Source organism: Scyliorhinus canicula, chromosome 2 (assembly GCF_902713615.1).
Source record: "Scyliorhinus canicula chromosome 2, sScyCan1.1, whole genome shotgun sequence".
Taxonomy (NCBI): Eukaryota; Metazoa; Chordata; class Chondrichthyes; order Carcharhiniformes; family Scyliorhinidae; genus Scyliorhinus; species Scyliorhinus canicula.
The window spans coordinates 175,145,251-176,136,795 of NC_052147.1; the positions used below are offsets into that span (position 1 = coordinate 175,145,251).

The 991,545-nt window shown below is 48.1% G+C and overlaps 4 protein-coding genes across 12 annotated transcripts; all 4 read left to right on the plus strand.

The window, feature by feature from the left end:
• The first annotated feature begins 20,040 nt into the window (after positions 1–20,040).
• Positions 20,041–273,583, plus strand: pgap1 (post-GPI attachment to proteins inositol deacylase 1). 2 transcript variants are annotated; one of them, XM_038789106.1, is made up of 27 exons: positions 20,041–20,227; positions 34,303–34,456; positions 34,691–34,866; positions 60,372–60,543; positions 74,716–74,876; positions 90,453–90,505; positions 100,170–100,236; positions 105,703–105,811; positions 107,755–107,813; positions 107,904–107,999; positions 108,323–108,372; positions 117,949–118,000; positions 119,080–119,160; positions 123,268–123,343; positions 123,446–123,519; positions 123,623–123,674; positions 143,807–143,873; positions 148,434–148,542; positions 161,524–161,562; positions 234,577–234,670; positions 241,464–241,554; positions 241,697–241,894; positions 243,929–244,064; positions 248,966–249,016; positions 257,073–257,308; positions 259,554–259,658; positions 271,143–273,583. In XM_038789106.1, the coding sequence occupies exons 1-27, from the start codon at positions 20,081–20,083 to the stop codon at positions 271,159–271,161; spliced, it is 2,724 nt and encodes a 907-aa protein (XP_038645034.1). In that variant the 5' UTR covers positions 20,041–20,080; the 3' UTR covers positions 271,162–273,583. The 2 variants fall into 2 exon arrangements, with proteins under 2 accessions (XP_038645034.1, XP_038645033.1); XM_038789105.1 differs by lacking the exon at positions 271,143–273,583 and adding an exon at positions 261,978–262,213.
• A 38,709-nt stretch (positions 273,584–312,292) lies between these two features.
• LOC119962431 (uncharacterized protein C2orf66-like) lies at positions 312,293–314,343 on the plus strand. The gene is made up of 3 exons (XM_038790386.1): positions 312,293–312,508; positions 312,601–312,739; positions 313,756–314,343. Exons 2-3 carry the CDS (start codon positions 312,617–312,619, stop codon positions 313,939–313,941), a joined length of 309 nt encoding a protein of 102 aa, XP_038646314.1. The 5' UTR covers positions 312,293–312,508; positions 312,601–312,616; the 3' UTR covers positions 313,942–314,343.
• A 31,708-nt stretch (positions 314,344–346,051) lies between these two features.
• On the plus strand, positions 346,052–434,935 carry gtf3c3 (general transcription factor IIIC, polypeptide 3). Of its 5 annotated transcripts, none has more exons than XM_038789107.1 (18): positions 346,052–346,208; positions 348,932–349,046; positions 350,427–350,599; positions 356,406–356,529; positions 370,331–370,522; positions 372,893–373,058; positions 375,613–375,760; positions 377,999–378,080; positions 382,737–382,837; positions 389,003–389,174; positions 392,876–393,078; positions 396,566–396,667; positions 398,886–399,021; positions 402,934–403,159; positions 412,123–412,313; positions 420,892–421,016; positions 429,930–430,082; positions 434,142–434,935. In XM_038789107.1, the coding sequence occupies exons 1-18, from the start codon at positions 346,110–346,112 to the stop codon at positions 434,262–434,264; spliced, it is 2,631 nt and encodes an 876-aa protein (XP_038645035.1). In that variant the 5' UTR covers positions 346,052–346,109; the 3' UTR covers positions 434,265–434,935. The 5 variants fall into 5 exon arrangements, 3 of the variants coding, with proteins under 3 accessions (XP_038645035.1, XP_038645036.1, XP_038645037.1); XM_038789108.1 differs by having other exon boundaries at positions 378,005–378,080; XM_038789109.1 differs by lacking the exon at positions 434,142–434,935 and adding an exon at positions 433,640–433,773.
• Positions 434,936–460,083: 25,148 nt separating this feature from the next.
• On the plus strand, positions 460,084–974,320 carry LOC119961788 (E3 ubiquitin-protein ligase HECW2-like). 4 transcript variants are annotated; one of them, XM_038789110.1, is made up of 30 exons: positions 460,089–460,727; positions 620,824–621,155; positions 706,984–707,091; positions 724,547–724,641; positions 741,968–742,043; positions 754,729–754,898; positions 755,027–755,169; positions 786,875–786,975; positions 789,354–790,814; positions 791,149–791,244; positions 792,648–792,798; positions 819,573–819,685; positions 829,737–829,861; positions 836,629–836,814; positions 838,741–838,875; positions 839,290–839,392; positions 848,117–848,213; positions 871,410–871,493; positions 884,142–884,251; positions 888,098–888,218; positions 890,390–890,503; positions 893,359–893,511; positions 908,695–908,793; positions 914,631–914,645; positions 941,203–941,332; positions 961,134–961,280; positions 964,115–964,229; positions 964,318–964,403; positions 964,491–964,603; positions 971,719–974,320. In XM_038789110.1, exons 2-30 carry the CDS (start codon positions 620,864–620,866, stop codon positions 971,828–971,830), a joined length of 4,851 nt encoding a protein of 1,616 aa, XP_038645038.1. In that variant the 5' UTR covers positions 460,089–460,727; positions 620,824–620,863; the 3' UTR covers positions 971,831–974,320. The 4 variants fall into 4 exon arrangements, with proteins under 4 accessions (XP_038645040.1, XP_038645041.1, XP_038645038.1 ...); XM_038789111.1 differs by lacking the exon at positions 914,631–914,645 and having other exon boundaries at positions 460,090–460,727; XM_038789112.1 differs by lacking the exons at positions 914,631–914,645; positions 941,203–941,332; positions 961,134–961,280; ... (2 more) ...; positions 964,491–964,603; positions 971,719–974,320 and adding an exon at positions 918,212–918,250 and having other exon boundaries at positions 460,084–460,727.
• The last annotated feature ends 17,225 nt before the right edge of the window (positions 974,321–991,545 follow it).

A 991,545-nucleotide genomic window follows, 5' to 3' on the forward strand; every position in this document is an offset into this window, starting at 1 on the left:
ATAGATGGCATGTATAGGAAGGGGAGAGAAGTGGGATTGGTTAAGGAGAATAAAGATTATTATTATTATTATTAGAGGGATTTGTACCTGGAAGAAGGGTTTGCCAGTATAGAGGAACTGAAGGAGAGGGTAGAGCTCCAGCGAGGAAGTGAGTTTAGGTACCTGCAGGTAAGGGACTTGGCGTGGAAGTGGAAAGAAATGGGTCTGGTTAAGGACAATACTTCTCACGAGTATGAGAAGTGTGGGCGAGGACCAACGAATCATGTTCATATGTTCTGGGGCTTACCAGCTGGGGCCCTAAGTCCACATTCCATCGGGAACCCATCCGGGCCCAGGTCCTTCCCCGCCTTCAACGTCCCCATACCCTCCACCACCTCCACCAGGTCCTCTTCCACCCTAGGGAATTCGAACCCCTCCAAAAACGCCTCATTCCCTTCACCCCGGCCGGGGGCTCTAACTCATACAATCTCTTCTAAAAGTCCCTGAACACCCCATCCGCTCCTATGGGGTCCAAGAACATGTTTTCTCCTCCTTTCCTTCACCTTTCCGATCTCCCTCGCCACCTCCTGCTTCCTCAATTGATGAGTCAACATCCTACTTACATTTTCCCCGTATTTATAGACCGTCCCTTTAGCTCTGCTGAACTGCCCTACTGCATTACCTGTGAATATCAGCCCAAACTCCATCTGACGTCTCTGTGTCTCCCTGAACAACAACGTCCTGTCCAACACAAAATAGTCGATCCCGGAATACACCGGATGCACATGCGAGAATAATGAGAATTCCTTCGCTCTCGGCCTACCAAACCTCCGTGGGTCCACCCCCCCAACCCCCCCATGCACTCCATGAACCCCCTCAGTTGCCTCACTACTGCTGAAACCCTCCCTGACTTTGGGCTCGACCGATCCAATTTTGGCTCCAGAACAGTGTTAAAATCCCCCCCTCCCCCATGATCAGCTGGTGAGAGTCCAGGTCCGGGATCTTCCCCAGCACCCGTCTCATAAACTCTACATTGTCCCAGTTCGGGGCATAAACATTCATCAACACCACTGCATCCCTTCCAATTTCCCACTCACCATAACAAACCTTCCCCTGGAGTCCGCCGCCATGCTCCCCACCTCAAAAGCTACCCGTTTATTTATCAAAACCGCCACCCCCCTCATCTTCAGATCGGGTGCTGCTGAAAGACCTGCCCTACCCACCCTTTCCTTGCCTAGTCTGGTCCCCGATCTTCAGGTGAGTTTTCCTGCAGGAATGCCACATCCGCCTTTAAGCTCCTCAGATGTGTAAATACGCTAGCTCTCTTGACCGGCCCATTCAACCCTCGCACGTTCCATGTGATCACCCCCCCTCGCCGATCAACCATAGCCCCTCCTGGGCCAACCTCCAGCCCACGTCCCGCACCCCCTCAGGACCACCCTCGGATGTCCACCATCATCGACCCCCTCACACCACATTTCAAAAGCCCTGCCACTGTCAGCAGTTCCCCCCCTCCCACAAAACAACAATCCCAAACCCCATCAAAACTCTAGCCACCTGCTCACCCCCCACTGCACTTCAGTGAACTAGCCCGCCCAGCTAGCCTGGCAGTCCCCGCCCAGGCGCCTCGCATCCTATCCCCACTGATTCCCCTCCACCCCCATTCAACACTATCCTGGTGCAAACAACAACATCAACATTCAAAGACCGAAAGAGAAAAGAACCCCCAACCCCCACAGAAGAACAAAGGACAATGGCCCACAAAGATCAAAAAAAATCTCCGCTAAAGTTCAATGTCCTCCTTCTCCTGCCAGTCCATTGTCCCTTACAAACCCCCATCGCTTCCTCCGGCGTCCCAAAATAATATTCTCGACCATTGTAGGTCACCCAGAGGGGAGCCGGGTACAGCATCCCAAACTTCACCCCCTTCTTAAAGAGGGCTACCTTCACTTTGTTAAAGCCCCCTTTCCTCTTGGCCAGCTCTGCACCCAGGTCCTGGTCTACCCGAAGTTCGCTGTCCTTCCAGGTACACTGCCTCGTCTGCCTGGCCCACCTCAGGATCCGATCCTTGTCCAGAAAGCGGTGCAACCACACCACCATCGCCCTCGACGGCTTGTTACCCTGTGGCTTACTCATCAGCGCCCTGTGCGGGCGATCTACCTCCAGGGGCCGTTTGAAGACACCCCCCCTCTCCCATCAACTTCTCCAACATCTTGGCCACATACGAGCCAGCGCCCGCTCCCTCAATGCCCCCTGGCATGATCCTCAGGTTCTGTCTACGGGAGCGGTTCTCCAGATCCTCCACGTTCTCCTGAAGTCGCTTCTGGATATTATTCATCACCCCCATCTCTGGTGCCAACGAATTAAGCTGCGCCTCATGCACCCCCACCATCTCCTCCACCTCTGGATCACCAGGCTGTTAGACCCCAACCTCATCTCCAAGCGGTCGATCCCCACCTTAAGCGGGTCCACCATCCTCACTAGGTCCTCCCGAGACTCCTTCCTCTGCTGGGTGAACATTTCGTTCAGGAAGTCCACCATTGACCTCTGTCAGCTTTCCATGACAGAGGGTCATTTAGGAGTCTGGTAACAGCGGGAAAGAAGCTGTTTTTGAATCAGTTTGTGCGCGTTCTCAGACTTTTGTATCTCCTGCCTGATGGAAGAAGTTGGAAGAGTGAATAAGACGGGTGGGAGGGATCTTTGATTATACTGCCCGCTTTCCCAAGGCAGCGGGAAGTGTAGCTGGAGTCAATGGAAGGGAGGCAGGTTCGTGTGATGGACTGGGCTGTGTTCACGACTCTCTGAAGTTATGCACATCCAATAAACCTGTTATAGTTTAGACATGCACATGTGTGATCGTGGCCTGTATTCATTTAGTGCCGGAAATGAGCCCCCATCAGCTTCTCAACATTACTGGCTGTCACACTGGCTGATTTGCGGACTCATGCCTCACCTTCTCATCATTAACATGGAGCTGCTTTTAAACGCTCCCTCACCACTCACTCCCAGTCAACACACAATCATGGCAGAGTGCAGACCTGCTCGCAGGCTTCTTGCACTGTGGATGAGAGGCGAGACATCCTGTTCCCCCGGGAGGTGGGGGGTGGGGGGGGGGGGGGGGGGGGGGGGGAGGGGGGGGTCTTGGAGGCAGTAGCAGTCAGTTCAGGTAGCATGTCCAATGTCAGAAGAAGACCCAACGAGCTGTAAGTTACCGCATCTTTCCTGGCATCAATCCCACCTGCCCCCTCTCAAATTCCCAAACCTCTACCACACCTAAATCACCGGCCGACACCACGTCTCCTCCCCACATCCGATCTTTGTGCTTGTTCCTCAGAACCCCCTGGCACCCACCAGCACAACCCTTTCATGTCCAGGTGTGGTGTCCACACATGCCACCTGCTATAGACGCCCCCTGACCCAGGAGACCTCCGAGGAGACCACTATCGAGGTGGCACAGCTTTCACCCCCACCTTCCACCAAGATAAAAACACACATCTCGGTGGGCGACATTGGTAGACAGGCATGTGGGGCACAATCTAGTGAATATTGCACTGTTGCTGATACTAATCAGGTGGAGGCAGGAGCATCCAAGGGAGTCAACAGTCGGAGGTCTGCAGGAACCCAGGACACAGCTGGCTCCCAGTCAGAGGCCGGACCTCTAGACAAGGTTATCCCAGAGCTGTAGCAGATAGGCCAGAGCTGTGACATTGAGGAGGGGATGTCAGGCACATTCGAGCGACTGCGTAGCCAATTGGAGGAGTCCCAAAGGCTTCAGGCGCAGGAGATTGTGCCGACAATGCATTGGACCGAGGCCAACACTGCTAGGGTGGCCACCACAGTGGAAAGCCTTGAGCATGATGTCCGTGTCTTGATTCGTGGTGGCGAAGGCATGGCTCCGTCTGTGACCACCATGGCTGAGGGCCTCGATATCATGTCCCAGTCACTGAGTGACGTGTCTCAGAGCTGGACATTGCTGATGCACAGCAGAGCATGGCCTAGTCACTGAGAACCATGGCTGAGGGCCTCGATATCATGTCCCAGTCACTGAGAACCATGGCTGAGGGCCCCGACATCATGTTCCAGTCACTGAGTGACGTGTCTCAGAGCTGGACATTGCTGATGCACAGCAGAGCATGTCCCAGTCACTGAGAACCATGGTTGAGGGTGTCGACACCATTGTGGGGCAGAACCAGATGACTCAGAGGCTTTTGTATCTCACTCCAGCTGCTCCTCCATCCCATCGACTCTCTCAGGGACTTTCGGGCACTGGCCGTGTGGATGAAGTGCTGGTGGCCAATCCAGGGCCTCCCATCAAGGAGGTGACAATGGTCTCGAGTTCTCTGAATCACCCCCCCCCCCCCACCCTCTCCAGCACATCTCAAGGGCAGTGGGCAGAACAGGATGGCATAGCGACGCCTGTGGCACCGGTAAGTTGGTCGAGGCCCTCCAGCTACAGGCCCTCCAGCTGACATCCACCACAGGGCATGGAAAGCAACAGGCTGCCTTCATCTCTGATGTGCACCCTGAGGACACACCGAGAGGTAGCCATAGACCACAAAAGATCAAGAAGATTGAGGAGCACTGAGTGGGCACTTGGTGGGGTGGGGGGTGGGGTTCTGTAGCTCGAAGGAATGGAAATGTCAAATGTTCATTATTATAACATGTTACTCCTGATACATGTGCATCCTCTGTCACATTAATCTTCACAGCAGGCTTGCCTGTACCCCCACCGCCTATTGCCCTCCACCCCTGCCGTGCTTCCCCTCCCCGAGCACAGTGATCCAAGATCAAACGCCCCTGATGCAGACCCCATTTAGAGGATTGATGTGAGTGCACTGTCTGCAGAAAGACAGGAGTCAGACTTTTCCAGAAACTGAGGAGCACCAGATCTTTCCACAGAGCGAGTTATCATCACCCTCCTGCCTTGTATAGTGACCTCCTGGCAGGCCCATCACTAAGGAGTGATGTTACACAGACCCATTGAGGTGGGAACAGCGGGTCAGGAAGGGGCATGTGATCGGGTAGGAGGGGGGGGCAGGAGTGAAGGAAATGGGGGGAGGAGGGAAGGAGGGAAATGGGGATGAGGAAGGAAATTGGGGTGGATGGAGGGAAATGGAGAGGGTGGGAAGGAAGGAGGATTTGGGATGGGGGGAGGGAAATTGGGGGGCGGTGGGATTGAGCTGATGGACACAGCCTCGTCCTATGAGAATCTGGAGAGTATGAGGGCCTCCCTAGTCCTCTATGCATGTCGGACCCTTGTTGCTGCTTGTCCGCCATCCTCCAGCCCCTCCTGGCCCACCTCCTCCTCAGATGAGGCTGTCCATCCTCCTCCTCCAGCACGTCGCCCCACTGCTGTGCCAGATTGTGGAGGACACAGCAGACCACCACAAAGCGGGGGACCCTCTGGAGGGTGTACTGCAGGGCACCACTAGAACAGTCAGGAACCTAATTTTCAGCAGTCCGATGCAGTGCTCAATGACAGCACGTGTAGTAGCGTGGGCCTCTTTTCCCGTACCAGCCTCCCCGGACAGGCGCCGGAATGTGGCGACTAGGGGCTTTTCACAGTAACTTCATTGAAGCCTACTCGTGACAATAAGCGATTTTCATTTTCATTTTCATTTTATAAGGGGTGTATTATGATGATGCATGAACGGGCTGGAGACTTCTTTGGGTGACAGCGGGCTGAGGTGTGACCGTGACACCCGTGCCGGCAATCGGGTGCAGGGCTCTTACAGCCCGTAGGGTCAGACATAGCAGTGGCTGACCTCTGATTAGTTTTCTGCTTGGCCCTCCGGCCGGGCGGTCACGTCCTCTCGCTCTCCGCGCTGGCAGCCATGATGAAAACAGGCGTTGCCTGGGCCTCCCTTGTCGGGGCACAGTTGTAGGTGAAACGGATAGACCCCAATAGATGGACGTGGGAAAGGTAAGTGGAGGAGAGGGGGAATGGGATAAGGGAGAGAGGAATGTAGAGGGAGCAGGAGGAGGAAGGGGCACCGTCACTGGGATGGTGCGAGTGCATCAGAAACAGAAGCTGGAGGATGGGAGGATAGGAAACCAAACTCTTCAGCCTGGGAGGGGCCCAGCCAACGCAGTTCAGTCATCCAAGTCCCTTTCTCACCCAGGGACATGCACACTGATGAGAGAGAGAAAAAAAGGAGCCTCCCTCCTTACTGAGAAGCAGATGTTGGGTGGGAGGGGCTAGGAGGGGCCCAGAGAATTATAGTCACCAACCTTCCTCTCCTGGTGGTGTTGCTCAAGTCTAAGCCCTCCAGCCTCACTCTCTTTCCGCAGGGAGGGAAGCCTCCAGTCTGCAGGCCCTAGGCCTCTGTAGATTGTATTTGGCAGTCCCAGCCTCTGCCTCCTCCTTTAATATTGCAGCCAGCAGGCACTCATGAACAATCAGGCAGTTCTCAAATCCAGTCCCAGGCCAAGCCCAGTCCCAGAGCCTCACCTGCAAACTCATCCCTCTCCTTCCCTTTTCCCTTTCCTTTCCTCTCCCGTAAGCAGCAATCACAGAAAAAGAAGGGAATCAGCAGCAAGCGAACAAACTGTCGGCTACAGCAGCGTCCAGGAGTCTGCAGCCACCAGGAGGAAACAGCAAACAAACTCTCAGCTACAGCAGCCTCCAGGCATTTTGCAGCCAGCAGGAGCAAGCAGCAAACACAGCGTGCAAATATTTCAGTTTACTAACAATATCAAAATACAAAAGACAATATAATGAGGACATTAATCACTTTACACCCAGAACACACTCATCAACCCCCACCCCTCATCTACATCAGTGGAAAGACTCACCAGCCCAGCCCACCAAATAAAGGTCACTCCAACTCGGAGCGCGACAGAGGAAAGAGAGAAAAAGATTCTACTCCTCCCAAGAAGGGCACAGTTCTGTCCAGAAAAGGACCGGCACATTATAATCAGAATCAAATACAGAACATTTTATACCGAAAGAAAACACTAAACAGGCAGGAATATAACGAGGACATCAGCTGCACATCAAAGAGAAAATTGAGACAAAATGACAAAAGAATACAATACCACCAACTGCTGAGTCAGCACATGCCGCATCCCCCCCCCCCCCCCCCCCCCCCCCCCCGCCGGAAGCAATAATTTAAAAAAATAATTTAGAGTACCCAATAATTTTTTTTTCCAATTAAGGGGCAATTTAGCATGGCCAATCCACCTAATCTGCACATCTTTGGGTTGTGGGGGTGAAGCCCACACAGACACGGGGAGAACGTGCAAACTCTACACGAACAGTGACCCAGGGCCGGGATTCGAACCCGGGTCCTCAGCGCCGTAAGCAGCAATGCTAACCATTGTGCCCCGTGCCGCCACCTAAGAAGCAATAATAAGCACCGGGAAAGAACACCGGGGCACGGATTGGATTGGATTTGTTTTATTGTCACATGTACCAAGGTGCAGTGAAAAGCATCGTTCTGCGTCCTGTCCAGACAGATCATACCATACATGGAAAAAACATAACATACCAAAATGCACTATGTAAATACATAGATACAGGCATCGAGTGAAGCATATCGGAATGTAGTACTACTCAGTGAATTGTGTGAAGAGATCAGATCAATCCATAAGAGAGTCATTCAGGAGTCTGGTAACTGCGGGGAAGAAGTTGTTTTTCAATCTGTTAGTGCGTGTTCTCAGACATCTGTATCTTCTGCCTGGTGGAAGAAGGAGACAGAATACCCCAGCCCTTTTCCAGCGCTGATAATTTGCCGGGTCCAGGCCATAGAAGCAAGAGGGGTCGCAGCAGACAAGCACACAGCCACCAGGAAAAAGAGTAATACTCTGCCAACGTTGCAAAAGCGACTCACCCCCAGCCCTGCAGCCCATACAGTGGACGTGCATCAGTGGAAAGCCGCTTGGCAAACCAACCACCGGAAGGTTTCACCGACCTGGAGCATTGGGAAGGAGGAAGAGAGTGTAAAAACCACCTCCCCCTCTCCAGCAAGGGCAGCGTCTTCCAGCCAGGGACTCCCAGGCTATAGAGGCAGGAGGGGCTGTAACTGGCAAAAAGATAATCCGCAGTCACATGGTAACCATCGTACAAGTTTTCCTCCGCCCCCCCAATAAACATAGACCAAACACAGTGCAAAAGGAAACCAAGGAACACCAGCGACCTACACAGATGGCTCCTGAATACAAAAAGTCACCGGCAGTGAAAGTGTCTCGGCACAACCTCCAGGCTGCGCAGTTGAGACAGGCTGGCACCTCACCGCTCCTGCAGTATCAGCGTCTGATCATCCATCACCATCCTGTCCAAGGACCAGGTCACAGGAACACAGGGGGCATTAACAAGTGACTCACAGTTCCAGAACAGAATACCCAGCAACACAAAAAACTGGTCTTTAAAAACATCCACAGACTGCTTGAGCAAGCCCTCCTGCATCCGCAACCCAGTAGTAGGCCAGCCTAAATCCTTCCCGCACTCCTGGTAAAAGAGACCAAAAGGTAAATACCTTTCTTCCTTCCCTTCATCCAGAAAGCAGCAAGAACAGACAGCAGGCAAACAGGAAAGGCAGCTGCAAGAAAACTCTCAGCCACAGCAGCTGCAGGAATCTGCAACCACCAGCAGGAGCAAGCAGCAAACATTCTCAGCTACAGCAGCCTCCAGGCATTTACAGCCACCAGCAGGAGCAAGCAGCAACACAACCTGCAGCTGTGAAATGCTGTTACAAATAACAAGGCTAAGGTGCCATTTGCAATACCTTCAGCTGTGAAGTTACAGGCTGGTCCCAGTCAAAAAGAGTAAATTTGACTTTCAGCACAGAAGCCACAGCAGGGCTCAGTCCTGGAAGAGTTTAGTAGGACAGATAGGCTACAGCTGGGCTTGCCCCTGTTATGGGTCACCACAATATTTAAAGATACCATGAAGGCCTCAGAGGCACAACGCCATTAACACATTCGCTCGCCCCCCCCCCCCCCCCGGCCCAAGGGTTGGTCCCGGTCTGGAATGCTTCAGCCCATCAACCAAGCCCAACACCCCCCCCCCCTGAGGGTTTCTCACACCATCACCCCATACCCCCCCCCCCCCCCCCCCCCCCCCCCCCCCCCCCCCCACAAGCACTGGACCAGCAACCCTTGAGCTGCATGCTGAAAAATGGAAATGGCTACTCACCACCTCACTTCCTGGTTGACGTATAGGAGAGATTAAACAGTTTGGGTTTATACTCACTGGAGTTTGAAAGGTGAGAGGGGAGCTGTTCAAGGTACATAAAATTCTAAAAGTGATTCATAAAGTAAATGTTGACCAAATGTTCCCCCTTGTGGCGCAGTCTAGAACAAGAGATCGCAGTGTTATGGGCCAGGGTTTAGAGAACCCCAAATGTACCATGGAGTTCACCTGACCCACAACTTTGATTAGATTGTGGTTATGGGGAGCACACGGGCCTACTTTATAAGTGTGATCTACAGTATTTCTTTTGTGAGGGCCATGAAGAATCCAGCATGAGTTGAAGGATAGAAAGAAATAAAATGTATTTACAATAACATATATATATATATATATATATATACACACACACACACACACACACAACAGCAGCAGCAACTCCCCTGCTGCTCACTCTCCTCTAGCCGGTTCCAAACTGGCCAGCTTTATTTGTACCGGGAATCTGCCAATAATTTCTCCGCCCGCCTCATTGGGGAAGCTCATATCTCAAAGGATTGTGGGATTGCAATTAGTCCCCAGCGAATGGTAAGCAGGCAGGTTATAACATCCCCCCCCCCAACCAAAGTCCAAGGAATCCACCGAAAACCCTGGCGAAGGAGGGTGTCGGATTCGTTTTGTGACACCATTTGCACGAGACGCTGGATCGGGCGGCGTGTAACGAGACGGAGAACGGCGTTTCCGTGATGAACGACGTAACAGTTGTACATCCACGGCCCATGGATTCCTCCTCTGAGGCGTCCTGTGTCTCCATCTCGGAGTCGGAGTCCGCTGCCTCTGTCATCTCGGCGTCTCTATCTCCACGCAGTTGTGCAACGACCTGCGCAGGCTTGGAGTGCGGCACCAGAGGAAGATTGTGAGGAATACTTTCCACTGTGCATGGTCTCTGCGGCTGTTGAAATGAGCCCTGGGGGCAGGGAGTCTTTGGAAGGGATGGTCTTCTAGACCGAACGTGGTCTACATGTTTGTGCTGGAGACGACCCTGGGCTTGCACCTGGTAAGAGATAGGGCCTGTTTAGCGAACAATTACGCCAGGGACCCACTGGGCACCACCAGCAAAATTCCGAACGAAAACTGGATCACCGGGCGCAAACTGCCGAATCAGCCGATGCCGAGAAAAACCATGTCTCTGCCGTTCTTGTGTGCACCGTACTTTTGCGCCAATGTCCAGGAAAACCATGCTAAGGCGGGTGTGAAGTTTCTGGCCCATTTGGGGTTCCTCGGGAGTTACCCCAGTCACCGCATGTGGGTTGGTCCTATATGGAAACAAAAAACGAGCCAGCCTCGTGTCCATCGACCCGGAAGACTGCTTCTTTAGGCCCCGTTTGAATGTCTGCACTGCGCGCTCCACCAACCCATTGGAAGCCGGTTGGTATGGGCCGGTGCGGATATGGCATATGCTGTTCATCTTCATGAACCTCGCAAACTCCTCACTCATGAACGGAGTGCCGTTGTCCGTGACGAGCTCCTCGGGGAGGCCATGCGTACTGAAAGACAAACGCATCTTCTCGATTGTTGTGCAGGACATTGTGCCTACTATTTTATGCACCTCTAACCATTTAGACTGGGCATCGATTAATAGAAGGAACATGGATCCTTGAAAAGGGCCGTCGAAAGGGACGAGGCCAAGATCGCCCTGGCCATTCCCAGTGATGTAGGGGTGCGGCCGGCGGAATCTTCTTATGCTCCTGGCAGATGGAGCAGTTTTGGGCCACCTTCTCAAAGTCGGTGTCGAGGCCTGGCCACCAGACATAACTCCGGGCCAACATTTTCATTTTGGTCACACCCGGATGCCCATTGTGCAAGTCTCTTAGTATCAGCTCCTGTCATTTTCCCGGGACAATCACACGCGTCCCCCACAAGAGGATACCGTCTTCCACGCTAAATTCTGACAGCTTGGAGGAAAATGCCCGCATCTCGCCTGGGAGCTGTCCACTATACAGGACCATTTGCCGAACCTTTGACAGGACTGGCTCTGTCTGGGTCCACTCACGGATCTGTGATGCCGTGACAGGCAAGGTGTCCATAAAATTTAGGGTTGCAACCACCTCATTGGTCGTAGGGGTCGACATGGGGCCGGTCGATAAAGGCTCAGTGCGTCGGCATTCGCTATCTGTGTTCCTGGTTTGTGCTCCAGAGAATACTTGTAGGCAGCGAGCAACAAAGCCCAGCGCTGGATTTGTGCGGAAACAATGGGCGGTATTGGCTTATCCTCTCCGAAAAGTCCCAGCAGAGGCTTACGATCAGTCACGATAATGAAGTGGTGAAAGCGTTTCACCGCAAAGACCACTGCCAGGCCCTCCTTCTCGATCTGCGCGTACTTTTTTTCCGCTGGAGTCAATGTGCGGAAGGCGAAAGCTATCGGCCACTCAGCCCCGTTCTCCATCTTATGGGACAGGACGGCCCCAATACCATACGGGGATGCATCACATGTGATGAGCAAAGGCTTTCCAGGATCACAGTGGGTTAGTAACCCAGACGACAACAATTGTTGTTTTACTCGCCGGAAAGCGGTTTCTTGCGGCTGACCCCAAACCCAGGTGTGATTCTTCTTTAGCAGAAGGTGCAATGGGGCCAGCGTAGTTGCCAGATTGGGGAGGAACTTCCCGTAATAGTTTACGAGGCCGAGAAAAGAACGAAGATACGAAGTGTCAGTCGGGGTGGGGGCCTGTTGAATTGCGTGCACCTTCTCTGCAACGGGGTGCAAACTTTCGCTGTCCACCCGATAACCCAGGTAGACTACTTCCTTTGCCTGAAAGACGCACTTTTTGCAACGTAAATGGACTCCAGCCTCCACAAAGCGTCTAAGGACAGCCTCCAAATTTTTCAAATGTTCCTGCTCCGACGTCTCTGTAATCAATACGTCGTCTAAGTAGACAGCGATACGTGGTAAACCTCTCAAAATGCCCTCCATGATGCGTTGAAAAATAGCACAGGCAGAGGATACCCCAAAGGGCAACCGTGTATATTCATACAGGCCCCCGTGTGTATTCATTGTTACATATGGCCGGGAAGCAGGGTCCAGCTCCAACTGTAGGTAGGCGTGACTCATATCTAATTTTGTGAACGAGAGTCTGCCTGCAAGCTTCGCGTAGAGATCCTCTATGCGAGGCATTGGATATCAGTCAAGCCAGGAAGCTGTATTCACTGTAAGTTTATAGTTGCCGCACAAGCTAACTGTGGCACCTGGCTCCATTACAGGTACAATTGGTGCTGCCCAGTCAGCGAAACGGACGGGCCTGATAATACCCAAAGTCTCCAAATGAGTGAGCTCCCCTTCTACCTTCTCGAGCAAGGCATAAGGCACCGGCTTGCCCGGAAATAGCGCGGCGTGGCTCCTGGTTCGACTTGGATACGGGCTACGGTCCCTTTTGTTTTCCCTAAACTGGGCTGGAATACATCTGGGCACTGTCCTAGCACCTCAGTCAACCCTCCAGAAACTGTTTGGAGGATATGCTGCCACTGCAGCCGCAAATGGCTCAACCAGTCCCGACCCAACATAAACAATAAGTGGGAAATGCCCCTCCTGCCGTCCATAAACAACAGGGGTCATCGTAGTTCCTGCAATGTCCAATGGTTCCCCCGTATAGGTGGCCAACCTGGCCTGTGTGCCGGTTAATGTAAGGGTCTGTATACCCTGCTTAATGCGGTCGAATGTCCTCTGGGTGATCACGGAGACCGCTGCGCCAGTGTCCAACTCCATCTCAAGCGGGTGACCACTGACGCATACTGTCACCTTAATGGGGGCCCACACGGGGAGCTGCCACACAATGCAGCTGCAGGCAGTCGTCCTCCATCTCCACGTCCTCGGGAGTAGTCGCTGCAGGTTCATCCAAATGGAAGGTACGGCCCCTGGGCCGGCCCCAGTTTCTGTCGGAATGATGGCGTCTCTGGCGCCCCCAGGACCGGTGTCCGCGACGGAATTGGCGCCTACAAGTCTGACACGGACATGGCTCCTCATCCATTGGTTTTGGAGAAGGCTCCCTTCGGGGAGGAATGTCCGACAGAGACTGGCGTCGACCCGGACGTCGCTTCGACCAAGGTACCGCAGGGGTGCGGGGGGACGTTTCGGATGGAAGGGGTTGCACCCCAAGGCGTGCACCTCCATTCCCTGTAGCTCCTGCACTCCTCGTTCTGCGCTCTCTCGGGACAATACTATTTGAATGACCTGTTGAAAAGTCAATGTTGGCTCAGCTAACAACTTTCCCTGGGGGGCCGCATTGTTAATACCGCAAACCAAACGGTCGGGTAACATTTCTGACAAGGTCTCACCATCGTCACAGTACTCTGCAATCCTGCATAGCCTGGATAGAAAGTCGGCAAGGGATTCTCCTGGGGTCCTCTCAGTGGTATTAAACCGCTAACGCTGGACTATCATAGACGGTGTTGGGTTAAAATGTTGCCCCAATAAGTTCACAAATTCATCAAATATTTTGGTGTCTGCACAACTGGGTATGTAAGGCTCCTAATCACCCCAAACGTATGTGGGCCGCAGGCGGTGAGCAATATGACCACCTGGCGCTTGTTTTCGGTGATGTTGTTTGCCCAGAAATAGTAACGCATCCATTGTACATACTGGTTCCAACTTTCCAGTGCAGCATTTTAAACATCCAAATGTCCGTACAGAGGCATGGTGTAATAGAAAACAACTTCCAACCTGTATCCAACAAAAATCCAGGGAAGTGGCTGCAGCAGTGTAGACAGCTATTCACTTTAACCCTCGTCGCCAGTTTTGTGAGGGCCACGAAGAATCCAGCACGAGTTGAAGGATAGAAAGAAATAACATTTATTTACAATAACATATATAATATATATATTATATACACACAACAACAGCAGCAGCAACTCCCTTGCTGCTCACTCTCCTCCAGCCGGTTCCAAACAGGTCTTCATTGGGGAAGCTCATACTTCCAAAGGATTGTAGGATTGCCATTAGTCCCCAGCCAATGGTAAGCAGGCAGGTTATAACATTTTAAAAATTAAAACAATGTTTATTTAAGAAACCAGTTAACACTTTATAAACCCACAGTAAACATCTCAACAACTATCAACACCAATAAATCCCCCAAAGAATACAGTACTCTATAAGTAATTCTTAATCTTTCCTTGCAACATCCATAAGACAAAAAAAACCTTTTTACAGAAAGACATCAGGTTTAATTTCTCTACAGAAACAGGTATTATTTTTAAATCACCAAAGGAGCTGGAGACAGTCTTTAGAATGCAGAGAGACTAATACACCTTCTTGCTGTGGCTGCAGCTATCCAGCTCTGCAAAACAAAACTAAACACACCCTGTAGCTGCGAGCCCAAAGCGAAAGTAAAAGCAGGCAGACAGCTGAGCTCCACCCACTCTCTGACATCACTGCAGCTATCTAATAAGCACCCATTTCTTAAAGGTACACCCACTACAGCTATTCGATAAACACCCATTTCTTAAAGGTACTCTCACATGACAACGGATATAGGTTGAGAGCTGATCAATTTAAAACTGAGATGAGGAGGCACTACTTCTCGCAGAGGATGGTGAATTTGTGGATCTCGCAGCCCTATAGCATGGTGGAGTCCAAATCATTAAATGGTTTCAAGAGGGAGATAGATATATTTCTGATTTTTAAAATGGGTTAAAGGGATATGGGGAACAGGTAGCGAGGTGACTTTGAGACCAGGAAGAGATCAGCCATGATCTGATTGAATGGCGGAACAGACTCATAGGGCTGAATTGCCTACTTCTGCTCCTAATTCCTATGTTCCTATATTGCCCCAGCAGCCATTGTGCCAGCTTCATGTTTTTGAGAAGGAGTACTAAACAATGCCCGCATGACTTCCCGCTGGGGAGTCGGGTAATTCCCAGGAGACTGTTACATTCAACTTCAATCTGCTTAATAAGATTCAAATGAATCAAATGAGGGTTAATGATATGTTTGCCATTTTTGGGCGCGATCCAGAAGTCGCAATCGGAAGCGGTCCGGGTGAATTGCAAACTGGTTCACGCCCAATGTCGATTTTCAGCTTGCCCACTATTTACCCGGAGATGCGACCATCAATTCAACCAGAGACACGAGTTGGAGTAAACTGTGGCTTTAATCGGCTTACAACTGAGCCTGCCTGCGACTGTGCTGAACTGGAGGTGGACTCGCAGGACCGCAGCACTTATACTTCCTGTAGGGGGCGGAGCCAAGGGCAGAGCCCTGTACATGCTCCTCATCTCCCTCTATGGGCAGAGCTGCGCAACGGCTCACAGATGGAGCCCACAGGGACACAGTAATGTACAATGTGAATTATAGTGGTTACACATTCACCCCCGTTAAAAAATCAAGTCCGGCGGGTCTACAAGTTCAGGCGGTCCGGCGCCCGAATCGTGCGTTGCGACCGACGAAGCACTGGTGTTGCAGCCGTTTCGGATAGCTGTGGAAGGATGTTCGGTGCGGGTCCGGGGGTGGATTCTGGGGATGGTTCTTCCTGAGCTTCGTTCCTGCGAACCGGTGTGTCAGGTGGAAGGGAGCGCGGGAAGCAAATAGGTGCAGGGGCGCAGGGTATGGGAAGTTGGGTGGGGTGTAGTGTGGGAGGTACATCGGCGGTAGTGGTAGTAGAGCCTGCGGGTGCCAGGTCCCTTGGGAAACGGTGTCCTGTCGGCCATCGGGGTGTTCAAGAAATGCGTAGTGGGGGTTCGAGTGCAGGAGTAGGACCCTCTCTACCAGGGGGTCGGTCTTATGTGTCCGAACGTGTTTTCGGAGGAGAACAGGGCCCAGTGTCCTCAACCAGGGCGGAAGCGAGACCCCCGTAGTAGTTCCCCTAGGGAAGGCAAATAGGCGATCATGAGGAGTCTAATTCGTGGCCGTACAAAGGAGGGACCTAATAGCATGAAGCGCATCGGGAAGGACCTCCTGCCAGTGGGAGGTCGGGAGATTCCTGGACCGGAGGGTCAGTAGGACGGTCTTCCAGACCGTCGCGTTCTCCCTCTCCACCTGTCCGTTCCCTCAGGGGTTATAGCTGGTAGTCCTGCTCGAGGCGATGCCCTTACTGAGCAGGTACTGATGCAGTTCGTCGATCATGAAGGACGAACCCCTGTTGCTGTGGACGTAGTTGGGCAAACCGAACAGCGTGAAGACACTGTGCAGGGCTCTGATAACTGTATGGGATATCATATCGGGGCATGGGATGGCAAACGGGAAATGGGAGAATTTATCTATAACGTTGAGGAAATAAATGTTGCGATTAGTTGAAGGGAGGGGCCCTTTGAAATGGATGCTCAGGCGTTCAAAGGGCCGGGATGCCTTTACCAGGTGGGCCTTGTCTGGTCTATAGAAGTGCGGTTTACACTCCGCGCAGATCGAGCAATTCCTGTTGACGGCTTTAACCTCCTCAGTGGAGAAGGGCAGGTTGCGGGCCTTGATGTAATGGGCGAGCCGGGTGACCCCTGGATGGCAGAGGTCATTGTGGATCGCCTGAAGATGGTCGTCTTGCGCGCTGGCGCATGTGCTGCGGGACAGGGCATCTGGGGGCTCATTGAGCTTCCCAGGACGATATACGATATCGTAATTGTAGGTGGAGAGTTCGATCCTCCACCTCAAGATCTTGTCATTTTTGATCTTGCCCTGCTGTGAATTGTCAAACATGAAGGCAACCGATCTTTGGTCGGTGATGAGGCTAAACCTCCTACCTGCGAGATAGTGCCTCGAATGCCGCACGGCTTCCACAATGGCTTGAGCTTCTTTTTCGACTGAGGAGTGTCGAAGTTCGGAAGAGGAGAGGGTTCGGGAAAAGAATGCGACTGGTCTCCCTGCCTAGTTCAGAGCGGCAGCGAGAGCGACCTCTGAGGCGTCGCTCTCCACCTGGAATGGGATGGACTCGTCTATTGCACTCATGGCAGCCTTAGCGATGTCTGCCTTAATACAGTCGAAGGCCTGGCGAGCCTCGGCTGACAGTGGGAAGAGGGTGACCTTAAATAGTGAGCGGGCTTTGTCCACATACTGGGGGACCCACTGAGCATGGTACAAAAAAAATCTGAAGCACCTCTTGAGGGCCTTGGGACAGTGAGGAGAGGGAGTTGTAAGAGGGGGCGCATACGGTGAGGGTCGGGTCCTAGGACTCCTTTTTCCACAAAGTAGCTGAGAATGGCTAGCCTGGTGGCGCGGAAAACGCATTTCTCCTTATTTTCGGTGAGGTTGAGCTTTTGGGCGATCTGGAGAAATCGGTGGAGATTGGCGTCGTGGTGCTGCTGATGATGGCCGCAGATGGTGACATTATCCAAGTATGGGAAAGTCGCCCGCAGCCCGTACTGGTCCACCATTCGGTCCATTGCTCTTTGGAACACCGAAACCCCGTTTGTGACGCCAAAGGGGACCCAGAGGAAATGGAAGAGGCGGCCGTCTGCTTCGAACGCTGTGTAGTGGCGGTCCTCCGGGCGGATTGGGAGCTGATGGTATGCGGACTTCAGATCCACCGTGGAGAACACACGGTACTGTGCGATCTGGTTTACCATGTTCGCAATCCGGGGGAGGGGGTACGCATCAAGGTGCGTGAACCGGTTAATGGTCTGGCTGTAATGAACCAACATCCGGAGCTTTTCCTTGGTTTTGCCGACCACCACCCGAGCTCTCCAGGGGCTGTTACTGGCCTCTATGACTCCTTCACGCAATAGGCGCTGGACTTCAGATCTGATGAACACCCTGTCCTGCAGACTATACCTCCTGCTACGAGTGGCCACTGGCTTGCAGTTGGCGGTGAGGTTAGCGAAGAGTGAGGAGGGGTCGACTTTCAGGGTTGCTAGGCTGCATATAGTGAGTGGGGGCAGGGGCCCGCCGAAGCTGAGTGTGAGGCTCTGAGGTTACACTGAAAATCCATTCCTAGGAGGAGCGGGGCGCAGAGGTCTGGGAGCATGTACAATTTGAAATTTGTATAATTGGCGCCCTGTATCGTTAGAGTCACTGATGTGCGCGCTTGTATTTGGACTGAGTGCGACCCCGAGGCGAGAGAGATTGTTTGCCGCGTTGGGAATACCGGGAGCTAACAGCGCCTTACCAGGTCCGGGCGAACGAAGCTCTCGGTGCTCCCGGAGTCGAAGAGGCATGGTGTCTCGTGGCCGTTGATCCGGACGGCCATCATGGAGCTTTTGAGGTGCTTGGGCCGCGACTGGTCCAAGGTGACGGCGCTGAGTTGAGGGTAGACGGCGGCGTGGTCGGTGATGCTGGAGTGGCCCCGCGATGACTGTTCGAGTTGGTGATGGCCAAGATGGCGGCCCCCGTTTATCGCACGTGGCGGGCTGCGAGGAAGATGACATCCAAGATGGCCACCCCCATTGATCGCACGTGGCGGGCGGCGAGGAAGACGGCGTCCAAGATGGCGGCCCCCATGGATCGCACATGTTGTGCGGAGGCAGAGTCGGCAGACACGCTGCCACGTTACGGGGTCTGTGAGCCTGAGAGTAGTAGGAGCAAGTGTTCGAGCTGGGGTTCGAGTTTTTGGATTTGGCTAGGCAGACCTTAGCGAAGTGCCCTATTCGCCCCTCAGCTGCTGCAGGTCGCGTTGCGGGCCGGGCATTGCTGTCGGGGGTGTTGGGGCTGGCCGCAAAATGGCACGATAGTCCTCCGTGGTGGGTGGGTGGCCGCGCGGCGCAGGCCTGAGGGAGCCGTTGTTCGGGGGTCCACAATGGGGTTGCGTGATCGGCTGGGAACGTGTCCTCCAGGTCCTTGGCCCCTTTCTCAAGAAGACGCTGCCACACATAATTTGATCGTACCCCCGCAACGTACACATCTTGGATGGCGAGTTCCATGTGCTGAGAGGCTGTCACGGCTTTGAAGTTACAGTCGCGTGCTAGGGCTTTGAGGTCACGCAGATAGTCATCTAGCGACTCCCCAGGGCGCTGGCGACGAGTTGTGAAGATGTGTCGCGCGTAGACTTCATTCACGGGCCGCATGTACAGGCAGTCAAGCATCGCGAGGGCCTCGGTGTAAGAGTCAGCTTCATTAAGTTGAGTAGAAATACGATGGCTCACCCGTGCATGGAGAAGACTTAGTTTCTGTTCATCTGTAACAGAGGAGGTCGTCGATGCAGCCAGGTAGGCCTTGAAGCACCGAAGCCAATGCAAAAAAATTTCCTTTGCCTCTGCGGCCTGTGGATCGAGTTCCAGTCGGTCGGGTTTGAGGGCTGATTCCATAGTGGTTCTTTAAGCCGATTAAATTGATGCGACCATCAATTCAACCAGAGACACGAGTTGAAGTAAACTATGGCTTTAATCGGCTTACAACTGAGCCTGCCTGCGACTGTGCTGAACTGGAGGCGGACTCGCAGGACCACAGCACTTATACTTCCAGTAGGGGGCGGAGCCAAGGGCGGAGCCCTGTACATGCTGCTCATCTCCCCCTGTGGGCAGAGCCGCACAACGGCTCACAGATGGAACCCACAGGGACACAGTAATGTACAGTGTGAATTATAGTGGTTACACATTCACCACACCCGGTTCACCCAGATCCGCACCGGGCCCAACACAGTGGTTAAATCGTGCCATTGTCCTTCATTCCAAGCATCATATGCAGTGTTAGGCGATTAAAACACATGTTGAAAACTCAAAGCATATATTAAACTGCAGTTGACAACACCAAAAATTACTTGATCGTTAAATGTGCATCAATATAAGTATTATTGAATTTTTGACTGCTTTAACCAGGGCAGACCTTCTCAACATGGCGGGTAGAAAGGGCGGTCGTGCCCTCTCCGGCGACATGACGCCGATGACGACACCACGCCGCCTTGTGAACTCAACCTAACGTGATCACTGGAAGCTCGTGCTGCCGCTTCTTGATTTGAGCAGCTTGGGCGCCACTCAGTTGATTGACAGGCGGCTCCGCCAGTGGGCCAGCGGCGGATCCCCAGTCAGGGTGGCAGCAGCTTCGGTCACAGAAGCTCGGCGGCGATGGCTGGCGGGCGGACAAAGTGGTTGTTTGCAATATTGCAATGCTTTCTATTGGCTCTTGTGGGTCTGGGAATATGGGACGTGTTGTTCGTGTATGAAGAGAACAAGTGCAGCATGACCTACATGTTCGAGTACCCAGAATATATTGTGAGTTGCTTCAGCCCCGACAGCCGAATGAAAGAAAGAGTCTGGATGGAGACTCCCAGTGTTTGCAGAGAATAATTCTGCAAGTAGTTCCCTGCCTGACAGTGCAACAGGCCATTGGGGTGCTGCTTATACAAGTTTGCTCTGTACAAAGTGTTTTGCCAAGGCTTTTATTATTTTTCTAGCATTTTAAGAGGCCGGAAACCAACAGACTTTATAGTTTAATGTTTTTTTTAGACCGTGCATAAATTCTGATTTTGCCGAGATTCTGATTGGCACCTAACCATCTTTTCTCGCACTATTCAAGGATAGTCTCTTTGGTTCCATCATTCTGCCATTATCACATGTGTCATCCTGCTGGTTTGGCTTCCACTTTATTCCTCTTTCCCATACCAATTCAAATCTATCTTCTAAATGCTGTTGTGGTTTCTGTTTACACCATTGTTTTCTTGTAGGGCTTTCCATGTCCCAACAGCCCTTCATTCAAAGCAATAAAAATCTTTTTGTCTTTTGATAGATGTGTGCTTTTTTGGCACTCAGTCACCAATACCCCTGAACTTTCAACACTTTCACTGGGCATCATCTTAACCGTTTGTTCCAGTGAAATGAGCCCTATTTTCTGTTTTTTGTTTTGTCCACAATGAAAGCCTCTCACTCCTAATAGTGAATTTTGACCATGTTATCCTCATGACCTTAATGTCCTGCCTTAAGTACTGTGTCCAAAAGCAGACACACTTCATCCACTAGTCTAGACAATTATTTCTATAGATTTTTGTGTTTGAACTCAGTCCTTTTTATAACTGGAACGATTCAAGACGGCAGCTCACCGCCACCTTCTCGAGGACGATTGGGGATAGGCAATATACGCTGTCCGAACCAGGGAAGTCCACAATCCCTTGAATGCATAAAAATAAGATCTGGGATCAGCAGCCAAGTTGGGCTGCACTCCCACATTTAAGAAGAAGACATTTTTATATAGTTTCCCCTTCAGAATTGAAGGATGCCCGAAGTGTGACACAGCCAGTTGTGCATTTTACACTCATCAGTTTTGTAAGAAACATTGCTAATGGGATCTTTTACATCCGTTTTAAAGATGCTTTATTGGAACAAATAATTCTTTGATGAAGCTGCCTTATTTTGTTAAGCCCAAACTTGGTAGCAATGTGATCACAAATTGAGTGAGGTGATTCATTTTGGAAGGAGTAACAGGAATACAGAGTACTGGGCTAGTGGGAAGATTCTTGGTAGTGTGGATGAGCAGAGAGATCTCGGTGTCCATGTACATAGATCCCTGAAAGTTGCCACCCAGGTTGAAAGGGTTGTTAAGAAGGCGTACGGTGTGTTAGCTTTTATTGGTAGAGGGATTGAGTTTCGGAGCCATGAGGTTATGTTGCAGCTGTACAAAACTCTGGTGCGGCCGCATTTGGAGTATTGCGTGCAGTTCTGATCACCACTTGGGAGGATGTGGAAGCATTGGAAAGGGTGCAGAGGAGATTTACCAGGATGCTGCCTGCATTGGAGGGTAGATCTTATGAGGAAAGGCTGAGGGACTTGAGGCTGTTTTTGTTAGAGAGAAGAAGGTTAAGAGGTGACTTAATTGAGGCATACAAGATGATCAGAGGATTAGATAGGGTGGACAGTGAGAGCCTTTTTCCTCGGATGGTGATGGCTAGCACGAGGGGACATAGATTTAAATTGAGGGGAGATACATATAGGACAGATGTCAGAGGTAGGTTCTTTACTCAGTAGTAAGGACTCGCCAACATTAAGGGCATTTAAATGGTCATTGGATAAACATATGGATGATGAGGGAATAGTGTAGGTGGGCTTTAGATTGGTTTCACAGGTCGGCGCAACATCGAGGGCCAAAGGGCCTGTACTGCGCTGTTATGTTCTATGAGTTCTGTTCATTGCTGTATGTTAAGAATTAATATCTCAAGGCATGGAAGAAAATAATCCATTTTATAAGTCAGACTTTTAATGTTGTGCTGTATTTTCATTATCAAGTGACCATTCAAAAGTAAGATCAGTCAAAAGTGACGGTTCAATCCCGTACCAGCTGTGGTATATTATCGAGGCCTACCTCTTTGCCCGTTGCTTGATGTGGAGTGGTGTCTCAAGTTATATGACCGCAGATCCCCCTCTCGCAGAGAGAGATGTTCATGATCCCTTGTTGACCATGGCTAATTACCTACCTGACAAAAATAAGAGTGGAAATCCAGCCTGAAATTGAAGTCTGTTTTATCTATTTCCCTCCAGCACAGCCAGAAAAGGTCTTTGAATCAACATACAAGATCTAATTTCCTGCAGTGCAGCAGATACCGTTAAATGTTACTTTTTTAATGCAGTATAAGTTGATAGTTATCCATGTCTATGGTGCAAGAATTTTTTTTATTGGAAAAGTTGGTTCTCCTTGGTCGGCTCATGAAGAAAGTAAGGAGGTGTGGGATAGAGGGAAGTTTGGCCAATTGGATAAGTAACTGGCTATCACATAGAAGACAGAGGGTGGTGGTGGATGGAAAATGTTCAGACTGGAGACCAGTTACCAGCGGTGTACCACAGGGATCAGTGCTGGGTCATCTGCTATTTGTGATTTTTATCAATGACTTGGAGGAGGGGGTTGAAGGGTGGGTCAGTACATTTGCTGATGACACCAAGATTGGTGGAGTAGTGGATGAGGTGGAGGGCTGTTGTAGGCTGCAAAGAGACATTGATAGGATGCAGAGGTGGGCTGAAAAATGGCAGATGGAGTTTAACCCTGATAAGTGCGAGGTGATTCATTTTGGTAGAAAATTTTTAATGTGGATTACAGGGTCAACGGCAGGGTTCTGAGGAATGTGGAGGAATAGAGAGATCTTGGGGTTCAAGTCCACAGATCTCTGAAGGTTGCCACTCAAGTGGATAGAGCCGTGAAGAAGGCCTATAGTGTGTTAGCGTTTATTAACAGGGGGCTTGATTTTAAGAGACGTGGGGTAATGCTGCAACTGTACATGACCCTGGTGAGACCACATTTGGAATATTGTGTGCAGTTCTGGTCACCTCACTATAGGAAGAATGTGGAAGCATTGGGAAGGGTGCAAAGGAGATTTACCAGGATGCTGCCTGGTTTGGAGGGGAGGTCTCATGAGGAAAGGTTGAGGGAGCTAGGGCTTTTTTCTTTGGAGCAGAGGAGGATGAGAGGCGACTTAATAGAGGTTTATAAGATGATGAGGGGTATAGATAGAGTGGACGTTCAGAGACTATTTCCTCGGATGGATGTAGCTGTTACAAGGGGGCATAACTATAAGGTTCAGGGTGGGAGATATAGGAGGGATGTCCGAGGTAGGTTCTTTACTCGGAGAGTGGTTAGGGTGTGGAATGGACTGCCTGCTGTGATAGTGGAATCGAACACTTTGGGAACTTTCAAGCGGTTATTGGATAGGCACATGGAGCACACCAGAATGACAGGGAGTGGGATAGCTTGATCTTGGCTTCAGACAAGGCTCGGCGCAACATCGAGGGCCAAAGGGCCTGTTCTGTGCTGTACTGTTCTATGTTCTAACTATTTACTTATTCAGTTGAGTTGAGAGGATTAACGGCAATATATGTGTTGCAAATATTGAAAAGGTTTGAGATGGGCAAATTGATAATTTCCTTTGAGTACAAATTGATAATGCGGCATAAATTTAGGAGTAACATCAAAATGGTGGAATTCTGAAATTTTACCAGTGATAAGCATTGAAGCCAAGTTTTTAATTAATTCATGGAATGTGGCATCAATGGCTGGGTCAGCATTTGTTGCCCTTGAACTGAGTGGATTACTTGGCCATTTGGGAGGGCATTTAAGAGTCATCTATATTGCTGTGGATCTGGGGTCATGTAGACCAGACCAGGTAAAGATGGGCGATTTCCTCCCCTGAAGGACATTAGTGAATCAGTTTTTACAGCAATCGACAATGGTTTCACAGCCATTGTTAGACTTTTAATCCCAGATCTTGTGGTGGGATTCAAACCTGGGTCCCCAGAGCACCATGTTGGGTCGCTGGATTGCTAGTCCAGTGACAATACCACTATGGCACTGACTCCAGATATCATCTTTGAGAGGAAATAACACAAATAGTTGAAGGGGGAAAGAGAAGGAATTGGGGTTAGTACATCTAATGTGCAGTTGGCAATTGGCACAGCACAAAAGGGCCAATAACTGGCGTGTTAAGCATAAAACTTTACTGTCTGTTTTCGTAATTTAAGTGGTTGTGTTCATTCTTTATTGTTTCTCATGGTGCATTCTCTGTTTGAACTTGAAAGGTGAAATGTGGCTGTGGGACCAGTGTCTGAAATGACTGAACATAATCTGAAATGATGCAGATACAGTCTTGTTATTAAAATAGTGCTCACACTTGTAACAATTGTTTAGGGGTTCTACTTATATGGTTTTTGATTCAGCAAAGCCCCTCAGATTTGTTATTGCTTCCTAATTCCCTTAAGGCATCTGATTTGATAAACTGAAAATTAAAGACTGGTCTTGGAAAAGGAGGGTGAAACCGAGACCGAGGGTTGATTTAAGAATATAGAGAGTCAGATCAAATAGATTGAAATATGTAGCTGAAGTTTTGCTGAATGGGCTGTGACTTAGTCAGGAATTCAGAAGAAATATCATTGCAGTTTGCTTATAGTACCAAGTCTGGGGACATGTTAAATTGTTAACTGGATTGTGACAGGGTATGCTTAAAGGGAATTGTCAGCTTTGTGTCAAGTGCAGTTAAACACAAATATATGTAGAGTAGTATATTGTGGGGAAAATGAAAGTTAATGCTTAATGGTAACATTCCAAGCAGGGTGGCGAAACAGAGAGCTCTCAAGGTGCAGCTCTTTAAAAACCGAAAATTATTGATCATGGAATTTACAGTGCAGAAGGGGGCCATTGGGCCCATCAAGTCTGCACCGGCCCTTGGAAAGAGAAGCCCACTATTCCAACCTATCACCGTAACCCAGTAACCCCACCTAACCTTTTGGACACTAAAGGCAATTTAGCATGGCCAATCCACCTAAACTGCACATCTTTGGACTGTGGTAGGAAACCGGAGCACCCGGAGGAAACCCACGCAGACACGGGAGAACGTGCAGACTCCACACAGACAGTGACCCAAGCTGGGAATCGGAACCTGGGACCCTGGAGCTGTGAAGCAACAGTGATAACCACTGTGCTACCGTGCTGCCTGAAATGTTAAGGAAGAGAGACCATAACTATACAAGTAGAGCCTATTTTGTAATTTTGAGAGTGATCTGTACTCTTTGCTTATTTGTTTGCAATCCTGGAAAGTTTGTTTTATTGATCTTGCAATAGTGCAAAGTTTTATACTGATGGGCCTTCTGCCAGATGTCATTGTGACATAGAGAGCTCAAATATGGATGTGTAGGAGGTAAATTGGATTCTGGTGTTCGGAAAGCAAAGGTAGTTTGAAGGGATTATATTTGTATTGGTAAACATTAAAAATAAGTTGGAGTGGTTTCAATTTCATATTTCTGTGCCTGAAAGGACCCTATAATTAGATTCGTGCTGGAAAAAGGTGTTTGTATGTGCGAGGGTTGGTTAAGTTCCAACTGTGTTTCTTCTGTGCTTAGAGAGGGCTACGGCATGAAGAATAAATAAAACCAGCAGCAGTTGCTAAGCAACTGGGACCTTGAAGCTTTTAAGTTTTAGTTTAGTTAATTTGTGAGCAGTTGGAGATAGATGATGAGAGAGAAGGCAGGTCTCACAGCTGTGCTCGAAGCAGTTGGATTAAAAGGCTAGAGAGGCACTGCTAACTCACAGCGTGAGGGAGCAGGGTTCAATTTCAGCCTTGGTTGACTGTGTGGAGTTTGTCTCTTCTCCCTTTGTTTGTGTGGGTTTCCTCCAGGTGCTCTGGTTCCTTCCGCCGTCCAAAGATGTGCAGTTGAAGTGGATTGGCCATGCTAAATTGCCTCTTAGTGTCCAAAAGGTTAGGTGGAGTTACTCGGTTACGGGGATAGGGTGTGGTGCGGGCCTAGGTAGGGTTCTCTTTCAGAGGTTGGTGCAGACTCGTTGGTGCAGACTGTAGGGATTCTATGAGAGGGAACATATAAGAACATAAGAACTAGGAGCAGGAGTAGGCCATCTGGCCCCTCGAGCCTGCTCCGCCATTCAATTAGATCATGGCTGATCTTTTGTGGACTCAGCTCCACTTTCCGGCCCGAACACCATAACCCTTAATCCCTTTATTCTTCAAAAAACTATCTATCTTTACCTTAAAACATGTAATGAAGGAGCCTCAACTGCTTCACTGGGCAAGGAATTCCATAGATTCACAACCCTTTGGGTGAAGAAGTTCCTCCTAAACTCAGTCCTAAATCTACTTCCCCTTATTTTGAGGCTATGTCCCCTAGTTCTGCTGTCACCCGCCAGTGGAAACAACCTGCCCGCATCTATCCTATCTATTCCCTTCATAATTTTAAATGTTTCTATAAGATCCCCCCTCATCCTTCTAAATTCCAATGAGTACAGTCCCAGTCTTCTCAACCTCTCCTCATAATCCAACCCCTTCAGCTCTGGGATTAACCTAGTGAATCTCCTCTGCACACCCTCCAGCGGCAGTACGTCCTTTCTCAAGTAAGGAGACCAAAACTGAACACAATACTCCAGGTGTGGCCGCACTAACACCGTATACAATTGCAACATAACCTCCCTAGTCTTAAACTCCATCCCTCTAGCAATGAAGGACAAAATTCCATTTACCTTCTTAATCACCTGTTGCACTTGTAAACCAACCTTCTGTGACTCATGCACTAGCACACCCAAGTCTCTCTGAACAGCGGCATGCTTTAATATTTTATCGTTTAAATAATAATCCCGTTTGCTGTTATTCCTACCAAAATGGATAACCTCACATTTGTCAACATTGTATTCCATCTGCCAGACCCGAGCCCATTCACTTAACCTATCCAAATCCCTCTGCAGACTTCCAGTATCCTCTGCACTTTTCGCTTTACCACTCATCTTAGTGTCATCTGCAAACTTGGACACATTGCCCGTGGTCCCCAACTCCAAATCATCTATGTAAATTGTGAACAATTGTGGGCCCAACACGGATCCCTGAGGGACACCACTAGCTACTGATTGCCAACCAGAGAAACACCTATTTATCCCAACTCTTTGCTTTCTATTAATTAACTAATCCTCTATCCATGCTACTACTTTACCCTTAATGCCATGCATCTTTATCTTATGCAGCAACCTTTTGTGTGGCACCTTGTCAAAGGCTTTCTGGAAATCCAGATATACCACATCCATCGGCTCCCCGTTATCTACTGCACTGGTAATGTCCTCAAAAAATTCCACTAAATTAGTTAGGCATGACCTGCCCTTTACGAACCCATGCTGCGTCTGCCCAATGGGACAATTTATATCCAGATGCCACGCAATTTCTTCCATGATGATAGATTCCAGCATCTTCCCTACTACCGAAGTTAAGCTCACTGGCCTATAATTTCCTGCTTTCTGCCTACCTCCTTTTTTAAACAGTGGCGTCACGTTTGCTAATTTCCAATCCACCGGGACCACCCCAGAGTCTAGTGAATTTCGGTAAATTATCACTAGTGCATCTGCAATTTCCCTAGCCATCTCTTTAGCACTCTGGGATGCATTCCATCAGGGCCAGGAGACTTGTCTACCTTTAGCCCCATTAGCTTGCCCATCACTCCCTCCTTAGTGATAACAATCCTCTCAAGGTCCTCACCTGTCATAGCCTCATTTCTATCAGTCGCTGGCATGTTATTTGTGTCTTCCACTGTGAAGACCGACCCAAAAAACCTGTTCAGTTCCTCAGCCATTTCCTCATTTCCCATTATTAAAACTCCCTTCTCATCCTCTAAAGGACCAATATTTACCTTAGCCACTCTTTTTTGTCTTATATATTTGTAAAAACTTTTACTGTCTGTTTTTATATTCTGAGCAAGTTTACTCTCATACTCTATCTTACTCTCTTTATAGCTTTTTTAGTAGCTTTCTGTTGCCCCCTAAAGATTTCCCAGTCCTCTAATCTCCCAGCAATCTTTGCCACTTTATATGCTTTTTCCTTCAATTTGATACTCTCCCTTATTTCCTTAGATATCCACGGTCGATTTTCCCTCTTTCTTCCGTCCTTCCTTTTTGTTGGTATAAACCTTTGCTGAGCACTGTGAAAAATCGCTTGGAAGGTTCTCCACTTTTCCTCAACTGTTCCACCATAAAGTCTTAGCTCCCAGTCTACCTTAGCTAGTTCTTCTCTCATCCCCTTGTAATCTCCTTTGTTTAAACACAAAACACTAGTATTTGATTTTACTTTCTCACCCTCCATCTGTATTTTAAATTCCACCATATTGTGATCGCTCCTTCCGAGAGGATCCCTAACTATGAGATCATGAATCAATCCTGTCTCATTACACAGGACAAGATCTAGGACCGCTTGTTCCCTCGTAGGTTCCATTACATACTGTTCTAGGAAACTATCGCGGATGCATTCTATAAACTCCTCCTCAAGGTTGCCTTCACCGACCTGGTTAAACCAATCGACATGTAGATTAAAATCCCCCATGATAACTGCTGTACCATTTCTACATGCATCAGTTATTTCTTTGTTTATTGCTTGCCCCACCATATCGTTACTATTTGGTGGCTGATAGACTACTCCTATCAGTGACTTTTTCGCCTTACTATTCCTGATTTCCACCCAAATGGATTCAACCTTATCCTCCATAGCACCGATGTCATCCCTTACTATTGCCCGGATGTCATCCTTAAATAACAGAGCAACGCCACCTCCCTTACCATCCACTCTGTCCTTCCGAATAGTTTGATACCCTCGGATATTTAACTCCCAGTCGTGACCATCCTTTAACCATGTTTCAGTAATGGCCACTAAATCATAGTCATTTACGATGATTTGGGCCATCAACTCATTTACTTTATTCCGAATACTACGAGCATTCAGGTAAAGTACACTTATGTTGGTTTTTTTTACCTCTGTTTTGAATCTTAACATCTCCAGTTTTATTCCTTTTGTTATTACTGGGCCTATTCACTGTGCTCCCCTCAGTCACTGTACCTTGTACTGTCGCCCTTATGGATTTCTGACTAGGTCTTCTCTGCCTTGCACTTTTCCCCTTACTTCCTTTTGTTTCTGTCCCTGTTTTACTACCTTCCAACTTCCTGCATCGGTTCCCATCCCCCTGCCACATTAGTTTAAACCCTCCCCAACAGCTCTAGAAAACACCCCCCCTAGGACATCGGTTCCAGTCCTGCCCAGGTGCAGACCGTCCGGTTTGTACTGGTCCCACCTCCCCCAGAACCGGTCCCAATGCCCCAGGAATTTGAATCCCTCCCTCTTGCACCATCTCTCGAGCCACGCATTCATCCTATCTATCCTGACATTCCTACTCTGACTAGCTCGTGGCACTGGTAGCAATCCTGAGATTACTACCTTTGAGGTCCTACTTTTTAGTTTAACTCCTAACTCCCTGAATTCCGCTTGTAGGACCTCATCCTGTTTTTTACCTATATCGTTGGTGCCTATGTGCACCACAACAGCTGGCTGTCCCCCCCCCCCCCCCCCCCCCCCCCCCCCCAGAATGTCCTGCAGCCGCTCTGAGACATCCTTGACCCTTGCACCAGGGAGGCAACATACCATCCTGGAGTCTCGATTGCGTCCACAGAACCGCCTGTCTATTCCCCTTACGATCGAGTCCCCTATAACTATAGCCCTGCCATTTTTCTTTCTGCCCTGCTGTGCAGCAGAGCCAGCCACGGTGCCATGAACCTGGCTGCTGCTTCCTTCCCCTGGTGAGCCATCTCCCTCAACAGTATCCAAAGCGGTATATCTGTTTTGCAGGGAGATGACCGCAGGGGATACCTGCACTGCCTTCCTACTCTTGCTCTTTCTTTTGGTCACCCATTTTCTATCTCCCTCAGTAACCTTCACCTGCGGTGTGACCAACTCGCTAAACGTGCTATCCACGACCTCCTCAGCATCGCGGATGCTCCAAAGTGAGTCCATCCGCAGCTCCAGAGCCGTCAAGCGGTCTAACAAGAGCTGCAACTGAACACACTTCTTGCACGTGAAGGAGCCAGGGACAGTGGACGTGTCCCTGAGCTCCCACATCGCACACGAGGAGCATGACACGGGTCTGGGATCTCCTGCCATGTCTTAAACCCGTGGTAAACTTAAACAACTAGAATTTCAAAATAAAAATAAATAAATTAGACAATGAAAAGAAAAAGAGAGACTACTTATCAGTCACTTACCAGGGTTAAAAAGCACCTCCTCACACTCTGCACCGAATTACCTCACTGCACCAAATTACCAAGTTTCAATCCCCACTCTGGATGAGTCTCACTCCGGATGTGTCTCCTGGAAAAGTGCTAGCTCTATATCTCAGCTTTGCTAGAAGAAAAGCCATACCACGGAGTAATGGTTAAGAAAACAAATGAAGAGATCTGAAGAGCAGCTGGTTAAAGAAATTAGAGCAACAAAGAGAATTTTCCAGGATCCCTTAAGGTTAGCAGAGAACCGTTCAGTAAAGAGAGACAGAGTTGAGAAGAAGGCTCAAATGCCAGAACGATACGTGAAGTAATTTTCAGGTTTATGAGATATACTACAGTTTGTGAATGTCTGTTGAAATAACTATGGAAATCGGTGGCAGGATCTCAGAGTTTTTGTAAAAGAAGTCAAGACAAAGGAAACCTAAAAGGGAACAAAAACCGAAAGTGCTGGGTAATCTCATCAGGTCTGACGTCATCTGTGGAGAGAAAAGGGAGCTAACGTTTTGAGTTTGGGTGACTCTTTGAAAGTGGAGCAGAAGCTTTGTTTAAAAGCTTGTTTGGAAAACCTGGTGTGAATTTTGGAATGCAACCCGCTAAGGGAAAGCTTCTTATGAGAGAAGGTTTCTGTGTGTTCTTGGGAGTTTGGAAACTCTCACATTTCAATCATTTTGGAGGGACTCTAAGAGCATATCCACAGACACTAACTTGGGTTCAGAGCGGACTGTGTATTTTACCACAGTCATCTTGTGTGTGTGTGTGTTTTTGTGTGTTAATGAGTCCATAGTAGTTTAAGATGTATTTTGTAATCCGTGTAACTTCTAAGCCCTGTGTGTGTAATTGTTAAGCTGAAAAAGGGAATAAAGGAGTATTGTATTATAATCCAATATATACATATCCACATGTTTAATTTTTGTTTTTTGTTCTTTTTGTTAAAACTAATTAGCAGTCCTATCACTCTGTTCCTCCATGTTTTATTTAAAAGAAGTAAAAGTTACAGTCTTATGAGCCAGGGTTCCATTCTGGGATCTTTCTGTCCAGTTATAATACAAACTGGGATCGTAACACTGGATTTACGTATAGTGTCATTGGATATAAAAATAAGGAGGTGATTACTAATCTGCATAAAACAAGCATATCGCAGTTGGTGTACAGTGTAAGATAATCTTTATTATTGTCATATGTAGGCTTACATTAACACTGCAAGGAAGTTACTGTGAACATCCCCTAGTTGCCGCACTCTGGCGTCTGTTCGGGTACACGGAGGGAGAATTCAGAATGTCCAAGTTATCTAACAGCACATCTTTCGGGACTTGTGGGAGGAAACGGAACACCCGGAGGAAACCCATGCAGACACTGGGAGAACGTGCAGACTCCGCACAGACTGTGACCCGAGCCGGGAATCGAACCTGGGACCCTGTTAACAGTGTTAACCACTGTGATACCGTTTCCCATTGATTAATGTTTATTGAAGACATGCTGCATTTTAGATGGGGATTAAAATGTAGTTACAATGAGTCAGTTGGAGAAACTTATTTCAGTATTCAGTTGAGCTGAGAAGATTAACGGGAATATATTGAAATTGGAAAACTGATTTTTCCATTGAGTAGCAGATTGACAATTAGGCATAAATTTAGGGTTAAAATCAAAATGGAGACTTGGGTATTTTTATCAGTGATAAGTATTGAAGCCAAGTGAATAATCATCTTTGTGAGGGAATAACATATATATTTGGAGGAGAAGGGAGTTGGGGTTAGTACATCTAATGTGTAATTAACGATTGGCATAAGCACAGTGGACCAATAACCCCTGCTGATGTGTAAAAACATTTTTCTTAGCATTGTAAAGCATCTCCAGGCAGTTCTCAGGATTATTATCAAATAAACAAAAGAACAAACCAAGAACAAAAAAGTACAGCACAGGAACAGGCCCTTCGGCCCTCCAAGCCCGCGCCAATCATGCTGCCCGTCTAAACTAAAATCTTCTACACTTCCTGGGTCCGTATCCCTCTATTCCCATCCTATTCATGTATTTGTCAAGATGCCCCTAAAATGTCACTATCGTCCCTGCTTCCACCACCTCTCCAGCAGCGAGTTCCAGGCACCCACTACCCTCTGTGTTAAAAAGAAAACTTGCCTCGTACATCTCCTCTAGACCTTGCCCCTCGCACCTTAAACCTATGCCCCCTAGTAATTGATCCCTCTACCCTGGGAAAAAGCCTCTGACTATCCACTCTGTCTATGCCTCACATAATTTTGTAGACCTCTATCAGGTCGCCCGTCAACCTCCGCGTTCCAGTGAGAATAAACCATGTTTATTCAACCGCTCCTCATAGCTAATGCCCTCCATACCAGGCAACATCCTGGTAAATCTCTTCTGCACCCCCTCTAAAGCCTCCACATCCTTCTGGTAGTGTGGTGACCAGAATTGAACACTATACTCCAAGTGTGGCTTAACTAAGGTTCCATATAACTGCAACACGACTTGCCAACTCTTATACTCAATGCCCCGGCCAATGAAGGCAAGCATGCCGTATTCCTTCTTGACTACCTTCTCCACCTGTGTTGCCCCTTTCAGTGACCTGTGGATCTGTACACCTAGATCTCTATGATTGTCAATACACTTGAGTGTTCTACCATTCACTGTATATTCCCTACCTGCGTTAGACCTTCCAAAATGCATTACCTCATATTTGTCCGGATTAAACTCCATCTGCCATTTCTCTGCCCAAGTCTCCAAACGATCTAAATCCTTCTGTATCCTTTGACAGTCCTCATCTCCATCCACAATTCCACCAACCTTTGTGTCATCTGCAAACTTACTAATCAGACCAGTTACATTTTCCTCCAAATCATTTATATATACTACGAATAGCAAAGGTCCCACTGATCCCTGCGGAACACCACTGGTCACAGCCCTCCAATTAGAAAAACACCCTTCCATTGCTACTCTCTGCCTTCTATGACCTAGCCAGTTCTGTATCCACCTTGCCAGCTCACCCCTGATCCCGTGTGACTTCACCTTTTATACCAGTCTGCCATGAGGGACCTTGTCAAAGGCCTTACTGAAGTCCATGTAGACAATATCCACTGCCCTACCTGCATCAATCATCTTTGTGATCTCCTCGAAAAACTCTATCAAGTTAGTGAGACACGACCTCCCCTTCACAAAATCGTGCTGCCTCTCGCTAATACGTCTATTTGCTTCCGAACGGGAGTAGATCCTGTCTCAAAGAATTCTCTCCAGTAATTTCCCTACCACTGACTGAAGGCTCACCGGCCTGTAGTTCCCTGGTTTATCCTTGCTATGTCACTGAACCAGGTAAGAAGATATTAGGTCCAAAAGCTTAGTCTAAAACATCAGTTTTGAAGGAATGTCTTAAAGGAGGAAAGAAAGCTAGCGAGGCAGAAAGATACGAGGTAGGGAATTCAGGAGTTTCAGCCCTGGAAAACTGAAGGCATGGCCAACAACGGTGAAATTATTAAAATTAGGGATTCACAAGAAGCCAGAATTCCAGGAGCACAGATATCTCTGAGGTTATAGAGATAGGGAGGACATGGACGGGTTTGAAAACAAGGATGAAAATTTTAAAACTTAGCTTTTCCCTTCGGAACCAATGCAGGTCAGTGGCACAGGAATAATTGGTGAATGGGACTTGTTCATGATTCATCCGCTTCAAATAAAGTACTCTTATTTTGCTTAATTTAAATTTTCTAATGATTGCATAACAATTTCTTCTTATAAAGGGAAGAGATGTAACTGTTAGTTTTTGTCTGTTTTCTCTGAACAGAAAATCAAGCTTCCAAATAAACTTATCAGTAAATATCCAAGTTATGGGCTGTATCTTTATGGAGAGGGAGACTCTGCTGAAGCACGCAAAAATCCAAAAGCGACAGGAATCCCTGTTTTGTTTCTTCCAGGAAATGCTGGCAGTTATAGACAAGGTACATTTTTAAACTTGTTAATTAGTTTTTAATCCTTCCCACCCTAATGAATGTGCAGTCTGGCCTTCAAGAAAGGTTGACAAATTTGTTGAATGGCAGATAGTAAACGTAACTTTTAATATATGTACATTAAGGAGTGTCTTAAATGAATCTAGTTAGAAAATCAATTCTATTTATGTTATTTGTTTCATCTAAATATTTACAAATCCTTTTTATTTTGGTCTTGTCTTTCAGTTCGTTCCCTGGGCTCTGTTGCACTAAGGAAAGCTGAGAACATCCACAACAAGTTCCACTTTGATTTTTTTAGCATTAGTTTTAATGAGGAGCTTGTTGCACTTTATGGTGGAAGCCTTGAAAGGCAAACCACGTTTGTTCATGCGTGTATAAAAGTCATTCTTAAACTTTACAAGGTAAGATTGAAATCAGATCTTTTCTTTCTAAATTTTTAACTGATGAGAAGCACAACTGTTTTGGCATTATTCACCCTGGAAATTATTTTAAACTTGGTTCTTACTCAAAACTCCAGTAGATTATAGAAGTGTACAGCACGGACTTCTGGTTGCGGTGATGTGGAGCTAAGCTGCACGTTAGAACATAGAACAGTACAGTACAGCACAGAACAGGCCCTTCGGCCCTCAATGTTGTGCCGAGCCATGATCACCCTACTCAAACCCACGTATTCACCCTATACCCGTAACCCAACAACCCCCCCCCCCTTAACCTTACTTTTTTTTTTAGGACACTACGGGCAATTTAGCATGGCCAATCCACCTAAACCGCACATCTTTGGACTGTGGGAGGAAACCGGAGCACCCGGAGGAAACCCACGCACACAGGGGGAGGACGTGCAGACTCCACACAGACAGTGACCCAGCCGGGAATCGAACCTGGGACCCTGGAGCTGTGAAGCATTTATGCTAACCACCATGCTACCCTGCTGCCCGCTATTTTCGGACTTTTCGGCTCTTTTGAGGGCCCGTAACGGCGCTGGTCAGACTTTTCCCGGTGTGGGAAGACATCAGCTGTGCCTCTCTGCCGGTGGATGGACTGGACCAGGAGCGGGGTGGTCAAAAAATCGGCTTTGGAGCAGAGAAAGGTGCGAGGGAGGAAGACCAAGATGGTGGCGGGCGGGGAATCGGCAGCGTGGCAGCAGTGGGCGCAGGAGCTGCTCCATCGCTGCTTCAGGGAGCTGAAAGCTGAGCTGCTGGAACCGCTAAAGGCCTCACTTGACAAGCTCACGGTGACTCGGACGGCCCAGGAGGCAGAGATTCGCGAGGTCCGGCAAAAGGCCCCGGAGAATGAGGACAAAATCCTAGGCCTGGCAGTGAAGGTGGAGTCGCACGAGGCGCTCCACAAGAAATGGCAGGCGAGGCTGGAGGAAATGGAGAACCGCTTGCGGCGGAAGAATTAGCGGACCCTGGGCCTGCCGGAGGGGCTGGAGGGATCGGTCTTGGGGGGGCCTACGTGGTCATGATGCTGAACTCGCTAATGGGAGCGGGGTCCTTCCAAGGGCCCTTGGAGCTGGAGGGGGCCCATCGAGTGTTGGTGAGAAGGACCAAGCCGAACGAGCCGCCAAGGGTGGTGCTGGTGCGGTTTCACTGGTTCGCCGACCGAGAATGTGGGCTAAGAAGGAGAGGAGCAGCAGGTGGGAGAATGCAGAGGTCTGAATTTACCAGGACTGGAGTGCAGAGGTGGCGAAAAAGAAGGCTGGTTATAACCGGTCGAAAGCAGTGCTGCATAAGAGAGGGGTGAAGTTTGGCCTGTTGCAGCCGGCGTGCCTCTGGGTCACTTATAAAGACCGCCAGTACTACTTTGACTCCCCGGAAGAGTCCTGGGCCTTTGCCCAGGCAGAGAAGCTGGACTCGGACTGAGGATTGAGGGGGGGTTGGGGACTGATGTATATTGTCCGGAGGCTCTGTTCTCCCTTCCTCTTTTCTGTTGGTTTTTGGTTTTTTTTGCTTGGGGGATGTTTTGTTGGGCCGTTGTGGCGTGGGTGGGGGAAGAGGGGGGTTTGGGTGGGGGAAGGGGGGGGGTTGGGTGGGGGAGGGGGGGGTTTGGGTGGGGGAAGAGGGGGGTTGGGTGGGGGAAGAGGGGTTTGGGTGGGGGAAGAGGGGGGTTTGGGTGGGGGAAGAGGGGGGTTTGGGTGGGGGAAGAGGGGGGAGGGAGGGGGGGAGGGGGGAGGGGGGGGAGGGAGAGGGGAGGGGGAGTGGGGGGAAGAGGGGGATATGGGGGGGAAGAGGGGGATGTGGGGGAGGGGGAGGGGAGGGGGAAGAGGGGGATGTGGGGGGAGTGGGGGGGGAGGGGAGTGGGGGGAGGGGAGAGGGGAGGAGGAGTGGGGGGGGAGGAGTAGGGGAGAGGGGGGAGGAGTAGGGGAGAGGGGGGGAGGAGTGGGGGAGGAGGAGGAGTGGGGGAGGAGGAGGAGTGGGGGGAGGAGGAGTGGGGTGGGGGGAGGAGCAGTGGGGTGGGGGGGGAGGAGGAGGAGTGGGGTGGGGGGGAGGAGGAGGAGTGGGGTGGGGGGGAGGAGGAGGAGTGGGGTGGGGGGGAGGAGGAGGAGGAGTGGGGTGGGGGGGGGAGGAGGAGGAGTGGGGTGGGGGGGAGGAGGAGGAGTGGGGGGGGGGGGAGGAGGAGGTGGGGGGGGGGGGGAGGAGGTGGGGTGGGGGGGGAGGAGGAGGAGTGGGGTGGGGGGGAGGAGGAGGGGTGGGGGGGAGGAGGAGGAGTGGGGGGGGGAGGAGGAGGAGTGGGGTGGGGGGGAGGAGGAGGAGGAGGAGTGGGGTGGGGGGGGGAGGAGGAGTGGGGGGGGGAGGAGGAGTGGGGTGGGGGGGAGGAGGAGTGGGGTGGGGGGGAGGAGTGGGGGGGGAGGAGGATGAAGATCTGCCACTGTGGGGAACGGGCCGTGCAGGGACTGCGGGCACGTGGTTGGCCGGCGGAGAAAGAGGGTGAATAGTCCCCCCCGATTCGGCTGGCCACATGGAATGTAAGGGGGCTGAATGGGCCGGTCAAGCGGGCCCGGGTGGTTGCGCATTTGAAGGGGCTGGGGGTGGATGTGGCTATGCTACAGGAGACACACCTTAGGGTGGCGGATCAGGTAAGCTTGAGAAAGGGGTGAGTTGGGCAAGTGTTCCATTCGGGGTTGGACGTGAGGAACCGGGGGGTGGCGATTTTGGTGGGGAAGACTATGTCGTTTGTGGCGTTGAGTGTGGTGGCGGATAGTTGTGGCAGATATGTGATGGTGAGCGGTAGGCTCCAGGTGGAGCGGGTGGTGCTGGCGGTGTTTAGTGGGGAGCTGATTTCCATCATGGCACATAGGGAGAGGGGCAAGAAAAGGGAGGAGAGGTTGGTGGAAGAGATGGTGAGGGTGGACAGGAGGTATGCGGAGGTCCCGGAAGAAGGGCTATTGAGGGAGCGTCGTAGTCTCCCAGCGGAGTTTGATATATTGACCACCCGGAAAGCGGAGGCGCAGTGGAGGAGGGCGCAAGGGGCGTATATGAATACGGGGAGAAGGCGAGTCGGATGCTGGCGCGCCAGCTCCGGAAGCGGGAGGCGGCGAGGGAGATAGGGGGAGTCAGAGATGGAGGAGGGAGTCTGGTGTGGTGTGCGAGGGGCATTAACGGAGTGTTTAGGACCTTCTATGAGGAGTTATACCTGTCAGTGCCCCCTGGGGAGGAGGGAGGAATGGATCGCTTTTTGGGCAAGCTGGAGTTCCCGAGAGTGGGGGAGGAGCAGGTAGAGGGTCTGGGGACGCCAGTTGAGCTGGGGGAGCTGGTCAATGCGGTGGGGAGTATGCAGTCAGGGAAGGCACCGGGGCCCGATGGGTTCCCGGTGGAATTTTACAAGACGTTTTCTGACCTGAGCCCGCTGCTTGTGAGGACCTTGAATGAGGCAAGGGAGGGAGGGGGGGGGGGGGGGGGGGGGGGGCGCTTTGCCCCCGACGATGTCCAGGGCGTTAATTTCATTGATTCTGAAGTGAAATAAGGACCCCCTCCAGTGTGGGTCAGACTGGCCAATTTCGCTCCTCAATGTGGATGCGAAACTGCTGGCCAAGATATTGGCCAGGAGGGTGGAGGATGTGGTGCCGCAGGTTATTCACGAGGATCAAACGGGTTTTGTGAAGGGGAGGCAGTTGAACGTTAATGTGCAGCGGCTTCTCAATGTCATAATGATGCCGGCGGTGGACGGGGAGGCGGAGATAGTGGTGTCGATGGATGCGGAGAAGGCCTTTGACATGGTGGAGTGGAGATACCTGTGGGAGGTTTTGAGGAGGTCGGGTTTGGCGAGGGATTTATTAGGTGGGTGAGGCTGTTGTATGGTTCCCCGGTGGCGAGTGTGGTGACGAATGGGAGGAGGTCGGAGAACTTTCGGTTGTACCGGGGGACGAGGCAGGGGTGCCCCCTGTCTCCCCTGCTGTTTACGTTGCCAATTGAACCCCTGGCCGTGGCGCTGAGAGAATCGAGGAACTGGAGGGGGATAGTGCGGGGGAGGAGCATCGGCTGTCATTGTACACTGACGATTTATTGTTGTACGTTGTAGATCCGGCGGGGGGGGGGGAATGCCGGAGGTGATGAGGATTCTTGGGGAGTTCGGGGACTTCTCTGGGTATAAGGTCAACGTGGGGAACAGTGAGCTGTTCGTGGTGCATTTGGGGGACCAGGAGAGAGAGATAGGGGAGCTTCCGCGAAGGGCAGAGAGGAGCTTCAGATACCTGGGGGGTCCAGATAGCCAGGAGCTGGGGGGCCCTGCATAGGCTGAACTTTACAAAGCTGGTGGAGCAGATGGAGGAGGAGTTTAGGAGGTGGGCAGGGTCCAGTCGGTCAATGACGGTGCTCCCGAGGTTTCTGTTCCTTTTATTTCTCTTGTTTTTTTTAAATCTAGAGGTGATGTCAGGGAAGGCAGTACAATGCTCCTCCTGCAGAATGTTTGAGGTGAGGGACGCCGTCAGTGTCCCTGCTGATTTCATCTGTGGGAAGTGCACCCAACTCCAGCTCCTCAAAAACCGTGTTAGGGACCTGGAGCTTGAGCTGGATGAACTTCAGATCATTCGGGAGGCAGAGGGGGTCATAGATAGGAACTTCAGGGAAGTAGTTACACCAAAGACTGGAGATAGATGGGTAACTGTAAGAGGGACTGGGAAGAAGCAGTCAGTGCAGGGACCCCCTGCGGTCGTTCCCCTGAGTAACAAGTATACCGTTTTGGATACTTGTGGGGGGGATGACTTACCAGGGGTAAGCCATGGGGTACGGGCCTCTGGCACGGAGTCTGTCCCTGTTGCTCAGAAGGGAAGGGGGAAAGGAGTAGAACATTAGTAATTGGGGACTCAATAGCCAGGGGCACAGATAGGAGATTTTGTGGGAGCGAGAGAGACTCACGTTTGGTATGTTGCCTCCCAGGTGCAAGGGTACGTGATTTCTTGGATCGTGTTTTCCGGGTCCTTAAGGGGGAGGGGGAGCAGCCCCAAGTCGTAGTCCACATTGGCACTAACGACATAGGTAGGAAAGGGGACAAGGATGTCAGGCAGGCCTTTAGGGAGCGAGGATGGAAGCTCAGAGCGAGAACAAACAGAGTTGTTATCTCTGGGTTGTTGCCCGTGCCACGTGATAGTGAGATGAGGAATAGGGAGAGAGAGCAATTAAACACGTGGCTACAGGGATGGTGCAGGCGGGAGGGATTCAGATTTCTGGATAACTGGGGCTCTTTCTGGGGAAGGTGGGACCTCTATAGACAGGATGGTCTACATCTGAACCTGAGGGGCACCAATATCCTGGGGGGGAGATTTGTTAGTGCTCTTTGGGGGGGTTTAAACTAATTCAGCAGGGGCATGGGAACCTGGATTGTAGTTTTGGGGTACGGGAGATTGAGAGTATAGAGGTCAGGAGCACAGATTTGACTTCACAGGAGGGTGCCAGTGTTCAGGTAGGTGGTTTGAAGTGTGTCTACTTCAATGCCAGGAGTATACGAAATAAGGTAGGGGAACTGGCAGCATGGGTTGGTACCTGGGACTTCGATGTTGTGGCCATTTCAGAGACATGGATAGAGCAGGGACAGGAATGGTTGTTGCAGGTTCCGGGGTTTAGGTGTTTTAGTAAGCTCAGAGAAGGGGGCAAAGAGGGGGAGGTGTGGCGCTGCTAGTCAAGGACAGTATTACGGTGGCGGAAAGGATGCTAGATGGGGACTCTTCTTCCGAGGTAATATGGGCTGAGGTTAGAAACAGGAAAGGAGAGGTCACCCTGTTGGGAGTTTTCTATAGGCCCCCTAATAGTTCTAGGGATGTAGAGGAAAGGATGGCAAAGATGATTCTGGAAAAGAGCGAAAGTAACAGGGTAGTTGTTATGGGAGACTTTAACTTTCCAAATATTGACTGGAAAAGATATAGTTCAAGTACATTAGATGGGTCATTCTTTGTACAATGTGTGCAGGAGGGTTTCCTGACACAATATGTTGACAGGCCAACAAGAGGCGAGGCCACATTGGATTTGGTTTTGGGTAATGAACCAGGCCAGGTGTTAGATCTGGAGGTAGGTGAGCACTTTGGAAACAGTGACCACAATTCGGTGACCTTTACGTTAGTGATGGAAAGGGAAAAGTATACCCCGCAGGGCAAGAGTTATAGCTGGGGGAAGGGCAATTATGATGCCATTAGACATGATTTAGGATGTGTAGGTTGGAGAAGTAGGCTGCAAGGGTTGGGCACACTGGATATGTGGAGCTTGTTCAAGGAACAGCTATTGCGTGTTCTTGATAAGTACGTACCAGTCAGGCAGGGAGGAAGGGGTAGAGCGAGGGAACCGTGGTTTACCAAAGAAGTGGAATCTCTTGTTAAGAGGAAGAAGGAGGCCTATGTGAAGATGAGGCGTGAAGTTTCAGTTGGGGTGCTTGATAGTTACAAGGAAGTGAGGAAGGATCTAAAGAGAGAGCTAAGACGAGCAAGGAGGGGACATGAGAAGTCTTTGGCAGGTAGGATCAAGGAAAACCCAAAAGCTTTCTATAGGTATGTCAGGAATAAAAGAATGACTAGGGTAAGCTTAGGGCCAGTCAAGGACAGTGGTGGGAAGTTGTGTGTGGAGGCTGAGGAGATAAGCGAGATACTAAATGAATACTTTTCGTCAGTATTCACTCAGGAAAAGATAATGTTGTGGAGGAGAATGCTGAGACCCAGGCTATTAGAATAGATGGCATTGAGGTGCGTAGGGAAGAAGTGTTGGCAATTCTGGACAAGGTGAAAATAGATAAGTCCCCGGGGCCTGATGGGATTTATCCTAGGATTCTCTGGGAAGCCAGGGAAGAGATTGCTGAGCCTTTGGCTTTAATTTTTATGTCATCATTGGCTACAGGAATAGTGCCAGAGGACTGGAGGGTAGCAAATGTGGTCCCTTTGTTCAAGAAGGGGAGTAGAGATAACCCCGGTAACTATAGGCCGGTGAGCCTCACGTCTGTTGTGGGTAAAGTCTTGGAGAGGATTATAAGAGATACGATTTATAATCATCTAGATAGGAATAATATGATTAGGGATAGTCAGCATGGTTTTGTGAAGGGTAGGTCATGCCTCACAAACCTTATCGAGTTCTTTGAGAAGGTGACTGAACAGGTAGACGCGGGTAGAGCAGTTGATGTGGTGTATATGGATTTCAGTAAAGCGTTTGCTAAGGTTCCCCACGGTCGTCTATTGCAGAAAATACGGAGGCTGGGGATTGAGGGTGATTTAGAGATGTGGATCAGAAATTGGCTAGTTGAAAGAAGACAGAGGGTGGTGGTTGATGGCAAATGTTCAGAATGGAGTTCAGTTACGAGTGGCGTACCATAAGGATCTGTTCTGGGGCCGTTGCTGTTTGTCATTTTTATAAATGACCTAGAGGAGGGCACAGAAGGTTGGGTGAGTAAATTTGCAGACGACACTAAAGTTGGTGGAGTTGTAGACAGTGTGGAAGGATGTTGCAGGTTACAGAGGGACATAGATAAGCTGCAGAGCTGGGCTGAGAGGTGGCAAATGGAGTTTAATGTGGAGAAGTGTGAGGTGATTCACTTTGGAAAGAATAACAGGAATGCGGAATATTTGGCTAATGGTAAAATTCTTGGCAGTGTGGATGAGCAGAGGGATCTCGGTGTCCATGTACATAGATCCCTGAAAGTTGCCACCCAGGTTGATAGGGTTGTGAAGAAGGCCTATGGTGTGTTGGCCTTTATTGGTAGAGGGATTGAGTTCCGGAGCCATGAGGTCATGTTGCAGCTATACAAAACTCTGGTACGGCCGCATTTGGAGTATTGCATACAGTTCTGGTTGCCTCATTATAGGAAGGACGTGGAAGCTTTGGAACGGGTGCAGAGGAGATTTACCAGGATGTTGCCTGGTATGGAGGGAAAATCTTATGAGGAAAGGCTGATGGACTTGAGGTTGTTCTCGTTAGAGAGAAGAAGGTTAAGAGGTGACTTAATAGAGGCATACAAAATGATCAGAGGGTTCGATAGGGTGGACAGTGAGAGCCTTCTCCCGCGGATGGAGGTGGCTAGCACGAGGGGACATAGCCTTAAATTGAGGGGTAATAGATATAGGACAGACGTCAGAGGTAGGTTTTTTACGCAAAGAGTGGTGAGGCCGTGGAATGCCCTACCTGCAACAGTAGTGACCTCGCCAACATTGAGGGCATTTAAAAGTTTATTGGATAAGCATATGGATGATAATGGCATAGTGTAGGTTAGATGGCCTTTAGTTTTTGACTTCCCATGTCGGTGCAACATCGTGGGCCGAAGGGCCTGTACTGCGCTGTATCGTTCTATGTTCTATGTTCCAGTGTCTACTCATCATGATCCCGAAGGCTTTCTTCAGGAGGGTCAATAGGAGTATTATGGGGTTTGTGTGGGCGCAGAAGACCCCAAGGGTGAGGAGGGTATTCTTGGAGCGGGGTAGGGAAGTGGGCGGGTTGGCGCTGCCCAACCTGTCTAGGTATTACTGGGCTGCGAACGTGGCAATGATACATAGGTGCGTGATGGAGGGGGCGGCATGGAAGAGGTTGGACGCGGCATCCTGTGTGGGCACGAGCTTAGAGGCACTGGTGATGGTGCCGTTGCCGCTCCCCCCAGCAAGGTATTCTACGAGTCCGGTAGTGGTGGCTACCCTCAAAATCTGGGGGCAGTGGAGGCGGCATAGGGGGGAGGTGAAGGCTTCAGTTTGGTCCGCGATACGGGGGAACCACCGGTTTGTACCAGGGAGGATGGACGGAAGGTTTTTGAGCTGGCACAGGGCAGGTATCAGGCAGATGGGGGAACTCTTTCTCGATGGGAAGTTTGCGACTTAAAGGAGTTGGAGGGGAGGTAAGGTCTCCCCCCAGGGAATACCTTCAGGTATATGCAGATTAGGGCGTTTGTTAGGCGGCAGGTGGCGGAGTTTCTACTGTTGCCGCCAAGGGGGGTTCAGGACAGGGTGCTCTCGGGGAGGATCTCGGCAATCTACCAAGTGATACAGGAGGGGGAGGAGGCCTCGGTGGAAGCGCTGAAAGTGAAGTGGGAGGAGGAGCTGGGAGAGGAGTTCGATGAGGGGACGTGGGCGGATGCTCTGGGGAGGGTGAATTCCTCCTCGTCTTGCGCACGGCTTTGTTTAATCCAACTAAGGTGCTGCATAGGGCGCATATGACTGGGACCAGGCTGAGCCGGTTCTTTGGGGCTACAGGTGTGGCAGGTGTTCGGGGAGCCCAGCAAATGACACCCACATGGCAGCACGGTAGCATGGTGGTTAGCCTAAATGCTTCACAGCTCCAGGGTCCCAGGTTCGATTCCCGGCTGGGTCACTGTCTGTGCGGAGTCTGCACGTCCTCCCCGTGTGTGCGTGGGTTTCCTCCGGGTGCTCCGGTTTCCTCCCACAGTCCAAAGATGTGCAGGTTAGGTGGATTGGCTATGCTAAATTGCCCTTACTGTCCTAAAAAATAAGGTTAATGGGTGGGGTTGTTGGGTTCTGGGTATAGGGTGGATACGTTGACTTGAGTAGGGTGATCATTGCTCGGCACAACATCGAGGGCCGAAGGGCCTGTTCTGTGCTGTACTGTTCTATGTTCTACATGTTCTGGGCGTGTCCTGCGTTGGAAGGCTTTTGGAGGGATGTTTCTGGGACCTTGTCAACGGTGGTTGGATCCGGGGTGGAGCCGGGCTGGGGGCTCGCAATTTTCGGGGTAGCATTGGAGCCAGGAGTGCAGGAGGCGAAATAGGCCGGTATTCTGACCTTTGCGTCCCTGGTAGCCCGGCGCAGGATTCTTTTACAGTGGAGGGATGCGAAGCCCCTGAGCGCGAAATCCTGGATCAACGACATGGCTGGGTTCATTAAACTGGATAGGGTCAAGTTTTCCCTAAGTGGGTCGGTGCAAGGGTTCTTCCGGTGGTGGCAGCCGTTTCTAGACTTCCTGGCGGAGCATTAGAGGGTAGTCAACTTCAGCAGCATCCGGAGGGGGGGGGGGGGGGGGGTGTGCTACGTGTTTTCTATGGGGGTGTGGTTTCATGGTCTTCTGCTCATTCTTTTTGTTAATTTATTCCTTCTGTATTTGGGGGGGGGTTACTGTTTTTCTTTGTTTTGTCGGTTAACATTTGTTGAAAATTTGAATAAAAATTATTTAAAAAAAAAAGAATTGTACAGCACAGAAACTGGCTCTCTGGACTCTGGCCTGTCAAGCTCATGTGGATGTTTTTCTCTTAAGTAAACCACGTGACCTAGTCCCATTCTCCTGCACACTTTCCATACAATTTCCTATTTGTCATTTTCAGGAAGCTTCATTTTCAGGGAGCTATTTAATTCCCTTTTAAGATGATTTATAGACTCTGCTTCACAATGCTTTAAGACAGAGAATCCACATTCTAACGACTCTCTATAAAATATGATGGGGGTAAAATTGATCAATGCCAGCAATGCAAAACAGGCCGACAGGGAATCAACATTGACATCCAGTGCAAAGAAAATTGGGCTCCAGTGTAAAACAGCCTGCTAATTTGCTGTATATCCATTTGCTGTGCCAGTGTTGACTAATTTAATCCCTGATTTATTTTCAAAATGTCTCTTAATTCCTTTTGTGATTATCTTAAATTTGTGCCTGTTTGCTTTCTTATCAACCAGTGGGAACAATCTATGACCAGAACTTTTTAAGAATCTTGAATACAGTACTTTTATCAGCTCAGATTTTTCTTTATTTGTTCTTGGGGAGTTGGCAGTACTGGTAAAGTAGCAGTAGTTCCCATTCCCAGTTATACTGAGAGCATTGAAATGTTTACCATGGGGGTGGCATTACACAGTAATAAGATGAGCTCCCTCTCCTAAAGGAAAAGTTGCAAATTCAAATGAGCAAATTTATTGAATTGAGGCTCGCAACTTTCCATGATGAGGTTTGAGCTCACAACCCACAAAATTCTCCAATGCTCGAGTTTCACTCATAACTATTGGGCACGATCTACCGGCCGCGCTGCGTCCGAATGGCGATGACGCTGGTGATGCTGGCCGATTTTTTTTTTTTTTTTTCCCCCTTCCAGGACCTACCCAGCACGCCAAGACTTGCAAGATCTAACGCAACTTTGCAAGACTCTGCAATCTGAATCCTGCCCATTGTGGATGGGATCAGTATTTGGCAAATTTGCATATTGAAGTCTTGTTATGCTCTAAGTGTGGCATGAGCGGCTTCCTTGTGGTGCACTTGACAAAGGAAGGTTCAGACATGGAGATAACTTCAACATGTTTACTAAACTATATACACTTCTATTACTCTGGTTTGACACTACTGCTAATAGCTACCCAGACTGACTAACCAGTCAGCTACAATCCATGTGGTGGGAGTGATATTGAATCAACCCTGTGTCTGTACTCACTGACTGTCTCCAATGGAAAGAGGCAGATCATGTGTGTGGTGTCCTTTATATATGGGTTGGTGTAATGCCCTCCTGTGGTCGTGTCACCTCTGTGTGTGTGTGTGTGTGTGTGTGTGTGTGTGTGTGTGTGTGTGTGTGTGTGTATCATGAATGCCCATTGGTCGTGTCCTATCTAACTGATCTATTGGTTGAGTGTCTGTGTGTCATGTCTCTGGTGCTCCCTCTAGTGTCTAGCTAGTCTACATGTATTTACATTAACCCCTTGTGTATTTACAGTGATGCACATCACCACAGGAGTGAGACAGCTAGTTACACTCGCCTGATCTGCTGAGACCTTGGGATCTAACCCCTTCGCCTCGGAGACCTTGGGCGAGTGCCGTTCAGTGCTAGTCTCCACACATGGAGACCAGACAGAAAGGCACTTTGGAGGGCTCTCCCAGGGAACAGAAGCCCCAGGTGGTGGCACCCTGGCACTGCTGGACTCTTGCAATTCAGTTCAATCGCACCTATTGTCTCTCTCCTGCTACAATCCAAATGAATCCTCACTGATCCTTTTTCATTGCTTTTGTATTCTTTCTAAAATGTGGTTGCCAAAATTATATACACTGCTCCAACTGCAATGTACAATCTTGCTCTAGTTCAGAGCATTACTTCTTTGCTTTTATATTTTGTACTTCTAGATACAAAACTAAGGATTCTGTTAGCCTGTCTAAGGGCCTTATTTACTTTTGCCCCTCCTGTAAATACGTTGCATATCTTTACACCGATTTCCATTGAATTCCATGTGAGATTCTTTTTGTTATTTTTATAAAGTGCGTTACTTCACGTTTTGCTGCACTAGACTGCATCGGACATCTATCTGTTCATTCAGTTGGCCTATCTATGCACTGCAGACATTAAGCTTTGTCATAATTTGAAATTTGCTGTAACCAACAGTTCATTACTGCTCCCTTAATTCCTAAGTCTGGATTGTTTATTATAAAGTAAAATAGAGTGGTTCAGTGGAATTTCAAACCACATTTTTCTAGTCTGACAAATTTAATTTAATTTTAACACTTTTTTCTTTTTGCCCTCCAATGATCTACTAACAATCTTTATTCGTGTCATAAGTAGGCTTACATTAACATTGCAATGTAGTTACTGTGAAAATCACCACACTCCGGCGCTTGTTCGGGTACACAGGGAAAAGTCAGAATGGCAATTCACCTAACAGCATGTCTTTCAGGACTTGTGGGAGAAAACCGGAGCACCTGGAGGAAACCCACGCAGACACTGGCAGAATGTGCAGACTCCGCACAAACAACAACCCAAACTGGGAATTGAACTCGGGTCCCTGGCGTTGTGAAGGAACAGTACGTCTGTACATTCTCCCCGTGTCTGCATTCAAGTCGAGATAATTAATATATATCTTGGAAATCAGGGGTCCTAACATCAACCCCTGGGGAAACCCACTGTCTCCCTTTCTCCACTCCGAAGAACACTAGTTGACCACTATTCTCTGTTTCCAGTCACACAGCTAGTTTCATAACAATTTAGCTACTGTATCTTTTATATTCCATGGGCTCCAATTTTGCTGACAATGCCTGTTATGTAAATGGGACTTTTATCAAATGCCTTTTGAAAGTCTATATAGACCTCATCAACCCTCTCTGTTACCTTATTTGAAAGCTTAAGCAAGCAAGTTAAAATGTTTTCCCCTTATGAAACCTATGCTGTCATTAATCCATATTTGTCCCAGTGATTTTCAATGTCCAAAATATTGTTTCTAAAATCTTTTCCACCACCAAGGTTAAATTTGCTGGCCTGTAATTCCTGTGTTTCTCCTTAGATCTGCAATTCTCCAGGCCTCTGGCAAAATCTCTGTGTCCAAGGAGGATTGGGAAATTAAGTCCAGTACCTCCCCAATATCTACCCTTTCATCCTTCAGTATTCTTGGATACATCTCATCTAAATCGCTGGCTTTTAAAGCAGACCAAGCAGGCCAGCAGCACGGTTCGATTCCCGTACCAGCCTCCCCGGACAGGCGCCGGAATGTGGCGACTAGGGGCTTTTCACAGTAACTTCATTGAAGCCTACTCGTGACAATAAGCGATTTTCATTTCATTTCATTTCTCGTTCTGGTGACTTAACCATAAGTATAACCAGCCTATATTATACCGCCTCGTTATCCACTTACTGCACATCCAACATTTCAGCTATGTTCTCTTTCACTCTGACTTGACAGCATCTTCTTCCTCGGTAAAACCAGATGCAATATGCTCATTTAGTATCTCAGCCCTGTCTCCGGCCTACACGCATAAATCTCCCTAATTCGCTCCACTCCTTTTTGGATTCCCTTTTATATCAGCCACTAGTCTCTTTTCATAGTCTCTCTTTGCTTTTCTTGATTGTTTTTACACTTCCACACTGAACCTTCTATATTCAAGACTGATTTAGTACAGTGGGTTAAACAACTGGCTTGTAATGCAGAACAAGGCCAGTAGCGTGGGTTCAATTCCCGTACCAGCCTCCCCTAACAGGTGCCGGAATGTGGCGACTAGGTGCTTTTCACAGTAACTTCATTGAAGCCTACTTGTGACAATAAGCGATTATCATTAATTGGTTATCCACCTTGCGTCTGTCATATGCACCCTTTTTCTGCTATTTCTGAAGTCACTTAGGGAGCTCTGATTTTCTGTGCCCTGCCTTTTACCTTCGTGGGAATGTACCGTGACTCTACCTGAACTGTCTCTCTTTAAAAATAGCCCGTTGTTCTGTCACAGTTTTGACTGCCAATATTTAATAGGAAATTACCTGGACTGGATTCATTCTCACTCCATTGATGTTGGTCCTTCCCCAATTTATTATATTTATTCTGGATTTCTTCTTGTCATTTTCCAGAGCTAACCTAAAGCTCATGATGCTGTGGTCACTGTCCCCTAAATGACACTTGATTCACTTGACCCACCTCGTCCCCACCTGAACCAAATCTTGCAATGCCTCTTTCCTCGAACTGGGAACATAGTGATGTCGAAAATTCACCTGAACAATCTAAAGACTCTTGCTCCTCTCTTCTCTTCACACTATATGTTAGGATAATGAATGTACCCCATGATAACTACTCTGTCATTACGCATCTCTCTAATTTTCTTTTGTTGTCTTATATCTTCCCCACTAGTTTGTAGGCTATAGAATACACACTGCAATGCAATGGTGCCTCTATTGTTTCTTAGCTCTAACCCAATAGATTATTGAGGATATCCTCGCCCTCGTGCACTGCCGTCCTTGATCATTAATGCTACGCCTGATTTTTTTTTTCCTTCTCTATCTTCCCTGAGCACCTTGTGTAATGGAATATATAGTATCCAGTCCTGCCCTTTTTAGAGCTAGGAATTTCATAGAATTTACAGTGCAGAAGGAGGCTATTCAGCCCATCGAATCTGCACCGGCTCGTGGGAAGAGCACCCGATCCAAGGTCAACACCTCCACCCTATCCCCATAACCCAGTAACCCCACCCAACACTAAGGGCAATTTTGGACACTAAGGGCAATTTATCCTGGCTAATCCACCTAACCTGCACATCTTTGGACTGTGGGAAGAAACCGGAGCACCCGGAGGAAACCCACGCACACACTGGGAGGATGTGCAGACTCTGCACAGACAGTGGCCCAAGCCGGGATTGAACCTGGGACCCTGGAGCTGTGAAGCAATTGTGCTATCCACAATGCTACCGTGTTGCCCTTGTTATATTCCCATGTGGCTATATGCCCCTGCAGCTCAACGGCCTATGTACCACACTCCATGAATTCATGCATGCACAGTACACCCAATTTATACCTCTTATTTCAAATTTACCAAATACTTTATTTTCTACTCTTGTGCTGCCTGCCCCTCCCAATTTTCTGCACTTTGCTTTTTTTTTCTAATATTACCTTGTTGGTCCTAAACCCCTGTCACATTAGTTCCCTTGCTTCTAGCATGAGCAGATTGTCCTGTAAGGCCATTGGTTGCAACACTGTTCAGGTGCAACCGCATTTGTATAGGTCACATCTCTTCCAGAACCGATCCCAATGTTCTAGGAATTTAAAACCCTCCCTGCTGCATTCATCTGCTCCATCCTCCAATTCTGTACTCAGTTGCACATGGTGCTGGGAGTCATTTGGAGATTACTACCTTTGAGGTGCTGCTTACTACTTTCTTAGCTGCCTAAATTGCATTGCATTAAACATTCATGTTTCTACCTATGTTGATGGTACTGATGTGGACTGCCAGCTGTACATCCTCTCCGGACTTGGAATGCTTGGCAGCCACTCAATGATAACTTTGACCCTGGTGCTACCTTAAAGGCAACATAGCATCCTGGATTCACGCCTGCTGCCACAGAAATGCCTGACTGTTTTCCGAACTATAGAATCCCCATTGTCAATATTGCTTTTCCAATCTTTCTCCTGTACCCACTCTACAGCTGTGCCTTGGAAAATGCTCTGAAACTATTTCGAGTGGAACCATCATTTTCCTCAGTATTCAGGAAGGAATGCTGGTTGGAAAGTGAGATGCATTCAGGGGGCTGCTGCATTATATGTTTGGCCATTCTTTACTGCCTGATGGTCACCCATTCCATCTCCGCCTGCGTATCAAGCTGTATGGTCACCCTGAGTCTAAATGTGCTTTCCTTGAAATTCTCAATGTTGTCGATACACCACAGAGACACTCACTGCTGCTCAAGCTCCAAAGCCCAGAGTTTGAGCTGTTGCAACTGATGACATTTCTTACAAATGTGGTTATCCAGGACACGGGAAGCACCCTTGATCCCAGAGTGGTTACAGCACAGAAAGTACATTGGGTCTGTGCTGAGCTATTCACATGGAGCAGGATGCAAACTCCATGGGTCCAAGCTGTGTTGCTATGTCTTTGTTTAATAGACTTGCCACCTACTCACCAATCGGCTGCTTCTGCTGTGCCTTATTTTACAGGGAGGTTGACTGAAATGTTTAACTTTTAACTTATAGTATCTAAAAGCCTTAGATTTTTTAATTTAGAGTACCCAATTATTGTTTTCCAATTAAGGGGGAATTTAGCATGGCCAATCCACCTAACCTGCACATCTTTGGGTTGTGGGGGTGAAACCCACGCAGACACTGGGACAAACTCCACACGGACAGTGACCCAGGGCCGGGATTGAACTCGGGTCCTCAGCGCCGCAGACAGCAGTGTTATCCGCTGTGCCACCGTGCCGCCCAAAAGCCTTAGATTTTAATTTACTGAAAACGTCAGACATCTTCAGTTTAACTATGCTCTACTCTTCAATTTTTAACTTTATCTGCTAGATCTGATTGAATAATTGAGCACTGATTTTAATTAATAATCTTTATTATCACAAGTAGGCTTACATTAACACTGCAATGAGGTTATTGTGAAAAGCCCCTAGTCGCCACCTTCCGGCGCCTATTCAGGTACACAGAGGGAGAATTCAGAATGCCCAATTCACCGAACAGCACATCTTCCGGAACTTGTGGGAGGAAACTGGAGTACTCGGAGGAAACCCACGCAGACACCGGGAGAATGTGCAGACTCTGCACAAACAGTGACCCGAGCCGGGAATCTAACCTGGGACCCTGGAGACGATGGAAGACATTCCTTATGAAGGAACTGACCGCCATGAAAGAAGCAATAAAGATCAAAATCAAGATGGCGGTGACAGAGGCTAGGGTTACCATACAAAAAATGACCGGATTGGGGAAGAAGGTGGAAACTGGAAAAAAACAACCCACAAATTAGAGAAAGCCTCAACAGACCAGAGCGACAGGATTGTCGCCCTAGAGGCAGAAGTTGAAAGGTTGATGGCAGCCTAAGTGAACTTAAAAGGGAAAGTCCCCTTTAATCCCAAGGAAACGGATCCCGACGCCAGAACATTTGGATCGTGAGTCTGCCAGAAAGTATTGAGGCAGGGTTCCAACAGACAATCTAGTCGGGAGAGACAGCTTCCCAAACCCTGGTGATCGATAGAACACACAGGTCGCTCAGGCCGAAACCCAAGGCGGTGAAACAACCGAGGGTGGTCATCGTGAAGCTACACCGACACTAGGATCTTGAGAGGATCCTGAGGTACCTGGGAAGGACACAAAATCTGGGTATAACAGGACATTGGGGCTGACTTGGAAAATGCAGAGCTGAATTTAATCATGCAAAATCGACCCTGTACCACGGGGTAAATGTCGGAAAGCTGTTCCAGCCAGGCTCTGGGTCACGTTCTAGTACAAGGAGCATTACTTTTAACACACAATTTGTGCGGACAAACGGCCTGGACAAGTGGCAGACGAGGCAGTGATGAGGGCGGAACAGAGAAGGAAAATTAAAGGAACACAATTGGAAGAAAGAGTTGGTTTTCAGATTGGCTTTGGCAGATAAGGTGCAGGTTGAAGGAACAAGATGTTGCGACCTATCTGAATCTTCCTTGTTCTCTATTCCCATCGGTCTCGCTGTTTTAGCGCTGCTGGTCCTATTCTGTTGTGCCACTGCTCTGTTGTGCCTAAAGCACAGTGTGTCTTAACCCATATACGGTGGACAAATGACTACAAGTCTATTTTATACAATGATTCAATATTTATTCACTATCTCGCATTGTTACTGTTAATCGATCACATACACACACTTAAGTCAAGCTACAAAGCTAGTACGCATAAGACCTTAACTTCAGAGTGACAAGCAAGTATCAGACAGATATTGGCCTTTATCTGTATCCCGAATCTTGTAGTCCTCAATGTTCAGTCCTTGGTCTGGTCTGTTCCTGGCTCTGGTCTTCCTTCAGTTGGTCGAGTGATGGTCTTTCTCTTCGGCCGGCCAATGGTCACCATTGTTGGTTGCTGCTGTAGAAAGATTCTTAGGTGATGCAGCACCTTTTAACCTGCTTAGATTTTTTTGCCCTTTGGTGGGCAGTCTCTGGGTCATTGTCAATCAATTGATCAAGGCTCGATCACCTTGATGGATCAAGTCCAATCAGGGGCTGCCACATCAAGTTTGTGGTGGGCACTCTGGCCATGCTTGCAAGTGTTGGGGGCAGTTAGGCCCTTCCAGATAAGGAGTTTAGGTGCTGCTGTGTCTGATAACCACAAGTGTGATTGGCAGAAAGTTTTATTGTTCCTGGGATGGCCTGGAGATGGCCTGTTTTCCTGTGTTACTTCATAACGTCTGGGCTGCAGGTTTTGTTTATTCAGAGCTGCAGTTTGCTTGTTCTTGAACTTGGTCACTTTTCCCAGTGTCCCTTGCCGGATGCCATTTTAGGTGGCCACAGCTCTTTAGACTTGAGAGTGTCATAGTGTTCCTGGTGCTGCTCTCGCTCTGCTCTGAACCACCAGTTTTTTATATTCACTGATCTCATAAGAACACAAATTGGAGTAGGACCAACCGATACGGCCCCTCAAGCCTGCATTGCCATTTACTATGATCATGGATCCCAGCCCCCATATCCCTTGATTCACTTAAAAGGCCAACAATCTACCTATCTCCGCCTTAAATTTATTCAACAATGGAGCATCCACAAGCCACTGCGGCTCGGAATTCCAAAGATTCACAATCCTTTGAATGAAGAAATTTCTCCTCATCTCAGTCATAATTGAGCAAACCCTTATTCTGAGACTGTACCTCAAGTGTTTTAGATTCCCCAGATGGGCGGGACTTCCGGTAGTGGTCATGTCGTAAGTGGCTGCACACTGGGCGGCTCCAAGTCGGAAACAATGGTTTCGGCAATTTAAACCCAAAAGCAGATCACCTCTGATTATTAAAAAAAAAAGGAGGGGCAAAAGTTGAAAAAAAAGGCACACAAAAAAAAGAGGTGTTATCCTGGTAACCGATCAGACCCGGCAGAAAACGCTCAAAATCTCGGCCCAAAAAGTGAAGGGAACTCGAGGCACGGCGAAGTCTGATAAAATGCCGGCAGAAAGAGAAGAGTCAGCGGTGAGGAAAAAGCTCAGATGGAACGATTAATGGCTTTTATTGAGGACAAACTCCGGCACCAGAGAAGGGGCATGCAAGGGGATGTGTCGAGGGCCATCGATGGTGCAGTAGCACCTTTTCAGGTAACAATAGACCGCCTGGAAAAGTGCCTCGGCATGCAAGCAGTGAAGCTGCGAGAGAGATGGAGGCGGTGGTCTCCTATCAAAGTGATCGGATTGTCAGATTGTATCCGTGGAGGCGGAGATGGGAGCCCTGGGGGACCTATGTAAATCGCTTAAGGTGAAGGTTGAGGAGCAGGAAAATAGATCCAGATGGCAGAACCTCAGAATCGTGGGGCTGCCAGAAGGTGTGGCGGGGACGAGTGCCACAAAATATGTAACTAAGATGTTGGCCGGGCTGGTGGAGCAAGAGTGCTGGAAAGGGCCCCAGAAGTGGATAAGGCACACAGGTCCTTGAGGCAAATGCCAAGAGCAGGGGCGCCACCACGGGTGATGATTGTGCGGATGCACAAATTTCTGGAATAGATTTCCCAGATGGGCAAACAACCTCTTGGTGTCTACCCTCTCAAATCCCTTGAGAATCTTGTATCTTTCAGGGTGGTGTGCAGTGGTTAGCACTGCTGCATACACCGCTGAGGACCCGGGTTCAATCCCAGCCCTGGGTCACTGTTCATGTGGAGTTCACACATTCTCCCCGTGTCTGCGTGGGTTTCACCCGCACAAGCCAAAGATTGGAAACAAATAATTGGGTACTCGAAATTTATTTTAAAAAAAGAATCTTGTATCTTTCAATTAGGTCACCTCTCATTCTTTGAAACAATAGAGAATTGAGGCCTAATTTACTCAGTCTCATCATTACACAATTCCCTCATCTCGGGAGTCTTTTTTAAAATATAAATTTAGAGTACCCAATTCTTCTTTTTTCCAATTAAGGGGCAATTTAGCGTGGCCAATCCACTTAGCCTGCACAGCTTTTGGGTTATGGGGGTGAAACTTCACACGGACAGTGACCCAGAGCTGGGATCGAACCTGGGACCTTGGCGCCATGAGGCAACAGGGCTAACCCATTGCTTCACCGTGCTGCTCTATCTCGGGAGTCTATTTAGTGAACATTTGTACTGCCTCCAATTCAAGAGCATCCTTTCTTAAATATGGAGACCAAAACTGTACACAGTATTCGAGGTGTCACCTCACGGGTACCGTGTACAATTGTAGCAAGATTTCCTTATTCTTGTACTCCAATCTCCTTGCAATAAAGACCAATAAGCAATTTACCCTCCAGACCTTGTTGGACCTGCATGTTAGCTTCCTGTGCCCCTTGTATAAGCACACCCAGGCCCCTGTGAACATCATTTACAAGTTTTACTCCTTTAAAAATAATCTGCATTTCTGTTCTTGCAACCAAAGTGAATAACTTCACACTTTGCCACATTATACTCCATCTGCCATGTTGTTACTCATTCACTTAACCTGTCTATATCCCATTGCTGCTTCTTTGTGTCCACCTCATAGCATACATTCCCAATTAGCTGTAGATCGTCAGCGAACATAGTAACATTGCTTTTGGCCTCTTTGACTAAGTCATTAATATAGATTGTAAATGGCTGTAACCCTAAACACTCATCTTTGTGGTGCTCCACTAGTTAATAATAATCTTTATTAGAGCCACAAGTAGGCTTACATTAACACTGCAATGAAGTTACTATGAAAATCTTTCCAACCTACCAATTGAAAATGCCTTGTTCATTTTGCTTCCTGTTGTTAACTAATCCTTTATCCATGGATATCCATTCATATTTTACCCCCAACTTCAGGAGCTCATATCTTGTACATTAACTGTGGCACCTTCTTGAATGCCCTTTGGAAATCCAAACCTGTGACATTACTAGTTTTCCCCTTTTCTAGTCTACTAGTTTCATCTTCAAAAAAACTCCCAATAAATTTGTCAAACATCATTCCCTTTCAGAAAACCAAGTTGACTTTGATCACAGTATGATTTCCCACAAGACTTCTGACATGAACAGGAGGGGGTCAGTTTAAACTGCCCTGATTTCTCCCCCCTCTACCCATCCGTAAATAGAAAGGTGTTTTTTTAAATCTGGATTTCCCAAGGTGGTGTATTTTCTCCAACCCGTAAATTTTGAAATCATAGAATTTACGGTGCAGGAGACGACCATTTGGCCCATCGAGTCTGCACCACTGCTTTATTAATCACTTGCACAGCAAACCCGTGGTAAGGTGAAAATAAAAGGTTTGGTTTATTTTTCGCACACACTCTCATGCCAGAGGGGTTTCGCAAAGTTTATCACCTTTTATACTCGCACGGGTGTTCCAAGGTTCCAGCAGTTGGCAGGTTTGATGAGAGTCCGAGTTCTTTCTGCTGCCACTGGCTTGATGTTAGACACTGCAAGCTGTTGCCTGGAGTTCTGTTCACATTGAAGGTCACAAACAGTAACTGCTCGAATTCAGTTCCAACAGACGATATCACACTGCCGTTTGGGTGAGGTCATGTGACATCCTAGTCAGTGTTGGACACAGGCCTGGATTCCCCGCCCCGCGACGCTGGCAACGCTGAATGTGATTGGGTGGAGAATCGGTCGTCCTGTTGAAATAGAGGTTCGCTCTGGGCACCGAACTGATCCCGATGCTCCGGCCTCCCGCTGATGGCAGGATTGGAGTTCGCGCCCATGTGTGGGAGGATGCTAACGGCTTTAAATGAGTCCTAATGAGCCATTTGCATCCACTTAGTGGGCCTGGCACGAGTCTCCGGGCCTGTGTGATTCTCCAGTCCTCTGGGCCAGGAATTACGTGGGCAGGATTACAACCGGTATGGGCAAACATGGCCCTGACATGGTGGACTTTGCATTGGGCCATGGGGGTAATCTCTTCAAGGGGTTGTCCCCACAATCCACCCGAGGGCCAACCTCCCACCCTCATAATGGCAGATATGCCCACCAGACCCCCTAAATGGAGCCTTCCCCCTGGAGTCCTACATGGAGGGATCACCCCCGGAGACCCCCTAAGTGGAGGGATGACCCCCTAAGTGGAGGGATGACCCTCCTAAGTGGAGGGATTCCCCCCAGAGACCCCCAAAGTGGAGAGAGAGCCCCGGAGACCCCCTAAGTGGAGGGTCCCCCCCCCCCAGAGACCTCCTAAATGGAGGGATCCCCCCAGTGACCCTAAGTGGACCCCCCGCGACCACCTAAGTGGAGGGATCCCCCCACCAGAGACCCCCTAAGTGGAGGGATCTATTTACATCCTTAACTGATTGCTTCACCTGCATTCTTGCTTTCACTGATTAGTGTACAAGGACACCCAGGTCTCTTTGTACATTTAATATTTCCAAATCTATCACTATTTAAATAATACTCTCCCATTCTGTTAATTTTACCATAATGAATAATTTCATACGTTATAATGCATCTGCCATGTGTTGTTCACTCAACTTGCCTAAATTGCTTTCAAGCCTCTTTACTTCCTCCTCACCACTCACAATTCCACCTAGTTTTTTGTCATCGGCAAATTTGGAAATATTAAATTTTATACCCTCCTCTAAATCGTTGATGTATATTGTGACTAGCTGGGGCACAAGCACTGATTCCTGTGGTACCCCACTCATCGCTGCCTGTCTGCTAACCATTTCTCTATCTGCTATATTGCCCCAATACCAAACACTTTAATTTTGCATACTAACCTATTATGTGGAACTTTATCAAAAGTTTTCTAAAAATCCAAATATACCACATTCACTAGTTCTCTCTTATCTGTTCTACTACTTACGTCCTCAACAAATTCCAGTAGGTTTGTCAAACATGATTTCCCTTTCATAAATCCATGTTGTCTTTGTCTAATCCCGTTGATATTTTCTAAATGTCTAGTTACCACATTTTTATAACAGACTCTGGCATTTACCCTACTACTGATGTTCGGCTAACTAGTCTATAATTCCCTGTTTTAATTTCCCTCCCTCCTTTTTTTAAATAGTGGAGTTACATTTGCCACTCTCCAATTTGCCTGGACGGTTGCAGAATTGACAGAATTTTGGAAGATGCCAACCAAATCATCCACTATTTCCATGTCCACCTCCTTCAGTACCCTGGGATTTAGATTATCAGGCCCTGGGGATTTACCAGCTTTCAGTCCCATTGATTTCTCCAGCACTTTTTAACTATAATTAATTTTCTTCAATTCCTCCTTCTCACTAGACAGTTGCTTCCCTATATTTCTGGGAAGTTATTTGTGTAATCTTCTATGATGACAGAATTGAAGTAGTTTTTTAAATTGCTCCATTATTTCCTTCTCCATTATCAATTCTCCCATTTCGGACTGTAAGGAACCTACATTTGTCTTCACCAGCCTTTTTCCTTTTATGTACTTAAAGAAACCTTTACAGTTCACTTTTATGTCCCTTGCAAATTTATTCTCATACTCTACTTTTCCCACTTAATCAATTTCTTGATACTCCTTTGCTGATTTCTAAAATGCTCCCAATCTTCAGGCTGGCTACTTTTTCTGGCAATTTTATAGACCTGCTCTTTGGATCTAATAATGACCCAAATTTATTTTGTTGGCCATGGTTGGGCCACTTTTCCTGTTGTCTTTTTGTGCCAGAAAGGAATGTACAACTGTTGCAGTGCATGAATTTGTTCCTTATATATTAGCCATTGCCTACCCGCCTTTTAATGAAGTTATCCAATCTGTCACAGTTAACTCATCCCTCATACCTTTGTAGTTTAGATTTAGGACCCTAGTTTAGGATTGGACTACTTCACTTTCTACTCCAATGAAGAATTCTATCATGTTATGGTCACTCTTCCCTGAAGGATCCCACGCAACAAGATTAGTCATTGCACGATACCAAATCTAGGATAGCCTGTTTTCTAGTTGGTTCCACAACACACAAAAACCATCATGAATATGCTCCAGAAATTCATCCAAAATATTATTAATTCTAATGTGTTTTGCCCAGTCAATATGCAGATTAAAGTCACCCATGATGACTGTAGCTCCATTATTACATACATCTCTAATTTCCTGGATAATGCCATCTCCCACTAATGTTTGCTCCACCCAGACTGTTTCTACACCTAGATGTTTTGAACCAGTATCCTTCCTCCCTATTTTAGTGATTTCATCCTTTACCATCAATGCCATCCCACCTCCTTGCGGCTCTATTGCAGAACTCATAAACCACATGCCAGTGGCTCAAGCTTAACATTTATTTTTACTAGAAGGGGCTTAATGCTACTTTATAAAGTAATACATTTCCCCAAGACTATTGCCGGGACGAGAAATTTTACTCATGGTCGCAGCAAAATCAGAACTTTCTCCTTTAATGTTTCAGCTTTGATTATCCATCACCATCAAAAAGCTGTTGAGCAGAGCTTATGAATGAGATATCTGTACTAAATTTGTGGGTGGATTGACAAATATAATGCAAAGTTCTAACAATATTAATTTAAAAAAAAAATAGTTTATTGCAATTTTTTACAGAAAATATAAAATATAACAAGTATAGCAACAAGCAGTAATATGCAACTAACAGCCCCATAACACCCACAATTCCCCCCATACCGTAACATCACATGTATCACACTCCCCCCACCCCCCAACAAGAGAACTTAACCATAAATTAAAATTTAATTAAAATTAAATAAACTAACAATATTAATATGAACTTTTTATTTTCAATAAATCTTTCCATTTTGCATTTCTTCAATTTCAGCCTTGTTTAAAATTTTCTAGCATGTGCATAACCAATTTAATGCCATCTCTTCTAGTTTACCCAAAGTTGTTTCCCCAAAATGGTTACGGAAGTTAACTTTGATCTGTTTGTGTCCATAGGATCAAAAGTTGCACCCTGCAGTGTTGCTTTGATTATCCATCACCATCAAAAAGCTGTTGAGCAGAGCTTATGAATTAGATATCTGTACTAAATTTGTGGGTGGATTGACAAATATAATGCAAAGTTCTAACAATATTAATATGTACTTTTTATTTTCAATAAATCTTTCCATTTTGCATTTCTTCAATTTCAGCCTTGTTTAGAATTTTCTAGCATGTGCATAACCAATTTAATGCCATCTCTTCTAGTTTACCCAAAGTTGTTTACCCAAAATGGTTACGGAAGTTAACTTTGATCTGTTTGTGTCCATAGGATCAAAAAGTTGCACCCTGCAGTGTTGCCATTGTGGGACATTCAATGGGTGGCATCATTGCTCGAGCACTATTCACTTTACCCAACTTCAAACCTACATTGATAAGTCTTATTATAACTCAAGCCACGCCTCATGTTGCGCCAGTCCTACTAGTGGACAGCTACCTCAAAGGTAAGTCTGACCTGATCTCACTCTCAAAGCTTTTGCCTGTCCAAATTCAGTTGATTTCCACAGGTGTTTACCTCAACAAATTTAGACAAGGGAAAGATTAATCAAAATTATTTGTCCTTTAATTAAATACTTGGTGTGCAAGCAATATTGAATTTTAGTGAGTTATGCTAAGAGAGTGGGGTTTTGTGAGACACTACACAACTGTGTTCACTCCTGTATCAGTGCCTGACAGTTTTAATTCGATCGCCATAAATTTGACAGTTACCTGGTTTAGGTGGGGTTGAGCAAACATGTTGCAGATGCTTGGCATGCAACGAATGTGGAATCTGCTTTGGATGTCTTCTCTAACTGCTGGCAGTTGGCCAAAAGTAAATTTTCAGGAATATTTCCTGTATTAACTCGAGACAGTCGATGAATTCCTTTTACTGGACTATCCTCCATACTCTTTCAGTTCCCAATGACTGCATGAGGGGATTCTCCTATTCCCATTTAGTATGATCTATCAATAAACTGCGGTCAGCGGAAAGGAAATATGTGGAGAGCTAATACACAGTGAGATAAAATGGGAGATTTTATAAATGTCATAATTCTGAATTGTGGGCAGCACGGTGGCACAGTGGTTAGCATTGCTGCCTCACGGCGCCGAGGTCCCAGGTTCGATCCCGGCTCTGGGTCACTGTCCGTGTGGAGTTTTGCACATTCTCCCCGTGTTTGCGTGGGTTTCGCCCCCACGTCACAAAGATATGCAGGTTAGGTGGATTGGCCACGCTAAATTGCCCCTTAATTGGAAAGAAAAATGAATTGGGTACTCTAAATTTCAAGAAATAAATTTTAAAAATAATTCTGAATTGTTATTCTGCATGCAAATGAATGAGTACTTGGGGGGAAAAATGTGTCAAAAAAAATTCCATTGTTATCAACTGTATTTTGGTGTGTTTCCACTCCTAGTTAATCAGGGAAAGGAAATGGCAAAAATGGAAGTGAGATATTATAATAGACCATAATAGATATTAGGATAGCTACTGCTCTTTGTAGTAGAAAGTAAGGTAGTAATCTACATAGTTTCACAGTTAATAGTATTTGTTAGAATTCACATTTTGATGGGAATATCTATGTAGTCAAATATACCTTCAAAGAGTTTTGCAAACCCAATGGTATATGTTTTGTGGTCCTGATGCTGTAAAACAATATGTTGTATTCATGTTTAGCGATAAATTTAATGTGGTTATTTTTTTTAAATGTCAATGCTACATAACTGTAAGCTGAAAAAAGAAAGCATGGATGAGTAGTGAGTAAGAGAGAAAGGGAAGAATTTCAGATGTTGACATAGTCAAGAATAGGTGAGCTATGGTACAGAGTAGTGAGTAGAGCAAGGAATAAGAAAAAGCTTGTACTGACAGAGGCTTTCACGTCCATGGGATGGCCCACAGCCAATGAATTATGTTTAAAATGTAGCTCAGTGATGGCACTCTTGCCCTCTTTTTGAAAATTGAGCACAATGTAGGCGGACACTTCCATGCAGTACAATGGGAGTGCTGCACTATTGGAAGTGCAATCTTTCGAATGAGATATAAAACTGAAGAACAGTCTGCCCTCTCTGGTAAAAGATCACAGGACGCTATTTGGAAAGGAGCAGTGGTGTTCCCCTGATATGCCTGCCAATATTTATGCCTCCATCCAAATCTAAAACCGATGATCAGGTCATTGCCTCATGGTTTTTTTGTGGGAGCTTGCAGTACATTCATTGGGTGCTATGATTCCTACATTACAACAGTCAATACATTTCAAAAATACTTGATTAGTTGTAAACTGCTCTCACCGAAGGAGGCCCATGGTGTTAGAGCTGATCATCTGAAGGAGCAATTCACCTAATGCCATTCTCCTGCCTTTACCCTGTTTCCTTGACCCAATTCCCTGTTGAAAGCACTGTTGTGCCTTCTAAACCACAGTGAGTGTTTAACCCGCATACGGTGGACAATGATCTCACAAGTTGTTCAATACAATAATAGTTTATTAATACACATACAACGGTAATACTAATCAATCACACATTCATGCACATTGGACTATAAACTAATACACTGAAACAACCATAACGTAACTTCCAGGTGACTGGCAAGAACAGAGCAGATATAGCCTTATCTGGGATCTGGTAGTCTGGCAGTGCTGGAGTTCTTGTAGCTGGTTGTCTGTGTCCTCTGTTATGGCCCCTCTGTTGATAGCGTGGATGGTCCTCTTCTTGGCTGGTGATGGGTTCACCATTGTTGTTGGCTGACAAAGCTGTAGTCTGGAAGGCAGTTGAGAGCGAGTGGTGGGCTACGCAGCACCTTTTATCCCTGGAGCTTTTGCACTTTTTCAGACGGTCCCAGGTGAAGGTCCAATGGATCGATCAGGTCTCGATCACCCTAATCGATCTTGACCAATTGGGAGCGGACACCTTGATGGCTGGGTGTGTCCCGGTCGGCCATAGCCGTTAGTGTCCGAGGCACATAGGCTTTCCCAAATAAGGAAAGCAGGCACTGCTGAGTCTGCCACTTATTGTCAGTTTCTACCTGGAGCCCAAAGGGAAGACCTTTTAATGGCCTTTCTCCTGTGATAGTTGTGGTGAATGTAATATAGATGAGGCTGGTTTAGCTCACTGGGCTAAATCGCTGGCTTTTAAAGCAGACCAGCAGCACAGTTCGATTCCCGTACCAGCCTCCCCGGACAGGCGCCGGAATGTGGCGACTAGGGGCTTTTCACAGTAACTTCATTGAAGCCTACTCGTGACAATAAGCGATTTTCATTTTCATTTCATTTCATTATATGTTAATTCACACTGTCTTTGTAAGCGCAGTAGCGCTATCCTACCACTAGGGGAGTAGCACTGGGAGCACTCAGGAACTTGTACTGGGCTCCACCCTTGGCTCCGCCCACAACTCCTCCCCCTAGTGCAGCTGTATAAATACCCTTGTCCAGAGTCAGCCTGAGTTCACTACGAGTTCATCGACAGGTAACAGGCTGGCTCTGAAGTAAGTCGATTAAAGCCTAGATTCACATCGGAAACACGTGTCTGGTGAATTGATGGTTCTATCAATTTAATCGAATTAAGAACAGTAAAGATCGATTATGGAATCGGCCCTCAAGCTTGGACGCCTGTAACTCAACCCGCAGGATGCAGAGGCTAATGGAATCTTCTCCCACTGGATCCGGTGCTTCAAGGCCTACCTGGCCGAAGCGAGCACAGCCGAAACGACAGAGGAACGGGCAGGTGGAAAGGGAGAACGCGACGGTCTGGAAGACCGTCTTTCTGACCCTCCGGTTTAGAAAGCTCCAAGTCTCCCAATGGCAGGAAGTCCTCCCAGACGCGCTCCACGCTATTAGGTCCCTTTTGTGCACGGCGACCAACCAGACCCTTCACGAGAGGCTCTTCATTTTTTCCAGGGGCACTACCACGGGGGTCTCACTTCCGGCATGGCTGAGGACGCCAGGCCCCGTACTTCTGCGGAAACACGTCAGGGCGCACAAATCTGACCCCCCTTGTTGAGAAGGTGTGCCTGCTCCACTCCAACCCAGTACGCATTCGTCGAGTTCCCTGACAGCCGTCAGGACACAGTATCCCTCCGGGATCTGGCACCTGTCGGATCCAGCGCCCCCTCTACCCCCACAGAAGGACCTCTCACTCTACACCCCATGCTACCGCCCCCTTGCGCTCCCGAGCCCACGAGTTCGCACAACCAGTTCCGCGCCCCCGCGCCGGCCAGCCCCTAACGCCCCCAGTCCCCGGTCGAACCAGGAGAGTATGAAGCTCGGATACAACCCTCCCTGGAGTCCGCCATCATACCCCAGCACACTACACCCATCCAGCCACCGCAAGAGGCTGAAACCCCAGTGCTCCGCAGATCTCAGCGAACAATTCGACCGCCGGACAGACTGACTTTATAGACTAGACCACCACCCCCACCGGACTTGATTTTTTTGCAGGGGGTGAATGTGGTGAATGTAATATAGATGTATATATATTAATTCACACTGTCTTTGTAAGCACAGTAGTGCTATCCTACCACTAGGGGAGTAGCGCTGGGAGCACTCAGGAACTTGTACTGGGCTCCACCCTTGGCTCCGCCCACGGCTCCTCCCCCTAGTGCAGCTGTATAAATACCCTTGTCCAGAGTCAGCCTGAGTTCACTACGAGTTCATCGACAGGTAACAGGCTGGCTCTGAAGTAAGTTGATTAAAGCCTAGATTCACATCGGAAACACGTGTCTGGTGAATTGATGGTTCCATCAATAGTTTCTTCATAAGACTGAGCTGCAGCTTTTGTATATTTGCAAGCTGCAGCCTGTCTGCTCAACCTTGGCCAAATTTCCCATTGATCTTTTGCGGGCAGCCATTTTAGATGGCCACAGCACATTTGACACTGCCTGTAGCACACTTGGGCAGTGCATTTCGAATTCTAACCGCTAACTGCATGGAAAAGTTCCCCCTCATGTTGCTGTTGTTTCTTTTGCCAAGTACTGTAAATCTGTGGTCTTTGGTTCTCGATCATTTCACCAATAGGTATAGTTTCTCCCTAGCTACTCTGTCCAGACCCCTTATAAACTTGAATACCTCCATCAAATCTTTTGCTAATCTTCTCTTCAAGGAGAACAGTTCCTATTTCTCCAATCTTTCTGTATAACTGCATCCAGGGATTAGGAACTTCATTCTCATGAAACTTTTCTGCACCCTCTCTAATTGCTTCACATCCATTGGCACCCAGAACAGATTGAATACTCTAGTTGAGGCCGAACCAATGATTTATAGAGGTTTAACACAACTTCCCTGCTTTTATATTCAGTGCCCTTTTAGATAAAGCGCAAGATACTGTGGGCGCGATTCTCTGGACTCACGACGGTTCGGAGAATAGCGGGCGTCGGAAATTTTTACGGCGACGCTGTTCCGACGCCCTCCCGCTATTCTCCGAACCCCGTAAAATGTCGGAGTCGCCATTCCCGACAAACGCCTCCTTCCCGCCCCTGACACGACCAGAATCGCCACTGATAGCCCCCCCCCGCTATTCACCGGCCCGGATGGGCCGAAGTCCCGACGTCATGGCGCCCTGTTTGCACGTCGTGAAACACACCTGCTTTTTAAATTCGTCAACCAGTCGGCCTGGCTGACGACAGCTTGGAGGAGGTCAGGGCACCACTCTGCGCACCGCTCAGCGCACCGCTCAGCGCACCGCTCGAGTCTGGCCACAACGGGGAAGGCATCCCTGAGAACGGGAGGGGGTCCAGAGCGGGGAGAGTGGGGGCGACGGGGGAGGCAGTTGGGGCGACGGGGGAGGCAGTGGGGGCGACGGGGGAGGCAGTGGGGGGCAACGGAGGGGGGGGGGGGTTAGGTAGAGAGTGAGCCGTCCAACCCCGTTACAAAATGTCTGCCAGCATGCCATGGTGTGCCGGTCACGAGGACACGGCCGCTGGTTCCCCTGTGGCTTCCGGACACAGGCCACTGACGCACCCGTGAGGAGGCCATAGTTTACTGGCCGTTGGATGCAGAAAGTGACCAGGGGTTAGGCTGCCCGCGTGTCAGCAGCGCGACCAGGCCACCGGGACACACAGGTATCCCGTGGCAGGCGGCTGCCGAGGTGTCGACTAACCTCCGTCTAACATGTCCCGTTTCTCTGCCCCCACCACCCTTTTGTAGGTTAGCACAATGTCTGCGAACAGAACGGCTATGTTCTGCACAGTGGTTGGGGCCGCTCTACTGGATTTGGAGATGCAGCAGCATCCACACCCACAACCCGCAGTGGATGCAGGGCCAGCTGCAGCAGCAGAGGGAAGGGCCGAGGAGTTGCCAGTCGTCGAGCAGCATGGGGGGGAGGAGGAAGAGGAAGAGGAGAGAGTGAGGGTGCAGCCACGGCGCCAGAGGCGACGACCAAAGCCGAGGGTGTACCGTGTCCGGGTCTCTTTCCTAACAATGACGGACATCACCTGCAGGAGGAGACTCCGGCTGAGTAGGCAGACGGTGATACATATCTGGCAACTCCTGTCGCACCTCGCCCCACGTGGAACGGGGGGGAGGACACGCGATCCCGGTTGCCATCAAGGTGACGGTCACTCTGAACTTCTATGCTACCGGCTCCTTCCAGTCTCCGAGCGGGGACGTCTCTAGGATCTCCCAGTCATCGGTGCACAGGTGCATCCGGGATGTGACCGACGCCCTCTATGCCATCGCGGACCGCTACATCACCTTTCCCGAGGACCAAGCAAGTCAAGACTCACGAGCTCGTGGATTTGCCAGTGTGGCCGGGATACCGAGGGTTCAGGGGTCAATCGACTGTGTTCACGTCCCCATGCGCCCGCCTGCTGTGGACAAGGAAGTGTTCACAAACAGAAGGGGGACATACTCCATTAATGTCCAGGTGGTATGCGACCCCCACATGAGGATCATGAACATCTGTGCAAGGTTCCCAGGGAGTGTGCATGACTCCTACATACTGGCGCAGTCGTTCATACCTGCGATGTTTGAGGGACGTCCCCCCCGGCTGAGGGGCTGGTTGCTAGGCGACAGGGGTTATCCGCTGAGGTCTTGTCTGATGACGCCTATACGGAGGCCTCAGACCAATGCGGAAACACGATACAACGAGGCCCATGCAGCAACCAGGGGTCTGGTGGAGCGCTGTCTTGGCCTCCTGAAGATGAGATTCAGGTGCCTGGACCGCTCCGGAGGGGCCCTGCAGTACCAGGCCGACAGGGTCGCTCGCATTGTAGTGGTCTGCTGTGCGCTGCACAACATCGCGATGCAGAGGGGAGATGACCTGCTGCAGGAGGCGGAGGGAGAAGCTAGTGGCAGTGGTGCCAGCACAGAGGAGGAGGAGGAGGCGAGGGAGGAGGAGGAGGCTGGCGGAGTGGCGGGCGCAGAACGCAGACACGACCCAGGTGCTGGTGATGTCCAGGAGGCGGCACGACGGACCCGGCAAGGACGGCGGGCACGCGACGCCCTGGTGGCAGCACGGTTCACGCATCGCATGTGATGTCCCCGATGAACACCAAACCTGCATCGCTAGTCATGCAGAGGGTCACACCACACAACTGCCACCACCACAACCCCCCCCCTCCTCTCTCGGTGGTACACTGCTCCACTTCGACATCACGCTTATCACTGGGTCCAGACGGTATGGCACAACATCGATGGCTGTGTCAGCGGGTGTGATCAGTGCCATGTGGAATGATGACAGCCCGCTCTGCGAAGAGCTGTGAGCTCAGAATCATTAGAGAGAGTCTGACCCATGGCAATAGCTGAACCATCCACCTTGGTGGCCGCTGAGTTCGTCACTGACACTCCATCACGTGCCCGCGTGGGCTAGCTGTGGGAGGGGGTAGGGGCAGGGACTGCACACCCGGCACCGAGGTTTCACCACCCATCAACCCCAGCGACACTCGGTCACCATCATGATTACTGTGGCTGTGGAACAATCACACGGTATTACAAGTAAGGTGGAACAGTGCGTTTAATATTAACAATTATTTACAGGTGCCCTAGCCCCTACAACTAAACTGTGCCCTTCACCCGTGCCAACTTACTCAGTGTCTATCTTAGTTGCCTTACGGGCCCTACCACTACGTCTAAGTGACTCCCCAGATGATACAGCAGGAGTGGAGGAGGATTGCTGTGAATCGCCCCCCTCGACTCGTTTCTCCTTGGCTAAGCGTTTCCTGGGGCGACCCGGCCTTGATGGGCCAGGCTGCTCTGCGGGCGTCTCGGGTGACATTGTGCCACCCTGCTCTGCCTGCTGCCCACCCGATGCACCAGGGATGGGACGGGGGGAGGCCGAGAATTCCGGGACGTCCCGTGATGGCCTTAATGGGACGGACCCCGAAACCACCTCCTCCCTCGGGGAGCCCGGTGGCCCCCGGGCCTCACTTTGGGACAGAGGTGCGAGCGGGGAGGTTCCCCGTCGCACCACCGACACCTGGCGCTGCCAGTCCTGGAGGCCTGCAACGGTATCCACCAGGATCCGAAGGTTTGCAGAGACGGAGTCCAGGGAGTTAGACATTCCCACCAGGGACTGTGCGACCTCAACCTGTGTGTGCACGACGCCATCCAGCACATGTGTCAGGTGGTTGATGGTCTCCGCGACCGACTGCTGGGACTGTGCTATCGACTGCTGGGACTGTGCCATGGCGCGCTGCGACTGGGCCATGACCTGCTGAGACTCGGCCATGGCCCGCAGGGCGCCGGCAATGTCGTTTTGGCTCTGGCACATTGCTGCCTGTGAGAGGGCAACCCTGTCCAGGGCCGAGGATGACGCGTGCACATTAACCCCAACGTCTTGCATAACCTGACCCATTGCCTCCACCGCGGATGCCACCCGTGCGGTGTCGGACTGGGTCTCTGCCATGAGCGGCACCACTCCCTGCTCTTGGACGCGGTTCGACTCCTCTAACAGCGTCTGCAGAGCCTGGAAGGCAGCCCTCCTCCCGTCATTGTTTCCCTGGGTTTCCTGAGGCATCGGCTGTGCGGGTGGGTTGATAAACTCCAGGAACTCAGAAAACGTCTGGGAGCCAGCTGCATCCTGGGCCTGGTCTGTTCTCCGCGAGTCCGGGCCCTCTGTTGCTCCGACCTCCACCTGCTGTACCTGCTCAGCTGTGATGTGCCAACCAGACTGTGCCCCAGGAGACTCATCACTAAATAGGCCCGCCGGGGTGTGTGTCTCTGGGATGATGGATGTGGTGGGAGAAAGCAGTGCCGCAAGCCCGACGCTCTCAATGTTTAGGGCCTCCTCCAGGGTGTGGGGCTGCTCAGCGTCAGGAGGGTTGTCCCTGGCCATTTCTGGTGGTTGTGGACTTCGAACCCTCTGTGCGTCCTGGTCCGCAGATTGGGTTGGGGCGGATGGGGCTGCCCGCTGATCGGGCACCCTCTGTTGTGAGGCCCCGGGTGAGGTGCGGCAGATTCCTGTCTCCGTCTGGAGGCAGACGGCCCTGGTCGTTCGGCATCACGTCCTAGGGAAGAGAATGAGACGGGTTATTTAGATTTGCTCGGCAGGCCGCTGGACGGTCCCAGTGGGCAGGGTGTGTGAAGGGACAGAGGATGGGGGAGGTGTCCCAGTGGGCAGGGTGTGTGAAGGGACAGAGGATGGGGGAGGTGTCCCAGTGGGCAGGGTGTGTGAAGGGACAGAGGATGGGGGAGGTGTCCCAGTGGGCAGGGTGTGTGAAGGGACAGAGGATGGGGGAGGGGTGAGTGTTTGTCAGGGAGGGTTGTCTCACTTGCTGCAGTTCCGCCAACCTCGCATAGCGCTATAGGCAGACCCCCCAACAAGGTCCAGGGCCCTCTGTTCAAAGGTGCTGAGGGGGTGCAGGTTGGGCGAACCCCCTCCAGTCTTGTGCCGCTCACGGTGGTTGTGAGCGGCCTTGGCCTGTTGGGGGAGGGAACATAGGTAGATCATTACAAAACGGAAGGTATCAGCAGTCCGTTCAGATACTGGCACAGTTTGGGGGGGTCAAGTTGTCATAAGACGATTGCATCTCTCCTCGGGGCCAGAGCGCTGGGTCTGCGACAACTTTGTGAACCATCCTCAAATAACTCTGCCCCAATTCCCCTCCCCCCCTCCCGTGCCGGGGGGGGGGGGGGGCTTAAGTTAAGGGGGAGGGATGGTTGTGACTAGGGGGCACCCTCATGGCACTTACCCGGGCAAACCTGGTGAGGTCGTGTAGCTTCTTCCTACATTGCTCAGCTGAGCGAGGGGTCTGCCCCACAGCACTGACGGCAGCAGCCACGTCACGCCAGGCCTGGCTTACCGCGCTGGCAGGTTGGCGATGCCCTCTCCGCGGGCGGATGATGCCCCTCCTCTGCTCCACGGCATCGAGCAGCGCCTCGACGTCCGCATCAACAAAGCGAGGAGCAGCTCTCCTCGGCTCCGACATCCTGCCCGACAGATTCTGTGGTCGCCCGCGCCTTTTTACGGCGTCGGGCGGCGTCACGTGGGCGTGATCGTGTCGTCGCCGCGTTCCGTCGTCATCACGCACGTAATTGACGCGGCCGCGCTACTAGCCCATTTCCCGGAAGTGAATCCGTCGGGAAATGAAGCCTTCGCGACCGTCGTAAAACGCTCCCGATTTTTACGACGGTTTTACGATTTTCCGCGGGTGCGGAGAATTTCGCCCTGTATACTTTATTAGCTGCGCTCTCAACCTGTCCTGCCAACTTTGATGATTTATGCATATATCTGCTCGCACACCCCTTTAGAATTGTACCTTCAATGTCTTTTGTGTCTCTGCACTCTTCCTATCAAAATGGATCACCTCTCACTTCTCTGCAAGAAATTTCATATGCCACTTGTCTTCCCATTCCACCAACGTGACTATAAGTTCTTCACTGGGAAATTTAATGGTAAATTGTGGGCGCGATTGGCGTTGTTCTCAACGGACGAGTTGGCAAGATCGCGGTCCGTATTTAATGGCACTTAGTGCTGAAATAAGCCCCCATGAGAATCTCGCTGTCACGTTGTCTGATTCGGCCGACTCTCACCTCAGCTTCTCATCGCTAACAAGGGGGAGTCGCTTTTAAATGCTCCCTCACCAGTCACTCCTGGTCAACACACGAGGATGGCAGCGCTTTGGGGAAGCTTCTGGATGCCGTTGATGAGAGATGTGACATCCAATTCTGCCAAGGGGCTCAGAGGACCAATAGCAGGATCACTAATACAGTCTGGGAGGCAGTGGCAGCCCCCGGATGGGGGTGAGAGGATTGGGAGGAAGGAGGCATGGGGAATGAGGGGAGGGTTGGAGAATGGCGGGGGTTAGGCTAATGGACAAAGCCTGGCCCTATGAGAATCGGGTGAGGATGAGGGCTTTCCTTGTCCTCTGGCATGCCAAACCCTTGCCACCACCTATACTCCATCCTCTGACTCCTCTTGCGGGTCCTCCCCAGGCTCATCCTGTATTCTCTCCTGGTCCTCCTCCTCCTCCAGCATGTCACCTCGCTGCTGTGCCAGGTTGTGGAGGGCACAGCAGACCACCACAAAGCAGGTGACCCTGTAGGAGGTGTTGTGCAGTGCGCCACCAGAGCCATCCAGGCATTAGAACCACATTTTCAGCACTGAATAATAACAGCATGGGTGACAACATGGGCCTCGTTATAGCGGATCTCTGACTTCTGCACTGGCGTCATCAGTCAGGAACTCAGCGGGTATCGCATATCTCCAAAAAGTCCACTCACCATTCTGGGGTGATTCTTGAAGACACTGGGAATTTCCAAGTGTCCAACGATGTAGCTGTCATGCATGCACTCTGGGAAGCGTGCACATACATGCATGATCCAGAGGTGGTCATCGCGCACCAATTGAACATTCAGGGAGTGGAACCCCTTCCTGTTAATGGAGGGCGCATGCATGATAACATGCAAGCCACGCATGGTTTATGAAGTGGGGGGGGGGGGGGGGGGGGGTGGAAGTTCAAGAAGTGAAAGGGGGGGGGGGTTCATGAAGGGGGGGGGGGGGAGTTCATGAAGGGGAGTTCATCAAGCCATGCATAACACGCAAGTTTAGCTCACTGAGCTAAATCGCTGACTTTTAAAGCAGACCAGCAGCACGGTTCGATTCCCGTACCAGCCTCCCTGGACAGGCGCCGGAATGTGGCGACTAGGGGCTTTTCACAGTAACTTAATTGAAGCCTACTCGTGACAATAAGCGATTTTCAATTTTTCGATTACTCTCTCGACCTGGAGCATCCCAGTGATTGTGGACAATCCAGCAGCCTGGGAATCCAGCTCAAAGTTGATCAAGTGATGCCCCGGCATGAAAGGCTGCACACGTCCCCACTCGAGTCCTGGAATGAACCGGTGACATTGAAGTACAGGCTGCTCTTCCTCCGGAGCGGGTGTCCTCCTCCATTTGGTATCAAGTCCGCGAGGACATGGAACAGATGCTGCGCTGTTTCTTTGTTGAGATGGAGTTTCTTATGGAACATGCAGTTTGTCATCTCCTCGCTGGCTTCCACTTTTGGGTTCCTCCTTGACCTAATGGGCAGTGGGTCTTCAGGCTGTGTGATGGTCGCCTGCATATGAGTGCCATTTCCAGCCTTCCTTGAGGCTGCTGCCTTTACTGGCGTCTGGCCGCTGGGGCTAACACCAGCACCATGAGGACACCCCTTGCGGGACTGACAGCACCATCCATTTTGCATTTGTAAGGAATTGGACAGAGAGAGACTAACAATCAGTTAGTGCTTCTACCCCGGAACCTTCAAATCCCCCAAGCCTCTCCCACTCTTAAGTGTTCTACCTACTGAGTGGCATCGCGGTAGCACAGTGGTCAGCACTGTTGCTTCACTGCACTAGGGTCCCGGGTTTGATTCCCGGCTTGGGTCACTGTCTGTGCGGAGTCTGCATGTTCTCCCTGTGTCTGCGTGGGTTTCCTCCAGGTGCTCTGGTTTCCTCCCACAAGTCCCGAAAGACGTGCTATTAGGTGAAGTGGACATTCTGAATTCTCCCTCCGTGTACCCGAACAGGTGCCGGAGTGTGGCGACTAGGGGACTTTCACAGTTGCATCATTGCATTGTTAATGCAACCCTCCTTGTGACAATAATAAAGATTATTATTCAGTGAGCCAATTGTGCTGGAAAACCTCGTTCTGCACATTCGCAACTGGCCTTATCAGGAGCTCCTGCATGCCAGACCTCTGTCTGGAATATGAGGGAGATTGTGCTCTGGTGTCCTCTCCTGATTCACGCACTCACCCTTTGGTTGCAAGGTTATCCCCAGTGCTGAAGCCCAGCTCTTGAGTGTTTGATTGTTTGCTGCTGCTTCTATGGTGTTGACACTGCTGGAGTTCAGGCAAACTGTTCAGGCTTCAAAGTTTTAAAAAAATATATTTAAATTTTTTCTAATTTAGCAATTTAGGGGCAATTTAGCGTGGCCAATCCACTTACCCTGCACATCTTTGGAGATGCAGACACCGGGAGAATGTGCAAACTCCACATGGACAATTACCCGGGGCCGGGATCGAACCCGGGACCTCGGCACCATGAGGCAGCAGTGCTAACCACAGCGCCACCCTGCCGCCCTCGTGCTTCTAAGTTTGATTGAAATGTGGTGCAGTAATCATCGTCTTAGACATGGCATGTGTACCCAAGGAAGCCACTTGAGAACTGTGATGTGCTGTCAGCAAACAAGACCAACTCCTTATTAGCAATAACCTTCAGCTATGAAGCCAGAGGCTGCTCACAGTCAAAGGGAATTAATGTGATTGTCAGCATATAACCAAGAACAGGATTCTGTCCTGGAAGTGTTGGTAGGACAGACAGGCAGCAGCTATAAGTTTCCTTCTTATAGGTATTCACAATATTTAAAAATGGTTTGAAGGCCTCACAGAGAAAGCCCCTCCCCTGGACCCAGGGTCAACCTCTGACCTGGAATGCTTCAGATCCCTTACCAAGCTCTCTCCCCTCCCTCAAGCACTGGGGCAGGAGCTCCAGTGTCCTTTAGCTGCATGCCTGAAAATGGAAATGGTTGCTCACCTCCTCAGTCCCCCTCAGTGCCATTGCGCCAGCTTATGTGGATTTTATGGACCCCTTAGGGTCCTGTGGGTTTCCTCCCACAGTCCAAAGATGTGCAGGTTAGGTGGATTGGCCATGATAAATTGGGTTCTCTAAATTTAAAAGAAAGTCTGTGTGTGACACATAATGTCTCTTGGAAGCCCATGTACACCACGTCGATAGCAATACCCTCCTCAACCCACTGTTGCCTCATCACAAATCCCAAGAAATTTGCTCTTAACTCCATTCTGGCTTTTCTTAATAAACCCACATTTGTCCAAATGATTATCAAAACTGGCCTGTAGTTGATGTGTAGATGGAAGTTTTTTTTGTAGTTATGTAGTAAAACACAGCAGCTGGATTGTAGAATTTGCTATTTCTGTGTTTCAAATATTGTTTTAATGTTTATTTTTTAAGTTATCATGTATTAAATGTAAGATGTTTGATAAAGTTGCATTTGTGTTTTAACGATTGCTGAGAGAGATCCAGTCAGAGAAACGTTAGTTAAAGGAGCCATGGATCTCACATGTCACTAAATTATAATTTGCCATCTTTTTCCAAGGGTATACTAGTCCTCTTAAAACTTAAAATACAGTATCATGTAACCTGGTTAAAGAAAAATATAGTATCAAATGTATGAAATAGACTTTTAATCAACTAAAAACATTCACTCTTGTAGACTTTTACACCACTGTGAACAATTACTGGATTCTCAAGGAAAAAGATTTAAGAAATATCACCATTCTCTCGATGGGAGGTGGTTTCCGTGATTACCAAGTCCGGTCCGGTCTAACCATTGTGCCAAGCCTGGGCCTTTACAATAATACTCTAAATGTTGTGGTAATGTAAAATTTTTTTAAAGATTCATTATTGGTTGCTGTTGGTAACAGTGATGTGCTCATTCTTCTTGTAAGACAGCTGCTCAGACAACCTAGTTTGCACTAACGCTGTTGCATTGGCTTATGGGGATGTAAATCTTAAGCAGGAATTCAGTTTGTTGCTCTTACTTTGTATTAATGTACATTGCAATTCTTTCATTATTTGAGAGTGCTTTAGTGCCATTAGTGCTGTCTTGATGCTACCTTGCTATGATTGTGTTAATGTATGTGTCTGATCCTTCAAACACAACAGATTGTATAAAAGTTAACTTAATCTAACATTGTAACAGTAAAGTTGGATTTGTACTTCTATAGGCTTTTCTAACCACGTTTTTCTCATAGTAATGGAAACAGCAATACTTGTTGGGGAAATAACACAGATTCAAACCTGATGAACTATTTGAATGCCATTAGCCAAAAGTACATTGGAGCACACTGAAGAAGATATGAATAGGCCCTTCGAGCCTGCTCCGCCATTCAGTGAGATGATAGCTGCCCTGATTATAACCTCAACCCCACATTCTGCCTACCCTTGATAACCTTTCACCCCCTTGCTTATCAGGAATCTATCTGCCTCTGTCTTAAAATTATTCAAAAACTCTACTTCCATCACAAAAGCCCCCACTTGTGACTTTCTGATGGAGGTTAGGTAATTGATTAAACAGCTGAAAATAATTGGGTCCAAGATACTGAGAAACCGCTGTGGCAATGTCCTGCGACAGAGGTAATTGACCTCCAAAAACCACAACCGTTTTCTTTTGTGGTGGGCATGACTCCAACCAGTGGAGTGTTTCCCTCCTAATTCACATTGTAGGTATCACAGTTGTGGGTAGCACAGTTGCAGGACTTCAGTTCTACAAACGTAAGAAATAAGAGCAGAAGTAGGCCACTCGGCCCTTCGAGCTTGCTCCTCCAATTAATAAGACCATGGCTGATCTGTTTGTGTTTCAAATTCTACATTCCCATCTACGCCCGATAATTTTAAGATTCTTGTTAGGCAAGGAAATCAATCTACCTTCGCCTTAAAAATATTAAATGACCCCTGTCTATCGTCTTCTGAGACAAGAGTCCACAGTCCAAAGTCTACAGTCCCACAGTCCAAAGATGTGCAGGTTAGGTGGTTTTGGCGTGCTAAATTGCCCCTTAGTGTCCAAACAAAATGGTGTGGGGTTACTGGGTTACGGGGATAGGGTGGAGGTGTGGGCTTAAGTAGGGTGCTCTTTCCAAGGGCTGGTGCAGACCTTCTGAGAGTAAAAAATTCTCCTCATCTCTGTCCTAAAAGGGCGACCCCTAATTTTAACACTCGCCCACAAAAGAAAACATAATTTCCGTGCAGGACCATTCAGGACTTATATACTTCAGGATAGTCACCAGTCGCTGTTTTTAAAAAAAAACATTTTTATTAAATGTTGCATTTTTAAACTGTATATACAAAAAAGAAAAACATTTGGATGCAACAGTAGCAAGTTACATTTTGTACCTTTTGTTGACCCCCCCACCCTCCCAACACTTCCCCTCTTTTGCTAATTCCAAATCTTATCCTTCGCCCTTTCTTACACCTTAATTGTTTGTTTGGTGTTTGTCTTTCTCTTATGACTTTGTGTTGCGCCCTCTGGTCTCTGTGTTGGTCTTCTCTGGGCTCCCCCTTGGTGTTTCCTCCAGTTTTGCCATCCTACACTCCTCGTTCCTGTCCGCTCTTTGTGGCCTTGTTGGCTTCGAACAGGTCTTGGGACAGGCTGATGAATGGCTCCCATGCTTTGTGAAAGCCATCTCCAACCGTCGGATGGTGTACTTGATCTTCTCCAGAAGGAGAAATTCCGATAGGTTTGCTAGCCAGTCTGCAGCTGTGGGTGGTGCTGCTGATAGCCAGCCGAGCAGGATTCTCTGGCGAGCGATGAGGGAACCGAAAGCAAGGGCATCACCCTTCTTCCCCATATGAAGTTCTGGCTGGTCTGATACCCCGAAGACTTCCACTCTCCACGGCTCCACCCTCACCCTAAAAACCTTGAACGTTGAAGGCGGTCCAAAAACCGCCAAGTCTGGGAAAGGCCCAGAACATGTGGGCGTGATTGGCTGGGCCTCCCTGGCATCGTTCACATTTGCCATCCCCTGCTTATTCGGGTTCTCGTCAGGTGTGCCCTATGTACCACTTTAAGCTGCATGAGGCTGAACCTTGCGCAGGAGGTGGTGGAGTTGGCCCTGTTCAGTGCTTCGCTCCAGAATCCCCACTCTTCCTCCCATTTCTTCCTTGTTCCATCCAGTGGGGAGCGTGTCCTTTTTAAAAGTTGTCCGTATATGTCCCCACAGTTCCCCTTTTCCCGACTATGTGTCCAGTCTTTCCTCCAACATTGTGTCTCTTGGGGCCTTAGGGTGTCTCGTCGTCTTCTTGCGAAGCGGAGGATGGTTTTTACCTGCAGGTGTTGGAGTTCCTGTCCATTCCTGTCCATCCAGAGAGTTTGAGTCTCTCTTTCAGCTCTTCTAGAGTCGCTAGTCTGTCCCCTGTGTAAAAGTCATGAACTGTCAGTGTCCCCACGTCCTGTCGTCTCCTCTTAAAAGGTGGTGTCCATCAGAGCTGCTGGAAACCTATGGTTGCTGCAGACGGGGCCCTGGTGGACACCTCGGTTAGCCCAAAGTGTTGCCTCATCTGGTTCCAGGTTCTAGTGTTGCTACTACCACTAGGCTGGTTGGGTTTTGCTGGTGGGGATGGGAGCTCTGTTGTGGTGAGGGCCCAGAGGGTCGTCACTGTACAGGAGGACTCCTCCATCCCCATTCCTTGTTTGGTTCCTTAACCGGTCCCTTCACTCTCTTGGCTGTGGCTGCCCAGTGATAGTATTGCAAGTTCGGTCCAGTGGTGGGCTATCTGGATCCCCAGGCAGCAGAATTTGTTTTGAGCTATTTTAAATGATGGACCCTCCAGTTCTGTCCCCCCTCCTCCTGGGTTTACCAGGAAACCTTCACTTTTGCCCAGGTTGAGTTTGTAGCCTGAGAAGGCTCCGAACTCTCCCAGAAGCTTCATGGTTTCATTCATGCCGCTTTGCGGGTCCGAGGTGTATTGGATCAAATCATTCGCAGAGAATGAGACTCTGTGTTCTCAGCCTCCTCTTCAGATTCCCTTCCAGCCTCTCTGGTCTCGCAGGGCAATTGCCAGGGCGAACAGGAGCGGGGACAGCGGGCATCCCTGGTGCGTCTGTGCAACTGGAAGTAATCAGAGCTGTTGGTGTTGGTCTGAAAGCTCACCTTGGGGGCGTTATACAGGAGTTTTATCCATGAGGTAAACCCTGTCCATAAAACCGCTCCAGAACCTCCAATGAGGTATTTTCACACGACTCTGTTGATACCTTTTCTGTGTCCAGAGAGATGATCAGCTTTGGTGTTCACTCCCCAGATAATGTTTGCAGTTAGTTGTCTACCCTTAACAAAGCCTGTTTTGTCTTCTGTGACCATCTCTGGTGTGCAGTTGTCCCGTTTCCTTGGCCAGGACGTTTGCGAGTTTATCACGTCCACATTGAGCAGCAAAATGAGTCTGTATGATCCGCATTCCGTTGGGTCTTTGTCAGTTTTGGGTATCACCGATATGGTGGCCAGTGTTGGCGTTGGAGGCAGGTTGCTCCTCGCTAGCGAGTCTGCGACCATATCCTGCCGGTGCGGGTCGAGAGCCGGTGCAAATGTTGTGTAGAAGACCGCTGGGAACCTGGCGCCTTCCCCGCCTGCATGGAGTTGATGCTCTCCATGGCCTCTTCCTGTTCCATTGGTGCTTCCAGCTCCTCCTGTCTGTCGTTCCCCACGACTGGCTTGTCCAGTCCAATTGAGGAACTGTTTCATCCCCGAGTTCCCGTCGTGGGGCTCAGAGATGTATAGTCCCGGATAGAAGGCTTCGAAAGCTCCGTTGACCTTTTTTGGTTCAGCCACCAGCCCATCTCTGCTGTCCTTCACCTATGCTATTTCCCTCGTGCCTACTTTTGAAGCTGGTGAAACAACAGGTGGCTATCCTTCTCTCTGTGTTCATAAAAGGTCCCCTGTGCTGGTGGACTTAGTGCACTGGTTCCTGGTGGATAGCTGGTTCAAGTCCATTTGTAGCTTTTTCCTCTCCACCACAGGCTCTACGGTCGGGGCCTCGGAGCAGTCCCTTCCACCCAAGTTGCCCAGCATCTGGGCCATGCCGTCAGCTGGGTCTCTGCCCTCAATCCCCTCTGGCAGGCCCACTGTTCGTGTATTCTGTTGCCTGGACCTGTTCTCTCGGTCCTCGACCTTCCCTTTCAAATTCCCTTGGGTCACTTCCGACCTTTTTATTTCTACCTCCAGAGCGATAATTCTGTCCCTTGGTTGGCTGATGTCTTTTTAAGCTCCTGGATCTTTCTTCTCTGCTTCTTTCCCATCCCATCGAGCGCCATCTGCATGGTGGCCAGCACCTCTGCCACTGCCACCCTGACCGCTACCTGGATCTCCACCTTTATCTCATCCTTCATCGCGGTCAGCTCCTTAATCAGGAATGTCTTCCATATGACAAAAGGTTGGCACAACATTGTGGGCTGAAGGGCCTGTTCTGTGCTGTATTTCTCTATGTTCTATGTTCTATCCCTCACCAGGTTGTGGGGTGGAGCCCGTCGCCTGCGTCATCGGTCTCCCTCTCTCGCGGTGGCCGGGGACCCCTCACCTTGTGCGTCCACTGACTTACTGTTTCGCTGCTGTTACCCTTTTCCACCATTTCTGGTTTCCCTGCGGCCTCTTGAGCTAGTGATTGCTGGCATACTACTCTTCCTTCTTCTTTGCCTTTTTAACTGAGGAGCTGAATGAGTCTTTGGGCTAAATTTGGCCAAACGTGCCTATTTTGCTGTATTCTGGGCGGAGAGCCACCTGATGTGTGACTACTCGGCACATACCCGTTACGGGAGTCAATCTTTGCTCTTCTGAACCCCAGTGGTAATGAACCCAATCTGTCTAAGCTTTCCTCATAAGACAACCCACTCATTCCAGGTATCAATTTAGTAAACCCCTTCTGCACTGCCTTCAGTGCATTTACAACCTTCCTTAAATAAGGAGACCAAAACTGCACACCGTATTCGAGATGTGGTTTCATCAATGCCCTGTATTGAAGCATAACATCCTTACTCTTATGCTGATGGACAGGAGAAATTCTCCTTTGGGCATAGGAAGCTATCAAGGTGGAATTACTAAAGGGAACAGATTCAAGAAAGTTGACAAAAAAGGGGATAGATGAGGAGAAATATTTTAATGAAGTGAATTGTGATCTCGATCCACTTCCTGAAAGGGTTGGAGGAAGCAAATTCAAAGATAGCTTTATAAAAGGAATCACATCTATGCTTAAAAAGGAAAGATTTTCAGGATTGTAGAAAAAGAGATGGAAAGTGGGAATAATTGATCAGCTCTTTCAAAGATAGCACAATTGGCTAATTAACCACCTCATGCTCGATGATTCTTTGAATCCGAGGAAATATGCTGCTGTTGATGATCCACAATGACTCATCCATCTTCAGTTTTGGGCTTCTATATCTGACCATAGCCTGTCCACTTAGCATAGAAGTTGTGTCACAATACGTAGTAGAGAGTGTCTTCATTGTGAAGATCAGACTTTGGGCTCGATTTAATGTAGCCCATTGTAGCGGGTAACAAGACAGCTGGGTTGAATTGCGGGAGATGCTGTGCATCAATCTCTTCCAACGTGAACATCTCCCATGCTTAATTTGGAGGTGGGACCAGGCGCAACCAACTTGAGGTGGTTTGCCAGTTACTCATTATTGAGCCAGAAGAATTAATGGTGGCTCAGGGATTATATGCCAGTGGTGTGGCATTCCCATGCTTATGGCGGGAAGGGGAGGCAGGGTCCTCTTTCATTCGGTACCACTTTGAGGGAGCTGGCCATTGAAAGCCACCCCATCCCCACTTTACCTCTAACATCCTGCCTCCTGCTGCCATGACCGCCATCTCACCCTTGGCGATCTTATGCCCCTCCAGTCACAGTGATGGAGAGACTGACTAGCTGGCAGCTCCCGGTGGGCAAGATTTCTGCCTGAACCCTGGGGAAAACCTGACGCTGGCCAGTGTGCCCAACGGGCATTTAATCTGGTTGAGCTTTGCCCTCAATCGATAGGTTGAACTTGCATTAGTTCCGTTAAATTCCATCCTTTACAAAATCTGTATGCCAGTCAGTCCTTTTTTAAAAAATTTAGAGTACCCAATTAATTTTTTCCAATTAAGGGGCAATTTAGCTTGGCCGATCCACCTACTCTGCACATCTTTGGGTTGTGAGGGCGAAACCCACGCAGACATGGGAGAATGTGCAAACTCCAACGGACAGTGACCCAGATCCGGGATCAAACCCGGGATCTTGGCGCCGTGAGGCAGCAATGTTAACCACTGCGCCACCGTGCTGTCCCCAGTCATTCCTACCAATTGTGGACAGTAGTTTTTTTTTAAATAATCTTTATTGAGATTTTCATAAAATATCAAAAACAGAAAATAGCAACAAGAAAACAGTATTAACAACAAAAAAGAAAAAAAAACCCACAATAACCCCCAAAACCAACCCCCCCCCCCCCCCCCCCCCCCCCCCCCCCCCCCCCCCCCCCCGTAACTACAAAAAGAAGAAATAGATTAGCACCTGGCATATTCACGAAACACATGTACACATTTCTCCCCTCCACCGAAACAACCCCCCCTCCTTGCTGCCGGCCTATTTTCCTACCGTTCTGCCAGGAAGTCCAGGAAAGGCTGCCACCGCCTAAAAAACCCCTGCACTGATCCTCTCAGGGCAAATTTTATCCTCTCCAATTTGATGAACCCCGCCATATCATTGACCCAGGCCTCCACGCTTGGGGGCCTCGTTTCCTTTCACTGAAGCAAAATCCTCCGCCAGGCTACTAGGGACGTAAAGGCCAGAACACCGGCCTCTTTCGCCTCCTGCACTCCCGGCTCCACTGCAACCCCAAAAATTGCGAGTCCCCAGCCTGGCTTGACCCTGGATCCTACCACCCTCGACACCGTCCTTGCCACCCCCTTCCAAAATTCCCCCAGCACTGGGCATGCCCAGAACATATGGGCATGGTTCGCTGGGCTCCCCGAGCACCTAGCACACCTGTCTTCGCCCCCGAAGAACCTGCTCATCCTCGTCCCGGTCATCTGAGCCCTGTGTAGCACCTTGAACTGTATGAGGCTAAGCCTCGCACAAGAAGAGGAGGAATTCACTCTTTCCAGAGCATCCGCCCACGTCTCCTCCTCAATCTCCTCACCCAGCTCCTCTTCCCATTTACGCTTCTGCTCCTCCACCGAGGCCTCATCTACCTCCTGCATTACGTGGTACACGTCCGAAATCCTCCCTCCTCCAACCCACACCCCAGAGAGCACCCTGTCCCGTACCCCACGTGGGGGCAGCAGAGGGAACCCCTCCACCTGCCACCTGGCAAACGCCCTAACCTCCATGTACCTAAACATGTTCCCCGGGGGAAGCCCAAACTTCCCCTCTAACTCACCCAGGCTCGCAAACCTCCCATCCATAAACAGGTCCCTCAACCTCCTAATACCTACTCTGTGCCAGCTAAGAAACGCGCCATCAATGCTCCCTGGAACAAACCGGTGGTTCCCCCGTATCGGGGACTCCGTCGAGCCTCCCACCTCCCCCCATGCCGTCTCCATTGCCCCCAGATTTTGAGGGTAGCCGCCACCACCGGGCTCGTGGTATACCTCGTTGGAGGGAGTGGCAACGGCGCCGTTACCAGCGCCTCGAGGCTCGTGTCCACACAGGACGCCATCTCCATCCTCTTCCATGCTGCCCCTTCCCCGTCCATTACCCACTTACGCACCATCGCTGCATTGGCAGCCCAATAGTACCCACAGAGGTTGGGCAGCGCCAGCCCCCCCCCCTATCCCTGCCCCGCTCCAAAAACACCCTTCTCACCCTCGGAGTCCCATGCGCCCATACAAATCCCGTAATACTCCTGTTGACCCTCCTAAAAAAAGCCTTCGGGATAAGGATGGGGAGGCACTGGAACAGGAACAAAAACCTCGGGAGCACCGTCATCTTGACTGACTGCACCCTGCCCGCCAGCGACAGCGACAACATGTCCCATCTTTTAAACTCCTCCTCCATTTGCTCCACCAGCCTTGAGGTTAAGTTTGTGTAGGGCCCCCCAGCTCCTAGCCGCCTGGACTCCCAGGTACCTAAAGCTCCTCCCTGCCCTTTTCAGCGGGAGCCTACCAATCCCCTCCTCCTGATCCCCTGGGTGCACGACGAACAACTCACTCTTACCCAGGTTGAGCTTGTACCCTGAAAAGCCCCCAAATTCCCTAAGAATCTTCATCACCTCCGGCATTCCCCCCACTGGGTCCGCCACATATAGCAACAAGTCATCTGCGTAAAGTGACACTCGGTGCTCCTCCCCACCCCGCACCAGACCCCTCCAATTCCTCCAATTCCTCGACTCCCTCAACGCCATGGCCAGGGGCTCAATTGCCAACGCAAAGAGCAAGTGGGACAGGGGACAGCCCTGTCTCGTCCCCCGGTGCAACCAAAAGTACTCCGACCTCCTCCTATTCGTGGCTACACTCGCCATCGGGGCCTCATATAACAGCCTCACCCAACTGACAAATCCCTCCCCGAACCCAAACCTTTCCAGCACCTCCCACAAGTATCCCCACTCAACCCTATCAAAGGCCTTCTCCGCGTCAAATGCTACCACTATCTCCGCCTCCCCTTCTACCGCCGGAACCATTATAACATTCAGAAGCCTACGTATATTGGTGTTCAGCTGCCTTCCCTTCACAAACCCTGTCTGGTCCTCATGAATGACCCCCGGCACACAGTCCTCTATCCTTGTGGCCAAGATCTTCGCCAACAGCTTGGCATCCACATTTAACAGCGAGATCGGCCTATATGATCCACACTGCAGGGGGTCCTTGTCCTGTTTAAGGATCAAGGAAATCAGCTCCCGTGACATAGTCGGGGGAAAAGCCCCCCCACACCCCCTCGCCTCGTTAAAGGTCCTAACCAACAGGGGGCCCAGCAGGTCCGTACATTTTATAAAATTTGACCGGAAACCCATCCGGCCCCGGCGCCTTCCCCGACTGCATGCTGCCTATCCCAGTAACCAGCTCCTCCAGCTCAATCGGCGCCTCCAGCCCCTCCACCTTCCCCTCCTCCACCTTCCCCTCCTCCACCTTCGGAAATCTCAGCCTGTCCAAAAAGCGCCCCATTCCCCCCCTCAGACCGGTACAATTCCCCATAAACGTCCCTGAAGACCCCATTAATGTCCACCCCCCTTCACACCACATTTCCTCCCCTATCCTTCACTCCACCAATCTCCCTGGCCGCGTCACGCTTATGGAGCTGATGCGCTAGCATCCTACTCGCCTTCCCCCCATATTCGTACACCGCTCCCTGTGCCTTCCTCCACTGAGCTTCCGCCTTTCTGGTGGTCAGTAAGTCGAACTTGAAGATTACGCCGCTCCCCCAGCAATCCCTCCTCCGGAGCCTCCGCGTATCTCCTGTCCACCCTCACCATCGCCCCCACCAACCTCTCCCTCTCTCTTTGCTCTCCCCTCTCCCTATGGGCTCGGATGGAAATCAACTCCTCTCTAATCACCGCCTTCAATGCCTCCCAAACCGTCCCCACTCGGACCTCCCCATTATCATTGGCCTCTAAGTACCTCTTGATACACCCCCGAACCCGCCCGCCCACCTCCTCATCTGCCAGCAGCCCCACCTCCAGGCGCCAGAGCGGGCGCTGGTCCCTCTCCTCCCCCAGCTCAAGGTTCACCCAGTGCGGGGCATGATCCGAAATGACTATGGCCGAATACTCTGCATCCTCCACCCTCTAAATCAGCCCCCTGCTCAGAACAAAAAAATCGATCCGGGAATAGGCTTTATGCACGTGGGAGAAAAATGAATTCTCCCTGGCCCTCGGCCTCACGAACCTCCAAGGATCCACGCCTCTCATCTGGTCCATAAACCCCCTCAATACCTTAGCCGCCGCGGGCCTCCTGCCCGTCCTGGACATGGATCGATCCAATGGGGGATCCAACACTGTATTAAAGTCCCCCCCCCTAATATCAGGCCCCCCGTCTCCAGATCCGGAATGCGGCCCAACATGCGCTGCATAAAACCCGCATCGTCCCAGTTCGGGGCATAGACATTCACCAGAACCACCCGCTCCCCCTGCAACTTGCCGCTCACCATCACATACCTCCCGCCACTGTCTGCCACCACCTTTGATGCCTCGAACGACACCCTTTTTCCCACCAGAATCGCCACCCCCCCCCCCCCCCCCCCCCAATTTTTTGCATCCAGCCCTGAATGAAACACTTGGCCTACCCATCCCTTCCTCAGTCTAACCTGGTCCGCCACCTTCAGGTGCGTCTCCTGGAGCATAGCCACGTCCGCCTTCAGCACCTTCAGGTGCGTAAACACCCCGGCCCGTTTGACCGGCCCATTCAGCCCCCTCACATTCCAAGTTATCAGCCAGATCAGAGGGCAACCTGCCCCCCTCCCCTGCCGACTAGCCATAACCCGTCCCCTGCCCACCCCAGGCCATCGCCCCCCCCCCGCTCGGCCCATTCCCCACTTTGTCAAACCCCCACCCCGGCCCCCCCTGCATACGCCAGTTCCTTCCTGGCCATTTCAGCAGCAACCCGGTAGCTTCCCCCCCCCCCCCCCCCCCAGGCTAGGACCCCTCCCAGCCGCATTACTCCCTCCATAGCACTCCCGTGAGCCAGCTAACTTCTGCTGACCCCGGCGACTCCCGCCACACCTCCGGCCCCTCCCAACGTGGGGCTACTTCTCCACCCCCATGCCCATCAGCAGACCCTCCTCGTCCCCCTCCCGCTCCCGCGCGGGAAAAAAGCCCGCGTTTCTCAGGTCCGACCCCGCCCCCATCCACCCTCAGCGCGGGAAACAAAAGAAAAGCCCGTGCTTTCCTCCTGCCCAACCCCACCTCCTCTAGGGTAGCTCCCCTTTGTCGGCCCCACCACCAGCTTCCCACACTCCAAGTCTACCCCCCAACTCGAGCCCATCCACCGAACCCACGCAAAAAGACAGTGCCCCACCCGCCCTAGAACCAACACACAACCAGCATAAAACAGAGAACACCCCCCACCAAAAGTTAACACAGTTATTTACAAACCCCCGACCCTCAGTTAGAGTCCAACTTCTCGGCCTGCACAAAGGCCCACGCCTCCTCCGTGGACTCAAAGTAAAAGTGCCGGACCTTGTAGGTGACCCACAGACGCGCCAGCTGTAACATGCCAAACTTCACACTCTTTCTGTGGAGCACCGCTTTCGTCCGGTTGTACCCGGCCCTCCGCTTAGCCACCTCCGCACTCCAGTCCTGGTAGATCCGCACTACCGTGTTCTCCCACTTGCTGCTCCGCTCCTTCTTGGCCCACCTAAGCACGCACTCTCGGTCAACGAACCGGTGGAACCGCACCAGCACCGCCCGTGGTGGCTCATTCGTCTTGGGCCTCCTGGCCAGTATTCTGTGGGCCCCCTCCAGCTCCAGGGACCCCTGGAAGGACCCAGCTCCCATCAGCGAGTTCAGCAAGATGACCACATAAGCCCCCTCCAGCCCCTCCGTGAGGCCCAGGATCCGCAAATTTTTCCGCCTCGACCGGTTCTCCATCTCCTCGAACCACTCCTGCCACTTCTTATGGAGCGCCTCGTGCATCTCCACCTTCCCCGTGAGGGCCGTGGCCTCATCCTCTCTTTCGGAGGCTTGTTGTCGGAGCTCTCGGATTGCCACCCCCTGGGCTGTCTGCGTCGCCAGCAGCTTGTCCGTAGTAGCCTTCAGCGAGTCTAGCAGCTCCACTTTTAGCTCCCGGAAACAGCGCTGGAGAGTCTCCTGCGCCCACTGCCTCCATTCCTCGAGGCCTCCGCCGGCCGCCATCTTGTTTTTCTTCCCCCGCTTTTTCCTAGACGCTGCCACCGCTATTTTGCTGGCCCCACTCCTGGTCCAGACCATAGAACACTGGGGATCTGCTGCTGACACCTTCCCACGTTGGGAACCGTCGAGCAAGTACCGCTGGGGGCCCTAAAATGAGCCCAAAAGTCCGTTCCTGGCGAGAGCTGCTGAACGTGCGGCTTAGCTCCGCTTAGCCGCAACCGGAAGTCGTGGACAGTAGAGTTAGTGGCAGACAGGTTAGTGAAGGCTTATTTAAGCAGTAGATTCCTTCCTATTGTTTCCGCAGCTAACTTGGGGGTCAATCTAGCAGCCTGCTCAATCAGTACTGGCACACACAAGCCATACTCGCTGCTGAATATATTGCACCTGTCTTAATAGCCTTGTGTTCCCTCCATGTGTTGGTGATGGACTGATTAATCAGTTTGGGGTGAACATGGGTAATAATCAGGAGAAAGCTTCCTTGGTTTGTTTAGACCTAAAACCATGATATTTCCATGGGGTTCAGAGTCGATGTTGATTACTCCTACCCATGATTTCGGGTGTATATGTTTAGCCTGTGGAATAGCTGGTGAATACCAAGGATGGTGATTGAGGAGTCTGGGATTTTGGTTCACAGGTGTGACTGTCAGTTTGTTGTTTGAACTGTCTATGGGAAAACGCTATTAAATTGGGTACCAGTCTCCACATATTAGTGAGAAGGACAGTTTTAGGTTGACTGGCCTAATATTGTTGAATCCTATTTTTGATTTGTTGTCAGAAAAATTATTTTCGTAAAGAGGGTAATTAGGATGTGGTGTGCCCTAGATGGATATTGAGGCAGAAATTAGGGTATCAATAAAAATGGAATTGAAAAAGAATATAGGGAAAGGACATGGAAAAATATGATTAGTGCTGTTGAAGACATGCTCTGGCACAGACATGATGGGCTTTATGACCTTATGGCTATTTGTGTTGTAGCTTGATTTGACAATACTTTAAATAGTTCAACTGTATCTGACTGGACGGAATTGTATTTTAACATCTGAGAAAGTATGTGACGGCTTGCACATTCTAAATGACAAGCATGAGGTTTTGTCACAAGTCAAGCGTTCCATTACACTGACTAATTGGGGTACACAACTTTCTTTGAAGCCTCTCGGGCATGTTTCAGCTCTTTCTTCATGCCAGGATTTTTTTCACCTGTGGAGAGAAATCAGTCTGCTCGCAGTTTGACCTTTTTGTTATATGAAAGTATCTAGACTGCAAATACAAAAACTGTTTGTGTTTCGGAAAGGGTTTCTGCAAAGCAATTTTCCACTTGAAACTAAATAATCTTTCTATTTCACACAATATTTTATGGAAGGATGCTGAAAAATCTAGAATATTTCTAAGCTGTTCTGAGTCTATATAGTTAAAGCAAATTTTTGGTCACTGTTACTTTCTCAGACTTGTATAAAAATATTGTTTGTACTGGGGGCTTGGAAGGAGACTACAGCAATAGGTTCACTATATTCCTTCCCATTTCAATTTATTTCCCTGCCCATACAGCTACCATATTGACCATAGAATCATAGAATTTGCAGTGCAGAAGGAGGCCATTCGGCCCATCGAGTCTGCACCAGCCCTCGGAAAGAGCACCCCACTTAAGCCCACGTCTCCACCCAATCCCCGTAACCCCACCCAACCCAACCTTTTTGGACAGTAAGGGCAATTTCTCATGGCCAATCCACCCAATCTCACATCTTTGAACTATGGGAGGAAACCGGAGCATCCGGAGGAACCCCGCGTAGACACATGGAGAACGTGCAGACACTGCACAGTGATCCAAGCCAGGAATCGAACCTGGGACCCTGGAGCTGTTAAGCAACTGTGCTAACCACTGTGCTACCGTGCTACCCACCACTGTGCTACCGAGCAAAGTTAGCATTTTATGGCCTGTTATTGCTTCCATTGTAACTGCAGAATCATAGACTAGAAAATTGAAAAACAACCTATTACTTCTACAAAAGTATCTCACTTATTAAAGAGAACTTGAAATCTGATATACATAGTTAAAGAGAACTTGAAATCTGATATACATAGTTAGGTCTTTCATGAATGCAAAATCATTTAAACATTATCCTGGCAATACTCGGAACTTTATCCAGCAGCCAGGCACACACTTTGAAAAATAATCAGGTTGCACTATCCAAATTGGATCCAACTTCCGCTCCGAACACCAAACATAGACTGTTCAAAACAAAAACTGGATCCAATTTGGATAGTGCAACCCGATCACCCCTCAAAACTTGCACCTAACTGTCAAACAAAGCTCTGAGTATTGTCAGTTTAGTGTTTAAATGATTTTGCACTCAACAATTTCAGTTTTTTTCTGCAAACCAATCTTGAAATATTAACAAACCCTAATGATCCAGTTTACTTTCTACAGACTCACTTGCATAATTAGTCATTTATGTTACAATTACTGGTCATGATCTAATCTAGTGATGAAACAATCTTATTCAAACTGTTTCCTTTAATGTGAACATACAACTTGCACTTACCACATGCCTGGAGCATAATACAAGTCCAAAAGCATGTGCAGAGGTAAAAATGGATGCAAGTGGCAGCAGAGGGATTGGTAGGAATAACAATAGGAATGCTAAAGAAATAGATTCTGCGGAAGCTTTTGGATGCAGAGATAGAAATAAAAAGCCAGTGAGTGGTCTTTAGGGAAAGAGTTCCAGAGTGTGAGGTCAAGATGGTCAAAAGCCTTTCCACCGACAGTAAAACCAGGAGATTTAAAAAAAATAAATTTAAAATACTCAATTATTTTTTCCAAATAAGGGGCAATTTAGCGTGGCCAATTCACCTAAACTGCACAGCTTTGGGTTGTGGGGGTGAGATCCACAGAGAAAAAGGAGAATGTGCACACTCCACACAGACAGTGACCCGGGGCCGGGGTCAAACCTGGGTCCTCAGCGGTAAATGCAGGAGCTAAAGGAAGTGCTGAAACTGCCATTTCATCTATTCTGAAAAGGTGGAATCTATATTCAACCCAGACTTGGCAAGTACACTGCATTGACAATATGTCAGCCCCTGCAAAGTTAGGTTTCATATCCAATTTATGCTTTGATATTCCATGTTGAAAGGATAAATTGCAGGTGGTTTACATTGACAATATACATAACACATATTCAAATGAAAATGTTTCCAGCATGTAGCATATATGTGCCCAAGAAAAATGAAACTTACCTGCTCTTTAACTGCAATATGGAGTTTCAGTACATTATAAATAAAATATCTCTTATCATTGATTTGGTGCAACAACTGAAAAATAATGTGCATCTAAATCACATTGTTGGCTGCCATTAAGGTGTTTTGTGAAGAGAATGGTTTACTGCTAGTTTTACCTGAGAGTAATTAAGCTGCTCTTTGACCCGTGTTGCCTTCAACCTGTTGCTCACTATTACTGGAAGGCCACATTATAGATGCTTTGCAGTTTTCCACAAGGCAATTTCTTGAGCTCTGCCGTGATATCAGGAGACTGTACCAAACAAACATTGAGTATTTCTTGGTGGGAGAGTAGTGAGTAATGCTGCAGTTTTAGGCGGGCAGTTGATAAAGCCTTCAAAGATGTACTGAATAACCTGATGGTGCTTTTTATTTCATAGACATCAGCAGTCCCAAGGGCATGGCTTTCTACAGATCACCTCTGCATAGTTTGGTAAGTATAAAGAAAGACCAATTACTGGCAAGTTCTTATTATATGAATATAGTTACAGGTAGAACATAGGGCAGCAGGGTAGCATGGTGGTTAGCATAAATGCTTCACAGCTCCAGGGTCCCAGGTTCGATTCCCGGCTGGGTCACTGTCTGTGTGGAGTCTGCACGTCCTCCCCCTGTGTGCGTGGGTTTCCTCCGGGTGCTCCGGTTTCCTCCCACAGTCCAAAGATGTGCGGGTTAGGTGGATTGGCCATGCTAAATTGCCCGTAGTGTCCTAATAAAAGTAAGGTTAAGGGGGGGGGGGGGTTGTTGGGTTACGGGTATAGGGGGGATACGTGGGTTTGAGTAGGGTGATCATGGCTCGGCACAACATTGAGGGCCGAAGGGCCTGTTCTGTGCTGTACTGTTCTATGTTCTATGTTCTATATATAGAACAGTACAGCACAGAACAGGCCCTTCGGTCCTCGATGTTGTGCCGAGCAATGATCACCCTACTCAAACCCACGCATCCACCCTATACCCGTAACCCAACAACCCCCCCCTAACCTTACTTTTTAGGACACCACGGGCAATTTAGCATGGCCAATCCACCTAACCCGCACATCTTTGGACTGTGGGAGGAAACCGGAGCACCCGGAGGAAACCCACGCACACATGGGGAGGACGTGCAGACTCTGCACAGACAGTGACCCAGCCGGGAATCGAACCAGGGACCCTATAGATAGGGGAGAGAGGAATCCTGAAATCTATTTTCTTGCCTTCTGTCCATAAACAGAGAGGTTTTATTTTTGAAATAGGCTGTGGCGTGTTTCCCCAAACCTTTGGTTTAAGAGGTAAATTTGTAAACTGACTTGCAGCAAACTCCCTTTAGAGATAAATCAGAAGAACTGTTTATTCACGCATTCAAACCTGGAGAATGGTCGTAACATGCACACAATAGGGACATAGGAAAGAAGAGTTTTTGCAACTATAGATAACTTACAGAGAAAATGAACCACAGATATCGATATCAGTTCATCTGATTGCCAGAGTTCATTGGGTTCCTTCACGGAGGAGTTACAGTTCAGGTAGCTTCAGCTAGCTGGAGCAGGAGCTGCAGAATTTCTTTAAAGTTCATGGTGATACAGCAAGATGAGGTTGGTCTACAGAGACTTGGTCTGCTTGGCAGACTATGACCGGAATCTTCCAGAGAAACAGGTTTCAAGGAAGCTTCACATTTGATGTAGGTTGTTTGACAGCCTGGAGACCTGCCGTGGCATTTGCAGGTTAAGCAGCAGTCTGACTTGGCAGCCTAGAAATGTAATATTAAAACTTTCCAGGAGCTTAGGCCATGTGAAATTGCCCATGAGTGCATCAGTTGCAGGCTAATGGGCAGTTTCTATGCCTCAGCTCAAAATCCATTAGTCAGGCTGGGGAGACGGGTTGTTTTCTGGTTCCTAATTTTGTTGATTGTGAGGACACATTACAATGTGAGGTGTGAAATTCGAACAGGATGAGGGTTGATTTTTTTTTTTGTCCTGTAACTGCTGTTGAAAATTTCCAGAACTGGGGCGGCATTCTCCCCTACCCGGCGTGACGGAGGGTCCCGGAGTAGGGGAGTGGCGCCAAGCACTCAGGGGTCGCGCCTCCCCAAGGGTGGGGAATTTTCCCCACCTTTGGGGGCCAGCCCCGCGCCGGAGCGGTTGCGACCAGAAGACCGGCGCAAAAAACCGGCGCCCCCGGCAGCGGGGCTGGCTGAAAGGCTTTCGCCGGTCCGCGCATGCACTGGCAGTGACGTCAGCGGCAACTGGCCGCTGACGTCACTGCCAGCGCATGCGCGATATGGGGTTCTCTTCCGCCTCCGCCATGGTGGAGGCCGTGGCGGACGCGGAAGAACATAGTGCAGCCAGGGCACTGGCCCGCAGTCTGAGCGGGGGGTCCCGATCGCAGGCCAGGCCACCGTGGGGGCACCCCCCCGGGGTTCGATCGCTCCCCCTCCCCCCTCCAGGACCCCGGGGGCCCGCTGATCCCGCGGTTCCAGAGGTGGTTTAAACCTCGGCGGCGGGAGAGGCCTCCCAGCGGCGGGACTTCGGCCCATCCGGGCCGGAGAATCACCGCAGGGGCCTCTCCGATCGGAGTGGCGAGATTCCTGCCCCCGCCACTTCCCGGGTGGCGGAGAATCTCTGCCACGGCGCGGGCGGGATTTTAGGCGCCCCCAGGCGATTCTCCGACCCTGCTGGGGGTCGGAGAATTTCACCCCGGATAGAAAACTGGTTGGCAGAGAGGAAACAAGAGAACGGTGCTGGGACCCCAGCTATTCACAATATGTATTAATGATCTGGATGAGGGAACAAAATGTAACATCTCAAAGTTTTCAGATGACACCAAGTTGGGTGGGTGGCTGAATGTGACGAGGATGCAAGGATCCTACAGCATGATCTGGACAGATTGGGCGAATGGGCAAATCAATGGCAGCTGCAGTATAATTTGGATAGGTGTGAGGTTATTCACTTTGGAAGCAAAAACAGGAAGGCAGATTACTACCTGAATGGTTGTAAATTGGGAGAGGGGAGTGTGCAGCGGGACCTGGGTGTCCTTGTGCACCAGAAGCTGAAGTTAAGCATGCAGGTGCAGCAGGTGGTAAAGAAGGCTAATGGTATGTTGCCCTTCATTGCGAGAGGTTTTGAGTACAGAAGCTGGGATGTGTTGCTGTAATTATACAGTGTAGCCACCTGGGGTGGCCACGTCCCGATTCCAAAATGGATATTTGCAAAGAGTGCAGGGAAAAATGGACAGCACTAGAGAAACAAGCAGGTGCAAGGTTTCCTGTCTATTAGGACTTGCAGAACCCAGACAGAACTGAAACTACTAGCCATTAGCATAGTAATGAGCTATCTCCGGGGACAAAAAGAAACATTGAAACAATCGGTACCAGGACAGACTTCCCGGTGCCAGTGGAAGCTAAAACAAAGGCAGGCGAACGGTTACATAGGGCCAGTCCAACGATCAGGGAACAACTCCGGTATTGGAGAAAATCAATACAAACGATTGGGACATGGTCCAATTAATTGGGACCAAGTCCAGGGTCCGCCCCGAAGGGCGCGATACCCCTTTGGGCTATAAAACAGAGTCCCCAAGGTCAGTTCACTCTCTCAGAAGCTCTTGGAAGATCTCTTACTCCTCTTCGTCACCTTCACCTTGGCATTTGGCTCTCAGTGACGAGAGGCCGCCAAGCACCAGCCAAGTAAGTCTAAGGTCAACGCACGCTACGAGATAGACGCTCCTAGCTACTATTCTATACCAGTTCGAAGCCAGCAATATCAGAACCGGACAACGGCCATTGTTCCTCTGACTGAGTGGGCCACTCGAAGCTAAGTATAGGCTTTTAGTAGTAGTTGTAGTTTAGCGAGTAGAGTTTATGCATGAGTAATAATTGACTGTGTGTGTAAATAAACGTGTATTGATTTCAAACTTACTAACTGGTGTATCGAGTCATTGATCAGTATTCGGCTTTGAACCCTTTGGTGGTATCAGAAAGATACCTGGCGACTCTTGAGCAAAGGTAATCAAAACAGACCAAATTAAGGGAAAGCATAACTAGCAACAACAGGGCCTTGGTGATGCCACACCTAGAATATTGTGTGTAATTTTGGTCTCCTTTTCTGAGGAAGGATGTTCTTACTCTCGAGGGAGTGCAGCGAAGGTTTACCAGACTGATTCCAGGGATGGCAGGACTGTCATATGAGGAGAGATTGACTAGGTTAGGATTGTTCTCCCTGGAGTTCAGAAGAATGAGGGGGGGAATCTCATAGAGACTTAGAATTTCAGGACTAGACAGGGTAGATGCAGGGAAGATGTTACCAATTATGGGTGTGTCCAGAACCAGGGGTCACAGTCTGAGGATTCAGGGTAAACCATTTTGGACAAAGATCAGGAGACATTTTTTCACCCAAAGAGTGGTGAGCCTGTCGAATTCATCACCACAGGAAGTAGTTGATGCTAAACATTGAATATATTCAAGAGGTGGCTGGATGTGGAACTTGGGGAGAATGGGATCAAAGGCTGTGGGGAGAAAGCAGGATTAGGCTATTCAGTTGGATGATCAGTCATAATTGTGATAAATGGCGGAGCAGGCTCGAAGGGCCAAAAGCCCTTCTCTTGCTCTATCTTTTATGTATCTATGTATGTAACTTGTGAATTAAATTACTTGCAGCAGCCATTGTTTGTTGCAGCAAATTCCATTTTTTAAATCAACCAAAAGTAAAGTTTTTGGATTAAACATGACAATAGAAAGAAGGGCAAACCATACCCAAGTATCATCAGTCCAGCCAGTTTGCTATTATTAGTTACATTGTCGTCAGCGCCTTTCCATTTATATCAGATAATGGTACTGCAGGAAATCCATTAGGGATAGGGTAGCTTCATATGTTGCACTCCTGCTGATGGCTGAAGCGATCTATCCATGAGAGGCAGGTTCTGCCACAAATTCCACAAATGAAGTGGCTATCGGGTGTCACTGTGGATTGTTGTTTTCAGTGTTGGCAGCTATTGCTAATGATCATCATGTGGTGAAAGCTCCTCCATAGGTGATCTTGCCATTTCACTCTGTTGTTGGCTTGTGTCTCCTAAGTGCAAAAACAGATGTTTTGGGCCTTGCAAACATCCTTGAAGTGGAGTTTTGGCTGTCTGATTGCTGGGACAGTTCTCCATTCAGAAAATCCTTGATTAAAAGCTTCCCTTTAAAATTTTTTTTTTTTTTTAAAGAGTAGCCAATTATTTTTTCCTTTCCAATTAAGGGGCAATTTAGCGTGGCCAATCCACCTAACCAGCACATCTTTGGGTTGTGGGGGTGAAATCCACGCAGACATGGGGAGAATGTGCAAACTTCACACGGACAGTGACCCAGGCCGGGATTCGAATCCTGGTCCTCAGCGCCGCAGTCTCAGTGCTAACCACTGCGCCACATGCCGCCCAGTGCTTCCATCTTCCCTTCTGCGAATGTGTTCGAGAGCGAGCAAAGTCACCTCTACTTGACGTGTGTCAACATCCTTGGGAGATTTGACTTTGAGAGGACTGCTACAGTTGTGATTTTGTTTTTCTATGAGTTGCCCAGAATGAGCTGTGAGCAACAAAGATGAAAGTTGTTGAACTTCCTTTCTTGACAGATGTATGTTGTCTTTGTTTCACAGCCATATAACAAGGTGCAGAAAACACATTATGATGATATGCCTGTAGATAATATTACATGTGATCAGCGGTGTGACCTCCCACAAGCAGGTGGTGTCAGATATCAGTCAGGTGACATCCGGCGACTAGCAGAAAGTTGTAAGGCGTACACGAGGACAGTCGCGCATAAGGGTAGTTCCAGGAGTCTAAAGTAACTCTGCAATAACTTGGCCTGCATAAGATTCTGATCATTACCTTACCACGTGTACATTAAGAAATCATTGTTCTGGCTAAGTCACCAACAGTTTTTTTGGAATCATTGTAAGATAAGATCACAGAATGCAACGCACATTACTCCTAAACCAGTATCTTGGTGTGAAGAGTTTTTTCATGCATGTTTCACGGGTTGGCCAAATGTGGTAGTTGCTTTTCCTATGGGTGTGTCAAGTTCTGCATCAAGGGACAGATTTTCTGGTGTCATGGATCCAATAGAGCAGGATTTGCTCACCACATCTTGCGGGGAATCATTTAATGTGAGCAAGGGCAGGGGTATGACACCCTATCTCACAACCGTGGATTTCTTGATGCATCTATTTAGTAAGGGAGAACAAGTTACAGGTATGGGTGAGATTTTTAGTGAGTCTCTGTAGCTGAGTTTATGTGTGAGTGAGTAGTGTAATATCATCAGAGTACAGGAGTTCTCTGTTCAAAATCTGCTACACTTTCAATCTGGAGACTTTGTTGTGCTTGGCCTCTGAATAAGATGTAGGTCAACTGTTTCCATATCTGCAGAGAAGGTTAGGAGCATGAAGAAGAAAATACCAAAGTGGAGGCTAGGATACATCCTATCCTACTTCATTCTTTACCCTGAAACTGTCAGAAGTTGTCAAGTCAAACTGTGCAGTACAGGGCATGTTGTCATGAAAGGAATGGATGATATTGAGGAGCTTTTGAATCTTGTCCTGCTGATGATGTTGAATTGTTTGGTGAGATCGATGAAAGTAAGGTAAAGAGGTATATCCTGTTGCCTACACTTCTCTTGTAGCTAGCATATGGAAAAGGTCCTGCCTATTGTACCAGTGCAGAAACCACAGTGTCCTTCTGGATGCACTCGGTCTGAAATATGATGGAGTTTTTAAAGCATGACCATAATGAAGACCTTTGTAGTTGTAATCTCTGCCATCTGTATTTTTGTGTAATGTGATACTTTTTGTGTCAGCTTTGTCCTGTGATACGGATCCCGCCATCCAACAGAGAAGGAGGAGATCACAAAACCCATCCGCTTCACTAATGTCCTTTAGGGAAAGAAATCTGCCATCCTTGCAGGACCTGGCCTACAGCAATGTGGTTGACTCTTAAATTCCCTCTGAAGTTGCCGAGAAAGCAATTCAGTTGTATCAAACCGTTAAAAAGTCTAAAAGGAATGAAACTGGACAGACTACCCAGCATCGACTAAGGCACGGGAAACTACAACTCTAAACCCAGCCCTGTCGACCTTTCAAAGTGCTCCTGGGGGCCTGTGCCAAAATAGGAAGAGCTGTCTCATAGACTATTCAAGCAACAATCTGACATAGTTCAACTCACAGAATCATATCTTACAGATAATGTCCTAGACATCACCATCCCTGGGTAAATCATGTCCCACCAGCAAGACAGACCCAGTGATATGCGGCCATGAGGTAGTTGCCCTGGGGGCCCTCAACATTGACCACTGACCTCATGAGATCTCATAGCATCAGATCAAACATGGACAAAGAAACCCCCTGCTGATTAGCAGGGGCCGTCCCCCCCTCTGCTGATGAATCAGTACTCTACATGTTGAATACTACATGGAGGAAGCACTGAGGGTGGCAGGGACGCAGAGTGTACTCTGGGTGGGGGCCTTCATTGTCCACCACCAAGAGTGGCTTGGTTACACCCCTACCAACCGAACTGACCGATCCGAAAGGACATAGCTGCTAGACTGCTAGACTCAAGTCTGCGGTAGGTGATGAGGAAACTCAGAAGAGGGAAAAACATACTCTACCTTATCCTCACCAATCTGCCTGTTGCAGATGCATCTGTGCATGATAGTATCGGGAAGGGTGACAAATACTGCTTGTGGAGACCAAGTCTTGTCTACGACAAGGGCACCAAATATATGGGAACACCACCACCTGAAAGTTCCTGTACAATCCACTCACCATCCTGAGTTGGAAATATATCGCCGTTCCTTCACTGTCACTGAGTATAATGCTGGAACTCCCTCCCAAGCAACGCTGTGTATACCTACACCACATGAACTGCAACAGTTCAAGAAGACAGCTCGCCACCAGCTTCTGAAGGGCAATTCGGGATGGACAATAAATGCTGGCTGAGCCAGCAAAGCTCACATCCCTTGAATGAATGAAGGGAAAAATGTGACAGTAATTGGGACTTTAATGCTTGAGCAGTTTAGCTTGGATTCCATCCTTGCCAGGTAGTTTTCTGATTGCTGAGCAATCAATAGCCTTTTTAATCTCAAATTAAGAGGTTTCTGTGTCTATTTCAACCATGGCGAGAAGCTAAGGGAGAGTGTCAAAAACAGACCGCCGACTGGAGATGCAGCTCACGGTAGTGTTCAACACAATGGGAAATCTGTTTACGTCTGTCAGTGAGTGTGTCACCATCTGCCAATCAAGGTGATGGTAGGATCAATTTCCCTCTTGCTCCCACGCAGAGATTTCCATTGTCCTGGGCAGTTTTGATTTCGTGGCGTAGGTTGATCCATGTTTATTTTTTGCAATATTTTCCTGTCAATCGTGTTAACTGCTTTCAAGTCGAGACGTGGCTGTTGTGCATCAGGCAGTTTTGTTTTTTGCTTCAATGACAGATGTTGCGCGATTAACCGAAAAAAAGGAGTCCAGTTTTGGGTGCAAATGGCGGGGTGTTTCTTGGCACCTGCAGAGTTAGAACAATCCCATTATCCCCCTGCAGTTTTCTCTTGCGTCCCCCCTTCATAAGGGCAGGGTGCAACTGGGTCTGATCCCTGGCACCTGGGCATTGCTAGCCTGGCACGTCCCCCTGCCAGCCTAGGTCACACGAGGCGTTCCAAGTGTCACTAATCTTGCAAGAGGCCTCTTGCGAGATTTAAAGGCCTCGTCGTGTCACTGGGCCGGGTGCAACAAGGCCGTTCGTTTACACCCATCATCTCACTGAATAGATCTGAAACTAGTCTTTGTTGCAGGTTCCGCCTTTTCCAGACGTTGCTGCTCCTCTGTCATTAATTATTGAACTCCCAACTTTGTCAAAGTTAAGATTGGCATTTCCTTGGACCTTCAATGCCAGCATTTCAGACAAAAATCAATTCTGTGACTCTTTCATGAAGCCACGTTGCAAATAGCAAAGTTATTCATCCTAGGTCATTTCAACGTGAATGTTAAGGTCAGGAGCTGGGTTAGAGGGGGGTCTCCCAGTGGGTTAGAATGGAGGAGAGTCTGTGTAGGAGGTCGGGGCTGAGGGCGTCGGCAACAGCGCCGCTCCCAATGGCCTCGGGGAAGTACTCAAGGAGTAGTAGTAGCGATGTTGAAAATTTGGAGGCAGTTGCGCCAGCACTTTAGGCTGGGGGAGGGGTCAAGCGAAATGCCAATTTGGAGGAATCACAGATTTGAGCCAGGGAAATGGGCTGGGAGTTTTCGGAGATGGGAGGAGAAGGGAGCTAGGGCACAAAAGGAATTGTTTCTAGGGGGCTGGTTTGCGGGACTGAAGGAGCTGGGGGCGCCCCATAAATCGCCGACACCACCCCCTTCTCCCTGTTGTCAGCAGCACCTCCAACAGTGTGGAGGTCGGTGCCACCGGGAAGCTCTGTATCTCCTTCATAGCGAAATCTTGGACCTGCATATACCTAAACATTTCCCCCTGCCCCAACCCATATTTCACCTCCAGCTCCTTCGGTCCCGCAAACTGGCCCTCCCAGAAACAAATCCTTTAATGCCCTAACTCCTTTCTCTTCCCATAAACCCATCCCACTTCCCTGGCTGAAATCTGTGATTCCTCCGAATCGGCATTTCACTTGACCTAAAGTGCTGGCGCAACTGCCTCCAGATTTTCAATGTCACTACTACTATCTGAGTATTTCCCTTGGGCCATTGGGAGAGGTGCTGTTGCCAATGCCCTCAGCCCTGACCTCCCTGCACAGACTCTCCTCCATCCTGACCCACTGGCAGACCCCCCCCCCCCCCCCCCCCCCCTAACCCAGCTGCTCAGCCAACTAATTTTTATGTTGCATTTCAGGTTTGGTGTATCGATTTTAAAGGTTTCTTTCTCGTTAATCTTTCATTAAGATGAATAAGTGATAGGAAAAAATATGCATTTACAAATTTTAAATTCTTTTAAAATGTTTCATTTTACTTTAGATTGTCCATCTTTTCTCTGCAAATGTGTTGTTTACTGTAACTTTTCCAGCTTTGCAAAATATATTTGGCAGACAGGAATTGAAACCTGATTAGAGTTCCAATGAGAGCAAAACATATGATATGAATGCTTTTTCTTTGTCTTTTCAGGTGTAAAGAGCTGGTCCTAGCCACGGTCAGAGCTTTTTTTGATCTTGTTGATCATCAGACTAATCAGGTAAACTTAATTTTACACAAATAGTTAGATTTGTTCTTAATAATTGTTTTCTTGATCCATAGACTTGAATAATTACTATAAATGTTGGTGGATAAATCAATTTTTGAAGCTTCGAAGTATCCTTCCAAAATGGGGTCAACTTATAAGCCAAGTATAGAAATGAACGACTGATGTGGGTATGAGTGGTTGCCATTTTGAATTATCATTGGCTTCTGATGCAAAGAGTGACTGTCTTAAACTCCATGTATCTTTGCAGCACCGCCTGTATAGCCTGCGTATAGCCTTGCCCATAATTATAAGGTACCGGTAAGTAAAACATGGTTCATACATGGACAAAAGAGCTGAATGCCAGAGGTGAGGTGAGAGTGACTGCCCTTGATATCAAGGCAGCATTTGACCGAATATGGCACCAACGACCCCTCGCTAAATTGGAGTCAATGGGAATCGGGGGGGAAAACTCTGCTGGTTGGAGTCATACCTGGCACAAAGGAAGATGGTTATGGTGGTTGGAGGTCAATCATCTCAGTTCCAGGGCATCACTGCAGGAGTTCCTCAGGGTAGTGTCCTAGGCCCAACCATCTTCAGCTGTTTTAGCAGATGGACCTCCCTTCCATCCCAAGGTCAGAAGTGGCGATGTTTGCGGAAGACTGCGGATGACTGCACAATATTCAACACCATTCGCAACTCCTCAGATAATGGTGCAGTACATGTCCAAATGCAGCAAGACCTGGAAAATATCCAGGCTTAGAATGACAAGTTACATTCACACCACACAAGTGCCAGTCAATGACCATCTTCTGCAAGCGAGGATCTAACCACTGCCCCATGACATTCAATGGTATTACGGTTGCTAAATCCCCCACAATCAGCATCCTGGGTGGTACCATTGGTCAGAAACTGAACTGCACTAGCCATATTAATACTGTGGCTATCAGGATAACTCACTTCCTGTCACCCCCAAAGCTTGTCCGCCATCTACAAGGTCAAAGACTCGGAATCCTATGGCGAGTAACTCACTTCCTGTCCCCTCCAAAGCCTGTCCACCATCTACAAGGCACAAGTCAGGAGTGTAATGGAATACTCTCCACTTGCCTGGTTGAGTGAAGCTCCAACAACACTCAAGGGCTCGACACCATCCAGGACAAAGCAACCCGCTTGATTGCTTCCCCTTCCACAAACATTCAAACCCCCCCACCACCAACAAACCGTGGCAGCCGTGTGTGCCATCCACAAGATGCACTGCAGTAACTCATCAATGTTCCTTAGACAGCACCTTCCGACCCCACTAGCACTGCCTTCGAGGAGGACAAGAGCAGCAGACACCTCGGAGCCCCACCACCTGGAGGTTCCCCTCCAAGTCACTTGCCTCCTTGACTTGGAAATATATCATCGTTCCTTCACTGTCACTGGGGCAACATCCTGGTTCTCCTTCCCTAACAGCACAGTGGATGTACCTACACCTCAAAGACTGCAGCAGTTCAAGAAGGCAACTTGCCACCATCGTCTGAAGGGCAACTAGGGATGGGTAGTAAGCGTGGGCACACATCCCATAAAATGAATTTTTAAAAAAAATTTGAGGGTTGCAAATTTGAGGCTGACTACTAATGTACACACAGCCTGTTGTGACTGAAAGGTGGTTTTAATTTATTCCCCGAGTATATGCAAAAACATCATTTTGGGGCTGGAAAAATGGGATCCTCGGGTTGACTTCTATGCCACAATTTGCAGTAACTAATAATAATCTTTATTGTCACAAGTAGGCTTACATTAACACTGCACTGATGTTCCTGTGAAAATAAATCCCCTCGTCGCCACACTCCGGCACCTGCTTGGGTACACTGAGGAAGAATTCAGAATGTCCAAATAACCTAACAGTTGGGACTTGGGGGAGGAAACCAGGGCACCCGGAGGAAACCCAAGCAGACACTGAGAACATGCAGACTCCTCCCAGATAGTAACCCAAGCCAGGAATCAAGCCTGAAATCCTGACCAAGTGCTAACCACTGTGCTACCTCCCTGTAATGCTATAAGCAAAGCCATTTGAAATTCATTATTTTAAGCTCCAAACTATATGTTGAATTCCAGAATGAATGCATAATGCACCAGATCAAGGTCTTTTCAAGGCTTATTTGGGTCTATAACTATCCGTCTCTTTTTTTTTTTTTGCATTTTGCATTTTCCTGCTGTGGCAAAGTGCCTGGCCTCCACATAGAGCTTCACAATTGTGAAAACTCAGTGAGGGTAAATCATGGTCATGAACCTGTGTTTTAACAACAGTAGGATTATGATCCGTTTTTGATCCTGATATTTGAAGGAGGAACTTGACTTGTGGTACCAGGAGAATTTCCTATTTTTTAATACTGTCATGGGATCGTCAAATGTTATTTGAACTACTGTGACAGTGCGGCATAGATTAATAGATCTGATGGCAGACGAGGCCTTTGTTTAATGTTGCATCACAAAGACATAATTTCCACACAGTATTCATACTTAAAATTAAGGATACCGGAACATAGGACTCAGGAGCAGGAGAAGTCATTTCAGCTCTTCATTCCTGCTCCACCATTCACTAGGATTGTGGCTGGTCTGCTGTAGGGATTACTGTCTGTGTAGAGTCTGCATGTCCTCCCCGTGTCTGCATGGGGTCAGGTGCTCTGGTTTCCTCCCACAAGTCCCAAAAGACATGCTGTTAGGTGAATTGGACATTCAAAATTCTCCCTCTATGTACCCGAACAGGCACCGGAATGTGGCGACTAGGGGCTTTTCACAGTAACTTCATTGCAGTGTTTTTAAAAATAAATTTAGAGTACCCAATTATTTTTTCCAATTAAGGGGCAATTTAGTGTGGCCAATCCACCTACACTGCACATCTGTGGGGGTGAAACCCATGCAGACACGGGGAGAATGTGCAAACTCCACACGGACAGTGATCCAAGGTCAGGATTCGAACCCGGGTCCTCAGCGCCATAGGCAGCAATGCTAACCACTGTGCCACCGTGCTGCCCTACTTCATTGCAGTGTTAATGTAAGCCTGCTTGTGACAATAAAGATTATTTAAAAAATACAATTAAAACTCCACTTTCTTGTCTGCCCCCCCCTATTTGTCTTTCAAAATTCTGGAAAAAATGTGGAATAAAATTTCAAACAATTTACTGGAAGAGGGAAAAAATTAACTCAAGCTTTTACAGCAGAGAAAATATTGTACTTACAATTCCTATAGTTTTGCACTTCAGTTGTAAACCTAAGAGATGGGCTGAATATTCAGTGGCTGATGGTTGATGAATCTGGAGGCAGGGTCCCAGAAACAAGTGGAAATTCACATCTGGCTGAATCCAGTGCACATAGCCATTCTGAATGTGAAAGGTTGATGGCAGCAATTGTTATCTGTCTGGCTGTGGCGAGTAACCAGTTAAGTCCCTTAAGGGCTTAATTAAGCGCACTCTTCCCAATGCTGACCGGATTATCGATCTGGTGTCTACCTTGTTAGGAAGCTGTCCATAAATATCTGCTAGGCAAGCTGCTGCCCAAGCCAGAGGCTCCAATCTTTTAGGAAGCATCTACTCAGAATCAGCTGTAGTTGCTGAAGTGCCCATTACGGTAGGGAGCTTTCCCATGATCTCTGAAGGCATGATACCTCTGGCCCTGTAAATTATCTGATGTGCAGCTGGTGCCCAGCAATAGAGGTGCCCATCTATCTCCATAATCTATCCCTGGCATGGAAATTTGACTGCTGGAAGGCCAGCATGTGGCCCTCCAGTATCGCGAGCCTGACTGCCATTGGTTGGGGCTCCTGGACGTAGGCACGTAATTAGCCACTTACTCAGAAACTGACTTCTGGGCCCCAGCGCCATGTGTGGGTTCCCAACCCGCACTTTTCGCCCAGTGACAGGACTGGGATCCAGGAATGAAAATTCAGTTTATATTGTCTTCATCATCACCTCATGATCTGTACTGCTGTTAGATAGATTGGACATATCAGGTATTAGTCTTTGTTAAGAATTCTTCGAAATTCAAATGTTTAAAAAAAATGTCTTTAGTCTCATGGAAGAGATGAGAGAATTAGCTCTGCATGTTAGAATTCCTTTTTCTTTGGGCCACTGTTACAGGGCCAAGTGTTGTGCTCCCCCATGACATTTCAGTATATTTCTGGACCAGGTTCACCTTGGTTTATTTCTTTGCAGCAGGCATTGATGAGATGAGGCTGTAGAATGCTGCTCTGTCTCATGTCCTGCAGCTCTCTCACAAAGATTAGGGTCGTGCAGCTTAACGCCACAAGAGGACAGTGCTGTCAACACTGAAGTCCACTCCAATTGAGCGGTTGCCAAAGTGTCCCACTTTGCCCTGTCTGCTCCATAAGATGGAGCAACACCGACTTGTCATTCACAAAGACCTTAAAAGCCGACCCAAGAAAGCACTTAAAATCGCACCGACCAATCTTGGAAATGACAATTGATGTTCATGTGGCTGGCATCGCCCCTCTGTCAAGGTGAACAGAATCATGTGATGCATGCAGCATAAAGAATCAGCATATCATCACTGAACGACCAGCAAAGGCCCCAGCTTTGACCTCTCTCTAAACAAGTGGACAGTGCTCAACTGAATCTGCATACATCATGCAGCTGACTGCTCCAAAAGTTGGGGCAGCACGGTAGCATGGTGGTTAGCATAAATGCTTCACAGCTCCAGGGTCCCAGGTTCGATTCCCGACTGGGTCACTGTCTGTGCGGAGTCTGCACGTCCTCCCCGTGTGTGCGTGGGTTTCCTCCGGGTTCTCCGGTTTCCTCCCACAGTCCAAAGATGTGCGGGTTAGGTGGATTGGCCATGCTAAATTGCCCGTAGTGTCCTAAAATGTAAGGTTAAGGGGGGGTTGTTGGGTTACGGGTATAGGGTTTGAGTAGGGTGATCATTGCTCGGCACAACATCGAGGGCTGGAGGGCCTGTTCTGTGCTGTTCTGTTCTATTCTAAAAAAAGTTGAAGATAAGGGTTCGATTGTTAGTGCGATTGTGGCCATGAGTTCCAAATCATGGAACAGATCACATCAAATTTCCCACTAAGACCTACTGAGGGCGATACCTCTGTTTTCCATTTGGCATCTTCGTAGGCTGTTGAATGGTTAGGCAAACTAGATATTCAGGATAAGCTGTTCCTGTTGTTCAAAAGTGTTAGTGGTAGAATCTAAAGAGTGGTAGCAGGGGTCACTTGTTAGTTTTTAATAGAATCTTTCCACTATAAAAGAGGCCCCTCCCATAGAATCTGAAGTAATGGGAATCATACACAATGTGGCTTTACCAGTTTTATATTGCATAAATAACTGATGAGTTTTAACTGGGCTACTTCATGGCTAAGAGTTGGCATTATAAGATTATGCTGTTTTATTGTTGATCTGCTGAGTCATAAAATTACTAATGAATTTTTGGTTTTTATTTTTTCCAAAACTTAGTTGTGACTTATTGTTTTATTTAAAGATAACAACAGATCTAGAGAGGAGGATGTCTGTTCTTCACCATCATTTTGTCAACTATTCAGACAAAGACTCTGCTGAGGATAATCTTGAGTCTTCTGTCTCAATCCCAGGTTTGAAGTGGGACATTGTTTAAAATTAATGTTTTTGCCAAATATTTAAAATATGTTTAATATGTGTCATTGTGTCTTGCAGCCATCGGGACAAACGCAAGAATGCCAAATTTTTACCAATCACAATAGTTTATACTACAAAAGAAAAGGGTTCTCATTGTTTGACAGGTTAACTTTGATTGTCCAAGGCATTGCCATGGGTAAAGCAACAGAGTTCCCCAAGGTTCCCCAAGCTTCTGGGTAATTCAATAAAGGTGTAAGGATTGAACATATCCCTTTTGTTTGCAGAGAATGGGTCCATATGTATGGATGTATGGACGTATATTGCCTCTAGCAAGTGTAAATTAGCTACGTTGCAAACTTAATTGATTATTCTAAATTAGTTGTTAGTTATAGCTATTAGCACACTCTGGATTGTTCAGCAAGTGTTATCCAATCGCAGAATTATATCTTAACAGTGGATGTACAGCAGAGAACTGATTGTACTCAATCAGCTTGCGCTTGCAAACCTCAAAAGAAAACGTCTGTCATTAATGTGACTCTGCGATTGGGCAGCACTTGCTGAACAATCCCGAGTGTGCTAATAGCTACACTAAAATCCAGTTCAAGATAATCAATTGAGCTCGTACCATAACTAATTTACACTTGCTCAAAGCAACATATGTTCATATGCAGAGACCCATTCTGTGCGATCAAAAGAATATGTTCAAGTATTGTACGTTATTTGAATTACCCAGGGGCTTGGGTAACCTACAGGAGTTCCTGTTGCATTCTCCATGTCAACGCCTCAGCCAATCAGTCAACTTACCAACAAAACGGCACACTTTTCTCCTGTGATTGATTGATTGATTTGATTTATTGTCACATGTACCGAAGTGCAGTGAAAGGTATTTTTCTACGGCCAAGGGAACGTACACAGTACGTACATAGTAGACAAAGAGAATAATCAACAGAGAACATTGACAAATGGTACATTGACAAACAGTGATTGGTTACAGTGCAGAACAAGGGGCCAAACAAAGCAAATGCAAGAGGAGCATAGGGCGTCATGAATAGTGTTCTTACAGGGAACAGATTAGTCCGAGGGGGAGTCGTTGAGGAGTCTTGTAGCTGTGGGGACGAATCTATTCCTATGTCTGGATGTGCGGGTCTTCAGACTTCTGTACCTTCTGCCTGATGGAATGGTCTGGAAGAAGGCAATGCCTGGGTGGGTCTCTGATAATGCTGTCTGCCTTTCTGTGGCAGTGGGAGGTGTATACAAAATCAATTTGGGGGTGGCAAGCTTGTGTGATGCGTTGGGCTGAATTCATCGCACTCTGCAATTTCCTGCGCTCTTGGGCCGAGTAGTTGCCGTACCAGGCTGTGATGCAGCCGGGTAGGATGCTCTCTATTGCACATCTGTAGAAGTTTGTGAGAGTTGATGCAGACATGATAAATTTCTTTGGCTTCCTTTGGAAGTAGCAACATGGTTGGGCTTTCCTGACTGTTGCATCAACGTGGACCAGGACAGACTGTTGGTGATAGTGACCCCAGGAACTTAAAGCTATCAACCATCTCCACTTCGGAGACATTGATGCAGACGGGTGTGTGTGTCGTGCTACGCTTCCTGAAGTCAATGACCTTGATCTTTCCGACATTTAGAGAGAGGTTGTTTTCAGTACACCATGCAACCAAGTGAGTATCCCCCTCCTGTCATCTGATTCGTCATTGTTTGTGATACGTCCCACCACAGTCGTATCATCCGCAAACTTACAGATTGAGTTGGAATGAGTTGGAAACTTATAGATTAAGTGGGATAAATTGTTGTGATCATTTGAAATTTGACATTCTTGTGTTTGTTCTGATGAGTACAATATGAAAAACTTCAGCAACACATCTCGCTTTTCAGCAATCTTCAAGTTCTATACCACTGTGCGACTGTTTAATATATGTTCTTATTTCAGATCCGTCTGCTACATGGAGTGAAATTAAAACCTACAAATGGACTTATAACAGTCCAGAGGTACTGGATGCTGATTTTATCAAACTTTTCTGGGATATTTTTATTATATTTTCTGTTTTGAAATTATATACATGCCAAAATATGTTTCAGTTTTCTGCATGGGAACCCAAGGCAACATATTTTCTCTTGCCACTTCCAAGTGAGAGTGAACCCTACAGTAATTTATATTGTCGAACAAGCAACTTGGTAAGGAAATCTGCCTTTTTTTAAAATCAAAATATTGAAGTATTAACCTTTGCTAAAATATTCATTGCCATAAATAGTAAATCATGTGAACATTTTTTAATAGATGGTTGGAAAAACCAAGAGGTGGGGCTAGCACCATTGTTTGTAAAAAAAAAAAAACTTCTATACTTTTATGAAACTGTCAGTATACTTTTATAAAAAGTACACTTCCTTGGCCCATCGAGGAATCTCTCTGGTGCCTCAGTTCATTAATGCACACACCTCAATTTGCATCTTAATCTACTTTTACAACCTCAAATGCATCTGGATTTTTGAATTGTCAGGAACCCAGTAACTGGATCTATGGCTGTATGAAAATGCACCAGTCTGTTTGGTAAGTCCGTTTTGACAGCAGATTTTTTTATTTGTGTAACTGCTTTTGTGTGCATTGTTATGTTAAGATAGAGTATAAGCACTTAAGTTTTGTCTAAAAATGAGGAGTGACATTTTAGAGAAAGATGGACCCTATGTTCTCTCTTCCTGTAGTTTCTTGAAGGAACAAGTTATTGCTTATATTTTGGAAATACAAAAAATTTCAACCAGACCTTGATGTTTGAAACTGTCATCCATTTGATGTGTCATTAGTTTTATAAAAATAATACTAACCATATGTGAAACGCCTGTGGAATTGACGAGTTTCATCTGAGTGGATTAAGCTGGATCCTCTTTGACACTAACAACAGGTTAGGTTCTGTAGGCTTTCAGCTCATGCATGATAAAGCTGAAGAAAGACTAATATGATAACGAAACTTCTCAAACACTACGAGATTAATTCAGACCTTAAATATGTATGATGAAAGCACGATTTTGAATAGAAACAAAAATATTTAAAACTACTCACCATTTTGAAACATTTTTGAACTTGCATGCAAAATTTTGTATTGGAATCTTTGCCACTGGCCACTCTTGCATCTGACCCTTGTGTCATCCAACTAACCAGAATCTGTGTTTACCTATCTCGCTGGGTAAATGTGGTGTGAGGCCCAAGGTTCAAACATATAAGTCACATCACTGTACTCCTTATAGGAATACATCACATGCATCTACAATATCTTTTGGCCTTCAAAGAGCAGAAAAACTGAGATTTTAAATATAAACCACTCAACAAATTATTGGAAATAAAATTGGATAAATGAATAGTAGGCAACCCAAATAATAGATTACTTGAAATAGAGACCTTACTATTCACTTCAGAATCAAAACAACAAATGTGCTTTTCTGATGTTAAGTCTTAATCTATATCTAATGAGTGAAACACAAAGCCATTACTTATGTGATGGTTCATTGTTGTGGAGTCTTCTAATAATAATCTTCATTGTTACAAGTAGGCTTACAATAACACTGCAATGATGTTACTGTGAAAATCCCCTAGTCGCCACACTATGGTATCTGTTCGGGTACATGGAGGGAGAATTCAGAATGTCCAAATTAACTAACAGCACGCCTTTCGGGACTTGTGGGAGGAAATCGGAACACCCGGAGGAAACCCATTCAGGCACTGGGAGAACGTGCAGACTCCGCACAGACAGTGACCCAAGCTGGGAATCGAACCTGGGACCTTGGCACTGTGATGCAACAGTGCTAACCACTGTGCTATTGTGCCGCCTTGTGCTACCGTTCTGATTACCCTATCTCCGATTGTATCAGTTTGATTGCTATCTGTTCTATCTGTTAGTATTAGAGTCATAGATGTTTACAGCATGGAAACAGGCCCTTCGGCCCAGCTTGTCCATGCCGCCCAGTTTCTATCACTAAGCTAGTCCCACTTGCCAGCATTTGGCCCATATCCCTCATACCCACCCTGCCGATGTAACTGTTTTTAAAAGGAAAAAAATCTACCATTGCCTCTGGCAGTTCGTTCCAGATACTCACCATCTTCTGTGTGAAAAAATGTCCCCTCTGGTCTCTTTTGTATCTCCCCTCTCACCTTAAACCTATGCCCTCTAGTTCTAGACTCCTCTACCTATAGGAAAAAATGTTGACTACCTTATTTATGCTCCTCCTTATTTTGTAGACCCCTATAAGATCACCCCTATGCTTCAGGGAAAAAGGTCCCTGCCTATCCAGCCTGTCCTTGTAACTCGGACCATCAAGTCCTGGTCGCATCCTCGTAAATCTCTTCTGCACTCTTTCTAGTTTTTCTTTCGACACTACTATTGTAGCCAAAAATGTTCCAGTTTCTTGAGGATATCCCAGAGCAAAAGGAGATTCAAAACTGTATTTCACTTAACTCCATTTGATTATTAGCTAGCCACAGATCAATGTTTGCCATATTAATACAGCTACCAAATACACATGACATGAACAGCTTTGCAGATTACCTGTGATTGAAAGGAATGTCATGATCAATTGAACAGTTTCAAACACTCCCAAAGACATGTTAGACAGGGGCTATCAAAAACATGACTGACAGGGATCAACATAAATGTTTCAAGGCCTTCAAGAATAAAGTTTGTGGTTTGACCTCCGGAATGTCCATATCAGCAAGTCATAGTTATGTATTCTCTGCACCTGTAGAAACCACTAACTATAATCATTTTTAATCATCTGTGTGCTGTGATCAACAAAATAATACAGAATACCAAATTAACACTGTCAAACCTGGTCATATATACCCCCCAACTTTCAAAAAAAATGTTACTTCTTCGCTACTGTTTTTCTCCCATTTTGTCCCCCAGAAAAAGTTGTAGAAGGAACTAAATGCATCCATGGATTGCTGAATATCAAATTGTATCTTCTTTGAGCTTTGAGGAGCATTGATGCAAAACAGATTACAATCTTCAGCATAGACTGCCTTTCTCTTTTGTCTCGAGGCAAAAAAAAATTGTGAATTATTTTAAGGATATCAACTTTCCAATACAAATGCATGTCCAACGTGTTGGCTCAAATATTCTGAACTGAAAAAAATACAATGTACAGGCCTTCTGTAGCTTTCTTCAAAAGTCAATATGGATCACCTTTTCATCAAACATAATTGCATAAACAATGAAATTTCAAGCTAAATAACTTAGTTTACAGCATTTTAGATTTAATAGCCAGGGTGTTTTAGTTGAAAATGGAAAAGCTTTTCTTTCTTGTGTTTGGAAGTCTTGGATTAGATTTATGGAATTAAAGACCAGATTTGGCGATATTGACTTGTACTATGATGTGCATTTGATTCATTTCGGGTCAGTGGCAAATGTTCAAGCATTTCTTCTGGCTCTTGACTGCATTAGTATTAATAAAGAAGTGTAACAAAAGCCTCCAGAGGGCAGTATTTAATAGTGGCTGATTATACCAAGAGGCATATTCTCACCATTGATGTTTCTGGACAATGAGCTTCCAGTTTCAGTTGAGTTGTTTTAAAGGCTACTTCCCCTAAAGACGCGAGCAGTCAAGCCTCAATAGACTGTTACTCTTCCTAGCAATGGCTAAAAGAGTGACCTAGGTAGAACTTTGTGATCAAGTTGCCTGTGTGCTATTTCAGGTGCTTATAATACCGTTATACTCTGGTCTGAGGAAGATATCTGCAGGTTGCTGCTTTATCCTTTATTTATTACAACTTTGTTCCAGGCTCTACCAAAGACCAGTTCAAGTATGGGCCTGAAAGCACATTTGCTTTTTCTGGATATGCTAAATAGTGAAAAAAGTGTAGATTGAATATCTGGGACAGATTAATAATTTATGAACTGATACATTTCATTGTGCTCTGAACCAGTGCTTTTCCATAGGGTACCTGCAGCCATTTTAATCCGCTCCAGTAGCTGCTTATCTTGTGCAGAAGCAATCGGTTATGCATATCTTAAAATACTGGCTTGGACACTTCGCCTTTGTGAAGTAATCCATGAAGTTCCAGTATGCAAAATTAATTTGGCAAAGAAGGCGGGATTACTGCATGTAAATTGTGCATGTCCATTTTGATCTGTGATGGCAGGCCCACAAAGAGCCAGTACCATCTGTTAGTATATTCACATCTTGAATCCATTTTGAGTTGCACCGTCAACCCACAGTAGCACTGTGGCTATATGCACGTAACAGGTCAGTCAACATGGACTACAGAGGCTCAAGAAGGCGGCTCACCACCACTTCATCCAGGCCAATTAGGGATGGGCAGTAAATACTGGCCTAGCCAGTGACAACCAAATCCCCTGTAAGAAACAAAAAAAGTAAGGAAGATGGTTGATATGTAGACTGGAATACCCATAGAAGGAAGTGTGTTTCTGCTGCCGCTAGAAAGAAGAAAATACGTGCATTTGCAAAACACGTTTTCAAAACGTTCCCAGTACATCCTCAAATGTTTTTCAGCCATTTTGAAGTGTAATCATTATGTAGTCATTATGTAGGGAACATGTTAACCAATTTGCCCATGAGTCACAATGTGATAATGACCATATAATTTATTTTAATGGTGGTAGTTAAAGTGTAAATAGTGGCCAGGATACTGAAGAGTACACCACTGTTCATCTTCAAATAGTGCCATGCAACAGTTTATGTCTAACTAAAAGGGCAGGCAATGCCTCAGTTAAGCATTGTCCAATCATCCAAACGGCACAATCTCTGACTCGATGCAGCCTGGGTTTTGTGCTCAAGTCTCTGGAATGGAACTTGAACCCTCAACCTTTTCATGAGGAGCAATAGTGATATGGCTGAACCATGAGTGAGACCATAGGTAGGCCTAGGGCGGCACGGTCGCACAGTGGTTAGCACAGTTGCTTCACAGCTCCAGGGTCCCAGGTTCAATTCCCGGGTTGGGTTACTATCTGTGCGGAGTTTGCACGTTCTCCCTGTGTCTGCGTGGATTTCCTCCGGGTGCTCCGGTTTCCTCCCACCGTCCAAAGATGTACAGGTTAGGTGGATTGGCCATGCTAAATTTCCCTTTTCCAAAAAGGTCAGGTGGGGTTACTGGGTTTGGGGGGCGGCGGGAGTAGGATGGAGGTGTGGGCTTGGGTGGGGTGCTCTTTCCAAGGGTCAGTGCAGAATCAATGGGCTGAATGGCCTCCTACTGCACTGTAAATTCTATGTTTCCCAAGTGTGGCTGAAGGGAATAAATCAAAATGTCGCCTTTAGTTGACTTTTCCATCTTTGGAAATAGCAGGATGTGAGAAAAAAATATAACTTGCCAAATGAGGCCACAAGACAAAGAAAAATACCAGTGTCAATTATTACAGAGAGGTTTACAAATAGTACATCAATATGCATAACAGTTCTTCAACCCCAAGGCCTTTTTCCAAAATGTAGACAGTCTAATCGTGGCATTTGTGTGGGGGGGCTAAGAACCCGAGAATTCCCAAACCGATACTGCAAAGAAGGAAAATCAAAGGGGGCTTGGCTTTACCCAACCTACAATACTACCATTGCAACGGCAGAAAGAGTGAGGGGATGGGTACAAGAACCTGGTACAGATTGGGTACAAATGGAGAAGGCCTCCTGTAAAGGAACGACCCTCTGGGCCCTGACTACAGCAGCACTCCCATCCTCCTCAACAAGATACACAACGAGCCCAGTGGGAGCGGCCACACTGAGAAGGTGGACCCAGATGAGACAGAACTTCGGGATAACTAAAATGTCACCCATGGCCCCCATCTGTGGCAATCACAGATGCCCCCCAGCCATGCAAGCTACCACCTTCAATAGATGGAGGCGGGACGGGAACATACTGATGGTCGGGGACTTTTACGTAGGGCACAGACTGGCGACATTAGACGAACTGACGAGGAAGTAGAAACTGGCAAAAGGACAGGAAATGAGACACCTCCAAATAATACACTTCCTCCGGAAAGAGACAGTAGGATATCCCAGGGCCCCAGAAACCACACTACTAGTGGACCTGATAGTAGAGGACCTGATAGGCACAAGCAGCAAGAAGGGGGGGGGCTATGTGAGAAAATATATGAATAATTACTGGACAGAGCTCGAACGCCATTGGACGAGACCAGACACAAGTGGGAGGATGAACTCGAGACAGAGGTAGGGTGGGGACTCTGGAGCGAAGCGCTGAGCAGGACTAACTCCGCCGCATCCTGTGCAAGGCTCAGCCGAATGCAGCTCAAAGTGATGCACAGAGCACACCTGATTAGAACCTGAATGAGCAGGTTCTTCCTGGAGGTGAACGGTGCCAAAGGGGCCCGGCCAACCATATCCACATGTTCTGTGCTCGTCTCAAACTTGGTGGGTTCTGGACAGCCTTCTCCAAGGCAATGGCCAAGGTAGTGGGTGTGATAGTGACAATCGTCAGGGTATCGGAGCGGCCAGAACTACATGTGGGGAAGGAGGCTAACGCCCCGGCTTTCGCTTCCCTAATTGTATTCCGGAGAATCCTGCTTGGCTGGCAATCAGCAGCACCACCCACAGATGCAGACTGGCTTGCTGACCTTTCAGAACTTCTCCACCTGGAGAAGAGGGTCGGAGGAAGGCTTCCTGGATACTTGGGGGCAGATTGTTTACTTATTCCAAAACCTGTTTGAGGCCAGCAATGAGGAGTAAGTTAAAAATAAAAAAAACAAGATAGATGAGGAACCTATGAACCGCGCAACCCAAGGTGGTGGTGGTGGGTGGGTGGGGGGGGGGGGGGGAAGAGACCGGGTGGGGGTGGAAGAAGGGGCTGTTTAGCACACTGGGCTAAATCGCTGGCTTTGAAAGCAGACCAAGGCAGACCAGCAGCACGGTTCGATTCCCGTAACAGCCTCCTCGAACAGGCGCCGGAATGTGGTGACTAGGGGCTTTTCACAGTAACTTCATTGAAGCCTACTCGTGACAATAAGCGATTTTCATTTTCAAGAGAGACGGAGGAAGGTGGGGAAACCACAAAAGAAGAGAAGAGGAGGGGGGGGGTAACCCGCCCCTTTCCCTGAAAATAAAAGGAAAACACTGCTGAAGCCAAAGGGGGGGGAGGAGGAGGAAGCGAGGGGTGGGGGCGAGAGGGGTGTAGGACCATAAACCAACCTAGAGGGCGGCAAACTGTATATAGGGGCAATTAAAGGAAAGACAAAATAAACCTCTGTACAAAAAAGTTAATTCATGTGGGTAAGAAAAACATGGTGTGTGTGTTTATATAACTGTTTATAAATGTGAGAAATGCCGATAAAAAGATTTTAAAAAAGAAGTTTGAATAACAGTTCGTGGTGGATATGGTGAATGTAACTTTGGGGTACCGAGGATAATTGTGATCTATTAATGAGGTCATTTCCCCCCATATTTGTCATGGGGACCCTGTGAGCAGATATTTAAGTTATACTTGGCAAGAGGAGGAAAGGAAGTGATGACATCATGAAGAAGAAATATATTTATATTGTATGACCTTTTGATGTAGTTATTTGGGGATTTAAGATGCCTCTGTGACAGTAGAGCTAGCACAGTGGGTAATCCTTGTTATTTTCTGACTTATGTTTGTTTTGTTTTTTTTATGATAGTGCTGGGAAATGGAACCCTTTCCCTTTTTATGCTCTCAGTGGCCACTTGAAGTACTTCACTGTTAGGTATGACATGGACTGGTTGCATTGCAGGTCTAGTGTCTGCATTGCTCATGTAGCTGAATCCCAATGCCAGAAAGGCACCCCTACTTGCACCAGAGCATGATTCAACACAGTGTACAATTCTTTCTTTTCTCTCTCCTTCCTTCCCACCTCTCCTCCCCCACCTCCGTTCGACATATGACCTAAATCAGAGATTTGCAACAATGCATCATTGAAAGATTTCTAAGCATGTATTTTTCTTTGACTGCACTTGTAGATGTGATGATGCTTCCACCTCTCCATACAGTTTGTAACTGATCCGCGCAATGTTTTTCAGGACAAGAATTTTAAATAGCTGTTAAATGTAAATAATTGTTAAACCTTCAGCGTGCAAGGTTCATACATATTGTTTCACTTTGCTTCATTCAAATGCTCTTCAAATTTAAATGAAACCTGAGTGTCGAGAGCACGTTTAGACCAGAGATAATTTGTTTTGGGTGACATTAACAGATCTATTAGAAAATAGATTTGTTAGGTGACAAGATGCCTTATGTTGAGAGAATTCTAGTTTATGTCACAATTACTGAGTTAAAAACAAGTGTTCCTTGCGTAGCCCGTTCCAGTTACTAACCATTATCAGTGCGCAAAATTGTTGTCTTATTAGACCATGGACTGTTACGTTGTCGTTGATAGTCGCTCATTGTTTTTTCATTCTTGGCTGAGTCAGCTGGGCCGTGTGGCAAGTAGCAGAAGTGATTCATCCTGGGATAATTTTGCACATCTTTGATCAGTCTAAAAAAAGTAATGTGAGACCTGGAAGCAAGTCACTTGTCTACAATATAAATGGTTGTTTGGTGCAGAGCCCAATACATCCCGAGATGTAGGAACACAAAATGAAACTTCCAAAATCACGGCAGAGAAAGTACAGCAATTCATTAGAACAAATGTTTCATAATTAAAAGCTGAAAAATCAGTCCTCTGAAGTGATTAAGCTAAAAGTTTTTACTAAAAGCATTATCTCGATTGGGCATGCCATATTCAAATGCTGCTTTACAATTGTGCTCATGACACAAGAATAAGTCGGGCCTTCACTGCTGATGTATTCTTGGTAGAGTGAGGGAAAGATACACGGGTGGTGCTTTCTCATTGTCCCACTAAATGGATTGAAATGGAGATAATCTTAATTTGAAATCGCAATATCATTTAGAAACTTAAGATAAGCTCCCAAATATGACCCCCAAATATGTTAGAAGTTGAGATTTAGAGATACAGTATATGAATAAATTGGGAATGATAAGATTGAGTTCAAATTTAGGAAAGCAACTTCAACCTCTATTATAACTGAAGCATTGCATTTGAGAGGGAATACCAATTTGAGAAGTATAATACAAGAATTAACGTTTTAAATTATAGGCTCAGAGTTATTAATTCAGTGACTCAGTCCTTGTTTTACTTGAATCAATCAAGATTACTGATGCCAATTAATCTAGAGTGGCATATTTGTATAGGAGATCAAACAATATCATAATAAATGATGCTCAATTATGTTTAACGCTTTCTTTACAAACCTATTGTCATTTTGGCCCCGTGCTTATAGACTACTGGGTAGATACTGTAGAGATGGTTTACGTTTTCTGATTGGTGGTATCTGTGGTGTTGTCTATGTCAGGCTTTGTTGAGGTTGTACATGCTGTGTACAATTGTATCTATATTATTTCTGCAGATGAGCAATAAGCCTGATTTATTGAGCATGTAACTATGAGGAACCACGCCTACCTCCGTTGCACATCCGGATATTGTGGTGCATTTCCTGCAATTTTCCTTTCAGTGGACTGGAATTATGAGAAATTTGTAAATGTGTTGGTGGTGAAAGTTGTTGACAGCCAGTACATACATATACACAAATTCCCCTCATAGTGAAATAAGGACATCGATGAGGTTCAAAAACTGGAAAAAGATGGAAGTTTGTTAGATACTTTGAAGATTAAAAATGTTACATGTTTTTCAGACTGATCAGATTAATTTAATATAGTTTATTGTCTATAGCTAGATTAAGAAACTATCCTAATCATTGTTAATAGTTGACAATTCTTTACGCTTTCAACAAATACAGAAATAGAATTATAATTTTAAAAAGGGCATAGGTACCAAGAAATACTTGAGGAATTAATGTGATTCAGCGAAGTAGAAATAAAATTAAATCTCTTATATATTCCAAATAATTTCTTAGTGCATTATGTTTCCTTTTCATGTTTGACATTTAATCCCAAAGGGAATGTGAGTGAATTCCCTAATGTGCATGATTAATGGTTTGCTGCAGCTACTCTTTGCAATTTGCATATTATTTTTAAAAATACATTTTAATATTTGCTTGGGAATGTTGCATGAGTTCTCTGGTTCACTGCAGTGAATAACAAATTCTTCTAATTTTGGTTTTTATCATAAACACTCTTTGTCCTGCAATTAAATTTCCAATACAGCCAAGAAAGCATTGACTTGACTGGGAAGGCAGAATTGTTGAAAATGTACAAGGTAAGCTTAGAATTTCCTTGGAATTGTATTTTTACTCAACCTAGAGAGATTCTCCTTCAATCGGCATTTTAATATGATAATGTGTACAGTTCTGACACCATTTTTTTCTCAGAATAATAGTCTTTTTTTTGGCTTTTCTGTGAAGGTAATCTGCCCAGAATTATCCTTCATTGTGTTTCCTGGACACTTATTTTCGGTTCTAATTGGTTTTTGCAGTGGCTCATTCAAGCATGACCATCTGCCTACTTAATCAGTAAAATTAAACTCCTCTTGGTGAAGGATTATGATTTTGGAGTGAAAAATAACATGTTCAACCTAAGTATATCCTGAGCTGAAGAATAAAAGACACAACAGGAATGTTTAGTCGGTCCAAAACCAACTAAAGTTGGTAGGAATTTTGATTCACTACACTTACTTTATCCTTCCAACTTTGAAGTACCTTTTATATATAAATTTTAAGCTTTAAAATATTCCAGTAGTGTATATGGCTTCAAAACCTTTTTTTGTCAGTTTACTTTGTGCGAATTCTGTTTTTTAGAAGTGTCAATTGGAATACAATTTTAACTGGGTTATTCTATCAGCGATTGGAACAGATGCCCAGCATCAGTTTATTTGAGTTAATTATCTGGTTAATAAATCTGGACTGACAGTTTAACTAATTGGCAGTACCTTCAACTAGAATTATCATAGAATTTGCAGTGCAAAAGGAGGCCATTCGGCCCATCGGGTCTGCACCAGCCTTTGGAAAGAGCACCCTACTTAAGCCCACACCTCCATCCTATCCACGTAACCCAGTAACCCCACCTAACCTTTTGGACATTAAGGGACAATATTACATGGCCAATCCACCTAACCTGCACATTTTTGGACTGTGGGAGAAAACCCACGCAGACAGGGGGAGAATGTGCAAACTCCACATTGACCGTCACCCGAGGTCTTAATTGAACCCTGGAGCTTTGAAGCAGCAGTGCTAACCACTGTGCCACCGTGCTGCTCCATCTTGTTTTTCTGAGATTGCTAGTTTCATTTTAGTACAAAGCCAAGTATACCTTCTGAGTCTTAATCTGTTTGTTTTTCAGATCGTGAACTTCAATCTGGATGAGTACCGTTCTTTCTCTCATTTTATCATTCATATATCTAAGGCTAGTGTTAATAAACGGGTAAGTGAAAGCAAATGACATACACACAAATCTTGTCTGCTTCCATAACTGACAAATATTTCTATTTTACCTCCTTCACTGGTGAAGTCATTTCAATTGTTATTGCTTTTGCTTCTTTTTTTATAACAAGTGCAAAATCCATAAACTCATTATATAAAAACAACAAAGCACAGTGACACTGGAGAGTTTAACACAAAATTAATAGATCAGAGATCAGATCCCGCCTCTGCTAGTAGTTTTATCCAGATTATCTGGGGGAAGGAAAATGGTTCATGAATAATTGCTTCCCACTTGCTTAAAGCAAAGCTTCTTGGCAGATTGTTAGAAACCTATGAAATACACCAACTGCATTTTGAAAGCTCATAATCTATAGCTTCTATTCTTGTAGAATCCCTACGGTGCAGAAGGAGGCCATTCGGCCCATCGACCTTCGAATGAGCACTCTACCCATGTCCACCCAACTCTATCCCCATAACCCCGTAACCTAACCTACAAATCCTTGGGCACTGAGGGGCAATTTAGCATGGCCAATCAATCCAACTCGCACATCTTTGGACTGTGGGATGAAACCAGAGCATCTGGAAGAAAGCCACGTAGTCATGGGGAGAATGTGAAAACTCCGCACAGACAATGACCCAAGGCTGGAATTGAACCCAGTTCCCTGGCCGCAATGCTAATCACTGTGCCACCATGCCGCCCCTCCTGCCTAGAAGATTTTTCCAGATATTTGTCTTCAACAGAAGTGAAATATTTCTAATATCTGTTTGAAAAGTTTATTTCAGTATTTTAAATTTTTGTCCTCTGGTCCTGCTACTTTGTTCAAAATTGAAGTAATATTCTGTTTTTACCCCCCTCTAAATCATTTATTATAATGAAGTCTTCCCATTGAATGTTGTCTCTCCAGTATAATTCAGATGCATAACTGTTGGAAAAACTAGGATTTAAAAAATTAATTTTTAACCTTTTCATTGCTCGAAGAGCAATATCTAGGGTTAATGTTTAATCCTGATTTCTTCCATAACTGGCCATCCTGTTGAGTTATAGCTTACTTTAAAATCTGACAAACATTGGAACACTTCTTTCCTTAGTTCAGCATGTGCTGTGAGGCTAGCTATATATCTTGAACTGCTGGCTCTATACTTATAGCAAGTACTTGACTCAAATTGATACCTTTTGTGTAACCGTACCATTAGTGCATGTTGATTCATAGAACTACGTGCAAGCAAGGGGTTTATTAATACTGGTTATCTGTAAGTACCTCACCTTAGTAACCATTATTCATGTGTGAGCACAGGCAGTGAATGCCCCCAGACCATAAAATTGTGTGGAGCATCATGGTCAGACACAATTCTGTCTTTGCCCATCGTCAGCTTGTGTGACTCTTCAAGAGTTACAGGAACAGGAATTTTCTCAACTTTTCACAGGAACAGAAGTAGGTCATTCAGCCCTTGAGCCAATTCCACCATTCAACTAAATCATGGTTGACCTTTATATGGGCGTAATAAACCTGTCTTGGTTCCATAGCCCTTGCCTAAATTGGGTAATAGGGTCAGATGTATTGTTGCTACCACAGTGCCTCACCATCACTGACCTAAAAACTCCTTGTTTTATGGAATATCTACTCGTTTGATAAATCTGCTGAGCCATTGGAGGAGCTCATTCTTTCGTCTTAAACTAAAAATTTAATTCAAATGTTTAATTTTGTTTATAATGTGTTATGAAGTGTGTGTGACTTCACATTTATTGAGGCATGTATTGGATCATGTTGGAGTTATGAGCAGTTATTAAAAAAACGTAATGAAATTTGTCCCTGACTGGCAGTTGCCTTTATGCTGCTTGAGCACAATAGTTCCATGCACTGCTTCATCATTTTATTAGTTCTGTTATTCTTCCTTTGATCTATGTATTTTATTTGGAGAGCAAATGTCCTAACTTCAGTAATTTTTACAATTGTTTCCAATAACAGTCTTTCATATCTGTTTATGGAAGATCTCCTGATATAAATAATCTTTATTGTCACAAGTCGGCTTACATTACAGGGGCTCGTTTAGCACACTGGGCTAAATCGCTGGCTTTTTAAAGCAGACCAAGGCAGGCCAGCAGCACAGTTCAATTCCCGTACCAGCCTCCCCGAACAGGCACCGGAATGTGGCGACTAGGGATTTTTTGAATCTTTGATCATGTGACAATAAGCGATTTTCATTTCTTTTTTTCATTGACACTGCAATGAAGTTACTGTGAAAATCGCCTAGTCGCCACATTCTGGCGCCTGTTCGGGTACACCGAGGGCAAATTCAGAGCTGGCAGGAATTGAACCCACGCTGCTGGTCTTGTTCTGCATCACAAACCAGCTGTCTAGCCCACTGAGCTAAACCAGCCCCTTCGCTAAACCAGCCTCTTCATGATGTACAGTGGAGGGGCTTCATATCAAAGCTGAAGGGTTAAGTTTCCATTTTGTTGCATCATGAGCAAGGGACTAATTACAGCTTTAAGTTCAAAGAATATATAACCATACCAATTCTCAGTTTCAAATAATTAGTTTTGTTGTTAATAATTAACAAACTTCCACCCATTTTTCTGTTGTGGACACTATGCACCTCTTTATTAGGGAGTTGGGAACCAGGTGTAAATGTGTTTTTTGTAACCATCTGTCTTGTAAAGGGGCTGGGTGAAACAATTACAAGACTGTTTCCCCATTCTCTAAAACTTTTGGCTTAGGTCTCCCCCCCTCCCTCGCTCTTGGAACTATGCTGTTTATTTACCCCACTGAACACGTGCTGTCAGATTGAGGGAAAATGAACTGCGAGTCAAACTAGGTACACTTGATGTGCATGTTGTGGTTGACATTCAACTTCTTCCTCCTGGGGTTTGGCATGTTCCATGGCCGTGATGTTCTCACACACTCATCTCACATACGACGTGGAGAGCAGAACCCCAAGAGGTTGACTAGGAGCCTGAAGGCTCCAATCTGAATCACCACCACCATATTCTGGATTGGCAGATGTTCAATGAAGCGTTTGATGGCCTCCAGCATGACAGTGAAGAAGAGGGTCGAGGCTAAGAAGCTGGCCAGTAATGGACAAGTGTCCATGACCAGGAGACTTGTTATCGGTAGATACACTTCTTTCATACTGTGGTCAACACCGGGAATGTGACTGGTGCCCATATCGAGCCAGCTCACTGCGAACAGGTTGCAACCGTGGCCCCATATAGAGCAATCAGGGGGGAAAAACAAAGCAAATTCTGTTTGATTCTTTGCCACATCACTGATTGTAAATGCAGTGTAAAGATACAGGAGGCACAAGATGGCGCCGGAGCATGGCGACTCTCTGCGAGCTCTCCCTAACGGATCCACTTTTTACTTAATGTACAATTGTTCTAATCTTTTCTAGTTACATTGTGTACCTTGTGTTGCCCTATTAAGTTTTCCCTATTTTAGTTCCCTTTCTTTTCATGTACTTAATGATCTGTTGAGCTGCTCCCAGAAAAATACTTTTCACTGTACCTTGGTACACGTGACAATAAACAAGAATAAACAAACAATATTGGCATTATGTTTGTTTATTTTTTGCTTATGAATAAAGTGTATTTCATGTTTATCTTGCATCTTGGGTAGAGAATATATCTCCTGATATTACATACATTTAAATGAGAAAAAAATGCTTCAATATATGTGGTTTTGATTAATGTAGTGATTTTCAGGGAGCACCTATTGCTCATAACAGGGTATTCCTGTAGTTAATTTGTTCATCATTCTGTCACCTGTAGGCACTCCAGCTGCCACCTCATCACTTGCTGGAGTTTTCTTTTTCAATCATACAATAGGAGGCATGTTTCTGAGAAACGTAATAATTCTACTACTTCCATCCCCGCAGTATAATTTGACTAATAACCTTAAAATGCACCCAAAATTTCAAATTTGAAATGTTATTTGAGGCTGTGATTTTTACTGGAGTTGTCAACCTTTTATAGCTGGTCATACTGAGAATCATTTGAGAGTAATTGAGTGTTGGATATGGGGGAATAAAAGCAAAGAGTATTTCATCTTTAAACATGCATTTATGGTTATTAAATTCTATAACTTCCCTGTTCCAATTTTCTTCACAGTTCAGAATAGAATGTGAATTCTTGACAGCAAAGTCCAGAATGGTGTCCACCCCAGTGACAAATGTCCTGTCTTTGGGTAAATGATTTTCTTTTTCCTCCTCTGTTGTGTTTGTTGCAGAAATTAATTAACTGTATTCATAAACTGCTATGAGAAACACACTGCATTCCTTCCATCTAGGTGCTTCTACCAACAGAATTATTATAAACTCGACAGGTCTATTGCATAAGATCCAGCTTCAGGACTTTAACCAGGTATTGTACTATATTGCAGTGAGAATTTTGCAGCATGGAGACTTGTGTTAAAGAGTGATCAAATAGCTTTCTCAATGCTCAAATTTATGTCTTTCTCATTTAGATATATCAGGCTTTTAAGATCCATGTAAGGAGTCAATGCCAGTTAATCCATGGTAAGCTATATATTCTAAAGTCAGTTGGATAGTGTGTGCACGTGTTCTTGTAAATTGTTGAATGTCACAGACACTCGGGCATCATTTCACTCAGGAGGCATTCTGAGTGCACAAATGTGACCAGAACTTGCATATGCATCACGGGTTCATAGTCTTTTTCAAGCTTTGAACTGCAGTGCTTGAGAAATTAACTAATGCCCAAAAAGCTTCTGTATGTTTGTAATATAGTGCAGAACTACTTGGAAAAGAATGTTACTTTTATCAGTGAACTCTTGAATGCTACTGTAATTGCAGAGGGCACAATGTGTTCCATGCCATTATAAAATGTGGTTAACTTGGCACTGGATCAACATGCAAATTATTTTCTTTTACTGCTGCTTGTACTTGGTAAGCTTTACCTTCATATTATTCCGCTCGCTTTGAGATCTTTTCCATGACTCCCTGGACATTAATGGAGCCACCCATTTATGCAAAGACCTTTCTCTTGTCAAATTTATTTTGGTTGACAACTTTTAACTGTTGGTTGCTGGTTGTCTTGTGCCATCTTTTGTTTTGGCATTTATGGTGAGTTCCACTCTCTCAGCCTAATTGAGTTCATCATCTGTTGCAACCATGTTATTTTGTCTGACAGGGCAGTGGTATCATTAACAAAGTCCCAAGTTTGTGAGCAGAGCACCTTGATTAATTTCAATCCAAGATTGCCTTTGGTTGATTCTTTAATGCCCAGTCAATGGCAACAGCAAAAACAAGAGGAGAAAGGATGCAATTTAACCTGACTCCACACAGCACCTGGAATTCCCATAGATCTTCTCAATAGCTGAAACCATGCTTGATGGGATACCACATGAAGAGAGAATTTTCCAGAGTGAAGGTCGATGTAGGCTATCAAAAGCCTTGATGGAATTAATAAAGCTGGCTGTTGTACGGTTGTATTTTGTCTCATGAAAAGATCTGGAGGCCTGTATGGTTGAACAATAACTTAATTGTTAACCCTTTACTATATACAGGATACAATCCTGACTAGGTGCTATCTTCTTGCTGACTTCCATCAGACTTACTACTTACACTCTACTATTCCCATGTGACGCTCCACATAATGTGGGTGACACTGATTCCCCGGTCTCACATTAACCCTTATGGCCCTGAAAACCCTAATACCTCATACTAAACATTCCCCCCACCCCCCAAGTCTTTACTCAAATGTACTTCAAATAATATTTACATGCTACCCCTTCTCCCCCCACGTCTTGACCTTACAGATTCAGACTGTGTGGAGGCTTTACCATTCTTTCAGATTTTGTTCTTTTCAAGTTTGGAGGACTGGAGGTCTCAACTGCTTTGGGCTGACATCGTTGGTTTGGAGTTGAAGTTGTAGTATTTGGTATTTCCGTACTTGGATGTCAAAATCTAGTTCGCCTCTTGCACTCCCTGGTGTTATCATTTTCTTTGTTGATAATCTGTCTTCCTTGATTACGTACCATGGGCTTACCGACTCCTGGAGGGAATATTCGCTCCGTTCATTAATCGGATTTACTCGGATTTACTTTGTTAATGGGGTCCACCATATTCTTCCTGGAATTAGAAGGTTTATCCCTCTCATGTTTTTATGTTCCTCATCCTTGAGCTCAGCCTGCAGTTTGCCTTCTAATACTATGCTTTGATTCTTCATGTGCACTTGTGCCTCCTTGAATTTTGTCTCGGCTAGTTGTTGGTCACTTCTCTCCCGATCCTGGATTAACTTCACGTGCGAGTGAACTTGAATCTCCATCTTTGTTGCTGCAGGTCTGAAGTTTTGGGTCAACCTGCTTCTGCTGCTTCTGTTTTAAGTATGTTGGAGCACATCTGAAATTTTGGATGGCGTGACCGGCGAGAGCATTATCACTGATGTCATTTAGGGAAGGAAATCTGCCGTCCTTAGATGGTCTGGCCTACAGGTGATTCGAGATCCGCAACAATGTGGTTGACTCGTAAATGTCCTCTGAAATGACCCAGCAGCCACTCAGTCAAAGGGCAATTACAGATGGGCAATAAATGCTGGTCCAGCCAGCGAAGCCCACCTCTCGTGAATGAATGAATGTTTTTTTTAAATTCTGCTGCCGGCAAAGGAGCTGGCATAACTGCCTCTGTAAACATAGAACAGTACAGCACAGAACAGGCCCTTCAGCCCTCGATGTTGTGCCGAGCCTTGTCCGAAACCAAGATCAAGCTATCCGACTCCCTGTCATTCTGGTGTGCTCCATGTGCCTATCCAATAACCGCTTGAAAGTTCCCAAAGTGTCCGACTCCACTATCACAGCAGGCAGTCCATTCCACACCCTAACCACTCTCTGAGTAAAGAAGCTACCTCGGACATCCCTCCTATATCCCCCACCCTGAAGTTTATAGTTATGCCCCCTTGTATCCGAGGAAATAGTCTCTGAAAATCCACTCTATCTATCCCGCTCATCATCTTATAAACCTCTATTAAGTCGCCTCTCATCCTCCTCTGCTCCAAAGAGAAAAGCCCTAGCTCCCTTAACCTTTCCTCATAAGACCTCCCCTCCAAACCAGGCAGCGTCCTGATAAAGGACGAATACAATTCTGAACTGAAGTCTCAGTCGAGATCATCAACACTGGTGGACCTCTCTGAAATCTCCAATTCATGATAGATGACTACAGCGATTGTTTGAACATCTTCAGCCATTTTAAGGAAATTGAGGCACCTTTTGCTCAGGAAAGAAAATGGTTGATTGCAAATGGCATGCAGAATTTTGATTATTTTCTTGTTGCCATACCAGAGTGGTTCATGAATCATGCCACTGAATGTAGTTGGATTCCTTTAACACCATATAGTGATGTTTCTGTCATCCATAGCCAGAGGTCTCACGGTTCATGGTCCACCAGTACTGTCACACTGTTCCTGTGTTTAACCTGAAATTTGTGAGGTGACGATTTACAAATTTGTCAGCATTCTAAAGTATGAATCCTGAATCCTTAATTTATCCAAAATAGCATTGTTGCATGACTTGGTGTGGCTCATCTATCTCATTGACTTGTTTGGGATCTTCTTCAGGTTTCAAGGTTTTGGGCTTGCACCTCTTTCCAAAGTGTCACAGGTGATTGCAGTGTGAAAGCGCTGCACAATGCTTGCTGTGAGATTGTTTTGCATCACAGTGCTGAAATGGCCCGCCGCCATCTTGTGTTTTGCTTAGATATTGCTTTCTTTGCCCTGGAGTCTCCTTGCCCTTTGGTTGTTTTATGCTGCGTTGCTCTGTAATATGGTTTAATTTCACCACGCAAAATGGACTGGTCTTACTGGCAGACTTTCATGGCGTTTTCCAATGTCAGATATTCCTTAAATTAGAGTGCATCCTAAAGAGTGTCATCGGTTGCTCCTATTATTTTGTCTCGTTATCTCGAACTTAAGGTCACCATAGTCACAACTTTCAACTGATCTGTATAACTCATTTATAAGAGTCTATGGATACCCAGACTTTTGGACTCTCCAATTTTGCTCACCCCAAAATGTTATTACTTCTTTGTTTAAAACGGGTGTCAAAGGACATCATGACTTCTTCAAAGATTTTGGAAGGTTAATTTATTCCTTGTCTGGCAATTATATTATGGGTTATTAGACCTACTGAATATAATTATTCAAAATACTGTTTTCACTTGTTCAGTCTCTGCTTACTTATTCAAGCCTGATGCTATCAAATATCTTAAAAATCTTTTCCAAAATGGTGGATTTTGCGCTTGGTCTGGTCTTTCATTCTGCTTTAATTGGTTTGGCAGTGTTGATTTACCATCCATGGATCTTCTCACCATAGCGTGATACAGCTTTAGTTTTTTAAAAAAATGTCACTGCAGTAATTTTGTTTTCATTTCCGTGCTTGTCAGTATTTGGCAGGCTCCCTTCATGGTTATGGAACTGTTTTAAACTTCTGCGATTCTGCAGAAAATCTTTTAAACAAATTGTTTTGACCAGCTATTTGCTTTTCGAAGCTTGGAGACCGTTTTAAAGCAGTCCTTCCAAATTTTTTTCTCTCATTCACACAAGATTGCCAACTCTGGATCTTGACTGCAGTGTTCTTTCAGCCATGCTCATTAAAACAATTGTTCTGTCAGTCCAGCCTGATTATTGTGCCAAATTTAAAAGCATATTTGAGCCTTTTTTGTCATTGGCTCACCCCGTTGCTATCGGGCTAGGTCCTTTGACTCTGCTTTCAGTCAATGGATCACCATGTACTCTGGTGGAGTTCTCTTATACTGCACATTGGATTTTATTCTCTGTCCTTCAGCCTCCACGCCTGTAATGGAGCTTCTTAGGTAATCTCCAGCTGTGTATTCACGGCCTTCAAATTAGGCACACGTCTCTCGGGTCAGACTGCAGTTTCTTGTTCATGCTTTGGGATTTTGGGGTCCCTTACCTGCTGCAGCCAAGTTGTTAGGTTATATATTGTCTCATGATGAATGTGGTTGAATAATAACTCGTACAACACCAGGTTACAATCCAACAGGTTTGTTTCGAATCACTAGATTTTGGAGCGCAGCTCCTTCACCTGACGGTATTGTTTCTCGAGTCCCACATTAACCCTAACAATCCCGAACACACTAATACTAAAAGGGGTCACACCAATATTCAAGTATTAAAATGGGGTCACGGGGGGGTTTTGGGAAGCACCGCCCCACAGGCTACGGGAAGAATATTGAGACCATGACAGAGGTACAACAAAGGTCTACTCGAATTAATGCTAGAGTAGTGGAGAAATTACAGTTCTGAAGAAAGAGTGTGAAATTGAGGAGTTTTGATTGGAGTAAAGATGGTTAACGATGACATAGCAGTGGTTGTGAAAATTATAATGGTAAGCAGTGAAAAATAGCTTCATTTCGTTTGCAAATTTGTAAAGAAGAGATATTAATAAGAATGATCGCGTTGAAGGAATATTTTCATGCAGAGGGCTTTTAGAATATAGAATTCTTCACCACAAGTGGCTATTTAGGCTGGGATTATAGTATCATTTGAAAAGGAAGAATATGAATTATTATGGGGACAGGGAAATTAGAATTTAACGTCTGTTGAAGAGCAAACAATGACCAAATGAACTAAAGGACTTCCTTTGCTTCAATTTACATGACACAATTTTTTGTTTTTTTTCTGTATTCATCCACACTACTGCATATTAGTTAATCCACTGAATAAGCATTGTTTTTGTTACTTTTAGAGTATTCATTTTTTTTTGTACTTATGGCACTGATAATTTACCCAAATACTTTGATGGTTTACAAAAGTAACATGCATTTATACAGTGCTTTACCTTGTAAAATATCAAATCAGGGGCGTTAGGTCGAATGGAGGGAATTGTAAACTTTAGACTCTAGACGCTAGACTTTAGGACTTTGGTAGCTATGAGCACCGTGAAGCAATTAAAATTGGGGGATGTGCAAAAGGCCAGAATTAGAGGAGTGCAGAGACCCTGGAGTGTTTAAAGACATGAGAAGATTCAGCAAGAGGGGTGAAGCCGAAGGGATTTGAATCAAGGATGAGTTTATTTTAATTGAGGCGTTGCCGGACCAGGAGCCGAAGTAATGAGTACAGGGATGATGGGTAGGGCAGCATGGTGGCACAGTGGGTTAGCCCTGCTGCCTCACGGCGCTGAGGTCCCAGGTTCGATCCCGGCTCTGGGTCACTGTCCGTGTGGAGTTTGCACATTCTCCCCGTGCCTGCGTGGGTTTCGCCCCCACAACCCAAAGATGTGCAGGGTAGGTGGATTGGCCATGCTAAATTGCCCCTTAATTGGAAAAAATAATTGGGTACTCTAAATTTATTTTTAAAAAAGGGATGATGGGTAAACAGAAATTGGTACAAGTTAGGATATGGGCATCAGAGTTTTGAATTTCTTCGCCTTTATGGAGGCTGGAAAATGGGCGGCACGGTGGCACAGTGCCTCACAGTGCCAAGGACCCAGGTTTCAATTCTACATTTCCGAAGCCTCTCGCAGATCCCCTCCTCCGACAGCAGTCCCACATCTAGCCTCCATTGCGGGCGTTGATAACTCGCTCCCCCGAACTGCAGGTCCACCCAATGTGGGGCATGGTCTGAAATGGTAATTGCTGAGTATTCCGTGTTCTTTACCTCCCCCCTACAGTCCCTGCTTAGCACAAAGAAATCTATCCTGGAATATACTTTGTGGACGTGCGAGTAAAACGAGTAGCCCCTTCCTGTTGGCTGTCCCTCTCTCCAGGGGTCCACTGCCCCCATTTGCTCCATAAACCCTTTCAGCTCCCTTGCCATTGCTGAGAGTCTACCCGTTCTGGGACACGACCGATCCAAAGTCGGGTCAAGGACCATGTTAAAGTCCCCTCCCATTATTAGCCTGTGAGAATCCAAGTCCGGGATCTTCCCCAGCACTCTTTTAATGAAGTCCACGTCATCCCAGTTCGGGGCATATATATTCACCAGCACCACTCTTCTCCCCTCCAGCCTGCCCCGTACCATCAGGTATCTGCCCCCCCTGTCTGCGGATATGCCCTCTGCCTCAAATTGCACGCGCTTGTTGATCATGATTGCCACCCCTCTGGACTTCGAGTCCAAGTCCGAGTGGAAGACCTGGCTAATCCAGCCCTTCCTTAGCCTGGTCTGGTCTGACACTTTCAGATGTGTCTCCTGCAACATAATTACGTCCGCCCTCGGGGCCCGCAAGTGCGCGAACACCCGCGCCCTCTTAACCGGCCCATTCAGTCCCTTGACGTTCCAGGTGATCAGCCTGGTCGGGGGGCACATCCCACCCCGCCGGTCAGCCATAGCCTTTCTCGGGCCGGCCCCTGACCCGTGCGTCGCGCCCTTCCTGGCCCGCCCTATAGCTGCCTCCACCCTCGACCTTCTTTCCAGTGCCTATTTCAAGTCCCTCTCCCGTCAGCAGAACAACCCCCCCCTCCCCTAACCCCATCCCCCGATACCCCCACCCCTGCCATCTACTGGCTGTAGCTTTCCCCCCCATCTGACTTCCTTGACTAGCCAATCTGCTAGCCCGGTGCCAGGTTTCAATTCTGACTTTGAGTGACTGTGTGGAGGTTTCAAATTCTCCAGGTGCTTCAGTTTCCTCCCACAGTCCAAAAATGTGGAGATACGGTGTATTGGCCATGCTATAATTGCCCCTTAGTGTCCAACGGTTACAGCAATAGGGTGGGTCATTGGCCTAGGTAGGCTGCTCTTTCAAAGGGTCCGTGCAGACTTGATGGGCCAAATGACCCCTTTCTACACTATAGGGATTTTATGATTAGGAGGACTTTGAATTCCTGTTATTTAATGATCAAGGATGAGGAGAGCATTGGAATAGTAAAATCTGGAGTAACAACAGAATGGTTGTGAAGTTTACAGTGATTTTGCTCTGTTTACTAGTCCATTAATAGACATTATGACCCTTCAAGCCTATCAACCTGAAATGTTAACACTCTCCACAGATGCTGCCTGACATACTGGGTATTTTGTTTTTATTTCAGATTTGCAGCATCTGCCGTATTTTGCATAAGTTTTGATTCACTTTACTTGCCTTCATTGTGAGCTTTGATTTTTATTGTGACTTTTAATTGTAACAGTCCAGTTATTTGTTCAGATTTTGCTTCTTATCTTCTCTTTGCTTCATCTCTTCCAAATTACAAAACATACTTGAACTAAGAGACTGTACAAGAGACCATATTCTAGACCAGGGGTCTGCAACTTTAATAACAAAAAGGGCTATTAATTATAAACGCAGTTAAGAGTCTCACCGATAATAATGAAAAGGAAGCAGAAACTCATTTACGGATTTCTATGCAACACCATTTTACTGACCGTCATAAACTTGCATGTATTAATATCAATGAAAGAGGACATTTGATTGTCAACAACCTTTTCAAGATTTTGACAAGAAGTTGCTAATTTGAATGATGCTCCCCCACAGTTCTCCCAGAGTTTTAAACAACAAAACAAGCCATTTAATTAATATCAACTCCTTAAAATGGAAAAAAAAGCTCTTTAATACGATTTCAGCTGCTAGATTTGTTTGAAGAGTCATTCGATATTTGGACAGTATGCTTTCATTTTCTTCTCTTTTGAAAGAAATTTTATTCCAAACATGCGCAACTTCGTAACACAGCCATAACATCCAGCAGAGTGTATGGTTCGTACATTTTTTCCCCATTTACTCAGCCCCTGCCGCGAAAAACAGCTCCTCAAACATAGTCATGATCGGCTTCCACCGTACCTCGGAACCCTCCTCTGACCCTTTCAGGCAAATTTGATTTTCCTCAACTTAAGAAACTTGTACAAGTCTCCCAACCATGTCACAATCCCCGGTGGTGTGGCCGAGCTACAATTCAAAATTATTCGTCATCGGGCAATCAGAGAGGCAAAGGCCATGACATGGACCCTTTCCCCTCCAGCAGCTCCGGCAACTCCGACACCCCAAAGATCACCACCATAGGGTCCGAATTCATCTTAGCCCTATAATCCACAATAGGTTCCCGAGCACTGCCTCCTAAAAGCTTACAACCTCTTACGACGTCAGAACATATGGGCGTGATTCACCGTCCCTTCCAACACCACTTGCACCCATCCACTACCTCCAGAAAAAATAAACACTCATCCAGGCCCAAGTCACGTGGACGCTGTGCACCACCTTCAATTGCACGCCACGTGGACGCTGTGCACCACCTTCAATTGCACGCACGTGCGCACACACACACACACACACACACACACACACACACACACACCCACCCATCCGGGAACAACATTTTCTCAAAGTGTGTACTCCGGTCTCTGAGGGAATGAAAGCAGCTTCGTCAAAGTCCCGCACATGCCAATATCTAAACTCACTCCCCCTTGGTAGCTCAAACCTTTCCCGCAGCTCCTCTAGCCCAGCAAACTTCCCTGACCCGTACTAACCACTCCTCCCTCCACTGCCTGTAGATTCCCCCAAGCATAAACCTATGATTCCCGCACTGTGGAATTATCACTGTCATGTGCCCCAGTTGCTTCCTCAGCTGGTTCCAAATTTTTATGCATAACTCCACCACCGAACTACCTGTATTTTTCCTTGGGGCGAACGGCAGCGGGGCCAACACCAGAGCACTCTCGCTTGACCCCTTGCAAGTCTCCTCCTCTAACCCAACCAAAGCTGCCCCCACCCACCCCACCGTCTCACCTTCTCCACATTCGTTGCCCAATATTAATAATTTTGGGCGCGCCAGTCTCCCTTCCCATGTCTACCTTCGCAACAGAGCCTGGTTCATCCTCGGCACCTTCCCTGCCCCCACAAATTCTGAGATTAACACATCTACCCTCTGATAAAAGGCCTTGGGGAAGGAACGTAGGGAGGGACTGCAACACAAGCAGAAATCCTGGCAGTATGTTCATCCTCACCACCCGCACCCTCCCTGCCAATATCAGGTGCAGCACATCCCAGTTTTTAAGGTCCTTCTTGACCGCCTCCACCAACCCCATCATGTTCCACCTATGCATGTCACCAACTCGTGCGTTACCTGGATCCCCAGTTACTGGAACTGCTCTCTTGCCACCTTAAGTGGCAGACTCCTCGGGTTCGCCCCCTGCCCCGCAGCATTCACCGGAAACACTTCACTTTTCCCAACATTGAATTTATAGCCTGAAAAGGCCCCAAACCTCCAGCGCTGAATTCTGCCCATGCTTTCTGACAGGTTCGCCACAAACAACATTAGGTCATCGACATACAGTGATACCCAGTGCTCCCAGTCCCCCGTCTCAATCCCCTACCACTCAGCTGAGGCCTGAAGTGCCGTGCCATCGCCAAGGGCATAATCGCCAGCGCGAATGACAGCAGGGACAATGGACACCCCTGCCACATTCCCCTGTGCAACCCAAAATACCCCGAGTTTGTCTCAGTCGTTAGCACACTTGCCATGGTGGATGCATACAGCAACCGAACCCATGCCTCAAACCTCCCCAGGATTGCAAACAAATGCCTCCACTCTACCTGGTCAAAGGCCTTCGCTGCGTCCATTGACACAATCACCTCAGGCACTCCTTCCCCCAATGGGGTCGTAATAACATTTAATCACCTAATATTACCAGAGAGCTAGCTGCCTCCCCTTCACAAACCCTGCTTGACCCTCCAAAACCACCTGCAGTACACACCCCTACAACCGTGCCAATATCTTTGCCAGGACTTTGATGTCCATGTTTAACAGTGAGATGGACCGAAAGGACTCTCACTCCAATGGATCCTTCCCCTTTCTAGGGATCAGCAAACTCGACGCTGGCAACTGTTCTCCCCTCTCCTCCCCCCACCACCTCACCACCACCTGCTCCACCGCTTTATTAAACATTCCCAAAAGATGGGGGAGGGGCAACTCCATTGTGAACTGCTTAGAAAACTTTGCCCGGAAACCATCTGTCGCGACACCGTACCCGACTGCATCATGCCGTTGCACTTCCAACACCTCCACTCATAAAAGATCTTGAACACCTCACTTATCTTCTCGGGATCCGACACCATTCCCCCATGCTTTTACTTTTAAGCAAGCCTGTAAACTTTCATCCTTCAGTTGGCTTCTTAATTTGCTTTTAATGAAATGATTACATGAAAATGCATGCTCACATTGCAGCTGGATTTAGATCTTCAATTTGCTGTCTATCTGTTGCCATTTTCACTGTTTTGTCTCTCTCAGTCTTCACGGATAAACACATCTTTAATTTTTGAACAATTTTGTTTTGTTTTTTAAAATGATTTAGACTTTGATAAAGCCTGTCACATATTCACCTTCTGAATGCCTATCCTTGTTTCACAGTCTCTTGACTTGCCAAAAAACTAGCCGTAGTTGAGCTACCTGATAATTCTACCCACTTAGCAAACGTGTTCCAAGATTTTTGTGCCTTGACCTTCAGCTCCTCAATCACTTTCTTATCGACTTTTCCAGTGGGAGAACGTCCGGCTAAAACAGTGTGCCTTTTAGCTAAATGCCTCTCAAGAGACTTCTGGTGGCAGCTAGGGTGTGAGTGGTCGCACACAGCAGGGCAGCTCCTGCTTCAAGGCGTAGAAAAGAGCTCTTTTTGATGTGGTATGTCTGCTGGTTACGAAACCCGGCAGATAAAGGTGAAAGACCTGGCGAAGGAGTTGGAAGGGATCTGTGGTGCAGCAGCCAGTGGAAGGGTGACTGAGGGAGAAGGACTAGTGCAAGTTGGAAAGCCCCAAATGGAACAGTTGTTGGCTTTCATCAAGGAAGTGTTCAGCCAGCAGAGGAAGGAGCTGCAGGAGGACCGCTCAAAAACCATCGAAAGGGCTGTGGCACCTGTGAAGGGCTCAATGGAGAGGATTGAAATATTTCTAGAGGCTCGGGGGTCCCAGATCCAAGAGATTGAGAGGGTGATGTCGATCACAGCGATTGGATGGTGGCATTGGAGGCGGAGGTGGGGATCTTGGGAGGCCTTTGCAAAACATTGAGAGCAAAGGTGGAGGAGCAGGAAAATAGATGGAGAAGGCAGAATCTGCAGATAGTGGGCCTGACTGAGTGGAAGGTGCGAGTCCTACGAGGTACGTTTTAAGGATGCTGGCGGGCTGGTGGCTGAGGGGGTACTGGACAAGGCCTCTGAAGTGGACAGAGCACACGGGTCTCTGAGGCAGAAGCCTTGAGCAGTGGAGCTGCCGCGGGCGGTGATTGTGAGACTCCACAAGTTTGTGGAGAAACAGAAGTTCTTGCAGTGGGCCAGGGAGAAGCGCAACTGCGAATGGGAGGGGACCAGGACATTGGAGCTGAGCTGGCAAAACGGCATGCGGGGTTCAACAGGGCCATGGCGGTGTTATATTGACGGCAGATCAGGTTTGGGGTGTTCTATCTAGCGAAACTCTGGGTGACTTATAAAGGCCGAGAATATTATTTTGAGACCCCAGAAGCAGCCAATGACTTTATTAAGGATCATAAACTGGGGTAGAACTGAACAATTTGGGGAGTCAGAGGTGCTGGTGCTCTTGAATAATAGAGAATATGGATAAAGTGAGGATTGGAGGGATGTGGAGGTGTTTTTTCTGTTGGGTTGACAAAGGGTAGCAGGGAGCCTTCTGCACAAAACAAAGATGTGGGGGAGGGGTGAGGATCAGTAGGAGGGGCATTTTGGCAGGAGTTGTTCACACTGGCAGATAATGCTGGTAAATGGAAGTGAGGGGGGGGCCGGGGAAGAGAATGTGATGCGGCAGGGTTGGAGAAGAAACATGGTCAGGGACGGAGAAAGGAGCTATCTCAATGGGCCAGGTATAGGGTGAAATTATTGGGGGTAGATCCAAAAGGGGAGGATGGCGGATGGTAGAGGGGAATGGAGGCGTAAGTCCCTTGTATGGCTGATAACATGGAACGGGCAAGGACTCAGTGGACTGGTGAAAAGATTTCAGGTCTTTGCGCACCTGAGGAGTTTAAAGGCGGAGGTTGTCTTTCTGCAGGAGATGCACCTCTGCATGAAGGACCAGGTTAGGCTAAGAAAGGGATGGGTGGGACAGGTTTTCCATTCTGGTTTGAGTCGTGGGCAGGTGGCCATTTTGATGAGCAAAGAAAATGGGGTTTGTGATTGCGAAGGAAGTGAGAGTGGGAGATGTGAGGGTGAAAGGGATATTAGAGGGGACGGCAGTGGTACTGGTGAATGTATATGCACCGAATTGGGACGATGTAGGTTTTATGAGTGGATTACTGGCAGCAATCCCGGACTTGGCCACGCTCCAGTTGTATGGGAGGAAATTTTACTTGTGTCTTAGAGCTGAGGGTAGATAGATCGAGCCCCAGGTCAATGGGTACGATGAGTATGGCAAAGGAGCTGGGCCGGTTTATGGAAAAGAAGGGTATGGTGGATCCGTGGCTCTTCAAGAACCCAGTGGGAGGGGAGTATTCCTTTTTCTCATATGTTTATAGGGTGTATTCAAGAATCTACTTTTTTGTGGTGAGCTGGGAAGTTTTGGTCTGGTGGAGGGGGCAGAGTATGTGGGGATAGTAATCTCAGACCATGGGCCCCATTGGCTGGAGATTCGCCTTAGATTGGGACGGGAGCACAGGCCGGATGGAGGCTCGATTCGGGGTTGATGGCAGATAGAGGATTTTGTGACAAAGTGCGAGCTGTGATTAAAGATTATGTAGAAATGAACCAAAATGGGAAGGTGTCGGTGCCCACATTTTGGGGACCACTAAAAGCAGTGGTCTCAGGGGGGGTTATCTCCTTCAAGGCACATGCGGATAGGGAAAGGAGGGAGGAATATGAACGGCTTATGAATGAGATAGTTGAGGTAGATGGGGAGTACTCGATGGTGCCTACCACGGAGGGATTGGCGAGGAGGGCGGTAGACAGCTGCGGGAAATGGGTGCAGTACAAATACAGGGAGAAGGCGAGTCGAATATTAACGCATCAGCTACGAAGGCACGCCACATCTAAGGAAGTATTGAAGATACGAACTAGGGCAGTTGATGTGTTATCGGAGCCGGGGGAGATAAACGAGGCGTTTGGGGATTATTATAAGGAGCTGAAAAGGGCGGTGGCGAGGGGGACATGGGAAGGTTCTTAGGTGAACTGGAGTTTCCACTGTTGGAGGAAGAGAAGAGGCTGGCACTAGAGGAGCCCCTGGGGCTGAGGGACGTATTGGACAGTATAAAGGGTATGAAGTCTGGAAGGCCCTGGGGCCGATGGTTACCCGACAGAATTCTCTCAGGAGTTTGCGACGGACCTGGCACCACATCTCTTGGGGGCGTTTAATGAGACGTTGGAGAAGGGGGAGCTGCCAGAGACGATGACGCAGGTAACGATCACATTAATGCTAAAGAATAGGAAAGACCCGTTGGAATGTGAGTCGTATGGGCCGTAGCATTGTTAAATACGCATGTGAAATGCTGGCTAAGTTGGTGGCTGAAATGATGTGTCCCGGGGCTGGTTGCGGAGGACCATACAAAGGGCAGGCAGCTTTCTAATAATATAAGGAGGCTGTTAAATACGGTCATGACCCTTGTTGAGAGCTCAGGTACCAGACGTAATGTTGTCCATGGATGCTGAGAAAACATTTGACCGGATGGAGTGGCAGTACCTGTTTGAGTTCCAGGGAAAGTTTGGGTTTGGGCTGAAGTTTGTGGCATGGGTGTGCCTGTTATACGTGGCACCGAAGGCAAGTGTGTGGACCAATGACATGGGCTCACAAAACTTCAAACTGCACAGTGGAACAAGGCAAAGGTGCCCACTGTCGCCACTGTTGTTTGTGCTCGCGATAGAGCCTCTGACAATGGCTCTTAGGGGGTTGGCAGAGTGGCGAGGGACTACGAGGGGACGAAGGGAGCACCGGCTGTTGCTGTATGCGGACAACCTACTATTGTATGTTTCTGATCTGCTGGAGAACATGGAGAGGATCATGGGCCTTTTGGAGAGGTTTGGGGCATTCTGGGGATATAATCTAAATGTAGGGAAAAGTGAAGTGTTCCCGGTGAACGAGTTCGGTCGTGAGCCAACCTGGGGGCGATGACATTCAAGGTGGCCAGAGGCAGGTTTAGATACCTGGGGATTCAGGTGGCGAAGGAATGGACGATGCTACACAAATGGAATCTAACAAAGCTGGTGGGGGAGGATCTGAAGAGGTGGGACACATTGCACCTGACTTTGGCAGGGAGGGTCCAAGTGGTGAAGATGAACATTCTGCCGAGGGCCCTGTTCATATTCCAATATTTGTACCAGAAGGCCTTCTTTCAAAAACCGGAAATGATTATCTCAGACTTTGTATGGGCAGGGAAGGAGTCACGGGTTAAGAGGACCCTGTTACTGAGGCAGAAGGGAGGGCTACTGTTGCCGAACCTGCTATACTATTACTGGGCGGCGAACGTGGAGAAGGTGAGGTGGTGGTGGGAAGGAGAGGGGGCAGGATGGGTTAGGTTGGAGGAAGAATTCTGTAGGGGGTCCAGCTTGAGGGCAATGGTGACAGTGGTATTGCCAATGGCACCTAGGAAATATGCGGAGAGCCCGGTGGTGCAGTCCACAGTAAAGGTCTGGAACCAGCTGAAGAGGCATTTCGGGATAGAAAGGATGTCGGTGCTGGTGCCACTTTGCGAAAACTACAGTTTCAAGCCGAGGGGAGAATAGACGGAATGTATAGGAAGTGGAGAGAGAGTGGGCTGGTTAAGGTGAGGTATCTGGAAGAGGGGTTTGCCAGAATAGAGGAACTGAAGGAGAGGGTAGAGCTCCCGAGAGGCAGCGAGTTTAGGTACCTGCAGGTGCGGGACTTTACGTGGAAGGTTTGGAAAGAGTTCCTTAGGTTGCCCAAGTATACCTTGTTGGAGGGGTTTGGTACGTTTCGGCGTGGCCCATTCGGCGTCAGGAAAATAATTGGCTGATTCGGCGTGGCCGTTTAGGCGTCAGGACATTTCGGAGTCACTTTTAAAAATATTTAAAAAACCTAGTTAAAAAACCTTCATTAAAACGCCGAATTGGCCACGCTGAAACGTCCCATTCCCCTCTCAGGAGCAAAGATGAAATGGTTCCAAGGTTTTGAATAAACCTTTTAAACCTTGGGGTGGGGGGGGGTGCTGTTCCCCTGAACCAGGCCGCCTGTCCGCTTCACCTCGCCGTCTGCTGTCCCCCTGAACTGGGCCGCCTGTCCGCTTCACCTCGCCGGCTCCTTCCGGAGTCACCCACTGCTCATGCGCAAACCAGGGACAGCCTCTAAAATGGGAGAGAAATGCTGCGCATCCTAGAACTAAGAGCAAGAGCAAGACTGGTATTAAATGTCTGCTCGTTGCACTAACCTGTCTTTCTGAAGCCTGTCCCGCCGCCGAAAAATTCCTCTGCCGAAAGGGCTACGCCGAATGGGCCACGCCGAAACATCCCATCCCCTTGTTGGAGTGACTGCTGCTTCCTGATGTGGAAGGGGGGGGGGGGGGGCAGGATCAGAGACATATATGGGTGGCTGGGGGAGCAGGGAGGTAAGCGGGTGGTGAAGATGAAGGAAAAGTGGGAGGGGAAGCTGCGATGGAAGATAAACTGGGGAATATGGAGTGAGGCCCTACGAAGGGTAAATGTGACCTGATGCGCAAGGATGAGTCTGATACAGTTCAAGGTCGTACACCGGATGCACATGATGCAAGCAAGAATGAGTGGATTCTTCCAGGGAGTGGAAGAGGAATGTGAGAAGTGTGGGTGCAGACCAGCAAATCATGCGCTTGTGTTCCAGGACTGCGAGATTCTGGGCGGGAGTATTTGTGGTGCGAACAAGGATAGTGGGGAGGAGTTTGAGTTGGACCCTTTGGTGGTGATATTCGGGATATCGGAGAAGCTGGAGCTGACAGAGGGGAGGAAAGCCGATGTTGTGGCCTTCACCTCTCTGATTGCCCGGCGAAGAATTCTGTTGGAGTGGCGGTCAGCAACGCCACCAAGGGTAGTGGCCTGGCTGGATAATTTATATGACATTCTGGGCTGGAAAAGGCTAAATACGAATTAAGGGGTTCAGCGGAGGGCTTCGAGGAAAGATAGGGGATGTTCGTGGCCATGTTTGAGGAGCTGTTTATCGTGGGGGTGGGGAGGGGTGAGGGTGGGGGGGGGGGGGTGAAAAAGAGATAAAATTGATACAAACTGTTGTTTTTTTAAAACTTTATAGAGTACCCAATTATTTTTTTTCCAATTAAGGGGCAATTTAGTGTGGCCAATCCACCTACCCTGCACATCTTTTGGGTTGTGGGGTGAAACCTACGCAGACACGGGGTTAATGTGCAAACTCCACATGGACAATGACCCAGGTCTGGTATTCAAACCCAGGTCCTCAGCGCCATATGCAGCAGTGCTAACCACTGTGCCGCCCGTGCAAACTGTATAGTTGTGTGTTGGGGACTTTGCTCCCCAAATTGTTTATGTTCTGTAACCTTTTGTATAAGTTTGGAATAAAATACATTTAAAAGAAAAGCCTCTCAAGAATTATTGTTGGTGAATTTCTCATTATAAATGGGACACACAGAGAGGCCAGCTGAATGTATGAATATGAATGAATCAGTCCATTCATCTTAAAATTCTTCCCTTTCCTCTTCAATTATGCTCGTCTTTGCAGCCCTTTCCAAAGCAACCTCAAAACTAGAGACCCAGAGTAAGCTTGTTCCTTTAATGATTTATCTGCTTGCATGTGATGCATGTGCTCACCAACATAGCCTGAGCATCAGAGCTAGATCGAGTGCCCTCTATTATTGATTGAAGTTCCTGTTTGCATGTGCTCACCAGCACAGCATCAAGAGCACCCCTGACAAGTATTCAGTACCTTCCTTGTACATCTACCTAATCGTTGAGTGCTTATCATTAATACCAGTCAGTCAGGTACCAATTCCGGCTACCAATCAGAGTGTACCAATTTAGGCAAATTGAACAGATCACCAGGATGAAGTTAAAACTCACCACTATTCTTAGAATTCCCTCTATACCAAAAAGGGCCGACATTCTAAATGGTGAACAGGGATTCACACTCCCTGACTCCGATGCAGGCATCGGTGGGTGCTATTCAGGTCAAACTATATTTTCAAGTTACCCCCAGGTATAACCCATACCTTCACCGAAGAATTTTACCTACTTACCCGTTAGTAGCATCGATGTCCTGGGCCCTGCGTTGCTAAGTAAGTTAAGTAGGCTAATAACCACTGTTTCAGGTTAAAACATTTAAGTTATTTTATTATTATAATTTTTCTTTTAAAAGCTGTGCAAACTTTCTTTACAGAAAGGTAAAAAGATCTTGCTTCTGGATCCTTCTGGTTGGTTGAAGGGACCTTCAGCCCCAACTTGACAATCAATCTTTTTAAAATCTGGTCTTCTTTAGATGTATTTGCTGGTGAGCTCGGTTGCTGTATCCTATCCTTCCCATGTACCGAGCTGTGAGAGCTGGCTCTGCTGGCTGTCCCCTTTCTTTGGGTTTATATTCTCTTTCGAATGGTTAATAAGTTTTAACGACTTTATTGTAAATTAGCTTATTTCACTTTGATTGTAAAAAGTATCTTTGATCTAAACATTCTAATACAACTAAGTATTCATTTTGGGCATGGCCTCAACCCTCAGATCTGATTACATTGTCCTTCGTGATGTTCAAAGTTCCTTTGTGATATTCAAAAAATGCTTTGGTTTCAATAGGTGTTAATTTTAATTCCTGTCATTTCAATAGTTTAATTTTTCAATTGTCCCCAGCTCATAACTTTGCCTTTGATTTTGACTTTAAATTATGTTTCTCGTAGACAGGTTATCTCCAATTTTCTTTTAATTTACTTGGTATTAGTAGAATTTCACACTTAGAATTAACACCAAATTCAACTGAACATCATCCTTTCCTTTCCAGCTGTTTACTAAGAGAGTTAATTTCAGTGAAGGTGTAAAACCTTTGCTTTTAGCTGTATGCTAAAATTTCACTTGGTGATGACTTGAAAGACCTGCCTGTTTTAAACATTCGTCACTTAATTCAATTGAAACTCTCATCCATGCTTTTCCAGATGCTTCCTAAGATAGTTACTTTCAATGAAGGTGTGAGCCATTGTTTTAGCTTAATACAAGAATCCTGTGTGTTTGCTAAGCCTGCTTGAGAGAAAGAATCTGCATTTTATCATCCTGTCCTTTGCAGCTGTTATTAACCTTTTGTGGGATCTTTCCCTGTATCCTCTCATGTTTCTCTCAGACCAGATATTGCCAGACTTCCATGTTTCAAATGACACATCTTTCCATATTTTCTTTTTTTTTTTTTTAAATAATTTTTATTGAAAGAGTTTTTCCATACAAACATTTACCCCTACTATTTTTTAAATTATATACAACACAATCCCTCTAGGCAAATATCCCTCCCTCGCCCGCCCTCTCGCGCGCACCAGTCCTCCCCCCCCCCCCCCCCCCCCCCCCCCCCAAGCAACAACTTAACAAATAAGGCAGCCTACAGTTTCAGACATGAGCAGCGAGCAGACTTGCCCGCGTTACAGTCGTACATGTCCCCCACGACCATTGCTGCCCCCCCCCCCCCCCTTCCCCCCCCCCCCCCCCCCCCCCCGGGTTGCTGCTGCCACGACCCCGAACGTCTATCTCTGATCTAAAAAGTCAAGGAAAGGTTGCCACCGCCTGGAGAATCCCTGTACCGACCCTCTCAGGGCAAATTTGATCCTTTCTAGCTGAATATAGCTAGCCATATCGTTAATCCAAGTTTCAACGCTTGGAGGCCTCGCGTCCTTCCATTGAATTAATATCCTTCGTCGAGCCACTAGGGCTTTCCATATTTTCAATTACAAGGAGCAGAGTAAATGGACAGATGTTTGGATGTCAGGCGGATGGTAGTGTGGGTAACATGCAACAGACAATAATTTTTGGACAGCTGATAATGCTTCTACATTGGGAGCACTTTGTGGAAATAATTATCTGAAAACACAAGCCAATCAACATTTGAAACATACCTTGGCCAGGAGCAGTTCATTAGACTCTAGGGAGCTGCATGTTGCCAACTCCTGTCCTAGGCCTCTGACTGTGGAACCTGCAATATAGATGTGTGAGTGCAGGCAGATTGAATCTTTTTTCTCTTGTCCATAGTGCAAGGTGTGTAGCTGCTGCCTGCTACTTATTAACTGAATGGCATGGTGGGGGTGAGAATTCATTATCTTCCAGGATCAGGATTCGTTGTTTTGTCACCTGTACTCCTGCTGAGATGTCAATAAAACATATATTTTGTAATTTAATACAAGGAAGCTGGGCCACTTTCTTTCAACATCAGCTCTAGTTACCATATTTCTTAAATTCATTTTGCAGCAAAGTTTGATTCCTGAACAAAATGGTAAAAACATAAGTTGGGTCTGCTGAAACTGGAAAAGAAGGAAGAAAGACCATTCAACAGAGCCACAGTTGCTCATCAGCAGATAGCAAAGAACCATTGGAATACAAGTGCCCAATGATGCTCATTCATAAATTCCCAAAGCAAACATTCAATCTGCAATGCCAATAACATTACCCCGACAGTAAATATTTTGATATTAATGACTTGAGGAACAGATGATTAATCAAGTCTAAATGGTTATTGACATTTTTAAGATATATTTATTTTACCATGTAGCTCGTTCAAATTGTTTCTCGGTTGATGAACATATTTCATTTTTTAAGATGTGTTGGTTACATGAAGTTCTTTGTAATTTGACAGGGAAGACAGAGGATGTGTACAGGTTTTATGTACCATGGTCGCATGAAGATTTTGTTGTAACAACAAGGCCAGTATAACTTTTATAAACTGCTAAACTTAAAACTATTTTAAAGCTTACTCTTAAGTTTTCATGTGTAATATTTAGAAAAGCCTGATTTCCTTTTCGTTCCCTCACCTTTTGTGTTCTTTTTGTCTCTCACTTCTCAAAGGAGACTTGGAGTCAGACAGACTCTGACCTTCTGACTTCTGCAGAAATGACCTTGTTATCCCTGCCTGCGTACAAAATAGGATATAGGGGTGGGAGGGAAGGAAGTTTAGGACAGGGGCTCAGATTGGAAGGGATTGGAAAGTATCATGCCACTGGAATAAAAAGGGGCTCGAACCTGAGGTCTGGTTGAGGGGACAGAGCAACGTGGCCGCAAAAGACCAGGGGCTAGTGTCTGGGTTTAGTTCCACCCCTCCCATAGGTAGGGGTGGGCTGTCTTGTCTATAGCTCCACTTGCTCTGGAGCTTCAGCCAAGCTTGGTGGTATTCCCAGAGTTGAGTACAACTCTGGGGGCCCCAAGTTTGTAGGGAATAGGGAAGGCCAAGCCTTTGGTAGGGCTGGGAGGGAACCGTGACACCCATGGCTGTTAAAATGGTCTTGGAGGAGTTGTGGGCAGTGGAAGTGTGAATGCTAGGCTGGAGGTATAATAATTTGTGTCAGTAACAACATGAATCTGAGTACATTCGCGACCTTAAACTCAAGACAAACTAATCCTAGGTGAGATTTGGTTTACTCTAATGAATAATTTTTTCTGAAAATGCATAGCTAATGATCAATATCATTTTTATAAAATACATTAATGTATAACGTTTAAGTATATTACTACAAAATCCTAAATATATATTAACCTTTACAAGCCTTGAAAATAAATTTGTTTTCTAAGATATTAGCCTAAACTTTCATGCTGGCAATATCAATTTTTGTCTGTTAGGTTTTAAACTATAAAAGCAATTTGTATGTAACACTGCAATTGGATTTGATCGCTTTCTAAAAATATTACTATTATTTAATACAGTGTAACAAAAGCATACAATTAGTATATGATTTCCCGTTTCTGACCTTTAAACCATTTAGCTTGATTTTATAGACTATTATAGAAGGAAGGGGTGTAAAGCACTTTATATGGTGTATCTATGGATTTTTTTTTTGTTTGGCACCTAATGGTAGAGAGGAGTTGTTTTGAGTTAATGATAATGACTGCTCCATCTAGAATTTGGCATTTATTGACCTTATCAGCCTGTAAAATGGAAAGTATGGGTGAATCATTTGGACCTAATTGGGACTGAAAGTGTGGGAAGTGGAAGCTTGGTAGCCTGCCAACAATTATGTTTCAGTGCGAGAGGGTTGGTGAAACAATTTTGAAATGTTCTGCTTGGATTTTTTAATTGTAATACACTTCCCTGGATTGGTTATGTTGTTTAGCTAAATGCTGGACTGATTGATATTCATCTGGAACATGTTTAAAGCAGTGTTGTCCAATATAATTTTGATGTCAGCAAACAATTTACGCTATTCGCCACATAATACAAAATATATCAATGTTAATAAAACAAATGCGCAATCTTTTGAAAAGATTTTTTGGCTTTAAAACATCAGCAATCTAAACTGATACACACTCGCAGCCAGAGCCAGGATAGCAGCTTCAAAAAAGGATTTTGCAAGCTAACTGTTCCACAAAGCAGACCTGCTATATACACTGTCTGAAGTGTGGTGACAAGCTGTTATCTAAAGCATTCTGTTGTCTGACATTGTTTTCCACTTTAATTCAAAGGAACAAAATTTGTTCAATTGTAAATTGTCTCTTGCAGAATTACTCAGCAAGAATAGAATCAACAAATCGATGCATTAGTTTCAATGCTCTGACTCTTGCCTTGCTTATGGTCAATAACTTGCCATTCTGAACACAGCATTGGACGTTCACTATACCTTTGCCTCATGGCCAGCCTGATGTCATCACTCCTGTATATGCCAGCAGCCCTGTTCTTTTCAATCAGTCATTTCAGCAGATCTAATAAGTTGAAGGCTGAACACATTTGGACATTGCTGCATCACCTAACTTGCCAAAATTGTACATTTCAACCCTCATTCCGTGCTCTCCATCACTCACTTACTTCAACTGTTCTGAGAAAACCGCATCTCCTGCATCATTAGATTACCCAAGAAGATCTCTGGAATAATTGAACCACTATCATCGAATCTATGGCATGGGGACAGGTCCTTCGGCCCAAGCTGGCCCATGCCAACCAAAAGTCCAGCTAAGCTAACCCCATTTGGCCCATATCCCTCTAAACCTTTCCTATCCATGTATCTGTCCAAATGTCTTTTAAATGTTGTCAATATCCATGTCTCAACCACTTCCTCTGACAGCTCATTCCACATATGTACCACCTTCTACCATACATATGGATGGCACAATAGCACAGTGGTTAGCACACTTGGTTAACAGCTCCAGGGTCCTAGGTTTGATTCCCTGCTTTGGTCACTATGTGCGGAGCCTGCACGTTCTCCCCGTCTCTGTGTGGGTTTCCTCCGACAGTCCAAAGATGTGCAGGTTAGGTGGATTGGCCATGCTAAAATTGCCCTTCGTATCCCAAAAAGTTGGATGGGGTTACTGGATTATGGGGATAGGGTGGAGGTGTGGACTTAGGTAGGGTGATCTTTCCAAGGACCGTTGCAGACTCTATCGGCCGAATGGCCTCCTGCACAGTAAATTCCGTGTTTTTAAAAAAAAAAAGAAGGTGCTCCTCGGGTTCCCATTAATTCTTAACTTAACTTAAACCTAAGCCCTCTTAGAAACCTGTTCTTTCTGCACTCTCTCCAGTTTAATAACTTCTTTCCTATAAAGGTGACCAAAACTGAACACAATACTTCACGTGGGGCCTCATCAACATCCTATACAATTGCAACATAATTTCCCAACTTCTATACTTAATGCCTTACTGATGAAGTCCAGCATTATAAAAGCCGCCTTAACTGGCCTATCTACCTGTGACTCCTTTAGAGTACCGTGCACCTGAACTCCAAGGTCCCTCTGTTCCACGATTCTCCCTGAGGTCCGACTGTTCACTGTGAAAGTCCTACCTTGATTTGAATTTCCAAAATGCAACACCACACACTTGTCTAGATATTGAACTCCATTTGCCATTTCTCCACCCACTTCCTCAGCTGAGCACGATTCTGCTGCAATCTTAGATAACTTTCATCACTGTCTACAATACCACCTATTTTAGTGTCATCTGCAAACTTACTGACCATGCCTTGCACATTCTCATTCAAATTGTTGATATAGATAACAAATAGCAATGGGCCCAGCACTGACCCCTGAGGCACACCACTAGTCACAGGCCTCCAGTCCAACGTGCATCCTTCCAGCATTACCATCTGCTTCTGACCATCAAGCCAATTGTATATCCAATTTGCCAGCTCTCCCTGGATTCTATGTGATCTAACTTTTCAGAACAGCTCATCATGTGGAGCCTTATCAAAGTCCTTACTAAAGTCCATATAGACTTTGTCTACTGTCCTGGCCCTCATCAACCTTCCTGGTCACTTCATCAAAGAACACTAACAAATTTGTACGGCATGATCTCCAATGCATAAAGCCATGCTGACTTCTCCTAATCAAACCCTGTCTTTCCAAATGCCTGTACATCTGGGACCTCAAACCTGATTTGAGTCTCGGTTCCAGGTCCAAAACCTGCAAATAGCTATGGTGAGACATCCCTTGCAATCTTCCCACATGCAGCCAATTCGAGAGCTGTCTTCAGGAGACAAAATCAGTTAAGAACCGGGCGGGCCATTACATTTTGAGACCCAATCAGGGGGCCTGCTGCAATGTGCCAAATGGAAGCCCATTGAAAAAAGGGAAGAATTCCTTCTGGGCCAAATTTGTCAGGCCTTTACTGTGGAGGGGGATGATGGAGATGAGATGTCGATGGCTCCCTCCCAACCTGCCACTAGGAGGCCACCTCTACTTCTGCTCCAGGCTCTGTTCGCAGTTGAGGGTTTGGCGGTCAGGGAAGATCCCAGCAGGGTCAACATGTCTCACCTCACTGACCTAGTAATGGGTCTATTAGCTACCTACTACTGCTGGGTGGATAACTCTACCAAGCTCACCACCTGTTAGAAAAGATCGCTTCGAGGTAGGAATGTGTTACCCAGCCAACTCTGTGTGCTCTTTCCCAATTTCACTCCAGGTTCTGTCTCTCAACTTCTTTATAGATGCTGCTAGACCTGCTGTGTGTTTCCAGCATGTTCTGTTTATTTTTAAGAATTCTATTATCCAGAGCATTTAAAAAAAAACTATTCTCTCCCCTCATCAGACTCCATTTGTATTTGAAAGAGCACCCAGAGATCCAAACTTCCTGTGTGGGAAGCTCTCATAATTATTAAATTGGCTGCAGCAATTTTTAAAAAATTATGAATGGGGATGGTATTTGATCTACCAAAGAAACTTACAAACTCCTCTATAAGTGAAGTGTTGTTCTTACCAATGTTCTTACCACTTTTTCTTGGTGTAGAATTTATTTTTCGTAAGCTGTTTTTCTGCATTGAATTCTAATATGACTGTTTTAATTTCAGTGCACCATCTTCCATTGTGATCTTTGCCAAACTTCACAGAGCAAGACCTGAGAATGATAGCTCTGTACCAGAGTTGCAACTTCACACTGCTAGATGTTGTCGATATGAGGTAGATAACAGACTTCCTTTGGTCTTGTACGTTTTAAAAAATAAATTTAGAATACCCAATTATTATTTTTCCAATTAAGGGGCAATTTAGCGTGTCCAATTCGCCTACCCTGCACATTTGTGAGTTGTGCCAATTCAATTTCAAGCCAATGGTAACCCCCACGATGTTAACAAGTATGAGCTTCATTACTACAGACAAGTGTTCTTGCTAATTGGCCATTTCATTTCTCTGAATGTTTGAAAATTTGGAAATATCTGACAGATCAGAGCAAAGTGCTGTTTTTACATCATCTGTGCATTCTTCCATCACCCATTCTGTGTAAAAGTGAAAATGGGAGCCAATGCTGCCCACCTGCAAGAAAGAACTTCCATTTATGCAGTGAATTTGTCTTCTACAGAGCTTCACAACCAAAGAGTTCTTTTGAAATATGGTCACTGGCATTAGACAGGCAGACACTGCAGCCAATTTATAAATAGCAAGATCCCACAGACAGAAAATGAGTAAAAGATCAGTTAATCTGTTTTAGTGGTGTTGACGATGGGATTAATGTTGGCCGGTACATGAGAAAGACTGTTCAGTTTTCTTCAAAAAAAAAATAGGACTTTCTTCCTGCACTGATAATGCGACATCCTTTACTTAAAAGATTACAAAGTCAAACATTTTTCAATTTTTGGCATATCCTATTAATACCACCGACTCGCCCTCGTTGATGGCCCGAAGGCAGATCCTGTTGGGATGGAGCGCAACCTCTCCACCCTGTGCCCTGGTGTGGTGGGGGGACCTGTTGGGATTCTTAACTTTTGAGAAGGTCAAGTTTGAACTGAGGGGAAGGATGGACGTGTTCTACAATTCATGGGCATTATTCATTATGCACTTTCAAGAATTGGATATCACGAACATTAGGGGGGTGGGTTGGGAAGGTTGGGGACTGTATGCGTTAATGGTGACTATGGGTGATTCCTGATTCCTTTTTGTTTGTTGATGTTAACATGCGGGCTGTTGTTTGGGGGTTTGGTGGGAGGATGGGATTGTTGTTGTTGATATGAAGATTGACATTGGATTCGTTACTGCTTATTGTTTATTGTTGGTGGGTGTAAATTTGGAAGAAAATTTGAAAAAGGAGCCAAATAAAAATATATTAAAAAAAAAAAATTAATCTGTGGGTTGTGGGGGTGAAACCCACACAGACACGGGGAGAATGTGAAAACTCCACACGGACAGTGACCCAGGGCTGGGATTCGAACCCAGGTCCTTAGCGCTGCAGTCCCAGTGCTAACCACTGTGTCACCATGCTGCCCTTCGGTTTTGTACTTTTACGAAGCAATTTAGTCCCTCTAAGACTGTATTTTGGGAAAGTTAGATCATAATAATGTTGGGGTCAACTGTCTGCTGGAAGCTGGGTATTTTGCATCAGTCTTCACCATAGAGGATACAAGTAACACCCCAGAAGTATGTATAAACCAGGAAATGGAAGGGAAGAACTCAGGAAAACTGACCAGAGAAGTGGTACTGAGTACATTGTTGGAGCTGTGGGCTGACAAGATGCTGGGTCCTGATGGATTTTATCCTCCAGTCTTAAAAAGTCTCTAGTGAGATAGTTGCATTGGTTTTAATTTTCCAAAACTTGCTATATTCGGGGAGGACCCCATTAGATTGAGAGATGTTTAAAACAGGGATGCGGCAAAACATTTTCTCTGAGGGTTGAGTCTTTGAAACTCTCTTCCTGAAAAGGCAATGGAAACAAAGTACTTGAATATTTTTAAGGTAGAGGTGGTTAGATGTTCGTACATTTGTGGAATTGGTGCAGTTTGTAGCTCAGGGTTTGGGTGAACCAACAAAATGCTGACAAAACACACAGTCAACTTGCACATTTCAGAGTTTATAGGTATAATGGGCTGGATTTCCATGTTAGACACGGGAATCAGGAGCCGGGAAATTTCCCAGCTCGGTGCACCTACCTCGGGAGAAAATGCAATTTTCATTCCAGGGAGGGGCGGGTGCATGCTTTAGTTGGGATAATGGTGCATGCATTGTAAGGCTTTGCTGAAAGCCATGACTTCCATTAGTTTGTTGAAACTAGTGCACACTAGGAAACACATTACTTGATTGACAGCACTTTAATCTTAGATCTATTCTGTCAATGGTTCAATATTTATTTACAAATTATTAAGAGGTGTCAAGTGCTTATAGTTTCTGCTATTGATACTTTGAATGTTTGGTTTATTGTTATGTTTATAGGATTGTAGTAAGTGCAGTTTTTCTTTTAGAAAAGAAAGTCATGACTGGCATTTTGTAAAGCTGTTCCATACATGGCATAGATTCTGTAAAGGCTAAATTTTGTGAATATCCATGGCAGTGCAATGGGTTAGCATGATAGGCATGGAAGTTATGGAGCCATTTGTGGTGGGTTGAGGGGCATGGCTAAGACCTTTTGAAATTATGCTTCAGTTATACACAGCATTAGTGAGACTACATCTGGAGTGGTGTGTACAGTATTGGTCATCTTATTTAAGGAAGGATGTAAACGTGTTGGGAGCAGATCAGAGATTTACCAGACTAATACCTGGAATTGGTGGGTTGTCTTATGAGGAAAGGTTGGACAGACTAGGCCTGCACCTGCTGGAATTTAAAAGAGTAACGGGTTACTTGACTGAAACACACAGAATCCTAAGAGGTCTGGACAGGGTAAATGTGGAGAGGATGTTTCCTCTTGTGGGAGAATCTGGAACTAGGAGTCACTGTTTAAAATAAGGGATCGCCCATTTAAAACATAGATGAGGACAATTTTGTTCTCTTAGGTCTTGAGACTTTGGAACTCTCTTCCAGAAAAGGCCGTGGGAACAGAATCTTTAGATATTTTTACGGCAGACGTGGATAGATTCTTGGTAAGCAACGGGTAGTTATTAGGGGTAGGCACGATTGTTAGGGGTAGGCACGATGTAGATTTGAAGTTGTCAGATCGACCATGATCATATTAAATGGTGGAGTAGGATCAAGGGGCTGCTCCGTGTTCGTAATGTTAAGAATTGGGACATAAGATTAAAAACAAGGTAAAACAGGGAGTTTATTAGAGGCAGACATCTGGAGAAATGGTCAGATGTGAATTTGTCCATCAGTGGAATGCACGTATTTTACATACGTGACTAGAGTAAACAATGGGGCTACTGAGGTGGCAACCTAAAAGTGGAGAAAGATGAGAAAATGACAGTACTTGCCAAAAGCTGACTCTACAGGGTGAATAATAGCAAAGGAAAGAAATAGGATAACCGTAGAATATGATCCGATCGCTCTGATTGAACACCACTTTCTCCACCTCTCGTATTGTCGCCCTTGTGCCTCAAGGCACTTCTCTACACGGCCCATCGATCCTCGCGGAGGTGCTACTGGCCTTCGACCAGTCACCATGCATCTCCTTTGCTGACAAAATTCATCTTTAATAAAGGCCATTAACTGTTCCATCTGGGGCTTTCCCAGTGGTGATGGCCTTCTCCCTCCACCATTGTTGCTGCGCCACAGGCCCCTCCATTTACTTAGCTGGGTCTGGAGTCCAGTAGATATGCCAATCTTGGGGACAACCTCTCCCTCTACACTTCCTGCAATACTTTCCTGCCGGAGCTACCCCACTAACGTGTATAAAATGCTCAAACCAGCGCCTTCAAGCCGGAGCTACCCTGTGTGCGACCACTCCATGGCTGCCACCGGAAGTTATCCATAGTGGGTTATAGCCATTCTTGTCGTGTGTATTTTTGTCTGTCTTAATTGTTCACGCAAGGGCTGGACTGTTCCTCACTGGGTTGTACATTGTGCCTCACATTATATCAAAAGAACACATACACCACTACAAACTGGTGTTTCACGTGACGCTTCTGGGTTTTGGGATACCCTCACATTTAACATCAGTATGGTTTGTAACATTATGTATGTTTGTACGTAAAGAGGCATTGCCGCAGACATATAGAGCAGTAAGTAAACTACTAAGAGAAGCTGGCGCAGCCTGAAGTGTTTGCGGAAGATAGCTCGGTACAGACTTTGAAGGTTGTTAAATAAGTCCTTCCATGCGGATGAAAGGATATGGGGAGTGGGTAGAAAAACGGAGTTGGAGTTGAAGTCCAAGGTCAAAAGTTGTGGTTCCCGACGTTTCCCCTGGCAATAAACAATAGCATTCTATTAACTTTTCTAATTACTTACTGTACCTGCATACTAGGCTTTTGCGACTCATGCACAAAGACACTCAGATCCACCTGTATCTTAGAGCATTGCAATCTCTCACCATTTAGATAATATACTTCTCATTCATTCTTCCTGCCAAAATGGACAGTTTCACATTTGTCCACATTATACTCCTATCAGCCAGATCTTTTCCCACTCCCTTAACCTATATTACATTTTGTAGCGCCCTTACGTTTTCTTCGCAACTTACTTTTCTACCTATCTTTGTGCCATCAGCAAATTTCGCAACCATTCCCATCCATCCCTTCATCCAAGTCATTTACATGAATTGTAAACAGTTGAGGTTCCAGCACTGATCCCTATAGGACTACTCGCTACATCTTGCCAACCTGAAAAAGACCCCTTAAGCCTGCTCGTGCTTCCTGTTAGCCAACCAATCTTCTATCCATGCCAATATGTTACCCTTCCACCACAAGCTTTTATTTTCCGCAGTAACCTTTGATATGGTTCTTTATCAAATGCCTTCTGGAAATCCAAGTACAGTACAGACAAATTGGAACAGATTGTTGACTGCAAGCTGGCTTTGGATGATCTGAATGGCAAAAAATGTAGAAAAAATATAATTCTAGCGAGAGGTTTTGCAACTTTCATCAAACCCTTCTCTCCGCACCCTATTCGACATCTCTCTTTTTCTTGGGGGTGGGGGGAATCTTAATTTTCCCCAATTCTTAACACTTTGATGACCATCAAATCCTTCCTCTAATGTGGTGACCAAAATTGGATACTCTAGTTGTAGCCTAACCAGAGTTCTCTACAGATTCAGCATAACTTCCCTCCTTTTATGCTCAGTACCTCTATTTATGCAACACAAATTCCCATATGCTTTGCTAGTTGCTCTCTTGATATGTCCCGCCACCATCCTAAATCTAAGTAGTTGAATTTCCGTGTGTCTTTGTTCCTGAACATTTAAGAACTGTGCCACTTAGACTATATTATCTCTCCCTACTCCTACCAAAATGCATCACCCTCACTTATTTGTATTAAATTCCATCTGATACTTGTCTGCCTATTCTGCTGACCTGTATGTCCTATTGCAATCGATTGGTATCATTCTCATTGTCAACCACGCCTCCAAGTTTGGAATATTTGCAAATTAGGAAATTTTTATTTGTTTTCCAAGTGACTTATCTTTACGAAAAAAGGAGTGGTCCTAACACTGACCCTTGGGGCACACCACTGTTTATCATCCTCCAGTCTGAAAAATAGCTATTTACCACAACCTGCTGTTTTCTGTCCTGAAGCCCTCTTTTTTATCGGATTGCACAATGGCCCTTCTATTCCATTAGCCTTGATTTTATTAACCAGCTTTTTTATGATACTTTGTCAAAGGCTTTTTTGGAATCCATATAGATAATTTAGCATGGCCAATCCACCTAACCCGCACATCCAAAGATGTGCGGTTAGGTGGATTGGCCATGCTAAACTGCCCGTAGTGTCCTAAAATGTAAGGTTAAGGGGGGGGTTGTTGGGTTGCGGGTATAGGGTGGATACGTGGGTTTGAGTAGGGTGATCATTGCTCGGCACAACATCGATGGCCGAAGGGCCTGTTCTGTGCTGTACTATTCTATGTTCTATAACATCCATTGAATCCCTTCATCAGCCATCTGTCACTTTGTCAACTAATTTGATTAGATTAGTCGAGTACCATCAGTCTGGTTCTCATTAATTAATTCAAACCTCGTCAACTGCCTGTTAATTTTTTCCCCATTTATTAACGTTCCTAAAATCTTGCCCATCACTAATGTCAAACTGACGAGCTATAGTAATGACTTGGATGCAGAGCAGATGACAAAGGTGGGAAAGAAAGTTGCAATGAGGAAAAATAAATTTACATATGGATGGGTAGGTGAGAAGGCCAAAATGTGGCAGAAGGAACTTCAGTAGATAAGTGTGAGGTAGTCCATTTTGGTCAGAGGAATAAAAAGGCAATGCATTGAACTAAATGGAGAGAAATTTCAAAACTCTGAGTGTCCTCATACATGAATCGCAGCAAGTTAGTATGCAGCAGGTAAGAAGCAAGGCAAATGGAATTTTGTCCTTCACTGCTAATAAAATGGAGTATAAAAGTAGGAGTGTTGTTGTAACTGTATTGGGCATTGGTGAGACCTCATCTGGAATACTGCGCACACTTTTGATCTCCTTGCTTGAAGAAGGACATAAATACATAAGAGACAGTTCAGAGAAGGTTCACTAGATTGATCCCAGGGATGAAAGACTTGTCTTATGCAGAGAGATGAGCAGTTTAAGCCTACACTCACTACCCCCTACACGATCCTGACTTCATCGCATCCATACAGCCTCCGGATGCCCACAATACTCCAGCACCTCTATTGGCTGCCCAATAAGATATCAGACTTGGCAACAAGTCTCATGGCTGCCGGTCCCTCTGGAGGACTGTTTTCCAAATCCTAGCCACTTTACCCTTCCAAAGGTGAGACCTGCCCAAATGAAAGATGAAGCTAACTAAGGAAGTTAAAGATAGCATCAAATTGAAAGAAAAAACGTACAGCACTGCAAAGTGATCGAGGGTGAAAGTGGAAAAAGTCATAAGGGATACTTGCTTTTATCAATCGGGACATAGATTACAAAAGTGGGGAGGTCATGATGTAGCTGTATAGAACTTGGGTGAAGCTACAGCTGGAGTACTATGTGCAATTCTGGTCACCACATTATAAGAAGGATGTGATTGCACTGGAGGAGGTGAAGAGACGATTCACCAGAGAGGTTGGATAGGCTTTAGTTGTTTTCTCTGGAGCAGGGAAGACTGAGGGGTGACCTGTTTGAAGTGTACAAGATTGAGGGGCATGGACAGGGTCGATAGGGTGCAGCTGTTCCCCTTAGTTGAAGGGCCAGTTACAAGGGAACCCAAGTTCAAAGTGAGGGATGGGAGGTTGAGGGGAGATTTGAGGAAAAACATTTTTACCCAGAGAGTGGTGACGGTCTGGAATGCACTGCCTGGGAGGAGTGGGATGCCTCGCATCCTTTAAAAAGTACCTAGATGAGTACTTGGCATGCCATAATATTCAAGGCTATGGCCCAAGTGCTGGTGAATGGGATTAGGTGGGCAGATCAGGGCCTTTCAGGGCACAGGTGCAGACTCAAATGGGCTGAAGGGCCTCTTATGCACTGAAGTATTCTGTGATTCTGAGGGTGAGCCTGGAGAGTTAATAATGGGGAAAAGGAAATGGTAGATGCATTGAACAGGCATTTGAACAGTTATCTTCAATGTAGAAAACACAATAAACATACCATAAATGGGAGGAATGTCCTTAAAACAATCACTAGGGAAAAGGTATCGAAGGTTCTTGAATCCCCTGGACATGGTGAATTTCCTCCTTTAAAATAAGCTAATGTAACATCCTTATTCAAGAAAGGAGGGCTATAATAAGCAATAAATAATGGTCCGGTTCACCTCTATCTGTCGTAGGGAAAAGTATAGAATCCAATATTAAGGCAGTAATAGCAGGACATTTAGAAAATCATGATAGCCAGAGACAACATGGCCTGGTGAAAGGGACATTGTTTAATTAATATATTAGAATTCCTTGAGGATGTAACAAGCAACATGGATAAAGATGTGCTGTACTTGGATTTACAAAAGGCATTTGACAAGGTGGCCCATCAAATGTTACTTCATAAAATTAGAGCTCATGCTGTAGTGGGTAACATATTTTTGTGGCTAGAGGATTTCCTAGGTAAATGGGTACATTTTGAGTTGGCAACCTGTTACTGGAGAGAGCCACACTGATCAGCCGGCATCTCAACTATTTACAATCTATCAATGACATGGATGAAAGGCTGATGACGCAAAGCGAGGTAGGGAGTAAGTTGTGCAGAGGACATGAGTCTGTAAAAGGATATAGTTAGGTTAAGTGATTGGGCACAATTTTGGCAGATGGAATATAATGTGGGAAAATAGGAACTTTTCCACTTTGACAGGGAGAATAGTAAAGCAGTATTCTATTTGAATGGAGCGAGACTGCAATACTCTACAGTATAGAGAAATCCAGAACGTGAATCACAAAGTTGTCATGTAAGTGCAGGGGTGGCACAGTGGATATCACTGCTGCCTCACCGCACCAGGGAACCTGTATTCGATTCTGACCTGGGGTCACTGTCTGTGTGGAGTTTGCACGTGCTCCCCGTGTCTGCATGGGTTTCTTCCGGGTGCTCTGGTTTCCTCCCACAGTCCAAAGATGTGGGCGTTAGGTGGATTGGCCATGCTAAATTGTCCCTTATTGTCCAAAAGGTTAAGTGGGCTTACTGGATTACGGGGGTAGGGTGATGGCTGGGCCTAGGTGGGGTGCCTTTTTGGAGGGTCGGTGGAGACTCGATGGGCTGAATAGCTTCCTTCTGCACTGTAGGGATTCTTTTCTATTACTCTATTCCAAGTAACGAGGAAGACGCATGGAATGTTGACATTTATTGCACAGTAAATCAAGTGCACAAATAGGGAAGATGTGGGGTACAAAGTGTTGATGAGTTCTCATCAGGGGAGTACTGTGTACAGTTTTGGCCTCCTTACTTAAGAATGGATATAATTGCATTAGAATCAATTCATACAAGGTTCTTCCAACTGATTCCTGGAGAAGTGAGTTGTCGTATGAGGAAAGGTTGGTTAGGTTGGGCTTGTATCCATTGAAGTTTAGAAGAATGAGTGGTGATCTTATTCAAACATAGATCCTGAGTGTACTTGACAAGGTGCATATTGAGAGGATGTTTCCCCTTTTGGGAGAATCTAGAACCATGGGGCACAACTTAAAATTTGGGGATCTTCCATTTAAGACCGGGGTATGGATAATTTTGTTTCTCCCAGAGAGTTGCTAATCTGTGGAATTCTCCTCCTCGGGCATCAGTGGAGGCTGGGTCATTGAATATATTCAAGGCTGAGATTGATGACTTTATTCCTAATCAAAAAATTAACTATTATGTGGGAGGGAGAGGCTGCACTGCTGCCTCACGCTGCCGAGGACCCGGGTTCGATCCCAGCCCCGGGTCACTGTCCGTGTGGAGCTTGCACATTATACCTGTGTCTGTGTGGTTCCCACCCCCTCAACCCAAAAAGATGTGCAGCGTAGGTAGATTGGTCTTAGTAAATTGCCCTTTAATTGGAAAAATAAAGTTTTTTTAAAAAAAATTATGGCTCGGGGGGGGGGGGGGGTGGGGGGGGGGGGGGGGGGGGGGGGGGGGGGGGGGGGGGGGGGGGGGGGGGGGGGGGGGGGGGGAGGGGGAGAGAGAGAGAGAGGAAAGAGGAGTTGAAGCCACAATCAAATTAGCCACAATCTTATTGAATAGCAGAGTGGACTGAATGGCCTACTCCTGTTCCTAATTCTTGTGATTTATACCTACTTACTATTTCCAAGCTGGTAGATTTTATTTGTCCACCGTCATTCTAATCCCATATTCTCTCTTTCCAGTCTTATTTTCCTCTCCACTTTACCTCTCAACTTATTGTATTTGACCTGGTTTTCAGGGAAAATTCACCTAAGGTGTATCAATCACACAGCTTCCTTTTTTGCTTCATCATAATCTCTATCTCCCTTGCCAACCAAGGAGCCCTGGCTTTTTCCTTTGTTAGAATATACTTAGTCTATACCTGAAGCACCTCCTGAAAGATCACTCATTGCTACTTTATCGTTTTCCTGTCAAACTTTGCTTCCTTTTTATCCTGGCAAGATCCGCCCTTATCCCATTTAGTGGGATAAATAGTCTTCAAATCTAAATGTTCCCACAGACAGTGGACCATTGGCCCAGCGCTAGATCGAGTGGTGCATCCTTCCTAGTTGGACCAAGAACTTATTGATCACATTTCAGAATTCTTCCATCTTCTTTCACTTTTCCCTAACATTACCCAATCGATATTTAGGTAATAGGAGTCCTCCAATATCACAACTCAGTAGTTCTTGAACATCTCTGTGATTTCTCTACAGATATGTTCCTCCACCTCCCTCTCTCCTATGGAGGCCTACAGAATATCATCAGCAGCATGAGTGTACCCTTCTGCTCCTCAGCTCTAATCAAATTAATTCTGTTTTTGCCCCCTCCATGATACTCTCTCTTCCAACGCTACGATGTTACATAATCTGTACAGCTACCTCATCTCCCTTTTTCTCCCCTCTATCTTTTTTGAATGCTTTATATACTTGAGTATTAAGCACCCAGTCTGTACCATTTTTAATCCACATTGATGTTCTTATCACTACACACATTCCCAGTCACTATTTGTGCAACTGAAATCAGTTGCTTGCTCTTAGTCTTATTCTTCCCATTACATCTTCCAGATCATGTTGAATCCTTGTAAAGGATATTCCCATTCTGATTTCATCTGGTGTTGCAGTTCATCAAGCTATGTCTGTGGGAGTTGAATGTGTTAAATGTGAAACAAATTATTCTCACTTTTTTTTGGCAAGAGTAACCTATTCAATAAAAAACAGAAAATAATCAAGTAATGCCTTTTGAAGACATACTACAACATTGCACGAACTTTGCCCCACATTCTCGGTATGATCCAACACTACAAATCCAGTCGGACTAAAGGAAAAGTTTGAATTCAAAATCTGAAAACACGGCTTTGTTTCTGGTGAAAGTATGCACCCACTTTGACAAACATGTTCTAGGTCAGCCTTCCCTATACGTTTTTCTTTGCCATGCGAGAGTACCTTTCAGAAATGGGTGTTTATAAATGGGTGTGTATATAAATATCTGTAGTGAGAGTACCTTTAAGAAATGGGTGTTTATTACTGCAGTGATGTCAGAGAGTGGAGCTGGGCCGTCTGTCAGCTTTTTACTTTTGCTTTAGGCTTTTTGCTGCAGGGTGGGTTTGGTTTTATTTTAGTTTTGGAGAAGCTGCAATCACAGCAGGACGTGTGTGAATCTCTGCGAGCTTATGAATGTTCATTTGCTAATTTCAACATGGTAACTGTTCTCAGTAGTGAAGTTAAACCTGAGGTGCTTCTGTTAAAAGTTTTTGTTTCAAGTCTTATGGATGTTAAAAGGAAAGCTCAAGGATTACTTAGTGTTGTATTCTTTGGGGGTTGTATTTGAATTGATGGCTGCTAAGATGTTCATTGTATATTTTAAAAAGGTTAACTTGAGTTCATAGAATAAACATTGTTTTACTTTAAGGAATACTTTTCTATTTCTGCTGTACCACACCTGTAGAGTGGGCCATGTGCTCCCCATATCACAATCTATTAAATGTTGTGGGTCAGGTGAACTCCATGATACACTTTGGGGTTCTCTAAACACTGGTCCATAACAGCTTGTAGAATCCAAAAGATATTTTTAAAATTTGGAGTACCCAATTATTTTTTTTCTAATTAAGAGGCAATTTAGCGTGGCTAATCCACATACCCTGCACGTCTTTGGTTGTGGGGGGTGAGACCCACACAGACATGGGGAGAATGTACAAAACTCCACATGGATAGTGACCCGGGGCCGGGATCGAACTTGTGTCCTCAGCCGTGAGGCAGCCGTGCTAACCACTGCATCGCCATGCCGCCCTAAATCCAAATGACCTATTAAGATGAAATTCTGAGGCAGAGAAAAGCTTATATTTTAGACTGCACTTAACAATTAAATACATTACTGAAGATTAAGGGCACCACTTAAATACTGCATCATTCTATTTATCCAAACACAAAGGAATTGAAAGGGGCAGGACAGGAGTTGATATTTCAGTTAATTTAGCTCTGCTGCAATTAGTTAATGGTTTAATGAAAGCCGTTACAACATTAGGTTGTAATTGGGGAACTCAAGATTGTGCTCATGGATGGTGAAACCGTTGCAGTGTGCAGTTGTCTTCATTGTTTTTTGCAGAATATTTGTGTTGGGATAAGTATTGCTACCATCCATTAAGATTTCTTTCAAGCAATGCGATTTCTCGTTTTTGTGTTAAAATCTTTAATGAAGAGGACATAATGATTTTACTAGTCATTAGTTTGTACAGTGTATAGAAGAACATATCATAATTGCTGTTTGCTCTGAACAACATCAAATAAAAAGTCAAAATTTCATCGAAATAGGATAAAGCCCTTATGGGTTCTAATTAAATAATTGTAGCATAATTAAATAACCTGAGAAAGGGCTGTTCAGCAGTGTTCCTTTTCCTAACACAAATTGAAGGCACTGGATAATGACCAAATTTACAAAAATCTAATTTTACATATACAAAATGTAGATGTTTCTTTTTCTCAACATTGTGACTCTTAATAGGTCCACTGAACTTCACAGGAAGTGAATACTTAAAATTTCCTTGGACAAGTCGTTTTTTAAGGCCAGAGTCCTGGATCGTGTCATCACCACTTACACGTCAACATAAATAGTGCAGAGATAGATTGTAAAAAAACAAGTATTCTCTTAAGCCATTCATCTTTGTAACTGACTTTTTAGAAGAATCCTGATTAGTAAGATAGATTTGCAGACATAGTTCCCACTACAGTTTGTGGTCCTAAGATGTGTTAAATTATATTTATTCTAAATACAGGTTGAACCAAATTATTTTTAAACGAATGCCTAGCAAATGAGAGCTGAATCACATTAAATATTAAAACTTAAAGAGCAACACAGGCATTCACTAAGTGGCTATAGTATGAAGAAATCAATCACCATTAGTATTTTAAATCATCATTTCTATCAGCATTTAAAATAATTTTTTAAAATTGTGACATTCATTTACATCTTTACTTGCTTTATCAGAGATTCTTATTTATTTCTGTATTTCAAATCAGAATTTTGTTTATTCAATTTTAGATTACCATCAGGACATCTTTCCTTGAAGTACTTGGACAGGTAAGACTGTTTTTGTTTACATTTTGTACTGTTTCATTCAGGTGCTGTAAACACCCTCTGCATATGCATGAACAATTGAAAAATATTTACTGTTCAACATTTGCGTGGAAGTCATTTGCAGAAAAAATCTTGTGCTTTGTTACTGGGCACATTATTCCTCGACTTAGTCCCGAAATAACATCTGAAAAGCCATGCAATGCAGAATAAAAATAGGCATCTAACCTTTTCCTCCATTCTGTCCCTGAATAAAATTGCTGCAGAATTCTGCTTTATGGATTTTCTGGTATTTAAACCTGAAGAAGGTAAATAAATCGTATAGACCTGTACATACAGATTTCAAGAGGCTGATTTTCATGAAGGAGAAGGGAAGCATGCCAGGAGAGTTCCCCTTCTTGGTTTAGGAGGCCCCTGCCTGCCATATTTGTGTTCCGGGCAGACGGTGAAATAATGAAATTGGGCCCATTATCTCCAGATGCAGACCTGAGATGCCAGAGGAGTCAGCAGATGGTGAGGCAGCAGACCAGAAGGCCCATCTCTGTTCACTAGGAATCAGTCCAGTTGTGATTATGACCGTCAGGCCTTCAAGCCCCCATCTCCTAAGCACCTCCACCAAACCCCATGCCTGTACCATATTTTCTATGCACCCTTCTATTTGCATGCTTTTCCCATACCCTTCCATACCCCTTCCATACCCCTTCCATTACCCTCATGCATCCTCCAGACCAACTCTTCCAATATCCACTATGGACAGGACCACTGAGCCAATGGCAAGTCTAGAATTCTTTGAAATTATCCTGAAACTGACAACATAGACAGAGGCTTTGATAAGATGCTTTGAAATAAATCTGCTCAGTTTGCAATATCTTAAAAGTATCAATCAATCAGACATTCATTGTATCAATGTCAGGATTTAAACTGCGATGTGGAGATGCAGGCGTTGGACTGAGGTGAGCACAGTAAGAAGTCTTACAACACCAGGTTAAAGTCCAACGTGTTTGTTTCAAACACTAACTTTTGGAGCGCAGCTCCTTCCTCGGATTCACCTGAGGAAGGAGCAGTGCTCTGAAAGCTAGTGTTTGAAACAAACCTGTTGGACTTTAACCTGGTGTTGTAAGACTTCTTACCAGGATTTAAACTGAATCGTGTGAGAAGACGGGTTGGTTGTGGAGGCATCACATGAGGGGAAGTTTGGAAAATTGAAGAGAAAAGTACAGGGTGGCAATACAGGTAATGATTTTTAAAAAAAATAATTTTTATTCAAATTTTTCAACAACAAATTTTTTCCCAACAGTTAAAGTAAACACAGTGTAAAACTAAACAGAAACAGAAATCCCCCCCAATACAAAGTAAGAAATTAATAACAATACAAGAAGGAAAAAAAATAGCAAACACACCGTCGCAAAAACAACCCCCCTTAACAAATCTCGACCTCCCCCCCCCGGGTTGCGGCTGAGACTGACCACCTCTCCGCCAGGAAATCGAGAAACGGCTGCCACCGGCGGAAGAACGCTTGTACCGATCCCCTCAGGGCAAACTTAATCTTTTCCAGTCTGATGAACCCGGCCATGTCATTGATCCAGGCCTCCGGGCTCGGGGTCTTCGCGTCCCTCCACTGTAAGAGAATCCTACGCTGGGCTACTAGAGACGCAAGTGCCAGTGTGCCAGCCTCTCTCACCTCCTGCACTCCTGGCTCCGATGCTACCCCAAAGATCGCGAGCCCCCAGCCCGGCTCCACCCTAGAACCGACCACCTTGGACAAAGTCCCCGCCACCCCCTTCCAAAACCTCTCCAACACCGGACATGCCCAAAACATGTGGGTGTGGTTCGCCGGGCCTCCTGAACACCTCCCGCATCTGTCCTCTCCCCCCCCCCCCCCCCCCCCCCCCCCCCCCCCCCCCAAAGAACCGGCTCATCCTGGCCCCAGCCATGTGCGCCCTATACAGCACCTTCAGCTGAATTAAGCTGAGCCGTGCGCAAGAAGAGGACGAGTTCACTCTCCCCACAGTATCCGCCCACGTCCCATCGTCAATCTCTTCCCCGAGCTCCTCCTCCCACTTCGCTTTCAGCTCCTCCACCGAGGCCGCCTCCTCTTCCTGCATCATCTGATAAATTGCCGAGATCCTCCCCTCACCGACCCACGTCCCCGAGAGCACCCTATCCCGCACCCCCCTAGGCGGTAGCAGCGGGAACTCAGCTACCTGCCGCTTAACAAACGCCTTAATCTGCATATACCTGAAAGCATTTCGAGGGGGGAGGCCCCACTTCCCCTCCAACTCCTCTAAAGTCACAAACGTCCCGTCAAGGAAAAGGTCCCCCATCTGCCTGATGCCTGCCCTTTGCCAACTAAAAAACCCACCATCCATTCTCCCTGGTGCAAACTGGTGTTTGCGCCGTATCGGGGCCCACACTGAGGCCTTCACTTCCCCCCTGTGCCGCCTCCACTGCCCCCAAATTTTGAGGGACGCCACCACCACCGGATTTGTGGAATATCTTGCCGGGGGGAGCGGAAGCGGGGCCGTCACCAATGCCCCCAAACTCGTATCCACACAGGACGCCACTTCCAGCCTCTTCCATGCGGCACCCTCCCCCTCCATCACCCACCTGTGACTCATTGCCACATTCGCAGCCCAGTAGTACCCACACAGGTTGGGCAGCGCCAAACCGCCTACCTCCGTTCATCGCTCCAGGAATACCCTCCTCACTCTCGGGGTCTTCCGCGCCGACACAAACCCCAGAATACTCTTGTTAACCCTCTTGAAAGAAACCTTCGGAATCAATATGGGGAGGCACTGGAAAAGAAACAAAAACTTCGGGAGCACCGTCATTTTAACCGACCCTGCCCGCCAATGAAAGCGGCAGCGCGTCCCACCTCCTGAACCTCCTCCATTTGTTCCACCAGCCTCAAAGGGCTTCCCAGTTCCTAGCTATCTGGACCCCAAGATATCTAAAGCTTCTCTCCGCCCTCTTCAACGGGAGCTCCCCACATACAGGTAATGATAACTAGTGCGTGACAGAGTGCACAACCATGAGAAAAAACTAGGAAGAAATATAAGATAATTACAGCTTCTGCAAGTATTTTAAAAAGAAAACAATAACTAAAGCGAGTGTTGGTCTCTATTAGAGGGTGAGATTGGGGAATGAATCAAAGTCGCAGAGACTTTAAAAAAGTATTTTGTACCTTTCTTCACAGTAGAAGATCCAGAAAGTGTCCCAAGCATGGTAGAAAATCAAAAGGCAAAAGGAAAAGTGGAACTTGAAACTATCACAGACATGGGAAAATAAATCCATGGAAAACTGATTCCTAAGGCTGACAAGTGCCCTGGCTTGCAACCTCTGGTCTTTAAAGAAGTAGCTGCAGAGATAGTGCATGCACTGGTTGTGACCGTCCAAAATTCCAGCAAGGTTCCACTAGATTGCAAAACTGCCAATATAACACCTCTAGACAGAAAGTAGAAACTGTAGACCAGTTAGCCTGACATCCATCGTTGGAATCCATTATTAAGGAGGTGGTAGCAAGATATTTAGAAAATCATAATACAATCCAGCAGAGGCGACGTGGTTTTATGGAAGTGAAATTGTTTTACAAATTTATTAGAGATTTTTGAGGATCTAGCAAGCAGAGTGGATAAAGGGCTACAGTCGATGTAGTGTTTTTGGATTTCCCAAAGACATTTGGTAAGGTGCCACATTGAAAGGTTAGTGCAAAAGACAAGAACTCGTGGTGTTGGAGGAGATATATTAGCTTTAGAAAATAGGCTGACTAACTGGAAACTGAGAGTTAGAATAAATAGGTAATTTTCAGGTTGGCAGACTGTAACAAGTGGAGGGCCACAGGAACCCGTGCAAGGTCTTAACTATTTTATGATTTCTATTAATGATTTTGATGAAGGGACAAATTGGGAGATGATACAAAGATGGATAGAAAAGCAAGTTGTGAGGAGGATGCACAGAGTCTGCAAACTAATATAGATGGATTAAGTAAGTGGGCAAAAATTTTGCAGATGGATTATCATGTGGGAAAATGTGAGGTTGTCTACTTTGACAGGATGAATAGAAAGGTAAGATATAATTTAAATGGAGAGAGACTTCAGAACGATTCAGTACAGAGTGATCTCAGTTAACATGAATCTCTAAGTTGGCATGCATGTATATCAAGTAATTAGGAAGACAAATGGAATGTTGACTTTGATTGCAAAGATAATGGAGTATAGAAATGGGTAAGTTTCACTGCAGCTGTACAGAAGTTGGTAAGAGTTCAACTGTATGCATTCTGGGCCTGTTTACTAAGGAGGGATATATTTGCTTTGGAAGCCGTTCAGAGAAGGCTCATTTGGCTGATTCCTGCGATGCAGGGATTGTCTTACGAAGAAATATTGAGCAGGTTGGTCCGCTACTCATTGGAGTTTGGAAGAATGTCAAGGATATTCTCTACCCGTAATCAGTATGTTTTGTATGAAAAGAAGTGTGCCTTTTCTTAGCCTTGAGTGTGTCCTCCAATTAAATAATATAGCAGAAAGCTTTAATGATTATAAAAATACAGTTTATTTATTCTCACAAACTTCCCCAAAAACTAACTCAGTGTCACACATTCAGTTTCACACATGTGCACAAAGACACACACAAGGATTGAATACAGGTAACACTTAATGAAGTTAGGGGAGGCAGTGGCGTAGTGTTAGTATTGCTGCTAGACTGGTAATCCAGAGACCCAGAGTCATGCTCTGGGAAACAGGCTTTGAATCTCGTCACTGCAGATGGTGAAATTTGAATTTAATAAAAATCTGGAATTAAAAGTTTAAGGTGACCATGAAACCATTGTCGAAAAGACCCCATTGGTTCACTAATGTCCTTTAGTGACGTCCTTACCTGGTCTGGCCTACATGTGACTCCAGATCCAGAGCAATGCTCTCCATGGTGGGCAATAAATGTTGGCCCAGCCAGCGACGTCCACATCCCATGAAATAATTTTTTTAAAGTCTCTGCTTTATGTTTTCTGGTCTCCCACGTGGCAGGCCTGTGGTTCCTTGAATGGATTCAATGATTTGAAGTTGAAATGAAGATCTCCTGAAGTGAAGTGTTCACACTAGGTTATGAGATTTCCTAAGTGGAACATCTCAGAGGTTGATTCTCAAGTGAATTTTGAAACTGGAACAGGTACTTTGGCTGCTTGATGATTTGCAGCTAGTTTCAGAGTCTGTTCTCAGGCTGGCTGATGACTGATGGGTCTGCTGGGTGTGGCGCTAACAATTGCACACAAAGACTCGAGACATGTACAATCGAGGCTTTATTGCTGTGTGATGCTTTTCCTCCGGCGGCAGCTGTAGAATAGGATCTCAGTGACTCACACGCATATTTATACACAAGCTCCCTGTGGGCGGAGCTAGCCGGCAGGGGCTTACCGGAGGAACCTGCATTACAGGTACAGCCATGCATCCCCCTACTGCAAGTACACATATCTACAGTGGTTATATCACCACACTGGGTACTGGGGTAAGAAGGGTACAGTCCCTGAAACTAGTTTTGATCACACTTTTAACTTTTAACAAACTAACTAACTTTTAACAAAAATAATTTTTATTCAAATTTTCACGTTTTCACAAAAAAGAAAACAATAACAGAAAATTCTAAGAACCCGCCGGGCTACTAGGGACACAAAGGCCAGAGCACCGGCCTCTTTCGACTCCTGCATTCCCGGCTCCACTGCAACCCCAAATATTGTGAGTCCCCAGCCTGGATTGACCCTGGATCCTACCACCCTCGATATCGTCCCTGCTACACCCTTCGAAAATTCCCCCAGCGCTGGGCATGCCCAGAACATGTGGACATGGTTTGCTGGGCTCCCTGAGCACCTGATACACCTGTCCTCGGTCCCAAAAAACCGGCTCATCCTTGTCCCGGTCATATGAGCCCTATGCAGTACCTTAAACTGTATGAGGCTAAGCCTCGCACACGAAGAGGAGTTCACCCTTTCTAGGGTATCCGCCCACATCCCCTCCTCAATCTCCTCACCCAGCTCCTCCTCCCATTTATCTTTCAGGTCCTCCACCGAGGCCTCGTCTACCTCCTGCATCACCTGGTACGCTTCCGAGATCCTCCCCTCTTCAACCCATACCCCCGAGAGCACCCTGTCCTGGACCCCAAGCGGCGGCAGCAGCGGGAACCCTGCCACCTGCCGCCTGACAAATGCCCTTACTTGCATATACCTAAAGGTGTTCCCCGGGGGAGCACAAACTTCCCTTCCAGCTCACCCAGGCTTGCAAACATCCCGTCTATGAACGGGTCCCCCAGCCTCCTGACATCTGCCCTGTGCCAACTCAGGAACCCGCCATCAATTCTCCTCAGAACAAACTGGTGGTTCCCCCGTATCGGGGACCCCAGCGAGGCACTCACCTCCCCCCTGTGCCGCCTCCATTGCCCCCAAATCTTGAGGGTAGCTGCCACCACTGGGCTCGTGGTATACCTCGTTGGGGGGAGCAGCAGCGGCGCCGTTGCCAGCGCTTCCAGGCTTGTACCCACACAGGATGCCATCTCCATCCTCTTCCATGCTGCCCCCTCCCCGTCCATTACCCACTTACGCACCATCGCTGCGTTGGCAGCCCAATAATACCCACAGAGGTTGGGCAACACCAGCCCCCCCCCCCCCCCATCCCTGACCCGCTCCAAGAACACCCGTCTCACCCTTGGAGTCCCGTGTGCCCACACAAACCCCGTAATGCTCCTGTTAACCCGCCTGAAAAAGGTCTTCGGGATAAGGATTTTACATAGATAGATTTTACAGTGCAGAAGGAGGCCATTCGGCCCATCGAGTCTGCACCGGCTCTTGGAAAGAGTACCCTACCCAAGGTCAACACCTCCACCCTATCCCCATAACCCAGCAACCCCGCCCTACACTAAGGGCAATTTTAGACACTAAGGGCAATTTATCATGGCCAATCCACCTAACCTGCACATCTTTGGACTGTGGGAGGAAACCGGAGCACCCGGAGGAAACCCACGCACACACGGGGAGGATGTGCAGACTCCGCACAGACAGTGACCCAAGCCGGAATCGAACTTGGGACCCTGGAGCTGTGAAGCGATTGTGCTAACCATTGTGCTACCGTGGGGAGGCACTGGAACAGGAACAGAAACCTCGGGAGCACCGTCATCTTGACTGACTGCACCCTGCCCGCCAGAGTCAGCGGCAGCATGTCCCACCTCTTAAACTCCTCCTCCATTTGCTCTACCAGCCTTGTGAGGTTTAGCTTATGCAAGGCCCCCCAGCTCCTGGCCACCTGAACCCCCAAGTACCTGAAGCTCCTCTCTGCCCTTTTCAGAGGGAGCCTCCCAATCCCCCCCGCCTGGTCCCCCGGGTGTACCACAAACAGCTCGCTTTTGCCAAAGTTAAGCTTATACCCTGAGAAATCCCTAAATTCCCGGAGAATCCCCATCACCACCGGCATTCCCCCCACCGGGTCCGCCACATACAACAATAGGTCATCCGCATAGAGCGACACTCGGTGCTCCTCCCCACCCCGGACCAGCCCCCTCCAATCCCCCGACTCCCTCAGCGCCATAGCCAGGGGCTCAATTTCCAGCACAAAAAGTAGGGGGGACAGGGGACACCCCTGCCTCGTCCCTCGGTATAGTCGAAAATACTCCGACCTCCTCTTATTCGTGGCCACACTCGCCATCGGGGCCTAATACAACAGCCTCACCCAACTGACAAACCCCTCCCCAAACCCGAACCTTTCCAGCACCTCCCACAAGTACCCCCACTCTACCCTATCAAAGGCCTTCTCCGCATCTAGCGCCACCACTATCTCCGCCTCCCCTTCTACCGCCGGCATCATAATAACGTTCAAGAGCCTCCGTATATTAGTGTTCAGCTGCCTCCCCTTCACAAACCCTGTTTGAACCTCGTGGATAACCTGCGGCACACAATCTTCTATCCTCGTGGCTAAGACCTTTGCCAACAACTTGCTGTCCACATTCAGGAGTGAGATCGGCTGGTATGACTCACACTGCAGGGGGTCCTTGTCTCGCTTAAGGATCAAGGAGATCAGCCCCCAAGACATCGTCAGGGGCAAAGCCCCCCCTCCCTCGCCTCGTTGAAGGTCCTAACCAACAGGGGGCCCAGCAGGTCTACATACGCCTTGTAAAATTCAACCGGGAACCCATCCGTCCCTGGCACCTTCCCCGACTGCATGTTCCCTATCCCTTTAACCAGCTCCTCAAGCTCAACTGACGCCCCCAGACCCTCCACCCGTACCTCCTCCACCCTCGGGAATCTCAGCCGGTCCAAAATGTGCCCCATCCCCCCCTTCTCCGCCGGAGGTTCGGACCGATATAGTCTCTCATAAAAGTCCCTGAAGACCCCATTAATGTCTACCCACCTCCGCACCACATTTCCTCCCCGGTCCTTAACTGCACCAATCTCCCTGGCCGCATCCCGTTAACGGAGCTGGTGTGCCAGCATCCTACTCGCCTTCTCCCCATACTCGTACACCGCACCCTGAGCCTTTCTCCATTGAGACTCCGCCTTTCTGGTGGTCAACAAGTCTAACTCAGCATGAAGGCCGCGCCGCTCCCTCAGCAATCCCTCCTCCGGGGCCTCCGCGTACCTCCTGTCCACCCTCACCATCTCCCCCACCAATCTCTCCCCTTCTCTCTGCTCCCCTCTCTCCCTGTGGGCCCGAATGGAGATCAACTCCCCCCGAACCACCGCCTTCAGCGCCTCCCAGACTGTCCCCACTCGGACCTCCAAGGCCTCAAACGAAGTATGAAAATTCCCTGGGCTTTGGCCTCGCGAACCTCCAAGGATCCACCCCTCCCATCTGGTCCATAAACCCCCTCAGCACCTTAGCCGCCGCAGGCCTCCTACCTGTCCTGGAACTGGATCGATCCAGTGACGGATCCAGCACCGTGTTGAAATCCCCCCCCCCCACCATTATCAGGCCTCACACGTCCAAATCTGGAATCCGGCCCAACATGCGCTGCATGAAACCCGCATCTTCCCAATTCGGGGCATATACATTGACCAACACCACCCGCTCCCCTTGCAGCTTGCCACTCACCATCACGTACCTCCCGCCGCTGTCTGCCACCACACTCGACGCCTCAAACGACACCCTCTTCCCCACCAGGATCCCCATCCCCCCCCCCCCCCCCCCCCCGGTTTTTTGCATCCAGCCCCGAATGAAACACGGCCCACCCACCCCTTCCTCAACCTAACCTGATCCGCCACCTTCAGGTGCATCTCCTGAAGCATAGCCACGTCCGCCTTCAGCCCCCTCAGGTGCACGAACACGCGAGACCGTTTGACCGGCCCATTCAGTCCCCTCACATTCCAGGTGATCAGCCGGATCGGAGGACCACCTGCCCCCCTCCCCCGTCGACTAGCCATTACCCTTCCGTAATCCGCCACGTGCCTGCGCCCCTTCCTCAGCCCGTTCCCCACAGCGACAGACCCCCATCCCGACCCCCTCTACTCGCTCCAGCTCCTTCTTAGCCATTCCAGCAGCAACCCGGTATCCCCCCCCCCCCCCCCCCCCCCCCCCCCCAAAGCTAGGGCCCCCCCTAGCTGCGTAACTCCGGTCATTGTACCTCCGTAAATCAGCCAACTCCTGCTGACCCCGGCTGCTCCCGCCACCCCAATTGCCCTCCCCAGTGTCCCCCAACCATTCCCCCAATGCTGACCCCGCTCCCTGCTTCTTCAGCGCGGGAGAGAGGCCCGTGCCCCCCATCCCAAGCCCCGCCCCGACCTAAAACACGGGAAGATAGGCACATGACCCAACAGGGCCGCGAACCCCACCCAAACCCGCAACCAGTGAAATAATAAAAATCCCAACATGATATGATAAATCACCCAAGTAAACAGATAACAGTCCCGAAAAGCAGAAAAGAAAAGGCAAGACAAGCAAAAAAAAAAAAAACATCGTCCAATAGAACCAAAAAGAGCAAAAGGATATCAAGGAGGACAAAGACTCCGGGCTGCGTTAAACGTTCCCCAACCCCCAGTCCTCAGTTCAAGTCCAGCTACTCTGACTGGACAATAGTCCAGGCTTCCTCCGGGGAGTCAAAATAAAGTTGGCGGTCTTTATAAGTGACCCACAGGCGTGCCGGCTGTAACAGGCCAAACTTGACCCCCTTCTTGTGGAGCACTGCCTTCGCCCGGTTAAACCCAGCCTTTCTCTTCACCACCTCCGTACTCTAGTCCTGGTAAACCCTGATCTCCGTATTCTCCCACTTACTACTCCTCTCCCTCTTCGCCCAACGAAGCACACATTCATGGTCGACCAAGCGTTGAAATCGGACCAGCACCGCCCTGGGTGGCTCGTTCGGCCTGGGCTTCCACAGCCGCACCCGATGGGCACTCTCCAGCTGCAGGGGTCCCTGGAACGGCCCCGCCCCCATCAGCGAATTCAGCATCAGGACCACGTAGGCCCCCAAATCCGAACCTTCCAGCCCCTCCGGGAGGCCCAAAATCCGCAGATTCTTCCGGCGGGAGCGGTTCTCCATCTCCTCCATCCTTGCCAACCATTTCTTGTGAAGCCCCTCGTGCGACTCCACCTTCACCGCCAGGCCCAGGAGTTCGTCCTCGTTCTCCGAAGCCTTCTGCTGCAGCTCCCGAATCTCCGCCGTCTGAGTCACCCAAAGCCTGTCCAGCAATGCCCTCAATGGCTCCAGGATCTCAGCTTTTAGTTCCTGGAAGGAGCGCAGCAGCAGCTCCTGCTGCTCCCTCGCCCACTGCTGCCACGCTGCCGGTTCCCCGCCCGCCGCCATCTTGTCCTTTTTGCCTCGCACCTTCTTCTGCTGCAAAGTTGATTTTCTGGTCGCTCCACTTCTAGTCCAGCCGATCCACTGGCCTCCAAGCGCTGAGGCTGCGTTCCCACCTGGGGAAAAATCAAATCAGTGCCGTTGCGGGCCCTTAAAAGAGCCCTTGGTGAGATCTTTTCCAGTTGTTTCCTTTGCTGCTAGAATCCAGCTTTCACAAGGGCCCTCAGGTCAGCTTGAAGCTTCTAACACAGCCCTTCCCCGCCTGCATGCTGAATAGGCTTTGTCTCTCTGCTGCAGCCCCAGCCAATTCCTACACTGTTTCTGCGGGACTGGAAACCAAGAAACATATCATTCCTGGGGGAAAATACTCCTCCAACATTTCACCTATACTTTTTCATAAAAATTCCACTCCATATTGCTTAAAAAAGAGCTCTTTGACCGTGACTAACTTTTATGAGGCTCATCCAGCCTGGTTACATCAGGGAGGCCATCATGATATGAAGGGAAGCGAGACTGACCATTGGGTTTCAATCTTCGCTTTTGTCCAATATGAAACATGGAGACAGGCGGTCTGGAAACTCCATAACCTTTAGCTGTTGGCCCATCCTTAAACAATGAGATGTGTAAATTCGGCAGATAGGTAACCTCACCTCTCAATATTTAATTCTGTATTCACTGGAGACTTGACTATTATCCAAATGCCCAAAAGTCATATGATTCGCTACAGCCATCATAACAGCTTATCTGTGCCCAATATTTAAAATTAATATGACAAGCTTGTACTGGGCATGAAGATAGGTTATCTTACTGAAATATATAAGATTCTGAGAAGGCATGATATGATAGATGCTGAGAGGATGTTTCCCTCATGGGGGAATCTACAACTAGGGAACTAGTTCAAAAATCAGGGGCGGGATTCTCCAACCCCCCGTCGGGTTGGAGAATCGTTGGGGGCCGGCGTCAATCCCGCCCCCGCCATGTCCCGAATTCTCCGGCACCGGAGATTCGGCGGGGGTGGAAACCGCCCCGCCCCAGTCGCGCCCCCCCCCCCCCCCCCCCCCCCCGGGCGATTCTCCGGCCCACAATGGGCCGAAGTCCCGCCGCTGTCAATCCTCTCCCTCCGGCGTGGATCAAACCACCTACCTTACCGGCGGCAGCAGGCGGCGCTGGGGGGGGCAGAGCGATCTGGCCCCGGGGGTGCCCCCACGGTGACCTGGCCCGCGATCGGGGCCCACCGATCGGTGGGTGGGCCTGTGCCGTGGTGGCACTCTTTTCCTTCCGCCTTCACCATAGTTTTCACCATTGCGGAGGCAGAAATGACCCCCTCCCCTGCGCATACGCGGGGATGACGTCAGCAGCCTCTGGCGCATGGCCGGATGTCCGCCGGCGGGCGAAGTCACTTCGGCCCCGGCTGCCGTGGCGCCAAAGGCCATCCACGCCAGCCGGCGGACGGCCAACCTCTCCGGCGCGGGCCTAGCCCCTCAATGTTCGGGCTTGGCCCCTAAATGTGTGGAGACTTCCGCACCCTTGGGGCGGCCCGACGACGGAGTGGTTCACGCCGGGACCCCCTCCCCCGCTGGGTAGGGGAGAATCCCGGCCCAGAGGTCTCCATTTAAGACAGAGAGGGGAAGAATTTCTTCTTTGAATCGTTAGGGTTTGGAATTCTCTTCCTCAGAGAGCAGTGGAGGATGGGCCTTTAAACATATTCCAGGCTAAATTAGGCGAACCTTCGATCATTAAGGGAATTAGGATTATAAGGGGAGGCAGAAAAGTAGAGTTGATTCACAATCAGATCAGTCGTGATTTTATTGAAGGCAGAGTGGGTTTATAGGCTGAATGGTCTCCTACTCCTATGTCTTATGTTCTTTTATCCACTCAGACCTCTTAATTTTGTATAAAGAATCACTCGCATCTCGGTGGTGCAGTGGTTATCACTACTGGCTCATTATGGATGCACCATAGAAAGCATCCTATCTGGCTGCATCACAGCCTGGTATGGCAACTGCTCGGCCTAAGACCGCAAGAAACTTCAGAGAGTTGTGAACACAGCACAGTCCATCACACAAACCTGCCTCCCAAACATTGACTCCATTCAAACCGTCCGCTGCCTGGGGAAAGTGGGCAGCATAATCAAAGACCCCTCCCTCCCGCCTTACTCACTCTTCCAACTTCTTCCATCGGGCAGGAGATTCAAAAGTCTGAGAACACACACAAACAGACTCAAAAACAGCTTCTTCTCCACTGTTACCAGACTCCTAAACGACCATCTTATGGACTGACCTGATTAACATTACACCCTGTATGCTTCACTCGATGCAGGTGTCTATGCAGTTACTTTGTTTACCTTGTGTCGTCCTATTATGTATTTTCTTTTATTTTATTTTCCTTTGATGTACTTAATGATCTGTTGAGCTGCTCACAAAAAAATACTTTTCACTGTACATGTGACAAAAAACAAAATCCAATCCAATCCAATGGTGCCGAGGCTCCGGGTTCGATCCCGGATCCTTGGCGTCTGCGCATTCTCCACGTACCTGCGTGGGCTCACCCCCACAACCCAAAAAGATGTACAGGCTAGTTGAATTAAACCTGATAAGTGGTCCCTTAATTGGGGAAAAAAGAATTAGGTTATCTAAATTTATCTTTAAAAATCATGCGCATCAAAGAAAGAACAAGTTATTGCAAGGCAATAGAGATGTCAATCAAACAATGCTTGCAATCCTCTGCAAGCCTTTCCAGCATTGCTTTGTGAGCTAAGTGGATCAGTCATTTTTGGAACTCCACCAAGCATTCATATGGGGTTGGTTTAGCACACTGGGCTAAATAGCTGGCTTGTAATGCAGAACAAGGCAGCAGTGCGGGTTAAATTCCTGTACCAGCCTCTCCGAACAGGTGCCGGAATGTGGCGACTAGGGGCTTTTCACAGTAACTTCATTGAAACCTACTTGTGGCAATAAGCGATTATTATTATTATAATTCAGCCATTTGGCAACCAAATCAACAGACGCAGGGATCTTTTTTTCTAAATCCTATTTTTTCATCAATACTACGCTTAAAAACTAATTTCAGAAATCTGGCATTCATTTTTTAATCCAGTTAAGGGGCACCTTAGTGTGGCCAATCCACGTATCCTGCACATCTTTGGGTTGTGGAGGTGAGACCCACGCAGAATGTACAAACTCCACACAGACAGTGACCTGGGGCCAGGAACCTCGGCACCGTGAGACAGCAGTGCTAACCACTGCGCCACCGTGCCGCCTTTGAATCTGGCATTCCTGTGTCACCTAGCTTTGTAGTACTAAATTCAATTCCAAAATCCTTGTGGCAGACTGGTAGTTTCATAGAATTTACAGTGGAGAAGGAGATTATTCGGCCCATCGAGTCTGCACCGGTCCTTTTGAAAGAGCACCCCATTTAAGCCATACTTACAACATATCCCAGTAACCCCACCTAACCTTTTTGGACACTAAGGGCAATTTAGCACGGCCAATCCACCATACCTGCACATATTTGGACTGTGGGAAGAAACCGGAGCACCTGGAGGAAACCTACGTAGACACAAGGAGAACGTGCAGACTCCACACAGACAGTGACCCAATCGAACCTGGGACCCTGGAACTGTGAAGCTACTGTGCTGTCCGTCATTAACTGAGACAGAAGAGGTGGAATTCTTCCCAACCCACCTGCAGCGCGTTTGGTGGAGGTCAGGAGTGGAGAATCTGGCGCTAGTCAAAACGTCAGAAACCTGCGTGCATAAGATTATGTTGCAAGCCTCCCAATGATGGGTTAATGGTGGTTTGGCCATCCTGCTGGCAGGTGGCACAAACGGCATTTGCAACTCATGAATTCTCATTAAAACAGATGCTTGCCAGCGTCCCGTTAGGCCTCCCAATCCTGAGTCACACCAGCGGGAAATCACGTTGACGTCAAACTCGATTGATAAAGAGTGGCATGCACAAGATGATCCTGTGTTGGCAAGAGACTTTGAGGTGAGTGCAACAAAGTTTTGTGCCATAATGCTGCACTGCTTCTGATGTGCTGTTCACCACTCTGCCAGGGAAAACCAGTTCCTGCCCTCCATCTCCATGCCGAGACGGTCATCATGAACAGCACCATGCTGCTGGACCCATGGACCGCGTCTATCACTGTCTCAGTTCAGTACTGTGTCTGGTGTTGGGGGGGGGGACGGGAATCTCCTTCCTCGGTGCCATACATTAGTGTCTATCTGGTCAGCACTGTGCTGTGTTACTAATGTTGCCACTGCAACAAAGGTCTGGGGTGGTGTGCAGGGTGGTGAAGACAAAAGTGGCAATGTGCAAGGAGGGTGTGGCGGCTAGAGCCAGGGCTTCACTATGGTAGGCAGAGGAGGAAGAAGGTGGATGAAACAGATAAACAAGGGAAGGCGAGGGAAGACCAAGGAGTAAAGCTGGACCCCAACGAGCCTGAACGTAAAACTTGCAAACAAGGGTATCAAAAGGACACTACATTGTTTACTGTAAGGGGGTGGATGAAGACTCCATATGCGGTGAGTAAAGGTCCAATTGAAGCAGGTGATAGGCTCAGGGGGACAAGGTGGTTGAATCAAAGAACAGACTTCTTGAGGCTGCAAGTGTTTTTCCTCTGGGTTGTTGCCATCCAGCACAGGCTGGTGAAGAAATGTGGGCTGGGGAGAGTGAGATGTGTGTGCTGGACTAGTATTTAAATATGCCGTTGGAATCTTGGAACCTGCCAGCTCAGGGCAGGCAGACAAATCGACTATCAGCCCACCAGCAGATTTGGAGGGGAACATGCCTGCGCATAATTAATGAGGTTCCAAGTGCAGATCCCACCGTTCTGTTCGGCGACACAGGCACCATCAGAGCAACCCGCCACTTTGTCTCAAAATGGGAGAATTCTATCCAAGGTCACTAGTTCAAGTCCTCACCTGAACCTGAGCACATAATATACTACAACTACTGAGGGACTGCCACATGTTGGGGATACCATCTTTTTTTTTTAATTTCTCCAATTAAGGGGCAATTTAGCATGGCCAGTTCACCTGCCCTGCACATTTTTGGGTTGTGGGGGTGAGACCCACGCAGAACGGGGAGAATGTGCAAACTCTGGACAGTGACTCGGGGCTGGGATCGAACCCAGGTCCTCGACGCCGTAAGGCAGCCGTGCTAGCCACTATGCCACCGTGCTGCCCCGGGGATACCATCTTTAAGATGGGACATTAAACACAGGCCCTATACACTTGTTCCGGTAAACATCAGCAAGGTTAATGGAATGTTAGCTTTTATAGATTGAATTGAAGATTTGAGTACAGGTATAGTGAGGTCTTGCTTCAATAGTATAGGAGCTTGGCAGTCCGCACCTGGAGTGCTCTATGCAGTTTTCATACAGAATCTCAATGCAGAAGTGGTGCTTCGGCCCATCGAATCTGTACCGACACATGAAAAACACCTGACCCATCACCTAATCCCATTTACCAGCACTTGGCCATAGCCTTGAATGTTATGACGGGCCAAGAGCTCATCCAGGTACTTTTTAAAGGATGTGAGGCAATCTGCCTCTGCCACCCTCCCAGGCAGTGCATTCCAGACTGTCACCAATCTGGGGAAAAGGTTTTTTTCTTACCCCCCCCATCCCCACCAACCTCTGCCCCTCACCCTGACCATGTATCCCCTCATGACTGACCATTCAACCAAGGGCAAGAGCTGTTCCCTATCCACCCTGTCCATGCCACTCAGAATTTTGTACACCTCGAGCAGGTCGGCCGTTGACCATCCCGTCTATGTCGTCCTGTAACCCAAGACATGAAAATAGGCTTCAAATGAAGTTACTGTGAAAAGCCCCTAGTCGCCACATTCCGGCGCCTGTTCGGGGAGGCTGGTACGGGAATTGAACCGTGCTGCTGGCCTGCCTTGGTCTGCTTTCAAAGCCAGCGATTTAGCCCTGTGCTAAACAGCCCCTAAACATTCGACCTCATGTTAACTGTTAGCCACCCAGCCAATCTTTGTGTCATCTGCAAACCTACTGATCCTACCCCCCACATAGTCATCTATGTCGTTTGTATAAATGGCAAATGATGGGGGTTACAGCACAGATCCCTGTGGTACGCCACCGGACACTGGCTTCCAGACACTAAAGCAGTGGTCTGTCATCTCCCTGTCTCTGACAGCTAAGTCAATTTTGAATTCACCTTATCAAATTACCCTGTATCCCCTGTGCATTTGCCTTTTTTATAAGCTTCACACATGGGACCTTGTGAAAGATTTTGCTGAAATCTATATAAACTACATGAACTGCACTTCCCTCATTTGCACACCTGGTCACCACCAATAATTCAATCAAACTTGTTAGGCATACACTGATCCATAAATAGAACCTGACAAGTCTGGTGGAGGAAGTTTAAAAAGGACCTGCAGAGGGAGGGCTCACTCCCACTCTCTCTCTCTGGGAGGATACAGACGATATAAATGAACGTGCTGCCCAGGTTTCTCTTCCTGGTCAGATTTCTCCCAATCTACATCCCCAAGGCCTTTTTCAACATCAGTCGGCAAGCTAACCATGTTGTTTATGTGATGGGTGGGGGAGGCCCGAGGATACAAAAAAAAGGCCCTGCAAAGGAGAAATGTGGGAGGCTTGGCCCTTCCGAACCTACAGTTGTACCACTGGGCAGCCACTGCAGAAAGAGTATGGAGATGAGTCAAGGAACCGGGAGCAGAGTGGGTGAGGATGGAGGAGTTCATGCACAGGGACACCCCTCTGAGCTCCAGCCATAACCGCATTCCCATCCCACCCGGCCAAATACTCGAGGAACCCAGTGGTAGTAGCCATGCTCCAAACTTGGTACCAAATGAGGCAACACTTCAGCCTAACCATGTCCACCATGGCGCCCATCTGCAACAACCATAGGTTCACTCCTGCAATAATGGATGCTATTATTGGGGCGGGGCAGGGTGAAGGCAAAAAAAAAAACAATACTAGGTGCGAGCAGGAGGGACAAAGCCGCAAGGAACTGGTCCTCTGGCAAGCTGATGCCCAAGCCACGTATATAAATGCCTGTAAATATGTGTCTCAGCCATATTGGGGAATGTAAGATATATACGCCGGTTAAAGAGAGGTCACGGCCACAGTTGTTATGAAGATGTGCGTTTGTAAATACACGTGTTGGTTTTTGCGCGTTTTTGTTTCCTGATTATGTCTAATTTATAATTTGTTGGATATAAAATATGAAAACGCAATAAAAAACATTTCCAAAAAAAAAAATTGTTAGACGTGACCTCCCTCTGGCAAAGCCATGCTGACTATCCCTGATTAAACCTTGCCTCTCCAACAGGAGATAGATTCTCCCCTTCAGAATTGTCTCCGTTTCCCTACCACTGACGTGAGACACATTGGTCTGTAGTTCCCTGGTTGTCTCTATATCCCTTCTTAAATAGTGGGACCACATTAGCTATTCTCCAGTCCTCTGGCACCTCCCCCATGGCCAGAGAGGAATTAAAAATTTGTTACGAGCCCCTGTAATCGCCTCCCTTGCCTCCCACAGCTGCCTGGGACACAATTCATCCGGACCTGGAAATCTGTTCACTTTTAAGCCCGCCATAACCTCCAAAACCTCGTCACTCCCTGTGACAACTTGCTCAAGAAACTCACAGTCTCTCGCCCTGAGTTCCGAACCTACATCCTCATTCGCATCTGTGACACCGGGTGTGAAGTATTCATTCAACACCCTACCAATGTCCTCTGGGACCACCCACAGATTTCCCCTTTGGTCCCTAATGGGTTCATTCCCTGGTTATCCTCTTCCCATTGATATACTTATAGAAAATCTTGGGATTTTCCTTACTTTTACCAGCCAGAGTTTTCTCATTCCCCTCTTTTCTGTCCTAATTGCTTTTTTAAGCTCCACCCTGCACTTTCTATGTTCCCTTACCCCTTTCCTCAAAAAAGTATTATTGTCACAGAGGGAGAGTACAGAAAGTTCACCAGAATTGTACCGGGGGTGATGGAAATGTCTTATGAAGAGAGATTGGACAAACTGGGCCTGTGTTTTTATAGAACAGTACAGCACAGAACAGGCCCTTCAGCCCTCGATGTTGTGCCGAGCCATGATCACCCTACTCACCCCCACCCCCCCCCCCCCCCCCCCCCCCCCCCCCCCCCCCCCCCCCCCCCCCCCCCCCCCCCCAAACCATACTTTTCAGGACACTATGGGCAATTTAGCATGGCCAATCCACCTAACCCGCACATCTTTGGACTGTGGGAGGAAACCGGAGCACCCGGAGGAAACCCACGCACACACGGGGAGGACGTGCAGACTCCACACAGACAGTGACCCAGCCGGGAATCGAACCTGGGACCCTGGAGCTGTGAAGCATTTATGCTAACCACCATGCTACCGTGCTGTTCTCTAGAGTTTCGAAGAATGAGAGGTGATCTCAGTGAAAATTTCAAAGTATTTAAAGGAGTACACAGGGTAGACACAGATAAGTCTAGAACCAGGGGGCACAAGTTCAAAATAAGGGGGATGCCACTGTGAACCGCGTTGAGGAGAAATTTCCTGACACACAGTATTCTGAATGTTGGTCATTCTCTATTACAGAGGGCTGTGGAAGCCCAGCTACTGAGTATGTTTAAGGTAGAGATCGATAGATTTCTGATTAACCATAACATAAAGGGTTATGGGGCTAGTGGGTGTAAAAGGCATAAAGTATCAGCCACGATTGTATTAAATAACAGAGCAGGCCCAACATAATATATCCCATGGTAGTAGAAGAAGAGAAGTATGGGATTTCTTATGATTTGGCCAGCAATTTATCTCTCAAGAAACATCAGTTTAGTTAACATAGCAACTAATTTATTCGTACCAACATTCCACAAACAGTAAACTAGCTGCCACATTTGCCTGCATAACAACAGCAAGTACACTTCAAAAGTAATTAATTGGCTATGAAACAAACTACATTCTGAGGATATGAAAGACATTCTTTAAATGCTTAACAAAGCATATCTGTTTCCCTTCCAACTCTTGGTTTATGTCCACTTTCCTTTGTGAAAAACTGGGGTGGGGGGATTTTTCCAATATTAAGTCCATTTTATAGGTGCAAGTCACAGTTCTTGTGAGATCTGTAAAATGCTGAGCATTTACTTTAGCTGTATCTGATTGCAGTGAATCATTTAAAACCATAAAATTGAGTCGTCAACGAACAGACACTGCCGATCATTAACATGCTAAGAATTGTTAGTCGACGGTCCAGTCCCAGGCTATCGTTTCTATTTGGAGTAGTTATTTAAAGTTCAAATAAAGACAATCTTGGTAACAATGGCTGCATTTATAATACATCTGCTAGAACAAATCCTTAACTGCAATTTTGTTCCAGCCAAGTTTTACCCTCGTTACATTGCTCAACTCCTATCTGACTGGAATTCCAGTTATGCTAGATTAAGCTCTTTGCATTTATGCAAACACATGTGCACAGGTCCTGTCTTAACCACTGAGATTTAAATATTGAAGGAAGAATCCACAATAGATTGAATCCCCAGTCTTCAAACATTTGAATTGGGAAATTGGTTTCAAAATGCTCTCAAGGTTTAGTAGGACCCGTCTGAGCTCTTTACCCATCAGAGCAAAATGCTCCAGATACTTTTATGTTTACTTTCTCAAGCCAACAATTCATTACGTGTTTAGCATTATTCCTAACAGTACCACATCAATGCAGGCTGGTTATAAATAAAATGGTCAGTCAATATAGTTGTTCTGGGGTGGTGACACACAATTGAATTTAGGAGCTGGAAACAGAAGCAAGTTAACAGATAAGATGTTTTGATTGTGTTTTTGATAAAACCTGAATCTTTCTAAACTGGGCTATTATCCAGCTGAAGTACAGTTAGTTGTATTTAATATTACAGCTGTAGCGACATGTTAGTATGTAGATAAGAACATTTGTTTTTGAAATAATTTGCACCTACAGTTTAATGTTGTGACTTTTCATTGATTTCTGTTTCTGAATTTTTAAATCGTTCTTAATCAATTGTATTGTGTCAAAGCTTTAACAAGTTAACCATTTTGGCAATAACTTAAGATACGTAAATTTAATCAGTTTATTTAAAGAAGAATGAGGATGAAATATTGGATCTGCGCCCCAAGATACCTTTTTTAAACAAATAACAAATTAGAGTTGTAAAGTAATGGTGATTAGTTCCTGTTGAAGTTGTGGGAGTGTGTCCGAGGCTTCCAGTGGCTTTCCCAGATTGGTTGGTTTTCTGTTTGTAAATCCATTACGTTGGACTAATGATTTAAGAGAGTTTTTGGCAACATTAGAGAACATTGTAACCAAGAAGACTGCAGCCAGCTCATTCTGACAAACGTGGACGTTGGTTGCTGGCTGGGATTTCAAAATGTGAAAATCCCCTTTCCCGATGACAGTACTCTTGTGGAAGAAATGGCTTCGCTTGAAGTGGCTCGTACCTTTTCTGAAGAAAATATAAAGAAGCACACAGTATTGTTCCAAGAACAGGACTACAAACACAATCGGCTTATCAAAGAAAACATAACGTCGAAGGAGAGATGCTGTAGGTATCTGACGCCAGTGAAATTTCTGGAAATAGAAATGTGGAGACTTGCTGTAATAGCAGAGAATGAAATGGCGCTGATGAAGACAAAAGTCCCAAAGTACAAAATGGCGAGAGAGTTGATACCGAAGGAGGCCTCGATGTTTCATATACATCCTCTGCAAGCATGGTCCGGTGAAAGGAATCCGAGTATCATGTTTCAAGAGGACAGAAGTGCTGATTTACATGAAGATAACCCTAAGCAATTTAAAACCTCTTTAACTGCAACCAGATTGCCACTACAATTGCCAAAAGTGCCATTCTTGTACCTGAGGAAGAGGTACACTGTTTCTTCATCCGTCAGCCAGGCCTTATTAGAAAATCGTTTTTATAATGTCGGCAGATCTAGCTCTTCCCTTAGAAAATCTTTGTGCATTCCAGTAAAAAGTGATGCCTCTCTGCCTGAATTACCCAGACATGCGAGAATGCTTTAGTCTGCTTTTCCAAAGAAACAGCCTGTAACACAGTATCTAGTAATAGCTAAATACTTTTAAATACTTGGAAAATCAGTTTTCAAGATTCAGTGAAAGTTTAAACTGAGGAATAATGCAAAGTTTTCTTAAAATATGTTTTCTTTACGATATTAGCCGTGTATGTAGTTAAAGAAATTAAGGTCGTTGGTATGTGAAACAATTCCATTGGTTGTTCTTCTGCTTTCATGAGGGACAGCTGCTTCATGTAACCAGGGATTTCAAATGTAGCGGGATGATCTGGGTTTGACTGGACAAACCACTTCAACAGATCCTTGCTAAACTTTCTGGAATATTTCTGTATTTGCATACGTGGATTTACATATATGTTTATTGATGCAGTTTAATATTGTGGTGTTTCTGTAATGTGTGTGATCTTTTTATAATTTGATTTGACCTCAGAATGTTGCAAACATTTGAAAGCAAGAAAGAATTACCGCTAATTCTTCATTGTGATTTGTTAAATCGCTTCTTCTCCAGTATAAACGGTGGCATAAATTTGCCCTCTGTATAGTGTTGCAATAAACTGCAGTATTCAGGGATCAGAGTTCCATGCGGTTTTAACATAATCATTCAAAGCTGCATTTGGGCTTTGTGTTTAAGCCAATATTAAATCTGGACTGCAATTTGCTATTGATTACTCTCTTTTTCTACTCTATATTTCACAACGTTGCTATGTTTCAATCACTTTTGTAGAAAAGACTGCGACAGTTACCTCGCTTAGAGCGAGTATAGTTGTGCAAACACGATTTGCCCGCTTCTCCGTGATGGCTGGTGTAATAGTACTGTACAGTAGGTATAAAAATCTTCCTGAGGGGATCCGAACATCCCACAACACAGGACCAACTCAAACTTTTTCTCTGATCGCCAAGGAGTAATTGTCTGCAAACTACATTTGAGAGCTGTAAATATGGAATGACTAGTGGCTGGGTCTGCTGTTTGGATCTGGTTGTTGCTGCCTCCTTTTCTTTTCTGTGTTGATTGCCCGGGGGTTGGTTCAGTGTATATCTCACTAAATACAGACGGGCAGTAGTAACTTCATTGTTAAAGGTATATTCTCTCACTTTAATATTGTCCTTAATTTTAATTGGAATAAGACTAAATATATATACTGGCTGTGGATTAGCATTGAATGGTGGAGATTCCACAATAAAGAAACAACTGAAAAAAGTAGGAGACTGATTAAATTTCAATCCTGCAGTTCAAAGAATCCATCTAATTTAATTGAATGTAATCTGTGTCATTTTAAATGCAGTTCCACAATGATAAATGTGGAAAAGAAAGATAACAATTCATGAAATTGACAAAGACCCATAATACAGATATTTCTATCCTGAATAAACGAGCAGGCACAATGCTATAGCAGTATTAAAATTCACATTAAACCAAATGTATGAGAATTACCTCTTTTTTGGATGACATATGACAGTCACTTGTAAGCATGTACATTCTAAAATCTGCATTTAATGAATCCACGTGTGGTTCTTTAAAATGTGAATGTGGGCCAGTTTATTTTAAACGAAAAAAAAAACCCCCTTCAAAGTCCTAACTCAAAATATTTGAAGTAAATCACAGGCACAGTATAACTATACTAAAACTGACTTCCGGTGGCGGCCATGGAGTGAGTTTGGTTGGTCCCGCTCAAGGTGTATTTTTCAGTCCTTTCCTCGTCTGAAGGGCGAGGTTTTGGATGGAAATACGTGTAAGAGTATCTGGCCTGGAGACGGTGTAACTCCTCTGGTGTGACTGGTGAATGGATCCACGAACTAGCAGTGGGACGATAAGAAAGGAGCTGTTGGAACTGGAGAGTATTCGTGGTGCACCGGAGGTAAAGAAGGCGGAGGACAAAGGGCCCATTCTGCCCACCCAGTGGTCAACCAAGCAGTTGGTGGAATTTCTGTATGCTGAATACAACTGGCAGAGGATGGAGGACCTGGCCAAAGTGGTGGAACTGGTTAAAGCAGGTATTGAGAGAGAGAGGAGCAGAGGCTGGAGTCCCAGGGCTGCGCAATCCAGAAAGTGGAGGAGGCAGTGGGGGGGGGGGGGGGGGCACAAGGAACAGCTGGCTTCGTTGGTGGCCGAGGTGGGGGGTGACGGGGGAGACTCAGAAGAGGCTGAATGAGAAGGTGGAAGATCTGGAGAACCGCTCCAGAAGGCTAAATTGGAGGATTGTGGGGATGCCCGAAGGCATTGAAGGTGCGGAGGCTGGCACGTATGTGGCCAAAATGTTGGAACAGTTGATGGAGGAGGGGGCCTTTGATTGTCCCCTGGAGATCGACCAAACGCACAGGACGCTGATGTAGAACAGCAAGCAGGCGTACCGTCAAGAGCGATGGTGGTGTTGCAATTCTTTCTGGATAAAGAGATTCTTAAGTGAGTAAGGCAGACGAGGAAGTGCACCTGGGAAGAGAACGGGCTGTGGGTGTATCAAGACCTGGGCGCAGAACTGGCGAAGAGGAAGGCCGGGTTTAATCGGGTCAAAACTGACCTCTTTAAGAAGGGGGTGAAGTTCGGGGTACCTGGCCCACCTCTGGGTGACTTTTCAGAAGTGTGAATATTACTTTGGCATGCCAGCGGAGGTGATGGAGTTTATGAGGGACAATGGACTGACAGGAGAAGGAGGACATTGAACTTTAGAGGAGTTTGGGAGGAAGTTTCTTTGTTTTTGGGAAGCCTTTACCTTTGAAATGTTCTTTTGCGCTTGAAGGTTAGGACCCTCCGTGGGGGGAATATCACGGGTGAGTGTGTCTTTTTGAGGGAGCATTGTCGGGGTTTAGGGAGCGGAAATTAGGCGGGGTAGATGTTTTTGAGGCCTTGGGCCGGGGCTACCGTGCTAGCTGGGCGGGCTAGTCAGCGGGAATACAGCGGGGGGGGGGGGGGGGGGGGGGGGGGGTCAGGCAGAAGGCGTAAGGGAGGGGGTTGGGGTTGTTTTGTTTGGGAGAGTGGGTGGGGAAGGGTTGCTGACAAGGGTGTGGTTGGTATGGTGCAGCTGGAATGGGAGTGATGACGGTGGACATCCGAGCGTAGGCCGGGCAGGTTGGGTGATACGGGCTGGGGGCTGGCCCAAAAAGGGATACGGTTGATAGGCAGAAAGGGCGGCGGGGAGCCCTCGACCAGGCTGGTCATGTGGAAAGTTAGGGGACTGAATGGGCTGGTCAAACAGTCACGTGTGTTCGCGCACCTAAACAGTCTGAAGGCAGATATGGCCTTTTTACAAGAGACGCATTTGAAGTTAGGGGGCCAGATAAGAATCACAGAATCTACAGTGCAGGTATTAAGGTTGAGGAAAGGATGGGTAGGGCAGGTTGGGGAGCTGACTATGCCGAATATAGTGAACTACTCGGCAGCGAACATCGTCATGGTTAGGAAATGGGTAGTGGAGGAAGGGTCGGCATGGTGGCTGATGGAGGCTGCTTCTTGTAGGGGAACGACCTTAAGGACATTGTTAACAGTGCCTCTGCCAATCTCGCTGGCCAGGCACTCTTGTGAGCCCAGTGGTTGTGTCGGTCTTCAGGGTGGGGGCAGTGGAGGCAGCATTTGGGACTGGAGGGTGCCTCGATGTGGGCACCAATTTGTGACAACCTTTGGTTTGCACCGGTGGGACTGGATGCAATGTTTTGCGGATGGCGGCAGGCAGGGATTTGCCAACTTGCTTGTAGCGGCAGTTTTACGAAATTGGAGGATCTGGAGGAAGAGTTTGAGCTGCCCAGGTGGAGCGGTTTCAGGTACCTGCAGGCCGGGATTTTGTGAAGCGAGAGGTGTCGTCTTTTCCCGTGTTTCCACCCTTGAGGTTGCAAGACAAGGTGCTGTCAAAGGAGGAGATAGGGGAGGGGAAGGTGTCTGAGGTCTATAAGGAGCTGATCGATTGGGAGGGGGCCCCAGTGGCCAATATAAAGCAGAAGTGGGAAGAGGCCGGGATGTGGGCTGAGGCCATGTGAAGGGTGAATGCGTCCTCGTCATGTGCAAGACTAAGCCTCATCCAGTTTAAAGTACTCAGCGAGGATGAGTAGGTTTTTTGAGGGGGTAGAGGATAGGTGTGGGCGGTGCGCAGGGAGGCCCGTACATTATATCCACTTGTTTTGGGCATGTCCGAAACTAAAGGGGTTCTGGCAGGGGTTTATGGATATAATGTCCGAGGTGTTGAGGGTAAAGGTGGCCCCTAGTCCAGAGGTCCGGGAGTCCAGGGGGTGAGAGAGGCCAATGTTTTGACGTTTGGCTCCCTAATAGCCCGGAGACGGATCTTACTTGGATGGAGGGACTTGGAGCCGCCGAAAGCAGGGGGTGTGGATGAGAGATCTGGCAGAATTCCTGAGATTGGAGAAGGTCAAGTTCGTCCTGAGAGGGTCAGTTCATGGGTTCACTCGGAGGTGGTTGCCTTTCATTTACTTCTCTAAGGAGGATTGAGGGGGTCAGGAAAAGTGGGGGGGGCTAAAATGGGGAAGGGGAGAGCAGGGTGGGGGGTGGTGTTGCGTTTTACAATGTTGGATAATTTTGCTTCTGCTTTGGTTTTTTTATGAAAATGCCTGAAAAAAATATATTTTTTTAAACCGTTGAAATTATTTCTCGACAGTGATGCTCACCAAATCTAGTCTTTGCAGAGCATGAAACACCAAAGCAAATAGATTGCTGAGCTGTATTTTTATCAATGCTGTTTAATAATTGCGTGTTTTTGTAATGTGTGTGAGCTTTTTATAATTTGATTTGACCTCGGAATACAGCAACCATCAGAAAGTAAGAAAGAATTACCATCAATACTCCATTCAGTGATTTGTCAAATCTTAATCACTTCTTCTCCAGTACGAGCAGTGGCATAAGATTTGACTTCTGTATATTGCCACGATAAACTGCAGTATTGAGAGATCGGAGGCTGGATTCTCGGCCCTGCCGCACCACTTTTCTGCCTTGACCAGCCGGCGGGATTCTCCATTATGCCAGCTGGTTAATGGGGTTTCCCATTGTGGGGCTGCCCCATGCCATAGCGAAACCCCCCAGGCACTGGCAAAACCGAGAATCCCGCAGGCGGAGAATCCCGCCCCAGAGTTCCATGAGCTGTTTGCAAGATCATTCACAACTACATTTATCTGTTGTATTTAAGTCAAAATTAAGTCGGTAGAGTACAAGTTCAAGGCTGTCATGCTTGTGCTCTATTACAGCACAAAGCATAACCCCACAGCGTAACATAAACTGAGTGAATCATGAACAGAACAGGACCAGAGAATATAACCCTAACTAAGTGACTAAATTGCTGATTACCCAGCCTGGTCCCCATTTTAGCTGATGTTGTTAATGGTTCCCTCTCCAAGTGTTGACCCTCTTGTGAATTGTGAACAGAATGGGAAGTTTGCACTTTGCTGCGAGTAGGAATTTGGTGCAGGAGGATTATTTTGCCTTTAAAACTTGTCATGGTTGTGTAAGGTTGAGACAATAAGTTTAAAATTGTGTTCAGTATATTGACATTTTGTGCAAGTTGTGTTTTATTTGCACACTCAAAGATAAATACCTATTAATACATTTGGACTAAGATATAGGTAAGCACCAAAAATACAGAACAAAGAAACAAACTGAGTTCCAAAAATGTGTGATTTTCCAATAGCGTCCACTGAGGTCGCATATATTAACCTCTTGATATCTGCAGGTAAAGCAGCTTGCTCAAAGAAAACCACAAACTGACAGCTAATGAAGCACTCCAATTGACAAATGACCTCCAAGAAACCCCCAAGCACATGTCCAATATCCCAAAGCCCCGACTGAAACACACTCCACAGCTTGGAAACTGGCCACAACCTTGAAGGCACCTTATTGGTTGACTGTAGACATCACCAGCTGGTAACTGACCCGAGTGGTGAAACCCCAGATTTCAGTCTTCCATGGAAAATCTGGACAACCCACTTGAGGAAGGACTTGGGAAGCCGTGGTCACTTGCTGCACGAAAATGTGGCCAACCAAGTCAGGCCATCGGCCACATATTGAAAATCTGCCCTGAGAGATCTATTCCTGGTAGTATCACAACCGTTCACAGTGCTCCAACTAAAGCCATTGAATGGATTGTTGACCTTGATATTGAACTATAACTGCTTCCCAGCCATATAAGTGAAAAAACTTTGGTAGGACTTCCGGTGGTGGCCATGGTCGCACACAGGGCAGCTTCTGCTTGAAGGCATAGAAAAGAGCTCTTTTTACTTGAAGTTGGGTGCGACTTCGATGGAAAAGTGTAATTGAAGGTAGGAGGAAAAGGTCACCCGGGGAATGGCATGTCTGCTGGTTACCAAGAGAAGGTGAAAAACCTGGCCAAGGAGTTGGAAGAGATCTGTGGCACAGTAGCCACTGGAAGGATGGCAGAGGGGGAAGGGCTAGCGCACGTTGGAAAGCCCCAGATGGAACAGTTGAGGGCTTTCATCAAGGAAGAGTTCCTCCAGCAGAGGAAGGAGATGCAGGAAGGCCGCTCGAATGCCATCAAAGCAGCTGTGGCACCTCTGAAGGATTAGATGAAGATGGTGGGGAAATGTTTGGAGGCCCAGAGGTCACAGATCCGAGAGATTGAGAGGGTGATGTCGATCACAGCAATTGGGTGGTGGTATTGGAGGTAAAGGTGGGGCTCTCAGAAGACCTTTGCAAGACGTTGAGAGCAAAGATGGAGGATCGAGAAGAAAGCCCACTGCAGATAGTGGAAGGTGTGAGTCCTACGAGGTACGTTTTAAGGATGCTGGCTGGGCTGGTGGCGGAGTGGGTGTTGGATAAGGCCGCTGAAGTGGACAGAGCACACAGGTCTCCGAAGCAGAAGCCTAGAGCAGGGGAGCAGCCACAGGCGGTGATCGTGAGGCTCCACAAGTTCGTGCAGAAGGAGAAGGTTCTGCAGTGGGCCAGGGAGGAGCACAACTGCGAATGGGAGGGGAACAAGATCCGAATATACCAGCACATTGAAGCTGAGCTGGCAAAACGACGTACGTGGTTCAACAAAGCTAAGGCGGTGCGATATCGACAGCAGATAAGGTTTGGGATGCCCTACCCAGCGAAGCTTTGGGTAACCTATGAAGGCTATTTTGAGAACCCAGAAGTGGCCAATGAATTTATCAAGGAGCATAAACTGGGGGAGAAAAGAACTGAACAGTTTTGGGAGACTGAGGTGCTGGCATTTTCAAGTAATCGGGAACACGGGTAGAGTGGGGATTGGAGGGAGGGGGGTGTTTGTTTTCCTCCGATGTGGAGGTTATTTTCTTTTTGCTGTTGGGTTGGCAAAGCGTAGAGCGGTGAAAAGTGTGTAAGGAGATTGCTGTCCTCACCCCTCCCCTCATGCCTGGGGCTGCTTGTTTTTCCTTTTGTTTGTTCTTGGTGAAGGCGACCTGTGGTTCGAGATGAGTCTTTGTTCTGGTGGGAAGGGGAGGTCAGCGGGGAGCCTTCTTCACAGAACAGAGGGGGGAGGGAGGGGTGGGGTCAGTAGGAGGAGCCTTTGGGCAGGCATTGAACAGAGGTGAGGTGGGGGAGAAGGCCGAGAGAGGTGGCCGGAGGATTGGGGGCGGGGTGGTGATGGGACAAGACAAGGTTGGAGAAGAAACATGGTCAGGGGCGGAGAAAGGGTCCATCTTGGGTGGGCCAGGTATAGGGTGAAATCAACGGGGGTAGAGCCAAAAGGGGAGGATGGCGGACGGCAGAGGGGAATGGAGGTGTAAGCCCCTGGTAAGGCGGATTGCGTGGAACTTGCGAGGACTCGATGGACTGGTCAAAAGATCTCGGGTCTTTGCGCACCTTAGGAGCTTGAAAGCAGAGGTGGTCTTTCTGCGGGAGATGTACCGCCGCCTAAAGGACCAGATTAGGCTAAGGAAGGGATGGGTTGGACAGGTTTTCCGTTCTGGTTTGATTCAAAGTCGTGGGGAGTGGCAATTTTGATGAGTAAGAAAACGGGGTTTGTGAGCACGAAGGAAATGAGGGACCAGGGTGGGAGCTATGAGTGGAGTATTAGATGGATGTCTTGGCGTTGGTGAATGTGTGTGCACAGAATTGGGAAGATGTAGGTTTTATTACGGGATTGCTGGCAGCAATCCCGGACTTGGCCACGTACCAGTTTATTATGGGAGGAGATTTTAATTGTGTCCTAGAGCCGAGGGGAGATAGATCGAGCCCCAGGTCAATGGGTAGTATGGCAAAGGGGATGGTTGAGTTTATGGAAAAGATGTGTATGGTGGACCCGTGGCCCTCAAGAACCAGGGGAAGGAAGTATTTCTTTTTTTCGCATGTTTTACATAGAATTTACAGTGCAGAAGGAGGCCATTCGGCCCATCGAGTCTGCACCGGCTCTTGGAACGAGCACCCTACCCCCTACCCAAGGTCAACACCTCCACCCTATCCCCATAACTCAGTAACCCCACCCAACACTAAGGGCAATTTTGGACACTAAGGGAAATTTATCATGGCCAATCCACCTAACCCGCACATCTTTGGACTGTGGGAGGAAACCGGAGCACCCGGAGGAAACCCACGCACACACGGGGAGGATGTGCAGACTCCGCACAGACAGTGACCCAAGCCGGAATCGAACCTGGGACCCTGGAGCTGTGAAGCGATTGTGCTATCCACAATGCTACCATGCTGCCCAAACCTGTTTACAGGGTGTATTCTGAATTGACATTTTTGCAGTGAGCCAGGATGTTTTGGTCGGGGTGGAGGGGGCAGAGTATACGGGGATAGTAATCTTGGACCAAGCGTCCCACTGGCTGGAGATTCTGCTTGGATTGGAACAGGAGCACATGCCGGGGTGGAGGCTCGATTTGGGGTTGTTGGCAGGTAGACGGTTTTGTGACCAAGTCCGGGCTCTGATTAAAGATTATGTAGAATTGAACCAAAATGGGGAGGTGTCGGCAGCCACTTTTTGGGAAGCGCTAAAAGCGGTGGTCCGAGGGCGGATTATCTCGTTCAAGGAATGTGCAGATAGGGAAAGGAAGGAGGATCATGCACTGTGAATGAGCGAGGTAGATAGGGAGTACTCGAGGGTACGGAGGGATTGGCGAGGAGGAAATAATTACAGGGGCATGGTGTTGTCCTGACAACGGGGAGGGCGGTAGGACAGCTGCGTTGGACAAGAGGGGTGCAGTAGGAATACGGGGAGAAGACGAGTCGAACACTAGCGCATCAGCTACGGAGGCAGGCCGCATCACGGGTAATATTGAGATACGGACTGGGGACGAGGATGTGGTTTTGGAACTGGGGAAGATAAACGTGGCACTTGGGGATTGTTATAAGGAGCTGTGCAAAGGAACATGGGGAGGTTCTTAGGCGAACTGGAGTTTCCACAGTTGGAGGAAGAGAAGAGGCAAGCGCAGGAGGGAGATATTGGGCTGTATAAGGGGTATTAAGTTGGGAAGGCCCCGGGGGCCAATGACTACCCGGCGGAATTCTATAAGGACTTTGCGGCGGACCTGGCACCACATCTGTTGGGGGTGTTTAATGAGCCATTAGAGAAGGGGGAGTTGCCAGAGACGATGACGGAGGTAACGATCACATTAATACCAAAAAAGGGGAAGGACCCTTGGAATGTGGGTCATATAGGTCCATATTGTTGTTAAATACAGACGTGAAACTGCCAGCTAAGTTGGTGACGGGAAGGATGGAAGGTTGCGGAGACCAAACAGGTTTTGTAAAGGGCAAGCAGCTGGGTAGCAATATAAGGAGGCTTCTGAATGTGATCATGACCCTGTCGAGAGCTCAGGTACTGGGGATAGTGGTGAGCATGGGTGCAGAGAAGGCATTCGACCAGGTGGAGTGGCAGTACCTGTTTGAGGTCCTGGGAAGGTTTGGGCCGATGTTTGTGGCACTGAGGGGGAGTGTGCGGACCAATGACATGGGTTCACGGAACTTTGAACTACACAGGATAACAAGGCAGGGGTGCCCGCTGTCGCCACTACAGTTTGTGCTGGCTATAGAACCTCTGGCAATGGCTCTTAGGGGGCTCGGCAGAGTGGCGAGGGATTATGAGCGGACGAAGGAATCATTGGGTGTCGCCACATGCAGACTATCTACTATTGTATGTTTCGGACCTGCTGGAGAGCATGGAGAGGATCATGGCCTGTTGGAGAGGTTTGGGATGTTCTCAGGTTGTAGGTTAAATGCAGGGAAAAGCAAAGTGTCCTGGTGAATGAGTTGGGACGGCGAGCCAATCTAGGGGCAATGCCATTTAAGGTGGCTAGAGACAGGTTTAGATACCTGGGTATTCAGGTAGTGAGGAAATGGACGATGCTACACAAATGGAATTTAACAAAACTGGAGGAGGAGGCGAGGGAGGATCTCAAGAGGTGGGACACGCTGCACTTGAATCTCAGCAGAATGTCCACCGTCACCATTAGGACCTCCCTGCCAAAGTCCTGTTCATATTCCAGACACACCCAAAGGCTTTCTTTCGAAATCTGGACATGATTATTTCAGACTTTGTATGGGCAGGGAAGGTGCCATGGGTTAAGAGGACCCTGTTACAGGAGAGGCAGCAGGCAGGGTTGGCGTTGCCGAATCTGTTACATTACTATTGGGCGGCGAACGTGGAGAAGGTGAGGCGATGCTGGGAAGGAAAGGGTATAGAATGGGTTAGGATGGAGGAGGAATCCTGTATGGGGTCCAGCTTAAGGGCTGTGGTGATGGCAGCATTCTGGTGACAGCAGCATTGCCAATGCCGCCAAGCAGATACTCCGAGAGCCCTGTGGTGCAGCCCACGGTGAAGATCTTTAACCAGCTGAGGAGGCACTTTCGGATAGAGGGGATGTCGGTGTTAATGCTGATGTGTGAAAATCACGGTTTTGAGCCGCGGGGGGGGGGGGGGGCATTGATGGCATGTTTGAAATGGAAAGAAATGGGGCTGGTTAAGGTGAGAGATTTGTATCTGGAAGAAGGGTTTGCCAGTATAGATGAATTGAAGGAAATGGTAGAGCTCCCGAGAGGCAGGTAAGGGATTTCGCGCAGAAGGTTTGGAAAGAGTTTCCCAGGATTCCTAGGTGCACCCTGCTGGAGCGACTGCTGCTTCCAGATGTGGAAGGGGAGGGCAGGATCGGAGACATATACAAGTGGCTGGGAGAACAGGGAGGTGAGTGGGTGGTGAAGATTGAGAAGTGGGAGGGGGAGCTGGGTGGGGAGATAAACTGGGGAGTATGGAGTGAGGCGCTACGAAGAGTAAATGCGACCTCTTTATGCAAAGGATGAGCCTGATACAGTTTAAGGTCGTACACAGGGTACAGATAACGCAGGCAAGAATGGGTTAGTTCTTTCAGGGAGTGGCAGATGAGTGTGAGATGTGTGGGCAGGGACCAGCGAATTACGCACATATATTCTGGGGCTTCAAAAAGTTGGAGAAATTCTGGGTGGGAGTGTTCGTGACGCTAACCAGGATAGTGGGGCAGGAGGTGGAGTCAGACCCATTGGTTGCGATATTTGAGATAACTGAGAAGCCGGAACTGATGGAGGGGAGGACGGCCGATGTTGTGGTCTTCCCCTCTCTGATTGCCTGGTGACGAATTTTATTAGAGTGGCGGTCAGCAACACCACCGGGGTAGAGGCCTGGCTGGGTGACTTACATGACTTTCTTCGGCTGGAAATGATCAAATACAAGTTAAGGGGCTCAGCGGAGGGTTTCCAGGCAAAGCGGGGGATGTTCGGTGTGGGGGGGGGGGGGGGCAAAAAGGGAGGAAATTTGGACAAACTGTATAGTTGTGTGTTGGGAAGTTTGTTTCCTGAATTGTCTGTGTTGTAACTTTTTATATTCGTTTGGAATGAAATAGATTTTTTTTTAAAAAGAAAAAAACGTGGGTAGTAAACAACTCCTGCATTTGTCAGCATCACAGGACAGTGGGTTGTTGATTGCTTAATAAATTACACATTTTCTGTGCTCTTGAGCAGAGAACAAGTCTTAAATTAAAGCAGTCTGCCCAATTTTAATAAGACTATCAATAAACAAAGTAAAGAAAAAAGACTAACAATGACAGGGCAGGCTAAGTGTCAGAACTATAATTTGTGGGAGCTTGTGAGCAGTGAGACTGTCCTAGATTCTCACACATGCAGCAAATATCTCTGCCTCCGGTCACTTTGGCTTGAAGTAATTGAGCTGGAGTGTGAATTGGAGACATCGAAACATCAGAAAAGGGAGACGTTTCTGGATAGTTCTAATTACAGTTCAGTCACATCCGGGGGGAAGCATAGCTTGAGGAGGACGAGGAGGCGGTTACTGTCAGAGAGCTGGAGTGTAAGAATTTAGAAGAAGTTAGAAAGGCACTCCAACAGACACGGGTCCTGTTCAACAGTCAAAATGAACTCCTTATCTGTGAAAGCAAAGCAAAAAATTGTAAAAAGGTCAACCATAAAGTAGAACAAAGCACCATGGCTTAGAAGGCTGCCCAAAAGGGAAAGAGCAGATTATAAATGTGGTCGTGATTAGAGATTCTACAATTAGAGGACAGATAGTGTCCTCTGCAACCACAAACTAGAGTGTGCATTGTCCAATCAAGTGCCAGGGTCATGAATACATTGAGGTGTTTGGAGAGGAATTTGAAAAATTGGGGGAGATCCCAGTTGTCCTGGTGCATCTTGGAACAAATGGTGCAGGGGGTTTTGCTGAGGGGGTGTTCGGAGCTAAAGTTTTAAAAAAAATTTTGGAAATAATTTTTATTGAAAAATTTTGAATTTATACAACAATAACGAACCATAATAAAATACCAAAAATAACAATAATATTAGCAATCATAAACATTCGCCCCACCTCCATGAACAACACAGCATTTTAACAACAACGCAAATTAACACAATATTAAGTTACATGATAGAAACTACAATAAGGAACACCCCTCCCCCCGGGGTCGCTGCTGCTATTGACCAAGAGAGCATGGAACAGAATTAATTATAGGACGTAAATTACCAGTGTATATATAGTTTCAGAATAGAAATGTTTAATAAAAAGAAATGGTTAAAAATAGGTGAAAGAAATTGCTCTTAAAAATAGCGCAGCTGTCTGTACAGCAATGCACACAGACTCCATAATAAAGCAAAAGAACTTTAGGCAGTAATTTGATGTGAAAATCCAGATATCGACTGCATTACTGAGAAATGATACTGAAAAATCAGGATTGCAAATTGATTGTTGCAGGGTATAACATATGTGGAAAAGATCGAGGGGATAAAGGAGAGGTGAAATAGCTGTAATTATTAGAGTTAGCATAATGATAATAGAAAAAAATGACACAGTCATCAACAAAATTGAAATAGAATCCATGTGAATAGTGATGAAAGGTAACCAAGGATTAATCACAATAATCAGAATAGTCTAAGGACAATCTAATAATGGACAAGAGGTGGATGAAGAATCGTGGAAACAAATTAGGAAAATTAGTAACAACGTTGTAGGATTTCAACCATCTGCAATTAATTGACCAGAAGAGGTAGATAATAGAAAGAAAATGGAGTTTCTCCAATGTGTACAAAACTGTTTTTAACCCATTGTGAAAGAAATGGAACAAGGAAGGATTCACTAATTATTACATAATGTAATACAATTTATAATAAATGGGAAGAACGCGACCAAGAGATATGACAAAGATTAGGATAATAAATTTAAGAACATAGAACATAGAACAGTACAGCACAGAACAGGCCCTTCGGCCCTCGATGTTGTGCCGAACAATGATCACCCCACTTAAACCCACGTAACCCATATACCCGTAACCCAACAATCCCCCCATTAACCTTACACTACGGGCAATTTAGCATGGCCAATCCACCTAACCCGCACATCTTTGGACTGTGGGAGGAAACCGGAGCACCCGGAGGAAACCCACGCACACACGGGGAGGACGTGCAGACTCCACACAGACAGTGACCCAGCCGGGAATCGAACCTGGGACCCTGGAGCTGTGAAGCATTGATGCTAACCACTATGCTACCGTGAAGAGAAACTGATTTTAAGAGGGGTGCTCTTTCCAAGGGCCGGTGAAGACTTGATGGGCCGAATAGCCTCCTTCTGCACTGTAAATTCTATGATTCTATGACATACATGAACAGCAAGGGAGAGCAGAGTGATCAACAGCTGATGTGGTCCTCTGTATAGGGCATTGGAGGCAAAGATTTCTTGGTTCATTCAAAAGGGAATTAGTTGATGTGGTACAGGTACTGTAGGTTTCTTGGAAAGGATAGGCTGCATGCCTTCCTTATCTGAACGGATCTTTGATGTATGTCCAACTGTTCTCAGATTTGTTAATTCTTTAACAACAAGGATGTTATATTAGGTAGCAGTGAGGCCATTTTGCGATGTTAAAAGCTGCAATATATATAGTTGTTTTTCATTTTATCTCTTCAAAAATGCCTGTTGTATTTTAGTTAAGATCTTGATGACACCCTCAAATCACTTGGTCTGTTTTTTTGTTAATTTGCAGATGTGGGCATCACTGGCTATGCCAGCATTTATTGCCCATCCTTTATTGCCCTTGAGAAGGTGGTGGTGAGCTAGCTGCCTTTTTAAACCACTGCAGCACACCCACAGTGCTATTAGGGAGGGAGTTCCAGGCCTTTGGTCCAGCGACAGTGAAGGAACAAGAATATATTTCCAGGTCAGGATGATGAGTGACTTGAGAGGAACTTCCAGGTGATGGTGATGTGCCTGCTGACCTTGTGCTACACAGTAGTAGTGGTCATGGGTTTGGAAGGTGTTGCCTGTTTGAAGTACTTCAGCCATAAGCGAACTTAAGTCAGCATAACCTAATATTACATGAGGTTGTATTTCAATAACCAGATATGAACCATTCATGAAGCTAAGTTAAAGTACCTTGAGAATAATTTAGAGTACCCAATTAACTTTTTTCCAATTAAAGGGCAATTTAGCGTGGCCAATCCACCTACCTGCACATCTTTTGGTTGTGGGGGTGAAACCCGCGCAAACACCGGAGAATGTGCAAACTCCACACGGACAGTGACCTGGGGCCAGGATTGAAACCGGGTCCTTGATGCCTAGAGACAGCAGTGCTAACTACTGCGCCACCGTGCCGCCTCAATTACCTTGAGTTAAACACTAAACTTTGATTTGAGATCATTTATAGCAACTGCCGTGTTCAGAAGTAACATTTTACAGTAAGCTCACATAGGGTGGAATCTAGTGAAGTTCCCGGAAGCAAATAACCAGGCGGGTGTGGGAGGGGAACTGTCAGCCTCCCAATGGTAGGATGAAAGTTGGGCAGCAAATTGACAGCTGATTAAAGGTGGATTGTGGTTCCCAATGGCAAGCAGGAACCTATTTTAATGCATTGACAATTATGCACACTGATTAAAACACTGTACCTTTCAGCCAGCAGCAAACAAGAAACATGTACCTTCAAATTGGCAACTGTTTAAAGTTGGCGTAATTTTTGTGATATGTTTGGAGTAAGTAGGAGCTGCTTTTCTTCTCTGGGGAACTTGGAGGGAGGAGGCTGAGCTGTTGTTGAGTTCAGGTGATGGCTGTCCAAGGAGGCCTGGGTATAGCTGTCCATGGAAGGAAGGGTGGCAGCGTCCCCACCCTGTCCTCCGGCGTGACGGGTGACCTGTTGGAGTTTCTAGTCTTGGAGACATTGAAATTTGCTCTAAGGAGGGGTGAGTGATGGGTTCTACAAAAGTTGTGGTTTGTTCATTTTGGAGAATTGGTCATCATTGACTTGAGGAAAGGGGTGGGGGGAGGTATGGGTGGAAGGGGGGGGGGGTTTAATGTGTTGGATGGATTTGTTATTGTGGTTTAAAAAGTAAAAATGTTGAAAATTTAGAATAAAAATACTTTTTTTTTAAATTACCAAATACGCCAACAAATTACTTTTTTAAAAACAAGAAAAACAAAACAGAAATAGGCCAGACCACCCCCACCTGCAAACAGCTAACAGTGACCAATTCTCTGAAATAACAATATAAATGGCCACTATCTCTGATAGAATCCTTCAGTTGGCCCCTCGTGGTGTACTTGACCTGCTTGAAATGCAAAAAAACTCACATCAAATTCACCCACTGTAGCCACTGAAGTTGGCCATTCCCTAAATACAAAATGGAGGAACGCAAAGCTTGCAGGTTAAAATGGACAATGTTTGCAGCACAAGCAGGCTGCACCAAGCCAATGTGTATTCTAAGTCTGCTAAGAGAGCAGACTGCACCGAAACGAACATTCCGCATACTAATGAGGCAATCTCCGGGATAGTTAACATAGTAATGGAACGATCCCAGGGACAATGGACACAAATAGAGAAGTGATTGCAACAGTGTATGGGAAACCAGACACCCCGGCACCAGCGGGGTTCGAAAACAAAGCACCTGAAGGCCCGCCCAGTAGCTGAGAGATAGCCTCAGTATTGGGAGGATTCAAACAAATCGATTGGGAAGAGACCCAATCGATTCCCAGCAGGAAAAGGGTCCGCCCAAAAGGGCGCGAAGCCCTAGGACCTATAAAAGACAGGTTCCACACTTAGTTCGTTCTTCTTAACCAGCCCTCCTCTCTGGACTAGCATCTCAACCAGCTTTTGCCAAAGATGACCTTGAACGAGAGAGAGGAGAGGTTTGGGATAGCAGCCGCCAGCAAGTAAGTGTCTCACAACGATCGCTACCAGAGATAGACACTCCTGACCCCTTTTTAACCCGAACCAACCTGAAGTCTGCAGACCAGAGCAGAGCAAGAGGCCTTGTCCCCCGATCCGGCAGTTCCTTCGAGATAAGTATTGGTTTATTTAGTGGTAGGAATAGTTTAATCATCTTAGCGTGTGCATGGGTAGTATTATAATTGTATTATAATAAACTCAGTTGTTTGAACTTACTAATTGGTATATGGTTTATTGCTTTGAACTTAACCTTGAAACTTGTGGCGGTATCTTAACGATACCTGGCGACTCCAGAGCTAAGTAACGAAACAGAGCCAAATCAAGTGTTAAGCACACTCACCCAGAACGAGCAACACCACCCACATCAAAGCTGCTGGCAGGGTTGCCAGCCTCCAACTCAACAGAATCTGTCTTCGCACCACCAACGAGGCAAAGGTCAAGACATCTGCCCCAGAACAGTTTGCAGCTCCAGCACATCCAAAACCCCAAAAGTACCGCCAGGGGGCAGGGTTCTAGCTCAATATTTAAGATTGCCGACCTGGTATCACAAAAGGACTTCCAGAAACCTACCAGCTTAGAACAGAACTAGAACATGTCTGTGTGGTGTACAGGCCCCCTTGAAAAGTGCTCGTCCTCGCTTTACTGAGGTGTGCCTGAAAGACTACCTTTAACTGAATAAGACCCAGTCTCGCTCATGAAAACATAGCATTCATCTCTGCAGCGCCTCACTCCACACCCCTTCCTCCAGTAGTGGCTCCGGTTCCTCCACCCATTTCGCCTTCGCCCCTTCCACCAAATTCAACTATTCCCTTGCTATCCGCACATACATGCCGGACGTACTTCCCTCCTCCAGCCCCGAACAGGAGAAATCCGTTCCAGTAAGGAAGATGGCTGCACCACCAGGTAAGCCGAGAAAAAACCTTTTAACAAACCCTGCACCTGGAGGTACCTAAAAATGTCCAAGTCCACCAGCCCAAACTTCTCCTTCAGCTCCTCCAAGCTGGTAAACTGCCTCTCTAAAAATCCCCCACTGTCTACATCCCTCTCTCCCTCCACGCACAAAACGAGGCATTCAGCCTTGCCAGCTAAAATAGATGGTTAGCACAAATGGGAGTCAGTTTTGGAGCTGCCGCCAACCTAAAATGCTGGCCGAGTTGCCTCCATACTTTTAAGGAAGCCACTACTACTGGATTTGTTGTATACTTCGCCGGTGACAACGGAGGTGGCGCCGTTAACAGTGCCCCAAACATGAACCCCTACACGACTCCGACTGAACCCAGAAACCCCCCGGGGCCTCGCACCACCCCAACACCTTCTTCACATTAGCTGCCCAATAATAATGCAGCAAATTTGGCAAAGTTAAGCCCCTGCCTGTCTGTCCCACTGAAGCACCCACCTCCGAATCCTCGGGGTCTTTCCTGCCCAAATAATACCGGAAATAAACCTTTTGCAAAAATGACTTGAGTAGAAACACTGGGCACTGATATAAAAATAGAAATCTCGACAAGATGTTCATCCTAACCGATTGGATCCAGCCCTCCAACAAGAACAGGAGACTATTCCACCTCTGCAAGACCGCCTTAACTCTACCCACCAGGCTAATGTAGTTCAACCTCTCAAGCTGCCCCAATCCCCTGCCAACTAGACCCATAGGTATCGAAAAGTAATCCCCACCAACCGAAACTGTAACCCCCCCCATCCAATCTGGCTCCCCACCCCGATGCACCCACCGCAAAACATTCAACTATGTTCAACTTGTAATCGGAGAAGGCAAGTGATGCAAAATACCCATTATGTTCCCCATGGACGACTCTGGGTCTCTAACATACAGCAGCAAATTGTCAGCGTATAATGACACCCGGTGCTCCATCCCACCTCTAACGATCCCACTCCACGCATTAGCGGCCCTCAATGCAATGGACAACAGCTCGATTACCAACGCAAACAACAAGGGAGACATCAGACACCTCTGCCTCGTACTCCGATACAACCAAAAGTGCCCAGAGCTCATGGTGTTGGTACAAACACTAGTGACCGGAACCGCATACAGCAACCACATCCATGACATCAACCCAGGACCAAACCCAAACTTCTCCAACACCGCGAAAAGATACCCCAACTCCACCCGGTCAAACGTCTTCTCCGCTCCAATTAAACAATTATCTCTGGTACCAGCCCAGTCACAGGAGTAAGCACCAGATTCACTGACCAATGCACATTTGACGGCAGCCTCCACCCCTTCACAAATCCCATCTGATCATCCTCTACTACTCCAGGAGGCAAGGCTCCAATCTTAATGCCAGCACCTTGGCCAATAATTTGGCATCCATGTTTAACAGGGAAATCGGATGATACGGCCCACATTCTTGTGGGGTCCTTGTCCTTCTTCAGGAGCAGCGAGATGGATGCCTGCTCCAGCGTCCCTGGAAGGGTGTCCTCTGGTCAAAAAGCAGTTAGATACAGCACTTGGAGCAAATGGGATCAAAGGATATGGGGCGAAAGCGGGATTAGGCTATCGAGTTAGATGGTCAGCCATGATCATAATGAATGGCTGAGCAGGTGTGAAGGGCTGAATGGCCTCCTGCTCCTAATTTGTGCTTCTATGAGCACACCCAACAGCAACGGGCTCAACTGATCAGAAAACGTCTTATAACGTTCCACCAGGAGCCCATCTGGCCCCGGTGCCTTCCCTGCTTGCATCTGCTTCAACGCTGCCTAAATCTCCTCCAGAGAATATGGCACCTCCAGTTCCTCCCACAGCTCATCCCCCATCTTGTGAAACTCAAGACCCCAGAAACTCAGCCATCCCCCTTTCGTCCTTCAGCGGTTCCGACCGAAATAACCCTAACCACTCCATTCACCTTCTCTGAGGCGGAGACCATCTTACTCTCCAGAGCCCTAACCTGAACAATCTCTCTGATTACCTCCTGCCTCCTCAGTTGGTGCATCAAAAGACAACTGGCCTTCTCCCCAAGCTTATACACCGCCCCTTTTGCCCACGTCAGTTGCCATACTGCCCTATCCATGGACGGCAAACCAAATTGTATTTGCAGTTCTTTCCTGCATGCCAAATGCTCCAGAGTCAGGTCCCTCACATACCTACAGTTCACCCTTAGACTCTTATCCACCAGTCTTTATCGCTCCTCCCTTGCCTCCGCAGCCAAATGTGCGTTAATCGCTATGATCTCTCCCCTGATCACCACCTTCAATGTCTCCCACAAAATGGAGGATGAAATCTCCCCTTTATCATTATGTTCCACATTCTCCTGTATGGCCCTCGATATCATCACACAAAACCCCAAGTCTGTTTGCAACCCAACGCCCAATGCCACCACCTACAGGATGCATAAATCACCAGGGATGTGCCCTCCTGTCTCCACATGAATGCCGACAATACCTTCGCCATCCCAGCCAGGCTCACTCAGGCTTTCCAAGCCTCAACCACATTCCCACATGTGAGTCTCTTGGAAAAACACCATATCGGCTCCCAGGGTTTTTAAATGAGCAAAAACCCTCGCCCTCTTTACTGGTCCCCGCAGGCCGTGCACGATTCGGGTGACTAAACTTGTCGGGTGACTGTCACCCCCTCTAGACACTCTAGACTTATCAAGCCTCACCAAACTGGCCCAACAAGTCACAGATCCTCCGCTCACGCCACTCCTGTTAACTAGCCTACCACTTAGTGCTAGCAAGGTGTTCCGCCTCCGCCCCTTCCCCAAGTTTCCACCTAAAAACAAAGACCTGCAACCCCACCCTCCAGGCCATACTCCCTATCCACATGCCCCAATCCCAGCATGCCGCCATGTTGCACTTCCCCTCCAATTACGATATCAAATTCCCTGCTGTACCAAAATCCTACCAACTGTCCTGGCTTGAGACAATTCACACCTCTTTAACCTGTGATTATCCCTCTCTTCAGTTGCCCCATCTGGACCTGTAAAGACTTAATTACCTGCAAAGACTTGCATTCAAAGTATCGTATTGCATCTTTGACTGTCTGTATATGTTCCTGGAACCCATCTCTTCATTTACCTGTGATGTGGAGATGCCGGCATTGGACAGGGGTTTTTGACTAGACTAGTTTTTGGAGCACTGCTCCTTTCTCAGGTGAATGAAGAGGTAGGTTCCAGAAACATATATATAGACCAAGTCAAAGGTGCAAGACAATACTTTGACTGTGGGCATTTGAAGGTAATTAAGTCTTCACAGATCTAGTGAGAGGGGTGAATTGTCTCAAGCCAGGACAGTTGGTAGGATTTCGCAAGCCTAGGCCAGATGGTGGGGGGTGAATGTAATGCAACATGAATCCAAGGTCCCGATTGAGGCCATACTCATGTGTGCGGAACTTGGCTGTAAATCGCCCCAGTCCAACATCAGCATCTCCACATCATATTTATAATGTGTGATGGGTGAGGCCACCTACGCCATCCTCTCTCCCCAGATTCCTTTGTCGGACTCCCAGCCTGGGGTTTCTTTCCCGGAGATACCTTCGACGAGGATTTTGACATTCCTCAAATTTATTCTAATTCCATAACCAATGTACTGGTTTAGAACCCAAAATATCCCTTAAAAAAAGGGATAGTTTTCTGATCAGTTGGGTCCATTGCTGTTGGGTGTGCTCATAGAAACACACAGAATTGGAGCAGGAGGCCATTCAGCCCTTCACACCTGTTCAGCCATTCATTATGATCATGGCTGACCTACTAACGCAATAGCCTAAAAAAGGATTAAAATACCAGAACCTTGGCAGGAGCCACCTTTTGCACAACCTGCTTTTACATGCCATCACCAGTATCTTCCACAGATGAAGTTTTAATTTCTCTTTGGATATGCTTGGAGCCATGATGAACATTTTGAACTGTTAGCTCGAGAGGGATTTTATTGTCTTTAAAAATACTTTAAAATAATTGTGCTCAGTGACTGGGGTGAGTCAACTATCTTTCGATTTTCCCAAAAATGATAGAGTTAAATAGTTGGAAAGATTACTTAAATTTTTACTTCCAAGACTAATCCTCCTGATTTTGCTTTGTAAATGTGGTTGAAGTTAATGGTCTTCTATTGGTGTTGCACACTGCTCCAAGTCCATGTTTTAATAATGAAAGTGGTCTGTGTGAATAACAAGATTCATTGATCTGCTGTGCCAGAGGTCGGTAGTGGTGACCTCCATCCTTCCATCTTAAAGTTCAGCTCTATTTTTAAAAATATTTGATTTGTTAGCTAGACATAGAATCAGAAATTTATCCTACAACAATCATTTTTTTTTGCAAAAGAGGATTTGAAACACCAATGCACATGGGAACATATTTAAATTGTTTATCCTTTCAAAGATGTGCAACTGTATTATCCTTGAAATCTTTAGATTAAAGATTGAATTTTATAAGGAAATGTGATAAGTGAGGCATTTAAGTATGGGTCATAGAATCATACAGGACAGAAAGAAGCCATTCGGCCTCTCATGTCTGTGTCAGAGACATGCAATTAGTTCCACTCTCCTACTCTTGCCCCATTTCGTTTATTAAATATTTTTATTCAAGGCATTTTCAATTTATATACAAAACACAGGAAATGATTATCTTTATACAAGTGCCATAATGCAAAACAAACTTCTCCATTCCTCTTAACATCCCATGTGCCCCACTTTATGCTTAAAATATAAAACAACACTGTTCCCAAACAAAACACAACACCCCCTCACTGACGTCTATGTGGTGTTCTGTCTGTTATGATGATATGTAGCTCCCTTTTGGAGCCCAAGGTTTATGGGATTTTAATATTTTGTTGTTTGTAACCATTTTACTTAACTCTCGTCAGGAGCCTCCCTGCTAACCTAAGATTCCGCTAACAGGAGTGGCTTTGAAGGGTTGGCTGCAGCTCTATAGGTTTTTAGATAATGAGCTTAGAGTTATTGCTTTGTTCAGATTTGGTAGAAGTGGATTTTAGTTGTTTGTGTTTGTCTTGCCTTCATTTGTATGGGTATTTGGGTATAATTGTGTTCATGGGTGTTGGGGTTGGGGGTAGCTTTCTGACTGTCTGCAGATTTCTCTTTATTCAGTCTTTTCATTTGGTTCAGTGGCCATCTTGGGTGGGCCTGCTTGTTGTATCTTTTTGGGTAATCTCTCCTGATGGAAATGGCTGACTCTGGATTGAGGGGAGGGGGATATGGAAGACCCCCAGTTTGCTTAGTCATCTGGAATGTTATAGCCAGTGAAAAGATTGAGAGTATTTGCTCACCTTAAGCGCTTAAACTCGATGTGGTATTTTTGCAAGAGACCAGTTTGCGGATCAGGAACCAGACAATGTTGAGGACGGGGTGGGACAACAGGTACTTCATTGGTAGGTTTCGATGGTTGGGCCAGGGGTGTGGCAATATTAATTAATAAAAGGATTAAATTTTCTGCCTCTAAGATTTTGGCCGACCCCAACAGCAGACACGTTATTGTCTGTGGCTCTCTGGTGGTTATGGTTAATATCTGTGCCCCAAACTGGGATGGTACAAATTATTATTAATATATCTGCGGGGCACCCTCAGTGATTTAGAGTCACGACAGCTCATTTTGTGACCTGAACATCCGGGGTTGGCTAGAGCTTTGTTGTTTCTCACGGAGCAGATGGAGGGGGTAGATCCTTGGTGCTTTTTGCACCTAGGTGTTAAAAGATTTTTCGTTTGTCTCGCATGTTCATCGGGTATATTCGCGGATTGATTTTCTTTTCATGGTAGATGAACCTCTCCTTTCAGAAGTGGCAGCTGAATACTCAGCGATTGTGATTTCGTACCATGCCCCACATTTTGTTGATTTGGGACTAGAATCGGGTCCTTCCCAGCATCCGCCATGGAGGTTAGATACAACATTACTATCGGATAAGAAATTTTGTGTATGGATGTCCACTGCCATTGAGGACTATGTACAATTTAATAAAACTGAGTCAATCTCACCTTCCACGCTGTGGGAGGCCTTTAAGGTGGTCCTTTCCTATAAAGGGCATGTGGTGAAGACAGCGAGAATGGAAGAGCAGAGGCTTGTGGGCTCCATTCTTGAGGTGGCCCTTGATGCTATCCCGGAGTTGTTGACAAGTAGGCATGTTTTACAAATACGGGGAAAAAGTCAGTCGCCTTTTGGATCACCAGCGTAAGGGGCAGACGGCCTCCTGGGAAATGCTACAAATATGCAGTTTGAGGGGCAGTCTGGTTTCTGCCTCTAGTCAGGTTAACGCAGCTCTTGAATCGTTCTTTCATGATCTTTATCGATTGGAGCCTTCGGCGGAGAGATCAGTCATGACTGGCTTATTGGACGACCTCTCCTTCCTAGCTGTGGGGGTGAATAGGAGAGATGAGTTGGAATCACCATTAAACCCCGATGAAATTCTAAAATTCGGACTAGTAAATCCCCTGGTCTGAATGGCTTTCTGATTGAATTCTATAAGAAGTTCTCGGAGCAGCTGGTGAATTTAATTCTGGACATGTTTAATGACTCTTTATCCCAGGGTTTGTAGCCCTGTACCCTCACATAGGCCTCCATCTCCTTGATTCTCAAGAAGGACAAATGCCCAACAGAGTGTGAGTCGTACCGACCAATCTCACTCTTGAATGTGGATGCCAAGTTACTTGCCAAGGTGCTGGCACTGTGGCTGGAGCCGCCTACCAGAGGTAATCCCGAAGGATCAGACACACTTTGCTAAGGGTTGACAACTGTCGGCCAATTTATGTCACCTGTCCTTTTCCCCCCCCTCGGTGCCTGAACCAGAGGTGATTGTTTCCCTGGACAGCGAAAAGGCATTTGATACAGTGGAGTGGAAGTAGTTGAGATTCTTGGGAGGTTTGGCTTTGGCCACAGATTTATTTCCTGGATTTGACTACTGTTTTAGGTCCCCATTGCTTGTGTTTGTACAAATGTCCTAAACACTGGTTGTTTTACATTGAATAGGGGCATGAAACATGAGACACGTCCACTGTCTACTCTCCTGTTTGCTTTGGCAATCAAACCGCTCGCTATAACACTAAGGCCCTCTATTAAGTGGAGTGGGATAATCGGGGTGGGGTAGAACATCAGGTGTCCCTTTACGCAGATGACCTACTTCTCTTTGGGCAGCACGGTAGCACAAGTGGATAGCACTGTGGCTTCACACCGTCGGGATCCCAGGTTCGATTCCCCACTGGGTCACTCTCTGTGCGGAGTCTGCATGTTCTACCTGTGTCTGCATGGGTTTCCTCCGGGTGCTCCGGTTTCCTCCCACAGTCCAAAGACGTGCAGGTTAGGTGGATTGGCCATGATAAATTGCCCTTAATGACAAAAAAGGTTAGGAGGGGTTATTGGGTTATGGGGATAGGGTGGAAGTGAGGGCTTCAGTGGGTCGGTGCAGACTTGATGGGCCGAATGGCCTCCTTCTACACTGTATATTCTGTATTATGAACCCAGTACTTTCCCTGGATGAGATAATGAAGCTGCTTAGTATTTTTGGCTCCTTCTCTGGCTACAAGTTGAACGTGGATAAGAGTGAATGTTTCCCAGTCAAACGCCCAGAGAGGAGAGCCCAACTGTGGACATTGCCTTTTCACATTGCCAAGACTAGCTTCCTCTATTTGGGGGTCCAGGTGGCCCACAATTGGGACCCGCTTAATAAATTAAATTACACTAATCTGGTTGACAGTTCAAAACAGACTTTCAGAGGTGGGACAACCTTCCCTATTCTTTGGCGGGTAGTGTTCAGCCTAATAAAATACGCCCGTTATTGTTATTTCTCTTCCAATGTCTCCCCATTTTTCTCCCATGTCCTTTTTTGCTAAAGTCAACAAATTAATATCCTCCTCGTTTTATGTTTTACTATTGGCAGCCAATATTCAGATGAGATTGTTGTGGTTTAGCGACCCTGGTTCCACAGAGGGACAAATAGAAATGAGCACCTACACTGCCTCTAGTTACTGCACCATTGCCTTTCTCTCCGGTGAGATTTTCCCCGAATCTAGTGATGGTCTCCACACTGAGAATTTGGAAGCAGTTCAGGCAGCATTTCAAGCAGTGAGTTGGAAAGTAATAGCTGTTTACATTCCATAGCTGGCAGTGATCTGCACGCATACATACAGTGTACTGTATAAAACTGCCATAGCTAATTGCAGTAAAGAAATCAAAAATCTACTCGTGCCTGGTGTCTCAATGTTTGTTTTCCTTTCATCTGTTCCTTTTACGCACACTTCTCAGAGGGAGTACCAGAGATCATATGATAATGTTTGAAAGCAGCTGAGCTGAAAGGTTAACATGTTCTTTGAGGCAAAGGACTTCATTGTAAGTATCAAGCACTTTGTTACCTTGATGTGCAAGATTATGAAGATATTGGCACACTGCAAAATCAACAGGAGTAGCCTTTGCCAGAGGGACGGTGTTTTCAGATGGAGCTGAGGCGATTTTGGTTCTTTGCACACTCGGGTAGAAAGTTGAATTAGGAATATTACTGATAACTAACATATTCGTGGCATTGCAATTTATTTTATGTAGGTTGTCCATGCCGCCTGTTGATGTACGGGCCTGTGACTCTATACATCAAGACATGCTGTTGAAACTTTATTGCGTCAGTCAGTCAATGTATCATAAATTCTGTATGTTGCCATCTACCCTGCTTGCTTGTATTCAAAGTAACTTGAGTTAGGTTAATACTGGTGTAGCCACTATATGAAAATGAAATGAAAATAGCTTATTGTCACAAGTAGGCTTCAAATGAATTACTGTGAAAAGCCCCTAGTCTCCACATTTCGGCGCCTGTTCGGGGAAGCTGGTATGGGAATTGAACCGTGCTGCTGGCCTGCCTTAGTCTGCTTTAAAAGCCAGCTCTTTAGCCCTGTGCTAAACCAGCCCCTGATTCCTTTTAAGCAGCATTCATGTGCAATTGCATAACAGTCAGGAAGGTATTGTGCAGGTCTTGTTCCATTTAAATACCATACCTGCAGTTGCTACACAAAACATTTGAGGATACTGCACATTGAAGAAACTGGCACTTTACAGGGTACATTGAAGTGTAAGAACAGGAGCAAGCTATTCAGCCCTTAGTTCTGTGCCACCATTCAGTGAGTTCCATGACTGATCTGCAACCTAACTCCATATGCCAAAGGGCGGCATGGTAGCACAGTGGTAGTGCTGTTGCTTCATAGCACCAGCGACCCAGGTTTGAACCCTGGCTTGGGTCACTGTGCGCAGTCTGCTCATTCTCCCTGTGTCTGAGTGGTTTTCCTCTGGTGGCTCCGGTTTCCTCCCACAATGGCCAGCATGGTAGCACAAGTGGATCGCACTGTGGCTTCACAGCGCCAGGGTCCCAGGTTCGATTCCCTGCTGGGTCACTGTCTGTGCGGAGTCTGCACGTTCTCACCGTGTCTGCGTGGGTTTCCTCCGGATGCTCCGATTTCCTCCCACAATCCAAAGACGTGCAGGTTAGGTGGATTGGCCATGATAAATTGCCCTTAGTGACCAAAAAAGTTAGGGGGGTATTGAGTTAAGGGGATGGGGTGGAAGTGAGGGCTTGAGTGGGTCGGTGCAGACTCAATGGGCCAGATGGCCTCCTTCTGTACTGTATGTTCTTTGTATATCTATGTGAGTCCCGAAAGACATGCTTGTTAGGTGAATTGGACATTCTGAATCTCCCCCTGTGTACCTGAACAGGCGCGGTAGTGTGACAACTAGAGGATTTTCACCGTAACTTCATTGCAGTGTTAATGTAAGCCTACTCGTGACACTATTAAAGATGATTATTATTAAGGTACCTTGGATTGGATTGGATTTGTTTATTGTCACGTGTACCGAGGTACAGTGAAAAGTATTTTTCTGCGAGCAGCTTAAACAGATCATTTAATACATGAAAAGAAAATGCATAATGGGGCAACACAAGGTACACAATGTAAATACATAGACACCGGCATCGGGTGAAGCATACAGGATTGTAGTATTAATCAGGTCAGTCCAGAAGAGGCAGCCAGGACGTGTCGAGTTGGGTCAAAAGGTCCAATCCACGGGCCTCGGAGGATCTTCAAACCTGCAAGGGAAGATAAGAGAGAAAGTGTAGTGATAGTGTTAGAATTAAATTTTAAGAGATTAGTACGGTTATAAAAGATGTAAAAAGCGATCTGTTTAGTAGAGCTCGCAGAGAGTCGCCATGCTCATAATGTCTTATGAGGGACTTTATGAAATACCTTCATGAAGTCCATAAAAATAATATAGACCTTGCCCTGTCCTCTATCTCGTCAAAATTTAATCAAGCACGTAGCACAGTGTTATCACTGTTGCCTCAATGCTAGAGACTCGTGTTCGATTCTGGCCAAGGGGTGATCGTCTGTGTGGAGTTTACACGTTCTCCTTGTGTCTGTGTGGGTTTCCTCCGGATGCTCTAGTTTCCTCCCACAGTCCAAAGATGTGCAGGTTAGGTGAATTGGACATGGTCAATGCGGGGGGTTACGGGGATGGAGTGGACCTAGGTAGAGTGCTCTTTCGGAAGGTTGGTGTCAAATTGAGAGGCCAAATTGTCTCCCACACTTGGGATTCTATGGAACTTCTCTGGTGCAACCCATAATTCTCAAACCCATACTGGCTCTCAGTTCTGTTGAAAATTTAAAGGTGTTCAGTCACTCTGGCTGTTTAGCACAGGGCTAAATCGCTGGCTTTTAAAGCAGACCAAGGCAGGCCAGCAGCACGGTTCAATTCCCGTAACAGCCTCCCCGAACAGGTGCCGAATGTGGCGACTAGGGGCTTTTCACAGTAACTTCATTGAAGTCTACTCGTGTCAATAAGTGATTTTCATTTCATTTTTTCATTTTCCTCTCTTGCCCGCATCAAGAATCATCGTGGGTGGGGCAGACAATTTGACGGACCAGCCAAATTTCTGTTGACTTCAGGCGGACCAGAAAATTGCAGCCCCTGGGCGGGTTTCTGTCGGCCCACGCCGGGTCAGAGAATCGCTCAACGCCGGTCTGGCGATTCTCCGGTGAGCGGAGCATTGGCGAGGGGGTGGTTGGCGCGACGCCAGTCGGGGGCCACTCTACGCGGTCCCCTCCCAGCGATTCTCCACCCGGGATGGGCCGAGTGGCCGCAAAACAAAATCCGAGTCCCGTCGGCGCCGTCCACGTGTGATCTTACCCGCGGGGCCTGAGCCTGCATCCTTTTCGGGGGTGGCCTGGTAGGGGGGGGAGGGGATTCTGACCCCGGGGGGGCCTCTGCTGTGACCTAGCCCGCGATCGGGGCCTCCCGATTGGCGGGCAAGCCTCTCGGGCGGGGGGCCTCTTTTGCTCCGCGTCGGCCCCTGCAGCCCTACACCATGTTGCGTCGGGGCCGGTGCGGAGAAGGAAGCCACTGCGCAATCACGCCGGCCGCTGCCGCATTCGTGCCAGTCGCAGCGCGCATACGCAGACCACCAGTGCCCATTTGAGGCCGGTATCGGTAGCGGTGTGGGTCGCTCCAATGTCATGCTGGCCTCCTGTTGGGCTCAGAATCGCTGCTCTTGGAGGCCTGTTGACGCTGTCGTTAAACGTGACTGTGTTACGACGGCTGCAACACTTAGCCTGAGGATCAGAGAATCACACCCCGCCCCCTATCTTTACTTATAGGCTCTAGCAATTTCTCAACATCAGATTTTCAGCTAACTGGGGTCTCCGATCTTTCTTTTTTTTTGATAAACATTTTATTGAGGTATTTTTTGTATTTAACAACAACAAAATAAACAATGTACATGAAACTATAAACATAGTGCAAAAGCTGTCTCCCTTCCTTACAGGTCGCACCTTTATTAACCCCCTACTCTAAGCTAAACTAACCCCTCCCCTTCGGCTGACTATTAATTTTCCGTGAATAAATCGACAAACGGTTGCCACCTCCGGGCGAACCCTAACAGTGACCCTGTCAAGGCGAATTTGATTTTCTCCAAACAGAGAAAGCACAGGAACAGGCCCTTCGGCCCTCCGAGCCTGCGCCGACCATGCTGCCCGTCTAACCTAAAATCTTCTACACTTCCGGGGTCCGAATCCCTCGATTCCCATCCTATTCATGTATTTGTCAAGATGCCCCTTAAACATCACTATCGTCCCTGCTTCCACCACCACCTCCGGCAGCGAGTTCCAGGCACCCATTACCCTCTTTACCTACTTTATTAATAGGAATGAAAATTAGTACTTACTTTTCCGTTGAGGGATTGCAAAGTTAATTCACAACAACAGAACCCAAATGCATGAAGATATTAGGAACAGGAGTGATCTTTCAGCCCTTCTTCCTTGTTCTTTTTTTAAAAATATATTTTTATTGGTGTTTTCCAATTTTTACAGAGCAACAGTTCATGTGTCTGGTATTTACAAACAAGTTTGTGTCTTATTTACAACGTTTTCCCTCATTGGTAGTTTAGTTCCCCTCTAAAGTGTTGCCGCCTGCCCTGGGCACCCCTTATTGTGCTCTGCTTCTTTCTGCTGGGGCTTTTCGTTTTTATTGTTGGGGGAAGGATGCGTGGCCCTTCCCCTCCTCCACTTGTCCCTGTGCTTCCCTTGAGTTCCCTTCCCGCCCCTTCCTCCCTCTCTTCCTCCACCCCCTTCCTAGTCGCTGTTGGCCTCAGGAACAGGTTGATGAATGGCTTTCAACCCTCGGATGGTGTACTTGATCTTCTCCAGGTGGAGAAATTCTGCCAGGTCCCCCAGCTAGTCTGTAGCTGTGGGTGGTGCTGCTGATCACCAGCCGAGCAGGATTCTCAGGCGTGCGATTAGCGATGCAAAAGCCAGGGCATCAGCCCTCCTCCCCAAGTAAAGATCTGGCTGGTCCAATACCCCAAAGACTGCCACTCTGGGCTCGGCTCCACCGTCACTCCCACAACCTTGGACATTGCCTCGAAGAAGGCTGTCCAGAACCCGACAAGTCTGGGGCAGGCCCAGAACATGTGGGTGTGGTTGGCAAGACCTCCCTGGCCACCGTTTACATTTATTCTCCACAAGAACCTGCTCATTCGGGTTCTAGTCAGGTAGGGATCCTCTATTTCTTACTACACCCCCCCCCCTCTCCCCCCCCCCCCCCCCCCCCCCCCCCACACACACACGCCTTCCCCGCCTGCATAGAGCTGATGCTCTCCATAATCTCTCCCAGTCCTATTGGTGCTTACAGTTCCTACCTATCGACCTCCAAGACTAGCATGTCCAGTTTCATCTTTGCATCCCCGTCCGGGGGTTTAGAGGCGGACAGCCTCGGTAAAAGGTCTCAAACGCTTGGGTGACCTCTTTTTGCTTGATTACCAGTCTGCCACTGCTGTCCTTGGTGGCTGCCTGCTATCTCAGCTGGTGAGCCAGTAGTTGGCCAGCCTTTTCCCTGTGTTCGTAGAAGGTCCCCGTGCACTGCTTTCCTGGTGGATAGCACGTTAAACTCCATCTGTAGCTTTTTCCTCCCTGCCAGAAGCTTAACGGTCGAGGTCTTGGGAGTATTTTCTGTCGATCCCCAGAACGGAGTCGTCCGATTGTTGCCTGGCTGCCCTCCCTTCCCTATCCCTTTGTGCCTTGTAGGCTATAATCTCACCCCTAATCACCTCCTCCCGCCTTCAGTGACTCCCAGAACGTGGAAGGTGAGACTTCCCCGTTCCGGTTATTTGTAACATACTCGCCTGTGGCTTATGATATTTTTTTTGCCGAAGACCTTATCAGCCAGCAGGTCCGTGTCCAACCTCCACGTGGGGTGCTAGGCACAGCCCGTCTCCAATCTCACAACTACGTCATGTGGAGCATGGTCGGAGATAACTACTGCTCTTACTATTCCTGGAAGCTCTGCTTTCCCCACTGCACTAAAGTCTATCCTCGTATGCTTTGTGGACCGGCAAAAAGAATGAGAATTCCTTCTCACTGGGGTGTAGGAACTGCCACGGGTTCACTGTCCCCAACTGCTTCATGAATGTTCCCAGTTCCCCAGCCATGCCCGTCCTTTTCCCCAATCTAGGGTTTGATTGGTCCATCAATGGGTCCTGTACACAGTTGAAGTCGCCCCACCGTGATCAGTCGGTGCATGTCAATGTCCAGGATCTCCACCATGATCTTTTTTAATGAAGCCTGTGTCATCCCAGTTGGGAGCATACACATTTACCAGAACTACCGGTGCCCTGTCTAGGAACTGCTGACCATGACGTACCATCCCCCTTAGTCTGTTACCGTCCTTGTCGCAGTGAATCTCATCCCCATACTACTCAATATGGCTACTCCCCTAGCCCTCGTCCCGTAGCATGGATGGTAGGTCTGTCCCACCCAGCCTTTTCATACCTGCAGGCGATCCTTCTCCCTCAGGTATGTTTCCTGCAGGAAGATTATGTCGGCTTTCAGGCTTCTCAGATGGGCGAAGACTCTGGATTTTTTCACCATGCCGTTATGTCCCCTGACATTCCAGGTGATAATCCTGGTGGGGGGCTTTTTGTGTCCCCCGCTCCTGCGGAATCAATCATACCTACCTGGTGGTCCCTGCACTCCAGGGTTTCCCTTTATTAGGGTTCTATCCAAAATGGCCAGGGTTGCCGTTCTCAACATGAGTCCGGGCCCCTACGCTCCGGGGTTTCCCTTTGTCCAGGGGGCACCCAGCATGGCCGGCAACAGTGTGTACACCACATGAGTGCGCCACTGCACTCCAGGGTCTCCACTTGTTCAGGGACCCTCAAAAGTGGCTGCTTGCTTCTTCAGCCAGTTCCTAATTGCCAAAGCCCATGCAAAACCCAACTCCTTTTTCCTGCTCTGTTCCTTTTGTGTTCCTTTCACCCACCCTCCCGCCTCGCCCTATCTCCGTTTCCCCTTGATCTTTCCCCTTCCCTCCCTGCCTGGAGGTGCGCCGCGATCCCCCTTGCTTTCTGTCTTCCCATGCAAGATATTTCTGCTAGTGTGGTGGCCCTCCTCCCTGGGCTGGTCTAGCCCCTTCCTTATGCCACTGACTGCCCTTCTCCCTGACTGAACCCTCACCTGCCTCCCCCAGTTCCCTCTCCTTTCTTTTTTTTTTTTAACAGACAATTTTATTGAGGTATTTTTGGCATTGTAAACAGTAACAATATACATTAGTGTGCAGATACCAATTACAAAAAACATTAACAGTACCACTCTCGCAGATAGACCCGCCTATTCTTCCCCCCTACTCTACACTATTCTACCCCCCCCCCCCCCTTACTGACGATTAGTTCCCCGCGAAGAAGTCGATGAATGGTTGCCACCTCCGGGCGAACCCCGATAGTGATCCTCGTAAGGCGAACTTGATTTTTTTTCCAAGCCGAGAAAGCTTGCCATGTCCGACTGCCATACTTCGGTCCTTGGAGGCTTTGAGTCCCTCCAGGCCAACAGTATTCGTCGCCGGGCTATCAGGGAAGCAAAGGCCACAACGTCGGCCTCTATCCCCAACAGGAATCTCGGGGGGATCGTCATCTTCACCGTCTGTACTCTCCCCGCTAGTGACAGGTGGAGTGCATCCCACCTCCGAAACTCGCTCCTCATTTGCTCCACCAGCCTGGACAAGTTCAACTTATGCATCTTACCCCAGTCGCGCGCCACTTGTATCCCTAGATACCTAAAACTTTCCCCAACCAGCCTAAATGGTAGCTCCCTCAGCCTATTCTCCTGACCCCTCGCCTGCACCACAAACATTTTGCTTTTTGCCATGTTCAACTTGTAGCCCGAAAACCGGCCAAACTCCTCTAGGATTTCCATAATCCCGTCCATCCCTGCTGCTGCATCTGACGCATACAAAAGCAGGTTGTCTGCGTAGAGCGAGACCGTGTGTTCTATCCCCCCCCCCCCCCCGGACCATTCCCTTCCATCCTCTTGCTGCTCTCGGAGCAATTGCCAGCGGTTCTATGGCCAACGCAAACAGCAGTGGAGAGAGGGAGCATCCCTGAGTTGTCCCGCGGTGTAGTCTAAAATACTCCAATGTCGTCCTGTTCGTCCTTACACTAGCTTCCGGGGCCTGATATAGCAGTTTAACCCAGTCCACAAAGCCCTCTCCAAACCCAAACCGTCCCAGCACCTCCCATAAATAGTCCCACTCCACCCGGTCAAAAGCCTTTTCGGCATCCATTGCCACCACTACCTCCACCTCTCTGCCCTCCGGGGGCATCATAATCATATTGAATAGCCTTCTTAGATTGGCTACTAGCTGCCTTCCCTTAACAAACCCCGTTTAATCCTCCTCAATCACGTCCGGTATGCATCCTTCGATTCTGGACGCCAGGATCTTGGCCAGCAGTTTAGCGTCTACATTAATCAGGGAGATTGGCCTATAGGACCCACAAACTTTCGGATCCTTATCGCGTTTTAATATCAGCGAGATGGTGGCTTGCGACATCGTCGGGTGTAGCACCACATTGTCCCTCGCCTCGTTAAACACCCTAACCAGCACCCTGAGGGCAGCACGGTAGCATGGTGGTTAGCATAAATGCTTCACAGCTCCAGGGTCCCAGGTTCGATTCCCGGCTGGGTCACTGTCTGTGCGGAGTCTGCACGTCCTCCCCGTGTGTGCGTGGGTTTCCTCCGGGTGCTCCAGTTTCCTCCCACAGTCCAAAGATGTGCGGGTTAGGTGGATTGGCCATGCTAAATTGCCCGTAGTGTCCTAAAAAGTAAGGTTAAGGAGGGGGTTGTTGGGTTACGGGTATAGGGTGGATACGTGGGTTTGAGTCGGGTGATCATTGCTCGGCACAACATCGAGGGCTGAAGGGCCTGTTCTGTGCTGTACTGTTCTATGTTCTATGTTCTATACTGCAAACTTTTCGTAGAAGTCCACTGGATACCCATCTGGCCCCGGGGTTTTACCCGACTGCATGGCATTCAGGCCCCCCATTACTTCTTCAGATCTAATCGGGGCCCCCAGCCCCTCTACCATCCCCCTACCCACCTTTGGGAAGGTCAGCCCATCAAAGAAGCGCCTCATCCCCTCCGGCCCCGTGGGGGGTTCCAAGGTATACAGCTTACTGTAAAAGACCCTGAATACCCTGTTCAGTCCTGCCGGGTCTCCCACCCGGTTCCCTGCCCCATCCAGTACCGTCCCTATCTCCCTGGCCGCCTCCCTCTTCCTAAGTTGCTGTGCAAGCATTCTGCTGGCTTTCTCCCCATACTCATACACCGTGCCCCTGGCCTTTCTGAGTTGCTCTACAGCCTTCGCAGTGGATAGCGCTCCCAGCTCCGCCTGCAGTCTCCGTCGTTCCCTAAGTAGCTCTGCCCTCGGGGAGTCTGCATATTCCCTATCCGTCCATGTCATCTCCTGCACCAGTCTGTCCATCTCTGCCCTATCCGTTCTGTCCCTATGGGCTCGGATTGAGATCAGTTCCCCTCTCACCACAGCCTTCAGCACCTCCCAGAGCACCGCTGCTGAGACTTCCCCTGTATCGTTGACCTGCAGGTAGTCCTGCATGCATTTCCCCACTCTCTCACACACCCTCTCCTCTGCCAACAATCCCACCTCTAACCTCCATTGTGGGCGCTGGTAACTTTCTTTGCAGACCAGCAGGTCGACCCAATGTGGAGCATGGTCCAAAATAGTGATCGCCGAGTATTCTGTATCCCTCACCTCCTCCAAAAAGTCCCTACTCATAATACCTTTTGATGAAATCTACATCATCCCAGTTTGGAGCGTAAACATTTCCTAGGACCCACCTAACCCCTGCCATATACTGGCTGTATACACACCCCCCATCTCGCTCCCGTTAACTAGCTCAAAGCAGCTAGCCTGGTGGCTCTCAACTCCGGCGCCACCATGTCTCACACCTATTGTCCCCCCCGCTCCCCTCCCCCCTGCCCATCAACACCATCTCCCCAGAACAGACCTGTTCGAGCAATCGCTCTGGGACCGAGACAGAGAGAAAACAAACAAAGAACAAAGCAACATTCCCAGAAGAAAAAAACAGCAAAGAGAACCCGAACAGACCCCCGGCACCCAACAACTTAAACTTTAACTATCACTTTGGCTTTAACTTTAAAACTTTCAAACAGGCAAACACAAAAACAACCCCAGTTTTAAGTAAAAGAGCATGCCGAACGACATCGCTAACACGAAGGGCAATCTGTGAACAACTGCAGACTTCCCTTAGTTACTCTAACTTGAGTCCATGGGTCCTCAGTTCGGCACCAGTCCATGCCCCTTAGTGAAGTCCATTGCTTCCTCCGGGTCGTCAAAATAATGTTGCTGTTCCCGGTATGTGACCCAAAGCCGCGCCGGGAAAAGTAGCCCGAACTTGACCTTTTTAAACAGAATCTCTTTCATTTGTCTGTAGGCTGCCCTCCTTCTGGCCATCTCCTGGCTCAGATCCTGGTAGATGCGCAGGACACTGTTGTTCCATGAGCAGCTCCTCATGCTCTTGGCCCACTGTAGAACCCGCTCCTTGTCCACGAACCTATGGAACCTGACCACCATCTCTCTCTTTCCCCCCCCACCTCGTGGCTGCCTCGCCTGCACTCTGTGTGCCCTGTCTAGCTCCAACGGACGCGGGAAGAAATCATCCCCCACCAGCTTCTGCAGCATGTCTGCCACATATGCCGTGGCATCCACTCCCTCTGCCCCCTCCGGGAGCCCAATGATTCTCAGATTCTGCCGGCGAGACCTGTTTTCCAGGTCCTCCAGCTTGACCATCAGACTTGCTTGCTGCTCCTTCAACTTACTAATTTCCATGTCCGCTACCATTTGGAAATCTGCCTGCTCTTCCACTGTCTTCTCCAGTGCCTGGACCTTCTTATCCTGAGCATCCAGCCTCTGGTCAAGTCGCTCCACCGCTTTCTGGAGCGGTTCCAAATTATCCCGCTTCAGTGCTGCGAAGCTCTCTTTCATGACCTGCAGCATGTTGTCCAGTGCTGCCTGGACCGTCCTTTCCGTGGTCCGTTCATCGGCCACCTTTCCTCCCACTTGAGCTTCCACACCACCTTTGTTCAGCCCCTTCTTCGCCTGTTTTTGCTCCCTTCTGCCCCTTAAGTCCATACAACTCTGTATGGATTCAGATCTAGAGTGCTATTGGTTTTCACTCCAGTGCTCAAAAGTTCAAAAAAGTCGGGGGGAAGGGTCTTAAAGTCAGACTGGAGCGAGAGCCACCAAATGTGCGACTTACTCATAGCCGCCACCGGAAGTCCCCCGTTCCCTCTCCTTTCTAAGGCCCAGTCTTCCCTTTATGATCGGAACGAGGCAGCATAGTCCCGTGCAACTCAATGTGCATCTGCTCAGCACATCACTGCCACCGGTACTCGGCAGTCAGCTTTTCTTCTACACACCACGGAACAGTTACTTCCTCGATCTACTCTCTCTTTTTTTTCTCTCTTCCCCCCCCCCCCCCCCCTGTTTTCTTTACTTTACTTCTCATTCTCTCAGGGGGAGGTTCACGAACCTGGGCTAGCTGGCCTTCCTGGATCTGAGCTACGCACTGGCCCGGCTTGAACATGCCTGAGCCATACTTGTCGACACCTCTGCTCCCTCCCCCCAACTTCAGGCCCCAAACCCCACAAACAGTTTTTTTACTGAGGACATCCGATTTTTGGAATTTTGTTCGCTTTTTTTTAAAGTTTCCCTTCGATCGGGCAGATGAGCCCTATGTGCCGGAGCCTGCGCGGGAGCCACTCGAGATGCGGCCGCTACTACATGCCGCCGCACTGGAACTCTTCATCCTTATTCTGACCTATCAGTATCTCAACTCCAGTTGCCTACCTTTGATATGTACATGTTGAAACCCTTTTCTGAACAAAAGTCTATTGACTTGAAAGTTTTAAATATTCTAATCTCCGCACCCATTTGGGGCCGAGAGTAGTGGATTACCACCATCCTTTGTGTAGAAAAAGCTGAATCTTGCCAGTTCAGAACATCCTGTGCTTTACATTGTGGTTGATTATTGGAACCACATTCATTTTAGACGGCAAACAGATCTGAGTGTTGATAAAACTTTATACAGTGTGTTTTGAAAGGTTCGACTGTTTGGAATAATAGACCACTTAGATGTTCGGGGGCAAAGTTTCTTTGGTTACTGAATATGTATACGTCACAGCAATCATATTTCTTCAGCCAACATGGTCGTGTATTCTAAACAAAACATGAGCAAGTTATTTCAAAGACAGCATTTGTTTAAATATAGTCATGTTTGCTAATGTTTTGTTCATGAGTTTGTTGGCCATCCCTAATTGCTCTTGATGGATTGATTGGTTTGATTTATTGTCACATGTACCGAAGTAAAGTGAATGGTATTTTTCTGTGGCCGAGGGAACGTACACAGTACATACAAAGTACACACAAGAATAATCAACAGAGAACATTGACAAATGGTACATCAACACACAGTGATTGGTTACAGTGTGGAACAAGGGGCCAAACAAAGCAAAATCATGAACAAGAGCAGCATACGTCATTGTGAATAGTGTTCTTACAGGGAACAGATCAGTCTGAGTGGGAGTCATTGAGGAGTCTTGTAGCTATGGGGAAGAAGTTGTTCCTATGTCTGGATGTGCAGGTCTTCAGACATCTGTACCTTCTGCCTGATGGAAGGATCTGGATGAAGGCAATGCCTGGGTGGGAGTGGTCTCTGACAATGCTGTCTGCCTTCCTGAGGCAGTGGGAGGTGTATACAGAATCAATGTGGGGGTGTCAAGTTTGTGTGATGCGTTGGACTGAGTTCACTACAGTCTGTAGTTTCTTGCGATCTTGGACCGAGTAGTTGCCATACCAAGCTGTGATGCAACCGGATAGGATGCTCTCTATCGCACCTCTGTAGAAGTTTCTGAGAGTTGACGCAAACATGCCAAATTTCTTTAGTTTCCATAGGAAGTAGAGGCGTTGTTGGGCTTTCTTGACTGTTGCATCAACGTGAGTGGGCCAGGACAGACTGTTGGTGATGGTGACCCTCAGGAACTTAAAGCTATCGACCATCTCCACTTCGGAGCCATCGATGCAGATGGGAGTGTGTGTCGTGCTGCGCTTCCTGAACTCGATGATCAGTTCCTTAGTCTTTCCAACATTTAGAGGTTGTTTTCGGTACACCATGCAACCAGGCGATTTATCTCCCTCCTGTAGTCTTATTCGTCGTTGTTTCAGATACGGCCCACCACAGTCGTTCCATCCGCAAACTTATAGATTGAGTTGGAGTTAAATCTTGCCACACAGTCATGTGTGTATAGGGAGTACAGTAGAGGACTGAGCACACATCCTTGCGGGGCCCCGGTGTTGAGAACTATTGTGGAGGAGGTGCTGTTGCCTATCCTGACAGGTTGCGGTCTGTTGGTGAGGAAGTCGAGGATCCAACTGCACAGGGAGGGGTCAAGTCCAAGATTGCGGAGTTTGGTCATTAGTCTTGTTGGGATAATGGTGTTGAAGGTAGGGCTGTAGTCTATGAACAGCAGTCTGACATGGGTGTCCTTGTTGTCGAGGTGTTCGAGTGTTGATTGTACAGCCAGGGAGATAGAATCTGCTGTGGACCGGTTGCGGTGATAGGCAAACTGCAGTGGATCGAGACTGTCTGGGAGGCTGGCAGTGATCCGTCTCATGACGAGCCGCTCAAAGCATTTCATGATAACAGACGTTAGGGCCACCAGTTGGTAGTCGTTGAGACAGGCCACCTTGTTCTTTGGTACTGTTATTATGGTGGTCTTCTTGAAGGAGGTGGGGACCTCAGAGCGGAGGAGTGAGGTGGTGAAGATATCTGCAATTACACTCGTCAGCTGGTCTGCACAGGCTCGGAGTGATCGCCCAGGGACTCCGTCAGGGCCCGTAGCTTTCCGCAGAATCACTTTCAAGAAGGCAGCTCTTACCTCTGAGGCTGTAACAGTGGGTGTATCCAGGGCTGTTGGGGCGGGAGGCACTGATACATTGGCTGATTGCTTAATGCGAACATAGAACCTGTTCAGATCATCGGGTAGGGATGCTCCAGCCCCAGATATTCTGCCTGGCCTTGCTTTATAGCCTGTGATCTTGTGTGGGCCCTGCCATAGTCGTTGTGGATTAGTGTTGTTGGCCTGATGTGGTATTGTCTTTTTGCATCCGTGATGGCTTTCCGTACGTCGCACCTGGATTTCTTATATAGGTCAGGGTCATCCGACTTGAACGCCTCCGTCCAAAACTTCAGCAGGGAGTGAACCTTTTGGTTGAGCCAGGGTTTCCGATTCGAGAATACCTGTATTGTCTTCTTTGGTACACAGTCCTCGACACACTTACTGATGAGTCTGTGATGGTGGTTGCGTACTCGTCCAGGTTAGCTGCCGCAACCTTGAATATGGACCAGTCCACAGACTCCAAGCAGTCACGGAGGATGTCCTCAGGTTCCTCGGACCAGCACTGCATGGTTTTCTTAACTGGTTCAGCACATTTGAGTTGCTGTTTGTAAGCCGGAAGTAGGAATACCAACTTGTGGTCGGATTTGCCAAAGTGAGGTCGGGAATGGAGTGGTAGGCTCCTTTGATGCTTGTGTATCAGTGGTCCAGAGTGTTTGGGCCTCTGGTGGAGCAGGAGATATGTTAATGGAGTTTGGGTCGGACCTCCCTGAGGTTGGCCTGGTTGAAGTCTCCAGCCACGATTGTCAGGGCTTCGGGGTGATTTGTTTCTTGGTTGTTGACAGTGGAATGTAGTTCGTCAAGTGCTTTCTTCACTTCCGCCTGGGGTGGGATGTAGACTTCTGTGATGAGTACAGAGGTGAACTCACATGGGAGGTAGAAGGGGCGATACTTCATGGTTAGGTATTCTAGGTCTGGGAGCAGTGGCATGCGAGGGACACCACATCCGAGCACCAGAATGTGTTGATCAGGAGGCAAACACCCCCGCCCTTCGACTTGCCTGAGGCCTTCGTGCAGTCCATTTGGTGGATTGAAAAACCTTCGGGTTGAATGGCGCAGTTTGGTGTGGCCGGAGTGAGCCATGCCTTGGTGAAGCAGAGCACACAGCAATTTCTCACTTCACTCTGGGAGGTACGTCTAGTGTTGAGGTCATCCAGCTTGTTCTTAATCGCTTGGACGTTCGCCAGGAGCATTGAGGGGGCATTCTCTCCTAATTCACAGCCCCCACTGTTCCCCTTCACAAACCATAGGTAATCTTTGAAGTTAGCAAGCGCTTGGAAACATTTTGAGAACTCATTAGAACTTGTCCTTTTTAAAAAAAAAAGTTCTTGTCCACCATCGCAAATCCCAACCAGCTTTTTCTGAGTCATCCTCCTTATTTTATTTTTCTTCTCAAACGAATCAATTTCAATCTTCACGTCAACTACATCCGAACACTTTTCTCAAATATTTATCCTCGTCACACCTCTCCTAACAAAGAAACCACCTCAAGTGAATAACAACCGCACCCTCAATGTCAATACTCCCAAGGCCTCTACTGTGGTGTCCCGATCACTGGCAAGGTCATCACTGATTGCTTCCTTATATTTCTCACTACCCGAACTCCCTGCCCTCTTTCAGCATCACTCACTTCTTCATCTACCCTGGAAAAGAAACCAAAAGAAAAGCTATTCAATAATGCGCAGAATTCAGCTTGCATTAATTTATGACAATACTTAGGTGTGTTATTGTTCTTAGCTCATTCCATAGTAAATATATTGCTCTGATGCAGGCTTTGGAAATCTACGCTTCTAGATAAATCATCCAAGCTTTGTCCTTCTTCGGCACAAACTGTAAAATACTCTAGGCAAGGGAACAGAATGCCACCTGTGAACTTAAGCCAAAGATTGATCCAGAGCTACCCATTATGTAGGCTATTAACATGCACTGACCAACTACAACTCCAACAGCAAACACTGTAGTTAGAATTTTTTATTTAAAATTTGTCTATTTGGGGATCCTAATGTTGGTCTAAATTGAATAGATTTGGATAAAGAATAAATTTATTTCGAGAATTTCATTGAGATTTCATGGCTGCAGATGCGCCTGTCTATTAGCTGTAAACCATGATCATTCCTCTGTGGGAGGAAGGTGATGAAAAGAGGTTTCCTGTGGTGATCTGAGCTCTCTGTGTCACAATGACATCTGGCAGAAGGCCCATCAGTATAAAGCTTTGCATTATTGCAAGACCAATAAAACAAACTTGCCGGGATTTTAAACAAGCAAAGAGTACTGATTACTCTCAAAATTACAAAATAGGCTCTACATATATAGTCATGGTCTCTCTTCCTTAACATTTCGGACGGCACGGTAGCACACAGTGGTTAGCACTGTTGCTTCACAGCTCCAGGGTCCCAGGTTCAATTCCCGGCTTGGCTCACTGCCTGTGCGGAGTCTGCACGTTCTCCCCGTGTCTGCATGGGTTTTCTCTGGGTGCTCCGGTTTCCTCCCACAGTCCAAAGATATGCAGGTTAGGTGGATTGACAATGCTAAATTACCTTTAATGTCCAAGAAGATGAGGTGGGGTTACTGGGTTACGCGGATAGGGTGGAGTTGTGGACTTAAGTGGGGTGCTGTTTCAAAGGGCCAGGGAGCAGACTCGATGGACTGAATGGCCTCCTTCTGCACTGTAAATTCTATGACAGTCCCAGAAGTAAGCAAATATCATAAGCCAATTTTTTTTAACCATTCATTAATTATTCTCAAAGGCACTGGAGAATCTCATTCCAACTTTGGTCTTAGAACCGAAATGCTTCATGAGTGTGAATTGGAGCTCAGTAGAAGACCAGCACTCTCACATCCGAGTCAGAAGGATAAGAACTCGAGTCCCACTCGAGAGACCTAAAGTAAATCTTAAGCAGAAACTCCAGTTCAGTCCAACATGGTGCTGCACTGTTGGAGATGGTGTTCTTTAACATCCATAATTAGCCATTATCCAAGAAGGCCCATGGATATCTTCTCTGTTCACTGATATTCTGTGTGCCGCTGTCATTCTTCCCGCCGTCCAGTTTCTGTTGTTGTCCCATCCATCCGGTCCTTCTCCAACCTGGCCCATTTTTTTCCCGATATTCCATCTTCTATTATCACCAGTTCCTGACTCAACCCGCCTTTTCTAATGGTCATGTTTTCTCAATTTTCTTCACTTCAGCACAAACCCATGAGATGCTGGGATCTGTTATTCCTGCAGCTCTTCATTCCATCCAGCTGATTCACAGGACCCTTTGCCAGTGCCACATGTCAAAAGCTGTAATAGACCTCCCATCAGCCTTATTCAAGCGTTCAATTCTCACCCCCGTTCAGCGCAATGCTCCAGACCTGGGAATTTGTAGGTTGCTTTTTCAAGAGCAAAGGTTCTTTTTTTTAATATAAATTTTGAGTACCCAATCATTTTTTTTTTCAATTAAGGGGAAATTTAGCTTTGCCAATGCACCCACCCTGCACATCTTTAGGGTTGTGGGGGTGAAACATACACAATCATGGAGAGAATGTGCAAACTCCACACAGACAGTGACCCAGGACTGGGATTCGAACTCGGGTCCTTGGCACCAAACGCAGCAGTGCTAACCACTGTCCCACCGGGCCGCCCTGCAAATATTCTTTTAACAAATTTAAACTGGTCCACTCAGGCGAACATGAATAATTCTATGACATTTCCAATCAGAGCAGAGGACTTCTCCCTGTTGCCCTGGCCAATATTTATCACCAAGCATCATTCCTGAAACAAATCAGTTGGTTAGTTATTTCATCGCTGTTGGGAGTTTTCTGCGCACAAATTGAGGGTCATGAGGGTATATAAAACACTATATAAATACAAGTTCTTCTTTTTTCCTTCACCTATGGTTTCTTGTCAGAAGTTGCTGTTTTCTTCTTTTGTGCTTGCTGCTACTATTGCCATTACTTTAACTGATACATTTTCAGGTAGGTGGAAAATTCAAGGTGCTGGTTCAAAGCAACTTTGTAGTGTTATTTTAGTAATTTAGTTGGTCACTTTGTGTTTTTTGCCAGCTCAAGCAGATGTTTCCTATTAACCAGTTGAGAATTGCTAATGAGTCTTGCTGAAAAGAGCGACATGGTGCCCAAGCTTTTTGTCTTGCACAAACACAAGAATGCCAAATTTCAAACAATCACGATAATTTATGCCACAGAATAAAGGGTGTGGATTGGTTGGTAATTCAACTCTGACTGGCCAAAGTATGACATGGAGAAAGCATCGGGGAACTAAAGTCTCCCCAAGCTCTGAGGTAATTTAAAAAAGGCTTGCGTTGAATGGAGCTCTGCGTATGAATTTATGCCGCTTCTGGTAAGCATAAATGAGCCATGAACTCAACTGACTACCTTAAATTGGTTGTTAGTGTACTATTTGCATACTTGCATTCAGCTACACTAACAGCTAATTTAGGATATTCAGTCGTGCTTGTAACTTGGCTGATTTACAATTGCTGAAGTGCTCTGCAAACACAAGGGACATGTTCAAGCCCTGTGCCTTTTTTGAATTACCTGGGAGCTATTAATTTTTGGTTCCTGTTTATTTTTCCATGGCAATACCTTGGCCATTCAGAATCGACTTGCTAACCAATCAGCATCCCTTTTCTCCCGTGACCATTTGCAATCTGATATTCTTGTATTTGTCGTGGTGAGTGCAAGATGAAAAGCTTGACTGTCTCACTTCGGCAACATTCAAGTTCTGCACTATCAAGCATGATTCAGTTGCTCAGTTTTCTGCTGCTTGCCCATTATTCATTTGAGGTTCTTAAAAATCAAATTGCATTTAGTTCCTAAACTTATTTTAATAAGCTAATTAACTAATTTTTGCCCTTTGTACTTGAGATGCCCTAACAAATGCATATTAGATCCAGTATTTTTAAATATCTGGATAAATGGATTGTCTAATTTTGGATACATTTTGCAATGTCATAATAATAAAAAACTAACATTTTTATGAACTCAATTATGTTTCATCATCGAAAGAGATGTATTTTTCCTCATTACAAATGGTTTTGCAAATGTTGCAATTATCAGGCAAGTATGTGTATGGCTGCTATGAACATTGTTCTAGTATTTAACCAATATTTAGTTCTGATTATTTATCTTCCCGGGGTTCATTCAGAGAAAAGCAGTTTGTTGGGGTAACCAGTTTCGGAGCTAACAAAATCCTGTTGATATGTAGATTTGGTTATTATTGTTTTCCTCCGCCAGCCAGTTCGCCACAAGACGTCTTGTCTTCGGTGATTTCAACCTCCACTCATCTCTATTCTGAATTTACTGCTGTCTTAATCTCTCCCTCCATGTAAACTCTATAACTCCTGTTTACCGTCTCCCCCTTGACCTTGCCATTTCATGTAGCCTTGCTACTCCCATCAGATCTCAGTCACTTCCTTTTATCATGCTTGACCCACATCTCCCTTCCATCTCCCAACCATATTTCCTTCTGTGAGCATCCTTGGAAATATCTATCCCTCAAGTTTCTTACAGCAGCACTTTCAAAATCCTACGTCTTTGGCCCTCCAATCACCACAATATTTTGGCAGCTACTGATTAGCTCAACTGTACCATCACTTCTACTTTTGCCATAGTCCCCACTAAAATCATTACCCCCTCTCATCCTGGCCATTTTCTCTGTTATTGTCCTCATCGCCAGTCCCATAAATCCAGAGGACACCGACTTTAACAAATGGTAGACAACTGGTTTAACCATTCAACTGCTAGATCTGACTGGACCGCCAAAAGCACTATTGGATCCTGCTATTTTCTGCAAAAGCTACTCATTTCATGATCATTCCAGAAACAAAAGTAACCTCAGATTTATTTCTGTACTGCAAACCACCTTCTCAAACTCTGTCCTGACCACCAACAATAAGTGCAAGGAACTAAAATTGTCTTTGTCATTAGTATTGAGGTCATTAAATTGGTTGCCTCATGTCACTGCCTCCCTTTCACTAGCCATCAAACCATAAGTCCTCTGAAGTTGCCCCTTAAAGGTTCCTAGACCTAAACTTAGGTGGTCTTCTAGTTTCCCTTCCAACTCCCCTCATGCCCTGTATGAGTTCACCTAACATAAGATCCAACGCCTGCTCAATTGACCTCATTCAGCATCCCTTCCTGGTCCCCATGCTAGCTGATATTGTTAATGGTACTTCAGGTACTGTTCCTCCCTCCTTCAAAACTGCTGTTATCAATCTGCTCCTCAAAACCAACCCTTGACTCCATTGTCCCTGCAAACTTCTGCCCAATCTCCACCATCTTCTCTATCTTATTTAATTTTTACCTATCTAATTGTAGCCAGAATATCACCTGCAATGGCTTCTCTTGCCGCTCCTGCACTTTTGTTCAACCTCTGATGTCCCCAAGGATCCTCCTATTTCTCATCTGCTTGATACCCCCCTCGATGATGATGTAAAAAAACACGGTTAGTTTCCACTGCACATGGCCAATACCCAGCTCTACCTCAGCAACACCTCCTTGACTCCTCCACTATCGATAAATGAATGGACTGCTTATCTGATATCCAGTAACAGATGAGCAGAAATTTTCTCCAGTAAAATATTATTGGGAGGAGCAAATCCATTGACTTCAGTCCCCACTACAAGCTTAATTTTCTCGCTACCAACCTTATCCATCTCACAGGAAATTGTTTGAGGCTCAGCGACGAACAGCTCCTCAAACATGGTCACAAACATCCCCCACCTTTTCTCAAACTCCCCTGCTGAGCCCCTTAACTTATGCTTTATTCTCTAACCGCAGGAAGTCGTACAGGTTACCCAACCATGCTGCTACCCCTGGTAGCAATCTGAGAGGTGAAGGCCAAGACATTGGCCTCCCTCTTCTCCATGAGCTCCGGCTTCTCTGAAACCCCAAATATCGCCACCAAAGGGTCCGGGTTCACTCCCTCCTCCACTATCCTGGCTAAGACCGCGAACACTCCCGCCCAGAATCTTCCCAATTTTTCACAACTCCAAAGCACGTGCACGTTATTCGCTGGCCCCGGCCTCACCTCTCACACTCATCTGCTACCCCCTGAAAGAACCTACTCATTCTCGCCCGAGTCATATGCACCTTGTGCACCTCCTTAAACTGTATCAGGCTCATTCTGCCTCTAGCAGGGTCCTCGGCACCTTCCCGCCCATACAATGTCAGAGATGATTGTGTCCACTTTCCGAAAAAAGGCCTTTGGTATAAAGATCGCAGCGCAAACTGCAGCGGCGACAGCGGGCACCCCTGCCTCGTACCCCTGTGTAAGTCAAAACATCATGAGCTCATATCATTCGTCCTCACCCTCGCCCTTGGTGCCATACACCGAAAACACACCTATGCCACAAATCTCAGCCTAAACCCAAATCTTCCCAAAACCTCGAACAAGTACCGCCACTCCACCCGATCAAATGCTTTCTCCGCGTTCATAGACACCACCACCTCCGGTCCCAGAGCTCACGACGGATTCATCACCACATTCAACAGCCGTCTTATGTTACTCGCGAGCTGCCTGCCCTTCACGAAGCCTGTTTGATCTTCTGCAACCATCCCCGGGACACAGTCCTCCATCCACCCCGCCAACAACTTAGCCAATACTTTCACATCCGTGTTCAATAGTGATATGGGTCTATACGACCCACATTCCACCAGATTCTTCCCTTTTCTTTGGAATTAGTGTGATTACTGCCTGCTTCATCATCTCCAGCAACTTCCCCTCCTTCAGTGCTTCATTGAACGCCCCCAACAGATGTGGTGCCAGGTCCGCCACAAATTCCTTATAAAATTCTGCCGGGTACCCATCCGGCCCAGGGGCCTTCCCCGACTTCATACCCCTGATACTATCCAGCGCCTCCCTCAGCCCCAGGGGCTCCTCCAACGCCGACCTCTTTGCTTCCTCCACCTCGTCCAGAAACCACCCCATGTCCCCCTCCTCTCCTCTTGGGTCTGCCTCATAAAGTCCCTGGTAATACTCTCTAAATGCCTCATTTATTTTCCCTGGCTCTGACACCACATCCCCAGCCCCAGTCCGGATCTTCAATATTTCTCTGGATTCAGCCTGCCTCCGCAGCTGGTGCGCCAGCATGCGGCTCGCCTTCTCTCCATACTCGTATTGCACTCCTCTTGCCCTATGCAGTTGCCCTGCCGCCCTCCCCGTGTCAGCCTGTCAAATTGCCCCTGCAACTTTTTCCTTCTTGCCAATCCCTCCACGGTGGGCACCCTCAAATAGTTCCTGTCCACCTCCACTATCTTGCTCACTAGACAGTCATGTTTCGCCTTCCTTTCCTTATTCGCACCAACCATAAATGAGATCATTTCTCCCCGGACCACTGCCTTCAGTACTTCCCAAAAACTGCCCCCCGACACCTCCCCTTCTGATTGAACTCCGCAAAATCCCTAATCGCCAACCGCACCTTATCACAGAAACCTCCATCCGCCAGCAACCTCCACCCCGGCCTCGGCTCTCGTCCCGTACTGAACCGAATATCCAGCCAGTGGGGTGCATGGTCCGAGATAACTATCCCCTCATACTCTGCCCCCTCCGCCCCAACCAAAATCTCCCGACTCACTACAAAGTAATCAATCCTCGAATACATCTTATAGATGTGTGAAAAGAAGGAATACTTCCTTCCCCCTGGGTCCTGAAAGTGCCATGGATCCACCAAACCCATCCTCTCCATAAACCCCCCACCCCAGCTCCCTTGCCATTCGTACCCTACCCATCGACCTGGGGCTCGATCTATCCACCCTCGGCTCCAGGACACAGTTAAAATCTCCTACCTTAATCAACTGGTACGTGGCCAAATCTGGGATTGCTGCTAGCAACCCCCTCATAAAACCAAAAATCATCCCAATTTGGAGCATACACATTTACCAACACTACCGGTGTCCCTTCCAATACCCCACTCACAATCACATATCTCCCACCTGGATCCCTCACCTCCTTCGCGCTCATGAATCCCATTTTTATGCTCATTAAAATCGCCACACCACTCGATTTCAAATCAAACCCCGATTGGAAAAACCTGCTCAACCCACCCCTTCCTTAACCTAACCTGATCCTTCGCACGGAGGTGTGTCTCCTGCAAAAAGACAACCCCGCTTTCATGCTCCTGAGGTGCGTGAACACCCACGACCTTTTAATCGGCCCATTTAATTCCCGGGCATTCCACGTTACCAATCTTAGCGGAGGCTTACCCCTCCAGTCACCTCTACCGTCCATCATCTTCCCCACTTAACTTCCACCCCTTTAACTCCACTCCGTACCTAGCCCATCCCAGATGGCCCCTTTCTTCGCCCTTGACTATGTCATCTCTCACCCCCTGCCACGTCGCAGAAACCTCCCCTCCCCCCCGACTTCTCCCCTTCCCCTTCTTCGCCCCCCCCCCATCCCGGCCATCCCTCTTGGCCTTCTCCCCCACCACCTCACTTCTGTTCACCAGCATAACCTGCTAGCTCGGCTGCCCCTGGCCAAAGTCACGTCCTAATGCCCCCCCCCCCCTTTCCACTCCTCAACTCAAAGAAGAAGGCCTCCTGCCGGCCTTACCCTCCCCCACCCAAACAAGGACTTCTCCTGAACTCCAGGTAGCCTTCTTCAAAAGCAAACAAACGGATGTTAAACACAAACTGTCCCATAAAACAGGAGGGGGGGATGGGAACATCCATCCCTGCATAAGCTTTTTACCCCTACAACTCCTTACAATCTCAACATTGAACAGAAACCCCTCCCACAAAAAAAGGCAAAAATCCCCCAATCCCTGCACCCACTTCAAACATGCTCCCGACCATTACATAGTGCCAGCACCCCGGTTCCCAAGCATTGTCCACTCAGTTCTCCTCCAGTTTGTGCTCCTTAATGAAGTCTTCAGCGCATCTGGGGTCTCGAAATAATATTCCCGGCCTCCGAACATCACCCATAATTTCGCCGGGTAGAACACCCCAAACCTGATCTGCCGCCGGTGCAGCACCACCTTGGCCTTGTTGAAACCTGCCCGCCGTTTTACCAACTCGGCTCCGATGTCCTGATAAATCCGGATGTTATTTCCCTCCCAGTCGCAGCTACGCTTCTCCCTGGCCCACCATAAAATTTTCTCTTTCTCCACAAATTTATGGAGTCTCACAATCGCCGCCCGCAGCGGCTCCCCAGCTCTAGGTTTTTGCCTCAGAAACCTATGCACTCCGTCCACATCAGGTGCCTTATCCAGCATCCCTTCTGTTAGCAGTCCCGCTAGCATCCTCGAGATGTACCTCGTGGCACTCGCACCTTCCACTCCTTCAGGCAGGCCCACTATTCTACCTTCTCGAGGCCTCCTCCTGCTCCTCCACCTTTGCCCTCAGCATTTTACAAAGGTCTCCTAGGGGCCCCAGCTCCGCCTCAAGAGACACCACACGATCACTGTGGTCCGAGATCACTCCTTCAATCTCCCATATCTGTGACCCCTGCACCTCCAAACACCTCTGCATCCCCTCCAAAGTACTCTTCAGGGGTGCCATAGTTTCTGCAATGGCCTTTGCATGATCCTCATGCATTTCGTTCCTCTGTTTATGGAATTCCTCCTTGATAAAAGTCATCGGTTCCTGTATCTGGGGCCTTACAGCTTGCCCCTCCCCCAACTGCATGCTGGAAGAGACTGTGAAGCATAAGACTGTTTCAACTTTCCAGCCAAATTTCTCACTGTTTTCTGCCGGGTCCGGTGATCAGAAGATATACCATTCCAGGGGTAAACTACTCCTCTAACATTCACCTACGCCTTTTCATCAAAATTGAACCCGGATCTGGGTAAAATAAAAGCCCTTTTCTGTGACTTTGAACAGGAACAGCCCTTTATGTGACCAATCACTCCATGGTCACAAGCGGACGTCCTCCCATATTCTATCCTCCATAAACTCCAGGCCATCCAAAATTCTACTGCCCATGTCCTAAAAGTCCTGTTCACCCATCAGCCCTCTGCTCACTGACCGAACTAGCTTCAGGTTACTCTATGTCTCGATTTTAAAACTCTGTCCGTTATCAAATCCTTGAAGGAAGATCCTTGCCAATTCCTACCTGTGTTAACCTCCTCCAGCCCCGCAACCCTCCAAGATATTTGTGTTTGTATAATTCTGGCCTCTTGCACATCACTGATTTTAATTGCTCCGCCATTGGAGGCCGTGCCTTCAACTGCCTAGGATCTCAGCTCTGGAACTCGCTCCCTAAACCTCTCCAACTCATCTCTGTACCACTTTTTTCTCCTCATAACCTACCTCGTCGATCAAGCTTTTGCCCATCTTCCCGAATGTCACTTTATATGCCTTGTTGTCAAATTTCCTCCATAATTCTTTAACAGAGCCTCAGGATCGTTTATGATCAGAAGCGCACTTTATTAATCCAAGTTGTGGTTGGGACGAGCTTCAGATCATGACCAAACAAGTACCTCATCGACTGTAATAATAAAATCAAAATGCCGTGGATGCTGAAGGCGCCGGAATGTGGCGACAAGGGGCTTTTCACAGTAACTTCATTGCAGTGTTAATGTAAGCCTACTTGTGACAATAAAGATTATTATTATCTGAAATCCAAACAGAAAGTACTGGAAAGCCTCAGCTGGTTGACAGCAACTCAAAGTTCCAAAGAAGAGTTATATTAGACCCGAAACATGAACTCTGTTTCTCTCTCCACAGATGCTGCCAAGCCTCCTGAGTTTTTCCAGCACTTCCTATCTCACCAACCACCTAGCACCTTGGCTATCTAAAACTGATTATTTTGCCATTTTAATTAAGCTATTTATATGGGGGCAATGTGTGTTCATTTTGTCTTTGCTGAATGTATAAACGTAGCCTTTGCGTTCAAAAACAATCTTGACTAAGCTTACAAAATGACTTGTTACATTTTTTTCAGCTGATCAGATTCCATGGTATATACCTGCCCATGTATGTTGTTGCAAACATTCTGTTAGCATTTGGAAGACAATTAATGCATCTTTATTCTGAAGGTAATGGAAAATTGAATATCTGTAATGCTTTTTTAAGTAGTCAATTTATATGCAAACAAAATAGTCACATGATGCTCCACACAATATAATGCAACATTGATGTGTTGCCGCACACAGAGACAAGAAACTGGTGCAGACTCTTACACTGCTCACTTTGCCACATTTGCTTTGCAGAATGGCAACCGTACTATCTTCTCAATATGGTTTCAAACCATTCTTTAAATTAGTCCAGTGTTCTGACCACTGACATTACAGGATTGATGTCAACTGTAGAGATGCATAGATAACTAGGCTTTTTCTCTTGAAAGAGGGAAAAGGAATGGATGGGCTCTCCATTGTGCACCTTGGCTGACTACAAGGTGGGATGCAAGAGTATGCCAGTAATGGATGGTCTGAAAGTGACCTGCCCATTATTCCATCATGGATACTGGAATGACGTAGCCTGGGAAGGACATAAGAGGACAGCATACTGGAAAAAGGGAGAGAGATGGCGGATTCTGTTCACTTTAATGATAGAACAGTTAAGTCTGATCTTGTGATCCCAGACCAGACCCCAACAGTAGCTAGGATGCTGGACAGAAACCCAAATATTTTAGTTTAATTATGTAAGATTGAGGAAAGGATACCTTGCTCCAGGAGTGATTTCACGCAAAATAGGAATGGGATATGGTATATTGAAACAAACTTTATTACTAACACAGTATTAAAATATTTTTAACATCGCACAAGAAAATATACCCTTAAACAATGCTAATCAATACAGTGACACAATAACCTTTAACTACTATCTTTATTTTCCCTCCAATAACAACAAAGCCATCTCCGGTTACAATCCACTTTTAAATGCAGTTAGCAGACTCCGGAATATTTGCTGTAAAGAGATGCTTGGATACTCCACTTTGAGAAAGTCAAATCTTTTGAAACCAATTGTAAGAAAGACCTGACACCCTGTCAGAATAATGCAGAATCTCTGACTGTATTCTTCAGAAGCCTTCTCTGCTCCCCTACTAGCCACAAACTAACTGGACTGTTTGGAAAGAGACTGCTAGTCTGTCTACAGACCGATCTTTAACTGAACTGAATTGAGAGCAGCTGCTCGTCTTCTGCTCACATCCCAATCTAAAACTGAAACCTCAGCATCTGACAGCTTCAGCCCTTAGCTCCTCCCTTTAGCTGCATCATTTTACTAAACTGAACACAATGTCGCTGATTAACTGCCCTGAAGGGAACCCCCTTAATCTAAATAAAAGTCCAATAGCCCAAATTATAATGCTTTAACTGCACTATCTGGCTCCAGAAAGCCTGGCTGACTCGTAAACCAGGAGTTTTAAAATCACTACAGCAGCAGTCACACGCACACTAACCCAGGCTTTTAACACTTACTGCACTAATACATAAAATACAAAATATCTGAAATTTCAACATTCATCACACTTTTTAAAAAATATTTTTTATTCTCCTTTTTCACATTTTCTTCCAAATTTGCACCCACCAACAATAAACAATAATCAGTAACAAATATGTCAATCCCCATATCAATAACAACAATCCCATCCTCCCACCAAACCCCAAACATTAGCCCGCATGTTCACACAAACAAATGACAAAAAGGAATTGGGGATCACCCATAGTCGCCATTAATTCACACAGCCCCCCTCCCCCCAACCCTCCCACCCACACGCCCCAACTAATGTTCAATGTTATCCAGTTCTTGAAAGTGCATAATGAATAAAGCCCATGAATTGTAGAACCCCTCTGTCCTTCCTCTCAGTTCAAATTTAACCTTCTCAAGAGTCAAGAATTCCAACAGGACCCCCCGCCACGCCAGGGCACAGGGTGGAGAGGCTGCTCTCCAACCTATCAGGATTCGCCTTCAGGCGATCAATGAGGCGAAGGCTACAACATCTGACTCTGCACCCGTTTCCAACCCTGGCTGGTCCGACACCCCGAATATGGCCTCCTGGGGGCCCGGGTCCAGTTTCACGCACACCACTTTAAAAATTACCCTAAAATCCTCCTTCCAGTAATCCTCTAGCTTTGGACATATGAATGTGATGAGTGCCCCCCCCCGCAACGCTGACACACATCTTCTACTCCTTCAAAGAATCAGCTCACCTCTCCCTCGTGAGGTGTTCTCTGTATACAACCTTCAGCTGTATCAGCTCCAACCTCGCGCACGAGGTGGAGGCATTCACTCTCCGGAGAACCTCACATCAGAACCCCTCCTCCATATCCTCTTCCTCCCACTTTGCTTTGATCCCTTCCAGTGGTGTCTTCTCCTCTTCCAAAATAGCTCCCTAAACCGCTGACACTAACCTCTTCTCCAATCCTCCTGTCATCAGCATCTCCTCCAGCAATGTGGAGGCTGGGTTCATCGGGAGGCTCTGTATCTCCTTTCTGGCAAAATCTCGAACCTGCATGTATTAATCAGACTTAAGCAGAATTCTCCATGTAAACCGCCTCTGCATTTGTTTTAATTGTTTCTAGACAACTGTCCAGAAACTAGAGCACTAACAAGCCCTTCTATCCAAAAGCATAGTGATCATATAGTTTCCCTCCTTAGTGGAAGGAGGAAAAAATGGTAACTGGAAGAGGAGTACTTGAAGGAGAAGTGTACACATTTTAAGAAGTCTAATCATGGCACTAGATTTATCAGTTGCAAGGAACTCGTATTCAACTTGCCGTTGGGTTTCGAACAGTTTATCGTTTCAACCAGATGTTTGAGTGTTTCACACCTATTTTCGTAGTTGCTTTCCTCATTACATGACTGGTTAGCTCAATATGGCTGTGGGCAGGTGGGATATTCCAGTTCGAATAAGGAAAAATAGTGGGGGTTCTACCTAAATAATAGCGTCTGCTGATGGTCAACCACAGGATCAGCAATGTGGCCTTGGTTAGATCCAAGGCTACGTTGTGCCCAGCGCAGATCCGTGCATGCTTGTTAAAGCCTGGGAGAGGCTGAAATCGGAAACCGCACCAGGCACTGATCGGTCCACAATCTAACCGGCCCACTCCAGTTGGTGGGTTCCGGATCCCACCTAGATGTGGCGAGACACCAATTGTCCCCAATTAAGGGCAATCTCCATTTCTTTACTGAGATGGTCACCCTGCCTAACGGCCTTCCAAGAATTTACCGGCTCCCCAGTGAGAGGTCACATGGACCAGGTATGACGGCACTGGGGGGGGGGGGGGTTCTTCCAGGTTATTGGAGACCCCTGAGTGGTCAGGGACAGGGCAGGGAGGCATCCTGACGCGCCCTCAAACACCCAAATACATTGGCACTGCCACCCTGGCACTGCTAGGTGCCCAGGTGGAACTGTCAGGCTGGCTGGGGCACTACCAGGAAGGCAGTGACATGGTGCTCAGGTGCCAATGGCACTGCCAAAGGCTGGGTTGAAGGGGCCTCCCAAATATTGGGGGGGGGGGGGGGGGGGGAGGGGTAGGGTAACGGGTGGGTGTCATAAAAGGGGGAGGGCTCAACGATGGGGTGGAGAGACCTGAAAAAGTGAGGGCCCTCAGCAATCCTAAAGCAGGTGTCCTCACTTTGGGGGGGGGGGGGGGGGGGGGGGGGGGGGAATACTCGTGTGTATGGGATGATGCCCATGTGTGTGTGTGGGTGACATTGCCCATGGTGTGGGGGAGCCTGAAGATCACTTAGATATTGGGGCATCCATCAGAATGACAGTCCAATCTCTGAGGAGCCGGTCTCACCAACTAGTTCAGCTCCCCACTCCTGAAAAAATTTCTACGTGTGGGCTGGACCAGGGAGAAACTCCCCAAGGCCCCAAAAAGTGACCAAGTGTGGGTAAACACTGGTGTAGATCTCACTGAAAAAGCCAATGGGGAAACACCCTGCCAGACCCACCTGAAATGACACTTAGAAATATTTCCGTCAAATCGCACCCATAAACCCCATTTTCTAGCTCTCCTGGGACAGTGAGTTTGCACCGAATCCTAGTATAAGGCTGAGAAATGGGAGGATTTTGTGAAAAATATAGGTTTGAGTGAGACATTAGCTCTGGTCTGGACTGTTTGGTCTGAGTGTATATTCTATGTAATCCTTTCTTAAAAAAAATATTTTAATCCAATTTTTAACATTTAAGGCATACAATCCAACAAACAAAACAACCAAAATCCCTGATGCCCCCCAACAACCCCCCAATAACACACTAAACACCCCCACCCCAAGCAACTGACGGGAACCAACTCTTTAAAATGTAGTATATACAAACACCATCTCTTGTGAAACACCTCACTCGAACCCCTCATGGCCTTCTCCAAACACAGGGGGCGTGATTCTCCGCAAATGCGGCAAGTCATAAAGGCTGCCGTGAAACTGGCCGTGTTTCACGGCAGCCTCTGCGCCCCCTCCCAGGACCCGATTCTCCCCCCCGGGCGGGGCTAGCAGCGGGGCCCCGTGAAGCACGGCATCGCGGGCTTAGCGACCGTCACTAAGTCCGCGCGCCAAGTGTCACGGCAGCTGACGCGCACGATGACGTCAGCCGCGCATGCGCGGGTTGGACGGCTCCAACCCGCGCATGCGCGGATGACGTCATCACGCAGACGCGTCAAACCCACGCATGCGCAGGCCGTCATGCCCCTCAGCCGCCCCGCGGACTGATCCTGCGGGGCGGCGGAAGAACAAATAGTGCGTGGGTATCGGACCCGCTGCCCGCGATCGGTGCCCACCGATTGCAGGCCCATGCCACCCTTGGCACGGCTGTGCCAATCAGTGCCATGGTTGTCCGGGACGGCACTTTGCGGCCGTTTTCACGAACGGTGAGAGCAGGTGTGATTGCGTTCGTGAAAACGGCCGTAAAGGCCTGGGAACTCGGCCCATCGGTCTGGGGAGAATCGCTGTTTGTCGTAAAAAACGGCGAGCAGCGATACGTGTCGTGGGGCGGCCGTGGGGAGGAGAATAGCGGGAGGGCGGGAAAATTGTCGGGAAGGCCCTCCCGCTATTCTCCGACCCGTCGTGGGCAGCGTAGAATCGCGCCCAGGAACCCCATCAAATCCCCCAGCCACACTGAGGCACTGGGTGGAGCAGCTGACATCCACCCCAACAGGAGCCGCCTGTAAACAATCAGCAAGGGTGGAGGCTAAAACGTCTGTCCCTGCTCCTGCCTGCAGCTCCGTCAAGTCCAAAACTCCAAATATGGCCCCCTGGGGACTGGGTTTCAAATCCATGTGCAAGATCGTTGGCATGATGCTAAGATCGCTGACATAATGCTAAGATCGCTGGCATGATGCTCAAACAACGACCTCCAAAATCTCTCCAAACCTCGGACAGGACCAGAACATATGTGCATGATTAGCCTGACCCCTCCGACACCACTCGCAGATGTGCTCCACTCCCTCAGACAGTCGCCGCATCCTCGACATCGTCAGGTGCACCCTAAGCACCACCCTTAGCTGTTTCAGCCCCAGCTTTGTGCACAAGGTTGACGCGTTCACCCTCCGCAGCACCTCACACCACAATCCCTCCTCCAGCGCTATACCCAGCTCCTCCTCTCCCTTGGCCTTGACCCCCTCCAACAATACCCTATCCTCCTCCAACATCCTTCCATGAATCACCAAGATGACCACACCCCCCCCCCCCCACCACTCCCAGCCCCATTTCTGTCAATACCCCCTCCAACAAGTAGGAAGGCGGCACAACTGCTAAAGTCAGAAAAGCCTTCTTTGCAAAGTCCTACACCTGCAAATTCCTAAAGGATTCCCTGCAGAATCCCAACCTTCTCCATCAACTCCTCAAACTCATGAACCGACCTATGTTCTATGTAATCCAATGTAATATCCATGGCAGTATGAAATTCCACACTTCCCTTTTTCCTGCTAGTCTAGATTTTGTGGTCAGTGATGAAGCAACGGCACTTGCCATTGACCTTGAGGAAAGATGCCCATACAGATATAACAATCTTTGGCAAAGATTTCCCCATTCCCAGTGCAGTTTAAATCTGGCGGCAAGTCACTGGTGGCACAGTGGTTAGCACTGCTGCCTCACAGCGCCAGAAACCCGGGTTCAATTCCGGCCTTGGATGACTGTGGAGTTTGCACATTCTCCCAGTGTCTGCATGGGTTTCCTTCGGATATTCCGGTTTCCTCCCACAGTCCAAATCCTAAATTGTCCCTTAGTGTCCAATGATGTGGGGTTACGGGGATAGGACCTAAGTAGGGTGCTGTTTCAGAGAGTTGGTGCAGACTTGGTGGGCCGAATGGCCACTTGCACTGTAGGGATTCTTCTATAGATTTAAGGGTGTGCCAGATGCCCAGCAGCAATTATATTAGCATATATGAGAAGTAGTGAATCACATTGAAACACTTTCACAAACAGCAAACCAGGAAGTTAAAGAAACAATTCTCCTTCACTTTTAATTAAAATTTTCATACAGTGAAATAAATGGTTCTGATTGGATAAAAAAGTTGAACTTTTATTCTTAAAAACTATTTTCAAAGTATGTGGAATTTTGCTATCATAATGAAAATATTTAACTTCAAAAATATAAAATTAGTTTTTAGGGCTAGTAAGGATGTTGAGCAGTAATTATGAACAAAGTACGCTGTTTGAAAACTCAATTACATCTCAGTCAATAAAGTGTAACCTTTTCATGGGCTTTAACAGCTAGACAAACAGCACAAAAACAGAATTTTCATCAAATTGGTGATTACTCATGAAGTGAAGTATGGGGGGGATTATAAAATGCACCCATTGGAGAAACATAGAATCACTGACAACAGCTTTTGGATTTCTATGTTACATTTACGCATTTTAGAATATGTGTTCTGTTTGTAGGTCACTGTTTGGATTTCAACATTGCCTTAAATGCGGCAGCAAGACCATACAAAGTTATTCCATTTGTCAATCTTGCTGTCTTTCTTTTAAGGTAAGCACTTGAAATTAAGTTTTTAGGTGAATGAAAAAATGTTAAAAAATTTCTGTGGCCTTAATTTTGTTAAATTTCCTCTGTTTCTAGCTTTGTTTCTACTTGCTAATTGAGATCAAGGGGTATGTTTTGTTTTTTACAGATATGACTGGTTTAAGGAGATGTGGTCTATACTTATGCTGCCTGAAATTGACATCCTTACTTTAAATAAACAAGGCAGCTCCTACCCAATGATACCTATTCTCCTTTTTTTATTTGGAACAGCTATTGCCTATTGGAATGGAATATTCTTGCGTATGTTACTTAAACAGCTTTCCTTCTTGTGGTCAATCTTTCAAAGGTAAGGACTCTGTCCACTGAATGTGTGCAGTGGGTGGGGCTAGAAAGAGAAACCTTTGTTTGCAGTTTTTCATACATGACCGCAAGATTATTTAAAATTAACACAGCATTCAAGGCGGCACTTTTCTGATATCGAGAGGGTACAAGAACTGAGTTGGGTATCATATTCCCGGAGGATGGCTCATTTGCTATTTTTGGTTGTGATGTTTAATCACACTTCCTTCTTCAGTGTACATCACATGTGCACTTTGGAGTGTTTCAGTGTCAGAACAAACTCCTGCAGCAGGGAGGAGGGGTGCAATCTGCAATCTAAGAGACAGCTCCACTCTTTAAAGCTTCCAATGACTGACACTTGCATGTCAGCCTCAACCAACAACTAAAAGCAGATGATTTGGTCACGATGATATTGCTATTTGTGGGATCCTGCTAGCAGCAAGTTAACAGTGATTACACCTAAAAAATGTTTCATTGTCTGCAAAGAGCCTACACTAGTGATCAACAATTTAACCTTTGTTCTCTAAGAGAATCAAGGGATATGGGGAGCACGAGGAAAAAGTGAGGCAGAAGATCGGCCACCATCTTAGGGAATGGAAGAACAGGCTTGGCCATATGGTCAGCTCCTACCGTTTCTTATGTTCTAAATGAGGGAATGAGCACGAGTTGTTTCTGACAAAGAAGTCAATAAAATAAAGTATATGAACCACAAAGAGAGAAGGACGAAAACAAGAGAAAGGAGATCAGGGAAAGCAATTGAAGAGGGAGAAATACGTATTTTTGTGAGTAATGTTATGGGAGTTTAACTAGTAATGGGTCAAAACAGCTGCACTCTGCTTGTGTGAATAACCTTTGCGTTTATCATGTTTGCTGCAATAATGAAAGAATCACACAGGATAAGGTATTGGGCCATCAATATGATCACTTGATGAGTCATGCTTGAATTTTTCACAACCCAGGTATAAAAGGGATTTGAATTCTTCCTATGCTTATAACTTAACCTTGTTTTCCTTTCTGAATAAAGCTGTTTGTTTCATGGGGTGACTGAAGCGTATAAGTTGTTAAAGGAGGTGCTTAGCTGTTGATCAATGGATTGCAGTGTGTTATTGTTTTCTTATCATTTTTCTCAACTGTAGGTAATGTACCTTATGTTAAACTCAAGAGTATTTTAAATTTGTTAATACGGTCAATTGACAGGAAGGTGAAGGACAGAATACAGACTGTTCTTCAATGAGTTTTTAATTTTTTGCTGGAGCTTGCATTAGAGTATACCTGTCCACTCTGAATAGTTAGAACTTTTATGATATTGTTTTTATGTTCCGAGAAGTGGATTACCTTGACATGATCTTTAAGTTAAGGTCCCAAAGAAACCATGAGGCAACATGAGATCGAAGCTCAAATATTTGCTCACTTCATTTGGCTAATGCATAGAGTAATTATGAAAATGTCTATTATCATAGAATTTACAGTGCAGAAGGAGGCCATTCGGCCCATCGAGTCTGCACTGGCTCTTGGAAAGAGCACCCTACCCAAGCCCACACCCAGTAACCCCACCCAACACAAAGGGCAATTTTGGACACTAAGGACAATTTAGCATGGCCAATCCACCTAACCTGCACATCTTTGGACTGTGGGAGGAAACCGGAGCACCCGGAGGAAACTCACACACACACGGTGAGAACGTGCAGACTTCGCACAGACAGTGACCCAAGTCGGGAATCGAACCTGGGACCCTGGAGCTGTGAAGCAATTGTGCTAACCACTATGCTACCGTGCTGCCCTGAATTGAATTACTTCAATCAATTTAATAATGTGTACAAAGGAAAGCAAGATGTTCTGTTGTATAACAGAACTGGGACAAAATGAGCCAAGGGATAACTTGTTAAAATCATTGAGTTTCAAAAAGGGAAATTAAGACTTGCTCTTTGGAAAATAAAACAAGAAGTAAATATTCTAAGTAGATTAAATAAAAACGTCATATTTAACTTAATTCTTACAGATGAACATTGCTGTAGTGCATTTCATTGTTCCCATCTTGCAGGCCACGTATTATTAAAAAGGAACATAAGCTCCTAAATTTTCGAAGTTCCAGTATTATGATTTTCCTGCTCTTTATCACCTGGACCACCTGTGGTGCTGCGGCCCTCATACTCGGTTATGTTCTTTATCTTGTTAAGGTAATATTTGTTTATTGATTAGCTGTGTCGCTAAACAGTTCTTAGATGATCTAATGTTCATGTGGAAAAATTGGTGTCCAAGGTAATCATCTTCACTTCATAATGAAAGTTGATTTCTTGTTGTGCCATGGCATTTGTTCAATGAAAAATATGTGCTTCCAAACCACTTGTGAAAAATCTAAATTAATTTATTTTGTAACCAAACATTACATATTGCGCCACAGAAGGGATGCATCACTTTATTCTTGTTTATAGCCGTAAAGTATGATTAAGGAAGATAAGTGACTGTTTCTCCATATCATTTAGCAATTCCTCTTTATTTGAGGTTCTCTATGTGGTGCTGATTCCTCAACTGACATTGGGCTGTGGATCAATTTCCAGGCATCACCCTGTCTTGCTGGGAGTTGCCTCATCAGTGCACGGGCCTTCCAGAATTGACGTCGTAACTATTGAGAGTTTATGGACATGCACCTGCATGTGACACAGTGATGCACAAAATTGACTAGAGCATGGGCTGCAGTCTACAATTGCTCAAATATGGCTTAAGATTTAAAAAAAGAGTAGCACTTTTCAACTTATTTTCACCCATTAAACTTTGCCATGGCTTCTCTCTGGTTTTGTAGTGCTGTATCAGATCCTCGGTGCTAAAGGGGAATGAATATCCTTTATACCATTGCACAACCTAATTTTTCTTCTTGATTTCCAGAGGTCGAAATTACGAGGCAAGAACATCCGCTACCGTAAATGTCAATCTCCACAGACAACTAATTTAGCACCCAGTAACACAAATCAATGAATTTCAAGACAAAGTTTACATTTTACTTGAACTTGTCATTTGCTCAATTATAAGCAGTGATAGTCCTAATACTAAGCCCTTGGATACCCCAGTCCATATTGCACATTCCTCCCCACACCCCCCAGAATGCTTTCTAAATTTAAACAAATTTTCCAAAATGTACCACAACTATCTATAACTGAGTTAGAATATTAATCTTTTTGTGAGAGTTTAAAAAAAATATTTTTATGGAAGTCCAGATATGCTATCAGGGCTTCCAACTAGGGTGGCCTTCAAATTTATTCAAGCAGGGTGTTCTTCTGAATTACTTTAGCTGCAGTTTATTAGGTATTAACTATACAGAGAATGGTCAGGTTTACTCCTAAATTATTTTATATGGAATAGAAGTTGATATGACGTTTTTGCCCACAAACTTAAGATCGCCCAAAATGTGATGTCTGTGCCCTAACTCGCACAAAGTCCATCACCACTATACTTGCTGATCTACATTCATTCCTGCTTTTGCAATTCCTCAGTTTAGAAATTTTCATTCTTGTTTTCAAATCCATCCTGTATTGCAAACCTCCGCCTTTAATTATGGCCTTTTGAACATTGCTTTATTAAATGTTTCTGCCTTTTAAGGCTTGCTTTCAGCTGCCAAGGCCATAAAATCTGGAATTCTCTCTTAGAAATGGCATCTCTCTGTCTCTCTTTCCTTTTATTAAGATGCTCCTTATAACCAACCTCTGACCAACCTTTTGGTCATGTTCCCTAATATGAGGCTCGGTATCAAGTTTTGTTAGGTAACACTCCTGCAAAACGCTTTGCATGTTTTTACTACATTCGGTCCGACACCCCGAATATGGCTTCTAAGGGACCGGGCTCCATGGCCATATGCAAGACCCTCAAGATGATGATGAACACTATCCTCCAAAACTTTTCCAGCTGCGGGCAGGACCAAAACATATATATAAATGGTTCGCAGGGCCCCTCCCACATCACTCACAGACACCCTTCGAACAGCCGGCTGATCCAAGAATTTGTAAGATGCGCCCTGTACACTACTTTCAGCTGTATTGGCCCCAGCCCCACGTACAAAGTCAAGGCATTTATCCTGCGCAGCTCCTCCCGTACAACCCCCAACTCTTCCTCCCAGTTTGTCTTAACCCCCTCCATTGACAACCCGTCTTCCTGCAAAATCCTCCCGTAAATTGCCGAGACAGCATCTGCCCCCCCCCTCCAAACTCCCCACTGACAGCACAGGTACTATCGGGAAGGTCAGGAAGACCTTCCCCGCAAAGTCCTGCACCTGCATATACCTGAAACTTTCACCTCGCACCATCCCAAACTTCTCGCTTAACTCCTCCAAACTTGCAAATCACCCTCCCAGAAACAGATCCTTAATTTCCTCAATCCCCCTCCCTTCCCATCCCCGGAACCTTGCATCCATCCTCCCCAGCTGTTCCCAGTTATTATAAAGGCATCATTACTTTCAATTTATGCTTTTCTTGGATGCTGCTCTTTTGTTCCCCCTGGCATTCCCCTTTAAATTAAGTTTTCTTTCAATCTAGTTCTCTACCTTTTAAATATGCTTCTCTCGATTGATGGCCTTTTAATTTTGTGTTGCTTGGATGTTCCCTTTTAACAGTCCCTCACGTTGTAATTTGCTTTTAGCTGTGATGACATTTAACTTTTCCTCAGCCAGATGCTCATTTTCTTTTTATCCTTCCCTCCCCATTTTAAGCTCTCTGATCTCTGCTGCTTCTTTCTGCTATTTCAAGGATTTTGGAAGTTTGATGAATGATGAAATACTGCATGCTTTCATTGAACTTGTTTTTATCGTGCCTTTAAAATGCTGGAGGAGGATTTAGTCCTTGTTTGTTCTTCTGCCTTTTCTGTGCTCTACGATTTCTGGATATAAGTGTTGTTGCATTGCTTCAGACAATTGCGAGAGCTCACCCAAGAAGCACCCATGATATTCAAGTGGAAGAGAACAGAAACATTAAAAGACATAATTTGAAGGAAAACATCCAACTTTCCAACTACCCAAGCCAACATTTTCCTTCAACCAATCCCACTCAATGCAGATTATTATTGTTCACACACCACTATTGTTGTTTTTTTTTAAATACATATTTTATTACAAACTTGTATCAAAGCAAGTAAACACCCCAGGAAACATACTTCTCAACAATCAACTATGCAGTCTGTACAGATTTTTTCCCCCCTTTTCACCCCCCTCCCCTTGCCCCTGCGACGAACAGCTCCTCAAACACGATCACAAACATCTCCCACCTTTTCTCAAACTCCCCCGCTGAGCCCCTTAACTCATACTTTATCTTCTCCAACCGCAGGAAGTCTTACAGGTTACCCAACCATGCTGCTACCCCCGGTGGCGATGTCGACCGCCACTCCAACAAAATTTGTCGCCGTGTAGTCAGAGAGGCAAAGGCCACGACATCGGCCTTCTTATTTTCCATGAACTCCGGCTTCTCTGAAACCCCAAATATCGCCACCAAAGGATCCGGGTCCTCCAACTCCTCCACTATCCTGGCTAAGACCGCGAACACGCCTGCCCAGAATCTTCCCAATTTTTCACACCCCCAAAACATGTGCGTGTGATTCGGCGGCCCCCCCCCCCGCCCGTAACTCTCACACTCATCTGCTACCCCCCTGAAAGAACCTACTCATTCTCGCCCGAGTCATATGCACCCTGTGCACCACCTTAAACTGTATCAGGCTCATTCTTGCACAAGAGGAGGTCCCGTTTACCCTTCACAGTGCCTCGCTCCATACTCCCCAATTGATCTCCATTCCCAACTCCGCTTCCCATTTCTCCTTGATCTTCACCAACCGCTCACCTCCCTACTCCCCCAGCCACATTTATATATCCCCAATTTTTCCCTCCCCTTCCACATCCAGAAGCAGCAATCGCTCCAGCAGGGTGTAGCCCAGCAACCTCGGGAACCCCCTCCAGACCTTTCATGCAAAGTCCCTAACCTGCAGATACCTGAACACCCTACCCCTCGGCAGCTCTACCCTCTCCCTTAGGTCCTCCAGACTGGCCAACCCTTCCTCCAAATACAAATCCCTCACCTTGACCAGCCCTACTTCCTACATACACTATCCATTCTCTCTCTTCCCCCCCCCCCCCCCCCCCCCCCCCGCGCGGCCCAAACCCATGATTCTCGCACAGCGGAGTTAGCACTGATCCCTTCCATCCCAAAATGCCTCCTCAGCTGATTCCATAATTTCACTGTGGACTGCACCACTGGGCTCCCTGAATACCTACTCGGAGCCATTGGCAATGCTGCCGTCACCATAGCCATAGATTCCTCCTCCATCCTAACCCACTCTACCCTTTCTCCTTCCCACCACCGCTGCACCATGTCCACATTCGCTGCCCAATAATAATGAAGCAAGTTCGGCAACGTCAACCACCCCCCCTCCCCCGTCTCTGTAGCAGGGTCCTCCCCACCATTGGTACCTTCCCCGCCCATACAAAGTCCGAGATGATCGTGTCCACTTTCTGAAAAAAGGCCTTTGGTATAAAGATCGGGAGAGCCTGAAAGATAAACAAGAACTTCGGCAGAATATTCATTTTCACCACTTGGACCCTCCCCGCCAATGTTAAGTGCAGAGTATCCAACCTCCTAAGATGCTCCCTGGCCTCATCCACCAGCTTTGTTATGTTCTACTTATGGAGCCCCATCCATTCCCTTGCTACCTGAATCCCCAAATACCTAAAACTATCCCTTGCTACCGTAAATGGCATCCCACTAAATTAGCCCGCTGTGCCAGTTCATTCACCGGGAATACCTCGCTTTTCACACGCCTTTATTGTTACAGAACTACTACCATGCTATGCGAATATGATGATTATTGCATTCCATAAATAACTGATTGAGTGAAACTTTGAGATCTTTAAACATTATATCTATGTAAATAATATTATTGAAATTTTATGTGACTTATTTCAGCCATTGCCATAAATTTAAAACTGTATATTTAAGATTTTTATCTGAACATATAATGAATGAAGCAATTTTACTTATTATTGGACAAAATGCTAGTAGATAGCAAAATCTTAGATATAACTAAATAGTTAACTTTCATTTTTCCTTAGGTCCTAAGCCTTCAATCATCAGTGTGCGCAATGAAAGGCATTCTTAATTTGGTACGACTAATTTTTATTTTTGGTGTTTTACTTGTCTTAATAAGTTTGTGTGCCTTCTCTTTATATGGGATAATTCCATTGTTTCCTGGCCATAAGTAAATGTCTGGTGAGGACCTCTACCTGCACCATTCTTGAAAATATGCCAGAGTGAGTCAGCTTGTATAATCGTTTTTATAGAGTCATAGAACAGTACAGCACAGAACAGGACCTTCGGCCCTCAATGTTGTGCCGAGCCATGATCACCCTACTCAAACCCACGTATCCACCCTATACCCGTAACCCAACAACCCCCCCCTTAACCTTACTTTTATTAGGACACTACGGGCAATTTATCACGGCCAATCCACCTAACCCGCACATCTTTGGACTGTGGGAGGAAACCGGAGCACCCGGAGGAAACCCACGCACACAGGGGGAGGACGTGCAGACTCCACACAGACAGTGACCCAGCCGGGAATCGAACCTGGCTGTTTACTGATGATGGGATTTTATGTGTGACAGCCCTTCGGTCAGCAAGTTTGATCTTGCAGTTAGTGACAATACATTTGTTTTCTTTTTCTAAATGCATTCATTTATTCCATTCATAATTGATAAACCCAGAATATGGAACTCCTTTACTCTTTCATTATTGTAGCTAATATTACCATATTTTAACATTGCCAGAATACTTTAAAAGTTTGAAAATGCATTGAGTTTAAAATAATTATCGTGTTGCCAACTGTACGACACACATATTCTGAAAAGATGGCATGTAAGAAGTCAGAAGAATATCTCTCTGATAATTCACATTTTCTTCTTTTAAAACTTGGAAAAACAGCTTCATGCAATGAGTCAAGAAATAAAGACATCTGGTCTTGTTCTGAAATAAGTAATAATAATCTTTATTAGTGTCACAAGTAGGCTTCCATTAACACTGCAATTAAGTTACTGTGAAAATTCGCTAATTGCCACATTCCGGCGTCTGTTTGGGTACATTGAGGGAGAATTCAGAATGTCCAATTCACCTAACAAGCATGTCTTTTGGGACTTATGGAAGGAAACCCACGTAGACATGGGGAGAATGTGCAGACTAGCCCGAGTGACCCAAGCCACGAACCTAACCCGGGTCCCTGGCACTGTGAATCAACAGTGCTAACCACTGTGCTACCATGCGCAGTTACAGCGATAGAGGATGCTCCATATTTTGTCATTAATTTACATTGCTGCCTTAATTTGTGCATGTGTTTAATCTTGCTCCCTACCACATTGCAAGAAATGTTCATTTTGACTTGAATTTGTTTTTCTTATCCCTTTAAACAGATTTATACTTGAATTAGCACTGATTAGGCATTGCTTTTGATCTATGTATGGAAATTAAATTGTTATCCTCACTAAGTTAAGGAATAGGGAAAGGATGTTGTTGCTTACAATTGGGATCAGGGAAAATCTTAAACCTGGTTATAGAAAGGGACAGAGCCTACAAATTTCACCTTCATCACTTGGACAGTGATTGAGCAGATTACCTAACAATTGTAGAACCAGTTTGACTTTTGGTTTCGTAATTGGAAATGAGGATCAGGTGAATTCTACAAAGGGTGAGGGATCCATTCTACAAGTTTGATGGTGAAAATTGTCCCCATTAAACCTGGCGACTTCTGTCAAGTATAATTTCGTCTACCATTATTGCAGCATTTCAAATTTAATCATTTCAAAATCTTAATTTCAAAATTATTTCTTCGGATCATCACCATTTTGTATCATCTCCTTGCAAGTGATGCATCTACTTCTGGATGCCCCAGCTGTGATCAAGGACTTAAAAATGCAGGAAACTACTTGGAACGAGACAGAATCCCGCAGGAAACCTGGGTCAAGACTTCCAAATTAATTTCATACGTAGTCTTATGATTAATATAAACAACTTTGCTTCTCAACTGTCAGGGTTCAAACTCAATTCCCAAAATGAAAGGTCACGATACTATCCCCTTGCTGCACCCAGTTGTTTACTAGGTCTAAAATGTTCATGAAAACTGTGGCAAGTAACTAAGTTTAATGTACGGTAGCTATTAAATGTCAATTGTTTGCAAGCAGAAGTTATTTATCAAAAAAATTTAACGCAGCACTAAATATTAATTCCTTGAAGATCACTTCTGTTTACCATTGTACAATTTGTTCGAACCCAACTTGCTTCTGGAATGAAGCAGTGTGGTTCCCTAGAGCGGACTCCTCACACTGTTTCGAATTGATACTGCATGAAATGTACACAGTTAAAAGAGCAATGTCAAATATGCTTTCTAGATATTTTGGACAGTGCAAGTACTTTGTCTTCCCATATTTTGTATGTTTAGAAAACAGGGTTTCTCTGGCCATTTATACCTGCACATAGTCAAACCTATCCCCTGAAACAGATGCTGCAACAAACCAGGCTAATAGGATTTGACCAGTAGCTGCAGTGCAAATACACCATCAGACTCATTTACCTCAGTTCCCTTATTTCTCACCTGGAATCACCATGACAGTAAATATGGGGAGAAGGGGATGATGATTAATTTATAATGTATTGTACAGGGTTGTAGTTGCTCACAGAACAGGTTTGATGACAGCACAGTTTGCATCCCATTATTTTTCTTAAATGGTAAATGTTTTTATGAAGGCATTTATACACAAACACAACCAAAAAGAGAACAAACAGGAAATTGCATAACAAATAAAAAACCAATACTCCCGCGCCCACCTTCCCTGCCGTACCCCCTTCCCCTGCTGACTACTTAACTATCCTTGAAGACGTCGATGAACGGTTTCCATCTCCGGGCAAACCCCACCATAGCCCCTCTCAAGGCAAACTTGATTTTATTCCAGCATGAGGAATTCCGCAAGGTTTCTCATCCACACCCCTGGTTTTGGCATCCCCGGGTCCGTCCATCCCAACAGGATCCATCTCCGGGCTACCAGAGAGGCAGAGGCCACAACATCGGCCTCTCACCCCTTGGACTCTCGGGTCTTCTGACACTCCAAAAATTGCCACTTTTGGACTCAGGACCACCTTCACCCTCAGCTCCTCAGACTTCAAGTCAGCAAAACTCCTGCCAGAATTCCTCCAGCTTCGGACAGGCCTAAACATGTGGATATGATTAGTCCCCCCCCCCCCCCTGTGCACACCTATCCTCCACCCACTCAAAAAACCTGCTCATTTGGCCCCATCATATGCGCCCTGTGGACTACTTTAAATTGAATGAGGCTAAGCCTAGCACACGAAGAGGATGCGTTCACCCTCCTCAGAGTCTCCTCCCATAACCCAGCCGCCAGCACCCTCCCCAGCTCTTCCTCCCATTTCCACTTAACTTCTCCTATCGGGGCACCCTCCCAGTTCATTAATTCTTTGTAAATCTCTGACACCCTGCCCTCACCAACCTCTGTTTCCGAAACCACCTTGTCCTGCAACCCCGGGGGCGGCAAGCGGGCCGGGAAAGGACGGCACCTGTTTCCTCAAATAGTTTCACACTGTAAGTACTGGAATCCATTCCCGCTGGGCAATCATGCTCCTCTACCATTCCTTCCAAGCTCGGGAAGCTGCTCCTCATGAATTGGTCTTCAAACCGCTCATCCCCCGCCACCACCCCCGGAACTCCGCGTCCAAACCCCCCCCCCAGAACAAAACTGTGATTCCCGCAAATCGGAGCCCAAACCGAGGTCCCCTTCAACCTCAGGTGCTGCCGCCACCACTAGACTTGTGAAGTACCTGGCCAGCGAGAAGGGCAGAGGTGCCCAAGCTCGTGCCCTTATGCAAAGCTGTCTCCATCCGCTCCCATACCGACCCCACCCCCACCACCCACTTCCTTACTATGGTATATTAGCTGCCCAGTAATAGTTCATCAAGCTTGGCAAGACCAGCCCGCCCTCCAGCAGCACCTTCTTCACTTGTGGGGCTTTTCCCACCCACACAAACCCCAAAATCAATTGTCTAATCTTCCTAAATAAAACCTTTGAAATAAAATTCTGAAACATAAAAAGTACCATCATCTTCACGGACTGTACCTGCCCCACCAGTGACCATGGGCGTACCTCCCACCTCTTAAAATCCCCCTTCATTTGCTCCACCAACCGGGCCAAATTCAATTCATGTAGATGCTCCCATCCCCGTGCCACCTGGATGCCCAGATACCTGAAACTCACCCCCACTACCTTAAATGGCAGCTCGCCCAACCTCCTTTCCTGCTCATCGCCTGGATCGGGAAGACCTCTCTTCCCCATGTTTAACTTATACCCAGAAATACGGCCAAATTCCACCAAAGTGTCCATGATACCTCCAATATTTTCCAATGGGTCCGATATGTAAAACAACAGGTTGTCTGCATATAGCGAGACCCTATGCTCCACCCCCACCCCCACTATCCCTTTCCAACTCGTTGATGCTCTTTAGCGCCATTTCCAGTGGTTCTATCACCATGGCAAAGAGCAATACAGAGAGTGGGCATCCCTGCCTGGTTCCACAACACAGCCTAAAATACCCCAAACTCACCCTGTTCGTCCTTGCACTCGCTGCTGCCGCCTGATTCAACAACTGGACTCAATCCACAAACCCTTGCCCGAACCCGAACTGCCCGAGTACCTCCCACAAATATTCTCATTCTACCCCGTCAAAGGCCTTCTCCACGTCCATAGCAACCGCCACCTCCAAGTTCCATCCCTTCGAGGGCATCATTATAACTTTCAACAGACGCCTAACATTAGCCGACAGATCCCATTACAAACATTTACAAACCCCATCTGGTCTTCCCCTATCACCCCCGGCACACAGTCCTCAATCTGCGAAGCCAAGATCTTTGCCAACAACTTGGCATCTACATTCGGCAGTGATATCGGGCAATAGGACCCGCACTGCTCCGGTTCCTTATCGTTCTTCAAAATTAAAGATATTGAGGCCTGCGATAACATGGGGGTGGGAGCTCCCCTTCTCCCTCGCCTCATTAAATGCCCTTATCAGCAGGGGCCCCAGGTCTCCCAAAACATTTTCGTAAAATTCTACCGGAAATCCATCCAGGCCTTCCCGTACCCTCCATCACCTCAATAGGTGCTCCCAACCCCTCTACCAGGTGCTCCTCTACCTTAGGGAACTCCACCCCATCCCCAGGAACCGCCACATTTCACCCATCTCCCCGGTTAGGGGCTCCAATTTATAACGCCTCCTGTAAAACACCTCCAATACCCCGTTCACCCCCACCGGGTCCAATACCACTCCACCCCTACCGTCCTTCACCCTTCCAATCTCCCCCCTGCTTCCTGAGTTGGTGGGCCAGCGCCCTATTAGCCTCCTCCCCGTACTCATATGCTGGCCCTTCGCAACTGTCTTACTGCTTTCCCCGTGGACACCACCCAAACCCCTTCTGAAGCTTCTGCCTCTCCTTCGATCCTGCATCCGGGGCCTCAGAGTACCTCCTGTCTACCCACAGAATCTCATCCATCAACCTTGCCATCTCTGCTTGCTCCTCCTTCTCCTTATGCACCCGAATCGATATGAACTCCCCCAACCACTGCCTTGAGTGCCTCCCACAGTGTGGTGGGCAGGACCTCACCCGTGTCATTTAGTCCGACATACCCCTGAATGGCGGACCTCATCTGCTAACAACCTGCAGGGTTGCTGCTGCTGCCCCCCCCCCCCCCCCCCCCCCCCCCCCAACCCATAATCAACCGGTGAGAGTCCAGGTCCGGGATCTTGCCCAGCACTCGCCTCAAACTCCACATTATTCCAATTTGGGCTATAAACATTTACCAGGACCACTGGCATCCCCTCCAGTTTCCCACTCACTGTCACGGACTCCTCCCCCCCCCCCCCCCCCCCCCCTCCCGAATCTGCTATTATTCCCACCTCAAATACCACCCGTTTATTTACCAGCACTGCCATACCCTGCGTCTTCGTGTCTAATCGCATGGTAGCACAGTGGTTAGCACTGTTGATTCCTGACGCCAGGGTCCCTGGTTCGACTCCCATTTTGGTCACTATCTGTGCAGAGTCTGCACGTTCTCCCTGTGTCTGCGTGGGTTTCCTCTGGGTGCTCCAGTTTCTTCCTACAGGTCCCGAAAGACGTGCTTGTTAGGTGAATTGGACATTCTGAATTCTCCCTCTGTGTACCCAAACAGGTGGCAGAGTGTGGCGACTAGGCGATTTTCACAGTAACTTCATTGCAGTGTTAATGTAAGCCTACTTGTGACACCAATAAAGATTATTACTATAATCCCAAATTGAAGACTTGCCCTACCCACCCTTTCCTTAGCCTTGTCTGAATTCCGATCTTCAAGTGTGTTTCTTGTAAAAAGGCCATGTCCGCCTTCAAGCTCCTCAGGTGCGTGAAAACATGCAACCTTTTAACTGGCCCATTCAACCCCCTCACATTCCATGTGACCAGCCTGGTTGGAGGACCCTCCGTTTGCCTCCCCTGCCGATCAACCATTCCATTTCTTTGGCCAGCCCCCGGCCCATGCCACATGACCCTCCAGGCCCACTCTCAGGTATCCATCGTCGCTACACCCTCCTATGCTACACCACAGTGAACACCCCCCCCTCCTAAACAAAACAGCTACCCCATCACCTTCTGCTACACTAACCACCTGATCACCCCCTCCCCCCACTGCGCTCCCGTTCATTCCATTGCTCTTAAATAAATCTTTGGAAGCTTGCAGTCTGCAAGAAATATGCACTGGGAACAAATTTTAAAAAGTGTAGAAATGTTTTAGATGGTCATTACTTTGTTTAAAAGAGGGGTTTTATTGGAAAATGTTTGTTCTCACCAACACCATATAATGGGCGGAATACTCCCAAAGGCCCGACGCCGTCGTGAAACCCGGAGAGGTTCAGACAGCGTCGGAGACCTCTCCTGGCCCCCTATTCTCCCCCCGCCGGGGGGGCTAGGAGGGGCGTGCCGGGAAACTCGGCCGCGGGGCCTTGTCGCTGGCGTCAAGGCCCGGCGCGCCGAGAATGACGCGGCCGACGCGTCTAATGACGTCAGCCGCGCATGCGCAGTTTGGCCGGAGCCAACCCGCGCATGCGCGGTTGCCGTCTTCCCCTCCGCCGCCCCGCAAGACGTGGCGGCTTGATCTTGCGGGGCGGCGGAGGGGAAAGAGCGCGTCCTATTGAAACGCCGGCACGACGATCGGTGGGCACTGATCGCGGGCCTGTCCCCTCCCGAGCACAGTCTTGGTGCTCAGTCCCCTCTAGGCCCCCTACAAGCCCCAAACGGGCATCTCAAGCCATGGTCATGACGGCAGCGACCAGGTGTGGTTGCCGCCGTCGTGAAACAGTCACGAATGGCAGGCCGCTCGGCCCATCTGGGTCGGAGAATCGCGGGCCAGTACCCTCCCGAGCACGGCCGTGGTGCTTGATCCCCTCTCCGCCCCCCACAAGCTCCAAACTTACTTTTCGCGCTATGTTCACGCCGGCTGCGACCAGGTGTGGTTGTCGCCGGCTTGAACAGGTCAGGAACGGCAGGCCGCTCGGCCCATTCGGGCCGAAGAATCGCGGGTCGCCGTTTTTCACCGAGCGGCGTGTCGCAAAACGCGACACGCCATTTTGGGGGGGGGGGGGTGGGAGAATCGCGGGAGGTGTGAGAGCGGACCTCCCGCGATTTTCCCACCCGGCGTGAGGAGCGGAGTATTCCGCCCAATGTACTTCTAATGTAAAAGAAAGACTGCACAATATTTCACACTCCGACTTTATGTACAGTACTTGCCAGCAAGGGTTTTAAAGATGCATTTCCACTTGCAGTGCAGTATGCAACTAGAGAAATTGTCAAATGTACTGATTCAAAAGTTATATTCACTGAATGAAAAATCACCAGATCAGACTGGGTTGTGGCCCGCAGCTAATGATTCCAGCAAGCTACTAGCTTTAATAAGCAATTTTTTTTGGGGGGGGGGGGGTAGGTTTCAGTTGTTTCTCAGAATTGATCCTCAGTTGTGTATGTAATTCGGAAATACTGAAATTTAACCTCTAGCAGCAACTGGTCATCGTTCCTGTTAAGGAGTTTTATTATATTTTCTGTTTGTGTCTTTTTTAATTCTAACAAACAAAAGTTCTGTTTTTCAGGCCCCAAAACAGGAAGACATGAAGGAAATTGCAAAAGAAGTATGTAAATCTGGAATGGGAGACCATGCCCCAAAAGAACCAGGAGAGTTGAGCCCAGATAGACTTAAACTGCTTTCCGTTTCAGATGTTGATGAAGCAGTGGATACTCTTCAGATTCATATTACAATCTTACATTTATTAAATTGGATTATTCTATTTAGTGCGCCTTCATTTATTTACTGGTTTAAAAATCTCAGGTAAGATTTTTAATTTAAATGACCACTGAGAATCCTAACCTTATTAGAAAATGATTTAACTGGAGGAGTTAAAAGATGTAAGCTTATGATCTGGCAGAATTATTGTTTCACTGCCATTACATTTTATTAAGGTGAACTGAATAGCTTGGATTGGATTTGGAGCAAAAGTGAGGACCTCCGCACATTAATGTTACTATCCCAGTTGATGGACGGGAAGATCCCAGAATGAAACCCTGGCTCTATTTCCCACCATAACCCTCTCTAAGCACAATAGGAACAGAGTGGGAACTTAACCAATTCCCACTCATCCCGCGTGACAATGACCAGGCAGGAATGTTCCATTCCAGTCAGAGAACACTTCAGCAGTCAAGGGCATTCAGTCTCTGATCTTTGGGTAAGCGTTCTCCACGGCGGCCTTCAGGACGCACATCAACGCAGAATCGCCAAGCAGAAACCGATAACCAAGTTCCGCACGCTGAGTATGGCCTCAGCTGGGACATTGGATTCATGTCTCATTACATTTAACCCCCACCATCTGGCCTGGGCTTGCAAAATCCTGCCAACTGTCCTGGCTTGAGACAATTCACACCTCTTTAATATGTGATTATCCCTCTCTCCAGTCGCACCATCTGGACCTGTGAAGACTTAATTACCTGCAAAGACTCGCATTCATAGTATCATCTTGCATCATTGGCATTGTCTTTATATGCTGTTTGTGTAACCTATCTCGCCACTCACCTGATTAAGGAGATGCGCTCCGAAAGCTAGTGATTCCAAATAAACCTGTTGGACTTTAACCTGGTGTTGTAAGGCTTCTTACTGAACACATACAAACACCTTTGTCCAGCATGAATCTAACTATAGGTTTAACATTTTCAGGCACAGAAACATTAACTCAAACACACTTAAACAATACTTTATTTCTAATATTTACCAATACAAATATAAACCCTTAAAACTACCTTTGTTTTCCTAACATAGGAAGGAAGGCAGTCCAATAAGCTTTTTTTTAAAGGAAATGTAATTTCATGGGGAAAGTACAATGCACTGTGACATGACATGTGTGCCTATTTTGTTGGTACAAATCAGCACTGATGGCGAAATGGAGTAAATTGCATCCTGCACAATTTCATAGAATTTCATAGAATCATAGAATTTACAATGCAGAAGGAAGCCATTCGGCCCATCGAGTCTGCACCGGCCCTTGGAACGAGCACCCGACCTGAGCCCATACCTCCACCCTATCCCCATACCTCTACCCTGTCCCCGTAACCCCACCTAACCTTCCACATTACTGGCTAGTTACGGCAGAAAGCGTATGAAGAGGGTATTGTTTACATCAATTTCATCACACTCATCAATAACCATTGCACACAAGTGAGTTATCCAGAATATAAATATGTTGTCACAGATATATAGTATTGTGTTATACGTCCCTTAGTTCGATCCATAATGAAAGATAGACAGAAAGATCGCTTCCTCAGCCATGTAAAGTGCGTAAAGCAATGCTTAAAGTTAGGTCAATTTTAAAACACTGAATATAAATTCTAATAAGGTTAACTGCCCAGTAGAGAAAGAATTACCAAAATGTAGTAGTGCTGGGAAATGGTACAAAAGTATTTATGTATTACATTGAAATTACTGTTCACTATTTTCATCAATTATCAAGTCAGTAAGAGTTCCTCATGATCTGATGCTAAAGTATTAAGTTAGTTATTTAAATTTGACTACAGGGCATAGATGTGTCATGCGTTTGCCATAAAAGGGAAATTACTCAACTTATTCCTTCCTGTGGTGTGATCTGTTCAATCTGTCATCTTTGCTGACACACATTGCCGTTGGTGTCTGTATTATGCAATTATTAATTTAACAAATTAATGTTATATTTAGAAACAAATTTGGAATATTTCAAAGTTTAAAATATAATGAAAAACAGAAAAATGTGCTGCAAACCTACATTTGTGAAGTACAAGACTTGTACAGATCTAAAACCACACTGCTCCCTATATGTACCTATAAATCGATGTGTATCTTTATCTTCTATTAAAAGCAATTAAATATTATTTGCCATAAGGTTAGTTTATGTAATGCCAATTGCCCAGCTAAAGTAGAAAATGAAGTCTGATTGTTCAGCTGCTCTTCTAACATGCAGTGGATTTATTAGTTTGATTTGTTGGTCCTTTTTCCCCTTTCCTTGTTTTCAAATATTACATTAGTTGTATCATATTTTTGTTCCAATGAACAGGTATTCCAGAAGGCTTGACCCTGACCCTTGTGGCTTTGTTGCAATTATCCTTGTGTTCTCAATTGGAGTTCTCATGAATTCACATTCAACTTCAGTTAAGAGAAGGTAATTCTATGTTGCTTCTGTATTTTTATAACTTATTCACAAAGTACAAACTGAATTTCAGTACACAGGGAAAGTACTGGGGGAGCAGCGAACATAGAAGGCATGAAATGAATAAAAGAGGAGCAGAGCACCCTTATGGCTTCTGCTCACTTACTTGCTCTTAACCACAGTACCCTAGATGCCAATTTTACCCCCTCCTATAAGACTGGCCCTGCATTGCAAACCACATGAAAGGTTTCTGCGGACTCCGAGAGTTCACAGACTTCAATTTAGTAATTACTGTTTTCTGTTTTTAATGGGTGAGATTTGGACATCAGAGCTGGCACAATGGAGCAGGCCTGATTACAGTATACCTCATTAAAGTAGGTGTTCACGTTTGATATAATCCATCTGCAATGTCCTGGTTAATAATTTCACTACTCAACCTACACTTTATTCTTCTAGTATATGGACAAATAATGTAATTTAATGAAATAAGAAAGTCAACCTTACATTTCTCAGCATAGGTAAAGATTTTAAGCTAATTTTGATCTTTTATTTTCATTCATTCACAGGATGTAGATGACACTGGCACGGCCAGCATTTATTGACCATCACTAATTAATTTCTCTTAAGATACTACTGAGCCACCTTCTTTAACTAGTGTGATGAGAGAATTTCCAAAGTTCTGTTAGGGAGTTCCAGAATGTTATCCCAGCGACAATGAAAGAACGGCTATATATTCTAAGTCAGAAGGTGGCATCACTGCCCATGTCATTCCCTTAGTGTTGCCATTGTCTAGTGCTGACCTTGTTTTTCCTCTTGAGATAGGGGTTTTGGGAGACACTGTTAAAAAGCCTTGGAGAATTGTAGTGCGGAATATGCAGAATGCTACCATAATGCGCCAGTTGTGGAAGGAGCAAATCTTTAATGTGGATGGTGCTCATCAAGGAGGCTGCTTTGTCCTTGATGGTGTTGAGCTTCCCAAGTGTTTTTGGAGCTGCAGCCATCGAAGAAACTAGAGAGTTTTCCATCACAATTCTGACATGTGCCCTGTAGGTGATGGAAAGATTTTGGGGATTCAGGAGGTTAGTCACTCAATGTGGAATACCTAGGGCGGAATTCTCCGCAACCGCCGACGCCGTCGTGAAACCCAGAGAGTTTCACGACGGTGTCGGAGGCCGCTCCTCGCCCCCTATTCTCCCCCCCCACTCCCGGGGGGGGGGGGGGGAGGAGCGGCGTTTCGTGAAACTCGGCCGTCAAGGCGGCGCGCTGATATTGACGCTGCCGGCGGCGCCTTAGTTACGTCAGCCGCGCATGCGCAGGTTGGCCAGCGCTAACCCACGCATGCGCAGTTGCCATCTTCCCCTCCGCTGCCCCACAAGCCGTAGCGGCTTGATCTTGCGGGGCGGCGGAGGGGAAAGAGTGCATCTCTTAGAGACGTGGGCACCGATCACGGGCCAGTACCCTCTCAAGCACGGCCGTGGTGCTCGATCCCCTCTCCGCCCCCCACAGGCCCCAAACTTACCTTTTGCGCTATGTTCACGCCGGCAGCGACTAGGTGTGGTTGTCGCCGGCGTGAACAGGTCAGGAACGGCAGGCCGCTCGGCCCATCCGGGCCAGAGAATCGCAGGTCGCCGTGAAAAACGGCGACCCTCGATTCTCCGAGCGGCGTGTTGCATGCCATTTTGGGGGGGTGGGAGAATCGCGGGGCGTGCCAGAGCAGCCCTCCCGCGATTCTCCCACCCGGCCTGGGGAGCGGAGAATCGCGCCCCTAGCCTTTGATCTGCCTTTTGAGCCACAGTGGTTAAGTAGCTCGGCCATTTAATTTTCTGGTCAATGGTGAACCTTCAAAATGTCGATGGCGGTGGATTTGGCGATGTTAATTCTGTTAAATGTCCAGAGGAAATGTGTGGACTCTTTTGCAGATGGTAATTGTCTGGCGTTTGTGTGGTGCAAATGTTACGTGTCACTTTATTCTTTCTATCTTCCAATTGAATGTAAGTTGAAGGTTGTTTGCAGACACCCCAAGCTCTAGAATGCAATGGGGCAGCATGGGGCATTAGAATTTGAACAATGCTGGTTCCCCTGCCAACAACAATACATATTGTACACCTGTCAGCATAGCCCAAAATAAATTCTGGTGTCCCAACCTATTTACATCACTACCTCACTTTGGTCATTGCAGGTCAATTTAATAAAATTAAGTCCTATTGCCCGTAATTGCACTTTTTGACACGGGCATTGTACAATGCAAGCACCTTTAATTTAAATGCAAATGCAAGTACCTGATGTTTAATTCTCTGCATAACTAATTAATGCTTTTATTTTTCATATTAGCAAGCTACTAAAACACACAGCAAGACTGCAGCTCCTCTTGGCCATTGCCATGGTGGCCTTCGGACTAGTGCACTTGTACAGGGTTCCTTACTTTGTTACGTTTTCATTGGTTTTACATGCATTTGGCTGCCTGGTATAAATGACCGTGTTACATGATGACTTGCTAATTTAACCCATTACATGTGCAGCATTTCACAAAATGTATGTTTTGTATTTTTTAAAACATAATGGTGCTACATAATTGTATTTAGTCGTTATTGGCATGCCTTTGCTGAATTGTTACATGATGTAACTTGTTACAAGTTCCCAGTTTTTGGAAATTTTAAAAAGGTTATTGATGTACAGTTCTATAAAATTTTAATTTTCTTGTTATAAATGAAACATCCGGAGTATCATAAGTCCTCTTCAAGATGTTGCTCAGAATTAGATTGCTCTTGAGGCACATTGCAAATTGCCTTTTGTGGTAGCCTTTTTTAAACTGATCATTTCAGGGCTTTTCTACATAACACCTTTGACCATATTCAGACATCTCCAAAGAAACCTGAATATGATTTGGTTGCCTATAATTATAATTTCAGCTTAAGAGGTCCAAAAGGTGGTTTTGAATTTTTGGGATTCAAGCTTTAACTATTCTGAGTGAAGCAAATTTAAGAGAATAAAAGCAAAGTATTGCAGATGCTGGAAATCGGAAATACAAACAGAAAATGCTGGGAATACTCGAGAGGTCAGGCAGCATCTATGGAGAGCGAAAAAGAGTTAACGGGCGGGATTCTCTGGTACCCCAGCCGCGTGTTTCTCAGCAGCTCACCGTTGGCTGGCGGTAGGATTCTCTCTTCCTGCCACCTGTCAATGGAATTTCCCATTGAAATCACCTAACTCTGCCATGAAACCAGCCAGTGGAAAAAGAGAATCCCGGCCAGTGTTTCAAGTCGGTGATCTTTCATCAGAACCTACAAAGATTATAGATAATTTTTTTAAAATATTTTTATTCTCCTTTTTCACATTTTCTGCCGAATTTACACCCACCAACAATAACCAACAATCAGCAACAGATATGTCAATCCCCATAACAATAACAACGATCCTATCCTCCCACCAACCCCCAAACATCAGCCCGCATGTTTACACAAACAAATGACCAAAAAGGAATCCGGGATTACCCATAGTCACCCTTAATATACACAGCCCCCCAACCCCCCAAACTAATGTTCGATGTTATCCAGTTCTTGAAAGTGCATAATAAATCATGTTGATGATTTGTAGAACCCCTCCGAGTTTCCCCTCAGTTCAAACTTAACCTTCTCAAGGGTCAAGTATTCCAACAGGTCCCCTGCCACGCCAGATTGGAGAGGCTGCTCTCCATCCCAGCAGGATCCGCCTTCAGCCGATCAACGAGGCGAAGGCTACAACATCTGCCTCCGCACCCATTTCTAAACCTGGCTGGTCCGACGCCCCGAATATGGCCTCCCGGGGACCCGGGTCCAGTTTCACGTGCACCACCTTGGAAATTACCCTGAAAACCTCCTTCCAGTACTCGTCTAGCTTTGGACAGGACCAAAACACATGAACGTGAGTAGCCCCCTCCCCCCGCAACGCTGACACACACCTTCTACTCCTTCAAAGAATCGTCTCATCCTCGCCCATGTGAGGTGTGCTCTGTATACCACCTTCAGCTGTATCAGCCCAACCTTGCACATGAGGTGGAGGCATTTACTCTCCAGAGCACCTCACACCAGACCCCCTCCTCTATAACCTCTCCCAACTCTTCTTCCCACTTTGCTTTGATCCCTTCCAGTGGTGCCTTATCCTCATGCAAAATAGCTCCGTACACCGCTGACACTACCCCCTTCTTCAGTCCCCTTGTCGTCAGCACCTCCTCCAGCAATGTGGAGGCCGGTTCCTCCGGGAAGCTCTGTATCTCCTTCCTGGCAAAATCTCGAACCTGCATGTATCTAAACATTTCTCCCCGCTCCAGCCCATACTTCGCTACCAGCTCCCTCAATCCTGCAAACCGAACCCTAAGAAACAAATCTTTTAGCGTCTTAATCCCCTTCTCTTCCCATTTCCGAAAACTTCCATGCCACTTCCCTGGCTCAAATCTGTGGTTCTCCCGGATCGGCATTTCCCTTGACCCTGCCCCCAACCCGAAGTGTTGGCGAAACTGCCTCCAGATTTTCAATGAAGCTATTATTACCGGACTCCCTGAGTATTTCCCCGGAGCTATCGGGAGCGGCGCTGTTGCTAGCGCTTTCAGTCCTGACCCCCTACACAAACTCTCCTCCACTCTGACCCACTGGTAATCAACCCCTTTGACCCAGCTCCGCACCTTCTCCACATTCGCTGCCCAGTAGTAGTACATCAGGTTCTGGAGACCCAAACCCCCTGCCTGCCTTCCCCTCTGTAGCAGCACCTTCCTCACTCTGGCCACCTTCCCTCCCCATACGAACGAGGTAATCCTTCCCTCAATCTCCCTGAAAAAAGCCTTTGGGTGGAAAATCGGTAGGCATTGAAAAATAAACAGAAATCGCGGCAACACATTAATTTTAACCGCCTCTACCCGACCCGCCAGTGACAGAGAGAGACCATCCCACCTTGCCAGATCGGCTTTCACTCTCCCCACCAAATTAATGATGATGTACCTGCGAAGCCTCCCCACTCACGGGCAACCTGCACCCCCAGATGCCCTGCCCTACGGAATGGCAGCCCCCCCACCCCCGGCCGAGACACCACAAAATACTCACTCTTGTCTAAATTCAGCTTGTACCCCAAGAAAGACCCAAATACTCACAGTAGCTCCAATATTCCTCCTATCGATGCACTCGGTTCCGACACATACAGCAGCAAGTCGTCGGCATACAAGGACACCTTATGCTCTATCCCCCCCTATCCATGCTCCCGAACTTCTTAATGCGATGGCCAACGGCTCAATCACAAGTGCAAACAACAAGGGGACATAGGACATCCCTGCCTCGTCCCACGGTGGAGAGAAAAGTATCTCAAGCTGATATTGTTTGTGCGGACACTCGTCATCGGCTCCTTATATAATAGCTTTACCCAGTTCCCAAATCTTGGCCCAATCCCAAATCGCTCCAGAACTGCCATCGAGTACTCCCATTCTACCCGGTAACGCTTTCTGCCGTCCAATTCCGCAACCACCTCTGTTTCCTTCCCTTCCGCCAGTGCCATAACGACGTTCAAAACCCTCCTAATATTCAAAAACAGCTGCCTCCCTTTCACGAACCCCGTCTGATCCTCGCCTATCACCTTTGGGAGGCACTCCTCCAGCCTACCTGCCAGTACCTTCGCCAATACTTTGGCGTCCACATTCAGAAGTGATATGGGTTTATACGACCCACACTCCGTCGGATCCTTACCTTTTATTAGCAACAGTGAAATCAATGCCTGCCTTAAGGTTTGTGTCCATATTGCCTCTTCCAACATCCCCACCATCATGGGTGCCAGCTTATCCTTGAATTTTTTATAATATTCCACCGGAAACCCATCCGCCCTGCCACCTTCCCCGACAGCATCCTCCCAATCGCATCCTTTATCTCCTGCTCCATTATTGCTCCTTCTAATGTAGCCCTGCCCCCTCCCCTAACCTCGGGTACTCCAACCGATCTAGAAATTCCTGCATCTCTCGGTCTCCCCCGGGTGGCTCTGACCTGTACAACCTCTCATAAAACTCCTCAAAAACCTTGTTAATCAGCTCCAGAGCCACCACCAACTTCCCTGCCCTATCCCTCACCTGAAGAATTTCCCCCTGCTGCTGCCTCCCTCCGGAGCTGACCTGCTAACACACCCGCCTTGTCTCCATGTTCATAAACTGCACACCTTGCTCATCTCAGTTGGCGCACCGCCTTCCTGGTGGACAGCTGGTCGAAGCTCGCCTGTAGTTCCTTCCTCGTTCCCAGCTTAGCTGAGTCCCCACCTTCTGCATAACTCCTATCTACCTCCAACATCTCATCTATTACCCTCTGCCTCTCCAACCTCTCCTCTTTGTCCACCCTGGCCTTAAACAAAATTACCTCACCCCTCACCACCGCCTTCAGAGCCTCCCAGACAAATGCCTTCGACACCTCACCCGTACATTTGAAACCTACATATTCCTTAATTACCTTTTCAATTTTCTCACAGAACACTTGGTTCCCCAAAAGCCTCACATCCAGTTTCCACCCCGGCCTCTGCGCTACCCTCTTATCCAGCACCATATCCACCCAATGCGGAGCGTAATCTGACACTGCAATTGCCGAGTATTCCGACCCCTTGACCCCAGCCATCAAAGCCTTTCCCACCACAAAAAAGTCGCTCCACGCGTGTATCTTATGGACTGCTGAGGAAAAACGAGTACTCCCGTTCCCTGGGTGCAGGAACCTCCAAGGGTCCTCCCCTGATGGGACCAGCGAGCGTGGCCGTGATCTGTCCAACCTTGGCCCCTGCACCAAGTTCCAGTCTCTTTCCCCCCCCCCCCCCCCCCCCCAACAATTAGCTCATGTGTGTCCAAGTCGGGAATGGCCCCAAACACCTTCTTCGCGAATCCCATATTGTCCCAATTGGGACCGTATACACTTGACAGCCCCACTAATCTCCCCTCCAGCGCCCCTGTCACAATCACATAACTACCCCCCTGGTCTGCCACCACCTTCTCCATCTGGAAATGTACCCTTTTGCTGACCAACACCGCTACCCCTCAAGCCCTTCCATCAAATCCAGAGTGAAACACTTGGCTAACCCAGCCCTTTTTAAGTCTCACCTGGTCCTTCACCCTCAAGTGAGTCTCCTGCAGCATTACCACATTGGCTTTCAAACTTTTAAGATGTGCAAGCACTCTTGACCGGACCTCCTAGCCTTCTCACGTTCCATGTGACTATCCTTACCTCTTCTTCTCCCCCACCCCCCAACCTTTCTTATCCACCATCATCATACCACCGGGCCCTGCCCCATAAGCCTGACCCGCCCCTGTCCATTGTTAACATCGAACCCCTTTCTCTTCCCCCCCCCCCCCCCCCAAAACCCTCCCTACCTTTCCCCCGAAACAACATCTCCCAGCAGCCATTCCTTCCGTCCCCTCTCACTCGCCTCGTAGGCCCATTGAAGCCTGCTATTCAGGCTCCAACGTCTGCAGCCCTCACCTCACGTCCGTTCACTAGCTGACTTTAGTTAGCTAGCGCGGGTGGCTCCCCCCACCAAGATATATCGTCCCCTTCCACCCAGTCCCAGAGAAAGAAAAAATGAAAAAAAACTAAAACCAACAATCCAACCCATACAATTCACTAACATAACATTTAACCGTCGCAACCCAGAACGCCAATCAACCCACCATTAACTTGAACTCTGTAATAATGCAAAGAGAAATAAATTACAACACACATCAGTAAAAAGAAAGTTGTAGCATTTATACATTTCCAGCTGTTCAAACACAGTCCACAGTCTCTCTTCCAGTTCCTGCCCTCACAACACCTCAGCCACCTCCGCTGTCTCAAAATAAAAGCCTTTCGCGTTATACGTTCCCCTCAACTTCGCCGGGCACACCATACCAAATCACACCTCCTTCTTGTACAATGGCACCTTCACTTGCCCAAATGCCGCTCATCTTTTTGCCAACTCCACCGTCAAGTCCTGGTAGATCCAGACCGTAGTACCATCCCACTGCACCTTCTGCTTCGCCCAGCTTAATACCTTCTCCTTCATGCAGAACTTATGGAAGCAGATAATTATTGCTCTTGGCGGCTCGTTCACTTTGGGCTTCCGCCTTAATGACCGATGAGCTCGGTCTAGTTCATACCGGAAGGGATTCTCACCCTCCTCCATCAGCTCCGCCAACTTCTTAGCAAAGTATTGTGTTGGCCTTGGGCCCTCTGTCCCTTCGGGCAAGCCCACAATTCTCAGATTGTGCCACCTTGAGCGGTTCTCCAAATCTTCGAGCTTTGTTCGGAGTCTTCTGTTGACCTCCACCACCCTCTGCAGCTTGTCCCCCATCGAGGTGATCTGGTCGCTGTGTCGTGACACAGCCTCCTCCACTTCCTTCATCTTCTCGCCCTGCTCTCTCACCTCGGCCGATGCCTTTGCCATCGGCACCCTTACCGGGGCGATTGCCTCCTCCACCAATGACTTCAATGCAACCACCGTCTCCTTCCTCAAGGCCGCCATGTGCTTCGCGAACTGCTTTTCGAGCCCATCGCCATCACCTCGGTCATCTTCTCCACTGTAAGTAGTGCGGCCCCGCCTTGCAGTTCGGCTTCTGCCATCTTGTCAGCGCTTTCGCTCGTCCTCTCATTCAGCGGCAATCCCGCGTTTCCTCCTTTCTTCAACGCTGCTCTTCGCATCCTTTAGCGGCTTATTGTTTTTTTCTTTTTTCTTCTCTCCCCTTCCACCTTCCTGTCCTTCATCAATCTGAATTATTCTTTTTTTTTGAAAAAAACAATTTTTCTTCACACACAAAAAAAAAGGAAAAAGGGGAGAAAAAAAACTTTCACCAAGCCTCTTTAAACCTTCTTTCTTTCTCCTGTACATTCCCCCAGAGCTCCCCTGGGACCGGACTTCAGCCTTCTTTCTTCATCCTAGGTGGGAGCCATCCGATGTGGGACACCCCACCTACATCGTGCCCTGGTCACGGGCCTGCCGCCTCCGCCTCCTCGTAGCTCCTCTCCCCGCTGCTCCGACCTCAACGCTGCGCTGGGCACAGCGCCTCAGCCCCCGTCGCCCGACACCCGCACGGGGTTCTTCTCTGCTTTTTAAACCGGCTGCCCGTGACGGCCCCAAAGGCCGACAATAGTCGGGGGGTGAGTGATGGTCGGGGAAATCGCCGCAAATCGTGGCCACTGGCGGGAGCTCCTCTTACTGCGGCCGCCCTGCTCGCCCATGCCACCAGAAGCCCAGATGTTTTTTTTAATATAAATTTAGCGTGGCCAATCCACCTACCCTACGCATCTTTTTGGGTCGGGGGGGGTAAGACCCATGGAGACACAGGGCGAATGTGCAAACTCCACAGAAACAGTGGCTGGGATCAAACCCGGGTCCTTGGCGCCGTGAGGCAGCACTGCTAACCACTGTGCCACCGTGCCGCACTAAAGATTATAAATGTAACAGTTTTTTGTAAAGTATGGAGGTGGGGAGATGGGGAAAAAAAGCATAACATGGCTGGTCTGTAAAAGGAGAGATTAAATGAATTATGGTACAAGGCAGGGGGGTGGTAATGGGGTGACTGAAGAAACAAAAGAGGGTCTAGAGGAACTGTAAATGGCAATAGCAGAATCGTTATCAACAGCGGCTGTCCAAAGAGAATATGGGAGCAGTGCCTGATAGTGTTGAAATCAATGGGCTTGATTTTCTGCGCAACCCACCACGTGTTTTGTTGTGGCAGTGGTGGTCCGCCATGGGCTGCAGTGGGATCTTCCGGTCCCGCCATTGTCAACGGAGTCTCCTGTTGAATGCACCCCTTGTTGCAATGAAAGCCATGACAGGGTGTGCCGTTGGCTGGACCCAAATATCCCGCTGGCGGGATTGGCCAGAAAGCTCCGGCCAATGATTCTGGAAGTCTGTGAAGTTCCCAAATGAATGGATTGAGATGCTTTTCCTCCAGCTTCCTTTGAGTTTCATTGGAACAGTGTAGGAAGCCAAGAACTGAAACATCAGGGTGGAATGGAAAACCAAAGTGACAAGTGACAGGATGCTCAGGGTCATGCTTATGGACTGAACAGAGGTCTTCATCAAAGCAACCAGCCAATCTGCATTTAGTCTCCCCAGTGTAGGAGAGAGCACACTGTGAATAACAAATATCATATTCTAAATTGAAGGAAGTACAAATAAATCAGTATTTCACCTGTGGCACAGTGTTTGCACTGGGACTGCGGCGCTGAGGTTCGAATCCCGGCCCTGGGTCATTATCCGTGTGGATTTTGCACATTCTCCCCGTGTCTGTGTGGGTTTCACCCCCACAACCCAAAGATGTGCTGGTTAGGTGGATTGGCCATGCTAAATTGCCCCTTAATTGGAAAAAGAAAATAATTGGCTACTCTAAAAAGTATTTCACCTGGTGCCTGGACAGTAAGAGATAAGATAAAAAGACAAGTGTTGCATTCCCTGTGCTTGCAAAGAAAGATACTGTGAGAAGGGGATGGGATGTTGGGGGATGTCACCAAGGAAGATCAATGAACATGACCATACCTTCTATTTGGTACTTAAACAGTATTTTTGGACTCAATTTTAGGTCAACAAATTTACAGAATAATCAAAGTTCTCGGGCTGGATTCTCCAATTTTGAGGCTATGTGCCGATGCCAGCGTGGGAACTGTGGCATTTAACGACGCCAAAATCAGCGTTGAACCCTCACCGATCCTAGGACCGGTGAGGGGCTAGCAGCCGCGCCAGCTAAAACCCTCAGCTCCCACAACAAAAACGGCTGGAGAATGGCTGTGGCTGCGCATGCACATGCTGCCGACCTGCAGCAACCACACCGTAAAACAAGGCACCGGCCGGGCGCGGACCCATCCTGCCAAATACTGCCCTCTGGCCACCCCCCACCAGTCCCAGCCCTTGCTCAAGCCCCACCCAGCCAGCAGCATGGCTACCGGCTGATTGTGGCAGCGCTGGACATAGTCCGCAGCCGTCACGCCGGGTTCCCAACCGCTGAGACCTCACATCCCCCGCGTGGTCTGGAACTCGGCCCTTCAAGGACGGAGCATTGGGAGAGAGCCTTCCGTTGACGAGCCAATGCCATTCCAACGGCGCGTGTCGTGATGGTACCATTTTGGAGCGGGCGGAGAATAGAAAACAGGCGTAAAACTGGCGCTGCCCCCGATTTGGGCATCAGAAGGGATTCTCCGCCAAATTGCCGATTACGATATTGGCGTCGGGCAACAAAGAATCCCGCCCATTGTGTTTTTTGGGCAGGAATTTGTGGTATTGATTCCGTGTTGTCATTTACACCTCTTCCAGGCCCATCTTTTGTTTCTTCACTTCTCTGTTACCATTGGCTTTTCCTTACACCATCTTCCGTTTTGTCAGTTAATCACTTTACTCTTCATCATGTCACAGAACTTCCCTTTTGCTCTTGCCTCCCCTACTCCTTTCCCTGCATCTACTTGCTTAAACCTGTTACAGTTCTAACCAGTTCTGATGAGAGGTTATGAACCTGAAACATTAACTCTGTTTTTCTCTCCACAGATGCTGCCAGACCCGCTGAATGTTTCCAGCATTTTCTCTTTGAGAATCTTGACTGAAATCTACACTGTTACATGTGCTGATAGTTCAGCCCACACATTCAACTTCCCTCAGTCAAATTATTCCACTTTTTAGCTAATTTTTTTAATGGTGCACTATAGATTAGAGGAATGATGGTAGGATCATTTTGGCTTTAGGGAATTCTGTAAACTATGCTATCTGGGAGTCACAAAGGTGATCATATGAAGGGACAAACCGGGCTCTAAAATTAGACCGTGAGATTCCATCATGCTAAAGTAAAATGTTCTTCTGAAATTCTTCTTTCTACTATCTTAATAATTCATTAATGCAGCCACTAAAATAACAGGCAGAAGAATGTCAGATAACTGTATTTAGCTTTTGTATGCTAATGCCATAATTTGAAGATTGAGAGTATTTTAAAACTTGAGAGTGTTGCTTAAAGTGACTTTGGATAGTTGTAGATATCAGTTGAAAGCACTATAAAATTGGAAGACTTTCCCCTTGTCTAACAATGCAACATACATTGTGCAATATAAAGCCATGTTACCTTTGCTCTTGCATCCTTGTCCTTACGATGGAAGTATGTCGGATAGACTTTTAGAATCTCATATTTGAAATCTTATTATGTGAAACGGGAAGAAAAATATTGATGACATGCACAAAAAAATTCAAAATTTGACAAATGAAAATGAAAATCGCTTGTCACAGTAATGAAGTTACTGTGAAAAGCCCCTAGTTGCCACATTCTGCGCCTGTTCGGGGAGGCTGGTATGGGAATTGAACTGTGCTGCTGGCCTGCCTTGGTCTGCTTTAAAAGCCAGCTATTTCACCCTATGCTAAACTAGCCGCTCTGTGATGACATGGTTTGAAACTCCTTTTATCATAAATGGTTTAAAGTTTAAATATTTTACCCCATAAAACATTCTCTAAAATTGAGTTTTCACATTTCTGCTTGTTTTCTTGCCTGTGTTCAGCTCTTCATTCACCTCTGGTGATGAGGATGGGCAATAGCCTACTCTCTGACTTCACCAGTCCTGCTCCGCAAGTGCCCATGGTACAAATGAGAAACGCATGATGACACTCCCTCTTCCTCTGTTCTGCTGTGTCATCTCTTACTATTTACTCACATATGCAATTGATAGCCAATATTGAGACATTTGGAAAATAACTAAGGCATCAAAAGCTGCACACCTATTAAATGAATAATAAACAATGTTGGACTAGTGTTAATATTTTGCTACTAAGTGTCACGTGACAATGTGCACATTTCATAAAACCATAGATATTTACAAAGAATACAAAAGACATCTAGAAATAGAAATTATTGAAATTCCTTTTGAACATTGGATAGGGGAATTTCATTTAACTCATGGTTTCAGCAAGTTGAATCCAGTTGCGCTCTACTAACAGGTCTAATTGAAATTGGAAACTCATTATGCTGAAAATCTCAGGTTGGTCTAATGACTCCATGCTGCATGATAGTATCTTAGCCTACTGTGCCACCAGACCATCCTCACTACGTTTTTAAATGATTTTGATTATATTTTTTGGTTCAAAATCGACTGGGTATATTCCACTAGTTTCTTGGAGAATGTGGTGTCGTTCTTGCTAAGAACAGTTCCTGGAACAACTGGCACAGACTCATGCTAAAAGTTTTGAATTTTTATTGCACAACTTGTGTTTAGAAAATGGCAGCTTCACGTTTGGATGAAAAGTAAAGTCATTGTCACGTGAACTTCTACCCATTTTAACAATATCCAACAAGGGGAAAATAATGACCCAGTTGTCATCACAATCTGTAGCTGACACTCGCACCAAAGTCAGTCAATCAACTGGCCAAACATCTGCAGGTTTTAAAGTCAGTGCATAAGTTTACATGTGCTTTGACTGTAATATCACTGTTGTGACTTACTGAGACAAAGATTTGCAATGGAACCAGTTCTCTGTGCTTTAATCATTTGAAAAGATATTTGTGGAACTTGTGGGATGCAAACATTTTTGTAATCTATTTAGTGATGTAAACTATGTTGATTTTGGAATAAAGTTGTATGAGTAATGTTTGCAAGGTTTATACAATCAAATGATGTACAGTTTCTAACTGTGATATGTTTTGTGTGTGGACAATCAGTTGTGATATTAGTGCATACTTAACCAAAAGTCAGGAAAGCCATTTTTAAGAATTAAATCTAATTTGAAAACATGAACTCCTGAAGTGTATTTAGTACTGTTTCATTTTATAATTGGCTTGTAAATCAGAAGAAATTCTTCAAAGCTTCAGCGAGGCATTATTTTCCAAGAAGTTTCAATATAAATCAGGATTTTTCTGACATATCGATTAAGCTGGTAGGATGAAATGTGATTTTATTCAGCTGGTTCACACTTTGAGTCACAATAAATGTACATTTTTCTATTGCAACACCTAACACGAGCACACGTGGAAGCATGTTTTGTCCATTTTTTTCTCATTTTAATTTGGGTGTTAACCAAAAATCATAGTCTACATTTTGCAGTCAGCAATGAAGGGACGGCACTCACCATTGACTATGGAAATAGCAGCTCACAAAGACTTAGCTCTAGAATATCGATTTCAATGTGACTTTCAATCTGGTGCCATGTAAAGGTGAATTGTTGTATCCGGAAACAGTGAGTAAAAGAGGAGGCTGAGCAGCCTACCAGATTGAAGACTTCTCAGACAACAAACCAGAATGTAAAAAGAACCAGTTACCATTCATTCTTAAAATTCTTTTGAATAAAGAAAGTTAAAGATTGGGATATACAAATGGGCATAAAGTGGAAAGTGAAGCAATTTAATATTTTTCAATAGTGTGTCAAAGTTCAATTTCACACCAAATCATTGATTTTAATTAATTATTTCAATGAAGACTGTAACAATGCACTCATCGTGGAGGGTCAGTGTATCCCCAATAGACTTGAGGATTTATGTGTTGAACTGCACGTGCTGCCAATTTTGCACAATAAAGAGAGCAAGCTCTGCTGTCAGTCCAACTACAAACTCTGGACATTTGTCTTTTTGCTGATTTGTTTTTTTACAACACTCCCTACAAACTCTTCAATTGAAACAGAGTGATCATCAAATATATATATATATATATACTGATCAATATAGAGTAAATGATATCTTTGATGCTGAGAATATTGCATCAGTAACTCTGCTGAGTAAAGTTGACCACAATAATCCGCATCAATCTCTACTCTTCAATTTGTAACACCCTTTTTGGTTACAAGTATTGGGGTCTTCAGCCTTGAAGGTAGTGGGCAGTAGATCAAAAAAATTCAGAAAATTAGGAACTTTTTTACAAAGAGAAAGCTATTTTTTAATGAGACAGACTTGCATTTATACTGTACCTTTCACAACTTCAGGATGACCTGAAGAACTTTACAGGAAATTTAAAGTTGTTTTGTAATGTAATAATTTTGTAATGTAAGAATTCCAGCAACCCAGTGACACACGGCAAGACCCTACAAACAGTAATGTGTTGGTGGCCTGGTAATGTGTTTTAATGATCCTAGTTTAGGAATAATTATTGGTAAGGACACGAGGAGAACTTCCCTGCTCTTTGAAATTTTGTACGGGATCTTTTGCTTCCACCTGAAAGGACAAATGGGCCTTTGGCTTAATATCTTATCCGAAGGACAGCACCACCAACGATGCAGAAAGCAGGCCTTCAGCACTACACAGATATCGATCTAGTTTTGTGCTAGGAGTAGGATTTGAACCTGTAAAATTTGAACTCGGGTGAAAGTACTACTACTGAGACATAGCTGACGGGCTAATGGTTGAACCGTAGAATTCCTACAGTGCTGAAGGAGGCCATTCGCCCCATTGGGTCTGCACCTTTGAAAGAGTACCTTCCTCTATAACCCACCTAACCTGCACATCTTTGGACTGTGGGAGGAAACTGGAGCACCCGGAGGACAGCCATACAGGCACGGGGAGGAGGGGGGGACGTGCAACCTAAACACAGTCGCCCAAGGCAAGAATTGAACCCGGGTCCTTGGCACTATACTGTGAGGATGGAGTGCTAACCACTGTGCACCATGCTGCCTTAAACTGGGATAGTGTAAACAATAAAAATTTGGCTTTTGATAGCAAAATTGAAAAAATTTTGTTTTTCTTTATGCCGAACAAGAAACCAAGACACAAAACCCCTGATGCATCTGCACTTTCGACAAGAGTCTACCGATTTCCTTTGGGGCTGGCACTGCAGCAAACAATGCCAATTTATGTGGTTAGAGCAGACCTGTCTTTGAAACAGTGACATAAGTAAGTTAGCGCTGGGGAATTAAATTAATTCATTATTTAAATTAGTTACCCGATGGCAGGATCAATGAGAGAAAACTAGCTCATGTGATAAACATCCAAAAGAAGATACTTCTAATTTGGCATAAAATCCGTAGGTGCTTGATTTTTAGTTCAGGTTTCAGCTTCTGGAATTGTAATTTTAACACCGCAAGAGCATTACCTTATCAGTGTTCAAACTTAGCATTTGGACATCTATAAAAAATAATCTCGCAAAAGTCCAGTTGTACATGTACAATTTAAAGATACCTCCATGGATGGTGCATCATACAGACTAATATTTCTGGAAGATGAAGATAGTTTTTTCCAACGTAAAATTATGCATTACTTTATCAGATAAAATCCGGCATATCTAAAGTATTTTCAATAGGTACCATTACAGGAGTTAGATTTATGCAACTGTTGAAATTCTGCTCTATGTTGATGTCGTCCAGGTTGATAAAATGCATAGTTTTGAAGTAGAACCAAATAGAATTATCTGTTATTTATAGCTTTTCAGGTAATGCATATGCCTCTGACAGCAAGAGAATAAGCTAGCGAGGCAAGTCATTGAAGCTTCCTTGTTGCTGACACTGTACACTAATAACAGTTCATTGGAAAATCTCTTTCAAAGACAACATGTTCTCGGGCACTGATTATTAAACAACTGTACATTCAATAAATTGTGAAATAAAAATGGTATTGCACAGACTACTTGCATTCTAAATAGCTAAATACTGATTGACCTAAGTGGCAAAATTAAATTTAAAATTATGAAAGGAAAACAGTGGATTAAACAAATGTTGGGAGGATAATTTTTTTCAATTTTGCTATCAAAAGTCAAATTTTTATTGTTTACACTAACCCAGTTTAAGGCAGCACGGTGCACAGTGGTTAGCACTCCATCCTCACAGTACAATGCCAAGGACCCGGGTTCAATTCTGGCCTTGGATAAAGTAAAACATATACTCGGACATGACTCAGAGATTCAGAGTGGAATCTCCCAACACAATAGATACACAGCAGAGAAACCACAGCAGATAAGGAACTTATTTGTAATTGAAGTGGATGTTACTGTGGCTTATTAACTCAGGCTGGCATTAGCACTTCGCTTCCAGGTGGGCAAGATGACCCACTCAATCTGTCAACGGAAGCTATTTCTAGTTAACGATACCATGGCAGAGGTCAGAATGGTTAAACAAAACATTGATTCTTGAAACTTCAGCCACCTTAGGAATGGAAAGGAGACCTGGGAAGGCCAACCCCCCGGTATTTGTTTCTTATCTGTACATCTTGCTGCAGGACCCAAGAGGCCAAAGTGAGTTGACTCAACTCCAGAGATGGCCACCTTGAAGCCCATTAGCAATTCATTCCTACATGGTTCTCTGGGAAGGAGAACTTATTCCACAAGGTTGCAGATGTTGAGCAATGACCTGCTGTGAAAGCCTGAGCATTCTGAGGCACTGGTGCTCACATGTTGAAAGCTAATCTTCAGCATGTCGATCCCGTGTTGGGGGGGTCTTGCCTCTTGCCTCCTTTGAAGTAGATCTGTATGTCCATCCCCTCCATCCTAACATGACCGAGGAGAAGGCAACTGGTGTTGTGGTTGGTATCATTCCATGTGCGTTTTTGTGCTGCTCCTTTATTTCCAAATCAAGGAGCAAATTAAAGCTGCCCCCATATTACAATGAAGGCTGGCAGCAGCAAGTGCAGATCACAACAACTAAAGTGCCAGATAAATGAACTTACTTCCAAGAAGTTGGAAGTTACCGATAAAGCAGTAAGAACACATTGTGAATTGCTTTGAGCACCAGACTCTCACCAAGGCAGGGTTTGGAGCTTTTTAGGATCATTGAAGGCTTCTCTGCCTGTCAGGTTCACTGAAGAAACACTCCACTGTGCCATCGGCTCATTGACCCTGGCTACATGCAGAGAGCTCGGGAAATCTGTTAAAGCAACAACACAGGGTTAAATTAAAGTCAATTACTTGCATATTATGGGGCAGCACAGTGTTTAGCACTACTGCCTCACAGCTCCAGGGACTCAGGTTCACTTCTGGTGACTGTGGAGTCTGCACGTTCTCCCTGTGTCTGTGTGGGTTTCCAACAGGTGCATCCCGTTTCCTCCCACATTCCAAAGATGTGCAGGTTAGGTGGATTGGCCATGATCTATTCCCCAATTGCCCCCTTTTAGTGACCAATAGGTTAGATGTTAGGTTAGGTGGGGTTACTAGGTTAAGGGGATAGGGCGGAGGTCTGACCCTAGGCAGGGTACCCTTTCAGAGGGTTAGTGTGGACTTGATGGGCCGAATTGCCTTCTGCATTGTAGTGATTCTATAATTTCTAAAAAGGCTTGCCCAACAGCTGGATGGAGCCTATCACTCACCTGCAATACTGGACAGGTTAAACCTGGAAGGGGGAGGCATTGTGTTAAGGAAAAATTCTGACATCGGTTTGGGGCATTTACACCTGTACCGATCTTACCTAGGGATGGGCAATAAATGCTGGCCTAAGCGACACCCACATCCCATAAATGAATTTTTAAAACCTTGGCTGTCAAAATTCTGCCCTGAGGTTATATCAACAGTCAGATGATATGTCTCTTTCATTGCCTTATCAACAGTACCAGTGACACATTAGTTTTGTTCTTAGATTTTGACAGGTCTCTATGAAGAACCAATTACTTTTACCTTGGAATGTGCAGGAAGGTATTCACGCTACCATGAATGTAAGGATGTTAGAACTCAGCTCAAAGAAGGAACGGGACATTAAGGACAAAGTTATTGAGTTACCTTTGTGTACTTCCTAGCAACAGGTTCTAACACCATGCAATTTTTCAACAGAATATAACAGGTCAAAACTATTGGTAGGACCATATGTTGGATGTGATTGTCAAGTGTTTGTGATTCTATGCCTTTTCCACCCAACAATTCCATAGACATTGACCAAGCCCATTTCAGACCCAATGATGTGCAAGTAAGTACTGAAATAACGAACCTTTTCTCAACATAGAATACAATGTTTTAATGTGCTGTTTTAAGAGTCCAGGTGTTAAATCCCAGTGACTCAACATTTTGTGTATACACCCAAGTGCTGGGAAACCGGAGTTAATATTGGTGCTTCTAAATCTGCATTCAGGTTTCAAGCTTAAACTGCGCAGAATATCTACCCTACCATAGTGTGCCATGGAGTCAAATTAGTGGACTGAGCTGCAGTTATTTGTACAGCTGTGCTAAGCAGTAAATACTTCAGAACATTGAGTAAGTGACGGTATGATTAATGCCTCAAAAGAAATAGATATCCTAATAATTTCTCCAAATTTATTGACTACCTTTTCTCATGGCATAAAAACACTTTTAAGAATTTTGACCATAGCATTGAACTACGAGTGATCTATTTTTACCTTATTGTTTGAAATCGGGCAACATGCCCTAATAATATGAATATCTATTCTGATAAAGATTTCATTTTCAAACCTACATACCAGAAATGGTTACATAGGATTGCACTTTATTTCATAGAATTATCTCTTAATGATACATAATTACACAAAATTGCAGTGTTGCAATATTGTCAGTATATTAAACAAATGTTGGATGAACAACAATAAAGTAGACTGGTGCTCTGTGGCATGATTCAAAGATTTAACTTCTCTGTTTTGTTAAAGAAAATTGTCATTCTAGGTGCTATCAATAGAATGAAAATATTTGAAATAATTCTGCTTAATGGTGTCATGTCACACGCTGCCTCTATTGAAGTTCAGTTTGTGCTTTGTTGAAATAATGAAGTGTTAAATAGCTTGTTCAATTGGTAAGGTGAAAAGTTTGTTTAATAGCAAGGGCATTAGGAGATAGCCATTTTTAAACATTCTTTAGACTCTGGAACATGGAGGGTAGCTAATATAACCCCACTATTCAAATTGGGAGGTAGAGAGAAAACCGGGAACTATAGACTAGTGAGCCTAACATCAGTAGTAGGGAAGTTATGAGAGTCCATTATCAAGGATTTCATAGCACAGCATTTGGAAAGCAGTGGTATAATCATACAAGGTCAGCATAAATTTATGAAAGGGAAATCATGCTTGACAAATCTACTGGATTCCTTTGAAGATGTAAATAGTGGAGTTGACCAGGGAGGCTCGGTGGATGTGGTTTATTTAGATTTTCAGAAGGCTTTCGGCAAGGTCTCACACAGCAGATTACCATGTAAAGTTAAAGCGCTTGGTAGTGTCTTGAAATGGATAGAAAACTGGTTAGCAGGCAAGAAACAAAAAGTTGGAATAAAATGGGTCTTTTTCTGATTGGCAGGCAAGTGACTACTCGGGTACCGCAGGGATCTGTTCTAGGACCCCAACTGTTCACATTATATATTACTGATTTGGTTGAGGGAACTAAATGTAGTATTTCCAAATTAGCATATTTTACAAAGTCGGGTGGAGGGGGTGAACTGTGAGGAGGATGCAGTGATGCTTCAGTGGGATTTGGACAGGCTGATGAATGGGCATATGCATGGCAGATGCAGTGTAATGTGGATAAATGTGAAGTTGTCCACTTTGGTAACAAAAATAGGAAAGCAGATTATTTTTGAATGGGTGTAAATTGAGAGGTAGATACGTTGGTGTCCTCGTGTATCAGTCACTGAAAGTAAGTGCGCAGGTACAGCAGGCAGTAAAGAAGACAAATGGTATGTTGGTCTTCAAAGCAAGAGGATTTGAGTATAGGAATAGGGATGTTTAGGGAATTGGTGAGGCAACACCTTGAGTATTGTGGGCAGTTTTGATGTATTATCTGAGGAAGATTGTTCTTGCTATGTAGGGAGTGCAGCGAAGGTTTACCAGGCTGATTCCTGGGATGGCGGGACTGTCATATGGAGAGACTAAATCAGTTAAGATTATATTAATTGGAGTTTAGAAGAGTAAAGGAGGATCTCATAGAATCTCATACATCTTATACAATTCTAACAGGATTAAAAAGGATAGATTCAGAAAGAATGCTCCCGATGGTGGGGGAATCCAGAACTAGGGGTCATAGTTTGAGGATAAGGGGTAAACCTTTTAAGACTGAGATGAGGAGAAATTTCTTCACCCGGAGAGTGGTGAATCTGTGGAATTCACTACCACAGAAAGTAGTTGTGGCGAAAATGTATAATTTCAAGAAGGAATTAGATATAATTCTTGGGGCAAAAGGGATCAAGGGATATGGGGGGAAGGTGGGATCAGGGTATTGAACTTGATGATCAACCATGATCATAATGAATAGCAGAACAGGCTCGAAGGGCCGAATGGCCTCCTCATGCTTCTATTTTCTACGTATAAAATTCAAGTTATCAAAGGAATTGGTTGTAAGAAATGCTCAAGTTATAGCATTATCCTTGTAAGGCACGTACAGATACATTTTTAAAACATACAAGGTATATACACATTCTACTTTAGCCATCTGTTATTGAGCCCTTTTCATAGTAGCTTGGGTAAGAGACTGACCAAATTGAAGAAGGAAACAAATTACTGAACTTGCTCAAAGACAGGAAACCCTTAATAAATCTCGGAAAGAGAGATGTGTAACTGTTGATCACGGATCTGAGAGTTGTAGGGATTTGGACTCTACTTTAGTGTTTCTTTCCCTACCTCCTCCTCTAACCAAAAAAAATATATATTTTTTTTCCTTTTTTATTTATCTATTACTTAATATTATAGTTGGACTAAGTTAAGTTTAAGATTAAAAATGGCAGTAGATCTCAGACCCGTGTTATGCTCCTCTTGCTCAATGAGGGAGCTCAGGGACGTGGCTGATATCCCTGGCTCCTTCACGTGCGGGAAGTGTGTCCAACTGCAGCCCTTGTTAGACCGCATGACGGGTCTGGAGCTGCGGATGGACTCACTTTGGAGCATCCGCGATGCTGAGAAGGTCGTGGATAGCACGTTTAGCAAATTGGTCATACCACAGATTAGGATTGCTGAGGGGAAAAAGGAATGGGTTCCCAAAAGGCAGAGAAAAAGCAGGAAGGCAGTGCAGGTGTTCCCTGCGGTCATCTCCCTCCAAACCAGGTGTACTGTTTTGGATACTGTTGGGGGAAATGGCTCACCAGGTGAAGGCAGCAGCAGCCAGGATCATGGCACCGTGGCTGGCTCTGCTGTACAGAAGGGCAGGAAAAAGAGTGGAAGGGCTATAGTCATAGGGGATTCAATTATAAGGAGAGTAGATAGGCGGTTCTGTGGTCGAAAACGAGACTCCCGAATGGTATGTTGCCTCCCAGGTGCACGGGTCAGGGATGTCTCAGATCGACTGCAGAACATTCTGAAGGGGGAGGGTGAACAGCCAGTTGTCGTGGTGCATATAGGCACCAATGATATAGGTAAAAAATGGGATGAGGTCCTGCAAGCAGAATTTAGGGAGTTAGGAGCCAAGTTCAAAAGTCAAACCTCAGATGTAGTAATCTCAGGATTGCTACCAGTGCCACGTGGTAGTCAGAGTAGAAATGAAAGACTAGGCAGGATGAATGCATGGCTTGAGAGATGGTGCAGGAGGGAGGGATTCAGATTTTTGGGACATTGGAACCGGTTCTGGGGGAGGTGGGACTACTACAAATTGGGCTGTCTACACCTGGGCCAGACTGGAACCAATGTCCTTGGGGGTGCTTTTGCTAATGCTGTTGGGGAGGGTTTAAACTAATGTGGCAGGGATATGGGAACCAAATGAGGAGGTTAGTGGACAGTAATGTGGTAGTAACTAAAGCCTATAAGGAACTAGATCATGGGGCAACACGGTGGCGCAGTGGATTAGCCCTGCAGCCTCACGGCGCTGATGTCCCAGGTTCGATCCCGGCTCTGGGTCACTGACCGTGTGGAGTTTGCACATTCTCCCCGTGTATGCGTGTGTTTCGCCCCCACAATCCAAAGATGTGCAGGGTAGGTGGATTGAACATTCTAAATTGCCCCTTAATTGGAAAAAATTAATTTGCGTACTCTAAATTTTTTTTTGAAAGGAACTAGATCATGAAGTCAGCGTGACTAAGGGGAAGAGTAGGCAGGGAGCAGATGATGAACACAAAGAGACTGGTGGTCTGAGGTGCATTTGTTTTAATGCAAGAAGTGTAATAGGTAAGGCAGATTAATTTAGGGCTTGGATTAGTACCTGGGAGTATGATGTTATTGCTATTACTGAGACTTGGTTGAGGGAAGGGCATGATTGGCAACTAAATATCCCAGGATATCGATGCTTCAGGCGGGATAGAGAGGGAGGTAAAAGGGATGGAGGAGTTGCATTACTGGTCAGAGAGGATATCACAGCTGTGCTGAAGGAGGGCACTACTGAGGACTCGAGCAGTGAGGCATATGGGCAGGGCTCAGAAATAGGAAGGGTACGGTAACGATGTTGGGGCTGTACTACAGACCTCCCAACAGCGACCATGAGATAGAGGTACAAATATGCAAACAGATTATGGAAAGATGTTGGAGAAACAGGGTGATGGTGATAGGAGATTTTAATTTTCCCAACATTGACTGGGATACACTTAGTGTCAGAGGTCTAGATGGAGCAGAATTTGTAAGGAGCATCCAGGAGTGTTTTCTAAAGCAGTATGTATATAGTCCAACTCGGGAAGGGGCAATACTGGACCGGGTGTTGGGGAATGAGCCGGCCACGTGGTTGAAGTTTCAGTCGGGGATTACTTTGGGAATAGTGATCACAATTCCGTAAGTTTTAGAATACTCATGGACAAAGACGAGAGTGGTCCTAAAGGAAGAGTGCTAAATTGGGGAAGGCCAACTACACCAAAATTCGGCAGGAGCTAGGGAATGTGGATTGGGAGCAGCTGTTTAAGGGTAAATCCACATTTGATATGTGGGAAGCTTTTAAAGAGAGGTCGATTAGAGTGCAGGACAGACATGCCCCTGTGAAAATGAGGGATAGAAATGGCAAGATTAGGGAACCATGGATGACAGGTGAAATTGTGAGACTAGCTAATAAGAAAAAGGAAGCATACATAAGGTCTAGGCGACTGAAGACAGACGAACCTTTGGAAGAATATTGGGAATGTAGGACCAATCTGAAATGAATCAAGAGCTAAAAGGGGTCATGAAATATCTTTAGCAAACAGGGTTAAGGAAAATCCCAAAGTCATATATAAGGAGCAAGAGGGTAACTAGAGAAAGGGTTGGCCCACTCAAGGACAAAGGAGGAAAGTTATGCGTGGAGTCAGAGAAAATGGGTGAGATTCGTAACGAGTACTTTGCATCGGTATTCACCGAGGAGAGGGACATGACAGATGTTGAGGTTAGGGATAGATGTTTGATTATTCTAGGTCAAGTCGGCATAAGGAGGGAGGATGTGTTGGGTATTCTAAAAGGCATTAAGGTGGACAAGTCCCCAGGTCCGGATGGGATCTACCCCAGGTTACTGAGGGAAGTGAGAGAGGAAATAGCTGGGGCCTTAACAGATACTTTTGCAGCATCCTTGAACACGGGTGAGGTACCGGAGGACTGGAGAATTGCTAATGTTGTCCCCTTGTTTAAGAAGGGTAGCAGGGATAATCCAGGTACTTATAGACCAGTGAGCCTGGCGTCAGTGGTAGGGAAGCTGCTGGAGAAGATACTGAGGGATAGGATCTATTCCTATTTTGAAGAAAATGGGCTTATCAGTGATAGGCAACATGGTTTTGTGCAGGGAAGGTCATGTCTTACCAACTTAATAGAATTCTTTGAGGAAGTGACAAAGTTGATTGATGAGGGAAGGGCTGTAGATGTCTTATACATGGATTTCAGTAAGGCATTTGATAAGGTTCCTCATGGTAGGCTGGTGGAGAAAGTGAAGTCTCATGGGGTGCAGGGTGTACTAGCTAGATAGATAAAGAACTGGCTGGGCAACAGGAGACCAAGAGTAGTAGTGGAAGGGAGTTTCTCAAAATGGAGAACTGTGACCAGTGGTGTTCCACTGAGATCTGTGCTGGGACCACTGTTGTTTGTGATATACATAAATGATCTGGAGGAAGGTATAGGTGGTCCAATTAGCACGTTTGCAGATGACACTAAGATTGGTGGAGTAGCAGATAGTGAAGGGGACTATCAGAGAATACAGCAGAATATAGATAGATTGGAGAGTTGGGTGGAGAAATGGCAGATGGAGTTCAATCCGGGTAAATGCGAGGTGATGCATTTTGGAAAATCCAATTCAAGAGCGAACTATACGGTAAATTAAAAAGTCCTGGGGAAAATTGATGTACAGAGAGATCTGGGTGTTCAGGTCCATTGTACCCTGAAGGTGGCTGCGCAGGGCGATAGAGTGGTCAAGACGACATATGGCATGCTTTCCTTCATCGGAAGGGGTATTGAGTACAAGCGTTAGCAGGTCATGTTACAGTTGTATAAGACTTTGGTTCGGCCACATTTGGAATACTGCGTACGGTTCTGGTCGCCACATTACCAAAAGGATGTGGATGCTTTGGAGAAGGTGCAGAGGAGGTTCACCACAATGTTGCCTGGTATGGAGGGCGCTAGCTATGAAGAGAGGTTGAGTAGATTAGGATTATTTTCATAAGGAAGACGGAGGTTGAGGGGGGACCTCATTGAGGTCTACAAAATCATGAGAGGTATAGACAGGGTGGATAGCAAGAAGTTTTTTCCCAGGGTGGGGGACTCAATTACTAGGGGTCACGAGTTCAAGGTGAGAGGGGAAAAGTTTAAGGGAGATATGTGTGGAAAGTTCTTTACACAGAGGGTGGTGGGTGCCTGGAACGCATTGCCGGCGGAGGTGGTAGAGGCGGGCACGATAACGTCATTTAAGATGTATCTAGACAGATACATGAATGGGCGGGGAACAGAGGGATACAGATCCTTAGAAAATAGGCAACAATTTTTGATAGAGGATCTGGATCGGCACGGGCTTGGAGGGTCGAAGGGCCTGTTCCTGTGCTGTAATTTTTCTTTGTTCTTCTTTGTTCTTACTAAACCCCAGAGTTAGAAAATTCTTGTTGAGGAATAACTATATTAGCAAAAAGCACAATTCTAATTTAGAATGCAATTTTGGACAATAAAGATTGGTACTTAACATTTCATCAATTGAGGCATGGTACGATATGCAAGTTCAACGCATAGCAGTCTATATTTTCTGTGGATCCTGGGACTTCTGGCCCCACTCTCTCAAGGCCCATTCATGCCAACCAATGCTACCTAATGCCCCACCCACCTCCCATGGCCCTTCCTTGCCAATCTATGTCCCTCCACCCACCACTGGTGCCCCTCATACCCTGTAAACCAACATAGTGCTGTAAGATTTTGATAATTCTGCTCATTTTTAGATTCTGTATTATCCATTTTATTTTGTTACCGCAGTTTAAAATTAAATGGTTTAGTTTTAACTTTCTGTTGGACAATTAACAATCAAGATAGTTGTGAAAACAGTTGTTTGTGAAGAAACAAAATTGTTTTGTTGTTTTCTGATGGAGCTTCTTTGAGTCTTGAACTGAAGCTGTCTTAATGCCACAGTACAAGTAAGTGTTTGCTTTTGAACCAGTTTGAAGGAATACCTCAACTTAAGATGACACAAACCATGCATTGCTTTAATTGTCATGTACCAAGGAGGAATACCTTTATTTTTTGATATTATGATAGGAAATGGTCTTAACTGTTGATTTTAATAACTTTAGTTTAAGTCTTGAGTTAAGATATATTGACAAGAGATGTGACTTTATTTATGGCTTCTCTGGATCTGGAAGGAAATGTGCATTTGCTTGTGATGGAATGTAAACTTCTGGAATCTACAATCCATAACTCAAAGGTTGTCACACAATGGAGGGGGGGGGGGGGGGGGGGCATTGGTGGGGAACAGAAGATGATTTGCATCCTATTGCAGAAAGGAGTGCATTTGGACTATCTCCAAAAAAGGGAGAAATGAAAGACTGGGGGATAAAGGTTGAGAAATCATAATCCTTGTTGGTGAGTGACACCATGGCTTCTGGGGTCTGACTGTTCTGGACACAGTTCAACATCGCTTCAAAGACAAAAAAAGAGGGACATTGACCATGCTGACAGCATTAAGAGTTCCTGGGATCTTGAGAGTGAGAAACCTCATATGCTTTCTTCACTGTTTCTTGTTAAGTATATGTAAAATCATACTTAATATATTCCACTTGCTGGTTAGGCAGCAAAGTGGCACAGTGGTTAGAACTGCTGCAAACAGCGCCGAGGTCCCAGGTTCAATCCTGGCTCTGAGTCACTGTCCATGTGGGGTTTGTACATTCACCCCGTGTCTGCATGGGTTTCACCCCCCAACCCAAAGATGTGCACGGTAGGTGGATTGGCCATGCTAAATTGCACCTTAATTGGAAATAAATAATTCAGTACTCTAAATTTCTAAAAAGAAGAAAAAAAAATATTTTTAAACGAAGATATCTATGAGAAGTTCTGACAATAACTGGAAGCAAACAATCCCACTAGATAAGATTGGTATTGCAGTGTGATTGGATGTCCCTTTTCTCATTGCCTAAATAGAACAGAAAACAACAGTGTTTGACAGTCCGACTCACGCATCCCAGGGAGTGGGCTGCTGGTGACCTCAGTGGCCAAGGTACCAGCCATGATGGCCGACATGTGGGGCATGGTAAGTGTTAAGCCACACTCCGGGTTGGGGGGTTATGGGTGTGTGGGATGGGGGTTAGTGCCAGGGGCATAATGCTGCCTCGCTTGAGGAGGTCGTGCAGATTTTTCCAGCACTGCTGGTCAGTCCGGACTACGTTGCCCAATGCGCTGATCGCCTGTGCCCTTGCACAACGAATGGCAGTGGCTGGCAGGCTCCTTCCCAGCAGGGGTACATGGTCAATCACCTCTCCTGCACAACACCCTGGAGGGTCTCCGGCTCAGTGTCGGTGAAACCGAGTACCACTCTTCTGATTGCCATCTTGTTGGCTGGGATGGTGTGTGTCGGGAGTGGAGTGTGTATATGCGGCTGCAACTTCTCAGTCTCCTGAGTGTCCATCACGGAACCGGCGAATCTGGCACCCTTTCTCAATAGAATCGACTGTGTTCCACGTGGCGCTGGTGCTAGCCTCTTAACAGTAGCGGAATCGGTCTATATTTGGCGCCAGTTTGCTGTCGTAGAAGCCCACAAATTCTGGGTTGGCATCAACACAGTCTCAGAAACGTAGAATCCCACCACATGTGTGTAATGTCCAAACAGATTGGTGGATTTGCCATCCATTTGGAATATACAAATAGTGGGTTGAAAGCTAGCTGAAAGGGCGATCTTGGGGCCTATCTGTCCTTGAAGATATGCAGATGGAACTCTTTCACACTGAAAATGTGTGACACAGTAACAGAAACAATGCCCCAGCAAAAAAACATTTCAGCAGATGTATCTCAAATTTCTCTCTCTGACTGTGGAAGGGGAAAAACGATTGCAGTTGCAAAAAGAACTGGGCAATTTCTCTACCAAACCACAGAACACTGGTCTCAAAGAATCTACTATTCACCTGCAGACGTCAACTCCGCTGGGAGCAAATCACAAAGGCCGCAGTCTATCATCAACTCCTCGTGAGTCAAGGACTATTCCGTATACCTTTCTATTTATATGTAGACCTGAATTCCCCAGCTGTTCACTGGCAGCAGAATTCTCTGCTCCCACCAGCAGCACACCTCAGCCCACGGGTTTCCTAGTGATGCGGGATGGCTTCAATGGGAAATCCCATTGACAGCAGCAGGAACAGAGAATTCCGACTCCAGTGAATGGCACGCCGACTCCTGTTGCCGAGAAACACAACCCTTACTATTGGACTCAATTCTCATTTCCAATCTGTATTACTCTATATTTGACAAAGAGCCATCAAGATTCGAAAAGTTAGCTCCCTTTTCTCTTTGCAAATGCTGTCAGACCTGCCGAGATTGACCGGTATTTTCTGTTTTTGTTTCAGATTCCAGCATCCGTAGTAATTTGCTTTTATCTTACTGTATATTCCTGTGCTTTACTATTTTTCTCTTTACCTTGTGAGCAGTTAATTGCCATTTCAACTCACCATCCTGCTCTCACATCCACATGTCTGTTCTTGCCCTGCTGCAATGTTCCAGTGAAGCCCATTGCATACTGGAGGATCAGCACCTCATCTTCCTATTATGCATGTTATAGCCTTCCGGACTTTTTTTTATAAATGTTTTTGTTAAAGATTTTTAAGCTATAGAAGACAAAGGCAATTGTGAACATACATTGAAAACAACAGAAAATAAAAGAATTATATACATCAGTTATCTCTTGCTATTTACATCGGCTGCGGTTTCTTGTTTTGCATTCTCCAATGGGTGCTTATTCTTTCCTCCCCCACCTTTCTTCACGACCCCCCCCCCCCTTCTGGTCGTCTGGGGTGCCATGCCCTCTTTCCTCTTCAGCTCCTATATTTTGTTCCTATATGATTGTGATGCCGTGTGCTTTGTCGTTTACTGATCTTGGTTTGACTCCATGGTTCTTTATTTTCTGTCTTCCCTCCCCACCCTCCCCCTACCCCCTTCATTGGCACACATTATTGTGTTGTGGCTTTCAGTTCTCTCAGGTTTACTGGCTGATGGCTACAAACAGATCTTGGAACAGCTGAGTGAATGGCCCCCATGTTTTTTGAAAGCTTTTTTCCGACCACCAGATGGCGAATTTGATTTTCTCCATTTGGTGAAAGTCCGACAGGTTGGGCAGCCAGTCTGCAGCTTTGGGTGGTGCTGCCGATCGCCAGCTGAGCAGGATTCTCCGGCGGGCGATTAGGGAGGCAAAGTCAAGGGTGTCGGCCCTTCTCCCCAAGAATAGATCTGGCTGTTCTGAGACCCCGATGACTGCAACTCTCTGGCTTGGCTCCACCCTCATCCCCCCCACTTTGGACATTGCCTCGAAGGCTGTCCAGAAGCCGTCAGGTCTGGGGCAGGACCAGAACATGTGGCCGTGGTTGGCCGGGCCTCCTTGGCACCATTCATATTTGTCCTCCACATCCAGGAAAAAACTGCTCATTCGGGTTCTAGATAAATGAGTTCTGTGTACTACTTTTTTTTTGATAAACAATGTTATTAAGACATTTTGACACAGTAAACAACAACAATATAAAACAGTATACAAAGAACAACCAATCTAGTGCAAGAAAATCAGCTTCCCTCCTACAAGGACCAGCCTAACTACCCCCCTAATCTACATTACCCTAACCCCACCTCGCTGACGATTAATTTTCCGCGAAGAAGTTCATAAATGGTTGCCACCTCCGGGAGAACCCTGACAGTGACCCTCTCAGAATGAACTTAATTTTCTCCAGACCAAGAAAGCTCGCCATACCCGATAGCCAGGCCTCCGACTTTGGGGGTTTTGAGTCCCTCCGTGCCAACAGAATTCGTCGCCGGGCAACCAAGGAAGCAAAGGCCAAAATGTCAGCCTCTCTCTCCTCCTGGACTCCCGGGTCCTCCGAAACCCCAAAAATAACCACCCGTAGGCTCATCACCACCCTTGTTTTCAGCACCCGGGACATAACGTCCGCGAACCCCTGCTAGTACCCCCTGAGTTTTGGACATGCCCAAAACATGTGGAAATGGTTTGCCAGTCCTCCCGAGCATCTGCCGCACCTGTGCTCCAATCCAAAAAGTGTACTCATCCGGGCCACTGTCATGTGGGCTCGGTGGACGACTTTGAATTGAACCAGGCTGAGCCGAACGCATGTTGCATTCGCGTTTACCCTACTCAATGCCTCTGCCCATAAGCCCTCTTCCATCTCACCCCGAGCTCCTCTTCCCACTTAAGCTTCAGCTCCTCAATTTGCATCCCCTCTGCTTCCATAAGTTCTTTATATATATCCGAGACCCTCCCCTCCCCCACCCATCCACTGGACACTACCCTGTCCTGGATCCCCCTTAGTGGCAGGTGTGGGAAGGATGGAATTGTCTGTGTAGAAAGTCCCACACCTGCAAGTACCTGAACTCATTCCCTCTCGCCAGCCCAGGTTTCTCCTCTAATGCCCTCATACTCGGTAAGCTTCCTTCCAAGAACGGATCCCCCATCCTCTCAATCCCAGCCCTCCGCCATGTTCAGAACCCACCATCCATATTCCCCGGGGCAAACCGGTGATTGTCGCAGATTGGGGACCAAACTGCTGCTCTCACTTCCCCCCCGTGCCTTCTCCATTGGCCCCAGATCCGCAAAGTCGGCACCACTATGGGGCTGGTGGAGTACCGTGCCGGCGGGAGCGGCAGGGGCGCCGTAACCAGAGCTGCCAAGTTGGTGCCCCTGCACAAAGCGGCCTCCATCTGCCCCCAAACTGACCCTGCATCCACCATCCACTTCTTTATCATAGCTATGTTGGCCGCCCAGTAGTAGTTACTAAAGTTTGGCAGCGTCAGCCCCCCTCTGTGTACCACTGTTAGCTGCATTAGGCTTAGCCTTGCACAAGTGGAGGTGGAGTTGGCCCGATGCAGTGCTTCGCTCCAGAGTCCCCACTCTATTTTAAGCCCCAAGTCCTCCTCCCACTTTTATCTTGTCTCGTCCAGTTGTGTGTTAGCCTTCCTCAGTAGTCGCCCATACATGTCGCTGCAGTTCCCTTTCCCTAAGATATCTGCTTCCAGTAGGTCCTCTAACAACAACTATTGCGGTGGTTGTGGCTATGTCCTCGTTTCCTTATGTAGGAAGTGTTTGACCTTCATGTATCTTAGTTTGTTCCCCCCTGTCAGCTGGAACTCTGCTGTTAGTTCCTCGGATGGTATCAGTGTAGAAGTCCCTAACTGCCAGTGTGCTTCTGTCCTGTCTCCACCTTCTGAAGGTGACCTCCATTGTCATGGGCGTGAACCTGTGGTTATTGCAGATGGGCGCCTTATTGGATATTTTGGTAAGCCTGAAGTGCTGTCACAACTGGTTCCACAACAGGAGTGTTGCTATCACCACTGGGCTTGTTGAGTATTTGTTCGGTGGGGATGGGAGCACCACCGTGGTTAAGGCCCGAAGGGAGGTCCCTCTGCAGAAGCCCTCCTTCATAAGCACCCACTCGGCATCTGGCTCTTTTAGCCACCCCTTTACCCTCTCCGCAGTTGCTGCCCAGTGGTAATATTGCAGGTTTGGCAGTACTAGTTACCCCATGGCTCTCGCTCTCTGCAGTACCCTTTTTGGGATTCTTTCATTCCCCAGGTAACAGAATTTGTGCTGGGCCTGTTTCAATGGCAGTACCTCCAGCTCTGCCTCTCCCCCTTGTGGGTTCACTAGGAAGACGTACTATTGCCCAGATTGAGCTTGTAGCCCGGGAAGGCTCAAAACCCTTTTAAGAGCACAATGATTCCTTCCATACTGTTTTGTGGAATAGAGGAGCAGGACATCTCTGTCTCCTCTCCGGATCCCCTTCCAATTCTTTGCCACCCTGGCCCCATCATCAATGGCTTGATTGCTAGGACAAAGAGCAATGGGCATTCCTACCTTGTGTCTCTGTGCAGCTGGAAGTATTTAGAGCTGGTTGTATTTGTCCATACTCGCTGTGGGAGCACTGTACAGGGGTTTCACCCAGGCAGTGAACCCTGCTCCAAGCCCGAACGACTCCAGTACCTCTGAGGTATTTCCATTCAAATCTGTCGAAGGGCTTTTCTGTGCCCAGGGAGACGGTCACCTCAGGTGTGTTTTCCCTGAATGGGTCATGATCACGTTCAGCAGGCGCCTGATGTTCGATGTTCGGTGTTTACAATTGACAAAGCCCGTTTGGTCTTCTGCTACCACCTCTGGTATGCAATCCTCCAATGCCTTGGCCAGTATTTTCGTGTCCACGTTTAGCAGCGAACTGGGTCTGTAGGTACCGCATTCTGTTGGGTCTTTGACTCACTTGGGTATTAGCGAGATTGAGGCTTGTGCTAGTGTAGTTGGCAGTGTGCCCCTCACCAGCAAGTCTGTGACCCGCAGGTCCAGGGCCAGTGCTGCCGCCAGTCTTATGTAGAAGTCTGCCGGGAATCCGTCTGGTCTGGTGCCTTCCTCTCCTGTATGGAGTTGACGCTCTCCATGACTTCTCCCACTTCTAGCGTGCTTCCAGCCCCCGTTTTATGACCTCCCCTGCAACTGGCATGTCTAGTCCATCGAGGAACTGCTTCGTCCTCAAGTCCCCTCGGATGTGTACAGCCCCCGGTAGAAGATCTCAAATTCTTCATTGACCTTTTCCGGCTCCGCTACTAAATTTGCCTTTGCTGTCTCTAATCTGAGTTAGTTCCCTTGTGGCTGCCTGCTTTTCCAGCTGACTTTGCCTCCGTGTTCATACAGGGCCCCCCGTGCCTGGCAGAGTGAGTGCACTGCATTCCTCATAGAGGGCAGGTCAAAGTCCATCTGTAGCTTTTTCCTCTCCACCAGGAGTTTTACTGTCAGGGCCTCGGAGTATCACCGGTCTATTTTACCCCTGATCACAGAGTTATTAGTAATATACTCGTCTATGACCTGAGATCTTTTCTTACAAAAAGCTTTATTGGCCAGTAGGGTTGTGTCCAACCTCCATGGGGGGCATTGGGCACGGCCCATCACCAACCTCACATCCATGTCATGTGGAGCGTGGTCAGAGATTACGATCACAGAGTATTTCGCCCTTACTAGCTCTGGAAGTACCAATCTCCCCACTACAAAGAAGTCATTCTGTGTATATACGTTGCGCACCTAGGAGAAGAAGGGGAACTCCTCCACTGGGTGGGTGAACCTCCATGGGTCCACTACCCCCATCTGCTTCATGAATATGCTGAGTTCTTTCGCCATGTTGGAGGTCTTTCCTGTTCTGGGATCTGACTTGTCTGTCCATGGGTCCAGTTACACAGTTAAATTCCCCCCCCCCCCCCCCCCCCCCCCATAATCAATCAGCGTGTGTCGATGTTGGGGATTTCCGTCATGGTCCTCTTTATAAACTCCATGTCATACCAGTTGGAAGCGTGCTCGTTTACCAGGACTACCGGTGCCCCGTCCAGGACACCACTGACCATGATGTACCATCCCCCTGGGTCCGTAACCATCCTCGTCCCAGTAAACATCGTCCTCTTATTTAGCAGTATGGGTACCCTCCTGGCCCTTGTCCTGTAGCAGGAATGGTATGTCTGCCCCACCATCCCTTTCTTACCCGGAGTCGGTCCTTCTCTCTCAGGTGCGTCTCTTTGAGGAAGACTATGTCGGCTTTCATACTTTTCAGGTGGGCGAAGACACTGGATCTTTTCACTGGGACTTTGAATTTCCTGATGTTCCAGTTAACTATTCGGATGGGGGGTTTTTGTTCCCCCTCCTCCTGTGGGATCAACCGTACTTAACTGGTGGACGCGCCCCTGCATTTCGGCGTTTTTGGAAGTTTTGGTTAGGGGTTGCCATTCACCGCCTTGAGTTCAGGCCCCTGTGCTCCAGGGTTTCCCTTTGTCCAGGGCCACGCAACATGGCCGCCAACCATGTGTACGCCATGTGGGCGAGCCCCTGTAACCTGGGTTTCCCTTTGTTCAGGGTCCTCCCAAAGTGCTTGCTTGCGGTGCCTTTGTGTTTCAATTCACCACTTGTGGCCTGTTGCAGCCAGCCTAATGCAGTTGCTATCTTTGTTCCTGTGTTTCCCTTATGGTATTTTCTCCCCTCCTCCATCTTCCTTTCTGCCCCCCCCCCCCCCCCCCCCCCCCCCCCCCCCTCACTGGAGATGTTCCTCCCCTGGTGTTCCCTTCTCTCTATTCATTCCCCTAGTCACCGTCCTGTTGCTGGTGCCTCTTCCCCCCCCCCCCCCCCCCCTCCGCCTCGTCTAGGGCCACCTCCATGGTCGCCAGAGCTTCCTGACCACCCCACCCTGACCACAGCCTGGATGTCAGATTTCACTTGGGAGAAACATCCTCCACCCATCCCCTGGTGAGGGGAGGCTGCTTGTGCAACAGGTCGGTCCTTCTCGCTCTGGGGAGGCCCGATATTCGACGCCTCATGCATCTGCTGGCTCAGCCATTTGCTTCTCCTAGTTTTTTACACTTCTCGTTTTTACACGGTCTCTGATGTGGCTGTTATTCGGCATCTCCCTTCGTATTGATGTTGGTTGATATGCGAGGATATTTGTTCCCTCGTATTAGCGGGCTATTTCGGGTGAAAGAGCCTATTTTCAGGTTCATAGGAGCAGAGCCACCTGATGTGCAACTTTTCAGCGCATCCCTGTCATCCCCGCCGTCCAGACTTAATGTTGAGTTCAACAACTTCAGACTGTGAACTCTTTGCTCCACCTTCAACCCATTTTTATTTCTATCATTTCTTCTATGGATTCTCTCATCATTGTCTTCCCTCCCCCCACTTCACCCACTTGAGCCATCTGTTCCCTGCTCTTTGACACACTGCTTACCTTTGTTCTGATTCTGTTTGATTTTTTTTGTTTTGATTCTGGCTCAGGGTTTCGTACATAGCAGAGCAGCTAAGTGTTGTTACCTTTGTTCTGCCATTAACACATTCCAATCTCTTAATGTGCCACTATCAGCACACTTCTTAGCCTTAATCACCCCCATTTACGGTGCCTTTGACTTTTTGTCCACAACATATTTGTCAATTTCCACCTATCGCTGGCCCTTTATCCGGCCCCATTACTCTAGGCATCCCCTCTCCCCCCTCCCCACAACAGTATAAATCCAGTTCTCTTCAGCTTTGACAGAGTCATCCAGGCTCGAAACGTTAGCTCCTTTCTCTCTCCACAGATGCTATGATGTGGAGATGCCAGCGTTGGACTGGGGTGAGCACAGTAAGAAGTCTTACAACACCAGGTTAAAGTCCAACATGTTTGTTTCAAACATGAGCTTTCGGAGCACTGCTCCTTCACCTGGAATTGGGACGCAGTAGGATTCATGAAGAAGATGTTGACTGCCATACCAAATGTGGATACGCACCAGATAATACTGGGGATTGGAATACAGTGCTGAATCCGAAGGTAGATAGGTCCATGCCGCATTTGCTGTCCTCCTCGGCGGAGGGCGGGAGGGGCAGAAGTGTTGACTGTGTTTATAAGGGAAATCCCTGGAGATGATCCCGTGGAGATTTTTGCACCTGCAGGAGAGGGAATATTCTTTCTTTTCACCAATACACAATGTGTATTAGAGGATAGACTTCTTTTTATGGGAAACACACTGTTGGCCGGGGTGAGGAAGGCAAAATCTTCTGCAATTGTCATCTCGGACAATGCTCCACATTGGGTGGATGTGGTCCTGAAGAAGGGGCCGACATAGAGGCCTGTCTGGAGGTTGGATATGGGGTTGTTGGCAGACCCAAACAAAAATGGGAAGGGTGATTGAGGACTATGTAGGATTTAACAGGGATGGAGAGGTATCGCCGTCAGTGGTGTGGGAAGCGTTGAAAGCAGTAGTGAGGGGTGAGGTTATCTCGTTAAAGGCACAGGTGGATATGAGGCAAGAGAGGAGTGGCAACAGTTGGTGGAGGAAATTTTACAGGTGGATGGAAAGTATGCGGAGGATTTTTAAAATAAATGTAGTGTACCCAATTCATTTTTTCCAATTAAGGGGCAATTTAGCGTGGCCAATCCACCTAACCTGCACATCTTTGGGTTGTGGGAGTGAAACACATGCAAACACGGGGAGAATGTGCTTGCGGAGGGAGGATTTGACTCTGGATCTTGAGGTGAGGAGGAAGGAGCTGCAGGCGAGGTTTGACCTTCTGACCATGGGAAAGACGATTCGGCAATTAAGCCAAGTGAAAGGGGTTGTATGGAGAGAAGGCCAGCCGCTTGTTGGCAGGCCAGCTCCACTGGCAGGCAGCGGCGAGAGAGATTGTTTGGGTCTGGGACAGGACAGGGGAGTTGGTGGTGGTGCCAGAACAAGTGAATAAGATGTTTGAAGTCTTTTATAAGAATCTGTATATGTTGGAGGCTCTGGAGGATGAGTTGGGCATGAGGGAGTTTCTGGGGTGGATGGAGTGTCCTGATGTGAGAGCAGAGGAGAGGGCAGGATTGGAGGAGTCTGTAGAGGTGGAGGAAGTGCAGGCAGCGATGGGGAAGATGCAGACGGGCAAGGCACTGGGACCGGGTGGCTTCCCGGTGGAATTTTATAAGAAGTTTCTGGATAAGTTGGCGCCACTGCTGGTGGAGATGTTCGAGGATGTGGTAGCAAGGGGGGTACTTCCAGAGACAATGGGACAGGCATCCATTTCTCTTCTATTGAAAAAGGTTAAGGACTCAGTAGAGTGTGGGTTGTACAGGCAAATATCATTATTGAATGTGGATGCCAGGATTCCGGCAAAGGTTGGAGGAATGTCTCCTGAAGGTGATTGGGGAAGAGCAGACGGGTTCGTGAACGGTAGACAGTTGTCATCTAATGTGCGGCATTTGTTGATGTGCTGCTTTCTCCAACAGAAGGAAGGAGTTGGAGGTGGTTGGTGATGGCGCTGGATGCAGAGAAGGCATTTAATCAGGTGGAGTGGAGCTTTCTGTTTGTGATGTTGGAGAGGTTTGGGATTGGACCCAAGTTTGTGTCTTGGGTGAAACTGTTGTATAAGGACCCAATGGCGAGTGAGTGGACAAATGAGATAAATTCAGAGTACTTTCCTCTGCACAGCGGAACGAGGCAGGAATGCCCCATGTCCTCTCTTCTGTTTGTACTGGCAATAGAGCCCTTGGGCATTATGTTGAGGTGCTCAGATAAATGGAGGGAGATGATGAGGGGAGACATAGGGGGCGCGATTCTCCCAGAGAGGGAGAAATCGTAAGGCTGGCGTCAAATCCGGGCGGGTTTGACGCCAGCCTCCCCCTCCCCGACCGGGAACCGATTCTGGTCCCCGGTCGGGGCTAGCATGCCACCGCCGTAAACTCCGGCATCGCGGGCTTAGCGAATTTCGTTAAGCCCGCTTGCCAGAGTTTACGCCGGCTGACGTGTCACATGACGTCAGCCGCGCATGCGCGGATTAGAAGACTCCAACCCACGCATGCGCGGATGACGTCATCGCGCATTTGCGCGAAATCGGCGCATGCGCGGGCCGGGATGCCCCTCAGCCGCCCCACGAAGTGATACAGCGGGGCGGCGGAAGGACAAAGAGTGCGCGGGTATCGGACCCGCTGCCCGCGATCGGTGCCCACCGATCGCGGGCCCATGGCACCCTTGGCACGGCCGTGGTACTGCCGTGCCAATCGGTGCCATGGTTTTAAAAATCGGGACTTTACGGCCGTTTTTACGAACGGCCAGACCGTTTGCCGTTCGTAAAAACAGCCGTAAAGGCCTTGGAACTCGGCCCATCGGCCAGCTGAGAATCGCTGCTGGCCGTAAAAAAACGGCGGCAGCGATTCGTATCGGGAGTAGGGCGTGGGGGGGGGGGGGGGGAGAATAGCGGGAGGGCGTCAGACTGGCGTGGCCGTAAAATTTTACGAACCCCGCTATTCTCCGCACCGTCGTGAGTGCGGAGAATTGCGCCCAGGGTGTCCCTGCAAACTGATGATGTGATGTTGTATATCTTCAATCCGGGCTCATCAGTGGGGGATATAATGTGACTGCTTAGGAGATTTGGGGCGTTTTCTGGCAACAAGTTAAATTTGGGAAAAAGTGAGTGTTTTGTGGTGGGAGTTGGGGCGGGGGACAACAACCCAGTTTAGGTATCTGGGATGCAGGTGGCTCAGGACTGGACCCGGCTCTGTGATTTGAACTTCACTGGTTTAGTGGCAGGGTTAAGGGGGAGTTGCTGCGGTGGGATAGCCTTCTCCTATCATTGACAGGCCAGGTGCAACTAGCTGCAGGCGGTTAAGATGAACATTTTGCTGCGGTTTTTATTTTTGTGTTCGTGCGAGCCATCTTTTTGCCAAAAACGTTTTTGTCATTTGTGTGGGTAGGTCGGTATCAAGGATTAGGAGGATGGTGGGTATCATATATAGACCCCCAATCTGCAGAGGTGATGTTGGGAATGGCATTAAACATGAAATTAGAGATGCATGTAACAAGGGAATATCGGTGATCATGGGTGATTTTAACCTTCACATAGATTGGGCAAATCAAATTAGCTGCAATGCCGTAGAGGAGGAATTCCTGGAGTGTATACGGGATGTTTTTCTTGACCAATACGTGGACGAACTAACTAGAGAGCAGGTCATCTTCGACTGGGTACTGTGTAATGAGAAGGAAATCTTTGCCAATCTGGCTGTGCGATACCCCTTGGGGATGAGCCACCACAACATGATAGAATTTTTTATCAAGATGAAGAGTGAAGTAGTTGATTCGGAGACGAGGGTGCTGAATCTTAATAAAGGGAACTATGACGATATAAGGCGTGAGTTGGCCTTGATAGATTGGGATGAGTTACTTAAAGCGATGACAGTAGCACAGTGAGCTAAACAGCTGGCTTGTAATGCAGAACAATGCCAGCAGCGCGGGTTCAATTCCTGTACCGGCCTCCCTGAACAGGCGGCGGAATGTGACCACTAGGGACTTTTCACAGTAACTTCATTGAAGTCTACTTGTGACAATAAGCAATTATTATTATTATTAGTAGTAGTAGATAGTAAATGGCAAACATTCAACGCATGGGAGAACTACAGCAACTGTTCATTCCTGTGTGGCACAAAAGCAAAGGGGGTAAGAGGGTCAATCCATGGCTTACAAAGGAAATTAGAAATATTATCCGATCCAAGGAAGATGTATACAGATTGGCCAAGAAGAATAATGGGCGGAATTCTCCGCAGGGGGCCGAATTCGTGAAGGCCGTCATGAACTCGGCCGAGGTTCACAACGGACTCGGAGCCCGCTCCCCTCACCTAATTCACCCCCACCCAGGAGGCTAGGAGCGGGCCTCCGTCACTCTCGGCAGCGACCTCATCGCGCCAAGAATGACGCGCGTCCGGCGCATTTGTGAAGACATGCGCGGGTTGCCGGTTCCAACCCGCGCATGCGCGGATGACTTCATCGCGCAGACGGCACGAACCCACGAATGCGCGGTGGCCCTCTTTCTCCTCAGCCGCCCGGCAAGACGTGGCGGCTTGATCTTGCCGGGCGGCGGAGGGGAAAGAGTGCGTCCGTTTTGGACGCTGGCCCGACGATCGGTGGGCACCGTTCGCGGGCCTGTCCCCTCCCGAGCACAGTCGTGGTGCTCCCGTCCCAATCGGGCCCCTAGATGCCCCAAACGGGCATCTGGTGCCCGTTTCACGAATGCAGCGACCAGGTGTGGTTTCTGCCGTGTTGAAACGGGCGTGAAGGGCCGGCCGCTCGGTCCATCGGGCTCAGAGAATCGGCGTTCGCCGTGAAAAACGGCGAGCGCCGATTTTTCCGAGCGGGGGGCGCCAGGTGGGCGTGAAAAATGTCGGGGGGCCCTCCCGCGATTCTCCCAGGCTGCGTGTGAAGCGGAGAATTCCGCCCAATAGGTCTGAGGATTGGGAGCAGTTTAGAGTTCAGCAAAGAAGGACGAAGGGATTGATTAAGAAGGGGAAAATACATTAAAACTGACACTAAGAGTTTCTATAGATATGTGAAGAGAAAGAGATTATTAAAGAGAAATGTAGGCCCCCTACCGACAGAAACAGGGGAATGCATAATAAGGGACAAAAAACTGGCTGAGCGATTGAATATGTACTTTGGTTCTGCCTTCACAAAAGAGGACACAAATCAGATACCAGAAATGTTGGAGAATGAAAGGTTTAGTGAGAGGGAAGAACTGAGGGAGATCAACATGAGTACAGAAATGGTGCTGAGAAAATTGATGGGTTTGAAGGCGGATAAATCTCCAGGGCCTGAGAATCTTCATCCCAGAGTGCTTAAGGAGGTGGCTCTGGAAATAGTGGATGCATTGATAGTCATCTTCTGGGATTCTATAAACTCTGGAACAGTCCCTGCAGATTGGCAGGTAGCCCACGTTATTCCAATATTCAAAAAGGGAGGTAGAGAGAAAGCGGGGAATTATGGACCAGTAAACCTAACATTGGTAGTAGTGAAAATTCTTTAAATCCATTATCAAGGACTTTATAGCGGAACATTTGGAAAGCAGTGGCAGGATCAGTCAGAGCCAGCATGGATTTATGAAGGGAAAATCAAGCTTGACAAATCTGTTGGAATTCTTTGAAGATGTAACCAGTACAGTTGACAGGGGGGTGCCAGTCGATGCAATATATTTGGACTTTTAGAAGGCGTTTGACAAAATCCCGCATAAGAGATTATTGTACAAAATTAAAGCGCATGGGATTGGGGGAAATGTATTGAGGTGGATAGAAAACTGGTTGGCAGAGAGAAAACAAAGAGTAGGAATTAATGTGTCCTTTTGAAATTGGTAGGCAGTAACTAGTGGGGTACCACAGGGATCGGTGCTGGGACCCCAGCTATTCACAATATATATTAATGATTTGGATGAGGGAACAAAATGTAGCATCTCAAAGTTTGCAGATGATACCAAGTTAGGTAGGAGGGTGAATTGTGACAAGGTTGCAGGGATCCTACAGCATGATCTGGACAGGTTGGGCAAGTGGGTAAATCAATGGCAGCTGCAGTATAACTTGGTTAAGTGTGAGATTATTCACTTTGGAAGTAAAAACAGGAAGGCAGATTGCTACCTGAATGGTTGTAAATTGGGAGAGGGGAGTGTGCAGTGGGACCTGGGTGTCCTTGTGCACCAGTCACTGAAGATAAGCAAGCAGGTGCAGCAGGCGGTAAAGCAGGCTAATGGTATGGTGGCCTATATTGTGAGAGGTTTTGAGTATAGAAGCTGGGATGTGTTGCTGCAGTTGTACAGGACCTTGGTGAGGCCACACCTGGAGTATTGTGTACAGTTTTGGTCTCCTTCTCTGAGGAAGGATGGTTTTGCTCTCGAGGGAGTGCAGCGAAGGTTTACCAGACTGATTCCAGGGATGGCTGGGCTGTCCAATGAGAAGAGATTGACTAGGTTGGGATTGTTCTCGCTGGAGTTCAGAAGAATGAGGGGAGACTTATAAAATTCTAACAGGACCAGTCAGGGTAGATGAAGGGAAGATGTTACCAATGATGGGTCTGTCCAGAGCCAGGGGTCACAGTCTGAGGATTCAGGGTAAACCATTTCGGACAGAGATGAGGAGACATTTCTTCACCCAAAGAGTGGTGAGCCTGGGGAGTTCATTACCACAGGAAGTAGTTGATGCTAAATCATTGAATATATTCGAGAGGCGGCTGGATGTAGCACTTGGGGAGAATGGGATCAAAGGCTATGGGGAGAAAGCAGGATTAGGCTATTGAGTTGGATGATCAGCCATGATCATGATGAATGGTGGAGCAGGCTCGAAGGGCCAAAAGGCCTCCTCCTGCTCCTATCTTCTATGTATCTACGTGTCTCAGAGAGAGTGACAGTTGGGAGGTTTGGCCCTTCCGAACTTGTTATACTCATTCTGAACGGTGAACGCTGAGAAGGTGTAGGACTGGATTAGGAAGACAGAGGCTTTGTGGGTGAAGATTGAGGCAGGTTTTTGTAAGGGGTCAGGGTTCTGGCGTAGGCAATGGCACCACTTCCTAGGAGTTACTCGGCCCTAGGGATTTACTGAGGAAGTCCGATGCTCGTGGCCATGCTAAAAATATGGAGGCAGTTTCGGCAGCACTTTAAGTTGGGGGTGAGGCCGAAGTTGATGCCGATTCGGAAGAACTATGGGTTTGAGCCTGGAAGGATGGATGCAAGGTTTCAGAGATGGGAGGAGCGAGGGGTGGTGGGAATAAAAGGATCTGTTCCGAGAAGGACGGTTTGCGAGTCTGGAGGTGTTGGGGCAAAGTTTGGGGTGCCGTGAGGGGAGAGTTTCAGGTAAATGCAGGTGTGGGATTTTATGAAAAATGTCTGCCGTACTTTCCGGTGGCACCACCCTCCTCATTGCTGAAAGGGGTGTGGTCAGTGACGGGGTTGGAGGGGGCATTGTCTCGGCAATTTATAGGAGGATAGGGTGTCTCTGGAGGGTGTTAAGGCCCAGTGGGAGAGGAGCTGGGGTTGACGCTGGAGGGACTGTGGTGTGAGGTGGTGCGGAGGGTGAATGCCTCAACCTCATGTGCGAGGCTGGGGTTGATACAGCTAAAGGTAGTGCAGAGAGTGCACCTTACAAAGTCTAGGATGGGCCGGTTGTTTGAGGGGGTGGATGATATTTGTGAGCGGTGTGGGAGGCAACCAATCTCTTGCACATGTTCTGATCCTGTCCAAAGTTAGAAAAGTTTTCGGGGTTCTTCAGCACCATGCCAGCAATGTTGCATGTGTATCTAGAGCCCAGTCTCTTGGGGGTCATATTCAGGGTGCCAGACTTGCCGGAGTTGCAGACGGATGTGGGGGCAGATGTTTCAGCCTTCCTCTCATTGATGACTTGCAGGTGGGTCCTGTTGGGGTGGAGGACCACGCCCCACCCCATTCCCACAAATTCACCCAGTCCCAGCCCACCACCCACTTCCCACAACCTCACCCAGGCCCACGCCCCCACCCCATTCCTGCAACCGGACCCAGGCCCACGCCCCCACCCCATTCCTGCAACCTCACCCAGGCCCACACCCCCACCCCATTCCCACAACCTCACCCAGGCCCACGCCCCACCCCATTCCTGCAACCGGACCCAGGCCCACGCCCCCACCCCATTCCTGCAACCGGACCTAGGCCCACGCCCTCACCCCATTCCCACAACCCCACCCAGGCCCACACCCCCACCCCATTCCCACAACCTCACACAGGCCCACGCACCCACCCCATTCCCGCAACCTCACACAGGCCCACGCCCCCACCCCATTCCCGCAACCTCACCCAGGCCCACGCCCCCACCCCATTCCCGCAACCCCACCGAGGCCCACGCCCCCACCCCATTCCCGCAACCTCACCCAGGCCCACGCCCCCACCCCATTCCCGCAACCCCACCCAGGCCCACACCCCCACCCCATTCCCGCAACCTCACCCAGGCCCACGCCCCCACCCCATTCCCGCAACCCCACCGAGGCCCACGCCCCCACCCCATTCCCGCAACCTCACCCAGGCCCACGCCCCCACCCCATTCCCGCAACCCCACCCAGGCCCACACCCCCACCCCATTCCCGCAACCTCACCCAGGCCCACACCCCCACCCCATTCCCACAACCTCACACAGGCCCACGCACCCACCCCATTCCCGCAACCCCACCCAGGCCCACGCCCCCACCCCATTCCCGCAACCTCACCCAGGCCCACGCCCCCACCCCATTCCCGCAACCCCACCCAGGCCCACGCACCCACCCCATTCCCGCAACCTCACCCAGGCCCACGCCCCCACCCCATTCCCGCAACCCCACCCAGGCCCACGCCCCCACCCCATTCCCGCAACCTCACCCAGGCCCACGCACCCACCCCATTCCTGCAACCTCACCCAGGCCCACGCCCCCACCCCATTCCCACAACCTCACCCAGGCCCACGCCCCCACCCCATTCCCACAACCTCACCCAGGCCCATGCCCCCACCCCATTCCCGCAACCTCACCCAGGCCCACGCCCCCATCCCATTCCTGCAGCTGGACCCAGGCCCATGCCCCCACCCCATTCCCACAACCCACCCAGGCCCACACCACACCCCATTCCCGCAACCCCCCAGGCCCAAACCCCCCCCCCATTCCCGCAACCTCACCCAGGCCCCCCCCTCACCCCATTCCCGCAAACCCACCCAGGCCCACACCCCCACCCCATTCCTGCAACCGGACCTAGGCCCACGCCCCCACCCCATTCCCGCAACCCCACCCAGGCCCACACCCCCACCACATTCCCACGCCCCCACCCCATTCCCGCAACCTCACCCAGGCCCACGCACCCACCCCATTCCTGCAACCTCACCCAGGCCCACGCCCCCCCCATTCCCCAACCTCACCCAGGCCCACGCCCCCACCCCATTCCCACAACCTCACCCAGGCCCATGCCCCCACCCCATTCCCGCAACCTCACCCAGGCCCACGCCCCCATCCCATTCCTGCAGCTGGACCCAGGCCCATGCCCCCACCCCATTCCCACAACCCACCCAGGCCCACACCCACACCCCATTCCCGCAACCCCACCCAGGCCCAAACCCCCACCCCATTCCCGCAACCTCACCCAGGCCCACCCACCCTCACCCCATTCCCGCAAACCCACCCAGGCCCACACCCCCACCCCATTCCTGCAACCGGACCTAGGCCCACGCCCCCACCCCATTCCCGCAACCCCACCCAGGCCCACACCCCCACCACATTCCCACAACACCACCCAGGCCCACACCCCCACCCCATTCCCACAACCCCACCCAGGCCCGCAACCCCACCCAGGCCCACACCCCCACCACATTCCCACAACACCACCCAGGCCCACACCCCCACCCCATTCCCACAACCCCACCCAGGCCCGCAACCCCACCCAGGCCCACACCCCCACCACATTCCCACAACCCCACCCAGGCCCACACCCCCACCCCCACCCCATTCCCACAACCCCACCCAGGCCCACACCCCCACCCCATTCCCACAACCCCACCCATGCCCGCGCACTGCCACCCCATTCCCACACCCCCAACCCATTCCCGCAACCCCACCCAGACCCACGCCCCCACCTCATTCCCGCAACCCCACCCAGGCCCACGCCCCCATCCCATTCCTGCAACTGGACCCAGGCCCACACCCCCACCCAATTCTCGCAACCTCACCCAGGCCCACGCCCCCATCCCATTCCCGCAACCCCACCCAGGCCCACGCCCCCATCCCATTCCTGCAACCGGACCCAGGCCCACACCCCCACCCAATTCCCGCAACCCCACCCAGGCCCACGCCCCCATCCCATTCCCGCAACCCCACCCAGGCCCACGCCCCCATCCCATTCCTGCAACCGGACCCAGGCCCACACCCCCACCCAATTCCCGCAACCTCACCCAGGCCCACGCACCGCCACCCCATTCCCGCAACCCCACCCAAGCCCACGCCTCCATCCCATTACCGCAACCCCACCCAGGCCCACGCCCCAACCCCATTCCCGCAACCTCACCCAGGCCCACCCACCCCCACCCCATTCCCGCAACCCCACCCAGGCCCACGCCCCCACCCCATTCCCGCAAACCCACCCAGGCCCACACACCCATCCCATTCCTGCAACCGGAGCCAGGCCAACACCACCACCCCATCCCACAACCCCACCCAGGCCCACGCCTCCACCCCATTCCCGCAACCCCACCCATGCCCACGCACTGCCACCCCATTCCCACACCCCCAACCCATTCCCGCAAACCCACCCAGGCCCACACCCCCACCCCATTCCTGCAACCGGACCTAGGCCAACACCCCCACCACATTCCCACAACCCCACCCAGGCCCACGCACCGCCACCCCATTCCCGCAACCCCACCCAGGCCCACGCCCCCACCCCATTCCCACAACCCCACCCAGGCCCGCGCACTGCCACCCCATTCCCACACCCCCAACCCATTCCCGCAGCCCCACCCAGGCCCGCGCACTGCCACCCCATTCCCACAACCCCACCCAGGCCCACAGCCCCAACCCATTCCCGCAACCCCACCCAGGCCCACGCCCCCACCTCATTCCCGCAACCCCACCCAGGCCCACGCACCCATCCCATTCCTGCAACCGGAGCCAGGCCAACGCCCCCACCCCATTCCCGCAACCCCACCCAGGCCCACACCCCCACCCCATTCCCACAACCCCACCCAGGCCCGCAACCCCACCCAGGCCCACACCCCCACCACATTCCCATAACCCCACCCAGGCCCACACCCCCACCCCATTCCCACAACCCCACCTAGGCCCACACCCCCACCCCATTCCCACAACCCCACCCATGCCCGCGCACTGCCACCCCATTCCCACACCCCCAACCCATTCCCGCAACCCCACCCAGACCCACGCCCCCACCTCATTCCCGCAACCCCACCCAGGCCCACGCCCGCATCCCATTCCTGCAACCGGACCCAGGCCCACACCCCAACCCAATTCCCGCAACCTCACCCAGGCCCACGCCCCCATCCCATTCCCCGCAACCCCACCCAGGCCCACGCCCCCATCCCATTCCTGCAACCGGACCCAGGCCCACACCCCCACCCAATTCCCGCAACCCCACCCAGGCCCACGCCCCCATCCCATTCCCGCAACCCCACCCAGGCCCACGCCCCCATCCCATTCCTGCAACCGGACCCAGGCCCACACCCCCACCCAATTCCCGCAACCTCACCCAGGCCCACGCACCGCCACCCCATTACCGCAACCCCACCCAGGCCCACGCCCCAACCCCATTCCCGCAACCTCACCCAGGCCCACCCACCCCCACCCCATTCCCGCAACCCCACCCAGGCCCAGGCCCACGCCCCCACCCCATTCCCGCAAACCCACCCAGGCCCACACACCCATCCCATTCCTGCAACCGGAGCCAGGCCAACACCACCACCCCATCCCACAACCCCACCCAGGCCCACGCCTCCACCCCATTCCCGCAACCCCACCCATGCCCACGCACTGCCACCCCATTCCCACACCCCCAACCCATTCCCGCAAACCCACCCAGGCCCACACCCCCATCCCATTCCTGCAACCGGACCTAGGCCAACACCCCCACCACATTCCCACAACACCACCCAGGCCCACGCACCCATCCCATTCCTGCAACCGGAGCCAGGCCAACGCCCCCACCCCATTCCCGCAACCCCACCCAGGCCCACACCACCACCCCATTCCCGCAACCCCACCCAGGCCCACACCCCCACCCCATTCCCACAACCCCACCCACGCCCACACCCCCACCCCATTCCTGCAACCGGACCTAGGCCCACGCCTCCACCCCATTCCCGCAACCCCACCCAGGCCCCACGCACCCATCCCATTCCTGCAACCGGAGCCAGGCCAACGCCCCCACCCCATTCCCGCAACCCCACCCAGGCCCACACCCCCACCCCATTCCTGCAACCGGACCTAGGCCCACACCCCCTCCCCATTCCCGCAACCCCACCCAGGCCCACACCCCCACCCCATTCCTGCAACCGGACCTAGGCCCACACCCCCACTGCATTCCCGCAACCCCACCCAGGCCCACACCCCCATCCCATTCCTGCAACCGGACCTAGGCCCACGCCCCCACCCCATTCCCGCAACATCACCCAGGTCCACGCACCCCCACCCCATTCCCGCAACCTCACCCAGGCCCACACCCCCAACCCATTCCTGCAACCGGACCCAGGCCCACGCCCTCACCCCATTCCCGCAACCCCACCCAGGCCCACGCACCCCCACCCCATTCCCGCAACCTCACCCAGGCCTGGCCCGCCACCCCATTCCCAGAACCTCATCCAAACTGCATACCTCTGGACACTAAGAGGCAATTTTAGCATGCCCAGGCCACCAAATATGTACATCTTTGGCTCCTTCTCACCTTGCCTGAGATTATCCCTCAGGGTAAATCACCAATAGTCAGCTTTCACTTAAAAAGAAGTGGACAGCAGCCGATGGTCATCTGGGATTAAGGCGACTTTCACTGTTTACATTATATAATGTTGCCTGTTGAGCCAGGCGGCTCGCACTGTCCTTGGTGCTGAATGGTGCAGAAGGTCCTTCTCCATGGACTTACCTGACGAAGTGACTTATTTGGTGTTCAAAGACTGAACAATGATCGCAGCCAAGGAACGGGGGTCTGTGTTCAGATTCCCAATGGCATATCCCACATCAGGACTTACGGGACGATTTCTGAAACAATGCTCCCACTTGTTTGTGATAGCTATTTTTTTTTCTCCAATCGCAGTCTCATCATGTTTCTTTAAAGCAGTGAAATGAATGTATTGGTATCACCCAGAGGCACATTGTGTTTGACGGACAGAATAGCGGTACACACATGAATCAATTCTGTGTCAGTCACATCTTGGCGCTCCGCCTTCTACAATTCCCATTGCGCTCTTGATGCCCGACCATTTATTAATGTTACGAGGAGCTGAAAAACAAGGAGAAAACTCTGTAACCAGATGAGCTGGGATATAATTGTTTGGTCCCTCAAATAAAATAGCACCGTCACAGCGGAAAGCAATAGTTACAGCGGGTGATCATGAAAACAATTCTTCAGCAAAACGAGGGGACGGATTTCGATCCAGCCAGCGGATTTATTGATGGGTCTAAGCTATCTCCCGTGCAATGCAGAATTGATAGAAAGTGAATCAGGACATAACAAGCTGTAAATTTCACATATCCCGAAGCGATCATTTCTGACTATTGCTGATGCAAATCAAAGATATTAATCCAGAACTATGTGGGAAATAGGCAATAAGAAACCAGCAACATCCAATTAGTAGCAATGACATGCTCTCTTTCAAAAACATTTTTATAGGTGATGTGGACGGTGGGGCCGCAGAGTTTCCCGTCCCTCTGTTCATTTCAAGTTAACTCCTGAAACTTTCTCAGGCAGGACTGCCAGCCACGGCAAAGCTCTTGTCTCAATGCGGACCTTCACACACAAACGCACCCTAAACCAAAATTACTCTGTACCTGTGACAAACCATGCGTCACTGCAGTCCAATTGAAGCTGGGCATCGCAGTTACCCCAGATTCACCTGAGGAAGGAGTAGTGCTCCGAAAGCTAGTGTTTCAAACAAACCTGTTGGACTTTAACCTGTAAGACTTCTTACTGTGCCCACCCCATTTTTCATCAGCAAAATGCAAATTTCAAATGAGAAAATTCAACTTTTTTCATTCATTGGCGAAGCTGGCTGGGCCAGACTTTATTGGCCATCCCTAACTGCCCTTGTACTGAGTGGCTCACTCGGCCATTTCAAAGGGCGTTAAATGGCCAAACACATTGCTGTGGGTCTGGAGTCACATAGAACATCCAGTGCAGAAGGAGGCCATTCGGCCCATCGAGTCTGCACCGACCCACTTAAGCCCTCACGTCCACCCTAACCCAATAACCCCTCCTAACTATTTTTGGACACTAAGGGCAATTTAGCACGGCCAATCCACCTAACCTGTGGGAGGAAACCGGAGCACCGGAGGAAACCCACGGATACACGGAGAGAACGTGTAGACTCCGCACAGACAGTGACCCAGTGGGGAATCGAACCTGGGACCCTGGCGCTGTGAAGCCACAGTGCTATCCACTTGTGCTACCGTGGATGTTCCATGTAGGCCACACCAGGTGAGGATGGAGATGTCCTTCCCTAAAGGACATTACTGATGGGTTTTTACAACAATCGACAATGGTTTCATGGTCATCATAAACTTTTAATTCCAGATTAATATTGAATTCAAATTTCATCATCTGCCATGGTGGGATTCGTCCCCAGAGCATTACCCAGGGACTCTGGATTACAGGCACAGTAACTATATGTTGTGGTATTGATATGGTTTAAGCCCACACACATTGACACCACAGCATGTCCATTCAGGGCACAGAAATAAGTAGAAATGTTTTACTTGCAATTACCAGTAGTCATGGCAAAACACAACATATGTTGGGATGTAGCTGCTGCCCGGACCACCCACAATTTTCTTACACATTAAAATGAATGGGGTGAGGGAGTACAACGGGCGGACAAAAGAATAAGCAATAAACCTCTCCCATGGGGCGAATAACTTAATCTGCTTCCTTGTATAGCTACTCGCAAAATAAGTCAACAAAGGTGCAGGGTGGACCCTTTACTTTCACTCAAGATCTTAGAAAATAGAAACTGAAGAAGAAAAATTGGTTTGGCAGAGATAAGTGTAATTTTAGAACTAATACTAACTTATTTCATAGCGATATGAAGAGATGAACCTTGCTCCTCAAGATTACATTAAGGAGGAGTATTGGGAATGTATCTTCAGAATGTGTCGATGTGGAGACGTGGTGAGCAATCTAATCACACACTGTTTTCACCACAGTCTCCAAAGTGCAAACTACTAACAGGTTTCCTTGAGAATATGGCAGCATTTGTATGTCTACCTTGCAGTAGTTGCCTAGTCTGGTCAGGGATGCAACTGAGCTAAGTGACAGTGAACATAAGACGTAGTAGCAGAGGTAGACCACTCAGCCCTTTGAGTCTTCCCATCATTCAATGAGATCATAACTGATCTGATATAGTCATCAACTGCACTTTCCCGCTTTAACCCCATTAGCCCTAGATTCCTTTACGGATTAAAAATCTGTCTATCTCAGCCTTGAACATACTTGAAAACCCAGCCTCTACAGTCCTCTGCAGTAAATAATTCCATAGATTCACTACCCTCTGGAAAGAAATTCCTCCTCATCTCTGTCTTAAATAGATAACCCCTTACTCTGAGATTGTGCCCTCTGGCCTAGACTCTTCCACAAGAGGAAACATCCTCTCAGCATCCACTCCATCAAGCCCCCTGAGAATCCTGTAAGTCTCAATAAGATCACCTCTCATTCTTCTGAACTCCAATGAGTACAGGTCCAACCTACTTAACCTCTCTTCATAAGAAAACCCCTCCATACCCTGGATCAGCCGAGTGAACCTTCTCTGGACTGTCTCCAATGCCAGTGTACCTTTCCTGAGATAAGGGGACCAAATGTGTTCACAGTACTCCAGACATGGGCTAACTCCTCTCGGGCTGCATCACAGCCTGGTATGGCAACTGCTCGGCCCAGGACCGCAAGGAACTTCAGAGAGTCGTGAATACCGCACAGTCCATCACACGAACCTGCCTCCCATCCATTGATTCCATCTACACCTCCCGCTGCCGGGGGAAAGCAGGCAGCATAATCAAGGATCCCTCCCACCCAGCTTACTCACTTTTCCAACTTCTTCCATCGGGCAGGAGATTCAGAAGTCTGAGAACACGGACGAACAGACTCAAAAACAGCTTCTTCCCCACTGTCACCAGACTCCTAAATGACCCTTTTATGGGCTGTCCTCATTAACACTACACCCTGTCTGCTTCATCCGATGCCAATGCTTATGTAGTTACATTGTATATCTTGTGTTGCCCTATTATGTATTCTCATGTATTTTCTTGAATTCTGTTCAATTCCCTTTTCTTCCCATGTACTGAATGATCTGTTGAGCTGCTTGCAGAAAAATACTTTTCACTGTACCTCGGTACATGTGACAATAAACAAATCTAATCCAATCCAATCCAACTCCTGCCTTGTATAGCTTTAGCAGGACTTTCCCTGTTTTTATACTGCATTCCCTTTGAAATAAAGGTCAACCTTCCATTTGCCTTCTCATTTACTTGCTGAACTTGCATGCTAGCTTTTTTATGATTTGAGCAGAGGAGCCCCAAATCCCTCTGTGTGCAGTCTTTCTCAATTTAAATAATATTCAGCTCCTTTATTCTTCCCACCAAAGTGCACAACTTCACATTTTCCTACATTAGATTCCAACAGCCCAATTTTTGCCCTACAGTGCCACTCAGAAAGTGCTGGGCCCACGGAAGTGCGGTGGTTTACCGTCTCTTCTGGGAAGCCTTCCCTCCACCTCGGTTTGGATTCGCAAAGGGTTCAGGACAATCCCAGACTGCAAAGAAATCAACGGTATTTACTTCCCCCCGCCCGCCTGTAACCTGGCTAACCCCATTTAACTGTGGTTCCCCTTCAAATGTAAACACTGGAATTCAGGTTTGAAGGTACCAGAGATTAAACGCTTACAATTCTAATATTCGGATCTTCGGGGCTTCACAATGTTTTTTTATAGTTGAGAATTTCCGGAGTGTTGTTTGAGAAATAAATGATGCGTTTTTGAACACTGTGGATCTTAACATTTCACTTAAACGCGGTCCAATATCTGATCTGAAAAGGCAATACTTCCCCAACTCAATTAACCTGCATTTTTATCGATTACGTCTTGATCAGCGACTTTCTGATTTAGAGTTGAGAGTTCTGTCATTGCTGACTCCGGCTCAGCCTGTAGATTTTATTACATTTTGCCGAGGTTTGGAAATCACAGGCGCTAAATTTCAGGTTGGGGAAATCTCCAACTGGATTAATGCAGTTAAGTGTCATATTTGATGCAGATACATAATCATTTCCGCTTTGAATGAGATTAGGGTTAGTTTATCCCCTGGAGTCGATCAAACCCATTGAAATATCATTACTCTGGTACACTCTGCTAACGTCACTGACACCCACACAACACACCACAGCTATAAAATAGAACAAGCTGCTCTCCCATCAGAGGCATTTCCAAGCTGCACAGCAGTTGGGAGCGTAACTCAATTCCTGTCCTGAGTGTGAAGAGATTCTGTGAGTATAAACATCTTCCAGCCTCCTTTGCACCTATGTTGTTTGAAACGTGTGTGATGTAACCATTCTGATTTGTTTCCCCTCCCCAAAAGCATCAACGCCACTACCATGCTCAAAGTGCAGGTTTTCACTTTCTGCCTGAGTATCTCCCTCGTGACTTTAGTCCACTCAATTCCCTTGGAGTCGAAAGATGCCTGGAAATCTTTGGAAAACCCAAGAAACAGGGAGCTGGTAAGAGTTCGATCGACCTCCATGTGTCCACCGGCTCGGCAAAGTGCAAGGGTCAGGTTATGTTAATTCAAACTCTTTTGGTCCGATTCGTGATAGTTTATTTTGTTGGCTTTAAAATAACTTTTGTTCTTAACATTAACATACAACTCCACAAATATTTTACTATCGAATTATTTTCGAGATTATGAAGTATAAAGTAAAGTATATATGCCTGCCAGTATTGTTAGAGAGAACGGGTTAGTATCTATCGAACACACACAGGCGTTTACTTTGATCGCTGTCCGGTGTTAGAATGATGAAAGAGCCTGAAACTTGTCACCTGATACAGCGCCTCCGAGTAAACGGGAGAAGGCGGCAAACTGCTGTCTAGGTTCACTAAGAAATTATCCCAATAGGATTAATGATTCGCACAACAGACTGAGATAGGTGGGCTCCTGTTGTCAGGAGGGAGAATGGTGGATGTAGCTGTTACAAGGGGGCATAACTATAAGATTCATGCTGGAAGATATAGGAGGGATGTCAGAGGTAGGTTCTTTACTCAGGGAGTGGTTGGGGCGTGGAACGCACTCCCAGCTATGGTAGTGGAGTGGGACACTTTAGGAACTTTCAAGCAGTTATTGGATGAACATATGGAGTGCACTAGAATGATTGGGAGTAGGTTGATTTGATCTTAGTTTCAGACTAGTTCGGCACAACATCGTGGGCCGAAGGGCCTGTACTGTGCTGTACAGTTCTATGTTCTATTCCTGTCACAGAACAATCTTTCAACTGTTTTAACAAGGGCATGCATGCATCTTGAGTTATCTATGTTAAAGGTGGTAAATATGCACCGGGATCATGCAAATAGCATGTACACCTAAAGCTGATTTGTGGACACCTACCTATTGTGTGCAAAATGTGTCTCACCACCCCCTGTTGTAAAGATCAGGCAGACAATTAACAATAACACAGGCGGCAAAAGTGTGGACGTTCATTTATTTAACTTAAAGTGGAGCATTGGTTCTTGTTCTCTCTAGTTTTTCCGAACACTTCAAGCTTATTTTTCCGGGAGAGGGTTTGATGTGGGGAAGATCTCGAAATCTCTCAGGGTGGACAACAGGAGACCATTCGCAGCAGTCGCTCGTTCCCCGGACCACATCGCGTCTGCCTTTTCTGACTATGAAGGCCAGAGGGACTCCTTTGCAGCGTTCTTGAAAGGGTGACAGTAACGCCAGCTCACAGCATTATCCCATCGTCTCCGCAGCAGCCGAGAATTAATCGGGAATCAACTTCTCTTCACTTTCCGTTCAATCACCTTGTTTGTCGTCTTTTCCTCTTATTTCAATATATTTTTTTGAAGTTTTTAAGTTACCTTCCACGCGTTTTGGGTAGTACTTAATGGCCCTTACCTGCCAAGCGTTCAACCAGAGGCAGACCTTTCTGTATGTTTAGATGCTATTTTGCTTCATGTTATGCCCCTAATTATTTGGCCTTCAATGCGAAACGTGATGCAAAGTTTGCAACTTTTCAATGTGAAATTTCAGTGCAATGAAAGCCAGAGTTTTATCTGTCTGGCTGTTCAGCAAAGCAAGGGCAATGTAAATAAATCTGTAAGATCAAACCAAGCTGGTCCTTGCTCTTTCTTTGATCTCGCTTATGTTTCGTAGCATCTCGACTTGGATTGTGTTCCAAGGAAACAAGACGCAAGGTATTCACACCAGACCCAATATCTTGGTGGGGAATTCAGTGATGGTATTAACACTTATTCAGAGATTTCAGTTTCGATCAGGTTCAGACTATTAAACAGAACAACTGATCTCAGTTTAAAGTCTTCACACCCACAATAAAAAAACATGAAGGGGCTCCTGGGTGGAGGGAATAATGGCGCTGAAAATCCGAGAATCCTTTAAGAACCAGTTAGATGTTTGAAGGCAGAAGGAGCTTTGGGGGTCTAGATGGGCGGAAAGGCCTTCCACATTGATGACTACCGAATTATTCTTTCAATTGAAAGAAGTAAAAGAAGGTTCACTTGGCTCATTCCTGGGATGAGAGACTCATCTTGTGAGGGAAGGTTGAACTGGTTGGGCCGAAAGCCATTGGAGTTTGGAAGAATGAGAAGAGGTCTTATGGAAACATAAAAGATTCCGAGGGGATTTGTTAGGGTAGATACCAGGAGGATGTTTCAGCTTGTGGGAGAAACTAGAACCGGGGGACACAGTTTAAGAATAAGAGGTCTGCCGTTTTAACACGGAGATTAGAGTAATGTTGTTTTCTCTCCCAAGGGTTCATTTGTATGTGGCATTCTCTTCCCTCATTGAATTGAGTTTGAGTTTTGATGGACAAGGGAGTCAGGAGTTATGGGGAGAAGATGGCAAAGTGGAGTAGAGACACAATCAGATCAGCAATGATCTTGTTGATTGGAAAGCAGAGCAGGCTTGAAGGGCTGAATGGCCTGCTCTTAAGTCCTTTGTAAGTACTTTTATTTGTTGGGGTGATGGCAAAAGGAACCCATGGTGATTTAATTAACTATTTAATTTCTGAATAAATTCAATGAAAATAAATTGTCAACTTTTTCCAGGTTCGAGTGAGAATGCAATGGTTTGTAACATTGTATACATAGATCTGGGGTTTTTTTAAACCATGGAATCATCATTTGGTATCGATGTTATTAATGCAGGTTCTGGCCCATCACCTCTCCCATTCAGCCACTTCCTCCTTCAATTCATGCCAATTGTAGGTGGGTCCTAAAGGAGGAGGGTCCCTTCTACTTTGACCGGGGAGAAGGTGTGTGTGCACGTACTGAGCCAACATTAGGTACATTTCCACAATGACATTGCCAAAACTACTGCATTACCGTGGCATGACATATTAAGGTTTCAACATCCCATGCTCCAAGAAACAGGATCGTAAGAGTTAAGCTAGAAACGTTTCTTAGTCACAGTATTGTCAAGGAATATGAATATCATGATATTTTTGCTGGCAGTAAAGGGCATGCTCAGAATAATGAGGGTGACATTCTTATTTGTGGGTATTTGAAACTTAAGATAGTCAAGTAATTGGGGCAGCACGGTAGCATTGTGGATAGCACAATGGCTTCACAGTTCCAGGATCCCAGGTTCGATTCCGGCTTGGGTCACTGTCTGTGCGGAGTCTGCACATCCTCCCCGTGTGTGCGTGGGTTTCCTCCGGGTGCTCCGGTTTCCTCCCACAGTCCAAAGATGTGCAGGTTAGGTGGATTGGCCATGATAAATTGCCCTTAGTGTCCAAAATTGCCCTTAGTGTTGGGTGGGGTTACTGGGTTATTGGGATAGGGGGAGGTGTTGACCTTTTTTCAAGAGCCGGTGCAGACTCGATGGGCCGAATGGCCTCCTTCTGCACTGTAAATTCTATGATTCTATAAGTAAAGACATTGGAAAATGAGCATTGCTTTCTTTAATACTAAACAATAAAATGGCTTCATTTATCAAAGATAAAAGTTCCATGGCCTTAATTATATATGCAAGTTATCATTAAATCTGTTTCCATCATCCTATCAAGCAGTGCAATTTAATTCAACAATTTTCTCTTTTTATAAAAACTTATCTTCCCATTTGCCACTTATCTTAAACCTGTGTCCCTCCTGCCAGTGGCAACAGTTTCTCCTTATTCATTCTATCAGAATCCCATCCCAATTTTCAACGCACTCTATAAAATCTATTATATAAAATAATGGAGCATCCAAAACTTCCCAAATAAAGTTTTGTACAGATTTAACATTATTTCCTTTCTCTTCTACTCTATCCCATTTATAAAACCAACCCGTGTACTGTGGGCATTACAATGGCTTTCTTTACCTGCACTTGCACTACCAGGGAATTGTATGTTACCCCAGATCTCTCCATTCCTCCATATTCTGCAGCTTCTTTCCAACTATCTTTTACTTTCCAAAGTATATTAACCAATCATTCAAACAGTATGTCATTGTTCTGTCCATTATGCTAACTTGCCTATATATTCCTGCAGTCTTTTACAGTTTTCTAAATGGTTTCCATTCCTCGCACACATATGTTATCCCCACAGCTTGAGATGGTGCTTCTTATGCCTAAATCCAGTCCATAGATACCAAGAAAACAAATGGCCCCAGCACTGACCCTTCTGCTACAGCACTACCAAATCTTTTCCAGCCCATGCTACATTTAACTTTTCAACCTGATTCCTGCATTCAGTCCATCAGCAAGCTTTCTAATTCCACTGCTAAATTTTCTTTCCTACTATAAGCTTGAATTTTCCAACAAGCCACTTGTGAAATATTTTACAGCACACCTTCTGTACATCCACTGCATTGCACTCTTTTTGAAGGACTTGGTACAATTCATGAACAAACTGTTTCTCTGGAGACATGGGGCACAATCTAACAAAAAAAGTTCAGAATCCGTTTTTGGGCATGTTTAGTGGGGTGTTTCCCGGTGCCTCCAGCGGTGAGAAAGGCCCGGGGCTGGATTTTCCATTTCAGCGGCTAAGTGCCGGCTGAAACAGAGAATTCGTTGGTGTTTTATGATTGCAAAATCGGCGCTGAATTCTCACTGATTCCATGACCAGTGATGGGTTCGCATTGATGCCGGATGAAACTCCTGGCTCCTGCACCTAAAATGGCCGGAGAATGGCTGGGTCTCTGGCTGTGCATGCGCACAGCAATGACCTGCAGCGGTCACACCGTACAACATTGGGCTGGCCGTATGTGGACCCGACCCGCCATCCACGACCCCACAGGCCACCCCCTAGCTACCCCCGACCAGTCCCCCCCAGCCCTCGTGGAAGCCCCCCCCCGGCCTGCGACGCGGATCCCTGGCAAGTGTGGCGGTGCTGGACACAGTCCGCAATCACCATGCTGGGTTCCCGATTGCTCAGACCACACATCAACCACGTGGTCGGGAACACTGCCCATCAGGGGTGGAGCATCGCGGGAGGGCCTGCCAATGACCCACCAACACCGTTGCAACGGCGTGTGGTGAGCAACGCGATTATGCCAGCATCAAACCGGCGCCGGCCCAATTTGGGCGTCGGAATGGATTCTCCGCCCGATCGCCGATTACGATATCGGCAACAGAGAATCCCACCCTGTTATTAAACGCCCATTTTGTTTTACCTCGGCAAGGAACGCCTTGTCAAGGCCGCAGTTTAGTAATTTCTGACTACTTGCAGATCGGGGCACCATTTTTAAAGGCAGCCCCAATCTTTCAACCCCCCCCTCAACAATCCTATTGCAGCCTCCGGACCCTCCCACTGCATCCAACCTCCTCTTCTGGGGTCCTTTTCATCCCACCTCTTAAGGGAAAGGCACCCACAGGCTCGATCCATGGCATGGGCAACCTGGCACCTGGGCACCTTCGCACTGCCAGAATGGCACCCTGTCAGTGCCACCAGGCATTCTGGCAGTGCCATTTCAAAGGCCTCTATTCTCTTTCACAGACCATTGTTTAATGTCCAGGTTTCTGAGGCATACAGAAAAGTTGACAGAATATACCGTTTAATGAGGTTTTTTGGGGGGTTCGAGCTCTTGTTGTTAACGCAATCTTCATCTTCACAAAATTATTTCTGGCTATCTCTAACCTTCTGACTTGGGCATTGCAAATACTACCTTCTGTTATCCTATGTCCTAAGTAGACAAACACACCTACTTGCTTCAGTGTGACACCATCCACTTCAATCTTTAGAATTTAAAGTCATAAATTTTGTCCTTGTTTGGATCTAATATTTTGATACTATGTATAATTAAATGTCAAAACTGACAGCAGTTTAGTCAGCAGAAAATTAGTTAGTTCCCAGGGGACATTTTTTCAGTAAAGGCTAAGGAGCTGGAAATTGTGACAGTGCTACCACTGATGAACGTACATGATTACAATGAGAGAAGTTTCAAGTGGACAATGGAAATGATATGATTACATAGAATGTACCGTGCAGTTATAGTTTCTTTGGTCCAACTGGTTCAATCTGGCATTTATGTTCCACACAAACGTCCTCCCACTCTTTTTCATCTAATCCTACGAGCTTGAACTTTTATTCCTTTCTCCCTCAATTGTTTATCTAATTTTCCATTAAAGGCATCAGGTGCAAAAGTGCATCACGTAATATGGCTTGTAAGGGCATATGGTGGCCTTCTGCCACTCTACCTCTCTGCCCTGTGCTGCTAGCTGCTTTCTGCCTGACCCAAGCAATATTGCTGGATAAAAAGGGGCATATCATGGTGCCATATGCGTGCACAGTTAGACCATGATTGGGCTGTATCCTGATGTCATAGACTCCAACGAGCTGATGTGATACCAGGATTCCAAATCAATGAATGGGAAGGCAACCCTTCATTGCTCACTCTGTGATCAACATACTTTAAGTTGAAAGATGGCTATGCACTAGCATCCTTTAAAGGGTCACGCACCCAATTTGCAGGTGAGGTAATTATTTGGAAACTTTTCTATCGCAAAGTATCTGGAAGTACTCTGCAGTTCTTTTGGAGGGGTTTTGGCAAGGTTCCAGATTTTCCAGAGAATACTTCCATTTCCTCACAGAGGTGAGGGGCATGAGGAGTAGGTGAGCTGCTTACACAAAGGCCGTGGCAGGTTTGGGGATGCAGTGACTGTCTCTGAGTCTGCAGCATGACAGGGAAATGGAGCAGTTGGCTGTAGAGAGGGCAAGGCTCTGCACAATGCCACCTGCCAACTTGGAGTTGGACACCTCCATGCTCCTCGACAATGACAGGAGGCTGTTTGGTGGGCCAGCCAATGCACAGAAAACTTAGTGCACATGCCTAACAATGTTTTCCAACACGTCACACCATTGAGGTCCTAATCTGAGCCGTCCAAAGCAATATCTATTTGTCACCTTGCCCTCAGGTAAGGTGGCAAATTAATCACGTTTTATCCCTCGTCTGGCTGCAGTCCATTAATGCCCATGGACTCATCATATGTTGATTCTGACTCTATATTAGCCTCTGAAGTAAGCACAGCGCCAATAACTGAGTAGGTGGTTGCGAGTGTAAAAATCAAGTGAAGGTGCCTCTTCATTTAGAGCTTTGTTGTTGCTCGCTTTCTCCCTTATGGGCAAGCCGCAGTTCTTGGATGTCTAGAAACAGAAGGAGAATGTCGGTGTGTGGGAAGTGGGTCGGGTGGGAAGCAAGAGGTCCATGGTCAGGCTATCTGCAGTTTTTTAATTGTGCCAGATAATAGGATCAGGGTGTGCAGTGAATTGAGAGGGGCAGGAAAATGCCATCTTCAATGATCTCATTGATGCCAGACGACACAGAGTCTGACTCAACCCCATGATTCTGAGGGATATTGCCTCCATACCACTCAGAAGTTGCAGGTGTCCTTGTCTGCACCAATTCTGCTCTGCTCCTTTGTACTTGCTACATCCTCTCTCTGCAATGTGCCTGCCACATGTGAATAGGTGGAGGCAGTGAGAGGTGGGTGTGGGACTGGCAGCATTGATACATGTGTGAAGATGAGGTGGCGTATCTGGATGTTTCACATGAGTGGAGTGTCTGGGTGTGCTGCTGGGGACTGCTGGGTATGATGCATTAAGCATTGTGGATATTGATGCTGCAGGGAATGTGATCTGAAGATGCATTCACTAATTGACCAGCTGTATGAGGTCATAAGAACTCTCGTTCAAATTGATCTGCTCAGCCATCTGCTTGTACTCCGTTCTAAAGGGTCCTTGAGGATCTCCTGTTCCCCCAATGACCAGGACAAATGTATTTGCATTATTTGAGGGTGTAACAAGCAGCATGGATAAAGGGGATCCAGGAGATGTTGTGTATTTGATATTTCAAAAGACATTCAATAACTTAAAAAAAAAAAAATTTTGTTCATGTTTTTTAATAACAATAACAAATTTTCTCCCCGCAATTTAAAACAAACGAGGCATGTTTACACACCAAAACAAGAAAAGAACTCTCCCCCCACAAAATAAATAATAACAAATAGCAATACAAGAAAGAAGAAAATAACATAACAAACCCATCGCCGCAAAAACAAACCCCCAACCATCCCCAAACCCCCCCCCCCCCCCCCCCCGGTTGCTGCCGAGACCGACCACTCTCTACCCCTTCGCCAGGAAATCGAGAAAGGGCTGCCACCACCGAAAGAACCCCTGTACCGACCCCCTCAGGGCAAATTTCATCCTTTCCAACTGGATGAACCCAGCCATGTTGTTGACCCAGGTCTCCAAACTCGGGGGCCTTGTATCCCTCCACTGTAACAGAATCCTGCGCCGGGCTACTAGAGACGCAAAGGCCAGAATGCCGGCCTCTCTCGCCCCCTGCAACCCCGGCTCCGAAGCTACCCCAAAGATCGCGAGCCCCCAGCCCAGCCTGACCCTAGACCCAACCACTTCCGACAAAATCCCCGCCACCCCCTTCCAAAACCCCTTCAGAGCCGGACATGCCCAAAACATATGGGTGTGGTTTGCCGGGCCACCCGAACACCTACCACACCTCTCTTCCCCTCCGAAAAACCGGCTCATCCTTGCCCCTGTCATGTGAGTCCTGTGCAGCACCTTCAGCTGAATTAGGCTGAGCCGTGCGCAAGAGGAGGAAGAATTCACCCTCTCCAGGGCGTCCGACCACGTCCCATCCTCAATCTCTTCCCCTAGCCCTTCCTCCCATTTCGCTTTGAGCTCATCTACTGAGGCCTCCTCCTCCTCCTGCATCAGTTGGTAGATAGCCGAGATCTTCCCTTCCCCGACCCACGTCCCCGAAAGCACCCTGTCCTACACCCCATTGGCGGCAGCCGCGGAAACTCCTCCATCTGCCTCTTAACAAAGTCCTTGACCTGCATATACCTAAAAGCGTTCCCAGGGGGAGGTTCCACTTCCCCACCAACTCCTCCAGAGTCGCGAACTTCCCATCCAAGAAGAGGTCCCCAAACTGTCTGTTGCCTGCCCTGTGCCAAATCCAAAATCCCCTACCCGTTCTCCCCGGCGCAAAACGGTGATTGCCCCGTATCGGCACCCAAACTGAGGCCTTCACTTCCCCCCTATGCCGCCTCCACTGTCCCCAGATTTTGAGGGACGCAACCACCACCGGACTCGTGGAGTACTTTGCTGGGGGGAGTGGAAGTGGGGCCGTCACCAAAGCCTCGTACCCGCACAGGACGCTACCTCCAATCTCTTCCATGCGTCACCCTCCCCTTCCATAACCCACCTGCGAATCATCGCCACGTTCGCCGCCCAATAATATCCACACAGGTTGGGCAGCGCCAGGCCCCCTACCTCCCTTCTTCGCTCCAAAAATGCCCTCCTTACTCTCGGGGCCTTCCGCACCCACACAAACCCCAGAATCGACTTATTCACCCTTCTGAAAAAAGCCTTTGGGATCAATATGGGGAGGCACTGGAAAAGAAACAAAAACCTCGGGAGCACCGTCATTTTAACCGACTGGACCCTGCCCGCCAACGAGAGCGGCAACGCATCCCACCTCCTGAACTCCTCCTCCATCTGCCCCACCAGCCGTGAACAGTTAAGCCTATGCATAGCCCCCCAGGTCCTAGCCACGTGGACCCCAAGATACCTAAAGCTCCTCTCAGCCCTCCTCAATGGGAGTTCCCCTATCTCCCTCTCCTGACCCCCCGGGTGCAGGACAAACAGCTCGCTTTTCCCTACATTGAGCTTATATCCCGAAAAGTCCCCAAACTCCTCAAGTATCCTCAGCACCTCTGGCATCCCCTCAGCTGGGTCCGCGACATACAGCAGCAGATCATCTGCATACAGCGACAACCGGTGCTCCTCTCTTCCCCCCCCCCCCCCCCCCCCCCCCCCCACCCCCCCGCACAATCCCCCTCCAACTCTTCGAGTCCCTCAGAGCCATGGCCAGGGGCTCAATTGCTAACACGAAGAGCCAGGGAGACAAGTCCCTCTGGAAAGCCGAAAGCCCTCTGACCTCCTCCCATTCGTCACCACACTCGCCACCGGGGAGCTGTACAGCAACCTCACCCAGCTAATGAACCCCTCACCAAACCCAAACCTCCGCAATACCTCCCACAGGTAACTCCACTCCACCCTATCAAGAGCTTTCTCCGCATCCATGGACGCCACTATTTCTGACTCCACAGCCACCGGCACCATCATCATAACATTCAGGAGCCTCCGCACGTTGGCATTCAGTTGTCTCCCCTTTACAAACCCCGTTTGGTCCTCATGAATCACCGTCGGGACCACATCATCCACCCTCCTGGACAGCACCTTTGCCAACAACTTGACATCTACGTTAAGGAGCGAGATCGGCCTATAAGACCCACGCTGAAGGGGGTCCTTGTCCCGCTTCAGGAGCAAAGAGATAATTGCTCTGGACATCGTCAGGCCCCGGCGCGTTCCCTGTCTGCATGCTTCCCAACGCCTCCACCAGCTCCTCCAACTCAATTGGGGCCCCCAAACCCTCCACCCGCTCGTCCCCCTACTCTTGGGAACTCCAGCTTATCCAAAAAGCGGTCCATCCTGCCTGCATCCCCGGGGGGTACCGTCCGGTACAGCCCCTCATAAAAGGATCTGAACACCCCATTGATGTCCTTTCCACCCCGCACTAAGTTCCCACCTGCATCTGAGGCTCCCCCAATTTCTCTAGCTGCCTCCCACTTCCGGAGCTGGTGAGCCAACATCTGACTTGCCTTCTCCCCGTACTCATACACCGCCCCCTGTGCCCTCCTCCACTGCATCTCTGCCTTACGGGTGGTTAAAATGTCAAACTCCGCCTGGAGACTGCGCCGCTTCCTCAGAAGCCACTCCTCCGGGGTGTCTGCATATCTCCTATCCACCCTGACCATCTCTTCCACCAGCCTCTCCCTCTCGACCCTCTCCCTGTGCGCCCGAATAGATATCAGCTCCCCTCTAACTACTGCCTTTAGCGCTTCCCAAACCATCCCAACCTGCACCTCCCCGTTGTCATTGGTTTCCAGATACCCCTCTATACCCCTACGGATCCGCCCGCACACTTCCTCCTCTGCCAAAAGCCCCACATCCATCCTCCACAGTGGGCGCTGATCCTTCCCCTCCCCCAGCTCCAAGTCCACCAAATGTGGAGCATGATCAGAAATGGCTATTGCCGAATACTCCGCCCCCACCACTCTCGGGATCAGCGCCCTGCTAAGCACGAAAAAATCAATCCGGCAGTACTCCTTATGAACATGGGAGAAAAAGGCTTCAAAAACCTCCAAGGGTCCACCCCTCCCATCTGATCCATGAACCCCCTCAGCACCGAGGCCGCTGCCGGCCTCCTGCCCGTCCTAGACTTCGAGCGGTCCAGAGCCGGATCCAGCACCGTGTTAAAGTCCCCACCCAGAATCAATCCCCCTGTCTCCAGGTCCGGGATCAGGCCCAGCATACGCCGCATGAAGCCCGCATCATCCCAGTTGGGGACATAAACATTAACCAAGACCACCCGCTCCCCCTGAAGTCTCCCACTCACCATCACATATCTACCTGCACAATCCGCCACCACTTTGGACGCAACGAACGACAGGCTCTTACCCACCAAAATTGCCACCCCACGGTTCTTTGCATCAAGCCCCGAGTGAAACACCTGTCCCACCCAACTCTTTCTGAGCCTCACCTGATCCGTAACCCTGAGGTGCGTCTCCTGGAGCATAGCCACATCCGCTCCCAGCCCCCTCAAGTGAGCCAAGACCCGGGATCGCTTCACCGGACCATTCAGCCCCCTCACGTTCCATGTGACCAACCGAACCCGAGGGGCCGTCCTCTTCCCTCTACGCCGATCAGCCATAGCCCTTCCTCAACCCACCACGTGCCCCGGGAACCCCCCCAAGCCCGCTCCCCACGGTGGCAAACCCCCCTCCCGACCCCCCCCCTTCACCATCCATTCCCTCACAGTCCCTGCAGCAACAACCTGGCACCCCCCCCCCCCCCCAAAGCTAGGGCCCCCCCCCAGCTGCATTACCCCCAACATTATGCTTCCCAGAGTCAGCTGACTTCTGCTGACCCCGGCTACTCCCGCCATAACCACGACTCCCCCCCCCCGATGCAACACAGCCACCAATCCCTCCCTCCCAGCGCCGGCCCCGCCCCCAGTTCCTCCGGCACGGGAAGAAAGCCCGTACTTCCAACCCGAGCCCTGCCCCTCGACCCAATGCGCAGGAAAAAGACGGACACATGACCCATCGGGACCCCAAACTACTCCCCAACCCACCACTGGAAAAAACAAAAAAAGCGCCACAATAAATAACCAACAGCCCCGAAAGAACCCAAATAACCATAACTAAAATAGCGAAAACAAACAGGAAACAACCATCAGCAAACACAGCCAATATAGGCGAAAGGATACCTAAGAGGGCAAGGCCTCCAAACAAAGTACATTTCCCCCCAGCTCCTCAGTCCGAATCCAAGTTCTCAGCCTGGACAAAAGCCCAGGCCTCCTCCGGAGAGTCAAAATAGAGCTCGGTCCTTGTACGTGACCCAGAGGCGAGCCGGCTGTAGAAGGCCTGTGGAGCACTCCCTTCGCTCGATTGAAGCCAGCTCTTCTCCTCGCCACCTCCGCGCTCCAGTCCTGAAAAATCCGAACGTCCGTGTTCTCCCACCTGCTACTCCTCTCCTTCTTCGCTCACCTCAATACGCACTCCCGGTCAACCAAGCGGTGAAAACGGACCAGCACCACCCTGGGCGGTTCGTTCGGCCTGGGCTTCCACTGCAGCAGTCGATGGGCGCCTTCCAGCTCCAGGGGACCACAAAACGACCCCGCACCCATCAGCGAGTTTAACATTAGGACCACATAGGCCGCCAAATCCAAACCTTCCAGCCCCTCCGAGTGGCCCAAAATCCATAGATTCTTCCGGTGGCAGCGGTTCTCCATCTCCTCCATCCTCGCCTGCCATTTCTTGCGCAGTGCCTCGTGCGACTCCACTTTCACTGCCAGGCCCAAAAGCTCATCCTCATTCTCCGAAGCTTTGTGCCGCAGCTCCCGAATCTCCACGGCCTGAGCCGTCTGAGTCGCTACCAGCTTGTCCAGCGAGGCCTTAAACGACTCCAAAATCTCGGCTTTGAGCTCCTTGAAGGAGCGCTGAAGCAGCTCCTGCTGCTCCCGCGCCCACTGCTGCCACGCTGCTGCTGCCTCTCTGCCTGCCGCCATCTTGCTTTTTCTGCTTCTCGCCTTTCTCTGTGGTAATACTGACTTCTGGACCGCTCCACTGCGAGTCCAGTCCATCCACCGGCCGGTGGGCACACTGGCTGTGATTCCCCCCCGGGGAAAAGTCGAAACAGCGCCGTTGCGGGCTCTTAAAAGAGCCCGAAAGACCAAAAAAAGCGGGAGCTGCCAAACGTGCGGCTTAGCTCCGCATTGCTACCACCGGAAGTCATCACATTCAATAACATGCTGCACAAAAGGTTACTTACACAAGAGCTCATGGTGTTGGGTGTAATATATTAGCATGGATAGAGGATTGGCCAATAAACAGAAAAGAGAGAGTCAGGGCAAGCAGGTCACCTCTCGGTTGGCAAACTGTGTCTGGTGGAATTCCACAGGGATCAGTGCTGGAGCTTCAACTCTTTACTATAGTAATGAATTGGTGAAGGGACATTGTGTGTTACAGCCATACTTGCTGTGTTACAAAAATAGGTAGGAAAACAAGTTATGAGGAGAATATAAAGGAATCATAAGGTCAGAAGTGGGGATGTTTGCGGATGACTGCACAGTGTTCAGAGTTCGTAACTCACCAGATAATGAAGCAGCCCATATCCAAATGCAACAAGACTTGGACAATATGCAGGCATGGGCTGACAAGTTACATTCATGCCGCACAAGTACCATGCAATGACCATCTCCTACAAGAGATATATTACACCCAACACCACTGCCCCTTGACATTCAATGGCATTGCCACCGCTGAATCCCCACAAACGGGCGGCATGGTGGCACAGCGGTTAGCACTGTTGCTTCACAGCTCCAGGGTCCCAGATTCGATTCCTAGCTTGGGTTACTGTCTGTGTGGCGTCTGCATGTTCTCCCTGTGTCTGCGTGGGTTTCTTCCAGATGCTCCGATTTCCTCCCACAAGTCTCCAAAGACATGCTGTTAGGTAATTTAGACATTCTGAATTCTCCCTCTGTGTCCCCGAGCAGGCGCCAGAATGTGGCGACTAGGGGCTTTTCATATTAATTCCATTGCAGTGTGTAAGCCTACTTGTGACAATAAAGAGTATTAAAAAAAAAAATCAACATCCTGGGGGTTACCATTGATCAGGAACTTGATCAATCATAGTCAGTCATATTAATACTGTGGCTACCAGGGCAGGTCGAAGACTAGGAATCCTCCGCCGAGTAACTTACCTCCTGACCCCTCAAAGCCTGTCCACCATCTACAAGGCACAAGTCAGGAGTGTAATAGAATATTCCCCACTTGCCTGGATGAGTGCAGCTCCAACAACATTCAAGAAGCTCAACACCATCCAGGACAAAACAGCTCGCATGATTGCTTCCCCTTCCATAAACATTCAAACCTTCCATCATCGACGAACAGTGGCAGTCATGTATAGCATCTACATATGCACTGCAGTAACTCACCAATGTTCTTTCGACAGCACCTTCCAACCCCATGATCACTACCATCTAGAAGGACAAGAGCAGTAGATGCCTGGGAACCCCACCACCTGGAGGTTCCCCTCCAAGTCACTTACCATCCTGACTTGGAAATATATCGCTGTTCCTTCGCTAGGGCAACATCCTGGAACTCCCTCCCTAACAGCACAGTGGGTGTACCTCCACCTCGAGGACTGCAGTGGTTCAAGAAGGCAACTCACCACCATCTTCTGAAAGGCAACTAGGGATGGGCAATAAATGCTGGCCTAACCAGCGACGTACACATCCCTTAAATTAATTAAAAAATATATAGAAAGGTTAAGTAAATAATTTGACTGATGGACTGTAATGTAGGAAAATGTGAGGTTGTCCACTCTGGTTGAAAGAATTGAAATACAGAATATTATTTAAATGGAGAACACTGCAAATTCTGCAGTAAAAATGGGGCGCGCGATTCTGCGCTCTCAAGCCGGTTCGGAGAATAGTGGGCCGCACCGATTTTCACGGCGATGCCGGACCGACGCCCTCCCGCTATTCTCCGAACCCCGCACAAACTACACATCGGCATTCCCGGCAAAGGCCTCGACAGACCCCCCCGACACGACCAGAAGACTGACTTATTGGCCCCCGCTATTCTCCGGCCCGGATGGGCCGAAGTCCCGACATCATCACGCAATGTTTTCACGCCGGCCAAGTTCGTCAACCAGTCGTGCTGGCTGACGAGAGCATCGAGGAGGTGAGCGCACCTCTAAGCGCACAGCTCAGTGCACTGCTGGAGTCTGGCCACAATGGGGAAGGCATCCCCGAGAACGGGAGGGGGGTCCAGAGCGGGGGGGGGGGGGGGAGTGGGAGACGGAGGGGGGGAGTGGGAGATGGAGGGGGGAGTGTGGGAGATGGAGGGGGGAGTGTGGGAGACAAAGTGGGGGATGGAGGGGGGAGTGTGGGAGATTGAGGGGGGGGAGTGGGAGACTGAGGGGGGGAGTGGGAGACGGAGGGGGGAGTGTGGGAGACGGAGGGGGGAGTGTGGGAGACTGAGGGGGGAAGTGGGAGACGGAGGGGGGAGTGTGGGAGACGGAGGGGGGAGTGTGGGAGACTGAGGGGGGGGGAGTGGGAGACTGAGGGGGGGAGTGGGAGACTGAGGGGGGAAGTGGGAGACGGAGGGGGGAGTGGGAGTGGGGGGGTAGGGAGAGAATGAGCGAGTGACTCGTCCAACCCCTGTTACAAAATGTCTGCCACCATGCCATGGCGTGCCGGTCACGAGGACACGGCCGCTGGTTCCCCTGTGGCTTACGGCCACAGGCGACTGACGCACCGGTGAAGAGGACGTAGTTAACTGCCTGTTGGATGCAGAAAGTGACCAGGGGTTAGGCTGCCCGCGTGTCAGCAGCGCGACCAGGCCACCGGGACACACAGGTATCCCGTGGCAGGCAGCTGCCGAGATGTCGACTAACCTCCGTCTAACATGTCCCGTTTCACTGCCCCCACCACCCTTCTGTAGGTTAGCACAATGTCTGCGAACAGAACGGCTATGTTCAGCGCAGTGGTTGGCGCCGCTGCACTGCATTTGGAGATGGAGCAGCATCCACAGCCACAACCCGCAGTGGATGCAGGGCCAGCTGCAGCAGCAGAGGGAAGGGCCGAGGAGTTGCCAGTCGTCGAGCAGCATGGGGGGGAGGAGGAGGAGGGGAGGAGGAGAAAGTGAGGGTGCAGCCACGGCGCCAGAGGCGACGACCAAGGCCGAGGGTGTATCGTGCCCGTATCTCTTTCCTAACAATGACGGACATCACCTGCAGGAGGAGACTCCGGCTGAGTAGGGGGATGGTAACATATATCTGTCACCTCGTGGCGCACCTCGCCCCACGTGGAATGGGGGGAGGACACGCGATCCCGGTTGCCATCAAGATGACGGTCGCTCTTAACTTCTATGCAACCGGCTCCTTCCAGTCTCTGAGCGGGGACCTCTCCGGGATCTCCCAGTCATCGGTGCACAGGTGTGTGGTGGTATGATTTGCATAGCTGTCTGCCATTGGTGCAGAACACCGGCTTACCATTGGCCCTTGTCGGTCATGTCTCGACCGATTGGTTGAGATAAGTCATGTGACGGCTCTCCGATTGGTCGAGAAGCTGAGTTAACCACGCCTCCATACCGAGGTATAAATAGTCAGAACGCCCGGCAGTCGTCCATTTATTGTAGTCGATCGCAGGGCTAAGTTCTAGCTTATTAAAGCCTAACTTTTGTACAGCAACTCGTCTCACGTGCAATTGATGGCTCATCAATTTAATAAGCTAGATTTTTGAAGATGGAGTTCCGGATCAAGCCCGAATGCCTCCGCATCAGCCTGCAAACTCAGAACGCTTCAGAAATCTTTCAACATTGACTGGCATGTCTCGAAGGATACCTGGAGTCTGCAACCAGCCCCCCCACCATGGCACAGAAGCTTCACGTCCTCCACTCCAGCGTGGGCATAGCAGCCTACGTGATGATCAAAGAAGAGAAAGATTACGATGCCGCCATGCTAAAGCTGAATGGACAATTTCTTAAACCAGTCAACAGAGTATTCGACTGACATCTGCTGGCCACCAGACAACAGCTCCCCGGTGAGTCATTAGACCAATTTTACCAGGCCCTCGCCAGCCTGCGGAGGAACTGCTCCTGCCTCCATGTTTCAGCTACGGAGCACATGGAACTGCTGATCAGAGATGTTTACATGGCTGGGATGCAGTCTGCCGCTATCCGCCAGCGGATGCTGGAGAAAGACGACCTCAGCTTAACTGAGGCACGGACACTCTCCACCTCCCTGGAGGTCGACGATCTAAACGCCCGCGCCTATGTCCCCAGCCGCGCTGCACCACCCTGGGCCTCCTGGCACGCTTCCCCATCGCCATCCACCGCTCCCGACCTCCCTCAGGCCTGCGCCGCGTGACACCCCGACAAGTCCACGGGGCCCCGCTGCTATTTTTGTGGGTTCACGAAATACCCTCGCCCGCGCTGCCCAGCCCGCTCCGCCCTCTGTAAGAGCTGCGGGAAGAAGGGCCACTTCTCCACTGTCTGCCAGGCCAAAAACGGTCACTGCTGTACCATGCAGCGACCGAGGATCCCCCCCCTCCGGGCCCTTGCTGGCCCCTCCAGTACGCCGCGCCGATCTCTCCCCCCCGCCCCCGGGCCCTTGCGCCCGGCCTGCGCGCCTCTCTCTCTCCTCCGGGCCCTCCCGGTCCCCTCCAGGACGCCGCGCAACTCTCTCCCCCCCCCGCCCCCGGGCCCCTGCGCCTGGCCTGCGCGCCTCTCTGCCCCCGCTCCCAGCTGCTCCGATCGGCCCACCGGCACCGCTAACCCCGCCCCCAGCAGCCACGAGGGCCCCACGGGCGCCACCACCTTGGGGCCCCGACCCCACGTGCGGATCCTGGACGCCGCCACCTTGGGGCCCCGACTCCACGTGCGGATCCTGGGCGCCGCCATCTTGGGGCGCCGACCCCACGTTCGGATCCTGGACGCCGCCACCTTGGGGCCCCGACCCCACGTGTGGATCCTGGGCGCCGCCATCTTGGGGCCCCGACTCCACGTGTGGATCCTGGGCGCCGCCATCTTGGGGCGCCGACTCCATGTGCGGGCCCTGGGCGCCGCCATCTTGGGGCGCCGACCCCACGTGCGGATCCTAGACGCCGCCATCTTGGGGCGCCGACCCCACGTGCGGATCCTAGACGGCGCCATCTTGGGGCGCCGTACCCATGTGCGGATCCTAGACGCCGCCATCGTGGGGCCCCGACCCCACGTGTGGATCCTGGGCGCCGCCATCCTGGGATCCCGACTCCACGTGCGGATCCTGGGCACCGCCTTCCGTGACTGGCACGCAAGGTTCTTCCAGCATTTACTCGGACGACGACGACGAATATGGATTTTCTCCACGGCTCGCGGCCATTCAGCTCGACCAGTCACGTCCACTCACGCTCGCCAAAACGACAACGCTGATCTACCTCAACGGCCACGAGACGGGCTGCCTGCTGGACTCCGGGAGCACGGAAAGCTTCGTTCACCCTGCCACGGTAAGACGCTGCGCGCTCTCTGTCCATCCTGTAAAACACAAAATCGGGTTAGCCTCAGGTTCGCACTCCGTCCGCATCACCGGGTGCTGCATCGCGGACCTCACGGTCCAAGGGAAGGTTTTTAAAAATGATAAACTCCTTGTTCTCCCTGACCTTGCGCACCGGCACTCCTAGGACTGGACTTCCAGTGCAACCTGCAGAGCTTGACCTTCCAATTCGGCGGCCCTATACCCCCCCTCACTGCCTGCAGCCTCGCGTCCCTCAAAGTGGACCCCCCTCCTTGTTTGCTAATCTCACCCCCGATTGCAAACCCGTCGCAACACGGAGCAGACGGTACAGCGCCTAGGATCGGACCTTCATCAGGTCCGAGGTCCAGAGGTTGCTGAAGGAAGGGGTCATCGAGGCCAGCAACAGTCCCTGGCGAGCCCAAGTGCTGGTGGTCCGGACTGGGGAGAAAAACCGGATGGTCATCGACTATAGCCAGACCATCAACCGGTTTACGCAACTGGACGCGTATCCTCTCCCCCGTATTTCCGCCATGGTAAACGATATCGCGAAATACAAGGTCTTTTCCACTGTGGACCTTAAGTCCGCTTACCACCAGCTCCCCCTCCGTGCGAGTGACCGAAAGTACACCGCGTTTGAGGCAGATGGGCGCCTCTACCACTTCCTTAGAGTTCCATTTGGTGTCACAAATGGGGTCTCGGTCTTCCAACGGGAGATGGACCGAATGGTCAACAAGTACGGATTACGGGCTATCTTCCCGTATCTTGATAATGTCACCATCTGCGGCCACGATCCGCAGGACCATGACGTCAACCTCCAGAAATTCCTCCAAACCGCAAAACTCCTTAACCTCACATACAATAAGGATAAGTGCGTGTTTAGCACCGACCGTCTAGCCATCCTCGGCTACGTAGTGCGTAAAGGAGTGATAGGCCCCGACCCCGAACGCATGCGCCCCCTGATGGAACTCCCTCTCCCCAATACCCTCAAATCCCTCAAACGCTGCCTGGGTTTCTTCGCTTACTACGCCCAATGGGTTCCCAACTACGCTGACAAGGCCCGTCCCCTCATTCAAACCACGACCTTCCCGCCATCGACAGAAGCCTGCCAGGCCTTTAGCCGTATCAAAGCGGACATCGCAAAGGCTACGATGCGCGCCATCGATGAGTCCCTACCCTTCCAGGTCAAGAGCGACGCATCAGAAGTTGCTCTGGCGGCCACCCTGAACCAAGCGGGCAGACCCGTGGCCTTCTTCTCCAGAACTCTCCAGGCTTCCGAACTCTGCCACCCCTCTGTGGAAAAGGAAGCCCAGGCCATAGTCGAAGCGGTGCGACATTGGAGGCACTATTTGGCCGGTAGGACGTTTACCCTCCTCACAGACCAACGGTCAGTAGCCTTCATGTTTGATAATGCACAAAGGGGCAAGATTAAGAACGACAAGATCTTACGGTGGCGGATCGAGTTGTCCACGTACAACTATGAGATCTTGTATCGTCCTGGGAAGCTCAATGAGCCTCCTGATGCCCTGTCCCGCGGTACCTGCGCCAGCGCGCAGATAGACCGCCTCCGCACCCTCCACGCGGACCTCTGCCATCCAGGGGTGACCCGTCTCTACCACTTCATTAAGGCCCGCAACCTGCCTTTCTCCATCGCGGAAGTCAGGACAGTAACCCGTGACTGCCACATCTGCGCAGAGTGCAAACTGCACTTCTACCGCCCCAAGCGCGCACACCTGATCAAAGCATCCCGCCCCTTCGAACGTCTCAGCATTGACTTCAAGGGGCCCCTTCCCTCTAACAACCGCAACATTTACTTCCTGGCGGTAATCGACGAATTCTCCCGCTTCCCCTTCGCCATTCCCTGTCCCGACATGACCATATCGACCGTCATTAAGGCCCTCCTCTCCATCTTCTCCCTGTTCGGCTACCCCGCGTACATACACAGCGATCGGGGGTCCTCCTTTATGAGCGACGAGCTGCGTCAATTCCTGTTCAGCAGGGGCATTGCCTCTAGCAGGACGACCAGCTATAACCTGGGGTAACGGACAGGTCGAGTGGGAGAATGGTACCATCTGGAAGACCATACTACTGGCCCTCCGGTCCAGAGATCTCCCTATTTCCCGATGGCAAGAGGTTATCCCCGATGCCCTACATTCTATCCGCTCACTCGTCTGTACCGCAACAAATCAGACACCTCATGAACGTCTTCTTGTCTTCCCAAGGAAGTCGTCCTCCGGATCCCCTCTCCCGATGTGGCTGGCCGCCTCCGGATCCATCTTGCTCCGGAAGCATGTGCGGGTGCACAAGTCCGACCCGTTGGTGGAACAAGTCCAGTTACTCCACGCTAACCCGCAGTATGCGTATGTGGAGTACCCCGACGGTCGGCAGGACACGGTCTCCCTCCGGGACCTGGCACCCGCCGGCGTGCAGCCTCCCCCCCCTTCACCACAGACCCCCCCCCCCTGTTGTTTTCCCCCCAGCGCCCCACCCAGGCCACCCCTTCCCCATCCATTGCGTCTCCACAGCCAGCTCGGGTGACGGAGACTGTTCAAGGACCATCGCTCCCGGACTCAAGGATGTCAGCGGAACCACCACCATCGGCTGAACCGACGTCACCTACTCCACTGCGGCAGTCTGCCAGAACGCCACGGGCCACGAAAAGACTGATCAAATCGATTTAAATTACAACAGCTCCATCGACCTTGTTGGGACTTTGTGTAATATTGCTAATTGTCTGAGCCAGTGGGAAGCCAAAAATGTAATAAAAGAAAAGAGAAAATTTTTGTTCTCCCGGCTGCTACTCATACCACCAGTTCTCTCTCTCTCTCTCTCCCCCCCCCCCCCCCCCCCTCCCCCGGCTCTCGTTGATAGCCCCCCACCGGCTTCTTTCTCCGCAAGGGGTGAATGTGGTGGTATGATTTGCATAGCTGTCTGCCATTGGTGCAGAACACCGGCTTACCATTGGCCCTGGTCGGTCTTGTGCCTCTCGCTCGATTGGTTGAGACCAGTCATGTGACGCCTCTCCGATTGGTCGAGAGGCTGAGTTCACCACGCCTCCATACCGAGGTATAAATAGTCAGAACGCCCGGCGGTCGTCCATTTATTGTAGTCGACTGCAGGGCTAAGTTTTAGCTTATTAAAGCCTAACTTTTGTCCAGCAACTCGTCTCACGTGCAATTGATGGCTCATCAATGTGCATCCGGGATGTGACCGACGCCCTCTATGCCATCGCGGACCGCTACATCACCTTTCCCGAGGACCGAGCAAGTCAAGATTCACGAGCTCGTGGATTTTCCAGCGTGGCCGGGATACCGATGGTGCAGGGGGCAATCGATTGTGTTCACGTCCCCATGCGCCCGCCTGCAGGGGACAGTGAGGTGTTCACAAACAGGAGGGGGACATACTCCATGAATATCTAGGTGGTATGCGACCCCCACATGACGTTCATGAACATCTGTGCAAGGTTCCCAGGGAGTGTGCATGACTCCTACATACTGGCGCAGTCGTACATCCCTGCGATGTTTGAGGGACATCCCCCCGGCTGAGGGGCTGGTTGCTGGGCGACAGGGGTTATCCGCTGAGGTCTTGGCTGATGACGCCTCTACGGAGGCCTCAGACCAAAGCGGAAACCCGATACAACGAGGCCCATGCAGCAACCAGGGGTGTGGTGGAGCGCTGCCTTGGGCTCCTGAAGATGACATTCAGGTGCCTGGACCGCTCCGGAGGGGCCCTGCAGTACCAGCCCGACAAGGACGCTCGCATTGTTGTGGTCTGCTGTGCACTGCACAACATCGCGATGCAGAGGGGAGATGCCCTGCTGCAGGAGGCAGAGGGAGAAGCCAGTGGCAGTGGTGCCAGCACAGAGGAAGAGGAGGAGGTTGGCGGAGTGGCGGGCGCAGCACGCAGACACGACCCTGGTGCTGGTGATGCCCAGGAGGCGGCACGACGGACCCGGCGAGGACGGCGGGCACGCGACGCCTTGGTGGCAGCACGGTTCACACGTCGCATGCGACGTCCCCGCTGAACACCAAACCACCACCTGCATCGCTAGTCGTGCAGAGGGTCAACACACAACTGCCACCACCACAATCCCCCCCCCACACCCGCTCTCCGTGTGCACTGCTCCACTTCGAAATCACCCTTACCACTGGGTCCAGATGGTATGGCACAATATTGATGGCTGTGTCAGCGGGTGTGATCAGTGCCATGTGGAATGATGACAGCCCGCTCTGCGATGAGCTGTGAGCTCAGAATCGTTAGAGAGAGTCTGACCCATGGCAATAGCTGAACCATCCACCTTGGTGGCCGCTGAGTTCGTCACGGACACTCCATCACGTGCCCACGTGGGGTAGCTGTGGCAGGGGGTGGGGGGAGGGGAAGGGACTGCACACCCGGCACCAAAGTTTCACCGCTCGTCAACCCCAGCGACACTCGGTCACCATCACGATCCCTGTGGCTGTGGAACAATCACACGGTATTACAAGTAAGGTGGAACAGTGCGTTTAATGTTAACAATAATTTACAGGTGCCCTAGCCCCTAAAACTAAACTGTGCCCTTCACCCGTGCCAACTTACTCAGTGTCTCTCTTTGTTGCCCTACCACTACGTCTAATGGATTCCCCAGATGATACAGCAGGAGTGGAGGAGGACTGCTGCGAATCGCCCCCTTCGACTTGTTTCTCCTTCGGCAGGCGTTTCCTGGGGTGTCCCATCCTTGATGGGCCAGGCTGCTCTGCGGGCGTCTCGGGTGACGTTGTGCCACCCTGCTCTGCCTGCTGCCCACCCGATGCACCAGGGATGGGACGGGGGGAGGCCGAGAATTCCGGGACCTCCCATGATGGAGTTAATGGGACGGGCCCCGAAACCTCCTCCTCCCTCAGGGAGCCTGGTGGCCCCCGGGCCTCACTGTGGAACAGAGGTGCGAGTGGGGAGATGCCCTGTCGTGCCACCGACACCTGGCACTGCCAGTCCTGGAGGCCTGCAACGGTATCCACCAGGATCCGAAGGTTTGCAGAGACGGAGTCCAGGGAGTTAGACATTCCCGCCAGGGACTGTGCGTTCTCAACCTGTGAGTGCACGACGCCATCCAGCACGTGTGTCAGGCGGTTGATGCTCTCCGCGACTGACTGCTGGGACTGTGCCATCGACTGCTGTGACTGTGCCATGGCGTGCTGCGACTGGGCCATGACCTGCTGAGACTCGGCCAAGGCCTGCAGCGCGCCGGCAATGTCGTGTTGGCTCTGGCGTATTGCTGCCTGTGAGAGGGCAACCCTGTCCAGGGCCGAGGATGACGCGTGCACATTAAGCCCAACGCCTTGCATAACCTGACCCATTGCCTCCACCGCGGATGCCACCCGTGCGGAGTCAGCCTGGGTTGCTGCCATGAGCGGCACCACTCCCTGCTCCTGGACGCTGTTCGACTCCTCTAACAGCGTCTGCAGATTATGGAAGACAGCCTTCATCCCGTCATTGTGTCCCTGGGTTTCTTGATGCATCGGCTGTGCGGGTGGGTTGAGAAACTCCAGGAACTCGGAAAACGTCTGGGATCCAGCTGGATGCTAGGCCTGGCCTGCCCTCCGCCAGTCCGGGCCATCGGCTGCTCCGACCTCCACCTGCTGTACCTGCTCAGCTGTGATGTGCGACCCAGACTGTGAACCAGGAGCCTCATCACTAAATAGGCCAACCGGGGTGAGTGTCTCTGGGATGGTGGATGGTGTGGGAGATAGCTGTGCCGCAAGCTCGAGGTCGTCTTGGGTTGACGCCTCCTCTAAGTCATCGGCCCACTGAGAGGCCGCAGGGCGTTCACGGGCCATTTCTCTCTCTCCCTCTCTCGCGGCCCTCTGGGCGTCCTGCTCCACAGATTCGGTTGGGGAGGATGGGACTCCCCGCTGATCGGGCACCCTCTCTTGTGCGGCCCTGGGTGAGGTGGGGGCAGATGCCTGTGTCCGCCTGGAGGCAGACGGCCTGGTCGTTCGGCATCACGTCCTAGGGAAGAGAATGAAACGGGTTATTGAGAGAAGCTCGGCCGGGCGCTGGACGGTCCCAGTGGGCAGAGTGTGAAGGGACAGAGGATGGGGGAGGTGTCCCAGTGGGCAGAGTGTGAAGGGACAGCGGATGGGGGAGGTGTCCCAGTGGGCAGAGTGTGAAGGGACAGCGGATGGGGGAGGTGTCCCAGTGGGCAGAGTGTGAAGGGACAGCGGATGGGGGAGGTGTCCCAGTGGGCAGAGTGTGAAGGGACAGCGGATGGGGGAGGTGTCCCAGTGGTCAGGGTGTGTGAAGGGACAGAGGATGGGGGAGGTGTCCAAGTGGGCAGGGTGTGTGAAGGGACAGAGGATGGGGGAGGTGTCCAAGTGGGCAGGGTGTGAAGGGACAGAGGATGGGGGAGGTGTCCCAGTGGGCAGGGTGTGAGGGACAGAGGATGGGGGAGGGGGGGTGTTTGTCATGCAGGGTTGTCTCACTTGTTGCAGCTCCGCCAACCTCGCATTGCGCGATCTCCCGGGTGGCAGATCCCCCAACAAGGTCCAGTGCCCTCTGCTCAAACGGGGTGAGGGTGTGCAGAATGGGCGAACCCCCTCCAGTCTTGTTCTGCTCACGGGTGTTGTGAGCGGTCTTGTCCTGTTGGGGGAGGGAGCATAGGTATATCATTACAATACAGCAGGTATCAGCAGTCCGTTCAGATACTGGCACAGTTTGGGGGTCAAGTTGTAATAAGACCATTGCATCTCTCCACGGGGGCCAGAGCGCTGGGTCTGTGACTACTTTGTGAACCACCCTCCACTCACTCTGCCCCAATCCCCCTCCACCCCCCGTGCCAGCGGGGGGGGGGGGGGGAGGTGGGTGATTAAGTAAAGGGGGGGGGGGGGATTGTTGTGACCCGGGGGCACCCTCCTGGCACTTAGCCTGGCAGCCCTGGTGAGGTCGTGCATCTTCTTCCTACATTGGTCTGCAGAGCGAGGGGTCTGCCCCACAGCACTGACGGCAGCAGCCATCTCACGCCAGGCCTGGCGCACTGCGCTGGCAGGGTGGCGATGCCCTCTACGCGGGCAGATGATGCCCCTCCTCTGCTCGATTGAATCCAGCAGCGTCTCCACGTCAGCCTCCACGAATCGCGGGGCTGCTCTCCTTGGCTCCAACATCTTGGCCTACAGTTTCTGTGCTCGCCCGCGCCTTTTTACGGCGTCGGGCGGCCCCATGTGGGCGTGTTCGTGTCGTCGCCGCGTTCCGGCGTCATCGCGCACGTGATTTACGCGGCCCCGTTCCTAGCCCATTTCCTGGACGTGAATACGTCGGGAATGGGGCCGTGTGGGGCCGTCGCAAAAGTCGGCTGTTTTCACGGCCGACTTCGTGATTTTCCGCGGGTGCGGAGAATCGCGCCCGGGATCTTGGTGTCCTTGTACATAAAGCAAAATGTTAGTATTCGGGAACAGCAAATGATTAGGAAGAGAGATGGAATGTTAGCCTTTATGGTGAGGTGAATGGAGTAGAAAAGTAGAAAAGTCTTCTGACAACTGTTAGGAACATTGATGAGACGACACGTTGAATACTGAGAGCACTTTTATTCTCCTTATTTATTGAGAGATACACTTGCATTGGAGATGGTTCAGAAAAGTTTCCCGAGTTTGGTTCCTGGGATGAAGGGGTACGTTATGAGGAAAGGGTAAGCAGGTAGGTCCTGTTGGAATTTAGAACAATGAAAAGTGATCTTATTGAAACACACAAGATTCTGAGGAGACTTGACAGGGTCGACGCTCAGAGGACATTTTTCTTCATGAGGGAATGTAGAACTGGGGTGCAGTTTCAGAATAAGGTGTCACTGATGTAAGACGGAGATGTGGAAGCCTTGTGGTAGTTTATAGAATCGTTCTGTGAAGGCACAGTGCACAACTCAATATGGAATTAATTGCACGCCTGCACACTCATTGATAGAGTATTTAGAAAGGATTAGCCTTTGTTAGATGGGCAATTTTGAAGACTGTAATACTTTGTCCTCAGCTGGATCTATGAATGGAAGAAGTTATAATTCACTGCTGTGTCTATACTGACTGGGCCCCATCTCCTCCAAATGTCAAGAAAATGCAGACTTGGCAAGCTTCCAATGAATGCAGGGTCAAGAGTGTTTATAAATGAGCTGTGCTTCCCGCCAACACCGTGCATGCGCAGTTGTTTACTTTTGGGATATTTTACTGCAGTCGTGTTGGTCAGTATTTCTAAAATCTGTCTCACTATCATTATATTGTCTTGACTAATACTCACAGCAACCTACAATCCATTTACAGTACCTGGACAGTGAGCCAACGTTTAGAAACACTCACAAATATGACTGCTATTAATTACCCCACAAGGAAAGGGTTTTAGTTTCCTCTCTGTTCGTCCTTCCCTTTCCCTTCTGCCACTGAGTTCCAAGCTATAGCCTCCAGAGGTGACATCATTGGATTTCTGTGCATAGATGGGTATTGGTGGTCATATTGCATAACCAGAAGACAGTGTTGTAAAAATTCAAAATGGTTCTGCTGAGTTATTCTTGGAGGACAATAAGAATATAACTCGCAGCTTTGGGTGCATGCTGTCAAGTAATAGGTCACTGTGTCCTGATGTTCAAGGATATATTGGAGCTCAGTAGTTGAGGCCTCTACATTATTCATCGAAGAGAGCTGGCATTTGGAGAGATGGTGCTGTCTGAATGGTGCTGTCTCAGGCCAGCCATGATCTTATTAAATGGTGGAACAGGTTCGAGGGGCTGAGTGGCCTACTCTTGTTCCTTGTTCATAAATCATTCCCATTTGAGACAGTGAAGAGTTAACCATTGATGAATGTTTTCGTGTTAGCGCTTCCTTGCTAAGCTGTTGTCATTCTGGCATGAGTGCATCCATATGTGCAATGGTGTTTCAACTGTTTGAAGGTTGCCATGCTCACTGACTTGTTGAAAAGACTGCACCATGTGTAGTTGCTTACGAAGGTGCGCTAGTGGAGTGCATATCACATTCCACAGTGGCGTATGTATCCAAGGTTACTCATCTTCCAAGGATGACCCCATCGTTAGGGATAATTGTGGTTTATGTTTCCTGCATTTTAATTGTGAGATTAATGGCATTTTGTGATATATTGAAGATGACAAGGTTTTGTTGTGTGCCCTGCATCAAAGCCTTAAGAGAACTTTGACTGTTAAAACTTGGCATCACCTTATTCCTCTTCAGATCTTGTTGCTACGGGGTTGTCAGAGGCATGTCTGCCGCATGATGCCCATGCAATGGCATCCTCATGTGGCTCGGGTGAATCCTCGCCCTCTTCAGATATATGCCCTTCCATGTTCTCCTCGTCTGAGGTAATGTCTAACTCCTCAATGTCGCCTTTTGACAACACATTCCCCGTCTGCAGTACAAGGTTGTGTAGGGCACAGCAAACAATGATGATGCAGGACATTTTCTGTGGTGAGTAATGAGAGCCCTGCCTGACCAGTTCAAACAGCAGAAACACACCTTTAAGAGCCTAATAGTTTGCTCTATTAAGGACCTTTTGGCAGAATGAGCGGCATTGTATCTCTCCTCACATGCACTCTGCGGATGCCTAACTGGTGTCACTTGGCATCTGTTCAGGGAGTACCCCTTATCACTGAGGAGCCACCTCGAAGGGCTGAGGTCCCTCAAATATCTTTGGCACCTGGGAATTACTCAAAGTGTAAGTGTTGGGTGAGATTTTCCTGGAAATCAGCAAAGGGCGATAATGGACGGGAATAGTGGGGCTGAAGCCACCAAAAGCAACTGCAGCTTTCTCCACCATTTCATTTAGGATTTGGGGAAAAACAAATCAAGGGCGTGCCACAAGCCGTGTTACTGGAGGGGCGGCAACTGATTCACCTGACCCACCAGCAACTTAGTAATCTGAGGATCGGGGTACCATTTTTAAGGGCCGTCCAATGCAAAAGAGTTCACCCTGCAACACCCCACACTGCAGAGGCACTATTCCCTGGCACTTCCCAGTTACATCGCCCCCTGTAAAGGCTCCTCAAAATCTACATGGAAGTGGCCACTCCCACGGGTGATGTGGAGCTGCCAGGAAGAGCTTTTGGTGCTCCTGGCTCCATGTACACTGTTTTGAAAACCTCGATATCTGTGTCTATGCTGCCAACACACATAGCTTTGGGCCATCATTTACATTTTAGAGACCGCCGGATGTCCGCTTTGGAGGTCTTGCAAAATTGCTCCTTGGCCTCATTCGGGGATGACCACCCAGGAACCCCACAGCAGGATGCCGTCCACCACGCTGAGTTCCACCACTTTTGTGGTAAAAGCCCTCAGGTTCTTTGGGAGAGCCCTGAACAGCACTATGTGGCGGACCCTGGGCAGCAGCGGTTCTGTCTGTGTCCATGCCTTTAATTGGGCAGTAACCGGTAAAGAATCCATAAAATGAAAGGTTGCGACTTTGTCCAATGCCATTGGCATTGGAGTACTGGTGGGTCATGGGAGGTGGCTGAGAGTGTAGCATGGTGGATTTTTGTCCCTCAGTGATGTTCCAAAACATACTCATATGCACCAAGAGGAAAGCTCAATGCTGAATGTGGGCGGACGCCATTGGGGGAATTGCCTTATCCTCTTTGAACAACCCCAATAGGGGTTTATGGTGCATTTTCGCTGAGAACATATTGCTAAAGACATACTGATGGAACCGTTTTCAGCCGAACACATGTGCCAAACCTTCTTTTTCTATCAGAATGCAATTCCGCTCCACTACCACCAAAGAGTGTGAAGCGAATGCAATGGGCCGCTCAGTACCATCCTCCATCTTGTGTGCCAGGATTGCCCCAATGTTTCCGTTGGGCGAGGCATCGCATGTGAGCAACAAAGGCTTTGATGGGTCAAAGTGAGTCAACTGATGTGAGGATGATTTTGTCAAATGCATTCTGCTGCGTCGTGTCCCACAACCACAGCTGCCCCTTCTTTGACAGCAGGTGTAGTGGGGCCAACACTGTCACCATGTTCGGGAAGAACTTCCCGTAATAGTTTATAAGAGCGGAGTTCTGTGGGTCCTTTGGTATGGGCGCTTGCTGGATGGCCTGTACTTTATCGTCTACAGGGTGTAGTATGTGCCTGTCAACCTGGTAGCCTAAATAGACCAGCTCTTTTACGTGGAAAATGCACTTTGTACACTGCAGGCAGACCCCGGCTGACTTGAACCGACGTAGCACGTCCTCTAGCTTTTTCAGGTGCTCCCGGTCAGAGGAACCGGTAATCAGCATATCATCCGGATAGACTGCCACCTGTGGCAATTCTCAAAGGATATTTTCCAACACTCTCCACTGAGCCTTCCGTATAGGTCCTCACTCTTTGGCACCAGGTAACAATCCAGATTGTTTGTTGATGGTCATTTTATAATCCCCACAGAAGTGGACAGAACCACCAGGCTTCATAACCGGCATAGCCCAATCTGCAAATTGTGCAGGGTGGATGATTCCCAACTTCTTCAAACCGTCCAGTTCTGCATCAACCTTGGGTTTCAGAACGTAGGGAATGGGGAGGGCCCGAAAATAGTATGGTTGGACCTCTGGGTCTACTGAGCTTGGCGGATGGCCCCCGGGTGGTACCGAGGCTGTCCTGGAATACCCCCGGGAAACGTGCCAATACCGTGTCTGGCCCATCGGGGTACATCCGGCATACATGTCGCCAGTCTACCCAGAGACATTTCAGCCTGTCACACCCGAGGCAAATTTGGGCCCGAACCTTTTACCACTATCAGTGGTCAGTTCGCTGACTGTGCCGCCCTATTCCACAGGGACTCCCGAGGTGCTCGCAATCTCCAATGGCTCCCCAGTATAAATCACCAGCTGGATGCCAGTATTTCATAATGCCAAGACGCGTATCCCTGAGAGAATTTGGTCGTACATGCGTCGGCTGATCACAGAAATCGCGGCTCCGGTTGCAAGCTCCATCAGTATTGGGAAACCGTTGATCGGGACTGTAACTTGGATAGGCGCCACCTATGGTGCCAAAATGCAATAAAGGCGGTGGATCTCCTCCAGCTCGTTGTCGATTCAATGTATCCGCCCTCTGGAATGATCATCGGGGTGGTGGTCGCTGGCGTCTGTCCCGTCGGCTCCCTCTGGTGTCGGTATGTTCATCCCATGCATTAGGGATCTCTGGTGTGTGGGAAACACGGCATCCCTTGGCTGGAAAATGTTGCCGGCAGTCCTGTTCACCTTGAGTACACCCCCATCAGCAGCAGTCCGGAACTGCTGTATGGGAAAGGGCCGCTCCGCGTCCTGTTAGGTGACCAAGGTTCCCTCGGAGCTCCTGGACACTGCATTCTACCTTGGTCGCTCTGTCCAAGTCCAAATTAGTTTTACCAAACAAAAGTTCTTGAGTCACCTCATCTCTCATCTCGCAAACCGAACGGTCTCTGAGTGCCACAGATAATGTCGGGCCAAACTCACAGCATTTGGCACATTTTCACAAACGGCCCAGAACGGTAGCACAGTCGTTAGCACTGTTGCTTCACAGCAGCAGGATCCCAGGTTCGAAACCCGGCTTGGGTCACTGCCTGTGCAGAGTCTGCACGTTCTTCCTGTGTCTGCGTGGGTTTCCTCCAGGTGCTCCGGTTTCCTCTCACAAGTCCAAAAAGATGTGCTGTTAGGTAATTTGGACAGTCTTAATTCTCCCTCTGTGTACCCGAACAGGCACCATGTGGCAAGTAGGGGCTTTTCACAGTAACTCCATTGCAGTGATAATGTAAGCCTACTTGTGACAATAAAGGTTATTGTTATTATTAAATTCCATTACAGCTTCACCTTGGTGTTGAGAAGCCGTGTGGAATTAAAAACGGCGAATGATTAGCAGTGGTTCCGGGTCAAAATGGTTGCCGACCAGTGTAAGAAGCTCCTCAAACTGTTGGGTGACAGGTGAGTAGGGAAAAGTTTCACATTTGATAATTGTGGTGGGCCACGTATGGCTGTTGTATATATTATTGTATTTACTCACTGTTACTGTTGTTGTGTTGATGTTGTTGTTGGCTCCGCCCATGGCTCCGCCCCTCTGAGAAGGTATATAACCCATCGATCCGGGACAGCCTCTGTGTGGGAGGAGCTACTGGTGGGCACAGTCTAGCTGATTAAAACCACAGTTCTTGTTAACTACCGTTTTGACTGGACTGATTGGTATCAATAATGCTGTAAGCCTCCACACTGCAAACCGTGAGGAGGGTCAACGTCTGCTTGTTGTTCCCTGACTATGTTATTTGTGGTGAACGTATTGTATTAGCCATTCACCATGTATTACTCTGTATCATGCTGTTGCCCATGTGGGCTTTACCTATGGACCATTGTGCGATATTACATAGGATGTATCATGTTAGTGCCCTTGTGGGCTCCGCCCCTTGAGGGGAGGTATAAAGAGCAGCAGCTCTGTAGGCGGCTCTCTATAGCAGATCAGTCGCAGGCAGGCTCTGTTCTAGTCAATTAAAGCCACAGTTTACATCTACTCTCTGTTTTGCGTGAATTGATGGTCGCATCATTATTCAGACGAAGAAAGTAGCACATTTGCTCAATGTACTGGGCCCAGGGCAGCACGGTGGCACAGTGGTTAGCATTGTTGTCTCACAGCGCCGAGGTCCCAGGTTCGATTCCGGGTCTGGGTCACTGTCCGTGTGGAGTTTGCACATTCTCCCCTTGTATGCGTGGGTTTCACCCCCACAACCTAAAGATGTGCAGGGTAGGTGGATTGGCCACACTAAATTGTCCCTTAATTTGGAAAACATGAATTGGGTACTGTAAATTTATAAGAAAAAATGTACTGGGCCCAATCCCCCGTCTTGCCGCCAAACACATCTGGCTTACTGATTAGTGGCATATCTGTTGCCTGAGTGGGAGCCTTCTGAGGCCTAATCGAGGTGGACCTGGTGCGGAGGAATTTGCGCCTCCTGCAACTCCACTTAATCCTTGTTGCCAGTATAATGTCTCAGGCAATTGACCACTCGGAAGCAATGACTGTAGAAACATTTTGATTTATTCCCCTGACTATTTACACCTCCTGCTCCCCGAAGGGTCTCCCATACCTAGCCCACACATGGACTGGGGTATTTATCTCCCAGCAGTCGTAGAAAAATGGGGGGGGTGGGGGGTGGTGGTGAGGGTAGCCCCACCCTCCTCACCTAGGTAAATCATACTCAGGTGAGGCCCCAGGGACTCTGAGGGCAGATCCCTGGGCTCCCAGTAGGCTTATAACAGTGGTCATTGGTGCTGACCTGGGCCAACATGTTGACTATAGTTCAAAAGTATTTGGCTGTAAGGCACTTTGGGATGTCCTGAGATCATAGAAGACTATATAAATTTAGATTTTTTTGGCACAAACAATAATAGTTCTGTTGTCAGCATCACCTGTTCAACATCCAAAGCACAAATATAGGGGAAAAATAAATTGTACAAGTCTCTTCAATTGCACCTATGAGATTTTAACTTCATTAGTTTTGAAGAAATTGTAGAATAAATCATAAGAAGAACACCTTAACAGTTGATGCTGTAATCTAACACAAAAACAGTTGAACCAGTCCCTGCTCATATTAAATTATTAAAAAAAGCTAAGAAACATTCATACATTAATTTACCCATTTCTTTCGATATTGACATATGAAGATCCCCCGTATGAAGCATGAGGGGATTAAATTAAATTGAAGCAAAGCAGGATTTGTTGGATGAGAGATGGAAGCTCATCGTGAGCCCGGAACGGATTCGTGGCAGCAGATTTCCACCGGATGGTTTAAGTGAACGGACCAAGCCAGCGAGTGTCGCCTTCTAACTCATCCGGGTTCCGACATGTCTGGTTTCAGTCCCGAGCTCATTGATTACTTGGAGGGAAAGATCTCGTTCGAGGAATTTGAACGGCTCCGAGAGGAGAGGAAAGCCTTAGAACGGGTGAGAGCCGGAGCTTGAAGCGTCCTTGTGATGTGGACGGTACAGCAAGATCCCAGAAACAGGAGTGAGATAAATGATCCGTTTTTGCACAAGAGGAAAGCAAAAAGATTCAACGAGTCAGGCACAACACCCATGCAGAGAAATTACAAGTTAAAGTTTCAGACCTTGTCCTTTGCTCACTCCAAGAAAACTGCCCAACTCTTCCTTGTTAGTCCCTGAAGGACCGAGGGCAGGGGATGGGACCCTCGAGTTTAAGATCTCATAACCTCCAAAGATATGCAGGTTAGGTGGATTGGCCATGATAAATTGCCCTTAGTGACCAAAAAAGTTAGGAAGGGTTATATGGGTAGGGTGGAAGTGAGGGCTTAAGTGGGTGCAGACTCAATGGGCCGAATGGCCTCCTTCAGCTATGTATGTCTATGTACTTGATCCCTGAGAGTTAAACAATCCTTCAATATGGTGTAATCTTAGATTATGTGCTAAATTACTGCAGTAGGGCTTGAACCCACAAGTCCCTGATTCAAAGATGAACATGTTACTAGGGAGAGATGAGAGGCAGACATCAAACCACCAGACGGAGCCCCTGCCAGACACCAATGCCATGAGATATTCCAGCTCCCTACACACATCTTTGTACCTTTGCTTTATATACTCTCTTCACCCACCTTGCCACAAACAAATAGGGCTGGATTCTCTGCATCCCAATGCCAAAATCGCGTTCGGTGACGGAGTGGAGAATTCAGTTTCCCACATGAAATCGGGACCACTGCTGATTCAGCGATTCTCCGCCCCCCGAAAAGCGGTGTGTTCGGGGAGTACGCCGTGCCGATTATCTACCACCAGAGGTGATTGCCATGAGGCCCGCCCCGCTATTCTCCACCCCTGCCGAATTCCCAATGGCATGGACCACTCATGTTCCCACTTTTCGGGATATTCGCAAGGCGGCTGCGGGCTCAGTCTGCGGCCGCCAGTCGGGGCCGGGCCAATCGGATGGGTGGGGGGTGGGGGTGGGCACATTCAGGACTGGACTTTTAGTGTGCGGGTGGTCCAGGTGGGGCGCGCGGCCGATAGAACGCACTATTTCCACGGTCCAGGTCCGCAGTCTGAGTCCGCCATGAAGCACATGCACGGCCTCTGACCCGGAAGTGCGGGGGGCCGTATCGGCAGCTGGAGTGCGAGCTCCAGGGCAGCTGTCTGCTAGCCCCCTGTAAGGCTGCGAATCTGTGGCCTTTTAACGCCAGTCCCTGAAACGGAAACTCCAGCCCATGATCTCTCTCTTGATACACAAATGCACACATATACTGCCTGCCATCACCTGGCGGGATGGGTAGGAGGGGTTTACCTCCTTGTAAGCCTGCTGCTGAGCATGGCAAAGTTGACCAATAAGTACAGGCAACAGGCGGTTGAAGGGGTCATCCAACCCAACTGTCTGTCGTCTATCATGCTGGGTGGCCTTGGAGAGGGAACATGTGGGGCTGGAATCTCCGTCGGCGGGATCCTCCACTTCGCCGGCATCGCATTTCCGCCCATGGATTTCCCGTTATGAGGGTGCCCACAATGGAAACCTAATTTGCCAGCTACCGGGATGGGGAATCTTGCCCGTGGTGCAGCAATTGTCTCTGCAGGGGCTGGTATACATCATCACCCCGGTAATGATACTTTCATTTGTTAAGTTTCCTTTTGACCTATTGTTTTAGTTGTCTTACCCCACCACGGCCTATCCTCCTGCCGTTTTTTGTTTAATTTATTGATTATTGTTTTATTGAAAGGAGTATAAATAGGTGACTCCTCTGAAGTTTTGATTTTACATTACAGTGCCCATCAGAGACTGTCACCCCTCTCATTTTTGATTTATTGATTTTTATTTTCTTTAAAAAGGAGTATATGTAGGCGATTCTCCCTCATTTTATTTATTGTTTATTAAAAAGAGTATTGTCCAGACCGTGGACTTTTCAGACAGACAGAGAGAGACATACTCATATAAACACTGTGACTGCAGATCACCGGGTATACTTTCACTGTGTGAATCTGCCAGAGACTAGTGCAAATTAAATTAATCATATACGCACAAACACTTAGTGTACCAAACTCCTTCATGTCACAGAAATTTACTGACCCAACTTTCTCTCTCCCTGGCACAATGGGTGAGCTGTGCCTAAACTGGCCTCAAAAGAAAATTTAGAGCAGTTAATTAGAAATACAGGCTCTATACTGCAGAGGTAATATTTATCCTGTAACCTGTGAAAGCAGGGTACTGATCATTCATATATTTAGGTTGATTTGAAGCTCTGATTGCCTCAAGATAATGTTTCCAGATTCCCTTCTGTAGAGAGAATTTTTTTTTTTCTGGATTGATGAGCGGTCTTCTTGAACCACTTGAGTCCTTGTGATGTCGGTATACCCACAGTGCTGTTCAGGAACGAATTGCAGGGTTTTCAGTGTTAGTGAAGAAATAGTGATATTTTGCATGTCAGGGTGATGTCTGACTTGCATGTGTAATATTTCAGCCTTCTGAATAAGGAGTAAAGGTTCTCTATGTGAATATTTTTATTCATTGTAACAGATTTTTTTTGGAATAAAAGGGGGTATCTGTATTTTGGATCTGTATCATCAGGGAAAAGGAAAATAAATAGGCAATATAAAATGTAAAAGTGTGATTTTAACATCCTTTCACATGTGATTTAATTTTGCCATGAGGATCTGTAATGGGTGTTTTTTTTTAGGAAGCCATAGGGGATGGAGTGACCGAAGATGAAGCAGAAATCACTGCAGTGGAAGATCAGGATGTTCCTTCCAAAGCCTCTCACAGCCGAACCAAGCAACAGGCAGATGATTCAGGTGCAGTATTAATGTAGTTCAGAAAATAGTTTATTCTTGTCTGCACATCTTTCAGGCAAGCAATTGTAGATGCTGTGATGGTATGTGAACAGGTTGAAAACTTTCAAATATTTTATTCAATTAAATATTAACATTTTATGCATTGTAAATTACTAATTGAGAAAGTATTTGGCTAACAAAATACTGGTTCAGTAGTTATGTAGGTTATATCCATCTCAATGTCCTGCATTTAAAATAGCATTAATAGAGTGCCTTCAGCACAAAGAATCATCTGAAACACTTAAAGGAGTCATGGTGATAAAAAGAGGTGCGAGAGTAGCAGAGTTTTATGGGGAAGCAAAATGAGATTTTTGCAGGGCAATAATGCAGAAAACAACACTTCTACTTGACTGTATATAACCTTTGGAAGGCAGACAATGAAAATGGAAACAAGCTGGTCCTGAATCCCATTTTGTGGAAATGCTGTTAAGGTCTAAAATCTCCATTTAAAGACATTTTGACTTTGGCAACCTCCTATATTGAGCAGTGTCCCTGTTTTTAAAATATTAGTCCATCTCCCCCATTCCCCCACCTCTATGAACGAAAACGTTCATCTCTAGTGTGTTCTCAACCATCTCTCATTGATTGAAACTTTGCTGGGATAATTCTGACCTATCTCTGCCTACTTTGTTTACCAGAAGTAAAATTTGGGAAATGTCTTGTGGAATCAGGTAATACTTTCAACATCAATAGACATTCTCTGACTTATCAGTGGAAAAGTGTAAACATCTAGTAGCATAACCCGAAATTAACACTAGAAATAGGAAGACATAATTAGATAAAACACACTTGTGTCACAAATTTGCGCAGCCTTGTTAAATTGACTTTTTTGCTTGCGGTCTGTAATAGTACAATGGTTATAAGATATTTAATTGTAACTAATGTTATTAAAATTAAATACAAGACCATTTAAGTGAAAGAAACAACTTGCATGTGTCCAGCACCTTTCACATCTTCAGGACATCCAAATACTTATTTTGAAGTGTTGTCACTTTTGTCATCAAGGGTCAGCCTGGTGGAGGAAGTTATCCTACTGTTTCCCTGACTTGTACTGGATGCAAGTAAGGCATCAGAAGTGTAATTCGTAAACTGGGATAGCCGTCGCATTATAAAATGGCAGATCATTTTATGACGCCGGATTAACTCTGGTGTAGGAAAATGAAAATAGAATGAAGAAGCTCAGTTTCCCAGAGCATGTAAAGGCTAAAAGTCTTATGTACATTATAAAATACATTGAGTGATGAATTGTTAACTGTCCTGATTTTACTTTAACAAAGTTGTGAATGTTCAACTTCTTTAAAACAAGCATGAATGCAAAATTATCAACTGTTTATTCTGCAGAGGAAACCTCTGATGGTGTCAGCAAGTCTGTCCATCGAGTTTTTGCTTCAATGTTTGGTGATCGTGTAAGTGATGATGATGAGGACGAACTGGAACAAAGTGAACAGCTCTCTGCCGGAGAGGTTTTTGCCTTGGAAATGGAGCTACACCGAGAACATAAGAAAATGCAAAGGGTGAGCAAGTCATAACATTCAGCACGCAGAAAATATTACATTGAAATTAGCTGAGTTCAAGAAATATTTTCTTCCATTGGAGGGCAAGTCTGGTGCCAGCAGCCGCGGTAATTCCAGCTCCAATAGCGTATATTAAAGCTGCTACAGTTAAAAAGCTCGTAGTTGGATCTTGGGATCGAGCTGGCGGTCCGCCGCGAGACGAGCTACCGCCTGACCCAGCCCCTGCCTCTCGGTGCTGCCTTGATGCTCTTAGCTGAGTGTCCTGGGGGTCCGAAGCGTTTACTTTGAAAAAAAAACAAGAAATATTTTCTGAGGAAAATGACCCTGTAATTAATCATCAAGTTAGGTCCATTTTTTTCCTGAAATATTTTCTTCATACAATGAAAATTTGTCTAATTATTTTTCAGGTTTTGTGCTAAATGCCTCGAATGTGACTGTGGGATGGCAGATAATTTTGAAAGGCGACTGAGTTCAGTTTGCTGTTACATGAGAAACTGACTTTGTTATCTATTTAAAAAAATTTCAGTGAGAAGAGCTGGAAAAGTATATTAGTAGTGTTGAGTACTGATTTTTTCCAATTTTTAGATATTAGACATTGTTCAGATAATATGTTAAATGAATGTGACATCAATGTTAACAGTAAATAATCTAAAGTTGATATTTGACAAATTCTATTCTAATATATGGAGAATAATGGGTATGGGTGACTAAACAGGAGTAATTTATTGAGATTTCAGAAAAAACCTATTGATAGTGGGAGATGGGTTAGCTCAGTTGGGTGGATGGTTGGCTCATGTTACAGAGTGACGCCAACAGTGCAGATTCAATTCCTGGCTCAGGGTATCTATGAAGGCTCCGCTTTCTCAACCTTGTCCCTTGTCTGAGGTGTGATATCCCTTGGGTTAAATCACTACCAGTTAGCTCTCCCTCGCAAAGGTGAGAGCAGCCAATAGTCCTCTGGGACTATGGCGATTTTCATTTAATATTTACATTTCCTTTGAAGACTATGCAGGACAAGTGAGATTAGGGAAGGGGAGGAGTGAGAGATAAGGAGGAGGGGGAAGGAGAAGGGAAGTTAAGGAGTCAGTATGGGGTGGAAGGTGTAGAGGAGTGAGACAGGGGGCTGGAGTGGGAGAGATGGCGAAGAGAGAGAAGAGGTGGATAATCTTCAGTCAGAAGCATGGAAAGATTGGACAAATCTGGTTGTGATGTGCAAATGTTGCCCAGTTGGTTAGTTGGCGAAACATCTGCTTTTGATGCAGGGAATACTGTACAGTGGGTGGTGCCATTCATAAATGTTGCTCATATAAAGGGAAAGATCAATAGATCATAATGCTATTCAATAGGGGTCAGGGTGGAGGTGGAAAGTGGAGGTTGGTCTAGTGTAGCTGAATGATTGATAGTCCTTTCTATAAAATATAGCTGAGTGGAAAGAAGTGCACTCCAAATAACCACTGGTAGGGAAAAAATGTTAGATTACAGGGTGATGGGCACTGCCCCCCCACCCCCACCGCTTCTCCCCCCTGCTGTCTCCCTCTCTTCCATCTCCTTGTACCTGAGTATTGCCACAAGCATTGAATATTCAGAATTGCAGTGAATGATGAGAGCATTTATTGACAGTTAAGTAACATTATTGACAGTTATGTAACATTAAGGAGAATGTGGCGTAAGTTTAGAAGACCATAACATGACACAGCATTACAACAAATATCTATTCATGTAATTTCGTTGCATTTCTTCTCAGGTGTTGCAGACATGATAACAAAGATTTTTGATGCCACTTTGTCCGTTAAGACATAATTATGATGTAACTTCTGTACATTTACAGAATGATCTAAATTTAGTTCCAGTGTACTGCAAGTCTGCTTGTGGGTTTGAGTGATTTATTTTCAAGAGCAAAACCTGAATGGCCTTTCACCAAAACTCTAAAATCTCTAAAATAATGGTGTGGTTAATTTTAATTTGACAAAAAAGTGTAGTGCATTCTTATTTGACAAGGATTAGTATCCGATTTCTTCAATAGAATGCCACAAAAAGATATTTACATGTATTTCATCCACAATTTAAAATAAACTAGGACATGAGGTGAACTGAAGGCTAGTGTATACATGAGTACTAATGCGTATAAAAATTGGAACTAATGTCTGTTATGTACCGTTAGCAACAATACTATCAAATGATTTGAGACTTTAGTTTAAATTTTGGATTTTTTGACGTTAACCTGAAATTTTTCCTTGAATTATAGTTTAAGAATTTTTAAGATAACAATTACCTCATATTTGAAATCCAACAAAATTTAGAAAACGCTAGACATTTTGGTGTAATCGCAAATATTTTATTGTATGTCAGATTATCTACAATTAATTATTTCTAGGGCGAGCCCGGTTCTTGATTGTGGTGTGTAGTTTTTGTTGTTGTCTCTCAAAATGTGCATCTCAGTGGCTTTAGAGAAGAATAACCAGGATGATTGCAGACCTGATAAGATTTGAAGAAAGGTTCAACTGACTAAATTTATCTTTTGCTGGTGAAAAGTTTTAGAAAAATCATGATATAGATTTGAAAATAATAAAAGATACAGATATGCTAGAAAGAAGCAGCAATTTAGCTTAAACAATGGGAGTTGGACAAGTTGACATTATTCCAAAGTTTATAGAATCAGAGAATTTACAGTGCAGAAGAGGCCATTCGGCCCATGAGTCTGCAGAGGCCCTTTGAAAGAGCACCCTATTTAATCCCACGCCTCCATCTTATCCCCTTAACTCAGCAACCCACCTATCCTTTTGGACACTAAGGGGCAATTTAACATGTCCAATCCACCTAACGTACACATCTTTGCACTGTGGGAGGAAACCGGAGCACCCGGAGGAAACCCATGCAGACATGGGGTGAAAGTGCATACTCCACACAGACAATCACCCAAGGCATGAATTGAACCCAGGTCCCTGGAGCTGTGAAGCAGCAGCGCTAACCACTGCACCACCATCTTAAGAAAAGATAACAATGGGAGAAAGCAGTTCCTACAAGGTAGTAAAAATGTGGAATTGTGGATTTGTTTTATTGTCGCGTGTACCAAGGTACAGTGAAGAGTATTGTTCTGCGTATAGTCCAGGCAGATTATTCTATACATTAAAAAAAACATTGGGCATGCATAATGCACAATGTAAATACATGAGTACAGTACTACTCAGTAGAGAAGATGTATGAAGAGATCAGATCAGTCCATACGAGGGTCATTCAGGATCTGCTAATAGTGGGGAAGAAGCCGTTTTTGAATCTGTTAGTGTATGCTCTCAGACTTTTGTATCTCCTGCCCTCTTGAAAAAGTTGGAAGAGCGAATACCCTGGGTGGGAGGGGTTTTTGATTATGCTGCCTGCTTTCGCAAGACAGCGGGAGGTGTAGACAGAGTCAATGGATGGGAGGCAGATGCAAGTGATGTGTTCACAACTCTCTGTAGTTTCTTACGGTCTTGGGAGAGCAGTTGCCATGCCGGCTGTGTTGCAGCCAGATAGAATTGGCTTCCAGAGAAGACCCAGTTAATTGAATCTCAGTTAAGACTATTGAATCAGAATTGGATTAATAGTTCAGAAGGAGATTTGAGGGTTTTGAGCACATTAACAGCATTGTTTGATTTTTTTTTCTTTCAAGGGAGGTAGGCAGAGGAACTTGATTTTTCTCAAAATATGGTTGGTGGAGAGGTATCAATGCCTAAAATCCATGATATAGAATAATCATGGACTGAGTTTGATGGGCCTATTTTCACTTTGGACTTCATGGTTGTTCAAGTACCCAAGGGTGGAAAAAATGCTTAATAATATAATGTAGGTCACAAATCCAGGAAACCCTGGATGAACAGGGATATCCACTGCTTGCTGAAGTCTAGGTCTGAGGCGTTCAAGTCAGGCGACCTTGACCTCTACAAGAAAGCCAGATGTGATCTAAAGAAATCCATCAAAGATGCCAAAGACAGTACCGGACCAAGCTCGAGTCCCAGGCTAGCCACACGGATCCCTGCCGTCTATGGCAAGGTCTGCAAGACATATTGGGCTACAAGATGAAGACATGTAAAATCGTCGGCTCCAACACACCCCACCCTGATGAGCTCAACGCATTCTATGCCCGCTTTGAGCAAGAGGTCAGCGACAGCGAGCCCTCCATCCCAGAAGCCGCGGATGAACTTGTATCTGAGATCACCACTGCAGACGTCAGAGCAGCCTTCTCGAAGGTCAACCCACGGAAAGCCACTGGCCCAGAAGGGGTACCCGGACGAGCACTCAGGTCTTGCGTGGATCAACTGGCGGGGGTATTCACAGACATCATCAACCTCTCTTTACAACAATCTGAGGTCCCTATCTGCTTCAAGAAGACAACCATCATCCCTGTACCAAAAAAAAGTCAAGCAGCATGCCTTAATGACTATTGTCCAGTGGCTCTGACATCCATCATCATGAAGTGCTTCGAAAGGTTAGTCATGGCACGAATCAACTCCAGCCTCCCGGATTGCCTTGATCCGCTACAGTTCGCCTACCGCTGCTACAGGTCCACAGCAGGCGCCATCTCCATGGCCCTGCATTCGTTCCTGGAACACCTAGATAACAAAGACACCTATGTCAGACTCCTATTTATCGACTACAGCTCACCTTCAACACCATCATTCCTACAAAACTCATCTCCAAACTCCGTGGCCTTGACCTCGGCTCCTCCCTCTGTGACTGGATCCTGAACTTTCTAATCCACAGGCCTCAATCAGTAAGGATAGGCAACAACACCTCCTCCACGATCATCCTCAACACTGGTGCCCCACAAGGCTGTGTCCTCAGACCCTTACTATACTCCTTATACACCTATGACTGTGTAGCCAAATTCCCCTCCAACTCGATTTTCAAATTTGCTGATGACCCAGTAGTGGGTTGGATTTCAAACAATGATGAGACAGAGTACAGGAATGAGATAGAGAATCTGATGAACTGGTTCGACGACAATAATCTCTCCCTCAATGTCAACAAAACGAAGGAGATTGTCATCGACTTCAGGACGTGTAGTGGAGAACTTGTCCCTGTTTACATCAATGGGAACGAAGTAGAAACGGTCGAGAGCTTCAAGTTTTTAGGTGTACAGATCACCAACAGTCTGCCCTGGTCCTCCCTGCTGACACAATAGCTAAGAAAGCCCATCAAGGACTACTTTCTCAGAAGACTAAGGAAATTTAGCATGTCAGCTACGACCCTCGCCAACTTCTACAGATGCACCATAGAAAGCATTCTTTCTGGTTGTATCACAGCATGGTATAGATCCTGCTCTGCCCAAGACCGCAGGAAACTACAAAAGGTTGTGAATGTAGCCCAGTCCTTCACCCAAACCAGCCTCCCATCCATTAACTCTTATCTATAATTCCCGCTGCCTCAGAAAGACAGCCAGCATAATTAAGGACCCCACACACCCCGGACATACTCTCTTCCACCTCCTTCCCTCAGGAAAAAGATACCAAAGTTTGTGGTCACGTACCAACCGACTCAAGAACAGCTTCTTCTGTACTGCCATCAGACTTTTGAATGGACCTACCTCGTATTAAGTTGATCTTTTCTCTACACCTTACTATAACTATAACATTATATTCTGCAGTCTCGCCTTCCTTCCCTATGTACGGTTATGCATTGTTTGTACAGCATGCAAGAAATAATACGTTTCACTGTATACTAATACATGTGGCAATAATAAATCAAATCAAATATGAAACCTATGAGGACTTGGAAATTGAATTTTGGTCATTTTTGTATTTTTCTTTCCCCATCTCCTCAAACATTTTAGGAGAGGCGCCCTCGGAGTAAACTCCCTAAAGCTTTGCGAGGTCTTATGGGAGAAGCTAATATCAGGTTTGCACGAGGAGACCGAGAAGAAGCTGTGATGATGTGTATGGAAATCATCAGACAAGGTACAGGAGCGCTTGAAGATCAAATCTTCATCTGTAAAATTACAGATCTCCAAATGCAAAAGATACACTCAAATATGAATTCAGATTTATTTAATATACTAACTCATGGGATGTAAGCATTGTACACAAGGCTAGCATTTGTTTCCCATTTCTAATTGCCCTTGAGAAGGTGGTGAGGAGAGTTACCTTCTGAGAAAGGTCATTGAGAGGCTGCCAGACCGAATAGCTCCAGCATTTTCAATTTTTACGTAGGAATTTAAAAGGTTGCCATCAATCAGTGAAATTGTTCAAATTCATTGAAAGGTTTCTATAACTACTCTTAGCCCAGATCTTCTGGTCAGTGGTAATGCTCTGTGTATTACCATTGCCCTTGGAGGTTTTCTGTGCCCTAATGCAACTGCATCTTTTTCAGCCGAGACTTTGGATCCCAGCTGAAGTAGAAGTGGGCCAGTGGAAACTTGCCACGGTAAGTCTAGCAAGTGCTGGAGAGTAAAGGAAAGAAGGAGACGCCTACTTTTTACAGCATTAGCTGTTGTAAAAGGATACGTTTTTAGTTCTCAAGTCGTTTAATGAAAGAGTGTAGATTAATGATTTAATGAGCGAGGGAATGAGTAGTTTTAAAAACTATCATTTTATTCTACTTATTTTCTACATTTTTATCAAATACACAACGAAAGAAAACCAACAATAACAAATACAGTACCAATCCCCTAGACAGCATCCCCTTCAATATACAAACCCAAACATCACCCATACATTCCAAGTAAAAGAAAATAAAAAGACTAAAAGAATATTAACGATCATCCCATACACATTGTGCTCAACCCCACCAATAACACCCCCCTCCCCCTTAATGTTCGATGGCATCCAATCCTTGAAAGTTCATGACAAACAATCCCCATGAATTCTAGAACCCTCCCTTCCAACCCCTTAGCTCGAAATTCACCTTCTTGACTGTCAGAAATTCCAGCAGGTCTCCCCACCAAGCCGAGGCACAGGGCGGAGAAGCTGACCTCCACCCCAGCAGGACCCACCACCAGGCAATCAGCAAGGCGAAGGCTGAAACATCTGCCCCCTTACCCGCCTGCAGCCCGGGCTGGTCCGACATCCCGAAAATAACTTCTACGGGCCCTGGCTCCAAACCCACGTACTACCCCTGAAATTACCTTAAAACCTCCCTCCAATACATCTCCAGCTTCGGGCAGGACTACAACATGTGAACATGGTTTGCAGGGCTCCTCCCACAGCGTTCACATACATCCCACCCCCTCAAAGAGTCGGCTCACCCTCCCACTCGGGAGGTGTGCCCTATACACAACCTTCAACTGTATCAGCCCCAACCTCGCGCACGAGGTTGAGGCATTTACCCTCCGGAGCACCTCACATCACACTGTCTTCCGTAACCTCCCCCAACTCTTCCTCCCACTTAGCTTTAATCCACTCCAAGGATTCCTTATGCTCCCCCAAAATTCTCCCATAGATTGAGACATGACAGCACAGTGATTAGCACTGTTGCTTAACAGTGCCAGAGTCCCGGGTTCGATTCCCGCTTGGGTCACTGTCTATGCCGAGTCTGCACGTTCTCCCCATGTCTGCGTGGGCTTCCTCCAGGTGCTCTGGCTTCCTCTCATAAGTCCCGAAAGAGTAAGGGGACAGATATTAGGTGAATTAGACACTCTGAATTCTCCCTCTGTGTACCCAAACGAGTGCCATAGTGTGGCGACTAGGGGATTTTCACAGTAACGTCATTGCAGTATTAATATAAACCTACATGTGACAATAATAAAAGTGGTGATCATGAAATTAGTCACAGTACAATAGAGGAGAAATTTCTGGGATGTATACGGGATGGTTTTCTGGACCGGTATGTTGAGGAACCAACAAGAGAACAGGCCATCTTGGACTGGGTGTTGTGCAATGAGAATGGATTAGTTGGCAACCTAGCTGTGAGAGACCTTGGGGATGAGTGACTGTAATATGGTAGAATTCTTTATCAAGATGAATAGTGAAGTAATTGATTCTGAACCTCAAGGTCCTGAATATCAATAAAGGTAATAATGATGATATGAGGCATGAGCTGACTATGACAGACTGAGAAACATTACTGAAAGGAAAGGACAGCAGACTGGCAGTGGCAGGCATTCAAGGAACGAATAGGTGAACTCCAAAAGTTGTTTATTCCTATTTGGCGCACGAGTAGAAAGGGAACTGCGGCCAAACCATGGCTTACAAGGAAAATTAGAGATAGTATTAGATTCAAAGAAGAGGCATACAAATTAGCAAGAAAAAACAAGAGACCTGAGGATTGAAAGCAGTTTAAAATTTGACAAGGCAGACCAAGGGATTGATTAAGAAGGGGAAAATACAATTTCAAGTAAACTAGCAGGGAACATAAAAACTGACTGTAAAAGTTTTTAAGGGTATATAAAGAAAAAAAGATTAATAAAAACTAATGTAGGCCCCTTACAGTCAAAAAAGGCAAATTCATAACCGGGAACAAAGAAATGGCTGAGGAACCAAATTTATATTTTGCTTCTGTCTTCCCAAAGGAAGATATGAATAATGTACCCCAAGTTCTGAGAAGCACAAGTTTCAGTAGGAGCTGAAGGAAATTTGTATTAGTAAAGAAACGGTTTTGGGGCAATTAATGAGATTGAAGGGGGACAAACCTCCAGGGCCTGATAATCACCATCCCAGAGTATTTAAGGAAGTTACCCTAGAAAAAGTAGATCCAATGGTAGTCATTTTCCAAAATTCTTTTGACTCTGGAACGGTTCCTACAGATTGGAGGGTAGCGAATGTAATCTCGCTATTCAAAAAGGGAGGCAGAGGGAAAATAGGGAACTATTGACCAGTGAGCCTAACATGGGTAGTAGAAAAGTTGCTGGAGTCAATTACCAAGGATTTCATAGCACAGTATTTAGAAATCAGTGGTGTAATTAGACAAAGTCAGCATGGATTTACAAAAGGAGGACAGGCTGAGTGAATGGGCATATGTATGGCAGGTGCAGTATAATTAAGATAAACGTGAGATTATCCATTTTGGTAGCAAAAATAGGAATGCAGATTATTATTTGAATGGGTGTAAATTGAGAGAAGTGGATATTCAGCGAGACCTTAGTGTCCTCGCGCATCAGTCGCTGAAAATAAGTGTTCAGATACAGCAGGCAGTAAAGAAGGCAAATGATATGTTGGCCTTCATAGCAAAAGGATTTGACTGTAGGAACATAGATGTATTACTACAATTGTATAGGATGTTGGTGAGGCCATACCTGGAGTACTGTTGCAGTTTTGGTGTCCTAATCTGAGGAAGAACGTTCTTGCTATGGCGGGAGTGTAGCAAAGGTTTAGCAGGCTGATTCCTGGTGTGGCAGGACTGTCACATGAGGAGAGACTAAATCGGTTTGAATTGTATTCATTGGAGTTGAGAAGAGTGAGGATCTCATAGAAACTTTAAAAATTCTTTTAAAAAAAATAATTTTTATTCAATTTTTCAACAAGTTTTAACCAACAAAAACAAAAGAAAAAGCGAAATTACAGTCAACCCCCCCCCCCCCCCCCCCCCCCCCCCCCCCCCCAATACAGAAGCAATAAATGAACAAAAATAGTTAACATGGCAACCAATACAGGAAAAAGAACAAGCCCCCCCCCCCCGGGTTGCTGCTGTAACTGACCATCCTCTACTGCTCTGCCAGGAAGTCTAGAAACGGTTGCCACCGACCCTCTTAGGGCAAACTTGACCCTCTCCAGCTTGATAAACCCAGCCATATCGTTGATCCAGGATTCCACGCTTGGGGGCCTCGCATCCTTCCACTGCAAAAGGATCCTGCACCGGCTACCAGGGACGCAAAGGCCAGAACACCGGCCTCTTTCGCCTCCTGCACTCCCGGCTCCGCTGCAACCCCAAATATTGCGAGCCCCCAGCCCGGTTTAACCCTGGACCCAACCACCCTTGACAACGTCTCCATAACGCCCCTGCAAAAGCCCTCCAATGCCGGGCACGCCCAAAACATGTGGGTGTGGTTTGCTGGGCTCCCGGAACACCTGACGCACCTGTCCTCACTCCCAAAGAACCGGCTCAGCCTAATCTCCGTCATGTGCAGCACCTTTAGTTGAATTAAACTAAGCCTCGCGCAGGAGGAGGAGGAATTCACCCTCCCCAGGGCATCCGCCCACGTCCCCTCATCAATCTCCTCTCCCAGCTCCTCCTCCCACTTCTCTTTCCGCTCCTCCACCGAGGCCTCCTCCCCCTACTGCATCACTTGGTAAATTGCCGAAATCCTCCCTTCACCGACCCACGTCCCTGAGAGCACCCTGTCCTGGATCCCCTTGGCGGCAACAGTGGAAACTCCGCCACCTGCTGCCTAACGAATGCCCTTACCTGCATATACCTGAAGGTGTTCCCTGGGGAGAGGCCCAGCCTTCCCACCAACTCCTATAGGGTCGCAAACCTCCCATCGGGAAAGAGGTCCCCCATCCGCCTGATACCAGCCCTGTGCCAGCTCGGAAACCCTCCGTCCATCCTCCCTGGTACAAACTGGTGGTTCCCCCGTATTGGGGACCAGACTGAAGCCTTCATCTCCCCCAGGTCTGAAAACTTCTTATAGAATTCAACCGGGAACCCATCGGGCCCCGGTGCCTTCCCTGTCTGCATGCTCCCCATCGCTTTAACCAGCTCCTCCAACCCAACTGGCGCCTCCAACCCCCCCACCTGCTCCTCATCCACCCTCGGAAACCCTAGCTTACCCAGAAAGGGGTCCATCCCTCCCTCCTCCACTGGGGGCGCTGACCGGAATAGCTCCTCATAAAAAGTCCTGAACACCCCTTTGATGCCCCTCGCACTCTGTGCCAGACTCCCTCCTCCATCCCTGACTCCCCCTATCTTCCTAGCCGCCTCCCGCTTCCGGAGCTGGTGTACCAGCATCCGACTCGTCTTTTCCCCATATTCGTATGCCGCCCCCTGCGCCCTCCTCCACTGCGCCTCCGCCTTCCTGATGGTCAATAAATCGAACTCCGCTTGGAGGCTGCGCCGCTTCCTCAACGACCCTTCCTCCGGGACCTCCGCGTATACCCTATCCACCCTCACCATCTCTTCTACCAGCCTCTCCCTCTCTCTCTTCTCTCCCTTCTCCCTATGCGCCCTGATGGAGATCAGCTCCCCCCTAACCACCGCCGTCAGTGCCTCCCAGACCACCCCCACTTGCACTTGCAGCCCCCTGTTATCATTAATTTCTAGGTACCCCTCTATATACCTCCGGACCCGCCCGCACATCTCCTCGTCCGACAACAGCCCCACCTCTAACCGCCACATAGGACGCTGGTCCCTCCCCTCCCCCAGCTCCAGGTCCACCCAATGCGGAGCATGGTCCGAAATCAAGGCCCTACTCAAAACAAAAAAGTCAATCCGGGAGTAAGCCTTGTGGACATGGGAGAAGAACAAAAATTCCCTAACCCCCGGCCTCCTGAATCTCCAAGGGTCCACCCCTCCCATCTGGCCCATGAACCCCCTCAGCACTTTGACAGCCGCCGGCCTCCTACCCGTCCTGGACCTAGAGCGGTCGAGTGCTGGGTCCAGCACAGTGTTAAAATTCCCTCCCATTATTAAACCCCCTGCCTCAAGGTCAGAAATCCGGCCCAACATGCGCCGCATGAAGCCCGCATCGTCCCAGTTTGGGGTGTACACATTGACCAGCACCACTCGCTCCCCCTGGAGCTTACTATCACATATCTGCCGCCGCAGCCATCCGCCACCACACTCAACGCCACAAACGATACTCTCTTCCCCACCAAAATCGCTACCCCCCGGTTCTTCATATCTAACCCCGAATGGAACACTTGCCCAACCCACCCCTTTCTAAGGTGCGTCTCCTGGAGCATGGCGACATCCGCCCTCAGCCCCTTCAGATGCGCGACCACCCGGGCCCGTTTGATCGGTCCATTCAAACCCCTGACATTCCAGGTGACCGGCCGAATCGGAGGCCCCCCCCCCCCTAAAAGCCTCCGTTCCCCTTCGACCATTCCAGCAACAACCCGGTACCTCCGCCCCTGCCCACCAACAGGCACAATCCCCTCCCACTCCGGCCCCAGCGTGGGAAAAACCCCGCGTATCCAACATTAGCCCCACCCCTCAGCCCAAAGCGCGGGAAAAAAGCCAGCGCCACCCGCTCGGCCGATTTTTCCCCCTCTGACGCAGCTCCTTTTCCAGACCCCAACTCCCCAGCCCCGACCCAGGCCATCCTACCCACCCCCGAGGCCCCGTCCAACACCTCCTTCCCTGAGCCCGACCGACGGGCCTACAAAACATCCCCCAGACTCCCCAAGAAACAAAGGAACAAGGAAAAGAAAACCCAAAACACTATACAACAATCCCCGACCACCCCCCAACCCTCAGTCTGAGTCCAACTTCTCGGCCTGCACAAAGGATCGAGCCTCCTCCGAGGGAGTCAAAGTAATAATGACGGTCTTTATAGGTAACCCAAAGGCGCGCCGGCTGTAACAGGCCAAACTTTACCCCTCTCCTGTGCAGCACTGCATTCGACCGGTTATAACCGGCACTTTTCCTCGCCACCTCCGCGCTCCAGTCCTGGTCGATACGGATCTCCGCATTCTCCCACCTGCTGCTCCGCTCCTTCTTGGCCCACCTGAGCGCACATTCTCGGTCGACGAACCTTTGAAACCGCACAGCACCGCCCTTGCCGGCTCTTTGGACTTAGGCTTCCTCACCAGCACCCAGTGGGCCCCCTCCAACTCCAAGGGCCCTTGGAAGGACCCCGCTCCCATCAGCGAGTTCAGGATTGTGACCACATAGGCCTCCAGGTCCGATCCCTCCAACCCCTCCAGGAGGCCCAGGATCCGCAGATTCTTCCGCCGCGAGCGGTTCTCCACTTCCTGAAGCCTCGCCTGCCATTTCTTGTGGAGCGCCTCGTGCGCCTCCACCTTCACCGCCAGGCCTAGAATTTCATCCTCGTTCTCTGAGGCCTTATGCCGGATCTCGCGGATCTCCGCCCCTTGGGCTGTCTGGGTCGCCAGGAGCTTGTCAAAAGTGGCCTTTAACGGTTCCAGCAGCTCATCCTTAAGCTCTCTAAAGCAGCGGTGGAGCAGCTCCTACTGCTCCTGCGGCCACTGTGTCCACGCTGCCGGTTCCCCGCCTGCCACCATTTTGTTTTTCCTCCCTCGCACCTTTCTCTGCTCCATTGTCAATTTCTTTATCGCCCCGCTCCTGGTCCAGTCCATCCAACAGCAGGTAAGTATTGTAGTTGCCTTCCCACACCGTGAAAGGTCCGTCCAGCGCCGTTACGGGCCCTAAAAAGGACCCAAAAGACCGAAGAAAGCAGGAGCCGACGAACGTGCGGCTTAGCTCCGCATCGCCGCAACCAGAAGTCACCTTGAAAAATTCTAACAGGATTAGATAGGGTGGATCCAGAAAGAGTGTTCCTGATGGTGGGGTAGTCCAGAACTAGGGGTCATAGTTTGAGGATAAGGCGTAAACCTTTTAGGACTGAGGTGAGGAGAAATTTCTGCACCCAGAGAGTGGTGAGTCTATGGAATTTGCTACAACAGAAAGTAGTTGAGGCCAAAACTTGTGCAATTTCAAGAAGGAATTATATATAGATCTTGGGGCTAAAGGGATCAAGTAATATGGAGAAGGCAGGATCAGGGTATTGAACTTGATGATCAGCCATGCCCATAATGAATGCAAAGCAGGCTCGAAGGGCCTCCTCCTGCTTCTATTTTCAACGTTGCTATGTTTCCATAGTTTGCAGCATTTTTCTGATGACTGCTGTCGGACTAATTGGTCTGTACTTCCTGATTTTGATTTTCTCTCCTTTCTTGAATAGCATTATATCTGTTAAGTTCCAATCTGTTGGGACTATTCTGGAACCAAGGGAACTGTGGAAAATCATAACCATTGCATCCACTATGTCTGCAGATTCCGCTTTTAAGTCCCTGGAATGTAGATCATCAGGTCTTGGGGACTTTTCTTTTAGATGTTAGTCTCTTAAGATTCTCCATTACTTTCTGTTTGGTGATATGAACTGTCTTAAGTTCCTCGCTCCTGTTAGCTCCTTAGTTACTCTCTCTTTCTGGTATGTAATTTGTTTCTTCTGTTGAAGACAGATACAAAATATTTATTGAATGTCTCTGCCATTTTCTCATGCCCCATGATAATTCCACCTGTCACTGCCTCTAAGTGGCTAACATTTCACTTTTCCATGTACTTGTTAAAGTTTTCATATTCCTGGCTAGTTTACGTGTTCTATTTTATTGCCTTTTAATTAACTTTGTGGTTGCCATTTGCTGGCTTCTAAAACTCTTTTAATCCTCAGGCTTACTACTATTCTTCAACCTCTTTTAATCTAATACTATACTGAACTGTTTCCGGTTGACTTTTTGTTTTCAATGGACTGTATTTTTGTTGAACATTTTGAATAATTTCCTTGTGTTTCCCACTGATAATTTATTGCCATACCTTTTAGTCTATTTACCCATCCGCCATATCCAGTTCAACTCCCAAACCAATGCGGCTCGATTCTTCGTTCCTCAGACAATTGACGGCGAGGCAGGATTCGTGAACTTCCATGACAACAAATCTGGTGCCGCCCCTGGGCCGATTCAGTGACTGTTAAGAGGCTAGCCCCGCAACTTAAGGGTCACTGCCTGCATGGTTTCAACCCAGGGCGATCAGAGCATGCCGCGCACTTTGGCCCTGGCGCACACATTGTGCAGCGTCCTTTGCCTGACTGTGCCCCATGTCCTGTACATCCTCCTTGTCAGAGGGGGCCTGTCCTTCATCCTTCTCCTCCAACACATCACCCCTCTGCTGCGCGATGTTGTGGAGGAAGCAGCAGGCTGCCACAATGACGCCCTCTCAGCGTCATACTGGAGGCCCCCTCCAGAGCGACCCAGGCATCTGAACTGCATCATCAGGATGCCGAGGCATCGCTCGATAACGCTCCTGGTTGTTGTATGCACGTCGTTGTAGCGGGTCTCTGTGGCCGTCTGTGGCCTCCGAATACACGTCATTAGCCACGACCGCAGTGGATAACCCCTGTCACCCAGGAGCCAAGCCCCCAGCAGACCCGCTAATGATATGCCAACGGTGTTTACTGTACATGCGTTCTAGAACGTATAGACGCCACTGTTGAGATGACGGAGAATTGCAATTTGCCGTGAATTCAGCGCCCACCGTGATTTCTTTGTCAGCACTTATTCTCTGCCCCATTGCATTTCCCGATTCTGGAGACAGCCATCGGAGAATCCCACCCATGATATTTGCTTTGTTTAGGTTTAAGGGCAGGATTTTTTGGATGCAGGATTTCCTATTCTGTGACATGAAGAGTCGATGGGAAATGTATTCCTGCTGACCACAGCAGCCCCAAAGTCTTTTAATGCTCTGAGGAATGTTCATTGGTCAGAGGCAGGACGTCCACCTATCACTGAGGCAGAGTCCCAACTGGGCCGGCAGCTCAGTATTCTCAGCAGTGCAGTGGCGGAAGTGGCCAGGACTGAGTCTAGGAACAGCCTTCAGAGGCTAGGACCAGATAAGTGCTAGGTCTCAAGGTGGAGTGGGGCATGTGTAAAGAGGGCCCTTAATAGAGGTGCCCATGCCTTCCTTTCAACATTTGAGCTGCCGAGCTTCCCCCGCCCGCCTAGTCTTGAACTCCCACCAGCCTCAAAGTTGAAACCATGCAGGAAGTGACCCTTAAGTTGCCCATCTGCTGCCTGAAAACCCATCGGTGGGCTACTGTAAAGTTCTGCCCTAAGATTCTTGTTTGGGGTTATCGCAATTTTGGAGTTAATCACAATCAAACTTAAGATGGAATTCAATTGTATTATGACCATTTTTCTGACTGGATCATTTATAATGGGATTACACAATCTAGTTCTAATTCTTCCCGCACCTAGTGGTGCACTAAGGCAGACCTTTGTCTGTTTCCATAGCTAATAATTCTTGGAACAGTCTGTTACCAGGGGCCTATTGTTTGAGCGATGCCTCTGCATATCAAATGTGGCTGACCAGGAGTCTCTCCCATTCATACCACCAACCATTGCCGTGTTTGGAAGGATTTACAGGGTGACACTCAACCTGTTTGAAGTGTCTTGAATGTACCTTCTTTGGCTATTAAGTCCTGGGGTGGAACTCGAACTTGAGCTTTTGGCTCAGAGGCAGGGATGTTACCCACTACACCACAAGACCTCATTTTATTGTACAATCCTAGATAGCTGCATCCATTGTTGGTTCCACAACATATTACTCCAGGCAACTGTTGCCAAAGGATTCTACAAACTCATCTTTCAGTCTTTCTCTGTCAATTTGATTTGGTCAGTAATCATGAAGATTAATTTAAGGTGAGACACGAAAGGAGTTAAAAGAAGAGAAGGTGTCGCAATTTTGATCAGGGAATCATTTACAGCAGTAAGGAGGGACGACATATCATAGAATTTACAGTGCAGAAGGAGGCCATACGGCCCATCGAGCCTGCACCGGCTCTTGGAAAGAGCACCCTACCCGAGGTCAACACCTCTACCCTATCCCCATAACCCAGTAACCCCACCCAACACTAAGGGGAATTTTGGACACTAAGGGCAATTTATCATGGCCAATCCACCTAACCTGCACATCTTTGGACTGTGGGAGGAAACCGGAGCACCCGGAGGAAACCCACGCACACACGGGGAGGATGTGCAGACTCCGCACAGACAGTGGCCCAAGCCGAAATCGAACCTGGGACCCTGGAGCAGTGAAGCAATTGTGCTATCCACAATGCTACCGTGCTGCCCAGCATCTTGGAAGGCACTTCAACTGAGGCCATATGAGTAGAACTTAAAAACCAAGAAGGAGCAATCACATTGGTGGGTGTGTTCCAAAGGCCCCCAAACAGTCCGAGAGAAATAGAAGAGCAGATATGTAGGCAAATTTCAGAGAAGTGTAAAAGTATTAGGGGACGGATGGTGAAGGATCTCAACTTTCCCAATATTAACTGGGGTAGCCATAGTATGAAAGGTTTAGAGGGAGTTGAATTCTTAAAATGCATCCAGGAGAACGTTTTAAGTCAGTACGTAAAAGATCCTACGAGTGACAGGGTGGTCCTGGAATTAATTTTCAGTAATGAAGCTGGGCAAGTGGTTGAAATATGAGCGAAGGGAGCATTTTGCAGACAGTGATCATAACTCCGTTAGATTCAAGATTGTTATGGAAAAGGACAAGGAAGGGCCTGAGATCAAAGTTCTGAACTGGGAAGGCCGATTTTAATACGATCATATATAATTTGGCCAGAGTGGAATGGGAGCAGACATTTTTAGGTAAGAAGGAAATAGGGAGAGTACAGGGCCGAAAGTAAAAAGCTGACAGACAGCCCAGCTCCACCCACTCTCTCACATCAATACAGTAATAAACACTCATTTCTTAAAGGTACTCTCACTACAGATATTTATATACACACTCATTTATAAACACCCATTTTTTAAAGGTACTGTCACACGACTGTTCACTCGTGAGAGGAATGGTGTGGGGATAGAAATCAGGGAAAAGTATTGTAATTAAATTAAAGACAGAGAGGAGGGTCTGAGTGGTCTGGCAGGCTTAAACGTAGACAGATCTCAAGGGCCAGATGAAATGTATCCCAGGCTGTTGAGTGAGGTAAGGGAGGAAATAGCAGGGGTGCTTTCAATAATTTTCAACTCCTTGTAGCACAGTCGGTAGCACTGTTGCTTCACAACGCCAGGGTCTCAGGTTCGATTCCTGGCTTTGGTCACTGTCTGTGTGAAGTACATAGAACATAGAACGATACAGCGCAGTACAGGCCCTTCGGCCCTCAATGTTGCACCGACATGGAAAAAAAAACGAAAGGCGATCTAACCTACACTATGCCCTTATCATCCATATGAAGTCTGCACGTTCTCCCTGTGGCTGCCTGGGTTTCCTCCGGTTCCTCCGGTTTCCTCCCACAAGTCCCGAAAGACATGCTGTTAAGGTAATTTGGACATTCTGAATTCTCCCTCTGTACCTGAACAGGCGCCAGAATGTGGCGACAAGGGACTTTTCACAATAACTTCATTGCAATGTTAATGTAAGCCTACTTGTGACAATAAAGATTATTATTATAAAAGGAGAGGTCATAGAGTCATAGAGGTTTACAGCATGAAAACAGGCCCTTCGACCCAACTTGTTCATGCCACCCAATTCTTACCACTAAGCTAGTCCCAATTGTCCGCAATTGGCCCATATCCCTCTATATCCATCTTTCCCATATAACTGTCTAAATGCATTTTAAAATACCGTGGGCAGCACGGTAGCACATTGGTTATCACAGTTGCTTCAAAGATCCAGGGTCCCAGGTTCGATTCCCGGTTTGGGTCACTGTCTGTGTGGAGTCTGCACATTCTCCCTGTGTGTTCGTGGGTTTTCTCCGGGTGCTCCGGTTTCCTCCCCCAGTCCAAAGATGTGCAGGTTAGGTGGATTGGCCATGATAAATTTCCCTTAGTCTCCAAAAATGTTAGGTGGGGTTACTGGGTTGCGGGGATAGGGTGGAGGCGTGGGCTTAAGTGGGGTGCTATTTCCAAGGGCCGGTACAGACTCGATAGGCCGAATGGCTTCCTTCTGCTCTGTAAATTCTATGTAAAAGACAATATTGTATCCACCTCTACTACTGCCTCTGGCAGCTCGTTTAGACACTCAGCAGGATTGGAGGATCGCCAATGTGGTCCCATTATTCAAGAAGGGAGGAAGGGATAAACCAGGAAACTATAGGCCAGTCTGCATTTGGGGAGGCAGGGATTAATCAAGAACAGTCAACATGATTTTGGTAAGTGGAGACCAGGTGTATAGATAGAGGAAATGCATTTGACACAGTCCACTTGGACGTCAGAAAGGCTTTTTATAAGGTTCCACATGGGAGATTGATAGTGAAGGTAAAAGCCATGGGATCCAAGGAAATTTGGCTGAGTGGTAGGAAGCTGAGGGTGATGGTCGAGGGGTGTTTTTGACTGGAAGCTTGTGTAATAATGATCTTTGTTGTCACAAGTAGGCTTACATTAACACTGCAATGAAGTTACTGTGAAAAGCCCCTAGTCGCCACATTCTGGTGATGTTCGGGTACACAGAGGGAGAATTCAGAATATTCAATTCACCTATGGATGGAGGAAACCGGAGCACCCGGAGGAAACCCACGCAGACACAGGGAGAACGTGCCGACTCCGCGCAGTGACCCAAGCTGGGAATCGAACCTGGGACCCTGGCACTGTGAAGCAACAGTGCTAACCACTGTGCTACTGTGCTGCCCTAGTGTGCTACCATGCTGTCCAGTGGGGTGCCGTAGAGATAAGTGTTGTGGTCCTTGCTGTTTGTGCTTTATATAAATGATTTAGATATGAATCAATGCCGTCTGATTAGTAAATTTGCTAATGATATGAAAATTGGTGGGGTGGTAAATAGTGAGAAGGATATCTATGAAATCTATGGATATAGACGTGCTGGTCAGATGGGCTGATCAGAGGCAAATGGAATTCAATTCAAATAAGTGTGAGGTGATGCACTTTGGCAGGACAAACAAGGCAAGGGAATACATGGTAATCGGCAGGACACTGGGAATCACCGAGGTTCAGAGGGACATTGATGTGCATGTACACCGGCCCTTAAGGTAGCAGAGCAGGCTGATACAGTGGTTAAGAAAGCATATGATATACTTGCCTTTATTAGCCGAGACATAGAGTTGAAGAGCAAGGAAGTTGATGAGTAACCTTCATCAAAACATTTTCTATTTTGATACAATATTTCATTATTTTGTTTTCTTTTTTATAGCTCCTCTTGCCTATGAACCCTTTTCCACTCTTGCAATGATTTATGAAGATCAAGGAGACATGGAGAAATCATTGCAGTTTGGACTGATTGCAGCTCATCTTAATCCAAGTGACCCAGAGGAATGGGTGAAATTGGCTGAAATGTCCCTTGAACAAGACAATATCAAGCAGGCTATTTTCTGTTACTCAAAAGGTACTGTAGGTTTATGTCTTCGATGGAAATTAGGAGCAATGGCTACTTCAGCCCAGGATATTTGTCCCAGATTAGCAACCCAGTGATTGTCAACTCAAATCCCATCATGATAAATTGTAGTCAAGAAATTGAGTAATTTATGGGCTGGCACCAAAACAATAACCACAAAAGTTAACAGATTGTAACTAAAAACAGAATTGCTTGAGTAATCCCCTTTCGGAAAGTGAACTTGCTAGTCCTCATGCACTGTATGGTTGATTCATTAATGCTCTCTGCAGGGTCATCACAAGCCACAAGTAAACAATAGGTACAACATTTGGTTGACCTATTCTCCGTGGCCTAGACATTCATTTATCAGGATAGGGCTAAGGTAGTCCCAGTCAACTTTGCAGAAACCCCTTTTCACCACCACAGTACCCAATTGGGAGAATGGCCTTACTTTACAGTTGATCAACAGTCTGGCATAGTCACACACACAGAATTATATCTATCACCCAATTTCAAAGATTTTTATTTTGCCATTGCTGGGTACATCAGTGGGCTCAGAACACAAGTAAGCCGTTTAGCCTTGAACCAATTCGGCTATTCGTTGAGATCATGTTCGAACTCTGACTTAACTCCATATATTGGGAAAGACCCGCCAAAGATGAGGGCAGAATGATGCACACTCAAGTGGGAAAAGCTTGGTTGTCCTCTGCTTTGCCTTTGGACCCATGAGGTCTTGCCAAAGATGGGCAAGTCATAGCTGCCAGCCTGAACCTGGTTCAGATAGTGAGAGAAGCAACACAAGTGATTAACCTACTTTGTCGTGTTTTCAATCACTTAACCTCTTTCAGAGGTTAGTCCGTGACTACGTTGTTAGAAGTGACAACTGCACGGTCTTGTCATCACTGTGAGAGCATCTTTCAGTGTGACACTACCATCATCCTAAACAGCACAGCTGAAAGATGCAGCAGCCCAAAACTGGCGATTTCTGAGGTCCATCATTAGCAGCAAAATTATATACCACAACAATTTGCAACTACTTGGTCCAGCACATCTTCTAATCTGCGATCATAATCAATCCAGGAGACCAACCCTGGTTCATTCTGGGGTGTAGAATAAAGTGCCTGAAGCAGTACCAGACAAAGTACAGTCCCAGTAAAGCTGCTTCACAGTCTACTTAGCAACTAAGCCAGCATGCTTTCAGTAGAGTTAAAAAGCAAGATAGTCACCAGATCAGAGGGAACCTCTGGCTGTGCCACATATAGTTGTGAATACTGGTGGAGAACCAGGTCACTAATTGGTGGAGGAGGCTTCAGGAAAGAACATGCCTATCTTCAACCATTTGGAACTCAGCAAATGACTGCAAGAGATGAGGCTGAAGGATTTGCATGAATTTTCAAGCAAAGGTGCCAAGCAGTTAATCTTACTCGACCCCTTGAGGACCCACCATCATATATGCCAGAGTAAAGCCTAATATCTATTATGGCTGTTGTAAAATGCCGTACATTTTTGTGACAGGTGTCTGTGTACAGTTTACTAAATTTCCAGCATTCAAACTAGCCCTTTTTATTTTTATAATAAGTCTTTGAATATTAAAGATAGTAATTTTGGATATTGGGGCAAAATTAGTAAATTAAAAAAATTATACTAATGTGCATGGCTATTCAAATTATTTTTGATTGCTGGCCTTGTCCCGAATACCACAAATTCAATCTTTAACTTGTGTCTAACCATGTACTTCTAAATCCTTCATGCAGCATCATTAGTCAGTTTACTGACCCCTGCTTCAATTGCAAGGTTTATGGTCCTGAGCTCCAAGGCCAATAGCAATCAAACTTATAATCCTAGCTCTTCTGAAATGCTTTGCTTTTATTAAATGTAGAAAATTGAAGCCTACCCACTGCTCTGCTTTCATTTCTGGAAGCAGAATTATTGCTACACAAGGAGTGACCTTTTTGAATTCTGCAAACCTGTCCTTGTAAACATGAAATTGCATGAAAGCCAGGATCTCTTCATTGCTGCATGATAGGACAGTTAACTTTTAGAACAGCAATCTAAAGGCAGAGATAGGAATATATTTAATTTCTGCTAATTTGACCAAAGGTCTTTGTGATATATTCAATAAGTCCTGCAACATTTCTGTTGTTTGTGTAAATATTATTTCTGGAACTCTTAAGCCTGCTAAAAAATTGTTGGACAACTTGTGTGGGGAAATGTTGAAGAAAATTGAGCTGAACTCATACCACACAATTCCTAATTTTTTTCAGAATTTGTTCCTGAATTTTGCATTTGTAGGTGTATGGACGTAAGGAAAATCGTTTCAAATGTAATCTTAAACTGTAAAATTTTTTTATTGCACACAACTGATTTGTTTTTAATGTGCAGCCATAAAATATGACACAACAAATGTCCGGTATCTGTGGGAGCGTTGCAGCCTATATGAACAATTGGGTGAACATAAGCTAGCTATGGATGGATATAGGCGCATCCTGAACATTCTGCCACCTACTGATGGGGAGCACTTCATGCAACTGGCCAGAGACATGGCAAAGTAAGTTTCACAGCCTTATGGGTTTTAGTTTCTTCAAAAAACACATTGATCTATCTGTCTACTTAATTTTGGTACAGTATTGCCATACTTGGCTTAATAAACTCTTGGGAATTATACCAGCTGATTTGCTTTTTGATCATTCTATGTTACTTGTATTTAGGAAAATCACATGCGAAAAAGTAAATGCACTTTTGACAATGGGAAACTTAGATGAAATATGAAAAAAAGTCAACATTAGTTTTCGTGATATGCAATTTCTTTATTCTTTCATGAGATGTAGCATTGCTGGCAAGGCCGACATTTGATCCCCATCCCTAATAGCCCTTGAACTGAGTCACTTGCTGGGTCATTTCAGAGTGCAGTTAAGTGTCTTATACGTTGCTGTGGGTCTTGAGTCGCTAATCGGGTGCACAGCGGTTAGCATTGCTGCTTCACAGCACCAGGGACCTGGATTCAATTCAAGCCTTGGGTAACTGTCTGTGTGGAGATTGCACATTCTCTTCGTGTCTGCGTAGATTTCTTCCGGATACTCCGGTTTCCTCCCACAGTCCAAGATGTGTAGGTTAGGTGGATTGGACATGCTAAATTGCCGCTTAGTATCCAAAGATATGCAGTTTAAGTGAGGTTGCGGGGGAGTGGGCTGAGGTAGGGTGCTCTTTCAGATGGCTAGTGCAGACTCGGTGAGCCGAATGGCTCCTTCTACACTGTAGGGATTCTATGATTCCCATGTGGTCCAGAGCAGGTAAGGATGGCAGAATTCCTTCCCAAAAAGGCATCATTGAATCAGATTGTTTTTTTTAACCACAATCCATGATAGTTTCATGGTAATCATTATACTTGGACTACTTTTCAGTTCCAGATTTATTAATTAATTGAATTTGAATTCCACTAATGGCCGTGGTAGATTCTTCTCCTTCCTCCCCCCCCCCCCCCCCCCCCCCCCCCCCCCCCCCCCCCCCCCCCCCTTCCAGGTAAAGATTGAACTGAATCATAACCACCCAGTTATGTAACTGACGTCTGAGTAACATACCTTTATTTAGGCAACCGCCTTGGTCTGGCCAAAAGTATACTACTGTTGCTACTTTGCTTATCTAATTATTTATGTACTTGGTTTTAAAAGAAGTTTTAATTTATGTGCAACATCACAAAATCCACTTGTTTATGAAATACATAAAAAAATTATATTATACAGAGAAGTGCAGGCATGCATCATAGTTGAGTATGTCACAGTTAGTGTTATCCTGTAATTTAAAAAAAATCATTACAATCTGTACCTTAACATCAATGTCAACAAGTTAATTTTCAGGTTACCCATTTTGTGTACTTTTACAAGGTACACGGAAGCCATATTGTTAGATTACTTATCTTTGGGGGCTGGTGGGGGCCATGGTTGGGGTGTAGTTTTATATAACATTTGTTCTCGGGTCATGAGTAAAGTTTGCAAAGCTGCAATTAGTTACTCTGTAATACAGAACTTGAAAAATGCTGAAACAAAACATTGTTGAAGTTTTTTGTCTTGCACTCATCAGGACAGATGCAAGAATACCAAATTTCAAAGGGATCAACGATTTATACTGTTTGATTAAAAGTTGCTGATTGGTTGACAAGTCGGCTCTGATTGGTTCAGGCATTGTTATGGTGAATGCACTAGGGAGCTATTGTTTCCCCATACTTTTGTTTAATTCAAAATTGGCGCAATGTATACTAAGAATGCACAACAACCAATTTAAGTTCATCAGTCAGGCTCACAATGAAGCTCATTCATACTTACTAAAAGCTGCATATATTCATATACAGGCACCTTTCCTCAATAGGCAAAAGAAGTATGTCCAGACTTTGCACCTTTTCCCTTTTCATGGTGTTACTGCTTATCTTGCTGTTTGCATCCATGCCCATCCACGCTCTTTGTCTTGCCATCCTTCCTTTGTTTCCTGCATGATGTTGCTCTTACTTCATTTGTTGTTGACCATGTACATTCTTTTCCTGTCAGGTGTTTCTTTTCTGCTGCCACACTACTGAACCTGCATCTGTCCTTCACTGCTTCGACACACACCTGCTGCATTTATCACTTAACTTAGAGGCAGGCCTCTAACCCTTTCTTCAGTGGTCTTTGAGACTGGCACCCTCATCAGCTGCTGACCTGCACTTAACCTGTATTTGGCTGGGAAGCAGCAAATTAAAAAAAGGAATTCTTGCAGTAATATTAATTTATCGTCTTATAACCACTTTACAGTTTACTGTCAGGAATCAACTTCAATTGAAAATAATCTGAGTCGTGACCCTATCACAATCATGTCATGCACCCTTCTTATTGGAGTTGAAGGGAACGTTTGACAACATTTTTTTATTTTAAGAGCTTTAGGAACTAGGCGGTAGATTTTCCGTCCCATTCGCTGCGGGAATTGTTGCTGGCAGGATGGAAAATTTGACGGACCATTTAAAGGTCCATTGACCTTGGCAGGAGTTTCTGGTGCCAGGGTGTGCGTGACTGGAAAATCCTGCCCGAGGTTTTTAATTTGTAAATAAAACCAGAAAATATTTTGGTTTTTTTCAGGAGCTATTATGAAACCAATGATATTACATCAGCTATTGGTGTGATGGAAGAGGCTCTCAGCAAACATCAAAGCCTGGTTTCTGCTGAGGATGTTAACATGGCAGCTGAATTGTACCTGTCAAGCAAACAGTATGAAAAAACACTGGAGGTAAGCATTGTGTGAGCAAAGGAATAGATGGATGAAGTAGTGCTTTCCCTGTGCTCTATAATCCACTCCATCTACATTACTCCATGCCAGTATAGGTCAGATACCAAATAAACTACTAGTGCTTAAGGTAGCTGTTAAAAAAAAGGTGAAAATATGGAGTCACTTCTGTAATTTTAGTACTCTTTGGCGAGATAAATAAAATTAAGTCGAAAAGTCAAAACTGAAATTATTTTTCTTTTATTTCAACCCACCCAATTTGCTTGGTTGCCAAAGTGCTCAAGGAGAGTCTTTACATCAAATTGCAACTGTGGTTAGCACTGTTGCTTCACAGAGGCAGGGTCCCAGGTTTGATTCCCAGCTTGGTTCACTGTCTGTGCGGAATATGCACATTCTTCCCGTGTCTGCATGGGTTTCGTCCGGGTGCTCCGGTTTCCTCCCACAAGTCCCAAAAGACGTAATTTGGACATTTGTAATTCTCCCTCAGTGTACCCGAACAGGCACCGGAATGTGGCGACTAGGGGATTTTCACATTAACTTCATTACAGTGTTGATGCCAGCCTACCTGCGATAATAAAGATTATTATAAAAATTTATTTTGCATTGCATTTCAGTCTATTTTGTGGTTATAAACAACAAAAGCGCCGTCCATTCCTTTCAGCTAACTTGCATAACCTCATGTTATGTATGTCAAGTCAAGCTCTTATGTGAAAGAGACATTGCAAGCGAAAGCCTGTTGCATACTGAAATCTTGAGAAACCATACCGAATCTCAATTAATTGATCAACATTAGCTCAATTTCAAGTTGTCATTGAAGGACAAGATATCATAATTCTGTAATCTGATCATGTGGATTTCTATGCATTGATCAACAGCATACTCTGGATGTATCTAACATTAGATATCTTTGTTTGCATAAATGGATGTTTTGATTTATAGTTGTTTTTTGAGCTGTCTGATCTCCAACGTTTTACATTTGTCTGTGACATCACTCATGGTGGAATCAAAATTTTGTTTAAATTAACCTTCTACCTAGATTAAAACTGTAACTCAATTTTGAATTGTCTGATATTCCACCATATTTAATTGCGGCCACCGCTGCCTGTCTATGACAACACGTCTTTGGTTTAGTCACAATTTCTGCACCTGAACAATGGAGTAAACTGATGTCATTGTGTTTAAACTTACCAGTATCTACATACCTTTGATTCAGCTGCATAAACCTATCCATCAAGGTGAACCTGGTGGGATATAACCTTTGGATTCTGCATTACTCTGACCTAAACTTTCAAGCCCACATCCAGTCCATCACCTTCAGCGCATTGTCAATGCTTAAATCCCACTGCTGCGGAAAGTTTTCATTGACAACCTCAATTTGTTGGTTTATTTCTCCAGTGCCCTTTTTGCCAACTTCATCAGATGCAGCCTTCATAAACTCCAGTTAACCTAGAACTTCTTGTACACCAGATCTTAGATTCCTGTCGCCTAAATCTTCCCTGAACCTCTGTTTCCTTATATCTGATCAAATTAAATTTAAGATCCTTGTTCTTATTTCCAAATCCCTCGAAGGCCTTCTCCACCCTACTTGGGGAATCTTCACCAGCTTTGTTTTGTCCCAGCCTGCAGATTGTAGTTAACTGTGTATTCCACACTCCCCTGATTTTGCATGAAAACTACACTTTGAGCAATTATTTCTTTGCCTTTTGGAATTTTATTTTTAAATTTCTCTCCATTTGCAAATGTCAGCTGAAGATCTAACAGTTTCTTTCCTCTTCTTTTCTGAAAGAAAATAAATTAACCCTTCTGTGTCTATCTGTTCTCCTTTGTATTGCTGCTGACAAGTTCTTGAACATCATGAGTATGATCTTTATTAGTGTCACAAGTAGGCCTATATTAACACTGCAATAAAGCCCCTAGTTGCCACTATACGGCGCCTGTTCGGGTACACAGAGGGAGAATTCAGAATGCCCAATTCACCTAACAAGCACGTCTTTCAGGACTTGTGGGAGGAAACCGGAGCACCCGGAGGAAACCCACGCAGATACAAGGAGAATGTGCAAACTCCACAGACAGTGACCCAAGCTGGGTATCGAACCCGGGTCCCTGGTGCTGTGAAGCAACAGTGCTAACCACTGTGCTGTTGTGTCGCTATATATGGATAAACTCAAATTGTTGATGTTACCTCTCCTTTTATGAAATTTTATTTATTTTACATTGAATTGTTCTAATTTTCAATTTGAGTTACAGATTATAACTAAGTTCACTGAAGTTGTGGTTGAAAAGGTTCCCGCAAAACAAGATCTTTCAGAGGAAACTGCAGAAGGTAAAAGTGTCTTGCACTGTAAACGACTTGATTGATTGATTGAAGAAGATTACAAGCTCTTAGATAAAAGTGCTTGTGTACTAAATTAAGTCCTAGGGAGACTGAAGCCATTGTTTTCAGTCCCCACTGCAAACTCTGTTCTTTAGCATCAGTCTGAGACTAAGCCGCTCTGTTAACAATCTTTTTTAAAAATATTTTTATTCAAGGCATTTTCATATACATACACAAATTATCAGAAGAACGACACGTCAACTCAATAAGCAACCGCAACAACCCGCCCGCCGACCCCTCAATCCTCCTTAAAGAAATCGATGAATGGTTTCCACCTCGGGGTGAACCCCTCTGCCGACCCTCGCAGAGCGAACGTGAACTTCACCAGCCTCAGGAATTCTGCCTGGTCTCTCTCCCACACTCTGCTTTTGACGGCTCTGATCCCGCTTCCCTAGCAAAACCACTCTCCGAGCTATCAAGGAGGCAAAGGCCAAGACGTCGGCCTCTCTCACCCCCTGGACTCCCGGGACTTCCGACACCCCAAATATCGCCACCTGTGGACTTGGAACCACTGCCACACCCAACACCTCGGACATCACATCTGCAAAGCCCTGCCAGAACCCACTCAGTCTTGGATGTGCCCAGAACATGTGGACGTGATTCACCCCCCCTCCCCACCCTTCGCAAGGCCTCCGCCCACGTCCCGGACCCCACTTCCTCTGCCTGTTCACAATCTTGGGACAGAAATCTCCACCCCCTTTTCAGTGGGCGGGAAAGATAGGGGGGATGGAGATTCCAACAGGAGTCCCCAAAAGGTTTTACGCTGGTGGGATTTCCCGTTCATTTGTTCTCTCCCCACCAATGATGTAATGGGGTGGTCCCCCCCCCCCCCCCGGGCGAAAAGTTGGCAACACCATTACCATACATTTACATACTATTAGTGGACTTTCCCGCTAGGGCCTCCCATCACGGGATTTACAACAGCTTTTGCCAAACAGGGACCTGGCGATCGGTCCCCAGCAGGGGTGCACTGGTATGTGCAGGCACAAGGAGATGGTCATATCAGGGCGAGCAGGAGCGGATTGGCGGTGAGGCATCCTTGAAATTTTTTTTTATTTGGATTGAGGCATTTTTTAACAACATCGTCTCAATCTCTTGAAAGCCGATGTTGCTGGCAGGGCAGGTTCATTCAGTGTGACATCGTGGGACCTGCCTCATTGATTTTTCTTTTGCTGGAGTGTTAAAAAATGTGGCGGGGAAAGCCGGCATTGGAGCTGGTGGGCTACGTATTGCCTTTCCCACCTGAGCTGACACTTCGGCAAAAAATGATAAAATTCCACTCTTAATATCATATTTCAACCATATATTCAAGCCACCATTAAGTCTAAAAAATATATATTTTATTCAGGTATTTGTATAAACAAATAAACCAAATAAAAACAGAAGTGAAATTGTACAACATAACAACCAACACTCACTCCATCCTGCCTTACCCCCTCTCCCGTCCTGCTTTCCTGCTTTTTAACCCCTTCGCACCCCCTCCTCCACTGCTGACACTTCAATCCTCCTTGAAGAAATCAATGAACGGCTTCCACCACCGAACAATCCCATCAACCGAGCCCCTCAAGGCGAATCTGATTCTCTCCTACCTCAGGAATTCCGCCAGGTCACTCACTTACACCTCCCACATTCGGAGGCTCTGAGTCCCTCCACCTAGCAAAATCCGTCTCCGGACTATCAAGGAGGCAAAGGCCAAGACGTCGATCTCTCAACCCCTGGACTCCTGGTCTTCGGACACCCCGAATATCGCTACCTCTGGACACGGGGCCACCTTCACCCCCAATATCTCTGACAGTACGCCTGCAAACCCCTGCCCGAACCCCTTCAGTTTCGGACATGCCCTAAACATGTGGACATGATTTGCGGGCCTCCCTGTGCACTGCTCACGCCTATCCTCTACTGCCTCAAAGGACCCACTGATCCTTGCCACCGTCATATGCGCCCTGTGAACTACTTTAACCGGAATAAGACTGAGCCTTGCACACAACGTGGATACATTCACCCTCTGCAGGGTCTCCTCCCAGGCCTGGCCTTCAACAGTCCCATCAGCTCCTTGTAGACCTTGAATACCTTCCCCTTCCTTAACCCCTCCCTTGTCAACACCTTATCTTGCAGCCCCATGGGTGGCAGCCCGGGAAAGGAGGACACCTTCCTCCTCAGAAAGCCCCGGACCTGCAAGTACATAAAATCATTCTCCCTGAGCAGCTCATACTCTTCCTTCAGGTCCCCAAATTTCGCAAAGCTGCCCCCCAACGGACAGGTCCACAAATCGCTCAGTCCCTGCCTGCCGCCACCCCCGAAACCTTGCATCCAGCTCCTCCGGTGGAAACCTATGATTATCACAGATTGGTGCCCACACCAAGGCACCCTCCAGTCTCAAATGCTGCCTCCACTGCCCCCATACCTTCAGGCTAACACCACCACTAGACTCACGGAGTATCTAGGCGGTGAGAATGGCAAAGGCGCTGCCAACAAAGTGCCTACCTCCTGACTACCCCCCACTGAGCTCCCGTTAATTAGTCCGTCCAACTAGCATGGTAGCCCCGCCCAAGGCCTACAAACCTCCTACCCCCACTGATTCCCCTCCCTCCGTCCACACCCCCCAAGAAACAAAGAAACAGAAAAAGGTGCACTCGCCCTCGATGCTCCCCAAGCACCCCACCACCAAACACAGCAAACTATTTCAAAGGAGAAAAGCTCTCCAAAAACAATCAAAAGAAAACACCACCTCCTCAGAGGTTCAATGTCCTCCTCCTGCCAGTCCATTGGCCCTCAAAAACTTTGTCGCCTCCTCTGGCGTACGAATATAGTATTCACGATTCTGAAAAGTCACTCGGAGGCAGGCCGGATACAACACTCCAAACTTCATCCCCTTCTTGGAGAGGACAGTCCTGCTAACGCCTCACTCTAGTGCTCGCTGGCCTAAATTGGCTACTGGTCAAGCACCATTTTAATTAAAAAAATTTTGTTTTGTTTTCAACTCAATCCCTGGCTTTATCTCTCCCTGTCGCTTCAGTCTTCTCCAGCCCAACAACCGTCCCAAGTTCCTGTGTTCATTTAATTCTGGCCTCTTTTGAGTATTTTGATTTTACTTCCTCAACCATTGGTGGCTATATCCTTCAGATGGAATTTGCTTCCTGCACCTTTCCTCGTTTAAGGCACACTTTTAAACTCAACTCTTTGACGTAGCTTTCGGTAATCAACCCTAATATTTCTTGATGTGGCTCGGTGTCATATTACATTTTATAAAGCTCCTGTGTCCCAACTTGGGATTTTTGTTATGTTAAAGGCACTATATAAATGTAAATTGCTGTTAAATGATGCAGTGCATTTGCCACTGATCTTTCAACACAGCGATCTTGTTTATATCTAACTCTGGGATGTCTATCTCCTCTTTCTGCTGACTGTAAGTGTCCTACAAGGAATGAATTCCAAGTCTCCCTATTATTAATGAACATGGGATTAACAGCATAGAATTGTCCCAATTTAGCACAAATAAGCAATCTCCCTTACAAAGACCATAGGTTGATGTACTTTGATGCATTGTAGTATTATCTTTTGCATACAGGCCATTTCTATAAAAGACACAAATTTGAGCGCAGCTGTTTCTTATGTAAAATTGTATGCGTTTTCTAGTAGAGATATAGATAAATTGTTTTTTTTTGCCAGGCTCTATTACGCCACCGGAAGTCCTATTGTGAATTTATTAACACAAAGTTATTCTGTTTTACTTGTACGGAAAATGTAAAAAAATCTGGTAACATTTATAACTCTGTATTTACTTTTTAAAAATAAATTTAGAGTACCCAATTATTTTTTCTTCAATTAAGGTGCAATTTAGCGTGGCCAATCCACCTAACCTGCACTTTTTTGGGTTGTGGGGGTGAAATCATGCAGACATGGAGAGAATGTGCAAACTCCACACGGACAGTGACCGACGGCTGGGATTCGAACCCAGGTCCTAAGCACCGCAGTCCCACTGCTCACCAGTGTGCCACATGCCGCCCAATAACTCTGTATTTACAACAGCTAATGTGAAATCAGAAATGAAATGCATGGAAATTCAGACACTTCTTGAATTTCTAAAATAATAGTGCACTTATGTGTCTTGGCGAGCCAGGCAAAAATAGTCTGAAAGTTAAGCGTCAACCTCTATTTGTATGGTGTCTTTAATGTAGAAACAGCCTGCAAATGTTTACATAATGGAGGGGAGGAATACAATAATGGGGAGTCAAAGGGGCAGACATTAAGCCATGGAAATATAAACAGTGGTAAGTATGATGGTTTGCCAATGAATTGAAGCACAGTTTATCAGCATGTCTTAATTCCCGGTGTAGCAAGTTTCCAATTTTAACTGTACTGCCGGGAAGTGGCAGAAGGCTAGAGGGTGAGTTACCCATGGGTATTGTGAAGAGCCAGGTGGTCATTATTAATAGCCTGGGAATATATTTGTTCTTTTTGTAGCGGAGGCCTAGATCTAAAATAAGCTGCTCAGGTATTGGAAATGGGGAGAAAGCAATGTAAAATGGAGTGTGGAGAAGATATGAATATGTAATGGAGAAGAGAATTCAAATCAATTGTTTTCTCTGCTTTATCTGATTATAGATATTACTTACAACTGTCATATCCCAGAAACGGTGCCCATAGATATCCGAGTAAAGCTGATCGTGTGCTTGATCCACCTTCATATCCTCAAACCTCTTGATGTAAGTTTCAATGCAGCATGATTTTTATACTAAATTATGATCAGTATAGTGTATAAGTAAACTTCACGTTACCAAAAATAGTTTTTGCAATAATTCAGTTCAAATGTCTGCATTTGTTCCTAATCTAAAGAAAATGGACTGAACTTTGTTTATTTTGCTTTATCTAAGTGAAGGAGCCATTGTTTGGAAATTGCAAGATCCTCCGCCGGGCTACTAGGGACGCAAAGGCCAAAACACCGGCCTCTTTCGCCTCCTGCACTCCCGGCTCCACTGCAACCCCAAAAATTGCGAGTCCCCATCCTGGCTTGACCCTGGATCCCACCAACCTTCCTTGCTACCCCCTTCCAAAACTCCCTCCGCGCTGGGCACGCCCAAAACATATGGGCGTGGTTCGCTGGGCTCCCCGAGCACCTAGCACACCTGTCCTCACCCCCGAAAAACCTACTCATCCTCGTCCCAGTCATGTGGGCCCTATGCAGCACCTTGAACTGTTTGAGGCTAGGCCTCGCACAGGAAGAGGAGGAATTCACTCTCCAGGGCATCCACCCACGTCCCCTCCTCAATCTCCTCACCCAGCTCCTCTTCCCATTTACCCTTCAGTTCCTCCACCGAGGCCTCGTCTACCTCCTGCATTACCCGGTATATGTCCGAAATCCTCCCTCCTCCAACCCACACCCCCGAGAGCAACCGATCCCGCACCCCTCGTGGGGGCAGCAAGGGGAACCCCTCCACCTGCTGCCTGGCAAACGCCCTCACCTGTATGTACCTAAACATGTTCCCCGGGGGAGCCCAAACTTCCCCTCTAACTCCCCCAAGCTCGCGAACCTCCCCTCCACAAACAGGTCCCTCAACCTCCTAACCCCTGCCCTGTGCCAGCCCAGAAATCCGCCATCAATGCTCCCTGGGACAAACCGATGGTTCCCCCGTATCGGGGCCTCCATCGAGCCCCCCACTTCTCCCCTATGTCGTCTCCATTGCCCCCAAATTTTGGGGGTAGCCGCCACCACCGGGCTCGTGGTATTCATCGTTGGAGGGAGCGGCAACGGCGCCGTTACCAGCGCCTCCAGGCTCGTGCCCACACAGGACGCCACCTCCATCCTCTTCCATGCTGCCCCTTCCCCGTCCATTACCCACTTACGCACCATCGCTGCGTTGGCAACCCAATAGTACTCACAGAGGTTGGGCAATGCCAGCACCCCCCCTATCCTTGCCCCGTTCCAGGAACACCCTTCTCACCCTCGGAGTCCCATGCGCCCACACAAATCCCGTAATACTCCTGTTGACCCTCCTAAAAATGGCCTTCGGGATAAGGATGGGAGGCACTGGAACAGGAACAAAAACCTCGGGTGCACCGTCATCTTAACGGACTGCACCCTCCCCGCCAGTGACAGCGGTAACATATCCCACCTCTTAAACTCCTCCTCCATGTGCTCCACCAACCTTGTGAGGTTGAGCTTGTGCAGGGCCCCCCAACTCCCAGCCACCTGGACCCCTAGGTACCTGAAGCTCTTCCCTGCCTGCTTCAGTGGGAGCCTACCAATCCCCTCCTCTTGATCCCCGGATGCACCACAAACAACTCACTCTTGCCCATGTTCAACTTATATCCAGAGAAACCCCCGAATTCACTAAGAATCCTCATCACCTCCGGCATCCCCCCCCACCGGGTCCGCCACATACAGCAACAGGTCGTCCGCATACAGCGACACTCGATGCTCCTCCGCACCAGGCCCCTCCAGTTCCCTGACTCCCTCAATGCCATGGCCAGGGGCTCAATCGCCAACGCGAAGAACAAGGGGGACAGGGGGCACCCCTGTCTCGTCCCCGGTACAGCCGAAAGTACTCCGACCTCCTCCTATTTGTGGCTACACTCGCCATCGGGGCCTCTTAGAGCAGCCTCACCCACCGGATAAACCCCTCCCCAAACCCAAACCTCTCCAGCACCTCCCACAAATACTCCCACTCAACCCTATCAAAGACCTTCTCCGCATCCAATGCCACCACTATCTCCGCCTCCCCTTCCATGGCTGGCATCATAATGACATTGAGGAGCCTTCGCACATTCGCATTCAACTGCCTTCCCTTCACAAACCCCGTCTGGTCCTCATGAATGACCTCGGGCATTGGTGCCAAATTATAAACAGGTTTGGGCTGTGGCATCATTCAGGTGACAAACTAGATCAAAAAGACAGTTTGGACTTTTTCAGCAAGCAGTGAGAATTGTGTCCCAGCCATTCAAACCAGGTGAAGTTTCACCCCAGATGTGAAAGAACAATCTTTTAACTGCTGCCCCATACGTTTCTACTTTCCTTTTGCAGTTTTTTGAATACCTGGAAAATTAACTTCTTCCCAATAAAATATATTCCGCATATTCTAAAACACTTTATTCTGTTGCATGATTATTTAATGCACAACCAAGTTATATTTTTTACTGATACATATGAATATAATGTTACCATTAAACATAAACAAAAGAGCTAATTTGGAAACAAAAAAATGATGATCTTTAATGGAGGGATTCAGAGTTTTATTTGGATGCTAAATTCTAATCTTAAACATTGAGTTCTTGCTAGAATTTTGGATTCTAACTTGCTAGAATTCAAATTTACACAAAAGCATTCATACTGCATTTGAAGTTACAGAATGCAGCTTTTTGGTGCAATTAAGATTAATTGTGATTCCTATATTTCCCATAGATCAAACCTATTTTTGTAAGTATGCATTATCTGGACCACTGGGAGCTCTTCCGGGGCAGGTGTGACCTGTATAAGAAGGACAGGTTGCATCTGAACTGGAGAGGCATAAATATCCTGGCCGCGAGGTTTGCTGGTGTCACACGGGAGGGTTTAAACTAGTATGGCATGGGGGTGGTCAGAAGGTGAAAGCATTGAGGGAGAACTAGGGAATAGGGCCAGTATGGCTCTGAGGCAGAGCAGACAGGGAGATGTTGCTGAACACAGCGGGTCTGGTGGCCTGAAGTGCATATGCTTTAATGCAAGAAGTATTACGGGTAAGGCAGATGAACTTAGAACTTGGAACTATGATGTTGTTGCCATTACAGAGACCTGGTTGAGGGAAGGACCGGATTGGCAGCTAAACGTTCCAGGATTTAGATGTTTCAGGGGGGATAGAGGGGGATGTAAAAGGGGTGGCAGAGTTGCGCTACTGGTTAGGGAGAACATCACAGCTGTACTATGGGAGCACACCTCAGAGGGCAGTGAGGCTATATGGGTAGAGATCAGGAATAAGAAGGGTGCAGTCACAATGTTGGGGGTTTCCTATAGGCCTCTTAACAGCCAGCGGGAGATAGAAGAGCAGATAGGTAGACAGATTTTGGAAAAGAGTAAAAACAACAGGGTTGTTGTGATGGGAGACTTCAACTTCCCCAATATTGACTGGGACTCACTTAGTGCTCGGGGCTTAGATGGGCCAGAGTTTGTAAGGAGCATCCAGGCAGGCTTCTTAAAACAATATGTAGACAGTCCAACTAGGGAAAGGGCTATACTGGACCTGGTATTGGGGAATGAGCCTGGCCAGGTGGCAGAAGTTTCAGTGGGGGAGCATTTCGGGAACAGTGACCACAATTCAGTAAGTTTTAAAGTGCTGGTGGGCAAGGATAAGAGTGGTCCTAGGGTGAATGTGCTAACTTGGGGGAAGGCTAATTATAACAATAGTAGGTGGGAACTGAAGAACCTAGATTGGGGGCGGATGTTTAAGGGTAAATCAACATCTGACATGTGGGTGGCTTTCAAGTGTCAGTTGAAAGGAATTCAGGACCGGCATGTTCCTGTGAGGAAGAAGGATAAATACGTCAAATTTCGGGAACCTTGGATAACGAGAGATATTATAGGCTTCGCCAAAAAGAAAAAGGAGGCATTTGTCAGGGCTAGAAGGCTAGGAACAGACGACGCCTGTGTGGAATACAAGGAAAGTAGGAAGGAACTTAAGCAAGGAGTCAGGAGGGCTAGAAGGGGGTCACGAAAAGTCATTGGCAAATAGGGTTAAGGAAAATCCCAAGGCTTTTTACATGTACATAAAAAGCAAGAGGGTAGCCAGGGAAAGGGTGGCCCACTGAAGGACAGGGGAGGGAATCTATGTGTGGAGCCCGAGGAAATGGGCGAGGTACTAAATGAATACTTTGCATCAGTATTCACCAAAGAGAAGGAATTGGTGGATGTTGAGTCTGGTGAAGGGTGTGTAGATAGCCTGGGTCGCATTGAGATCCAAAAAGACGAGGTGTTGGGCGTCTTGAAAAATATTAAGGTAGATAAGTCCCCAGGGCCTGATGGGATCTACCCCAGAATACTGAAAGAGGCTAGAGAGGAAATTGCTGAGGCCTTGACAAAAATCTTTGGATCCTCACTGTCTTCAGGTGATGTCCCGGAGGACTGGAAAATACCAATGTTGTCCCTTTGTTTAAGAAGGGTAGCAAGGATAATCCAGGGAACTACAGGCCGGTGAGCCTTACATCAGTGGTAGGGAAATTACTGGAGAGAATTCTTCGAGACAGGATATACTCCCATTTGGAAGCAAATGGACGTATTAGTGAGAGGCAGCATGGTTTTGTGAAGGGAAGGTCTTGTCTCACTCACTTGATAGAGTTTTTCGAAGAGGTCACAAAGACGATTGATGCAGGTAGGGCAGTGGATGTTGTCTATATGGACTTCAGTAAGGCCTTTGACAAGGTCCCTCATGGTAGACTGGTACAAAAGGTGAAGTCACACGGGATCAGGGGTGAGCTGGCAAGGTGGATACAGAACTGGGTAGGTCATAGAAGGCAGAGAGTAGCAATGGAAGGGTGCTTTTCTAATTGGAGGGCTGTGACTAGTGGTGTTACACAGGGATCAGTGCTGGGACCTTTGCTGTTCGTAGTCTATATAAATGATTTGGAGGAAAATGTAACTGGTCTGATTAGTAAGTTTGCAGACGACACAAAGGTTGGTGGCATTGCGGATAGCGATGAGGACTGTCAGAGGATACAGCAGGATTTAGATCGTTTGGACACTTGGGCGGAGAGATGGCAGATGGAGTTTAATCCGGGCAAATGTGAGGTAATGCATTTTGGAAGGTCTAATGCAGGTAGGGAATATACAGTGAATGTTAGAACCCTCAAGAGTATTGAAAGTCAGAGAGATCTGGGTGTATAGGTCCACAGGTCACTGAAAGGGCAACACAGGTGGAGAAGGTAGTCAAGAAGGCAAACGGCATGCTTGCCTTCATTGGCCGGGGCATTGAGTATAAGAATTGGCAAGTCATGTTGCAGCTGTATAGAACCTTAGTTAGGCCACACTTGGAGTATAGTGTTCAATTCTGGTTGCCACACTACCAGAAGGATGTGGAGGCATTAGTAAGGGTGCCGAAGAGATGTACCAGGATGTTGCCTGGTATGGAGGGCATTAGCTATGAGGAGTGGTTGAATAAACTCGGTTTGTTCTCACTGGAACGACGGAGGTTGAGGGGCGACCTGATAAAGGTCTACAAAATTATGTGGGGCATAGACAGAGTGGATAGTCAGAGGCTTTCCCCCAGGGTAGAAGGGTCAATTACTAGGGGGCATAGGTTTAAGGTGTGAGGGGCAAGGTTTAGAGAAGATGTCCGAGGCAAATGTTTTTACACAGAGGATAGTGGGTGCCTGGAACTCGCTGCCGGAAGAGGTGGTGGAAGCAAGGACGATAGTGACATTTAAGCGGCATCTTGACAAATGCATGATTTGGATGGGAATAGTGGGATACAGACGCAGAAAGTGTAGAAGATTGTAGTTGAAAATGAAAATCGCTTATTGTCACGAGTATGCTTCAATCAAGTGACTGTGAAAAGCCCCTAGTCGCCACATTCCGGTGCCTGTTCGGGGAGGCTGGTATGGGAATTGAACAGTGCTGCTGGCCTGCCTTGGTCTGCTTTAAAAGCCAGCAATTTAGCCCAGTGTGCTTAGTCGGGCAGCATGGTCGGCACGGGCTTGGAGGGCCGAAGGGCCTGTTCCTGTGCTGTACTTTTCTTTGTTTTGTTCTTTGTATTGTGCTTTTAATTCAATTGGAGTCCATTTTAAAATTCAATTAAGACAGAATTTTATTCAGCTTTATATTGCAGCTTAAAGATGATAATGTTAAGATCTGTTTTCTTTTGTTTAGCTATTGTTAACTAACAGAATCAAATGTTCTTAATCTTTAGCTTTTGATGACCAATTTAATGGAACAGAACCCTGAAGACATGGGAGACCTTTATTTAGATGTGGCTGAGGCTTTTTTAGAGATTGGCGAGTATAACTCTGCATTGCCCCTTTTGAGCGCCCTTGTGTGTTCAGAACGATACAACCTTGCAGTTGTTTGGCTTCGTCATGCAGGTAACTAGACTCAAAACTGATAATCTGAACCTTGTTATTTAAAGTAAATGTTTGTTATCGTGCAGTGAATGTTATTGAAAGAATTATAAACTGGGGGAGTATGCTTGAATTAAACTTTTCTTTTATATGAGCAGCATGCTGCACGTTGGAGAATGAGATCAATCCAGTTTCTAGTTATAAGGAATTTGATGTTTTATTGTTTATATCTGCAAGATAGCTTGCCCAGTCAGCAAAACTTTCTTCACACAGCGAGTGGTTCGGGTTTGGAAGACACTGCCTGAGAATGTGGTGGTGGCAGATTCGATTTGAGGCATTCAAAAGTAAATTAGGTGATTATCTATAATCTGCAGGATTATGGGGAGAAGGCAGGAAATGTACATTCAGTGAGCTGGCGCACACACCATAAGCCAAACGGCTAACTTCTGCATTGTAACAGTTCTGTGATTTTGAGATTCAGAGATATTTAAAGGAAATGTTGCAGCTGCCATGTTAAATGTTCTGTCTTATCGTTTTGAAATCTTGAGTCAGTCAAACATTGCTATGGTCCATTGTACTTTAACAAGTAATTTCAAATAATGCTATTAAATGTTGGTTAAAAAAATAGATGTTTTGCTTCTGAGTTTTAAAATGCAAATTCACAAACAAATTGAGATTTAACAGTTAAAATTCATCACTGTTCGAGTTGCTTTCATTTATGGATTCCTTTTACTTTTGATCTGTCACTGCAAATCTTTTACATCCAGCTGAAAGGGCAAACAGAAGCCAAACATTTTTTTAACCAATCATACAGCACTACTACTTTAAATTGCTTGTTAAAGTACAATACACCATGACAATGGTATAATGTTGGACTGACTCTCGATTTCAAATCGATAAGAAGGAACATTTAATGTAGCAGCCACACCCGAAAAACAGCATGCTCAGCAGAGCAGCATTCCCTCAGTACTGCATTGAAGTATCATATTATGTGCCCAAGTTTTTAAAGGCTTGAAACCACAACCTAACTCTTGAGACAAGAGCGCTGACCAGTTTTGAGAGGGTGAATAATGAAGAACACTTTAAAAAATTCATTCATGGGATATGGGTGCCCACCCACCATTTAATTCTCCCCCCCATTGCTCATCCTCAATGCCCCTTGAGAAGGTGATCGTGAAGTGCCTTCTTGCACCACTGCACCAGAGTGCTGTTAGGAAGGGAGGTCAAGGATTGTCACCCAGTGACAGTGAAGGAACTGCGATAAATTTCCAAGTCAGGATGGTGAGTGACGAGGTGAACTTCCAGGTGGTGGTTTTGCTGTGTCTCTGCTGTCCTTGTCCTTCTAGATGGTAGTGATCATGGGCTTGGAAGGTGCTATCTGAGGAGTCTTGGTGAGTTCCTGAAGTGCATCTTGTGGATGGTACACACAGCTGCCACTGTCCATCGGTAATGGAAGGAGTGAATGTTTGTTGATGTCGAGGTGCTGAACCACATCTTCAGAAGCCTGAACAGATGACTTTGGCTGTTTTGGGTCTGTCCCTCTGGGACTCTCATGGAGGGATGCATAGCTATCTGTTCACCTTGTTCCTTAGAATCCATCCATGGACTTCAAAGGGTGAAATGAAGAGCTGTTGCAGCCTGGATTACAGGGTGATGAAGGAGTCATAGCAGCTTCCAATAAAGTGAATGCACATATAGAAGAAGCTCTTGTAGTAGCAGGCCAGCTGCATGTTGAGGGAGTGCAAGCCCTTTCAGTTGATGAATTTGACTGGTCAGTCAAGTCACTGATTTTTATTTTGATTGATATTTATTGTCACATGTACCAAAGTACAGTGAAATGTATTTTTCTGCTGCCAAGGGAACGTACACAGTATGTACAAAGTAGACAAAAAAGAATTGACCGAGTACATTGACAAATGGTACATTGACAAACAGTGATTGGCTACAGTGTGGAACAAGAGAGTATGTTCTATGAGAGTAGTGGGGGTATGGAATGCACTGCCTGTGGAAGTAGTTGAGTCGGAAACATTAGGGATCTTCAAGCGGCTACTGGATAGGTACATGGATTACGGTAGAATGCTGGGGTGTAGATTGATTTGTTCTTAATCTAGGATAGAAGTTTGGCACAACATCGTGGGCCGAAGGGTCTGCTCTGTGCTGTATTTTCTATGTTCTAAGAGCCAAACAAAGCAAATATATGAGCAAGAGCATGCATAGGGCGTTGTGAATAGTGTCCTTACAGGGAACAGATCAGTCCGAGGGAGAGTGCCTTAATGAGCTCATGGGGGCAATCAATGATGGCTGCACCTTGGAAAATTTTGGGATGGTGGTGAAACACATTTCCCTCTGTGCCTGGGGTGCTGCATTCATGTGGAAGTGAATGTATTAGTGACCTGATCAAATAGGGCATCAATGACCTGGTTTCAAGCCCCACTCCAGCACCTAAGCATATAGTCTAAGATAATATTCTATTGAATCATAGAATTTACAGTGCAGAAGGAGGCCATTCGGCCCATCAAGTCTGCGCCAACCCTGGAAAGAGCACCCTACCTCCACCCTTTCCCCATAATCCAGAAACCCCACCTCATGTTTTTGGACACTAAGGGAAATTTAGCATGACTAAGCCACCTAACCTGAACCTCTTTGGACTGTGGGAGGAAACCGGAGCTGTCAATCATAGCCGAATAAAACCTATTTCACATTTATGCGAATGAAAGCTGTGCAGATCAAAGATTTGAGGTTTACAACTGCTACTTTCTCTACCTGAGCCGGCAGGTGTAGGGCGCAGGTGAGTTTTAAAATGGTGATCTTTTCACTGTCTCTGTCTGAACTGCTTTTCTAGCTTCCAGGCAGGGGTCTCTGTAATGGCCATGGGGGTGGTTTGTAGAGAAGGGCATTTGAATGGATGTGGTCTCTGTAATGGGGCGTTGTCTCTGTAATGGGGGGGGGCTCTTATGGAAGGCTGTCTTAAGGGCTCTCTTAATTACAGGGGGGTCTGTGGGAGGTGGGGGGACCCATCAAACCCATGGTAGTCGGAGGGGTAGCCGTCGGACCATGATATTGGGCTGCCCACTGGAAATGGCGGCCCATTAACAGATTTTGCAACTGAAATCTGTAATCCTCACCATGCAAAAATTTTCATGACAAGGGATACATTACCTCTGGATTCACACTTCTAGTGCAAGCGCAAATCTGAGGCAATTCATTTTGGCAGGAGAACAGAGTCTGCCATAAGGAGAATTCAGCCCATGATATATATAGACGGAAGCCTTTATTTTGAAAAGCATTCAAGATTACTTCAAATGGTTATGAAAGCATTGCTAATAATCTTAAACAAAATTAGAAAGATAATATCAATTATTTACATTTGAAGGAAATATTCAAAAGGAAAAAATAGTTATGGTACCAAAATGGTGCAATTCATCTAACTCTACTGCTGCGGAACAACTTCATTTCTCCTGCTGTGCCCAGCTTCACTTTGCTATAATATGAGGTTAAGCTAGTCGTGTGTGTGACATATTGTTAATTTCCAGTAGAACCTCAACTGTCAGTTGACACATTTACTGTATTTTAATGCATTCTGTTAATACTTTATTTATTCGTGTTCGTGTTCTACTTGATTGTAACAGCATATGGAAAACTATGATCAGAAGAGAAATTAAAAGAAGGGAACAATTTTGAGAAAAGGAAAGATGCTCTGCTGAATTCTGATTTTCGCATTTCAGAGTGTTTGAAAGCATTGGGACACATGGAGCTAGCAGCAGAGAGCTACACTAAAGTGGTGGCAATGGCACCGTTGCACTTGGATGCACGTATTTCCCTGTCAACCTTACAACAGCAACTGGGGCGACCAGAGAAAGCTCTTGAGGCTCTGGAATCGATGCATGATCCAGAAACACTAACACATGATGCAAATGCAGCTCAACAGGTATGAAATGTTGTATCTGGTTAATTCTCAGCTGGATTGTCAAATGCATTTCGCAAAATAGTAACTTAGTGGCAATATATTGGATGTATTAAAATGGCAAAAAACATTTGGTTTGCCTCACAGTAGAAATTTGATTGGTGCAGTAGAAGGAATTTTGAGCCTCATTGAGTTTGACATATTTGCCCATGCACAAATTCTAGATAAGCATTATTTAGCTCACTAAATAGAAACTTTACAGGACAAAATAGGTTCACTAAATGGGGCTTACTGTATAGTGTATAGTGGAAGAGTTGGCATTCCATTTGGGGCAGCACGGTAGCATGGTGGTTAGCATAAATGCTTCACAGCTCCAGGGTCCCAGGTTCGATTCCCGGCTGGGTCACTGTCTGTGTGGAGTCTGCACATCCTCCCCGTGTGTGCGTGGGTTTCCTCCGGGTGCTCCGGTTTCCTCCCACAGTCCAAAGATGTGCGGGTTAGGTGGATTGGCCATGTTGAATTTCCCGTAGTGTCCTTAAAAGTAAGGTTAAGGGGGGGTTGTTGGGTTACGGGTATAGGGTGGATACGTGGGTTTGAGTAGGGTGATCATTGCTCGGCACAACATCGAGGGCCGAAGGGCCTGTTCTGTGCTGTACTGTTCTATGTTCTATGTTCTATTTATCAGCCTATTGCAAGTGGCCCTCGGTTTCTAAAGGTATCAAGTGATCTTCATTGGAACTCCCTTATTCCTCTTCTTGAAATGTAGAGCTCATTGCTGAAAAATGGTTTTCATTAAAATGGCTATTAATCACATTGTTAAGTAAATGACTCATAAGCAAAACATTTTTTGATTCTAGTCTGCCTCATATTAGTATTTGTTAGTTGGTGGGATGTGCAATTTTGCATGTCTGCACAATGATATACAGTAAGAAGTCTTACAACACCAGGTTAAAGTCCAACAGGTTTGTTTCAAACACGAGCTTTCGGAGCGCAGCTCCTTCCTCAGGTGAAGGAGCTGCGCTCTGAAAGCTCGTGTTTGAAACAAACCTGTTGGACTTTAACCTGGTGTTGTAAGACTTCTTACTGTGCTCACCCCAGTCCAACGCCGGCATCTCCACATCAATGATATACAATCTGTGATTAATGGTGCCTGTTGGCTGATATCATGGATTTGCCTAGTACCAGCAGTGAAATAAATTTTACAAGACATAATAGGATGCAATATGCCCAGCAACAGGTAGAAATCTGCCAGGGAACAACAGTGGTCAGCCTACAAAAGGCAGGATGGAATGGGTCTTTCTCATGAATGAGATTAGCAGATAGGATGAGGAGTAAATCCTCTATTAGTAGAAACAGATTAGCTAAACAATTGGGAGATCAGTGAGGTATATACATGCTAATGTCAAGGAATTTGAGAGGGGCAGACAGCCAAATACAAAGAAGGCAGCATCAAAGTGGAATAAAGGCATAATTGCCAGGACCCCCAGAAGCAAAGCAGGCCAGTTGATACCTAGCAACCTCCGAAGCTTGCAACCTGGAGGTAAGGTTTTACATGTAACAACCTCTACGTCTTAGGTAGTTTAAATATTTTCGCTGGACCAGGGCAATATGTTTCCCAGACTTAATTCAACTCTCTGTATCGTGTGGTAACTGGAAACTGATTTTTGACATACAGATCTAGTTAATTTGGAGCTTTGACAGAGGTCATCTGGATGCGAAACGTGAGCTCTTTCCCGCTCCCTACAGGTGCTGCCAGACTTGCTGAGATTTTCCAGCATTTTCTCATGGATTCAGATTCCAGCACCTGCAGTAATTTGCTTTTATCCTTTATTTAATTTGGATGTTGTTTGGGGGAAAGGGCAAGTATTAAGGAGTTCAGGGATTTAAGATATATTTTGGAAAAAGAGGTACGTTCTACATAAACTGTATGTGTTTAGCGGTTCATATGCTTAATTGTCCTAGATTAGGGGCAGCACAGTAGCACAGTGGTGAGCACAGTTGCTTCACATCTCCAGGGTCGCAGGAGTTGCTATCTTTATTAATAACCACCAGCTGTGAGTATGTTTCTCGTCATGACCAAATGACACAACCAGTATGTTAGTTCAAAAGACAGTTTATTATTAAACACAAGACTGATCTCCATGTGCAATGATACACACGGCTACGCATTAAGCTACACCTAAAATGACCTTTACTTAACTTCTGGATGACCAGCTCTGTGCAAGTAGATAAGGCCTTTATCTGAATCCCCATCTGTGTCGGCTGGAAGTTGTCAGGTTTGTCTCGGCTGCAGCTCGTCTCTCTCGGGTGGCGATCACGGGTCTTGAACTTGGCTGGTCGTTATGCTGCAGTTGGTGTGGGCACAGGCCAGTCCCAAAAGAGACCGATCTCAAAAGAGATCGATCTCTAGTTGCGCAGTGCCTCTTATCCTTCACCTTTTGGGCGGTGCTAACTCAGGATCCAATGGATCGATAGGGTCTCGATCACTCTAATCGATTCTGCCCAGTTAGAGGCAGGTACCACAATGCCTGGGCGGGTCCTAGTTACCATTGTCCCAAGTACATACGCCTTTCCAAATAAGGGGAAGTGGTGCCGGTGTATCTGCTACTGTTGCTATTCCTTGATTTGAGTCTATTGTCCTGGGGAAATCGGTGATTGACCTTTAACAGGTGCAAGTTTCAGTTCGGCCTGGTTTTCCTTTGCACAATACACGGGCTGTTTACTGTCTGTGTCCCAACTTGACCACAATTCCCATTATCCTTTGCGGGCGGCCATTTTAGATGGCCACATAGGTCCGATTCCTGGCTTGGGTCACTGTCTGTGTGGAATCTGCACGTTCTCCCCGTGCCTGCGTGGGTTTCCTCCTGGTTCTCCGGTTTCCTCCCGAAGATGTGCCAGTTAGGTGGATTGGCCATGCTTAATTGCCCTTAGTGTCCAAAAAGGTTTGGCTACGGGGATAGGGTGGAGGTGTGGACTTGGGTAGGGTGCTCTTTCCAAGGGCCAGTGCAGACTCGATGGGTCAAATGGCCTCCTTCTGCACTGTACATTCTGTGAAATTAGTGTAGTCCTGTTCATGTATTTGTCTTTAATTTACTAAATAGTCTTTGATGATTGTTATACGACGACTGGACTGATTATTCTCACAGGGGTTTCACTTGACTTCTCACCATTCCAAAAACAAAACTATATACTCCCATGAACCAGGGTTCTGTGTTGGGATACCCTCTCAGATAACATCCGTGTGGTTCTTGACACAGATCGAAGTAATGATACTCATGAAGAAGAAAATGTCAAAGCACTTGAAGAAGGCAGTACTTTAAACACCAGTCACTTTTCTGTAGAACATCTAATGCTTACTATAACCTATGGAATAAAAGGTTGTCAGTAAACTATTCATATACAGTTTTCTGCAAGAGATATTGGATAAAGTTTCATTTATTTCTCTCTTTCCATTAATTATTTTAATTGGCAGGCTATCTAAAACTCAAATAACATCTTGTATATCATCCAGGAACTGAAGCTGTTACTCCATCGCTCTACCTTACTGTATTCCCAAAAAAAGTTGCCCGAGTATGTGGATGCTTTACTTGCAATGCTAGCAATGCTTTTAAAGGTGAGTTGGAATTTAGCTATTGCTCCACAATTCTTAACGAAAAAACCTTTGCAAACAAAACTAAAATTGATATGCAACTTGCAATACCAAAGTAAAGTAGCTTTTTTCATTTGCATGTTTACGCCTGAATTTTCTTGATGTTCTTGTTCAAGTCTGTAATAATGTATTAAGGGCGGCACGGTAGCAAAGTGGATAGCACTGTTGCTTCACAGCTCCAGGGTCCCAGATTCGATACCAGACTTGGGTCACTGTCTGTATGCAGTCTGCACGTTCCCCCTGTGTCTGTGTGGATTTCCTCTGGGTGCTCCAGTTTCCTCCCACAAGTCCCGAAAGATGTGCTGTTAGGTAATTTGGACATTCTGAATTCTCCCTCTGTGTACCCAAACAGGTGCCGGAATATGGCGACTAGGGGCTTTTCACAGTACCTTCATTGCAGTGTTAATGTAAGCCTACTTGTGACAATAAAGATTATTATTATTATTAATTAGTATAGACAAAATTGCAGATATGTTCAAAACGCTAGATTATTAGAACCATATGAGAATTAACCAAGTTTTGTCCCAGTTAAATACACTGTTTTATTCTAGGTAATTGGCATTACTGAAAACCGTTTATGTGAGTATATGTTTCTATATATGCTGTTTCCTCCAGCTCATAACCGTGATATTAGCACTGGTAAAGATTAAGTGTCATGTGAACCTACAACTGATCGAATAGAAGCAATTAAAAGCTGTGCTGCCAATTCACAACAGACTCACCTGATGAATGAGCTGTGCTCCCCAAGTTAGCGATTTGAAAGAAACCTGTTGGACTTTAACCTGGTGTTGTAAGACTTCTTACAATTTAAGATAGATCATGTTAGTATTTATCACTTTTTGCTAGTAAACACAAATCATTTTGTTTTTGCTTAAAATGATGCATTGTGTAATGATGTAACTATATCTCATCTTGATTGGTGTGGAGAGGCTTCATAAAGATTAAATTAAATGGTGGACCAAAAGACAGGGATGGTCCCATAATAATCCTGTTCTGTGCTAGCAGTTATGGTACTGCAGTTAGCAAGGACACCCTGGGCTAGGGAAAGGAAAGTCAGCCAGTGTTCCTGCAGCTGATCACAATTCAATAATGATACTGGAAATTACTTGCACAGGTATGTGGTGGAGAGAGGGTAGACCTTGCCTATGATTTTCCTCATGTTTGCTGACATGCCTGACAGACAAATAATGTCTGATTGGGTGAGATATCACAGGTCATTTGTAGAACAGGGAATCTTTAAAGCATCAAGATCTTCAGAAGAGAAAAGGGACAAAATTTGCATAGGAAGTGAAGACAAAGCAAAAAAAAAGTTGCACCATTAAGTTCTCTTTAACATGGTAAATATAATATAATATTCTGCCTTATAATGTCACTTTCCAATTGTGGAGAAGCATTGGAGAGCCTATTTCTAGAACTTTGGTTAGCTGCTCGGAAGTAGATTAGCCTTGGTTGACTTGACTAATTATTTTCAAAAATTATTTGTGTTTACTACCAGATAGTGATAAATACTAACATGATCTTTTGTGAATTGACAGCACAGCTTTTAAATTGCTTCTATTTGATCGGTTGTAGGCTCACATGACACTTAATTTTACTAGTGTCAATATCAAGGTTATAAGTTGGAGTAAACAGCACACATAGAAATATATATTGAATCAGTTAAACTGGCAAGCATGTCCTAATTTACTATCCTGTATAGGAATAACGAAATGCGTGATTTTCAAAATGAATAGAAGGGCACATTTGTGACTTTAATAATGCATAATTGTGCAGTAAATCAACATGTTGAACACTGAATGCTGATAATGTTGTCTGACAGTGAAGATAAAATTAAAATGCAGAGTTGAAAAAACACAATTACTAAGACACCTTGCATTAAAAATGAATGCCAAGTGCTCAGTTTGACTTACACAGGTTACAGGAATGCCTCTGAATGTTGCTGCTATTTAATCATTATAACTCATTGTTTTAGAGAGATGGAAAGCTGGAAGACATAAAACAAATGCCAACAATTTGTTACTTTTTTAGATGATAACATGACTCCATCATTTAAGGAGAAATTTTGGAGTAGTAACTGCATTACCTTGGGGCATTAGCTGTTTTGATATTTTTGCAAATAAAAATGGTGTACAAAAACAATTGTGCCTAAATGAAGAGCAATTGAAACTAATTTTTATTGCAGGTTGCAATGAACAGAGCTCAAGTTTCTTTGGTTTCAAGGTCCAAGAGTGGGGAAAAGCACTTGTATCTTGTAACGGACTCGAGAGATAAAGTTAGTGACATTGATGATCAGGAAGCTGCATATTTAGATGTTAAAGGTAAGGAATGAAACACCATGGAGAGGATTCTCCATTCCTGAGACTATGGGCGGGATTCTCCCGCACTTGGCACGATGGCCTGGCGCCAGCTCTAAGAGCGGCGCGAACCACTCTGGCGTCGGGCCACCCGGAAGTTGCGGAATGCTCCACACTTCCGGGGGCTAGGCCGGCGCTGGAGGGGTTGGCGCTACGCCAACTGGCGCTGAAGGACCGCCGTGGGCCAGCGTGAGTTGGCGCATGCGCAGAACTGCAGGTGTGTTCTGGCGCATGCGCAGAACCACCGCCGTGTTTCCTGCGCATGCACAGGGGGTTTCTTCTCCGCAACGGCCATGGCGGAGCCTTACAGAGGCTCGAATCCCGACCCGTGGAATGTTTTGATTTAAAACCACTCATTCCAGACAAACTGGTTTGGCACCATTCTACAATAGAGCCAATACTAAGCTGTATGTGTTAGTAGGTCATGCAAAGTAAGAAACTCTTCAATTGTATGTGTTTGACTATGGCAGGACTCCGTTCTCTATAATCCTCCACTTGTTATTTCCATTCTTTGTCGTCTAATTTTCAGAACTCTATCCAAATAACGGCAGTTAAGTTGAAGGATAGTAACCAATTATTGTGTGTGGGCCTGTGTTCTGTGGAAACTCACAAACTGTCAGAATTAGGCTCACTTAAGTGCTATCAGGAATTGATGCAGAATCCGCTAGGGGCTGCTCCAAAGTGGCCCTAATTAATGCACACTGCAAGTAATATTGATCATTTATTTCTGCCATAAATGCTCTTCACACTTCCGGCGAGGATATCATTTGACCTTATTGAGTGTAATCATCCTTCTGGAATCAGACAACTTCCCACCATATTGACATATTTACCAAGAGCCTTTCTGATACTTCTCAGATCCCCTGAAAATTATGAAGTTTCCCGGTGAATAAGTATTGTGTATAGAATTAATGTAAAAGACCAACATTTCTCTAATTCTGTATTTGTGATCCATTCGTTCACAGTGACCAATCTATAACTGCATCAGGCACACAAAGGGAAGGATAGAATTGTTTTTCTTGCAAACGTAACAAAACCTCACTGAAGGTATAGTGAAAGAAGAGTTTTTTGAGAAAGCAATTGGAGAAGAGAGAAATAACTACACAGAGGCAGGGAACTTGAAGGTGAAGGCAACACAGCTGGATGTTCTAACTTCAGGTGGACTGAAGGTGCAGAGGATGTCAGTTGGAAGAGCAAAAGGCACATGCTGGCACAGGACTGGTGGAGGTTGCAGATGTGGGAGTTGCAATGTTGTGGATGGACTTGTAAATAAGGATATTTTGGAGAATAGAGCACACATGGAGATCAGCAAGGATAAGGTAGCTCAAGGAGCACGATGTAGAATAGAAATTGGGGAGTTGGTGAGAAGATCATTGGAGTACCATAATTGAGCTTGACAAAGGCGCCAAGTAGTTTCTCAGCAGCGCTGTAAGTGACATAAGGACAGTGGTGGGAAATGTTATATAAATGTTGGTGATTGGATGTGGGGTATGATACTTAGTCCAGGGTCCAACAGGATACCGAGGTTGCCCATCATAGCAAGATGGGGGATGGAATTGTGAGTTGGGATATGGGGATCTTGGTGGGGGTTAGGTAGGATTTACGTCTTCATTTCTAAACATTAATCAAACCCCAAGAAAGTGACTTTGATTCAAACTGCATATAAAAATGCATGAACCTGAATCTGATCATTCTTTGTTTACCATTTCACTGCCGGAATTAGTTTTGGAAAAAAACAAAGGCTATGTCTGTTTTTAGATTAGCCAGACATTTATCTACTTCAATAAAAAATAGAAAATGCCTCATAACCTCTGCAGGTTGGCAACCTCTGTGGAGAAAGTTATATTGGACTCGAAACATTAGCTCTGTTTCTCTCTTCACAGATACTGTCAGACCTGCTGAGCTTTTAGAGCATTTTCTGTTCTTATTTCAGATTTCTAGTCTCCAAGTATTCTGCTTTTATTGGTCTACTTTGTTTCTGCAGTTCAGTAAACAATGAATTCCAATAGATTAATTTGAGAAGGTAAGTGGGCTTTGTTTGAGATTGTATTTGCTCCAAGGACCCTGTGTTTCTAATTCAATATTGAAGCCAATTGGTCTGGTTGATTGATCAGCCAACCAGACTGATGAATGGGATATAAAGGGGTAGGGCTGTCATTAGCAGCTGGAATTCTACCCATTTGACACCAAGTACCTTGCAAACCTATACAACTCAGTTGGGATAATGTTAATCTGAAGATTTAAAGGTACCTGGTTCAATCTTGGGTTTTGGCACGCAGCCAGACAATGTTTCCTGTCACTATCTAATTCCCATTGACTTTTAGGAAGTCTTGTGGCACCCCTACCTCTGGATCAGAAGCTTTGGGTTCTGGCCACGAAAGGAGTGCTTATAACACGATTCAACTGGCTGATAATTAGTTCAGGAATCCTTCCACCACTTTCCCCAAAAAGGTGTAGGTGTGAGGATGCACTTCTTTTAAAAACCTTATTTGTTGAAGTAGTTCTAAGTGGAAACGCTCTGGAAAGCCTACAGGTAAACCTCTGTACCTCTATGCTCATGTCAACCTACAGCTGAGTTAGGATAAGGTATGTTCCTATGAGGAGGGAGTGTGCACTCCATATTACACAATATTCTGCTTGGATGCGTTTGTGGAAACACTTAGTCATGGAGATGGGGTCAGATATTCAGCTAACTGAATAAATGTAAGCAGAAACCACCAGTCTGTAGTGTAGTTTTTAGATTGGACAGCTTCATAGCGCCCTCAGCCTGGTGTGGGACCTGGGTCAGATCCCAACCTTGGGTGGAGTTTGTACATTCACCCTGTGTCTGCTTGGGTTTCCTCTGGATGCTCCGGTTTCCTCCCACAGTCCAAAGATGTGCAGGTGAGGTTGATTAGCCATGCTGTATTGCCTCTTCGTGTCCAGGGATGTGCAGGTTAGGGAATAAAAATGATAATCTTTATTAGTGTCACAAGTAGGCTTACATTAATACTGCAATGAAGTTACTGTGAAAATCCCCTAGTCTCCACACTACGGTGTTTGTTCGGGCACACTGAGGGAGAATTCAGAATGTCCCATTCACCTAACAAGCACGTCTTTTGGGACTCGAGGGAAGAAATCGGAGCACCCAGAGGAAACCCACGCAGACACGGGGTGAATGTGCAGACTCTTCACAGACAATTACTGAAGCCGGGAATCGAACTGGGTCCCTGGTGCTGTGAAGCAACAGTGCTAACCATTGTGATACGGTTAAGTAGTTATGGGGATAGGGCGGGGGAGTGGGCCTAGGTAGGGTGCTCTTTCAGAGAGTCGGTGCAGATTTGATGGGCTGAATGGCCTCCTTCTGCACTAGGGATTCTATGTGTATCCCAAAGGCCACCTTCAGTGGTACTTTTCCAGGACTCATGGGGAGTGGCCTAGCAAGGACAAAGCATACTTGAATGTGTCAATGTCAGTAGCAAAATTTACATTTGTATCCCTTGCAATTTTCAAAGTGCCCGCCTTGTTTTTTTCAGTCGTCACTCCAGGATCCATGGTATTGTTCTCTGTAATTTATGACGTCCATTGGCCTGGTAGGATAGAACCATAGAATTCATACAGTGCTGAAGGATGTGAGATTCCATTGGATCAAATTAAATCTGAATACTTTTAAATATAAGCCGCATCATTTTGCTCCACAAAAAAGGGGAGTGCTTTTTGCAGTACCCAGACATTTTTTTCCTCTTTAAATTATACCTTTTTAATGGACATTGTATAATGATATATCGTTTTAATTTCATTTACGTTCTGCACATCACAAAAGTAAATAATCTTTTTTCCCCCCCCCCCCAATTGTGACAAGTAACTTAAATACTTCCATGTCTTTTTTTAAACCAGGAAAAACTAGTGTTCTGAACAAGGATGACTGGTGGAATTTATTATTAAAAGCTGTTTACACATTGTGTGATCTCAAACGTTTCAAAGAAGCTGAACTCTTGGTTGATTCGTCCTTGGAGTACTACTCGTTTTATGATGATAGACAGAAACGGAAAGAGTTGGAATACTTTGGCCTGTCTGCTGCTGTTCTGGATAACAACTTCAGAAAAGCATACAATTACATCAGGTACTTCAGATCAATCCATTCTTAACGTCAAAATCTGGTGAATTTCAGTTGACAATCGACAGCAGCAGTTTGATGATGTGAGCACTAACAGAAATGCATTCTTTATAAAAGGAAGAACGTAAATTTATACAGTACCTTTCACCACTTCAGGATGTTCCAAAATGCTTTACAGCCAGTGAAGTACAACCATACCTCATTTAACATGCCTAATGTGTTTCTAAAAGACAATATGCTAATTAAAGACATGCTGAAGGAAAATCACTTTCGCATAGGAGACCGTGTAATAAGAATGCGTTATGCTCCTGACCTGTTATTTTTACATTAAAAGCCTTTCGGCTGCCTTGAATCTAATTGACCCGAAAATAATGTTAATAACAAACCTCCTGCTTGACGTTTCCCATCTCCAGTTTACTGTCTCTCCCACTCGCTGCCTGTCCCAACTCTCATGCTCGTTTCTCACCATCCAAACCCGTCCACTCACCGCCTCTCCCAACTCACTGACACCCCAAAACTGCCGACTCTCTTGCTCACTGCTTCCCCCAAAACCTTTATGCTCGCCACCTCTCCTGAACACAACTGATTCTGTAAAACTTTGCATTTCTGCTGAGTTTACATCAGTCAAATAAATAATTTCATCAAATTGCACCTCATTAATAAAACTTTCTGCACACAGAACTCATGGTCTCTCAAAACCTGCTCACTAGTTCGCAGTGCATCAGTCAGACTCCTCGAATGGTGACTTCCTTTCTCTATCATCTCCTGCTTCCAGAGCTCTACCTCTTCCTGCACTGTCAATGGGCGAGCTTCCAGCCAATCAGTTGTTGCCACGTGACCTGGGTGCCACATTGAGCGGAATCAGGTACCGAAGGAAATTCCACCATGTGCGGCATGACAGTTTCATGAAAAATCAATTGACGGAGCAATAGAATTCTCTCCATATGCCATGTGTTAACCAAACATGTGGCTCTTGGTCTGCTGCATGGCTGCGTAGGCATGCAGCTCAGAGGAAATTTTGTTTAAAAAATACTTAATTGGCTGTACAGCTCTTCAAGATGTCCAGTGGTGAAAAGCTATATAAATGCTAGTCTTTCCTTATTATCATAGTGAATCTAAACCAAGTAATGCTATTTTTAGAATCTTGTAGCTGCAATGTAAGTTGCAAATTGTCAATAGGCCTCTGGTTTCCATTAATGAAGCTCTATGAATGGTATACAGGAAGTATTTTACTATGCTTAAGCCTTCATTCGGGCAGCCTGAAGGTAAGGGAGCACAAGGAAATTGACAAGTGAGTGGCGAGTGCATATTCCTGTCCTCTTAGGGACAAATGTTAAGTTAATTTCTGATAAATTTAGCTGTTTGTCTAATAAATAGAGATATGACAGGGCACCTCAGTCCTATGAAATATGCACCCAGTGACATGTGGGAACTCCAGGGTGCTTCTCGTGTCTTGGACAACCACATGAGCAGGAAGTGTTGGACATTCAAGGAGCTCAAACTCTGTTTTTCAAACCTTCAAAGCTGACGTCACTGTAGTGTATCTGTGAGATTGGGTGGAATATAGATATTGTGTTCCAGGAGGTGATCACCCTGAAGCTTAACAGTGTGCAGGCAGAAAGAAAATGGGTAACTGCCTGTCAAGTGTGTCTTGCTCTCTAAGCAATGTAATACTGGTGAGGTGAGAGTAATGGTTCTTCTGGGGACCAATAGTGATAGGGAATTCAATGATTAGGGTAACAGACAGGTATTTTTGTAGCCCCAGGTGTGACTCTACAGTGGCGCTTTTACCTCTGTGGTGCCATAGGATAAGGATGTCACTGAGCAATTGCAGAACATTCTAAAGGGGGGGTTGAACAACCAGAGGTTGTGGTTCCTTTTTGGTGCCAATGACAGATAGAAGGATCACCATTATTGTGGCAGGAGGGTTTGCCAGTGTTGCTGGGGTGAGTTTAAACTAGCTTGACAGGGGGGTGGAACTTGAGGGTCAATTCAGAACAGTGAGAAACAAAGCTGGAAATGGAAGACAGAAAATTAGTAAGCAAATATGGAAGGCAGAGGAAACATAAACTAAGAAATAAAAACAATAGTATTGTTCCGTGATTAATCAGCTATACTTCAATGCAAGGAATCTGGAGAATAAGGCAGATGAGTCAAGGGCACAGATAGTCATATGGAAGAATGATATCATCACTATTAGTGAATTATGGCTTCAAGAGGACAGGAGGGATTTTTCAACATTAATGTTACCCTGCTCCCCAATGGGATAAGGAGGGTCGGACGGGCGGTTGATATTGCAATATTGATTCAAGCAACAAGCACAGTTGTGAGATTGGATGACATGCTAAAAGGAGCTTCAAATAAGGTCAAATGGGTTGAACTGAGAAAACAAATAAGGGCCAATTACTGCTGGGAATATATCTCCAAACAGTCAGGGAGAGACAGAGAGCAAACGTGTAGGCAAATTGCTGAGAAGCGGAGAAACAGTATGGGCAGTAATTGTAGGCCATTTCAGGGCATTTCAAATATTTACTGCCAGAAAATGTATAAAGGACACAAAATTCATAAAGTACATTGACGACAACTTTTTTATCCAGAATGTGGCAAGACCAGTAAGACCAAGGGCAGTTTTGGATCTTGTTTTTAGGAATACAGTTGGGAATGTGGGAGAGCATTTCGGTGGCCGTGATCATAGAACAGAATCATGGAATTGTAGAATGGTTACAGCAATAAACAAAGCCAATCAGCCCATCTCACTTCCAGAACCATTCTTATCATTCTTTTCTGCACTTTCCACTTGCAACACTAAATGTTCCACATAACAAGAGTCTCACTCTTTCAATAGCTATCAGTGCGCTTCTCCTGCATCCACTCGTGAGTGGTTTCATGTGGCACTCCAAGACTTTGGCCATTTTCTCGGTGGAGGAGCTCCATTTCTAAGGAATGACAGAGCTCCTCTGCATTGATTCCTCTACTGACTGTCCATGGCTCCATAATGCCTCAGAGACCTCTGACAATCAACTTTCAACTTTCATCCTGCCCATCACACGTACATCCTTGGAGACAGTTAAGGAAATGTTAAATCTTATTAACCTTACTGAATTTTTTGAAGGTTTGATGACAGTAAAGCATCTGTGACATAGTCTGATTTTAGCAACGTGTTTGACAAGCCCCTGCATCATAGACTGGTCAAAAAAGTAAGTGTGAGCTCTAAGGGAAAAACGGACAAGTTGAATACAAATTTGGCAATGCAGGAAGCAAAAGGCAGTGGTCAACAGGTAACATTTTGAATGAAAGGCTGTTTCCAGTGGGGTCCCGCAGGGATCTGTACCAGGGCTCTGGCTTTTTGTGATGTATATTCGTGATTTGGACTTAAACACAAGAGGTAAGATGAAGAAGATTTCAAATGGTACAAAGATTAGTTGTCTGATTGATGGTAAGAAAGCTATAGACTGTTAGAAGATACCAATAGACTTGTCAGGTGGGTAGGAAAGTAGCAAATAGAATTCAATCCAGAGACGCATGAGGGCAAACAAGGCTTGGGAATATACAATAACTAGTTGGATGGTGAGATATCTAGAGGAACAGAGGAATCTTTGGAGTGTGTATCCATAGATCCCTAAGATAGCAGGACAGATAGATAAGTTAGTTAATAAGATGTGCTAGATATCTTGCCTTATTATCCAAGGCATAGATTTCAAGAACAGGGAATTTATTCCAGAAATGTATAAAATATTAGCGACGCCACAGCTAGAGTACTGCATACATTTCTGGTCACTGCATTATAAGAAATAAATCATTATGCTAGAGTGAGTACATTTATATTTGATTTGATTCACTCTTGTCACATGTATTTGTATACAGTGAAAAGTATTGTTTCTTGCATGCTGTACAAACAATGCATACCGTACATAGGGAAGGAAGGAGAGACTGCAGAATATAATGTTACAGTTATAGCAAGGTGTAGAGAAAAGATCAACTTAATATGAGGTAGGTCCATTCAAAAGGAATGGCAGTAGGGAAGAAGCTGTTCTTGAGTCGGTTGGTACGTGACCTCAAACTTTAGTACCTTTTTCCTGACGGAAGAAGGTGGAAGAGAGTATGTCCAGGGTGCGTGGGGTCCTTAATTATGCTGGCTTCCTTTCCAAGGCAGCGGGAATTGTAGACAGTCAATGGATGGGAGGTTGGTTTGCGTGATGGATTAGTCTACATTCACGCCCTTTTGTAATTTCCTGCGGTCTTGGGCAGAGCAGGATCCATACCAAGCTGTGATACAACCAGAAACAATGCTTTCTATGGTGCATCTGTAGAAGTTGGTGAGGGTCATAGGTGACATGCCAAATTTCCTTAGTCTTCTGAGGAAGTAGAGTTGTTGGTGGGCTTTCTTAACTATTGTGTCAGCAGAGGGTGACCAGTACAGGTTGTTGGTGATCCGGACACCTAAAAACTTGAAGCTCTCGACCCTTTCTACTTCGTTCCCATTGATGTAGACAGGGGCATGTTCTCCACTACGCTTCCCGAAGTCGGTGACAATCTCCTTTGTTTTGTTGACATTGAGGGAGAGATTATTGTCGTTGCACCAGTTCACCAGATTCTCTATCTCATTCCTGTACTCTGTCTCGTCATTTTTTGAAATCTGACCCACTACTGTGGTGTCATCAGCAAATTTGAAAATCGAGTTGGAGGGGAATTTGGCCACACAGGCATAGGTGTACAAGGAGTATAGTAGGGAACTGAGGACAAAGCCTTGTGGGGCACCGGCGTTGAGGATGATCGTGAAGGAGGAGTTGTTGCCTATCCTTACTGATTGAGGCCTGTGGATTAGAAAGTTCAGGATCCAGTCACAGAGGGAGGAGCCGAGGCCAAGGCCACGAAGTTTGTAGATGAGTTTTGTAGGAATGATGGTGTTGAAGGCTGAGCTGTAGTCGATAAATAGGAGTCTGACATGGGTGTCTGTTATCTAGGTGTTCCAGGGTAGAGTGCAGGGCCATGGAGATGGGGTCTGCTGTGGACCTGTTGCAGCGGTAGGCAAACTGTAGTGAATCAAGGCAATCCGGGAGGCTGGAGTTGATTCGTGCCATGACTAACCTTTCGAAGCACTTCATGATGATGGATGTCAGAGCCACTGGACGATAGTCATTAAGGCATGCTGCTTGGCTTTGTTTTGGTACAGGGATGATGGTCATCTTCCTGAAGCAGATAGGAACCTCAGATTGTTGTAAAGAGAGGTTGATGATGTCTGCGAATACCCCCGCCAGCTGATCCGCGCAAGACCCGAGTGCTTGTCTGGGTACCCCATCCGGGCCAGTGGCTTTCCGAGAGTTGACCTTCGAGAAGGCTGCTCTGACATCCGCAGTGGTGATCTCAGATACAAGTTTATCTGAGGCTTCTGGGTTTTATAAGGATTTTGCCAGGACTGGAGAACTTTAAGGAAAGACTGGATAACCTGGGGTTGTTTTCTTTGGAACAGAAGAGACTGAGCGGAGATTTAATTGAACTGAATCAAAATTATGAGTGTGGATTGAAAGGACCTATTTTCCTTCACAGCGAGTTCAGTGATTTGAGGAGAGTTGAAAATTGTTTTCTTCCAGAAGGTGGTGGGGATCAGGATTTAACTGCCTGGAAATCATCGTATTTCAAAGATACTTGGGTCTGCACTCTGAATGGTTCTTACAGGCTTTTGACTAACTAAGCTGGGAAGTGGGTCCTGGCAGATAGCACTTTTTTGGATGGCACAATAGCCTATTTCTGTGTCATCAACCAGCACAGGGGCAGCACGGTAGCATGGTGGTTAGCATAAATGCTTCACAGCTCCAGGGTCCCAGGTTCGATTCCCGGCTGGGTCACTGTCTGTACGGAGTCTGCACGTCCTCCCCGTGTGTGCGTGGGTTTCCTCCGGGTGCTCCGGTTTCCTCCCACAGACCAAAGATGTGCGGGTTAGGTGGATTGGCCATGCTAAATTGCCCGTAGTGTCCTAAAAAGTAAGGTTAAGGGGGGGTTGTTGGGTTACGGGTATAGGGTGGATACGTGGGTTTGAGTAGGGTGATCATTGCTCGGCTCAACATTGAGGGCCGAAGGGCCTGTTCTGTGCTGTACTGTTCTATGTTCTATAACCTGAATTTGACTTTTTAAGCAGCTGTTACTTTTCTGTTTCATCTTCTGCATCATCCATGTCCCAGGCATTGCAATTTGTCTCCACTGAACGAATGAAGCTGAAGCTTTGTTAATGAAAGAAATGCTGTTGAAATAAATCGAGGCAGGGGCGGCGGGATGGCACAATGGTTAGCACTGCTGCCTTCATCGCTGAGGACCCGGGTTCGATCCCAGCCACAGGTCACTGTCTGTGTGGAGTTTGCACATTCACCCGTGTCTGCGTGGGTTTCATCCCCACAACCCAAAGATGTGCGGGTTAGGTGGATTGAGTACTCTTTTAAAAAAAAAAAATTAAATTTATATTTATATAAAATTTATATAAAATTATATTTAAATTTATTTTTAAAAAAAAATCGAGGCTAGAAAATTCATTATATTCACTGGAGGGCTGACTTGCACAGCTTTCATCAAGAGGATATGTCTGTCGATGTCTGGACAATATGCTGTTTATCTGTGCAATTTGTAATGGCATGATTTCCATGTGCCTTAATGTCGCAACTAGTTCAATTATTAAGCTGTTATAGTTTTGAATACTGGGAACAAATTGCCACAATATTTGCTCTTTTTAGTGTTTTAAAAATATAATCTAAGTGAAATGGTTTCCTATATAAAGAACAAAAAATTGTCTTTGCCCAATATTCAAAATTCCAGACCTTTTGCCAAGAGAATAACGTAGTTCTGAATCAATCCATTGAAATAACTCTGAAGAAAATTCAAAATAGAAAAGCATTTCTGAACTTCTTTACTGGCTCGTGATCTGACAATGGGTCAATTTTAAAATTCTCAGCCTTTTTTCAAATCTCTCAATGGCCTCATCCCTCACTTTTTTTGTGACCTTTTGAGATCTTTGCACTCCTCCAGTTCTGGCCTCTTGTGTATACCTGGTTATAACTGTTCCACCATTGGCTCTTAACCTCCCTCCCGAAACCTCTCCACCTGCCTTTCTCCTCTTTTAAGATGCTTTTCAAAACTTATCTCTTTGACCAAGTTTGTGACATCTACCTTGATTTCTCCTTCCATAGTTTGGTCTCACACATATTTTATTGATGACATCTCTGCTAAACACATTAGGATGTTCTACTACATTCAGTGTTATAAATACACATAGTTGTTGTTGTCAAAATTGATGTATTTGGAATTTGAGCCAGCTGTCCATTCTGAACATGTCTGAATGTACATTGAGTGCAGATCTAATATAACAGAGCTAGGTTGAACACATTTGCCTTTCAGTTTACAGTATTATTATAATTCGTCACAAGGGCGGCATGGTGGAGCAGTGGTTAGCACTGCTGCCTGACGGCGCTAAGGACCCGGGTTCGATCCCGGCCCTCGGTCAGTGTTTCCTTTAGGGTTTGAGCATTCTACCCCGTGTCTGTGTGGGTCTCACCCCACAACCCAAAGATGTGCAGGGTAGGTGAATTGGCCATGCTAAATTGGGAACTCTAAATTTATATTATAAAGTATACATAACTTGTCACTGCTCCTAGCTGAACTATTTGGAGCATCTAAATCATTTAAAAAAGCAATTGAAAGGTCTTTCTCAATTTCACTATGGCCTTCATTTTTGCTTTAAACTGGTAACTTAACTACTACAAATAAAAGGTCAGACTCTCCCGAGTACAAGTGGAATTTTCCTCAAAGTTTGAAAACTGAAATCATTCAAGCTATCTTCATTTCACCTTAATTTTTTTACCCATTTACAAAAAAATAATGCAAGTAAATTTACAAGCTCATGTCCAGCCAGTGTTCCTGGATTTCTATTTGTGGAAACTACAATCTAATAATAATTCCCTTTATATATTACAAACTTCTAAAAAATTAATTTAGAGTACCCAATTCATTTTTTCCAATTAAGGGGCAATTTAGTGTGGCCTATCCACCTAGCCTGCATATCTTTGGGTTGTGGGGGCGAAACCCATGCAGACACGGGGAGAATGTGCAAACTCAACACGGACAGTCAACCAGAGCTGGGATTGAACCTGAGACCCTGGCGCCGTGAGGCAGCAGTGCTAACCCACTGTGCCACCTTGCTGCCCAATATATTACAAACTTGATGGTTGTCAGCTATCTTTTTTTCATGCATAAAGTAGTGATTACTGCTAGGGGCTGGTTTAGCTCACTGGGCTAAATCGCTGGCTAAATCTCAAGCAGGCCAGCAGCACGGTTCGATTCCCGTACCTGGACAGGCACCGGAATGTGGTGACTAGGGGCTTTTCACAGTAATTTCATTGAAGCCTACTCGTGACAATAAGTTATTTTCATTTTCATTTTCATTCATTTTACGCCAATAATTAGATGTGGGTTTTTCAACTTCGGTGAAAACTGGAAATTGAACTTGGAGAGGTTAATTGGAGGGAGCCTTGCAAGGTACTGAGCAGTACAGGGCCTATGTACTAATTGCAAACTAGGCTGTTAAAATGTTGAACAGACTCAAATGTGTACACCTGCAAAGGGCCACATTCTGTTTGGTTCCTTTAGTACTTTGAGATTTTTAAAAAATCATGCAGACACATTATAAGGAACTTTTCATTCTGAGTGGTGTTCATAAAAGAAGTTGAGTTAACCATCAAATTTCACAAATTGACATTGGGTGATTTAATAAAGGGCTCCAGATGAAGTCTTTGTAACAGTGCTGCTCGAGTCTTTGTCTTAATTTTCTTTCGGTCATAATCCTCCCTCTGCTCTAAAATTGATCATTTGAGTTGAAATATGCTTTGATTATCATAAAATAATTTTAACAAAGTAATCAGTCTTTAAGAAACCATTTTTGTTTGTTTGTTGAAGAATTGACATGTTTGTTTTGCTGTTCCTTCAAGGGTCATGGTGATGGAAAATGTGAACAGACCTCAACTTTGGAATATCTTTAACCAAGTTACTATACACTCTCAAGACCTGAGGCACCATCGTTTTTGCCTGCGCCTAATGCTGAAACACCCAGACAACCATGCACTTTGTGTACTTAATGGCCACAATGCATTTGTGGCTGGAAGCTTCAAGCACGCTTTAGGTAATGGGCATTGATCATTTTGTAATATATAATTATTTGTTGCCGACATACCATTAATATCAATGCATGCAGCAATCATATTGCAGTTCTTCAGCTTTCTATTTGGCATCTTGCAGCAATGATGTTGGCACTGGCTGCTGTTTGCACAAGGTGGTGATATTACCATGCCCACAAACTTGACAATGCTTGGGCTTCAGATGATTATTCTGAAGAACTCAAGTTTTGCATCAAACTTAGCTTTAGTTGTTAATAATGGTTCACAAACTGTTGCCCACTATCTGTTTCTAAAACCTCAATCAGCTTATTGGCTCGTCTATTTTGTCATTTGACTAAATCTCTGCAGGAAATAAGAAGTCTGCAGTGCAATTTTTTGATATAGTGCCAGCCTGTGGAGGATGTAAGAATAACAGGCTGTTAGAATAGCATTACTAACTTGCTGCAGCTCGATATCTACTTTTCTCTCTTTCTATGTGTCACTGTATCAATCATATTTTCATTTACTCTGCCTGTCACTATCAGTTATCCCCCTGTGGCATTTCATGAGGTATTAAAATCAAGTGTAGCCTTTAGGTGAAGTACAGTTAACAGCTTGATGTGCAATATAATATTTTTTTAAAAGGAAAAATAGACTGTAAAATACATAAATGTATTCAATCCTCATTATAAATTCAGATATTTCTCCTTGGTTTTATTTATAATTTTCTGTGATTCTTTACAGTTTTCTATTATGCGTTCTCTATCCACACCTATAATGGAATCTGCCTTTGTCAAGCTTTAGATATATTAGTGTTGGCAATTTAAAATTTGCACCTTCTAGTTTCATAGCAGATAAATCCCTATACTGCAACCAACTTTACTCGGCTTTACAAATTGCTAAAATTGTACTATAATTCACCATGTAAAGTAAAAATACGGACAACACATCTGATTTTAAAATGGGAACTGAACTATGGGTGTCGCCCAGTTCACTCCTGATCTTTAAACATTGATGAGTGAACTGCATGCTCTGTTTTAAAGATAGCTAAACATTTCTTGTGAGATTTCTGATAAAATGTCATCAACTGTTGGCTTTCAGCATTCCTTGTTATATCTGTAGGTGCTGCTTTATTAAGACTTCTCATTGTAAATTGAGCAGTGTCACAATATCCTGCTATTAGAATCAGCACCACCATGTGGAGCTTTAAAGTCTAAAATCCTTCACTACATCACCAAGCACAGCTATTGCAACATTTTGGCCTCCCTGTTGACTAAGAATAAGGTTAAAAAACATAATGGCCCTGATCTTATGATCCCAGCAAAAGCTAAGATGTTAGCTGCTATTGAGGGGCCCAACGATGTCTCAGCTTCGAGGGAGCCCATATGGATTCAGGTCTGGAAGTTGCTCTATGCCTGAATGGACTCTGGGATGAACCCCACAGTGATGGCCCTGCCAGGACCTGTCAGTGCGAAAACATGGACTGATTGCCCAACACTTACACAGAGCCTGCTCAGAAGTGTAGCCCTTTTTCTTTAAATATTTTTATTACGGTATTTGAAAATTTTTATGAAAATAACATAGACAATGACATCAGCATGGTATAATAAACATTTCCCCCCCCATCTCAATCTTCACACACCCCAATCATAAAACAACAATCTCCCCACCCCCCCCCCACCGGAATACTGCATCTGCTAACATTTTAATTTTCCCCAAGAAATTCGACGAACGGCTGCCACCTCCGGGTGAACCCGACCATTGACCCTCTTAAGGTGAACTTTATTTTCTCGAGACTGAGAAACTGACTGTCACGAACCCAGGCCTCTACACTCGGGGGCTTTGAGTCCCTCCACATAAACAAGATCCGTCTCCGGGCTACCAGGGAGGCAAAGGCCAAGACGTCAGCCTCTTTCGCCCCTTAAACTCCAGGCTCTTCCGACACTTCAAAGATTCCAACTCCGGACTCGGCACCACCCGTGTTTTTAGCACCATGGACATTGCCTTAGCAAAACCCTGCCAAAACCCTCTAAGCTTCGGGCATGCCCAAAACATGATTTGCTGGGCTTCCCGCGCACCTTGCACACCTATCTTGTACCCTGAAAAACTTGCTCATCCTAGCCGCTGTCATGTGTGCCCGGTGGACTAGCTTAAATGGTATCAGGCTGAGCCTGGCACATGATGAGGAGATATTAACCCTGCTTAGTGCCCCCGCCCATAGACCCGCCTCTATCTCTCCTAGTTCGTCGTCCCACTTGTCCTTAAGCTCCTCCATCGGAGTTTCCTCCGCCTCCGAAAGCTCCTGGTTAATATCCGATACCTTCCCCTCTCCCACCCAGGTACTGGAGACTACTCTGTCTTGTATCCTCCATGGCGGCAGCAGCGGAAAGGCCAGCACCTGTTTTCTCAAGAAGTCTCGCACCTGCAAATACCTAAAACCATTCCCTGCTGGCAATTCAAATTTATCCTCCAAGGCTTTCAAGCTGGGAAAGGTCCCATCTATAAATAGATCCCCCATCCTTCTAATTCCTGCCCTCTGCCAACTCCGGAACCCACCATCTAGCCTACTCGGGACAAACCGATGATTGTTATAAATTGGGGTCCAAACCGATGCTCCTTCCACTGTCTTATATCTCCTCCACTGCCCCTTGATTCTCAGAGCCGCCGCCACCACCGGACTTGTGGTGTATCGGGCTGGCGAGAACGGAAGTGGTGCCGTTATCAGTGCTCCCAAACTGGTGTCTTTGCATGACGCCGCCTCCATCCGCTCCCATGCTGACCCCTCCCCCACTACCCACTTCCTAATCATGGCTATGCTAGCCGCCCAGTAGTAATTGCAGAAGTTTGGCAGTGCCAGCACGGTAGCATTGTGGATAGCATAATCGCACTTTCGTCACTCACGGGGTTTTACCCGTCCATACAAAGCCCGAAATAACATTATTCACCCGGTTGAAAAAGGCCTTTGGGATGAAGATGGGAGGCACCGAAAGACAAACAGAAATCTGGGGAGGAACGTCATTTTCTCGGTCTGTACCCTCCCCGCTAGTGATAGCGGGAGCATGTCCCATCTCTTAAAGTCCCCTTCCATTTGCTCTATGAGCCAGGATAGGCTTAACTTGTGCAGTGCCTCCCATTTCCGGGCCACCTGGATTCCCAGGTATCGAAAGCTCTTCCATGCCATTCTAAGCGGCAGCTCTCCCAGTCTCTTCACAGCCTTTCCAGTTCCTGGAGCCTCTTAACGCCATGGCCAGTGGCTCTATGGCCAGAGAAAACAGTAACAGGGAGAGGGGGCACCCTTGCCTCGTCCCTCGGTGTAGTTTAAAGTATCCCGACCTCAGCCAATTCGTACCCACACTCACGACTGGTACCTGATAGAGCAACCGCACCCCGCGCCCAGTCAATAAAGCCGTCACCAAACCCAAACCTTCCCAGCGCCTCCCACAGGTAATTCCACTCCACCCAATCAAAAGCCTTCTCCACATCCATCGCTACCACCACATCCTCCCCTCCTTCTGAGGGCATCATAATAGCATTTAAAAGCCTTCGAACATTGGCCTTGAGTTGCCTGCCCTTTACAAATCCCGTCTGGTCTTCCCCTATCATTCCCGGGACACAGTCCTCTATCCTTGTGGCCAGTATCTTATCCAGCATTGCTCCGATTCTTCTCCCGTTTCAGAATCAATCAAATCGAGGCCTGTCACATTGTTGGGGGGAGGACTCCCCTCTCTTGCTTCATTAAATGTCCTCACCAGCAGTGGGCTCAATATCTCTAAAAACGTCTTATAGAATTCCACCGGGTAGCCGTCAGGCCCCAGTGCCTTGCCCGGCTGCATGCCCTTCAGCCCTTGATTATTTCCTCAATCTCAATTGGGGCCCTTCCACCAGATCCTCATCTACCCTCGGGAACCTCAACTGGTCCAAAAACTGCCTCATCTCCTCCACCCCAGCCGGGGATTCTGCCTCATATAATTTACTACACCTTGTTCACCCCAGCTGGGTCCAGGACAGTATTCCCACCTCTACTCTTTACTTTCCCTATCTCCCTGGCCGCCTCCCTTTTCCTGAGCTGGTGCGCCAACATTCTGCTTGCCTTTTCTCCGTACTCATAAATCGCCCCCTTTGCCTTCGTCAACTGTTCCACCGCTTTCCCTGTGGTCAACAGCCCAAACTCTGCCTGTAACCTACGGCGCACCCTCAGTAGCCCCGCGTCCAGGGCCTCCGATTATCTCCTGTCCATCTGGAGTATCTCCTCCACTAATCTATCCCTCTCAGCCCGTTCCGCCTTTTCTTTGTGGGCCCGTATCAAGATTAATTCCCCTCTGACCATTGGCTTCAGAGCTTCCCAAACCATCGCTGCAGAGACCTCCCCCGCATCATTTGTTTCCAGGTAGTTCTGGATGAACTTAACCCGCCCACAGATCGCTTCGTCCGCTAGCACAAACCCCTTCAATTCCTTTGCAGCAGCTGGCCTCCTCCCTGTCCTGGATTTTGGCTGGTCCAATTCCGGATCAATGACTGTTAAAGTCTCCTCCCATGATCAGGTTATGTGACTCTAAGCCTGGGATCTTACCTAAAACCGGCCTCATAAATTCCACATCGTCCCAATTCGGAACAGATATGTTCACGAGTGCCACCCGCACCCTCTCCAACTTCCCACTCACCATTATGTACCTACCCGCCTTGTCTGACACCATTCTCCCTGCCTCGAATGCCACTCATTTGTTGATCAAGATTGCTACCCTCCTGGTCTTTGAGTCCAGCCCTGAGTGGAATACCTGGCTGACGCACCCCTTTCTCAATCTCGCCTGGTATGTAACCTTTAGGTGTGTCTCTTGTAGCATTGCCACGTCTGCCTTCAGCCCCCTCAAATACGCAAACACGCGAGCCCTCTTGAGTGGCCCATTCAGCCCTCTGACACCCCCCCCCCCCCCCCCCCCCCCCCCCCCTCGCCAACTAGCCATCACCCTTTTTAGGCCAGCCTCTAGTTTGCGCCCTCTGCCTTCACGAGCCCCCCTCGGGCAGTCACCGTTCCCAACCTCCCATTTGTCCCCTAGTAACAGTTCCTCCCCTGTCAGCAAAGCAGCTCCACCCCCCCCCCCTCCCTAGCAACAACACTAGAAACCCAACCCCCCCAACTCAAGCTCCTGCTTAACACCTGCTCACCCCCACTGCGCTTCTGAGAGTCAGCTGACCCTTGCTGACTTGATAGCGCCCGCTCCTGGCACCAAGCAGTCTGTCTCCCAAATGTTCTCTCCCCTCCCCCCCACATGGACAAACATGTTAAAAGCATCACATTCCCCAGTAAACAAACATCAGAAAAAACAGTGAAGAAACAGCCACTTTAGAAAAACAATCACCCAAAAAGCAGAACCAACCCCAAAGCCCATCTCCCCTCTAACCAGCTCCCTGCAAGACAAAGTTACTCCTTTAGCTATCCAAACAGCCCCTTATTACACATAGCACTACTTATATTTATACAACCCAGCACAACAAATCGCCGCCACAGTACTTCTCCAAGTTTTCAGTGTCTTTTAATTCACCTCCAGCCTCTTTTCTCTAATAAAAGTCCATTATTTGTCTGGTGTTTCAAAGTAGAAGTCCCGTTCCTCATGTGTGACCCACAGACGGGCTGGGTTCAGCATCCCAAATTTTACCCCCTTCTTAAAGAGGGCCGTTTTTGCCCAATTAAACCCAGCTCTCCTCTTGGCTAAATCCACGCCCAGGTCCTGATAAATGCGCAGGTCACAGTTCTCTCATTTGCTGCTCCGTTCCTTCTTGGCCCACCGCAGAACATGTTCCTTGTCCAGGAATCGGTGAAAGTGTACCACCATGGCCCTCGGCGGCTCGTTTGCTCGGGGCTGCGAGGACTCTGTGCGCTCTATCCACTTCCAGGGGCCGGGAACGCCTCAGCCCCCATCAACTTCTCCAGCATGTCTGTCTCATAAGTCCTCGCGTCCGATCCCTCACTGCCTTCAGGGAGGCTGCCAATTCCAAGATTCTGCCTCCTGGACCTGTTCTCCAGATCCTCCAGCTTCTCCTCCATTCTTTTCTGGCAGTCGTTCATCATCTCCACCTCTGTCTCCAGCCAGTTATGTACTCCTTGTGCTCGGACACCTTTTTCCCCACCTCCTGGATCGCTCTCCCGTGAGCCTCTTGATTCTGCACAACTTGATCAATCGAAGTCTGAATCGGGTCCTGCGTGTCCTCCTTCAGCTTGGCGAAGCAATCTTTGAAAAACTTCATCAGCTGCTCCGTCGGCCACTGTGCCGTCTCCCCGCGGCCCTTGCTCTCCACCATGCTTTCCCACGTTACCAGCTCTGCTCGCGTCTTCCTTATAGGACATTGTCTTCTCACACGCCCACTTCTGGTCCAATTCTCCATACACCAGAGGGAGATTTCTCCTTCCTGTCTCACTCTTCACCGATTTATCCCATAAAATCGGGGAAAAACTTGGGGAAAAGGGTACACAAGTCCGTCACAGGCGGGAGCTATCAAATGTGCGACCTACTCCTCCATGGCCGCCACCGGAAGTCAGAAGTATAGCCCTTTAATCAACAGGATTGTTCTCCTTTCCCTGGAACTGATGGCATCACCTAACCCCGGAAGAGCACATTCCCACTGCAGCCAATGAGAAAGGCAGGGACATAGTTTTGCACACAGTCAGTGGTATACACCTCTGCTTTGATGCTGACCACAAGATCTGGACCAATAGTCTTTATTGATTGCTTTCAGTTGTGTGTGATAATCTTTTCATCTTTTATCTGTTTCATATTTCCCATCACCTCCAATCCCACAGTGGGCAACCTGTTGTGCCTCTTTTTCCACACATCCCAACCTATTATGGGCCATCCACCTTTGCGAACATACAAATTAGGAGTAGACCTCTTGGCCCTCGAGACTGCCCTACCATTCAAGAAGATCATGGCTGGTCTGATTGGAACCTCAACTCCACATTCCTACCTACTCCCGATAACCGTTCACCCACTAGTTCATTAAGAATTTATCTAGATCTGCCTTAAAAAATATTTGAAGCTTCTGTTTCCACTGCCTCTTGAGGAAGAAAGTTCCAGACACTCACGACCCTCTGAGGGAAACTATTTCTCTTCATCTCTGTCTTAAATGAGCAACCCCTTATTTTTAAAAAGTGACCACTAGTTCTCGAAACAGCCTGTCCACATCCACCCTGTCAATACCCCTTGGAATCTTAAAGGTTTCGATCAAGTCACCTAGGTTTTCATAATGACTCTCTCGGCTGTCTGGAATCTCACTCCTTACTCCAGACAACTATGTCAATCTCCTACCACTACATTCTTACATGCTCCCCCCACTTGAATGGCTTCCTGTACCACATCCAAACAAGCTGAGCGAACCTTAAACCTGTTGAACTGAGGCTGACACTCCTGCCCTGTGGGTTCCCTTACCTGCCTCAGCTACAGTCACACCCCCTGCCCCTGACCACTTTCCAAACCGAAGTTCCTATCCTAATGGGTGTGATCACCTGAAACACGGTGTCCAGGTAAGTCTTGCTCTCCCTGATGTGCTGCAGTAACGGCAGCTCAACCTCCAACTCAATGACTCTAAAGCCAAAGCGCCTCAAGCTGCAGATACTTACTGTGACGTGCTTGTCCTGGGTAACACTGGTATTCTTGAGCTCCCACATGCTGCAGCATTGACACACCACCTGTCCTGCCATACTTATGAGCTGAAATTAATTACTTCATTATTTTATTCAATTATTTATTTTCTTTTAGATACCTATAAATGTTATTACAAATTCCAGTACTATTCGGAAAATAGATCTTGCTCACTTACTGAATATTCACCAGATACTCACTGATAGCTAATTTCCTCCCCTATATTAGAGTTAAAACCAATACGAAGACGGTGAAAAAGTTAGAAAACACAAAGGAGTACCTCCTTTTCCTCCTCTTCCACTCTCTGTTTTCAGTAACACTCTGTGGTGGTTGCACAGAGAATGTCTGAACAACTCTGTTGTTTCACCTACTGGCTTCAGCTTCTGCTTTTCATTGCGTGCTGTCCCTTCATTCCAGCAGCCACTTCTGAGTTGTAAATATTCATTTAGTTTTGAACAAAGCTCGGCACAACATCGAGGGCCGAAGGGCCTGTTCTGTGCTGTACTGTTCTATGTTCTCTCATGCTGTCTTCAGGCACTTCTTTGCCTGCTCAATACTCTTCGATCTTGGCTGCTGCAAGAATTTTTTAATGCCTGAAAATATAATTCCCAATGCTACCTCATACAAAGTTATTCTTCCTAAGTTAATACCCTGCTTATTACCTTCCCACTGATCCAGTTTGATGGATTTCCAACTCCAATATGTCCCCATTCTCTGTTGCAATAAATGACGTACCCAAATATATCTATTTGATACTTCTGGATGACATTTGTCACCAAATTGTCTATTTAAGCTGCTTCCTTTCCCCTCATACCATATCTCTAAATTTCTGAAACACATCTCTTGTGAGATATAAACTACGTTCCATTAAATTATAGTGGGAATGATACATTTATTATTTTCAGATAGTAAGTGGTTCCTAGAAATAATCATTTAACCATATCCTGTGTTTTTGTGTTTTAAATTTCAGGTCAGTATGTTCAGGCTTTCAGGATTCAGCCCAATGAACCCTTATACAGTCTCTGTGTGGGTCTTACCTTTATCCACATGGCATCCCAGAAGTTTGTTTTGAAACGGCATCCTCTTCTGGTGCAGGTTTGTCAAAGACATTGAATCCAGATAAACACTGAGCTAAATCGCTGGCTTTTAAAGCCGATCAAGGCAGGCCAGCAGCACGGTTCAATTACTGTAACAGCCTCCCCGAACAGGCGCCGGCACGTGGCGACTAGGGGCTTTTCACAGTAACTTCATTGAAGCCTACTCGTGACAATAAGCAATTTTCATTTAATCTAGCTGTTGAACTATTTTGATCCACTGTTTTATTATTAGGATGCTCTCTTATCTAATGCAACAAAGAATTATCCCATTTGTTAAAACTTTAAACTTGGTAACGTGAACTATCCATTTTATTCTGTATAATTTCAGGGGGTAGTGGTATTGTCACTGAACTAGTAATTCAGAGACCGAGTAAATCTCTGGGGACCTAGGCTCAAATCCAAACATGTCAGACGGTGAAACGGTCTAATGATGATGGTTTATTCTTGTAAAAATCCATCTGGATTCCGTTAGTTTGGACAAGAGGGAAAGACAACCTGCCTGCCACAGATGCATCTGTCCATAACGGTATCAGTAGCAGTGACCACCTCACACAGTCCTTGTTCCATCTTCACATTGAGTGTACTCTCCTTCATGTTGAGTGGCACTATCACAGTGCTAGAACTCAAGACTGGGCAACCATAAGTTACTGTGGGGAGAATTGTACTCAGCCACAATCTGTCATGGCCCAGCATATCTCCCACTCTACCATTACCACCAAGCTAGGGGTCAACTGAGGTTCAATGAAGAGTGCAGAAAGGCATGCCAGAAGCACCACCAAGCATACCTGAAACTGAGGAGAAGCTACAACATGGGACAAGTTGCATGCCAAACAGCATAAGCAGCAAGTGATAGACAGCGCTAAGTGATTCCACAACCAACGGATCAGATCAAAGTTCTGCAGTCCTGCGATATGCAGCCGTGAATGGTGGTGCACAATTAAACAACTCACTGGAAGAGAAGGCTTTGCAAATATCCCCATCCTCAGTGATAGGGGAGCCCAGCATATCAGTGCAAAAGAGGCTGAAGCATTTGCAACAATCTACTGCCAGAAGTGCAGGGATTGGATGATCCACCTTGGCCTTTTACGAAGGTCTCCAGCATCAGTTTTCAGCCAATTCGATTCACACCATGTGATATTGAGAAACTGTTAAAGGCACTGGACACTGAAATAGCTATGAGCCCTGACAATATTCCAGCAATAGTATCGAGCACTTGTGCATCAGAACTTGCCTCACCCCTAGCCAAGCTGTTCCAGTACAGCTACAACACTGACATCTACCCAATAATGTGGAACGTTTTCCAGGTATGTCTGTACACAAAAAGCAAGACAAATTCAACCCAAATTACCGCCAGTTATCAGTCTGCTCTTGATCATGAGTCAAGTCGTGGACGGGGTCATCAACAGTGCAATCAAGCGGCACTTTCTTAGCAGCAATTTATTCGCTGATACTCAGTTTAGGCTCCACCAGGTCCACAATTTCCTGATCTCATTACAGCCTTGGTTCAAACATGGATAAAAGAGCTAAATGCCAGAGGTGAGGACAGTGCCCTTGGCATCATGGCAGCATTTCTAGGGGCTTTTCACAGTAACTTCATTGACGTTTACTTGTGACAATAACCCTAGCATTGACCCTCTCAGGGCGAACCTGATTTTCTCAAAACTGAGGAAGCCAGCCATGTCATTGACCCAGGTCTCTGATTTCAGGGGCTTCGAGTCCCTCCATGTTAACAGTATCCGTCTCCGGGCTACCAAGGAGGCAAAGGCCATTCTTCTATGACTCTCAGCCTCCCGGGTCCTCCGACACTCCAAAATTCGCCACCTCTGGACTCGGTGCCACCCTTGTTTTTAACACCGTTTGACATCTGCAAACCCCTGCCAGAATCTCCTAAGCTTCGAACATGCCCATAACATGTAGACATGGTTCGCTAGCCCTCCCGCGCACCTTGCACACCTGTCTTCTGTTCCAAAAAACTTGCTCATCGGGCCAGCGTCATGTGTGCCCGGTGAACAACCTTAAATTGCATCAGGCTGAGCCTGGTGCATGATGTGGACGTGTTGATCCTGCTTAATGCATCCGCCCAGAGACCTGCCTCTATCTCTTCCCCTAACTCATCCTCCCATTTGTGCTTCAGCTCCTCTGTCTGCATTTCCTCTGACTCCATGAGTTCTTTATAGATATCTGAGACCTTCCCCTCTCCCACCCATGTTGTAGAAATTACCCTATCTTGTATCCCCGAGGCGGTAGGAGTGGGAAGGTTGGAACCTGCCTTCGCAAGAAGTCCCGAATCTGCAGATACCTAAATCCATTCCCTCCCGTCAACTCGAACTTCTCCTCTAACTCCTTCAAACGGGGAAGCTCCCATCTATAAACAAATCTCCCATCCTCCCGATCCCTGCTCTCTGCCATCTTCAAAACCCTCCATCTAGCCTCCCTGGGGCAAAGCGATGGTTGCTACAGATTGGAGCCCAAACTGATGCTGTCTCCGCTCTCACATGTTTCCTCCACTGCCCCTAGACTCTTTGGGCAGCACGGTAGCATAGTGGTTAGCACAATTGCTTCATAGCTCCAGGGTCCCAGGTTCGATTCCCTGCTGGGTCACTGTGCGGAGTCTGCACGTTCTCCCCGTGTCTGCATGGGTTTCCTCTGGGTGCTCCGGTTTCCTCCCACAGTCCAAAGATGTGGGTGCTAGGTGGATTGGCCATGATAAATTGCCCTTTTAGTCCTTAAAAAAAAGATTAAGTGGGTGTTGCTGGGTTACGGGGATAGGGTAGATACGTGGGCTTGAGTAGGGCGATATTTGTAAGGGCTGGTGCAGACTCGATGGGCCGAATGGCCTCCTTCTGCACTGTAAATTCTATGACCCTCAGGCCCGCACTACCGCCGGGCTTGTGGAGTACCGGCGAGAACAACAGAGGTGCCGTGATCAATGCCCTTAATTTGTGTCCTTACAAGGTGCTGCCTCGACTCGCTCCCACACCGACCCTTCCCCTACTACCCACTTCCTAATCATGGCTATATTTGCCGCCCAGTAATAGTTGCTAAAGTTTGGCAGCGCCAGCCCACCCTCCCCCTGGCCATGTTCCAGCATCATTTTTTTCACTTGCGGGGTTTTACCCGCCCAAACACCTTATTTACCCGCTTGAAAAAGGCCTTTGTGATAAAGATGGGGAGGCACTGAAAACAAACCGGAATCTCGGGAGGACCGTGATTTTCACTGTCTATACTCTTGTATACCCACCTTCGGAAGTCCTCTTTCATTTGTTCACTAACCGAGTCAAGTTTAGTTTATGTAACAGCCCCCAGTCTCGTGCCACCTGGATCCCGAAGTAACAAAGCTACCTCCCACCGCTCTGAACGGCAGCTTTCCCAGTCGCCTCTCCTGCCCCCTTGCCTGGATCGCAAACATCTTGCATTTCCCCATGTTCAATTTGTAGCCTGAAAAACGGCCAAATTCCCCTAAAATCCTCATGATCTCTCCCATCCCCTCTAACGGGTCGAAAACATACAGGAGGCAGATCGTCGGCGTATAGCGAGACCCTGTGTTCCACCCCACCCCAGACCAGCCCCTGGAAGCTCTTAACGCCATAGCCAGTGACTCAATGGTCAGAGCGAGCAGCAACAGAGAGAGGGGGCATCCCTGCCTCGTCCCCCGGTGCAGTCTAAAGTAGCCCGACGTCAGCCAGTTTGTTTGAACATTCGCCTCTGGTGCCTGGTACAGCAGCCTGGCCCATTCGATGAAACCCTGACCAAACCCGAACCACCCCAACACCTCCCACAGGTAGTTCCATTCCACCCGGTCAAAGGCCTTCTCTGCGTCCATTGCGATCACTACCTCCACCTCCTTTCCTTCTGGGGGCATCATGATTACATTCAAGAGCCTTCGAACGTTGGCAGTTAGCTGCCTACCCTTTAACGAACCCCATCTGGCCTTCCCCTATCACCCCTGGAACACAGTCTTCTATCCTTGAGGACAAGATTTTGGCTAACAGTTTGGCATCAGCATTCAACAGGGAGATCGGCCTGTAAGACCCGCACAATTCAGGGTCATTTCTCCCGTTTCAGGATCAGTGAAATCTAGGGCTGTGACATTGTCAGGGTAAGAACACCGCGCTCCCTTATCTCGTTAAACGTCCTCACCAACAGTGGGCCCAGCATCTCAGAGAGCTTTTTATAAAATTCCATTGGGTAACCATCTGGTCCCAGGGCCTTGCCCGGCTGCATGGCCTCCAGTCCATCTGCTATTTTTTCAATCCCTATCGGGGCTCCTAGCCCTTCTACCAACCCTTCACCCACTTTCGGGAACTCCAGCCCTCTCAGAAATTGCCTCATTCCTTCCACTCCAGCTGGGGGTTCCGACTTATGTAGCCTGCTGTAAAACTCCTTCAACACCCTGTTGACCCCTGCTGGGTCCAAGATTGTGATCCCTCCTCTGTCCTTCACTCTCCTTATCTCCCTAGCTGCCTCTCTTTTCCTGAGCTGGTGCGCCAGCATTCTATTAGCCTTCTCTCCATACTCATATAGCGCCCCCCCTCACCTTCCACAATTGCTCCACCGCCTTCCCCGTAGATAACAAGCCAAATTCCACCTGTAGCCTCCGTTGTTTCTTCAGTAATCCTACCTCCGGGGCCTCCACATACCTCCTGTCTACCTGAAGTATTTCCCTGACCAACCTATCCGCCTCTGTCCTCTCTTCCTTCTCCCTGGGCCTGAATTGAAATCAGCTCCCATCTGACCACTGCCTTTAGTGAGTCCCAAACCATTGCTGCTGAGACCTCTCCCGTATTATTAATCTCCCGGTAGTTCTGGGTGGATTCCTTCACCCGCCCGCAGACCCCCTCGTCCGCTAACAGTCCTACATTCAGTCTCCATTGCGGGCGCTGACCGCCCTCCTTGCTCACCTGTAGGTCCACCCAATGTGGGGCATGGTCCGACACCGCAATCGCCGAATACTCTGTGTCAGCCACCCCCGCCAGTAAAGCCCTGTTCAAAATAAAAATGTCGATCCGGGAGTACACTTTATGTGCATGTGAGAAAAAGGAGAACTCCTTCGCTCTTGGCCTTCCAAACCTCCATGGGTCTGCCCCACCCGTCTGCTCCATGAACCCCTTTAGTTCCTTCACCATTGCCGGCACCCTGCCTGTCCTTGAACTCGTCTGGTTCAGCCTTGGGTCAATGACCTTATCGAAGTCCCTCCCCCTGATCAGCTTGTGTGAACCAGATCCGGGATCTTCCCTAACATCCGTCTTACAAACTCCACATCATCCCAGTTTGGTGGATAGATATTCGCAAGAATCACTGGCAATCCTTCCAGCTTCCCGCTAACATGATATATCTACCCCCACATCCACAACTATTCTCCCCGCCTCAAATGACACTCGCTTATTAATCAGGATCGCGACCCCTCTAGTCTTAGAATCGAGCCCCGAGTGAAATACCTGCCCGACCTATCCCTTCCTCAGTCTGGTCTGATCAATTACCCTCAGGTGTGTCTCCTGCAGCATTACCACGTCCCCTCAAATGTGCGAACACGCGAGCCCTCTTAACCAGCCCATTCAGCCCTCTGACGATCCACGTGATCAGTCTGGTCGGGGGGGCTTCTCATCTCCCCCCTGCCGATCAACCATTCCCCTTCTTAGGCCAGCCTCCAGCTCGTGCCCCCCACTCCCTCCGCCCCGCCCTCAGGCAGCCTCCATCCTCGACCTCCTATTTATCTCGAAGCAACAGTCCCTCCCCTGTCAGCAGAGCAATTCCCCCCTCCCCCGTTAACAGCACAATAAATGCAACTTCCTTCAACAAACAAAACATCTGCTCACCCCCCACTGCACTTCTGTGAGCCAACCTGCCCAGCTAGCTTGGTGATTACCCCCTATGGCGCCAGACATCTTGCCTCCTATTGTTCCCTCCCCCTGCTCGGACATACCTATTCGAAAGGCACATTTCCACCCAAACAGACCCAAAGAAAAAAATCAAAGATTCACCCACCCTTCCCCCACCAGTATAAAGTTAACACACAAAACTTAGCAACAGCCCAAAAAATATGTTACAAAGGGCATTTCTCATGCAGCAACTCGAAGTAAAATTGCCGCTCTTCATAGGTGACCCATAAATAAGCTGGATAAAGTAGACCAAACAGCACCTGCCTCTTGAAAAGGATCGATTTCACTCGGTTGAATCCCGCTCGTCTCTTGGCCAGGCCCACACTCAGATCTTGGTAGATGCGCAGAATGTTATTCTCCCACATACAGCTCCATGTCTGCTTGGCCCAACTCAAAATCTGTTCCTTACCCAGGAATCTGTGCATTCATACCACCATCGCCCTCATTGGCCATTTAACCACGGCAACCTCGCAAGCATTCTGTGCGCATTGTCCACTTCCAGGAGTCTAGAAAACGACCCCATACTCATTAACTTCTCAAGCATATTCGCCACATAAGCCCTTGCATCCGCTTCCTCATATCCATCAGGGAGGCCAACGATCCTCAAGTTCTGCCGACGGGACCTATTCTCTAGGTCCTCCACCTTGACTTGCAGCCTTTTCTGGTGCTCTTTTATCAGCCCCACCTGCGCCTTCAGCACAGTTAGATGTTCCTCATACTCAGCCACCATTTCCCCCACCCTCTGGACCGCCCAATCTTGGGCCTCCAGTCTCTGCTCCACCCGAGTGATCGACTCCTTGATCGGGTCCAGGCATTCCTTTTTTGCTTGGCAAAGCCCTCCTGAATAAACTCGACCAGCTGGTCCGATGTCCACTGGGCCACTGAGCCAGTAGTCTGCAGATCTGCCATGCGTTCCCCTGCTGCAGAATCTAAACGTGCCTGCTCGATTCGGTTCTTCGTTCCCTTCCGCCCACTTTTGTACCGTGTCTCCATACACTGGGTGGGATTCCTCCTCTCGGTCTCATCCACCACCGACCCCTCAAACAAATTCCGAAAAAAGTCGGGGGAAAAAGGTCCAAAAAGTCCGTCACAAGCGGGAGCCATCAAATGTGCGACCTAGTCCCTCATGGCCGCCACCAGAAGTCCCGCAATGACCATTTCTAACAAGAAAAATTCTAACAATCCCCCCATGACATTCAATGGTATTAGCATCACTGAATCTCCCACAATCAACATCTGGGGGTTACCATTGACCAGAAACTTAACTGGACCAGCCATATAAATACTGTGGTCACAAGAGCAGTTCAGCAGCTAGAAATCTTGCAGTGAGTAACTCAGCTTCTGACTCCCCAAAGCCTATCTATCATCTACAAGATACAAGCCAGTAGTGTGACGGAATACTCCACTTACCTGGATGAGAGCAGCTCCAACAACACTCAAGAAGCTTTGTCAGCATCCAGGACAAAACAGTCCGCTTGATTGGCACCTCATTCACAAGCATTCACTCCCTCCACTACTGACTGGCTTCAATGGGTACCATCTATACGATGCACTGCAGGAGCGCACCAAGGCTTCCTTAGACAGCACCTTGTAAACCACGACCATTACCATCGAGAAGGACAAGATCTGCAGATGCATGGGAACAACACCTCCAGGAAGTTATTTTTGAAACCATTCTGACATGGAAATATGTTGTCATTCCTTCACTGTCACTAGGTCAAATTCCTGGTACTCCCTCTCTAACAGCACAGTGGGTGTACCTATATGACATGGGCTGTGACAGTTGAAGAAGGCAGCTCACTACCACCAAGGATAATTAAGGATGGGCAAAAATTGCTTGCCTAGCCAGTTACAACCACATCCCAAGAGTGATTTTTTTATAGTGAAATGGTACTTATCTGGTACATCAAGAAATATCATAAAAATAATCTTTATTATCACAAATAGGCTTGCATTAACACTGCAATGAAGTTACTGTGAAAAGCCCCTCATCGCCACATTCTGGCACCTGTTTGGGTACACAAGAAGAATTAAGAATGTCCAATTTGCCTAACAGCTCATCTTTCGGGAGTTGTGGGAGGAAAGTGGAGCACCTGGAGGATACCCACGCAGACATGGGGAGAACATGCAAACTCCACACAGTCAGTGACCCAAGCCAAAAATTGAACCTGGGACCCTGGAGTTGTGAAGCAACAGTGCTATCCACTGCTACCGTGTTGCCCCATCATATTGGTGCTGATTATAGACACTGCTGAGTTGAAATTGGGATATTACCCTGCTGGGTTTTTTTCTCTTACTCAAACAATGATACAAATTTGAACATGGAGAAAGTTTATTTTCAAATGAAGAATCCATGAAACAAGTCTACTTTGAGAGTGGGGAGGAAGCAGCAATATTTAATGCAGAGAAGCGCCGAGGGAAGTCGGGAACTTGAAGGCAGGGAATAGCTAGGTAGTTTTTATTTCCTTCTTGCTTGTGGGGCAGTCATCTAACAAGTCATTTAAGCATGGAGTGAAAAGTGCATTAACAGCAACTGTATGTCATCAAATGTGCTGGTCTTGCTCGTGGTGTCATGTGGGCTTGTAGTTGCATTTAAAATTAATGGTTAGCATAGCAATTATAGCTTTAAATTATATAATGAATTTAAAGTGTTTTTTAAAAATCACCCATAGTGAACTAAGTCATAGAGAAAAGGTGTGACTAAATGCTTGTCTGAAAATACGTATTTCGAAAAGTTTTTAAAGAGAGATAAGAAATGGAAAGACTTGGGGATTTGAGGAGTGAGTTTGAGGTAACAGACTTAAAGCAGCTGAAAGTTATGTCCTCTATGAGTTGATAAAGGGGATGGAGTGAGATTAACAGAATGTGGGAGAGACATAAAGCTTGAGATGTTTGGAGATTGGATGGATTGTCCATGAATGATTTGAAGACATTGAATTTGATGCTTTGTAGAACATTTGTGAAAATGACAGGGGGGATAGCAAGTAAACCAAGTCTTGCTGCATTTCATTGACTCTACGTTTGTATTCTAGGGATTCTCCTTTCTGACGCGGTACATGGAGCTTCGAGGTCCCTGCCAAGAAGTATACTATAATATGGGACGTGCATTACATCAACTGGGGCTGGTGCATTTTGCCATTCATTATTATGAAAAGGCACTGGAGCTCCCACCTCTTCAATTGGAGGTATGTAACATGTTAGAAATCTAAATAGGTAAAAAGAAAAATTCCGCTCTTACTCAAACAATGATACTCACACATGGTAGAAGATCCTGAGAACAAACCGAGGAATCCACCAGTTAGTTGTGACTTTAATTTCAGCAGATACTTTGAAAGGTTTTGTACTTCCACATGGCTCAATTAGGTACACTTAATATGAAACAGCCAGAGAAACCAGGAACTGGCGCAAAAGGGGCTGGTTTAGCTCACTCGGCTAAATCGCTGGCTTTTAAAGCAGACCAAGCAGGCCAGCAGCACGGTTCGATTCCCGTACCAGCCTCCCCGGACAGGCGCCGGAATGTGGCGACTAGGGGCTTTTCACAGTAACTTCATTGAAGCCTACTCGTGACAATAAGCGATTTAATTTAATTAATTAATTAATTTAATTTAATTAAAATTTCAGCCTCTGTCTTTGTCAGGTTAGCTAAACACAGCCAGGCAGCAAATTTGGCTTCATTGCCCCTTGCCTACAGATAGGAAGAGGTAACCAGTGTTCCCACTGATTGCAATCCTATGTGTACGGAGGTTTAGCCTACTGTATGGGTACTGATTGTCTATACTTGCAGATGAAGGCTGGGCTCTTGGGAAAATGACTAGAATTGTTATCTGTGGAATCATCACCCAAAGCGAAAGGTTTAAATGGTCGATCCCATATTATTTTAATAATTTTATGCTCTTTTGCTCATTAAAAGGGCTTTGGAAAAAAATGTTAAAATATGGAGGTTTTGTTTCAAGGCAAAGTGCTTTCAGACAAATGTGTGTCCTTTTAAATAAAGGATATAGAGATACAATGTGTTTAAAATGCCAATAAGGGGCAGCACGGTGGCCTAGTGGTTAGCACAACCGCCTCACGGCGCTGAGGTCCCAGGTTCGATCCTGGCTCTGGGTCACTGTCCGTGTGGAGTTTGCACATTCTCCCCATGTCTGCGTGGGTTTCGCCCCCACAACCCAAAAATGTGCAGAGTAGGTGGATTGGCCACGCTAAATTGCCCCTTAATTGGAAAAAATAATTGGGTACTCTAAATTTAAAAAATAAATAAATAAATAAAATAAAATGCCAATAAGCTAGAAAGTTTTGCCGCTGTTTCACCAAGGACCATGACCGATTTATTAGCTTGTCTTGATACTCCTAACTTGCATTATATTGGTGGGTGTCTAGCTCTCAGTGCTCAGCTGGGATGTTCCATTATAAACAGTATCCCTGAGTTGTGAACAAAAGGAGCTGAAACAAAAACAGAATTACACAGTGACCTATTTTTGAAACAGCAAACTGTGAGGGCAATCTTTCCTTGAACTCAAATAGTTAGGATGCAAGCTGACGGTTTGAAGTTTCCCCCATTCATACTGTGACTGAAAGCGTTAAATTATGAAGACAGGTTGCATAGCTGGGGGTCAATTAAAAATTTTAATAATTGAGATTGATAGAGTTTTGTAATACCAGGGTATTAAGCGATATTGAGCCAAGGTGGGTAAATGGAGTTAAGATACAGATTACATGATCTAATTGAATGGCGGAAGAACAGGCTTGAGGGCTGACTCCTTTTCCTAATTATTCAAATGAGTATTTTATTTAAGCTGAGCAAGCTGATCTATTAATGTAAGGAAGTGTAGTCTCTTTGTTAATTAGTATTTTGTGAAAATGACCAGAATTCAGTAAGTTCAACGATCATTTTGCTCAATATATTCATTTGCTATATGCAAATTAACTGCATGTACCTAGTTTTGGTCTGTCTTCCAAAAATTGAACAAAAATAGATGAGGGCTATCAGTGGAGTAGGTATGTGATTGTGACAGGGGTGCTGTAGGGGAGGCTAGTGGCGCTGGTAAGTGTATATGGTCCCAATTGGGATGATGTGGGATTCGCGAAGAAGGTGTGCGGGGCCATCCCAGACTTGGACACACACGAACTGATAGTTTGTGGGGGTGGGGGGGGGGGGGGGGTTGCTGGAACTTGGTGCAGGAGCCAAACTTGGACAGGTCACAGCCGCGCTCACTGGTCCCATCAGGGGGGAGCGAAGGCGCTGGCTGGGCTAATGGTGGAAATGGGAGGGGTGGACCCTTGGAGGTCTCTGCAACTGAGGGAGTGGGAGTACTCGTTTTTCTCGGCAGTCCATAAAGTATACTCGCGGATCGACTTTTTCATGGGGGGGGGGGGGGAATGCTTTGCTGGCTGGGGTTATGGAGTCGGAATACTTGGCAATTGCAGTATCAGATCATGCTCCGCATTGGGTGGATAAGGTACTGGAGAAGGAGATGGTACAGAGACTAGGGTGGAAGTTAGATGCGGGACTGTTGGGGGACCGAGGGTTCTGTGACAAAATTTAAAAAGTAATCGAAGAATATGTACGTTTTAACTGCACGGATGAGATGTCAAAGGCGGTTGTCTGGGAGGCTTTAAAAGCCGTGGTGAGAGGTGAAGTGACCTCGTTCAAGGCTAGGCTAGACAAAGAGGAGAGGTTGGAATGTCAGAGGGTAATAGATGAGATGCTGGAGGTAGACAAGAGGTATGCAGAAGATAGGGAGCCAGCGCAGTTGGAAAAGAGGAAGGAACTCCATGCGAGCCTTGACCGACTATCTACCAGGAAAGCAGTACGCAAATTGAGGCGATCAAGGGGGGCAGGTAACGAGCATGGAGAGAAGGCCGTATGTTGGCAGATCAGCTCCGTAGGGAGGCTGCGGCAAGGGAAATTGTCCAGGTGCGGGACAGGGCAGGAAAGTTGGTGGTATCTCCAGATCAGATTAACAAGGTCTTTAAGCAATTCTATGAGAGGTTGTATAGGTCAGAGCCACCTGGGGGAGGCTAGGAGATGCAGGAATTTCTAGACGAGCTGGAGTACACGAGGTTCGGGGAGGGGGACAGGGCTACATTAGAGGGGGCGATAATGGAGCAGGAGATAAAAGATGCAATTGGGAGGATGCAGTCGGGGAAGGTGGCAGGGCCGGATGGGTTTCCGGTGGAATATTATAAAAAATTCAAAAATAAGCTGGTGGGGATGTTTGAGGAGGCGATAGGGAAGGGGGTGTTACCACAAACTTTGGGGCAGCCATCGATTTCCCTATTACTTAAGAAAGATAAGGATCCGACAGAGTGTGGGTCTGTATGTGTCAATGGTGACTATGGGTGATTCCTGATTCCTTTTTATCATTTGTTTATGTTAACATGCGGGCCAATGTCTGGGGTTTGGTGGGATAATGGGATTGTTGTTATTGATATGGGGATTGACATTACATTCGTTACTGATTATTGTTTATTGTTGGGTGTAAACTTGGGAGAAAATGTGAAAAAGGAGATTTTAAAAAATATTTTTAAAAAATAGAATAGATGAGGGCATCTTGGAAAGAGGCAATATCTAGTTCACTCATCAAAATGTGACGCAGTTGTATATCCCCAGTTACCTATTTAAAAAAAAAAGATATTCAATAAAATAAGTGAACTCCAGTCAGTAAGCGGCTGGTGTTACTAGACATGAGAAGATGGCTGCAGCAAACTAAAATTTGACTTTTATCCAAATTATTGCAAATAGGTTATCAACAGAACTGTTCACTAGAACCTTAAAGGCCATGACCCTGTACACTCAGCATGTAGTCACCCATGTGACAATGCAAGATTAGTTGTCATTAGAAAATGACAGTGCCATTGAAATGAGGTATTTGAAATAATGGATTATTCTTTATTGATCAGAGTTACATCTGAGCCTGTGTTAAATCTGCATTTTTGTTCTTTTGTTTCCATCCTTTTGTTTCACAATGCAGTAAGATATTTGATGCCACTGGCAATAATTAGGGTGCTATGAAAAAAACTGGTAAAAATGGGTGGCTATCCTGTTTGCAAGCACGTCATAGTGTATTGAAGCAACCATAATCTCTTGTTATAACTCTTTTATAGTCTTTCGTGAAACATGTTAAATAATTATGTAAATTGGTACATCTAAGTCCAACAAAAATGAATGTGTGTAGTTTTTTGTTGTACAAATGACGAGAGGAATTTTAAACTGATTGTATTTTCAAATGTATTTTTTGTTGCAGGGAATAGACGATGATCAAGTCGATCTAAAACGAGACATTGCTTATAATCTATCACTAATTTATCAGAATAGTGGAAACATTGATATGGCTCGAAAACTTATCTATAAACATTGTGTTGTATAATTGAGAGATTGGTTTACAGGGTCAAGATTAACCTGCATATTTTATGTATATTATCTTATTGATTTGGACTGTTTTTTATTATTATTTAAGATCATTAAAACATTTCTGAAAATGCTCAAAGTGCACATAGCGCGCAGAGGAAAGCGTTTGCCCTCAAAAGGCAAAGTTTCCACCACCAACTGTATTTATACCAGCATAGTGAAAATCATTGCAAGATCTGAGACGAGACTGTAGATTTTACTACTTTTTAAAAGCTAATCTTCCACTGCTGGTGGGTTGTTAGATCTGCCATTATTTTCCAACCAATTAATTTAATTTGGGTTCATTTTCATCCTACTGAAATCATTAACTTTCTTGTCTAACACCGTTATCACAAGCTACGTCAAGAGAAACCTGAATTGTAACATTGTCGACCAGAGGACACACAGGAAAAGTCTTATCTCTCTGAATAACTTTGCACCCCTCCCCTCATGGTCCATCTTGGGTTGAGAATCATGGGTACTGAATAGCAGATTAGCACCACATTACACCACTCCAGTGCTTAATAATCATGTGATTACATCAATAATTTGTTGCATATTTTATGTCAAAATTGCAAATGGCACCTTGGAATCAGCAACCCATTATTTTTATGGAAGTATTGATGAATAAATGCCGAACGAGAAACCCAACAATTTGCAATTTGTGAAACTGTGAGGAAAGGATACTTCACCCGAGGAGTGATAACACTGACCAATAGGTATCTTTTGTGTTAAAGCAAACTTTAATTTAAACACAGAATCAATCACATTAACAACCGAGTAATAGCTTTAGTTAAAATTTCAAACAGTTCTTAGATAAAAGGAAAAATGTTTACTTATATAATATACTTCACTTGCATTTCTCTGTGCAAAACCGTTAGAGAGAACCTTCCAGGGTCCAGCTGAAGTCCTGTCTTGTCAACCTAAAATCCTATGGCAAACTGAAAAACTGCTGACAGACCTGGTTCCACACATTAATCACATCATAAGCATTCTTTGGTCTCCTCCCACTAAGATATCCTACGACCTGTTTATCCAGGACTAAGCACCATCCCTCATAAATTATCTACAACCTCGCTTCTCCACCCAGTACCTCAATGTGGTTGGGAGATCTGATGCAGTTCCTAAACTTCAACAAAGTCAAGTACACCATGAGTGGAGCAACTGAGAGATTTTACTGAAGATGGCAGCCGTTTGGTTTATATTTCCTCTACGGATCTCGCCGGCCAGGTATTCCATGAGCCCAGTGGTGATGTCGACCATAAGGATGTGGGGGCGATGGAGACAGTATTTGGGGCTGGAGGGTGCCTCAGTGTGGGCACTGATCTGTGATAACCACAGGTTTTCACCGGCGGGGCTGGATGTGAGGTTTCGGGGTGGCGGTAGGCAGGGATTAAGTGCTTTGGCAATCTGTTTATTGGGGGAAAATTTGCGAAGTTGGAGGATCTGGAGGGAGAGTACGAGTTACCCGGGGAATGGCTTTTAAGACCTGCAGGTTCGGGATTTTATAAGGAGAGAGGTGTCGTCCTTTCCCGGGCTGACACCCCTGGGGTTGCAAGACAAGGTGCTGTCGAGGGACGAAATAGGGGAAGGGAAGTTTTCAGATGTCTATAAGGAATTGATGGAATGGGAGGGAGCCCTCAGAGACACCAAGCACAAGTGAGAGGATGAGCCGGGAGTGAGGTGGTGGCCAAGACGTGGGCAGGGTGAATGCGTCCTTTTCATGTGCGAGGCTAAGCCTCATCCAGTTCAAAGTGGTACATAAGGTGCATATGACATTGGTGAGGATGAGTAGGTCCTTTGAGGGGGTAGAGTATAGGTGTTGGCAGTGCACGGAAAGGCCTGTGAATCACGTTCTGAGCGTGTCCAAGATTGAGTGGGATCTGGCAAGGGTTTTCGGACTTGATGTCCGAGGTGCTGGGTATGGAGGTGGTCGCAAGACCAGAGGTGGCAATACTGGAGGTGTTGGGAGCCTAAGGGTGAGAGGCTGATGTTTTGGCCTTTGCCTCCCTGATACCTCAGAGATGGATCTTGCTCTGGTGGCAGGACTCGTAGCCACCGAAAGCAGGGTGCGGATGAGCGACCTGGTGGAATTCCTGAGGCTGGAGAAGGTTATGTTCATCTTGAGGGGGTCGGTGGATGGGTTCAACTGGAGATGGACTTGATCTCTTTAAGGAGGTTTGAGAGGGCAGCAAGGGGGTAGGTGGTTGGGGGGAAAGGGGGTGTGAGAAGGTGGTGTGCGGGGAGTGGGTGTTGGTTGTTGATTGAGTTGTTTCGTTCTTCTGATTTTGTATATATGTTATTCTGATTGGTTGTGTTTTGTCTTTGTATTATGTAAAATGAAAATGCCTTGAATAAAAACATTTTTAAAAACGGGATGGGGAGAGGGTTTAGATATTTTTGAAGGAATGGTAGGGAGGATTGGGGGATGTTATTCTGATTGGTTGTGTTTTGTCTTTGTATTATGTAAAATGAAAATGGTTGAATTAAAAAAAAAAATGATCTACACCCCAGGCATCCTCCAAATCAAAACAATGTTCCAATAGCCATCTATCTGTAAACAGGTAAATGGTTAAAATGATAACCAAACTTTTACAACGTTTTAATCACAGCTTTAGCAGACATACTGCTTGTATGTATCTTAAACCAGGGTTTTTAATAACAATGCAACAAATATAGTATATAACAATAATTTATATATTATATCACTTAAGTGGTGCTCTTTCCAAGGGCAGGTGAAGACTCGTGTTAAATGGCCTCCTGCACTGTCGGGATTCTATGATTCTAATTTCCTACATTCATCGCACAATCCATTAGCTTTGATAGTGTTTATCAAATTTAGATAGTTTTTTTTTAAACACATGTAAGAGGATGTGAAACAAGATGCCTACACCCACCAGACCACCAGATAACCATCCCTGAACTATCCTAAATATTGTTAACTGCATTTTCTAATATATGGGATTCAATTTTTCATGAATGTGGACCATTCTGAAAGTAGCACTTCTGGGTCACTGAGGTGGGTGTGGCTGAACAAAATGCATCTACTAAGCAGAATTTGAAATATGTTTATACATTGGGTATACTAGAAGTGAAGTGTAGAAATACCCTGATGTGAAAGGTTTGCTTATGAACTGGTACGTTTATACTTGAGCACAAACCGAACCAAAGCTGTGATCAAATACAAACTTATTAGTGCCATCCAGCATTAATAAACAGTTTTTATAGCCATGTGACTAACTGCTAAACATGTAGCTGGATTCTTACTTAGTAATTTGCAGGTATCATTCTTCAATATAGTTTTCCTAAAAACTGCATTGACAAATTAAGATTGAAAGTGAACTTTGTTGTTTCATTTGGATAGAGGATCAAATCTGCTTCTTAACTCATGATAGTAAGGGCTTTCAAAGTGAGTAATGGAAGGCCACAACAAAAAATTAAATAAAAAGACCATGTAGGATTGAGTTACCAAATGAACAAGCCTGTGATTTCATTGCAGAATTGTATTGATTTCATTAAACTGTCAGAGCCAAAATTGATCCATACGACTATTTTGTTAAGACATTTTTAGTATCACCTATTTAGTAAATTAGAAGATGCTGCTGTTGAAATATGAACATGTTTCTTAAGTATTAGAAGAGGGAATAAACACGTGCAGAATATTTGTGCATTAGAATTGAGTCCTGAAAAATTGATTTAACAATTTTGAGTAGCACAGTGGTTAGCACAGTTGCTTCACAGCTCCAGGATCCCAGATTTGATTCCCGGCTTGGGTCACTGTGTGGAGTCTGCACCTTCTCCTTGTGTGTGCGTGGGTTTCCTCCGGGTGCTCCATTTCCCTCCCACAGTCCAAAGATGTGCAGGTTAGATGGATTGCCTATGCTAATTTGCCCTTAGTGTCCAAGAAAGGTGGGGTTATGGGGATAGGGTGGAGGTAGAGGGATAGGGTGGAGGTATGGGCTTAGGTAGGGTGCTCTTTTCAAGGGTAGGTGCAGGCTTGATGGGCCGAATGGCCTTCTGCACTTTAAATTCTACGATTTCTCCCTATTAAGTTTCTGATTATTTTCTCGGCAATAAAGCCAGAGAGAATCCTGCTGCCGCCGTCCGCGGGAAGCGTTGGTGCATATTCAACCCATTTAACCAAGAAGTATTTTTTCAGGGGTTTCACTCGCCCCACCACGACTTAATGGCTGCAATCAGTGGGGCTCATCATTTAAATGCCTCCCCAGCACTTGATCGAAGACTATTTGGGAGGTGTGGCTGTCAGAAACACTGCACCATGCTTCACCGAGGGAGCCCCCAGCAAACGTCTGGATGGGGTTCAACAGAGGTGGGAGATCCTCTACCTTCGATCGGGCAGTTGCCCATCCAGCAAAGTTACCAACCCTGCCTGGGAGGCTGTAGCTGTGAGCGCTAGCTTACTCTATAAGAGGTTGGGGCTGCAGTGTCGTAAGAAGATGAATGACCTTATTTATGCAGCCAGGGTAAGTCTGCCTTCTCATGCATCCCACAGTACACCTTATATGCTCCTCTACTGAGAACTCTACAGGGCCCCAGCACTTGTCATGCCAACCTGCAACACTCTTCCCATTATTCCCCCCAGAGCACCTCTGCGCCTCAAATCCCCAATCTGAAATCCCCACCCCCAATGTATGCTATACAACAGTATCACCTTACATGGCATGACTCCTGCCTACACTTTCCCCACCTGTCTCACTGCGGGACAAATGTGAGACAATAGGCATGAGTGGGTACAGCTGGCCAGAATTATGCCAGAGGTCTCAAGACCCTAACCCCGTTCGAGGAAATAGCCCTTGAGCTTGCCAGCAAGAAACATCAGAGAGTCGTGAAAACAGCCCAGTCCATCACACAAACCTGCCTCCCATCTATTGACTCCACCTCCACCTCCGGCTGCCTGGGGAAAGTGGCAAATCAAAGACCCCTCCCACCCGGCATACTCACTCTTCCAACTTCTTCCATCGGGCAGGAGATACAAAAGTCTGAGAACACGCATGAATAGATTCAAAAATAGCTTCTTCCCTGCTGTTACCAAACTTCGAAATGACCCTCTTCTGGACTGACCTGATTGATACTACAATCCTGTATGCTTCACCTGATTCTGGTGTCCCATGTATTTACATTGAGTATCTTGTATTGCCTTATTATGTATTTTATTTTATTTTCATATACGAAATGATCTGTTTGAGATGCTCGCAGATAAATATTTTTCACTGTACCTCGGTACACATGACAATGAACAAATCCACCAGTGAGGAGCTGCACCACGTCTGTGCAAAGGGCAAGATGGGGGCCAAAGACACAAGTGAGAACCCTGAACACATCCAGCTATCACACAAACCTCAATTGAGTGATCTTTCTCGTATCAGTGTTCCTGTGCCCTGCACTAATTCTATCCTCCTTCCATTGCAGGTCAATTAGCAGACCAGCCCAGACCATCCTCATGGCCCCTGAACACCATAGACCTGAGCAGCTCTGAAGGAGATATCTTGGAGACCAGCAATGAAGAGGTGTCACACCAGTCACCTGCACCCTCCACCAGCTAAGCTACTCACACCTCAGTGGGAATACTTAGTAGGTAGGCTTCTGGGTCACTCACTGGTCAGCACAACAAACCTGATAATCCAGGCGGAGGAAGGAACATCCAAGAGATCTGGCACTTGGAGGGATATCGGAGCCCAGGACGGTGCTGAGACCCTGGCTGATACGTGCCCCTGTGTCTGGTTGTCCCTGGGTTGCTGGAACTGCAAAGGCAGACTCACGAGCATCAGGAAGGGATGACAGTATTCCTTGTCAAACTGCAAGGCTGACTGGAGGAGTCCCATCACTTTCTGTCCAAGGAAAATGTACCATTGCACTGATGCAACAAGGCCAACACTCAGCAAGGGTGACGTCCGCAGCGGAGACCTTGGCACAGGACCTGCACGCCATGAGCGGGGGGGGGGGGGGGGGGGGGGGGGATGTGTGCCCCAAGGTTTAGGTCATGACCTCAATGGCTCAGGGAATGAGCCCTATGGTGCAGGGCTTCATGGATGTCAATGCCAGAGGACAGCAGGGCTTCTGAATCTCATTCCAGCTGAACCTCTATCCCATTGAGGAGCCCAGGGGCCCCTGGGCACCCATAGGGAAGAGGACCGGCAGGAGCGAAGACTGTTGCCTTCCATTCAGGGACCCCGGGGTGTGAAGCCCATCTGACACCCCTCCTTCCTGTGAGCAACACACATCCAACCCCGCACACCATGGAGGGCAGCTCTACAACACAAGTGCTGCCCAGAAGCAGGCCCGGACTTTCAAGGTCCCTGACCCCCAGGGGATTTTCACCAAGGTTATGTCAGGCAACGGTGCATGGAAGGCAGCAGGCCTCAGCTGTGGATCATGGGGATACACCTAGATGTAGTGGGAGGGTGAGAAAGACAAATAAAAACGATTGGCACCTAGTGGGTACAGGTGAATCTAACTATTAGAGAAAATGATAAAAACTAGCTTACATTAAAAATCACTTTGGTCACCCATAAAGAGCTTCCAAACTGTCATGTCATGCTCCACAAAGCCAATGCTTCCTGTGCAATGTGAGAATGGCAGCATGATGTCGCTCCCAATTCCCACCTTGACAACACAGTAATTCTGGGTTGCTCCTGGCACGGGCCCCCCAACCTCCCATCCAGGGAAGGTCCCCCACTACCCCCCACAATACTCATGTCTACCAGAGCTCTCTAGTTATGAGAAAGCTGAGGATTGAAAATGTGTGAGAGTCTGTCCTCTTTGTCAGTAGGTGGAGAAACACATTGGGACCCCTGATGTTGGAGGAGGCATTAGCAGCTGAGATAGCTATATCACTCAGCCTCTCTGTGCCCCTAGATCAGTCCGTTCAGTGACAAGTTGTGCCCAGCTCTCTTTCAGGCAGGAGTCAGACTTTTTGAGGAGGATAAGAGGTGCATTGATCTGTCCCCACTGCAAATCATTATCATTCTCCCGCAGCATCTGGTCAATCACTTTAGCACCCTGCCCATGAATCGTACGACCATCACAATGACTTCCCACAAGCCCCAAAGCAATGTGAAAATGTAAGACGCCATGCGGCGAGAGGTCTTGACACCCTAGTTTTGATTATCCCCAAACTAAGAGGCAATAAGAGCATCCCTAGCCCTGTCACTCATATGGGTTTTGGCCATTGCCTGAGGCCCTTCCTCTGCCTTCTCCGCATGTTACCCCTCGCAATGGTCCTCGACCTCTTCCTCCAGCTCCTCTTGGTCCAGCTGCTTTCCCCGGTGCAGTGCCGGGTTGTGCAGAGCACAGCAGACCACAATGATGTGGGACACCCTCTGGGGACTGTATTGGAGGATTCTACCTGACCAGCCAAGGCACCTGAACCGCATCCTGGGCAGGCCAATCACCTGCTCGACCAGCGCATGCGTTGATGCATGAACCTCGTTATAGCGAGTTTCAGCAGGTATTTGTGACCTCCGCACTGGTGCCATCAGCTACTTCCTGAGGGCTACCCTTTGTCCCTGAGGAGCCATCCCACCAGCTGCTGCTCTTCCTCAAAAATGGCTAGGCTGTGCAAACGTTCCAAGATGTAATTGTCATGGATGCTCCCTGAGAAATGGGCACATAACTGCATAATGCACATGGTGTGATCACACACTATCTGAATATTGAGGGAATGGAACCCCTTGCGGTTCACAAACAGAGCCCCATGCCACCATGGGGAATGCAGAGCCATGTGGGTGCTGGGCATCACACTTAGTGAAATTTCCTCAGATGGACAAGGTTCATGCAGGACCCTCTTTCCACTTCACCTGACCTAATGACATCAGCTTCGGAGGCCCTCCTGTGCCCTGAGTTCTCATGAATGGCACAAGGCAGAGATCTGCCCCATGGTTATCTGTTAGGCTCTGTGTACAACACTGTCAAGGGGAGGGAGGGGGTTTGGCCTGTGAGGATGCCACTGCAACAATCCCTGTTGGAAAAGGGCGACCTGCTGAGATTTGAGGCCTTTGCCCCATGTCAGACATGTTGTATATCTGCTTGACCTCTCAGCTAATGGTGAAGGCAACACTCCCATTGACACAATGGGGAGTTCAACACGCAAAGGGTTAATTGGTGACCGCTACTCAGTGCCACAAACACACATCAGTGCAGAGTTGTTGAGCAAATAATTGGCTCGAGCTGAGGAATGTTAATCGACTAATGAGTTCATAATCGACAGCCCTCAGTTTATTTGAATTAGTTTAATTGTTTATTTAGTTTCTTCAAAATAGAGGTAATCTGAGGAGCAACGGTGAACTCATTGATAGTAAAGCTCCACATTAGATATCATATGCTCCATCATTAGATCACTGGCAAATTTCATACACTCTATCCTTTGCAATGCAACTCCTCAATGTTCCTTCAGCAGCACCTTTCAATCCCATGACCTCTACCAACCAGAAGGACAAGGACAAGGTGGGAACACCACCACATGCAAGTTCAGGTCAAACGTGGGCAAGAAAACCTGCTGCTGGTTACCACCTACTGACTCCCTCCCTCAGCTGATGATCAGTGCTCCTCCAGGTGGAACATGAATTAGAAGAATAACTTAAGGTGGCAAAAGCACAGAATGTAATCTGGGTTGGGGACTTCAATGTCCATCACCAAGAATGGCTTGGCAGCACCACTACCGACTATGCTGGTTGAGTCTTAAAGGACCTAGCTGCAGATCTGCAGCAGGAGGTGAGGGAACCAACTAGAGCAAGAAACCTACTTGATCCAGTCGTGACCAAACAACCTGGAGGTGATGCATTTGCATATGACAATATATATATATATATATATTTTTTTAAATTTAGAGTACCCAATTATTTTCGAACCCGGGTCCTCAGCACTGCAGTCTCAATGCTAACCACTTCGCCACATGCCGCCCCTGCACATGACAATATTGGTAGGAGTGACAACTGCAGAGCTCTTGTAAAGACAAAGTCCTGCCTTCACATTGAGGATACACTCTATCGTTTTGTGGCACTAGCACCTTGCTAAATGGAATACATTTCCAATAGATCTAGCAACTCAAACCTAGGCATCCATGAGGTGCTCTGCCCATCACCAGCAGCATAATTGTATTCAACCACAAACTGAACCTGATGGCCCAACATGTCCCCCACTCTACCATTATCATCAAACCTGAATCAGTGAAGAGTGTAGGAGGGCATGCCAAGAGCACCCCCAGGCATACCGAGCACTCAGAGCCTGCTCTGACCAGCTGCCGAGTGTATTCGCAGATATTTCAACATCTCTCTTCTCTGCTCTGAGACCCCCACCTGCTTCAAGCAGACCACCATAATACCAGTACCAAATAAGAACAAGGTACCCTGCCTCAACGTCTACCGACCGGTGGCCCTAACGTCTGTTACCATGAAATGCTTCAAGCGGCTAGTCATGAGACGGATCAAAGCCAGCCTCCCAGACGGTCTCGATTCATTGCAGTTCGCCTACCATGGCAACCGATCCACAGCAGATGCTATCTTTCTGGCCTTACAGTCAACACAAATATCTCGACAACAAGGACACCTACTTCAGACTGCTGTTCACAGACTGCAGCTCCTCCTTCAACACCATTATCCCAACAAGACTAATAACCAAACTCTGCAATCTTGGACGTGACCCCTCCCTGTGCAGCTGGATCCTTGACTTCCTGATCAACAGACTGCAATCTGTCAGGATAGGCAACAGCACCTCCTCCACAATAGGCCGAAACACCAGGGCCCCGCAAGAATGTGTGCTCAGTCCTCTACTATACTTCCTATACACACACAACTGTGATTTAACCCCAATCCGATCTATAAGTTCTATTAAAAAAACGTTATTACTTTATCAGTGATACAAAGCCAGAGCTCAAGAGTGTGGACAGGGACAAACCCTTAATTTAGTTCCTTGCCTGCTCCAAAAACCAATTCAAATTGAATCCAATTCATGGTCCCCACAAAAGAGGCACACCAGATCCAAGCATTACACCTGATCCCACACTTATCTTAACCAAAAGGCCGAGAAGGGCTACGTTTGATCTTAGTCAAAAGGCCGAGAAATTATCAATTCAATCTATAAGTTTGCGGATGATGCGACTGTGGTGGGTCGTATCTCAAACAACGACGAGTCAGACTACAGAAGGGGGTTAGATCACTTGGTTGCATGGTGTACCGTAAACAACCTCTCTCTAAATGTTGGAAAGCCCAAGGAACTGATCATCGACTTCAGGAAGCGCAGCACAACACACACCCGTCTGCACTAATGGCTCCGAAGTGGAGATGGTCGATAGCTTTAGTTCCTGGGGGTCACCATCACCAACAGTCTGTCCTGATCCACGCACGTTGATGCAACAGTCAAGAAAGTCCAACAACGTCTCTACTTCCTATGGAAGCTAAAGGAATTCGGCATATCTGCATCGACTCTCACAAACTTCCACAGATGTGCGATAGAAAGCATCCGATTCGGCTGCATCACAGCTCGGCCCAAGATCGCAAGAAACTGCAGAGTGTGGTGAACTCAGTCCAATGTATCACACAAGCTTGCCACCCTCACATTGATTCTCTATGCATCTCACGCTGCCTCAGAAAGGCAGACAGCATTGTCAGAGACCTCTCCCACCCAGACTTTGCCCTCTTCCAGACCCTTCCATCAGGCAGAAGGTACAGAAGTCTGAAGACCTGCACATCCAGACATAGGAACAGTTTCTTCCCCATAGTTACAAGACTCCTCAACGACTCTCCCTCAGACTGATCTGTTCCCTGTAAGAACACTATTCGCGAGGCCCTATGCTGCTCTTGCTCATGTATTGCTTGTTTGGCCCTTGTTCCGCACTGTAATGAATCACTGTGTGTTGATATACCATTTGTCAATGTACTCTGTCGATTATTCTTTTGTCTACTATGTACGTACTGTGTACGTTCCCTCGGCCGCAGAAAAATACTTTTCACTGTACTTCGGTACATGTGACAATAAATATCAATCAATCAATCACCTAAAAAAGAAGTGTCAGGGCAGCACGGTGGCACTGTGGGTTAGTGGTTAAGGCGCCGAGGTCCCAGGTTCGATCCCGGCTCTGGGTCATTGTCCGTGTGGAGTTTGCACATTTCCCCCGTGTTTGCGTGGGTTTCGCCCCCAACCCAAATATGTGCATGTTAGGTGGATTGGCCATGCTAAATTGCCCCTTAATAGGAAAAAATGAATTGGGTAATCTAAATATATATAAAAAAAAGAAGCGTCAACCTGCTGAAGGTACAACACGTGACTATTTGCATGCTGAACAGTGAAAATAGCATATGATAGACACAGCTATGTGATCCCACAGCCAATAGATCTGTTCTAAGCTCAGCAATCCTGTTACAGGACCTCCGGTGACGGGGATGTGCTGAGCAGACGCACGAAAGGCAGCTCTTCTCCTAGGAACCCAAAATTAGGTTATTTTAGAACATAGGACATTGGCCATGATAAATTGACCTTAGTGATCAAAAAGAATAGGAGGGGTTATTGGGTTACGGGGATAGGGTGGAAGTGAGGGCTTAAGTGGGTCGGTGCAGAAGGAGGCCATTCGGCCCATCGAGTCTGCACCGACCCACTTAAGCCCTCACTTCCACCCTATCCCCGTAACCCAATAACCCCTCCTATTCTTTTTGATCACTAAGGTCAATTTATCATGGCCAATCCACCTAACCTGCACATCTTTGGACTGTGGGAGGAAACCGGAGCACCCGGAGGAAACCCACGCACACACGGGGAGGAAGTGCAGACTCCGCACAGACAGTGACCCAAGCCGAGAATGGAACCTGGGACCCTGGAGCTGTGAAGCAATTGTGCTATCCACAATGCTACCGTGCTGCCCCAAGTCTGGTGGAGAAGGTAAAGAAGGACCTGCAGTGGTGGGACACACTGCTATACTCTCTAGTGGGGAGGGTACAGATGATCAAGATGAACATACTGCCCTGCCCAGGTTCCTCTTCCTGTTCAGATCCATACCAATCTACATTCCCAGGGTCTTTTTTAACCACAGTAGACAAAATGATCATGGTGTTTTTGTGTGGGGGAGTGTGGGGATGGTGGGAGAGAAGAACCAAGGATCCACAAAAAGGTTCTAGAGAGAAACAGAAGCATGGGAGGTCTGTTCCTCCCAAACCTGCAACACTACCACTGGGCAACCATAGCAGAAAGAGTGAGAGGATGGATAAGGGAGCCGGAAGCAGAATGGGAAAGGATGGAGGAGAGTTCCTGCAGATGAACGTTCCTCCCGGTACTTGCCACAGGCACTCCCATCCCAGGCAGCCAAGTACTTGTCCCAGTGGTAATAGCCACATTCCGGTCATGGAACCAGCTAAGGTAGCACTTTGGCCTGACCGAAATGTCCACCATTGCCCCCATCTACAACAAGCACAGGTTCACACCAGCCTTTAAGAGATGGAGACGGGATGGGATGAGGGAGGAGGGGGGGGGGGGGGGATTGACAGTTAGGGACTTCTACATAGACAACAAACTAGTGACGCTAGAGGAACTGATTGAAAGGTTGCAACTGGCCAACGGGAACGAAGTATGATTTTATAAATCAAAAGGTTCCTCTGCAAGAAAACGACAGATGCCGAGAGACTCAATGATAGAGGAATTGTTGGACATTGGCGACTTGGGGGGGGGGGGGGGGGGGGGGGAATCTGTGGGGACATGTATGAACGATTGTTGGAAGAGGCATGTTCCCCGCTGGACAAGACACAGGAAAAATGTGAGGAGTAACTGGGGATAGAATTAGATTGCGGCTCTGGAGTGAAGCACTGAACAGGGCAAATTCCACCTCTGTATGCACAAGGCTAAGCCTAATGCAGCTGAAAGTGGTACACAGAGCACACCTAACTAGAACCCGAATGAACAGGTTCTTCCTTGAGGTAGAGGACAAATGCGAATGGTGCCAAGGATGCCTGGCCAACCATGCCCACATGTTCTGAGCCTGCCCCAGACTTGTCAGGTTCGGGATAGCCTTCTTCGAGGCAACATACAAGGTTATGAGGATAGGTGGAGTTAAGCCTAAAGGTGGCAGTGTTCGGGGCATCGGACCAGACAGATCTCTCCATGGGGAGGAGGACAATGCCCTTGCCTTTGCCTCCCTAATCATCTGCCGAAGAATCCTGCTCAGCTGGAGATCAGCAGCATCACCCAAAGCTGCAGATTGGCTGTCCACCGGTCGGAATTTCTCCAATTGGAGAAAATCTAATTCACCATCTGGAGGTCAGGGGATGGCTTCAACAAGATATGGAAGCCATTCCCCAACTTGTTCCAGGACTTGTTTGTAGCCAACAGGGCAGGGGGGGGGGGGGGGGGGGGGGGGGGGGGGGGGGGGTGGATGGGCAACAATAGAGCCATGGCTAGCAAAAGGAAGAGAAGGGGGGGGGGGCAGAGAAGGAGGGGTAAAAAGAAAACCGTGAGATGCAAGAGATACAGAGGCAAGGGAATAAACCCAAGGGCAAAGTGAAGACCAGTGGGCATAATAATAAATGATAAAGCACAAGCCAGGACCAAGCACAGGAGCATAGTGGTTAGCACAGTTGCTTCACGGCTCCAGGGTCCTAGGTTCGATTCTTGGCAGGGTCACTGTGTGGAGTTTGCACGTTCTCCCCATGTCTGCGTGCGTTTCCTCCGGGTACACCGGTTTCCTCCCACAGTCCAAAGACGTGCGGATTAGGTGGATTGGCCATGCTAAATTGCCCTTAGTGTCAAAAAAATGTTAAGTGGGGGCTATTGAGTTACGGGGATAGGGTAGATATGTGGGCTTCAGTAGGGTGCTCATTGTAAGAACCGGCGCAGACTCAATGGGCTGAATGGCCTCCTTCTGCACTGTAAATTCTGTGATATTCCCGTACCGGCCACCCTGAACAGGTGCTGGAATGTGGCGACTATGAACTTTTCACAGCAACTTCATTGAAGCCTACTTGTGACAATAAGTTATTATTATTATTATTAATAATCTATTAACAGACAATGCAGCAGAGGCTGACTAGCCAAATAAAGTGCACAGCCACTAAAGAGGGACAACGCAGGCAACTGTAAATATACAATGGACCTAGGCTGTTCGCACTTAGGTGAACTTGTTTTATTTTCTTCTTTTTTTCCCATTATTATTATTGTTGAATATCTTTGTTTTATTGTAACATGTATCTCTTCTGTTTTTTTTCGCCTTGCATAGACGAGAACTGCACCCAGATTACTTTCTGTAAAATACGACTTGTGGGTACGACACCTGTAACTTAATGTTCAAGCTAGAAATATGAAATGTAAAAAGAATTGTCAAATATATCATGTAAAAATCCAATAAAAACATTTTTAAAAAATGAATTGTGGTGGACAACTAAACACCCGGCAGGAGGAGGAGGGTTCACAAAAATCTCCATCCTCAATAATGGAGGAGCCAAACACATCAATGCAAAAGACAAGTCTGAAGCATTTGCAACCACCTTCAGCCAGAAGTTCCAGGTGAATGATCTACCTTGGCCTCCTCCAGAGGTCACCAGCAATCTAGAATACAGTCTTCAACCAATTTGATTCATCACACTTGATATTAAGAAAAGATTGAGGGCACTGGATACTGCAGTCTATGGTCCCTGACAACATTGTGGCAATAGTGCTGAAGACTTGTGCTCCAGATCTAGAGCCTCCAAAAGCAAGCTGTTCCACTACAGCTACAACACTGGCATCTACCCAGCAATGTAGAAAATTGCCCAGTTATGTCCTGTCCACAAAATGCAGGATAAATCCAAGTGAGCCGATTACTGTCCCTTGAGTCTCCTCTCGACCATTGGTAGTGATGAAAGTGTCTTCGACAGTGCTATCAAGTAGCACTTACTCAGCAATAACCTTCTCACTGATGCCCAGTTTTGGTCACCAGCGACACTCAACTCCTGACCTCATTACAATCTTGGTCCAAACATGAATGAAAGGGCTGAACTTAAGAGGTGAGGTGAGACTGACTGCCCTCGACTTCATGGCAGCACTTGATTGAGTGTGGAATCAAATTATAAGATTGAACCCATTTTCTTGGGCGAATGGTTTTAGAATATTTATCAAAAGCAAAAAACTGCAGATGCTGGAAATCTAAGATAAAACCAGAAAATGCTTGAAATGCTCAGCATGATTGTTTCATGTTCATGACCCTCCATCTGAATCTGGAATCAGAATATATGTCATTGATTCCTATTCTGCTGCCAATCAATTGCTGCTAAGTAAATTACTCGGTAATTTATTTTCCTGTAGCCTAAATCAACTATGATAGCAAGCAATTCTGACAAATTTGAAGACAAGTTATTTATTAAGGGTTTTGTACATCTGGGTCTGACCTTTTAAGCCCTCTTGCTTGGCAGAAATGGGGTGGTAGTCATCTGAAAATTGCCAACACTGCTGTGGCCATTTTTTTCTGGGGCCTCCGGAGTAGCTGGCTATTGGAGAGTAGCCAACTGATTAACATATTTAATTGAGATCCAATTATGTCAGGAGGAGGACAGTGCCATTTTGGGCCTAAGCAGGATTCAGTATTCATCATGAAACCTCCACCGTGAATATCATCAGGCAGCTCCTCCAGTCTCCACAAGCCCATCTACTTGGGTTGCTGTTGCTCTGACTCCTCAACATGCCCTGCAGATATGGTTTCTTCCCTGATCCACACCTTCCACCAGCCCAGACATGGTCAGGCTGTCTGATACTTGGTTTTTGGCCACAACCTGCTAGCAGAGTGCAAGAGAGGTCCAGTCCCCAAAATGCACTAGGCCTCTCTGTGGAACTACTGGGGCAGCAGCTGGGGCTTTTTTTCGACCAGCTGCTGTGAGGGATAACATCTATCTCCCCAACGTGTTGCACACAGGCAACCAAGGATAAAAAGCATGGTAAATTGGACAGAGGGCAAACAGTTGTATTTTAATCCCCATTTTGGAGACATTCCATCATTTTCACATGACTTTTCCATGATAACTACATACTTCCGTCCACAACTATAATGGAAACTGTTTGTGTAAAGTTGTCACACTGTAAATTACACACACCTTCCTGAAACCCCTGCAGTGCCATGACTGTTAGGATGTAATCCACTGTGCTGTTAGGGCTGGAATGCCAGGACTTTGACCCAGTGAAGGAACAGTGACATAGTGTGTACCTTCGGGGAGAACTTGCCATGCAGCTGCTGCCCGTGTCCTTCAGATTGGTAGATGTTGCAGGATTGGAAGGTGTGGTTGAAGCAGCCTTGGTGAGTTGCTTATTTACATTGTAAAGGATAGAATGTATGAAATCTGCATGCTCATTAAATTACCCTTTATTTCTAACTGCGCTTCACCTGACAATTACACTTGATCCAAACCCCAGGAAACTCCTGGGGGAACAAATGGGAGAATACTCCCGATACAGTATTTAGGGTAGAAATCTTGATATTATTTCAGAAACAATTTTGTTTTTGAAAATATTTAATTGGCAGTATTTTAAGATATATACAGGACAAATACAAGCAAACAACAGTTAACCGTGCACAATTGCCACTATTCCCCATACCACTCCCTCCTTTCACACTCAACTCCCCCCTGCAAACCCCAAACAGAACACAACCCCTCCCCCCACCACTGACATGATACTGTCCCTTAGAGAAGTCATTGAACAGCCTCCACCTTGCGGAGAACCCATCCTCTGCCCCTCTTGTGGTAAACTTGATCTTTTTCTAGGTGGAGGAACTCTGCCAAGTCACTCATCCATGCCACCATTTTCGGCAGTTCCGAGTCTCACCAGCACATCAAGATCCGCCTCTGGGCTATCAGGGAGGCAAAAGCTACCACGTCAGCCTCTCTCCCCACCTGCACTCCCAAATCCTCCAACACGGGCGGCATGGTGGCACAGTGGTTAGCACTGATGCCTCACAGCTCCAGGGTCCCAGGATCAATTCCAGGTTTGGGTCACTGTCTGTGTGGAGTTTGCACTTTCTCGCGGTGTCTGTGTGGGGTTCCTCCGGATGCTCCGGTTTCCTCCCACAGTCCGAAGATGTGCAGGTTAGGTGGATTGGCCATGCTAAATTGCCCTTAGTGTCCAAAAGGTTGGTGGGGTTACTGGGTTACCGTGCAACAATAGCGGCCTCAGACTGTTCCCTTTTCACAAGGCCTCCTCCATCCGTCCTCACACCGACCTCTCCTCCACCGCCCACTTCAGTACCATAGCCGTACTCGCCGCCTAATAATAGTTCTGCAGATTCGGCAGTGCCACCCCCACCCCTGCCGTCTATCTTTTTCCAGAAACACCCTCCAAGGCTGGGGAAACTTACCCACCCACACAAACACCAGTATCATCGTATTCAATTTGGGCAGGAAAACCGGGAGATTCTGAAAACGAACAAAAACTTCGGGACACCGTCATCCTTACCATCTGGACCCTTCCAGCCAATGACAAATGCAACACATCCCACCTCCTAAAGTCCTCCTTCATTCCCTCCAGCACCTTTGCCAGATTCAACTTGTGCAGCTGGGCCCAGCTCTGTGCCACATTGTCCTAAGATACTGAAAGCTCACCCCTACCAACTTCCTTAAACTCCCCAACCCCCGTCCCCGGGCGTTGATCGGGATATCTCACTTTTCTCCATATTGAGCTTATAGCCCGAAAAAAAACTGAACTCCCCCAAGATCCCCAGCATGATAGCATAGGGTGGCATGGTAGCATAGTGATTAGCACTGTTGCTTCACAGTGCCAGGGTCCCAGTTTCGATTCCCGGCTTGGGTCACTGACTGTGCAGAGACTGCACGTTCTCCCCATGTGGGTTTCCTCTGGGTCATCCGGTTTCCTCCCATAAGTCCCGAAATACATGCTTGTTAGGTGAATTGGACATTCTGAATTCTCCCTCTGTGTACCCAAACAGACGCCGGAATGTGGCAACTGCGGAATTTTCACGGTAACGCCATTGTAGTGTTAATGTAAACCTACTCGTAACACTAATGGATTATTATTATTATAATTCTGTAAAACTTTCAACCGGGTTCGCAACATATAACAAGAGGTCATCAGCGTAAAAAGAGACTTGGTGATGTACCTCCCTAATGCCCTGCCACCCCCTCGAAGCCCTAAGTGCCACTGTAAATGGTTCAATCGCCAGGGCAAAAAGCAAAAGGGAGATTTGACATCCCTGCCTCGTCCCCCGATGCAACCCAAAACACTTCAAATTGACATTATTGGTCTGCCATTCAACCTAGAAATCCTATACAACAACCCAGTGGACAAACCCCTGCCCAAACCCAAACCGCCGCAGCACGTCAAATAGGTACGGCCACTCCACATGGTCTCACACCTTCTTGCGCCCATAGACACAAACACCTCCGCCTCCCGGCCCATCAAGGGCATCATTATCACATTCAAAAACTTCCGAAAATTGACTGAAAGCTGCCTCACTGGACCTCCCCTATCACCCCCGGCACACTATTCTCTATCTGCACCCCCAGCACCTTCACCAATAGCTTCATATCCACATTTAACAACGATATTGAACGGTAAGACCCACACTGCTCCGGGTCTTTTGAATTTCTTTAAAATGGGCGAGGTAGACACCTGACACAACATGGGGAGAAGCTCGCCCCTCCCCACCAACTCATTGTACATCTCCCTAACAGCTGCCCCAACTCCAAGCCAGACCTCTTATAAAACACCACAGGGAACCCGTCCGGAACTCCAGCGCATCCAAAATCCACCTCATGCTCTCATCCCCCGCCGTGGGCTCCGAACTGTACAACCTCCAATTAAATACCTCAAACACTCCATTTATCTCCTCCGGCCCCGTTACCAGCTTTCTCCCCCATCCCTCATCCGCCCAATCTCCCTTGTCACTACCTGCCTCCTCAACTGATGTGCCAACGTCCTACTTGCCTTCTCACCATACTCGTACATTGCCACTCTGGCCCTGCACAGCTGTCCCACCGCCATCCCTGTCGACACAAGCCCATTCGGAGCTTCTGCCCCTATCTCAGCAGTGCCTCTTCAGGTGCCCCGGGTAGCTCTGGTTCATCACCAGAATGGCATCCACCAGCCTCAGCCTCTCCACATGCTCCGCCCTCACCTTATGCGCACTAATTGAAATAAACACATCTTTTTAACAAAACATTTTTATTAGGGTATTTGTAGCTTTTATAATAATAACAATAACAGCAACATAAACATGGTACAATAAACATTTCCATCTTCATCACATTCTTCACACCCGACCAATAAAGCAATGGAAATAAACTCCCATCTAACCACTGCCTTCAGCCCCTCCCACAACACAGATGTCGATCCCCCCCCCCCCCCCCCCCCCCCCCACCCCCCCACCGCCTTATTATGCTCCATATAGTTCCGGATAGCGACCCCTATCTTCTCACAGATCTCCTTATCGGCCAATAACCCCACATCCGAACTCCACTGTGGCCTCTGGGAGTTCGCCCCTCTACCTGCAAATCCACCCAGTGCAGTGCATGGTCAGATAACATGATTGCCGAATACCCGGTCCCAACCACCCCTACCAACAGTGCCTTGTCCAGGACAAATAAATCATTCCGGGAGTATCATTTGTGGACATGCGAGGAAACAAAATTTCCTTTGCCCTCGGCCTCTCAGGCTGTCACGGGTCCGCCTGCCCCATTCGCTCCATCAATCCAGCAATGCCTTTGCCATTGCTGACACCCTCATACACCTGGGACACGACCTGTCCAGCCTCAGATCCAAAACCTTAAATCCACCCCCATGATCCCTGGGACATGTCCAGGCCTGAGATCTTTGCCAGGACTCGCCTCATAAACTCTATATCATCCCACATTGGGACATAAATGTTCACCAGCACCATGGGTGCCCCTTCCAGCCTCCTGCTCACCATCCCAAATCTACCCCTAGGGTCCGCCTCGAAGCTGCTCACCACAAATGACACCCTCAGATTAAGCCACCAAAAGAGGGAAATCTGTTTCTCTGTTAAGACTGAGAATAGCTCTCACGAGGGGGGGTTACTTTTCTGTGTCTCAAACAGTTAAACAGGATTTCAGTTACTTTCTCGTGGAAGAAGTTCAGATATGTCACTCATGACTAAAACCCCGTTACCTCTGTCGGTCGTGGATCCTTGTCTTTTAAGACTTCCTAAATGAGTGTCTAGGATCTAAAACTTACTGAGAGTAAGACTACACAGTTTAATTTCTAATAGTACTTTTATTATAAAATACTCTCAATTGATACATACAGAATTGCAGAGTTAAAAATATAAATTGATTAACAGTCCTTAGTTATCTATTAAAAATATAACTCAATTAACAGTCCTTAGTTATCTGCTAACAAACTAACTTCTGTAAGAGAAGGATATATCTAAACATGAAAAATCCTGAAGTATCTCATATCAATTTCTAATACTTTTCTAAGAAGTTTCATAGAAACATACTTACAAAAACCACGATGGTCTTTGTTTGACGATGCAGGCTGAAGAACAGAACTTTGACTGCACTGCAGCAGGAGAGGGAGTGAGTGCCTGTTCTGCGAAACTGCTCCTCTTTTTCTACATAATTTCTCCTATTTAGTGAAGGGCTTTCCTGTATCTTATCTTTTGATACTGGCTAATTTCTTATCGTCAAATGGTCAGGTTTGTGGCTTTATCAACAATATGTGATTTAATGATCTTAGTATTTGCTTGAATGTCAGGTGCCTAAGATATAGGGTCGGACAGGGAGTTGTTTGAGACACATTTCTACTTATGTCTATTTTCAATGTGTCAAGTTTCTTAGATACGTAGATGTTCAGATAGCCGCTATTCCGAATGGTGTTATCTTAAGTGTCAAAAGTTATATAGCTAAGAAAGAAGTTTGCTCATTTATTTTAGTTGCTATCTCCGAGTATCCTTCCCACGGTCTAGCTTTTGGTTATAATTGCAGGAAGGTAATTTAAAGAATTAGCGGGCTGTCAATTCAAGGATCTTCCTTATCCTGCATTTGTCTGGGATGGCTTAACGATCCTAGGGGTCAGCTAAAGTTCTTGCAGCTCATGGTGACTTTTTGAAAGACCTTTTGTTGAAGTGGTTTTATTCTACTTTGAATTAAAATACTTGCTGTCTTAATTTCTGCTGCTTATACTGGGGCTAGTTTAGCACAGTGGGCTAAACTGCTAGCTTGTAATGCAGAACAAGGCAGCAGCGCGGGTTCAATTCCTGTACCGGCCTCCCTGAACAGGTGCCGGAATGTGGTAACTAGGAGCTTTTCACAGAATTCATTGAAGCCTACTTGTGACAATAAGCCATTATTATTATTCTAAATCGAATTCTGCGGACTGTGTGATCTCCATCACACCGGTATCTCCATAATTCCTACAAGTCCCCAAGTCTATGGTTGCAAAAGCCTTCTCCAGCGGGTCCTGGCTTTGGTACACAACCGGGCTCGGTACAGCACCACAAACTTCACTCCTTTCTTGAAGAAGACCGCTTTGTCCCTGTTAAACCCACCCGGTGTTTAGCCAGCTTTGCAACCAGATCCTGGTAGATCCGAAGCACATGCCCTTCCCAAGTGCACTTCCATGCCTCCTTCACCCACTGCAGAATCTCCTCCTTGTCTAGATATTTCTGCAGTTGTACCACCATTGCCCTCAGTTGCTCATACGCCTTGGGTCTCCTCCTCAGCAATCTGTGCACTCGATTCACCTGGAGGAAGGGGGGAGGGGGTTCCCTCCACCACCAGCTTCCCGAGCATGTTAGCTACATACTTTGTCACCGGTATTCCTTCAATGCCTTTGGGCAATCCAACAATCCAGAGATTCAGCCTCCTTGACTGATTCTCCAAATGATCCACTTTCTCCCTCAGCTTCCTTTGGCCTCCGCCACCAGCGTAATCTCTGCCTTCAAAGAGGCCAATTGGTCTTTATGCTGCGTTATCGACTTGTCCACTTTTTGGAGCAACGCACTGTGCGCCTCCAACATCTGCTCCACTCTCAATGGCTGCCTGAATCGAATCAGCCACCTTAACCAGGTCTTCTGAGGTCTCCTGCCTTTGCTGCCGGAACGTGACCATCAAAAACTTCACTAACTGTTCCGTGGATCACTGAGCAGGCAACAATGCCACAGAACATTGTGACAATAAAGATTATTATTATTATCGCACTTCTCAAAAGCTCCTGGTCTGACTGTTGCTCCATTACAGTTGCACTCCTTGTTTGATTGGGCTGAGACATGCTCACTTGAAGGAGAATTCTTAGCTCTATCTGTTCCTGTACTTCGTACAGGAATGGGTAACCAGAACCAAACAATCTGCCTCAAGCAGGAGCCACATATGGGACCACTCACTCCATGGCTGCCACTGGATGTTAAAACAAATTCAATGATATGGGGGAACCATTGTGTCTTTTAGGGCAGCACGGTGGCACAGTGGGCACAGCTCCAGGGATCTGGATTCAATTTCTGCCTAGGGTGGCTGTCTGTGTGAAGTTTGCACTTCTCCCTGTGTCTGCATGGGTTTCCTCCTGGTGCTCCGGTTTCCTTTCACAGTCCAAAGATGTGCAGGTTAGGTGGACTGGCCATGCTAAATTGCCTCCCTCTTGATGTCCAAAAATGTGCAGGTAAAGTTGGGTTAAGGAGATAGGGTTGCTGAAGTAGGTCTTGGTAGGGTGCTCTTTCAGAGAGTCAGTGCAGACTTGATGGGTCTCATTCTGCACTATGGGGATTCAATGGATGGTGAGCCAATTGTAGTGATCCTTATTTGAGTGTGTACAGAAGGGACTGATGGGTAATGGAAAGACCACCAGGGGGCAGCACGGGCATGTATAAAAGTGACGCCGACGGCCCTCCCCCTCACTTTGGCTGATGTGACTGTGAGGGGGACAGGAACGGAAATTTAGCTCAGGGCTGCTAGTGTGGTCAGGCCTAGTTGCAGAGCATAGAAAAGTTGTAACCTCATTTACAAGTGCAGTTCTTTAAGTAAGAACTCACGCAGTTATTTAAGTTGTGTTGCTCAATAAACCTACCATCAAACTTCTGGACGACTTCTAGCCTTCTTTCCGGAGCGTCTACTGTAACTGAGTTATCATCTCTTCAGGCATCTGTACAGGGAAAATGTGACCAATGAATGGCCTTTCACACTTATATTTATTACATAGGATATAGAACATACAGTGCAGAAGGAGGCCATTCGGCCCATCGAGTCTGCTCTGACCCACTTACGCCCTCACTTCCACCCTATCCCCATAACCCAATAACCACTCCTAACCCTTTTGGTCACTAATGGCAATTTAGCATGGCCAATCCACCTAACCTGCACATCTTTGGACTGTGGGATGAAACCGGAGCACCCGGAGGCAACCCACACAGACACAGGGAGAACATGCAGACTCCACACAGACAGTGACCCAGCCGGGAATCGAGCCTGGGACTCTGGCGCTGTGAAGCCACAGTGCTATCCACTTGTGCTACCGTGCTGCCTTGTGATGCAAGGTGCTATTAGCTGTACAAACCCTATCAAGATGTTTCCCTCCATCATTGACATTCCATTGCAAAGCTCTGATGGAGTTGTGGTTAAGAATTAATAAGTAAGTTCATAAGATCAGCCAGTTCTGTCTGCTAGTGTGGGAATACAAACCACGTTCATCTTACTCGGAGTACAATTCTGTGCTGTAATTGTACTTGGCTTATTTTGAAAATGTGACACAACAACAAGTTGCATTTATGTGGTATTTCTGCATTTCCATGGTGGGTTGTTGAACATACAGTCTGACAAATTAAAGTAATTGGATGGGCCAGAGACGTAGTTATGAGATGGCATTGGGAGACATCAGCAAATGTGGAAACTGACTCTACTTTTCTATGATATCTCCGTAGAGTATATCAGAAATAAACCCTTTATCTGGACAAAATTCAAAAGAATCCAAAGCAGAATATTTACTAGTGCTAGTGGTTGATAAATAATGAGATTTCTACAGTTGGAATAATATTAAAGTGGGAACATACTATGACATCAAATGTATATTTTACTGAGGAGATACCTACCTGTGTCTTATAAATCATAAAGCTTGTTTTCAGTACAGTTGTTAACATTTTTTTCTCAAGTTAGCATGTTCATTAAATATAGTTTTGCTGTTTCTCTCTAAATAACATTTTCTTTTCACGAATTTGTTAAAGCATTACATTATTGCGTGATCATAATTTCTACTTTCCAAAAAATGGAGCAGTGTGAATAAAGCCAGAGGATTTTCCTCAGTATTCTTCAGTATTCAAAAACAATGACTACTTCATTGTGAATCAAGTTTCACAGTCGTATCACCATTCAAGATTTAAAAAAAAAGTTCTTTGTTGAGATCTTGCTACCTGATTATTTTAAGCTGCATTAATTTTATTATCATAGAATCATAGAATTTACAGTGCAGAAGGAGGCCATTCGGCCCTTCGAGTCTGCACCGGCCCTTGAAAAGAGCACCCTGCTGAAGCCCATGTATCTACCCTATCCCGGTAACCCCCACTTAACATTTTTTGGACACTAAGGGCAATTTAGCATGGCCAATCGAGCTAAACTGCACATCTTTGGACTGTGGGAGGAAACCCGAGCACTCAGAGGAAACCCAGCAGACACAGGGAAAACGTGCAGACTCTGCACAGACAGTGACCCAAGCCGGGAATCGAACCTGGGACCCTGGAGCTGTGAAGTAACAGTGCTAACCACTATGCTACCGTGCTGTCCTAGACAAATGCTGCAGTGCTTTAGCATACTGAATCAATGGGGGGAAATGTTGTCAGGGCGAGTTTCCTACTTGTCTTCTTCGAATATTGTCATGGTGTCTGAATTGGGCATCGGTTCCCTATTCCACTCTCAAATGAATGCACATTATCTCGGGGCTGGAGGCGGGAGAGCGCGAACCCTCGGTTTTCCGAAGCCAAGTGGTAGTGCAATTATTAAGGCAAGCTGACACAAGTCTTTTTAAAAATTCAGTCACGATAAAGTATTGTGTAAATTCCAAGTTTATAATATATATTTATCCATGGAGATAGGCCAGCCAGGCTACCCAGTAAGTTATCTGTCTCCCCAGTGCGTTACAACCAGACTTCAGTACTCCCAACTATATTTACAGATTATCACACCACACATGTTGATTGCAGGGTTTGGTGACACACTCCCAATTTTAATTTCTTCCGTGTGTTAGGGTATTTTGCTTCAATTCGGTGTTTACTCCCAATTACTCCAGAAACAGGGGATATAGCAAAGGTGGGGAAACAATCTGCCTCTCCGCGGCGCCAGGGTGCTCTCATTCGGCTTCACATGTCTTCCCTTTCATGATTATAGTGCAAACTATTCCTAAAAAATAACAACACTGCGAGAGTCTGCATAAATGCTCGGCCCTTTATTTAAACAGGCTGTCGAAATTTCTGGTGCGGGGGGCTGGATTTAATTCGCGAGTTAACATTTTTACCCAGACAGAAACAAATGGGAAATTGGAGAGAAAGTGGTTGGAGCGGATCAATTGCCAACCCATTAAAGTTGGTGTTATCCTGCCCACACCAGGCTTGTGGGCAGTAGCCGGTAGCTTTCACTGCCGTTGTAATCTTCATACTGCAGCAAGCAGAGGCGGCTCTGCAATTCACACCTACCCCTCCAATACGATTGACCATATTTATTTTCTCGAAAGCTCAAACAAGACAAAACAGTATATTAAATCCCCACCGACACTTAATCATTTTTTTCAAATGAGGGAAGGGATTACATTTTCACCTAATGAAATCCCCTTCCTAGCTGCGGGTGAACGTTTCTAAGTAAAAACAGATGGAACAGTCGGGGGCAGCGTTAAGACACTTCATCCAGTGAGGGGAAGCTGTGGGGCCCGCAAGGCAGTTTCAGATCCTGGGAGCCCGGCCGCCGCTGGACTGGATTGGGGGCGTCCCTGTGTAAATGACGCAGAGGAATCCCGCCCAGATCTGCCCCCACCCCCCGGCTGAGAATCGGGGATGTGGAGAGGAGGGAGAGTGGGGCAAGAGGAGGAAGCGGATCGGTGACTTAGAGTGAGCGAGGATCTTTCCCCTCAGAAGCGTTGTCTCAGCTCAGCTCCCCAGAGGAGTGAGCAAATTCCGAGTGGGAGTGGGGCCCGCAGTGCCTGGGAAGCAGGAGCCGACCCGAGGAGGGGAAACATGCTGCAGCGGAAACAGACGGTGGGGGAAGGAAGGCTTCCTAACCAGACCGCCGTGCCTCCAGCCGAAGATCTGCACTGTCTGCAGTAGCCTGGCAATTCTATTTGAAAAGCGGGCAAAGAACAGGAGCATAAGAGACAGAGGGAGGGGGTTGAAATACACACACACACACAAGCCTGACTAGGTGGCTGCAGGGAGAAGGGAGCCAGCCGGCCGCAGTTACTGACGAGCGGGATCCTTCACCTTTCCCTGACACTGCCGGGATGCTCGGGACCTTTTGGATTTAGCGAAGCTTCTGCCCCTGTGGTAAGTGAACCGTTCTCGACTCTCCCCCTCCCGCCTGATCACCAGCCGGCGAATTGGTGCAGAATCCCCTGTGCCCGAGGGGAATATTTTTAGGATTTTTTTTACTCCCTCAAACCTGGAATTGGAGACTGCAGAAAAAAACTTCAACAAATTCCTCCCCCCTCCTTCCATCAGGGCCAGGCGTTCTGCACATCCCCACTTCGCAATTATTAAACATATGTTTTTAATAAAAGCACGTTGTATGTTTGTGACTATATTTCAAATTGAAGTATGGAGAGGTTTGGAGTGCACTGTATTTCTATTGCCACAGCTTTATCAAATCAGTCAGTGATCACCCCAGGCGCTCCAATATCCAGTGATATTTGGGTCGTGCACCTGTCCCCCCCCCACCCACCCATCCTGGAACCTGTGTCCGCCCGCCTGGCTCCGCCTCTTTCCCCCAGGCCGTTCAATCCAGGCGCTGTGTGTGAGGAGCCGCTGCGACATTGGTTTATTGAAGCGATCCCGCAGCGGCTCCGTCATGTCACCTCACCCTCGGGGAAATGTTTTCACCGACTGCCACATTGTGGCAATTTTCGCCAGTTGTGGAGAGCAGTGAAGGGATAGCGTGCGGGCTGTCACAGCACCGAGGAAGTAACATTGCTAAACATTACAATGGTCCCACTTGCCTCCCATCGGTTCCCATCGGACACCTCAGGTGAAGGGTCTCAGAGACACCAGTGACGGTATTATGTTTTCGTGACTAAAGTTCCCTTTGGTTAGTTGGGGCTTTATTTGCTTTATTTCCAGCCTTTTAATACAAGCGCCAAAGGTAAACATTCCTTCTGCTTCTTTGGACCTGTCTGCAAACTTTGACCTGGTTGATCACACCATCCGCCCTCATCATTCCTCCTCCCAGCTGCTGTCTCCTGGTTTCCAGGAAATCAGAGCGAGAACAACCAGCGATGGCTTCACTTCCTGCTAATGCAACTTTACCTCTGGTGTCCCTAAGGATATATTCTTTATCCCCTCATATTTCTAGCCTTCATGTTATCTCTGGGTGACATCATTCAAAACACATCAGTTTTTACATGTATGCCGACAGCGTTTAGCTCCCCCTCATTATCACCTTTCTGGACACCTCCACAGACTCTAAATATTCAGATTGCTTGTTCAACATTTGGTACTGGAATAGCAAATATTTCCTTCAGTTAAATATTGGGAAGACTGAAGACGTTGTCTGCAGGTCCTATTAGAAACTGTTCATTTATAACAAACAGGATATCAATAACTTAGCCAATATTATAGCGCATAATGCAACAAAAGCACACTGAAAAAAAACAAGACTAACACGACCTATCATAATCTTTTCACAACATACTAACTACCCCCATAACAGTTGACAATGAGGTAGAATCCCTCCGCTGATCCCCTAACGGTGTAGTTGACCATTTCCAGATATGGAAACTCTGTCAGGTCACTGAACCAGGCCAAGCCACTGGGTGGAGTAGAACTCGGCACCAGGCTATCAGCGAGGCAAAGGCCAGAACGACCGCCTTCACCCCGGTCTGCAGCCCTGGCGAGTCCGACACTCTGAAAATGGCCACCAATGGACAAGGCTCCAGATCAACATTGAGAATCCTTAGGTGAGCTCTGCGCACCACCTTGAGCTGCATGTACGCAGGAGGAAGTGGAGTTCACCCTGCGAAGGGCCTCATACCACACCTCTTCATCCAGAATAGGGCCTAGCTCCCTCACCTACTCTGCTCTCACCCGGTCCAGCAAAGCTCCTTCCATTGACATGATCTGTCCATAGATATTTGAAATGCTTCCCCCCCCCCCCCCCCCCCCCCCCCCCCCCCCCAAAGACCTTGCCAGCAATAAGATTAGACAAAGCAGGTGGGTTGTGGGGCTAAAGGAAATGTAGGACCGGCCTTCCGGATAAAATTACACAGCTGGAAATAGCAGAACAAGTACATCCCTGACAATTGAAATTTCACTGAGAGCTCATCCAAACTGACAAATCGTCCCTCCATGAACAGATCCACTAAGCTCTCCAGGCCCTTTCCCCACCACAACTCAAATGTCATATCCAGACCTGGCGGCACAAACAAATTATTGGCACAGGTGGGAACCAATAGTGACATGGCGTTCAGTTTGTAGTGGAGCCTGAACTGCCTCCATATCCTTCAAATAGAGATCACTACCGGGTTCGAGGAATACTTTGCTGTGGAGAACGGAAGTGAGGTTGTCACCAAAGCCTGAAAACCCAAGCTCTCACATGAACCCTCCTCCATCTGACCCATATGAAATTCGGCTCCCCCAACTACCGCAGCACCTTTTCAATGTTGACCACCCAATAATAAAAAGAGCAAGTTGGGTAATGCCGGACCCCTGACTGTTGGTCCTTCTGAAGGAACACCCTACAAATTCTTGGTGACTTACTTGCCCAAATAAAAGAGGTTGGTAACCTGTTAATCCTGGCAAGAAGAGATTTAGAGAGGCAAACAAGGCGGTGTTGGAACAAAAACCTTGGGAGAATGTTCATCTTAACGTTCTGGACTCTGCCCACCAGGGGCAGTGGACGGTTATCCCACTTCTGCAGATCTGACTTCACTCTACTCACCAGACTTGTATAATTTAACCCAAGAAGCATAGATCAATATTGGGCCACCCGGTTACCCAGAAAACGAAAGCTACCTCTGGCAAGACAAAAAGGCAACACCCTCAGATTGGCTTCCCTCCCTGGGGGATTAACCACAAAATATTCACCCTTCTCTTGGTTCAGTTTGTATCCTGAAAAGGAGCCAAAGCTCCTCAATAGCTCATTATTCCTTTCATAACAGAGACTAGATCTGTAACATACCAGAACAGGTTGTCAGCATACAAAGACACCATGTGCTCACCCCCCTGCCCCGCTTTATCCCTCTCCATTACCCCGAAGACCTTAATGCAATGGCCAAGGGTTCAATTGCTAGTGTAAACAGGAGAGGCAATAATGGTTACTCCTGTCTTTATTCAAGAAAAGTACTCCAAGCTCATTGCATTAGGGCATACACTTGCCTTGGGTGATCTATACAATAGCCGAACCCATGAAATAAAGTTCTGCCCAAGTCCAAATCTCCTAAGCACCTCAAACAGGTACTCCCACACTACTCTGACAAAGGACTTCTCTGCATCCATTGTGATAATCACCTCTGGTTCACAAGCTAAGGGGGGGATAGAGGACATCATTCAGGATTCAGACCCCGCCGTATATTAGCAGATAATTGTCACTCCTTGACAAAACCTGTCTGGTCCTCTGCAATTACCTCTGGTACACATGCCTTCAATCTCTGCACCAGCACTTTGGCCAGTAGCTTAACTCCCACGTTCAAATGGAAAATGGACCTATATGATCCATATTCTGTTGGGTCTTTTCAAAATGTGGGAGATAGAGGCCTGCAATAGTATATAAGATAGTATCCCCTGAGTCAAAGAATCATTGAACATGTCCACTATCAATGGTACCAGTTGATCCGCAAGCTTATTGTAAAATTCGAAGGGAAACCCGTCAGGACCGGGGACTATCCCCAACTGCATCAGCCCCATGCACTTCAAAACCTCCTCAGGGCTTAACGGGGCCTCCAACTGCTCCCTTCTCTCTCTTTCCACCCCTAGGATGGACAACCCTTCTAGGAACTCCAACATGCTCAACCCATTCCCTGGGGACTCGACCTGTAAAAATCCCCTTAAAATATCTCAAAAGCTGCATGGAGCTCCCTCGGGACAGAGACCAAATTGCCATTCCCGTCTCTGATCTGACCAATCTCCTGGGAAGTTGGCTGCTGCCTCAGCTGGTGAGCCAGAAGATAGTCTGCCTTCTCCCTGGACTCATTAATCACTCCCCTCACGTGTTGCAGCTGGTCCACCACCTTCCCCATGGACATCAAATCCAACTGCGTTTGCAGCTGCTTCCTGGTCGCTAGCAACTTGGGTGGCGTTATCTAAATACTGGGACTCCACCTCCAAAATCGCACCCACCAGTCACTGCTGCTCTGCCCTCGCAGTTCTATCTACGTGAGCCTTATATAAGACTCGTAGCACTAGTTTAAGGGCTTCCCACAGTAATGAGGGAGAGACAGAGTCATTCCTATTAAGCTTGATAACTCCTCAATAGTCGTAGCTATGTGATTACAAAATCCCTTCCCCGCTAATGGCGCCACATCTAACCTCTATGGCAGGCGCTGAATGGGATCCATCTCCAAGACCTAATTCACAAAGTATGGAGCATGATCAGAACTTGTTATTGCCGAGTATTCCGCACCTTTTACCGAAGGGAGCAGGGACCTACCCATTAGAAATAAATCAATTCTGGTATCTACTCCATGTATATGTGAAAAGAATGATTAATCTCTCATTAGTGTCCACAGCGATCCTAATGACAGATCGAGGGACCCATTTATTGATCAGAATTGGAGGTCCTCGAGTCCGTCCATCAAAGCCCGAGTGAAACACCTCACCCACCCCTTCCACAGTCCGATCTGGTATCTAACCTGCAAGCGAGTCTCCTACATTAACACCACATCAGCATTTAGATTCTTCAGGTGAGCAAAAACTCTTGACCTCTTCACCGGGTCACAAAATCCCCAACCGAATGACCAACCGAATTGGGGGTCTCCCACCCCTCCTTTCATCACGGAATCAGCCATTTCCACCGCAAGGAACTACCCACTAAATAATTTTAAAAACCACAGGTCAAGGGCCTATCCAAGATGGCTGCCATGCAACCTCTCAGAGTAAAAACAAAAGCAGTCCTACAGTCACCATCAGCCAACTAACCCCTCCCCCTCTCACCCTCAATTTCCCGCCAACGCCCTATCCATGCATACAAATTTGATTCAAACCCCTCCCCCAGACTCTGACCCAGATGCTAAGCACGTCGAACCAGCCAAAACTGCTTCAACAGTTGGAGCTTCACCCCCAATATCACTCTCGTTGATCAGCTTTATTTATTGTTGTCGGGGCAATCCTCCTCAGGACAAAAAAAACCCAGCAATATTGCCCACCAAGCTGCTCACCTTGCGTAGTCAGGATCTTCTCCACCCCCTCAAGCAACTTACCATGTTTCTTTACTACTTCGGCAATTTTGTCCAATTTTTTCCAAATGGGGCCCATTGCTGCCTCAAACGATTGCAGCAAACTCTCTGGCATCACCCTCCAATGCCTTTCACAGTGCTTCTCAAACTCCCTTTCAAACACCCCTGAAAGCACATCTGCTGTTATCTGGACAGCCATCGTCGCCAAAACTGCCTCCGCCACTTTGTTTGTCAAAGGACTGCTGAGGCCTCCAAATCCATTGAAGAATTGTATTCTGTGGTCTTTTCCCCTCCTTTTTTTCCACATTTAATCAATGCCGGAATCCTACGCCAAAGATCAGAAGTGTTTTTCTGTGAAGATTCCTGAAAAAGCATGCAAAAGGGCCTAGAAAAGTTTGGGTCCTGACGGAGCTGCCTGGTGTACACCCTTCTCTCACATCCCGCCACCAGAGGCGACCTTAGTCTCATATTTGATTTTGAGATGAGCTTCCAACACATCACCATGCCATCACTAAGACCACCTGTTTCCAACTCCGTAACATTGCTCAAATCCATCCCTGTCTCATAAGAACATAAGAACTAGGAGCAGGAGTAGGCCATCTGGCCTCTCGAGCCTGCTCCTCCATTTAATGAGATCTTGGCTGATCTTTTGTGGACTCAGCTCCACTTTCCGGCCCGAACACCATAATCCTTAATCCCTTTATTCTTCAAAAAACTATCTATCTTTACCTTAAAAACATGTAATGAAGGAGCCGCAACTGCTTCACTGGGCAAGGAATTCCATAGATTCACAACCCTTTGGGTGAAGAAGTTCCTCCGAAACTCAGTCCTAAATCTACTTCCCCTTATTTTGAGGCTATGTCCCCTAGTTCTGCTTTCACCCGCCAGTGGAAACAACCTGCCCCCATCTATCCTATCTATTCCCTTCATAATTTTAAATGTTTCTATAAGATCCCCCCTCATCCTTCTAAATCCCAACGAGTACAGTCCCAGTCTACTCAACATCTCCTCATAATCCAACCCCTTCAGCTCTGGAATTAACCTAGTGAATCACCTCTGCACACCCTCCAGTGCCAGTATGTCCTTTCTCAAGCAAGGAGACCAAAACTGAACACAATACTCCAGGTGTTGGCTCACTAACACCTTATACAATTGCAACATAACCTCCCTAGTCTTAAACTCCATCCCTCTAGCAATGAAGGACAAAATTCCATTTGCCTTCTTAATCACCTGTTGCACCTGTAAACCAACCTTCTGTGACTCATGCACGAGCACACCCAGGTCTCTCTGCACAGCGGCATGCTTTAATATTTAATATTTTAAATATTTTATCGTTTAAATAATAATTCCGTTTGCTATTATTCCTACCAAAATGGATAACCTCACATTTGTAAACATTGTATTCAATCTGCCAGACCCGAGCCTATTCACTTAACCTATCCAAATCCCTCTGCAGACTTCCAGGATCCTCGGCTCAACTGATGCTGACTCCCTCATCAGGCACCGTCACTACCTCAGTCACTGTTGAAACCTTTGTCACCAGACTTCGTCCCTACCTCAGTCACTGCTGAAACCCTCATCACTAGACTCCATCCTTACTTCAGTGATAGGTTAAACCCTTGTTATCCCTGGACTTAAATATTAATTTCTTGCCAGCCTTCCACATTCAACTCTCTGCCTAATCAAGGTCACCCAAAGCTCTGCTGGCCATGTTCTGTGTTGCACCAAGTTTCTTTCACCCATCACTACGGGGATTGCTGACCACATTGGCTTCCAGTTTAGTAACATCCCAATTTCCCGAATTCTCATTCTTGTCTTCAAATTGCCTCATAGCCTTCCGCTCCCTATCTTTCTCATCTCCTCCAGTCCCACACCCTCTGAGATATCTACATTCCTGAAATTCTGGCGTTTTGGGCACCTTCAATCCTAAATTGCTCCACCAAAATCCTAAGCTCGGAAATTTCCGATCTAAATCCCTCTGCTTCTCCACCTCTCTTTCCTCCTTTAGACGCTCCTTGGTGATCACTCTAATATCTTCTTATGTGGCTCGGTGTCAAGATTTGTTTTAAAGCACTCCTGTGAAGTGCTTTAGAATATTTTATTATATTAAAGGTGATATATAAATGCAAATTGTTTTGGTTTACTTTGGTTGGACCATTAGTTTATTGTATTAGTGGTACCCTGAAAAGGGGCATTTGTGATGTTATCAGGTGAAATAAAAACAAGAATATGCTGTAAATATTCAGCAAGTCAGGAAGCATTTGTGGACAGTGTTTCAGAATGCGTGGGAGATTAACGTAATTTAAAAAAAACTTGAATTCTCAGTGACCAACTCAAAGGAATCACACAAGAGTTCACGTTTTAAGGCTTCGACTGAAACAAACAAACTAAAATCAACATTAATAAACACTACTTAATAGGTAACCAATACTCTGAACTATAGAAAAGACACCCTGAGAGTCTATCAAACTCAGAAATCCCACACCGCAGTTATACTTTACAGCACACACTCTGCACAGCAGACTATTTCTGCATAGACTGGAAAAATTTCTCACAACTTCCAAAGGTTCACCTTTCCCCATTTTGTTGATGCATAAGATCTAAGGTTTGTTGAAAACTGTTTCCCTTGGTCTTCTGAGAACTCCTGAACCACCTTCCAGTAGCACGGTTTTCTCCGGGGATTCTGGTGCTGGCCATGCGAGGGTGATTCTTCCAGTGTTCTTAAATTTCCATGGGTTTCATCTCTTCAACGAGAGAATTTCTCACCCACATTCTGTCTGGTAGCCAACAGAGAAACAACTTCTTTCCCTCAGCAGACTACAACAGTAGCCTTTCCTATCCCTTGCTCCCCAGGAATCCCTTTTCTCGCTCCATAACACTCTAAGTCCAGGGTTTCTTTGAACATCAGACTACCCGGGAGTCTGTTATGTTTACAAGGCAAAAACATCTGTCTCGATATTCGAGTGTAAAACCTGGCACGTGGATTTCAGTAGCATATGCCCTGGGTCTCCCGTCCTCACAGTAAACATCACCAGGTTTGTTAGCATGCAGAATCAAATGCAACATTTCTCCCTTTTCTAGGGTATCCTGTTTTACCTCAAGTTCAAAGAGACATTCCAAAACATAACTATTGCATAAAATCTTGCATTCATAACAATTGAACAACTAATGGGAGGAGAAGGCTCCACAAATGTCCCTATCCTCATGATGAAGTGTCCCTGAAGGTCAGTGCAAAGGATAAGGCTGAGGTATTGCAACCATCATCAGTGCTTTGTGGATGATATATCTCAGCCTCATACTGGTGTCTCCAGAATCACATATGGCAGTCTTTAGCCTATTGGAATCACTCCATGCAATATTGAGGTTATGGAATGCACAGGATAGAGCAAAGGCTATGGCCCCTAGCCAAGCTGTTCGGTTACAATGGCAGCATCTATCCAACAATGTGCAAAATTATCCAGATACGTCCTGTGCACAAAAAAGCAGGACCGATTCAATCTGGCTAAGCACGGCCCTGCCAGTCTACTGTCAATTATCAACAAAATGATGGAAGGTATAATTGATAGTACTATCAAGTGGCACTTGCTCAGCAATAGTCTGTTCACTTATGCTCAGTTTGAGTTCTGCCAAATATGGAAAGCTTCTATCTCTACTCTCACATCAGTCTCAATAAATGTTTCTTTTTTCCTCCACAATCCAGTGTCCCATCTATCTTCTATTTATACTCCTTCTGAATGAAACAAAAATCAATAAATCAGTTCAGGGTGGGACGGGGGGGGGGGGGGGGGGGGGATCACAGCCCCTGCTTGGGCAGGCACTATCACTAAAACGTTACATCAAACGGAACTTTAATAAACTTAATAAGTGTCATTCCCAGGGGTAATGATTCACCCCAGCCCCCGTGGAGCCCACCGGTCACGGAAGACCTGAAACCTGCCGGTGGACACCATGTGCTCCCTCTTCAAGGCCACCCGGCTGCGAGCGTAGCCATGGTAAAGAGGCAGACAGTCAGGTTGGACAGCCCCTCGACCACCCGCTGCCTAGACCTGTTAATGGCTCATTTGGCCAGGAGCAGGTTTAATTGCAATGAAGGACAAAATTCCATTTGCCTTCTTAATCACCTTAATCACCTGTTGCACCTCTATCTCGTTCTCCTACCCAGTTGAAAGAATCTTGAACTCAAAGTGTTGATACGCATACTAGCTGAGGGGGCTTTATACAGCAGATGTATCCACAAAAAAAACTTTGGTCCAAGATCAAACCGCTCCAAAACTGTAAACAGATACTTCCACTCCACCCTGTCAAATGTCTTCTCGGCATCCAACGACACAACCACCTCTGGATCAGGCCCGCAGACGGGGAGAGAACTACATTAAACAGATGACAGTTGCCGGCCTTTAACAAATCCTGTCTGATCTTCACTATCACCCCAGGGAGACAAGACTCTAATCTCATCCCCTTTAGCCAATATCTTGACATCAACATTTAGCAACAAAATGGATCGGTACGACTCACATTGCACAGCAACCTTATCTTTTTTCAACAGCAGGGACATCAATGCCTACACTGGTGTCGCTGGAAGAGAGCCCTTAATCCGAGAGCGTCCTTAAACATGTCTACCAGCAACGGGACTAGCTGTCTGGCAAACCTCTTATGAAACTCCACTGGAAACCCATCCGGCCCTGAGGAGTTACCTGTTTGCATTTGCCTGTAGCTGCTAAGACTTCCCCAAGACCTAGTAGTGCCTCTACCTCTTCGCGCTCCTCCTCCCCTACCACAGGAAATTCCAGACCCTCCAAAAATTCTGATGTATCCGACCCCCCCACTGGTGGCTCTGACATGTAACGATTCTTATAAAAAACCTCAAACGGCCCATTGACTCTATCCGGGACGGACAGCAGCTTGCCGCTCGAGTCTGTGTCCTGAATGATCTCCCGAGAGGCCACCTGCTGCTTCAGCTGGTAAGCCAGGAGACGGCTAGCCTTCTCCCCATATTCATAAATGATCCCCCTTGAACGCCGCAGCTGGCGCACCGCCTTCCCCGTAGACAACAGATTGAACTGCGACTGCAGTTTCTTCCTGTTCGCCAGCAGCTCCGGGGGAAGGTCACTCCATAATATTGTCAACTAGCTTCTGGCGATATTCTCTTACCTCCCTATCCATGTGCGCCTTGTGTGATATAATCTCCCCTCTGATAACCACTTTCAAGGCCTCCCTTAGCGTGGAGGGAGAGACAGACCTGTTCCTACTGAACCCTACATGCTCATCTATAGCTTAGGAATACACCCCCAAGTCCCTGGGAACTGGTCAAAAAGAACAGAAAAACAAGTACTCTGATGGTCCTTACGCCACCGGAAGTCTAAGGAGCAGGTTCAATAAATCTTTCTTTGTGTCCTCAATTAATCATCCTATGAAGGCCATCCACCTGTATTTACCTAACCTTAATCTAAAAAGTGAACATATAATGCTGGCCTTGCCAGCGAAACTCACAAATATAAAGAAAATTACAGGAGTACTGTTGATTCAAGGTAGATAAACCAGGGCTTCATTCTGTTCCTGCTTTTTGCTTAGTGACTGACCCCTGCAATATTGTGTGTCTGTGTCAGTTAAAGGCAGGGTTGTGCTACGCTGTGATGTCATTCACAGTTGAACCAGCCTCTTGTTGTCATTGCTTTACTTAATTACCATATTCCAGTAAGAACGAGTGTCCTCATGACAGGAGTGAAGCAGAAAAATATGTAATCAGTGGAGTGAGATTACTGCACCAAAACAAACATTAAAGTCATTTAGCAAAACGTTTGTTTGGGGGAGGATAGCGGCAAGAAGTGCTCTGATTTATAGGTCTCTTGTTAAACCTCAGAATTCTGCATTTTGCGAGAAATCAAAAGAAAATTAATTGTCGATATTTTAAAAACTACAAAATGCCATTACTCAAAAGGTTAGTGAACTGTTAGGCTGTATGATTCACTGGTGCATTTCAAATTAATTGTTGCCTCTGACAATAATGGGCTAGATATTGACATTCTGTTTTAATATTTAGTAACCTGACTTGATGCATTAGTTGACCATCAACTTAACTTGGCACATACCAGTTTGGTACAGATCCAGAAGTTAAAAAAAATATATATCTTTATTCAAGGATTTTTATAATAATAATAATCTTTATCAGTGTCACAAGTAGGCATACAATAACATTGCAATGAATTTACTGTGAAAAGCCACTAGTTGCCACATTCCGCCGCTTGTTCGGGTACACAGAGGGAGAATTCAGAATACCCAATTCACCTAACAAGCACGTCTTTAGGGACTGTGGGTGGAAACCGGAGCACCCGGTGCAAACCCACGCAGACACGGGGAGAACATGCAGACTCCGCACAGACAGTGACCCAAGCGGGAATTGAACCCAGGACCTTGGCGCTGTGAAGCAACAGTGCTACCCATGGTGCTACCGTGCTGCCCCATACATACACAAGGTATCAGAAGACCAAAACGTTAACCCAACCAATAACCACAAATCGCCAACCTCCCCTGACACCAACACCCCACAACATCCTGCCTTCACAAATTTTACATCCTTATCCCCCCCACATACACTGCTGACCCCTCAATCCTCCTTGAAGAAATCAATGAATGGTTTCCACCTCCGGGTGAAGCACTGACCCCGCTTAGTGAACTTGACCGTTTCCAACTGTAGGAATCCTGCCAGGTCACTCACCTTTACCCCTGCTTTCGGCAGCTCCGATTCCCGGCAACACAACAAAATCCGACTCCAGACTATCAGGGAAGCAAAGACCAGTACATCAGCCTCTCTCCCCACCTGGACTCCCGGATCTTCCAACGCACCAAATATCGCCACCTCAGGACTCGGGGCCACCCCCACACCCAGAACCTCGGACATAACATCTGAGAACCCCTGCCAGAACTCCGTCAATCTTTGACACACCCAAAACATGTGGACGTGATTTGTGGGCCCCCCCACAGACTGCCCACACCTGTCTTCCACCCCCACAAAAAGACTGTTCATCCTCGCCAACATCATGTGGGCCCTATGCACCACCTTAAACTGGATGAGGCTTAACCTCACACCCAATGAAGATCCGTTCACCCTCTGTATGGCCTCTACCCATGTCTCGACCCCCAACTCCCCTCCCAGTCCTCCTTCCACTTCTGCTTAATATCCTCCACCGGAACACCCACCCACTCCATCAGTCCCCTGTAGATACCTGACACCCTCCCCTCCCCTTTATTGTCCTCCGACAACAGCTTGTCCTGCAACACCGGAGGCACAGCCGCAGGAAGGACGGCACCTCTCTCCTCACGAAATCCCTCACCTGCAGGTAAGTAAAGCCGTTCCCCTTGGGCAATTCCTCCAACCTGCAAACATGTCCCTATAAACAAGTCCCTAAAGGCTCTATCCCCACCTTCGGCCACCCCGGAACCTCGCATCCAGCAATGCCGGCACAAACCTATAGCTGTTGCATATTGACGCCCATAACGACATGCCCTCCAGCCCGAAATGTTGCCTGCACTGGCTCTACACCCTTAACGCCAAAACCACCATTGGGCTCTTGGAGTACCTGACCAACTCGAACAGAAGACACACACACACAGAAAAATCCCCAAGTTATCCCGTTGACCGTCCTGAAAAAAGACTTGGGAACAAAGATAGGGCGGTTCTGGAACACAAACAAGAACCTGGCAGCACCGTCATTTTCACTTGCTGCATGTCCAGTCAGGCACAGCGGCAACACATCCCACCTCTTAAAATCCGCCTTCATTCCCTCTACCAGTCATGCCAAGTTCAATTTGTGTCCCTAGGCCCAACCCCGTGCCATCTGGATTCCTAAATACCTAAACCTCATCCCCACAACTCTGAAAGTCAACTCCTCACACCCTCTCTCTTGCCCTCTGCCATTGATTAGGAACACCTTGCTCTTTCCCATGTTCAACCTTTAGCCCGAAACCCAGCCAAATTCCCTCAAAATTCCCATAATCCCTACAATGCTACACACCGGGTCCAGAATATTAACAGATCATCCACATATAGCAAAACTCTATGCTCAGAGCTTACCCCCCACACCCCCCAAGTGGAGACCCCTGTCTCGTCCCACGATGTAACCCAAGGTACCCCAAACTCATCCGGTTTGTCTGGACACTCATCACCGACACCCTGTACAACAGCCGAACCCAATCCACAAACCCTTGCCCAGTCCCGAACCACTCCAGCATCTCCAGCAAATACCCCCACTCCAACTGATCAAAGGCCTTCTCTTCGCCCATTGCCACCACCTCGTGCCCCTCCGAGGACATCAGAATTACAGTAACCTGCGCACATTCACCGACAACTGCCTTCTCTTCACAAATCCTGTCTGGTCCACCCCTATCACCGCCGGCTCAGAGTCCTTAATTTGCGATGCTAGCACCTTGGCCAACAACTTTGTATCAACATTCAGGAGCGATATCGGGCGGTACGGCGCACACTGCCCCAGGTCCTTATCTTTCTTTAAAATCAGGGAGGTGTTTGCCTGTGATAATGTGGGGGGAGCTGCCTCCTATCCCTTGCGTCATTGTACAAGCTTACCAACAACGGCTCCAGCTTCACACCAAAATCCTTATGAAACTCTACAGAGAACCCGTCCGGTCCTGGGGCCTTCCCCGCCTGCAATGCACCCATGCGGTCCATAAACCAGCCAGGGGCTGGTTTAGCAAACTGGGCTAAATCGCCGGCTTTGAAAGCAGATCACGGCAGGCCAGCAGCACGGTTCAATTCCCGTACCGGCCTCCCCGAACAGGCCCCGGAATGTGGCGACTAGGGGCTTTTCACAGTAACTTCATTGAAGCCTACTCGTGACAATAAGTAATTTTCATTCACCTTCCTTTACCCAATCGGGACCCCCATACACTGCACCCTCTCCCCCTCCACCTTAGGGAACTCCAACCCATCCAGGAACCGCCAGATATTCCCCCCCAGGTAGGAGGTTCCGACTCATACAACCTCCTATTGAAGGCCTCAAATGCCCCAATCACCCCTTCCGGATCCGTCACCGCCTTACCCCTCTCGGCCCTCATCCTACTAATCTCCTTTGCTGTTGTCTGCTTCCTCAACTGATGGACCAGCATCCTGATCACCTTTTCCCTGTACTCGTACATTAGCCCTCTGCAACTGCCCCACCGGCTTCCCTGTTGACACTAACCCATCTGGAGCCTCTTGCCTCTCCTTTAACAACCCCTTCTCTGGTGCCAGTGAGTATCTCCGATCTACCCTCAGAATCTCCTCTACCAGTCTCGCACTCTCCTCACACCCTGTGCGTCTGAATCAAAATAAATTCCCCCCCTAACTACCACCTTAAGTGCCTCCCACAGCATGGCGTGGGACCTCATCCGTATTGTTCAACTCCATATACCCTGAATAGCAGCTCCCACCCACTTACACTATACCCTCATCCGCAAGCAGCCTCACATCCGACCTCCACTACGATCGTTGGGACTCCTCTGCACCTCCCGCAAAACCACCCAGTGCGGCACATGGTCGGAAATCACAATCAGCGAGTATTCCGAGTCTGCCACCCTGCCAGCAGCGCCCTGTCCATAACAAAAACGCCGCTCCAGGAATACACCTGGTGCACACGGGAGAAGTACGAAAACCTGTTTGCCCTCGGCCTCTCAAACCTCCACGCCCCCCCCCCCCCCCCCCCCACCCACCCATGCGCTCCATGAATCCCCCCAACTCTCTTGTCATGCCGACACCCTCGACGACTTAGGACTTGACCAGTCCAAACTCGGATCTAGGATCATATTGAAATCAGCCTCCATAACCTGCTGATACATGTCTAGGTCCGGGATCCTGCTTAACATGCGCTTCAAAGTCCACGTTGTCCCATTTCGGGGTATAAACATTCACCAAAACTACCAGCATCCCTCCAACGTCCCTCTGACCATCACATACCTATCCCCTAGATCGGCCACAGTACAGATCCAGATGTTGACTAGCTTTCCTTTAAAGACCACGTACTGAGACATACCGAATATAACTGTAATGCAGCATGTTCTTTGTAATGTTCTTGTCGAATGATTTATATTGGAAGAACACTTGTAGCTCAAGCTCTAAACTATTTATTAACATTAACTATGGGTCAACTATATACAAAACAACAGATGACTAACAGTATGAACATGCACAAGCAACTTCTCTCTTCCAGCTTCCTAGTCAGTCTGAGGTCACCTGACTCTTAACATTCACTTATTTACTAATGAGACTCCGAGTGATCAGTCGGTGAATTACAACACAACCATGATATCACTACATTCTTCATAGTGCAGACCAAAGCTGGACATTACAAAATAGTTTTTTCTTACTTGAATTCTGTGGTCTTCTCAAAATGGTGGCCACATTTTCCTACAGCTGTTTATTCTGTACGTTTTAACAATGTGATTTTTCAGGAAAGGTTTTCGATGAAACATGTATATTCTCCATCATATTTAGCACAAATAGACTGAAGTAGTGTGGCAGCCATGGCTCAGTTGTGTAGCATGTTTTTTCCTCTTGTGTCACAAGGTTCCGAGTTAAAGTCTCATTCTGGGGTTTGAAGATGTCCAGTGGCTGCGAAAAATCTATATTAATGCATGTCTTTTTTTTCCTTTAAGGTTTGTAGTATTGATCTTGCTGAATCTGTGTTTTTATTTAAAAATAAATACATTTTCACACAAAAGCTGATGCAACTTTGCCCCAGAAAAGTACCATAAACTGCAATTGGAGAAATGGTCAGTTACTCCATCTTGCCAGCATTGGTTGGGGCAGATTCTTGGCTGTGTGCATGTAGATTTTTTATGTTTCTAAAGCAAATTGATTTGAGATGGCCACGTGACCAAATGTCAAGTTAAAAAGCTAAAAATGTACTTTGCGATGTGACTACCCTGTCCTCTTTATGGAGAGTTTTCTAACCCTGAAATACCCGAAGAGTTCAATTATTTGCAACAGCTGCAGCAACAGCAATGTCTGTTTCTGAGTGTGCTGAAGGGCCAGATGATTTTCGGAAGAGTATTAGAATTTGTTTCATAAATCAGGCCTATGAATCAGAGGATGTTAGCTTGATTTGCATTGAATAATTTGATATAACTTGTCCATTGTCTTTTAGAACACTTCTTACCACAGTTTACACACAAAGGAACAATCTGATTAACAAATATCATTTATTAACACGCACATTCATCGTGTGCTAAAATTTGGAAATTGCCACAATCAAATAGCAGAAATGAACTTAAAAGTGAGTGCAATGAGTTGGATTCCAGCCATTGCGAAGATAGTTGGTACTTGCTAACTTGATAAATCCTCACCCTGCTTCCGACCTATTCCTGTACCTATTGCTAATTTCAGGAAGCTAATTGCTATAAATTACAAACAAAAGCAGGAAAACTAGAAGACATTTAAACAAAACACATTGAAATAATTTAATTTTCTTTTTAAGAAAGGGCAAATTGCACACTGACACAGTCCAGCTGCGTATGTTAAACACAATATCAGCAAGTGGTACATTTACAGCCTAATTATGCATATTTCCAAAGTAATTTGACATGCTTCAGGTCCGAGTTGAATGTAGGATGGGGGAAGCATGGATGGACCAGGGTGCACAAGACCACCCTCTGCCTTCAGAGGATTTGGCTGCTTTTTCAGTAGAGATGTATGTTCTCAGTGACATCAGGCCACCTCTCTCACTGCAGGGCTTTATTTTGTTAGGGCTCCTGTTGTACAGACCTCCAGGACAAATGCAATCCAGATTGCTTGATCTCTCAGTTCAAGGTGAAGTTCATAAAAACGACCTGCATTTATATAGCGCCTTTCACAATCTCAAGTTAAGTTATAATCTAGTTTTTTTTAAAAGGCAGCCAATTTGCAAACAGCAGTGTGATTGTGGACACGCTAGCTGTTCTAGTACTGCTCTTCTTAGAAAGAATACCATAACATTTTTATGTTATGCAGCATGGTAGCATGGTGGTTAGCATAATTGCTTCACAGCTCCAGGGTCCCAGGTTCGATTCTGGCTTGGGTCACTGTCTGTGCGGAGTCTGCACATCCTCCCAGTGTGTGCGTGGGTTTCCTCCGGGTGCTCCGGTTTCCTCCCACAGTCCAAAGATGTGCAGGTAGGTGGATTGGCCATGGTAAATTGCCCTTAGTGTTGGGTAGGGTTACTGGGTTATGGGGATAGGGTGGTAGTGTTGACCTTGGGTAGAGTGCTCTTTCCAAGAGCCGGTGCAGACTTGATAGGCCGAATGGCCTCCTTCTGCACTGTAAATTCTATGATATCTATGATTTTTACGCCCACCTGTGGAGACAGACAGGTGCACAGTACCGCATTGAAGTATCGGTCTAGTTTAAGCCTCACTAGATTAAGACGTGAATCCACAATATTCTTATTCGGGATCAAAAAGTGCCACCACTGAGCAACAGCTGGCAACATTCTTAATGGTGGAGAGCCAAGATTGTCATGATTTTTACTTGTAAATAGGACACTGATATCTAAAGCATTACCATGAGAGTAGCTGCCAGGTAGATCAGACCTAAATAATTATGCCCAAAACCCAGGTTGAACTTGAACCACATTCAAATCTTTTGTACTAGTCTAATTTTATGGGGCTGGTATAGCTCAGTGGGCTAGACAGCTGGTTAATGATGCAGGAAGGCCAGCAGCGCAGGTTCAATTCCCGTACCAGCTGAGACTTCTGAATTCTCTCTCCGTGTGCCCGAACAGGCGCCGGAATGTGGCGACTAGGGGCTTTTCGCAGTAACTTCATTTCAGTGTTAATGTACTTGTGACAATAAATAGTATTATTATTATTATTTCTGCACACTAGCCAACTGGTGAAGATTCTCTTTTCTTTGGGTGTTCGCTCTTGTGTTTTCACTCTCGCTCTCTTTCACATTCATTTGTACACTCCTCTCTTGTGTTTGCACTCTGTTGTGCACTTGTGTTCTCTCTTATTCTTTGTCCCTTCATTCTAAATGAGTGACAACACAAAGCTTTGCATGAGTGACATTTTATGCTATCGCAAAAGACAGTCCTCATGAATTGCTCTGGTGCCCTAAGCTCCCAGTTAACTGCAGACCATGGCATAATATCACTCGTACAGTTCAAACACAGGCTGCTAAGTCCTTACAGCATTTTGTGAATCATTCCTGATTTGTGAATTAACAAAAGTCTCCCATGTTTTCCTCTCGAAGCATTGTGTTACACCAGTGGTTCAACTTTGCACTCTCAATTAAAAGTGTGCATTCGTCTCCACAACAGCCACTTTACAGATTGAATATATTGCAAAAATGTTTGTTTAATTTTATTCTTTACTTTGTTTTTATCAATTCCTGAATATCAGTAGCATAAGTTGCATCGATAGTGCCTGAAAAAATTGGAAAACTGAAGAAAGTTTAGAGAATTCATTTTGAAACATGTGTCAAGTATTTGAAGTGTTTGTAGTCAACATATTGTAATAGACATTTGGACTTTCAACATATTAGCCCTGTTCTTTGGGGCTAGAAATTGGGGCCTCTACATGGCTGGCAAGTTCCTGATCAGGACAATAATTGGCTCAGGTTGAGAATATGCCCATCACCCCGCCTCAACAAGCTGCCAACCAGTCTGAGCAGTTCCACCTGGAGTAGTGGTCGCTGCTGGTACTGCAGATAGTTCTCAGTGAGGAGCATTATTGGAGCTGGACATCAAGGTGAATGGGGTATTTCTGCAGGGCCAGTCTGACAGGACCAGTGAGATGGGATGGAGGTTGCAATTGGGAGGACGGGAAGGAGCAAGCAGACTTGGGGAGTACCATGGTGGGGCCTTGTTGAGCACGGGCGCCTGAGCAGGAGGGAAAGCCAATATCTCGAAAACAAGGGTTCCCCGTGGGCAACATTTGAGGGTGTCAATTGACCCAAAAATGGGCAGTAACTCTGGGCAGCTGCTGGCAAGCAAGAGATTGTGGTGCACTTTGTTTACCTGTGCAAGGAAAGACAGGCTGTAAAAATATGGAGTCATATACCATCAATTACGACACGAGAGTGAGATCAAGTGAATGAAAGCTTTAATACACAAAGAACTTAGCTAGCCAGAGACTTCAGTACAAACTGCGCGCCACCCACTGGACGCAACATTATATACAGCCCCGGGGAGGCGGAGCCAGAGGCGAAGGCCACCAGAGTTCCAACCCAAGCCTTAAAGGCATATCACACCAAATCTTAAAGGCATATCACCTATCTAGATAGAACAGTACAGCACAGAACAGGCCCTTCGGCCCTCAATGTTGTGCCGAGCCATGATCACCCTACTCAAACCCACGCATCCACCCTATACCCATAACCCAACAACCCCCCCCTTAACCTTACTTTTTTTTAGGACACTACGGGCAATTTAGCATGGCCAATCCACATAACCCGCACATCTTTGGACTGTGGGAGGAAACCGGAGCACCCGGAGGAAATCCACGCACACAGGGGGAGGACGTGCAGACTCCACACAGACAGTGACCCAGCCGGGAATCGAACCTGGGACCCTGGAGCTGTGAAGCATGTATGCTAACCACCATGCTACCCTGCTGCCCCATTCACCACATTCACCCTTTGTTTAAAAAAACACAAAGTCTGTTGGGGGTACTGACGTGGGATCAAATGTTCAGTCCATCAGGAGGCCTGATCATCCTCTTTGACCTCCTCAGCTCAGGCGGTGGTACGGTGGGCACAGACATCATCGATGATGGTATATCCGGGAGCACGGCAGTCGGAGCTTCCAGCTGGCGTGTTGAAGCAGGTTGGGGAGCAGGGGCTGGGTGGGTGGCTGGGGGCGACAGTGCAGACGCGGGGGGTGAAAATGGAGGCGCGGGAGGGGCGCGGTTGGTGGTGACTGGTGACGCGGGGCTGCAGGGGGAATCATTGGCGGGGGAACCAGCGGGCGCCAGATCCCGTAGGGAAAACGTATCTTGCCGTCCGTCAGAATGCGCGACGTAGGCGTACTGGGAGTTAGCATGTAGCAGCTGGACCCTCTCGACTAGGGGATCCGTCTTATGGCTCCTCACATGCCTCCGGAGAAGAACAGGTCCCGGAGTTGTCAGCCAAGGTGGAAGCAAGACCCTGGAGATGGACCTCCTGGGGAAGACAAACAAACGGTCGTGAGAGGTTTCGTTCGTGGCTGTGCAGAGGAGTGATCTGATGGAGTGGAGGGCGTCCGGGAGGACCTCCTGCCAGCGGGGGGTCGGGAGACTTCTATACCTGAGGGTCAGAAGAACGGCCTTCCATACCGTCGTGTTCTCCCTCTCCACCTGCCCGTTTCCCTGCGGGTTGTAGCTGGTAGTCCTGCTTGAGGCGATGCCCTTACCGAGCAGGGACTGACGCAGCTCATCGCTTATGAATGATGTACCCTGGTTGCTGTGGATATAAGCGGGGAAACCGAACAGAGTGAAGATGCTATGACAGTGGCCGAGGTCATACTGGGGCAGGGGACAACGAATGGGAAGCGGGAGTACTCGTCAATGACGGTTAAGAAATAGACATTGCGGTTGGTGGACGGAAGGGGCAATTTGAAGTCGATACTTAGGCGCTCAAAGGGCCTGGAGGCCTTCACCAGGCGAGCCTTGCCTGGCCGATAGAAGTGCGGTTTGCACTCCGCGCAGACTTGGCAATCCTTGATCATGGTCCTGACCTCCTCGGTGGAGTAGGGCAGATTGCGGGCCTTAATAAAGTGGGCAAGCCGGGTAACCCCCGGGTGACAGAGGTCATTGTGGATAGCCCGCAGTCGATCCTCTTACCCGCTGGCGCATGTACCGCGGGACAGGACATCTGGGGGCTCATTGTGCGCCCCCCGGACTATACTTAATATCATAAGTGTAGGTGTAGAGTTCAATTCTCCAGCTCAAGATCTTATCATTCCTGATCTTGCCCCGCTGTGCGTTGTCGAACATAAAGGCGACCGACCGCTGGTCGGTGACGAGGATGAACCTCCTACCGGCTAGGTAGTGCCTCCAATGTTGCACAGTTTCCACAATAGCTTGTGCCTCCTTCTCGACAGCGGAGTTCCGGATCTTTGAAGCGTTGAGGGTTCTAGACAAAAACGCAACTGGCCTGCCCGTCTGGTTGAGGGTAGCAGCCAAGGTGACGTCTGACACATCGCTGTCAACCTGGATGGAATGGTCTCATCCACCGTGTGCATAGCGGCCGTAGTGATATCAGCCTTGATACGGCTGAAGGCTGAACGGCCTCAGCCGTCAGGGGAAATGTCGTGGTCTTAATAAGTGGGAGGCCTTTGTCTGCATAGTTGGGGACCCACTGGGCATAATAGGAGAAAAGCCCAAGTACTGTTTGAGGGCCTTGAGGCTGAGGGGAAGAGGGAGTTCCGTGAGAGGGCGCATGTGGTTGGGGTCGGGCCCTAGGACCCTGTTTTCCATGACTTAGCCGAGGATGGCTAGCCGGGTTGTGCGGAAGATGCATTTTTCTTTGTTGTAAGTTAAGTTGAGGGCCTGGGCGGTCTGGAGGAACTTCTCAAGGTTGGGATTGTGGTCCTGCTGATCATGGCCGCAGATGGTGACATTGTCTAAGTACGGGTAAGTAGCCCGCAGCCCATACTGGTCCACCATTCGGTCCATCGTTCTCTGGAAGACCGAGACCCCATTAGTAACGCCAAAGGGGACCCTAAGGAAGTGGAAGAGCCGGCCGGCCGCTTCAAAAGCTGTGTAGTGGTGATCTTCTGGGCGGATCGGGAGCTGGTGGTAGGCGGACTTCAGATCGACCGTGGAGAAAACCCGGTATTGCGCGATCTGATTAACCATCTCCGCTATGCGGGGAAGTGGGTACGCATCAAGCTGCGTGGACCAGTTTATGGTCTGGCTGTAATCCATGGCCATCCAGTTCTTTCCTCTGGACCGGACTATCACCACCTGTGCCCTCCAGGGACTGTTGCTGGCCTCGATGACCCCCTCTCTCAAGAGTCGCTGGACCTCTGACTTGATGAATGAATGAAAAATGAAAATTGCTTATTGTCACAAGTAGGCTTCAAATGAAAGGTCCGCCGAACTTCAGGGTCAGGTTTCGGTGACTACATTGAAAATCCAGACCAAGCAGTAGGGGCGCGCAGAGGTGAGGGAAGACATAGAGTTTAAAGCGGGCGTATTCAGTGCTCTGGATCGCGAGGTTTGCAATACAGTATCCCCGAATTCGGACAGAATGAGACCCAGAGGCGAGGGAGATTGTTTGGGAGGCAGGGTATGTGCGCAGGGAGCAGCGCCTTACCATTCTGGATGCACAAAACTCTCCATGCTCCTGGAGTCAAAGAGGCAGGGGGTCTCATGCCCGTTGACCTGGACGACCATCATGGAGCTCCGTAGGTGCTTCGGCCGCGACTGGTCGAGGGTGACTGCTCCAAGTGTGGGTAGTCTGTGTTATCCGGGGAATCGGAGTCACAAAATGGCCGCCACCATTGGTCGCACGTGTCGCGTTGAGCAGAAGATGGCAGCCAAGATGGTCGCCCCCACTGTGGTGATATGATCTGCATACCTGTCTGCCATTGGGCCAGAACGTCGGCTTACCATTGGCCCTGGTCGGTCATGTGCCTCTCGACCGATTGGCCGAGAGGCTGAGTTAACCACGCCTCCATTAACGAGGTATAAATGGTCAGACGCCTGACGATCGTCCTTTCCATTGTAGACGATCGCAGAGCTGTGTTCTCGTCTATTAAAGCCGGACTTTGGTAAATCACTCGCCTCGCGTACAATTGATGGTACATCACCCACGAATCGCACAAGGCCGATGATGCGTCGGAAAAGGGCGTGTCCGGCAGGCACGCAGCCACGTTGCGGGGCCTGCAGGCCTGTGAGTCCGTTGGTCGGGCCTGGTGCGTTTTCTGCTTCTGGGCCTTCGGTCTAGACAAGCAGACTCTAGCGAAATTTCCATTTTTGCCGCAGTCGCTACATGTCACGGAGCGGGCTGGGCAACGCTGTCTTAGATGTTGGCCCTGACCACAGAAGTAGCACGACGGTCCTCCGGTCTGGGCGGGCAGCCGCGCGGCACAGGCCTGTGGCGTGATCGGGTCTAGTGAAGTCCGCCTGGGGCTTGCAGGGTCCGTGGGGTACGCGCCGAGGTTCTGGTAGGCCACCTCCAACGACGTGGCTAATTGTACCGTTTCCTGCAGGTCATTTGCCCCGTATTCTAGGAGTCACTGCCTGACGTAGTTCGAGTGGATTCCAGCCATGTAGGTGTCCTGGATCTGCAGCTTCATGTGGTCTTCCGCTGACACAGCTTGGTAATTGCAGTTTCTGGCGAGCATGGTGACTTTTCCAAATACTCATCCAGCGATTCCCCAGAGTGCTGCAGGCGGGTAGAGAGGAGATGCCGCGCGAACACCTCATTGACGGGCTTGATAAAGCGCTTCTTTAGAATCTCGACCGCAGCGTCACACAAGGCCGCCTTCTCGATTAAAACGGAGATTCTGTGGCTCACCCGGGTGTGGAGGAGGTGCAGCTTGCGAGCTTCGGAGGAGCCGAGGTAGGCCTCGAAGCAGCAAAGCCAGTGCGAGAAGATCTTCTTGGCTTCTGGCGCACGGGCATCTAGATTGAATTTCTCCGGCTTGAGAGCGAGGTCCAAAGTGTCGTTGTTTGCGTATTAAATTGATATACCATCAATCATGACACGAGAGTGAGATCAAGTGAATGAAGGCTTTAATACGCAAAGGTCTTAGCTAGCCAGAGACTTCAGTACAAACTGAGCGCCACCCACTGGACGCAACATTATATACAGCCCCGGGGAGGCGGAGCCAGAGGCGGGGCCATCGGGGTTCTAACCCAAGCCTTAAAGGCATATCACACCAAACCTTAAAGGCATATCATCTATCTGATGAATACATTCACCACATGGAGTTAATACTGAAAATAACAGTGAAGATCCACTGATCGGAGAAAATGAACTCGCATTTATATTACTACTTTCACAACCTCAGGTTATCCAAAAGCATTTTATGGCCAATGAAGTACTTTGAAGTCTAGTCACTGTTACATACAGGACTGTGAACTGAGTTACAGTAAAGGCTAAAGCACAAAACTGAACATAATAAATTGAATTTCTTAGATTAAAAACTATAAATAGGCAATTGTGTGATATTTCAAAACTTGCAACCCTGGTTAGTCAAATACAATAGAAATGGCAGGGCAGGTGAGAGACTGCAACTATAGCATTTGGAAGTTGGTGGACACCAGTGTGATTCACAGCATCTGCGGTGGGTGTCTGTAACTCGAGGAAATTTTGGTTCCAGTCGACGATGACCCTTTGATTAAGGGTCAACTTGATGAAACATTAACTCTGTTTCCTTCTACAGTTATTGCCTGACCTGCAGCGTGTTGTCAGCATTTTCTATTTTTGTTTTACATTTCCAGCATCTGCAGTATTTTGCTTTTGTATTGGTGTGGGGGAAATGGATTTCAGTACGTGGGCAGTGGCACCGGTACTGGGGATAGAGGAGCTGTTCTGTTTGGACAGGCTTCATTTGAACTGTGCTGTGACCAGTTTCCAGGTGAATTGAATAATTAGAGCTCCAGCTGGGGCTTTAAAACTAAATAGATGTGAGGAGGGCTCAAGGGAGGGGTAATTTAGAAATTCATAGTGAAAGAACAACTTGGCCAGGATTCTCTGTGCGGGAGACTATTGATGGGCTGGTTTCTCTGTCGGGATTCTCCATTTAGCTGGCTGCTCAAAGAGGTTTCCCATTGTGGGGCAGCCCCACGCCGTTGGGAAACCCCCGGGCTGCTGGCAAAACAGAGAATCCCTGGGCGGAGAATTCAGCCCTGTGCTCCGCCGGAGTTGAATTGCTATTGCTTTGCGTTCCCGGCAGCGATTCTCAATCCTCAGCCTCGCAAATGTATGTATGGCGAAGATTGCGAGTGATTCCCGAGGAAACCTTGCTATCGGGCTACCATTTTGAGTGGGAAGCCTGATAGTGAGGGCCCGCTGCTGGTCACCCCATCCCTCATTGCAAAGCAGCCCCCCACCTCCAGATTTTCTGGGTCATGCCTTCACTCAAGTACGGGGGTGACCCGACCAACCCAGAAACCCCCTGAATAGAGGGACCCCACCCTCCGAGGTGAACTGAATAAGGGCTCTGACCACAATATTTACAAACATCAACCAATTCAAAGAGAGTTAAGTGCTGTCAATTTCCAGCTCAGCACTTGAAAACCACTCAAGCGTGGGGGGGGATTGGAATGCATCCATGAAGGGAGATGAATGTTTCCTTATTTAAGGAAGGACACATAGACATCAAATTTACAGTGCAGAAGGAGGCCATTGGCCCATTGCGTCTGCACTGGCCCTTGTAAAGAACACCCAACCAAAGCCCACACCTCTACCCTCTCCCCGTAACCCAGTAACCCCACCCAACATTTTAGACACTAAGGGCAATTTAGCATGGCCAGTCCGCCTAACCTGCACATCTCTGGACCGTGGGAGGAAACCGGATCACCTGGAGGAAACCCATGCAGGTACAGGGAGAACATGCAGACTCCGAACAGACAGTGACCCAAGTCGGGAATCGAACCTGGGACTCTCGAGCTGTGAAGCAACTGTGTTAACCACAGTGCTACTGTGCTGCCCCGAGTGCTACCATGCTGCTTTGGAGGCAGTTCAGAAAAGGTTCACTGGGTTGATTCCTGGGATGGAGGGTTGTCTTATGTTGAAATGTTGAGCAGGTTGGTTATATTCAGCAAGTACCCATTGTACGTTTCCCTGGTTAAAGTCGTTTTGCATTAACGGTGGTTTATTGAGCAGCACAGTAGCATAGTGGTTAGCACTGTTGCTTCACAACAGACGGTGGCCATGTGGTATCTTCACTGGACCAGTGGCATGTGCTCTGGAGATTGCTGGTTCGAATCCCACCAACGTTTTGGGCAGCACAGTAGCACAGTGGCTAGCACTGTTGCTTCACAGCTCCAGGGTCCTGAGGTCGATTCTCAGTTTGGGTCACTGTCTGTGTGGAGTTTGCAAGTTCTCCCTGTGTCTGCGTGGGTTTCCTCCGGGTGTTCCGGTTTCCTCCCACAAGTCCTGAAAGACATGCTTGTTAGGTGAATTGGTCATTCTGAATTCCCCCTCAGTGTACCCGAATAGGCGCCACAATGTGACAACTAGGGAATTTACACAGTAACTTCATTACAGTGTTAATGTAAGCCTTCTTGTGACACTAATAAAGATTATTATTATTATTCTTTAGGGCCGTTTTATCGATTTGTGTCACCGTTTTCGGTTTTGAGTTGGCTGCAGTCTGACCCTGTCCCCCACCCCGGCGTGCTGCAGACTGGCCAAGCACCACCATGTTCTCATGCCGGGGTCATCACCAGAGGCCCAGGCTGAGGTGAGAGAGTGAGGCCTGAGAGTCCAGAAGTGCAAGGCAGAGACGGGAAGCTGTCAACCACTGATGGATGATTGAATAACATGCCCACCCTTCTTCAGGGGCGCTACCCCCCCCCCCCCCTCCCAAGGCTTCTTCAAGGCCCCCACAGCCCCCTGGATTCATTGGCAACACCCCCAGAATCAGAGCTTGGTGATTTGGTTGAGGTTACGGAGAGAGAGTGGGAGAGGTTAGGAATGGAGAGGGAGAGAGACAACTGAGTTTCAAATGCTGTATATGAGACACAGAAAGTTTGCTACTCAGGGCGTGTTTGGATAGTTTAGCATTACCTAATTTGAATTTATGTAGTGTTTCTGTTATGTTTAAGGATTTACTTTATTTTGAAAGATATTCCAGCTAAGGAGTTCAGTGTGCTGCACATTTATGGGACAGTATTTCAACTTGTACATTGGTTTTTCTGAGCAAGAAATATCTAAAGGGACCTAACTCTGGGTTTAACATTTGATTTCCATGGGAACGTGCAATTTATTGAAAAATACTTTCAATTAAGTCAGGATTATCAGAAATGCAACCACAGCTTGAAGTGAGGACTTGCTGACTGATTGGAATTTAGTAAAATGAGAAGTGATGGTGTTGAAACATATCTGGTTCTGAGGCGGCCTGACAGGGTAGATGCTGAAAGGAAATTTCCCCTTGTGAAGCAATCTAGAACTAGGAGTCACAGTTTCAAAAGAAGGGTTCTCTCATTTAAGATGGAGATGAGGGGGATTTTTTTTCTCAGAGGGTTGTTGATCTTTGGAATTCTGTTCCCCATAGAGCAGGGGGGACTGGGTCATTGAAGATATTCAAGGTCAAGATAGATTCTTGAACCAGTGTTATGAGGGCAGGCAGGATAGTGGAGCTGAGGTCAAGATTGGATCAGCCTTGATCTTTTTGAATGGCAGAGCAGGCTTGAGGGGGTGTCTGGCCTACTCATATTTCTTATGTTCTGTGGAATCGCCACTACAAATCTGTGCACAATGAGCTCTTCCAAACACCAATGTAATAAGTGACCAAGTAATCTATTTTCGGTGTTGCTGGAGGGATAAATATTGGCCAAGCCATTCGGGAGAACTCACCACTCTTTTTGAAATTGTCGGACGACAGCTACCTGAGAGGGCAGATGTGGTATTGGTTGAACAGATCATCCAAAAGACAGGACCCTGTAACAGTGCAGCACTTCCTCAGTAAGCAATGGAATACCAGCATACATTTTGTTCTCACGTTTCCAGAGTGGCTCCTGAATCCTCAACTTTCTGATTCGGGCAAGATTGCTAGCAATTGAACTACAGCGGACACGCTGACAGGTACACGGTTCTCCCTTAGAGTAATCAGGTTATCTCATAACTTCATAAAATATGCTTATGTAAAGCTTACTTTCCTAATTTAAAATGGAATAGGAAGAAAATATTGCATATAATGGGCCTCCCTCATTGAATTGCAATTCTTGATACTTTATTACAGCTCATGGCTTGGCTAAATTGTGGTGGGAGCTGGAAAATCTAGAAGCTTGTGATGATAAAGTAATGGTTGCAGCCTCAGATGGCATTAACTCTAAAATATTGTTAACTAAACAAAAGGGAGAATTGCAATAGCATCTTCAGAGTCAAATGCGTCTACAGTTCAGAACTAAAATGAAAAATTATTGCAAAAGAAGTAATTTACAGCAGGAGGGATGCCAGAATATTAGAAAATAAACAACTTGCATTTTTATAGCGCCCTTCACAATTTCAGCACACACTCAAGCATGCCGCAGCCAATGAATACTTTTGAATTGCAATCAGCGTTGTAACGTTGGTGAACTGCTCATATTTATACATCAAGCCTTCATTTCCAGCACTGTCACCGACTTCATCTCTTCTGGAGATTTCCCTTCATGGCCTCCAACCTCATAGACTCCAAGCCCTAAAAGTCCACTTATGTCTCCCTCCAAGATCCACAAACCAGACGGGCATAGGTAGACATATCGTTTTGGCCTCAACTGAACTGTTTTTTTCCCCTTCCTCGATTATATATTTTTCTCCCCTCATCTTTTCCCACCAACATCCATGTCTCATCTGTTTGTCTCTGTCACTTTAACACTTTTGGTAAAATTGGTTAGTATTGGTAAGTTGATAAGTTGTAATAAGGTTATTATTAGTATTACCAAAGGTTTAATTGCAAGAGTAAGATTTATTAGAAGTAACAAGGTTACTGACTAACAGAGAAATGGGAGTGCTGCTCCATTCCCTGGAATGCACATCCTGTGCTATGTGTGAACTCGAGGATGCTTCCCGTGTCCTGTGATAACCATATGTGCAGGAAATGTTGTTATTTTCAGCATCTTGAGCACATTTTTAGATGCGGTCAGCCCACAGCTTAAGGGTATGCAGGGAGAGAGGGAAAAGGACCAAAAGTCAGTCAAATAGAAACAGGTCAATGGTGCAGGGCTCCACTGACTGCATTCAACTTTGCAAACAATATTCAGTTCTGAATACAGATGTGTGTTATGGTTCATAGAATTTACAGTTCAGAAGGAGGCCATTCGGCCCATCGAGTCTGCACCAACCTTTGGAAAGAGCACCCCACTTCAACCCACACCTCCACCCTATCCCCGTAACCAGTAACCCACCTAACCCTTTTGGACACTTAAGGGCAATTTAGCATAGCCAATCCACCTAACCTGCACATCTTTGGACTGTGAGAGGAAACCGGAGCACCCGGAGGAAACCCACGCATGACAAGACAGCTGTTTAGCCCACTGTGCTAAACCAACCTGGACATTACTGAGGTTTCCGACATGAATCCAAGGTGTATTGTGTCCCTGGTGCCAGGGTTAACGATGTCACTGAGCGGAGGTAGGGTGAATTGCCAGTAGTCATGTTGCACAAAGATACAAATGACATAGGCAGTGAGAGGAATGCGGTGCTGTAGTCCGAATCTAGGGAGCTAGGTTAGACATTAGCAAGCAGGACCTCAGAAGTAGTGATCTTTGAGTTATTCCTTGTACCACGTGCAAGTGTGTATAGAATCACAGAATCATAGAATACCACAGTGCAGAAGAGGCCCTTCGATCCATCGAGTCTGCACCGATGTATGAAAGGCCCTGACCTTCCCATCTAATCCCACTTGCCAGCACTTGGCCCATAGCCTTGAATGTTATGGCGTGTCAAGTGCTCATCCGGGTCCTTTTTAAAGGATGTGAGGCGCCCCACCTCTACAAGCCTCCCAGGCAGTGCATTCCAGACCGTCACCACTTTCTGGGTAAATTCCTCAAATCCCCTCTAAATCTCCCACCCCTCACCTTGAACTTGTGTCCCCTCATAACTGACCCTTCAACTAAGGAACAGCTGCTCCCTATCCACCCTGCCCATGCCCCTCATAATCTTGTACACTTCAATCAGGTCATCCCTCAGTCTTCTCTGCTCCAGAGAAAAACAACCCAAGCCTATCCAACCTCTCTTTATAACTTACATCCTTCCTATAATGTGGGGACCAGAATTGCACACAGTACTGCAGCTATGGCATCACCAAAGTTCTATTTGGCTCCACCATGACCTCCCTGCTTTTGTAATTTATGCCCCAATTGATAAAACAGAGTGTCTCATGTGCCTTTTTCACTACCCTATTAACCTGCCCTTCTGCCTTCAGAGATCTATGGACAAAGTCACTTTGTTCTTCGCAACTTCCCAGTATCAGACCTTTCATAGAGTACGTCCGTGTTAAATGACTCCTTCCAAAGTGTATCATCTCTCACTTTTCAGGATTAAATTCCATCTGCCACTTATCCGCTCATTTGACCATCTCGTCTATATCTTCCTGTAACCCAAGACACTCAACCTCAATATTAACTACCCGGTCAATCTTCGTGTCATCCACAAACTTACTGATCCTACCCCCCACATAGTCAACTAATAATAATAATAATCTTTCTTAATGTCACAAGTAGGCTTACATTAACACCACAATGAGGTTATTGTGAAAATTCCCTCGTTGCCACACTCCGGTGCCTGTTCAGGTACACCGAGGGAGGATTCAGAATATCCAATTCACCTAAGAAGCATGTCTTTTGGGACTTGTGGAAGGAAACTGCAGCACCCGGAGGAAACCCACGCAGACATGGGAAGAATGTGCAGACTCTGCACAGACAGTGATCCAAGTCGGGAATCAAACCCGGGTTCCTGGCGCTGTGAAGCAACAATGCTAACCAATGTGTTACTGTGCCGCCCTTCTATGTAATTTATATAAATGACAAACAATAGGGGGCTCAGCAAGGATCACTGTGGTATGCCACTGGTCATTGGCTTCCAGACACTAAAGCAGCCGTATATTGTCACCCTCTGTCTCCTACCGCTAACTCAATTATGAATCCATCTTATCAAATCACCCTGTATCCAATGTGCATTTGCCGCCTTAATAAGTCTCCCATGTGGGACCATATCAAAGGCTTTGCTGACATCCATGTAAACTACATCAACTGCGCTACCCTTGGCTACATGCTCAAAAATTCAATCAAATTTGTTAGGCATGACCTCCCTCTGGCAAAGCCATGTTGACTATCCCTGATCAAACAAGGGTGTAAAGGTAAGCCCAGCAACTACAGGCCACTCCCTTAATTTCAGTGATGGGGAAACGTTTGGAAAGAATGAGCCGCATCTTCTGAGGAGTGACTGTTGGATTGCCACTTTGCTCCTATTGTTTTGCACAACACCAGGGCTCCGCATTTGTGGCCTGGACTTCTAAACTGGCCTCTTCAGAAATGCAAGATTATCAGGGGAAATGAAGTCACACCTCCTTTTAATGGTTGCTGTATTCTGCTCTGCCTTTGTTCAGTGACATAATGAGAAGCATTGGGGCATTTAAATAGTTTTTCAGTGTTTTACTGAATAAACGTGAGTGAGGGAAGTGGGTAGGTTGGCTGGGTAATAGGCGGCAGGGTGGATAGGGTGGTGGGTGGTAGATGGCACAGTGGTAGGTGGCAGGGTAGATTGGGTGATGAGGTTGTGTTGGGTGGGGTGTACCTGGAGGATCTGGGGGTGGAGGTGGGTTGTTGGCGGGCGGGGGCCGGTGGATAGGGGGAGTCGGGTGCGGTGGAGAGATTATGGGGGAGGGTTCAATAGAGGTTGGGGAGGTTGGGGAGGTTGGAGGGTGGGTGGGTGAAGAAGGTGTCAGTTGTACAGTTGTATAATTACCCTGGGGTTAGACATGATTGTTTCCTGTCCAATATTTCCCTGGTAACTATGCAGGTAAGTAAGTCAGAATGCTCCAAATTCTCGTACTCAAATTTGGAGACTTTTCCAGAAGAACCTAGGGAACAGGGAAGTTGCCCATTGGAAGTTGAAACTTTCCATATAATTCCCACAGAGCTCTTGCGTTGGGATTTCCAAGGGATCCCATTGTACATCTTCCAGAGATCCGGAGATGTGGGCCAATAATCTAGGACAAAATTAACAGTCACATGGACAAATGCAGGTAAGTTAAGAAAGCCAGCATGGATTGCTTAAGGGAAAGTCGTTTTTAAATAACTTGCAGGAGATTTTTGAATAACTAATGGAGGGGGTTGATGAGTGTAATGCTGTTGATGCATTGACTTCGATGCAGTGGCATAAACCAGACTTGTTAGAAAAGTTATAGCTCATGAAATAAAACATGCATATGATATTGTCTGAGTGCCAGGAAGCAGAATGTAATGGTTAATTGATGTTTTTCAGGCAAAAGGAATGTTGGTAGTGAAGTTCCCCAGGAGTCAGTGTTGGGACCTTTGCTTTCCTGATATATATTAATGACCCAGACCTTGGATTATAGGGCACAATTTCAAAGTTTGGGGATGAAATTTGAAAGCATTGTGAACTGAGAAGGATAGTATAGAACTTCAAAAGGACATACACAGATTGGTGCACTGGGTGACAGTGCAGAGAAGAATTAAATCATTTTGGGAGGAAGAACAATATCAAATAAAAACTACGGGCAGAATTTTCCGCTCCCGTGGAAAATCGAGAAGGCCGTCATGAACTCGGCTGAGTTTCACGACGGCCTCGGAGGCCGCTCCTCTCACCTTATTCACCCCCACCCGGGGGGCTAGGAGCGGTGTGCCGTTATTCTTGGCCGCCGGGCCTTGTCGCTGGCGTCAAGGCCCGGCGCGCCGAGAATGACACGGCCGGTGCGCCTAATGACGTCAGCCGCGCATGCGCAGGTTGCCGTCTTCCCCTCCGCCGCCCCGCAAGATGTGGCAGCTTGATCTTGCAGGGCGGTGGAGGGGAAAGAGTGCATTTCTTTGAGACGCTGGCCCGACGATCGGTGGGCACCGATCGCGGGCCAGTCCCCTCCCGAGCACGGCCGTGGTGCTCACTCCCCTCTCCGCCCCCCACTAGCGTCAAACCAGCGTTTGGCGCCATGTTCACGACGGCAGCGACCAGGTGTGGTTGCCGTCGTCGTGAAACGGTCGCGAACGGCAGGCCGCTCGGCCCATCCGGGCCGGAGAATCACCAGTCGCCGTGAAAAACAGCGAGCGGTGATTCTTCCAAGCCGGGGGGGGGGGGGGGGGTCGGAGAATCGCGGGGGGGCGGCAGGGGGGCGTGTCGTGAGTCGCCCGGCCCTCCCGCGATTCTCCCACCCGGCGTGGGGAGCGGAGAATCGCGCCCTACAACTCCAACAGGGCTGCGGGAACGGATGGACCTGGGTATATATGTGCATAAGCCATTGAAGGTGGCAGGACAGGTTCAGAGAGCAGTTAATAAAGAATACAGTATCTTTGGCTTTATTACTAGGGGCATAGAATGCAGAGAAAGGAGGTTGTGTTGAATTTCTATTAAACATTAGTTTGGCCTAAGCTGGAGTATTGCGTAGAGTTCTGTGTGCTTCATTGTGGAAAGAAACTTATCATAGAATACCTACAGTACAGAAGGAGGCCATTCAGCCCATTGAGTCTGCATCGATTCTCCGAAAGAGCACCTACCCAGGCCCACTCCCCCACCCTATCCCCATAACCCTATCTCACCTTTGAACTGTTGGGGTTAATTTAGCATGGCCAATCCACCTAACATACATATCTTTGGACTGTGGGAGGAAACCAGAGCACCTGGAAACAACCTACGAAGACACGGGGAGAACATGCAAACTCCACGCAGTCACCCAAGTTCAGAATTGAACCAATCTGGGTTCCTGGGGCTCTGAGACAACACTGATAACCACTGTGCCACATTGAAGACACTGGAGAGAGTGCAAAAAAGATTCACAAGAATAGTTCCAGGCATTAAGAACTTTTGATCGAGATATTCAGATTCATGAGGGGTCTGGAGAGAGAAGATGGTGAGAAACTTCCCACTTGTGGAAGATTGGAGAACGAGGGAGCTCAGATTTAAAACAATTAGCAAATGAAGCAAAAATAATTTGAGAAAAAACTTTGTTACGCAGTGAGTGGTTAAGGCTGGAATACATTGCCTGAGAGTATGGTGGATGCAGGTTCAATTGAAGCATTCAAAAGGGAATTAGACAGTTATCTAAAAAATAGAAATGTTCAGTGGTATGGGGAAAAGGCAGCAGCATGGCACTATGGGAATGGCTCGTTCAGAGAGCCGGTGCAATCACGATGGGCTGAAGGGCCTCCAGCATTGTGATGCTGCAATCCTGAGGTAGTATGCAAGGAGACAAGTCTACCATATTACAACAGAAGGAAGCCTGTCAATCTTCAAGTAGATTCTTTGACAAAAGGACTGAGAGCCGCCCTGATACAAGAGAGATGGAGAGTATTGACATCCAAAATTTTAACAATTGAGACCAGATAGAGAAAGAGAGCTTTTGGCAGTTGTGTATGGATCTGAAAAATTCCATGCAGATTTTTATGGGAGAAAAGTCACAGTAGAGAGTAAGTATCGTCCACTAGAGCAGATCTCCAAGAAAGCTCTGTGTAAAGCACAAACAAAGTGCAAAGGTTTCAGAAGCTTCAGAGTTATGATTTTACTTGAAACACAAGCCAGGAAGAGAAATGGTGCTAGCAGATGTCCTATCTTGGTTGTTATCACAGAAGAAGCAGATAAAATAACTAGGTATAAAGATCCATCACCGAGCACACTTAACACCACCGAACGAAGTCAAATTACAGGTAAGAGTTATTGGCAAAGACAAAGGCCGATGCTCTCTCAGGAAGTGTTCCAAGGATGGCCTGATAAGATGCATCAGACACAGCCAGCAATGTGACAGTATGATGATTATTATTATAAAACATTTTAAAAATGGCACCTATATGCCACAAGTACAGATATACATAGCAGATATACAAAAAAGGAAGAGGAGATGATAGTTAATGAAGTAACACCCAGACCATGGCATACAGTTGGAGCTGATTTATTCACACACAATCAAGAATGGTGTCTCATAGTTGCACACTACGATGTAATATTCCCTTTTATTTGAAAGGTGAAAGATTTGAGAGTTACAACCATTATCCCAGGAGTAAGAGTCCTGTTTGCTGAGCAAGGATTATTGAAATAATATTTGACAATGGAACCGCATTCACCTCCAGTGAAGTTAATGGATTCACTGAACAGAATGTGTTCAATATCATCACCTCATCAACACATTCCCCAAGGGGACAGGGGTTTATAGAAAGATATCACCAGGTGGTCAAGAGAACCTACAAAAAGCGCTGCGAGGTAATGCAAGCTTTATTGTCAGTCTGATCTGTGCCCCTCACGCTACTATGAAATTATCTGTGTGAATTGAAAAAATATATAAGACAACTCCTGTCAAGCAGGGTACTCCCTCCAAGTGACCATGAGGAAGTAAAAGAAACAACTCTCGGATTCACAGGTAAAAGGAAGTCAACATTTCAACAAACATGCCAAATCCCTGCTTGAGCTGTTGATCGGACAAGCTGCACATGTGCAGCATTCAATCATGAAAACCTGGGACTCAGCAAATGTTGAAGGTGAAGCTGAGACTCCGAGGTCATACATCGAGACTGGAACAGATGAGCAAACAAGAAGGAAGAGAGTCCAAATTCAACCTACACCTGAGCTGAAAAAATAGAAAAGATCATTAATACACCAGCAACGTCACTAACCAGAGAGACCATACCAAGAAGCAGTAAAACATCAACGGCTTCACCAACATTAGTACCATCCAGCACAACCACAATACCAGGAGCAAAATGTGCAGCATTGCTGATGCAGTGTGCCAATTGAGGACGATGAATGCCAAATCCACAAGATGGAAACGCCACTTCCTACCACCCGATACCTTGAGTAATGTATTTCTGAGGAAAGAAAACAAGCCTAAAAAAAAAGTGTTCAGTTTATTTATAAAGTCAATTGTTAATGTTTAAAAATGAAAGTTAATAATTGGAGCAGTTCTAATGATATGGAGGCGTTATATATTTTTCTAAAGATAGGGGAATGTTATATTGTTGGATTGCTACATTATTCGTAAAGAGCTAGCGACTAACTGTAATTTGAACAAATGTTCTGGGGTGCCACCATTCACTGCTGCACTCCAGTCATGTGACGATTAACAATGGCCCATACATTGGGTTCCCCAATGATGCACTGGGGAATCTCTCTCGGACTTTCCCAGGTAAAGGTTTACCCGCAATTGACCAGAAGTGCTAACTTCCTCTGGACAATTGCGCAGGGCTGGGAATCATCCGGCAGAAGCGATTTAAATCGCTAACTTCAGATGGTTCTACCAGTTTTACCTTGATAATTACTCTGAATGGGTTCGAGGATAAGAAAATCACTTCTAACTCCAGAGTAACTATTTGCATAGGACACTGCCCCCCCCCCCCCCCCCCCCCCCCCCACACGACTCCCCAGGGGATCCACACCTCTCCCACCTGCCCCTCTCTGTTGTGACACAAACCCCCCCCCCGGTTATCTGATCCACTTAACCTTTTAAGTGTCCCTTTAAATGCCTTCTTTACGGCAGCTAGTGCAGTAAAAAGGGGTGCATTTCTTATTCTCTGCATCCCAGTTACTCCACACCAATGCAGCCGGGGGCAAGCTTCATTGCTCCTTTCTCACCCAACCTGAGTGAAAAAGGTTGGGCGAGACAGGAACTTTGCAATTCCAGTGAAGGTAAGCCCTTTGAGAATGGCAATCACAGATTGTCACTCTGTGGAAGTTTCGGATTTATCAATCAGTCTACCAGCCACTTGGAGAGCAGCAAGAAATATGCTCTATGAAACTGTTTGATTCTAAAGTGTAATTAATTGTAACTTGTGGGAACCAGAAGATATGACACCGTCTTGGGTGACTGAACGATGTCTGCATGTTCTCCCCGTGTGTGCATGGGTTTTCTCCGGGTGTTCTGGTTTCCTCCCACAGTCCAAAGATGTGCAGGTTAGGTGGATTGGCCATGCTAAATTGTCCTTAGTGTCCAAAAAGGTTAGGTGGGGCTATTGGGTTACGGGGATAGGATGGAGGTGTGGGCTTAAGTAGGGTGCTCTTTCCAAGAGCCGGTGATAACCCGATGGGCCGAATGGCCTCCTTCTACACTGTGAATTCTATGATTAGGATTTTAAAAACCTGCAAAAATGGGGTTAGCTGGTCATTTGGACCTATCAGTTTTTTATTGCTTTCATTAAACGGAAAATACCTACCATCTTTGCTCCAGTACAGAGGTTGCTGCAGCCCATAATTCCCTTACAGTGAATTACTGCCAACTTCCCATAGGGTGTGTGATTCATGCAATATTTAGCATTGCAGTTACTAATGCTGATGAATTATTTAATGCTTTCTAGCACAAGTGAATACACATTCACAAAGAAAAAGCAACTATGTTGTTTAATATCAGCTGTGTTTAGCTGTGTCAAGAGGTGCCATGGCAAAATATGTTTCAAAATATCAATTTCAATTTATCATTTACCTAGTTCAGGCTCTTATCATCAGAACTCCTATAAAATAAGAACGTGAAAAATTAAAATAATTATTTTGCTTTGCTGTATTTGATCTCAATTCTTGGAAATTTTCTCCTGAACTAATTGGCCAGTAGCCTTATCAGGAAAGAAGGGTACTAAATTGAGAAGTATGAATATTGCAACATGATGAAGCTAATTTAACATTAATTGCAATAATCATTATTGTGGTAATTCAGCACACACTTTTCAAATATGGATTGACTGAAATGGAGAGATTAAAAAGAATTACTGAGAATAATCACAGTTCCTTAAAATACCATATTTTTTTAAAGGTATGACGATGATACTCACTTCACATTGTTACCAATTATAGAAATATTTTAATTTAATGCCAAATATAATCTCTCCTTGTAAAAATTTAGAAATGTGTTGCCAAATTCTGAGGTTGCCTGGGTAAATGTAATTGCTCTTCTACATTGTTTTTCTGAACATGCTGGAGCAGAAATTCCAGAATCCATTCCCAGTGGAATAGCTAGCAGACTGGAAGTAGGCATGAATTGGCACACTGCCATTCTATTTCAATTCTAAATGCAGTGGAAGTTGATGTAATTTCCTGTTGACATTCTTCAAATGAACGATACCTTCTCCTCTACTCCTAAGTCAGTGGAGAAATCGTATTGTCAGGACAAGATCTGTCTTTCAGCGAGGTAAGTGAAACATGTAGCTGGTAACCAATTAGGATATGCACTGTTTCATTTTGTTTTGAAAGAAACATATTCATGTAAAATAAATTCTGTGTCCGACAGTTTGTAAGTTTTCTTATGTTCGATGGAAGGTTAGTAATTGTATCCTTTATTAATTGCTTTCATGATCTCCCTTTCTGCCTACCCTTCATTTTCTCTGCTGATCTCCCTGGGCATGTACCTCATCCACAGTATAAAAAGCAGCCTGCTGTAACACGAGTATAAAAAGCAGTTACAACCCTCCTTCTGCACTTCCCTTCAGAGGGAACACCTTGATCTTTGTTCAGTGCCTCTTGAATTCGGTGATCCCGAGGCGTTTGAGTCAAGTCTTCATCCCATCTCCCATTTTGTCCCAACACCTGTACCTGTATCCCATTTTATTGGAACAATGTGAACTTGAGAGAGGACTGTAAAGCTGCAGGATGAGAGATTTGAGTACAGTTGCAAGATCTGTTTCAATTTGCTGCTTGCTTGTATGTTTTGGAAACTATGAAAGTTTTCTTATAATTCTAATTGATATTTCACTTCAGTTGCTTGTTCGGGAACCGAGATTTTGTTTGCATGAGTTTGGCAATCTTTGACTGTTACATTCCATTCACTTTGGAATGTGCCTGGGACCCTCCATCCCAGATTCATGGTTTTAATGTTTTACATTTTCTGGCACCTTTTCAATTTTGCTCATAGTCACAAATATTTTGAAAAACATAGTTAATATTTCTTAGAATATATACCCATATGTATTTAAAAAACAAACTTTGAGGCCTTTTAAAATAACTTTGTCCCTGTTCGCAGTCGGGATGAATGTAGTGGTTTATGATGGTCAATTCAGACTGTATGCTGTGATTATGACATTGTATAACACCATGCTCAATCATTGGTTTTGCTGCAGCAATATTTCTTGTGGGTGCTGTGTGTGAGAAAGCAATATGATTTATAGCATACGATCGGTTGATCTAATAACTAAATGCACAGGCAATATGAGTTGCAGCTTTCATCCTTAATAATTTTTTTTTTTTTTATAAATTTAGAGTACCCAATTATTTTTTCCAATTAAGGGGCAATTTAGAGTGGCCAATCTACCTATCCTGCACATCTTTGGGTTGTGGGGGTGAAACCCACGCAAACACGGGGAGAATGTGCAAACTCCACACAGACAGTGACCCAGGGCCGGGATTCGAACCCTGGTCCTCAGCGCCATAGGCAGCAATGCTAACCACTGTGCCACCGTGCTGCCCGTTTCATCCTTAATAATAATAATAATAATAATAATAATAATAACCTTTATTGTCACAAGTAGGCTTACATTAACATTGCAGTGAAGTTACTATGAAAAGCACCTAGTCGCCACTTTCCGGCGTCTGTTTGGGTACACTGAGTTGTACTCTCTTTATGTAAATTGAATTATCTCCTCTGTAGTCTTCTAAACAACACTGTTTTAGAAAAATAGTGTCATCAAATTTCTAACTGTGTCTGTCTAGAACTTTATAAATGATGCCTGCTGTACTTTCACATTCTTGTCATACAATCAGGGTGAGTATTTTAAGAGGTGGTGATTCTAAACAACCCCACAGACAATCTGCGAAACAAAGCGTTAATCTGTGAATTCAGCAGAACCAAAACGCGGGCTAAACGCTTGTGCACCATGTGGCTGCCAGAGGTTTCCATGAAATTCAGCTGGACTGGGTGGTACTTGTGAGGTTCATGGACATAGGAAATATGTTGTGGATATGCTGAAGTGCCTTCAAAGCAATTGATATCTGGTCCCGAGTATATTGGGCCATGTTCTAAACACTAGCAAGTTTACAAATATCAGCTCGTCTTTTTTTTAAACTAAGTGATGTTTGCAGCCACAGTTTCCGACCACAACTGTCCAGTTGAATAACACTTTGTAAAGAAGCCAAGTGGTGGAATTAATCGGAGAGGGTAAGTACGGAAAGTCGCCATAGTCCTAGATGACCTTATGCTGCTTTCACCTTTGAGGGGGAGAGCTGACTGGTGGTCATTTAACCTGAACACCACCACACCTCAGGCGAGGGGTAAGGTTGCGAAGGCGGGGCCTTCATGAACAACCTCAGCTGGTAAGGCAATTGAACCCGCGTTGTTGACAATGCTCCATATCACAAACCAGTTGTCCAGCCAACTGAGCTGAATCGCCCCCGGTGGGTACCGATGGGTACTCTGCTGTCTGTTAATACCCGTTCTGCTTAAATATCTAGTCAAACATCATTGTTCGGGGTGTATAAGGTGACCCCATGTTTTCAGTGTCCAAATGCATGTTGAAGTGTATACTCGGTGTATAAGTCAACCCACTATTTTTTAGCTAATAAATGCATGTTTATGGCTATACTTGCATTCACAGTTAGCCTCAGATTTTCAGCAAATAAATGCATGTTTAGGGGTGAACTCATTTTATAAGTCGGCACATGGGATCAAGTAGATGATACGGGCTGTATTGCCAAGAAGTTGTGTGGGAGTTTAAGACATGCCCACACAGAGCAGACCACCCAAGATGACTGTTGTACAGAAATGGACCTCCTGCACCAACAGCAGCGGTTCACGCTTTATAAGTCAACCCCTGTTTTTGGAAGCAGTTTTGAAGCTCCAGTGGTCAACTCAAGCACCGCGATCTATAGTATTTAGTATGACTGCAGGGGTAAGGAAAGTGTTAAGAATATTAGCCATTTTTGGCTGTTCCAATGGACTCTCTCACAGTAGAGTTGAAGTGGGCCTCATGAATATTCATAAGTACTTGATGGCAGATAGGGAGAGAGCTCAAACAGTGCAATTATTTTTAAAATTGGGCCACAATTTGTATTTCCAGGTTTTATAGTGTAAATTTAGAGTGCTTCAATGGTAGAAATAGGTTATGCTCAAAGGATAGTTGACCTCAATTTTTGTCTCTACTGCTTAGAGAAAACAACTAGATCCACAGAAAATAATACAGCACGGCTCAGAGCTGTGGGGGTCAGAATTGAGCTCGGAGTAGAAATTAACTTAAATTCAACCTTTTATCAGTCACAACAGTAAATTAATTTTGTTTTGGTCTGGATTGGTGAGAACATTGTTTAGGTAAATATGTACATAAAAGTGTTTGGCTACTTCAATCTGGCTTCTGGCTTAAGAAAAAATAAAAGATTTATTCTCGTATACTTGTGGTCAGCCATATAAAAATGAGGTAAGGATTAACCTGATTAATATAATTTCTGGTATATTGCTTTAGCTGAATGAAAGACATTGTTCATTGCCATATGCCTGATAATGTGGCGTGTTAAAATCTTTGAAGTAAAATGAAAATCGCTTATTGTCACGAGTAGGCTTCAATGAAGTTGCTGTGAAAAGCCCCTAGTCGCCACATTCCGGCGCCTGTTCGGGGAGGCTGGTACGGGAATCGTACCGTGCTGCTGGCCTGCTTGGTCTGCTTTAAAAGCCAGAGATTTAGCCCAGTGTGCTAAACCAGCCCCTCAAATGTTCAGTAAAGGTATGCTATTTAATTAATTCAAGGTTGATTTGAATTATCTCTTTTTTAAAAAAGATTTTTATTAAGGCATTTATAAATATATACATAAAACACAAACCAAAACCAAGAAAAAGAGAACAAATAGGAAATCACGTAACCAATAAATAACATCCCATTACTCCACCCTCCCTGTCGTTCTTCCCCCCCCCCCCCCCCCCCCCCCCCCCCCCCTTCCGCTTAGCTTCCCCTATTGGGGCACTCTCCTAGTCTATCAATTCCTTATAAATCTCCGACTCCCTACCCTCGCCAACTCCTGTTTTTGACACTACCTTGTCCTGCAGCCTCAGGGTGGCAGGTCGGGAAAGGACGATACCTGCTTCCTAACATAATCCCGTATCTGTAAGTACTGGAACCCATTCCTGCTGAGCAGTTCTTACTCCACTTCCCATTCCTTTAAGCTCAGAAGGCTGCTCCCACAAATAGTACCCAAACCGATCCGTGCCCGCTGCCACGCCGGAACCCCGAATCCAGCCCACCCCAGGCTGTTGACTTTCCTGAAAAAGGCCTTTAGGATAAAAATTGGGAGTTTCTTAAAAACGAATAGAAGCCTCGGGAGCACCAACATTTTCATGGTTTGCACCCGCCCCGCAAGCGATAGCGGGAACACATCCCACCTCTTAAAATCCCCCTTCATCTGCTCAATCAGCCGTGCCAGGTTCAATTTGTGCAAATGTTCCCATCCCCGCGCCACCTGAATGCCCAAGTATCTAAAGTCCGTTCACAACACTTTAAAGGGCAATTCGCCCTGCCTCCCCTCCTGTCCCTTTGTTTGAATCGGGAAGACCTCACTCTTCCCCATGTTTAATGTACACTCGGAAAACCAGTCAAACTCCTGCAAGATGTTCATAATCCCCCTATTGCCACCCAGCGGGTCCGAAATGTAAAGTAGTAAATTGTCTGCGTATAATAAAACTCTGTGCTCCCCCCTGCCCCTCTCCTCCCTCCCCCGCACTATCCCATTGCCATTGCCTCCTCCAATGTTCCAAAGTAGTATTTGCAGCCGTTGTGGGTCACCCAAAGGTGGGCCGGGACTTCATCCCTTCTTAAAGAGGGCAGCCTTGACTCGGTCGAATCCAGCTCTCCTCTTTGCCAGTTTTGCACCCAGGTCCTGATATACCTGAAGCTCGTTGTCTTTCCAGGTACATCTCCTCACCTGCCTGGCCCACCGCAAGATCTTCACTTTGTCCAGATACCTGTGTAGCCTCACCATCATCGCCCTCGGTGGCTCATTCGCCTGCGACTTCCTCATTAGCGCCCGATGCACACGATCAACCTCCAGGGGCCTTTCGAAGGCCCTCTCACCCATTAGCTTCTCCAACACCTTGGCCACATAACAGCATGCATCCATTCCCTCGATGCCCTCTGGCATCCCCACTATCCTCAGATTCTGCCTCCGGGAATAGTTCGCCAAACCCTTCACTTTCTCCTTAAACCGCTTCTGAGCGTCCTTCAGCATCCCAACTTCGGCCGTCAATGAGTAAAGCTGTTCCTTGTGCCCCCCCACTGTCTCCTCCACCTTCTGGATCGCCAGGCTCTGGGTCTCCAGCCTCAGCTCCACACGGTCAATCCCTACTTTCAGCGGGTCTATCACCTTTGCCAGGGCCACTTGAGCCTCCCTCCTCTGTAAGCTGCACCTTTTGTTAAGAAAGTCAACCAACTGCTCCATCGACCATTGGGTTGGTAGGGCCGATCCTTTACCCTCCACCATCTTCCCCTGTGTTGCACAAAGAGTTTCTAGCTCCTACAGATCCTTTCTTCTAGGCCCATTTTTGGTCTGTGGATCCATCCACTGACCTCACCAGTGGAGTATAGCTTTCCTCCACCACCTCTGCACCTTTTTCCTCCAAAACATCCACCCTGCAACCGGGGAAAAGGACCAAAAAGAACACCTCGAGCGGGAGCTACCAAATGTGCGACTACTCACACCATGGCCGCCACTGGAAGTCAATTATCTCTTTTAAAGTAATGATTGCTGGTGTGTCACGTGATGTGAGCTTGGGAGCGGCTACGTTTTCATGAGATCTGGCTCTGCTCGTTTTTTAATCCTTTATATTCTCGTCGTGCACATTTCATAATTGTTTTTATTTGGAATATATGTCTTACACTATGTCCCTGGATGATCCTGATTGGAATTTTGCAATGAGGAGCCGAGTTAAATAATAGAGAATGTTCATTTGACCATGGTGGTTGGAGTTGGCTGGGGTGGGCCCCAGCTTGCGGTGGCCTTGTTAACTAAGGTGGACGCCCACGGATTTGAGGGCAATTTATGGACATGGTTCAGAAACTGGTTGAGTGGCAGGCAACAGGGTGGGGGTAAGTACTCTAATTGGCAGGGGGTGACTAGTGGTGTACCACAGGAATCTGTGTTGGGGCCTCAATTAGTCACACTATTCATTAATGACTTGGATGATGGCATAGAAAGTCATACATCCAAATTTGTGAATGATGCAAAGTTAGGTGGCAATGCAGACAGCGTAGATAATAGCATAAAATTGCAAGGAGATATTGACAGACTAGGTGAAAGGGCAAAATTGTGGCAGATGGAATTTAATGTAAGCAAGTGTGAAGTTATCCACTTGGACCAAAGAAGGATGGAACAGAGTGCTTTCTAAATGGAAAGAGGTCAGATGCAGTGGATGCCCAAAGAGACTTGGGGGTTCAGTTAAAATACCACGAACAAGTGCAGAAAATACTCACAAAGGCTAATGGAATGCTCGCCTTTATATCTAGAGGATTGGAATATATGCTGCAGCTATACAAAACCCTGCTTAGACCTCACTGGGAGTACTGTAAGTAGTTCTGGGCACCACACCTTAGGGAGGACATTTTGACCTTGCAGGGAGTGCAATGTAGGTTTACAAACATGATACCCGGATTACATGGATTGAGTTACGAGCAGAGATTACTCAAATTAGACCTGTTTTTGCCAGAATTTTGAAGCTAAGGGGTGATCTGATCGAAGTATTCAAGATAGTAACAGGGAAAGCCAAGGAAGATAACAATCAATTATTTCCACTGGTTGGAGATTCTAAAACCAGGAGGCATAGTCTAAAATTAGGGCTAGACCATTCAGGAGAGATGTTCGGAAGAACTTCTCTCAAAGGGTGGTAGAGGTTGGAAACTCTCCCACAAACAACAGTTGAAGCTAGATCAGTTGTTAATTTAAAATTCAAGATGGATAGATTTTTGTTAAGCCGAAATATTTTTTTTTTTTTTTTTTTATAAATGTTTTTATTCAGTTTTCGTATTTTATATTGAACAAATTACAAATTGTTAGGAGAGAGAAAAAAAACAAACAAAAACAAACACGCAAAAATTAACATACATATTTACAGGTAAGCATCTTCGTAGTAGTAACTGCGCCCCCCCCCCCCCCCTCCCCCCCACAACAAGTTTATTTAGCTTGGTTTTGGGCCTTAGCTAGCCATCGAACCCCCGTAACGAACCTGTAGCCCCCCCCCCCCTCCCGCTACCTTCCCCCGACTATTCTTCCTCTTGTACATTGGCCACAAATAGGTCCCGGAACAGTTGCATGAATGGCTCCCACGTTCTGTGGAAGCCGTCGTCCGACCCTCGGATGGCAAATTTGATTTTCTCCATTTGGAGAGATTCCGAGAGGTCGGACAGCCAGTCCGCAGCTCTGGGCGGTGCTGCTGACCGCCAGCCAAACAGGATTCTACGGCGGGCGATCAGGGAGGCAAAGGCAAGGGCATCCGCCCTCCTCCCCAGGAATAGATCTGGCTGTTCTGAAACCCCGAAGACCGCCACTATCGGGCATGGCTCCACCCTCACTCCCACCACTTTGGACATTACCTCGAAGAAGGCTGTCCAGTACTCCACGAGTCTGGGGCAGGACCAGAACATGTGGGCGTGGTTGGCCGGGCCTCTTTGGCACCGTTCACATCTGTCTTCCACCTCCGGGAAGAACCTACTCATACGGGTTCTTGTTAAGTGGGCTCTATGTACCACTTTTAGTTGCGTCAGGCTGAGCCTTGCGCACGTGGAGGTGGAGTTGACCCTATGCAGTGCTTCGCTCCAGAGTCCCCACCCGATCTCCATCCCCAGGTCGTCCTCCCATTTCCTCCTTGTTGCGTCCAGTACGGTGTCGTCCCTATCTACCAGTCGGTCATACATGTCACTACAGTTCCCTTTCTCTAGGATACTTGCGTCCAGTAGGTCTTCCAGTAGTGTCTGTCGTGGCGGTTGTGGGTACGTCCTTGTCTCCTTTCGTAGGAAGTTTTTGAGCTGCAGGTACCGTAGCTCGTTCCCCCCAGCTAGCTGAAATTTCTCTGTCAGTTCGTCCAGTGTTGCGATCCTGTCGTCCGTGTATAGGTCCCTGACTGTCAGTGTCCCCCCGTCCTGCCTCCACCTTTTGAAGGTGGCGTCGGTCAGTGCTGGTTTGAACCTATGGTTGTTGCAGATGGGAGCCCTGTTCGACATTTTGGTCAGGCCAAGTTGCTGCCGCAGTTGGTTCCAGGATTGGAGGGTGGCTGTCACCACTGGGCTGCTGGAGTGTTTTTTGGGTGGGGATGGGAGTGCTGCCGTGGCGAGGGCCCGGAGGGAGGTTCCCATGCAGGAGGCCTCCTCCGCACGCACCCACTCAGCTTCTGGCTCCTGGATCCATCCCCTTACTCGCTCGGCTGTTGCTGCCCAGTGGTAGAATTGTAGATTCGGGAGGGCTAACCCTCCCCTGGTTTTTGTTTTTTGTAAGACCTTCTTTGGGATCCTAGCATTTTTACCCCCCCATACGAACGCCATGATGAGTTTGTCCAGCGCTTTGAAAAAGGCCTTGGGGATGTAGATCGGAATGGATCTAAACAGGAAGAGGAACCTGGGCAGTACGTTCATTTTGATCGTCTGAACTCTCCCCGCGAGGGAGAGCGGGAGTGTGTTCCATCTTTGCAGGTCCTTTTTAACTTCCTCCGTCAGGCTGGTGAGGTTCCATTTGTGGATCCCTTTCCAGTCATGGGCTATTTGGATCCCCAGGTAGCGGAATTTATGTCGGGCTTGTTTGAACGGCAGCCCCTTTAGTGCTGCCCCCCCCCCCCCCCCTTGCGGGTGTAATGGGAAGATCTCACTTTTGCTCATGTTGAGTTTGTAGCCCGAGAAGGCTCCAAACTCTTTCAGGAGCGCGATGATTCCGTCCATGCTGCTTTGTGGGTCCGAGATATAGAGGAGCAGATCATCCGCATAGAGTGAGACTCTGTGCTCTCTACCTCCCCTTCGGATCCCCCTCCAATTTTTTGCTGCCCTGAGCGCGATTGCTAGCGGTTCGATTGCTAGTGCGAACAGCAGCGGGGACAGTGGGCATCCTTGTCTGGTGCCCCTGTGCAGCTGGAAGTATTGGGAGTTGGTATTGTTGGTCTGTACACTCGCCATGGGAGCGTTGTACAGGAGCTTTACCCAAGCGGTGAACCCTGTTCCAAGCCCGAACCGCTCCAGTACCTCTATGAGGTATTTCCATTCGACTCTGTCGAAGGCCTTTTCTGCGTCCAGGGAGACGATCACCTCTTGTGTTCTCTCCCCGGAGGGGGTCATTATCACGTTCAGCAGGCGCCTGATGTTCGCGGTCAGCTGTCTACCTTTGACAAAGCCCGTCTGGTCCTCTGTGACCACCTCAGGTACACAGTCTTCTAGCCTTTTGGCTAGGATTTTGGCCAGTATTTTGGCGTCTGCATTCAGCAGAGATATGGGTCTGTATGACCCACATTCCGTTGGGTCTTTGTCTTTCTTAGGTATCAGCGAGATTGAGGCCTGTGCTAACGTGGGTGGCAACGTGCCCCTAGCTAGCGAGTCTGTGAACATCTCCCGCATGTGCGGGGCCAGCGCTGTCGCAAATTTTTTGTAGAAGTCCGCCGGGAATCCGTCCGGTCCCGGCGCCTTCCCCGCCTGCATGGAGCTAATGCTGTCCATGATCTCTCCCAGTGCTAGTGGTGCTTCCAGATCCCGTTTTCTGCCCTCTCCCACAACTGGTATGTTCAGTCCGTCAAGAAACCGGTTCATCCCAGCCTTCCCCGTTGGGGGCTCTGAGGTGTACAGCTCTTGGTAGAAGGCCTTGAAGGTTTTGTTAATCTTCTCTGGTTCTGTTTCCAACGTGCCTCTGGTATCTCTGATTTGCGCGATTTCTCTGCTGGCTGCCTGCTTTCTCAGCTGGTGGGCCAACAGGCGGCTGGCTTTGTCTCCGTGTTCGTATAGGGCCCCGCGTGCCTGGCGGAGTTGGTGTACTGCTTTCCTGGTGGAGAGCAGGTCAAAGTTCCTTTGTAATTCTTTTCTCTCCGCCAGGAGTTCTACAGTCGGGGCCTCGGAGTATTTATGGTCTACCTCCAGTATGGAGTCGACCAGCTTCTGCCTAGCCACCCTTTCCTCCCTATCTCTTTGCGCTTTGTAGGCTATGATTTCCCCTCTTAGTATGGCCTTAAGCGCTTCCCAGAACGTGGAGGGTGAGACCTCCCCGTTTTGGTTGATCTCAGTGTACTCCGCTATGGCCTGCGCTATCCTTTCGCTGAAGGCCTTGTCAGCTAGTAAGGCACCGTCCAACCTCCATTTGGGGCGCTGGGCCCTTCCCGTCTCTAGCCGCACATCCATGTAGTGTGGAGCGTGGTCTGATATCACAATTGCGGAGTATTCCACCTTGTCTATCTCTGGAAGCACCGTTTTCCCCACCACAAAGAAGTCAATTCTGGTGTACACGTTGTGTACTGGGGAGAAGAAAGAGAATTCTTTCTCCCCCGGGTGGGCGAATCTCCAGGGGTCTACTGCTCCCATCTGCTCCATATAGTGGCTGAGTTCCCTTGCCATGTTTGAGGTTTTCCCCGTTCTGGGGTTTGATCTGTCCGTCGTTGGGTCCTGTACACAGTTGAAGTCCCCCCCCATGATTAGTCGGTGCGTCGCTATGTCCGGGATTTCTGCCATGGTCTTTTGGATGAAGCTCGTGTCGTCCCAGTTGGGCGCGTACACGTTAACTAGAACTACCGGCGCCCCATCCAGGGCCCCGCTGACCATGACATACCGTCCCCCTGGGTCCGTAACCGTCTTTGTCGCCCTAAACATTGTCCTCTTGCCAATCAGGATCGCCACCCCCCTGGCCCTTGCCCCATAACAGGAATGATAGGTTTGTCCCACCCAGCCCTTTCTTACCCGCAGTTGGTCCCGCTCCCTCAAGTGCGTCTCTTGGAGGAAGACTATGTCGGCCCTCATGTTTCTAAGGTGGGTGAGGACTCTAGATCTCTTCACTGGGCCGTTAAGTCCCCTTACGTTCCAGGTGACTATTCTGGTGGGGGGCTTCTGCCCCCTTGCTCCTGTGGGGTTAACCATATTTGTCCGGTGGACGCGCCCCTGCCCTCTGGGGTTTCCCTATGTTAGGGGGCCGTCCAGGATGTCCACTATCACTGCTCTCCCCATGCGGTCGGGTCCCTGCGCTCCGGGGTTCCCCCTTGTCCCGGGGACACCCGCCATGGCCGTCCACTTTGTGTCCGCCACGCGGGTAGTCCCCTGCACTCCGGGGGGCCCCTTCACCCACAGACCGTACTGGGTGGGTGCTTGCAGCAGTTCCCTGTTTCGAGCCCTTGTCTGTGGCACTTTGTGGCCCTATTCCCTTACTGGCCTCTTTTGTCCCTTCGTCCCTGCGTTTCCCCTCCCTGGTCTCTCGCCCCCCGGGTGCCCCCCCCCCCCGCTCTATCCCTTTCGGGGATACCCCTGTGTACCCCTCCATTGCCCCTCTCTCCCCCATTCCTGTCCCCATTTGCTCTCCCACCTTTGATGGGTGATCCCCCCCCTCCCCTGCCTGGCGCCTTCCCCCCTGTTGGGGGTGCGCTGCGGCCCTGCTCTGTTGCGCGCCCCCTTCGCTAGCTTTCCTGCTAGCACGGTGGCTCCCCTCTCGGAGGTTGCTGTCCCGCTTCCCCTCTCCCCTCTCCAGTACTCCCGTTCCCTCGTGCCGGGGCCTGGCCTCCCACCTGGAGCGGGCCCTAGGGCATTGGGTTGTTTTCCGTTCTGGGTGTTTCTGCCAGGGGGGAGGGGGCTGGCTTTGCCTCGCCCCTCCCCACCCCCCCGTCGGCATGACGTGTCTCCTTGCCATGGGCCCCTCGTCCCTACTTCCCATGGCGTTTTTCCAGCCCGTGCTCCTCGACGAATCTATTCGCCTCGGCAGGGGCTGTAAAGAAATATTCCTTGTGTTGGTATGTGACCCAGAGTTTTGCTGGGTACAGCATACCAAAACGTACTTTGTTCTTATAGAGAGCTGCTTTCGCTCTGTTGAACTCCGCCCGTCTCTTAGCTATGTCCGCTCCAAAATCCTCGTAGATTCGGATGGCGTGCCCGTCCCAATTGCAGGCTCTATTCTCCTTGGCCCAGCGCAGGATTGTCTCCCTATCCCGGTACCGGTGCAGTCTGGCTATAACTGCTCTCGGTTTTTCCCCTTCCTTGGGCTTCGGGCGCAGTGACCGATGAGCTCTGTCCATTTCCGGTGGGGTGGGAAAAGTTTCCCGCCCCACTAAGGAGCCCAGCATCGCAGCCACGAATGTTGTGGGATTTCTACCCTCTATCCCCTCTGGCAGGCCCACTATCTTGATATTTTGCCTTCTCGAGCTGATCTCCTGGTCGTCTACCCTGCCCTTCAGGCTCCCCTGTGTTGCACTCAGTTTCACCATTCCCCTCTCCAGGGATATGACCCGGTCGCTCGCGTCAGTCGCTGCCTTCTCCAGCTCTTTAATGGTTGCCCCCTGGGCTTCCAGTATCTTCCCTTGGGCTTCCAGTATCTTCCCTTGGGCATCCACTTTCTTCTCCAATCTGGTCAGAACCTGCTGCACCCCTGACATGGCCCTGGTCACTGCTGCCTGTGCTGCGGCCTCTGCGTCTGCTTTTAACTCTGCCTTGAATGCCTGCAGCTGCTCCCTCACCACCTCGGCAAAGGCTTCCTTCCAATTCACGCCCCCCTCTAACCCCAGGGGAGAGGTTGCCCGCCCGTCCAGCTCTTCTGGATGCGGCGAAGCATCCTTCCCGCCGCTTCGCGTGTTGACTCGTTCGCCCGAGCTGGCTTTCCCTTTGCCCAGTCTACTTCCGGTGCCCCCTTTCTCTTGGCTCCTTTCTGGCACTTTTTTCTCCCCCTTCCCCTTCATCTTTTCTTCTCTCCTTGTTCTTCTTTTTCCCCCTTTTCCGCACCCTATTTTTATTTTATTTATTATTATATATCTATATATGTATATATATATATATATATATATATATTTTTTTTTTAATTTATTTCCCCTACCCCTTTTCTCTTTACCAGTTTTCTTTTGGGAAGAACAGAAATACAAGTCTCTTTTTTCTTTTTTTCCCCACTCAACCAGGAGAGAGAGTCCCTTTGTCTTTGCCACGTGGTGGTCACAGCAGTTGGGGGGGGGGGGGGGAGGGGCGAGTGGGCCGGTGGTCGCTGCTGGTTGGGGGGGGGGGGGGGTCCCCGCTGCTGGCTGGGGGGGGGGTTGTGTCCCCGCTGCTGGCTGGGGGGGGGGGGGGTGGTTGTGTCCCCGCTGCTGGCTGGGGGGGGGGGGGTGGTTGTGTCCCCGCTGCTGGCTGGGGGGGGGGGGGGGTTGTGTCCCCGCTGCTGGCTGGGGGGGGGGGGGGGGGGGTGTCCCCGCTGCTGGCTGGGGGGGGGGGGTCCCCGCTGCTGGCTGGGGGGGGGGGGGGTCCCCGCTGCTGGCTGGGGGGGGGGGGGTCCCCGCGGCCGGGTGGGGGGGGGGGGGGGGGAAAGAGAAGAGGGGCCGCCGCCGCCGCACCACTCCTGGCCCGCGTGGGGGGGGGGGGGGGGGGGAGAAGAGGGGCCGCCGCCGCCGCACCGCTCCTGGCCTGCGTGGGGGGGGGGGGGGGGGGGGGGGGGAAGAGAAGAGGGGCCGCCGCCGCCGCACCACTCCTGGCCCGCGTGGGGGGGGGGGGGGGGGGAGAAGAGGGGCCGCCGCCGCCGCACCGCTCCTGGCCTGCGTGGGGGGGGGGGGGGGGGGGGGGGGAAGAGAAGAGGGGCCGCCGCCGCCGCACCGCTCCTGGCCCGCGTGGGGGGGGGGGGGGGGGGGGAAGAGAAGAGGGGCCGCCGCCGCCGCACCGCTCCTGGGTCGCGTGGGGGGGGGGGGGGGGAGAGAAGAGGGGCCGCCGCCGCACCGCTCCTGGCCCGCGTGGGGGGGGGAGGGAGAGGGGATGGACCTGCTGCTGTTGGGCCCCCCTGTCGCCGCTCCGGCTCCTCCGCTCCGGCTCCTCCGCTCCCGCTCCGGCTCCTCGGCTCCGGCTCCTCGGCTCCCGCTCCGGCTCCTCCGCTCCTCCGCCCCGGCTCCTCGGCTCCTCGGCTCCCCGGCTCCTCGGCTCCCCGGCTCCTCGGCTCCTCCGCTCCGGCTCCTCGGCTCCTCGGCTCCCCGGCTCCCCGGCTCCTCGGCTCCTCCGCTCCGGCTCCTCGGCTCCCCGGCTCCCCGGCTCCTCGGCTCCCCGGCTCCTCGGCTCCCCGGCTCCTCGGCTCCCCGGCTCCTCGGCTCCTCGGCTCCGTCTCCTCGGCTCCCGCTCCGGCTCCTCCGCCGTCCGGCCTGTCGGGGGGGGGGGGGGGGGGGGGGGCGGGGGGGGCTGTTCCTCCTGCTGTCCACCGCTTGCGGGAGCCCCTCTCCCTGCGACCTCCTCGCTCGCCGCCCGGAAGTCAAGTCTTAAGCCGAAATATTAAGGGACATGGGCCAAGGCAGGTTTCTGGAGTTTGGTCACAGATCAGCCATGATCTCATTGATTGGCGGGACAGGTTTGAGGGGCTGAACGACCTACTCATGTTCCTATGTTGCTAGTGAGTGGGCCTTCGCCCCGGCAGTGCTGTGTGTATTAGGATGTAGGCCGCCATTGAGAATATGGGGCGGGATTCTCCCATTGGGCGGCTAAGTGCCGACGCCGGCGTAAAAATGGGAGTGTTTTACTCCGGCGTTGGTGCCCGTTCCGGGACCCCATTCTGCGGCCCACAGGGGGCTAGCACGGCGCTGGAGTGGCCCATGCTGCTCCAGCTGCCAATCACGGCCTGAACCCGGCACCGCGGGGCCCGCGCATGCGCAGTTGGGCCTGCGCCACTTAGCGCATGTGCAGTGGCCTTCTTCCCCACGCCGATCCCGGCACGAAATGGCACAGGGCTACAGGAGCCAGCGCGGAGGAAAGGAGGCCGGGGAACAGAGAGGCCGGCCTGCCGATCGGTGGGCCCCGATCACGGGCCAAGCCACTACGGAGGCCCCCCCCGGTATCATGTTTGTAAATCTACATTGTAGGGAGAGAAAATAGCTAACGTTTTGAGTCCGATGTTTTGACCATTGGACCATAAGACATAGGAGCAGAATTAGGCCACTTTGCCCATCGAGTCTGCTCCGCCATTCAATCATGGCTGATATTTTTCTCATCCCTATTGTCCTGCCTTCTCCCCATAACCCCTGATCCCCTTATTAATCAAGAAAAATGATGGTGGTGCAAGGTAATGGGATAAAGAATTCAAATTCAACAATCTACCCTGGTAAAATTTGAACCTGCAACCCCAAGGCATTGCTGCTGGTTTGTGCTTTTCAGTGACGTATACCTCTAGGCCATAGGACAAAGAGTCATCAGACTCAAAACGTTAGCTCTTTTCTCTCCCTGCAGATACTGCCAGACCTGGTGAGATTTTCCTTGATGCCCAATTATTGGGTGTATTGATGATTCTTCTCTTCGGTGATGGGGTCTCCGGGCTGGGGCTGGCATAATCTTTTGTCAGTGTGAATGGGGCAGTGCACTGCGCTGGGTGTGGTTGGTGAGGTGCAGGATCAGCTGGGGTGGGATTTTTGACGTGAGCTGGGGTACTGATTCCTGTGTGGCAGAATGTGCTGGGCTCGGCCAGGTTTAATGCTCTTGTTGGTATCCTGTTGCCCCCTGGAGCTTGGGATGTCCTGTCTCGAAGGCACTTATTAGGGACATCCTGAGAGGCTGGGTTTTGCGTCTTCGAGGCTGGGTTTTGCGTCTTCTGTGCACGAGTTGAACCAAGTCCTGTACTTTGGTTGATATCCTGTTGTTCCTGTAATGATTGGGATATTTTCTTGTTTGAATGAGCAGCTTGTTCTCTTGGGTAATGGGCACGCACAAGGACCCATGGTGGGGGCCTGATCCTTTGTTATCCTGTGATCCACTCCTGGCAGTTCTAGTTCTCCTTCCTTTCCGATTTTCTTGGGAGCTGTTGATGACACTGATCACAATCCAAACATGATGCTGCTGCTTCTTTCTGTATCAATGTATGGAATGATGCTGGTTCTGTGCTGGGCCTGAGACTGGGGTTATCTTGCTATATATGTAACACTCTTTTAGAGCTGGAGTTCTCATGCATTTTCGTTGAATGTTTCCTTTTTTTTAAAAGGTGGGTATAAAGAATTCGTAATTGGTTCTTGCATGGGTGCAGATGGATCTGGTATCAGAGGAGAGGAGGTTGTGGTGTGTAATTGGTGCCTCTGGCACTTCTGGAGTTGAGGGAGGTGTATATTGATGCGCACCGAACATGACACGAAAAATGTATCCTGAACGCTCGTGGCAATTGTGAGCAATCGATGCATGGGAAGGTGTGCACCATTTTACCATGTTTTTATGGTTCTAACCTGTTTCTCCCTTGTTCTCTTGTGGGGCTTCTCGTTGCATCAAGTTATGTGTAATGATTATTTTGAGCTGGTTACACTGCTGTTCTCCTGCCCCCCCCCCTCTGTATTCATTTATGCAGAGCCTTTTTTTTGTGCTTGTTGTGCCTGTTCCATTCTTGTGGACTTGTTGCATTGTTTGTCAAAATCTAAAACCTTAACAAACGTACTTTTAAAAAAATTGATGCATTTGCGATGTCTCAATCATCCACAACGTCCTATATTGAATCAAGATGAATTTTTCTGCTGGTGTGGGGTTAGGGGGTGGGGACAGAGTGGCGGTGGTGCGGAGGGGGAAGGGAGGGGTGAGGTGGGGGAGAGAATCGTGTAATCCAACCATATTAGAGAAAGATAGTAAAGAAGAGGTTGTAAGGGCAGATTGGAGCAGTTTGAGAAAGGTTGATTAGAGTTACAGGCCAGAGAGACCATGGGTAGATGTTGGGTATATGGAAGTAAGTAGAAGTACGGAGAAGTTAGAGCATGATTAGAGGTTATGGGGATTGTCCAAATGTTTCCTTAGTGGTGTACGATAGGGACATGTATTTAGACAGGATGGTGACATACCGGAACCCCACAGCCTTTCTGTCCAAGGTAATTTCTGGATTGGAAGGATCATTGTTGTCTCTCTCTCTCTCTCTCTCTCTCTCTTCCCCCCCGCCGCCGCCAATGGAGATCCTTCAGTGATCAATTAATGATCGCTTAAGGGCCTCATCCTGGTGTCGCTGGTATTAACCCAGCTGCAGGAGCACCTGTTGCCATGCATCATGCACGACAGGTAAACCCCCAAACACTCCCCTTTTAATTTAAGTTGTTTAAAAAAAAAACTACAACAGGCTTAGGTATGCTGAAGGTTATACTAAAAATATATACCGGGCCAGAGCTAACTCAGTTGGTGGATAATGTGAAGGATGCAATCATTATTAGAATTGGGGTGTAGGTTGACATAGAGGTTGGAACAGGTGTTAGATATTGCTGAGCTGGAACTGTATTGGACTATAGTCGATAGCAAAGGGAATGACGAGCGTGCCTTTCCATGTGTGTCTACATTGTGACAAACTCCTCTGCTGCACATTAAAACATTCAAAAACTAGATACCGATGCAATGTTATATGAACAACTGATCTGTCAGAACAGTACTGTCTGTATTCTGTTTGGGAATTTATCAGTAACATAAATTTAACATGACACATGAATGTATGAAAACAATTGAATAAATAAACTTAGCTTATCTTAATAAGCCAGAAATTAGCCCCTTGACCTCAGTAAGGATTCTCTGATGATGGTGGTGAAATTACAGATATGCCATCTTTGTAGTTGACATAAGAATAAAGGACAACACAGCACAGGAACAGGCCTATCGGCACTCCTAGCCTGTACCGGTCATGATGCCACAGTTGGCCAAAACCCTCACCATATCCCAGTGCCGTATCCCTCTATACCCATATATCCATGTATTTGTCGAGATGCCTTTTTTTTATTTTTAAAAATTAAAGTACCCAATTATTTTTTTCCCCAAAAAAGGGGCAATTTAGCGTGGCCAATCCACCTAACCTGCACATCTTTGGGTTGTGGGGGTGAAACCCATGCAGACATGGGAAGAATGTGTAAACTCCACACAGATAGTGATCCAGGGCCAGGATTCGAACCCAGGTTCTCCGCGCCGCGGTCCCAATGCTAACCACTGCACCACATGCCACCCTTTGTTGAGATACCTTTTGAACGCCGTTAATGTATCTGCTTTCACAACCTCCCCTGGCAGTGCGTTCCAGGCATTCACTACCCTCTGTGTAAAAAAACCTGACTCGCACATCTCTAAACTTTGCCCCACAGATCTTAAACCTATGCTCCCTCAGTGACTGACCCCTCCACCCTGGGAAAGAGTGCCTGACCGTCCACTCTATCCATGCCCCTCATAATCTTGTAGATCTCTATCAGGTCACCCCTCAATCTCCATCGCTCTAATGAAAACAGTCTGAGTCTATTATGCCTCTCCACATAGCTAACACCCTCCAGACTAGGCAACATCCTGGTAAACCTCCTCTGCACCATCTCCAAAAATTCCACATCCTTCTGGTAGTATGGCAATCAGAATTGTGTGCAATATTCCAAGTGCGGCCGTACCAAGGTTCTATACAACTGTAGCACAACTTGCCAGTTTTTAATATTCGATGTGCGTCCATTGAAGGCAAGCATTTCATGTGCTTTCTTGACTACCTTGTCCACTTGTGTTGCCATTTTCCTAGATCTGTATGCCCAAATCTCTCTGACTTTCTATATTCCTAAGAGTTTGCCATTTACCATTTATTTCCCCTCTATGTTAGACCTACCAAAATGTATTACCTCACATTTGTCTGAATTAAACTCCATTTGCCATTTCTCTGCCCAAGTCCCCAACCTATCTATGCCCTGCTGTATCCTCTGACAATCTTCAACACTATTTGCCACTCCATCAACCTTGGTGTCATCTGCGAACTTATGAATCAGACCAGCTACATATTCCTCCAAATCGTTTATGTATACTACAAAAAACAGAGGCCCAAGCACAGATCCCTGTGGAACACCACTAGTCACAACCTTCCATTCACAAAAACACCCTTCTACTGCTACCCTGTACCTTCTGTGACCGAGCCATTTCACCTCTGATCCGGTGTGACTTCAACTTTTGTACCAGTCTGCCATGAGGCACCTTGTCAAAGGCTTTACTAAAATCCATGTAAAAAACATCCACCGCCCTCCCCTCATCAATCATCTTTGTCATCTTCTCAAAAAACTCTATCAAGTTAGTGGGGCACGACCTCCTTTTCACAAAACCATGCTGTCTATCGCTAATGAGTCCATTTGTTTCCAAATGGGTATAAATTTTGTCCCTGAGAATTCGCTCCAATAATTGACTTATTACGAACGTGAGGCTCACCTGCCACGGAAGAGATCCCCATAAATCCGAAACCCTGCCTCCTACGCCACCAGTTTAGCCATGTATTTAGCTGCACTATCCTCCTATTTCTAGCCTCACTAGCACGTGGCACAGGGAGTACTGAGATAAAACCCTCGAGGTCCTGCTTTTTAGCTAACTTTCTGAACTCCTTCTGCAGGACCTTGCTGCTCTTCCTGCCTATGTGTTTAGTACCTATGTGTACTATGGCCTCTGGCTGTTCACCCTCCCTCTTCAGGATGTCCTGTGTTGGTTCAGAGACATCCTTAACCCTGGCGCCAGGGAGGCAACATAGCATCCTGGAGTCACTTTCATGTCCTCAGAAGCGTCTATATGCCCCTTACTATAAAGTCCCCTATAACTATCACTCTCCTGCACTTTGCAGTTTGCTGAGCAACAGAGCCAGTTGTGGTGCCACTGTTCTGGCTGCTGTTGTTTTCCCCTGATAGGCTATCCCCCCCCCCCCCCCACCCCCCCCAACAGTATCCAAAACGGTATACCTGTTAGAGAGGGGGACAGCCACAGGGGATTCCTGCACTGACTGCCTGTCCTTTCTAGCCGTCACTCATCTGTGTGCCTGCACTTTGGGTATGACCACGTGTTTGTAACTCCTTTCTATGATGCTTTCCGCCACCTGCATACTCCTGAGTGCATCCAACTGCTGCTCCAAGAGAACCACGTGGTCTTTGAGGAGCTGCCATTGGTTACACTTGCTGCAGAAATAGTCAACTGGAATGCTGGAAACATCATGGATCTCCCACAGCGCACAGTTAGAGCACTGCACCCCACTAAGTGACATTGAAGCACTAGTTAATTAATTTAAAATAAATACTTATTAAATTATTATTAGATTAAGTTAAAATTAACTCTCTGGTCCCTGGCCCCGGATTTCTACTGGAAAATTAAATACTAATCTCCACCCTCGGGTTCAGTTACTCCTCTACCTAGTTAATTAATTAGTTTTAATCTTATGCAAGGAAGCTGGTTTAGTGCAGTGGGCTAACTAGCTGGCTTGTAATGCAGAACAACGCCAGCAGCACGGGTTCAATTCCCGTACCAGCCTCCCTGAACAGGCGCAGGAATGTGGTGACTATGGGCGTTTCACAGTAACTTCATTGAAGTCTACTTGTAACAATAAGTTATTATTATTAGTTCAACAAGCAGTAATTGTATTTTACTGTGGTCTGAATTTTCACAATGGCGGGGGCTCGGACCCCGTCATCCAAAGAATTGGCAGGGAACACATCCTTGCTTACTCCCAATGTCATATTGTGCATTGCACTCTAATGAGCGTTGATTGGCATAAGGCTGGACATCTGCCCCTCATTTGGGAGGAAGTCCTGCCTTGGAGAGTTGCCAGGCAATCAGATTGGCTGGCAGTTCTCCAGGAACAGCACGGCAGTGGCTGGAAGAGGCACTGCAGGGAGCTGCCTGGCACTAAGTCCCAGGTCTCAGATAATAGGTAAGTGTCAGGATCCCCAGGGCGGGAAGGAGAGGAAATGTCACTGGGGAAACAATTGGGGTCTTTGGGTATAGGCAGAGGCGAATGAGAAGTGGGGGGTGGGGGGGGGGGGGGGGTGGTGAGGACTGGTGTTCACCGGGTCTTAAAGGCTCCCATTCAGAAGGGAACTACCGATGGAGCCGACCACCTCTCCCTTCCTGTCCAAGATTGAACTTACTTTATTTCCACAATTCTCCTCTGAGCTATCATACGCCCACCAGCCTCAAAATTGAAAAGGCCTTTAGTAGTCATTTAAGGGTCTTAATTGGTGCAAGGGTGGTTTTCCTATCCGAAGCCTTACCCGTCGTAGTTTAAAATCACTACACATCGGGGCAGGCGGGAACCTAGAGGGAATCCCATCCATTCAATTTCATCCTCTCCCTCTTCCCCCTCGCGCCTCGGAACCCACCCGAGAGGGGATAATTCTGTCCTGAAGAGAAGGGGAAGTTATTTCAGCACAGGTGGTGGTTACTTAGTGACCCAACATGATTTCCGAAATTCAAGGAATCAAGATGGCTCAGATTGCATTTTTGAAAATTAAATTCTTTCATGGAAGGTTGACATCGCTGGCAAGGCTAGCATTGGTTAGCCATCCCTAATTGCCCTTGATAGGTTTATGGTAAGACTCCTTCTTGAACTGCTGCAGACCAACTCATGCAGGTACACCTATAGTGTTGTTAGGAAGGGAGTTCCAGGATTTTGATCCTAGTCACAGTGAAGGAACAATGATATAGTTGCAAATCAGGATAGTGTGTGACTTGGAAGGGAACCTGAAGGTGGTGGTCTTTCCATGCATCTGGTGAGATTCTCAACTGTGGATTTGGAAGATGCTGCTGAGGGAGCCCTGGTGAGTTACTACAATGCACCTTAGATCGTACACAATTGATGTCATTGTGCATTGTGCTGGAAAGTTTGAATGTTTAAGATGGTGTATGAGGTTCGAATCAAGTGGGTTGCTTTGTCCAGGATGGTGTTGATCTTTGTAAGTGTTGTTGAAGCCTCACTCATCCAAACATGTGGAGAGTATTTCATCAGACTTCTGACTTGTGCCTTGTAGATTTTGGACAGTCTTTGGGGAGTCAGGGAGTGCAATGCTCAGTGCATAATTCTAGCCTCTGACCTGCTCTTGTCGTCACACTATTTATTTGGCTAGTCTAGTTCAGTTTCTGGTCAGCGGTTACCCTCAGGATCTTGATTGTGGAGATTCAGTGATGGTATCTCAAGGGGAGATGGTTAGCTTTTGTTGGAGGTGGTCGTTACCTGGTATTTGTGTGGTGTGAATTTACTTGCCACTTATAAATCCAAGCCTAAATGTTATCCAGGTCTTGCTCCATGTGGTCATGGACTGCTTCACTACCTGAGGAGTCGTGAATGGTGCTGAACATTGTGCAATCATCAGCAAACACCCTCAATTCTGACCTTATGATGGAGGGAAGATGATTGATGAAGGAACTGAAGATGGTTGGGCCTAGAATACTACCCTGAAGATCCTGCAGTATGTCCTGGAACTGATTTAATTGACATCTATTAGTTAATGAACATTGGGTTGAAGGAAATTAGAAAACAAATAGATTGTGGAGAATGTGTAGTGGGAAGGAAAAAGATTCAGAGCAGAGGGCTACTAGATAGGTGAAAGTGAGAGGCAAGTAGCAGGTTAGTGTTTCAGAACTAACGAGAGATCTGTGCTCCTTTGTGAATTGTCACATTGGGGAGTTAGGTGTCGGAAGTGAGACTTTAACAAGTTGTCAGGTGTGCCTGTGCTACAGATGATTGACTAATTGTTTTTTCCTCTTTAATGTAAAGCTCAGTCATCTGCACAAATTATTATTCACATCAATGCTTTTTGCAATAGAAGTGTATTATTTATGTATGTTTCAATAATTCTATTATACAAGTAAGCCTGTAGACTATTATTATTTACTCTGCTATCATGGAGCTATGATTATCTCATTGAACTGTGGCACCTGCAAATAAAAGGCTTGCTGTGTCATACTGAGAGCATAGAAAATTTCAACAGCCAATTCTCATTCGCAACAGCTATTTTTGTCTTCACAATACACTTCAATATGCTGAAAATACACCGAAGGAATGTCAAAAATAAATTTTTTTTGTGGCAGTGTTAGGAATCCAATGGCCATTAAAGATAGTAATCAGAGGGCCATTAAGAATAGGATAGGACCTTTGGAGGATACCCCAGGCTAATTTGGTGGACTCTCAGAATGTTTGAGGTCTTAAGTGGCTTCTTTGTCCATTTCTTCACTGCAGGATATCATTGCTGAGTTACCAACAATGTGTTGTAAGGTTTCTGTTGAAATTGTAAGTGTCGATATGAAAGGCAATATGAACGCAGTCCAGGCTAGAAGAAAGGATTTCAAACTGGGTTGTGCTGAATTTTCCATGTGAATATGTGCAAAGAATTGAGAGCTGCGCTTAGCAGGCCCCTTGCTCTGATATTCATGAGCTTGCCAGGATCTACAGTTGTTCACAAGGATTGGGTCAAGGTTGTGTGGTGTCAGGTCCGCTAATGATATGCCAAAGACATTTACTGCATGTGCAGAGTGGAAAGCATTGATGCCACTGTCGAGGCACCAAGAGAATTCCGATTTGGCGTGAACCCGGCACCCGCCACGATTTTGATATCAGAATCGATTCTCCGCCCAATCACGTTTCCCGATTCCGACGTCAGCCGGTGGAGAATCCCGCCCATACTGTTGACCTCCTTGACAGAAAGAATATAAGAGACTATGCATAGCTTATGCAGAAGAATGTCATGTCTCACTAATCTGGTTGAGTTTTTTGATGAGGCAATTAGGTTGGTGGTTGGATGTTGCCATTGTAAACCTTGATTTTTAAAAAGCCTTTGACTAAATGTTGCACAGTTTAAAAAAAATAATTTTTGGGGATGTAAACATTGCTGGCCATTTCATGCCCATCCCTATTTGCCCTGGACAAGATGTTAGTGTGTCACCCTCTTGAACTGCGGCAGTGGATGAGGTGTAAGTACACCGATCGAGCTTTTAGGGAGGAAGTTAGAGGTTTTTGACCTGATGAATGGCGATTGTAGTTCCAAGTCAGAATGATATTTGACTTGCAGATGGTGGTGTTCCCATGCCACTCAAGTTGACTGGTTGGCCCTGGATGATTGCGCGCTTCTTGAGTGTTTTGAAGTCACACTCACAAAGCAAGTATTCCATCAAACTTTTGACTTGTGCCTTGTAAATGGTGGCCAGCATTGGGAAGTTGGGAGCTGAACTATTCGTTGCAGAATTCCCAGTCTGTTCTTGGATCCACAGTATGTATTTATGGACTTTATATTGTTATGACCAGGTGAGGTGAGGAATGGTTCTGCCACTGTTCTCCCACTTCTTGTTCGACTGTAACAGGGTTTGTTTTTTGTAAAGAATTTAGAGTGGATGTAATCACCAATTCTTTAAGCGTCGTGGTTGTAGAGAATTACTCAGGCAGATTTTCTTAGGTTAAACAAAGAATGTGGTAAATTTACTGAAATTTATTCCCGAGCTAAAACAAAATAAGAAAAATGTGACACCATTCATACAGTTATGCATGTTCAACTGGGCCTGCGTACACAAGTACAGATGGAAAAAGATATGCTTTATAAGTATATTACAGTCCATGAAAGAAAAGAATGGGAGTATATGGTGAGCTGTCCCTTGACTGGTCTGAATGCAATGACTCAACGGTGTGACTGTTTAGTTTAGCTGTTCTCCTGTATGCAGTTTATGAAGCAGAGCTCCACATTTTTAAAAGATCTTAGTTTGCAGTCCGTTTCTTCTCAAATTTACATTCAATTTACTTTAAAAATTGGATGCAGTACTTCCAGAGAGAGAAGGCATATGGCTCCAAACGCTGTTTCAGTCCATCACTGACCTTTCACGCTGCTTCCTCGCTCCTGCCTGACAGGGGTTGCCTTGAAATTCCTTGCTAGTTGTATATTCCAGAGGGGCTGCAGTAGTTATTGTTTCAGAACAGGTAACTGAATTTTAATGTATCAACTCAGAAACATTTGCAAAGTCACAGTGTGGTGTGAATAGTCAGGAAATGGGACTTTTCACACTCCCCAAGGAGTGTCTGTCTTTTTTTTTTATAAATGGTTTTTATTGGGTTTTTGAACAAAGTATATTTACCGTTATGTACCCAGGATAAGAAACATATATACACATATAAAGAAGAGAAGGACACATCCCAACATACCAAAGAAAAGAAAATAGTGAATGTGTTGTTCCTCGTGTCTTAATAAAGCTCGTAGTCTCAAATGTGGAGAAGATGCTTTATTGTGAATTCGTTCTCTCTTCAGAACTTAACTTACGGCTACCTCAAATGCTGCCTGCTTGTGTGTCTGTGTCCTGTTTTCAGTTCTGCCTTCCGTGAAGTGTGTCGTCACTTCCTGTCCCTGTGTATATATAGCTCTCCCGTGCTCCCTCTAGTGCTTGCTCAGTTGTATTGCATCTACTCAGATCTACGATCACCACATCCCCCCTTTTTTCTTTACATATTTTCTGTACATCGTTAAAGAAAATTGTACAAAACAGTTACTTATGATATGTGTATCTATACAAGTGATGGTGCTATTGCATATTTTACAAAGCCAATTTATATTTATGAGTCCAACCTTAATAAAAACATTTATGAGTCCAAACTTGATGAATTTGTTCAGAGTTTTTTCTTTTGTTGTTGTTGACGTGGTGATATTGATATTGCAACTCCGTTGTGAATGTTGTTGGTGTTCCTTGTTATTTTAAGTACCCAATGCGTCATCCCGAGGTGTTTGCATGGTCGAACCACTGATGTTGACGGACATGGACTTTTTTCTGTGCTTGTGGTATCGATTTATTATGTCATCTGCCTTGAAAGCTGGTGTGCTTGCTTGTTCTGGAGCAGATGTGAGTTTGTGCGATTCGTTGTCATCACATGGCAATTTTGTAGTCTTGTCATTGTTTTGCAGTGTGCTGTGGCATTGTCCTTCATGTGCAGAGTTGTACCATTTTGTACAAGTCGTTGTTTCATTGCTGTTGTTTCTGTCGTTCCTGTCTTTGTTTTCGTTGCCGTTCTTGTTGTTTTTGTCGTTTCTGTCTTTGTTGTTGTCGCTATCTTTGTTATGCTTCTTGTTGGTTTTGTTGTTCTTCTTGTAGTTTTTGTCGTTGTGCTTGTAGTTTTTGTTGGTGCTGTTGTTCTTGTTTCTGCAGTGCTTCTTGCGATTTTTGTTGTTCTTGTCGCGCTTCATGTTGCTTTTGTTCTTGCTGTTGTTCTCGTTTCTGCTGTGCTTCTTTTGGCTTTTGTTTTTCTTGTTTGGCTCAATGAGTGTCCCGCGTGGATAATTTGAGTCATTGAACGTTTCGTCTCGAGAATGATGAGAATGATCTGATGTTGCATTGATGCTGGTGACATCAGTCATTTGTTGTGGATTTGATTCGTCATCTTTGCTTTCTTGGTGCTCCTCTTCTGGAGTCAAATTCTTTATGATTTCATTTGATGCGGTCTCTCTGGACTCTTGGCGCTCCTCTTCCGGAGTCAAAATCTTCATGATTTCAATTGACGTGGTCTCTCTGGACTCTTAGCGCTCCTCTTCCGGAGTCAAAATCTTCATGGTTTCTGTTGATGTGGTCTCACAGGACTCTTGGTGCTCCTTTTCTGGAGTCAAAATCTGCATGGTTTCTGTTGATGTTGTCTCACTGGACTCTTGGTGCTCCTCTTCTGGAGTCAAAATCTTCATGGTTTCTGTTGATGTTGTCTCACTGGACTCTTGGTGCTCCTCTTCTGGAGTCAAAATCTGCATAGTTTCTTTTGGCGTGGTCTCACTGGACTCTTGGGTGGCCCGACTCTGTGCTTCTGTACAGACAAGCTGAGAACTGTCAGTCTCGCTGTGATCCTGTACGTCGAGTGTGATCACCTTGTCACTGTTTTCGCATGCAGTGGGTAGATGTATATTGTCTTCTTCTTGTTCATGTGAGCTTGGTAGACTTTCATAGTCTGTTTGCGGTTGCTCAGATACAGCGGGTTGACCTTCATGGTCTTGTTCATGCATGGTGTTCACCAGGGAGTGTTTGCTTGCTTCCCTTTTGGAGTCTTTCATCACTCGCACTGTGGAGCCTGTCATCGCTCATTCTGTGGAGTCTTTCTGTGCTCTCTGTGTGGCGTCGTCTTCGTCTTGGGTATTGCTGTCATCCAATGTATCGACGTTCTGCCATGGCACCATGGTGTTGGATTCATCTACCACGAGTAGATTTGTGTTGAGCTTTGCGACCATGTCGCTGATGCTGTGATCAGCATATCCGAATAACTCAGCCATGTCTGAGTCGTCTTCTTCGAAAACCAAATCATCTTGGTTGGATTAATCTACCACGAGTAAATTCGTGTTGAGCTTTGCAACCGTGTCGCTGATGCTGTGATCAGCATATCCGAATAACTCAGCCATGTCTTAATAGTATTCTTCGAAAACCAAATCATCTTGGTTGGATTCATCTACCACGAGTAGATTCATGTTGAGCTTTGCGACCGTGTTGCTGATGCTGTGATCAGCATATCCGAATAACTCAGCCATGTCTGAGTAGTAATCTTCGAAAAACAAATCATCTTTCGTTGTTTCGGAATTCTTTTTGTTCTCTTCACTTTGGGTGGTGCAGAGTGCTTTTTCCAGGGTGTTGTGAGAGTTATTTTCAACTGCTGGTTTAAGTTCAGGCATTTTTTTGTCTTCTGAGGCAAGAAAGTTTAGTTTTACCGCTTTAAGTATCTTGTTTTCAATTTTCGGGCATTTCCCTTTTAAGTAGGCGTGGTCCGGATGCTCAGACGTCATGACGCTCGTGACGTCATGAGTAGGAACGAATTGCGCATGCGCAAATCGGCCTTCCTTCACTGTGCGGTTTTGTGTCCACTGCGCATGCGCGGCGTCCGCATGCGCATAACGATCTCCGACCAAAATGTTTTGAGACTGCGCATGCGCGGCCTACGCATGCGCATAACGATCAGCAACGCAAACTTTTTTTAACTGCGCATGCGCAGAACGCAAAACGGGTGATTGTAACTGCGCATGCGCGGCTACCGTTTCCTGCGCATGCGCAGACACAGTTTGTAGTTCTTTGTCTGCCCGAGACTGTAAAATGTGTTACGACGCCATTTTATTGCGGATTTCAGCGTTTTTTCTTTCTGAAAGTTGTAAGTTACCTTTTCCTTTCGATCTGGACTGGATTTCAGCGTTGTGGCTGTGTGAAAAATTCAAGTTATTTCTTTTTGATCTGTACTTTTCACTCGCGATTTCTTGACTGAACCCTTTCTTTTTGTAGAGTTTTGCATCACTCAGTCTCTGGGCAGTTTGGCCTCTGAGCATACCGTGCTGTTCAAATTCCTTACAGTACTCTTCAAATTTGTTTAGTATTGTTTGTAAGTTGTTGCTGTCTTCATCTTTTGAGTATTTAAATCCATTATATACTTTCCTAGCTTCATGTCCTGCGATGAGCATTGCTATTTTAATTTTGTCTGAGGTAGCTGCTACATCATTAGCTATGATATATAAATCGAACCATTGTTTAAACATTTTCCAGACATTTCTTACATTGCCAGTCGTGTCCAGCTGAGGTGGGTATCCAAGCCACATCCTCAAATTAGCGATGTCTTCCCAAGTCGAATGTCCAGCAGGAGATTTCCATGCCATTTTGTTCTTTCTGTATCTGCAGCTGAGTTGTCCTGTAGTAAGCTTCTGAAGCCACTCTTGGTACCATGTGTTGTTCCTCGTGTCTTAATAAAGCTCGTAGTCTCAAATGTGGAGAAGATGCTTTATTGTGAATTTGTTCTCTCTTCAGAGCTTAATTTACGGCTACCTCAAATGCTGCCTGTGTGTCTGTGTCCTGCTTTCAGTTCTGCCTTCCGTGAAGTGTGTCGTCACTTCCTGTCCCTGTGTATATATAGCTCTCCCGTGCTCCCTCTAGTGCTTGCTCAGTTGTATTGCATCTACTCAGATCTACGATCACCACAGTGAATAATAAAAGGAGGGTCTGTCTTTATCCCAATGTGTGGAATGAGAAATTGTGCTTTGTATCAGTTCAGCCTTTTTGGGCTGTTTTCTTTAAAAAAACACAATTATCTGCAGATGTTTGCAGTTTAACATCCAGCCAGTGAAACAAATCAGAAAGGTTCATCCTTGTGACAATATGGATTTATATTGGTTACTTAATACAAGAAGCATGGAGAAAACACTAACTTGTCACATTTTTATAAGCGGAAGGCTTTCAGTAGATGTGTTTTTTTAGAACTTGTTTGATGGCTTTCAGAAGATGGAGAGGAATTTCCCGGTATGTCTTTCCCACTAAGTTTGCCTAATAATTTTGATTTTTTTTCTTTTAGAATGCCTTTCAGCTGTGTCAAGACAAACTTTTATGGGTCAGGCTTGCAGGCGAGCCGGCGATTTCCTATCTGTTCTTTATACATGTTTATAGAACAGATTAGGAGAAAGGAAAATAAGAAAGGCAGTTTGAGGATGGGGTCATGGGCCTCTTATCACTCAACACTGGGGAGAGGTGGGAGTTAAAAAGTTAATTGAATGACATTGAGGTGACCAGGCTAGCCAATAGGGGGTTGGTTTGGAAACCAGTTAAGACTGGCGTTCTGTAGGATTTGATGTTAAGGCCATTGCTTTCATCATCTTTCTCAACAATCAGCTGTCAGGGTAACTACCTGATGACTTCTGGACAAAGGTTTATGTGGCCATTGTTGAGAACATGGCTAATAGTAAACATTGAGTTATTCCAAGTCCCAGAAGGAAACTGGGAACAACTGCCCTCAACTGTATTTTGCAATTTGATATAATGTGAGGAAAAGTTTGAAATCCAACGATTGAGATCCCAGATATTTTGTGATGATTTTAAATAAAGTAGATGTTTGTTAAGTGATAAAACAATACAATAAATTAGAAGTATATTTGACTTATACAATGGCTAAACACAGTATCACTAAACATACCAAGTTCTAAACAACTTTTATTGCTCTACCGTCAGAGCTAGTTCTCCCCGAATGTTCCACACCATGGCCGGGAATCTCCCCTACCCGGCGGGGCGGGGGTCCCGGCGTGATGGAGTGGCGTGAACCACTCCGGCATCGGGCCGCCCCAAAGGTTCGGAAGTCTCTGCACCTTTAGGGGCCAAGCCCTAACATTGAGGGGCTAGGCCCGCGGCAGAGTGGTTGGCGCTCTGCCAGCCGGCGCGAACGGCCTTTGGCGCCATGCCAGCCGGGGCCGAAGGGGCTTCGCCGGCAGGCGGAAGTCCGCGCATGCGCCGGAGCGTCAGCGGCTGCTGACATCATCCCTGCGCATGCGCAGGGGGAGGGGGTCACTTCCGCCTCCGCCATGGTGAAGACCATGGCGAAGGCGGAAGGAAAAGAGTGCCCCCACAGCACAGGCCCGCCCGCCGATCGGTGGACCCCGATCGCGGGCCAGGTCATCGTGGGGTCACCCCCCGGGGCCAGATCCCCCGTGCCCCCTCCAGGACCCCGGAGCCCGCCCATGCCACCTGTACCCACCGGTAAGGTAGGTGGTCTGATCCACGGCGGCGGGCGGGAGAGGCTTGACAGCGGCGGGACTTCGGCCCATCATGAGATGGAGAATCGGGGGGGGGGGGGTGTGTGTGTGGGCGCTGACCGACGCGGAGCGATTCCCACCCCCGCTGAATCTCCGGTGCCGGAGAATTCGGGACACGGCGGGGGTGGGATTGCCGCCGGCCCCCGGCGATTCTCCGACCCGGCGGGGGGTCAGCGAATCCCGCCCCTGGTTCTGGATTAAAAAAAAAAACTTTTTTAAAAATCTGGTAACAGTTACCACACAAGGCAATTATATCTCTTTAGGGTTTGCTTCTCAAAACAAACAACTGACTTCTTAAGACAGGCTTTCTTCACAGACACTGCTTGCTGGGAGTGAAACAACTATCTCTGCTGCCTGAAGCAGCTAAGCAGCTATCATTGTGTTGGTTTAATCACCTCCTGGTGCACAGGTTTTCCCTTTTGATCTTTCCTTTCCTGAACTAACCTCTTCAGAAGTCAACCTAGTGTCCTCCCTTGAACCTCTGAGATCTTATTCAAATTTTTGATGGTATATTCCACGTTGTCATCATCTTGTCTTAGGTAAGCATCTGTTTGTAGTGTTGCTAAGCTTATCAACATATCAAAAGCATTAGTTCCTTAAGCATAACCAAACTGTCCCTGCCTTCAGCAGCTTACATTTTCCAATAGTTTTTTTTTAAATTGGACCCCCCCTCTAAACCCCACCTAACCTGCAGATCTTTGGACTGTGGGAGGAGTCCTCTGCACCCGGAGGAGACACTGGGAGAACGTGCAAACTTCACACAGTTACCCAAGGCCAAAATTGACCCGGGCCCCTTCTGCTGTGAGGCAGCAGTGCTGACCAATGTGCCACCATGCTGCCATGGATGTATTGCCAAGAAAATCATATATGAAACAATAAATAATCTGGTGTTCCTGTAGTTGACTTTGACGGGGGCCCCATAGGGATTACCATAATTTGGTCCCTTCATACGGGTATCGATTCGGATAAAGAATTCAGAGACAACCCTCTAGATTTAAATCCAGTTTAAAAACTCTTCTTTACCACAATGGGCTTAGCGATCTGCAGCTTTTTACTTGAGAAAAGTGTACACTTTAAGGAGTTCTGATTGAAGCCTTTAAATAATTGAAGGGTTACCTTTGGGCAATGTGGATAGGGTACTTTAGGTAAGGAGGGGAGATTTGGAGACATGAGTATAAGTATAGGAGTACATTATATGTTTGAGAAATAATTCCTGAGCTGATGATCCATGGAATAAGTTGACATCTCATGTAGTGAGTGTGGAATTGCTGCTGACAATTAACAGGGAGTTGGATTAATTTCCTCACTGTGTCAAACATCACTGTACGTAATGTAGGTGGGGCACTTGTCTCTCAATTATTTCACTTTCTTAGAACTTGTTGATGGCTTTCAGAAGTTTGGAGAGAATTTTGCGATGTATCTTTCCCACTAAATTGGCCTAAGAATTTCAAATGTTTTCATTTAGAATGCCTTTAAACTGCGTCAAGATAAACATTATGGCATAGGCCAGAGGGACGAGCTGGTGATTTCCTGTCTGTTGTTTACATATGTTTATATAACAGATTATGAGGAAGGAAAAGAAGGGAAGCAGTTTAAGGATGGGCCTCTTTATTACCCAACACTGGGGAGAGGTGGGAGTTGAAAAGTTAATTGAATGACATTGAGATGACCATACTAACCAATAGGGGATTGAGTGCGTAGTTCAAGGGGAAAGAGGCGATGTGATGGAAGTGAAGGGACAGAATTTAGCGAAGACTTAGAATGGAAAACATGGTGGGTGAGGGGGTAAAATGTCAAAATCATGATGGTGGGTTCAGATCTGAATAGTGTCAATTGTCTTGGCAGTGGAATGTGGGCCCCATGCTGTCCTTGAGCAGGTTTCTATTGTAGAACATTCACAGGCCATAAGCACTCCATGTGTTAAAACATTGAAAAATTAAGTTTGATCTTCAAGAATAAGCCAGTGATGCATGGGTAACTTGTGGCACTCAGTTCATGTTTATTTAAATGTGGCGTGTGCTGGTTAGCTTTGTGCAGTTGCGCCATGACCTGCCGAGCTGTCACCTGATGGCGGGATCCTCCAATGGAAACCAATCCCTTTCTGGGTATTTGCATGCATTTTATTCACCTGCTGCCTTTAAATTTTCATCGGGGCGCTGGTGCCCAACATGAAAGTTGCTTCCATCTCCAGTTCTACCATTGGAGATAACGGCCACTGATTAAATTCCGGCCAAACTGTGGGTGGGGGGGGGGGGGGTGCACTTGTGATTGGGGGAAGGTGAGGGAAATTTGCTGCTGAGGGCAGAGATGGATTGACAATGAAACATGCTGTGCTGAGGCAGAGGCCTCGACCAACAGGGGATGGGGGCGGTGCTGGGCTGGTGCACTGGGTGATGTGACCATCAATTCACACGAGACAGAGAATAGAAGTGAACGGTGGCTTTAATCAACTAGAACAGTGCCTGCCTGTGACTGCTCTGCAGTGACAGCCGCCTACAGGGCATCTGCTCTTTATACCTCTCCTCAAGGAGGCGGAGCCAGGGGCGGAGCCCACAAGGGCATCAACATGATATCATCAGTGTAGTACAGTACAGTACAATGATCCATAGATGGAGCCCACACGGGAAACAGCATGGTACAATGTAGTACAGTGGTGAATGGTTACCATAATATGTTTACCACAGGGACCCTGCTGCCGACAATGTCACTGATATTGAAGCGGGGTAAAGACCCGGAGGCGTGCGGGTCCTACAGGTCAATCTCCCTGATTAATGTTGACGCCAAGCTCCTGGCAAAGGTACTGGCGGTTAGAATGGAGGACTGCGTACCGGAGGTGATTGGGGAGGACCAAACTGGGTTCGTGAAAGGTAGGCAGCTGGTGGCCAACCTGAGAAGATTACTTAATGTGATAATGATGCCCCCGGCGGGTAGGGAGGTGGAGGTAGTGGTGGCGATGGACGCCAAAAAGGCCTTTTACCGGGTGGAGTGGGACTATCTATGGGAGGTGCTCGGACGGTTTGGGTTCGGGGAGGGATTGGTGGATTGGATCAAATTATTATATCAGGCCCCAAGGGCCAGCGTCAGGACTAACAGAGAAGTGTCGGAGTACTTTAGGTTGTACCGAGGGACCAGACAGGGCTGCCCGCTCTCCCCGCTGCTGTTTGCGCTGGCCATAGAGCCGCTGGCGATTGCGCTGAGAGCCGCAGAGGGATGGAAGGGGATGGTGAGGGGCGGGGTAGAACATAGGGTCTCTCTTTACGCAGACGACCTGCTCCTGTACGTGTCGGACCCAGTGGCCGGGATGGGAAGTATACCGGGAATCTTGAGGAAGTTCGGCCAGTTTTCAGGATACAAATTAAATACTGCCAAGAGTGAAATGTTGTGGTACAGGCAAGGGGCCAGGAGAACAGACTGAGAGGGCTACCGTTTAGGCTGGTTGAGGAAAATTTCCGGTATTTGGGAATCCAGATGGCACGAGACTGGGGCAGGCTGCATAAGTTAAATTTGGCCAGGGTGGTGGAGCAAATGAAGGGAGAGTTTCGGAGATGGGATGCACTCCCGCTGTCGCTGGCAGGGAGGGTGCAGACTGTAAAGATGACAATCCTCCCTAGATTTCTGTTTGTTTTTCAGTGCATCCCGATCTTTGTTCCACAGTCCTTCTTCAAAAGAGTTAACAGGATGATCATGAGCTTTGTCTGGGCAGGAAAATCCCCGCGGGTGAAGAAGGCGATGTTGGAGAGGAACCGCAGCGAGGGAGGGCTGGCTTTGCCGAGTCTGATTAATTATTACTGGGCGGCCAACATCGCTATGATAAGGAAGTGGATGGTGGGTACGGGGTCTATCTGGGAGCGAGTGGAGGCGGCTTCGTGCAGGGGCTCCAGCTTGGCAGCCCTGGTCACGGCTCCTCTACCGCTGCCGCCGGCCAAGTACTCCACCAGCCCGGTAGTGGTGGCAACCCTGCGGATTTGGGGCCAGTGGAGGAGGCATGTAGGGGAGACGGGGGCGTCGGTTTGGGCGCCAATCTGCGACAACCATCGGTTTGCCCCCGGGAGTATGGATGGGGGGTTTCGAGTATGGCGGCGGGCGGGGGTGGGAAGGGTGGGCGATATGTTCCTGGAAGGGAGCTTTGCATGTTTGAGGAGCTTGGAGGAGAAATTTGGGCTGGTAAGGGGAAATGATTTTAGGTACCTACAGTTGCGGGACTTTGTTCGTAGACAGGTCCCATCTTTCCCACGCCTCCCGCCAATGGGGATCCTAGACAGAATAGTCTCTAGGGGGGAAGAAGGGGAGGGTAGAGTCTCGGGTATATATAAGGTGCTCATGAGGGAGGAAGGGTCCCAGACAGAGGAACTGAAACTTAAATGGGAGGAGGAGCTAGGCGGGGAAATGGAGGACGGGCTGTGGGCAGAGGCCCTGAGTAGGGTAAATTCGACCGCGACATGTGCTAGGCTCGGGCTGATTCAATTTAAGGTCGTTCACCGGGCCCATATGACGGTGGCTCGGATGAGCAAATTCTTTGGGATAGAGGCCAAATGCGCTAGGTGCGCGGGAGGACCAGCGAACCACGTTCACATGTTTTGGGCATGCCCTAAGCTGAGGGGGTACTGGGAGGGATTTGCGGACGTTATGTCCCGGGTGCTAAAAACAAGGGTGGCGATGGGTCCAGGGGTGGCAATTTTTGGGGTTTTGGAAGATCCGGGAGTCCAGGGGGAGAAAGAGGCTGATGTTTTGGCCTTTGCTTCCCTGATAGCCCGGCGACGAATACTATTGGCGTGGAGGGACTCAAAGCCCCCGAAGACTGAGTTGTGGCTTGCGGACATGTCGAGTTTCCTGGGTATGGAAAAAATTAAGTTCGCCTTGAGGGGATCTGTACAGGGGTTCGCCCGGAGGTGGCAACCATTTATTGACTTCATTGCGGGAGAGTGAGCGTCAGCAGGGGGTGGGTGGGAAGGGGGGGGGGGGGGGGGGGGGGGGGGGTGGTAGAGTAGGAGGGAAAAAATTGCGGGTAGTACCGGCGGGAGAGGAGCGGGCTTGTGCAGTATGTTACGATTGAAGTATTGAAAGTACATGGATGTTTGCACATTTTTGCCTTTTTTGCTTTCTTTCTGTTGATGTCTGTAACTGTTTACAAAGCCAAAAACTACCTCAATAAAATTGTTTATTAAAAAAAAATATGTTTACCACACTGAGCATCCAATCAGAGGCTGATCACTCTGCGTTTGCTGATGAGCCTGCATTTGCTGATGAACTTATCAGCAGTATATGCAGAGTTAAATCAGACTCTGATTAGTGAGTCTGAAAGAGTGGAAAAACCTATAATGAATGATTAACTTGAGGAGCGTGTGAGACCACGATGTCAGGCGAGGCGATGCCTGCTAAGGTTTGCGAATCAAGCCACGAGGAGGCAAGCAGATTTGTGCCAGCGCCAACACTAGCGGACCCAGGCCAGCAACAGGCATGCAAGGTGTAACCACTCAACCAAGCCATGAGGTCAATGCCGAGCAGGTTTGGTGGCGGCACTAGCGGTCTCAGACCACCAACAACCCAAGGCGCAGTGCCACGAATCAAGCCATAAGAAGCAGAAGAGTGGACCCAAGGTGAGGGAGAGGTGCAACGGCCATAACAAATGGGGCAGGCTGACTTGAAGACCCTAGGCGAGTGAGGTGAGTGAGACCGTGAGAATGGGAGAGTGTGAGGGGTGGGGGAAATTGGGGGGAAAGAGTGGAGGGATGGGAGGAGACTGCAGGGGGAGAAGAGTGTGAGGGTATGGGGGGAGGAGAATGTGTGAAGGGGTTGGATCGCAGACTTGGAGAGTGAGAGTGCCAGGCTGCACTATGGAGGGAGGGAGAGTTTGTGATGGACTTGGTGGCCCATAGCGAGGGACAGTTTGTGCGAAGAATGGACCAGAGGACAGTAGAGAGAGTGTTGTTCCTTGATCAGAATCACTGCTCATAGCTAAAAGATGAATCCAATTTTTGCAGAGCTTGAACCTGATAAAAATGTGGGATTGACTGTGCAAAAAAAAAACACCTGCTCTTTCACTTTATTAGCTGCCTAAAATCAAGATCAGTTTCTTCAGCAATCTGAAGCGACACTATCAATCTGGCAATCAAAAACAGAAATTTGAAGATGAGACAAGAGGATAAAGCTAAGAAAAAAGACAGTGGCAAAAAAGAAAGTGGATTCTCTGATATGAGTCCACCTCGCTACTGGTGCCAAATCTCCATTCGTGAGATATTTCAAATCGCCAACATGAAGGAACGGTGAATCCTAACTAGTTTGCCATTTTACTTCAAAAAGTTTGAAGCATTGAACAGTGCACAAACTGCACATTCATCCTCATCCAATAGTATAGGTGATTTATGTGATGACTTAGATGCGTCAGTCTCCGGAGATACCACATTGCCTGAAAACGTTGAACAAGGAGTGGACTCTGAAATGGCAATGGAACTACAAGACATTGCTGATTCTTTTGTTGAAGTGATTAGATGTCTTCATAAGCCCCATTTTCTGAGGGTGAAGAGAAATGGATTGATGGAAATGAGAAATTGGTTGATCTTTTTGGAAATGTCCTAAGATAATCTACTATTATGTTTGCAAATTATTCCCTGACCCTAGTAAAGAGAAACAAACATTTGCCGACTGGAGAAATGTTAGAGGAAATATTGCTGATCATGGAACTTCCAGAGCTCATATTAAAGCTATGTGCGCACTCATTCAAAGATGCAAATTATCTGGAAGAATTGATTTTGCGTTATTGGCTCAGTTTGAAAAGGAGTGTTCTTATTGGCGGAAAGTGATGACACGTGTTGTTGGCACAGTCAACCTGCTGTCTTCCTTGGGACTACCTTGAAGAGGTCATGATAAGACATCAGTGTCAAGTTGAAGAGGGAATTTTGTAGTTTGCCGTGAATATCTCAATGTATTTGATGAGCTTCTCAAAAAGCATTAAAAAAGTTATCAATATTGTGGCTCCGGCAACATCAACCTTTTAATGCACAGAACCTACGATGACTTCATCACTATCATGGCAGAGTGGCTCAGATACCATTTCACCAATGAAGTCAAAGATGCCAAATACTGTTCCATAATAGTTGATTCAACACCAGATGTAAGTCATGTGGACCAATTAACATTAATTTTAAGATATGTGACTAGTGATGGTGAAGCTGTAGAGCGATTTATTTATTTTGCGCAGCTACTGAGTGCCTGAAAACAACCTTTTTGGAAACCTGTTCAAATTTAGGTTTGGACATCAAACATTGTCATCTGTAGATCTTTGGTATTACCGCAAATATAGCAGGAAAATATTCAGGTCTACAAGCAGGACTGAACAATGCAAGCCCCTCTGCATTATTTATTCCCTGTTCCAGCCACTCCTTGATGAATCTTGAGGGTGCTGTACATTTTTTTCTACTTCATTCAAACATGTCTGCTTTTTTCCGGTTTCCATGCATCGATGGAATATGTTGCAATCAAGTTTGTAGCAGGTAAAAGGTCAAAGATGCCAAATACTGTTCCATAATAGTTGATTCAACACCAGATGTAAGTCATGTGGACCAATTAACATTAATTTTAAGATATGTGACTAGCGATGGTGAAGCTGTAGAGCGATTTATTTATTTTGCGCAGCTACTGAGTGCCTGAAGACAAACTTTTTGGAAACCTGTTCAAATTTAGGTTTGGACATCAAACATTGTCATCTGTAGATCTTTGGTATTACCGCAAATATAACAGGAAAATATTCAGGTCTACAAGCAGGACTGAACAATGCAAGCCCCTCTGCATTATTTATTCCCTGTTCCAGCCACTCCTTGATGAATCTTGAGGGTGCTGTACATTTTTTTCTACTTCATTCAAACATGTCTGCTTTTTTCCAGTTTCCATGCATCGATGGAATATGTTGCAATCAAGTTTGTAGCAGGTAAATGGTAAACATTTGACAGTCAAAAGAATTTGTGATACCAGGTGGCCCGCTCATGCAGATGTAGTTTTGGCTTTGAAAATTAACTTTGCAGATATAAAGGAAAACTTATTAGACATAGTTGCATCAAATTCAGAAAAAATGTGCGAAAGCTGAAGTGCTTTCCAGAGAAGTTTGAAAAGTACAATAGTGTTGATTTGTGGAATTGTTTAATTCAAAGCATTAATGCTGTCAGCAAATTGCTGCAAAATGTTGAAACAATTTTATTGAATGCTTCACAATTGCTAGCCTCAGTTAAAAAAAAAAATCATGGAAGTTTGAAATGACTACCTCAGTAGAAGCAGAGGCACTAGCATTAACAGAAAATATAGGTCACTCTGATGATGAGAACCGTAAGAGATGCAGGAAGTTATTTTTTGATTAAACTAGTGTGATGAATGCAAGAAATTGTCATATTTACAGATAGCCAGCTAATAGAATATTGTTGACTTTTGTAGGACCCCAGGGTGTAGATAATTTGTGAAGGATATTGCGTTTGTTCTGGCTAAACATTTCAAGGGATATCTTGTAAAAAGAGACAAAAGAATGCCATATGCTTTGGATAAAGATTATGTAATTAATAGGAGGAACCAAGTCTGTCTGAAGAGTAACTAAGTCCTAGAACTCTAATCTGAACAGAGGTGTTCCAATTTGGATTCCAAAAAGTTCTCTCGCCAAAGATTCTGCACAGAGAAAAGCAAATAATACCCTGGTTGTTAACTTTATTCATGAGTGGTATTTAATATTTATTGGTTTGCTTAATTGGAATATAGTGGCAGATTTAGGAAGTAAATTAAGGTTTATTCTTTTCTTACGAACTGTTAAATGTAACTGTTAAACATAAAGCTATTTCTTTGTTGCTAATGTGGTTAATTCTGTGATTAAATTAAAGTTTGTTTTAACGTAACAGATACCTTATGGTCAGTGCTATCACTCCTGTGGCACAGTAACATTTCTTTACAGTTTTACAAATTGACAATAGTTGTGTTCTCGTTTGGGATCCTATGACTTTTTGTTTTTAAAATAATTTTTATTGAAATTTTTACAAAATAAAATACAAAATATAAACATCTTAGCTCTATTAACATAACACCCCATGAACAATACACCCCCAGCTTCAGTAGCAACTTCAAACAAAAAGAAAAAACAACAACAAAGAAAAAAAAAACAAACAAGAGGGAGATAGCACCCTCCACAAACCCACGTGCACAGTTCTCCCTCCCCCCAATTCCCCCCCCCCCCCCCCCCCCCCCCCCCCCCCCCGGGCTGCTGCTGCTGTCGGCCTATTTCCCTACCGTTCCGCCAGGAAGTCCAGAAACGGCTGCCACCGCCTGAAAAACCCCTGTACTGATCCCCTCAGGGCAAATTTCACCCTCTCCAATTTAATGAACCCCGCCATATCAGAGATCCAGGCCTCCACGCTTGGGGGCCTCGCATCCTTCCATTGGAGCAAGATCCTCCGCCGGGCTACTAGGGACGCAAAGGCCAGCACACCGGCCTCTATCGCCTCCTGCATTCCTGGCTCCACTGCCACCCCAAAAATTGCGAGTCCCCAGCCTGGCTCGACCCTGGATCCCACCACCCTCGACACCGTCTTTGCTACCCACTTCCAAAACTCCCCCAACGCTGGGCACGCCCAAAACATATGGGTGTGGTTCTCTGGGCGCCCCGAGCACCTAACACACCTGTCCTCGCCCCCGAAGAACCTACTCATCCTTGTCCCCGTCATGTGGGCCCTATGCAGCACCTTGAACTGTATGAGGCTAAGCCTCGCACAGGAAGAGGAGGAATTCACTCTCTCCAGGGCATCCGCCCATGTCCCTTCCTCAATCTCCTCACCCAGCTCCTCTTCCCATTTACCCTTCAGTTCCTCCATCGAGGCCTCATCTACCTCCTGCATCACCCGGTATATGTCCGAGATCCTCCCTCCTCCAACCCACACCCCCGAGAGCACCCTATCCCGCACCCCCCATGGGGGCAGCAAAGGGAACCCCTCCACCTGCTGCCTGGCAAACGCCCTCACCTGGATGTACCTAAACATGCTCCCCGGGGGGAGCCCAAACTTCCCCTCTAACTCCCCCAAGCTCGCGAACCTCCCCTCCACAAACAGGTCCCTTAACCTCCTAACCCCTGCCCTGTGCCAGCCCCGGAATCCGCCATCAATGCTCCCTGGGACGAACCGATGGTTCCTCCGTATCGGGGCCTCCATGGAGCCCCCATTTCTCCTCTGTGCCGTCTCCATTGCGCCCAAATTTTGAGGGTAGCCGCCACCACCGGGCTCGTGGTATACATTGTTGGAGGGAGCGGCAACGGCGCCGTTACCAGCGCCTCCAGGCTCGTGCCCACACATGAGTCCCAGGTTCGATTCCCGGCTGGGTCACTGTCTGTGTGGAGTCTGCACGTCCTCCCCCTGTGTGCGTGGGTTTCCTCCGGGTGCTCCGGTTTCCTCCCACAGTCCAAAGATGTGCGGGTTAGGTGGATTGGCCATGCTAAATTGCCCGTAGTGTCCTAATAAAAGTAAGGTTAAGGGGGGAGTTGTTGGGTTACGGGTATAGGGTGATACGTGGGTTTGAGTAGGGTGATCATGGCTCGGCACAACACTGAGGGCCGAAGGGCCTGTTCTGTGCTGTACTGTTCTATGTTCTATGTTCTATGTTCTATGACGCCGCCTCTATCCTCTTCCATGCTGCCCCTTCCTCGTCCATTACCCACTTACGTACCATCGTTGCGTTGGCTGCCCAGTAGTACCCACAGAGGGTGGGCAACGCCAGCCCCCCCTATCCCTGCCTCATTCCAGGAACACTCTTCGAACCCTTGGAGTCCCATGCACCCACACAAATCCCGTAATACTGCTGTTGACCCTCCTGAAAAAGGCCTTTGGGATAAAGATGGGGAGGCACTGGAACAAGAACAAAAACCTCGGGAGCACCGTCATCTTGACGGACTGCACCCTCCCCGCCAGTGACAGCGGTAACATATCCCACCTCTTAAACTCCTCCTCCATCTGCTCCACCAACCTTGTGAGGTTGAGCTTGTGCAGGGCCCCCCAACTCCCAGCCACCTGGACCCCTAGGTACCTGAAGCTCTTCCCAGCCTGCTTCAGTGGGAGCCTACCAATCCCCTCCTCTTGATCCCCTGGGTGCACCACAAACACCTCGCTCTTGCCCAGGTTCAACTTATACCCCGAGAAACCCCCGAATTTCCCAAGGATCCTCATCACCTCTGGCATCCCCCCCACCGGGTCCACCACATACAGCAGCAGGTCGTCCGCGTACAGTGACACTCGATGCTCCCCCCCCCCCCCCCCCCCACACGCACCATGCCCCTCCAGTTCCCTGACTCCCTCAATGCCATGGCCAGGGGCTCAATTGCCAACGCGAAGAGCAAGGGGGACAGGGGGCAACCCCTGTCTCGTCCCCCGATGCAGCCGAAAGTACTCTCCGACCTCCTCCTATTCATGGCTACAATTGCCATCGGGGCCTCGTAGAGCAGCCAGCCTCACCCACCGAATAAACCCCACCCCAAACCCGAACCTCTCCAACACCTCCCACAAGTACTCCCACTCCACCCTATCGAAGGCCTTCTCCGCGTCCAACGCCACCACTATCTTCGCCTCCCCTTCCACCGCCGGCATCATAATGTCATCATAATGACAGGGGCTGGTTTAACTCACTGAGCTAAATCACTGGCTTTTAAAGCAGACCAAGCAGGCCAGCAGCACGTTTCGATTCCCGTACCAGCCTTCCCGGACAGGCGCCGGAATGTGGCGACTAGGGGCTTTTCACAGTAACTTAATTGAAGCCTACTCGTGACAATAAGCGATTTTCATTTTCATTTCACATTGAGGAGTCTTCGCACATTTGTGTTCAGCTGCCTTCCCTTCACAAACCCCGTCTGGTCCTCATGTATGACCCCCGGCACACAATCCTCTATTCTAGTGGCCAGGATCTTTGCCAGCAGCTTAGCGTCGGCGTTCAGCAACGAAATCGGCCTATATGATCCACACTGCAGAGGGTCCTCGTCCCGCTTCAGGATCAAGGAAATCAGCGCCCGCGACATAGTTGGGGGCAGAGCCCCCCCCCCCCCTTGCCTCGTTAAAGGTCCGGACCAACAGGGGGCCCAACAGGTCCAAATACTTTTTATAGAATTCAGCCGGAAACCCGTCCGGCCCCGGCGCCTTCCCTGACTGCATGCTCCCTATCCCTTTGACAACCTCCTCCAACTCGATCGGCGTCCCTAGTCCCTCCACCCGCTCCTCTTCCACCCTCGGGAAACGCAACCTGTCTAGGAAGCGCCCCATTCCACCCTCCTCCACCGGGCTCAGACCGGTACAGTTCCCCATAAAAGTCCCTGAAGACCCCATTGACCTCTACCCCCCTCCGCACCACCTTCCCAGCTCTATTCATCACTCCCCCAATCTCCCTGGCTGCGTCTCGCTTCCGGAGCTGGTGCGCCAGCATCCTGCTCGCCTTCTCCCCGTGTTCATACACCGCCCCCTGTGCTTTCCTCCACTGGGCTTCCGCCTTTTTAGTCGTCAGTAGGTCAAATCTGGCCTGAAGGCTACGCCTCTCCCCCAGCAATCCCTCCTCTGGGGCCTCCGCATATCTCCTATCCACCTGCACCATCTCCCTTATCAGTCTTTCCCTTTCCCTCTGCTCCCCCCTCTCCCTATGGGTTTGGATGGAGATCAATTCCCCCCTCATCACCGCCTTCAATGCCCCTCAGACCGTCCCCACCCGACCTCCCCGTTATCATTGGCCTCGAGGTATCTCTCAATACACCCCCGGACCCTCCCGGCCACCTCCTCCTCTGCCAGCAGCCCCACCTCCATGCGCCAGAGCGGACGTTGATCCCTCTCTTCCCCCAGCCCGAGGTCCACCCAGTGCGGGGCATGATCCGAAATGGCAATGGCGGAGTATTCCACTTCCTCCACCCTCGACACCAGCCCCCTGCTCAGGACAAAAAAGTCAATCCTCGAGTAGGCCTTATGTACATGGGAGAAAAACGAGTATTCCCTGGCCCTTGGCCTCGCAAACCTCCAAGGGTCCACCCCCCCCCCCATCTGGTCCATAAATCCCCTCAGCACCTTAGCCGCCGCCGACCTCCTACCCATCCGGGACTTGGATCGATCCAATGGGGAACCAGTACTGTGTTAAATTCTCCCCCCATGATCAGGCCCCCCACCTCCAGGTCCGGAATGCGGCCCAGCATACGCCGCATGAACCCCGCGTCGTCCCAATTTGGGGCATAAACATTCACCAACACTACCCGCTCCCCCTGCAGCTTGCCACTCACCATCACGTACCTCCTGCCACTGTCAGCCACCACCTTCAACGCCTCAAACGACACCTTCTTCCCCACCAGGATCGCCACCCCTTCCTCTTCTCGTCCAGCCCTGAGTGGAATACCTGGCCCACCCACCCCTTTCTCAGCCGGACCTGGTCCACCACTCTCAGGTGTGTCTCCTGGAGCATGGCCACATCCGCCTTCAGTCCCTTCAGGTGCGCAACTACTCGGGCCCTCTTGACCGGCCCATTCAGCCCCCTCACATTCCAGGTTATCAGCCGGATCCGAGGGCTCCCTGCCCCCTTCCCCTGCCGGTTAGCCATAACCCATCCCTTGTCCACCCCCGACCAGCGTCCCACGCTCTGCCAGTTTCCCACGGCGGCACCTCCCCCCCTCCAGCACCCCCTGCGTCCTCCAGCTCCTTCCTGACCGTTTCAGCAGCAACCCGGTAACCCCCCCTCCCCCTCCCCCCCCTCTACAGCACTCCCGTGAGCCAGCTATCTTCTGCTGACCCCGGCGGCTCCCGCCCTACTTTCGGCTCCTCCCAACGTGGGACTGCCCCTCCTCCATAGTGCCCATCAACCAGTCCGCCCTCCCCCGCTCCTGCGCGGGAGAAGAAGACCCCGCCCCCTCCCAGCACGGGGACCCCGCAGAAAGCCCGCACTTTCGCCCTTCCGGGCCCCGCCTCCTCCAGGGCCACTCCCATTGTCAGTCCCCCCCACCAGCTCCCCAAACACCCCGTTTACCCCTCAGTCCAAACCCGTCCACCCAACTCCTGCTAGAAAACCCATAAAGAAAACACCCGTACGGCATCACCCCACCCGCTCCGTGTTCTCCCATTTGCTGCTCCGCTCCTTCTTGGCCCACCAGAGCACACACTCACGATCCACGAACCGGTGGAACCTCACCAACACCGCCCGCGGCGGCTCGTTCGGCTTGGGCCTCCTAGCCAGAATTCTGTGGGCCTCCTTCAACTCCAGGGGCCCCTGGAAGGACCCAGCCCCCATCAGCGTGTTCAGCATCATCACCACATAGGCCTCTAGGTCCGACCCCTCCAGCCCCTCCGTGAAGCCCAGGATCGTAAATTCTTCCTCCTCGACCGGTTGTCCAACTCCTCGAACCGCTCCTGCCATTTTTTATGGAGCGCCTCGTGCACCTCCACCTTCCCCACCACGGCCACGACCTCGTCCTCCCTCTCGGCGGCCTGCTGCTGCAGCTCCCGGATCGCAGCCCCCTGGGCCGTCTGGGTCTCCATCAGTTCCCTGTTGGTTACCTTGATGGACCCCAGCAGCTCCACTTTCATCTCCTGGAAGCAGCGCAGCAGAGTCGTCTCGACCCACTTCTTCAACTCTTCAAAACTTTCGCCTGCCGCCATTTTGTCCTTCGGGTCCCGATTTTTCCCGGGTGTTTTCTCCTTCGATTCTCTCCCTGCCCCGCTCCTGGTCTCCACCATGGGAACTCTGGGGCGACTCCTGGCCTCTTCCCACATTGGGATTCGCCTCACAAGCTCCGTTGGGGGCCTTTAAAAAAGCCCCAAAGTCCGTTTTTTCCGGGAGCCTCCGAACGTGCGGCTCAGCTGATCATTGCCGCTACCGGAAGTCGATCCTATGACTTGAGACAATGAAATCACTTTAAAGAGAAAGAGAAGATCAACATTGAGACTGCCAATGTTATTTGTGACCCGATAATGGTGCAATTGCAGAATAGAAGTAAATCTCTGAAGAAAACTGTTGAATTTGTGTGATTTTTGACAGACACTTGGATGAAAATGCTAAAAGCCACTGCAGTTAGAAATTAAATGAATTCACACCCATACCAGTGGTGGTAGCCACACTAAAGACATGGAACCAGATGAGGCAACATTTCAGTCTAACCGAGGTGTCCCCCATGGCCCCCATCTGTGGAAACCACAAATTCTCACCAGCCTTACTCGACACCACTTTTTAAAAATGCAGACAGAGCGGGGGACACTAACAGTTAGGGACTTTTACATGGAGAACAGACTAGCGACACTGAGCGAACTAATGGAAGACCTGGAACTACCAACAGGAGAGGAACTCAGGCACCTCCAAGTCAAACACTTTTTCCGCAAGGAGATGGTAGGATACCCCAAGAGACACCCTATTAGAGGAACTGATAAACACGGACAGTAAGGAAGGGGGGAACTGTGGGAACGTCTATGGACAATTACTGGACAGGGCAAGACTACCACTGGACGAAGCCAGACAAAATTGGGAGGATGAACTAGGGACGGAAGTAATTTGGGGCACTCTAGAGCGACGCACTGAGCAAGGCCAACTCCACCTCCTCCTGTGCAAGGCGCAGCCTCATGCAGTTTAAAGAGCGCACCTAACCAGAACTTGAATGAACAGGTTCTTCCCGGAGGTGGAAGATAATTGTGAACGGTGCCAGGGAGGCCTGGTCAACCATGCCCACATGTTGTGGGCTTGCCCCAGACGTGTAGGATTCTGGACGGCTTTATCGAGACAATGTCCAAGGTTGTGGGGGTGAGGGCGGAGCCGTGGCTGAGAGTGGCATTCTTCAGGGTAACAGAGCAGCCAGAGCTACATATGGGGAAGGGGGCTGATGCCCTGGCTTTCGCTTCCCAAATCACACGGCGGAGAATCCTGCTCAGCTGACGATCAGCAGCACCACACACAGCTGTAGGCTGGCTGGCAGACCTGGCGGAATTTCTCCACCTGGAGAAGATCAAGTCTACCATCCGAGGGTCAGAAGAGGGTTTCCACGAAGAGTGGGGCAATTCTTCGCCTATTTCAAGACCTGTTTGAGGACAATAGTGACTAGGGAAGAGGGAAAGATGGGGGAGGGCAGACAAGAACACACACTACAAGGAGGTACAAAGGGGGAAGGTGGGAGGAGATGAGGAGGAAACCCAAGGGAGCCACAGGGTGAAGCGGGGAAAGGGGGGGCGGGAGGGGCAGGAAACCACCAACCCACAAGGCCCGTAACAAAAACCGCAGAAGGGAAAGAAAATAATAGGAGCTCAACAACAGAACACTCAGGGTGGAAGAGGGGGATACCAAGGAGGGAACGGGGAGTGGGGGTCGGGGGGGGAAGAAGGGAGGGGGAGTAGATATATCAAGAAAGATATATGTAAATAAGAAACTATAAATTGTAAATATCGGACACAAACGTTTCACTCTGTAAAATTGAAAAATGGCAATAAAAACAATAAATTCCCTGTGAATTCTATAGGGAAGACATAAATATAAATCTTTTTGTAGATGAAGTGAAACAATTCATTAATTTCCATGATAACAATAGGCTATGTGCTTCGAGATCACTAACTGATTTGTATAGACTTGTACGTAATGGTTTGCAGGCAACCTTTTCAAATGTGGAAACCATTTTGAAAATATTTTGAACAATTCCTGTCACAAATGTTTCCGGTGAACGTTCTTTGTCTGTATTTAAGAGTTTAAAATTATTTGTCAAGTACGATAAGTCAGAAACATTTGACAAGTTCAACAATATTGGCAATTTAAGTTGCGTCTTTTACAATATTTTGCCTACAGTGGTGTAATTGATGATTTTGTGAAGAAGCGTAGAAAAAAACCATCTAAATTGCCATGCCAACAAAGGATGAAGCAAGAAAATCTTAAAATCCTCTCTGCCTTCCAGAGTCTCTTGTTTAAATTCTGTTTTTCAAAATGGACTATTGGTGGTAGTTCTAATCATCATCGCTCTCAATATTGGCCTTCAGAAAGTCTCAAGGACAAAGAATAGAATCCTGCCAGACAAAGCCACTGATATTCGACTTGCCCCCCCCCCCCCATCTCGTTGCTCATCAGCAAGTTCATCTTTGCTCCCCTCATAACTCACACATCGCAATATTGACCATACTTACTGTCATTCTGACAAGAGCTGAGCTTGGATTTCAATTCAGCAGTTATTCATACAGGCCTGTTTTTACAATTTAAAAAGCAGTGATCAATTTGTGTGTTTTGGTGCTTCCGTCTTTGCATTCTGTGGGGTGAAGGTGGGTGGAGTCAGGAGGGGTGTGAGGTTGGGGGGGGGGGGGGGTGGTTGGGCAGAAATGAAGGTGACCATTGGGCCCCAGCAACTGTAAATCCACCTTTGGCTGAGGGCCATGTTTTCCATGCAACCATCACCCTAAATGTACACTGTGACGATCAGTGACTCCTGACTCCTTTCACTGACTTTTATGACGGCTGAAAGGGAAGAAGGAAAATGGTGAAAAATAGCAGCAATTGTATCATGGGAAAAATCAATCAATTAGCAATTCATCATTCATTTTTTGCAAGCTATTGCCATTTTTGGGTTCACCAGATTGATTATACCTCAAAACAGTTCATTGAATACAGTGGAATTTGAGAGAGCTCATATACGCTGTATAAATATAATTTTATCCTAATCAAATTTTATCATCAAATGTAAAATGACTATCAAAGGTTCTTAATTAATTTGTGTTTCTGTTTTAGAACTATAAAATGGTTAGTTCCTTCAACTCTGTGGTTAATTACAGCATGGTGGCAGCATTCTGCCTGGCAGTCATCATCGTAATCATTTGTAGTTAATGTAATTTTAAAACTCAAAAGGTCTAATTTTATTTAGGTCATTGTGTATGGAGCATCTACACTGATTTTTTAATTACAAGGTAAGCATAATGCTGTATTTTAGCTTATGATCAACTTTGAGATTTTCATGGTGTTATTTAAACCCACTGATAAAGTGACAAACCTTTTGTATATTTCTTTATCTATAATTTCACCTTACACCCCCTTGTCAATCGTGTAATTGTTTATTCCGTGGCTGTGATGTCATTGTAGCTCTTTTAATCGAGACTATTTTCCACTCTACTTTTACCTGTAATTAGCTTTGCTTTAATCTTAAAGCCAAAACCATTTAAACAGTAATAGATGATAGGAAATAAAGTGAAAACTTTAATTTGGTCTTGCAGGTTTCATGGTGCTTACACGCATCTTGATATTCTTTTTTGTTACCTTTCTCATGTGGAGGTAGTTTATAGTCACACTACAGCATATTACTTGCTCTCAACCACACATTGGTATGCATGAAATGGATCATCTTCAAGAATTGTTTATTACTTGGCGGTTCAATTTATGAGAGTTTACATATTTTGGCTTGAATTTTACAACAGTGCTTTACAATTTTACATTTACAGAAGCATATCATGGATCTCACTGCTTAACAACGATGATAGGCAGGAAAAGAATAGTTCGTCCATCAAACCTATCCAAGGCAGGGCTTTGATCATTTCTACTACAGTCACTTCCGAATAAGTAGCTGCAGAAATGTTGGTGGCCAATGGAGGGCCAAAGGATGGACAGGTAGAATTTTAGTGCCGTTGCAGAAGAACTGAGAGAGTTTTATTGCCAGAGAGACTATATAGCATTTATGATGCCATGATAGAAAGTTATGGGCAGATTTTAATGAGGACCTCGGGAATGAGTTGGCTTTTAGAACATAGAACATAGAACAGTACAGCACAGAACAGGCCCTTCGGCCCTCTATGTTGTGCCGAGCAATGATCACCCTACTCAAACCCACGTATCCACCCTATACCCGTAACCCAACAACCCCCCCCCCCCCCCCCCACCCCCCTAACCTTACTTTTCAGGACACTACGGGCAATTTATCATGGCCAATCCACCTAACCCGCACATCTTTGGACTGTGGGAGGGAAACCGGAGCACCCGGAGGAAACCCACGCACACACGGGGAGGACGTGTAGACTCCGCACAGACAGTGACCCAGCCGGGAATCGAACCTGGGACCCTGGAGCTGTGAAGCATTTATGCTAACCACCATGCTACCGTGCTGCCATGCTCCCCCCCCCCCCCCCCCCCCCCCCCCCCCCACCCCCCAATGGACAGCCTCAGGATGTCACCTGAGGCCTTCCCCGGTGCTCCGCCCCCGATGGGGCCGAGCTCCCGAAGGCATGGGTCACTCATGCTATTTATTTTTGTGAACCCGGCGTGGCGGCTGCGCACGGAGTCCAGTGCCGCCACAGTTGGGTGGGACCCGTTCCGTGGGCAGGAGGGGCTTTGGTGGGGGCTGGGGGGCACTGGTGGGGGGTGGTCCAGGGGTGGCGAGCCTGGCCAAAAGTGGGCATTCTTTGGCAAGCCGGGTCCGTGTGTGGCCGGCACCATGTTGCACTTTGCAGTTGCTGCAGGCTGCCGCCGTGCGCATGTGCGCCCACGGACCCGGCAATTCTTCGGGAGCTTGACGTTGCGTGCCTGCGAGCCCCCCACCAGACAGGGGATTGGTGAAGCTTTTGCACCATTTTTTGGGGCGTTAAACGCCACTGTTCCCATGCCGCCGTTAGCACTTAGTCTTCAAATCGGAGAATCCAGCCCCTGGCCTCAAGAACGGAGAATCTAGCCCCACAATGTCTGTGTCACTGCTTCAGGCCAAATAGTCAAAGGCATGTTCAGCAGCTATGGAGGGAATTCTGTTAGTGTGTACATGTTTCATTTGTGGTTGTTTGCAGTTTATACAAGACTGGTTTGGTTAAATAATTGTGTCACAGCTAACACTGACTATATTATCAGAGCTACCTTTGACTGCACTCTGACTGTGTTAATCTTTACAGGTTGTAGTTTGGGTGTATATTGTATAGCTTTTGAATGTTGCATACTTTGTCATATTTGTTATCTGTTTTATTACCTTTTTGTTATTCGGTGTGATGAAATGGCATTACAATCGTCTATCATTTTAGATCTGTGCCCCAGATGAGAGACATTTGTGCCAGAATCTGACATGTTTTTGAACCTTAGGACCTGTGTTTGAAGTTGAGTAAACTCAGGGTAGATAAGCACAGCAAAATGCATAGTGAGGTGGCTCTATGTCAGATCGAAACATACAAATAGCACACTGCAGCCTCATCACATTCGTTTGGAATGTTTGATGGTCCATGGCACTTGGCAACTTATCCATGGAAGATGGGATGTTTGGAGAAACTTCTCTAGTTCTCTTCATCTCCCTGGTGTTCAGGGTTTCCTTCTGACGGAAAGAAGGGACCTATGAGTGAATATAATAACATATGTTCATCCATTGGATGGGAGTATATTTGATGAGGTTGACTGAGGGAGAGGCATGAGATTGTATACAGATGAGGCCGAATGGGAGTGGCAGATGATTGATAAGTGGGTGTGAAGAGTACTCAAGAAGAGTTGATAAGGCGGAGTGAAGGGTTGGGCTGATGCACTCAGCAGGACGTAGGTGAAGATACCTTTATACTTACTTTTCTTTTTCTTTTTTTGAATAAATTTAGAGTACCCAATTCTTTTTTTTCCAATTAAGGGGCAATTTAGCGTGACCAATCCACCGACCTTGCACATCTTTGGGTTGTGGGGGTGAGGCCCACGCAGACACTGGGAGAATGTGCAAACTCGACACGGGCAGTGACCCCGGGCTGGGTCCTCAGCGCCGTTAAGCAGCAGTGCTAACCACTGTGACACCGTGCCACGCCTTAACTCAAATTAATAAAGGAGTGAATCCAGGAACATGACATTATGCTCCTGTTACTTACATCCTCTGCTACCTCCAGACATATTGTTTGTCTCTGCTGCAAGCTTCTTCCTACCAGTATCATAGTATCATAGAATTTACGGTGCAGAAGGAGGCCATTCGGCCCATTGAGTCTGCACCGGCTCCTGGAAAGAGCACCCTACCCAAGGTCAACACCTCCATCCTATCCCCATAACCCAATAACCCCACCCAACACTAAGGGCAATTTTGGACACTAAGGGGAATTTATCATGGCCAATCCACCTAACCTGCACATCTTTGGACTGTGGGAGGAAACCAGAGCACCCGGAGGAAACCCACGCACACATGGGGAGGATGTGCAGACTCCGCACAGACAGTGACCCAGCGGGGAATCGAACCTGGGACCCTGGAGCTGTGAAGCAATTGCGCTATCCACAATGCTACCGTGCTGCCCGTGCTCACCTGAGGAAGGAGCAGTGCACCGAAAGCTCGTGTTTGAAACAAACCTGTTGGACTTTAACCTGGTGTTGTAAGACTTCTTACTGTGCTCACCCCAGTCCAACGCCAGCATCTCCACATCATACCAGTAGTAAGGAAGAGTATCTCTCCGATTCGTGACGCCCCAAGCACATCAAGTGAACTATCACTAAAATGAAGTACAGCCTTTGCCCCTGGACTCCGTTCCCTCCCTTTGCTTAAATTCATTTGAATTGATTGGTTGGAGTTTTCCTTCAAGTATTATCCTCAAGATGGTGACATGCTGGTTCACACCTTACCCACTGTGTGGATTGGATTGGAGACCTGGGAGTAAAATGATGAGGTGGCTGGGTTTAAAATGCTACTGACATTGCGTTGTACATACTTTAGGGTTTCTCATGTGCTACCAGAACCTTGCTTCCCAACCCTGGCTCCTGCAAGAATTATTATACTCGGGGGGGCAGCGAGTAACTGAGAGCTGAGTAAACCTAACTTTGTATAATTTTCAGTGGAAAAGAAAATAATCTGGTGTTAGCAAAGAAATAGAGAGATAATGAATGGTTTATTAAGGGGTTTGCTGAAGCTTTGAACCATCAAGCTAACTTGAATGAAATATTGTATCCCTTATAATAGCTGAATTGTTGAATATAATTAAATGGCAGCCTGGGGCATGAGTCATTTGTTCAGATTGAGTAACCGAGAATTGGCGGTCTTATTTTGTTACCTCAGGAAACAGGACGAGAACAGTATTTTTTTGCCAAAAATGTTCTCCATGTATTGAAGACTTCTTTCTAAATTGTATATCTTTCCTTTTTAAATATTTATGTCTCAATACACCATTATATGAAGCTGATATTGTCAGTATTACCTGAATGATATTTGGGACTGTACAACATTTTTGAAACCTGCAACAGACAAATTAACATTGAAGAGTAATGTGTTGACCCTCTGACTTGAAATAACCGACTTTGAAGTTTTTGAATGAATGTTTATTGCTATATACATTGTACATTAAATCTATAAACGAACTGTACCAATTAATGCACTGAATCCCGAAATGAACTGTACCAATTAATGCACGAGTAAGGAGTATGAGTCTTGAATGCTTCCTTTTTGTGGGAGAGTCCGAACAATTTTAAAAAATCCGAGCTGGCTGTTCAAGGATGAGGCCAGAAGGACTTCTTCACACAAAGGTTAGAGCAAATCTACTGTTGCAGCCATGTTTCAAAACGGATATTGATAGATTTCTGATGAAAGGCCATTGACCTGAAATGTTAACTATTTCTCTCTGCACAGATGCCTCATCTGCAGAGCATTTTTGTCATTTTCTGTTTGCATTTCAGATTTTTCACATCTACAATCATTTGCTATTGTATCAATAGAGTTTTGTTTGGCAAGTATTTTTCTTTGTAAGTATATTTATCAAAGTTTTTCATTTTTCAAGAATAACGTAGCAAATTACAAAGTTACAAAATAATACATCACCATGAGCAAGAAGAAGAAATGGCTTAACCTATATGGTACAGAATAGAACAGGAGAATAGTTTCACAGCAGGCTCGATATAATCATACACAAAACTAAACACTCCTTTGGCCCCACAAAAGACCGAGGGAGGAGCAGGATAAAGTCTTGAAAACTTGGTAAAAACAGTGCACTCTTCCCAAGTCACAAAGATCCGCAATTATCACAAAAAAATCAGGATAAACCTTTTGACGCATGATCATCGAAGCACCAACATTCAACTCTCGACTCCAGCAGTGCCAAAGGCATCAATGACCCATCCACAGCCTCTTCTCCTTGGATATCAAACCCATCTGCACCTACGCAGGAGCCAAGAATGGATTTGCTATATCCATCTTGCAAAAAACAAAAGTAACACACGAAAACCCTAGTACTAAGGGGTTACATAAATGCCACACAACGCAATTTAACCCAATCCAGGCCCAGCGCAGAACTAAATCATTCCTACAAATGTAGAGAGGGAACCGGCAATAGCATATTCGGATTACATTCAAACCAACAGAGTCTCACATAGGAGAACAAGAAGGGAAGAGGAACCAGAACTGCCAGACCAACCCACTAGACCCACGCACTAGCATCACAAGGAGAAGTAGGAAGAGAGACCAAATGGAGGAACAGACCCTCAGGGATTCCCAAAGGGAAAAAGAGGAAGAAAGATTAGTTTGGGTAATTCTTGTCCAAATCAGACACCAAAAGGATCAGGACCCATCCCAAACCTCATGCCTGCCTGGCATGCACCAAGGACCCACCAACAAGAGGAGAACAGACCGTTCAATTGACAAGAAGGTCCCCACCCCCTCAAGGGGATAGCACGATTTCACCAAGCACAGAACTCAGAAAATCCTCAAGCCCCCATGTACCTAGGAAGTAAATCCCAGCCCTCCAGAATATCGCCACAGCCACCTCCCAAAAAGGAACACCCCAGGCCTCCAAGGGCAACAGCATACTGGCCACAGCACAGGGGAAGAAACTTCTATCTCCAGTACCTCCAGCACACCCAAGAACCTATACTCTAGCCGAGTCCACACCCTTCCAACGCCATTCAAGGCAATGCACCATCCCCACTCACCAAAAAAAGCTGTGGTAATTACTCCGGTCCTAGCCAAAAAGGCTCCAACTGGTGAGAAGAAGAACTATCAAGACACCCAACAATTGGGTGTGCTGCAAGGGAGGGCAGATAGGAAACCCTCCCTCCCCTGTCCACCAAACCACCAGGCCAGAACACGATAAGAAACAGAAAAACAATAACATAAAAAAACTTGAAATGGATTAGCTCTGACTATCGTCAATCTCCGTGAGGATGAAACTAACCCTACCAACACCACCCCTCCTTCACCCCACCCCAGCTACATACATTCGCCCCAGATGAGTAAAATTGTGCACAAATCACATTTCTCAGAATTGACGCAATATGATTTTGCTGGAGCAGGATAATCAACGACACAGGCTATCTTGCTGACAATTCGCAGGGGATAAAAAGATAGCAACAGTATTCAACAACATGATCAACAGTGTGTAACAACTAGCTTAATAGAAAAATTGCACTGCAAACTGCAGGATAAATACATGTTCCATGTTACACAAGAAGGCAAAAGGATAAAGCAGGATCAATGAACACTCTTCAGGACCTCTTGAGGATTCCAACGTTCAAAGCATGAGACATCATCGCCTCCACCATGTCGTCTCACCGACGTCCAGATGGTCCACAGCCCAGGCTCCAGCCGAGAGGAATGACTTGACTGGTTCGGCCACCTCCAACCCTTCACGACAGGCACAGAGAACCAGACAGTACAGGACCAGCGAATAGCAGGCCCAGCCGACTTGGCCTCAAAGACAGGATATGCTGTGTTCCATTGAATCTGATATACCGAGCCTCAAAATCCACATTACCAAAGCCTGGCAGCCAATTTTCGAACTCACCCGGGAACTCTCCTCCCATCTCTCGCCAGGGGCCAGGCTCAGGAGCACACTCCACCTGGCTCCCATCTCCCGAACCCATCAGGATAGACAACACATCATGCAGCAGGACCGTGACAACCCGGAGGCAGCCCCTCACCAAGGAAAATGCTCTCATCTGGTGTGCCATCACCGCCCACTTAAGAATACTCCACAGTTTTTCGAAGTGAGCTTTGATAACCTACCCCACAGAGCTGAGATTTTCAGCCAAGACAGCATTTTTAATGGTGGCCATCATCCAGGTGCATGCAGCACCACCCAAGGTGAGAGCCCACCCAGTAGCTGTGTCCCTGCAAGCTGAGCCCCATTCCAGCCCACCTTGACCATCATGAAGAAACGAGGACATTACTTTTTCATCTCTGCTCTTTCCCCCGCAAAAAAAAACCAAATCAGGAACTTCCAGTAACATAGCACAAGCCAAGATGAATTAAATGTGCACCAGGATAAACAACAGATTAAAAGATGAACAGAGGCCAGAGCTCACCAAAAGATAAGTGCGCGAGCACACATGTCACCCTGACCCAACCTCCCCCAGGCAAATATTTTGTGGGTTACGAAAGCAAGGTGGATGGATGGAGTTGAAATGATCTAACTGAATGGCTCGAGGATCTGAATGACCTATTCTTGTTCTTTTGTGTTGAACAGTACCCAGGCATATAAGGAATCGTCCTGTTCAACAGATTATCAGGTATTTTTAATTATGTGTCCTTTCACAGATGATATCCTGCTTACCAAAACCAGACAACTAATGGTTCTTATCACAAAAGCTACTTATCACTGTTGGGGGGGGGGATTCTTTAGTTGATAGTTCGGTATTACAAAACATTTGCTACTTTTTTTCTTTCAAAGCTGTCATGAACGATTTTTCAGTACACGCCCTAAAAATATGTTTGCCAAGGCAGTGGTTAGACCACACTTGAAATAAAATGAAAATGACTTATTGTCACAAGTAGGCTTCAAATGAAGTTACTGTGAAAAGCCCCTAGTCGCCACATTCCAGCGCCTGTTCGGGGAGGCTGGTACGGGAATTGAACCGTGCTGCTGGCCTGCCTTGGTCTGCTTTCAAAGCCAGCTATTTAGCCCAGTGTGCTAAACCAGCCCTGAGAGAGCTGTGGCAGTTTCGGGCATCATTGTAGAAAAGATATTTAAGCCATTGGAAGCAGACATTGCGATGGTTTTTCTGGACAGTGCCAGGGCAGGAAAAGGTGAAGAAAGGCTTGATATATCTGAACTATTTTCACTGGAGCAGAGAAGATCGATATGTGTTTAACTGAGGTTAAGCGATGAGGAGTGTTAATGATTTTCCTCTTCTCAGCATATTTCCTCTGATTGGAGAGTCAGTGAATAAGGTTCATCAGTTTAAAACCTTGCCTGAGAATGAGGGAGAATGTTTTTTAAAAGTGGGTTGTTGGGGCATGGAGGTATCAGTAGGAATGATTGAGGCAGAGGCCATTATGTGCTTAAGGGGAAGCAGATAAATGTTTGGAGCAGAGGAAGGCAGAGAGGTATGGAACATTCAGCAGAGTAGGATAAGCATTCCGGAAATGCAGTTGACTAATTCTGAAGCAGTGGAGGAAAATTAAACCTGCAATGGGGGCAGGTGTCTGAGCTTGCGACGGTGTGTTTGGGGGTGGGGGGTTGCTGCTGCACTGGAAACGAGGCAAGATACTTCTGACATTTAACCAGTATGAATTTGAGGTGCACTGCCAACAATTATAAAATGCAACATGGCAATTGAATAATGGCTTAATCCTGAATTTTGGCTTTAACTGATGGCTCTCAAGTTTTCTGAGGTGTCTGGAACAGACCAGCATCAAATAGTGAGAGCACCGGCCCGGATTGACGGGGCTGTGAAATTGACAGACTGGAGACCTTCAAATATTGAACTATGACAGCTGTTTCTTTCCTGAAGTGAAAGGCATTCACTCACAGGACTTGCCCTGAGATTGTGGGCGCGATTTTCCGCACTCACGATGGGGCGGAGAATAGCGGGCGGCGCAAATTTTTACGGCGACGCTGGTCTGACACCCTCCCGCTATTCTCGCCCCCCCCCCCACCCCATGCACGAAACGCTGCTCGCCGTTTTTTTTACGGCGAGCAGCGATTCTCCCCTGGCCGATGGGCCGATTTCCAAGGCCTTTACGGCCGTTTTCACGAATTTTAATACACCTGCTATACAGTTCGTGAAACGGCGGCAAAGTGCCGTTCTGCACAACCATGCCACCGATTGGTACGGCCGCACCTACGGCCGTGCCAAGGGTGGCATGGGCCCGCGATCGGTGGGTCCGATTCCCGCGCACTCTTTCTCCCTCCGCCGCCCCGCAGGATAAGTCCGCGGGGCGGCTGACGGGCATTACGGACCGCACATGCGCAGGTTCTGACGCATATGCGCGGATGACGTCATCCGCCGTCCAATCCGCGCATGCGCGGCTGACGTCATCATATGCGTCAAGCCGTCGCTAACTTTGGGCGCGCGGGCTTAGCGAAATTCGTTAAGCCGCGATGCCGTAGTTTCACGGGGCTGCGATGCTAGCCCTAACCAGGGAGCAGAATCGGTCCCGGGAGGGTAGCGGAGGCTGCTGTGAAACATGGCCGTTTTCGTGGCAGCCTTCACGACTCTCCGCCTTTGCGGCAAATCGGGCCCACTGCTTTGAGATTGACTTTCAACACTTTTGGAGGGCATGTCTGCAATCTTGGACTTTAATCTGCATTTTGCAACTGCCAATCTTCACAGCAACATGGGAGCTGTTTGTGAGGCTCTATCTTCAATTTCTGATGCAGAGCACAGGGAAGCAACAACAGCACGAGTAACAGCTGCTTTGTCCTCAGCCATCTGCCACTGCACAGGATAGAGGTATTGAACACAGAACTTTTACTTTATGGAGGCAAGACATCCAACAAAGGATACACAGGTAGAGATTTGAGTTTCTCTCTGGGTACCAGTGTCTCAGGAGGCTCAAACTTTCACAGCAGGTTGTGGTGCGATCTGCAACCTCCTGGAAAAGATCTCCTTCTAAGTGGGCCAATTGTGTATACTTTGTCAGTGGTCATCAAGGTCACCACAACCCTTTACTTCTGGCTCCCTCAAGACATCAATGGATTACACAACCAGATACATGCAAGTTCAACTTCCAGCTGACTGGTGCTGTAGTTGTCAGATGTGCCACTTACATGCACTTTTGCTGCTAATAGGGCCAGCCAGAATGAGAGTGTCCTTGGAGCTTCTGCAATGGCTGGATTCCTTCAGGTACAGGGAGTCATAGGCTTCACCCATGTGTTAAGACATGCTCGTGTAAGCCTAGAGTTCATCGATCAAAAGGAGATTCTACCCCATCAATATTCAGCTGGCATGTGAAGGCTAGAAGATTATCATACATGATGCCCTTTTTCTGCACCATATCTTTCACAGATCTTTGCATCTCCAAGCAGATTCAGTGGATGACTTCTTGGGTCAAGAGAAACTCCTTAAAAAGGTGGCTGCCGACAATTGTGACAAATGCAACAACTGCTCAACAGGAAATGTACAACAGGATCACACGAGCACAAGAGTGTAGCGTTGTTGAAAATGCAATTCAGATGCTTGGGCGGCTCTGAACCCCTTCATAATGCATCAGCAAAGCTGTTGCAAATTGTAATGTTTTGCTGCACCTTGCACAACCTTGTATAGCAGAGAGGACTGGAGTTGCAGGAGGAGGAATTTGATGACCACTCTGCGTCCTTGGAGAAAGAGGAGGAGGTAGAGCATGATGTGGTCCCTGCGGTTGTTCATCTGATTGCCAGATATCCCTGTGGCAGACTCATACAGGCATAGAATTACACAGCATATTATTCAGCTAACCTGTGACTATGAAGCCAGATGGCAGACCAATGCTGAACACACTCGATACTCTCCCTCCAACACAAAGCATTCCCACAGACAATAATCCTTTCATCTAATTGACATCTATTGCTTGCCATCTAATCTAGTCATACCACTTTTCCCAAGGCTCATGGCCTCTTGGTACAAGACAGGCCAGTGGATACAACTGGCAGCAAAGTGTGAAATAAATCTATGGTTCATTAGCATTGACAATTAAAATGACACAGTGGAACATTGTAAGAGCTCAGTAATTCCCCTTGTGATATTTCAAAGTTTTTCTCTTCTTTTTCCTATTGCTGCTACATTGGATTGGATTGTTTATTGTCACGTGTACCGAGGTACAGTGAAAAGTATTTTTCTGCAAGCAGCTCAACAGATCATTAAGTAAATGAAAAGAAAAGGAAATAAAAGAAAATACATAATAGGGCAACACAAGGTACACATTGTAACTACATAAGCACCGGCTTCAGATGAAGCATACAGGGGTGTAGTGTTAATGAGGTCAGTCCATAAGATGGTCGTTTAGGAATCTAGTGACAGTGGGGAAGAAGCTGTTTTTGAGTCAGCTCGTGCATGTTCTCAGACCCCTGTATCTCCTGCCCAAAGGAAGAAGTTGGAAGAGTGAGTAAGTTGGGTGGGAGGGGTCTTTGATTATGCTGCCCACTTTCCCCAGGCAGCGGGAGGTGTAGATGGATCAATGGATGGAAGGCAGGTTTGTCTGCTGGACCGGGCTGTGTTCACGACTCTCTGAAGTTTCTTGCGGTCCTGGGCCGAGCAGTTGCCACACCAGGCTGTGATGCAGCCAGCTAGGATGCTTTCTATGGTGCATCTGTAAACGTTGAGAAGAGTTAATGTGGACATGCAGAATTTCCTTAGTTTCCTGAGGAAGTATAGGCGCTGTTGTGCTTTCTTGGTGGTTGCGTCAACGTGGGTGAAGTGCCGCGTCACCCTACTGAAGTGCCCATATTTGCACTGGTAGAGGGATGCATAAGCCATGAATGGCTAGGGAAGTTGGACCATGGGACACTTGATTTTGGATGCCATGTACCTTTTCTGTCCTGACGAGGTTATTGAACTTCTTTCAGCACTATATCCATGTATCCATGTATATATCCTGCTGAATCCCTTTATTAAAAAAATATTTTAATTCGGTTTTTAACATATTAACATTTTATACATAAAACAGTGCAAAACAACAAGAACAACAGAACCCCTCCACTGTACCAACAAACATTCCAATAACTCAAAGAGTAGCTCCCCCGCAACCCCTCCTCCCAGCAACTGATGGTAACCAACTTTTTATAGTGAAGAATAAGCAGATGCCATCTCTTGTGGAGCCCCTCAATCACTCCCCTTCAAGGTAAACTTAACCGTTTCCAAATACAGGAACTCCATCAGGTCCCCAAGCCACACTTTGCACTGGACGGAGAGGCTGACCTTCACCCCAACAGGACCCACCTGCAAGCAATCAGTGAAGCGAAGGCTAAAAACATCTGCCCATGCTCCCATCTGCAGCTCTGGCAAGTCAAATACCCCAATATGGCCCCCAGGGGATTGTGCTCCAAATGCAAATGCAAAATCACCGACATGGTGCTGTAAACTGACCCCCAAAATTTCGCCAACTTCGGGCAGGACCAGAAACATATGTACATGTTTTTTTTTGGAAATGTTTTTTATTGAGTTTTCATATTTTATATCCAACAAATTACAAATTATTAGAAAAAAAACACGCAAAAATTAACATGTATATTTACAGGCAAGCATCTTCATAATAACAACTGTGGCCACCCCCTTTAACCGGCATACATATTTTACATTCCCCAATATGGCCGAGGCACATATTGGTTTTGGGCCTTAGCTTTCCATCAAACTGTCACTTGCGGCTTTGTCCTTCCTTTTTTTTGGGGAATAATTTTTTATTCAAGTTTTCAACAACAAATTTTATCACAACAGGGAAAAACAGTAACCCCTCCCCTCCAATACAAAAAACAATAAATTAACAAGAGAAAGAAATAAGCATAAAACCATGAGAACAACCCCCATAATGAACCCGTAGCCCCCCCCCCCCCCCCCGGGCTACCTTCCCCCGATTCCCGTCCATTTTCCCCTGATACTTGGCCACCCGACTATTCTTCCTCTTGTTCGTTGGCCACAAACAGGTCCCGGAACAATTGCATGAATGGCTCCCACGTTATGTGGAAGCCGTCGTCTGACCCATGGATGGCGAATTTGATTTTCTCCATTTGGAGAGATTCCGAAAGTTCGGACAGCCAGTCTGCAGCTCTGGGCGCCAGCCAACAGGATTCTACGGCGGGCGATCAGGGAGGCAAAGGCAAGGGCGTCCGCCCTCCTCCCCAGGAATAGATCTGGCTGGTCTGAAACCCCGAAGACCGCCACTATCGGGCATGGCTCCACCCTCACCCCTACCACTTTGGACATGGCCTCGAAGAAGGCTGTCCAGTACTCCACAAGTTTGGGGCAAGACCAGAACATGTGGGCGTGGTTGGTTGGGCCTCTTTGGCACCGTTCACATCTGTCCTCCACCTCCGGGAAGGACCTACTCATACGGTTTCTTGTTAAGTGGGCTCTATGTACCACTTTTAGTTGCGTCAGGCTGAGCCTTGCGCACGTGGAGGTGGAGTTGACCCTATGCAGTGCTTCGCTCCAGAGTCCCCACCTATCTCAATCCCCAGGTCATCCTCCCATTTCTTTCTTGTTGCGTCCAGTACGGTGTCGGCCCTATCTACCAGTCGGTCTTACATGTCGCTACAGTTCCCTTTATCTAGGATACTTGCGTCCAGTAGGTCTTCCAGTAGTGTCTGTCGTGGCGGTTGTGGGTACGTCCTTGTCTCCTTTCGTAAGAAGTTTTTGAGCTGCAGATACCGTAGCTCGTTCCCCCTGGCTAGCCAAAATTTCTCTGTCAGTTCGTCCAGTGTTGCAATCCTGCCGTCCGTGTATAGGTCCCCGACTGTCAGGTCCCTCCGTCCTGCCTCCACCTTTTGAAGGTGGCGTCAGTCAGTGCTGGTGTGAACCTATGGTTGTTGCAGATGGGAGCCTTGTCCGACATTTTGGTCAGGCCAAATTGCTGCCGCAGTTGGTTCCAGGATTGGAGGGTGGCTATCACCACTGGGCTGCTGGAGTGTTTTTTGGGTGGGGATGGGAGTGCTGCCGTGGCGAGGGCCCGGAGGGAGGTCCCCATGCACGCACCCACTCGGCCTCTGGCTCCTGGATCCATCCCCTTACTCGCTCGGCTGTTGCCGCCCAGTGGTAGAATTGTAGGTTTGGGAGGGCTAGCCCCCCCGCCCCCGGATTTTTTTTTCTGTAGGACCTTCTTTGGGATCCTAGCATTTTTACCCCCCCCATACGAACGCCATGATTAGTTTGTCCAGCGCTTTGAAAAAGGCCTTGGGGATGTAGATCGGAATAGATCTAAACAGGAAGGGGAACCTGGGCAGTACGTTCATTTTGATCGTCTGGACTCTCCCCGCGAGGGAGAGTGGGAGTGTGTTCCATCTTTGCAGGTCCTTTTTTACTTCCTCCGCCAGGCTGGTGAGGTTCCATTTGTGGATCCCTTTCCAGTCATGGGTTATTTGGATCCCCAGGTAGCTGAATTTGTGTCGGGCTTGTTTGAACGGCATCCCCTTTAGTGCTGCCCACCCCCCCCCCCCCCCCCCTCGAGATGTAGAGGAGCAGGTCATCTGCATAGAGTGAGACTCTGTGCTCTCTGCCTCCCCTTCGGATCCCCCCTCCAATTGTTTGCTGCCCTGAGCGCGATTGCTAGCAGTTCGATTGCTAGTGCGAACAGCAGCGGGGACAGTGGGCATCCTTGTCTGGTGCCCCTGTGCAGCTGGAAGTATTGGGAGTTGGTATTGTTGGTCCGTACGCTCGCCATGGGAGCGTTGTATAGGAGCTTTACCCAAGCGGTGAACCCTGTTCAAGCCCGAACCGCTCCAGTACCTCTATGAGGTATTTCCATTCGACTCTGTCGAAGGCCTTTTCTGCGTCCAGGGAGACGATCACCTCTTGTGTTGTCTCCCCAGAGGGGGTCATTATCACGTTCAGCAGGCGCCTGATGTTCGAGGTAAGGTGTCTACCTTTGACGAAGCCAGTCTGGTCTTCTGCGACCACTTCGGATACGCAGTCTTCTAACCTTTTGGCTAGGATTTTGGCCAGTATTTTGGCGTCTGCGTTCAGCAGAGATATGGGTCTGTATGACTCACATTCCGTTGGGTCCTTGTCTTTCGTAGGTATCAGCGAGATTGAGGCCTGCGCTAACGCGGGTGGCAGTGTGCCCCTAGCTAGCGAGTCTGTGAACATCTCCCGCAGGTGCGGGGCCAGCGCTGTCGCAAATATTTTGTAGATGTCCGTCTGGAATCCGTCCGGTCCCGGCGCCTTCCCCGTCTGCATGGAGCTAATGTTGTCCATGATCTCTCCCAGTGCTAGTGGTGCTTCCAGGTCCCGTTTTCTGCCCTCTCCCATGACTGGTATGTCCAGTCCATCAAGGAACCGGTTCATCACAGCCTTCCCCGTTGGGGGCTCTGAGGTGTACAGCTCTTGGTAGAAGGCCTTGAAGGTTTTGTTAATCCTCTCTGGTTCTGTTTCCAACGTGCCTCCGGTACCCCTGATTTGCGCAATTTCTCTGGTGGCTGCCTGCTTTCTCAGCTGGTATGCCAACAGGCGGCTGGCTTTGTCTCCGTGTTCGTATAGGGTCCCGCGTGCCTGGCGGAGTTGGTGCACTGCTTTCCTGGTGGAGAGCAGGTCAAAGTTCCTTTGTAGTTTCCTCTCCGCCAGGAGCTCTACGGTCGGAGCCTCTGAGTATTTACGGTCTACCTCCAGTATGGAGTCGACCAGCTTCCGCCTAGCCACCCTTTCCTCCCTATCTCTTAGCGCTTTGAAGGCAATGATTTCCCCTCTTAGTACGGCCTTAAGCGCTTCCCAGAACGTGGAGGGTGAGACCTCCCCGTTTTGGTTGTTCTCCGTGTACTCTGCTATGGCCCGCGCTATCCTTTCGCTGAACGCCTTGTCAGCTAGTAAGGCACCGTCCAACCTCCATGTGGGGCGCTGGGCCCTTCCCGTCTCTAGCCGCACGTCCATGTAGTGTGGAGCGTGGTCTGATATCACAATTGCGGAGTATTCCACCTTGTCTATCCCTGGAAGCACCGTTTTCCCCACCACAAAGAAGTCAATTCTGGTGTACACGTTGTGTACTGGGGAGAAGAAGGAGAATTCTTTCTCCCCCGGGTGGGCGAACCTCCAGGGGTCCACTGCTCCCATCTGCCCCTTGCCATGCTTGAGGTTTTCCCCGTTTTGGGGTTTGATCTGTCCGTCTTTGGATCCTGTACACAGTTGAAGTCCCCCCCCATCATTAGTCGATGCGTCGCTATGTCCGGGATTTCTGCCATGGTCTTTTGATGAAACTCGTGTCGTCCCAGTTGGGCGCGTACACGTTGACTAGAACTACCGGTGCCCCATCCAGGGCCCCGCTGACCATGACATACCGCCCCCCTGGGTCTGTAACCGTCTTTGTCGCCCTAAACATTGTCCTCTTGCCGATCAGGATCGCCACCCCCCTGGCCCTTGTCCCATAGCAGGAATGATAGGTTTGTCCCACCCAGCCCTTTCTTACCCGCAGTTGGTCCTGCTCCCTCAGGTGCGTCTCTTGGAGGAAGACTATGTCGGCCCTCATATTTCTGAGGTGGGTGAGGACTCTGGATCTCTTCACTGGGCCGTTAAGTCCCCTTACGTTCCAGGTGATTATCCTGGTGGGGGGCTGCTGCCCCCTCGTTCCTGTGGGATTAACCATACTTATCTGGTGGACGCGCCCCTGCCCTCCGGGGTTTCCCTTTGTTAGGGGCCGTCCAGGATGGCCGCTGTCACTGCTCTCCCCATGCGGTCGGGTGCTGCGCTCCAGGGTTTCCCCTTGTCCCGGGGGCACCCGCCATGGCCGTCCACTGTGTGTCCACCATGCGGGTAGTCCCCTGCACTCTGGGGGCCCCCTTCGCCCACAGACCGTACTGGGTGGGTGCTTGCAGCGGTTCCTTGTTTCGAGCCCTTGGTCGTGGCACTTTGTAGCCCTGTTCCTTTTCTGGCCTCTTTTTTCCCTCCGTCCCTGCATTTCCCCTCCCCGGTCTCTCGCTCCCTGTGTGCCCCCCCCCCGCTGCGGTCTCTCCCTTTTCCCTCCTCCCCCGTATACCCCTCCTTTGCCCCTCTATCCCCTATTCCTGTCCCCGTTTTCTCTCCCGACTTTGACGGGTGTTCCCCCCCCCTCCCCTGCCCGGCGCTGGCGCCTTCCCCCTGTTGGTTGTGCGTTGCGGCCCTGCTTTGTTGCGTGCCCCCGGCGCGAGCTTTCCTGCCAGTACGGTGGCCCCCCTCTCGGGGGTTATTGTCTCGCTTCTCCCCTGCCTGGCCTCTACGGTTTTCTGCCCGCTCTTCCCCCATCCTACCCTGCACCCCTCTCGCCAGCTCTTCCTTCTCCAATACTCTCGTTCCCTCGTGCTTTGGCCTGGCCTCCCACCTGGAGCGGTCCCTTGGGCGGTGGGTTGTTCTTTGTTCTGGGTGTTCCTGCCGGGGTGGGGGGGGCTGGCATTGCCTCGCCCCTCCCCACCCCTCCGTCGGCGTGTCGTTGCCCGTTACCAGGGGCCCCTCGTCTATCTACCCCCCCTGGTTGTTTTCCAGCCCGTGCTCCTCGACGAACCTATTCGCCTCAGTGGGGGCTGTAAAGAAATATTCCCTGTTTTGGTATGTGACCCAGAGTTTCGCTGGGTACAGCATACCAAAACGCACTCTGCTCCTGTGGAGAGCTGCTTTCGCTCTGTTGAACTCAGCCCGTCTCCTAGTTATATCTGCCCCAAGATCCTCATAGATTCGGATGGCGTGCCCTTCCCATTGGCAAGCTCTATTTTCCCTGGCCCAGTGCAGGATTGTGTCCCTATCCCGGTACCGGTGCAGTTTGGCTATGACTGCTCTCGGTTGTTCCCCTGCCTTGGGCTTCGGGCGCAGCGACCGATGCGCTCTGTCCATTTCCGGGGGGCTGGGGAAAGTTTTCCTCCCCACCAAGTTGCCCAGCATCTCAGCCACGTATGCTGTGGGGTTTCTACCCTCACTCCCCTCTGGCAGGCCCACTATCCTGACATTTTGCCTCCTTGAGCGGTTTTCCTGGTCGTCTACTCTGCCCTTCAGGCTCCCCTGTGTTGTGCCCGGTCTCGCCACCTCCTTCTCCAGGGCTGTGACCCGGTCGCTCGCGTCAGTCGCTGCTTTCTCCAGCTCCTTAATGGTCGCCTCCTGGGCTTCCAGTTTCTCCCCTTGGGTATCCAATTTCTCCTCTAGTCTGGTCAGGGCCTGCAACACCCCTGACATGACCCTGTCCACTGCTGCCTGCACTGCGGCCTCTATTTCTGCCTTCACCTCTGCCTTGAGTACCTGCAACTGCTCCCTCAGCTCCTCGGTAAAGTGTGCCTTCCAGTTCCCGCTCCCCCCTGGCCCTGGGGAAGAGGGCACCTGTCGGTCCAGCTCTTTTCGATGCGGCGATATTTTGTTCCGCCGCTTCGCTCGCCTGAGCTGGCTCGCCCCTTGCCCGGTCTGTATCTGGTGACCCTTCCCCCTCGGATCTGGCTCTCTTCTGGCATTTTTTTCCCTCCCACTTCCCTTTCTTCTTCCCTTGTTTTTCTTTCCCCCCCTTTTCCGCACCCTATCTTTATTCTTTGTCTCCTTTTTTTCTTCCCTCCTTCCTCCTTTCCTTTGCTGCTATTATTATTTCCCCCCCCCCCCCCCCCCCCCCCCCCCCCCGTTTATACAACTCCTCTTAGGTGGGCTTGTTTTGGATGGGACAAGAGAGTGCAAGGAGAGAAAAAATAAAAATAAAAATAAAATAATAAATAAAATAAAATAAAGAAGTAATAAAAAAATATATATATATGGATATATTTCCCCCTCCCCTCTCTTTAACAGTTTTCTTTTTGTAAAAGTTCTTCTCTTTTTCTTCCTTTCCCCTCACTCACCCAGGGTAGAGAGAGAGAGAGAGAGGGGCTTCTGGTTCAGAGTCTCTTTGTTCCTGCCTCGTGGTGGTCGCTGCCGGTGTGGGGGGGGGGGGGGGGGGGGTGTTGGGTCGGTCCCCGCTGCTGTCCCCGCTGCTCCGTTTGGGTCGCCGCTTGTCACACCCCGCGCTCTCCCGGTGGGGGGGGGGGGGGGGGGTTAGGTCGCTGCTCCTCTGCTCCCTTCTTGCTGCAGGCTGGGCCCCGCTTCCGACCGGGTCGCTGCCGCTCCTGGCCTGCGCTCTGGTGCCGCTGGAGGGTGGGGGGGGGGGGGGGGGGGGGCTGCCGCTGCCGATGCCGCCGAGGATCCTCTGCCGGCCGTATCCACATACGTACATGGTTGACCGGAGCTCCCTCACATTGTTCACAATTGTCCTCCACCCCCTCAAATAACTGGCTCATCCTCAACCTCGTCACTTGCACCCTGTGCACCTTCCCGTACCAGCTTACCCGAACAGGCACCAGAATGTGGCGACTAGGGCCATTTCGCAGTAACTTTATACTTGTGACAATAAACGATTATTATTATTACCTTCAATTGTATTAACCCCAGCCTCGCACACGAGGTTGAGGTATTCACCCTCCACAACACCTCATACCATAACCCCTCCTCCATTGCCTCTCCCAACTCCTCCTCCCTCTTGGACTTCAATGATGCCAAATCCACCTCCAGTGATGCTCCCTCCAGTGATGCCATATCCTCCTCCAAAAGCTTCCCTTAGATCGGCAATCACCGACGGCACCCACTCCAACAACGAGGAAGGAAGCATCACAGGAAACATTGGGAAAACTTTCCTTGCAAAGTCCTGCATCTGCACATACCTAAAGGCAAACACCCCCCCCCCCCCCCGGCAAAATCCCAAACTTCTCCTTCAACAATTTACGGAGCCCGGCCCAGTCCTGAGCCACCTGCTTCCCAGGTACCTGAAGTGAGTAGTCGCCACACGAAACAGCAACCTCAAGCCAGCTCCAATATCCAGAGAGGGAACCAAAAACACTCGCTCTCCTCCACATTCAATTTGTATCCCGAAAAAGCCCAAAATCACTTGAGCAACTCCATTATACCCCCACCATGGAACCCGGATTAAAAATACACAACAAAACGTTGTCAGCATACTTGGACACCCTATGCTCCACATACCCCACCCCACAAACTATCCCCCTCCACTTATCCGAGCACCTCAGACAATGGCCAAGGATTCTATCGCCAGCACAAATCAATGGTGTGGGGGGGGGGGGGGGGGGGGGGGGGGGTGTATGGGACAGTCCTGTCGCATTCCCCTATACAGCTGAAAATATCCTGTGTTCACTTCATTTGTGTGACACTGGCCTTTGGTTCCTTATATAACAATTTGACCCATGCCACAAATTTCGGTCCAATCCCAAACCACTCCAACACCGCAAACAAATAACTCCACTCTACTCAATAAAATGCCTTCTCTTTATCCAGCGGAACCACCACCTCCAGCTCCCCCTCTTCTGAGGGAGAGAGCACCACGTTTAACAAGTGCCGCACCAAGGACAACTGCCTACCCTTTACAAATCCTGTCTGATCCTCCCCAATCATCTGCGGAAGGCAGTCTCCAGCCTAAGTGCCAACACTTTGACAAGAATCTTAGCATCCACATTTAACAGGGATATTGGCTGATACGACTCACACTCCCCTGGGTCCTTATCCTTTTTTAACAACAGCGAAATATGTGTCTGTCCCATCGTCTCCAGGAGCGACCTGCTGAATCCCTCTTATTGGGCTAGCAGCTTTTGGTGACACCATTTAATTAGCTATCGCCCATAAAATTTGAGTGGAGGACTCCTGTCTGTTTGTGCATGCTGGGGACAACACTGATTTCTTCCTAATGTCGGATCAGTTCAACAATTGGTCATGTTCTGCCCATTTTTTTGGCAGGCCAGTTAATATATTGATAAAAGTTTTATTTAGTGAGGAGGACTGAATGAGTTTGGGTCACATGCATTTGCTATTATTCATGATAAAATTGGTTAATTTGTTTTGGTAAGTTTTATTGAATTTGAAACAGCCAAATTAATTAAAATATGTAGAAGTACTTTGGGCGAGATCGCGTTGCCAATGGCGCAGATGTAAATGCATGAATTTTTAAAAAAACAACATAATTGTGCCGGCAGTCACAGTGAAATATTGATAAGTTATTACTTATATCAGTAAAAATGTTCCACTGCGAGATGTGTAATTTTAAACTTTTCTCATACCTTTGGTTAAAATTAGATTGTGTTGGATCAGCACGCTCTCATATGAACAGTCGTGAGCTATTTTTATGCCTATTAAATTATTTTGTTGCAGATAGCAGAAATTTATAGGAGATCATCATGCCAATTTCCTGGAAAGTTGATGGTACTACTTCAACTAAAAATAGTCTGATTGTGCATTTCCAGCATCTTCTATCTGCATCTGAGATGTGTTACCTTATCAAGTGTGATCCTTTGTCAAAACGGCGTCCTGCTGAAGGTTACACCTGAAACCTAAACCCTTTTAGGCTGCTGGTTAAACTGCTGTTCAACATTGCCAGCATATTCTATCTTTATATTAAATTTCTAGCATTTGCTGGTTTCTTTTGTTTTAATCTGTCATTCATGCTACTTGAATCTTGTAATCCTTTTCAAAGAACATTTGTTTTTACTTCCTTACCTGGGTGTAAAGTTGGACTGGTTCTGTGTTAAAATGCATATGAACTGAACTATTGTGTAGACAGACAGTGCAGAAAATATTTTTCTGACATATTGCATGCAGGTGGAGGATTTATTTTTACTATATTTAATTTGCTCTGGTAAAACTAATAGTCTTCAGGATATTTTGATCATTCTGATTGTGAGCCCTGTTTACCCTGCAAAATAGTTTAAGGGTTTCAGTTGATTTTTTTTTGTCCAGAGAAGGTGCCCCTGCCCTCTTCACTGTGTGTGCACTTGTGGGTAAAAATAAAAAGCTTCTGTTTTGGGTTGCTCAAAGCCTAAAGCTGTAATTTTGGGTGGGGACACACAAGCAGAATGATGGGGAGAATTGTTGGCAGGCTGTGATTTTAAAGGGTTGGGGATTTGTCCTGGGAGTTGCAAGGTGAATGCACTCAACATATTTTTCCAACACAGACCCACCTGTGTCAAATCTGTACATTCTGATATCTTAACCTGGCTCTTCAAAGAGCCAGCAAACAAAAGGGGTGGGATTTTCCGGTATCTGGCGGGCGGGCTGTACCGGCGGCAAAGAATGGCGTGAACCACTCTGGTGTCGGGCAGCCCGGAAGGTGCGGAATCCTTCGCACCTTCTGGGGCTAGGCTGGCACTGGAGTGATTGGCGCCACGCCAACCGGTGCCGAAGGGCCTCCACCGGCTGGCGCGTCTTGGCGCATGCGCAGGAGCGCCAGCGTGTTCCCAGAACCATTGACGTGATTCCGGCGCATGCGCAGTGGGTTTCTTCTCCGCGCCGGCCATGGCGGAGCTTTACAACGGCTGGCGCGGAGGGAAAGAGTGCCCCCACGGCACGGGCCCGCCCGCAGATCGGTGGGCCCCGATTGCGGGCCAGGCCACCATGGGGGGCTCCCCCGCGCCCGGCCGTCGGTACAAACCTTGTGTAATTTACGCCGGCGGAACAGGCCGAAAATGGGCGGCTGCTCGGCCCAGCGCAGAACGGAGAATCGCAGGGTGGGCTGCTGCCAACGGCTCCTGACCAGCGCGACGTGATTCCTGCCCCCGCCGAAAATCCGAAGCCAGAGAATTCGGCAGCAGGTGTCGGGGCGGGATTCACGCCGTCCCCCCCGGCGATGCTCCGGCCTGGCAGGGGGGGTCGGAGAATCCCGCCCCCAAGATGTTTGGTTTTTTGAATATTAATGAAATAGAAAATCATGAATTCACAAGGCTTTCTAAGACATTTGGAATCACGGCGGTTTCCAGGACATATTTATTTAAATAAATTTAGAGTACCCAATTATTTTTGTCCAAATAAGGGGCAATTTAGCGTGGCCAATCCACCTACCCTGTACATCTTTGGGTTGTGGGGACAAAACCCACGCAAACACGGGGAGAATGTGCAAACTCCACACGGACAGTGACCCAGAGCCGGGATGGAACCTGGGACCTTGGTGCCGGGAGACACTGTGCTAACCACTATGCCACCGTGCTGCCCCGGTTTCCAGGATGTCTTGCCCAGACATAAATAATAAACCTTCCAGTAGTAGCACTAGAGCTCAAATCTGAATGAGTGAAATCCCTTCCAATTGGTAAATACTCCAGGCTGAGCTGAGGATGCCTTCATTATCATCTGCATAGTCAGTGACTCCCTATATATGTAGGAACGCAGCCACTGCAGGAAATAAAAGCACAATCTACAGGAGGTGGTGGCATGGTGGTATTGTCACTGGACTAATTAACCAGAGCCCCAGAGTAATGCTTTGGGGATGGCACGGTAGCACAGTGGTTAGCACTGTTGCTTCACAGCACCAGGGTCCTGGGTTCGATTCCCGCTTGGGTTACTGTCTGTGTGCAGTTTTCACATTCTCCCCGTGTCTGCATGGGTTTCCTCCGGATGCTCCGGTTTCCTCCCATAAGTCCCGAAAGACGTGCTTGTTTAGGTGAATTGGACATTCTGAATTCTCCCTCCGTGTACTCGAACAGGCGCAGGAGTGTGGCGACTGAGGGGTTTTCACAGTAACGTCACTGCAGTGTTAATGTAACCCTACTTGTGACAATAATAAAGATTATTATTATATTAATAGCCTGACCAGTGTCAAAGTGGGCATAAGTGGTGATCTTGGTAAACATGGCACTGGTGACCTGGGAGATATGGATGTGGGCACCAGACTGTGAAATCCTGGAGATGCCACCAGTAGATACGTGGAAGGAGCTGGAAGTGAAGTAGTTCAGTGTTGGTGGGACCATTACCACTAGCAGCAATGTGTGCCCACCTGGGCCTCTTGGAAAGAAGTATTTTCCAGGAACTGCAGTTGTCAGCAATGACCTGCACAATAGTCTGTGTCTCTTGAGGCACTGTTGCTGAACAACAGTCTCTACACCCTGTGCTGGTATATTGCCTCACTAAGATCTGGCCTCATTCTTTTTTTAAAATATTTTATTCAAGGCATTTTCATATGAACAAACAAAAACAGAAGAACAACCATACAACATTATAAACCAACACACAACCAACTGGTGCAGCTGCGCCCAGCCCCCGTTATCTGGATACCTAAATATCTAAAGTTCATCCCCACCACCTTAAACGGCAATTCCCCAAACCTCCTCTCCTGCCCTCTAGTCTCAATCGGGAACACTTTGCTCTTCACCAATTTCTTTTTTTTTATAAAAATAATTTTTATTGAAATTTTTTACAGAAAATATAACAACAAACAATGAAAAGCAACAATAAAACACCATAAAAACTGTAACACCCCCAAGACCGTATCAACGCATGTATCTCGCCCCCCCACACCCCCAAACCCAGTAAACAACAAGAGAACTTAAAAATAAATTAGATTAAAATTAAATAAGCAAACGTAGTCAACGTCCCTTCCATTGTAGCAAGATCCTCCGCCGGGCTACTAGGGACGCAAAGGCCAGCACACCGACCTCTTTCGCCCCCTGCACTCCCGGCTCCACCCCAACCCCAAAAATCACGAGTCCCCAGCCTGGCTTGACCCTGGATCTTACCACCCTCGACACCGTCCTCGCCACCCCCTTCCAGAACTCCTCCAGTGCCGGGCATGCCCAGAACATATGGGCATGGTTTGCTGGACTCCCCGAACATCTGACACATCTGTCTTCGCCCCCAAAGAACCTACTCATCATAGACCCGGACATGTGGGCCCGGTGCAGCACCTTGAATTGGATGAGGCTAAGCCGTGCACATGAGGAGGAAGAGTTAACCCTCTCCAGGGCATCATCCCATGTCCCATCTTCGATCTGTTCCCCCAGTTCCCCCTCCCACTTAGCCTTTAGCTCCTCTACTTACGCCTCCTCCACCTCCTGCATTACCTTGTAGATATCAGATATCTTCCCCTCTCCGACCCAGACCCCCGAAAGCACCCTGTCCCTCACCCCCCTCGCGGGAAGCGAAGGGAATCCCTCCACCTGCCGTCTAGCAAATGCCTTTACCTGCAGATACCTGAACATGTTCCCCGGGGGGAGCCCAAATTTCTCCTCCAACTCCCCAGGCTTGCAAACCTCCCATCAATGAACAGGTCCCTCAGCTGTCTGATGCCCGCTCTGTGCCAACCCTGGAACCCCCCATCAATGTTCCCCGGGACGAACCGATGGTTCCCCCTTAACGGAGCCTCCATCGAGCCCCACACTTCCCCCCTATGTCGCCTCCGCTGCCCCCAAATCTTGAGGGTGGCCGCCACCACCGGGCTCGTGGTATACCTCGTAGAGGGAGCGGCAACGGCGCCGTTACCAGGGCCCCCAGGCTTGTGCCTCCACAGGACGCCATCTCCAACCGTTTCCATGCTGCCCCCTCCCCCTCCATCACCCAGTTGCACACCATCGACACATTGGCCGCCCAATAATACCCCGAGAGATTGGGTAACGCCAACTCCCCACCATCTCTTCCCAGCTCCAAGAAGACCCTCTTCACCCTCAGGGTCCCATGCGCCCAAACAAAGCTCATGATACTGCTAGTCACCCTCCTAAAAAAGGCCCTAGGGATAAAGATGGGCAAACACTGAAAAAGGAACAAGAACCTCGGGAGAACCGTCATTTTGACGGACTGCACTCTACCCGCCAGCGATAGATCTGATCTCCTTCCCTTGGTAACTACACTCGCCATCGGGGCCTCGTAGAGCAACCTCACCCATTTGATGAACCCCTCCCCGAATCCGAACCGCTCCAGCACCTCCCACAGGTACCCCCACTCAACTCTATCAAATGCCTTCTCTGCATCCAGCGCCACCACTATCTCCACCTCCCCCTCCACCGCCGGCATCATAATAACATTTAACAATCTCCGCACATTCGTGTTAAGCTGTCTTCCCTTGACAAAACCTGTCTGATCCTCGTGTATCACCTCTGGCACACAGTCCTCTATCCTGGTGGCCACGATCTTCGCCAGCAACTTAGCATTAACATTGAGGAGCGAGATTGGCCTGTATGATCCACACTGCAAGGGGTCCTTATCCCGCTTCAGGATCAGAGTGATCAGCGCCGTGACATCGTCGGGGGCAAAGCCACCCCCTCCCATGCCTCATTGAAGGCTCGCACCAACAGGGGGCCCACCAGATCCGCATACTTTTTATAAAATTCCACCGGGAACCCATCCGGCCCCGGCACCTTACCTGACTGCATTTGACCAATCCCCCTGACTAGCTCCTCCAACTCTATTTGCGCCCCGAGCTCCGACCGGTACAGTTCCTCGTAAAAGTCCCTAAAGACCCCGTTCACCTCTTCCCCCATCTGCACCACATTCCCACCCTTATCTGTCACTCCACCAATTTCCCTAGCCGCATCTCGCCTGCGGAGCTGATGCGCCAACATCCTGCTTGCCTTCTCCCCATACTGATATACCGTGCCCTGCGACCTCCTCCACTGTGTCTCCGCCTTTCTGGTGGTCAACAAGTCAAATTTGGCCTGCAAACTACGCCGTTCCCCCAGCAACCCCTCCTCCGGGACCTCCGCGTACCTCCTATCCACGTCCAGGAGCTCCCCCACCAGTCTCTCCCTCTCCCTCCTCTCCCTCTGGGCCCGGATGGAAATCAGCTCCCCCCGGATCACTGCTTTCAGAGCCCCCCAGACCATCCCCACCCAGACCTCCCCCATGTCATTGGTCTCAAGATACCCCTCAATACTTCCCCGGACCCTCCTACACACCTCCTCATCAGCCAGCATCCCCACATCCAGGCGCCACAGCGGGCGCTGGTCCCGCGCCTCCCCCATCTCCAGATCAACCCAGTGCGGAGCATGGTCTGAACTCGCTATGGCCGAATACTCGGCATCCTGCACCTTCGGGATCAATCCCCTGCTCAGGCTGAAAAAATCTATTCGGGAGTAAACCCTATGCACATGGGAGAAAAAGGAATACTCCCGCGCTCTCGGCCTCCCAAACCTCCAGGGATCCACCCCTCCCATCTGGTCCATAAACCCCCTCAGCACCTTGGCCGCCGCCGGCCTCCTACCCGTCCTTGAACTGGACCGGTCCAGTGGGGGATCTAGCACCGTGTTAAAGTCTCCCCCCATGATCAGGCCCCCTGCCTCCAGGTCCGGAATGCGGCCCAACATGCACCTCTTAAAGCCGGCATCATCCCAATTCAGGGCACACACATTAACCAGCACCACCTTCTCTCCCTGCAGCCTACCCTTCACCATAATATATCTGCCCTCCTTGTCCGCCACCACCTAAGACGCCTCGAACGCCACCCTCTTCCCCACCAGAATCGCCACCCCCCGTTTCTTTGCGTCTAATCCAGAGTGGAAAACCTGCCCCACCCACCCCTTCCTCAGACGAACTTGGTCCGCCACCTTCAAGTGGGTCTCCTGGAGCATAGCCACATCCGCCTTCAGCCCCTTCAAATGAGAAAATACCCTAGCCCTCTTAACTGGCCCATTCAGCCCCCTCACGTTCCAGGTGATCAGCCGGATCAGAGGGCACCCCGCCCCCCTCCCCCGCCGACTAGCCATAGCTCATCGACTGCTCGCCCCAGGCCAGCACACCCTGCCCGACCCGTCCCCCATGACGATACCGCATCCCCTCAACCCCCCTGGCCCACACCAGCTCTCTCCTGGCCCTTCCAGCAGCAACCCGGTATTCCCCCCCCCACCCCCCCAGGCTAGGACCCCTCCTAGCCGCGACGCACCCTCCATGGTACTTCTGTGAGTCAGCTGACTTCTGCTGACCCCGGCAACTCCCGCCAAAACCCGGCCCCTCCCGACATGGGGTCATCCCCCCTTCTGCCACACCTCCTTGGCACCACTTCAGCGTGGGAAAAAACCAGTAGAGGCCACGCCCCCACCGCCAGCTCCACCCCCCCGCCCCGCAGCGCAGGAAACCAGAGGAAAGCCCGCGCTTTCACACTGCCCCACCCCACCCTTCTGACGCAGCTCCCCAAATTCCAGCTCCACCCCATCCCCCAGCCGCGTACAGAAGAGAAAATAATAAAAAAAAAACAAACCCCCAACATTCCCCACATAATACAAAACCATACCCAACAGACCCACCCGGAAACAGAGCAAAAACCAGCATAGAAAACGCATGTCAAAATTACAAAAACAGCAACAGCAAAAACAGCAACAACCGTAGTGCACCGGACCCCGCAGCCCCCAGACCCTAGTTCGAGTCCAGCTTCTCCATCTGTACAAAGGCCCACGCCTCCTCCGGGGACTCGAAGTAGTGGTGCCGGTCCTTATATGTCACCCACAGACGCGCAGGCTGCAGCATTCCAAATCTGACCAGCTTGGCATGCAGCACCGCCTTCGTCCGGTTGAACCCGGCCCGCCGCTTAGCCACCTCCGCACTCCAGTCCTGGTAGATTCGCACTACCGAATTCTCCCACTTGCTGCTCCTCTCTTTCTTGGCCCAGCACAGCACACACTCCCGGTCACTGAATCGATGGAACCGCACCAGCACCGCCCGCGGGGGTTCGTTCGTCTTGGGCCTCCTGGCCAGCACTCTGTGAGCTCCCTCAAGCTCCAGGGGCAAATGGAAGGACCCCGCTCCCATCAATGAGCTCAGCATCGTGGTCACATAAGACAGAAGATCCGACCCCTCCAGCCCCTCCGCCAGGCCCAGGATCCTCAAATTATTTCGCCTCGTGCGAACGTCCAGCTCCTCCAAGCGGTCTTGCCACTTTTTGTGAAGTGCCTCGTGCAACTCCACTTTCCCCACGAGGACCACGGCCACCTCCTCCTGCTCAGCGGCCTGCTGCTGCAACTCCCGAATGGCCACCCTCTGGGCTGTCTGGGTCTCAAGCAGCTTGTTGGTAGTCGCATTCAGGGAGTCCAGAAACTCAGCCTTCAGCTCCGCAAAACAGTGCAGAAGAGCAGCTTGCTGCTCCTGCGCCCACTTCCACCAGTCCTCGGGTGCTCCGCCGGCCGCTATTTTGTCCTCCTTCCCCCGCTTTTCCTGGGGAGCTGCTGCAGCCTTTTCCTTTGCCCCACTCTGGGTACGCACCATAAATTTCGGGGAATGTTCCTCCAAACACCTTCTCCCACCGGGAATTGTCGAAACAGCACCGTTTGGGGCCCTAAAATAGGCCTGAAAGAACTTTATTAGCGGGAGCTGCCGAACGTGCGGCCTAGCTCCGCTTCACCTCAACCGGAAGTACGCTCTACACCAATTTCAACCTATACCATGAAAATGGCCAAATTCCTCTAAAATTCCCATGATGCCAATGGGTCTGAAATGTACAGCAACAGGCCGTCCAGATACAATGAGACCCTGCGCTCAATCCCTCTCCAGTCCCTCAATGCCCTAAGTGTCACTGCCAGTGGCTCTATCGGCAAGGCAAAGAGCAACAGAGAGAGCGGGCACCCTTGATGCAGCCCGAAGTACCCCAAACTCACTCGGTTTGTCTGCACACTTGCGACCGGCGCCTTATACAGCAACCGGACCCAATCTACAAAACCCTGCCTGAACCTGAACTGTCCTACCTCTCCCAGTTGCCCTCCAGCAGGTACTCCCACTCCATCGGATGAAATGCCTTCTCCGCGTCCATCGCCACCACTACCTTCACCTCCTGCCCCTCCAAAGGCATCGTGATTACATCAAGCAGCCTCCTCACATTCACTTCCCCATCACAAAATCCATTTGATCTTTGCCTATCACGCCTGGGATGAAGCCCTAGATTTGCAAGGTGAACAGCTTGGTGTCTACTTTGAGTAATGATATCGGACGGTATGACCCACACTGCTCCGGATCCTTATCCTTCTTTAATATCAGGGAGCCTGCGACAATGTCGAGGGGAGTTCGCCCCTCTGACTTACTTCATTATACGCCCTCACCAGCAGTGGTGAAGATCCGTCCCAAACCTTTTGTAAACTCTACTGGGAACCCATCTGGCCCCGGGGCCTTCCCTGCCTGCATCGCCACCATACTCTCCATCACCTCCCTCAACCCAATTGGGGCCCCAAGCCCCTGAACCAACTCCTCCTCCACTGTGGGAAAGTCCAGCCGTCCAAAAGCCCACTGTATCCTCTCCCCCCCCGAACACCCTTTTCGGGTCCATCACCACCTTACCCTTATCATCCCTCACTCTGCTAATCACACTCGCCGTCTCTTGCTTCCTCAACTGATAGGCCAACATCCTGCTCGCCTTCTCCCCGTACTTATACACTGACCCTCTGCAACTGTCCCACCACCTTCCTCATAGACACTCGCCCAAACCCCATCTAGAACCTCTGCCTCTCTTTCAACAGCCCTCCCTCCAGCCCCTCTGTGTACCTCTTATCCACCAGTCGTACCATCTCCGCCCGCTCTGCTTTCTCTCTGTGCGACCGATTTGAAATGAACACTCACTCAATCACCCCCCCCCCCCCCCCCCCCCCCCCCCCCCCCCCCCACCCCAACCACCACCTTAAGCGCCTCCCACAGTGTGGCGGCCATAACGTTCCTGTATCGTTTAGCTCCACGTAGCCCCGAATGGCTGCCCTCACCCACTCACACACTTCCTCAGCAACCCCATATCCAGCCTCCACCATGGATGCTCCCCGTCCCCTCCCATGGCCTCGCTGCGCCTGAAAAGCAGCGCCCTGCAGTGCAGCGTGGCCAACAAAAGCCGGGAGATCTCGCTCCAGGATCTACCCAGTTCACAATGCGTCGTGAGATCCAACTCGGCCTCTGGCTGCACTGCGGTGTTCCGGCACGCGAAGCTCCTCAGTGTACATAACGAGGCGATATGCGGCTCGGCCACGCATTTCCCGCTGAGGCACCTCACACAAAGCAAGGCCGGGAAACACGCGGCTAAATGCGCCCGCCGTGGGACTTTGTTCCCAATTACTTCAATCAAGCCCAATATATGTTGGCACTAAAACACGATTAAGGGAGTGCAATCTGTCACATGGGTTGTTACACTCAGTCCCCAGCTGCCTGTCCAGATGCACATAAAAAATCCACGGCATCACTTCTGCCGCAATGTCAACATTCACCCCTCAACCAATAGCACAAAACTGAGTGTTGTCATCTGCTTCATTTATTGTTTGTTTAGCATTGATATATTTTAACTGGCTGTTGCACTTATAGCTGCAAAAATAAATAAATAAATCCTCTGTGCAGTGTTCTGGGGTATTTGAAGGGCGTGCAGATATATTGCAGTGTTTTTCTTTTATCTCATGTTTTTGACTTGGTAGCTTTTCATCCTGGTCCTCATTCAGATGTATCCATACTGTAGGCTCCCGAGTGGCTTGAATGTCCTTTCTGTATCACTCAAAGTAGCTGGTTGGTAATGCACACAATATTCTAACTGTGGTCTTGTACATTGTGCTAATTTGTTTTTGTACAGAGGTATCAGAATCTATTTTCTGCTGTATTGCATGACTCCATTTATCAAGTCCAAAATGTTATTCATTTTCATTATGGCTTTATATATTTGCACTTATAGCTCTATGTGATGCCCTCTTGGCAATGTGCTTTTGTTTGCAGTTATTGATTTGCCTTTTGCGTGGTGAATGCCTGGAATGCATGACCAGGGGAGGTTGTGGAAGCAGATACATTAACAGCGTTCAAAAGGCATCTCGACAAAGACATGGATAGGATGGGTATAGAGGGATATGGCGCTAGGAAGTGCTGAGGGTTTTGGCCAAGGGTGGTACCATGACCGGTACAGGTTTGGAGGGCCGAAGGGCCTGTTCCTGTGCTGTATTGTTCTTTCTCTCCTATTTAGAACATAGAACAGTACAGCACAGAACAGGCCCTTCGGCCCTCGATGTTGTGCCGAACAATGATCACCCTACTTAAACCCACATACCCATAACCCAACAATCCCCCATTAACCTTACACTACGGGCAATTTAGCATGGCCAATCCACCTAACCCGCACATCTTTGGACTGTGGGAGGAAACCGGAGCACCCGGAGGAAACCCACGCACACACGGGGAGGACGTGCAGACTCCACACAGACAGTGACCCAGCCGGGAATCGAACCTGGGACCCTGGAGCTGTGAAGCATTGATGCTAACCACCATGCTACCGTGAGGCCCCTATTTGTTAGATATTTGATCATGGTCTATGGCAACGCATTTGTTAAAACCCTAGTAAGATAGTTAATCTTGACTCCCCATTCCAAAGTTATGGCTAACTCATTTAAGAAGTTCTATCTAATGACGCGAGTTGGCGCATAACATGCTATCACCAACTCTCAGAAGCCCACTAGAGCGTTGATTGGCAGAGGTTGGGACTTCCGCCTGCCCTTGGAAGGAAAACCCACCCTTTGGCCGACAGCTCTCAAACTCATCCAGGCACAGCGCTATAGTAGCTAGACGAGGTACTGCAGTGCTCTGGAACTAAGTCCCGGGACCATTCTCAAGGTAAATCCTGGGGTACAAAGGGCAGAAGGAGGGGGGAGGACCTGTGGGGTGGGGAGGAGGGGGGGGGGGGTGCACGTTGGGTGGCCAGGGAGGAATGAAGGGTTGTAGCTCCAATGTCCCGGAGGGGAGGGCCTTCAAATTGAGGCACCCCCAACTCCCTTCCTGCCCGAGATGGAGAAAAGTGTATTTCTCTGTGCCTGGCCCTACTCTCATCCGCTCCTGACAGTTTAAAAATTGAAGCTAGGTGGCAAAAGGCCCAATGGGTGACACTGTGGTACAGTGGTTAGCACTGCTGCCTCAGAGTACCAGGGACCTGGGTTTAATTCCGGTCTTGGGTCACTGTCTGTGCGGAGTCTGCACATTCCCCCATGTCTGTGTGGGTTTACTCCTGGTGCTCCGTTTCCTCCCACAGTCCAAAGATGTTCAGGTTAGGTGGATTGGACATGCTAAATTGCCCCTTACTGTCCAAGGATGTGCAAGTTAGGTAGGGTAATGTGGTTATGGAGATAGGGCTGGGGAGTGTGCCTCGGTAGGGTGCTCTTTGCTCAGTGTAGACTCAATGGGCCAAATGGCCTCCTTCTTCACTGTAGGAATTCTAAATTTCGATGGCCATTTAAGGGCCTTAATACCTGAAAGGGTGGGTTTCCAGCCTGAAGCCCTGCCCTCACAATTATAAAATGATGTCTGGGTCGGGGTGGGCGGGATCCCCGTGGGATCCCATCCCTGATACCTGCCTCAGAACTCGTGTTGTGGGAAGCGTAAAATTCTGCCCTTTCACTTTTGCTTTCTGCACACTTTCTGCTCTCTGTACATTATTCGTGGAAATCTAATATGAGGCCAGATCTTTGGAGTAGAGGCAATGATTGCTTGATTGCCGCTGTGCTCGTAAATTATCCTGATTCAATACTGCTGCGCATTTCCACCGGGACCTTCCGAGCCCAACTTTCACAGTGAAGCGTCCCTCGGGGAACTTAGTCGGAGCGGAGTAGAAATGAGGGGAAACAGGACATGCCCTCTTTGTATGGCTCTAGTTGCCATTTGGTAAGTTTACAGGTTGAGTCTGAATGCTAGCGAATAGGTGAGTGGATAAATGAGTGAGGTATGAAAGTGGGTAGGGGTTAGGTGGATGGTCTAGGGTAAGTGGGTGAGGTGGGTAGGAGGTGAGGGGTAGGGAACTAAGTATATGGGTGGGTTGGGAGGGTCAGTCGTGGAGTTACTCAAGAGTTGGACTACGGCGCAAATCTCCTGAGTAGTGGCTTTCACCATTAGATTGCCACTCCACTCTGACTTTTCTCCCCACAGCAGAATTCTACATTTTTGACCAGGACTTTCAATCCCAGCTTCTTCAGATATGAGGAGGGTGGAGTTTGCACATTCTCCCCGTGTCTGTGTGGGTCTCACCCCCACAATCCAAAGATATGGATAGGTGGATTGGCCACACTAAATGGCCCCTTAATTGGGAAAAACTTTTTTTTTAAAAGAAATTATGAGGGTGACTGAAACGGAACTACTTCTCCAAAGCGCTGGATTGGCGGGGAAGAAGAGCCATGGTCCCTTTTTACATTACTAACTGCTGTATTCTGGTGAGTAAAGAGTTTAAATGTCCCTAAGCTTCTTTAAAAATCTATGAAAAAAGAGGGTAGAATGGGTAAGAGTGGCAGCTGAGCAGAGTGGCAGGTGGCACCCCGGGCAATTCCAGCCAGGACTTTCACAGGGTCTCAATGCGCACCTTGGACTGGTCTCTGAAGATCCGGAGACTGGAAATTTGACCTTTTTTTCTTAGGTATAGACAAATGTAAGATGACTGTCAAATAAAGGCTGTGCTTACTGCCATACCAACACGGATATTTTGCAGTTGTACCAATGTGATATCATTGTGAGCAATGGAGATCGGAGCTCTACTTCTTTCCCCAATCTCAGTGTGGTATTTACCCTTTCATTTAGTTTCTTGTCTTTTTCAAACATGATTCAGACTCGCAGCAATCCTAATGGGAATTGAGGCCGACTGTCTCTGTTTTAAAAAGAAATTTAAAGTCTGATAAGTGGCAGCATCTTCTGGAGTGGAGGATAAAAGGGGAGAAAACTGAAGAACAATTTCTTGGGCTTGAATTTTCGGGATGGTGGCATCTCATGGGAATAAGTCACTACCTGCTTCAGCAGGCCCAATGCCATTACACGCTCCTATTTAGCATTGATTGGCATAAGGTAGCCCGTCACCAGGAGGAAGTCCCACCCTGCAGAGCTGCCGGAAAATCAGATTGACCAGCAGCTCTCCAGGAACAGCACAGCAGTGGCTGGAAGAGGCATTGCAGGGAGCTGCCTACAACAAAGTCCTGGAAACCGGATGAGAGGTTAAAAGGCATGGGTTCTAGGGGAAGGAGTGGAAGATTACGAGCGGCCAATTAGAGTCACTGGCGTTAGGTTCGGAAGTAACGGGGATAGGGTGGTCTGGAGCTCACTGGGTTTTAAGGGGAGAGTGCCCCAGTCAGAAGAGGAGTTCTGATGGAGGGATTCCCATCCATGCAATTTCAAATAATTCTTTGTTTTATCTTATAATGCATTAAAGGAAAACCTGTGTCGAAGTCTGCAGAGGAATTACAACATTTCTCCAAAACAGCAAGACTTCCCGTGGAATTTTGTTTAATGAAATAGAAAATCAGGGACTCTGACCTCCATATCTAATTTTCCAATATGCACTGCCATCCAATGAGAGGTTGTACCGTGATAATCAGGGCTCCTGTTTTCTTTGTGTTCTTTTACCACCTCTTTGAAAAGAAGCAGTAAAAATTAAAAATTGTTTCATTGCACTTGCACAGACAAATGTGCACATGCAGAAGGGTATTGGCAGCCATCTTGCATTGGCAGGTGACAACATGTTTAATAAATCTGTATGATGTCCTCAACAAACAGCTTTTCTCTCTTTATTGAATGTAGATAAATGCTTTCACTTTGTTTACACTTTTTGTTCTTTGTAATCTTTAGAACATAGAACATAGAACAGTACAGCACAGAACAGGCCCTACGGCCCTCGATGTTGTGCCGAGCAATGATCACCCTACTCAAACCCACGTATTCACCCTATACCCGTAACCCAACACCCCCTCCCCCCCCTCCCCTTAACCTTTTTAGGACACTACGGGCAATTTAGCATGGCCAATCCACCTAACCCGCACATCTTTGGACTGTGGGAGGAAACCGGGGAGGATGTGCAGACTCCGCACAGACAGTGACCCAGCCGGGAACTGAACCTGGGACCCTGGAGCTGTGAAGCATTTATGATAACCACCATGCTACCGTGCCGCCCTACTCTTTGTTACTCTTTTCATTACATTCCCCCTCCTTGTCCTTTGTTATAATGTGCTCAGTGATCCAATCTTCTACAATTTGCTGCTAATACTCTTTAAAGAGAATTTCTAAAGAAATTCGGCATGTCTGCATTGACTCTCACAAACCTCTACAGATGTGCCATAGAGAGCATCCTATCCAGCTGCATCACAGCTTGGTATGGCAACTGCTTGGCCCAAGATCACAAAAAACTGCAGGGTGGTGAACTCAGCCCAATACATCACACAAGCTTCCCACCTGCACATTGATTCTGTGTACACCTCCTGCTGCCTTAGGAAGGCAGACAGCGTTATCAGAGACCCCTCCCACCCAGGCTTTGCCTTCTTCCAGCCCCCTCCAGACAGAGGACAGCTTCTTTCTCACAGCTACTAGACTCCTCAACGACTCTCCGACGGACTGATCTGTTCCCTGTAAGAACATTATTCATGACGTCCTATGCTGCTCTTGCTCATGTATTTGTTTTGTTTGGCCCCTTGTTCCACACTATAACCAATCACTGTTTGTCGATGTACCATTTGTCAATGCACTCTGTCAATTATTCTTTTTTTGTTTACTTTGTATGTACTGTGTACGTTCCCTTGGCTGCAAAAAAATACTTTTCACTGCACTTCGGTACATGTGACAATAAAATCAAATCAAAATCAAATGTTGCCACTGAATCACATTGGCTTCTTGCTGTCGTTCCTTCCCAGTTGGTGATACATTTGCCGGGTTGTTCTCACTTGGAGTTCCTTGTTGCCAATGCTAAGGTTCTGAAGTGTGTTTTCTGCCATTTCCCCAAATTCAGACCACACTCCTGATCTCTGCATAGAGCCATAAAAACGTTACAGCACAGAAAAGGCCAATTAGGTTCATCATGTCTGTGCTGACTGAAAAATCTTGCAACCCATTTTAACCCCAACTTCTAGCACCTGGACCGTACCTTGCAGGTTACAGTGCTTCTGGTGCAGATCCAGATATATTTTAAAATGAATTGAGGGTTTCTACCTCAACCACCAATTTGGGCAGCAAATTCTAGATACTTATCACGCTCTGGGTGAAAAAGGATTTCCTATTTTTCCCTCTAATCCACCCTCCCAACGCCCCCAGCCCAAGCAATCAGACATGTGTCAATTTCCCTATCTCTCTCCACTTTGAAGTTACCACCACTATAGTCCTGTTGTTTTCTCAAATCACATATGTAAAAGTCTTGTTGCCACTGATAGGCGAATTGACATCTCCTCATTTCTCCAGATTTCTATCTCTAATCAACTCCCTGGTTGACCTTGGTTTAGAATCTTAATTTACCTCAATTCTTCGCATTAAGTCCATGTCAACACACTGTTGAGCATTCCAATCAGTCCCATTCCCCAAGAAATGACACAATGCAACACAGAATTTTCAGATCTCCATTTAATTTGCACACATGTAAATTAACAAAGTACACTATACATACAAATACAAATACATACATGAAAATTTGATTTTGGAATTAAAATGAAGACCGGTTGTCATTATAGATCAACGGTTCCCAATCCATGGGTTGCAACCCCTGATGGCATCGTGGGATGTGATTTTGGGGGCGTGAACTTCGAGGTGTAATGGTAGCTGTGGAGTGGAGACAGTGTTGGAAAAGTCTTGGGACTGTACACATACCCAATTCTATTTCCCTGTTTGAAGTTTTCTAGGAGTGGAGGGTAGGAGAGTGAACAGGTTTCGCAGAGGCAGCCTCAGTGCTTATCCAATATATATTTTTTAACACACTACTCTGCATGAAATCTCCAATATTGATCAAGTCTGGATACAACTTTGGAGTTAGATGTGCAGTATAGTATAACCACGCTGCCAAATTTTGAAAAACTGTGTCACAACATGCATGCCTATGTGTCTCATTAGGCCCTATAAGATAACCTTTTCACAAACTAGTTCAAATTTCTAAACACATGATTCTCATAAGTTTAGATGTTAGTATTTCTTTAATAATTTAATAATGTCCTGTTGTTTTGTTTCATTTTAGTGTCACCACCAACCCCCGTTGCCTTTTTCTACAATGCACTCCCCAAAATAACCTTGAAACATTGCACAGACTCTCTTTGAGGCGCTACATTATGGGATATTCCAAAGCAGGCAGAATTAGTCATCAAAACATAATGAAAAAGAAAAATTCACTGTCTAGTTACACTATAAGTAAGTAAAGTCACCATAGTCCCAGATGACCATAGGCTGCTTTCCCCTTTGAGGGGGAGGGCTGACTGGTGGTGATTTAACCTGAGGATCATCACACCTCAGACGTGAGGCAAGGTTGAGAAGGCAGAGCCTTCAGGAATAACCTCAGCTGGTCCCGGAATTGAATCCGTGCTTTTGGCCTTGCTTTGTATCACAAATTAGCTATCCAGCTAACTGAGCTAAACCAGTTTTAGCCAGCAAAAAGGAACATCTGTTCAGTAATTACATATATGTTTAGTTTGAGAGCAATTTCAAAGTTTCCCCATAACAAAAGTGCCATCAATAAGTGCATAACTTGGTAAAGAACTTAACCATTTTTAATAGCGCAGTTTCTGTTTTTGCTGTGCTGAATTAGCTGATTTCCATCCAAAGCCATTTACCTTTGCCCCTGTTCCTGGTACTTTGTTCCAGGTGGCTCGCTGCAGGACCTCTTCTGGTCATTGCAATGCTGTTCCTGAAATGTTCCCGGTGATCTGCATAAGTTCTGCCAATCAACGCTCATTAGAATGTGAAATGGAGGAAAATGGGGAATCGGTGGCCGTTTTGCACCAGTTTTTCTGGCTTAAAGCGCCACTGTTCCCATGCCAGCGTGGGGACATCGCCCAGAATCGGAGAATCCAGCCCATTAACTTTGATATTTTTTGGGAGAATCGGGCCCGAGTCTCAGGAACGGAGAATGCAGCTGCTTTTATGTCCCTTACTTTTCCTAATTCTGATGAAAGGTCATCAAGCTGAAAGTTTGTCCATATTTTTACTGGCTGTGTGTACTTTTTAATTCCAAGAGTTTATTAAACTTCTTGCATGAGGAGAAACTGTAGGCTTGTTTGTTATCCTTATTCTAGAGATTTAACCTGAGTCTATGGGTCAGCTACTTTAGGGCTTCCTTAGTTCTGGGAGATATGGGGCTGGATTCTCCGATTCTGGGGTTATGTCCCCACGCCGGCATGGGAACGGTATCATTTTGCTGTGGGCTAGCAGGACGGCAGCGTAGAGCACCTGGCTCTAGCTGCCGATTCGCCCCGGAGAATTGCCGGGTTCATGGCCGCACATGTGCACGGTGACGGTGTGCAGCGGTCATGCTGTGCTACATGGCGGTGGCTGCTTGCGCGCCCCGGACCACACCCCCACAGTGCCCCCAGCCCCAAATAATGTCCCCCCTGCCTGCGGATCAGCTCTCCCCTGACTGTGGCGGCACTGAACTGAGTCTGCAGCCACCACACCGAGTTCCCGACAGGTGAGACCATGAGAGACCCACGCCGCTGGGAACTCGGCCAGTCGGGGGCGGAGCATCGGGGGGTGGGCCTCCGGCAACGTCCGGAGGCCGTCGATACGTGGCGGGTGTACGCCGCTCTGGAGGGGGCGGAGCATCGCAAAAGCGGTGCCGCCCGATTTGGTTGGAAACTTGGATTCTCCAAACGGTCGCAGAACACGATTTTGGCGTTGGCGACCGGAGAATCCAGCCCTCTGTTTCTGAGGCTAAGTGCCGGCGCAAATGGAGAATCTGCGGGAGGTACACGACAGGAAAATTGGCACAAAACCCTCAAAGATTCCGGTACCAGTGAAGTGCTAGCACCGGTGCTGTGTGAAACTCCCGCGGATCACGCCAAAAATGGCTGCAGAATGGCCGGGTCCCATAAGACCATAAGACATAGGAGTGGAAGTAAGGCCATTCGGCCCATCGAGTCCACTCCGCCATTCAATCATGGCTGATGGGCATTTCAACTCCACCTACCAGCATTCTCCCTGTAGCCCTTAATTCCTCGCGACATCAAGAATTTATCTATCTCTGCCTTGAAGCCATTTAGCGTCCCGGCCTCCACTGCACTCCGCGGCAATGAATTCCACAGGCCCACCACTCTCTGGCTGAAGAAATGTCTCCGCATTTCTGTTCTGAATTTACCCCCTCTAATTCTAAGGCTGTGCCCACGGGTCCTCGTCTCCTCGCCTAACGGAAACAGTTTCTTTGCGTCCACCCTTTCTAAGCCATGTATTATCTTGTAAGTTTCTATTAGATCTCCCCTTAACCTTCTAAACTCCAATGAATACAATCCCAGGATCCTCAGCCGTTCATCATATGTTAGACCCGCCATTCCAGGGATCATCCGTGTGAATCTCCGCTGGACACGCTCCAGTGCCAGTATGTCCTTCCTGAGATGTGGGGCCCAAAACTGGACACAGTACTCCAAATGGGGCCTAACCAGAGCCTTATAAAGGCTCAGTAGCACATCGCTGCTTTTATATTCCAACCCTCTTGAGATAAATGACAACATTGCATTCGCTTTCTTAATCACAGATTCAACCTGCATGTTTACCTTTAGGGAATCCTCGACTAGCACTCCCAGATCCCTTTGTACTTTGGCATTATGAATTTTCTCACCGTTTAGAAAGTAGTCTATGCTTGGATTCTTTTTTCCAAAGTGCAAGACCTCACATTTTCTCACGTTGAATTGCATCAGCCATTTCCTGCACCACTCTCCCAAACTGTCTAGATCCTTCTGCAGCCTCCCCACTTCCTCAGCACTACCTGCCTGGCCACCTAACTTCGTATCATCGGCAAACTTTGCTAGAATGCCCCCAGTCCCTTCATCCAGATCATTAATATATATGGTGAACAGCTGCGGTCCCGGGCTGTGCATGCGCGGGGCTGACGACCTGCAGCGGTCATGCCGTAAATATGGCGCCCGGCCATGAGCGAACTATAATCCGTCAATCGTGACCCCACCCCCTGGCCACACCCCTCCAGTCACCCCAGCCCCAGCAGAAGCCCCCTCCCCCTCCAACCAGCAGCACGGATTTCGGCCGAGTGTGGTGGTGTTGGACACTGTCCGCAGCCGGCACGCTGGGTATCCAAACGCTGGAAGCACACATGGTCCGCGCCATCAGGAACTCGGCCCATCAGGGATGGAGCATTGCGGGTGGGCTGGCTGATGACGCGCCAACAGCATTGAAACGCTGCATGTCATGATGATGCTGGAATGGAAGGGGCGGAGCATGGGCGACCACCGTCAAACCGGCGGCAGCTCCGATTCGGCGTCGGAATCCATTCTCCGCCAGATCGCCGATCACAATTTCGCCATCGGGCTACGTTGAATCCAGCTGATGTTCTCCCGCCAGAGGAGAATTGCTAATGATTTGCGACAATTCAGTATCCCTCACCAAGTAAATGTATGCATGGCTAGTAATACAAGGGATTCCAGAGGGAATCCTGCTATTATTGGGCTGCCATTTTGAGTGAGCAGTCCGATAGCGTAGTCTCGTGGCTGCCTCCCCCCCCACTGCCCCCCCCCCCCTCCCCCCCGCACCACAAAGCAGCCCCCCTGCTAATCGCAAAGCAGCCCCTTACTCCCAGATTTTCTGGGTGCCCCCCCTTCCCCAAATACAGACGCCCGATTTTCCGCCACATCCGGGACCGCGCCATCGGTGGCGGGCAGTGGAGAATCTAGCCCCTGATGTTGAGACTTCATTATAATCAATATTTACTCCCGCAGAATTGAAGCAGTAATTTTGAAGGCTCCGTGAAATATGGTATGATTGTGTCTTGGTTGATGCATAATTTGGAAAATAAAGATTTGGCTTAAACTAAACAGTAATGGGGAAATGATTCCTTCAGTCATCAGAGACATCGGATTCAGAGTCAATCAGTGCTCAAATCTGGGTAATTTAACAATTAAAAATTCCATTTACACTAGATATATCAGAGCACAACCCAGATTATTTGATGGCTGGATGTGAAGTCAGTCAGATATTCATACCGTTTTCAAACGAGTCACCTAAAAAATGCCAGGTAAGTGGTATGCACGTATTAGTATCCAACCTGTATAAATGAAGCTGTATTCTGTGCTCCTATGAAAAATACAATGGGTGACTGATGCACTATCAATTGACCACAGAAGAGAGGTTGTAGTCCGAACTGAAGGCTTTAATAGACAAGATGTTTCCCCAGCAGCTCAGGTACAGAAAGGAAGCTGTGGGGAATACACGGGCTCTTATACCCCACCTTACTGGGCGGAGCTACCTAACAACTCTAACCAATGGGTGACTAGTGTTACATACCATCGGGCCAATGAGCAGCGAGCCTTCTCCACCAATGGTGTCTCGGCATTGCTAGTTACCGTAATACCTCTAGTCATACTACCACAGTGACTGAACGAGAATACAAGATTTTGGCCATAATTCAAGGAAATGGCCATAGCGAGTGTGTTTAGCCATGTGTTTCCAGGCGCTCGCAGCGGTATGAAACATAGCTATACAGTGCCACTCGCGTTAAATAAGTGGTTTCAGTGGAGAATGGCGTCCTGACCGCCAAGCCCCCCAACACGACCACCACTCCAAGCCCAAGCACTGTGGGAGTGTCCCCAGCCCCCACCCCCCTAACACTTGCACAGGGCACCCTAGTCTGATTGGCAGCACACAAAAAAATGACAGTTTGGCACCTTGGCAGTGCCATCCTGGCACCCTGGCAGTGCCCCTGTCATGGCACCTTGTCAGTGCCAGGCAGACACTCAGATGGCACTGACTGGGTGCCAGGCTGGCACTGCCAGTGTACCCAGGTGGCTGCAACAGTGACAGGGTACTACTTTGCCCAAGGGCATGCATGGCAGGCCTCTGATTCCCCTGGAAGCCACCCACCAGTGCCGTTCCGTCTGGTCCCTGTTTGTGGGGACCAGTGCTGAAAGGCCCTTACCAGAGGCCTCCGAGTAAATACCAATGCCTTGGTTACGTCGGGAAACTGCATATTAGAGTGAGACTAGCTGTCTCGCTGTAATATGCAGATTTGCTAAAAAATGATGCCGCCCGCAATGGACGGGATTTGCATCACAACGTCTCGTGAGGCATTGCGAGCCGGGTAGATCCTGGGAGAGGGGTCTCCCGGCTTTTATCGGCCACACTGTGCCGCGACGAGCTGCTTTTCGGGCCCAGCGTGGTCATTGGATTGTGCCCTTTATGTGTGACATTTTACAGTACTAATTGGCCTCTCGAATTTCAATGCCGTGGCTAACCCAGTGTTGGAGACATTTGACTTTGGTCCAACATGCAGAAGTAATAGATTACTTGTAGTCATCTCTCACCAATGCCCACATGTGCCACTCAAATTTTGCTTTTTCTGCTTACCCCAAGTGTTTACCTGTACACTGTGGTCTGATGAAGGTGTATGCATTGTCTTTGTGGTGGACTTCAAGCATGCCGCGAATCAGTTGCATACGTTGCAGATTATCTGTCTCTGTGCCCTTATTTTGGCCATTGTCAGCAAGTAGTTAACTGTTAAAATACACAGATTAACTTATTAACATATTAATATCAATATTGTAACTATCATTACAATATAACCAAAGAAAGAAGAATTATTGACTACAAAGTTCCTTATTTAGTATAATGATTAATTCAAAAGGAATGGACACTTGTAGATCTGCAACTCCAGGGTCAATTTCCAGGCATTTTTTTAAAGAATATTTTGTAAACCATTGGAAGATAACTAAAGACATCAGGGTGGTTTAGAGCTCTTATGCCTCTGGGTGTGTGAATCATTTGATAGTTTACAATTAAATAATGGACTTTCGAAAGGCATTCCGCAGAGTAGATTAAAAAAAAATTTAAGAGTACCCAATTCTCTTTGTCAATTAAAGGGCAATTTAGCGTGGCCAATCCACCTACCCTGCACATTTTTGGGTTGTGGGGGCGAAACCCACGCAGACGCGAGGCGAATGTACAAACTCCACACTGACAGTGACCCAGGGCCGGGATCGAACCCGGGACCTAAGCACTGTGAGGCAGCAGGGCTAACCCACTGCGCCACCGTGCTGCCCTCCACAGTGTAGATTTGCCAGCAAATTTGAAGCAGGTGGGATAAAAAATGCAGTAGCAGCATGGATAGAAATTTGTTTAAGGATATAAAATAGAGAGTGTTGAAGTGAATAGCAAGTGGGAGTTAATGGTATCTCTTTAGGACCATTGCCATTTTTGATATAAATTGATGATTTAAGGCATAGAGACAATTAAAAAAATTTGAAATGACGTGGAACTTGGAAGTATAGTAAACAGTGAAGAAGCTAACAATAGACAAAAACAGGATGGTGGACTGGTTCGACTCAGTGCTGATAGCATTAAATGCAGGAAAAGGTAAGGTGATGCATTTTGGTAGAATGAATGAGGTGTCTGTGAACAGATCTTTAAAAGTGTCAAGGTCAGTGACCAAAGCAATTAATAAAGCATATGTGATCCTGTGCTTTATAAATAGGCGGCTGGAGCAAAAATGCAAGGAAATTCTGCTACATCAATGACCCTCCCCCAACACAAGGTCAGAGCTGGGAATGTTTGCAATGTTCAGTACTGTTCACAACAGATCAGATACTGAAGTAGTGCATGCCCAGTATCCATATATAAATGCTGCAGCTACAAGAGCAGATCAGAAGCTGGGAATTCTGACGAGTAACTCGATTTCTGTCTACCCAAAGTTTGTCCACCCAGCCGCAAGGCACAAGTCAGGAGGGTGAAGGAATACTTTCCATTTGTCCGGATGAGTGCAGCTCCAACAACACTAAAAACGTTTGACACCATCTGGGATAAAGCAGCCCACTCTATTGGCATCACATCCGCTATCTTAAGCATTCACTCCCTCCAGCAGTAACACAGAGTGGCAGTAGTGTAACATCAACAAGGTACACTGCAGCAAGTTGCCAAGGCTCCTTCAACTCGCTTTACAAATTGGCGACCTCGAGAAAAACAAGGGCAGCAGATACATGTGGCCACCGCCACCGATGAGTTCCCCTCCAAGTCATTCACCATCCTGACTTGGAATGATATCGTCGTCCCTTCACTGTTGCTGAGTGAGCATCCTGAAATTCTCTCACTAACATAATTGTGGGTCTACCTACACCATATGGACTGCAATGATTCACAAATGCAGCTCACCATCCCCTTCCCAAGGGCGGGTAGAGATAGAAATTAAGTACCGGCCTTGCCAGATTTGCTCACATCCCAAAAATAAACATTCTCCATCTACCTTATGAAATGCTTCAACACCTTAGACTTAGACTTAGAACAGTACAGCACAGAACAGGCCCTTCGGCCCTCGATGTTGTGCCGAGCAATGATCACCCTACTTAAGCCAACGTATCCACCCTATACCAGTAACCCAACAACCCCTCCCCCTTAACCTTACTTTTTAGGACACTACGGTCAATTTAGCATGGCCAATCCACCTAACCCGCACATCTTTGGACTGTGGGAGGAAACCGGAGCACCCGGAGGAAACGCCCACAGACACGGGGAGAAAGTGGAAATTCCATACAGACAGTCACCCGAGGCTGTAATTGAACCCGGAGCTGTGAGGTAGCAGTGCTAACCACTGCACCACCGTGCTGCGTTCTCACCATTTTTAGCAATAGTATGAATCTGTGCTGCACCCCCTCTAGTATATCTTTTCTGAGATGTGGTGCCCAGATTTGAATTCAGTGCTCCAGATACATTCTAACTCGAGCAAGTTAAGATACTGGCATTTTTTGTCTGAGACTTGGGCTCAAATCTGACCCAGAATGACTAGCTGTCAGTGTTTCCTCTGCTGGTTGTAAGAATTTTGTGTGAAATGAATGTGCCACATTCTAGTGGTAGACATGTTTTGTCTTGAATTTTGTTCTAAATTGTCAGTTGTGGACTAAACATTCCTCTCTCGGTAAATCAAATGTTCAGTTCTTTCTTGGCCATCATTTGTATGGCATTTGTATGAACTATTGCCACCGAGCTTTTGAAAATATAAACACGTGGCATCAACCCTTGTGCTGAAAGGATGTTTGCCCTTGTGGGAGAGATTAGATCTCGGACACCCAGTTTCAAAATATGGGGTGTCCAATTTCAGACTCAGGTGAGGAGATTTTTTTTCTCCCAAGGGTTGGTGAGTTTTTGGAACTCTCTCACCCAGAGAGCAGTGGAGGCAGCGTCATTGAATATTTTTAAGGCAGAGGTAGCTAGATTGTTGACTAACACAGGAGTCAGAGGATATTGGTAGAAGGCAGAGTTGTAGAGTAGAGGCCACAATCAGATCAGTCACGTTTTTATTGAATAGTGGAGCAGGCTGGAAGGACCGAATGGCCTATCCCCTGCTCCTGAATTGTATGTTTGTATGTAATACTCTGCGAAAAAGCCATTGTAAGTAACCACCGCACAGATTATAACTCAGCTTAATTGGGATAGAGCTAATGTACTGAATGATTACGTTTCTACATTTGTTTCCTCATTCTGAGGACTTTCAGGGGCCTGGTATGGAAAATGAAGCATGTCACCCTGGTGCATAGTGTTCCTCTAAAGTCAAGGGTTAGTCTCATTTAAGGGCTGTGAGCATCTCTCAATGTATAATGCTTCATCTGACCTTTAAGTATTCAATGTTGACACTGGACTTCCAAAATTAAAATTATCAATTATTTATTATTTACCCAGCAGCTTCACCTGATTGAACATTTGTTTAACAAAATTAAAAATGTTACTACAATTGTTTTGTGCCAGTCCGTTCTATTTCTGCTCTCACAGTCAATAAACAACATTAATCAAAAGTAAAATCCTTTTCTCCTCACTTCCTTAACATGTTACATTTTCATTTTGTTCTTTTGTGTTTCACAGTTCATTTTCCCCCATTTAGTTTGGTTTGCACTGTTTAATTGTTTCTCTTTGTGGAGGCACGGGAGCACAGTGGTTAGCACAGTTGTTTCACAGCTCCAGAGTCACAGATTCGATTCCTGGCTCGGGTCACTATCTGTGCGGAGTCTGCATGTTCTCCCCATGTCTGCATGGGTTTCCTCCGGGTGCTCCGGTTTCGTCCCGCAGTCTAAAGATGTGCAGTTAGGTTGTTTGACCATGCTAAAATTGCCTTTGGGTTAGGTGGCGTTAATGGGTTACGGGGATGGGATGGAGGTGTGGGCTTAAGTGGACTGCTCTTTCCAAGAGCCGGTGCAGACTTGATGGGCCGAATGGCTTCCTTTTGCACTGTAAATTCTACGATTCTACGATTTTCAGTTATCATACCCTATCTGTTTACTTTTTAGTTTTCTGGTCTGACTGTTTCCATTTCCATTGAGATCCATTTCTGGTCTTGGGTCAAAACTTGTATACACGTTACTGTTTGTAACATCAGAAACAGAGCTGCTTCTACCACTTTTACTGTATCACTTTACAGTTCTCCTTTACACTGATTATAAATATAAATACCACACAAATCACTGCCAAAAGAGATCTCAATTTTTGATTGTGACCTACCTAGAGGCAAGTTTTCATGTCAACCTCTGTACATCAATGTCTTGTGTGAGAAAGCATTTGAGCAGCAAATCTTCTAGTTCTCTTCAGGCAGATATTTGGTAGCATCTGCACGCAGCCTCATGAGGAAGATAATTTTACTAAGCTCCATTTCTGTACTTTGATTTGGGTGCAGAACAGCTTTATAATTATGTGACTCTCCAGCAGAGTGGGGTCTTACTGTGGCTGAATTGTGGGCCTTGGGTTTTGATGTGCATGAGTGGCTGAATTGTCACCTGCTGCTGTTTGTGGCAAATGAGAAAAGGGAAGATGTGCTGATGTCCCGTGTTAGGGTTGAGATTTGGGTTTGCTGTATTTTCTTTGGTTCAGTGGAGTTGGTTGCTTCTGTTAAATTGATCCCACAACCCTTGTGTGTCAAAGTATCTCAAGGCCCCCTGTAGGACTAAACATTCTAATTGTTTAGTGGCTTAATTTGAAAGGAAGTGAACATTCAAAGCAAAGGCAATGATCAAGTTACTTTGTTTGAACAATACAACCTCATGTCATAGAATAATACAGAGAGTGATGTAATTGCGATTCATTCCCACATTAGTGGGTTGCTTTTTCTGTCTGACACACAATAACCCTACCACTCTCCTGCATTGTAACCATTTGAACCCAATGAAACCTTGTAGCTTTCTCCTTTAATAAAACCAGACTCAATGGGTGGGATTCTCCTTCCCGGGGACGAAGTCCCAACGCCGGCGGGAAAACCGGTGCGAACCACTCCGGCGTCAACAGCCCCCGAAAGTGTGGAATTCTCCGCAGTTTTGGGGGCTAGGTGGACGCTGGAGGGGTTGGCGCCGCTCCAACTGGCGGCGAAGCGACTGCACGAGTTGGCGCATGCGCCGAAGAGCCGGCGTGGTACCGCACATGCACGGAACTGCCGCCGTATTCTGCCGCATGTGCAGGATGTTGTCTTCTCTGCGCCGGCCATGGCAGAGCCCTGCAGGGGCCGGCGCGGAAGAAAGGAGGTCCCCCACGGCACAGGCCCGCCCGCAGATCGGTGGGCCCCGATCACGGACTAGGCCACCGTGGGGACCCCCCCCCCCCCCCCCCGAGGACCGCACCAGCCGACTTACCTGCCAGGTCCCGCCGTGTGGGACCATGTCTAATGCATGCCGGCGGGACTGGCCAAAAACGGACGGCCGCTCGGCCCACTGGGACCCAGAGAATAGCTTGGGGGGGGGGGGGGGGGGGGCTGCCAACGGCCCCCGACCGGCATAGCGTGAATCCCGCCCGGCCCGAAAACTGGCACCGGAGAATACGGCAGCGGGAGGGTCGTAGAATACCGCTGCCGGTGTCTCCTTTTTAACCTCTGCATTCAAAATCTTGAGAGGAATGCTCATGGCTAAAGTCAAATTTAATTTGATGCTGAAGCCATTCCCTTGAAATGACCATGCTATGAAAATGAAACAGAGTTGTGAAAATAGACGTTATTATAGCCAACCAAAAATTACCAATATTAAGTAATGTTTTAACTTATTTTCATGATTTCTATAGGATTACATAAATAAAAAATAACACAGCAGTTGGTGTAGCTCAGTGCCAGTATTTCTTATGAATTGGCAGAAGTCAAGACAGGTTTCCTTGCACATGGTCAGATACTAGTTCTAAGTCTATATGTGCGAATATGGGGGCTTCCATGGGCGGTACGGTAGCACAGCGGTTAGCACTGTTGCTTCACAGCGGCAGGGTCCCAGGTTTGATTCCCGGCTCGGATCACTCGGTGCAGAGTCTGCATGTGTCCCCGTATCTGCGTGGGGTTTCTCCGGATGCTCCGGTTTTCTTCCACAAGTCACGGAAGACGTGCTGTTAGCTAAATTAGACATTCTGAATTCTCTCTGTGTATCTGAACAGGTGCCATAGTCTGGCGACTCAGAGATTTTCACAGTAACCTCATTGCAGTGTTACTGGAAGGCTACTTGTAACACTAATACAGGTTATTAATCATCTCAAGAATCATTGCATCCATATTTGCTGTTGTCTCAAAAATTCAGCTTGGGATGTTTCAATATGTGAAAGGTGTTGTATAAATCTAAGTTGCTGTTGTGGATTGGTCATGCTAAATTGCCCCTTAGTGTCCAAAAAGGTTAGGTGGGGTTACTGGGTTACGGGGATAGGGTGGAGGTGTGATTTAAGTAAGGTGCTCTGTCCAGGGGCTGGTGCAGACGCGATGGGCCGAATGGCCTCCTTCTGCACAGTAAATTCTATGATCTAATTCATGGAGTGTAAAAAGAGCTGGCAAAAGGCAATCTCATCTCCAGCACAGTTTTCTGGACGTTCAATTGAAGGAGCAACCTACAATGTTACATCAAAATGCAGTTTATGTGACGAGACTAGAAGCTGTGGAGGGGCAAATATTTTAAGCAGAGGAATGGAGAGGGTTATGGAGAGATAGTATAGTAGTGGGTTTATTTTTGATTTATCCAGCAGAAAGCTTACAGATCAGTGGGCTAAATTATTTTATTTTGTGCTGTAAATTCCAGTGGTTCTGTGTGCAGACCCTTCTGTGGACTAGTAGCATGACAGATAGTTTTTTCTTAACAGTGAGGAATGGTGAGATTATGGAAGGCTGCTTGCTGCTGCTTGTATGGTTCAGCTTAATGATTCAAACTGTTCACGATGAATTGGTCATGAATCCAGCCTGATGTTTTGATGCAGTAAGGGGAGACTGCTGCATCGCCAAACATTGATTACCCTGCAAAGTTCTCAGCTCATACAGTTGGCTGAATGAAACACTGCAAAGTGTTGAATATACAGCAGATAAAAAAAAATAACTTTTTAAAAATCCAACACACTGGATCGGAAAATAGGTATAAAGGGAAAGCTTCCATTTCTCGATCTGTTTGAATAATGTAAATTTCCTTCAGTATCAAAGAACAAAGAAAAGTACAGCATAGGAACAGGCCCTTCGGCCCTCCGGGCCTGTGCCGACCATGCTGCCTGTCTAAATTAAAATCTTCTACACTTTCGGGGTCCATATCCCTCTATTCCCATCCTATTCATGTATTTGTCAAGATGCCCCTTAAACGTCACTATTGTCCCTGCTTCCATCACCTCCTCCGGCAGCGAGTTCCAGGCACCTACTACCCTCTGTGTAAAAAACTTGTCTCGTACATCTCCTCTAAACTTTGCCCCTCGCACCTTAAACCTATGCCCCTAGTAATTGACCTCTCTACCCTGGGAAAAAGCCTCTGACTATCCACTCTGTCTCTGCCCCTCATAATTTTGTAGACCTCTATCAGGTCGTCCCTCAACCTCCGTCGTTCCAGTGAGAACAAACCGAGTTTATTCAACCTCTCCTCAGATTAGTACAGGTATTCAAAGCCTGTCATACTGCTGACATTCTCATTCCCCAGTGGGTAATTAATCAACCTTTAAAAAACAATACTTGTTACATTAGCATAATCAGATTTGGTTCCTAATAGTTCACTCCTTTCACTGTAGGCGTGGGAATGATTTCAGAGAACTAGATCACAAGGATGAGCTGGAACATTAATCCTTTTGCTTTACATTGCTGAAGTATTGAGGTCTGGTGATTTGATCTCTCGTCAATTAAACATTGTGGTGAATGTGATTCACACGGGATTATAATCTGTATATATATGTGTCTATATTGTAAATGCAGTTGCACTACCTGACCACCAGGGGGAATAGCTCTGGGAATACTCGAGAGTTGTACTGGGCTTCTCCCTTGGCTCTGCCCAGGACTCCTCCCCCAGGAGCTGCTGTATAAAGATCAGTGCCACAGGGTCAGCCGGCCATTTCACCGAAAGTTCAACGGCTAACAGGCTGGCTCTGTTGTAAGTATATTAAAACCGCTATTCTAATCCTACAAGCACGTGTCCGTAGAATTGTTGGTTCCAACAATTTAATATACTTAGGAAACAGTCGAAGAAAATCATGGAAGCAGCCCTCAAGCCCGGACGCCTAGAACTCGACCCACAGGATGCAGAGGCTAAGGAAATTTTTTCCCTCTGGCTGAGATGTTTTAAAGCCTACCTGGCAGAAGACAGCACCGCCGGAACAACGGAGGAACAAAAACTCAGCCTACTGCACGCGAGGGTAAGCCACAGAATCTCCACACAGCTAAATCCGGCCGGTTCTTACACCGCAGCGCTGCCGATATTGGACAAAATGTACGTTAGGACCATTAACGAGGTTTATGCACGCCACGTGTTTATGGCTCGCCGTCAGCGGCCTACAGAAACGCTTGCTGAGTTTGTACGGGAACTGAACAATCTTTCCAATGACTGTAATTATCAAGCCGTTACCGCTGCTGAACATAGGGAGCTTGCTGTGCGGGACGTTTTCGTAGCGGGCCTTAGATCTAACTATGTGTGCCAAAGACTGCTAGAAAAGGGGGCCCAGGACTTAGACACTACTGTGGAGGCTGCTACCACTATGGAAGTCTCCTTCCGCAGCCTCACCTCGTTTCCCGCGGACCCCGCGACCTCATTGTGGGCCCCCGACCAACAATCCCCCCAAGCCTGTGCCGCACGGCCCCCCAGCTACCGCGCTGCCAAAGCCAGTTATTCTGCTGCTGCCCCAGCCAGCTACTCAGCTGCCCCAGCCAGCTACTCAGCTGCCCGAGCCTGCCATTTCTGTGGCCAAAGCCAGCACCCGCGGCAGCACTGCCCAGCCCGATCCGCGACCCGCAGCAGCTGCGGGAAGAAAGGCCACTATGCCAGAGTGTGCCTCGCGAAAAGGGCCCCAGTTTTTAACTCCCCTGCAGAGAGAACAAATTGCTCCCAACACCAGCGGGCCCCGAAACGCTGCGGCCTACCCCTCGACTCCGCCCCCTCCTGCCACATGCGATCCATGGGGGCCGCCATCTTGGCAAACCCCCACCATGCGGCCGGCCACGTGAGACTCATGGGGGCCGCCATCTTCCTCGCCGCTGACCACGTGTGATCCACGGGCCCCATCTGCATCGGCATGCTCAGAAAGCTCATCTGAAGAATACAACTTCCCCGGGCACTCACCACGCGGCCCGCAACTCAACGCGGTCACCCTAGATCAATCCCGCCCCAAGCACCTACGAAGTTCGATGGCGGAGGTCCAGATCAACGGGTACAGCACGCCATGCCTCTTTGACTCCGGGAGCACCGAGAGCTTTATACATCCAGAGCTGGTAAGACGCTGTTCGCTTCCGATTTTTCCTGTGAGCCAATCTATCGCCCTCGCTTTGGGCTCCCACTCAGTCCAAATCCAAGGACGCACCGTTGCTACGCTCACAATTCGAGGCGCTAGTTATTCAAAATTTAAACTTTATGTCCTGCCTGACCTCTGCGCGCCACTCCTATTAGGACTGGATTTCCAGTGCAACCTCAAGAGCCTCACCCTCAGCTTCGGCGGGCCCCTGCCCCCACTCACTATCTGCAGCCTAGCCACGCTGCGCATCTCCCCCCTCCTCTCTTCGCCAATTTCACTACAGATTGCAAGCCAGTAGCTACTCGCAGCAGGCGATACAGCCTACAGGATAGGGTTTTTATCCGATCGGAGGTCCGACGGCTGCTCAGTGAGGGGATCATAGAGGCCAGTAATAGTCCCTGGAGAGCTCAGGTGGTGGTCGTCAAGACCAGGGAGAAATTTTGCATGGTCGTCGACTATAGTCAGACCGTGAATCGCTTTACGCTCCTAGACGCATATACCCTCCCCAGAATTGCAGACATGGTTAATCAGATCGCCCAATATCGGCTATTTTCCATGGTGGATCTGAAGTCTGCATACCACCAGCTCCCAATCCGCCCGGAGGACCGCCACTACATGGCATTCGAGGCCGATGGCCGCCTCTTCCATTTCCTCCGGGTTCCTTTCGGCGTCACTAACGGGGTTTCGGTGTTCCAACGAGCAATGGACCGAATGGTAGACCAGTACAGGCTGCGGGCCACGTTTCCGTATCTGGACAATGTTACCATCTGCGGCTATGACCAGCAGGACCACGACGCCAACCTCCACCGTTTTCTCCAGACGGCACAGAAATTAAATCTCACTTATAACAAGGAGAAATGCGATTTCTGCACAAACAGTCTGGCCGTCCTCGGCTACGTCGTGGAGAACGGAGTCCTGGGCCCAGACTCGGACCGCTTAGAACTCCCCCTCCCCCATTGCCCCAAGGCCCTCAAACAGTGCTTGCCGTTCTTTTCATACTACGCCCAGTGGGTCCCTCAATATGCGGACAAAGCCCGCCCACTCTTTAAGGCCACACGATTTCCCCTGTCAGCTGAGGCGCGCCAGGCCTTCAGCTGCATCAAGGAGGACATCGCCAAAGCGGCCATGCGGGCGGTGGATGAATCCACTCCCTTTCAGGTTGAGAGCGATACCTCAGAGGTAGCTTTAGCAGCCACTTTAAATCAGGCAGGGAGGCCCGTTGCATTTTTCTCCCGTACCCTATCCACTTCAGAACTCCGACACTCCTCAGTCGAGACGGAAGCACAAGCCATCGTGGAGGCTGTTCGTCACTGGAGGCACTACCTCGCAGGTAGGAGGTTCACCCTCATCGCCGGCCAACGATCGGTTGCCTTTATGTTTGACAACTCGCAAAGGGGCAAAATAAAAAATGATAAAATCCTTCGGTGGAGGATCGAACTCTCCACCTATAGTTACGATATTAAATATTGACCGGAGAAGCTCAACGAGCCCTCGGATGCCCTATCCCGCGGGACATGCGCCAGCGCGCAGATCAGCCGTCTGAAAGCCATCCACGTTGACCTCTGCCATCCAGGGGTCACCCGGCTCGCCCACTACATCAGAGCCCGAAACCTGCCTTTCTCCAACGAGGAGGTAAAAGCGGTCACCAGGGACTGCCCGATCTGTGCAGAGTGAAAACCGCACCTCTATAGACCAGACAGGGCCCACCTGGTCTAGGCCCTTTGAACGCCGTGCGATCGATTTCAAAGGGCCACTCCCCTCCACTAACAAGAACATTTATTTCCTCAACATCATCGACGAGTCCTCCCGATTCCCTTTTGCCATTCCATGCCCTGATATGACCTCCCACACAGTCATTAGGGCCCTGCATAGTGTCTTCACCCTGTTCGGTTTCCCCAGCTACGTGGACAGCGACCGGGGTTCGTCCTTTACGAGCGACGAGCTGCGTCAGTACCTGCTCGACAAGGGCATCGCCTCGAGCAGGACTACCAGCTACAACCCCAGGGGGAACGGGCAGGTGGAGAGGGAGAACGCGACGGTCTGGAAGACCGTCCTACTGACCCTCCGGTCTAGAAAACTCCAAGTCTCCCAATGGCAAGAAGTCCTCCCAGACGCACGCCACGCAATCAGATCCCTCCTCTGTACAGCTACAAATCAAACCCCTCACGAGCGACTCTTCATTTTTTCTAGGGGCACTACCACGGGAGTCTCACTTCCGGCGTGGCTGAGGACACCAGGCCCGGTCCTCCTGAGAAAGCATGTCAGGGGGCACAAAACTGACCCCCTTGTTGAAAAGGTGCGCCTCCTCCATTCCAACCCCCAGTACGCATTCGTGGAGTTCCCGGACGGTCGCCAGGACACAGTATCCCTTCGGAACCTGGCACCTGCTGGATCCAGCCCCCCCCCCCCCACCCCCACTGAGGAACCCCTTACCCCGTTCCCTATGCTGCCGCCCCCTCGCGCCCCCGATTCCGCAAGCTCACGCCACCGGTTCCACGCGCCAGAACCAGCCCGCCCCCAGTCTCCGGTCGAGCCAGAGGTGTATAAAGTTTGGACGAGACCTGCCCTGGAGTCTGCCATCATACCCCAGCTCTCAACACCCACCCAGCCACCACAAGAGGCTGCAACCCCGGTGCTCCTCAGATCGAAAAGAACAATTCGTCCACCAGACAGTTTAACTCTGTGAGCCAGGACTCAAATTTTTTCACAGGGGGTGAATGTGGTGAATGTGATTCACACGGGATTATGGGAATACTCGAGAGTTGTACTGGGCTTCTCCCTTGGCTCCGCCCAGGACTCCTCCCCTGGGAGTTGCTGTATAAAGATCAGTGCCACAGGGTCAGCCGGCCATTTCACCGAAAGTTCAACGGCTAACAGGCTGGCTCTGTTGTAAGTATATTAAAACCACTATTCTAATCCTACAAGCAAGTGTCCGTAGAATTGTTGGTTCCAACAAACATCCATTACACTTTGGAAATAAATTTTCCCCAGAAAGCTAAAAATATGAAGATTAAAAGCACAAAGATGAATGTGTCTGCATGCAAAACAGTAAAGAGAAGTATGTAATATGCTATATTTACAGTATATCAAAGGTTTGTTTGTGCTTCTCTATATTGGAGTTTGGTATTTTTCTGTGTGTCAGCGTGTGAGTATGTATATTAGACCAGTTGGTTGGGACGTTGTGAATATACTGTAGCAGAAGGCTATCATAGAAACTACAGGACAGAAAGAGACATGGCACGTTATCCCTAATTTAGATCTTACTGCATTCTCTCCTCTTCTTACCTCACTAATGTCTTACTTTAAAAAAAAATAATTTTTATTGGAAATTTTGAAAAATATATATCAACAGAACAATAATAATAATAACAATAATAAACACCCCCCGGCACCCGTAACAACACATGTAACAACCCCCCCCCCCCAACCCAATAAACAAGATAAATTAACAATAAGCAAATTAACTTAAACAATACCGCCCCCCCCCCCCCCCCCTTTCCCCCCCGGGTTGCTGCTGCTGCTGACCTAGTTCCTTATCGTTGAGCCAGAAAGTCGAGGAAAGGCTGCCATCGCCTAAAGAACCCCTGTACCGATCCCCTCAGGGCGAATCTGACCCTCTCTAGCTTAATGAATCCCGTCATGTCATTGATCCAGGTCTCCACGTTCTGGGGTCTCGCATCTTTCCACTGCAGCAAGATCCTCCGCAGGGCTACTAGGGACGCAAAGGCCAAGACATCGGCCTCTTCCGCCTCTGTGCACTCCCGGCTCCACCCCAACCCCAAATATCGCGAGTCCCCAGCCTGGCTTGACCCTGGACCCTACTACCCTCGACACCGTCCTCGCCACCCCAGAATTGCCCCAGTGCTGAGCATGCCCAGAACATATGGGCATGGTTCGCTGGGCTCCCCAAACACCTAATGCACCTGTCCTCACCCCCAAAAAACTTGCTCATCCTCGTCCCGGACATATGAGCCCTGTGCAGTACCTTGAACTGGATGAGGCTAAGCCTCGCACATGAAGAGGAGGAGTTCACCCTCTCCAGGGCGTCCGCCCATGTCCCCTCCTCAATCTGCTCCCCCAGCTCCACTTCCCACTTAGCCTTCAGCTCGTCTACCGATGCCTCCTCCACCTCCTGCATCACCTGGCAGATGTCAGACACCTTCCCATCCCCGACCCACACCCCCGAAAGCACCCTATCCCTTACCCCCCGAGGGGGCAGCTAAGGGAACCCCTCCACCTGCCACCTAGCAAATGCCTTGACCTGAAGGTACCTGAACATATTACCCGGGGGGAGCTCAAACGTCTCCTCCAGTTCCCCCAGGCTCGCAAACCTCTCGTCAATGAACAGGTCTCCCAACTTCCTAATGCCCGCCCTGTGCCACCCCAGGAACCCGCCATCAATGTTCCCTGGGACAAACCGGTGGTTCCCCCACAGCGGGGCCTCCACCGAGCCCCCCACTTCCCCCCTGTGTCGCCTCCACTGCCCCCAAATATTGAGGGTAGCCGCCACCACCGGGCTAGTAGTGTACCTCGTTGGAGGGAGCGGCAACGGCGCCGTTTCCAGTGCCTTCAGGTTCGTGCCTCCACAGGACGCCCTCTCCATCTGTTTGCATGCTGCCCCCTCCCCATCCATTACCCACTTACGTATCATCGAGACGTTAGCCGCCCAATAGTACCCAGAGAGGTTGGGCAGCGCCAGCCCCCCTCTATCCCTGCCCTGCTCCAAAAAGACCCTCCTTACTCTCGGAGTCCCGTGCGCCCAAACAAATCCCAGAATGCTGCTGTTCACCCTCCTAAAAAAGGCCCTCGGAATGACAATGGGGAGGCACTGAAACAAAAACAAAAACCTCGGGAGCACCGTCATTTTAATGGACTGTACTCGACCCGCCAACAGCAACGGCAGCATGTCCCACCTTTTAAACTCCTCCTCCATCTGCTCCACCAACCTAGTAAAATTAAGCTTGTGCAGAGTCCCCCAGCTCCTAGCCACCTGAACCCCCAGGTACCTAAAACTCCTCACTGCCCTCTTTAGCGGGAGCCTACCAATCCCCTCCTCCTGATCTCCCGGGTGTACAACAAACAGTTCACTCTTGCCCAGGTTCAATTTATAGCCCGAGAAACTCCCAAACTCAGCAAGAATCTCCATCACCTCCGGCATTCCCCCCACCGGGTCTGCTACATATAGCAGCAAGTCATCTGCATACAGCGACACTCGGTGCTCCTCCCCACCCCGCACCAGACCACTCCACCTCCCCGACTCCCTGAGAGCCATGGCAAGAGGCTCAAAAAGCAAGGGGGACAGGGGGCACCCCTGCCTCATCCCACGGTGGAGCCTGAAGTACTCGGACCTCCTCCCATTTGTCGCTACACTCGCCATCGGGGCCTCGTACAGCAACCTCACCCATTTAATAAACCTCACCCCAAACCTGAACCTCTCTAACACCTCCCACAAGTACCCCCACTCAGCTGTATCAAAGGCCTCCCTCTTCCCCACCAGGATCGCCACCCCCCGGTTCTTCGAGTCGAGCCCTGAATGGAACACCTGCCTGCCCCCCCCCCCCCCCCAGGCTAGGACCCCTCCTAGCCGCGACGATCCTTCCATAGTACTCCCGTGAGCCAGCTGACTTCTGCTGACTCCGGCAGCTCCCGCCCTAACTCCGACCCCTCCCGAATATGAGGTCACCCCTCCCCCCTGCATCAGCTCCTTGGCACCGCTTCAGCGCGGGAAAACGGATCTGATATCCACGCCCCTTGCCACCAGCTCCACCCCCCTCGTCCCGCAGCGCGGGAAACCAGAGGAAAGCCCGCGCTTTCTCACTGCCCCACCCCACCCCTCCAACGCAGCTCCCAAACAGCAGTCCCAACCCATCCACCAACCCCGTACAAACAAAAACAGATCAACCACAAACCCCAATACCCCCCTTCCCCCCTTAAGACACAAAACCATAACCAACATCACCCGAAAGCGAGAGAAAAAAAAAACCAAACAGAATAACCAGCAACAGCATAAACAGTGATACAGAAAAAAACTCCCACAGCCCCCAATCTTTAGTTTGAGTCCAACTTTTCAGCCTGCACAAAGGCCCACGCCTCCTCCGGGGACTCAAATTAGTAATGCCGGTCCTTGTAGGTGACCCACAGGCGCGCAGGCGGCAGCATGCCGAACTTCACCTGCTTGCCGTGGAGCACCGCCTTCGTCCGGTTGAACCCGGCCCTCCGCTTAGCCACCTCCGCACTCCAGTCCTCGTAGACGCGCACTATCGAATTCTCCCACTTGCTGCTCCTCACCTTCTTGGCCCATCGCAGCACACACTCCCGGTCATTGAACCGATGGAACCGCACCAGCACCACCCGCGGGGGTTCATTCGCCTTAGGCCGCCTGGCCAGTACTCTGTGGGCCCCCTCCAGCTCCAGGGGCAGATGGAAGGATCCTGCCCCCACCAGCGAGTTCAGCATCACGGCAACATAGGCCGGCAGGTCTGACCCCTCCAGCCCCTCCTTAAGGCCCAAGATCCGCAAGTTCTTCCTCCTCGATCGAAACTCCATCTCCTCGAAACGATCTTGCCACTTTTTGTGGAGCGCCTCGTGCACCTCCACCTTCCCCATGAGGGCCGAAACCTCATCCTCGCGCTCAGAGGCCTGCTGCTGCAACTCAAGTATCGCTGCATCCTGAGTTGTCTGGGTCTCCAGCAGCTTACTAGTCGTCACCTTCAGGGATTCCAGCAACTCCCCTTTCAGCTCTGTAAAATAGCGCAGAAGGGCCGCCTGCTGCTCCTCAGCCCACTGCCTCCACTCCTCAGGGGCTCCAGCGGCCGCCATTTTGTCCACCTTCCCCCGCTTTTCCAGGGGAGCTGCTGCCGTTTTTCTCCTCGCCCCACTCCGAGTCCGCACCATAAATCCCGAGGGGTTTTGCCCCAGACCCCTTTATCCACCGGGAATCGTTGAATCAGCGCCGTTTGGGGCCCTTAAAAGAGCCCACAAGTCCTATTAAAGCGGGAGCTGCCGAACGTGCGGCTTAGCTCTGCATAGCCGCAACCGGAAGTCAATAATGTCTTACTATACTCTAGTGCTATTTGTTTCTCCCAATTATTTGGGCACCTTATTTTCCTTTCTAATGTTACCTCTTGTTTCCCATCCCCTGCCAAGTTCGTTAAAATCCTCCACAATGACACAGCCCACAAGGACATTGGCCCTGGCTCTATTCAAGTGCAACCTGACTCGCCTGTACAGGTCTCATGCCCAGTCACCAGGTCTGTTCCCAATATCCTCGGACTATATAGCCCTTCCTTTTGCACCGTCTTTACAGCCACACATTAATCTGCTTTGTTCTTGTATTTCTTTGCTCACCAGCATGTGGCACAGGGATAATCAGCAGGTTTTGTGGTCCTGCTTGCTAGTTCATTTTCTCACATTCTAAAAGCTGCCTTTGGAACCTCATCCATCTTAATGGCTCTAGAAATAATGAATGTATTGTTGGTCATCTTCCAGATTCTATGGAGTCTGGAACAGTTCATGCAGTTTGGAGGGTGGCTAATGTAACTCCAGTATTTAAAAAGGAAGGTAGAGAGAAAGTATGGAATTATAGACCAGTAAGCCAGACTTCAGTATTGGGGAAAATTCTAGAATCCATTATCAAAGATTTTGCAGCAGAGTACTTAGAAAACAATGGCAGGAGCGGACAAAGTCAGCATGGATTTATGAAGGGGAAATCATGCTTGACAAATCTACTGGAATTCTTCGAGGATGTAACTAATAGAGTTGATAAAGGGGGAATCAGTGGATGTGGTGCATTTGGGCTTTCAGAAAGCCTTTGACAAAGTCCTGTATGAAAGATTAGCGTGCAAAATTAAAGCTCATGGGATTGGGGATAGTGTATTGAGATGGATAGAAACCTGGTTAGCAGACAGGAAACAAAGAGTAGGAATTAACGGATCTTTTTAAAATGGTAGGCAGTGGCTAGCGAGGTACAGCAGGGATCAGTTCAAGGACCCCAGCTATTCACAATATAGGCGACACAGTAGCACAGTGGTTAGCACTGTTGCTTTACAGCACCAGGCTCCTAGGTTCAATTTCTGACTTGGGTCACTGTCTGTATGGAGTCTGCACGTTCTCCCCGTGTCTGCGTGGGTTTCCTCCGGATGCTCCGGTTTCCTCCCACAAGTCCCCAAAGATGTGCTTGTTAGGTGAATTGGACATTCTGAATTCTCCCCAGTGTATCCGAACAGGCGCTGGAGTGTGGTGACTATGGACTTTTCACAGTAACCTCATTGCAGTGTTAATGTAAGCCTACCTGTGACACTAACAAAGATTATTATTATGATTCTAACAGCACTGGACAGGGTAGATGCAGGAAGGATGTTCCCGATGTTGTGTGTGTCCAGAACCAGGGGGCACAGTCTGAAGATATGGGGTGGACCATTTAGGACAGAGATGAGGAGATATTTCTTCACCTGGAGAGTGGTGAGCTTTTGGAATTCGTTACCTCAGGAAGTAGTTGAGTCCAAAATTTTATATGGTTTCAAGAAGCAATTGGATATAGCACATAGGATAAAGGGGATCAAAGGATATGGGGGAAAGTGGGATGAGGTTTTTGAGTTGGATGATCATAGTGAATGGCGGAGCGGGCTTGAAGGGCCAAATGGCCTCTTCCTGCTCCTATTTTTTCTGTTTTCTTTTTTTTTTAGGAAATATTTTATTGAGGCATTTTTAATTTTAACATTTTAACATATTAACATTCTAAATAACAGAATGGTCCGCCACATGCAAATACCCCACAGTAACATACCCAACATCGCCCTCGCCCTATCTCCTAGCTTTTTTCTGTTTTCTAATGGGTAATGTCATTGTTACTGATATGGATCATGGATCACTGGCTGTTCATCCTCTTTTCTCTCAGAGTGCTCTGGAGCCCCTCAATTACATTGTTGACTCTGGTACCAAAGAGGCAACATAATATCCTGATTCACACCTGTGGTTGCAGAAACACTTTTCTGTTTCTGAAACTATAGAAATCCTTTACACAATTGCTTTCCCAATCTTCCTGCTGCCTCGAGCCATCTGTGGTGCTGCAAACTTGGCTGTACTCCCCAGTATGCACCTTCAGTAGTATTCTAAACTGAATGATGGTTGGAGAGTGGGATACACTCATGCCGTGTCCTTCATGGCTGCCTGGTTGTTGTCCACCCCTACCTGTCTGCATAACCCGAAACTACAAGGTATCCACATCCAGAAACATGCTTTCAATGAAACTCTCTCTCTCATGGATGCACTGTATTGAATCCAGCTGTTGGTCAAGGTCCATCTAATGACACTTCCTGAACATGTGGTTGTCCAGTACATGAGAAGTGTCCTGGAGTTCCCAAATGGAACAGAAAATGCACAAGAGGGGACTGTGATGCCCTGCCTTGCCTGTATGTATCTGACTACTCCCTGACTTAACAGGCTAAATAAATACTCACTAACTACTCATTACCCAGCTGCTTGCTTTGTGCTGATGCACTTTATTTCATAGGGAGTTGACTGAAATGTTATATGTAACTCTTAGAATCTATATAAATCAGATGTTCATTTACTGAAATATTTAGAGCCCTTTAATGCTGCCTATGGACTTGGGGATTCCTGATCTGCCTCTCCCATTCTACCCGTTGTTAGCATCCAAAGTTCTGCTGCCGATGTCCTTATTTTCAGTAAGTCCTGTTTAACTATCACTCCTGTGATCATTGACCGACATTGGCTCCCAGTTAAGCAACTACTCAATTTTAAAACACTCATCCTTGTTTCCAAATCCCTCCATGTCTCTAGAATCTCCTCCAACTTTACAATCCTCAGATGTTTGCACTACTCTGGCTTCTTGTGCAACCCTGATTTTAACTGTCCCACCCTTGGGGACAATTGCCTAGGCCCTAGGTTCTGGGATCCCCTTCCAAATCTTGCTGCCTCTCCACCTTTCTTTACTTACATCTCTGATTAAGCTTTTGACCACCTGCCCTAATATTGCTTTACATGGTTATAGAATCGCTACAGTTCATAAGGAGGTCATTCGGCCTATCAAGTCTGCACCAACCCTCAAAAGAGCACCCTATCCTGCCTCACACCCCTGCCATAACCCCACAACCCACCTAGCCTTTTGGACACTAAGGGCAATTAAGCATGGCCAATCCACCTAACCTGTACATCTTTGGACTGTGGGAGAAAACCCAGAGTACCCGGAGGAAATCCATACAGATATGGGAGAACGTGCAAACTGCACACAGTCAGTGACCCAAGGCCGGTGGTGTGAGGCTTACATTTCAAACTTTGCTTTATCATGTGATGGAACCATCAATTCACCAGACACGTGTTTCCGATATGAATCTAGGCTTTAATTGACTTACTTCAGAGCCAGCCTGTTACCCGTTGATGAACTCTTAGTGAACTCAGGCTGACTCTGGAAAAGGGTATTTATACAGCGGCACTGGGGGAGGAGTCGTGGGCGGAGCCAAGGGTGGAGCCCAGTACAAGTTCCTGAGTACTCCCAGAGCTACTCCCCCTAGTGGTAGGATAGCGCTACTGCGCTTACAAAGACAGTGTGAATTATCATATATATATATTACATTCACCACATCATGCTCCTGTGAAATGCCTTAGAATTTTTTATTACATTAAAGGCACTATATATAGCACATATACATACACATTATTGTGCTAGTCCAGGGCCAAAATGAAATGCCAAACCTATAATGCAGGCTAATTTGTAAACAGTCCTTGGTCACGATAAATAATGGTTTCAACAGTAGAGATCATTTAAAATTCGACTTCTAAATGCCATGTAGAGTTTTTTAAAATTGAAAAATTTTCTTTCAGCCATTATCAAAAATTGAGAAAATTTTGCATTGTACAATTTTAAGCTTTGATAAATTGAAAACATTTCCAGTATGACAACTTCAGTAACAAAATCTTTCTCGCTACATTGGATTTTGTTATCACTGAGGCTGAAAATCAGCCAAGACCGTTTTGAATGACGGAGCTAAATCAAGGGGCTGTATGATCTACCCCTGCTTCTATTTCTTATGGTCTTACGTAGATTTACATAGATTTACATAGAATTTACAGTGCTGAAGGAGGCCATTCAGCCCATCGAGTCTGCACCGGCTCCTGGAAAGGACACCCTACCCAAGGTTAACACCTCCACCCTATCCCCATAACCCAGTAACCCCACCCAACACTAAGGGCAATTTTGGACACTAAGGGCAATTTATCATGGCCAATCCACCTAACCTGCACATCTTTGGACTGTGGGAGGAAACTGGAGCACCCGGAGGAAACCCACGCACACACAGGGAGGATGTGCAGACTCCGCACAGACAGTGACCCAAGCCGGGATCGAACCTGGGACCCTGGAGCTGTGAAGCGATTGTGCTATCCACAATGCTACTGTGCTGCCCCTTACGTTGGGAGATGGACTGGCATACATACTATTGCTGCTATCTTAGCAGCTGATTTTCTGATTTTGTGTAAAGCTCCATCACAGCACCACCTTGCAGTTTAACTGGCACTGCAGGTAAATGCTGATTCTTTTGTCATACAATTTCTCCTTGAGATAGTGTGAGATATGATTTTAATATTTATAGGTGATTTGTAGTGCAGGAAAAAATGAATCTGCAGCTAACTTTGCCACTGTCAATTTTATGGGTTTGGGGTTTAACGGTAGCATGGTGGTTAGCATCAATGCTTCACAGCTCCAGGGTCCCAGGTTCGATTCCCGGCTGGGGCACTGTCTGTGCGGAGTCTGCACGTCCTCCCCGTGTGTGCGTGGGTTTCCTCCGGGTGCTCCGGTTTCCTCCCACAGTCCAAAGATGTGCGGGTTAGGTGGATTGGCCAGGCTAAATTGCCCTTAGTGTCCTAAAAAATAATGTTAATGTGGGTTGTTGGGTTACTGGTATAGGGTGGATACGTGGGCTTGAGTAGGGTGATCATTGCTCGGCGCAACATTGAGGGCCGAAGGGCCTGTTCTGTGCTGTACTGTTCTAATTCTAATTCTAATTAGCAAACAGCCAATTAAATACCAAGGTAACTGAGCAAGTGGGGAAGATGTTTAGTGGCTAATGTTTGACAAATAATATGTCAGGGAAAAATGAGACAACGGGAGGGGAATAAACAGAGTGTCTACAAACTGAAATACTAATACTGCAGGACACAATACAAGACACGACTGGTCCTGTTCTGTTCAGTAGCTCAATGGGGTGTGTGACGACAATACAGAAAACTGAATCAAAAGCAAAATACTATCACTGTTTGAAATACAAAATGAAAACAGAAAATGAAGGAAATGCTGAGCAGGTCGAGCAACATCTGTAGAGTTAATATTTCAGGTCAAGGACCTTTCAGAAAGATTGAACAGGCTGGGTTTTGTTGTGTTTGGTCCTTTGTACTTCACAAAGGAACTCACCAACCACTTTGAGTTGTCCCAACCAGAATCTTTTATTGAGTCTTGTGTGGTAAGATAGCAATCTGATACAGAACACATTATCTTGTAGTCTGCTAACTACTCTGGAGCTTGCACCTAAGACTGACCATTCACATGTCCATCTTATTACCCTCTTAATCTTCTGAAGATGGCCGGATATGTCTCCCTTTATGTCCGAGTCACAGGTCACATGACCTTGCTCTAGAGACTACATTGTGTGTCTGTCCCACCACCTGCTGGGGCTAGGCCGGCGCTGGAGTGGGTTGTGCTCCGCCGGCCGGCGTGGAAGGCCTTTGGCGCCATGCCAGCCAGGGCCGAAGGGACTCCACCGGTCGGCAAGAGTCCGTGCATGCGTCGGTGCGTCAGAGGCTGCTGATATCATTCTCACGCATGCACAGGGCGGGGGTCACCAACACGTCGGCCATCGCGGAGGCTGACACGGCCGACGCGTAGTAAAAGAGTGCCCCCCTCGGCACACGCCCGCCCGCCGATTGCCCCGCACCCCCCCAGGAGCCCGGTGCTCGCTCACGCCGCCAGGTCCCGCCGGTACGGGACCTAGTCTGATCCATGCCGGCGGGACCAGCAAAAAACCAGCGGAACTTCGGCCCATCGTGGGCCAGAGACTTCGGGCAGCCCCGAGGCCCATTGAGTCGCACCGGTCCCCGCCATTCTCCAGGGCGGGCAGTGTGACTCATGCCTCGCCGACTTTTGGAGGGCGGGAGAATTCGCGGGGAGATGTAAGTGCTTACAAAATATAGTGCTAAGTAAACTAACTAGAGTGCTCCCACTGTATTCATGAATGTTTGTTTAACTTTAGTACAGTAATTTTTATTTGTTTAAAACGTGAAATCTTGCGGAGTAACTATTTCAGCTAATAACCGAGAGTTCAAATTTCTTTCTAAAGTTACTGGTCTCCATCGAGATCACAGCTGTGTATACGTTTCTGTATTTACATTTTTTGTTTTAATATAGACATCCATAAGGTGACCACATCACTATTTTTTTCATTTTTGAGTCCACGTATAAACAATAGAGACAGTGGTGAGACAGGTCCGACAAATCAAAGATAAAGGGCAGGGTTTTTCAGCCATTCCCAATGTCCCATCTTGCCAACGGCAAGCTTGCACCACAGATTCCCTGGCGCAGAGGGTACAAACAACAGGAAACCCTGTCAACAGCAGTCAGATCGGAAGATTCTGCCTGCGGCCCACGGCGGGCCGTCTCCACTGCCGCGATGTGATGAGGGGCAGAAAATCCTGTCCAAAGAATAACTGACTCCAACAACAGTCTGGCACATTTCAACTGCTTTTAACAGGGTTAAAGCCGATGATTAATGGCATGCATACCCACTTGATTCATAAATCACATTCAATACAATCAGCTCTTGAAAAATTTGGTCCTGTAAACAGTCCCACCATATTTAGATATTTGACTGCCTCAAAGTAAGCTATTTTGATAATTTTAGAATAACTTCCAGTGGACATACAATTTTCTTTCCATCCAATTCTATTATAAATGTTCTTTCCAACCAATTTTATTGAGTACTCAGTTGAAAGAGACATTCTTGGGAATGTTTTACACATCTGTTCAAACCCAGGCCAGTTTCTCGGTACTCTAGCAGTGCTGGTCCCTCACCTCCCCTGTCCAACCACCAAAGGTGAGACACATCGCTGAAAACTACAGCAGCTGTAAAGAAGACCAAGTATTCAGGGACTTTGGGAGTAGATATCTTGTCTGCTACTTGTGCAGGTTTAACACTAACCACCATCAACTTATACAGAGAGGGGCCTTGTTTATTTTTGTTGCTTTATTCATCCCCCTCCCCCCGCCGCTCCCCAACCTTCTCCTCTCATCTGGTTGAGGGATTATTTCATAGACTTCATGGAAAGTCTACATGTATCCATGGCGGGACCATTTGGTGTAAACCGATACTTGGCATCGTCCCCATCTCCAACAAAGCCACGTTTAGCTCATTTGTGATTGCGAACGAGGGTTTCTTCCTGCTGCTTATTGTGCACAGTTGCTTCTTCTGAGAACGGCGACTGCTACATTGGCAGATAATCTAGCTATCCTGTGTGCGCAGTAGCCTTTTATGGGTTGGGTAGCGCTTCAGTCGTGACTAACTGTTCCCATTTCCTGTATAGACAGAAGAATTTCCCGTGCTCACGTTTGTTTTGCTGAGAGCACAATGGTGCTTCTGCTGAGCAAGGTGGTGAGAAATGAAAGAGATGTCACAACTTATTTCCAATAAGAAGGGCAAACGTTGCAAGATTTCCAACTTTAATACAAGCTGATTGATATGACCCTTTTAGCTGTACTAATGAATTTAGTTGGATTTCTAATTGGGTATGTCTTCAGTGGTGGAATCAACAGGAAGCACGAATGGAAACCAGTTATGACAGATCTCTTTGCATGCAGCAGTGCACTCACTTCCCCAGTTCATTTTTGAATGGCACAGGAAGCATCTGCCATTTTCACAGTTGCAATATTAAATGAATCCCCATTGACATCATTTAGATTTCTGTTCAGTTTCCTGCAGTTTACTTTGGAATGCAATTGAGTCGTAAACTCAAAGATATAAAATTCCTCTCCTAAGATGCAACATTTTGATGTGCTTGCTGTTCTACAATAACATGTATTATACCGTGCAATGCGTCATTCTGAAACGATAGAAAGACGTGCACATTTTTCGGACACCCTTCATGAGCTTGGGATTTCTCAATGGTATTTTATGGTCACTGCTACTTTTGAAGTGTAGTCACTGTTCTATTGTAGGAAACACAGAAACCAACTTGTTCACTGATATATCTTCAATTCACAGAGAGGCAGAGAGAGCGAGTGAACAGTAGACTTTATTAGTCATGAACTTGCCTAGCCAGAGTCAGTAGTACAGATGAATGCCGCCCACGAGAGGCCGGCCTTATACATGGCCCCAGTATGGGCAGAGGCAGAGCCATACTGGGGTTACAGTACAGTACCTGGAAGCAGTTCATATCACTTCCAGGCCATAGGTCACAGGTTACGGTGTCATGCATGCATTATGGTGAATGCATTCACCACTTGCACAAGATTCCATAAATCCCATAAGGGGCTGGTTTACCTCACTGGGCTAAATCGCTGACTTTTAAAGCAGACCAAGCAGGCCAGCAGCACGGTTCGATTCCCGTACCAGCCTCCCCGGACAGGCGCCAGAATGTGGTGACTAGGGGCTTTTCACAGTAACTTCATTGAAGCCTACTCGTGACAATAAGCGATTTTCATTTCATTTCAAATAGCGGAGTACTAATGGACAAAAATCTCTTTTGGAGTGTCGTCGAGGGACAATTATTGGCCAGGACCTTGGGGAGAGTTCTCCTGTTCTACTCTGAAGTAGCGCCATGGGATCTTTTGTGTCAATCTGAGAGCATAGATAAGGCTTTAGTTAATATCTCCTCTGCAAGTTGATCACTCTGATGGTGTGTTGTTCCCTCAGTACTACCCAAGATTTTGTGCTCAAGTCCTTGGTGTGGGCCTTGAACCAATAGCCTCCTGACTCTGGGGCTAGCGAATTTAAGTGATCCAGGGCTAATGCACACTTCTGCGTCAAAACAAGGATGATTGGTGCTTTTAGGAATGAAAGGTGCAATAGCCGTGACTTCCTTGGTCAGTTGGAAGCTAATTGTTCTTTAATAGGTCTTTGCGCCAAGTAGCGGTTAGACTAGTTTTCGACAGGCATTGTAACAGGATCATAAATAGGGTTTGCTCTCTATGAAGAGGTTTATTTTTATCAAAGTGACATATTGATTGATGGATATATTAATGGAAATATTTGATATGTGTTCAGGTGGTTACTTCTGTAGTTCTGTTGAAGGGTCATTTGGACTCAAAAGTATTTTTGTGGAAGATATTATTTGTTTTTTAACATTTTATACATAAAACAATGCAAAACAACAAGAACAATAGAATCCCCCCTCCACTCTACCAACTAACACCCCAAGAATAGCCTCAAAGAATAGCCCCCCCCCCCCCCCCCCCCCCCCCCCCCCCCCCCCCCCCCCCCCCCCCTCAGCAGCTGACGGTAACCAACTCTTTAAAGTGAAGAATAAACAGACTCCATCTCTTGTGGAACCCCTCAATCGTCCCCCCTCTAGGTAAACTTAATCTTTTCCAAGTACAGGAACTCCATCAGGTCCCAAGCCGTACCGAGGCACTGGGTGGAGAGGCTGACCTCCACCCCAGCAGGACCCGCCTGCGAGCAATCAGCGAGTGGGCCTTCTTGCCAAGGCCCTAATCAGGGCAGAGGTGGGAAGGCAGCAGGGCCCCCACCTGCCATCCTGCTGCCTGATTAAATGTCCTTCCGCCACCAAGCTCGCCACAGGAGAGGGCATCAAAATTCCGTCCAAGGCCTTTTTGATTTCCTGACAGACCAAATATCTGTCTGTCTCAGCATAAAGATGAAGCAGCCCCAATCCTTTGGAGTAGAGAATTCCAGAGATTCACAACCATATAAGTAAAGAAATTACTCCTCATTTCAGTCCTAAATGATCGGCGTGCCCTTGTGTTCTAGATTCTGCGAATGTATGCTGGCTGATCTTGCATTATATTGTTAAATGTAGTTGTAACGCTTTGTGTTGTACCATCCTGGTTTAGGGTGCAGCACGGGAGCAGGTGGGATGGGAGTAATTACAGAACTGTAAAATGAAAACCACTGCACCTCCCGTGAAGAAGATCTTTTTATTAATGCCAAGGATATGACAATGGTAATGACAGCTGTTGAGATTAAATCTGAAGGAATGCGACTCTAAATTTGCAAAAGTTACATTTTTGGCACCAGGGAGTCATTAGATTTTTTTCTTAGACTGGAATGGACAAGGTTGAACTGTTTCTGTTGTAGCTAGTTGGTATCAATCATGTAAATACAGTTAGTTCACACCGTTCCATCTGTTTCAATGCCAAGGCTCTCAGTGGGATATTATTATAATGAAGCTTTTGGAGAAGGGGGACAATTCAAACTGCGTTTTCCTGATTTTCATGTTGACAGTTGCTGTATAATTAGCCCTTATTAACAGTGAGTGCTGATAGCTTCACCGTTATTTTTACTGCAAGATATGGGCCATTTTCTTTACTGCGTGCCTTGTCCTGCCCTTCTATATCAGTAACCAGACAGAGATACCAAACAGATCCTACTTCAGTCGAGCTCAGTTACAGTGGCCTTGACTAACAGCCACAAATGTCATTTGGGCAGTGTTTTAATAAAATATGAATAGCTGCAGTAATGAAACCTAAGGGACCACACAAAATTGCTGAGTTAACATGCAGCTGCATGGCACTCTATCAACAGGTTTTCTTTTAAGGAACAGAGGCGCACATGGTTTTATAGGCCAACCATTCAACATCAATTTTACATGCACCAAGATTGCAATATGAGGCAAGTGCCTCATTAACAATTTTGTTTTTACTGTCAATGAATCTAGGGCAGGTCGATTGCATAGACCCTCAATGCCACTTATTCATCATATAATTCAATGCCTTGGCTACAGACATAAACAAGGATTTATTGCACTTGCAGTGTATTCTTTTATTCCATCTTGTGATGATATATCTTCTGCAAAGACAACCAAATGTAACCTTACGAATAGGTGTGATGAGGAAATGTTTTTTCTCCATTTCGTAAAACCACAGCTAGCAGTAGGATGCATGAGCAAAGTAGCTTACCTGGCAACATATTCTAGTGTTTTATGCTACTGTATATACCTATATGTGAAAGAATTAGTAAATGAGGAGATAAAAAGGTGAAAACCAAAGTATAACTCTAACCAAGATCTTTCACTTCCTCTTGCATCTACATTCAGAATCTCCAAGGGTTCTCCTTGAACTGTTCAGATGTTGTACATTAAGTGAATCACCACCTCTCACGTGTATTCCCTTCTGCAAATACAGGAGAGGGCCATATGCTACAAGCACTGTGAGAAGAATATACTGTTGCCCCTATAAAGCGTACTTGCAAACCTTATTTTTCTTCATAAATTTAGTAGACCCAATTCATTTTTTCTAATTAAGGGGCGATTTAGCGTGGCCAATCCACCTACCCTGCACATCTTTGGGTTGTGGGGGCAAAACCCACGTAAACACGGGGAGAATGTGCAAACTCCACACGGACAGTGGCCCAGAGCCGTGATTGAACCTGGGACCTCGGCGCCGTGAGGCAGCAATGCTAACCACTGCGCCACAGTGCTGCCCCGTACTTGCAAATTTTGCAAGTGACTAACACAAGAACAATTGAGGTGGCTACCTGTAGCTGTGTGATTGGCAAACCTGACTACAGCAATTATGAAAACAATTCCTACTCTTGGCCAAAAGATAGGTTTTCAATGTTGTGCTAAACCAGACAAATATAGTTTTTAAAATTTGGTTCTGCTGCCCTTGAATGTGTAATTGGGGGAAAAAAACTGCCTTTCTCACAGTCACTTGATCACTGAAAAATTAACTTTTTACAGCAGAAGTGTTCTTCCATAAATTTTGATTGATGTGGGTTGAATGGAAAGTTTAAGTGCTGTAGCTTTGCAATTGGCAGCCAAAGCTTTTTTCTCTCCGTTTTCTTGGATTGGTCATTTAGCTTTAAATTACAAATAAAATTGGATATTTGTCTGTGTTTGGGGGTAGGCAGGGATCAGACTCCTAACTTGATAGCTGCTAGAAGTATGTGTGTGGGTCGTTATAATCAAGCACTCATCCCAACAAGGAAAGATGTATTCATTTATTTTATCCCAGGCACTTTTTTCTATGTCACCTCTCCTTCCAGCTTAAACAAAATGGTTTACATCATTAATGTTGGGTTTATGTGAGTTAACCAGTTCTTTCCCCCAAAAAGCTGATTTTGATTTGGTTATGTGTCCTACCATATGATACCCAGTGTTGTCAGCGCTGTCTCTTGATGTTTCATTGTATGTTCCTTGCTGTCAGGATAGCTCATTTAGTTGATGTGTCCAACCTGGGATCACCTGGTGTGTAGTAGAGCTCTGTACTGGGAAGGTCCAGCTAATTGAAGCAAATTCAGGAAAGGAGCAAAACTCAAACTGAGAATTTATACCAACAAAACGTGTTGAAAGATGTCTAAAAGTACAGATGGTGGGATTCTCAGCGGAGGCTCAGGGGCAGCCATAAGGCCGGTGGAGCTCTGCATATTTACGGATCACAGTGGACAGTAAATGGACTGCGGAACCAAATGGCTACCTTGTAGGCCATGGCAATGGGTGTCCGTGCTTGGCCACTCCGGTCCCTGGGTACACCCATGGCCCATCTCCTGGTTGCCCCCCAGCTACTCCCCCTGGCCCTGGAAGACACTCCCCAGCCAACGGCACAACTGTCAGCCTACGATTGCGCATTTGGAACCTTGGCTTACCTCCTCTCTCTCCCTCTACAGCCGCAGCACCTGGTTCCCATTGTTAAATATCACAAGTGAACCGCCCTGGTGTCACGTCCGCCTGCTGGAGGTGGAGCATTGCAGGGGGCTGGAGAATACCAGGTTGGGCCTGTTAATATGCTAATGGCCATTACTGTACAATTTGCATGCCCACACCGATGTGGGGCATGGAATGCATTCACGCTATTATTGAAGCATGAGAGCATGGCATTCTGTTGGGTGCCCGACGCCAACTTCAATTTTTGGCTGATGCGCGATTCTTCGCCCGATCGCGATTTGCAATTCTGGCGTTGCTGGAAGGAGAATCCTACCCAGAGAGTTTCAGTGAGAGTCAATTTTTTTCTGTGATTACTTTTCCCATTGTTTTTATTATTATGATCTTTTTTAGATCATATTATGCCGCTGAAGTGCTTTGGGATTTGGATCAACATGAAAGGCACTTTATGTACTATATTTAAATGTAGGTTGTTGGTTTTTACCACCTAGAAGAACAAGAGCAGCAGATAACTGGGAACACCACCCACCTGGAGGTTCCCCTCCAAGTCACTCACCACCGTGACTTGGAAATATATCGCCGCTCCTTCGCTGTTGCTGGGGCAAAATCCTGGAACTCCCTCCCTAACAGCACTGTGGGTGTACCTACCCCTCGAGGACTGCACGGTCAAGAAGGCAACTCACCACCACCCTCTGAAGGGTAACTATGGATGGGCAATAAATGCTGGCCGAACCAGCCTCGCTCACATCCTGTAAATTATTTTTTTTTAAATGAAGCATGATGGTGACTGAAAATGCTTTTTCTTGGGCTCTCTTTCTCCTCATTGTTCTTCATTTTAATGTTAGTTATTTACGACTTGTTCATTGCAGGAAAGGTGTCAGTGAAGTATGTGTTCAATGTTACTTTAAGCAATCAGCATTGTTAATTAAGTTCTTTTTGCAAATGATATTTCAGCTAATCAAGCAGGTGTGAGAAACAATGAGGCATGTGTGACACTTTGGAGTATGGTGGATCGTACAAAGAGAAGCACGATTGTACCTTTGATGTCACACCTTCCATGTCCTTGAGACATTCAAAGTGCTTCACAACAACTGATCACTTTTGAAGTGCAGACGCTGGTGTGTGTATATAAACACCGCAATTAATTTACACACATAAAGGTCCCACAAAAAGCAACGGTTTATAGAAATGAACAGTGAAATGATTAAGTGATAAATATTGACTATCCTCCGTTGTTGGTGTTGTCAGATTGTATACCTGACACCTATTTTTGGCGGAAACAAAATTTCTCCTGGTTGAACATTGGGGAGGCTGTTCTCAGCTCCGTCCCCAGCTCCAAGGGCTGGATATTCATGGAGTCGGGGAGATTCTGTTGGGTGTAAAAATGGCGGCTGGGCCCCAATCCCCAATTTTCACCAGTTCCATTGAAGGGTTTGGGATGGTTTGGTTAGGATCCTGAGCCCACACCCGTCACTCTCAACCTGTCTGACTCCATTGTGGGGTAGGCCATGTCCAAGTCCTCGGCACTTTTTATGGAGTGTTGTGGAAGAAATTGATATTACTCATTGCTCTGGTTCATCACCAATAGTTACTCTGCTTGGAAAGGCTTAGAGAGTAGAATTACTCAAACATCAATGCATTTGTGACCGGGTGAATTATATAACTTTAGTTTGTTGGCATTTGAAATCTGTTGTATATTTCACTGCCTGGAATCTGTATTTTGCCAGAAGAAAGAGGCATTCAGTACATTGCGGACTTTGCCAGCTGTACTTAGAAAATGTGTGGCTGTGCCAGTTTACAAGAGAAAGCTTCAATTGACTTGAGCTCATTTACTTTCCTCGACAGTGAATATTAAAAGCCATTAGTAAGCTGTTGTAATGTGCATGTTAATAAAGCTATTACTGGATCAACATAAGATTACGTGCCAAAAGTCAGAGTATAAATTCCTGACCTTGTTAACTTGACTTACCTCTTTCACATCGCAGAATCCACTGATGGTTTGTTTCTCTTCCTGAACAGATTTTCAACATAGAGACGTTGACTTGAAGACACAGCGAAAATGTCGGGCTCCACCAGGGACAATGGGTCTTTTGTCCGACGCAGAAACCCTCAACTTCGCTACACCCTGAGTCCTGAAAACTTGCAAAGCCTGGCTTCTCAGAGCGCCAGGTCGGAGAGCTTGAATTTCCACAGAGCAAACAGTGACACAGATTTGGTGACTTCGGACAGTCGCTCCAGTCTGACGGCTAGCATGTATGAATACACACTTGGACAAACACAGAATCTGATTATCTACTGGGATATTAAAGAAGAGGTGGACCCCACAGACTGGATTGGACTCTACCACATAGGTAAACAAAAGTTTCAGCATTACTATCTTCCTTTCACATATCGTTTAGAAAATTGTCACATGGAACTGGAAAGCTGGAGATTTATTCAATCTTTACAGTCTCTCATGAATTTCTGGAATTCCCATTAGCTGTTTTAGAATTTATTTAACAATATGCAATATCTGGTGGCAGAACATGCTGGGGCTCTGACATGCTGCATCATAGAGGGAATGCTTGCAAGCATAGTCGCACCTGTGCTGCCATAGAGATGACATTAGACACTTCATTACAGGGAAGGAAGGAAAGGAAATTAGATGATTAGCCATCCAAACTACAGGTGGGTCCTAGAAATTCCCACCCAAAGTCAGAGAATCATAGAATACCTACAGTGCAGAAGGAGGCCATTCAGCCCATCGAGTCTACACGGACCCTCTGAAAGAGCACCCTACCCAGGCCGACACACCCACGCCATCCCCGTAACCACACCTAGCCGTTGGACATTAAGGGGCAATTTAGCATGGCCATTCCACCTAACCTGTACATCTTTGATTGGTCCGACAATTTTTCCACTCTGCTCACGATGATTCGCAGGAACCCAGAAAATCCCAGCCTGTACATCCACACGACCAATAAATAGGGATGAATTTGTGATGGAGTTGGAGCAGGGTTCTAGGAGGATTATTAAAAAAGGAGATGAATTTTAAAAACCTGAAGCGAAATATGATTCTAGTTCTCCAACTTAAAACAAAACTGTTCAAAATGTTTAATATTTCTGCAAAATTCTATGCATTGACGTTAATATGTCTATCTGAGTGTGTTTGTAAAACCTTCAAATATACCCAAATAAGGAAGGTACCTGTTACTGATATGTCTGGGTTCATTGATGTTGCTGTATTTAATTATTTTTTGTCCATTAAGAAAATAATGTTTCTCCGAAGGCTTAGTAAGATTAATAATTGAGCCATATTCCTGAAGGAGGTCCCAGAGTGTGGCACTCCCAATTAAGCCTGTGTGACTGGGTTAGGGAGGTTGATGCATCTGATTTATATCCAGAGATTTGTGCTGGAAGTACATGTTGGAACCAACAATTCTACGGACACGTGCTTGTAGGATTAGAATAGCGGTTTTAATATACTCACAACAGAGCCAGCTGGTTAGCCATTGAACGTTCGGTGAACTGGCCGGCTGACCATGTGGCACTGAGCTTTTATACAGCAGCTTCCGGGGGAGGAGTCCTGGGCAGAGCCAAGGGAGAAGCCCCATACAACTCGAGCATTCCCAGAGCTACACCCCCGGAGGACAGGTAGTGCAACTGCACTTACAATACAGACACATGTATATGCAGATTATAATCCGGTGTGAATCACATTCACCACATTCACCCCCTGTGAAAAAATCAAGTCCAGCGGGGGTGGTGGCTCACAGAGTTAGTCTGTCCGGTGGATGAATTGTTCTTTTCGATCTGCGGAGCACCGGGTTTCAGCCTCTTGCGGTGGCTGGGTGGGTGTTGAGAGCTGGGGTACGATGGCAGACTCTGGGGCGTGTCCCGTCCGAACTTTATACACCTCTGGCTCGACTGGGGGCGCTGGGGGCGGGCTGGTTCTGGCGCGTGGAACCGGTGGGGTAAGCTTGTGGAATCGGGGGCGCGAGGGGGCGGCAGCATAGGGAACGGGGTAAGGGGTTCCTCAGCAGGGGTAGGGGGGGCTGGATCCAGCGGATGCCAGGTCCCGAAGGGATACTGTGTCCTGGCGACCGTCCGGGAACTCCACGAATGCGTACTGGGGGTTGAAATCGAGGAGGTGCACCTTTTCAAGGGGGTTAGTTTTGTGCCCCCTGACGTGCTTCCTCAAGAGGACCGGGACTGGTGTCCTCAGCCACGCCGGAAGTGAGACTCCCGTGGTAGTGCCCCTAGAAAAAATGAAGAGTCGCTCGTGAGGGGTTTGATTTGTAGCTGTACAGAGGAGGGATCTGATTGCGTGGAGCGCGTCTGGGAGGACTTCTTGCCATTGGGAGACTTGGAGTTTTCTAGACCGGAGGGTCAGCAGGACGGTCTTCCAGACCGTCGCGTTCTCCCTCTCCACCTGCCCGTTCCCCCTGGGGTTGTAACTGGTAGTCCTGCTCGAGGCGATGCCCTTGTCGAGCAGGTACTGACGCAGCTCGTCGCTCATAAAGGACGAACCCCGGTCGCTGTGCATGTAGCTGGGGAAACCGAACAGGGTGAAGACACTATGCAGGGCCCTAATGACTGTGTGGGAGGTCATATCAGGGCATAGAATGGCAAAAGGGAATCGGGAGAACTCGTCGATGATGTTGAGGAAATAAATGTTCTTGTTAGTGGAGGGGAGTGGCCCTTAAAATCGATCGCAAGGCGTTCAAAGGGCCTAGAAGCCTTGACCAGGCGGGCTCTGTCTGGTCTATAGAAGTGCAGTTTGCACTCTGCACAGATCGGGCAGTCCCTGGTGACCGCTTTTACCTCCTCGTTGGAGAAAGGCAGGTTTCGGGCTCTGATGTAGTGGGCGAGCGGGGTGACCCCTGGATGGCAGAGATCAACGTGGATGGCTTTCAGACGGCTGATCTGCGCGCTGGCGCATGCCCCACGGGATAGGGCATCCGAGGGCTCGTTGAGCTTCCCCGGTCGATATTTAGTATCGTAACTATAGGTGGAGAGTTCGATCCTCCACCGAAGGATTTTATCATTTTGTATTTTGCCCCTTTGCGAGTTGTCAAACATAAAGGCAACCGATCGTTGGTCGGTGATGAGGGTGAACCTCCTACCTGCGAGGTAGTGCCTCCAGTGACGAACAGCCTCCACGATGGCTTGTGCTTCCTTCTCAACTGAGGTGTGTCGGAGTTCTGAAGCGGATAGGGTACGGGAGAAAAATGCAACGGGCCTCCCTGCCTGATTTAAAGTGGCTGCTAGAGCTACATCTGAGGCGTCGCTCTCAACCTGAAAGGGAGTGGATTCATCCACCGCCCGCATGGCTGCTTTGGCGATATCCTCCTTGATGCAGCTGAAGGCCTGGCGTGCCTCAGCTGACAGGGGAAATCGTGTGGCCTTAAAGAGTGGGCGGGCTTTGTCCGCATATTGAGGGACCCACTGGGCGTAGTATGAGAAGAACCCCAAGCACCGTTTGAGGGCCTTGGGGCAATGAGGGAGGGGGAGGGAGGGAGGGGGAGCATGCGGTCCGGGTCTGGGCCCAGGACTCCGTTCTCCACGACGTAGCTGAGGATGGCCAGTCTGTTTGTGCGGAAAACGCATTTCTCCTTGTTATAAGTGAGATTTAATTTCTGTGCCGTTTGGAGAAAACGGTGGAGATTGGCCTCGTGGTCCTGCTGGTCATAGCCGCAGATGGTAACATTGTTCAGATACGGAAACGTGGCCCGCAGCCCGTACTGGTCTACCATTCGGTCCATTGCTCGTTGGAACACCGAAACCCCGTTAGTGACGCCGAAAGGGACCCGGAGGAAATGGAAGAGGCGGCCGTCGACCTCGAATGCCGTGTAGTGGCGGTCCTCCGGGCGGATTGGGAGCTGGTGGTATGCAGACTTCAGATCCACCGTGGAAAATATCCAATATTGGGCGATCTGATTAACCATGTCTGCAATTCTGGGGAGGGGATACGCGTCTAGGAGCGTAAAGCGATTTATGGTCTGGCTATAGTCGACGACCATGCAAAATGTTTCCCCGGTCTTGACGACCACCACCTGAGCTCTCCAGGGACTATTACTGGCCTCTATGATCCCCTCACTGAGCAGCCATCGGACCTCGATCGGATAAAGACCCTATCCTGTAGGCTGTATCGCCTGTTGCGAGTAGCTACTGGCTTGCAATCTGGAGTGAGATTGGCGAAGAGCGGAGGGGGGGGGGGGGAGATGCGCAGCGTGGTTAGGCTGCAGATAGTGAGTGGGGGCAGGGGCCCGCCGAAGCTGAGGGTGAGGCTCTTGAGGTTGCACTGGAAATCCAGGCCTAATAAGAGTGGCGCGCAGAGGTCGGGCAGGACATAAACTTTAAATTTAGAATAACTAGCGCCTCGAATTGTGAGTGTAGCAACGGTGTGTCCTTGGATTTGGACTGAGTGGGAGCCCGAAGCGAGGGCGATACTTTGGCTCACCGGAAAAATAGAAAGCGAACAGCGTCTTACCAGCTCTGGATGTATAAAGCTCTCGGTGCTCCCAGAGTCAAAGAGGCATGGCGTGCTGTACCCGTTGACCTGGACCTCCGCCATCGAACTTCGTAGGTGCTTGGGGCGGGATTGATCCAGGGTGACTGCGCTGAGTTGCGGGTAGTCGGCGGCTCGATCAGCTGTGCTGGAGCGGCCCCGTGATGACTGCCCTCTGAGTTCGTAGTCGTCGAGGTGAGTTTCAGATTTTGAATGGGATGGATCCCAAGATGGCCGCCCCCATGAGTCGCACATGGCCGGCCGCATGGAGGAGGATTGCCAAGATGGCTGCCCTCATGAGTCGCACATGGCCGGCCGCATGGAGGAGGATTGCCAAGATGGCCGCCCCCATGAGTCGCACATGTCGGGTGGGGGCGGAGTCGGCACACAGGCTGCAGCATTTTGGGGCCTGCAGGCCTGTGAATTCAGGGAACGGGTGCTTTGAGCCGTGGGAGGGTTAGAGGCTGGGGCTTTCTTCGCCAGACACACTCTGGCATAGTGTCCTTTTCGCCCGCAGCTGCTGCAGGTCGCGTTACGGGCCGGGCAGTGCTGCCGTGGGTGCTGGTTTTGGCCATAGAAATGGCAGGCTGAAGCAGCCGAGTAGCTGGCTGGGGCAGCAGAGTGACTGGCTTTAGCAGCGCGGTAGCGGGGGGGCCGTGCGGCACAGGCCTGGGGGGACTGTTGGTCGGGGGTCCACGATGAGGTCGCGGGGTCCGTGGGAAATGAGGTGAGGCTGCGGAAGGAAACTTCCATAGTGGTAGCAGCCTCCACAGTAGTGTCTAAGTCCTGGGCCCCCTTTTCTAGCAGTCTTTGGCGCACATAGTTAGACCTAAGGCCCGCCACAAAAACGTCCCTCACAGCAAGCTCCCTATGTTCCGCCGCGGTAACGGCTTGATAATTACAGTCATTGGAAAGATTGTTCAATTCCCTTACAAACTCGGTTAGCGTTTCTGTAGGCCGCTGATGGCGGGTCGTAAACACGTGGCGTGCATAAACCTCGATAATGGGCTTAACGTACATTTTGCCCAATATTGCCAGCGCTGCGGTGTAAGAACCGGCCGGATTTAGCTGTGTGCAGATTCTGTAGCTTACCCTCGCGTGCAGTAGGCTGAGTTTTTGTTCCTCCGTTGTTCCGGCGGTGCTGGCTTCTGCCAGGTAGGCTTTAAAACATCTCAGCCAGTGGGAAGAAATTTCCTTAGCCTCTGCATCCTCTGGGTCGAGTTCTAGGCGTCCGGGCTTGAGGGCTGCTTCCATGATTTCTTCGACTGTTTCCTGAGTATATTAAATTGTTGGAACCAACAATTCTACGGACACGTGATTGTAGGATTAGAATAGCGGTTTTAATATCCTCACAACAGAGCCAGCCGGTTAGCCATTGAACTTTCGGTGAACTGGCCGGCTGACCATGTGGCACTGAGCTTTTATACAGCAGCTTCCGGGGGAGGAGTCCTGGGCAGAGCCAAGGGAGAAGCCCCATACAACTCGAGCATTCCCAGAGCTACTCCCCTGGAGGACAGGTAGTGCAACTGCACTTACAATACAGACACATGTATATACAGATTATAATCCGGTGTGAATCATATTCACCACAGTACACATATGTGGACACTTTTGGTAAGGAAAACATTAGGCTCAGTTGTGATGCTCCAGCAGTTCTGACACACAATGTTGAAAATCACACTTAAATAATATCGACTTGGGTGAGATAGCACAGACTATATACTGTGCAGCACCATCAAATTAAGAGAGCAGAGAGAAAAAATTGGTAACTTAAAAAAGAAACATTTTCTGCCCCACCCTTTTAGGATCAGAATTCCATATGACAAGAACACAACTTATAGAACCCTTAACGTAATAAAATCTCTAAACACACTTCATAGGTGCATTATGAAACAAAATATAACACTGAGCCATATAAGGAGATATTGTGCTGTATTCTCCCGCACCGCTTGCTGCAAGAACACCATGAGCAAGCCACGTACAATGGAGAACTCTATTTACCTCGGACATGATTCTCCGGTCGCTGGGCGGACGTGGCCGTAGAATCCCACCCATTATGCAAGATGACCAAAGGTTTGGCCAGAGAGAGAGTGTCTTAAAGGAAGAAAATAAATTAGAGAGTTTGAGAGGTGCAGGCAGGGAATATAGAATTTAGGGCTCAGGGAGCTGAAGGCATGGCCATCAATGTTGGAGTGAAAAAGAGGAGCACAGACATCTTGCTATGTTGTCGGGTTGGAGGAAGTTCCAAGGTTGGGAGAGGTGTACCTTGAAGTGATTGGAAAACAAGGATGAGATTTTAAAAATTAAGACATTGCTTGACCTGGAGCCACTGTAAGACAGCGAGCACAGTGATAGATGAACAAGACTTGGTGCAAGACAGAAGATATTGGAGTTTTGGATGACCTAAAGTTCACAGAGAGTGGGAGACCAGCCGACGTGCATTGGAATAGGCAAGCCCAGAGGTAACAAAGGCAAGAATGAGGGTTTCAGCAGCAAATTAGCTTAGACGGGGCTGAAGTTGGACGATATTACAAGAGGTGGAAATACGTGGCCTCAGTGATGGTGGAAATATGTGATTGGAAGCTGCGAGCAGACAGGTTTTGTCTCAGACTGTTGCCCAGGAGAGGGTTGGAGTCGGTAGCTCGCTTTAGAGTGGGGACTGAAAACAATGGCTTCGGTCTTCCCAATATTTAATTAGACAAAATTTATTTTTTTTAAAAATAATTTTTATTAAGGTTTTCACAAAATATAAACAACAAAACAATATTAACAGAATAACTATTGTAAAAACCCAAGAACAACACCCACCCCCCTACAAAAGCAACTACTAAATTGAAAACAAAAAAAAGCAAACAACAGAAAGGAAAGAGATAACACCCGCCACATCCCACAAACCCATGGACCCACTTCTCCCTCCCCCTAAACCCAATCCCCCCCCCCCCCCGGGTTGCTGCTGCTGCCGGCCTATTTCCCTACCGTTCTGCCAGGAAGTCCAGGAAAGGCTGCCACCGCCTAAAGAACCCCTGTACTGATCACCTCAGGGCAAATTTCACCCTCTCCAATTTGATAAACCCCGCCATATCATTGATCCAGGCCTCCGCGCTTGGGGGCCTCGCATCCTTCCATTGAAGCAAGATCCTCCGCCGGGCTACTAGGGACGCAAAGGCCAGAACACCGGCCTCTTTCGCCTCCTGCACTCCGGGCTCGACTGCAACCCCACAAATTGCGAGTCCCTAGCCAGGCTTGACCCTGGATCCCACCACCCTCGACACCGTCCTTGCTACCCCCTTCCAAAATTCCCCCAGCGCTGGGCATGCCCAAAACATATGGGTGTGGTTAGCTGGGCTCCCCCGAGCACCTAGCACACCTGTCTTCGCCCCCGAAAACCTACTCATCCTCGTCCCAGTCATGTGGGCCCTGTGCAGCACCTTCAACTGTATGAGGCTAAGCCTCGCACAGGCAGAGGAGGAATTCACCCTTTCCAGGGCATCCGCCCACGTCCCCTCCTCAATCTCCTCACCCAGCTCCTCTTCCCATTTACCCTTCAGCTCCTCCACCGAAGCCTCCAATTTACGCGGGCCCCCAGCTCTACCTCATGCATTACGCGGTATATGTCCGAAATCCTCCCTCCTCCAACCCACACCCCCGAGAGCACCCTGTCCCGTACCCCACGTGGGGGCAGCAAGGGGTACCCCTCCACCTGCCGCCTGGCAAACGCCCTAACCTGCATGTACCTAAACATGTTCCCCGGGGGGAGCCCAAACTTCCCCTCTAACTCCCCCAGGCTCGTGAACCTCCCATCCACAAACAGGTCCCTCAACCTCCTAACACCTAACCTGTGCCAGCCCAGAAATCTGCCATCGATGCTCCCTGGAACAAACCGGTGGTTCCCCCGTATCGGGGACTCCCTCGAGCCCCCCACCTCTCCCCTATGCCGTCTCCATTGCCCCCAAATTTTGAGGGTAGCCGCCACCACCGGGCTCGTGGTATACCTCGTAGGAGGGAGCAGCAACGGCGCTGTTACCAGCGTCTCCAGGCTCGTGTCCACACAGGATGCCATCTCCATCCTCTTCCATGCTGCCCCTTCCTCGTCCATTACCCACTTACGCACCATCGCTACATTGGCAGCCCAATAGTACCCACAGAGGTTGGGCAGTGCCAGCCCCCCTCTATCCCTGCCCCGTTCCAAGAACACCCTTCTCACCCTCGGAGTCCCATGTGCCCACACAAATCCCGTAATACTCCTGTTAGCTCTCCTAAAAAAGGCCTTTGGGATAAGGATTGGAAGGCACTGGAACAGGAACAAAAACCTCGGGAGCACCGTCATCTTGACAGACTGCACCTTCCCCGCCAGTGACGGCGGTGACATATCCCACCTTTTGAGCTCCTCCTCCATTTGCACCACCAACCTTGTGAGGTTGAGCTTGTGCAGGGCCCCCCAGCTCCCAGCCACCTAGACGCATAGGTCCCTGAAGCTCCTCCCTGCCTGCTTCAGTGGGAGCCTACCAATCCCCTCCTCCTGATCCCCCGGGTGCACCACGAACAACTCGCTCTTGCCCAGGTTGAGCTTATACCCAGAAAAGCCCCCAAATTCGCTGAGAATCCTCATCACCTCCGGCATCCCCCCCACCGGGTCTGCCACATACAGCAACAGGTCGTCCGCATAAAGCGACACTCGATGCTCCTCCCCACCCCGCACCAGGCCCCTCCAGTTCCCTGACTCCCTCAACGGCATGGCCAGGGGCTCAATTGCCAACGCAACGAGCAAGGAGGACAGGGGACACCCCTGTCTCGTCCTCCGGTACAGCCGAAAGTACTCCGACCTCCTCCTATTCGTGGCTACACTCGCTATCTGGGCCTCATTAAGCAACCTCACCCAACGGACAAACCCCTCCCCAAACCCAAACCTTTCCAACACCTCCCACAGATACCCCGACTCAACCCTATCAAAGGCCTTCTCCGCATCTAATGCCACCACTATCTCCGCCTTCCCTTCCACAGCCGGCATCATAATGACATTGAGGAGCCTTCGTATGTTGGTATTCAACTGCCTTCCCTTCACAAACCCCGTCTGATCCTCGTGAATGACCCCCGGCACACAATCCTCTATTCTTGTGGCTAAGATCTTTGCCAGCAGCTTGGCCTATATGACCCACACTGCAGAGGGTCCTTGTCCCGCTTAAGGATCAAGGAAATCAGCACCCATGACATAGTTGGGGGCAAAGCCCCCCCCCCCCCCCCCCCCCCCCCCCCCCCGCCCGCAATAGGTCCGGACCAACAGGGGCCCAACAGGTGCGCATACATTTTATAAAATTCGGCCGGAAACCCATCCGGCCCCGGCGCCTTCCCCGACTGCATGCTACCTATCCCTTTAACCAGCTCCTCCAGCTCAATCGGCGCCCCCAGTCCCTCCACCTGCCCCTCCTCCACCTTCGGAAATCGCAGCTTGTCCAAGAAGCACCCCATTCCCCCCCCTCCTCCACCGGGGGTTCAGACCGGTACAGTTCCCCATAAAAGTCCCTAAAGACCCCATTAACATCTACCCCCCTCCACACCACCTTCCCAGCTCTATCTGTCACTCCCCCAATCTCCCTGGCCGCGTATCGCTTTCGGAGCTGGTGCGCCAGCATCCTGCTCGCCTTCTCCCCGTGATCATACACCGACCCCTGTGCTTTCCTCCACTGAGCTTCCGCCTTTCTGGTGGTCAGTAGATCGAACCTGGCCTGAAGGCTACGCCGCTCCCCCAGCAATCCCTCCTCCGGAGCCTCCGCATATCTCCTATCCACCCTCACCATCTCCCCTACCAATCTCTCCCCTTCCCTCTGCTTCCCCCTCTCCCTATGGGTTCGGATGGAAATCAACTCCCCTCTAATCACCGCCATAATGCCTCCCAGACCGTCCCCACTCGGATCTCCCTGTTATCGTTGGCCTCAAGGTACCTCTTAATACACCCCCGAACCTTCCCGGCCACCTCCTCGTCTGCCGGTAGCCCCACCTCCAAGTGCCAGAGCGGATGCTGGTCCCTCTCTTCCCCCAGCCCGAGATCCACCCAGTGCGGGGCATGATCCAAAATGGCAATGGCAGAGTATTCAATATCCACCACTCTCGAAACCAGCCCCCTGCTCAGGACAAATAAATCAATCCTGGAATAGGCCTTATGCACATGGGAGAATAACGAGTACTCCCTGGCCCTTGGCCTCGCAAACCTCCAGGGATCCACCCCTCCCATCTGATCCATAAACCCCCTCAACTCCTTAGCCGCCGCCGGCCTCCTACCCGTCCGGGACCTGGATCGGTCCAATGGGGGATCCAGCATCGTGTTGAAGTACCCCCCCATGATCAGGCCCCCCCGTCTCCAGGTCCGGAATGCGGCCCAACATACGCCGCATAAACCCCGCATCGTCCCAGTTTGGGGCGTAAACATTCACCAACACCACCCGCTCCCCCTGCAGCTTATCACTCACCATCACATACCTCCCGCCACTGTCAGCCACCACATTTAACGCCTCAAACGACACCCTCTTTCCCACCAGGATCGCCACCTCCCGATTCTCCTCATCCAGCCCTTTCCTCAGTCGAACCTGGTCCTCCACCTTCAGATGTGTCTCTAGGAGCATGACCACATCAGCCCCTTCAAGTGCGCAAACACCCGGGCCCGCTTGACCGGCCCGTTCAGCCCCTTCACATTCCAGGTTATCAGTCAGATCAGAGGGCTCCCTGCCCCTCTCCCCTGCCGACTAGCCATAACCCATCCCCTGCCCGCCACTGGCCAGCGTCCCCCACTCGGCCTGTTCCCCACGGCGGCAACCCCCCCCCCCACCCCCTTCCCCCCGCATCCCCCCAGCACCACTTGAATACTCCAGCTCCTTCGTGGCCATTTCAGCAGCAACCTGGTACCCCCCCACCCCCACCCCGGCTAGGACCCCTCCTAGTCGCGCCCCACCCTCCGCAGCACTCCCGTGAGCCAGCTAACATCTGCTGACCCCGGCGATTCCCGCCACACCACCGACCCCTCCCCACATGGGACTCCTCCTTCTTTGTGCCCATCAACTGACCCCCCCCCCCCCCCCCCCCTCCCCCCCCGCTCTTGTGTGGGAAAATAACAACCAGCAAAGGCCCGCGCTTCTCAGCCCCGACCCCGTCCCCCATCATCCCGCAGCGCGGGAAACCAGAGAAAAGCCCGCGCTTTCGCCCTGCCCAACCCCGCCTCCTCTGGGGCAACTCCCATTGCCAGTCCCCACCACCAGCTCCCCGCACTCCCAGTTTACCTCCCTGCCGGATCCCGTCCACCAGACCCATACAAAAAGACATAAAGACATCGCCCCACCACCCACCCTGAAGCCAACACACATCCTGCGTTAAACAGAGAACCCCCCCCTCCAGAGAAAAAATTAAACACAGTTACATTTTCATACAAAACCCCCATCCTTGACCCTCAGTTTGAGTCCAGTTTCTTGGCCTGCACAAAGGCCCACGCCTCCTCCGGGGACTCAAAATAATGGTGACGGTCCTTGTAAGTTACCCACAGACGCGCCGGTTGCAACATGCCAAACCTCACACTCCGTCTGTGGAGCACCGCCTTCGTCAGGTTGAACCCGGCCCTCCGCTTAGCCACCTCCACACTCCAGTCCTGGAAGGTCCGCACCTCCGTGTTCTCCCACTTGCTGCTCCGCTCCCTCTTGGCCCACCGGAGCACACACTCCCGGTCAACAAACCGGTGAAATCGCACCAACACCGCCCGCGGCGGCTCATTCGGCCTGGGCCTCCTAGCCAGTATTCTGTGGGCCCCCTCCAACTCCAGGGGCCCCTGGAAGGACCCAGCTCCCATCAACGAGTTCAGCATAACGACCACATAGGCCGCCAGGTCCGACCCCTCCAGCCCCTCCGTGAGGCCCAGGATCCGTAAGTTCTTCCGCCTCGACCGGTTGTCCAGCTCCTCGAACTGCTCCTGCCACTTTTTATGAAGCGCCTCGTGCATCTCCACCCTCCCCGCGATGGCTGCGGCCTCATCCTCCCTTTCGGAGGCCTGCTGCTGCAGCTCCCGGATTGCGGCCCCCGGGCTGTCTGAGTCTCCATCAGCTCTCTGGTGGTAGCCTTCAGCGACTCCAGCAGCTCCACCTTAAGCTCCTGGAAGCATCGCAGAGGATTCGCCTGCTGCTCCTGCGCCCACTGCCTCAACTCCTCGAGGGATCTGCCGGCTGCCATTTTGTTTCCCTTCCCCTGCTTTTCTAGGGGCGCTGCCACCGCTTTTCTGCTCACCCCACTCCTGGTCCGGACCATAGAACCCCGGGGATCTATTGCAGACCCCTTCCCACGTCGGGAATGGTCGAAAAAGCTCCGTTGGGGGCCCTCAAAAGAGCCCCAAAGTCCGTCTTTAGCGGGACCTGCCGAACGTGTGGCTTAGCTCCGCATAGCCGCAACCGGAAGTCCATTAGGCGAAATTTCAGTATCCAGCACTGGATTCGAGGTGATAATTTAAAAGCAGTTAAGAGAGATGGTGGTGAGGTAGAGCTGGATGTTGCAGGGTCGATGTGATAACTACCGCTGTGCTTTCAAAGTCGCTGAGAGGCAGCATGTACCTGAGAAATAGGAAGGGGCCTTGGATGGATTCTTGGGAGATGCCAGAGTTAATGGTAGGGCGGGGGTAACAAGAAGCAGAGCCATTGCAAGTCATACTCTGGCTATTAGATAAGAATGGAACCAGGCGAGAACAGGCCCACGCAGGAGAGGAGGATGGTGTGTCAAAGACTGTGGACAGGTCGAGAAGAGTGAGTAGGGATTGTTCACCTTTGTCACAGTCATATAGGATACATTGAGATAAAATACCATTCGTGTGTTCTTTTCCAAAGTCTTTTTCAAAAATGTTGGGCGCGATTCTCCGCTGCCCACGACGGGTCGGAGAATAGTGGGAGGGCCTTCCCGACATTTTTCCCGACCTCCCGCTATTCTCCCCCCCCCACGGCCGCCCCACGACACGAATCGCTGCTCGCCGTTTTTTACCGCGAGCAGCGATTCTCCCCAGGCCGATGGGTCGCGTTCCCAGGCCTTTACGGCCGTTTTCATGAACGCAAACACACCTGCTCTCACCGTTCGTGAAAACGGCCGCAAAGTGCCGTCCCGGACAACCATGGTGGAGTGGGAGTATCTCTGGGAAGTGCTTAGGAGGTTTGGGTTCGGGGAAGGGTTCATAAGGTGGGTCAGGCTGTTATATAGGGCCCCAGTGGTGAGTGTGGCTACGAACCGGCGGAGGCTGGAGTACTTTACGTTGCACTGCGGGACGAGGCAGGGGTGTCCCTTATCCCCCTTGTTGTTTGCACTGGCAGTTGAGCCGCTGGCTATGGCACTGAGGGAGTCTAAGAACTGGAGGGGATTAGTCCGGGGGGGGGAGTGTCGTTATATGCTGATGACCTGCTGTTATATGTTGCAGACCCAGTGGAGGGGATGGTGGAGGTTATGCGGATCCTTGGGGAGTTTGGGGACTTTTCGGGTTATGAGCTCAACGTGGGGAAGAGTGAGCTCTTTGTGGTGCATGCGGGGGACCAGGGAAGGGGGATAGACGAGCTACCGCTGAAGAGAGCGGGGAGGAGCTTTCGATACCTGGGGATCCAGGTAGCTAGGAACTGGGGGGCCCTGCACAAGCTCAATTTGGCACGGTTGGTGGAACAGATGGAGGAGGATTTCAAGAGATGGGACATGCTGCCACTCTCCCAGGCGGGTAGGGTGCAGTCGGTCAAGATGATGGTCCTCCCGAGGTTCCTGTTTGTGTTCCAGTGCCTGCCCATCCTAATCCCCAAGGCTTTTTTTAAACAGGTAAGCAGGAGTATTATGGGATTCATATGGGCGAATAAGACCCCGAGGGTGAAGAGGGTGTTTTTGGAATGTAGCAGGGACAGAGGGGGGCTGGCGCTGCCGAATCTATGTGGCTATTATTGGGCAGCTAATGTGGCGAGGATCCGTAAGTGGATAATGGAGGGAGAGGGGTGGCGTGGAAGAGGCTAGAGGTGGTGCCTTGTGTGGGTACGAGTCTGGGGGCGCTGGTGACGGCACCGTTGTTGCTCCCGCCAACAACGTTCTTTTTTGTTCAGATTAGAGTGGGGCGTTTCCTTACTGGCGTGTTTATTTGTTAAATGGGGGTTATTGTATTTTGTTGGAAATCTCATGTTTAATTTTTGCTTGTTTTGTGTTTTATTCCTTTTTCTGTTTGGAGTGTTTTGTTGAAAATCGTTGAAAATTTGAATAAATATTTTTAATAAAAAAAGGGAATGAGAATATTGATCAGTATTTGGCTCACTCTCACATCTCCACCCAGCCAGTCAGGATTTTTTCTCACTCAAGGGACCAATGAGAAAAATTCAGAAATATAACATTTGGCACAACAATGACATTATATCAAAAGCGTTGAGGTGTTAAAAAACATAGTGTCTGAGTAAATGCCAAGCAGTGTCTGTGTGTGGGTGCTCACTCACTCACTCAACCTTATCCAGTGGGAGCGGATGCGTGAGTATGTGTTTGTGTGGGATGGAGAGAGTGAGTGAGAATTCTGAGTTTGTGAGTAAGGCACACAGTCTCATACACACATGCACTGCCGCCCCCCCTACAGACAAACATTCACTCTGCTCACCCGACACACAAAAACACACACACACTGCCCCCTTCCACACACACTGTTCAGCTCCATACACAAACCGCCCCCTCTACACACACACACACACACACACACACACACACACAACTCCCTCTCCACACACACTGGCACCCACATCGCCCCCCACAAACACTGTCACCACTTGCACTCACACATCCGCTCGCTTGCTCACTCAGTCATGTACTGAGGTGCTAACTTGCTCCTGCACAGAGGTGGCCACTTACTCGGGCAGTGAGGCATTCACTCACGCACTCGCTCCCAAAAGCATGGGTAAATCAGCCTGCCATTGAATGATCAGACTTGAAACATTTTTTGGAATTACTTCCATGAAGTCTTCAATGGTTGTGCCCAACACCATGGCGGGCCACATCAAAGAGTGTTGAAACAGCTGAATTGTGAGTTTGGGAAACTGGAAGATGATATTTTTAGAGATAGGATTATTTTAAGAACATAGTATGCCATGAGAGCACACTTCCTGAGAGGAGAAACTTTCAAGAAAGCTACTGTCATATGCAGAACTAAATATCAGCTGCAGAGTATTCATGGAGAACCAATGAGACTGTTCAAGTCTTCCATTCACAAGTTGATGAAGAAAAGAAAGGATAGTTTACAGAAGGACCAGCAGAAAGATCAAGGTGATAGTACGGAACGCAAATGCTGTGGAGGATATCACACAAAAAAACATGAAACATGTCCAGTGTGGGGAAAACAGTGCTCAACTGCAAGAAGCTGAATCACTTGGCGCACAAGTATATTGTTGGAAAGAAGAAAAGCAAGCCTGTAAAGATTGCTGGAGTGATGTTGGACAATGATTCTGATCACTCCACACCCAGGAGCAGGTTGCTATCATCAGATCTATAGGTAAAAATGGATTATGACTGTAGGAGTGATGATTACAGAAGGAGAGGATCTAGTGAACGTGAAGGGTCAGCTAGACACTGCTGCTATGTGAAATGTCATGAAGTTCACTGGCTTGCGTGAAGTTGCTCAAGCTGGTGACATGAAAATAAAACCGGTGAAGGTGAGGCTCTATGATGGAATGATGCTCGCCCTGCATGGACAAACTAAGCTGAGAGTTCAGTGGATTGGATTGGATTGGATTTGTTTATTGTCACGTGTACCGAGGTACAGCGAAAAGTATTTTTCTGCAAGCAGCACAACAGATCATTCAGTACATGGGAAGAAAAGGGAATTAAACAAAATTCAAGAAAATAATTGTGTAATGGGAAGAAAGAAGATCTTAGTCTTGGATGGTGGACCAAAGTAAAATCACCTCAGCTGAAACAAGTCAAAGGTTTGGTAACCTTTAAAGTATCAGAAGAAATTTTGAGTGTTCCATATGACACTAAACCACTGATTGCTGAACAGATCCTGATGGACAAGCGTCTTTATCAGAGCTAGCAAACTACACAAGATGCATATCATCAAATGCTTCAGAAAATTGTGATGAAAGGATGGCTTGAAACTATCAAGGACACATAGAAGCACTGAATTGTTATAGCACAGAAGGAGGCCATTTGTCCCATTGTGTCTGCACAGGCTCTCCAAACATGCTTCATGACTTAGCGCCATTCTCCTGCCTTTATCCCGTATCCTTGCACATTGTTTCTATTCAAGTAATCATCTGTTTCCTTCCTGAATGCCACGATTGAATCTGCCTCCACCACACTTCCAGGTAGTCCATTCCAGATTTGAAACACTTGTTCCTCACATGAAAATCCCGCCCCTGCCGTGGCCGGAATTCTCCATCACCCGGGAATTGGCGGCGGCGGGAATCATGCCCCACCGATCGGCGTGCCCTCCGTGCCAATCGGCGAGCCCCCTGCAGCGATTCTCCGGCCCGCGATAGGCCGAAGTCCCGCCGCTGAGAGGCCTCACGCAAGCCAGTGAACCGCCGTGGTTTGAACTGCCTCTGGTGGCGGTGGGATCGGCGGCGCGAGTAGGCCCCCAGGGTCCTGGGGGTGGCGTGGGGCGATCGGACCCTGGGGGGTGCCCCCACGGTGGCCAGGCCCGCGATCGGGGCCCACCGATCGGCGGGCGGGCCAGTGCCGTGGGGGAACTCTTTTTATTCCGCCACTGCCACGGCCTCCACCATGGCGGAGGCGGAAGAGACCCACTCTACCGCGCATGCGCCGGTGGTGACGTCAGCGGCAGCTGGCGCATTGGCGCATGCGCAAACCGGCGAAGGACTTTCAGCCAGCCCGGGGGGCGGGCATCAAAGGCCGTTGGCGCCGGCTTTGGCGCCAGTCGGCGTGGCGCCAACCACTCGGGCGCGGGCCTAGCCCCCAAAGGTTTAGAGAATTCCGCACCTTTGGGGAGGCCCAATGCCGGAGTGGTTGGCGCCACTCCGCTACGCCGGGACCCCCCGCCCTGCCGGGTAGGGGAAAATCACGGCCCAGATTTGCTTCCTTTGCAAATCATTTAAAACGTGTTCCCTCTCGTTCTTGATCCTTTTACGAGCAGGAACAGTTTCTTCCTATCTACTCTGTCCTGCACCCTCATGATTTTGAACATCTCTGTCAAATCTCCTCTTAGCCTTATCTCCATGATGTGGAGATGCCGGCGTTGGACTGGGGTGAGCACAGTAGGAAGTCTTACAACACCAGGTTAAAGTCCAACATGTTTGTTTCAAACACTACCTTTCGGAGCACTGCTCCTTCCTCAGGTGAATGAAGAGATTTGTTCCGGAAACATATATATAGACAAATTCAAAGATGCCAGACAATGCTTAGAACGTGAGCATTTGCAGGTAACTGAATCTTTACAGATCCAGAGATAGGGGTTACCCCAGGTTAAAGAGGTGTGAATTGTTTCAAGCCAGGACAGTTGGTAGGATTTCGCAAGCCCGGGCTAGATGGTGGGGGATGAATGTAATGCGACATGAATCCCAGGTCCCGGTTGAGGCCGTAATCATGTGTGCGGAACTTGGCTATAAGTTTCTGCTCAGAAATTTTGCGTTGTCGCGTGTCCTAAAGGCCGCCTTGGAGAATACTTACCCGGAGATCAGAGGCTGAATGCCCTTGACTGCTGAAGTGTTCCCCGACTGGAAGGGAACATTCCTGCCTGGTGATTGTCGCGCGATGTTCATTCATACATTGTCGCAGCGTCTGCATGGTCTCGCCAATGTACCACTCTTCGGGACATCCTTTCCTGCAGCGTATGAGGTAGACAACATTGGCCGAGTCGCACGAGTATGTACCGCGTACCTGGTGGGTGGTGTTCTCACAGGTAATGGTGGTATCCGTGTCAATGATCTGGCAGATCTTGCAGAGATTGCCATGGCAGGGTCATGTGGTGTCGCGGTCGCTGTTCTGAAGGCTGGGTAGTTTGCTGCAAACAATGGTTTGTTTGAGGTTGCGCGGTTGTTTGAAGGCAAGTAGTGGGGGTGTGGGGATGACCCTGGCAAGATGTTCACCTTCATAAATGACGTGTTGGAGGCTGCGAAGAAGATGTCGTAGTTTCTCCGATCCGGGAAAGTACTGGACGACGTAGGGTACTCTGTCGGTTGTGTCCTGTGTTTGTCTTCTGAGGAGGTCGGTGCGGTTTTTTGCTGTGGCGCGTTGGAACTGTCGATCGATGAGTCGAGCGCCATATCCCGTTCGTACGAGGGCATCTTTCAGCGTCTGTAGATGTCTGTTATGCTCCTCCTCGTCTGAGCAGATCCTGTGTATACGGAGGGCTTGTCCATAGGGGATGGCTTCTTTAATGTGTTTAGGGTGGAAGCTGGAGAAATGGAGCATCGTGAGGTTATCCGTGGGCTTGCGGTAAAGCGAAGTGCTGAGGTGACCGTCCTTGATGGAGACGAGTGTGTCCAAGAATGCAACTGATTTTGGAGAGTAGTCCATAGTGATTCTGATGGTGGGATGGAACTTATTGATGTCATTGTGTAGTCGTTTCAGTGATTCTTCGCCGTGGGTCCAAAGGAAAAAAATGTAATTGATGTATCTGGTGTATAACGTTGGTTGAAGGTCCTGTGCGGTGAGGAGGTCTTGTTCAAACTTGTGCATGATGATGCTGGCATATTGAGGTGCGAATTTGGTCCCCATGGCTGTTCTGTGCATCTGGATGAAGAACTTGTTGTCGAAGGTGAAGACGTTGTGATCCAGAATGAAGAGGTTGAGTTGCAGAATTGAGTCTGGAGATTGGCAGTTGTCATTGTTGAGTACTGAGGATGTTGCAGCAATGCCGTCATCATGGGGAATGCTGGTGTAGAGTGCCGAGCCGTCCATTGTGACGAGGAATGTTCCTGGTTCAACTGGTCCATGGGTGCTGAGTTTCTGTCAGAAGTCCGTCATGTCACGACAGAAGCTGGGCGTACCTTGTACAATGGGTTTTAAGATGCCCTCGATGTGGCCAGAGAGGTTCTCATACAGGGTCCCATTGCCTGAAGCGATAGGACGGCCAGGTATGCTGGCCTTGTGTAGAGATCTCCAACGCGGGGAGTACGTGGGATGAGAGCACGCAGGGTGCTCTGAAGGTCTGGATCCAAGGTCTTGATCAGTCTGTTGAGTTGGCGGATGTGTTCCTTGGTCGGATCTGCGGGTAACTGTCTATAGTGTTCCTGGTTGTTGAGTTGTCGGTATACTTCCTTGCAGTAGTCCGTTCTGTTTAGTATGACGGTGGCCCCTCCTTTGTCAGCTGGTTTGATGACTATGTTGCGGTTGGTCTTGAGAGCGTGGATGCCATTGCATTGTGCTTGGGTGACGTTCGGGGCTGTCTTGTGAATGTGACTGATGAATCTGGCATTGATGCGACTCCTGGCGGCTTGCGCATACATGTCGAGTCTAGGGCAGGGGCCTTCCGGAGGGGTCCAATTCGACTCTTTCCTCTTCGGTTGCCGCACCGCAGATATCTCGGTCTGCTGTTCCGGTTCATTGGTAGTCTCCTTGGGTTCGCTGTCGGCCTCTTGGGGTCTGTGGAAGAATTCCCGGAGCCTCATTCGCCTGATGAATTCCTGTGTCTGCCGCGAGACTGATGGGGTCCATTTTGGTGGTGGTGCAGAAATTCGATTTTGTCTGGTTGAAGGGTGTAGTCTGACAAGTTGACAATAGATTTCCCTGTATTGTTTTCTACTGTGGTACCTGGGGAGGCTTGGTTGCTGCTGGTGGTGATGCCGAGTTTCTCAAGCTTCCTGTTCTTGGTGTGCATGTAGGTGGCATAGTATCATTGTCTCATCTGTTTGGCAGTGTTTCGCAACTGGTCTGCTGCATCCTGAACGCAAGTTGAGAATATGGCCTCTATCTTGGTTTCCAGGTTGTGTCGTCTGCAGTAGAGCTGGTGTATGAGGTGGTTGAGGAGTGTGAGAGAGGTGCGTCGGTAGAGTCTCTCAGTGTAGTCTGTGTTGTCGGTTGACTTGAGTGGGTTTGTGATCTGTAGCCCTTTCGGGATAGAACATAGAACATAGAACAGTACAGCACAGAACAGGCCCTTCGGCCCTCGATGTTGTGCCGAGCAATGATCACCCTACTCAAACCCACGTATCCACCCTATACCCGTAACCCAACAACCCCCCCCCCCACTTAACCTCACTTTTTAGGACACTACGGGCAATTTAGCATGGCCAATCCACCTTACCCACACATCTTTGGACTGTGGGAGGAAACCGGAGCACCCGGAGGAAACCCACGCACACACGGGGAGGACGTGCAGACTCCGCACAGACTCCGCACAGACAGTGACCCAGCCGGGAACCGAACCTGGGACCCTGAAGCTGTGAAGCATTTATGCTAACCACCATGCTACCGTGCTGCCCCTTAGCTGCCCCTTAGGTCAAGCAGAACTTGTCTGCTTTCTTGCATCTTTGTAGAAACTTAATGTCCGTGTCTATATGCGCGATCTTCTTGGAGATCCTCTCCACTTTGTGCCGGCAGTTTGCGGTGTCGATGGTAGCCATGATGTGGAGATGCGGCGTTGGACTATGGTGAGCACAGTAAGAAGTCTTACAACACCAGGTTAGAGTCCAACATGTTTGTTTCAAACACTAGCTTTCAGAGCACTGCTCCTTCCTCAGGTTATCTCCAAGGAGGACAGTCCCACCCTCTCCAATCTATCCTTGTAACTGAAGTGTCTCATCTTGGGCGGCATGGTGGCACAGTGGGTAGCACTGCTGCCTCACAGCACCAGGGACCCGGGTTCAATTCCAGTCTTGGTTGACTGTGGAGTTTTCACTTTCTCCCCGTGTCTGCGTGAGTTTCCTTCTGGTGCTCTGGCTTCCTCTCTCGGTCCAAAGATGTGCAGGTTAGGTGGGGTTATGGGGAGAGGGCAGGGGAGTAGGTCTAGGAAGGGTACTATGATTCTATGATCCCTTGAACCGTTCTTGTAAACCTCTTCTGCATTCTCTCCAATGCATTTGCATCCTTCCTATAGTGTGGTGCTATAGTGTGCTGCCCAGAATTGTACGCAATATTTCAGCTGAGGTCTAACTAATGTCTTGTGTAAGTTCAGCATAACCTCCTTGCTCTTATATTCTGTGCCCCTATTAATATAGCTCAGAATGCCACATGCTTCACTAACTGCTCTCTTCACCTGTCCTGCCGCCTTCAATGATCTGTGCACACGTACACCCAGGTCTCTCTGCTCCTGCATCCCCTTAAGAATTTTACCCCTTATTTTATATTGTCTCTCCATGTTCTTCCCACCAAAATGCATCATCTCACACTTCTATACAATGAACTTCATCTTCCACCTATCTGCCCAATCCACCAATTTGTCTATGTCCTTTTGTCCCTTCCCGCCCCCCCTAGCTATTTCTTCCTTTCCTCTCTCATTCTGTTTCTCTATGATCCATCAGCTCAGTACAGCTGGCATCAGAGCTGCATGTGCATGTGAGTAAGTATGAGGAGTGAGGTCATACTTTTTGGGAGGATAAAGCAAAGGCAAGGCAGATACACTCAAATGAAAGACGCTGATGTGAACAAAAAAACTAGAATTTAAATAGTCATTTACGTAAAATTAGTGATGAAGATAAAGCCACAAAAAAGGTCAACAACAGTTTGGGTTTTATGATAGAAACAACTTGCATTTATATAATTGCTTTGACAGAAAGTGCATCCCAAAGTGTTTCATGGAATCACTGAACGTGGATGCTGAGTTAAAGAATATAATATTAGGGAGGCAGAACAAGAATTTGGGGAAGGGTGCCCTTTGAGCCTTAAAGATGGAGAGGGTATTGGGAATGCAGTGGGTTTAGGAAGAGAATTCCAGAGTGAGGGACCTGAGCAACGATAGTCACAGCCGTCATCGGCAGGGCCATGACAGAAATGTGGAAACTTGCATGGTCTTCGACAGAGTAATAGTTTCAAATCTATACTGTCGCACTGGTTGGCATAATGTAACAGAAATCCAATACATAAACAAATCAGAAATGTATAAATGGACATGATGTTTTTAAAAAAGAAAATGGTATTGTTACAAGGGTACAGTAATTACACTTCACTTTCTTGATACCTTTGCACACATTTATATTTATATTATTTACATTTATTATTGCACAGTGGTTAGCACTGTTGTTTTATAGTGTCAGGGACCCAGGTTTGATTCCCAGCTTGGGTCACTGTCTCTGAGGAGTCTGCACGTTCTCCCGGTGTCTGCGTGGGTTTACTCCAGGTGCTCCGGTTTCCTCCCACAAGTCCTGAAAGACGAGCTTGTTACGTGAATTGGTCATTCTGAATTCTCCCTCAGTGTACCCGAACAGGCGCTGGAGTGTGGTGACCCTGGGATTTTCACAGTAACTTCATTGCCATGTTAATGTAAGCCTACCTGTGACAATAAAGATTATTATTATTAATATTTTATTACATAATATGTTCATCAAAATATTATTAATATTTTATTACATAATATGTTCATTAATATGTTTCAACAGAAAATATGATGTACTTTTGTAGTTTTCATGTTGACTCACGGGAGAATTTTCAGTTCTAAGAGCAGAACTAATTCAGTTAACAAAGCAAAGAATGAAAACTCTTACAAATAGGAAAATACTGTGGATGCTGAAAACCTGAAACAGAAAATGCTGGAAGCAAGCACCCAGCAGGTCTGACAGAATCTGCGGAGAGAGAGAAAAAAAAAGGAGCTCACGTTTCTGACTGATGATTTTTTAAAAATCAGAACGGGTGAATGTGCCTTTCTTGGCTGGCTTCCCTCCAAGGTTTAAAGGAAAAAAATAACAAGGCTGCAAACACGAACTTCCAAGTGAGATAATGATTTACTTGTACGCTTTTCAATTTATTACAAGGGTGAAGTACCTCAGATCCAGAAATTTGAATCCATGCCAGACTTCAGAATTTGCTGGTTTTCGGGAAAAAAAAAATTGGAACGCCTTAATTCAAATTGGAATTCTCTAATTCAAATTGGAATTCCTTCATTCAAATTCCTTAATTCAGTGAATAGGGGCTGCAGGAAAGCCAACTGATTTGATTGCTATGTTGCTGCTGATATTAATTCAGTTCTCGCACATTGGGTTCTGTTTCATATACTGGCATCAGCTCACACTGTTTACAAGGAGAAAAGATCAATCAAACTGAAATTATGTTGAAAATGTCCTGTAGAAAACTTTTTTATTCATGCAAGACTGTACAGTACTCATTAATAAATAACTTTCTTCGAACTGACTTTGGTCAGCTGCAAGGCAACCAGTGCCTGTGGAACTTAAAGGAAGTGCAATGTTTGTGGGCTTCTATTTGGGTTGCCTCAATGTCAGCAAAATTAATACAGGTACCCTGCACTGTAGCAAGAGTGGGCATATCTCCTGTTTGCAAGTACATTGCATAGTTAAATCTTCTACCCTATTGTATTCTGCAAGAGTCTTTCATTCCCCCTGGTATGTTCAACTGCCTCTGCCACATCTGCACTGATGTGGAGATGCCGGCGATAGACTGGGGTGTCCACTTTTGAGTCGGCAGTTTACGGTGTCGATGGTGGCCACCTGCACTGGGTCAGTTGGGGTCAAGGATAGCTGGAGCATTGGAAACGTCAGGCACGTGAAGCAGATCTACGCTTGGCAACTCCCCAAACTTTTCCGAGATGGGGCATGTTGGGTCAAGGCTCTTTGGAGCATAGGAAATGTCCATATTCTCTAAAATATTACATCATTCTTCTATGATGTGGAGATGCCGGCGTTGGACTGGGGTGAGCACTGTAAGAAGTCTTACAACACCAGGTTAAAGTCCAACAGGTTTGTTTCGAATCACTAGCTTTCAGAACACAGCTCACCTGAGGAAGGAGCTGTGCTCCGAAAGCTAGAGATTCAAAACAAACCTGTTGGACTTTAACCTGACATCATTCTTCTAGGCCACCCATTAGGCCACCCAATAATCTTTTGGTACAAGTACTTCTTTTCATGAAACAATCGGATGTTTGATGACTTGCATCAACCCATTTGATCTTGGAGATTTCATTATTTTCTAACATTTGTTCCATGCTGGGAAGGTCAGTCCTTCATCCCTCTTCACTTGCGCATTTTGGCCAGTGAACGTTTTCCCACAAGGGACGATTATCCATAAAATGTTCAATTGGGAAAATTGTTTTCAGTACGCTCCTTAAATAGAATTTTGATTAAAATATTTGGCAAATCAAATTCATATCCAGTGCTTCCACAAGAGCCAATTTTTCTTCCGCTGAAGTATTTTTATATTTAACAATGCTTTGTATTTTCTTAGTTTCCCAGATTAAAGGGCAACATTTCTAATTTGATCTACCAAAAATCCACTGCACTCTTAATGCCCGTCAGGAAGATTGGCATGAGAAGCATCACTAAAAATATTTTATGTTCTTTTGGTCACCCAAAGATAGAATCTTAAATACACATTTCTCCAAATTCAATTTTTAAAAATGTTTTCTTAAAATGTTTTCTTTGCACTTAAAATATCCCCCACTTTCAGATGCTTCATCATAGCACTGAGTCCTAATATATGAAAACCAGCATCTGGTCTTGTCCGAGTGCATAACCAATTCAACTGACCAATCAAGCTTTATTTCTACCTCTATTTCAACTTTAAATGTGACAACAATTTGAGATAATAAGTCAAACTCTAATGTGACTAATTTACAATTGCTAGAAAGAACATACAATTCATATGCAGGGATCTGTTCCTTGCAAAGAAGAGGAATACGTTTAAGTCATGAGCCTTTTTTGAATTACCCAGGAACTTGAGTTTGGCGTTGCTTTCCCCAAGGCAACACCTCAGCTCATCAGAGTTGACTTGCCAATCAATCCCTTTTTACCTGCGGTATAAATTGTTGTGATCGTTTGAAATTTTTATTCTTGTGTTTGTGCTGATGAGTGGAAGGCAAAAAATGCCACTTTTGTCTTCCTGTAGTCATATCTCAGACTGATTATATTTACTGCATTGTTTTACATTTAGGAGAGAATCTTTTTAAGATAAAATTTAAAGTAAAATATTTTGACCTGGTATATGGACATAAGAAGCATGTTTATTGATTAAGCGGAGTTGTGTTTGCATCTAAAACACTCTTGAAACAAAACATAGAGAACGGTTTTAACATGTTACTTACAGCGCTGGAAACGTCCTTTATCTCTTGTTGCTCACATTTATTTCCTCCGTTGCTGTTCGGCTCAGCAGTCTGAGAATTTATTGCATTGCAGATGGCAGCTACATCTGTCTCGCAAAATGTGAAATGATGCGTTTTGCAAGGAATAATTAGGAGAGACACTGTGAAATAAATGGTACAATTTTTAAATATAGATGCAGGTAGAGAGAAATCTAGGGATGTATGAACACAGATGTTTGATGGCGTCAGGACAAGCTGATAAAGCTGTTAATAAAAGCCCACAGGATCCTGAGCTTTATAGATAATGGCGCAGAGTACTGAAGCAAAAATGTTATTCTGAACCTTTGTAAATCACTGGCTAGGCCTCAGCCGTTATATTGTGTATAGATTTTGTGCACCCCAAGACATCAAAGCATTGGAGAGAGTGGAGGAATTACAGTGAAGTGAAAAGACTTTTCCCCAAATATGGCAGTGCCAGGTCTGGCATGTATCTTCCCAGATGCACAACCGAGTTTTCACTTAAATTTTCTGGCACTTCGCGCCATAGAATCTGGGAGTGTGGTTTGCGCTACCACTCTAGCAGGGCGGAGGTGTCAGGGACAATCTCAAAATGAAACCTTGTCAGCCCAAATCCTGTTTTTGGCCTCTCGTGTGATTTAATGGCCATTACGGGATTTGCAGCTGTGGCCAACGGGACCATTAAACCATGGCCTAGGAATGCTATGATTGACCTCCTTCGAACATAGAAGGTGAAGGGAGATGTAACAGAGATCTCCAATGTTTTAAAAGATTTTGTTGGAGTAATAAGAAGAAGCTGTTTCCACTACTGGGAGGGTGAGTAACCAGAGGACCCAGAATGTATGTAATCGGCAAAGGACCTGGGGGGAGGGGGGAGGGGATGTGGAGAGGTTACTTTGTACAGTTGTTATCATCTAGAATACACATTTTACGGAGTTGTGGAATCATATTCATTACTAGCTTTCAAAAGTGGACTATATATTCTTGAAAAAGGAACCCAATTGGAGAGCTGCGGGGAAAGTGTGTGCTGGGGGACTGATTGGGAGCTCCTTGAGGAGCTTGCAAAAGCACAAAGGGCTGATCGGCTTCCTCTTGTGCTGTGCGTTTCTACAAATCTTTAAGTATACTTAAGCAGCTGACCCCCTTTTATGTACAGGTCCAAAGTCATTTGCCAATTTTATTTGATTTAAAAACAACAGTCAAGAGAATATGGGCAATCTTCCATGACATCATGGGGTCCTACATGGCATACCATCTCCCTCCATGATAAATATAGTTAACACTTTTCAATAACTTTTGAGAACATATTTGAAGTGTGCTTTAAAAAAAATTGGAACACAACTTCCCCCTGATTGCTGCTTGGAATGTAAAAGACAGGAATATACTGTCCGTGAACAACTTGAGATTCCACCGAGAAAATCAGGCTAATTTCATCAACACCCGTTGTGCTTTTCTCATTCCCTCTAAGATATTCCAACAAATCAGAATGCTTTTCTGAGATGTTAGATATCCCCTGACGTCCTGGCTGGGGCAGCGCACTTCACAAGGACACATTGAGGAGCGACATGTGTCTTCGGATGAGGAGGACATTCAAGAGGGATTCAAGGAAGAGGCCACTGAGGATCCAAAGGATGGAGGGCGGGGGGGGGGGGGGGGAGAGAGATGGGATGGGTATGATGGAACCATCAATTCACGAGACACGTGCTTTAAGATATGAACAGTGGTTTTAATCTACGTACTACAGAGCCAGCCTGTTACCCGTTGAACTCTCGATGAACTGCAGGCTGGCTCTGGACACGGTTATTTATACAGCAGTCAAGGGGGAGGAGTTGTGGGCGGAGCCAAGGGTGGAGCCCTGTACAAACTCCTGAGCATTCCCAGAGCTACTCCCCTAGTGGTCGGATAACGCTACTGCGCTTACAATGGTATTGGTAAATACAGTGTGAATTACTACGTTACATTCACCATATTCACCCCCTGCAAAAAAATCAAGTCCGGTGGGGGTGGTGGTCTACAAAGTAAGTCTGTCCGGTGGTCGAACTGTCCGCTGTGATCTGCGGAGCACCGGGGTTGCAGCCTCTTGCAGTGGCTGGATGGGTGTTGTGTACTGGGGTACAATGGCGGACTCCAGGGAGGGTTGTGTCCGAGCTTCATACTCTTCTGGTTCGACTGAAGGTGCTGGGGGCTGGCCGGCGCGGGTGCACGGAACTGGTGGAGCGGGCACGTGGGCGCGAGGGGGCCGCAGTATGGGGTGTAGGGTGAGGGGTCCTTCTGTGGGGGTAGATGGGGGCGCTGGATCCGGAGGGTGCCAGATCCCAGAGGGATACTGTGTCCTGGCGGCCGTCAGGGAACTTGACGAAGGCGTACTGGGGGTTGGAGTGGAGCAGGCGCACCTTTTCAACAAGGGGTTGGCTTTGTGTGCCCTGGCGTGTTTCCTCAGGAGTACCGGGCCCGGTGTCCTCAGCCATGCCGGAAGTGAGACCCCCGTGGTAGTGCTCCTGGAAAAAATGAAGAGCCGCTCGTGAGGGGTCTGATTGGTCGCTGTGCATAAGAGGGACCTAATAGCGTGGAGCGCGTCTGGGATGACTTCCTGCCACTGGGAGACTTGGAGCTTTCTAGACCGGAGGGTGTCTGTTTGTGCGGAAAACGCATTTCTCTTTGTTGTAGGTGATGTTTAATTTCTGTGCCGTCGGAAAAAACGGTGGAGGTTGGCGTCGTGGTCCTGCTGGTCATAGCCGCAGATGGTGACATTGTCCAAGTACAGAAACGTGGCCTGCAGCCCGTACTGGTCTACCATTCGGTCCATTGCTCGTTGGAACACTGAGACCCCATTAGTGACACCGAAGGGGACCCGGAGGAAATGGAAGAGGCGGCCATCGGCCTCGTATGCCGTGTAGTGGCGGTCCTCCGGGCGGATTGGGAGCTGGTGGTATGCAGACTTCAGATCCACCGTGGAAAAAAGCCAGTACTGGGCGATCTGATTTACCATGTCTGCAATCCTGGGGAGGGGATACGCGTCGAGGAGCATAAATCTATTTAGGGCCTGACTATAGTCGACAACCATGCGGAATCTTTCCCCGATCTTAACGACCACCACCTGAGCTCTGCAGGGACTATTACTAGCCTCTATAATCACCTCACTGAGAAGCCTTCGGACCTCTGATCTGATAAATACCCTATCCCGCAGGCTGTATCGCCTGCTACGCGTGGCTACGGGTTTACAGTCCTTTGTGAGATTGGCGAAAAGAGGAGGGGGGGAGATTCGTAGTGTAGCGAGGCTGCAGATAGTGAGTGGGGGCAGGGGCCCGCCGAAGCTGAGGGTGAGGCTCTTAAGGTTACATTGAAAATCTAGGCCTAATAAGAGTGGCGCGCAGAGGTCGGGCAAAATGTAGAGTTGAAATTTTGAGTAGCTAGCGCCTCGGATTGTGAGTGTCGCGGCGGTGCGCCCCTGGATCTGTACAGAATGGGAGCCTAAAGCGAGCGAGATAGTTTGCTGCACGGGGAAAACGGGGAGCGAACAGCGTCTTACCAGGTCTGGGTGTATGAAGCTCTCAGTGCTCCCGGAGTCAAAAAGGCATGGCGTGTTGTACCCATTGATTTGGACCTCTGCCATCGAATTTCGCAAATGCTTCGGGCGTGATTGATCAGGGTGACTGCGCCGAGTTGCGGGCCACGTGATGAGCGCCCGGGGAGGTCGTACTCTTCCGATGAGTTGTCTGAGCGTGGAGATGCAGGTCGTGCCCGTGGTTCACACGTGGCGGGCGGCGAGGAAGATGGCGTCCAAGATGGTGGCCCCCATGAGTCGCACGTGGCCGGCCGCGTGGTGGAGGTTTGCCAAGACAGCGGCCCCCATGGATCGCACGTGGCGGGAGGGGGCAGGGTGGGGCATAGGCCGCAGCATTTCGGGCCTGCGGGTGTGGGGAGTGATTACTTTGTGCCGCTGGGGAGTTGGAAGCTTTTTGCGAGGCCCACTCTCGCATAGTGGCCTTTCCGCCCGCAGCTGCTGCAGGTCGCATTGCGGGCCGGGCAGTGCTGCCGCGGGTGCTGATTCTGGCCGCAAGAATGGCAGGCTGGAGCAGCTGGGTGGCCGCATGGCACAGGTCTGGGGGAGTCGCTGGTCGGGGGCCCATGATTGGGTCGCGGGGTCCGCAGGGAACGAGGTGAGGCTGCGGAAGGAGACCTCCATCGTGGTAGCAATTTCCGCAGTTGTTTCTAAGTCTTGGGCCCCCTTTTCCAGCAGTCGTTGGCGCACATAATTAGACCTGAGGCCCGCTACAAAAACACCGCGTACCGCAAGTTCTCTATGTTCAGCCGCGGTAACCGCTTGATAGTTACAGTCATTAGATAGATTATTGAGCTCTCTTAAAAATTCGGCGAATGATTCTGTAGGCTGCTGGCGGTAAGTCGTGAATACATGGCGTGCGTAAACTTCGTTAATGGGCCTTACATACATCTTATCGAGTATCGCTAGCGCTGCAGTATATGAACCGGCCGAGTTTAGTTGCGTAGAGATTCTGTGGCTCACCCTCGCGTGCAGTAGACTTAACTTCTGTTCCTCTGTTGTTTCGGCTGTGCTCGCTTCTGCCTGGTAGGCCTTAAAGCATCGCAGCCAGTGGGAGAAGATTTCTTTTGCCTCGGCATCCTGTGGGTCGAGGTCCAGGCTTGAGGGCTGATTCCATGATCGATCCTGACTGTTCTTAAGTAGATTAAATTGATGGAACCATCAATTCACGAGACACGTGCTTTAAGATATGAACAGTGGTTTTAATCTACTTACTACAGAGCCAGCCTGTTACCCGTTGAACTGCAGGCTGGCTCTGGGCACGGTTATTTATACGGCAGTCAAGGGGGAGGAGTCGTGGGCGGAGCCAAGGGTGGAGCCCAGTACAAACTCCTGAGCATTCCCAGAGCTACTCCCCCCTAGTGGTCGGATAACACTACTGCGGTTACAATGGTATTGGTAAATACAGTGTGAATTACTACGTTACATTCACCACAACCCTTAACCCCTTTATACTTCAAAAAACGACCAATCTTTATCTTGAAAAAATTTAATGAAGGAGCCTCAACTGCTTCACTGGGCAGAGAATTCCATAGATTCACAACCCTTTGAGTGAAGAATGTAGCGGGATCCCCCTTTCTAACTCCACCCATCGGGCTTATATTGGGCTTGACACCCCCTTGTCCAAGCCCCACCACTGCCCGGGTGATCCTCTCTCTTTTACCGGTGGACTCACAACCATCTTGCGCCTACTCCACTTGAGCAGCGCCCCCGGGAGAGAGAAGAAAGGAAAGTCTCTGCCCACCTTTATCTGGCAGTCTTTCCTGAGTGGGCGGTTTCGAGGCGCCCAGGGTACCCCTCGGTCCTAGACACCAGAATTATGGTAAGGGATATTTACTATTGTGACTTGGTCAGAGATAGTTGGTGAGGAATTGAAAACTCAAAACGGACTCCAATTGAAAGCCTAATATAGGTATTTATTAAACGTTCAAGGTCAATATCACCAAATGCTAGAAAACACCACAAAATGCCTTATGTTTTACAAAACTATGACTGTGGAAGGAATACTAAACGGGCACCATGTAAAAGCTTACTTTACACAATTTTAGCAGTGTCTTAAAACTATGATAGATGCGTGCAACGCCCTTTCCCCAAAAGCCTCATCCACTATAGTAATCTTGGGAACTTCGCGAACTTCTAGAGGATACTATCAATCCAAGTTCAAACTTAAACTGCTCAGTGGGTCTCAGGCTGCGTGCTGGAACAAATGAAAGGCAGGCACCAGGAGCATGATGATGATGAGCAGGAGCGAGGAGAGAAGAGTGACAAAAAGGAAGAGCCCGCTGGCCGGTCTGACCATCCTTTTTATACACCAAGTAAAGGCTACGGCCTTATCTGCTACTGTGATCTTCAGTCCCCATTGAATCATACGTGGGCTTAACATCGTTATCTTCGGTATCAGGTGGGCTTAATTGCACCCTATTGTCCCCCCGGAGGTCGCTGAATGCTATCCCATTAAGGAAATGGGTTCTATCTTCCCTCTGGGCCAGGGCCATCAGCGCCTGTATTGAAACTAACCCAGGTACATTGTTCTTCTGCCGGTCTAGTCTGGTGATGTCACAAACTCCTTTATCTTGCAGATAAACTAATCACCGGCCAGACTGGGTTTCTGCTGCTTCTGGATTTCGAGAGTTGCCTCTCTAAACACACACACAGGGCTGAGGCTGCTGGGAAGTTTAGTCAAGGTCCTGCAGCCCCAAACATGGCTGTTTTTTACTGCTTTAAAGTTCAAAGTCCTTTTCCCAGCTCGTAAAAGGCTCGAATCTTGCCCGGAAAACCTACAAGAAGTTCCTCCTAAACTCAGTCATAAATCTACTTCCCCTTATTTTGAGGCTATGCCCCCTGGTTCTGCTGTCACCCGCCAGTGGAAACAACCAGCCCGCATCTATCCTATCTATTCCCTTCATAATTTTATATGTTTCTATAAGATTTCCCCCCCCCCCCCCCCCCCCCCCCCCCCCACATCCTTCTAAATTTCAACGAGTACAATCCCAGTCTACTCAACCTCTCCTCGTAATCCAACTCCCTCAACTCTGGGATTAACCTAGTGAATCTCCTCTGCACACCCTCCAGCGCCAGTACGTACTTTCTCAGGTAAGGAGACCAAAACTGAACACAATACTCCAGGTGTGGCCTCACTAACACCTTATACAGTTGCAGCATAACCTCCTTAGTCTCAAACTCCATCCCTCTAGGAATGAAGGACAAAACCCCATTTGCCTTCTTAATCACCTGTTGCACCTGTGAACCAACTTTTTGCGACTCATGCACTACCACACCCAGGTCCCTCTGCACAGCGGCTTGCTTTAATATTTTATCGTTTAAACAATAATCCCGTTTGCTGTTATTCCAACCAAAATGGATAACCTCACATTTGTCAACATTGTATTCCATCTGCCAGACCCTAGCCCATTCACTTAAACTATCCAAATCCCACTGCAGACTTCCAGTATCCTCTACACTTTTTGCTTTACCACTCATCTTAGTGTCTTATAAAAAGGTATATATAATGGAGACGGTGTGCACGCGGGTGTTCGGTGGTGTGGGAAGTGAGAGTGTTCGGTGATGTGGGAGGTGAGGGTGTTCGGTGGTGTGGGAGGTGAGGGGATGTGGTATGATGGTGTCTGTGCCCCTGGCCAGCACCCCCCCCTCTCCCCCTAGTCTGTGAAACTTGTCTTGATGAGGGCGTGCTGTGCGCGCTGACTCCAGCGATAGCATCGTGCGGCCTCCCATGCCTGGACAGGCCCCATGTCCTGATCATTATCCCCCTCCCCTGGTATTGAGGACTATTGTGGAGGAGGTGTTGTTGTTAGCCCCCCACTATATTCCCTGTACTCATACAACTGCGTGACAAATTGTGGTTCGAATTCTATCCACAAGTTTGCTGAAGATACGGCCATAGTGGGCTGGAGCTCGAATAACGACGAGTCAGAATACAGGAGAGAGATTGAGAACCTAGTGGAGTGGTGCAGCAACAACAGTCTATCCCTCAATGCCAGCAAAACTATAGAGCTGGTCATTGACTACAGGAAGCAAAGTACTGTCAGCATCAATGGGGCCGAGGTGGAGATGGTTAGCAGCTTCAAATTCCTCAGGGTACACAGCTCCAAAAATCTGCCTTGGTCCACCCACGTCGACACTACCACCAAGAAAGCACAACAGAACCTATACCTCCTCAGGTAACTAAGGAAATTCGGCATGTCCACATGAACTCTTATCAACTTTCACAGATGCACCATAGAAAGCATCCTATCTTGCTGCATCACAGCATGGTGTGGCAACTGCTCGGCCCAAGACTGCAAGAAACGGTCCATCACACGAACCTGCCTCCCATCCATTGACTCCATTTACACCTCCTGCTGCCTGGGGAAAGCGGGCAGCATAATCAAAGATCCCTCCCATCCGGCTTACTCACTCTTCCAACTTCTTCCATCGGGCAGGAGATACAGAAGTCTGAGAACACGCACGAACAGACTCAAAAACAGCTTCTTCCCCACTGTTCCCAGAATCCTAAACAACCCTCTTCTGGACTGACTTCATTAACACTACACCCTGCATGCTTCACCCGTGCCGGTGTTATGTATTTACTTTGTGTACCTTGTTTGCCCTATTATGTATTTATTTTATTTTCCTTTCTTTTCACGTACTTAATGATCTGTTGAGCTGCTCACAGAAAAATACTTTTCACTGTACCTCGGTACACGTGACAGTAAACAAAATCCAAATCCGAGGCACTAAATCGTGGTGGCCCCGGAGATTCGGTCATCAGGACCCCTAATGATATGCCTACTGTACTTTCAGGCCACGTGGTGGGCGCCGCAATTTTGTCGTTTATGACGGGCTGGAGAATCCCGATTTTGCGTGAAACCGGCGACAGGCTCGATTTAGGCATCGGAATCTATTCTCTGCCTGATCGTGTTTCGCCATTTCGGCATCAGCTAACGGAGAATCCAGACCCTGATTTCTATGAAAGCCTTTAAGAAAGAGTCATGCAGACTCAGAATACTATCTCCCTTCTCTCTCCACAGATGATCTCAGACCTGTTGTGATTGCACTGTATTTTGTGTTTTTCTGTCATAGTTTATTCAACATCTGCTCCTGATAAATCCTTCCTCGATCTTGCCCATAGCAATACAAGTCAAGGCTGCATGTATTTGCACCATGTCTTGGCAGGAGCAGATTGTTGGAGGACAAGGCCACACCTAATCTTTTGGTTGCAATATGAAATTTGATGCAGTCTGCCATCAAATGATTAAAGTTCTCTGCAACATAGTTCAATTCAGTTATTGTCAAGCAGGCAACAGAGTTCAGCCAAAGCACAATGCTCACAACTGCTGAGTTCACAGAGATTATTGTGCTCACAAGCCCCCAAATTCAAGATTATGGTGCTCACACCTCCCCCTAAATTCAGAGAAAACACAGCATTTACACTTGCGTGTTCTGATGGTGCACAGCACTGAAACTACTGACTTCAGAGAGCACATGGGGCTCACATTCCTGAATTCAGAGAACAAATAGCTTTCATGTTCCTGAATTTAAAGAGAGCTCTGCACCCATCGTTGAGTTCAGAGAATGCACAGCCAATAAAATTCTACCGCTGCCCATGTACCACACCACCTCATGGATTTGAACTGCTTAATCTGTCCTGAACCTACCCTGGTTATCACGGTGACAGTGCTACACAACACAGTGGGGGAGTGTCCTCAGTGTAATTCTCCAGGTGCTCAGTCTGACCACATGGAATCATAGAATGATATAGGAGGAGGGTATGAAGCCCATCATACAAGTGCTGGCTTTTTGCAAGAGTTCTACATTTAATCCCTGCCTTTTCCACATAGGCCAGCAAATGTTTCTTTTTCAAGTATGTCTCCAGTTTCTTTCTGAAAGTTATAATTGAATCTGCCGCCAGCCACCATCATTTCAAGCAGTGCATTCTATCTTGGAACAATTCACAGTGCATCATACTTTTTTTTGACAATTACCTAAATCTGTCCCTGTGTTTACAACCCTCCTGCCATAGGAATCCATTTTTCCTTATTTTCTCTCTAATTCCTTCAACGTTTTCTCTAGCCTCTCCACATAACTGATTTCTTTCAACCGTGGTACCATTCGGGTAAATCCACTCTGCACCTTCTCTAAGGCCTTAACATGTTTGCTAGTGTGGTGCCCAGGATTGGCCACAATACCTTAGATGGGGCCTAATGTTCTGCTGCGGCTTCTGAAAGCTACTCCTGCCGGGAGATCTGCTGAAATGCTTTGTCACATTTGTCTGTCTAGTACCATCCTTACACTTCCATTGTAGCTTGGCTGCAACCATACTTTGAATCTAGGCAATCAGATTGGCCGGCAGCTCTCAAGGGCAGGACTTGCTGTCCTGGGTAGGCGAAAGTCCCACTCCCACCTTATTAAAGTTGCCCCCATAAAATTAATTCCAGCTGTGGTCTAATGAGGGCTTTGTATTGCTGAAATATGATTTCTACCCCTCTTTATTTTATCCTTTAGATACAAAGACCGTATTCCATTACCTACTTGATAATTTCCTGTGTCTGTTCATGACAGTTTAATGATCCATGTACCTGAATCCCGAGTGTCTTTGGATCACCATTGTTTTTAGTTTATCACCATTTGGAATGCACCCTGTTCTATCCTTCTTAAGTCCCAAGTGGATGATGTCAAATTTGCTAACACAGAAATCCATTCACTTTACCTTTCAACCAAAGATAAAATGCTGAAAAATCTCAGCAGGTCTGGCAGCATCCGTAGGGAGAGAAAAGAGCTAACATTTCGAATACAGCTGACCCTTTGTCAAAGCTCGACAAAGCTTAACCCCCTCCATGGACACCTCTTCCGCCTCCAAAATCCTCCTGTAAATCGCTGATTGGCCCCCCTCTCCAACTCCCCCACTGATAGCAATGCCTCCAGCAACGAGGAGGCAGGTGCTATCAGAAATGTTGGGAAAATCTTCATTGTAAATTCCAACACCTTCATACACCTGAAACCTCATTCCCGTCAGGCCCAACCTCTTGCCCAACTTCTCCAAACTCGCAAATTGCTCTCCCAGAAACAGATCCATCATTTCCCTAATCCCCTTCTCCTCCCATCCCCGGAACTGTTCATCCTCCTTGGTTCGAACCCATGATTTCCCCTAATCGGCATTCCCACTTCCCAACCTAAAATGCTGCCTGTACTGCCTCCAGATCTTCAGCATGACCACCACTGGACTCACCAAATACCTCCCGGTGGCCATCGGGAGCGGCACCATTGCCAGCACCCGCAACCGTGACCCTCTGCAAGAGCCCGCTTCCATCCTCACCCACAAAGCCTCCATCTTCCTACTCAAGCTCTGAATTTTCTCTTGCCACCCAATAGTAATACATCAAATTTGGGAGGCCTAACACCTACCAGCCGTCCCCTCTGCAGTATCACCTTCCTAATCCTAACCATCTTCTATTGGTGCACGTGCTCGCCTTCGGCTCCTTATACAACAGCAGCACTCACGCCATAAACTTCGGTCCAACCTCAAATTTCTCCAACACTGCCATCAAATAACTCCACTCCACCCGATTGAATGTCTTCTCCGCATCTAACGTCATCACCACCTCCGTCTCCCTTCCCTCTGTTGGAGAAAGCACCACATTCAACAACTTTCTCACATTCGAGGACAACTGACTGCCCTTTATGGACTCGGTTTGGTCCTCACCAGTCACCTTCAGAAGGCACCCCTCCAACCTTAACGCCAGCACCTTTGCCAATATATTGGTGTCTACATTCAGCAAAGATGTGGGCTCGTAGGACCAACATTCCACCAGATCCTCTGCAGTGAGACACCCCTACCTATTGTGTCCTCAAACATTCTCACCAACAATGGCGCCAGCCTTTCCTTAAACCTTTTATAAAATTTGACCGGGAACCCGTCGGGCCCTACCGTCTTCCCTGCCTGCATTTTTCCGCACCTTCACCTCCTCCACCCTCATCGGCTCCTCCAGCCCTGCTTTCTCCATCTCATCCAACCTCGGGCACTCTAACCCACCCAGAAACTCCCTCACCTCCTGCTCATCCTCTGGTGGCTCTGACTTATACAAGTCCCTAGAGAACTCCTCAAACATCTTATTAATCTGTTCCGGAGCCACGACCCTGTCTTGTCCCGCTACGAACTATCTCCCTCACCATGGTCTCCCTACGAAGCTAACCTGCCAACATACATCCAGCCTTCTCCCCATACTCATAGATGCAGTGCTCTCCCCGTGTACAATAAGTTGAACATCGCTTGCAACTCCTTCCTCTTCCCCAGAGGTCCCGAGTCCAGGCCTCCCGCGTATCACCCATCCACCTCAAACATCTCTTCTATCAGATGTTGGCATTCCTCCTCCCTCTCCTCCCTATCCACCTTAGCCTTCAACGAGCTCACTCTGAGCACTTTCTTGATCTCTGCCACCCTCTGCAGCTCCTCACCCATCAAGGTGAACCGGTCTCTCTGTTGCGACAATGCCCACTCCATCCCCTTCAACTTCTCTCCTTGCTCCCACACATCGACCAAAGTCTTCATCACTGCCGCCTCCACCCACATTTAAGCAAAGCCATCAATTCCCTCCGAAGCACCTCCAAATGCTTGACAAACAGCCTTTCATATTCCACCGACATCACCTCGGTAACGGTTTCCACTGTGAGGGGAGCGGCCCCACCCGAGACCCAGAGCCCCACCTTTTTTCCTGCAGCACTCACAGCAGCACTTGCCGGAGGACCTTTGCTCACCCCCTTCTTTCCAAGACCTTTCTTCTGGAACTTCGACATTCCCCAATCTCCTTATGACTTCCCACGCCAACTCATCATAAACTACCCCTGAAACCGGGCATAAAATGTCCAAAAAAACAGAGGCTCTAGCAAGAGCCACCTGACGTGCTGATTGCAGCAAATAGCAATATATCCACCTGGCAACATCTGTACACTACTGAGCTGATTATAAATGCTAAATTTGAGTTAACACAAGAGTCCCTTAAAAATATGATCCCGTGAATGGGTGATACAAGGTCATGTGAGATGCTGTGCCTGTTTCTCAGAGGCTGAATTTGACAAATCCACAGTATTGTCTATTTTACATAGCTTGAGCTGTAAGTTTGTTTTTAGTGAGGCACATTCCTTTCAGTGAGAAAACAAAGTTGAAGTCATTACATGTCACATCATTAATCGAGCATAGGTTTTTAGCATGCACAGATGATGGCATAATCATGTGGCTCAGCTCCTGCGCTGATCACTGTTGAACCAATTGTTGACGCCACAGGGATGCGGTGGCGTAGTGGTATTGTCACTGGGCCAGTAATCCAGAGACCCAGGATAATGATCTAGGGACCCGGGTTCAAATCCCACCACAGCAGGTGATGGAATTTAAACTCAATAAAATATCTGGAATTAAAAGACTAATTGTCAATTGTTCTAAAAAAAAACATCTGGTTCACTAATGTCCTTTAGGGAAGGAAATCTGCCATCCTTACCTGGTCTAGTTTTAGGGCAGCACGGTAGCCTTGTGGATAGCACAATCGCTTCACAGCTTCAGGGTCCCAGGTTCGATTCCGGCTTGGGTCACTGTCTGTGCGGAGTCTGCACATCCTCCCCGTGTGTGCGTGGGTTTCCTCCGGATGCTCCGGTTTCCTCCCATGGTCCAAAGATGTGCGGGTTAGGTGGATTGGCTATGATAAATTGCCCTTAGTGTCCAAAATTGCCCTTAGTGTTGGGTGGGGTTACTGGGTAATGGGGATAGGGTGGAGGTGTTGACCTTGGATAGGGGGTAGGGTGCTCTTTCCAAGAGCCGGTGCAGACTCGATGGGCCGAATGGCCTCCTTCTGCACTGTAAATTTTATGTAAATCACTCTGGGTGAGAACTGCAGTGAATAAGGGGGCATTATATACCCCTCATTCACTGCACCCCCCAAGAGCAGCAGATACCTTGGTACCCCACCACCTTGAGGTTCCCCTCCAAGTCATTCACCACCCTGAATGGAAATGTATCGCCGTCCTTTCACTGTCGGTGGGACAAAATCCTGGAACTCCTTCCCAAAAGCACAGTGGGTGTACCTACACCTGAAGGACTGCAGCAGTTCAAGAAGGCAACTCACCACCATCTTCTGAAGGGCAACTAGTGATGGGCAATAAACGCTGGCCCAACCAGCAACACCCACATTCCATTAATGAATAAAAAAATAAATAAAAATTAGATCTGCGCGGGTGTTGTTCACAGGCGTATTGGATAGAAGGTATGGGATTGGGGTGATCCCATGTCTGATTATGATGTAAAAAGTCGCCATCGTACCAGATGACCATCGGCAACTTTATCTTTTGAGGGCCAGGGCTGACTGGTGGTGATTTAACCTGAGGATTACCACACCTCAGAGGGGCAAGGTTGAGAAGGCCATTAATAACGTCAGCCGCTATGTGAAGAGTGACAGTGTTGTGATTTCCAGATCTCACCCAGTCCACACAGCACTGGTGCTTCTGAGGGAAAACAAAACTCACTGCCGTTCATAGTCAAGAGCGCAATCCAACTTTAAGATGGGTGAAGAGGAAGAACATAATGGAGATGTTAATAATAATGTTGGGTGTGGGTGTGGAATGGGAGTCAGATGGTTGGAAGTGGAGGGAGGAATATGATCTAGGACTAACAGAGGGGAGGAGAGCATGTTCTTACATCCCATTTGGGTTATGTTCTGTACCTCATTTGTCTTTCGACTTTAGAATTGGATCATGTTCCATCCCTGCCTTCTACCCACTGTCCTCTGCGCTCCCACCTGAGCTCCTCTGCCATCCATCTCTTAACTTTCACCATACCTCCAAGCATTCGATGTGTGGTGCGCACGTTGCCAGATGCATGTGCAAAAGTACTCATTAACTGAGTGGGATTATTAATCACCAGTGAGAGCAGCAGTGGGAATGGGCGGTTGCTTAAACCCTGCCATTTGGGTAGTCCTTCAAGTTTCCTGACACAAAACTCACAAACATAGATTTTGAAAGGCATTGATGGGAGTCAGAAGAGACGACTTGCCCAAACTACTTACATAAGACTGTTATAGAGTTTGGTGCCAACTCATTTAAAGGCTAGACTTGAATTTGGTTCTAAAGGGTAAGTTCAACATGCCGTCAAAACCACCACAGGAAGGAGGTGGAGGCGATGATATAGTGGGAAGCCGTCTCTGAGGCAAGAGACAGTATTGAAGAGGGAAGACCGAGATATGGCCCTCATTTGCAGGCAAGCAGTTCTGCTCAGTGGTACGAAATTTCCTTCATTTATTTGCACTCCTGACCCTTCCTTTCTAAAGACAGAATTTGCCCCCAAAAGTGTCATCTTTGGTGAGAAAATGACCTCACTCCTGCTGCCCCTCCATTCCCTGGAGTAACCCAGAGGCCCATGAGCACCCGAAGGGAGGCGGATAAGACCATAAAACTAAAAGGATTCATCTGAGGAAGGAGCAGTGCTCCGAAAACTCGTGATTCGAAATAAACCCGTTGGACTTTAACCTGGTGTTCTAAGACTTCTTACTGTGCCCACCCCAGTCTAATGCCAGCCGGCATCTCCACATCATAAGACATAGGAGCAGAATTAGACCATTCGGCCCATCGAGTCAGTTCCACCATTTAATCATGGCTGATATTTTTCTCAGCCACATTCTCCTGCCTTCTCCCCATAACCCCTGATCCCCTTATTAATCAAGAACTTCTCTATTTCTGTCTTAAAGACACTCAATGATTTGGCCTCCACAGCCTTCTGCAGCAATGATTCACCACCCTCTGGCTGAACAAATTCCTCCTCATCTCTTTTAAAGAAGTGTCCCTTCAGTCTGACGCTGTGGCCTCGGGTTCTAGTTTTTCAATTCAAGTGGAAACATCCTCTCCATGTCCACTCGATCGAGGCCTCTCAGTATCCTGTAAGTTTTAATATGATCTCCTCTCATCCTTGTAAACTCCAATGAGTATAGACCCAGAGTTCTCAACTGCTCCTCGGGTGACAAGCTCTTCATTTCAGGGATCATTCTTGTGAACCTCCTCTGGATCCTTTCCAAGACCAGAACACCCTTCCTTAGATATGGGCTCAAAACTGCTCACAATACTCCAAATGGGATCGGACCAGAGCCTTATATAGCCTCAAAAGTACATCCCGCTCTTGTATTGTAGCCCTCTCGACATGAGCACTAACAATCCATTTGCCTTCCTAACCGCTGACTGAACCTGCACATTAACCTTAAGAGGATCTGCTGGACCACATCTTGGGGCTTTCCACCCAGGAGACCTGAATCCCCCCCTCCTTGATACCGGTGCAACTCGGGGGTAGCGGGCAGTACAGGGTGATGTGGCAACATAGTGCCACCCGAAAGTGGGCCCGGGCTCTCCAGGTCCCAGTCTTCCAGAAAACGCCTGCCAAGGGCATTACTGGCAACAAGGTATGGAAAGCAGCAGGATCTTTCCAACTCTCGTGTGCACCCTGAGAGTACATTTCGACGTTCATAGAATTTACAGTGCAGAAGGAGGCCATTCGGCCCATCGAGTCTGCACCGGCTCCTGGAAAGAGCATCCCATCCAAGGTCAACATCTCCACCCTATCCCCTTAACCCAGTAACCCTACCCAACACTAAGGGCAATTTTGGACACTAAGGGCAATTTATCATGACCAATCCGCCTAACCTGCACATCTTTGGACTGTGGGAGGAAACCGGAGCACCCGGAGGAAACCCACGCACACACGGGGCGGATGTGCAGACTCCGCACAGACAGTGACCCAAGCCGGAATCGAACCTGGGACCCAGGAGCTGTGAAGCAATTATGCTATCCACAATGCTACCCTGCTGCCCAACTCTCGTTGTGGGAGAGTACGCAAGTGTAAGGAATTGTAAAGGCACAGGGTACGCACGGGTAAATTTAGAGATAGTTGGGGGTCTTTATCACTTGTAACATCTGCACATATCATTGTATTATATTCTATTGGTCTTCACAACTTTAAGGCCTAACTTTTGTTAATCCTCCTCCCAGTGCCATAGCGCCCCATCTGGCCAAAGATCTTCTCTTCGTCCCTCAATATCAGGCAGACAGTGATTCACTCTCATAGCCAATGTTTCATTAATTGTGAAAGGGCCCAGGCATGAAGTAGTGAACCTTAGACCATCGCCCCTAATACTCCTCAAATGGTGAGGGACAAAGGAACCTAGGGCTGAACCTCACTCACTCATCAGCTGGGGAGTCAGCTGGCAACAGACAGACAGGAGTCAGGCATAAGCAATAGCTGAGGAGCATCACAGACCATTCTTCATTGCGAAGTGTCATCATCCTCCTGCATTGACTGGTCAGCAGCCACTGGATTCCCCCCCCCCCCCAGCACCCTCATGTCTAAGGTTTCTGTAACTCTCATCCCATGGTCACAGAGGGGTTACGATGGATTGGGGGGGGGGGGGGGGGGGGGCTGGGGTGATGATTGTTGAGCTGAATCAATGAAGGCGTCCCTTGTCCTCCTGCCAATGTGAATCCTCATCCCCGCTTGGCCTCGATCCTTCAGCACCTCATCGGCTTCTTCCTCCTCATCCAACGAAACATGATCCTCCAGATCTTCGTCAGTAAGGCCATTACCTTGCTGCTGAGCCATGTTATGTAGTGCATAGCAGATCACCATGATACCGGAGACCCTCTTGAGGAGCCCAACACACTGCTCTATCACAGACCGGTGGCACTGAGAGCCTCACTGTATCCGTCCTCTGCTTTGGTCTCAGGCATCTGCACTGCATCATCAACCATGACCTCAGGAGATATCCTTTGTCCCCTACAAGCCATTCCTTCAGCCTGGGGTGACCCTCAAATTCGAGGAATTTGCGATTGTCTGAGGATGCAGCTGCCATCCATGCTCTCTGGAAAATGGGCACACATGTGCATGAACCTCATCTGGTGGTCACACACCATCGAGTGGGACTCCATCCTGTTGATGAAGGGGACTCCTGTCTGAGCCACAGACGCTCAGAGTGACATGGGTGCAGTTGATCACCCCCTGCAGACCAGCTATGCTGCCAAATCCTGTAGCCCTCTCATCCTGCAGGGTGTGGTCCAGGTCAAAGAGGCCCTTGCATTGAGCACATTCGTCACTCACAGATGCATTTGAAAATTAAATGAAAAATGTGGCTGGTACGGGAATTGAACCGTGCTGCTGGCCTGCCTTGGTCTGCTTTCAAAGACAGCGATTTAGCCCAGTGTGCTAAACCAGCCCCATTTATGGGTGTAAGCCTGTGAAATGCCACACAGGTCACCCATTGAGCCCTGGAACGAGCCCGTCGCATAAAAGAGGAGGGTTGCCGTGACCTTCACGGCCCCAGGGAGAAGGTGTCCTCCACCTCTCTGTGGCACCAAGCTGGAAAGAATGCCGTACAGGTAATGCACAACCTCCATGATGAGTCAGAGTCTCCTTCGGCACATATCATTTGACAGCTCCATGAAGGACAATCTAGTCCTGTACACCTGTGGTCTCCTTCTGTGCCATCATGCCCCCTGAATGGCTTGTGCGACCTGAAACCCCTGAGCCTGGCCTGTGCCCCCTGGTCTCCTGGCGCTGGGTCTTTCCTGGGTGCTGCTGCTCATTGCTGCTGAAACCTGCGGGTGTCCAGTGCTGTAATAAGAAGAATGGCCAGCTCCAAGGATGAGAGAGAGAGAGACAGACAGACTGTCAGATTGGAGTTGCTTCTGCTTGACAATGGTACCTCTTCATACCCATTGGCCTCCCAGACCTGGAAGCAGCTAGCCCCACAACCAGTGCCGAATGCTCACTCACATCACAGACACTACACAAATCCTAAAAGCACAGGCTCCAATTTGCCTCCCCCATTTTTCTCTCAACAGGATCTGCTCCTTTGTAAATTTATGTATTTTCATTGGTATTCTCCTGTATTCTAATTGAATTCCTATTACACTGTAAATCAATATTCTGTGCTGTAAATGAATAACTATTGGTGAATGTTTAAATGGTGCAGGTTCTCCCTGTGTGTATACTCGCACACATACCGATACACTCAGGCAGTAAAGAAGGCAATGATACGTTGGCCTTCATAACGAGAGGATGTGAGTATAGGAATAGGGATGTTTTACTGCAATTGTATAGATGAGGCCGCACCTGGAGTATTGTGGGCAGTTGTGATGGTCTTATCTGAGGGAGAATGCTCTTGCTATGGAGGGAGTGCAGCGAAGGTTTACCATGGCTGATTCCTGGGATACCGGGACTGTCATATGAGGAGAGACAAAGTCGGTTAGGATTATATTCATTGGAGTTTAGAAGAGTTAGAGGGAATCTCATAGAAACTTATAAAATTTTAACAGGATTAGATAGGGTAGATTCCGAAAGAATGTTCCCCATAGTGGGGAAGTCCAGAACTAGAGGTCATAGATTGATGATAAGGGGTAAACCCTTTCAGACTGAGGTGAGGAGCAATTTCTTCAATCAGAGAGTCGTGAATCTGTGGAATTCGCTGCCACACAATGTAGTTGAGGCCAACATGTTGTGTAATTTCTAGGATGAATTTTATATATATTACTTGGGGTTAAATGAATTAAGGGATATTGGGGGGAAGGCGGGTTCAGGGTATTAAACTCTGATCAGCCCTGAATGGCAGAGCAGGCTCAAAAGATCAAATGGCGTCCTCCTATTTTTTATGTATGTTTCTATGTACCAGGCATACCAACGCTTGCCAATTCATGAGAGAACCCTCACTTGCAAACTCACGAGAGAGCTCTCAAATATTGGGATTTTATGACAGGCACATTTTTCTTCTTCTATTCTGCCACTGATGAATCAAGTAGGATGTATAGAAATTATAAAGAATCACATCAGGGATCACATAAAGGTGGTAGGAAAAAGAGACACAAGACAAATACAGAATCTATTTGGATAGAGACAAAAGGTAATCAAGGATCGATCTCACTAAAGATTTTATTACGATCCTGGACCAGACCCCAAAAGTGGTTGGGATACTGGACAGAACCCCCAATATTTTTAACTCTGTCAGACTGTGAAGAAAGGATACCTCGCTCCAGGAGTGATCTCACAAAAAATTGGGATACGGTATATTAAAACAAACATCATTACTAACATCATATTACAATATATTTAACATCACACAAGAAGTACTCCTTAAACAATGCTAATAAATACAGTGACACAATAACTCTTGACTGTTATCTTTATTCCCACTGAAACATCACGGCTCTCAATCCACTTTGAAATACAGTTAGCACTCAGGAATACCTGCTGTGTAGAGATGTCTGGATACTCTTTTTTGAGAATTAGAGATCTTTTGACAGTGCTTTAAAGAAAGAGATCTGACCTTCTCAGAACAATGCAGCTGAAGTCTTCAGAAACTCTGGTTGTATTTCTTCAGAAGCTGTGTAGGATCCTCCCCCAATCGGTGGGATGGCCCGATGCCGGCGCCAAGAACGGCGCGAACCACTCCGGCGTCAGGCCACCTGGAAGGTGCGGAATCCTCTGCACTTCCGGGGGGGTAGGCCGAGGGCGGAGGGGTTGGTGCCGCACCAACTGGCGCTGAAGGGCCGCCGTGGTCCCGCGCATGCGCACGACCCCGCTAGACGTCTGACAAGCCAGGCCCCGCCATGATGGACCATGTTCATTTCATGCCGATGGGACTGGGCGAAAACAAGCGGCCACTCGGCCTATCGGGGCCCGGAGAATTGGCGGGGGGCTGCTGCCAACGTCACCCGACTTGCACAGAGTAAACCTCGCCCCCCCCCCCGCCCGCAAACTGGCGCCGGAGAATATGGCAGCCAGCGTCGGAGTGGTGGGGCGGGATTCACGCCGCTCCCCCCCCCCCCCCCCCCCCCCCCCGGGATTCTCCGACCCGGCGGGCCATTGGAGAATCCCGCCCGCTGCTTCTCAGCTTGTTTCATCTACTTTCCAGCCACACAATACTGAACTTCTTGGTCAGAAATTGCTAATCTGTTTACAGACAAATATTTAACTTAACTGAACTGCAGTGAGAGCAGATGCTTGACTGCTGCTCACACCCCAATCTAAAACTCAACTAAACTGCTTTTCTGCAAAATGTCTGGTACCTTAGCTCCGGCCATTAATTTCACCATTTTACCAAGTTGAAGTCAATGTATCTAATTAACTCCACAGGAAACCCCCTTAATCCAAACAAAACTCCAAGCTTTTACAATGCCTTTATTTCCCCTCTGGCACCCAAAACCTTTCAAACCAAGATTCTTTAAAAACACTACTGCAGCAATTATACACACACTTCCCAGGCTATTAAGCCTTACTGCACCAAATATATATAACACCATGGGCGGGATTCTCCGTTAGCCGATGCCAAAATTAGGAAAGGCGATTGGGCTGAGAATCGGTTCCGACGCCAAAATCGAGGCAGGTGCAGATTTGATGGCAAATTGCAATGCTCCAGCACCTTTACAGCGGCGCCAATGCATTCCGGAACACATGTAATGTAGACACCGTTTGCATATCATTAGTGGGCCCAACCCAGTATTGCCCATGATAAATTGCCCTTAGTGTCCAAAAAAGATTAGTTGGGGTTACGGAAATAGGGTGGAGGTGTGGGGATAGGGTGGAGGTGTGGGCTTGGGTAGGGTGCTCTTTCCAAGGGCCGGTGCAGACTCGATGGGCCAAATGGCCTCCTTCTGCACTGTAAATTCTATGATTCTTATTTGTATATTCTTCGTCAACACCATATCTGGCTATTTTGGAGGAAAAGGCAAGGAATATAATAATGACATCATAGACTAGTCAAGTTAACCCTCTGTGGAACTTGGTCTAACATATTCAATTGTGCTACACTGCTTGTCTCATGCACCATCACCTCCAGCTGTGCTTGCTGGTTGTGTCTTGCAGACCTTGTGTTATAACTGGTAGGGAATTGAATGTTCCTTTGTACAATTGTTACCTCCAGCAGCACCTCCAGTGAGTTGTCTTCAAAGCGCCCATGACACCGGAGCCTTCCCCACTCTCTGCCCTCTGCTCAGGTTGTGCTTCAATTTTCTGGACTAGCAGCAGTCTCAGCAGTAGCTCTCCCCACACATTAAATCAGGCCCATTGCTGCCTCAGTCCCACCTCCTTCCCATCCTTGAGGTTGCTATCTGTGAGCAACTCTGTTGTTACTTGTGAATTAAAAATTACGGTGAAAGCAACTCTGGGTCAGTTGTTACTTGTGAATTAAAAATTACGGTGCGGGGTCTCCACCTGGAAATTCAAAATCCACCATTATCAGTTATCACACCAAAAATTCATAGGCTAGGTAGTGACTGTGGTGAGATAAGCACTGTAGTTATGTGTACTGCAGTAGGGGGATGTATGCCTGTACCTGTAATACAGGTTCCTCCGCTAAGCCCCTGCCGGCTAGCTCCGCCCACAGGGAGCTTATGTATAAATGTATGAGAGCTGCTCAGACCCTTAGTCTACTGTTGCAGATGGAGGGACAACATCGTACAGCAATAAAGCCTCTATTGTACTAGTCTCTCGGCTTTGAGTATAATTGTTAGCGCTACAATTTATTGCTGTACGATTTCCCAGTCACCATGGACATCAGAATCAAGCCTGACCGTCTGCAGCTGGATCCGCATTCGCCTCACGCCAGAAAAGACTTTGATCACTGGCTCGCAGTCTTCGAGGCCTACATCCCTTCAGCAGACCCTCCCTCGACGGAGGCTCAGAAAAAGCAACTCCTGTACTCCAGACTTAGCTCCAGCGTCTTTCCGCTCATTCGAGATGCGACCGACTACACCGCAGGTATGGAACTGCTCAAGGAGAACTATGCACCATCGGCGAACACCCTGTTTGCGAGGCATCAACTTTCTACTCGCGTCCAGCAGCCGGGTGAGTCGATTGAGGACTTCTGGAGGGCCCTTATACCTCTGGTACGAGACTGCGACTGCCGGGCCCTCACAGCCACGGAACATTCTGATTTACTCATGCGTGATGCCTTCGTTACAGGCATTGCTTCGGACCCCATCCGGCAACGACTGCTGGAAGGGGTCGCCCCCGACCTCGCGGCCGCAAAGGCCCTGGCGCTTTCCATGACGGCCGCCTCCCGTAGTGCGCAAACTTACTCCGCTAGCCACTCGGCCCACCCGTCCTACCCCTCGTGGACCCCGCAAACGGCTCCCCAGGCCCATCCGTCCTACCCCTCGTGGACCCCGCAAACGGCCCCCCCAGCAGCCGCCCCCGCGCACTATGCCTGCGCTGCCCGCCGCACCGCACCCCCTGGGGGTCCCCACTGTTACTTCTGCGGCCAACAGAAGCACCCTCGCCAACGCTGCCCGGCCCGCACAGCGACCTGCAAAGCTTGTGGAAAGAAAGGCCACTTTGCAGCGGTGTGTCAGTCCCGGACGGTCGTCGCTATCGCGCCGCCGGTCCCCACGCCTCAGCCGCTCCCTCAATGGGCTCCGTCGTCCGCTTCCCCCGACCCCACGTGCGATCAGTGAGCGCGCCATCTTTTGCCGCCCCCGCCACGTGCGCCCCATGGGCGCCGCCATCTTCATCCACCACAGCCATGTGCGTTCCATGGGCGCCGCCATTTTGTTCTGACCCCATAACATGCGCTCCATGGACGCCGCCATTTTACCCACAGGTACTGCGGATACCGCCATCTCGTCTCCAGGGGCCGCCATCACGGGACACGGGTCGCTACCGCTCCTCGTCGGACTCATCTGACTCAACCGCCGACCAACCACTGCTCGCCTCCGTTACGCTCGACCAGTCCCGTCCTCGCAACCTGGCACCCTCTTCCACATCGGTGCTGGTCAACGGCCATGTGACCTCCTGCCTCATCGACTCCGGGAGCACCGAGAGCTTCGTCCACCCGGACACGGTAAGGCGCTATTCCCTTGCGGTCCATCCCGCCGACCGGCAGCTCTCCCTTGCCTCCGGTTCCCACTCTGTCCCGATCCGGGGTTTCTGCCTGGTTAAACTTACTGTACAGGGCGTGGAATTCGACCGTTTCCGTCTGTACATTCTCCCCGACCTCTGCACTTCACTCTTACTAGGCCTGGATTTCCAGTGCAATCTCCAGAGCCTCACCCTCAAATTCGGTGGACCCCTACCTCCCCTCACCGTTTGCGGCCTCGCGACCCTCAAGGTCGAGCCTCCCTCCCTCTTTGCCAATCTGACTGTGGATTGCAAGCCCGTCGCCACCAGGAGCAGACGGTACAGCACCCAGGACAAGGCCTTCATCAGGTCCGAAGTCCAGCGGCTGCTTCGGGAGGGTATCATCGAGGCCAGCAACAGCCCTTGGAGAGCCCAGGTGGTAGTGGTTAAGACAGGGGAGAAGCACAGGATGGTCGTGGACTACAGCCAGACCATCAACCGGTACACGCAGCTCAACGCGTACCCCCTCCCCCGCATTTCTGATATGGTCAATCAGATTGCACAGTACCGGGTCTTCTCTACTATTGACCTGAAATCCGCCTACCACCAGCTCCCCATCCGTAAATCGGACCGTCCCTACACTGCGTTCGAGGCAGACGGTCGTCTGTACCAATTTCTGAGGGTTCCCTTCGGCGTCACGAATGGGGTCTCGGTCTTTCAGCGAGAAATGGACCGAATGGTTGACCGGTATGGACTGCAGGCCACCTTCCCGTACCTCGACAATGTCACCATCTGCGGCCATGACCAGCAGGACCATGATGCCAACCTTTATAAATTCCTCCGCACCGCATCTCTCCTTAATCTCACGTACAACAAGGAGAAATGCGTGTTCTGCACTGACTGCTTAGCCATCCTTGGCTACGTAGTCCAAAACGGACTACTGGGGCCCGATCCTGACCGCATGCGCCCCCTCATGGAGCTCCCAATCCCCCACTGCCCCAAGGCCCTCAAACGCTGCCTTGGGTTTTTCTCTTATTACGCCCAGTGGGTCCCGCAATACGCAGACAAGGCCCGGCCACTTATCCAGTCCACACATTTTCCCCTCTCGGCCGAGGCACAACAGGCCTTCGCCCGCATTCGATCTGACATAGCCAGGGTGGGGATGCACGCCGTAGACGAGACTCTGCCTTTCCAAGTAGAGAGCGACGCTTCAGATGTCGCCCTTGCCGCCACGCTGAATCAGGCCGGCAGACCCGTGGCATTCTTTTCACGCACCCTCCACGCCTCCGAAATTCGGCATTCCTCTGTTGAAAAGGAAGCCCAGGCAATCGTTGAAGCGGTGCGGCACTGGAGGCATTACCTGGCCGGCAGGAGATTCACTCTCCTCACTGACCAACGGTCGGTAGCCTTCATGTTCAACAACACGCAGCGGGGCAAGATCAAGAATGACAAAATCTTGCGGTGGAGAATCGAGCTCTCCACCTTTAACTACGAGATCTTGTATTGCCCCGGCAAGCTCAACGAGCCCCCAGACGCCCTCTCCCGAGGTACATGTGCCAGTGCACAAGTGAACCAGCTCCGTGCCTTGCACGAGAGCCTTTGCCATCCGGGGGTCACTCGCTTGTACCATCTGATCAAAGCCCGCAATCTGCCCTACTCCGTCGAGGAAGTACGGACAGTCACCAGAGACTGCCAGATCTGTGCGGAGTGCATGCCGCACTTCTACCGGCCAGATCGCGCGCGCCTGGTGAAAGCATCCCGCCCCTTTGAACGCCTCAGCGTGGACTTCAAAGGGCCCCTTCCCTCCACCGACCGCAACACCTACATCCTTAGTGTGGTCGATGAATTTTCTAGGTTCCCCTTTGCCATCCCATGCCCAGATATGACGTCTGCCACCGTCATCAAGGCCCTGGATTCCATTTTCGCCCTGTTCGGTTTCCCCGACTATATCCACAGTGACAGGGGATCCTCATTCATGAGCGATGAGCTGCGTCAATTCCTGCTCAGCAGGGGTATCGCCTCCAGCAGGACGACCAGCTACAACCCCCGGGGAAACGGGCAGGTAGAGAGGGAGAACGGGACGGTATGGAGGGCCGTCCAGCTGGCCCTATGGTCCAGGAACCTCCCAGCCGCTCGCTGGCAGCAGGTCCTCCCTGACGCGCTCCATTCCATTCGGTCGCTACTGTGCACCGCAACTAACAGTACACCCCATGAACGTGTTTTTGCCTTCCCTAGGAAGTCCACATCCGGAGTGTCGCTCCCGACTTGGCTCACGACTCCGGGCCCAGTCCTTCTCCTTAGGCATGTACGGCACCACAAGGCGGAACCCCTGGTGGACAAAGTACGCCTTCTCCACGCCAATCCTCAGTATGCCTACGTGGAGTTCCCCGACGGCCGCCAGGACACAGTCTCGCTCCGGGACCTGGCTCCCTCAGGTGCCGATCCCATGCCCACACCCCTTCCCGCGCCAACCCCAGCGCCCCCCTATTCGTCCCCATCAGGTCCATCCCTCATCCCCCTGCTCACCCTGGAGGACACGGAAGATTTTGGCTTGCTCTCGGAGTCATCCCGCCAGCAGCCAGAACCAACACCGCCAACACCTGCACCATCGTTGCCAGCACCGCCTGTGCCGACGTCACCACCACAGCTACGCCGATCACAGCGGAACGTTCGACCACCGATTCGGCTCAACCTGTAACCTGCTAACCAGATGGACTCTTGATTTTCCTTGTTGGACCCTCTTGTAAATAGCATCCTTTGTATTAGAGTTACATGTCACCCCCGCCAGACTCAATTTTTACAGGGGGTGAATGTGGTGAGATAAGCACTGTAGTTATGTGTACTGCAGTAGGGGGATGTATGCCTGTACCTGTAATACAGGTTCCTCCGGTAAGCCCCTGCCAGCTAGCTCCGCCCACAGGGAGCTTATGTATAAATGTATGAGAGCTGCTCAGACCCTCAGTCTACTGTTGCAGATGGAGGGACAACATCGTACAGCAATAAAGCCTCTATTGTACTAGTCTCTCGGCTTTGAGTATAATTGTTAGCGCTACAGTGACAAAAACAAATCCTGATGTGTTCTTTACAAGGTTGTTGGTGGAATGGCTGCATGCACACTAAGTACAATAGATTCCTTATGTGAACCTATATTTACAAAATCGCAAATGCTGGGATTGGGACGATTGCTGGATTCCTAGTTACAGTCATTCTCTGACAAATAAAGTGCGAAGCATAGGTTTGGGGTCCAGAAAGAAACAGAGAAGCTGGGATTTTTCCTCATACTATGTTCAGCACAACACCATTTAACCCTTATTTAGTTATTTATTCACCTTCACCAGGAGCTCCATGTGTACCCAGTATATTATTGTTTCTATAGCCATAGAAGGCCCAGAGCACACTTTTGAAGTTGAGCAAAATTGAGTTCACAGGTGTGCACTAGTTGTTGCATTCAGACATTCTCCAACATCACTCTGTTAAGAGCACACTTAAGTTATTTTGCTACCTATTCTTTGAATTAGATATTTTAAATGGTAGACATCAGAGTTTCTGTTTCTTTCAAAATTGAACAAGCCAAGGTCACACCAATACAGAGTCATTTGGTTTAGCTGGTTTAGCTCACTCAGCTAAATCGCTGGCTTTTAAAGCAGACCAAGCAGGCCAGCAGCACGGTTCGATTCCCGTACCAGCCTCCCCGGACAGGCGCCGGAATGTGGCGACTATGGGCTTTTCACAGTAACTTCATTGATGCCTACTCGTGACAATAAGCGATTTTCATTTTTTCATTTCATTTTCATTTGCAAAGATTTCTGTGTCCATCGTAACGCTGAAAAAATCCAGGCGCTTGTCAGGTTTTATATGTGACTCCTCTGTTAATATAGGTGACGAAAATATTTGCAGCAGTACTCCTGATCTCACGCCATTGCTTTAGAAATTGTGGAGAAATTGTGTTAATGGCTAAAAACTGCCATTTACATCAATCCAGAGTTTCGTCTGATCTTCCTTTGAAATTACAATGGCAGATTGGCACAATTCTCTGCAAAATTACAAGTGACTGTTTTACGATGTACTGAGAGTATGAAAGGCACAATATAACTTTCCATTTGATTGAGACCAAGATGCTCCAGGGTCATAGCTCATCTATATTTCTTGTGATCAAAAAGCTCTGACGCCTTTCCAACACTACATTATTTATGACTTTTCTGCCATCCTAGTCCCTGTTCCTGTGGTAACTGTGCATTTTTAAATCAAACTGGTTAGTGTCGCCACACCTTTTTTTTTACAAAAGTGTTTAAAATAATTTTACTTCTGATCTAAATTGTGGATTGTCACACTGTTTATGGTAGATGTTGGCGTATATGTCAACGTTTGAACCCTTGAAAAATCCCTCCAAAACCAATGGTTGACTTAGACACCGGCTATAAAAGTGAAACACGGCTGTGGGTGGTTGCTATCTTTTTTGGTTGTCAGGCGAGGTTTGCTCTGTGTGGGTGTGTCTTAAACGCCTGCACATCTTTGCAACATATTGTCTACTTGATCCCCCGCACCCAGTTATAAGCTGCCGGTAAGTAAAACATCCATATGTGGGTGAGAAATTGAAGCTAACTACTATTGCAGGGAGGTGCAAAAACATGGGGCTGGATTCTCCGTTCCAGAGGCGAAGCGCCGACGCCAATGGAGGAACCTTGGTGTTTCACAACGTGAAAATCGGCACGAAACCCTCACCGATTCTGCTATTGGTGAGGGGCTAGCACTGGCGCCGCTTGAAACACCCATGGAAAATGGTTGGAGAATCGCCGGGTTGTGCAGGGCTGACAAGCTGCAGCCGCGCGTACGTCTACACCCCCCACACACGCACCGGTCGTGCCGGAAAAGATGGCGCTGGCCATGCTGGACCACATATCCGCCTACCCCGACCTCACAGCCCACCTCTTGACCACCCCCCACCACTCCCCCCTGCCCTGGTGGAAGCGCCCCGGCCAACGGCACAGATCTCGGCCGAGTGTGGCAGTGGTGGACACTCCGCATGGCCTCTGTCCACGCAGGCGGCGCGCCAGGCTCCCGACCACTGGGACCACACATGGCCCGCGCCTTCGGGAACTTGGCTCCTTGGAGGCGGAGCATTATAGGTGGGCCAGCTAATCGCATACCAATGGGGCTGCAACTGCACGCAGTGTGCGTCCCGATGATGCTGATTTGGAGGGGGCGGAGCACCAGCCCTGACCCTGGTGTCGGGAACCATTTTCCGCCCGATTGCCGTTCCCGATTTCAGCGCCGAGCTACAGAGAATCCCGCCCATGATTTTTGGGGTTAGAAAATGGGACAATCTTACCCATGATCTACAGTATAGTATTTGTAAAGTGTTTGTCGGTGAATTTTTACAAACTTTGTACAATAACAAATCTTTTCAATAACTAAACAATTTTGTTCTGAGATTCAAATTATTGAGGAGAGCTTTATTCCTGGATGCAGTGCGTAAGCATTTTTAGATAAATATTTTTGTTTTTTGTTCCGTCCTCACTCCCTTTGGCCTTGCACCATCAAACTTTTTGTCAATTAAACTCACCTGCCTTCCACCCTATCATAGACCATCCCTTTTGTTCTTTTTCCTACCTTCTCGTCTTTTGATGAATCTGTACTTGCTTAAAGCCTGTTACATCTTTAATTTTTCCAAGCTCTGAAGAAAGGTTGGTGCTAGGGTTTTACAAACACTTAACAGAACTAAAATTTATCGTTTTGAAATACATGGTTGGCATGCGAGGACAGTCTACACAGTTGGGCATATAGTCGAAAAGGCATTAAACAGTCAACATTTTCCAAACACAATGGCTGGGATTCTCCGCCGGCGGGATTCTCCGTCATGCCGGCGCCCGGGGGTTTCCCGTCGGCGTGGGGGTGCCCCACAATGGGAAACCTCATTGACCGGCTGGGGTAACGGAGAATCCCGCCGGCCGGTCGGGGCAGAAATGTAGCGCAGCAGGGCAGAGAATCCCACCAAACATTTGTGCACTCAAGTTAAATTTATTTAGATAAAAGAAAATTACTGTGGATTCTCTAAATTTATTTAGAGAATGCTGAAAAATCATTTCACCAGGTTTGCTAAATACTGTAAATGATTTTTGATGGCAAAGGCAGGAAATATGTTTGGCTTGAAAACTGTTTTTAAAATTTATTTTAATAGTCTTCATTTATCAATATGTAGAAGCACAATGGACCCAATATTACGTAAATAGTTCTCACAGTGTATGCTGCAACCATTGAATTGAGGTTCAGAGATAAGGGGCGCGATTCTCCGCTCTCACGCCGGTTCGGAGAATAGCGGGCCGCGCATATTTTCACGGCGACGCTGGTCCGACGTCCTCCCGCTATTCTCCGAACCCCGCACAAACTACACATCGGCATTCCCGGCAAAGGCCTCGAAAGACCCCCCGACACGACCAGAATCCCGACTTATTGGCCCCCCGCTATTCTCCGGCCTGGATGGGCCGAAGTCCCGACGTCCTCACGCACTGTTTTCACGACGGCCAACACACCTGCTTTTCAAGTTCGTCAAACAGTCGTGCTGGCTGACGAGAGCTTCGAGTAGGTGAGCGCACCGCTCAGCGCACTGCTGGAGTCTGGCCACAACGGGGAAGGCATCCCCGAGAACGGGAGGGGGTCCAAAGCGGGGGGGGGGGGGGGGGAGTGTGGGAGACGGAGGGGGGGGAGTGTGGGAGACTGAGGGGGGAGTGGGGGAGAATGAGGGGGGAGTGGGGGAGACTGAGGGGGGAGTGGGGGAGACTGAGGGAGACTGAGGGGGGAGTGGGGAGACTGAGGGGGGAGTGGGGGAGACTGAGGGGGGAGTGGGGGAGACGGAGGGGGGAGTGGGGGAGACGAGGGGGAGTGGAGGAGACTGAGGGGGGAGTGGGGGAGACTGAGGGGGGAGTGGGGGAGACTGAGGGGGGGAGTGTGGGAGACGGAGGGGGGGAGTGTGGGAGACTGAGGGGGGAGTGGGGGAGACTGAGGGGGCGAGTGGGGGAGACTGAGGGGGGAGTGGGGGAGACTGAGGGGGGAGTGGGGGAGACTGAGGGGGGAGTGGAGGAGACTGAGGGGGGAGTGGGGGAGACGGAGGGGGGAGTGGGGAGACGGAGGGGGGAGGGGGGGAGACTGAGGGGGGAGTGTGGGAGACGGAGGGGGGAGTGTGGGAGACAGGGGGAGTGTGGCAGACGGAGGGGGGGAGTGTGGGAGACTGAGGGGGGGAGTGTGGGAGACTGAGGGGGGGAGTGGGGGAGACGGAGGGGGGTGGGGGAGATGGAGTGGGGGAGACTGAGGGGGGAGTGGGGGAGACGGAGGGGGGAGTGGGGGAGACTGAGGGGGGAGTGGGGGAGACGGGGGGGGGGAGTGGGGGAGACGGAGGAGGGGGAGTGGGAGTGGGGGGGGGTAGGGAGAGAGTGAGCGAGTGACCCGTCCAACCCCGGTTACAAAATGTCTGCCACCATGCCATGGCGTGCCGGTCACGAGGACACGGCTGCTGTTTGCCCTGTGGCTTACGGCCACAGGCCACTGACGCACCGGTGAAGAGGACGTAGTTAACTGCCCGTTGGATGCAGAAAGTGACCAGGGGTTAGGCTGCCCGCGTGTCAGCAGCGCGACCAGGCCACCGGGACACACAGGTATCCCATGGCAGGCGGCTGCCGAGGTGTCGACTAACCTCCGTCTAACATGTCCCGTTTCTCTCCCCCCACCACCCTTCTGTAGGTTAGCACAATGTATGTGAACAGAACGGCTATGTTCAGCGCAGTGGTTGGGGCCGCTGCACTGCATTTGGAGATGCAGCAGCATCCACAGCCACAACCCGCAGTGGATGCAGGGCCAGCTGCAGCAGCAGAGGGAAGGGCCGAGGAGTTGCCAGTCATCGAGCAGCATGGGGAGGAGGAGGAGGGAGAGGAAGAGGAGAGAGCGAGGGTGCAGCCACGGCACCAGAGGCGACGACCAAGGCCGAGGGTGTACCGTGTCCGGATCTCTTTCCTAACAACGACGGACATCACCTGCAGGAGGAGACTCCGGCTGCGTAGGCGGACGGTGATACATATCTGTCACCTCGTGGCGCACCTCGCCCCACGTGGAACGGGAGGAGGAACGCGATCCCGGTTGCCATCAAGGTGACGGTCGCTCTTAACTTCTATGCGACCGGCTCCTTCCAGTCTCCGAGCGGGGACCTCTCCAGGATCTCCCAGTCATCGGTTCACAGGTGCACCTGGGATGTGACCGACGCCCTCTATGCCATCGCCGATCGCTACATCACCTTTCCCGAGCTCCGAGCAACTCAAGACTCACGAGCTCGTGGATTTGCAGCGTGGCCGGGATACCGATGGTGCAGGGGGCAATCGATTGTGTTCACGTCCCCATTCGCCCGCCTGCAGGGGACAGGGAGGTGTTCACAAACAGGAGGGGGACATACTCCATGAATATCCAGGTGGTATGCGACTCCCACATGACGTTCATGAACATCTGTGCAAGGTTCCCAGGGAGTGTGCATGACTCCTACATACTGGCGCAGTCGTACATCCCTGTGATGTTTGAGGGACGTCCCCCCGGCTGAGGGGCTGGTTGCTAGGCGACAGGGGTTATCCGCTGAGGTCTTGGCTGATGACGCCTATACGGAAGCCTCAGACCAATGCGGAAACACGATACAACGAGGCCCATGCAGCAACCAGGGGTGTGGTGGAGCGCTGCCTTGGCCTCCTGAAGATGAGATTCAGGTGCTTGGACCGCGCCGGAGGGGCCCTGCAGTACCAGCCCAACAGGGTCGCTCGCATTGTTGTGGTCTGCTGTGTGCTGCACAACATCGCGATGCAGAGGGGAGATGACCTGCTGCAGGAGGCGGAGGGAGAAGCCAGTGGCAGTGGTGCCAGCACAGAGGAGGAGGAGGAGGAGAGGGAGGAGGAGGAGGAGGAGGAAGCTGGCGGAGTGGCGGACGCAGCACGCAGACACGACCCAGATGCTTGTGATGTCCAGGAGGCGGCACGACGGACCCGGCGAGGACGGCGGGCACGCGACGCCTTGGTGGCAGCACGGTTCACGCGTCGCATGCGACGTCCCCGCTGAACACGCCAAACCACCACCTGCATCGCTAGTCATGCAGAGGGTCAACACACAACTGCCACCACCACAAGCCCCCCACCCCCTCTCAGTGTACACTGCTCCACTTCGACATCACCCTTATCACTGGGTACAGACGGTATGGCACAACATTGATGGCTGTGTCAGCGGGTGTGATCAGTGCCATGTGGAATGATGACAGCCCGCTCTGCGAAGAGCTGTGAGCTCAGAATCATTAGAGAGAGTCTGACCCATGGCAATAGCTGAACCATCCACCTTGGTGGCCGCTGAGTTCATCACAGACACTCCATCACGTGCCCGCGTGGGCTAGCTGTGGGAGGGGGTGGGGGGAGGGGCAGGGACTGCACACCCGGCACCGAAGTTTCACCGCTCGTCAAACCCAGCGACACTCGGTCACCATCACGATTCCTGTGGCTGTGGAACAATCACACGGTATTACAAGTAAGGTGGAACAGTGCGTTTAATGTTAACAATAATTTACAGGTGCCCTAGCCCCTACAACTAAACTGTGCCCTTCACCCGTGCCAACTTACTCAGTGTCTCTCTTTTTTGCCTTACGGGCCTTACCACTACATCTCAGTGATTCCCCAGATGATACAGCAGGAGTGGAGGAGGACTGCTGCGAATCGCCCCCTTCGACTTGTTTCTCCTTCGGCAAGTGTTTCCTGGGGTGACCCGGCCTTGATGGGCCAGGCTGCTCTGCGGGCGTCTCGGGTGACGTTGTGCCACCCTGCTCTGCCTGCTGCCCACCCGATGCACCAGGGATGGGACGGGGGGAGACCGAGAATTCCGGGACGTCCCGTGATGGAGTTAATGGGACGGGCCCCGAAACCTGCTCCTCCCTCGGGGAGCCCAGTGGCCCCCGGGCCTCACTTTGGGACAGAGGTGCGAGCGGGGAGGTGCCCCGTCGCGCCACCGACACCTGGCGCTGCCAGTCCTGGAGGCCTGCAACGGTATCCATCAGGATCCGAAGGTTCGCAGAGACGGAGTCCAGGGAGTTAGACATTCCCGCCAGGGACTGTGCGATCTCAACTTGTGCGTGCACGATGCCATCCAGCACATGTGTCAGGCGGTTGATGCTCTCCGCGACTGACTGCTGGGACTGTGCCATCGACTGCTGTGACTGTGCCATGGCGTGCTGCGACCCAACGCCTTGCATAACCTGACCCATTGCCTCCACCGCGGATGCCACCCGTGCGGTGTTGGCCTGGGTTGCTGCCATGAGCGGCACCACTCCCTGCTCGTGGACGCGGTTCGACTCCTCTAACAGCATCTGCAGAGTCTGGAAGACAGGCCTCGTCCCGTCATTGTGTCCCTGGGTTTCTTAATGCATCGGCTGTGCGGGTGGGTTGAGAAACTCCAGGAACTTGGACAACGTCTGGGAGCCAGCTGGATGCTGGGCCTGGCCTGCCCTCCGCCAGTCCAGCCCCTCGGCTGCTCCGACCTCCACCTGCTGTACCTGCTCAGCTGTGATGTGCGACCCAGACTGTGACCCAGGAGCCTCACCACTAAATAGGCCAACCGGGGTGAGTGTCTCTGGGATGGTGGACGGTGTGGGAGATAGCTGTGCCGCAAGCTCGAGGCCGTCTTGGGTGGACGCCTCCTCTATGTCATCGGCCCGCTGAGAGGCCGCAAGGCGTTCGCGGACCATTTCTCTCTCTTGCTCTGTCGCCACCCTCTGGGCGTCCTGCTCCACAGATTCGGTTGGGGAGGATGGGACTCCCCGCTGATCGGGCACCATCTGTCGTGCGGCCCTGGGTGAGGTGGGGGCAGATGCCTGTGTCCGCCTGGAGGCAGACGGCCCTGGTCGTTCGGCATCACGTCCTAGGGAAGAGAATGAAACGGGTTATTTAGAGACGCTCGGCGGGCGCTGGACGGTCCCAGTGGGCAGGGTGTGAAGGGACAGAGGATGGGGGAGGTGTTCCAGTGGGCAGGGTGTGTGAAGGGACAGAGGATGGGGGAGGTGTTCCAGTGGGCAGGGTGCGTGAAGGGACAGAGGATGGGGGAGGTGTCCAAGTGGGCAGGGTGTGTGAAGGGACAGAGGATGGGGGAGGTGTTCCAGTGGGCAGGGTGTGTGAAGGGACAGAGGATGGTAGAGGTGTCCAAGTGGGCAGGGTGTGTGAAGGGACAGAGGATGGGGGAGGTGTCCAAGTGGGCAGGGTGTGTGAACGGACAGAGAATGGGGGAGGTGTTCCAGTGGGCAGGGTGTGTGAAGGGATAGAGGATGGGGGAGGTGTCCAAGTGGGCAGGGTGTGTGAAGGGACAGAGGATGGGGGAGGGGGGGTGTTTGTCATGCAGGGTTGTCTCACTTGTTGCAGCTCCTCCAACCTCGCATTGCGTGATCTCCCGGGTGGCAGATCCCCCAACAAGGTCCAATGCCCTCTGCTCAAACGTGGTGAGGGGGTGCAGGATGGGCGAACCCCCTCCAGTCTTGTTCCGCTCACGGGTGTTGTGAGCGGTCTTGTCCTGTTGGGGGAGGGGGCATAGGTAGATCATTACAATACGGCAGGTATCAGCAGTCCGTTCAGCTACTGGCACAGTTTGGGGGTCAAGTTGTAATAAGACCATTGCACCTCTCCACGGGGGCCAGAGCGCTGGTTCTGTGACTACTTTGTGAACCACCCTCAACTCACTCTGCCCCAATCCCCCTCCACCCCCCCGTGCCGGGGGGGGGGGGGGGGGTGGTAGGTGGGTGATTAAGTAAAGGGGGAGGGATGGTTGTGACCCGGGGGCACCCTCTTGGCACTCACCCCGGCAGCCCTGGTGAGGTCGTGCATCTTTTTCCGACATTGCTCTGCAGAGCGAGGGGTCTGCCCCACAGCACTGACGGCAACAGCCACCTCACGCCAGACCTGGCGCACCGCGCTGGCAGGGTGGCGATGCCCTCCACGTGGGCAGATGATGCCCCTCCTCTGCTCGATTGATTTGAGCAGCGTCCCCACGTCAGTCTCCATGAATCGCGGGGCTGCTCTCCTGAGCTCCGACATCCTGACCTACAGTTTCTGTGCTCGCCCGCGCCTTTTTACGGCATCGGGCGGCGTCACGTGGGCGTGTTCGTGTCGTCGTCGCGTTCCAGCGTCATCGCGCACGTGATTGACGCGTCCCCGTTCCTAGCCCATTTCCCGGGCGTGAATACATCGGGAACTGGGCCGTGTCGGGCCGTCGCAAAAGTCGGCCGTGATTTTCTGCGGGTGCGGAGAATCGCGCCCAAGATCCTGATCCTGTTGTTGTTGGGCATCACGCCAAAGTTTTTTTTACCTGATGCCCTGGTCATAACATGCAACTTTGCTTGCATCCGTGTTTTTTTGACTAGGTAGGTTTTTGTGAACTGGAACTTAAAGTAATAAAACTATGTGTGGATTTCTCCCAAGCCCCATCAGTGGGTTCGATGGCGGGTGTTAGGGGGAGAATATGGCGGGAGGCCCAGAAATCGGTTTCATGCTGGGGTGAATTTGCAGTGGGGATCTTCTGCTGATCCCCGCCATGGTGGGTCAGAAAACCCACAAGAGGCTGTTGTGAATCTCATTTGGATCCATTGATGAGCTGCAAATGAAAGCCTGACCAACCCCCCCCATGCCAGATTCTCTGCAACGTCTGCAGCATGCCAATGTTGAAGCAGACATAGGCAACTACCTCAACCCTTGACCTCAGAAGCCGATGTGAAACCGAATTACATCCCCAACGTCCAGCACTAAATGTCCACGTCACCCCACCCACATCTCAGAGGCATGAGGATGACCCAGTAATGTAAACATCATGTAATGTAAATGAGATTGAGTCTAAACAATTAATAGACAGGACTTTGCTTTGGACAGTGAAAATAAAACTCATATTTGCACCAACACATAGAATCATAGAATTTACAGTGAGTGCAGAACACAAATTGTCAATTTTATTGAAGTATGTTTCTAATAATCTTTTTAGGGGCTGATGTTTAAGTCAGAGATTTATTTTCTCTTCCTATTTAGTTTTTATTTTTGATGGGTGTAGGAAGGCAGGGATGTCCATCGGGAGTTAAATATTCTCCCACTTTTTGTACTCTCAGTTAATGCTCCCAGATAGCACGGAGCAGTTTCAGAATAAACTGCCTTTTACAGTTCCTCAATAAAGTACTTATCCCCAAACTCAGAAGATCACTGTTTATTTGTATGTGCACCTTCTTAATTTCCCAAATAGTTGCCAGTAACCAAGCCTGTGATTTTGTGTGAGTTTACGAACTGAGACTGCTCTAATTTATTTCTCAAGAATAACTAAAACAAAAAGACTTTCATTTCATCAGTAAGCAGTGTGGACTAGATATAAATCCTCATGTGAAAGGACAGTTCTGTTATTCATTGCATTGCCAATCGTAAGCCTCTCCCCCATTATCACTACTTCTGGACAATAAAATGAGCAGAGATTCTATTTCACCCCTCTGCCAAGGTTGTTATCGATTTGTTCATTCGTGTTATGTGAGTGAACTTGTCCCCCCGGCCGCCTCTGCTCGTTAGCACACATACAATTGGCGTTCCTCCATGTGCAGAAGTGATTTTATTTTCTGTTGTACTTAAATCCCTCAATTCAATGAAGAGTTGTAAATTCTGCTGGTTCTGATGCTCCCGATTGGTCGCTGGGGTTAGATAAAATGCTGATGGATTTGTTCGGCGGAACTGCTCTCTGATGTTGATGGAATGGCCTCAAGCTGTGTGCGGAGTTCCAAGACGGAAGATCTTTGTGAGGGAATAGGTGAAATGAAAATTTAAAGACTGATAACTTTTACGAAGCAGAACATCACTGAGGGGATGGACTTTATATTAAAAGTACTGGGCCTCACGTATTTGAAAGTTGAGTTAACGTACCCGAAATGATGGCATAAAAGTGACATTTCAAATTCATAGCTGCTCTTTATGGTTAAAGCCGGAATGTACCCGGAGATGGATCCCCCCCCATTTTTAGAGAATGGGTAATCATGCATGATAATCATGTATGTTTACTATATACTTCAAGGGGTGGATTTTCCGCTTCGCTACCCCGGAAGCGAGAATCATGCAAAATGGAAAAAAAAACATTTTATGCCCGCCGCTGATTCTGATGCCATGCCCGCCCTCGCCGGCAGCGATACCGAATTCGGCACCCCGTGACGGCGGGTCCATGAAAAATCCCTATTTGCAGGGATTTAAATATCATTTGTGGCTCAGACACTTTATGCCCCCTCCCCCGCCTGATGCTCCACCCCCCTAAGGCGTAAATCCCACAGGTGTGAATGAATGCAAGTATTCATAAGCTGGTACCATGGCTGTTGAGGGAGAGCGGGAGGCAAAGAAAACTCTGAAAAGCCTCAGAAATTGTCGGGCTTGCTGTTGGCGGTGGCTACCTGGGCCGGGAGAAGTAACGGGGAATGACTTAAGTCAGTAAACCCGGGGTGTCCCCCTCGGGATCAGGGTCGCTTTGCTCAGACCGCCATTGCTGCAGTATGTGTTTTAAACATACCCTTTTGGTGCTACTTACAGGGTCCTGGCTGCTCGCTGTGTCCCGTGAATGCTCAGAGAGCCCATGGTCATTAGGTAGGCCACCCAGACCACCCCTCTGAACACCTAGTACTCCAGCTGTTTAATCAAAGAGGTGGGCGTGGCCAAACTCAATCAGTGTCCCACCAGGTGTTGGCGCTCCTCAGAAGCACTGCCCATGGTAGAGGAAGCAGGGGATTAGCCGAGCTCACTCCAATCAAGTGAAACCTGCACCGAGACCTTTGGAACCCTCCCTGGTTCTCTGCCCCTTTCAGGGCAAAGGCCTCACCAATGACACCCACCCCTGAGGATCACTAGTTGGCTCCTCCTGCTGAGGCTGGCAACGCTGACTGCCTCTGTCAACACCTTCCATGAGCTCTTCAGGACAGACTTGAGTCTGTGGCCTCTCCTTGGGAAGAGGCTGTCCTACCTCTCTTTGCTGGTATGGAGCTGTGGGTCCACTTCAGACTCCCAGACTCAATGGGGGGGGGGGGGGGGGGGGGAGGAGGGTGTTGGAGCCCGCTCCATAGCTGCAATGAGTGTGTGGTAAGTGGAGCGCTCAAAAACAGCTCCAGCTGTCAGGCTCTATGGTGCTAATTCCAGCCTGAGTGGTTATAACACCCGCTGGACTGGGAATTGCTCTCAATTTATGTCGGCAGAGTGTTGCCCCATTTAAATGTCCTGACGCGCTTACAGAATAGTGCCTCCGACGGAAATGCCAGTTGCACACTATTCAGTCCTGGCGGGAACATCTAGGGTGCAATCGAACAGAATTGCAACAGAGTCCCTTGTCATGAGCGTTTAGCGGGGTGTTTTCTGGCGCTCTCAGCACCAAGAAACACCATGCGATCTGAAAGGACTTTGTTGCTCTACTCACCTGAACTCCTCAGCACAGGAGGAAATCGCGACGCCAACTCTCGACCTCCCCCAACATGACACCAGACCCCAAAAGCCCCAACTCACCTATAAGGGGGTCTTTGGGGGCCCCCATACCCCACCTACCATGGGTACAGCACCCCCGGGACCACTCCACACCTGGAAAAAATACCAATCTGGCACCTTGGCACTTGCATCCTGCCACCCTGACAGTGTCACATGGCCACCTTGGCAGTGCCAGACTGGCAGTGACAAGGTGCCCGGGTAGCACCAGCAGTGCCAGGATGCCACCCTGCCATAGGGCAACCACCTAGGGGCCTCCAATCCCCATGGAAGACCCCCACCCTCCCCTCACCGAGTGCCATTCTGTCTGGTCACCGTTTGTGGGGACCAGCACTGAACGGCGCTTGCTTGAGGTTTCTGAGGCAAAGGGTCTCAGTAGATCAGGCGAGCTGCATTTTCTTATATGCAGATTTGCCAAAATATTGATCCCGCTCGCAATTTGGTGGGTTTCAGATGTCGGCGTCTCACAAGATCCCATTAGACCTGTCAAGGTGTGGTAAGATGGATTGATCCCGGAAGAGCGATCTCCTGCCATCGACCCCTGCTCGGGCGCAACACAGCTAGAAGATCACGGCCGTAGTCTCCCAAACAGAGAATTCCGCCCCAAATCTTAGCGTTTGATTTGTGCTGGTGGCAGGATGTAGATGAGCACATTCATCTCTCCATCAGTCAAACACAGATTCATAAATAATTAAAACAGCTGGTAAATTTTTATATTAATATTAATTTTCCTGTTCCAAATGACACAAATATTCCTCGTGACAAAGTAAAACTGTAATCTGACTATTTAAAACCAGTTAAATAGATGGATGTTTGATTAAACAGTAAAGAAATCCATGGCCTGCTTTTAAAGGTTAATGTGCCAATTTTGTGTCAGAAGGACCTGTTGGCAAACTTACAAATGGCATCTTGCAAATGCTGAGGTGTTTAATTGAGAGATTAGCAGATTATATAATTGCATATCTGTCGAGTAAAAATTGAATTCTTCAGCTGTTAGCTTGTTGCCCAGTAATCAGGAAGAATAGTTTGTGCTGCCTTTTTCTCTGCTAGGCAATGAATTGGATACTATTTTCATATGATTATTTAAAAGTAGGTTGTTCTAAAATTGTTTGATTTAAGGCACCTCCAGGGAGTTATTTTGTTTCACGGACTGCTCTCTTACTTCAGGTTTCAGCATGTTGCCATGGTAATGAAAAACCCATTTTCAATTTTTCAATTTTCAATAATAATGCTGCTTTTCCCTTATGAGTTGCCTTACTATTATTATTATACAAATATAGCTCCATTTGTATTTCCATTGATTACCACGTGCTGTTGTTCCGTGACGATGTCAGAGAATGGCAGTGGGGTACATGAAGGCTCTGAAAATATGCAGTAAGGTGTTTGTGAGATCTGCTCAGAGTTTACGTTGTATTTTACAGCACAGGAATAGGTTACACAGCCCAACTAGTCTGTACCACTGTTTGCATGCATGCAAACCATCTTCCACCCTTTTTCATTTATTTTAGCCCAATCAGCATATCCTTCCATTCCTCCTTATGCATTTATCTGTTTTCCCCTTGAATGCTTTATGCTGGTTGCCTCAACTACTCCCTGTGACGGTGAGTTCCACATTCTGAACACACTCTGAGTGGATCATGTTTCCCCAAATTCTCCAATGGCTTTAATAATGCCTATCTTATATTTATGGCCCCTGGTTTTGGTCTCCCCGCAAGTGGAAGCATCGTCTCTACATCTACTCTATTGAACCCAGATGGATCTCTATCAGATCACTCCTCCATCTTATCATTTCTAGAGAAATGAGACCCAGCCTATTCAATTTTTTCCAGATCTGTGTTTTTTAATTCTGATTCTGACGAGGTCAGCATTCGTTGCCTAGGCCTAATTGCCCTTGAACTGAGTCGACCAAATTGCTGTGGGTCTGGGATCATGGGCGGGATTCTCTGATCCTGAGGCTAAGTGTTGACGTCATTGGAAACGCTGTCGCGTTTCTCGACGGCGTCAACATGGCCTCAGGATCGGCAATTCTGGGCCCTACAGGGGGCCAGCACGGCACTGGAGCGACCCACGTTGCTCCAGCTGCCGATCCCCGGCATCAACTGAGCGCCGTGGGGTCCGCGCATGTGCAGTGGCACTGGCGCCAACGCGCGCATGTGCAGTGTCTCCCTTCTCCGCGCCGGCCCCAATGCAACATGGCATCGGGCTAAAGGGGCCGGCGGGGAAGAAAGGAGGCCCCCAGCCCGAGAGGCCGGCCTGTCGATCAGTGGGCCCCGATAGCGGGCCAGGCCACAATGGAGGATCCCCCTCCCGCCCCCCACAGGCCGCCCCCGGACCCTTCCACGCCGTGGTCCCACCGGCTGAGAGCAGATTAGAACGGCGCCGGCGGGGCTCCGGTTTTTTGTAATGGCCCATCCAGGCCTGAGAATCGGCGGGGTACCACGTAGAGCGGCCCCTGACCGGCGCCGCGCCGACCACGCCGGCGCCAATGGCGCGGTGAATCGCTTCCCAGTTGGATTTGAAGCCATGTTCCCAGAGCAATTTACTGGCCTCTGTGTTATACAGACCAGTTGGGCCCGGCCCTGGGCTGAGAGAATCCCGCCCCATATGTGCGGATGGTAGATTTCCCTCCCTAAAGGGCATTAAAACAATCAACAATGGCTTCATGATCTAGCTTTATAACCCAGATAGAATTTACATTCCACCAGCTCCCTTAGTTGGATTTGAAGCCATGTTCCCAGAGCAATTTACTGGCCTCTGTGTTACTAGCCCATATTATCATTGCACCACCATCTCCCCATACCTCTCAGTTCTGGTATTGTCCTAGAAAATATTTTTTTGCACTTTTCCCAATGACTCAATTTTCTTTTCATGACATGGAGACAAGAACCATTCCATTTTTTCCAAAAGGTCTAACTAATGTTCTCTAAAAGTATAACATAACCTCTCTGCTTTTCTATTCCATCCCTTTGGAAATGAACCCCAGTGATCTTTGTTTTTTTAATGGTTTTATCAACCCTTACTGCTAATTTTAATATTTTGTTTGTCATGCCCCTGATCCCTCTGCTCCTCAACCCCATTGAGCTACTTATTTTCCAACGAGGACATGGCCTCCTTTTTTTTCCTGTCAATTGCATGCCCAGATTTTGTCACAGTCTTTCCCTGCATTAACTATACCTTCCAACACGTGATTGTCTGCATATTTTCAAACAATATATCCTATTCCTGAGTCATCGTCATTTATGGTTATGGTAAAAAATGATGATCTCATCACTGATCTTTGTGGAGCACCCCTTCCCACTTATAGTCAGTCAGATAGTGAAGTAAGATTTTGATGTAAATAAATTAGCAATGGTTTTCCTCTCTGTCATAATTACATCTCTGTTGATGTAATATTCGGAGGATGGGTTTTCTGCCCCTGACCTTAGGAGATTTCATAATGTCAGAATAATTAGAGTAAATTTATGTGGGTTCCTGATTCTGTTCCTGGGTTATCTGCCTGAGGTGGTGGGAAACAAATGACTACTCATAATCGCCCCCTTCATTGCAATAGAGTGCCCGTAGCACCTGTTATGATTCGTTCCCAGACACCTAAGTTGTTTAGTTCAGGACCAATAACATTTGTTCAAAGTAGGCAAGGTTTGAGATTTAAAACACATGCTCGCTAAAGAAAGCCAAATGTTTCCATGGATTTTGATCAAACAAATATAAACTTTACTATACAAGATCAGATAGATCGAACAATTTACAATATCTATCTCATACTGCAACTTTCAGGGTTAATCTGAGGTACATGTGAATTAACAGGCAAACTGGTTGAACACACCACACCACACAACATACCGCTAAATGTGAGCAAAACAGATTCCATGGATTTCTCAACACACCCAAACATCAGTAACACTGTGAGTCAACCAATCTCACTGTGTTTTTGTCTTTCATGAGGGATTTATATTTTCACTTTCGAAGATCTCACCTCGGAATTCTCTCAAGTTGCTCTAACTCAGATGGTATCAACAATGGCCCACTTCGCAGGCTTTCAATCTCACCTCCCGTGATTCCGTTCCCTGGGATCACTCAATATGCTCTCAAATACCAGCTCTGGAACACAACTTCAACTCCTTGGCTGCACTGAGCAGAACACTACCACTCGAACGTACCTCTACCTTTGTCCCAGTGGCCCGCAGCACAGAGTCACCAACTTTGGGCTTCCATCTTTGATCTTCAGGGCCTTTTCTGTGTCCCCGTCAATTACCAGGGTTTCTCTTGAGCCCTCTTTATTTAATGTATCATCCCAGCAGCCCTTTTCCTATTTGTAGCCTCTTTTCTCTGCTCTTTTTTATTAAACTGCCCTTTCCCTGTTCTTGCCCTCCCCCCTGTTCCCTATCCCTTCGGGACTTCTCCCTGTCATCAGCCTGGGACTCTTCTTCGCTCCTGGTCACGCTTTCGCACTATTCCTTTATGCACAAGTGTACTGGGCCTAAACATACATAAAACTGCCGATTTGCACCCACTCCCGCTCTTTGCTCTCGCAGAAGCCCCAATGCCTGTTGCGAGTTGAAGTTGCCAACCTCCACACATACCAAAGAGGTAAGTTAGGGTTTAATTTTTGAAAAGCCTCAATGCCTGAAAATAAATAGCCTTCTTAAAGATCAGTGAGCTAAGATGCAGGTGGCAGGGGGGTGTGGGGGTATATGTAGAACCACACCAAGTGACATTTTCCTGAACTTGTGTCTAATCACAATATACCCAACAATTTGACTGGACCTTTTTCAGACTGACATCATGCATGGCAGGAAATCACACAAGTAGAGTTGGGTGGTGGGGGAAAAGGAAGCTCAGCCCTACAGTGTTTTCCTTATGCACTGAAGGAAGATAAATAAAGGAATACATTTGTTGGCCTCAACATTATAGTTCCCTAATTTTGTGTAGTTGTATAAATAAAACCAATCTTGAATGTTGTTTGATATATTTTCCTGTTTTTGGTGAGTTATTGAATTATGAGACATACTGAAAGTCACACCCACATACAGTACACCAAAAATAAGGCTTGGAATGCCCATACACTAAAAGTGGCTGGCTGAAGTTTCCTGTTTCCTAGCTTGGTCTGCTCCACTTGAAGCTGTCATCCCCATGACCTACCCCACCACCTTCACACTGAAACTTCTGTTTCTTCTCCTGTTCATTGCAATGCCATGAACTTCTTAAGCCATCAAAGGCAACTCTCTTGGTTGTTGAAAAATGCTGCTCTTGTTAGACTCCATCCAAGCCTGAAAGAACAGTATTTTCCAACCCCCCAGGCCTCAAAAAGTGCTTCAACCAGCAGAAAAAATTTACATGCACAAGTGTGTAAATATGAAATAAGCCTCCCAGTGCAGGGAAGCCGGAGAGGTTCTGGCCCATGGGCTGTGCATTGGACACCCCACCTTAACGCTGGAGCCCATGGCCTTTCTAGTCATTAGCTCAGTACCACAATGGATATTACTCTTACCTATTTAAATGTTCTGTGGGCTTACTAGTTTAATGGGTTTTAATGTTGCTGACTGGGTTACTGTCCAGCATTTCAGGGATAATGGGTAAAACTTTCTGTCCACTTTTTCTGACACAGTTGCGTGTTCCTTGCTTTACAAAAAACATCTAACTGTTCATGGTGCTGCTGTACATTAATAAATGGCTCAATTCCGTGCCCGGTAGGTACTGTGCAGACTAGGGTGCTTCATCAACCCCCTTTAACCACTTTTTGTTTTCATGTTTTAAATTATTCCATTAGAATTTGTTTTTGATTGATGCATTTTTATTTTGCCCCTTAAGTTTTACTGATTTACCCAGAATAGGATAAATGGGTGAACAAATTGACGGAAGAACATACATGTAAATTTTATATTTCTAAAATGTTTTTATGTTTTTCCCCATGCTTACTTTTCTCCCCTTTTAAAGTTCCTGTCTGAACTTGGGATTGCAGCCCAATTGCTTCTGATTGGGCTTCCATAGTGCTTTTGTTTCGTCATTTGATCTTTCAGCATTTGTGAATGAAGCAAGCCAGATTTCTGTCACTTGGAAGTACTGACCAGCACTGAAGCTCCTCAGCGTGTCATCTACTGAGTGTTAGAATATGTCAGGTTGGGAAGGAGGTAATAATAATAGTAATCTTTATTATTGTCACATTATAATAATTATAATCATTATTATTGTCACAAGTAGGCTTACATTAACACTGCAATTAAGTTACTGTGAAAAGCCCCTAGTCGCCACATTCTGGCGCCTGTTCAGGTACACAGAGGGAGAATTCAGAATGTCCAATTCACCTAACAAGCAAGTCTTTCAGGACTTGTGGGAGGAAACAGGAGCACCCGGAGGAAACCCACGCAGACACGGGGAGAATGTGCAGACTTGGCACAGACAACGACGCAAACGGGAATTGAACCTGGGACCCTAGAGCTGTAAAGCAACAGTGCTAACCACTATGCTACCGCACCGCCGAAGCGACATACAAACAATATGTGGAGTGGCACAGACAATGTGTTTTTGTGAGGGGGTTAAACTTTGACAGTTCATTTCCACGTTCTTTGTGGATTCTGAATATTCTTTTGTACTGTTTGTAAATTGGGCATATATTCTCTGGAGTTTAGGCTTGGCAGATAGACACAGAGGTTGTTTCTGCTGGTTGAGGAATTTCAAACACAGGGGCACAGTCTCAGGATTAGGGGAAGATCATTTAGGACTGAGATGAAGAGAAATTTCTTCACTCAGAAGGTTGGAATTCTGTATCCCAAAGAGTTGTGGATGCTGCCTTTATTTCATATATTTATAATAATCTTTATTATTGTCACAAGTAGGCTTACATTAACATTTCAATGGAGTTAATGTGAAAATCCCCTAGTTGCCTCACTCCGGCACCTGTTTGGATATACTGAGGGAGAATTCAGAATATACAATTCACCTAATTGGACTTAAGGCTGGACTAGACATATCTTTGGCCCATCAGGGAACCAGGAGGTATGGGGAACAGGCGGGAAAGTAGAGTTGAAGCTTAAGATCAGCCATGATCATCTTGAATGGCGGAGCATGCTCGATGGGCTGTATGGTCAACACCCACTCCTATCTCTTTTGTTCTTATAACTCTTCGTTCAGGATTGAGGATGACTTGCTTCCACTCCAGTCTGATGGGCTCAGAGATGCTTGATAAGTTCAATGCATGATCTGCAGATTCTACCACATGCAGGGCAGGTGGTCCTTGAAGGGTTGGTAGATGGGTTGTTTGGAGGATTGCATGCTGCCACCAATGCCACTTGTTCACATTCCAACCACGTCTCTCGATGTATTTGGTGCCTTCCTGGGTGAACCTTTTCCAGCTTGATCAGGTACTCTCTGGAGCCGGCGGAGTATTTGACCTCTTGAGGGATGCTTTGAATCCCTAAAGCATTCTATTATCTTCATGGGAGTCTCATGCTGTGACTGGGTTCCGAGCAGTTGCTTTGGGAATCTGACGTCAGATATACAAACTAGATGTCTCACCCAGCTGAGCTGGTTTTGGATGATTAATGCCTCGATGCTGTGCAAGTTGACTTTCTCTTTGATCTATATGTGAAGGCAGAAAAAATTCAGAAAACAAATTACATTAAATATTTTAAACAATATTCATAGATTTGGGTAAGTTTGAGGTAGTATATTTTGGGAGGAGGAATAAAGAATTTTTAGAATTGGCTTGTTATACTTCCTGGTAGCATCATTCTCCACTTTGAGTCTAGGCAGCAGTTTGCTGTTCATATCGTGAAATCTTGTCAGCCAGAATAGGTGTGAACATCCAAGTTCAACTGTAACAATGGGGAGACATGCCTTGATAACCAAAGAGAATGTTGTGGACTCTGGTGGGAGGGAGAAGTAGTTTTTTCCTGGAACAGTGAGGGCCTTGATGAGAGAGCTTAAAGCCAGTTGGGAGTAACGCACTTGCAGAAGCCAAACATGATCACCGTGGGTCTGCAAGAAGCATGACCTAACTTTTGTGTCTGAGAAATAATCTTGCATCTGGACAACTCATGCTTGAATCATAGAATCCCTGCAGTGCAGGAGGTGGCCGTTCTGCCCATCAAGTTTGCACTGACCCTCAGAAAGTCACACACTTGACTTCTTGCTAAATAAATGGTTCAAAGGGGTGGAGGATCAGAGGGATCGATGGGAACAGATGCACAAATAAATAAAAGTAGCAACAAGGTTTATTAAGATCAATATGAAGAGATATGCAGCCCCCCACTGTTCTTTCTCCAATACTGCTGTTTGATCCATTTCAGCCAGTCTTCTTGGGATAAAGGATGATTCGGCTTCTACTCCAGTCCACTGGTTCTGAGATGGCTGATAAGCCCAATGTGTATCTGCAGGCTCTATTACATGTGGGCAGATAGTGCTTGTAGACGATTTATTTGGAGGTTTGTCCGCTTTTCCCGATGCCTCAACTTTATGCTTGGGTGTCTTCAACAAAGTTAGAATCATAGAATCATGGAATCACTGCAGTGTGGAAAGAGGCCATTCGGCCCATTGAGTCTGCAACAACCTAACCCCGTAACCAAATAATCCCACCTAACCTTTTGGACACTAAGGGGCAATTTAGCATGGCCAATCCACCTAATCTATACATTTTTGGACTGTGGGAGGAAACCGGAGCTCCTGGAGAAAACCCTCACAGATATGGGGAGAACGTGCAAACTCCACACAGTCACCCAAGGCTGGAATTCAAATTTATGATAATGGAGTTCCCGACATTGAACGTCGGAATTCCCATTTCAATGGGAATTCCGACGTTCAATGCTGGGAACTCCATTATCATAAATTTGAATTTAATTATCAGGCCTGCATGCCTGATGACCCCCCCCCCCCCCCCCCCACCCCCACCCTGTTAGAATATCCATTTATGCTGATGTGAACGACAACTGGTCTCCCGTGGCATGCACCTGGCAGACAGGCACCCTGAGAGGAGCTCAAGTGAGTACATTGCTCAAGGGTGGAGAAGATCATGCCTGAGCAGTACCCCTTGGCACTGTCAGGCGTGGGAGAATTCCAAGAACTAAGTTCTAAGAAAAAAGGGATGGGGTGTGATGTCGTGGGACCTGCCCCTTCCATCTTATTTTTATCTCCTTACCGACACAGTGGAGGAAGCAGCCGGTGAACACCGCTTTCCCTACCTGCTGCCACACTCTGAGAAAATTATAAAATTCCACCCTGTATATCCAGTCTCTAAAGCAGTGGTTCTCAACCGGGGTCCACATGGACCCTGGGGGTCCATGTAACATTACTGGGGGTCCACACAAAAAAAATACCGAATTGGGGGTCCACGGTGATATTTTAGTGGTCCATAGAGCAATTCTACTTCAGAACAATTGTTATTACTGAGAATTAAATTTTTACAGTAATCTACACCATATTAAAATACTAAAAGTAGAAATATTCATGTAGCTATGAATTGTTTATGGCAATCAAGTAGAAGAAAAAAACTTTACATTTGACAGTGTCGTAAATTTAAAGTTACCTAGAACAAACGGAGGTGAAAATCACCCATCGTTTCTCCTTGACAAGTTTAATGAACGATTTAACACAGTAATCACTAGAAACTGTGTATATTTGATATGAATTGGTTATTTTTAGAGTAATTTAATTCAATTTAGTCAGTAAAAAGTTTTTTTCATTACTTTTCATATTAGAATAAGTTTGGCAAGGTACGAAAATACCGCTAATCCGTTTCCAGCCCTCACGGTAAGGTAGATGGACTTTAGTCATCGGACAAAATATAAGGATTAGGAATGGCTATGGGGGTCCACAAAAAAAATTAAGAGGAAAAGGGGTCCATGGGTTAAAAAAGGTTGAGAACTCCTGCTCTAAAGGGAGTCTTAACATCCCACACCCGCTCAAGCCTCTTTCTCACCTTTACAGTAAATGGAACCTATGGCCCTGAAGAAGTCCTGGTGGTTTGTAAACCCTCCTACAGCTGGCTTCCTTCTTGGAAATCTACAAGTATGGAAATCTGAAGGAAGGAAACTGGATAGAATGGAGCCAATATATCCTGTAAACCCATGTGAGAATTTTCAAAGTCTCTGGTCTTGAAATGTGGTTCACACGTCTGATGCAGCCTGGTCCTGATTAAAATAGCTGGGTTTCTGTTTGATTTGTTTACCCATTAGTTGCTTGGGTTTATTAGTATGTATCCTTCCAGGCTTTTGTGAGTGATTTGGGAGAGGAAATGCAGGGCATCTTTGAAACTGTTTGTTTAGAAAGATTTTCCTGGGCACTGGAACTTGCAAGTTGGATATTATTTCAGTTTGCTGAATAGCGCAGATGGGAAATGAAACAGTGCTGGGATGGAAAATGAGGAGAATTAAATTCAGCTTCTGTTACTTGAACACTAATCTGAAATCTGGTTTTTATTGGTTCTTGAGGCAAGTGACTGGACGTTGTTTGTTAAAAGTACTTTACCTGCACCCAGCAAATAATGTTTTATGGTAAGTGAATGTTCTCTGTGTGAAAGCTGAACTGTTTGACGGAATGTAGCGTTCTGAAGGAAAATGGCATCTTTACAAAAGAGCACAATCAATAAATAAACATGATGTGGAGATGCCGGCGTTGGACTGGGGTGAGCACAGTAAGGAGTCTTACAACACCAGGTTAAAGCCCAACAGGTTTGTTTCAAATCACTAGCTTTTGGAGCACTGGTGAATGAAGAGGTATGTTCCAGAAACATATATATAGACAAAGTCAAAGATGCCAGGCAATGCTTTGAATGCGAGCATTTGGAAGCAATTAAGTCTTTACAGATCCAGAGATAGGGGTCTAATCCCATGTTAAAGAGGTGTGAATTGTCTCTGCCAGGACAGTTGGTAGGATTTCGCAAGCCCAGGCCAGATGGTGGGGGATGAATGTAATGCGACATGAATTCAAGGACCTGATTGAGGCCGTACTCACGTGTGCGGAACTTGGCTATAAGTTTCTGTTCGGCGATTCTGCGTTGCCGCGCGTCCTGAAGGCTGCCTTGGAGAACGCTTACCCGGAGATCCGACTGCTGAAGTGTTCCTCGACTGGAAGGGAACATTCCTGGCGATTGTCGTGCGATGTCTGTTCATCCGTTGTCGCAGTGTCTGCATGGTCTCACCAATGTACCACGCTTCGGGACATCCTATTGACTTTGTCTATATATATGTTTCTGGAACATTCCTCTTCATTCACCTGAGGAAGGAGCAGTGCTCTGAAGAAAGCTAGTGATTTGAAACAAACCTGTTGGACTTTAACCTGGTGTTGTAAGACTTCTTACACTAAATCAGCATATATGGGTAGGAATATAGGGAAGGGAGATTATTTAGAAATGCGGTTATCTAATTTGTTGGTCGAGTTATTGTTGTTCTGTTCAAATGATGGCGTTGACTGAATTTTCAACTTCCTGGATACCAGAACTGCAAATTATATTTCGAGAACATTAATTTAGAAAAACTTTTGTCAGACCTCTCTGCATCTGATTCAAGTTTTTGAAATTCTGACGTAGGTTGCTAATATACTTGATCTTTTGAAACCTTACAGAAGACAAGTGAAAATTAGAGGTCCATTTTGAATAAACTACTGTTTGGTGTTCAGTGAATTACATGACACAGCCCAGTAACTGTTACTGTCTTTTTGACTAAGGTGCGCATGAGTTAAAATGGAATCCTGCTATGGCATTATCAGGACATTCAAAAAATACAGTGTAATTCTGATAAATGGAACATCTTTTCGGGTTGTAGGCTAAGGATAATCAGGATAATATGATTGGCTTCCCCAGTTTTGCCATTCTATTGTGAATCACAACCATGGATTGCTACCCTAAAGCTTTCATATGGTCCAAAGAGAAAGGTAATTTTGTTAGTAGCAAGCTCTCTGCTATCAATTTAACTAATTGTTTACAGTGTAGTAATTTCAAATTGGAAAAGATTACCAGAAAAACAATGGAGAAAATAAATTGACCTTTCATTATTAAAATTTTAGCAATGTCCCTTTTTGGCTTTGGATGTGTATGGCCAGCTTAATCATGTCTAAGATTGATGTGCTGAGAAATGGAAGTTATTGATGTAGAATTTTTGTATGCAAGCTTCTAGTACAATGACATTTGTATGTTTTGGTTATCTGACTAGGAATAACCATTGTGATTTGTAATTGCTGAATTCAGGGTGCAATGTAGAACATAGAACATAGAACAGTACAGCACAGAACAGGCCCTTCGGCCCTCAATGTTGTGCCGAGCCATGATCACCCTACTCAAATCCACGTATCCACCCTATACCTGTGACCCAACAACCCCCCCCCCTTAACCTTACTTTTATTAGGACACTACGGGCAATTTAGCATGGCCAATCCACCTAACCCGCACATCTTTGGATTGTGGGAGGAAACCGGAGCACCCGGAGGAAACCCACGCACACAGGGGGAGGACGTGCAGACTCCACACAGACAGTGACCCAGCCGGGAATCGAACCTGGGACCCTGGAGCTGTGAAGCATTTATGCTAACCACCATGCTACCCTGCTGCCCCTAAAGGATATAAGAAGAATTGATTGATAGGTCTTACATGAATCTGGATTTGTGGGGACAATGGTCAAGATTTTAAGCTTTGGGTCGGGACCTCAAAGTTGCAGTCAAATAGGTCCCAGTTCCGCACGATCATCTGGCAGATCATCTCTAGATTGACTAATTAGTGGCCAGTGAATAGGCTCTCTAATAGGAGGCCCTCCAGTGCAGCAGGAGCTGTGGCCTGCTGTTTCATGTATCAGAGAAAGAAGGAGCTTGGATCTTGAGGCGGCCGGTCAGCAACTTTTGAAATGAAAAATGGATATAGCCGTTGTGCCACCATCATTGAGGTGGATGCCTCTATGGGTGACCTGTGGTCTACCTGTGGCCAAACGGAAGCATGACCCACAAAGCTGACTCCCCTGCCCCAACTTCGCACCTGTCCGTCATCAGGAAGTTGCCTCCAGACAGTTGGGCTGTTCCTGATGATGTGGGGGAATTTACAGACTGTTACAAACCCACACGAGAACTACGGACTGGAGCAATCAGCCTCCCAGTGAGTCTCGTCGAATACGAGCTCCCCGCTAAGGGGACGGGGGAGCCCGAGAACATTCATGATTGAGTTCTATATAAAGTCGGCCAGGAATGGAACTGACGGAGCAGACCCGGCTCGCATCTGATGTTATTGTAAAGATAATTGCTTTGCAATAAACCCAATTTTCTTTTTGCCAACTCAATTTGGACTTGTGTAGCCAACAAAACTGGCGACAAGGATAAACTGGATTACTGTCGACGTTGGACAAACTATCACCTCTTTTCCACTGCTGGACTAAGGTTGAAATAATTTTTTGTTCTATCACAAAAATGCCTTTGTTTGGAAGAATGGACGTATTTGACACGAGCACAGAGGATTGGACACAGTATGCAGAACGCATGCATTACTTTTTCCGGGTGAACACTATAACAGGTGATGATCGACAGACAGTGATATTGCTGAATGCCTGTGGAGCTCATACTTTTGGAGCGATAAAAAGCCTTACATATCCCACAGCTCCGGACATGAAGACTTTTGAAGAATTGGTAACTCTAATAGCACAACACTTCGACCCTAAACTGTCCATTATAGTGCAGAGATACTGTTTTAAAATGGCAGAAAGGATCCCAGCAGAGTTCGTAACAGAGTTTCTGATGAGGCTAACGTTACGAAAACTAGTTGAATATTGTGAATAATCTTTCTGAAATGCTGTGTGACCGCTTGGTCTGCGGCGTAAATAACATGGCTACTCAAAGGAAGTTGCTAGCCGAACCATCCCTCTACCTGCAGCAGGCCGTACAAATTTAACTTTCCTGCAAAAACGCTGAGAGAGAAGTGCAAGAGATCCCAGGGTATGAAGGTAAAAATAGGACTCACCCCTCTCGGCAAGCGCCCCCCTCCCCCAAAACTGAAACCTCACCCTGGACCGAGTACCATAGATTCCAGGTCCAGGTCCATTGGCCAAGGACAGATTTATTCCGACGAGATACTTCCCAGGAGCCTGTAGAGGGAGAGCCCAGGCGTTGTGGGTCATGTGGACACAAGGGCCTCAGGGAGCACAAGGCATGAGTCATTCAGCAACCCTGGCGCCCGGGTAGAGGCAGGTGCCAACCAATGGCCAGACAGAGAAGGTGGAATTGCATTTCAGTGCCTCGAGGTAACTGTGCAAGTTAATGGTCATCCATTAGACATAGAACTAGGCACAGGAGCTGGGGTTTCAGTTATTGGAAAACAGACCTTCAACAGGATAAAGTCAGGGGTGCAACTGTTAGACCTGAAGGACACTGAGGCAAGGTTAGCAACATACACCAGTGAACCATTAGCCATTGCGGGAACCACAACGAACCTGGTAATGTACAGGCAACAGTTGATACGATTTCTGTTGATTATAAGCAAGAGACACGGCCCCAGCCTGCTAGGCCACGATTGGCTAAATCGTCTACATCTGGACTGGCAACAAATTTTCACGGACCACAAGCCGCTGCTAGGCCTTTTTAAAGAAGTCAAAGTGATTCTGTCCATTGGCTCTGGCAAGATACAGTATTGGGCCCTCCGGCTGGCTGCATATAAATACTTTTTTGAGCAAAGTTGAGGTTCCCAAGCAGTTAAACCGACTGCCTTTGCCGACAAGCCCGCCTTCTCCTCCCAGGATTGACGAGGTAGTGGCCACATTCAATTTTATGGACTCGTCACCTGTTACAGCATCCCAAATCCGTGACTGAACACAAATTGAGCCGGCCCTTTTGAAAGTTTGACACATAGCCCTGTATGGGGGGCCAGCATAGAAGACTGCCAAACAAGCTATGGGCATTCTCGACGGAATTGTCCGACTTTAGTGCAGAAAACGGCATCCTTTTGTGGGGGACGTGCATCGTCATCCCGGGTAAGGGTCAGGTCTCGATCTTAAGGGACCTGCATAATGGATACCTGGGGATGTCCAAAATGAATATGCTCACCCGAAACTAAGGTCTGAAAATGTAGACTTCGGGGTCAATGGACATGAGACTGGTCAGACTGTTCTGCTACAGGACCACTCCGCATGCCGTGTCTGCGGTAACAACGGCTGAATTGATAATGGACTGAAGTCTTCAAACACGTCTTAGTTTTGGTTTTCCTGATATTGGTGGAAAAGTGTGCCACAGCCAGGTGCAGCAAAGACATTGGCCAGTGACATGGAAACCCCCCAGACAATTTCTCCAAGGAAACGCAGTCTGTGTTTGCAATATTGCAGATGCTGCCCAATGGATCTCAGGGAGCATCATCCAGTTTAGGCACGGGGTCGTCGTAGATATGGGGCGGGATACTCCCGCACTTGGCGCGATGGCCCGACGCCGGCTCCAAGAGCGGCACGAACCACTCCGGCGTTGGGTCACCCAGAAGTTGTGGAATCCTCTGCACATCCGGGGGCTCGGCTGGCGCCGGAGGGGTTGGCGCCACGCCATGCCATGGTCCCGCGCATGCACAGAACCGCTGGTGTGTTCTGGCACATGCGCAGCGGGATTCTTCTCTGCGCTGGCCATGGTGGAGCCCTACAGAGGCCGGCGCGGAGGGAAAGAGTGCCCCCACGGCACAGGCCCGCCCGCAGTGTGCCGTTTGTCAGGAACAACAGAAGCTTCCTCCAGCCGTGTCCCTTCACCCACGGGAATGGCTGGGGCGACTGAGGGTGCGATTAAACGGTGGGCCCCAATCGTGGGCCAGGCCACCATGGGGGCCCCCCGGGGCCGTTTCCCCCGTGCCCCCCGCGAGGACCCCGCTAGATGGCCGACAAGCCTGGTCCCGCCGTAATGGACCATGTCCATTTCACGCCGATGGGACCCCCGTTGGAGGGGGGGGGGGGAGCGCTGCCAACGGCCCCCGACCAGTGCGGCATGGTCCCCCCCGCCCGAAAACCGGCGCCAGAGAATTCGGCAGCCGGCATCGGAGCGGCGGGGCGGGATTCACTCCGCCCCCTGCCGATTCTACGACCCGGTGGGGGGTCGGAGAATCCTGCCATGGATTCTAACATGGCGATCCAGGCATTGTAAGTCTCTGACAGTGAGCAAGCAGTGCAGCAGCCTCAGACAGCATCTCCACCATGCCGTTCTGAATGGAAGCTGTGATCGCTGTCCAAATGTACACCACCAGATCCAGCCCTGCAAGTGCAGGAAGCACAGCCACAGGAGAAGAGAGTCTGGCGCCCTCCTAATCTGTTGCCAGACGAGTCTTTGGACTTTGCGGGGAGGGATGTTATAACCTGCATGAGACCTATGGGGTTGGAGCAATCGGTCTCCCCATGATTCTCGCCGAATACAAGCTCCACTGCTAAGAGGCACGGGAGTCAGGGGGCATTCATGATTGAGTTCTATATAAGTCGGCCAGATATGGAACCGACAGAGCAGACCCAGCTGAGATCTGATGTACATTGTAAATATATTCTAAATTTCTTTTTACCAACTTGGTTCAGACACATTTGATGCCTAAAAAATGACAAACTAGGGACGCGATTCTCCGCAAATGCGGAGAGTCGTGAAGGCTGCCATGAAAACGGCCGTGTTTCACGGCAGCCTCCGTGCCCCCACCCGGGACGCGATTCAGCTCCCCGGTCGGGGCTAGCATCGCGGCCCCGTGAACTACGGCATCGCGGGCTTAACGAATTTCGCTAAGCCCGCGCGCCAAAGTTAGCGACGGCTGACGCATATGATGACGTCAGCCGCGCATGCGCGGTCCGTAATGCCCCTCAGCCGCCCCACAGACTGATCCAGCGGGGCGGCGGAGTAACAAAGAGTGCGAGGGGTAAGTACCCACTGCCCACGATCGGTGGGCACCGATCGCGGGCCCATGCCACCCTTGGCACGGCTGTGTTGCGGCCGTGCCAATCGGTGGCATGGTTGTGCAGAACGGCACTTTGGCGCCGTTTTCACAAACTTGTATAGCAGGTGTATTCAAATTCGTGAAAACAGCCGTAAAGGCCTTGGAAATCGGCCCATCGGCCAGGGGAGAATCGCTGCTCGCCGTACAAAAACGGCGAGCAGCGATTCGTGTCGGGGGCGGGCGTGGGGGGGGGGGGGGGGAGGGAGAATAGCGGGAGGGCGTCGGACCAGTGTCGCCGTAAAAATTTGTGCCGCCCGCTATTCTTGGCCCCATCGTGAGTGCGGAGAATCGCGCCCTAGAAAATTCTCATCAACCTCTGACAATTGTCCTTAAAATGCCTTTTACTTGCCTTAATTGGCTTCCAGCTGCTTTAGCCTTACCTCTGCAGTTTCCACCTCTGGGAAAGTGACCCAGGGGTGAGATGTTGCTGCTAAACTGTCATATCATAGGCAATGGTACAAGTGTTTGCACTCGCCTGCCTCCATATTCACCCCAATACGGTGGTGAAAATTCTGTCCAAATTCGGTTCCAAAGTGTAGGTTGCTAGAACAGTTAATTTATCCAGACTTTCGTGCAGATTAAGTTTATACCAATCCTAGACAGGCCAGGAACGTACAAAGCATTTCACTCTGTGCTAAGTTAACTATTCTCAGAAGTTGGAATTCTGCAGTGAGTGACTTACCCCAAAATCTGTCCACCACCTACAGGGCACAAATCAGGAGTCTGATGGAATATTCTGTACATACCTGCTTGAGTAAAACAGGTATCGGAAATTGGCGACTTGGGGATTTTCACAGTAACTTCATTGCAGTGTTAATGTAAGCCTACTTGTGACAATAAAGATTATTAAAAACGAACATCCACTGTCTCAACCACCAAATGCACAGTGGCAGCAGTTGTGCCATTTACAAGATGCACTGCAGCAATTTGCCAAGAGCAAAACAAACAGCAGCTTCAAAACCTTTAACATCTACTACCTAGAACAACAAGGGAAGCAGGTTAATTGGGGTACAGGGTGCAATGTGAATTTGTTGAGTTAAATCTTGATTCTGGAGTGCAATAAAGTACCCAATTAAAAGATAAGGTGCTATTCCCCACTTTATTGGACCAGTGTAGGAAGTCAAAGACATAGAAATCAGAGTAGGAGCGGGATAGGGAATTAAAATGGCAAGCAAACAAAAGTTTGCAAAGTGCTGACCCAACCTGCATTTTGCTTTCCTAGTGTAGAGAAGACTGCATCATGAGCAGTGAATACAGTATACTAAATGGAAAGAAGCTCCAAGTAAATCTCTGTTTCACCTCGAAAGAGTGCTTGAGGTTCTGGAAGGTGGGAGGGGAGGAGGTTAACGTACAGGTTTTGCATCTCCTGCACTTGCATGGGAATCTATGGTGGGAAGAGGTTGTTGGGGATGATTAAAGAGTGAACCAGGGTGTTGCAAAAGGAAGGGTCCCTTTGGAACACTGAAATGGGAGGGGAAGATATATCTGGTGGTGTCATCTAAGGTGAGGACAGGGGGGGGGATTTTGATTGTGTTCTCTGAGGGAGGGGAAAAGATGATAGCTGAAATGTGGGAAATTGAATGGGCAAGATCCATGACCTATCAATCACCATCAAACAGTATCCTTGGTTGTAAGGAAGGTGGCATTTTCAGAACATATGTGAGAGAGAACCCATGGGAATAAGTAGAATCCTTATAAAAAAGGCAGAGTTCGAGGAAGTATAGTCAGCATAGTTGTAGGTGTCAGTGGACCAAGAGTGGATATTGGTTGATAGACTATCCCCAGAAATTGAGGACAGAGAAGTTTGAGGATGGAAAGTGCAAGAGATGGACCAGTGAAATTGGAAATAAAATTGATGAAAACCTCCATTCCATTCCAGGTTGAGAGCAGGAAACGGTACTGACACGATCATTGGCCTACTGGACAAAGATGTTTAGGAGAGGTTCTGAGGAAGGAAACAAGCTCATTAGTTTCCTCCAAATAAAAGGGTGTTACTTACGGGATCTTAACAGTGTCTTCCTTTTCACGTGATATGTGGAACAGCTTTGGTCTAGTCCTCAGGTCCCCTCCCAGCTACATTTTTCAGCTACATTGATGACTGGATTGCTGCTGTATCATGCTTTTACCCAAATGGAAAACTTCATCAACTTTGCTTTCAGACTATAACCTCTGCCCCCATTTTAGTTTTGTTTGGCAGCCATTGGTAATGTTTGTTATTCCCATTTACACCTCTTCTGGACCAATCATTGGTTTCTTTACTTGTCCCATTACCATCTAATGTAACCGTATGCCATCATCCTTTTCTCTTTTAATATCTCCTGCGTGCTAACCTACATCAGAACATTCCTCTTGTTTTCTCACTCCCCTCCTTTCCCTGCCCCTGTATTTGTTTCAAATTGGTGTCAGCTCTTTTTCCATTTCTGTGGAAAGATCATCAAACTGAAATGTTAATTCTGCTTCTCTTTCTACCTGATGCTATCTGATTTCTTGAGTATTTCAAGCAATTTCTATTTTTATTTCAGACTTCTTGAACCTGCAATATTTTAGTTTTGCTTTTGTATTTGCATTAAATTAATCTTGCTGCTGTGTTCTCTATAGGGATCAGTGGTATATGGCTCTGTGTTTGAGTGCTGAACATTTAACAGGTTGGGAATATCTTCCTTTGCCTAGCATCACCGAGGGTGACAATATAAAGTGTGTGAGTGCTTGGTGTTTTAAGAGCCGGATGCAATTGCAGAGTAATTAGATATTAATTTTACATGTTCCTGGCTGTGAGTTTGAGAGGTTGAACTGAAAGTCAGAGTTGTTACAGCGCACACTTCTTAGAAGTGATTCTCTCGATGTTAATACACATTTATATCTGAGATAGATTCTGAATAGGAGCCACGTGCCAGTACAAATACTAATTTATTTACAAAGTAAATCTGAATTCTGTTTTGGTGCATCAGCATAACATGTGCGCATTTGTTTCGATAGATTGGGGTGGTGACCTTTGATCTGTTGATGCGTTGACAGTAGTGATTATTTGGGATGTTGGTCAAATAAATGACCCTATCAAGGTTCACTTACATTGAATTCAGCTTTAATCTATAGGGGACGTCCAAAGGACCGTTCTTGGCGATTGAGAACATCCAAGAGAAAATGGCTGAGGGTTGTAGCAGTGCTAAGATCATTGTTTTTGCAGTGAAAGGTTTGGGCATTGAATTTTGGCTGCCTTTTCCCATGGCATTCTTTTGGCATTCTCTAGGAATCTGCTACAAAGGTGTTATGTAACTATGCCAATTTTTCAAGATTAGTTACCGAGGAGTTCTAGTTAGAAACAATTGCAGGTCGAAAACTGAATATAATTATAGTTCCATTACTAATAGAGAATGACTGGCCCAATATCAGCGTTCTATTGTAATATCCAGAATAATTTTCCATTTCTTTCCTTTATTTAATTTGGCCATATTGATGATTTTTCTAATTCTACTACTTTGCATTATTATCTCTATTCAAATGTTGCCAGTGTGCCTAGTCGTAACATATTCAGCCCAGCTTCCTCATTGCCAAAGTGTTTTGAATAACTACCAGCGTGACCATTTAATCATTATGCATTGTCAATCACATTTAGGGCAGCACGGTAGCATGGTGGTTAGCATAAATGCGTCACAGCTCCAGGGTCCCAGGTTCGATTCCCGGCTGGGTCAATGTCTGTGCGGAGTCTGCACATCCTCCCCATGTGTGCGTGGGTTTCCTCCGGGTGCTCCGGTTTCCTCCCACAGTCCAAAGATGTGCGGGTTAGGTGGATTGGCCATGCTAAATTGCCCGTAGTGTCCTAAAAAGTAAGGTTGGGGGGGGGGGGGTTGTTGGGTTACGGGTATAGGGTGGATACGTGGGTTTGAGTAGGGTGATCATTGCTTGGCACAACATCGAGGGCTGAAGGGCCTGTTCTGTGCTGTACTGTTCTATGTTCTATTATCTAGGGTGGGATTTACCGAGCAATCCGCTGCGTATTTCGTGGCGGTGGGAGGCGGCCTGCCATTGGCCGGCTTCAGTGGAAGCCGTTGTCCACAGTGTTTCCCGTTGAATGCATCCCTCGCCGCCGGGAAACCCGTGAGGGGGAGGGGAGAGTGGGTGCGCTGTCGGTGCGACCATCAGTTCCCGCGGTGTGAATGGCCAGAAAACAGTGCCCCATGTGTTATGGACATTCGTTGTATCACATAACACTGCACAAAACCAATAGAAATTCTTCCACGCATAATTATTGAAATCCCAGCTGATAAATGGGGTAAAAAGTATTTAACTCAAAAGAAGTTCACGTCACTCTGAAATTTTCAGCATTTCCTGACAGGTATTTTATCAATCACAATTCAGTTTAACTGGAATTTTCCTGCATTCTGGATAATGTTAATAGGATTGAAGTTGGTTGGTGAAGATGAAACCAAGATAAAGAGCTTTTCTTTATTGAGAGAGTTTATTGACTTGTGGAGTTTCACAGTTCTCCTCCCGCACAATCCATTGCCTCAGCTATCAGCTATTTGTATGTGTTCAAAGACAATTAATAACTATCACTTGTTTCTTTTCACCATAACAATATAATTGACATGGCATTAACAAACCATAATAATATAATTGATATGACATTAACAGAACTAAATAAAGTCAACATTGCTGGATTCACTTTTTGGTTTTTTTCTCTTTTACAGATGAGATTTCCCCAGGAAATGTTTGGGACTCCAAAAACCGGGGTGTAAATGGAACACAGAAAGGACAGATCGTGTGGCGGATTGAACCCGGGCCATACTTTATGGAGGGTAAGGACAAATGATTTCACATCTTGTGGCACTAAAGCAAATTGGTGAAAGACAATAGCTTGCATTTATGTGGGGCGTGATCGTATGGCCTTGTGCCCGATTTGGGAAACGACGAGGTCGTTAAATCTTACGAGAGACCTCTCAAGAGATTTGTGACGCTTGGAATATCTCTCGAGATCTCACACTGCCATCTGGATCTTGCCCTCACTGGGTGGGATCCAGATTTACATATTTAAGCTAGCAGTTAGTCGCACTTAAATATGTCTGTGCTGGAGTCACCCAGGGCCTGGGATTGAACGCCCATGCTTGGGAGACCTCGCCTTGGCACCGTTTAGTACTAGTCCACACAGACATGGACCAGGCGTACTGGCACCTCGGGGGTTCTTCCAGGCTAGTGGAGGCCCCAGGTGCCGGGCTCTGGCAGTGTGATACCCTGTCACTGCCACCTGTGCACCCTGGCAGTGCCACCTTGGATGTCTGGGCGGCAGGTTGCCCATGCCGGGGATTGGGGGCGTCCTGCCCTTATGAGGTAGGGGTGAAAGGGTCTCGAGGACGGTTCCGGAGGCGTGGTCAGGTGTTGACAGATCAGGTGGCATTTAAAAATGGCACCCAGATCTCCTCCTGTACTGAAGAGCTGAATTAATCAGTGCAGCAAATGAAGGTAAGTACAGCTGAGTACGCCCAAAACGGGACACTTTTTTGCTGTTAAATCACGCCTATGGTGTCTTTAAGGTAGTATAATATCCCAAGACACTTCACAGAAATTGGGTCACTTAAGGAGATATAGAATATGTGACCTAAAGGCTAAATTTAAAGGCGTGACTTAAAGGAGGAGAAAGTGATTGAGAAGCAGAACTGGCAGTGCATCTTTTCACAATGCTGATGTCTTATGCTAAAGCTGAACTTTCATATATAGCTATGTTTCCCTTACCTCTGCACTACATTTCCCTTATGGGTAATCAGTTCACTGTTCTTTGCATCAGAGGAATATCAATAAACGTACTAATTTGTTGTTTTCTTAATAGCGTTTGTTTTCCTGCCAGTTTGCCATAAAACAGATTGGGAACAGATTGGGAAACAGATTCTGGAAAGGTGCAGAAGTCACAGGGTAGTAGTCATGGGCGACTTCAACTTCCCAAACATTGAGTGGAAACTCTTTAGATCAAATAGTTTGGATGGGGTAGTGTTTGTGCAGTGTGCCCAGGAAGCTTTTCTAACACAGTATGTAGATTGTCCGACCAGAGGGGAGGCCATATTGGATTTAGTACTTGGTAATGAACCAGGGCAGGTGATAGATTTGTTAGTGGGGGAGCATTTTGGAGGTAGTGACCACAATTCTGTGACTTTCACTTTAGTAATGGAGAGGGATAGGTGCGAGCAACAGGGCAAGGTTTATAATTGGGGGAAGGGTAAATACAATGCTGTCAGACAAGAATTGAAGTGCAGAAGTTGGGAACATAGGCTGTCAGGGAAGGACACAAGTGAAATGTGGAACTTGTTCAAGGATCAGGTACTGCGTGTCTTTGATATGTATGTCCCTGTCAGGCAGGGAAGAGATGGTCGAGTGAGAGAACCATGGTTGACAAGAGAGGTTGAATGTCTTGTTAAGAGGAAGAAGGAGACTTATGTTAGGCTGAAGAAACAAGGTTCAGACAGTGCGCTGGAGGGATACAAGATAGCCAGGAGGGAACTGAAGAAAGGGATTAGGAGAGCTAAGAGAGGGCATGAAAAATCTTTGGCGGGTAGGATCAAGGAAAACCCCAAGGCCTTTTACACATACGTGAGAAATATGAGAATGACTAGAGTGAGAGTAGGTCCGATTAAGGATAGTAGCGGGAGATTGTGTATTGAGTCTGAAGAGATAGGAGAGGTCTTGAACAAGTATTTTTCTTCAGTATTTACAAATGAGAGGGGCCATATTGTTGGAGAGGACAGCGTGAAGCAGACTGATAAGCTTGAGGAAATACATGTCAGGAAGGAAGATGTGTTGCGCGTTTTGAAAAACTTGAGGATAGACAAGTCCCCCGGGCCTGACGGGATATATCCAAGGATTCTATGGGAAGCAAGAAATGAAATTGCAGAGCCATTGGCAATGATCTTTTCGTCCTCGCTGTCAACAGGGGTGGTACCAGAGGATTGGAGAGTGGCGAATGTCGTGCCCCTGTTCAAAAAAGGAAATAGGGATAACCCTGGGAATTACAGGCCAGTTAGTCTTACTTCGGTGGTAGGCAAAGTAATGGAAAGGGTACTGAGGGATAGGATTTCTGAGCATCTGGAAAGGCATTGCTTGATTAGGGATAGTCAGCACGGATTTGTGAGGAGTAGGTCTTGCCTTACAAGTCTTATTGAATTCTTTGAGGAGGTGACCAAGCATGTGGATGAAGGTAAAGCAGTGGATGTAGTGTACATGGATTTTAGTAAGGCATTTGATAAGGTTCCCCATGGTAGGCTTATGCAGAAAGCAAGGAGGCATGGGATAGTGGGAAATTTGGCCAGTTGGATAACAAACTGGCTAACCGATAGAAGACAGAGAGTTGTGGTGGATGGCAAATATTCAGCCTGGAGCCCAGTTATCAGTGGCGTACCGCAGGGATCAGTTCTGGGTCCTCTGCTGTTTGTGATTTTCATTAACGACTTGGATGAGGGAGTTGAAGGGTGGGTCAGTAAATTTGCAGATGATACGAAGATTGGTGGAGTTGTGGATAGTGAGGAGGGCTGTTGTCGGCTTCAAAGAGACATAGATAGAATGCAGAGCTGGGCTGAGAAGTGGCAGATGGAGTTTAACCCTGACAAGTGTGAGGTTGTCCATTTTGGAAGGACAAATCTGAATGCGGAATGCAGGGTTAATGGTAGGGTTCTTGGCAATGTGGAGGAGCAGAGAGATCTTGGGGTCTATGTTCATTGTTCTCTGAAAGTTGCCACTCAAGTGAATAGAGCTGTGAAGAAGGCCTATGGTGTGCTAGCGTTCATTAGCAGAGGGATTGAATTTAAGAGCCGTGAGGTGATGATGCAGCTGTACAAAACCTTGGTCAGGCCACATTTGGAGTACTGTGTGCAGTTCTGGTCACCTCATTTTAGGAAGGATGTGGAAGCTTTGGAAAAGGTGCAAAGGAGATTTACCAGGATGTTGCCTGGAATGGAGAGTAGGTCATACGAGGAAAGATTGAGGGTGCTAGGCCTTTTCTCATTAGAACGGAGAAGGATGAGGGGCGACTTGATAGAGGTTTATAAGATGATCAGGGGAATAGATAGAGTAGACAGTCAGAGACTTTTTCCCCGGGTGGAACACACCATTACAAGGGGACATAAATTTAAGATAAATGGTGGAAGATATAGAGGGGATGTCAGAGGTAGGTTCTTTACCCAGAGAGTAGTGGGGGCATGGAATGCACTGCCTGTGGTAGTAGTTGAGTCGGAAAATTTATGGACCTTCAAGCGGCTATTGGATAGGTACTTGGATTAGGGTAGAATAAGGGAGTGTAGGTTAACTTCTTAAGGGCAGCACGGTAGCATTGTGGATAGCACAATTGCTTCACAGCTCCAGGGTCCCAGGTTCGATTTCGACTTGGGTCACTGTCTGTGTGGAGTCTGCACATCCTCCCCGTGACTGCGTGGGTTTCCTCCGGGTACTCCGGTTTCCTCCCACAGTCCAAAGATGTGCAGGTTGGGTGGATTGGCCATGACAAATTGTCCAAAATTCTATGATTAACCTAGGACAAAAGTTCGGCGCAACATCGTGGGCCGAAGGGCCTGTTCTGTGCTGTATTTCTCTATAAATCTATCTCTATAAATTGTCAAAGTCACAGTTTGTTTGGATATGCTGCAATGCCCAGTTGGCAAGAGGAGAAGCTTAATCTTGTGCTTTTCAACCTCCACACATAGTGCAGTGAAGGTAGTCATAAAATACAAACTTTACAGACTCTCCTCAAGGTTGGATTTAGATCTGAACGATTCATTTATTGTGAAACTAATATTACCTTGTTCAGATTGTCAGTAAACACAGATCAGATTCTTGACAATGTCTGCATGCTTCGAGCTTTATTTCTTCACTTCATTAAATTATTCATTTGCAGATTTTTATGTAGATAGAAAGAATATGCCAGTGTCTGCATCTCTATATTATTTACAATCATGTAAATACATCTAGAAAACCTATACCAAGTATCTGGGACCAGGATTCCCCATGCAAATGATGGAAGGTATTTGTCGTTTGCTGAGCCAGGTTGACACATTTCTTGTTGTTTATAATCTTTCAGACTATGACTTCAAAGACTAGCTCATTAGCATTTCAATTATATCTTGCCTCAAAAAAAATGTAGTGTGAATACACTTAGCTTTAATATGCACTTAAACCTATCACATGCTTTTCCAGTAAAAAAGGTTAGAAGTCCCATAAACTGTCAGCTACATGTAATGAACTTAAATTAATCAAATCCATGCAACAAGCTTGGTAATTTTGTATTACAATGCTAATTTCCAATGTGAAAATCTGCCAGGTAAAGTGATGCAACTGTGGTTTAATACTGAAAATTTAACTGGTACTTAAGTCATAGGGTGCGATGTACCGGCTATTCTGTGTCTGAAAAGCATTGTGCCACGGCACTACGTGGCTGGTAACTGCTAGAAGACCCCACTTCCGGGACTTACCAGCTAGCCATGCCTCGCCAGATCTAACATGATCTCACAAGACGTCGCAATGTGAAGCCCGCCTATTGTGGATAGGATTAGTTTTTGGAAGATTTGCATATTAAAGCGAAGCAGCTAGTCTTATCCTGTTTTGTGGGAGTCTCCCATGGGATCAGAGGCCCCCTACTGCATGCTCTCTGGACAGGTTGGCACCCTGGCACTTCTGGTGCCACCTGGGCACCCTGGCAGTGCCACACGGGTGCCAGCCTGGCACTGCCAAGGTGCCTGGCTGGCAATCTCTGCATGGCAGGGATCAGGCCTGAGGGTGCCCTCCGTAGGTGGGCGGGGGGCCTTGGGACCCCTTTACAGTTGGGGCTTGGGGTTTTTGGGGGTTACATCGGGGGCTCGAGAGATTGAGGTGGCGTCCCGATTTCTCCCTCTTCCTGCACTGAGGAGTTTCAGCGAGTGGGGCTCCTCGGTGCAGGAAACAGAACTAAGTGTGGCCTTGGCTGCGTGTTCTCCGCTGGGGCCCCTTATCTGACCGGAGCCATGTTAGAGTGTGTTGTGTTACTTGGCGCTGTGAATGCCGGGAAACACACAGCTAAAAGAGCTCCCTTTGGGATATAGTTCCCATTTGGTTCGATTGCGACCATTGAAATAGGTAAGTCAGGAAATGGTCCAATACTAAACAATGTTACCGGAGTGTTCTAACTTATGCATGCTCTGTGCTTTACTTTTTAAATGTTTTTTGTGAGTGTTAACAATGAGAGAAAGAAACGAACAGCGAGCCTGATGTTTAAGTTGTGAACTGTGGTGATTAATCTTTGCCTGGCTTTGCTTTAACTTAGTTAAAAGCAAGATGACCCACCAGATTGATGGTAATGGTAGAGTGGGTGATATCCTAGGCCATGAGGTTACTGATTGTGGTTAACTCCAATGGCCTACAATGCCTCGTGGATGCCCTTGAGTTGCTGGATCTGTTTGAAAGTTATCCCATTTAGCACAGTGACAGGACCAGACATCACGATGGAGCATATCCTCAATATGAAGTCAGGACGTTGTCCCCACATGGACTGTGCAGTGGTCACTCCTACCGATATTGTCATGGACAGATGCATCTGAGACAGGTAGATTTTTGAAGACAAGTTAAAGTAGGTTTTTCTGACTTGTTGCTTCCCGCATTAATGACTGCAGACCCAGTCTAGCATCTATGTCCATTAGGACTCGACTGGCTTTGTCAGTAGTGGTGCCACTGAGCCATTCTTGGTGATGGACATTGAAGCCCCCACAAAGAGGGGATTCTGTGCCCTTGCAACCCTTACTGCTTCTTCTAATTGGTGTTCAACATGGAGGAGAACTGATTGATCAGCTGAGGGAAGATGGTAGGTGGTAATCAGCTGGAGGTTTCCATGCCCATGTTTGACCTGGTGCCATGAGACTTCATGGGGTCCAGAATCAATGTTGAGGACTCCCAAGGCAACTTCTTCTCAACTGCATACCACTGTACAGTCACCTCTATTGGATCTGTCCTGCTGGTGGGACAAGGTATATTCAGGGATGGTGATGGTGGCATCCAAAACATTGTAAATATGATTTGGTGACTATGACTATATCAGGCTCTTGCTGGGCTAGTCTATGGGAGAGCTCTCCCAAGCTATCAGATGTTATTAAGGAGAACCTTGCAGGTCAACAGGGTTGGGTTTTCTGAAGTAATTACCGGTGCCTAGGTCGATGCCAGGTGGTTGGCCTAGTTTTGTTCCTTGTCGAGTTTTCTGTAGCAGTTTGATACTACTGAGTAGCTTGTTAGGTCACTTCAGAGGTCATTTAAGAGTCAACCACATTGCTTTGAGTGACATGTAGACCAAACCCAAGTATGAACAGCAGATTTCCTTCTCTAAACGGCATTGGTGAACCAGATGGGGGTTTTCAGACAATTGGAAATTGTTTCATGGTCATCGTTACTGAGTCTAACTTCCATTTCCAGATTTATATTAAATTCCACCAACTGTTGTGGTGGGATTTGAACCCGTGTCCCCAGAGCATCAGACTGGGACTCTGGATTACTAGTCCAGTGACACTAAAATGTACCGTTGCCTCCCCTGCTTGCTACTGTCTTTATGTCTGTTTGCCTTTCCAGAGTGTTTTTCAATAATATAAGAGGATCTTCTCCTTGAGTTATTGCAGTGTTTCTGCTTTACTTGTTGCAGAAAATGAAATGAATGAAAGGAGCTTTAGGAGGTTTTTAAACAATGATGCATTCAAAATTAAAACTGGGATGCTGTTCTCCAGGAAGGTACTTTGCTATAGACCAGTGTTTTTCAAACTTTTTTTCCGGGACCCATTTTTACCAACCGGCGACCCACACCGGCCGACCTCGACCCACACCGGCCGACCTCGACCCACACCGGCCGACCTCGACCCACACCGGCCGACCTCGACCCACGCCGGCCGACCTTCTCGACCCATGCCGGCCGACCTTCGCAACCCAGGCCACCGACCTTCGCGACTCACACTGGCTGACCTTCACGACCCATGCCAGCTGACCATTGCGACCCACGCCGGCCGGCCGGCCGGCCCTTGTGACTCACGCCGGCTGACCTTGGCGATCCACCATTTTCTCTTGCCTTGTTTGCTGCTGACAAAATGGAGGAATCGCAATCACGCACAAGGCACGTGATGTCAATGTTCAGGGGGCGTGACCTGCTCTCTGCATCCCTTCAGGCAGGAAGATTACACAGAAGTTTTTTTTTTAATCTTCTGAGTCTCCGATTACGCAAATCCGGCGGCAACAGCCGCAGCAGCCGTCTTTTTTTTACAAGTTCAGGGGGCGGAGTTTATTTGATAAAATTTTGCAGGAAAAAAATGTAGAAACTAGAAATTTAATGTATAGAAATTGGAGGTTCACCACATTTCACCTAAACATTACAATTAAAATGCAAAAAAATAAAAACACTGACAAATCAATTAATTGATAAAGCTCCAAACACAACCTGCAGGCACTTTGTTTTGGAATGTTTAAAAATCAAGATTAAACAAGTTGACATCTCTTGGTTGAATTTACAGCTGCGGTGAAACCATCGTTGGATCACTCACTGCACATCCTAGTCTTTGTTATACTGATTCCTGTACTCACTCCAGAACTGTTGAAGTTGTGCCTGCTGTTGACGGCTCCAGTTCTGTTTGAAGCCCTGACCTTGGTGGAAGTTTTCATTTCTGTAGCCTTGGTTAAAGCCTCGCCCTTGCCCTAACCCTTGCCCCTGAAATTTTGTCCATAGCGTCCTCGGTTGCTGCCTGTACCACTGCCTGTGGTTGTCTGCTGTGCCCTGTGGTTGTAGGCTCACCTTCACCCAACAGTTCCAATGAAGGTGAAGCCTTCCGGTGTTGGAAACTATGGAGTCTCCATCTGTCCAAAGTTAAGCTCCACAGCACAATTGTGGCACAGATCATGCGGAAATAAGGCTCTGTCAGCGAGACTGTCTTTCCCAATCTTAAATGCAACACCCAGATCCAGACCATTCTTGGAGTAAGAGACTTCCACTTAATTAGCATCAAAGTTCAGAATTCAACCAATCACATCATTCCCCCCCAAACTTTTTGCAGTCGGCATTTAACAATGCCGGCTGTGAGCGGCCTTCAAAAAGACTGCGACCATATTTTAAAAATGTGGTTGCACTGTGCATGCGTGCCCGCTCATTGGTGCGCTTGCACAAAACTGCGCATGCGCACCGATGAGCAGGCACGCTTGCGCAGTGCAACCACTTTTTTTTAATATATATGGTCGCGGTCTTTTTGAAGGCCACTCGCAGCCGGCATTGTTAAAGGCCAGCTGCTGGGCGTGAATTTGTGCAATCGGGAGTGCTGCAATGGACGGCTCCGCGACCCTTCCAACACCCGCCCGCGACCCACCCACGGGTCGCGCCCCCAACTTTGAAAATGCCTGCCATAGATCACTCAGCAATTTTGACAACCTCGCTTCAAGCTGCCGAGAAAATGTAACTTTTCATGCAATGCCACCTGCATTCTCTGGTACTTCTGTCTAGTAGTTAACAATAGAAATTTTCAAATGTGTACAGACCATACAGTATCCTGTAATAATTATGCAAAATAGGTCTGTAGCAAGTTGATGATGTAATACCTTGAGCAAAATTGGAGCTTACGTTGTATAAGTTTATGTTATTCCTTTTATAGCATGGCCGTCAGGAGCTAAATGTTTCATATTTAATAGCTTGGTGCCTTCCTCCCTTGCAGGAGTTCCTCACGGTAGTGTCCTTGTTCCAAGCTTCTTCAGGTGCTTCATCAATGACCTTCCCTTCGTCATAAGGTCAGAAGTGGTAACATTTGCTGATGATTGCACAGTGCTCAGTATTATTTCCAACTCCTGAGATACTGGAGAAATCCTTGTGCACATGTAGTCAGTCATGGACAACATTCAGACTTGATAAGGGACTATCTTGTGCCACTAAAGTTCCAGGCAATAACCATCTCCAAATAAAGAGAATCTCAGCATCTCTCCTTGACAATCAATAGCATTATCATTGCTGAATCCCCCGCAACCAACATCCTGGAAGTCACTACTGACCAGGAACTTAAAAAATATATATATTTTATTCCAAACAATACAAAAGTTTCCAAAATCATACCAAAAACACGAGTAACCATATTACAGACAGTTTGTCATGTTATACCTTTATAAATTAACTAATTTAACCTCCAAAACAGCGTCCCATCCCCCACCATCCCCTCCCCCCTATTAATTGCTGGCAACAAACAAATCTTTGAAAACAGGGATAAACAGCCTCCATCTCGATTCAAATCCCTCCTCTGACCCTCAAGGGAAAACTCTGCCGCATCCCCCAATCACGCCGTAGCCCTCGGTGGCACCACCGACCTCCATCCAAGTAGTATACATTGCTGGGCAATCAGAGAGGCGAAGGCCAGGACATTGGTCGCCTTCCCCTCCAGGAGCACCGACACCTTTCTCCCCCCATCACTGCCGCACCTTTCTACGTCCGGCACCCAGTAATAATATTATTTTTTTAAATTTGTTTTTTAAAATAAATTTAGAGTAGCCAATTCATTTTTTCCAATTAAGGGGTAATTTAGCATGGTCAATCCACCTACCCTGCACATCTTTGGGTTGTGGGAGCGAAAACCATGCAAACACGGGGAGAATGTACAAACTCCGCACGGACAGTGACCCAGAGCCGGGATCGAACCTGGGACCTCAGCGCCGTGAGGCAGCAGGGCTTATCCACTGCGCCACCGTGCTGCTCTCCCAGTAATAATAAGAACATAAGAACATAATATAGTAGATTGAGCAACACCAGCCTCACGGAACGCCGTCCCCTCTGCAAGGGAGGCTCTCTGGATCCTAGGTATCTTGCCTGCCCACACAAATGCCGAAATTAACTTATCCACTCTCACAAAGAAAGCTTTAAGGAGGAAAATTGGGAGAGACTGAAACATGAACAGGAACCCCTGGCGAGTGTTTATTTTTATGCACTGTACCTGCCAAGGAAATTGGGAGAACATCCCACCTTTTCAGGTCCCCTCTCACCTCCTCCACCAAGCTGGCCAAATTCAATTTGTGCATCACACATGAGCCACCTGAATACCAAGATACCTGAAATTTGTTATGGCCAGCTTGAATGGCAAGGTTCCCAAGTCTGTATCCCTACCCAGGGAATTCACTGGGAAGACCTCACTCTTAGCCATGTTAAGTTTGTATCCTGAGAATGATACAAACTTCTTAACAACCCCATTATACTCCCCATACATGAATATGGGGCCGAAACATATTGCAACACATAGTCTGCATGAAGGGACACCCTATGCTCTCAACCCCCTTTTCAATGCCATACCATTCTTTTACAACCTAAGTGCGATGGCCAGGGGTTCAGTAGCTAATGCGAATAGCAAAGGGGACAACAGGCACCCCTGTTTGTTAGCCATTTGGCTGCTGTTGTATAAAGAACATAGAACATAGAACATAGAACAGTACAGCACAGAACAGGCCCTTCGGCCCTCAATGTTGTGCCGAGCCATGATCACCCTACTCAAACCCACGTATCCACCCTATACCCGTAACCCAACAACCCCCCCCCTTAACCTTACTTTAATTAGGACACTACGGGCAATTTAGCATGGCCAATCCACCTAACCCGCACATCTTTGGACTGTGGGAGGAAACCGGAGCACCCGGAGGAAACCCACGCACACAGGGGGAGGACGTGCAGACTCCACACAGACAGTGACCCAGCTGGGAATCGAACCTGGGACCCTGGAGCTGTGAAGCATTTATGCTAACCACCATGCTACCCTGCAACCCAGAGTCAAGTGTTCTGCTCCTTTTCACAAACACTTTTATTTTCCATATTTTTCACCTTCATTTGGCCATGCGTGGGTCGTGATGCACAAATTGAATTTGGGTCACACTCTGTACAAAACTCTACCATCACATCACATGCCCAAAGGCCACCTCTGAAGCCTCTTTACATATCAGTGTCAATTATTGGATACGTAACATAAATGAGACATAAGGGGCGGGATTCTCTCAGCTCACGCCGGGCCGGAGAATCGCTGGGCCGGCCGCGAATCGCATGACGCCGCCCCGACACCGGTCCGCCGATTCTCCGGAAATTCTCCGCCCGGGATGGGCCGAGTGGCTGCAAAAATAAATCTGAGTCCCGCCAGTGGCTTCCACGTGTCTTCTTACCCGGTGGGACCTCGGCGTCCATTATTCCGGGGGCGGCCTGGTCTGGGGGGGGGACCTCCGCTGTGGCCTGGCCCGCGATCGGGGTCCACCGATTGGCGGGCCAGCCTCTCGGGCTGGGGGCCTCTTTTACTCTGCGCCGGCCCCTGTCGCCCTACGCCATGTCGCGTCAGGGCCGGTGCGGAGAAGGAAGCCACCGCGCATGTGTGCATATGCGCCGGCCGCATTGCGTATACACGTATTGGCATCGGTCGCAGCGCGCATGCACAGACCCGCGGCGCCCATTTGATGGCGGTATCGGCAGCTGGAGCAGCGTGGGTCGCTCCATTGCTGTCCTGGCCTACTGAGGGGCTTGGAATTGCTGCTCCTGGGGGCCTGTTGACGCCGTTGTGTTTCTTAACCCATTCCTTAACACTGTTACGTGCCCCTATGCAGCCGGAAGTATCCGGGCTCAGTGCTTTCATTGTTACACTCACCATGGGGCGGTATACAACAATCTACCCAGGGGATAAATAGCCCAAATCCAAACTGTCTCAGGACACATTCTATAAAATGTCTCAAATGCTCTATTGATTTTATCTGGAGCCGTCAACAGCCTTCCACCATTGTCCCTAACCTGAACTATCTCTCTGTGGCTGCCTGTTGGCTCAAATTGTGAGTAACAGACAGGTGGTCTTCTCATGTTTACAGAATACACCCATGAGTGATGCAATTGGCTCATCCCCTTCACAAATGATACCGGTTCGAACTCCACCGGCAACCTCTTTTTCTCCGTTAACAGCTATTTTGTCTGGGCTGCTGAATATCGCTGATCGACTTCCAAGATAGCACCAAACAACTTCTGTCTTTCCACTCTCCCAACCGTATCCCTATCGGCCTTATATGATATTACCTCTCTTCTGGCCACACCTCAGTGCTTCCCAGAATGTGGAAGGAAAACTTCCCAGTTCTGATTAAACTCCACATAGTTCGTTATGGCCGAGGCTACCTTCTCGCGAAATTTCTTGTCTGCAGGAGTGCCGAATCTAACCTCTACGGGGTCCACAGGGATCAACCTGTTTCTCACCTCACGTCCACATAATGTGGCGCCTGGTCCGATACCACTATCACCGGATATTCCGCTTCCACAATCCCTGGGAATATCGATTTCTCCACTATGAAAAAGTCTATTTGGGAGTATACCCGAAGCACATGGGAGAAGAAGGAAAACTCCCTCTCTCCCAGATGCCTAACCCTCCACGGATCCACCTCCGCACCTTCCCTGCCGCCCCCACCCCCCCCTCCCCCTCCCTCCCCGCCAATGAATACCTCCAGTTCCCTCACCATTCCCAACGTTACTTAGGGCTTTCACTGAGAAGACAATAAAAGAGTCCTCTGTGTGGAAGCTAGGGAACAGTGCAGACAGGGGCGGTGAAAGAAACTATAGCTGGAACACTTACTTGGGAGCTCCATGTGTCCATTCCTCGAAGGAGAACAGCTGTATCCTGCGAATAGCCCCCTCAGATCCATTGGCTTGATGCTATTCATAGTTTTCTAGTAGAGGTTGCCGGTGGAGTTCGAAGTGGTATCATTTGTGAAGGGGGTGAGCCAATTGCATCACTCATGGGTATATTCTGTAAATATGAGAAGAATACCATCAGTCTGTTACTCACAATTTGAGCCAACAGGCAGCTACAGAGAGATAGTTCAGGTTAGGGATGATGGGGGACGGCCGAGTGACAGCTTCCACATTCCAGCTGCAACCTTGATTCATTCATTTCCCTTCATGGATCAGTAACTCTAAGTGGTGAAACCTCAATATTTAGAAACATTGACCACATCAAAAAAGATAAGTGCATTCCAAACACTGAGTGTATTGCAATCACTCTGTGTGTGATTACAGGGGTATGGAGGGGGGGGGTTCTCTATTGCAGTTGTGTCTGAGAGGGGTCTCTCCATTACAGGAGTCCCTGGGGGGTCTCCCTATTGCTGGGGTCCCCGTGGGGGGGGGGGGGGGGGGGGGGGGGGGGTTGTGGGGGGGTTCCCTATTGCAGGTGTCCTGAGGGGGCTCTCCCCATTACAAGGGTTCTGGGGGTGGGTCCTATTGCAGGTGTTCTGGGCAGACTCTCCCTATTACAGGGGTCCTGAGGGGGGTGTCTTCCTATTGCAAGGGTCCATGGGAGCCTTTTCCTATTCCAGGGGTCCCTGGGGGGGGGGAGTGTCGCCCTGTTACAGGGGATCCCTCTATTACAGGGGTTCCTGGGGTGTCTCCCTATTTAGGAGATCCTGGGGGATCTCTAAACGGCAGCACAATAGCAGGAATCTCCCATATTCCTCGACATGCATACATTTGCATGGCAGGGGACACAGAATTGCACCCCCATTTGCATTCCACGGGGATCATAAATCGATTACAATTTTCCTCCGGCCGGAGAACGTAGAGCGGGATTCTCCGTTGGCTGACGGCAAAATTGTGAAACACCCGACGGTACCCCTGGCTTCAGGGACGCGCCAGGGTCAGAGGTCCTCATGGTGCTGGCCACCGACGGGGTCAGAAGTGTGGAGGGGGGGTGGACATGAGCCCGCAGTGCCAACCGGGCCACCATGTAGCCCGTTCAACCTTGATGGGCACAGGGATATGCACCATGTTACATGTTGACCTTTCTTCCTCTGCAGACAATGGATATTGGAATACAACCAGCAATGGTGGCGTTCCTGCTAGTCGCTGCAGCCCTGAGGGTTGCCATGTGGCTGCACGAGCTGGAGCAGTTCGAGGAGGAGGAAGTTGTATCAGTGGATCATGCATCAGCGGAGCGTGCTGCAGAGGAACATGAGACATCCGCCCAGGATGGAGAGCTGGTCGCCCAACAGGCCGAGGAGGAGGTGCCAAGGAGGTGCCTCATGAGGCCTCGTGTACCGGCAGCGCCTGCCATTCGAGGACCTGCTGGACTGTGCGTGCGTCGAAGACTCTGGCTGAGCAGGGAGATAGTGCGACTTATCTGCCAGATGATGGCACAGCTGGCACCATGGGGGTATAGGGGAGGACACCCGCTCCCAGTGGCCGTCATGATGTCAGTCGTCCTGAACCTTTACGCTGTGGGATCCTTCCAGGTGCGGAGTGGGGACCTGTCCAGGATCGCACAGACCTCAGTGCACAGGTGCATCCGTGCCACAACAGAGGCTCTATGCTCAGGCGGCTCAATACATCCATTTCAATGTGGACCGAATCCACCAGGATGCCCTGGGGTTCGCTGCCATCGACAAGATGCCCCTGGACCAGGGGATGATCGACAGGATGCATATACCCCTACGAGCACCTGCAGATGACAGGCCGCTCTACACAAACTGAAAAGGGTTCCACTTGATGAACGTGCAGCTGATACGTGACTATCAGATGCGCATCATACACGTCTACGCCCAATACCCAGGCAGTGTGCATGACGCCTTCATTCTGGCACACTTGACGATTCATGACATATTCGAGACGCCCCCTCCGGCTGAGGGGTTGGCTCCTGGGCGGCAGGGTTTATCCACAGCGCTCTTGGATCATGACACCTATCCGGAGGCCACAGACCGACGCGGAGACCCGCTACAACGACGCCCATACAGCAAGCAGGAGCGTGATCGAGTGGTGCTTCGGCCTCCTGAAGCTGTGGTGCAGGTGCCTGGACCATTCTGGAGCGGCCCTCCAGTGTAATGCTGAGAGGGTCGCCCGCATCCTGGCGGCCTGCTGCCTCCTCCATAACATCGCAGAGGATCGATCATGTTGGAGGAGGAGGAATGGCAGGCCTCATCTGACGAGGAAGATCCGGGGGGGAGGGTGGCCAGGACATGGAGCCTAGGCAGGCACAGGGAAATTGTAGCTGAAGGTTGCATCTGCATCCAATTGATGTCATGTGACCTCGGTGTACATTATACCAAAAGGATCCCACATCCAAAGGCCAAAATCAAAATTGCAGTCTGTGGAGTGACGACAATAATGGGTAGGAAGTAGCACACGCTGAATTTTATCGTACTGCCATGCTGTTCCCACCTGAACATGGGATAAAATCGAGGTAGTAAAATTCTGGCAGGAAGTGGTGGGTATGAACTAAGCATGGACGATCGTCTGCTATCATTCAGAAGTAGGATCTGGGGAAGTGGCTTGAGTATTCAGCATTCAGAAAATGGTCTAAACTTAATTTGATAAATAAACAATTACAGTTCATTGTTTACCTGTATGTTTTTTCCGACATTGCATGTGTATCCGATGACTATCAAGGTTACTGTACATTTTTTCCCCCAGTAAAAATCTAGTTTGATTGGATCGTAACAGAACCTTGGTGTCACTTGATTAATATCAGAGTGCGCTCTGCTTTCATGTGAAGTCAGGCCCCTTTTCTTCCAATACAGTATAAGAATTACTGTTGAATCTTTATAAAATCTGAATGGGTAAATTGAGAAGCAGACATATATATCCGTGACACCTGCAAAAATATTGTTCAATGTTGTCAAGTCAGAAAATCTACAGAAAATTGGGTAATAAAAAGAAAAACTGAGATTGCTGAAAATGTACAGCAGGTCCAGCAGCATCTGAAATTAAAAAGGACTATTAATATTCCGTTTGTGATCTTTTGTCAGAATAGTGTGATTATTTACAATATTCAAACAAAAATAAAAGCATAACTTTATCATTATTTTAAAAATTATTTAATCGTCAGCTGCTTCATAGGATTATGCAGCAAGAGGGCCATTTGTTGCATGGTTAATTGGAGACATTTTCTAACTGTTCTCAGCTGGAGTACTCCTGGTGGCACATATTTAAAAGCTGAATATAGGCTGCACATGAAATTAAGATCCTTTAAACTTATGACTATATAAACTGTGCTCTACATCTGAACTGCTGTCATGCGCTTCCGGTGGTTGAGGCCTGAGACATAGGCCTGAGTTTTCACTCCTGGTTGGGGAGCGTAGAGCTGCTGCAATTCCCAGCTCCACAAATCTGATATAGGAAAAAGTGCTCCAGAACTTCCAGTTTTCATTCTGTGGCGTTGGGTTTATGGGAGTCAAGGTGGGAGATCCCGGAAACTGTGGAGGTTGCCAGGTGTGGAGGCAGGCTGAGCAAACTATTGAAACAATTGGGGTAAATAAATAGTAACACAAAAGGCAGTCTTCCAGCACACTATCCCCATGCTCAGTTCATGCCAACCCATGCCACTTCATGAACCCACCCACTCTCCGTGGCCTATATGCCCTCCATGCCAATCTATGCTCCTCCATTTACTCCCATGCCAACTTATGCCCCTTTGCACAACTCCCATTGCTCCTCATACCCTCCATGCCAAAACTAGGAGCATCTCCCAAGGCTATTTATGGTCCCGATGTCACCGTAATACCAACTTATGCCAATCAATCCCCCACCTATCATCCTTTCAGCTAACCATGCCAATTCACTCCAAACCCACCATGGGCTGACCTCAACACCCATGCTGAGATTAAATAAAGTTCTTAAGTGTCTATTAACAATTTCGCTCATTCTTGCTGATAACCCATTCACTACATTTAACCTCTTTCAACCCCTTATAAAATCAAACATTGGAATTCATAGTCCCACTTCAAAGTGTTTGTACCCACTTGGAACTGTCAATCAAACTGTGAACTTGTAGCAGCTCTGTGAACCACTGATGTGCAATTTATAACCTGCCTCCCGACTTCCCCTTCCCCCCGCCCCCTGCAAAGTAGCAGGGGCCATATTGGGGGTGCAAGCTCCAGGTCTGGCCTCCGCTGCTATTTTTGTGACAACAGAGAGGCTATCTATCTTTCTGAAAATACAAGCCAAGTGGTGTAAAGTACCCTGAAGATCAGAAATGAATACCCTCATTGATATCCTGAAACAAAATGTGGTCAGACTACAAGAGCTGCACCCAGCTCAAAGGAAAACTGGATCTGGTCAATATACAGTAGCAGTGATAAGGAGCTCCAACCACCTGTTAAATATGTTTCAGTTTTAGTATTGGATGCCTTTAAGTTTGTTACTTTGTTTAAACTATGTCATCATATATTGAGCACTGGTACCAAAACTTACAACACAGATTCTAGAAACATTTTTTATAGTCACCTTGTAAAACTCAGGTATATTTTTCTCTCTTTGCTCCTCAGCTGAAACAAAAATCTGTTTCAAGTACTATCACGGTGTAAGTGGAGCACTACGAGCCACAACTCCATGTATTACAGTAAAAAATCCAGCTGCGATGGTAAGTGGAATATTTACTGCATGCTAATATAAAAGCAAAATTCTGCGGATGCTGGAAATATGAAATATAAACAGCACGTGCTGGAAATACTCAGCCAGCCTGGCAGCACCTGTGGAGAGAGAGCCAAAGTTAACGTTTTGTGTCTAATATGAATATTCTCCAGGACCTCAGTTCAAAGTCAAGGAAATGGCCATGAATAAGTGGAAACAGTTGTTCAGAGATTGCGAGAGGAAAGCAAGTTGGAGGATTTGGAAGGGACGCACAATTTGTAATGTGTAGGTTGGTCAGTAATGTATCCCTTGGCAGCATCACCTGAAAATGAAACATCAGTTTCCACTTGCATGCGTATATCTCCCAGTTACCTCCCAGTTCTACCTCACCAGCACCCCTCTTGCCCCCTCCACTGTCTCAAAGTTGTTGGACAGCTTGTTTGATATGTTCATCCCCGACCTACCAACTCACATCCTTCTTCCTGACAAAGAGGCTGAATCAGGGTGTTCACAGACTTTTTCTTACATTTGACCTCGGTGTGAGATTCTGACCGCATTGCCATGCCTTCACTGTCTGCTTCCTCCACCTTGCTTCAGTCATCTTCTGCAGAAACCCTTTGTTGTCTCAAGATTTGACGATTTGAGTGCTCTCCTGGCTGACTATTCAACATGAACATATGCTCAAAAAACTCTGGAGCTGGTTTAGCACACTGGGCTAAATAACTGGCTTTTAAAGCAGACCAAGGCAGGCCAGCAGCACGGTTCAATTCCCGTACCAGCCTCCCCGAACAGGCGCTGGAATGTGGCGACTGGGGGCTTTTCACAGTAACTTCATTTGAAGCCTACTTGTGACAATAAGCGATTTTCATTTCATTCAATTTCACTCTGCTGCCCATATTCTAACTCGTATTCACCATCACTCATGTACATGTTGACCTGCAATGAATCCTGGTCTGACAGAATGCCTGTTTTAAAATCTGTATCCTTGTTTTCAAATCCTTTCATGGCCTTATCCCTTCCTATCTGTAATCTCCTCCAGGCCTTCAAGATCTTCACTCATCATGTTCTCTCCCTCTGAGTTCATTGTCTTCTTATCCTGCCTAAATCTCTCACCAATTCATACCCATGGCCAGTCCTTTGACATTGTCATCCTGTGGTCTTGCTAGTCCCAAGGTATCAATTATAAATCAGACCATCTCTGATCACGTCCTTGTATCACTGGCCACCCACACGTCCCTTCATTGCCCCAATCCTACTTCTTTCTGTATCTGTCCCTGGAAAAAGACAATCCCCAAATTCACTTTCAACGCACTTTCAGAATCCCATTAATGCAGCCTTTGGACCTCCAATTTTGCTGTTACTGATTTGTTCAACCACATCCTCATCTCCAAATTTGAGTCCCTGGTCTGGAATAAAACCGTTACTTCCTCTCAACCTGGCTTTTTCCTTGGTACAGCCATCACCTCCACTCCCTTTAGCCCAAAGGACACAGATTTAGAACATAGAACATAGAACAGTACAGCACAGAACAGGCCCTTCGGCCCTCAATGTTGTGCCGAGCCATGATCACCCTACCCAAACCCACGTATCCACCCTATACCCGTAACCCACCAACCCCCCCTTAACCTTACTTTTATTAGGACACTACGGGCAATTCAGCATGGCCAATCCACCTAACCTGCACATCTTTGGACTGTGGGAGGAAACCGGAGCACCCGGAGGAAACCCACGCACACAGGGGGAGGACGTGCAGACTCCACACAGACAGTGACCCAGCCGGGAATCGAACCTGGGACCCTGGAGCTGTGAAGCATTTATGCTAACCACCATGCTACCCTGCTGACTTGAATGGATATGGTGGCCAGCTGGTTTAGCCATTCACCGCCAAAGTCCTTGAATGTGCTGTCACCTCCCAAATCCCTTCACATTTTTTATTGTAACTCCATGTCTGTCTCCCTCCAAACATATTACTCTCCTTGTCATACTGCACTAAGGCTCTTATCAAGATCACAAATGCCCGCACCATCCTCCTCCAACGCCTCTTCTCTCATCCATCTGGGAGGGGCTGCATTCCTTCCATTCCTATCTGTCTAATCTTAACCAATCGATCACTTGCAATGGCTTGTCTTCCTATTCCTACACAGTTAACCTCCAGTGTCCCTTTGGCCCTCTACTATCTCTCGTTTGCATGTTTCCCATTTGCCTTCATTTTACACTTCCTTCTCAGATCATTATCCAGCTCCCTTTTGAAAGCACCAGAATCCCGTGGAACATGGCTCACATTTGTTTAAAGATGGTGTGCAACATTCAGCTTTGTGCAGTTGTGTCTGAGGTCAGCATTTTTTTCTTATTGAACTCTGCGGCACAAAGGAGGGTAGCAGGAGAATGGCAGCTTGCATGAAGGCTCGGAACCGGCAAAGATGAGTGAGTAGGGGTGCAGTGTGGATGGAGTCAGCGGCATGGTAGAGTCAAGTAGGAAATGGGATGGGTATGGTGGAGGAGTGTGGTGAGAACAGACTTGGATTGGATTGGATTTGTTTATTGTCACGTGTACCGAGGTACAGTGAAAAGTATTTTTCTGCAAGCAGCTCAACAGATCATTCAGTACATGGGAAGAAAAGGGAATTAAACAGAATTCAAGAAAATACATGAGAATACATAATAGGGCAACACAATATATACAATGTACTACATATGCATTGGCATCGGATGAAGCAGACACGGGTGTAGTGTTAATGAGGTCAGTCCATAAGAGGGTCATTTAGGAGTCTGGTGACAGTGGGGAAGAAGCTGTTTTTGAGTCTGTTCGTCCGTGTTCTCAGACTTCTGAATCTCCTGCCCGATGGAAGAAGTTGGAAAAGTGAGTAAGCCGGGTGGGAGGGATCCTTGATTATGCTGCCTGCTTTCCCCCGGCAGCGGGAGGTGTAGATGGAATCAATGGATTACTATCAAGGTAAGAAAATGAAGGCGGTGTCAGTACTGGTCAAATGTGGATCCATCTCAGGTTGTTGGTTGGCAGAGTCTTTTCAGAGCTTTGAGTTCACCTACAATATTTCAATTCTCCCCGCTAATAATGGTGTTGGACAATGTCCTTTACGAAGCATAGAAGGGAAGACCAGGTGAGCCTGCATATCCAGCTGTGTCCCACAGAGGGGTAAGCACAACAGTGGACACTAACACGGACATTCAATGAAGAATGAACTCAAAAATACATAATTTCTTCCACAAGAAAGAAATGTCCCTAATTCACCTGTAACCATGAGGCATGTCAGTAATTTAGCCCTCTGACTAAGCTCCTTTCACTAAGTAATAATGATACTCACATTAATAAAGTGGAACCAATGCAATGTGAGATATTTACAAGCGGAATTAAAATTTGAAAAATACCCGTGCCACTTTCATGCACTTCACTAGACGTTTTAAGTTAGTGGTGATAGAGTTGGACAGGTAAGTTCTTGCATTAATATAGTGTTCCTGTTTGTGCATGAGGCTATTTTATAGCCTATCTGTAGCTGAAGCAATGTCAGCTGATGATGGGTTTCACCATTGAAAAGCATCCCAAGCCGTGTGATTGTGTGCATCTTGCGTACAGCCTGCTGGCAGTTAAAATTGTAATTGCTGGGAAACAGGGAAAAAGCAATGGAGCAGAAGTGGGGCAGACGTTCGGTTCTGCTGTCAGGAACAGCACACAATGTTTAAAATTCTTGCCCAACATCTTTTTTTAAAAAAGTATTTTTATTCAACATATTTACTACAGTTTTACAATTCACAACAACCTCACAAAACCCCTAACCCACCAAACCCCCGCCCGCCTCAACAATTAACAGTAACCAACTCCCGAATGTGCATGGTAAATAAACCCCAACAATTGTAGAGCCCATTACTCCCCCCCCCCCCTCCCCTTAGAGCAAACGTCACCTTTTCCAGGGCCAGAAACTCCAGCAGGTCCCCCCATCAAGCCGAGGCACAGAGTGGAGAAACTGACCTCCACCCCAACAAGTCCCACCTATGAGCAACCAGTGAGGCGAAGGTTAAAATATCTGCCCCCGGACCCACCTGTAGCTCCGGCCGATCCAACACCCTGACTATCGCTTGTAGGGGATCAGGCTCCATATCCAAATGTAAGACCCCTGAGATGGTGCTGAACACCATCCTTCAAAACCTTTCCAGCTTCGGGCAGGACCAAAACATGTATACATGGTTCGCAGGACCCCTCCCACATTGCTCACGGACATCCTTCACCCCCTCAAACAGCCGGCTCATCCTAGACTTTGTCAGGTGTGTCCTGTACGCTACCTTCAGCTGTATCAGTCCCAGCCTCGCACACAAGGGCAAGGCATTCACCCTCTGCCGCACCTTGCACCGCAGATCCTCCTTCAGCACCATCCTCAACACTTCATCCCAGTTCACCTTTACCCCCTCCATGGACACCCGATCCTCCTCCAAAATTGTAATCCCTACTGGAAAGCTCGGCTCTGAAATATACAACAACAAGTCATCTGCATATAAGGACATCCTGGGCAAGATTCTCCGTCTTGCCAGACTATTTTCTGGCATGGTGCGCACCCGCCGACAGCGGGATTCTCCGTTCCCAATGCCGGCAAATCGGATATCCCACTGTGGGCCACCCACGCTGCCAGGAAAAGAGCAGGTGTGGGTGCGCTGCCTGCGGGGCGGACGATCCCACCAACAGAGAAACCCACAGCCTATGGTCCACTCCCCACCCTTCACTATCCTCTTCAACTACCCCAAACTCCTCAGCGTAATGGCCAAGGGCTCTATAATATTAATCATCTTTATAATAATCTTTATTGTCACAAGTAGGCTTACATTAACACTGCAATGAAGTTACTGTGAAAAACCCCTAGTCTCCAAATTCTGGCGCCTGTTCGGGTACACAGAGGGAGAATTCAGAATGTCCAATTCACCTAACAGCATGGGCGGAATTCTCTGCTGGTGGCCAAAATCGTGGAGGCCGTCGTGAACTCGGCCAAGGTTCACGATGGCCTCGGGGCCCGCTCCCTGCACCTAATTCACCCCCACCCGGGGGGCTAGGAGCGGGCCCCCATCGTTCCCGGCCGCGACCTCAGCTGCCGGAAATGACACCCGAACGACGCTTCGCGGATGTAATCCGCGCATGCGCAGGAACCCACGCATGCACGGATGACATCAGCGCGCAGATGACGTAAACTCGCGGTGCCATCTTTTTCCACCGCGGCCCGGCAAGACGTGGCGGCTTGATCTTGCCAGGCGGCGGAGGGGAAAGAGTGCGTCCGTTTTGGATGCAGGCCCGACGATCGGTGGGCACCGATCACGGGCCTGTCCCCTCCGGAGCACAGTCGCGGTGCTCCCGTCCCAATCGAGCCCCTGGATGCCCCAAACGGGCATCTGGCGCCCGTTTCACGAATGTAGCGACCAGGTGTGGTTGCTGCCATTGTGAAACGGGCGTGAAGGGCCGGCCGCTCGGTCCACCGGGCTCGGAGAATCGCCGTTCACCGTGAAAAACGGCGAGCGCCGATTTTTCCTGGGGGGGGGGGGGGGGGGGGGGGGGGAGAATCGCGGGGGCGCCAGGGGGGTCGTAAAAAATGTCGGGAGGCCCTCCCACGATTCTCCCACGCTACGTGGGGAGCGGAGAATTCCGCCCCATGTCTTTCAGGATTTGTGGGAGGAAACCGGAGCACCCAGAGGAAACCCACGCAGACACAGGGAGAACATGCAAACTCCACACAGACAGTGACCCTAGCCGGGAATTGAACCTGGGACCACGTAGTTGTGAAGCAACAGTGCTACCCACTGTGCTAGCACACCGGCCACAGTAGCAGAACCTGTACACCTGACCAATGCAAGTATAACCAATGCAAACACAAGGGAGGACATGGGGCATCCTTGCCTCATGCTCCGGCGCAATGCAAAATACCCTGAGTTCATACTATTTCTGCACACACTCACCATCATCTCCTTATATAGCAACTGCACCCATGCCACAAACTTCGACCCAGTCCCAAATTTCTCCAATACAGCCATCAGATAACTCTACTTCACCCGATTAAATGCCTTCTTCGCATCCAACACCACCACCATCGTCTCCCTTCCCTCTGCGACCTTTTTAAAAAAAACTGTATTTTATCACAAACATGTATCAAAGCAGGTTAGAGCAAACAAACATTCTGGGAAACATACTTCCCAAAAATCAACTAAACAGTCTGGATAGATTTTTCCCATTTTCACCCCCCCCCTCGTAAGGCAAACAGCCCCACAAACACGGCTACAAACACCCCCCATCTTTCTCAAACTCCCCCGCTGAGCCCCTTAACTCATACTTTATATTCTCTAACCACAGGAAGTCGTACAGATCACCCAACCAAGCTGCTACCCCTGGTGGAGATGCTGACCGCCGCTCCAGCAAAATTTGCCGCTGTGAAATCAGAGAGGCTAAGGCCATGACATTGGCCTTCCACCTCTCCATGAGCTCCGGCTTCTCTGAGACCCCAAATATCGCCATAATAGAGTTCAGGTCCACCTCCTCCTCCGCTACCCTGGCTAAGACCGTGAACACTCCCGCCCAGAATCTTCCCAATTTTTCGCAACCCCAAAACATGTGCACGTTATTCGCTGGTCCTTGCCCACACCTCTCTCACTCATCTGCTACCCCCTGAAAGAACCCAGTCACTCTCGCCTGAATCATATGCACCCTGTGCACCACCTTCAACTGTATCAGGCTCATCCTTGCACAAGAAGAGGTCCCGTTTACCCTACGCAGTGCCTTACTCCATACTCCCCAATTGATCTCCCCTCCCAACTCTGCTTCCCATTCCTTGATCTTCACCACCCGCTCACCTCCATGCTCCCCCAGCCACTTCTGTTTATCCCCAATTCTTCCATCCCCTTCCACATCTGGAAGCAGCAGTCCCTCCAGCAGGGTGCATCCCGGCAACCTAGGGAATCCCCTCCTGACATTTTGCGCAAAGTCCCTAACGTGCAGATACCTGAACTCACTCCCCTTCGCAGCTCTACCCTTTCCCTTAGCTCCTCCAGACTGGCGAACCCTTCCTCCAAATACGAATCCCTCACCTTGACCAGCTTCCCTCCACCTCCTGTATACACTACACATCTCCCCGGCTCAAACTCATGATTCTCGCACAGCGGCGTTAGCACCGACATCTCTTCCATCCTAAAATGCCTCCTCAGCTGATTCTATATATTCACTGTGGACTGCACACTGGGCTCCCTGAATATCTACTCGGAGCAATTGGAAACACTGCAGTCACCATAACCCTGAAGCTAGACCCCTTACAAGATTCCTCCTCCATCCAACCCACTCTACCCCTTCTCCTTCCCACCACCGCTGCACCTTGTTCACATTCGCCGCCCAATAATAATGAAGCAAGTTCGGCAACGCCAACACCTCCCTGCTGCCTCTGCCTCTGTAACAGGGTCCCCCTCACCCTCGGCACCTTCCCCGCCCATACAAAGTCTGAGATGATCGTGTCCACTTTCCGAAAAAAGGCCTTTGGTATAAAGATTGGGAGAGCCTGAAAGATAAACAAGAACCTCGGCAGAATATTCATTTTCACCACTTGGACCCTCCCCGCCAACGTTAAGTGCAGAGTATCTCACCTCTTAAGATCCTCCCTGGTCTCCTCCACCAGCTTCGTTAAGTTCCACTTATGGAGCCCCGTCCATTACCTCACTTCCTGAATCCCCAAATACCTAAACTGATACCTCGCTACCGCAAATGGAATCCCCCCTTAATTAGCCCGCTGTCCCAGCTCATTCACCGGGAATATCTCGCTTTTCCCAACATTCAGTTTGTACCCTGAGAACCCTCCAAATCTCCCCAACAGGCCCTCAATCCTTCCCATCCTCTGCCCCTGCAGCATTTTCCTCCCCGCCAATCCCTCCACCCTCGAACATTCCCTGCCCACCTCCACTATTTCGCTCACTAGACGGTCATGTTCCGCCCTCCTTTCCTTATCCGCACAAGCCGTAAACAAAATAATTTCTCCCCGGACCACTGCCTTCAGTGCTTCCCAAAAAATGGCCACCGACACCTCCCCATTCTGATTGAACTCCACAAAATCCCTAATCGCCGCCCGCACCTTATCACAAAAACCTCCATCCGCCAACAACCCCGAGTCAAACCTCCACTCCGCCCTCTGCTCTTGCCCCATTCTAAACCGAATCTCCAGCTAGTGGGGCGCATGGCCAAAGGTAACTATCCCCGCATACTCTGCCCCCTCCATCCCAACCAAAATCTCCTGACACACTACAAAGCAGTCATTTCTCGAATACACCTTATGGACATGCAAAAAGAAGCAATACTCCCTTCCCCTGGGTTCTGAAAACACCATGGGTCCACCATACCCATCCTCTCCATAAACCCCCCCAGCTCTATCGCTGTTCGTAACCTACCCATTGACCTGGGGCTCGACCTATCCACCCTCGGCTCCAGGACACAGTTAAAATCTCCTCCCATGATCAACTGGTGGGTGGCCAAATCCGGGATCGCTGCCAGCAACCCCGTCATAAACCCCACATCATCCCAATTTGGGGCATACACATTTACCAACACCACCGGTGCCCCTTCCAATATCCCACTCACAATCACATATCTCTCACCCAGATCCCTCACCTCCTTCGCACTCACAAATCCTATTTTTTTGCTCATTAAAATCGCCACACCCCTCGATTTCAAATCAAACCCCGATTGCAAAACTTGCCCGACCCACCCCTTCCTTAACCTGACCTGGTCCTTCACATGGAGGTGTGCCTCCTGCAGAAAGACCAACCCCGCTCCTGAGGTGTGCGAACACCCGCTACCTTTTAATCGGCCCATTCAGTCCCCGGAAGTCCCAACCTTACCGGAGCCCTCCAATCCCCTCTATCGTCCGTTACCTTCCCTACTTAACTCCCGCCACATTAATTCCACCCTACACCTAGCTCATCCCAGATGGCCCCTTTCTCCGCCCCTGACCATGTCTTCTCTCACCCCCTGCCACATCGCAGCAACCTCCTCCCTCCTCCCCCCTCCCCACCAGCCACCCCTCTCAGCCTTCTCCCCCAACACTTCCGTTCACCAGCATAACCCCTCCAAACTTAAGCCAACACTTTTGCCACTATCTTGGCGTCTACATTCAGCAGAGATATGGGCCTATACGACCCACACTCCACCAGTTCCTTGTCCTTCTTAAGCAGCAATGAGATAGAGGTCTGCAACATTGTCTGTGGCAAAGCACCCCTGTCCATTGTGTCCTCTAACCTTCCCACCATCAACAGTGCCTATTCTTAAATCTTTTATAAAATTCAACCGGGAACCAGTCATCCCCACCACCTTCCCTGCCTCCAGCCTCCCAATCGCCACCTTCACCTCCTCCACCCCCACCAGCTACTCCAACCCTGCCCTCTCTGCCTCCCCAACCTCGCCCACCCAAAAACTCCCTCATCTCTCGCTCCACCTCTGGTGGCTCCGACTTACACAGGTCCCTATAGAACTCCTCAAAAACCTCATTAATCTGTTCCGGAGCCACCACCAACTCACCTGTCTTGTCTCACATCTGAACTATCTCCCTTGCCACGGCCTCCCTAGACCTGCTGACATACACCCTGCTTTCTCCCCGTACTCATAAACAGGCCCCCTCGTCCTTCTCAACTGACGCACCGCTATCCCCATGGACAATAGATCAAAACTCGCCTGCAACTCCTTCCTCTTTGCCAGGAGATCTGCGTCTGGGTCCCCCGTGTACCTCCCATCCACAATCTCTTCTATCAGTTGTTGGCCTTCTCTCTATCCTCCCTATCCACATTAGCTTTAAACAAAATCACCCCACCCCTCAACACCGTCTTCAGAGCCTCTCAGACCACCGACCGTCAGATCTCCCCCATACATTTAAACCCCACAAACTCCTCAATCACCTTCCCGATCTTATCACAGAAGCCCCGATCTGCTAGTAAGCCCACATCCATTCTCCATCCTGGCCTCTGAGCTGCCTCCTTCTCCAGTACCACAGCCATCCAATGGGGACTTGATCGAGATCACAATTGCCGAGTACTCCGACCTCTTAACTCCGCAAACAATGTCATCCCCACCTCAAAAATGTCAATCCTCGAAAACACCTTGTGCATTGAGGAGAAAAACAAATTCTCCCAATTGCCACGGGTCCACTCCCCCCATCTCCCTCACAAGCCCTGCCAACGCCTCCCCCCCTCCCCTCCAATGCACTGATCACTGTCATGTACCTGAATGAAACACCTGACTCATCCACCCCTTCCTAAGCCTCACCTGGTCCTTCACCCTCAAGCGGGTCTCCTGCAGCATCACCACACCAGCCTTTAAACTCTTCAAGGTCGCAAAAACTCGCTCTCTTCGTTCGTCCCCCTAATCCCCTCCCGTTCCATGTCACCATTCTAACCAGGGGTCTCTCACCCCCCCCCCCCCCCCCCCCCCCCGCCCCACCTATTACCCCAGGCCCTGCATATCCGACCGTGCCCAGCCCACCCTTTTGTTACCGTCAAACCCTCTTCCCCCGTCTCCCAGAATCCTTCCATCCACTTCCTCTTGCCAACACCTCACCCACTATGGATCCCCTCCCCCAACTATTCACACCTCCCCGGTCCATCAAAACCTGTTCAACTAGACTCCAATGACTGCGGCCCCTCCCCTAACCACACTCCCATTCACTAGTCAACCTACGTTTGCTAGTGAGGTGACCCCTGCCAGAGCCTCCCCTCCCCCTCCTCAGTAACTCAGCCCCACAGCCCCACATGCCCAACATCCAACTCCCTTACAGCAAGAGACAATACAGAACCGCACCCATATGGAAAAAAGAAAACCAAAACCCAAAGCACATGTAAACGAACCACCCCCCACATTCAAGAAACAGAAAACAAAACCCCAATCAAATAAAACTCAACATAAGAAAAACACCATCCCTGTCCCCACCAACCAAGTCCAAGTCCAAACTCTCATCTCAGTCCTAGTCCTTCAGCTTCAAAGAACGCCTCCGCCGCCTCAAAATAAAAATCCCTCGAATTGTGAGTCACTCTCAGCTTCGCAGGGTAGACCATTCCAAACCTCACTCCGCCGCTGTACAATGCCACCCTCACCTGTCCAAAGGTCACCCACCTTCTCGCCAACTCCGCCATCAGGTCTTTGCAGATGTGTATACCAACGCTTTTCCACTTCACATCTCCTCTCTGCTTCGCCCTGCTCAAAATCTTCTCCTTCACGTGTAGCTGTGGAAGCAGACTATAACTGCCCGTCGTGGCTCATTCGCTTTATGTTTCAGCCTGAACGACCGATGTGCCCTGCCCTATACGTAACATCCGCAAACATTGTCGCAAAGTACTCGGTCGGCCTTGGGCCCTCCACCCCCTCGGGCAAGCCAACAATTCTTAATTTTGCATCCTCGACCTGTTCTCCACATTTGCTCTGAGCCTTTCGGTGACCTCCGCCACCCTCTGTAGCTCCTCACCCATCGAGGTGAACTGGTTTCTTTGTTACGACAATGGTCACTCCACCCCCTTCAATTTCTCTCCTTACTCCCGCACCTCAACCAACGCCGACATCACTGCCGTCTTTACCGGGGCAATTGCCTCCTCGACCCACTCTCTCAGCAAAGCCACCATATCCCTCTGAAGCACCTCCATATGCTTGGAAAGCAGCCTCTTGAACTCCACCAACATCACCTCGATCAGAGTTTCCACTGTGAGGGTGCGGCCCCAAACGTAGACCCAGCCCCTGCCATCCTTCTTCCTACAGGATTTATAGCCTCACTCACCGGCGGACTTTCGCTCACCCCTTTTTTCCCAGCACCTTTCTTCTGGGGCTTCGACATTCCTTGTCTTCCTTATGACTTCCCATATCGTCTCAACCACAAACTACCCTTGAAACCGGATATAAAAGTCCAAAAATCCGAGACTCTAGCTCAGGAGCCACCTAATGTGCGACCTCCACCTACATGCCGTTACTGGGAGTCCACCATCTAGCAGCACGGTAGCACAAGTGGATAGCACTGTGGCTTAACAGCGCCAGGGTCCCAGGTTCTATTCCCTGTTGGGTCACTGTCTGTGAGGAGTCTGCACGTTCTCCCCGTGTCTGCACTGGTTTCCTCCGGGTACTCCAGTTTCCTCCCACAGTTCAAAGACGTGCAGGTTAGGTGAATTGGCCATGCTAAATTGCCCTTAGTGTCCAAAACAGTTAGGAGGGGGTTACGGGGATAGGGTGGAAGTGAGGGCTTAAATAGGTCGGTGCAGACTCGATGGGCCGAATGGCCTCCTTCTGCACTGTATGTTCTATCCTCTTTTAATTCTGTTATTTATCCAAAGTGAATAGAGTCAATAAAACTGAATATATTAGTCTTGGACTGAAGACTGGAAAATGTTTTGATTAATTTCTTCTGTTATAAACAGGAAAAGTGAACACAACTTTTTGGTACTGAGCAATGCTTGCAACAAGGTTACAGGGTGTGATTTTATCGCATCCGAACAACACAGGAAGAGAGCGTTAAAATATTAAACATGTAATTTCCTTTATACAGACTTTCTTGTGTGTGTATAGATTTTGTCTTTTAAACTTTCACGACATGCATGCAAAATATGTGCAATTATTTTTTTCCCCTGCAAGTAAATATATTTTTGGACATCTGGTTTTGTAGGATTTTAAATTGTCAATAGCTTTCATTTTCTAATACTGTGGAACCATGTTCATTTTTGGCCGTGTAAGATTAATCTTTGTGATCAGCTGGCCCAAAGCCCAAAGTTCATCTAATTTGTAGATAACTAAATACTGTATACTGAATTTTTCCAAATGCAACTCCTTCAGTTTTATTTAAAAATGCATGGGCGGTATTCCCATCTCTCCCCCCCCACCCCCTCTCCCTACCGGGTGGGAGAATCACCGGGGTGGCGCGCGAATAGCGCCACGCTGTCCCGACCCCTGCACGTGATTCTCCCCCCCCACCCCCCCGAAACCAGCGCCGCGCGAATTGTGCCGGGCCACTTGGAGAATCGCCGCAAACGTCGAGCAGTGATTCTCCGGCCCGGATGGGCCGAGCGGCCGCTCCGACACGACAAGGTCCTGCCGGCGTCATCCACCCCGGTCGCTGCCGGCGGAACTCTGTGGGAACGCTCGGGGGGAGGCCTTTGGTGGGGGGGGGGAGGTCTCCTTCACCGGGGAGGGCCTCCGAAGGGGTCTGGCCTGCGATCGGGGCCTTCTGGTCCCTGTGTCAGCCGCTTTCTGTCCTCGCCCCTTGTTGTTTCCTCTGGCCTCTCCCTGTTTCCTGCCCTCCCATTTCTGTCGGCACTCTGTGTTCCCGGCTTTATCAATTGTCGGCTTTGAACAGGTCTTGGAACACGTTGGTGAATGGCCCCCATGCTTTGTGGAAGCCATCTTCAGACACTCGGATAGTGAACTTGACCTTCTCCCAGTGGAGAAATTCCGATAGGTCTCCCAGCCAGTCTGCAGCTGTGGGTGGTGCTGCTGATTACCAACAGAGCAGGATTCTTCGGCGTGCGACTAGGGAAGCAAAGGCAAGGGTGTCGGCCCTCTTCCCCATGTGCAGTTCTGGCTGGTCCGATACCCCAAAGACTGCCACTCTCGGGCAAGGTTCTCCCTCATCCCCACCACCTTGGACATTGCCTTGAAGAAGGCTGTCCAAAACCCGACAAGTCTGGGGCAGGCCCAGAACATGTGGTGTGGTTGGCCAGGCCTCCCTGTCACCGTTCACATTTATCCTCCCCCTCTGGGAAGAACCTGCTCATTTGGGTTCTTGTCAGGTTTGTCTGTGCACCACTTTCAGCTGCATGAGACTTAGCCTTGAGCAGGAGGAGATGGGGTTGGCCCTATTCAGTGCTTCACACCAGAGTCCCCACCCTATTTCCTTCCCCAACTTTTCCTCCCATTTTACCCGAGTTTTGTGTAGTGAGGAGCGTTACCTTTCTAAAAGTCGTCCATATATTTTCCAGCAGTTCCCCTTTCCCAGACGGTCTGCGTCCAGTAATTCCTCCAATATTGTGTCTCTCGGGGCCCTTGGGTATGTTGTTCACCCAGTATTCTCCAGGGCTTCCACAATTCTCCGCTTCCGATGGGCCAAATTCCCAACTGCGCGGTTCACTTGTGCTTTTAAAAATCGTGAAACGGGCACCATGGCTGCTGAGGGAGAGAGAGGTAGGACACGGAGAGGCGCGACTGCGGGCTGCTGGGCCTGACACGGCTCCTGCTGGCTGAGGTGGGGGAAGACCTGCCGTGGGGCGGGAGGTGATGGGGGAATGGGCCTTGTGGCCATGGTGACCCCCCACCGGACTGGGCCAGTGCCCAGGCACGGGCTGCCATTGCTGAGGGCCTGCAAGGCCGCCATCTTGCTGCGCACCCCACTGACCACCCACCTTGCCTTTTTGATCTGCAGATTGACAACCCCTGAATGGTGCCTCCACCACACCCTCCGCCATACCCACCACCACCCAACCGGCAGCCACCTGCTGGTGGGGATCACGCAGCCCACCTTAGCCCCTATGGGGCGCCTTGGAGCAAACCCATGACAAGGCCAGCGCCAGCCGACGGTGCCCCTGGCAGCAAGGACCTGTTCCAGGCCCAGAGTCCCTACAGTGCCAGGCACCAACTGAGCCAGAGATGGGGAATGGGGGGGGTGGAGAGGGAGAACAGAGCCTGCAACGCCATCCGAAGCCACCATGTAACCTGGTGGACTTGGTTGAGCACGGGGGTAGGCACCAAGCTAACATGTCGACCTTTTACCCCCTGCAGAATACAACCTGCAGTGGTGGCCTTCCTCCTAGTCGCCGCAGTCCTGAGGGGATGCCCGTGTCCCTCCCAACTGCTTGCCTTTTTCTGCCGAGCCCAACACGGGATCCTCTCCCGATCCTGGTATCTGTGCAACTTGGCTGTTATCGCCCTTGGCTACTCCCTGGCCTTGTGCTTTGGTTGGAGTGACTTATGGACCCTGTTGATCTACGGCAGCTGTCTATTCCAACCAGTTTGTCCAGTATCTAGGCCAGGCACGGTCGTGTCTCTGCCCTCAGATCCCTCTGGCAGGCCCAGTATTGGAATATTTTGTCACCCGGGTCGGTTGTCCTGATCCTCGACCTTCCCTTTCAGGCTCCCTTGGGTTGCCACCAACCTCTTTATCTCAGCCTCCAGGACAACGATCCGGTCACCCTGGTCCGTTGATGCCTTTTCGAGTTCTTGAATCGTTGTCCCTTGGGCTTCCAGCCTCCTTCCCATCCAGTTGAGCGATGTCAGCGTGACAGACAGTGCCTCCTCTATCACTCTGACTGCCGCTTGGATCTCCACCTTTTTTGTCCTTCATCGCGGTAATTTCCTTTGTTAGGAACACCTTGCAATCATCTTCTGGATGGAGTCGAGTCGCCGGTCTCTGTCTCTCGGGGTAGCCGGGGACCCCCCGCTGCTCCTGCCCTTTTCCGCAGTTTCTGGCTTCCCTGCGGCCTCTCGAGCTACTACTGCCTGGCAATCTTTTCTTCTTTTCTGTCTTTGTGGGTGAGGGGGGGGGAATGAGTCCGATTTTTCGGGCCAAATTCGGCCAAAAGTGCCCATTTTGCTGTGTTCTGGAAGAGAGCCAGCCACCTGGTGTGTGACTGCTCAGCACATCCCTGTCACTGGTATGCTGGTGTTCATGAACCTGGTGAGCTTCCTCCCAGCCCTCTTCATCTGGGTGAGTATTTTCATAGCTTCTTTCATTTAAACCACTCTTGGTACTTGACGAAGATTTGCTTTGCAAATTCCCTGGGAAGAGAAAGGCTTAATCTACAGTGTCCTGGAAAGAAAGATGATTTGAGGAAGGAAAACAAATTCATAAATTTAGTTGCATTGGTGAGGAAAAGAAGCATCAAAGTCCTGTCAGAAATTCTGGTTCGAATGAGGACATGCGCTGGTCTTGTGTACACCCAAAGTGCTAGTCATTTATTGATTGAATAGTTTTATGTTATCCTGGTGGTATTGATCTGCATATATGTTATATTTAGCGGCATTGAAAGTATGTTTGAGTCTGCTTTTTTTTCTAACGAATGAGTCAAAAATGATCTATGCTCTATGGCAGTATTTTAGATAGTCTATTGCACAGATGGACTAGGCTTTGGGGTTTGGAACCGTGGATATGTGTATTTTGGACCCCTCAATTCAGAGCCCAGCCCTCAATAAAACAGAACTCCCTTAAATAGTCTTACAAACCAAACACATGGCAGTAACTCCAAAACCCCCTTGCATGATTGAAATACTTCTTATCTTACTGATCTTCTGTTAATTGGAGGTAGTAACTATTACATGAGACAAGACAAATATCCTCCTGCTTGTAATTTAACTATAAGATCTACGTAAACAGTTCGAGCACTCAATGACTCCTCCTCTTTCCCATAAATCAGCTTGTCTTTTTAACTCTTCATCCTGTAACAAAGAATCGAGTCAAATATATTAACAGATTTTCTCTTTCTGAATGACAATTATTAATTTAAAGCCTATTTCTTAAGAGCAATCTCAGAATACTGTGGGGGAAAAAGCATTTTATTTTTGTTGGTCTGCTGAGAGTGAGAATATCCATCATGTAGGAGTTTACAGTTTCCATGAAGCACGACATTCTCCTGTACATGAATATTCACAAGAGAAGGTCCTCACTACTTAGAACATAGAACAGTACAGCACAGAACAGGCCCTTTGGCCCTCGATGTTGTGCCGAGCAATGATCACCCTACTTAAACCCACGTAACCCGTATACCCGTAACCCAACAATCCCCCCATTAACCTTACACTACGGGCAATTTAGCATGGCCAATCCACCTAACCCGCACATCTTTGGACTGTGGGAGGAAACCGGAGCACCCGGAAGAAACCCACGCACACACGGGGAGGACGTGCAGACTCCACACAAACAGTGACCCAGCCGGGAATCGAACCTGGGACCCTGGCGCTGTGAAGCATTGATGCTAACCACCATGCTACCGTGAGGCCCCAAGTTTTGGGGCCCTCCACTTACAGAGGAATGACTTGCAGTCAGAGTGAACATGCATTTATTGTGATTTTACAGTGGCCAATATTTAGGATATCCTCTTTAAGGCAGTGATTTGAAAAACAGTTCTGCAATGCAAACTTGTGGCATTTCAAAATATTGCTAACTTAAAATGGAGGCAGAAAACAGCCTGAATCAAAATAATAGTCTTTTTAAAATTTTGACAAAACCAGCATCGCTGGCTATCTAGCGAGATAAAATGAGACAATGTGCGATTCGTTTACATTCATGATAAAACAAGAAACTGCAGCCATGGACCCTTTTGCCAGCCAGCTGCTAGCAAAACTGTTATCTTTTGTTTTACAGGCTGGAGGAGATGAATTAGGAGAAGGTGGATCAGATGGTCAGAATAGTCAAAAACTTGTCAGATTCACATTATCAGGTAAGGTGAATCTTCATTCCAAATCCAACACACTGTTTGATAATAAAGATCATTTGGATCTAATTAATGTGCATTTTAAACATTTCAATTCAAACCACTCTTTGAACATCATTTTATTATTGTGTTTACACGGCCGGGGTTGGGAGACATACTTTAAAATCAATTGGTGGAATTCACCGCTCCTGAGACTAAGTCTTGACATCGGCACAAGATTCGTGGATTTCTATGACAGTAAAACTGGCGCCGCACCTTGTGGTGGTATGATTAGCATAGCTGCCTGCCATTGGTGCAGAACACCGGCTTACCATTGGCCCTGGTCGGTCATGTGCCTCTCGACTGGTTGGTTGAGACCAGTCATATGACGGCTCCCCGATTGGTCGAGAGGCTGAGTTAACCCCGCCTCCAGGGCAGGGTATAAATACCCAGTACTCCCGGCGGTCGTCCTTCTACTGTAATCGACCGCCGGGCTTAACATCTAGTATATTAGAGCCATACTTTTGTTCAGCAACTCGTCTCGCGTTCAATTGATGGTACTTCAATTTAATATACTAGAAATTTGAAGATGGAGCTCCGGATCAAGCCCGACTGCCTCCGCATCAGCCCGCAAACTCCGAACGCATCGGCAATCTTCAAGCATTGGCTGGCGTGTTTCGATAGCTATCTGGCGACCGCAAGCAGCCCCCCCATGGCACAGAAACTTCATATTCTCCATTCCAGCATGGGCATGGCGGCCTACGCGATGATAGAGGTAGAAAAGGAATATGACGTGGCCATGGATACGCTAAAAGGAAAATTTCTTAAGCCGGTAAGCCGAGTGTATGCCCGACATCTGCTGGCTACCGGACACCAAGTGCGGGTCCTGGGCTCCGCCATCTTGGGGCCCCGACTCCACGTGCGGGTCCTGGGCGCCGCCATCTTGGGGCCCCGACCCCACGTGCGGGTTCTGGGCGCCGCCATCTTGGGGCCCCAACTCCACATGCGGGTCCTAGGCGCCGCCATCCTGGACTGGCACACAAGGTCCTGCCAGCACCTACTCGGCTGACGACGACTATGGATCTTCTCCACGGCTCGCGGCCATTCAGCTCGACTAGTCACGTCCACGCACGCTCGCCAAGACGACGACGCAAATCAACCTCAACGGCCACGAGACGGACTGCCTGCTGGACTCCGGGAGCACGGAAAGCTTCGTACACCCTGACACGGTAAGACGCTGCGCGCTCCCTGTCCATCCTGTAAAACACAAAATCGGGTTAGCCTCAGGTTCGCACTCCGTCCGCATCACCGGGTGCTGCATCGCGGACCTCACGGTCCAGGGGAAGGTTTTTAAAAATTATAAACTCCTTATCCTCCCCGACCTTTGCGCACCGGCACTCCTAGGACTGGACTTCCAGTGTAACCTGTAGAGCTTGACCTTCCAATTCCGCGGCCCTATACCCACCTCACTGTCTGCAGCCTTGCGTCCCTCAAAGTAGACCCCCCCTCCTTGTTTGCTAATCTCACCCCCGATTGCAAACCCGTCGCGACCCGGAGCAGACGGTACAGCGCCCAGGACCGGACCTTCATCAGGTCCGAGGTCCATAGGTTGCTGAAGGGAGGGGTCATCGAGGCCAGCAACAGTCCCTGGTGAGCCCAAGTGCTGGTGGTCCGGACTGGGGAGAAAAACCGGATGGTCATCGACTACAGTCAGACCATCAACCGGTTTACACAGCAGGACGCGTATCCTCTCCCCTGTATTTCCGCCATGGTAAACGAGATTGGGAAATACAAAGTCTTCTCCACGGTGGACCTCAAGTCCGCTTATCACCAGCTCCCCATCCGCGTGAGTGACCGCAAGTACACCGCGTTCGAGGCAGATGGGCGCCTCTACCACTTCCTCAGGGTTCCATTCGGTGTCACAAATGGGGTCTCGGTCTTCCAACGGAGATGGACCGAATGGTCGACAAGTACGGGTTACGGGCTACCTTCCCGTATCTCGATAATGTCACCATCTGCGGCCACGACCAGCAGGACCATGACACCAACCTCCGAAAATTCCTCCAATCCGCAAAACTCCTTAACCGAACTTACAATAAGGATAAGTGCGTGTTTAGCACCGACCGTCTAACCATCCTCGGCTACGTAGTGCGTGACGGAGTGATAGGCCCTGACCCCGAACGCATGCGCCCCCTGATGGAACTCCCTCTCCCCAATACCCTCAAATCCCTCAAACGCTGCCTGGGTTTCTTTGCTTACTACGCCCAATGGGTTCCCAACTACGCCGACAAGCCCCGTCCCCTCATTCAGTCCACGACCTTCCCGCCGTCGACAGAGGCCTGCCAGGCCTTTAGCTGCATCAAAGTGGACATCGCAAAGGTCACGATGCGCGCCATCGACGAGTCCCTCCCCTTCCAGGTCGAGAGCGACGCATCAGAAGTAGCTCTGGCGGCCACCCTGAACCAAGCGGGTAGACCTGTGGCCTTCTTCTCCAGAACCCTCCAGGCTTCCGAACTCCGCCACTCCTCAGTGGAAAAGGAAGCCCAGGGCATAGTCGAAGCTGTGCGACATTGGAGGCACTATTTGGCCGGCAGGAAGTTTAGCCTCCTCACAGACCAACGGTCAGTAGCCTTCATGTTCGATAATGCACAGAGAGGCAAGATTAAGAACGACAAGATCTTGCGGTGGCGGATCGAGTTGTCCACGTACAACTACGATATCTTGTATCGTCCTGGGAAGCTCAATGAGCCTCCTGATGCCCTATCCCATGGTACCTGCGCCAGCGCGCAGAAAGACCGCCTCGGCTCCCTCCACGCGGACCTCTGCCATCCAGGGGTGACCCGTTTCTATCATTTCATAAAGACCCGCAACCTGCCCTACTCCATCGAGGAAGTCAGGACAGTAACCCGTGACTGCCACATCTGCGCAGAGTGCAAACTGCACTTCTACCGCCCCGAGCGCGCGCATCTGATCAAAGCATCCCGCCCCTTCGAACGTCTCAGCATAGACTTCAAGGGGCCCCTTCCCTCTAGCAACCGCAACATTTACTTCCTGATGGTGATCGATGAATACTCCCGCTTCCCCTTCGCCATTCCCTGCCCCGACATGACCACATCGACCGTCATTAAGGCCCTCCTCTCCATCTTCTCCCTGTTCGGCTGTTCGCCGGTATGTTCCCCGCGTACATACATAGTGATCGGGGGTCCTCCTTTATGAGCGACGAGCTGCGTCAATTCCTGTTCAGCAGGGGCATTGCCTCTAGCAGGACGACCAGCTATAAACCTCGGGGTAACGGACAGGTCGAGCGGGAGAATGGTACCATCTGGAAGACCATACTACTGGCCCTCCGGTCCAGAGATCTCCCTATTTCCCGATGGCAAGAGGTTATCCCTGATGCCCTACATTCCATCCGCTCCCTCCTCTGTACCACAACTAATCAAACACCTCATGAACGTCTTCTTGTTTTTCCCAGGAAGTTGTCCTCCGGATCCCCTCTCCCGACGTGGCAGGCCGCCCCCGGACCCATCTTGCTCCGGAAGCATGTGCGGGTGCACAAGTCCGACCCGTTGGTGGAACAAGTCCAGTTACTCCACGCTAACCCGCAGTATGCGTACATGGAGTACCCCAACGGTCGGCAGGACACGGTCTCCCTCCGGGACCTGGAATCCGCCGGCGTGCGGTCTTCGGGGGGCTTCACCACAGACCCCCCCCGGCCCCTTTTCCCCCAGCGCCCCACCCAGGCCACCACTTCCCCATCCATGGCGTCTCCACCACCAGCCCGGGGTACGGAGACAGTTCAAGGACCACCGCTCCCGGAGTCCAGGACATCAGCTGAACCACCACCATCGGCTGAACCAACGTCACCAACTCCCCTGCGGCGGTCTGCCAGGACGTCACGGGCAACGAAAAGGCTGATCGAGTCCATTTAACTTCAACACCACCATGGACCTTGTATGGACACTATGCACTGTTGCTAAATGTCTGGGCCAGTGGGAAGCCAAGGATACATTTTTTTTTCTCCTTACTACTCATACCACCAGTTCTCTCCCCCCACCCCCCAGCTCTCGTTGTCACCCCCCCTTCCCCCCCCCCCCCAGGGCTTCTTTCTCCGCAAGGGGTGAATGTGGTGGTATGATTAGCATAGCTGCCTGCCATTGGTGCAGAACACCGGCTTACCATTGGCCCTGGTCGGTCATGTGCCTCTCGACCGGTTGGTTGAGACCAATCGTGTGACGGCTCCCCGATTGGTCGAGAGGCTGAGTATAAATACCCAGTACTCCCGGTGGTCGTCCTTCTACTGTAATCGACCGCAGGGCTTAACATCTCGTATATTAGAGCCATACTTTTGTTCAGCAACTCGTCTCGCGTTCAATTGATGGTACATCACACCTGGACAAATTCAATGACCGTTAAGGGACTAGCACGGCGCCACATGGAACACAATCAACTCCAATGGAAATGGTGCAGGAGTCGCCAGATTTGTGATTGACACTCAGGAGGCTGACAAGCTGCAGCCTTTTATACACACTTCATTCTTCGCACATATCATCCCAGCCAACAAGATGGCAGTGAGGAAAGCGGCACCTGATTTTGTGAACGCCGAGCTCCAGACCCTGTTGGACAATGTGGAGAAGAGGCGGGCAACCCTGTATCCCGGCAGGGAAAGAGGCTGCCAGCTGCCGCCGTTCGCCTTGCCTGGGTGCAGGTATCAGAGGCCTTTGGTGCCATCAGCAACACTGTCGGGACCGACCAGCAGTGCCGGAAGAATCTCCTCGACTTCCTCAGGGCAGCCAGGGTGAGTAGGCAGCACTATGCCCTTGGCACCAACCTCTGCCCTGCATACACCCCAAGCCCCCCCCAACATCCCCCGGAGGACGGCTGAACCCACACCCTGCACCACATTACAACGCCATACCGGCTTCCCTGGCTGCATGCCCTGGCCACTGAAGCCACCAACTACCCACCCCCTGGGCTGCACGTGTCGGACTGCCTGACACTGTCGTTTTCTGTTATCCAACCCCAGGAGAAGGTCACCCATAACCGCTGGGAGTGGGAGAAGACAGGAGGGGGAGCGCCGGACCTGCGGCCTCTCACCGTGACCGAGCAGCAGGCCCTGGATGTGGTCGGCGGTCCCGAGGAAAGGGCAGTCGCCGGGGTGGAAGTTGGCATCCGGCGAGGAAGTGAGACCCCGCTGAGTTGCGTTTCACCGTGACACATGTGTCACCCTTACCCCCACACACCACCCTCATTCCACACCACTCCCACATCTCCGCTCCACTACCACCTATTCCCCCTCCCAAACCTCCTCCCCAACATACCCTCATGACTTCCACGACACCCGCGACTTTAATGAAGAGGCTCCTGGGGAATTTTCTGCTGCGCAACACACGCATGCTCCCATACAGCAGGTGGAGGTAGGAACTCCCGAGGGGGCGGAAGTTCGGAGGGCAGGCTGACACCAGGGAATAGCTTCTGTCGGGATGGGTTTCGGGCTTCATGAATGGACGATCTCATCGATCGTGAAGCTGCAGTCGCAGAGCCAGGGCCTACACGAGGGGTTCTCAGTGAGCATCCAGTACCTGCAGGTGCAGATGGAGGAGTCCAATCACGTGCAGGAACAGGAAGTGGTACTGGCCATCCATGTCACCCAGGCCAACACCACATGGGTGGCATCCATGGTAGAGGCCTTGGGGGCGAGAGTTGGATCAGCATGTTCAAGGCCTGGGGCACTTTGTGCAGGCAGTGGCTGAAGCCCAGGACAGGACTATCCTCTCACAGGCAGCCATGTGCCAGGGCCACCTAAACATTGCAGCATGGCTCAGTCACAGCGGGCCATGGCTGAGAGTAGTGCTGGCATTACCCAGGTGCTGGCCGACTAGCTACAGACACAGTCGGATGTTATGGAGGATGCAGCAGACCAGCACGATGCGGGCGACCCTCCGAAGGCCCCTCCAGAGCGGTCCAGACACCTGAATTGCATCTTCAGGATGTCGAAGCGCAGTTCGATCACGCCCCTGGTCGTGACATGGCCGTTGTTGTAGCGGGTGCACACATCAGTCTGTGGCCTCTGGATAGATGTCATCAGTCATGCCCGCAGCGGATACGCCCTGTCGCTCAGGAGGTAGACACCTCCAGCCAGGGGTGCACCTCGAACAGGCTACGAACTGTCAAGTGTGCCAGGATGAAGGCGTTGTGCACACTGCCCGGGTATTTGATGCAGACGTGGATGATGCGCATCTGATGGTCACACACCAGCTTCAAGTTCATTGAGTGGAACTCCTTTCCCTCCGTCACCCTTTCGGTTTGTGAAGAGTGGCCTGTCATCTGCAAGTCCTCGTGGGGCAACATGCATCCCCTCGATCATCCCTTGGACATGGGCATCTCGGCGATGGCAGTGGACCCCACTGCCCGGGCATCCTGGTGGGCACGGTCCACATTGAAATGGATGCATTATGCTGACTGGGTATATACGGCCTCTGTGTTGGCACAGATACACCTGTGCACTGATCTCTGTGAGCTCCCAGACAGGTCTCCACTCGGCACCTGGAAGGACCCCGTTGCATAGAGGTTCAGGGTGACCATTAGCTTGATGGCCACAGGAGCAGGTGTGCCTCCCCCCCCCCCCCCCCCCCCCCCACCCTGTCTGCAGGGGGTGAAAGGCCGACATGTTAGCATGGTGCGTACCCCTGAGCCCAACCACGTCCACCGGACTACACTGTGGTCCCGGTTGGCACTGCGGACTCTACTCCCACATGTCCAACCCCCCCCCCCCCCCAACAATTTGGGCACCCATAGCCCCGTTGGCGTCTGGTACCGTGGGGACCTCTGGCCTTGGTGCCCGTTCCTGCTGCAAGGAGCACTGTCAGCTGGCACTGCCCTTGCCATCGACATACTCCGTGGCCACCGTCCGGCACCCCGTTTAGGGGTGTTGCCCTTAGGCAGGCCGCATGATGCCCTGCTGGTGGGTGGCGGCCGGTTTGGGGATGGTAGCAATATGGTGGACTGTGCGGGGGTGGAGGGTGGGGGTGGGCGTAGTGGCCGACTTCAGTCTACAGAACCAGGGGCCAAGGCCGGTGGTCAGTGGGGTGCACAGCATGATGGCTGCCTTGCAGGTCACGGCAATGGCAGTCCATGCCTGGACATCGCCCCAATCCCGTGAAGGGTACCAATGCAGCCCTCAGGCCCATTTGCCCCCACCCCCACGCCCTTCCCTGCCAGGGTGTCCTCCACCTCAGCGAGCCTGATCAGTGTCAGGACCGGCCACCCACGGTCGCACCTCTCCATGTCCTATGCTCTCTCTCTCGCTCATCAGCCACGGCGCCTGTTTCTCGATTTTTAAAAGCACAAGTGAACCTCGCTGTCAGGAATTCCCCCCAGTGAAGGAGGAGAATTGTGGAGGCCCTGGAGAATACCGGATCAGCCCGCTAATGGTATGCCAGTGGTGTTTATTGTAAGTGTGGATTGGAACGCATTGGTGCCGCTGTCGAGGCACCAGAGAATTGTGATTTGGCGTTAAACCAGCGCCTGCCACGATTTTGGCGTCAAAACCGATTCTATGCCCAATCACATTTTGCGATTCTGAAGTCGGCTGACAGAGCATCCTGCGCAATGTATTAGATGCTTACAAAGTTGACATAAGTCACCATTCTATCATTGACAGAAGTCAGGATTTCAGTGAATGTGCAATGTAAATGCACATGTACTGTACATGCATTATTAGTAATCCAAGTATTTAAAAGTTTCCAGTGCAAAACAAATACAGTGTGGTTACATTCACTTATTGATCAAATTATTTTCTGGTCACATTTCCCTATATGTGTGTGGAAGAAGCAATAGATGGAACAGACAAAGCTGTATGGTGTGCAAGGGAAACCTCGTGGAATACTTTGGAGTAACTTTTCCATCCGGTGGGAAATTGTAAATGTCATTTTGTTCATTGCCTCTTCACAAAATACGACCAAGATCAGCATTGCAGAGGCCACAGCCCTTAATCGATGTCCCATCAATCTGTGATCCAAAATATTCCAACACTGCACCGCCCTACCATGCTTTGTTTCTTTAAAACATTCAACATAGGTAGTTCCTACATCTGAATTGAAACACAGAAATGAAAACATGGTTGGACAAAATATGACATATACAGAATAAAATTGGAGATGGTTGACATATGAAGCCAATTTTGTATCCTAGCTTAAAAGGTTGTCGGGACTGCCTTGTGAGGATACCTGTGTGCATCATATGAGTGGGGAGATGGGCTCACTATATTGTGGTTTGCTGCATATTGGAAGCCCAGCTCTTGGATATCATTGAAATAACCTGTGTGTTACTGTTCCTTTGTGAAGGGAGCAAAACGGTCCCCAAAAATTGTGCCATTGTCTGGGAATGCTGTCCATCAAAGGCTAATGTTCTGAATTGCGGAGAAATGCTGCATATGAGAACATCAAATGTTCATTCATTTTAGAAACTGAAAAATACTTCAAATAAATTTTCAGCTTTTAGAAAGGCAGTATGGAGGGGAACGGTGGTCAGGGAAGTGACAGATGAGCATGAAAGGTCAGTAGGTGTACCAAAGCACAGTTTATGGGCATATGACAGACTAACAATGTCCTCTGACCCTTGTTTGACAGCTGGTGAAGCAGATATCTTGCTGTGAGCTGAGTTGTTTTCCTGTTTGACAGATGATGGCGCCTGGGCTGAACTGTGTCTAGTGTATTCATAAGACATTCAATAATCTTTATTATTGCCACAAGTACGCTTACATCAACACTGCAATGAAGTTACTATGAAAATCCCCAAGTCGCCATGTTCTGGCGCCTGTTCTGGTACACTTAGGGAGAATTCAGAATTCCAATTCACCTAACAAGCACGTCTTTCGGGACTTGTGGGAGGAAACCGGAGCGCCCAGAGGAAATCCATACAGACACAGGGGGGAAACGTGCAGATTCTGCACAGACAGTAGCCCAAGCTGAGAATTGAACCCAGGTCCCTGGCGCTGTGAAGCAACAGTGCTAACCACTGTGCTGCCGTACCTGGAAGAGCATTATGTTACTTGTTACCACTGTCAGTGGCCTAAAGCATGGAAGAATCTTGCAGCATCCTGCACGTTTTATCATTGAAGTTTGCAAGTGCAAAATGCAATTAGTGAGCATGAGGTGATAATTGAGATGAGGCAGTGCGTAGTGCGTACGTGATCAAGTGATGTTTGATCTAGACCCAAAACTTGTTAGGCAGTTAGCTGCCTTCTATAATGCCTGTGCGGCTGGGAATTCTAAAGCACAGAAAAGTTCTATGCACTGTTATACTTGTAGAATGTGCATCCATTCACATATTTGTCTGATGACCTGTGCACTGGTAGTGATAGGTGATGTGGGGGAGGGTGCTGGAGGTTACTCCCGTGAGGCTACGAGCATGGCATGAGAGCAATCCTGTCTAATGAACTGTTGAAGTTGTTGCTTGTGTCATAATTCCCGTACAACCACACAATAAAATAATAATGAAGGGAAGACAGTGGCACAGTGGCATTGTCGCTGGACTAGTAATCCAGAGACCCAAGGGACCCTGGAGACCTGCCGTTGAATCCAACCATGGCAGATGGTGGAATTTAAACTCAATAAAACATTTGGAATTAAAAGTCTAATGACCATGTAACCATTGTCAATTGATGAAAAAAACTCCAACTGGTTCACTAATGTCCTTTAGGGATGGAAACCTGCTGTCCTTACCTGGTTTGGCCTACATGTGACTCCAGGCCCACAGAAATGTGGTTGACTCATAAATGGCCTAGCAAGATGCTTATTGGTATTCAGTCGCTACAAAGAAAACACAAAGGAATAAAACCAGATGGACCATCCGGCATTAGCCTAGGCACTGAAAATGGAAACCCCAGACCAGCCGACCCTGCAAAGTCCACCTTAATAATATCTGGTGGCTTGTGCTAAAATTGGGAGAGCTTTCTCACAGATTAGTCAAGCAACAGCCTGACCAGCCTGACATAGTATCGCTCACAGAATCATATCTTACAGATAATGTCTCAGATACCACCTTTACTATTCCTGGGTACATCCTATCTCACCATCAGGACAGACACAGCAGAGGTGGCAGCACAGTGTTATATATGGTAGGCAGAAAATTGCTCTTGGGAGTCCTCAGCATTGAATCTGGACCCCAAGAAGTCTCATTGCACCAGGTCAAACATGGGCAAGGAAACCTTCTGCTGATTACAATGTACTGTCGTCCCTCAGCTGGTGAATCAGTACTCCTCAATGGTGAACACCACTTGGAGGAAGCACTGAGAGTGACAAGGGCGCAAAATGTAATCTGGGTGGGGCGCTTCAATGTCCCTCGCTAAGAGTGGCTTCAGTAGTTTATTTATATATTATTTATATATATATATATATATATATTTAAATATATTTATTTATATAGCTCTGTGTCAATTCGGAACCCTGAATCTGCGTTATCCCTTCTTAGTTCCCAAATAATAGAGATTCCAGACTGCGTTTCTTGGTAAAGTTATTTGAAACTTTGTTTGTCAGCTTTAGTGTCTACTGAGAAAGTCAATTTTTCAATCCAAAATTTAGGAAGTTCCAACTAACCCTGCAACAAGCTAGTCAGATTGATTGTCTTTAGAAAATACAGTGGTTGAGTTCTAAAATACAACTCGGTAATTCTTCAAATCAAATACACACTTTTAAAAATGACTGAGTGATTTAAACAAAAGAAAAATGGCTTTAGCAGAAGTAAGCAAGAGAATAGGTTTCAGAGATTAGGTAAGAATGATTCCGGAATAGAAAAAGGGCGTTTTCTCATCCCAACAACTGGACTTTTAAGGAGATTACTAACTTTAAAGTTTTGTCCTCTTTACAGCTGTGATTGCTTTTAACTAATTTATAATTCACTTAATTCGACCAAAGTGTTTGTCTCAAATTTAAGAGACAACGATTTGTGGTAATTTTCCATGATGGTCTGAGTGAAACACATTTCCCACAAGAAATTACCACTATAGGCTGACTAGCCGTTACCATCGAAACAGAACTGGAATGCCAGTCCAGTTCTCCATAACACAAAGGGTCTTTTCTGCTATTTGGCCTTGCACTCGCTAGCAGTCTTCAAACAACTTGCAACATGTGAGAATGGTGTGTTTTATCTGATCAGTTCACAGCTAGTCAGCTTTTTCCTCACTCTCATGGTTAATATATTTTGATTTAGTTAAAGGATTAAAGGATTTTCCAACCAGGATTTCTTCATTAAACCTTCTATATCTTATCTATAGCTAACCACAAAATCTGATTTCTATCACATCAGCACAGACCAAGCTGACCACGTCCTAAAGGTCCTATCTCCTAGACTGGGACTGCAGTAGGTAGTGAGAGAATCACCAAGAGGAAAAAATGTACTTAACCTCATCCTCACCACTCTGCCTGTTGCAGATGCATCCGCCCATGATAGTATCAGTAGGAGTGACCACCCCACAGACCTTGTGGAGACAAAGTCCCATCTTTACATTGAGGTACCCTCCATTGTGTTGTGAGGCACTGCCACTGTGCTAAATGGGATAGACCAAACAGATCTAGCAACTTAAGACTAGGCATCCATGAGGCGCTGTGGGTCACCAGCAGCAGCAGAATTTTACTCAATCCTAATCTGTAATTTCATGGCCTGGCACATCCCTAGTCTATCATTACCACCAAGCCAGATGATCAACTCTTGTTCAATGAAGAATGTAGGAGAGCACGTCAAGAGCAACACCAGGAACACCCAAAAATGAGGTGTCAACCAGGTGAAGCTACAGTACAGGACTACTTGCGTGCCAAATAGCATCAGCAACAAGTAATAGACTGGGCTAAGTGATTCCATAACCAATGGGTCAGGTCTAAGCTCTGCAGTCCTGCCACATTCAGCTGTGAATGGTGGTGGGCAATTAAGCAACTGACAGGAGGAGGGGGCTACATAAATATCCCCATGCCCAAAGATGGAAAACCCAGCATATCTGCACAAAAGACAAGGTTGAAGCATTCACAACAATCTTTAGCCAGAAGTGCCAAGTGGATGATCCATCTTGGCCTTCTCCAGAAGTCTCCAGCATCACAGATATCAGTCTTCAGCCAATTCGATTCACTTCACGTGATAGCAAGAAATGGCTGAAGGCACTGGATGCTGCAAAGGCTATGGGTCCTGACAATTCCCTGGCAATAGTCCTGAGGATTTGTGCTCCAGAACTTGTTCTGCCCCTAGCCAAGCTGTTCCAGTATTCTCCTCCCTCAGCTGGTGAATCAGTACTCCTCAATATTGAACACCACTTGAATGAATGGGAATCAACAAAAAGTCCTGGGAATTATGACAATGGTATTGGAATAATGTGTAGCTCTTTCTAAAGTCCGGCAAGCATCATCTGACAGCAATGGCAATGGAGTTTGTTTAAATGAGCTAAAGATAATTTGTGCAACCTGGACACACAGAGTAGTGCAATTGTGCAGAGCAACAATTGAAATTTGAAAAAAAATATTTTGAACATTGCACACAACGTAAATTTATAAATGGAAAGCATCTGATAAAATACTTCTGCTAGTGCATTAGTTTGCTCTGCCCCAAGCGACTAGCACATATCACCGTATCCAGGAGTGAGAGACCTGGATCAAGGGGGCATATGACCACTGCAGGATCTAACATTGTAACTATGAATGTAACTTTCTGATCCTTTTCTTTCAAACAGATATCAGAGCCGTAGGGCTCAAGAAGGGAATGTTTTTCAATCCAGATCCATATTTAAAGATGTCCATTCAGCCTGGGAAGAAAAGCTCTTTCCCCACTTTTGCTCATCATGGACAAGAGAAGAGGTCAACAATTGTGGCAAACACAACAAACCCTATTTGGCAAGGAGAGGTAAACAATTCTGCTTTATCATTGACACAGAGCAGATAGTTCCTGAAGGAAATGAACAGTGACAAAACCAAGCATTACTGGGACTGTTAAATGGGATTGACGTGATACATTTTTTTTCTATTTGACAGAAATATTCTTTTGTAGCCCTGCTCACCGATGTACTTGAAATTGATGTCAAAGACAAGTTTGCCAAGAGTCGTCCTATCATAAAGCGCTTCCTGGGCAAACTAACCATAACAGTACAGCGTCTGTTGGAGAGACATGCGATAGGGTAATATATTATTGAATTTCACAAAAAACTTCCCTGTTAGGTCTAATGTTGGTTTCATTATCACTTTTTCGATGGTATGTTTGAAAAATGTTTTATGATATGCCTGATAGATAATGTCAGTGCCGCATTGTCACTTGTAAAAGCTAAATTCAATGATTTATTATAGATGTGGGAGTGCTGTTGTACTTCCTGGTCAGCCATCTCGGAAATGAGGAGGAAACATTAGAAAATTTTAAACCATGCAGATTAATTTTGTTTGTTTACTTTTATTTTGACAACAATCTGTTTCTTGGTTTTTTTAATAGGTTGTGTTTCCTTTGGTCTTGTTTCCATCTCTCTTCCTTGTTTTGCCTATGTCTCTGATGACTTGGCTTCCCAGTCTAGAAATAAGCATGATAGATGGGTGACCATGATCTGGAGAGACTGATGTTTTAGGCAATCAGTTATAGAGAAATTATTTAAATAATGGAAAGTGTGTAATGTAAATTCACAAGGTTGTTTCCAGGATCAAGGGGTTAGTAATGAAGAGGGGATTGAGAAGTTAAATCACTTTTTTCACTGGAGCTTCATAATGACTTTTACTGAATTATCAGTCTTTCATTTCCAGATCTTATAGATTTGAACTCCAATTCTCGACCGGTTATGGTGGAATTTGAACTGACATTGGGTTATCAGTTCAGATGTTGAGCTACTCGTTTTGTAACATAACGACTGCACTACCTAACCCCTACCCAATGAGATCAATCTGGTGGGCTGGATTTTCGTGAAGCTGGGGAGACTCCACGGACCTTTGGAAATGTTGATGGCACACTGGCACAGTGGTTAGTACTGCTGCGTCTAGTGCCAGGGACTATGCATCCTGCTTTGGGTGATTACATGTTCTCCTCATGTCTGCATGGGTTCCCTCCAGGTGCTCCGGTTTCCTCCCACAGTCCAAAGATGTGCAGGTTAGGTGGATTGGCCATGATCAATGTGCGGAGTTAGGGCGGGGGCATAAGGCCCAGGTAGAGTGCTCATTTGGAGGGTCGGTGTCGCTTGATGAGCCTACTGGTCTCCTTCTGCAGTGTAGGGATTTTATGAATTCTATGGGATCCGATTCCGGGATTCCTGGCCTCATTCCCGTAGACCACAGTTTTCATCAGCACAGGAGAAGGTGCGGGTTGGTGCAAGTCACACTTCTGACCTAGTCACCTCATGATGATGCTATCTCCTAGTCCGCCACAATTTGCGTGGAGCAGAGCCAACCTTTCAAGGACCCTTAGAAGTGTCGCGAAATCCTTCACCTACCCCCGCATGGGGTCTCATATTTTCCATGGCCCCTGATATCCTTCTCGTCAATCCATGCTCCTCCAACTACTCCCAATGGCCCCTCATATCCTCCAAGCCAACCTGTGGCATTTGAATGCCCATAGGCTTTGTATAGAACCAATAAACCCTTTAATAACAATAGCATGTATGGGAAAGCTTTAAATAAAAGTCATTCATTTATAACTTTCTACTTTGTTAAAAAAAGTGTTTTTACTATAGCCCTAGAGAAGTCAATCCTCCAGACCTTCAAAGTTTCAGTAGCAGAAACTACAAGCATTTAACATCTCTTTATCTTATGCAAATAAGCATTTGTTGGTTGACAGAATAGATACTGGAGAAAACGCTGTCAATCAAGTCTTACAATCCTGGACCAGACCCCAACAGTGACTTGGATACTGGACAGAAACCCCAATATTTTAGTTTAATTTTGTAAGACTGTGCAGAAAGGGTACCTCGTTCCGGGAGTGATTTCACGAAGACATAGAAATATGGGGCGGAATTCTAGTTTATGACCCTCTGGGAGCACAAACCAGCAAGCAATTCAGCCTTCCTTGCCAAGCAAATTTATACATGGCTTGGAATAAGAGGGATTACCAGGGGGGGGGCTTTCTGGAAGTTCAGCTATTGGGCTGCCATTTTGAGCAGGTGGCCCATCAGTAAGATTCTACAGTCGGCCACCTGCCCCCCCTCCACATCGCAAATCCTGTAATAGGGAGAACCCCCCCAGGCACCCCTGTAATGGGGGAACTCCTGCTCCCAGGGATCCTCAGATCAAAGGGAATCCCTCACAGGGACCCCTGTAATAGTGGGACCTCCCAGGGACCCAGTAATAGGGAGATACCACATGGAACCCCTGCAATAGGCTGACCCCCTACAGAAGATCCCCTGACCAAAGGGAGCCCCTCAAAGGAACCCCTGACCAAAAGAACCCCCCTCCCCCACACTCACATAGGCCCCCCCAACCCCCCCCCCCCCCCACCCCCACCCCCAAGAAAAGAGCTGCCTGTCTGGAAGCTAGAGAGCAGTATAGACAGGGGCAGCCTCCTCTCCCCCCCCCCCCCCCCCCCACAGGCCACCACCTGACCCTTCCACGCAGAGTTCCCGCTGTCTGCGAGCAGGTGTGGACAGCGCCAACTGGAGTCAGCGTTTGCACTATGGCCGCTCGGCCCATCCCAGACCGAGAATCGGCAGGCCGACCGCATAGAGCAGCTCGCACCCGGCGCTGCGCCAACCACACTGGCACCAATGGTGCCGATTCTCCGCTCTGCGTGGCCCGGTCGCGGAGCTTCTCCGGCCCGGCCCTGGGCTGAGAGAATCCCGCCCCATATGTCCGACTTTATTGCAATGAAACATTTATGTTTTATTATCTCTCTTCCGCTATCATAGGTTTCATATTTAACCTGAGACAAACTTTCCCTAATATCTCAAACAGGGCATCCTTTGCCTTGACTACCTGTGAATTTCTCATTTCTGCAGTTTCCAAACTTTACAGATTCAAATTGATGCTGAAAAACAGACTTTAGTTTGCGAACTATTTCAAAATCATCCGCCATTACTGCAACAGTTTCCACTGGTCAAATTCTTTCCTTTCCTAACCCCTTTCTTCCTTTGCCGATCTTTCCATTTTGATCTCAAGCTTCTTCCTTTCCATTTCCTTTTGCAAAGACCTCTCTCTTTCCTTTTCTGCTCTCTCTCTCTCTTTTTCCTTTTCTTCTGCCATTGCTAATCTCTCCTTTTCTTTCTCATCTGCCATAGCCACTCTCCTTTCCTTTTTCCTGCATCTCTAATGGCTTCATTTACAATTGAACTCGAGCTAATTATGATTCAGACTGTGTCTCTGGCAAATGTAAATGCCACATCCTATTCTCTCCATGTTCCTCACGCCTTCCGAGAAAGCTAACTGCAGCTTGTCCACCAAACCCAAAGATGTTGTTTTAGTGATAGCCTGAGTGATCTCTTCTACACCCAAGAAGATTTTTGCAACTGAAAGAGCTATTTCCAGTCACAACCTATTTAAACTGTCCCATCCTGAAAGAACACACGCGTTGCACATGCATTCACTGTCTTTCAGTTCAATAATCCCAAACCAAACAAAGAATTAAACTTTTAAATCCTGAACGAGCCCCAATTTTATTACAATCCTGGACCAGACCCCAACAGTCAGTAGGATAGAGGGCAGAAACCCCAATATTTTATTTTTATTTTGTACGACCGTGAGAAATGGATAGCTCACTCCAGCAGTGATTTGACGCAAAATAGGGATATGGTAAATTAAACCAAACTTTATTACTAAAGTATTAAAATATCTTTAACATCACACAAGAAAATAGCTCACGGTTACCACTTAAACAATGCTGATCAATACAGTGACACAATAATGCTTAACTTCTATCTTTACTTCCACTCAAACAACAGAACTTTCTCAGGTCACAATCCACTTTTAAATATAGTTTGCAGACTCGGGAATACCTGCTGTAAAGAGATGTCTTTTGAGTCAGTTTGAAAAGATAGACCTCTACCCTGTCAGAACAATGCAGAATCTCTGGTAGTATTTCTCTAGAAACTGTTTTTCAGTCCACCCATAGACTAACTCTGAACCTTAGCACCTGCTGCTTCAATCCTTGGCTCCTCCCATTAACTTCATCATCTTTCTAAACTGAACACTTTGGGCGGGATTCTCCCAACGGGTGGCTAAGTGCCGACGCCGGAGTATAAACGGGTGTGTTTTACTCCGCGTCAGTGCCTGTTCCGAGACCCCATTCTGCAGCCCACAGGGGGCTAGGACGGCGCTGGGGCAGCCTCCGCCGACCCAGCTTCCGATCCCGGCCTGAACCTGGTGCCGTGGGGTCCGCGCATGTGCAGTTGGGCCAACGCCAACTAGCGCATGTGCAATGGCCTTCTTCCCCGTGGCGGCCCCAATGCCAAATGGCGCAAGGATCCAGGAGCCAATGCGGAGGAAAGGAGGTCGGGGGTCAGAGAGGCCGGCCTGCCGATCGGTGGGCCCCGATCACGAGCCAGGCCACTACGGAGCCCCCTCCCCTTGGTTCGGATCCCCCCTCCCCCCTCAAAGGCCGCGCCCGGACCCTTCAACGCCGAAGTCCCGCCGACTCAGAGGATGTTAGAACGGCGCCGGCGGGACTCGGCTTTTTGTTGCCGGCCGCTCGGCCCGTCCGGCCTGAAGAATCGGTCCGGGCCGGAGAGTCGGTGCATACCCTGACTGGCGCGGTGCCGACCAGGCCGGCGCCAAATTCCGCCCCGGTGTCAGGGCGCCACGCCGATGCTCCGACCCGGCGGGGGGGGGGGTTGGAGAATTCCGTTCAATGTCGCTGATTACCTTTCTCCGCAGGGAGCCATCTTAATCTAAATTAAATTCCATTAGCCCAAATGTTTACGATGCTTTAACTGCACTTCTGGCTCCAAAAAGCCTTGCAGTCTTGCAAACCAGGATTTATAAAAACACTACTGCAGCAGTCATGCACACACACTAACCCAGGCTTTTAACCCTTACTGCACCAAATATGTACAATACAATATATCTGAAATTCCTACATTCTTTGCACTATTAATGTTTCCCTTGGGCACATCTGTTTCAATAGATTAATGGATGCTTGGGCTCTCAGCCAAGAATGCGTAACAAAGCATTGATGAGAGCTCAGACATTAGACCTTTGAAACAGCTGAACCCGAGCACCGAGGTGGACCATTTAACCAACCCGCCTCTGCACCCGACAGCCCCTGTGGTTGTCTCCAAACACTTTTTGGGGTCGGCAGGCTCAACCCCAGTGACCACCTGTCCGCACCTGATTGAAAATCCTACTTTGGCAGGCACCTTCTGCTGAGGTGGGGGTACTGAGCCGAGAAATTCTCCATCTCCAAATGCCTGGCACTAGGATGAAAATCCAGCACTTTGTTTCCTTTCCCAACCTTCTCAACACCTACCTTTGTGCTCTTCCATTGGCCCAGATCTCCCAATTGCTGGCTGCAGTTGAAAGTGATCACTTGCCTTTTTTGCCGCTGAATCGCCCTGTCCTGGCTGCAGGAGTGGGCTATAGTCACAGGGATCTCAGAGGAGAACCAGCAAGGAGAAGATAAGGCCACATCCTATTTTGATGTCACCATTATGGGGAGACAGTGACATTGTGGTATTGTCACTGAGCTAGTTGTCCTGTGGTGTAGTGGTATTGTCACTAATGATCCACAGACACAGTGTAATGCTGTGGGGACCTGGGTTCAAAATTGAATTCAATAATTTAGGAATTAAAAGTCTAATGATGACCATGAAACGATTGTCAACTGTCATTAAAACCCATCTGGTTCATTAATGGAAGGAAATCTATCTTTACCTAGTGTGGGCGACATGTGACTCCAGACACACAGCGATGTCGTTGACTCTTAAATACTCTCTGAAATGGCCACTCAGTTGTGTCAAACCACTGAAAGGTCTCAAAGGAGTGAAACCGGACGGAGCACCCGGCATCGACCTCGGCACCGCAGACTCAGCCCTGTCGATCCTGCAAAGTCCTCTGGGGGCTTGTAACGAAATTGGGAGAATTGATTATAGACTAGTCAATAAACAGTCTGATATAGTCATTTTCATGGAATCATACCTTACAGACAATGTCTCAGACACCACCATCATTATCCTTGTGTATGTCCTGTTCCACCGGCAGGAGGACCAAGCAGAGGTGGTGGCTCGGAGGTATATCAAAAGGGAGTTGTCCTGGAAGTCCTCAATGTCGACTCTGACCTCCATGAAGCCTCATGGCACCAGATCAAGCATGGGCAAGGGAACCTCCTGCTGATTTCCATACATAGCTGATGAATCGGTACTCCTCCATGTTGAACTTCACTTGGAGGAAGCACCGAGGCTGACAGGGGTGCAGAATGTACTCTGGGTGGGGACTACAATGTCCATCACCAAGAGTGGTTTGGTAGCACCACTACTGACCGAGCTGTCCATCACCAAGAGTGGCTTGGTAGCACCACCACTGACCAAGCTGTCCATCACCAAGAGTGGTTTGGTAGCACCACTACTGACAGAGCTGTCCATCACCAAGAGTGGCTTGGTAGCACCACTACTGACAGACCAACTAGACTGGGACTGCGGCAGGTGGAGAGGGAACCGACAAGAGGGGAAAGCATACTTGACCTCTTCTTCACCAACTTGAATGGTGGTGGACAATTAAATGACTCACTGGAGGAGGACGCTCCATAAATATCCACATCCTCAATGATGGAGGAGCACAACACCGCAATGCGAAAGTTAAGATTGAAGCATTTGATACAATCTTTAGCTAGAAGTGCCAAGTGGATTATCCATCTCGACCTTCTCTGGAGACCCCCAGCATCACAGATGTCAGTCTTCAGCCAATTCGATTCATTCCACATGATGTCAAGAAATGGCGAAAGGCACTGGATACTGCAAAGGCTATGCGCCCCTCACCATTTTAGTACTGAAGGCTTATGCTCCAGAACTTGCCATGCAGCTAGCCTTGCTATACCAGTACAGCTAGAACACTGGCTTCTACCTGGCAATGTGGAAAATTGCCCAGGTAAGTCCTGTACACAAGAAACAGGACAAATTCAGTCAGCAAATTACTCTTCCATCAGTCTACTCTTGATCATCAGTAAAGCGAAGGAAGGAGTCATCAATATTGCTATCAAGTGGCATTCACTTAGCAATAACCTGCTCACTAACATTCAATTTGGGTTCCACCAGAGCCATTCAGCTCCTATCCTTATTACAGCCTTGGTTCAAAAATGGACAAAAGACTGAACTCCAGAGGTGAGGTGAGAGTGACTACCATTGACATCAAGGCAGCATTTCACCAAGTGTGGCACCAGGGAGCCCGAACAAAATTGGAGCTAATTGGGAAATGAGGAGAAAACTCTCCACTGGTTGAAATCATACTGAGCACAAAGGAATATGGCTGTGGTTATTAGAGGTCAATCATCTCAGCTCCAGGGTATCACTGCAGGAGTTCCACTGGCTACTGTCCAAGGCCCAACCATCTTCAGCTGCTTCATCAATGACCTTCCTTTCATCATTGACGAGTGCACAATGTTCAGGTTCCTTTGCGATTTCTCAGATAGTGAAGCAGTCCATGTCCAAATGTAGGAAGACCTGGACAATTTCCAGCTTGGGCTCGGAGGTGAAAAGTAATATTTGCACCCCACAAGTGCCAGGCAATGACCATTTCCAACAAAATATAATCCAATTACCGCTCCTTAACACTCAATGGGCTGGATTCTCTATTTTTGGCACTATGTCCCAGGGGCTGGTTTAGCTCACTCAGCTAAATCGCTGGCTTTTAAAGCAGACCAAGCGGGCCAGCAGCACGGTTCGATTCCCGTACCAGCCTTCCCGGACAGGCGCCGGAATGTGGCGACTAGGGGCTTTTCACAGTAACTTCATTGAAGCCTACTCGTGACAATAAGCGATTTTCATTTCATTTTCATGTCCCCACGCCGTCGTAAAAACAGTGGCCTTTCACGCCAGAAAAACTGGTGTGAAAAGGCCCCATATTCATAGCCCTGCAGGGGGCGAGCAGGGACTGGTCATGAATCTAGCAGTTTTAGCTGTAGATACAAGTCCCCGCACCTCCGGAGCAGAGGCCGCGTATGCGCCCGGCGGCGGCCTCCAGTGGTTGTGTCGTGCTCCATGGCGGACTCAGACCCCGGAGCTGGACCTCCCAAATAGAGCTGCAGATCGGCCATGTGCCTGACATCGACCGCTCGCCCAAAAATTGCCGGTCCCTGTATGAGGCCACCCCTGCCCTCCGATCGGCCCGCCCCTGACCATGGCGGTTGCGGACTGAGTCCGCAGTCACTACATGTGTGTGCCGAACGGCTGGGACCATGTTAGACCCATGCTGTCGGGACTTTGGCCGGTCGGGGACGGAGAATAGCGGGGCGGGCCTCCAGCAATGGCCAGAGGTAGGGGATACTTGGAGAGTACGCCTCTTTTCGGGGCCCAGAGAATCAGGGGAACCGGTGCCGATCCCGATTCCGTGCACGGAAATGGATTCTCCGCCCCAGCAACGGACGTGATTTTGGCGTTGGGGTGCGGAGAATCCAGCCCAATGGCATTAGATTGACTGAATTCTCCACAATTTACATTCTGGAGGGGTTACTATTGACCAGAAACCTAACTAGACAATCCTGATAAATATTGTGGCTACAAGAGAAAGTTGGGGTGTATGAATCCTGCAGTGAGTAACTCGTGTCCTGACTCCCTAAAGCCGGTCCACTATCTACAAGACACAAGTCAGGAGTGTGATGGAATATTCTCCACTTGCCTGAAGAGTGCAGCTCCAACATAACTGAAGAAACTTGACATCATGTAGGACAAAGCAACCTGTTTGATTGGCACCCCATCCACAATTATTCACTCCCTCTACCATGCCGACGAACAGTAGTAGCAGTGTGTACCATCTGCAAGATGCACTGCAGGAATTCAGACCATCTCTCAAACCCACAACCACTGCCATCTATGAGAACAAGGGCAGCAGGTATCTGGCAACTCCATCACCTGCCGGTTCTCCTCCAAGCCTCTATCCATCGTGATTTGGAAATATATCGCCGTTCTTTCACTGTCACTGGGTCAAAATCCTAGAAATCCCTCCCTAATAGCACTGTAGGTGTACTTACACCTTGGGGATGGCAGTGGCTCAAGAAGGCAGCTCACAATCAAGTTCTCAAGGGCAACTAGGGATACAAAGAACAAAGAAAATTACAGCACAGGAACAGGCCCTTCGGCCTTCAAGCCTGCGCGGATCCAGATCCTTTATCTAAACCTGTCTCCTATTTTCCAAGGTCTACTTCTCTCTGTTCCCCGCCGGTTCATATATCTGTCTAAATGCATCTTAAATGATGCTATCGTGCCCGCCTTTACCACCTCCGCTGTTAAAGCGTTCCAGGCACCCACCACCCTCTGCGTAAAAAACTTTCCACGCACATCTCCCTTAAACTTTCCCCCTCTCACCTTGAAATCGTGACCCCTTGTAACTGACAACCCCACTCTTGGAAAAAGCTTGTTGCTATCAACCCTGTCCATACCTCTCATAATTTTGTAGACCTCAATCAGGTCCCCCCTCAACCTCCGTCTTTCCAATGAAAACAATCCTAATCTACTCAACCTTTCTTCATAGCTAGCACCCTCCATACCAGGCAACATCCTGGTGAACCTCCTCTGCACCCTCTCCAAAGCATCCACATCCTTCTGGTAATGTGGCGACCAGAACTGCACGCAGTATTCCAAATGTGGCCGAACCAAAGTCCTATACAACTGTAACATGACCTGTCAACTCTTGTACTCAATACCCCTTCCGATGAAGGCAAGCATGCTGTATGCCTTCTTGACCACTCTATCCACCTGCGTTGCCACCTTCAGGGTACAATGGACCTGAACTCCCAGATCTCTCTGTACATCGATTTTCCCCAAGACCCTTCCATTGACCATGTAGTCCGCTCTTGAATTTGATCTTCCAAAATGCATCACCTCGCATTTGTCTGGATTGAACTCCATCTGCCATTTCTCTGCCCGACTCTCCAATCTATCTATATTTTGTTGTATTCTCTGACAGTCCTCCTCGCTATCTGCAACTCCACCAATCTTAGTATCATCTGCAAACTTGGTAATCAGACCACCTATACCTTCCTCCAGGTCATTTATGTAGATCACAAATAACAGTGGTCCGAGCACGAATCCCTGTGGAACACCACTAGTCACCCTTCTCCATTTTGAGACAGTCCCTTCCCCCACTACTCTCTGTCTCCTGTTGCCCAGCTAGTTCTTTATCCATCTAGCTAGTACACCCTGAACCCCATACAACTTCACTTTTTCCATCAACCTGCCATGGGAAACCTTATCAAACGCCTTACTAAAGTCCATGTATATGACATCTACAGCCCTTCCCTCATCAATTAACTTTGTCACTTCCTCAAAGAATTCTATTAGGTTTGTAAGACATGACCTTCCCTGCACAAAACCATGCTGCCTATCACTGATAAGTCTATTTTCTTCCAGATGTGAATAGATCCTATCCCTCAGTATCTTCTCCAACAGTTTGCCTACCACTGACGTCAAGCTCACGGGTCTATAATTCCCTGGATTATCCCTGCTACCCTTCTTAAACAAAGGGACATTAGCAATTCTCCAGTCCTCCGGGACCTCACCCGTTCTCAAGGATGCTGCAAAGATATCTGTTAAAGCCCCAGCTATTTCGACCCTCGCTTCCCTCAGTAACCTGGGATAGATCCCATCAGGTGGCAATAAATGCTGGCCTAGCCAGGGAAGCCCTCAAATTAAGGGGGAAAAAAACCCTTTAAGGTCCACCATTTCTGCAGTGTTATTGTGAGTTTTCTTTAAGGTTCTTAAGGGTTCTTTTAAAAATTTCTATTCTTTCCAAAACTTTTGATTGCTGCTATGAGTTTGTGATAAGTAACAGGTTCTAATTTTCATAAATTTTGAATTTGGACAGTGATAAATAGGCTATCGTGTATATTGCAGAGCTATTTAATAAGGAATTCATATTTGGATAGCCGTTTATTGAATTGCACTCGGTTTTTTATACCGAGATAAATGGGATCAGATATTTATGTCACATTTTAAAATAGGACTTGTGAGGTCAAAATATATATTTTTTATAATAGTCTTTATTGTCACAAGTAGGCTTACATTTACACTGCAATGTAGTTAACTGTGAAAAGCCCCTAGTCGCCACATTCCGGCACCTGTTCAGGTACACAGAGGGAGATTTCAGAATGTCCAAATTACCAACAGCACATCTTTCAGGACTTGTGGGAGGAAACCGGAGCAGCCGGAGGAAACCCACGCAGACACAGTGAGAACATGCAGACTCCACACAGACAGTGATCCAAGCCGGGAATCGAACCTAGGACCCTGGAGCTGTGAAGCAACAGATGTGGATGTTGGGAGTTGGGATTGAGCGAAGGGGGTTGAAAGATTAGGGTGTGTTTGGGTGAGGAGGTGGGCAGCGGGGTAGGGGATGGATGGGTGGTAGTGAGCTGTTAGGTATGGGGGGTTAGGTGGAGGCAGAATCACACTGTCCGAGCAAGTCCGAGAATGTCTCTAACATTGACCTTATCCTCAGACACACAGGGCGCGATTCTCCGCACCCGCGGAAAATCGCGAAGTCGGCCGTGAAAACAGGGCCCAGTTCCCGAGGTATTCACGCCCGGGAAATGGGCTAGGAACGGGGCCGCGGCAATTACGTACCAGATGATGTCGGAATGCTGCGATGTCACGAACACGCCCACGTGACGCCGCCCGACGTCGTAAAAAGGCGCGGGCGAGCACAGGAACGGGACGGGAAACATGTCGGAGCCACGGAGGGCAGCACCGAGGTTTGCTGAGGCCGACATAGAAACGCTCCTCGATCAGGTGGAGCAGAGGAGGGGCATCATCTGCCCGAGAAGAGGGCATCGCCACCCTGCAAGCATGGTGCGCCAGGCCTGGCGAGAGGTGGCTGCTGCCGTGAGTGCTGTGGGGCAGACCCCTCGCTCTGGGGAGCAGTGCCGCAAAAAGCTGCACGACCTCACCAGGGCTGCCAGGGTAAGTGCCAAGAGAGTGCCCCCGGGTCACAACCATCCCTCCCCCCCCCCCTTTACTTAATCACCCACCTCCCCCCCTGGCACGGGGGGTGGAGGGGGATTGGGGCAGAGTGAGTGGAGGGTGGTTCACTAAGTAGTCACAGACCCAGCGCTCTGACCCCCTGGAGAGATGCAATGGTCTTGTTACAACTTGACCCCCAAACTGTGCCAGTAGCTGAACGGACTGCTGATACCTGCCGTATTGTAATGATCTACCTATGCCCCCTCCCCCAACAGGATAAGACAGCTCACAACACCCGTGAGCTGAACAAGACGGGAGGGGGTTCGCCCATTCTACACCCCCTCACCACGTTCGAGCAGAGGGCACGGGACCTTGTTGGGGGATCTGCCACCCGGGAGGTCGCGCAATGCGAGGTTGGCGGAGCTGCACCAAGTGAGACAACCCTGCATGACAAACACACCCCCCCTCCCCCATCCTCTGTCCCTTCACACTCTGCCCACTGGGATCCCCCGAATCCTCTGTCCCTTCACACCCTGCCCACTGGACACCCCACCCCGCCCCCATCCTCTGTCCCTTCACACCCTGCCCACTGGACACCCCCCCCCCCCCCCCCCCCCCCCAACCTCTGTCCCTTCACACTCTGCCCACTTGGACACCTCCCCCATCCTCTGTCCCTTCACACGCTGCCCACTGGGACACCTCCCCCATCCTCTGTCCCTTCACACTCTGCCCACTGGGACCGTCCAGCGCCCGCCGAGTGTCTCTAAATAACCCGTTTCATTCTCTTCCCTAGGACGTGATGCCGTACGACCAGGGCCGTCTGCCTCCAGGCGGACACAGGCATCTGCCCCCACCGCACCCAGGGCCGCACGACAGAGGGTGCCCGATCAGCGGGGAGTCCCATCCTCCCCAACTGAATCTGTGGAGCAGGACGCCCAGAGGGCCGCGAGAGAGGGAGAGAGAGAAATGGCCCGCGAATGTCCTGCGGCCTCTCAGTGGGCTGATGAAATAGAGGAGGCATGCACCCAAGACGACTTCGAGCTTGCGGCACAGCTATCTCCCACACCATCCACCATCCCAGAGACACACACCCCGGTTGGGCTATTTAGTGATGAGGCTCCTGGGTCACAGTCTGGGTCGCACATCATAGCTGAGCAGGTACAGCAGGTGGAGGTCGGAGCAGCCGAGGGCTCGGGCTGGTGGAGGGCAGGCCAGGCCCAGCATCCAGCTGGCTCCCAGACGTTTTCCGAGTTCCTGGAGTTTCTCAACCCACCCGCACAGCCGATGCATCAAGAAACCCAGGGAAACAATGACGGGACGAGGGCTGTCTTCCAGACTCTGCAGACGCTGTTAGAGGAGTCGAACCGCGTCCACGAGCAGGGAGTGGTGCCGCTCATGGCACCAACCCAGGCCGACACCGCACGGGTGGCATCCGCGGTGGAGGAATTGGGTCAGGTTATGCAAGGCGTTGGGCTTAATGTGCACGCGTCATCCTCGGCCCTGGACATGGTTGTCCTCTCACAGGCAGCAATGCGCTAGAGCCAACATGACATTGCCGGCGCGCTGCGGGCCTTGGCCAAGTCTCAGTAGGTCATGGCCCAATCGCAGCACGCCAAGGCACAGTCACAGCAGTCGATGGCACAGTCCCAGCAGTCAGTCGCGGAGAGCATCAACCGCCTGACACAAGTGCTGGATGGCGTCGTGCACTCACAGGTTGGGATCACACAGTCCCTGGCGGGAATGACTAACTCCCTGGACTCCGTCTCTGCAAACCTTTGGATCCTGGTGGAGACCGTTGCAGGCCTCCAGGACTGGCAGTGCCAGGTGTCAGTGGCGCAACGGAGCACCTCCCCGCTCGCACCTCTGTCCCACAGTGAGGCCCGGGGGCCACTGGGCTCCCCGAGGGAGGAGGAGGTTTCGTGGCCCGTCCCATTAACTCAATCACGGGACGTCCCAGAATGCTCGGCCTCCCCCCCGTCCCATCCCATAAGACCATAAGACATAGGAGTGGAAGTAAGGCCATTCGGCCCATCGAGTCCACTCCACCATTCAATCATGGTTGATTTCAACTCCATTTACCCGCTCTCTCCCCATAGCCCTTAATTCCTCGAGAAATCAAGAATTTATCAATTTCTGTCTTAAAGACACTCAATGTCCCGGCCTCCACCGCCCTCTGTGGCAATGAATTCCACAGACCTACCACTCTCTGGCTGAAGAAATTTCTCCTCATCTCTGTTCTAAAGTGACTCCCTTTTATTCTAAGGCTGTGCCCCCCGCGTCCTAGTCTCCCCTGCTAATGGAAACAACTTCCCTACGTCCATCCTATCCAAGCCATTCATTATCTTGTACGTTTCTATTAGATCTCCCCTCAACCTCCTAAACTCCAATGAATATAATCCCACAATCCTCAGATGTTCATCGTATGTTAGGCCTACCATTCCTGGGATCATCCGTGTGAATCTCCGCTGGACCCGCTCCAGTGCCAGTATGTCCTTCCTGAGGTATGGGGCCCAAAATTGCTCACAGTATTCTAAATGGGGCCTAACTAGTGCTTTATAAAGCCTCAGAAATACATCCCTGCTTTTATATTCCAAGCCTCTTGAGATAAATGACAACATTACATTTGCTTTCTTAATTACGGACTCAACCTGCAAGTTTACCTTAGAGAATCCTGGACTAGGACTCCCAAGTCCCTTTGCACTTTAGCATTATGAATTTTGTCACCGTTTAGAAAATAGTCCATGCCTCTATTCTTTTTTCCAAAGTGCAAGACCTCGCACTTGCCCACGTTGAATTTCATCAGCCACTTCTTGGACCATTCTCCTAAACTGTCTAAATCTTTCTGCAGCCTCCCCACCTCCTCAATACTACCTGCCCCTCCGCCTATCTTTGTATCATCGGCAAACTTGGCCAGAATGCCCCCAGTCCCGTCATCTAGATCGTTAATATATAAAGAGAACAGCTGTGGCCCCAACACTGAACCCTGCGGGACACCACTTGTCACCGGTTGCCATTCCGAAAAAGAACCTTTTATCCCAACTCTCTGCCTTCTGTCTGACAGCCAATCGTCAATCCATGTTAGTACCTTGCCTCGAATACCATGGGCCCTTATTTAACTCAGCAGTCTCCCGTGAGACACCTTGTCAAAGGCCTTTTGGAAGTCAAGATAGATAACATCCATTGGCTCTCCTTGGTCTAACCTATTTGTTATCTCTTCAAAGAACTCTAACAGGTTTGTCAGGCACGACCTCCCCTTACTAAATCCATGCTGACTTGTCCTAATCCGACCCTGCACTTCCAAGAATTTAGAAATCTCATCCTTAACGATGGATTCTAGAATTTTGCCAACAACCGAGGTTAGGCTAATTGGCCTATAATTTTCCATCTTTTTTCTTGTTCCCTTCTTGAACAGGGGGGTTACAACAGCGATTTTCCAATCCTCTGGGACTTTCCCTGATTCCAGTGACTTTTGAAAGATCATAACTAACGCCTCCACTATTTCTTCAGCTATCTCCTTTAGAACTCTAGGATGTAGCCCATCTGGGCCCGGAGATTTATCAATTTTCAGACCTTTTAGTTTCTCTAGCACCTTCTCCTTTGTGATGGCAACCATATTCAACTCTGCCCCCTGACTTTCCTGAATTGTTGGGATATTACTCATGTCTTCTACTGTGAAGACTGACGCAAAGTACTTATTAAGTTCCTCAGCTATTTCCTTGTCTCCCATCACTAGATTACCAGCGTTATTTTGGAGCGGCCCAATGTCTACTCTGGTGCATCGGGTGGGCAGCAGGCAGAGCAGGGTGGCACAACGTCACCCGAGACGCCCGCAGAGCGTCATCGAGGCCGGGTCGCCCCAGGAAACGCTTGCCGAAGGAGAAACAAGTCGGAGGGGGCGATTCGCAGCAGTCCTCCTCCACTCCTGCTGTATCACCTGGGGAAATCACTGAGACGTAGTGGTAGGGCCCGTAAGGCAACAAAGAGAGACACAGAGTAAGTTGGCACGGGTGAAGGGCACAGTTTAGTTGTAGGGGCTAGGGCATCTGTAAATTATTGTTAACATTAAACGCACTGTTCCACCTTACTTGTAATACCGTGTGATTGTTCCACAGCCACAGGGATCGTGATGGTGACCAAGTGTCGCTGGAGTTGACGAGCGGTGAAACTTCGGTACCGGGTGTGCAGTCCCTTCCCCCCCACCCCCTCCCACAGCTAGCCCACGCGGGCACGTGATGGAGTGTCCGTGACAAACTCAGCGGCCACCAAGGTGGATGGTTCAGCTATTGCCATGGGTCAGACTCTCTCTAACGATTTTGAGCTCACAGCTCATCGCAGAGCGGGCTGTCATCATTCCACATGGCACTGATCACACCCGCTGACACAGCCATCAATGTTGTGCCATACCATTGTGCCGCAGTGGTAAGGGTGGTGTCGAAGTGGAGTATTGTACATGGAGAGGGGGTGGGGGGGGGGGGGGGGGGGGTTGTGGTGGTGGCAGTTGTGTGTTGACCCTCTGTACGACTGGCGATGCAGGTGATGGTTTGGTGTTCAGTGGGGATGTCGCGTGCGACGCGTGAACCGTGCTGCCACCAAGGCGTCGCGTGCCCGCCGTCCTCGCTGGGTCCATCGTGTCGCCTCCTGGGCATCACCAGCACCTGGGTCGTGTCTGCGTGCTGCGCCCGCCACTCCGCCAGCCTCCTCCTCCTCACTCTCCTCCCTCTCCTCCTCCTCCTCCTCCTCTGTGCTGGCACCACTGCCACTGGCTTCTCCCTCCGCCTCCTGCAGCAGGGCATCTCCCCTCTGCATCGCGATGTTGTGCAGTGCACAGCAGACCACTACAATGCGAGCGATTTTGTCGGCCTGGTACTGCAGGGCCCCTCCGGAGCGGTCCAGGCACCTGAATCTCATCTTCAGGAGCCCAAGGCAGCGCTCCACCACACCCCTGGTTGCTGCATGGGCCTTGTTGTATCGGGTTTCCGCATTGGTCTGAGGCCTCTGTATAGGCGTCATCAGCGAAGGACCTCAGCGGATAACCCCTGTCGCCCAGCAACCAGCCCCTCAGCCGGGGGGGGACGTCCCTCAAACATCGCAGGGATGTATGACTACGCCAGTATGTAGGAGTCATGCACACTCCCTGGGAACCTTGCACAGACGTTCATGAACCTCATGTGGGGGTCGCATACCACCTGGATATTCATGGAGTATCACCCCCTCCTGTTTGTGAAGACCTCCCTGTCCCCTGCAGGCGGGCGCATGGGGACATGAACACAATCGATTGCCCCCTGCACCATCGGTATCCCGGCCACGCTGGCAAATCCACGAGCTCGTGAATGTTGACGTGCTCGGTCTTCGGGAAAGGTGACGTAGCGATCGGTGATGGCATAGAGGGCGTCGGTCACATCCCGGATACACCTGTGGACCGATGACTGGGAGATCCCGGAGAGGTCCCCGCTCGGAGACTGGAAGGAGCTGGTCGCACAGAAGTTAAGAGCGACCGTCACCTTGATGGCAACCGGGATCGCGTGTCCTCCCCCCGTTCCACGTGGGGCGAGGTGCGCCACGAGGTGACAGATATGTATCACCGTCCGCCTACTCAGCCGGAGTCTCCTCCTGCAGGTGATGTCCGTCATTGTTAGGAAAGAGATTCGGGCACGGTACACCCTCGGCCTTGGTCGTCGTCGCTGGCGCCATGGCTGCACCCTCACTCTCTCCTACTCCTCCTCCCCCCCATGCTGCTCGACGACTGGCAACTCCTCGGCCCTTCCCTCTGCTGCTGCAGCTGGCCCTGCATCCACTGCGGGTTGTGGGTGTGGATGCTGCTGCATCTCCAAATGCAGTGCAGCGGCCCCAACCACTGCGCTGAACATAGCCGTTCTGTTCACAGACATTGTGCTAACCTACAGAAGGGTGGCGGGGGCAGAGAAACGGGACATGTTAGACGGAGGTTAGTCGATACCTCGGCAGCCGCCTGCCACGGGATACCTGTGTGTCCCGGTGGCCTGGTCGCACTGCTGACACGCGGGCAGCCTAACCCCTGGTCACTTTCTGCATCCAACGGGCAGTTAACTACGTCCTGCTCACCGGTGCGTCAGTGGCCTGTGGCCGTAAGCCACAGGGGAACCAGCGGCCGTGTCCTCGTGATCGGCACGCCATGGCATGGTGGCAGACATTTTGTAACCGGGGTTGGACGAGTCACTCGCTCACTCCCACTCCCCCCCTCAGTCTCCCCTACTCCCCCCTCAGTCTCCCCCACTCTCCCCTCAGTCTCCCCCACTCCACCCCTCCGTCTCCCACACTCCCCCTCAGTCTCCCCCACTTCCCCCTCAGTCTCCCACACCCCCCTCCATCTCCCACACTCCCCCCTCAGTCTCCCACACTCTCCCCTCAGTCTCCCCCACTCCCCCCCTCCGTCTCCCACACTCCCCCTCAGTCTCCCCCACTTCCCCTCCGTCTCCCAATCCCCCCTCAGTCTCCCCCACTCCCCCCCTCATTCTCCCCCACTTCCCCCTCCATCTCCCACACTCCCCCCCTCCATCACCCACACTCCCCCCCTCAGTCTCCCCCACTTCCCCCTCAGTCTCCCACACCTCCCCTCCATCTCCCACACTCCCCCCTCCGTCTCCCACACTCCCCCCCTCAGTCTCCCCCACTCCCCCCTCAGTCTCCCCCACTCCCCCCATCCGTCTCCCACACTCCCCCCTCAGTCTCCCACATTCCCCCCCTCCGTCTCCCACACTCCCCCCCTCAGTCTCCCACTCCCCCCCTCAGTCTCCCCCACTCCCCCCTCCATCTCCCACACTCCCCTCCCCCCTCAGTCTCCCACTCCCCCCCTCAGTCTCCCACAACCCCCCCCCCCTCAGTCTCCCACACACACCCCCCCCGCTCTGGACCCCCCTTCCGTTCTCGGGGATGCCTTCCCGTTGTGGCCAGACTCCAGCAGTGCGCTGAGCTGTGCGCTGAGCGGTGCGCTCACCTCCTCGAAGCTCTCGTCAGCCAGCACGACTGGTTGACGAACTTGAAAAGCAGGTGTGTTGGCCGGCGCGAAAACATTGCGTGATGACGTCGGGACTTCGGCCCATTCGGGCCGGAGAATAACGGGGGGCCAAAAAGTTGGGCTTCTGGTCGTGTCGGGGGGGGGGTCTGTCGAGGCCTTTGCCGGGAATGTCGACGTGTAGTTTGTGCGGGGTTCGGAGAATAGCGGGAGGGCGTCGGACTGGCGTCGCCGTGAAAATCGGCGCGGCCCGCTATTCTCCGAACCGGAGTGAGAGCGGAGATTCGCGCCCATTGGCTCTGGTTGGGGTTGCGGGTTGGTGGATAAATTGGTTGTTGGGAGTGGGTGGTTGTGTGCGTGGGGGCGGGGGGGGGGGGGGGGAGTGGGATTCGTTGGGGTATGGGTGGGTAGGTGTTAATTGTTCAGGTTTAATTAATAATTTTATAGGCCGTCCTGATGCAGCTCCCACTGTTGATTTGTGAACCCAAGTCCTACACTTGTGATTAATGGAGTGGGTATCCTGGAGTAAATTTCTAGGCAAGTACAGGGCCTTGAGCCCATGTCTCTGAGGATTATGTCAGTGTGAGAGACATGCTCGGACAGTGTAATTCTGACTATTGGGCATTTAGACTTCCCGACAAATATTGTTCAGGACTTTCTCGGGGTCCTGACATGTGACTGCAGTGAATGTTTCCACGTTCAACTCATTTTCTATTAGCAGATCTGGGTCATTTATCACCAAGCAGAGTTTCGGAGGCTTTGTGAAAAAGAAGTGTCCACCTTAAAAGGTACAGCCTAATTGTGGGCATGTTGGAACCAACAATTCTTCGGACACGTGCTTGTAGGATTAGAATAGCGGTTTTAATATACTCACAACAGAGCCAGCCTGTTAGCCATTGAACTTCCGGTGAACTGGCCGGCTGATCATGTGGCACTGATCTTTATACAGCAGCTCCAGGGGGTGGAGTCCTGGGCGGAGCCAAGGGAGAAGACCAGTACAATTCTCGAGCATTCCCAGAGCTACTCCCCCTGGGGGTCAGGTAGTGCAACTGCACTTACAATATATACACATGTATGTACAGATTATAATCCGGTGTGAATCACATTCACCACAGGGCATTCTTTTGGAATTGGCAGTCTGATTCAGGTGTACTGTATATTCATATTCTAAAAGTGGAATAAAATTATTGAAGTAGGGAATTCATGGTCAATTTGTATGAAATTGTAATTGGGGATGCATTTGTGAGAAATCATCAACAGCGTGAACTGTTTCATTGGAGCAACTGCACATCCCAGTGGTTATTTGTTGTACTACGCCTTTGAATGGACTGAATGATGTCAGGGCAAGTTCACTCAACCTGTGCCCCCAGGAGCACTTTCATGCTATTGTAACAACAACCACACAGACAATTTATCAGGTTAATATAAATTTTCCAGCTGCTGTTGTTGGATCTGAACTCAGAATTGTTAATGCAGATTTCTAGATTGCTAGTTCAGTAACATAATCACTATGTTACTCAATGCAAACAACTCTTTCTTATACTCTTTTAAGTCCAAAAGTAAACAACGTGACAGCCCTGAAAGGGGTACTGTAACAAAAGACAAAGCTGTGAAGGAAATGTATCTAATTCAATTAAAAGGTTGTTTCTGGGGCTGATGAAGCACTCTAGCCCCTGTGGTGACCATTGGTCGCAGAAGACCTCAGTGGACACCACATGCTCCCTTTCCAGGTACACCCAGGTGTGAACATAGCCATAGAAGAGAGGTGGACGGTCAGGCCGGAAGTAGCCCCTCAGTTGCCCGCTAAAGGTATTGAATTCCCCAAATGCCATTTCGACCCCATGCATCAGAGACGGGATCATGAATTTAGCCCCTTTGCCTGCTCGCTTCGGTACTGTGAGCCTTTCTTTGTATGTAGTCAAGTCATTTAATCAATTAATGCCTGACACCTGTAACCTTAACCTTTATAACACAATCAACAGCAGAGAAACTTATAAAATTCTTACAGGATTAGACAGGGTAGATTTAGAAAGAATGGGCGCGATTCTCACAAAGGGAGACAAACTGCCGACGCCGGAGTGAAAACCGGAGTGTTTCCACTGCGGCGTCGGAGGCCGCTCCTCGCCGCCTATTCTCCCACCCCCAGGGGGCTAGGAGCGGCGGTGCGTCAATTTCGCACGCTGGGCCTTGGCGCCCGCATCAAAGCGGCGCCGCCTGAATGACGCGGCCGGCACCGCCTAAATGACGTCACCCGTGCATGCGCGGTTACTGTTCTCCCCTCCGCCGCCCTGCAAGACATGGAGGATTCATCTTGCGGGGAGGCGGAGGGAAAAGAGTGCGTCTTTCAGAGACACCGGCCCAATGATCGGTGGGCACCGATCGCGGGCCAGACAGCTCCTGAGCACCCCCCTGGTGCTCGATCCTCCCCCCCCACCCCCCACAGGCCCCACACACAGAGGTCGCGCGCTGTTCATGCCGGCAGCGACTAGGTGTGGTTGGCGCCGGCCATGAATGAACCGGTCGGATTAGGCAGGCAGAAAGCGGCGATTCTCCGAGCGGCCTGTCGCATAACGCGGCACGCTGTTTTGAGGGGGGTGGGAGAATCGCGTGCGGGTGCCAGGGCGGCGTGGCGTGAATCGCCCGGCACTCCCGCGATTCTCCCACCTGGCATGGGGGTCGGAGAATCGCGCTCAATGTTCCTGATGATGGGGGAGTCCAGAACTAGGGGTCATAGTTTGAGGATAAGGGGTAAACCTTTTAGAACTGAGGTGAGGAGAAATTTCCTCACCCAGAGAGTGGTGAATATGTGGAATTAGTTGAGGCAAAAACATAGGGCGCGATTCTCCGCTCCCGGGAAAAATCGTGAAGGCCTCGGAGCCCGCTCCTCTCACCGAATTCGGCACCGGAATATGGCAACTAAGGGCTTTTGACAGTAATGTCATTGCAGTGTTAATGTAAGCCTACTTGTGATAATAAAGACTATTATTATTAATCTTTCCTCTGAATTGGACATTCTGAATTCTCCCTCCGTGTACTCGAATAGTCGGCAGAGTGTGGCGACGAGGCGATTTTCACAGTAACGTCATTGCGGTGTTAATGTAAGCCTACTTGTGGCACTAATAAAGATTATTATTATTACTTCATCAGGCATGAAAGAGACGTTAGTTTCATAAGTTATTTGAGAAATCAGGGAAATTCGGTAAACTTGGACTAATTCACAGATGGTCCCATTCCATTTCCAAACTGGTCTTTATAAAGCGCTCATGTAAATCATACTGCTCATTACCCAATAGTATTGAAATCAGATACATTTATGTTTCAAAATATTTGTCCATAAAAACAAAAATGTGGTCCTCAATATCGTTGACACATCTACACAAATTGGCATGCAGCAGTCCATTTTAACCAGTCAATTCTTTAGTTCAGTATTTGCTAATTCACAACAAAGCAATTCAACTAATTGGGAACAAAGACCCATAACTCACAGCGCCGCGAAACACATGGCTATACAACACGACTCGCGTTGTATAAGGAACCTCAGCGGGGAATGCACAGCCGAAGCCGCACATAGCCCCATTTTGTACACTGGGGAGCTCCGCTCGCCAGAACTCTCCCGTGTAGTGAGAGATTGGGATGCCATTCTTAAATGGTGCCTCAATCTCTGGAGCCACCAAAGCGACCCCCTCCCAGCCCAAACACACTATAGGCAGGTCTACCCCACCCCCAGTCTAATCACGCGTGTGTAAAAAATGCCATTTGGCAAAGTACCTGGCAGTGCCAGCACATACATAGAAAATAGAAGCAGGAGGAGGCCATTCGGCCCTTCGAGCCTGCTCTACCATTCATTCATGGCTGATCATCAAGTTCAATACCCTGATCCCTCCTTCTCCCCATTTCCATTGATTCCTTTAGCCCCAAGAGCTATATCTAATTCTTTCTTGAAATGACACTATGGGCGCGATTCTCCGCTCCCGGGAAAAATCGTGAAGGCCTCGGAGCCCGCTCCTCTCACCGAATTCACCCCCACCCGGGGGGCTAGGAGCGGCGCTCCATTATTCTCGGCCGCCGGGCCTTGACGCTTGTGTCAAGGCGGCGTGCCGAGAATGACGCGTCGGTGGCGCCTATGTGACGTCAGCCGCGCATGCGCAGGTTGGCCAGCTCCAAACCGCGCATGCGCGGCTGACATCACGACGGCTGACAGCTCGAATCCGCGCATGCGCGGTGGCCGTCTTCCCCTCAGTCGTCCCACAAGACGTGGCGGCTTGATCTTGCGAGGTGGCGGAGGGGAAATAGTGCATCCCGTTGAGACGCCGGCCCGACGATCGGTGGGCACTGATCTCGGGCCTGTCCCCTCCTGAGCACAATCGTGGTGCTCAGTCCCCACCAGGCCCCCCACAAGCCCCAAACTGGCATCTCACGCCGTTTTCACGACGGCAGCGACCAGGTGTGGTTGCCGCCGTCGTGATACGGTCGCGAACGGCAGGCCACTCGGCCCATCCGGGGGGGAAAATCGGCGGGCGCTCGCCATGAAAAACGGCGAGCGGCGATTCTTCCAAGCGGGGGGTGGGAGAATCGTGGGGGGCGCCAAGGGGTTGTGAAATTAGTCGGAGGGCCCTCCCGCGATTCTCCCACCCGGCGTGGGGAGCGGAGAATCGCGCCCATAGTGTCATAGAACATAGAACATAGAACAGTACAGCACAGAACAGGCCCTTCGGCCCTCAATGTTGTGCCGAGCCATGATCACCCTACTCAACCCACGTATCCACCCTATACCCGTAACCCAACAACCCCCCCCCTTAACCTTACTTTTATTAGGACACTACGGGCAATTTAGCATGGCCAATCCACCTAACCCGCACATCTTTGGACTGTGGGAGGAAACCGGAGCACCCGGAGGAAACCCACGCACACAGGGGGAGGACGTGCAGACTCCACACAGACAGTGACCCAGCCGGGAATCGAACCTGGGACCCTGGAGCTGTGAAGCATTTATGCTAACCACCATGCTACCCTGCTGTCATTTTAAGAAAGAATTAGATATAGCTCTTGGGGCTAAAGGAATCAATGGAAATGGGGAGAAGGAGGGATCAGGGTATTGAACTTGATGATCAGCCATGAATGAATGGTAGAGCAGGCTCGAAGGGCCGAATGGCCTCCTCCTGCTTCTATTTTCTATGTATGTTTCCATGTATGTTCCTAAGTCTCGTGAAGCTGATGGTTTGCAATCCACAGCCTTAAAAGAAGTGGCTTTGGTTTTAATCCTCCAAAATTCCCAATATTCTGGAAAATTCCCTGGGGATCGAAAAAACACACATGTAATCTGTGTTCAAGAACGAAGGAGACAGAAGGCAGGAAATCATAAATTAGCTAGCCTAACATCTGTCACTGTGAACAAGCTAAAATCCATTATTAAGGAAGTAGTAGAAGGACATTTAGAAAATCATAATACCATCAGTCAAAGTCAATATTGTCTTGTGAAAGGGAAATAGTGTTTGACAAATTTATTGGATTTTTGAGGATGTAACGAGCAGGATGGTTAAACAGGAACCAGTAGATGCAGATTACTGATTATTTGTTTTTCCAATAGACTTTTGATAAGATGGCAGATAAATGCTTCCTACTCAGGAGTATCTGGTGTAGGAGTGATATATTAGTATGGATAGAGGATTGGCTAATTAATAGGAAACCGAGTTGAAATAAATGGGTCATTTTTAACTTTGTATATTGCATCTAGATGAGTGCCACAGGACTCAGTGTTGGGGCCGCAACTATTTACGATCTATATCAATGTCTTGAATGAAGGGACTGACTGTATTGTAACCAGGTTCGGTGACAATACAAAGATAGGTAGGAAAGCAGCTTGTGAGGAGGATCGCTGCAGTGAAGCATGGCTAATTAAAGCCGGGAGACCCCGCTCCCAGGATTATCACGATTCGTAATGCCTTGCAAGATCCAGCGCGATCTCGTCAGACATTGCGATGTAAATCTCGCCCATTGTAGGCGGAATAACGTTTTGGCAAATCTGCATATTAGAGCGAGACAGCTAGTCTGACTCTAATGTGCAGATTCCCGGGGTAACTGAGGCTTTGGGATTCATTCCCTTTGTGTGGAGACCTCGGGTGAGTGCCATTTAGCACTGGTCCCTACAAACAGGGACCGGATGGAACGGCACTTGTGGGGGACTCCCAGGGGATCGGAGGTGCCCAGCTGCATGCCCTTTGGGCAGGGTGGTGTGCTGGCACTGCCAGGTACTTTGCCAAATGGCATTTTTTACACACGCGTGATTAGACTGGGGGTGGGAGTAGACCTGCCCATAGTGTGTTTGGGCTGGGAGGGGAGTCGCTTTGGTGGCTCCAGAGATTGGGGCACCATTTAAGAATGGCATCCCAATCTCTCGCTACACGGGAGTGTTCTGGCGAGCGGAGCTCCCCAGTGTACAAAATGGGGCTATGTGCGGCTTCGGCTGTGCATTCCCCGCTGAGGTTCCTTATACAACACGAGTCGTGTTGTATAGCCATGTATTTCGCGGCGCTGTGAGTTATGGGTCTTTGTTCCCAATTAGTTGAATTGCTTTGTTGTGAATTAGCAAATACTGAACTAAAGAATTGACTGGTTAAAATGGACTGCTGCAGGCCAATTTGTGTAGATGTGTCAACGATATTGAGGACCACATTTTTGTTTTTATGGACAAATATTTTGAAACATAAATGTATCTGATTTCAATACTATTGGGTAATGAGCAGTATGATTTTTTTTAATGATTTACATGAGCGCTTCATAAAGACCAGTTTGGAAATGGAATGGGACCATCTGTGAATTAGTCCAAGTTTACCGAATTTTCCCTGATTTCTCAAATAACTTATGAAACTAACGTCTCTTTCATGCCTGATGAAGTAATAATAATAATCTTTATTAGTGCCACAAGTAGGCTTACATTAACACCGCAATGACGTTACTGTGAAAATCGCCTCGTCGCCACACTCTGCCAACTATTCGAGTACACGGAGGGAGAATTCAGAATGTCCAATTCAGAGAAAAGATTAATAATAATAGTCTTTATTGTCACAAGTAGGCTTACATTAACACTGCAATGACATTACTGTCAAAAGCCCTTAGTTGCCATATTCCGGTGCCTGTTCGGGTATACGGATGGAGAATTCAGAATGTCCAAATTAGCTAACAGCATGGGCGCGATTCTCCGCCCCCCATCCCGGGTGGGAGAATAGCGGGAGGGCCTCCCAACATTATTCACGCCCTCCCACTATTCTCTCCCCCCCGACCCACGCCCGACCCACGCCACGAATTGCCGCTCGCCATTTTTTACCGGCAATGGGCCGAGCGGCCGGGCCTTCGCGCCCGTTTCAACATGGCAGCAAACACAGCTGCTCGCTGCCATCGTGAAATGGGCGCCAAAAGACGCCAACTGCGCATGCGCGGGTTGCCGTTGTCCAACCTGCGCATGTGCGGCTGCCGTCATCGGTCGCGTCAGCCGGCGTGACGCTTGGAGTGCGGCCTTGACGACCGTGGTCAAGGCCGCGCCACCGTGTCGCACGGGGCCGCGCTCCTAGCCCCACCCGGGGGGGGGGGGGAGAATCGGCCCCGGAAGTGGGCGTGAAGGCTGCCGTGGGTCACGGCCTGTCCCACGGCAGCCTTTACGATTCTCCGCATTTGCGGAGAATCTCGCCCCATATCTTTCAGGACTCGTGGAAAGAAACTGGAGCACCCGGGGAAACCCACGCAGACACAGGGGGAACGTGCAGACTCTGCACAGGCAGTGACCCAAGCCGGGAATCAAACCAGGGAGCCTGGCGCTGTGAAGCAACAGTGCTAACCACCGTGCTACCGTGCTGTCCTAAATGTTAAGGTAGATGAAACAATAGCTTTAAATCTCAAGGCTGGGAGCTTGGGGTTAAAGTACCGCATTTTGTATTTTGGCAGAAATGAAATAAGAGTTAGTTCATATCCTGGCTCTGAAAATTTAGAAAGAATAGGGAACTTGTATTTTCTTGCAATAAATCTGTATTCTTTATTCCCAGTGTTTCATGTTTTTTTGAAAAGATGTTTCTTTAGAAAATAATGCTGCAGTAGAACTGAAAAATGAGTGAGAACAACTTAATACTCGCTTGTGATTATTTTTCGCATCATAATTTATATCAATGGTGGCACTATGTTTAGCACTGCTGCCTCACGGCGCCAAGGACCTTGGTTCGATCCCGGCCCGGGGTCACTGTCCATGTGGTATTTGCACATTCTCCTCATGTCTGCATGGGTCTCACCCCTACAACCCAAAGATGTGCAGGTTGGGGAATTGGCCACACTAAATTGCCCTTAATTGGAAAATTTAAAGTAACAATTTTATTTCAGGTTTACAGTAGCCAAAATCAAGCTGGCAAAGGATGTAAGGAGTTAATTCTAGGAGTCAATTATCAGCATTGTTCGTGGATGCGTTTGTGCAGATAAATTATATGAGAGGATCAGCAATAATACATTTATGCTCCTGGTGTTATGACGAATTGGGCTAGTACATGGTCAATTCCAGTCCCACAGACCCCTGAGTCACAACATCAATAAATTAACCAATAACTGCTATAAAAATACCCCAAATCTTTGGCCCTTGGCTCTCCAATGGTTTGTAAGTTTAAACACAATTATTGTTAATTTGTACCTACAACATGAACTATGCAGTAGATACAGCTGCTTAATGTCAAGCTAACACCTGACACCCCCATTAACTGCTCCACCCGCTAACCCCCCCCCCCCCCCCACACACACACACACACAAGACAGACAAACACGGCGGGGGGGGGGGGGATAATAAGGATTAAGGTCAAGAAACAGTCTTTATTTCAGATGGAAGACCTGTTAATAGCCTTTGTCGCAATCCCACTGGTTGATCAAGGTCTCTGGTTTACAGCTGATAATGGTCTTTCTTGCAGAATCATTCATTCAGGGTCCCCATAGGTTAGAGAATGTGGTACTTCTAGGCAGCAGGTTTTCCGGAGACACTAATTCTTTTCAAGGTGGCCCTTCAGCTCGAGGTTTGACCTCAGGCCCCTGTCCTCCAAGAACTCAACCCCACAGGCTGGAGAGAACGATCAGATTCTGAACCTTTCATGCGCAGCCTGTAATGTTTCTCCTGTAAACAGATTCATCCAGGCTTTCTTCCAGTTCAGAAAGCAATCTTTCTGGAGGAAAGCAAGTGGAAAAGGAAAAGTTTTCTCTCTTAGCTGCCAAAGCGAAACTGAAACCCTTTAGGTTCCTGGACCATGTCAGTGTGAACAGGTCCAACACTGGCTGTTATGGGCAGAGCATAGCCTTTTGGGACAATTCATTGGCCACCAACCATGTTAGTCAAACTGAGTCACAGCCCCTCTATGTCATTGGTCAATCTCCAGTTTAAACCAGCACACGCTTCTGGTTGAAATAAAGGCACAGGTCCATTAACGCTCCATGGATAAAATTATAATAGCAAAAATAAAAGAAAAGAGAAATAAGGGTATAAACAAGAGGGACCCGTCAGGGAATAAACAAGAGGCACCAGTCAGTCTATATTACATAGAACATTACAGCGCAGTACGGGCCCTTCGGCCCTCGATGTTGCGCCGACCTGTGAAACCATCTGAAGCCTATCTGACCTACACTATTCCATTTTCATCCATATGTTTATCCAGCGACCACTTAAATGCCGTTAAAGTTGGCGAGTCTACTACTGTTGCAGGCAGGGCGTTCCACACCCCTACTACTCTCTGAGTAAAGAAACTGCCTCTGACATCTGTCCTATATCTACTACCCCTCAATTTAAAGCTATGTCCCCTCGTGTTGGTCATCACCATTCAAGGAAAGAGACTCTCACTGTCCACCCTATCTAACCCTCTGACTATCTTATATGTCTCTATTAAGTGACCTCTCAGCCTTCTCCTCTCTAACGAAAACAGCCTCAAGTCCCTGAGGCTTTCCTCGTAAGACCTTCCCTCCATACCAGGCAACATCCTAGTAAATCTCCTCTCAACCCTTTCCAAAGCTTCCACATCCTTCCTATAATGTGGTGACCAGAACTGCGCGCAGTACTCCAGGAGCGGCCGCACCAGAGTTATGTACAGCTGCAGCATGACCTTGTGGCTCCGAAACTCAATCCCCCTACTGATAAAGGCTAGCACACCATATGCCTTCTTAACAGCCCTATTAATCTGGGTGGCAACTTTCAGGGATTTATGTACCTGGATGCCGAGATCTCTCTGTTCATCTACACTACCAAGAATCTTGCCATTAGCCCAGTACTCTGCATTCCTGTTACTCCTTCCAAAGTGAACCACCTCACACTTTTCCGCATTAAACTCCATCTGCCACCTCTCAGCCCAGCTCTGCAGCTTATCTATGTCCCTCTGTATCCTATAACATCCTTCAGCACTATCCACAACTCCACCGACCTTCGTGTCATCTGCAAATTTACTAACCCATCCTTCTACATCCTCTTCCTGGTCATTTATAAAAATGACAAACAGCAGTGGCCCCAAAACAGATCCTTGCGGTACACCACTAGTAACTGAACTCCAGGATGAACATTTGCCATCAACCACCACCCTCTGTCTTCTTTCAGCTAGCCAATTACTGACCCAAACCGCTAAATCACCTACAATCCCATACTTCCGTATTTTCTGTAATAGCCTACCGTGGGAACCTTATCAAACGCCTTACTGAAATCCATATACACCACATCAACCGCTTTACCCTGATCCACCTGTTTGGTCACCTTCTCAAAAAACTCAATAAGGTTTGTGAGGCATGACCTACCCTTCACAAAACCGTGTTGACTATCGCTAATCAACTTGTTCTTTTCAAGATGATTATAAACCCTATCTCTTACAACCTTTTCCAACATTTTACCCACAACCGAAGTAAGGCTCACAGGTCTATAATTACCAGGGTTGTCTCTACTCCCCTTCTTGAACAAGGGGACAACATTTGCTATCCTCCAGTCTTCCGGCACTATTCCTGTCGACAAAGACGACATAAAGATTAAGGACAAAGGCTCTGCAATCTCCTCCCTGGCTTCCCAGAGAATCCTAGGATAAATCCCATCTGGCCCAGGGGACTTATCTATTTTTACACTTTCCAAAATTGCTAACACCTCCTCCTTGTGAACCTCAATTCCATCTAGCCTGGTCGACTGAACCTGAGTATTCTCCTCAACAACATTGTCTTTCTCCAGTGTAAACACTGACGAAAAATATCCATTTAACGCTTCCCCTATCTCCTCTGATTCCACACACAACATTCCACTACTATCCTTGATTGGCCCTAATCTTACTCTTGTCATTCTTTTGTTCCTGATATACCTATAGAAAGCCTTAGGGTTTTCCTTGATCCTATCCGCCAACGACTTTTCGTGTCCTCTCCTCGCTCTTCTTAACTCTCCCTTTAGGTCCTTCCTGGCTAACTTGTAACTCTCAAGTGCCCTAACTGAGCCTTCATGTCTCATCCTAACATAAGCCTTCTTCTTCCTCTTGACAAGTGCTTCAACTTCCTTAGTAAACCACGGTTCCCTTGCTCGACAACTTCCTCCCTGCCTGACAGGTACATACTTATCAAGGACACGCAGTAGCTGTTCCTTGAAAAAGTTCCACATTTCGATTGTACCCATCCCCTGCAGTTTCCTTCCCCATCCTATACATCCTAAATCTTGCCGAATAGCATCATAATTGCCTTTCCCCCAGCTATAATTCTTGCCTTGCGGTATATACCTATCCCTGCCCATTGCTAAAGTAAACATAACCGAATTGTGATCACTATCACCAAAGTGCTCACCTACATCTAAATCTAACACCTGGCCGGGTTCATTACCCAGTACCAAATCCAATGTGGCCTCGCCCCTTGTTGGCCTGTCTACATACTATGTCAGAAAACCCTCATGCACACACTGCACAAAAACTGACCCATCTATAGTACTCGAACTATAGTATTTCTAGTCAATATTTGGAAAGTTAAAGTCCCCCATAACAACTACCCTGTTACTCTCGCTCCTGTCGAGAATCATCTTTGCAATCCTTTCCTCTACATCTCTGGAACTATTCGGAGGTCTAAGAGACTATTCTGTGGAGACTAATAGATTAATTATAATTTCTTCTCTCTGCTTGTGTGGATAGTTTGGAGATACTTAGCTCGATTGTAAGCAAATAAATTCTCGCCCTCTGTAATAAAATGAAAATGAGGAACAAAATTTAAAGCATTCAAATAGTCATCACTGTTTACACAATTATCAGTAATCTAATGTATTTAGTTTCCATGAACAGTAACATAATGCTTCAAAGCAGATTACCTCAAGAATTGGATTCTGTCTATTTAGAAGTATCAGATTGAGGAACCAACTCGGGTGGCACGGTAGCACAGTGGGTAGCACTGTTGCTTCACAGCTCCAGGGTCCCAGGTTTGATTCCCAGCTTGGGTCACTGTCAGTGTGGAATCTGCACGTTCTCCCCGTGTCTGTGTGGGTTTTCTCTGCGTGCTCCGGTTTCCTCCCACAAGTCCCAAAAGATGTGCAGTTAGGTCATTTGGACATTCTGAATTCTCCCTCTGTGTACCCAAACAGGTGCCGGAATGTGGCGACTAGGGGCTTTTCACAGTAACTTCATTGCAGTGTTAATATAAGTCTACTTGTGACAATATGTATTATTAATTTATTAATATTAATTTATTTATTAGTAATAATTATTATTTTTATAACTCACCATACATAAAGTAAATAATGGTTTTAAATTGCCGAAAATTAGATCTTTAATGTTTACATTATGTTATATTTTAAAAGTGAATTCCTTGCATTATTCCTTGTTGCAGTGACCAGATTGTAAATTACAACCTATGCAGACGACTTCCTACTGACCATGTCAGTGGTCAGCTCCAGTTGAAAGTGGAACTCACATCTTCTCTTCATGAAGGTAAATAAAAGATGCATTCAATTGGAATAGCTCTTCACAGTTCTCTTTGATTTCTAAATTCCATCTGGTCCTGATCATCCTGTTGAATTTCCTGTAAATGTCACCTTGCTATTGTTGTACCTTGTCAAGGCTAACCTGACAGTCCATGAATTGTACGATTATACATGTTATGCCTGGAGTTCTTTACCAAATGTTTGTATGTATCATTCCTTTATATTTGTTGTGTCTCTGGAAATATTTGAAGAAAGACTCAGAGCATAGATCTTAAGTTTTGAAAACAGTTTTGGTCCTCAACTTTCCCATTGCTTTTATCCTTTTAGATGTGTATTGTTACACACTATCAGAGTTTTCCAGTGCAAATTTGCCTAATTTCATCATTTTAGTTTTCCTATCCCAAGGAAAAATATGTATGCTGTAATTTTCCACAATTTTCTAAAACACACCACAATTTTCACTTTGATAATGAAACTATTTCTTGATACAAAATGATGCATATTGTCTGGAGAAACATTTAGGACGGGGTTCTCCATTGCCCAGCGTCAAAATCATGTTCAGCGATCGGGCGGAGAATAGGCTCATGCAGTCACAATGCCATTGGCGCCTCATCGGACGGCCCACCTGCAATACTCCGCCCCCGATGGGCCGAGTTCTCGACAGCGCAGACCACATGTGGTCCCACAAATCGTGAACTTGGCATGGCAGCTGTGGAAGGTGTCCAGCACCGCCACACTTGGCCGGGATGCGTGCCACTGGCCGGGGGGTGGGCTGTGGGGCTATGGATAATGGATTGGGTCCGAGCATGGCGCAATCGCTGCAGGTCATCAGCCGTGTGCATGCGCAGCCCGGGACCCGGCCATTCTCCGGCCGTTTTCGGCACGGGAGGCAGGAGTTCCAGTCTGCGCCGGTGCTATACCCTTACCGGTACCAAAATTGGTGAGGGGTTCACGCCGATTTTTTTCCATGTGAACCTCTTGTGGATTCTCCATTCGAGCCAGCATGTAGCCACAGAAATGAAGAATCCAGCCCATGGTATATATTATTCTCCTCATCTAAAAGATAAAGAGACAAGGGGCTGGATTCTCCGTACCCTGACACCGAAATAGTGTTCGGCGACTGAGTGGAGAATCCGTTTTGGTGCCAATATCAGGAGCGGTGCCGGTTTTTGTATTCTCTGCCCCCTGAGAAGCGATGTACTCATAGAGTACGCCGCGCCAATTATCCACGGCCTCAGGCCGTTGCCTGAGGCCCACCCTGCGATACTCCGTTACCGACCATCCGAGTTACCGATGACGTAGGACTCTCATGGTCTCACCCATTCGGGAAATCTGCATGGCGGCTGTGGACTCAGTCCGGGCTGCCACAGTCGGGGGGAGGGCCGAACCACGGGCAGGCGGGAGCTTCATTCGGGGCTGGGGGCACTGTGGGCAGGCGGTCCAAGGAGAGAGGAATTGGGCTGAATTCTCTGTTTTGGAGACTAAGTCTCCACGCCGACGTGAAAACGGTAGTCTTTTACGCCAGGAAAACTGGCTTAAAAAACAGCCACCGATTTCCCGTTTGCTGTGGGCTAGCAGGGAGGCAGTGCAGAGCTCGCAGCTCCAGCTGCCGATATGGCCCTCAGCACTTCCGGCTCCGAGACCACACGGACCCAGACCGCTAAAGTAGTGCCCCCCTTCGGCCCCTCGTGCGCCCTGGATCGCTCGCCCACAGTGCCCCATCCCCGAATGAAGCCCCTCCTGCCTGCGGATCGCCCTCCCCGACTCTGACAGTCCCGGACGGAGTCCACAGCCGCCATGCAAGATTCCCGAACGGGTGAGACCATTAGAGTCCCACGCCGTCGGGAACTCGGCCGATCGGGAACGAAGCATCGTTGAGTGCGTGGATAATCGGCATGGCATACTCCTAGCTTTTCAGATGATAATTTTAAAAGGAAATTGAATGGGCACTTGAATGAAATAAATTTGCAGGACTGTGGGACAGAGTAGGTGTATTGAAGTGACTGGATTGTTCGACAGAGAGCCAGCATGTGCTCTGAACAGAATGACCTCCTTCGGGGCTTTAATGGCTCTCGGAGCAAGAGCCAATTAGGTTTTTGGGTGACTCATGGAGTGGTAGTTTGAGGACTGTGTCTGAAACTTACTTTGGGGGGAAAAATATAAGCATTAACTTGTTTATCCCTGTTATGTGTTGATAATTTGAGTTGGAAGTACTTTGTCAAGACCTGCTGTACTTTGTCTTTTTTTTAGTTAATTGAGTGACCATGCAGTACATCTATAATTAACATAGCTAATATGTAGGCCTAGAATAGGGCATTACTACATTGACAGTAAATAGTGTTTTATTTTGTACTCTAAACAAAATCTATAAATTGTTTTTTTTAGATGCTTCTCCTGAGACTTTGGGTGCATATCTTGGAGCAAATGCTGAAAATGGAGATTTGGGTAGTCCGTCGGATGATGAAGATATGCCAGATCCATTAGTATCAGCAGTACATCCTGACCAGATGCAAGTTTTTGTGAATGGACCTATCCAGAAAGAAAATGGGACAGTGTCCATCCCAAGTACAACCAGTGAAATCAGAAGCATTGATAGCAAATTTGCAGTACATGGTGAACCTTCTGTAACAAGGCCATCCCCAGCAAGATGTTCAACCTATCGCCAAGAATCACTGAACGATTATCTTGATACAGTTGATGGTAATGAAAGTACAAAGTCAAGTTTGGCTGAGGCTCACATGCATCAAATTGGAGCATCTCCCAAACTGAGAAGCAGTTTTCCAACAGACACAAGATTGAATGCAATGCTTCACATAGACTCTGATGAAGAAGATCACGATCTTCATCAAGAATTGGCTTGTGGATTCCAGTTACCGAGAGAAAGTGATGGAAATGGTATACAATTTAACTGTCCTTCTGGTAACATTGGTAGTGAGGATTTGGACAGTCAGCAAAACAGAAATGGAGGTCAACTTCAGTTTAGACGGGCTTCTGACTCTCAGATGAATCTGCTAGAAACTGAAGCAGTATTAACCTCAGATCTCACATGTGAACGGTTATCAGACTCTCACTATAAGAATTTTCATCAACTTCTATGCAGCCTTTCTTCAGTGGCACAGATTGGAGAGGAAGAAGAACAGGACAATCATGAGTTACAGAGTAGCGATAATATTGTAACCAGCACCTGCCAAGAAGATGAACAAATTCCAGAAGCTACTAGGACTACAGTTGATCAAACTGCTGATGCTGGAAACCGTGCAGAGAGATTGCTCACACAGACAGAATCAGTGGATCAGACATCCGAACGATCCCAACTTTCTTCAGAGAATGAGCAAAGTGATGCAACCCGCACAGAGAGCGTAAGTGAGGCCAGCACTAGGCCAGAGGGGGAGAGTGATGCTGAAGGTGCCGACAGTTCATGCAATGGAAGTGGCAACACAACAAGGGTGTCTTCATCTGTGGAAAGCGGAACACGATTTTCTTCTTTCGAAAGTGCCAGATTCTCAGAAACTCCAGCATTCTCTTCACAGGAAGAGGAAGATGGTGCCTGTCCAGTTGACATAGTGGCTGACGTTCGTGCAAACAACCAAGATTCTGAAAGTATTCCGGATGTTCCAGTGAGTGAAGGAACTGAAAATAACGAGGCACAGCAGCAGGAGATGGCACCTCTTGAGATGGATGCATTACCTTCTGTACCAGAAACAGAAGAAATTTGGCAGAGAAGGAGGAGTTTGCAGGCAGCAGCAGCAACAACAGATCTATCTCAGGAAGAAGAAGCCAGACCTGTCCAAGCGACTCCAGAGGAGACAAGTGAAGCGACAGCAGAGGCTGTGGGTGATAGTCCAGGTAAATTTAAAAGAAAAACGAATGGAGAATAGTTGCATGTAAGATACAATTTGAAGTCAGATAGTCAAATAGCAAAGTAAATCATTTAAATAGTGTGTCAGAAAAATCAGTTTGTGTTAAGGTGGACTGCACTGGACAAAAATAATATTCTACCTGTAGCTTTAGCCTGAATGTATATAAAAGAAGAAGTACCCGTGTGGCACTTGCAGCAAAGTGATTCAGTGGCATGGCAGCTTAATATGCATTAAAATATTGATTAATTTCATAAAAGCCATTTTTCTGTACTACATCACATTGTGAAATATTTTTATGATTTTAAAACATTATTGGCCAGATTCTCCATCAAGCACCCACCAGCCTTTGAGATCCTTACCCTCAGTGCGACAGGACGTTACCCGTTATCAGCGTATTGATGAACCACTACCACCAAGTGAGTCTATCAAGTTTGCTCAGAATGGATACTTGCACAAGTTATTCCCATAGGGATTCTCCCGATTGTCCATAATAACTTGGGAAGATTGGTGGAAACTCTGGAGAATTGACAGAAACGGTTTCTGCAGAGATTACAGTCGATGATCTGGAACTCCCTGTGGAAATTCTGCCCTTCCATTATGTTGAATGCAGTTCTGACAAACCACCTTTCCTTTATGTCGAAAATGCTTTTCATTCCCGGCTGTAGCAGTAATGGAGGTATTTCAGCTGGGCTTAACCTTTTCGGCGTAAGAGTGGAAAACTGCACAGCTTTTGCATTTCGGATTGTTGTCTAGCAGCCACCCATGTTTGTGCATTGTTGAGGGCAGGTTTGGGTTTTCCTGTGATAGCACCGACCAGTTGAATAGCCCACTGACAGTCAATCTCAATCAATACATGTTGAAAGTACCATGGGATTTTCCAAGGTGCTATATAAACACAAGTCGCTGATTGTAGTTTTGCTGAATGAGCACCTGAACAAAGTATAAGGGGATTACTGCAATCTCCAAAACCATATCACAGCATGAAATGTCACCTTTGGAGAGGAAAAACACATAGAAAATTAATGGGAGAAATATCTTTGGAATTATATCCTTGTTAAATTGCAATTACTTAATTGTTTTTCAACGTGATTGTGAGGTCGCAGAAGAGGAATTGAGTTTATTCTTTAAAATGCTGCAGGTGAGAGGTGGACGGTTGGAGGGGGCTTCGAGTATTCAAAAATCATCCTGTTTTGCACCAACCTTGTTATAAATGTTGAAGGAGGCGGAATCTTTTTAGGTTTGTGTCATTCAGAATTGTTGGTTGCAAGTTGGGGGGGAATACACCAGGTGACATGGAATCATTTTTGCCGTGAAAATAAATCACTGATGTTAATGCATTTGGATTAACAATATTAATCACAGTCCTGAGTATATCATAGCCATCCCTAATTTCTCATGCAAAATTATGTCCCATAGCAAGTGAGTCACCCCTGTCCCCCAGGGCCACCCCTTCCTAAGATTTATGTCATAAATCATTCAACCATTTTGTAGGCAAGCTACTAGGTTCCACAATATTCAAAATACTTTGTGAAATATTTCATAAATGGGCAGTATTTGTACCTGTAAAGATGGTCTAGCTAAAATGCAAGTATTAAACCAGTACGATGGCCACAGTACTCATTTTGTTGTTAAGATGTTATCTTCTGTACTTTTGTCATCACATAAATTATCTTTATTCAAGATATACATTCAAGCATTCAAATTTGGCTGGCACAAGTTGAAACCTTCAAGTTTTTGGGAATGTGCTATAATTCTTACGTGGCAGATGCTGACCATCATAATTCTGCCTCTTGATTTGTTTACTTTTCTAACACTATAGATTGGGAAGCTCGGATTGATAGCCATGGCCGGATATTTTATGTAGACCATGTGAACAGGACAACCACTTGGCAAAGACCCACAACTCCTGCCTGTCAACAAATTGTTCAACGTTCCAATTCAATCCAACAGATGGAGCAACTTAATAGAAGGTAAATGAACAGCAACTGAACCTAATTTTAGCTCAACTGTTAATTATTTGTTAGTATAGTCTCTTCAGATAACCAGATGTCCACTGTCAGACTGTTGAACTAAGAGTGAGGCAAAACAAGAGAGAGTCAAAACAACTTGGCTGACTGCAACTCAGCCTGGAAATAGCAACCAGAAAGTGAGTTGAGGTGATGAACTGCAGCATCAACAGGTTATTCAACCTATCCTCCACATGACCCTCCTCCCATCCTACACTTCTCTGCATATCCTTCTTATCTCAAACTTAACTTACTTCTCCTCCTTAAATACACTTATGCTGTTTGCCACAACAATCTAATGTGGTATCATGTCCTAACCACTCAATGCATAAAGAAGTTTCACCTAAATGGCTTATTGTATTTATTAGTGTCTACCTTTAATTTTTGACTCCTAGTTTTTAAAAAAATCTTTTTATTCTCCTCATTTTCAACATTTTCATCAAATAAACAACAAAAGAAAACAAACAAAAACAAATACAATACCAATCCACCATTCAGTATAAGACCAAAACTTCACGCATACATCCTCCCCCCCCCCCCCCCCCCCCCCCCCCCCCACACACACACACACACACACAATGTTCGATGAGTACGGAGCTTTGGAGGAGAATATAAAAACCGGCGGCACTCCCGATATTGGCGTCAAAACGGATTCTTTGCCCTGTCGCCGAATGTGATTTTGGCGTCGGGGAGCAGAGAATCCAGCCCCTTATGTTTCCCCCCCCCCCCACAGTACTATTCCCTTCCACAGTCCCGAGCTCCATGAAGCGATGGCCAATATCACTAATGCAAATAACAGAGGGGACATAGGACACCCGTGACCGATCCCCCGGTGCATATAGTTTGTGCGGACACTCGCCCTCGGTTCCTTATATAATAGCCGTACCCACTCTCTGATTGCGGATCGATCCCAAATCTCTCAAGAACCGCAATCAAATACCCCCATTCTACTCGATGAAATGCCTTTTCCACGTCCACCCCCTCCACCTCTGTCTCCTTTCCCTCAACTGGTGTCATGATTACATTTAATAACCTTCTAATATTTGAAAATAACTGCCTTACTTCCACAAACCCCGTCTGAACCTCCCCTATCACCTTCAGGAGGCACCCCTCCAACCTAGTCGTCCGTACCTTCGTCAATAGCTTTGCATCAACAGTCACGATGTAGGCCTGTACGACCCACACTCCGTGGGGTCCTTATCTTTCTTTAACAACAAGGAGATTGAGGCCTGCCCCAATGTTTGTGGGAGCAGCCCCCCCTTCCCTTTCGCCTCTTCAAACATCCCCACCATCAGCGGCGTCAATTTATCCTTAAATTTCTTGTAATACTCTAGTAGGGACCCATCTGTCCCTTCCACCTTCCCTGATTGCATCCTCCCAATTGCCTCCTTTACCTCCTGTTTCCCCAAAGGCCTCTCCAGTGTGACCCTATCTTCCTCCTCCAGCCTCGGATACTCCAATCCATCTAGGAACACCCGCATCCTCTGATTCTCCCCCGGCGGTTTCGACCTACACAAATTTTCATAAAGCTCCTTCAACACCTTATTAATTTGGTCCAGGGCCACCACCAATTTCTCCATCCTATCCCGCACCTGGACAATTTCCCTCGCTACCGCCTCCCTTCGAAGTTGGCTTGCCATCTCTCCATACTCATAAATCGCTCGCCTCACCCGCCTCAGTTGGCGCACCGCCTTTCCCGTGGACAACCGATCAAAGCTTGCCTGTAGTTCCCTCCTCCTGTCCACCGCCAACATCTCATCTTTCAGCCTTTTGATGCTCTTCCCTCTCCACTTTATCCACCTTGGCCTTAAACGATATCACCTCCCCACTCACTACCGCTTTCAGGGCCTCCCATACCACTGCCTGCGATACTTCCCCAGTACAGTTAAAGCCACGTACTCCTCAATCACCCACCCAATCTACTGACAAAAACTTTGCTCCCCCAGCAATCCCACATCCAGTCTCCATCCCGGTCTCTGCGCTATCCCCTTCTCCAGGACCATGTCCACCCAATGTGGCGCGTGATCCGAAATTGCTCTAATCCCCTAATCCCAGTCAACAGCCCCTTCCCTATTACAAAAAAGTCTATCCTCGAATAAACCTTGTGAACAAATGAGAAAAACAAATACTCCTGCTCCCTCCGATGTAAGAACCTTCATGGCTCCATCCCTCCCATTTTCCTCATGAGCCCAGTCAGCGCCTTCGCACCCCTCTCCCCGCTACTGGGCGAGCATGCACGGCTGAGACCTATCCATCCTTGGCTCTTGTACCAAGTTCCAATCCCCTCCCACTATTAGTTTGTGCGAATCCAAGTCCGAAATGGCCTTCCTCACAAACCCCACATTATCCCAGTTGGGGCCCTATACACTCACCAGTGCCACCAGCCCCCCCTCTTGCGCCCCCCTCACTATCACGTACCTGCCCTCCTGGACGCCACTACCTTTCCACCTGACAACCTGAGGGCTTGACTCACCCAACCCTTCCAAAGCTTCACCTGATCCTTCACACTCAATTGGGTCTCCTGCAACTTCACCACGTCAGCCTTTAAGCTCTTTAAGCGTGTAAAAACACTCAATCTCTTACCCAGCCCCCCCCCCCCCCCCCCTAACCCCCTCACGTTCAACGTCACTATTCTGACTGGGGTCTCTCACCCCCCCACCTCCTATTCACCATCATCATAACCCTGGGCCCTGCCCTTCAGGTCCGACCCACCCCATCCCTTTCTAACCCCTGCCCCGACCCATAGATTCTTCCCCATCCACTTCATCTTGAAAACCTCTCTTAGAATCGATCCCTCCCCCCACTATACTTCCGTTCACTAGCCAACCTTCGATTGCTAGTCTGGAGGCCCTTACCCAGGCCCCCCTCCTCCCAATCCACTCCCCCATGACCCATTCACTGAAAACAAAGACAAACAAACAAAGCCTGTTGAAAAACCACACCCAGAAAACTGCCAAAACTCAGTAAAATTGTAATCAACTATAGACTGTAACAAAGGTAAACTACCCTTCCCCATTCAACTAACCCAAAAATCCAGATGTCACCCCCGTAAATACAGAAAACAACCCAAAAAGAAAGATAAAGGCTAAGCAGAGTCCCCATCCCTTCAGTCCAAGTCCCAATCCCAGTCCCATCCCTCATTTCAGTCTGAATCCTTCAGCCTTCACAAACGCCTCTGCTGCCTCCACTATCTTTAAGTAGAAGTCTCTCGAATTGCAGATCACCCTCAGCTTCGCCGGGTAGACCACGCCAAACCTCACACCATTACTGTTGAGTGCCGCCTTCACCCGTCCGAAGGCCGCCAGCCTTTTCGGCAGCTCCACCACCAAGTGCTGGTATATTTGAATACCAACTCCTTCCCACTTCATCTCAAGTCTTTGCTTCACCCAACTCAAGACCTTCTCTTTGATGTGAAACTTGTGAAATTATCACTGCCCTCGTTGGCTCATTTGCTTTTGGTTTGGGCCTGAGGGACCAATGAGCCCAGTCCAGCTCATATCCCCTCCCCCAACAACTCTGCCAGCATCTTCGTAAAGTACTCAGTCTGCCTTGGGCCCTCCACCCCCTCAGGCAGGCCCACAATTCGTAAGTTCTGCCACTTTGAACTGTTCTCCAGGTCCTCCACTTTAGCTCTGAGCCTTTTGTTAGCCTCCATTGTCCTTCGCAGCTCCTCACCCATCGAGGTGAACTGGTCACAGTGCTGTGACAGAGCCTCCTCCACCCCCTTCAACTTCTCTCCTTGCTCCCGTACCTCTGCCGATGTCTTCAACATTGCTTCTTTCACCAGGGCAATCGCCTCCTCCACCCACTCCTTCACCGCAGCCATCATCTCCATTTGCAGCATCTCCATGTGCTTGGCGAACTACCTCTCACATTCTCCAGTCATCATCTCGGTCAGAACTTACACTGAGGGGAGCGGCCCCATCCAGCGATCCAGCCTTTCCTGCTGCTGAGCTGACCCGTTCACTTGACGGCGAACGTTTCCCCCCCTTTCTTCCCAGCAGCTTTCTTCTGGGTCTTAGACATTCCCCACCTTCCTTACGCTTTCCTGCACCAGCTTGTTCAAAAACTGCTCCTGAAACCGGGCTTTAAAATCCAAAAACCAGAGCCTCGAGCAGGAGCCTCCCAATGTGCGACTTCCAAGCAGATGCTGCCACCGGAAGCCCCAAAAGTGACTTTTTGATAATCTCAATTGCTTTCCCACAGACCCATAAGGGTTCCCCACAGCAGATGGAAACTGCCCCAGAATGGGGGAAATGATGTTGGGATCATGACCTGATGCTATTTTCTGGGACTTTCCCATCCTGGAACCTGCCTCTACCTGGCTGAAAAAATTCTGCAGATCAGCTCTACATCCCCACCCTCCCAATGATATTGAAGATCTCTAATAAGTTATCCCTGAGCCATCTCTTTTGTAGAGCAAGTCCCTCAATCTCTTGTTCCTGATAGTTACTATCTCGTATTTTCGGTATCATTCTTGTAAATCTTTTATTTCACCATTGCCTCTATCCTTTTTTTAATATTGAGACCAGCACTGCGTACAGTATTCTTAAGTGTGGTTGAATGAAGGATCAAACATGAGCTTTTCAGATCTATTGTTCTAACAGCAGCTGGTTTAGCACAGTGGCTAAACAGCTGGCTTGTAATGCAGAACAAGGCCAGCAGCGCAGGTTCAATTCCCGTACCGGCGTCCCCGAACAGGCGGCGGAATGTGGTGACTAGGGGCTTTCACAGTAACTTCATTGAAGCCTACTTGTGACAATAAGCGATTATTATTATTAACTTCTGGCTTCACCTGTTTCTTGGCCCTCTTCTGAGCTTATAGCCACTGCATCACCAAGATGGCCACCCTCCCACTCTTCAAGAGAAAAGCAAATTACTGCAAGTGCTGGAATCTGAAACAAAAACAGAGAATGCTGGACAATCTCAGCAGGTCTGACAGCATCTGTGGAGAAAGAATGGAGCTAGCGTTTCGAGTCTGGATGACTCTTTGTCAAAGCTAGGAAGACTACTCGCTGATCAGCGCACCATTTTTAAAGGCAGCCCCGATCTTTTGACCCTCCCCCCCCCCCCCCCACCCTTAAAGACCCGACTGCAGCCTCTGGATCCCCACATTTCAAACAACTTTCATCTTCTGGGGTCCTTGAGGCCCCCTCACCCCACCTCTTGTGGGTAAGGCACCTGCAGGCCCAGACCCTGGCATGGACAACCTGGCAGGCACATTGGCACCAGGGAAGTGCCCCTGCCAGCCTCGCAGCTCTGCCAGAGTACCCTAATGGTAGGGCCAAAGTGCCAAGCTGGTAGCGCCAAGGTACCTGGTCACCAGTGGAAGTGCCAGGGTACCTCCCTGACCACCCAGGAGTGTCAAATTGCCTGGGTGACCCCCCTCCCATGTGCCGTTATGACTGGTGCACGTTTGTGGCTCATTTAAATATGCATATCTGAATCTCGCCCAGCGCGAGCCAGATCCCGTTCATGACTTCTCATGAAGTTCGATTGAATCTCGTGAGATGTTTTAAGCCTCGCGAATCTCGTGAGTGGCCTCTCATGAGATTCAACAGTTTTGTCGCAACACCAAGTGTGGTGCGCCGAGGTTGTGAAATCGCACCCTGGCCAGGATTCTCCCCTACCCAGCGGGGCGGGGGTCCCGGCGTAGCGGAGTGGCGCCAACCACTCCGGCGTCAGGCCTCTCCAAAGGTGTGGAATATTCCGCACCTTTAGGGGCTAGGCCCGCGCCGGAGTGGTTTCCGCTCCGCTGATGGCGCCAAAACTGGCACCAACGGCCTTTGGCGCTACGCCACCCGGTGTCGGGGCTGGCCGAAAGGCTTTCGCCGGTCCGCGCATGCGCCGGTGCGTCAGCGGCCGCTGACGTCACTACAGGCGCATGCGCGGTAGGGAGGGTCTCTTCCGCCTCCGCCATGGTGGAGATTGTGGCGGCGGCGGAAGAAAAAGAGTGCCCCTACGGCACTGGCCCACCCGCCGATCGGTGGGCCCCGATCGCGGGCCAGGCCACCGTGGAGGCACCCCCCGGGGTCCGATCGCCCGGCGTCCCCCCCAGGACCCCGGGGGCCCGCTCGCGCCGCCAATCCCGCCGGCACCAGAGGTGGTTTAAACCACGTCGGCGGGATTGGCCTGTCAGCGGCGGGACTTTGGCCCATCGCGGGCCGGCGAATCACCGAGGGGGGCACGCCGATTGGCGGGGCGTGATTCCCACTCCCGCTGATTTATAATGACAAAAGAGTGCAGATATAAACAGTTCAACGCATAACACACCCCTCCATCTTCCACAGTTCTCACCTAAGCTAGACCGACATAGTCTAACTCCCTCCCACTACTCCCCTTGCTCCCTAACCAACCCCCCCATATTGAATCTGCTGACTGTTCAGTTGTCTCTGAAGAAGTCGATAAACGGCTGCCACCTCCAAACGAACCCTAATGATAAACCTCTGAGGGCGAACTTGATTTTCTTAAGCCTGAGAAACCCAGCCATGTCACTAACCCATACCTCTGCTTTCGGGGGCTTCGAGTCCCTTCACGCTAGTAAGATCCATCTCTGGGCTACCAAGGAGGCAAAGGCCAAAACATCAGCCTTTCTCGCCCCCTGGACTCCCGGGTCTTCCGACACTCCAAAGATCGTCACCTCTAACATCCTGGACATGGTATCTGCAAATCTCTGCCAGAATCCCTTGAGCTTCGGGCATGCCCAAAATATGTGGTCATGATTGCGGGCCCTCCTGCACATCGCCCACACCTGCCCTTTACCCCAAAAAACCTGCTCCTCTGGGCCACCATTATGTGTGCCCGGTGGACCACCAATTGTATCAGGCTGAGCCTGGCACATGAGGACGTACTGACTACTCAGAGCATTCTCTCACAGACCCGCCTCTAACTCCTTTCCCAACTCATCTTCTCATTTACATTTTGTCTCACCTATCTGGGTTTCCTTCCACTCCATGAGTTCTTTGTAAATTTCCAATACCCCCCCCCCTCCCCGTTCTAGAGACTACTTTATCTTGTATTCCCTGTGGCGGATTGAGCGGAAAGGTAAAAACTTGCCTTCGCACAAAATCCCTTACCTGGAGATATCGGAACCCATTCCCTCCCAGCAATTCAAACTTACTTCCAGATCCTCCAGACCGGAAAGCTCCCATCAATAAACAGATCCCCCAGCCTCTCAATACCCACTCTCTGCCACCTACGAAACACCCCATCCATCATCCCCGGCACAAACCGGTGATTACCACAGATTGGAGCCCACATCGACGCTCCCTCTACTCCTATATGCTTCCACCATTGCCCCCAAACTCTCAGGGCCGTCACTACCACTGGGCTTGTGGAGTACCGGGCCGGCGAGAATGGCAGGGGTGCCGTTACCAATGCCTTCAAACCTGTGCCCTTACATTATGTCACCTCCACTCGCTTCCACTCCGTTCCCTCCCCAGCTACCCACTTCCTAATCATGGCTATATTCGCCGCCCAGTAGTAGTTGCTAAAGTTCGGCAGTGCCAGCCCTCCCTCCCCTTGGTTCTGCTCCAGCAACACTTTCTTCACTCGCGGGCTTTTACCCGCCCACACAAACCCAGATATCACCCTATTCTCCCGCTTAAAAAAGGACTTTGGAATAAAAATAGGGAGACACTGAAAAACAAGCAAAAATCTTGGAAGAACCATCATTTTCACGGTCTGTACCATCCTCGCCAGTGACAACGGGAGCATGTCCCACCTCCGGAAGTCCTCCTTCATTTGTTCCACTGATCGGCCGAGATTTAATTTGTGTAGCTGCTCCCATCTCCATGCCACCTGAATACCCAGGTAACTAAAACTCCCTCCCACCACCTTAAACGGCAACTCCTCCAGTCTCCTCTTTTGCCCCTCGCTTGGATCACACAAACCTCACTTTTACTCATATTCAATTTGTACCCCGACAACCGGCTAAATTCCCCGAGGAGCCACAAAATCTCCCCCATTCCCCCTAACGGGTCGTAATATAGGAGTAGGTCATCTGCATATAGCGAGACCGTGTGTTCCCCCCCCCCCCCCCCCCCCCCCCCCGGACTGGCCCCTTTGATGCTCTCATTGCCAATGCCAATGGGGAGAGGGGGCATCTTTGCCTCGTCCCCCACTGCAGTCTAAAATAGTCCGAACTCACCCGGTGCGTCCGCACGCTCGCCATCGATGCCTGGTACAGCAGCCGAACCCAGTCAATGAAGTCCTGACCAAACCTGAACCGTCCCAGGACCTCCCACAAATAATTCCATTCCACCTGGTCAAAGGCCTTCTCCGCGTCCCTAGCGACCATCGCTTCCATCTCCTGCCCCTCGGAGGGCATCATGGTCACATTCAGGAGCCTTCTAACATTGTCCGTTAACTGTCTACCCTTAACAAACCCCGTCTGGTCTTCCCCTATCACCCCCAAACACAGTCCTCTATCCTCGAGGCCAGGATTTTGGCCAGCAATTTGACATCAACATTTAATAGGGAGATTGGTCTATATGACCCACATTGCTTTGGGTCCTTCTCTAGCTTCAGGATCAATGAAATCGAGGCCTGTGACATTGTTGGAGGAAGAATACCTCGTTCCTTTGCCTCATTAAATGCCCTCGCCAGCAGCGGGCCCAGCATCCCAGAGAACTTCTTGTACAATTCCACTGGATAGCCATCCGGTCCCGGGGCCTTGCCCAACTGCATGGCCTCCAATCCCTCTAGTATTTCTTCAATCCCGATCAGGGCTCCCAGCCCCTCCACCAACCCTTCCTCCACTTTCAGAAACTTCAACCTTTCCAAGAACTGCCTCATCCCCTCCGCCCCAGCTGGGGGCTCTAACTCATACAACCGACTGCAAAACTCAACCACCCCATTCAACCCCGCTGGGTCCTGTACCATGCTTCCTCCTCTGTCCTTCACTCTTCCTATCTCCCTGGCCGCCTCACTTTTCCTTAGCTGGCGTGTTAGCATCCTACTGGCCTTCTCCCCATACTCATATACCGCCTCTCTCGCCTTCCTCAACTGCCCCACCGCCTTCCCTGTGGATAACAGCCCAAACTCCATCTGCAGCTTCTGCCGCTCCTTCAACCCTGCCTCCGGGGCTTCAGAATACCTGCTATACACCTGGAGTATCTCCCTAATCAACCTATCCATCTCTGTCCATTCCACCTTCTCCCTGTGAGCCCGTATCGAAATTAGCTCCCCCCTAACCACCGCCTTCAGCGCTTCCCGCACCGTTGCTGCCAAAATTTCCCCCATATCATTTATCTCTAAATAATTCTGGATGGTCTCCCCCACCCGTCTGTACACCCCCTCATCTGCTAACAGTCCGACATCCAGTCTCCATTGTGGGTGCTGACCCCCCTCCTTGCTCACTTGTACGTCCACCCAGTGTGGGGCATGGTCTGACACAACGGTTGCCGAATACTTGGCACCCACCACCCTCGCTAGAAAAGCCTTGTTCAAAACAAAAAAATCAATCCGCGAGTACACTTGGTGAACCTGGGAGAAAAAAGAAAACTCCTTCGCTCTTTGCCGTCCAAACCTCCACGAATCTACCCCCACCCTCCCATTTGTTCCAAAAACCATTTTAGCTCCTTCGCCGTGGCTGGCACCCTCCCTGTCCTTGAACTCGACCGATCTAACCTTGGTTTAATGACCGTATTAAAGTCCCCTCCAATGATCAACCTATGTGACTCCAGGTCCAGGATCTTCCCCAATATCCGCCTCATAAACTCCGCGTCATCCCAGTTTGGTGCGTAAGTATATACTAAGACCACCGACATCCCCTCCAACTTCCCACTTACCATAACATACTTAGCCCCCCCCAAATCCACCACTACTCTCCCTACCTCAAATGAAACCGGCTTATTAATCAAGATCGTAACCCCCCTAGTTTTAGAATCTAGCCCCGATTGAAATACCTGCTCTACCCAACCCTTTCTCAGCCTAGTCTGATCCACCACCCTCAGTATGTCTCCTGAGCATTGCCACGTCCGCCCTCAGTCCTTTCAGATGCGCAAACACACGAGCCCTCTTGACCATTCAGCCCTCTCACGTTCCATGTGATCAGCCTGGTCGGAGGGCACCCCACCTCAGCCACCTCCCTGCCAATCAACCATTACCCTTCTTAGTCCAGCCTCTGGTCCACGTCCCGCGCCTTCTCAGGCCTGCCCTCGGGTGTCCACCATCATCAACCTCCCATTTGTTTCCAAGCACCAATCCCACCCCTGTCAGCAGAACAGTTCCCCCCCTCCCACCCCTTCCCACCTAAACAAAACAACGATCCCAACCCCCCATAACAAACAAGTCACCTGCTCACCCCACTGTGCTTCCGTGAGCTAGCCCGCCCAGCGAGCCTGGTAGACCCGCATCAAGCATTCTACCCCCCAACTGATCTCCCCGCCCCGCTCAAACAGATATATGCAAATTACAATCCCCAACAAACACAAAGAAGAAAATTCCACCCACCATCCCCCAATTAGAACAAAGTTAACCCACATACAACACTGAGCAACGGCCCAAAACTTGATACAAAAACCAATACATACAAAACCCAAAAAGAAAATAAATTAAGTGGCACAAGTACAGAATTATCCGTCCCCAAGTTCAGTGTACTCCACCTACCAGTCCCCTGTCTTTCACAAAGTTCATCACCTCATCTGACAATACGAAATAGAATTCTTGACCTTCATAAGTGACCCCCAAAGGAGCTGGGTACAGCATGCCGAAATTCACCCCTTTCCTTTGTTGAAGCTCGCCCTTCTCTTAGTCAGTTCTGTACCCAAGTCCTGGTAAATGCGCAGCTCGTTATCTTCCCATTTGCAGCTCCTCACCTGCTTGGCCCACCTCAAGGTCTGCTCCTTGTCCATGAACTGGTGCTATTTCCCTCGGTGGCTCATTCATCTGCGGCTTCCTCGCAAGCGCTCTGTGCGCCCTGTCCACCTCCAAGGGCCGAGTCAACGCACCTTCTCCCATCAGCTTTTCAAGCATACGCGCCACGTATGCCCCTGCGACCGATCTTCAATACTCTCCGGGAGACCAACGATCCTCAGGTTCTGCCTGCGTGACCTGTTCTCCAAATACTCCACCTTTTTGTGCAGCCTTTTCTGGTGGTCCCTCATCAGCCCCATCTCCACCTCCATTGCAGTTAGCTGGTCCTCGTGCTCAAAAGCTGCCTTTTCCATCTTCTTGATCGCCTGTCCCTGGGCTTCCAATCTTTGCTACACCCGGTCAATCCCTGTCTTAATCGGGTCCAAGTACTCTTGCCTTTGCTTGGCAAAGCTCTCCTGGAGGAAGTTCACCAGCTGCTCCGTTGACCACTGGGCCAGCAATCCCAGTCCCTGAGCCTCCGCCACTGTGCCGCTGACTCCACTCCCTTCTTTGTCGAACAATCTCTATTTGGAAACCACTTCTGGTCCACGACTCCATAAACCGGTGGGGAATTCTTCTTCTCTTCTTCACCAGCCTCCAATTTTACCGATCAAATCCCCCATACATCAGGGAAAAAGGTCCCAAAAGTCCATCACGAGCAGGAGCTACAAAATAAGCGACCTCTCACTCCATGGCCGCCACTGGATGGCTCTATAATCAATTTCTATGATGGATTCTTTGTGACTAGAATCAACAAGTCAAAGTGGTCAGCACAGGGCACCCAATCGTGAGATCAACCAGTGCTAATTACTTTCTGCAATTTTGGGTAATTTACATACATTTTAGTGAGCAGCTGGGGTCATTTTAGATGCATTACTCTATTAAAAACATGCTGCAAAATTTTGCTGCTCAGATAGCAATCTACATAATTAGAGTGAGGCCATTCGGCCCATCGAGTCTGCACCGACCCACTTTAAGCCCTCACCGCCCTATCCCCATAACCCAATAACCCCTCCTGACCTTTCTGGACACTAAGGGTAATTTAACATGACGAATCCACCTAACCTGCACATCTTTGGACTGTGGGAGGAAATCGGAGCACCCGGAGGAAACCCACGCACATCGGGGAGAATGTGCAGACTCTGCACAGACAGTGACCCAGCGGGGTATTGAACCTGGGACCCTGACGCTATGAAGCCACAGTGCTAATCACTGTGCTACCGTGCTGCTAATAGATTAACAAATAGGATACAGTCACTGCAAGATTTCTCCATCCTCTGCTGGGTGTGCTCATTATATATTTTTTTGTGTGGTTTCGAGCCACTTGGCACATATCAGAATCAGGCCACAGTCTAGAATAGTGAGTTTGATTGAAGGTTTTGCCTGAGCTTTTTGCAAAGAGGAAAGATTCATTGTCTGTGATCCTCTTTGACAGAGTTCCCAGGTTTATATGGGGCCTCCTGTGGTGAGTCACCAATTAGTGTTTCCGCTCTCCAGCTGACTAGCAAACAGTATTTCTAGGTTTCATTCCAGCCAGCAGACAGCAAGAGATAGTGGCTTGTTTCTCAGAGTATAAGCGAGCTTCTATTTAAAAGTCGACGCAGACAGTGATGTGACCATCAATTCACAAGACACATCTTTGGAAGTGAACAGTGGTTTTAATAATCTTACAACAGAGACTGCCTGAGACAAGATGAACTGGCAGCAGGCTCACGACTGCAGAGCTTTATACTTCTGGTTAGTGGGAGGAGCCATGGGTGGAGCCATGGGTGGAGCCATGGGTGGAGCCCAGTACAAACTCCTCATCTCCCCCTATGGCAGAGCCGCGCAACGGCTCGTATACCGAGCTCACAAAGACACAATACATATAGTGGAACACAGTGTGAATTACTCGGTTTATAATTCACCACATTCACCCCCTGTAAAATAATCAAGTCTGGCGGGGGTGATGGGTCTACAAATTGAGCCAGTCCTGCGGCCGAGTCGTCCTTTGGGATCGGCGAAGCACCGTGGTTGCAGCCTCTTCTGGTGGCTGGGTGGTGGCGGTCGGTGAGGGTACGATGGTGGACTCCAGGGGTGATTCGGTCCGAGCTTCATACCCGACTGGTTCGACTGGCGACGGGGAGCGCCGGAAACCCATAAGCGCGGGGGCGTGGAGCACGGGCAGTGAACCTGTAGGAGCGGGGGCGCAGGGCGCGGAGGGTTGTGCGGGGTGTAGTGTGAGGGGTACCTCGGCAGTAGTAGTGGTGGGATTGGATCCTGCAATCCTGCAGGCGCCAGGTCCCGGAGGGAAACAGTGTCCTGACGGCCGTCAGGGTATTCGATGAAAGCGTATTGAGGGTTGGAGTGGAGTAGGAGCACTCTTTCTAAGAGTGGGTCAGTTTTGTGTGCCCGGACGTGCTTACGGAGGAGAACCGGGCCTGGTGTCTTCAACCATGCTAGGAGCGAAACCCCCGTGGTTCTGCCCCTAGAAAAAACAAATAGCCGTTCATGAGGGGTCTGGTTGGTGGCTGTACATAGGAGGGACCTAATAGCATGGAGCGCGTCAGGGAGGACCTCCTGCCAATGGGAGGTCGGGAGGTTCCTGGACCGGAGGGTCAGTAGGACGGACTTCCAGACTGTCGCATTCTCCCTCTCTACCTGCCCGTTCCCCCTGGGGTTGTAGCTGGTAGTCCTGCTCGAGGCGATGCCCTTGTCGAGCAGGTACTGACGCAGCTCGTCGCTCATAAAGGACGAACCCCTGTCGCTGTGTACGTAGCTGGGGAACCCAAACAGGGAGAAGATGCTGTGCAGAGCTCTGATGACTGTGTGGGAGGTCATATCGGGGCACGGGATGGCAAATGGGAAGCGGGTGAACTCGTCGATGACGTTCAGGAAGTACACATTCCGATTGGTCGAGGGGAGTGGCCCTTTGAAATCGATGCTCAGGCGTTCAAAGGGCCGGGAGGCCTTTACCAGGTGGGCCCTATGCGGTTTGCACTCCGCGCAGATCGGGCAATCCCTGGTGATGGCTTTTACCTCCTCGGTGGAGAAAGGCAGATTTCGGGCTTTGACATAGTGGGCGAGCCGGGTGACCCCCGGATGGCAGAGGTCATTGTGGATAGCTTTCAGGTGGTCACCTTGCGCGCTGGCGCACGTGCCGCGGGACAGGGCATCTGGGGGCCCGTTGAGCTTCCCCGGTCGATACATAATATCGTACTTGTAGGTGGAGAGTTTGATCCTCCACCGCAGGATCTTATCATTTTTAATTTTACCCCTTTGTGAGTTGTCAAACATGAAGGCAACCGATCTTTGGTCGGTGATGAGGGTGGACCACCTACCTGCGAGGGAGTGCCTCCAGTGTCGTATAGCTTCCACGATGGCTTGTGCTTCCTTTTCGACTGAGGAGTGTCGAAGTTCCGAAGCGGAGAGGGTTCGGGAGGAAAAGGCGACTAGTCTCCCTGCCTGATTTAGTGTGGCTGCAAGAGCAACCTCTGAGGCGTCGCTCTCCACCTGAAAGGGGACGGATTCGTCCACCGCCCGTATGGCCACTTTGGCGATGTCCTCCTTGATGCAGTTGAAGGCCTGGCGAGCCTCATCTGACGGAGGAAAGAGTGTGGTCTTAAATAGTGGGCGGGCTTTGTCCGCATATTGAGGGACCCACTCGGCATAATTAGAGAAAACTCCCAGGCACCTTTTGAGGGCCCTGGGACAATGAGGGAGAGGGAGTTGTAAGCATACGGTCCGGGTCGGGGACCAGGACTCCGTTTTCCACGACATAGCCGAGGATGGCTAGCCTGGTCGTGCGGAAAACGCATTTCTCCGTGTTATACGTGAGGTTGAGTTTCTGCGCAGTCTGGAGAAATCGATGGAGGTTAGCGTCGTGGTCCTGCTGGTCATGGCCGCAGATGGTGACGTTGTCCAAGTACGGATATGTGGCCCGCAGCCCGTACTGGTCCACCATTCGATCCATTGCTCGTTGGAACACAGAGACCCCATTCGTGACGCCAAAGGGAACCCGGAGGAAATGAAAGAGGCGGCCATCGGCCTCGAACACTGTGTAGTGGCAGTCCTCCAGGCGGATTGGGAGCTGGTGGTATGCAGACTTCAGATCCACTGTGGGGAAAATGCGATACTGGGCGATCTGATTCACCATGTCTGCAATCCTGGGGAGGGGGTACGCATCGAGGAGCGTGAACCAATTAATGGTTTGGCTATAGCCCATTACCATTCGGAATTTTTCCCCGGTCTTGACGACCACCACCTGAGCTCTCCAGGGGCTATTACTGGCCTCTATGATCCCCTCACGTAGGAGCCTTTGGACTTCGGTTCTGATAAACATCCTGTCCTGCAGGCTGTACCGCCTGCTGCGAGTGGCTACGGGTTTGCACTCCGGAGTGAGATTGGCAAAGAGTGGAGGGGGGTCGATTTTAGCGTCGTTAGACTGCAGATAGTGAGTGGAGATAGGGGCCCGCCGAAGCTGAGTGTGAGTCTTTTGAGGTTGCACTGGAAGTCGAGTCCCAGTAAGAGTGGGGCGCAGAGTTTGGGGAGTACGTACAGCTGGAAGTTCGAGTAGCTGGCGCCCTGAATCGTTAGGGTCGCGACGGTGCGCCCTTGGAGGTGAACAGAGTGTGAGCCCGAAGCGAGGGAGATAGTTTGCCGTGCAGGGAAGATAAGAAGCGAACAGCGTCTTACTAGATCTGGGTGTACGAAGCTCTCGGTGCTCCCGGAGTCAAAGAGGCACGGTGTACTGTACCCGTTGATTTTAACGGTCATCATCGAGTTGCGAAGGTGTTTCGGACGTGACTGGTCCAACGTGACTGCGCTGAGTTGCGGGTAGTCGGTGGCTCGATCAGCTGTGCTGGAGTGGCCCCGTGATGACTGTCCGCTGAGGTCATAGTCTTCGAGGTGAGTTTCAGTGTTTGAAGACGATGGATCCCAAGATGGCCACCCCCGTGGATCGCCTGGGGCAGTCGTAGGTCGGGGGCCATGATGGGGTCGCTTGGTCCGCGGGGAATGAATTGAGGCTGCGGAACGAGACCTCCATGGTTGTAGCTAACTCTACAGTGTCCTCCAAGTTCTGGGCCCTTTTTTCAAGCAACCGCTGGCGCACATAGTTTGACCTGAGCCCTGCCACGTATACATCTCGGACAGTGAGCTCCATATGTTTGGCGGCTGTTACAGCCTGATAATTACAGTACCGAGCTAAGGCTTTTAAATCGCGCAGGAATTCGTCCAGCGACTCCGTGGGGCGCTGGCGGCGGGTCGTAAAAATGTGGCGCGCGTAGACCTCGTTGATGGGCCTCACGTACATTCGATCGAGCATGGCCAGGGCCTCCGTATACGAGGTAGTACTGTTAAGTTGAGTAGAGATACGGTGGCTCACCCTTGCTTGCAGTAGACTGAGTTTCTGCTCCTCCGTAGTTTCTGAAGTGCTTGATTCATCCAGGTAGACCTTGAAACATCTGAGCCAGTGTAGAAAGATTTCTTTCGCCTCTGCAGCCTGCGGGTCGAGTTCTAGTCGGTCAGGTTTGAGGGCTGATTCCATAGTAGTTTTCTTCAAGTTCACAAGACACGTGATTGGAAGTGAACAGTGGTTTTAATAATCTTACAACAGAGCCTGCCTGCGACGAGATGAACTGGCAGCAGGCTCACGACTGCAGAGCTTTATACTTCCGGGGTTAGTGGGAGGAGCCAAGGGTGGAGCCCAGTACAAACTCCTCATCTCCCCCTATGGGCAGAGCCACGCAACGACTCGTATACAGAGCTCACAAAGACACAATACATATAGTGGAACACAGTGTGAATTACTCGGTTTATAATTCACCACAGACAGGAATTGTATTGTGTATTTATTTTTGTGCATCAAGGAGACGAGGAAACTCTGGGCTGTAACGTCCAAACTCCCCAGTGTCGGATTATTGGGGGGGGGAGGGGGGGGGGGGGGGGACCCCAAAGTTGTGCTGGGCTTTGCATGACAATTGCCCTGAAGTGCAAGCTTCCCCAGGGTACTTGGGGGGTGGGAGAGGGGGGTCCCTCTTAGGCCATCGGAGGCCCTCTCTCAGGCAATCGGAGGCCCCTGGGTGGTTGGTATCCGGGAAGGCTTTCACCCTGGGACTGATGCCACCCAGGCACCTTGGCACTGCTTCTGAATCGCTCCCCACCTGACACTGGCGCATCTCGCGGTTAGCGGGCAGAGCATGGTCGCAACTCATCACCTGTGACACCGAAAATTCAGCTGGGCTCATCCAGGTGTAGGCCCTCCAGAGGACGGGCACCAAAGGTACCTCGGGTCAGTGGGCAAGATACGCAGCAGGCCGCCTCCACATCTGATGTGCTGTCTAGGGTCACATCTAGAAGGAGCGATAGTCCATGGAAAATTAGGAAGTTAGACACAAGTTAAGTTGGCACAGTGCCGCATATAGGTTAATGGCAGGGGTCAGGACACAATAATGTATATAGTTACCATTAAAGACCTTTTCACAAAGATTCTGACCTTCAGTCCTCTGTCTGAAGGGATGTGGCTGGTTATAGAGGGTGGTGGTGGTGGTTGGGGGGGGGGGGGGGGGGTGGGTTGGAAGACAGGAGGTTGGTCGTGTGGGTATTGGAGGATGGCACGGGCAGGTCCCCTGGACTGTTGGACAATCCAACTGGACTCACCATCAGAGGTCACAGGGAACGGGGTCAGAAATGTGAGTCCGTCTTGTAGGAAAGCTTACCCAGTGAATGACCCACCACCAACCCCCTTCTCCATACCCCCACCCCCCACCACCACCACCCAAAAGATGTATGGAGGGAGATGTAATGGTCAGAACACATTCAGGGATCACCTGGGCAGACCCTGAAGACAGGAGTCAGACTTTGTCAAACAATAAGCAGCACCAGATCTCATCTCACAGCGAGTCGTCATCATCCTCCGTCCCGTGGACAAGCCCCCACTGACACTGCCTGCCCAGGGCCTGTAGTGATGCTGGTAGGACCCTCAGAGGGGGAAGGGTGAGCTGGGGTGGTGTGATGGAGTAAAGGGATGAGGGACAGGGGACGATGTGAAGCGGCTATGGGTAGGGGATAGGCAGGGCAAGTAAGAGGTTGGACTGGGTGGTGGAAACATCGGTGGCAAGTCTCCTGGTTGCCAAATCTGGTGGTGATGAGGCTATCCCATGTGCAGCGGTCTGCCACGGCAGCCCGGGCTCCATGCTTGGTTTTTACTGGACAACCTCCTTGTCCTTCTTGGCAGATGAGGCCTGGCATTCCTCTTCCTCCTCCGGAATGTCCCCCTCTGCTGCGCGATGCTGTGCAGGACGCAGCAGGCCAGCACAATGTTTGACACCCTCCTGGGGTTATCTTGAGAGCTTCACTGGAGTGGTCCAGGCACTGGAATTGCATCTTTAGCATGCCGATGCACCACTAAATGATCCTCCCGGTTGCTGCATGGGGGTCGTTACAGCAGTTCTCCGCCTTGGTCTGGGGCTTCCGGACGGGCGTCATTAGCCACGACCTCAGCGGGTAATCCTTGCCGCCCAAGAGCCAACACCTCACCTGAGGGAACACCTCAAAGGTGCCGGAAACCGCCATTGTGCGGGCTTCCCGAGTATCGGGCACAGACATGCATGACGAGCAGCTGGTGGTCACACGCCAACTGCACATTCAGGGAGTAGAAGCCCTTCCTATTGATGATGGGCACCCCCTGATGAGTCGGTGCCCGTAAGGGGTCATGTGTCCCATCCATCACCCCTGGACCTGGTTATGCCAACGGAGGCAGCAAATTCTACTGCCCTGGCATCCTGGTGGGCTTGGCGTAGATTGAAGTTGATACAGTCTGCTGCCCGGGCATGTAGGGCATCCGTCATGGCATGGATGCACTTGTGCCCAGATGTTGGTGATATCCCAGACAGATCCCCACTCGGCCCCAGGAAAGACCGAGAGGCATAAAAGTTCAGACCGACCATCGCCTTGTCGGCCACCAGGAGTGGGTATCTGCCTCCATACCCACGTGATGCCAGGTGCATCATCATCTGTTACAGATTAGCCTGAGTCTTTGGCGGCAGACGTGGTCCGAAATGTCCTCGAAGGATGGTGCCGAAGGAATAAACGTGGCCTGATGCAGCGTCTCGTTCGCATCTCATCCTCGGCCTGTTGGACTGCCGGTACTCCAGCCTCACCGGCTGGTCCCTACTATTCTGGGGCAGGCTCCTGTTGTGCAGAGTCCACCATCCTTCGAGGACATTCCGGACCGTGTGTACCGCCAAAGACTCAGGCTAATCTGTAGCAGATGATGATGCACCTAGCATCACGTGGGTATGGAGGCAGGTACCCACTCCTCCCCGTACAGTCCCTGTGCCTCCAGCCTCAGCGCGTCCACAGCAGCAGTTACAACCAGGTGGATGGCGAGCATTCCTAGCTGTACTCCAAGATTCATCCACTGCAAGAGAAGACATGTTAGCAAGATGAGAGTTCCTTTGCCTGTCCAGTTCCAATAGGCAACATGGTGACCCTGAGTTGCATTTCAGCTCCACCCTCCCAATCCCACCCCCCCCACTCAGGCCCCCCCCCCCCCCCCCCCCCCGGATATGTCGCCTTCCACACTGCACCCATCAGTAAGTGGCACCGGGGAGCCTCTATCCTCACCACCTGTTCCTGTCAATAGGGGTACCAGTGACAGCCGCAACCTGTGTCAGCGATAAGCTCTGCAGTCTCTGCCCTGTCCAGTGGGGTCTACTGTTGGTCTCTTCACTGGGTGAATCGGGCATTATTCCGCCAGCAGGGTGGCACCTGGTTATACATAGAAGATAGTAGCAGGAGGAGGCCTTTTGGCCTTTCGAGCCTGCTCCGCCATTCATCACGATCATGGCTGATCATCCAACTCACTAGCCTAATCCTGCTTTATCCCCATAGCCTTTGATCCCATTCTCCTCAAATGCTATATCTAGCCGATATAGATATATATGTGGTGGACAGAGTAACAGTGTCACCAATTATCTCCACGCTTAGAGGCTTGTGTGTGGGCAGATCCTACAGATGGATGTGAGGCAGGGAAGTGTGCATCTGGTGGGTGCTGAACTACAGTGTGATGTGGGTCCTGGGTGTGACACACAGGTTGTGACAACCTGACTGGGGCAGGATGAATGGTAGCAGTAAGCAGGCAGGGCTTGGAGACAGCTGGTGGTCCTGCGGAGTGAGCTATCTCTATTTTGGCCGAACGCTCGGTTCTCCTTCCAATCGCGGTTCACGTTCCGGCTTTGTGAAGCGGAGAATTTAACTCACTGTAAACAGTGCAGATAGAATGCATATTAAGCCTTGCTCCATTTTGAGAGCATCACTAATGAGGGTTTCCTTTCTGACATTCTAAATGGGTGCTCATGGGAAATACGCCAAATTCTGCCAGGTGTTCACTTAAATCTGAGGGTGGGAGTTTCCCAACCTTCCTGCTGGCGGGCCTTTCCAGATACGTCGAAAGCAGTGCCTTGCGGCAGGTTCCCTCGCGGCAGGTTCCCTCGCGGCAGGTTCCCTCGCGGCAGGTTCCCTCGCGGCAGGTTCCCTCGCGGCAGGGCAGGCTAGCCATGCAAAATGCTATAGACTTTGGTGGGTGTGGAAGATCCCAACGGTGACCAATGGCAAGCTGCCTCTGCAGGGAGTGCAGAAAATCCTAGTGAGGCTTTAATCTACAGAGAACTGAACAGCATCTGAGAGAAGTGTGCTCACCACATGGAGCCTTATCCTATATACTGTTTCCTGGGGGCGTAGCCAGAGGCGGAGTCCCCCAGGGTTCCAAGCATCTTAAAGGGGCAAGGTATTAAAGGTCAGGTACCGTTTACCGCAGTTATTAATACCGTTCATCACATTCACCCCCTGTTTAAAAAAAACACATAGCCCGTCGGGGGTGAAGTGGAGTTATAAGTTCAGTCTTTGTGGTGGTCTGATCGTCCGTGCTGACTTTCGCTGCTCCGGTGGTGGCGCCGTGGATGCGGTCGGTTCCGATGGTGGTCTATCCGGGAGCACGGTTGACTGAGCCTTTTTCCGCCTTGGGGGGGGGCATCAGGGGTGATTGGTGCCGGTGGCCGGCTGGGTAGGGCAGGGGGCGCTATGAGGGGGGGGCGCTGTCGGAGTCGGCGGTCGATGCGGGGCGGGGAGCGTCGGTAGAAGGGGGGGGGGGGGGGTCGGTGGCGAAAACGTCGGCGTCGGTGGGAGAGTCGGTGGGGTCGGTGGGAGAGCCAGCGGGTGCCAGGTCTCGCAGGGAGACGGTATCCTGCCTGCCGTTGGGGTGCTTGACGTAGGCGTATTGAGGGTTTGCATGCAGCAGGTGGGCCCTCACGACTATTGTATCCGTTTTATGGCTCCTCACGTGTGGCCGGAGTAGGACTGGACCCGGAGTCGTTAGCCAGAGTGGAAGCGAGACCCCAGAGATGGACTTCCTGGGGAAGACAAACAAACGATTGTGAGGGGTCTCGTTCGTGGCTGTACAGAGGAGCGACCTAATGGAGTGCAGGGCATCGGGTAGGACCTCCTGCCAGCGGGCGATTGGGAGACTCCTTGACCGTAGGGCTAGGAGTACAGCCTTCCAAACTGTTGCGTTCTCCCTCTCCACTTGCCTGTTTCCCCGTGGGTTATAGCCCGTCGTTCTGCTCGAGGCAATGCCCTTGCTGAGCAGGTACCGACGCAGCTCATCGCTCATGAACGATGTACCCCGGTCGCTGTGGATATAAGCGGGGAAACCAAACAGTGTGAAGATGCTGCGCAGTGCCTTGATCACGGAGGCCGAGGTCATATCGGGGCAGGGGGCAGCAAAAGGGAAGCGGGAGAACTCATCGATGACGGTGAGGAAATAGATGTTGCGGTTGGTGGACAGGAGGGGCCCTTTGAAGTCCACACTTAGTCGCTCAAAGGGCCCAGAGGCCTTTATCAGGCGGGCCTTGTCTGGTCGATAGAATTGCGGTTTGCATTCCGCACAGATCTGGCATGCCTTAGTCATGGCCTTGACCTCCCCTGTGGAGTAGGGTTGGTTGCGGGACTTGATGAAGTGGGCAAGCCGGGTGACCCCCGGGTGGCACAGGTCATCGTAGATGGATCTCAGGTAGTCCAATTGCACGTTGGCGCACGTGCTGTGGGACAGGGCATCTGGGGACTCGTTGAGCTTCCCCGGGCAATATTTAATATTGTACGTATAGGTGGAGAGCTCTATTCTCCACCTCAGAATTTTGTCATTCTTTATTTTGCCCCGTTGTGCGTTATCGAACATAAAGGCGACCGACCGTTGGTCAGTGACGAGGGTGAACCTCCTACCGGCTGGGTAGTGCCTCCAGTGTCGCACGGCCTCCACTATGGCTAGTGCCTCCTTCTCAACTGCAGAGTGCCGTATTTCCGAGGCGTTGAGGGTTCGGGAGAAGAACGCTACTGGCCTGCCTGCCTGGTTGAGGGTAGCAGCCAGGGTGACGTCTGATGCGTCGCTTTCTACTTGGATGGAGATGGCTTCGTCCACGGCGTGCATGGCGGCCTTGATGATGTCGGCCTTGATACGGTTGAAAGCCGACTGGGCCTCAGCCGTCAGGGGAAAAACCGTGGTCTTAATGAGTGGTCGGGCTTTGTCCGCATATCTGGGGACCCACTGGGCGTAATAGGAGAAAAGCCCCAAGCACCGTTTGAGTGTCTTGAGGCTATGGGGAAGGGGAAGTTCCTTAAGGGGATGCATGCGGTCGGGGTCTAGGCCTAGGACCCCATTGTCCACGACGTAGCCGAGGATGGCTAGCTGGGTTGTGTGAAACACGCATTTCTCTTTGTTGTACGTGAGGTTGAGGGCCCGGGCAGTCTGGAGGGGTGCTATGTCTTTTCGTCCGACGTCATTTAGTCCAACGACACTTCGTCCACGTCTTTTGGTCCAACGTCTTTTTGTCCGCCCGTCTTTTGGTCCAACGTCACTTCGTCCAATTATCCAATTACAAATAGTTTAATTTAGTTTTTCAATGTTACTGCTCAAGGATCCTCTCCACCTATTTCGCCTCTTGAGGTTCAGTTCTGCATTGGTGCTGCTTGATCTCCAGACATCATTAAGATAAGCTGCAGGATATTCACCCATGTATGCTCCAGCGCGATGAGAGCCATTGTATCTGATGGAATATTTGATCATTTCAGACCTGTAATGTCAGAACCCACTGCCAACCAGAGGTTTTAATCACCCGACGAAAATCGAGTTTAAATCTGCTTCTTTCAGAACTGCACTCATTGTCTAAATCCAATTAGACTCCCACTTATATCTGTGTCTGTCGGAATTGTAGAATATCAAATCATCTTGTCCTCGCCCCATTATTCTCTCTTGGGTACAGTTCTGGAAATCTAACTTTTAGGGAATTTCGGGAATTTACAATTTACATCAATTTTAAGTAATTTCGGGAATTTAAAGTAATTAGTAAACTTTTAGATTTTTTAACTGCATTTTTAGATTTTTTAACTTTTTAACTGCATTTTTCAACTTGCATTTTACTTGCATTTTATCAATTACTTGCATTTTAGCAATTAAATTCACTTGCTGTATTGTACTTGCATTTTATCAATTAAATGGTTTTATACGGAGTTAATTTGTAATTGGATAATTGGACGAACTGACGTTGGACCAAAAGAAGGGCGGACAAAAAGACGTTGGACCAAAAGACGTGGACGAAGTGTCGTTGGACGAAGTGACGTCGGACGAAAAGACGCGACACGGTCTGGAGGAACCTGCTCAGGTTTGCGTCGTGGTCCTGCTGATCATGGCCGCAGATGGTGACGTTGTCCAAGTACGGGAAGGTGGCCCGTAAGCCGTACTGGTCCACCATATGATCCATTGCCCCCTGGAAAACGGAGACTCCGTTTGTGACACCAAAAGGGACCCTGAGGAAGTGAAACAGCTGACCGGCTGCTTCAAAAGCCGTGTAGGGGCGGTCCTGTGGGCAGATAGGGAGTTGATGATAGGCCGATTTAAGGTCGACCGTGGAGAATACCTGATACTGGGCGATTTGGGTCACCATTTCTGCTATGCAGGGAAGTGGATACGCATCTAGTTGCGTAAAGCGGTTTATGGTGTGGCTATAATCCACGACCATTCGCTGCTTTTCCCCGGAGCGGACTACCAATACTTGAGCCCTCCAAGGGCTGTTGCTGGCCTCTATGACCCCCTCTTTTAGTAGCCGCTGAACCTCTGACTTGATGAAGGTCATGTCTTGGGTACTGTACCGGCGACTCCTGGTGGCGACAGGCTTACAGTCGGGAGTGAGGTTCGCGAAGAGGGAGGGTGGCGCAACTTTGAGTGTCGCCAGGCTGCAGACCGTGAGTGGGGGCAGGGGCCCGCCGAACTTCAGTGTCAGGCTCCAGTGGCTGTACTGAAAGTCCAGACCGAGCAGCAGGGGGGCGCAGAGGCGAGGGAGGATGAAGAGTTTAAATCGGGTGTATTCAGCGCCTTGAATTGCGAGGTTGGCGACACAGTACCCCGTGATTTGTACCGAGTGGGACCCAGAAGCGAGGGCGATAGTTTGGGAGTCGGGGTGGGTGCGCAGGGAGCAGCGCCGTACCATGTCTGGATGGATAAAGCTCTCCGTGCTCCCGGAGTCGAATAGACAGGGAGTGTCGTGGCCGTTGGCTTGAACCTGCATCATCGAGTTACGCAGGTGCTTTGGCCGCGATTGATCGAGTGTGATCGCTCCTAGTTGCGGGCCGTCAGAGTCGAACTCTCAAAATGGCCGCCCGGAGTCACAAGATGGCCGCCACCGCCGGTCGAACGTGTCGGGTTTCGAAGATGGCCGCCGCCAAGATGGCCGCTCCCATGACTCGCACGAGGTCAATGACGCATCGGAAGTGGCCGTGCCCGGCCGCAGCACGGCCGCGTTGCGGGGTCTGTGAGACCAAGAGCTTGATTTCTGGGCCTGGTGAGGGTTTCGTTTGTGGCCTTTGGGCCCAGCCAGGCAGACTTTAGTGAAGTGCCCTTTCTTCCCGCAGTCGTTGCAGATCGCGGAGCTGGCCGGGCAACGCTCACATGGGTGCTGGCCTTGCCCACAGAAATAGCATGGGGAACTCCCGGAGTGAGCGGATCGCCGCGCGGCACAGGCCTGTAGCGTGGCCGAGTCTGGAGGGGATCAAGAGGGGTTCGCAAGGTCCGCGGAGTACGTACGGAGGTTACGGTGGGCCGTTTCGAGAGAAGAGGCGAGCGTTACCGTGCCCTGGAGATCCTTTGCCCCGTCTTCTAGGAGCCACTACCGGATGTACGAGGACCTGATACCGGACACAAGGGCGTCGCGAATATGCAAGTTCCTGTGGTCTTCTGCCGTCACTGCTTTGTGGTTGCAGTTCCTCGCGAGCGCATTGAGTCTTTCCACGAACTCGTCCAGCGTTTCCCCGGAACGCTGGCTGCAGGTTGAGAGCAAATGTCTGGCGTGTACCTCGTTAGTAGGTTTTATGAAGCGTTTCTTCAGTATTTCGACCGCCGCATCATAGGTCGTAGCGTTCTCGATCATGGCGGAGAGTCAGTGGCTCACCCGGCCATGTAGTAAGCGCAGCTTGTGAGTGCTGTCGACATCAGTCGTTGAGGAGTCCAGATAGTCCTCGAAACACCGGAGCCAATATTTAAACATTTCCGGGGCTTCCGGTGACCTGGCGTCCAGGTTGAATTTCTCCGGTTTTAGACGCTGTCCATCTTGATGTGTCTGTAGATTAAATTGAGGCACCCTCCAATGACGACGCAAGAGCGAGGTCGGTAATCAAAAGGCTTTAACCTACAGAGAACTGAACAGCATCCGAGAGAAGTGTGCTCACCACATGGAGCCCTATCCTATATACCGTTTCCTGGGGGCGTAGCCAGAGGCGGAGTCCCCCAGGGTTCCAAGCATCTTAAAGGGGCAAGGTATTAAAGGTCAGGTACCGTTTACCGCAGTTATTAATACCGTTTATCACACCCAGCCAGAGACTTTTCAGCATGAAATGGGTACAATGTCAGCACACAAAACATAGTCAATTTAACAATCGCCGCAAGGTCTGATCTCCCAATTATGAATTCCCTCCTCACTTCTAGTGTAACTGCTTTCCAGAGGAACAGCACCACAGACTTGGTCCTTGGATTTCTAGTTGTTGTATTGATCACTCTATCTTCTGTGTAGACATAAATTAAAGAAGCATTGAAAGTGCCCAGATTATGGCTGTATTCTGTGGCCCCCAGAAAGTGGGTTGACAGGTGAGTGGGAGGGGGCAGCCTGTAAAATTGGGTGTCATGCCTGCTGCCTATACCCCATTCCTGCCTTCACTGTGACAGAGAAGGTGCAGGAGATCTGCCTATCCTTGCGCTAATTGAGGACCTTAAGTGGCCGATTAATGGTCCTCATCCCACAACCACTGCGAGTTAACCAGAAGCCAGTGAAGCCCATGCCAAACATCCAGCCTGGCAGCATTCATTGTGTAGGCTGATGTGGGGGTGGGTCACCTTAAAGTGCTCCACACAGTTGGGGTCTGGATGCAGTTCTCACACTAGTGGCCACCGCACCCAGTGGTGCTGCTAGAACTAATGAGCTGCTTGGTATTTGATTGACCAGCAGACTTCCTGCCCAGGTAGGCCACCTTAAACCAGCTAACAGCTGTGAAGTAGCTGGATAACCCACGGCGTGGAAACAACTTGTCCCCAACTTTCTCACCAATGGGTCCAAAACCCTGGAGTTTTAAGTTGTGAGTAAATACCTTGGTGTCATGTGCAGCCTTTAAAAATGGAACCAATCTTTATTTTGTTCTTGTGATAACAACTTAGGATCTCTGCTTCTGTGGTCACCAACCTGAAATTTTTATTTCAATCAATTTCACTGGTGTAAAAAAGCAGGTTTGCGACTGCAATCGCAGAAATCTCCAAGAGCTTCAGTATGTAAAGACCACAAAAACTTGTTTACCTTCTTTTTCAGGTATCAGAGTATTCGCCGAACAATGACCAGTGAAAGGTCAGAGGACACTGGCCAAGCCAGTGGCATTGACACAGGTGCTGCGGATGAAAATCATTTTGTTCCTTTTAGTTCAGGTACAAGTTCTGCATTCATTGCTTTATGCTAGGGTTAAAACATAAGAAATGAAAAAGGGTGTGATATATGAAACCAAACAAAGATTGAAGTCAAAGAATTCCACAGAGACATAATTGTAACTGATTTGGAACTGCGGAACAGGATTTGCTGAAGAAATATCGGCACATTCCACAAGTTATGTGATGATTTGCACTGTTTTGCCATTTGCTTTGTGAAAATGGCATCTCGCTCATAATGCTCCCATGAGTTTCATCAAGTTGCTGCATTTAAATTGCCCCTTGATCATGCTTCAACTCTCATAATTAATTGCCCATAATTCTAGTTGTAAGTGACTGCCAATTGCCCTATTTTGCCCAGAAAATGAACAATTAAAAAGCATAGTCTCATTCCTTCAAAAAGGAAATTATTGTTTGAGATTTTAGAAATAGCAAATGTTTTTTTTCTTTTTTCCTTTCTGTCCGTCTCTCTATCCCACTCTTTTCTTTTCTTTGGGTATATGATTTGACATTGAATTCACCCTCCTCCTCTGTCCTTGAGCTGTTTATTTCACAATCCTTAAATCTGATGTGTTAGTTAAGGCGATGGACAGTTAGTCTTGTTGTTCACCAGGGTTCCACATGCTCTGAAAATGTGTACATAACTGGGCAGGCCACAAAATAATCTATTCCAGCTGATTCTCTGAACCTTTAAATCTAACGGGTGGGATTCTCTCTTTGAGAGATTAAGTGCTGATGCTGGGAATTAATGGGGGATGTCCCACGGTCCTAATTGAGGCACCAGTCCCAGAGCCATTCAGGACATGCAAATGGGCCAGCACTGTGCCACGTGGAACTTGTGCAATTCCAACTCATGCCGGTATTTTGCCCTGGAGAGCCTGACAAGCTTAGCTGCATAAAAGCACTCCACTCCCCACTCACTTCCATTCCAGCCAAGAAGATGGCACTACGAAGAGTGGCCCCGAGGTTTGCAGAGATAGAGATACCGTTGGATGCCATGAAGGAGAGGCAGGACACAGTCCCTGGGGTCGGAAGGAGGCTTGCCACCCGCCAACGTCAACCGGGCCTGGGCATAGCTGGCAGAAGGCATGAGCGCTGTGTGCCCCACTGCGAGGACCAGCCAACAGTGCCGAAAGAAGCTGCATGACATCAGGGCGGCGTGGGTGATTCACCACCTCTGTGCCATTGGCACCACCCCCGTCCCACATACCGCACTAGGTGGACCGATAGGCAACGCTGGGTGAGGGTAGGCAACGCCCCCCAAGCCAGCCAGGATGAGTCACCAGCACCGTGCCCCTGGCACTACCCCCGTCCCACAATCCGTAACCCATCCCCAACCCCCCCTCACCCCCCAAGAGGGCAACCGGAGCCCCAAATCCCACCCTGTACCATACGCCAACAGCCATACCGCGTGCGCCAGGTGTCCCGCACACATGGGCCACTTACTGTGGACCCACTGCGCTGCCCGCGGCCGAGTGTCTCACACATCCATTTTCTGTCCCACAGGAGAAGGCGACCCACAACCACTGGGAGTAGGAGAAGACCAGAGGAGGCCTGCCATACCTGCAGGACCTCGCGTCACAGAGCAGAGTGCGTTAGACCTGCTTGGTGGGGCAACAAAGCTTGCAGAGGCAGAGGTTGGCATGGCACAACCAAGTGAGGGTCCAATGTGTTGCGATGTCCCTATGGCTAGTGAGTCACCACTCCTCCCTCCCTCCCCCACATCACGCCTACCCACGATCTCACCTTGCGTCTTGTCTTGTGTCTTGCAGGGTCACCTCCCATCGATGCAGGACCAGCTAGTGTCCCATGCCCCCCGCTGCAACCCTGCAACTCACCAAGCGACGTGGTGGGACCCTCCAGGTTCCTTCGTCACCCCCCTCCCCGCCACAATCCCGCAACGTGCCGGAGCAAATGTCCAGGGACGACACTGACCTCTGGTCACTGCCACCCTCTGCCATCACAGAAGCACTCACTTCAGTTGGGAATTTTCGTGAAGAGGTCTGGGGCACTATCTGGTGCGCACCACACACATGCAGCTGTGTATCGGGTGGGGGGGGGGATACTAACTCCCGAGGGATGGACGATCGGAGGGCGTCCTGACCTGAGGCACTAGCTGCTGTCCACGTAGGTCCAGTGATTCTGGAAAGGGAGATGCAGGTGCAGAGCCGGGGTACTACATGAGGGGGAGTCCGCACACACCAAGCGCCTGCAGGTGCAGTTGGAGGAGTCCAACTGTCTGCAAGAACAGGAAGCGGTGCCCATTAACATGCTACCCAATCAAAACCACACAGGGAGTGCCTGCGATGGAGGCCTTGGGTGTGAAGGTATCGACCAGGGGTCACGATGTCCAAGGCCTGGGGCATACTGTGCAAGCAATGGCTGAGGCACAGGACAGGGCAGCCATGTCACAGGCAGCCATGTACCAGGGCCACACGGACATTGCTGCGGCGCTCCAGAACGTGGCTCAGTCACAATGGGCTATTGGTCCGGGCGTCAAGACCATTGACCTGGCACTGGCTGACCTGAACCAGTCCCAAAGGGACTTAATACTGTCCCAGATGGACCTGGCATGGTCACTGGGTGAGGTGGCACTGCCACTGAAGGATATGGCACAGCCCCGGAGGGACAAGGCCCACTCTGTGTTCCATGGCCGTGAGTATGGAGACCCTGGTCATGACGAGCATGGGCCTGCAGGACTGGCAGCAACAGGCGACAACGGAGCCCCCGGAGCACGCTCCGGCTGCACTCCCCGTCCTAAGGTGTAGCCCGGGGGCCATAGGGCATCCGAGGGAGGAGGAGATGATCGGCCTGTGCTGGTCACCACCCGCAGGGGAGGTGCTGTTTCGCCGCAACGCCTCTGAAACCCCACCACCTGCCCTGGCATATCGATGGACAGTGGGCAGAACAGGGTTACTCCTAGCCACCTAGAAGACTGCCCCCCCTCCAATAAAATCTGCCGGACTGTGTGATGGAGTGGCTAGCACACATGCAGGGACCACCCGGGTGGACAGTGGTATGTGACACCGGGCCTGGGGTCAGAAGTTATGAGACAGTGCAAAGCACCAGAGTTCATTGTTGGAGCGGGTCGTTATCATCCTCTGCCCCATAGACCAGACCGGCACATAATGCCGGACCAGGGCCAACATACTGTGGCGCAGCTAGTGGGAGGCCTGAAAGACCAGCTCCCCCGCCCTGCCAGTGGCACAACTGGCAGCCCACGTTTGCGCCTTTGGGAACATTCCTTACCTCCGCTCTCTCCCTCAGGAGCCCACGGTGCGGGTCCCCGTTTTTAAATACCACACGTGAACCGCGACGGTATCATTTCCGCTTAGTGGAGGTAGAGCATCGCAGACGGGAGAGTACTGGGGCGGGCACGTTAATGATATATTTACAAGATGTCTCTTTCAAAGCGACACTTTCTTTAGTCATAGTCATGAGATGGTACAGCAATTGTTTATTCCTCCCTGGCTAAATAGTAAAATGGGAAAGGTGGTCAATCCATGGCTTACAAGGGAACTGAGAGATAGTATTCGATCCAAGGAAGAAGCATACAGATAGGCTAAGAAAAACAAAAGGTCTGAGGATTGGGAGCAGTTTAGAATTCAGCAAAGAAGTACCAAGGGATTGATTAAGAAGGGGAAAATAGAGTACGAGAGTAAGCTTGCAGGGAACATAAAAACTGATTGTAAACAATTCTATAGATATGTGAAGAGAAAAAGATTGGTGAAGACAAATGTAGGTCCTTTACAGTCAGAAACAGGGGAATGTATAATAGGGGACAAAGAAATGGCTGAGCAACAAAACACATACTTTGGTTCAGTCTTCACAAATGGGGACACAAATCAGAAACCAGAAATGTTGGGGAATGCAGAGTTTTTTTTTGTTTTTTTTTAAAATTTAGATTAGCCAATTATTTTTTCCAATTAAGGGGCAATTTAGCGTGGCCAATCCACCTACTCTGCACATTTTTGGGTTGTGGGGGCGAAACCCACGCAGACACGGGGAGAACGTGCAAACTCCACACGGACAGTGACCCAGAGCCGGGATCGAACCTGGGACCTCAGCGCCGTGAGGCGGTTCTGCTAACCACTAGGCCACCGTGCTGCCCTGGGGAATGCAGAGTTTAATGAGAATCACAGAATCCCTAAGTGTAGAAGGAAGCCATTCAGCCCACCGAGTCTGTAGTAACCCTTCAAAAGAGCACCCTACTTCGGCCCAATCCTCTGCCCCATTTCAGCAACCCCACCCTATTGGGTAATTTAACATGGTCAATCCACTAACCTGCACAAATTTGAACTGTGGGAGGAAACTGGAGCACCCGGAGGAAATCCTACTGAGATGGGGAGAATGTGCCAACTCCACACAGACACTCAGCCGAGGTCGGAATCGAACCCGGGCCCCTGGCGCTGTGAGGCAACAGTGCTAGAGGGAGGAGCTAAAGGTGATCAATGTTAGGAGGGAAATGGGGCTGGACTCTCCATTGTCGGGATGCTCCATTTTGCCAGCAACCCGGACGTTTCCTGATGGCATGGGGCTGCCCCACAATGGGAAACCCCATTGACCAGCTGGCAAAACGGAGCATCCCGCCAGCGTGCTGAACCAGAAATCTGGCGTGGCGGGAAATTGGTGTTGGGGAGATTGATAGGATTGAGGGCCTGATAATCTACATCCCGGAGTTCTTAAGGAACTGGCTCTCAAAATTATGGATGCATTGGTGGTCATCATCCAGGATTTTATAGACTCTAGAACAGTTCCTGCAGATTGGAGAGTAGCTAATGTAATCCACTATTTAAAAAGAGAGGTAGAGAGAAAAGGGAATAATAGACCAGTAAGCCTGACGTCGGTTGTGGGGAATATTCTAGAATCCATTATCAAAGATTTTATAGCAGACCACTGAGAAAATAGTGGCAGGATCAGACAAAGTCAGCATGGATTTATGAAGGGGAAATCATGCTTGACAAATCTATTGAAATTCTTCGAGGATGTAACTAGTAGAGTTGATGACGGGGAGCTAGTTGGTATATTTGGAGTTTCAGGAGGCTATTGATAAAGTCCCACATAAGAGATGGGCCTGGGATCTTCGAAAGGCCAGGAAGTCTGCAGGGATGGTTGCTTGAGATAAGGGTTACCCACTTAAACAGTGACTCACGACTCCAGTGTGTCACCCTCAGACTCCAGCCGAAGAAAGGTGCAACGCTGCTCGCGTTACCATACGCTCCATCATAGAGCAGACCATTGGACTGCTGAAGATACTATTCAGATGCTTGGGCTGCTGAGGTGGCTCTCTACAATATGCCCCAGAGAGGGTTTGCAGCATCATTGCAGTTTGTTGTGCCCTTCACAATGTGGCTTTGCAGAGAGGTGAGGTCCTGCCACAGGGTGAACTGGAGGGGGAGGTGCCCTCTTTGGGAGATGAAGGTGAGGAGGTGGAGGAAGCCCAGGAGGATGTTGAGAGACAACATGAGGGCCTGCCATTATATCATGGAGTAAGGGAGGGGTGTGAGACATGGCCGTGATGCTCTCTGAGGTTAAAGGTTTCAAGAGGAGTGAAACATTTAAATCCAATCATCAGGAGACATCTTCTCCAGGTCTCCAAGCCATTTCATGATTCTGAAAGAATAGCCAAACCACCGCTGACAGGACGGGCTCTGCATTCACACTTGGGCTTTAAGTACTCACGATTCACTCGGGTCAGATCTTAACTGGAGTCAACGGTGTCCACTAATGTGCTCACTCTGTCAACTTAAAGCCCAGCAAGGAAGAACAGCGATGTGAGTTGAGGTTAGACATTTCCCACGCCATGTAAGGATGCAAACACTGCTACGATGGGAACCAGCGTAGGGTTCTCATCCTAAAGTGCACATTTGGTTAGAAGCTCAGTTTCACAGTGAGTCACATATCTAATGAACCCTCATTAGCCACTGCTATCACTTGAACACCAATGATTGAGAAATCACTCATCATAAATGCCTAATAAAGAATTATCACACATCTCCGTGACAACACACATGGATCCAGTACCAAGTGTCACTGAGGTTGGCATCACATGAATACTAATCTTAAAAGGGACACTGAGTGAGAAAGGTTGAACCTCGGAATAAGAGGATTGCAAAGATCCAAAGCAGAATGCTCTCATCTGACCATTACATCCTTTACATTACAGGGGCTGGTTTAGCTCACCAGGCTAAATCGCTGGCTTTTAAAGCAGACCAAGCAGGCCAGCAGCACGGTTCGATTCCCGTACCAGCCTCCCCGGACAGGCGCCGGAATGTGGCGACTAGTGGCTTTTCACAGTAACTTCATTGAAGCCTACTCGTGACAATAAGCGATTTTCATTTTCATTCATTTCATCCACATATCCATGGAAGTGCAATTTATACATAGTGATAGAGCACAGGTGATACTGAGGTAACATCAAAACTTTTAAACTTTCCTAACGTTACCACTATGCCTTGGGGCAGCCCTGACGTCCACAGCAGGGACAGAGGTAGTCTGCTGACTGCTATGTCCCGATGGCTTTGGTGTACGTCCTCTGGTCCCCCAAGTCCTGGAGGGCCAAGGCCTCTTAAGGGTCTCCTGCGCAGGTTCAGAAGCACCCTCAGCGGCAAATACTACCAATGTTGATGCGGGCACAGTCAGTTGGTCTGTGAGTGGCTGCATATCCTTCGGGTGACCTGAGTGAAGGCCACAAGGACGTTCAGCTGATGCTCATCCTCCTTATAATAATAATCTTTATTGTCACAAGTAGGCTGACAGTAACACTGCAATGAAGTTACTGTGAAAAGCCCCGAGTCGCTAGATTCCGGTGCCTGTTCGGGTACACCGAGGGAGAATTCAAAATGTCCAAATTACCTAAAGGCCCTGGCCTGACTCCTGAAGGAAATGAGACACCTGGAGGGAAGTCAAAGTGCCTGATTCGCATGTGGCCTACATTCTGGACAGCCTGTACAGTCTGGTGAAGACAGGTGGGGAGGAGAAAGTGATACGAGTGTGCTGGACTGCTATTTAAAATATGGCACCAGTATCTTCAAAACTATCAGCTGCCAGCCTGCCCGGAGAATTGGAGGGGAACTTGCCTCTGCATAATCAGTGAGGTTTCAAGCATTAAGGATGGAATTCTCTGATAATGGGGCTATGTCCCCACGCCAGCAAGGGAACGGGCGCGAGTCACTCTGGTTTTCCTCCATTTTGCAGGGGGCTAACAGGGCCCCGCCTCGCAGCTCCGGCTGCCGATGTGGGATCCTGCACATCCGGCTGCAGGTGCATGCATGCACGCGACACCCGCTCTGCGCAACATGGCGGACTGAAACTCCAGGCCGGCCCCGATTAGCACCCCACCACCCCCCGAGATCATGCGCGCCCACCAATCGGTGGCACCCGATCGTGAGCCTGGCTGTCCTGGAGGCCCCCCCCCATTGACGGAGCCGCCCCACAAGGGCGGCCGCGGACTGAGTCCGCAGCTGCCACTCCGAGCTCCCACCGGGTGGAACCATGAGTGAACCACACTAGCGGGAACTCGGCCAGTTGTTGGCAGAGAATCGCCGCGGGGGCCTCTTTCAATGGCCCCTGACCGGTGCCGTGTCGACCGCGCGTGCGTGATTGGCGGCGATTCTTTGGTCCCTGGAGAATCGCAGGAGAGCCGTCGGACCCAATCGCGGGTCTGACGCCCATTCTCCGCCCCTGCCCTGAGCACGATTGCGGCGCGGAGCTAGGAGAATCCCGGCATAAATCTGGAGGGAGAGTCTAATCTGGTCGGCGGGACAAGCGCCACCGCGCTTGGTCTCAAAATGGGAGAATTCAGCCTGAAATCTTGTCATGCAATTCCTTTAAATTGGTCACTCCGAGTTTAATTTTTTTCTCTATAGTTATCAGTCTCTACGGGGCTCAAACCGTGATAAATGGTAGGGCACTGAGAAGTGTGGCGGAACAGAGTGACCTTGGAGTGCATGTCCACAGATCTCTGAAGATGACCAGACAGGTAGAGAAGGTGGTTAAGACAGCATATGTGATAGTTACCTTAATTCGCTGAAATATACAACATAATAGATGGGAGGTACTGTTGGGACTGTCTCAAACACTGTTTAGGCCACAGGAGATACAAAAGTCTGAGAACACGCACGAACAGACTCAAAAACAGCTTCTTCCCGGCTGTTACCAGACTCATGAATGACCCTCTTATGGACTGAACTGATCCCTCCCTGCACCTTCTCTACTGTGTTTGCTTCACTCACTGTCTCTGTATTTACATTGTGTATTGAGCATATGTCCAATGTTTTTCATGTATGGAACAACATCGAACAATACTTTTCACTGTACCTCAGTCCACGTGACAATAAGCCCAAATCCAATCCAAACCCAGATGACAAATGTTCTTGTTTGAGAGTGAATGGACATTCTGGAGAGAGTTGCAAGAGGGTGATTGCATCCAAGGGGAAAGCAATTCTGGGGCTATGTGGGACATGAAAGAGGTTGGCAGATTTTCCCCCAGTTGTCTGCTGGTCAGGGAGGCTATTGGGAGAGGAGGATGGGTAAAGAGTGGTTCTTGCTTGTAAGGAGACAGTGACATGTACCTCAATGGACTCTTTGGAAACTGGAAGAATAGCCATAAGCTTATCAAGAGGATTCAATCCTAGAATGGCGACAGAAGAACGGTGAAGAGTTCAGGTAAAGACTAGGGTTAAAGTGAGGCCTTCAAGAGGGGAGAAATATAAGGTAACCTGGATAGCTTGGACACAGTTTCTCTGGGATCAATGAAGAGAATGGCTACTTGCTCAAGATAACGGAGGGCGACCAACACTTGGAAAACGGTATCCCAGAGCATTCTGGGTGAGAGAAAGGGAAGGAGACAGGAAAGATGGCCCAAGAGGGGGCAAGATAAAGAAAAGGGAGATAGACAAAGGTTTTGAGCTAAAATTAGAGCTTTACTGTAAAGTGATTGGATTATAAACCTAGTAACTCAGACATGTACACAGCTAATTACATTATGTTTTGCATGCCCTGCTATTTCACCACCATTTTTATTGCTACACCACAAACCTTTTGAAATTCTCTCCTCTTTCCACCAACATCTGCCCCTCGTGTCCCAAAGATTGTTGAACAACCCAATTTGTTGTTGGGTTCAGTTCCACAGGTGCTGGTAATCTTGAACAAGAGGCCATTCTGTTATGTTTTCCCAGAGAGAATGTCAGAGAGAATTCATCTCCAGTTACATCACCACTGAACCTTGCTTCTGTCTTCGCTTCATAGCAAGGCACAACCATTTTCAACAGCTGGGTTGTGATCAAGAGCAGCCTGGTTTTCCCTATCTAATGTAATGGTAGTGAAGCTTTTTGTGGTGTTTTTACAGCCAGTTTGCGTGAGGACAAAAACTTAGTACAGATGGACGATTGAACCCGAGGTCTTTCTGGCCTGTATGGATCAGCTTCTCATTGCATTAACCAGCTGAGGGCTGGAATGAAATGATGCAATGTTGACACAGCAGAGCTGATTTGATGAATACACATCAAACTGACTTCTCCAGCCATTGGAAGCACGTTTGTAAAATCACACCTCCTGGAAAAAGTAAAATGTTCCTCCTCCTGAAGATTATAAAATAATTAGCAAAAATTAAACTTAGTGCATCAAATCTAAAGATCCTAATGCATCACTTATCATTGACATTCAAGTAATTCCTGAAAGGGAGTGTGTCTGATTAGGTTTAAACCATATGCAGAGTGAGCTATTCTGAAACAAATTGTCCAGATTTTAGCACTACCCTGGTTTATTCGGAACAATTAGACTTTTTAACTTACCACAGTGACTTAAAACCTCAGAACCCAAACATTTTCCTATTCATGTCTGTCCATATTAAGCAAAGTGCAATCAAACTAAAGGATGCTATATTTTCTTGAATTTTTTTGCAATATTTTACATAATGTGCATCATAATGTGTGCTCAATAGCTGATGGGATGAGACTCTACAAAATGTCTGAAAATAGCACCTCTCATTTTGGGCACAGAGTTATGTAAACTGGAATTAAGAAAGATTTTGACTCTTCCTTTGTCACAACAGATTTCAGAAGAGAGCCCACACTCTCTCACTCTGCCTCCCGTTCCAGGATGAACTTGCTGCTGCAGTCTCCTCCTGTCAGATTCTTCACCAGTCCAGAATTCTTCACAGTGCTACATTCAAACCCTGTAAGCTAGCTATTCTGGTGTTTTATTTAGATATGCTGTTTATTGTCGAGCATTATTTTGGTTGCTGAACTTAGCTGCACCTCAATCTGATACCTGCAGGTACTTTTATTTTAATGCACCTGAGACCATATTGGAGACCTGGTTGCTGGTGACGGGAGTGAGTGCGCACTAGCATCTGCACAGATGACATGGTAACAAGCTGGTCCTTTGTAAAACGTGGTGCATCCAAACAAACAAAATTCCAATTTTGCATGGACATACACCGCAGCCCCAAGCCAACCAAAATGTAATTAAGCCAATCAACTTGCAAAAGGAATGCTATTTTTGGGCTTGTTTGAATTTTACAGAAAGTCCACTGGAACCACAGGGGGCCAAAGCCCCACCTGGTATACGCAGGCAACAAAGAGGTGGCAGGTCAATTCAGGATTCACATGGCAGCTGTTGAGTAAGGCAGTGTTCCTTGACACAGGGTAGAGACGCACAGGCATCATTTCTTGTTATGGGGAAGTGGTTTCAGGTGCCAGGGCTTTGGAGTGTGTTGCCAGAATGCCATCTGGCAACTTGCACTTGCATGGATGTAAAGGAAAGAAAGAGGGCATGTGGTTGGAGGAAGTATTTGAGTGAGAGAACTGGACGCTAGTGCCCACCTGCCATGGACATTGTGCACTCAGGAGGCAGATCCTCTAACAAGGATGAGCAGCTCAGTGGGAAAGAGCTTGACGATCTTGTGGTGTAATGGGGAGTGTTCCTTCCTCTGAACTTAAAGCTCCGGTTCAAGTCCCACTCCAGGTTTGAACAACCATGGTCAAAAAGGTTGAGTATAAACTTGCCAATGGCTGGTAGTAAGAGCCGGTGAGATTCCTGGTCAGCCATGTGATGGAAATAAATTGGAGCCTCTGCCATCTCAATCCATGGCTCCGGACTACAAGATGCATGTAAAAGTGTATGTTGCCAGTGCCGGTCAGACCTCTTGGGAGGGATGGTTGGCTAGTTGACTGGATGTCTGGGATGGATCAAACTGGTGCCAACAACACGGATTTGATCCCCATTCCAGCTGGGGACCTGTCTCGTTACCCTGCCCATGGTGGAGATTCAACCCACAGGTTGAATCTCTCTTTAGGCAGAGAACTGAAGAAAGAAGGAGGGAGGGTGGGCGGGAGGAGGGGGCGGGTTAAAGGCAAAAAAAGGAGCATGAGGTACGAGCAGGAGGGACAAGGCTGCAAGAGATGGGTCCGATGGCAAACTAAGGCAGAAACCAAATTGTATACAAATGCCTGTAACTATGTGTCTTGGCCATATTGGGTCACGTAAAATCTGTGTGCCAGATTAAGGGGGGGGGGGGGTGTCAGGATCACAGTTGCTGTTACGAAGATGCTTGCTTGTAAATATACGTGCTGGTTTTTGACCTTTTTTTTCTGATATTGTATTATTTATAATTGTTGGATGTAAAATGTGAACACTCAATAAAAAACATTTTCCAAAAAAGAAGAGGGATAAAACTGTAGCCACAGGCAGTTGGAGTTCTGTGCATTTGCTTCTTTCCGGGGGACCCACTGGATGCATGTTTGGGATCTTATAATCTCTAGCATATCATTACATCATGGTGTTGACCTTTGCCCTTTTAGGAGGACCAACCAATATCGATTTGGGCAATCAGTCTGAGAACTGTAGATTATGGCCATTGCTGAATTCTAGGGTGCAAGCTGTGATCGACTGCCTACATGTGGCCACCAAGGTTCCCACAGGCCAGTCAATGGCCCTTCTTTGACAGAAAGGGCTTTCATTCCATCATTGTCCAACTGATCTGTGACCGTGGCCAACAGATCCTGTAGGTGTGCTCAATGCGTTTGAAGCAACCCAAGGCCTATATACATCCCAGATCCCCAAGCATTTCTATCTCCCTCCATACAATCAATGTTGGATTCTGAGCAACAACCTATACTCACTAAAGAAGTAGAGACTTCCTCCTTTGAGGAACCTAAGGACGGTTGTAGAGGAGTAATACAACATCTGCCGTAGATGACCCGAGTGACCATCAAGCAATCTCTTAAAGGTGCAATCCAGGCATGTGGCTTGTTCCAGCCGTGCACTTCTGTGTGCCTCAGCAAAGGTCTCTCGGATCATGGTGATCTACTGTGTGCTGCACAACCTGGTGCTATATTAGGGGGTTGTGTAGAGCAATGAGGGTATACTGGAGTGCTGGGCCTCCTCAGACAAGAAGGATATGGAGGAAGCTGATGACCAGCCAATGCATCATGGCGCCCCAGTAACCACAGGAAAGGCACCTTGAAATAGATGCTAGGGAGTCTTTGGTGACACATATACAAACACTTTTCAGATGGCCTTCGCTATCTCATCCTTCAAATTCATTAAAGGTTCACCTTCCTGTAGCACTGTTTCCGGTTCAATAATTTACAAATACTATGAAACCAGTCACACCTTGTTCTTTGGCATGGGCTAATAATGACCACATATGCCCACCAGCCCTTGTGGCAAGCCCAAGTGCACTTGAGGTTCCAGAGGGCTGCCAGTAATGGCAGGAGATATCCCTAACAGAATCCAGTACACCTTTGATACAAGCATAAATCATGCATGACCAGTAACCTCTTAACACTGGGGACAATTTTGCCATATTTTTTCAAGGTGTCAGGCTACCTAAGACTGAAAACTGGTGTGTAACTCTACAGTTGCACAGATCAATTTCCTCTCCAGATCGTGAGAAAAGTGCATGGTTTTTGTGGTTTATGCTATTACTCTGGTGGGGCGAGGCCTGATAGAGCTGGCACCCGGCTCCACAGAGATCGGGACGTCATCTTTAAAGGGCGCCCTGGTCAGACCTCAAAGTGAATAGCCCGTAGCCTCCACCTTGGAGGTATTCAGGGCTTCTCCCCCGCGGTTCCACCACCACCATCGCGGATGTATCACTGGCATTCCCCCCGCCCCTCTTGCTCACTCCCCCCTCCTCTCCTAAGTTCCACCCAATAGCCCGCTTCCCAAGCCCCCGACCACACATTAATGGAAACTGCCCCCCCTCCCCAATGAGATTCCCATGAAGTCCCAATCCTGGCACTGCCCTCCGCACAGTGATGGCATTGCCATGTTGGCACTTTATGGCACTGCCCAGACATGTCTCTCTCCTCACTCCCCCACATCCATCTCCGGGTGCTATACTTACCTTTGTGCCCCTCCAACTGAATCCCGTATCTAAAAACCTGTTATAAACGTCGCCAATGTGACATCACCGTGAGGTTTGAATATTTAGTGAAGGGGAATTCTGAAGCGGGGTCTCATTAATATTAAAATATAGTGTAATGCATTTTAATGAGTTTCCTGCCCTTTCAGGGCATGAACCTCGTGACGTCGTTGGCAAAGGGTGGTGAAAATCAGGAAACACGACTCTCCGAAGAGAATCTAATTTTCCAATTCTCTCCGGATTTTTCCCCGAGTCGTCATTCTCTTTGATGGTGATCATCAGCTGAAAATCGCCCCCAATGTCTTCTTCAAAAACCCTAATTGCATCCAGTAGTTTTTTAAAATTCTATTGTGACATTGATAGTGCTTTGCCTGCACTATCAGATGAAGTAGAAGCAGGCTTCTCAACTTGCTGCCCCGTTTTAGCAGCCTTCCCCTGACTGTCCAAGGCTTGGAGGACTCTGGCAAGCGAAAAGGCATTTGAATAGGTGCAGTAGCCTCAACTGTCAAAGCAGCTACTTGAGGCACTAGTGTCACTGGCAGATGGACAGAAGCACTGGTGTCTGGCGTCACTGGCAGAGTGCCATGCGGGAGCCCCTAGATGTAGAAGGTACCCGTTCCTCCTTCCTTGAAAGGCATATTTGTACCTCTGAGGACCTTGTGGGGACTCCAGGCGCCTTCTGCCCATTCTCTCCTTGCCGCTGCTACATAGAACCCATGGACGTTGTGATTTGCACATATCTCTGACATCCACTGACTGGTCTCTGACTTCCCATGATAGTCGGCAGCATCTCAGTGGAGAACACCATTCACACAGGCAAGAGGGAAATGCACTCAGGTCCTGGATGGACTCCTCCACAGTTTATGCCAGGTTGTGCATGCCCTGTGGAATCTCAGCCAGATCTTTATGAACCTCACTCTGTCCATCTGATATCTGCCACCTTACCAATGAGAACAGAGGCCCGTCATCAGCCTTAGGCCAATATTGTCCTGGCTTCCCTCACTCCTCCGCGGGTCAGAGGTCAGCTGTCACAGACTCCATCAGCTGGTACTCTCTCCAGGTTGTTGTATTTTTGAATTAATTTATGGGATGTGGCCGTGACTAGTTAGGCCAGCATTTATTGCCCATCCTTAACTGCCCTTGAGAAGGTGGTGAGTGGGGAGTCACCTTCCTGAGCCGCTGCAGTCCCTGTGGGCGCATGTACACCCAAAGTGCTCTTAGGAGGGAGTTTCAGGATTCTGAACCAGGAACAGTGAGATATTTCCAAATCAGGATGGTATGTGGCTCAGAGGGAGACTTCCGGGTGGTGGTGTTCCCATATGTTTGGTGCCCTTGTCCTTCTATATGGTAGCGGTCGTAGTTTTGGAAGGTTCTGCCTAAGGGGTCTTGGTGAATTCCTGTAGTGCATCTTGTAGATGGCACACACGGCTGCCACTATTCATCAGTGGGAGAGGGAGTAAATGTTTGTTGATAGGGTGCCAATAAAGTGGGAAGCTTTGTCCTAGATGGTGTCATGCTTCTAGTGTTGTAGTTACACACATGCAGGGCAAGGGGAGAGTATTCCAACATGCTTCTGACTTGTGCCCTGTAGATGATGGGCAGGCTTTGGGGAGTCAGGAGGTGAGATACACTGCAGGATTCCTAGCATCTGGCCTGCTTTTGTAGCCACAGCACTTATGTGGCTGATCCATTTCAGTTTCTGCCTCATGGTAACCTCCACGATGTCGATCATGGAGAATTCCGTAATGCTAAATGCCATTGAATGTCAAGGGGCGATGGTTCGATTCTCTCTTGTTGGATATGGTTGTGACCTGAATTTAAATGCGAATGGATGCCCAATGATTTGTGATAGCCTGAGTTGCTGGAAGGTGTGTGGTAATATGTAACGCTGTATCCTCTGATGTACCCTCCTGCTCAGAAGTGGGCATCTCAAGGGCAGCATGGTGGTGCAGTGGTTAGCACTGCTGCCTCACGACACCAAGGCCCCAGGTTCGATCCCAGCTCTGAGTCACTGTCTGTGTGGAGTTTGCACATTCTCCCCGTCTTTGCATGGGTTTCGCCCCCACAACCCAAAGATGCGCAGGGTAGGTGGATTTGCCACGCTAAATTGCCCCTTAATTGGAAAACATTAATTGGGTACACTAAATTTAGAAAATTTAAAAAAGAGAAGTGAGCATCTGTGCCCTGGAGGTGGCAGCTCTCTGTTCTTGTGGCCACCCCACGTGAGAGAACAGATAGAACAAAGGGTTTGCACTTCCAAGCCCGTGCATCCAAAATCAACTAGTTTGCTAATCCTTATGTATACAGTGGATTATACAAGAAGCCACTCCATATGTTCTACAAAGGCTCCCTTATGCCCAGTGTTGAGGTTACTCATTGTCAACTACACTGCTGTCTCATAGTCCACGAAGGACCACAAATATTTGTTACATTGGAACTTCTAAAGAAGATGGCATAATGAGGACCTCAGTATCTCACAGCTTTAAAATAAATCAGAAAGTGGTGAAAATAAATAGAGCCATGTTGGGATGACAGGATTTCTGTGCGCTACCTTTTATCATGTGACATGGAAGAGAGTACCTCTAGAAGTTTTTGAGGACAAGTAACCTTGTGACCATCCAATTAGTTGCAGGAATGATTGTGCCATTCACAGAAAATTAAACGGGAGAGGTAAAGAATGGCTGATGGATTGGTCAATACAAAATAATGCACATTACTGCAATAAACAGGAAATGTACGCACAATGGATGGATGCCAAAAGTAGAAAAAGATTTGGATGTCAATTATGTTTTAAAAGGACCTGACAAATATCTTGTGGGCATCTGTTAAAAACATATGATTTTAACTGGTTGCAATTTATCAGGACGGCCGTGAAGGATCTTGAAAATCGAACATTCAAATGTATTGATATATTTCTAAGGATTCAGGTAAAATAAACAGAAATGGCATTGATCTAAGATTTTCAGCTCTTGGGAGATGTTCAAACAATTGAACTTATTTTTATTGCAAAAAAACTTGAAAGAGGGACATTGTTATAACCTACACAGATCCTATTGGGTAGGGACAATTGGTTACCTAATGGATCTGTGCAGGTTACAACAGACAGGATGCTGTGGATTGTAGATATTGAGAATTATGCTATAACTTGGTGCAATCACATAATGTGGGGATAGAAGTGAAAAGCTGAACCCAAGTTAGGGATACTTCTTTGCAGAATAATAAGGTTGAATAGACTGCCATGACCGTGGTTTATGCTCTATTGATTCAAATGTCTTTAGATGGGAGCTGGACGGGGTCTTTGGGTAAGACCATGTTTGAAGGACATCAGGGAAATATGGGCACAGATGATCAAATACTCTCTGTAGTATTATATTTCGAGTTGAACTAGAACTGTAGGAAATGTTTTAATGTGATTATATGAGGGGATATTGAAGAGATTTAATTGCATTATTTTTTGCACCAGTGCACTTAGCACTTTCTCAATGTCTTAAATCATACCGTTATGTTGCCTGAGAGATGGTAATTTCCCATATTGTAGTCATCACTCTTGTCAATTTTGAATTGTTTTTGTCAGTGTGCCTATCGAATGTTTACAACCAATACATGCTTGAAACATATGATCACCAAAGTGAGGCGGGACGCCCATAACTTTGAGCGCTATCAGCATAATCGAGATCTGGTGTCATTCTTGAATTTATTTGCGAATAAACAGCTGGAACTCCCAAGAGGCTGGGAAATGAAGCATGATCATCAAGGAAAGGTAAATAGGTTCCCAACATGGAAGAAAAATTCAGACTCTGTGTACATACTAATTTGGTGACAGTATATGATGAATGTGTCTTTTTGACAATGTGCATTTTCGGATTAAGCTAGAATTTTTAAAAAGAAAAATCAACTGTCAAAGCTGTCAAAGAACTGTCAAAGTTCAGCACAACTGTCAAAGCTGTGAAGGGATTTAACTCTGCTGGGCTTTAAACTTAAAGATGTGTAGTGTTTTAAAAAATCAGTGCTTAATATTTCACCCTGTCTGTTGACATAAGTGTGAAGGTCATCATTATAAGATTTGTGTTGCATGAATGAGTTTACAACCAAACATTATCATAGTAGGGTGTCTATTATGTGAGCAATTGGATTGATAGAAATATTCGTTTTCATGCAAGATTGGCTGAAAGAATTTCAGTATATTGGAATTGTCTACATGCATGACTAGAGAGGCATGGCATGGCATTGGGGAATGAATGGTGTTCAGGATGGGTGGATGGGCATGGTATGGCATTAGGGTAAGAGGGACCGTAAAGGGTAGGTAGAAGTGCATAGGGTGGCATTGGGGTGATGAAGGGGTCATTTGGGCTGGCTAGAGGGGCATGTGATGGCATGGGTTGGCATAGAGGGGACATGGGGTGGGTATAGTTGTGGGCATGGTGACAGGCTGATGGGCAGCTTTTGCTTTGGTGAATTTATCTTAATAAAAGAACAATGTGCTGGTGCACAGAACGTTCTGCACAGCCCCCCTCCACACGCTTTGGGGGCTGGTAGTCTGATTTCTACCACGCTATGCACCTCTATCTATCCTTTATGTTCCCTCTAACCCCTAATGCCATTCTATGCCCATCAGCCCACCCCGATGGCCCATCATATCCCCATTACTCCAGCATGTCCCTATTGACCTTCTGGGTCTCTTTTCCTAGGTTGCGTTCGTGCACCCGACCTAAGCATGAAAACCTGGGCAATTCTTTTTTATTACAAATAATTTAAGTGTATTTGCACTTGAGTTTTCAGAATTTAACCTTCCTCCCATTAAGTTTAATGATTTGATTAAAAAACTGGGGACTCCTTGCTCCTTCCTTTCTACGACCAAACGTTAATCCCTTCTTGGCTCAGGGACAGATTCTTTACCTTCTCCAGTGGTTCAAGCGCAAAGTGCTAAAATGTCTGAATCTGCTGTGCCGAGGAAATCTGAGGTCTATATGCTGCTCCCTATCAATTACATGAACCATTTGATCTAAACTGGTGCTCAGCTGAGTGCCGAGCTACTTTCTAGCAGCACTCTGTGCAACAATCTAAGGTCAACACAGGTTGAAATGTGAAATGGTCTAAGATAACTAGATTTTACTGTTTGTAAGTTTATTTGGTGAGTTATAATCAATCTTAAAATAATCAAATCTGTCAATCAAGATTTGGTTATGATACAGTTAAATGATGGGCCTTTAGATTACACCTGGAAATTAATTAGTTTGTCGAGGATTTATTGAGTATTGATGTACTGATTTGGGACTTTGAATGAAACTACTTGTATTTCGGAGCATATTAACAATATAGCACAAAGCTTTCTTACAGCTGTTCATGCACATTTCCAATCTTTTTAATTTTGTTTGTTTCCAACCTCAGAAGAACTTCTTTGGATATGGAGAAGGCTTCATGTGTTTGGCTGAATTTTGATTGACTTGGGAGTATTCTCTTATTATTATCATTGCTAAAGTTGGTTGTTGAAAATCCATTACATATGGAAGGACCTCAAGTGTTACTCAGTTAAATTTGAAGATGCAATTTTATAATGATGAAGTTCTTGTGTTTGAAAGCCCATAAAACTGAATGCCCTATTGTGACACTTAAGATTAAATCTAGCAATTTCTATATATCAAGTGCTTTCTGTAATCTGTTGTTGGTTTCATTTGTTCTTTTCCAGCCTTTTTTTGTTGATCACAATTCACGTAGCACCACTTTCATAGACCCACGACTTCCTCTTCAAACTGCTAGGCCCTCAATCGCATTAGTTCATCGGCAGCACTTGCAACGGCAGCGCAGCCACAGTGCTGGTGAGGTAGGTACCAGTAACCATTGATTTGCTTTTTTAAATGAATAAAAAAAGCATTAAGGTTAGTGTGTCAAGATGACTGCTGAAATTACATACGTATGTTCTAATGTTACTTAAATCATCAGAATACAATTCATTTTACTTATGAAGGTGCAAGGTGATTGATAAAAGGAAATAAGTAAACTGAGACCCTTCAGTTCTATTTTCACAGAATCACAGACTACTGCAGTGCAGAAGAGGCCCTTCGGCCCAGCAAATCCCCCCCCCCCCCCCCCCCCCCCCCCCCCCGGCCAATACAACACCAGGAAGCTCGGAGGTTACAACCCAATCTAATTAATTGTGGAAATGGTCATCACAAATGTTTGATGTGAATGTGACATCTTGTTCCCCAAACACTAAATAGCTTATCATTTCTACTAGGTGGCAGATGACTCTCGTCATGCGGGCCCCCCAATTATTCCGAGACCATCCAGCACGTTTGGCACCATTAGTCGAAACCACAATCAGGACCAGATGCCAGTGGGTAAGTTAACCGTTCTGCCTATATGGTACAAAGTTGTACAGCTGATGGTTTTAAGGTGTATTACAGGAATGAGCCTGACCTCAGCCTCAAGTATTCAAGCAAGAAACATATTCCAGCTGCTTCTCAACAGCTTATATCATACTACTTAGCGGAACGTGAAGGTTTTATTAATTCAATTTAGATTTTATACACTATAGCACTTTATATTTAGGAATTCTATAATATCCAGATTGGCTTCCTTGTTAGTGTGCAAATATTTGTGGCAGCAGAATGAAACCTTCGCCTATGGAGACAATTATTGGTTGGCATGTTTTTATTTTGTTTATATTTTTCTCCAGATACACAACTGTTATCCACAAGCAGCTGCTGCTTCCCACCACCTGGTGGCAGCAAGTTGCCTGAGGGGTTACAGCAACGTCTCAAACAATGTATAAAATGGTCAAAGCAGTTATAAAATGGCTTTAAATTTGTGGATTCACAAAACAACTTCAGTCTTGCCCTTAATAATTTGCTATTTTACACAATCTGTCTAATTTTATTCAACTGTTTCTTTTTGCTTCAAAGTTCGTGTGCAAATGAAAGGGATATTGTTCATCAGCTATTAACCCTACTGACTAGTTTATGATTCATTGGGAAATAGGAGAATTTGTTCTGATTCATTTACATGGAGCCCCAAAAATTAAAGAAATATGAGCAAGAGTATTCAGGTCCTCATTCCTACTCCGTCATTCAAAACGATCATGGCTGATCTGATCATGGCCTCAATCCACTTTGCTGCTTGCACCCCCCATGCACCCTTGATTACCCTTGACTCCCTGAAGATCAAAAATCTGTCTAACTCCGCCTTGAATATATTCAGTGGCTCATCCGCAACTGCTCTCTGGGGAAGAGAATTCCAAAGATCAATGGCCATCTGAGAGAAGAAGTTATTCCTCATCTCTCATATTCTGAAAATGTGACCCCTAATTCTAGACTATCCGTTGAGGGAAAATATCCTCTCCATTGTTACCCTCTCAGGCTCCCTCAGAAGCTTTTAGGTTTCAGAAACCGCTCATTCACCTCTCAAATCCTCTAAACTCCGATGAACATAGGCTCCACCTCCACAACCTTTCCTCAAAAGACAACTTCTTCCTTCCAGGAATCAGCCGAGTGAACTGTCTCAAATGTAACGGTGCCCATTCTTAAATAAGGAGACCCGTATGCACTATCTAGAAGTGGTATCACTAATGCCCTGGAGAGTTATAGCAGGGGTTCCCTATTTTTATGCCCCATTCCATTTGGCTTCCTAATGGCTTCCTTTACCTGCATGCTAACATTTTGTGATTCAAGTACGAGGACACCCAAACGCTTATGTACTGAAGCATTCTGTAGTCTCTCTCCATTTAAATATTTTGCTTTTCTATTCTTCTCATTGAAGTGGATAGCCTCATATTTTCCCACATTCTGCCCCATCTACCAAATTTTTGCTCCGTCACTTAAACTATCTATATTCCTTTACAGACTCTTATGTGTTATCCTCAAAACTTGCTTTCCCACCTATCATAATTAAATTGGCTACATTGTACTCTGTATCTTCATCCAGAGTATACATGGTAAATAGTACTGCAGCACCCCACTAGTTACAGCATACCACCTTGAAACTAACCGATTTATACTGGGTCTCTCTTTCCTATTGGCTAGCCAATCCTCCATCTATGCTAATATATTACCCCCAACACTATGAAATCTTATCATGTAACATTTATGCAATATCTTATCAAATGACCTTTGGAAATCCAAATACACACATCTGCTGGCTCCTCTTCTATCCATCCTCCTTGTAACAGCCTCAAAGAAATATGTCAAACATGATTTCTCTTTCATAAAACCATGTTCACTCTGCTTGATTATTTTATGGTTTTCTGAATGTTAAGTGACTACATCCTAAATAATGGATTTTCCCAACGTCAGATGTTAGACTGGCCTATAATTATGTAGGCAGGACGGTAGCACAGTGGTTAGCACAGTTGTTTCTCAGCTCCTGGCTCCCAGGTTCTATTCCCGGCTTGGGTGACTGTCCTTGTGGAATCTGCACGTTCTCCCCGTGTCTGCGTGGGTTTCCTCCGGGTGCTCCGGTTTCTTCCCACGGTCCAAAGATATGCATTTTAGGTGGATTGGCCATGATAAATTGCCCTTCATGTCCAAAATGATTAGGTGGGATTACTGGGTTATAGGGTGGAGGTATGGGCTTGGGTGCTCTTTCCAAGAACCAATGCAGACTCGATGGGCCAAATGGCCTCCTTCTGCACTGTAAATTCTATGATTCTATATGCTTTCTGTCTCCCTCCTTTTTTCAATTTGGGTAGGGGTGTAACATTTGTGGTTATCCAATTCTATGGGACCTTTCCAGAATCTGGGGAATGTTTGATTGTCATAATCAATACATCCACTATTCCTACAGCCACTTCTTTTAGACCCTAAGATGCAGGCCGGTCCAGGGGATTTGTCAACCTTTAGTCCCATTAGTCATTGTAGTATTTTTCTCTAGTGAGTATGATTGCTTTAAGTTCCTCCCACTCTTTTGCCTCTTGATGTCCCATTATTTTTGAGATGTATTTAGTATCTTCTTGAGACAGATATAAAATACTTGTTCAAGGTCTTTGCCCTTTCTTTATTCCCATTACTAATTCCCCAGTCTCATCCACTATGGGACCAAAGTTTACTTTAACTACTCTTCCTTTTTTATACATTTGGAGAATCTCTTATACTCTATTTTTATACTTTTTGTTAGTTTATGTATATATTCTAATCTCTGCCTCTTTATTTTTTTATCATGCTTTGCTGATTTCTAACATTGCAGCTTGCTCAAGAACACTATTTATCCAGGGACCTATTTTGTCTCTACATTCCTTTTTGCTCGCCTCACTTGATGGCCCCTTATACCATGAGGCTGTGTTCAGTTTACTCATCCTCCGTGCAGCCCCTAATCTCCTTCACACAAACTCCTGTCCTACTCTTCTGATTTGCAGACTATAACCCCATACTTAAAGTATTGAGGGTGCAGTATGTATAGTATACCGAGCTGCAAGCTACAAGAACCTCAAATCAAATGTACAAGTGCAAGAGCTGAGGATCCACCAGTGTTACCTTGTGGATTCCCATACCTTCCTCATCCTTCCTCTAGTGAGAGTTGTCACACAGCATTTACCCTGTTATCTCTATTTTATTTTACTAATTAGATTTTCAAGTTTTGAAATATTATTCAACAATTATTTAATTAGCTATTGTAACTAGTTAAATTATAAATTTAATACCGTACTTATATTTCGATGTCCTAGTTTTAACTGCTGCATTAAAGCAATGAAATCACCTATATACTCACCTTGCCCCCACTCTCAGACCACTCCTTGTTTTGGTAAAGACCAGAATAACACTTCTTCCCTCACTGCACCCTCATTCACTTTGAATCTTGAATTGAGCACTCTGTAGAAACAGTACTCTATCGAGCTGGACTCCACGCTACTCACTCCCAAGTGAGTTGCAGGATATTACTAATTCTGGAGTTTCCTGGTATCTGTTGTATCCACAAAATCTAATGAGTACCGGCTTCCAAAATCAAAAGCTGAAGATCATAGAACATAGAACATAGAACGATACAGCGCAGTACAGGCCCTTCGGCCCTCGATGTTGCACCGACATGGAAAAAATCTAAAGGCCATCTAACCTACACTATGCCCTTATCATCCATATGCTTATCCAATAAATTTTTAAATGCCCTCAATGTTGGCGTGTTCACTACTGTTGCAGGTAGGGCATTCCACGGCCTCACCACTCTTTGCGTAAAAAACCCACCTCTGACCTCTGTCCTATATCTATTACCCCTCAATTTAAGGCTATGTCCCCTCGTGCTAGCCACCTCCATCCGCGGGAGAAGGCTCTCGCTGTCCACCCTATCTAACCCTCTGATCATTTTGTATGCCTCTATTAAGTCACCTCTTAACCTTCTTCTCTCTAACGAAAACAACCTCAAGTCCATCAGCCTTTCCTCATAAGATTTTCCCTCCATACCAGGCAACATCCTGGTAAATCTCCTCTGCACACGTTCCAAAGCTTCCACGTCCTTCCTATAATGAGGCGACCAGAACTGTACGCAATACTCCAAATGCGGCCGTACTAGAGTTTTGTACAACTGCAACATGACCTCATGGCTCCGGAACTCAATCCCTCTACCAATAAAGGCCAACACACCATAGGCCTTATTCACAACCCTATCAACCTGGGTGGCAACTTTCAGGGATCTATGTACATGGACACCGAGATCCCTCTGCTCATCCACACTACCAAGAATTTTACCATTAGCCAAATATTCCGCATTTTTGTTATTCTTTCCAAAGTGAATCACCTCACACTTCTCCACATTAAACTCCATTTGCCACCTCTCAGCCCAGCTCTGCAGCTTATCTATGTCCCTCTGTAACCTGCAACATCCTTCCGCACTGTCTACAACTCCACCGACTTTAGTGTCGTCTGCAAATTTACTCACCCATCCTTCTGCGCCCTCCTCTAGGTCATTTATAAAAATGACAAACAGCAACGGCCCCAGAACAGATCCTTGTGGTACGCCACTCGTAACTGAACTCCATTCTGAACATTTCCCATCAACTACCACTCTCTTGTCTTCTTTCAACTAGCCAATTTCTGATCCACATCTCTAAATCACCCTCAATCCCCAGCCTCCATATTTTCTGCAATAGCCGACCGTGGGGAACCTTATCAAACGCTTTACTGAAATCCATATACACCACATCAACTGCTCTACCCTCGTCTACCTGTTCAGTCACCTTCTCAAAGAACTCGATAAGGTTTGTGAGGCATGACCTACCCTTCACAAAACCATGCTGACTGTCCCTAATCATATTATTCCTATCTAGATGATTATAAACCGTATCTTTTATAATCCTCTCCAAGACTTTACCCACCACAGACGTTAGGCTCACCGGCCTATAGTTACCGGGGTTATCTCTACTCCCCTTCTTGAACAAAGGGACCACATTTGTTATCCTCCAGTCCTCTGGCACTATTCCTGTAGCCAATGATGACCTAAAAATCAAAGCCAAAGGCTCAGCAATCTCTTCCCTGGCTTCCCAGAGAATCCTAGGATAAATCCCATCCGGCCCCGGGGACTTATCTATTTTCACCTTGTCCAGAATTGCCAACACTTCTTCCCTACGCACCTCAATGCCGTCTATTCTAATAGCCTGGGTCTCAGCATTCTCCTCCACAATATTATCTTTTTCTTGAGTGAATACTGACGAAAAGTATTCATTTAGTATCTCGCTTATCTCCTCAGCCTCCACACACAACTTCCCACCACTGTCCTTGACTGGCCCTACTCTTACCCTAGTCATTCTTTTATTCCTGACATACCTATAGAAAGCTTTTGGGTTTTCCTTGATCCTACCTGCCAAAGACTTCTCATGTCCCCTCCTTGCTCGTCTCAGCTCTCTCTTTAGATCCTTCCTCGCTTCCTTGTAACTATCAAGCGCCCCAACTGAAACTTCACGCCTCATCTTCACATAGGCCTCCTTCTTCCTCTTAACAAGAGATTCCACTTCTTTGGTAAACCACGGTTCCCTCGCTCGACCCCTTCCTCCCTGCCTGACTGGTACGTACTTATCAAGAACATGCAATAGCTGTTCCTTGAACAAGCTCCACATATCCAGTGTGCCCAACCCTTGCAGCCTACTTCTCCAACCAACACACCCTAAGACATGTCTAATGGCATCATAATTGCCCTTCCCCCAGCTATAACTCTTGCCCTGCGGGGTATACTTATCCCTTTCCATCACTAACGTAAAGGTCACCGAATTGTGGTCACTGTTTCCAAAGTGCTCACCTACCTCCAGATCTAACACCTGGCCTGGTTCATTACCCAAAACCAAATCCAATGTGGCCTCGCCTCTTGTTGGCCTGTCAACATATTGTGTCAGGAAACCCTCCTGCACACATTGTACAAAGAATGACCCATCTAATGTACTCGAACTATATCTTTTCCAGTCAATATTTGGAAAGTTAAAGTCTCCCATAACAACTACCCTGTTACTTTCGCTCTTTTCCAGAATCATCTTCGCCATCCTTTCCTCTACATCCCTAGAACTATTAGGTGGCCTATAGAAAACTCCCAACAGGGTGACCTCTCCTTTCCTGTTTCTAACCTCAGCCCATACTGCCTCAGAAGAAGAGTCCCCATCTAGCATCCTTTCCGCCACCGTAATACTGTCCTTGACTAGCAGCGCCACACCTCCCCCTCTTTTGCCCCCTTCTCTGAGCTTACTAAAACACCTAAACCCCGGAACCTGCAACAACCATTCCTGTCCCTGCTCTATCCATGTCTCTGAAATGGCCACAACATCGAAGTCCCAGGTACCAACCCATGCTGCCAGTTCCCCTACCTTATTTCGTATACTCCTGGCATTGAAGTAGACACACTTCAAACCACCTACCTGAACACTGGCACCCTCCTGCGAAGTCAAATCTGTGCTCCTGACCTCTATACTCTCAATCTCCCGTACCCCAAAACTACAATCCAGGTTCCCATGCCCCTGCTGAATTAGTTTAAACCCCCCCAAAGAGCACTAACAAATCTCCCCCCCAGGATATTGGTGCCCCTCAGGTTCAGATGTAGACCATCCTGTCTATAGAGGTCCCACCTTCCCCAGAAAGAGCCCCAGTTATCCAGAAATCTGAATCCCTCCCGCCTGCACCATCCCTGTAGCCACGTGTTTAATTGCTCTCTCTTCCTATTCCTCATCTCACTATCACGTGGCACGGGCAACAACCCAGAGATAACAACTCTGTTTGTTCTCGCTCTGAGCTTCCATCCTAGCTCCCTAAAGGCCGCCCTGACATCCTTGTCCCCTTTCCTACCTATGTCGTTAGTGCCAATGTGGACTACGACTTGGGGCTGCTCCCCCTCCCCCTTAAGGACCCGGAAAACACGATCCGAGACATCACGTACCCATGCACCTGGGAGGCAACATACCAAACGTGAGACTCTCTCGCTCCCACAAAATCTCCTATCTGTGCCCCTGACTATTGAGTCCCCAATTACTAATGTTCTACTCCTTTCCCCCCTTCCCTTCTGAGCAACAGGGACAGACTCCGTGCCAGAGGCCCGTGCCCCATGGCTTACCCCTGGTAAGTCGTCCCCCCCACAAGTATCCAAAACGGTATACTTGTTACTCAGGGGAACGACCGCAGGGGGTCCCTGCACTGACTGCTTCTTCCCAGTCCCTCTTACAGTTACCCATCTATCTCCAGTCTTTGGTGTAACTACTTCCCTGAAGCTCCTATCTATGACCCCCTCTGCCTCCCGAATGATCCGAAGTTCATCCAGATCAAGCTCCAGGTCCCTAACACGGTTTTTGAGGAGCTGGAGTTGGGTGCACTTCCCACAGATGAAATCAGCAGGGACACTGACGGCGTCCCTCACCTCAAACATTCTGCAGGAGGAGCATTGTACTGCCTTCCCTGACATCACCTCTAGATTTTAAAAAAAAACAAGAAAAAGAAAAAGAAAGGAAGAGCTTACCTGATATTACCTCAAACCCTGCTCCCGCTGAAAGGTAAGCAAATTTAAAGGCACTCACTCACCTTCACGACAGGCCCCTGCTCCCGCTTCCCAACCACCGTAGGGTGGGAAACACTCACGAAGTGTTTCGGGTTTAACTGTCACTTGCCAACAGCCTCTCCACAAACCACCTTCAACTTAGGCTGACCGCACTGCACGTATGCAAATTTCCCCAGAACAGCTGATCAGTAGCTCTGCTCTGCTGCCCTCTGCTCAGTTTGCAAATCACAATTTATTGGAGATATGTCCACCTAAGTACATATATTCCAAAATATTACTTTGTTAAGTTGCTTTTAGAATTTGTTTAGACTTTTGCTGTTTTTGATGAATAAGTAATGTATAAAAAAGCTTACAACATTTGCCTTACTCAATCCAAATGCTAGTCATTAAAGAGGACGTGTTTATTTCACTGGTTGCATGCTGGAGCAGCCTGCTCCAAAACCTTCACAGTTATGACATCTTTGCAGGCACTTCTGTTTAATAATGAAGCATAATCTCTTTCATTATTGTTGCATGAAACCAGTTATAAAATGAGATGATAACTATTTTGTTGCTGCATAGCTTGTGTCATTGGATGTGAGCAAATGTAAGTAATCCATTAACTACGTAGTACGTGTGCTATCAGATGCATGGACTTGCTCGGTATACCGTACATACTGCACCCTCAATATTTTAAGTATGGGGTTGTAGTCTGCAAATCTGAAGAGAAGGACAGGAGTTTGTATCTATCACTCCCGTATGGTAAATTCCAGATATTGACCAGGACATCAAGGGAAATACTTTTTTCATGGAGGGAAAATCAAGGGAAGATAATGCCGGGATTCTCTCCTGCCAGTGAAAGCCTACCTCCCTTTTACTGAGAAAATCTTTTCTGGACAGGAACAGACATTCAATGAGAGGGAGGGAGAGCATCCAACATTACTTTAATCTTTCTTAACTTTTGCTAACATGTCTTAGACATCATGTTTCAATAAAAGTTGTAGTTTTTACTTTTAAGTAGATCGTGTAAATCAATCTATAATTGTTTGATCGTTTTTACAGCCCCAATGTACAGATTAGTTCAGCATTCTCCTTTTTATAATCCCTATCCTGACGAGATGTTCTGTTGTTTTCAGCTTACAATGATAAAATTGTAGCATTTCTGCGTCAACCAAACATCTTTGAAATTCTTCAAGAGCGCCAGCCAGACCTTATCAGGAATCACTCACTCAGGTAATCCATTGATTGTCCAAGTGGTGGTGCTGGTTATGTGATGCTGTACATTTGTTCTGTACAGTTACCCCTGATATTTTAGACCCTAAATCTATGTTGCAATGTTTAGTAGGAATTCTTCAGAGTAAATGCTCAAAGTTACCTGAGACTTACTGTTAAAAACTTAGGACATAAAAGGGAATGAAAGTCATCGGGCCTATCAAACTCTTTCTTTCCACGAAACAAACACAACACTGTCACTTCCGGAATCCATGCAATGCATTTCCTCAGGAAACGTTTTACAAGGTTTGTCCTCATACTCTCATCTCAGAAGATTAATGAGCAAAAATGAAAATATCTGTGTTACCTTATTATTAATAAATACATTAGTCAACCTTGACGAGTTGCTTTCCTTGACATATCTATTGGGTGGGGTTCCCCGTTCCCCCAGCCCCGTGTTTCTCTGCGATGCGCCATTCGCTGGCAGCAGGATTCCCTAGTCCCACCGCTTGTCAATGAGATTTCCCATTGAAGCTACCCGGGAACAGAGAAACCTAATGGCTGAAGAATTCCAGCCCTTGTCTCATGAAGAATTGTGTCCTGTACAGCATTTGATTATTTCAATTTATTCTTAACTTCAGTCCTATTCTTAACCAGAGTCTCCAACCACTTTTAAAAAGTGTTAATCGGCAGACTATTAACTGCGTTCATTATTATTTTATAACTATAGTCATAACCATTATTTTACTTGAGTTTCTCGATATAAAAAATCTTGGAAAGAATTCCTTCCAATCTTGAGTCATGTCTAACCCTTGTTACATTTTTTGCTTGCATCCTTTCATTCTCTGCAAGCTTGCTTGCAACACCTTCATCTTTCCCTCAGCTTTTTAAAAGTTGATCATATAGTCATTCAGCCATCCTTGTCCTTTTGAAGATTGGCTAACTTTGCTTATAATAACCTAACCATGACTTCTTGAGTAATCTGGGCAATAATAGAATAACCTTTTTTATTTTTATCCTCAGATGTCCTTGAGATGCAACAATGTTTATAACTCCCTTGGATATTTTAAATGAATTTGTGATTAATTACTCCCTTCTTTATAGGCACATTTCATATTTCCATTTCAAATGTCCTCTTCATGTGCCAACACAACTTGGTGCCATCAGCAAATTGTGAAATACTACACAAAAGCAGCTCTGTATCATTAAGAGCGCTGTCTAAAAACATTTTGTCAAATCTGCTTTAATTGCTCAAAAATATTTTAAGACCAATAGCAACCATAACACTTACCATTAAGTCAAACAGAGCAGTTATGTTCTCACAGGCTGCTGGATATTGTGCCTGTGCCTTACAAATTCCACCTGCACCTTCCATTGGGAGGGTTGCAATTGAGTGATGTTGGCCTGCCACCCAGTATGAATTCTGAATTTGATAATCAAGGCAACGTGGGTTTGGATGGCGCCCACTCCAAACCAATACATCTTAACAAATTACTATTCATGATGAAAGATGCAAGCACACATTTAGGGATTTGGCTTGTTTCAATCAATGTTAAAACACCATTTTTTGATGTCTTGTACAACCTGGAGTATATTCCTTTTATTGTGTAAGTGTGAAAGATAACTTTCAGAAGTATTTTCAATAGCCGGGTTTAAGATTTTCCGCCATAATTGTCAGGTTGCCCTGGAAATCTGCAGCAAAATATTCTTCAATCATGACATTTAACTGTAATAAGTTAAGAACATCAGACATGCTTCTGCTTAATTAAAGCTGGAATTGAATATTCTAAAATATGTGGAATGGATTGCGATACAAAGAATATATCTAAAATGAGATTTCCAAAATTCTCTGCCACCCCCCCCCCCCCACCCCGCTTTTTTTTCTCTCTCACAACATGTTTTTTCCTCTCTCACTCAGGCTACATGTTTTTTTTTCCTCTTTTGCTCTTTCTCTATCTCCTCTCATTCTTTCTCGCACTACATGTTTTTTTCTCTCTTTCTGTCTCTCTCACGTTACAGTGTTATATTCTGCCTGAGTAATTTGCGTTAACTGTTGTCCATCTGGGCCTCTACTAAATCCTCGGCATTTTATCAAACTTGGAGACCCATGTTTGAGTTTGGTGTGGAAGTATTGTAATTCCCTGACTCAAATGTAATTAACTTGTTTTGCTTCTAGTTTGCCCTTTGACTCTTTATTGCTGGCTATCTGTTTAATAGTGCGAAGCTCTAGTAATGGTTTTTCCATTTGTAGAGTGGCTGGTATTTCTTTTCATTCATGGGGTATGGACGTTATTGGTTAGGCTAGCATGTATTGCCCATGCCTAATTGCCCTTTAGCATAACGTAAAATTTAATGTCTGTCTTTTATTATGAAAAGTATCATTTCAAACTGGCCATGCTAAATTGCCCGTAGTGTCCTAATAAAAAGTAAGGTTAAGGGGGGGGTTGTTGGGTTACGGGTATAGGGTGGATACGTGGGTTTGAGTAGGGTGATCATGGCTCGGCACAACATTGAGGGCCGAAGGGCCTGTTCTGTGCTGTACTGTTCTATGTTCTATGTTCTATGTTCTTTCATAATATTTTCAGTTGTAACATGGTAGCGAAAATGTATATAGAACGATACAGCGCAGTACAGGCCCTTCGGCCCTCAATGTTGCACCGACATGGAAAAAAAACGAAAGGCCATCTAACCTACACTATGCCCTTATCATCCATATGCTTATCCAATAAACTTTTAAATGCCCTCAATGTTGGTGAGTTCACTACTGTTGCAGGTAGGGCATTCCACGGCCTCACCACTCTTTGCGTAAAAAACCCACCTCTGACCTCTGTCCTATATCTATTACCCCTCAGTTTAAGGCTATGTCCCCTCGTGCTAGCCATCTCCATCCGCGGGAGAAGGCTCTCGCTGTCCACCCTATCTAACCCTCTGATCATTTTGTATGCCTCTATTAGGTCACCTCTTAACCTTCTTCTCTCTAACGAAAACAACCTCAAGTCCATCAGCCTTTCCTCATAAGATTTTCCCTCCATACCAGGCAACATCCTGGTAAATCTCCTCTGTACCCGTTCCAAAGCATCCACGTCCTTCCTATAATGAGGCGACCAGAACTGTACGCAATACTCCAAATGCGGCCGTACTAGAGTTTTGTACAACTGCAACATGACCTCATGGCTCCGGAACTCAATCCCTCTACCAATAAAGGCCATGACACCATAGGCCTTCTTCACAACCCTATCAACCTGGGTGGCAACTTTCAGGGATCTATGTACATGGACACCGAGATCCCTCTGCTCATCCACACTACCAAGAATTTTACCATTAGCCAAATATTCCGCATTCCTGTTATTCTTTCCAAAGTGAATCACCTCACACTTCTCCACATTAAACTCCATTTGCCACCTCTCAGCCCAGCTTTGCAGCTTATCTATGTCCCTCTGTAACCTGCAACATCCTTCCGCACTGTCTACAACTCCACCGACTTTAGTGTCGTCTGCAAATTTACTTACCCATCCTTCTGCGCCCTCCTCTAGGTCATTTATAAAAATGACAAACAGCAACGGCCCCAGAACAGATCCTTGTGGTACGCCACTCGTAACTGAACTCCATTCTGAACATTTCCCATCAACCACCACTCTCTGTCTTCTTTCAACTAGCCAATTTCTGATCCACATCTCTAAATCACCCTCAATCCCCAGCCTCCGTATTTTCTGCAATAGCCGACCGTGGGGAACCTTATCAAACGCTTTACTGAAATCCATATACACCACATCAACTGCTTTACCCTCGTCCACCTGTTCAGTCACCTTCTCAAAGAACTCGATAAGGTTTGTGAGGCATGACCTACCCTTCACAAAACCATGCTGACTATCCCTAATCATATTATTCCTATCTAGATGATTATAAATCGTATCTTTTATAATCCTCTCCAAGACCTTACCCACCACAGACGTTAGGCTCACCGGCCTATAGTTACCAGGGTTATCTCTACTCCCCTTCTTGAACAAAGGGACCACATTTGCTATCCTCCAGTCCTCTGGCACTATTCCTGTAGCCAATGATGACCTAAAAATCAAAGCCAAAGGCTCAGCAATCCCTTCCCTGGCTTCCCAGAGAATCCTAGGATAAATCCCATCAGGCCCCGGGGACTTATCTATTTTCACCTTGTCCAGAATTGCCAACACTTCTTCCCTACGCACCTCAATGCCATCTATTCTAATAGCCTGGGTCTCAGCATTCTCCTCCACAATATTATCTTTTTCCTGAGTGAATACTGACAAAAAGTATTCATTTAGTATCTTGCTTATCTCCTCAGCCTCCACACACAACTTCCCACCACTGTCCTTGACTGGCCCTACTCTTACCCTAGTCATTCTTTTATTCCTGACATACCTATAGAAAGCTTTTGGGTTTTCCTTGATCCTACCTGCCAAAGACTTCTCGTGTCCCCTCCTTGCTCGTCTTAGCTCTCTCTTTAGATCCTTCCTCGCTTCCCTGTAACTATTAAGCGCCCCAACTGAAACTTCACGCCTCATCTTCACATAGGCCTCCTTTTTCCTCTTAACAAGAGATTCCACTTCTTTGGTAAACCACGGTTCCCTCGCTCTACCCTTTCCTCCCTGTCTGACTGGTACGTACTGATCAAGAACACGCAATAGCTGTTCCTTGAACAAGCTCCACATATCCAGTGTGCCCAACCCTTGCAGCCTACTTCTCCAACCTACACATCCTAATTCATGTCTAATGGCATCATAATTGCCCTTCCCCCAGCTATAACTCTTGCCCTGCGGGGTATACTTATCCCTTTCCATCACTAATGTAAAGGTCACCGAATTGTGGTCACTGTCTCCAAAGTGTTCACCTACCTCCAGATCTAACACCTGGCCTGGTTCATTACCCAAAACCAAATCCAAAGTGGCCTCACCTCTTGTTGGCCTGTCAACATATTGTGTCAGAAAACCCTCCTGCACACATTGTACAAAGAACGACCCATCCAATGTACTCGAACTATATCTTTTCCAGTCAATATTAGGAAAGTTAAAGTCTCCCATAACAACTACCCTGTTACTTTCGCTCTTTTCCAGAATCATCTTCGCCATCCTTTCCTCTACATCTCTAGAACTATTAGGTGGCCTATAGAAAACTCCCAGCAGGGTGACCTCTCCTTTCCTGTTTCTAACCTCAGCCCATACTACCTCGGAAGAAGAGTCCCCATCTTGCATCCTTTCTGCCACCGTAATACTGTCCTTGACTAGCAGCGCCACACCTCCCCCTCTTTTGCCCCCTTCTCTGACTTTACTAAAACACCTAAACCCCGGAACCTGCAACAACCATTCCTGTCCCTCCTCTATCCATGTCTCTGAAATGGCCACAACATCGAAGTCCCAGGTACCAACCCATGCTGCCAATTCCCCTACCTTATTTCGTATACTCCTGGCATTGAAATAGACACACTTCAAACCACTGACCTGAACACTGGCACCCTCCTGCGAAGTCAAATCTGTGCTCCTGACCTCTCTACTCTCAATCTCTCGCACCCCAAAACTACAATCCAGGTTCCCATGCCCCTGCTGAATTAGTTTAAACCCCCCAAAGAGTACTAACAAATCTCCCCCCCAGGATATTGGTGCCCCTTAGGTTCAGATGTAGACCATCCTGTCTATAGAGGTCCCACCTTCCCCAGAAAGAGCCCCAGTTATCCAGAAATCTGAATCCCTCCCGCCTGCACCATCCCTGTAGCCACGTGTTTAATTGCTCTCTCTCCCTATTCCTTGTCTCACTATCACGTGGCACGGGCAACAACCCAGAGATAACAACTCTGTTTGTTCTCGCTCTGAGCTTCCATCCTAGCTCCCTAAAGGCCTGCCTGACATCCTTGTCCCCTTTCCTACCTATGTCGTTAGTGCCAATGTGGACTACGACTTGGGGCTGCTCCCCCTCCCCCTTAAGGACCCGAAAAACACGATCCGAGACATCACTTACCCTTGCACCTGGGAGGCAACATACCAAACGTGAGTCTCTCTCGCTCCCACAAAATCTCCTATCTGTGCCCCTGACTATTGAGTCCCCAATTACTAATGCTCTGCTCCTCTCCCCCCTTCCCTTCTGAGCAACAGGGACAGACTCCGTGCTAGAGACCTGCACCCCATGGCTTACCCCTGGTAAGTCGTCCCCCCCACAAGTATCCAAAACGGTATACTTGTTACTCAGGGGAACGACCGCAGGGGGTCCCTGCACTGACTGCTTCTTCCCAGTCCCTCTTACAGTTACCCATCTATCTCCAGTCTTTGGTGTAACTACTTCCCTGAAGCTCCTATCTATGACCACCTCTGCCTCCCGAATGATCCGAAGTTCATCCAACTCCAGCTCCAGTACCATAACTCGGTCTTGTAGGAGCTGGAGCTGGCTGCACTTCCTGCAGGTAAAATCAGCAGGGACACTAACGGCATCCCTCACCTCAAACATCCTGCAGGAGGAACATTGCACTACCTTCCCTGCCATACCACTTAATTTCAACCAAGTTCTGGTAAACAAATATAAAACAAATAAAAAATAAAAAATAAAAAAATAATAATATAATATAGCACTTACCTGCTCACACCAATGGGTCTTATTATTAGGTTAGAGGAGGAGGGCGGGTGGGAGACACTACACGTGTAGTGTCTCGGGTATCCTCTCCACCAGAATTTATTGGCTAGGAGAAAATCCTTCCCAGAAGTCCGCGGGTCGTACTTCCGGTTCCCGCCTTATATTATCTTTGCTCCCACTGGCACCCCGCCGCTCTTATCTTTTCAATGTCCCAGCTGTCTTACCTCTCGCGCTCTTTTCAATGTCCCTGCTGTCTCTCCTCTCGCGCTCTTTTCAATGTCCCAGCTGTCTTACCTCTCTCGCTCTTTTCAATGTCCCTGCTGTCTCTCCTCTCGCGCTCTTTTCAATGTCCCAGCTGTCTTACCTCTCTCGCTCTTTTCAATGTCCCTGCTGTCTCTCCTCTCGCGCTCTTTTCAATGTCCCAGCTGTCTTACCTCTCTCGCTCTTTTCAATGTCCCTGCTGTCTCTCCTCTCGCGCACTTTTCAATGTCCCAGCTGTCTTACCTCTCGCGCTCTTTTCAATGTCCCTGCTGTCTCTCCTCTCGCGCTGTTTTCAATGTCCTGGCTGTCTCTCCTCTCGCGCTCTTTTCAATGTCCCTGCTGTCTCTCCTCTCGCACTCTTTTCAATGTCCCTGCTGTCTCTCCTCTCGCGCTCTTTTCAATGTCCCTGCTGTCTTACCTCTCGCGCTCTTTTCAATGTCCCTGCTGTCTCTCCTCTCGCGCTCTTTTCAATGTCCCAGCTGTCTTACCTCTCTCGCTCTTCATGTGCTTCAAACAACCATGAGAGGAAATATATTTTGATTTTTAAAATATAAAATATATGTTGTCATTGATATATTTTTATATGACATATTATACAAATATATAATCTAGCAGCAGGCTTTGACACTGGCACATCATTTGCCAATGGTGATACTGAAGGTCAGAATGGACAAAATGAAATGTAAGGACTCAGATTGATATTACGTGACATGGACGGCAAAGCGGGCAAACGAGTGGCTACATGAGAAAGTTGGTGTTAGAGGAATTTCTTTGAGGCAGTGATAGAGTTCATGCAAAACACCTGGAAAACATGTACAAGGACGACCCAAGATGGCAAGGATGGATAAATGTGGACTGACCTCTCTATAGGGCCTGCAGAGAGAGGAGTGCAGAATAGAAATGAGCGAAGAAAATTTGTTCATAGCACAGGCAACCCTCAGAACAGGAAGGATGAAAGACAAACAGACGTATAATACCTATATTCTGGGAAGCTGTAACATATGGAAATTCTTTTAAAATTCATTTTATGGGATGTGGGTGTTGCTGGCTAGGCCAGCATTTATTGCCCATCCTTAGTTGCTCTTCAGAATCCAGAGAATTCCTACAGCGCAGAAGGAGATCATTCAGCTCATCGAGTCTGCACCGACCTTCCAAAAGAGCACTCAACCAAGGCCTACATCCCCCTCTCTCTCTGTAACCCATAATCCTGTGCATTGTTCATGGTCAATTCACCTAACCTGCACATCTTTGGTGAGCTGCTTTCTTGAACTCCTGCAGTCCCTGAGGTGTAGGTACAACCACAGTGCTATTAGGGAGAGAATTCCAGGATTTTGATTGAGCGGCAGTGAAGGAACGGTGATATATTTCCCAATCAGGGGCAAAATTCTCCGACCCCCAGCAGGGTCGGAGAATCGCCTGGGGGCGCCTAAAATCCCGCCCCCGCCGTGGCAGAGATTCTCCGCCACCCGGGAAGTGGCGGGGGCAGGAATCTCGCCACTCCGATCGGAGAGGCCCCTGCGGTGATTCTCCGGCCCGGATGGGCCGAAGTCCCGCCGCTGGGAGGCCGCTCCCGCTGCCGAGGTTTAAACCACCTCTGGAACGGCGGGCTCAGCGGCGCGAGCAGGCCCCCGGGGTCCTGGGGGGGTGGGGGGGCGATCGAACCCCGGGGGATGCCCCCACAGTGGCCTGGCCCGCGATCGGGGCCCTCCGCTCAGAGTCCGGGCCAGTGCCCTGGCTGCACTATTTTCTTCCGCTTCCGCCACGGCCTCCACCATGGCGGAAGCGGAAGAGAACCCCACATCGCGCATGCGCCGGCAGTGACGTCAGCGGCCAGCTGCCGCTGACGTCACTGCCGGCGCGTGCGCGGACCGGCGAAAGCCTTTCGGCCAGCCCCGCTGCCGGGGGCGCCGGTTTTTTGCGCCGGTCTTCTGGTGGCAACCGCTCCGGCGCGGGGCTGGCCCCCAAAGGTGGGGAGAATTCCCCACCTTTGGGGAGGCGCGACCCCTGAGTGCTTGGCGCCACTCCCCTACTCCGGGACCCTCCGTCACGCCGGGTAGGGGAGAATGCCGCCCCAGGATGGTGAGTGACTGGGAGGGTACCTCCAGGTGGTGGTCACCATGCTCTGCCCCTCCATACCAGCACCATCATGATGTGCGTCGTTTGCTGTTTCAATGCCATTGGCGCGTCATCAAGCAGCACACCTGCGATGCTCCGCCCCCGATAGGCTGAGTTCGCGACGGCCCGGGCTATGTGTGGTCCCACTGGTCGAGAACTTGGCGTGCACACTCGTCCGGGATCTGTGCCGCTGGCCAGGAGGGCATCTGCAAGGGCAGGGGGATCTGGTGTGGGGTGGCCAAGCTGTGGGGTCGCGGTTGGCGGGTTAGGGTTTGAGCACAGCCGGCACCATGTATTACTGCGCGGCTGGTGCAGGTTGTCAGCCCTGCACATGCACTCCCATCCCCCTCCGCAAGGTACACAATGAGTCCGGTGGTAGCGGCCACATTGAGAGCATGGCCCAATTGAGACCACACTTCAGGCTAACTAAGATGTCCCCCATCTGTAGCAATCTACTGCGCAGGCGCGCACCATGCTGGATCGTACCGCGCATGCGCGGTGGCGTAACGAACGTGCCGACGCAACGACGTGCGGCAACTGTGGCTCCGCCCACTTAAAGCGGCTTTGTCCCGCAAAGACCTGACGATGTTTGCAGTGTGGCAAACTTGGCCACTGTGCTGCTTTATGCAGGTCACCTCAGCCTGCTAGTTTCCAAAGATCCAGCCAGGCTCGCAGGGATGTCCGGGCCATTCAGCCCACAATCAATGAGCCTGTCCCAGACCTGTCCTCCGACTTTGACATCGATGACCTGCAAGCCCCTTTCCAAGTCTGCATCATAACCAGGCACAGGATGTCTCCTAAGCGCAGCACCAAATCCATTCCGATACACAGCGTTGATCCGGATGATGAGTGGTGTGCCACCCTTGCGGTCAGCCGGTCCCCAGTCAGTTTCCGCCTGGACACTGCCCCTCCGCCAATCTCATTGCATCGTCTGACCTTCGCAGCCTTCGTGTCCAGCCTGCTATCCTGCCATCTGCATGCCAACTGCTTGATTATAGCGGAAATGCCATCGCTGCCAGTGGCTCCTGCCAACTCGAGGTGACGCACCGTGCTCACAAAGCTGTACTGTCCATCGAGATCGTTGCCGCCTCGAAAGCCTCCTTGCTTGGTGCGTAGGCATGTAAGCTGCTGAACTTGGTGCAGAGAGTTCACTCTCTCTCTCCCAGCGACGTGTCTGCCTCTCCTGACACTGACTTCAGGGCGCAATTCGACTCCATTATCCAACAGTACTACAACGTCTTCGAGGGCATGGGCACACTCCCGTATACATACAAGATTCTACTCAAGCCAAACGCCACGCCTGTGGTACACGCACCTCGCAGGGTCCTAGCGCCCCTTAAGGACCGCCTCAAGCAACAGCTCCAGGACCTCCAGCACCAAGGGGTCATCTCCAGGGTCACGGAACCGACCGACTGGGTGAGTTCCATGGTCTGAGTGAAAAAAACGTCCGGTGAGCTAAGGATCTGCATAGATCCTAAGGATCTTAATCGGAATATCATGCGGGAGCACTACCCGATTCCCAAACGTGAGGAACTCACGTGTGAAATGGCCCACGCCAAACTCTTCACAACACTCGACGCCTCAAAAGGCTTCTGGCAAATCCAGCTGGATGAATCGAGCAGAAAGCTGCGCACATTCAATACGCCCTTTGGCAGATACTGCGACAACCGAATGCCATTTGCCACCATCTCGGTGTCCGAAGTATTTCACAGACTAATGGAACAGATGATGGAGGGAATCGAAGGTGTCCGTGTCTACGTTGATGACATAATAATCTGGTCCACCACCCCGCAGGAGCACATCAGCCGCCTCAAGCGCGTCTTCAAGCGCATACACGAGCATGGCCTCCGCCTCAATAGAGCCAAATGCTCTTTCGGCCAGTCGGACATTAAATTCCTGGGTGACCATATTTCGCATTTGGGTGTGCGGCTGGATGAGGGCAAGATTGCTGCTATCACATCCATGAAAACGCCCAAGGACAAGAAAGCGGTCCTCCGGTTCTTGGGCATGGTAAATTTCCGAGGAAAGTTTATTCCCAACCTCGCCTCGCAACCACGGCTCACAGGAACCTGGTCTGAAAGACAACAGACTTCCAGTGGCTCCCTGCCCATGAGCTCGAGTGGAGGGAACTGAAGGCCAAGCTATCCCGTCATGGTCCCTCGTGGCGTATGCGTCACGGAGTGCCTCGGCCTTTTGACCGGTGTCGTGAAGTTCCACGACTATGTTTATGGACTTCCCAGTTCACTGTCCAGCAGAGGGCAGCAGAGCAGAGCTACTGATCAGCTGTTCTGGGGAAATTTGCATACGTGCAGTGCGGTCAGCCTAAGTTGAAGGTGAATCTGCGAAGGGGACCCGAGGAGTTTGAGTGAAGGCAATCATCCAGCAGAGGGCAGCAGAGCAGAGCTACTGATCAGCTGTTCTGGGGAAATTTGCATACGTGCAGTGCGGTCAGCCTAAGTTGAAGGTGAATCTGCGAAGGGGACCCGAGGAGTTTGAGTGAAGGCAATCATCCAGCAGAGGGCAGCAGAGCAGAGCTACTGATCAGCTGTTCTGGGGAAATTTGCATACGTGCAGTGCGGTCAGCCTAAGTTGAAGGTGAATCTGCGAAGGGGACCCGAGGAGTTTGAGTGAAGGCAATCATCCAGCAGAGGGCAGCAGAGCAGAGCTACTGATCAGCTGTTCTGGGGAAATTTGCATACGTGCAGTGCGGTCAGCCTAAGTTGAAGGTGAATCTGCGAAGGGGACCCGAGGAGTTTGAGTGAAGGCAATCATCCAGCAGAGGGCAGCAGAGCAGAGCTACTGATCAGCTGTTCTGGGGAAATTTGCATACGTGCAGTGCGGTCAGCCTAAGTTGAAGGTGAATCTGCGAAGGGGACCCGAGGAGTTTGAGTGAAGGCAATCATCCAGCAGAGGGCAGCAGAGCAGAGCTACTGATCAGCTGTTCTGGGGAAATTTGCATACGTGCAGTGCGGTCAGCCTAAGTTGAAGGTGAATCTGCGAAGGGGACCCGAGGAGTTTGAGTGAAGGCAATCATCCAGCAGAGGGCAGCAGAGCAGAGCTACTGATCAGCTGTTCTGGGGAAATTTGCATACGTGCAGTGCGGTCAGCCTAAGTTGAAGGTGAATCTGCGAAGGGGACCCGAGGAGTTTGAGTGAAGGCAATCATCCAGCAGAGGGCAGCAGAGCAGAGCTACTGATCAGCTGTTCTGGGGAAATTTGCATACGTGCAGTGCGGTCAGCCTAAGTTGAAGGTGAATCTGCGAAGGGGACCCGAGGAGTTTGAGTGAAGGCAATCATCCAGCAGAGGGCAGCAGAGCAGAGCTACTGATCAGCTGTTCTGGGGAAATTTGCATACGTGCAGTGCGGTCAGCCTAAGTTGAAGGTGAATCTGCGAAGGGGACCCGAGGAGTTTGAGTGAAGGCAATCATCCAGCAGAGGGCAGCAGAGCAGAGCTACTGATCAGCTGTTCTGGGGAAATTTGCATACGTGCAGTGCGGTCAGCCTAAGTTGAAGGTGAATCTGCGAAGGGGACCCGAGGAGTTTGAGTGAAGGCAATCATCCAGCAGAGGGCAGCAGAGCAGAGCTACTGATCAGCTGTTCTGGGGAAATTTGCATACGTGCAGTGCGGTCAGCCTAAGTTGAAGGTGAATCTGCGAAGGGGACCCGAGGAGTTTGAGTGAAGGCAATCATCCAGCAGAGGGCAGCAGAGCAGAGCTACTGATCAGCTGTTCTGGGGAAATTTGCATACGTGCAGTGCGGTCAGCCTAAGTTGAAGGTGAATCTGCGAAGGGGACCCGAGGAGTTTGAGTGAAGGCAATCATCCAGCAGAGGGCAGCAGAGCAGAGCTACTGATCAGCTGTTCTGGGGAAATTTGCATACGTGCAGTGCGGTCAGCCTAAGTTGAAGGTGAATCTGCGAAGGGGACCCGAGGAGTTTGAGTGAAGGCAATCATCCAGCAGAGGGCAGCAGAGCAGAGCTACTGATCAGCTGTTCTGGGGAAATTTGCATACGTGCAGTGCGGTCAGCCTAAGTTGAAGGTGAATCTGCGAAGGGGACCCGAGGAGTTTGAGTGAAGGCAATCATCCAGCAGAGGGCAGCAGAGCAGAGCTACTGATCAGCTGTTCTGGGGAAATTTGCATACGTGCAGTGCGGTCAGCCTAAGTTGAAGGTGAATCTGCGAAGGGGACCCGAGGAGTTTGAGTGAAGGCAATCATCCAGCAGAGGGCAGCAGAGCAGAGCTACTGATCAGCTGTTCTGGGGAAATTTGCATACGTGCAGTGCGGTCAGCCTAAGTTGAAGGTGAATCTGCGAAGGGGACCCGAGGAGTTTGAGTGAAGGCAATCATCCAGCAGAGGGCAGCAGAGCAGAGCTACTGATCAGCTGTTCTGGGGAAATTTGCATACGTGCAGTGCGGTCAGCCTAAGTTGAAGGTGAATCTGCGAAGGGGACCCGAGGAGTTTGAGTGAAGGCAATCATCCAGCAGAGGGCAGCAGAGCAGAGCTACTGATCAGCTGTTCTGGGGAAATTTGCATACGTGCAGTGCGGTCAGCCTAAGTTGAAGGTGAATCTGCGAAGGGGACCCGAGGAGTTTGAGTGAAGGCAATCATCCAGCAGAGGGCAGCAGAGCAGAGCTACTGATCAGCTGTTCTGGGGAAATTTGCATACGTGCAGTGCGGTCAGCCTAAGTTGAAGGTGAATCTGCGAAGGGGACCCGAGGAGTTTGAGTGAAGGCAATCATCCAGCAGAGGGCAGCAGAGCAGAGCTACTGATCAGCTGTTCTGGGGAAATTTGCATACGTGCAGTGCGGTCAGCCTAAGTTGAAGGTGAATCTGCGAAGGGGACCCGAGGAGTTTGAGTGAAGGCAATCATCCAGCAGAGGGCAGCAGAGCAGAGCTACTGATCAGCTGTTCTGGGGAAATTTGCATACGTGCAGTGCGGTCAGCCTAAGTTGAAGGTGAATCTGCGAAGGGGACCCGAGGAGTTTGAGTGAAGGCAATCATCCAGCAGAGGGCAGCAGAGCAGAGCTACTGATCAGCTGTTCTGGGGAAATTTGCATACGTGCAGTGCGGTCAGCCTAAGTTGAAGGTGAATCTGCGAAGGGGACCCGAGGAGTTTGAGTGAAGGCAATCATCCAGCAGAGGGCAGCAGAGCAGAGCTACTGATCAGCTGTTCTGGGGAAATTTGCATACGTGCAGTGCGGTCAGCCTAAGTTGAAGGTGAATCTGCGAAGGGGACCCGAGGAGTTTGAGTGAAGGCAATCATCCAGCAGAGGGCAGCAGAGCAGAGCTACTGATCAGCTGTTCTGGGGAAATTTGCATACGTGCAGTGCGGTCAGCCTAAGTTGAAGGTGAATCTGCGAAGGGGACCCGAGGAGTTTGAGTGAAGGCAATCATCCAGCAGAGGGCAGCAGAGCAGAGCTACTGATCAGCTGTTCTGGGGAAATTTGCATACGTGCAGTGCGGTCAGCCTAAGTTGAAGGTGAATCTGCGAAGGGGACCCGAGGAGTTTGAGTGAAGGCAATCATCCAGCAGAGGGCAGCAGAGCAGAGCTACTGATCAGCTGTTCTGGGGAAATTTGCATACGTGCAGTGCGGTCAGCCTAAGTTGAAGGTGAATCTGCGAAGGGGACCCGAGGAGTTTGAGTGAAGGCAATCATCCAGCAGAGGGCAGCAGAGCAGAGCTACTGATCAGCTGTTCTGGGGAAATTTGCATACGTGCAGTGCGGTCAGCCTAAGTTGAAGGTGGTTTGTGGAGAGGCTGTTGGCAAGTGACAGTTAAACCCGAAACACTTCGTGAGTGTTTCCCACCTTACCTCCTCCTCTAACCAACCCCCCCACCCCACGGTGGTTGGGAAGCGGGAGCAGGGGCCTGTCGTGAAGGTGAGTGAGTGCCTTTAAATTTGCTTACCTTTGAGCGGGAGCAGGGTTTGAGGTAATATCAGGTAAGCTCTTCCTTTCTTTTTCTTTTTCTTGTTATTTTTTAAATCTAGAGGTGATGTCAGGGAAGGCAGTACAATGCTCCTCCTGCAGAATGTTTGAGGTGAGGGACGCCGTCAGTGTCCCTGCTGATTTCATCTGTGGGAAGTGCACCCAACTCCAGCTCCTCAAAAACCGTGTTAGGGACCTGGAGCTTGAGCTGGATGAACTTCGGATCATTCGGGAGGCAGAGGGGGTCATAGATAGGAGCTTCAGGGAAATAGTTACACCAAAGACTGGAGATAGATGGGTAACTGTAAGAGGGACTGGGAAGAAGCAGTCAGTGCAGGGACCCCCTGCGGTCGTTCCCCTGAGTAACAAGTATACCGTTTTGGATACTTGTGGGGGGGACGACTTACCAGGGGTAAGCCATGGGGTACAGGCCTCTGGCACGGAGTCTGTCCCTGTTGCTCAGAAGGGAAGGGGGGAAAGGAGTAGAACATTAGTAATTGGGGACTCAATAGTCAGGGGCACAGATAGGAGATTTTGTGGGAGCGAGAGAGACTCACGTTTGGTATGTTGCCTCCCAGGTGCAAGGGTACGTGATGTCTCGGATCGTGTTTTCCGGGTCCTTAAGGGGGAGGGGGAGCAGCCCCAAGTCGTAGTCCACATTGGCACTAACGACATAGGTAGGAAAGGGGACAAGGATGTCAGGCAGGCCTTTAGGGAGCTAGGATGGAAGCTCAGAGCGAGAACAAACAGAGTTGTTATCTCTGGGTTGTTGCCCGTGCCACGTGATAGTGAGATGAGGAATAGGGAGAGAGAGCAATTAAACACGTGGCTACAGGGATGGTGCAGGCGGGAGGGATTCAGATTTCTGGATAACTGGGGCTCTTTCTGGGGAAGGTGGGACCTCTATAGACAGGATGGTCTACATCTGAACCTGAGGGGCACCAATATCCTGGGGGGGAGATTTGTTAGTGCTCTTTGGGGGGGTTTAAACTAATTCAGCAGGGGCATGGGAACCTAGATTGTAGTTTTAGGGTACGGGAGATTGAGAGTATAGAGGTCAGGAGCACAGATTTGACTTCGCAGGAGGGTGCCAGTGTTCAGGTAGGTGGTTTGAAGTGTGTCTACTTCAATGCCAGGAGTATACGAAATAAGGTAGGGGAACTGGCAGCATGGGTTGGTACCTGGGACTTCGATGTTGTGGCCATTTCAGAGACATGGATAGAGCAGGGACAGGAATGGTTGTTGCAGGTTCCGGGGTTTAGGTGTTTTAGTAAGTTCAGAGAAGAGGGCAAAAGAGGGGGAGGTGTGGCGCTGCTAGTCAAGGACAGTATTACGGTGGCGGAAAGGATGCTAGATGGGGACTCTTCTTCTGAGGTAGTATGGGCTGAGGTTAGAAACAGGAAAGGAGAGGTCACCCTGTTGGGAGTTTTCTATAGGCCACCTAATAGTTCTAGGGATGTGGAGGAAAGGATGGCGAAGATGATTCTGGAAAAGAGCGAAAGTAACAGGGTAGTTGTTATGGGAGACTTTAACTTTCCAAATATTGACTGGAAAAGATATAGTTCGAGTACATTAGATGGGTCATTCTTTGTACAATGTGTGCAGGAGGGTTTCCTGACACAATATGTTGACAGGCCAACAAGAGGCGAGGCCACATTGGATTTGGTTTTGGGTAATGAACCAGGCCAGGTGCTAGATCTGGAGGTAGGTGAGCACTTTGGAAACAGTGACCACAATTCGGTGACCTTTACGTTAGTGATGGAAAGGGATAAGTATACCCCGCAGGGCAAGAGTTATAGCTGGGGGAAGGGCAATTATGATGCCATTAGACATGACTTAGGATGTGTTGGTTGGAGAAGTAGGCTGCAAGGGTTGGACACACTGGATATGTGGAGCTTGTTCAAGGAACAGCTATTGCATGTTCTTGATAAGTACGTACCAGTCAGGCAGGGAGGAAGGGGTCGAGCGAGGGAACCGTGGTTTACCAAAGAAGTGGAATCTCTTGTTAAGAGGAAGAAGGAGGCCTATGTGAAGATGAGGCGTGAAGTTTCAGTTGGGGCGCTTGATATTTACAAGGAAGCGAGGAAGGATCTAAAGAGAGAGCTGAGACGAGCAAGGAGGGGACATGAGAAGTCTTTGGCAGGTAGGATCAAGGAAAACCCAAAAGCTTTCTATAGGTATGTCAGGAATAAAAGAATGACTAGGGTAAGAGTAGGGCCAGTCAAGGACAGTGGTGGGAAGTTGTGTGTGGAGGCTGAGGAGATAAGCGAGATACTAAATGAATACTTTTCGTCAGTATTCACTCAAGAAAAAGATAATATTGTGGAGGAGAATGCTGAGACCCAGGCTATTAGAATAGATGGCATTGAGGTGCGTAGGGAAGAAGTGTTGGCAATTCTGGACAAGGTGAAAATAGATAAGTCCCCGGGGCCGGATGGGATTTATCCTAGGATTCTCTGGGAAGCCAGGGAAGAGATTGCTGAGCCTTTGGCTTTGATTTTTAGGTCATCATTGGCTACAGGAATAGTGCCAGAGGACTGGAGGATAGCAAATGTGGTCCCTTTGTTCAAGAAGGGGAGTAGAGATAACCCCGGTAACTATAGGCCGGTGAGCCTAACGTCTGTGGTGGGTAAAGTCTTGGAGAGGATTATAAAAGATACGATTTATAATCATCTAGATAGGAATAATATGATTAGGGACAGTCAGCATGGTTTTGTGAAGGGTAGGTCATGCCTCACAAACCTTATCGAGTTCTTTGAGAAGGTGACTGAACAGGTAGACGAGGGTAGAGCAGTTGATGTGGTGTATATGGATTTCAGTAAAGCGTTTGATAAGGTTCCCCACGGTCGTCTATTGCAGAAAATACGGAGGCTGGGGATTGAGGGTGATTTAGAGATGTGGATCAGAAATTGGCTAGTTGAAAGAAGACAGAGAGTGGTAGTTGATGGGAAATGTTCAGAATGGAGTTCAGTTACGAGTGGCGTACCACAAGGATCTGTTCTGGGGCCGTTGCTGTTTGTCATTTTTATAAATGACCTAGAGGAGGGCGCAGAAGGATGGGTGAGTAAATTTGCAGACGACACTAAAGTCGGTGGAGTTGTAGACAGTGCGGAAGGATGTTGCAGGTTACAGAGGGACATAGATAAGCTGCAGAGCTGGGCTGAGAGGTGGCAAATGGAGTTTAATGTGGAGAAGTGTGAGGTGATTCACTTTGGAAAGAATAACAGAAATGCGGAATATTTGGCTAATGGTAAAATTCTTGGTAGTGTGGATGAGCAGAGGGATCTCGGTGTCCATGTACATAGATCCCTGAAAGTTGCCACCCAGGTTGATAGGGTTGTGAAGAAGGCCTATGGTGTGTTGGCCTTTATTGGTAGAGGGATTGAGTTCCGGAGCCATGAGGTCATGTTGCAGTTGTACAAAACTCTAGTACGGCCGCATTTGGAGTATTGCGTACAGTTCTGGTCGCCTCATTATAGGAAGGACGTGGAAGCTTTGGAACGGGTGCAGAGGAGATTTACCAGGATGTTGCCTGGTGTGGAGGGAAAATCTTATGAGGAAAGGCTGATGGACTTGAGGTTGTTTTCGTTAGAGAGAAGAAGGTTAAGAGGTGACTTAATAGAGGCATACAAAATGATCAGAGGGTTAGATAGGGTGGACAGCGAGAGCCTTCTCCCGCGGATGGAGGTGGCTAGCACGAGGGGACATAGCCTTAAATTGAGGGGTAATAGATATAGGACAGAGGTCAGAGGTGGGTTTTTTACGCAAAGAGTGGTGAGGCCGTGGAATGCCCTACCTGCAACAGTAGTGAACATGCCAACATTGAGGGCATTTAAAAATTTATTGGATAAGCATATGGATGATAAGGGCATAGTGTAGGTTAGATGGCCTTTAGATTTTTTCCATGTCGGTGCAACATCGAGGGCCGAAGGGCCTGTACTGCGCTGTATCGTTCTATGTTCTATGTTCTATCCACGGCCCCAGTGCTGGCTTTTTCGATTCGGCCAAGGAAACGAAAATCTCTACGGACGCCAGTCAGTCTGGCATTGGAGCTGTGCTTCTGCAGCGTGATGAGGCCTCGTCATGGTCCCTCGTGGCGTATGCGTCACGGAGTGCCTCGGCCTTTTGACCGGTGTCGTGAAGTTCCACGACTATGTTTATGGACTTCCCAGTTCACTGTCGAGACCGACCATTGTCCGCCCGTCAACATAATACAAAAGGACTTGAATGATATGACGCCTCGCCTCCAGCGCATCCTGCTCAAGCTCCGGAGGTATGATTTCCAACTCGTTTATACCCCTGGCAAAGACCTTATCGTTGCCGATGCCCTCTCTAGGTCGGTCACCACTCCATGCGATCACGAAGGGTTGTTTGCCAGGTCGAAGCTCAAGTTCAATTCGCAGCCTCCCACTTGCCAGCATCAGATGCACGCCTGGTATAAACTCGCCGCGAGACAGCGGCTGACCCCCTCCTACAGCGTGTCATACGCCTAATGACAGACGGCTGGCTCAAGGGCCAATGCCCACAGTTTTACAACGTTCGTGACGATCTGGCGGTCGTTGATGGGGTTCTCCTGAAGCTAGACCGCATCGTGATCCCGCACAGCAGGCACCAGCTGGTCCTAGAGCAGCTGCACGAAGGCTATCTGGGCGTTGAAAAATGTCGCCGCAGGGCCAGGGAAGCTGTCTATTGGCCGGGAATCAACGATGACATTGCCAATGCGGTACTCAACTGCCCCACCTGCCAGCGTTTTCAGCCCGCCCAACCACGGGAGACCCTGATGCCCCATGAGTTGGTCACATGGCCCTGGACCAAGGTGGGCATTGACCTGTTCCACGCATTGGGTAGGGACTATGCATTAATTATTGATTACTTCTCAAAATACCCGGAGGTCATCAGGTTGCACAACCTCACTTCATCCTCTGTCATTCGGGCGTGCAAAGAGACGTTTGCCCGGCATGGCATCCCGCTCACAGTGATGTCGGACAATGGCCCCTGCTTCACAAGCCAGGAATGGGCCCGCTTCGCCCGGCAGTACAACTTCTCACATATCACATCCAGTCCCCTGCACCCTCAGTCCAATGGCAAGGTGGAAAAAGGGGTTCACATAGTCAAGAGGCTACTCTGCAAGGCTGCCGATGCCGGATCTGACTTCTACCTCGCTTTGTTGGCCTAATGCTCCGCCCCGCTCTCCACTGGGCTGTCGCCTGCACAGTTGCTGATGAATCGCACCCTGAGGACGACGGTGCCGTCTATTCACACCCCGAGTCTTGATCATGTTCCTGTGTTTCATAGGATGCAGACGTCTCAGGCGCAGCAAAAGGCGACACACGGCTCACGTGCTGCTGATTTCCCCGACATCCAGCCGAACGACAAGGTTCGCATTCACCTCCCGGATGGTGGCTGGTCTGCGACTGCTGTTGTCCTTAGGCAGGTGGCCCCCCGCTCCTTCCTGGTTTGGTTACCAGACGGATCCATTCGGCGCCGCAATCGGCGTGCCCTTCGCCTTGTTCCGCAGTCGTCATGGGATCCTCCGAGCAGCTCCTCTGCTGACCCTGCCATGGACTGTGCAGAGCTTCCGGTCACTCTGCTTCCCCCTGACTGTGCTGCAGCCCACCCAGCCCCTCTGCTGACCCTGCCATGGACTGTGCAGAGCTTCCGGTCACTCTGCCTCCCGCTGCCTGTGTTGCAGCCCACCCAGCTCCTGACCTGGCGGCTATCGACCCACCCTTGAGGCGGTCAACCAGAATTCGTTGCCCACCTCATAGACTGAATTTATGAACTTTGACAATTTATGGACTCTCTGAGATGTTTCCTTCCATGTTCGATCGTTTTCTATTGGTTTGTATATAGCACTGTTCTTGTTCAATTTGTTGCATATTAATTATCTGCACCAGGCACCTTCCCTTGTATATCGCTTCGTTTTCCTGTATATAGATTTGTACATATGTCTTCGCACCTCACATGTAGTTAGGAATATTCTTCACACACCCACACTATTTATTGTCACACATTAACATCAAATTTTTTTTAAAAGGGGGGATGTCATAATATACACCAGTACATCATGGTGCAGACACACACTGATAGACATACACTAGGACCAATCAACACGCACAAACACCGCAGCCAATCACCAGTTAGAATACACGCACTATAAAGACTGAGGGCATCACTTTTCCCGCTCATTCAGAATGCTGCCTCTCAGAAGCACAAGTGCTCATCAAGTACAGTACAAACTCACACCACGTGCTGAGAGATTCAATTGGTTCGGACAGGCACAGGTCTCTAGTTAAACTAGCATCATGTAAACCCACAGCTATAGTATGTCTAGTATTTTATAAGAGTTAATAAAATAGTGTTGAACCTTCTTCAGTGTTGGTGGCATATGGCTGCTTCACAAGTCCACAGTGCCCAACACTTCAGGTTCTTTATGTACTTTTTCCGGATTTGTGGTTCACATCTAGGAAGAGTTTACCATACAAATTGGCCTGTTTCTGTGCTGTATATCCCATATAAATATTGCTGATCATCGAGACAAAAATGACAGTGAATAATGAGTGTGTGTCGTTTATATGATTAACTTTTTCTTTTTATTATGTCATATAAAATTGGCCTGGTAGGCGTTTATTTTTATTTCACCATTTTTTTGTCACAGATATTACAAATCTCACAAAGAGGTGGAGTGGCTCCTATCACTTTTATTTCCATATCTTATTGTTCCTTCTTGGTATGATTTTAAGATACACATCTGGGATATCAATTCCAGTTTGTACCCCTGAATTAAGTACCAGTGTTTCTTTTCTGCTATGTTTTTTGGCAGTGATGGCAAAGCTGGGGATGCACAGAGTGAATATGAGCTCTTGCACTTGGTATCTTGTCCAGTGTAGTTGCATGTAATTATGGACAAGAATCATGAGCCAGGATTTTCTGGCCTCTCCCGCCCAGTGAGATATTACGATCCTGCCAAAGTAAATGGCAATTGAAATAGCCCTCTGCATCTTGGGGGGGAGGGGGGGGGGGGGGGGGGGGGGGGTGGTAATGATAGCTAGCCATAGAATGATTACAGCACAGATAGAGGCTATTTGTCCCACCGTGTCCGTACTGACTGTGAGAGCAACACACGTAATCCCACTCCCCGGCCTTTTCCCCATAGCCCTGAAATTTGTATCTCTTTAAATAATGATGCAATTCCCTTTTGAAAGCCATGATTGAATCTGCCGCCCACACTCCAGCTCCTAACTATTTGCTGAATGAAAAAGTGTTTTCCTCATGTCGCTCCTGCTTCTTTTGCCATTCTCTTAAATCAGTAGCCTCTGGTTCTCGATCCTCCCGCCAATTGGAACATTTCTTCCTATTTACTTTGTCCAGATTTGTTCTACCAGTAAATTAGGTTGAGTCCAGTGAAGTAAAGGTACACCAGTGTGATTAATTCTGTGAATGGCATTTAAATTGAGCTATGATTGTATTTTCACTAATTTGTGCAGTTAAAACCACGGAAAACAAAGGTGAGTATCAGTTTTGGTAGGGCCAAAGGGTTGTATCTGTTTTGAATTTCAAAAGTCTATCATCGCAGTGCTTAATTTAATTTGTTTTTTAAAAGAACGCACTGGCCGTTAAACTGCTGTACCACACTGGTGCAAAAATGCAAGCTTACAGCCGGGGCGTTAAATGATTAGAATTCAGCGGAGGTCTGCCATCAGTGCCAAAAAATGGATGACCATGTTGGTCAATTTTGGTACCTGAAGTTAGCTGCCAAATGCAGGAATGGTACCATGAAATCCCTGCAATGTAGAATTTGGACCATTGAGTCTGAACTGGACCCCCCCCTCCACACTAAAGAGCACCACCGAGACCCAATCCCCAGTGCTATCCTCATAACCCCACCTAACCTTTGGACATGAAGGGGGGAAATTTAACATGTCCAATACACCAAACCTACACATCTTTGGACTGTGGGGGGAAACCAACCTGGAGGAAACCCTGGCAGACAAGGGGTGAATGTGTAAAGTACACACAGTCACTCAAGGTCAGAATTGAACCTGGGTCTCTGTCGCTGTAAGGCAGTAGTGCTAACCACTGTGCCATCGTGGAGCTAAGCTGTACAAAGCCCTCCCTCGAAGCATAGGAAACATGCAAATTGCTGAAACGAATAACTCACAAACACACCAGCATATTACGCCACCTTTATCAAACAATGATTGCCGACTTAATTTTAATCATCACAGAGCTTTGCCTTGTCTATTCTGTGTTTTTTACAGTTTGCATGTTATATATCAGTTTGCTGTTTTCTAAGAATATTGTTGAATTATCTGAACATTTTTATAGGGAGAAGGTTCAGTTTATCAGAAGCGAGGGAACGAGTGGCTTGGGGCGTTTATCCAGCGATGCAGACCTTGTTATGCTGTTAAGGTAGGTGCATCCCATGTCACTGCTAAATGTGGCTTGTGAAAAAGGTGCTGCACATTGTATCAAGATTTCAGTGTTCCTGTTGGGCTTTATATTGACTGGCAAAAGAATATGATTATTTAGTAACATACGCCCATCTAACCAACTTTTAAGCTCGAGTTTAATTGAGACTGGCATACTTAAAAGGACTTGAGGGATGGTTAGGATGTAAGCTTGTGCCCTTGGTCCCCATGTGCCAAATTTCTGATCTCAATCATACAACATGAACAGGTAATACGCAGAAATTAAAGGTGGGATTTTCCGACCCTGCCGCAAATGAGCAAACGAGCCAGAAGTCTCTTGACTTTGACAGCACTAGTAAATCCCACCCGCTGCCGCGATCAGAAAACCTTCCCCAAGATTGATTTGGAAAAACATCATGGGAAAAATATTCTCTCTAATCTGATAGTTTGCATCGGAATATATGTTGTAACTACTTACCTGCTTGCCTCCTCAGTTTTGGTGGTGTGTGGCAGAGGAAGACCCGAGAAAGGACAAAATACCTTAGATAGAGGAGTGACTTTTAACAATTGAATAAAAATCTGATGGTTCAAATAGTTAATTGCACAATTATATGGTGTTAACTTATGTGGGTTCTGTAATATGCTAACATTAGTGCACTGTGTCTCCCTATTGCTGAATTGTTTGAGGAGATTCTCTCAAAGTCCCAATCAGCTGAAAGTTCAACAATAGTGCAGTACCATTCAGTGGCTGGGATTCTCCGACCCCCTGCCGGGTTCCAGAATCGCCGGGGGTCGGCGTCAATCCCACCCCCGCCGTGTCCCGAAGTCTCCGGCACCAAAGATTTGGCGGGGGTGGGAATCGCGCCGTGCCTGTCGGCGCCCCCCCCCCCCCCCCCCCCCGGTGATTCTCCGGCCCGCAATGGGCCGAAGCCCCGCCGCTGTCATGCCGGTTCCGCTGTCGTGAATCAAACCACCTACCTTACCGGCGGGACCAGGCAGCGCGGGCTGGCTCTGGGGTCCTGGGGGGGAGGGGGGGGGGGCGGGGAGATCTGGCCCCGGGGGAGTGCCCCCACGGTGGCATGGCCCGCGATCGGGGCCCACCGATCAGCGGGCCTGTGCCATGGGGGCACTCTTTTCCTTCCGCCTTCGCCACGGCCTTCACCGTGGTGGAGGCGGATGTGTCCCCCTCCCCTGCGCATGCGCGGGGATGATGTCAGCAGCCGCTGACGCTCCGGCGCATGCGCGGCCTTCTGCCGGCCGGCGAAGTCCCTTCGGCCCCGGCTGTCATGGCGCCAAAGGCCGTTCCCGCCAGCCGGCGGTCCGTCAACCGCTCCGGCGCGGGCCTAGCCCCTCAATGTTAGGGCTTGGCCCCTAAAAGTGCCGAGACTTCCGCACCTTTGGGGCGGCCCGACGCCGGAGTGGTTCACGCCACTCCAACCCGCCGGGACCCCCCGCCCCGCCGGGTAGGGGAGAATCCCGCCCAGTCTGTTACATGAAAAATGTGTTGCATGGTCAGTTGGCCAATATTTCCTCCGAGCCTCTATATTTATTGGTCCACTTTAATCACTTCAGCAAATATTGGTTTAAGCAATGACCACAGGAATATGCAGGACCAGAAAAGAGTGTCACGTTTGTCGTGTTCCAGCTGCACTATGCTGAGTGTTCTGACAGATTCAATTGTAGTTTTCAAAACACAGTTGGATAATTATCTGAAGAGGAAAGATTTTACAAGGCTGCTACTGAGAAATGATGGAGGAGCAGTGGGTCTAGCTGACTTGCAGAGAACTGACACAGAGATAGCAGGGCAGCACGGTAGCACAGTGGGTAGCATTATTGCTTCACAGCTCCAGGATACTGGTTTGATTCCCGGCTTGGGTCACTGTCTGTGTGGAGTCTGCACGTTCTCCCCGTGTCTGTGTGGGTTTCCTCCGGGTGCTCCGGTTTCCCCCCACAAGTCCTGAAAGACGTGCTGTTAGGTACTTTGGACATTCTGAATTCTCCATCTGTGTACCCGAACAGGTGCCGGAATGTAGCGACTAGGGTTTTTTCACAGTAACTTCATTGCAGTGTTGATGTAGTCTACTTGTGACAATAAAGATTATTAATTAATTCATGTGCTGTAACCATTCTACAAGTCTTGCATTGACACATTCAAGGAACCTGATAAACACATGAGGAAGAAAGAAGCTTGAGGTTACCCAGATGGTGTGAACAAAAAGGGTTGGCGGAATCTTGTATAGACCACAAACACAGTTAGTATGTACATAGCAGAATCACCCGTCAGTTGGTTGGGGAGAGGTGGGGGGGTTGTTATTTTGTTATTTTTTTCGTTGGGAGTTTTGTTTTATGCATAAAATGTTAAAAAATGAATAAAAATAAAAAATTATAATTCATAGAATCATAAAATTTCCAATGCAGAAGGAACCATACGGCCCATCGAGTCTGCATCGACCCTTGGAAAGAGCACCCCACTTAAGCCCACATCTCCTCCTTATCGCCGTAATCCAACCTTTTTGGGCACTAAGGGGCAATTTATCATGGCCAATCCACCTCACCTGCACATCTTTTGACTGTGGGAGGAAACCGGAGCACCCGGAAGAAAGGGAGAACGTGCAGACTCCGCCCAGACAGTGACCCAAGCCGGGAATCAAACTTGGGACCCTGGAGCTGTGAAACAACAGTGCTAACCACTGTGCTACCGTGCTGCCCTATTCCTCAGGCAATTAGCTAAATATCTGTACGACATATATTACATCAACAACTTGAGCTATTAATTGGTGCACTTCCAATCACAGTATAAGTTGAACAAAGTGTACCATTTATATACGGATTCTCTTTCCAATATGACCTATTTACACTTTGAACATGAAGACGTCACAACAGCTGAAGTGAAGACGTTTGGTGCTAAATCATCAACACCCTCCTGTTATCTGATTTTAAGTGCTCCACACAAGTTCATTAAGACATTTTTGAAAGTTTGCTTTTATATTTTAAAATGCATTGTTTTGACTAATATCACTTACAGTTTAGAAATAATTGGTGAATTTGGCTGATTAGACATTTTTGGCAAACGGAATTTATGGTGATGGAAATTCAAATGTAAATGTAACATTTAGTAAGAGGTTGCTCAAAGGATTATCGGAACTTGACTAGATAATACATCGTGTTAATAATAACAGAGGAACAATGGCCGGGATTATCTGTTCGGGAGACTAAGGGCTGGATTCTCCGTGTTTGGAGGAAGGGTCTAGTTTTACAATGAAAAAGTCACCGCTGCCCCCGCACTGATGCTGCACCTGGTGGGAAGCTAGCAGCTACGCCACGTAAAGGTCCCGGCTTTACCTACACATACGGATGGAGAATTGCTGGGTCCGTGGCCGCAGATGCGCACGGTGGCGACCTGTAGCAGCCACGCCGCACAACATGGCCCTGGCTGCGCACGGACCCGGCCTGCCAGATAGTGCCCTCCTCGCTACCCCCGGACCACCCCCCACCGGTCACCCCAGCCCCTGCCAAAGCCCCCCTCCCCCCCACTTCGGCCAGCAGAACGGCTTCCCCCCCAACTGTGGCGGTGCTGGACAGAGCCTGCAGCTGCCACGCGAGGTCCCCGAAAACTGGGAGGATACGGAACCACACCTCTCCGTGTCCTAACTCCTCTCCCTCTCCCTCAGCAGCTGCCACGCCGGTTTCACGATTTTTAAAAGCACAAGTGAACCGCGCCGTCGGGAACTCAGTCCATCGGAGGCGGAGAATTGCGGAGGCCCTGGAGAATACTGGGTCGGGCCTGCTAATGATCTGATATACGTGTGTTCCGGAACGCATTGGCGCCGCTATCGAGGTGATGAAGAATCGTGATTTGGCGTCAAATTGGCGCCCACCGTGATTTTGGTGTTGGAACCTCTTCTCCGCCCAATCGCCATTCCCGATTTCGGGGTCGGCCAAGAGAACCGGCCCATAGTATTTCAAAGTATAATTACAAATGTAGCTCACTTACACTTGCTAGAAGCTGCATATATTTATATGGGGACTTGCCTTCTGCAACCAAAGGAATATGTCCAGACATTGTACCTTTCAGGAACAGACAAAAGCATGAGGGGCAATAGCTCTCTTATTTCATCCACTAATCAGCATCCTTTTCTCATGCAGTATAGATTGTTGTTCCCTTTCAAATTTGGCATTTTTGCATTTGTCCTGAAGAGGAGGAAAGCGGGCAGAGAGATGTAGGAAGCGAATTGCAGGGTTTGTGGTCTCCACAACATGGCCACCAGTGGTGGAGCAGTTAAAACTAGGAACGTGTAAGAGAGCAGATTTAGAGGAACATAGGTATCTTGGAGGGCTGTGGGAGGAGATTACAGAAATAAGGAGGGGAAAGACAATGTAGGAATTTGAAAACAAGGATGAGAATTTTAAAATCAAGATGTTTCTCGACTGGAAGCCAATGTAAGTCAGTGAGCACCGAGATAATAGGTGAATGGGGCTTGGTGTGAGTCAGGACATGGGCTGCAGAGTTTTCAATTACCTTAAGATTACAACGGGAGAATGTGGGTGGCCAACCAGGTGATTTTCGAATGGCCAAATCCCAAGATAACAAACGCCTCAGTGAGGGTTCCAGCAGTGGATGAGCAGAGGCAGGGGCAGAATCAGACTATGTAACTGAGGTGGGAACAGGTGGTCTTAGCCATCACACAAATACATAGTGTGATGTTCATCTCAGAATTGAATAAGACACCAAGGTTGTGAACAGTCTGACCTATTCTCAGACAGTTGCTAGGGAGAGAATCGGAGTTGATAGCTATGGAGCAGAATTGTGAACAGGGACCAAAACAGTCCACTCAGTATTTAACTGAAGAAAATTTCTGTTCATCCTGTACTGGATGTCAGATAAGCAGTCTGATAATTTAGGAACAGTGAAGGAATCGAGAGAAGTGGTGCGGAGATGGAGCTGGCTATCATCAACATACATGTGAAAAGGAAGACTTTTGGATGATGCGGCATGTAGATCACAGATAGTAGGGGACCAAGGATAGATCCTTGGAGCACCAGAGGTAATGGTGTGGGAGCAGGAAGAGAAGCCCATGCGAGTGATACAGTGGCTGCGAAAAGATTTAAAAATAGAACCAGGTGATGTAGTCCCACCCAGCTGGATGACAGTGTAGAGGTCTTGGAAAGGATGCAATGGCCACCTGTGTCAAAGGCTGCACTCAGGTGGAAAAGGATGTGGAGGGATGGTTAATCTTTGCTTCCGTCACGTAGGATATCACTTGTGAATTTGATGAGATCCTTTCTGATACGGCAGCAGGAGCAAAACTCTGATTAATTGTTAACAATATTGGCTAACGTGGTGATATGGAGGGGAAATTTAGTGGTCGGGGGGATCTCATGCAAAAGGTGAACTTGGAGTGGGTATGAGAGAAATAGGACAGAAATTAGGGAAGGATACATACTCAGGGCTAGATCAGGAGGATCTTTAAAGGATGGTTGACCCATTGGGTTAGTGGAAGGGAGAAAAGTGACAGGCAGTCGATAGAAGATCTTGATCTTAGTGACAAAACAAAATCCATGAGGTGCTCACACATATTGCTGGAGGTGAGAGTGAAGAAGACAGAAGAGGGTAACTCACTGGGACGATTTAAAATAGAGAAAATAAGTCCGGGGTTATCTTTGCAATTTAAGATGATCTTGGACTGGTCAGCAGTTTTACTGGACAAGACCATGACCTGATGGTGCTTTAGATGGTATTACCAGATCTGGCAATGAAAGACTGAGCTAGTTGCCATTTTCAAGTCCTTCTAAGTCTGCATCCCTTGGACTTAAGAGAGTGGAGATGAGGGCCAGAGAACAGCGATGGGAGAGAGAGTCATTGCTTTAGTGGCAAATCTGGCATCAAAAGTGTTGGTGTGCCCGGTTACGCAAGCCCATAGCTGCAGAAATGCTGCGAGCGGGGAGCCAAAAGCTAGACGGTTGAAATTTAGAAAGATTTTGAAATTGTTCCACTTGTTAGACCTCGCAGTTTATTCTTTCACAAAAAGTGAACAAGCTATCAATTATCATATATAAAAGTGATTACAACTTCTCATTTAAATGAGGACCTTACTAATCAGAGTTGCTGTTGTGAATTGGACCACTATTAGTTTATAACAATTTTTAATGGATATCCCAGACAAATTCAGGGCAATTAACTTGGGGCGCGATTCTCCGCAAATGCGGCGAGTCGTAAAGGCTGCCGTGAAACTGGCCGTGTTTCACGGCAGCCTCCGCGCCCCCTCCCGGGACCCGATTCTCCCCCCCGGGCGGGGCTAGCAGCGGGGCCCCGTGAAGCACAAGCGTCACGCCGTCCAATCTGCGCATGTGCCGGCTGACGCGCACGATGCGTCAGCCGCGCATGCGCGGATTGGACGGCTCCAACCCGCGCATGCGCGGGGCCGTCATCTCCCTCGGCTGCCCCGCCTGATCTGGCCAATCGGGGCCCTGGAAGCCCAACACGGGCAAGTTGCGGCCGTTTTTACGACGGCAGCAATCAGGTGTGTTTGCTGCCACAAAAATGGCTGTAAAGGCCTGGGAACTCGGCCCATCAGCCTGGGGAGAATCGCTGTTCGCCGTAAAAAACGGCGAGCAGCGATTCGTGTTGTGGGGCGGCCGTGGGGGGGGGGGGGGGGGGGGGGAATAGCGGGAGACGTGAAAAATGTCGGGGACACCCTCCCGCTATTCTCCGACCCGTCGTGGGCAGCGGAGAATCGCGCCACAGTATCCCAGACCTAGGGTAGAATTCTCCCAACCCAACAGCAGTGGGTTTGGGGGGAGGTGGGGGCAGGTGTGGAGATCTGATGGCAGTCAAGAAGTCAGAAACCCGCAGGGGTAAAATCATATTGCACTTCTCCCAATGGCGGGTTAATGGGGGATCAGTCATCCTGCTGGCTGGTGACATGAACTCCATTTGCATTAATTTGCATTGATGAATGTTCAATAAAACAGCTGGGCGCTGGTGTCCCATCAGGCCATCCAACCTCAAGTCATGCCACCAGGAAATCACGTGGGCTTTAACATGGTGGTAAAGAGTGGCCTGCACAAGATGACCCTTGATTGGCAAGAGACGTAGAGGTGAGTGCAGCAAAGCCTACCTGCAATGGTGCTGCGCTGTTGTACACATCTCTGCCAGGGAAGACTGTTCCTGCCATCTCTCTCCATGCCAAGCTGGCCTTCATGGAGGTGGGGTGGGGGTGGCTGGGAGGGGGCTAACAGTGGCCACCATAGGGCAAAGAGGTGAATGAAGAAGATAAACAATAGAAGGCAGAGGGAAGACTGAGAGGAGGAAAGCTGGAACCCAACAAGCCCGCATGAAAAACTCAGATGAGGGGGTCAAAAGTATATCATGTTGTTTACTGGAAAGGAATGGAAGAAGACTCCAGCTGCATTGGCTAGAGTTCTAAGTGGGCCATGGGCACATCGCAGATAATGGGCTGGTCAGAAATTGGTTGAATCAAGGTACAGACTTTCTGTTTGAGGCTGCTAGCCTTTTTCCTCTGGGTTGCTGACATCTTGCATGGTCTGGCGAAGACAGGTGGGCTGGAGGGAATGATATGAGAGTGCCTGGCCGGTGAAGACAGGTGGGCTGGAGGGAATGATATGAGAGTGCCTGGCCGGTGAAGACAGGTGGGCTGGAGGGAATGATATGAGAGTGCCTGGCTGGTGAAGACAGGTGGGCTGGAGGGAATGATATGAGAGTGCCTGGCTGGTGAGGACAGGTGGGCTGGAGGGAATGATATGAGAGTGCCTGGCTGGTGAGGACAGGTGGGCTGGAAGGAATGATATGAGAGTGCCTGGCTGGTGAAGACAGGTGGGCTGGAGGGAATGATATGAGAGTGCCTGGCTGGTGAGGACAGGTGGGCTGGAGGGAATGATATGAGAGTGCCTGGCTGGTGAGGACAGGTGGGCTGGAGGGAATGATATGAGAGTGCCTGGCTAGTGAAGACAGGTGGGCTGGAGGGAATGATATGAGAGTGCCTGGCTGGTGAAGACAGGTGGGCTGGAGGGAATGATATGAGAGTGCCTGGCTGGTGTTTACATATGGTGCCGTAACCTTAAAATCTGCCAGTAGAAGGCAGACCGACGAATCAGCTGCTGGACCACCAGGAGAGTCAGAGGGGAACTTCCCTGGGCATAATTAATAAGGTTCCAAGTGCAGAATCTGACGTGAGGTCCTGCCATTCTGGTTGGTGGGACAGGTGCTGCCGGAGTTACCCATAACCACACTTAGGCCGGATTTTCTGCTCCCATTCGCATCAAACGGGTTTGCCGAATAGATCAGAAAATATCACGAGAAATGCAAAGTCGCACTTTACGTCAGCCTGAGAACATGACGCAAGTGTCCCCATCCCCGTCATTGTTAGACCACATTATTTTAATATATTTACATATTGTCAGGCCTGTATGCCGGAATCATCGCAGTTCTTTCGGACTTTGACACGGTTGCATTGTTAAACATTAGGTCCTCTAGCCCGCACCTTCAACTTTACATGCCCATCCATGCCTACCTACACCCTCAACCCCAATGGTCTTTTGTAACCTCCATGCCAACTTATGCCTCATTCATTCCGATGGCCCCTTATAGCCCCAATGCCAATCCATGTGCCCCACTCATCACTAGAACCTCTTACTTATAGCCCCTATGCTGATCTAGTGCCAACTCATGAGCCCCCACATATCCCTAGGGCCCCTTATATACAGCCCCTATGCCAATGTCATGCTAACGCATGCCAACCTATGACTTCCTTTGCCTTTGCACCCACCATGTCAACTCACCCGGCATTTGTCATGGCAGACCTCGGGAACTATGCAGAGATTAAATAAAATCAATTTCTAAATATCTACAACAGACTTTACTGTTTAACCCCTAAATTGTCTGCTGTGTCTCCTACATTCCTAATAACTCCCTATCAAGACAAGTAGCAATGCCCAATTACATAAATTAATAGTTATTGATTTCTCATTTTGAGATATTTTACTCTCTATTATAGCTGTTACATTTTCCACAAAAAAATGACTTCCGGTGACGGCGGGCGGGAGGCAGCTGCACACTGGAGGCCTCCCGCTCGGGAATAGAAATTTTGAGGTTTTAACGCCTGGTCCCAGGGGCAACGGAGGCTGAAAAGCTGTAAGAAAGCACAGGGAGGAGAAATGTCCAAGCTTGGGGGGAAAAAAAATCAGCCGTGAAAAAGAGTGCCGGTGAGCGGAAAAGTCAGCGCATGAACTGTAAGGAAAGTGGAGGCTGGAGCACGAGGGGCGGCCGCATTGCTCACAGCAGAAGAAATGACCAAAGTGATGGCTGTGGAACTTGGAAAACAATTCACAAAGCACATGGAAGCGATGAAGAAGGAGATGGGGGTGGTATTGAAAGTGCTGGTGGAGGAAGCGATTGTCCCGGTGAGGGCGGTGGTATCAAGCGCAGTGGCGGAGGTGCGGGAGCAAGGTGAAACACTGAGGGAAGTGAAAGAGGCATTTTCGCAGCACAATGATCAACTCACCTTGATGGGGAAGGAGTTGTGGAAGGTGACAGAGACCAACATGGGTCTGCGAGCCAAAATGGAAGCCCTGGAAAACAGATCCAGGCGGCAGAATCTGAGGATCGTGGGTCTGCCCAAAGGGGTGGAAGGCCCATGGCCGACGGAGTATTTTGCCATAATGTTGGCGGAGCTATTGGGGGAGGGGGACGATCCATCTTGATACGAACTGGATTGGGCTCATCGGTGGAGGAGGCCTATATCAAAGGCGAGTGAGCCGCCAAGAGTAGTAACTGTGTGTTTCTGTAGGTACAGCGTGAAGGAGAAGGTCCTGTGCTGGGCAAAGCAGAAGTGGGTGGTGCAGTTGGCTGGAGCTGGTTTACGCATATACAAGATGGAGCTAGTGAAGAGGCCGGCTGCCTTCAGCCGGGTGAAGAAGGCGCTGTACATCAGCAAGGTGCAGTGTGGCATAGTATATCCAGCTAAGTTGAGGGTGACCTACAAATCCAAGGACTTTTATTTTGGGACGGCAGAAGCGGCGGAGGAGTTTGCGAAGGCAGAAATGGGACTGAGAGCGGGTCGTGTACCGATGTAGCCTCATGTAACTTTATTTTTTTACTGCGTGTTGGTGTTTTTACTAAATGAGTCAACACTATATTTGGACAAGGGAAGAGTTGGGACTTTCATTTTCAATGATGGTTCTTTGGGGCTTGGGTGTGTATGCTGGGGCGTGTGGGGTTAAGCCGGCCAGTGAACGGGAGTGAGGTGGGGGGAGGGGCTGCGACCATCGGAGCCTGGTAAAACAGGTTTCGGTGAGTGTAGCCGGGGTGAAAAGTTGGGGGAAGGAACCGAGGTTGGGGGAGGAGTTTACAAGAGGAAGTGGAGGGGAGGAGTCTGGGAGGGGGGTGGGGGGGGGGGGGTGTCTAGAATTCATGGGTGCCATTCATGGTACTCTTTCGGGGATTGAATGGCATTGAATATTAGGGGGGGTTGGGAGGTGTGGACTATATGTGTCAACGGTGTTCAGGGACGATTCCTGATTCCTTTTTCTTTTTTCCTTTTTTCTCCTTGGGAGGTTTAGTTTTATTCGATGCTTATATTGTCAGGTGGGCCGTTATTTGCAAGGTGGTGGGAGGACGGGATCATTGTTGTTGGTAGGGGGATTGACATTGTATTCATTACCGTTTACTGTTTGTTCGTGGGGATTAAATTCTGAAGAAAATGTGATAATGGAGAATAAAAATTTTTTTCAAGGGGAAACACGTTAGCCTAGTGGTTAGCACTATGGCTTCACAGCGCCAGGTTCCCAGGTTTGATTCCCGGCTTGGGTCACTGTCTGTACGGAGTCTGCACGTTCTCCCCATGTCTGCGTGGGTTTCCTCCGGGTGCTCCGGTTTCCTCCCACAAGTCCCAAAAGACATAGAGCGCGATTCCCCGCTCCCCACGCCGTGTGGGAGAATTGTGGGAGGGCCAGGCGACTCATTTCACGCCTCCCTGGCGACCCCCGCGATTCTCCCACCCCCCCGCTCGGAAGAATCGCCGCTCGCCGTTTTTCACGGCGACCGCCGATTCTCCGACCCAGATGGGCCGAGCGGCCTGCCGTTCGCGACCGTTTCACGACGGCGGCAACCACACCTGGTCGTTGCCGTCGTGAACATGGGCGCCAAAGGCCCGTTTGAAGCTTGTGGGGGGCGGAGAGGGGAGTGAGCACCACGGAGGGGACTGGCCCGCGATCGGTGTCCACCAATCGTCGGGCCGGCGTCTCAGAGCGACGCACTCTTTCCCCTCCGCCACCCCGCAAGATCAAGCCGCCATGTCTTGCGGGGCAGGGGAGGGGAAGACGGCCACCGCGCATGCACAGGTTTGAGCCGTCAGCCGTCGTGACGTCAGCCGCGCATGCGCGGATTGGAGCCGGCCAACCTGCGCATGCGCGGCTGACGTCACATAGGCGCCGCGGTCGCGTCACTCTCGGCGCACTGCCTTGACGCAAGCATCAAGGCCCAGCCGCTGAGAATAACGGAGCGCCGCTCCTAGCCCCCCCCCGGGTGGGGGCGAATACGGTGGCCGTCTTCCCGGGAGCGGAGAATTCCGCCCATACTGTCAGGTGAATTGGACATTCTGAATTCTTCCTCAGTGTATCCGAATGTGGCGACAAGCGGTCTTTCACAGTAACTTCATTGCAGTGTTAATGTAAAGCCTACTTCTGACAATAAAGATTATTTTTTTTAAAGTACACGTTCCATTTCCCTGGCTCAGAGATAGAGTTGTGTTTTAGAAAAAAGCATTAGATGTGTCACGTTCAGATTATATTAATGAGTCAGGACAAAGATGACACTAGGTGAACATATATATCCCTTTCTTGTTAAAGGTTTGAATGTTATCTCTATTGCTAACGATAGTTGTCACATTAACAATGAACATTCATTGTCAGCAAATAAGAGTTCTGAAACTGTAATAACAATAGTGCCTTTCATGACCTCAGGATGTTCTAAAGTGCTTCACAGCCAATTAAGTTATTTTGAATTGTAGTCACTGATATAATGTACGAAACATGCCAGTTAATCTGCACACAGCAAGCAAGGCCCCACAAATATACATGTAACAGCTTGCATGGGACCTATGGGGTGGGAATGATTATCTTACCTGTGGTCCTTGCGGAGTATGAGCTCCCCCCACTAGGGACAGGGGCTCTCTATTAACCTTGGTACAAAAGGTCGACCAGTAAAACACCAACCAGAACAGGAACCCGGTAGGCATCTACCGAGCAGTGTATATATCATGTTGCAAATAAAACTATGTTTCTTTATTTTCCTCAGTGTGGACTCCACGTGTTCTTATTAAAACCTGAATGACGATAATTGGTTGAGGAATAAATGTTGACCAAGGTATTGGGAAAACTCCTCTTGCCTCCTTTGACTGGTGTCATGGATTCCTTTATCTGAGAAGGCAAACAGGGACTTGGCTTAATGTCTTACCCAAATTAATGTAAACCATCATATTAAATTGAAAGAAAAATGTGGTATTTGCACACCAACACTCGTCTGAAAATATATCTGTGAAATTGTAGAATACCAACCTGAACACTATAAATAATGGAAAGGAAGTTGATGTTTTAAAATAACCTTCTATTATTTGGTTTCTGTCCTGGGCAGTTTGTTTGAAGACGAGATTATGTCCTATGTGCCACCACATGCCTTACTTCATCCCAGTTATTGCCAGTCTCCACGTGGTTCCCCTGTGGCATCACCTCAGAACTCCCCAGGTAAATGACCGATAAATATACCATGTTATGATTAGAATGATGAATTGTAATAGAAAGTGTAAAGAAGAACATAATTTCCATGTAATATTTTGTAGTAACACGGTGAAAGACATGTCATGCATGCTTATTAGCTTGCATATTTGCATTTAAATCATTCTTATTCGGCAAATTTTAAATAAGGTGTATGAATTTGAAGCAAGAAGCAATCAAATAAATCTAGAAAAGTATAAAATATTTGAAAGGAAAATCCAAGGAGATGGAATTTAATTTCAAAAAAGGAATTAAACAACAGGAAATTTCATTTGCCTAGAGACATTATGCTCTCTATATTTATCACCCCTGCTAATGAGATTATCACTGATACTTAATTAATAGGAAAGGGGATTGGAATCTAGTAATATTATAAACTACTTGAGGAGAGATTCAAAGATTAAATTAAATGTGAGAACGACCCACATAATAATATTTCTATGGAATTGCTATTAAAGTGATAGCCTCCTATTTGTCATCGACACGTGAACAGGTTTACACTGTTAATTAAAGATTGGCTTTGACCAATTACAGTGCTTGAAACCTGAACTAAAAATAAGGTGAGATTTTTATAAGTTCTATGAGATGCATGTCAATAAATAGCCTTTATTATGAGGGTCCTATTTTGCCAGGTGCCTAATACTTTTTGTGAACTACAAATTCGATTGCGCTGCCCGGTTATTCTTTTTATTGCGTTTGGCCTTTTCCTACAAAGAGACATGAAATTTAATTTCACTTTGACAGCAAACAAGCCCGACATTTAAATAATAGTTTTGGAATTGATTCAGTCCACACTGGAAAAATATATTAAAATTAAAATTATTTTTTATATTTATTCTTTCACAGGATGTGTGCCTCACTCGCTAGGCTAGCATATAGGTACACCCACAGTGCTGTTAGGAAGGGTGTTCCAGGATTTTGATGCAACGATAGTGAAGGAATGGCTTCAGTATCGGAGGAGTCACAAGTGGTGTTTAATATTGGGCAGTCATCAGTGAACATCCCCACTTCTGACCTGAAAGATGGAAGGTCATTGATGAAGCAGCTGAAGATGGTTTGACCGAGGACACTCCCCTGAGGAACTCTTGCAATGGTGTCCTGGGAATGCAATAATTGGTCTCCAACAATCACAGCCATCTTCCTTTTTGCGAGGGATAACTCCAACCAGTGGAGAGTTTTCTTCCTCATTGATTTAATTATGCTAAGGCTCCTTGATGCCACACATGGTCAAATGCCGCTTTGATGCCAAGAGCAGTTACTTTTCCTCAACTCTTGACTTCAGGGGCGGGATTCTCCGACCCCCGCGGCATGAATCCTGCCCCCTCCGGCCTCCGAATTCTCTGGCCCCGGAGAATTGGCGGGGGTAGGAATCGCGTTGCGACGGTCGGCAGCCGCTCACAGCGGCCCCCCTGGTGATTCTGCGGCACGCGATGGGCCGAAGTCCCACTCGTTCTGTGCAGGTCCCGCCGGCGTAAATTGGACTAGGTCCCTTACCGGCGGGACCTGGCGGCACGGGTGGGCTCCGGGGTCCTGGGGGGGCGTGGGGCGATCTGGCCCCAGGGCATGCCCCCACGGTGGCCTGGCCCATGATCGGGGCCCACAAATCCGCGGGCGGACCTGTGCCGTGGGGGCACTCCTTTCCTATGCACCGGCCATGTAAGCCTCCGCGATGGCCGGCGCGAAGGTGAACCCCCCCCTCCCCCCTGTGCATGTGCGGGGATGATGTGAGCAGCCGCTGACGCTCCCGCGCATGCTCGGACCTGTGCCGGCCGGAGGAGTCCCTTCGGCCCCGGCTGGTGCGGCGCCAAAGGCCTTCCACGCCGTCTGGCGGGGCGCAAACCACTCTGGCGTCAGCCTAGCCCCTGAAGGTGCAGAGGATTCCGCACCTTTAGGGCGGCCCGACACCGGAGTGGCTCACGCCTCTCCGTCCCGCCGGTACCCCCCCGCCCCGCCGGGTACGGGAGAATCCCGCCCCGGCTCTTTCGTCTATGTTTGGATCAAGGCTGCAATGAAGTAAGGTGGACCTGACGAAACCCAAACTGAGCGTTAATGAGCAGGTTATGTTGAATAACTGCCACTTAATAACATTGTTAATGGCACTTTTCATCACTTTGCTAATGATTGAGAGTGGACTGATGGCGCAATATTTGGCCAGATTCGATTTCTCCTGCTTTTTGTGGACAGGACGTATTTGGACAATTTTCCACATTGCCAGGTAGATGCCAGCTTCCAGGAAAATCCTGGTTAGAGATGTGGCTAGTTCTGGAGCACAAATCCTCATTATTATTGCAATATCCAGTGCTTTCCTGATATTACGTGGAGTGAATTGCATTGGGTGAAAACTGGCATCTCTGATGCTGGGGACCTCAGGACGAGGAGGCCAAGATACATAATCCATCTGGAACTTCTGGCTGAAACTGGTTGCAAATGCTTCAGCCTCATCTTTTGCTTGGCTCCCTCATCAATGAGGATGGGGATATTTGTGGAGCTTCCTCCTTCAGTGAGTTGTTCAATTATTCACCACCGTTTTTGACTGGATGTGGCAGGACTACAGAGCATAGATCTGATTCATTGGTTGAGGAATCACTTAGCATTGTCTAACATTTGCTGCTTATGCTGTTTCGCATGCAAGTAGTCCTGCGCTGTAACTTCATTGGGTTGACTGCTCATTTTTAGCTATGCTTGGTGCTGCACCTGGCATTCACTTCTGCACTCTTCATTGAACCAGGGTTGATCCCCAGCTTGATGGTAATGGCAGAGCTGGGAGTATGCAGAACCATGAAGTTACAGATTGTGGTTGTTTACAATTCTGCGACTGATGATGACCCACAGTGCCGCATGGATGCCCAATTTTCAGTTGCAAGATCTGTTTCAAATCTATTCCATTTAGCATGATGGTAGTGCTATACAAAACTATGGGGGACATCCTCAATGTGAAGACAGGACTTTATCTCCACAAAGACTGTGTGGTGGTCACACCTAGCAAAACTGGCATGGACAGATGCATCTACGACACATAGATTGGCAAGGGCGAGGTCAAGTTGGTAGTTCCCTCTTGTTGGTTCCCTTACCATCTGCAGCAGGCCCAATCCTACAGCTTCCTCCTTTAGGACTCGGCCAACCCGGTCAGTCGTGGGGCTACTGAGCCAGTATTGGTAATGGGACATTGAAGTACCTCATACAGAGTACATTCTTTACCATTGCCACCTTCAGGCCCTCTTCCAACTGGTGTTCAACATGGAGGAGTGTTGATTAATCAGCTAAGGGGGCCAGTAGATGGTAATCAGCAGAAGGTTTTGTTGCCAATCTTTGACCTGATGCCATTTTCTTCTTCCATCCAACACCTGCCCTATTTCTATCTCTTGTCTCAAAAGTAAATTATGGCTGAATGGATTCACCTGTGTCTTGCACTATTGTTGGGTGGGCTAGAAACAGGACCAGTTCATCCTTTGGGACAAAATTTTCTCTTGGTTTCATATTCTAAACCAAAGGTGCTTCAGATAATTCATAAGTATAATAGAAAATGCTGGAAACGTACATAATTTTTCTCACCTTCTAAAAATGAAAGATAAGTTCGCATTTCACATGCGGTAGGTAGGTTCTTTAATCAGCAGCCCATGTAAGGGCATTAAAAGTGTTTCATTAGATTGCTAGCAGATCTTACAGCGTTATATAAACTGCAAAGGCAAGTGTCTCACTTATACATGTTATTGAACCTACTACTGTGAATCATTGATGATGTCTGACACATTCAGTTTTGTTAACTTGGAGTAAGTGAATTCCTTTTTGTCAAGTTTTAAATACAATTTTTTGCAGGTACCCAACGTGCCAATGCTCGAGCTCCAGCTCCTTATAAGAGAGATTTTGAAGCTAAACTCAGAAACTTCTACAGAAAACTGGAAACAAAGGGCTATGGACAAGGACCAGGAAAGTTAAAGTGAGTCATGAATGGGGAATGTTGAGAAATAATTGTATTGCGGTTGTTTGTTGAGAGCTGTGCAGAATATTTATAATTCAGTTGAAAATCTCTGGTGTGCATCGAAGATGTTGTTATCAATGATGTCTCCAATGTCTAGCTAATCGTATTATGATCCAATAAGTCCCAATCCTCTACACCGTTGGGTTCATTGATCGACTTTGGCTACTGGTCAAGCAATGTCTTGATTTTAAAATTCTCATCCTTGTTTTCAATTCCCTCCAGGCCTCACCTCTCCCTGGCCGGGATTTTCCGAGCCTCCACGCCGAAATCGCGCTCGGTGCGGGGGCGGAAAATGGGGTCTCAGACTCGCAATCGGCTCCGACGCCGGGACACAATTTTCCGGTGATCGGAGAATCGGCGCCGGTCGGGGGCTGTTGAAAGAGGCCCCCGCAGCGATTATCCGCGGTCGACCGGCTGAGTTCCCGGCGAGTTGCACCGGCGTGGTTCCCGTATGGTTTCACCCGGCGGGAGCTCGGACTCACGGCCGCGGGGGCCGTCCTGGTGTAGGGGGGGGGGGGGGAATGAGACTCCTGGGGGGTGGCCTCCATGATGGCCTATCTTCTTCTGCGCTAGCCCACTGTATGGCTCCACCATGTTGCGCAGGGACGGAATGAAAATGGCCACTGCATGTGTACACGGACCTATGACCGGCCGCTGTGTGCATGTGCAGACCCGCGGCCGGAAGTGCAGGGCCCCGTATCAGCCAGCAGGAGCTGTGCGGTGCACGCCGGGACCCTGCTATCCCTCTGAAGTCGTAGAATCAGTCTGGACTTCTTGAAAAAAGTCTGGAGTGATTCCCGCCCGTTTTCCAGCGGGCGTGGAGACAAAGCCCCATTATCGGAGAATCCCAGCCCCTATCTCTGGAATCTCCTCCAGGGCAGCATACCTCTGAGATATCTACTTCTGGCCTGTTATACATCCCTAATTTTGGTTGCTCCACCATTGATGGCCATGCCTCCTGTTGCCTTGGTCCCAATACCCTCCCTACAACTCTTTTATAATGCTCCTCAGAACTGTCGGGTGTTTTTATTACATTAAAGGTGTTATATAAAAATAAGTTGTTGATAATCGAAGAAAATGTAAATTGCAGAAGATAAATTTCAATCGGGATTAATGTAAGAAGCCACATAATACTGTTTGGAGAGATGAGTGGATGGTTTGCTCCCAGGCTTTCACCTTGATGTCAGCTGGTAGAATGCACAGGAATGTAGCCCACGGTGGTTGTCCGATCAGTTTTTTCCTTCTTGTGGTAAACAACTGGACTCAAATCAACAGTTTGCTGGTAGCATAACAGGAATGAATATTGTTTAGCGCTATGGCCATGAACCTGTATCCTGCTCTTTCCTGCAACAGTTTATGCTCCAGATAATTAGGGCACCAAAGAAGACACCATGGGCGGGATTCTCTGATCCTGACGCCAAGTGTTAACGTCGTCATAAACACCGTTGCGTTTTACGACAGCATCAACAGGCCCCAGGAGCAGCGATTCTGAGCCCGACAGGAGGCCAGCACTGCACTGGAGTGACCCACGGCGCCCAGTGCGATTGCGCGCATGTGCGGCGGCTTCCTTCTCCGCGCCTACCCTTGTGCAACATGGCATAGGGCTACACGGGCCGGCGCAGAGCAAAAGAGGCCCCCAGTCCGAGAGGCTGGCCTGCCGATTGGTAGGCCCCGATCGCGGGCCAGGCCACAGTGGAGGCCCCCCTCCCGGGGTCAGACCCCCCCCGCCCCCCCAACCAGGCCGCCCCCGAAAGGATGCACGCAGAGGTCCCGCCGGGTAAGACCACACGTGGACAGCGGCAGCGGGACTAGGATTTATTTTGCGGCCACTCGGCCCATCCGGGCGGAGAATCGGCGGGGTACGTGGTCCCCGACCAACGCCGTGCCAACCGCGTCAGTGGCAATGACGCAAATTCTCCGCTCACTGGAGAATCGGCAGACTGGCGTCTGAGCGGCATTGCGCGATTTGCGCCCGGCCCGGTGATTCTTCGACCCGACGTGGGCTGAGAGAATCCCGCCCTATATTCTTATTTAAAGTACGAGATAAAATTATGAGATAAATGGTTTGTTCTGGTTTTGTTCTTTTGCAACAGTAAATTGATTCATTTTGATAATCTTGTGTAATGAAGGTTGATCATCAGGAGAGATCACTTACTTGAAGATGCATTCAACCAGATAATGGGCTGTTCCAGGAAAGATCTTCAAAGGAATAAGCTCTATGTGACATTTGCTGGAGAGGAAGGGTGAGTACACATAGAAACATAGAAAATAGGGGCAGGAGTAGCCCATTTGGCCATTCAAGCATGCTCCATCGTTCACTATTATCAAGGCTGATCATCCCACTCAATGGCCTGTTTCTGCTTTCCAAAGATGATGCAGGGTAGTTGGATTGGCCATGCTAAATTTCCCCTTTGGGTCCAAAAATGTGCAGATTACGTGGCGTTACAGCGATAGGGTTTGGGAGTGGGCCTAGGTATGGTGCTCTTTTGGAGGGCCAGTGCAGATTCTTGGGATTCTATGATCCCTTTCTCCCCAAGAGCTTTATCTAACTCCTAGAAAGCATACAATGTTTTGACCTCAATTCAAATAAATCTGTGCAGTATTAGTATGCACAGTTGATGGCCCTGATCCCAGGCTGAAATGTTGGGGGTGAACATCTAATTGGCTGGGTCACCCAGCAGCTATTTGACAACCATCAGGCCGTTAATTGGCTCCAGGAGGAAGTCCCAATTCTGGGAGCGGCTGGCCAGTCATATGACCAGAAGCTCGCCAATCCCAGCAGAGCCACAGAAAGCGGTGGCCACTACAGGCAGTCCTCAGAGAAAAAATGACATGAACCTGGACTGGTCCTCGACTTTGTAAATTCATGGTCTCGTGAGGGCCAGGCAGGCAGGACTCCCACAAGAGGAATGTGGGCTAGTTTGTCAGGGTGGTGGGAGGAACTACTGAGGGTGGGGGGTCTAACGAATAGATATGGGGCTGGATTCTCCGGTCGCCGACGCCAAAATCTCGTTCGGCGATCGGCCGGAGAATCAAAGTTCCCAACCAAATTGGGTGAGGTGCCGCTTTCGTGAGTACGCCGTGCCACGTATCGACATCCTTAGGACATTGCCTGAGGCCCGCCCTCCGAGTTCCCAACGTCGCAGGACACATGTGGTCTCATCCGTCGGGAACGTGGCATGGCGGCTGCGCAGTCAGCCGAGTGCCGCCACAGTCGGGGAAGGGCTGATCCGCGGGCAGGGGGGGGACTTCATCATGGGCTGGGGGCACTGTCACGGGGGGGGGGGGGGGGGGGGTGGGTGGTCTGCGGCACGCAATCTGGCTGAATGGGGGGACTATTCCGCAAGCCAGGTCCATGAGTGGCTGCCGCCATGTTGCAAGAGCGCATGCGTGGCCATGGACCCGGCAATTCACAGGTTTGTATCGGCAGCTAGAGCTGGGTGCTCTACGCTACGTGGCTGCTAGCCCCCAGCAAAACGGGGAATCGTTGGCCGTTTTACGCCATTTTTTTCTGGCATAAAACACCACCGTTCCCATGCCGGCGTGGGGACATCGCCTCAGAATCGGAGAATCCAGCCCATGAACCTCCAGATGTGGTAGCGTTCTGTTTCATAAATCATAATAAATTCATGGTAAACATAAATGTTTATAAATGTGGATCATCATGGTTACCATCGACACCGCACACCCACTACATGCCTTCAAACAAACGTGCAACCTCAAACAGACCATTGTTTGCAGCAAACTACCCAGCCTTCAGGAGAACAGTGACCACGACACCACACAACCTTCCATGGCGCAACCTCTGCAAGATGTGCCAAATCATCGCCATGGATACCACCATTACACATGGGAACACCACCCACCAGGTACGCGGTACATACGCGTGCGACTTGGCCAACGTTGTCTACTTCATACACTGAAAGAAAGGATGGCCTGAAGTGTGGTACGTTGGCGAGACCATGCAGACACTGCAAAAATGGATGAACGGACATCGCCCGACAATCACCAGGAAGGAATGTTCCCTTCCAGTCGGGGAGCACTTCAGCAGTCAAGCACATTCAGCCTATGATATTCGGGTAAGCGTTCTCCAAGGCGGCCTTCAGGACGCACGACAACGCAGAATTGCCGAGCAGAAACTGATGGCCAAGTTCTGCACGCATGAGTACGGCCTCAAACGGGACGTTGGATTCATGTCTCATTACATTCATCCCCCACCATCTGGCTCGGACTTGCAAAATCCTACTAACTGTCCTGTCCTTAACCTGTGATTATCCCTCTCTCCAGTCGCACCGTCTGGACCTGTAAAGACTTAATTACCTGCAAAGATTTGCATTCAAAGTATCACCTTGCATCATTGAATTTGTCTTATATGTGTTTGCGGAACCCACCTCTTCATTCACCTGATGAAGGAGCTACGCTCTGAAAGCTAGTGATTCAAAACAAACCTGTTGGACTTTAACCTGGTGTTGTAAGACTTCTTACTGTGCCCACCCCAGCGCCAGCATCTCCACATCACGTTTTTTAGAGGTGCAGCAATCAATCAAATAAGATTTTTTTTAAATCATTAAATATAATTGATTGACATGTAATCCCTGGTTGGATAAACGCTTTACTTTCAAAGGCACGGTGTGTGATTGTATTGAAATTAACTAACCCCTTAAGGTAATATGATTCCTTTAATTCCTTCCATCCTTTGATTCACTACATTTAATACATTTTCTCAGTATTTAGTTTTCTGGTTGGAATATTGTGCTCATTTAGACCACCTCAGTTACCATTGCATCTTTTTTTCCCCCAATGTTATTGAATATTCAAATTTAAATTCAGTCCCTTCAGAGATTCGCATTTGAATATGTGATTAATTGATTGGAGAAGTAAACTACAGCAGGTTCAATGCTGTAAGTATGCTACCCTTTATTTCTATAGGTTGCCTTGAATAAGTTAACAGCGAGTGCTTGACAAGCGAAATAAGAAACTGCTGATTAACATTCACAATAATGACAAACCAAGGAAAGCCTCTGATGTAATGAAGGTAATTACTTTAAATATTTGTATCACTAAGTAACCAAATAGTGAATCATGTTTCTTCTTTTAGGTTGGATTACAGTGGCCCCTCACGGGAGTTCTTCTTTCTGGTCTCCAGAGAACTCTTCAATCCATATTATGGCTTGTTTGAATATTCTGCTAATGACACTTACACAGTGCAGATTAGCCCTATGTCTGCATTTGTAGACAACCACCATGAATGGTAAGCACATTTTTCTTCAAGATACCTTCAGGATATCTTGAGTGATTTTTCAAAGTAATAATGAATGTCAAAACATTTTATTGATGCAATTAATATAGCATAAAAACAGGCTAGAGAAAAAGAACGTTTAGCCAATATCACATTAAATTTTGTTGCAGGTGGAAAAACTAGAACAATAAAGCTATGGTAAATGTTTGATGAATGTTTTAAATCTTCAGTAGCCTTCTACTTCCTAAAGATTTTCCCAAAAATGCACTTTAATACCAGCCTCTCTTTGAGCACTGTGCTCACCTCTGAGCTCCCCTTGGAGTGGTGTTCGGCAGGTGCATACCTTTTCAAGGCAGTCGTGGTTCACAACGTTCTGACATCACATCGCCGTGGATGAACTTTGCCCGTGCCAGGGACCGGGCCCGGGGATGCCCTGCCCTTAAGAGGTAGGGTGATGGGACTTCGAGGACCCCTAAGAGGTATGTTGGGTCAGTTGGGGGGGTTCGGAGGCTGCAGTGGAAAGATCAGGGAGTCAGTGCAGAAAATGAGGTAAACACGACCTTGGTGGGGCATTCCTTACTGAGGCCAAAAATCCTGTCAAAATCCCATTAGATAGTGGGTCATTCTCAGTGCTGCGGGCACGAAGAAACACCCCTCTATATGCAGCTAAAATGGGACTCATTTTTATGCGTTAAATTGCAGCAATAATGTCCCATTTTGTGTAAAACAATCCTTTTGTCAAGTTATTTGTTTGCATTGCAGTGCTGGAAAAATATGTTAGTGGACACTACTCAGAATTTGCTGTGAAAATGTATAAACTCTCTCTAATTGGCAACAATCAGCAGGAAATGGCTAAACTTTTCAGTACTGTGTTTGTTGCGTAACCACTAAAAAGGAAATGGATCAATATTTTTAAAGGTGTGGACATTGGAATTAAATAAATAAATTTCAGTGAGCCGGCACAGTGCAATAGCACAAATAGCCCTCTTTTGAGCTCCAACATTCTTTGATTCTAGAGGGGGGGGGGGGGGGGGGGGGGGGGGCATAAAATTGATGCCCATGGGGTTAGATTCAAAAATTGGACGTTTCGCCTCTGGAGTTGGTGGGTTGGGGTTTTCATTCCAGAGTCCTGATCCTGACTCCAGGCTGAATTGCAATTTAGGATCCAGGAGATGCTAATGGCTGGATGCTGGAAGCAATTAAATGACTGCCTCGTTGAGTTCTGTCAATTAATGGTGGCATGCTGACCTCCAAGGTTGGAGGGTGAATTGGAGGATCAGAGGCTGGAGCTGCTGGTGTGGGGAGGTGAAAGAAATTCTGCCTCAAGTTGAAGTTATCAATAAAGGGAAGGAGTCTCCACCGCGCTTTACCAGCCGTGTTGCACCAGAAAAGCAGCGCGGCACGGCGCAATGTAGATGCCGGGAGATCCCAAATCTGCATATTAGAATGACACAGCTAGTCTCACTCTAATATGCACTCCCGAGATCTAACCAAGGCGTGGAATCTGACCCCCTCACCTTGTAGACCTCGGGCGAGCGCCATTCAGTACTGATCTCCACAAGCGGGGACCAGACGGAAGGGCACTTGTGGAAGTCTCCCAGAGGATTGGAGGCCTCCAGGTGCATGCCCTCTGGGCAGGGTGGTACCCTGGCACTGCCAGCCTGGCACCCTGGCACTTCCAGCCTGGCACCTTGGCAGTGCCATCTGTGTGCCAGCCTGGGGACCTCCTTATCGTGAGCTGAGGCTTGGGGAGCGTACGAGAACTGTGTGAGGGGCTTGAGAGATTGGAATGTCATCTTTGAGTAGAACTCCTCAGTGCAGAAATCGGGGCTAAGTGCAGCCTCGTCCGGGAGTTCCCCGCTGAGCCCAATCTACCCAGATGGGCGTTAATCTCGCGCGCAACCATACCCTGTCCCCGTTTGGGTAGATCGTGCCCCACATCGCCCCCTCTTTTAAAGCCCACTTTTTTATCAGTGCATTGATTTTTAATCTAAGATATTTGGAACAGAGAACAAGGTAAACGCCTTTACACAATTGTGACGTTGTGGAATTCACTTCCAAGTTTAATTGAGGCACTATTTAGTATTAGGCTGGATCGGTGGATGAGGAAAAAGAGAAATGGAAATCGAGGCCGGGATTCTCCGACCCTGCTCCAGGTCAGAGAATCCCCAGGAGGCAGCGCAAATCCCACCCCGCTGCCCCGACACCGGCTTCCCATTCTCTGGCGCTGTTTTTCGGGCGCCGGCGGGATTCCCGCCACGCCGGTCGGGGGCCGTTGACCGGCCCCTCCGGTGATTCTCCGGGCCCCGATGGGCCGAGTGGCCATCAAGTTTTGCCCAGTCCAGTCCTGCCGGCGTGAATTACTCACCTCACACACGGCGGGGCCTGGCAGGTAAGTGTGCGGGAGCCGTCCTGGGGGGGCTGCAGGGGGATCCGACCCCGGGGGGGATCCCCACGGTGGCCTGGCCCACAATCGGCCTACTGATCAGCGGGCGGGTTGGTTCCGTTGGGGACCTTCTTTCCTCTGCGCCTGTAGGACTCCGCCATATCGCCCGGGGGCCGGAGTGGAGAAGGGAACCCTCGCGCATGTGCGGAAATATGCTGGCCATTCTGTGCATATATGGAAATATGCCGGCCGTTCCGCACATGCATGAGATCACGCCAGCCCTTTGGCGCGGGCTGGAGCTGCAGGAATTACTCCGCCATCAACTTAGCCCCCAAGAAAGTGGCGAATTCCTCACTTTCGGGGGCCGTTGACGCCGGAGTGGTTGGTTCCCGTTTTCACGCCGGCGTGGGGGACATAGCCCCATTATTGGAGAATCCCGACTAGAATGCATAAATATGATTAGAACAATTAATTTATGTGAAGGAAAAAACTAGTTAGGCAACCAGCCTGCTTCCTCATAACGTTTAAGCATTTTTATGTTGAGGTGGCAAAGTGGTCCTCTGGACTGCCTTTCATTTCCGAAATTTAAAAAAGAGCTGAATTAGGTGTCTTCTAATACTAAACATTTCACAAGTGGTTGTGAATGCTGTGAGTTGGTTTCTGCACATGCTTTTAAGTATGCATGGTAAAAACATGATGATTTTCCCTGCTTTAACTATCCCAGTTCATTGACACTGCTCTGAAAGCTGGTCGGTCCTCACACAATTGCAGTATTTGAAGGATAAAAACATTATCAATAGCCACCAGGTGGCACCAGAATACCACACTATTGAAAAGTTTTTGATTTTAAACAGGGTCAGAGTCACTTTCTCTCATTTTCCGACAAATATAAGTCTGAGAACCGCCACTGTTTATTTTCCTCAGAGTAGCCAATAATCAGGAGCTAGGTTCTTTGAAATTGAAACTAAAAGAATTTAAGCCATAGGTTCTTGCAAATAAATGCCCAAAAGTTATATATGTTAAGAAGAATGAATAAGCAAAATGTGTTTAAAATAAACAAATAACTACATTAAACCTTTTGTAAGACTCGTGGTTTAGATTCAGGAAACTACAAGTCAGCTAGCATTGGGAAAATGATGGAATCTATTATTTAGGAAGTTATAGCAGGGCAGTTAAAAATCTCAATGCGATTATGGTTTTGTGAAGGGGAAATTGTGTTTGACTAATATTAGAGATCTTTGGTGAAGTAACAAGCAACTTGTACAAAGCAAAACCTTTGGTATGTGGACACCGCTGGCTAGGCCAGCGTTTATTGCTCATCCCTAAGTGCCCTTCAGAAGATGAGCTGCCTTCTTGAACCACTGCAGTCGACGTGCTGTAAGTATATCCACAGTTTTGTTCGGGTGGGAGTTGCAGGATTTTGACTCGGCAACAGTGAAGGATGTAGCGCTAACAATTATACTCAAAGCCGAGAGACTGGTTCAATAGAGGCTTTATTGTTGTACGATGTTGTCCCTCCATCTGCAACTGTAGACTGAGGGTCTGAGCAGCTCTCATACATTTATACATAAGCTCCCTGTGGGCGGAGCTAGCCGGCAGGGGCTTACCGGAGGAACCTGTATTACAGGTACAGGCATACATCCCCCTACTGCAGTACACATAACTACAGTGCTTATCTCACCACATTCACCTCCTGTAAAAAATGAGTCCGGCGGGGGTGACATGTAACTCTAATACAAAGGATGCTATTTACAAGAGGGTCCAACAAGGAAAATCAAGAGTCCATCTGGTTAGCAGGTTACAGGTTGAGCCGAATCGGTGGTCGAACGTTCCGCTGTGATCGGCGTAGCTGTGGTGGTGACGTCGGCACAGGCGGTGATGGCAACGATGGTGCAGGTGTTGGCGGTGTTGGTGCTGGCTGCTGGCGGGATGACTCCGAGAGCAAGCCAAAATCTTCCGTGTCCTCCAGGGTGGGCAGGGGGATGAGGGATGGACCTGATGGGGACGAATAGGGGGGCGCTGGGGTTGGCGCGGGAAGGGGTGTGGGCATGGGATCGGCACCTGAGGAAGCCAGGTCCCGGAGCGAGACTGTGTCCTGGCGGCCGTCGGGGAACTCCACGTAGGCATACTGAGGGTTGGCGTGGAGAAGGCGTACTTTGTCCACCAGGGGTTCCGCCTTGTGGTGCCGTACATGCCTATGGAGAAGGACTGGGCCCGGAGTCGTGAGCCAAGTCGGGAGTGACACCCCGGATGTGGACTTCCTAGGGAAGGCAAAAACACGTTCATGGGGTGTACTGTTAGTTGCGGTGCACAGTAGCGACCGAATGGAATGGAGCGCGTCAGGGAGGACCTGCTGCCAGCGAGCGGCTGGGAGGTTCCTGGACCGTAGGGCCAGCTGGACGGCCCTCCATACCGTCCCGTTCTCCCTCTCTACCTGCCCGTTTCCCCGGGCGTTGTAGCTGGTCGTCCTGCTGGAGGCGATACCCCTGCTGAGCAGGAATTGACGCAGCTCATCGCTCATGAATGAGGATCCCCTGTCACTGTGGATATAGTCGGGGAAACCGAACAGGGCGAAAATGGAATCCAGGGCCTTGATGACGGTGGCAGACGTCATATCTGGGCATGGGATGGCAAAGGGGAACCTAGAAAATTCATCGACCACACTAAGGATGTAGGTGTTGCGGTCGGTGGAGGGAAGGGGCCCTTTGAAGTCCACGCTGAGGCGTTCAAAGGGGCGGGATGCTTTCACCAGGCGCGCGCAATGTGGCCGGTAGAAGTGCGGCATGCACTCCGCACAGATCTGGCAGTCTCTGGTGACTGTCCGTACTTCCTCGACGGAGTAGGGCAGATTGCGGGCTTTGATCAGATGGTACAAGCGAGTGACCCCCGGATGGCAAAGGCTCTCGTGCAAGGCACGGAGCTGGTTCACTTGAGCACTGGCACATGTACCTCGGGAGAGGGCGTCTGGGGGCTCGTTGAGCTTGCCGGGGCGATACAAGATCTCGTAGTTAAAGGTGGAGAGCTCGATTCTCCACCGCAAGATTTTGTCATACTTGATCTTGCCCCGCTGCGTGTTGTTGAACATGAAGGCTACCGACCGTTGGTCAGTGAGGAGAGTGAATCTCCTGCCGGCCAGGTAATGCCTCCAGTGCCGCACCGCTTCAACGATTGCCTGGGCTTCCTTTTCGACAGAGGAATGCTGAATTTCGGAGGCGTGGTGGGTGCGTGAAAAGAATGCCTCGGGTCTGCCGGCCTGATTCAGCGTGGCGGCAAGGGCGACATCTGAAGCGTCGCTCACTACTTGGAAAGGCAGAGTCTCGTCTACGGCGTGCATCCCCGCCCTGGCTATGTCAGATCGAATGCGGGCGAAGGCCCGTTGTGCCTCGGCCGAGAGGGGAAAATGTGTGGACTGGATAAGTGGCCGGGCCTTGTCTGTGTATTGCGGGACCCACTGGGCGTAATAAGAAAAAAACCCAAGGCAGCGTTTGAGGGCCTTGGGGCAGTGGGGGATTGGGAGCTCCATGAGGGGGCGCATGCGGTCGGGATCGGGCCCCAGTAGTCCGTTTTGGACTACATAGCCAAGGATGGCTAAGCGGTCTGTGCGGAACACGCATTTCTCCTTGTTGTACGTGAGATTAAGAAGAGATGCGGTGTGGAGGAATTTATAAAGGTTGGCATCATGGTCCTGCTGGTCATGGCCGCAGATGGTGCCATTGTCGAGGTACGGGAAGGTGGCCTGCAGTCCGTACCGGTCAACCATTCGGTCCATTTCTCGCTGAAAGACCGAGACCCCATTCGTGACGCCGAAGGGAACCCTCAGAAATTGGTACAGACGACCGTCTGCCTCGAAGGCAGTGTAGGGACGGTCCGATTTACAGATGGGGAGCTGGTGGTAGGCGGATTTCAGGTCAATAGTAGAGAAGACCCGGTACTGTGCAATCTGATTGACCATATCATAAATGCGGGGGAGGGGGTACGCGTTGAGCTGCGTGTACCGGTTGATGGTCTGGCTGTAGTCCACGACCATCCTGTGCTTCTCCCCGGTCTTAACCACTACCACCTGGGCTCTCCAAGGGCTGTTGCAGGCCTCGATGATACCCTCCCGAAGCAGCCGCTGGACTTCGGGCCTGATGAAGGCCTTGTCCTGGGTGCTGTACCGTCTGCTCCTGGTGGCGACGGGCTTGCAATCCACAGTCAGATTGGCAAAGAGGGAGGGAGGCTCGATCTTGAGGGTCGCGAGGCCGCAAACGGTGAGGGGAGGTAGGGGTCCGCCGAATTTGAGGGTGAGGCTCTGGAGATTGCACTGGAAATCCAGGCCTAGTAAGAGTGAAGTGCAGAGGTCGGGGAGAATGTACAGACGGAAACGGTCGAATTCCACGCCCTGTACAGTAAGTTTAACCAGGCAGAAACCCCAGATCGGGACAGAGTGGGAACCGGAGGCAAGGGAGATCTGCCGGTCGGCGGGATGGACCGCCGTGCCTTACCGTGTCCGGGTGGACGAAGCTCTCGGTGCTCCCGGAGTCGATGAGGCAGGAGGTCACATGGCCGTTGACCAGCACCGATGTGGAAGAGGGTGCCAGGTTGCGAGGACTGGACTGGTCGAGCGTAACGGATGCGAGCAGTGGTTGATCGGCGGTTGAGTCAGATGAGTCCGACGAGGAGCGGTAGCGACCCGTGTCCCGTGATGGCGGCCCCTGGAGACGAGATGGCGGCATCCGCAGTACCTGTGGGTAAAATGGCGGCGTCCATGGAGCGCACGTTGTGGGGTCGGAACAAAATGGCGGCGCCCATGGATCGCACATGGCTGTGGTGGATGAAGATGGCGGCGCCCATGGGGCGCACGTTGCGGGGGCGGCAAAAGATGGCGGCGCCAACTGATCGCACGTGGGGTCGGGGGAAGCGGACGACGGGGCCCATTGAGGGAGCGGCTGAGGCGTGGGGACCGGCGGCGCGATAGCGGCGACCGTCCGGGACTGACACACCGCTGCAAAATGGCCTTTCTTGCCACAAGCTTTGCAGGTCGCTGTGCGGGCCGGGCAGCGTTGGCGAGAGTGCTTCTGCTGGCCGCAGAAGTAACAGTGGGGACCCCCAGGGGGTGCGGTGCGGCGGGCAGCGCAGGCATAGTGCGCGGGGGCGGCTGCTGGGGGGGCCGTTTGCGGGGTCCATGAGGGGTAGGACGGATGGGCCTGGGGGGCCGTTTGCGGGGTCCACGAGGGGTAGGACGGGTGGGCCGAGTGGCTAGCGGAGTAAGTTTGCGCACTACGGGAGACGGCCGTCATGGAGAGCGCCAGGGCCTTTGCGGCCGCGAGGTCGGGGGCGACCCCTTCCAGCAGTCATTGCCGGATGGGGTCCGAAGCAATGCCTGTAACGAAGGCATCGCGCATGAGTAAATCGGAATGTTCCGTGGCTGTGAGGGCCCGGCAGTCGCAGTCTCGTACCAGAGGTATAAGGGCCCTCCAGAAGTCCTCAATCGACTCACCCGGCTGCTGGATGCGAGTAGAAAGTTGATGCCTCGCAAACAGTGTGTTCGCCGATGGTGCATAGTTCTCCTTGAGCAGTTCCATACCTGCGATGTAGTCGGTCGCATCTCGAATGAGCGGAAAGACGCTGGAGCTAAGTCTGGAGTACAGGAGTTGCTTTTTCTGAGCCTCCGTCGGGGGAGGGTCCGCTGAAGAGATGTAGGCCTCGAAGACTGCGAGCCAGTGAACAAAGTCTTTTCTGGCGTGAGGTGAATGCGGATCCAGCTGCAGACGGTCAGGCTTGATTCTGATGTCCATGGTGAATGGGAAATCGTACAACAATAAATTGTAGCGCTAACAATTATACTCAAAGCCGAGAGACTGGTTCAATAGAGGCTTTATTGTTGTACGATGTTGTCCCTCCATCTGCAACTGTAGACTGAGGGTCTGAGCAGCTCTCATACATTTATACATAAGCTCCCTGTGGGCGGAGCTAGCCGGCAGGGGCTTACCGGAGGAACCTGTATTACAGGTACAGGCATACATCCCCCTACTGCAGTACACATAACTACAGTGGTTATCTGACCACAAAGGAACAGCGATCTATTTATAAGTGAGGATGGTGTGTGGCTTGGAGGAAAACTTCTAAGTGGTGGTGTTCCCATGTGTCGACTGTTCTTGTCATTCTAAATAGTTATGAGTTTGGAAGGTGCAGTTTAAGGAGCCTTGGTGAGTTCCTGCAGTGCATCCTCTGATGATACACATGGCTGCCACTATTTGTTGGTCGTGGAGGGATTGAATGTTTGTGGATGGGGTGCCAATCAAGCGAGCTGCTTTATCCTGGATAGTTTTGAGCTTCTTCAGTGTTGTTGGACCAGCCCTCATCCAGCCAAGTGGAGAGTATTCCGTCACATTCCTGACCTGTGCCCTGTAGATGGTGGACAGGCTTTGGTGAGTCGGGAGGTGAGTTCCTCACTGCAGGATTTCTAGCTTGAAGAACTCCTGCAGTGATGTCCTGGAACTTAGATGATTGACTTCCAACAACCACAATCACCTTCCTTTGTGCCAGGTATGACTCCAACCAGCTGAGAGTTTCCCCCCTGATTCCCCTTGACTCCAATTTTGTTCGAGACCCCTGATGTCACGCTCAGTTAAATGCTGCCTTGATGCCAAGGGCAGTCACTCTCACACCTCTGTACTTTAGCTCTTTTGTCCATGATTGAACCAAGGCTGTAATGAAGTCAGGAGCTGAGTGAACCTGACGGAACCCAAACTGACCGTATTTGAGCAAGTTATTTCTCAAGCAAGCGCTGTTTGATAGCACTGTTGATGACCCCTTGCATCACTTTGCTGATGATGGAGAGTAGACTGATGAGGTGGTAATTCGCTGGGTTGGATTTGTCATGCTTTCTGTGTGCAGGACACAGCTAGGCAATTTTCAACATTGCAAACTAGATGCCAGTGATGTAGCTGTACTGGAACATCTTGGCTCCACGGCAAGTTCTGGAGCACAAGTCTTCAATACTATTGCCGGAATATTGTCAGGGCCCCTTGCCTTTTCAGAATCCGTACGCTCAGCTGTTACTTCATATCAATTGACTTGGCTGAAGACTGACATCTGTGATGCTGGGGATCTCTGGAGGAGGCTGAGATGGATCATCCACTCGGCACTTTTGGCTGAAGATTGTTGCAATTGCTTCAGACTCATCTTTTGCACGTATGTGTTGGGCTCCCCCATCATTGAGGATATTTTTGGCGCGTCCGCCTCCAGTAAGTTGATTAATTTTCCACCACCGTTCATGGCTGGGTGTGGCAGGACTGCAGAGCATGGATCTGATTTGTTGGTTGTGAAATTGCTTAGCTCTGTCTATTACTTGCTGCTTATGCTGTTTGGCACACACATAGTCCTGTGTTGTAGCTTCACCGGGTTGACACCACATTTTTAGGTATGCCTGATGTTGCTCCTGGCACACTCTCCTGCACTTACCATTGAACCAAGGCTGATCCCCTGGCTTGGTGGCAATGGTAGAGATGGAATATGCCGGGCCATGAGGTTGCATATTGTGGTTGAATACAATTCTGCTGCTGATGACCCACAGTGCTTCATGGCTGTCCAGTTTAGGTGCTTGATATGTTCAAATTCTTTCCCATTCAGCATGGTGGTAGTGCCACAGTGACTTAATGGAGGGTATCCTCAATATGATGACAGGATTTGTCTCCACAAGGACTGTAAAGTGGTCACTCCTACCGAGGCTGACATAGACAAACCCACCTGTGACGGTGCAAATTGGTGAAGATGAGGTTGAGCATGTTTTTCCCAGTTGCCAACCCAAATTGACCCATTTATCCCTACTGTTTACTTCCTTCTAGTTAACCGATTCTTTATCGATGCTAAAATGTCACCTCCTCCACCATGAGCTCTTATTTTGTGTAGTAACATTTACTGCGGCATCTTACTAATGCCTTTTAGAAATCCAAATACACTACTGGTTCAAGTTTGACCTAATGCTATGAAACGTCATGGGGTCCAGAGTTGATGTTGAGGACCTCCAGAGCGATTCCCTACCGACTATATACCACTGTGCCACCACCTCTGCTGGTTCAGTGCTGCTGATGGGACGGGACATACCCTGGGATGGGGTGGTAGTGGCTGGCTCAGTATCTGTAAGATGTGACTCAGTGAGTAGAACTATGCCAGACTGCTGTTTGATTAGTCTGTGAGACAGCTATCGCAATTTCAGCACAGGCATACCGATCTCCAAATCCCCCCCGATGTGACCCCCGAACCCCCGCCCCCCCCAAAACGCCAACTCACCTATAAGGGGGTCCTCAGGGACCCACCCGTGCAGGATACTCCCAGGCCTGATCCTCGGCACTGGAAAAATGTCAGGCTGGCACCCAGATGGCACTGCCAGGGTGCCATGCTGGCATTGCCACTGTCCCACCCTGCCCAGAGGGGAAGCACCTGGGGCCTCCGATCCCCTGGGAGTCCCTACAAGTGCCGTTCCGTCTGGTCCCCATTTGTGGAGACTAGCACTGAACGGCGCTCATCCAAGCTCTCCAAGGCGAAGGAGGTAGATCCCACGCCTCGGGTAGATATTAGGAGAAAATGTCTGACTCTAATATGCAGATTTGCAAAATAATGATTCCCCCCCACATGATCTCAAGAGGGCTGACGAGCTGGGTAGGTCCCGGAAGAAGGATCTCCCGGCATCTACCAGCCACACCGCGCCGCCTTTAGGGGCAACACGGATGGTAGATTGAACATAGAACAGTACAGCACAGAACAGGCCCTTCGGCCCCCGATATTCATGACTTGAAACATATAAAATTCTGAGAGAACTTGACAGGCTGGATGCTGAAAGAGTGTTTCCCCTTATTGGGGAGATGGAACGAGGAGAATTAAAAATAAGGGGTCACCCATTTAAGATAGGTGAGGAGAATTATTTTCTCTGAGAGTTGTTAGTCTGTGGAATTCTCTTCCCCACAGAGCAGTGGAGCAGGTCAGTTAATGTTTTCATGGCTGAGTTAAATGGATTCTTGACTAATTCTTCAGGATTCTTTTTGTGTTTCCCCCAAATATTATTTGCTATAATAAATATTGGTGTTTTAAAAGTGTTATTTTTTTCACAATAATAGTGGGGGCGAGGGAGGCCCCCCGGGCCTACTTTCCGGTGCGGCCAGCCCATGAATACCGACACCATGTTGAGTCGGGGCCGGCGCGCTAAAGAAGTCCCCCGCTCATGCGCGGTTGGCACGGCACCCATTTGGCGCTGGGAAAGGAGGCTGGAGCGGCGTGAACCACTCCAGCGCTGTGCTGGCCCCCTGTGGGAGACAGAATAGGTCGTACTCGGGCCCGGTTCGCGCCATCGTGAAACGCGACTGCGTTCACAGCGGCGCGAACACTTGGGCTCCATCTGGGAGAATCGCCCCCAGAATATTTGAATTAAAGTAAGGAAAATAAGAAAAAGTGAACATCAGTTTTCAGATTAATATGCAGATTATCCCAAGCATGATCAAAAATGCTTTGAGATGTTACTTCATGTGAGTTAAGAGCAGAATTTCCAGTTGAGAAAGAAACTACCAAAGATTTTAAAAGCTTTTGTGCATAAAACGATAAAAAAAGTCAGTAAAAGGAAGCGGAGAGCCTTCATACTATCAGTATTAGAACTACAATTTATACAAAGATATCATGCGTTTTATGTTCTGTATTAAACACAATCTTTTTAAATGAACAGAAGTTGACAAATGTGTCCATGTGAAGAAGCCAATAAAATGCTCCTTTGCCTTTTGTTTCTGTGCTCTCTGACTGCCAAAAGTATTTATCGGAAAATGTTACTCTGGATCTCACCTTAAAACAATAAATTTGCCCATTTCCCCGCTCCCTGGTGTACTTTGCAGAGATTCTCTGAGGCAGATCCTTTTAATTGACAGCCTTTATTGCCTCCAGCATCTGACACTAAATCAATAATTGTCAGAGTTAAGTCAGAGAAGGTGGCAATGGGGAGCTAGCCATGTGGGAAAGCTTGAATGACAAATCCTCTTGCCTCTTACAACCTCCAAAACTTAGAAAGGTGACCATGGAGGAAATGCAGTTTTTATTTTGTTCCGAAAAAGAATGCGGAAGTATATTTTCACATAACTAGCGATTTCTGTTTCTAAATTTACGATGCTTTAATGAAGAGATCGATCTGCTTAGGACCCCTCGTTCCTGTGTAATAAACATTTTTGAGATAGGTGTTTTTGTTATTCTATGAAGTATACGGACAATAAATCACCTAACTTTCGGATTAATAAATACCAGGAATGGGTATTAACGTTTTGACTTTAGTTTTAGTAACTTGAAATTCTGAACAGTTACAAATCTAAAGACCTAGGTTTTGTTTGGCAATTGCCTGACCACCAGAGGACAAGAAAATAAAGTCTAGAGAGAATGAGAATTCAAATCCCACTGTGACAGTTTATGAAATTGAATCCAGTTTATATAAAAATAAAACCTGGTAGCAGTAAAGATTACTGGGAAGCTGTTGGATTGTTTTGAACTGGCTCACTAATGTCTTCAGGGAAGGAAACCTACTATTCTTAGTCAGTCTGACCTATATGCGACTCCAGTCATTCACCGTTGTGGTTAACCTTCACTTGTCCATTGAACTGGCTGAACCAGCAAGCTCACTGCCAAATTCTCAGGACGGCTAGTGATGAGAAAGAGATGCCTGTCTTGCTAACAATGACCGCATCTTATCTTGAGAATTGCATTTTAAAAATCACGCCCCCCCCCACTTCAACCAAGACTGATAGCAATAGTCTTGCCACTTTCTCTCTTGAAGGAACTGACTCATGTTGTTGTTCTTATTATGGAGACACTTGCCTCTTTATAATTTGTCCTGGTGGCCATTCTTATCTGTAAACTTTTGAAGCTCAAGTTCATTATCGCCTAAATGATGCACATTCATGTGCCATATATCTAAATGCAAGAAGCTGCTTCAAAGTTTAAAAGGGGAAAACTCCCCCCTTGAGCCGTATAATAGGGGCTAGGATATATGGTCACCCAGGGTGGAGGTTGGGGGGGGTGCATGTTAAATTAGAGGGGTGGAAAATCCACCAACTTGCCGCCCACCCCTGAGCTGTCCCCCATAAAATGGTCGGTGCGTGAGTGCTGAAATCGGCAGCCCAGCTGCCATTTGGAATAAATAATTAAGGGGTCAATTGAGCTTGTCAGCGAATCAGTTCAGTTGTATAATATGCTGCCTACAGTTTAAAACAGTTGGGGGAGGTGAGAAGGCAACCGGGACACCCAGTTTCCCCAAATGGTTTAATTCCCTCCCATGCCCACTGCCTGGCTTCCAAAACAGGCCCTTCCCTCCCCCTCACCCACTCCCTGGGTTGCCCAGTCCCTCCCGCCCAAGATCCCTGACTTAACTTGATCCGGATGCCATGGCTGCCTTCCTCATGGGCACACTAGCAGTTCCAGCAGCACCCACTACTCAGTCCTGCCATTGCTAGGACTGGAAGAGCTGCAATCGGATGGCAGCTTTCAAGTACGGGACTTCATCCCACTGAGTGACAGAGTCCCACTCTCAGCCTATTTTCTTTTCTTATAAATTCAGAATACCCAATTATTTTTGTCCAATTAAGGGGCAATTTAGCGTGGCCAATCCACCTACCCTGCACATCTTTGAGTTGTGGGGGTGAGATCCATGCAGACACGGGGAGAATGTGCAAACTCCACATGGACAGTGACACAGGGCTGAGATCAAATCTGGGTCCTCGGCACCATGAGGCAGCAGTGCTAACCACTGCGCCACCGTGTTGCCCACTCTTAGCTTATTTAACTGGCCAGCAGCACTTTATGGCTTTGGGGCGTGCTTCTTTTCGGCGCATCGTAAAGTCCAGCCCAAGGAACCTGCTGCTTCCCATAATCTTAGCTTTGCTTGACAGTGCCACCATCATGATTACCAGCTGTGTTTACCATACTTCATACTATCTCGTGAGAATGCTGCTGCCCTAATTTTATTTTAACCATCAATAGAAATATTGCCAATTTCTGACAACAGGCCAACAGTCTTCATGAAACTCATCACCTGTATCTCTGAGCATATGATCATGTACTTTTCTGTGAAGTTACTGACACCGAGCAGTAACTTATCACTTCAAGCAAGGCAGGCTCACTGACCTCCATTTATTTCTGATCTCAAATCTGCCATATGCTAAATATTGCATGTAAGGAAAGTCAAAGGGATTCTTTTAATACTTTACTGATTTAATAAAATTATTTCCAGGTACATTCAGTATGTTAACTAATAACGCACATATTTACTGTAAACGGTCTTCTACCTCCACGTAACATCTATTTACATTATAGGGACTAGGAGTGGTGTCGCTCATGGAAATGCCTCACTTTAAGCTGTGTTCGGTTTTATCTTACCGGAATTGATCATAAATGGCCCATTGTACTACAAATCTTTCAGAGTTTCATATTTGTTCTGAAGGATCATTTTGTAATTGAGCTATAAAAGCCAATTAGGAATTGTCAGAACAATACCCTTAAATATCTTAACAAAGGCTTCAGTTTACGTTAACACAAAAATTGATCAACTTTGAATGTTGAGTAGAATGGAGGAAAGAGCGGCAGAGAGATTTCCTGAGGTTAGGGTCTCAGCAACTGAAAGTGCAGCCACTTATATAAATGCGGGTGATTGTTTTTATTGTCAGTACAAAAAGCTGTATATTACTGTCAACGGGTAAGGAGCCTCAAACACAAGAGGCGCTTTAACAACACAAAACACTGTGGTAATATATAATTCGCCACTACCTAAAAGCAAAGAAATTTTGCAACTATTTTTGTTTTAGGTTCCGATTCAGTGGTCGAATCCTTGGTCTTGCTCTTATCCACCAATATCTGCTCGATGCATTTTTCACCCGACCATTTTACAAAGGCCTCCTGAGAATGTAAGTATTTATGCTATGTTATCAGATTTGGCCTCATCATTGATATGTAAAACTGTTACACTGTTTCAGTGTTAACTTTATTGACCTATGCACATCACCTAATATTTGCTGTCACAAATACTCTCCGAGCCACAAAAAATGCCCCATTGGCAAGATTTGAATTTTCCGTCTTCGGTTGAGAACCAAGAAAATGTTGATGTTACAATTGATATGGTCGGCACACTGGTTTAGCTTACTGGGCTAAATCACTGGCTTTTAAAGCAGACCAAGCAGGCCAGCAGCACGGTTCGATTCCCGTACCAGCCTCCCCGGACAGGCGCCGGAATGTGGCGACTAGGGGCTTTTCACAGTAACTTCATTGTAGCCTACTCATGACAATAAGCGATTTTCATTTTCATTCATTTTTCACATGTTTTCATTGAGCATGTATTCATTTGAGGAATATTAAAGTAATAATGGGTGGGAATCTACTACTCTTCTTGCCAGAGGGATCTTCCGGTCTCACCAAAGTTAACCCCTTGCGGTGGGTTCCCCAGTGGCAGGGCGGGTAAGCAATGCAAAAGCACGTAGCCTTTGGTGGTACTGGGCGATCCCACCGGCGACCAACGGCTCGCCACATCCACCGCAGGAAAACCCACCAAAGACAGGGTCCTGAAAATCCCAACCAATGATACCAATTAAATTTGCATTAGTGAGCATTGATGTGGAGTTTGGAATTGTTTTGCACCTTATAAGGAATGAGCTGCAGAAATGCTGCCCGGACCATGCTGCCTGCCCACAGGGCAGCTAATTCTGTAAAGTAAGAGGGGATGGAGGCTAGGGCAGTTGCATGCTCCTCCTGTAGGATGTGGGTGGTGAGGAATACCACTGGTGTCCCCGCTGACTATACCTGCGGGAAGTGCACCCAACTCCAGCTCCTCAGAGACCGTGTTAAGGAACTGGAGCTGGAGCTGGATGAACTTCGGATCATCCGGGAGGCAGAGGGGGTTATCGAGAAGAGTTACAGGGAGGTAGCCTCACCAAAGGTACTGGACAAGAGTAGCTGGGTTACAGTCAGGGGAAAGAAAACTAGCAGGCAGACAGTGCAGGGATCCCTCGTGGCCGTTCCCCTTCAAAACAAGTATACCGTTTTGGATGCTGTTGGGGGGGATGACCTACCGGGGGAAGGCCCCAGTGGCCGGGTCTCTGGCACTAAGTCTGGCTCTGGGGCTCAGAAGGGAAGGGGGGAGCATAGAAAAGCAATAGTAATAGGAGATTCAATGGTTAGGGGAATAGATAGGAGATTATGTGGTCGCGAGCGAGACTCCCGAAAGATATGTTGCCTCCCGGGTGCCAGGGCCAGGGATGTCTCGGATCGTGTCTTCAGGATCCTGAAGGGGGAGGGTGAGCAGCCAGAAGTCGTGGTGCACATTGGTACCAACGACGTAGGTAGGAAAAAGGGTGTGGAGGTAATAAACAAGTTTAGGGAGTTAGGCTGGAAGTTAAAGTCCAGGACAGACAGAGATGTCATCTCTGGTTTGTTGCCGGTGCCACGTGATAGCGAGGCTAGGAATAGGGAGAGAGTGCAGTTGAACACGTGGCTGCAGGAATGGTGTAGGAGGGAGGGCTTCAGGTATTTGGATAATTGGAGCGCATTCTGGGGAAGGTGGGACCTGTACAAGCAGGACGGGTTGCATCTGAACCAGAGGGGCACCAATATCCTGGGGGGGAGGTTTTCTAGTACTCTTCGGGAGGGTTTAAACTAATTTGGCAGGGGAATGGGAACAGGATCTGTAGTCCAGCAACTAAGGAAGCTGATATTTAGGACGCCAAAGCACGTAGTGATGCAGTGGGGAAGGTAACACTGACAAAGGAGAGTACTTGCAGGCAAGGAGATGGGTTGAAGTGTGTATACTTTAATGCAAGAAGCATCAGGAATAAGGTGGGTGAACTTAAGGCATGGATCGGTACTTGGGACTACGATGTGGTGGCCATCACGGAAACTTGGATAGAAGAGGGGCAGAAATGGTTGTTGGAGGTCCCTGGTTATAGATGTTTCAACAATATTAGGGAGGATGGTAAAAGAGGTGGGGGGGGTGGCATTGTTAATTAGTGATAGTATAACAGCTGCAGAAAGGCAGTTCGAGGGGGATCGGCCTACTGAGGTAATATGGGTTGAAGTCAGAAATAGGAAAGGAGCAGTCACCTTGTTGGGAGTTTTCTATAGGCCCCCCAATAGCAGCAGAGATGTGGAGGAACAGATTGGGAAACAGATTTTGGAAAGGTGCAGAAGTCACAGGGTAGTAATCATGGGTGACTTCAACTTCCCAAGCATTGAGTGGAAACTCTTTAGATCAAATAGTTTGGATGGGGTAGTGTTTGTGCAGTGTGTCCAGGAAGCTTTTCTAACACAGTATGTAGATTGTCCGACCAGAGGGGAGGCCATATTGGATTTAGTACTTGGTAATGAACCAGGGCGAGTGATAGATTTGTTAGTGGGGGAGCATTTTGGAGGCAGTGACCACAATTCTATGACTTTCACTTTAGTTATGGAGAGGGATAGATGCGTGCAACAGGGCAAGGTTTATAATTGGGGGAAGGGTAAATACAATGCTGTCAGACAAGAATTGAAGTGCAGAAGTTGGGAACATAGGCTGTCAGGGAAGGACACAAGTGAAATGTGGAATTTGTTCAAGGAACAGGTACTGCGTGTCTTTAATATGTATGTCCCTGTCAGGCAGGGAAGAGATGGTCGAGTGAGGGAACCATGGTTGACAAGAGAGGTTGAATGTCTTGTTAAGAGGAAGAAGGAGACTTATATAAGGCTGAAGAAACAAGGTTCAGACAGGGCGCTGGAGGGATACAAGATAGCCAGGAGGGAACTGAAGAAAGGGATTAGGAGAGCTAAGAGAGGGCATGAAAAATCTTTGGCAGGTAGGATCAAGGAAAACCCCAAGGCCTTTTACACATATGTGAGAAATATGAGAATGACTAGAGCGAGGGTAGGTCCGATCAAGGACAGTAGCGGGAGATTGTGTATTGAGTCTGAAGAGATAGGAGAGGTCTTGAACAAGTATTTTTCTTCAGTATTTACAAACGAGAGGGGCCATATTGTTGGAGAGGACAGTGTGAAACAGACTGATAAGCTCGAGGAGATACTTGTCAGGAAGGAAGATGTGTTGCGCGTTTTGAAAAACTTGAGGATAGACAAGTCCCCCGGGCCTGACGGGATATATCCAAGGATTCTATGGGAAGCAAGAAATGAAATTGCAGAGCCGTTGGCAATGATCTTTTCGTCCTTGCTGTCAACAGGGGTGGTACCAGAGGATTGGAGAGTGGCGAATGTCGTGACCCTGTTCAAAAAAGGGAATAGAGATAACCCTGGGAATTACAGGCCAGTTAGTCTTACTTCGGTGGTAGGCAAAGTAATGGAAAGGGTACTGAGGGATAGGATTTCTGAACATCTGGAAAGGCACTGCTTGATTAGGGATAGTCAGCACGGATTTGTGAGGGGTAGGTCTTGCCTTACAAGTCTTATTGACTTCTTTGAGGAGGTGACCAAGCATGTGGATGACGGTAAAGCAGTGGATGTAGTGTACATGGATTTTAGTAAGGCATTTGATAAGGTTCCCCATTGTAGGCTTGTGCAGAAAGTAAGGAGGCATGGGATAGTGGGAAATTTGGCCAGTTGGATAACAAACTGGCTAACCGATAGAAGACAGAGAGTGGTGGTGGATGGCAAATATTCAGCCTGGAGCCCAGTTATCAGTGGTGTACCGCAGGGATCAGTTCTGGGTCCTCTGCTGTTTGTGATTTTCATTAACGACTTGGATGAGGGAGTTGAAGGGGGGGTCAGTAAATTTGCAGATGATACGAAGATTGGTGGAGTTGTGGATCGTGAGGAGGGCTGTTGTCGGCTTCAAAGAGACATAGATAGAATGCAGAGCTGGGCTGAGAAGTGGCAGATGGAGTTTAACCCTGACAAGTGTGAGGTTGTCCATTTTGGAAGGACAAATATGAATGCAGAATACAGGGTTAACGGTAGGGTTCTTGGCAATGTGGAGGAGCAGAGAGATCTTGGGGTCTATGTTAATAGATCTTTGAAAGTTGCCACTCAAGTGGATAGAGCTGTGAAGAAGGCCTATGGTGTGCTAGCGTTCATTAGCAGAGGGATTGAATTTAAGAGCCGCGAGGTGATGATGAAGCTGTACAAAACCTTGGTCAGTCCACATTTGGAGTACTGTGTGCAGTTCTGGTCGCCTCATTTTAGGAAGGATGTGGAAGCTTTGGAAAAGGTGCAAAGGAGATTTACCAGGGTGTTGCCTGGAATGGAGAGTAGGTCATACGAGGAAAGGTTGAGGGTGCTAGGCCTTTTCTCATTAGAACGGAGAAGGATGAGGGGCGACTTGATAGAGGTTTATAAGATGATTAGGGGAATAGATAGAGTAGACAGTCAGAGACTTTTTCCCCGGTGGAACACACCATTACAAGGGGACATAAATTTAAGATAAATAGTGGAAGATATAGAGGGGATGTCAGAGGTAGGTTCTTTACCCAGAGAGTAGTGGGGGCATGGAATACACTGCCTGTGGAAGTAGTTGAGTCGGAAACGTTAGGGACCTTCAAGCGGCTGTTGGATAGGTACATGGATTAGGGTAGAATAATGGAGTGTAGGTTAACTTCTTAAGGGCAGCACGGTAGCATTGTGGATAGCACAATTGCTTCACAGCTCCAGGGTCCCAAGTTCGATTTCGACTTGGGTCACTGTCTGTGTGGAGTCTGCACATCCTCCCCGTGACTGCGTGGGTTTCCTCCGGGTACTCCGGTTTCCTCCCACAGTCCAAAGATGTGCAGGTTGGGTGGATTGGCCATGAAAAATTGTCCAAAATTCTATGATTAACCTAGGACAAAAGTTCGGCGCAACATCATGGGCCGAAGGGCCTGTTCTGTGCTGTATTTCTCTATCTCTATCTATCTTTCTCTATCTCTAAAAAAAAAGTGAAAGAAGAAAGATTGATTCTGAATAGATCAGACTCTGGCATCTCTTTACGTCTCCCTCTCTCCACCTTTTGTGCCTTCACTTACTGGCTCCTATTTAATTTCTTCATCATTCATCCAACTGTAATACTCTGATTTGAAACTGGCAGTTAGGTTTAATGCATTCATCAATCAGACAAGTTAATCACTGTAAAATTGTAAAATCTGGGATATTTTAAATAGTGTTCTTTATCCCATTATCTCACTGTATTAATATGATTTGGTTTTCAATATTATATTCATAACTTAAATTCTAATTTAATTTACATCAAATTCTGTGCGTAAATTTGCCCTTTTCATGCATCTTCAAGGAATGATAGGATAATTTAGATTACGTTTGTCAAAGAATACCACTTAATTTTTGAGTTATTCAACAATGATGGCAACAATCATTTTGCTCACTATAGGTCCTAAATTCCACCATTCATCCACCTCTGGTGCACCCAGGGATTTTCAGTTTCCTGGAATTATTCATTTCATAATAAGGAAAGTTAGAAGTAGAGTTTATTTCTTCTTGCAATTAGATTGTAGTGTTTGTAACTGCCCTGGAAGTAACGTATTTTGTAGCTGAGCCAAACACTCATAATGAGCCCATATGGAGGAGATGTCTGGCCATCTTTTGCTGGTACAGTTCCCAGAGATGTTAATTATGAATACTTAACTCAGCTCCAAGACTCTCAAATGCATTAGTGCAGCAGGGGCCTATTTGGTCAAACTGAAATGGAGTGTTTACTTTGCCTGATTGACATTTTTATGAGGTTATAATAATTTATTCCTTCTGTGATCTCTTTTGTCAATGCCTGCATGCTTATTTGGAAAAGATTAAGAGGTGTGAAGTGGGTAAACCTTCTGTTATTGACACTATAAAGGCTCTGTCTGATTGACACTTACATAGGGTTATAGGTGTTTTTCCCTGTCTGGGTCATTGGTATTGTACATAGCACATACTGGGTACATAAAATGGAGTTGCACTTTCTCCTGGATTCTCCATCTTAAACCTTCAAGCTCTTTGAAGACAGAATGAATTAACACCAAGCTACACAATATTTACCTTTGATATTTGAGCTGCTTTACCTCACAAAAGGCAAAAGCAAGCAGGTCTGACAAGAAACTTGATATAATCAACATAGTTTATGTTCGCATACAAAAATGAAGACCATTCATATGGTAACCCACTCTGCTGGGTACCTAACTTAATGTAAAAGCATAAACTCTCCCATGGCAGACAGCTACCACTTGACTAACATTCTGGTGTGTGTGTGTGTGTGTGTTACAAAACATGCTATAAACTGCACAAGTTTAAGCCTTTATAAATGGAAAAATAGCTAAAGAGTCCTGAGCTATGACATTGATGACATCACAGATGAGGACATAAAATACTCAGTAAGCTTCAGACCTTGTTAGTTAATCTCATATATTTGGAAGGCCAATCTTCTTATTGATCTGAAAATTTGTCTATCCATGATAATTGTTTCCTATTACCAGAGGAAATAACCTTGAATCTAGTTTAAATGTTAAATGTTTCCCCTAATTTACTTGAAGATTCTCCGATTGGAAATAGTTGGATTATGGTGCTCATAACTTAAACATTTTGAAATCTCAAGGACTTTTGGCATGATTCTTTGGCCTTGTTGCGCTCTCACTCAAGCATAATGAGGCCAGTGAACAGCAGGAGGGACCAAAAATGAGATCCGTGCCAGGCGCCAAACAGTTTGTGATGCAACCGACCCGTGCCGTGGGCGAAATCGAGAACTCGCCGTATCATGGCGAGAAACCAATTATCACCACTTAGGCCCCATTTCCGTACAATTAATGAGAACGAGCCCATATCGAACGGCCTCCCATCATTCAGCGGCTTCCCCAGAAAATGCTCACGCTGGTGCCGATTAGTATTCCTTTTGAAAAACATGAACCTGGCGGAAGGGCTTCTATGGAGACCCAAGGAGGTGAGTAGCCATCTTTGCTCACAGGCAAAAAGCCTGTGCTGGGCTTGCCACTCCATTGCTCAGTGAGGGGGTTGGGGGCCCTCCACAGGGGTGGACTGGTGTGGGGGGTTGCCTGGAGAGATGGGCAAAGAGTCCGGGGATCGGCCCATATTGTGGAAGGAAGTGACAGAAGCATCATAATGGTTTTGCGAAAAGGTGTTTAATGTGTTGCACAAACCCCACACTTGATGGTTCCACACCCAACCCCCACCCATCCCCCTGGTGCCCTCAGTGATCCTCAATTTTCCCTCCTAGCTCTACCACTACGTCTAGGTGTTTCCCCAGGATGCACATCAGAGATGGAGGCAGCCAGCTGCTTACCTCATCCCATGGCCCTCAATGCCCCTTGCGGGTCGGAGGGCCCGGCTTACTTGTCGGCGCCACATGCACAGCTGTGCCACCCAGTCCCATCTGCTGACTGCGAGATACAACCTCATCAGAGGGGTGAAACTTGAGGAGGCTGGTGGTCAACATCATCAGTCCATGGGTTGGATCTGACTTGGCACCCGGAACCCCCTCCTCCCGATCAGTGCTTTAGGGCCCTGAGGTCCACCTGGGAATGCCCCTGCATCATCTGGCTCTGCCAGCCGTGACACTTCCCTATGGCCCACACCATCGTGTTGACACCCTGAGTGATGCTCCTCAGTGACTGGGACAAGCTCTGCAGCGCCTCTGCCATGCCCTTCTGAGATTGGAACATGTCCAGCAGAACCTCATTAAGGTTGGCCTGCGACTGGGGGATATCCCCGAGTCGGCCATTCGGCCATCACCAACTCTGCAACGCCTTGGACACCTTCACTCATGGTGCTGACATTGTGCATCAGGCTCTCCACTGTGGTTGCCATGCTGGCAGTGTTGACCTTTGTGCCACGCATTGCTGGCGTCATCCCCTGCGCCCCTAACCTCTGGGACTCCTCCAAGTGGCTATGGGTCTGCTGGAATGATGCTGACATCTACCTCAGAATGCCCAGGTTGGTCCCTACTGTCTCCATCAGCTTCAGGTACCTCTGCACCACAGGTTCAGCATCAGGCTGGGACCCAGCTGGGCCCTGGGATCCAGCAGCCCTCCGATTCCTGTCTCGCCTGGTGGTTCTTGCCTCCAGCTGATGCACGTTCTCAACAGTGTGGTGCTCACCAGATTGTGCTTGGAAGCCTGTCCCACTAATATGCCCCACCGAGGTATGTGTATCTGCGCTGGTGGAGGATGGGGCTGACAGCTGTGCCTCGATCACGATTGCATCCTCGGAGCTCTCCTCCAAGGTGTTCTCCTCAGGAATCAGGAGAGGGAGCCATCAGCTGGAGGACCTGTGGCAGAATGGACATGTGGTCAGTAGGAGGGATGGGTCAGTCAGTAAGGCAATCACTGCTCACGCTTTACAGGTCCCCTGGGTGGAGCCCGGTGCTTCCTCACCTCTGTGGCATCCACCAACCTCCACGTGGCCACCCCAGTCACCCCTATGGCCTGCTCCTCGATGGAAGTGAGGATTCTTAAGCCCGGCACCCCTCCGCCAGTCTGGGCCCTTTCCCGATGATTATGGGAGAGCTTTTCCTGAGGAGACACAGAGAGGCATTGTTAGCAACACGCATAGTTCATAGTGGTGGAGAGGGGGTGTGAAGGAGGGGTTGGGGATTGAGGAGGTGCAGGGAGGGCCGAGGCTCACATGGGGCGTTAGGGGGTTGAATGCTCCCTTGTTGGCGGGGAGGGGGTGGTGTGGGGGCATTGGTGTCTACTCACTCGTGCTGCCTGGTGTAGATTGTTGACCATTTTGCAGCACTGAAGGCCAGTCCTCCTGGTCATACCATCCGAGCTCTCAGCTGCCATCACCTCATCCAGGGGAGCACTGGCTGCCTTGCGGCTTCGGGACCCTCTGTGTCAGGGCATCCCTCCTGGCCTCCACTGCATCTGGGAGTCTCCCCAGGTCAGCATCTCCGAATCGTGGGGTCGGTCTCTTGGGCACAATTGTTGTGAGCTGGCTGGTGTTGGCAAGTGCAGCCCTAGTGCTGCTTGACCTTGTCAGCGGGAGGGGGGGTTGGCGAGCGCGGTTCCGGGGAATCAGCTGGCGAGCCTTCATTTGCGACGAGAACCCCGTGAGGCCTCGTTAAGTGGACCAATTAACTATGAATTGCGTTGCTGCCCTCGCTGGGCTGAGCGTTGGGAAGCTTGCAGCAATTCCTGGCCGCTACCACACTTGGAAATTTTACCGGAGAATTGGGCCCTTTATCATTTTTTCTTGGAAGTTATGTATGGATAGTGGTAATTTTCATGGGAGTCAACCTGATACCCTGCCCTAACTTCAGCAGGTAATCAGCGGAGACACACCAATCATGTCCATTTCTACTGTTTCTGCAGAATTTCTGCTGAAGTTGCAGTGGTAGAGCTTTGAAATTGACATAATTTGCAAAATTTTTCCTTGCAGAATTCCACAGTGCAAGGCCAACCTCCCTTCTTAAAAAAGGTAGAACAAGCCCTTTTCTATATCTATTCTTTCTTTCGGTGTCTCTTCTGATTCAATTTATTGGGTCATATAGCCAACTCACTTTCCATGATACTATTTTGATAGATTACATGAACATCCTGTGCGGCAGTTTGACATAAATTTAATGCCGGCTGCAGGGATATTTTCTAACAGCACAGTGATCAGAACAATTTATTGTCCTTTTGAAAGCTGCTGTGAAGATTCTTTAGATCAGGGTCTATTGTTCGAATGACGAACTGTGAACACTTCTTTAAACCCCTTTACATTACAGCTACCCAATACAGCAAAAACATTATTAGAGACATTCCAGAGGCATGAATGATCCCTTGCCATTGTTTGTTGAAGGGTTTCACCTCATAGGGAGGCAGTTTCTTAAGTGCTTCCAACAGCAAAGATAAGAAGAGTGATGTAAAGTAGAAGCAGAATGATGCTCAACTTCCATTATTGTCAAACCTATCTGGACTATAAACAGGGCACATTTGGCAAGATGCACACCAGAACAATTACAGAAATAGTTCTATCAAAATAAAGAAGCATTAGAGAAGAAAGAACAGTTGTCTTGAAATGCCCCTCTCAGTTTTGCATACATGTAAGGAGAATCTACAATAATTTAGGCCAAATTTAAAAATCCCTTATTCCAATAGTTAATTCATGAAGAATTTTCCACAAAAGAGTTTAATCCCTTCAAATCCAGGGCTTATGGCAAAATTTTAAAAAGGTGAGATATTTCCCTACTCTCTTAATAATCAACAAAATAACTATTTTCGAATTAGTCACATGTTCTAATCTGTGACAAAGTCACAGTAATTGATAGGTTAATTGTATAGGATAAAAGTAGGTAAGGATGATAAGTAGGTAAAAGGTTGTCAATGCTCAAAGTAGAAAAGTATCTCAGCCCAATTGGGATGTATTCTTAGGTTAAGGGAAGGAATGGTGGAAACTGGAGACTTTGGCCATGATCTTTCAATATTTTAGGAAAGGTGTCAGAGGACTGGAGGATTGCAAATGTTACACATTGTTTTTTAAAAAGGAAAAGGGATAAACCTGGAAACTACAGGTTTAATCAGCCTAAAGTCAGCAGGGAAACATTTTCACTGACATTTATTTGGGATAAAATTAATTGGCACTTGGAATTATATAAAATAGAATCATGAAATGTTTCCAGCACAGAAGGAAACCATTCAGCCTGTTATGCTGTGTCAATGCCAATTTTCTGCAAGAGCCACTCAGCTAGTCCCATAACCACCGCCTTTTCCCAGTAGCCCGAAAACTGTTTTCTCTTTGGTAAATTATTCAATTCTCTTTTGAAAGCCACAATTGAATCTATGTGCATGTGTGTGTGTGTGTATTATGTCTTGAGGTTCCCATAAATTTGACATAATCACACTTTCAGTCTCATGCTGGAGCTTTGCAACTCTTCATGTGGGTGGTGATTGATACATTGTTGCTCAGTGTCCTGATTGTAGTGCAGTAGTGAGTGATGTGACATTGTGTACATAACAATAGAGTTCCTAACTCTCTACTAAATACCATATAAGTATATATAATATATAAATAAAAGGTAGCATGAATTTGTTAAAGGCGAGTCATGTTTCCCCTGATCAACTTTTTTTTTTTTTTTTAATTTTTTTTATTAGAATTTTTTGCAGAAAATATAACAAAAAGTATAGCAAAAAGCAGTAATATGCAACTAACAGCCCCATAACACCCACAATTCCCCCCATACCGTAACATCACATGTATCACATTCCCCCACCCCCCCCAAACAAGAGAACTTAACCATAAATTAAAATTAGATAAATCAAATTTAAATAAAATAAGCTAACATAATCAATGCCCCCCCCCCCCCCCCCCCCCGGGTTGCTGCTGCTACTGTCCCAGTACCCTATCGTTGAGCCAGAAAGTCGAGGAAAGGTTGCCACCGTTTAAAGAACCCTTGCACCGATCCTCTCAGGGCGAATTTAACCTTCTCAAGCTTAATAAAGCCCGCCATGTCATTGATCCAGGTCTCCACGCTTGGGGGCCTCGCGTCCTTCCACTGTAGCAAAATCCTTCGCCGGGCTACTAGGGACGCAAAGGCCAGCACACCGGCCTCTTTCGCCTCCTGCACTCCCGGCTCTACCCCAACCCCAAAGATCGCGAGTCCCCATCCTGGCTTGACCCTGGATCCCACCACCCTTGACACCGTCCTCGCCACCCCCTTCCAGAACTCCTCCAATGCCGGGCATGCCCAGAACATATGGGCATGGTTCGCTGGACTCCCCGAGCACCTGACACACCTGTCTTCACCCCCAACGAACCTATTCATCCTCGTCCCAGTCATGTGGGCCCTATGCAGCACCTTGAATTGGATGAGGCTAAGCCGCGCACACGAGGAGGAAGAATTTACCCTCTCCAGGGCATCAGCCCATGTCCCGTCTTCGATCTGTTCCCCCAGTTCCCCCTCCCACTTCGTTTTCAGCTCCTCTACTGACGCCTCTTCCTTCTCCTGCATAAGCTTGTAGATATCGGATATCTTCCCCTCCCCGACCCAGACCCCCGAGAGCACCCTGTCACTCACCCCCTTCGCGGGGAGCGCAGGGAATCCCTCCACCTGCCGTCTAGCAAATGCCTTTACCTGCAGATATCTAAACATGTTTCCCGGCGGGAGCCCAAATTTCTCTTCCAACTCCCCCAGGCTCGCAAACCTTCCGTCGATAAACAGGTCCTTCAGCTGTCTAATGCCCGCTCTATACCATCCCTGAAATCCCCCATCCATGTTCCCCGGGACGAACCTATGGTTCCCCCTTAACGGAGCCTCCATCGAGCCCCCCACTTCTCCCCTATGTCGCCTCCACTGCCCCCAAATCTTGAGGGTAGCCGCCACCACCGGACTCGTGGTATACCTCGTGGGAGGGAGCGGCCACGGCGCCGTTACCAGGGCCCCCAGGCTTGTATCCCCACAGGACGCTCTCTCCATCCGTTTCCATGCTGCCCCCTCCCCCTCCATCACCCACTTACGCACCATCGACACGTTGGCCGCCCAGTAATACCCCGAGAGGTTGGGCAACGCCAGCCCCCCCCCATCCCTACTCCGCTCCAAGAAGACCCTCTTCACCCTCGGGGTGCCCTCCCCTGATCAACTTGATTGAGTTCTTTGAAGTAACAAGGAGGTTTGATGAAAGCGATGTGTTTGATATTGTTTATGTGGATTTTTAAAAGTAGTTTGATAAAGTAGCGTACAATAAGATCTGTTGGTAAATTTAAAACCAATAGCATTAAAGGGGCAGTGATTGGTTGAATAAAGAATTGGCTCAGAGACAGAATAAGAGAGTTGCAGTAAATTGGCCATCAGTCTAGAGGGAGTTCTACAGTGGTGACCCACAGGCATTAGTATTCGGACCCCTGCTCTTCCTGGACATATTAATGGCTTGGGCATAAAAGGTGTAATTTCAAATTATGCATTAGGTAGAACGAGGTAATATGAACAAAATGGTGCAATTTTAAAGGGGTTTCAGAATACAGTATGTACATAAATGATTAAAGGTGGCAAGATAAACTGAGGACAATGGGCAGGATTTACCCACCAACCCGCCGTGTGTGTTTCGGTGGCAGAGGCGTCCCGCCAGCGGGATCTACCGGTCCCATTGCTGTCAACGGGATTTCCTGTTGACTGTACCTCTCGTCGCTGAGAAACCCGTGCACTGGCGTGGGACAGGAATATCCTCCCGGTGTGAACAGCAGGTAAATCCCACCCAATGTTTTTCTTTCAATTATAAAAAAATTGTATAAATAGAAGCAAGTTGTGCTTCATAAATCACTGGTTAGGAGCTGGTTTGAGAATTATGTCCAATTCATTAGATAATTTAGATACTTTAGGACGAATGTGAAACCTGTAGAAATGATGTGGCGATTTTCTAGCATAGTACGAGGATGCAGTAATAAGTGCAGAGACGAAAGAACCTGGTATTCTTCTGCTTAGAATAGAAAAGGCTAAGGAAAGTTTTAACTGAGGTATTCAAAATTGTGAAGGGTTTAATAGACTATATAAGGAGAAACTGTCTTCAGTGACAACAGGTTTGATCAGAGGATACAGATTTAGGGTAATTAGCAGAGGAACCAGAGGCGATATGAGGACAAAATGTTTATGAAGCAAGTTATTATGATCTGGAACTCATTGCCTGAAAGGGCGGTGGAAAGAGATTCCATAATAACTTGCAAAAGTGATTTGGATAAATACTTGAAATATTTCTTAATGTATTTTATGATTTAATCAAACCGAGCATTTAATTTTAATATCCTGCATGAGTAGTTATCGGATAATTCAATATGTTATGAAATATCAACTTTTATTTGTTTATAATTCATCTAGTGAAATATCAGGAAAGGGGCATTCCAGCAGATGTTTGATGGAAATTTAAATTTTCCAGCTGCCGCTGGGATCGTCCTGTCCTGCCAAAAGTCAGAGGGCTTGGCTGGGCTGACAAATCTACTATGGTGGGTCCCATAGAATTCCTACAGTGCAGAAGGAGGCCATTCGGCTCATCGAGTCTGCACCAATCCTCTGTAGGAGCACCATAACCTAAGCCCGCTATCCTGCTCTATCTCCGTAACACCATTGCCCACCTAACTGGCACATCTTTGGACACGAAGGTTCAATTTAGAATGGCCAATCCACCCAACGTGCACATAGAACATAGAACAGTACAGCACAGAACAGGCCCTTCGGCCCTCGATGTTGTGCCGAGCAATGATCACCCTACTCAAACCCACGTATCCACCCTATACCCGTAAGCCAAGAACACCCCCCCCCCCCCCCTTAACCTTACTTTTTAGGACACTACGGGCAATTTATCATGGCCAATCCACCTAACCCGCACATCTTTGGACTGTGGGAGGAAACCGGAGCACCCGGAGGAAACCCACGCACACACGGGGAGGACGTGCAGACTCCGCACAGACAGTGACCCAGCCGGGAATCGAACCTGGGACTCTGGAGCTGTGAAGCATTTATGCTAACCACCATGCTAGGACATGTTTGGTCCTGCTGTAGCAGTGCTGGAAGATCCTAGCCGTTGCCTTTTTACTCCTTTCCAAAAATTGGGTTTCCAAAAATTTCTACTTCAAAATACTGCAGAAGAAATTAAGGCACAGAGTTTGTCACTGATTCATTTAACCAACTCCTTTAATTCTCTATCACTCGCAGACCATCATATGTAAATTGACACGTTAAACTTATAGCCTTCCGGCCCTTAAAATAGAAGAGTGCGGGTTCAAGCTGCACTTCACTGACTTGACCATATAATGTAGGCTGGTATTCCAGCACAATACTGACATCGAATCACAGAATTGTTACAGTGTAACAGTGTAACACAGAAGAAGGCCATTCAGCCCATCATGTCTGATCTGTCTCTCCAAATGAACATTGTGATTTACTGCCGTACTCCTGCCTTTCTCCTGTATCCCTGCACATTATTCCTATTAAAATAATCATCTTTTACCCTTTTGAGTGCCTGGATTGAACTCGCCTCCACCACACATCCAGGCAGTGCATTCCAGACCCGAACCACTTGTGTGCAAATCATTTTAAATCTGTACCCACTTGTTCTTGATTCTTTTACCAGCAGAAACAATTTCTCCCTATCTACTCTGTCCAGCCCCCTCATGATTCTGAACATCACTATCCATTGACCATTACTCTCTGCTTCCTATTGTTCATGTTGCTACTGTCTCTTTTATTCCACGAACTACAATTTTTCTCACAAGTCTGATGTTTGGCACTTTATTTAATGCCTTTTGAAAGTCCATGTACACCACATCAATAGCATTACCCTCAACAACCCTTTCTGTTACCTTTTCAAAAAACTCTAGTAAGTTTGTTAAACACAATTTACCCTTTAGAAATCCATGCTGGATCTTTCGAATCAACCTGTAGTTTTTCACATGACTACTAATTCTATCCCAAACAACTGATTCCAGAAGCTTGCCCATCACTAATGCTAAACTGACTGGCCTGTAATTGCTGGGGCTATCCTTGTAACCTTTTTTGAACAAGAACTCTCTGGGCTGCTGTCTTTCAGATGCAACATTAAACATTTTGTTTTCTCATATGGGCATAAAAGATTCAAGGGGCGATTCTCCGATATGGAGCCCAAGTGTTCGCGCCGTCGTGAACGGCGTCGCCTTTCACGATGGCGGGAACTGGCCACGGCACGACCAATTCTGGCCCTCACAGGGGGCCAGCACAGCGCTGAAGCGGTTTACGTCGCTTCAGCCTTCTTTTGCGGTGCCAAATTGGGGCAGCAGCAACCCGGGCATGCGCAGTTGGGCCGCGCCAACCTGCGCATGCGTGGGGGACTTCTTTAGTGCGCCGGCCCCGACCAACATGGCGTCGGTGTTCAGGGGCCGGCCACGCCATAAAGTAGGCCCGGTGGGGGAGAGGCCTGCCCGCTGATCGGTGGGCCCCGATCCCGGGCCAGACCCCATCGGAGACAGCCCCCCGGTGAAGGAGCCCCCCTCTTCCCCCGCACAGGCCGCCCCCCCAACCGTTCCCGCAGAGTTCCCGCCTGCAGCGACCAGGGTGAACGGCGCAGGCGGGACTCTGTCGTATCGTCGTGGCTGCTCGGCCCATCCGGGCCGGAGAATCAGCGGCCACGCCGAATCCAGCAGCCCGCGCCAAACGTGCCGTGTAAATGCCGCTGATTCTCCGCACCTAGGAGAATAGCGTGGCGCATTGGGGCATCGTGGCGTGGTTGCGGCGATTCTCCGGCGTGGGGCTCGGAGAATCGCCTCATCAATATCAGGATTTTAAAAAGAGTAGGGAGTTCTCCTGGTACATTTCAAAAATACTTTTTGCTGCAAAGCGGTTTGCAATGTCCTGTAACTATGTTAAGACACAATATGAATACTAATTATTTTGTTGCGGTGATATCCATTTCCAAGATCATTGAGCCCCCTTATCTATTTTATCTTGCCGGTCAGCTCTTCCCTGATTTACCCTGCTGTTTGTCTATTGCAGAGTCGATGAGAAGCAGCTCCAATGCCAGGCACTGCAGTGGCTGACAAACTGGTTTGAAAGTTGATAAATTGAATTTAAGCTCCTACAAGGCTCTATTTGCACTTTTGCTATTGTTTGCAGGTCGACCAATCTATGGTCTCGGGCGAAGGGGATCAAAGGATATGGGGGGGAAGTGAGATTAGGCTATTGAGTTGGATTATCAACCATGATCATAATGAATGGCGGAGCAGGCTTGAAGGGCTGAATGGCCTCCTCCTGCTCCTATTTTCTACGTTTCTATGTATGAATTTGTTTCAGAGTATTACTACACTGATCATTTTCCAAAGAAAGGCATTGCGTTGCCTTAACCTTTCTGTTTGTGCCAATTTCTACTATGCTGGAAACTCCACAGTAACATTTTTTAAAGAACATCTTTGCGCCACTCTATTTTATGAATTTAATATATTTAACCATAACTTTCAAAAGTAATGTGTGGATATTAGAAGAAAAATATCAATTACACTCCATCCAAATTAGTACAAAATTGCTGATATGTATTTTCTAAAGTTTGAGGGTTTTATTTTTTAAAAATAAATTTACCCAATTATTTTCTTTTACAATTAAGGGGAAATTTAGTGTGGCCAATCCATCTGACCTGCACATCTTTGGGTTGTGGGGGTGAAACCCACGCAGACATGGGGAAAATGTGCAAACTCCGCACGGACGGTGACCCAGGGCCGGGATTCGAACCCAGGTCCTCAGCACCGCAGTCCCAGTGCTATCCACTGCGCCACATGACGGCCTGAGGGTTTTATTTTAAGCATGCAGTACAAGATGGAAAAAAAATATTCTGGGCGTAGTACAAGTAGAAAATAAAGCATGGCACCCCGGCAGTGCAAGCCTGGCACCCTGGCATTACCCCTGCCAAACAGCAGTGTCAGGTTGGCAGTGTCCAAAGTGGCACCAGCAGTGCCAAGGCATGCCCTGCCCAGAGCGCAAGCACTAGGAGGCTCCGATCCCCTGGGAGACCCCAACGAATGCTTGTCTGTCTGACCCCGTTTGTGGAGACCAGCACTGAACGGTGCTCTCCCGAAGTCTCCAAGGCGAGGGAGTTGGATTCCACAGCTTAGTTAGATCTTGGGAACGTAGATTAGAGTGAGACTAGCTGTCTCACTCTAATATGCAGATTTCTAGAAAGTGATCCGCCCACAATGGGCAGGATTCACATCTAATTGATCTTCCGGCATCTACCGACCACGCCGCGCTGCTTTTCGGGCGCAACATGGCTGTTAAATCTCGTCCTATATTTCATAAATCCTTATTTTTTAAACCTGAAAATCTCAGCAGACCACTTTCTATTCTATTTTTAATTTTACCCAACAGTTCCCCTATACATGACAGGAACTTGAAGGGTCCTTCACTTCTCCTGAGTCCAAAGCAACAAACTTACTTCGACTCTCCTCAGTTTCCCAGTCTATCATAGAATCATAGAATTTACAGAGCAGAAGGAGGCTTTTCGGCCCATCGAGTCTGCCTGGCCCTTGGAAAGACCATCCTACCTAAGCCCACACCCCCACCCTATCCCTGTAACCCATCCAACCCAACCCAACTATGGACAATTTAGCATGGCCAATTCACCTAACCTGCACATTTTTGGACTGTGGGAGGATAACGGAGCACCCAGGGGAAACCCACGAAGAAACGGAGAGAAAGTGAAAACTCCGCACAGACAGTGATCCAAGCCAGGGATCGAACCTGGGACCCTGGAGCTGTGAAGCAACTGTGCTAACCACTATGCTACCATGCCCCCTTTAGACTTATCACTTAGACGTCCAGAGTTTTCCCCTTCTGTAAGGATCCCCCTGCTGATCTCTTCCACTAGTTTTACCAGACTGATCTGACAATTTAAATACCTCAAACACTTCGAATTTTAATTCCAAACATTGGCTCCACTCATGAATCCTGCTTATTATGTATGACTTCAGCTCAGGAATACCCTTGATTCTTAATGGCTTCTGTGCCCTCTGTTCTGGCTGCCAGCAGATACAACATACCTTCTCATAGGCATCCAAGCTGACTAACAATTCCTGTGGAACAAACATACAGATAAACCCAAAACAAAAGATTGCCTCCCTGCAATCTTTCTTCACAGCATTGTAGCACACCATAATGTCCCAGATCAAGATTTAAAGTAGTCATCTCCCATTTTAAATCTGTTCTTTGGTCTGAAAAGTATATGGATACTTTAAGATATGCCTCTATTTATCCTTTGCTTTCAATCTGTTCTTTGATCTGGACCCATGTGATTATCTTTTACCTGACAACTATAGACATCTTGTTTGCACCAAGACTCAGAGAGGGGTTACTCATCACTCAGAACATATTGAATAAACCTTTGAATTTCAATCACTTTATAACCAACCTTCCAACCAGGTGCTTTCATTAACTTATTCTTAAAATTTTAATCCCAACCTAAAAGTTTTATTCCAAAATTATTTAAACCATGAAATTAGACATTTTCATCCACTTGCCCAGCCAGAGGTCAGAGGATCAGAGCGAGTCTCTGGCTTAGCTAAAATGGCACTGATTACAAAGTCCCACTCCCAAACAAGCCTCTACCATTTTCACCGGTGGGGCATGGGAACAGGGGGGAGAGGGGGGGTTTGGTTGGAGTTTGCATGCACATGGTTTATGGAGGCAGCTGCACATAAAAAGGTACAGCTTCCTTCAAACAGATCCAATTTTCATTTGTGGGATGTGGAGTAGGCTTTCCACTTTTCAGGAGGTCTAAACTTAGAGTTCTTTAGAGAGGCTGGGTACTCTTGCAGAGGTAACAGAGCCTTTTGGATAGGTTCAGGAACACTTTTATGAGAGGTCGGGTACCCTTTAGGTGATGTTAGGTGCCCTTTGGGGGAGTTAAAATTAAACATGACTATGTGCAACGAGTTGATAAACTCATTGGAACAGTCAAATTGTGAGGATATTTAAATCACCTGTCCATTAAATTTTAAAACAGCCTGCAGTTTAAAAAAAGAAATGAGTGCTTACTCTTTCACTCTGATGTAATATGCCTGAGAACTATCATTATTGTATTTGGGTGCAAGATTGATTTCACAACCTAGCATTATCACAGTAGGGTTTCTGCCACTGCAGTTTGATTGTCAGCTCCAAGTGGTTATCAAGGGCCTCATCGAACAATCTCTTCGGGCCCGATTCTGGACACAATCTTGCGAGAGGCCTCTCATGCGATTTGCATTGCTCGGGATGCCTCGTAAGATCAAATGAGATCTCGAGAGTCATCACAATCTGGATCTTGACCTCACTGGGTGGGATCTAAATTTGCATATTTACGTGAGCTGTTAGGCTCACTTAAATATGTTGGTACCGAATCCTCCCAAGGCTTGGATCGAACGCCTGTGCCTGGGAGAACTTGCAATGGCGCCGTTTAGCACTGTTCCACAGAAATGTAGACCAGGCATAACTGAACCTGGGGGGGGGGGGGGGGTGGTTCTCCTGGGGGGGAACTCCCAGGCCATCGGAGGGTATGGGTGGTCAGGCTCTGGACAGTGTGGTACCCTGGCAGTCCCACTGGCACCCGGGCACCTTCGTACTGCCAGCCTGGCACCTTGGTACTGCCACCCGGGCACATAACTGAGTTTGTCAATGCAGGAAATGAAGTTAAGTGGGACCTCGGCGGGGTGTTCCTCACTGAAGTTTAAAAAATATTACCGTTTGATAGCTGGGTTTTTCTCGGCCCTGCCCAAAACAGGACTCTTTTTTTTCCCGTTAAAAGTCTTTAATGTGGGACTATTAGTACAAATGCTTATTTTCCTAAGGGATTAAGTATTTGAAGGAAATGTTCTTTTTTTGAGAAATTAAGTGGTTGAAGGAATTTAAATATCGTGAATGGGTTTTTATCAGTGAGTTATTTTTAAATAGTGGTCATCAATAGACATTTAGAACTTTATTTAATTTCAGCATGGTTCTGAGGTCTTCCCATGGTAGAGACATGGCTGAGTTGGTATAGAGTATGTAATGATAAACGGTGGTCAGTGCAGGGCACAGATTGGCACAAAGTTGACATAAGGGCCATGGGGGTGAGCAAGGTGGAATAGGTTGGTATGGAGTTATGAAGGGCTGTGGTGTAGGTAAGGAGAATAAGTTGGCATGGATGGTATGAGGGACCATGGGGGTGAATGGGGGGTATGAATTGGCATGTGTTGGCATGAATGGGGCATGGGGAATGTGTGAGTGGTCTTTCAAGTCCTGGAGCCAAGGCCAGCCTTTCTCATGGCCCACCTCTGTATCTTGCAGCACTTGTGGCTGTCTGTGTCCTGTTAACAACCTCACCCCTCCATATCCAGTTTACGGAAACAGGAATAATGTCACCTCTACGTTACAAACTCGGGAGCAAAACTCCAGGCACTTCATTTGCCCTAATTAGATTAAAATCTGCAATTTATTTGCCAGACTTTGCTGCTCCCCAGATTTATTCTGCAAGTCTATTTTTTCCAGACCATCTCTCTGCATTTTGTCATTAGCACCCCGTTGGCAATCTTTAGTTTTTGCTTTGTACTTTCCTATTCTTCCTTATTCCTATTATTTGTTCCAGGATTGTCCATTTCTTCCTCATTTCATTTCCCTTCACATTTACCTTTATTTCAAACTATTTTTGTCCCTTCCTGGTGTGAATTTTATGTCAAGTAACCTGAAAAATGGCACCTAATCAATTCAAAAACAAGTTGTCACTATCCTTTGTCAAATTTGATCAGTGGTGATGCTTTGACTAACACATTTAGATAAACCAATAGTTTTATGATAACATGAAGTGTGTTATTGTGGAACTGAGTAGAAACATCTACTTACAATTTCCAAAATAAAATTCAAATATTCATACCCAGTGAATGTTTCAATAAAAATGCAGATATACTTTTTCAAAACGAATATTGAAAATAAATAGCTTGTTTGTTTTTTAAGCAGTTGGAATTTCTATTATTTTCAGATGATTGACACACCAGATAACATTTTGTCCTATCTCCGTATCAAATCTGTTTCATTCTGTTGGTTAACTCAGGTGAAATAATGATTAAACCATTTTCAGGAGTATTTGACACTTCATTTTCACCAGCAATAGTGGGTGAGGTCAGAAGAATATTACTTATTTTAGAAAAGAGATTTCAGCAAATTACATTTTGAGAAGATGAGATTTTTGAAGATGCCGGCGTGAAGATATGCATTAAATTTGTGGATATTTATTCTGGAACAGTGAACTCGTTCTGTCAATACCTATCACACTCTTCACTCTATTTCACTTGTCCCCAAGAATGAAAAATGATAACATGGTGGTGACCAAACTGGATTATCATTATGACCCACTACTTAATCAAATAACACATAAAGCTGCTTCAGTGAGTTTGAATCTAATTATGGCGCGAGAATTATAGTCGTCTAAAATATACTTTAATTAGTTCGGATCTAATGGCTTGAGGCCCGTTTCTTCAAATTATACTCAGATTGGCTCATGATAACCTGAACTTAATATGATCTCACAGATTTTATAATGATGGCTGCTCCAAGTTATTAATTTTTAGAAAATTATTAAATAGAGAATGATAAATACTTGGGAACACAAAATTATAATAGAAATTCAGAGAACATAAACCCTCTAAGTAAAATTTGCCTAGTTTATAACCATCAAAGCAGATTTAGATTACAGCATTGAAATTGTTCACAATCTGTTATTGGAATATAGCCTGTTTAAAATTTATAAAAGGTCACTTGAGCATTCTCTCCATTTTGCTTATTCCCAAACAAAAAGTAATTTTGAAAAATTCATGAATAAAAAATGTAAAATATCCATTTAATTCCATGTTGATGCTGAGTTAACAGTCTCTTGATGGCACAGTGGTGGGGGTAGTTTATTGCATGAACAGTTTTTGGTTCTAGAAGGGTGAAAATGCTTCCGATCTCTTCTAGAAGCGCCAATATGTACAGTAGATGTCAACAGAGAACAAAATCAGACTTGTCTCGAAGAATTCGGGGCAGCATGGTAGCATGGTGGTTAGCATAAATGCTTCACAGCTCCAGGGTCCCAGGTTCGATTCCCGGCTGGGTCACTGTCTGTGCGGAGTCTGCACGTCCTCCCCGTGTGTGCGTGGGTTTCCTCCGGGTGCTCCGGTTTCCTCCCACAGTCCAAAGATGTGCGGGTTAGGTGGATTGGCCATGCTAAATTGCCCGTAGTGTCCTAAAAAGTAAGGGGGGGGGGGGGGGGGGGGTTGTTCGGTTGCGGGTATAGGGTGGATACGTGGGTTTGAGTGGGGTGATCATGGCTCGGCACAACATCGAGGACCGAAGGGCCTGTTCTGTGCTGTACTGTTCTATGTTCTATGAATACCTCATCCAGGCTCAGACATAAATAGTGGCCAATTAGCTGAGGTAATTAAGCCAATTGGCACCAGCAAGGAATCTTTACCCTCACAAATGGAGGAAATAATACTAGCAAAGGTGGAAAGGAGGAAGAAATATAAAGGCATTTTAAGTAATATAGACAGACATTTAAGAGGCTATTTCAGAATTCTTAGAATAAATATATTCCTATATAAAGAAAAATTTGAAGGAGGACCCACTATCTGTGGTTAACGAAATAAGTTAAGGAAAGCATCATACCTAAGGAAAAAACATATAACTGAGCAAAGATGTACATACGAACATACTAAGAGTAGGCCTTTCCGCCCCTCGAGCCTGTTCCACCATTTAATAAAATCATGGCTGATCTGATGGTAACCTCAAATCGGCAGCCTGCCTACCCCTAAAAATCTGTCACCCCTTGCTTACTTAGAAACTCTCCACCACTGCCTTAAAAATATTCAGACTCTGCTTCTACTACCCTTTTCAGGAAGCGAGTTCTCAACACCCATGACTCTCTGAGAGAAAGAAGTTTGCCTCATCTCCATTTTACATGGACAACCCCTTATTTTTTCATGAGAGAAGCGGTATTGAGCAAACTGATGGAGCTATAGGCTGACAAGTGTCTGGGTCCTGATGGACTTTATCCTAGGGTCTTAAAAGGGGTGACAAATGAAGCAGTGTTAATGAAGTGGTGTTAATTTTCCAAATTTTGCAAGATTCTAGAAAGGTTGCATCAGACTTGAAAATAGCAAATATAACCCCTGTATTCAAGAAAGGAGGGAAACCGAAAACAGAAAACTGTCAGCCAGTTAGCATGACCTCTGTCATAGGAAAGGCATTAGAATCGATCATTACGGAGGTTATAGCTGGGCACTTAGAAAGGTTAAGGAAATTGGGAAGAGTCAGCATGGTTTTGTGAAAGGGAGATCATGATTAACCAATTCCCTCCACTTTGAAGGAGGAACATAAGTTCTGGGTAAACAGGAGCCTATAGACATCATAGAATCATAGAATTTACAGTGCAGAAGGAGGCCATTCGGCCCATCGAGTCTGCACCGGCTCTTGGAAAGAGCACCCTACCCAAGGTCAACACCTCCCCCTATCCTAGTAACCCAGTAACCCCACCCAACACTAAGGACATACTGCACTTGTATTTCTAGAAGGCATTTGATAAAGTCCCTCATGAAAGTTTATTGTGAAAAATAAAAGCTCATCGCTCGGAGGAAACATATTAGCACAGACAGAAGATTGGTTGGCTGGCTGGCAGAAAACAGAAAGTAGGGCAGCACGGTGGCGCAGTGGGTTAGCACTGTAGTCTCACGGCACCGAGGTCCCAGGTTTGATCCCGGCTCTGGGTCACTGTCCGTGTGGAGTTTGCACATTCTCCCCGTGTTCGCGTGGGTTTCGCCCCCACAACCCAAAGATGTGCAGGGTAGGTGGATTGGCCATGCTAAATTGCCCCTTAATTGGAAAAAATGAATTGGATACTCTAAATTTATTTAATAAAAGAAAACAGAGAGTATGCATAAATGGGTCTATTTCTGATTGGCAGGATGTGACGAGTGAAGTACCACAGGGTTCTGTGTTGGGACCTCAATGTTTTGTAATTTATTTCGCTGACTTAGAAGAGGGGGTGCAAAAGCATGATTGCTAAACTTGCAGACAACACAAAGATAGGTAGGAAGGTATTTTGGGATATAGGACTTAAGGAAGTTGCCAACAGATATAGATATGTTGAGTGAGTGGTCAAAATCTGACAGATGAAGTATAAAGTGGGAAAATGTGAAGTTGTTCACTTTGGCAGGAAGAATAAAAAAGTGGAAAGTTACTGAAACAGAAATGCTACAGAATTCCGAGGTGCAGAGGGATCTAGGTGTTCTGATGCATGAGTCACAGAAAGTTACGTTGCAGGTACAGCAAGTAATTAAGAAGGCTAATGGAATTCTTAACCTTTATTATGAGAGGAATTGACCATGAAAGTAAGGATGTTATGCTTCAGTTATACAGGGCATTGGTGACAGCAAATCTTGAATACTGTATGCAGTTTTGGTCTTCTTATTTAAGGAAGAATGTAAATACATTGGAGGCAGTTCAGAGGAGGTTTAGTAGATAGGTTGGACAGTCTCGGCTTGTTTCTGCTGGAGTTTGGGTGACTTGATTGACGTATATAGGGCGGGATTCTCCAAACCCCCTTCGGCGGGTCGGAGAATTGTTGGGGAGGCGGCGTGAATCCCGCCCCCACCGGCCGCCGAATTCTCTGGCACGGGAGATTCGGTAGGGACGGGACTCGCGCCGCGCCAGTCGGTGGTTGCTCGCAGTGCCCCCCCCCCCCCCCGGCGATTCTCCGGCCCGCGAGTTCTTTGCCAGTCCCGCTGGCGTAAATTAGACTAGGTCCCTTACTGGCAGGACCTTGCGGCGCGGGTGGGCTCCGGGGTCCTGGAGGGGGAGCGCGGGGTGGTCTGGCCCCGGGGGTGCCCCCACGGTGGCCTGGTCCGCGATCGGGGCCCACCGATCCGCAGGCGGGCCTGTACCGTGGGGGCACTCTTTTCCTACTCGTCGGCCGTGTCAGCCTCCGCGATGGCCGATGCATAGGTGAACCCCCCCCCTGCGCATGCGCGGGGGTGAAGTCAGCAGCCCCTGACGCTCCCGCGCATGTGCGGACCCGTGCCGGCCAGGCGACAAAGGCCTTCCACGCCGGTCGGCGGGGCGCAAACCACTCCGGCGCCGGCTTAGCCCCTGAAGGTGCGGAGGATTCCGCACCTTTGGGGCGGGCCGACGCCGGAGTGGCTCACGCCTCTCCATCCCACCGGGACCCCTCGCCCTGTCGGGTACAGAAGAATCCCGCCCATAAAATCTGAATGGTCTTGATGAGATGCATGCAGAAAGGATACTTCCTTTTGTCAATGAGTTCAAAACTCATTGTTGAACAATTAGAAAACGCCTTTTTAAGGACAGAAATTAAGAGAATTTTCTCTCTAAGGGATGAGCTTTGGAACTCTATGCCTCAGAAGGCGGTGAGGCGGCGGGGTCATTGAATACTTTTAAGGCGGGGTAGATTCTTGTTAGGCAAGTGAATAAAAGGTTATTGGGGGTAGATGGGAACGTGGAATTCAAAACACAAACAGATCAGCCATGACCTTATTGAATGGGGAAGTAACATTGAGGGGCCAAATGACTTACTTCTATTATATTCTGTATTTTCGTATGCAGTGTTATTGATAATTTCTTGTGCTGTAACCTATTACATCTTCATTCACCAATCATGTACCAAGTAATTCCTCCGTTGAACCTGTTTGAGACGTTGGATGGAATCTTCCCAGCTCTGTAGAAGTGGGTTTAGAGTAACACTTCAATAAGACCATAAGACATGGGGCTGGTTTAGCTCACTGAGCTAAATCGCTGGCTTTTAAAGCAGGCCAGCAGCATGGTTCGATTCCCGTACCAGCCTCCCCGGACAGGCGCCGGAATGTGGCGACTAGGGGCTTTTCACAGTAGCTTCATTGAAGCCTACTCGTGACAATAAGCGATTTTCATTTTTTTTAATTTTCAAGACATAGGAGCAGAAGTAGGCCATTCGGCCCATCGAATCTGCTCCGCCATTCAATCATGGCTGATATTTTTCTCATCCCCATTCTCCTGCCTTCTCCTTGTAACCCCTGATCCCCTTATTGATCAAGAGCCTATCTATCTCTATCTTAAAGACACTCAGTGATTTGGCCTCCACAGCCTTCTGCGGCAAAGAATTCCACAGATTCACCACCCTCTGGCTGAAGAAATTCCTCCTCATCTCAGTTTTAAAGGATCGTCCCTTTAGTCTGAAATGGTGTTCCCTGCTTCTAGTTTTCCCTAAAAGTGGAAACATCCTCTCCACGTCCATTTTATCCAGGCCTCGCAGCATCCTGTAAGTTTCAATAAGATCCTCCCTAATCCTTCTAAACTCCAACGATTACAGACCCAGAGTCCTCAACAGTTCTTCATACGACAAGCTCTTCATTCCAGCGATCATTCTCGTGAATCTCCTCTAGACCCTTTCCAAGGCCAGCACCTCCTTACTTAGATACGGATAAATTATTAATCTTGCATGCCAGGTTGACAGTGGTGGCTAACCAATTACACCAATTAAATGATCAGCTGGGGACAAGTGGCTGAAGACTCCAGAGTCTTCTCAGCATCAGACCAGCCCATTGCTGAATTGGGAGGCTGGCAGCAGCTTAGAAACAGATTTTCTGTGACAAGGTAGATGGAGCATTTGAGCTTTCTGTCACAGGCCCAATGAATATGCTGTCGAAGTATAAAGGCTGGAACCTTTAATCGGGCTCCATTCTGAGGCATCCTCACACTCATCTGCCTCAGCATCGCCTACCTTTGCTGGTGGGTCTGCCTTCTGTCTGGTGCTGTGGGCCCTCCTATTGGACCTCACACTTCAGGAAGCCATCCACCATCCCTAATTGGAAAATGAATTCAGAGGAGGCCTCTTGACTGACTGCCTTCTCGAAGACTCCAACTGTCAGCCAGCCTCTGACTCGTGCGATGTTGGAACCTGGATATGATCTCGATGTCTGGACACTATCAGCTTTTAGCATTCATTGAGTCTTGTTGACAGCAATATAATCACCTGTGCAGCACATAAATAACAGGGATATGAGCAATTGTTGGGTCACTGATATGCCAGTTCTTGAATGAGATTTCATAAGGTCAAAACTGGAAAGCACATGAACAAAAACAACTATTTCTCAGTGCAACTGGAAAGCTGAATTGTAGGTCCATGTCCAGTGAAAGGAGAAAGCGGAATCTCACTCAAGACATTGCATTTCCCATTCTATTTTTTGTTTCCGTCCTGTGTTCTATGATTGCTGGTAGGAACAATCTCTGTCACACTACTGATCCACCAATAATTGAAATTGCTTGTACGCAATTTACCAGAGACTTATAAGTCACAGCCTCCCTCCAACATAAGCTCAGAAATGGAGATGTTCATTTTACACAGTGTTCAGTTTCATTCACTATTTTTTAGACAATTAAGTGGCCCATGCCAGCAGGTAGCAAAACCTGGACAACATTCAGTCTTGGGCTGGTAAGTAGCAAGTAACAGTCATACCATACCAAGTTCCAGGCATTGACTATATCCAACAAGAGAAAATATAACCACCACCCCTTGACATTCAATGGCATTACCAATGCCGAATCCCCCACTTTGTGGTCACCATTGACCAAAAAATTAAATGGACCAGCTCCATAAATAAAGTGGCTACAAGTGCCTGTAAAAGACTGATAACCTGCAGTGCTTACTGACTCTCTTCCTGACTCTCCAAGTCTTTCCACCATTTACCATGCATAAATCAGGAATATGATGGAATGTTCTCCACATGCCTGGTTGAATGCTCTCATGAAGTGCACCCAACAGCACTGAAGGAACTCAACCGAATATAGGACAATGCAATCTGATTGATTAATACCACAACCATCATGTTTAACAGTCACTCCTTCCAGCACCAGCACATTGCGGTAACACTGTGAACCATTTACATTGGGCACAATCCAACGGACATGCTGCACTGGATAAGCAGTTCGCCATGGTGCAGCATGGCCAATGAAAGCTGTGAGGTGCCGCTCCAGGGATCTACCTCAACCGCGAGATCCAACGCGACTTCACGGGATGTTGTGATGCAAATCCAGCCCATTGTAAGCGGGATCACTTTTTGGCAAATCTGCATATTAGAGCGAAGCACCTGGCCTCTCTTTAATCTGCAGATTCCGAGGTAACTGAGGCTTTCGGATCACCTTCGTTCTAGAGACCTCGGGCAAGTGCTGTTCAGCAAATGGGGACCATTCAGAACTGCACTTTTGGGGATCTCCTAGGGGATAGGAGGCCTCCAGTTGCATGCGCTTTGAGCAGGGTGGTGCCCTGGCACTGATGGCGCCACCTGGGCACCCTGGCAGTGCCAGCCTGGTACCTTGGCAGTGTATCCTGGGTACCCGCCTGGCATTGCCAAGGTGCTCAGATGGCATTGCTGGCTGTATTGGGCACTGCAAGGGTGCCAGGTTGGCACTGCCTCTCACTACACTAGGGCGGTCTGGGAAGAGGAGCTCCCCACTGTACAAAATAGGGTTATGTGTGGCTTCGGCTGCGCATTCCCACTTCGGGCTCCTTCTATAACACGAGTCACGTTGAATAGCCATGTGTTTCTTTACACTGCAAGCGGCAGGAAACATCCCTGCTTCAAGAACAGTTTGGTTTCTGACTTAAATCTTTAGATCTAAGGAGCCCTGAAAAACAAAAAGCAACCCTTGAGAAAATTCAAATAGGACCAGCAAATCAAAGTATTTTGAAACCTGAGTAGAATTTTGGAACTTGGGCGGCACGGTGGCGCAGTGGTTAGCACTGCTGTCCCTCGGTGCTGAGGACCCGGTTTTGTTCCCGGCCTGGGTCACTGTCCGTGTGGAGTTTGCACATTCTCCCCGTGTCTGCGTGGGTCTCACCCACAACCCAAAGATGCGCAGTGTAGGTGGATTGGCCACGCTAAATTGCCCCCTAATTGAAAAACAATGAATTAGGTACTCCAAATTTATTTAAAAAAAATAATTTTGCAACTGTCCTCTCCAAATAGCGGTTGTTGCCAAATTGTAGACGTTAAATCTGAGATCGATAGATTTTCTTAACCAAATGTGTAGAGGGATATGGGGCAGAGGCATATATATGGGGCTGGATTCTCCGCTGCCGGGATGCTCCATTTTGCTGGCAGCCCAGGGGTTTCCCGACAGCGTGGGGCTGCACAGTAATAGGAAACCCCATTGACCAGCCAGCGAAACAGAGCATCCCGCCGGCGTGCTGAACCAGAAATCTGCTGCGGCGGGAGGGAGAATCCAGCCCATGGAGTTTAGACACAGATTGTCCATGGGTGGCATTCTCCTGTGCCCCAGCTGCGTGTATCTCAGCCGCGTGCAGTTTGCTGGCGGTGAGATTCAATCCTCCCGCCGCTTGTCAGTGGGATTTCCCATTGAAACCACCCCACACCTCCATGAAACTCACTGGAAAAGTAATTCCGACGATCAGAGAATTCCGGCCATGATTTCATTGAAAGGCAGAGCTGGCTCAAGGGGCTAAATGCCTTACTTCTGCTCAAATATTTCTCAGTTTTGTATAAACTTTTGGAGGGTTTCTGATTTTTATTAATTGTCCAAGGAAACTGATTGAGATCTTTACAATCTCACATATGTGAGATGGAAATTAAATTCAGACCTAGATATAGGTTAGTTTTTAAATTTGGGTTTCCTGCTACAAGACACGATTCCTCTATGTGAAAGATAAGATAAAAATGGAATTAGTTGTTCCTCTTTTTTCAATTTCTAATGCATGTCCTGGAAAGGTTTATTGAGAAATAATTGCCATACGATAAGGTTAATTCTCTTTCTCAATTCTCTGTGAGTAAAAAAAGACCATGGTGAGGATTTTCTGTTTTTTGGGGATGGGAATGGAAGATGGGGTGGAGAATTGAGCAGGTGTCCCAAAAGGCTTTTACACCAGTGGGGGTTCCCCACTTGATTGGCCTCGCAAAATGTCTTTAAAAGTCAGGATTCCCATTTATCACTATTTGAATCTCATTATCAGTTCTTTATGCCTGATTGTCCCCCATGTTAAATTGTCCATTCATGTCTGCATGACTGCATGTCAACATGAATCACAAAAGGTCCCCCATTATGTGTATCTGGTGAACAGAACCTGTCGGTGGCGCACAGGTGAGTACAGCCTCCTGGGGGGAGGGGTCATGCCTGGCCAGTGCCCCTGGGCACTGCGCCCTCACACACTCCTGGATACTGCTCCAGCACTCTCTTGGGCACTGTCCCCTGGTACTGCCTGGAAAGTGCCAGGGTAGTGCTGGGGAGAGGGGTGGTCGGTGGGGGGATAATCCGTGGTAGTTGTGGAGGGCCGGGAGGAGAGTTTTTTTATTTTTAATAAAAGGGCGCCCCAATCTTTCAGAAACCTAAGTTGCTGGCGAGGCGGGCTCTGTCAATATGATGTCTCGGCACCCGCCCCTTCCATTATTTTTGATAAAGTGTTTGAAAATCCGGCAAAGCAGCTGGCAGGTTGCCCTCCTCTTTTCCCGCCCAAGACAAATCGGAATTTTTCTGCCCATGTGTCCTCATTGGTGCCCACTCCTCTAACCTGACCCACCTCCTCCCCCATATTCAGAGGATACTTGTTCAAATCCAGGCAGTTATGCCATGTTATTACAATGTCATGGAGAACAGAAAATTGTTCTTGTATTTTGCAAGTATGTAATAGTGCGCATTGGGCGGAATTCTCCGACTCCCCACAGGGTCGGAGAATCGCCCAGTGCCGGCGTAAATCCCGCCCCTGCCGTGGCCGGAATTCTCCGCCACCCGGGAATTGGCGGGAGCGGGAATCGCGCCGCGCTGATCAGCATGCCCCCCGCAGCGTTTCTCCGGCCCGCGATGGGCCGAAGTCCCGCCGCTGACAGGCCTCTCCCGCTGACGTAGTTTCAACCACCTCTGGTGGCAGCCGGATTGGTGGCGCGAGCGGGCCCCCGAGGTCCTGGGGGGGGGGGGGGGGGGGGGGCGCGGGGCGATCGGATCCCGGGGGGTGCCCCCTGGTGGCCTGGCACGCGATCGAGGCCCACCGATCGGTGGGCGGGCCAGTGCCGTGGGGGCACTCTTTTTCTTCCGCCACCGCCACGGCCTCCACCATGGCGGAGGCGGAGGTGACCCCCCCTACCGCGCATGCGCCGGTGGTGACGTCAGCGGCCGCTGACGCACTGGTGCATGTGCGAACCGGAGAAGGCCTTTCGGCCAGCCCCGACGCCAGGCGGCGGGCGTCAAAGGCCGTTGGCGCCGGTTTTGGCGCCAGTCGGCGTGGCACCAACCACTCCGGCGCGGGCCTAGCCCCTAAAGGTACGGAGAATCCCACACCTTTGGGGAGGCCCGACACCAGAGTGGTTGGCGCCACTCCGCTACGCCGGGGCCCCCCACCCCGCCGGGTAGGGGAGAATCCCGCCCATTGTTTCTGCTACAATTAGGGCCATAGCTTTATACTTTGGCTGGTTAGTGTATATGGCCTTTTGTTGGGAAAGTAGTTTTAACTTAAGATTGATTGACAGGCAGAAATGTGATTTTGCTGAGCTGAGACAACTTGGCCCTTCAAATACCATGTGAAACACAATTAAAAGCTAACATTTGGATAGAAAAGTATTCTCAATGATCAAATGTCTGAGAGGATAATTATATTTAACAAAACATTTTCTATGTTAAAAAGAACAACAGGTTTTAAAACCAATCATAGCATGAAAATTCCATGTAGAAGGTTATATCTGCATGAAAAGTTTTCCTGTTTGCTATTCCACTTAATCATATAATTTTGTTCTTTTAAACATTGCTGAAATGAAAGATCCGTTAGAAGACATGCTAAATATTTGAGAAAACATTGCTATATTTGACTGAGCTGATTAATAAATAATATTATGGTGATACTGTTTGTAATAAACTTATTGAGCAATTGGACATTCCCTACTTGTTTGCCTGTTCTTGCCAGATCCTGTGATCTGAGTGACCTGGAATATTTGGATGAGGAATTTCATCAGAGTCTGCAGTGGATGAAAGACAATGACATCAATGATATTTTAGACCTAACATTTACTGTGAATGAAGAGGTCTTTGGTCAGGTGGGCTAACTGGGTTAAGCTTCTTAAATTATTTTGGGCTTTCAATGAAATGTATTATGACTTCTTTGCTGTATAGATAAAATTAATATCTCCTTAAGAGAAAGAAGAAAATGTTATTATATGAGCCACTTATGATGTAAACTCAATGATAAATCGCTGATTTTGCAAATTTATTTTTGTACATCAGATTTCTTTTCTTTTTTTCTGTCAGCAGTTTCTTACATAATCCTATCACAGCCTTGGCTTTTCCTGGTGTCCTAGTTCAATTTCTTTAGCATTTTCTTCTAAATTAGTTTAACACTCAAAAATATCTTTGTTCCCTTTTGTATCCTCACAAGGGCAATAATTAGGTGACTGGAAACCCCGAGGAGATAAAACAATGTCTTAACCAGCAACAACGTAACCCAGTAATTCAAATAAAATAAATAGTGTTCCTGAGTTTGATCTATATATGTACGTAAACAACATATTTAGTGCTTAATATCTATACTTCCTGAACAGCTATTAGGTGATTTTGAAATTATGCTTTGCAATGTTTAATTCAATTAAATCAATTTGACGTCTCTTATGCCAATAGCATTGAATGGCTGATTTAAATGTAAGAAGAACTATTCTACCAATGTTTTCTGATAACAAATCAGTGCAATAATTACATATATCTAATTGGTTTTAAGATTTAATATTCTATGTGAACTACTGAACATTTTGTGGACAACTGAAGCTGACAGGCTGGTTACTGGTGTGACAATTGAAAAAACTAAATTCCTGATTCTATTTGAAGCAAATTGAGCTGTTCTATCTTGTTTCATCTGTGCTAACATTCCTGGAATATGTTTCTTTCTTTTAAATTTAGCTGAGGTGAAATCAAACTCTATAATAGCCTATTATACCCAGTCCAGATACTTTGGTATAATAGCTTATAAATGACTCCAGCAGGAACACAATCTGCCAATTACACATAAACCAGAGCTTTGACAAAGAGTCATTGGACTCGCAACGTTAGCTCTTTTCTCTCCCTACAGATGCTGCCAGACTTGCTGCGATTTTCCAGCATTTTCCCTTTCGTTACACATAAACCATCTCCAGTTTGCTTCCTAACTGGTACAGCTCTTGAGGGTATTATCACCAACGCATTGGGTAGTTTTTGTCAATAGATGACATCATTTATTTAACAAACAAGTAATAAAATTCCAAATTATAGGCATGATTCCACCACTCCATATTCCCAGTAAGGAAGAGATGGTTTCAGGGAGCATGGATCAGAGACAGGACAAACAGAAAGTTAGCCCCAATTCTTTGACCTGCACTCCTTGTGATTGCAGCTGGAATTACAGGATCATAGAATGGCCCTTTTATTTCTTTGGCATAAATCACAGCAGGACTGTATGGTTATATTTCCTGTGACCAAACTATAAATTTTGCAAACAATAAGAGGTCCAGAAAATAAAAATCACGCCTTTTCAAATCTATTGAGCGATTTCTCCATTTAATTTCTTCATTCGCTCTCCATTTTTAATTGAGCTGCTTGGTGTATTTTGTCCTCTCCTTATGGAATATCATAGTCATGAGGAAAATATTTAAATATTAATTATCGTACAATGTCGATGTAGAAATCTTGTGGGAAATATATAAAAAGCTAAAAAGAAGGTGTGGTGAACTTTATTACTTATTTTGCATGGGAATTGAGATGCTTTTTGTTGAATAAATTATGTTTCAATTTAAAAGTGGGCCACCTACTGCCACTAGTTATCAGGTCTCCCTGCTCCAAACTGCCATCCCAACACCTCCCCACAACCCGGTCCATACTTTCAAAATGGTTCAGTCGAATACAAAGTACAGGTAATAAAATATAAGTGTAATAAAATGCACCACTGAAATTAAACTAAAATTATTTAGAAATGTAGCATATAATCCAGCAAAGAATACATTGAACAGACTCTTCTTGCTCTCAATGATGGAAAGAATGGTTGTACTAAATCTTTGCACATGTTAAATGTTAAAATGTCATTTAGCTCCTAACTAAAGTGAAGCTGATCACTCATTTGCACTTCCACTGTACTTTCCAATACATACAAAATGGCTCACTCTATGTAGCAAGAATATATGAGTATACAAATTCTCGATGAAAGGATTTTAAATTTACCATTGCAATTATGGAAAATTTTGGAATGATAGTTGGATTATATTTGGAAGTAAGTAGTTTCATTTTTTAAAAATATCCCCGACGCTTATGGTGGCGTGAGTGGTCGCACACAGGGCAGCTCCTCCTTGAAGGCGTAGAAAAGAGCTCTTTTTACCCAAAATCGGGTGTAACTTCGACAGAAAAGTATAACTGAAGGTCGGAGAAGATGTTCCCACCGGGAGTGGCATGTCTGCTGGCTACCAAACCCAGCACAAGAAGGTGAAGGATCTGGCCAAGGAGTTGGAAGAGACTTGTGGCATAGCAGCTCATGAAAAGATGGCTGAGGGGAAAGGGCTCGTGCAAGTCTGAAAAATGTCTGGAGGCTCAGGGGTCGCAGATCCGAGAGATTGAAAGGGTGATCTCTGAACACAGCGATAGAGTGGTGGCACTGGAGGCGGAGCTCTTAGGAGACCTTTGCAAGACGTGAGAGCAAAGATGGAGGTACAGGAAAACAGGTCGAAGAGGCAGAATCTGCGAATAGTTGGCCTGCCTGAAGGAGTGGAAGGTGTGAGTGCCACGAGGTACATTTCGAGGATGCAGGCAGGGCTGGTGGCAGAGGGAGTGCTGCTCAAGGCTCCTGAGGTGGACAGAGAGCACAGGTAGAAGAATAGAGCTAGGGAGCCGCCGGGGGCAGTGATCATGACACTCCACAAGCTTGTGGAGGAAGAGAAGGTCTTGCAGTGGGTCAGGGAGAAACGGAACTGCAAATGGGAGGGGAACAAGGTCCGGATTACCAAGACATCACCAAAACAGTGTGCGGGGTTCAATAGAGCCAGGCAGCGTTATAACAGCGGCAGATCAGATTTGGGGTGCTGTACCCGACAAAACTAAGTTTGTAAGGGGATAGCTGTCATTGCACACCCTCCCCCCCCCCCCCCCCGGCTGCCTGTGGCTGTGTTTTTTATTTTTGTTTGTCTTTGGGGGAGGTGCTGTGTGGTTCGAGAAGAGTCTTTGTCTGGGTGGGGGAGGTCAGCAGGGAGCCTCCTTCACAGAACTGAGAGGTGAGGGTGGGTAGGGGTGGAGGGTCAGTGGGCGGAGCCTTTGTGCAGGGGTTGCCACGTTGGCAGATAATGCTGGTGAACGGAAATGGAGTGGGGGAGAAGGCTGTGGTAAACCACTGTATTGTATTGTAATGTTGTATTGCTACATGCCTGGGCTTGTCCCTGCTGGCTCCGAACCACTGTAGTATATAATATGTGTATTGTGGTAAACTGCCACTGTATTATCTGTAATGTGGTAAACCACTGCCTGCTGGCTCCGCCTCCCCTTGGGCTCGGTATAAAGGTGGCTGGTCTCCGCCGCTGCCCCAGTTCGGGATCAGAGGCTGGCAGGCTTTCTGTTTAGTTTATTAAAGCCTGTTACGTTCACTGCTAGTCTTGTGTTCATTGATGGCACATCAATTTCATAAACTAAACATCTAAGATGAATTCATCGCTCAAACCTGATCGCCTGGAGCTGGACCCACAGGCAGCCGATGTCACTGCAACATTCGAGCACTGGCTAAGCTGCTTCGAAGCGTACCTCGGATCCTCCACCGAAGACTTCACCGACCTCCAGGAGCAGCAGATCCTCAACGCACAGGTGCGCCTGCAAGTTTTCCTTCTCATCAGGGACGCCCCCTCGTATATGGAGGTGATAATGCTGCTGAAGGGACAATATATAAAGTTTGTAAACGAGGTGTATGCTAGGCACCTTCTTGCCACGAGGCGACAACACCCAGGAGAATCACTAGCCGAATTTCAGCGTGCCTTGCGGGTACTCGGCCGGAACTGTTCTTTCCAGGCGATATCGGCTACCCAACGCGGAGCTGTTGATCAGGGATGCATATGTCCCGGCATGAAATCGAACTGCATCCACCAGAGATTGCTGGAAGGGGTTACACTCGGCCTCCCAGATATAGTGCAGCTCTCAAACTTGCTGGAGGTGGCCTTCCAGAACATGGAGGCCTACACCGCCGACCATGCGGCACTCTCGAGCACCTCGCAGGCGCCACCATCATCCGACTCGAGTGCAGTGCATTTCTGTGCTGCGCAGCAGCCCGCCAACGCCGGCAGCCTGAAGTGCTACTTTTGCGGCCAGGGTAACCATCCCAGACAATGCTGCCCTGCACACAACGTGACTTGCAACGGGTGTGGGAGGAAGGGCCACTTTGCGAAAGCCTGCCAGGCCCGGTCTCTCCCTAAAACTCCTAGTCCCAGCAGCGTGCCTGCTGCCTGTCGGGGTCGCCCCCAGCTGCCGCGCCACCCGCCATGTGTGACCCGTGGGCGCCGCCATCTTTGACGCCATCTTGTACTCCTCCGCCACGCGCGACCCATGGGGGCCACCATTTTTGACGCCATCTCCGATGCCATCCGCCATCTTGGGACCAGTCCGCAGCCTCCCGGGAGTCCTGCTCACACTGGTCGTACGCTGGCCGCCGCTACCTCCGATCGGCCTCGCCATCACCTTCCGAAGCTCGCCTCTATCACTCTCGACCAGTCCCGGCCTCATCACCTCACAAAATCTACGATGACCATCCGGATCAACGGGCACGAGACGGCCTGTCTTTTCGACTCCAGGAGCACAGACAGCTTCATACACTCAGATACAGTAAGTCGCTGCTCCCTCCCAATTTTACCCGCGACCCAGAAAATCTCCCTAGCTTCCAGATCACATTCAGTGGAAATCCGGGGGTACTGTGTCGCGACCCTTACTGTTCAAGGTGTAGAGTACACTAACTTCAAGCTCTACGTCCTTCCCCATCTCTGTGCTGCCCTATTACTGGGGCTCGATTTCCAGTGCCACCTCCAAAGCCTTACTTTAAAGTTCGGTGGACCCCTGCCCCCCTCACGGTCTGTAGCCTCGCGACACTTAAGGTCGCTCCACCCTCGCTCTTTGCTAACCTCACCCCGGACTGTAAGCCTGTCGTCACTAGGAGCAGATGATACAGTGCCCGAGACAAGGCCTTTATCAGGTCAGAGGTCCAGCGACTCCTACGAGAGGGGATCATTGAGGCTAGTACCAGCCTCTGGAGAGCCCAAGTGGTGGTCATCAAGAATGGGGAGAAGCACCAGATGGTCATTGACTACAGTCAGACCATCAACCGATACACGCAGCTTGATGCGTACCCCCCTCCCCCGCATATCTAACATGGTCAACCAGATTGCGTAGTATCGAGTCTTCTCCACTGTTGACTTGAAGTCCGTGTACCACCAGCTCCCGATCCGCCCGGAGGACCGCCAATACACTGCCTTCGAGGCAGATGGCCGCCTCTACCAGTTCCTTGGCGTCACCAATGTGGTCTCGGTCTTCCAACGAGAAATGGACCGAATAGTTGACCAGTACAGGCTGCGGGCCACATTCCCGTACTTAGATATTGTCACCATCTGCGGCCATGACCAGCAGGACCATGACGAAAATCTCTGGCACTTCCTCCGCACCTCTAAACTCCTGAACCTCACCTACAATAAGGAAAAATGCGTTTTCCGCACAACCCGTCTAGCCATCCTCGGCTACGTTGTGGATAACAGAGTCCTAGGGCCCGACCCCGACCGCATGCGCCCCCTCATGGAACTTCCCCTCCCCCACTGCCCCAAGGCCCTGAAGATATACCTGGGGTTCTTCTCTTATTATGCCCAGTGAGTCCCTAATTATGCAGACAAGGCCCGTCCACTTATTAAATGCACCATTTTCCCCCTGACGGCTGAGGCCCGCCTGGCCTTCAACCGCATCAAGACAGATATTGCCAAAGCCGTGATGCACGCTGTGGACGAGTCCATCCTGTTCCAAGTGGAAAGCGATGCGCCGGACTTTGCTCTGGCCGCTACCCTCAACCTGGCGGGCTGGCCCGTGGCTTTCTTCTCCCGTAGCCTCCATGTCTCCGAAATTCGACACTCCTCCGTCGAAAAGGAAGCCCAAGCCATTGTAGAAGCTGTGCGACATTGGAGGCATTACCTGGCCGGTCAGCGATTCACTCTCCTCACTGACCAACGGTCGGTTGCCATCATGTTGAACAATACACAGCGGGGCAAGATCAAGAACGACGAGATTCTGAGGTGGAGGATCGAGCTCTGATCGAGCTCTCCACCTACAACTACGAGATTGTGTACTAACCGGGAAAGCTCAACGAGCCCCCAGACGCCCTATCCCGTGGTACATGTGCCAGCGCACAAGTAGACTGACTTCGGGCCCTCCACAATGACCTCTGTCACCCGGGGATCACCCGTTTTTTTCATTTTGTCAAGGCTTGCAGCCTGCCTTACTCCATCGAGGAGGTCAGGACCGTGACCAGGGACTGCCAGGTCTGCGTGGAGTGCAAACCGCACTTCTATCGGCCAGACAGAGCGCACCTGGTAAAGGCCTCTCGCCTCTTTGAGCGCTTCAGCATCGACTTCAAAGGGCCCCTCCCCTCCACGACCGTAACGTGTACTTCCTCAATACTTTTGACGAATACTCAAGATTCCCCTTTGCCATCCCATGCCCTGACAAGACGTCTGCCACCATCATCAAGGCCCTGCACAGTATCTTCACCTTGTTTGGGTTCCCCACCTACATCCACATCGATTGGGGTTCCTCCTTCATGAGCGATGAGTTGCGTCAGTTCCTGCTTCGCAAGGGCATCGCCTCTAGCAGGCCAACCAGCTACAACCTCCTGGGGAACGGACAGATGAAGAGGGAGAACGCGACGGTATGGAAGGCCGTCCTCCTGGCCTTACAGTCTAGAAGTCTCCCAGTCTCCCGCTGGCAGGAGGTCCTCTCCGATGCGCTCCACTCCATCCGGTCGCTCATGTGCACTGCCATAAACGTGACCCCCCCACAAACCTATGTTTGCCTTCCCCAGGAAGCCCACCTCCGGGGACTCGCTCCCATCCTGGCTGACAGTCCTAGGACCCGTCCTCCTCCGGAAGCATGCGAGGAGTCATAAATCAGATTCCTTCATCGAGAAGGTCTTGCTCCTCCATGCCAATCCACAATATGCCTACATGGCACATCCTGACAGGCGACAGGACACAGTCTCCCTCCAGGATTTGGTTCCCCAGCGACCATCACCACCACCCCCGACCCTACACCGTCTCTCTTCACCACTACCCAGCTACTTCAGGCACTGGCATCCGCAGGCCCACCGGCGACCATCACCACCACCCCCGCCCGCACACCACCCCCCCTCCACCGACTCAACTACTGGGTGAAGAAGAGGACAACACGCTCCCGGACATGCAGGTCTCAACACCGGAGCCCACACCACAGCCGGGACTGAGGCGATCACGGCAGAAGGTCAAGACCCCCGACAGACTTGATCTTTAAGTCCACTTCACCCCTGCTAGACTCTTTTTTTAACAAGGGGTGAATGTGGTAAACCACTGTATTGTATTGTATTGTACTGTTGTATTGCTAAATGCCTGGGCTTGTCCCCGCTGGCTCCGAACCACTGTAGTATATAATATGTGTATTGTGGTAAACTGCCACTGTATTATCTGTAATGTGGTAAACCACTGCCTGCTGGCTCCGCCTCCCCTCTGGCTCGGTATAACGGTGACTGGTCTCCGCCGCTGCCCCAGTTCAGGATCCGAGGCCAGGAGGCTTTCTGTTTAGATTATTAAAGCCTCAGTTACGTTCACTGCCCATCTCGTGTTCATTGATGGCACATGAAAGGCCGAGAGAGGTGGACATAGGGGGATGGTGGGAGGTGGGGGGAAGGGAGGGAGATGCGGCACGGCGAGATTGGAGAAGAAACACGGTCAGGCAGGAGCGAGAAAGGGGCCTTCTTGAATGGGCCAGGTAGAGGGTGAAATTAATGGGGGTAGAGCCAAAAGGGGTGGATGGTAGAGGTGTATGAAGGCGCAAGCCCTCGGTAAGTCTGGTAACGTGGAACGTGCAAGGGCTTAATGGATCGGTGAAAATCGGTGATCTTGGCTCTTTGTTTTTTGCGCACCTAAGGAGTTTAAAAGCTGAGATGGTCTTTCTTCAAGAGATGCACCTCCACGTGAAGGACCAGGTCAGGCTGAGGAAGTGATGGGTGGGACAGGTTTTCCAATCGGGGTTTGATTCAATGTTTCGGGGGTGTCCATTTTGATTAGCAAGAAAACGGGGTTTGTGAGCACGAATGAAGTGAGGGACCAGGGTGGGAGCTATGTGATGGTGAGTGGGGTATTAGAGGGGATGCCGGTGATACTGGGGAATGTGTGTACATCGATTGGGACTATTTAGGCTTTATGAGGGGGTTGCTGGCAGCGATTCTGGACTTGGCCATGCACCAGTTGATGGCCAAAGAAGGGGTGGCACAGTGGTTAGTGTGGAGTTTGCACTTTCTCCCAGTGTCTGCGGGGGTTTCCACCAGGTGCTCCGGTTTCCTCCCCTAGTCCAAAAATGTGCAGGTTAGGCGGATTGGCCATTCTAAATTGTCCCTTAGTGTTCAAAAGGTTAGGTGGGGGTAATGCATTATGGGAATAGGATAGAGGCATGTGCTTAAGTGGAGTGCTCTTTCCAAGGGTCCATGCAGACTCAATGGGCTGAATGGCCTCCTTCTGCAGTGTAGGGATTCTATGATTCTATGGGAGGAGATTTTAATTGTGTCCTATAGCCGAGTGTAGATAGATTGAGCCCCAGGTCAATAGGTAAGATACAAATGGCAAAGGAGTTGGACGAGTTTATGGAAAAGATGAGTATGGGGGACCCGTGTTCTTCAAGAACCCAGGGGGAAGGGAGTATTCCTTTTTTCACATGCTTATAGGGTATATTTAAGAATCGACTTCTTTGTGTTGAGCCAGGAGGTTTTGGTTGGGGTGGAGGGGCAGAGTACGCGGGGATAGTAATCTCGGACCATGTGCCCCATTGGCTGGAGATTCGGCTTAGATCGAGACGGGAGCAGAACCTGGTTGGATGCTCGATTCGGGGTTGGCAGATAGAGGGTTTTGCGATAAAGTGCAGGCTGTGATTAAAAATTAAGTAGAATTGAACCAAAACAGGAGGGAGGTGTTGGTGGCAACGTTTTGGAAAGCACTAAAAGTAGTGATCTGGCAGGGGGGGGGGGGGGGGGGGGGGGGGGGACATTATCTAATTCAAGGCATATGCGGATAGGGAAAGGGGGGAGGAATATGAATAGCTAGTGAAAAGATAGTTGAGGTAGATAGGGAGTACTCAAGGGTGCCCACCACTGAGGGATTGGCAATTGCAGGGGCACTTTGATAGGTTGACAACAGGGAGGGCGGTAGGGCAGCTGCGGAGGGCAAGCTGTGTGCAGTATGAATACGGAGAGGAGGCGAGTCGAATGTTAGCGTGTCAGCTGCGGAGGCTGGCCGCGTCCAGGGAAATATTGAGATACGGACTGAGGCAGGGGAGTTGGTGTCCGAGCCGGGGAAGATAAATTAGACGTTTAGGGATTATTATAAGGAGCTATACAGGGCGGACCTGCGGGGTGAAGAGGGGGACATGGCACCGTTTTAGACAAACTGGAGTTCCCACAGTCGTAGGAAGAAAGGAGAAAAATGCGAGAGGAGTCTGGGGCTGAGGGAGATATTGGATTATATAAGGGGTATGAAGCCGGGGAAGGCCCCGGGTTACCCGACAGAATTCTATTGAGAGTTTGCAACGCACCTGGCACCACATCTCTTGGAGGTGTTTAATGAGGCGTTTGGAGAAGGGAGAGATGAAGATGCAAGCAACGATCACATTAATACCAAAGAAGAGGAAAAACCCGTTGGAATGTGGGTCATATAGATCCATATCCCTGTTAAATACGGATGTGAAAGTGCTGGCGAAGATGGTGGCAGGAAGGGTGGAAGGATGTGTCCTGAGGGTGGTTGTGGAGGACCAGACAGGTTTCGTAAAGGGCAGGCAGCTTTCTCGTGATATCAGGAGGCTGTTAAATGTGATCATAATGTGACCCCGTTGAGAGCTCAGGTAGCGGAGGTAGTGGTGTCCATGGACGCAGAGAGGGCGTTTGATCGGGTGGAGTGGCAGTACCTGTTTGAGGTCCTGAGAAGGTTTGGGTTTGGACCCAAGTTTTTGGCATGGGTGCGCCTGTTATACATGGCACAGAAGGCGATTGTGCAGACTAACGACACAAAACTTTGAACTGCACAGGGCAAGGCAGGGGTGCCCACTGTCACCGCTTGTTGTTTGCGCTGGCTATAGAACCTCCGGCAATGCCTCTCAGGGGGTCGGCAGAGTGGTGAGGGATTACGAGGGGACGAAGGGAGCACCGGGTGTCGCTCTATGCTGACGACCTACTATTGTATGTTTATGACCCGTTTGAGAGCATGGAGTGGATCATGGGCCTGTTGGGAAATTTGGGGCATTCTTGGGATAAAAGTTAAATGTAGGGAAATGTGAAGTGTTCCCGGTGAACGAGTTGGGTCAACAAGCCAATCTAGGGCGGTTGCCATTCAAGGCGAGGTTCCTGTTCATATTCCAGACACTTCCAATCTTTGTACTGAAGACCTTCTTTCGAAAACTGGATATGATTATCTCAGACTTTGTATGGGCAAGGAAGGTGCCAAGGGTTAGGAGGACAGAAATACAGGCAGAAGGGAGGGTTGGAGTTGCCGAACCTGCTACACTATTACTGGGCAGCGAGTGTGGAGAAGGTGAGGCCGTGGTGGGAAGGAGAGGGGACAGAATGGATTAGGATGGAGGAAGAATTCTGTAGGGGGTCCAGCTTGACATCTATGGTGACGGCAGCATTGCCAGTGGCGCCAGGGAGATACGTGGAGAGCACAGTGGTGCAGTCCACAGTAAAGGTCTCCAGTGAGGAGGCATTTCGGGATAGAAGGGATGGCGGTGCTGGCGCTATTGTGCGACCACCATGGTTTTGAGCCGGGGGGGGGGATAGACGGTATGTATAGGAAGTGGAGAGAAGTGGGGCTGGTTAAGGTGAGGGATCTGTACCTGGAAGAGGGGTTTGCCAGTATAGAGGAACTGAAGGAGAGGATAGAACTCCCGAGAGGAAGTGAGTTTAGGTACCTGCAGGTAAGGGACTTTGTGCAGAAGGTTTGGAAAGAGTTCCCCAGGCTGCTGAGGTACACCTTGTTGGAGTGGATGTGAAAGGGGAGGGCAGGATCGGAGACATATATGGGTAGCTGGGAGAGCAGGTGGTGAAGGTTAAGGAGAAATGCAAGGGGGAGCTGGGAGGGGAGATAAATTGGGGAGTATGGAGTGAGGCTCTACGAAGTGTAAATGCGACCTCCTTGTGCGTAAGGTGACCCTGATGCAGTTTAAGGTCGTACAGAGGCTGTGTGTGACTTGGGGAAGAATTGGTTAGTTCTTTCAGGGAGTGGCAGACGAGTGTGAGAAGTGTGGGCTGGGACCAGCAATTCATGTACATATGTTCTGGGGCTGCGAAAAGTTGGAGAGATTCTGGGCCTGAGCATTCGCGGCGTTAACCAGGATAGTGGGGTAGGAGTTTGAGCTGGACCCTCTGGTGGCAATATACAGGGTGTCAGAGAAGCCAGAGCTGATGGAGGGGTGGAAAGCTGATGTTGTGGCCTTCGCCTCTCTGATAGTCCAGCGAAGAATCCTGTTGGAGTGGCGGTCAGCGACATCGCCAGGGGTGGCGGCCTGGCTGAGTGACTTATATGACTTTCGTCGGCTGGAAAAAGTCAAATACGTGTTAAGGGGCTCAGCGGTTTCGAGGCAAGATTGGGGATGCTCGTGGACATGTTTGAGGATTTGTTCGTCGCGGGGTGGAGAGGTGTGGCAAGAGGGGGTGAAAAAGGGAAAAATTTGCACAAACTGTATAGTTGTGTGTTGGGAAGTTTGCTCCCCGAATTGTTCATGTTCTGTAACCTTTTATATAAGTTTGGAATAAAATACATTTTAACAAAAATCCCCGACATAAGTGTTATAAATAAGTAAACTAAATAATTGATCTCTTTTGACAGTAGAATGAGTTTATAAAGCAAATGATCATCTGCAAACAGCTTAGTAGTTTCCAAAATGGTGCTATTGGTCGAGTTCATTTATACCAATTTCAGTTCTTCTATCATATCCTCTGACCAATGTATAATGTCCGTCCAATGTCCATCCAATGGCTCCACATCTGACGTATTTAATCACCCACTGAAAGGGCCCAACTTAAACTCACTCAAAACCAATTCAAATCACACAGAGGTAAAATCGAGCCTAGCTTTTATACAGGTAACAGACATTCAGAATGATACAAAATTCACAAGCCCCACAGACATTCGGGGTTCGGAGAGTCTCAATTTATTCAAATAGCGTGTAGTCCCTGTCAGTAACTAAGATAAATATTTAAAAGCACTCTGACTACTGTTTTGGAGTTTGCACTTGTGAATAATTTTAAATTTCAAATATAACGCCAGTGATCAGAGAATAAAAATTCAGTATACCTTGTATGCCAATCACCTTGACCAACTCATTGCTAGGTCATCCTTGCTGTTATGTCCGTACCTCACTGTGTGAACTTCAATTTCTTCTTGCTTCTTCATGTAATTAAAGCTGTTGTAATATTTTCAAATAGTATTTGTAGCCTGCAGAGTGCCTCTTTACTTACTATTGTAGTGCAGTTCCAATTTTTATTCATTTAAGAATTATTACAAACTTTTAAGCTGAACATTTGATAGAACATAAGAACTTTGACACTTCGAGCCTGCTCCACTATTCAGCAAAATCACAGCTGGTCTACAACCTCAACTCCACATTCCTACAATTTCCCCATATCCCATAATTCCCTTAGCACCCCAAAATCTAATGATTTACGAAGGGATTGGAGTATAGGAGTAAAGGAGTCTGTCTTAAATTTACTCAGCTCTTGAACATGCACAACTCTCTGGGATGGAGAATTCCAAAGCTTCACAAAGCTTTGCATGAAGTGATTTCAACAGATCACTATCCCATAAGGTGAACCTCTTATTCTAAGACTGTGACCTTGTGTTCTGGATTTAGCATCTAATGTCACTCCCCTTAAAAACTGTATATGTTTCAATGGGAACTTCTCATTCTTCTAAACTCCAGAAAATATAGGCCTCCTCTACTCAATTTCTCCTCTAAAGCAAGCATGTTCTTCCTTAGCCAAAACTACACTTACTGCTCCAGATGTGGCTTTAGCAAAGTCCTGTATAATTTTAATAAGACTTCTTTACTCTTATAGTCCAATCCCATTAAAAAATATACTGGCATACATTTTGCCTTGCTATTTCTTGCTATACCTGCATGACCTCTCAATGCCACATTTGCCACATTGTATTCCATCTGCCATGTTCTTGCACACTCAAACCAACTTTTCTATATCCCTCTGTAGCTTCTTTGCATCTTCCACACTGCACACATTCCCAACTAACTTTGTATCATCAGCAAACATGGATATACTACATTTAGTCTCCTCAGCTAAATCAGTAATAATGATTATAAATAGCTAAGGGCCAAGTCCTTACGATATCCTGCTAGTTACAGACTGCCAACCTTAAATTGTCCCGTTGTTTCTACTCACTGGGCGTGATTCTCCAGCCTAATTGCGCTCTTACTCAAACTGAACTAGGCCAGTGAATAGTGGGAGAGGCCGAAAACGAGAACCACGCCAGGTGGCAAGAAGTTTGCGATGCAGATTTTTAAACCAATTATCACCACTTGAGCCCTATTTCCATACAATTAATGGAAGCAACCCAATACACAACGGCCTCCCATGATTTATCGGCTTCCCCAGCAGGTAGTCACGCAGGCGCTTAAAAATGTGACTTATACGGGGAGCCGAGGCGGTGAGTAGCCATCTTTGCTCACAGGCAAAGAGCCCAGGGTGACGGGGATTGCCGCCCCAGTGCTTGGAGGTGGGTGGGGTCATTGGCTAGGTGGGGAGGGCGCCCTCTGCAGGGGTGGACCGCTATGGAAGGAGAGGTGTGGGAGGTACTGGGGGGGAGCAACTGTGTGCGGCACACCATGTCAATCCCTGGATCGTATGTACCGATTCCGTGGGTAATCCTTGTCCTTGCCCGTCTGCCCCACCGACCACCCATAACCCCCACCATCTGCCTAGGCCTCTGGCCATGTGGCTGAAGGCAATTGATAATAGGGATTTGGCAATCCTGGTTACATGAGGACTTCACACAACCCAAGTGGATTCCCGTGGTATGTGGTCCATGTAGCATGTGGGAATCATTGCCTAGCATCCCAATCAGACCGCGATGCCTGGCCACTGTCTGAACACTGTGGGAAACAACACCACACACGCAGCAGCCAACATCTGAACACCCCGGGGATGGGACACAGCTCCAGGGACATGTCCATGACTGGAGGGTGAGTGAATGCAACAGGGCGGGGACCAGTGCCCTGTTCAGGTGATGTTATGTGCGGGTATCTGGGATGCAGGTCAGGGATCCAGTAAGGGGGCCACTGCGGCCGGGAGTGCATGGGCAGTACGTTCCAGGCTTGGGGGACCGGGGAATCAATGGGGGATTGGAGGATCCTGGGGTGAGAGCCACCATTGTTTGTAAGTCCAACACCCTCTCCCAATTCCTCACAGATATTGAATGGTATGGATGATATTTTGGACCATCAGAACAGGTCTTAGTGGTGCTGCTGGCAGACCGGGCAGCCAGACGCTGGAGACAGCGGCAGCAGCACTGTTTGTAGATGCTGGAAGGGGCGGCTCATGTGCTGGATCCCACCCCACAGCATGAGGACCTGGCTGCCCATCAGGGAGGGGAGACAAGCACTCAACCAGGGTGTACAGGGCCAATGGGCATTTGAACAGATGATGGAAAGTGCATGCCGCAGGAGGTTCCGCCTCAACAAGGACACAGTGCACACCGGTGCCATGTCCTCGTGAACATGGCAGGGGCTGGTTTAGCTCAGTGGGCTGGGCAGCTAGTTTGTGATGCAGAACAAGGCCAGCAGCACGGATTCAATTCCTGTACCAGCTGAGAATTCTGAATTCCCCTCTGTGTACCCGAACAGGAGCCGGAATGTGGCGACTAGGGGCTTTTCACAGTAACTTCATTGCAGTGTTAATGTAAGCCTACTTGTGACAATAAAGATTATTTATTTATTGTTTACATGGCACCACATGGAGGAGGAGGAGACCCTTTTCCGGTAGCAGTCAAGGTCATCGCATCTCTGAACCGTTATGCCTTGGGACCATTCCAGGGCGCAAGAGGGAACCTGCATGGCATCTCGGGTCCAAAGCCATAGGTGCATCCGACAGGTCACAGGTGCCCTGTTTACCTGGGCAGAAAATTATATCAATCTTGACGTGGACCAAGCCCAACAGGATGCCTGGGCAGCAGGATTCTCTGCCATCGCCAGGCTGCAGTAGGCCACAGGTCCAGAGGTTTATACACGGCACGTATGTCACCTTGCATTCACCGGCCATCTGGGACTACCCTATATTAACAGAAAGGGGTTCCACCCCCTGAACATTCAGCTCATGTGTGACTACCACATGTAGATCATGCACATGTGTACACGCTTCCCGGGGTTTGTGCACAACAGCTATATCCTGGGCCAGTCGGACATCCCCGCCTCTTCAAGGAGCACCTAGGATGGGTGGCTGGCTCCTGGGAGATAAGGGGTACCTGCTAAGGACCTGGCTAATGACACTAGTACGGAGGCCGGAGACCGAACTGGAGACCCGATACAATGAGGCCCATGTGGCCACCTGTGCTGAAAATGTGGTTCCGATGCCTTGACCGCTGGGGTGGTGCCCAGGAGTACACCCCCCGGACAGTTGCCCGCATTGTGGTCGTCTGCTGTGTCCTCCATAACCTGGCACAGCAGCGGTGCGACATGCTGGAAGTTGGGGATGAGGAACATGTGCCCACTTTAAGGAGGAGGAGGACGAGGATGATGATGAGGCGCTGGACCAGCAGGGGCTGGAGGACAGCCGGAGACTACAGGACAGGCGGCAGAAGCGAGGGTCCAGGGAGGCCCCCATACTCATGGGACGGGGCCTGGTCCCTCAACGATACCTTACCCACCCCCCACCCACATTTCCCATCCTCCCAGGGTCTGTATCACATCACTCCAGGGTGCTGGGACTGTGTCGGCACCATCAGTGGGTCACTGTCGAGGACAGGGAGGTGATGATAACCCGCTGAGTGCCAGTGCCCCTAAACTTATGCAGTCTGACCCCTGTATGTCTGCTGAGTGCTCCTTCACACCCATCATTTGAATGCAGTATGCCTGGAGAGGGGGTGATATCTGAAGAGATGGGCCAAGGGTTCGGAGGTTGGGCTGCATTGTGGAAGAAAGTGACAGAGGCATCATACTGCTTGTGGTCAAAGGTTTTTAATGTTTCACAGGTGTCCAACAATTCCCCATTTGCTTCATAGTGCCGTCCCAATCGCTTCCCCACTTCCCTCACTGCCTCCCCACTCGGTGCCCTCAGTGATCCTCAACGTGCTTAACCTTCTACTGCTACGTCTAGGTGGTCCCCAGGATGCACATCAGAGTGAAGGCAGCCAGCTGCTTACCATGTCCCGTGGCCTTTGCTGCTCCTGGTGGGCGTTCTGTGGGGGCTGGACGGCCCGGCTCACTTTTCGGCGGTACATGCACAGTTGTGCCGCCCTGCCCCGTGTTCTGACTTTGAGATGTGATCTCATCAGAGGGGTGGGACCCTGGGGTGCTGGTGGCCACCATCCCGACTCCATGGGACTGGTCCGGTTTGGTACCCAGCTCCTTCTCCTCCCGCACGGTGTGGGTTCACCTCAGGATGGAGGAGCAGCTGGTTCAAGCATCATCTGGTTCTGCCAGCCCTAGCGGCTCCTCGATGTCTGAACCATGGTATCTGTCATACGTTCACGGAGGCAGAAATCCCTTCACCAGAATTCCTTTTATTTACAAAGCCAACAGCTGAACAACCAGGTGCATTCAGCTTGCTGTTTACAATGGGAGTGAAGAGGATCTGACACTCCCTGTTATATTCAGAGAAAGGGGTTCCCTGATGGGGCCACTAATCACAAAACGCGTACTCTAATTGACCAATCTCAAAGGCCTGACCTAAGTCATTACAGTATCGAAACCCTCGACAATGCTCCTCAGTGACTGGAACATGCTCTGCAATGCCCACCTGAGAGCAGGACTTGTACCGCAGAACCTTATCAATGTCAGCCTGGTACTGGGTGACATACCCCAGCATGTTGGACATTCTGCCGAGGCCCTCAGCCACGGCCATCACCAACTGCGTGATGCCTTAGATACCTCCACTCATGGTGCTGACCTTGTGCACCAGGCTCCCACTGTCATCGCCACCCTAGCAGTGTTGGCCTCATTGCTACGCATTGCTGGCGACATCTCCTGCACTCGTAGCCTCTTGGACTACTCCAATTGGCTATGGACCTGCTGGAGTTTTGCTGACATCTCACTCTGAATGTCCCGGTCACACATTTGGGCAGCACGGTAGCATTGTGGATAGCACAATTGCTTCACAGCTCCAGGATTCTAGGTTTGATTCCTGTCTTGGATCACCGTCTGTGCAGAGTCTGCACGTTCTCCCTGTGTGTGCATGGGTTTCCTACGGGAGCTCCGGTTTCCTTCCACAGTCCAAAGATGTGCAAGTTAGGTGGATTGGCCATGATAAATTGCCCTTAGTGTCCAAAATTGCCTTTAGTGTTGAGTGGGGTTACTGGGTTATGGGGATAGGGTGGAGGTGTGGGGTTGGGTAGGGTGCTCTTTCCAGGTGCCAGTGCAGACTCGATGGGCCGAATGGCCTCCTTCTGCACTGTAAATTCTATGAAATTCTATAACGTCTCCATCAACTCCGGGTGTACTTGTTCCCATAGACTCAGCATCTGGTTGGGACCTAGCAGGGTCCTGCGATCCAGAAGACCTCAGACTGCTGTCTGGACTGGGCATTCCTGCCTCCACCTGATGTGCATCAGCAACAGTGTCGTGCTCATCAGATTGTGCCATAGAAGCCTGACCACTAACATTTCCCACCAAGTTCCGTGTATTTGCGCTGGTGGAGGGCGAGGATGGCAGTTGTGACGTGTCGATTATGGCATCCTCGGAACTCTTCTCTGAGGTGGTCTCATGGGAGGCAGGGACCCACCCCGGGATGGGCTGGCACCTCTGGCTGGCGGACTTGCGTGAGAAAGGACATGTGGCCAGTGGAAGGGTGAGTCAGTCAGGAAGACAGTAGTAACTCACGTGTGACAGGTCCTTGCGCTAACCTCTGCATTGGTGACAACTCTGTCCTCGGCCACCCTCATCACCTCCAGGGTCCGCTTCTCGAAGGTCATGAGAATGTGTATGTGCGGCACCCCTCCACCAGTCTGGGACCTCTCCCGGCGATTGTGGGAGAGCTTATCCCATGGTCACGCAGAGAGGGAATCGTTAGCCGCATGCATGGTTCACAATGGTGGGAGGGGAGGTGTGAAGGAAGGGTTAGCCGGGGGGGGGGGGGGGGGGGGGGGGGAGAGTGGGTGAAGGGAGGAGTAAGGACAGCATGATGGGTTGGGGGAGGTGAATGCTCGCGTGGGGTTGGAAAGGTCTCAGGGAGTGTGTGGGGGGGGGATTGGTGTCTACTTACCCGAGCTGCCCGGTGTAGGTTGACAAACGTCTTTCAGTCCTGGTCACACTCCTCAAGATCATGACCGCCGCCACTTCGTCCGAGGCAGAACTGGCTACCCTGTGGCTTACCCTCCAGGGCCCTCAAGGCAACAGAATCGTGGGGCCAGTTGTCTCAGTGCCATGGCTGCGAGCTGAGTGGGGTTAACTGTGCAAGCGATGTTTAAGTGCTGCTCAGCCTTGTTTGGGGGGGGGGGGGTCCCGGTGAATCGGCTGCCGTGCCTTCATTTGCGGCGAGAAGCCCGTTGGGCCTCGTTAATTGGACCAATTAATGTTGAATAGCATTCCTGGCCTCGCTGGGCCGAGCGCCGGGAAGCTCACGGCAATTCCCGCTCGCTGCCAAACTTAGAAATCTTTCCGGAGAATCGCGCCCACTGTTTTCTGTTCATTTACTAATTCTGAATCCGTACTAGTATATTATTGCTAATCCCATGAGCCCTAATCTTGAGTAGTAATCTCTTAAATGGCACCATATCACATGCTTTTTGAAAATTCAACTACTTTACGTCCACTGTATCTCCTTCATTTGCTAGTTGCATCCTCAAAAATCTAAAAGATTTGTCAAACACAATTCCCTTTGAGAAATCCGTGTTGCCTCTGCTTAATATATTATAATTTTCTAAGTGCCCTTACCTAAGAATAGATTCTAGCATTTTGCCTACGACATGTAATAAGCTAATTAGCCGATGGTTCCCCATTTTCTCTCTACTTCCTTTCATAAATGTACCAACATTCATAATGCAATCATAATCACAGGCAATAATTCAATCTCATTAGTTAATGCATCAAAAATGAATTGGCTAAACTCAAACCTTTTGATCAAAGGTGAACAGCATCACTGACATCTGTTTTTTAGGTTATCAGTAAACAACTGATTATAGCTAAAACCTCAATAATTTTTTACTGGCAACATTTTCAATGAGTTTCTTGGCAATAGTAATCAGAATAATGTTTAGTTTTTACACTTAATAGGTCAGATGAATTACTTTTATTGCTGTATCGCAAGTGTGTGTTTTTGATGCCTGCTTTTAGAATTATGAAGTTAAAGTCTTATAGGTTAATAATAAACTGAAATTGAATTGCTTCAAGGCTAGCAATGATTGATTGATTGTTTTTTTGGAATAGATTACAGAGAGAGAGCTAAAGCCAGGAGGAGCAAACATCCCTGTTGTAGAAAAAAACAAGAAAGAGTACATTGAAAAAATGGTAAAATGGCGCATTGAGAGGGGTGTTGTGCAACAAACTGAAAGTTTAGTACGTGGTTTCTATGAGGTAAGAATAGTAGATGCACAATACAAGCAGTGAAAAGATGAATGTTCATTATCTGTCAATTCTTTCTGGATTTGCTTTAATTGTCCCAGGTACCAGTAATATATCTTGTATTCATGTCTGAGTGAAATCAGACCACACATCTCCACCCCCCCCCCCCCCCCCCCCCCCCCCCCCACACCTAACTCCCACCAAAATATATCATTTTATAAAAGTAGTTATTTGTAGTGTTTGGTCTTCTATGCCTTGAAAAGGAATCCACAAAATACCTTGACTTGATACCAGGATCTTTATTGAATCACACGTGGTAAAACAGCGATCTGTTAGAGATGTTATCATGGACTTTCTTTGTACTCCTCTGGACCTCCACCTAGCACGACTGTTCACCTGTATGTCTTACTACCATCTCCTTCAACCATCTCCTGATGGCCGGATGTGTCTCCACTTATATGGGAGTCCCTGGTTACATGACCACGAACTTGAGACTGCATGGTGTCTCGACACTGCCAACTACTGGTTGGAGGTCGCACACCACCCATCTATGTTATTGCTTCCAGGCATATCACCATAGTTATTGAGATGGAGCATGGCACATTTCATTGTAACTTCATTTACATAATTGTTTGTTAACAGAGGTAGATAGGCCTCGAGTGGAGTTTGCACTTTCTCCCTGTGTCCGCTTGGCTTCCTCCGGGTACTTCGATTTTCTCCCACAGTCTAAAGTTGTGCAGGTTAGGTGAATTGGCCTTGTTAAATTGCCCCTTAGTGTCCAATAGATTAGGTCAGGTTATTGGGTTATGGAGATAGGATGGAGGTGTGGGCTTTCCAAGGGCCGGTGCAACTCAATGGGCCAAATGACATCCTTCTGCACTGTAGGGATTCTATAATAAAGGCCAGGATTCACCAGGCTGCAAGCCAGCTGAGGAATTTCCAATGGCCAGCTCAATTGAGGTCAGGCCAAAAACAGGTTTCATGCTGGCCTCGACAAGTTTCCCGCATTCCCAATAAGCTTCCTGCCCAGACCAAGTGGGATGGTGCAAATAGGCCATAGGAACTGTTTTGCATGTAATTTATGCCCAATTCATCTTGCTCCTGGTTGCTCCAGACCCCACCTCGTCCCCAGCCAAGAGTCCTGCTGGTGTGAATTTGTGCAAGTACTGAAAAACGAGGACCTGTCAGATTTCAGTCAAAGGACTCTCCCTACAAATGCCTCCAGGGTGCCTGCCGAGCGGGTCGTTCATGGGGCTGGGGGTCAGGGCAGCTTGTGCTGGGCTGGAGGGGCACAAATCGGGGGTATTTCCTGAGATGGGGGTCTGTGGCTGCTCTTCCCATCTGCAGCCTTTAAACAGTCAGTGTCTAAAAATTAAAGTTCTCTGACAATAAAGTGGAAGTCTCCCATCTGCTGCCTTAAACCCTTTGAACAGTATCTCAAAAATGCAGGTCTCTCATTGCCAGTGATCTGCGGGAGGGGGTGGGGGAGCTCCAGCAGCATTATGAAATTGTGGCACCCTTTAAAAAGGGCACCACGGTCTCTGAGGAGTGGGACCTGTCAACGAGATAAGGTCCCGACCCTCTCAGTTCCAGCGAGAATCTCTGGGCAGAATTCTCCGCACTCACGACGGGGCAGAGAATAGCGGGCGGCGTAAATTTTTACGCTGCCCCGACGCCCTCCCGCTATTCCCCCCCCACGACTGCCTCCCGACACGAATCGCTGCCCGCCGTTTTTTTACGGCAAGCAGTGATTCACCCCTGGCCGATGGGCCGATTTCCAAGGCCTTTACGACCGTTTTTATGAACGTAAATCACACCTGGTCTGACCGTTTGTAAAAACGGCCGTAAAGTCCCGATCTGCCGTGCCGTACTGCCGTGCCAATCGGTGCCATAGGCCCGTGATCGGCAGCGGGTACTTACCCCGCGCACTCTTTCTCCTTCCGCCGCCCCGCTGTATCCATTCGCGGGGCGGCTGAGGGGCATACCGGCCCGCGCATGCGCGGGTCTCACGCATATGCATGATGACGTCATCCGCGCATACGCGGGTTGAAGTCGTCCAATCCGCGCATGCGCGGCTGACGTCATCTGACGCGTCAGCCATCGCTAACTCTGGCTAGCGGGCTTAACGAAATTCATTAAGCCCGCTATGCCGGAGTTCACGGCCGCGCGATGCTAGCCCCGACCGGGAGCAGAATCGGTTCCCGGTCGGGGGGGGGGGGCGGAGGCTGGCGTCAAACCCACCCGTTTTTGACGCCAGCCTCACGATTTTTCGCGGGTGCGGAGAATCACGCCCCCAGTGTGTCATCGAATGGCAATGAAAACCCGATTGAGGGTAAAATTATTTCTATGTGCCATTGAATGACATGTCGGGGTCACTCCTAGTGCCAGTGGGAATCACTGGTTTTACCGCTGGTGGGAGCCCTTAATCAGCGATCGGGAGAATTGCGCCTGAAATGTTTGGTGTCCTGATTTTTTTCTTCAAAAGAGCAAATAAATCTGCATGTAACTAGATATGACAGGGAATTGGGAAAGTGAAGGAAATAGGGCAGCAAAGAAAATTTTGATTGCTGTATCTCTTCTATCTGGGTATTCTTTTAGCATGAAAATCCAAAATCATCTTTGAGAATGAAACCTAAATAATATGTAAGGGGATCCAGGTGATAGAAATCATCAAAATATGCTGAATGGAGACACTATCCTAATTTATCTTCATTCTATCTGTAGTCAAATTAAGCACATTAGCTCCAAGTATATCAAGTCAAGTTCAAATTACAAATGAAAGGTTACTTTCAAACATCATTTAAATTGGTGTTATGCTGCTATTTAATGGCAGTTACTTGTTTTAGGTGGTGGACGCTCGGCTTGTTTCTGTGTTTGATGCACGGGAATTAGAACTCGTGATTGCTGGCACAGCAGAGATCGATTTAAGTGATTGGAGAAATAATACAGAGTACAGAGGAGGTGGGTTGATTTGAATTATTTTAATTACAGTATTGACATGATGCTTGGAAAACGTGGCATCTTATACATGTTCATTTATTTTTCCAAGGGTACCATGACAATCATATAGTGATCAGGTGGTTTTGGGCTGCAGTGGAAAGGTTCAACAATGAGCAGAGACTAAGACTGTTACAGGTACAGTAAAACCAATTAGCTTAGAGAGATACTGCACTAAGTATTTGTGTACTCATTATGTTACCTAAAACTGTTTTTCTTTGCTAGTTTGTCACAGGTACCTCAAGTATACCCTATGAAGGTTTTGCATCTCTACGTGGCAGCAATGGACCCCGAAGATTTTGTATTGAAAAATGGGGTAAAATTACTTCACTTCCGAGGTATGTGCAGCATTATGTAGTAAGCATTTTCTACTTCACTACTGTAATGTTTTACCTGCCCTGTGATTGTACCACAGAATTTATTCGGATTGTCTGCTTTGCAGTGAATGTTTGCATGTTAAGGCCATTAAATTAGACTCTATAATGCCTCTGGTATCAGAGCTTTTGAGTGCCTTAAGTAAGAAATGGCATGTGATACACTTCCAGCTAATGAACCATCAATCGAACGCGAGACGAGTTGCTGTACAAAAGTTAGGCTTTAATAAGCTAGAACTTAGCCCTGCGGTCGACTACAATAAATAGACGACCGCCGGGCGTTCTGACTATGGCGGCGCCCAGGACCCGCACGTGGAGTCGGGGCCCCAAGATGGCGGCGCCCAGGATCCGCACGTGGGGTCGGCGCCCCAAGATGGCGGCGCCAAGGACCCGCACGTGGAGTCGGCGCCCCAGGATGGCGGCGCCCGCGGGGCCCTCGTGGTTGAGGGGGGTGGAGTTAGCGGTGCCAGCGAGCCGACCGGAGCGGCTGGGAGCGGGGTCAGAGACGCGCAGGCCAGGCACAGAGGCCCGGGGGCGGCGAGGGGAGAGTTGCGCGGTGTGTTGGAGGGGCCCGGAAGGGCCCGGAGGAGAGAGAGAGGCGCGCAGGCCGGGCGCAGGGGCCCGGGGCCGGGGGGGAGAGATCGGCGCGGCATACTGGAGGGGCCCGGGAGGGCCCGGAGGAGAGAGAGAGGCGCGCAGGCCGGGCGCAGGGGCCCGGGGGCGGGGGGGGGGGGGAGAGGTCGGCGCGGCGTACTGGAGGGGCCCGGAAGGGCCCGGAGGAGAGAGAGAGGCACACAGGCTGGGCGCAGGGGCCCGGGGGCGGTGTGGGAGAGATCGGCGCGGCATACTGGAGGGGCCAGCAAGGGCCCGGAGGGGGGGAATCCCCGGTCGCAGCACAGTACAGCAGCGACCGTTTTGGCCTGGCAGACGGAGGAAAGGTGCCCCTTCTTCCCGCTGCTCTTACAGAGGGCGGAGCGGGCTGGGCAGCGCGGGTGAGGGTGTTTTGTGAACCCACAAAAATAGCAGCGGGGCCCCGTGGACTTGTCGGGGCGTCCCACGGCGCAGGCCTGAGGGAAGTCGGGAGCGGCGGATGGCGGTGGGGAAGCGTGCCAGGAGGCCCAGGGTGGTGCAACGCGACTGGGGACATAGGCGCGGGCGTTTAAATCGGCGACCTCCAGGGAGGTGGAGAGAGTCCATGCCTCAGTTAAGCTGAGGTCGTCTTTCTCCAGCATCCGCTGGCGGATAGCGGCAGACTGCATCCCAGCCACGTAAGCATCTCTGATCAGCAGTTCCATGTGCTCCGTGGCTGAAACATGGAGGCAGGAGCAATTCCTCCCTAGGATAGCGAGGGCCTGGTAAAATTAGTCTAATGACTCACCGGGGAGCTGTTCTCTGGTGGCCAGCAGATGTCGGGCGAATACTCTTGTTGACTGGTTTAAGAAACTGTCCATTTAGCTTAAGCATGGCCGCATCGTAATCTTTATCTTCCTTGATCATCGCGTAGGCTGCTGTGCCCACGCTGGAGTGGAGGATGTGAAGCTTCTGTGCCATGGTGGGGGGGCTCGTTGCAGACTCCAGGTATCCTTCGAGACATGCCAGTCAATGTTGAAAAATTTCTGCAGCGTTCTGAGTTTGCGGGCTGATGCAGAGGCATTCGGGCTTGATCCGGAACTCCATCTTCAAAAATCTAGCTTATTAAATTGATGAACCATCAATCGAACGCGAGACGAGTTGCTGTACAAAAGTTAGGCTTTAATAAGCTAGAACTTAGCCCTGCGGTCGACTACAATAAATGGACGACCACCGGGCGTTCTGACTATTTATACCTCGGTATGCAGGCGTGGCTAACTCAGCCTCTCGACCAATCGGAGAGCCATCACATGACTGGTCTCAACCAATCGGGCGAGAGGCACATGACCGACCAGAGCCAATGGTAAGCCGGTGTTCTGCACCAATGGCAGACAGCTATGCAAATCATACCACCACACTAGCATGGCCCAAATTGTGTTCCAATTTGGGTAGGCCACGTGTGTGCCGAATGTGCCAGTTGGCCATTTGAATGATTCGGCACATATTTTCAAAGCAGGCCACTCTTAACTGAACATGTGCTGCAGGGGCTTCCCACCCCCAAATAGTGCTATTTAAAGGGACAGGCATCCAACTTTCTGGTGCAATGCATACTTCTACGTTTTTTGGAAATTCTTTGGTTAATTGCCACATGGTGGACTTCACTGCCTGAATTCGTGGTGGAGGCAAAAATCCTAAACTCTTTTAAAAGTACCTGGATCTGCAGCTTAAGTGTTGTAAGCTACAGGGCTATGGGCCATGTGCAGGAAGATAGGACTCAATCCAGCACCACCACAGTCGGGGGAGGGCCGATCCGCGGGCAGGAGGGGCATTGTTCGGGGCTGGGGGCACTATGAGGAGGGGGGGGGGGGGGGGGTCCGGTCCGGGCGCATGGGCAGGCCGAAGGGGGGGGACAATATTTGTGGTCCGGGTCCACAGGCTGCATCCGCCATGAAGCACGGCACGGCCGCTGCAGGCCACCGCTGTACACATGTGCGCCCACGGATCCGGCAATGCTCAGGGCTGTATCGGCAGCTAGAACTGGGGGCTCTACGCTGCCTGGCTGCTAGCCCCCCGCAGAGCAGAGAATTGGTGGCCGTTTTGCAGCAGTTTTCCTGGCGTAAAACACCACCGTTTTCATTCCAGCGTGGGGACTCAGTCTCCCAAACGGAGAATCCAGCCCTAAGTGTTGCTGCCAGTGGAGAATTCCATGGACTTTTAGGACAGAAAAACCGGCGCCGTACCTGGACCGATTCCGCTACCATTGAGGGGCTAGCACCGGTGTCGGGTAGAATACCATTGATTCCAATGAAAAACGGTGTGGCTGGGTCCGTGATCGACAAGCTGCAGCCACAAATACACATAAATTCCCTACACACTTATCCCAACCAAAAAGATGGCACAGGCTGTGCTGAAGCGCGCGCATTGATATACCATCAATAACACATGACAAGGGATGAATGTAACTGAGGCTTTAATACACTAAACAGCAAGCCTCCTGCCTCTGGACCCGAACTGGGTCGGAGGCAGAGACTTGCCACCTTTATACATAAGCCCGAAGGGAGGAGCCACAGGCGGAGCCAACCTGGGCAAGCCCAGACATGCACAATACAATTCCATATAATGCAATACCGTGGTTTACCACACCCATATAGCTGTTGGGTTGTCTGGAACCAGACGGCACCCATGGGAAAGCCCTGGGGATACACCTATAAGACCCGTGGCACCAGGTTCAAAGTTGACTGTTAGTGATGTGAGCAGCTGCATGGCTGCCTTGCCGGCAGCAGCAATAGTGCTCCATGCACGTCCACCCCAACCCCACAGCCCACCTCTTGGCCACGCCCCAGTACTCCCTCCAGCCCTGGCAGACGCGCCCCAGCCAGCAGCGCAACTCTCAGCAAACTATGGCGCTGTTGGACACCTTCCGTACTCCCTCTTCCTCTCTCAGGAGTCACAACGCTGATTTCACGACTTTTAAAAGCACAAGTGAACCACGCAGTCGTGAACTCGGCCCATCGGAGGCAGAGAATCGCAGAGGCCCAGGAGTGTATTGGGTCGGACCCACTAATGATATGCAAACGCTGCCTACTGTGTGTGCGGAGTGAAACGCATTGACGTCATATTCGAGGTGACGGAGAATCACGATTTGGCATCAAATCTGTGTCTGCCGCAATCTTGGCATGGGAAGCTATTCTCCGGCAATCGCATTTCCCGATTTCGGAGAATCCCACCCCATATCTTAATTAAACTAGCAGTGCTAATATGTCTTAATTTTTTCATTTAAACTGTTCCTACTAACATATATTGAATGACATCCACAAAGGATTATGCAAATTTAGTTTTTAAATTAAATTGCAAACAGAGGCCCCTAAATATCGTAACTTATTTAATATAATTTGACCATCAGAGAAAGCCGAGCCTGCTTTTTTTGGCCAGAGTTATTTGTCAGGTTCACATCTTTGTGACCATTACTGAGAAAAAAATATTAAATATTAACTTCAATATTTCCTGCCTTAATGTTGCAGTTATAAATGGTGCACTTATCAAGTAATCCTCTCTCTGCACCGAAACAATAAAGTATCGTCATGAAAAAACTAAAATATTGCTGATCAATGATAGTAACATTATTTAAGTAAACAATTTGTAGAACAGAATTTTGAATTCGTTATAAGATCAACAGAAAAAATTGATGGTGTTGGTTAATCAATGAAGTTAAAGTATTTATTGGTGAGGAGAGAACCCTGAATGTACTATGTCCACACCAAATCGATCATGATAGAAGATCATAAGCCGGAAGACAAAGTTATTTCCATTAGAATTATCTACTATTGGATATGCTTTGTACATAATGTTTAAAACAACTTTGAGATCACTGGAGGTTCTTGTCAGTAATATTTATAGTTCATTTACATGTTGTGGTGAGCTTGGAAGTAATGCAGTAAGGAAAATTTGTAGTTTCTTTAGAAGGCCAATGGAACTCTGTGCTTACTGATGATAACCGTACCTGTGAAACTTAAAAGTGAAATCTCTTGTCAGATAGGACTCCGGAACTACCCTGCGCGAATAAAGAACAGCATATTGTGGAACTGTCCAGCTATGTAGTGCCACATTTGTGCTGTGAAGCTAGAGCTGTGAAGTCTCCCTTCTTTGCCTCCCCTTTTACTTTATTGGATACCTAAGCATGCTCCCCTTTATCTATGTTGCACTCTTTTGGCACATCTGACAACTGTAGGCTATATGTATCCTCATTGGTTTGCTGGGAGAGTCCTGTTACTCTTTTGGTGCAGGCATGATCCAGGTCCTCCCTGGATATTCTTGTGGCCTCCTTTTTGAGGTGCTTGGGATTCTAATATTTTGAAGGCCGCACTGGTCTTGGCGTGCTTCATCCTGTTGTGTGCATTCTTGTCCGGCAGACAGACTAAGGGATTGAGTGTTATCCCAATGGGTGCATGAGCAGTTTAGGTGCATGCATGTCTATGCCAGATCCTGAGCCCTCCCAGAGATGATTAACAAGCCTGATATCGTGCAAGTGATAAACTTTGAAAACATGAAGTGGCTATCACACATTCAGTGCATATGTCTCACCTGCTGATGAGTTCTGCAACACAAACCCGTCTGACAACCCTCTGCACTAGCACTCTTGCACTGCCTGATGCCCTTATGAGGGTCACTTTGAAGTTAGGACATTGCCACTTAACCTGGTGAACTTAGCAGATCATTCATTCTGTTGTTTGGTTCTTTTGTGGCCCCTACAAACAGTAACATCTACTGTGACCTCTGCCTGAGCCACGTTGGTCATATGTTGAGCCAGGGAGGGCTTCCTGCTGCCATCTCTGTGAAACTGGACTTTCTGCTTTCCTGGATGCACTGAAGGAGAATCTGCAGGGAGGCACCTCTGAATCATGAGGCCGCATATAGGCCGCAATTCTCCACTCCCCACGCCGGGGGGAGAATCGCGGGAGGGCCGGGCAAATCACGCCACGCCACCCTAGCACCCTCCGCGATTCTCCCACCCCCCCCCCCAAAATGGCGTGTGGCGTTCTGCGACACGCGCTCGGAGAATCGCCGCTCGCCATCTTTTCCGGCGACCGCCGATTTTCCGGCCCGAATGGGCCGAGCGGCCTGATGACCCCGACCAGTTCACGCCAGCGGCAACCGCACCTGGTCGCTGCTGGCATGAACATCGCGCGACAGATAAGTGTGGGGCCTGTGGGGGGGGGGGGCGGAGAGAGGATCGAGCACCACGGGCGTGCTCGTGAGGTGACTGGCCCGCGATCGGTGCCCACCGATCGTCGGGCCGGCATCTCTAAGAGACGCACTCTTTCCCCTCCGCCGCCCTGCAAGATCAAGCCGCCATGTCTTGCGGGGCAGCGGAGGGGAAGACGGCATCGCGCATGCCGGCATCACAGCGGCGGGGCGGGATTCACGCTGCCTCCCGGGGATTCTCCGACCCGACGGGGGGGTTGGAGAATCCCGCCCAGGTGTTTCAAATACATGGTCAAGTTAGCTAGCCTAAATCCCATCGTGCATTGTGGTCACTGCTTGTAGCCAGAGTTTGATTACTTATTACTGTGTCCTAAAAATACATGTTTACTGGTTAATAATTACACAGTACACTTCCTATAATTAATCTCAATCCTTAATAAACTAACTTATGTAGAACTACTCTTGTGGCATCCTAGCTATTCAGTTTTAAGAGGTCTCACCGCTGGAGCCCCCCCCCCCCCCCCCCCCCTTCACCTGCCCCACCTCTCCAAATGGAAGTCATTCTAATTTCTGCTCCCACCACCCAATTTATACTCCAAAACAGAAAATTCTGCACAATATGTTTCAGCCTCACATCTTTTTTGAATTATCCAAGAGCTTGGGGTGCCTGTAGTTCCTCATTACTTTCTTCATGGCAACATCTTGTTCAAGTTCACTGGCCAATCAACAGTCTTCCTCTTGTAGTGTAAATTGTTGTGATCATTTTAAATTTGGCAATTTTGCATTTGTCATGGTAAGTGCAAGAAGAAAAGCTTCGTAAACATGCCTCTCTTTTCAGCAATTTTTAAATATTTGGTACAAGATGATATTTTAGATATGTGGTTGACAAACAATTGAATATTTTGGATTTTCACAATGCTGACAACTCTGGATGTGTATATTACAACATTATAGAACACGTTAGTTGGCTTTAAATGCACTGTAGGACGTCCTGAGGTCGGAAAAGGCAGTATATAAATGCAAGTCTTTCTTTCCTATTAACAAAATATATCAAATAATCAATCTTACTTTGAATATCTAGGAGGTATTGTTTATCTGAACTTCATGTTGCAATCCATTAACTTAAATTGGGAAGTACAAAGTTCACACCATTATGAAATCAGTGTACTCCTGCTCCTAATATAAGTTTATGTGAACCAGTACAAATAATTATTTTTAATAATAATCCTTGCCTACTGAACTACTTACTGTTGTGCTGTTTAGGATTGTGGGAATTAGTAACAGTAACATTTTTCTTGTTTTTGCAGGGCTCATACCTGCTTCAACAGGCTAGATCTCCCTCCATACCCATCCTTTTCTATGTTGTATGAGAAGATGTTGACTGCTGTAGAAGAGACGAGCACTTTTGGATTGGAGTAACAAGTTGCAATGAAATATTAGCATATTTCTTCAACTGGAACTTTTCTCATGCACTTTCTGGAATTGGAGGGTGTGATATGGCAGCAGCAGACTGACTTTGGTGGACTCCTTACGGGATTTGAATTAACAAAGAATTGGCCTTCATAGACTTACAGGACCTAATGGTGAGTTACACAGCATGCAGGAGATGAAGCAAGATTACTGGGTACAATCACTGTACACATTCTGCTGATCATGTGTCTGATATGAGAAATGAAGAGAAGAAACCAATAGCCTTGCACAGTGGTCAGCTCATACACAATAGTTGGTTATTTGTGCCAACTATAAAAATACTAAATATGCTTTTGTAATGAAAAGCAGTTGAGAAACGACCAAGGCTTGCACAGAGATAGATCAATATTACTTCGGAATGACTGTGAAAATACTATGACAATGGACAATTCATTTTTTCATAGAGTTTATTTCAAAATCTGAAGAGTGAGGTATATGTCTTTTTATAAACTCAGTGTTATACCTGTATCTTCTAAAGCTCCAAGCTGAATACAAATGTAATTGTTAATGAAATTATGGTCTTTATATACCTGTTATTGCATGGTATACAATCACAATTATGGAAATGTCGAAATGTCTAGAATTACAGCTCATTCTCATTATGACACAGTAAAAATGTCAACAGTTGTGAAATTCACTTTTATTCAATCTTTGTCATAGATTCTGTACAAGTCCTATATAATCTTTAAACTACCGAAGCCTTGTTGGAGGGAGATGTCTGGCAGTTCACTCTTTGTGCTTCTTCTAAATTTATTTAGGTTGTCTGCTCCAAGTCATCCGAAAGATTGATGCCTTTTTTTTCATTTTATACAAATCAAGTTTTCAGTAACAGAAAAAGCTTTTTTAAAAATTGCACTGAAAGTACCAAAGTAAAAAGGAAAAGAATTGCACAGTTCACATAAAGTCGGTACGATGGTAGAGTCATAGGCAGAATTATAGAAACCATTTTTCAGAACACTTCTTATAATATAATGTCTTGAGTAATAGGACTGCACACAAAAATTAGTCTTAGCATGTCCTTTAAAAATATCACTTCCCTCTTGAACAAAGTAAGATAAAGCGATTTACAGTTGTAGATCAGAAATACCTGCTCAGTTAAATCTTGTTAACAGCTTTTTCCTTGATAAGCAACAGAGGTTCAATTTACTGTAAAACAGTATTTTCATAGTACTTGAGTGAGGGCAGTTGAAAAAATTCTTAACAAAGGAAATGTAATTTGGCATATTGAATGGTACGCGAATAATAGTGATAAAGACATTTACATGAAAATACATGAACTTTGGAGCTCTCAGTGAAATTTCACTGATGTAAAAATACTCTGTTTTCTGGTATTTACTGTCCATGTGAAATTCCAGAAATTTCAGTTATTTTACTGCTTACAGTTCAAAAGAGAACATACTCAGTTAACATGCACTACTTCAGGTCAAAGTGCTTGAATAATTTTTTTCATGAACTGAACGCACATTCTCTGATTAATCTTATACACAGGTCAAAGTCTACCCATGAAGCATTTTAATGATTTGAAGAAAAATGGATTCTAATCTAAAAGTTTATGAACTTGTTTTTACATTATTTTAACCGCTGTGTTATTGCTAACGTGCTAATGTGCCTAGGTCCACATCCTAGATCTTTTAAATACAAAGCTTGAACTCCTAGATCTCTATTATCCAATAACACCTTAGCACATATTAATGCAATGGACCATGTGGCCAATAGTGATCAAACCGGTTCAAATTTATGATTTGGATATTGCATCATCTTTTAAGTATTTCTTATCAATAAACAACATTTCTGATTTCATTTTTTCTTACCAACTCATGCATGAGCTGCCCATTGACTTATTTGTTATGTTGATAGGGTCGGTGCTGTAGTGTCATACACATGACTTAATGATGTAAGACATTGCATGGATGCTATACTTCTTTACATGGAAAGAGATCATTTAGCTTTGGTTATGACATAAACATTGACATTTCTGGTACACTTGCCCTATTTTGTATGGTGTTTAAAAAATTTAATTTCATTTCACACTTAATTTTATATTATAAATCACACATGGCTAATAGGACACAAACTATTAAAAGATTCCATAGCCGTATTTGTAAGTTAGTGTTCTGCTTCATTTCACAGTTTGAATCTGTCTATTGGGATTATGCAGAATTTTGTACACGATTACTATTAATTATGCTGAAAATACTTAGGATTATTGTTATGTTTTTGTCAACTATGATTTAATGAAAAGAAAATGTTTTTAATGTATCAAAATATGAATTACTTTTGTTTTATTTTCATAATAATGTATATATTTTATTTAAAACCGTGCTGCATCATTTAAAATCATTACTTGGGAATAAAGATTCATAGAAACAGCAGTAAATATGAAAGAAAGATTTTGTTTATTGCAAAACAGTTTTTACATTAAATCTCAACTTCTGACAAGTACTTTGTCCAGGCTGTGAACTGCATTACTCATTGGTAAGTTTGTCTCATTGGACAACATTTATAGAAATTGATGTTATTTGCCTGTTCTGATAATTTACTATAGTAAAATTAAAAGCATATAATTCAGTGTATTAATTCACCCACTTCACATTCTTGGCTGGGATTCTCCGAAATCCCGGCCAAGTGTTGATGCCACCGTCAAAACAGGCGCGAGCGACGTCGTTGTCAACAGGCGACCAGGCCCAGTCATTCACCCTTCCTTGGGGGCTAGAACAGCGCTGGAGTGCTGTGCACTGCTCCGGCACCAAAAGCCGGTCCTACATGGCCGGCACAGGTCCACGCATGGGCTCCCCACAATGGTGCGGGTCCGCGCATGCGCAACACAGCTGTCTCCGAGCCGGCCCCGGGCAATATGGTGGAGCCCTACAGGGGCCCGGCGTGGAGGAACATAAACCCCTCCCGGAATGAGTATGCCCGCCGATCAGTAGCCCCTGATCGCAGACCTGGCCACCGTGGAGCCCCCCCCCCCCCCCCTCAGAGTTGGCTCACCCCACCCCTCCACCAGGAGCAGCCAGAACGCCATGCGAACGACGCTGGTAGGACTCGGCGGGCACTCAGGCCATCGAGCATGGAGAATTGCCGTGGCGACTACGCCGGCGCGATTAGCGCCGATTCTCCGGTTGCCAGATTTGCGCGCCCAACCCAGGGTGGAGAATCCCACCCTGTGTTCTTAAGAGTCGCTTAGAAATAATCAAAAATGTCTCCATAGAAACTACAACTAGTATACCAATCTGTGAAGGAAGACCGTCATACTTTTCTTGTGCCCAAAGCACCAATGAATTATTTGACTAATTCCTTATATGATGCAACCGTCAAATGTAAATGCCTTCATTGGACCAGGAGAGGCCCAATTAGTGGTATTGAACAAACTGCAAGTTTCCTGCAGAGCAGCAAAGGCAGATGACTGCTATGATGGAGTCTAGCAGAAGAGAGGTGGTAATATCTCAGATACCCAGTAGCACAAATGTGGACAAATGTAAGGTAATGCAAACTTAGCACAAGATCCTGAGAGCATTGGGCCATAGCATTAGGAAGTGCTATTTTCAAAGTATTCCAGCCCCCATGGGCAATTGAAACTCTGGGTCCTTTTTTTCACATTCCTGATAAGTTTTGCATGTATGAACATACCATTCTGCATGTTCCGCCACTTTATTCCCACAAATTACTCAATATTTTCTGACAGTTTTTCCACATTGTTCTGTAATTAAAACATAGCTTTACATAGTTGATCAATGACAATCAGTAGCTCAAATAATATATAACACATGGGATAAAAAGCATACCCTTTGAGTCATCTTGAGCAATGTCTCATGAGAATTATGGATGACTTATAATATGGTGCAATATAATTTGGCCCATTTCATCTGCTGGCTGCCATGGACAGAATATATTCACTCTCACTATTGTAGTGAGAACATCACTGGACTTGTAATGGAGAGGTCAGGGCTAATATTCCGGAGACATTGGTTCAAATCCCACAATGGCAGATGGTAGAATTTAAATTCAGTTATGAAAAATCTGGCATTGAAAGCTAGGTCAGTGATGGTGACCGTGAAGCTATCACTGATTTTACTAAAAACACATCTGGTTTACTCATGTCCTTTAAGGAAGGGAATTAACATCCTTAACTGGTCTGGGCTGCATTTAACTCCAGATTTGCAACAATATTGTTGACTTTTAACTGCCCTTTGAAATGACCACTCAGACCTGGCAATTAGGGTTGGGCAACAAATACTGGCTTTTCCAGCAAAGTCCACATCCTATGAAAGAATATTTAAAAATGCACTTACTAGAAATTAATGTTGGTCTTGGTCTCAAGTACAAATATTGGATATAGATAAAGAATGCTGCACTTTTACAGATTACAGTTAATTTACAATTAAATGAAACATAACTTCTGGTCTCTTACTGGACAGGCCTGTAGTTCCTTGAGGTGAGTATAATGCTCAGGTGTTGAGGGAAATGGCCAGGCAGTGCCCTGGTATAGTGGGTTGGCACTGTGGCTACTGGACGGAGAATGACACTGAACCATGGAACAAGTCACACATTGATGGACAGGTCATTTCTACCACAAAGTTCTGGACAGGATAACACATTCTCAGGTTTATCCTCTGTTTCTGTTAAGGAACCTGTAAAAGAAACCATGTGTTTCTTTTTGTGAAAATGAGCTGATATAGCTTTGTATTGGTACTAACATGGAATGATGATGTTTCCTTGTTGTTTAATCATTAGTGCGATATGTGGAATGTTACGTAGTTAATTTTAAATCTTTGTTACTGTTTGTGGTGATATGCCTATGGGCTACAGACCTGGGCCACAGAGATAAGTTATGCCCCGCCACAAGTTCTGGAAACGGCTCCAATGACGTACTCCCAGTCGGCAACACCGATGACAAATGGGAGGACATTGATGAAGATGCTGATTGCAGTGATGTGGAGGTTGAACTATTAGGCGACACTGACACTGATTCTGTAGGCGACCTAATGTCCACATCATTATGCAGCTCCACGGACCACGAGTTTGATCTAGAAGACCCAGGGCTTGGATCAGCTAAGCCAGAAACTATAGTAATTTCCAGTGGTGATGAGCAAGTCACTGATGCTCTAGCAAGCCGAGAGGAGGTGAGACTGCTAAACATGGTTTCATCCTCCATGCCAATACTAGAAACCGAGATGATCACATGTTGATGAGGCCGCAGAAATGGGCGAGCTCACACCGACCAAAGATGCGAAGACGCTTAAACCTCATTTGACACCTCACCACATAACGACATCCAGCACCACACCAGAGGCCGCTACAAAGAAGACAACCAAGAGACACACTAGAATACTTCACCGTGTCCAGAAAATGAAAAAGAAAAAGAAGAAAAGGCTGGGAGAACTACCGCATCAAGCCAGCCAACCAGTATCAAAAGCACTTGGATTGGATTGGTTTATTGTCACGTGTACCGAGGTACAGTGAAAAGTATTGTTCTGCATGCAGCTCAAACAAATCATTTCGTACATGAAAAGAAAATACATAATAGGGCAAACATAAAATACACAATGTAAATACATAGACACAGGCATTGGGTGAAGCATACAAATACACAATGTAAATACAGACAAAGGCATCGGGTGAAGCATACAAGAGTGTAGTACTACTCAGTAGAGATGTGTGAAGAGATCAGATCAGTCCATCGGAGGGTCGTTTAGGAGTCTGCTACCAGCGGGGAAGAAGCTGTTTTTGAGTCTGTTCGTGAGTGTTCTCAGACTTCTGTATCTCCTGCCCAATGGAAGAAGTTGGAAGAGTGAGTAAGCTGGGTGGGAGGGATCTTTGATTATGCTGCCTGCTTTCCCAAGGCAGCGGGAGGTGTGGATGGAATCAATGGATGGGAGACGGGTTTGTGTGGTGGACTAGGCGGTGTTCACGACTCTGTAGTTTCTTCTGGTCTTGGGCTGAGCAGTTGCCATGCCGGGCTGTGATGCAGTCAGATGGGATGCTTTCTATGGCGCGCGTGTAAAAGTTGGTAAGGTAAAAAGCAACAACGTGCCAGAAAACGAAAGCAAAAGCGACTGGTGATGCAGATATAGCGGTCTTGGGCACAGGCCTTTCCAGACATAGGGTGAAGCATAAGAAAAGCAAGAAGCTGGCAAGCGAACCAGATTCTGCAGAAGTAGGCACCGATTTGAAACAACGATGGTCGCACAGAATGCAAACGGACACTTTTTGTAAAACTTACTGTACCAGCTACAGGCCAGTCTGTATAAAATGTAATGTGTGATGTTGTCTGTAAAAAAGAATTTTATATTAATGCTTTGTGAGGAAGGGGGATGTGGTGAGATGCCTAATGGCTACATCATAGTTGGTGTGAGACCTCCAACTAACAGGTGGCGGTACAGCCACACCATGCAGCCTCCAGACCAAGGTCATGTGACCTGGGACCTGGATATAAAGAGAGGCACATTCGGCCATTTTCAGAAGTAGGAGAGGAAAATAAGACGTACATGTAATTGGTCAGTGCTAGGTGTAAGTTCCAGAGGAGTAGCAAGATTCCATGATAATGTACTCTGTATCAGATTGCCATACTGCCACATGAGACACAATAAAAGGACATATCAAAGTGTTTGGTGAGTTACTTCATGAAGCGCAAGGGACCAAATACAACACTGTTGATTGTTTAATAAATAAAATATTATCAACTGGCTGCAGGTTGTGTTTTCTGTGTGCTCCTGCTTCTGGCTGCAAAATGCCTGAAAGCCTAGTGCTAATTTATTGCTGCTACTATGGCCTGGAATAAGGAAAAGGGAGGCTATAAGCAGGCCTCTTACCAGTTGAAGGAGGAGACGAGGTGCTCTCTCACTCTGCAGTACTCTGTGTTAGTGTGGTTTTCAGGTAATGATTGTTCCTGCCTTGAGAGTCTGTTGCTGGTAGCTGCCGGAGGGGGAGAGAGGAGTGACCCAACTGCTGTTGCTGCCATTTGGAAACTGTGTGTTTGCTGCTGTTGCCTCTGTTGCTTGGAGTGAGGATGGGGAGAGAGTGTTATGCAACCACTACTGCTGCTGCCATAGGGGAAGAATGTTGGCTGATTTAAGTGAGCAACTTTCTGGAGATACGGTAGGGCAGCACGGTAGCATTGTGGATAGCACAATCGCTTCACAGCTCCAGGGTCCCAGGTTCGATTCCGGCTTCGGTCACTGTCTGTGCGGAGTCTGCACATCCTCCCCGTGTGTGCGTGGGTTTCCGCCAGGTGCTCCGGTTTCCTCCCACAGTCCAAAGATGTGCAGGTTAGGTGGATTGGCCATGATAAATTGCCCTTAGAGTCTAAAATTGCCCTTAGTGTTGGGTGGGGTTATGGGGTTATGGGGATAGGGTGGGGTTATGGGGATAGGGTGGAGTTGTTGACCTTGGGTAGGGAGCTCTTTCCAAGAGCCGGTGCAGACTCGATGGGCTGAATGGCCTCCTTCTGCACTGTAAATTCTATGATTCTATGAAGAATTAGTCTTGCAGCTTGCTGGTGCTTTTGTTGTACTACCGACTGTGCATACTGCCTCTATTACTTCTGTGGCTGGACCAAAAACTGGGTAGAATTGGTGACTATTACTACAGGAGGGGAAGGGCGATGGTCGCTTCAACTAAGGTGATGTGACCATCAATTCACTAGACACACGATTGGAAGTAAACTGTGCTTTTAATAGTCTTACAACTGAGCCTGCCTGCGACCAGAGGAACTGAGAGCAGGCTTACGGCTGCAGCACATTATACGTCCCGTAGTGGGAGGGGCCATGGGCGGAGCCATGGGTGGAGCCCTGTACAAGCTCCTCATCTCCCCCTATGGGCAGAACCGTGCAATGGCTCACATACAGAGCCCACAAGGACATAATATAATGCAATGCAATACAGTGTGAATTACAATACAGTATAATTCACCACATTCACCCCATGTAAAAAAATCAAGTCCGGCAGGGGTGACGGGTCTACAAGTTGAGTCGGTCCGGGACTCTGTTTTCCACGACATAGCCGAGGATGGCTAGTCTGGTAGTGCGGAAAATGCATTTCACATATAGGTGAGGTTGAGTTTCTGGGCGGTTTGGAGAAATCGGTGGAGGTTGGCATCGTGGTCCTGCTGATCATGGCCGCAGATGGTGACATTGTCCAAGTACGGAAACGTGGCCCGCAGCTCGTACTGGTCCACCATTCGGTCCATTGTTCGTTGGAACACCGAGACCCCATTCGTGACGCCAAAGGGGACCCGGAGGAAATGGAAGAGGCGGCCATCTGCCTCGAATGCCGTGTAGTGGCGGTCCTCCAGGCGGATTGGGAGCTGGTGATAAGCAGACTTCAGATCCACCATGGAGAATATGCGGTCCTGGGCGATCTGATTAACCATGTCTGCAATCCTGGGGAGGGGGTACGCATCGAGGTGCGTGAACCGGTTAATGGTTTGGCTATAATAAACCACCATTCGGAACTTTTCCCGGTCTTGACGACCACCACCTGAGCTCTCCAGGGGCTGTTACTGGCCTCTATGGTTCCCTCGTGTAGGAGCCGCTGGACTTCGGCTCTAATAAATACCCTGTCCTGCAGGCTATATCACCTGCTGCGAGTGGCTACGGGCTTACAGTTTGAAGTGAGATTAGCGAAGAGTGGAGGGGGGGTCGATTTTTAGTGTCGCTAGGCTGCAGATAGTGAGTGGAGGTAGGGATCCGCCGAAGCTGAGTGTGAGGCTCTTGAGGTTACATTGGAAATCGAGTCCAAGTAAGAGTGGGGCGCAGAGTTCGGGGAGTACGTACAGCTGGAAATTAGAGTAGCTGGCACCCTGAATCGTTAGGGTCGTGACGGTGCGCCCTTGTATGTGGACTGAGTGTGAGCCCGAGGCGAGGGAGATAGTTTGCCGTGCAGGGAAGATAGGGAGCGAACAGCGTCTTACCAGGTCAGGGTGTACGAAGCTCTTGGTGCTCCCGGAGCCGAAGAGGCACGGTGTCCTGTACCCGTTGATTTTAATGGACATCATCGAGCTCTGGAGGTGCTTCGGACACGACTGGTCCAACGTGACTGCGTTGAGTTGCGGGTAGTTGGTGGCTCGATCAGCTGTGCTGGAGTGGCCCCGTGATGACTGTCCGCGCTTCGGACGCGACTGGTCCAATGTGACTGCGTTGAGTTGCGGGTAGTCGGTGGCTCGATCAGCTGTGCTGGAATGGCCCTGTGATGACTGTCCGCTGAGATCGTATTCGTCGAGGTTCGGTTCGGTTGATGGCCAAGATGGCGGCCCCCCTTGATCGGACGTGGCGGGTGCTGGAGAAGATGGCGTCCAAGATGGCGGCCCCCATTACTCGCACGTTGCCGACCACGTGGAGGAGGGTCGCCAAGATGGCGGCCCCCATGAGTCACACATGTCGGGTGGAGGCGGAGTCGGCAGACATGCTGCAGCATTATGGGGCCAGCGGGCCTGTGAGTTTGGGAGGCGAGTGCTCTGGACTGCGGGGGAGTTTAGAGTTTTCGACTTGGCCAGGTATACTCGGGCATAGTGTCCTTTTTGACCACAGCTGCTGCAGTGGGTGTTGGGGCTGGTCACAAAAATGGCACGCTGGCGCTCCAAAGTGGGTGGGTGGCCGCGCGGCGCAGGCCTGGGGCAGTCGCTGTTCGGGGGCCCACGATGGGGTCACTTGGTCCACGGGGAATGAGTTCAAACTGCGGAACCCGATCTCCATAGTCGTGGCTAACTCTACAGTGTCCTCCAAGTTCTGGGCCCCTTTTTCAAGCAATCGCTGGCGCACATGGTTGGACCTGAGCCTTGCAACGTATACATCACGTACAGCGAGTTCCATATGCTGGGAGGCTGTTACAGCCTGAAAATTGCAGTCCCGAGCAAGGGCTTTTAAATCGTGCAGAAAGTCTTCCAGCAACTCCGCTGGGCGCTGGTGGCGGGTTGTGAAAATGTGCCGTGTGTAGACCTCGTTAATCGGCCGCACGTACAGTCGGTCAAGCATGGCTAGAGCCTCAGTATATGAGGTGGTACAATTGAGTTGCATGGAGATACGATGGCTCATCCGTGCGTGCAGTAGGCTGGGTTTCTGCTCCTCTGTAGTCTCAGATGTGCTTGATTCAGCCAGGTAGTCCTTGAAACATCGAAGCCAGTGTAGGAAGATTTCCTTCGCCATTGCAGCCTTCAGGTCGAGTTCTAGTCGGTCAGGATTGAGGGCTGATTCCATCGCAGTTTTCTTCAAGTTTTCTAAGATTATTAAATTGATGTGACCATCAATTCACTAGACACACAATTGGAAGTAAACTGTGGTTTTAATAGTCTTACAACTGAGCCTGCCTGCGACCAGAGGAACTGAGAACAGGCTTACGGCTGCAGCACTTTATACTTCCGGTAGTGGGAGGGGCCATGGGTGGAGCCAAGGGTGGAGCCCTGTACAAGCTCCTCATCTTCCCCTATGGGCAGAGCTGCGCAACGGCTCACATACAGAGCCCACAAGGACATAATATAATGCAATGCAATACAGTGTGAATTACAATACAGTATAATTCACCACATAAGGAACTTGAAGTTCATGAAGAAATGTCTTTGAAGATTGTTGATGGCTTTATTGTGCTGGTGACTGTTTACTTGTTTCAAGTTTGGAGGCCATGCAAATTGCTGGTGCCTTTTCGTACTGTTGCTTATTTATGTTTAATGTTCGGATGCTGTATGCTTTCTATTGTACTGTTGCTGTTTCATGTTTAATGCCTGGGGGCTGTGGGCTTGTCCAGAACCACTGCCGTGCATGACAGCTACATCCTGGAACACCCTGAAATCCCCGGCATCTTCAAGAACCACCCCAGGATGACAGGTTGCCTCTTGGGGGATAAGGGGTACCAGCTGAGGTCCTTGCTGATGACACCAGCATGGGAGGCCAGAGACCCGATATAACTAGTCCAATGTTGCCACCTGTGCTGTCACTGAGCGATGCATATGACTGCTCAAAATATGGTTCCAATGCCTTGAGCGCTCTGGTGATGTACGGCAGAATACCCCCCAGCGGGTTTCCCACTTTGTGCCCTTGACAACCTGGCACAGCAGTGGGGTGACATGCAGGAGGAGGGACACGTGGCCTTGTCTTAGGAGGAGGAGCCAGACTAGGAGGGAATGGTGGATGAGCCCCGGGCCCTAGGAGGAATTGGAGGGTGGAGGATACATGGCAGCAAGGGTCCGGTATGCTCAGAGGACCAGGGAGGCCCTCAGATATGCCTGTTTCTCACAGGACGGGGCTTTGTCCGTTAGCTCACCACCTTCTCCCCTCCATTCCCCTCCGACAACTCCCTATTCCCCAACCCGGCCCCCCCAACCCGCAACCGCCATGTTCCGCCTCCAACGATCTGTGTAACATCACCCCAGGGTGTTGGGCCTGTGTTGGTACTGTCAGCGGATCAATATACAAGGCAGGGGTTTAATGATAATTCGCTATGAGGTTAGCTCTGGTGCTCCTTGGTTTATGCCAAAGTCTGACTCCTGTCTTTCTGCTGACATCGTGCTCACACCCATCCTCTAAACGGGATGTGCAATTGGGGCATTTTGACTGGGATTCAGCTGTGTTCTGGGATCCAGCAGACCTCAGCGTACTGACTCCCTAGGATGTTCCTGCCTCCACCTAATGTGCATCAGCAACTGTGTGGTGCTCAACAGATTGTGCCACAGATGCCTGTCCACTAATGTCCCCCACCACGATGTGTGTCTGTGCGCTGATGTAAAGTGGGGTGATAGCTGTGACGCCTCGATGGTGGTCTCTTCAGAGCTCTCCTCTGAGGTGGTCTCTTGGGTGGGGGGGGGGGGGGGGGTCGCTCAGCATGATCCATTCCAATCAGATGGGGACCCTGCAAGAGAGTCGACATGTGGTCAGTGAGAGGGAAGGATCATTTTGTCTGACATGAACAATTCACTTGAGCGATCTGGGTGAAGGGGCAGTGGATCCTCGCCTCCGCTGTGCCGGCCAACCCTTGCTGTTGATAACTGCTCTCTCCTCGGCCAACCCCATGATCACCAGAGCCCATTCCTCATAGGGGGTGAGGACTCGGATCTCTGGTACTCCGCCTACTAGTCTTGATGCTTTCCTCCTTATTACGGGCTATCTTCTCCTGCAGGGACAAAGAGAGGGCTTTGTGAGCTGCAGACTTGTTGGATCGGGTGTGGTGTCTCTGACGGGTGGCATGTGCGGGCACTGTTTGTGTGGAGTTTGCACATTCTCCCCACGTTTGCGTGGTTTCGCCCCTACAACCCAAATATGTGCAGGGTAGGTGGATTGGCCGAGCTAAATTGTCCCTTAATTGGAAAAAATGAATTGGGTACTCGAAATTTGTAATTAAAAAAAATATGTGGGCACTGCAACTGGACATGTGCTGATGGGTGCTGAGGAACAAGCACAAAGATCGGATGTGGGGAGGATATGTGGTGTCAGCCAGTGATTTGTGGGGGATGGGAGGGGTAGTTGTAAATTTGAGGGGTGCTAGGTGGAACTGATGACATGAGAGAGGTGGTAACTTCCCCTCGCATCTTGGTCGAGGTCATTGGTCTTCTTCCTACATTGCATGGCAGTCCTCCTGATCATGCTGCCTACACTAACAGCTGCTGCCTCCTAGGTGGTATTGGTGGCCCTTCTGCTGGCCCTCCGACCCCTTTGGGGAATCAGGATGTCCCGTCTCACCTCCAGAGAATCCAGAAGCCTGGCTAGGTCGGCATCGCTAAAGCAAGGAGCAGGTCCGCGCGCTGCCATGCTTGTGTGTTGACTGGGAGTGAGTTGTGAAGGAGTGTTTAAAAGCATCTCCCCCTTCTTAGCGGTGAGCTGCAAAGGTGCAAGTCTGGCGAATCAAATGGCGAGAAAACCAGTAATGATGAGAAGCTCATATGGACTCATTTCCGGCACATTAAAAACGGGCCGTGATCTCGCCAACGCGACCATCGAGAAACACTCCGCCAATCACGCCCAAAATAACACTTCAAAATGTTTCTGTTAGATTGTGTCCATAACCCAAACCAATTAGGATTACATAGGAGTGTAGATAGATGGCTTAAGACTGATATGATTTCGTATAACTGTGAGGGTCCGTACGGCCATCTTTATTCCGGAATCATCCTATACTTTGATCTAAACTATTCGCTGTCTCTATTTTTAATACTTTCATTTTTCCACTTGAAGTAAATGCAAGCTGTATTGCCGTAAGCAAGAAACCATTTCTTTATTATTTGAAAGTTAAATTGTGGACAAGTTGCTTCTCTTTAGTCCTTTTTGCCAGCTGGACTTATTAGAGAATAAGATTTAAGTGATTCTCAACTGTAATCAAATAGAGGCAATAAATGATTCTTATTTGCACCCGAGAAGTTTTAACTCAAATTTTTACTGAATTTTAGTGTTTACAAGTGCATCTAAATCCGCATGGTAGATCTCTACAGGGTTGGATGTCATCATAACTAGAACTGGGGACACAGTCTCAGAATAAGGAGCAGGTGATTTAAGACTCAGATGAGGAGGAATTTCTTCACTCAGAGGGTGGTGATTCTTTGGGCAGTGGAAGCTCAAGTTCAAGACAGAAAGTAACAGATTTCTAAATACCAATGACATCATGGGATATGGGGATAGCACAAGAAAATGGCATTTAGGTAGAGTATCAGCAGAATCTGTCTGAAGGCAGAGCAGGCTCGATGAGCTGAATAGTTTATTCCTGCTCCTGTGTTTCTATTCCGGAGCGCAACAGCGTACAAGACAAAATAGTTTCCTCAGTAGGCCACTCAGGAAGCTGCAGCCAGATATATACACTTCACTCCCTACACACACCATCCCAGCCAACAAGATGGCACTAGTTGCGCTGGAGTGTGCCCATACGCCCGGTGGTTGGCTGGGGCCAGAGGGAAGCTTTGGGGGATGGCCTGCGGGGGGACACATACGACCTGTGGCCCTAAGTTCACAGTGGGCAGTCAGTGGCGTGCGAAGCTGCATGGCTACCTTGCAGGCTGCGGCAATGGTGTTCTGTACCCGTCCACCCCAATTCTGATTGTTCCAGGTTCCCGACGAGTTGGGGGGGGAGCTGGCCAGGGGCACGCACATCGCATCCCTCCCCCCCCCCCATCCACCCTCCCTCAGCCTGTAACACCTTCTGTGATTCATACCTGCCGCACTACAGGGTGCAGGTCCTGGGTTGGCAGTAACCCAGATATGGTCCATTGGATGGAGGATGATGACAACCCGTTCTGTGTTGAGCACTGGTGCTCCGCATCATTTGGCAACGTCTGACTCCTGCCCAAGGTAGCACTTTCCAACGTCCAACTGGGTGATTCCTGCAAGGGAACTGGCCATTCCATCACACGGTCCCATTGGGTCCCTGGGGTGACAGTGGGGGAGGGAGGGGGGGGGGGGTTAGGGAGGGGTGGTGGGGGAGAGGGGGGCAGGGAGAGGGGGAGAGGTGAGGGGGGAGAGGAAAAGGGGAGGGGAGAGAGTGGGGGGGGAGAGAGAGAGGAGACGATTGGAAAGGGGGAAGAGGAGAGAGGGAGAAAGGGGAAGAGGAGAGAGGGAGAAAGGGGAAGAGGAGAGCGGGAAGAGAAGGGGAAGAGGAGAGGGGGAAAAAGAGAGGGGAAAGGGGGGGAAGAGGAGAGGGGGAAAGAAAGGGGAGAAAAGGAGAGGGGGAAAAAGAGAGGGGGAAGAGAAGGGGAAAGAGGGGGAGAGGAGAGCGGGAAGAGGGGAGGGGAGGGGGGAAGAGAGGAGGAGTGGGGGGAGAGGAGTGGGTGGGAGAGGAGGGGTGGGGGAGGGGAGGGGGAGAGAGGGGAGGAGATAGAGGAGGAGTGGGGGGAGAGGAGGGGTGGGGGGAGAGGAGGAGTGGGGAGGAGAGGAGGGGTGGGGGAGAGGAGGAGTGGGGGAGAGGAGGAGTGTGGGGGAGAGGAGGGGTGGGGGGAGGGGAGGGGGAAAGAGGGGAGGAGATAGAGGAGTGGGGGGAGAGGAGGAGTGGGGGGAGAGGAGGGGTGGGGGAGAGGAGGGGTGGGGGGAGAGGAGGAGAGGGGGAGAGGAGGAGTGGGGAGGAGAGGAGGGGTGGGGGGAGAGGAGGGATGGGGGAGAGGAGGAGTGGGGAGAGAGGAGGAGTGGGGGGGAGAGGAGGGGTGGGGGGAGAGGAGGGGTGGGGGGGAGAGGAGGGGTGGGGGGGGAGAGGAGGGGTGGGGGGGGAGAGGAGGGGTGGGGGAGAGGAGATGGGGAAAGAGGAGAGGAGGGCTGAGGGTAGTGAAGTTAAAACTCACCACTATTCTTAGAATTCCCCCTATACCAAAAAAAAGGTTGATATTCTAAATGGTGAACAGAGATTCTCACTCCCTGACTCCAATGCAGGCTTCTGTGGGTGCTATTCAGGTCAAACTATCTTTTCAAGTTATCCCCCGGTATAACCCATACCTTCACCGAAGAATTTTACCTACTTACCCCTTAATAGCATCGATGTCCTGGGTCCTGCGTTATTAAGGAAGTGAAGTAAGCTAATAACCACTTTTTCAGGTTAAGTTATTTTTATTATTATATTTTTTCTTTTAAAAGCTGCAAACACTTTCTTTACAGAAAGGAAAAAAGATTTTGCTTCTGGCTGCTGCTGGTTGGTTGTAGAAACCTTCAGGCCCACCTTGGCAATCGATCTTCTTAAAATCTGGTCTTCTTGAGTTGTATTCGCTGGTGAACTCGGTTGCTGTGTCCTGTCGATCCATGTACTGAGCTATAAGAGCTAACTCTGCTAGCTATCTCTAAGCTGACTCTGACTTCTGTTTAAATTCTAGTCTTCCTTAGATGTATAACTGTTTAAACTCGGCTGCTTGCCTTGTCTTTCCCATGACCGAGCTCTCTCTCTCTCTCTGAGTTCTCCTCCCCTTCTCGCCTGTTGCTGTTGCTGTTGTGCTTCTGCTCCCTGGGTTTATATTCTCTTTCGAAGAGTTATTAAGTTTTAACGACTTTATTGTAAATGGGTTTGTTTCACTTTGATAGTTTAAAAGTATCTTTGATGTAAACATCTTACTACAACTAATTATTCATTTTGGGCATATTGTCTCCTCTCAGATCTGATTAAAAAATGCTTTGGTTTCAATAGTTAACTTTTATTTCTGTGATTTCGAATCGTTTAATTTTCCAATTGTCCCCAGCTCATAACTTTGCCTTTGATTTTGACTTAAATGATGTTTCTCGTAGACAGGTCGTCTCCAATTTTCTTTTAATTGACTTGATGTTCGTAGAATTTTACACTTTAAAATTGACACCAAATTCGACTGGGCATCTTCCATCCTTTCCAGCTGTTTACTAAGAGAGTTTATTTCAATTAAGGTGTGAAACTTTGCTTTTAGCTGTATGCTAAAATTTAACTTGGTTATGACTTGAAAGACTTGCCTGTTTTAAACATTCGTCACTTAATGCAATTGAAACTCTCATCCATGCTTTTCCACATGCTTCCTGAGATAGTTACATTCCATGAAGGTGTGAGCCATTGTTTTAGCTTACCACATGAAACCTGTGGTTGCTAAACCTGCTTGTGAGCAAGAATCTGCATTTTACAACCCTGCTCTTTGAAGCTGCTATGAAACTTTTGTGGGATCTTTCCCTATATCCTCTCAAACCAGATATTGCCAGACTTCCATGTTTCAAATGACACATTTTTCTGTATTTTCAAGAACAGTAGGAGGGGAGAGAGGGGGTGGAGGGGGGTCAAGGGGGAGGGGGTGGAGAGCGGCAGGGGGAGAGGAGGAGTGGGGTGGAGAGGGGGAAGAGGGGAAGAGGGATAGAGGAGAGGAGAGGAGGGGGGGAGAGGAGAGAGGGAGGAGACAAGGGGAGAGGGGGAGGGGGAGAGAGGGAGAGGAGGGGTGGGGGGAGAGGGGTGGGGGGAGAGGGGAGGGGACAGAGGGGGAGAGGAGGGGTGGGGGAGAGGAGAGGGGACAGAGAGGGATAGGAGGGTTGAGGGAGAGGGGTAGGGGGGAAGGGGAGAGGAGAGGAGGAGTGGGGGGAGAGGAGGAGTGGGGGAGGGGGAGAGCAGAGGAGGGGTGGAGCGGAGGGATAGGGGGAGGGGTGGGGGGACGGGGAAAGGGGGGGAGGAGGGAGAGGTGTGGGGGGAGAGGTGAGGAGGAGGGAGTGGGGGGGAGAGGAGATAGGGGTGTGGAGAGGGGGATAGGGGGTGTGGGGGGGAGGGGGGTTGGCGGGCGGGAGAGTGAAGGGGGGAGACAGAGGGGGGGAGAGCCCGGGGGGGGAGGTCTATGTCACATGAGCCAGTGACTGCGCCATCTCTCTCTGGGACTGGGCTACCTCTCTCTGTGTCTGTGCCATGTCAGCTAGCTCCTGGGCAATGCAGCCGACGTTCTTAGCCATGGCCCGCTGTGACTAGGCCACATTCAGAATCACCGCTGAAATTTCCAGGTGGCTCTCGCACGTGGCTGCTTGTGAGGCAGCAACCCTGTCCTAGGCGTCGGCAGCGCCTGCACAGAATGCTCCAGGCTTTGGAAATGGTGATCCATAGCCGCAATCCTCGCTCCCAAGGCCTCCACAGTGAATGCCACCTGTGTGGTGTTGGCGTGGGTGGCAAGCATGGTTGACACCACCTCCTGCTCCTGCACACAGTTGGGCCCCTCCAACTGCACCTGCAGGTGGTGGATGCTCGCCGACAAACCCTCATGGAGTCCCTGGCTCTGCGACTGCATCTCCACAATCAATCGGATTGTCTGTTCCAGAAGCCCGTAAACCCGTTGGACGGCAGCTAGTCCTGGGGTCAGCCGACCCTCCGACTGTGCCCCTCCTCAGAAGTTCCCTTTCCACTAGTTGTACGGTAGCAGCTGTATGGTGAGCACTAGAGAAGAGACCCAGGAGCCTCTTCACTAAAGTGCAAAACCGAGGTGAGTGTCTCTGGGATGGTGGAAGGTGTTGGGAGACTGCTGTGACGGGATATCACTGTCATCCACGGACTTGAGCTCCGGGGTGTCTTGTGTCTTAGGTCTATGGCTCGCGTACGTGCTGTTCTCCTCATCACTTCTTGGCACGGGGGGCTCTGGCTATGGCACTGCGAAGAGTCAGGGGCCGAGGGGGGGACCATGCCCATGAAAGGAGGGTGGAGGGGGGATTTCGAGGATGGGGGAGTGCAGTGCAGGTAAGTAGGGGTCTTTGGGATGTTGGTCGGGTTCCAGGAAGGGGGGGTCCTGTAAGGGGGCCTGGGGGGCGATAAGAAGGGGCTCTCAGGGATCCCATAGCGGGGGTGGGGGATGGGGGGGTGGTGGGTAGAGCCCATGTGTTGGGGGGATGACAGTGTGTGGTGAATTATGCTGCATTGTAATTCACACTGTATTGCATTGCGTTATATTATGTCCTTGCGGGCTCTGTATGTGAGCCGTTGCACGGCTCTGCCCATAGGGGGAGATGAGGAGTTTGTACTGTGCTTCACCCTTGCTCCGCCCATGGCTCCGGCCACAGCTCCACCCACTAACCGGAAGTATAAAGTGCTGCAGCCGCAAGTCTGCTCTCAGTTCCTCTGGTCGCAGGCTGGCTCAGTTGTAAGACTATTAAAACCAGTTTACTTCCAATCATGTGTCTAGTGAATTGATGGTCACATCACAGTGCTACTGCCCATGAGTCGGGGATGTGGGGATGCACAGGCTCACTTAGAGATTGGGGCATGGTTTCAAAATGGCAGCCCTTCTCTGTGTTCAGCTCCCCAGTGCTGGAAAAAATTCACAGTGTGGGCTAAACTGGTGAAAAACTCCTCAGGGCCCAGAAAAGTGACTAAGGGCGCGATTCTCTGGAAAAATTTCAAAGTGTGGTAGCAAGCGGGAACTGCCACGAGCTTTGCCACGACCCTGCTAACAGGGTACAGCAGCATTTAAGCTGAATTTGCTCAGCCAAATCCCGGCCAGCTCACAACATTGGCGCCGAGGAGACTGGCCCCAAGATTTGGGATGCAAATCTGGAGAGACTGCTCGACACAGTGGAGGCCAGATCGTGGGCGGAATTCTCCGCAACGGCCGACGCCGTCGTGAAACCCGGAGTGTTTCACGACGGCGTCGGAGGCCGCTCCTCGCCCCCCTATTCTCCCCACCCCGAGGGGCTAGGATTGGCATTGCGGGAAACTCGGCCACCGAGAATGACGCTGCCGGCGCCGCCTAATGACGTCAGCTGCGCATGCGCAGGTTGGCTGGCGCCAACGCGCGCATGCGCGGTTGCCGACTTCCCCTCCGTTGCCCCGCAAGACGTGGCGGCTTGATCTTGCGGGGTGGCGGAGGGGAAAGAGTGCGTCTCCGGCCCGACGATCGGAGGGCACCGATCGCGGGCCAGTCCCCTCCCGAGCACGGCCATGGTGCTCAATCCCCTCTCCGCCCCCCACAAGCCCCAAACTCACCTTTGGCGCGCTGTTCACGCTGGCAGCGACCAGGTGTGGTTGCTGCCGGCGTGAATAGGTTGGGAACGGCAGGCCGCTCGCCCCATTCGGGCCGGAGAATCGCGGGTCGCCGTGAAAAACGGCGAGTGGCGATTCTCCGAGCGGTGTGTCGCAAAACGCGACACGCCATTTTGGGGGGGGGGGGGGTGGGAGAATCGCGGGGTTGCCATAACCCACCCGGCCACCCGGCCTGGGGAGCGGAGAATCGCGCCCTGTATGTCCTGGTCTCTGATGGTCCGGAAGGTTAGCCAAAGGGCATTTAGTGCTAACTGGGACGA

Excerpts from the sequence above, each read along its gene's own strand:
- gtf3c3 (XM_038789107.1), top strand. The coding sequence starts at position 346,110 with ATGTCTGGTTTCAGTCCCGAGCTCATTGATTACTTGGAGGGAAAGATC. Across the intron at positions 373,059-375,612 it reads CTGGCCAGAGACATGGCAAA|GAGCTATTATGAAACCAATG; the intron begins GTAAGTTTCACA and ends GGTTTTTTTCAG. Across the intron at positions 399,022-402,933 it reads TGCATATTTAGATGTTAAAG|GAAAAACTAGTGTTCTGAAC; the intron begins GTAAGGAATGAA and ends TTTTTAAACCAG.
- LOC119962431 (XM_038790386.1), top strand. The coding sequence starts at position 312,617 with ATGCTCAAAGTGCAGGTTTTCACTTTCTGCCTGAGTATCTCCCTCGTG. Across the intron at positions 312,740-313,755 it reads ACCCAAGAAACAGGGAGCTG|TTTTTCCGAACACTTCAAGC; the intron begins GTAAGAGTTCGA and ends TGTTCTCTCTAG.
- LOC119961788 (XM_038789110.1), top strand. The coding sequence starts at position 620,864 with ATGTCGGGCTCCACCAGGGACAATGGGTCTTTTGTCCGACGCAGAAAC. Across the intron at positions 791,245-792,647 it reads TGATGAACCACTACCACCAA|ATTGGGAAGCTCGGATTGAT; the intron begins GTGAGTCTATCA and ends CTAACACTATAG. Across the intron at positions 964,230-964,317 it reads TAATACAGAGTACAGAGGAG|GGTACCATGACAATCATATA; the intron begins GTGGGTTGATTT and ends TATTTTTCCAAG.
- pgap1 (XM_038789105.1), top strand. The coding sequence starts at position 20,081 with ATGGCTGGCGGGCGGACAAAGTGGTTGTTTGCAATATTGCAATGCTTT. Across the intron at positions 60,544-74,715 it reads AGTGGACAGCTACCTCAAAG|ACTTTTACACCACTGTGAAC; the intron begins GTAAGTCTGACC and ends TCACTCTTGTAG. Across the intron at positions 257,309-259,553 it reads TACTGGTTTAAAAATCTCAG|GTATTCCAGAAGGCTTGACC; the intron begins GTAAGATTTTTA and ends TCCAATGAACAG.